This window comes from Lepidochelys olivacea (genome assembly GCF_965140295.1).
Source record: "Lepidochelys olivacea isolate rLepOli2 genome assembly, chromosome: 2".
NCBI lineage: Eukaryota > Metazoa > Chordata > Testudines > Cheloniidae > Lepidochelys > Lepidochelys olivacea.
In genome coordinates this window covers 10241194-11394626 of record NC_140412.1, presented here as the reverse complement: position 1 = coordinate 11394626, position 1153433 = coordinate 10241194, and the positions used below count along the sequence as shown (strand labels likewise).

At 41.6% G+C, this 1153433-nt stretch overlaps 5 protein-coding genes across 6 annotated transcripts in view; 2 read left to right on the top strand and 3 right to left on the bottom strand.

The window, feature by feature from the left end:
• Window positions 1–20330: 20330 nt before the first annotated feature.
• KCNK9 (potassium two pore domain channel subfamily K member 9) lies at window positions 20331–139245 on the bottom strand (the record flags this gene model as incomplete). The annotated part of the gene is made up of 2 exons (XM_084620133.1): window positions 20331–21172; window positions 138669–139245. The coding sequence occupies 2 exons, from the start codon at window positions 139243–139245 to the stop codon at window positions 20331–20333; spliced, it is 1419 nt and encodes a 472-aa protein (XP_084476259.1).
• A 79707-nt stretch (window positions 139246–218952) lies between these two features.
• Window positions 218953–1051543, bottom strand: TRAPPC9 (trafficking protein particle complex subunit 9). 2 transcript variants are annotated; one of them, XM_084622016.1, is made up of 23 exons: window positions 1051458–1051543; window positions 1044944–1045544; window positions 1020395–1020540; window positions 1018057–1018185; window positions 1015036–1015062; window positions 1005695–1005816; window positions 1003758–1003883; window positions 1001548–1001764; window positions 992850–992993; window positions 966302–966428; window positions 959370–959515; window positions 935887–935972; window positions 903191–903317; window positions 901356–901488; window positions 894284–894447; window positions 872910–873062; window positions 851095–851219; window positions 723546–723688; window positions 700784–700894; window positions 593127–593280; window positions 572695–572785; window positions 234317–234540; window positions 218953–220321 (listed from the first exon to the last, which is right to left on the bottom strand). In XM_084622016.1, the coding sequence occupies exons 2-23, from the start codon at window positions 1045525–1045527 to the stop codon at window positions 220142–220144; spliced, it is 3459 nt and encodes a 1152-aa protein (XP_084478142.1). In that variant the 5' UTR covers window positions 1045528–1045544; window positions 1051458–1051543; the 3' UTR covers window positions 218953–220141. The 2 variants fall into 2 exon arrangements, with proteins under 2 accessions (XP_084478142.1, XP_084478141.1); XM_084622015.1 differs by having other exon boundaries at window positions 1051358–1051513.
• Window positions 222894–233601, top strand: LOC311515641 (uncharacterized protein; the record flags this gene model as incomplete). The annotated part of the gene is made up of 3 exons (XM_084618877.1): window positions 222894–224655; window positions 225811–227043; window positions 233595–233601. Exons 1-3 carry the CDS (start codon window positions 222905–222907, stop codon window positions 233599–233601), a joined length of 2991 nt encoding a protein of 996 aa, XP_084475003.1. The 5' UTR covers window positions 222894–222904.
• A 43476-nt stretch (window positions 1051544–1095019) lies between the features above and the next one.
• Window positions 1095020–1099637, top strand: CHRAC1 (chromatin accessibility complex subunit 1). Its single transcript, XM_084619119.1, has 3 exons — window positions 1095020–1095214; window positions 1097239–1097365; window positions 1098593–1099637. The coding sequence occupies exons 1-3, from the start codon at window positions 1095062–1095064 to the stop codon at window positions 1098730–1098732; spliced, it is 420 nt and encodes a 139-aa protein (XP_084475245.1). The 5' UTR covers window positions 1095020–1095061; the 3' UTR covers window positions 1098733–1099637.
• A 26091-nt stretch (window positions 1099638–1125728) lies between these two features.
• Window positions 1125729–1153433, bottom strand: part of AGO2 (argonaute RISC catalytic component 2) — a 100463-nt gene continuing 72758 nt past the window's right edge. The window contains exons 7-19 of the mRNA XM_084618917.1: window positions 1152042–1152129; window positions 1149008–1149155; window positions 1148704–1148823; window positions 1148147–1148269; window positions 1146020–1146153; window positions 1142750–1142934; window positions 1141470–1141629; window positions 1137622–1137712; window positions 1136288–1136482; window positions 1135308–1135442; window positions 1128962–1129063; window positions 1126720–1126919; window positions 1125729–1126136 (exon numbers count right to left, since the gene is read on the bottom strand). Of these exons, the coding sequence (XP_084475043.1) occupies window positions 1126028–1126136; window positions 1126720–1126919; window positions 1128962–1129063; window positions 1135308–1135442; window positions 1136288–1136482; window positions 1137622–1137712; window positions 1141470–1141629; window positions 1142750–1142934; window positions 1146020–1146153; window positions 1148147–1148269; window positions 1148704–1148823; window positions 1149008–1149155; window positions 1152042–1152129 (1790 nt within the window). The 3' untranslated portion in view covers window positions 1125729–1126027. The remainder of the gene's footprint in view (window positions 1126137–1126719; window positions 1126920–1128961; window positions 1129064–1135307; window positions 1135443–1136287; window positions 1136483–1137621; window positions 1137713–1141469; window positions 1141630–1142749; window positions 1142935–1146019; window positions 1146154–1148146; window positions 1148270–1148703; window positions 1148824–1149007; window positions 1149156–1152041; window positions 1152130–1153433) is intronic.

Here is a 1153433-nt window from a genome sequence, read left to right as displayed (position 1 = left end):
CAACCCCTGAATTTACAGATTCATTAAAAATTCTTGCTAATAGGCTTGCAATTTTGTGTGCCAGTTCCTTTAATATTCTTGGATGAAGATTATCCAGGCCCCCTGATTTAGTCCCATTATGCTGTTCGAGTTTCACTTCTACATCGGATATGGTAATATCTACCTCCATATCCTCATTCCCATTTGCCATGCTACCATTATCCCTAAGCTCCTCATTAAAGACTGAGGCAAAGTATTTGTTTAGGTTTTGGGCCATGCCTAGATTATCCTTAACCTCCACTCCATCCTCAGTGTTTAGCGGTCCCACTTCTTTTTTCTTCTTATTTATATGGCTATAGAACCTTTTACTATTGGTTTTAATTCCCTTTGCAAGGTCCAACTCTACTTGACTTTTCGCCTTTCTCACTTTATCCCTACATGTTCTGACCTCAAGGGATGATTGGCTTGCACCAAGTGGTAGATATAGATAGATTTTAAACACAGGGTGAGTATCCCCAGCCAAGGGCTTTATCCCCTCCTCCCTCACATAGTGCTCCGTATAAATGCTACCAGGACCAGCACTATACTATACGAGCTCAGAGGAGGGAATGCCTCCTCCATTTGCTTGGGTGAGACTGTTGGGGCTCATGAACCCTGCTGGCCTGGTGTTTCCAGAGGCTGAAGTCCTCCATTGCTCTACAGATTGGGCTGAGCAGAGGCAAACACAGTGCAGCTTCTTGCTGGTTTGCCACAGCCCTGCCCTGGGGGACCACTGACCAGGATGAGAGGATAGTTTTCTCCCAACAGCCTGTTCAGTCCTTGATCTCTTTTGTGAGACTGTCAACAAGGACACCACATGTAAAGGTATTTTTTTATGGGGACACCTGTCCACTAATTCCATTCATATAGGGATGGAACAGCTGTGAAATGGTAATCACTTTGTCACAGCTACCCATCTGACCTGGACTGAAACAGTCAAGTTAGGGTCAAAATCTGCTCTCAGTTACACAGGTGCAACCACCATTGGCTTCCGTGGGAGCTTACACCCATGTAACTGAAAGTAGGGTTTCCTCTACAAGTCAACCTGCCTGTCAGTCCTGGCCACCCGCCAGTCCTGCAAAGCCTGCCATTTGCTGAATGCCCCGTCTCCCTCCCTGCAGTAGCCTGGGTCTGCTCTGCAATTTTTCATGCAAGAATTGACCGACTGAATCCTGGGAAGTCATGTGGCCTGGTAGGTGGTATTAGCCCTGCAAATAGTCCACAGAAAGAGTCCATACAAGCCTGAGAACACACACGGGACTGTAAATGCAGTGCGATTTGCTCTCTCCCCCAGGAGAGTGTGCTAATCATTGGCTATAGCAGCTGTATGTGATTAATTTAAGTAATTTAGCACTCTGCGATTCACACTGAGACGGAGATCGATGATTTGGATGTTTCCTGCGTTATTACTATCATTACAATTACCTCCCACAGACACTTGTGCTCATGTTAACGAACCAGAGGCCATTAGCTTCCCCGTCCACCACCTCTACATACTGTGAAGCTGTGAAAGGGTTCCTCCTCTGTGACCAGATCTCATTGGCTGTAACACACGGGCAGGTGAGTTTACAGTACACGAGAAAGAACCTGTTCCGTGTGCCTCCAGGGAAGCTTATTAACCTTACAAGTAAACGATGCCATGGGCTTGATTCTGATCCCACCCTGGTGTCAATCAGGCTGATTCCAGTGAGGTCAGTGGAGTTTCATGGGAATAAAACCAGTGCAAGTGAGAGGAGAATCCAGCCCTGGACGCAAAAAGAATGGTGTAATTTACATGGCAGGTATGAGCAACTTCTAAGCAAGGGGGGAAAAGAGCAAGGGTGTATAATTTATGCTGATTTTTCATTCTGTGGGTGCGTCCCGCAGGGGGAAAATTCAACCACAAAATCAGTGTGAGTTGTGCCAAGGCTGGATTTGCCCCTCAGTTTCTGTCCTAGCAGAAAACAAGCAGATCACTGGCATTCAAACAAGAGTGGGAACCCACAGAGGAAAAAAAAAGGCAATTTATCCCAATCTCTGTCAGCCAAGAGGCTGCAAGAATAGGACATGCTAATGCTCTATACATGGATCACAATCAGTTGGCTCCTGCTGAGAGAACACTGCATTTTTTTCCCTTCAGCAACCAAAATGGTCTTGTAATAAAATGCTGGAGCCAAGTCCAGCCCAGGTATGAGCAGCTGCTAATCTTTTGCCTTTGACACAGCTACACCCTCTTACAAGATGGCCGATCGTGATTCCATGTCCAGCCTTCTGAATGACCCACCTGAAACATGCCTTCCAGAGCCTTTCTTGCCTGCCTTTTGCACAATTTACAGTGTCATGCAGTTTTGAAGGCATGTGACTGTAACCCCGTGTTTGCCTGTTAAACATTTATACAAACATAGGAACTGACTTCACAGATCTGACCAGGGGACCAGCATCATAGTTCCAACATCAGTCACTCACAGATGCTTCAGAGGAAAATGCAAGAAATCCTAAACTGCAGTGTGTCCCAAACGGTGGGTTGGTTCTAGATGGGTCATCACAACCAGGGTTGGATTAACCCATCACTGACCACGGCCTAGGCAAGCACACAGCTCTCCCAGACCAGTGCAGAGGGAAGGCATTTGGGGAAGGGAGGGTGGGGGATGGGTTGGAGATCAAGCACTCACCCCACAGCAGTGGCTCCTGTCCCATGGGCTGGCTCCCCACTCCAAGCATTGTGAACTGGCATATGGGGTTACGGCACCCCTCAGGTCTGGCCCAGCTACTTTTCCATCATGATTGGAGAGAGGGTGCGATCACCAACACCGTCAGGTCTGGCCTAGCTGAAAGTTTGTACTAGGTCACAATGTCACTGACTCAAATTTGGTACAGCTGCCCCTCCATCATGACCAGGTGTGGGAGTGAGGGCCCTCTGCCAAACTGGAGTGGCGCCACAATACTGTGCGCCAGGTCACTATGCCCAGAGTGGATAGCCAGGCCCACCCCCACAGGACAGGGGCAGCCACTGCAGAATGATGACAGAACAAGGAGCAATGGTCTCATGTTGCAGTGGGGGGAGGTCTAGGTTGGATATTAGGAAAAACTATTTCACTAGGAGGGTAGTGAAGCACTCGAATGGGTTACCTAGGGAGGTGGTGGAATCTCCTTCCTTAGAGATTTTTAAGGCCCAGCTTGACAAAGCCCTGGCTGGGATGATTTAGTTGGGGTTGGACTTGATGACCTCCTGAGGTCTCTTTCAACCCTAATCTTCTATGACTATGATGTGTGTGAGGTGGGCTCACTCTCCAAACACCCCCACTCCCAGTCTTTCCACAGCAGACTGGGATTAGGGTTGCGGTATCAGGGCAGAGGGTGCAGATATTGTTGGTCACAAAAAAGACAAAATGCTGTTGGTGGGTCACCTGCATAAAAAGTTTGGAAACCCTTGTTCCAATGGATTATCTTGAGTAAAGGGGACATTTCTTCCTATCCCCAGGCACTTAGTATTTGGATTATGCCCTGAATCATGACTTTTATATCCCTTATGTATTTTTTATCCTTTTTAATGTAACTGTGGTGGTTTTCTTAATCCATAAAAGTGTCTAATCCCTCATTGACTTCTGTTAAACTCTTGGCCTCAGTGCCATTTTGTTCCAGCAAGTTCCACTGGTTATTGTGGGTAATGGGTTTTTTTTAAAATGTTTCCATGTATCAGTTTTAAATGTACAGTCTTTCAGTTAAATTGAATGTCACCCCATTCTTGTATATTGAAAAAAGGTAAATGGGAGCACCTCATTTCCCTTCTCTGGCCCATTCATTATTCTGCACATGTCTAGCATATCCCTGCTTATTTGTCTCCGCTGAATGAAAGCCTTTCCCAAGGGAGTGACCAGAACTGAACACTCTATTCCAGGTGAGGTGCATATGGCATGATCGTATTCTGGGTTCTATTTTTCATACCTGGTAATGTTTGTTTGGATTGTGACTGCCACTGCACCCTGAGCAGATGTCTTCATTGTGGTGCAGAATGGTTGTATTCCTCCACTGAGTCTTTCAAAGATAGGGCCAGCAGATTTGTCCATGGAGATGCCAGGAAAGGTCAAGTTTTAATGACCTTTAATAATCTCAGGGCCAGATTTTTAAAAGGTATTTGGGTGCCTATAACAGGGTTGGCACCCACATCTCACAAGTGCCCCCTTCTGATTGGGCATGTCTGTGTTCTTTAGGTCTAGAGACCCCTCTCATGGGTTTTCAGTGACTCAGCCCGCCAGCCAAGTCACTCTGTCTGCACATTAGCCAGCATAAATCCTTTCTGGGATATAAAGTCCATAGGGGCTTATCTCAGTACCCCTCTGCTGGTGTCTCTCTCTAGATCTCCTTGGGCTTTACTCCTGAAGTAGTCCAGCCCTGGTATGGGGCTGTATCCCCAGATTCAGTCCCTGCAAGCAGATTTAGCTGTCCACAGTCCTTCCTGCTCCATACAGCAACTAACTACTGCTCTGTTCTGCAACTCCTTTTATATAGCCCTCCTGGGCCCTGATTGGCTGCTTCCCCTGCAGCCACTCTATGCTGCTTGGAGGACCTCTCCACTGCTCCTTTCCTGGGATGGGTGTGGCAGAACCCTGAGGCCTCCAGTAGGGGGCCTTTGGACCTAGTCCACCCTATCACAGTGCCTAAAGAGGCAGAGAGGTGTTGCTGGCCTGGCTGTCTCACTCCCATTGATTTCAATGGGAATTAGGCACCTAAGCAGTTTTGAAAATCCCACTAAGGCCAGATCCTCACAGGTATTTAGGTGCCTAACTCCCTTGATTTTCAAGAGTGCCTTATTCCCATGGGAGCCAGGCACCTAGATGCTTTTGAAAATCACAGTAAGAACTTAGCTGCATCTTCAGGCACCTAAAGATCTGTAAAAACCTGGCCCTCTAGCCAGTACTCTTTATTCCTGAATTTGAATAATTACACTAAAAAGTGTTTGCCTGCACATGGCAGTGAATAAGGTTCAACAACCATTTCCTCTGCTGATTTTGGATTCTCTATTCAACCTGGATAAACAGAGGTGCTAAAATATGCCCCCAAACCTACCAGTGACAATCACCCCAAAGAGAACAAAATTCTTGGCCCTAGTTGTGAATGACGACACTGTGATATGGCACAAAAATCACATCTTAAAACAAGATTGTGTGGGTGGTGTTTATTGCCACTGTTAAAGAGGTCCTCCTCCTTTCTGTGCCACAAAGATGCCAGTCTCGCCTCCCAAAGATGAGGCCCATTCCATCACCACCATTGTTTAGCAATAGGCCAAGGACAGAATGGCGGATATATATTGAATAGCTGGTAGCCCACTGGATGGAGACTGCCAGATCCATGTGTTTGTTTGTAAGTGAGTTTAATCGATTCATCACCTTTAAGGCCAAAAGGAACCATTATGATCCTCTAGTCTGACCTTCTGCCACAGAACCTCGCACAATAATTTCTGCATCAAGCCCACAGCTTCGGTTTGACCTTATGCATGCCTTTTACAAAGATAGCTAGGCTTGATTCAGAGAAGGCAGTGATGGCAAATCCGCTATAGCCCCAGGTAAGTTGTTCTACTGATAATCACCCTCATTATGGAGCTATTTCTTTATCTGACCAAGTAGAGATTTGTATGACTGGAGCCAAAGGTAATGTCTTTGTTCCTGGTTGCTGTACCGCTGTGGCTGGCTGATTTAGTTGGGGTTGGTCCTGCTTTGAGCAGGGGGTTGGACTAGATGACCTCCTGAGGTCTCTTCCAACCCTCATCTTCTATGATTCTAGGGTTGTGGTGTCTATGAGAAAGAAGGCTGTGTTCATTTCTATGATTTATTTTTCCTACTGTTAGTGTAACAATTCTGGAAATGAAACTCTCCAGTCGCCACAGAACTGCTGCAGCCCAAGAAGTGACAGTGCTCGGATCCCACCATGATGGATGTGGCAGAAGAGGAGGGCAGGAGAGACTCTGACCAGTTGGCATACCCCAAGCCTCACCTGGAAGGGACCACCGCTAAAGGGTGGTTTATTCAAAATGCCCATTCAGTCCTCTCCTCACTGCTGAGTCTGCCAACAAGGGTGCCTGGTGTGGACACTTCCCACTAGGAATTGCACTGAGACCCCAAAACCCACTTCACGCAGACCACTGCACAGTCAATAATTTGGAGGGTGAAATCCTGGCTTCAGTGACGTCAGTGGAAGTTTTGCCACTGATTTGCATGGGGCCAAAATTTCACACTTGATCTATATGCTGGCAGCCTAGAGGTGAAAGGCTCAGTTGCCCATAACTAATTCCAGTCTGGCTAGACTTTTACACTTCTCCCATTAACTTTCCTTTCAATCTGGCTATATCTGATTCACCTGGTCACAGCACGAGCAAACATTTGATAAAGGTTCATATTTCACTCTGCACATACTTTTGTCCAAAAAAAGCCTTTATTACTATGCAAAATATCTTCTGTATAGGACATCTCTGTTGATTTTCCCCTTAAATTCACTGACTAAATCTCATTTTGTACATTGTGATTCGTGTGTGTGTGTATATGTCTGTGTGTGTGTGTACATACACACACACACACATATATCTATCAATCCATAGATATATCAAAACATTCATTATATAAATCTGAACATATATAAATAATATATATATATTGATACGTAGTACTAGATATATATGTATATATACACATATATACATACACTGAACATCTACTGGTTGCTGATGGACTTTTCTTTAACAAAATAGGACTCATCAGCGGACTTTACGTCTGCAGTGCAATTTTACAGGAAGTTAACATTTCCACATTCAATATAAAAGAAACAATATACATTTGAAAACGTGCCATAGGATTTTTAATGAAAAAATTAGAAAAGTGCATTTAATTTACAATACTACAGTAAATGAGTCTTTTTTTTTTTGTAAAGACATTGTAAAATATATACAGGGTTGCTTAGTGCATTCATTACAAAAGAAAGATGCAATCCCTTGCATAAATTACATAATGTACATGGGTTCGCTGTCTACTTGGACTTGTAAACATTTGTGTGATACAGTTTTCATTCTTGACATAAGCTGCAATAAATCTCAGTTTAATTTGACTGTTGTTTCACTCTGCTAACTCCAGTACGGCATTCTAAGGCCATGAGTGAAGGCATCCTCTCTGGTCAGGGAGGAGGACAGAGAAAGAAAAAAAAACCCACAAAAGATTAAAATGCTTTAATTTGGTTCTCTGTAATCAGGCTGTCGCTGGCTTAACTCATTACTTGATGCTTGTGACCTCTATCTCCATCGCTAGGGCCAGCTCAACAACCATTGTGAAATTAAAAATCTGAGATTAGGTCTGATCATTGACTCAGACAAGACAGCTTCCTGGAGGTAAATGTTCAGTACAAGACACAGCCAGCTGAGAAGAGTGCTCCTGTTTCTTAGTTTCCACCCTTTACTCTTGATTCTCTGTGCACTGCACATGAAGTTTACCAACCAGTGGAGAAACTTAGCTTAAATGCTATCTCAAACTGTCAAGAGCCTTTAGAATGCCGCCCAAATACCATCACTAAGTCCTCCTATGCACCTCCCAAAAAAGTACTAAAATGTACCCAAAAAGTGTCTAGAGATCCAAAAGAGACACAGCGGCAACACACACACAAACACACAAGCGCTCCTGTTTGAGCACAAAAGCTCAGTTTCCCAAGTAGAGTCCACAATTCAATTTCTTCATGTATGTGTGTTTGGAAGAAATCCAAAAATTTCTCCTTGGGTCACAAATTGAACACTTTTATCCCTGTTTCTCATAGATAAACAGTTTGTTGAAGTAAGAAATTGCACCTTAAAGAGACAGTATCCACATTCTTTTGGCCTGCTGGAAACAATCTGACAATTTGATTTCTCATTATCTCCCATTTTGGCTCCAAATTATTAGTTTCTTTGCACTCATATCACTAAGATCAAAAATTTTCATCAAATATTCCTTGATAACAATAACCAGACAAAAGAATCTTAAAAAGCATCTGGAAGAGGCAAGAAGAAAAAGATAATACAAGAATAAACTTGTATTGTTCATTTCCACAGTTAACCCCGCACTCGCAAAGAGAAGCATCTGGATTATTGGTTAAATAGCAAATTATGAACATTCTAAAAAGCAAAAACAAATCGTGTTTGTTTTCTGAAGAACCAGCAAGCCTCTAATTATTTGAGTTTGTTGGGTATTTGGTAAAGAGGAGTGTGGTGCTAGAGAGGATACGTTCTATATCATGATTATCTTTCTCTTATACGGTCCAATCCAGCAGTCCTCATGCACCTAAAAACCCCATTAACGTCAATGGGACTAACCAAGTTTAAGGTCTGCAGGGTGGAGCCTGTGCACAGGCAGTGGATTTCCAGTAAAGCCATCTACAGGAGCAGGGGCTCTCAAACTGTTTCATAGCATTGATCACCTCTGAATAACAGTCTGTCTCTTGGCTCACCTCTCCCATTCATGATTGTGTAGACCATCTCCACTCCCACTGACAACCAACTAACGTCAACCTGGCAACCACAGCAATTGTTTATATGGAACAGTAACATTCAGTCAGTAATGTATCTGTAAGTCGATTTACCAGCAGGAAAGGAGGAGACCCGTGTGATCAGACAGCTCTGCTTGGAACATCACCAAGTTCTCAGTGGACCAGTGGTGGCCCAAAGGTGGGAACCACTTCACTAGAATAGTCATTCCTAATAGGAGTACGAGAAGAGTGTGCAGTAAAAAATAATGGGACCTTTGACTATGTCTTGACAAGAGAATCTTGCAGAGGTACGATTTATTAATTCCTGTGCATAGTCAGCCAATTGCAAGACAACATGATAGGTTCCCAAGGGCTAAAGAGCCAGTTTGGGCCAGATTCTGATCCCTTTATTTGCAACGAGTAGCACCGTACTGTGGGACCCCACATTAGGGTCACTTACATGCTAAGAATATGAGAATCTAGCATTAATCCATCTGCATTTTGATGTATGGTCCTTGGGAACCTGTGATGTGGCAACAATTCTGCTACATTCTGTATAGGTTCTCATGCCACCCTCATCACTTTCGTATCTGAGTGCTTCACTTAGGAAATCTATTAGACAGTTCAAAAGAAATGTACACACAGGCAAAACCAGAGAGCTGGAATGAAGGCCCTGTCCTTGACCAGTACACATGCTGGTTTGAATTCTACTTTTTAGAACTCTGTTTGGTTACTTTTTTTTTTCCCAGTCCCTTAAACATGACACAGTGCCCGAAGATGTCACATTAGCTCCCAGTGATTTTCTTGATGTGATTGTTGAAATCACAACTAAAATTGGAAGAATCATGTAAAAAAACCAAATCGTGGGTACCAGTTTGACTCCTCTTCTGGTAAGACTTTGTTCCCTGGTTATTTGCAAATCATTCTTCAACCAGTGTGTATGAGAAGGCTTAGCACTTATAGTCTTCAAAGCACGGAACAAACATTAACTAATGAGTCCTCACCAAAACACTGTGCACTGGTGGTGCACATATCTTATAAAGAGTGAAACACATGCAGGCCCTGATCCCAAAAAAAAGGACTTCCTTGGGGAAGACTCCCCCTGGCCATTAGGCAGTTGCACAGTGTGAAGAGAGGGCACTAGAAGTCTTCCCTAGCCACCATGGTCCATGTAAAGGCCAAGCAGAATTCCACTCCCTGATGCTCTGCACTCTTCACACCAAGGCAGGAAGGGACTATGGGGGGAGAAGGGTGCCCTGGCCACACTGACTTGCAGAGTGGGGAGGAGTATTCCTCATGCATGCCTGGGAGTCCAGGAAATGCCTTCCTGTGCTCACACTGAGGTGCAGCTTCACACCCGCCTTACACCGGGCTGTGCCTTATAGGCACGATCTATCCCAAAGGGGGGTAGGCCCACGAAGAGGTTTATTGACAAAGCCAAGGTCACACGGTAAGTCAGTGGCAGAGCCAGGATTAGTCCTCACACATTGCCCCTTGCTCTGTCCCCTAGCCCACGCTGTCCTTCTAGTACTACACTGTGGTTTCTCTTTCCTGTTCATGATACAGGACAGGGGCCAAACCCTGCTCACTTTACTCCCATGAGCAGTGGGATTGAAGTCGATGGGATGATTCCTGTAAATAGGGCAGCCTGGGTTCAACCCCCATCTCCAACCATGTCCTCCTTATTCTCAAGCAGGCCCTGGAAGAATATTTAGCCTAGTTGGGACATCAGTCTCTGGAAGGCACAACACACTCACCCATTTTATTACAGCTACCCTAATTAAATGCCAGTATCAGATTAATTAGCCTCTCAACGATAATGAGTACAATAGAGCTGCATGCAGAAGTGGTCAGGATGGCCAGCAATATTGAGTTTCATTCATGTCATTTCTCTAAAGGTCAATTTTGATTATTGTTGTACAGTTGAAAAATCCAAATGTACGAAAAATGAAGATCATTGTGTACCGAATTCAGGGCAGCTCCCCTCCCCCAAACTCAGGATGAGGAGCCCTTTAATGGATAAGTAGTCCTACTCCCTCCAGTGGCATAACACATGAGGTCACATCCAGCAGCATCTGTCCCTTTTTGAGGAATACGGATATTCTAGTCTTGGGGTAGATTGTGGCTTTGCCACAAAACCTGTGAATGAAGCACTGTGTAGCCGCACCATCCCAAGGGCTGGGCAGGGAGTGTCTCTTCTGAGACACAATTTCCACCCTGCTTGTTCCCAGGGTTGCCTGCACTGCAGATGCCAACACTCCCCATGCCAACTCCTGCATTTCGGGGGGAGGAGTAGAGCCAAGGTTCTATCCGCTTCCTACCCACCTGTTTGCTGCTTTCACTCCCCTCCCTCCACAAGCTCCTCTACCAAAGGAACAGACTAAAATATCTTGTCCTCTGGGCCTACAAATCGCATCTAATCAAAGTGTAAGTAGGCGGCACACGGACAGGTTTGTGCAAATTGCATTTCCTGTTTGATTCCCTTGTTTTGGTTTTTAATCAATCTATATATTTCTTTTGCCAGTAACAATTAGAGTGGAACATTTCCTTCCCCAGTGTGCTTTTCTGTAATATAATACTCTTCATTAATACGTAATGGGGGAAAGTACAGCATGCAATGATCCTGGTTGTTAATATGCTTCTGTTAAATGGCAAGCTAATGAATTAGTGCAGAGGTAGACAGGGATGTTGTGCACAGAGAAAGCCAAAGAGGGACACTGTCTGTAAAATGGGCCCTTTGTTGTTCCTCCCCACCCCAGCCCCAGATACAATGGTCTGGGTGGAGGAATTGACTGCAAGCTTTGCCACATGCCGGATAAACAATTTATCAAAGCCAGACCAGCAGCATCAGAACTGGCGCATGAAAAAGATGCATTAAGGAGCACGGTTTCAATTATTATGCTTGCTTAGATCCACTTGTGAATTAGCAAGCGATGATAAATTCTATCGCGCTGCTGTTTGTTCTGCATTTCTCAAAGTGAGCCCAGACAACACAGCTTGGAACTGCGAATATTAATTACCAACACAATGATACCATTCATTTTTTTTTAATCTGCTGTGGGTGTTGATGCGTGGCGGTGCTCCATACATGGCCAGGATGCAAGGTGGAAGAAGGCTGACAAGAAAATTAAGTAAAAATGAAACACACTGGGATTTTTGTTAATTACAATATTCATCTGTCACATTTGCAGAAGGAGAGATGACTGGAGACTGCAGGCTTCAGGGATAATATTGCCATCCTAAAATTAGCCAGACAGATTTGTTGCCAGGATTCCAGGATTATAAAGCAAAAACACTGCAGCACACATTGTACAATTGGGCGGTTTAGTTTTCTTTAGGACTTTCTACAGTGCTGTTGCCACCATTATAATGGTCAGGAAGGACTGTGTAATGTGAAGCATTAGTTGTATATATTATTATGCGATGGTGTATAGAGATTGAGCCACATTCTGAGCTTGCTAACACTGGTGTTAATCAGGATTAACGGAATTGTATTCAAATCATCTGGGTTACTCTAGTGTAAAACAATTGTGAGATTAAAATTAGGGATATTGGGTCAGATTCCTCTCTTTTTTACACCAGTATAACTCCATTTACTTAAGTGAAATTACTCCTGCTTTCCCAAATGTCTACTTAGCAGCATCAGCACCAAATATAGCATGTCCAAATCCAAACCTTATACATTTTCAGGGCCTGATTCTGGCCTCTCTAACTCCTTTGCCACTTAGGAGTAATTTAGCTGAAACGAGTGGAGTTACCTGTATAAGTGTAATCAGAATCAGGTATTCAATTTGCTGAATTCAAATTTCACGCCGCAACTTCTCCAAAGAAGTGCAGACTTGTACACATGAGTAACTCAGAAGTCTATATAATTATACAGCTTTCATTAGCTTTCTCAGCAATTTTGGAGAAACAAATGTGTATTTACATCTTTGGAAAGGAACAACAGAGCAATGTTTCCAGGGCAATTAGGGCCTTCAGGGATAAACCATGCTGAGGAAAAACTCCCACTGACCTCAGTGGGATGTCACAGTGCTTCAGGCCCCAGTTCAGCAAAGCACTCAAGCCCCATTGAATTCATGTACTTAGGTTCTTTACTGAGCTACAGCCTCAGTTAGGGATATAGGATCAGAACAACAGTTTACAGTAGTATAATATACTGCAAAGAACAATGCTGGTAAAGGGATGGAATAGATGATTCAGTATCTGTTCAATCCCTACTTTCTATAGATAAGATTCTTCTATATGCAGGAAAAAACGCAATAGGGGACAGGAAGCTCAGCAAATTCCCCCCTCAGGAGCTACCACTGAAATGGCTCATTGTAGGGTAGGGTCTGCATCCCACAAAGTAGACAAAGAGTTTGGCCATCAAAACCCAAGCATCTCAATAGATCTGAAATGGTCCAGGCCATCCCATGCGGAGATCCTTATCTTCCATGACGCTCCTTGTCTACCATCTTGGACCCTCTACAGCAGTGCAGTTCCTAAAGGAGACCCTGAGCCTCCAGGCTGGCCTCTGTCCCAGAATTCAATCCCCAATTTGGGGTGAGGAGGCTGTCATTGTGGAGAGGAAGATAATGTTAACCAGGTTACATCTGGTTCTAACAGAAACAGACCAACTCTGGGCTTTATTCCTTCCTGGTCAAGTTAAAAAGATTATACCAGGGATGGGGGTTAGCTCTGGAAGGTGCTGCATAGAGGACATCTCACAGAACTGGGCCTTATGTGGGGCAAAACACAAAACTGCTGTCCTCAGAACCATTGCATTAGGATTCCACATGGAAATTATATTTGTGCTCAAGTCGCATGCTTGAGATCTTTGTTTATTTTTGCCTCGTTGGTACTTATTCAGATGCAAATTCCCCTGCCATCCTGGTTACAGTCCAGCAAGGAGTAAGATCAGTTTGTGGGGGCTCTAATTCAGCCTCTAACTTCTGATTAAATAGGAACAGAGTCCCAGCGTGCATGCCAACTGTAATCAATCTCTCTGTGTCCAGTGTCATGCTATCTGTTTTGCCCTCCATGTATCTTGATGTTGGTTAATGCTTTCCATACAGTTTATCTAGCTGCGTTTTCTAAAATGAAGTTGGATATTAAAGTTGGATGGCAGGCACGTAATAACGGGAAATCTTTCTTTTCTGATTCTGGAAATATTATGCACCTTCAGTTGCAAAATTAGTAACACTGTGGTTCTGATTGTAATTTGGGTAATATTCCAGTTAATAATAGCCTCTCATTAAAATATGCATTAAAAAGGCCATAACATTAGTAATGGAGACATTCCAGCACATCTCTCTGTTCCAGCTTCCCCAGTAAAGGCGTTAAATGTATGTTTTAATTAGACCCCGATATTAACAGGAATATTACAGAAAGTAAAATCAGGCCATAAACCTCTATTATTGGCTATTCCATCATCATTCCTCTCTCCAGCTTCCACATACCAAATCATTTCCCTTCTCCAGCTCTAGTTCCACTGATTACACTTTCTAGCTTTTAGCATCTAACGATGCCTTTTTTATACTGCCAGGAACAAAACCTTTCAAATCTTTCAGAGAAAAGATAAATTACCGGGCTGAGACTTAATTCTTAGGATTGTTGGTTACTATCTCAGTGTTCTTTCAATCAAAGTACTAGGATAACTAACAAGATGACCTACAATATAGTAAATTAACTTGGTCACTTTCCTTTTATTTGAATGTATTCAGTTCTAAATGACCTGTTACAGAGGAGTCCATGCAGAACAAAGTCCTTCACTTAGGTTTAATATTCATCTTTTCCATTTGTTAATAACCTAAAGGCAATTTCAGAATCTGGATGTAACATCCAAAGCTGCCTTCCATAGGTGTCTCCTTAAAAACTCTCTACTGGGGGCATCTCTGCAAACCTCACAAACAAGGTTCTAGTGAAGCACCCCGGTTAGATCAGCCAGTGCAATTCTTACATAGAAATAAAGACTAAGCGGAGGGTTACGCCTTCACTGTTCTATTAAGTTTCCTCTCTCATTTCCATATCATAGCATACTCAGTCAAAGCTATTTCAGGCCTGCACTGATCAAACTGATTATATAACAACTCTATTATCCTCTCATATTACATATTATCATCAAAGAGAAAAAAATCAAAGTCAACTGTGGGGAGCTAAAATTGTGTTGTTTTGATAAAGAGCACATTGGTGTGACATAAATAGACTAATCTGATTTATTATTATTTCTAATGCTTAATAATGTGGAGGAGTGGGGGACAAGAGGCACCTGAAAATGAGAATACATTGCAAAATGATCCTGCAAGTCTCTATGTATTGTAAAGACACTGTTTAGTTACTTTGAGCATTATGAATTCTTGTTATAATTAACTCCACTACTGCACGCCTGTACCCAATCAGAGCTTTCCATACAGCGATTTCAAGGGTGGGAGGATAAAACTATTGGTTTTGTTTCTTTCAAAGTAAAACAAAAATCTAGGAAGCAAAAAAGAAAAAAGAAAAAGAAGATTTAACTCAAGAAATGTAGCTCAAACAAAAGATTCTGTACAATGAAAAATAGAGCGACACAGAAACAAGCAAGAGTTTATATAGAATCCAGAGAGCCACAGATGGAAAAGACACGTCAGAACTGTCCATCCCCCTTTACAGGGTGACTGTTATGATTAATTCCCCACTGAAGTCAATGGGAATTCTCCTGGTGGTCAGGTAAGCAGGATTTGGCTTTTTTGTGTATGATTGTGTTCCATATAATGTTTCCTCTAGTGCTTTGTTCATTCCAGTTCTAAATTCCACACACAAAGCTGAACAAATATGGCAAAAAAGCATTACAAAGGGTATTTTAATTAGATTTCATTGTTATGGTTTTATTGTTATTATTGTTTGTCTGCAGATGTTCGTACAAGTGAGTTTTTCTATGTGAGAATGGTCACAAAGCAAATGGTCCAAGATGTTTTATGCTGGAAGTGTTTGGGCAGCCATCACTTTGATTCTTCCCCATCCACTTTACAAAATGTTCAGTCAACCAATCAAGGAGCAGAAACAACACCATGTCATTTGGGCAATCAACCATGTACCATAGAATCATAGAAATCTAGGGCTGGAAGGGACTTAAATAAAACATCCAGTCCAGCCTCCTCTGCTGAGACAAGACCAAGTAAACCTAGACCATCCCTGAGAGGTGTTTGTCCAACTGTTCATAAAAACCTCCAATAATTGGGATTCCACAACCTTCTTTGCAAGCCTATTCCCTTATAGTTAGAAAAGTTTTCCTCATATCTAACCTAAATCTCCCTTGCTGCAGATTAAGCCCATTACAAACCATTGATAACTACTCTTTGAGTATGGTCCTTCAACCATTTGCAAACCTACCATACAGTAATTTTATCTGGACCACATTTCCCTAGTTTGCTTATGAGAATGTCATGTGGACTGAATCAAATGCCTTACTAAAATCAAGATATATCACTTCTACTGCTTTCCCCCATCCACCAGACCAGTAACCCTATCACAGAAGAAAATTGGTGGTTTGGCCTGATTTGTTCTTGACAAATCCAGGCTGGCCATTCCTTATAATCTTATTATCCTCTAGAGGCTTATAAACTGATTGTTTAATAATTTGTTCCAGTACCTTTCCAGGTATTGAAGTTAGGCTGACTGGTCTATAATTCTCCAGGTCCTCCTTGTTTACCTTTTTAAAGACAGCTACTATGTTTGCCCTTCTCCAATCCTCTGGGACCTCACTCTCCTCCATGCGTTCTCAGAGATAATTGCTATGGTTCCGAGATTGCTTCAGCTAGTTCCTTAAGTACCCTAAAATGAGTTCCATCAGGCCCTGCTGGATTGAATACATCCAACTTATTTAAATATTCTGTAACCTGTTGTTCCCTATTTTGGCTTGCATTCCTTTCTCCTTGTTGTCAATATTCATTGTGCTGAGTATGTGGCCATCATTAACCTTTTTAGCAAAGACTGAAGCAGAATAGGCATTAAACACCTCAGCCTTCTTCAGGTCATCAATTATTACCTCTCCATCTCCATAAATAACTAATCATGAAGAATTAAAAATAGATGTGCAACAGTGTGTGACTATAACCCATGGGCTGAAATATGTTCACAAAAAGACCCAGAGTTTGAGCTGCAATTCAAGAGCATTTGCCACAGTTCAAGGAAGCATAGTGCCAAGGTGGCTTTAAACTACCTTCATACGTCCCTTTAGTCTACACCAATATACACTGGCCTGGTCTCTAGGCAGACTTAGCGGTGTGTGGACTGCCCTAAGTGGTGCCAGCTACCAGCAGCAACCAGGAAATCACCTAGACATTTTTATGCCCCAGCCATATCTCCCTTTCCCCCACAGGAAGAGGCATAGGAGCAGCTATATCCCCAAGGCTTCACATTTACTGCTTGATTCTGGCATTGCCCCCTTCCATTGTCCCCTGCTTTCTCTACCCAAAGCATTTTTTGTCACCCAATATCAGAGAGTGTATCGCAAAATACACGCCTACATTTTCATCTAGTTCAAGAAGGGGATGAACATACAGACAAGAGAATTCAGCTACCTATACTATAAGAGCTCATACAAAAGGGGTCTTAGAAAGATTTTATATAAGGGACTGGTTTCAAAATGCAAACAAGGAGACATGAAGATCGTATTTAAGATAAGAATACCAGAAAGAGTTTGGACAGATTTACTGATCTTTCAGGCAGAAAAACATATCCTAAGGCACATAGACACCTTCTGTCTAAATGGCGTCCCACAAGACACACACTCTCTCTTTACATTCAGAGATCTAAGGTTAAAAAGAAAAGGAGTACTCGTGGCACCTTAGAGACTAACCAATTTATTTGAGCATAAGCTTTCGTGAGCTACAGCTCACTTCATCGGGTGCATACTGTGGAAAGTTTAGAAGATCTTTAAAGGTTAAAAAGGAGTGTTATAATTATCTAGTCTGTCCTCTTTCATAACACAGGCCATAGGAATTTGACCCAGTAATTCCTGAACCAAAACCATAACTTCTGGTTGAGCTGTAGCATATCTTTTAAAAAGACAGACAGTCTTGATATAAAGACTTCAAATGATGAAGAATGCACCACTTCTCTAGATAAGCTATTCCAATGGTTAATTCCCCTCACTGTTAAAAATGTGTACTTTATTTCTCATCTGAATTTGTCTAGCTTCAGATGGGAGAATCTATAACGTCTTGGTTAGAACACATTACAACATTGAACATCTATAATTCAAAACCTTGAAGAATTTTTGACAATTTAGTTCCCTTTGGTGAGAAAAGAGATTTTTTTTCCCTTAATAAAAAAAATCCAACATTTGTATAACTTTTTCAAGTTTTTGAAAAAAGTTCTCCAAGCCAAATTCTCCCCTCAAAGGCAAGCAGAATTTGAATGTTCAAAGCTTTGTGAAACCAAACTTTTTGTTGATTTTCTTGGATTCCTACTATATTTGCCAGATATGCACATTGTATACATACAGCTTATTCCTTAGTAGCAAAAGAGGACCACAATCATTTTCACTTTTGGGAGGCTCTTAGAATAGCATCACAAACAAAAACATATGTAACAGTGAGTCTCAGAAGACCAATAGATCACACGTCTTGAAACAGCTGTCTAATTGGTTATCATAGAGGTGGATCACAGAATGTTAAGACTGCTTTCCAAATATCTACCTGTTTCAAAGCTTCTATCATCATCATCATAAGTCTTAGAGTCTATTGGGTGCTTAAAGCATGTCACTAATAGGCGTGTTAATTATGTACCCACAGTACCCATTAACACTAGATAAAAACGCATTTCCCATAAATTAGGCTAAAATGTTCATTTCAGTTCATGGTCACTCAGAACTCTAGTTTAGTGTTTCACACATATTATTGGACGTTTTAATGTGCAATACCAGCATGATTTAGCAGAAATTCCCAGAAGAGGAAGTCATAGAAAGCTTTCAAAGTTGTGGATATTTGTGTGTTATAACACACTGAAATTACAGACTTTGACTTTGCTGAATGATAAAAGCTAGAAGCAGAGAGTTGAAAGTAGAGGTCATTACTAACTTCTGCCCATTAATGCCCCTGACAAATAAACCGTAGGAAGGCAGTCAGCATCCCATATGTGCACCCAGCTGTTGAGGTCAGATCTGAAATGGAGGTTTGCATGAATTTGAGAAAACGTATTATCCAGGTACACTTAGAACTATATATGGGGGATTATTGCTTGTATACAGAAAGTATATACGAGTGTAATCAGCAAGAGAGATGATTTGTGCCAGATAGATAATGCTTTTTTGTACATTAACCCTGAAGGCATTTTAAAAGGTAGGGTTATTAATTCAGATGCACCACTGTACCCTGATATGGGCCCCGATCCTGCCTCCATTGAACATGAAGACAAAACTCCCAGTGGACCATATCCTGCTTGCATTCATTATTACAAACTTCCACTAGCATCAGTGGGAGTTGGACCAGGACCTAGAATATGGTTCTGTAAAGTCAGTTTGGTTCAGATCATTAGCTGGATGGCAAATGATCCCAAAGGAACAATTTCACTTAGTGATATCATCAGCCTTCACTCCATCTGGCTAATGCAATCTGTTCCCAGTTTAACCCTTCAAAACACCGGAGTGCAATTGTTCTTGCCACACGCAGGCACATACTTATGCCTTTCAGACTAGCCAAAAAGCAAGACCATATCTACTACCGCAAGTTCCCAGTAGGCCAAAAACCATCAAGATACTGTTCCTTGAATTCTTCCTGAGACCAACAAAGGCTTTCCACTATTTACAAATCAAAAGCATTTAGAGACAATCATCATTATTTTTTTATTTATTTAAAACAAGGAATGCCTTGTCACTATTATATAGGAAAAAAATATACATCCGCCTATTTATACCCATCCTCATCCAAGCATTTCAAAAAATATAATTCCTATTCATGCAGGTAGTTGCTGCACAAAAAAATAAAATAAAATAATCGCCTTCATAATAATAATAAATTTTATAAATTAGAGCAAAGTAACAAAAAGAAACTCTATAGTTCCAACAATTTCCCCAATTTCTCTTAAAAAATTCTACTTGCACAACAAATTGTTGGAACAGTAGCAAATGGTGAAAGTAAATTTAGTTAAATCAATGATATTATTTGCTTTTGATTATTAATTCCATTGCTAGTTTTTCTTGTGTTTTTTTTATAATGCATACCAGTTTTACAAAGTGCATGCTTTATTTTTATTTTATTTTATTTTTAATTTTGAACTGGCAAGCTAAAATGATCCATCTTTTCCTGTCTCTTTTTTTTATGTTAATACAATCTAAAATCTAGCATTCAAAAATTTATCATGATACACCTGGTATATTGACTGCTTATGACACATGCTTGAGTTGGCAAAAACAAATCAAATTGGCTCCCCCGTCCCCTATTCTTTTGAAAGCAGTCTAAAAGTTAAAAGCAGGCTGGAACACAATTGCTTCAAGGGGAAAAAAATTAATACCTGATGCATTTTTGTCACATGGCACTAGTTGTGGAATTGCACACACACGCACTCAACACACACGCGCACACGCACACAGCGACCTGCTTGAGAGGAAAATAGTTTATTAGGTCAGGAGTGCCAATGGCACATGAAGGCTCCCAGCTTGTGTGCAACTTTGGATTTGGTACCCATTTCATGTCACCTCGAATCCTCTGAAATCCACCGAGGGGGTAATGTAAGGCATACTTTTCTGGAACAGTAATAATCCATGCTTCATGCTCAAGAGCTGAGTCTCAGAGGAGGACTGGCTTTTTCTATTTCCTTTGGCCTCGCTCCGTCTCACTCAAGAAACAAAAAAGGTAATTGGGGGAAACAAGTAAAGCAAAAGAAGACAAAACACTTTAAATGGACTTTCGCCTTTTCATCAGCCTGTGGTTATCTGTAAAGCTGTGCAACCCAGGTGAGATGGAGCTAACAGGAGATGGGAAAAGGCTGTTTTTCAATGTGCTTGGTGAGATCTCTTCTATCTTGTAAGAGATGGAGTGAAAGTACTGAGGATTCAGCTTGGAGCTGAACGAATTTTGGTGCGACACCATCCGGCTGGTGTACTCATGGGACCTGTAACACATGCAGGAACAAACCGACTGAAGGTCTGTTACTTCGGCTTTGTACCGTGGCCGAACATGCTGGCTGTCCTCTTGGATGTGGATAATCATGCTGTTGCGGTTCCCTGCCAGGGATGCCCGCTCCTCGGCATCCCGTCTCTCGTCCTCACTGTTCATGGTTAAGAACCTGAGAACAACCAGATTTAGAAATGCCCCAATGACTGTCAACCCCACTAGAATGTACATAAAGCTAAAAGCCACATAGAGTGGCTTCTTTTGGAGGGCCCCTTTGGTCTGCAGGGCCACATAGTCGCCAAACCCTATCGTAGTCAATGTTATAAAGCAGTAATAGTAAGCATGGAAAAAGCTCCACTCCTCATACTGGGAAAAAGCTGCTGCTCCAATGCAGAGGGTTCCCATGCAGGAGAAGAAACCCACAGTGACCATGTTTTCCATGGAGACATCAGTGCTCCTCATGCCGCAGCACTTTTTGATCCGTTTCAGGAGGTACTTGACAAAGGTGTTCATGCGCTCACCCAGGCTCTGGAACATGACCAGTGTCAGTGGGATCCCCAGGACAGCATAGAACATACAAAAGGCTTTCCCGGCATCTGTCCCTGGGGCAGCATGTCCATAACCTAGAGAAGGAAAGGAAAAGACAGGAGAGTCAGCAAGGAGGGGTAATTCCTTAAATTTCCTCATCATACCAGCAGAGCAAATCACCAACAAAAATAACTCAAGCACCCTGTCAACCCTCAAGTCTTCCCCAGGCAGAATACTCTCCTCAATGGAGAAGTCAAAGCCAGCTCTTTCAAAGTCTTTGGAAGGCACAAGTGGCTCCTACTTTAATAAGGACTTCTCTGCTGCCGCAGCAGAGGAAAAGCTCAGCTTGGGAGTTCCTGAGAACACTGCCATGATGAACTGCCCCTATTGTAACAGGGGGCTCCCAAAGCCAGCTAAAACCCAAGATGTGCATGTGCCTGAGGAAAAGTCGGGATGAGGGAGTGGAGAATCTATTTCGTTGTGTTCCAATTTAAATAAAAGCCTTGTCCTTGTAAGCGAGCAAGAAGGGTGGCAACACTGTTTAATGGCAAACAAAAGTATATACAGAGTTCATTTGCTGGAGAAGTTTCACTTCCTTCCTGAAGGGTTTACTATGGTGTATAGCATAACATTCAACCTCCATAACTGGAAATGGATGTCTTCACTGGGGCACTTAAAAAAACCAAAACACACCTGATACCTGGCATTGGAATGTGGTCCATTGCAAAGGCAGGGGATTTTGATGACCTCAGAGGTACGTATTCTCTGGCAGGAGTGATTCAGCAGTATCCAGAGAACCTTCAGAGGTAGAGAAACATTCCCAAACCTCTCTCCAGTTTGGTGGTGGAATTTTAACAAGCTTCTCCTAGGGACCCTGTGACAGACACTCATTGCTGGAAGATTGTAGGGTTTTGATGAGATGGTTAAGGCTTACACTATTTTTAATTACAGAGGAATGCACAATTGACTCAGCTACTTCTACAATTACTAGAAATGGTTGGAACTATTAACTATATCAGGTGACTCAGGTAGTCCAGGACCGGGTATGTGGTATGTTTCATGTTATATTAGTAGGGATATAAGAACTGGTTTGCATTGAGTGAGAACCTACCCAAACCTTCACCCAAACCAATGTGACCTAACTTTTTCACCCCACATTGTTGCACAAATCTGTACTACCTGCTAGGAGTGGGAGTGTGAAAATACCTAGATCCCTGCGCGGATACAAAATTTGTATCGGCACCCGATCTGCAATCTGCAAACAAAGTGCGTGGATATCCATGGATATAAAGCAGATATCCGCAGATTTGCAGGGCTCTAAAAATACCTCAAGAGAGAAAGCTCTTGCAGGAATTCTTGTCCAGTTTTGCAGTCCTAAGAGGTTTCACAGAATCTAAGTGTCCTATTCCCCACTCCATTATGTTGAGGAATATGACTCTTGTAGAATTAATGGAGATACACAGGTGTAAAGCTGGAGTGGAGAATCAGGTCTATAGATGGTCATGACCTAGTGAGCCATCTAATGCATCTCTTTGCCAGTGCAAGACACACACAGGAGGGTGGGATGAAGGTCTCAACTTTTAGATACTTATCCACACTGAATTTAATCTCAGTGTGGAATTCACTCCCAGGCAGAGAGATTGCACAAGGTCTTACTCACCACCTATTTTCCACTTAAGTCCTCCAAATAGGATTTAAAGTGGAATGTAGATGGTTTCTTGGCCCTCCACATAGGAGTGAATTTCTTTTGACATTTCCCCAGTCAATATTGCAGCCCTACTCTATTTTCAGCCAGCCTCTTGGCCCAAAAATTACCCATTTGCAATGTGCACAGTATGAATTGCAACTAGCAGTCAGTTAGCTACACTGCTGCAGGTAACGGTAGTAAATTGTCCTGCACTTGGCTACCGATACAATGATCTATTAATGCACTTTCAGCAGAACTCAGTACTGAATGCCATGCAAAGTAGAAAGAAACACTGGTCTAGAAAAAGAAACAAAAAACAGAAACTACATCCTCAAAGAGCCAGTAACAACCTTTCTTAACTCAACTGCTACTTGCTGGCAGCTGGATGGTGATATAAAAACAAGTCTGCAAAAAAAAAATAATAGAAACAAGTTATTTTTAAGATTACAAAAAGAACAAATTGATTCACCTGTTGTACCAGACCTTGTTTTCAGCTCTTTACAATGAGCAGCTTCCAAATTTCCTGGGGGAATAAATGCCTCCCATAGATGGATGCTGGATTTGTTCCACCTGACTATCCCTCAATAAAGGCTATAATTGCCTCTCATTACTAAGATCAGCTTTTGAACTACAGGGGTGTTAATTAAAGCAAGGACATCTTCCCATTTTATAGCTTTAGTTACAGCTGATAAAGAGGAGGAAAGCTTCAGAAAATGTGATTTTCCAGATGGTGACAGAGATGGCAGTTGGTAGAAACAGCTTTCACTTTGGGCTCTAAAGAAAATGGTTAGGGATGAAAAAATTTTTCCTTTGAAATTGTCCAATCCCACTCCTTAAGGATCCTGAGATCCTTTGGAAAGATTATAATAAATTAATATTATGCACTTACAGAGCATCTTCCATCCGAGTTTCTCAAAGTACTTTACAGACCCTGTAATTAATTCTGTCTTACAATACTCCTGTGAGATAGATAAGCATTAGTAGCCCCATTTTACAGGTAGGAAAAGTGAAGCACAGATCGATGGTGACGTCACACAAGGTTACACAGCTAGAAAAAGAATGCTTACTATATAACTTTAGCCTTTAGACCATACTCACTGCGTCAATGTAGGTTTATACAATCTGATATATCACAGTGTGAACACGAACACATAGGACAGACAAGGCCTTTTTTATTGAGATGGAATCAGACCTTTAAAACAGGTACATGAGTTCTAGGCAAAGCACATTTCTTTAGTGCAGACAAGGCCTTAGAGCATGCGTAGCTCTGTGGCACTGGCCTTAGAGATTAACAGTGAAATGCTCTGAACTTTATGAAGCAAAGGCAAAACTCTCGTGTGCTTCAGCGGTGCAGAATCAAGCCATAAACACTGTAAATCAGCTAAGTTCTTTACACTTTAATAATGTAGGTCTAAAATTTAAAATGGGACACTGTCCCTTTTAATTTCAAACTCCCTCAGAGGCCCAATGTCAGAAGCGAGAGGGATCAAAGTTTGCCAGAAGAAAGTAGAGGATAAACAGTTTTAGTTTTTCTTACCTGTAAATAGTGTTTCTCCAGTGGATAAGGTCAGGCTCCAACTAGATGGGTTTTACTTACAACAAGCCTCGGTGGACACAAGCAACCACTTCAGTAGCAGAAGCTGACTGCCTAAACAGGGTGTCTAGAGACTCTTGTTAACTTTCCCAGCACAAATGCCACTGCACTTTATTCAAATATGAAGAGAAGTACTTACAAGTTGGGAGATGAGAGACACTGGGCTGAAATGAGCCTGGTTACAGAAATAAAGGCATCTGAATACACATGGTATGGGGTTTTCAGCTTAGCTCATTTTCACCACCCTGAGAAGGGGGTGAAGGTTATGCAGAGGACACTAGGACCATGATATTGAGAAGACATCGATTTAAGAAGCTAAGGGAATGAAGAAAACCAGGGAAATTGGGCATCCACAAGAAAGGAAAAGAGGTCCATAAAGGTGACACACCATGTCTACACCAGGGAGTGGAGCACTGCAGAGAAGACAGCTCCTTCTGCCAGATATGAGTTTCTGCTTATTCTGAATGTGAGCAAGTTTGATGTGTCTGGGAGATGAGCAGTGGATAGAGCAAAGAGGTTTTGCTCTGCTCATCTGAGCAATAGGATCAAACAGTAGAGAAGCCCAACCTATGGAGCCTTAACTTGGAGCAGGGCCATATCTATCTAGGTATCTGGAAGGCTCCCATCACAGCAGTATCTGGAATGGCAGAATGCAAGGGTCTGGTTAACAGCAGGCAGACATCTCTGAGTTGGTAGACTGGGAGAGTGATCCCTAACGTTTAAGGAGACATTACCAGATGCAACAGGGGGTGTACAAATGACTTGTATTTCACCTTGAATGGTGGGAACAAAGTGGCTTCTGTACCCATTCTTTCCCTGTTACGCCCAGATGTTTGCTTAGGCTTCACTGATGGAATTCTTCAGTTAGTCCTGGTTTGAAGAAGGACAGTCAGGCATGAGGAACGTATCATTTCTCAAAGTGTAATCCCTGTTTTGGGCCGATCTATGTCAATTGCAATTTCCTTCCCAGCTATGGCTGAGGTGATATGAAGGGTGTCCAGTTCCTCAAAACAGTCATGCAAAATGGTTGAGAGGCAGAGACTCAGGTCACCACAGCCTCATCCCAAATTGGTTACTGAGTTGCTTTCTTCTTTGCTGGCTCTGGGGGATACTTCTGGTACTCAACTGCACTCGTGCCTAAGGACAATTCTGGAAAATCAGCAAGATCTGAACACTCTTGTTTGTTCCGGTCATAGCAGAGTATAACTTGGGAGGCTTGAGACAACCTGCTTTGTTCCATTAAGTTGGCTGTTCCATTGCTTGCTTGTGCCCTTATAAGTGTAAGGAAAAAGGAAACCCACTTAGTTGGAGGCTGGCACTGTCCAGTCAGGGAGAAATACTTGGTTAGCTTCCTTTCAAGCTTCTAAAAGAGTTGTACAGACACGTACTGGCATCTTAAAGTCCCACTCATCCAACAAGGTGAATTCCATTGAATCACATTGAGTTCCTGTGAGGAGAAAGACACTCTCAGGACAGCTGGGAGTATTAAACCACCAGCACTAAGCAAACAAGGAAATGTAACTGATTATGCATCTTATCACCTGGAATAAGCAAGACAGTGATAATTGGTATAATAAATTAAAAGGGAAACAAATCCTAAACATTCCCAGTGCAGCATGTCTACACTGTGGCCACCTCATTTAGACCATTAGCAGTCCAGGGCAGAGTCTGCGTCTGTACTCTGTGTCCTGTGCTCTCAGTTCTTTGGCCAGGCGTGGCTGCATCCTAGGCCCTCCTATCAGACCAAGCACATGGTCAGTGCTTAACAAATCATCATATTAAAACTGAAATGTACAAACAACAAGCTCTTTGGTATTTGTAATCAGTGTCAAACCCACGGTGAAGCTGCAGAGCTGCTAGGTTCATTCACATTTACAGCAGTTTTCAGACCATCTTGAGTCCCGAAGTAGCACAGTTCTCGGTGTTAGTCAGGGGGCAGAACTGTTTCCTGTGGGGAGTAGGTTTTGTTTCCTCTTTCCTTCTCATATCATTCACTGCGGACACATGGCATCTCTCACCGGGCCATCTCTTCTTTGACAACAGCACATGCAAAAAATGAACTGTGCCAGCCCCGTGCCTCAACCTTTTCTTACTCATTCTGGCTGCAGCTCCGCAAGGCAGAAAATGAAAGGGGAACGATGGCATCTGCAACTCAGACAGGGAGGTATAATTCAGATAAAAAAGCCAAGCTGATGTCACAGGTTCACTTCAGAGGCGTATCTACGCCAGAGAAAGTGCCACAGAGAATTACTGGCACTTTTCTGACTTCAGCGCCTCCGCTTCAAATGGGAGGGAGAGGAAGCCGCATCCTTTGCATTATAAAGATGAAAACGGGCCTACGTCAGGGTTTGGCAATGGGGCTCTGGAGTTGGCTCCACTACTAGGCTTGCGGTGACCAAAAGCCATTCCCATCTGCTCAGTGGCAGGTGTGAAGGGAGCTGGTGGGCTTTGCTCGCTTCCCCATAAATAGCAGAAAGGAAAGCCCTATCGCAACTGGCAGTCACAGCAGACAGGCCGAATACTGAATGGGCCATGGCAGTTGAAGTCTCTTCTTTTCTTCAGAGATGACCCCCTTAGATGTGTGCACAGCTACCGTCCGTGGAACTCATTTGTTCTGGATAGACTTCAGTCCTTGGGGCTGCCAATGATTTAAAAAATGATAAGTAACAGGCCCCGCCCAAAACCAGCACTGCAAACTGTTACGGCCCAAAAGGGCTTCCCAGCAGCAGTGGAGAGAGGTGAATTGCAGACCCACAACTTCACTTTCCCACAAGCTGATCCTAATTATTAAACAAGGTTAATCCCGTGATAACAAATCAAAGGGGTTCACCCAGTGGTGAGCTGGAGCCGGTTCCCACCGGTTCGCTAGAACCGGTTGTTAAATTTAGAAGACCTTTTAGAACCAGTTGTTCCACAAGGGACAACCGGTTCTAAAAGGGCTTCTAAATTTAACCGGCCAAAAGTGGCACCTTAGGCACCCACTCCACAGGTGCTCCAGGGCTGGAGCACCCAAGGGGAAAATTTGATGGGTGCAGACCCCCACCGGCAGCTCCCCACCCCACCCCCGGCCCCAGCTCACCTCCGCTCCGCCTCCTGCCCTGAACACGCCGCCCCGCTCTGCTTCTCCGCCCCCGGCCCCAGCTTCCCATGAATGAGCTGTTCGCATGGGAAGCTGGGGCAGGCTGAGAAGCAGACGGCGGCTTCCCGCTCAGGCCCAGGGAGGCGGAGGTGAGCTCGGGCAGGGGGGGGGGTGCAAGGAGGGCCGCCCGCGCCACAGCAGGTAACCCGGCGGGAGTGGGGGGCTCACAGGGGAACCGCTCCCCACCCCAGCTCACCTCCGCCACCCTCGGCCTGAGTGGGAAGCCGCCGCCTGCTTCTCTGCCCTCCCCGGCTTCCCACCGAACAGCTGATTTGCGGGGGGGGGAGGGGGGGAAGCAGAGCGGGGCGGCGTGTTCAGGGGAGGAGGCGGAGGCGGAGCGGAGGTGAGCTAGGGCCAGGCACTGGGCGGGGAGCTGCCAGTGGGGGCTCTGCACCCACCAAATATTCCCCGTAGGTGCTCCAGCCCCGAAGCACCCACGGAGTCAGCGCCTAAGGCGTCACTTTTGATGTGATCAGTGGGGGGAGCGGCCGCTCCCCCTGCTCCCTCCCAGCTATGCTGCCCTGCCCCTAGGAGCCAGAGGGACCTGCCGGATGCGTCCTGGGAGCTGCCCCAGGTAAGCACCACCAGACTCCCCACCTTGCCCCCCGGCAGATCCCTCTGGCTCCTAGGGGCAGGTGGCCCACTACGGTAGCCCACGAGACCCTGCTGCCCGGCTCTGGGGACAGTCAGGGGACAGGGGAGAGGGGTGGATGGGGCAGGGATCGTGTGGGGGGGGCATCAAGGAACGCAGGGGGTTGGATGGGGCAGGAGTCCCAGGGGGTAGGGGTGGGCAATGACCCCCCTGGTGGGGTGAGGAGGGAACCAGTTGTTAAGATTTTGGCAGCTCATCACTGGGTTCACCATTCTTTTTCCCAGGCAGCCTTTCAGTGGAGAAATCCACTTATTCGGCAGTGTTATCATCCACTGCCGTAACGCCTCAGGTTGTGCTTTCGTTAGTGCGCTTTTTAAAAGAATGGGGCACGATCGTTATTGGGTGGGAGACATCCAAGGAAAGTCTGTTCGCTGGAGGAAGCAGAGTTGTGTGAGGACAAGTTTCCCTAGATGCCAACATAAGCCAGTGACCCAACATGGTGCCGGGTGGCGCTGTGCTCCTGGAGCGTTCACCTTTCCCATCTTCTGACCACCTGTGGTTATTAAACATCCCAGGCAAAATTTTCTGCAAGACTGGAGTGCTAATCCCAATTCCTGGCTGCCTTCCTGTTTGATTATAGTCTGCTGAATTAAATTTCCCCTCCGAGTTTCTGATGGTGTTATTAGTCTTCCTGTCTGTTGCATAGCATAGCTGCTGCGTTCCACCCCAGATGTGGCTATGTATCAGTGATGACTGGAGTGATATCCAAGCCAACTAAACTATTAAGCGACCCAGAGAAAGAAAAGTAAACAAATCAGATTCCTGTCAGAAAAGCAGCAGCTCTCCATCCAATCTGTGCTCTGAGCCTGGTTCGCCTGGATGAAAGATGCCTTGTTAATATAGCCATCCTCCCTGGCATTCAAGCACACAGTCTGGAAGTTATTTTTGACTCCTCCCTCTCCCTTGTCCCATATATCCAAGCCATCTTTTTGTTCTGTATTTGTACAGCACCTAGCACAACGGAGCCCTGGACTATGACTAAGGCTCCTAGGCACCGCAGGAATACAAATAAATACAAAATAACAATATCCAAATCCTGCTGCTTTTTCTTCCTGAACATCTCCAGGATCCACCCTTTTCATTCCCTTCCTACAGCCAGGTTCAAGCCCTCAGTATATCTTGCCTCAACTACTGCTACGTCCTCCCCTCTGATCTCCCAAACGCATGCATTGTCCATGTATAAAATGCAGCGGCTAAAGTCATATCATACCACAACACGATGGCTCTCTCTCTGTACAGGGTGACATGGTGACACGTAGCGATGTCACACACTGCTGTGAAGATGTCATTGTCACAGATAGGAACCCTGCAGATTTTGGGGAAAGTCCACTGCAACCTTCATCTCAGGGGGGTGAGTGTCAAAATCTTAGAGGTATCCCCAATGAAGATACCATGTATGAGGGTGGCTCAGTTTATAACCACTCCTTATCTTTCCTCTGCTACTATACACCCCACCTTCCCCAATAACCATCCTTCCTCCCAGGATGCTTCCTACAATCCACTCTGATTCATAATATAAGTCCAGATACACTGTTTGGAAATTACACCGAACAGTTCATGTTACATCAGGGTCCACAGGGCTCGGCAGGTGACTTGTGTGGCTTTGTTCTCACTGGGAATCTTTCTTGTTGAACTTGAATCAAGTTTTTTAAGTTGCTCACATAAAACAAGTTTAAATGAGCCTCAGCAGAGACTTGGCTGGGTCTGTGGATCCCTCCAAGATATAGGCAGGGACATAACAGGCAGGAGGAATGGGCTACTTCTCCTCTGATCGGCTAAGTTATATGTCAGGTGCCAGCCTGAGCCATTATTCGTGAAGGTGGGAGGCCAAGCCAGATTTCTGTACATCGTGAGTCATGAGACAGATAACTGCCTCAGCCTGCAAAATTACCCAGGAGCAGGAATGTCTGAAAGCAAATCGGAGAGACTGAATCAAACGCCTGCCAGCAAACAGAACAAATGACAGCAAAGCAGCAGGGATGAAACATTCCCTCAAAAGATAGATCATGGATGCTGTGTCAGCACATCCCTGTCCTCTTCAAGTCACGGGCTGGTTTCTTCAAAATCTTGTTTCCCCAAGCACTTTTAGATCATGTTATGGCCTAAATTAATTGTTCAGAGTCTTCTCTACCTAGATCTTCCCTGGCTTATGAAACTTGTGCCTTCTGTTTTAGCAAGGCCTGTTTACTTATTGTAATTGTTTCCTTTCACATATCTCTGTGTAGCAACAAGATGCCCTACGCACCAACATTTCCAATCCATGTAACGTACGTGTGCCACGCACGATAAATGGTGGCATGAACATCACTGCCACAACTGTTACCCACACATATTAATAGACTTCTTGTTAGGTGAGAGAAACCAGCAGCAAAGAACACGCACTTAAACAGACACTTGAGAAAATAAACAATGCTTCTGTTGTTCAGTAAAGCTAGCCAAACACAGGCTCTTCTGGACAGCTGTGGGGAATAACAGCGGCAGGCCATCAACCAAGAAAGCCTGTTGCACAGTGCTGAGCAGAACTCCATGAATCAACAGCCCCTCCTCGTCTCAACTGTTGTGCCTGCCTTTGGTGGGAAGATAGATTTCTTAGACAATCTTTGGGTATTGCCCCACCAAGGGCCACATTCAGGGCCAGATTTAGGGGCAGGCAACCCAGGTGACCACCTGTGGTGCCAGGCTTGGAGGCCACCAAGCTCAAAGTGCTGTTTTTGTTGTTAGCATGGATAAATACAGATTTACAGATCCTAGCATGCAAATGTATTGAGTTATATGACAGGAGTAAATCATGCATGTAAATTGTGCATCAAAGTCATGAAATGGACTACAAATGCAACAGAAATAAGGTATTCAAACGTTTAACAAATGGAGAGGGGGCGCCAAAGACGCTCCTTGCCTGGGGCACCATCATTTGGTCTTGGGCCAGGCTGGCCACACTGATGATTTACCAGTGGCTTGAGGGCAACACTTAATGTGTGTAAATTGAAGCTAAGTGAAGCCAAACTCTTTTTTAACACAGGGCTACAGGTCCACTGCTATCAAGATGGAGTATTGTATGCAAAATTCAGAGGTCCTGGTATATTTCCTGAGATGGGACTGCCTTTGAGTAGACTCCCCAGTACTTTTCTAGGTGGTCAATGCAAGCAGCACACTCAGCCCCCACCTACAGGCCACCCCTACTTCACCCAGGGGCCTTTGAGAATAGTGTTTTAGAGGTAGCATTTACCCTACTCTCTGCCATGCATTCAGGGTGTGCATAGATAGATGCAGGTCAGACAATGTGGCCTTGTAGGTAAATAACCAAAATATTTTGAGGAAAGATGGAGCCAGTGAGATGAATTAGTTAAAAACAAAACATTAGAAATGGACAGAAAATAGTGAGCAACTTCCAAAAAAGGTTTAAAAATAAAAATATCTTGCTTTTCAATTAAAAAAAAAACCTGAAAAATGCAATTTTTGAAAACCAACACATGTATATGGGGGTGGGGGAATTTCATCATATATACCTGGAACATTGTGAAAATTTTTGTTTTCAAAAAAGGCTGTTTAAATTTTTTTTCCAATGATAATTTTTGACTGGTACAGCAAATTATTGATACCTATTTTGTAATAGTAAGTAGGCTGGCCCCTGTAGGCTGTAACCCATAATCTCTATTGCCTCAATTCTGCTGTATCTCATTATCTTGTATATTTTCTTTTCTACTGACAAGGTAAGAAATAACTGGGACTGCCAACAGTTCTCTTTACCCTTTAATAAAAAACCTAATAAGTAAAATGTCCAATGTATCTGTTCTTTCACACACTGTTCTTAGAGTCCTAGAAATCACGGACATGTTAGGTAACGTAGTCCAGCTCCCAGACAAAGCAGAAGGACTCCCTTATGTACCTCCACTAGTGTTTTGTCCAATGTCTTGTCTAATCTGAAATGTTTCAAGTGACAAGGTTAGTTCAGAGGAAGCCTATGGAAACTAAGGGCACAGAGCCTGCCTCTCTCTCTTTCTTCCCCTGCTATTTCACCTCCATTCCTCCCGTTGTGTGTGCTGTCTCATCTAACTCCTCTCACATATGAGAGCAGACATAACTGGAAGCAGCTTCTTTGTTTTACCTCACAGGAGACGTGGCAGCTGCATCTCCCCAATGGCATGATGCTGCGTATAGAACTCAGACTGTCGAGAGTTCAGTGCCGCAGCCAGGACTGGCTGGGATGTTTCATGACTAACCATACTCTTTTGGAGGCTGAATGCCTACTCCAAAGCCAATTCTGTTTCGTCCCTCATTTTCCCTCTCTATGGCTAACATCCAATCTGTGCTGGAACCCCACAGGGCTGGCTCCAAGGGGTGCTGGTGCAACATCCTAAGCAAAGTTTAGGAAATATTAATGCCGCTTTCCCAGGGATGGATGGATGGATGGATGGAACTACACCTGCAGGAGTAAGTGCTCTGATAGCTCTGCTCCACAGAGGTGCCAGGGTGGGACACACATCTCAGCTGACAGAAGCAGTGTATTCTGTCAAGTCACAATAATAATGAACACATCACTTCAAAGCATGGAATGAACATTAACTAATCCTCATAACCTCCTTTTTTATTTGTTGCTGCTGCACCCTGGGCCTGATTCTCCTCTGCCTTGTGTCGTCACTTCTGCAGAGCAACTCTTTGGTGGCTTCAGACCATTCCCAGAGGACAAGTGTCCGTATGACAGAACGGCCATCACAACTAATATCTTGCTGACCTTCTCTGCAGACATGCCCTGAATGTAAAGGGTGTTGCAACTGAGCTGTGGCCTCCACACTAGCCTCCCCAGCGCAGAACTGAGCACAAGCATGAGGCACCATGAGGGCCTGTGCTGACCCTGCTCTTGGGAGAGAGGATACCAGTCTTCCCCAGACTGTCCACCAGGAAACTTTCCCCTGACTTCAATTCACTTCAGAAAAAGAAATAAACAATAGCAACAGCCCCTCCATCCACTCTAGGGATCCCACCACCCTGGCACCACAGTACCGACCACTGTGTGGTCTGCAGCTTCCAAGCACTAAGGGGCTGGGAAGAGGGAGGGAGTCCTTTATCCAACCGTGAAAGGGCACTGGCATTTCAGGGATGGGGCAGAGATTTGGGCCAATTTGATGCTTCTAACCAGACCACCCTTCCTGACTCTTTCCTAAACCGACCATGATTTTGCTTTGGATTTCCTGCTGGTCGGTTGTTGACAGTTTGCCTGGACTACAGCTGAGCCTGGGCAACTTACTAAAGAAACAAACAATGCAGCAAATCAGCAGCCAGATGCCTTCCCAGGATAAGCTCATTTTGGACTCAGTATACACCAGGGGGAACTTGGAAGAGCCGCCCAGCTGGCATGCTGGATTCTTATAAAGAATAACAATCCTCCAGTCACCGGGATGGGGAGTCACTGGATTCAATGGCAAAGGGAAGAAAGCAGCTGCCTCTGAGTCTCTGGGTTCAGAAGACTTGCGTGCATCACAGTATGGACTATTTAATCATTTACAATGGTAGGGCCAGATTCTCCACTGCCTTGAACCTTGTGCCATCATTTACCAATGTGGGTGCAAAATACCAGGATTCAGATTTGGCAGCATTTGACATGAGACAGGTTATCTCAAGTGCTTATATACAAATGCACAAAGCCTTGGAAACAAGCAGGGAGAACTGGAGGTCCTGGTGATGTCAAGGAACTATGACGTGATCGGAATAACAGAGACTTGGTGGGATAACTCACATGACTGGAGTACTGTCATGGATGGTTATAAACTGTTCAGGAAGGACAGGCAGGACAGAAAAGGTGGGGGAGTAGCACTGTATGTAAGGGAGCAGTATGACTCCTCAGAGCTCCGGTACGAAACTGCAGAAAAACCTGAGTGTCTCTGGATTAAGTTTAGAAGTGTGTGCAACAAGAGTGATGTAGTGGTGGGAGTCTGCTATAGACCACCGGACCAGGGGGATGAGGTGGATGAGGCTTTCTTCCGGCAGCTCACGGAAGCTACTAGATCGCATGCCCTGATTCTCATGGGTGACTTTAATTTTCCTGATATCTGCTGGGAGAGCAATATAGCGGTGCATAGACAATCCAGGAAGTTTTTGGAAAGCGTAGGGGACAATTTCCTGGCGCAAGTGCTAGAGGAGCCAACTAGGGGGGGCGCTTTTCTTGACCTGCTGCTCACAAATCGGGTAGAATTAGTGGGGGAAGCAAAAGTGGATGGGAATCTGGGAGGCAGTGACCATGAGTTGGTTGAGTTCAGGATCCTGACGCAGGGAAGAAAGGTAAGCAGCAGGATACGGACCCTGGACTTCAGGAAAGCGGACTTCGACTCCCTCAGGGAACGGAGGGCCAGGATCCCCTGGGGGACTAACTTGAAGGGGAAAGGAGTCCAGGAGAGCTGACTGTATTTCAAGGAATCCCTGTTGAGGTTACAGGGACAAACCATCCCGATGAGTCGAAAGAATAGTAAATATGGCAGGCGACCAGCTTGGCTTAATGGTGAAATCCTAGCGGATCTTAAACATAAAAAAGAAGCTTACAAGAAGTGGAAGGTTGGACATATGACCAGGGAAGAGTATAAAAATATTGCTCGGGCATGTAGGAATGTTATCAGGAGGGCCAAATCGCACCTGGAGCTGCAGCTAGCCAGAGATGTCAAGAGTAACAAGAAGGGTTTCTTCAGGTATGTTGGCAACAAGAAGAAAGCCAAGGAATGTGTGGGCCCCTTACTGAATGAGGGAGGCAACCTAGTGACAGAGGATGTGGAAAAAGCTAATGTACTCAATGCTTTTTTTGCCTCTGTTTTCACTAACAAGGTCAGCTCCCAGACTGCTGCGCTGGGCATCACAAAATGCAGAAGAGATGGCCAGCCCTCTGTGGAGATAGAGGTGGTTAGGGACCATTTAGAAAAGCTGGACGTGCACAAGTCCATGGGGCCGGACGAGTTGCATCCGAGAGTGCGGAAGGAATTGGCGGCTGTGATTGCAGAGCCACTGGCCATTATCTTTGAAAACTCGTGGCGAACCGGGGAAGTCCCGGATGACTGGAAAAAGGCTAATGTAGTGCCAATCTTTAAAAAAGGGAAGAAGGAAGATCCTGGGAACTACAGGCCAGTCAGCCTCACCTCAGTCCCTGGAAAAATCATGGAGCAGGTCCTCAAAGAATCAATCCTGAAGCACTTGCATGAGAGGAAAGTGATCAGGAACAGCCAGCATGGATTCACCAAGGGTAGGTCATGCCTGACTAATCTAATCGCCTTTTATGATGAGATTACTGGTTCTGTGGATGAAGGGAAAGCAGTGGATGTATTGTTTCTTGACTTTAGCAAAGCTTTTGACACGGTCTCCCATAGTATTCTTGTCACCAAGTTAAGGAAGTATGGGCTGGATGAATGCACTATAAGGTGGGTAGAAAGCTGGCTAGATTGTCGGGCTCAACGGGTAGTGATCAATGGCTCCATGTCTAGTTGGCAGCCGGTATCAAGTGGAGTGCCCCAAGGGTCGGTCCTGGGGCCGGTTTTATTCAATATCTTCATAAATGATCTGGAGGATGGTGTGGATTGCACTCTCAGCAAATTTGCGGATGATACTAAACTGGGAGGAGTGGTAGATACGCTGGAGGGGAGGGATAGGATACAGAAGGACCTAGACCAATTGGAAGATTGGGCCAAAAGGAATCTGATGAGGTTCAATAAGGATAAGTGCAGGGTCCTGCACTTAGGATGGAAGAACCCAATGCACAGCTACAGACTAGGGACCGAATGGCTAGGCAGCAGTTCTGCGGAAAAGGACCTAGGGGTGACAGTGGACGAGAAGCTGGATATGAGTCAGCAGTGTGCCCTTGTTGCCAAGAAGGCCAATGGCATTTTGGGATGTATAAGTAGGGGCATAGCCAGCAGATCGAGGGACGTGATCGTTCCCCTCTATTCGACATTGGTGAGGCCTCATCTGGAGTACTGTGTCCAGTTTTGGGCCCCACACTTCAAGAAGGATGTGGATAAATTGGAGAGAGTCCAGCGAAGGGCAACAAAAATGATTAGGGGACTGGAACACATGACTTATGAGGAGAGGCTGAGGGAGCTGGGATTGTTTAGCCTGCAGAAGAGAAGAATGAGGGGGGATTTGATAGCTGCTTTCAACTACCTGAAAGGGGGTTCCAAAGAGGATGGCTCTAGACTGTTCTCAATGGTAGCAGATGACAGAACGAGGAGTAATGGTCTCAAGTTGCAGTGGGGGAGGTTTAGATTGGATATTAGGAAAAACTTTTTCACTAAGAGGGTGGTGAAACACTGGAATGCGTTACCTAGGGAGGTGGTAGAATCTCCTTCCTTAGAGGTTTTTAAGGTCAGGCTTGACAAATCCCTGGCTGGGATGATTTAACTGGGAATTGGTCCTGCTTTGAGCAGGGGGTTGGACTAGATGACCTTCTGGGGTCCCTTCCAACCCTGATATTCTATGATTCTATCCCCTTTGCACTGATGTAAAAGACTGTCCAAAATGCAGTGGATAATCAGGCCTGTAGCAGTTTTTCCCCACTCAGCTCACATTCCCTCCATCTGACTCTAATTGTTGTTAATTAGCTCAAAGCACTTTTAGGAAGCCGAATTCATACTTAGCCCCTATATCCCTTCTCTCCACTTGCTCCAACTCTTCCTTCTCTGAAGATGTCACAGGTTCGACCCATGGGTCACATCACAGACACTCCCAAGACAAATCATGCCTAGAACAAGATCTCAAACTGAAGTGAATCATAGAGACAAGTAAGAAAAGATCTATTACATCATGTTGTCCATTCCCAGGGGCAAGTGCAGGCTGTTCCGTACAGTATATTCTCCAGGGCTTTTCCAGTCTTGTTTAAATGTTTGAAATAACAGGGCTTCTGCCATTTACCTTAGGAGATTAGTCCACTGTCCAGTGGATCCTACAATTAGGAAGTCTTTCTGCTATGTAGCCTATGTTTTCTTCTGTTCTTTTCCCCGTAATTATTACGTCTATACCCCCATACCCCAGACACAATTTCTCTCCTTCCTTGCTGTTTAACTCCCTTGAAATACTTGTAGATAGTTATTGTCTCTCACCATAGTCAATAAGCTTTATATATTGAGGAATTCACGGCACAATCCTGTACTGAAATCAACAGGCGTTTTACAGCTTTAGATTACCTATGCATATTTAGTTTTTAAATCTTTCCCCACATGCAAATCCTTTCCTTGGTCATTCTTATTACTCTTTTCTTAATTCCCTATAATCCTTCAGAATCTTTCCGAGCAATGTACACAGTCTGTCACATGATGACTTTGCCTATGTAGCTCCAAAGAGCCACGTCTTTTTAACTATCCCATTGCATTACAAACTCATATTGAAATTGCCATTCATTATCACCGCTAGGTCTTATTTGTCATCACTGCTTTCCAAGAATCTTCCTCTCCCCGCACATCTGTGATGCAGACTAGGATTTGTTTTCCCTTAGTCAGATATATATAGGACAATAATAAAGCATGATTGCAGAAGAGAATGTCCAGCTTGCCTGTTTCACCTCAGATCTCTGTTCCATTGAACACATATCACTGAGATATGTTTATAATGAAAACAAGTTTAAGTTTATTTAACAAAGAGTAGAAATTCAAGTGATAGCAAGTAGAAGTATTGGAAACAGATGGTTACACATAAAATAATATCATAACACACAGTCTAGAGCCTAGACTTACTTAACTAGATACTTTCCTTTCTTATACAGCAATGCTCACCCAAAGTCCTTCCCGTGTTTTACAGCCAGGCGTTGCTCTGCTTTTCCATTCATGAGACAAGTCACCCTGTCAGCTTGCCGCCTCATAAATCTGATCCCCTCCTGCTGTTTATTTCTTCCTGTAAATTTCCTCTTTTAAAGCTTTCGCAATCACTCAATGAGCATTTGGCTCAGTACGCAAACAAGCATCCACCAGGCTGGATTTACACCTTCGCGCCCCTCAGCACAGCATCTTCAGTGCCCCTCCACTACCACCTACAGCTGATCTTCATGTTGCACACAGTTTTAGAGAGGTAAGGTGCCCCTAGAATGCCGGTGCCCCGGGCACAAGGCTACCGTGCCGAATTGGAAATCCAGTGCTGAGCATACACTGTGAGCCATCTGATGCCCAGCACACACATGACCAGACAGAGGGATAAGCATGTGTTACCTCATGTTTGAAATCATAGAATCATAGAATATCAGGGTTGGAAGGGACCTCAGGAGGTCATCTAGTCCAACCCCCTCCTCAAAGCAGGACCAATCCCCAACTAAATGAACCTGTATGAGACATGTCACCTCCTGGTTACATGTCTTAACATCAGAACTTTCAGTATAGACACGTAACTCCTTAAATATTATCTGTACACACATTTCACAACCGTTATGATGTCCGTGAGCTACTGGCTCTCATTAGAGACCTCATATGCCACCCTTTAGGGAATTATTATGCATATATTCAACTCAGAGGATCCCTGTAAATCTCTGTGCAACCCCCGTGCCCTCTGTCAGTTGGCACCATCAGTTGGCACCAAGAGGCCCCTGGATCACAGAGTTCAACTTGCTCAGAGTTCAGTTGTGATGTGCTGGGAACCCTTCACAAGGGCAGGGGCCTGAGCATCTCATGTCTTGCATGAGTCAGCAGGCCCATTTGATTGGTATGTCTCAGTAAGAGGGTAAGTACTTTTGTGAAGGAATACAGGGGCTTGTGGGCTAATGATCCCTGCAAAGTTACAAATGAATTGGGCTTCTTCCTATCCTGAGCTGGTCTGAGAAATGTGGAGTGGAAGCTGTCTGGAAAGCTTTCACCAAAAGGGTCACAGGTGTTGAACCTTAAAGACTCTAATTAAATATGTGTTGACAAAAGCAAATCAAGAAACAGAATGTTTTAAATGTCAAATAAAAATCACTTCTGTCTCCATTAAACATTTCATCAATACCTGTGATGACATTAGCCTACTGGTTCTCCTGTAGACCACAGAGTCTTACAAAACGAAGGTTGAGGAGAGATATGATTGCTCTCTATACACCAGAGAGATAAATACCAGGGAGGGAGAGGAGTTATTTAAGTTATGGGCCAATGCTAACACAAGAACAAATGAATATAACCTGGCCACCAAGAAGTTTAGCTTGAAGTGAGATGAAAGTTTCTAACCATCAGAGGAGTGAAGTTCTGGAACATTCTTCCAAGGGGAGAAGTGGGGGGGGGAAATAATCTAACTTGTTCCAAGACTGAGCTTGATAATTTAATGGAAGGTATGGTATGATGAGACTGCCTACAATGACATATGGTCCATCCGTGACTGCCATTAGCAAATATCTCCAATAGACAGAGATAGGACACCAGATGGCGGGGAGGGGCTCTGAGTTACTACAGAGAATTCTTTTTCAGTGTCTGGCTGGTGGGTTTTGCCTACGTGCGCAAGGCTGACTGATCACCAAATTTGGGGTCAGTCAGGAATTTTCCCCTGGGTCAGACTGGCAGAGACCCTGAAGGTTTTCACCCTCTTCTGCAGTGAGGGGCACAGGTCACTTGCTGGTATGAACTAGAGTAAATGGTGGATTCTCCGTAACTTGAAGTCTTTAACTCAAAATTTGAGGACTTCAGTAATTCAGCCAGAGGTTACGGACCTACTACAGGAGTAGTGGTTGAGGTTCTGTGGTCTGCAATGTGTGCAGGAGGTCAGACTAGATGATCATGATGGTCCCTTCTGGCCTTAAAGTCTATGAGTCTTGACAGTCTTCCATGGGAAGCAGTGTGGCATCACCAGCTGCCTTATATAGCCTAGTAAAACTGAGTACATCCAGTTAACCCCCTTTGAGAGAAGCAGGCTGGTAATCTACAGTAGCATGAGAGGCTGTCACAGGCAGTCAGAGGTCGCCTATGATCTCTTTAAGGTAGTGATATTTTATCTCTATTAGGCTCCTTCTTTTCTATGAAACTAAGATTTATAAAAGCATAAAAATTGCCTTCTTAGGTAGTTTCCAGTGCATTTACAGGCTTAATTTGTTTTATTTTCTGCTGTATCTGCACACCCGGTGTAAAAAAAAAAAATCAAGCTTTGGAAACTCTGAGAACAAGCCTATCCATGCGTGGATTTTGAGTGTGGTGTCGCCTCAGCTTTCAGAGAGATGCTATGGCTTTCCACATTCAAGACGAAGGCTAAAGGAAAGGCTCTGTGACTTCCCTTCACTGGGCTTGGGCTGGTCTACACTAGAAAAGCCATATTGGCATAACTATTGGGGCGTGATATTTACCGATATAGTTATTATATTGGTAGAAGTCTTGTGTGGACACCGTTATACTGGTATATCTTATATCACATCCCAAATGGAAATAAGCAATACCAATATAAACACTTTTATACCAGTATAGCTGTATCCACATTAGTGGGTTTTGCCACTTTTACTACAGCAATATAGTTAAAGCAGCAAAACGTCCTAGAGTAGACAAGAACTAAATTAAAGGAATGGAAATAGTGAGTTCACTTCTAAGCACGCTGGTGAGGAGGAACATAAAGCAAAAGGGCTAGAATGTCTTCGTAAAATGGGGATAATAGATTCATCTGTTATTAGAACTGAAAAAGGTTCAGAAAAGGGTAACAAAAATTATTAGGAGTGTGGAACAGCTTCCTTATGAGGAGAGATTAATAAGATTCAGACTTTTCAGCTTGGAAAAGAACTGACTAAGAGGGGGGATATGATAGAGGTCTATAAAATCATGACTGGCGTGGAGAAAGTGAATAAGGAAGTGTTATTTATTCCTTCTCATAACACAAGAACTAGGGGTCACCAAATGAAATTAATAGACAGCAGGTTTAAAACAAACAAAAGAAAGTATTTCTTCACACAACACACAATCAAACTGTGGAACACTTTGCCAGAGGATGTTGTGAAGGCCAAGACTGTAACAGGGTTCAAAAAAGAAGTAGATAAATTCATGGAGGATAGGTCCATCAATGGCTGTTAGCCTGGATGGGCAAGGACAGTGGCCCTAGCTTCTGTTTTCCAGAAGCTGGGTCTGGGCAACAGGGGATGGATCAATTGATGATTACTTGTTCTGTTCATTCCCTCTGGGGCACCTGGCATTGGCCACTGTCAGAAGACAGGATACTGGCCTAGTCAGACCTTTGGTCTGACCCAGTATGGCCATTCTTATGTTCTCAGCCAGTTCCAATATTTACAAGGAGTTGAATTTCCCAGTTTGGAGGAAGCCGCTTTTTTAACTTTTTACTTCTGTGTCGCCACCCTGTCATGATCAAGAGCTAGCCAGTGGTCAAACAGCTCTAGGCTTTGAAAGGCTTCCTGCAGCTACTGGAATGGTACTAAACACCACTGTCCCGGGTTCTAGTTTCTCCAGATCACTGACTGCTTCCCTTATGTCAACAGTCAGAGAATTTACTTTACATTCCTCTGAAGGAAAATCTCCCAAAGTTGTCTCACTCTTGCTGGCAAATCTAGATTGGACTGCTGGGCAACTGAGTACTTGCCCAGTGAGACCAAGTCACTGTTTCCCCAGAAGCTGTACCTGGCCTCAAGCATCAGCAGTGCTCTGACATGCAAAGCCTAGCTCATGGTCACCCTGCATAACGACCCAATGGTGATTCAATCAGATTTACATAAGGAGCTGGGTCAAAAAAAGTATATTTCATGAAAGACCATGAATGAAATAAACAATAAGGTCAAATTTATAGAAGTTGATTTTTTAGGGAGCGATTTTATACAGTCAATTGTGTGTCCCAGGGCACACTAATTTCATAGTGTTGTGTTCAAAAACCTTCTTTCCATTTTTTGGGTTTTTTTCAAAGAAAATTTTCAAATTTTTAAAGCTGCTTTTTAAAAAAGCAAAAACAAAAAATGTGGCTTTTAATTTAAGGTTTTTGTTGGTTCCTCCCTCCCATTTCTCTCCCAAAAAACAGAAAATGCAAAGAAAAAAAATTGGAAAACCACAATAAAAGTGTTCCCAATTTTTTAAAAAAAGTTGCAATGTTTTATTTCAAAAATTTTCATATAAAAATATTTTGACCACAATGAACATTTTTCACGAAAATGTTAATTTTGATCAAAAAGGCATTTTTGTTTTGAAAAAAAGTTAATGGGGAAAGGTTGACCTGTTCTATTTATATATAACTGGATCCAAGGAGGCAGTGGTAAGGTTTGGATTAGGCTTACCCGATCAGGGTTCCAGCACATTAATCAGAGTTTACCTACATGGAAATATCTAACAGAGTAGCAGCCATGTTAGTCTATATCCGCAAAAAGGAGTACTTGTGGCACCTTAGAGACTAACAAATTTATTTGAGCATAAGCTTTCATGAGCTACAGCTCATTTCATCGGATGCATGCAGTGGAAAATACAGTGGGGAGATTTATATAAACAGAGAATATGAAACAATGGGTGTTACCATACACACTGTAACAAGAATGATCAGGTGAGGTGAGCTATTACCAGCAGGGTGGGGGGAACCTTTTGTTCTGATAATCAAGGTGGGCCAGTTGCAGCAGTTAACAGGAACGTCCAAGGAGCAGTGGGGGATGGAGGAAATAAACATGGGGAAATAGTTTTACTTTGTGTAATGACACATCCACTCCCAGTTTTTATTCAAGCCTAATTTAATGGTGTCCAGTTTGCAAATTAATTCCAATTCAGCAGTCTCTCCTTGGAGTCTGTTTTTGAAGTTTTTTTGTTGAAGAATTGCCACTTTTAGGTCTGTAATCGAGTGACCACAGAGATTGAAGTGTTCTCCGACTGGTTTTTGAATCTTATAATTCTTGATGTCTGATTTGTGTCCATTTATTCTTTTACGTAGAGACTGTCCAGTTTGGCCAATATACATGGCAGAGGGGCATTGCTGGCACAATGCCCCTTTCTTCTTTAGGGTTTACAAAACATCAAGCCTTTTCCATGCCAGCCTGCGATACACACAACCTACTGTAAGCTCGCAGGAGGCAACAGAGTGAGACACACCATTTAATCTACCTGACTAGGCATAAGCAGAATAATCCATCACTTTTGTTTTCCATTCCCAGGGAATAGGAATAGACAAACTGGCTGGGATAAAATAAGAAACCACCTTCCAAAGTTTAGCTCAAAACTCTAACCTATTCCTTTCTCTTTAGGTTTTAAAACTATTCTCTTAATCTGTTTAACCTCATATTTTTCATTTTCTTTCACTTCAGAGTTCCTGGGTTCCAGGTAGAACAAAAAATCAAACGGACAAAATATTTCCTTCTGGTATCCATCACTGTCATATCTGAGCTGCTCAAAAGCATTGATTATCACAATTGTTTATTATTTGTATTGCTTTAGTACCTGGCAGCCCCAGTCATTGCGCTCGGAGCTGTACAAATGCAAAAAAAAGTATGGCCCCGATTCTTCATAAAATGCCTGTGAAGCTGGGCATTTTCATCCTCCCTTTACAGCGAGAGAATGCCAAAGCTGGAGAGTGGGACAGGAGGATGTGTCTGGGAATGATGGGATGAAACAATTAAAGTAAACATTTAGACTGACTTTCAGGAAAGACTGTCTGATAGGGAATATTCCAAGTAATAATTTCAAGGACAATGGAGGAAGCCCATCATTCGGGACATTTAAATTTAACTTGGGTGAAACACTAGATGATGCACTGTAGGGACCACATCTGCATTTACAGGGAGATTGGGTGACAATAGGTCTTTTCCACCTTTGATTTCTATAAGACACATTCTCCTCTAAGTTTCACCCTCTGTAAACCCAGAGTGATCCCACTAAATTCAGTGAAATTACTTAGGTTTTGCTCATGATTGACATTCCAAACCTATGATGTCGTCCCCTGAGCTCTTCCCACAGCACAGTACCAAATGATCTCATCGCTGGCAGGCAGAAGGACTGTAAAATATGAATATGTGGCTTCTAGTTGACACGAGCTGAGCCTGAATCCAACCAGCTTGGCCAGAGTGAGGCTCCCTTTCAGCTCGACTAGCAGAACAGACACCTACGCAGGTTAAGTTTGAGTTGTGGGAGTGTGCAGGGCACCCAACCTATGAAGCTGGTGTTTCTATGGAAGGAGCAACACTCCGTCTGTTTGCTCTGCAGTCTGCCCATCAGGTGCCAAAATGTTTATCTTTTCTTTTTTAATGCTGCAAGTGTACATCCTGCTCAACCCCACTCCCCAAACACTGCCCCCAAGATATACCACGCACTCCTTAGGCCAGGGGTTCTCAACCTTTCCAGACTACTGTACCCCTTTCAGGAGTCTGAAGCCCGAGTCCCGCCACCCACAGGTGAGGCCCAAACCCTGCTGCCCAGGGATGAAGCATGTAAATTAGCTTTCTGTGTCCCCCTGTTGCATGGGGCCCCAGGCAATTGTCCTGCTTGTCACCCTCAATGCCAGCCCTGCACTTGTGACCCCCTAAACCCATCCTGTGACTCCCACGGGACTCACGATCCCCAGGTTGAAAAACACTGACCTAGATGCGCTCATGTACCCCCTGGAAGACCTCTGCATACCCCAGGGGTACACATACCCCTGGTTGAGAACCACTGCCTTAGGCCAAACCTTCATTGCAACAGGAGGTGCTCAGCAACTCTCAAAATTTGGCCCTGAGAAAAGCCTCTTAATGGGGTTAGTGGCGAGAAAGGTTCCTTGACACAATGTTCCCTAACTGTGTCCATAGCAGGTTTTTTTTTCAAGGCTTTGAAGTAAAAGCTCCATTTCTAGGCTCGATGCAATTTGCACTGCTCCCTATTTATTTTGGCTCTCCATTTCCTTTGAGGAGTCCAGGCCTGCTGGATGGAGCTGCTGGCATTGCACTTGAACGCTTGCGCAGAAAAGGCGGCTATTTCCAAGCACTGCACGGTGACTTCCTGTCTGAGCAGCAGCAGAGTAATAAGGTGGGAGACGTTTCCTTTACCTTTGAAAGGTGCCAGTATTATTCAATTTGGAAGACTCTGCCTCGGAGGCAGAACCCCGACAAGCAGCAGAACATCTAGTGCTAGTGGTTAATCAAGTAGGTGGGCCGCAGGTAGCCTAGCAGACAGAGAAGCTGCAAATACCCCTCATCAAAGGGAAAAATCCTCTGTGGAGGCACTGCTCTCAAACACAGATCTCCTCTGTCCTGCATCCCTGCTCCTCGCCTCGATTCCTTTCTTGCTCTCTTTCTCTTGTCCCATTCCCTCTCTTAGTCCCTTCTCTTTCATTCCCATTCCCTATTCTCTTCACGCACACTCTCTCTCTCATTCCTCCCTGCTGCCTGTTCCTGTCTCTCGCTCATTCTCCTGTTCTCTTTTCTCCATCCCTCTTTTTTTTCCCCCTCACACCGGGGTCTCACTCTTTCATTCCCCTCTGTTGGCTACTGACAGCATTTACGTCGCCAGGCAGCACACAGCAGTTTGGGGAACTTTATAGCCAATAACCACTTCATACAACAGTTGCTCTATGATCATAACACTTGTCTATAAAACATCTTCCTCATCTTCGCAGAGGGGATTAATTCTGGCATGATAGATGATAAAATTAGCCATCCCTGGCAGAGGGAGACAGACCGGCAGCGTTTACAGATACACAATTAAACGACATTTGTGCAAGCAAACTACAGCAAAGCTAAGAGGAGATGAGCATCATGAAGCTGTTAGAATGGGCTGCGAGGCAACTGTGTCTTGGTTAGTTCAGGCACTTGAGTGTGTTATTTCAGAGGCAATACAGAAAACTTCCAGGCACAGTTGCCCCCTCCCTGCCTCGTTAGCCACCGAGAAGCACATGTAATCACAGAAGATGGAATGCAATTTGAAGTCACTACCAGGTCTGCAGCTTTGAGGGTTACTCAGGGAGTGGCCTGTCCTGTGAGCCAAAACGTTAACCCTGGCAGGGATTCTGGAACATGCACACAGAGTACAGATTTTCTTAATTACAGTCATGCTCACCAGCGTCGCAAAAGGACCTATTTCTGAATCCCTGAGCCGGATCCTTGGCTGGTATAAGTCATCAGACCTCCACTGAAAGTCAGAGGAACTACTTTGATTTGCACGGGCTGGAGATCTGGCCTCACAGCCTGTATTTTGGAAAAGCCCATGCATGAGAGCTCGCGTGCCTGGGTTAGTGTGATTGCGAAGGCGTTTGGTTTTAAAGAGGCCTTGTCCAGGAAGCTTTTCGCCCTTGTGACAGGCGCCTGTACACAAACACAGACAGACGGCAGCTACCAAGTTTCATTTTCATTCCTTAGCAGCCTTTGATGAGAGCTGTGCAAGACTCAGCCCTTTTGCCCCACGAGGTTCGTGTGTACAGTGTCTGCAGCCTCAATCCAGGGCGGTTCACGCTAACCTTCTGAGGCATGGTTTAGGTGTGAAGTTCGAACAAAGTGAAGCTCAGTCAGAAAGCTGAGTTTGACATAGTTTCACATCACAAACCATCCAAAACCATTCATTCCGCATGATCTCAACACAAAGTTATGACTCGAGGGTGGGTCAATGGATGTTGAGCCTTGGTTTACTTAAAAATGGGCCCTGGTTTGCAAATGTGACACACTGGCACAGCGTGTCAAGTCCCCCTATAGTGGCTAGTCCACCTAAGAACACAAGAATGGCCATACTGGGACACACCAATGGTCCATCAAGCCTGTATCCTGTCTCTGACAGTGGCCAGTGCCAGATGCTTCAGAGGGAATAAATAGAACAGGCAATTACTGAGTGATCCATCCCCTGTCATCCAGTCCCAGTTTCTTGCTGTTGCAGATTTAGGGACACCCAGACATGGGGTTGTGCCCCTGACCATTTTGACTAAGGGTCATTGATGGACCTATGCTCCATGAACTTATCTAATTCTTTTTTAACCCAGTTATACTTTTGGCCTACACTACATCCCATGACAACCAGTTCCACAGATGGATTGCATTCAGTACATCCTTATGTTTGTTTTAAACCTGCTGCCTATTAATTTCACCAGGTGACTCTGGGTTCTGTGAAGGGATAAATAGCACTTCCCTGTTCACTTTCTTCACACCATTCATAATTTTATAGACCATACCTTAGCTGTCTCTTTTCTAAACTGAACAGTCACAATCTTCTTAATCACTCCTCTGACGGAAGCCATTCCATATCCCTAATCGTTTTCATTGCCCTTCTCTGCACATTTCCAACTTTAATATATCTTTTTTGAGATGAGGCAACAAGAACTGCATGCAGTATTCATGGTGTGGGCATACTATGGATTTTATATAGCAGCATTATGAATTTTTCTGTCTGATTTTGTATCTCTTTACTAAAGGTTCCTAACATTTTGTTAGCTTTTTTGTCTGCCACCACACACTGAGTGGATGTTTTCAGAGAACCATCCATGATGACTCCAAGATCTCTTTCTTGAGTGGTAAAAGCTAATTTAGACCATTATTTTGTATTTATAGTTGGGATAATTCTTTCCAATGTGCATTACTTTCTACTTATCAACACTGAATTTCATGTGTCATTTTGTTGCCCAGTCACCCACTTTTGTGAGACCCCTTTGTAACTCTTCACAGTCAGCTTTGGACTTAACTAACTTCAATAATTTTGTATCATCTGCAAATTTTGCCAATTCACTGTTCACCCCTTTTTCTAAACCATTTATGAATATGTTAAACAGCACAGATCCTGATACAGATCATTGGGGGACCCTGCTATTTACCTCTCTCCATTATGAAAACAGACCTTTTAATCCTACCCTTTGTTTTCTATCTTTTAACCAGTTACTTATCCATGAGAGGATCTTCCCCCTTACCCTATTACTGCTTATTTTGGTCAATAGCCTTTGGTGAGGGAACTTGTCAAAGGCTTTCTGAAAGTGCAAGTACACTATAGCCACTGGATCACCCTTGTCCATGTGCTTGTTGTCACCCTCGGAGCATTTTAATAGATTGGTGAGGCATGATTTCCCTTTACAAAAACCATGTTGACTCTTCCTCAACATACTGTGTTTGTCTATGTGTCTGATAATTCTGTTCTTAGCTTCAACCAAGTTTCCTACTACTGAAGTTAGGCTTACCAGCCTGTAATTGTCAGGATTGTCTCTGCAGCCTTTTTAAAAAATACTCGTTACATTAGTTACCCTGCAGTCATCTGCTACAGAGGCTGATTTAAGCACTAGGTTACATACCACAGTTTGAAGTTCTGTAATTTTATATTTGAGTTCCCTCAGAACTCTTGGGTGAATACCATCTGGTCCAGGTGAATTATTACTGTTTAATTTATCAATGTGTTCCAAACCCTCCTCTACGGACACCTCAATCTGGGACAGTTCCTCAGAATTGTCACCTAAAAGAATGGCTCAGGCGTGGGGATTTCCCACATATGCTCTACAGTGAAGACTGATACAGAGAATTCATTTAGCTTCTCTGCAACAGGCTGATCTTCCTTAAATGCACAATTAGCATAATGGTCATCCAGTGGCCCCACTGACCGTGTAACATCCTTCCTCCTTCTGATGTACTTTGAAAACAGTTGCTGCTAGTTTTTGCATCCTTACTTAGTTGCTCTTCATGTTCTTTCCTGGCCTGCCTTATTATACTTTTACACTTGACTTGACAGAGTTTATGCTCCTTTCTATTTCCCGTAGAAGAATTTTTCTTCTCATTTTTAAAGGATGCCTTTTTGTCTCTAACTGCCTCTTTAACTCTACTGTTTAACCACGGTAGCAGTTTTTTTGTCCTTTTACTGGTTTTTAATTTAGGGTATACATCTAGTTTGAGCTCCTATTATGGTGTTTTCTAAATAGTCTCCATGCAGTTTGCAGGCATTTCACCCTTGTGACTGTTCCTTTTAATTTCCGTTTAACTAGCTTCCTCACTTTTGTGTAGTTTCTCCGTTTGAAGTTAAATGCTCCTGTGGTGGGTTTTTGTTTGTTTGTTTTTTGTTTTTCTTGGTATTTCCCCCCCTACAAGGATGTTTACATTTAATTACAGTTTGGTCGCTATTATTGAGCGGTCCAGCTATATTCACCTCTTGGACCAGATCCTGTGTTCCCCTTCAGACTAACTCAAGAATTGCTTCTCCTCTTGTGGGTTCCAGGACTTGCTGCTCCAAGAAGCAGTCATTTAATGTTTGTAGAAATTTAATCTCTGCATCCATTCATGAGGTAACATATACCCGGTTAATATAGTTGAAATCCCCCATTATTACTCCATTTTCTGCCTTTGTAGCCTCTCTAATCTCCCTTTCACAATCATTGTCACCATCCTGGTTAGGTGGTCAGTAGTATGTTCCTCCTGCTAGACTCTTATTGTTCAAGCCTGGAATTTCTACCCATAAAGATTCTATGGTTTGATCCATTTAAGATTTTTCTTTATTTGACTCTATGTTTTCTTTCACATACAGTGCCACTTCCCCACCAGCACAACCTACTCTGTCATTCCTATATATTTTGTACCCTGATATTACCATGTCCTATTGACTATCCTCATTCCATGAGGACTATTATACCAATGCCCTCATTTAATGCCAAGCACTCTAGTTCACTCATCTTTGTATTTAGACTTCTACCATGTCTATATAAGCCCTTATATATTTTGTCAATATTCAGGTGCTTGCCTTCATGTGTTACATTGAAATGGGACTCTTTTACATTGACTGTTCCTCACTAGCTCCGACCTGGACCTTACCAACTTCTTTCCAATCCCCTCTACTTGGATATAGAGTTCCCCCTTTAATAAATTCATTCCTAAGGAATTTGTGTGCTCCTCCACACCTGCCAGCTTTCTCCCAGTCCATAGTTTTAAAAGTTCCTCTACAATCTTTTAACCCTACATGCCAGCAGTCTGGTTCCGTTCTGGCTTAGGTGGAACTCAGCCTTCCTGTAGAGGCTCCTTCTTTTCCAAAAAGTTCTCCAGTTCCAACTAAACCTAAAACCCTCCTCCATACACCATGAGCTCATCCACACATTGAGACCCTGAAGTTCTGCCTGTTTTCCTAACCTGCTCTGGAACTAGAAGCATTTCAGAGAATGCTATCATACAAGATAGGAGCCTACAACCATACTAGTTAATGAATAATCAGTGATGATGTTACTCCTTTAACTCAAGAGGTAGAGACCTATGCTTTTAGGGTCTGAGCCAAAGCCCACTGAAGTCTGTAGTCTTATGGCAAGGGGCTATGGACCATAATGCTGAAGCTCCTAGGTTTAAATTCCATTTTTTGGGGAACCTGGTCCAAGTGTCACAATTGCAATGAAACTAGAAACCAAGCAAGTTTCATGTGGGTGTCTTGCTTCACGTAGCTCTGCTTCGACACCAACCACAGGATTAGAGCTGAGTAAAATGAGCTGGCAGCTTTAACATACTACTTTTTACAAACAGATGTTGGCCCTCGATTCATCTCCACCAAGAGAAATAATAATCCAACTCCTTAAATGAACAGAGCTGCAGGATTTTGCCTGAGTGAATGTGGCATGGAGATACAACCATAAAAAGACATTTCATTTGTCCTATTAGTGGTTTACCATCGTGGAAGGTGTTCAGACAGTTAGAAGGATTCTGGATCCTTGAATTATTGATAGGGTGAGCTGGATTCGCTTCTGAAATGCTTTTAGCTTAATTGGCCAACAAGTCATTGCTTCATTTTTATTTTTATTTTTTTAATTTTGGTGAGTTGCCAGTTTCTGGGCTTTTTATTTTGTTGTTGTTGCCAAATTGACTCTGAGCTCAAAGAGAAAGTGCTGAGGTAATGGCCAGGCAGCATTCCTACCAGGCTGCAAAGGAGCCACTCACAAAAAAGAGGGCTGACTTGTCCTGGAGATTAAATGTAATTTCGGGGTGGGAGGGAAAAGTAAGTAGCTGCATCTCTACTGAAAGGGAAATGTGAGGGAGCTCAGAAATACCATGGCACCCTCATCCCTGCCCTCCCAGGCTGTCACCCTGCCTATTCCGTTCACCTCCTGCGCCATCGCCTACCCTACCCTACTGCTGACATCCCCACGCCCATCCTCTTCTTACCTCATATTGCTTATGGCCATCCACCCAGTACTCTCCCATTCTTCTTCCCCACTCACATGGAGGAGTCACATGACTAGATGAAACCAGTGGGCCATCTAAGCCAGCCTCCTGCCTCCAGCCGTGGCCAGCACTCGCTACATTCACACCCCTGCTGTAGACAGTACAAAATACTCCACACGGCATCATCCCTACTCGGTTTCTTTGATACTGTCCTTCCCAGCCCCTCTAACCCATCTCCCTACCTGTGGCAGAAATGGTGCTGCTCTCAAGTAATTTATGAATACTGTGTGTTGACCTGATTATTGATATGCTTCCTGGGTGAATGTACTGGTTTAGTTTCATGAGGGGCTGTAAGGAAAAGAAGCAGAAAGGGAAGATAAGTGGATCAAGATAAGCCACTTTTCAGCAAACACTAGGAGGTTGTTGAGAGATAATGCCTGAAATATTAGGGCCCAGGGCCAGGAAACAGAAGACCAAAAGGCCAGGAGCAGAAATTATGGGGATCCAGACAGGACCCCCCGCCCCCAAGTACCTGATGGAGCTAGGCCTGCCAGGCCACTATCACAGGATGGCCTTAGGTGAGCTAGACGTATACATAAATGCTTCCTTGTTTTTAAACCCTTTCCTTCTAAATCCCTCTAAAAGATTTTAGAAAAGGACCTAGGGGTTACAATGGACGAGAAGCTGGATATGAGTCAACAGTGCGCCCTTGTTGCCAAGAAGGCCAATGGCATTTTGGGATGTATAAGTAGGGGAATTGCCAGCAGATCGAGGGACGTGATCGTTCCCCTCTATTCAACACTGGTAAGGCCTCATCTGGAGTACTGTGTCCAGTTTTGGGCCCCACACTACAAGAAGGATGTGGAAAAATTCGTAAGAGTCCAGCGGAGGGCAACAAAAATGATTAGGGGACTGGAACACATGACTTATGAGGAGAGGCTGAGGGAACTGGGGATGTTTAGTCTATGGAAGAGAAGAATGAGGGGGGATTTGATAGCTGCTTTCAACTACCTGAAAGGGGGTTCCAAAGAGGATGGCTCTAGACTGTTCTCAGTGGTAGCAGATGACAGAACAAGGAGTAATGGTCTCAAGTTGCAGTGGGGGAGGTTTAGGTTGGATATTAGGAAAAACTTTTTCACTAGGAGGGTGGTGAAACACTGGAATGCGTTACCTAGGGAGGTGATGGAATCTCCTTCTTTAGAAGTTTTTTAAGGTCAGGCTTGACAAAGCCCTGGCTGGGATGATTTAATTGGAGATTGGTCCTGCTTTGAGCAGGGGGTTGGACTAGATGACCTCCTGAGGTCCCTTCCAACCCTGATATTCTATGAAAACAAAGAGTACTTTGATTTATAAGAAAGGCTGTATTCCCCACAGGTCACAGACTCCTGAAGGGAAGAACCACAGGTGCTAAATCCAGTCAGACTCTGGGTATGCATGGTTGAGCTGCAGAGATGTAGCTCAGGGCCTGAGGGGAGCATTGCAGAATTCCACCTCCGGAGAGGTAAAGGCCTGACACCTGAGGGGGTGAACTCAGAAACTAAAAGGGGGAAAGAGATGCAACTAGCCCTGCAACTGTGATAGTCCCTACGGTGCCATCCCTACTCAGCTTCCCAGTCCAAGCCCTTCTCCTTACTAGTTAACTTCCACAAACCCCATCCTCCTTCTCCCCTCACCCCCGGATGTTCCCCTCCTTGTGTCGCCTTGCTCTCCCCTGGACACTCTCCCTATCTCTACTCACTTCCCTCCCTTCACCATTCCTCCTCTATCACATCCCCACTCGTTGCCATCCTTGTCTCTTCTCCTCTCCCAGGTGGACAACACTGTGCATATAGCGTGGTGTAAAAACCAGCAGCTTTTGGCAAGACAAGCAAATGGCCTGTTAAATCCAGGGAACAGAGATAACAAATAACAGCATTTGCATGGGCTTAAAGTAATCCAGTGTGCACACAAGGTCTGAGCTTCACTGCCCTTGATTGTTTAACTCCAACAGCCATTCTGGGACTTTAGCTAAGATAGATTCACTGTGTGTAAGACTGCTCCATATTTTATATACTAAGTGCATCTTAACTGGCTTTAAAATATGATCCCCACTTTTGCTTTGCAGTGTGACCTTAAAGGAGGAAAAGGAGCACACTGGACAGCATAGCCTCATACAAATAGGTTCACAAGTTTATGGGAGAGATTCAGCTTCCTGTGAGAGGCAAGGAAACAAGAGAGCCAACACCGGGGAGAGACAAGAGGAGGACAGACATAAAGGAGAAGAGAGAAATAGAGTAGAGAAAGGGGTAATGAGAAAAGCAAAAGAGAAGGGAGTGAGAAAAAGATGAGGATGTACAGAGCCAAGCAGAGGAAAAGATGAGAAGGGACAAGGAGACAAAAGAAAGAGGAGAGAGAGAAGAGAAAGTGACAAGGAGAGGAAAAGAGATGAGCGAGAGGAGAGAAAGGCAAGAGACTTGACAAGGAGAGAGGGGAGAGAGCAGGGAATTGTTTCAGTAAGAAGTGGAGTTGTGGCTAATGTCTGGGGAAATTAAGATGAGGAGCAAGTGTGTCTCTGATGTGCTTGCTGCAGCATTTCCTACTTGGGACTTTGGGAGCCCAGGCTGGCTCCCTTGCTGCGGCATGGCATGGTCAGATTCTGAATGAGCAGAACTGGGAACCAGGAGACACCTGGGAGAACTGTCCATTTCCCCAGCGAAAGGGCCCTTTTCTAGCAGGGATCCAATTGTGATCACTCTCTCCCAGGATAGAGCAGCACTATTCATGTGCACTCTCTCTCTCTCTCTCACACACACACACACACTGTTACAGACTGTTCAAGTAAATAAACAAATGTAACAGCATGGTCATTATGAGAATAATCTCTATTTCTGCTGACTCATAAGGAAACCCGGAGCACAGACAGCATAAGCTGCCTTTTAGCAGTTCTGTGCCAAAAGAGAGTGCTTGTGTGGGGATGAGGAGCCACTTTGTTTACACCAGAAAAGCTCTTGGAGAGTGATTTCATTCACAATAAATCTCCTGTAATAATGGAGCAAAGGACTGAAATCAAGAAGTTTGGATCTCTTCTCACAGCTAACTCCACTGACTGCAGTGATCGTATTCCTGATTTACATTGTGTAAGTGAGAGCAGAATCAGCCCCAAGATTCCTGGGTTCATTCCCAGCACTGCCACCAATTCCCTGTGTGACCTGCAGCAAATCACTTAGCTTATCCATGCCTCAGTTTCCCTCTCTATAAAATGGGGATAATACTTCCCTGGTTCAGAGGGGAATTGGGAACATTTGAAAAGAACTTTGGCTGACAGATGCTATGTAAGGACAAAACAGAATTCTGAGCACATGCACATTCTTGCTCTGATTTACCTAAAGTTCTCATACTATGAGCTCTCCTACAGGCCCTTCATTTCCATAGAATACTGGAAATCCCATCCACTTCCCTACAGCTGTTTCCTCCTTCTTCATCCCAAGCCCCTGCCCTCTTGTTTCTCTATGTTCCTTTCCTTTCTGATGTTGTGATAAAGACAAGCTGAGGAATTCCATTTCCCATTGGGCTCTCAAGGGCCAAACTCATGCCCCCCTCTTCTGGAAGACAGTTCCTTTAGGCTAGCCACTGAGGTCCCTTACTCTCCTTCTCCCATGAGATTGAACCTAGAGGTGGACAGCTTCAGAACTCCAGTGAGATGCAGATGTTAAGGGGGATGATGGTCTCAGAGAGAACAAAGAGGATGTGACTAGGGCAGTAGTCTGGGAGTCCAGCAACTTTGTTTCAAGATCCACCGCTGACTTTCTGAGTCAGCTTGGGCATAACCCTTCGTCTGTCTGTACCTCAGTTGCCCCATCTGTAAAATTGGGATAATTGCCCTGCCCTGCCTTGCCTCATAGGGAAATTGTGAGGATAAATACATGAAAGATTGTGAGGAGCTCGAGGTCAGATAAGTAGACAGGCATTTTCTAAGTTACATTGGGACTCGAGCTGGTTGACTCTCTGTGTGTGCATGTGTGCATATCTGTCTGTCTGTCTCACTGTCCAAGGACTTTTTCTACCAAAACAAATTTTCCAGTTTCTCACTGAAGAAATAGAAAGCAAATAAAAATTTGCAGTCTTTTGATAAAAATGTAGATTTATTGGTTTTCAAAAAAGCAAACATTTTTAATGAAAACCAACTTTTTTTTCTTCTAGAAAAGAGTTTTCAAAACCTGACCATTTCTGAGTTTTGGTTTTCCAGAAAAAAAAAATGAAAGTTTTGTGAAAAATCCCCACAAAAAAATAAGGGCCATTTTTCAACCAGCTCTAACTGAGACCCTGCCATAGAGGGCCATAGACATGGGAACTACAATCTTGATCTACGGGAAGCCAGTGTAGAATTTCATATACACAGGCAAAACCAAACCACATTCTAAAGTGGTTTTATAATACGATCCCCGACATGGTAGGTGCTTCAGTACAGATGGTGAGCGATTTGAAAATTCACAGTCCGATGCAGAAGCAAAATACCCAGGCAAGTGCAGCACGTTACACAGACAATGTGAATGCGGCAGAGCAAAGGGAAAGGGCAGCATTTCTAAGCAGTACCACTGCCAGGCATTTTTCAAATACATTTCTTTATATTACTAAAGCAATTATGATTATGACCCAGGGCATTTCCTGGGTAATAAAGATCAGCTGAAAGTACCATACACGCAGCCCATTAACCCCCCGACTGTCATTAGCTGCTGTCTCCAGTGCCACCACTGTGCATGGCTTCTACAACTTCCAGAGTTGGGGTCTCCAGGCAGGGTCATAACACAAATAGCAGATAATAGTGATAATACTGATGGCTCTCCTGGTGCAAAGACAAACACCGTGGCAGGCGCCAGAAAGCTGTAGTGCAGATCTGAACTGAAGAGTAGAGCACAGTCATAAGGAGGCAAAACTCAAGTGAGTGAGAGCTTCAGGACTGGTTCATATTTTAAACTCTGCTCTGTTTTCTTTAACCTGCCCTGTCCTTCCTTCAGGCCTTGGATCGCGTTCTCCTTTCCTTCAAGTGAAACAGTTAAAAGTGTTTGTGTGAAGAAACACACTTCAGCCAAGGCAGGGGAAGATACCACAGCACAGATCCCACTGGGGCATTATGGAGGGAAGATGCCAGAACTCACCTCCTGTTGGAGAGGGCATACATATTTCCAAATCCCCTGCCCAATCTACACTGCACTTGCAGGAGTTACAGCATAGAATCATAGAATCGTAAAATATCAGGGTTGGAAGGGACCTCAGGAGGTCATCTAGTCCAACCCCCTGCTCAAAGCAGGACCAATCTCCAACTAAATCATGCCAGCCAGGGCTTTGTCAAGCCTGACTTTAAAAACCTCAAAGGAAGAAGATTCCACCACCTCCCTAGGTAATGCATTCCAGTGGTTTACCACCCTCCGAATGAAAAAGTTTTTCCTAATATCCAACCTAAACCTCCTCCACTGCAACTTGAGACCATTACTCCTTGTTCTGTCATCTGCTACCACTGAGAACAGTCTAGAGCCATCCTCTTTGGAACCCCCTTTCAGGTAGTTGAAAGCAGCTATCAAATCCTCCCTCATTCTTCTCTTCCACAGACTAAATAATCCCAGTTCCCGCAGCCTCTCCTCATAAATCATGTGCTTCCGCTCCCTAATCATTTTTGTTGCCCTCCGCTGGACTCTTACCAATTTTTCCACATCCTTCTTGTAGTGTGGGGCCCAAAACTGGACACAGTACTCCTGATGAGGCCTCATCAATACTGAATAGAGGGGAATGATCACATCCCTCGATCTGCTGGCAATGCTCCTACTTATACAGCCCAAAATGCCGTTAGCCTTCTTGGCAACAAAGGCACACTGCTGACTCATATCCAGCTTCTCATCCCTAGGTCCTTTTCTGCAGAACTACTGCCTAGCCGCTCGGTCTCTAGTCTGTAGCAGTGCATGCGATTCTTCCGTCCTAAGTACAGGGCTCTGCACTTGTCCTTGTTGAACCTCATCATAGAAAGGGCTGCAGACTTAAACACCGCCACAGAGGGATATTCCCACTCCCTCCCTCCCACCTGGGATTACATTCATGCCTGGAATTACATCAGGAGTGAACTTGACCCTTGGTATTGATTGAGTGGCAGCACCTAGCTGTGTTCTGAGCAGCAGGAGTACGAGGCCAGAGACGAGCAGGATGAGAGATGGGCTGGGCTCAGCACCCAAACCAACTGATTCCCCTTCTCCCTGGGAAAGGATTCTCCTGTTGGCCAAATCCTTCCCCTTCCAAAATCTCAGACATCGCCCCCCTGAGACACTGGGAGAATGGAGGCCTAGCACGTTTATGCTCTCAGCATAAAGACAAGCACAGGAAATAGGGAGAACTTTGGGGTGCATTCTGTGCCGGGCTCTTTCACTTCCATAGTTCACTGTTGTTTCATTTTCTGAAAGGGAAAGTTTGGTTTGATAAAACCCTAAGTGCTGAGATGAGGCCTCTTACTGACAGACTGCATTGTACACTCACCCTCAAACTAGGAGAGTGGAGATTTTAGCCCAGTGAATCCATTACTTGCATCACTAAATGAGGCTTTGCTGATATCCTGTGTCCCCTCTGAAAGGCAGTTTAGTACGAACTGGGGTGTTGAGGTACATTCATTTCCCTTTCCGATTCTCTTTTGTTCTATGACCAAGCTCAGAGCAGCTTTTTAAACATACATCAGCTTGTTTCAGCCAGTTAAGTGCCTTCCCCCCAGCTCCTCCCTCATAAAAGGTGCCTCCCATTGACTCCAGAGCATCTGCTTTTTGCTGCACAAAAACACTTTGCTGCAAGGGCATCTTTCATGACCGCTCTTCCACCAACTCAAACACCCTTGCGCTTGCTGGGCCACAGCAGCCAGCATCCCCGATAAAAGCTGCATTCAGCCCCCTCTTTCAACACAGACCCGGTGTATTGGCCCTTAAGTAGCCCTTTGCAGTTCTGCTTCTCAGTCAGCCCTGGGTAATGATTTCCTAGGGACCATAATACTTAGCAGCACAATAATTGAATGATATTATCAACAGCAGTAGCATCTGTGTTGTCTGTTTAATTAACTGGGGAGCAAACGAGGCCCTAAGAGTCATTATTCTGAACCTTTATTGTTTTTCTAATGATCTCTGGCTTCTCTTATTTGATTATTGGCTAAGGATCCCACTTTACAAAAACAGCAAAAAGCACTTTTAATAACAAAAGAAAATCTATGAGCTCCTGAGCTATATACATTACTTCTCTTGCTTTGCAGATGACAGTCTAATTGCAGGCGTCTATCTCCCCACCACACACTCCAGCCACTTTCACCAACTTATGAGCAACGAAATAAAACTGGACCACAGTAGTCGGCACTTTATGGGAATGAAAGAGCAAGCTTCAAACAACTGCTTTAGCCATGCAAAGCTGATGGCTGTTAAGGGGCCCCAAACCTCCCTGGCATTAACTTACAGCAGGGGCTTGAAAGGATGGAATCTTTTCCTCAAGTCAGAGTACGCTGGAGGTATTACAGTTACATCCACTTCAATGGCTGCTGTACCCTTCCTGTATACAGATCCACTGTTGTGTCTCTCGCCATTCCTGGCCTGCCTCCAAAATCCCTTTTTCAGTTTTCACGGATGGAGCCCTGCAGAAAGTCAGAATCTCTGCAGGGACACTCCACAACCTGCCTTCATGAAGCAAAACTGCACCAGTTCCGCCAATGTACAGGCTCAGATCTCCCAGAGGGGAGGAATCTAATCCATGCAAAGATTATTTTAAAATATAGGTCCCTAGGTTGCCGCCCTGTTACATGCCAATTGATAACAGCAGGTATGAAGCTGCATATATGCACACACAAAAGGAGTGAAGCACATATGCACACACCTCATCGCTGTGCACATGTCACTTGGGCACCCACTGCTGAAAATGACCCCCTAAAAGCAAAACAAGATCCCCACAAACCCAGTAGGATTAGCAATAGGACTTGATGACAGGGAGACAAACAGGGTGATCAAAGAGGTCCCTTCCATCTCTACTCTGTCATTCCCCACTGGTGTTCACTTTACATTAACAAGCTTACTTTGCAGATTTTTGCATTCTAAACAGCTGCCGGGATTTTCTACAACCCAAGCAGGTCTCTGGCACACCATGGGAGGGAAGCAAACTCCAGAGTCAAAGGTCAAAGTCCTCTGTTGCTACATTCCTGGACCTGCCTGAAGAATGTGAAGAGGAGCCCAAGGTGCCTTTGCAGCTTCTCCCCCCGAGCGCCCCAATTCTGGACACAGCCAGAGTTGAAGCAAAGGGCTGGCCCGTTTATGCTCTGGTGCAATGGCCCTCTGTGGGCCTTTGCAGCAGGCAGCCCAGAATAGCTGGTGTACAGCAATGTGCCCCCTGTGCCTCCTCACTTTCCTGACCACACCCCTGTAAATGGAAATGGGCTCACTAAAATTACACAGCAATGACCTCCTCTGGTCATTACATTTAGCAGGTACAAAATAAACTCCCTTGAAACCTCCCATTTCCTTAATAGGCAGAAAGAACTATGTTGGTCATTTGCATTACAAGGTACTTTCTGTGCATGCCACTATTTTAACAGTGTTGTGGTAACCGTGTTGGTCCCCAGATAGGAGAGAGAGAAGGTAGGTGAGGTAATAGCTTTTACTAGACCAGCTTCTGTTGGTGGCAGGGTCACGGTTTCGAGCTTCACAGAAAGAAAAGGAGGACTTGTGGCACCTTAGAGACTAACAAATTTATTTGAGCATGAGCTTTCATGAGCTACAGCTCACTTCATCGGATGCCCCTTAGAGGCTAAGAAATTTATTTGAGCATAAGCTTTTGTGAGCTACAGCTCACTTCATCGGATGCCACTGAAGGCATCCGGTGAAGTGAGCTATAGCTCACGAAAGCTTATGCTCAAATAAATTTGTTAGTCTCTAAGGTGCCACAAGTCCTCCTTTTCTTTTTGCGGATACAGACTAACATGGCCGCTACTCTGAAACCTGTCATTATGCGAGCTTCACAGACTGAACCCCTTATACTTAACAATCTGTCCTACCTTGTGTTTAGCTTGGACCATCTGGTTACCTTCTCCAGACCTGAAGAAGAACTGTGTGAAGCTCTAAAGCTTGTCCCTTCCACCTACAGAAGTTGGTCCAATAAAAGATATTACCTCTCCCACCTTGTCTCTCTCACATTTGTAACACAAAATTAAATGGTCACCTATTATCTGTGAATAAAGGGCACTTAAGCAGCATTTACAGAACACGACAAATGCTGTTTTAGCCAACACCAGGGACCATCAGGTGGGAAAGTATGAACCGCTACATCTTGAGCCAGAGCGCTGTTTTACATTTTAACTACTGGATTTTGTTTGGGTAACTCACTGGTCAGCATCCACCTCTGTGCCCAGTCCACAGAGGGGGTGAGTCTGCTACAGCCCCCAGCTAGGGAGCCTGGCTGTTTAGCTCACGTTCACAGCTCTGGAGGTCCCTGTTTAAATCCGTGCTATGTCAGGCAAGATGGCAGCCACCAATGCTGCGGGAAGCAGCAGCCAGCACATCCCTCAGCCCGCACCTCTTCCCGCAGCCCCCATTGGCCTGGGACAGTGAACCGCGGCCAGTGGAAGCTGCGATCGGCCGAACCTGCGGACGCGGCAGGTAAACAAACCAAAGGTTGCCAATCTCTGCACTAGCACTTCAGACAACACCATCTTCCCACTCACCGTCACATCTTCCTCGTCAGTGTCCATGACCAGCAGACACGGACTGAAAGGAAGGGAGCAGTGGCTGCTTCTGAAGATCTGTGTGCTTTGGTAATGCACCCTGTCATGCATATGTGGCACCCATTCTATTTTTAGCAGTATGCCACAGGAGAAAATGGCTCAGGGGACCAGTTATCCCCGGGGGAGCCTTCCACTTCATGACTGCCAGCTCAACGCCAGCTCCCATGAGCAATCCACAAGTCGTTGCTGGCTGCTCTGTGATATGAACTGGTGGTCTCATGTCCTGTTTTCTTGCCAGCATCACAAAAACCAGTTCATGAAGTAACATCCTCAGAGATCAAGGTACATATGAGCACAGACCGTCTGCAACAGGGTTAAGGAAAATTGCCCAGTAGGTTACTTGTCCTTCACTCTGGAGAGATGTTAATCCAACTTCATAAGCACAGAATTCATTAACTGAACCCAACATCCCCCGATAATGAGAGGACACACTGCTGTTGTCTTCCTGTAAGATTTTAGAGTCTTCTTTAAGTGCACAGTGGAGGAATCAATGCCCTATTGTGTAAGGAAGGTGATAGCTCTTTGTGGATGGAAAGATTGGGCCAACAGAGAAAACTAGTAGACGCCTTGGTACTACTATGCACTAGAACAATAACAACAGTTTCACAAAAACAATCTCGACACACCCATTTGTGGGAATGCATGTTTATGAACCCCCCACTTCGCTTGTCAGTGGGCTAGGAACCCCACGTCTTCAACACTGAAGTCATAGCCTCTGCCACTTAAGATAAAGGACTGAGCCTCATTAGGTGAAGTACTAGCGCAGTCATTATCCACCTTCATGGACCAGCCAATAGAGAGAGACAGAAACCCACGCTCTCCTGGTGTGGGTTTACACATGTGCTCCCCAATCAGCTCTATAGTGCTGAGTAAACCAAATTCTCCTCCCAAATACACTGGGTAAATCTGGGGTGAATTTCTTTACACTGATGTAAGAAAGAGCAAAATTAAACCTTGTACCTTTAAACAGCCTGGTGAAATGATTGTGGCTTCAGTGGGGTGAAAACAGCTAGAAGTACAGGAAATCTACTATTTTTTTTAAAAAAGGAATGAAAAGAAGGCAACTCATTAATGCAATTAGACATCTTCTCCATCAGGAGGGAATGGCAGAACTGCTACAAGATTTGTAGCCTTCAAAAGGGTTACAACTCAGTGGACATTTGCTCTGAGCTCCAGACCAGTTTTCTACTAGGCCAGCTTCTTAACTGTGACAGATGTTACTCTTAGTTACTCGTTTGCCAGAAGAATTCTGCTACATTTCTAGCCATATAAGGAAGCTATTCATAATCCCCGCTTTGCTTTTATATTTTCCCCTCCCCCACCCTTCTCCTGCAGCTGGCTGCCTTCTGTTCATCACTGGATGGATGAAAAATAAAAGAATAACTAAATACTTGTGTATGCCCCATAAACTCAGAACATAGCAACCCTCTGCATCAAACAAGGGTGAGTCCGACAGAGAAATCAAGGAAGCTGGTGTCCTGGATTCAGGACAAGATTCCAGCATTCTGGCTCACAGTTTGGGTTAAAAGAGGCATCCATGGGTTCAGATGCCTTTGCAAACTGTCTGTACTTCAAGCCTGAAAAGCTGAGCTGGAACTCACACAGGAATTGTCTCTCTTATGAGATTCCCTGCAATTCCACTCCTAGTCTCAGAAGGATAAGCCACCAGAGATGCCTTTCCCACAGGATATTGGTACTTTAGGTTCCAGCTCTGGACAGAAACCAGAAACAGCGGAAAAGTTACCTGAACATAGGGGATGCAGTTTGGGCCGGTGGAGAGGACATGGGACAGGGAGCAACGAGATTGCCCCTAGTTCTGCTGCTAACTCGCTGTGACCGTGGACAATAGCACCCATCTGTGACCCTCAGAGCATCCCAGTGCCGGAGGGCAAGGAGCTCCCTGGTATGTAGCAGAGTCTCAGCTGGCCTGACCAGCTCAGTGAACCCCACACATTGTTGTCGTGCTATTTATTTAAAAGGAGTCTGATCGTATATCATGGGAAAACTAAGGGACAGATTGCATTAGAATTGCTTAGAGTTTCATGCGAGCACCACTAGCGTCATTAATAAGTAGAAGAAATAGTTGTGGGGCCACCAAATCATAGCTTCAGATGAGCTGGAGATGAGCTGTTAGAACAGTAGTCCCTTCTCTAGGGCGCAGTGCGCGACTGTCTCCTATTATGTATTTATCAATGTTTTTGTGCAGTCTAGTTTTAGAAGTGCAAAGTCAAGCAATGGGCACTATTTCCCTTGGGATATTACTCTACAGGCTAATACAGCTGAGTACAAGGCCATATTTCTTTATATTCAACTTACGTTTTCACTTTCATAACCTCACCCCAGAACTCCTAAATGTTACCTCCTTTTATTAAACTAAATCGTTCCTCTCCCTGGTTGGTTTGTAAACTTTCATTATATGTAGACAGTTAGCAGGTCTCCCTTTAGTCATCACTCTGGCAACCTCCCTAGATTTAACCCTTGCAGTCTTTCTCAGAAAACACGGTCCCCTTCCTCCCAATAATTTCTGTTACTCTTCTCTGAACTTCTTCCAGTGCATCAATCACTCTCTGGTAACAATATGTCCGGAACTGAAAGCATGCTTCCCCCAGAGCTGTGAAGAGAGCAACTTCCTTGTCCCAGAAGGATGCAACAACCCTCCTTATTTCTTCCTCTTTCTTTCCCTGATTAAGCTGCTGCTGCCAGAGTGCTCAACTTCCGGGTGACTGCTTCATCCTCCCGGGCCAGAGCTTTCAGAAGTGTTGTTTTTTTTACTTCCTGGCAGTAAGCCAGCCACTTATTCTCTAGCACCCCCAGGCACCAGTGCTCCAGTCTAGAGGTCACACTAAGAGTCCAGATAGATTCACATACAAGATGCTAATATAGTGGAATAGTCATCCGTTTTACAGCTTTTCAGTTTCTTAGGCATTCTCAAGCTCTAAAGATTGGAGGATGTGCATACGATGGGAAAGGAAGAAGAGAGGCACAAGGACCCAGTGCTGTCTACAAATGTACTCCAATTTCCTACATGCATTCTAAAGAAACACCCAAGAGGTAATAAGACAGACTGCAACAGTCCAGGCCCTAAAGGGGTGGAGTCCATTGCCATTCTGAAGGAACAGGCAATATGGAGAACTGGAAATTTTGACTCTTGGGCTTTACTCCTCATTCTCCTACTGAGTTGCTGTGTGAGATATGGCGAGTCACTTAACCACTTTGTGCCTCAGCTTCCCTATCTGTGAAATGGATTTAACAACGCCTTCCTGCCTCACAGTGATGCTGTGACATTTAACCATGGTCGCAAGGAGTGAGGAGGAAAGCTCTCCCTCTGACTAGGTTTTGAGGCCATGCTCATTGCTGTAGTCATTAAAGGGGGGCATATTTATTATTATGAAAGAGCACCCCCCAAAACATCATCATGCAATGTAAATTCCTATAATCTCTAAGTGTCCAGGAGCATGCAAAAGACATCTACCAGACCGGCAGTTGCATTTAAGGTAATTGATTTCCAGAGACCCTTCTCCTTGCCAGAGTAAGTATCAATTCCTCTGCATTTTGTAGTTGATTCAGCAATGCTTCTCCTGGGCATCAGGGATGCGTACAGAGGAGGGGAGGTTGGAGAAGGAACAACTGCCCTGATGATTTGGAAAGGGGTGCTGGTTTGTGCTGATATGGCATGGGCTGTAGTGCTGAGTTGAGAGTTCACACAAACTTAACGGGAATGTAGTCTGTATGCCACCAGCTGTCACTTCCCATTCTCAGAGCTCTGGCTGACTGACAAATTAGAGACAGTGTTTCTCTCTCTTTCTTTTGTTCCAAAGTGAGAGTTTTGATGACATTGCCACAGCTCTGTTTAGCTCCAAGCCATGCAATGCCCTGACAGTCAATGGGCACTGAGCCCTGCCCCTGCTCCCCACGCACTCTCCCTCTCGCTGGGTCTGTGCGGGTCTGACATTTCCTTTCTCATTGGAGAAGAAGGCACCAGACCTAAGTAGAATCAAACCCTTTCTTCCCATGCTGCTGAAGAGAGAGATGCCTCATCTCTGTGCCATGTGCTGGCACATGCAGCTGGACTGAGGAACACTCAGATGACATGAGGTTGTTTTGACTGTTGCTTTTTTTGGCCTGCCATGCTTTCAGTAATTGGGCTGGGGAGGGGACGTGGTACCAGCTGGCAGGGAAAGAGGAGCTTCCCTCTAGCACAGCCTTGATTTCCATCTGCTTCATCATTACTCTGTTCCCTTTCTCCTCCCATCCTCCCCAACTCCTTCTCTCCCGCACGTTCCCTTTCTTCCTGGTATGTCACACTTCTGTAACACTTTGCACACCTCACAAGGATTAATGAATTCAGCCTCATGCCCTTCCTGTGTGATAGCTGTCAGCATCCCCAATGTACAGCCAAAAGACAGAGAGGGTCAGTGCTTTGCCCATGGTAATGTCTGCCCACCCTCCAGCCTTGAAAATGCTATCCTTTACCAACTGGACTGGGTACCGAGGGCACACCTGTGTTTCCCTGTGCAGAGAATACCATCTCTGAGACAGTGGCAAGGTAACTGTTGGTAAATGGTGATTCTCTAATGTGGGTCTCTGTACCAACTGTCCCACTACAGAATTGGTACAGAATTGTCCCAGATGCCAGGGACATCACAAAATGGACCCTGTTCTCTCAGGCCACCCGAGCTATGTGCCACGCTAAAAAACAGCTGCCTCTCCCACTTTCCATGGTTGGCCAGAGACCTCTGGGAGGGAAGGAGAGAGAACTACAGGGGAAGGGGGGGGGGCTGGGATACCTGCCATCCTCCAGTCTGTCCCACCCTGCCCCCACTCTAGGAGCACTCCAAGGCTGAGATAGGGAGTATGGCTGGCAGATGGCTACCTTTCAGTTACTAAACCCCATCACCACTCACAGCCTTCTCCATACAACAGCAGCTCAAAAGTCCTATGGAGCCACCAAATCTTCCCCTCCCTGCAGAACATCAGCCTGATAACAAGTGGCAGGGGTTGCATTAGCACCCATTGGGCAGAAGCACCAGAGAAGCAAGAATACCTGAGGGGTGGAGGCAGCAGTACTTGGGGACAGGAGGAAAGTAAGCTGATTTCTCCGTCCCAAATGCTGGAGGGCCTGAGTCTTTAGCAGAGCCATGAGCAGAACCCACCTCTGAGTCCTACACCAGCACATTACCCTTAAGGCCTTTCTTCCCCTCAGCTACAGCTACCTCATTGTCTCCTAAATTTGTCAGCCCTGTTTTCTTCCATACGATTGTCACTTGCATAAAGCAATGTAGCCCTGTATGGTTTACCTGCATTTATATTGCCTGATTTTTCAGAAGTTGTCTACTCATTTGCTTTGCTCGAAAAGCCGCTCTGGGTAAGGACTGTTAATCTTGTTCAGATTTATCGAATCACTTCATGATGCAGAGTGCTCGTGGGTTGGTCAGCTCAGGGTCTCCAGTGGGAACAGACTCAGATACTTAATCTTTGCTTATAGAACAGACTTGTTTATAAGTGGTATTAATGAGTCTTGTTGTCCTGTGCTAGCTGCAAGCCTCTTTAGGGAAAAGCAAATGTCTTGCCACTGAAAAAGCAACCAAACCAAGCACAGGGTCCCAGGTGAAGTCTAATTACTAAGGCCTGGGCAATAATCATGTGGCTGGTTTGGGGTTTAATTGCATCATACCATTAAAAAGTACAATCAAAATCACTTGGACTTGTCCTATTCACCCACACCCAGGTACGTGACACTAACCTATATAGTTTGGAGTACAGCAAAGATGACTAAAGGCTCAATGAAACTCACAGTGCAGTACACAGCACTTGTCATCTTTAATAAGAAGCTGTTGTCAGTGGAGACCCAAGGCCCCAGACTACATGATGTTGTTGTTATAATTTGTGTTACAACAGTGCCTACAGGCCTGATCTGCAAGGTGATAATATATTGATTGCTGGGATCAAGCTGAAGCATGATATGCTGGGATTTGTAGTTCTGGATAAAGATCAGGGCAGCCACACTCTGATTTAGTTTGTGTAAATCAAGTGTGATCCTTGGGTAACTGGCAAGTTGCAAGGCAATTGGGCAATGACTAGATAGCCTCATGGTATCCAAAGCAGTAAAGAGCTACTATGATAGACCAAATCAATCACCAGAGTCATGTATTCTGTGTGAAGATCCCACAAAGCACTCAGGGTGATTGCTGTTACAGGAGGAGGTGGAGGAATAATGGCATTGGTTGCACGCCAAATGAGGCTCTGAATGGGCCATGCTGGCACTTTACTCGCCCACGTTCTTGGACTTCTAACTGACATTGTGGCTCGATCTGAACTCAATACTCAAGCAGAGGCAGAGTTCAAATAATGGCTATGGGTGGATTTGCAATACATTACAGAGAAACATGAGCCAGCCCCTCAGCTGGTGTAATCTGGCATAATTCAGTTGAAATCAATGGAGCTATACCAATTTGCACCAACTGACAATTTGGCCGTAGAATGTAATACACTGCATCAGGCCTTTGGTCTATCAGATTGGGAATCCTGATTCTGATCTGATCACATTGTGATCTAATGTTTCAGAGAAAGGCATGCCTTACACAAACATGCCCCCCTTCCTCCCCCCTCCCCCTCACAACTACAGTGCAACCAGCCACATGCAGTATACCCAGCAAGGATTCCTTCCTTCCTGACCCTTGCAGAACTCATGCTCTGCCCTGAACCAGAGCACGAGAAACAACATTGCTGCTCGTGAAATGTCAGCTCCAATTTTCAAAATCCAGCCTGGACAACTGAACAACGAGCTGCTGTTTGTAAACATCGAGAGATGTGACTGGAGTCTGCAGCACACATTTTAGCACCCTCTGTGATGGGAGAATAATATTTGATTTCCCTAGACCCCAATGAACTGGAGTAGTTCTCTTGTCATATAATTTGCAATAAATAACCCATAAATCCTTTTTGTCGGTGGGCAGGCTGCATGCATGACTATCCAGTTTAACGTATGCACTTTACTGTGCTTCGCTATGCCCACTGCATCGTTTGACATTAGCCCACATTAAACGGCATTTTCCACAGGCCAATCTGCTGGGCCTGCATTCGCCATCATTACCAATAGCTACTCACTATATCTACAGCTTGAGCTATATCAGCCAACTGAAACAGCCTAACCTGGATATTCTCATTCAAGCTATTTCTATATACCAATGTCGTTATTATATTAACCCTTTCACTGCGAATCTGCCAAGTTAACTGTTGTGCTGGTTAGAATCTGTAGCCACTGCATCTAGGCTAAGACGACATACCTCGTAGAATCATAGAAAGGTAGGGCCGGAAGGGTCCTCAAGAGGTCCCCTAGTCCAGCCCCATCCCTTCCACACATACACACACTGAGGCATAACCAACCAGACCTAGACCATTCCTTACAAGTGTGTGTCTAACCTGTTCTTATCAACCTCTTATGATGGTGTCACAGTACAGAGCTACTGCATCTGTATTTATAAGGGCATCCACTCTGGGCTTTCAGCTCCCCAGCTGTTCCCTCGCTGGGGTGGAGGCACGCATCTCTCTCCACTCTGACCAGGGTCTTCCCAGGCTGGACAGTTCCCTTGCTTTCACTCTCATTTCCAGCACAGACAGGTTGCTCCTGTCCATTTGCTGGAACATGAAGAAGGCCCTGAGGCAGGGTAAACCCCAGGGTTTTATCCAAAAGACTTTTCTTTGTCTCTTAGTCTCAGAGAATCCAGTTTTAACTAATATATGCTTTTCTCCCCAGAAGGGTGGCTTCAGAGGGCTGATAATAGAGGGAATACATTAGCATCTGCCCTCCGTTCCACAGAAGATATGTACAATGCCACTACAAAACAGATATGATTGCATTTTTAATACGTGTCCCAAAGTTGTCAACCCTACTTCAATGAGGTTTAACTTAACTCAGTAAAGTGTATCTTAATTCCATAAGGTTAGTTCAGTGTATTACAGGATATGAGAGAGACAAGGTGAGTGAGGTATCTCTTTTATTGGACTAACTTCTGTTGGTGACAGAGACAAGCTTTTGAGCTTACACTGCGCTCTTCTTCATGTCTGGGAAAGGTCCTCAGAATGTCACAGCTAAATACAAGTTGGAACAGATTGTTTAGCATAAGAGTTAACACATAGTTCAAGAGACCATTCAAGGTGAACTATCCAGTTAACACTTCTCCAGGCATAGGGGGAGAGGGGGGAAAAAAGCTGGGTGGGGGAGAGGTTATTGGTTACAGACTGTTGTAATAAGCCATAAATCCGGAGTCTCTATTCCATGATTTTTATTATCTAGCAAAGTTATCAATTTACGCTCCCATGCTCATCTTTTGAAGGTGTTGTGCAGGTTTCCTTTGAGGATGAGGACTGAGAGGTCAGATGTGGAGTGATCACTTTGTGAAAAGTGTTCACCCACAGGTGATATGGTGTTTCTGTCTTTCATCATTTTTCTGTGTGAGTTCATTTGGGAGTGTAGTGATTGTCATGTTTACCCACATCATTGTTATTGGGGTATTTAGTACACTGAACAAGGTACCCCATATTTTGTGATTGGCATGTGTAAGACCCAGGGATCTTGAAAGATATGTTGTGGGGATTGTTGATCATCCTAGCAGTGGAGATATATCTGTAGGTTTTGCACCTGTTGCTCTGGCAGGGTCTGGTGGTGCTTTGAATTGGTGTGGCCTGGTCTGTGGATAGCTTGCTTCTGATGATGATCTCAGAGAGGCTGGGGGATTCTTTGAAGGCCAGAAGAGAGGGTTCAGGAAGTAACTCTTTTAGGATGTGGTCTCCATTGAGTATGGGGTATAACTATTTAATGATACCCTGCATGGGTTCCACTGTAGGGTGGTAGGTGACAACTAGGGGTGTGCGGTCAGATTGGGGTTTATTTTCATTTTGAAGAAGTTCTCTTGGGGTATATGAGTGGCCTGTTCCATGATCCAATCTACTACTCTGGTGTAGTGTCCTTGTTTGCTGAAGGCAGTTTTAAATGTGTTAAGGTGTATATCCCGGACTTTCTCCTCAGAGCATATTCTGTGGTATCTGAGTGCCTGGCAGATTTCTTGGTATGTCGGGGGTGGTTACTGAATCTGTGTAGGTAGGTGTTGAGATCAATGGGTTTCTTGTATGTAGCTGTCCGTAGAGTTCCATCGATAATGCTGATCATAGTGTCCAGAAAGTTAATACTGGTGTGGGAGTGTTCTAAAGAGAGTTTAATGGATGGGTGGAGGTTGTGCTGGAAATCTTGGAGGGAGTTTAGGTCATCTGTCCAGAGGATGAAAATGTCATCGATGTATCTCACATGTATCTCAGGTTTCATGGTGCATTTTTTCAGAAATTCTTCCTCAAGGTGTCCTATGGAGAGGCTGGCATATTGAGGATCCTATGGCTGGAAAGGCATTAACTGGCCACTTCACCTTGAATGATCCCTTGAAATATGTGCTCATTATTTATGTGAAACAACTTGTTGTACCTCGTATTTAGCTGTGACACTCTGGTTATGTCTCCGTTGCAATTAAACACCCCTGGCTGGCCCATGTCAGATGACTTGGGCTAACTGAACTGGGGCTATGGGGCTGTTTAACTGAGATGCAGGCATTTGGACTTGGGCTGAAGCCCAGGTTCTGGGACCCTTTGTCCTCGCAGGGTGCCAGAGCCTGGGCTCTAGCTTGAGCCCAAATATCTACACTGCAATTAAACAACGCTGTAGCCTGAGTACCACAAAGCTGGGTCAGCTGACACAGGCCCAGCTGTGGGTGTTTAATTGCAGTGTAGACATACCCTCTGAGTACATTTCCCAGGCGTGACAAAGAGCTCTGTGTAAGCTCAAAAGCTTGTCTCTCTCATCAACAGAAGTTGGTCCAATAAAAAACATTACCTCATCCACTTTTTTGCTTTAATATCCTGGGACCAACACAGCTACAACACTGCATATTACAAGACATCATCGGTCTGTCTCAAATGGGGATTCCACACCTTCCAGAAGCCTACTCCAAGGTTTAGCTATCCTTATAGTTAGGAAGCTTTTCCCAATATCTAACTTAAATCTCCTTTGCTGCACATTAAGCTGATTACTTCCTTTCCTAAGTCCAGCGGACATGGATTTTAATCTTGGCTTATACTTTCACTGGGAAGTCGGTAATACGACATCCAGTGACCAACCCTCTGTGGAACCGCATCAAGACCCTTACACTCAACTTCAATGCAGAAGCTCAATGGAGAGCCATGTGGAGCATTTTGACCGCTCAAAACAAACAGCTCATCATTGATCCTACCAAGGAACCATCAGGTTTTGATTTGGGTCAGAAAGACTGGTGCAGATTGAATCGCATCAGGACATCTCATGGGAGATGTGGACAAACTCTCTTTAAATGGTAAAGGAGGCAAACTCCTGTATGTGACTGTGGTCACCAGGCACAAGTGATGCAGTGCATCATATCTGAGTGTCCCCTTCATTCTTTCACTGGGAGCCTGAAGGACATTCACCAGCTCACTGCTGTGGCAAGGTGCAGGCTATCAAATCTAGATATAAATTTGTAATCATTGCTACCTACCCAAGCCATATGAAAGAAGACGTGGACATGAAGAACAACTGAACACCAGCCTGATAACAGTCTTCAAATATGTTAAAGGCTGTTAAAGAATTCAGTATTTTTATTAATGATTTGGGTAATGGAGTGGAAAGTATGCTTATAAAGTTTGTGAAAGACACCAAGATTGCAAGCACTTTGGACCTTGATAAATTGGAGAATTGGTCTGAAATCAACATGATGAAATTCCACAAATTTTATAAGCATACTCTCCATGCCATTACCCAAGTCTTTAAAGAAAATATTGAATTGTACCAAACCCAGTGCAGACTCCTGTGTAATCCCATACTTCCTCCTACTTTGACAGCAAACCATTGATAACTACTCTTAGAGTACAGTTTTTCAATCAGTTGTGAACCCACCAGCCCTACCCCTTCCATCTGAGGCCCCACTCCTTCCGCGGGCCGGGAAGTGATATAAGTGATAGCAAACAAATCAAAGCAGATTACCTAGCAAATAAACAAAAAAACACAAACTAAGCTTAATATACTAAATAGATTGGATATGAATTAGCAGATTCACACCTTGAGAAATGATACAAGCAGGCTACAGATTTCTAAGGGGCAATCTGCATTTGCTTTACACCTTGGAATCCTCAGGTCCTTCATACACAGGCTAGAAATTCCTTTAGCTTAGGTCCAGCACTTCCCCCAGTTCAATCTTTGTTCCTCAGATGTTTCCAGGAGTCCTCTTGTGTGGGGAGTGAAGAACCTCAGATTATGTCACTTCCTGCCTTATACACCTTTTGCATATGGCCGGAACCCTTTGTTCCAAAGCTTGGTTCCCAGACCAGTTTGTGGAAAAATACTGACATCCCAAGATGGAGTCCAATATCATATGTCCTTGTCACATGTCCTTGTAGAGTCATAGAAGCCGTCACTCACAGGCTGTCTGTAGCATTCTCAGGAAGGCTCACCAGGTGAGAGATAAGCTTCTCCTAAGGCCTGTTGTTCTTTCTAATGGCCTATTACCCTGAATGGGCCCTTTACAACCAACTATTTAGACTGAAAGCATCTTGTCTAGCGGGCATTACACAGGTGTAACTAAATTTGAAGTACAGCTACATAGTCAGTATTTATTACTTCAGATACAAAAATGATACATGCATACAAATAGGATAATCATATTCAGCAAATCATAACCTTTTCAATGACAGCTCACATGACCCATCTTGCATAAAATTCATCATAATTATGCTATAATCATATCATAATAATATCACTATGAAGAATATGGAGTGCAGTGTCACATAAGGTATCAATGGAAAAGTTACAGTCTATCAAATATGATTATCCTGTTTGTATGCATGTATCATTTTTGTATCTAAAGTTATGAATATTAATGATGTACCAGTATTTCAAATGTGTTTACATCCAGTCTAGCCAGCACATGATGAATGGACTATTCAAGATGATGGCCCATTAAAGAACACTTAGCTGTCACAATGGATATAGAAGAAGCTTCTCCCCAGCCAGTGAGTCTTCTTGTGAACATTTTAGCCATAATATGGGTAATGGCTACTCCTATGAGTCATCAAAGCATGCAAGGGCATGTGACTAGCTCATGTGGCCCTGGACTCCATCTTGTGCCTGTAATTTTCCACACACTACGACTGCGACCAATCCCTCTACATGGAAGAAGGTATAAAAAACCCTGGAAGCATCTCCATTTTGCCTCTTTCTTGCTCTGATTTCTGGACTATGGACTTGTATTAAAAGGGGCATTCCAATCAATGGACTGAGGAACTTCCAATCTTTCCCAGCCAATAAAAGCTGCGGAGTTGGCACTCAGAGACTTTACAAGCCATCAGTCTGTAACATCACTGCTACAACCCTGGTCCAAGAACTTTGCAATGACTGTATGTATATGATTTCTTTGACCATTCTCTCCTCTTTCTTTTCTCTTATAAATAAACCTTTAGATATTAGATACTAAAGGATTGGCAACAGCATAATTATTGGGTAAGATATGAGTTATATATTGACCTGGCTATGTGGCTTATATCTTGGGATTAGAAGGACCCTTTGTTTGATGAAATTGTTTTTAAATAACTACTCATCATAAAGTCTTGAGTCTGGATGGTGAAATGAGTGCTGGAATGCCTAAGGACACTGCAGTTTGGACTTCTTGTTAACTGGTGTGGTGAGACAGAAGTTTACTTTTGTTACTGCCTTGGTCTATTTTATGAGAGAATAACCAGCAGTCTGGGGTGTTTGCTCTATTTTTCATCAGTTTGTCCTGAATCTGGTATTCTCATCTGTGACCCATTGATGCACGGGGACACAACATTATAGTAATTTCATCTAGATCAGCATTTCTAAAACTGGGGTAGTGGACCCTGGGGGTCCCCGAGGATACTCCAGGGGGTCCACAGGCCCCACTGATCAACTCCTCCCCCTCCCTCTATCTCCTGGAGGCTACTGAAGCCAAACCGGGAGATTTGAGGCACTAAAAGTCCGGTGGCACAGCAGGGCTAAGGCAGGCTCCCTAACTGCCCTGGCTTTGCGCTGCTCCCAGAAGCGACAGGCACATCTCTGCAGCTCCTGGGGGGACCAGACGGTCTCCACACACTGCCCCTGCCTGAGCACTGAATCCGCAGCTCCCATTGGCTGGGAATTGCAGCCAATGGGAAATGTGGAAGCAGGGGCAGTGCACAGAGACCCCCTGGCCTCCCTGCCTAGGAGCAGCTGCCAGAGAGATGTGCCAGTCACTTTCGAAAACTGCCCGAGGTAAGCGCTGCCTGGCCAGAGCTTGCACCCTTCACCCTCTCCTGCACCTCAACCTTCTGCATTAGCCCAGATCCCACACCCCCTCCTGCACCCAAACTCACTCCCAGAGCCCACACCCCCTCCTGCACCCAAACTCACTCCCAGAGCCCGCACCCCACACTCCCTTCCACATCCAAACTCCCTCCCAGAGCCTGCACCCCTTCCTGCACCCCAACCGCCTGCCCCAGCCTGGTGAAAGTGAGTGAGGGTGGAGGAAAGCGATTGATGGGGGGGGGTGTTAGGATATAGATATTCAGGCCTGTCTGTAAAGGCCTATACTCTAAGAATTTAGGTGTATTCTTATCACTTGGCTAGTTATAGAGGTATAAAAGAAAGAATCAAAATCACAGTCTGCCGGTGTAAGAGCCTTCTCTTACTGTGACAGTCTGCCATGTACATTGGTCAAACAGGACAGTCTCTACGTAAAAGAATAAATGGACACAAATCAGATGTCAAGAATTATAACATTCAAAAACCAGTCGGAGAACACTTCAATCTCTTTGGTCATTCGATTACAGACCTAAAAGTGGCAATTCTTCAACAAAATAACTTCAAAAACAGACTCCAAGGAGAGACTGCTGAATTGGAATTAATTTGCAAACTGGATACAATTAACTTAGGCTTGAATAGAGACTGGGAGTGGATGGGTCATTACAAAAAGTAAAACTATTTCCCAATGTTTATTCCCCCTCCTACACCCCCCACGTTCCTCAGATGTTCTTGTCAACTGCTGGAAATGGCACACCTTGATTATCACTCCAAAAGGTTCTCCCCCCGCTCTCCTGCTGGTAATAGCTCACCTTAAGTGATCACTCTCTTGTTACAGTGTGTATGGTAACACTCATTGTTCTCTATGTATATAAATCTTCCCACTGTATTTTCCACTGAATGCATCTGATGAAGTGAGCTGTAGCTCACGAAAGCTTATGCTCAAATAAATTGGTTAGTCTCTAAGGTGCCACAAGTCCTCCTTTTCTTTTTGCGAATACAGACTAGCACGGCTGTTACTCTGAAACCTGTGACAGTCTGAGGCCCTATTCTTAGGCTAAGGTCTTTGGCTAAGCAGCAGAGGCAGCCATAAGCTGGGAAGCGACCGGTCACATCCTCACATTCCAAACTAGTCACATTGAAAGAAGGTGCTACTGGGCTGTTAGGAATACAATCCTGTCCTGATAATGCCTATTGCCTCCAGAGAAAGGGAAGTGCCTACGAGATGTAAAAGGAAACTTAGTTTGATAGCATCCTGTCTGGCAAGAACTCACTTATCAATAGCTGGGATGTGAAATCCTCATTTCTGTGTTTGTTCTAGGACTGTAGTCCCCATTTCCCTATTGTTTGTCTGTATAATCTCTGTCTGGTTCTGTGATTGTTCCTGTCTGCTGTATAATTAATTTTGCTGGGTGTAAACTAATTAAGGTGGTGGGATATAATTGGTTCCATAATCATGTTACAATATGTTAGGATTGGTTAGTTAAATTTCAGTAAAATGATTGGGTAAGGTATAGCTAAGCAGAACTCAGGTTTTACTATATAGTCTGCAGTCAATCAGGAAGTGTGTGTGGGGGGGGGAGATGGGAACAGGGAATGGGGGTGGGGAATTGGAATCATGTTTAGTTCAGGGCAGGAATGGGAACAGGGACACAGGTAAAGCTCTGTGGTGTCAGAGCTGGGAAGGGGGACACTAAGGAAGGAAACTGGAATCATGCTTGCTGGAAGTTCACCCCAATAAACATTGAATAAACCTTTGGGCTTGGGGGATTGTTGCTCTCTGTTCATGCGAGAAGGACCAGGGAAGTAAGTGGGTGAAGGAATAAGCCCCCTAACAGGGTGGAGTGAGCGGGGGGTGGGAAGAGGTGGGGTGGGACCTTCAGGGAAGGGTGGAGTGGGGACAGAACCTGGGCTGAGTGGGGGGGTTGGGGGTCCCCAAAAAATTAAAATGGGGGTCCTCAGGTTGCTAAATTTAGAGTATTGCTGATCTAGACCACATTTCCCTAGTTTGCTTATGAGAATGTCATGTTAGACTGTGTCAAAAGCCTTACTCAAATCAAGAAATACTACGTACACAGCTGTTCCCTTATCCACTAGGCCAGGAACTAAAGCCCAAAATGTATATCTGGGGATACGGATTTCCGTGGATATAAACCAGATATCCGCAGAGCTGCAGGGCTCTACCGGGAACCGCATCAGCAAAGGCAGCAACATGTCGGGCTGCTGCTCACAGGAGCCAACGCCCCACAAGGGCAGTTCCTTAGGCGTGCCTCTACTGCCCACAGCACTGCCCATTGGGGCGGGCACCAGTCTCACTGGCAGCTGTCCCTGGTTGCACTCGTGTGTGCAAGTGGCTCACACACTCCCAGATGGGAGACCCGGATTGCTGCATGGAAGGGTCTATTACTTATCAACCCATTATCCTCTAGTTAATTACTAATTGTTTGATCATTTGTTTCAGTATCTTTCGAAGAATTGTTTCAATATGTTTCCATGAATTGAAGTTAGGCAGACTGGTCTACAATTCCCCAGATTCTCTTTGCTCCTTTAAGTTAGGTACTTCTCCAATCCCCAGGGACTTCACCTGCCCTCCAGGAGTGCTTGAAGATAATCGCTAAAGGTTCAGAGATTGCTTCAGTTAGTTCCTTAAGTACCCTAGGGTGAGTTTCATCCAGCCTTGCCAACTTGAAAACATCTAACTTACTTAAATATTTTCTAACCTGTTCTTTCCCTAGTCTGGTTTGCATTCCTTCTCCCTGTCTGTTAATGTTAACCATGTTAAGCATCTAGTCATAATTAACCTTTTTAGTGAAGACTGAAGCAAAATTGTCATTAAACACCTCAGCCTGCTTGGTGTCATCCATTATTAAAAAGAAAAGGAGTATTTGTGGCACCTTAGAGACTAACCAATTTATTTGAGCATAAGCTTTCGTGAGCTACAGCTCACTTCATCGGATGCATACTGTATGCATCCGATGAAGTGAGCTGTAGCTCACGAAAGCTTATGCTCAAATAAATTGGTTAGTCTCTAAGGTGCCACAAGTACTCCTTTTCTTTTTGCGAATACAGACTAACATGGCTGTTACTCTGAAACCATCCATTATTAGTTCTTCTTCCCCACTGAGTCGAGGACCTACACTTTCCTTCATCTTTCTCTTGCTTTTAATATATTCATAGAATCTCTTCTTATTGTCTTTTATATCTGTTGCTAGGTGTAACTCATTTTGTGCCTTAGCCTTTCTCATTTAGTCCCGACATCCTTGTGCTATACTTTTGTACTCATTTTTAGCAATTTGTCCATATTTCCACTTTCTGTAGGATTTCACTTTGATTTTTCAGGTCATTCAAGAACTGCTGATGCCACTATATTGATTCTTGCTAGTCTTCCTATCTTTCCTTCTCACCAGGATACTTTGCTGTTGTGCCCCCTTAATGCTGCCTCTTTGAGAAGCTGTCAGCTCTCCTGAACTCCTTTTCCCTTAGATTTTCTTCCCATGGCAGTTCTCTGAGTTTGTTAAAGTCTGTTTTGTTTTGGTTTTTGTCTTGTTTATTGGTTTGTTTGTTTGAAGTCCATTGTCCTCATTCTGCTAGTCTTACTCCTTCCTTTTCTTAGAATCATGAGCATAAGTCAAATCTCACATTTCAGGGCATGAAGTGATCACCAGCAGGATAAACTTCCTCCTCACAAGTACACTGTACAATGGCTAGGAAGTGGGGAAGGCTCATATCCCTCTGAAGCAGGGATACCAAAGATGACACTGGCCACATGCCACCAAATTTTCATTTAGATGTACATACATTATTGTAGCAAAAATAACTGCAAGACAACATTCTTTGCACACATGAAAGAGGAACAGAAATGGGGTGTTGGCTGAGCTTACCACCAATCAAAACTACCAGCTGATCAGGTTTCTCATGCTGCACTTGAGGAACAGAACAGTTGTGAACCACATTTAAAGTCTCTGGACCATAATGAATCCTCAGGATAAACCTTGGGCAATCCTGCTATGAAGCATCACATCCTGGCCACTGCTGGGGGCAGAGAACAGGGCTCGATGGAGCAGTCTGACCCTGCAGGGAGACTCCTGTATTCCTGCTACAGTCTTTCTCTGTGGGTGCTCTTGTTCCATCGCACACATAATGACCCTGAGTCTATCAGGCCTGGAGAGAGTGCTTTACAGAAAGAGTAGCAAGGCAAGGGCAGGGCTGGGACCTCATTCTTAGAATGGACATAGACAGTAAATAGCTCCATGGTGGATAAGTACATTAATGAAGCATGGCCATGAGTCCTTCCATGACTGCAGGGGACTGGACTAGATGACCTCTCAAGGTCCCTTCCAGTCCTACGATTCTATGGCTTACCATGTATGAAAAATGTTTCACTGAGACAAATACACTGCCTCGGAACTCCCACCGAGTGCTGCGGAGCCAGTGGCCATGGCATCTGTTCACATCAACATGTTTTCCACTTTTACCTTGAGTAACCCCCCCAAATCCTAGCTGAGTCTTTCAGGGGCATTGGGTGGAGAGGCGGACATGAGAGCCAACGTTAGTACGTGGAGCTTTCAATAATTAACCAGAGACTTTCATTTTGTCTAAAGTCTTAATCTGATGACAAAAATCCTCATAATATTCTGCACCCTTCAGCCTCAATACACAATCATCTTACTTACCAAAAAAAAAAAAAAAAGTTGTAGTAAGCAGGCACCAGACGGGAAATTTGAGATGGGAAAGGATATTATAGTATTACACTAGAGAATGCCATAAATAAATCTTACACAGAGATGGGTAGGCAGATTAGTGTAGTGTTCTACACACATCATGCCGCTCTACAAGACAATGACTCATCAAATTCTCCATTTCTAGCAGTCAGTCAAACTTGGTATTTGTTACAGCATGGAAGGAAAGGCAGAGGAAACAACCTGAAGCAAGGTTGGCTGACGTAGGTTTTGTCCACTGGACAGAGCAGAGATCTAGGAGTTAGGACACATGGATTGCATTCCTGACTCTGCCATTCACTTGCTGAGTAATCCAGGGCAAATCATTTATGCCAAAATTTTCAAGCTCAGGTGCCAAACAGTCAGCTTCTAACTCCATACTTAAGCATCTAAATTTGATTCTCAACTTCAGTGGGATCTTTGGACACTCAGGAACTCTGAAATTCAGGCCACTTATTCAGATGCCTGTAAGCCAGTCGGCTAAGAACTCTCTCCAGGCACAGGATATATGTCCCCATGTCTTCGGGACTTCAGTTTTATTTCTTCAAAATAGCATAAGTTGAACATATCAGTCATGACCCCAGACTTCTGCAAGAGCCAATCTACAAATCCTACAGGATCTATCTGGGAGCCAAGGTGAGCCTCTCTGATCCCTACTCCTTTCTAGCCTGCTCCCTATGGGATTCCACTCTGCAGGCCATCTGCCTGAGTCATATATATAAACCAGGTTCTCTCTCCTGGCCCAAGGAATCCCACAGGAGTCTATCTACTCCCCACAGTTCTCTAGCTCAGCTACTTGCTGGTTTTTATGACATGCTATCACCCAATTCTGGCCTCATTGCATCAGGTGGGAGGCAGCTGATTAGTAAGGTTAGTAAATCTCCAGGAATTAAAGATTAATCTTTAGTTAAAGGTTATGTCATGTGATGAACCCTCCAGGAATTACATCCAACCAAAACTGGCAACCCTATTGATATATCACCAGTGGGGGCAAAGCACAATACCCTTAAAGGTCCACTCTACCATGTGACACAGCCTAAACATGGTGCCTACCTTTAGGCCCTTATGTATGAATATTTAACTTTTAGCGTCTTGATCTCTCAGTTTATTCATCTCAAAATTAATATCATAATAATTATTATTAATAGCTACTTTACAGAGGGACTAGTTGTGAAGTTTTTGTTAAGGGCTTTCAGATCCTTTCAGGGAAAGTGCTGTCGAAGTATTAAGACTTTGCAATCACTCGTATTTATAGTTAGGTAAATATATAATAACAATAATAATAATAATAATAATTACTGTTATTCAAAAGTAATAACCTTTACTTATCCCATCTTCACTTCTCAATCCAGGACACCTCAAATTGAAACCCACCATAAAACTCTTTCTCTACATTACGTGTTTTCTATATTGCCCATCACCATAGTAACTGAGCATTGCTCAGGTACATCAGATATGTACAGCAATGTCCCTAGTGGATTTCATGGCAGCTTCTTTTCTTCTCCCTTTCATAATTATAGGAAGCTCTGTGTGACAGATGATAGAGAGAGAGACAGAATAAACTATTAAGCCATCTTCATAGAATCACAGAGTTTAAGCCCAGAAGGGACCACCAGACCATCTAGTCCAACCTGCTGTATATTGCAGGCCCCCAACACCACCCATCTCCTGCACACTAAACCCAGCAATCAAAATTAGACCAAAGTATTACAGCCCACAGGAGACTAAACTATTATGTGCCACATGCAGAGAATAGGAGGGACCAATTCCCTCAATGGCAGGGAATTGATTAAGATATACGCAGATAATCTCAGCAAGTGACCCCCATCCCATGCTGCAGTGGAAGGTGGAAACCCCTCAAGGTCACTGCCATTCTGACCTGAGGGAAATTCCTTCCCGACCCCACCAATGGTGATCAGTTAGACCCTAACCATGCAAGCAAGAACCAGCCAGATAAGCATGTGTGAGCGAGAATGCTGGGTGTCACCTCAAAGTGCTGGCCCTCTCTATTCAGCAGTGTCCCATCTCTCACCATGGCCATTTCTGATGCGTCGGAGGAAGGAGACCAACCCCCATGCCACAAAACAGAATACAGTGGTGTTGGGGGAGGAATCCCCTCCTGACCCCTGCAGGGGACCAGCTGAGGCCCTGAAGCATGAGCTTTTAGGAACATAAGGCATAAACTGGAAGGAACCCCCCCCTCCCCAGGGCTGTATTCTCTCTCCCACTCTCACAAGCAACCCCTTCATACAATCACACTCATACATTTGTCCTGTCTATCCCCAGTGAGATGCCAGGATAGGGTCGTTCCCTGAAATGTATTCCCCAATGGTTTGTTCAGTCCAGTTTGAACTAACTAAAGATATGAGGCTTCTACCACTCTGCATTAGGAAGTGAATTTTTTCCATCTATTTGGTTTGCATTCTCCTTTCACTGATTTATTCTCCACTTCATCTCCTTGAAAAACCTGAACTAATTTCTCTCCTCCATGAGTTCTGTGTGTAGAACTCCCCTGGAGTGTCAGGGGGCAGCCATGTGCAGGATGCTTACAGAATCAGGCCTTTAAAGTTTACACTCTTTGGACATTTGTACACAGTTATCCTGTCATTTTTCCTTTGCAAAATCATTTGAAACAAGGCCGACGTCTCAGTCCTTTCTCTCCACGAGGCTTTAGTAACAAAGCTCATCTTTCCATAAAACAGGGCAAATGAGCATTCTGAGAGTAGAAAGCTTGTTTCCATTTTCACTGAAGTCAGTGCATTGGCTCTGGCCCTCGTTTCACCCCAAAATGCACATTTCCATCAGCCCCATGACCTGCAACAATTCACCTTCCAGAACTGACAGCAAAATCACATCATCCTCCTCTGTCTTTTTTTCAAGCTGGGAAATAAACTAAATAAACTAAACAGTAATAATTCACCAGAACCAGATGGTATTCACCCAAGAGTTCTGAAGGAACTCAAATGTGAAATTGCAGGACTACTAACTGCAGTCTGTAACCTATCATTTAAATCAGCTTCTGTACCAAATGACTGGAGGATAGCTAATGTGATGCCAATCTTTAAAAAGGGCTCCAGCGGTGACCTCAGCAATTACAGGCCAGTAAGCCTGACATGTTGAAATTATAGTAAAGAACAAAATTGTCAGACACGTAGATGAACATAATTTGTTGGGGAATAGTCAACATGTTTTTTGTAAAGAGAAATCATGCCTCACCAATCTACTTTGTTTACTAGAATTCTTTGAGGGGGTCAAAAGCATGTGGACAAGGGGGATCCAGTGGATATAGTGTATTTAGATTTTCAGAAAGGAGAGAGTGCCAGATTTCCACTGTGATACAGAACACTTCCTTCTAGCTCTGGAAGTTACTGAAAAACTTGATTTCAAAACAGTTGCTATTTTTTATATATAAAAGCTATTTTAGGTGATTTTTAGTGGTTTTATGGCTCCCTCTGAATCCTGTATAGTTAGGCACATGGTAATTAAGACACAGGTCTAAGACCTGAATGAAGGCCCTGTGATTTCAACACCAAGCAAGGCAAAAAGAGCGGTGAGGGAATTGAGAAGGACAGTCTCAGCAGTGTCAGCTCCTTAGCAGTGTCCTTTCATTGACTCACTTGCTCTCCGCACAGAACAGAGCAGTACCAGGGAAAACAAAGAGCATTTGTGGCACTTAAAGACAAAGGACTGCAAACTCAGCTGGGTCATCTGTACTTCATAACTAAAGGAAAGAGGATGACAAGAGTAACGGTAACCACAGATTAAAGTTTACATTACCTGCATAGATCCCTTCTTTAATTTGACCTGTGCTATAGATATTTTTAGCTAGCAGCTACTCTCCTATGTCTTATTATCCAAAACCCACCAATCAAGTCCTCTATGGCATGTACATAAAAAACACAGGTCAATATAAAAACTGACAATGAGCATCAGGAAGGACAATATGCATATCACAGAATCACAGAATCGTAGGACTGGAAGGGACCTTGAGAGGTCATCTAGTCCAGTTCCCTGAGCTCATGGAAAGACTAAGCATTATCTAGACCAGTGGTTCCCAAACTTGTTCTGCCACTTGTGAAGGGAAAGCCCCTGGAGGGCCGGGCCAGTTTGTTTACCTGCCATATCTGCAGGTTCGGCCAATCGCAGCTCCCAGTGGCCGCAGTTCGCTGCTCCAGGCCAATGGGAGCTGCTGGGAGCGGCATGGGCCGAGGGATGTACTGGCTGCCGCTTCCAGCAGCTCCCATTGGCCCAGAGCAGCGAACCGCAGCCACTGGGAGCCACGATCGGCCAAACCTGTGGACGCAGCAGGTAAACAAACCGGCCCAGCACGCCAGAGGCTTTCCCTGCACAAGCGGCAGAACAAGTTTGGGAACCACTGACCTAGACCATCCCTGACAGGTGTTTGTCTAACCTGCTCTTAAAAATCTCCAATGATGGAGATTCCACAACCTCCCTAGGCAATTTATTCCAGTGCTTAACCACCCTGACAATTAGGAAATTTTTCCTAATGGCCAACCTAAACCATCCTTGCTGCAATGTAAGCCCATTGCTTCTTGTTCTATTCTCAGAGGTTAACGAGAACAATGTTTCTCCCACCTCATTGTAACAACTTTTTGTGTACTTGAAAATTGTTATTATGTCCCCCCTCAGACGTCTCTTCTCCAGACTAAACAAACCCATTTTTTTCAATCTTCCCTCATTTTTGTTTTTAATCATTCCTGTTGCTCTGCTCTAGACTTTCTCCAATTTGTCCACATCTTTCCTGAGATGTGGAATCCAGAACTGGACACAATACTCCAGTTGAGGCCATATCAGTGCTGAGTAGAGCGGAAGAATTACTTCCTGTGTCTTGCTTACAACACTCCAGCTAATACATCCCAGAATGATGTTTGCTTTTTTTGCAACAGTGTTACAATGTTCACTCATATTTAGCTTGCAATCCACTATGACCCCCAGATCCCTGTCTTCAGTACTCCTTCCTAGGCAGTCATTTCCCATGTTATATGTGTGCAATTGATTGTTCCTTCCTAAGTGGAGTACTTTGCATTTGTCCTTATTGAATTTCATCTTATTTACTTCAGACCATTTCTCCAGTTTGTCCAGATCATTTTGAATGTGAATCCTATCCTCCAAAGCACTTGCAACCCCTCCCAACATGGTATCATATGCAGGCTTTATAAGTGTATTCTGTGCCATTATCAAGATATTGAACAGACCCAGACTCAGAACTGATCCTTGCAGAATCCCATTTGATATGCTCTTCCAACTTGACTGTGAACCACTGATAACTAGTTTCTGGGAATGGTTTTCCAATCAGTTATGCACCCATCTTATAGTAGCTCCATCTGGGTCGTATTGCCCTAGTTTGTTTATGAGAAGGTCATGCAAGACAGTATCAAAAGCCTTACTAAAGTCAAGATGTACCACATCTACCACTTCTTCCCCACCCCCACCCCCACCCCGGATCCACAAGGCTTGCTACCCTGTCAAAGAAAGCTATTAGGTTGGTTTGACATGATTTGTTCTTGACATATCCATGTTGACTGTTACTTATCACCTTATTATTGTCTAGATGTTTGCAGATTGATTACTTAACTATTTGCTCCATTATCTTTCCAGTTACTGAAGTTAATCTGACTGATCTGTAATTCCCCAGGTTGTCCTTATTTCCTTTTTAAAGATGGGCACTATATTTGCCCTTTTCCAGTCCTCTGGAATCTCTCCCATTTTCCATGACTTTTCAATGATAATCACTAATGGCTCAGATATCTCCTCAATCAGCTCCTTGAATATTCTAAGAAGTGTTTCATCAGGCCCTGGTGTCTTGAAGACATCTAACTTGTCTAAATAATTTTAACTTGTTCTTTCCCGACCATGTACTTCTGTACCAGATATGGACTGGTCACAGAGCTTCCTTCTGAGTGAGATTTGTTCACTAAAAGATCCTAGCTGATATATTACAATATATAGGAATGTATCATCCATGAAAATGAAGGCATGATTCTCTGTCTTTATCTTCATGGTAAGCCCTGATACGTTGTTATATGTGAACAGTGCCCATATGAAAGAACTATCCATATAGCGAGAGCCGGAGTTCAGAATCAAGGTCAGCTGCTTGTGCAGTACTTCCCTCTCAGTCTTCACAAGGAAAGACCAGAAATGTCAAGATAAATTTTGTGCCCCTTTCTGACATCCGTATGCAGATTTTGGTTTCTTAACAAAATGAAACCTCTAAACATTTTGAGGTTCTCCCTCCACTAATTCCATTATATGCTCTTTAGGTTGAGATTGATTATTCAGCTGCAAGAGGACAATATTGCCCTTAAATAGGCACTTTTGTTTCCATAGGGTGAAGTGCAACCCAATTGTTTTAAATACACACACACACACCCCCTCACCAAGCATGGTATGGAGAAGTAAAACCAAGAGTGGATTGGTCAGGAAGAACTAAGGGAAATAAATCTGTTCTTTGATGCAGAAATTTACTTTTGAAATGAAAAGAGGAAACTATGACATTACAGTAACACCAAGGGAGGTTGTTAAGGGAGGTAGTCTGGTGTAGTGGATTGAGCATGAGTGTAAAAGCTTAAATTGCCTGAGTTCTAATCCTGACTCTGTGACTCGGACACTGTATGCCTCAGTTTACCCATCTAAAATATGGGAATAACAACAATGCTTACTAACCTGCCTCTGGGCTTCGTTGTGAGGCTTAGTACAGTACTTTGAAGCTATTAAATATTAAAACAAACAAAGGAGAAGGAAATACAGTCTTCCGTGCAGCTGACGGAGCATCTTTTACAGCCAGTAAAATCAATTTGATAATTAAAAAAATTTCAAAGGCAGGAAATGAAGTGTTTTGACTGCTCGCCTGATTCCCCTCCCAGCAGAGTAAATCAGGAGCATCCCCAATGATGGCAGTGAAGTTACACTGGTGTGAGAGGAGAATCATATCTATCCTACTGCTCTCCTGCTTAGCTATCTGTGCAATTGATCACTGCCAAGAGATCAGTGCAATACCCAGGACCAACAGCAGACATTAATGATGAAACGGCATTTAGTGCTAACTAGCTGGACTCGATTAGCATCCTTGAATAATAAAGTCTTCTCTCTATTGACAGAACATGCCCAGGCAGCAACAGTTCAAGTTTCCTACACAGCATTCCACCCACATGCCTCTACTCTGACCTGGGGGACCCACTTACAGGTGGGAGCAGAAAGGTCCCATGTTCATTCAACTTCTGGCCTGTCTGCAGAGATTCTTAGTACTATAATTCACGTACCTAAGGTGCCAATCCCCATAATATTAAGACTGCCGAGGGATTTATTATGTTGTGGATCTTTGTCCACTAGGAACAGCATTAAGATGTCGATCTCTTTCACGGAGCCCATTTGACCTGTGCCCCATTAAAATCAGCGGCCAGAGTTGAGGAGCTATTTATCAGACCCTTTCCCTGCGGCTTTTCAGAAGTTAATATGCGGCTCCTTGTCTTGGCACCGACACCCGGGATGGAGCTACAGGTGCCAACTTTCCAATGTGCCGGGGGGCGCTCACTGTTCAACCCCCGGCTCTGCCACAGGCCCTGCCCCCACTCCACCCCTTCCCACCCCCTTCCCTGAGCCTGCCGTGCCCTCGCTCCTTCCCCCTCCCCCCAGAGCCTCCCGCACGCCATGAAACAGCTGATTAGGAGGTTCAGGGAGGGAGGGGGAGGCGCTGATCAGTGGGGCTGCTGGTGGGTGGGAGGCACTGGGAGTGGGGAGGGGAGCAGCTGATGTGGGGCTGCTGACATATTATTGCGGCTCTTTGGCAATGTACATTGGTAAATTCTGGCTCCTTCTCAGGCTCAGGTTGGCCACCCCTGTGCTAAACCCTTCTTGAGTCTCACTCCTGCCTTGATCCCTCCAAGAAAACAAACTATGATTAATGTTAGAATGAAGGGCAGCTGGAGCAGGCAGCTGAAAGGCAATAAGGGAAGATCAATATTTATCTGACACATCAGATTACAAACAGAGAGCAAAGGCAACACACGCACAAAATAGGTTCTTGATTGTTTCCTTCTCTCCAACCTTGTGTTTGTTGCTTTGTCTTCTTAGATTATAAACTGTTCGGAGCAGGAACGGTGGGCCAAAATTTTGTTGGCATCGCTCCATTGACTTAATGGACTGCTGCCAGCAGAGCGTTTGGCCATGTGTTTTCTTCTATGTTTATGCACAGTGCCTATCCCAAGGAGGCCTCATCCCTGATTAATAACAACAACTTATGTTAAACATAGTTTTGTGTTAATTGCTTTAGCTTTCTCATTTGCTCCACACGTACAATAAACCCTCTGTCATTGAAAGCTGTCCTTCAGAGCCATTCCATGGTCAGTGCCAACATGAGACACTGCCCAAGGTGCTTCTAAAGGCTTGTCTACACTTACCAGGGGATCAATGGTGTGGCGATCGATGCAGCGATGGTCGATTTAGTGGGTCTAATGAAGACCCACTAAATCAACCGCAAATCACTCTCCCATCAACTCCCGTACTCCACCAGAACGAGAAGAGTAAGGGGAGTGCAGACCCTCTGGGAAATAGGTCTAAGCTACACCCATTTGAATTATGCTACTAACATAACTCAAATTGCGTAGCATAGATTGACTTTCCCACATAGTGTAGACAAGGCCTAAGCTGCTCTATGGTGGGTGTAAGTTCACTGGTCTCCAGTAAGTCTCAATACAGCCTCAGCACACCCTCGAAGGCACAGCAGCACAGACTGAAAGGTGCAGTTTAAAAAAAAATCTCTCAGTGACCTATTATCCATGGATTGCCAAAGAGACCATCAAAACCCAGCATGTCAGTGTCTGCCTAAGGAAGCATCTGAGCTATGGATCCACAGCCATGCAGTACATCTGAGAACAATGGGATTAATGCTGAAAAGCAGTAAATATCTCAGATCCAACACCTCCTTTTGTAAGTTACATATTTTTCAGCTGAAATAAGAACTACTACGTTAGGGACTGATCCCTTTTAAAATCTCATTTTAGGGGAACTGGATAGTCCAACCGATTGCTAATGGGTAGGACTGGGAACATTATTTATAGAATATAACGTAATTGATTAATGTTGTGCATGAATTGTCTGCGATCAGGCATTGATTTTTATTATCCATTTTTGCAGAGTCCCAAAGTAAGCTCGGTGCTTCAGAGATCAAACAGAAAGACATGGCCTGTGCCCAGAAAGCACGTGCAAGCTAACATTAACAAACAGTAGGGAGGGGAAGGAGTGAGGAATGACAGAAGGAAGGCCGGTCATGTGATCAAGGCACTGGACTGGGACTCTGGATATCTGGGCTCAATTCCTGTCACTGACTCTGTGCAACTTTTGGCAGGTCACTTTACTCTTTCTGTGCATTACAGCAGGGCTATAATACTTCCCTACCTCGCTGGGGTGTTGGTAAGATAAATCCATGCACATCCAGAGAGCATTGTTCAAGTGGCAATGATGATGCCTGCAGCTGCATTGCTCCCTTCAGCCTTGGAGTACTGCAGAAGCCTCAGTGCTTTCTAATGAAGATTTCGCTAGAACAGAATGTGCTAATAATTTTACCTCACCTTCTCAATGTGCGAGATTCATGCTTAGGGTCAGACTATAGCTTGCTCTCTGCAGGTGTACAAGAGGGGAGGGGGCATAAGGACCCTTCCGCCTCTCTCCCCCCCACACCTTTGTGCTCCTGAACAGTGGCCAGCCACAGCTGGTGTTCCAAACTCACAGTGGTAGCACTGACTTCCTTAAAGGCATGAGAAGGGGCAGGGGGAGAGCAACTTCCCTCTTGATATTGGCCGGTGGAGCAAAGTTATCATAGGGAGAAGGTGCACTGCTCAAATCAAAGGTGGTGCTCTCCCCCCACAAACCTGCATTCCCTTATAGTTGCCTCCAGGAATGCTGGTTGAGCATCTAATTGCCTTCTGTGATGAGATAACTGGCTCTGTGGATGAGGGGAAAGCAGTGGATGTGTTATTCCTTGACTTTAGCAAGTCTCCCACAGTATTCTTGCCAGCAAGTTAAAGAAGTATGGGCTGGATGAATGGACTATAAGGTGGACAGAAAGCTGGCTAGATCGTCGGGCTCAACAGGTAGTGATCAATGGCTCCATGTCTAGCTGGCAGCCGGTATCAAGCAGAGTGCCCCAAGGGTTGGTCCTGGAGCCGGTTTTGTTCAATGTCTTCATTAATGATCTGGAGGATGGCGTGGACTGCACCCTTAGCAAGTTTGTAAATGACACTAAACTGGGAGGAGAAGTAGATACGCTGGAGGGTAGGGATAGGATACAGAGGGACCTAGACAAATTAGAGGATTGGGCCAAAAGAAATCTGATGAGGTTCAACAAGGACAAGTGAGGAGTCCTGAATTTCGGCCGGAAGAATCCCATGCACTGCTACAGATTAGGGACCGAATGGCGAGGCAGCAGTTCTGCAGAAAAGGACCTAGGGGTTACAGTGGACGAGAAGCTGGCTATGAGTCAACAGTGTGCCCTTGTTGCCAAGAAGGCCAATGGCATTTTGGGATGTAGGGGCATTGCCAGCAGATCGAGGGACGTGATCGTTCCCCTCTGTTCAACATTGGTGAGGCCTCATCGGGAGTACTGTGTCCAGTTTTGAGTCCCACACTACAAGAAGGATGTGGAAACACTGGAAAGCATCCAGCGGAGGACAACAAAAATGATTAGGGGACTGGAACACATGACTTACGAGAAGAGACTGAAGGAACTGGGATTGTTTAGTCTGTGGAAGAGAAGAATGAAGGGGGATTTGATAGCTATTTTCAACTACCTTGAAAGGGGGTTCCAAAGAGGATGGATTTAGACTGTTCTCAGTGGTACCAGATGACAGAACAAGGAGTAATGGTCTCAAGTTGCAGTGGGGGAGGTTTAGGTTGGATATTAGGAAAAGCTTTTTCACCAGAAGGGTGGTGAAGCACTGGAATGCGTTACCTAGGGAGGTGGTGGAATCTCCTTCCTTAGATATTTTTAAGGTCAGGCTTGATAAAGCCCTGGCTGGGATGATTTAGTTGGGGACTGGTCCTGCTTTGAGCAGGGGGTTGGACTAGATGACCTTCTGAGGTCCCTTCCAACCCTGATATTCTATGATTCTATGACAGAATTCCTCCAAGGGTTCATGCTGCAGGTAGCTCTTCCACCAGCCCACAACCTGCCTCCCATGTCATAAAGCCTTGATCTGGCCCTGAATTAGTGTCACCACAAGTGCGAGAGTTTCAGTTCATGGGGGTTTTTGCAAACTTCTTTGGGTTAACTTGGTTTTGTGCCTCTTGGCCAAAATTCATCCCTGCTGTTAGTGCTCTGACATTGATGGAGTTGCTCCCAGGAGGAATAGTGCTCCATGAGTTTTGCTTTGAGTTTCGGGTGCAAAGGAACTCAAAAATTCAGACTGAAACGGTGCTGCTGGGCCTCACCTGGATTCATGTCAAACCATGTGAGGCGGAGACTTTTGTACACCCCACCCTGACCCACCTGGCCATTCGAAATTGGTCCTTGAGTCTCCCAAAATGGGCCCAGGTTTGCAAACTTTAGTGAACTTTTAGGTGTGTCAAGCTGTCTAGAGTGGTTCCCGAGTGTGAGTATGAACCTCAGGGCAGACTGTGAAGAACCAGGGCACAAACCCCAAACTGGTTGTGAGTTCTATACTTAGATTTCACCAACTAAGTATCAAGTGTGAACTCCTCAAGCACTATAACAGCCTTAACATAGAGTCGCAGACAGTCTCCTTTGGTACTCTGACCTATCTTGCCACCCAGGCAATGCTGCCCTTGCGATAGATGGTCCCTTACACCGAAAATCATAACAATATTCAGGTTACTCCCAGTCCCAAAGAGTCAATCGTTTGCACTCGAGGTCAATTGCACCTTAGATCCTCCAAGAAAATATTGTAGCCAATCCTACAATAAATTAACTAAAGATTTATTAACGAAGAAAAGGAAATGAGAGTTATTTACAGTGTGAAAGCAGGTGAACATACACACACAAATGAGTTACAGTCCCAGGTTCCTAAAACTGATAGAAGCTATATGCAAGCTCTATGTATCCTTTAGTGCTAACCCAGGCCAAGCAGGTGGGGATCTCTTGCTTATGCTTAGAAATCTTTGCTCCCCAAAGTCCAAGCAGCATAAAGAGGTACAGTTCCTTCTTGTCAAGGATTTTTATTCCCTTCTCCCACAGTTCAACCTGATGGGACGAGCGTTTGTGCACGTCCCCTCTTCATGGGTGTGGGGGGAGCAATCAACAAAGTTTTTGTCCTCTGATGTTCCACAATGGTTTGTCTGGTATCTATGGGCCTTCTTTTGTTGGAAAGGAGATGACACCTCTTGTGGTAAACTAGTATTTCACACTTGGGAATACTTCTCTCCTGACTGAGGGGGTTTACAGTTTCAGAGCAAACACTTACTTACATACTACCTTATAACATGGGGTACAGAAGTTAAGTGAGATTAATCATGCAGCATCCTACCAGCATTTCATAAAGTCTAAACACATTTTTTAATAAATCTAATGCCTATTTTAATAATACTTTCACACAGGTCAGTCAGGCTGGTTTCCAGTGATGCATTCATCAGTGTCCAGTTGGGGCCTTGGCATGAACTGACACCTGATCTGCCAGTGACACAAGGTGAACCTAAGCTAGGTCTTAAGTTTTTCATGAACCCTGAAACCTGGAGGTACACATGGATTTGGGGGTGGTAACCAACTTTTTGCATGGTTCTAGTCGCTACAGCACACAGGGCAAGCACAATATACAGCCTATTCTTATCGTCATGGATGGGGTACTGTGATCTGTGCGTGCCTTTAGATGCATGGGTGGAACTAACTAACTTTGTCCCTAGATACACAATGTGTGTGTGCATCAGCCACCTCCGGCACCCAAACTCATCTCTGGATTTGCAAACAATTCTCATTGGGTCCAAGCATATGTCTGTGATGAGGAGTGACAGACATTGGGTGGGAGGGAGAGCAGATACTATCCTCCCACCAGGGCATCAGCACAGGAGTTACAATAGCCTGAGGTGAGATCTGAAAGAGCTTGAGGGGTGGGCTGTGGAATCCTTGCAGGCACAGAGTCACATTGTCGGAGAACCAGGAAGAGCAGCTCAGAGCATACACCCAGTGCAGAAAGACAGGATCTCTGTGCAGATGGCCCTGTACCTCCAGCGGACTGTGGGAAAATCTGCTGGGGTTAAGGCCTCTAGCTTCATCTGCAGAGGAGGCAAACCCTGCCACTCCTTGGAAAAGCTGGAAGGAAATTCTATGAGTTCCTCCTCTTGTGAGGGGTCCAGAAGCACATAAGACCAATTAGAATATTATTGCATCTTCTCCCTAGCTAGCCATTAGTGTGGCAACACTGAGGAGCTACTGAGCTGGATTCAGAACCTAGCTCTGCCATTGACTCACTATGTGCCCTGGACTAGTCACTTAACCAGTTGGTGCCGTAGGATTCCCAGTGGTCAAATAGAGACAAGGACATTTACCCTCCTTGGTAAAGTGCTTTGAGTTCTAAAAGAGGAAAGTTTTATTCAGCATTATTACCATGGAGAGACAGTCCTTGCTGCCCACAACTCCTGACTGATTCATGCCATGAACATTAATTTTTGTAAAGGGACTGCTCAATGCAACTACAGCTGTCCTCACCAAACTGCAGGCTGGGAACTTGCTGCTTTATTCAAATGGCATCACAATACAACTGGGGATGCAGGAACTCCCACTGACTAGATCAAGATGTAAGGGAGGGGTGAAGCAAGGCTCCAACCCATAATAACCCAGTTCATCCAGTGATGACGCTTTACTACATTATGAGCCCTTGTAATTTTTACCTTGATACATATGACAGGAGAGGCTAACCCAATTAATGTTTACATCTTTTTAAAAAAGTCTTCTTAAACTATTTGCCCCAGTAACACTCTGCATCACTAAGGTCTGGTCTACACTGTGAATAACGTACCTGAAGTCAGCATACTTAGATCTACTCACCATGGTGTCTTTACTGCGGTGAGTCGAAAGCTGACGCTCCCCTGTCGACTCCACCTGCGCCTCTCGCTCCGGTCGCGTACCGGAGTCAAAGGGAGAGTGCTTGGTGGTTGATTTATCGCGTCTAGACTAGACGCGATAAATCAATCCTCGCTGGATTGATCGCTGCCCGTCGATCCAGCCAGTAATGTAGACAAGCCCTAAGTTCTACAGACTCACTATGTGTGGCATGAGAAATGTTTCCTGTTACCCATTTTAAATGTATTGCCTTTGACATTCATTGAATTTCTCTTCATTCTCTATTTTATGGAACAGGGTAAAAAAAAGAAATCAGAGAGGCAGATTAGCCTAATCTTTCCCATTCATTATATTAAATTCATCTCTCCTATCACCACTTATTCTTCTCCTTTCCAAACCAATTAACCCTAGTCATTTTCATCTCTCCCTACATTAGAGAACCACATGCTGCTAAATCACTTGCATTGCCTTTCTTTGGATCTTGTGTTACCGTATCTCCTTTCTAACAAAAGGGAGAGCAAAACTGAACGCTGTATGTGGGTGAGAATGCGCCATCAATTCTAACATTTTCCATAGCCTCCTCCACCCCTTTCTTAATTCAGCTAATGTCTCATTCACTTCTTCAACCCTCCCACTGCGCATTGAGTAGATATCTTCATTGAGCTGTTGACAATGATGCCTACAGGTCTTTTTATTCCCCCTCTCCCCGAGAAGTTAGAATTAATTCAAAGCCGATCAGTGTGTACAAGGCATTTAAGTTGTTCCTTTCAGCTCATATTATCTTAGATTTGGCCATGTTGAAATTCATCTGCCATCATGTTGGCAATTTCTGAGGTTAATTAGGTACTTATGGCATTCCTCGTATTTCCACACTAGTCTTTACTAACTTGACCTCGGGGGTACATTCCTATTAATGTCCTTTCCATCCTGCAAACTGAACGCTTAGCCCTATTCTTTGTTTCCTACCTCTTAACCACTTTTTAATTGATAGCTGTGCGTTCCCTCACACCCTATGGTTACCGTATTTCACTAATACCTGCTTGTGAGGGACTTAGTCAAAAGTCTAAATATATTGTATTTACCAGTTCGCCTTTATCTGCTGTGTTGTTAATGCCTTGAAAGGCATCTGTAATGGGCTGACTACCCCACACTCACCCAGCAGGGTTTAATGCAGGTCAGATGGACCAAATAACCCAATAGGCAGCTGATTAAGGAGACTCAGCTGGGCAGGAACAGGCAGGGCCTATAAAGCCCAGGAACTGAAAGCAGAAGAGGCTGCTAGGTAAATGCAGATGCTCCTGGGAAAATGCAGATGCTCCCAGGAGAAAGGGAGGAGTGAGTGGGGACTGCAGGCTGTGGTCACTCCCTAGGAAGAGGTTTTGGGAACTTGTAGGCCCAGGAAGACAAGGGGAACCAGTAGTAGGAAGCAACCCAGGGATAGAACAATGAGGCCAGAGAGGGAAGGTCCAGACTGCTGAGCTGACGGTCCCTGTGATGGAACCCAGAGAACAGTGTGGGTCCCGGTTCCCCTACCAGCCACTGGGCAAGTGGCAGCAAGGCCTTGAGCGAGAGGACTGCCTAGGACTATTGAGGAGTTAAATCTCCCCTGGAAAGAGGGAACTCTGGCAGTGACATGGCCAGAGGGCCAAGCCACAAAGAGGATGCTGTGGTTCCTGAGGCTGCAGGAGGACACAGTGATGGTATGTAAACCGCAGATGGGGCGGGGCGGATGTTGGCCTTCAGCTAATCCCCAGAGTACCAGGAGGAGGCACCAGTCCAGGGGTGAGTGGTGTATCCCGTGACAGCATCTACTGGGTTATTAATGTTGAAGAGGCACAATTTATTCTGATTAACTGAGATCAGGGGCCCACTGTGCAAAACGCTATACATACAATAAGAGAAAATCCAAAGATTTTACAGTTGAACTAGATGAGAAAAACAAGGGGTGGGAGCCAGGAAGTAGCATTATTTAAATTTTAGAGATGGGGAAACTCAGGCATAAAGAGATTTACCCTTAAAAAGTCGTGATGGTTTGTCACTTGAAATTTATACTTAGCAAGGTGCTTTATTACTGTGTCTACCATTCCTTTCTCAACTGGTTCTTCCTGCAACTGAAATAAGACTGAAAGGCCTGTAATTCCCAGGATTACCCTTAGCTCCTATGAAATAGATAGATATGTTGGCCATAATCCAATCCTACCTGGTCAAATTACTCATCATAAGTAGTATTTGTTATGCATTCAGCCCCCTTTTGGTTAGCAAATTGCCTGGAAACCAATCCTGATTTTCTTTAAAGGTATGCAGAGTTTGTAAACATTCACCCAACAGTGTGGCCAAACAATTAATCAGACAGTGAGGGCCAGACGCACAAGGGTCCTTAGGCACTGCTCTGCTCAGCATTGCAAGGCCTAATCCCACCTTGTGGAATCCTCTGCTCCAGGTTAGGCACCCCAGACAAGGCCTGGGGAGAGTTAGGGGCCTAAGGAAAGGATGGATCCTCAGAAATCAGCAAACTGAGCAGGAAGCCAGCTACTCAACCCAAGAGTGAAACGGGGAAGAAAAGGGAGGGCTTAGGCCCAGATCCTCAAAGGTATTTATGCACCTAATGCCCACTGATCTGGACCTTCGGCACCTGACTGACAGGCCCATGATAGGCACCTCCTTCTGCTTGGGATACTCAGCTGTTTGGCCCTAACAAGACAAAACTGAGGCCTTTTGATGTTTTATGCAAAAAAACCAGAGAGAGAACACAATAAGATGACTGAGGGGGGAACCTGATAACAGTCTTCAGTATGTTAAGGACTGTTATAAAGAGGACAATGATCAATTGTTCTCCATGTCCACAGAAGGTAGGACAAGAAGTAATGGGCTTAATCTGCAGCAAGGGAGATTTAGGTTAGATATTAGGAAAATCTTTCTAACTATAAGGGTAGTTAAGCTCTGGAATAGGCTTCCAAGGAAGGTCAGGAAGCCCCATTTTTGGAAGCTTTTAAAAATAAGTTGGACAAACACCTGTCGGGGGTGGTCTAGGTCAGCGTTTCTCAACATTTTTGATACTAGGGACTGGTTTGCTGCCTTCCTAAACTGTGCCAGTGAGATCTTAGGAACCAGCACCAGTCCACGAATCGGTCATTGGGAAACACGGGGCTAGGTTTGCTTGGTCCTGCCACAGCACGGAGGGGCTGGACTTGATGCCTTCTCAAGGTCCTTTCCAGCCCTACATTTCTATGACTAGCCTGGTGATGAAGGTATTCATCTAAGATGTGAAGAAACAACTTTAAATCTCTGCTTTGCCTGATACGGACCTGGGTCTCCCAGTGACCTAGCCACTGGGCTATAGAGTCAGCCTCTTTCTCTCTGACCCCATTAATTTATACAAAGTGGAACAGCTTCAACAAAACTGCTCCACTGCAGAACCACCAGGGCACTGACAAGTACGAAACTTCAGATCCAGCCCTTGCTCCAAATTAGGCAGAGGAGGGATTTGAACCTGGATCTCCCGCATCCCAGATGCAGGCTCTACCCATCAGAGAAACATAACTACCACCCTCTGTCTTTTGTACAGCTGCTGCCCCTCCGCTAGTGTTGCCTGGCATCCAGCCCTCCTGCTACAGGGTCTTACAAATATCAGATTTTAGGTGTGCTTAGAGCACAAACGTCGCATTGGACCCTGCTGGCAAGATCAGTGGGGTAATGCCTAACTTGAGAATCCCACCTCAGGGCTTCAGCTTAAGCTAGGGCTCAGAGCAGCTTGTTAGCTCTGTGGGGAGTGCCCAAATTTAGGCAGTTTTGCAAATGCCAACCGCCGGAAACTTACTAACATACAGGGTTCGTGGGTAGATAAGCAGTGGTTTTGAGAGTGTCAGTGGAACCTAAATGGTGGATTTAGGCACCTAAAGAGACAAATAGGTGCCTGTGTATCTTTGTGGGCCTGTTCTCAAGTTACTAGCAAACAATTTTCTTTGACTCTTTATTATTCATATTCTCTGATTGGTCCTGTAAGTCGCACAGTGTTTTGTATCTGCTCCCTGATTGGTTTAAGAATTTTAAACAGGAAAGTAACAAATAAAACAAAGCTCTTTTAGTATGAATTTTCAGATGAACAGGATTGAACTTTTAGGATTGGAAGATGTTTTCACAAATAGCTGGTGGTTGTCCAAATACTCCCGAGAAGCGAATGATACGGCCCTGCAAAGCTAACTGAATTGAACTCGGCAACTGAGTTGCAAAAATATCTTTTAGCCAGATGATTTTCTATTTATTCAGCTGTAACTCCAGGGAGGTGGCTGCTTTTAATGGTAAATTACACAGGTTTTCAACCACAGTATAATACTTTGTTCCTTCACGCCTTCAGAACTCCCTAGGGGAATTTCACCCTGTCTTGATTTAACCCCAATTCTGCAAGCTGAGCCATACAAACAGAGCCATGTGCTCAAACAGAAGGCAATTGAATTCTGTGGGGATTTGCGTGGTTCTGTCATGAGCGTTCCTGGCACAATCAGGGCCTTAATTTCTTAACTTGTTCCTTTACCTTATTGTCTTATGCTTCTGTCTGACAGTGCCTCACCTTGCTCTGTGTAACAACTAAGCTTCCAGGGTGGCTGTGCGGGACACAAGCATTTTGCAGCATGGAAGAGGAGAACACCCCTGAAGTGGTACCCTGCACCCTCAACCCTCGGAAACTGGTTCTTTTTAAATGCCCCTTGCTTTGGCCAGATATATTCCCCAGGGGGAATAATTATCTTCAGAAGTATCCTGGTTCATGGACACAGGTCGTTCCTTTCAGGGATAGTACAGCAGCACCCACAGAGGTGGATTAAACTCCATCAGAGGAAGGGAAATCCCCATGTACACACACACCCTAAATCCTCCCAATTCAGTCTGAACACTGCTTTGAAATGAAGATTGATGCAAAGAAGTCATTTAACTCCTCCGCAGTCTCTTTATCCTCCGTGATTGCCTCCTTTTCACCTTCAAGGTCTAGAGTCATCTCCACTAGCTTGTAACTAGGAAAAAGAGACTGAATCAATTGTTTATTAACTCAGGCAGGAAATGACTCTGAAATGATACAGCAGCTGGAAGCCCACAAAGGTTTATCAGAGGCCTGAGCAACTCAGCATGAATGAGGGCCCCAGCTTCAACCTGAGAAGAGAATGCTGCCAGCATTGCTACATCACAACATCTGGGATTTAGGTGGGAGTCCTGGGAATGCTGCCTTTTATATTCATTTTTATACAGAAAGTCACTAATAATGGAAAGTATGTTTCTGCTACCAATTTATGGTCAACGTAAATTGCGTGGCTAGTATACCGAAGAGGAAAAAAAAAGTTGGGGGCATCTAAACAGAGGTATGGTCCTGACTCATACAGTCTAGCTGTGTATGGCAAAGCATAAAAGCTTTAAGCGGGGGGTAAGGGAGGGAGGAAAATAAGAGAGCGAGTGAGTGAAACAGCGGAAAAGACCACTGTTTGCACTTGTCTGTCTGCTGCTCCCTGCACCACTAAATCAATGTGCCTTTCAAGCCTTGATTTATCAAGACTTCTGTGTACAAACCAAAGTTTTCCTTTGACTTCCAGAAGTATAATCTTGGAGATCCCAAGCCACCCAGTTGTGTGAAATTACTGCCGTGTGTCTTTTGCAGTCGTTTACCCCTCAGCAAAGTGAGCGTTCAGTGCTGCCGAATGAGCATTCTCCACGCACACCCGTGATAGCGCTTTACACAGGGGTAAATGAGTAACAAGCTGCAAGGCAGCAGAGAATAGATCCCACGGGCTGCAGAAATGGTGTTGCTGATTAAGTAGATGGCACCCTCCCTTTGAATCACTACTGAGGCAATGCACCAGCATCATGTTGAGATGTATAGTGTGCTGCTGGGAAAGCCATCTTTTGGAAGAGACAAACATCCCATGGCAGTTTTCACAAGTTAGTCTGTTAGCCATGGTGTTCTGACTGTGAGAGCAGTTACAACTACCTGCCTATGTTCTTCTGCAGTGTCAATTGGTTGTGGTATTTTTCAGTCTCAGACTGACGCGGAGTCTTGATCTGTTAAACAACTAGTGCGTCACATTCCAGAGATGGCTTCATTTTAAAAGTGGCTGAAATTATTCTTGTTTATATAGTGGGACATACTAATAATAGCCTCTGATATAGGGAACATCTATATTTAGTCAATTGGTTCTATGAAAAAGGTATTCACTATGCACCAACTTCTGACGGCCTTCCTCAGATTTTAATCATTATTTAATCGTCCTTAGTCAGGCAAACTTACTGTATGTGCACATGAATGCATCTCTCTCCCTCTCTCTGTTTTTGTGCTTTGGTATAACCAAGTCTAAATAAGGTTTGTTTTAAAGTAAGAGCTGAACTACTAATCAAAGATGACATCCTTTCTCCACTGGGGTTCGGACACCTGCAAGATGATCCTGAAATCACACTCAACACTTGCTTTACATTGGAGGATCTCCAAGCGCTTTAGAAACATTGAGCAATCAAGATTTCCAACATGCCAGTGAGGCTGCCAAGGATTAAAGATGGAGACCGATTAGGTTCTTGTCTGAAGTTACACAGTAAGTCAGGGGCAGAATGAGGAGTAAAACCTAGAAGTCTTCATTCCTAGCCTCATGCTTCAATCCTCAAACCATATTGCCTCTCCCACATCCTTTGGGAAGGTGACTGTTTGTGGGATTAAGCTAGCATGTCTCCCTGATCAGTTCTGTGTGTTACTCCGTGTCTGGAACATTTACCAGGTTTCCAAATTATATTCTCTGCAACAACTTGTGAAAACTTTGGGCATCCATTTATTTAACATAGTTCTTTGGGTTTTGAGGTTTTTCCCTTCCTCCAGGTAAAGATGAGAAGCATATTCAGCATTTGTATAGTTAAAAAAAAGAGTGTCTTGTTAGTCCAAATCCCGTAGTATTAGATCAGATCCTGAGGGATGCTGAGCAAACTGCTATGCACTGTGAAGTCAACTAATTGTGCTGGAATTGCAAGTGCTCAGGACCTGTCAGGATTTGGTGTATGATTGGGTCCAATCCTGTTCTCACGGAGGACAACTTCCACTGACTTCAGTAGGCCCAGGAATAGGCCCATAGCTATCACACACCCCTTCCAACTCTTCAAGGTGCCTTATTATTCCACCTTGAGTGAGAATAGATATAAACCAGCAGTTCAGGGAATAGTGCCGTAGCAGATGCGAACTGACCATCAGTTTCTAATCTTATTCTTCTGCAAAGGCTCAGCATCTACAGCCTGGCAATGACATAATGGGCACAGGGTAATGAGGGTCAACACTTTGCAGTCTGGCAGAGGCTTGAGATGTTAGCCTGTGAATTTTTCATTGCCAGGCTGCACCTTCATCAGCCATGCTCCAGTGCTTTGGCTTGCATTAACCTCTTAATCCAGAAGGGAGTGGTCTCTTTATTGTTCCCCCCCCCCCCTTCCATCAGACCCATAATTTACTTTTATTTTCCTCTGTCGGACCATGTCATGAGTTCATACCTCAGCACTAAGACACTAGCAGGCTTTAATCCCTTTATCAGTTCCTGCTCAGTGACCTGCCTGGTCACCTACCACATAGCCCAACATTTCAATGGGACATGAGGTGAGCCATGTGAATGCTGCTGTTCTGGATGCAACTTTGAGTGAAGGGGTTTAACCCGTAGAAAATTGATTGCAGCCTGTTGACATGCCTCCCCAATCTTCCCTCCGGCATGAGGACATTGCTGCTGTTATACATACATGTGTCACTTCCAGGCTACGCTACTCAATGCGCTCTACACCTTAAACCCATTTGGTAACCAAAGCTGGTGCAGAACGTAGCAACCTGTTTATGAAGCAATGTATCTCAGCAGCAGCGCACAACACCAGAGTCCTGTGATCAACACTAGCTGGTGGAGATAAGTCATTAATTTTAAACTATGCAGCCTTGGACCTGCCTACCAAAAAGACTGTAAGTCTCCCTGTGCTGTAGTGCCCCGGCTGCGTTTAGAAGTCATATTCAAGCTTTATCCTCTTCACTACAGGAGGGAAAAAAAGCAGGCAGCTGGGCATTGTCACTGACCGATTGATTTTCAGGGCATGCTATAAAGATCATCTGTTTCCCAGGGTTTATGGGGAACCCTGAGGGTGTAGGTGTCATAGGGAGTGTGGGGGCAGGAGCAGATTTTGCTGTTGGATTTACTGGCTAATTAAAATTTTGTTTTTTGGGGTCTGGGATTTGCCGCAGGATGGTGACTTGCATAGACGCTTCTCTTAATAATCATTCAGGAACCTCACGCAATGGAGAACTTTGTTTTTATTGTCTGGCATTTAGTTCAAATCTAGTCACTCAAGCGCTTTCTGTCTTACAGGATGTGTATTACCGGGTGGACGATTTAAAAACAGAATTGAACAGACATCAAAATACTATTATGTTGTTGTTTGAGCTCTCTAGGCTGGGGGGGGGGGGCGAAATCACAGGTGTTCTTGATGGTTCCAATCAAGATTTCCACCCTTTGTCCCTGGTGACCTTTCTTCCACCCAAGGAGAGCAAGATATAGTTCCTAGGTGGAACCTGACCATGCCATTTCAGGACCCACGTGTGAGGCTGAACATGTTGGGTCTGATTCTGCCTTCACACAGGAGTAATGCCATTAAGTCAGAGAGTCACAATGGTGGAAAATGAGTGTGAGATTGCAGTGAGCCAGTGCCTACACTGTGCTCCCAGACCCAGCCTGGCCTGGGGTCAAACAGAGTCCTCCCATTTGGTAGCTATTCCTGTTACCTCAGCTGCTTGGGGGTGCTGGGTTTTGGGGGGTATTTTTCGTGAAGGCCTGTTAGCTGAGGGAATGGAGCATGCTGATGGAGTGATAAAAATGCCAAGAGGGCCCTCTAAAAAGAGTCTACCTATAACAAGGAAGGGAAATGGTGTGAAACACACACACAGAGGCAACCGAAATGCACAGCGATGGGCAGATTGAACAGTTGCAGATGGTTTCTAATTTCAAAGTTTATGAGACTTACTCTACAGTGCAGCAGTATTTAATAGGTCTTTTGAGGATGCTGATAATGCCAGAGGAATGAACCAGCCTTTAAAATGTTTATTCTCATCCACACGGAGCTTTTCTTCTGGAAATCACCCTCCAGTAGGCAACAGCCAATCTGGTCCTCGCAGGAGAAAAGGTGCTCTGAGTTGTTACCTAACAGGGAGCAGTATGAAAGAGGGTAACAGGAATCTACTTCTCTTAACAAAGAGAAGATTAGGGGGTGAAATGTTAATGGTGAGAGTAACTAGGCACTGGAACAATTTATCAAGGGTCATGGTAGATTCTCCATCACTGACACTTATTAAATCTAGATGGGATGTTCTCCGAAAAGATCTGCTCTAGGAGGTATTGTGGGGAAGTTCTAAGGCCTGTGTTATACAGGACTTCAGTCTCAGTGATCATACTGTACCATTCTGGCTTTGGAATCTATGAAGCCCAGGTAAGAGTCTCCTGAGTAGCCTTGGCTCCTTTTTCTACCTCTTCTGAAATCCTTTGTTCCTTTTTCTAATAAGCTGCCCAGAAAAAGAGCCTGCCCTGAGCCATGCTACAAGCAAATACCTTCCTGGAAGATTTCTGCTTCCTTAGATGAAACTCAGTTTTGCTCTTTTATGACTCAGGGCCTAATCCTGCAGTTCTCATGCTGAGAAAACTCCCATGGCCATCTGTATGAATAAGGACTGCAGAATCAGCCCCTTAACCTGGAATCCTCCTAGCTCATGTAGTAACAAGTTGCTTCTTGCTGGTGTAATGTAATCAGCACTCCATTTCCCTCCAGTGGCCAGGATCTGGGCAGATCCTTACTGGTGACAGTAGGCCACACCAGAGGTGAATCAGGCTGGAGCTAGAGAGCCAGGAAGAACTACAGACTCTGTCTGGGTTCAACATCCTGAACAAAGAATCCTCTTTGGAGTCATCACAACCAAGCTCTGTCCTTCCTCTGCCACAAGAGTCACTGCAAGTACCTATCTGCTTATATGACTGCTATCACCACAACAGCTGAGCAAGTATCTATGCTGTGTGCGCAGAAGTGGGTCCAGTAAAAGATATTACCTCACCCATCTCGTCCCATTGATTTCAGTAGTAGTTGTACCCACTTACTCCAGAGCTGGATTTGGCTCTCAGGGACAGTAACATTTTGATGAGAACTCTGCCATCTCTGTCCCAGATGCATTTAATTTTCTCATGCCAGAGAAGGGGGAAAGAATTGTGTATAAGAAAACTCCAGACACAGGAAAAACACGAGGCTAGACTCTCCACTGCCCTGTGCCTTGTATTCACCAACCCTCCTACAAAGTGGGTGTAAAATGCCACCAAAGCAGAAATCTCCACTCGTTTACCACCTGGCCTCATCACTTACACCCCCTTTGAACAAGTGTAAATGGAAGGTGATGTCAACTCAGGATGGAGATTTTGTGGATTTCAATAGCATGCCCCACAAAGGACAAGCAGCTACTCCCACTCACCACAGTGACGAATACCCCTTTGACTTATTAAATTCCATAAAGTGATTTGATTTTTTTGCTTACCTACTACATGATGCGCCCCCCACCTTTTTGATAGGAACCCCAAAGCTACCTACCCTCATTTTTCTCCACAGAATATTTCCTACATTTCTCCTTACATACATTACCTTATAATTTACGTCTCATTCTGCACAGCCCAGTAACCTCACACAGATCAAGACTGTGGGTCTCAACTCAGTTGCATCTGAATGAAAATATTTATTTTCAGATGTGTTGGAAAGAAAAAGGAATCTCTGAAAAAACAAATGAAGAAAAATGCATTAAGATACAAGCAGGGCAGGAGTGCCTTAATGAACTGCTCTATCACCAGGAGATCGCTTTGAGTTCTTCTCAAAAAACATGCAAAGTGATTTCGGGATTGTGCACAGAGCTTCCTCACAGCCATCTGGCTGCAGCAACTAATACAAAAAGCAGCAAGAGGCAAATCTCCCAAGGTTCAAAGGTTTAGTTCACATAAATACCCAGCACTTTCAATCCCTATCTGAACCATCTGACACTCGGGGTTTGTAAAACTGGGCTGGAAGTTTCACAAGAACAGATATTCTCAAGAGACTTACAATATTTCTTCCCTTATTAAAAACAAATATACTGTTCTACACAGTGGTCCAAATTCAGGTGGATTCTCCTCTTCACAAACCCACAGGGCCTATCTGAGCAAGTTACTGCAGAGTTTGCATATTCCCCCTCTTGGGGCAATAGGAAGCAAACGAGAACTGGGCAGCGAGGTCTCTGTGCAGATGTTCCTTGCCCTTGGAGGATCTCAAAAATTCCACATACATCTCATGAGCACCACAGGTTTCAAAAACCCCTGTCCTCTTCCACAGGATCCCAGCAGGGGCAGCTACTCTGTTACCTCATACCCTAAAGCCTATGATCCCATAGGGGTCTCCAAGGCAGCAGCAGGAATTCACGGAACAGCCCAGCAATGACAGCACAGGGCTGAGGGACGTTATTGTGGGGCCCAATTCTGAGAGGTGCTGGCTACACAGAGCTCCTGCTGACGTGGTTCTAGTGCTTAGCACCCCTCATGATTACCCCCTTAGGGATTTTCAGACCAACCCCCCCAGTGATGGAAGAATTAGCAGGATGTAAAAGAATCGGGCCCTTGCTGTTTAGGAGGAGGCTGAGATGTAGGCATGAGAATCAAGGCATTCTAGGCTTTCAGGATTTATTATTTGGGAGCAGGAGTCATGGTGCCCTATGACAAATCTCCCCATCCCTGTCCCAGTTTGTTACACAAGAGCATCCTTACTCTTAATACCAATGTGTGTTATTAATACACAAGATAACCCTGTCTCACTAGGGTATACAGAGAAACTATTTTCTCAGTCCCATCTCCCACCTGTTCCAGCTGCTATTTGTCTTCTTGCATGTTTACTAAAAGCCAGGTTTCTCGAAGATTATTGACTCAGAACCAGCAAATCACAATCTCTAGCTAGTGAGTAATGTCAGATAAAGGCTGCAGTAAACCCCTCATGGCCCCAACGGGTTTTTTTCCATATACGGAATCCCCCAGAGGGAATCTGACCCTGCATTGCAGCCACTTTGCTCAGTCATGCCCTTGCAAAGAGGCCAGAAGTCCCTTCTCCAGCACAGGGGACAGTCCAGTGTGGTCCAGTGCTCGCTTTCAGGTTGCAGTAATCTGTGCCAGGGTGAGGGATGTGCAAAGTGTATTCCCTCGGTCCCTGGGCTATGCGCTGCACCAAAGCAGGGATGAACTCAGCCTCCAGTCTGCCTTAGGGAGACTCACTGAAACTTGGACAGAAGCAAGGAAACTGCAGCATTTGCCTGCTGGAGTAGCTATAACTCAGAGTATGAAAGCTCTTCTCTGTCAATTCTTGAGTTAAACATGGGTCCTAATCCACATTTTCACAGAGTGCATAGGCATGTGGACCTGGCCCATCTCTTGTACTGCTATTCAGAAGGCAGAAATGGAGGAAGTCGCATTACTTAGGTCATCTAACACTGGCTTGAAAAAGCACCAGGGAATGCATTGGTCAGAACAGGCCGCAGAGATGGCGCAGATGACTGAAAGGGCCAGCCTCTCTGCGGATTGACACCTCACGCATGGTAATTGCAGATTTTGACCCAATTTTTTACTGGCCCTGATGCTGCAGTTCTTACTCAGGCAAACCATCCATTGTTTTGAATGGGCATATTGTCTAAGAGCTGCAGGATCTAGCCCGCTCCCTCAATCTAACTGCTATGAATCTATGAAAATACCATCTCTTTCCCTGTGATACATCATGGGGGGAATGGGGGAAGAGGGTCACATTGTTTCATACCTTGGGACACTTTGTGGAACACTTATGTTTGTTTGACTTTAGACCCTAGGACCGGTGACTTCTATGGAGCTGGGCTCACTTCTACCCTAAAATCTAAAGAGGGAAACAAGTCCTATCCTCATTTAAACCTCCGCAAACCTACCTGCTTTCATCAGGTTTGCACAGGCGCAAATGAGTGCAGAATTCAGCCTAGTCCCTTCGATAACAGGAGTGAAACATTGCCACGATGACACCTTCCTAATGCTCCAACCAGCAATGAGCCACTGCCAGAGAAAACGAGCATGATAAAAATGGTAAAGCCACTTGTAGTGTAAACCCTATTAACATGTCATTGAAATGGTCGGCAGCTACTGAGCAAGAGAGGAGTTCTCACATAGTAATTGGGCTCGGCTGTAACTTAAAGCATTACACCCGTGTCGTTTTGCTGATAGAGGCTTTGCTGATGCATATTCGATAGCTTTATTGTGTAATATGTAACAATTTGCTGGGATAATAATTCAGTAGCTGATAAACCCAGCTAAGCGAGACCCTGGAATGAACAGTTTAGAACATCAGCTCATTTGCCACTTGCCTAATTCATCCAGCAAAAAAAAGAATTATAATGGAGGGTCTCATTTTATCCCTTGTGTTAATAATTAGCCCTTGCATAGGGCTTTTCACTTCCACCACACTGTAGAAAAAAATAATAACTAATTAAGCCCCACAAACACTCCTGGTAGGTAGGTAAGGGGGCATTTTTACAGACAGGGAAACGGAGTCAGAGAGTCGAAGTTACACAGCAAGTCAAAGCAGAGACAGGATGAAATTAAATGGCAGGGCCTCCACCCTGAATCAATCTGCTACACCATGCTGCCGCTCTTGTTATAATCACTCGAGCTTAAAATTTAGCTTCTGGTAGCACTTTGTATTTTCACTTTATTACAACTGGCTTTTTTTCTCACCTTCAGTGGGATAGAATGTGTGTGCATTCTCAAGTGCTTTCTTCTGTCTCTCTCATTTGGCAACATGTCTAGAGAGAAGGAGAAAACAAGGACAGCACCACAACGGCCACTCCAGTGTCACCTAAAGAGCCGGGTATATCAAGAAGAGGAGCTTTTTTCTCCCAGTGACCACCTCAGAACTCAAGTGCTTTCATCTGATACATCAGCCTTTATCCCCAATGATCTAATGCTACAGGATCACCAGCGGCTTCCCAAGAGTTTAATTTATCAGCAATTCAGCCAAATGGTCAGGTCCATTCAAAATAAGATTTTTACAAACAATGGGCTTGGTTCCCCACTTGTTTTGCACATTGTGGAATCTTTTACACCTGAGTGTAGTGGGCAAGGTTCTAGGATACACCAGAGGTATGCTCAGCTCAGCCTCCTTGGAGGAGCAGAAAACACCTTTATGATCCCCCCCCCCCCAATACTGGCCCTCCTGATGCTGGTTCTATCCTCCAGTGCAACTTAAAGCTGCCTCAGGGCTGCTCTAAATTATGCCCAGCAGCCCACAACCACAAGGGTTTGTCCCAACTGCCAAAGCTCATTGCAGCATAGGGACACTGGCCCTGTCTCCTTTCCCTGACTCCACTGTGCTTTCCTCCAGTCGCATGCATGCTAGAGCAACACAAAGCAGTTAGCCTACAGGACAGAATCTGGGCCAGTGAGTGCAAAGTGGATGTAAAATGCTACCATTCTGACGGGGCTTCATTTTACTCTCACTTTGCATAGGTGTAAATAAATACACAAGGGTCAAGTCAATGGAGAATTATGCCCAGGATTTCTCACCTGGAATGCATGGGTTGGGGCAGGAAGGAGTAAAAATTGGAGCAATTCTTTAACAAAAAGGAGAAGAAAATCTAATTGAGCTGCAAACAGAAGAGATTCAAATTAGTCAAAGGATAACTCCCAGATCCATCAAAAAGTTGAAGTTATATTCACTATTCCAAGCTGAAGAGTGGTTGGCCTTCGGCATTTCCAAAGTCTATCGAACAAAACTCATAAAAGCAGCTGTATCTCTTTACTTTTCAATTCTGTATCTAGGGATGATTTGGATCCCCCAGGCTCCCAACAAAATTCCAAGGTCAGCAATTCCATCGGGTTCTAACCTCTGACGTGAACTCATACTGTATAATTTTGAGTATAATTAGTAACTATTTCTGTGACAGTAGCAGCTAGAGGCCTGTTGAAGAAGCAGGGCTCCATTGTGCTAGGTTCTGCATAAATGTTACCAAAAAGGCAGTCCCCTGCCTTAGAGAATTCCCAATCCAGGGTTATGACAAGATACAACAGGTGGATGGCACAGACAAATGGAGAGTATGAGGTAACAGTAAAATCAGCACAATTCTGTATTATAAGGAGTACTCTCAACTTAGATACTTATATGGCCACCATTACCCTAGCATCTGAGTGCCTCATAATCTTTTTAATGTATTTTATCCTCACAACACCACTGCAAGGCAAGGAAGGGCTAATATTGCTATTTTACAGACTGGGAATTCAGGCACAGAGAAGCTAAGTGACTTGGCCAAGGTCACAAAGGCAGTCTGTGATGTATCAGGAACTTGAACCCAAGTCTCCAAAGTCCTCAGCTAGTGCTCATCCTTTCCCATAATGAGACCATCCTTCCTCCCGCTCCGCACATGTTAGATTATAGCATATAATCATCACAGCAGAGGTGAGTCTGAAAAAATGATGTCGAAGGAATCTATGCTGGACATATGGATTTTAACTGAGAGTTTTTCTCACATATAATGGGCAACATAGGAAAAAGCACAAAGATGGTGGCTGTGCGACAAGTGAATGGAGGGGTAGTAAAGACTGGCATCATTGACAAAGTGAGTCTTCTTTAGATCGGGACAGATTGATGCCCATGGCTTGGTGAGTGGAATATAACTGTTGTTATAAAACAAATAAGATAAACAAATCCATCTTTTCCCCCGCACATGTCTAGTCCTACCCAAGCTAGAAGGAAAATGAATTCTTATGCTTATCTTGACTAGGATTTTCTATGTCAGTTCATTTCCCTGCTGAATATCATCTTGTTAAAGACATTAAAATGTTCTCTTTTATGTTTATGACAAAGAGGTGGCATTTTTGAATAGTCAAATCAAGGGGAAAGAGAGGAGAAATGAGCCTGCTGATGAAAAGTTGAATGATTTAGATAAAAAGATCAGTTATCTGAGTCTATTCCATCAGACTTTGAGTTATATTGTTTTTCTTAAGTTGTTTTTTTTTAATTGAGGCCTAATTATCTGGAAAGTAACATAATTCATTTACTTACCATAACATCAATAAGGGGCTAATTCTGAAGGCTTTTTTGTTGAATAATTTGGCCAGACTGAATGCATATTTGATTGCTATTAAGAAAAGAACAGTTTGGACTAAGTTTTCTACTGAATTTTTATATTAAAACTTTTTAACTGAAAAATAATAAGTTTGTACATCAATAGTAGCCTTTTCTGATGAATAATATGGCAAGTATAAGAGCAGTTTTGGCTTAGCTCCTTATTTTATTAAATTCTGCTATCCAGAGGGTAATATGTTTGTATTTACTCATTGTGATATTAATCATTTTTAACTATATAGGTGTTTAACTGGATACTGGTTAAATTGATAAATAACGCAAACTGGGCTAAGTTTTTTATTATGTGTTACCATCTCATAAACTGAAATGAAATGAACTAGTATAATTAGCCTGATTATCCAATAGATCCTTGTTACCCAAGGCATTTTGTGGACGTGGACACAAATGTCTATTTATTTCTTGTACGTCTGCTTTAATAATTCAAGGAACATGCTCATCATTTTTTTTAAACAATTCATCTAAAATATTGAAATTATTAATATAATTTTGAAAAAAAATACATTAACTCAGATTCCCTCTCCACGGAATCTCGTGGTTACAAAGAGGAAGGAAGGTCTTCAGTAAAACATCCCAGACTGGCTAGATTTGGGGTTAACTAGGCTCCAGTTCCATAAAGCACTCAAGCATGTGCTTAATTTTGAGCATGTGCAGAACTCAACCTGACTTCAATGGGACTTAGGTATATGCGTAAGTGTTTTGCTGAACAGCAGCCTATATGACCCTGGGGCTTGAATCCACAGGGAACTCCCATTGATGTCAAATGTAGCTAATGCTATAAATTTAACATTCAAACCAGGAACAGAAAAAGAAGCCATTTTCTAAATAAAGGCTGTTATTTATCAACACAGAGATGTTTTAAAACTGTATATTGTCCAGTTCAATAATACTGTCTTATCTTTATTTGTTGTCATTTTTTATTATTATTGCTTGTATTACAATAGTGCCTAGAGGTCTGTTCTGCTAAGCATAGTACAATCTAAGGGCTTGTCTAGACTTCCGGACAAATTGGCACTGCTGTGATCGATGCAGCAGTGTCAATTTAGCAGGTCTGGTGAAGACAACTAAGTCGATGGCAGAGTGCTCTCCAGTTGATGCTTGTACTCCACCTCCCCAGGAGCCTGAGGGTAAGTCTGCAGGAGAGCATCTCTGGTCAACATAGAGTGTATAAACACCTAAATTATGTTGACTTCAGTTACGTAACTTAGGTCGACTTACAGCTTTAGTGTAGACTAGCCTACAGAGTAAGAGACTGCTGCTGCTCTACAGAACTTACAATCTATATAGACAAGACGGACAAAGGGTGTGGAAAGAAATATTATCATCCCCATTTCACAGATGAGAAACTGAGGCACAAAGAGAGTAAGTGATTTGCCCAAAGCCACACACAAAATGTGCAGCAGAGCCAGAAATTTTACCCAGATCTCCTGAGTCCCAGCCTTAACCACAAAGCTATCAATCACCTACAGCTTTTAAATCTGCATTATTGCAGGTAGGGAACCTGAGAGTCTGCAGAGTAAACTGATTGATGAAGAAAATACCTGAGAATAATGTCCAGTAAGTATATAACCCATTGTAATAACTGAGTGCCTGTGCCAAAAAGAAATCCAATAGAAAAATAAATCAGTCTGCGCAAATCTCAGCTGAGTACACAACAAATCTAAAGAGAAAAAAGAGCGTGTCTAGGCTTAATGTCATATTAAACATCTACAGACTGAGAATGGCAATCTAAAAAGCCACCCTCCCCAAATCTGAACTCACAACCAATAAATAACAAGCATCCCATAATTCCACAAATGCATCTCACTGTCCAGTTTACTGCTTATTTGGAGCTGGTCCGAAACCTCACGGACAATACCAAGATCCATGTCTCTCCTTTTCCATCTCAGAAAGCAGTCCAATGGGGCACCAAGACATCATTTTAACAATAACCTATTGACTTCACCACAGGTCCAGGTGTCACATACAAGCAAAATGCAAATTCCCCCACAAACTGTAATTTCTTGTACCAGCTCCATGTAATTGTCCCTACAAATAATCAACAATAAACACATCAAATGAAAACCTTGCCCTTCACAGCACTGTCAGCAGAGGATCTCAAAGCACTTTGCAAACATTAATGCACAACACCTCACAACACAGTGAGTCTGAGAGTATCATCTCTATTGCACAGCTAATGCTATGACGTGTTATCAGCATGGTATGAAGCATGACCTCCGTAAGTTTCCCAGAGTTTCCAACCACTCCTTGAATCAGCATCCCTGACAAACACACAAAGGCAAAACTTGAGTAGCCACTGCAACTTTTACAGCCTCCCCCAGCACTGTCCTATGTTGGCACGGCTTCTCTGAACCCCAAAGCACTGACTTTGCTGCCATGTTGGGAAGTGAATCATGGCATAATGTCCCAAGTGCCCATGTGGTTGGGGCAAACAAATGCATCAAGAACAACTCCCAAGAAGCAGTGGGGGTCAAGATGACATAGCTGGAAACAGAGCCATATGGTAGAGTGAAACCAAATGAAAGACTAACTGGATGGAAAATCCCTAAAGCAAGCATGGCCAAATGGGGCAACAACATCCTTCCAATAGGAGTAGTGGGGGCAAAGAACCTAACTAGTTTTAAGATGGAGTTTGATAAGTTTATGAAGAAGTATTATATATTAGGGGGTTGCTTGAGATAACAGGCAGCTGGACTCAGTGACCCAAGAGGTCTCTTCTAGGCCTATGTCCTATGTTCCTAAGTGTATCAAGGACAAGTCCGAAGGCACACTATTTTAGGAGAAGCCGCTTTCCTTACAGGAGCTATGAACCAATGCTATCTAAGGCTGGACCACAGCATACCTAGAGGGACAAGCTAGACATGATATGCTCGGGCATTCCAAACATTATGTAGCTGTTTTAACCTGAAATAGTCTCTAGAAAGCGAATGCCAAAAATCAATATGTTAAAGAAATTGGTTGGGGTTTTTGTTAGCATGGAGTTCATAAATAGTGATTAATGATTTATCCACTCCTAATAATGCTCATGTTAGTCTAGCAGATGGTGGAGGGGATGTGCACAATTCTAGAAATAAAATGCATCCACCAGGCAGAAAAGAAAAGCGTTTCTGCAGAGGAGCAGAGATGCTTTACTATCTAAATCTTTCTTAGGAAAAAGAACACTTTGAAACATTGCTCCAGCTTGTTTGATTCCCTGCAGCAGCCCGCATCCAATGTTCTCCATTAAAAGCTAAAGTACACATTAGAACCATGATAAGAGACTCTCTTTGTTTTTCCATTTTCTGACCAGGTGTACGTGTACGTCAGCTCAGTTCTGCCAGCTCTCCTTGAAGCCTCTAGGGGGAGCTCTGAAATCACAGTTCTTCCCCCAAGTGGCCTTTACGTTTTGTGCTTTATTTTGAAATGAGGATACTGTTAAATTATAAAAAGAAACTTCTCCCCCCTTTATTGTTATTTTTAAAACTAAGCATCATCTCCCCTTGGCAAATTCAGAGGGAGCAATGTCAGCCCTAAAATAATATTTTATGGCCCACTTTGGTGGATAGTTCAAGTGAATAAGCACAGAAAGACAAGGGGGCTAACCAAAAAAACAGTGGGGTGGAAATTAAAAAGGTGCTAAAATGTTACTCTCAATGACAATGTTTCTGTGGGGCAGGAAACAATTTATGTTTGTAGCGTGCTTAGCAAAATGGGGCCCTGATTAAGCCATCTAAGTCCTACAATAATAAATAAATAAAATAAAATATTTTCTGCCTATTCCCAGGCATCGATTTTCCACATATGCCTTTGTATCTGTAGGAACTTTAGCTTCATGAATTCTGAATGCTCTATTACTATCAACAGTATATTCTGCTCTGACCATCTAACTGCCCTTCCCAACAACCTTCATCCTTACTATATTTATTAGTAAAATTACATCTTTAGTGAAACATTTCTTAGAGGACCCTTTGGAATGCAAACTACATCAGGATGTGAGTGTACAGGACAAAGAGGAAGAGGTATCACTCTACCTTAAGTATATGTACTATAAAAAAATTTAACTTCAATAATTTCCAGTGAATCTGAAGATTCCCCAGTGGCTGTCCTCATTCTTGAGGAGAGTGAATGGTGCATTACATCGATGATATGCCAACATTTCTAATTCAATATTACGATGTTAGAATTCTCCTGCAAAAAAGGACCAGGAGTTGTCATGTTGCTTCAGAGGAGGATCTTTCACTGGTTGTTTGTGTAACCCACTGGTCAGTATATGTTACACATTCCTCTTATGCCCACAGGGGATGTGAGTCTGTGGTGGAACCTGCTACAGATAGTCCCCACTGTCTTTACCTTAAGAGCTAGGGGACTTTTGCTTTTAGCTCTGGGAGATCCCTCATTGAATTCTTGCTGTTAGTCAAGATGGTGCTATGGGCATTGTAATCTCATGACACGCTTCCTCTGTACACAGGAAATATGTAACCCACTGGTCAATCTGTGTTCTGCCTTCCTCTCTGTGCCTTCTCCACAGATACTGTGTCTGTTACAGAAACTGTCCCTTTAGCTCGAACTGCAGACTTATGCTTTGAGCTCTAGACATCCCAGGTATCAGCCAAGATAGTGGCTGTCACATTTGTACACCTTTTGTATTTACAGTCTCCTTAAAGAGGGTAGAATTAAAAAATAAAATCACTGGAGCTATGCAAGTAACTGATTTTTCACTTCATTGGCTAAACCAAAAAATTAGGGAAGAAATTTGTTCTGGGTCAACCCACAAAGGTTTGTAAGTTTTGTTTATTGAGGAAGGGGTGGGGGAGGGGTTTCTTTTATCAAAATGAAAAAGTTTTAAAAAAATGATTTTGAGTTGAACAAAATATTTTCCTTGACCAACAATGAACCATTTCATTTTATGTTTGAGTTTATTTAATCTTTTTGTTAAAATAAAATAGAAGTAAATCTCAAAACACGACATCATTTGGAATTGAAAAATTGAAACATTTCATATTAAAAATGTTGCAACCAACTAGTTTGAATTTTTTTGGAATTATTTTTCCAACCAAAATAATTTTGCAAATTTGACATAAATTCACAAAATGTTTTGCCCAGCTCTAAAAATAACTGATGAAGTATATATAATTCAAATGAATATTCTGATGGAACGATAACAGGGAGAATGCTGTTTTCTGACTGGCTTTTGGGAATTCCCAATCCCAGAGAGATATTGACAAATTATAGAAGATAAAGAAATCTAAAGACAGGGATAAGAAAGTATTATGCAACTGGACGATACTAACTAATGAAGAGAATTTAAAATACAAATAGATACAGTTTGGCTAAACCGAAATTACAGTGAAGACTTGCTGACAGTCCATAAATATCTGAGGGATGAAAACATTTTATTTCAAGTAGTAAACGGGAATAAAGCTAGGAGGAATGGAAAAAAATTATGAAACAGAAAATGTAGGTTGAAAATTAGGAACTGGATCCATTAGGCTGTGGAATGGTTTGCCGGGAAAGTTATCTCTTATGGAAAAATCCTGTATTATTTAATTAAGATGGAACCTATGGGAACCTAAAGAAATTCTAATAGTAGTCTATAGAAATTATTCTAAAACCTATAGAATTTAATGTGCAGTCTAGTTTTCAACGCTGTGTGGAATAATCTTGCAGACTTTAATAGGGAATGATATACTTTAGATAGAATTTTTGAACCAACCTTTATAATTCCATAGTTCTTTATTATATAGGGAGGTTAAAAAGATCTTATGGGAAGGGTATTGTTCCTTCTAAAGTCTATAGGACTATTCCAGAAGGGGTGGCCGCCTTTAGGACATTTACAGTTCAGAGCTCGTCCAGCCCATAGGCAACCCTTGGGAAAATGTTTTATTTTACACCAGCGGCTGCACCAATGCCCAGAAAATCCCAGAATCCCACAGATGCAAAAGGTGGCTTCCCTGGCTCCCCTCCCCTGGGCTTTACCTTCTGTGCTACAAATCTTGGAAGCACAGCACAGAATCTCAACCTATATATCCTATAAGTCTTTTAATGTACAAACCCATGTTCCACCTGGTCATTCTACTGGATCTTGATTGCTAGGAATAGTGAGGGGGAAACATGTAATCAAAGTTGTTCTCTCCACTTCCTTACCCCACAAGAGGCAACAGACACACTCTGCTTGACCCCCATGTAGAAACAAGCAGTGAAATTCACGAGTATGTGAACCAGAAATAAAACATGAAACTGTCTGGTTAGAATCAGATGAGACTATGGTAAAAAATGCCCCCTTATTTCTCAGTATAGCAGCTCCTGGGATGTTTCCAAGTCAGATCTGCTATTTATTTCAGAGGAAGAAATTTTTTTACTACGATTAGCATGATAGGGTCTCTACTGCGAAGAATGAGCTGGATTCTATTCCACCTCACATACCACCAATAAAGCTGTTTCCTGCGAGCTCACTGCGGAATATTACCTGTGATGAGGGCAGAGATGGAGAGAACACAGCTTGATCTTCAGACTGAGTTTATTAGGTTGGCAGTTGGCAAAAAATTATTGACTTGTAAACTGAGCAAATTTGTTATAAAAGTCACAGAGGGGGCATAAGCATGGAATCCCATTCTGCCTTTTATACAGGCACTTCACTGAGTGTAAGCATGCTTTGGAAATAGGTATTTTCCATTCCCTTCCTTGTCGCTAAAGTTAAATTCCAATCATAAATAAGAAGCTACTTATGTGTCCATCGGTCAGTCAGATAAGGACTAGATTTTACCAAGTGCCCTCCTCTTTACCTCACCGGCGGCCTTATTGAAGTCCTTGGGCTTGAAAGCTAACTAGGAGGAAATGACTCCGTATCACAACTCATCAGAGAGAAAAAACTGTTAGGCTCCGTCCGTTGGCTGAGTCAGACTGTTGTCGCTTACTGTTTTATAATTCATGTCAGGGATAGAAAGAAAAAAAAAAAAGCACCTTGGTTACATTATCCCTTCTCACAGAACGTTGGAAAATGCATCATACTTCTTAGAACCGGCCACATCATAATGCTGGGCTCTGAAGACATACATAATAAAGTTTCTGAGTCCTCAGTCAGTGACATGTTCTGTGGGGGAACTTGCCTGCCCATCGGGCACCACGTGGCTGCTGCCATTTCAGATTCCCAGAATCCCTGTGGCTGCATTCAACGCTTTTAAAGCATCATGTGGCTCTCAAAGGCTTCTTTCATGGCTGTGAGGGTGGCCAAGGAACGTTACCTCCTAAAGCACCATAGGGCTATGAGTAACACAGAATGGTAAACATATTTGAGAAATGTGACGACTACCCTGCGGGGACTATGCTGCAATAATGGCACTTCTGTGGTGCTGGCAGCCATCACTTTTCAGCCTACCACTCACAACTAATGCAAACCTGAGTGGCTTGAACAGGAATCACCCTCCTGCAGCTTGATACAAAACTGATTTGACCCTTACATTCATTTTTCATCTTCACACACCTCTCCCATTTAGCAGAGAGGGCAAAATACCTACTGTTCCTATGAGATTTTGGCTGTGTTTGGAGTGATGTATGCAAGAGTCCTGAAGCGAGTTAGAAACATAACTGATTGTATTAAGACCTCACTCAAATGAGTGTGCTGGAGAGAAGGGATTCTGGTTCCTATGTGTCCCATAGAAAATTCACCTGCCAACCTCTCCAGCAGGATTCCTAGAATGTGTCCTCAATTCCCACTGAAACCAGATGATTAGGCCATAACCTTTCAAAGGTGTTACAAACATCACAAACCGAGGCCCAGTTTTGCTGACCTTTGAATAGCTCGGATAAGCATCTGAACTCTTGGATCCCGACCTGAGCTTTTGAACGTTACCCATCGCTACTCACAACATATTCAATATGGGCTGTTCTTCGAAATAACACACTTTGCTATACGTCACCCACCCTCCTCCCAAATACCTTACCCACCTATCAGATGGTACTTAGAGTGGCAAGGTCTATAAAAGTGTATGGGTCAGCGCTCAGGTGAAAGAAGAGAATAACCAAGGGAAATGGGTAGAGATGGAGTCAACCCAGCAACGTGGTGCAAAGGGAAAGAGTCTAATGATTGAATGACATACAGTACTTTGCATAGAGTAAGAAAAATTACATGCAGCCACTACTTTCCTGAATGGGGAAGTTGCAGGGGATGTGGGCTATACCCACTTCTCCTCAATTAGTGGTATTGTTGACTCAGCTGATCCACGCTATGCATGGATTCAATGACTATGTACCCAGTATGCTTAGAGTAGATAAGTACTGCCAAGATCTAGCACTTGGCGGTATGTGGGTGTATGGAGACCACCCCCCACCCAGCATGGATTCTTTGCTCTCTGGCCCTCTGCATAGTGGCAATGCAGTTTTCCTCTTGTGTCTGAGGCCTTCTGTGCCCGTACAGTAGATCACAGTATTTCTCCCCGTTTACAATAGGAAGAGGTTCTACTCGGCTCAGAAACCCTTTTTCGCTGGTTTGTCTGCTCTGGATTCATTTTCTTATCCTCTTTGTTCATACGATTTTATTTGGAAGATAGGCTGTTTGAGTCTAAACCATCAGGCCAGTACAGTTGTAATTATTAATTATTGGTTACTTATGATTTAAGTTTTGCCAATTAACTCACACCGTGTCATAGACATTTTGTGATGGGTGTTGTACACATTGTAACAAATCTGTGGCCACACCCGAGGGCATGCTTGTCCCTGTATTGCTCTTGGAACTTCATAGCAACAGTGGGGATGGAACCCAGATCCCCCTGCTACAAATGCACTACAAAAGAGACTCATCATTAGCATTACAGGTCTATGACACACAGCTGAGCAGTTCCAATTACATCCATATAGAGCAGTTGCATGTATACTGCCTAGCTAGTCCATTACCATACAAAGTGTGCCGTATGATGCGGGATAATACAATACAGCAGCAATTCAAAGAGTTCTACATTACGTTAATAGGCTTTTCTAACGGTTGGGGTTATTCTGAATGTTCCACCCTGCCCCATTTTCATCTGCAAATTAAACCCTCCTAGGAGAGAATAATCATATTTTTTTTTAAAAGACTGGATTGCTCTTGCACCTTGATGACAATAGAAAAATGAATTAGTTAATTTGATTAAATGGGCATTTAGGTTCCCACTTACTATTATCATTGTTATACAGTACCATCTACAGGCCCTAACCACGTACCTAGAGGCTATGCACTGTACATATGTCTGAGATAATCCCTGTCCTGAAGACTTTACCATCTGTAGAGACAGACAACGAGTAGAAGAAGGGAAATGCTATTATGCCCATTTGACAGATGAGGAACTGAGACAAAGTGAGATTATGTAATTTACGCGGTGTCGGGAAAGCTGCAGCAGAACTGAGAATTGAACTCACAACTCCTGAGTCCTGGCCCAGGGGGACTCACAAGGCCATGTGTTTTCTTTTGTTCCCTGGTGAAAGACAGGCAATCAGTTGGCAAAAGGATGGCTCTTGAACATGGCAACGTCTGAATTCCTCCCAGCATCCTTGGGAAGGAGTCCCAGGGCCTTGGGCTCCACCTTCATCTCCCTCAAATCTGAATCTAGGGTCTGGGAGTGATATTTGACAATATCAGCATATTTTATGGTTAAATCCCATGGGCATGAACGGACGGTGGCTCTGATCCTGCTTACAGGGAGATGTGGTGGCAGCGTCCACACCTGGGAGGAGAAGTAACATACACACACATAGTATATCCTGCTCTTGACACCCTGTAACTCATCCATCCCCCAAAGGGCCGATCCCTTTCCTGTCATTTGCATTTGCATTCTACCTAGCCACTTGCAATAAAACGGAAGCCGAAAGGCTGCATTAAGCCAGCCAGCAGCCTGTTGCAAAACAATGCAGAAGTTAACACAGCCTGAGATGCCAGTCACCCCTGCTATCTCCAAACAAAGGCAACAAAAAAGGTACTTGATTACTGAGTGATTTTCCTTCAGCTTTTGAATTTGCCCTAGCATCATTGGGAGCCATTGACTTTTCATGGACTTACATAGTCTGTTCTCTCTTATCAGCACCAGACCGCATGGTTCCTTGCTTGTCAGCCTGGTATTTTTGCTTTTCAACAATGTTGCTGGTAAAGCAATTAACATTTCATTTGAGTTCTTAAGTCAAGCAGGGGTAAAAGCGTTCAGAAAGAAGAGAGCTGCTTTCAGCAGGAAGGGCCATTGGAGGCACACCCTCCGACTGTTACACAGCCAAATACATCAATGGTTAGCAAAATCGACTAGGTTCACACCCAATAACTTTTGTGATAACATTTGAAAGTGAATGTAGGGCATGTAAATGGTACCAGATTGTTGGTGTTGGCAGCTGGCGTCCTCAGAACAGCTAGACCATGGGATGTAGGGGACTGTCAACCTGGGAGTCCCAACTCCCAGAGAACTTATGATCACCCTCTGCTTTTGTATATAGCTAGACAGGGTCAGGGTCATGCGTGGAGGTGCCCTGGCATTTTTCCTCAGTTGTAACTCGGGATCACAGTATAGCAAAGGTTGAGAATCCCATCCCAACCTACCCTATCCCAACCAACGGGTCTTACTTAACCCCGACCTGCATGCACCAATGTGAAGGATGAGAAAGTAACCCATTTTCCATCCTCCTTCAAACCACAGCCCCTTTACTGAAGTTGCCAAGACAGCGGGCACCATTTGAGGATGAGATGCACAGATTTGTGCCAGCCAGAACAGGGTTTTTTTGTTAATACGATGGATTTTAATATGGAGACCAGGTCACTAGGAACTGGAGTGACAGCCTCCAACTCATTCCACAGAGATTCCCAAACAATCACACACATTCACTTTTTTAGAAGCACAGATGCCTATATATACACTTAATAGCCACTTTAGTCATGGCTTGAACATGTTGAGGGGGACGGGGGAGACTAAATATTCCAATATATAATTTTCTCCTTTCGGTTTATTAGATTATACCCTCGTTTAAGAACTAACTGTTCTTTTACTGTGTGTCCTTTTGGCAACCATCTCGACCTTGTGACATGTGGGTGTGCATACTCCCCCAAATTCTCTTGCATTTGCACTGCAAGTTCAAATGAAACATCTCAGAAATTGTACTCTTGCAGACCAGGTGCAGGAGTATTTAGAGCAATTAATCACTAAAATGAAGAAAATCCAGTGACTGGCAGTGTGGAGGAAGGGAAATTGTTAACTCAGAGCACTACCGAAACGCGCTCCACATACACAATCCCTGAAGCAAGCAGCAAGGCTGCCTTAGCATTGACTCAGGAATGTCAGCAACTGAGCCCCGTACTGTTTGGGGCCGGGCTATTACTAACCTGGAAATTCTTATTCAGTGCAATCCTGTCATGAGGAGGGATTTGGGTGGCTCCTTTCAATGGGGGATGGGGGGGGGAAGGGATTCTCTTAATTTCACTCTGTGGTTGTTTTTATTACTCTAGCTTAGAGTGCTTTTTAACGTAGAGATCTCAAAGCCCACGGCAGAGGATTTAAGTATCAGTATCCCCACTTTACGAACAAAGACTCTGAAGCACTAATACATTTAGGCCATATGGTTTTAAAAGTGGCTTCTGCATTTGGGTGCTTCCATTTTTGGGTGCCCAACTTCAAACACCCAAATTGCTGAGTGCCCACAACTCTAGCTCAGGTCAACAAGCAGCATTTGGCCTTGTCTAGGAAAATTAGGACCCATAATTCACCCCCTGTATTCACCCCCAGCTCCTCCAAGGACTGCAGGAGAGGATGCTCGTGAGATATAACTCCGATGCTTTTATGACCACATCATCTAACCCTGTTCTGAGAGAGGATTGTCTTCCTGACATTTCCTGCTGTTGGGATCACCAATATAGCTCCATCACTAGTAATGATGGTAGAAGCAATGTTGTCGATCAGCCCCCAGAGTTTTAACCCCCAAGTCACCTAAAGCTCCAATAATCTGTGAACACCCGTGCAGCTGCCCACCGACGGACCCCGGTCATCAGTGGGCAAGATCAAGCCTGGGGCCTCTGGAGCTTAGTGCATGAGCCTCTACCACATGAGCTAAAAGCCTCTTCACTAAGGCTGCAGAGAAGACTCATTAACTCTCTCTAAGTGGTCTCGGTGCCACTAGATGGGACAGAACACCACACCCAGGAGGTGTGTGGGTTACAGCAGCAACTGGGGACGTTTAATAGGAAAATCAAGTCTAGTGTAGAATACTTGGGCATAAATGCCTGAGCCCTGTCCACACTGCATCTTCCCCTGTTGCCTCCGCTCCTGGAGGATGATGGGTTTTAATCTTCCTAGTGCAGAGAGAGTCTTTGGCTCACCTATGTCTCTGCCCCTTACACTTACAACATACCCTCCCCCAGCACAAGTCTGTTCACCAGTCCACATTCAGCACCTCCTAAAAACTCACCTCCACCATCTTGCCAACGAGACGCGAGGTAGAGGGAACAAACAGGTCAATAAATGACCATCAGCATGTGCATTTGCCTTACAGAATAACTACACCCCCCTCTCTTAGTCATGTGTGTCCTTTCCATTCCCTTCCCCACGCCCCCCCCCCCAACTTGTCTGTTTATGACCCTCACCTGTTGGGTCATGTTGTATTTAGTCTGTTATCTCTTTGCAGGGAACTGTGCACTGGTCCTGTAAGTCTACAGGTGCACACATCTCTGGGTGTTTGAAAAATAATTGTGGCCCTCTAAGACTCTCTGAATGAGCACTGCATCCAGATCCCTAAAGCAGAGAACTTGGCACATCAGAAACATGCAAAGAAGACAAATCTCCATTGTGCAAGGACTAGTCCTACAGGCTTTTTAATACAGGTCAGTCAAGTTATAATTGGTTCTAACTGACACTCCCAGAAGTGGTGATATTCTACACCTGCAGGCAATGGCATTCAGGTGTGAAATTCTCACTTACCATCAAACATCAAAGAAAATCAAAAAAATTACTTCCATTCTGATCATTCCAGCCACACGAATGGGTACAAGCAAAGGCAGACATATGATAAGGTGTCCAGATGTCCCAATTTTACAGGGACAGTCCCAGTATTCAGGGCTTTGTCTTATATAGGCACCTAGTACCCTCCCGCACTCCCTGTCCCAATTTTACACACTTGCTATCTGGTCACCCTAACATATGAACACCAGTAGGAAATATTTTTCCAAAAGTAAAAACAGAGCAGTGAAAATCCATCTTCCTTACCTGTCACCCTAACAATATCATCTTTTTCTCCCCATTTAAAATCCCTCACCTGGCTCCCTCATTTCCCCCATGTCATATCCAAGCTCCTTGTCATCACCTTCAACATCTTATGTGGTTCTGCCTCTGTCTTGTCTCTCATCATGTAACCCATTTCCCCACCTGCTTTGTCAATGATGTGCCAGCTGTGAATGCCTGTTTGTCTGGTTCTCCCACAAATGTCTCCACACGTTCTTTCCCACAGCTCCTTATGCACCAGAGACCTTTGTGACTTAATCTATATGGCTACACTCCCGTCTCCCGGCTAAAAAATCTGCTGCTATTATTCCACTGATGTCAGTGAAACTGGCCGGCAACAGAGTCTGCCCTCTTCTTCAAATCCCTCCTCAACACCCACCCCTACTGCGACACGCACAAGATATCTGCCTGCCAGCCAATGATGGTGAGGATCAGTAGCAGTGAGGGAGAGCTGATTTCATATATTTACATATTTAAGGAAAAAAACCACCTTTCAAATGATTTGGAACAAAGTAGCCTATGTAATGACATGAACTTATTATCGTTCCCCTTGTGCTCACTTCCCTTTCCCATCCTTTTTAACACACACTCTTGTCTCATTTCAAAAAAGGTCTAAGTCCTTCAAGGCAGCATCTTAGGATAACACTTTCCAAAGTTCCTACATGATTTAGGAGTCTAAGTCCAGTTTTCAAATGTGACTTTTGCACTTAGGAGCTTAAGCCTTATTGAAAGTCAGTGGAATGGGAGTTAGGTGCCTAAATATCTGAGGATCTGGGGCCAAAGTCGCTTGTTTTTCAAATGGGATTTGGGTTCCTAAGTCAAGCTTTTGAAAATGCTACCCTGAGTCTTGCTTTATGTAGAGACTTGCCCCTAGCATAATGGGGCCTGATTCAGATGGGGCTCTTTGGGCAATACCACATATAATAATGACAACAGATCCACGTAACCAACTAATCACTACAAGTGACAGCTGGAAAATCCCACTACGTTTAGAGTTTACTGGAGTCCATAACACTTTCAAAAGAAAAACAAGGAAACAAAGCTCTTTATCAATCTCAAAATCCAGAAATTGCTTCTCAGTACAACTAACAGATGCAGGACTGCATTGGCATGTTTACTACTTCACGCTGTTACTTGCTCAAAGCACTTCGCTATATTTACTTTTGGTTTTATTTCATCTTTCTGTCATGAAACTTTTCTGTAACCAAAATACACAGGGCCAGATTTTCTGGTCCTGCCAAGAAACACCTAACACCAGTCCAGGGTGGTGGCAAAGATGTCTTTAAGCAGACTTTTCATTCCCCGGTCCTAAGGCCATTGCTCCAGCCTTGAATGACTTTTATATTAGTTTAAGGGAAACAACAACATAAGGAAGAATGGAAGATAAGTCTCCTCTGTTACAGGAGTGATTTACAACAGAGAGATATCTGTCTGTCTGTAATTAGATATGGATATAATGCTAGCGGGTGGTACTCAAGAACACCCAGCTTTGTTCATAGGTTTTGAAGGACCGATAAAACTCGTTGTTGTGCAAGGCAAATGGCTTCTTGTGTGGAGCTCTTAACATCCTCAAAACAGAGCACACAATGTCCCTCTCCTCTAGGAACATGCCGCAACAGCTCTGCCTCAGATAACGGCCGCTGGCCTTGCACAGACAGCTGTCAGACATCAACGGTGCAATACGTAGAAAACAAAATCGTAAGTTACACAGCTACATCTGCTACACTGCTCCCTCAGCACCCTGACGCTCTGTCTAGAAACTTATCTTTCTCCCATTACCGCAGTATCTAAGCATCTCAGAATACATCTCTGAAGTGTCAGCCACACGGAGGCAACCGAGAGAGAAATTAAGTGATTTGCCCAAGGTCACACAGGAAGCCTGTGGCTGAGCCAAGGACTGAACCCCAAGTTCCTGCGTCTCAGACCTGTGCCCCAGCTACTACTAGACCATTCTTCCTGCTCAGCCCAATGTCCCTCTTACTCCATGAGCTTTGCCACCAAATGAAGTTAGTGGGAGTTTGCCTAACCAAGGATCTCAGGATATGGCCCTCAGCTTGTTGGGATCCAGGTTAGGCAACTGGCTGTGTCCATCACAGCAGCCTTTGAGTGTGCTTGGCAGCTGGAGGAGGCAATTCTATGTGGAGATGGGGGAAATCTGTTTGCAGTTGGGGAGAGACTCTGGAGGGAACCCACACTTGGGGTACTGTTCAGACGAAGGTCTGCCCTTCAGACTCTTTCCTGTAAGTCAACAGATGGAATCAAAGTGAGGTGATATTAAAAACGGACACTCCATTAGGAGCAGAGGAAAGATCAAAGAGCCTCAAGACCAATGAAGTCTCTCCCTCCCAGTGTTTCCTTGTGCACAATCATGGAAGTTACCCACAAAGAGCTGCCCCTCTGACACACTGGGCTATATACTGTTCTCCCACTCGGGTAAATCTGGAGTCACTCCCCTGAGGTCAATTGATTTACACTCACGTAAGTGAGATGGGAAGCAGAAGCACCATGCATGCAGAGCCTTCCCTTTTAGCATCTCTTTCTGAACACAGGCTCTATGGAGGTGGAGTCTAGTTGCCGAGGTTTTTATTCATGCCTCAGGCACTCTGACCAGCAGAACTTATATCAAGGACTGCAGCAGCTGGGCGGTGAAGGGCAGGCAAGAGGAGACAAAAGCCCTCTCTCTCCCCTTGAAGATTAAAGGCTGTGGGCCTACCAAAGATCCTACCGCAACTTGTAAGAAAAATGGAGCAAGTCATATTAAAAAGCTCATATATAAAAGAATATGTATGTTGTTTTAATAACACTAAGAAATGCTCCTCTGGCCTCCCCTATCATGCCTTGGAACATACACCCACAGAAAACTAAAAGGACTGAAAACCACCACAGCCCACTACTTTCAGTCTCAGGAAACCAACTGAGTGCATGATTCTAATTGTTGATGCACCTGATCCTAACAGAGAATTCATGCTCAGTCCGCCAGAGTGGAAAGACACCCACCTCTTCAAAGTCCCTGTCAATATGTGGTGCAGGAAAATCCACTGATAACGTCCCATATTAGTGATCAACGCAACACTGTACATGTAAACAAGACTCACCATTCCAAGGAGACCATGGATGGGCCCACAAGTTTGATCCATATTACTTACATACCCTATACGGTTCAGCGCCAATGGACTGCTATTTTCTTTTAACTCTAACATAACTTCCATGGAGAAGTTTTGTAGCAGACTCTCTGTGTTAATTAGCACAGTGTTAATCAGCATTGAAGGGCCAACAGGACTCTCTTGCTCCCTGGACTGACAAGGGTGTTGATGCCCCATGGAAAGGGGAGGAAAGGGAAGGGAGTGCCTTGCTTCCATCCACAGCAAATCCCTCTGGTTGATAGAAGGTTGGCTTGGACAAATTTTTCAGGAAGTCTTCCATGGCTAGAGTAGCAATGGCTGAGATGAAAGGCATGGAGTGTGAGAGAGGAGAGGAGTGAAATATATATGGGAGGGGAAATGGGGTTTCCTCAGGGTTCCACAAGGATTGAAGAGAAGCCCTCCAAGCAGAACAACAGCTCAGAAACACAAAACTTTTATAATACAAAGAACTGCCTAACCTCCCATTTGCTGCAGGAGACAGTGCCGGCTCTGTAAAATTCAGGGGGGTTGTCTTTAAAATTTAGGGTCAGTAGGCCAGATTCTGAACTCATTTACCGCAGTGTAAATCCAGAGTTCCTCCACCAGAGATTAGTGGAGTTGGGCTGGATTTACAATAAGGTAATCAAGATCAGAATCTGGCCTAGTATATCAGACATAAGAACATATTGGCATTTCAACATCACCAATGGTTATTTTGTATTCTGGAAAGAAAGTCCCCGCTTGCAGCTTTCTGAACACACCTGTGTTCTTAAAGATGCGGGTGCCTTGCCTCATCCCTGACCATCCCATATTGATGTCTCCAAAATGCCCCAGCACTCAGCAACTCCCACGATGACATCAAAGGCCAAATTTTCAAAAGAGCACAGACCCCAGCATGCATCCAATGTGCTGAGCAATTTTGCACCGGTATTGTATTAGCACCAAAAGAAGCCACTGCACATGTATCCAAAGATGAAATACATATTTAGCATATAGTGCCCTGAGTCCCATTTCCTTAACTGATCAGTAGCAATTCCAAACAAGCACATGACTTGTTAGCACAATGGTACCCCTCCATCTACATAACAAACTCACTCAGGGGGAGAAAAAAATCTACATAACCACATTTTTGAGACATACTTTAAAAACACCCTGATTCCTTCCTGGGCAAGGGCTCTTAGAGGAACTGGTTACTTCTGAATAGTAATTCAGTATCCTTCTGGACAGCAGCAGTGTTTTACCAGACCAAGGGCTGAATTCTGGCTGTTGCACATTGCAGGAGGGAAATGGAGAAATGAAGCACCTAAGCGGCAGGTACTGAAGTCCTGCACACGTAGGACTAAAGCAGGCAGTATGCTTCCAGGCGCACTACCACTGCAGGATTAGGAGGGCCAACAGCTACATTCCGTGAAAGTCAGCACTCCTCAAAAAGCCAGCCTCCAGCTTCTAGTGGATGAGAAGCAGGGTGGCATAACCTACTAGGCCATCTCTACTTTGGGGGGAGAGGAGTGCAGTCTGGCTGAGTTATCCCCAGGCTTTCTGCTAATGGACCACAAGCCCTGGCCTTTATCGCCCTCTGTGCTGGCGAGGATTCGTAAATTCCAAGGCCCCAAGGAACCATTGTGATCCTCTAATCTGACCTCCTGGATAACACAGGCCATAGAACTTCCCCAGAAGAATTCCTAGAGCAGATCTTTTAGACAAACATCCAATCTGGATTTAAATCTGTCAGTGATGGAGAATCCACCATGACCCTTGGCAAATTGTTCCAATGGTTACTGATGCTCATCATTAAAAATGTACACCTTATTTACTCAGGGGAGGAAGGGCTCCATCCCTGCCCCTCTCTTTTACCCAGACACACGGGGACACCCAAACTCTAGCCCGCAGATGGCAACTGTGCCGACCAGTACCTGCTACTTCCCAGTCAACTGTGACTGCTCTAATACATGAGGTTGACTGAACACATGCTCACAGGTGGTAAACACCCCAACTCTATTGTAGGCGAGCAAATGCATAACTGGAAGAGAGTGGTGTTCTAGAAAGACCTACCATAGAAACTCATTGTTAAGATAAGGTGGGTGAGCCTAAGAACTCATCATAAAAGGCGGAAATACTAGTACACTTACTCATGGTTAGAAGCAAATACTTCATCAAAACACCAGCGTCTTCCTAAGTAGAATAGGAGCTGTTCAAAGCCAATTTGGAGCACTGTGAGCCTCCACTGAGAGTGAGTGAAGTTGTTTTATGGGTTATAAATGGGCTCTGATGTATTTGCAAGGAGGATATTACAACAGTAGGGTCAAATTAACCTCTGGAGGAGTTAGACCAGGGATCAATATGGCCCACAGAGGGTTAGCTACTAGAAAGTAGAGGAACTGTGCATCTTAAATGAAAAGCCACATTGGGGCGGGTGTTTGAAGAAAACAAGAAAGTAGCCATTCGGCATCATCTCTAGCTATTGCTTCTCAAGCATTAAAATATCCCCCGATTTGTGCAGTGCATTCAGGAGCTGGCTCGTAATATAGCTAATTTGCCTCTGTTGGCCTATGTAAGTAGGTATCAGCTAATGCTGTTTCCTCTGACTGGCATAGTGTGGTCATTAAAGCAAATGCATTTGTAGTGAAGCCCTAGTTTTTCTGGAAAGTACCCTTTAAATAATAGCCCTTTTATTACCAGTCATGGTCTGTCTTAAGAGCAATTCATGTACTTAAGCCCTTTGCTTTCAAAGGCCAGATGCTCACATGTGTGCAGATCAGAGGCACTACATGGAAATTCAGAAACTGATATTGGACAGATATTCCCTGATAAAGTTACCATCTCCCTCCTTTTTGTGATATCTCTTACCACAGAAAGCAACATGGGAAGGGAGGCTGTGTGTGTATGTTTGTATGTATGTGTGCACATGTGTACAACTCAGATTCCCTAAGACATCAGTGAACACATCTTCAGAAGTATTTTGGTCAAATTCTACCCTCAAATGCCTGTAAGCAGTTCCTGGACATTAATTCAAAGCCAAAATGTGTCCCTTGCACAAGGCAGAAGGAAGGAGAACTTATTGTTTCAACTATTTGTTGCCTGAAATGAGTTTTATCTCATTTTAACAATAATTGTTCAAAGGTGCAGAAGCTAAAAACCTCCCAGAGAAAATCCGCCTTTGGTACCATCTGTAACAAGGTGCACAGTGGTTCATGTATTTTCAAGAAGAGCGTTGGATGTGAGAGATGGGCAACCCCTTTCAAATACAGTAAGAATCTCTCCTCTGCAAAACCTTGGCCCTAACTCAAACCAAAACCAAACTGAGCTTCTTTTGGGTTCAGACATAGTTGATTAACATTTATGTCCCTTATTTTTAGAGCCCAAATACCACTGAAAGGACATTCCTACACAAGCAGAAGCAGGAAGTACCAGAAATCTCACAAGGAAGCATATTCACAAGATGTTTGGACAGTTCAGAGCAACATCAGAGAAATATTGAGACTTCAAGGTTCTTCCCTAATGCAAACTTCCAAAGCTGAGAAGGTCAACTACCACTACTTCATGGAAGGTCTTATAATATTTCAGATACAGTAGCTTTATATTCGTGGCCTGTTGTATTCCACAACACTAGAGTTAAATTCTGCTACAATGTCCCTAGTTTCTGCAACAGACTTCATTTAAATTCCAAACTGGAGCTTTCATGAATTGTTGCAATTATTATTACTACATGCACCACTGTCTTGCTCTAGATGAAATCAGGCCTGCTCCCCTGTGTACCACAGACCCCATACGGTTAACAGCTAATGGGGATTCTCCTTTAGCTCAGGTGGTAAAGGGTGTGCTGTTGAAGCAGATGAGACAAAATCTATCCCTGCTGCCCTGGCAAATTTCCATCATAACATACAGCAAAGTGACAACTGCAAAGTTCCTCTGTGGCCATAGATTTGTTAAAATATTGCCTTTGTATCACAACTTCCATGGCAACAGACTGTGATGACTTAAACGTTGGACTAGGACATTGCTGCTAGATGCAGCTAAAAGACAAGGTAGGTTGTGGGGGATAAAGCATGCCGCCACCTGGACCTCAAATGTCTTCGTAGTAGAATAATGGAGACATACAGAAAACTGCTGGCACCACCAATTGCCTCGAGAATAGAATTTTTGTCTCCAATTTCCCTTCAATATGAGCTTTAAGAATTTCCACAGGTTGAGGGACCAGCACCATTTGCCGTGATCTGACCTCTTGTACTATACAATTAGCTGCTGGGGTTTAATTCGTCACTCTGTGTATTATCATTCTCAGGAAAAACACGCCTTTCCAAAGAGGCTGCCACATTTAGCAAAAAGAGCTATCATTTTCAATGATGGCAGAGCCTAAGAGACCATCTGCTGCCTGTCATATCCCTATAACCCCACTGTGAGCGTTCTCCTCTGCAAGATGCTCTTCTCGGTTGTGCTGCTTCAGGATGACCCAGGAATCAAGTCACAGGACAATATAAAATTATTTCCCTCTTAATCACCCTAACAAGTAACAAATACGTACATGCCCCTTCACGGGGAGTTGTCATCCATTGTAATGCCCTCATCATCTCAATAACACAAGCATTTAAAAAAAATCGAGAGAGAGCCTATCACCCCTGAACCAACTGAGTGTTGCATAAGCCTGCTGTGGCAATCTGCCCGACATTAAAAAAATGTTTATGTAATTCTGCAAAAAAAAAAAAATGCCAAGCAACTTGGAGGGGTGTTTTCTTTCCGGAAGCAGAAAGTGCAGATCAAGCTTTTAAAAAAAAAATCCACTCTCTCAGCTGATCAGATGAGGATGTTAACAGTCAGGCAATGGGGAAAGAACGCATCATATTTTTTTAAAGCAACTGCAAAAATAAGCATCAAAGCTCTTCTTGCAGGTGTCTCTCTGTCGAAAGTTGACTATGTAGCTTAATCCCCCACTCCTTGGAAAAAGGTTCACGCTAATCCTAGCTGTAAACTCCAAAGACAACATAAGCTCAACCTCAGCAAACCACATATGTTTCTTTGTTGTTTTTTTGGGGGGGTGGGGTGGGGGAAGTGCATCTGAAAACGGCACTTGTACAGCAAGAAGTCATAACAACAGGTCAATAAATTGCTTGTGTTCCCTTCTTTTAATGTCTGTTATTTGCTTTACACTACAGAGAATTCTCTAGGAGTTTGACTGCTACTGAATGTGACTCCTTGGATCATGGAATGCATGTTGAATAAGGACCTGATCCAAAGCCCACAGAACTAAATAGGAGTCTTTCACTGGCTTCAGGGGGCTTTAAGTGAGGCCCTAAATTTCCAGACTCCTAGGATCCAGGTAATATAAGCATAGGGTGCCACCGATGATCTACTACATACAATGAACATCTGCTGTTCAACCTGTTAGATCAAGTCAGAAGCAGAGAAGACTATAACTGATTAGCTCTGCATCACCAGCAGATGTCTTTGATGGCTAACTTGCATTAGGGGGAAGATGGAGAATTCATCCAGCCACAACCATAACAAAGGTGGGGATTTTCAATAAAAGTCACCTAGCTCTTTAAGCTTTCTTTTGAAGATCCCTCCCCAAAATAATAATAAAACAGAATAGTACATGCCCAGCTCTATATAATATGGCTGTATTTCCACGCACAGATTCTGCTGCTATCCAGAACCATGAGACCCAAGTTAGAGAAGCTTGTTTATAATACCACGAACCCACAACGAATGTATGCCTTTGGTATATCCACATTCAGGGGAGGTACTATTTACCTGCATATAAACTAGGAAAGCCTGTGTGGTGTTGTGGTACCATGAAAAACAACTAAATATCAAGGCCCTAAAATTGAGACATCCCTCAAAATGCAACCCAGGAAAATTTCTAATGAAGGGTTTGGGGGGTTTTTTTGAATGATTCACAAACAAAACTGGACTTTGAATGAAAAAGGCCTTTGAAAACATATATTTAACTGTGACAAAAAATGTTGACATTAAAGATTCATCATGTTTTCCAAGCCCCCACCCCACAATAGATTAAGAGATAAAATAGGATAACACATACTGACTATGCTATTGAGATATAAAAATGAAGAACTGTTAAATGGTAAGATTAAGGGCTTTGTTAGCTAGATATTAATAAACTGTAATTATGTATAAGGAACGAGTATAGATAAGGTAACACTTCGGCCAAAGTGTTGCCTGGCATGAGTGATTTGTTTAAAATGACGTTATTGTTGGCGAGATAAGTAATATGTCATGCCAGAAGATGTAAGTAAGACCTACACAAACATGTAATGATAAATATAAAACACACTTTGTCTGGAAAGGCTCAGGAACAGAGTGACTTAGAACGACGTGACCCAAAAAGTGAAAAACCAGCAGGAAAAATGCAGAAGTTGGGTCAATGAAGGCTGCACATACATCATGTACGGGATACTTAAAAAAACCCAGGGGTGATGTGCTAAAAGTTGATTGGATAAAGATTAAGTAATCTGTAATGTAGAAATGTATAAAACACCTAAGTGAACAAGGCCCAGATTGGAAAAAACACGGATGCAGAAAGTGAAGGAATGGGACTGAAGGACCAGACCAAGGGATCAGAGAAGGCAATGGCCACCATGGAATGTAAAAGAACTTCCCATGCCGAGAATGTGGTAACTTGGGCCCATTTACCTATTCCATCTTGTCTGTTATTTGCTGGCATCAATAAATTTGTCTGACAATAATTCTGTCTGAAATTGTACAAATAAAGGCAAAAATTGATTAAGCCTAAATCAGGTGGATTTAGGAGACAGTTTCACACTTTCACCTCCAGCCGTGGTTTGGAGGCATAAGAACAGGTTTGGGAGCCAGCTCATCTCCAGTTCCCCTCCTGGCTCTGCTACTGAAGCAGTGTGTGACTTTAAGAAAGTCACTTAAGCTTCCTATCTCTCAATTGAGGAGATTTTTTACAGGATTTACCAGTCCCACAGAAGTGCTGTGAGGGTTAATTACTGAAAGTTTGTATAGCACTTTGAACATGCAAGGTAATATATGATGTTTGTTATTCATGTTACAATAAAGCATTGACCACATCCATCAATGTTTACCAAACAATGGACCCCACCATAAGGGAGTGAGCTCCTCCTCTAGGGAGCCAGCGTCCTCAACTCCTACTGCCTTTGACAGGAGTTAAAGACACTTAGTTCCTTGCATGAAGCAAGGATCAGATGAAATAAAAACAATGGGCTTGGTCAAGGGCTGTCTTTCCATTGGATAACTTTCCTTTGGCTCAAGTCCTGTATGCACAGGAGCCTGATTCTGATCCCACTGAAATCAATTAAGTTTTGCTTTTAATTTCAATGGGATCAAGAACAGGTCCATGGTTAAATCAACCATGAGCTGTCTCTTGAGCTTCTTTTTCTCCTCCCGTATTTTTCTTCCTCCCCGCTTCTTTTATCTTACCCATCAATGCCTCTGCTCCTTCTCTTCTCCCCCTTCTTTTTCCTTCCTTTACACCAGCTTGATAGTTTGTTCATTTGTTTAATTGATTTCCATCACAAAAGGTGCACACTCTGATTTATACTGTGATTTTGTTTTGGCATTGCTTAGTTATTGCAGAAAGTGAAGTACGGGCGTACAAACACAGACACTTATAAGCCATTCCTAGGAAAGGTGCACAAGGAATTCATACACTTGATGTGGGAATAGAAAAATAACCGAGGAGTATATTCAATGACTATACAAGAGAGAAAAACAGAAAGTGTCACTTAAAAGATTGTGGGCTTTCTTTCTACATGGGAAAAAAAATGTACTGAACAGGAACGGCCCCAGCCATTTTGCCAGACAGGGCGGAAAACATTTTCACCCCTCCCCATCCCCAGTGACCAAGCCAAAAAAAAGAAGAAGCCCCAACCACAGCCAACATATCAGTGGATTAAAAGAAAGAGGAAAAAAAACTTGCAGAGGTATAAAGCCCCTTGGAAGATGGCACCCAGGGTGGCTGCCCTGCTTGCCTGCCCCTAGAACTGACCCTGAGCCCAAGGAGCATCAGAGTTTGCAAAAAATAGAAAAACGAAGAAAGAAGTGAAGAAAAATTAAAAGGAACAGAAAGGCAAGGAGAAGCAAGAGAAAGGACACCAAATGCTAAATAATAATAATTATATCAGTCACCCATTTTTCAGATTTGTATCAAAGAGGTCTGGGGACAACTATCACCAAAGAGTGGCTAAGGGACTTTTGGGTGTTTCAGAAACCCAACTGCAGCCTATTATTGTATATATAACTTGGGTATGTTATCCTGGGCAAACGTGGTTTAAGATCAATCTAAATTACATTTCAGCCTTCTTCGGAAACCGTTTTAAAATGGGTCCTGCTAACGTGACTGTAGCAGGAGTGTGGACAGGATATAACTATGAAAAAAACATTTTTCCTTTAAGAGACTGAAGAATTGTCTCTAAAAACATGTTAACCAAGTTGTGAACCAGCCACATTAGCAGAGAACTATTTTTAAATGGTTTCATGCAGTTGGAAATATAGTATAGATAGGCCTTTTAAGATTCACTGAACCTATTCTACAGTTGTACAGATACCTGGAGTACTACACTGTGGCTGACTTAGCATGTTTGTGTACAATGTGATCATATCCACAGAGTTCTGAAAGGTGGCTGACCTCCTCTTTATTATGAAGGTGCAATCGACAGAGACTACAAGTCTCAGCATCTAATACTTTGGGCCAGATCTTTCTGGCATGAATTAGCAGAGTTTCATTGACTTCATTGGAACTATGCCCATTTGTACCACAAGTACATGTGGCCCTCCTTCTTGATCTGAGTGTATTAAAGAGGAGAGTGGCTCCAATCTGCTCTGTTTTATTTAAATTTGATATGGCCTTCATGCTGATGGCAAGTTGCTGATGCAGCCGTTGGCTGACCAAAGCATGGATTTCTTTGTTCTCTCACTTCCAAGACCTTTCCATACAAGGATCGCAATGCACTTGACAAAAATTAAGCAAACAAATCTTACCCATCCTTCTGCGATAGGTATTATGCCCATTTTACATATGTGTAAATTGAGGCATAGAGAGGGTAAATAACTTAAATGCTGTCCTGAACGGAAATGCATTTAAGCATGTGTTTAGCTACTTTCTTAAATCTGGGGCCAAACTCTCTGTGAAGCAGCTATCTGTTGTTTGCAAAGAATCCCTATCAGTGGGAACATCATATACTGGGTATTGCAGATACTGTACAGCATTCTCCAAAAACACCACATCTCTGTGGATCAGAGTGTTTCAATCTCTTCTCACAGTAGGCTATGGACTGAGTTCAAAGAGTCAGAAAGTCAGAAAGCTAGAAAACCAGCTCTTTTGAGACTCCCACTGCACTTCACATGCCATGTCTGCATTCAGCTCTCATTACTTTATGCAATCACTTCTTTTTTCCAAAAAAAAAAAGAACATCCTCAATCTGTTCATAGCTTTAGTTCATTTTAGGGCAACAAACAGCTTTCAGTTCTTTACAATCCACACAAGCCTTCAGAAATATTCAGTGTTTACTAGAACTCTGTAGTGTTAAATCAAGTATGACTATCACCCTTAAAAGCCTAAATGATGGAGTCGTAGCTATACTAATAACATATTTTGACAGTGTCACCACCTGCCTAAGTAAAACAGTTTACTCACCACTGTAAACCTGGAAGATGGAGTCACAAGTTACCAGAATTTCTTTTCAAAAGTTGGCATTGTTATTCGTAATACCCAGACTCTTGATTTACTCAATGGTATAAACTACAGTGTACCATTTCAGAGATAAACAGCTGGAAGGAATACCAGATTCATTCACTCACTCTCTCTCTCATATCCTCTTGGCCTGATAGCTGGAAGTGGATGGGAGCTGATATTAACGCATACTGAAGTGAGAAGAATCCTGAATAAAATCAGTAAGTGTTAAGAGCCATGAGTGTCTGATTACTTCCTTTGACCACGTGAAAACTTTCTCATAATTCTAACATGATGAAAACATCAATAAAAAGGATGTTTCTATTCTGCCACTGGATTTTAAGAATAGGGTTACAGAAAATTGTGATGTTTGCTCTTGCTAATTCCTTGCTAGAGATATTAGAAAACAGAAGTAAAATAATCTTCCCAAATTCAGTTTACAATATCTCCTGGGTACAGAATAAAAATCCTCTTTCCATTTACTTGATCCTCTCAGATTCCTTTATTTAGAAATGGGATTGAGAAGCTACGCAGACCATAACTACGACTGCAAGCCAATAAAAATAAAATGATCTAGAGAATACAAAATGAAAAAGTTGGCTAAATCTTACTACTGCACCTGACTTGGAAGGTTTTTAATTATTTATACTTCAGTTAAAATAGATCTTTAATGATCTATACTTAAGATGAAATCATGAGCTGGGTTTCTTTTTATTGTGGAGTCAAAATTTGGCAAAATGTGGATACTGCAGGACATTTGCTGCAGGGAGCTGTCCAATTCAGCACCATATTTGTACAGTAGACATTCAAAATGAAGCTCAAAAATACAAGTCAATCCTGCTTTCATTTGGGTCCTTTTTCTACATAAATTGTCTCTACCAGGCTGAGATAGTAATTGTGATCATCAAAGCTAATTTTACAGGGGCATTTAATGACTGGGCCTTCTTCGTTAACACTGTATGTGTTTCTTGAATTCTACCTGGAAGGTTTTGAAGGAAGAATGAGATGTGCATGCAAGCAACGTGTGCAAGTTTAGAATGAAAACAGGAATAGCAACAGAAGATTAACCTGAACAGTTAATATTCCTGCACAATCTAAGAAACAATACAATAGAGGGAAAATGCTTTGGTATTTCCTTTCCAGGCCCAAGAACTTCTTAAGTAGATAAAAATTTAAAATGAGAAGCTTTTTACTGGAAAATTAATCTTTTTGGATGAACCAGTAATTTATCCACACTATTTCATCCACTCTAATTTTTTACAGACAATTGTTATAAAAGATAACATCACTGGGCAGCTTATGTTTTGAATGGATTATGTGAAAGACAGTAGAAGAAAAGTGCCTTTAGTAAGACAGATATAGTAACTAATTTATTAATAAACTTTTGGAATAGTGATTACTTATCCTGCCAGAGAATACACTTATAAATACTTGTTAAGGTATCTCTACATTGTGTCTTTCCACTGCATTGTTTCTTCCAGCACTTAACTACTGCTATAGATATTGTAATGTTAAAAGAATGCTGACCTCCCAAAGTGCCTCAGCCCACTGACAAGAATGGGTACATGTCCAAGGCTATTGATTTTCTTAAATGTATCTAAACTCTTCATTTTAGAAAACACCTAAGCATCCTGTAACTGACATTGTTGACTTAATAAACTTCAGCCTTCATTTTAGCAAAAGAAATTGGACTCTTCTGTATTTTTCATTAAGTCATTTCTATTGTACCTGAAAGGAAAACATCCATCCAACTTTCCTCAACTTTGGAAACAAAAGCAAATTTGGGTTTGTTTCCAGGCAAAAAAAAAAAAACAAAAAAAACCCACACATTTACAACCCTTCATACCCATCACCAGCATAGCTTAGTGACAGTGAAAATATTTAACTGTTGTTTACAGCAGGCACACAATATACAGTAAGTCATATAATAATCCATGTGGACAAGATACTTCAATGTTTTAATAAGGCACAAATAAAAACTAAAAGATGCAAAATTGGGGAGAAGAAATCCCACTGAACAAAACAGGAATCTAGTTCTAGCTTTATAGAGTGTACACAATAATGGTCTGTTGTATGGCCTCATATGAAATATTTATGTTTTCTATTCATAAAAAGATGTCTGGCAATGGAAAAAAAAAACTAATCAAAAAATCTCATCACCTCCATAAAGAGAACTAGGCTTCACACTGTCAGATGATCTTTCAAAGAAAATGATTCACTGCCCCAGGTAAGAAAGTCAAAATACAGATGTAAGTAAACACTTTTTCCTGACAGCTCAAAGGAGAGTGGATTGGATATTCTGCTGAAAACTGACAGTATCTTCAGGTGGTAATGTGCAAATTTGTTGTAACAAGCCCTAAACAGTCAAAAGATAGTGTCTGCCTTTATTAACAACAGTAAGCTGGTCTTTCATGTCCTGTTCAATATAATGCACTATCAACCATTCACTGAGCTGAAGTGACCTTCTCGGATCTCCACAGATGTTAAAGAGGAACATGTCCTGTGAGGACATATTAGCTGCCTCATTAAATGCAGCCTATTTAGTATAAAACCAGTAACGATGTAAACACCATCCAGACCAAAGCAACGGTTTTAGACATTGTTTTGTCTGTAGATTGCCCTCTACCTACTTGTTTTTATTTCAGGAAACAAAACTTTGTTTGGAACATGCAGTTTTACTGGAGTGAAATACAGAACTGCAAAATAGCCCTTAGCTTCGTCAACATATTGTCACTTGACAGCCTCTGGAAACGTCACGTTGAAGTGGAGTAATGAATAAGGGCGAGGGATCGCCTTTATGTTTGTTTAATTGTTTACCCCCCCCCCCCAAATGCAGGCTCGGGTGTGACACACTACTGTGGCCTGTCCAAGCACCAGTCACTGCAATTGCAAAATAAAATTTCAGGAAAATAAGGGTCGTGAACAAGACAGGCACGGATAGAAACTACAACTGTATTCAGCGTCTCCTAGCACAGCACCCACCCCTACCAACGCAGTTTGCAAATAGAGAGAGAGAACTTTTCCCATGACTAAATGAAGACTTATGATTAGCTGATGCAGGCTTCACTGCCATCATCCTCAAAGAGCGATTTGCGTGAGTGTCCCCCCTAAGTCTCTGAAGCTTGCAAGTGAAGGAGTGCCCAGGGTACAGTTAAGTCGCCAAGCCAGGAGTTGCAGAGCAGAATGGGTTGCACATCCCAGCCACCTGCCTTGAAGTTCCCGAGCAGAGTTTTAGCATTTATTATCCTTCTCCTCCCCTTCCCGAGAGAGAGCATGACTCTAGCTTGGCAGTCAACGCCAGCCCCCTTTCTACCCCCTCACCCAACTTCAGACACACTTTCCAGGTGCAACAGGACAAAGCCTGCGTCTTGGGGTGACGGGTGGGGGACACCTCAAAGCCCCTGGAAACAACACTAGCTACCCACCACAGGGATAGGGAGGGGAAGGGGTCCTGAGCGACTTGTGTCCTGTTTAACCCTTTGCACCCAGCAGCCCCAGCCCTGGGAGCCCCTGGCATCACTCGGCCAGGCCAGGGAGCGTGCGGGACCGGGCAGTCCGGGCACTCACCGATAGTCGTGATGACCGTGATGGCAAAGTAGAAGGAGCCCGCGAATTTCCACTGGACCCCGGCCCGGTGGGGCTCGGACTGCATGATGACCAGCTCCAGCTGCCGGTAGTCCTCGCTGGTGATGTTGTACTTCCCTTTGAGCCGGATCTCCTCGGCTTTGAGCTTCTCCTCCTCCCGCAACTCGTTGTCGGACTCCAGGGCATCAAAGACGGCGGCCCCGACCAGGAGGTAGGTGAACGTGCAGATGATCAGGGACAGGGTCCGCACGTTCTGCCTCTTCATGGCCGCCAGCAAGGGGCGAGTGAGGGGACCATGTCCCCCCCTGGCCGTCCGGGGATCCGACAGGGTGCAGCAGCCGCAGCCGGCGGGGGGGAGCTGCAGGCAGCAGGGGGGCAGCCGCAGGGGGCGGCGGCGGCTCCCAAGGCTCCGGGGCGGCAGCTCCCCGCCTCCCTGCTCGGGCTCCTGGGAGGAAGACAGGCACAGGAGGCTGCTGGAGCGCCTGGACCAGGTGCCCGGCAGCCGGGAAACTCTGCGCAGGACCTGCCCAAACCAAGCCGTCCCAGTGCGCAGGGCCATCCACAGCACCCCCTTAGCGCCTGCAAACCAGCGCCTCCCTCCCCGCTGCCTCCAGGAGTGGGCTGGGGGGGGGGGGAGACGAGCCCCACCGTCCTGGGGAAGGAGGAGGGGAGGACCAGTCCTGGAGTGCTGGCGAGGAGAGGCTGAGCAGCGCGGGAGGCGGGGGTGCCAGGCGGGGAAGGGCCGGGGGAGCCACCCAGCAGCAAGGCAGACGCGGTGCGAGGGGAGGCTGGGTTTCTTCTTCTACTACTACAAGTTTCTGTACTCAGGCTGGCGAGGGGGAGGGGAGAAGGGAGGGGGAGGGAGGGGGTTAGGGAGCAGCATCCCCCGCGGAGCTGCCGCCCGGGAGGAAGGGGAATCGCTTCTGGAGGAAAGGCTGGAGGGTCCGCAGCGCCGATCACGCCAGCTGTGCCCGGGAGGTGGGGCAGAGGCTTGCCCGGGACCGTCCCACTCCAGCGGCTGCGTGCGGGGAGGAGGCGTGAGAGGAGCCCTCAAGGGCAGGCTGGCGCAAGGCACCCCGGCGCCAGGGCTGGAGAGGCCAGCCCCAGGCGGCGGGTGCCGGTCCTCTGCCCAGACCGGATCGGAGCGATACTCCAGCCCCAGAGCACGCCCCGGGCACTCACAGGGCTCCGCTGGGTTTCATCGCGGGGACCAACTTCTCTTAAAAAATGAATTGTGCCTAGCTAAAGGACTCAAACCGGGCGCTTTGCGGCCTCGGCCCTCAGCCGCTCCCCGCGGAAAGAGCCAGGCTGAAGTCAGGTGGCTGGAGACAGCCGATGCTCGCGAAGAAGATCTGGAAGTCCAGCCCGACTATGAAGGAGACCGTGTCAGACGTTAGCCTGTGAGTTTTCGGCAGCATACCCAGAAAGCTGGCTTTCCTTGCTGGGGGGTGGGGGGGAGGAACAAACTCGGGGGTGCAGCTTCCTTCCTGGGTTCAAACCATCAGAGTAACGCACCGGCGGGCAGGAGGGTCCCCTGGGCCACGGAGCGGGGCACAAAAAGCCGAGGCGTTGCCCAGGGTGGACGAAATCAGCAGCCCACCTGGCCGGGGTGGCGGCGGGGACAGGCTCGGAGCAGACACAAGCCCATCAACCCGTCTGGCCCATGGAGGTGAAGCATCGGATCCCAGGGACGCTCATTCCATCCTTTCTGCTGAGGGCAGGAGAAGACACCGAACCCGTCACCCGAAAACACCAGCGGAGCGAGGGGTGTCGCCCCCTCCCAGCCAGACCCCAAAACGGCCACTCGCTCCCGCTCCTGCCCCGCTGGGTTTCTTGGACCGATGCCCTTTTAAAAAGAGCAATTCTCCGCCTCCTCCCAAGCACTTGACAGCATCTCAGGGAAAATCAAGCCACTGCTCCGAAGCATGTCTCTCGCTCCAGGCAGGCAGGGGGAACAGGTCCCAGGCTCACCAACCTGCGGTGGCTTTTGTGAGCTGCTGGGGTGGGTTTTCCCCCTATTAACCCGCTCCTTCCCGAGGCACTTTTTATGCTCCCCCTCCCCCGCCGCTCTGCGCCCACCCTGCCTGCAAGAGGCTGGAGCGATGTGTTGCTCCCCTTGGCTCTCTCCTGCCTTGCACCACCGCATGCGACTCGCTCCCGCTGGCTCTGTCCCCTCCCCGCCCCGGGTCCCCTCCCCCGCTGTGGCCACTCCCAGCCTCCTCCTACTATGCTCAGCCTAGCGGGGTTTTGCTGGGAGCCACGCACCACGTGGGGCAGGTTTTCCAGGCGCGCTCCCTTCCTTCTTTCACCCTGGCCATCTTCCCGGGGGGGGGGGGGGCAGAAGCAGCAGAAAGGGAGGAGTGGGGGGAGACCCAGCTCTTGCTTCCCTTCCAGACTGCGCTGGATGGAGACGACGCTTTAGATCTTTGCCATGCGCTGGGGCCAGGAGTGAAACCAGTTTCAAACGCGCGCCGCAAAGTTCTCTGCTCCGCGCAGCTGTTGCTAAGCGGCGTTGAGACCACATTCCCCCCCCCCCCCTCCAGCCCTGCTTTTCTGGGCTAGCTCTCGCCGGACGGGCTCGGCGTCTCTCCCCCCGCCCCGCTCCGCTCCGCTCCTTTGCTCAGGTGTGTCACCCTCAATTCCTCACCCCAGGGGCCCCCGTGGACGGCGGGGCTGATCGCTCTACCTAGGGAGGCGGGACCGGTCACCTGCAGCAGGTAAACCGGGCACTGAACAAAGCAGAAGTTACCCGCTAGGTGTGTCCCCCCCGCCCCCCCGCGTGGTGGTAATTGCGGGGGGGGCAGCCGGCGGAATCACAGGGCACACCCCAAATCAGACCTCGCGGGGCGCTTGGGCCATATCACGGGCGGCGCGCTGGGTGAAATAAGCCCCTTCGGTAAATACAGGGGCTCAGAGGAGCCGGCTGTTGGTGGTGGTTAAATAAAGCAAACCCGGTTATAGACCCCGGGGCCGCGCTGCGATTAGCGCAATTATGAATCATGACCGGGCGTGGCTGCCCACGGCCCTTTGCCAGGCGCTGGGAGGAGCCGGGATCTTGCGGGGTGGCTCAGCACTTGCCCTCATGTGGAGCTGATTGGACCCAGCCTCTCTCTCCCACTGGCACTTCCCTTTCCAAGGGGCACCCAGCAGGGAGGCAGATGCCACTTGGCTGCTGCCCTCTGCCCAACGGGGAGGGCACATGTCACCCTAGAATCAGAGTATCAGGGTTGGAAGGGACCTCAGGAGGTCATCTAGTCCAACCCCCCACTAAATCATCCCATCTACTCGAAGGCCATTTTTTGCAGCGCAGATGGGTTCTGGGGCCATCACTCAGTCCAGCTGCTAGCCAGAGAGGCAGGGTGGGCTTGTGAAGAAAGCCCTGGGCTGGGGTGCAGGCAGTGCTTGGCCTTGCTGCAGACTCCCTGTATGCCCCCTGGGGAACCCAAACTCTTCCTGCCTTGGAGCCCCATATCACACTACTTCACAGCACCCGCTCAGCCCAGGGCGGTTGGGATTTTCAAAGGCAGGCAAGGGAATGAGTTGATCACAGGGAGTGGAGTGCCTAATTTATTTAGGGAAACTCTTCAGGACAGGGACTCTCTCACACTGTGTTTGCATGGCCCCTCGTACAATGGAGTTTTGATCCAGACCGGGTCCTCTAGGTGCTACCCTAATCCAAATAAATAACCACCACCCTATTTATTCAAGGCTGACAAGGTCCCATACACAAAGACAGAGTTGGTCAGGGGATAAAGAGAAGAAGCTCTACCACTGCAGTGTGCTATATGGTTTTAATGTTGATTTTCATTTACTTAAAGGCATGGTGATGATGCTCATCGCAGATATTCACGAATGAGGCTTCACAGTGTTCCAGGTTTCTGGATACAGGCAAGTCAGTATGAGATTTCCAAAAGCTTGGGGCATTCTGAAAATCCTGCTATTCTTACATGGCTGAGGCAGGTTTATTTTAGTATGTCTGATTTAGGGCCAGAGCCTGAGGTGTTCACTCAAGTCAAACTCCCCTTGATTTCAATGGAGACTCTGGAATTTGGGCCTTAGGATGTAAGGCTGGGATTTTCAGAAGAGTGTAAGGGAGTTAGGTGCCCAATTCTCATTGAAATCCAATGGGAGCTGGACACCAAACTCCTGCAGGATCCTTTCAGAGTCCCAGCCTATGTTCCCAAAACCTTGTCTTCCTCAGTGCTTCCACAGTAACTAGGACATTGTGTGGCTCAATGGATGATGACCAAGATTTTCAAAAGTGACTAGTGATTTTGGATGCTCACATCTGAGACAATGTGTTAAGCACCCATCCTCTGAAAATCAGGCCCTTGTAAGGTGTCTCAAGCTGGGATCTCAAAAAGTGAGACACCAAAAATCACAGATTTCAGTGGTAGCCATGTTAGTCTGTATCAGCAGCAAAAATGAGGACTCCTTGTGGCACCTTACAGACGAGCACATTTATTTGGGCACAAGCTTTCATGGGCTAGAACCCATTTCATCGGTGGGTTTGTTAGTCTGTAAGGTGCCACAAGGACTCCTCGTTGCTGGGTTATTTTTTTTTAAAAAATCACAGTCACTTTTGAAAACCTTGGCCAATTAGTCTCGTAACTGAATATGCTGTGGGATTAATTGATGGGCAGAGTAATATTTCATTAAGGTAAAATCTTTGTCACGGCAGCTTACACACTTCCACATCCATAACGACATATATGTCGGGAAGGGCTCGCAGATGTGAGCTATAGTGTCTAACAACAGAGACTGAAGAAAGAGTTGGTTTTTTTTAAACTGAGCAGTCTGATTAAGGTTGCCCATTTCTGATTCTCCAGGGGAAGGGGGGTGAGATCTATAAATAGCTTGCAACACAGAGAATCCTACAGCAAAGTTGCTGGGAAGATCAATAGCATGAATCAAGGAGGGCTCTAAATTACATCTTAGGGGAGGGAGGTGCTGAACTGAATTGAAAAATGAGTTGCAAATGCTGTATGTGTTGTGTGTATCTAATTAACAGAGGGTGACTAGGATCAATAACAAGGAAGGAGCTGGGCTAAAAATAGAGCTCAGGCAGGGATTGCAACCTGCGGGCAGCAGCTTGGATGAAAATGTCCCCCTGAGTAATTAACCTTTAGCTGGAAAGTGATGTTTAGTACTGGGCTGAAACGTGTCCTGTGAACAGCCTGGAACTGATTGGGGGTGGGGAGAGAGCTCTGTGGTACAGTACAGTGTGTACAATTAGGCAGGCTAATGCCTGCTTTTTGCCTAGGAGACACCGGGCTAAGGAACTGGTGTATTGTTTTCTGGAAAAATATCTAAGTGCATTCAAAGCTGCTCACATTGCAGTGGGGCTGTGGCAGCAGGAACAATTTCTCTATCCATCTCCCTAGGTACTTATATGGCTCCATCGCCATGATGTTAGAGGGCCACACACAGCTCTAATCGAGCTTGCTCGCAGCCCAGAGCAGCAAAGCTGGGGCAGCAAAAGCGTGAGCACAGGCTGGACAAAGCTGCCCGGAAGCTTGGGAATTACTCACGGACCCAGCCTGCGCTGAAGGGTCATGGCTCTGGGACCCCAGGCGATCTCAGTCAGGACATGTCCTCAGAGATACAGTTCCTTCCCTGGGGTGTTCCTGAGGCGGTGTAGCTACAGGCTGCCCCTCGCCCAGGGCTAATGTCTTAATGACAATCTAGATGGGGAATGTGGCAGGGGGAGGGGAAGAAGAGGAAAAACAGGAAAGGGATTGTCTGTTTCTCTGTGTTCGTACACCGGCTAGCACAATAGGGCTCTGATTCTTATGGGGCCCTTTATGCACTATATGACACATCCAATTTAAATAATAAGCCAGGACTGTTTACCATAGATCTTTTGTCCTTCAGAAGCCAGGATACTGAGACAGAGGGAGAGACATTTCAGCAAAACATGGGTGATAGAAAATTACTCTAGGCATTATTTTGAGTGGTGACAGTCACTTATTTTCACGGAAGGTGATCAGACGGAAGGAGTGGTTATTGCCACCTAGTTTACGTGAGGCGAGTTTCTGATCAAGGTTTACAAATTCAGAACGATTCCCGTGCTTGATAAGCAAGAATTGCTATGCTTGAGAAAAGCACCCAGCTGACAGTGACTGAGGACGGCTCTGCAGAGTTCCCTAATAAAAGTTCTTTCCTGTAATTTTCAAAATGGTTCCGGGAACGAGCAGACTGTGAATGAAGACTGTGCTTCACCATGGCGCTGGAGCGCTGAGAAGAGCTTTGCGATTTTAAATGAATTAGATTCAGTTTAAAATGTAAGGCCTGATCCAAAACTAATTCAATGGGAAGCTTTCCACTGACTCAGTTGGCTTTGGATAAGCCCTTGACTGTGAAATTGTTTTCACATAAAACTATCAGGGCCTGATTTTTACTGATTATTATTATTTATGTGTATTACTGGAATGTCTAGGAGCCCTACTCAAGCACCAGGACCCCATTGTGCTACTCACTGGCCAGACATAGGTCAGTTCCTGTTTCAGAAAGCTTTACAATTTAACTATGGGACCAGAGACCACAATTCTACCACTGGGATCACAATCTCTGTTCTTGGCATCTGTTTTCATCACACTTGTGCTTTTATGAACTAGTGAAAAGTTTATTGATTACATACTTATTGTGTCACCGGCCAGGGGAATCCTACTCCTGTTTAATATATGAACATTTCTGTGTTCGTACTGCAGTAGTTCAGGGTAATGATGGAGGAGAGGACCCTAACGACAGTAATGCCTAGCTCATCTAGTGGATCTCAAGTACTTTGCAGAGGAGGTTAGTATCATCATCCCTATATCACCCATGGAAAAACTGAGGTATAGAGGGATTAAATGACTCACCTATGGTCACCCAGAAGACCAGTGGCAGAGCAAGGAATAGGATCCAGGTCTCCTGAGTCCCAGTCTAGTGCTCCATTTACTAGACCACACTGACCTTGCCAAGGAAGTTTTCTTTCCTCTTTTTTCCTTTGGACGTTCCACTGGACTAGAGGGGAGCTTCACTTAAGTTAGGTGTGCAGGGCCAGGTCACCCATTCTTCAGTGTTTTTCCTTATCAAAGTCACACCTGTACAGCTGAAGGCAGAATTGAGACTTCTGCTCTAATACTTACCCCTATTGCTAGATACTAACGTGGCAGTCACCCTACAAAAGACTTAAGACAAGGGAAAACTTGCATGCCTAGTTTCATTGACTTCCATGGGACGGCTCATCTGAGAAAGATTTACTCATGGGAGTAAGGGGTGCAGGATCAGCCCCCATTTCTAATTTTTGCCATTCAGCTTTCTTTTTACTGGGAACATACTAAAGTGAAATCAACTTAGGTAGCAGGAATTCGAGCATCTGGTGCAACCTAAATAGTCTCCTCTGTTCTATTTTTATATTCGTGTGTAATTTTTATTCTGCAGAGCTTGTATGTGGCAGGAAGGGGGAGTTCAGCAGTCAAGCCAAAGGTCTCTTCAAGAGCCACCATGGGGGACATTGAAAACAATATTGGAGAAAACTGATGTGCTTTGCCTTTTCTACATCACTCAGCAGAGCAGAAGGGGCCATCTTTTGTCTCCAGAAAATAAATAGTTGGAGGCACCCTGGATTTATAGACCACCCTTTTACATTAAAAAGTGTTGGGCCACTTCCTAAGCCCTTCAGATATTTTTCTCCCCTCTTAGGAAAATGTTTCTCAGAGTGCATCCAGTTCCCATTCCCCGCCTGAGGTATTTACATGGTCCCGATCACTGTAGTAGGAGAGCATCTCGCAATCTTTACAGCACTTGTCCTCACAACACCCTGGTACTATAAACCTCATTGTACAGAGAAGGAAAAGTACTTACCCAAGGCACACAAGACGTCTGTGGGGGAGCAGGGAATGAAACCTGGGTAAACTAGGACCCCAGCCACTGCTGGGCCATCCTTGCTCTCTTCCGAGGAGGATGTATTTAATGCATTCCGCTCAATCTGGATGTGTATAGCCAAGACTCCGTTTTTATCATTACTAGTCATTTGTAAAGTGGTGGCGCCCACAGGCCCTGTTGTTTTAGTTGCTGCACAAACTTATAGAAAAACAAGGCTTCTACCCTAAAGAGCTTACCATCTAGGACCCTGGTGCACGTATACTAAATACACATATGCATGTAACCACTTATAAAGAGGGATAGTGAACTGGATAGAAAGAGGAGGTGGACAAGACTTGAAGACGATCCTGAGTTTGAGCAAGGGAAGGATGGAAGAAGTGCCAATGATTATTCAGAGGACAGAGGAGGAAATACCATGACTTGAGTTTAGGAGAGAATAAAATTATTGTATTTTTAGTCATTCATTTTTAAACCTTTTAAAAAAAACCACAGCACTGTTGTAATTAATATGGTCACTTAATCAGGATGGACCCTCCCCTAATAATAACACCACCAAGCCAACCCTGCTGGATTAGCTTGCTATCAACTGCATGGGCAAGCAGCATAGCACCTCATCTTTATTCAAACGCTATAAATATCAGAGCTCTCTCACCTCACAAGGGTGTCGGGAGGATTAATTAGTTAATGTTTACAAAGCACTTAGAAAATGTAAAAAGCACTAAGTGCTAAGTATTATTGTTATTATTATTGTGTTATAATGGAAGTAAGAACATAGCAGAGTCCTACATCTAAACAAATTCAATTACGTTTTGCTGTGCAGATGTCTCCTAGAGCCACATTCTAAAATAAATCTCAGCCTGGATATTCACAAAAGGCTATGCTGTTTCCTTGAACGGAAGATTATTGTTTTACTTTCTAAGAGCAAACGGGCCATGTATCCTAATGAAAGTTTGGCTGAGAAACCAAGAGGGACAAACCAAGGCCAAAGTCAAGCACTGGATGGAACATTCCTCACACTGCTGACACCAGAACAAATGGAAAATCAAATAGGCTTCTACGTGGCTTAATAACCAGACAATTCTCAGAATCCCTTTGGATCAGAATAGTCAATCTGCAAATGCTTAAGACAGCTTGTAAATACACAAGCAGCTAAAAGGGGCTTGGTGCCGAGTAAACATGAGGTGCACGTTCTCTCATTCCTGGAGACAAAAATAAGGCTTTTAACTAGGTTACTTTTGGAGGGGAGTGTAGGTGGCTGTGGTATTGAGAATTTCTGTGTTTTTAGTGTGCTCGCTGCTCAGCTGGAGAAAAGGGGCCTGATTCTCATTTCAGTTATACCAGTGCAAATCAGGACTAACTCCATTGAATTCAATGGAGTTACACTGGTGTAAAAGTGATGGAAGAAGAAAACCAGAGCAAGGAGTTTGCACAAAAGAGATAAATTAGAACGATTTTTATTTACAAAGCACCTTTCATGCCAGGATCTGGGAGCTCTTTTAAACCATTAATTAAGCCTCAATGTCCCCATGAGGTACGGATTACTATGCCCATTTTGCAGATGGGTATACTGACAAACAGAGCAGAGTTATGTGACTTGCCAAAAGTCAGCAAATGAGTTAGTGCCAGATTCATGAACCCTGTTCCCTGTGTTCTAACCAATATCGAGCAGTGCCTCTCCCTGGCTATTGTTTAGTGCAAGCCCATACGACCAAATGTCTCAGACGTTAAACAGCATTTGAGATGTTCTGGGCTCCACCTCCCTATTAAGCTTCAAGAACAGCAGCTTAATGTGATCATGATAGGACGGCCTCTTTAGAGAAATGGTACGACATGTGCCTGCACTAGGGTATGTCTACACTGCAATTAGAAACCTGCGACTGGCCCATGTCAGATAACTCAGGCACATGGGGCTTGGGATAAGGGACTGTTTAATTGCAATGTAGACATTTAGGCTCAGTTAGAGACCGGACTCCAGACCCTGCAGGGGGGAGGGATAGCTCAGTGGTTTGAGCATTGGCCTGCTAAACCCAGGGTTGTGAGTTCAATCCTTGAGGGGGCCATTTAGGGATCTGGGGCAAAAATTGGGGATTGGTCCTGCTTTGAGCAGGGGGTTGGACTAGATTACTTCCTGAGGTCCCTTCCAACCCTGATATTCCATGATTCTATGGTCCCAGAGCTTTGGCCACAGCCCGAGCTCCAATGTCTATATCATAATTAAACAGCCCCTTAGCCCAAGCCCTGCAAGCCTGAGTCAGCTGGTATGGGCCAGTTGTGGGGTTTTAACTGCAGTGTAGACATACCCATCAGGCTCTATTCAGCACATCTCAGCTAGGCAAATCCCCAGAACAGCCAATGGAAGTTTGGCTGAATAGAGTGCCAAATAGGATCCTTAGAGTTGAATTCTGCTCTGGATTCAGCAGTGGCCAGTTCAGTGAAGTTAGCTAGTCTAAATTGTGCCTTAGGCCCAGCCGTGAATGAGGGGTGGTACTATGTTCCCAGGGCATGTCTCAGCGGGCACTGGGTCCCAGAGACACACTTTTGAAGCACAATTCCTCCTAGGGCTTCCATCTTGCATAGGGTGGGGAAAATCCCTTTACAGAGTGAAGCCTAATTCCCCTGCACCTGGATGTCAAACTGGTGGAGTGGGAGGAAATGGAGCCATGGCTTCACCTACTCCCCACTTCTCCTTTCCCACCTGCTCTACAAGTGGAGCTTCTCGTGTCGTTCCTGCGTGCTCAGAAACATGGTGGCATTAGCATCTGCACAAAGGAAGATCCTTATTCCCTTCATTCTTCCACACTGCCACTTTAAAGCAAGGGACACTTAGCCCTGAAAGCAAAACCTGTCCCTCAGTAGCGATTTTGCAGAAAAACCTCACTGACTAGCTGGAGATAGCTGGAGCTGGCCATAGTTCTGAAATCTGTACACTTCTGCTAACTCTTGTGGAGTGCATTAGCTACTAAGCCACAAGGGTTATAGAGCAAACATCTAAGGGGAAGATGTAAAAGTAATTTATTGGTCTGCTGAGTCAGGCTGTGGTGGTCCCACCTCTTTCCCGCCCCCTTCAGAAGATCATGTCTTGGCAAGAATAATAATTTTAGGCCAGATTGAAAAGCTCTGTTAAAGAAATAGGCAGAAAGTTGAGCTCGATGTAAGAAACTGCTTGATAGGTTCATAAGACAAGTTACTCTCCGTCTGAACTGTATGAAAAAGAAAAGAATATGATTGAGTGTTTTCCATATAAATGTCATGAAATAAACAGTGCTCCATTTTCTGCTGCACATTCCCTTCCAGAAGGAATGTCAGGTTTACAAGATAAAACAGTGGCTGAAATCCATTTGGAATCTCTGCATCTCCTCTGTTCTAAACATATGGTACAAATACCTTTGCGCTGACTATTTTGTACATTGAAATCTTGACTTCTTCCAACTTATAAGTGGGCTATTAATAAGTAATATAGAAGGATGAAATACTAACAGTTGAGGCTTACCATCTCTTACCACATCCCCCCTGCTTACCCCCACCACTCCACCAGTTATTCCAGCCTCAATGCTCCACTCTTTTTGTTCTCTCCTCCTGCTTCCATGTTTTCTTTCATGCCTCACCTTATTCATGGAATACCCTCCTCATGTGGGTTTGCCAAGCCACTCCCCAAGCCTCATTCAAGTTCCCACTAAAACTCACTTCTTTCACGATATCCACTAAAACTCAGGCTAATATAAGTGACTGTATAAGGCACTGCACAGGGTGTCAGGCCTGGTTTCTGTCCCTGGGTCTGCCACTAGGTGGCTGTGTGACCTTGGGGAAGTCGTTTCCCCTCTCTGTGCCTCCGTTTCTCCATCAGTCAAATGAGGGACTTGTAGCCTGATCCACCATGCAGTGCTGGCTGCTTGGAAAATTGCTCTTCTTGTGGGCCTAGCAAATCATAAGTCTGGCCTTGGTCTAAATAACTGGCTTCATTGGGAGTTTGCGTAAGGACTAAGAATGAATTAAGCAAGAGCCTCAGGATTCAGCCCAATGATTTTATTATCCCGGTGTCTCTACACTGTTCCTAGCATGACTTCGGTAGTTTCTGAGTGAGACATGACCTCCAAGCCAGACTCATAACCCAGCCTATGGGGAAGAGAAATGGGAAGGTGAATTTAATTCTGCAAAAGATCACTACTATGTGCTAAGGTTGTCATGACGTTTCAAAGGAAGGGGAAGGGAATGAGGAGAGAGCGAGAAAGAAAAAGAGCCTCAAAACACTTTTATTTTTCAAAAACCTTTCAATGGCTTGACAGAGAAAATGACAGCTGATCCTAAAACAGCAATTTCCAATTTTCAGTTCTTTATTTTGAGAGGACTCTCCCCATGGAATTGTAACTGGGATATTTATTTCACTGTCCCTTGCTTTCTCACAGGGAGCAAAAAAACAAACTTGAAAACAGGATCAAAAACATGGCTCTCCTCACCGTAAAATGCAACAAAGTTCATCCCTCTATGAGGCTGGTACTATCTATATGGCCACCATACTACAGTAACTGAGTGCCTCACAATCATTGGTGGATTTCTCCTCCCAATACCCCTGTCAGGTAGGGAAGTGCTATTATCCCCACTTACTGTCTGTGCCTCAGTTCCTCATCTGTAAGTGACTTGCCCAAGGTCACATGGGAAGTCTGTAGCAGAGCAGGGAACTGAACCCAGGTCTCCTGTGCCCCCATGTGCGATAACCACTGGGTAATCCTTCCTCTCTGCAGTTCCTATGTAGGCAAAACTCTTATAATGGTCCATGAGAGTGTTCCATGGGAAGGACTGCACAACTGAGCCTTCAAAGGAAAATTGCATTGTGCAGTAATATAATCAAAGCCATACTGGGCCAGATCTTCAACTGATGTAAACTGGGGTAAATGCATTGACTTCAAAGGAACAAGGTGATTTACACTAACTTAAGATCTGGCCTATTCTGTTCACTGTATCTAAATACGTGAGAATAAAACACAGAATCTATTTAATACAAAATCAAAGCAATCACCTAGACTATCAGATTATTTAAATTAGATCTCAGGGAACTGGTTACTGCTTGATTAGTAAGAAAGAAGGAACTTTTAATGTAAGGGAATGATTTTGTTTTTAAGTAACCATTATTAAATTAACGATTAACAAAATTGGAGCTTACCTAATGAAGAAACTTTCCCCAACCCTGGTTTCCCACAATAGCCGAATCCTCTCAGTCCTACACACCAGCAGCAATCTGGAGTTCCCGGTGAGCAGCATTTGTGGAACAGCGACTTCCGCTGAAGGAGACTCTTCATATCACTCAAAGTCTTGGATGTCGGGCAATATTAACAGAGGACCCATACTGTCCATACAACCCAAGGCTTGCAGTGGGGCTGAAAATATTTGCCCGCAGCAGAGATGACACTGTTTCATAGATTTCATAAATTCCAAGGCCAGGAAGGACCACTGTGACTGCTTAGTCTGACCTCCTGTATAACACAGGCCACAGAACTTCCCCCAAGATAATTCCTAGAGCACGTCTTTTAGAAAAACATCCCTTCTTGATTTTAAAATGGTCAGTGATGAAGAATGCATCACAACCCTTGGTAAATTATTCAAATGCTTAATTTCTCTCATTGTTAAAAATTTCTGCCTTATTTCCAGTCTGAATTTGTCTAGCTGCAACTTCCAGCCATTGGATCATGTTACACCTTTCTCTGCTAGATCGAAGAGCCCATTATTAAATATTTGTTCGCCATATAGATATGTATAGCCTGTAATCAAGATGCTCTTTAATCTTCTCTTTGTTAAGACAAATAGATTGAGTTTATCATTATAAGGCATGTTTTCTAATCCTTTAATCATTCTTGTGGATCTTCTTTGAACCCTCTCAATTTATCAACACCCTTCTTGAATTGAGGGCATCAGAACTGGACACAGTATTCCAGCAGCAATCGCTCTACTGCCAAATACAGAGGTAAAATAACCTTTCTACTCCAAATCAAGATTCCCTTGTTTATGCATCCCTGGATAGCATTAGGCTCTTTTGGCCACAGCATCACACTGGGAGCTCATGTTCAGCTGATTAGCCACCACGAAACCCGAATTTTTTTCAGAGTCACTGTTTCCCAGGATAGAGTTCCTCATGCTGTATGTATGGCCTACATTCTTGGTTCCATTTAGCCATATTGAAATGCATATTGTTTGCTTGTGCCCAGTTTACCAAGCGATCTAGATAGTTCTGAATCAGTGAATTGTCCCCTTCATTATTCACCACGCCCCCAATTGTTGTACCATCTGCAAACTTTATCAGTGATGATTTTATGCTTTCTTCCAGGTCATTGATTAAAAAATGTTAAATAGCGTGGGGCCAAGAACTGACCCCCACAGGTCTCTACTGGAAACACACCCACTCAATGATGATTCCCCATTTACAATTGTATTTTGAGACCTATCACTTACCCAGTTTTTATGAAGGCCTTTGCAGCCCAGTGTGTGGCAGAGGGAGAACCCACACATTTCTCAAATATCTTGGTAAGGAAGACAGTTGTTGGGGATATGGTAGGGTAGGGGACTGCATGATGCACTGGCCCTAATGTCCGACATGCTTGGCACAGAGGATCTGTGTACACTTTACCAACCTACAGACTGCCACCTGTATAGCAGCTGCTGCTCCAGGCCCCAGTCTAGCTTTGTAAGTGGATTTAATTCCCAGCCCTCTGTGCACTTTAGCTGCATGGAGTGCAGCAACTACTCCGGCTTTACATGGGAGGAGGGCTGACTTTTACCCCTGCTGAGATGACAAATCATTTATAAAACTGGTTTTGAAAATTCCAGTTTTACACACTGTACATAGGGCCCCAATGGAACCCTACAAATGACAATACACAAGAAACCTGCCAATCACCACATTTACTTCCACAGATCCAGCAGCCATGCCAGATACACCAAAAAAAAAATCAATCCATTATCTACAGTCAGGCACTCAGATACCACAGAATTTGCTCTGATGAGAAAGTCCAGGATACACACCTAAACACACTTAAAACCACTTTCACTAAATAACAAATCCAGAAACTCAGGAAGTCTTATAGTAGTACCATATCCATCCAAGTACTTTACAAACATGAATTAATTACTAACATCCCTCTGAGGCAAGTGAACATTGTTATACCCAGTTTTCAGATGTGAACACTGAGATACCGGGTGGCATTGATCCCAATGGCAAAACTCCCATTGATTTAAATGAGGCCAAGATTTCACTCACAGAAATTAGGTAACTCACTATAGTTCATACAACAATACTGCAAACAACTATGGAAGATATGAAATGTTGCTGTTTAACGTCACAACATAAAGAAAGACAACAGACAGTGACATCTACTTCCTGAGCAAATGCAAGAAACAAATCATCATCCCCAGAAGACTTACCATCTATAACCTTCTGGCCATTATATATAACTACAAATATGCTGACGATCTCTTTAGAAGACCTCTGAAAAACTGAGAAACCATCTCCTGAACCTTACGTTCTCCAGAAGAGACCACCTCAAACAAGAAATCACCACATGCTCTCACACGCTGCAAGAGAAAAAAAAAAAAAACAGGCAGCTTACCGAGAGATCATGAAGGAAACCCAAAACAACTATTTAAAAAACCCTGATGATAGCCATCCAGCAACAAAAAATGGAACCAGCTACAACAACTTCACAACCAACAGGGAACATCACCTCTGGGAGAAACCAAGACACCATAGCCCACCACATGGATGCTATACAACACCCAGGGTCACCAACCTATCAAGATTACCCCTAACCAGAACTGAAGTATCAGTAATCTCGAAGGGATTGCATTTCTGCTCCACCACAAAACCTGATACCATACCAACAAATGGAGAACTAGAAGAATACTTATGCTGACTCCACCTCAAGGAATTCTTCACAACAAAGATGACAGACACTATATCCCCACCAACAGTCATAAGGGGTACACTGCAATTAAACACACGTAGCTGGCCTGTGCCAGCTGACTCAGGCTTGTGGGGCGCAGGCTAAGGGGTTATTTATTGCAGTATAGATGTTCAGGCTCTGGCTGCAGCCCATGCTCTGGGACCCTCCCACCTCACAGGGTCCTAGAGCTCTGACTCCGGACCAAGCCCAAACAGCTACATCACAATTAAACAGCCCCTTAGCCTGAGCCCCGCAAGCCTGAGTCAGCTGGCATGGGCCAGACATGGGTTTTTAAGTGCAATATAGACATACCCAAGAAAAAGGAGTCATCTGACTGTACACCCCTCAGCAAATGAAACCACGCACTGGATCATTACATTGATTGCTTCGGGGGGTGGGGAGGTGGAAATCAATGGTGAAATCAACAAACATTACAGCCACCACAATCTCTCTACCACCTAGAGTATAGTTATACAGTCCTTGAAATCAAGCCACCAAATAATGATTAAACCTGCAGGGGAAAAAACGTGTGTATGGGGTGGGGGGGATAATAATAGTCCTTAATCATGATGACTGTGTCAACAAGGCCAACAGACAAATCTCTGACACCAATTACTATAAAGAACTCAAAGAAAACCCCACACCATAATTCACACAGGAATTTAAAGATATCCTCAAATCTTTCTCCAAACAACTCCAAGAAAATCTCTACAACCTCATCCCTTATGTAGCTACATGTTTCCCAAGATACACAAACAAGGGAACCCAGGCAAACCCATCATATCCAGCCACAGCACTCTGACTGAAGGAAGATCAGCTCTCATAGAAACCATCCTTAAACTACTCACCACACACAGGGCCAGCTTTTTCTAAGACACTACCAACTTTCTCCAGAAAGTCCACAACATTAACAACCTCCCCCAGAACACCATCCTTGCCATCATGGATATCACTTCCCTATACACCAACATCTCTCACCTTGATGGCATCACTGTCTGCCTCAAATACATACAAGACAATGCACAACGCTTGGAAATTCACCCAAAACCATCACCAAACTCAACCAGTTCATTCTCACCCACAATACCTTCACATTTAACAACACTTTGAGCAAACCATAGGAACACGCATGGACACTAGGATGGCTTCCCAGCATGCCAGTCTCTTCACAGGCCACATCAAGGAAGAATTTCTGGAAAAATGCAGCATGAAACTAATGATATAACTGAGATACATCAACTAACTTTTCATTCTCTAGACAGAAGACCTAAATTACCTCACAGATTTCCACCACAGGATTCAACAATCACCACCCATCATCATACTCTCTCTGGAACACTCCCACACAAGCATCAACTTCCTGCACCCACAATTAGCTTAAACAATGGAACCCTACAAATGACAATACACAAGAAACCTGCCAATCATCACATTTACTTCCACAGATCCAGCAGCCACACCAGATACACCAAAAAAAAATCAATCCATTATCTACAGTCAGGCACTCAGATACCACAGAATTTGCTCTGACGAGAAAGTCCAGGATACACAGCTAAACACACTTAAAACCACTTTCACTATATAAGGACACTCCACCAGAGAAGTAGATTGCATCATGGGATATTTAGGTGGCCCTTTCCAAAAGAGCTGCTTCAATACAGGAAAACAAAAACTGTCAACCGCACAACCCTAGTTGTCACCTACCACCCCACACTGGTTGTTCTCAGTCAGGGCATTTTCTGGACCTCACCTCCAATTAAGTCTATCAACCCTTCAATTTTAGGGCCTGCAGTCTGCTTCAGTTGCCTGGCTGTTTTCTTGGAGATAGCGTGGTGCAGGGCTATTACTCCTGTGCTAATCCAGGACTTTCAGCCTCCCTTTCCTTCTCTTTACTCCCTCATTTATAGCAGGCTTTGTTTCCTCTGTTGAGTGCAGCTGTGGGTGCCTGCCTCCATGATTGGCAGCTCTGGCAGCTGCATGGGGGTGGGGGGGTGATCAAGCTGCTTGCTTGTAAACAGGAGAGGATCTCCTCCTGCCTCTGTCTACGCTCGGTATGGGGTTTGTAGACCCCATCACACCAAGGCTGAATTTGTCCCAGTGATTGTGGTATGCCAGTGATTGTGGTATGCCAGCTGATGCTCAGTATGGAGCAGACTCTGACAGTTCTGTAAACAAGAGTACTAGAACAGTTCCATTGGGTGTGTTGTGATTTGCTTCTCACAAGACAGTATGCACTACAATTTCAACTGGATACAATATTCTTCACTTCCTGTCCTAAACTGTTGTGCAGAATGTCTGTGTGATATTAAATGTGGCTGTATTTGTGACAGACGAAGCGAGTCCTACATGTGTATAGCCACAGACTGTTTATCTCTGTGTGTATTTGCGGGAGGAGGCAAGGTTAGAGAGAGATGAGCTTTGCTATATTTACGGATGAGAAGCATTATATAATTGTAGAATATCATTTTTGTTAAATGCTTCTCCTATTTATTTCTTTTAATTTATATTTTTGTTTTTCTTTGGCTCACCATAATGACATCTGTGCTTCTTGACTAATGGATTCTATCATCATAAGCAAGAATTATATCCTAATTAGTTATTCTATAAATAAATGCCTCACTTTTTCTGCAGAAGATTATACAATCAATTTTTCCTTCCAGTATTTTGCATTTCCCCACATCTATAGGACATTGTGTTCTAATACTCCCAAGGTAAATTCTCAGAATCAGAATCCCAGATGTTTTCAAGTTTTTACATTCTGAGTAGAGCTGCAAAAATACTGCAAAAACAATTTCTGTGAATATTTGTCTGCACTTCTAAAAGAATTCACTTCAGCGGTGCTGGGGTCCCTTTTGCATTCACTTCTCACTCACATACTAGCAAAACATGTTTATTGACAGGAATATTGGCCAAAGTGCAATACCCGCCATTGTAGCTGACACCTGGGATTGAGGTGGGGATTGCTAAATCTGAAAGCATGAAACTCTACAGCTTGAGTTGGAGCCAGGCTCTTTACTAGGTGCATATACTCTGCAGATCAGGTGTAGGTAGTACACAGTAACCAAGGGTTGTAAAAGCACCAACATTTAACTGGATATTACACAAAGCAGATTTCGAATTTGTATTCTTTCAGCAGAAACTTCATTCTGAGAGTTCTTGTAAACAAACATGGACTAGAAAAGAGCTACGTAACTTAAGTGTCCAGTTAAACCACGCAAATGCATGAAAGGAACTTTTCACAAATGAGCACCAGATAGATAAAGAAGAATTAGCTGAAAACATTGTTCAGCTCCTAACTTCAAAAGACAAATTTGAGAAAAATCACTATCTGTTCACGGACAATTTGAACAGAAAAAGAGGTGTCACTCTTCAGATAAATTATTCATTATGAATTATTCACCCAGCTCTGACTGACTGCTCCAGTCCATCACTGTTACCTTACCTGATCTCTTCATCCTGCTAGGAGGAAAGAAGTCCAGCATATTAACAAGGCTTGCTAATCACCTGTCAGGATTCCCTCCCCACTCTGAGCTCTAGGGTACAGATGTGGGGACCCTCATGAAAGACCCCCTTAGCTTATTTCTACCAGCTTAGGTTAAAAACTTCCCCAAGGCACAAATCCTTCCTTGTCCTTGGATGGGTACTGCTGCCACCACCAAGTGAGTTAGACAAAGATTCAGGAAAAGGAGCACTTGGAGTTCCTGTTCCCTAAAGTATCCCCCTAAGCTCCTTCACCCCCTTTCCTGGGGAGGCTTGAGAATAATATACCAACCAAATAGGTAAACCAGATTCTTAAAAAACAGAACTTTATTATAAAGAAAAAAAACAGAACTTTATTATAAAGAAAAAAAAGTAAAAGAAGCACATCTGTAAAATCAGGATGGAAGGTAACTTCACAGGGTAATCAGATTCAAAACACCTAGGATTCCCCTCTAGGCAAAACTTTAAAGTTACAAAAAAACCCAGGGATAAACCTCCCACTTAGCACAAGGAGAATTCACAAGCTAAAACAAAAGATAATCTAACACATTCCTTGCTATTACTTACTATTTCTGTAATATTAGATATATCCTTTCAGTAGGAGCTGGATTACTTGCTTGGTCTCTTCTTTTGTCTCTCGAGAGAGCAACAAAAGCCCAAAACAAAAACCTTCCCCCACAGATTTGAAAGTATCTTATCCCCTTATTGGTCCTTTTGGTCAGGTGCCAACCAGGTTATCTAAGCTTCTTAACCCTTTACAGGTAAAGGAGGGATTTTATGCTACTCTTAGCTGTATGTTTATGACATCACCTAATGAACTCTATGATCAAACCGCAAAAGGCAACCTTCAGAAACATGCACTTTGACTTAATTATCATGTAATCTTAGGGCATGTTTACAAAACAGAGCCACACTGATTTAATTTAAGGTGTGATTTTTTTTACACCAATTTACTGAAACTGGGTGCAGAAGGCTATGTAGACACTTCTATTTGGGATTAAAAAACATGTTTATTTCTGTTTATCCTAAATCAGTTAGGAAGAGGCTTACATTAACTGAACTAAACCACTCTTAAACCCAAATAAGAGGGTTTAACTAAGCCAGTGCAAGTTGTGTGTAGACAGGGCCTCTTTTTTCACATGCAGTATCAGAGTTCTAACTCGCTGTGTGAAGGCCATGGCAACATGAAGACCTTCATGTCATAAAAACCTCCATCCGCACCCTCCCCAACACACTGCTATATTAATCTTGCTTTAAAAAATCTGAAATTGTAGGTTGGGAAATATAGGGGACCACTACTTTGATCTCAGCAAGGTCCAATGAGAAACTGTAGTTCCATAATAGTTCCCCAGTAAGGACCCAATGCAACCAAAACTTAAAGTTGTGCCTTCGATTCCAGTTACCCAAGTGCTTCAAAATAGGCACATGCTTAAGGGCACTGTTGAGCAAATGGATTTACTCACAGGTGCCTACCATCTACAAATTAGACCTCTGAAAGGTGTCTCAAAAACTGAGGCATTCAAAGTCATTAGACATTTTGGAAAATCTTGGATCATGTTTTCACAATGCCACATAGTTTTCTGATGGGTGGTATTTGCTTTGGAAGTTTTGGGGTTAACCGTAGTCAGAATTAGAATATTAAATGCCTTTAGAAACATGCAGTGTTGTGGAACAATAAACCACGCTGACCTCATCCTATTGAACCGCATCCCCATCCAGCATGGCATCATCAGTCTCCTCTCTGAATCGCTTCATTGGCTTCCTCATCCCGTCCACATTCAAAGTTCTCTTTCTCAGACGGAGACCTGTACAACTCCTCGTCTATTCTCATGCTCCTTCCTACTATATTACTGTTATTGGTATTACAGTAACAACTCACAGCCCCAGTCAAGACCAGAGTCCCATTGTGCTAGGCAGGGCCACAAAGTGATTTTGTGGGGCCTGGGAGAAAATCAGAAATGGAGTCTTCCTATCCTTCCAAAAAGTTACCGCTGAGGCAAGGAGAGCTGTGGGGAGGGTTGGAGAGGAAACCTGCCTGGCACAGCGGTGGCTCCTGTCCCACAGAGCTGGGCCTGGCTCCCCACTCCAGGCATTGTGACCTGGCCATAGTGTCACAGCGTTGCTCAGGTTTGGCCCTGCCACATCTCCAACATGACAGAGGGGCAGCTGGGCCAAACCTGAATGGCATGGCAAGCTGGTGCACTAGGTCAACAATGTCACTCCCTCAAATGTGACCTGGCCTCCCCTCCATCATGACTGAGGGGTGATCAGACCAAACCTGAGCAGTGCTGCAACTCAGATTACAGTGACTCACTCAGTTTTGGCCCGCTCACCCTCCCCTCCATCATGACAGAAGGTCACCGGTCAAACCTGAGTGGTGCTGTGACCCTGTACACCAGGCTGAAATGCTACTAGGTGTGGGGGCCTTCTCAAATGGGGGCCCCATGGCAAACTACCCCCCTATCACCAATAGCCCAGGTGCTAATTACTGTACATAGTACACACTACAGGACACCTAGTAAGAGACGGTCCCTGCATCCCCACCAAAAATCTTGATTATTAACGCCTTAAAGGCAAAAAGTGGGAGAAAGGAGAATCATTATCCCCATTTTTCACATGGGGAATGGACATACAAAGAGACTAAATGATTTGCCCAAGGTCATGCAGGAGGTCTGTGGCAGAGCTGAGAACTGAACGCCTGAGTCTCAATCCAGAGCCATAACCACAAGAGAGCTCTATCCCCCTTTTCCCTGGCTTCTTTTGCTTCACTGAGCCCTTTTATAAATTCATAGATTCCAACGCCAGAAGAGACCATTGGGAACACCCAGTCTGACATTCTGTGGAGCATAAAACTTCCCCAAAATAATTTCTAGACTTTTAGGAAAACATCCAGCCTTGATTTAAAAATTGCCAGTAATGGAAAACTCTTGGTAAATTGTGTTTTACAAGCATTCCAACACTCCCACATCAGTAATGTTTCACTAAAATAACTCACCCTCACTTAAGGTATACTCGTGATACAGAGGAAGGAATAAGCCACACTTACTAAATCTACATGTGCTGCTGTTAATATCACGGATATAAAAGGACCTGGAGCCATTAGAAAGAAGCTCATTTTACCCCCTACAGTGGATGGGCTAATTACACTCACAGTTAAATTTACTCCTTATTTTCAGCCTGAATCTGTCTATTTCAATTTCAGCCATTGGATTGTGTTCTACTGTAGAGCCCATTATCAAACAGTTGTTCCCCATGTAGGTATTTTTGAATCCTCTCCCACCATTATTTTTAGGAATTTTTCCATGCTGTTCTTTATGCTTGGAAATCCCACCTAATACAAAAGGCCATTTCCTCAACTCCTTCTTGCCAATCATACCAAGCAAAACATGCATGTCAGTGGCCGATGAGCGTGCTCTGCACATCCCAGGAGGCACTCAGCACCTTTCAGCACCAGGTCCAATGACAAAACTATGCTCTGGGTCATCCACTGAAATTTGTGTCTAAGTTTCTGCATCTTGGCAGAAGATTAGACTAGGTGACCCTTGCTGTCTCTACGGCTCCAAGACACATTCTGAGTGCTTTAATAAATAATAATTGAACCAGCATCACATGATGTATCAGACGGTATATGTGATGTTTCTGCCACAAACACCTCATCACTGAAACATTTAAACAATTATCTGCCAATCAGAATGGGAGATAAACACATACACTCTTTTTTGGATGCCACTTCTGGTTTCCATAGTAACCATTTTAAACCTCATCATCTCTCAATTAAAACCTCTTATAATTTCTCTATCCTTATGGGATTATTTCTGGTTCCCATGGTAATCACTGAAACCTCATGATCTCTCAGCCAGAGCCCCTCAATCAGGGGTTCCAGCCAGTAGCGATGTCCTGCTGCTGGAACAGTCAAAAGCCCAATTCTGCTCCCGTTGAAGTCAATAACAAAACTCCCATGTAATTCATGATGCAGTGCCACATAAGAGAATGCCTCACACATCTTTGTCTTCCTCAATTGTCCTCTGCTCCTGATTCCATCTATCTGAGACTCATTCCAACACTGCATACCATTCAGAACTCTCGGGCATCTTTTTCTTTTTAAATCAACCTGCCACAGAAATTATTCCTCCCTCACCCTACAAATGTGGACATTCCCCCTCAAAATTATATTGGTCCAAGCCCTGAATTGGCAGGATATAGTCTTGGATGTGAAAACACCACCCATAAATTATGGATTTTATGAATAATGTTATGTATTGGTGATTATACAGGCTTAGCTTCTGTTTGCTACACAAGAAGTCCATTTCCATGAGTCGCCTTCTTGTTAAAATGTGTTGCGTTTCCAATTAATGGCTAGTTCACATAGAGAATTATAGTTTACTAATGTTACCAGCCAATGGGGCTATGCCATGAGTTCAAACAGAGGAGGTCTGCACTGCAGTGGTGAAGATCTTTGGCTTTAAAGCTTGCTAATGAGCCATGCAGAGAGGGTGCTACATATGCTTCACATAAAGATCAGTTTTCAGGTTGAGAAATTAGATTCCAAACCACTGGCCTACCAGAAAGCTTCTTCTTTCTGAGGTTGGCTAAAATAAGAGATTCCTCCTCTCAAAAGAGAGGTCAGGTTATTATTTTATTAAACATTACTCATAGACTCAAACCTTTTTTACTTTGGTCTTTGACTTAAGTCGGGACAGGCTGAAGAGTTTCCCATCTGATCTTGTGTGGAGATACACTCCATCTTTCATGTCCTTAAACACAAGAGTTCAAGAGTACCGGGAAGAAGATTCCAAAGAGTGTAGGGGCAAGAACGCATCCTTGCTTCACTCCGCTTTTCATCTCAGAGCTGTCCAAAGTGGATAGTTGCTTTCATGTTGTTGTGGAATGAACGTATAAGACTTACCAGGGTTGTTGGGCATCCTATATTTTGTAGTATTAAAAATAGACCTTCTCTGCTGACTGTGTCAAATGCTTTGGTTAGGTCCACAAAGGTGATGTACAGTGGTCGGTTTTGCTCTTCACACTTTTCTTGGAGTTGTTGCAGAGAAAATATCATGTCTATAGTTGATCTTCCAGCCCTGAATCCGCACTGTGATTCAGGGTACACATGATTAGCCAGCTGTTTTAGGCACACTAAGATGACTTTTGCGAAAGCTTTTCCTGCTACACTTAGTAGCGAGATACCCCTGTAGTTGTTGCAGTTGCCCTTTTTGCCTTTATTTTTATACAAAGTGATGATGTTTGCATCACGCATCTCTTGTGGTACCTCACCCTCTTTCCAGCATTTGAGTAACAGCTGCTGAAGATATGGTAATAGGCTGTCTTTCCCGCCCTTGAGGATTTCCACTGGGATGCCATCTTTTCCAGGAGTCCTGCCACTTGATAGCAAATCAATGGTCTTGCTTAGCTCTTCTACAGTGGGCTCCACATCTTGCTCTGGCATGACCTGTGGAGTTGGTATTTGGTCCAGTGATTCAATGGTGATGTTTCTTTCTTGTGCATATAGCTCTGAATAGTGTTCAGCCCAAAGAAACAACTGCTTGTTTTTATCTGAAATGATTCCACTGCTGTGCAATTTGAGAGGGGCAACCTTGTTGACAGTGGGACCTAGAGCTTCCTTCAGGCCGTCATACATGACTTTGAGGTTTTCTGTGTCTGAGGCTGTCTGTATCTCTTCACAAAGCTTGCTCCAGTAATGATTTGCACAGCGTCTGCTTGCTTGCTGCACCTCAGTTAGTGCTAATCAGGGAACTTCTATTTGCTGATGATGCTGCCCTCGTAGCTCACAGTGAAGATCTACTACAAGAACTCATGGACTGCCTTTCAAGTGCCTGTCCAGCATTTGCTCACACCATCAGCATCAAGAAAACTGTTCTATTGGGACAGGTGGTTCCACAAGATCCTTCAATTACCTTAAATGCAAACCAGTAGAAGTAGTCCAAAAGTTCAGCTATTTAGGTTCTACAGTGACCACCAACCTCTCACTGGATGAAGAACTAAATGTTCACTTTGGAAAGGCTGCCACCACCTTTAGCAGACTCACTAAAAGAGCATGGAACAACTCAAAGCTTACCATCAAGGCCAAATGCTAGTGTACCAAGCTTGCGTCCTCAGCACTCTCATGTACGGTGGGGAAACATGGGCAACTTATGCTTATCAGGAGAAAAGGTTAAACAGTTTCCACTTACACTGTTTACGCTGCATACTCAACACCAAATGGCAAGATAAAGTCACCAATGCAGAGGTTCTTCAAAGGGCAAATTTACCAAGTGTAACAGCCCTGCTCAAGCAAAGACGACTGTGCTGGCTGGGCCCTCTGAGTAGGTTGGAAGACAACACATACCCAAGGACATGCTATGCAGGGAGCTATCAGAGGGAACAAGAACAGGATGTCCCAAGCTTCACTATAAAGACACATGCTAGCTTCGCTATAAAGACACATGATATGAAGGAATTTGGAATTGCTCCTGACCAATGGGAAGTCTTGGCAAGTGATTGTAACAAGTGGCACCATCATCTCCATCAGGGTATCAAAGTCCATGACAGGAGCTGGCTCCTACAGCTTGAAGAGAAAAGAGCCTGTAGGAAGCAAACAGCTCCCAGTCAAGATACATACATTTGCAACAACTGCCAAAGATCTTACAAATCTTGGATTGGAGTATTCAGTCACATGAGACATTGCAAACCAGCTACATCATAGGCTGCAATTCCCACCGTCTCTCACAGATGAAATGATGCCAACATAGACTCAAAGACTTTAAGGTCAGAAGGGACCATCATGATCATCTAGTCTGACCAGCTGTTATGAACCCCTAACCTCTACAATACAGCTGGTGGGTTTAAGGAACTGTTTAATATTACTACTACTAAGCAGAGTATCATTTTATTGTGTAGCTTTATAGAAGTTTGAAACGATAAAGAGCTAAAGTTATTTTAAAAATTCCAAACAGAGCCCGGTGGTGTAACAATGTCAGAACTTGAAGTGAAGTTCTGTTGCTAAGGCCACGTCTACACTACCACGTACATTGACAAAACTTATGTCGCTCAGGGGTGTTAAAAATACACCCCCGAGCAACATATATTTCACCAACATATGTTGTAGTGAGAACATGCTCTGTCTGCATCTCCCGCCAACATAGCTACCCCCACTCATTGGGGGTGGTTTAATTATGTCGACGGGAAAACACTCTTACAGCGATTCAGCTGCGTCCATACAGCTGTGCCACTGTAAGCTCTCTAGGGTAGACTTAGCTAAAGTATTTATAACCACAAGGTATCAAGAAAGTCTCTGAGTTTTTTAAATACCAAACGGGTTAGGAAGTAATTGAATATTTGATAATCATTAACTGAATACTAGGATCTATGGTATATCAAAAGAACTGAATATTTGGGATGTACATTATATCAAAGACTGAGGGAAACATTTAATTTATATTTTGAAACCCCACGGTGAAATAAAAATCTTCAAGGGAAATCCAATCAAAGTATCAAAAGGAAAAGAACAACCACAGAGGCTTGTTAGCAGCTTGATTAGACAAGAGATCCCAGCTTAAAAGTGAAATAAGGGCAATCAACAATACTAAACAGGTGCTCATGCACCAAAGAGGAAAAAATTTAAGTGTGCCAGCTGAGTGCAGCAAACACCACAAAATTACACACTTTACAAAAACGGTACACCTCCTGAAGAGCCCGAACATTAGAATGTCTGCAAATGAAGCAGTAAGCCATCTATCTCGGGAACCTATATAGCTACAGTTGCCACCCTTCTGAGTTTTACCTGGACAGTCCAGTTTTTGGCTTCTGTGTCCGGGTGTCATTTAGGGTTGCCAGGTGCTCAGTTTTTGATCAGAAGGTCCAGTCGAAACGGGAACTTGGCAGTGTCTGGTCAGATGTACTGACCAGACACCAAAAGTCCGGTTATCGCAGGGTGCGGGGAGGCGCCAGGTCACTAACCAGTGCCAGCCACTGCTCAGCCGGGGCTGCCTCCTACCCGTAGACATGCTCCTTGTCAGGCTGCAGCAGCTCCCATCCCAGCCCCAGAGCATAGGAAGGTGGGGTGGGAGGAGGGAGATGGAGATGTTCCAGCAAGCAACAGGGCATGTGTGGGGTGCGGAGTGAGAGATGGGGGTGGGGCTTTGAGGGAAGAGGCAGGAAAGGGGTGGGGCCTCAAGGGTCCAGTTACCAGCAATTAGAAACGTGACAACCCTATATATGGCTCCCATCTGAACACCTCAAAGTTTTACTATATTTATAATCACAACACCCCTGTGATGTAGAGAAGGGGTATTATCCCCATTTTACAGATGGGTAACAAAGACACAAGTGACTTTCACCAGGTTAAAAAAGTCTTTAGCAGAAGAGAGACTTGAACCCTTCTCTTTCAAGTCCCTAGTTACTGCCCTGACCACTACACCACTCTTGTGCTCACCTCAGCCTACTGCCATATAACCCTTCGTCCCTCAGCCTCACCCCACTTTAACTTTACCCCCTGAAAAATACTTCTCAACCTGATGGGAAAAGAGGGGGGAAGAAAAAGACAATTTTTCAGATCACATCTCAAACTCCAGTTGAATGTTTGTTTCTTAAATTGCCTGTGCTTAGCAATGTTTGCATTTTAAATGGTCCCCAGCTAGACTTTGAAATAAGAACTGATTGAGGTGAATGAGGTGGTAGAATTTACACCTCATTGACATAAATGGGCTATTAGGGAATAGAATTTACCCTTTTCCTTGATGCTGTTTAGCCAGAGGTAAACTTCAGGAAGGCTGAGTTAACAGGACAATCACACATTGACTTAATTACTTTGGGAGTTTTGCTCTGAGCCCACTTTTGGGAACTTTCTACAAGGGCAATTCCTACTCAATTTGCTCTCCATGTGTAGAAACACTGAAGTCAATGGGACTCATGCAGCACTGTAAACCTTATATACACTGGGAGTTTAGTCACCATAGCTGCACTGATGCAAATACCCAGTGTAGACACAGTTTACACCAGTATTGTGTGGTTTGGATCAATGCAGCTTACTCCAGTTTGAAAAGTGAGCTGCACTGGCACAAATCACATTTACATTAGGGGTTTGTTCCAGTTTAGCTGCACCTGTGGTTAAAATACCCGTGTATTTGTAGACAAGGCCTGAGTTTTAATTCCAGTTTCCAGGACTCTTTTTCTTATCAAAAGTGGGACAGATTCTGATCTTTGTTACCCAGGTCACTTGACTGACATCTGTGTCAGTGAGGTCAGAATCTAGCTCAACTTTTCCTGCTTTTCGTAGTGCTTAGCAAAAATGTTCACAGTTTAGCTAGATCTGCCTTATAAACCACCTTGACAATTCTCATAATTCAACATAATAGGGCTCTTTACAGAAAGAATTCAGTTACAAGTGATGCAAGGGGATGGATTTGATAACCTAAGAGGGCCTAATATCTATGAAAAATTCAAATTCTTGACCCCTTTTTTATTCGTCTGCAATTCCGTTCATTCAGGAGGAGTTATACCCTGAGCTTCTAGGAGATTTCTCTCCGGTAACTCCCCAGATCTCTTTGCTAGTCAGTATGCTGCAGCATTTTCCTAGTTAGCATATTCCTTCTTTATATTCTTTGCTTCAAAACTCATTATTCTACATTTATCTGCACTGAACTGATTTTGTCATCTTTTTTGCCCAATTACTTAAACTATCTAAGACCTTTTGTGTCTAACTGCATTGTTCTTCATTATTTACCTTTCCTCCCAATATACTGTCACCTGGAACTCTTGATTTCAATACCATCCAAGTCATGTCTATAAATAACAAAACACTTAAATATACCAAGGCATTATACTTGTCTTGAAATGCCTCGCCAGTTTAGACATGAAAAATAAACACCATTTCTGTATGTTTTACACACCTTCATATGATGCCTTAATTTCTCTTTCAGGTACCGTCATCGCTGGCACATATTGAAGTTGCCGGTGCAAATGTGAATTTATGAGCTGACTGTCTTAGCTGCACGGATGAAGGGAATGTTTATCCTTCTAACTGGACCCACTAGGAACAGGTTGAAAACTAACCTTACGCTTATGTTGATGTGAGTGACTCTTCTTGTGAGCTAGGTCCTCCTTTTCCATTCTGTGGCTGCTTTCTGTTCCACAATATACAGACCCAAAGCCCTGCTGATCAGTTCAGTAATCTATTCCACAAGTCCGTTTTTATTTACAGAAAAACCCTTCTGCCATGTGTGGTCGGCAGCAACAAGGCCTGGGTTCAAATGTCTACAGGTTCCTCTTAAAATTAACAAACACCATCAGTTTGAGACTCTACTCAGGAACTTGGGAAAAACCTGACCAGGCAATACTTTACCACTCGCAAGCACAGAGCCTGTGTATAACACAAGGAAAACTCTAGTAGGTGATAAAGGAACACGGCATTGTCTTAGGGCAAACACAGCAACAATAAATCCACAGTATAGCCATCGGAATAATAAGTAAAACGGTTACCCGCACAGTAAACGTCAGCAGTAGTCCTTTACTTCAGCCCCCCATGTGAATATATGATCAGCAAACATCCCTTTGAGATATCACGTCCCCCCACCCCACTCCACTCACAGTTTGGTGTCAGTGAGTAGCATAGTCCCAGAGACTGGAGTGCTCTCGTGCAGGTCTGTCTCCAGCCACGAGGGGAAATGCTGAGGCTCCACCATCCGCCCAAGGAACTTCAGCCATATTGGTGGTGTGTAGGGGAGCCCTCACCAGCATTCACTCAGCTCCGTTGCTGCTATCTGCAGCTTCAACAAAGAATCAGCTCCCTGCAAAGCTGCCTCTGCCCCTCATCTCTGTGCTGCGTCTTCACAAAGCCTCCAGTGGAAGGGGAATCAGTGGCATTTAGGACCCTTGAGCTGGCAAGAAGTGCATCCTTGATAGCTGCAAAGTAGACCCCCCCCCCCTCACGTCAGCCTCACTACACCACCAATTCTGAGTTTCTGTACAGTTCTGATGACTCCCCAAAGAGTCACTTGGAGGAATTCTGGGTAGAAAGCTTATGCAAATGAACTCTTTCTGTAGCAGCACTCTCCCCTGCTGACCGATAGATGGTAACAGAGAGCTCCTTCCCCTATGGAGGATCTGTGTATTCTTTCCCCTGTTCATCAACACATGGTAGTGAGCTCCCTACCCTCTAGAGCAGAGTTTCCTAACCCCTGCAGGTCCCGACCTAAAAAAGGGTCACCAGAATGTGTCAAAGAGTTGTGGGGCTGGCTGGGCTTGGCTCCCTGCCCTGGACATTGCAACCTTGTGCACAAGGTCACAGTGTCACTCAGGTACGACCCAACTGCACCTCTCTCGTGACAACGGTGGGCCAGCCAGGCCAAATTTGAGTAAGGGCTATTGTGACTCCATGTGCCAGCTTGCAATGCCATTCTCCCAAATTTGGCAGGGCCAGATCCCCATCAGGGGAGCCAGGCCAAACCTGAGTGGTGCTGCAACCCCGGAGGTCGCAATGCCTGGAGCAGGGATCCATGCCCAGACAGCCCTGTGGAAGAGGAGCTGGGAGAGAGCATTCGAGGTCTGCTTGCATTGGATGCAGCAGGTCAGTCTGGGGTATAGTAGGGCAGGCAGGGATTCTGGGGTCCTGGATGCTCCCCTGAATCTGCCCCTTCTTCTCACAGGTGTGGGGAAAAGCAGCCTCCTGGTTTGGTTTGCAGGTAACATGTTCTCCAGTAGGTAGCAGCCACGCAATATACTCCCTATCCTGCAGACAGATGACATCTCGTCTTCCATACCCCCCGTCTTGCTGTCCACTCTCCCCAAAATAGCCCCCCCGCCAATGTATACCTCCCCAACTGCCAGGAAACTCCCCTTCTGTCAGACCACCCATCCTGGCACCCAACCCCCGCCTCCCCCCCAGATCTTCCCTCACTGCATCCTTAGCCTATTTTGTCCCTCAACTCCTTCCCTCAGCCTCCCCACTTTACCCCCAGGACCTCAAATACCTGCCACCTCTTTACCCTCTGCCACCATGGGCTGTGTGAGGAGGATGTGTATTTTTGGGGAGCTATCTGCTTGCTGCCCCTTCCAGAAACCCTTCTGCCCCATATTCTTCCCCAGTCCCTCACTATACCCCCACATGCCTTTGCCCCCCTAACTCCCTCCTCACTAAACCCCAGGCATCCTGATCTCCTTACTTTGCCTCCAAATCCCACCATCAATACCTCCTACCCTCTGCCCCCCATGAACCTTGTCTGGGAACTGTATGTTATTTGTGGGGTGCCCTGGCTCACCACCTCTCCCCCCAGTTGTTGGGACAGGGGGTTTTTCCAGCTGTTCACATCTGTCTGGAGCATCTGAAATCCTAGCACCTACTCTCCCCTGATAGAGCATGATGGGGCAGAGGGATATTGGCTCTAGGGGCATCTCTCAAAGTTTAGAAATGGGTCCTGAGCCCAAAGAGGTTGGAAACCAATGTTCTAGAGCCACAGGCTTTACACCTAGATTCCAGAAAAGGAAAGAATATACCTTAGTTAATCTGTAATTTTTCTTCTTCAAAACATTTTAAAGGCGATTTCGGAAGGGAACCAGACTTACAGTTGTAGAGGTTAGAAATGGAAAAGGCCTATTAGGCCACCTAAACCCAATCTCCTGCAACTCAGGATTGATCAGTATAGTATATTTTCTAGTGCCTTTTCTGGTGTAGTTTTCAGTGTCGGGGCTTTCACCTCTTCCCCTGCAATCTTCCGAGTGTTGTACAGAAAGAGATCATCACCTCTCTCCATCTGTCATAATGGCCTAGGAGATCATACGATAGACATCTTCCCAGATAGACCATTTTTCCGCAGCAGAGATCCTGTACTGCACAGGATGTTACTCAACCGTACCCCCTTTACCATCACATGGTTTTGTCTCTATCTTCAGATATGTTCAGATGGAAATTACAGATGGAAAAGAATCACCAAGACACATACATGCTGAAACAATGTCACCACAGGATCTTACCACTGTAGCCCTTGCCCTTCCTTAGACACAAAAAATCCTGCATCTTGGCAGGGAGTTAAACTAGATGACCCTTGCGGTCCCTTGTAACACTATGGTTCTTTGATTCCCTCTATTTACTACTCTCACTTACTGGATCACATTCAAATTGGGTTCCAAGGCCTTCCAGGGTAGGGCCTAGATATCATATCTATTTATTCTCTCTCTCTCTCTCTCTCTCTCTCTAACCTAATTGTGTGCTGTTTAAATAGCAAGTAAATAATCATCATGAATACCTGTGAAGGCTGAGGGCAAACAACACCTTCAGTAGAGAACAGTAGATGCTGGAGACACGTTCTTCACTTGGGGTGATCAATAAGTTGGAATCTTTCACTATTTGCTGCAATCCACTTCAGTCTCGACTCCTCCTTGTGCTTCTGAGTCTCTGGTGCTGCTGGGGAAGTGCACCTAGAATGTGGAGGGATCCACAAGGAAGCATGGACCCTGCCCATTCCTTGTGGGACATCATGCTCAGCATAAATTCCACCAAGCCATGTTAATAAGCGATAAGGAGAAGCAGCATTATAATGACTACATTACTGTAAGCTATTGGTGAAATCTGTTTAGTCTTCTTGAAATGTGATGTCTGGTACTAGCAAGTAGCAGAAGTATTGAGCCACACACTTTGGAGGAAGCCTATTAGTGGGCTTAAGTTCCTTCTTCCATATTTTGTCAGGGCCAGGTTGTGTATAGGATCACAAGGGCGGGAAGTACAAGGAGCCTCACGGCACCTTGTATTTCCATTCAACAGACAGGCACGAGTGCAGAACCTTCTTCCCAACACTCCCCCTGGGTGCTAGCCAGCCCAAAAGGGATGGGGAATACTGGAAAGAAAGTGAGAACAAGGCCCTCTCTTCCCTCCCTCTTACCCTACACACACCAACCACAAAGCTGGAAGAGCCTGCAGGGGGAGAGTACTATAGCCTATTAAAGGTTGTAGCAGCAAGCATGCTCTCCATGAACACCAGGGATTGTCACATAGGTGTTGCAATGATTTCAACTCAGCAGCTCTACAGCCCAGAAATTTCTGGATGAGCAGGTCTCAGCAGCAGCCCCCAGGACACTTCTTGGCAGTCTGAGCTGATGACCTTGGAAAGCTGTTCCCACCTGCCACCGCCAGAGATTGCCGTTTCCAGTCTCACTCTAGGCTGTAGTCGTGGGCATATGCAGACAGACACTATGGTCATAGCAACACTAGAATCTGGGACCTTCAGCACTACAAATGCAGGCAAGAGGAGACTGAGGGAATGACAAGCAGCACCCTGGGGAGAGTAAAGGGCACATGACAGGAGACTAGGGCTGTTGCTGACCAAGTCTCTTGCTCCCACACACCCCAAGGATTTTTCAGACTCCTGTACTCATCTGCAGGAAACTCCCTGCCTGATTGGCCGCCTTTCACCATTCCCCTAACTCCTGAGAAGGGTGACCAATCAGAGCTGCTCCATGCACTGCGGGAGCAGGCAGAGTTTCCAATCCCACCTCTACGGTGATGGGCCGGGAGTGCTTCTCTGTGCCACTGCCCATATCTTCCATTGCTGTAAAGACAACAGGGGCAGCTCTGGCTCCCTGCTGGGAGGAGGGGAGAACATCCTCCCTGTGCTGCCCCCTCCCCTTAGGCTTATAAATTTGAGAGGGTAGTGTTAGAGAGCTTATTCCTTCACTCTCCCACTTCCCTGGTCCTTCTCGCATGAACAGAGAGCAACAATACCCGAAGTCCGAAGGTGCAAACAATTCGATGTTTATTGGGGTGAACTTCCAGCAAGCTTAAATACAAGTTCCTTTTTTCTTATTTTCGAATCCCAACTTACTTCCTGTTTGCCCCTAATTTATATAGTAATATTCTTAGCTATACCTTAACCAATCATTCTACTGAAATTTAACTAACCAATCCTAACATATTGTAACATGATTAGCTAACCAATTATATCCCACCACCTTAATTAGTTTACACCCAGCAAAATTAATTATACAGCAGACAGGAACAATCACAGAACCAGACAGAGACCATGCCAATAAAAAATAGCAAAGTGGGAACTATAATGACAAAACAATACAGAAGTGAGGATTTCACATCCCAGCTATTGATAAGTGAGTTCTTGCCAGACAGGATGCTATCAAACTAAGTTTCCTTTTACATTTTCTAGGCACTTCCCTTTCTCTGGAGGTGATAGGAATACAATCCTGTCCTGATAGTGCCTGACAGCCCAATAGCACCTTATTTCAATGTGACTAGTTTGGAATGTGAGGATGTGACTGGTCGCTTCCTAGCTTATGGCTGCCTCTGCTGCTTAGCCAAAGGCCTGAGCCTAAGAACAGGGCCCCAGACTGTCACAGTAAGAGAAGGCCCTTACACCAGCAGACAGTGATTTTGATTCTTTCTTTTATACCTCTAGAACTAGCCAAGTGATAAGAATACCCCTAAATTCTTAAAGTACAGGCCTTTGCAGACAGGCCTGAATATCTATATCCTAACAGGTAGAATGAAAATGGTGCATGTTGGAGGGAAGAGGGTGGTAACCTCCCTGCGCCCGTAGAGTCCTGGAGCTCCCTGCCCGACCACTCCCCACTAGGCATTCACTGCTCAGGGTCTAGCACACGATGAGTCCCAGAACTGCCTGTAATCACAGCACTCTGCCCAGGATAACCCAAACTCCCCCCACCTCCGTCACCCATTCCTCCCAAATGCCACGGCATCGTCCCCTCCTGAGCAAGATGAAAAGGTGCAGCAGCTGGTTCATCCCGCTACCCTCTGCTCACCGCCACTGCTCAGGGTGTCTAACCGGAGATTGGGGGGGAGGGATTGGAAGAGGGGGAAGTTTAGTTTCTTAAAAACGAAAATTGGCAGGTAAGCGCACATGTACACACACACAGAGAGCTGCTTCCCTTAGCCGTAATTCCTGACTTGGAATGCTCCTGGGACAATGCATCAACAGGCCACCTTTGACCATGGGCTGTGTCCTGGGAACATGGTCTAGCTTTTCAGCAGCAATACAAGTGACCTGATTTTCAGAGGTGCTGAGCATCAACAGCTCCCATGGATCTCCAATTTCAAAAGTTGGCCCTAAATTATAAGACCACGACCACCAAGTCCATGCCAAAGGCCCATCATCAATTTTAAAAAACAAGGCAGCTCTTTCCTTTGTTCATTTTTCTTTCCTGTCAAGTCACAGCTACTGTAATGGTAATTTTTTCTTAAACACCCACAAACACAAAATCAATAAAGGAGACTATTGAAAATGCACCTTTTCCCTTTCACTGTATACAAGACTCCTGCAGAAATCAACAGTGTGGTTCTTAATAAACAAGTTACTTTGCTAACTGGGCATAGTCAAATAGAAAAAGAGGAGGCACTGACGGGCTGCAAGTTGCAGCACCAGCATCCAGTCTGTTTCAAGCCTTGATTTTTTGAGTTCTGAACTTTTCGTGTTTGTTTGTTTGTTTGTTCTTTCACGGCCAGTGAAACAAGTTAATGGGGCTAGAAAATGAAAAGCCATTTTTCTATTCTGTGTTTTAATAATTTAAGGGCCCCTCTAACGACCAAAACAAATATATTTATCATCACACACAAAGCCTCTAGGCATGGACTCTAAAAAGGCACATTAGTGGCAGTGCAGCTGGGGCCCTGTTGCTTTGCAGCTTAATTTAACTCGTGCTTTTCTTTCATTTAACACCTGTAGGTCTAACGTTGCTGAATCTTTGCAGAAAAATGAAATAAAACATATATTGAGGCAAGTCATCCCCGGGTGAAATTCTATGGCCTGTAGAAAGAACAGGAGGACTTGTGGCACCTTAGAGACTAACCAATTTATTTGAGCATGAGCTTTCGTGAGCTACAGCTCACTTCATGGCCTGTGTTATGCAGAAGCTCAGACTAGATGCTCATAATGGATCTTTATGCAATAACAAAACCCTCTCTTCAACCAGAATCCTATTGACAGCTGGACTGGGCTGTTTCATCCACTAAAAGATAGATCCAAGACACCGTGTGCTACTAAAGGCATACCCTAATATGTTGTCAGTATAAGAAATTACATGTAGCAGGAGGCAGCCCTGCAGACTACGGAACTGGCATAGTTATAGCAGAACAGAGTGCAGAGATACCTCATCGTATAAGAATTCTCTCAGGCTTTATTCCTTCAAAAGAAGCCTTTTGCAGTGGAATTTTGTAACAAGAATGGGTTTGGGCAGCTCTTCCTTTGGATCATTATGTCTAAAGGAGCAATACATGGAGAGGCACCAAATCGTGAAGCAAGCATCAGATGTCATAAAATGGAATCAAACTAGCATTTTTATACAGAAGCACTTTACATGTTAGCAGGAAACCTTCAGTGGTTTTCAAACTTTATAGGCTGCGTGTCCCTTTCCAAATAATGTAGCGTACTGTGTAGCCACATCTGAGACAGGGTCTTGCTATATCTATGATTAGATTGCCAAGTCTTACTAAGTATAATGCGTTGTCTGCCATTACAGGATTTTTCTCACATACCCCCTAACAAGAGCTCACATACTCCCCACGGGTACGCATACCCCAGTTTGAAAACCACTGCTAGAAGGTAGGTTAGTAAGCATTATTAATCCCATTTCAAAGATAGGGAAAATGAGGCAGGGAATTTCAGAGATTTGCCCACCGTCACACAGTGAAGCAGTGTTCAAGTCAGGATTAGAACGCACCAGTTCCTCGCTCCCAGAGCCATGCTTAGACAATTGACTCAAACCACTCTCTTTGGCAGGAAGCAAAACTTCCATCTCACAAGGACAAAATGAGTTTCTCTGGCTATTTTAATGCCTCACTGGGCTAATCAGGATATAATTGGCTTTAGCTGCAAACCGTAAGCTATGATGTAATTTACTGTACCTGCAGACAAGTTGTACTCAGAAAGGAGTGAGCACTCTAGCTGCTTTCAAATACATCAAAAAGATCTCATCCAGATCCATAGAATTGGTCCCCACTGAGCAGCATAAGGAAGAGGACAAATACATCAACATCGGTGGGAACTAGCTTTGCAAATTATGTGTTCATCTGCAAAGCAAAATGATCACAACAAACAGTGATAAGTCCTAGATCCTCCATGTCTAATATATGTTGTTAGCAAACTCAGGACAATGTAGGTCTAGATACATGAAATGACTTGGGAGCCTGATTATGCTGTTCATTACCCCAGTTTCACACTGGTGTAACTTCATTGGCATCATCCCTTATTTATGCAGGGGTGAAAGCAGAATCAAGCCCTAGGTCCATCAATGGCTATTAGCCACGATGGGCAGGGATGGTGTCCCTAGCCTCTGTTTGCCAGAAGCTGGGCAACAAGGGATGGATCACTTGATGATTACCTGTTCTGTTTGTTGTCAGAAGCTACCGGTGTGGTGCTCTGCTCATGTTCGGTGATGATAATAGTCAGCTGCGTGCGTGTTCCCCCTGTGTACTGTCCCAGCTCTGTGCAGATAGCTAACACAGCAGACCCCGAGAGAACCCCCAATGACCACAGACTCTAGTAAGGTACGAAGGCACGTCAGCCAGGTTTATTGCTCAAACAAAGCACAGTGATAGTTCCCCATAGGCTCTACAGGGCATACTACAAATTTGTGCTCCCTGGCAATGGACTCAGCTCAGTCAGTGACGGGACTTCCCACTGCCCCCTAGGCTGGACAAAGACACCACCCCAGGGATGCGTTCTTATACACAGGTACAAACAAGTTATACAACGCTCTTGACGTATTGAGGTGCAACCCCTTTACGTAACTATGCACCACCCTTCTACGTAGTGAGGTGCCACGTCTCACCTTGTACATGTTCGCTCGAACAAAACAACTCTATCCATCATACTAGCCTTTTGCCCTGTCCTTGTTATCTATGTGGACGGTATAGGAATGTTCTTGTACCATTTGTATACAGTTCTGGTATCCAATACACTTTAGATATATGTTTATGCAACATCAGCCTTCTCCTTGCCAGCTTCTGTGAGCAGGGCCTGCCTCTGGCTCACAGCTTAACTTTGCTTTATGTTAGCAAAGTCTTGACCATTACTTTAGCTCAGGCCTTAGGTCTCATACCGGGCCTCTGATACCAAGGGTTTATGTTTCAGGGCCTCATCTTACTACAGTCCCCCACTTTTTGTCTTTTTACGGGGAGGATGTTTACCCATCGTCCCGGAAAAGCATAATGCATGGACGAAAGATAACTCCAGTGGGCTAAACACTGTGATGTGGTTACCTTATTTTTCCATCCATACACTCATGCCCCATCCGTCCCTTAGTCTGCACATTCCCTCGTACAACTGGTAGACAGATTTTATCCAACTATTATTTTGTAGTCCCTTATGGTGGGACTGGGAATGTTAGGCCCAGGACCATGACTGAGGAATGTAGTATTATGATTGAGCCTCAGAGGCACTCCCAAATAATTAATATATATGAATAATATGGATATGGCATATATATTTGTAGCATATATGGGCATATATGTATAGTATGTATGTGTACATTTAACAGCACTTTATATCCAAGCATAACAATTCTTTTCCAATCTGGTGTTGTAGTTTGGCCCTTGTGGTACTGCATATAGCAACCCACTTTTATTAGGGCAATTACAGTTACCATCTGTATCATTATTAGCAGTAGGCTGAGTGTTTTGAAATACTGGGCTAGGGATTGTGATCACGTGTCCCACGATGCTATGTATATGAGAAGTAAAACAGAAATTTGGAGTCGTGATACTACCACTGAGGCCATTATATGTAAATATATTGTAATTAGTTAATACACAATACTGTCCATCCATGTTACAGATTACCCTTACTGCTGGTTGTCACGCTCTGGTAAGCTTTGCTGGGCAGGAAACAGAATTGGCTAGTTTCTCTGATCCATTGGTTGAACTGCACTGTGATACACCAGTAGTTGATGTAGATCCGGTTGTTGCTGATGGCTGCTGTCTTCCAGATAACCACCTGAATGGGCAGTAACCAATTTATCAAATAGTGCGGTGTCAGGATGCAGTACTGGTACCCAGACACTGAGCAAGACTGTTTTGAATAACAGGTGACTTAGTTAGGAGGCAGCGTCAGCAACCCAAATTATGACTGGTACTAACAGGGAATTTGTTTACCCAATTTGTAGTTACTGTATAACTTAATTTCTTTACCAATTTGTTTTAACTGCCTTCATGTTGTTTGCTGCCGTTCATTTGTTACTGTTTACCTGTGTGTTGGTTAAACAGTTGAGCACGGTTGGGCACATTGTAAATGTTGTACAGCAATAATACAATACAGCAATAATAAAACAGTACAGTGATAATACAGCGACAATACGGTTGTTTTTACACAGTAACCAAGTTGAAATCAAATGACAGTTTATCCTGGTCCAGCTGATGGTTTTTAGCTGATTGTTAACTTAATTGTCCATATATGGTAGAGGGAGGTGTATTTGACCAGTCTCTTATTTATAAAGCACTTCATTTTTCTTTTCTTGATGCTTGGGGATTTCTTCACTGTATACTGATATTTTCTGGTGTCTTCAGGCTGTGATATTTTCTCGTGTCTTTGGTCTGTGGGATGCAACTTAAAACAACTTTTGTTAGTTCACATAGTAAAGTTTTTTGTTTGTTTTCCTTTTTGGTTTTTGTTTTCTGTAACCCAAATTTAATACAAAGTTTAACTTTGTTTGTTTACAATGTTATAGGGACCGAGACTTTGATAACACAAGCTATCCTTCTGCAATTGTTGTGTCGAGATTCATTTTCATTTGAGTTGCCTTACTAATATTTTATACTAAATGTAATGCTTAACTGCTAAAATAAATGCTTTTTTCCCCCTGAACCTTCTGTGTTAGCAAAAGAGTCAATAACATAATTTTTACCAAGCTTTTCAGAGTTAATTTGCTTGTGATACCAATTTCATTCTTGTTAACTGTTTAGAAGCACAAACTTTAACAACCACGGCTTCCCATTAACATAACATATCAAAAGAAGAGTGTATAAAATTAAACCAACTATAAAATTAAACCAAAATAAATTTAAATACAGGTCCACACAAATACTTTGAGGACATGATGCTTTGTTGTGTTTGGAAGCCAAAGGTGGAAACCTGTTGACATTGTTTGGTTAGCTTTATGCATAAATTGTTATTTTAAAATATTTCTGCTATCACATTCCTCTAATTATATTTAAAAGTGCAAACAAGTTTATAGAAACCCAAACAAGTAATTGACATTTTGTTAATATTATCTTTACCTTAATGTTGAGGTTTCCCCTTACATTTTTTCTTTGAATAGCAAATAAAAAACTTAAAAAACAAAACAAAACTGCGTTTAATAGAAGAGAATTATTTTTGTTTGCAATTGCATTATTTGTTGAGGCAGAAATGTATGTATATATATTTATAACTGAGACCTTGTTGAACTTTGAAAAAAAAATGTATTAATAATATTCATAGAATCATAGAATATCAGGGTTGGGAGGGACTTCAGGAGGTCATCTAGTCCAACCCCCTGCTCAAAGCAGGACAGATCCCCAATTATAATATTAAATAGTGTGGTACCATTTATATGTATATTTTTAAAAGGGTATAAAATTGATTTTTGTTGCAACAAAATTAAAATAATAAAAAATAGTCACATGACACACACAACACAGGACAACACACATGACATACAGGACAAACTTACAATTAAAAACAAATGGCGGCAGAATTCTATACATAACTATACAAAATAAGGAAACAAAAATAAAAAGGATTAAATATTTGAATAAACAAGTTATTACCTTATTTTAAAACTTTTAACAAAAATTGATTTTTTTTTAATATTTGCCAAATGTATTGTATTAATTTGGTAACAAGGAATTTTGCATTACTTTATATTTAACATTATTTTAAAACTCTGCGATATGGAAATAGGAAAGGCCCATGCTTCAAATATTAGTGAGTGCTTAGGATTAGAAGCAGCATGTACATTTCTGTTGCTTGGCAACCATATCTTCAAGAAAGTTAGGAATAATTCCACCTGTTGCCTTCCTGAAGGCTTAAAATAATTAATTTACTGGATTGATTTAAAGTTTTTACCTTGTTTTCTTTTTATTTCTTGTTTTGGTCTGTTTTCACTTGCTTTATCTTTTGGAGGTTTTTGTAAAAACTATAACTTTTAACACAGAGAGAGAGAGCCAAAGTGAGGAGAGGCAGGGAAAAGGGGGTCACCCTAGGGAGCAACCTAGGAAGGTAGGGAGACCTGAGCCAAGAAAGATTAACTCCGTCAAGGTATTTGAAAGTACAGGAAGCAGCAGCAAATTCAGCAAACTAAGAAGGCATAGAAAGGAAAAACTTAACTGGTAGGTAAAAATATTTGAGAAAGAAGGTTGTCTTTTCAGATAGGAGCGCGGAGTGTGGTTCCATGGGTTAAAGCAATTCGGAACCTGCACAGGTGGGAAGTGCGCCCTTGGTTTTTCTCCTGGCTCTGAGATGAGAGCGGGGGTCATTATCTCCTCTTGTAAAACCTGAATTTGTTCCCCCAGTGTCTGTTGCTTTTGTGTGCATGCCAAATGGATGGCAGGAGTGCCCTTTTTTGCTGCAGTTAACTGTTTTTAGGCAACTCCATGTGTTAATGCATCAGTTCTAGGTGTTAACCTGCTCAATTTTAGTTTTTGACTTTGAAATTCCTTTTTATTCACTCCCCTGTGATCGAGTTGCAGCTCCTGTCTCCTAATGTGCTCTGTGAACTGTTCCATTTTTCCCTTCATTTGATTTACCAATTCAGTGAAAGTATTGTGTGCTACTTTTCCCATCTGTGCACTTACTTGTCCCGTTCTGACAGGCACCAGTCTAGGTCCCGGTTTAGGTTTTACCAGAACCTGGCTTTTATCAGAAGCTAGTGGTTGCACTGTAGTGGACCCCGTTTCATCTTTCAATTTTACTAGGGCCACCTTTTTCCACTTCTCGTCCCCATTTTTCAGGCACAGGGGAGCTACGTGAAGCCTGCTGTTCACCGGGGGGAGGGATAGCTCAGTGGTTTGAGCATTGGCCTGCTAAACCCAGGGTTGTGAGTTCAATCCTTGAGGGGGCCATTTAGGGATCTGGGGCAAAAATTGGGGATTGGTCCTGCTTTGAGCAGGGGGTTGGACTAGATGACCTCCTGAGGTCCCTTCCAACTCTGATATTCTATGATTCTATTTATAACAGAGGATGGCACATCTCTTTTTTGTGGGTTCCTTGCAGCTGTTTCCAGTGTTTTATTCTGTTCCTGTGCTGGTTGTCTCTGGGCAGCTTGCCACCTTGCAAGGGGGGTGGGAGCATTCCAGGGCTGTGTAGCTTCTTTTGATTCTTTTAACTCATTCTTTGTTACTGTTACTTGCCCCACCAATTTTGTGGCATGCTGTTTAAGCCATCTTACTGCCATAGACTTAATTGTAAAATCCTAGCTTTTTTACTTTTATTATTATTCTTAAGAGCCTCGGTTTCTACCATATGCCAGTCCACGTTTCCCCACTTTCTTTTCTGAATCCATATGGACCCCCCTTACTGGCAATCCAGTGGGTCCAGGAGTTATCAAACTCAGTGGGAATATGAAGGGAGGAGATAAGGGGGTTCCCTAGCTCAGGGTTTTCTGCCATGTTAGATCGCAATTCCTACAGCGGACAGCTCGCTTACTCACCAGATCAGCGGTCGGGGTCGCCAATGTTGTCAGAAGCTACCGGTGTGGTGCTCTGCTCATGTTCAGTGACGATAACAGTCGGCTGCCTGCGTGTTCCCTCTGTGTGCTGTCCCAGCTCTGCGCAGATAGCTAACACAGCAGACCCTGAGAGAACCCCCAATGACCACAGACTCTAGCAAGGTACGAAGGCACGTCAGCCAGGTTTATTGCTCAAACAAAGCACAGTGATAGTTCCCCATAGACTCTACAGGGCACACTACGAATTTGTGCTCCCTGGCAATGGACTCAGCTCAGTCAGTGGCGGGACTTTCCACTGCCACTGACTGGGACTAGGCCGGACAAAGACACCACTCCAGGGATGCGTTTTTATACACAGATACAAACAAGTTACACAGCGCTCTTGACGTATTGAGGTGCAACCCCTTTACGTAACTATGCACCACCCTTCTACGTAGTGAGGTGCCATGTCTCACCTTGTACATGTTGGTTCGAACAAAACAACTCTATCCATCATTCTAGCCTTTTGCCCCTGTCCTTGTTATCTATGTGGACGGTATAGGAATGTTCTTGTACCATTTGTATACAGTTCTGGTATTCAATACACTTTAGATATATGTTTATGCAACATCAGCCTTCTCCTTGCCAGCTTCTGTGAGCAGGGCCTGCCTCTGGCTCACAGCTTAACTTTGCTTTACATTAGCAAAGTCTTGACCATTACTTTAGCTCAGGCCTTAGGTCTCATACCGGGCCTCTGATACCAAGGGTTTATGTCTCAGGGCCTCATCTTACTACACTGTGCATTCCCTCTGGGGCACCTGGCATTGGCCACTGTTGGCAGACAGGATACTGGGCTGGATGGACCTTTGGTCTGACCCAGTATGGCCATTCTTATGTTCTTATGACATTTTTTGTTTTTATACTTGGCCTCTTCTTGAGAATGAGCCAGTGTATGGGGGATTTAGGTGGTACAGTGAGGCTATACAACAACCTTTTCAAGTCCGTATACCTATATTCGAATCCAGCTTAGATCACGGCAGAGGCTTTGGGGTCTTTACACTAATCTTTACAGTGGCTGTGGAGTGGAGTGCCAGTTCACAACTGAACATAATTATCAATCTCTTCTCAAAGAAAGACCCCGGGTAGGAATGCCAGAGATGCTGAAGGTCAGGAGGAGTAAGGTACATTGGCAGCACATTACACATCCAGCTTGCATTATTCTGGGTTCTGGCCAATGTTATCAGTCTCTCGCCAAAAAGGAATTGCTATTGTGGAATTGATTTTCTGCCATAGGAGTGGGAGGCTGGCTTCTAGTTAAATGCAACACGAGCAAGTGCTTTAGCTTGTTACTGTAAAAAGTGTTGCCTTTTACGCTCTAATGCCCATGAGATGTTCTAGCCCATTTGCAAGGCCGGCATACATGTAGTAATTAGAAGGAACCTGTCGGAATGACCAGAAAGAAAACAGCAGATTTTATAAAGTATTAAAAATTAAATCCCAGCTACCAAGGCATCCCAGTGCAGCTACAAAAAAAAAATTGTGAGAAAGCCAATAACTTCTGTTGCAATCCTAGAACTTAACTGCAGGTTTTACACGGGAGAATATATCATCAGAAATCAACAAGGCCATATCATGCCAATGATTTTTAAGCATGATTTTTTAGAAAAAAAGATGGTGTGAAATGGCCCTACGTTACTATCTTGTCAGTGGAAATAATGTGGAGAGCTCAAAAGCAAGTGCCTTTTTGAAACTCTAATGAACAGAGGTGGGTAAATAGCAAATGAGCAAAGCACCCAGCAGTTGCTAAGTCTAGCTGGATCACTTTGCCTTTGAGAAGATGATCTCTCACAAGATTTCCAGTACTGTCTCTGGGATAGATGGAAATATGCCAGCATTGGGGGGTTTTATTGGCATTTCCTTTCCTGGCTTTGGCCAGAACACAGAAGTGAAGAGATGAAGGGGAAAATGAAGGACAATGAGGGGTGGGGAAAGTATCCAAACATTCCTAACCCACAAGAGAGCATCTCTTCGGGTTCTGTTTGAGCAGAGGGGTGAAGGATCAGAATCAGAGATGGACAGAGATGACATTCTCCATGTTTGAAAATGCATCTGAACGAATTAGTTTCTGCCCCCGAGTAGCGTAATCCTTTTAAAAAGATTGTTTATTGTAAAATTTGAAGGGTTTTTTGGTGTTTGTGGAAGATGCTGGGTAGATGATCTTGAAACCAAACCACAGAACTGGAAGAAGCGGAAGCAGCACACACTGCACCAAACTCCCTCTGCCCTTGTTTACAGGATTTCTCTTCGGCCTGGAGGAAGGGAGCTTCATCTCCAGGGCCCATTCAGTCCTCGGCTTCTCTACTGAGCTGCTGTCTGGATACAGGGCCAGCTCCAGCTTTTTTGCCACCCCAAGCGGCGAAGAAAAAGAAAAAAGAAAAACCAGATTGAACTGCTGCCGAATTGCCGCCGAAGAGGAAGACAGGGAATGAGGACTTGCCGCCGAAGACCTGGACGTGCCTCCCCAATAACGCAGGGAGTGCTGCCCCTTTCTATTGGCCGCCCCAGGCACCGGCTTCCTTCGCTGGTGCCTGGAGCCGGCCCTGTCAGGATAGCACCAATTGTGGTGTATATTATTTATTTTGGTAACACGGATACTTTCTTCCAGAGGCTGAAGCCACCACCAAGTTAAATACGGGCCAATTAACAGGTTGCTGCTGATCATCATTTTCAGTCACTGTTGACCTGCAGCAGATTTGAACTGGTACCGTAGCCCCCAAACTGAGACTGCCTGCATGGGACAGGTCGCAGTATCTAGGGCCCTGATGGTGGAAGGAAACCTTGCTGCTCAATGCCTGAGCCGTCCTGGCCTTCACCCCACATGTAGTCATCGCTTTCTAAAGCAGTCAGGCAGCTGGTACATATCTGAACTGTTCACAAAGAAAATACAAGTAGACCATGGGCATATGAACACCTGATACAGCATCTCTTCTGGGTGGCTTTGTCCAGGAAGCATAAATTAAGTTTCCCTTAGTTGTTTTTATTGTCTTTCATCTGATCGTCCTGGCGGCTCAAGACAAGTTGTTTGCACATGTTCCGAGTTGCTTATCTCTTTGGAATGAATTTCAGTTCAGGTTCTCATCTCCTGCTTCCAGCTCTGTTCTCCTATTGCTATGCCTCTGGTACTCTCCCCACCTAGACTGGGAATGAGACTTCTGAACAAGGGACTGTAACCGAGGACATGTCTGAAAGAAAGATCTTATTAAGCATTTAGGTCTAGAGTGTGCCCCACCTTGCATGAAAAGGCACACCAAACAATGTGCCCCCTCGCCTTCCACCACTGGGTGGGAGCTGGACGAGAAATGGAGGGCCTCTCTCATGCTAAAACTTTGAGCCTCCTCCAAGGAAATGGGGTGAGGTGGGGACCATGACCCTGCTCCCCACGCATGGGCAAGCTCCATTGGCTTGGCAACAGAGGGGAGCCCACGCTGCACCCTTTCAAAGGGTAGCACAGCTGCCATTTCAGACTCAGCCTGTGCAGCTCCTTTGCACCTCCAGCCCCAAGAACATGCACCGTGGTTTAACCGCCATAATCTGACCCTCCGGTTGTATTAGGAATGTGTTCTGGGGACTAAAATGTCCTGGAAATCAAGTCCACACAGTGCACCCTTGCAAATGGTGGAGCCGCTGCCACACCTCCCTTGTGTTCCAGAACATATCGTGCTTACTTGGAGCACAATATCTGCCAGAGCTACCTCTGGAAGACCCCCAATTTGGGGATGTGCCTTAAAGTCACAATAGGGCCTGCTCTATGTTTGAAATGTGTTTTGTGACCCCATGAAGGGCTACAGTGTGTATGTAACCCACTGCTACACATGTGACATGTTCCCCTTTGTGCCCAATCCACAGAGGATAGAAGACTATTATAATCCCACATACAATAGCCGGATCTTTAGCTCAAGCTGTTGACTCCTGCTTTTAGCTCTGTAGGTCCCCAAGTATGTCAACCAAGATGGCCACCATCACATATAGATGCAAAATATTATTCCATTAATCTGGATACGCCATCGTGGAGGGAGGTGGGTGGGTGGGTGGATGGATGTGCCTGGGATTTATGGAAATCAGTATTAGTTTTTCCAGTTGGTAAGTTTTGTAGCCCACTGTGGCCACCATGAATTCCAGTTCATTGACAACCTGCACATATCAACAACAACGCTCACAGCTGCCATTAGCATCAGCACTCAGTTACTGTCCTGACTGGTAGATGAGAGTGAACACATCACACAACACGGGATCCCACAGAAAACTCACTAGTGGCCAGTCTGCAGTGGTTGCAATGCCGTGGAGTAAGGCCCCAGTTCAGCAGTTCATCCATGCGCAGCAAAGTGTTTAAGCACTTGCTTCATTTAACCGCATGCCTAAAAGTGATCATGTGCATAATTCTTTACTAAATAGGGATGGGCTTCAGCATGTGATTAAATGCTGTGCTGAACTGGGGACTGCCTGTAAATCATGCTACTGTGGGAATGAACCCGCACCCTGAATCACTCTCCCAAATACACTTTCCATGCCATCCCTGAATAATTTCTATTTGCTCCTGTGTGGAGCAGAGATCGTCAAGAGCCTTGGTGTAGGATGGATAAGGACATCCCAGAGCAGCTAGTTACTTTGTAAAAGTATTATAATGTAAGGCATTTCCTAGATATCTGTATAATGAGCAATACACTAATCTTATTAAAATGGACTTAAAGAACATGACCAGCTGTCTTCGGTGTCAAGCATGACAGCCCTTAGATGTGCTTAGTCACATTTTGACTCTGATATTATTTTGAAAGCCCATATTTAAGTCACACAGAGATGTGGCTTTTCATCAGATCCTGCATTGAGTAGAAGCACATTTAACCCTGAAAGTCCCAGACAAGCAAAGAGGCAGATGCTGCCTCTCCTTCCATTTTTGCAAGAGACACAGACTGACGTGGTTTTCTCTATGTTTAATTGTCTTCATAATTTCTATCATTAGGGTCAAATTTTCAGTGGACTTCACCTTGGTGTGCTATCAGGAGAATTGTCCTTGGAAGGACATTTCATCTGTTGCCCACTATATACTGGGTTTGTGAGGAGAGAAAGAAGAGAAAGAAACCAGGAGAATGGAGTTGGGGTGAGGGGGAGAAATGGAAGAGAGGTAAGGCAGGGTAGAGATTCCTGGTTCTGCTACCAACCCATTGGGTGACCTTGAGAAAGTCATTTCATCTCTCTGTGATTCTCTTTCTTCTCCCTCACTTTGTTTGTCTATTTAGATTGTGAGCTCTTCAGGGCAGGGACAGTCTCTCTATGTGTATGTACAGGCCCTACCACAACAGGGCTCTGATCTTGGGCAGGGTCTCTAGGTGCTATTGCAATATAAATAATAATAATCATAGAATCATAGAACTGGCGGGGACATGTAGAAGTCATGTAGTCCAGTTCCCTGCACTCATGGCAGGACTAAGTATTATCTAGGCCATCCCTGACAGGTGTTTATCTAACCTGCTTTTAAAAATCTACAACGATGGAGACTCCACAACCTCCCTAGGCAATTTATTCCAGTGCTTAACCAGCGTGACAATCAGAAAGTTTTTCCTAATGTCCAACTTAAACTGCCCTTGCTTCAATTTAAGCCCATTGCTTATGTACACCCTTGAGTTTTTAGTTCCTCTAACTACCATGATTGCAACGTTTAGCATGGACAGGGCACAAACATTTGTTGCTAGTCGTTTTTACCCGTAGCATTCAGTCTCATTAGACACAACTAGAAGCAGACATGTATTGTTCTGGAACAGTTCTGCAGCATCTTCTCCAGAATTTGCAATCATGTGAGCTGATTAAAACACCACTGGGAACAAAGTCAAGCATAGATGTACTCACCACGAGAAGTGGGAGGGATCTGGAAGAGTGGCACAGAGAAGATGGGGTGAGTGACAAGAGAGAGGGGACTGGAGAGAAAATGAAGTGGGAGAAAAAATGGAGAGAGGCCGATTACTAAGGGCTTCCAAGAGAGGCAGAAAAAGAGAGGTGGGAACTGGAAGGAAGTGATTGGAGGTGGAAATAGGAATAAAAATATGGACAGCAAGATGGCAAAAATACGTAGAAAGGAGATAGAAAATGAAAGAAGAAAGAGAGAGAGAGAGAGAGAATGGACAAAAGAGGAAGTTAATGGTAGCTGAGCACCTAACTCCCATTAGTGCCTTTGAAAATATTTACGAAATTAAGGCCTAATCCAAAGCCCAATGAAGTCAATGGGAATCTTTCTATTGACTTCAATAGACTTTTAGTCAGGTCTATGGGGGGAAATATGAGGACAGTTATGAACAACAAACACATTCTAGAACTTCATTGCCTCTAAGCAGAAAAAAAATGCACCAAAATCCATTAATGATTCATTATGGATTATTAACTTAACTCTGCTTTCAAGAATGACATAAAAACATGGCAGCACCTAATGGTTTGGAGTATTTGGAAGGGGGATAAATCAAGGAGATCAGCTAGCACCATTAAAAGTTTGTCTTTCATCAAAACAATCTGTACAGCTGTAGGTCCAGTTTAAATCAGAATAGTATCTGCATAACACCGCCGAAAAAATAGATTTCAGATTAGTATAGCCTCTGCTGCAGGCTTCAGAGTTTATTGCTTGCAGCATGAAATCTAATGAGGCAATGAAAATCTCAGACCTTTTATAAGCAGCCAGACTCACAGCCCTAGAGATCAAAGTCCACTATCAATTCACAGAGCCGGTATAACAAGGAAGTACATAAACATCTCCACTCAGTTCTGCCCATGTTCTTCAACCTTGTTCTAATGGGGCCACCTATAGGCTAACAGGGTAATTGTATCCAGGTCCAATCACATTTTACATTTTGAATTCATGCCCTAGAAGTGAAAGGCCATTTTCACTTTCCTGAGCCATCCAGTTTCTTTGTGTGGAGGAATCATGATGAGACATTAAAGGGAAGGAATAACACACAAAGGATAAACTTCTGGGACATTGCCTTTGGGTCATTTTCTCTCCTGGGATTGACCTGGAGACCACTGAAATCAATGGGAGTCTTTCTATTCATTACAGTAGGCTTTGGATCAGGCCCCAAGTGCCCAAACTAGACCTCTGGGTGCCTAGCGACACCTCTGGGGGTAGGGACAACCGGCTTCAGATTTCTCACACAGCCAAATACCAGGCTGTCATTCAGAAACATTGGCATATCCTTCTTGCAGCAAGGAGACAGTGTAATGTTCTCCCTGAAGGTGACAGACAGTAATTTTCCCATTGAATAAATGAACAAAAGCCTTGATTTCTTAATTTAATTCTGTGTTTAGTAACAAGTTGGGCTACCAAAGTGAAGTCTCACAGAACACAAATATTAAACATTTAACTCTGCAACACTTCAACTTCCTAGAAAGGTTTGGTGACACTATCGTATTGTCTGACCCAACCTGCCCTGCACAGTTGAACGATCATAGTTCTTTCTTTGTGAGCACAGCACAGGCCTGCCAGTGAGCAGTTTAAATGCATTCTCGGTGGTTTCTCATCCTGCATTTCCAGGAAACACATCTCATGTTCACAAGGTCTTGTCCTCAGGTGATTTTACAACAGCATCAAAATATATAAGGGTGAAGAAAAAAGGTTTCTTCCACCTTTGCACAAGAAGGTCCTCTGAAGATTGTGGCCCAGATTCTATGTTGTGGCCACTTTGCTCTGCAATTCTGCTGTAAAATGACATTAAAGCTGGGGTAGCAGGTCACTGGAGGATCAGTGTAAGAAGATCACCCAGTGGCATGAAGCCAGCATAATGGGTCCTACAAGGCTCCCCAGCTTATCAGCAGTTGCTGTATCAGTCACTTGGGACCTTTTGCAGCTAGAGTAAGTTAGAGATTACACTAGGCTGCTCTAAATTATATTCAGGAACCAACCATCCACAAAGCAGCCCCAGGATTGAGGGAGCACAAAGGGGAGCTTTCTGACGCCCTTGATCCCTCATGTGATCTGTGCACATGCCTCGGATGCGGTTGGGAATCTAACCAGATATTCTTCTAGCCTGTGTAAATCTTTGCTGTTTTTAACTTTGTGTATGTGATGGTGTTTCACAGAAAAATCTCTGATAAACCTTTTATCACACAGCACAAGATGAGTCAGAATATGGCCCTAAAACACCATTTTTGCCATCTCAGATGTCTGGTTGTTTGAAGTTGTTGAGCATTATGTAGGAGTAATGAGGTAGGAGCTGCCCCTGCTGACACCCACCCTATTATCTCATGCAATACTGTAAGTAAGACTCTGAGCTGCCTTGTAACCTTGCAGAGGCCTCTGTTAATAGTGATTCTTTATTTGAAAGGATTTGTTGAGAATTACATCTGCCTTCTCTCTTCAGCTCCATTCTGCAGCCACTTAAGATTGTGGAGGAAATAGTTTTGAAAAGAGTCTTCTGACTTTGAAAAAAAAAACCAAGAAAAGTAAAAGGAAAGATCAAGACTATCAGAGCGGCTCATCTCCCTGTGAAGAAGAATAAAATGATACTCTCTGGTTTCTTAGCCCTCACACAATTAACATAGTCTGAAATCTGTTGATATTTAGATGGCTGTACCATTAGGTCATTACGTGATTCTCAATTATGGCTCTGGATTTATTTCACTGATCCCAGCAGACTTCTAAATCCCTGACAGTAGCTGATATACACATGTCTCTTCAACACTGTGCTGCATGGTGATCTCAAAGAACTGAGCCACTGAAATATGTCTGTCATGTTTCCATCGAGTGGGAGTCCGTTCAGTATCTGCACATTGTCAGCCGTGCAACCCAACCATCCCATGCTGAGGTATATGATGATCTAAAAATCCCTTGATCAAGTATGAAACTCGGTAGTTGGTTGGAATCTCCTACTGTAGCAGATTATATGATAGATTATTTCCTGCTGCAAGTCATTGTTACTGTGGAGCTCTATGGTTTATTATTGTTCTGTTGTTTAGCTCTTTTTCAATGTAATGTTACTTACTCTAGGATCTGGAATATTGAAATGTATAGTAAAAACAAAATTTATCCCTGATTGAACCTCAGATAAAATAGTTTGGGGGTCCAAATCCTCAGCTGGCATGAATCTGTGAAGTACTATTAACTGTAGTGGAACTGTACCAATTTACACTAGCTGAAGATATTGTCTTGGATATTTGACTGAAACTTCTCAAAACATTTCTAATGTGGACATGGGGCTGATAATTTCCTGAGAGGAGGCTCTCATTATATTTCCAGTACATCATGCTTCTGGTTAGGCCAGAAGTAATCCTAATTATTGTTTATTATTTTAATGATATCCAAAAATGCACCAGGCCCCTCACAATGCAAATACAAAGACATGATCTTGGCCCCAAAGACCTTGCAAACTAATTTCAGACAATTCAAGAGGGCAAAAAGACTGCTGGGAGGGGCAGAAGAGGGCAACATCAATATGATTACCTGGCTATTTGGTGGAGATAAACACATTAAAGAACATAAACAAATAGAACATAGCTAATTTTTGTAGGCACCAGAACAAGAGAGTCTTCAGAAGGACCTTAATTACAGAAAGGATAGTGGTCTGAAGATGAGCTCATGAAAAGCTTTGCAGACATAGAGGACAGTATAAAGAAAGCACAGAGATAACTGTAGACAAATGAGATGCCAGGTCTGGAATTAATGGAGTGGAGGGGCAAGAGATAAGGACAAGGGTTGCCAAGCTAGGGAAGGTTCGTGAATTTGATAGAGGAAGGGGTAACCAATGGTGATGTGATGCACAAGGAAGGTGTCCTGTGCTTTATGTGGATGGGAGGAGATAATGTCATGGAAGCCAGAGAGGGGGAGGTTACAATATTCAAGACAAGAGATAATGTTGGCCTGAATGAAAAGTTAGTAGTGTGAGCAGAGACAAAAGCTCTGTCCTTAGAAATATTCTATATGAAGACGGAACAAAAATTGGGCTGGCCTAGTTGTAAGGATGAGGGAGTGGGAGGAGTTGAAGGAGCTGCCCAGGTTTTGGGCCTGAGTGAGGTAGAGGATGGTGATGTATTCAACCCTGACAGGGAGTGGAGGGGCAAATGGGGTAGCAGACAGAGATAAGGAATTCTGTTCCTGACATGTTAATTTGAAGTTGATGTCTGCATCTACGATTTGATGTCAGGGAAATGGGTCTAGGATTGCATCAATGAACTGAGAGGGACAGGTCAAGAGTGGAGGGTTGGATTTGTGAACTGCCAAGATAGAGACCATAGCTGACTCCACGTTAGCAGATGAGGTCACTGAGTGGGCATAGAGTGAGAAAAGGATGCAGCCAGCCCTATGGGGCACCCATGAAAAATGGGAGAGGAGAGGAGGACAGTCTATCAAAGGAGATGCCAAAGGAATAGCCAGAGAAGTTGGGAGAAAACTAGGAGAAGGCAGTGCTGTGAAAACCAAGTGGGCGAACCAGGTGACCCTTGGATGATAAGTAGGGTGTGGAACGTGTGCAAGAGAGAGGCTGCCTTGTGAGAGAAAGAGGCTGTTCAGAGAGCACCCAGTGGGGATACCTAGGTTTATATGAGAGAAAATGGATGGAATTGGGGGTTCCAAAGGGAACAGGAGGGGAAAGGGCTTGTAAAGGAATGTGACCAGAGGTCTGAAGAGAGCCAGCTGAGCAAGGAGATGGTGAGATATTTGCTCAGTGATAAATTCGATGACAAATGACTAGGGAGTGAAAGAGGAAATACCACTAGGAGAGCATTTCTCAGAGCGTTTTGACATTCCTGCTCCTCGACACAAATGAAGAGCCAAGACTGTCCTGAAAATGCAAAATAATGGAGTGTCAAAAGTTAACTGCAAAACAAACTTTATTAGAATTGTGGATGCCTGGTCACAGTTGAGGGTTAATTTTCATGCTTCCTTAATCTTCTGGGTCAGCCCAAGAGTTGGAGCACTAAGCATTTGCAAGAACTGATAAACCACCCACTGCCTTTCTCTGGCCACCAGGCTCAGTGCAGAGTAGGAGAATGGAGCTCAGTTTATCTAATCTGAGACCAGGCAAAGCACATGAAAGCAACATACACCCTTTTCTGTTAGTGGGATACCTTAATGCTAGCAGCCTACTAGCTTCAATGCACTTTGACAGTGCCACTGATTTTAAAGAAAATCAGCTAAGAGAGAGAACAGCTGCTAATTGCTTTGCCCAGTCTTTTATTTCTTTCCTCCTCGTGAGTTGTTACCTCTGAAAGGGACCTGCACCGTATGGATGAAGCAGCCCTTTGACTTCCAGGTGTCACTTCCTGGGTTCCAGTTCTTTCCTGACAGTTAATCTCAAACCGTTAGTAACCAAGCAGAAATCCAATAGACACTTATTACCACCTGAATCTCATTTGCCCTCTCTGAGGTATTTAGGACAAGATTCCATTCTCACAAGAACGATCTCGCATTCACACACAAAAATTACCTCCGTTTCGGTTTCATGTAATTGTCAGCTTAACGCCAGCAGATTTTCAGAAATACATCCTGTGCCATTTCAACAGTTGATTCAAAACCATCTCCTGACTGGTCCAAGACCCAGTTTCTAGACACACACATGTAACACCTTCTCGAGATGGCAACTATTCTGTTATCCTCTAATCTCAGCCCTTCAAGCAAATGGAAGTTATTCTGAGGAGAAGTTTCTTGCTTTATCGACTCTCCCAGGTCTTGGCTTGCGAAAAAGCCTAACTAGTTTTCTCTGATGACTTTCCCTGCTGTCAGTGACCGGGGTGTGGGTGGCCATGCCTATAGCAGTAGTGGTAGTCAGGAATCAGAGCCCAGAGGCCAGGTGCCAGAGCTAAGGATCAGAGGCTCTGATTCCGGACACCAGATCAACAAAACATGTTAGCATGGGAAAGCAGTGGATAAAGCACTGGATCCAAGGTCAGGAGTTCTGAGCTACATTACTGGTTGTGCCATGGATTCCCAGTGTGAACATAAGCATGTCACATAACTTGTCTGGGCTTCAGTCTCCCCACCTAGAGACTAAGGATAATCACGCTGACGTACCTTGCGGCATACTGATGAAGAGAGCTGTGTAAGTGGTAAGTATTATTGTTATTATTTTGCTAAGTCGTAGTATTAGTGCTGTCAACGAGCTCTTGTTCTTCTAATGCTATGGGATTCAAAGACCAGAAGTGGCTGGTAATTATTCAAAGTGGGTAGCTGAGGTGAAACCCCCCACCACCACCTTTCCCTTTAAATTTTGGGCATCACACCAAATTACCTGCTATTCTTCTTCAAGAGATTTCACCTGTGCATTTCACTCTTGGTGTCAGTGCGCAGCTATGGGATACCTTTTCCCTCAGCAGTACCCCTTGGATGGCTCAAACTCACCCTGCTGCCACACATCACAGCGCACATGTAAAAAGGGCAGAACCACACACCCTCCCAGCTCCCCCTCAGTTCCTTCTTACCACCTGCGATGATCGTTGGCCTCTGCTCAATACCAGAACTGTTCTCTCTCTCTCAGCCTTTGTAAATATAGGTTGTGAATAGACTGTGTATATATAAATATAGGTTGTGAATATATATACACACACAACCTATATTTACAAAGGCTGAGAGAGAGAGAACAGTTCTGGTGTTGAGCAGAGGCCAACGATCATCGCAGGTGGTAAGAAGGAACTGAGGGGGAGCTGGGACTAGTCTTCAGTATAATTAGAATCGTTAGTTTTTGTTGTGTTAAACTAAACTTCAGTGAGAGGCGCGCCTCCAGCCTTAGCAGATTCCTGGCACTGTTCTCCCTCACCCGTACTGAGGAGGAAATACAGAGCTTTTAAAATTTGGTAAGAGGGGTGAGGAGGAGTGGAGTAGAGAGCATCGGAAACTTAGGCACAAATTTGGAGGAGGAGTGTGTGATGGGTTGCTTCCCCCCTTTCTGGGGTGCCACCTGATGTACTGGGGTCCCACTGAGCCCACCTGTTCCACCAGCGTGGGCTCCCCCTCTCTGTGTCCTGCTGTGCCAGGCCCTCAAGCTTCCTCTAATACACACACAGGTAGGGCCACACCCAGCTGCAAAAGGACACGGACACTGAGATCAGCTCCATGTGGGAAGACAGCTTGGGGATTGCCCAGCACGCAAGTGCACACCCCCTCCGGAGTTTAAACCCAAAATTGTCTGGTCTTGTGCTGCACAGAAATCTATACAGCTCATGAAATCCATCCCCTCCTTCAATGTGGAGGAAGATATGCGCAGCTTTTTGCCCCACCAGGTATAAATTACACAAACCGGTTTGAGAATAAACAAAAAATAAGTTTATTAACTACAAAGGTAGATTGTAAATGATTATAAGGGATAGCAAACAGATTAAAGCAGATTACTGAGCAAATAAAACAAACACGCCAGTGATTCAACCTCCAGTACCAAATTTTCCTGCTTCCTCAACAGCCGGCGCTCAGTACCATCTATGATGGCGTCGCTCCACCCATTGCCAGGCTCTTGGCACTGGTTCCCAGCACTGACAGATCAGCCCCTCCATGGTCAGAGGACAGCAAATCTTCATTGCTGGAGTCACAGGTAGGATCTTACATCTAACAACACTGAAGCAGGGCCTACCAGTCTGCTCAAAGAGCATCTTCCCCAACCTACCCCCATGACCCTTCAATGGGACCTGCCCTGGGAATGTGGGAATGCCCTGCCCCATACCAGTGGGTGTTTTGGAACCCTTGGGGTTTTCCCCAGCTTTCAGATCTTCCCCACACCGTGCGTACTTAGTATCCTCATCTAGAGGGCAGAGTCTATGCACAGAGCAACTCCGTCCCCAGAGTCCAGTACCAGGCCTGGTACCGAGCATCAGAACAGCAGCAAAAGCTGGTAGAAGAGATTCTACCTGCTCCAGTCTTGGATTCCTCTTCGTCCTCTCCAGATGACGCTGTTTCATCCAGGACAAATTCACCCACTCCTGATGATTTTAAAGTTTATCAGGAGTTGTTAAAGAGAGTAACTGCAGACTTAGGTGTACAGGTGGAGGAGGTCAGGTAGTCCTCACATTGCCTAGTGGACCTTTTTTCATCAGTGTGTCTCTCCAGCATACCTCTGCCAATTAATGAGGCAGTACTAGATCCGATAAAGGCTTTATGGCAGACTCCATCTTCTTTTCCTCCCACCTGTAAAAGGGCAGAAAGAAAGCACTATGTACTCTCTGAAGGTTTTGAGTACATGTACATATATGAGTTTATATTCACTCACCTCCAAGCTCATTAGTCATCATAGTGGCTAATGAGAGTGACAGGGCACCAGGCTTCCATCCCAAAATCAAAAGACTATAAGAGGCTAGACTTATTTGGCAGAAAGATTTATTCAACAGGGATCTGCAGCTGCATATCACTAATGGGATGATACAATTTCAATTTGTGGGACCCTATGGAAAAGTTCAGAGAGCTGTTTTCGGGGAATGCTAGGCAGGAGTTCTCTTCCCTGGTCAATGAGAGCAGATTAGTCATGAGAACTTTACGGCAAGCGGGGCTGGACACACCTGACTCAGCAGCTAGAATCATGTGCCTCCTCAGTGGCCATGTGTAGATCATCCTGGTTGCAGACTTCTGGTCTTCCCCAGTAAGTCCGGAGTACTATCCAGGACTTGCCATTCAATGGTCCTTCTCTAGTTTTGAACCAAATGGACAGCAAGCTCAATGGACTCAACCTATGGATTTCAAGGTGGCTCTAGAGACCTTTATACCCACGTGCCATGCTTAGGAAGCACTATCGGCCACAGGAGACACACTGATATTCCACATCTCCTTCTCAGCAGGACCTGCCAAAAACAGGTCTATGGGTTAGGCATAGGTCTCCCCATCCCGCTGCTTTGGCTCTAGCTCCAGGCCCTTCAAGGCACCTGGGAAATGCAAAGAAGGCAATTTGATGCCATACCAGTCTTCATCTCTCCAGACCTGAACTCCCTCACTAGTAAACTATCTATTCCACTCCCACAGTGCTTGGTCCTGAATTACTTCAGACCAGTGGGTCTTGAGCACTGTGGAAGTGGGATATGCTCTCCAGTTTGCTTCTACCCCTCCCGGTCCCTCTTCAGAGACCACTCTCACAAGAAACTCTTTATTCATGAAGTACAATCGCTCCTTCTCTTGGGAGCCATAGAGGAGGTTCCATGTGGTCTCAGAGAGAAGGGGTTTTATTCCCAGTGTTTCCTAATTCCAAATGCAAATGGGGATGTTCAGACCAATTTTAGACCAGTGTCATCTCAGCAAATTCTTAAAAAAGATAAAGTTTTCCATGGTCACCCTAGCTTCTATTATCCCTTCCCTGGATGCTGGGGACTAGTATGTTTCCCTTGACTTAAAAGTTGTCTATTTCCAAGTGGCAATCAATCAGTCTCACAGGAAGTACCTCTGATTTCTGGTAAATCAAAATCTTGACCAGTTCACTCTACTACCTTTTGACTTGTCAGCAGCTCCCAGGATCTTTACAAAGATCATGGCAGTAGTAGCTGCATTCCTCGGGAGTACAGATTTGCCACTACCTTGGTGACTGGCTTGTCAACAGCCAATCCAAACTGTAAGTGCAGAACAGTGTTGCCCTGATCCAGCCAATGTTAAATGCTCTGGGACTGTTAATCAAATCTCTCTTCTCCAGGTTCCAGGCAATCTGACCAATTGTTACAAGTTTGAAGGCTCACCTGCTCACAGCAGCACAAAACTGTTTGAGGCTTCTGGGTCACATGGCCTCTTTCACTTACATGGTTCAATATGCCAGACTGCACCTCAGAACTCTGCAGAGCTAGCTGGCATCAGTCTACTCACCAAGCACCATCAGTTAGACTTGGTGGTAAGACTGCTCTCCTACGTCCTCACTTCCCTAGATTGGTGGACAAACCCATCCAGTGTATGTGCAGATGTCCCATTTGCTTGCCTGTAGTTGACACTCATGCTAGCGACAGATGCTTCTGCTCTGGGATAGGGAGCCCATCTGGGTTCTCCAGAGGGTCTATGATCCTTAACTTTACACATCAATGTCAGAGAACTGAAAGCTGTCAGACTGACATGCCAAGTATTTCTATTGTGGATCAGGGGAAGCAGCCTGTTAGTCCTCACAGACAAGACAGTGGGGGAAAGCCCACTCTTCTTCACTCTGTCAAGAAGTGACTCTACTCTGGGAGCTCTGTATGGCCAACTGGATAGATCTAGAAGCATCTTACTGGCCAGGCATACAGAATGATCTAGCAGATCACCTGAGAAGATTGTTTACAAGTCACCACAAGTGGTCTCTTCACCCAAACAGATCTTCCAGCAGTGGGGATTTCCCCAGTGGACTTGTTTGTGACAAAGACCAACAGAAAGAGTCAGCAGCTCTGCTCCCTGTGGGATCACAGCCCAGGTCCCATAACAGAGGCCTTTTTACTGATGTGGTCAGACAGGCTTCTCCATGCTTTCCCACCAATCCTGCTCATTTACAGGATATCTCTAAAGATAAGACAGGACCAGGCCAGCCCATCAGCACTGGTTCCCCACTCTCCTGGCACTGTCAGTGAAACCTCCAATTTCACTTCCACCTGACTCAGACCTAATCTCCAGGATCAGTCACCTACTCCATCCGAGCCTACAATCCCTTCACTTAACTGCATAGATGCTCCATGGCTAGACATTCGAGAGCAGGCTTGCTTGAAAGACATTCAAGAGGTCCTGCTAAATAGTAGAAAGTCTTCTACAAGAGCTACTTACCTCTCTAAATGGAAGCATTTTTTTCCATCTGGTCTTGTCAGTTTGGAGTATCACTAACCAGTTCTTCAGTTCAACATGTTCTGGACTACCTGTTATACTTGAAACACCAAGGTATGGTGGTTAGTTCCATCAAGGTACATCTGGCAACTATTTCAGCATTCCACCTGAAAGCAGACAATCGCTCTGTTTTCTCAAGTGACAGGTCCATAAGGTTTTTAAGAGACTTAGTCAGGTGTAAGACCGAGTTCTACCACGGGATCTAAACTTCATTTTGTCAAGACTTATGGGTTCTCCATTTGGGAAGTTGGTTACCTGCCGTCTGCTGCATCCATCAATGAAGATGGAATTTTTGGTAGCCATTACCTTGGTCAGAAATGTAGGGTTGATATGGGCATTAATGTAGGGGCCTCTGTGTATGATCTTTCTGAAGGACAAGGCTTACCTGCATCTTCATCCAAAGTTCATCCCAAAGGCGGTTTCTTCTTTCCACGTCAACCAGCCAATTTATTTGCCCATTTTATATTCAAAGCCACATATGGGGAGGGAGGAACAGCGTTTCCATACCGTGGATGTCAGGAGTGCCATACCGTTTTACTAGGATAGAACCAGACACTTTCATCCTCCCAGCTGTTCATACCAGTGGTGGATAGAATATGTCAATCAGTCTCCGTCCAGAAAATGTCTTCCTGGATCACATCCTGCACATGCATGTGCTACGATTTGGCTAATGTCACTCCGCCTGACAGAGTCACAGCTCATTTGATGAGGTCACAGTTGGCCTCGGCAGCCTTTCTGGCTCAAGTTCCAATTGCAGACATTTGTAGTGAAGTAACCTGATCCTCGGTCCACACATTTGCCCTCCATTACGCTGTGGCGGAAGACTCCAGGGACAGTGGTAGATTTAGAAGAGTTGTTCTCCAATCTGCATCGAAATAGACGCCAATCCCATCTCCTGTTCTTATGGCTTTAGAGTCACCAAGAGTGGAGTGCACATGTGCAATCACTTGAAGAAGAGAAAACGGTTACTAACCTGTTCCATAACTGTTGTTGTTCTTCAAGATGTGTTGCATATGCCAATTCCACAACCCACCCGCCTACCCAGCAAGACATTCCGGCAAGAAGAACTGGGGTGGGGGGTCATCTCTTCCCTTTATACCTGCACAAAGTAGCATATGGCAGGAGGGGGCATTCGAGCCACCCAACAGGTACAGCTGAGGAGAAAAGTTTCCAACAGCCATGTGCTGGGCACGCTGACACACCAAAGTGGAAGGGACGTGAAACACATCTCGACAAACAACAGTTACAGAACAGGCTAGTAACTGCTGTTTTCTCCCTGCTCTATCTTTCAAATTTTTTGCAAACCTGAAGTGCGGCGTCATTTCTTTTAGCTATACGAAGATCTGCAGACTAAATCAGTATTCCCTTATATATCTCAGTCAGCTTAACCCACTCCTTTTACGATAGATGTGACTGCACAGCAGCCCTGAGCACTGAAAAATGGCATTTTAATCAGGAGCTATTGTTTGGTAATACCAGAGCACCAAGAACATCCTTACCTAGAGGCTACATTTGCCTTTCAGCTCCTCTGCGGCAGGTTTTCTTTTGAATCTGCTTCTATTCAAGTCCTTGCAGGTTCACAATCAAATCACCAAAGATGTGTTAAACAACATAATCAGTTCATGAACACAATTTAAGGGATAAACAGCTCACACTCAACATTAGTCACCCAACATGGCCCTGCTTGGGCACAGAGGCCCAAGGACTCTTTTTGATCTAAACTAGAAGGTGCTATATTTCCTCCTGAAAACAATAGCCTTCAACAGGATCAAATAGGACTTTTTCTAACATCTAATGTGTTAACCTCACAAAAGAATTGACAGAGCTGCTAATAACAGCATTTAAAAATTATTACTCTTACCAAAGGCCTAAAGGATTTTATAGCGCTAAGGCAATTCCCCCAGACTCTAATGATAAAAATGCACTCTTCAAATCATGTTATAGGTATATCATTGCCATTACTTCGCTTATTGGTTTCTTTAACTGTAAAATATATCAAGGAGGAGAGACTGTTTTTTGCAGTCATATTTCCTGAAAAACATCTCATTAACCATGCCCCATTGTGGGCTGTTAAATCGATGGATTTAAAAATAGGTGCAGGGGAGCGGGCAGTGGCTTTTTGCAGACTATTTGCTGATCAATATGTTCTGAAATTGCCCAATATTTATTTCCACGTTGAGCTGCAAATCCCAGCCCCCCCACTCCTCTTTTGTATTTCCTTGTATTCCATTCGCCATCATTTACTATTCTCCAATACATTTTTGAGAACTGCGCCTGGCAGATTGCGACTGCTGTACAAATGTTCTCACATGAGCCCAAACTCCGATTTGTCGCAGCACATGGGGCAGAAAAATAATCTTTAAAAATAGGTCCTCGTTTCTTTTCTTAGATTGCAAAACTCCGAGCTGCCATGCACTCCCCCGTTCGTCTGAAAGTGATTAGCTGGCAAGAATAGAACTTTGGTTTCCAAGGTGCAGTGAGAGAATGCAGAGGCAGCAGAGGATATAGGCTAACTAGACAGTTATCTTGGGTGCCACAGCTCAGGGGGTGTAGCCAGGACAGCATTAGGACTAGCGTCAGGCACACACAACACGTAGCACTTTTATGTAGTGCTTTATGCTTCCAGACTGATGTACAAACATTAATCACCCTAGCAAGGCAGGTATGTATGTCCTGTATTATCCTCAGTTTACCAGTGGAGAAACTCAGGCGTGACAAGGCTCAGAAATTATTTATCAAATGATCAACCACAATGATGAAAACACCTTGCTCTGATGAAATGCTCATATGTGTCAAAGTCAGATTCAAGACTCACTGAATTTGTCTGACCACTCTGTTTATTAGCAAAGCGCTTTGCCAATGCACCCAGATATATGTGAGCCTCCTGCAAAAGCTCGAGCTAACTTATTTATTCAGATAAGCCAAAGCCAATTTAACATAGGAGACAAAAGGAAGCAGAAACTGACAAATATACATACATATCTTATTTGCATACTAACGTTTACCAATCTCCTAGCTCAGTAGGAGCTCTAAGTTAATTAGTTTGAGGACCTGTTGTCTCACACTCCTTAATATTTCTCTTCCTGACAACTATATTTCAAAAAACCTTTCAAGCAGCATTTCTTTAATGAATGATAATTTCAATATAATTCATTCTACTTTCACATATGCATAGCTCAGGGTTACTCAGATGCTGTATGACACGTTGGCCTGTACTCCGAAGACTGTCCCGGCTTCCAAGGCATTTCTGCAGATTTGCCAGCTCTACCAGTTTTCAGACCCTCCTACAGTGCTCCTAGAGTATCCCTGTCTGATTGGCTGCACTCCCCTGAATTCTAGGGAAGGGCAGCCAATCAGAGCAGCTGCATTTACTGAGAGAGAGCCCGCAGTAGCTGAACTTTCCTCTTCCCTCACTGAGAACACAGGGCTAGAGCAATCCTGAAGTCCCCTAGCCCTGAGTTCTCACAGCTGGCTGGGGAACTGGCGCTCCCTGCCTGTCCTGCAACTCCCATAGCTAACCGTGTCCCCAGGCCCAGGAGGGGGATGGTGAAGTGGCTTATGCTGAAATGCAGGGTTCTAAGGTTGAGTTGTACATGAGCTCATAGCTAGAACCAGCACATGCTGTAAACAGAAACCAATAGAGCCCTTTGCATTCCCACTTTGCAGATGAGGAAACTGAGGCCCAGAGAGATCAAACGATTCACCGAAGGCCACACAGGCAAAACTAGGATTAGAAGTCAAGAGATAGTGGCTTCTGTTATTCCATGTTTCTATTACAGTGGCATCCACAGGCTTCCTTCAGGTTCAGGGCCCCATTAGAGCAGGCGCCGTACAAACACAAGAGACACAGACCAAGTCCAGAGCTCATGGCCACCTGGCCTCTGCTCTGCAGGTGCCCCCACTTCTGCTCAGTCATGTTTTCCTCAGTTTGACTCCAGGGTCTTTTGCACAATGGTGCTTCCTTTGCAGCACTGTTTTAGTTCACCCCTTACTTAGTGGAAATTAGGCCAACTTTTTTAGAGGATCAAATGACAGAAGTAGGAGATTGGGAGAGTTGTTAGACTGGTAAGACAGAAGGGGGGAGAAATATGGGCACTGGGAAGGAGATAGCCCTAAATACTATTTTCCCCATGGGGGTCAATGCACCTAAGGGCAACCTCCATCTGCTCCAGTTGCAAGTGTGATTTTTTTGCTTTGTTTTGTTTAATATCATGTGGACCCAGAAGACGCCCTGAGCTTCTGATCTCTCTTTTTCTGCTAAGTCCTTTCTCCAGAGGTGTCTTTAGCATGGAGTAATTGCTTTGTCTACCAGGCTATTTACTACTGATGCTTTTACACTTCTAGGGATATGCCCTGTAAATCAGTGCACTGTAGAGACTAATCATTGGTTCATTTCTTTTCAATGAATGATGTTTATTGCATTTCCAGGAACCATAGCTCTCTACTCTTCCTCATTAGGAGGGGCACCTCGCGTCATAGATTTTCCATCCCACAGAGACCCACTGAGATTTCACCTTGATTTTCATCAGTTATTTACATCATGGAGGCAGACCCCGTGGCACTGAGATTACCGGAATGTGTGACAGCTGTATAGGAGAGAAAGGTGAACCCATCTGTGACGGGGTGCTCCACTCACCGGTCAGATAGCACCTCCTCCTGGTCATTCTGGGGAATAGCTCACAAGGTCAATGCCCCTTCCTGCAGTTGCACGCCATCTTCTGCCTCTCTGTCTGGGTCTGCAGCCCCATTCTCGCTCCACTCCGGCCAGGTCACCAAATGCTTTCCCCTTCCGGGGCTGGAAAATCTCTTTCCCAGAAACAGGCTCAGGCAGTCTTCCTAGTCACTGCCTCGCTGGTGCCATTTCCCCAGTGGCTGGTTGGGGAACCCAGGCCTGCCCTCTACTCCAGTTTCCAGCCAGCAGTCAAGGTTTGTTCCATCCCCGACCCTGCTGCATTTTCCTGAGCGCTTTCCTAACAACCCAGCTCTCCCTTCTTTCTCTGGATCTGCCAGCTTCACCACTCCCTCTTCCCAGGGAGCAACTGCAGGCTGCATGGCTCTGTAGCCTTCAAACACACTTCCCTCCTCCCAGGAAACGACTGCAGCCTTTCCCAACATCCCTCCTTTCTGCTGCAAATGTCCTGTCTTTATAAATCCAGCCCCACTTGTTCCTTCCCAGCTGGGCTCCCTCCCTCAGTACAGGGATTATTTAGTCACCTGATTCTCTCTGTGGCCCGTTGAGTTAATTAGCCCCCTTCTTAGACTTCATTAAACCTTTCCGGGCAAGTGTGGGGTAAACAACCCATCACACCATCCAAAAGAAAATCATGATACTTACCACTTCCAGAGCTCTTGTCCTTCCACCTGCAGCTCTCAAAGCGCCATTCAATTGCCTTTTTATATGAGGAAACCTTAGATGCCCAGAGCTAAAAGCCTCTGCCTTTTCTAGAATGAACCAGCTAGAAAACTCTAGAACATTCAATTATTTTTCTTCCCATTCCAGAGCCCTTTACATCTGCTCTGATCATATTCTTCCCAAATCAGACAAAAGGGATGGAGGGCGTGCAGAAAAGAAGAGAGAAAGTGAGGTTCAGATCTACCCTTAGCCAAGTGTATTACATTAATGGCCACATCCTGCACTAAGTCTCTTGTCAGCTGTCTTGTTTTGGGTTATGACTTTACTCTTTTTCATAAGAGTAACAAGGAAGTCCAGTAACTTACAGCTGAAGTGACATTATGTACGTGTGTTGCTTTTCCACACACAAAGTGCAAACAGGTTTCTTCAGTCCAGATGGCCTTTGGATTCACAGCCTAACAAAATAAGAAAGAACAAAACAAAAGTTTCCACAAGACAGCACACATTGCACTCCCCCCCATCTAACTGTCTATGCTGTAAAATGGCTGCCTATGACTGTAGAGAGAAGATTCCTTGTGGATTTAAAGGTACAGTAAATGTAAAACAAATGCGTAACAGGGCCATAGCTAGATTTACCACAGTAACCCTTAGTCTTCACTCCACCCACCCACGCCATTTTCTGGTTCTTTCTGGTTCTCTTAACTTGTTGTGTTAGGCCTTATTTAATTTATAAGCTCTTTGGGGTAGGCAACCTGCCTTCCTACATTTCTACAAAGCACCTATGGCGGGGTAGGGGGTGTATATAAATATTACTTTTTGCACTTTCCCTTCCCCCCAGAGCCCAGATATGGAGCCACAGTTCAGAGCGGAGGCCTGGATTTGGGCCCTGATTCTAAGCATTGTCCAGTCTTCCTGTTGCTTCCCCCAACCTCTCAGCATCACCATAACTGTGTATTAGTTGGCTTGCTCTCATCCACAAGGCAGGCTCACTCTGATGCTCAGTGAGGTGCTCAGCAGCACTGTATCTCATCTGACCAACCCAAATTCAGAGCAGAGCGTCATCAGGCTACTGTTAACACTGCAGCCTGTGTCTCCATATACAAAGCAAACAGAATGGGAGGCCAAAAGTATCCCTTTTTGACAGTTGCATTAATTTAGGTGGACTATATGGACTAACATAACCCAGTCGCTGTCCAACATTAAACAGTGTTAAACAACATCTGGGGCTTGGTACACAGTGACCTCCGCCTGCTTAGCAGCATGGCAAACACACCGTTAAAAAATCCTTTTAAAGATACAGAAAAGAAGGAAACAGTGAAATCATTTGCAAAGTCAAGTATTAAATAAGGCTTTTGTTTTTCACAACAGCTCTTGTTCTCTTGAGCTGCAGCTAGTTTTTAGAAGGAAAACCCCCCTCTTGTTTGACAGTCTCTTAGATGGGATTAAAGATGGTCATAATCATCCTTTGCGGAAAACAAGAAGAAGTTACTTGAGCTGGGCTGGAGATGCCATTGCTGCTGTTGTTGTCAAAGGCCAGTCTTAAAGGGAAAGTGACAGTCTCTTAGATGGTCTCAGTGCTGGTAGTAACGGTCATCCCAGGTGGTGGTTGGGATTCAGATGGAGCTGGTAGGGGTGTCCATGCCATCTGGGTCCCTCTCGCTGGCCTGGTCTGGTCAGGGCACCCCTCAGAATCAGGATGATGAAGGTCTGGGGTCCCAACAAAGGGTGGGGATGGCAGCCAGGCTTGCGCCGGTAGCCTCTGTCTGTTCTTTCGTTTCCCCACAAAGTCTCTCTTTAAGGCCCCCCAAAAGAGAGCTGATGTGTGGCATAGCCCATCGCCACACTATTGTGTCCACCAATCATCCCTAATATCCGACATACCAATTTTGGCTCATTAACTTCCGGCTCCACAGCTCCTGTTTTTAACCAGCATAATTTCAACATAGTCCTTGAATCATATCAACTTGGCCTTTCTGTCGAGCCTAATTTGGTTCTTTTGTCTCCCTTTTGTACCTTTTCCCATCGACACTTGCTATTATGGCCTTTTCGTGAACATTTACATACTATTTACAGGTGGGCTCAAGATTTCAGTAAATTTGTAGAGCCAATTGTCACAACAGGACTCCACGCAAAAGGCCCCTTAGCAATGATGCGAGCTAGTTTTATGCTTCCCCCTTGATGCTCTGAAGCTGTCTGGTTTGTTGCGTGCAGTTAGCGTTCCCTCGATCTGGCACATACACAACAGCAACAGGGTGATTTACAGACGTTATTCGGAGGGGCGATAACATAGTGCTGCTGCTAACACCATTTGTTTTTGAAGCTCCTGTTGTTCCTAATGAACATATAGTTACTACAGAGCCCCCGCTGAATACTGCTCAGCATTTTACAAAGAGAACTGTGCCTGTCTGAAGCGCCGACAGGGAAGTGTGTACCATCTACTTGATGGATTATTTCCCTTTAATAAACCTTTCCTAAATGGAACTTCTTTTCCCCCCCTCCTGGCCCTAGTTCTTCAAATAAAGGCTTTTCTGATTAGATATATAGGGAACAATCCATCATTGCATTGTAGTGTCTCACACCCTTCTTGGTATGTGTCCTTTGAAGTGCCTAAATATGTATGAAGAATTTCATAAAGCCCAATTGTTCACACAGCACCTAGGTGCAGAACTTTGCAGGCTATTTATAAATGCAACAAACTCTTTGTTGTATAGTTAAATCTTCTCTTCTTTACTATCTGGTTTAATTTATTTCCAGTGCAAACGGATCACAGCCCCAGCTGCTTTTTGTGTTGTTCCCCCCGCCTCCGTAACCAGTAGCCACTCTTGTTTCATAAGCGCACAGCTTCGAGCTGAAAGCTCTGCTTTCTATGACATGTTTATTGATTTGCACAGCTAATATATTGGGCTGGTTGAATAGTTTATTAATTTTAGGTGAGTTACATAGGTGTCAGATATAATTTAGGTTTTGTCAATGCTTGTGCATTCAGCCTTTTTTATGCGTGCATATGGTTTATTGCTTTGTCTGTGAATGATATTAGGAAAAGCCTATAATATATTAGTTATATGTCAAAGAATACAGAGGCACTTGTCCAGCACATTGATTTTTGTCTGCATTAAAAGTTAGAGGCTCCGACCAAGATTTGGCCCACATAGTGCAAGGTGTTATACAAAGACATAGTGAATGAGAGGCCCAATGTAAGAGCTTCCAACCTAAATAGACATGACAGGCAAAGAGCATCAATGACATTAGGCTTAGAATCCAGGTCTCGTGACCAACCCCCCCGCCCCCGAGCAAGTGCGCTAACCACTAGAGAAGACAACCTCTCACTGTATACCTTACACTGCGGCGTTATACCGTGTGCAGAACGGCCAGCTGAGCTCACTGAATGCGGCTGTGAGGGAATATCCCTGAAGTAGGGAGGTCTGTACTATGTGCTGCCCTCTGTTGGATGGAATGTTGCCCTCAAGCGGCTGTATCTACCAGAATACCTGTTCTAAGGAGTCAGAGGGTAGGTGATACATAAGAGACTCACATACCAAGTGGGCCACAGATCGCACCTACTTATGAAGAAAGATTTGAATTCTGTCAACCAGGCTGCTAGTGCTAGTCACTAAACTCTGGTGGCCTTTGCTTCAACACAATTATGTCTCTTCCCTTCCTGCTCCCGGATGGTAGGAGCGAGGGTTATCTCGGTTTTCTGCAACATGGGAATCCTATCGCAAGCAATGACACTGCACGTCGTTGGGATGTTTTTCAAGCAGGATTGATGTGAACGCTGAGCTTTTAAATTAACACACATTAATGAAAATGGATCTGTGATAACTATTCTAGGAGCCCTTGCACATTGAACAGCCTCATTAAGCTGATCTCTTTTTGTCTCCAAATCCATTCAAATTGTGTGTTCTCATTGTTATTGTACCCCTGAGCAGCATCTGCAGGTATGTGTGTACTGCCCCTGGTATTTCGGAAAGGCTAATGGTGTTATTGTATCACACTAGCGTCTTTTTAGAGCAAGACAAGTGAGGGCTTATAAGAACATTTTCCCAAGGATAAAGTGTTTTCACGTCTCCAGAACCCCTGGGTATTTTTAATGCAAATGCAGGGTTTACCTAAAATGAGAGAAGCGCTTTCTTTTGTTAAAAAGAACAACAATACAGTTTGCAGCAGCGAATGTGCTGCCTTGCACACATTCGGGATGATATCAAACAAGATAAAAATGGAATCGTGTGTGGAGCCGCCAAGAATGCTGCAGTGGCTTCGATCTCTAGCATATATTATGGTGAGCTTACTCGCAATGTGGAGACCATTCAAGACATAGCTGATGCATCGTCAGACTCAGGCAGCCCATGAAATATGTATTTTCATAAAGCAACCCCTTCAGTTTGATTGAATCAACCATTCATTCTTTAGCACGTCTGCTGAACTTCTTGTATATGGGGGGTTTTTTTTGGTCTGTGTATCCTGTATATTAGTTCATTATTCAGTACTCTGGAAGCAACCTAAGTTAGGGGGCCAGATCCTTGGCACCTGGCCCAGATGCTTTGTGCTGCTAAGGCAAAATAGCGGCAAATGATCCTTCTGACAGAAGGGAATCCTAGAGAAAGTTTAACTGACTTTACACCATCTACTCGCACGCCTCCCCCCTCCCCCCAACTTCTATGCAGAGGGCATTTTTGGGACAGGGCACATCATACCTCACCTGCTTCTTAGCTGCCACAACAGTCCTTATAGAACCACAGCACCCAACATAATTTAGAGCAGCCTAAAGGCTGTTCTAAGTTTTTTGGGGGAGTGAGGGGTAGGGGCAGGTAAAGGCTGTCTTTGTCCTGGGCTGGCTCAAGATCAGGGGAGGAGAAAAGTGGTTTTAGAGCCATTTTCCTTCCTCCTGTCTTCAGCTGTGCCAAGCTTAGCTCAAGTGAAGATTGGGTCTGGAATGTTAAATTGGCACTTTGTTATAGGGGTGATATGCCCACTTGAGGCTCAAGTGTAGAATTGGGGGGCCCTAAGTTAGGGACTCAGGAGATTTCTTAGTGCCTTGACTGATTTCCATGATCAATTCCCCATTGCTGTGGCATCAGACCTCTGTAGCTGTAGTATTCCCTGCTGGCTATGGGAATGATTCCTGGCACACACACTGTAAGTCATTCATAGATTCTAAGGCCAGAGGGCCCATCACGATCAACTAGTCTGACCTCCTGTATGTCTCAGGCCATAGAACAGCCCCCAAATAATTCTCAAAGCAGATCTTGATTAAAAATTTGTCTGTGATGGAGAAAAATATCCAATCTTGATTAAAAATTGTCCGTGATGGAGAATCTACAACAAACCTTGGTAAATTGTTCAAATGGTTAATTACGCTCATGGTTAAAAATGTATGCCTTGTTTCCAGCCTGAATTTGCCTAGTTGCAACTTCCAGCCATTGGCTTGGATTGTACCTCTCTCTGCTAGACTGAAGAGCCCATCATCAAACATTTGTTCCTCTTGTAGGTACTTATAGACTGTGATTAAGGCATCCCTTGACCTTCTCTTTGTTAAGCTAAATAGATTGAGCTTTTTGAGTCTGTCACTATAAGACAGGTTTTCTAAACCTTTACTCAGTCTCGTGGCTTGTCTCTGAACCCGCTTCAATTTATCAACATCCTTCTTGACTTGTGGGCACCAGAACTGGACAGTGTTCCAGCAGTAGTCATAGAAGTGCCAAATACAGAGATGAAATAACCTCTCTACTTTTACTCAAGAGTCTCTTGTTTATGCATCCCATGACCACGTGAGCTCTTTTGGGCAGAGTGTCATAATGGGACTGCTGAGCAAAGAGACCTTAGGATGAGAACTGCTAGGATCCACCCCTATTCCCCCAGGAAAAGGAGCCACTGAGATCCTCCTTCCCAAGAGCTGCAAGACAGGAGAGAAAAGAGAAATACTGGTAAGAGCGTCACAGAAAAACCACAAAACGATTCCGAGGCACTGACCCGAGTTGGCGAGGGAACAGTTTGTGCTGTGATGTTGCAACGTGTGACAGTGTGGCTGGCATGATACATGTAAACGCCAGTAAAATGCCAGTTTACCATACTAATTTTGTGGTGCTCAAGCAAACTTTTTTGGCAACAATGAAATGTCTCTCCAGCTTTTCAAGGAGGCAAGGCTTTGCTCTGTAGTATTGAAAGTGCGGTCAATGTGGCGCCCAGAGACATGGCGTTTAGCAACTCCTAATTTCTGCCTGCATAAGGCAGCAGCATTTTGTAGTTAATAATTTACATGCAGCACTGGAATGTCTTAAGATGATCTTGTCACTGAACAACAGCGGTTCTGCACAGGTAATAAAGTTGTAGGTTTTCCTGCTCAATACATACGCCAAAGCCACCAAAATCCAGCACACGGTCTCTTTATTGTTGTCAGAAACTGGTGGGAGTATTGGAAAATCAGGGAATGAAAGGAGAGAAGGTGACCACTGAATTTGTGAACTCATTCAAAATGGCTGCGACAGCTCTATAGGTCTTGTTGAGATCACAGGTGGCCTGCATTCATCTCTGCTGAATGTATGAAATGCTGAAGGTAGGGGAGCGAGTCGGCCCAAAGCTACTTTGAGTGAGTGTGCCAATGCACTAGGAAGCAGTGCTCGTGCCCTGGGATTTAGTCCCCATCTCCGGTACTTTCCCCTTACCCCTATGAACTCTGAGGCAGAGGATTAGAGGGGAGAGGACAAAATACCACAGACTAACTGTAAAAAAATAACCCACATAAAGTAAAGAAGCTTACACCGAAAAAGAGATTACAAAAAATCTGATGTAGGATAAAATTTTATGCCATTAAACTAAAATCAGAAGAAGGGAAAGGAGGTTTGTGCTGTAAATTCTCCACGGAGAGTACAGATCTAACAAACAGCCACAGCGCGGGACCAGGCTAATCTCGTTTTTCAGTTTGAACACTGACATCTGTTTGGTCTGCACCTGACAGCTCTGCAAACTGCTGCACTTCTTGTTGCCATCAAAGCAGCCAGCTGATGTCAATAGTTCAATAAGCAGAGGCAAGTTAAAAAACAATAATGGTGATGGGTGACATATTTCCATTAATGTACTAGATATGCACACAGATACATCACTAGATACCAGCTGCCAAAACAATGCAGCGTTATCTACAGCGCAGGGAAAGGCACTAGAAACAAGCGAGAAAGTGAGAGGAAATAGAACAGTGGGCAATGCAATAACATATTTATTTTTTCAATGCTGGGTCAGCTCGCAGCTCATTCGCACAAAGCACTGATAGACCAAACACACCTCTTTTGCCCAGACTTTCCACATCCGTAGTTTAGCTGCTACCAGGAGGGTTGCATTTCCCCATAATGTGGCCTCTGTATAATCACTGCATTAAGTCCGGTTCCAGCAAGGTCATTCCACACCTGGCTACTCATATTAGGTAAGCGTTAGTAACAATCGCCAGGCAGCTTCAAAGTCAGCCCCCCCCACATCTTTTGGTAAACAAACATTTAAACTTAACAGAGACCATTTAAACAGTATTTGAAAAAAGTTTAAACCAAAACAAGCTGGTGGTAAATCTACCACTATGTCCCCTTACGCGCACATGGACACACAAACCCTCTCTTTTCCCTGTGCTTGTCTATTACAGATGATTTCTCTGTCTCTATATGTCCAAAACCTCCCTTGTGGCTATAAAATGTGGCACGTGTGATTTTTTTCTTCAGACCTACAGTGTCACTCAGCCCTTTTCCAAACACTTGTTAGCAAAATAAAGTCTGGGATTCGGAACAGCATTCTAGTCCTTTGATTAATGGTTGCCTGGTCTCCTCATTTTCTGGTAAAATAGGAACTCTATAGCCTGTATCCAAAGTGGTACAGATATTAAGAACCAGTCCTGACAGTGCACACAGTTCTTGGTTCTATGTTGATCAGCCATTGCATACAGAAAGCTGTCTTTGACTCTTTTATTTATAACCTCCCCGCTGTCCCAAGATTTGATTGGCTCAGTTCTCAGGCAGTGGATGTCTGGGTTGGAGGCAAGTTCTGTCCTTCACTGAAGCTCTAGTAATTACCACACCCTTTTTCTGGATAAGTCTGGAGCCTTTTAACTGAGTTGGCCTGCTCTGCTCTCTGCACATTTGCAGAGCCACAGATGCTTTCAGCAAAAATCCTTGCCACCTCCCCACTGCTTCGCTCGCCATCTTTGGAATTAAATCAAATACTTGTTATCCCTTTTGACCCGGGCAATTACCCAATACTTGGAGTCTAGTGGATTGTTTCCATTAGGATGAGAAATTGCTGACTGAACTAGATGTTTCTTTGACACAATCTTATTTACAAAAGAATATACACAAAATCCTGTTTCCCTGAACATAGCAGGAATCAAACAACAGGACAAGCTTCTTTGCTCACAGTTCCAAGCCTCTTTCCAGATAGCACTCTGTGCAAAAGCGCGCACTCTCTCTCAGCTTTTCTCATTTTCATAGAATCACAGGACTGGAAGGGACCTTGAGAGCTCATCTAGGCCTGTCCCTTGCGCTCTTGGCAGGACTAAGTATTATCTAGACCATCCCTGACAGGTGTTTGTCTAACCTGCTCTTAAAAATCTCCAATGATGGGGATTCCACAACATCCCTAGGCAATTTATTCCAGTGCTTAACCACTCTGATAGTTAATAAGTTTTTCCTAATGTCCAACCAAAACCTCCCTTGCTGCAATTTAAGCTCATTGCTTCTTGTCCTACCCTCAGAGGTTAAGGAGAACAATTTTTCTCCCTCCCCCTTGTAACAACCTTTTATGTACTTGAAAACTGTTGTGTCCCCTCTCAGTCTTCTCGTCTCCAGACTAGACCAATCCATTTTTTTCAATATTCCCTTGTAGGTCATGTTGTCTAGACCTTTAATCATTTTTGTTGCTCTTCTTTGGACTTTCTCCAATTTGTCCACATCTTTCCTGAAATGTGATGCCCAGAACTGGACACAATACTCCAATTGAGGCATAATCAGCATGGAGTAGAGTGGAAGAATTACTTCTCGTGCCTTGCTTACAACACTCCTGCTAATACATTCCAGAATGTTTGCTTTTTTTGCAACAGGGTTACACTGTTCACTCATATTTAGATTGTGATCTACTATGACCTCCAGATCCCTTTCACAGTACTCCTTCCTAGGCAGTCATTTCCCATTTTGTATGCATGCAACTGATTGTTCCTTCCTGAGTGGAGTACTGTACTTTGCATTTGTCCTTGATGAATTTCATCCTATTTACTTCAGATGCTTTCTCCAGTTGTCCAGATCATTTTGAATTTGAATCCTATCCTCCAAAGTGCTTGTGTCATAAATATAAAGGGAAGGGTAAACACCTTTAAATTCCTCCTGGCCAAAGGAAAAACCCTTTCACCTGTAAAGGGTTAAGAAGCTAAGACAACCTTGCTGGCACCTGACCAAAATGACCAATGAGACAAGATACTTTCAAAGCTGGGGGGGGGGGAACAAAGGATTCTCTCTGTCTGTGTGTTGCTTTTGCCGGGACCAGAGCAGGAATGCAGGTCAGAACTCCTGTAAAGAATTAATAAGCAATCTAGTTAGATATGCGTTAGATTCTGTTTGGTTTAAATGGCTGATAAGTTGTACTGGAAAGAATGTATATTCCCGTTTTTGTGTCTTTTTGTAACGTAAGGTTTTGCCTAGAGGGCTTCTCTATGTTTTGAATCTGATTACCTTGTAAGGTATTTACCATCCTGATTTTACAGAGGTGATTCTTTTACTTTTTCTTCAATTAAAATTCTTCTTTTAAGAACCTGATTGCTTTTTCATTGTTCTTAAGATCCAAGGGTTTGGGACTGTGTTCACCTATGCAAATTGGTGAGGATTTTTATCAAGCCTTCCCCAGGAAAGGGGGTGTAGGACTTGGGGGGATATTGGGGGGAAAGACGTTTCCAAGCAGGCTCTTTCCCTGTTATATATTTGTTAGACACTTGGTGGTGGCAGCAATAAAGTCCAAGGGAAAAAGATAAAATAGTTTGTACCTTGGGGAAGTTTTAACCTAAGCTGGTAAAAATAAGCTTAGGGGGTTTTTCATGCAGGTCCCCACATCTGTACCCTAGAGTTCAGAGTGGGGAAGGGACCTTGACAGCTTGCAACCCCTCCCAGCTTGGTATCATCGGCAAACTTTAGAAGTGTACTCTCTATGCTATTATCTAAATCATTGATGAAGATATCGAACAGAACCAGACCCAGAACTGATCCCTGCAGGACTCCACTCAATATGTCCTTCCAACTTGACTGTGAACCATTGATAACTGTTTTCTGGGAATGATTTTCTGACCCGTTACGCACTCACCTTATAGTAGCTCCAGCTAGGTTGCCTTTGTTTATGAGAAGGGCAAGCGAGACAGCATCAAACAATCATGCTATAAGTGTGTCACTGGGGCTTCTTTGTGTGTTTCTGCTGCTTCTCTCTCTCACACACAGAGCTCTGTCAAACACTACCCAATGCCTGCATTTACCCCCCAATGAAACAGAGCACACCTTGCTGACCAGGCTCGCGTGTGACCTGTGTTTTAGGTGGTGGCGCCTATTTATTCCATAAATGAGCTAAATTCCTTTTTACCGGTATCCAGTTACATCCAGCGGCTTCAGTGAGGTTTCACTCAACCCCCAGCATAACATGCGGCCTTATGTGGTGTGTGGATTACATTATTATTCTGGTCTGGTATCTTTGTACGTGCGGTTTGTGCAGGAGTAAGTGCCAACACAAAGACTCTGTGTATTTCTCTCCAAAAGTCCTGAAAAGCTAGAATTCTGGCGAGCGCTTCAGCAAGGAGTTAAGCTGAGGTGTAGAAAAGGGGATGGTAATCATAGCTATACAGCATTTACTGCCATCACTTGTTACAATAATGCATCTGGGCTCTCTTTGGTATGCTCCATTGCCTGCCTTGAATGGATGTGTGTGCATTATGATGGGCAGAGGTGTGACTGCTATGTCCTTCACACTGACGCTGGCAGGAGTCAGCAGCTCCCCACACCCTCTACCTGATCACCCACGCCCCAAGAAACCCAGGATCTAGTAGGATGGGGATCATCACCACTGGAAGTCAGTGCTCATGGAGGCTGGAGGTTATTATTTTCATTCATTGACTCAATAATTTGTGTAAGTTTAATTTTGCTGTTGTTCTGTTCTTGGCTTTTAGCAGCACTAGACTTTTCTCATGTTTCCCTCTAGCATCCAGAATCAAGAGCCATGTAAGGCAGGGTTTGTTGAGCTGGTATCCGTCTGGACCCCTCCATACAGCCCATTCACTTTCCTTCATCTGCTCCTTCCCCTCCTACTGCAGTGGGACATAGCAATCCCTGGGGGAGCAATGAGTGGATGCTGAAACGTCACAGTGAGCTAGGAGGGTTTGTTTGGGAGGACGGGGCACAATTCCTGTGTAACCTTTAACTAAAGTGTCTTTCAGCATTTCTTTTTTCACATCTCTAGCATCTGGGAGATGGTGCTGTGGTAGTCCCCAGTACAGTAAGTCTATCGGGACAGAGGGGTATGATGCATCTGCTATTTAACAAGGGATTTTTGTCTTTCTGTGGTTTTTCAGGAGAAACAAACATTTTATAAAGTCCCACGTTTCACACTTTTAAGGTCACACTTTATATTTAGTGTCCATTCATAAATGCTTAATAGCTGTTTAAATCAAGTGTTTTATATTGTTATTGACCTGTTGGTCTCTAGAGTTGTTACTTGCAATCAGTAACACTCTATTAATGTGTTTATAACCATCTGTAGCACACATTACTTATATTTATAACATGCTTATAACAGCTATCATTTATTAATGCTTTGTCTTGTTTCCAGGTATAAATACTTTATAAAGTGTAAACCATTTTAATACAATTTTATATTTTTGTTTTGTGTCTTTCACTTCAGCCCTGGGGATTGGGGTGTTGCAGGGAATGGGACCATGGAGAGCCGACAAAAGATGAATACCAACCCAGCTGCTCTTAGGCTTCCCCAGGAAGCAGGATGACTGCAAGAAGAGGAATCCCAGGTAGGCAAGGTAGGGGCAGCATCCCTCCTAGCATGGAGCTAATGTCATTGTGGTCATAGCCTTTTGGTATAAGTTGATTTCCCAGCCAAATTTATTAATGTGCTTTACACCCATAAACCTTCAGGACTATGGTTGATATGTGTACATGAAGGGGGTACAAGACACCTTCACCTGAAGAATGAAAAAATTAACCCTCAGAATATAAAAAATGGCAAGGCCATCACTTTGATAAGTCTCATGTTACTGGCACCATCGCAAACAGTGTCAGGTTCTGCCTCGGATAATCAGGTCTAGTGGTTGAAGTGTGTGTTACAGCTAGTTATAGAGTTGGGCCTGAGCCAAGAGTGGCTCTGGAATCGAGGTCTGGGGACAGACTGGCGTCAAAATGGACCTCAGAATCCATAGCCAAACCAGAATCAGAACTGTAGCCAGAGTCCAAAGCAGGGTGGTCAAAGTCCACAGACAAGCCAAGTTGATACTGAAGCTGGAGTCCAGATACAGGCCAAAGGTTGAATCTGGATAGTCAGCCTGAGAGTTGGGGGTGAGGGGGAGGGAAGATCAGGAGGCAAAGGCAAGGCTAGAGCGGGTCAGTGACGAGGCTGGAGCGAGGCTAGAGCAAGACAAGGATGATACTGGGGCAGGGTTTAGGCAAGGAGCAGAAGCCAGAGCAGGAGCAGGCTGGGAGTCGCTGGATTCTGGTGCACCACGAGGTTTCCTGGTGGGGTGGTGCTGTTGCTCAGACTGATCTGCAGCTCTGCTGGGGTTGTGGACACACGCGTGCCCAGGCTCTGCTCAGGGGTAGGTTGTTGCTGAATGCCTGAGGGCTGACACACGGCAGGCTCTATTGACTCACCGCAGCACCTGTTAAGACTCTGGGGGTGGGCGGGCGCAAGCCACTGGACTCAGGCGTCAAAAGACTGACTCACCACAGCAGCAGAGTGAGCAGCCCTGTTTTGGCTGCAAGTTTGCCTCTCACGTGGAGCCAATGGTATCAGGGGAAGTGGCTGGCCCATGAGCTCAGTAATGGGACATGTGCCCTTTTATCCCCAAGATCACTGTTTCAAATACAGCCCACACATTTAGGTGCTGGTTCAACAAGGCGCCTAACTTTAAATAACCGAGTGTTCCCACTGAAGGCCATGGGACTACTCACATGGTTAGAGTTAGGCACGTCCTTAAGTACCTTGCTGAACCAGGGCCATGGTGACAAAGTTATTGACATCCGACAGCTGCCTGGCAGCCTATCTGAAATGAGCTGATGGTTTCAGTATATTGTCTAATGAAGAGCTATCCGTCCCCACCACAAAAATCACCATCAGGCTGGCCCTACTATTTAACAGCCAACTCAGCAGTCTCGGTTGACAGGCTGAGGATGGAATAGGTATGGAGACGGAAGGAACCTCTCACCTCTAAAGGTCTTCCCTCCAATTTAGGGTTAAAGTGCATTGGCAAGGCATTGTTAGGAAGCTTGGACTGCTACCGTTCATGCGGTACCTGCTTTATGGAAAGACAAACAGGAACAGCACTGTGAATCTGGCACCTTTGATTAGCACTAAATTTACCTCAGAAGACAAAGATAAATCACTAAGTGTGGTCATATCAGATTTACAGTTGTGTAACAAAGCACTGTTTGGCTCATTACGTTTGAATTAATAGCTGGATGTTTCAAGGAGAAGTAAAATCAGCTTGCATTTCCAGCAAAGGACAGCAGATCAGATAAGCACAGTCCTTTACTCGAACCACTGGATGTACCAATTCTGACGGGTGTAATTTTCTATTTTAAACTCAAAAAATGAGCTCCGGCATTCTTGTTCTGAATACATTCCCACAAAACAACACCACCACTTAACTTTCGTCACAGGTAAGCCTCAGCATTAAGAATCTACACTACAGTGTGACATTTCAGCTCTCTTACCCTGACAGGTAAATGTGTAAGAAAGTTGGGAAAGATATTAGAAGTGCCAAAGTTAACAAGTGGCAGGATATTATCATATATATATATATATATATAAAAGCTTATGTTAGTGAGCACATACTGCAGAATTAAAATGCCATTTTGGAAGCCAAGGTTGAGAAACATGCAGCTTTCTTTTATTACAATGACAGCTGTTAGAGCTTGAGTCAAAGCCCATTGAATTCGACAGGAGTGTTTCCAATTACTTCAATGGTCTTTGGCTTAGCCCCTTAATGGTAAAAGGGTGCCGTTTCCCTGGTCATTATAACAGAGGATTGCACAGCAGAACAGGTTTCACAGTACAACATCCTCTACTCAAAGAGAAAATCTTCCATTAATGGTCTCAGAGCTCGGCAATCCATCAATATTTTTGTCTCATAAATGTGGTCCTCATAAAGCCTTAGCTTTATTCCTAGCAGCAACTGTAGCACAAAGAATATCTTTTGGGGATTACTGAATTAATCTCAATTTAGAGTGTGGTGGTACAGTAATATTATTGTATCACATTATGCAGCATGGCGCATGCAAGAAAAGCAAAGCCTTTCTGGAGAAACTGAATTCCCGCTCTCCTCAGTTCTTCCCTTAACGCCCATATAGGCATGCGATAGTATGCGGTAAATTTGGCCCCACTGCACAGCTCTGTTCGATGGAGCTCTGCCAATGTAAAGAGGGTGCCAAGCTTGATTCACTCAGAGGCTCTTCCCTGTCAGGCTTTCCTGCCCTAAGAAGAGCAGGACAAAGCTGTGGAACTATTTCTGCTGTCACAGGGCACTGCACCCCTTTGCAGCTGACAGAAGAATTTGTAGTTCCAAATAAGCCTTTTAGACAGTCATTTGAACTTCAGAGATCTTTCCCTCTCAAATTCTAAAGCTCTAGATAGATGTTTCCTCCAACTCAAAAGCGAACGTTGACTGTGTTGTGACCAACAAATTTTAGAGCAAAAGGCATCACTGCTTCTTGAATGTACTGGAAATATAGATACTATAGCCTGAAGCAAAAGTTCCCTCATGCTTAGACACTACTGTTCAAGTGGGAATATTTTCGCATTATTGCCATTCAAAAACTGCAGTATTCATCATTCAATTGAGCCTGGCAGGATTGTGTTTCCACTGAAGACAATGAGAATTTTGCCAGTAGGAGTGGGCTGTATAGCTATCATAGCTGAATAAAATACGCATTTGGTTATTTGCATGTTTAGACATAAACATGACTCACACGGCAAAGAAAAATTCACATACAGATCAGACACCTTCAGTGCTTCATCTAGGGTAAGCCTCGGTCTCTTTATTCAAAGCTTCTATGTAAAAGACAACACAATAAAGCAAATTTACAGTACATTTGGCAGCGATAGCCACAGTGAAGTAACTTACAGCAGTTATTCCATAACATTTTATTTTATTCATTTGACAAAGAAAAGAAGAAACTATCATAGTCTAGTCTGGCCTGTCTAATCCTGATTAGTAGACATTTGGAAACAATTTCTTGTGAAAAGCTTTAAAGACTATCAGCAGATTCAACTTGGTGGCATTTTAAGGGATCTGCAAATGCTTGAAATGGCTCCCAACTGCCATGAAATAGGCCTGTGGCACTCTGACCTCATAGGTTAACCCACAGGCAGGCAAATATTTGGCTTCTCTCCTTTCTGGCAGGAACAGAAACATTTCTATCTGTCTTGCCTTCCTTCTTGTCTCGTTTATGGATGCACAAAGGGAAGTAACTGCACTGTGACCAAGGAGGGGCGGAGAGCTCCTATGGGGGCCATACCTGTTCTAACAACAAGAACTGGAGATACCGGTACTGCTATTTCCTGCAATAAGTAACCAATTAAAAGGAACTACTGCTACGGCGTTCCTTAGAATCTGGTGGAAAAGACAAAGACAGCTGCTCTGCTATTACATGGCTGACATTTATTCGGAGTTAGAAAGACACCAATATACCTGGCAAACAAAGGGTTTAGGAACAAGCACAGGAAGAAACTGACTGAGAAAACAGGTCCCAAACGGTGTGTTCAGTATCGTGGTGGTGGGAATTTAGTGGAGAAACACAATTCTTGTTGAAGTGCTGAAGATATATCCTTAGGTATCGTTCAGGTTGGAGCTAAGGCCTTCAAGCTCATGGCTAAATTCAGCTTTCACATACACCCCTGCAAATCCACTGATATCAATGGGGAGGCATGGCTATCAGGAAGAGCTGAATTTTTCCTTTAGTGGCTACCAAGGCTTTTTTTTGGGGGGGAGGGTGTGGGGGGGAAATCCAGTACATTATATTCCATTACTCCTTTCCACATAAGCAAAGGCAGCTGCTCAAATGACTTCAGCCAATTCTAAAAGTGTTCAGCTGTGCCTCTAAAGAAAGCCTGTGGTCTGGTGTTGGAAAGAAACAAAGTGGGGTCAAGCAGAGGACATGTCAAGTGTTTCTGTGCACTGTGGCTAATCCAATATCATATGGTAGATTTACAGTTTAGTTTGGATCACAGGCTCCATAGCACGAATGTGAACACTGGGCAGGCAGAACCAAGAAAGAGGAAGCTCCCTGCTGGAGTTGTCTTCGTGAAACTTGATGTTCAGGTAAAAATCGCCTGTATAGAGAAAGAGCAGGGCTCCAAAGCACACAGAATTTTTGGTTGGTTTCACCTGAAAAAGAAAGGGTGGAAGTTAGCTGAATAAAACAAATGTGGTAAATAATAATAAATTATAGTAATACTTTGCCATTCTATAACTTTACCATCTAAGGACCCCAACGTGCTCTAGAAATATTTGTGAACTAAACCTCACAAACCCCCTTCACCTCCACCCTAAGGAAGTAAATGTGCTATCCCCTTTTTACTGATGGTGACACTGATGTAATGAGAATGAAGTTAAATGAGTTTTCCCCAAGCCCTGCAGCATGTCTCTGGCAGAGGTCTGACTAGAACACAGATCGCTTGAATCTACCAGAACGTAGCTGTCTTTGGCAGGAGCCATCAGAGGCTTCCTGAACACCCAGGAACATCTAACTCTTGACCCTTATTTAGCAACTTATGTATTAAAAGACAGGTTCTTAGAATTTCACACCTATTAAACACCTCGCTAAACACCATTTAACCACTTGACAATAGCTAAATTCATCCCCATGAAGTAGCATTTATGGTAATATTGTCCAAATAAGCAGCACACTTCACCATCATTGGGCTAAACGAGTTTAGTGGGACACATCCCAGTAAGACAGCCATCCTAAATTAGCACAACCCAATTAAGTATAGTATATTGAAGTATTATTTCACCATTTATATAGAGCCTTTCATCACACAGCAATTCAAATTATATATACACACACATACACAAAAACAGTAACTCAACAAAGCACTTAAATATGCGCTTAACTAATTATGTGACTAATCCCATCCCTCCTCGGCAAAGCATTTAAGCCCAGGCTTAAATTTAAGCTCATGAATAGTGACAGTGACTGCAAGCGGGGCCCCTTACATACCTAAAATTAACTACGTGCTTTGCTGAACTGGGCTGGTATTAGTCAAATGCTTTGCTCAATTGGAGCCATAAACACTGAACAGATGTCACTGAAACTTCTCCACAAATTTCACCTCTGTCATAAATATAAAGGGAAGGGTAAACCCCTTTGAAATCCCTCCTGGCCAGGGGAAAGCTCCTCTCACCTGTAAAGGGTTAAGAAGCTAAAGGTAACCTCGCTGGCACCTGACCAAAATGACCAATGAGGAGACAAGATACTTTCAAAAGCTGGGAGGAGGGAGAGAAACAAAGGGTCTGGGTCTGTCTGTAGTCGTCTTGGCCGGGGACAGAACAGGAATGGAGTCTTAGAACTTTTAGTAAGTAATCTAGCTAGGTATGTGTTAGATTATGATTTCTTTAAATGGCTGAGAAAAGAATTGTGCTGAATAGAATAACTATTTCTGTCTGTGTATCTTTTTTGTAACTTAAGGTTTTGCCTAGAGGGGTTCTCTATGTTTTTGAATCTAATTACCCTGTAAGATATATACCATCCTGATTTTACAGGGGGGATTTCTTTATTTCTATTTACTTCTATTTTTTATTAAAAGTCTTCTTGTAAAACACTGAATGCTTTTTCATTGTTCTCAGATCCAAGGGTTTGGGTTTGTGGTCACCTATGCAAATTGGTGAGGCTTTTTATCCAACATTTCCCAGGAAAGGGGGGGTGCAAGTGTTGGGAGGATTGTTCATTGTTCTTAAGATCCAAGGGTCTGGGTCTGTAGTCACCTAGACAAATTGGTGAGGCTTTTTACCAAACCTTGTCCAGGAAGTGGGGTGCAAGGTTTTGGGAAGTATTTTGGGGGGAAGGACGCGTCCAAACAGCTCTTCCCCAGTAACCAGTATCAGTTTGGTGGTGGTAGCGGCCATTCCAAGGATAACGGGGGTAATATTTGTTACCTTGGGGAAGTTTTGACCTAAGCTGGTAAAGATAAGCTTAGGAGGTTTTTCATGCAGGTCCCCACATCTGTACCCTAGAGTTCAGAGTGGGGGAGGAACCTTGACATGGTGGCACAGTGGTGGGATTAACCTGAAATCATTTTGAGATCCAGTTGAGATTTTTTGAACTAGAAATACAGATTTTAAAAAGGAATTTTTAGGAAGTCCAGAAGGCAGCTTTGAAACTGAAAGCAGCTTGGTTTCTCTCTGCTTTGTGGCCAAGCAGAGACAAAAGGGGATTATCTTGTGAATTGCAGGTTTTCTTTGCCTAGAGGCAGGGTACTTAACTCCTGCAGGGAAATTCACAGTCTTCCAACCCAGAGGTTTTTTTTTCTTTTCTTCCTAAAAGTAAATAGGGGGTGTGTGCTCTACCCATTTGCCTGGAGACAAAAGTGGCAGGGTTTTTTTAGGATTTTGATTTTTTTTTTGTTTTACAAGGAGCACAGGGTTGAAAAGAAATTTTTTTTTTCTTTGGGCTGGGTAAGCAGTTTTCCAAGTAGTTGGAGGTTTTTTGCTTTAATTTGGGCCCAGAGCAGAGACAAGGGAATTGTCTTTTTCTGTAGGCTGACAATCACTATCAGAGAATAGGTATTCTATTCCAGCACAGCAAAATTTTACAGCCAAGTTTTGTTTGTTTATTTCTGAACCTCGGGTGTAAAGTTAGTTAAAAACAGAGAGGTTAGAATGGGCAAATCCTCAGCTCGACTACAGCTGGAATTAGCCAAATTTCAGGCTGAGGAAAAACAAAGGGAACATGAAAGACAGATAGAACTCATGCGGCTGAAGGAGGAGGAGAAGGAAAAAGAGAGGAAGCATGTGGAGGAGATGGAGAGGATAAAGGCCCAGCAGAATATACCAACAAACCCTAGCAATCCTTCTCCAGGTACCACTTCCCATCCCAGAAAGTTCCCCACCTACAAGGCAGGTGATGATACTGAGGCCTTCTTAGAAAACTTCGAAAGGGCCTGCCTTGGGTACAACATCTCTACTGACCAATACATGGTAGAGCTGAGGCCGCAGCTCAGTGGACCCTTAGCTGAGGTGGCAGCTGAAATGCCTAAAGAACACATGAACAAGTATGAACTGTTTAAATCCAAGGCGAGAGTCAGAATGGGGATAACACCCGAGCAGTCTCGTCGGAGGTTCAGAGCCCTAAGGTGGAAACCAGACATGTCATTTACCCGACATGCCTACCACATTGTAAAACATTGGGATGCCTGGATATCAGGAGCAAGTGTTGAATCTCCAGTAAATTTGCCCTTCCTAATGCAAATGGAACAATTCTTAGAGGGTGTTCCTGAGGAAATAGAAAGATACATCCTAGATGGGAAACCCAAAACTGTAATTGAGGCAGGAGAGATTGGAGCCAGATGGGTGGAGGTGGCAGAGAAGAAGAAAACTGGTCGCAGTTGGAGCGGAGACCAGAAGGGACCACCCCAGACCACACCCTATTACCGGGGGCCGCCCAAAGCCCCACCTACCTCCCAAAGAACCCTCCAGACCCCTTATCGTCCCACCACCCCATTCTCCAGCAACCCTCCTCGCCCCAGTGACCCGTCAGCTGGACGATGTTTTAAGTGTAACAAGCTGGGGCATGTAAAGGCCAACTGCCCCAAGAACCCCAACAGATTACAGTTCATTGCACCGGAATCACACCAGAGGTCCACAGGCCCAGATACCTCCCAGATACCCTTGGAGCGGAGGGAAACTGTGAGTGTGGGTGGGAAGAAGGTCACCGCGTGGAGGGACACCGGAGCACAAGTGTCAGCTATCCATGCTTCCTTAGTGGACCCCAATTTAATCAACCCAGAGATCCAAGTGACGATTCAACCCTTCAAGTCCAACTCTTTCAATTTGCCTACAGCCAAGTTGCCTGTCCAGTACAAGGGCTGGTCAGGAATGTGGACTTTTGCAGTCTATGATGATTATCCCATCCCCATGCTGTTGGGGGAAGACTTGGCCAATCATGTGAAGCAGGCCAAGAGGGTGGGAATGGTCACCCGCAACCAGGCTAAACAAGCCGTGAGGCCTAGCTCTGTTCCGGAAACTTCTATCAGGACCCAGTCAGAGGTGATGGACCTGGACCCCAGGCCAATGTCTGCAACAGCAGTAGTGGATCCAGTCCCAGAGACCCAGACGGAACCAGTCCCAGAACCGGAACCAGCCGAACAACCAACACCAGACCCCGTGTCAGCACTGAATCCAGTACTTGCAACCTCAACACCAGAGGGCCCCACCGAACCTGAACTGGCAGCAGCCGATAACCCTACACAAGAGGCTCAGCCGGAGCCTGAATCCCAACATAGTGCACCAGCGGAGAGCGGTTCACAGTCAACAGAAACAGCTCCATCCCCTATATCGCTTCCAGAGGGACCAAGCCTAGGTCCACAATCCCATGAGGAACTGATGTCTCCAGCATCAAGGGAACAGTTCCAGACCGAACAGGAAACAGATGAAAGCCTCCAGAGAGCTTGGACGGCGGCACGGAGCAACCCACCGCCTCTCAGCTCTTCTAATCGATCCAGGTTTGTTGTAGAAAGAGGACTTTTATACAAGGAAACTCTTTCTGGGGGACACCAGGAAGACTGGCATCCTCAGAGACAGTTGGTAGTTCCAACTAAATACCGGGCCAAGCTCTTGAGCTTAGCCCATGATCACCCTAGTGGCCATGCTGGGGTGAACAGGACCAAAGACCGTTTGGGGGGGTCATTCCACTGGGAGGGAATGGGCAAGGATGTTTCTACCTATGTCCAGTCTTGTGAGGTGTGCCAAAGAGTGGGAAAACCCCAAGACCAGGTCAAAGCTCCTCTCCAGCCACTCCCCATCATTGAAGTTCCATTTCAGCGAGTAGCTGTGGATATTCTGGGTCCTTTTCCGAAAAAGACACCCAGAGGAAAGCAGTACATACTGACTTTCATGGATTTTGCCACCCGATGGCCGGAAGCAGTAGCTCTAAGCAACACCAGGGCTAAAAGTGTGTGCCAGGCACTAGCAGACATTTTTGCCAGGGTAGGTTGGCCCTCCGACATCCTCACAGATGCAGGGACTAATTTCCTGGCAGGAACTATGAAAAACCTTTGGGAAGCTCATGGGGTAAATCACTTGGTTGCCACTCCTTACCATCATCAAACAAATGGCATGGTGGAGAAGTTTAATGGAACTTTGGGGGCCATGATACGTAAATTCGTAAATGAGCACTCCAATGATTGGGACCTAGTATTGCAGCAGTTGCTCTTTGCCTACAGAGCTGTACCACATCCCAGTTTAGGGTTTTCCCCATTTGAACTTGTATATGGCCGTGAGGTTAAGGGGCCATTGCAGTTGGTGAAGCAGCAATGGGAGGGATTTACACCTTCTCCAGGAACTAACATTCTGGACTTTGTAACCAACCTACAAACCACCCTCCGAACCTCTTTAGCCCTTGCTAGAGAAAACTTACAGGATGCTCAAAAAGAGCAAAAAGCCTGGTATGATAAACATGCCAGAGAGCGTTCCTTCAAAGTAGGAGACCAGGTCATGGTCTTAAAGGCGCTCCAGGCCCATAAAATGGAAGCATCGTGGGAAGGGCCATTCGTGGTCCAGGAGCGCCTGGGAGCTGTTAATTATCTCATAGCATTCCCCACCTCCAACCGAAAGCCTAAGGTGTATCATATTAATTCTCTAAAGCCCTTTTATTCCAGAGAATTAAAGGTTTGTCAGTTTACAGCCCAGGGAGGAGACGACGCTGAGTGGCCTGAAGGTGTCTACTACGAAGGGAAATGTGCTGGTGGTGTGGAAGAGGTGAACCTCTCCATGACCCTTGGGCGTATGCAGCGACAGCAGATCCAGGAGCTGTGCACTAGCTACGCGCCAACGTTCTCAGCCACCCCAGGACTGACTGAACGGGCATACCACTCCATTGACACAGGTAATGCTCACCCAATTAGGGTCCAACCTTACCGGGTGTCTCCTCAAGCTAAAACTGCTATAGAACGGGAGATCCAGGATATGTTACAGATGGGTGTAATCCGCCCCTCTGAAAGTGCATGGGCATCTCCAGTGGTTCTAGTTCCCAAACCAGATGGGGAAATACGTTTTTGCGTGGACTACCGTAAGCTAAATGCTGTAACTCGCCCAGACAACTATCCCATGCCACGCACAGATGAACTATTAGAGAAACTGGGAAGGGCCCAGTTCATCTCTACCTTGGACTTAACCAAGGGGTACTGGCAGGTACCGCTAGATGAATCTGCCAAGGAAAGGTCAGCCTTCATCACACATCTCGGGCTGTATGAATTTAATGTACTCCCTTTCGGGCTGCGAAATGCACCCGCCACTTTCCAAAGACTTGTAGATGGTCTCCTAGCGGGATTAGGAGAATATGCAGTCTCCTACCTTGACGATGTGGCCATATTTTCGGATTCCTGGGCAGACCACCTGGAACATCTACAAAAAGTCCTTGAGCGCATAAGGGAGGCAGGACTAACTGTTAAGGCTAAGAAGTGTCAAATAGGCCTAAACAGAGTGACTTACCTTGGACACCAGGTGGGTCAAGGAACTATCAGCCCCCTACAGGCCAAAGTGGATGCTATCCAAAAGTGGCCTGTCCCAAAGTCAAAGAAACAGGTTCAATCCTTCTTAGGCTTGGCCGGTTATTACAGACGATTTGTACCGCACTACAGCCAAATCGCTGCCCCACTGACAGACCTAACCAAAAAGAAACAGCCAAATGCTGTTCAGTGGACCGGAAAGTGTCAGAAGGCCTTTAACAAGCTTAAAGCGACACTCATGTCTGACCCTGTACTAAGGGCCCCAGACTTTGACAAACCGTTCCTAGTAACCACAGATGCGTCCGAGCGTGGTGTGGGAGCAGTTTTAATGCAGAAAGGACCTGATCAAGAATTCCACCCTGTAGTGTTTCTCAGCAAAAAACTGTCTGAGAGGGAAAGCAACTGGTCAGTCACTGAAAAAGAATGTTATGCCATTGTCTACGCTCTGGAAAAGCTACGCCCATATGTTTGGGGACGGCGTTTCCACCTGCAAACCGACCATGCTGCACTAAAGTGGCTTCACACTGTCAAAGAAACTAACAAAAAACTTCTTCGGTGGAGTTTAGCTCTCCAAGATTTTGATTTCGACATCCAACACATCTCAGGAGCTTCTAACAAAGTGGCTGATGCACTCTCCCGTGAAAGTTTCCCAGAATCAACTGGTTAAAATCGTCCTTGAGATGTGGAAAATATTGTTAGTCTTTATGTACTTGGTAGTATATTTAGAGATGCATGTGTCTTATTAACTCTGTTTTCCTAGAGCTCCAGGAAGAAATCCCAGCCAGTGTTTCACCCTAGCTGAGATTTGGGGGGCGTGTCATAAATATAAAGGGAAGGGTAAACCCCTTTGAAATCCCTCCTGGCCAGGGGAAAGCTCCTCTCACCTGTAAAGGGTTAAGAAGCTAAAGGTAACCTCGCTGGCACCTGACCAAAATGACCAATGAGGAGACAAGATACTTTCAAAAGCTGGGAGGAGGGAGAGAAACAAAGGGTCTGGGTCTGTCTGTAGTCGTCTTGGCCGGGGACAGAACAGGAATGGAGTCTTAGAACTTTTAGTAAGTAATCTAGCTAGGTATGTGTTAGATTATGATTTCTTTAAATGGCTGAGAAAAGAATTGTGCTGAATAGAATAACTATTTCTGTCTGTGTATCTTTTTTGTAACTTAAGGTTTTGCCTAGAGGGGTTCTCTATGTTTTTGAATCTAATTACCCTGTAAGATATATACCATCCTGATTTTACAGGGGGGATTTCTTTATTTCTATTTACTTCTATTTTTTATTAAAAGTCTTCTTGTAAAACACTGAATGCTTTTTCATTGTTCTCAGATCCAAGGGTTTGGGTTTGTGGTCACCTATGCAAATTGGTGAGGCTTTTTATCCAACATTTCCCAGGAAAGGGGGGGTGCAAGTGTTGGGAGGATTGTTCATTGTTCTTAAGATCCAAGGGTCTGGGTCTGTAGTCACCTAGACAAATTGGTGAGGCTTTTTACCAAACCTTGTCCAGGAAGTGGGGTGCAAGGTTTTGGGAAGTATTTTGGGGGGAAGGACGCGTCCAAACAGCTCTTCCCCAGTAACCAGTATCAGTTTGGTGGTGGTAGCGGCCATTCCAAGGATAACGGGGGTAATATTTGTTACCTTGGGGAAGTTTTGACCTAAGCTGGTAAAGATAAGCTTAGGAGGTTTTTCATGCAGGTCCCCACATCTGTACCCTCGAGTTCAGAGTGGGGGAGGAACCTTGACAACCTCTGTTTCAAAAAGTCAAAGGAAACTGAATGGTGAGGTCCAGAAAGAAAGGTTACTTATAGAATCATAGAATATCAGGGTTGGAAGGGACCCCAGAAGGTCATCTAGTCCAACCCCCTGCTCAGAGCAGGACCAATTCCCAGTTAAATCATCCCAGCCAGGGCTTTGTCAAGCCTGACCTTAAAAACCTCTAAGGAAGGAGATTCTACCACCTCCCTAGGTAACGCATTCCAGTGTTTCACCACCCTCTTAGTGAAAAAGTTTTTCCTAATATCCAATCGAAACCTCCCCCACTGCAACTTGAGACCATTACTCCTCGTTCTGTCATCTGCTACCATTGAGAACAGTCTAGAGACATCCTCTTTGGAACCCCCTTTCAGGTAGTTGAAAGCAGCTATCAAATCCCCCGATATTCTTCTCTTCTGCAGGCTAAACAATCCCAGCTCCCTCAGCCTCTCCTCATAACTCATGTGTTCCAGTCCCCTAATCATTTTTGTTGCCCTTCGCTGGACTCTCTCCAATTTATCCACATCCTTCTTGAAGTGTGGGGCCCAAAACTGGACACAGTACTCCAGATGAGGCCTCACCAATGTCGAATAGAGGGGAACGATCACGTCCCTCGATCTGCTCGCTATGCCCCTACTTATACATCCCAAAATGCCATTGGCCTTCTTGGCAACAAGGGCACACTGCTGACTCATATCCAGCTTCTCGTCCACTGTCACCCCTAGGTCCTTTTCCGCAGAACTGCTGCCTAGCCATTCGGTCCCTAGTCTGTAGCTGTGCATTGGGTTCTTCCGTCCTAAGTGCAGGACCCTGCACTTATCCTTATTGAACCTCATCAGATTTCTTTTGGCCCAATCCTCCAATTTGTCTAGGTCTTTCTGTATCCTATCCCTCCCCTCCAGCGTATCTACCACTCCTCCCAGTTTAGTATCATCCGCAAATTTGCTGAGAGTGCAATCCACACCATCCTCCAGATCATTTATGATCATTTATTCATTTACTTGCCAATGAATGTTGTTCTGCAGCAAGCAGAGTGCTGCCAAGACATGCTGAAGTCAATTCGGGGTGGAAGATTATCAGCATCTTGCAGGATCAGACTTATGCAAAGCCATTCGGTAGGAGTCATGTGACAGGGCATATGATTTAGGGAGGGATCTGCAGAGGCAGTGTTAAGGAAAGGATGCAACACCAAGCATGGTGATCCTTATCACTCCCAATACAATACCCAGGAAACAGGGACCTGAACAAATGCTCAAGTAAAAAAAAATATTTTTCATTGTTGTTTATTACTTTTCTTTTAAAGTGAACTTAGTGTTTGTCATAAATATCAAGAGAAGGGTAAACACTTTTCTGTATACAGTGCTATAAAATCCCTCCTGGCCAGAGGCAAAATCCTTTCACCTGCAAAGGGTTAAGAAGCTAAGGTAACCCTGCTAGCAACTGACCCAAAATGGCCAATGAGAGGACAAGATTCTTTCAAATCTGGAGTGGGGGGGGGGCGGGGGGGACAAAGGGTTTGGACTGTCTGTGTGATGCTTTTGCCAGGAACAGATCAGGAATGCAGCCTTACAACTCCTGTAAAGTTAGTAAGTAATCTAGCTAGAAAATGCATTAGATTTTCTTTTGTTTAATGGCTTGTAAAATAAGCTGTGCTGGAGGGAGTGTATATTCCTGTTTTTGTGTCTTTTTGTAACTTAAGGTTTTGCCTAGAGGGATTCTCTATGTTTTGAATCTGATTACCCTGTAAAGTGTTTACCATCCTGATTTTACAGAGGTGATTCTTTTACCTTTTCTTTAAATAAAATTCTTCTTCTAAGAACCTGATTGATTTTTCATTGTTCATAAGATCCAAGGGTTTGGGTCTGTGTTTACCTGTACCAATTGGTGAGGATTATTATCAAGCCTTCCCCAGGAAAGAGGGTGTAGGGCTTGGGGGGATATTTTGCGGGAAGATGTCTCCAAGTGGTCTCTTTCCCTGTTCTTTGTTTAAAACGCTTGGTGGTGGCAGCATACTGTTAAAGGCCAAGGCAAAGTTTGTACCTTGGGGAAGTTTTTAACCTAAGCTGGTAAGAATAAGCTTAGGGGGTCGTGCATGCAGGTCCCCACATCTGTACTCTAGAGTTCAGAGTGGGGAAGGAACTTTGACAGTGTTTGTGAAAGGTGCAATATAGACAGCACGTGAGAACACAACACTCTGTTTAACCACACATTTGAGCTAACACAGGCAAGCTACAGTGCCAACTTGCGCTTGCTGCCTGCTGTCATCTAGGGGTCAGAGTGTAAATACAGTCTCCAGTCCTATTCAGTCCATGGCACCTTGCTATTAAGGGCAACATTTATACTGGTGGGTTTTGTGAAGTAGATATTTGATAGCTATGAACTTATTAATAGTATTTATTTGTACTACTGTCATATTGAGAGGCCCCAGTCGGGAACTCAGCCTCCATTGTGGTATGCACTGTGCAGATAGATGAAAGATGGGTTCTGCCCCAAAGAGTATACATTTAAAGTAAAACTGCACTGATGCTCCTCACTTGTTTCACACGGGACTCCAAGGAGCTGTCAAAGAGTTGTTGATCGTTATTCCTTGGCTGATTCAAAATAACTATCAACCACAATGAAATGTTTTTTCCCCATTACCAATCCCCTAGCCCAGGGGTAGTCAATTAATTTTTTGTCAAGGTCCAAATTCTTGGTCAAGGTATAGTCACGGTCCAGGCTCCAGAGAAAATAATAATAATGATAATAAGAAGTAAATAAAAAGATTCTGGAGTCCAGTCAAAAGTGTCTGGTGGTCTGGATTTGCCCTCAGTCTGCTTATTGACTACCTCCGCCCTAACCCATCTACTAAAAACACATTCAAACACACACACACTGAAAACAATACTGGTAATCACAGAGAACACAAGGAAACATGGATTGCTGATAGTTACAGAAATTTCCAGGGCAGTTAGATTTTTTTTTGCTTTTAATTTGGCAAGTATCAGCTTGGTCTGAGCAACTAATCAGATAAAACATTGGTAAGAGCTGGAGGAGTATTACTAAAGTGGTTAGGTTTAAGGTGGCCAAGATACATCCAAAAGAAATCTCAATCAATGCAAAAGTATTTTAATCAATTAGGCTGTTATCTCACATCTCAAATTCCTACATCTGGTAATATGTATCAGAATCTTGTTGATTACTAATAAACTCATCTTTCTTTTGTGGTTTAAAGGGACAGTGTCAAGTAGTTTTAACCCAGACTAAAAGTTAAGTGTCAAAAAGAAACATTTTGCATAACTTAAAATCCATAGCAATATTTTAATGATTAAAAAACCCAATAAAAAGTTTGTTTTTTAATACAGATAAATCTCTGCATTGTTTGAAACTGAAGGACCCAAACACAACTTCATTATAGAGAATGAAAAAGTGAACATGGACTTTCAACTCCAAGGGAAACTGACCATTCTCCATTCTTTATGGAGTGAAATGAAAAATCACAAGTTTTGTCTTTTAAAGTAATAATTCAGACACTTTTTGTGTGCTGCATAACAAAGAGTATGCAATGAAATGTGTGCATTTGTCTGTGTGTCTGTCTAACCCCACTCTGCTCCAGATATGTCCAGAAACAAATTCAAGTGTAGTCTGAAAACTAAAAAGATTTTCCAGGAGTGAACTTTTAGGAGTCTGGCTTGGTAAGAAGTTAAGGTAGAGGATAGCAGTTTGGTCCAGAAAGGTAAACTCAGTTCAGCATTGATGACCAACCCATTTCTGTGTCAATGTAATAATGGGCAACACTCTGCAGGTAAAAACTGGCTGCTTTACACCAGTTGAGAATCTAGTCTGATGTATCCAGTCAGTTTATAAAAAGATAATACAGATTCACTGAACTCTTTCAATCTCTGACCTAAGGTCTTATTGAGGTTTGGCTTGGACCTTGATCATAATTCTGGGTAGCACTCATTCCTTCCACAGTATCAATACCCAAAATACAAAAATGAGGTACCAGTTTCTGAAATTTACTTTTTGCCATTGATTAATGAGTCAATATGGGAGGATGACAGAAACTCTGATAACATCAGATATACTGTCTGAGGAAATTTCCTTCTGTGATCAGTATTCGGAGCCCTGAGGGAGTATGACAATATGTTATCTTTGGGATTTACTGTAGGAAAAGCCCTGATACCACATACCACACAATAGAATACTTTTTGTCTCAGAAAGTTCACATTTTTCCCCTTGGCCTTTTTTGAGTTAGAATTTGGACAAATTAACAAAAAAACAACCCCCCATTACCTTAATAAGGGATTGTACAATAGTGTTTACAATACAACAGCAGAGGGAATGCTGAAATTGCACCCCAGGTATTCACAGGGGAGATAACCCCTTGGCTTCTCTCCTCATGGGAGACCCAATCACAAGGCAGAATATATTACACAGACTTCTGCCTTCTCCCTTGCTAACCTCATGTGCAAGACTCTTCCACAACTGGGTACCTAAGTACTGGAATTCTGATTCAAAACCAACATTGTCAGAATGATAGCCCCAGGTCAAGAAATCCCTCTCTTGATGATTTCTGTTGGCACATTTAAACTGAAATTATTCAGCAAACAATACCGTTAGCATCCATTAAAATTCAGGCTGATGATAAATTCTGTACACACTAGCTTTAAAAAAACCTATTTTCTGCATATGTTGTATAGTTGAAAACATATGCACATTGAGTCTCCAGTGGTTAACCTTTAATTTCGCTCCAGCTCAGATTCACTTAAATATTCAGTTTTGACAGTCATATTTTACTGGATAACTTAAGACCTGACCTAAGTAAAGACCTGACCATATACTCACTCTCTCTTCATGTTTATTTAATATGCTACCAGAATCAGAACATTCCTGAAAACATCTTTCAGTATTTGTCCTCTGTTTTTCACTCCTCTTTGATTTTTTGTATCTTTAAATAATCTTCAGTGTTTTGCCTCAGGAACAAAAATCTCTCTGACTTGAAATCTCTAGAAGTGAACTTGAGAGAAAGCTCACCTCTTCTTTGTAGGGACACTCAACATTTTTGCATGGTTTTAACACTGATTTTTTTAAAAACTGAAAAATCAAAATGATGAGATCAGCCTTTATAAATGTGTTAAGTGACAACTGAATGCACATGCTCATCTTATTGGACTTTAATGTTTATCTCATTTTCTCTATTTCAGGCTGTAGCGTTTCCTCATAGCCTGACTAAAAGTTGTTTGCAGTTTCTTTGTTCAGCCTGGAGGATATTGCCATTACCTTGCAGAAAAAGTTCTTTAAACTCTAAACGCTGGTGGGGTTGAATGGCTCAGGGGACTGGCAATATTGTATCAAACCTTTTATCAACGGCACTAACTCAGATTTTGCCAGCTTGGTAGTGACCAAAAGCTATGAACACTCGAGTGGCCTGTGTCAAAGGAATTAGTGATCCCCTAGACCATTACATGGAAATGATTTTCTACGTCACAGAACCCAACACCCTCTATTGGCACCAGCTGGGACACCATCAGTACTTTTGGAAAATCAGGCCTCTTTAAAGTGTGCACCCAAATACTGAAGTTCCCAAAATCACAAGCTACTTATGAAACTCACAGCCCTTGTTGGCAATATCAGTGAAAGATCAAGGATTCAATAGGCATGAAGCTGAATTCCCCTTTGGGGTGGACCCCTTTAGGTCATGGTTAAGAAACTCTGTTAGGCCAGTATGGAGAAGTTTGCATGGCTGCCGCCTATTCTTTACCTTTTGAATGAATAAATAAAAGAGTTCAGTCTCCAGGGCTGTCAATCCCTCACCTCCAGTAGAATTCACTAATATAAAGCTGCATACGTTGGCATCCTGTTTTGGAGTATCAATTTTAATGCATGTGTCATGCAGATGAGTGGACTATGAAAAAGAAGGACTCACTGAATCAATATAAAAGGTGTTGGATCCAACAAAGGTGATGGCATCATGGAGCTCGTAGTTGTGTACTCCATTTTGGTAATCCTGGTATGGGATCACCGTTAGAGCAAACGGGCCCACACTGTGTTTGCTCCAGTTGGTCAGCTTCACCTCCAATGCGATGGGGTCCCCAACTTTGCAGTCTACTACAATATCACAGTCACAGACCTTTCCATCCACCAAGACATCTGCAATACAAGAAATGAATTTCACATTATTTAGGACTTTTGCTGTAGGAACAGCACTAAAATTGGTCTCCATGAGAATCCTGAAAGATGCACAGCAACAATACACAGCAGTTTAGGCTATGGAGTAAAGACATACACTGTGTAGCTATCTCAGAAGGCATTCTAGCAGGTATAATGTAATTATGAAAATTAAAATTTAGTGAGGATCCTAGGGTTTACATCTTGTCTCTTGCAAAAAATGCCATGGAGTCTTTAATGACAATGAAGGAGACATCCAGTAAGAAACCCATGAATTACTTTCATTGACCAGTTGAACATTGTGACCTATTACCTGTCAGCGGCTAATTGTCCACCTCTATAAGAGGTAAAAACATTTGTTACCTTTTTTCCATACACAAAGAACAACAGACACTTTCCGGGTGAATAGCTGCCAACCCCATTCTACTGGCTGGTGTGCTAAAGCTACAGACTTATACTCAACCTGCCTCCTCTGGGGATGTTAGCACAATCAGTGGTGCTATTTGGAGCCATCCCTGAGTTTGGAGAGACTAGCCCTATGCAGAGGTGGAGGAGGCGGCAGCTCCTTGCACCCTCATGCAGTGCAAACCATAATCTGGCCCTATGTGAGCTGAATTCCACCTGCTCTTTATGCATAAGTATTGAGCAAAAAGAACCAGGTAGTCAGCTAGGGGAGTGGGCAGGGGTGCTATACACAGTTCTTAAATACAAACTGTAACTGGTGATAGATCCTGTTCTGGATGCCCACATGTCCATGTGTCATAGCCAGAAATAAATCTCCCTGTTAATAAGGTGACCTTTTAAAGCAGGGCAGTCTCTGTTGGGGTTTGTTATGTGATACATCTCTATCACATACAGTACACTAATATCCAGCAATAAGAAAAAATGGGATTTCAAAATGTTACAGGGGTAATAAAGCTTGTCTACTTATTGCACTTTATTTCATTCTGAGATTCTTATTTTTTACTTTACAGTTTTCATTTATTTCTTTTTTCTCACAGAGACAGCAGTAAATATAATGCCTCTAAACTGATTCTGCTGGGCCAAACTGCAATCAAAGTAAGTGTGCCCAGTAACACTGCCTATTTGGTTGTACAGCAGTGAATGATTCATTGCCTATACAATATGAAATTGCTACTATAATTCCCCACTCTGAAAGGGTTTCCAGTTGTGCATTATCAGTGTACTTCACAGAGTAAATTTATCTCTGATGCACTGTAGATACTATAGTATTTCTATTTCACAACAGGCTCTTGTTCAGAGACAGGGAAAAGCTTTGAGCACATGTGAGAGAGACCATTCGGAGTGGATACATACATTCAGGATATCTCACATTCATGGGGTTGTTCAGTTCCATTACTCCAACCTCCTCCCATATTACTGCCATTGTGGGATTTGCATAGTTACTTTTCTCCAAAGAAGGTTTGAGTTGTATTAATCAGAACGTGCCCTATTTTCTTACAGATATTATTTCCTATTCTCCAGGAACGTTCAGACATGCTCGGCTCGGAGAGAGAATATTTCTCACAGGAGCGAGTTTTTGATTTTTTGCATTGTTGGCTCAGAACCAGAATATGATCTAGGCTTCTGTAATGCCCATTGAGCCTGGCAAACTGAACAAACATTGATGCACCAACGAAGAAAACAGCTAGCAAGAACGAAGACACAAGTTCAGAAATTAACATTTTTTGACAGATCCATTCAGCAAACGACAGGCTGATCAGTCAAAGGCGGTGATCTCTAAACTTCCCTTCAACCACAGCTGCCACGTCACAGCACAAGAAGCAGGTACACAACACAAGAGGTACAACAGAGCAGACATGATGCGGACACCAGGATCCCAAACTGCTGGTGTTATATATGTCATTTTTTAGAAACATTCCAGTGGTACAGTTGAAAATGAGGCCTATTTAAGCAAAACATTTCCATTTCAAATAGGATGTACAGTTTATGGGATTAGAAGGAACACGCTTCACAATCAACCTGAGCATTTTGGGGAGGGCTTGAGAAACTATTTTTGTACCAGCGCACCCAAAAGTAATGGGTTTTGCACAGCACGACGATCGCACCACTTTCTGCAGTCGTGGTTCTCAAACTTACTTGATCACGCCCCCCCCCCGGTGTTCTGTCTGTAGCTCTGCCTTCAGAGCTTGGCACCCGGCCAGCAGCCACCACGCTCCCCCGGCCCGGCTCTGAAGGCGGTGCCATTCCATGCCGCGTTTACTTCTCTGCTGCAGTTGGCAGTGGTGCTGTCTTCAGAGCCGGGTGTCTGGCCTGCAGCTGCTGCTCTCCGGACGCCCAGCTCTGAAGGCACGCAGTAAGTTTTTTCCCCTCTAAAGCTTCTCGCACACCCACAGAATATATTCCACACACACGCCCACCAGTTTGAGACCCCCAGTTCTATAGGACTGTCTCAGGACTTCAGGGTAGGCTAGCAAGACGGTCGTTAGGGATATATTCCAAGCTTAACTGACTGATTTCTCACACAAAAATGTGTGTGTGTATATACACACTTAAGGTTCTCCAGCCACCTGCTGCAGAAGTGGAGACCAACTGCTCTATTTCTTTTCATGGCTCTCTCTTGGAGGAAGTGCTTTCATTCTTAAAAAACTACCCTTTACTTTGGTTGCTTCATACCATGGGGCCTTGCCGCCGTGAGCTTTACTGGCCCCAAAGACTGCCTCTGACTCACATGAACCTTCAGAAATATTCAACGAGCTATGTGCATAAGTCTTTATTTTAAAGCTACTCATCTATTTGCCATTAGGTTTTCAACTCCATGCTCTACTTCAGGAATTATGGATGAAACTTTTGCTTGCTGTCCCCATCGTGTAATAACAGTTCAGACTATTGCTCCACAACATCTTTAAATTAAAATATTAAATCCACAAGAAGGTGAGGAAATTATACCCATCTCCAACAAATCAGTTTTCTTTGGTATTCTTGTAAATCAGTTCACTAAACATTGATTTAGAAAGAGACACAAAGAAGAGAGGAGTGTTGTGTGTCTGCCTGTCGGTAGATGGACTAATTATTTCCTGTCCTCATAGCAGTAGGCTGTACATTTGTAGTTATAAAGCCAACTATCTCAATAACATGCCAAATGACAAAACACGTGCATCTGTGCTGTAGAATACTACAGTAAGCAGTGTTTAGAAACAGTTATGTTTCATCAGAGAAAGCCTCTTGATCTGACATGCAGTTTCACCCCCTTCCTGACTCAGAAAGCACCTACTATACCATATGGATCCGCTTACATATTTTAATCCATGGACAGAGGAAAAGCCATGTGTATAGGGTCCATTTTCTGTGGATTCAGCTTACTAACACAGATGGCATATAAAAGCTGTGATTGCTCACACCACTGCTTTGCAAGTGAATCATTACTGGCTTCAATATATGCTTGCTCTGAGTCATATGAAACAGCAGACAGTGGCAGTATCTAAATCGTGTTTGTCATAAATATAAAGGGAAGGGTAAACACCTTTAAAATTCCTCTTGGCCAGAGGAAAAACCCTTTACCCTGTAAAGGGTTAAGAAGCTAGGATAACCTTGCTGGCACCTGACCAAAATGACCAATGAGGAGACAAGATACTTTCAAAAGCTGGAGGGGGGAGAAACAAAGTCTCTGTCTGTGTGTGTGGTGCATTTGCCGGGAACAGAAAGGAATGGAGTCTTAGAACTTAGTAAGTAATCTAGCTAGATGTGCATTAGATTCTGTTTGTTTAAATGGCTGAGAAAATAAGCTGTGCTGAATGGAATGGATATTCCTGTTTTTGTGTCTTTTTGTAAGTTAAGGTTTTGCCTAGAGGGATTCTCTATGTTTTGAATCTAATTACCCTGTAAAGTATTTACCATCCTGATTTTACAAAGGTGATTCTTTTACTTTTTCTTTGGCCGCTTGTGCATCCATCTCCATCTGTCTGCGTTCTACCCGTCTTTCATGTTCCTTTTGTCTTTCCTCAGCCTCAAATCTGGCTAATTCCAGCTTCTGTAGAACAGTGCAGTCTGTCATCCTAACCTCTCTGTTTTTAACTAACTTTACACCCGAGAGTTAGAAAGAAAACAAAAAAAAAACTTGGCTTGTAAAATTTTGCTGTGCTGTCCAGATACCTATGTTCTCTGACAGTGATTGTCAGCCTACAGAAAAATCCTTAAAAAAAACCCGAACACCTTTGTCTCCAGGTAAATAGGCAGAAAACCCCTTTAGTTGCTATTAGGAAAAAAAAAACTTCTTCAGGTCTGTGAAGACTTATGAATTTCCCTGCAGGAGGTTAACGACCCTGCCTTTAGGTATAGAAAACTCTAGCTCACAAAAGACTATTCCCTTTCGTCTCTGCTCTGGCCCCAAAGCAGAGAAAAAAACAAACTCTAACTGCTTTCAGCTGAAAACCTGCTTTTCAGCAGCCCAAAGGAAAAAAACCCTTCCTTTTTAAGATCTGTGCTTCTTGTTCAAAAAATCAAAATCCTTAAAAACCCCCCCCCAAAACTAACACCTTTGTCTCCAGGCAAATAGACAGAACCCCCCCCCAGTTGCTCTTTGGTAAAAAACAACTTCAGGTCTCTTGAAGACTTCTGAATTTCCCTGCAGGAGGTTAACTACCCTGCCTTTAGGTAGAGAAAACTCCAGCTCACAAAAGACAATCCCCTTTTGTCTCTGCTCTGGCCCCCAAGCAGAGAAAAAAACCCTCTGCTTTCAGCTTAAAACCTGCTTTACAGCAGCTCAAAGGAAAAAAAAATTGCTTTTAAAATCTGTGCTTCTGGTTCAAAAAATCTCAAATTAATCTCAAAATGATTTCAAGTTAATCCCACCGCTCTGCCACCATGTCAAGGTTCCTTCCCCACTCTGAACTCTAGGGTACAGATGTGGGGACCGGCATGAAAACCTCCTAAGCTTATTTTTACCAGCTTAGGTTAAAACTTCCCCAAGGTACAAACTATTTTACTTTTGTCCCTGGACCTTATTGCTGCCACCACCAAGTGTCTAACAGATATATAACCGGGAAAGAGCCCGCTTGGAAACATCTTTCCCCCCAAATCCTCCCCAAACCCTACACCCCCTTTCCTGGGGAAGGTTTGATAAAAATCCTCACCAATTTGCATATGTGTACACAGACCCAAACCCTTGGATCTTAAGAACAATGAAAAAGCAATCAGCTTCTTAAAAGAAGAATTTTAATTGAAGAAAAAGTAAAAGAATCACCTCTGTAAAATCAGGATGGTAAATACCTTACAGGGTAATTAGATTCAAAACATTGGGAATCCCTCTAGGCAAAACCTTAAGTTACAAAAAGACACAAAACCAGGAATATCCATTCCATTTAGCACAGCTTATTTTCTTAGCCATTTAAACAAATGGCAACTAACACATATCTACCTAGATTACTTACTAAGTTCTAAGACTCCATTCCTTTCTGTTCCCAGCAAAAGCATCACACAAACAGAGAGAACCTTTGTTTCTCCCCCCCTCCAGCTTTGAAAGTATCTTGTGTCCTCATTGGTCATTTTGGTCAGGTGCCAGCGAGGTTATCCTAGCTTCTTAACCCTTTACAGGTGAAAGGGTTTTTCCTCTGGCCAAGAGGGATTTTATAGGTGTTTACCCTTCCCTTTATATTTATGACAGTGCTAGAATTCAGATAAAAGATAATCATTGTTTCAGACAATTAGAAGTCGAGTCTAATGCAAGCATTGATACAAAATATAATAGGTGCAGGGGAAAGTCAAGCTGTCAGGGAAGAAACATGAAGGTTCGGATGTCTGCTACCGGAGGAGAGTTTCATGCTTTATTCCTAGATATTAAAATAAAGCAATGGAATAAGTCCTTGTTCTTTTCTCTCTTTACTTTTCATGTACCCCTTATATTTCATTTACTTGCCTGGTGCAGAAAATACCTTCATGTGCTTTACTGCAATGCATTGCAATGCTAGAAATTAAAGAAGGGAAAGCCCTAGAGGGCATCTTGTCTGTCCTGCATCACCAAACTGATGCTGGATTGCTCTATATAAGTGCAATATATTTATTATTATTACATACGCTACTGAGACAGGAACCATTGGCTAGTGGTTAGAACCCAGGATGGAAGGTACTGAATTAGCATAATATAAGAAATTAGGTGAATAGATAGAATCAGGAGCCCTGGCCCTCCTACTGATTCCCTGATTTAGGCAAGGAATTTAACCTCTGTGTGAGTTCATCCTTTTGTTACCTACCTTACACACTAGGTTAATATATACCACAGGGAAACTGAGAGATTTAATTAGGAATAATAGTAAAAAATATTTCAGAATTCATATAACATCTTTCTTCCATTGTTTTAATGTGCTTTACAGAGGCAAACAAATGTTTCTAAAGTGCTTTAAGATTCTAAGATGAAAGATACTGTATCAGTGAAAAATGTTATTTAGCGTCTGCAAGGTGAGACTGTCATAATCACATGGTGAAAACTTGCACTTGTAAATAAATTCCAATTACTATTTACTTCTGTCTCAAAATCAGTATCTAAATATATTAATATAAAATAAGTAGAATACTTTACATACTTTTGCTATTTTCCCAGTTCCAATATAGTTTCTGTAGGAACTTTAGCAACTCAGAGCTATAATTCCAAACTTGTGTGCTGAAAGTTCTACGTACATATACTGTCATGGTTAATTGGATTTGTGCACAGAACTCCCTATGCACCAATGTGAAAGTTTAGCTTGGAAACAGCATACCAATGGGACCCTGAATGTTTATCCTCAATGAAAATACATAGTCTGGCAATGTTTACACTCATCTTCCAAAGTTTATATTGATTTTGAGATACATACTGTACTGTGTGGGTGATTTGTACTATTCCTCACATTGAGGGAAAGAGAGTTTTCAATCAGATATTTGCCATTAAAGACCAGGGGCCATATCATCCATTGGTGTAGCTGCACTGACTTCAATTCTCTCTCTCTCTCTCTCGAACAGTTTACACTGGCTGAGAATCTGGTCTGGGACTTTTAATAAATCTTAGACAGAGCTTAATTTATTCAAATGAGAAAGTTAACAAAATTTAAAGCAGCAGATGGCTAGAGGAGTAAATAAACTCACTCACTTGACAGATACAAACTGATCTTCAAGCCCACAAACACAGACCGTAACCAGCTGCAGTGTGATAGTTGCAGGGGGTTCTTAAGATAGGCTTTTTCAAAATGTTGTTATAACTGTACAAGGGAGGTTAGTTTTGCTAATCTGCATATTTGAGAGAGCAACACTAAGGCTTTGTCTGCACTAGGGTTTAACAGACAAAAAGGCCCGTGTGGATGCTCTTCTGCCGACATATCTACCGCAGCTCATAGGGGGTGGTTTAATTATGCTGGTGGGAGACTGGCTACATAGAAGACCTTACAGTGGTGCAGCTGTGTGGTGTAAGGTCCGTAGTGTAGACATAGCCAGTTTGATGAGGAACAGCGATAACACTGAAATCTCTAGATAAGATGCATCAGATACTTGGTTGGAGAAAAGCTAAAGAAAGAGAGCCGAAGCAGGAATTACTGCAGTGACATAGTGTTACAGAATGATTCAGTTATTTTGTGTACACACAGTATAAAGTGATGATTAAAAGCCTTAGCCACGCCAGTTTGGCTTTCAGTTTTGCTAGCAGAGCAATCTAAGGGCCAGAAATGCTGTTTGGAACTGCTTCAACTTTCTCTTTTCCTGAGTGGTAACATTCGTTCAGGTTTTTACAGGGAACGCTCAGGAGCACAGAGAGCAAAAATCAGCAAACGTTACCATTTGCAAATACATTGAACAACCCAGTTTGACCTGGTTATATATATTTTTTTAAAAAAAACAAACGGCAAAATCTCAGGATGGAGAGAAATCATCCCACCACAAACAAACCCGCCGTTTGATTCAAGCTGATTCTCTTGTCTGGCAGTTTTTGATTTAGCAAGTACCTTGTCCCTTATTTTATGCATCAAGTCAGAAACAGTTTCTGGCAGCCTTGTATTTCATTTTGAGTAAGCAGTTTTGATAGAGGAGTGTTCAGGTTCTGCGCAGTATTCTTCCAACATACCAAGCTCTTTTGAACTCCGTTAAAAAATACGTTATTCAACAACCAAACCCAAGTACTGTTTCTGTCTCCCTAGTCCTCCTTTATTCTTTCTTGTGCAGAGCATTTCCCCTTCATTTTCCAAAAGGATGGTGCAGATTATTTACACATTGGGAAATAGGGTTGGTTATGTTTGTTTGTCCATTATGAGGCCTACAGTATTTTCACAGCTGGATAAATCCAAACAAAAGATATTCATAAAAACGTATTGCTTCTATGTTCCTGGTTGTGCTCATCAAGCACTGGCCAAATGGTTATTTAATAACATGAAAGCATCACATGTATTTACATAAATTCTACTGTATGTCTTTGAGATCAGTTTCTCATACCAAGCCCAACCATTTTAACTTGGAGCAACATCGTTTGGTTATTCACTGTAATGCAGAAAAAATACTGAGATAAATTCATCCATAACATTACTCCATTGGAGCCAATAACTATACCGTGTATAAACACGCATAGCTATTTACATAGTAATACTTTAAAACTGTGCTAGGATTTTATCCTTAGAGTCGACCATTCTAAGCCTTATGCTGTAAGGTGCTGAATGTTCTCAGCTCCCACTGAAGTCAGAGCAACTACAAAGGTGCTCAGTACGTCTTTAGATCAGATCTTTTGAGATGGGATGATTCTAAAGCATAGACAAAACCAATCTAACTTTCTGGAAATACCAACAACTGAGCCAGAGTCCTTCAAGTAATGTAACAGTCACACTTCTGCAAACATACAATGTGGAGAACAGGGGATTAGATATAGTAAATAAATGATAAAATGCTAAGATGAACTACTGAAACAGCCAACCCAATTTCATAACCCTTCCTACCTGCCTGATTTCTGGCAATCTTTCTCATACACAAAACATTTTAAAATTGAATTAGTCATTTTATTTCTTCCACAAGCAATTAAAAAGAAATACACCATTAAAACCATTGTTGCAGCAAAGCAGTGAGTAATCTTTGATACTTGTCAGTATTTTTCTATTTAATCAGTCATCCACAGTGGCTGGTATTCTAAAGATCGATCTTGACTGGTCTGATTACAGTTATCCCAGATGCATTCTCAGTTTGTATCTGTTATTTGCTCTATGCTGACAATGGATGAAGGCAGCCTTTATGTCCCCTGTGGACTCTGTTTCAAAAGGATTGCTTTATTTTTCAAACTCGTTCACTTGGACGGGGTAAGCTTTCTTCCCCCTCATCACTATAATGCTAATGTTCAATTTAATTCCCAAGTTTACCCATAACAGATACGTGATCAGCGTTCAGTTTCAGTGCTGTTCGATCTCTGACTATTATAAACATTTGGATGTAGTAAAAACTTCTTCAAGTAAAGCTAAACACCAGGGTCATGCTCTCTGGAAAGAAATGCACTAACAAAACCTGTGTTCTGGGTGCTAGTTGGCTCCAACTTTTAACTGGAAATTTAGATAAATCTGACTACGTATGAACCACAGATTTCTTTTAAGAAACTAGTTTATTCCTTCTGTTTAACCTTTAGGTATTGGGTGGTAGGGTTTGGTGGTGGTGGTGTTTATGCATTCTGTAATGTACCTTTCTCATCTAGATGAAATTTCTGGCAAGCTGATCACACTCCCTTCTTCTCTGGCAGCCAAGATGACTTGTCATTTGATGGTTTGCCAGAAATTTCATCTAGATGAGCAAGGTATTTGCTATCGAAGTGAAAATCGGTTGAGTTTTACTGCTTGTGTCAGGTCGTAATCTAAAGGCTCAAAAGCAGATCCCTTTAATTTTAAAGCACTTTTTTTTTCTAATTGAGTCTAAACTTCTTTTGACTAGTTTCTGTGGCACAGTCCCAGTTTGTTGAAATAATCCTGATATCTGAATGTAGGCCAATCACTTGTATCTGCTCATCGCAAGCAGGTTTACAGTCAAGATCTTTTGATCAACTGCTACACAGGTCAAGCTAACAGATAATATGCCCATGTTTTGAAAATTTCTTGTCTTATGATTCACATATGCTTTAAGGCCTTTGAAAACATTATTACTGTAGCTTGCTTATGGCAGAGCTACTTCTTTTCATTGATTCCTTGCACTGTTTTGCAAAAAAATAACCCAACAGGTGCTAAGTACTAGACAAAGTAAACTCACACTGTGATGCATTGGATTGTGCTGTATATTATTATTCTGTAGAGCACTAGCATAAAATATTTCTTTTGTACAAGAAATATTCTAGGAATAAGCCCATAATGCGGTAGAATATGGCTTAAAATATTACTTAAACTGTAGATTATTCAAAAGAAAACACTATGATTTCTCTCCAAAGGCTATGTAATCATATACAGTAAAAGCTTCATTATCTGGCATGTTGGAGGAAGGGGGGGGGGCAATTAGTCAGAAATTCCTGTCAACTAAGAGTTATACCTACCAATGGATTACCAATATTCAAAGAATTAGAATACAATAAAATGAATAAACATTTCTATTCTCGCTCTTTTCAAGACATGAACAAATATCTATTTTCTGTTTTAATGTCAACGCAACTCTATTACGCTGCTCTCCTTTGCTTTTTGCTGGTATTTTGGATGCCATAATGGTAAGGTAGTGTTAATATTTTACGATAAACACGGGAAAATACACCGAGTAATAAACGGACCAATCACAATGGTGGATACAAACAGAAAGAACAGCATTCGGCTCATCACGGCGAACTTGAAGTTCTCCTTCCAACTGCTCTCGGAAATTCCAGGATCCTGAATAGGCATGTAAATATCAGTTTAAAAAGTTAACCACTTAAATGATAGATGGAACATTTTATGTCTAAGCCTCTCTGTGAAATGCAAGGAAACTTCATTAAGAATGCCTAGATATTTGGTTAAAATACACACAGTAAATACCATAAATGGCCTCTCTCTTCTTGAGTAGTTCTGGGTTATAGACCTTAGTCATGTGTAATCTGGTAACCACATGCCCCACCTTACCTTTTTTAAAGTGCTGAGATAGGACAATTTGTCCCTGAATAAAACCCTTTATTATCTCCAATTAATTCCAGCTCATTGAGTTTCAATCATGGCTGGGCTAAACTAGCCCCATGAGGGCCAGTTTAACCAGTTAACCAATGTCGCTCTGGCAGCAGGCTGGCATGGGGCGGCAGCATTGCTGTCCTGCTGGCCCAGCATGGCTGGGGCCAGGACTGCAGGGCTGCTCAGGTGCGGCAGGGGCCAGGGTCCCACTGGCTCGCCCACCGCGGCTGGGGCTGGTGTCCTGCTGGCACGGCACGACCAGCGCTGGTTAACCATGTAACCTTTTACATCCCTACTCCCAAATAGCTTCGGCATCTATTCCAATTAGCTACGGCATTGGTCCTGGTTATTAGATCGAACATTTGCACTGGGAGCTATCAAAAATGCCAGTTTCTAGAGCATTCCAGTTGGTAAAGTGCTGGATAACACAGCTTTTACTGTACACGGCTTTCGCCCTCTTTGTGTATCTCCACAATGATGGTGGCGAGGTGCGATGCTGACTGGCCCTAGAGCGGAGAACCATAACATTCTCCTGTGATAAGTGTGGGTGGCATGCCTTTTGTAACCAAATGCAGAACAAAACGGTCTGCAGTCATACCACGTTATGCTGAAAGCCTGTCTGATCTCTAAGAAGAATTGGTCAGGGTAGTATTTTGATTGGAGACCTCCAAGAAACCCTTAGGTGCTTCAGGAAACAGTGATAGTGATGCATTTCCTCTGAGTCAGTACTCAACACCAGCAACATAGCGGATACTATACAGCAGGAGGGGCTGTCTTACAGATGAGACATACAGCTGAGCTTTTTGTATGTGCAAAAAGAAAGGACGTTACTCCCAGTGTTCAGGTCTAAATTCTACCTCTGGTCATTACATTGTAAACATTACATTACCTACCTAAACTCTCCCTAGATATAGTCATTTCAAGTGGATACAGTAATCTTCATTACCAGATTTCAACTGCAGTGTACTATTGCTATGTGCTCTTTACATAGATGTTGCATTGTATGCCACAAGTCACTATTTTTCATTTAATTTGTTATTTTGGGATCCTTTGCGATGGAAAGTCCCTGTGTAATCTGGAATTGTCCAAAGTGGGAAGGACTTCAAGAATACATGTAGATGGACGGAAGAACAGAGATATCTGTGCATAGACATACAGAAACACATGGTAAGAATGTTTTAAGAAAGCATTATAGTGATAGTGAATATGTTAACAAAGGGTCAGTAGATGTTCCTGAAGATACATTTTGTGTGTGTGTGTTACAGGGCAGCCAGGAAATATTAGATCAGACGTCAAGGTTGCAAGAAAATTTTACCCTAACACAGAAGCCTTTTTCCAGAGCCCTGTTAAAGGTAATACATAATTCCCTATTAACAGGCAGGTAGATGATTTGCTGCCTCTCAACGACTGTGTAAATATGAGCACTAAGACACCAAGCCTCATGGGGCTAGTTTAGCCCAGCCATGATTGAAACTCAACGAGCTGGAATTAACTGGAGATATTAAAGGGTTTTATTCAGGGACAAATTGTCCTATCTCAGCACTTTAAAAAAGGTAAGGTGGGGCATGTGGTTACCAGATTACACATGGCAAAGATCTATAACCCAGAACTACTCAAGAAGAGAGAGGCCATTTATGGTATTTACTGTGTGTATTTTAAACAAATGTCTAGGCATTCTTAATGCAGTTTCCTTGCATTTCACAGACAGACCTAGACATAAAATGTGCCATCTCCTAATTCTAAATTGTTTGAGGTCTCACTTAGTGGGTTCAGTTAAATTATTTCATGTTTTTGTTACTGCTGTTGCACCAAAACATCACCTAGTAAATCCAGGCAGACATGTCTGGAAAGTTATCAGACCATAATTTCTGAGGCATTACTATTTCTTGGATCTGACCAAACTGTATCATCCTTTGCTTTTAAAACCTGACCTTCCTTCAAACCCATTTCAAATCCACTTACCAACAGCACTATGATTTCTTGCAGGACTACACCATAGCCACACAGCTAAAAGAATCCTCATCTCTACTAGAATGGCTGGCGTACTTCTTCTGAAGAGTAAACCAGCCAGTCAACCTGCATTATTTAACCAAATACTATAGCCAAGCAGTGACTGCTGAGAACAGCTTTAACCTTATGTTACAGAACAGTACAACTGAATAAAAAGTAAAAACTTGTTAGAACAGAAAATTCTAAATCCAATCAAATAAAGCAAGAAACTGCCCAGCCACCTGATTGAGTTTGGTCGCATTAGACACCTGCACGTCTACCAATGTGATATATGCCATCATGTGCCAGCAATGCCCCTCTGCCACGTACACTGGCCAAACTGGACAGTCCCTAAGTAAAAGAATAAATGGACACAAATCAGACATCAGGAATGCTAACATACAAAAGCCAGAGGGAGAACACTTCAATCTTCCTGGACATTCTATAACAGATTTGAAAGTAGCTATACTTGAACAAAAAAACTTCAGAAACAGACTTCAAAGAGAAACAGCAGAACTAAAATTCATTTGCAAATTTAACACCATTAATTTGGGCTTGAATAGGCACTGGGACTGGCTGGCTCATACAAAAGCAGCTTTATCTCTCCTGGAATTGACACCTCCTCACCTATTGTTGGGAGTGGACTACATCCACGCTGATTGAATTGGCCCTGTCAACACTGGTTCTCCACTTGTGAGGTAACTCCCTTCCTTTCATGTGTCATTATATAATGCCTGTACCTGTAATTTTCACTCCATGCATCTGAAGAAGTGGTGTTTTACCCAAGAAAGCTTATGCTCAAATAAATCTGTTGGTCTTTAAGGTGCCACCAGACTCCTTGTTGTTTTTGTGGATACAGACTAACACCGCTTCCCTCTGATAAATGAAGCATAGAATGCCTGAAAAAGATTGGGGTCTCCATTTGTGAAATGAATCCATGTCCTCATGGCTGTAAGAGCCAGTGAAGAACAACTGAACCCACTGGTAACAGAAAATCTCTATGACAAATCTATCTTGCTATTCTGGACCTTTCTCCTTCTGCCAAAATTAACATTTTGGCCTTTCTATCATCATCTTGCTGATGTCAAGCCATCAACTGGAACTTGACATTCCCAAAACTGAGCTACTGAACTTTTCCCTGGAGCTCTTTCCTCTCCCCCACTTTCTCTACCGTGGGGACAGCATCGCCATCCTCCGTGTCTCTCAAGACTGTAATCTTGGCTTCCTCTTCCCTTGTCCCCCTCTTACGACTCACATTTCCAGGCTGTATCTAAACCTTGAGTTTCTCAATCTCAGATCACACATTAGCAATACTTTATATAGAGACACAAATGTTTAAAATACCCAGTGAGAGTGAGATGTGAACCTGACTCCTGAAGGAGATCTATGCTTATTATATTGTAGGGCAATGTGTTCCACTCCCAAATTGGCTGCAAACCGCCCCCCGCATTCATTCTTAATTGTAAACTTTTCAAATCTCCATGTTGGTTCATAATGGGTCATTTCAATCTGCTAGCTTTTGTTACCAGCAGCTCCTTACAGTATCAAGCCCAATGCAGAACTAAAGGTAAAAGCTGGGGATTTATAAGACACACACCAAGGAGGAGGAAAGGTTAAAAAGAAATCTAGTCTTAACAAAAAATAAATTGCAATACACACAGTGCTATTAAAAGAAAGAGAACTCTTTGATAAGAGAGTTAAAGCCTTTCTTCGCAGCACTCAAGGGCTCAGATCTGAGCTTGGTGAATATTAGAAAGAATGAAAAGTTTGGGTTTAAATAAGTTGACAAATTAAATACATCAGGATAAAAAAATTCAGCCTAGCTATGGAGAGTAGAGAATTAAATCCTCTCTGAACTCAGAGGCTGCTGTACATGCCTTCAGCTTCACCCACCTAGTGTTGCAAATCATTCCAGCATACTTCTCTATTTTTAATTGGCCAGCTGGGTGGCAAAATCATTTCCAGCTAAAATTTAAAACTCGGTTTCTTCCAGAGAAACCAGTGGAACAAAATGGGGAAAGAACAAGTATCAAATTCTGTCCTTTTATCATTGGCTTTTAAATGGCAGATACAATTATGTGCAAATCAGTGTGGTATGGTGGTTCATTAGGTCTCTTTTCTAAGAATTATTTGTGCAGAACTTGGTGGGCGGACAGGACAAGGATATCAGCTTATCTGCAGAAACACAATATTGTGTCTGTTGTACCTGCTAGAGACACACAGATGCATAATCAAAGAACACAGAGACTATTAACCCTTGCCAATCCACAGCAGATGAAATAGACAAAATGCAACAGTTAGCAACAAAAAGATTAGAAATGTTGTCTTAGGTCTGATATAAAAAGTGGTCTTTCAGAAGTTTAAATTGTTCACTTCTGTCAAATATATGTGGAAATGAAGCTCGTAAGAAATGGAGAACAGAGTTTCTAAAATGCAGAAAGTTACAGAAAACTGAGATTAAAATGCTTCAGAAATCAAACTCTGGAAAGATTTAATGATCAACTCATAACATCTTTCTGGACTAGCGTGTCACTTTGTCAAATAACCTACACTTTGTTACTGATTAAACAGGGCATACACACTTATTTTTACTTCATCTGAAAAACATGCACTCTCTCCACACCTAATTCTCCAAATTCTCAGCGGGTGTAAACTGGTGCAGCTCTGTAAAAGTCAATTGAACATCAGTGATTTGTACCATCTGAGGATCTGCAATGAGGCACTTAACAGGCTTCAGAACTGTGGCTGGAGGACAGCCCAAGAGGAATGAGTTTTAATAAGGAACATAAATTCTTACTCGAGCAGTGTCCCTATGGGTGCTCCTCTGCAGGTGTCCGTGCACCGCTTGAGCCCTTGATCAGAGATTTCCAGCTAGCAGTGTCCGTCTGGCTCACGCATGAGCCCTATGCCTCCTTGTAGCAGACACTGAGGTTATGTAGGGATGCACGGGCAAACCACCACCTTAGCCGGAGATAGAACCCTAGTGAGTCTGTCTAGAGTGTCCTCAGCCTTCTGTTTTCATTGCAGTTAGGTAGTTTATAGTTGTAGGTTATTGTTTAGTATAGTTAGTTTTAGGTGAGAGGATTGTTTTTCCCTCTTTTCACTCTGAGAGGCTTGTCTTCTCCTGGCGGGGCATGCTTGGCTCACCAAGTTTCAAACACTACCTTTCTTCCACCAGAATTAGTACACTTCTGTGTAGTCTTAGCAGAGAGACCAAGAATCGAATGCTATGGAGACTAAGGGCATGTTTACATTGCCTCACAGTTCAGATTACAGGGGTGTGAAGTGCAGCACGTACCTCAGTGCGGAGCTGTAACTCCACTGTACGGATGCAGCAGGCATGACCTTAAAGGTCTGTCGTTTGCATTGATGTAGTCCTCTTCAAACAGAGCCACATTTGTGCAAACTAGGGACTTTTAAGTTCATGCCTGCTGGATCTGCATGGAGCAGTTTATACCACCGTAGCCCAAACGGTGGGGAAGTGTAGACATACCCTTAGTCACCCCCTCAGCCCCAGAAATGGTTCTTCCTCAGCAGGCACGCTGGTAGGCAGTGTTGAAAATGGCACAGCTGCCATTCAAGTGGGACCTGCCCTTAGGATGAGAGAGGATTTTTGTCTCCAGGACTGCAAATCTGGGATCACATGTAAACTAAAAAGAGAGTTCAACCTGCAGTTTCACATCGTAAAAAGTCATTTTTGTTGGCGGTCTGGTCCTTCCTAAAGTGAAAAATGTTTTCAGTTTAATGGTGTTTTGTTCTGCTACCTAATGGCCTCTAATACAAGTTCAGGTTATGTTCTTACATAACTACTGTTGAAATTAGACAGTGAAGGCAAGTCTGTGACCTGGTTAGAAAGCATATAAAATGAACAGTAACATATTGGAAAAAGTTCCCAAGAGCATTTCTGATTTCACAGAGTGCAGGGCGCCTTGGCAGTTAACCATTCTATTGTATGGTTTGTCTTTTCCAAGATTAATTTGTGGAAAAGCCTGCCCTTCGCCCACTTGTGATACAAACAAGAGACTGAATTAAAAGAACTAAGCATGCAGTCAATTGTGGGATGATAGAGACTCCGTGAGAATGCTACTGGTAATCTATATTCACACTTTACTGTGCTGACTGACCCAGAATGAAATGAGGCCAATGTCTTTTCTAAAGCTCTATATAGCAAAATAAGTTTTCTCTAATCCATTTCCATCACTGGCTTTGTCATGGTTAGTGGCAAAGGAAAGTACCTGAATTGCAAACATAATTTTCAAGATCACAGAAGAGCATAATAATGTGACAAACAGCTCAGAAGTGGTAGGTTTTCAGAATGTAACAAATCATAATAAAAGTGAAATATTTTTCAAGCCTACATAAAGTTGCTAAACAGACATTGCAGTCTACATAGCAAAACAGGGCCTCTGTCTCAGCTCACGGAAACAATAAATGCAGACGGTATGGGAGTTTTAGCTAACAACCCCAAAGTTTTGGAACTGATTTCAAATGTCTAGATGGCAGCAAGAAAAAAACAATTCCTAAGTCATATCATAGACAAGAACCTCGCTCTATTGGATAGGGAGAGAATAAAGCCACCTAAAACACTCAGGCCTTGCATAGGATCTACACCGAGGTCCACATGCTATAACCCTAATGCCCCTCAAAAACGGTCTTTGTGCTGGCATCAAAACAGTCTACGCAGATGGTTATACCGGAGAAGGGTTGTTGATATGGGTTTATGCAGAACCAGTGGAGCTAGTATTCAGGGTTGCAACTGCTATTCCAGCGAACCATGAGAATAGGCATAAGCCTCCATGCTAAATAAAGATGGAAAAAGACATTTATTGCCACTTCTAGTATATATGTGTATGTCTAGCACCAGTAAAGATCCAAGAAAACTGCAAATATAGGATCTATATTTAAGAAAGGGGAACAAAGTGACCTTTAAGAAAGGTCCTTTAGTTTGACCTCAATTGTATGCTTAGAACACATTTTGAAAGAGAGAGTAATTAAGGATATAGAGGTAAATGGTAATGGGGATAAAATACAACATAGTGTTACAAAGGGTAGATCGTGCCTGAGCTGTCTGATCACTTTCTTTGAGAAGATAACTGATTTTTCTAGACAAAGCAAATGCAGTAGCTCTAATCTATCTGGATTTCAGTAAAGGATTTGATACAGTTTCACTTATTGGATAAGATGGGGATTAATATGAGAATCAAAAGATGGGTAAGAAACTGGTTAAAGGGAGACTTCAATGGTTCATGCTGAAAGGTGAACTGGCTGGCTGGCTGGAGGAAGGTTTACTAGTGGAGTTCCTCAGGGATCAGTCTTGGGACCATTCTTATTTAACATTTTCATTAATGGTTTTGGCACAAAAAGTAGGAGTGTGCTAATAAATTTGCAGATGACACAAAGTTGGGAGTTAATGTTAATATGGAGGAGGACAGGAATATCAGGATGATTTAGTTGGGGATTGGTCCTGCTTTGAGAAGAGGCCGGACTAGATGACCTCCTGAGGCGCCTTCCAAACTTGATATTCTTATGATCATATAAGAAGATTTGGATGACCTTGAAAACTGGAGTAATAGAAATGCGATTAAATTTGATAGTGCAAAGTACAAGGACATGCACAACAAAATTTTTTGCTCTAAACTGGGGACTTACCAGAGGAGGAAGCAACAGGAGGAGGAGAAAGACCTGGGTGTATTGATCAAGTACAAAATGACTATGAGTTGCCAATGTGATGCAGCTGTGTAAAGGGCTAATGCAATCCTAGGCAATCAGATGAACTATTTTTAGTAGAGGTAGTGAAGTGTTAGTACCATTATACAAAGGCATGGGTGACACCGCATCTGGACTACTGTTTTCAATTCTCGTTCCCCATGTTTAGGAAAGATTAAGTCAAACTGAAACAGGAGCAGAGAGGGGCTAGTAGGATGATCAGAGGAATGGAGAACCTATCTTACCAGAGGAGACTTAAGGAGCTTGGCTTATTTAGCCTAACAAAACGAAGGCTGAGGAGAGATATGATTGCTCTCTATAAATACATTCAAGGGATAAACATCAGGGAGAGGGAAGAGTTATTTAAGTTAAGGGCCAGTGTTGGCACAAAAACAAATAGATATAAACTGGCCATCAATAATTTTAGGCTTGAAATGAGACAAAGGTTACTAACCATCAGAGGAGTGAAGTTCTGGAACAGCTTTCCCAGGGGAGGAGTGGGGGCAAAAATCCTAACGTGTTTCAAGACTGAGACTGATAAATTTATGACATGGATGGTATGATGAGGTTGCCTACAATAGCAAATGGCCAATCTGTGACTGCTATTAGCAAATATCTCCAATGGCCAGAGATGAGAAACTAGATGCGGAAGGCTGAGTTATTACAGAGAATTCTTTCACAGGTGCCTGGCTGGTGGGTTTTGCCAAAATGATCAGGGTCTAACTGATCACTATATTTGCAGTCAGGAAGGAATTTTCCCCCATGTCAGATTAGCAAACACCCTGTTATTGTTTTGTTTTTTGCCTTCCTCTGCAGTGTGGGGCACAGGTCAATTGCTGGTTTGAATTAGAGTAAATGGTGGGTTCCATGTAACTTGAGGTCTTTAAATCAAGATTTGAGAACTTCCGTAACTCAGCCAGAGGTTATGGGCCTACTACAGGAGTGGGTAGGTAAGGTTCTGTGGTCTGCAATGTGCAGGAGGTCAGACTAGATGATAACTATGATCCCTTCTGGCCTTAAAGTCTATGAGATCTGTCACTATGCACCACCTGGATGTTAAGGGCAGGTGCCTCTGGTGAGGAGAGAGGAATGACTAGAACCAATTTCAGATGGCTACATCCACTCCTGGTAAGTCTTACAGGTGAGTCAGCACCACTTTATGATTAGCAGTGTCAAAGATCATTGGCAGAATGTGACATATAAGCATAGATGTTTTCCCCCCATCCATGGCCATAACCAGGTGAAGTACTAGTGGCACGTCTATGCCATAATTTACACCAAAACCTCATTGGGAAGGGTCTAGTATATACATCACAACCTTCTCAATAACCTGGCTCGAGAAGTGAATGATGGACACAGGAAGGTAAGTTGTCACAATCACTGACACTGAGTGATGCTTCTTTAAGAATCAGCTGAAATATCATGAGCAACAAGGTGGCCAGCAGATTGCCTTCTGGGCAAGGAATTGATGCCCCTTGATGAAGAGTGGGATAAGGGGCTCTCCCACTTGTTTTCACCAGGCAAGAGGCACACTGTTAATTCTGCATTTAATGGGCCAGATTTCCCTTAGTGCTTTCAAACCTCTATTTGCGCGTAACTGGGTCACCCTTTATCACAGATGGCAGCGATAAGCCAGCTATTAGCCTGTTCACTATTCAGCACACTTCTGCTAGTCAAGATTTTGCCAACTGTGTAGTGAAGAAGATTCTTTGTCATTCTCTTCACAAAAGGTGACACTGTCAACTGGGTTCAGAATTAGTTTTATGTCACTAACTTTCCATTCCTCTATCTGCCTGCTTCATTTCACATACCTCATCTGGGGATAAAAGCAGAGGTTAAGGCACAAGACAGGGAGTCAGGAGACCTAGTTCTGTTCTTAGCTATAATTCTTCTGTGATCTTAGGCAAATCAATTTTCTCTGTCTCGGTTTATCCCTCTGTAAAAAGAGTACATTAATACCCTGTCTCATGGTGTGTGTGCACAGCATGTGAAAGAGAAAGATTAACTTTTTCTTGTGGTGAGAAATTAGGATAGAAAAATGCTATGTAAGTGCAAGTTATTAAATATAACACTTTGTTTCTAGAATTCTAGACTCTCATTCAGTAACTTGGTCATAAATTTAGTTTGTGAAACAGGGGCTGACATTATGACCAGATTTCATGAAAGTCAAGCTCCAAGATGGTTCATGGAACATTCTGAATCGTAAAAAAAATGAAAATCACAGGTGAAAGTGTTTTGTTCATCTTCATCACGAACCTGATTTTGAAAGTGCTTTACAAGAAATAGCAGATATAGCCAAACCATACAATGGGGTCTGAAAATCTGGGAAAGTTCATGCTCCAAATCAAGTTCCCCAAAATGCAAATTCAAATTTTTTGAAAAATGATAGAAATGAATATTTAGAGACGTAAAAGCACTTCTCATCCTTTTCTGCTCTCTCTTCTTCCCTTCTCGATCTCAGCTTTCACTGCATTACCACTTCTTTACTCTCTCTTCTGCATATATTATACTTATTCATTTGCTACTGGTAGCAGCCACAGTGTGCTAGGTACTGTACAAACAGAAAAGAAACTACAATTCCTTGCCCAAAATGATCACACTCTTTCATATAATTTTATAAATTACTGTACATTCCTCCCACCCTGCACCAGAGTGCTTCTTATACTCCATTTGTGATTCACCCCAACGAGAGGGCAGCTTTAATTCCAAACAGGTGCTGCATAGGGGCCCTGCTGGCCAGTGCGGGGATAGGCAGAATAGTTGCCCCTTCCATTCCTGTCCAGCGACATGCACTTTTTTAGCAGTGTTAGCTTTGTACTGCCTGCCTCCTGGCAGCAGGGAGGTTACAGTTCCCATTCTTGGTTGACCAAGACCTCAGATGAATCTCACCCTCAGTGTTCATCAAATGGAAAAGATGAAACCTTGTGCTGAAGTAAATGCTATTTTCACGTTTCCTGGTGGAGCCTACAAGCAACAAAATAATAAAAACAAAAACTGAAAACCTATACTAAAAGCAGTGGAGTGTATCCTTTGACCAGAAGGGTCAGTTCCAGATAACAGCCTTGCCAACCTGTAGCCATAACCCCCCCGCCCCCACCTTTGCCAATTGTCATTCCTAGTTAGACTCTAATTTTAAATTCTGCTGCATGGTTGCTTGGTGGAAAACTGTTTTGTAAGAGCAAAGGTCCACTTCCTCTGACACTTATTGTTGAGCCCTGATTTATAAGAATATCATCTCTTCCTCTGGTGGCCTGGAGGCTTCCCTCTAAAACGTACAGTAAAAACCAATATAACTGTTAATTACTGGAAGTCAGGCAAGTTTGGCCTATTGCTACTTAATTTAAGGATTTGTCCAGGAAAAGAAGTCACTATCGGCTACAGTATATTGCCTCAGACACCTAGTACAGACAATATTGTGGAAAGTGAGCTTCCTGAAAAGGGAATGTTAGTAGTGGAACTGAGTATTCTCCCATAACAAAGAGCGACTGACGGTATAGCCCAGTTGGAGATGTGTCTTAAGATGACATGCTTTCGCCCTCCCTCCCCACAGAGTTTCAAAACTATTCTCTCCTAGACTGCCCTCCTTAACATCAATGCATTAAAAAATACATGTCCCACTAACAGAAAAATGTGATTTAAAAATTCAGTTGTTCACATAAGTTAGAACAAATCCTAACAGGTTATCCAGTGCACTTTTCCCCCACCCTGTACTATGCCAACAGACCCATATTAATTAACTGGAAGCTCTAGTTATCTGTCCCCAGAGTAAAACTGCAGGAAACCTGGCCAGGAATTCATGGAGGGAAATTTTGATAAGGGATCCTTACATCAGTCCTGCTTACAGTCCGCCAAAGCATATGGATGGAACATCTTTCAGATGAAATGTACAACACATCTGGCATTGTAACCGACAGGGATTTACCATCAAAAGGCAAGCCTGATGCATGTGAGGTGGGGAGCTGTGTGAGTTTTTTTGTGTTCACTGGCCATTTGAAATGTCTGTATTTTTATTTCGTATTAGCTCCCTGATATAACTCATGATAGTTATTACTCCTGACTGCAACCAGCATGTAGAAAATTCGATCCCAGGCCAGTAACAGCTTTTCTATACATAAAAATATTATTGCTTAATATATTTTGGATTATTTCTAATTGACACAGAGACACAAACGTTACAGATGGGAAAAAGCCGATAGTAGTTTACCTAGCCCTTCCCCTTGCCAGTGCAAGAATCTTCCATACAGCAAATTTTCTAGAGCATTGAGCACCCATGCAATCACAATAAATCCAACAATAAAACAAAATATTTGAATGCCAGTATGACATTCACTTTGGAAAACACATCTGAGATCACTGCAAGACTCAGTTCCATGCTTTGCACTGAAATATTTAAACAAATCCTTACTCTGAGCAAACTGCATTTGCCTGGTAATGTTACTACACTTGGCAACATCATACATTCCATAACACTGAAAGTTCTATCAACAGAATCATAAATACTTAAATACAAGAGTATGTGCTTTTGGGGGGGTGGGGATAGTAATCTTCTGACATCACTTATTAACAGAGCCCTTTACTACTGATCTCTGGGCCAGGCTTTAGAATACGCACAGCCCTCAAACCAAATAAAATGTTGTTTCCTTCTCCTCCTCCACAAATCCTGGGGAAAAAAGGAAGAACATGGTACAGACTTTATTTACAGCTCTGGACAACCACCTGCCATTTCTGACTCTGACTGCTGAACAGTTTCTGCTGGGCAATGACATAGATGGCCTTTCTACTGAGATTTCCAAGGGAGAGCAACACTGCTGTTAATTAATAAAATAGCTAAAGTTTGGCTGCAGGCTGCTTGCAATAATGAGCAGAGTTGGGATTATAATGATGGTTGCTTTTCAAGTCACTAAGCCACCTAGGAGAAAGAGAATTGTTGCAAACAAGGTAATAGTGGAGAAGAGAACTGAGTCCTAATAGCTCTGAAAGAGCTCTCTCTCACAGACTGCAAAATACAAATTTCAGAATTCCTCTTCTCTCCAAAGGCTAAACATTTGTTTATTTGTCTGACTGGATTGTCCGACTCCATTATCCACAGGACAATGCTATCACAGTTCCATTTAGTTGGCAGCACTTAAATTAATGCTGCAAAAAGGTTTCCTATTTAAAGCAGATACTACATACAGTATTTAACATATGGACACCAGTGGCCAGTGAAGTCAGTAGCCAGTGAACACGTGCTGAGGAAAAGACCAATAGAGCTTAGCTGAATTCTCAAAAAGTTTGGTTTTGTAAGATAATTTGCACCTTGCTTCCCTCCGATCCGTTCAAAATGCTTCTGCTAAAATCATTTCCTAGCCCATCCTTCCAACCATGTCATTGTTGCTTTGAATCCTTCCACTGGCTTCTGTTCTCCACTGCGTCAACTACAAACATCTGATCTTTACCTTTAAGGCCATTCAAAACTCTGCCTGTCCAATCTTGTCTGCCCTTGTGTCTTATCTTGTCAAACCCTGTCCTTCCAGCAATACCAGCCTCTATCACCATTTTATCTGCTTCTTCCATAAAAATCTCTACACTTTCTTCCATTCTTTCCAAACAAGTGCATAAAGAAACTTATTTGCCTTCATATACCTCCTCCTCACCCATGCCTGCCTTGATGCCTATGGGAAGCCACTAAAAGATAATGGCTAGGAAGATGACCATTAGATATTTCTGCTCTTTATTTTATTTGGCCAATATATAGACACATGTCCCTGCTGGTTTTCCCTCCCCAATTTGTACCCATTGTTTGTTATACCCAGTTGGTTGCATCTTGTCTTAACTAGACTGTACGTTCTTTGGGGCATGGACCATCTTTTAGTTTGTGTTTGTACAGTGTCTAGCACCATGAGCTCCAAATCCTGACTGGTGTCTCTGGGTGCCACCGTAAAGCATATTAAACGTAATAACTATACTAATAAAGGTTGCTAATGAGCACTAAGTTACATATTAAGGACCTGTCTCTCAAGTTAAGTATCAAAGTTCCATTGCATCACATTTTTAATTATAACGTATTGACATCTTAGCCATTATATAACAAAGCTAAAGGTAGAACTTAGAATGAATGCAGAATCTTTTATCTTTTCCTTCTGAAAAATAGTATTACTGTAAATAAGAAAGTTTTTAGTTTTCACCAGTTACTTGAGTGCCAGCCAGAGAGTGGCTGTGGTCCTCCTTTCCATCACGTGGAGACAGGAGAAATTCAGAGTCTTGATTCTTAAGTGTTCATAGAATATCACAGTTGGAAGGGACCTCAGAGGTCATCTAGTCCAATCCCTTGCTCAAAGCATGACCAATCCACAACTAAATCATCCCAGCCAGGGCTTTGTCAAGCCTGATCTTAAAAACGTCTAAGGAAGGAGATTCTCATTCCAGTGCTTCACCAGTCTCCTGGTGAAAAAGTTTTTCCTAATATCCAACCTAAACCTCCCACACTGCAACTTGAGACCATTACTCCTTGTTCTGTCATCTGGTACCACTGATATCCATCCTCTTTGGAACCCCCTTTCAGGTAGTTGAAAGCAGCCATCAAATCCCCCCTCATTCTTCTCTTCTGCAGACGAAATAATCCCAGTTCCCTCAGCCTCTCCCCATAAATCATGTGCTCCAGCGCCCTAATCATTTTTGTTGCCCTCCGCTGGACTCTTTCCCATTTTTCCACATCCTTCTTGTAGTGTGGGGCCCAAAACTGGACATGGTACTCCAGATGAGGCCTCACCAATGCCGAATAGAGGGGAATGATCACGTGCCTCGATCTGCTGCAACGCTCCTATTTATACAGCCCAGAATGCCATTAGCCTTCTTGTTAGATAATCCTAACTTTTACTGTAATTTCTTTTCTACTCTGTACGTTTTTTTCAGTTCCACTGATGGATCTGGGCAGAGAGAGGAGAAGAGATGGATAACACCTAGATAGATCAGACAGTTACAAACTAGAACTGCTATATGGAGCTACAAATGCAAGATTGCTTCATATATAGTAATATTTCTAATGTCTTCTCCGGTCCTATTTTAAATGTCTCAAATGATGAGTCTTTCACACTTCCTTTAGGAAATGATTCCACAGTCTAAGATATCTTATTGTCAAAGGTTTCTTGATACTCAGTTTAAATGTTCTTTTCTACATTATTTCCCACCACTCTTAGTTATAGCCCATAGTTCTATACTCAAAATAATCCCTCTCCTTGCTTGGTGTTTACATCCCTTTAATATATGTAGCTTCACTTCCCTCTGGCATAAGGAGACATTAGAAAAATACACTTAGTTAAAATTAAAATTGTCACACAAACCAACAAAAGCCAGATCATTCTGAGATAAATAGGATTATAGCAGATAGAAATGAAAAAAGACATATTAGATCACTGAGTCCGTCCCCCAGTACAGAATGTTTCACAATAAACTGATGCTACACATGATCGAAGCCAAAAAGCCAAGAATAAGCTTATACGCCTTCCTTAATTTTGCATTTCCTGGCTTTTGTACTATTTGTATTCTACACAAGACTAACATATTTGTGTCTATCTCTGTGTGAATTTTTATTACTCATCACCCTAAATCATTTTCCCTTCTCTCCCTCAAACAGGTCATGTATTATGGTAACATATCTCCAGTTTGAGGATGCTGAACAGGGCTTCTCTCAAGTACCTGTCATGGTAGTTCCTAATTTTGGCCAGAATCATGTAAGGTTCCACATTCTGAGCGGAAAGGGTAATGTGGCTTTGTTTGTCTGCAGTCAGGTACAATTGTACTTCTGCTGCAATCCAACCTCATTTGAGCTGCACTTTCCCCAAGAACACATGGGATTTGGGAGCTGGAAGAATATTTAATATTTTTGTTTACCAGGAGTGTAACTGCCAGACACAGAACTAATGAATCTCAATTTCTAACAACAGCCAGGTCTAGGACAGGAGTTATTCTTACAACAAACACCATTCCAGAGGAGCAGGAGACAGATGGCCCAAATGCAACTGCAATAAGGCCTTCAAAATCTTTGACTTGTAAACTCTCAGTTATTTTATGGGATTTTATAGTCTGATACGTATATTTCAAAATTCTGAAAGAGATGGCAACATTGTTTTTTATCTTAGCCGAGAGGGCTGCAACTGGGCACTCAAAGCTCCTACTTCCAGAATATTTTTAAGTATGGAGTATGTGAATGATTCAGTATAGAACCATTAGAGGAAGGATGTATTAGTAGTTAAGGCAGATGACTGGGAGATCTGGGTGCTTCTCATGACCATACAACACACTTACCATGTGACCTTGGACAAACTGCTTACTCCCTCCATGTCTCAGTCTTCTCTTCTTTAAATTGGGACTAACCACCTCACTCACATGTGATGCTTAAATTAATTGATGGCTGTACACACTTTGAGACACTTGGATGAAAAGTGCTATGGAAGTATCTACCCAACTATGTATTTCTAAAACAGTGTTATCAGTGTGCACAAAGAAAAAAAGCACTCTTTTTACTGAAAGCATTGTACTATTCATTTCTTCAGTGAATCTGACATTTCTTACCAAGACTTTGTCCCCTTTGACTTTGCTGGAGAAAATTTTGCCACATTCTGCAGTAGCCATTTTTGCTGGAATGGCTTGTGTAAAGATGAGTCTTGTGGTGCAAGGGGTTAGTACTACAGACCTTTGGAAACCTTTTATTATCTAGAAAATCAGAGCAATTATTTCTGTTTTCTGAATCTTCCCACTTCCAAAGCAGTTCATTTGGCTCTAACTTAATAAATCTGTTTAACTGAGTTCAAAGGGAAGATAAGTGAAAACTGAACGAGAACATAGAATTGTTTTATGCATAAAGATTCTTCTGTGGTATTGTATGCTTACCTTTTTCTTCAGGCACTAGTCTTTTTTTTCCTTGTAATGCAAATTTTTAAATAAAATGTTGAAAAAAATGTCAATCCATAAGGATGGCCATACTGGGTCAGATCAATTGTCCATCTAGCCCAGCGTTATTAATCTCCCAGTCTTATTAATCTCTCCTGGTACAGAAGCTGTTCCATAGCCCTCATCATTTTTGTTGCCTCCCTCTGTACCTTTTTCCAATTCCAATATATCTTTTTTTGGGTGTGGTGACCGGGTCTCACACAGTATTCAAGGTGTGGTCATACCATGGATTTACATAGCGGCAACATGATATTTTCTGTCTTGTTATCTATCCCTTTCCTAATGATTCCCAACATTCTGTTAGCTTTTTCACTGCTGTTGCACATTAACAGCCTTAACAGCTTTTGGTGAGAGACCTTGTTAAAGGCTTTCTGAAAGTACACTATATTGACTGGATCACCCTTGCTCCCATACTTATTGACTCCCTCAAAGAATTCTAATTGATTGGTGAGGGCATGATTTCCCTTTACAAAAGCTGTGTTGACTCTTCCCCAACATATCCACATTTTCCTTCTCTGTGACTTCTGGGTAAACAAAAAGCAGGGATCTGTAAATTGTAATGATTCTTAAATATTCAGCATGAGTACCAAGAAACTGCTTCAAAAATACGAGACATTTATATATCAGATAGCTGAGTACAGGAGTGAGCTCCCCTAGGTTTGAGTAGACTGAAATAAAAAATCGTAATTCAGGGAGAAATGTCCTTGCAATAAAATTTCCTTAATTCTGGATTCAGTACAAATAAAAGAAAAGGAGTACTTGTGGCACCTTAGAGACTAACCAATTTATTTGAGCATGAGCTTTCGTGAGCTGTAGCTCACGAAAGCTCATGCTCAAATAAATTGGTTAGTCTCTAAGGTGCCACAAGTACTCCTTTTCTTTTTGTGAATACAGACTAACACGGCTGTTACTCTGAAACCTACAAATAAAAGGTTAATCTAGGAGAGAGTAGGCCTTTCTTGACTTTGTAGCAACCTCTCTTGCAAGACAGAAAGTAAGAGAAATTGGGTGGCATCATGGTTGACGGGTGAAAGATAAATATAAAGTTTCTAGCCTTTCTAATTTACTTTGTTTAATTTAAATACTAACTTTCTCATATCAGCGTTATGATACTCTCTGATGCTGTTAAGTGATTTAGGATGCTTTAAAGGTCTACCAAAATGCACTTGGAAAATTATTTAATTATCTGTGGAAGAAAGACGTGGTTCAAATTTTCATGTTGGCTTGCTCTTACAAGATTGGATGTAATATATGTTCATAGTTAAGGTTTGGAGCTTATCCTCCTCTTTTCCCATGAGTGATGGCTAGGAAACTTAACTTTCCTCCCAACCACCCAAAACGTAGAAAATACAACTACTGTACCTGGGGAGCATTTCCAACTCTGAGTGAAAATACATATATCTTGAAGAAACCATCCTTCTGTTATGTCTTAAATTTTTCCACCCCTTGATTAAATTTAAACAAAAGTATACTGGAAGAGGCCAGGCACTAGAATATTATTTTTCTGTTCTTTTAAAGAAGATTGCATTGGCTACTATATTAATTATGACAATCCTTAGTTGAGGAATGCAAGGGAAAAAGATCTGACATAGGGATGGCAAAAAGGTTTTTCAGATCTTATTGTTTAGGAAGTCTCTTTTATTTACAGCAATAGAGAGAACATCTGAAAAAAGGATATAAGTGCTTCAGGTTCATTTGTCCTCAAGGGTATTGCTAGAAATACATGCCAAAATTCCAAATTATTTTTACTGCCTCTTTTTCTAGGGCACTGGTTCTAACATCCACCAGTTTTTGTAAGATGAATGTACTAATTCTGATGTCATGAGTCCTGATGAGGGGGTCAACAATTTTTAACCAGCTCTTGGATGAATCTGAGGTAAATTGGTATAGGTTTAATAGATTTGTGGGAATTACTTCTATTATCAAGCTGCACAATATCCTGGCACTTGGGGACATCCTAAAAGGGCAACATAAGTTATTACCATTCACTGTAGAAGCACTTCCTGGAGAGGTACTCTTAGCCCTTTGTACATACAGTTGAAATGTGTACAACGGACTAGGCACTAGGAGAGACTTTGTCTTGACCACAAGGTGCTTAAGAGAGTCTCCATGTATCCAGGTGATAATACAGAATCTCAGAAGAATCTCACTGGGGAGAACTCTGAGGACTGGCAACACATCTATGGAGGACGAATAATCAAGTTGAAAGTCTCCTTTAAAATTATATTTTTTAGGATGCTGAAAATCTTTATCTGGTCTTCTGCTGGGTGATGTTGAGCTAGGTTCTGAATTGTTTAATATTCTTATATAACTCATGTCCTGAGACAGAATAAAAGTTCCCTGTTAGTATACAAAAAAAATCCATCCTACATATCATGGGGAATGATTTCTGTCTGTGATAAGTGATATGTTGCATGACATACAAACAGACAAACAATTAACCTTTTCATCATCTTAGCTGACTACCTCATTAAAAAATAATAATTCATGTTGTACTTATCTGTGGATTAGGAGTCACACAATCATGTTTAGACCACACAAGCAGGCACTTCCACTGAACAGCTCATCAACTCAGAGATTTAAAGACTTCTACAATCTGGGTATTTAAAGTCCATTCCAGAGTTACATGACCAGTCTTCGCTGTATATTATCTCAGCAGAAAAGTTTTATCTGGTATAATTACTATTATTTAAAAATACACAATACTGCACAACTAATTCTTCTTTCTTTTCCTGTCTGATCCCTTTTCCAGCTAGTAGTTATTACCTACCAATGATCAGCTATAAATGCCACAGTTCATTTTGTAGTTCCATTATAAACTATAATTCATAGCTGTGATTTTTTTCAGACCTTTCTTCTAGGAAAGAAACTATTGGTTAGCTCTGGAGCAATATCACTTTGGGTTATAAACTCATCAGAAATCACAAATCAAACAGTGTTGGGCCTGGTCAGTATTTGAATGGGAGGCCTCTCAGAAAAACCCAGATGCTGCAAGGAGTAGCACTGGTGATTCTGTAGATGTCACTTTCCCTTTTGAGGAAGTACTTAACGAATGCCCAAATATGGTATGGGGGTGTGTGAATGGAGGGGTCACAGACTGTTGGAGGTGACAATTTTAGATGAGATGTAAAAGTGCTGACCACTTCCAGTCATGAAAGAGCCCATTGAACTTTTCATAAGGTTGTAGCTCTCTAGCCAAATTACAGTATGATGGGCTGCATGGGACTATCTACCTAAACTTTCAATTGGATAAGGTATACTTCACTTCCTGTCACGATCTGCTGTGTAGCATAGTGTGTAACACTATTAAATATCTGCCTTATTCCTCCCAGAGGCAGCTACATTTCAGTGGTGCTTAAAATGCACAGCAGCACTCAGAGGGCAGGCTGTATCACAAACCCACTGGCTATAGCTCCCAGCCCAGGCCAGAGAAAGCATCCCCACTCATAAAGCGGTTGAGGAAAATTGAGACAGAAGGGGGGATCTCTTAACATACCAGGCAAGAAGGAGGGAGTACTCTCCCTTTACTTTTAGCAGTACCAGGCATGGAAGAGAGGAGACTCTCTCCCTATTTTTAGCAGAAGAGGAGGAGCTGCACTCCAGCAGCATCCCCCTTCTCTTATTTACTGCATTTGTAACCCCCAGGATGGTGACAAACTGCCTTTTTAATGACAGGTTTCAGAGTAGCAGCCATGTTAGTCTGCATCCGCAAAAAGAAAAGGAGTACTTGTGGCACCTTAGAGACCAACAAATTTATTTGAGCATAAGCTTTCGTGAGCTACAGCTCACCTCATCGGATGCATGCAGTGGAAAATACAGTAGGGGGATTTTATATACACAGAGAACATGAAACAATGGGTGTTACCATACACACTGTAACAAGAGTGATCAGGTAAGGTTAGTCTCTAAGGTGCCACAAGTACTCCTTTTCTTTTTGCGAATACAGACTAACACGGCTGTTACTCTGAAACAGGTAAGGTGAGCTATTACTAGCAGGAGAGAGAAAAAACAAAAGAAAACAAAAAAACCCCACCCTTTAGTAGTGATAATCAAGGTGGGCCATTTCCAGCAGTTTACAAGAACGTATGAGGAACATTAGGGGGGAAAAATAAACATGGGGAAATAGTTTTACTTTGTGTAATGACCCATCCACTCCCACTTTATTCAAGCCTAATTTAATGGTGTCCAGTTTGCAAATTAATTCCAATTTATTAACTGAATAAAACTGAAGGAAAAATGTACGTACAGCAGAAGTACAATGGCTGGTATACGGTTTATAAATATAGCTCCCCAAAATGAAAATTCGATGTCCTATTTATCCCTTATCTTCCACTCCCCCACAAACACCAACACATACGCTTCTCAAGGCCCCATTCAGAGATTTTTGACAAGTATATTGGAACCAAAATTGTTCTGGATTTGAGAAACAGTTGTATAATCCTTGAGTCATTTTGCCAACCACTGATTAAAGCTTTCAAATATGTACAGATTTATACCCCGAGGTTTTGCTGTTGCTTAGCCAAATTATACAGATATTTAGGTCTTTCAGCTCAGATACCTAGTATAGGATGTAGCATAAGAATCTGACTAGAATAGAACAGAATAGAATTTTAAGCTTTCCTCATTTTCCTCAACTTTAAAAGAAAACTCACTTTAATTGCTCTAGGGACTCTGCCATTTCTCATTAAACACCACAACTTCTCCACTTCTTGCACTGTGTTTAAAGAACTGATGTGCAAAACTTTAGTTGCACAAACTACAAGCTGCACAACTCAATTACTGAGATCTGAAGGAGATGAGCATCTGTGGACAGCCTCTCTGAAACGTCACGGTAAACACTGCTTGATCTAATTAGGAATCAGTCAACATCTCTATGGCAATTACTGCAGAAAGTAATTATGACATGACCCGTCTTCCTTCAGATGAAGGAGCAACAGAAAAGGATAGGAACCAGAACTCAGCCAGGAGCTAATAAAACAGCCTTTGACACAGGCAAGGGAAGTGTCTGATTACAGGGAAAAAAGGTACAATTGTGGAAGAAGAGGAAGTAGCAGCCGACTGCACTGCAAGCTATTAATATTTAAAGAATCAGTTGAGCCAACCTGGAATAAATGAGTACTAGATTCATCATAATAAAGCACAAGTTATGCTTACAAGCAAATGTCTATTATAATCTACTATAGGCAAAGACCCTAGCTGCAGTGCTATGCTTTGTGGCTGACCTACTGTCACGTATCTGGAATCAAGTGACACTACATGATAATTCATTAGCAAGCCTACATTTATTATTGTTATGAATTAATTTTTTCAACATAATTTAAAGCACTGACAATATTTTCAATTTCCCAAAGGAGTTTGGTCCTGTGGGTAGAGCGGAGAGAACAGGGAATCACTACTCACTGATTCTATTTGCAGACTGACCAATGACTTGTTGTGTGGCTTTAGTAAAACCATGTAACCTTTTTGCCTCAGTTTACTAAGCTGTATAATTATTAATGCTCAATTCTGTATTGACCTAAATATAGAAAACACTTTATAAAACAATGAATATGATCAGTACAGTATTTGTTTATGTAACAAGGATGGTACGAGTCTTTAATTAATCTTTGTAAAATGCTTTAAGATCCTTAAATAGATTGTACTACAGAAGTATAAATTACTTTTAATTACATTGATTTTGCAAAGATGTGTGAATATGTGATTATCATTATTTTTCCCACACAGATTTATATGTAGCAAGACTTGGGCAGAACAAAATTAAGTCTCTTTTTTTCTGCAGTGCAAATTAATTATTTGAATTGCATACCAACATAAGGAATATTGTAATTCATTTTTAAAACAGATAGTAAATTACATAGAAAAATTAAGTATTCTAAAAATTAGTTTTAAAAAAGAGTCCTACAAAAAGTGGAAACTAGGTCAAATTAAAAGGATGAATATAAACAAACAACACAAGTATGTAGGGACAAAATTAGAAAGGCCAAGGCACAAAACGAGATCAAACTAGCTAGGGTCATAAAGGGTAACAAGCGCACATTCTACAAATACATTAGAAGCAAGAGGAAGACCAAGGCCTGTTACTCAATGAGGTGGGGAAAATAATAACAAAAAATGTTGAAATGGCAGAGGTGCTTAATGACTTATTTGTTCTGGTTTTCACCAAGAAGGCTGGTGGTGATTGGTTGTCTAACATAGTGAATAACAGTGAAAATGACGTAGGATCAGAATAAGTTAAAATAGGAAAAGCATAAGTTAAAAATTACTTAGACAAGTTAGATGTCTTCAGGTCACCAGGACCTGATGAAATGCATCCTAGAATACTCAAGGTGCTGACTGAGGAGATATCTGAGCCATTACTGATTATCTTTGAAATGTCATGGAAGATGGGAGAGATTCCAGAAGAGTGGAAAAGGGCAAATATAGTGCCAATCTACAAAAAGGGAAATAAGGACAACCCAGGGAATTACAGACCAGTCAGCTTAACTTCAGTACCTGGCAAGATAATGGAGCAAATAATTAAGCAATCAATTTGCAAATATCTAGAAGACAATAAGGTGATAAGTAACAGTGAACATGGATTTGTCAAGAACAAATCGTGTCAAACCAAACTGATAGCTTTCTTTGACAGCGTGACAAGCCTTGTGGATGGGGGGGAAGAGGTAGATGTGGTATATCTTGACTGTAGTAAAGCTTTTGATACTGTCTCGCATGACCTTCTCATAAACAAACTAGGGAACTGCAACCTAGATGGAGCTACTATAAGGTGGGTGCAAAACTGGTTGGAAAACCGTTCCCTGAGAATAGTTATCAGTGGTTCACAGTCATGCTGGAAGGGCATAACGAGTGGGGTCCCACAAAGTTCAGTTCTGGATCCGGTTCTTTTCAATATCTTCATCAATGATTTAGATAATGGCATAGAGAATACACTTATAAAGTTTGCAGATGATACCATACTGGGAGAGGTTGCAAGTGTTTTGGAGGATAGGTTTAAAATTTAAAATGATCTGGACAAAATGGAGAAATGGTCTGTAGTAAAAGGTTGAATTTCAATAAGGACAAATGCAAAGTACTTCACTTAGGAAGGAATAATCAGTTGCACATATACAAAATGGGAAATGACTGCTTAGGAAGGAGTACAGTAGAAAGGGATGGGGGGGGTCACAGTGTATTATAAGTGAAATAGGAGTTAACAGTGTAACACTATTGCAAAAAAAGCAAAACATCATTCTGGGATGTATTAGCAGGAGTGTTGTAAGCAATACATGAGAAGTAATTCTTTCACTCTGCTCCATGCTGATTAGGCCTCAACTGGAGTATTGTGTCCAGTTCTGGGCGCCACGTTGCAGGAAAGATGTGGGCAAATTGGAGAAAGCCCAGAGAAGAGCAACAAAAATGATTAAAGGGCTAGAAAACATGACCTATGAGGGAAGATTGAAAAAAAATAGTTTGTTTAGTCTGGAGAAGAGAAGACTGAGGGGAGACATAACAACAATTGTCAAATACATGAAAGGCTGTTACAAGGAGGAGGGAGAAAAACCGTCATTCTTTACCTGTTAGGCTAGGACAAGAAGTAATGGGCTTAAATAGTAGCAACAGCAGTTTAGTTTGGAAAAACTTCCTAACTGTCAGGGTGGTTAAGCACTGAAATAAATTGCTCAGGGAGGTGGTGGAATCTCCATCATTGGAGATCTTTAAGAGCAAGTTAGACAAACAAAAGTCAGGGATGGTCTAGATAATATTTAGTCCTGCCATGAGTGCAGGGGACTGGAGTAGATGACCGCTCGAGGTCCCTTCCAGTCCTATGATTTAAATCAGCTTCTGTACCAAATGACTGGAGGATAGCTAATGTGATGCCAATTTTTAAAAAGGGCTCCAGAGGTGATCCCAGCACTTATAGGTTGGTAAGCCTGACTTCAGTACCGGAAAAACTTGATGAAACTACAGTAAAGAACAAAATTGTCAGACACATAGATGAACACAATTTGTTGGGGGAAGAACTAGCATGGTTTTTGTAAAGGGAAATCATGTTTCACCTCACCAATCTACTAGAATTCTTTGAGGGGACCAACAAGCATGTGGACAACGGGGATCCAGTGGATATAGTGTACTTAGATTTTCAGAAAGCCTTTGACAAGGTCCCTCACCAAAGGCTCTTAAGCAAAGTAAGCTGTCCTGAGATAAGATTCTCATGGATCTGTAACTGGTTAAAAGATAGGAAACAAAGGGTAGGAATAAATGATCAGCTTTCAGAACGGAGAGAGGTAAATAGTGGTGTCTCCCAGGGGTCTGTACTGGGCCCAGTTCTATTCAACATATTCATAAATGATCTGGAAAAAGGGATAAACAGTGAGGTGGCAAAATCTGTGGATGATACAAAACTACTCGAGATAGTTAAATCCCAGGAAGACTGCAAAGAGCTACAAAAGGATCTCTCAAAACTGGGTGACTGGGCAACAAAATGCCAGATGAAATTTAATGTTGATAAATGCAAAGTAATGCACATAGGAAAACATAATCCCAACTATACATATAAAATGGAGGATTGGGCCAAGACAAATTGGAGGATTGGGCCAAAAGAAATCTGATGAGGTTCAATAAGGATAAGTGTAGGGTCCTGCACTTAGGACGGAAGAACCCAATGCACCGCTACAGACTAGGGGCCGAATGGCTAGGCAGCAGTTCTGCGGAAAAGGACCTAGGGGTGACAGTGGACGAGAAGCTGGATATGAGTCAGCAGTGTGCCCTTGTTGCCAAGAAGGCCAATGGCATTTTGGGCTGTATAAGTAGGGGCATAGCGAGCAGATCGAGGGACGTAATTGTTCCCCTCTATTCGACATTGGTGAGGCCTCATCTGGAGTACTGTGTCCAGTTTTGGGCCCCACACTACAAGAAGGATGTGGATAAATTGGAGAGAGTCCAGCGAAGGGCAACAAAAATGATTAGGGGTCTGGAACACATGACTTATGAGGAGAGGCTGAGAGAACTGGGATTGTTTAGTCTGCAGAAGAGAAGAATGAGGGGGGATTTGATAGCTGCTTTCAACTACCTGAGAGGTGGTTCCAGAGAGGATGGTTCTAGACTATTCTCAGTGGTAGAAGAGGACAGGACAAGGAGTAATGGTCTCAAGTTGCAGTGGGGGAGGTTTAGGTTGGATATTAGGAAAACTTTTTCACCAGGAGGGTGGTGAAACACTGGAATGCGTTACCTAGGGAGGTGGTGGAATCTCCTTCCTTAGAAGTTTTTAAGGTCAGGCTTGACAGAGCCCTGGCTGGGATGATTTAATTGGGGATTGGTCCTGCTTTGAGCAGGGGGTTGGACTAGATGACCTCCTGAGGTCCCTTCCAACCCTGATATTCTATGATTCTATGATAAGGTATTTGTCCACTATTTGGCACATTTTTGAGGAGATGTATGGGTTAGTGTAACTAATGCACTTCATAGCAAATTTACCCGCAGGTAGGTAGGTAGCTTTTGTAACTCAACTAAATAAAAGTAATAGAAACTGACAAAACAGAGTTTTGTAAATAACTAAAAACTGGGGACTCTTGAGAGGAACTGTAATGAAAGAAGATTTCAAATACATTTGGACGACCCAATGGATTAATATCAGCATGTGGAGCCTTTCACCTTTACATCATCTGTTAGCATCCAGCTCAGACATGTGTGACTGAAAATAATTATCATCTGGCTACTAGCTGGTGATTTCCGTTCAGATCTTAGTGGACAGGTATCCATGTCACAACTGTTGTTTCCGTATTAGCCATCTCAGCAGACAGGCCAAGGAGTGAATGCACATGGAGTCTAAACCATTAAGAGTTTAAATGAGCTTCAAATTGAAATTGATGTCCATTCTGCTAGAGGTCTCACCTGATAGTACTTTACACTTTAACAAACAAGGTGCATCACTTGTCAGGATACAAACAATAAGTTACTCATAGATTAGAACTCCTGAAACATTCCATCACTGAGAAATGTGTACAATTGTTGTTGCATTGGAAGTTGTTTCAGTTTTTCTAGATAGGCCCATCAAAATGGAGGAATAGTATGCAGTATGTTCCAAGACATAGATTCCAAAACAAATGACTGCCGTTTCACAGTGGAAGTTAGTTCTTTGACTAGATTGCGTTTCTATTATACTTCTGCCCTGATACTGTGTCTATATTATACCTTAAGTAAAGATACAATGTTCAGGATAAAAGCGATTATTTCAAATCACATCTGCAAAGAAATGAGATTTGACAATCTCCAAAGTATCTTAATCTCTCCAAAAATGAAACTTTCAGCTTTAATGTAAAGTTGCTAATAACTGAAACTATCTGGTAGATCATTATCAGTGGTGGAATATGGAACAGCTTGGAAGCGATCTAAAAAAAGGCCAGAAGATATTGTAATCTGGTCACACTCTAATCAGCTGTTATTTGTCAGATATGTCATAAATCTGTCTCCATCCAGAATAGAAGCTGGTCAGAGGAATCTCTCTCGTCATGTTGATTCACAGCCTTAAGATATTAGATATGGTAGTTGTAAAGTGTTTGGACATACATGTGTCTATCATTAAGTATTCAAGTGTCATATATTTTTATCATTCTTTTTCTGCTGCCGTTGGGTTTGATGGACCCCACAAACTCACTGCTAGAGATCTCCTAAATCACATTATTTAGTCACAACTCTGTGGGCAAAAATTTAAACTGTGCTGTCAGGTTGAAATCCCGGAATTGGAACCAGTATTTGCCTGAAAAATATATCTATCCGTGTATCTTGTATGTGAAACTAATATACTCCTATAAGTAATGACTAGATACCACTATGATGGTATACATTAGAAACCTCATAGTTGAATATGTAGATTCCTACTGAGTTTTGGTTATTAAACCACATTCACCAGGTCAAAATAGGTCAAATAGAGAGGCATGCATTAGTGCCCTGCTCATAAATCTGAGAATCAAGAACTCCTGAGTCCTAGTACTTGCTCTGTTGCTGACTGCTTCTATGGCCTTTGGCAGAGTCACTTAAAGCCTCTCTTCCTCGGTGTTCCCATATATGAAACAGGGATAAATACCTACCACACAGAGTTATTGTTCAATTAATTAAAGTGAAGTGATGTGAAGATGTGTCTACACTCTCACACACCTCTACTGTCTAGTGTTTTTGTAAGTTCTCTGAGTCTGTTTTATTTTGAGTTATGACAAACACCATATTTACTGTACATTAACCGCACTATGTACAGTAAATCACAAACAATAAAACTATGTTAAAAGATCATTAAGGTGGTAAAGACAAGCACTCAAGAGGTAGGGAATGCCAGAAATAAGGCTAAGGAGGCCAGCAGCTGTTCCCCGTTTGCCACTGAGGCCTGGGCTTACTCAGCCAGCTCCAATTCCCCTTTCTTGATTGGAGCTGGCATGACAGAGGCCTGGCTCAGAGTTCCTTAGCCAGCACCCTGTCACACTCCCATATGGAGTCTTCCTTTTTATGTCCTGGCTGCCCGCACTGCCAGCAAATGAGCACACAGGCTCTACTGGGAGCTCCTCAGGGTTCCTCCTTCTTCCTCTCTGGGCCTTTGCCCTCCGCTGGACTCTTTCCAATTTTTCCACATCCTTCTTGTAGTGTGGGGCCCAAAACTGGACACAGTACTCCAGATGAGGCCTCACCAGTGTTGAATAGAGGGGAACGATCACGTCCCTCCATCTGCTGGCAATGCCCCTACTTATACATCCCAAAATGCCATTGCTCTTCTTGGCAACAAGGGCACACTGTTGACTCATATCCAGCTTCTCGTCCACTGTAACCCCTAGGTCCTTTTCTGCAGAACTGCTGCCGAGCCATTCGGTCCCTAGTCTGTAGCGGTGCACTGGATTCTTCCGTCCTAAGTGCAGGACTCTGCACTTGTCCTTGTTGAACCTCATCAGATTTCTTTTGGCCCAATCCTCCAATTTGTCTAGGTCCCTCTGTATCCTATCTCTACCCTCCAACGTATCTACCTCTCCTCCCATATAATTGTCAGGTTATACTGAGAATTATTCCTCAGTCTTGTACCTAATGCTTCTTGAATACATGTACAATAAGAGCAATTTTTGCACACCTACATACAGAACATCTTTGTATACAGCTGTATCCGAATGTAAATAGTAATTCAGAAAATAAAATGGATTTTCATGCTAAACTAGTTGTCTCTGCAGCAGGGCTACCCTCAATAAATGTTTTAAAAGACACAACCCACAGATAACAGCTGTGATGGCAATCTCATTACAGTATTTTCAGAGGGACTGAGTCTGTGCTATCCAGTGCAGTTATAGATATAAACAGCTCAAAGCTAAATTGTCTCTGAAGAAATTAAATTACACCTGCCTTCAATGTAATACAAATATACCTTGGAGAATTAAAAAGGGGGGAAAGGACTTTTTTCTGTTTTTTATTTTTATTTATTTGCAAACATAGTGTATCTCTACTAGAGCCACTATCCTTGAAGCTAATTGTAAGGCTCCTTGCAATGTCCAAAAGCCTCACAAAACTGATAGCAATACTATGTGTCTAGATACACCTCACTTTCTTTGGAGTCTGATCAGGTGAGCTGTAATAGTTCTATCTTCCAGATTAACATTTTTTTTAATTTAAAAATTATAAGAAGAGTGGAAGGGAAGAGAACAAAAGATCTTCCTTGTCCATTTGCACAATCTGCAAAGCAGAGCATTGCAATTTAGACTGGGCAAAGTGTACTAGAAAGGCAGACAGCAATATCACAAGTCATCATCAATCAGTTAATGAATGTTTGAGATATATGGCTGAATTCTCTCCTTGGATGCAGGTATCTGTCTCCCATAAACTATGATGTGAACCCTACATGTGTCACTAAGACTAATAATAATAATAATACCTAGCTCTTATACAGCTCTTTTCATTGGTAGATCTCAATGGATGGACAAAAGGAGTTAGGCATCAAAGTCCCTGGTTTAGGCAAATTCCTATTTTGGGACCACTGCAATGCACAAAACTTCTACTGAACCTTGTAGGTGACTAAACTCACTTGGTGCCTAAGTTTTTGCAGTAAGAAGTTCCTTTGATGTTTATGTTTCTGCCTCTGAGCACATGGCCTGTGGCCTCAGTCTAAGGATCTGGCTGCTTCTCTCCTGCCTAAGCGCTAGAATGAGCCACAAACTAGGGGAAAATAGGTGTTCAACTACCGAAGTCATGTGAGGGGCTCAACCTAGCAGGTGCCCTCTGACCACGCCTGATGGACTGGGGCCCTCAGGAACTTCCCACAAAACAGCAGGAGGAAGAGGGAAAAGGAGGAGGACCTGCCTCATAACTTTCAGCCCAGTGGTTAGGATACTTAACTGGGATGTTGGAGAGACTGAGGAGGACAAAGGAAGTGGTGAGAGTGAAGAATTTAATACCTGGTAAGGGATAGGATCTAGCAGGCAGGGGCTGGGGTTTGAGGTAGAAAGCAAGCGATATACCTCAGAGTTAGTAACAGAGGTGAGGAGACTATGTTGGATGAGGAGGGGAGGAAAGAAAGGAGATCATGTCAATCTTTTTTTTAAGGTCAGCAAGATATTACCCAGAGAATGAGCAAAGGGTAAGAGTGGGGAGGGTTTTAGGAGGGAGCCAAAGGTTATAAATAAGCAGCTGGGATTGTGGGAGTGGGTACTGATGGGGGAGGAGGGACGAGAAGTAATGCTGTTTGGCAAAGGATGCTGTAGCTACATGGTAAATTCACTAAGTTTTAATTACACTAAGCAGAATTATATAATATAAACATCCAGTTGACCCTGAAATTGATCCTGAGGTTCCAACCAATACGGACCGCGGTACTCAAGCATTGCTTCCTTGGCATAGGGGCAAAGAATAGCTAATGTGCGTGCTCTGTGATCTACATCAGTTATGGATAAACCGATCAAAAATTCATTTCAAGATTTTGCTGACAGTCTATAAAAGCATTAATAATAATTCAGCTCTGAGGCATATTAGTAATCACCTATCCTACTATCCTGCTCCTTGCCAATGGTTTGGCCGAGTTTTCCAACACCCTAAAATACCATCTGGATGGAGTCATTCAGAGGCAGGAGTTTCTTGATCCAGAGACCTCATCTATCAAACTCTCTCCCTGAGGCTTTCTTCTCATGTTAGTACAAGTTATCTTTGACCATTTGGCTTATCCTTTATAACCATATCAGCTTTTCAAAAAACATTTTCTTCTGCCATTTGTTTGAAAGTTTGATGTCTCTAGGCACTGTGCCTAGCTTGCTTTAATTTTTGTTTAATCATATACAACCTAGCAGCTACTGGAGTCAGGGCATTTAACAAATAAAAAGTATTTAATACAGACTGGTAATAGAAAGGCATGAATAAGTCATGCATTTTGTATTCCCTTCCTGCTGAAGTCAAGCAATGAGTTGTTCAGAATTCCACAAATATTACTGTAATAAAAGGGCCTATGATTCTCTGGCGATCATGATTCTGTGAATTGCTGCTTTCCTTCTGTCATACTTAGCTGAGATTCAGAAAGCTGCCATACAATTTCCACAGTTTTATTTCCTTTCCTAACTGATGTTCCCTGCTCCATATTGCAAGGGCACAGCAACACTTCATCTCTACCAATTGTATTGATAGCCTAAGGCCTAATTCTCTTTTGGAAGGCATCCAGTTCTTTAAGAAAACAGATTGTAATGTACCACTAATTGCAGCTAAAAAGAATAGATGGCTTGAGTGTCTGTTATTTATCCACCAGGCATTCTTAAGTATAAATTTAGTATACCTACAGTTTCAACAAAGCTTCAGCAAAGCGTAAACTTGCATATATTATTTGTTCCCTGTAATTTGGGGGTCAAGGTTGTGGTTTCTTTTATTGCCAATAATTAATCAATTCAAGGTGGATGTTTTCCTTTAACAGTTTACAAAGATTTAGACTGCTCTAAATGAATGCATTCCATTTCTACCGACTCCTCCATATGTGCTCAACACACGATTAGAAATCTAGTACATCAGTCCCCACTTCTCCATGTTGGTTTGTTAATGTGAGGGAAGAGAAGAGATAAAACTCAGCACTTCTGAACAGTATGGTGCAAACAGGCAATGCAGTTCTGACATAAGCCAGGCACCAAGCCAAGCTGCATTCATGTGTGAAGCCATAAACCTGCCATTAACCTTCCTGTATGGACAGATTACTACATTATTGTCCACCATGCTTTTTCTACTGAAAGATTTGGTACTGGTATGGTGCCAGACTAGATGGACCACTGGCCTCTTAGCTAATATTGCAATTCCCATGTTTCAGGTCTGGCTCTGATGCTATGTTTATGCCCATAACCCAAATGAAACCCAGCTGAGGATACTGACCAGCAGCAGAGCAGATGGAAAATCATGCTATGACATGGTACTTCTTATGACGTATTAATGGAGATAAGAAAGCTGAGTTAAAGTGTCAAGTTCTCCTAGAAATCAAAGCACAGAAATCTGCTCAGTGGAACAAGCATTCTGCACCTTAAATACTGACACAGTGTTCACTGATTTCAGTGGGAAGGATTCACCTACAATATTGTGAAGCTATTTGGGAGTGTGGCTGAAAGCCCTTGTTATTTACAATATGAGGTGATATATTACAGATTGAGAAGTGCTTTTCCACACTTCAAAACAAAAAGAAAGTATACAAAGGGCTGGCTCCAGGCACCAGCTAAGGAAGCACGTGCCTGGGGTGGCCCCTGTGAAGGGCGGTATTTCAGCCATTCTTGGGGCGGCGTTTCGGCGTTTCTCCAGCCGCCTTTTTTTTTCTTTTTTTTTTGCTTTGGCACTCTGGGTGGCTTTTTGAATTGATTGATAGAAAGAGGATCATTCCAGCTTGCTTTGAAGGGTTTAGCAATCCAGCTTACATTGTCATTAACCCAAGGAGCAGAGATGCTGCAGTACCAGGTGCAAAATTATACCTCTCAAATAAAAAGCTCCTACTTTGTGTTCTATATTCTTTTACATCAATCAACATGTTGGGGTCTGATTCTGTCTATCTTAGAATTTCATATTGCTGCCAATCACTATAGTATCTGAGCACCTTCCACATAAAATCAATAGCATAAACGAAGTCCCTAGTGGACAGCACAGAGTTTCTGACACTGCTCCCTGTTTGGGAAAATATTTTTGGTTTAGATTTATTTATTCCCCTTTTTTTGTTGTTGTGCAGAAAGGCTGTCAGCGTTAATGTCATTCTTATGGTAAAAAGGCTTTTTCGAAGAGGAAGGTTTTGCAGTGTTCCTAAAGACCATTAGACTCTGGCTTCACCTGATTTCCTTTGTTTGTTTGTTCCATTGCCAGATCCCCTCAACCATGAACACTTTATTCCCAGCTCTCATGTGCCTTGTTCAGAGTTTTGCAAACTGCATTGTCCTGGAAGAGCACAAAATCTCCTCTCATTTACAGTGGGGTAAATTCATTCCTTTCAGATCAATGGAATTACACTACTGTACAACAGAATCAGGCAGGCTTTTTGTCTGTAGCTGAAAAATGGGTGGTATCAGAGAGCAAAAGTACTAGGCATGGCCCCACAACCAATCCTACATGCATTGAAACACTTGGTGAAGATGAGACGTGGTGTTCTCCATGTCTCCCTGTTCCCATCCTCCCACCCAGCTCAGTAAACCACTCAAATCCCTTCCTCCTGTAAAAGGGGATTCTTTTTTCTGCTTAAATGAATGCAATAGATGTTTTTAATTTCCAGGCAGAATGGTGAGGTCAGGTCTGGTCTGTCGGCAGGTGACCACAGTAGTCCCAGTACCGTGTTAATGCACTCACGGAAGCAGGAACCTAGCTGGCCACAGACTTACCATAGGCTTTATCTAAAACCCATTGAAGATATTGGAAAGACTCCCATTGACTTCAATGGGCTTTGGATCAGGCATCAGACACAACGCTGGCCCTGTCAGAGACCAGAAAAAAACAGGACTGTACAGAGGTGGCTCCTTCCACAGAGTCACTCTTGACTTGAAGCATCCATTTTTCTTCCATCATTTGCCTCTCTCTCATCTTTCTCCTTTCCAAGAGTTTTTCTCTTTTCCTCATCAAAGGTAGCAAGCATTATTGTATACAACTCCAAGCACAGCAGATCAGATCATGCAAAAAATCTAACAGCAAAAAAGAATATAATGCCTTCATATCTGGACTACTAAAGTCTGTTTATTATTATTAGTGTATTTGTATTAGAAATACAAATAATAAATATAAGAACAACCATACCTAATGGTTCATCTAGACCAGTATCCTGTCTTTTGACACTGGCCAATGCCAGGTGCTTCAGAGGGAATGAACAGAACAGGGCAATTATTGAGTGATCCATCCCTTGTTGTCCACTCTCAACTTCTGGCAGTCAGAGGCTAGGTACACCCAGAGCACGGGGTTGTGTGCATAGTACATTTTGGCTAATAACCATTGACGCATCTGTTGGTGACACTGGTGACATCTGTTGGTGACACTACTCTACGTAACTCGGGAGGGTGGAAAACCACGAGTGTCGATGAAGCCCTCTTGCTCTAGGCCCAGGCAAACTGAAGCCCCTCCATTCCTTGAACTTTCTGTAACCCTGCAAACCTATGAGGAAGCTAGCACACAAACAGACAGGTTTGCACACGGCTCGCTAGCCAAAACCAGCTTCGGCCGGGGAAATGTATAGATAAGGAAGAAATGTTTAGCAAAAACTAGTAACAAGTGTAACCAAATAAGACAAGGCTCGAGCAATGCTAATGAGGAAAAACATAACTGACGGCTTTAGCTGATTGGCTACGCTATTGTATGGGGCAACAAGTAATTGGTTGTATACGCTTGTGTAGTGAAGTAGGAAAAAGGTATAAATTGTATAATGTAATCTGCATTCGGGGCTGCAGGATTTGAGACAGTTCAGTCTCCCTGCGCCATATCTGAAGCTTCAAATAAAACTCTCTGCTTCTCCACCCCATTGTGGTCATTGGGACGACGCATACCGGGCAATGAACCCAACTGTTGCTTGCCTCAGGCACTCTGTGCCGGCAACACATCTATCCTCCATGAACTTATCTAATTCTTATTTGAACCCAGTCATATTTTGGCCTTCAAAATATTCCCTGGCAACACATTTCACAAGGTGACTGGGTACTGTGTGAAGAGGTACTTCCTTACATTTGTTTTAAATCTACTACCAATACATTTCACAAGGGGAAACCAGGTTCTTGTCTTATGTGAAGGGATAAATAACAGTTTCCTATTCACTTTCTCCACACCAGTCATGATTTTATAGACCACTATCATATCCTCCTTAGTTGTCTCTTTCTAAAATGAACAGTTCCAGTCTTTTTAATCTCTCCTCACATGGAAACAGTTCCATACCCCTTATCATTTTTGTTGTCCTCCTCTGTACCTTCAATTCTAACCATTTTTTTAATATGGGGTGACCACAACTGCACACAGCATTCAAGGTGTGAGTGGTACCATGGATTTATAAAGAGGCATTATGATATTTTCTGCCTTATTAACTATCCCTTTCCTAATGGTTCCTAACATTGTTAGCTTTTTTGCCTGCTGCTGCACATTGAATGGATGTTTTCAGAGAACTATCCACAATGACTCCAAGATCTCTTTCTTGTGTGATAACAGCTAATTTAGACCCCCATCTTTTTGTATGTGTAGTTGGGATTATATTTTCCACTATTTATTACTTTGTATTTCTCAACACTGAACTTCATCTGTCATTTTGCTGCCCAGTCATCCACTTTTGTGAGATCCCTTTGTAACTCTTCACAGCCAGCTTTGGACTTAAGTATCTCAAGTAATTTTATATAGTCTATAAACTTCACCAGCTCACTGATTACCCCCTTTTCCAGATCATTTATGAATATGTGGACAGTACTGGTCCCAATACAGAGCTGTGGGGGACTCCACTATTTACCTCTCCCCTTTATGAAAACTGACCATTTATTCCTACCTTCTGATTCCTATTTGTTAAGCAGTTACAGATCCCTGAGACGACTTTCACTCTTATCTCATGACTTCTTACTTTGCTTAAGAGCCTTTTGTGTGGGATCTTGTCAAAGGCTTTCCAACAGTCCAAGTCCACTGTATCAACTAGATCACCCTTGCCCCTGTGCTGACTGACTCCCTCAAAGAATTCTAATAGATTGGGGAGACACGATTTCCTTTTACAAAAGTTGTTCTGACTCTTCCCCAACATACTGTGTTCATCTATGTGTTTGGTAATTCTGTTCTTTATTATAGTTTCAACCAATCTATGTTGTTCTGAAGTTAGGCTTACTAGCCTGTAATTGCCAGGATTATCCCTGGAGCCTTCCTTAAAAAAGAGCATCATATTAGCTATCCTCCAGTCATCTGGTACTGAGGCTGATTTAAACAATAGGTTATACACCACCGTGAGTAGTTCTGCAATTTCATATCTGAGTTCCTTTAGAACTCAAGTGAGTACCATCTAATCCTGGTAACTTATTATTGTTTAATTCATCTATTTGTTCCAAAACAAAATCATGACTGGTATGGAGAAAGTAAATAAGGAAGTGTTATTTACTGCTTCTCATAGCACAAGAACTAGGGGTCACCAAATGAAATTAATAGGCAATAGGTTTAAAAGAAACAAAAGGAAGTATTTCTTTACACAACACGCAGTCAACCTGTGGAACTCTTTGCCAGAGGATGTTGTGAAGGCCAAGACTATAACAGGGTTCAAAAAAGAACTAGATAAGTTCATGAAGGATAGGTCCATCGATGGCTATTAGCCAGGATCGGAAAGCGATGATGGCCCTAGCCTCTGTTTGCCAGAAGCTTGGAATGGGCGACAGGGGATGGATCACTCAATGATTTCCTATTCTGTTCATTCTCTCTGAAGCACCTGGCATTGGCCACTGTTGGAAGACAGGATCCTGGGCTAGATGAACCTTTGGTCTGACCAAGTTTGGCCATTCTTATGTTCTTAACCTCCTCTATTGCCACCTCAATCTGGGACCGTTCCTTAGATTTGTCACCTAAAAAAAAATTGCCCAGGTGTGGGAATCTGCCTCATCATCCTCTACAGTGATGACTGATACAAATAATTAATTTGGCTTCTCCACAATGGCTTTGTCTTCCTGGAGTGCTCCTTTAGCACCCTGATTGTCCAGTGGCCCCAGTCACTGCTTGACAGGCTTCCTGCTTCTGATGTACTTAAAAAATTGTTGCTGTTAGTGTTTGTTTCTTTTTCTAATTGCTCTTCATATTCTTTTTTGACCTGCCTAATTATACTTTTACACTTGCACAGTTTATGCTCCTTTCTAGGATTTGGCTTCTGTGCTCATTATTCAAACATGGCATTTCCATCCATAGAGATTCTATAATAAAGTTTGTGTCAAGGTTCCTTCCCCACTCTGAACTCTAGGGTACAGATGTGGGGACCTGCATGAAAACCCCCTAAGCGTATTTTTACCAGCTTAGGTTAAAACTTCCCCAAAGTACAAACTATTTTACCTTTTTCCCTTGGACTTTATTGCTGCCACCACCAAGCGTTGAACAAATATATAACAGGGAAAGAGCACGCTTGGAAACGTCTTTTCCCCACAAAAATCCTCCAAAACCCTACACCCCCTTTCCTGGGGAAGGCTTCATAAAAATCCTCACCAATTTGCATAGGTGAACACAGACCCAAACCCTTGGATTTTAAGAACAATGAAAAAGCAATCAGGTTCTTAAAAGAAGAATTGTAATTGAAGAAAAAGTAAAAAGAATCACCTCTGTAAGATCAGGATGGTAAATATCTTACAGGGTAATCAGATTCAAAACATAGGGAATCCCTCTAGGCAAAACCTTAAGTTACAAAAAGACACAAAAACAAGAATATCCATTCCATTCAGCACAGCTTATTTTATCAGCCATTTAAACAAAACAGAATCTAACGCATATCTAGCTAGATTACTTACTAAGTTCTAAGACTCCATTCCTTTTCTGTTCCCGGCAAAAGCATCACACAGACAGAGACAACCTTTGTTTCTCCCCCACTCCAGCTTTGAAAGTATCTTGTCTCTTCATTGGTCATTTTGGTCAGGTGCCAGGGAGGTTATCTTAGTTTCTTCACTCTTTACAGGTGAAAGGGTTTTTCTTCTGGCCAGGAGGGATTTAAAGGTGTTTACCCTTCCCTTTATATTTATGACAGTTTGTTTCAAAATTTAAGATTTTTACTATATTTGACTCTATGCTTTCTTTGAAATAATAATTTAAATTTAAAAGGAAAACACATCCTTTTTTCCTTGTATTCAGATAGTATTTTCTCCCTCCCTCTATTCTTATTTATCTCCGATATTATATTATTTAATCTTGGAAATAATTTTTGAATGCAGCTTGTATGGAAGATGCTTTACAAAATTATTGGATTGTATTTTCTTTGAAGCAATTCAGAAAATATTGATTAGCAGAACAGACAAGCCTCACAGTGCAAAAGATTGTGTAAGCCAACTGCCTTTCAGTATGATGGGCACATTCTCTTATTCAAACCACATTCTCCATTTGCCTAAGTCCTATTTTTAGCACATCTCTAACCTGTCTTTTAGATGAGTTTACTATTAATTCATTTGTCTATTTCCCACTTACTAGTCTTCAGGGTAGCCAAAGCAGATGTAATTGTGGGGCCTGATATGTGAATTTGGTGTACAATCCCAAGACTTGCAAGAATTTTAGGGTCTATTTCTGAAAACCTTTACACTCAGGAATAATCTTTACTCACACAAGTGGTCCCATACCACTTAAATAAAAATAAAATAAAATAAAATAAATAAATAAATAAATAAAATAAATAAATAAATAAAAACTACTCACATGAGTGTTTGCAGGATCAGACCTCATAAATGTAATTTCTTCACTTATTCAAACACAGCTACACAAACAGGCAGTCAGATTAAATATGGCTTCCATTCTATATATATCCAATCCTGTACCATTTAAATCAATGAGAATTTTGTTATAGATTTCAATGAGGGCAGAATCAGGGTCATGGTGGTTCTACATACTGTGACAAAGTTCGTGTTCTACCTTGGTGGGTCTTGCGCTTATTGGTGGATTTGCTCCCCTTGGAGCTTCACGGCAGCCCTCAGCTTGTGAATTTTTCTGAATTCACAGTCCAGGTTGACTCCTCCTATGTCTGACCAGGAGTTGGGAGGAACGCGGTCCCACCGTTTACTCCGGGTTCCAGCCCAGGGCCCTGTGGAATGCAGCTGTCTAGAGTGTCTCCTGGAACAGCTGTGCGACAGCTACAACTCCCTGGGCTACTTCCCCCTGGCCTTCTCCCAACACCTTCCTCCTGATGTCTGATAATGCTTGTACACTTCAGTCCTCTAACAGTCCGCGTTCTCACTCTCAGCTCCTAGTGCCTCTTGCTCCCAGCTCCTCACATGCACACCACAAACTGAAGTGAACTCCTTTTTAAAACCCAGGTGCCCTGATTAGCCTGCCTTAATTGATTCTAGCAGCTTCTTGATTGGCTGCAGGTGTTCTAATCAGCCTGTCTTAATTGTCTCCAGAAGGTTCCTGAGAAAAGGGACCTACTTAACCTGGGGCTAATATATCTGCTTTCTATTACTCTCCTATAGCTCCTATATATTCTGGTCTGACCGTGTCACAATACCCACACTCCTGGAGTCATGTGCAAAGATTGAGGCACCCAGTACCATACCAGGATAATTTTGAAAAAAAAAAAAAGAGATGAATTTTAACATAAAAATTCTTGCACCGGAGAGCGGAAGACAGAAACAAATGTCAAAAAGAAAAGGAGTACTTGTGGCACCTTAGAGACTAACCAATTTATTTAATAAATAAATAAAATAAATTGGTTAGTCTCTAAGGTGCCACAAGGACTCCTTTTCTTTTTGCAAATACAGACTAACACAGCTGTTACTCTGAAACAAATGTCAGACTCTAGTGATGTCACTTCTTGTGCTACTGGAAGGTGCTCAGATTCTACAGTAATGGATGAAGTATAAGAACCTAAGTAAAACAGAAGAGAAGAGAATTGATCCTAATAGTTGTAGGTCCACATGGGAATTTGATGAGCGTGTAGACATGCTCATGGTAAGGTGTTAATGCTTTTATTAATAACAATAATTTGCAGACATATAGCACCTTTTATCCATAGATGATTATGATGATTTATTTGTATTAATGCAGTACCTAGTAGCCCTAGCCCCATTGTGCTAAGGGGCCTACAAACACAAAACAAAAAGACAGTCCCTGGCCCAAGAGTTTACAATCTAAACATAAGACAACAGATGGATCCAGATGGGGAAATGAGGCAGTATTGGTCAGCATGATAGTTCGTGACCTCAGCACACCGGAAACCTAACCAAGGATCTCAGAATGCTTTACAAACATTAATTAAGCCTTAGAACACCTCTACGAGGCAGATAAATATTTATACCCATTTTTTACAGATGGAACAACTGTCACACAGAGTGACTCACAAAAGATCACAAACTGAGTCAGCAGCACAGTGGGAAATAGAACCCAGGAATCCTGATTCCCAGTCTGCTGTGATAATCATTAGACAATGCTCCCAATCCTCCTCATGGTCATTCAGTCCTTAGGAGCAGAGTAAGGTCCCTTATCTAAAGCATAAAATCAGAGTAGATTTTTGACTCTCTCTCTTTCCCTCTCACGTTTAGCACTACAGTACCCAGAACGATGCATCTAATTTTGTCAGGCACAAAATCTCTCTTGAAAATGCTGCAGTGTTTATGGTACAACACATAAAATTGACTTTGTAAAATACGCTTTAGAAACAGAACAGGAGATTGAAAATATGCTGCACAGGAAGGCTTCCGTAGGCTGTGAGAAAAAGAAAAGAATGTTGCTAACCTTGTTCTATTTTTCCCCATAGCCTAAGGGAGGCCCTACAGCAGAGCTATTATTTTAATCTTATATTCTCTTTCCAGCATGTATTTTATTTACTTCCTTCCGCTAATAATACCCCTGCCTCTGATTAACTTCTGAATTCAAACACTTTAGAAGAAGATATTCCAGGATAAGACTTTTCTGTGTTGGATGTGCAAAGGTTTAGAAACTGCCTGAGTATTCTCTGTGGTAGCTAAGAGTTAGCAGTGAGTTTTCTCAAAGGGAATATTGCAGCAGTGACAGTGTCAGGTTGCAATCCAGTTTGTTTAGCAAGCATGAACCTCTCTGGCTTACCGGTACTACTACAAAATGGAAATATTTAAAAAAAATGTAATTAAAGGGAGATTATGAAGATAATACATTGTATGGAAATGGCTAGTGTGGATATATATAGGACCTGTGGCATCACTCAAGCAGGGTCTTACTGATAAATGCCTTCTCTACTTTATTCATAACAGACCCAGCATATATGAGAGAAATCTGAAATATCCTTTCTTCTACCACCTTGCCTCTCCAAGTATTTCTCAGTAGGAGTCAAGTGGGTTTGTCAAAAGAGGCATTGTCTAACATCACAAAGATTTGGAGAATCTTTGGAGAATCATCTTAATAGGTATCTTCAAACCTGCTACTTAAGTGCAATTGTCTCCCCAGTTCACCCATTCCATATGGAGTCATCTTCCAGGCAAATCACCCAAAACAATATGTACAGACCTTTTGAGAGAGACACCACACTTACAGGATTCCACCAGTGTGACGTCTGAGTCTTCGCAGTTTAATGGGTACCAAGATTGATGGGAAGAACAGAAAGAGGTGGGCACTGCAAATGGGGAATGTCCCATCCCCACACACTTCAACCACTTTTCTTATCAAATCCATTCACTTCTTTCCCATTATAACTGCTTCATGAAACAAATACCATTAAAAATAACTTATAGTTAGATAGTCAGTGTATGATGAGACCCCTATAAGTACCTAAGATAGACAGTTATTCAGTAACTCCTACAAGCACAGCAGTAAAGTAATTCATTGGGATGTCTTTTTTTAGCTCTCTTGCAAGTTATAGTTATCACTATTTTGAAAGCACATTTTTAATGCCAAATCCATTTTTAGCTAATGCAGGTGTGAAAAACAGTTGAGAAATATGTAGGTGTTCACAAGTGTAAGTGGGGTTTCTATAATCCACTGGATTGCACATAGATAGTGGAGATAAATATCAACATATGGAAATACTATTGTAACTGGTTTATCTGACATCTAATTTATGGCTTACTGGCACAAACAACAACAACATGGTGTTATTTTCCCTAAGTAGTAAACAGTATAAAAAATACATAAGGATGATCAGCTGCTATAAACCTCCTGTAAGGCAAAGCGGCTAGTGGAATCAGTTGGTTTAATAACAACACAATGTTGTATTTACACAAAAGAAAAAATAATCCTTGTTTTCCTAACCTCTCAGTCAGCTGTTTCCTCAGCTATCACTCCATTATAAATTCATATATACCTTTGTCAACACCAGAAGCAGAAGTAAGAGAGAAATAAATCATGCTAAAAAAATTAATCTCAAAGCCTACAGAAGTTTTTTTTCCCAGCTTCCAGTAGTGCCGGTTTGTTGACATGTTGACAAGCTGCTTCTCACACTTGTGCTTTGGCATGTTGGAAGGATGCCTGGCCAAGGACGGTGCCGCCCCTCAGTTCTTTGGTGGATCTCTTGTCAATTTAATTTAAAATAACTATTTTAGAAATGGTCTTGAACCAAAACCTCAGATAATAATATGCCCAAATCTGCAGGAAGTTTTTAACGGTTCTGAGGATATGCAGCTTAGGGCTATCTCTACTTTATTGGCATGATGTTGTGCAGATATGGTTTCCAAAAGCTAATGCCCCAATGGTGAAATCCTGGCCCCACTGAAGGCAATGGGAGTTTTGCACTGACTTTAATGGGGACAGGGTGTCACCCCAAGTATCTATCTATGGCTTTTTCATTTGTGGACCCCTGAAAAATTTCAAATGGAGATGCAGAAACCTTTGGAAATCTTAGACATAGACTCCTGGGAGCCCATAGACCACAGGCTGAAAACTACTGTTCTATGGTAATGACAACATTTCACGGATCCCTTAGACAGAGTCTGCAGACCCCAGATTGAAAACCACTGATCTATGGGAACAGTTTCACTGGATTAATGGGGTAGGATGGATTTTATACCCAGGGCCTTATTTTGATCTCACACCACTATTACATGGGTATAACTTCATTGACTCTATGGCATTGGTGATGTAACAGAACAGAACCAGGCCATGAAGTTCCATCTTGTATTCATCCATGTTTGCCTGAGTAACTCTGAGAATAGACTGCTCTCTCAGCAAGGGATCGACTGATAGGATGACACTGAGTGGAGGCGGAAAGAGAGATGGTAAAAACATGTTGACAAGTCGGTACCACAGTCAACATCATACGAAAAATTAGAGTTTGAAAAGATTTTGAACAATGCAAAGCAGTAAGCTTTTCAAATTTAGTCTACTTATCATGCACTTTTATGAAGTATACAACAACTTCAAATGTATTTCCAACTATTTCATACAGTATTTCCCCAAGGGATTTAAGGAAAAAAGGTTAATTAAACAAAAAAAAACCTACTGCAAAAATAAAATGAAGGTTTTTGACAGTAAGTGATTTCTTCTTTAGACCTGGAAACTGAATGTACGTGGGTCTGTCATGTAGAGTGCACAGCAATGACTAGGTACACCAAGATAGTCCCAACTGTTAGGATAAAGATATTCAGGCCTGTCTGCAAAGGCCTGTACTTTAAGAATTTAGGTGTATTCTTATCACTTGGCTAGTTCTAGAGGTATAAAAGAAGAATCAAAATCACTGTCTGCTGGTGTAAGGGCCTTCTCTTACTGTGACAGTCTGAAGCCCTGTTCTTACGCTAAGGCCTTTGGCTAAGCAGCAGAGGCAGCCATAAGCTGGGAAGCGAACGGTCACATCCTCACATTCCAAACTAATCACACTGAAATAAGGTGCTATTCAGCTGTTAGGAATACAATCCTGTCCTGATAATTCCTATCACCTCCAGAGAAAGGGAAGTGCTTAGAAAATGTAAAAGGAAACTTAGTTTGATAGCATCCTGTCTGGCAAGAACTCACTTATCAATAGCTGGGATGTGAAATCCTCACTTCTGTATTGTCTTGTCATTATAGTTCCCACTTTGCTATTGTTTGTCTGTATAATCTCTGTCTGGTTCTGTGATTGTTCCTGTCTGCTGTATAATTAATTTTGCTGGGTGTAAACTAATTAAGGTGGTGGGATATAATGGTTACATAATCATGTTACAATATGTTAGGATTGGTTAGTTAAATTTCAGTAGAATGATTGGTTAAGGTATAGCTAAGCAGAACTCAAGTTTTACGATATAATCTGTTGTCAATGAGGAAGTGGGTGGGTGTGGGAGGGGGTGGGTGTGGGAGATGGGAACAGGGAATGGGGGTAAGAAAATTGGAATCATGTTTTGCTAAAGGGGGAAATGGGAACAGGGAATGGGAGTAAGGAAGTTGGAATCATGTTTGGCTAAGGGTAGGAATGGGAACAGGGACACAGGTGTAAGGCTCTGTGGTGTCAGAGCTGGGAAGGAGGATACTAAGGAAGGAAACTGGAATCATACTTGCTGGAAGTTCACCCCAATAAACATCAAATTGTTTGCATCTTTGGACTTCAGGTATTGTTGCTCTCTGTTCATGCGAGAAGGACCAGGGAAGTAAGTGGGTGAAGGAATAAGCCCCCTAACACCAACCCAGAGTATTTTTCACCTCAAATCTCAGTCCTGTTGTTAATGGACAAGTATCAATATTACAAATTCAGAAGCACAACTGGTACTTTTGAGGCCAAAGACTGAATGGGCAGTGTTCTCTGACCCCTAGAGGCATTCCTTCCAGTCAGTGTTGGAACATCTTTGGAAGGATGGTTTGGGAAAGCTTGCATCACTATTGCCCTGTAGTAGCAATTTTGTGGAGAGAGCAATTTAGTCTCCAGGGCTGTCAATCCGACACATTGCATCAGGACCAAATTCATGAGAGTTTTTTTTTTTTAAATTACCGATACTGCAAAGAGCACATTACCATAACCAAGCATATTGATGACAAATGACTGCACCACACCTTTAAGCGGGGCAGATTTTGTCCGGCTGGCCAAATGAAGGGAACAGTGCTTTACTGCAGAAGGGGTAGGGAAGAGAGGTCAGAAACTGCTGCAAAAGGGGAGGAGGGGTCAACGTGGTCACTGACTCTTCCCCTGGGAACCAGAAGGGCAGCAGGGTTTAACAGGAGCGGCCTCTGGCAGTATGGCCCCTTTTACACAGAACAGGCTAAGGCTATACTCACCCTCCCTTTAGATGGTGAAATGGCTGGCTTGGTCAAGACCTGCTGTGGGCCTTGCACTAGCCACTCCTTTTCAGGGGGGCTGGGAAGGAATTTGTCCCTCACCACCAGATTGGTCTAGGTGGAGTGGGTTTTTTTCCACCTTCTCCACAGGAGGCTCGGGGTGGGCTTTGTTGATGTTTGGCACGAAGGGGTTAGGCAAACTCACAACTCATTATGTAAGTGTGGCGCGGATATCCAGTGCAGGTACTCCAGAGGGAAGGTATACAGTGACTGGATAAATGGCTTGGAAAAGGACTTAAAAAGGAAGTGTTGGTTAAATGAACTGAATGGGGAAGGGTGCTGTGCTCCTGTGAATGGTACGGCAGCGATCCACCCACCCTCCTCTTTCTTATAGCCCACCTTAACCCTCTTACAAGAGAGGGTGGATGGTAAGGTTCCAGCAATGGGTAGGCTGAAGGATGTGGATGGAAAAAAGAAGGGGAGCTGGCAGAATCCCTCGGGAAATTATTGAATGAACATGAGGTTACCTGCACTGTACACTTTTATCTGCCGGGTAAGCATTTAATAAAAAAAGTCGCAGCCTGATTAAAACCAAATGAAGTGTCTGCTGTCCTCCTTTCAATATAGCTGGACAACGCATGAATTTATCATTGAGAGAGATTTGTGTATAAAAATACAAATCTCCTTTAGGAACTTGTTTTGGCTTGTCAAATAAGGTTTTTGCAATATTTTGCCATATATATAGTACCACTGTTACTAATTTCTATTGCCTGTTATAGAATTTTACAGCTGTTTAATCTGGTCTGTACATTAGAAGACAGAGAAAACCTGTACATAAAATTCAAATATACACTGACAAGCGCGTGATATATTTAGAGAGAGAACCATTTAACAGAGATGCTACGCTTGTGAGGCTATTTAATATAATCCCTTAACCTCCGGATTGCATGTGTCATAAAACTGCAGCCGAGTTTCCTTTTATGAAGTTTAAAATTAATGTGTTGCACAACCCAGTCCAAATCTTGGCTAATTTACACATACATGCCAATGTTGTGTCATTAAGAGGAAACAGGAGTATTAATGCTTTTTCAGACTGTATCTTGATGAATTTAGTGAAAAGATGAAGGATAATTATACACATTCTATTTACATTTAGTCTGAATAAGTCTCAGATTAAAAAGCAGGCTTGATGATTTTTCCACATGTATGAATTATTTTCATTTCTTTTATATTATTTCAGAAAATCATTGCTGGATAATGTTTAATTTGGTGGTTATCAGTCTCCAATAAATTAAGCATTTAGAGGTTAAATTCATTAAATGGATCACAAAAATTCAATGGACTTTACTGCAAATATAAAATATAAGAGACAAACTAGAAGGAAATAAAACTGAGCATGAGACACAACGTTCAGATCTGATTTGAATCCAACTTCTCTCAGAAGTCAGGGAGTTTAAGAACGGCCTTACTGGGTCAGATCAAAGGTCCATCTAGCCCAGTATCCTGTCTTCTGACAGAGGCCAATGCCGGGTGTCCCAGAGGGAATGAAAACAGGTAAACATCAAGTGATCCATCCCGTCGCCCATTCCCAGCTTCTGGCAAACAGAGGCTAGGGACACCATCCGTGTCCATCCTGGCTAATAGTCATTGATGGACCTATCCTCAATGAACTTATCTAGTTCTTTTTTGAACCCTGTTATAGTCTTGGCCTTCACAACCTCCTCTGGCAAGGCGTTCCACAGGTTGACTGTCTATTAATTTCATTTGGTGACCCCCATATTTCTTGTGTTATGAGAAGGAGCAAATAATACTTCCTTAATTACTTTCTCCACACCAGTTATGATTTTATAGGCCTCAATCATATCCTCCCTTAGTTAACTCTTTTCCAAGCTGAAAAGTCCCAGTCTTGTTAATCTCTCCTCATATGGTAGCCGTTCCATACCCCTAATAATTTTTGTTCCCCTTTTCTGAACCTTTTCCAATTCCAATATATCTTTTTGAGATGGGGCAACCACATCTGCACGTAGTATTCAAGATATGGGTGTACCATGGAATTATATAGAGGCAATATGATATTTTCTGTCTTATTATCTATCCCTTTCTTAATTATTCCAAACATTCTGTTCGCTTTTTTGACTGCCGCTGCACATTGAGTGGGTGTTTTCAGAGAACTATCCACAATGACTTCAAGATCTCTTTCTTGAGTGGTAACAGCTAATTTAGGCCTCATCATTTTATATGTATAGTTGGGATTATGGTTTCCAATGTGCATTACTTTGCATTTATCAACACTGAATTTTATCTGCCAAGTTGTTGCCCAGTCACCCAATTTTGAGAGATCCTTTTGTAGCTCTTCACAGTCTGCCTGGAACTTAACTATCTTGAGTAGTTTTGTATCATCCGCAAATTTTCCATCTCACTGTTTACCCTTTTTCCCAGATCATTTATGTACCAAGCCATGAGGGACACCCCTATTTAACTCTGTCCATTCTGAAAACTTGCCGTTTATTCCTACCATTTGTTTCCTATCTTTTAACCAGTTACCAATCCATAAAAGGACCTTTCCTGCAAGCCTCCCATAATAAATAAATAAATAAATTTCACAATTAAAGAACATTTTCCATTTCCAAAGCACTTTGTTGACACAAATTAATTAAAAATGCTATAACACCTCTGTGAGATAGGAAAACATTATTATACCCATTTTCACACATGGAGAAACTAAGGCAGAAAATGAATTTCCAAGGGCCAAAGATAGGAGTCATTGCCAGAGCTGGAAATAGTACTCAGCATCTCTTGATTTTCTGTCCTGTGTTTAGACCAATACAGTTGATTACACCTCTCTTTTTATATTTTGCAGATAAGCATACAAACATTTATAGATTGCCTCCTTTCCACATTGCCTCAATACTATTTAAAATCATTCAGAAGTTATTTCCCCCACAAAATTTGCTCAAAGATCAGATAGTTGGTTGAGGTAGGAATGGGCTGCAAAGTGGACTGAACAGAAAATAGGCTCTTTATTGATATTCACAGTGCTTCCCGCTTCCAGCTGGGACAGAAATACAAAGACAACAGCCTATTCTATGGTATTTCATCACCTGCATTTCTATTTCTGGCCAAAATCTGTCAGTGAGCAAATGCCTAAAAATGAAGATCATCAAGGAGAAAAAGTTATCCAGAGTTTTTCAAATGTCGACAAAGGTTTGGGTAGAGATTTTGATGAAGGTTGAAGCTGTCCTTTCACGCAGACCAATTCACTTATCCCTCATTTTAAATTATATGGTTCTTAATTTAGCATTGAGAGAAGCCTGCTTTACATTTTTCTTTACTTCAAGCCAAGCAAGACTATTAAAATTTGGAATTATGCTCAAGTTTGCCTTGTGATTGCCCCATATGAGAATGAATTTACTCCTCTGCTTAATAAGAGTGTAACAGAGAAAGAAACAAAATTACGGGAAAAAAGATTGTTTCACAAAAAAGTTATATTGTGACACCCATAACAAATCCTTCAATATCAAACCCTTTCAATAAAAGAAACCCACACAGCAGGTTTTAGGGAACTATGTCCTATCCTCAGGATCACTGATATAGCCAATGGCAATATTTTTGATGACGGAATGCTTCTAAATTTGTTCGTAATTAGTTTATTGTATTACCATATAATATCCTTAATGGAATTTTAGATGGGTAGAAATTCTCTGATATCAGTCAGAATTAGTTATCTCCAGCATGGAGAAGATTTTCTTCTCCTATTCATGAAAATAAATTAATCCCCTTTAATAAACACATTGTTAATGTTCTAACTCACCTTAGGACTCAAGGGTGGTGCTGTTACTTCAGATGTAACAAACATTCTAAGCAGAATGGCATTAGATACATTAATAGAATTCAAACCACACCATGCATTTATTACCTCCAGATAGTCTGTTTCACGTAGATGGCATTTAAATTCAAGTTCCCTGACAGACATAAATTTCCCTTGATCATATAAATTTTTAATGCACTTCCATTATTAAACCAAATTTTATTCCAGAGAGGTTTGTTTTTAAAATTAATGAAAGGATTTTGTCATACTTCAGATGAAGCAAATATAGAATTCCAGGAACCTAATATAGAAGCCAAGTTTCTAAAAATGACCTGAGGCCTGTGTAGAGTATGATTTGCTTTAAGTTAAGTGTGTAGGTCACATCTCATAATCTCTCTCAGTTGATAAGGATTAGCCAGGAGTTGCTCTAAAGGCAACCCAAAAAGGAGAGCAAATAGCTTGGTTCAGAACAGAGCTCAGAAATCTGCACTGATATGCTAAGTGATAGCAGCAACTACAGGGAATGTGGAAATATTTCTACACTTTTAAGAACTAGGCTAGAGATTTGCCTTTTTATTATTTCACAACCAAATACTAAAAATAAGTTGTTTGAAGGGAATACTTGGGGCCCAATTCTCCCTCCACACAGAAATGTATCCTCCAAAAAAGGGAAAACATCTGTTGAGGTCTTTCCACAAATTAATTCCTGGTAGCAACAGGAATATTTTGCATAAAGGAGTGCAATTGGGGGCCACATCTGGGGCTGTAGACATAAAAAAATATGGACTGTGTCCTAGAGCTCTCCTCTATACTGGAGAGGGCTCACAAAACAACTGCAGAAGGGCTGTCCTCAAGTTTGAAAGACCCAGAATTGAAGCAGAAAACCCTTTATGTATGGGTTTACTGGCAGGAACCAATACACAGTGCATTGTACTGAAATAAGTAACAAAGCTGTCCCAGAGATGAGGTTAGCCTGTACTGCTCTTCCTGCTTGTCATTAATAAAGTTAATTCAAGCCTGTCCGTGCTTCATACAATCATAGAATATCAGGGTTGGAAGGGACCTCAGGAGGTCATCTAGTCCAACCTCCTGCTCAAAAGCAGGTCAAAGGTCAAAGCAGGACCAATCCCCAGTTTTTGCCCCAGATCCCTAAATGGCCCCCTCAAGGATTGAACTCACAACCCTGAGTTTAGCAGGCCAATGCTCAAACTACTGAGTTATCCCTCCCCCTCGTCTGTGTGCCTCATTGCAGCTTCTCCTGAGTGTCTGAAAATGCCACCACATTCCACTGCAGTCATTTGCCCATTGGTATATGGTAGAATACTGGAGATAAATTACTAATTAAACACAGAATGAGCTATATTTAATGATATCCCAGCTCTCCCTCAGAGGGGAAGAAATTTTGTACAAGAGTCCATCTTTGTCATTAATTGTTTATACCAGGGAAATGCTGCCCCTTAAATCAAACTTGCTAACTGCAAGGTCTGAAGCAATCACTTCTTGGCCACATATGTATTAAGATCAATTGACAGCCTCCAGCACAATCTGGAGTATACTGCTTCATTTTCAGAAATGCAGGAAGATGTTACATGCTGTAATACGCAGGGTTCATTTCTAAAATTTACCTTAGTGGAACCATCCCCAACCTATGATAAAAAATAAGGTACACATTTCTAACATGATGTCAGATGATCCTGCTCACATATATTACTATAAAACAAAACTACAAAATATATGTTTGATATCAACACTGTACCTCTCTTTCAGCTAGCCAAAGAGAACTAATGCTGTCTTATAAAGGCTACTTTTCTTAAAATAGGCACCTAGGATCAACTACAGAGAAGTCAATGACAGGGAAACTATGATGTCCTGAGATCTCATATCAGATATGGCCATGAGTATGTCATCACAAAGGTCACACCACGTAAATCAATTCTACTTCATACCTACATTATATGATGTGGAAAATTTGACAGTAACACAGATGTCAAACTTCCTATGAAAACAAAATGAAGAAAAGCTTCTAAACATGACTACCAATATATGTTATTTTAAATGCCCACGGCTACATTCTGAATCTTTTTTGTTTAGTTTTGTTTGAGTTTCAACAAATACTTTGTTCTGTGAAAGGAGGATTGTTTTGTGATAAAGACACAGAATTTGGAGTCCAGACCCCCATTTCTGCCATATAGACCTTGGGCAAATCATTTAGTTCCTTTATTCATAATGGGACTAGACATGGATTAATGTGCTGCTCAGCATGAGTAAGAATACCAGAATCTGCTGTTTAATCTTTCTGCGAATCAGTTCCTTCATCTGTAAAACAGCTATTTGTGCTACTCCATGTTTTGCAGTTTCATTCATTAATATTGTGAAGATGGGGTATAAATGCAAATTATTTTATTATTAGTTTGTTCCTCCTATGTTTTAAAATTAACGCACAGATAAAATAAACAATGGGCTGAGTATGGCGGTGCGAACTGCAGAGGGACACTATTAAGGAAGACTGTGGTCTGAGTGCACTGGCTAGCTTTCAGTTAGGAAGGATATTTTTCATTTCTTTCAAGTGGGCAGGAAATTGATAGCTCATATTTCATGTTGCAGTTATACGTACTGCACCACTGGCCACTACAGCAACAGCTCAGAATCCTCATTCCTATTTGTACTGTAAGTGGCAATAATTGCAGAAGTCCTCTGAACATGGCAGTGGATAGCTTTGATTGGGAAATACAGTTGTGAACACTGTACAAATAAAATAATAACCAAAGATAACACTTCATAGACATTACACCTTTTGCATACAAATATATGCAAAATGTGTCTACTAAATTTTTGGAGAAAATATTTTACTTCTCTTATCTTAACAAAAGGAATCCCCACCAGATCAGGTACTACTAACCATCAAAACAACTATAATATGGGACTTATTATAGGACTTGAATCTCTTGGAGTGATTACCACTGTGACAATTTAGATCTTTAAAAATCACATGAAAAGAATACTTTTTACTAGCAGAGCCTTTTGACATCCACCAGAAACACTACAGAATTCTGTTTTGTTTTGCAATACCATACATAGGGTCAGGATCTACATTCACAGACAAATGAGATGAGGAAAGGCAATTATCTTCTTGAAAAAATATTAGCATACAGACTATTTGGACAGTGTCTCCCCTGCCCTCTATAGAAAAAAGCTTTGGTCCACATTTAGGCAAGTCTGGCATCTTTGTAACACTGTTGCAAAAACACCTGGAGTGCCTTTGACAGGAAGGGCCTAATTCTGCCCTCACTTATACTCTGTGCACACCCAGTAAACTAAAGCGGATTGCAAGGGATGTGAAGGCAGAATGACCACACCGCACCTTAAGCAAGGGAGATGTTGCGTGGCTTGCCAGGGGACGGGGATACCTCTTTAAGGGCAGAGAGGCACAGATGTGCTGCAGACACAGAGTGGGCCAGCATGGGGATACTGACTCGTACCCCAGGGTGACTGGAACAGAGGGGAGATTACAGACGTACAAACTGAGTGGGGAGAAGCCCTCTTTCACCTGGACCAAGCAGAGCAGCACCCACCCTCTCACCCTTGAAAGTGATGAAATACCAGGTCAGTATCTGCGATGGGCATGGTGCTAGCCGCTCCTTTCTCTTAAGGCTGAGAAGGAATTTCTACCTCACCAACAGACTGGCCAAAGCAGAGTGGAGGGGCGAGTTCACCTTCTCCACAGCAGGTTCGAGATTGAAGTGTTCTTTTACATAGAGACTGTCCAGTTTGACCAGTGTACATGGCAGAGGAGCCCTGGACAGTCTCTACGTAAAAGAATAAATGGACACAAATCAGACGTCAAGAATTATAACATTCAAAAACCAGTTGGAGAACACTTCAATCTCTTTGGTCACACAATTACACACCTAAAAGTTGCAATTCTTCAACAAAAAAACTTCAAAAACAGACTCCAACGAGAGACTGCTGAATTGAAATTAATTTGCAAACTGGATACAATTAATTTAGGCTTGAATAGAGACTGGGAATGGATGGGTCATTACACAAAGTAAAACTATTTCCCCATGTTTATTCCCCACCCCCCCCCCGCCCACTGTTCCTCAGACGTTCTTGTCAACTGCTAGAAATGGCCCACCTTGATTATCACTACAAACAGTTCTCCCCCCACCCCCGCTCTCCTGCTGGTAATAGCTCACCTTAAGTGATCACTCTGGTTACAGTGTGTATGGTAACACCCATTGTTTCATGTTCTCTATGTATATAAATCTCCCCACTGTATTTTCCACTGAATGCACCCGATGAAGTGAGCTGTAGCTCACGAAAGCGTATGCTCAGATAAATTTGTTAGTCTCTAAGGTGCCACAAGTACTCCTTTTCTTTTTACAGTATATGGTATATACTTAATGATTTCCACTTTCTGTTCAAGAATGTGTTTCATCATACACTACAGGTGTTTAAAGAAAAGTTTATTGAGCTTTTTTGACAGCAATGATGCCTCCTTGGAGATAATTGAGGACTGAAGTCCTAGGACCTATACAAAATAAAAAACACCTCCATTCCTCTATTATCTATCCCTCACACATAACATGAGGCACGTACAGTGTTTGTACAGGAAAAATATAGGATGGCTTTTACTATATGGTTCATTTATAACTTTATATTTCCAGACGAATCCCCCCATCCTGCATGACCAGGGATGTTTTTTAGGTGGACAGAATACAAAATCTCTATTTCCATTTGCCCTAGCTAAAACAATTGCAAGCACAGAATTGGCCACAGGAACCTTGTGTGGCTTGAATGCATCTGAAGGGGGTCAAAAATTTGTTCCATGAAATTCTACACAGAGAAGTAAACAAAGACATTTTTGACCAATGAATGGGGGTGGGGGAGGGAACACAGAGAGAGAATCACAAGATAGGTAGGCTCTCATATTTCCTGTCTCCTAAAATATACAAATAAGAAGCCATTCAGTAAAACTAAAAGTCAAATTATTGATAGAGATGAAAGAAAGCACTTTTCTATTCCAACTACAATTAAGCTGGGGAACTCACTGCCATATCACTGAAAAAAGTAGGTTTTGCTCATTTCAAGTAGCATTTGATTTTTATATGAGTAAAAGTCAGGTTCACATAGGTTAAAAATGACTGCATAACCTTGTGATCCAGAGTGGGGGTCTCCAAACTATGGCCCGCGGGCTGGATCCAGCCCGGGGCTTCCATTTGTCCGGCCCTCCAACCAAGAGGGGAGAAGCGAACAGCTGAGTAGGCACGCGGAGCAGACAGTGCGAGGGGCCACCGGCAGCAGCTCACGCGGGGCAGCAGCACAGCTGAGCTGTGCAGAGGGGTGAGTGCCTCTGGGAGCCACTGTCCCCCCCAAAAGGGGAGCCAACTTTGGGGAGAGTCGTTGCTGCAGCCAAGCAGGTACAGGGAGAAGCAAACAGGCAGGCTGCAGCTGAGTAGGCACACCGAGCAGGCAGGGAGACGGGCTGCTGGCAGCAGCTCACGCGGATGGGAGGGGTGGGGGGTAGCTCAGCTGAGCTGTGCAGAGGGATGAGTGCCTCTGGGAGCCAGTGTCCCCCCAAAAGGGGAGCCAACTGAGGGGAGAGTTGCTGCTGCAGCCGAGCAGGCACGGACCCCTGCCTTAAAGCAAAAATACAAGCCAGATGCTTAATTACATCTCCAATAAATGGAGTGAAGAAGATAGAAATTAACAATTTCATAATGGTTAAATTTTAACTACAGCACTAACAGAACCAAACAGTTCCAACCAACAATGGGAACCTGGAGCTTCTCTTACCAAAGTACAGCCAAACTTTCAATCCTTTGTCATTTTCTTCAGCAGAGCAGGCACAGGGAGAAGGGAGCAGGCTTGGGGCAGAGCAGACCCAAAAAGGGGAGCCAACTTACAGTACCTGCACCGATTAACGTTTATACCTGATTTAGAATTTAATGGAACACTGACACAGTAGAGTAGTGTTGTTTTTTTTAATGATTTTGCATATATTTAATTTCTTTCACAGTCGCTTCGGCCCGCGAAGCCCCTTCAGAAATCTAATATGGCCCTAGTCTCAAAGTTTGGAGATCCCTGATCCAGAGGGTAAACGGATCACCATCTCTGGCATGGAAGATGGCCACATATTTTATCATAACTGCATACTATTCTGCTACTGGCATGATGTGGTTGATTATTGCACAACTGCATTTGCCCACTTCTCTGTAAAGCAACCACTATTAGCCACTGTTAGAACAGGATATCAAACTAGGAGCCTGATCCTGCAAAGCCTTACTGATGTACACATTGCGCCCATTGACTTAAATGGGTGAATCATGGGTATGGATTAATCGTGAGAGTAGACGTTTGCAGGTTCAGGGGATGAGTGACTAGACTGACCATTGGTCTGTTCTGGAACTACAAATCCTATGTTTGTACGATCAGCCAGGTTTTACGAATGCATTTTATAATGCAGAGAGCAAAGAAGCTTGAAATGCCAAGTTTCATTAACATTCTCTAGCGGCTGCAGTAAAAGGAATTAGCATGAGAAGCAGAGCACAAAGCTATCCAAGGCACACTGTACAAGTGAACAGAAATTGAAGAAAAATTAGCTCCTTGTGAAATATTGCAATGATTTCTTTAAGCAATAAAGATATGGTTTGTTAAATAATAGAGTAGACAAAGTCAAATAAAATAAAAACTGTCAAAATCCCCCACTCTTTTTTAAGGTGTTGCATAATATTCCAATTTTGCTTTCATTATCGAGACATAACAGTTGATCAGATCTAATTGCCATCTTGTCTGGAAAAAAACTTAGCAGCATTTAAATACATCAGAAAATGACAGAAAACCGGAGGAGCAACACATAATAAAATTACTGTATTCTGAAAGCAACCTGCACACAAAATTTATAAAGTCACTTTACAGTACTGCTCAGATACAGTGAGAAAGGACCAAGAATGGAAAGACTGTTTGCATCTACGGCCAGATACAAACAACTTGCCCAAGACACGTCCTTGACCCCATGCCCCTCTTCCCTGCACATGGAACCAACTGATGTTAGATAACAGTGCAAAACCTGTTTTATTGTCCAACCAGGATTCAGGTTTAGTCCACCTAGGATTCAGTTATAATAGCAAAACTGGGACCTTGCCCTAAATTAACTCAGGAATGGTGGTGTCACAGTTTCAGGGTAACTGCACCTGTATTCTCCATCTATGGTCCACCAAGGGCACCCACTTTAGATTTCTGTCAACTTGTTGAAGCAGAGTGGTAACACAGTGACTTATGGTTCAGGGTGCCCTGAGACAGCATCACACATGCATGCGAAAAAGCTCATTAGAGGTCACTCCCAACTCTGACCTAGGGCTCCAGTGGGTTTTAGTCCTTCAAGACCCACAATTGGTTTTTCCCCATAGTTATATCCATCTTATATCCAGAACCAGAATCAGAGAATATGAGGAGTTCCTAAACAGTCAGGTTCAGGAAACACCAGTAGCTTCAAGGAAGAATGGAGCTGGCCACCAAGAAAATGGAGAGAAAGGAAGTCAGAGAGGAGGCCTGGCAGTTTGTAACCACCAAATGCAGGAGGTCCTGGTGGCATTCGGGTAGTCTGTGGCCACCAGAGAGAAGAGAGCCAGGAAGAGTTCCACACAGTTACAAGTTTCAAATCAATACCAGGTCCGCAACATGGAAACTTTGGAAGATACCTCTCAAGATCCTGTAAGCCAAAGGGAATGGAGAGATGTATGGGATATATGTGTGAATGGCAGCTTGGCCCAACCTGTAAGAAAATGAAGCACGCCCACAAAGAATGTTCTAATGGTCCAAAGAAGACAGACAATCCTTGTTGTAAATTCAGTACTCAGAAGAATTGAGAGAAAATTCTGCAAGGGACAGCAGCTTACAGGAGAGTGTGCTGCCTTCCCAGAGCCAAGACATGATATGTCACTCTGAGATTGGATAGGCATTTCAAGTTGATGGGAAAGGATCCACTGGTGATAGTTCATATTGGCACTAATGAACCCTGCACTGCTGGATATCTCACAGATAGTGGATGACTTCAAGGAACTGGGAAGCATGCTGAAGAAGAACAATATCCAAGGAATCTTGTATGATATCCTTCCTGTCCAAAGAGTGAAGGAAAACAGAAGGCAGAATATTCTGGAAGTGAACTGCTGGTTACGTAACTGATTTGGTTTTGTGGAACATTGGTCCACCTTCTGTGCAGAGAGGGGCTGTATAGTTTGGATGGCCTGCACCTCAGAAGCAGGGGAACTGAAGGACATGAACAGAAGAAATTCTTGAATTGCCTATACACCAATGTTATGAGCCTGGGTAATAAACAAGAGGAATTGGAATGGGTACAAATTCGATCTAGTTGGTATTAATGAAACCTGGTGGGATGATTCATAACCATCAGACTATTAAAATCAATGATTATAACCCATTTAGGAAGGATGAGGTGGGCAAAAGGGGAGGGGGAATGGTACTCTGTTAAAAATGGCATTACCTGTTTCTGAGTCACTGATAAGTAGGAAAAAAATTATCTTAAATGCTCATGGATCAATGTCCTAATAGATAAAGCACAAGATGGGGTACTAGTTGGTGTTTGCTACACACCATCAAACCACACTATGGAATGGGATGACTGCCTCCTTATGCACTTATCTATAATATGCAGGAGAAAAATGGCATGATCATGGGGGACTTCACAATTTGAGTGACATATGCTGGAGATCTCATGCCAGTACTAAAAGATTCTTGAAATTTCTGAACATTATAGAATACAATTTCCTAATTCAAAAAGTATTCATTACATCTTTCCTACAAGATAAAAAGGAATTGATCACTGAAGCAAAAATTAATGGTAGCTCAGGTGCAAGTGATTACAACTTGATCACACTTATAATGTGTAAGCAGAATAAAATCCAGATCAGCAATATAGATAGTTGGCTTCAATAGAACCAATTTCACAAAGCTTAAAACAATTATGAACCAAATCAGGTGTGAGGAAGAATTTAATCAGAAAAATGTGAATGATAATTGGTAATCATTTAAGAACTCCTTACTAGATACCCAAGAAACCACAATCCCATAATTGAGGAAGAAGGCTATGCTGACTAAAAAACAACCTGATTTATAGGGGAAGTTAAGGCAGATATAAAAAATAATATATAGCAAATGCTAGAAAGGAGAATTTGATGGTACTGAATACAAATTGGAAGTTAGGAAATGTAGAAAATTGATAAGGGAAGAAAAGGGACACAGAGAGAACTCCATACCCAGCAGTTAAGGACAGTAAACAGGACTCTTTTAAAAATATATTAAAAACACAAAAAACTCTGACCAGTAGTACTGGTCCATTACTAGATGGAAATGGTAGACTTATCAACAATAATGCAGAAAAGGCAGAAGTACTCAATACATATTTCTGTTCTATATTTGGGGAAAAAAACAGATGATAGTCTCATCATATGGTGACTATAACACTCTTTCTATTTCACTAGAATCTCTGGAAGATGTTAAACAGAAGCTACTAAAGCTAGATATTTTTAAATCTGTGGGTCCAATTAACCTGTATCCAAGAGTTTTAAAAGATCTGGTTGAGGAGCTTGCTGGACCATCAGTGTTGCTTTTCAATAAGTCTCAGAGCACTGGGGAAATTCCAAAAGACTGGAAGAAAGCAAATGTTGTGCCAAGTTTTAAAATGAGTAAATGGGATGACCTGGGTAATTATAGGCCTGTCAGCTTGACATCAATTCTAGGCAAGATAATGAAACAGCTGATACAGGACTTGATTAATAAAGAATGAAAAGAGAATAATGTAATTACTGCACATCAATATAAGTTTATGGAAAATACATCCTATCAAACTAACCTGATAATAGTCTTGATGTAATATACTTAGACTTCTGTAAGGTGTTTGACTTGGTACCATACAACATTTTGATTAAAAAACTAGAACAATATAAAATTAACACTGCACACATTAAATGAATTAAAAACAGGCAAACTGATAGGTCTCAAAATGTAACTAACAGGGGAATTGTCAGTAAGCAGGTGTGTTTTCAATGTGGTCCTGCAGGGATCAGTTCTTGGCCCTATGCCATTTATCATTTTTATCAATGATTTGGGAAAAAAAAAACAAAATAATCACTGATAAGATGTACAGATGACATAGAAACTGGGGGAGTGGTAAACAATGAAGATGACAAGTCACTAGTACAGAGCGATTTAAATTCCTTGCAATCTGGGTACAAGCAAACAATATGAGTTTTAATACCGCTAAATATAAATGTATCCACCTATGAATAATGAATGTGGGCCATACTTAAAGAATGAGACACTCTATTCTGGGAAGCAGTGACTCTGAAAAAGATTTGGGGAGGATGATGGATAATCAGCTGAACAGGTGCTCCCAATATGAAGCTGTGGCCAAAAAAGCTAATGTGATCCTGGTATGCATAAACAGAATCTCAAATGGGAGAGGCTATTTTACCTCTGTATTTGGCACTGATGCAACCGCTACTGGAATATTGTATCCAGCTCTGGTGCCCAAAATTCAAGAAGGATGTTGATAAATTGGAGAAAGTTAAGAGAAGAGCAAGGAGAATGACTGAAGGATTAGAAAACATATCTTATCATGGTAGACTAAAAGAGCTCAATCTATTAATCTTAACAAAAAGAACATTAACGGGTGACTTGATTACAGTCTATAGGTATCTATATGGGGAACAAATATTTAATAATTGGCTTTTAAGTCTAGAAGAGAAAGGCATAACATGATCCAATGGCTGAAAATTGAAATGAGACAAAATCAGATGGGAAATAAGGAATAAATTTTTGACACAATAGTTAACCATGGGAACAATTTACCAAAGGTGATGCTGGATTCTCCATTAATAGGGCCCTACCAAATTCACGGTCCATTTTGGTCAATTTCACAGTCATAGGATTTTTAAAAAAGTAAATTTCATGATTTCAGATACTTAAATCTGAAATTTCACGGTGTTGTAACTGTAGGGGGTCCTGACCTACAAGGGGGTTATGGGGAGTCACAAGATTATTGTAGGGGGGTTGCGGTACTGCTACCAATACATCTGGGCTGCACTGCCTTCATAATTGGGCAGCTGGAAAGTGGCGGCTGCCGGCCAGGAGCCCAGCTCTAAAGGCAGTGCTGCCGCCCGCAGCAGCGCAGAAGTAAGGATGGCCTGGTATGGTATTGCCATCCTTACTTCTGTGCTGTTGCTTGCAGAGCTGGGCCCTCGGCCAGCTTCCGCCACTCTCCAGCCGCCCAGCTGAGAAGGCAGCAGCGCAGAAGTAAGGGTGGCAATGCCACAATCCCCCTACAATAACTTTGCAATCCCCCACAACCCCCTTTTGGATTGGGACCCCCAGTTTGAGAAATGCTGGTCTCCCCCATGGAACCTATATAGTATAGGGTAAAAGTACACCAATGTCTTGTACTTTACATGTCATGTCAAGTACTTTACATGTCATGGTCCATGACACATTTTTCACAGCCGTGAATTTGGTAGGTCCTATCCACTACTGACCATTTTAAAATTAAGATTGGATGTTTTTCTAAAAGATACGCTCTAGTAATTATTTTGGGGGAAGTTCTATGGCTATACATGAGGTCAGACTAAATGATCACAGTAGCCTTTTGTGGCGTTGGAATCTATGACTCTGTAAACCAGGGCATAGCTTCAAAACACTGGCCCAATCCTGGCCCGCCTTAATACATAAAAATTAATATAATAAGGTCTTCCTAGGATATTGCAGGAAATTGCCATATCTGTCACAGGTGATTACTTTGCTAATTAATTAATTAATGCATTAGTTAGCATCACCCAAAGGAAAGACCCAAACAACCTGTCCTATTGCGAGAAAGCAGATGAAGCCAGTGGAATGAGATGCAAGCATCTTGAATCAGACTTATACCTCAGACAATCTATTCCTGACTCATCTCCCCACAGCCTAAGGCCCAACCCAGCAACCAAGCCCTCCACGGAGTCTCCACATCCACAGAACAGGGCGGTGTTATTTCCCCCCCTCTTGCTTACTCTGAAGTGTTCATTAAAGCAATGCAGCTTCAGCATCTGAATAAGGACTTCCAAAGCAAACTACGAGGGCTATATAAGCAATATAGCCTCCCACCCTAATTGCCACATAAAATCCACTCTCTAACTCCCAAACTTCTTCAGTCTCTGCAGGTAAAAAACACCAACCCTTGACGCTTTTGAGTCTTTCATTCCCATGGGAATGGCTACAACAATTCTCACCTGGGCCCTCTGCCACTCAGAGCAGAAGAATACCTCATAAAACAATGGACATTGATCAAGTAAAGAATAGGACAATCATCACCTAAGTGTACTTATACTGGGACTACAAATATCAGTTAAAACTTTTAACTTCCCATTTGGCAAATAGTTATGATCACCCTAATGGGGCAGGGCAGCAACTTTCTCAAAGCCCAGTATCACTGAGTTTTTAAAGAGCTACTGCTCTTTTCTCTGCTGGTTGTTGTCCTGATGGACAGGGGGAGTTGGGGCCTGGATAACAAAGAAAGTTTAGGAGCAACTTGGTCACGAGTGATATGTACCTACACAGGGAGAAGACAATAGATACTAGAGGGCTCTTTATTCTAGAAGAGAAAGAGATAATGACATGCAGTGGCTGGAAGCTGAGGCCTGAGGCTAACAAAATTAAAACTAACAATAAGGTGCAATCTTTTAATAGTGATGACAATTAACATTCGGAACAGATTACTGAGGGATGTGATAAATTCTACATCACTCGTAGTCCTTAAATAAAGGTTGAATGTATTTCTAAAAGATACAATCACAATAAATTTTGAATGGAGGTATGGACTTCTTTGGAAATCTTAGACAGTCTGCAGTCCACAGGCTGAAAACCACTGGACTAGTTTATCACAATCATCCCTTCAGGTCTTAAAATGTATATATCTGTGAATTGCAGAAGGATGGGTGGGAAGCCTTAAACGACTCAGTTATTTTAGTTCATGTCCTGGTGCAAGAGTTGGGCTGTGGCTCATGCAAAGAGACTCTAAATGCTTTACATTCTCTTTACAAGTAGAGATTTTGAACTGTTTTGCATTTCCTCTCTTCCATTCTGAAGGTAGTGCATGAGAAATCCAATAGGAGCATCAAACCCATGTAACCACCTGTAATCTGTGAATTCCAAATCTAAAATACATAAATAAATCATGTTACTTTCTAAACTAATAGGTTCACACACTAAGGCAGATATTTGCTTAAATAATTAAACACCTTAGCCAAATCAGGGCAAAACCTCTTGTAGGAAAAAATAAAATAAAAGCTCATTAATGTCACCTGCTGAATTCTTTTAATCTTTTCCTTGAGCTCTCCTGCATAATTTTAGGATAACAAAAATTACATTACAAAGTACATCTTGGGTTTTGTTAGTGAAATATGAGCTCCGGATTTTTTTTAGAGTTGGTTTCTAACAAGGAACGCAGCCTTTACAGCCAGCCTCTGATCCAGAGAGAACAGAAAGAACTTTACTTGCATTGATAATCTACAAGTCAATTGTTGGAAGTAGATTTCAGGGAGGGGTAGAGGACACATTACTTACTGAGAACTACTCTGCAGGATTACAGGCAAGGTTATAGTAAAGTCCTATAAAATAGGACAGATAATGTATCCATTCACTAACTGCCAATATTCTTATTCTCCTGCCATGTTACCTCATTTTAATCAGCTCTTTTATAATATGCTATTCATGTGCAAATAAGGATAAAAACTCCCCCACAAAGGTTAGACTACATACAGTACACAACTTTATTCTGCATAATTTCTTTCATACAAATTGTATCTTAAAATAATGTGCAGGGTTTAGAAAGAAAGAAAGAAAGAAAGAAAGAAAGAAAGAAAGAAAGAAAGAAAGAAAGAAAGAAAGAAAGAAAGAAAGAAAGAAAGAAAGAAAGAAAGAAAGAAAGGCATGGATAAGGGACAAAAGGGACAGCAGCTGTCTCATCTGTCTTGAAGATTAACTGAATTATATTAAAACTAGCTGTATATATTTCTGTAGTCATCATATGTAAAACATTCCCTTCAGCTGCATTATTTTGCACTTCATTTTACATTCAAAATGAAGGGCCAAATTTTTCCCTTGGATGCTGGTGCCCAGTGACTGGTAAGCTCAATGCCAGCTGCACATGCACATTTAGCCTTAAAAATCATTCATCTAGTTAAATTCAACGCAGGGCCTGAATTGTGCAACAATGGCACACTGATTTTTGTCTGTGCTGACTTTTTTTCAGGCAGGATCGTATCGCTGGCTTCCACCTCCCCCGATTTTTTTTAATCTTTTTTTTAAATGAAGAAAACCCTCAGACTCCCTCTAGCAATAAGCCTCAATCTACAGTAAAACCAACCAGCAAACCCCAGTTGCCTAGAGAGGTGGCCTTTAGCTAAAGAGGAAATAGAAACAATAAAACCTTTGGGAATATTTTAAAGATGATGCTTAATGTGGAGAGGGAAGAGAGCTGCATATTGAAAGTGGCCATTAGCATAGGCCTCATGGTCTCCAAGAGGGGTTAGCTGAGGACACTGTGTAAATGACATTATGGGGTTTCATATTTATTTTCCCAATGAGTCTCATGCCCAATTTGCTCAGTTTACAAACAAAACAAGATTTTTCTTACTGCCAAACCTGAAACGTCTGCCTGGTGCCAGAAAATCACTCTGTGACCTTTTCACCATTTGTGATAGAGCCTCGCCAACCGACACCCACAATAAAGAGCCCAGAATCAAAACTTAGATGGCAATTTTGTTGATACATGAAACACAATAGGAACACAGCTTGATCTTTTGCAGCTACATTGGTTCTGTAGTGCTGACAGTAATGAAAATTTGTATCTGTCAATTTATTAAACTGATCTAACTGTGAATAATCACAGGGAGCAGAGAGCTGCAGTAACAGACAATTTCTAAAGAGTATAATTTCTGACCATATCACATATAGAAACAGCCCTCTTTTGTTACCCAAAAATACTAACCTCTCTGTGTGCTGAGATTCACTTTATCTCAATCTCCTGTAATGCTGAGTGCCCTCAGCTCCCAAGGGAGTAGAGAGCAGAAGGTGCTCAGCACTTTGCAGGATCAAGTCATTTGTTAGCAGGTGTAAATCTCTAATCGTCATATATTGCAAGGGAAGAAAACAGCTGGGTTTCACCATGATTTCCAATATTACATTTAATCTACATTATTTGCAACACTACTTTTTAATGTTAAAAGAAAAGGAGTACTTGTGGCACCTTAGAGACTAACCAATTTATCTGAGCAAAAGCTTTCGTGAGCTACACCGCAATTGCATCCGATGAAGTGAGCTGTAGCTCACGAAAGCTTATGCTCAAATAAATTGGTTAGTCTCTAAGGTGCCACAAGTACTCCTTTTCTTTTTGCGAATACAGACTAACACAGCTGTTACTCTGAAACTTTTTAATGTTAGTAGCTTTTCTTTTTATCCTACAATATTTAACTGAAATATACGAGAAATGGCCAATCATATCAGAGTGCAATTCACTATCAATTTAAATATCAAAAATACAGATAAGATCCTTTTGTGAACTGTATATGCAATATTTTATAGCACAGTTTCATAAAATGCTAGAAAAAATAAAGTTCAGACACAAAACCTTAAACGAGGTTGACAATGGTTTCCTAGTACTTGAACTTCCCCTTTTGAAGGTAAAATATCGGGTGTATTGGTTATTACTCTTCTAATAGTTCATGCATGAAAAGAAATCATATGATCATATCCAAAGCAGAATGCTACAGAGTTTGGGCATTTCACAAGTGTCTTACGTATCCAGATTTATAATTGTGGTCTTGGCTTTGGTTGGGCTGTTATAGGATGAGGTAGGCCACTTGGTTAAGATTTGAACAGGGATGCAAGGGCACAAGTTGGACTTGAAGCTAGCTGGTCACATCATCAGGCTCTATGAAAAAGAAGGAAACAATATTGCTCATTGGAGACCAGATATCACCTCTCTCTTGTTGGTGTTTGTTCTGTTGTTTGAGAGGCAGTCTCAGTTCAGGTGGAGCAAGGGGACCAGAATCTGCTGAGAAATAAACAGTAGGGAATTACCCAGGTGAGGGAGAAGTCCTCATGGCATAACACTAGCTTAGGTGCCACTCCCAGCCACTCCCTCCCCCCTGTATAGAGAATTATTAGGGGAATGAGCAAATGTGGCAGACTTCTGCGATGACAGTCTGTCCTTCTGTGACACAGGGCTTCCCAGATACCCTATATGCCAGTGGAATAAGTGAGAACAGCCCCTGACCACACTAAATCTTGCTTGAACAACCCTCAGGATGAGGGAACCATAAAGGGCTCCGGGATATCCCATCCTGTGCTGAGCAGATCTCAGCTTGCAGGGCCTTTGGGAAGAGAATGTTCTACTGATGGACAAAATCCCCTCAGGAATAGTGTCTGAAATAGAATCCCATCTGTCACACTGAACGTTTCCCAACTGGAATCAGACAGTGAGGAAGCCAAGGCTCCTTCCTAGGAGTTTGAATGATGCTGTGACAATTTTGCATAATTATTGCTACACTGCAATTGTTAATGGATGACTGCTATGGAATTACTAATTGATTCACTCAGATCACAAAAGACTTTAAAGGAATCCCTGTATCACTTAATTTTAAAGAAATTTGTACGGTTTCAGGAAAGCCATGAAAACTTTTGTGAAGGGGCAAAAGATAATCTGAGAGCTGGATTGTGCACTGAAGTCCCAGCCCCGAGCAGCTGCAGAAAGGAAAGGCCCTTCTGAGGTTCAGTTACTCTGATCTGCAAAATGGACCAATGAGTACGCTGCATTAGCCCATTAACAGATACAGCATACTGCCCCCACCTTGTAACCAGGTAACTCTACTGGCATGGATGAGAGGTAAGAGGTAGAGCCATGACTTTGCTTACTCCCCACCTCTTGCAGGGAGAATATTGGACAATCAGCAACCCCTGCCCTCCCAAGATCTTTGACCCCAGATCTTGTTGGTCCTGTGCGGCCCTTCAGAGGGTGGGGGGTGGGCCTTACTCTCCTGAATGGTTGCAGACATAACCTACTCCATTATGAAACAAAAACATATAAAACATTACAAAGAGCTTCACAGATTATTGAAGCATCATTGTGACCAAATGAAGGAAACACCCGGCAAACACAGTTGTTTGGGATGCATTTCCAAAGGAAATTATGCATTCAACAAGTAATATTCAAGCTTGATCACTGATTATGGCAAATGGCATTCATGATGAAAAGAACAATGTTTTGTAGCAAAGACAACCCACAGAAAGGCTGTTCTGGAGGAGTATACTGAGGCATAAGGAGGTGAAGTACAGTGTCACAGAATACACATCAAAAGAAGATTTCTGCATAGCTTCCTGGGCCTGAGTTCAGTGTGGCATTCAAATAGTGACACAGAAAGAAATGAAATTGACCTATGTGAAAAGATTAAGAGCCAAATATGTTGACTATGCAACAATCATGGGAGGAGCGTGATACCATTTGCAACTGTTTGAAGGGTACAAGTATCAGTGATGGAGAGAAGCTGGGAATAATATTAGGGATAATTGTATGATATTAAGAAAGAGAAAATGTAGGTCATTAGGAAAATCTTCTTGATGCTGTATTAGCCTGTGGAATACTCGAACATGGGAAGAAATATAAATCTCATTGTTTGGAACTTTTAAAACTTAAGACTCTATGCCTCAGCTCCTCATCTGTACAATAGGCATAAAAATACTTCCCTACCTCACAGATGATTAATTTATTAATGTCTGCAAGGTGTTCGGATACTGTAATGATGAGTGCCATAGAAAAGCCTACAAGCAATACTACACACTTACTCTGGTTTAATTCAGAATAAGATAATTTCTATACCTGGGGGGTGGGGGAGGGGGCGAAGTAAAGGAAGTGGTTTAACATCTGCTCTAAAACTGGAGTTTCAAATTTGAATATGTAAAACCTTTGAATCTGTACAGAAAACAGTTCTCTGAAAGGCACTCTCATATTTTGTGTCAGGGATCTGTTCTGGGCTATGTCTTTGGAAAACTGAAATAAGAAAATATACAGGGGTGTATTTTCAACACAGTGCACAGAAAATTATAGGTTTATTGCTCTTCATAATAGTAATTGTGGATCTACTCTACTAACTGTCACCCCAGCTGCATATCCTGTTATACAGTATAAGCTCATCCTACAGCATTAGTGTTTTAATACCCAATTACATCGGAGAGGCATTCCTAGTTTTCAAATACCTGCCCCCTGCCAGCCAATCCTGTTCTTTCATTTTCCAGAAAAAGGTGACAGATTCTAAGAGTTATAAGTGGGAGAAGGTTTTTATTAGAAAGAAGAAATAAATCATTCCTGATCCCAAATGTAGCACAAATGAAAAAGTGTATCGTCATTTTATTTATGGTACTACAGATTGCAATTTCAGCACAAGGTAAAGTTGTGCAAACAATGCCTCTGCTAAAAGAAAAGGAGGACTTGTGGCACCTTAGAGACTAACAAATTTATTTGAGCATAAGCTTTCGTGAGCTACAGCTCGCTCAAATAAATTGGTTAGTCTCTAAGGTGCCACAAGTACTCCTTTTCTTTTTGTGGATACAGACTAACACGGCTGCTACTCTGAAAAATGCCTCTGCTAGTATCTCAGGCTTTAAAAGAACATCACTTATTACATTGTACTTTTAACTTTCAGAAATCCAGTCTTTACAGGACAAATATTGCTGAGTTGACAGTTCTTTGACTATCAAAGGGAAAAGGTCTACTTTGACATCAGAACTAGAGCACAAAGAGAAAAGACGTACTGTGAAAGTATATACAAGCATCTAGGATCAGAGGAAAACATTAAACTTTCTGTGAGTGTCTAAAATATTAAATCCTGTCTCTCCATAACTAAACAGATTAGTGTCATAATGACCTCTACAGAGATTTTAAAAAATTTAAGTTCGGTAAGTCAGAACACTGTCTTTCTTAAATGAGATCAAGCGATACAACATATGAATTCCTTTAAAATCCACGCTGGTTACACCAAAAACAATATGGAAATTGTCATTGCTAAATTACTAGAAAATATGGATCTATGACTGCCTAGACTGTTCAGGAAAGGGCAGTTATTTATATATTTCTGTCCAAACTTCTCCAAATCTTTTTGAATGCTTCAGGAAGTTACTTCAGGTGGGCAAAATAAAATGAGAGCTGACCTTCTCACCACGTAGTTATTGAGATACCATGAAAAGAACAACCCTCATGTTATTTTGGCCCCATAAATAGTTCTTGGAAGCTACACTGATCCATGCAAAAATATAAACACAAATATTTTAAATAAAACTACTAAACCCTGTATACAATCCCAGCATCCAGGCAATTTGAGACCCAACATTTCCAATAATCCTTTATATGATGACAAAAAATAAGAGATATTGTGGGGAAAATGGAGCAGCAGCCATATCCACATTTAAGTTTCTATAGTGCCCAACAGATACAGATCAGGGCCTGTGGGTGGTAAGAATATTGTGTTTATTTGGGTATACTCAAATACTGAAATAGTCTGGTTCCAAACCACAGCCCTATTGGACTTAGGTACACCACAGATTTTTCTCAGATAACCAGAGCTATTTCTTCTACTTTTTGAAATATTGTTCAAGTAAAGCTTGGACAGTCTGCATTACTTCAGCAATGCAAATTAACTTGTAATACCATGTTTTAGAAACAGGACTTAAAAATATAAACAATTTCAAATACTGACAAATATAAATTCAGAAGGAAAAATTAAAACACATCTTTTTTTAACCTTGTATTATTATTCATCATAGAAGCAGAAAATTAATAGTAGGTGATTGAATTAACAGCTGCATTTCTTCACAATATTCCCCCTTACCTCCCTGCTTTCATTTTCTGATAGGATATCCTGACTTCTACACCAGGATCAAAGAAAATCTCTCAATTTGATTACAGATGGGACAAAGCAAAATTGTAGACCTAAACAGGCTCAGATCTGGATCCAAACGTTGCAGCTGAAGCCCATATCCATTCTTGACCAACTACAAAGTGTCATATGTAGAGCTGGCCTTCCCTGTAGGGATCCCTATTAAAGGCTACCTAAACAGAGGCAGACTGCAAATATATGTAAAACCCCACTTTTCAATCGCATGCCCAGAATGGTTATTTCTATTAACTAGTACAAATTAGCAGAAAAATTGAAGTATACAAATGAAATAAAAAGACGAGAAAAGATTCTGGTTTTATATTGTGCGTACTCAAAGTATCACACGCTGCTTTACTGATTGTGATTGGTAAATCAGAGAAAGATGCAGTGGCTACATAGACAAACCTGCTACACCATTTAATTGGGGTTTTTTTAATTAGACACTGAATTAGCCAAGTCACTGGAGTTTATCCCCTGCACTTTTTAAAAGATGCTATGGGAACTTAAACTACCGCTCAGTACAAGGAACACTTTATCGTCTCATCTGCAGGATGACACCTCAATAATGCATCTTCTTGGTAGGGCTATGCAATATCAACATGAGCGATGAACTCAGGAAGAAAGAGAACAAGGAAGAGAACAATAGTGTATCCAATGATTTTTAAAACTTTGAGACTAAAGAAAGACAGAGCCATCCCGTCCTACACAACTGACACTAAAAAACAACAACATTTCCCTTATGTTGTCCTGGATAGTTAAATAAATTAAAAAACAGGTACAGAGGAAAACTCAGCAATACTTTGAGCATTCTTGCTCATCTGTTCTTTCTTCAATATATTAATAGCCAAGAAATGTGATGGTTTTCTTCTAAACTGAGTGATTACAAACCCGTAAGGAATGACTGTTAGTTAATAAAGGGACAGGATTTGCAGAAGTAAGCCTGTCATTATTAATCTTAGAAATGCCAACTGGCTTCAGTTACACATGTAGGTTCCTTTTGACAGACCTCTATTTCAGAGTTAGGAGGATGCATCCACTTACTAACATGATCAGACAGGACAGTTTACATCAAAGCTATAAAAAGTAATGACATTTTAAAAAACAGAAGCCTATTAATTTTTCCAAGATCTAAAATAGGTCTCATAGACTTCTTGGTCAGAAGAGAGCATGATGATTGTCTAGTCTGACCACCTGCACATTGCAGGTCACAGAACCTCACCCACCCATTCCTGTAACAGTTCCCTAACTTCTGGCTGAGTTGTCAAAGCCCTCAAATAATGGTTTAAAGCATTGGTGGGCAACCTGAGGCCGGCCCGTCAGGGTAATCCGCTGGTGGGCCACGAGATAGTTTGTTTACACTGATCATCTGCAGGCACGGCTGCCCACAGTTCGCCGTTCCCAGACAATGGGAGCTGCGGGAAGCGGCGTGGGCCACAGGGATGTGCTGGCCACCACTTCCTGCAGCTCCCATTGACCAGGAACGGCAAACCGCAGCCATTGGGAGCTGCGGGCAGCCATGCCCGTGGATGGTCAATGTAAACAAACTGTTTCACGGCCCTCCAGCGGATCACCTTGACGAGCTGCATGCGGCACAGGTTGCCCACCACTGGTTTAATGACTAAGTTACAGAGAATTCACCATTTACACTAGTTTAAACCTGCAAGTGACCAGTGCCCCATACTGCACAGGAAGGCGAAACCCACCCCCCACTCAGAGTCTCCGCCAATCTTCCCAACCCCCAATATGGTGATCAGTTAGACCCTGAGCATTTGGGCAAGACCCACCAGCCAGACACCTCAGAAATAATTCTCTATAGTAACTCAGAGCCTTCCCCATCTAATGTTCCATCACTGGCCATTGCAGTCACAGATCGGCTACATACCATTGTAGGCAGTCTCATCATAACATCCCGTCCATAAACTTATCAAGCTGTCTTGAAGCCAGTTAGGTTTTTTACCCCCATTGCTCCCCTTGAAATGCTGTTCTAGAATTTAACTCCTCTGATGGTTAGAAATCTTCACTTAATTTCAACCCTAAACTTATTGATGGCCAGTTTCTAGTCATTTGTTCTTGTATGCACATTGGCAAGTAACTTAAATCTTAACTCCTCTCCCTCTCTGGTATTTATCCCTCTGATGTGCTTATAGAGAGCCCTCATAACTCCCCCCAGCCTTCTTTTGGTTAGACTAAACAAGCCAAACTCTTTGAGTTTCCTCTCCTAAGGCAGGTTTTCCAATCCTCAGATCATCCTAGCAGCCCTTCTCTGCACCTGTTCCGGTTTAAATTCAGCTTTCTTAAACATGGGAGACCAGAATTGCCCACAATATTCCAGATGAGATCTCACCAGTGCCTTGAATAATGGTACTAACACTCCCAATCTGTACTAGAAATACCTCGCCTGATGCATGCTAGGACTGTGTTAGTCTTTTTCAAGACTGTATCACATTGGTGGCTCATAGTCATCATGTGATCAACCCAGTTCTTTCTTCTCCTCTGTCACTTCCAACTGATACATCCCCAGTTTATAGCAAAAATTCTTGATGTTAGTTCCTAAATGCATGATTTTGCACATTAAATTTCATCCCATTTCTATTTATTCCAGTTTACGAGATCATTCAGATCTTCTTGTATGATATTCCAGTCTGACTCCATACTGGCAGCAGCTCCCAACTTTGTGTCACCCACAAATTTTATTAGTGCACAGTCAACTTTTTGTGCAAAAGTCAGTAATAAAAATATTAAATCTGATTGGTCCCAAGAGAAATCCCTGAGGAACTACACTAGTAACCCTCCTCCAGCCTGACAGTTCACCTTTCACTATGACCTGTTGTAGTCTACCCTTTAACCAGTTCATATCCACTTTTCAACTCTCATATTAATCTCCATCTTCTCCAATTTAACTAACAACTTCCCATGTGGAACTGTATCAAATGCCTTACTGAAATCCAGGTAGAATAGATGTACTGCATTTCCTTTGCCTAAAAAATCAGTTATCTTCCCTAAGAAGGAGATCAGGTTGATCTGGCAAAACTACCTTTTGTAAAAGCATGTTGTACTTTATCCCAATTATCATTAACCTCTATGTCCTTAACTATTTTCTCTTTCAAAATTTGTTCCAAGACCTTGCATACAATTGAAGTCAAACTAATAGGCCTGTAGTTTCCCAGATCATTTCCCCCCTTTATTAAAAATAGGAACTATCTTAGCAATTCTCCAGTCATAGGGTATGACCCCGAGTTTACAGATTCATTAAAAATCTTTGCTATTGGGCTTGCAAATTCTTGTGCCTTTGAAGCATTTCCCAAAATCAGATTCAGTAGGCATAATTTTAATCTGAAGTGCTCCTGGCCCCTACAATGTACCCATAATATTAAGAAGTGAATCCTGAAAATAAGAGTAATAGTTAGCATTGCATGGAAAAACTTGACAAGACTCTGTGTAAAAATAAAAATAATAAAAAAAATAATTTTATAACTGAGATGAAATTTTAGGAAGCAAAATTTCTTCTCTGGATTTCCTGTAGAATTAATTCTCCAAAGGCAATCTGCTTGCCCTTTGAGTGGCCTTTCAGCTGTTACATTTTGCTGGCTGCCCTTGAGGAGGGTTTTTTTAATATCTTGTGAAATGGAGGGAATGGAAACTCTCAATGAGCAAAACACTCCAAAACGGAGGCACTTCTGCTTCAGTAAATACTTCGAGGATATATAAACTTCAGAAAAGGATCTCTTATTTTCATTTCCAAAGGCCAAGCATATTTATAGAGCACTTTCCAACAATGCTTCAGGAAATCAGTTCTTACACAGTAAAAGAAAATCTAACTAGGGAGAACACTGAGTATTGTACATCTTTGTCAAGGGGGAAAACACTATTATATTAAATATTAGTTTAAAAGAACTAATGACCAATACTTCAAAGTCTTTAAAAGGAAATTTTACATTTAATTAGGATTTCAGAATCTAATATGAGAGACTCCATCATCAGATACTAAAACTGGATTATCAGTGTGGATGTTTTCAAAGTATGAAAAACATGCCGATCTTAGACACCTGCAATATGGTAAAATTGGTAAAATCATTTTTTCAGTGGATACACTATTGTTCTCTTTCTCACTCTTCCTACAGCGAGGACCATCACTTAGTTTCCCACTTAACAGTCACATTTTCAATTTCTCACCTTTAGAGCAATGCCACCAACTTGAAAATCACATTTGTCTGAGAATTTTGTACCGACTATTGTTACAAGTGACACCAAAAATTACTGTCTCTGAAAGAGGAAAAAGCTCTCTATACTTTTCACATTTGACATCAATGCATATAGTTAGTTGTGCAGTCAGCCATTTTCCGAAAAGACTTATAAACATCAACCGCGGAACAGAAAAACCTTTAAGTTTTTAAAGGGAATTTTAAAAGAAAAATGTCGGGCTTGGGCTCTAACATTTAAATGGTGTTCTTATCAAAAACGACTTGAGAACAAGTAGTCAAAAAATCAAGTTGACTTTTGTGCGTTTAATAGAGACTTTTAATACCCTAGAGGCCTCATACTCATTTCTGATCTGCTGGGTCCTAGCAGAGTGCCATACATAGTTGCTTCTGCTCATATATTGTAGAAATGGAAGCTATCAAGTTAAAAGTGGTTTTGTTTTTTTTAAAAGTGAATTAAAAAAATAATTTCCCCACAAACCATCCAAGGGTTGGGATGGGTTTTACCACATTTGCACTAGTGAAATGGATACTTCGGAACAGGAAGCTTTGAAGTAAATTTTTCTCATGGGGAATGAGCCCTACGCCCAGCAATACTCAACAGGCAAGAGCCTTTTGTGTAGAGGCCCCTATGCCTTCCTACCTCTGTTTTCCTGCCACGGTGGTTTCTCTGCACTGGCATGAATGGCACTCTAAAGGCATTAAACCTTAAAAAGATTATTTTAAGCCTGGTGATACAGTTTCTGACAGGCACTATGCAACCATATTCCTCTTCAAACAGCCTAGAAAGGGCTCAGCTGATGTACCAGTTTTATTAAAAATTAATCTCTTTCTCTTGGTCATGCTCTGAGACATTCAGTGAACAATTTGCTATGAATAGTCTTGGATTCTCAAGGAAATTTTTACTGAAAAGCATCCTGTTTCTTAAAGTGCACTATATGAGTACACCTGTCAAACAAAGCTTTAGACTCTGTTTCATGTTTCCATTTATTTGGACACTGGCACTTCTAGCCTTAGCGCCGAAGCATCTTGTTGGGATTGTGAAAAGTACCAATAGTTAAAGGATGGGTTCCCTTAAAAAAGACAAGAGACTGGTAGAGCTACTGTAGCTCGCCAGAGGAGCTGGTCAAATAATGAAAAAAAAAATCAATTATTTGCCACTAATTTATCTAATGAAGTGGGTTCTAGCCCACGAAAGCTTATGCCCAAATAAATGCGTTAGTCTCTAAGGTGCCACAAGGACTCCTCATTGTTTTTACAGAAAAAAAACAGCCAACTAAATAGTTGAATTAATATTATTAGCCATATATTGATTTGGGTGAGTAATGACAGATGTATTTGAGAATAATTTATTGAAAAAGCCCCTAAAATTAATCAGATAAGTTATTTGCAACAAATAATTTGTACAACCTGATAACTAGAGATATGAAAAGAATTGTCAACAAAATCACATGAAACTTGCCTTTTCTAAGGGTTCATTACAAAGTTGTAGCTCGGGTCAAATTGTTGAAAGGTTCTCAGACTGTCTGAATTAATGTTGAATCATTCTGAAGCACACTAAGCTGGCTTTTTGTTATTTTAAAACTCTGTGACATCACCACTGTTGCATGGTTTGAATGTGAAATCAAGAGAAACTCAGCTGTTTTGTCTGAGCTTCAAGTAGAGATTTTGGGTTAAGCACAACTCAAACGCAAATTGAAAGCAAATCTCAGGGAAGCACAAACACACATTAACTAAAGCCAAGCTGCTTTAATGCTTGTCTGCACAAAACCTGTGAAGTAAAACCAGTCAGTATCTTTTACCCACAAGTAAGAAGTGGTCTTCCAGATTTTTCAGATTGCACATGGCCTTTCCTTTACTCCAAAAGGGCTTTTGATGTAAAGTGATTTAAAGTGCTATACAGAGCCTTGTACAAGTATCTCTGCACAGAGTAAGTTTCATTTGATAGGCTTGGAAATATTAGATTTTTACTGGTAAATGTCAATAAACATCCATTTCCTCGTATAAACTAACATAAAAATATTTCCATCGACAGTAATCAAAATGTACAGATAGGCACAGTAAGAAAAATTCTGCTTGAAAACTTATTAGAGTTTGATCTCACTACTGAAAATGGACCACAAACCGTCAAAGAAGTGGTGCACTGCATAGCTGCTGCTAGAGTTTGATTTAAGGCTATTTACTTTGTATATTTTGATATACGATGTTGACAATTCGTGACTTGCAGTGCAGTTGTAGCCGTGTCAGTCCCAGGATATTAGAAGGTGGGAGAGGTACTATCTTTTAGTGGACCAACTTCTGCTCATGGGAGAGACAAGCTTTTGTGCCACAGAAGAGCTCTGTGTGGCTCAAAGGCTTGTCACACTCACCAACAGTCATTGGTTCAATAAAAGATATTACCTTACCCCCATGTCTTTACAGTTACAAAGCTTTAACTTTTTTAATCTCAAGATCGACTGTCATTAAATAATTGTCGGCTCCCCCATTGTCTGAACCCCTCCCCACAATTTCCTGCAAGCGCAAACATTTAAAATAGAAAAAAAATGCTTAAAAATAAATATTGATATTATCTGTCAAAATTATATAAAAAGATGCTGTGATTGTAGCACGTGTAGGTATACTCATATGAGCTTTAATCTAGCTAGCACAAGTAACAACAGTAGGGCAGACATGGTGGCACGGGCTTCAGTACAGGCTTGCTGCCTGAGTACAAACCCGCCAGGGACCCTGGGTCGTACCCAGGAGGATAGTGTGGGCTAAAGTCTGTGCCACCATGTCTACACTGCTGTTACTCCTGCTAGCTATATTAAAGATAAGATGGGTAGGCATAGCCATCTGCAATCACTCCTTCACCTGCACTGTAGGCATAACCACAGAGACTACAGCATAATGTTTTACCACAAGTGCTTAATTACCTCTGCTTCACGGTTTAAAAACTATGCTGGCTTCCACATCAGAAAAGTTTGTGTTTCCTGGAACACTGGTGGGACTATTTGAGCTTCAAGATAGCTTTTTTTTGTGAACGTCTGAGTCTCTTCATGAAATATATGCCTCTCGGTAAAGAGTAGATTTGCAGGACTTGTTTGCACACCTCTCCGCTTTAATTAGTACTCAGAAATAGTCAAAAGAGTGGCAGAAATGGCACTCCAATAGTTCCTTTTGTCGTGTCATCTTTCAATCTGTTTATTCTTTAGGACCACTTCTGCAAGTATGTCCTAGTAACACATAAATGGAAAAATGCCCCTCCTGATCTATGGAACTTTTTCATGACCAAAAATCATTGTGCTGTCAATAGGTTGTTTTGTGACTATCCTATCACACACTGATAAAAATGAGATCACAACTGAAAAGGTGCTAAATGCTGCTTTTTCACTGGAATTATTTCCTTATTCTGAAGCTGTCAGAGAAACTATACCCTTTTTTATAGGATAGATGTTATCTAAAATCTCTAAGCTATAGCTGTCAGTACCTCTCTGATTATGTAAGTGACTGTCAACATTATAGACTCAGGTTACGATTCTAGGGTATTAAAAGTGTGACTTGACATGTAAGGAAATTTATGTTTTCTTAACAAAAAATAACATGCCAACATTGTTCTAAACCTGAAGCTCAAGAAACATACTGTATTTAAGCCATTAATGTGCTGCTCAAACACCAGCAAGGTTCCTGGCAGTTTTGAAGCCATGAAGTATGAGGAGATATTTACCCTGCATTCATAGAATCATAGAATATCAGGGTTGGAAGGCACCCCAGAAGGTCATCTAGTCCAACCCCCTGCTCGAAGCAGGACCAATTCCCAGTTAAATCATCCCAGCCAGGGCTTTGTCAAGCCTGACCTTAAAAACCTCTAAGGAAGGAGATTCTACCACCTCCCTAGGTAACGCATTCCAGTGTTTCACCACCCTCTTAGTGAAAAAGTTTTTCCTAATATCCAATCTAAACCTCCCCCACTGCAACTTGAGACCATTACTCCTCGTTCTGTCATCTGCTACCATTGAGAACAGTCTAGAGCCATCCTCTTTGGAACCCCCTTTCAGGTAGTTGAAAGTAGCTATCAAATCCCCCCTCATTCTTAGGTAAGCAATGACGTGAAAGAAACTAAACAGACTTTGGAAGGACCTCGCTTAACATTCAAATGGGCATTTAGGCAAATTCTTTTTCTGAGCTTCCGCAAAACCTACGGGTTAAATTCTGCTACGTGAGTGCTACTCCATGCAATGTCAATGAGAGTGGGGAAAAAATGTAAACGAGAGCAGACTTTGACCCCAAGCTTTAAATATACAGTACCCTGTTTAGTTTCACCTGACACAATGAAATTGATAAGATTTTACAAAGTAAGGGAATTCTGAATAATCCTACCATACCTGTTCTGTGCATAATAGAGTTTTTCAGGTTCCAGAGCTACCAACCTTGCACTTTTACATTCACTTTAAAAATGTTAACACAATAACAAACAAACAAACAAACAAACATTGTTTCTGTCAGGGAATAATGATAAAACTATTCCTTTAAAAGCCAACAGTATTTCCAATTCAGAAGTTCAAAGAACTATGTTTATATTGAAGTAATTTGCCATTTGTTAAGCACATTTTAAAGATGGCTAAAAGGAGGTAGAGAGAGTTAAGTTACTTGCCCAAGGTCACACAGGCAGTAAATGGCAGAACCAAGAACGAAACTCAGGAGTCCTGACTTGTAATCCACCATTTCACACGGTATCCGTACGCTTATCTCACTACTGAAAATGGACCACAAACAGTCAAAGAAGGGGTGCACTGCATAGCTGCTGCTAGAGTACAAACAGAAATGAGTCAAAAGGCATTAGGCACTGCCTCTGAGAAGATTAATATGGTACACTGTGTTTAGACCGGACAATTCAACAGCTCATTTTTTAAAGTTCTATTTAGAGAGTTTATTTTGTCTTCATTTTAAGGCAGAGAAAAACATAGTAAAATGCAATTTAGAGAATGGGGAGCGCCCACAGGAATTCATATAAACAAGCCTCAGTTAATGAAACTTACTGCTGGTGTTAGGGAGGAAGAAGGGAAGTAGAAAGCCAGAAGAGTGATTTATGAGATTAGGTATCCAAAACACACAGTAGATTCCTACTGAAAACAAAACTTTCCCCACACAGGATAATCTTTCAATAATGTATGACAATATTAATAAAAAATCAATTCTGCACTTGAGCTACAGAATTTGTTTTCAATCTCAAGTGATTTTTGTCTAGTTACAGCTAGTTTCTGGTCACTGCAAGATTGTTATAAAATAAATAACTCCTCTATATTTTTTCTTAATAATCAGAATGTCCAATTTAGCCTAGCTTTCCTTCCCATCAAACATATGTGCCTTCTACACAAATACTCCTCAGCAATTTATGAGGCTTGCCCTAGAGGAGAAATCTGAAGCTTAAAAAAAGTTGTCACCAAACACATTAATGACCTACTCTTTCCTAAAAGAGATCATTCCTCAACCACAAATAGGAAACCTGCCAGTTAACTGGAACCGATTTGGGCAACCATAAATAAAGAAGAATTCTATTGTTCCTGACCTTCAGCCTCAATTTTATTGCATTAATTGAAAGAAAACAAACTGGAGATGAATTAACAAGATGTGCATAAGCATCTCTAGTGACCTTCCACTGTAATTCTCATCCTCCGTTACAGCACACTACAATCCAGTATTTGAAAAGTGAAAAGGAAGAAAAAGAAACTACCATGCATCGTACCTCCTGTGAATCCCTACATGCATAGATCCCTACATTGTAAGGAAGATGCCTTAAAGTCTCTACTGATGTGCTGTGTTTCAGGCAGACTGCTTTCTTCCTGGATAGGCAACTAGGTCATAACATTTTGTCCCTCTAATCTTAACAAGTTTTGCTATCTCAATATCCCATTACATTGCTCACAGACAGGTAAGAGATTCTTCTAACACTGCATAATACCACCATCTGCCATCTAATGGACAGTTATATTCTTTATCTAAAATTAATTTGTATTTCAGCTACAATTTACAACTTTCCCTGAATTAAAGTAACACAATCCTGCAAACTTTTACTCATGGGAATAATCCCTATTCATGGGAGTAGTCCCACAGAAGTCATTTGGCACCCAAATATCAATGCTAGGCAGCTGATAAACAGTAGTAAGAGTGCATTACATTATCATAGCTGTCTCACTGTAACCTTATCACCACCACCTTCTGTATGTTGTATCCAGGTGTTATCTTTCATCTTATGTAAGATTTTGAGCTCTGTGGGACAGGGACATCTTTTTTGTTACGTGTGGGTACAGAGCCTACTACAATGTGGCCACAAATTGTACTCACTGCCACAATATAATAATAATGCTAGACAAACATGATCATTAGAATGGGACAACCTGAGTAAGCTTTACTCGCATTTCGCATTGCAGGACAGCTCATAATTATCCCTAATATAGTGCTTTCATCAACAAATTATGTTCTATGTGCAGAACACTGCTGATTGCTACCTGTTTTTTACAGCTTTCTCACTCCATAATAGGGCTGCTCGCTCTGTGAATGTTCTTGCACTCTTTATTACAGTAAAAACAATGTCCTTCCAAACAGAAGAATATCAGAAAGGAGCAATAATTAATAACATTACTGATGCTGGGAATGTTGCTTGGAAGTTAAACTACTCTCTCACTAGAGGTGATACCTTCGGTCGGGAAGAAAGCACATTGGCAGAGCTTGCATCTCCCCTGCCCATACTGTCCATGGATAGAAGAGTTCACTTTATTTATTCTATGGATAGAAGACTTAACTTTCTTGGCCTGTGAGTACAATACCTTTCCTCTGTACTAAAATGCAGTTAAAACATATATTAAAAATAGAATAGTTACCACGTTAATCATATCAAACACCATTATTTTCAATTCTAAAAGTGGCTTAGATAATGAAATGGATAGTGAAGACAGGCCAGTGGTGGATTAGCCACTGGACCAATGGGGCCCATGCCTAGGGGCCCCAGCCAATTGGGGACCTCCAGAAAAATGGGCACTCCCACACCCCGACCCACTCCGCCTGCCCGGCACTCCTGCCAGGGAGCAGGGAAAGCCCCCATGCCCTGACCCTGTTCCCTGGCAGGAGCGCCAGGCGGGGGGGGGGGAATGGGGGGACTGCAGGCCGAAGGTATGGGGAGGGGCCCCCACTTGCTCTGGCCTAGGGCCCAATAAAACGGTAATCTGCCTCTGAGACAGGCCCATCTCTTCCAGCATAAGAAAACAGCAGTGTGCCTGAGGAATGACAGGCTCCTAGAAGGGCAGACTGGAGTCAGTTCAATGAGAGTGGGGCTAGCCCTATTGCAAATGGGTGCATCCGTACTTGAGAGGGAGCATGAGAAGGGAGTGGAGCAGAAAAGCAGTCACTGCAAGGAAAGACCTCAATGGCAGCTGAGTGGGAGCAAGTGAGGATCAGGGGGAATGATATCTTTTTGCGGAGGAGATTATTTTACAGAGCGCTGGCTTCATCAGATATGGGCGATCAGAAGTGTTTTGGGGAATCTGAGGAGTCTTTCTAGTTTATTTCTGGGAGAGGCGCTCCATCTATGACAGGGCAGACGGAATAGTAAAGCCGAGTTGGATTAGCCACATGATATGAAACATGTATATGTTCCTTTTAGACTTTTTCTGTCTTATGCAAAGCTGCAAAGGTGAAATGAGTGACCTTTTACAATGCTGACAAGTTCGTATCTCATCCACGGCTTCTTTTTCTAGCTTTTACTGACTGGGTAATCTGGCTGTTTTCTAAAAATATATTAGCAGCTACTATGTCTTGAAGAGGATCTTTAGCAAAATGAAGAGTTGAAGACAAAGCATTGTGGTAGTAAATGCGGACAGGTCAGAAAAAGATCACTTTCTCTGCTCGCCATCTGTCAGATGGTTATAATGCTGAATATTTAAACGTGGTGATGATAATGACTTTCGCTGTATGTGAAGGGAAGAATTACTATACATTTGTAAAACTAAAGTACAAGTCTGACGACTGGTGACAGGAGTGCAAGAAAAAATGCTACCCTGATCCCAAGCAGTGGCTGATTTGAATGAAGGAGAATTGGCCTTTCATGGCTGATGGGAGCAGAGGCAGCAGTTAGTCCGATGACTTTCCTTTGAAGAATGTGCACATTTCAATGCTCATTCGCTCTGATATGGTGCCTGAGGCTGCCCTTTCAGCGTAAGTGCCCTCTGAAGATGTTTTTCCCCTTAAGTGTATTTTTTTTAATTAAGAATCAGCACAAAATAGATGTTGCTTGAGGGGAAACTGTGTCAACTCACATGGCTTCTTCTCTGTAACTTAATTCATACATTTTAAGGCCAGAAGGGACCATTATGATCATCTAATCTGACCTCAAACCTCTCCGTGATTTAGGCCTTGTCTACACGAAGAAATTGACTATATACAGATATACTGTAATAGTTCCCCATGTGGACACTATTCCAGAATAAGAGACATTTAATTCCAGAATAATTACTCAGCCCACAAAGCACAGTAATTATTGTAATAAAGTGATTTTTATTCTTGAACAGTGTCTACACAGAGTGTCAATTTCTCTGTGCAGATACTGCCTTAGTTTCCCATCTGGAAAACAGAACACCGAGCTACCTCACAGGTTAATAATTAAGCCTGTAAAGTGCTTTGAGGTCCTTGGATGCGAGGTTCTATGTAAGTATTATTACTGTTAATATGTAAGTATTAATACTGTTTTAAAACTGACAGCGTTGAAATGCCAGTTCAATTTTCCTACTCAACACAGATCTGAAAGTCAAGTTGTGATCTTTACATTTTAATATTATCCCCACTAATATCCAACAGATTTCTGTCTCTCCCAAGTATCAGCTGCAGATATCTGAAACCTCTGACTGCTCTGTACTCCCAGGCGACTGGATGCCGCTCAGTTTCTAGGAGGGTTCTATCATATCTTTGGGGCTTCTTTGAATAATTGTTTCAGGGCCCTGCTCTTCACCAGGGTTCCCTGGGTGCTTCTCCTCTGTCTCAATAGCTGTTTTTCCCCCATAGGTAGGGCAAGACTCCACACTGAGGTATCTTCCATTCTTCAGATGGAGTTTCCAACTATAGGAAACCCTGTGCTTTTTATCTCATAGCTTCAACAGAGCAACAAATTAGCTGAAAAGAGCTCTTAGTCATCTGAGACTTAAGAACATGGCACTTTCCATTTTGCATGAAGTTGAGACCAGCTCAGGTCTCCAGAACCTTTAGGACTAGATCTCCTTCTAAAATTCAAAAAGCAACCCAAAATGTAAATTCCAACGGCTGTTTACTACCGTATATGGAATAAGATGGTGATTCCACCTAGTTGCTAGTACAGAGATGTCCATGTAAATATATATTTATCAATACAACTATTTTGTAGGACCTCCCAAAAGAGACAAAAGGACATAATCCTTGCTCCAATGAGGAGCTAACATAAAATATGATCTAATGATGGGTAACGGGACAGTAGGCTGGGAAAGGAGGTTGGGTTATAACAGTTATCTAATGTAGTAATTCAGCCAGGGCTAGTGCACAGAAGGGTGGAGTTAGTGTTTTTTTCTTGTTTTTTTGTGATGGAATAAAAGCAATACATGCCTAAACTGGCTAATTTATTGTAGGTCATTTTCATACCCTGCAGTCTACCAACTATGGGCTGGGAGATTGTTCAGTGATTACTTCATTCCTTCATGTTGACACCTGCAGTGAGAGAGACCCACTGCTGGTCACCAGTGTAATGTCCAAGGACACCATCTCTCCATGGTAACCACTCCCGGCTTCCTGGGGCTAGACAGGTAGGATACTTTCAGAGGATGGAAGTTGATCACACAGAAGAATAAATGTGCAGAGTGGTCTGAAGTAGAGGCTTACACATGCAGCCAGTTTGAAAATCAATATCCTTAGTCTCAGAAGGGAGCATCTTCTCAGCACTGATTTATACTGATTCTTACTGTGGGAACAGGAGGAGCTGGACTGGCAACGCTGCCTGAGACACATACAGAGCCCAAGGTGTTGGGCAGAGTCTTTGAAGTGTCACGAACCCTGGAGGGGAAGCAGGACCGCTGAGAAGAACAAGACAAACAGAGAGCTTATTTGGGACATCTTAGAGGATGTGCTGCATGCCCTGTGAGGGAGGTGGAGTGGGAGCACAGCTCTTTATGTTGGTTTCTAGGTAAAGAAATGGGCAGAGGCGGAAGGACTTGTCACATAAATCCAAAACCTCTTAGTCTGCGGTTGCTGCCGTGGGCCTTGCTGCTAGAAGCCCGATGGCCTGCTCTGGAAGGGAAGGGAGACTTAGAGTCTGGGCCTGTTCCAGTTATTCTCAAGAGGGAGTGAGCAGGACATCTCTACTGTGGCACCACAAAGCCACACCTGTGGCATGTGCTGCCCAACCAGCTTCTTGACCGCTCTGTGAGAAGCTGAAGATGTCTGCCTGGGGCTGAGGTAGGTGACAAACTGGAGAAAGTCACAGCAGAGGGAAATCAATTGGTTCAGACTGTCAAATTAGTAGGAACAGAATGCTGCATTTTAAAGCTGTTATTTTCCCCCTCAGCCGGACACCCTCACCTCACCACACACATACATCTGAACATCTTTTCCTTTGAAAGAAAAAACTCTATCCCCTCTAAAGCCCGTATAAGAACTGGCAGAGTAGGCCATGACAAAACTGGAGGTGCAGACTCCTGAGGTTATGAATGATTAGGTTTCCTCCTGTTTCTTTTCCTTCCCAGCACTTAGAAATGCTACCAATTAGGAGCTAAATTTATAATGGATGCAGTTTTTGTTAAAAAAAAAAAATTACCCAGCATTTCTCACTTGTAATGTGATTATTCTTTCTCTTGTACCCTAGAGGGTTTTACAAAATTAAACACTACAGTCAGCTCCAAGCCTCTAGTAGCTATTTAGGAAATACTGATGCCTATTCTAAACAGAATTGCATGAATTACTTTATATACAATTCATTTAATAAGTCAAAGCTAATGGTGGTAGCCCCTCATACTTCCAAATAAATAATAAATAACTGAATTTAGGAACATGATTTAACCAAATTATCAGCTGCCTGTGTTACTCTAAGAGATTTTAATAATATTTTGGTATCATTTAAAAAGAGGGGAGGCCCTTGGCATTATCCTGTGAAGAATGAACAGTTTCTCTGAGTGTGTGTGGGGGAGGTAGAGGGTTGGATAGTGCCTGTTTTAAAAGCCTACACAGCTGGCCCAGATTAACACAGATTCAAACAGAGCACTTGTACAAAAACCAACACCCTCCTCCCTCTTTAAACAAGGAGAAGGGGACTGGGAGGGGGAGTCACGATATGTCTGAGCCTGTATTTTCAGATAATAAATATTATATTTAACTGCACTGGTTGACAACGAGAAACTTTAAAACAGTTTTTTAGTATGATCTTCCTCAGAAGACACTACTACATTTACACTATGAATAGTTAACAATGAGTGTGATCCTCAGAGCACCTGTTTTTACCTTGTTGTGTTACTTATAAGTCTTTTATGCACACGCAAACAGAATTAGATATCTGTATTTTTCTCTCTTTCTTTTCATTTAATATTTAGGAGAAACTATATTTACCTCTAGAAATGCCTATAAATATAATTTGATATAGTAAGAGTGTCTATGTTACAACAACACTGGATGCACTTTGATAGAACACTATTTTTATTTAATATATAACTAGATCACTTGATTATATCAACAAACACAATAAAACGATAATACAAAACAGGTGGAAATCCTTATTTATACTGGACAGGGCCCTACAAAAATATGGATTCAAATTAAGTAATTTTATTATAATAAATAATACTTGCTAATGATATAGTGCTTTTTATTCAAAGATCTCAAATCATTCTACAATGGTATGTAGGAAAGTATCATTCTATTCATTTAAAGCTGGGAAACTAAGGTACTGAGAAACTAAATCACCTTCCCAAGGTCATGGAGCAAATCATTGCAAGAATGGGGAAGGCAAATCTCCTGCCACCCAGTCCCATGAACTACCCACTGGAACATATTACCTTCCTTTTTAATTACAGGAGACCAAAGATTTGTTGAAACTGACAAAGGAACTGTGGGTGGCACAGAGTATGCTTATGGTTAGACTTTAGGGGAAATTACTCACATAGGCATCTTCTCTGTGATGTAATTAATAAACATTAGGCCCATTAGGATCATCTAGTCTGACCTCCAATCTCTCTCTCTTTTAGTTTCCCACCTATAAAACTGATGAAAACGTAATATTGACCTACCTCACAGGTTACTTAAGGTTGAAAAATGCTTTGAGATCCTTGCATACAAGCTTCTATATCAGTATTAGTAGTAGTAGTCATTACCATTATGAAACTGACTGTGTGGAAATGACAGGCTGTGTTACTCACCGCATACTGGAAAGTCAAGCTATGATTTTAACACTAATATCCAGCAAACCTCTGGGCTTCGAATGTACAACCCTCTAGCCTGCTGCACACTAACTGGCCATGTGGACCCAGATATTGTGTACTAGAAGTTCCATAGTGCACTTTGATCTACTGCTATTTCGAACACCCGGTTGTTGCTGCAGTCTCAGGAGCTGCTTCTCTTTTCCACACTAGGCTGGGGAAGACGCCCCATTCAAGTCTCTTGCACCCATCATATGGGGTTCCCATCTATTGGAACACTTATATGATTTTTATGTCACTGCTTCAACAACAGGCTAATGTATGAGGTGGATTCTATACTGTGCTTCTCTCAATGCCCTTGCTCTGGTGCCTGCATAAACTTATTTGAGCCAATAGTCTCTACTATTACCATACTTGTACACTTTCTACTGTCCCTTACCTTCTCTCCCAGAAAGGTGCATTCAGATTAGACTGAGAATTTTTACAAAGCCAAGGCTAAGCAGTAACAACTTTATTCCCTGCAGGTTTCAATTTAATCAGGCTTTTCTGTTGTAATAGAATATAGATGTGAATTACCCTGAATTTTCACTGTAAGAATATCTTTAGGGCAGTAGAGTACATTGTGGGTGGGTTTCTTTTTTAAACTATCATTAGCATCATTTAAAAAATACCATTTTGTGAAATATTCTTGGTTTAAAAGGACAGACTAACTCATTTGAGAGGGTGCCTTTGTGCGAGTGTTTGATGCAGTCAAGAAGAGACAAGATTTGCTTTCCGTTTTATTCAACAAGGAGTATAATTATGATATTCACTATAGAATTCAATATCTGCATAAAATCATGCTACTGACTAACTATTCTAACCATTAAAATGTAGCTTGGTAATTTATATGGCTAAGCAACTATTTTACATATAGGAAGAAAAAATAGTAATGACAAAAATGGTGCATCAATTAGTTGCAGTTATAAAAGGATCCTGATCAGCTTCTCTAAAAGAAAAATATTAATATGTAGGGTAAGGCCTATTAAGTATAACAAATTTAAACACTACTTTGAAAGATCCATAAGCAGCTCATTACACACATTAATACTATTTGGCTAATCCTGTTTAAGTGCCTTAAGGTTACAATATATAACTAATTAAGTGACAATGTATGTTACTGCTTAGTAACACCTTACTGAGAATGTGAAGCTGCCTGGAAAAAAAATATTCAGCCTTAAAAAGAAAGTCCCAGGAAAAAAACCAAAACATTATGCAGAAATATTATTTGAGAATAGGTTTGCTGCCTCTCATTTCAGAGAGATGATGGACTTAAACACAATGCAGGGAGCATGAAAGGCTTTGGGAAGCATATAATTCAGACTTCTCTACAGTACTACATTAGATTATGCCACCAGCTATCTCTCCATATTGCCACCAGCAAGGATCATTCAGTTAGAGCTTGTTGGAGAAATTCAGAAGAGACAGTTTTTCACTGAAATTTACCAATTCATTGAAATTTAAACATTCCACAGAGAGGGTTTGACTCTAACAAAGCTCCTCTGGAACCAAATGTTATTTATCCCTTCACCTAACACAAGAAGCAGGGGTCACCCAATGAAATTAATGGGCAGCAGGTTTAAAACAAACATAAGGAAGTTCTTCTTCACACAATGCAGTCAACCTGTGGAACTCATTGTGAAGGCCAAAAGTATAACTGGGTTCAAAAAGCATTAAATACAGTCATGGAGGATAGGTCCATCAGTGGCTATTAGTCAAGATGGTCAGGGATGCAACCCCATGATCTGGGTGTCCCTAAACCTCTGACTACCAGAAACTGGGATTGGATGACAGGGGATGGATCACTTGATAAATGCCCTATTCTGTTCATTTTCTCTGAAGCATCTGGCTTTGGCCACTGACAGAAGACAGGATACTGGGCTAGATGGACCAGTGGTCCGACCCAGTATGGCCAGTCTTACATTCTTACGATAGAATTCAAAATTATAGAATCATAGGGCTGAAAGAAACCTCGAAAAGTCATCAAATCCAGTGCCATGTGCTGTGGCAAGACCAAGTAAACCTAGACAGGTGTTTGCCCAACTTGATTTTAAAAGCTTGCAATGATGGGGACTCCACGACCTCCCTTGGAAGCCTACTGTGTAGCTTAACTACCCTTATAATTAGAAAGTTTTTCTTAGTATCTAACCTAAATCTCGCTTGTGGCAGTTTAAGACCATTACTTCTTGTCCTGCCGCTGGTGGACATGGAGAACAATTGATCAGTGTCCTCTTTATAACAATCCTTAACATATTGGAAGAGTTATCAGGCCACCCCTCCGTCTTCTTTTCTCAAGACTAAACATTCCCATGTTTTTCAAACCTTTCCTCACACCTCCGGTTTTCTGAACCTCACCATTTTTTGCTCTCCTCTTGACTCTCAAATTTGTCCACATCCTTCCTAAATGGTGGTGCCCAGAATTGGACACAGTACTACAGCTGGTATTGACAAATTGGAAAATTGGTCTGAATTCAAAGATAAAATTCAGTAAAGACTAGTGCAAAGTACTTACTTAGAAAGGAAAAATCAAATGCACAAAATGGGGAATAACTGGCTAGGTGGTAGTACTGCTGAAAAGATTCTGGGGCATTATAGCGGATCACAAATTGAATAGGAGTCAGCAATGTGATGCAGTTGTGATAAAGGCTATTAGCGCTCTGGCATGTATTAACTGGATAGAAGAGACAGGAGGTAATTGTCCCGCTGTATTCGGAACTAGTGAGGCCTCAGCTGGAGTTCTGTGGCCAATTCTGCGTACCACACTTTAGGAAAGATATGGAAAAACAGAAGAGAGTCCAGAGAGCAGCAACAAAAATGATCAAAAGGTCAGAAAACCTGACCTATGAAAAAAAGGTTAAAAAACTTGGCATGTTTAGTCTTTCGAAAAGAAGACTGGTGGCGAGGAGATGGGGGGAAAGGACCTGATAATAGTCTTCAAATATGTTGAGAGCTGTTATACAGAGGACTATGATCAATTGTTTTCCATGTCCACCAAAGATAGGGAAAGTAGTAATTGGTTTAATCTGCAGCAGGGGAGATTTAGGTTTGATATTTGAAAAAAACTTTCTAACTACAAGAATAATTAAGCTCTGGAAAAGGCTTCCAATCCCCATCATTGCAGGTTTTTAAAAACAGGTTGGACAAACATCTGTGAGGGATGACCTACGTTAACTTGGTCCTGCCACACACAGGGGCTTGACTTGATGACTTCTTGAGGTCGCTACTAGCCCTATATTTCTATAATTCTACAACTGGAATGATGAAGGTTGGTAATGACCACAAGGGAAAGAAGGTCCAGGGTGCTAGACAGGGACTTAAGTTCAATTCCTGCTTTGGCAGACTTCCTGTGTGACCTTGGGTAAATCACTTAGGGCCAGATTTTTAAAAGTTATTTATCCGCCTGAATATGCAGATAGGCACCTAATAGGATTTTCAAAAGCACTTAGATGCCTAATTCCCAAATCATTGAAATCAATGTGAATACAGGCAGTCCTCGACTTTATGACATTCGACTTATGACAAATGGCACTTATGACATTTCGGAATTGACACCCTGATTCAACTTATGACAATTGCTTTTGACTTTATGATGCTTGGTCCCGCAATGGATTACGGTTCTGAGTTCCGACGTTTCGACTTGTGATGCAGTTTTCAGGAACCAACTGTGCCGTAGTCCGAGGACTGCCTGTAAGGCACCTAGACACTGGAAATTCCAATTAAATACCTATCTGCATCTTTAGGCACCTAGATACCTTCACCAATCTTGCTCTTAGTTCCTCTGTGCCTCAGTTATCCACCTATAAAACAGGGATACATAGTACTTCCCTACCTCACATGGGTGTTGTGAAGATAAATACATTCATGACTATGGGGTGCTGAGATACTATGGTAATGAGGCCCATATAGGTATCTGTGATAGACTGATAGATACAGAAGGCAAGGACAAACATTTTAACTATAAAATAATAATAGGAGGAACAGATTTTTGAAATGTCATGGATATAGAATCAATTAAAAAAAGGGTGCTTTTGGAGCAGTGCTGAGATTAGTGACACTGGTCCAAGTACCGAAAATTAAACTGGGTCAAAGTAGCCCTTTGAAAAGAGAAACAGAGATGCTTACAGAACAGAAGAGACCATTTCCCAGCTAAACTATATTGCTTTATAAAGAGGCACCAAAAACATATTTTCCTCATATCCAGTGTATAATAAGGGGGTAGATCCGATCAGATGTTAGCAGGAAATAAGCACTTTTTCATCTTTTCAGACAACAGGGCTTTTATAAAACTGATTCATTCATGTATTTACTCATTTGGCAGACTAGTTTCCCCAAAAGGCTATTTCAATTCAGCAGTGTTTGCACATCAGAGACAAAAGCTGACAAACTGGGGACAATGGCTGTTCAGTAATATAATAAAGTGTGAGAATGGAAAAGCAAACAGCTCATCTAGATTTATCCAAAATAAACAGACAAAGAATATAAAATACTCAGCAGTGAAGAAGAAGCAGGCAGTAGAGAAAAACAAATGGGAGTTAAAGAAAGCAAGGGAGGGCAGGCTGAGATGAGTGCACAGTTAGAGCTGATGGCTGGTGCAAGGAGATGTTTGTGAATACAATGATGGCAGTTTCCTACCTACTGACTAAGTAGCACTGCTCAGGTGCCTGGCATCAGTGCAGATACTTGTAAATGCCTGGAATAAATTTATGCTTTGACTTTACAATGAATATGAAATGGGTTCCCCTTCTGAAACTCTCTCAGAAGAAACAGGGTTTGTGTGTCTTACTGTGTTTGAGAATTCCCAATGTTGAGATTGAAATTCAGATATTAATTCTTTTCAGTGTTATCTATGAACTCAAACAACAGACACACTGTGATTTCCCTTAAGTCTTGCCAGATACTACTCCTGAGTGCATTCTGAGCCAAAAATAAAAAAAGAAATTCTGCACACAATATTTTAAAATTCTGCAAAATTCTGCAAATTTTATTTGTCATATAAATGTGGAAACTCCAGCATGGCATTGGGGAACACAGCCCACTGGCTGCACAGAAGTGGGAGATCACTCTGCACCCAACCCTGACATAGTGCAAGGACCGGGCTTGCCCCAGAAACACTCCAGGACCCTGCCCCACTGTGCCAAGTGTACCAGGTGTGGGCAGGGAGGCTCAGCCCAGCAGGATCCAAGTGTGGAGGGGCTTAATGTGTGGGGGGTTCCAGGTGTCGGTTGAGAGAATTCTGTGTGGGGCAATTTGGGTGTGGGCAGCTCAGTGGGGGACCCAGGTGCGGAAGGGATTGGATGCACAGGGGCTTGTTGGGGGGTTCTGGGTGCAATGGTAATGGGACTCTGCAGGGGGATCCAGGTGACAGTGGTTGGAGTGCAAAAGAAAGAAAAAAAATTAAAGTTGCACTGAAAAAATATTGCTCAAAGAGCCATAGATGGAAATTTTTGTGACTACTGATATATTGGAGCCTCGCTGCTGGTCTTGTGAATGGTCCATTATCTTTGCGAGTGTCCTTTTGCTGTTGAGTCTTTTCAGCTTAGATCAGTATTTTTCTAGGATCAACACAGCTAAAAGAATTCCCATTAATTTTGTATTTTCCATTTGGTTCAAGAGGTTATGCAAATAAAGTGTTTTTATGGCTTTTTGTCCCCCTAAAAACCATTCAGTGACTTTAAGATCCACTACATGCTGTTTCTAGCCCCATCCAAAGAATGTAGGGCATAATTACAGGATAAGAACACAAGAATGGCTATACTAGGTCAGATCAAAGGTCCATCTATCCCAGTGTCCTGTCTTCCGACAGTGGTCAATGCCAGGAGCTTCAGAGGGAATGAACAGAGCAGATAATCATCAAGTGATCCATCCCCTATTGCCCATTCATATCTTCAGGATGGGGGACTTGGGAAGCAGTGACTCTGAAAAAGATTTGGGCATGGGAGTGGATAATGAACTGAACTTGAGCTCCCACAGTGATGCTCAAAAGGGCTAATATGATCCTGAAACGCATACACAGGTGCATCTCTAATAGGAGGAGAGAGGTTATTTTACCTCTGTACTTGGCACTGGTGTGAACACTAGTGGAATACTGTGTCTAGTTCTGGTGTCCACAATTCAAGAAGGATGTTGCTAAATTGGAGAGGGGTCAGAGAAGAGCCACAAGAATGATTAAAGGATTAGAAAATAAGGCCTATCATGATAGGCTCAAAGAGCTCAATCTATTTAGCTTAATAAAGAGAAGTCTAGGTGACTAGAGGGTGACTTGATTAGAGGTTTTAAGTATCTGCATGGGGAACAAATATTTAATAATGTGCTCTTCAATCTAGCCATGAAAGGTACAACATGATCCAATGGCTGGAAGATGAAGTTAGACAAATTCAGGCTAGAAATAAGTCTACAATTTTGAAAGTGAAACTAATTAACCACTGGAACAATCTAACAAAGGTTGTAGATTCTCCACCACAGGCAATTTTTAGATCAAGATTGGATGTTTTTCTAAAAGATCTGCTCTAGGAATTCTTTTGGGAAAATTCTATGCCCTGTGTTATACTGGAGGTCAGACTAGATGATTACAATGGTCCCTTCTAGCCTTGGAATCTATTAACCAGGCATTTGGAGAGTTAGAGTGCCAGATTCTCCTCCCACGATGCTGTAAATCTTCCATAACTCCACTACAGTCAATGGAGTTATGACAGTTATGATCTGTCAGATCCAGAGTTTCAGAGTAGCAGCCGTGTTAGTCTGTATTCGCAAAAAGAAAAGGAGTACTTGTGGCACCTTAGAGACTAACCAATTTATTTGAGCATAAGCTTTCGTGAGCTACAGCTCACTTCATCGGATGCATACTGTAGAAACTGCAGAAGACATTATATACACAGAGACCATGAAACAATATCTCCTCCCACCCCACTCTCCTGCTGGTAATAGCTTATCTAAAGTGACCACTCTCCTTACAATAAGAAAAGGAGTACTTGTGGCACCTTAGAGACTAACCAATTTATTTGAGCATGAGCTTTCATAATAAATTGGTTAGTCTCTAAGGTGCCACAAGTACTCCTTTTCTTTTTGCGAATACAGACTAACACGGCTGTTACTCTGAAACCTCTCCTTACAATGTGTATGATAATCAAGTTGGGCCATTTCCAGCACAAATCCAGGGTTTAACAAGAATGTCGGGGGGGGGGTAGGAAAAAACAAGGGGAAATAGGCTACCTGGCATAATGACTAAGCCACTCCCAGTCTCTATTCAAGCCTAAGTTAATTGTATCCAATTTGCAAATGAATTCCAATTCAGCAGTTTCTCACTGGAGTCTGGATTTGAAGTTTTTTTGTTGTAAAATAGCAACTTTCATGTCTGTAATTGTGTGACCAGAGAGACTGAAGTGTTCTCCGACTGGTTTATGAATGTTATAATTCTTGACATCTGATTTGTGTCCATTTACTCTTTTACGAAGAGACTGTCCAGTTTGACCAATGTACATGGCAGAGGGGCATTGCTGGCACATGATGGCATATATCACATTGGGGATGTGCAGGTGAACGAGCCTCTGATAGTGTGGCTGATGTTATTAGGCCCTGTGATGGTGTCCCCTGAGAAGATATGTGGGCACAGTTGGCAACGGGCTTTGTTACAAGGATAGGTTCCTGGGTTAGTGGTTCTGTTGTGTGGTATGTGGTTGTTGGTGAGAATTTGCTTCAGGTTGGGGGGCTGTCTGTAGGCAAGGACTGGCCTGTCTCCCAAGATTTGTGAGAGTGTTGGGTCATCCTTCAGGATAGGTTGTAGATTCTTAATAATGCGTTGGAGGGGTTTTAGTTGGGGGCCGAAAATGACGGCTAGTGGCGTTCTGTTATTTTCTTTGTTAGGCCTGTCCTGTAGTAGGTGACTTCTGGGAACTCTTCTGGCTCTATCAATCTGTTTCTTCACTTCCTCAGGTGGGTATTGTAGTTGTAAGAATGCTTGATAGAGTGTTTGTTAAAAACCAGAGTGTTTGTTAAAAACATGGAATTTAGAAAGATGTGATGTTGCAGTAAAAGTACACCAGACGTTCTGCCAGAGAGTACGACAACAATATAGTTAATGAAATTAGAGTTCATTAAGTGTGAATTGTTACTGGTGTCTACGATCTTATCATAGATACATATTACTTTAAAAATATAAATATCATTGGAGTAAGTTATGATATCATGTATTATATCATCTAAATTAGGCTTAGATTGCTTTATGCGGTCGAGTTGTAGCCATGTCAATCCCAGGATATTAGAGAGAAAAGGGGGTGAGGTAATATCTTCAATTGGACCAACTTTTGTTGGTGAGAGAGACAAGCTTTTGAGCCACACTTCAGGTCCTGAAGAGAGCTCTGTGTGGCTCAATTGCTTGTCTCTCTCACCAACAAAAGTTGGTCCAATAAAAGATATTATTTCACCTACCTTTTCTCGCCTAGATTGTTGTCATTTTTCCCGTCAACATCTCCCCTGCTTTCACGGAACAAGAACTTAATATTTTGAGAATTAAATTTTGCCTTTCAACCTTAACAGGAAATTTAATTTTCAATCCTTACCTTCAGAAAAGGCACTGAAAAGTCCAAGGAGAAATCTGGGAAGTAAGAGTATTTGCCCCTGGTTGACTTCTAAATGTTTTGGTTCAAATGAGCAAACTGAATAAGATGAAGAAGCCATCTTATCTGACCATCTGTGAAAAAGGCCTAGAATAACTCCTACTAATGCAACACAAGCAGGAGAATGCATTCAGTAGGAAAAGATATAAATCACTGAAACGGGGACAGGAAAAGTCAGGAAAACATATTCACTTAGAAAAGAGCAAACAGACAAAGTGGAACTGGAAGAGGCAGTGAGAAGGGTCAATAATGCCTTGACATTGGTACCAACAATGCCCTGACATTGGTATCAATTAAGAGAGAGGAGAAAATATGTTACAACAGACAGCTGGAAATAGTAACAATTAGGCATTCACTTAGGAAGTCTTACTGAAAAGTTAAGATACTGTGAGCTCAGAAACAAAGTACATCTGTGATTAAAGAGAACACCGGAAATCTTGTTAAGCAGGGAGCCTTAAGAACCTTAAGAGGCTTTTCTATAGCTTTACACCTGGAGACTGGAAATCATTGTGGTGTTATAATAGCTTACAGAAAGGTATTCCGTATCCTAATCTCACCCGTGAATACATTATCAGAGACAAAGAAGATTTATAAATGCTCCCAGCTAAAGGCCAAAATTCTAGAAGAAAGGTGGCTAGGGTGCCAGCCTGTGACTTGGGAAACCTGGGTTCAATTCCTTGCTCTGCCATAGCCTTCCTGTGTGTCCTGGGGTAAGTGACTTGTCTCTCAGTGTCACTGGGAGGAGTGGTAGATACGCTGGAGGGGAGGGATAGGATACAGAGGGACCTAGACAAATTAGAGGATTGGGCCAAAAGAAATCTGATGAGGTTCAACAAGGACAAGTGCAGAGTTCTGCACTTAGGACGGAAGAATCCCATGCACCGCTACAGACTAGGGACTGAATGGCTAGGCAGCAGTTCTGCAGAAAAGGACCTAGGGGTTACAGTGGACGAGAAGCTGGATATGAGTCAACAGTGTACCCTTGTTGCCAAGAAGGCCAATGGCATTTTGGGATGTATAAGTAGGGGCACTGCCAGCAGATCGAGGGACATGATTGTTCCCCTCTATTCAACATTGGTGAGGCCTCATCTGGAGTACTGTGTCCAGTTTTGGGCGCCACACTACAAGAAGGATGTGGAAAAACTGGAAAACGTCCAGCAAAGGGAGACAAAAATGATTAGGGGACTGGAACACATTGTTCCCCAACACATTGTTGGGGATTGGTCCTGCTCTGGGCAAGGGGTTGGACTAGATGACCTCCAGAGGTCCCTTCCAACTCTGATATTCTATGAACACATGACTGACGATGAGAGGATGAGGGAACTGGGATTGTTTAGTCTGCAGAAGAGAAGAATGAGGGGGGATTTGATAGCTGCTTTCAACTACCTGAAAGGGGGTTCCAAAAATGATGGATCTAGACTGTTCTCAGTGGTAGCAGATGACAGAACGAGGAGTAATTGTCTCAAGTTGTAGTGGGGGAGGTTTAGGTTAGATATTAGGAAAAACTTTTTCACTCGGAGGGTGGTGAAACACTGAAATGCGTTACCTAGGGAGGTGGTGGAATCTCCTTCCCATGAAGTTTTTAAGATCAGGCTTGACAAAGCCCTGGCTGAGATGATTTAGTTGGGGATGGATCCTGCTTTGAGCAGGGGGTTGGACTAGATGACCTCCTGAGGTCCCTTCCAACCCTGATATTCTATGATTCTATTATGGAAAAGTGTATGCTCAATATAAAGGAGTAAGTTACAGGATAGTTTCCCTAGCAACATAGTGGGAAGCCCATCACTTGGCATTCTGAAAAGTAGATTGAACAACCCAACACAGCCCAAAGATCCAAGCAAAAACAAGTCACACAGTGCAGTGTAACACACAGCATCTTTTCTTGCACTCTTGTGAAGGGGAGCATGTCCCTTGGAAGACTGTCTCCTTTCTGCTGTTTTCAGCCCCTTTGTACTGTCATCTGTCCTCCTCTACCTTGTAGCACATTAGAGACATCCATCTGGTTTTGTTCTCAGCCTTCTTTTATCTCTTTGGGCTGATGCTGCCTGCGATCTCACCCCAGTCTCACCTTCTCTAACATACCCAGCGCTTGATTGTAGCCTTGAGACACTGGGCTGCAGTTGGGTCAATACAAAACTGCACTATACCTTTGAGAACTCAGTTCCTCCTCCATAAAATGGGGATAACAGTACTGTGACACCTCACTCAGGTACCCGGAACCATGAGCTCCTGTATTATCCGCCACAGCAAGTGAGAGCTTTGCTGCTGCTGTGCTCTGTCAGCAGCCGGACGCACCAACTTGTCTGCCCTGCCATCATTCAGGACTCTGTCAGTCCAGACCTTGCCTTGCAGGTAACAATCAATGAACCCCAACTCCTGAGTTCCCGAGACACATTTCCCTGTAGTGTCCAGTCCCGCTCACTGGACACACTGAAGTTATTAAGTTCACAGCCTCCAAAGAGGTAGAACACATGCCAGCCTGGCTAGCTGAGGGCTCACTTTCCAGTTTAATACACAGCACTGAGATGGTTTTGTAATAAAACAAGACTAAGTTTATCAACAAAAGGAAAAATATAAGTGATACTAAGCAAGAATAAAAGAAACAGGTATGATTATGAACCAAACCAAACCATGCTTTCTAGTGACCAACATGTAATTTCAACAAGTTACAATCTTTGTCTAAGCAAGTTTCACATTTACATTAAGTCTCCAGCAACTCTTGGCTTTCAGGCCAAGAGGATTCAGCTTTCATAAACTCAAAGGATGCTGTATCCTCTTGTCCCCGAAGTGAAGGACAATTCAAATGTTTCTTTGTTGCTCTTGTATGGCCCAAAGTCTCATTTCCCTGTTTCAAGAACCAGGAAGGTTTCCTGGGATGCAGATTCTGTTCCCTGGTGTGATCGTTAAACTGTCTTCTCCATCACTTGTTAATTTGATGGCTTGTTTACCTTATATGTAAATGTACTTCCATTGTCCTCTGCCCATGACTAAGTCAGTCAGACAATTAAATACACATTCCTTTGCCAAGGACAGGTTGGGGCTTATGCACTGTCTCCTAAACACAGTTTAAGAACATATTTCCAGCACACTCCTGTAAAACTTAGTGCACAACCCATACATACATCGCACAATGATTTTCGGGACCAGAGTGCAACCAGTTTACTTGATACCGTACATGACACCTTTGAGATATATATTATGACAACAGTATGTTCAGGCAATGTGTGTGTCAGGCCTGGTGTGAGTTTCAGAATGGTGGGGCCCTCTGCCAGTTGGCATCAATGGGCTCCCAGGGTCACAAGTATTTCCCTACCTTACAGTGGTGTTGTGAGGCAATTATTTTGAGATGCCAAGATACTATGGTGGTTGGGTTCATATAAGTGTGTAAGACAGCTAGATTCAACAAACATTCCTATTCAGGACAGCAAAAACACATGCTTGATTTCAAGCACTTAGTTAAGTCCCACTGAAATCCAGGGGTCTTAAGCACATACTTAAATTCAACACGTTTCAAGTGCTGGCCTGAACAGAGATAGACTCAGGCATGCACTCAAAGGCTTTCCTGAATTGGGACTAAAGTTTGTTCATTATGATCCCTGAAGGTATACAATGACTGAAGCAGCAAGTACTTGAGATGTAAGCTGAGACACCAGCTGCACCGAAGAACCAGTCTTAGGAAGCAGAAGCCTAATTTCCACAGTACATGAGTATGATCTAGACAACACAACAGAAATGCGACCAGACTTGAACACTTGAGATTTCAGCCATATGTCTATTATTACAATTCATAGTGTCTTCTACACTGTCATGAACTAACTATGACGAGAGGCCTTTAACTCAACCTAAGATTTGGAACACGGACACCTGACACTTAATGCAAACCATAAGCAAACGTAACCTGACAATATTTAGTATTACTGTGCCTTAGCTGAGAGAACAAAAGATAGGACACTCAGATTAAGTTTTCTAAAATGCCAAGACATCAAAACCAGTAATCTGCTTGAACCACTTTCTGAAAGATAGCAGCAGTGTCCGTATCAGTCATTTGGGGCTGTTTCTTAAATTTGTTTTTGTATACATACATGTACTCTGAAATGATATATTCCCTGAAGAAGGTATGAGAAATGCTTTGCCTAATTTTCTAATAGTCTACCTGTCTGAACATTCAGCTAGCCATAGTCAGAGACAAATATCTAATTGATTTAAAGCATTTATTGCACTAATTTATACATCTACATATATTAAATTTCAAGATGTTCATATTTAACTACCTCTGTTATTTTACAACTGTCGTTTTACATTATTTCAGATACTAATTTACTCTTATGATCCAGTTAGCACTGCTACTTTTTAAAACCCTTAACAGTTGCATACGTAGGCTGTAGCTACATTGGAGACCTCTTTCTTGATCCTCTTCCTGACAGACATCTGGACTTAAACAGTACCAATCTTTGTGTGGCAAAGAAATCTAAACTGAGCTCCTAGGCTGCATGCATCTGCGGGAACGGTTCACAGCCATTTTGGTACTTTATAGGTCAAGAAGAATGCCATAAACTCTATCTGGAATCCAACAGGCAGACAGGGCAGATCATAGACAGCTGGTATGTGTTCACCGCAAGATATATCACTTTACAAGTGGGCTGCAACAGACAAACAGTTTCAGTTTCTGGATGGATCTAGGGTGTGGTCTCATGAGGACTGCATGGCAGTAGCCTAATCTCAAGGTGATAAAGGAACAGAACCTACTAGTGCATCCAAACACAGTCGCTTCAACCTCTATCAGGTGTGGATAAAAATCATCTCTGTCACAGCTGCTGCATTATCATCAAACAGCAGCTGGGAATCTAAGAACCAAACTGCAAAGCAGAGTAACAAATGTTAGCCACACACCAGCAATTAAAGGGGAAGATAAAATCCTTGCCACATCTTCCGATTGCTTTCCTTAACCTTCAGCACTGGTTCAAATTTCAGCCAGATTGAGCCTCAGCCAGAAGGTCTTCCCCCAGGTACCAGATACTAGATAAGGATTTTGATTCATTGACTGGAGCACAATGAGATGGGGAAGGAGAGAATAAAGAACCCAAACTTCTACATTGTTGTAAGATAGTATGTCCTCGCTGTAGAGGCCATGCATTGTCTTTGTATAGTGCCAAGCACACTAATAGCACTCAATAAACAGACCCCTGTATTGTCATAATACAGTGCCACAATTCTGGTATCTAAAACCACAACATTTTTTTACTTATATAAAGAAAGGAAGAGAGATAGAGAGAATGCAAGGCTGGAGCTCCCTTTTGTTAATCTTCCACAGTTACTAGAAAACACACAGCCCAGGTAGAGAGGTACTAACCATGCCCAAGTAAAGTCCACTTTATCCTGTCCAGCAAATTCTGTTAACATTTTTCTTCTTTCCTTGGCTCAGGATCCTCTTATTTTATGCCAATCAGCCGTTGGTGATATTGCACTCAATGTAATTCAGACCCTGTTGAACATTTCTTGTCAGCTCTGGTGAGTTACTGGCATGTAAGAAAAGTTCACTGCAGCGACTGACATCACCATTATTATTCTGTCTTGTAGGAAAGATAATGGTACATTCTTGGTGGACCGCTCTGTCTGTGAATATTCATTTGTATGTGTGATATCTGGCCATTTCCTCTGGACACAGCCCCCTCTTGTATGTTATGCTTTTCATTTAATATAATGGGCATGCTTCTTACTAACAAGGAGCTTGCAGCATTTGATTTGAATATTCAGGGTCCTCATGAAAGAGATTTTGTGATGGACAAGCTTCAGTTCCTAATTTATAGTAGTTATTTGTCAAGGTGTTCCATTTACACTAGAGGTGACGATGCTATTTACAATTTAAGTGCTAATATACTAAACTAGAAACTGTAGATACAATTTTCATGCTCCTACTCTAAGAACATGAAAACAGAAACCAAAAATCAACAAAGCAAAATAACCTTCTAGTAAACAATTAAAAGAAAAATCTTTCAATCAAGTAGCAGTTTTCTTACATTTTTCTAAAAGCTATCAAACACTTTGACTAAACCAAAGCCCAGCCCATTATGGGGGAGAGATACCCTCCAAATCTACAAAGCAGCAAAGAAAAGTATTCAGAAGATTAGTGGGAAGGAAATATGTGAAAGGAGGGATCATAAGAGGAAACCCTACAATTACAATGCAACGAACAAAATAAAAGCTATGGAACATATCAAAACTTGGGTTGAACAATTCCAAAAGCAGTTTGATGAGTAAGAATCTCAGTCTAAAAACTACATCTTGCCATATCTGGAAGGAAATCAATTTCTCTGACTTGAGCCAGGCAGTTCAGGCTCATGGAGGAGACAGCGGGAGTATGGATGGAGTAAGAAACAGAAATATCCACTCTTCTTCCCAGGAGAAAGAGGAGTGAAGATGTCCCTTCTCACTTTGCCAGACACAGAGGGGGCAAAATCATTCCTTCAAATACTACAGGAATGAGCAGGCTTGCTGCCCAACTTTAAAATCTATAGAAGGGGATGTGGATTTACCAGATGCTCCCTAAGAACAATGGACGGATACAAACTCTCCCTCTGCACCTCCCCCCCTCCCTCCCCGATGCCCCACAGAAGAAAAGAGGAGGAAGGGAGGAGGCAGTCCTGCATAGAGAAAATAACGGGTCACAGGGCCTGATGAAAAGATGGGGTATTGAGGACAGAAGGTTCAGGGCCTGCCTTTTAGGGACCTCTACTGGCTAAAATAGACATCTGGGATGAAATTCCTGCCCCATTTAAATTGACGGCAAAATTCCCATTGACTTTTAGTGAGGCCAGGATTTCACCTCTGAACTCTGGAACCTTTGGAGGTTTCCTCATTGCTAGTTTTTGGAATATATTCTTGCAATGCTGTTTGTAAGCTTTCAGAGGTTTGGTGCATCTGTTTCTGCAGCGTTACTAGTTTTGGGCATGCATTTAAATTTTTTGTAATGTTTCTATTGTGTTTTTAAAAATATTTATGTCCCTTCAGGCCTATGTACAATGCAATAAATATTTGGGGGTGGAGGAGGGAGGAGGAAGATTATATTTTAATTTAAGATCCCCAAAAGAGTGAGGAAAATCTTGTAAAAAATATTCCATATTCCCATAAGCTATAGGCACAACCAAACCTGCCAGGGCTTGCACATCTGTATTATGGATTATTTCTTCCTATCGTGGCATTTCTAAGACACCGCTCACTATGGTATCTAAATGCCAAGACAAATATCGACAAATATCAACAAATCACGTTTTCTGTTTACGAGCAGATGTTCCCCACACACAACAAGAAACAATTTAGAATCACACAGAAATACTGACTGATTGCCTAATCTCAATGTTTTGCCTCTGACCTGCAGCATGAAAAGGTCATATTGAAAAATGCTTGCTAATGTAACTTTATGATGGCTGGCAAACAATGCTTCCTTCTTCTAATGCCTGTAGTTCTGGACTCTGCAATTTGCAATAACATGTAACCTTAAACTAATTAGCAATGTAATGAAACATTTTATCCTGGAATCCACTTTAAGGATGAAAAATCTTATTTCCAAGTTAAAGAAAAATACCTATGTATGCTGATAATGAATTCAATTCTAACACACAGTTCATACAATAGTATTTATACTAAGCACTGGGGATTAAGTGTCTTTAATACTGTCTGTGCTAAGCTACAGGCATTGTAGTTTTTAAACTACTTTAAATCAGTGTATTCAGAGGTAGAAATCTGGGTCAATAAAGCAAGATTGGCCCTTTTCACTTAATCATATTTTACAATTAGAGAGCTAGTAGTTAACTCTTTCAGGGAGAGTCCTGTAGCCCAGTTAAAGTGATTATCAAGCCATCATTTTCTTTTCCATGAAAATCAAGTTATTTACACATAGCAGACAAAATGGCTAAGCACTTCATTGATTTCCACTGAAAACAAATTCCTCCAGCCATTAAGGTCAGCAGGGATTTTTGCACAGATGAAGACTGCAGGACTAGGTCCATATTATGTTTTTTCTAAATTTTCTTCTTTTTTTTTTCTTTTTGTTTTTCAAGTGGAGGCAGAAGGGTAGTGAGTTGTTCTAGTGTAGTTAGCATTGGAAGTGACTAAAAAAAATTAGTGCCCTAAAAGTACTTTCACAGCCAAGAATAAATTGGCCAACTTTCCCCATTGCATGAAAAACAAAATTCTTCTGCCTGCAACATTCAAGTCTCAAGAAATCCTTGTACCTTAGTAGTCATGTGAGTATACAGCACTGTGTCCTTTCCAGAAGGGAATGAGGTACTGGCAGATAGGGTCTAACAACTCTACCTTGCTCCACAAGTCCTGGGCTGAATTCTGCTGCGCAGCCAGCCATAAGGGGAATAGAAAGAATGGAGGATCGGAGTCCAAAAGATCAAAGCCTATATCCAAGCTAAACTTTTCTATACAGACCTGGACATCTAAGTAAATAGAAACTGATCAAGACACCTTATCTGTCAAATCAATGGCTATACAAATCTAAGACCCCAGAAAGCATTTTGATTTCCCTCTGACATCACCTACAATTGATGTGTTTCATCATGCTTGAGGACCCAGGGAATAAAGAATGGCTGTTTCAGTTTAAATAAAATGCAACATTACACTGCCTTAGTATACTTAATAACCAAGGAACAAGTTCCCAGACGGCGTCTTCTGGCTAATGATGTGACTAGTAGACTGGATGTATCCAAAAAGCATGGTACAGTTCATATCTGAAGAAACTTCACTAGCCCCACATAAAATATTTACTTACATATTTGGGGAAGTTATTGAATTATGCTAAAATGTAAAATTGAAAAAAAAAGATATATATGAGACTGACAGAGCAAGACAGATTATTGTATTTTCTCTTGTTGTTCATTTCTTTTAAAATAAACTTATTTCCTTTAAAGATAGAGTTCACAGAAGAATCATTTCCAGCAAATTACAGGTTTAATCCTGCACTAATTAAATCATTGGGAGGTTTGTCATTGACCTCAATGGGAGCAGGTTACTAAGGAGTTAATGCTGGAGTCACAAGGATCCCCCTTCATGTCAGAGTCTCTAAACGTTCACCATGTGGTCTCATGCATTTTTACTTATCGCTCAGAAAGCCTTCATCATGGACTGTTTTGTGTACTTCTGCTATTTAAATGAATCTCTATCAAAGCTCTGACAGTTTTTAGATAGGAACCAGTGCTTTTTAATGCCTTAGGTTCTTCTTACACTTGTACTGATTTAAATCTTTTGTAAAATACCCTTTAATTAAGCCAGGATATTATTCACTGAAGAACTAAAATGCATCATTAATCATGATAAACCAAAAGAAACTGAGAAATAAAATATGTGCTTCCATTAGAAACAGTAAGTGAAATCAAATGATCTCCAAGATCATGGACCAAATCATGAAATTCCAAGCTTTTACATGCTCCTTATTTAGGCAAATTCCTATTGACATGAATGAGTAAAGTGAAACCTGAGTGTGTGCTTTAGGATTGAACCCCATGTGTCCTGGGGATGATGAAATTTCTGTCCTTTGGGAAATGGTGATTGGGAAGGCTATTCTGTTTTGGAAAAGCAAAAGAACTTAAGAGGCACCACTGTGTTAATTTTTTCAGACATGTTCACAATACAAGTTGATGGGAAGTAATTAACTACACAGGAACTAGCAGTTTGTTGCGGTGTTTTAAAATTGTCATTTGACAACAGTAGCAAAATCAGGTTATTTTTTTTAAAAAAGGGTACTTCACAGGAAAAGGATTTGATAATATGAATGACATTAAACAAGTAGCAATTCTCCCCCAACACGGAATCTATCATTGCCTACATTTTTAAGAATGCAGACCTCTCCATGTCTTCGGGTTCTCTGTGTGGAAATAGCAGTCTAGACAAATAGTTAGTTTTAATGCTTTGGTTTGTTTTCAATTCCTGGAAACTCCACAAGGTGCTATTATAATTGCAGTTCTCACTGCCTTCTGATGTGATAGGCTGGGAGTAGAACATCTGCAAAGGCCCATGTAACAATTTCCCGTAAAAAAAAAACAAAACACAGAAGGATCTGCTCAGTGTAATTGAGTCTTTTTAATCAGCTCAGCTTGGCTTTGGTTACATAAAAACAGAAATGTCACAAGACATTGCTGCCAGCCCATGGCACGGATTGACCATTTTCAAGATTAAATTGCAATTTTTAAAAAGGCTTTGCCTTTTGCTCTACTAATTGGAATAAGGGTCCTCTAGTCTCAACCGCAAATTACAACTACTAATATTGTTATTATACCCTGCCACTACTGAAAAGATTTCAAAGTATTTTACATAGGTGAGTTTTTTCCATTTTGCTGATGGGGGTAACAGAGGCAGAAAAGTGAAGTGAGTTGCCCACAGTCGCACAGTAAGATAATGGCATTAGGGAACAGAACCCATGAGTACTGATTCCCAGCACTCTACTCTAACCATTAGACAAAATGCTATATGATAAGTATCGTAAGCTGTACTAACATGATTTTACATTCTCAATCAAAACTCATAAACCTACGGGCCAAATGTAGCAGGCAAATATGGCTCACAGCTCCAGCTCCTGAATTTGAGGAAGTTTTTCCCTGTTACAGAAGTAATATTCTTCACCGAAATAATTCTCTAAAACTCGAGAGTGTCCAAAAATGCCATTCCAGCTATGCCATCACATTTCCATGGCATCTCTCCAGAGGCAACAGTCAGAATCCACACCACCTGTTTGCAGCATTATGAGCACCTTCTCTAGAGCAATTCGTTGATAAAATGTGGCACAGCATAGCCTCTTCAGTGCCATAAATGAAATTCCTGCAGTTGGCAGCAGTTACTAAGACAGCACCTGATGCTCCCAAAGGCAAACCCTTGCCACCCCAATTGTTAAATTCTGCAAACACCACTGAAGAAATCTTGGGCAATGTAGGCAACTTCTGTAGAAGATTTCAGTTTGTTTTATAAAAGGTTAAGGACAAACACTGAGATTTGCACTTAAATGTTTCCTTTTATCCACTGATCTCGGTGTTTTGCAAAGATGGGTAAATGTTACTACCCACATTTTGTACAGATGAGAAATTCAGATACTTGAGTGATTAAGGGACTTGCCCAAGGTGAAAAAGCAATTTAATGGCAAAATCTGAATAGACTCTCAGCCTTGTTTTCCCACTTGTGAGATCACAGCTGCAACGGGGAGTTTTTCCCCTTCTCACCCAGATTCCCAAGCAAGGAGGAATGGCAAATATCTTTGATTTTCTGTAACTACTGTCCAGTTCATTTTGTTTCTAATCACTGCCCATTCTGTATTTTCATTCTTTTAATTTAAGTGCTGACAACGAGGTAACAAGACAATACACTAAAGGATGAAATCCTGGCTCTAGTTAAGTTGATGGAAGTTTTGCTACTGACTTCAATGAGATCAGGATATTACCAGAGTCAGTACTTCCAAAACGTGATGAAAAATATATTATCTTACGGGGTGGCCAAACTGTGGCTCTTTTACAGTTAAAGAGCCCCTCACCTCCCACCCCCATTCTCCATGTACCAGATTGGAGGGGGAGCTCGGAGCTTCTTCCCTGTGGCAGGGTGGTGGGGTAGAGGCTTCTACCCAGCAGGGAAGGCGGTCTTGGGGCTTCAGCCCTGTGCGAGGTGCCTGCCAAGGCTTGGGGCTTCAGCAGGAGCAGGACTGAAGCCCCAAGCCCTGGCAGGTGCGCCCGGCTCTCGAACTTCTGAAGATTATCATATGCGGCTCAGAGGATCAGTAAATTTGGCCACTCCATTATGTTATATAAAACATTAGTCCTTCATTTCATTACATCCCACCACACTTTCACCTCCTAAAACTAGATGATGCAATGCAACATATCAAATGTAATGCAAACAAATGAAAAAAAACCCGCTTGTTTTTGAGATCCAATTTTGGCAGACGTAAGCAACTCAAGAAGGAGTGCTTGTCTTCAAAAAAGGGAAGAATAATAGATTATCCAGCTCCAAAAATAGCTGAAATTACATCCGATGAAGTGAGCTGTAACTCACGAAAGTTTATGCTCAAATAAATTGATTAGCCTCTGAGGTGCCACTAGTACTCCTTTTCTTTTTGCGAATACAGACTAACACGGCTGCTACTCTGAAATTTGTCAATAGTTTTCAGTGGTTCATTTTCTAACTGTGCATGCCTGACACCCTTTTCCTTTATCCAATGTTTTCAGAATTCATTAGCTCAGCGGTATCTGTGTTTTACAGTAATAATTAGCATCTTGGGGAGTCAGCCATGAATAACAAAAAAACATAACTGAAGTAGAGCTAATCAAGAGTAAATTTAAAAATAAGGAGGAGCTTGTATAATCACAGTAGATTTTTTTTTAAACAACAGCAGAGTTAAGTCAAGCAATCGCCTTTGGCATAGCTTATTCTGTGGAAGTTCTATGTTTCTTGTAACAAGAGATCAGAAGGTTAAACATACCTCTGTTTCCTTAAGGACGTAAGAAATTAATGGAAGCTAAGTAAAATAAAATGAAATAAAATGAAATAAGATAATAATGACAGTGTAGCCTGGCTAATAATGCTTCTGACATTATAATCATCTCACTACTTAGACTCCAAGAAATTATCTGAAAAGCTTTCATTTTAACACCCTGAAGAAGCCCATTTTAACTCATCATCACAAATGCTAAACTAGGGCAGACTGAACAATAGCTTAAGCAAAATGCTTTCTTGGAATGGGATCCAAAAAACATGGCTTTTCCTGTTCCTTGGATGTAGAATCATAGAATATTGGGATTGGAACTGACCTCAGGAGGTCATCTAGTGCAACCCCCTGCTCCACGCAGAACCAACACCGACTAAATCATCCCAGCCAGGGCTTTGTCAAGCCGAGCCTTAAAAACCTCTAAGGATGGAGATTCTGCCACCTCCCCAGGTAATGCATTCCAGTGCTTCACCACCCTCCTAGTGAAATAGTGTTTCTTAATATCCAACCTAGACCTCCCCCACTGCAACTTGAAACCATTGCTTCTTGTTCTGTCATCTGCCACCACTGAGAACAGCCTAGCTCCATCCTCTTTGGAACCCCCTTTCAGGTAGTTGAAGGCTGCTATCAAATCCCCCCTCATTCTTCTCTTCTGCAGACTAAATAACCCCAGTTCTCTCAGCCTCTCCTTGTAAGTCATGTGCTCCAGCCCCCTAATCATTTTTGTTGCCCTCCGCTGGACTCTCTCCAATTTGTTCACATCCCTTCTGTAGTGGGGGAACCAAAACTGGATGCAATACTCCAGGTGTGGCCTCACCAGAGGGGAATAATCACTTCCCTCAGTCTGCTGGCATTGCTCCTACTAATACAGCCCAATATGCAATTGGCCTTCTTGGCAACAAGGACACACTGCTGACTCATATCCAGTTTCTCGTCCACTGTAATCCCCAGGTCCTTTTCTGTGGGGATATATGAAGGAGGTCCTACCAATAGCACATCACAGAATTAGATTATCTAATCAACAGTGAGATCAAAACCAGCCTGTCTATTATTTATCATCCGCAATATGGAACCAGACTATATGTGACAGCACAACAGAATACTACAGGTCTCCTCATCTACTTACCGAGGCTTGCACATAATAAAATGGAACAGTAGGATATCTTGATCCATCATAATGCTTTTTGTATATTGCCTCAGCATCCACACCAGAGTAACACCTCATTCGCATGTTCTGAAAAAAGGAACCAGGCTACATCTGTCAAATCAAGGCCTGTTTGTTTGTTTTAATGTACTTTTTTAGGAGAGGTCACTTACTTTTCCTCACAGTTAAAATCATTATAACAGGTACTACGACAGGATTTAGCGGATGAATGGACCAGTCATACACCTAGGCTGCCTGTGCTACATTAAAAGAGTCATGATATACATGAATCGCAACTGCATGCTGATGCTCAGATACCACAGTGACAAGCACAAGGGAAGAGATTTCCGAAAGCACAAATGGCAGGTAGGTGCTTAACTCCCATCTCGATATAAATATGTAGAGAAACAACAGGATGAGCGGTAATGGTGTCATATTGTAGACACACAATGAGTATTATGGGAGGCACAAGGTCAGAAGCACTTGTGTTTATATGGCATTCTATTTTCAACTCAGTCTACACTGTATTTATGCTACATTTAAACCGATTATTCTATTTTAACCATTCACATTAGTACAGATATAATCACAATCTAAAGTTCACAGTCTCTGACAATTAATAAGACTGCCATGCTCTTTAGGGACAATGTAGTTCACAAAGTCCAGAACGAAGCACATCAGAGCAGGAGATAATATGTTTTTGGTCAAGGAGGTTCAGCTGTAGAATGAGCTCTCCGAGGAGACCAGATTAATCTAGAGTCTGACCACCTTAAGGGCATAGTGTAACATTTTTATTTTTATATAAAAACAAAGAATAAAAAATGCAACGAGATAAATGATTTATAGCTTGTATATGTTTCTGAATATTGTACACTTCATAGGATCTCCAAAAGTCATGCAATTATGCAATTTTACAACACAAAGCTGCAAAGGCAGATGGTACAAAACCAAACAATACAACACAGAATCATAGAATATTAGAGTTGGAAGAGACCTCAGGAGGTCATCTAGTCCAACCCCTGCTCAAAGCAGGACATAGACATAACACAAGATGGGCGGGAGGGGGAGTTTACAGCTGTAAAATAGGAGAAAACATACATAAATGGGAAAAGATGGGGAGGGGTCTAGGGAGGAGAAGGAAAAGGAAGAGCGGTTAGAAAGCTTTCCCTTACCTAGAATGTTATTTAAAATATACTTTTATGTGATTATATATATTTAACCCAAGTACCTATACAGGGAGCAGGAAGTGCAGAAAACTCCATTAACTGCATTAGGAGCCTTACTGTTTAAGTCTAATTTACCTGTGAAGCACAGAGATATTTTGGTGATTACCAGTACAGAAACCCCTATAAATGACAGATGAGATTGAATCATCTAAGTCTCCCCAAAGGGCACAGAATATATTCTAGGGCCCTGACCTGGCAAACACAGATCTTCTACACAAGTAATCCCACTGACTTTAACGGGAATATTCACATGCATAAAGTTACTCACATCCTGAAGCGTTTGCAAGCTCAGGCTAATACCGATGAGATAAAAGTTGCTTTACAGCTATCTTTAAAAATTGTTTCCTGATTTCTTAAGATCCCCCGCTAAAAGACATGATACCACATGAGTACAAATCATTATTACTATTACATTTGTGACATAAGCTGTTGCACTTCAGGCTGTTCTAGAATCACTGGATTTAGAGATGGCAAAGTCCTATTAAATTATCTACTTCATCCCCTGAAAGCACACAGAACAATTCCATAACAACAACAGTAGTAATAGAAACAGTTTAAAAAAGGCAGCACTTCTATAGCATTTTATATGTTCAAGTACTCACAGTACTCCTGGAGGGTAGGTTATAACCATTATCCCCATGTGACAGATGGCCAAATGAGATTTGTTTCTTTAATAAAGGTTAAAGGAGTTGCCCAAGGCCACACAACAATTCGGTCTCAGAGACAAAAGCATCTTATTCGCCTCAATCTTTTAGGTCACAGCAGGCATTATCAGATATTAAACTGAAACTAATATATTTGATCTAACCAAAGAGATTATTCTATTTTTGTCTGTACTGATGCAGCTTGATACATTGGAAACTTTTCTGCTTTGTAAAATACCAAAATTAGATTAAAAACAAACACAATTATCTATAAAATGAGTCCTGAGCACCACAGTATAGAAATCACCAGTTTACCTCTAAATAGTGTGTTACTGTTCAGTCACACATGTTGCTTCCTTAGTTTTAACGGTAGGGCCACTTATTCAGTCACTAGCTAGATAAGAAATAGGTCCTTGTGCAAATGGAGAGACCTCATGCCTTCATGAATGTAAACAATACTGAATCACCTTAGAATACAATCAATGATAAGAATCCTAAAGCTAAGCCTTGCAAACTGAGGAAATGGTTTAAGTACTTTCATAGCTTCTGATAAGGAGGTCTTTCTGCCACTTAGCAAGCTAACATATAGCAACGGATCAATATACAGTAATAAGAGTTTCTGTAGTTGACAAAGGAGATTTAAAAAAATTATTCAGTGTGTTTCTTTGTTTCAATTTAACCAATTTAAAATTCTCTAAATTTTTCCAGTCTGCTGCATCTCATCCATCTCTGCATCTCCATACAATAATTCAGTTAATATGCTCTACTTTATCCAAATATTTGCCATGTTGTATTGATTGCCTACCTTGTGCCCGATCTGTTTCTTAACAAGGGTGTTTAAAGGATATATGTAAGCAAAAACAAATTTAAATAGAGCAATAAATCCAGGCCATTCATGAATCAGTGCTTCAATTTCTCAGGAATTTATAGTGACTAGGTCTTGAAAATACAATCCTGGCAGCACCTTGTCATATAAAATCTCAGCCTGGGTGCAAATTGACTGGTTTTAGGGAATACAAATTTACAACAACAAAATAATGTCAGGGACTTGGCCTTTATCCGATTCTTTCCCCCACTTCTCAGAGGCATTTGTCTTATCTCTGGAACTACCGTCCAAAATCTTTTCACAGCATTCAGGCCCCCAGTTAATATTTAAAATCTCTGCTAAAAATCTCAAAAATACTTATATTGTATATCAGGTTGAAAATCTACTTGACGAAGATCTAGAAGACTGTGGAATATGCTACCAAGAGAAATGGTAGAAGCCCCATCTTTGGGGTATTTCAACACTTGCAAATATATTGTATGGAACAACCTTGTGTAAACTCACTGGTCATTGTATGCTATGTGTCCCTTTACTATGCTTGATCCACAGAGGATGTGAGTCTGTTATAGCCCCCAGTTCCATAACTTAAGCTCCAGAGACTCGTGCTCTCAATTCCGGAGTCTCTGGTTCAAATCTGGATGTCTTGGCTGAGATGGTGGCCATCACAACTGCACTGACAGGGAGATGGATTATGAGACCTTGCAGGTTTTTTTCCATCACTAAGATATGAAAACATATGTCTTGTCTCTACGTCTTAATTTCTCTGTCCTTCTCCTGTTATATTTATTTTAACCCTAATAAGATTATTTAATTCCAGAAATTGTTTTGGAGAAACAGTTTGTATGAATGAAGTCCATTAATGTTAACATAACTACCAGCAGAATACGGACCCTGGACTTCAGAAAAGCAGACTTTGACTCCCTCAGGGAACTGATGGGCAGGATCCCCTGGGAGAATAACTTGAGGGGGAAAGGAGTCCAGGAGAGCTGGCTGTATTTTAAAGAATCCTTATTGAGGTTACAGGGACAAACCATCCCAATGTGTAGAAAGAATAGTAAATATGGCAGGCGACCAGCTTGGCTTAACAGTGAAATACTTGCCGATCTTAAGCTCAAAAAAGAAGCTGACAAGAAGTGGAAGACTGGACAAATGACCAGGGAAGAGTATAAAAATATTGCTCGAGCATGCAGGAGTGAAATCAGGAAGGCCAAATCACACCTGGAGTTGCAGCTAGCAAGAGATGTTAAGAGTAACAAGAAGGGTTTCTTCCGGCATGCTAGCAACAAGAAGAAAGTCAAGGAAAGTGTGGGCCCCTTACTGAATGAGGGAGGCAAGCTGGTGACAGAGGATGTGGAAAAAGCTAATGTACTAATTGCTTTTTTTTGCCTCTGTCTTCACGAACAAGGTCAGCTTCCAGACTGCTGCACTGGGCAGCACAGCATGGGGAGGAGGTGACCAGCCCTCTGTGGAGAAAGAAGTGGTTCGGGACTATTTAGAAAAGCTGGACGAGCACAAGTCCATGGGGCCGGATGCGCTGCATCCGAGAGTGCTAAAGGAGTTGGCGGATATGACTGCAGAGCCATTGGCCATTATCTTTGAAAACTTATGGCGATCGGGGAAGTCCCGGATGACTAGAAAAAGGTTAATGTAGTGCCCATCTTTAAAAAAGGATCCTTGGAACTACAGGCCAGTCAGCCTCACCTCAGTCCCTGGAAAAATCATGGAGCAGGTCCTCAAGGAATCAATTCTGAAGCACTTAGAGGAGAGGAAAGTGATCAGGAACAGTCAGCATGGATTCACCAAGGGCAAGTCATGCCTGACTAATCTAATTGCCTTCTATGACGAGATAACTGGCTCTGTGCATGAGGGGAAAGCAGTGGACATGTTGTTCCTTGACTTTAGCAAAGCTTTTGACACAGTCTCCCACAGTATTCTTGTCAGCAAGTTAAAGAAGTATGGGCTGGATGAATGGACTATAAGGTGGATAGAAAGTTGGCTAGATTGTAGGGCTCAACGGGTAGTGATCAATGGCTCCATGTCTAGTTGGCAGCCGGTATCAAGTGGAGTGCCCCAAAGGTCGGTCCTGGGGCCGGTTTTGTTCAAGATCTTCATAAATGATTTGCAAAAAGAAAAGGAGTACTTGTGGCACCTTAGAGACTAACCAATTTATTTGAGCATGAGCTTTCGTGAGCCACAGCTCACTTCATCAGATGCATACCGTGGAAACTGCAGTAGACATTATATACACACAGAGACCATGAAACAATACCCCCTCCCACCCCACTGTCCTGCTGGTAATAGCTGCTGGTAAAAGCTATTGGGAGGGGGTATTGTTTCATGGTCTCTGTGTGTATATAATGTCTACTGCAGTTTCCACGGTATGCATCCGATGAAGTGAGCTGTAGCTCACGAAAGCTCATGCTCAAATAAATTGGTTAGTCTCTAAGGTGCCACAAGTACTCCTTTTCTTTTTGCAAAGACCGACTAACACGGCTGTTACTCTGAAACCTGTCCTAAATGATCTGGAGGATGATGTGGATTGCACCCTCAGCAAGTTTGCAGATGACACTAAACTGGGAGGAGTGGTAGATATGCTGGAGGGTAGGGATAGGATACAGAGGGCCCTAGACAAATGAGAGGATTGGGCCAAAAGAAATCTGATGAGGTTCAACAAGGACAAGTGCAGAGACCTGCACTTAGGACAGAAGAATCTCATGCACCGCTACAGACTAGGGACCGAATGGCTCGGCAGCAGTTCTGCAGAAAAGGACCCAGGGGTTACAGTGGACGAGAAGCTGGATATGAGTCAACAGTGTGCCCGTGTTGCCAAGAAGGCCAATGGCATTTTGGGATGTATACATAGGGGCATTGCCAGCAGATCGAGGGACGTGATCGTTCCCCTCTATTCGACATTGGTGAGGCCTCATCTGGAGTACTGTGTCCAGTTTTGGGCCCCACACTACAACAAGGATGTGGAAAAATTGGAAAGAGTCCAGCGGAGGGCAACAAAAATGATTAGGGGACTGGAACACATGACTTATGAGGAGAGACTGAGGGAACTGGGATTGTTTAGTCTGCAGAAGAGAAGAATGAGGGGAGATCTGATAGCTGCTTTCAACTACCTGAAAGGGGGTTCCAAAGAGGATGGAGCTAGCCTGTTCTCAGTGGTAGCAGATGACAGAACGAGGAGTAATGGTCTCAAGTTGCAGTGGGGGAGGTTTAGGTTGGATATTAGGAAAAACTTTTTCACTAGGAGGGTGGTGAAACACTGGAATGTGTTACCTAGGGAGGTGGTGGAATCTTCTTCCTTAGATATTTTTAAAGTCAGGCTTGACAAAGCCCTGGCTCGGATGATTTAGTTGGGGATTGGTCCTGCTTTGAGCAGGGGGTTGGACTAGATGACTTTCAGAGGTCCCTTCCAACCCTGCTATTCTGTGATTCTACCTTCAAGAGTAATGCAGGAAACTGTCAGCATACAAATGTTTACAAAACCTAGTAATTTAATTAATGAGATACAAAAGATCACCAATAATAGGTTTTAGCTTGCATTTCATTAGTGATTTCTTTTGGACCACCAGTAACGCCTAGAGAAGGAACTGATGCATGTCCACTTGTTTGATGGTATCTCTAACTAGCAAAAACACAGCACAGAGCAGTTCACAACTCCTGGGTCCCCAGAGACACTAAAAACAACTTCTCGATGCATTACTCATGCTATATGTACAACAGCAGCCCAAAATACACTGTCACAAGCATACTGGATTCATGCCAAACTAAACACAGACAGGAAAGGGGCTTCTAAAGCACTTATTTGAAAGAAGAACCATATTACAGCACTATCCAACATTCTACACTACTAAGGAACATTCTGCATAATGCAAGAGATGAACACACTTTTTAGTTAATAGGATAAGAAGGTATTCTGACCCCCATTTTGGACTACGTAGGGATGAGTATGCAATCTTTGGGTCTGAACCTTGAGAGGTGCTGATCACTCAACTCCCACTGAATTTCATCCCCAGTGGGAATAGGAGGCACTCTCATAAAGAGAACTTCTCCCCAGATAGCTAAATGTCATCATGAATCCTCAGAATCCTTCGATTACTAGTCAACTCTCCTGGTGTTTCTTTGGGAGCATGCCCTGTATGAGAACGCCTTGTGACATTTTCATCCCTACCAGGGATTTTTCCTCAGGAGGGGGCAATCTGGGCTACCATTATTTTATATCCATTGGGATGAGGAGGGGAAAGAGAGAGGCAGGACTCCTGCTACATGCTTATTTCAAATTAATTATCTAGTACAAGGTCCTCTCCCTGTCAGACATAATGCCAACTTCAGTATGTGACAATTTTCACCTGAGAGAGAAAGAGGCATGGCAACCTGAGATTGGATTTGTCTTTCCACATGGTATAGATTGAGCATATGCATCTGATTAGATAGAACATAAGGAGGACAAGCACAGATTAAATGTGTCATTATTTCACTGGTCTCTGTTGACTAAACATGCCTTCCACACCCTGGATAAGATTTTGTATTGTACCTCTCAGAGTCCTCCCAAGTCTGGACTGTTCTGCAGCTGCTGGGGTTACACAGACAGCTCTGGGGACCTGTGTAAAATACAGCAATCTACCCCCATCTGTCCATGGGACACAGTGCTGCCCACATGATCAGCAGTGCTGGTGTCACACAGCCCTGTCCCTGACATGCCCCTCTTACCACCCCCCAGCACCACCCCTACTACAGGACTTGCAAGGGGATGACGAGAGGACAGCTTTACGGCTGTATTACTCAGTTCCTGCACTAAGGAACTTTCTCCAGGCAGATATGAGGCTTTCAGGGACCCTTTATGCTGCTCCACCTCTTTTACATGGTATAAAGTGGCTGGATTGGGGTATTCTCTTTTTATGAACACCTGCTTCCAATTTAAATCACCCATTTGCAATGGTTTTTGTTCTAACTGGACTGCAGGGAAATTTTTCTTTTTACAAATCTTAACCAGACCCCTTAGCCTTCCATTTTAAATATATGTATGAATGAACCACTTATTTTTCATAGTTCGGCTGGACATTTGGAGTGGGACGGGTGACGTTTTTTGTTTTTATGTACTTATTGGAGTATAAACATATTGAATATAGCAGCAATGAAATTATGTTTCTGCTATTTCTAATATGTTGATTAGCTCCATGTTATTTTAGCAGCAGTTTAATTAATTTAGTACAAGAACTCTGAAGGCACTGATTTGCCCCTAATTGTTAAACTTCATTCAGGAGCTCCAAATATCCTTTGTATACATGATGCACACCATGTAGTACAAAGATTGCAATCAATATGCTCTTCTTGGCACTGTCCTATTAGCAGTAGAGAGAATTTTTGCAAACATGCTGAGGGTAGAGTAGATGCTGCTTTCGAGAATCACAGACTTCACTTTGGTCCACTTGGTAGGTTTAATTAACATAAGGTCCCTCAGGCTGTGTGTTTGTGCCTTTTCAGACCAGTAGTTTTTATTTGTTAGACTATACTGGAGTCTGATCTAAATAAAGTTGAAAACTCTCACTTACGGCCATTCTTGTAACACTGCCAATTCTCTTTTTAAGCTGAGCAGTTTTCCTCTGCTTCCAAGTGTAAAGCAAACCTGTATTTACCATTACTGTGCCAATGAATTTGAACAAGGTTGCATTTCTTTTATGAGATCTAAATGCAAAGGATCCAAAATGCTGAGATGCAATAAATTCAGGTAATGTGTATTTGGCAAACAATTTCCTTCCCTACCATACCAAATAAACAAAAGATGCCCCTCCTTGACAACTGCATGTGTTAGAGATGATGTAGAACAAATAAAACAGTAAGTCATTCACTTATATTTTTGCAAGGTACAGTACATTGGCATATCAGGAGTTTCTCTGCAATGGCAACAGCATGGGATATCAGCCAGACAAATAAGTTTTTACCTTTTTTTGTGGAGAAATATCACCCTGTAGAACAATTCAAATCAAGAAGAATTTTGTCACCTCTAAGCATTTTGTCAATTTCAAGGATCCCCGTCGATGGAAACCGAATAGCTCTCTAGCGGTTAACTGCTATAATTGGAAGCTGCTGTACTAACTTGAGCTGAGCACCTTTTCCATTTCTGCTTCCCCTCATATCATTGCATCCATTGTTATGACATTTAATTAAATATAGTCTTGAACCAAGTCACTATTTCTTTTCTGTGGTCCCCTGGAGGTTGTACTCTACACAGGTGACATAGGCTGAATAGTCTCAGCTCAGTTGTTCACATCACAAAGCCGATCATGTACAACTATGCAGAGTATTCAACGTGATTAGAAAGGCCTTATTCAAACAAGGCATAGGGATGAACAAGAAAGCAGCATAAATTGCAAGTCTTGGCCATGGGGAAAAAGTTCTCTCCTGACAGTATCCTTTCATGCATTGGGAAGAGATTGTGTGGAAATGTCATTGTACAGATTAAATCCCCAAGCTATGCGAGTATTCATGCCAGAGTAACATGATTTTTTATACTGTAAGATCCACTGTATTTTATGGCCCTGAAACTCTGGCTCTTAAGCACTTCAGGGCCAGTTACCACAACAAGTCCAAGACTACAGAGACATGCCAGAAGAGTCTGAAGTATTTCTGTTTGTGACAGGGATATCATGCAGCTGTCCACATATTAACCTCTCACAGAATCTGCTGTGGGCTACCAAATTCACAGTGCCATCATCCGATATTCAATAGTCACTAAGCAATATATTTACTGCTTTTAAGTGCACTTGAATATAGAGCGTACAGAGGTCAGTGGCAATGGACATTAGGACACAATACACACTTCCAGAGAAGGGGGTGGGGGGGAAATCAGAGTTTTCTCTACCTGCCTGAATGGCAAGACCAATATTAGATACTTAGGTCTAGTCTATACTAAAAAGGTCCACCAGTGTAGCTATACCAGCAAACCCCTCCCCAGTGTAGACACAATGCACTTTTTTTTTCAAAAACCAAAGCTCTTTGCCAGTATAATTGAGTCTACACTAGAATTTTTGCTGATATAAAAATGTCATAAAAAGCAACACCCTAACCAATATTATTATAGTGAGAAAAAAAAAGTTTCTAGTGTAGACCTGGCCTGAGTTAGATGAACACTGAAGAGGAAATTTAAGATCAAACTATCAGCTGGATCTGTTTAGTGAGGTGTTAGCAGTGATTTTTATGGATTCTGTTAAACTGAACAGTAGATTAGAAACAAGTAAAAAGGGTTTGCCTGGAAGTAACTAGGCAGAAATATTTGAATATGGTATAATTACATTTTTATACTATTTACCTTGCTCCCTGCATATTCTCTCGCTCTCTCTCACTCACACACACTCTCTCACGAGGCTATAAATATGGAAAGTTTTCCATCATTCTTCTGTTGCCTACATGCAGTAGAAAAACTACTCTGTGCACACAATAGCGTTCCAAATAGTGTTTATTCCCAGAGCTCACACATCAAGGGCCAAATTCAACTTCGGTGTAATTCCACTGACTTCAGTGGTGTTGCACCTGCTTAATTTGGCCCAGTCATTCAGTCTAAAAAAGATGTGAGCTGGACAGCTTACACCCATTTCTTGAATGGTAACAAACCTTAGAATCTGCACAAAGCCATGGTTGCTGGACTAAAGAAAGTACTTTTCCTAAATATCTGAGCATGGTACCATTATGACACATTTCAAGATCTGTGTTCCATTTGATATTTGAGAGCATTGCATAACTACCACTGTAGCAAATGGATCTAATTCTCAAAAGGTCTCTGGACATCCTTAATTTTAAACATAAAGAACCCCCAACAACCTGGACTCAGGCTCTCTACACAAGAGAGGTTTATTTAATAAAAAAAATCTTGGTGATTATTTAATAAATTTTCACCACAAATGCAGTTTCTCATGGGTCTCATAACCAAGCAAAAACTACACGACTGTGGAATTTATTAGGCAAATAGGTTCTTCTGAAGTGTAAAACAGAGTCTTACCCTGCATTTACTTTTGCAGACATTCTGCTTAAGTGAAGTACTGAAAATGATTCATTCCCTTATATATCCACCAGGCAGATTTCCAAATGAACTCTTGTTGTCTTCTAGTACTCACCACCCACATTAATGTGCATAATCTTCTCTTATAGGTCCCCACCATCCCCACTCCATGTACTCATCAATGCCCTACAAAGCAATACATTGAGCAGAATAGTGTGGTAACGTCTTAAGCTCTTCTGACAAAAGACATAATTGGCAAACTATAAAACATAATCACAAAGAGGATCAGGCTCAACTCAATTTTGTGGAAACTTCCTTTACAAAAAAGAGCCAGATTTCTTAGCTTTCATTCATACCCATAGGACATCAGCTGGCTGCAAACCAATGAATGCCACTATGATACCTATTTTCAAGTGAATTTCATATGAATATTGCATCCTAACTACTTGGGGCCATTAAAGAGTCCATCACACTTTATGCCACAGTAGGGGAGTTTACACCACTATCTGGGTCAAATTTTTATTCATACATCAGAGTTTAAGGCCAGATGGGACTAAAGTATAACTTGTATTTGGCTAAAGCATTAAAAATATATATATGCATTTTCTGAGACAGAGAAGGGGGAGCAAGGCAGACCAGTTGAAAGTGTGAGTGAAGATAAAGGGAAAAAACCAGGAGTAATGTCATGGTAGTGGTCTACTGTGGACTACCAAATCAGGAGGAGAAGGTAGATGAGCCATTTCTAGAACAAGTAACAGAAATATCCAAAATACAAGACCCGGTAATATAAAATACAAGACCTGGGGGACTTGAACTATGCAGATCTATTAGAAAATTATATGGCAAAACACAAAATGTCCAATAATTTTTAGAAAGTACTGGAAACTACTTTTTGTTTCAGAAGGTGGAGGAAGTAAGCAGGGGGACAGCCATGTTAGGATTAACAGTAAGGAACTGGTTGTGAATCTGAATGTTGAAAGGGAATCTGGATGAAAGGGATCATGAAATAACAGATTTCATGATTCCGATGAAAGAAAGGAGTAAGAGTAGCAGAATAAAGACAATGGACTTCAAAAAAAGCAGACTTTAACAAACTCAGAGAACTGGTAGGTAAGGTCCCACAGGAAGAAAATCTAAGGGAAAAAGGAGTTCAGGATAGCTGGCGGTTTCTCAAGGAGACAATATTAAAGGCATACCAGCAAAATACCTTGATATGAAGGAAAGATAGGTAGAACAATAAGAGGCCAATATGGCTCTACCTGAACATCAAAAAGGAATCCTACACAAAGTGAAAACGGACAAATTGATATGGATTAATACAAAAAAGTAGCACGAACTTGTAGGGACAAAATCAGAAAGGCTAAGGCAGAAAATCAGTTATAGCAAGTAAGGGACATAAAAAGCAATTAAGAAGAGTTTCTATAAATACAATAGGAGCAAGAGAAAGATGAAGAAAAGTGTAGGTTCTCTACTTAGCAGGAAAGGAGATCTAATAACACATGACATCAAGAAAAGACATTAATGACAATTTTACTTCAGTCTTGACTAACAAGGTAACTTGTAACTGAATACCTATTGCAATTAACGTTAACAACAAGGGGGGAAGAAATGCATATCAAAATAGGGAAAGAACAAGCTAAAAATATTTAGATACGTTAGATAAAGTCTCTGCTTTTCAGGATAAAGTCTCCCATTCTGTACATTTGACCTGCATTCCTTGTTCCTAGCAGTATAACTTTTTCATTTAGCTGCATTAAAATGCTTTTTATTTCAATAAGAGAAGCTTATCAAATGATCCAGATTTCTCTATACAACAGCATCGGACCTAGCAGTGATGCCTGCAAAACTCTACTAGAAACACCCCTATCTGATGATGATTCCTCATTGACAACTACTTTCTGAGATCTGTCAGTTAGCCAGTTTTTAGTTCATTTAAGATGTGCTTTATTGGTTATGTGTAGTGTTAGCTTTGTAATAAGATTGTCACACAGAGCTAAACCAAATACCTCACAAAAGTCCAATATACCTACACAAAAAGAAAAGGAGTACTTGTGGCACCTTCGAGACTAACAAATTTATTTGAGCATAGGCTTTCGTGAGCTACAGCTTACTTCATCGGATGCATGCAGTGGAAAATACAGTGGGGAGATTTATATACACAGAGAACATGAAACAATGGGTATTACCATACACACTGTAACAAGAGTGATCAGGTAAGGTGAGCTATTACCAGCAGGAGAGCGGGGGAAAAAAACCTTTTGTAGTGATAATCAAGGTGAGCCATTTCCCGCAGTTGACAAGAATGTGTGAGGAACAGTGGCAGAGGGGCATTGCTGGCACATGATGGCATATATCACATTGGTAGATGCGCAGATCAACGAGCCGCTGACTGTGTGGCTGATGTGATTAGACCCTATGATGGTGTCCCCTGAATAGATATTTTTGTTGTGTGCCAGCAATGCCCCTCCTTCATGTACGTTGGCCAAACTGGACAATCTCTACATACAAGAATAAATGGACACAAATCAGACGTCAAGAATTATAACATTCAAAAACCAGTCAGAGAACACTTCAATCTCTTTGGTCATTCAATTACAGACGTAAAAGCGGCAATTCTTCAACAAAAAAACTTCAAAAACAGACTCCAATGAGAGACTGCTGAATTGGAATTAATTTGCAAACTGGATACAATTAACTTAGGCTTGAATAAAGACTGGGAGTGGATGTGTCATTACACAAAGTAAAACTATTTCCCCATGTTTATTTCCCCCCCAACCGCCACTGTTCCCCACAGGTTCTTGTCAACTGTGGGAAATGGCCCACCTTGATTATCACTACAAAAGGATTCCCCCCCCCCCCCGGTCTCCTGCTAGTAATAGCTCACCGTACCTGATCACTCTTGTTACAGTGTGTATGGTAACACCCATTGTTTCACGTTCTCTGTGTGTATAAATCTCTGCATTGTATTTTCCACTGCATGCATCCGATGAAGTGAGCTGTGGCTCACGAAAGCTTATGCTCAAATAAATTTGTTAGTCTCTAAGGTGCCACAAGTCCTCCTTTTCTTTTTGTGGATACAGACTAACATGGCTGCTACTCTGAAATATATCTCTGCAGTTATCTTTATCCAGCAAAGTTGTATCTCATCAAAAAATGAAATCAGGTTTGTTTCATAAAACCTACTTTCCATAAAACAATGTCGTGACCAGCATTAATGGGATTCCTATCCTTTTATTCTTTATTAATTGAGTCCTGTTACAGCTTTTCCATTACTTTGCCGGGGACTGATGTCAGGCTAACAAGCTTAGAGTTACCCGGGTTATCCCACTGGCCTTTCTGAAGATTGGCACAACACCATTAGCACTCTTCTGGAATTCTCTCGGTATTCCAAGATTTATTAAAATTGATCATCATCAGGCCAGAGATCTCCTCAGCTGGCTCTGTTAGGACTCTTCTCGGGTGTAATTATCTAACACTTGCTGATTTAAAAACATTCATCTCTAGCAGATGTTGTTTAACATCCTCCTTGGTTACTGACTGACTTGAAGGTTCTTCTCTTCCTCATGTGATACAGATCAAAAATATGTATTGAATTCTTATGCCTTGTTTGCATCATTATCATCAATATTGATTGCTATATATTTCCCCTTTTTCCTATTTGTTATATATAGCTTCTTTATTTCTAATTGCTGCCTTCTCTTCCCCACTAAACCTAGATGTGATTTTAGCCAAAGTTGTCTTCTTTCTTGATTGTGGAATCATGGCTTTTCGGACATCTAAAACTCTTCTTAAAGAACTTCCCATTTTTATTCATATTTTTTGTCTATATTTTTCCCCGCAATCAATTTTGCTTATAATTTTCCTTAACATTGAGATATTAGCCATTTTGAAGCATCAGGGGAGTGTGTGTATTTTACTGGTTGGGATGGCTCTCTGTTTCCCCATATTGAATGTAATCATGTCCTAGGCAACCACCAACTTCCTGTCCAGTGATTAGTTCATATTTATCCATTACAGAGTCATAGAATTTAAGGCCAGAAGAGACCACCAAAATCATAATGAGGTTCAAAACAGAGTCTTCTAAATTGAAGTCTCCCATAACAACACAATTTTTCTTTATACATTACAGACAGGCTCTCAAGGAGTAACCCATCCTTTTCTTTAGTTTGATTCAATGTTCCATAACAGATCTCCACTAGTACCCCCTACTGTTAGTTTACACATTGATACACATGGTCTATTCAAACTGTAGCCATATGAGCCCCAGGAATAAAAACTAACAACCAACAGACTGAACACACCACTCACCAAGTCCCTTTATCTCTAAGCACAGTTACACCCTTCAAAACTCCCATTTGCTGCCTACTGTTCAGATAACCATATTCTGCCTCCATAAATTCTCTGTGCAGTTTCAACTGGATATTCTCCTCATTTTCATACTCTATTCAAGACTGTTCTGTGTCATTTCTTTTTAACATCTTACATGCTTCACACCAAAAGTGGTGGGTGTAAAGATTTCTACAATATATAAGTAGTTTAAAGAAATAATTTGTAAAGCACTTTGAATTCCATCTGGATGAAAGCTGATACATATATATACACACACACACACACACACATACACACCTAAGACATTGTCATTCAAGATTATAAATTCCATTAGAAAGCTATCTTCAGAATGTGTTCAGTTTTAACGTTAAGCATTCAAAAGTCAGGAATTGACAATGTTAAGTTTGCAGTCACAATCTTCACTCTGCTCCCTTGTGTATATGGATTACGATTTCTCAAATACAATACATCACACATTTTTCTGCTGCGTTAGGTACATGTATGCAGGATCTAGTAATGGTTTCCATTCTTGTATACTTTCATTGATTCCATTATCATAGTGACCCTGTCTGTCTTAAATGACTAAGGATAAAGTTTTCAAAAGTGCCTACATGACTAAGGAGCCTGCGATACATTTTCAAAAGTTACTTAGGGTCTGATTTTCAAAGGCATTTAGATGCCTAGTTGGTTTTTCAAAAGTGCCTAAGCCAGTTAAGTACCTAACCTGCTTAGACGCTTTCAAAAATTGAATGAATACTTTACATCTTTAGGTACCTAAAAACCTTTGAAAATCATGCCCCTTAACAGCCTATATCTCTTTGAAAGTTACTAGGGCATAGGATCCTAAGGATATACCTATACATCAACCACTAGAGTGGCACAGCTGCACTGCTGTAGCACAGAAGACACTATCCTTCCCGTTTGTGTAGGTACTCCACCTCCCTGAGAGGCAGTAGCCAGGCTGACAGGAGAATTCTCCTATTGACCTAGTGCGGCTACACTGGGGATTAGGTCAGTTTAATTGCATCGCTCGGGAGTGTTGATTTTTCACACCCCTGAGCGACATAGTTATACTGACCTGATTTCTTAGTGTAGACCCCAGGTTTGAAAATGAGATTTAGGCTTCTAAGTTACTTAAATACTTTTGAAAAACTTACCGTAAGGCTGCTATCCTGCAGATGGAACCCCACTGAAGGCAACTGAGGTATGTCCATATGAGTGCAGTTTAGGTCCACGGCTTTAAATTTTTTGTATTATGGGCCAAATACTTGGCTGGTGTAAACTGTCAGAACTCCATTGATTTCTATTGATTTTGGCCCAATAACTTTACTTATCTTTATCGTAATTTAATAATTTTGCAAGCACATGAGAAATGTACTTTTTTTTCAGCCATTACCATACTTCGCTTTAGGTGCACTCCAGGGGATGAAACATGAAAATAAAAAGGTAACATAGCACCATACATATATTCACTATAGCCTTCTTTAGGTGCAAGCCAAGGGATGAGGCAGATCACTACAGAACTAGTTCAGCTGTAAATTTAGGAGGGATACCTATCTCAACAAATGTTCACCAACACTGTGTTGCAACAATTTGTTTTTATGATGTGGAAAACATCTTTTCCCCCAACTCTTCTCATACTTCAAAAGCAGCTGAACAATTTTTAGTCAAACTTCTTAAAAAATTTAACCATCAGGCAGAAAACAGGACTGAAACATTTCAAACTCACAGGGAAGTCTCAGAAAGTCATAAAGTTTTCAGTCAAGTACTTAGAATAGAAATACTTATTATACACCCTTAACTACAGAGATTGTTCCCACTCCTGTTATAAATGCACAGGTCATGAAACACCAACTCCGCTGGGCTGGCCACTGTGTATATAAGCCTGACACTTGCCTCCCAAAGCAAGTACTCTTCTCTCAGGGCTTGGCTACACTTGCAAGTTACAGTGTAATAAAGTTGCCCCGTGCACACTAGCTCACTAGCTGTCCACACTGGCAAGGCACGTAGAGCGCTCTGACTCTGCGGCTACAGCGCTGCTCGTACTCCACCTCAGCGAGTGGAATAACGTTTGCTGCGCCCCCCGCTGGAGCGTTGTGGCGCCAGTGTGAACAAGGTATTGCTTTACTGCGCTCTGATTAGCCTCCGGAAATGTCCCATAATCCCCTTCAGTCAAGTGGCCACTCTTGTCATTGTTTGGAATCGGCTGTAGGAATGCGGGAAATGCCCTTTGAAAGCTCCGTTTCTGACAGTCGGCTGCTTATCTGCTCCAAGACAAAGCAACCATTAGTGTGGAATGCTGTGTGTGAGAGAGAGAGGTAGGGGGGATGGGGAGGTCTGCTGCTGTCTGTACTTACAAGACGGCATGCTGACATGATCTCAGCCCCCCAAAAACCCACTCTCTCTCCCCCCACATACACACAACACACTCCCTGTCACATTCCACCCCACCCCATTTGAAAAGCACGTTGCAGCCACTTGCATGCTGGGATAGCTGCTCATAATGCACCGCTCCCAATGCCGCTGCAAGTGCTGCAAATGTGGCCAAGCCAGTGCGCTTGAAGCTGTCAGTGTGGACAGATTGCAGTGCTTTCCCTCCTGCACTCTTTGAAGGCTGGTTTAACTCAAAGCGCTCTACATCTGCAAGTGTAGCCATGCCCTCAGTTAAGTCAGGGAAGAAGGGCTGATGGAGGGCAGTGGAAGCACTTCAAAGACATACTGAAAGTACACCTTAAAAAGGGAGGCATCAACCCAATAAGCTGGGAGGACTCGGCGTGGAACAGAACACGGTGTTGCCACACCATACACCAAGCCACAGCTCGCTTAGAGGAGAACAGAAATGCTCACAAGACAGAGAAGCAACGACAGAGGAAAGGGCACAACACTCCAGCCAGCAACTATGTCTCCTCCAAGATTATACTTGTCACTTCTATGGCAAAATCTGAAGGGCACGAATTGGGATCCTCAACCATCTAAAAAACCATCAATGAACCCCTTTGGCAGACATCATCCTTGCATCAAGGGACAGCCAAACATAAATTTTAACATAGTTCTGTAATTTACAATAATGGCCTCATTTTCATGAGAGCTTTGGGGAGGTCATATATACTGAAGATAAGTGAAGGGTTTAGGGGCTGACCAACAGGCACTGTTAATGAAAAATCTTCCAGTCTGAAGTGCATGGAGCACATGCACACCTTGAGTGGACTATAGCTAGGAACCATCACTCGAAGAAGAAAAAAAGAGATTACATCAGATACAGAAGGCAACATAATTGGATATAAGTAATAAGAGAAAGTGAAAATTCAATTTATTCAAATGACTCTTGCTCAGCCTACAAACCAGGGTCATTTCTTAAGATACGCAGAATCTCCTTTGTTAGGGCCCTGTCCATACTAGAATTCAAATGGTAAGGTGATAGTTTTTTTAAACATGATTCTTGCCTACAAAATGCTAATGCTGTTTCTCTAGCCGACACAGATGAATTGTGGTATAAAGTACTCAGTAAAACAGTGCTCTGTAGTGCTATGTTAGCTTCTTGGTTTCATGCTTCATCCCCGGGAGTGCATCTAAAGAGAGCTATGCTGATGGCTGAAAAAATGGTTTATAGCGTGCCTTTGTAACATATTTTATGGCACAATTCATCTCTAGACACGGAACCGGCAAAGCACTTTAGTACTTGGCTTGGAAGAACCATGAGTACACAATTCTTTGTCTAATGTCGTTTTAATTCTCTCATGAAAGGACTAAAAAGAAACCTTCCCTGTAACTTATGGAACATATCAAGTCAAATTTAGCCCAAAGTTTAGCTTTTTTACAAATAAGTTTATACTAAATTTAAGAGCCATGTAAATGTGTCCATTAAAAAAAACACCAAATAGGAACAGTTATTAAGCAAAGATCCTCCAATAGAAAATGTGCAGATTTGAGAGGAACATTTTCTATTTTTGAAGTAAAATATTTATCATTTTCCACTTCAGCCTTCCAAAACTATTTTCTAGTCAAATATCTCTCAAACGATTTAAAAGGTGGGTATGTATTTTCCTCCTTCACAATCCCTATTTTTATCCTTTAAATGTTGCCAAGGTTGTGGGAATTATTAGGATATGCAACTTGGAGTAAAAGAGATGCAAAAGAGGAAAAGTTTAGAATGCTGTTTCTGGTGCCAGGAAATGTTTCCCACTGATGATATATTTTAGCCTGTGGAATCAAATTACAGAAGTGATAAAATTTTGATTGCTAAGGACTTTCAAATATACTGGAAATAAACACTAGAAAAAGTAATATTGAGTATGTGTACACACTGCATTGTAAACCCAGATCTGTGGGACCTGAACTTGTAGACTTGATGCTTCCAAGCCCATGCTTGAGCATCCACATTGTATTGTAAACCTGGGTTTAAAATTTGAGGACCCAGGTCTCACAGTTGTGCTAATGCATACATACTGCACTTTGCAGACAGTAATAGGGCGATCTGACCCTTAATAGCATGGCGGTGGGGCTAACATGGAACCCAGAGAGGAGCCCAGCAGACAGGTGCTGGGAATCAGCTGACACAGCTCATCAGCAGCTCATGACTGGCCCACACTCTCAGCTCAAATATAAAGGAGAGCGTAGCCATGAAGAAGGGGGAAGCCAAGAGAGACGATCCTCTGTTAAACAGAGCAGGAGGCTGCAGGCAGTCAAGCAGGCCCTGTAGAGAGCCCCAGGGTCAGAAAGGGCCCTACCCGGTAGCTACTGGAGGCCAGAGGCCCCAGTCCAAAACCCTAACCAGACTGTTATTGGTGTTGCTTTTTATATACTTTTCTTGCTTTGTTTGGGAAGACAAAAAACTAATCCCTGAAGAAAGGGACAGAAATCTAATCTGGGTATGGCTATCCATCTATCCTTAACAAGTGACTAGGACCACCAGCCTACACTGACCTTCTGAATTGGGTCTGTCACTTAAGCTGCGTCCACACTGCAAAATGACAGGGTTTGGGCCTGAGTCATAATCGGACTCAGACTTGGACTCGCATCTCCCATAGGTGGGTCCTAGAACCCAGGTCCTAAGTGCTTGCTGATCCATGTCAGAAAGATGTGTGCATGCATGGTAGGTGGTTTTGGCCTCAAACCTGAGTCTGAGCATGGGTTTACAATGCAGCGTAGATATACCCACAGAGAACAATCCTACACTGAGAGGGAGATATACTGGATGACTGAGTAGCTATTTCTATTTCTATCTTATAAAGATTCTATGCAGCAGCCCAAACAAAAGAACCTAAAACTAATTTCAAATAAATTGAATAAAAACAGTGTGTTTCCGTTGTCCAAAACTGAGAGAAATGCAAAAACTAAACAGAGCATAAATAGTGAAAATTATCTTTAAAAAATCATTTCATGTTTTCAGCTTCAACGTTTAGACTGCATTCAGCATGGATTCACCAAGGGCAAGTCATGCCTGACTAATCTAGTTGCCTTCTATGATGAGATAACTGGCTTTCTGGATGAGGGGAAAGCAGTGGACATGTTATTCCTTGACTTTAGCAAAGCTTTTGATACAATCTCCCACAGTATTCTTGCCAGCAAGTTAAAGAAGTATGGGCTGGATGAATGGACTCCAAGGTGGATAGAAAGCTGGCTAGATTGTTGGGCTCAACGGGTAGTGATCAATGGCTCCATGTCTAGTTGGCAGCCGGTATCAAGCGGAGTGCCCCAAGGGTCGGTCTTGTTCAATATCTTCATTAACAATCTGGTGGACGGCATGGACTACACCCTCAGCAAGTTTGCAGATGACACTAAACTGGGAGGAGTGGTAGATATGCTGGAGGGTAGGGATAGGATACAGAGGAGCCTAGACAAATTAGAGGATTGGACCAAAAGAAATCTGATGAGGTTCAACAAGGACAAGTGCAGAGACCTGCACTTAGGACAGAAGAATCCCATGCACCGCTACAGACTAGGGACCGAATGGCTAGGTAGCAGTTCTGCAGAAAAGGACCTAGGGGTTACAGTGGACGAGAAGCTGGATATGAGTCAACAGTGTGCCCTTGCTGCCAAGGCGGCCAATGGCATGTTGGGATGTATAAGTAGGTGCGTTGCCAGCAGATCAAGGGACGTGATCATTCCTCTCTATTCGACATTGGTGAGGCCTCATCTGGAGTACTGTGTCCAGTTTTGGGCTCCACACTACAACAAGGATGTGGAAAAATTGGAAAACGTCCAGCGGAGGGCAACAAAAATTATTAGGGGACAGGAACACATGACTTATGAGGAGAGGCTGAGGGAACTGGGATTGTTTAGTGTGCGGAAAAGAAGAATGAGGGAGGATTTCATAGCTGCTTTCAGCTATCTGAAAGGGGGTTCCAAAGAGGATGGATCTAGCCTGTTCTCAGTGGTAGCGGATGACAGAACAAGGAGTAATGGTCTCAAGTTGCAGTGGGGGAGGTTTAGGTTGGATATTAGGAAAAACTTTTTCACCAGGAGGGTGGTGAAGCAGTGGAATCGGTAACCTAGGGAGGAGGTGGAATCTCCTTCCTTAGAAGTCTTTAAGGTCAGGCTTGACAAAGCCCTGGCTGGGATGATTTAGTTGGCGTTGGTCCTGCTTTGAGCAGGGGGTTGGACTAGATGACCTCCTGAGGTCCCTTCTAACCCTGATATTCTATGATTCTCCTCTGGGTAAGGACTTTATTGTACAGTCTCAATCATGTATAATTATTAACAACTAATGGTAATTTTAATAATCTAACATGTTAACATTTTTGTTTAAATTTGTGCGTCTATTTTAAATATATAGTGTCTCTAAGAAATGGGATGGCATGTGGGGGCTAGCAACTTATTTCATATTTTAGCATGTTAGCCTCATGACAACAAGAGATGTGTTCAACTATGATACTGGTTCACATGGATAACCCAGTCTGACTACTACCTAATGCATCTCCCCAAAGAGTATGAAACAAACTTGTGTGATTCTGTGGATGCATGCAGCGTGCACACAATTATTCTCAGGGAAGGTGCACATATTTCTATCCACATCCTTAACTGCTGCTGACAGAGGACAGAGCTTTATTCATGAACAAGCTTAATGACTGAAACATTAACACATAGACCACACAGCATATGCTGCAGTATTTCTCCAGTACATTTAGAAAGATAACTAAAATAGGAGGCTTCGACTAAAGCTATAGTTACTGCCAAACAAACACTGCATGCATAGTATACATTTCTGCCTGCTAAATGCATAAAGGTGCAAAAAGAAATGTTTTATCTTTTAACTTTTGCCCTTGCCAGTGACAAGATTGTATAACCACGATGGTCTAAAAGGCAAGGCAAAATACTCAAATAAAAAAGCCCTTTATATCACACCTTTCCTCCTCAAGGGTTCCAAGCTAGGCATATAGGAATTGCTTGATGCATCAGTGAAATGTAGCTGCCTCTGTTATGTTGGCATTGTGGTCTCTAGCTGTCCCCAAAGGTTTAAGCAGCAGAAAACTAAGCAAATCTCGAAAGCTTGTAAGTGGCACTGAGCCGACAGTGTAAAGTGGAGGGTTCGTGACCCAGAGAAGGAACCACAAGAAGAGAAGGGGAAGCATAGGAGTAGTCCTTGTACCCAACTTCCTTCTTTTTCCTTTGTTCTCTTCTCCACTGGCTTTTGCCTTCCCTTTCCCCCTTTAAGTTCACTTGGGACTTTGAAGGTCTCAGACATTTGAAAGTTACACCAGTCTGTTAATTCATGGGAGAAATTAAAACTTTGCTACTTCTGATAAAATTGTACAGCTGTCCCTACCAATCTTCCTGTCCCTCCTTCTAGACGTTTTTCTCCTACTCACAGGTTTTTCCTTTGTCTACTTCCTAAGGAGTGTGGGCTGTAGGGCTAAAAATTGTAGTGTAGACCTCTACACTGCGCTTTTATAGCCCCACAGCCCAAGCCAGCTGACTTGGGCCAGCTGCACCCGTGGCATGGGTCTTTTATCACAGTCTAGTCGTACCGTACATTATCTTGGGGCCCAGAGAAGATGAAGCTCATTGAACCAGCATGGTTTCTAGGTACCAGTAGTTTTCAAGATGTCTGTTTTTTCTAGTGAACAGTAGAACCTCAGAGTTACAAACACAAGGGTTACAAACTGACCAGTCAACCACACACCTCATTTGGAACTGGAAGTACACAGTCAGGCAGGAACAGAGACAAAAAAAAGAAAAAAAGCCAACCAACCAACCAAATAACATAAGAACTGGGTCAGACCAAAGGTCCATCTAGCCCAGTATCCTGTCTTCTGACAGTGGCCAGTGCAGTGGCTGGTGCCCCAGGCCCTTTAAATTGCCTCCAGAGCCCCGCTGCTGGAGCCCTGGGGTAGGGGCTGCAGGGCTCCGGCAGCTATTTAAAGGGCTCGGGGCTCCCCTGCTTCTACTATAGCGGTCCTTTAAACAGCTGCCGGAGCCCTGCTGCCTCTACTCCAGGGCTCCGGGGGCTATTTAAAGGGCTGGGGCAGTAGAAGCAGGGGAGCCCCGGGCCCTCTAAACAGCCCCCAGAGTCCTGGGAGGGGGGGCCTCCAAGGGCTATTTAAAGGGCCAGGGCTCCAGCTGCCTCTGCAGCCCCTGTCTTTTAAATAGCTGCTGGAGCCCTGCCACTTCCACAGGGCTCTGGCAGCTATTTAAAGGGCCGGGGCGGTAGAAGAGGGGAGCCCCGGGTTGGGCTGGGGCTGGCTCTAACCCCCTCAACCCCGCCCCCTCCGCCCTAGGCCCTGCCCCTTCCGGGGGCTAGAGCTGGCCCCAGCATACTGGTAAGTCACTCGACTTACTTTCACCCCTGAGTACAGTACTGTGTTAAACGAACTACTAAGAAAATAAAGGAAAAGCAGCATTTTTCTTCTGCATGGTTTGTTTCAAAGCTGTATTAAGTCAATGTTCAGTTGTAAACTTTTGAAAGAACCACCTTAATGTTTTGTTCAAAGTTACGAACATTTCAGAGTTACAAACAACCTCCATTCCCAAAGTGTTTGTAAGTCTGAAGTTCTAATGCATTGTAATCTACAAATTCCAAATAAAATCTTTAAACACAAAAGGCATGTAAGGATTTGAAATTGATTTGACTGTCTGCCATCTAATATTTTAGATGCAATGAAACTGAAAGGCAGCAAATTTAAATTGATCAAAGAGAACACTTTATTTCTTTTTTTTAACATAATACCCAAGTAGTCAGTGGAACAAACTGCCACAGGGAAATATTGAAGTCAAGAGTTAAGTAAAATTCAGAGAAGGACTGAACATTTCTAAAAAACATTAGACCATCTAGAGTTATATTAGGAAGGATAAAACAGTTTTGGAAGGGATATACATTTTTGTTCTTCAGGGCATAAATCAGCCTCTGAGGGGGTCTGAAAGAAACTGCAGATATTTCTGTACCTCTGACAGGGTGTCAACCATACAACTAAGGGTAGCCTAGAATTTCTCCTTACCTGTAAGGAGTTAAGAAGCTCAAATAACCTGGTTGGCACCTGACCAAAAGGACCAATGGGGAAAGAAGATACTTTCAAATTGGGGAGGGGAGGGAGGTTTTGTGTGTGTGTTCTCTTGGGAAGCAGAGAAGCATCAGGTCAGAAAACTCCTTCTCCTATAAACCAATCCTGAACCAGTCTCTAATATTACAAAAATAGTAAGTAAAGCCAGGCAAGGCATGTTAGATTATCTTTTGTTTTTGCTTGTGAATTTTCCCTTTGCTAGAGGGAGGTTTATTCCTGTTTTCTGTAACTTTGAACTAAGCCTAGAGGGAGTTCCTCTGTGTTTGTGAATCTTCTGTTACCCTGTAAAGTTATCTTCCATCCTGATTTTACAGAGGTGATTCTTTTAGCTTTTCTTTAAATAAAATTCTTCTTTTAAGACCCTGATTGATTTTCAGTGTCCTAAGACCCGGGTGGGTGGGGGGGTGTTGATCTGTGCTCACTATGTAACCGATTGGTTAGGATATTATTCTCAAGCCTCCCCAGGAAAAGGGATGTAAGGGCTTGGAGGGATATTTTTGGGGGAGATAGGGCTCCAAGTGGCCCTCCCTGAATGTTTGTTTAAATCACTTGGTGGTGGCGGCATACCATCCAAGGACAAAAGGGATTTGTGCCTTGGGAAATTTTTAACCTAAGCTGGTAGAAATAAGCTTAGGGGGTTGTTCATGCGGGTCCCCACATCTGTACCCCAGAATTCAGAGTGGGGAGGGAACCCTGACACAGTGGTATTTACATCTTATCCTGAAACATGTGGTACTGACCACTGCTGGAGGCAGGACTAAATGGATCATAGGGCTGACCCAATATAGCAATGCTTATGTTCCTATCTTAATAGCCCCACCAAAACTAATGTCACCAGCCACCTAAAACCAAAGGAGAGTCCACCAGCAAAGAGCAAGACAGGCTTGTCTGAGTTAGAAGAGAAAGTAGAGCTGCAGTTTGTGCAAGTTTATTGCCTAAATTTTACTTCTGAGTTTTGGGCTAACAGACAATATAAAAATGGGATTTTTTTACTTATGGAGGGGATACTGTACTTTGCATAACACTACAATAAACTAATAGACTCAAAAAATCAGGAAACAAAAATTAAAAGTAAGCCTCTCAATCTTAAAAATGGGATGGCTACAAAAACAGTTTTGTGGATACCTTCTATTGTTGTCATGGATAATAGAGGTATCTATTTTCTCTAGCTGTGAAGTGCCTTCTGTATTGCAGAATGCAAATACAACAGCCATCATAAGGAACTTCTGAAAATTAGTGGCTTTTAAAATTAGCAGTCCACTTACAAATTAACATTTCATACAAGTGTATGTGAATATGTGAGCAATTTCAGTCATACTTCACTTCTAAAATACTAGTTTTCTGTCCCAGACCTTTCACATTTTATGCAGAAATTTTTTTGCTCAAGTTACAAAAAATAGGGGATATAGTAGATCTAATAGTCTGCACCTGAACTTTAGGGAAGCACTTACTACAGTGTCTCATTAGATTTGAAATAAAAAATTAATTGAAACTGGTTTTATATAAACTCTGATACAGATTGAAAATTGGTGGAAGGACCACAAACAAATGGAGTGTATCCTGCTCAAATAAAGCACAAGTATGAATGCTGGGAAGCAGATGATAACATTCGCTACTTTGAAACCAAGTCCATCATTCCAGAATGACAGTAATCAATTGTCATTCGACGTTTTAAGAAGCTGCGTAGGAGTTTGCCTGCACTTTACATTGAATAAAAACAACCAGGAGTCCGGTGGCACCTTAAAGACGAACAGATTTATTTGGACATCTGAAGAAGTGGTTTTTTACCCACGAAAGCTTATGCCCAAATAAATCTGTTCGTCTTTAAGGTGCCACCGGACTCCTCGTTGCTGTTGTGGATACAGACTAACATGGCTACCCCTCTGATACTTTACACTGAATAGCTGGTGCAATTTTAGACTACAATCCAGTATAATCCACTTGACTGGCATCTTGATAAATGGCTTACTCTCTTAACTGAAATTCCCAGTAACAAATACAGTGCATTTCTATGATACTAAACAATGGTGCATTAAATCCATTAAAATTCCTGCAAGCTTATTTACAGCAACTTACTCGTATGACTTTGTTGTTCCTTGGTAAAGCCCATCCTAGGAAAACTATGTACTCACACATGAGGTACTCTTGATCATGGCACTACTTTGGGGCCAGAGTGCTGAGTTATATTTTTCTTTTTCATAAATGAAGATGATGAAAGGGCAGAAACCAATAAGAGCCTCGTAGTGGTGGTGGAAACTAAAGAAACCAGCATCTTCCTGGGCAACTCCTGCTGCATCTCTAAAAACACATAACACTGGCATTGTTTCCTGACATAAATTCCCCACTATGTAGACCTTTGTTCACCTCAGATTGTTTTCTTACCCTATCCATGGCTGGTAAGTGAATCACTCTTTAATATAGGTTTATGGAATGTGTAAGATGTTTCGTAAAATGCTTCTTTTTAACGCTATTCTAGTGAATATGTCTTCAGTCACAAAAAACTTCTAAAATCATGATAACTGGCCAGATTACTAAATTGACATACATCTGCTCTCAATGAGTTTTGTGCTAAGAGGCCACTAAAATTCCAGTGCAACTTTCTGAAACCACGGTTCAGGAAAATAGCATCCCTGAGGTATGCCTCTGAGGACCAACCAGTTAGTATCTTGTTACCAGATTAAAGAGAAATGGATGTACCCCTCCATTCAACATGATCCCCGTTGACCAGGAGCAAAAAACCCAGATGGCAAGATTAAACTGTAACGATGACTGACTAGTCATAGAACAGAGTTATTTAAATTAGCTTTTGATCTTATTAAGAATACATTAGCAAGATTGCGAATAAAAGAATGACAAATAAATTCCTATTGGCGCTCTGAAATCATAAAATATGTAAATAGCTCATTTCTCCTAAATCCTAAGCCAATTAACAGTCATAAAACCCCAGGATCCTGCAAGTTAAAAGCAGTTCTCTTCAGGCAATGGACTTTATCATTCTGATCATTTAATTCATCTGACAAAGTTAGAAGCAAAACGAGTTCTGCTCTATTAAGATTTGTTTAATTTTGTTTGCTCTTAACTACTAATATGGGCATTTCTATTCAGGTCCACCGTCTTTCCTGGAGAGAAACCAGTAAAAATGGGAACATCTTTCCCAGAGAGAAGTTAGGCAGAAACATTAGACCTGCAGGGCCTTTGTAACTGAGCAGCAATATAGATCCGCATTAACAACCAATCAATACTTTATTTAACAAGGTTAGTCCGCAGAGAATAGCATCTCTTTTACAAGAGAGACCTGGTTATCGAGTTCTACAGTCTACTTTAAATCTTTGACCTAATTCTATCAAAGTTTATCTTTTAATTCAAAACTAAATTTTCAGTTGTGAAGTGACACGAACAAAAGTAGATCTGGACAACTGAAAAAAACCTTGATGATTATGGTATTACATGTCTGCTCTGAAGATTCCTACATTATAAGCAGTTACCATGGAGCTCAACTGTTTAATCTTTTCCTGTCACATGTGTGGCAGTAGATAGCCTTTGTCAGGTTAAACCAGTAATACTCAGACTGAGGCTCCAAAGCTTCAAGTGGCTCTTTAATGTATCTCCTGTGGCTCTTTGTAGCACATGCTATTAAAACACTGTGATTTAATTATTAAGCCACTAAGTTATTAGCAATCAGGATGTTTTTACTATGTTATGAACCAACTGTAATTGATAAAATAATAATAGTTGGTCAGTCATTTTGATGTGAGAATAATATATATATATATATATATATATGCACATACACATAAATAAACTAAATATTTCCCTGTCATGCTGATTTAGTATGAATATACAGTACTACAGTAAATGAAATAATGAATTCACACCACTGTGGCTCTTTTGAGTAATGCTGATTGCGAATTTGGCTCCTGAACCACTGAGGTCTGAGTATCACTAGGCTAAACATTAGCTTAGACACTGAACAAGTATATCCTTCCTAGTTATCTCCAAGATGAGATAACTTTGATGCCAAGATGTTTTTGAAAACTAGCTGCTCTATTTCACAGGACAATTTACAAATACCTTAAAGAATAAATTATTCAATGCCATGCACAAGAAATAAAGAGCATGGCCCTCATTTCTGCTGCTTGTGACTATTTCCCTATGCATAGAGCTGAAATGTCTGCTAAATTAGAGAGGATTTTCTTGTGATTAAAAATTATACATACCTTTAAGTAGACTAATATTTATGTTAAACTAAGATACTTTCTGTAAGTACAGTGAGAAATGTAATTCTACCCTTTGGAGAAAACTGCAATTAGAAAATGAATTAAAACAAAATTATTTTTTCCCTAGCTCACTTAAACAGTAATTATGAAATCCATAAGGGAGAAGTTTAAATAAAAAATAAGTTACAAATGCAAGCTAACAAAGGAAATGAAAATTATGAAAGTTGGGGTAATGTATATCTTGTTTAACAACAAAAATTCTTTACTTGAGGTCAATGCCTATTATTTTGGGCTCATCTACTCTAGACATATTTTGCTCGTACAGCTATACCAGCAAAGTCCTCTAGCATAGATGGAGGTGTACAGACAGAAGGAGTTTTTTTCTGTCTATATAGCAACACCACCTCTCTCAACGACATTAGCTATGTCATCAGAAGCACTTTTCTGTTGGCATAGCTATGTCTGCACTGGGGGTTTTGCTGATATCGCTATGTCAGCTAGGGGATGTGGGTTTTTTTACATCCCTGACTGACATTGCTATGCCAACAAAACTTTGCAGCATAGATCTGGCCTTGCACTGCAGTAATTTGGACTTATCCATCTAGCACAGAGCAGAAAAACATTCTTATAAGCTTGGAAATTTTTGTATTAGGTACCCTGCCATTTCAAAAAAGGCATTCCTATAATTGAACTTATATATTCAAAACTCTCAGATCTTTTAAAGTATTGAATAACTACATGGCAAATTTTTGCATTATTTTGCAACTAAAAGAAGAAAGGGCCTTGGAAAAGCCACTGGTGATCATGCTATTTTTCCTCTTTTGCCAAAGCAGCAATGAAAAAACCCAATCATGTACAATTTGTTATTTTTGTTTTCTTCTTTGTCTTGTATTCAGTGGCAAAGGTAGCAGTATATTGCTAGATATTCTTAGTAAGCTTCCATCCCCCAATTCCTTGAACGTCTCTAATAGACTACATCAGACACCCACTTAGAAGATAAAAGTTGTATAGTCAGTGAAAATATTTGCTCATCTGTAATATTTGAAAGGATGAGATAAAAGGAACTTGGATTATCACTAATCATAGCAATATGCTAACCCTAGACAGGACAGGGTTTCTTTGGGTTTTTGTTTTGTTTTTTGCTTTAAGAGCAAGGTTTAGTACGCTCTTTGTGGAACTTTGCCAAATGTACCTGGTCGAGTGCAATAAATATGGGGTTGGGAGTTAGGTAGTTCTGAGTCCAAGCTCTGCCATTGACTCACCGTGTGCTTTTAGACAAGACAGTTAGTCTAACTTTCCAATGTATGGAATGGAGATAGCAGTAATCAAATTGCAATCAAAAGGGTGTTCTGGGGGGTTAGTTTATGTCAGGAAGTGCACTGAACAGGCAAAGTGCTACATAAGTGGCAATAACTATTATTTATTATTATTAAAGTCTAAAATGAATACAAGGAGTTCCCCGTTATCTACATATTTGTTTCATCCACCTGCTATGTCTTGTCAGTAATGCAGATTGTGTGTTCTGTAGCCTATAGGGCAGGGGTAAGCAACCTGCGGCACGCGAGCTGATTTTCAATGGCACTCACGCCGCCAGGGTCTTGGCCACCAGTCTGGGGGGCTCTGCATTTTAATTTCATTTTAAATGAAGCTTCTTAAACATTTTCAAAACCTTATTTCCTTTACATACAAAAATAGTTTAGTTATATATTATAGACTTATAGAGAGAGACCTTCTAAAAAAAATTAAAATGTATTACTGGTATGCAAAACCTTAAATTAGAGTGAGTAAATGAAGACTCGGCACACCACTTCTGAAAGGTTGCTGACCCCTGCTATAGGGCTAGCTTGCTTGCTTGCCTATACATATATTTTCATATGGATTTCTTATTTTCTTATGGGTTTGATTATTTGTTTTATTATAATAGATTTATATTAAAGTATTTTGGCAGTAATATAAGGGACCTACAGGCCACATTTTGTATGTTGAGCTAAGGCAAAGTTAGCATTCATATGTCTGGGACCTTTCACCCAGGGAGCAAAGTTAGCATACATATGTTCAGGACCTTTCACGTACATAGGTTGTGATGAGCTAAAGCATAAGGTCCATATATGGCTGCAACCTTTAACCTAGATAGATAAAGGATGCATTGAAGCAGGTTGGCATAGGGGGCTTCCTAAGTTCATACCCTTTGTAAACTTAACAGGTAAACCACAAGGAAAGAACCAAAATAACGGGGTAAGACAGAAATAACAAACGTGAGAATGAGCTAATGTCATTCAGTTGTATGTATATGTCATCAATATGTACAAACATACCAGCCTATGGAGTAAGTGTACCCTGACATTTTGTAGATGAGGAAACTAAGTTTGCGCATAGAAGGAGGGATCAAGTACTCAAGCTATATAAGAGAGGTGACCCACCTTGCCAAGGAAGCTTCTAAGCTTCAGGGTTTCTAAGCTTTGAGCTTCAAGTTTCAAGGCTTCTTTGCTTATTAGTCTATTAGTCTGTTAGTTTTTAATGGTAAGTTTTAAGTCAGTTAGTTAAGCAAAACTCTAAGCTCTTTAGCTTCTCCTAAGCTCTACACCTCCCTCTCAAGAATTGAGGAACCTGGACCTGAACCCTCTTGGCATGCCAGAGGTGAGGCTGGTCCTTTGTCTCTTACCACCAGGTTATCAAGGAAGGGTGTGAGAATATTAATCAAAAGCTTTATAGTATATAATATCATATGAATTTTTAGAATAATAGTATTGCATTTGTAACTCTGATTATTTTACTATTTGAGTACTATTCCATTTATCTCAATAAACGTCTTTAAGGCTATATTTGTCTCAGTGTGAACGTCCTTGTCATACCCCCGAGGGTCCTTGGAAATGCTGTGTAGCCTGATTCTGGGACAAGAACCTTATCATCTTCTGATCAGATTAATTGGCGAGCCTATAACCCATATCCAAATTAATAATATTAACCTCCTAAAATCAAGCAACAGTTCTTTGGAGCAGGGGCTACCTTTTCATTACTTGTTTGTATAGTGTGAGGAGGCCAAAGGCTCCAAATAATTTGCATGGAATTGTCCATACTGCATGGAATCATCCATACTGCACCTGCTCTCATCTTAACTATGGAGGTCCAGTCTACAGAGACTTGATGCAAGTGGCTGTCACATGCTCCTTTTATAAAATGCTGATCTATGCCACATAATTATGCAGAGAGGCAGCTGCCAATGAAGTGAAATGGGTGGCAGAGAGGGGGAAATAGTAAGAGTTTTCTAGTCAATACTAATAAAGGAGAAGGTACCATAGGCTGAGTCCTTGTAGACAAGGAAAACTGGCTACATTTAATTATTTTTCAGGAAAGGAACAACTGATGCAGTAGTTATGGCCAGCTCAGAGAACGATCACCACATTTGAGCTTTTATATTATGCCTTAGGCAGCCAACATGAGTACATGACATAAAAACTTGAGAACATGGATAAGCCAGCAGGCTGAGTGAACAAAAATCTGATTACATTAGATTGTATTCTCCTTCATTGTCAAGTACCCTAATTTAACAGGTTAAAGTCCAGAAATAGAAAACAATGATTTTCAAGAGATCATGTAGTTTTAACAAGTGGATTAATAGACACTACCTCATTTTCTGCTTACATATAAGATGGAGAGGTAACTGGGTACAATCTATTTCAAGTGGTTCTTGTGATTCAAATTATCATTTTAAGTAGCTATGCTAGGTATCTAAATTGCTCCTTCTCTCTAAGGCATTCCTATATAATCCTCCTTTCTTTTTTGTAGCTGCAATATTTAAAATGATCCTTGAGATGCTGTATTGTGTACAATATGAGAAAGTCACCAGTTCTTTCATATATATTGATTATCCAGTCCTTTTCTAATACTTTCCAGTACCATATAAAGAGCTCATGGAGTTAGGGACAGGGTGGGTAGACACAGAGAACTTTTAATCAATCAAACATTCCCCAGTCAGCAGGACCCAGAGGCTTAGCAATATATTCACCAAAAACTTCCAAAGGTATAAACGGCGTTGAAACATGTTCACCGCTTCTTTTTTGCTTGGGAGGCATTGGTCATTTCAAGGATTATCAGCAGAAGTCAAAACACAAATTCCTGGAGGCAGAATGGACACAGAACAATGCAACCTAATTGCAAAACTTCATTATGAATTGATCATTTCACTTAGATGCTTCCAGTGACCTCCTTCACCCTATTTATTGTCACATGAGCCAATTCAGTTGTTATACTCTAGATAATTCACATGCTGTTCTGCAAATATTAGTAGGCTTGATTTTCAGGTCTTTGTGGAACTGCAGTCCTTTATTTCTTTTTTGGAAGTCTCCTGAAATATATTTCTTCAGATGCGGATCATAATTTGTAAGTAGAGAATAAATTACTCTGGAGACTGCTTAGATATATACTATTATATGACACAGAATCATAGAATATCAGGGTTGGAAGGGACCTCAGGAGGTCATCTAGTCCAACCCCCTGCTCAAAGCAGGATCAATCCCCAACTAAATCAACATGGTTAGAGATAATATGTAAATTCATACATTTTTAAAAAGCTACAAACTCCTTTACAAAATTTCAAAATAATTCATTGCAGCTACCCACAATACTAATGATTTATGCATTCATATACTAAATATACCTTTTCCAAAATATAATGCTGCTGAATAGCCAAATTTATGTTTTTCCTCTTATATCCTCCTTGAAAATCCTTGTTAAAACCCTTCTTTGCCTTGAAGCTTACAAAAAACTTGACAATGGTCTTGCTGTTGCTGTGTTAAGACGACAGCCTGTCATGTTTCCTCGTACTCCCCCATCTGTCTGTATCCATCTGTTGTCTCTTGTCTTTTACTTAAATTATAAGCTCTTTGGGGCAGTCGTCTTTTTGCTCTGAACTTGTTCAGTGCCTACCATAGTGGGGCCCTGGACTATGAGTATGGCTCCTAGGCACTACAAATCATAAATAATAATAAGGAACTAAAGAAACCCATTTACCTATTAATTCTCCCCTTAACAACACTGACACCAGAGTCAAATAAATATATTTGTATTAGAGTTTTGTTTAGAATTGTTTTTTTAAAAAACCTCAACCTTTTGCAAAGATTTATTACGTTAATTTACAATAGATGTTGGAAAGGAATAAATGAACACTGTGTTATTTATTACCACATACCTTCAGTATCAACTTTAGATGACTAATCAGTTGGGGAGGAGGTAGATAAATGAAAATCCATACACTTTTGGGAAGTTTATGCTTGAATAAGATATAAAACATTGTAAAACTGCTAAATGTATTCATTAACCAACTTCAAAAGTTGTGGAAAAGGGACCACAAATAAAATCAGAGCTGTACATATTGACTTTATTTTGTCATTTGCTTTGTAAACTCTTTGGGGCAACAATTAAGATGTCTTGTACAGTGCTAAGCACATTATGGGTTCATAACAATGATGCATCTCTGAGCAGAATTTGGCCCCATAGTTGTATCTCTGCTGTTGGATTTTTTATCACTTAAGAGAGGAAAAACGCTATATGCAATTGTTTTAATGTTCCACTAACACCAGATGCAAGTAAGCTGGATAACTAGGTACAGGTATTGGCAAACACATCTGAAAGATTATTTAACACACTTTCTAAAGTGGGCAAGTATTATTCCTGTTTTGCAGCTGAGGAAACGAAAGCACAGGACTGCAGTAATTTAAAGGCCACAAAGGAAGTAAGTGGCCGACTCTCAATCTCATGCTCTACCTACTGACTAACTCTGATCCTCTGTAGAGAATCTGAAAAACAAAGGTTTTGTTTTACAAGAAAATTGTTATTTTTCCATAACTTAAAATATCATAAATTAAGATCACTTCCTTTTATATGCCCAATCCAACATTTTCTTTCCTCCCTTAGAGAGAAATCCTAATTATATTATATTTCCAGATACTAAACATGGGAATACATTTTCTTGCTGTATTTCTTTATTAGCTTCCTTGAAGCTGAGCTTAGGATGTACAGCTGGATAGTAAAAAAACAAAAACAAAAAGACATAACTAGGATAATTCTTTCCTGGAAAATGAATTAAAAATGTTAAAGAGGAACCATGCAGACACCTTATTGATTTTCATGACAATTATATCATCCCAAAGGTGTTTATCTGAGGAAAGTTTCCCCTATAACAAATAATGGTTTGAAAATCTATAGCATCTTTAATCAGAGGTTCTCAATTCATTTTACATTCATTAATTAAATAGGCTGCAAGAAGCACTGTGTACTTGAGGCAATTATTATATACCCCTATTTTGCAAATGGGAAAACTGGAGAGAGACACTTTAATGATCAAAGGGAAGATTTTCAAAGGGTTTTAAATGGGGCTTTCGTGTGTGTGTCTAACTTTGCATACAAATATTTGCATGCACATTATCTGCATGCATTGGGTCTATTACTCATGAGCAGGTGACAGAATATACAGACACAAATGGGGTTTATGTGCACAAGTGAGACATTCTTATCAATTATACATGCAGGAGATAGGGTTCGAAAAACATGTGCACCAAGGCTGACATATACAAAATGAGATCTTTTATTGATAAATAGGCCCATGTGAATTGCCCAAGGCTACTCAGAGCCAATGGCAAGTTAGGGAATTGAACCTAAGGAGTTCTGATTCCCAGTTTCCTAGCAACTTACCGGTAAAGCCTACTGCCTCACAAAAGCTCTGTTTTCCAAACTTGCACATTCTATGAAAGCTGCAGTAATGGCTGAAACCTGAAATTAGCGTCACTTACGTAATGGGTTGCATTTTGAAATTAAGGAAAATGCTTTTGGCTAGAGTGGTTCATGCTCTTCTTGGGTAATGTTTCATGATCATCACAGTTTCAAACACTGCATACATGTAATTCTGTAAGTATACCTCTTATTAGACAGCAATCATCATACCTACCTATCATTGACAGTATATAGGGTTAGAATGAGGCAGACAGCACCAGCATTTTCAAAAGGCCTACTTTCTTTCAAACAATTCAAGGAAATATTCTCTCTACATGTCCTCTTAATGCAGTGTAAAAATAACTGTACCATCAGAAGGTCCTATAAAAGTTCCATGTATAAAATAAGGAAGCTGTAACTCTGGATGTAAATAGCTGTTATTTCAGTTTAAGAGCTGGAACTTCATCACAAGCCAGAAATAAAAGAAAAGAAACAGACAAGGCAGATCCCTTTGCCTCCAAGCCAGTATTTCAGGGGTCTCAACCTGAATAAGCAGAAAAGCTTCTGCTGAACATATAAGTATTATAAATGTATTATAGAGAAGTCATGGAGGCACAATGGGTTACATATAATGTAATAGCTCTTTCAATTCAGGAAGCTAAGATTCAGGATACAAGTAAAATTAATTTGATGGCCTCAGTTCAGAACTAATGGACACTAATTAACATTCCAAAACCATTTTAGAAATAGTACTTCAGTAATTTCTTAAACACCACCCAGGACTAAATATCAGTGTGAAGCCCGAGGTGCATGATTATATCTTTTCACATGAGTAAATGCAGTCAAATGTTAATAATTTTGAGGAACAGAATTCCTCCAGGAGTAGAATTTGGACAAGTCACTTTACCTCTTTGTGCTTCTGATTTCTTATCTGAAAAATGGGGATAGTGACATCCAACTTCATAAAGCGTTTTGATGGATGAGCAATGCTATGTAAATGCTAAATATTATGCTATTATTATAAAGTTGGATAACTATAAAAAACCCTTTGCAAGCAGATTCCAAACCAGAACCAGACCTGAACATGTTGGCAGAACAGTACAAAATAAGAGAACCCCTATTTTATGAACTAAGTGAGAACTGAGGGATTTATAAAATGGAAAAGTTAATACAATTGAACATCTCAAAATTACAGAAGGTGCAGTACATAAGTTGCAATAAATGGCACTGCATTGCTTTCTTCTTGTCCTTCAAACCACTGCAAGGTAGTTTCCAGTGTACTGAAGGACTGGAATGTGAAAGGATGCAAACTTGTTCTTCATTGACATCATTTTCACTACGTGATTTTTTTTTCCATGAGGAAAAAATGGTTCATATAACTGGTCACCGGTAAGGTTGGTGTTCGTAAATTTGAGGTTTTACTGTACCTCAATATCCATTGTTGCAAGAATCAACAGTAGAGAAGAGCACCAACGCAAATCCAATGGCTACTGTGGTACTGCTCTGTGTACATGTCCGTGTTCTTCGTATCTTGAGATGAGTGCCATTCCTGGCAAGATCTGAGTGCCTTTTGTGTGCATCTGCCACTCATGATCCTAAGAACACAATGGAGTTAGTGTGTTCCCATCATGCAAAAACTATGATTGAACATTTTAGGTATTTTATTTCCTAGGTTCTATCCACTCTAGAGTTCAGTGCAATATGATATTTTTCCAAGATGTGGCTTCCAATTGCAAAAAAAAGCACATAGTATGAAAGCCAATATAATAAAAATATCCCATTTTCCTTTCCCTCACCCAATATTAGAAGATGTTTAGAACTGATGTCCTCTGAACTACCGTGACACAGTTATGTTATGTGACCATACAGATAGTGCACCAAAGATGATAAAATATCAGAGGCTGTACAGGTAAATATCCTGATTCACCCACTAACTCAACTTATTTAATTATAGTAAGGGAGTGTTGCTAGTGGACTGAGCTCTGGACTCATCTTAGGAGACATGGATTCTACTGCTGGCTCTGCTACTACTTCACCGATATAGTCCTCAGCTTCCCTATCTATAAAATGGGGTTAATGTTTCTTGCCTCCTTTAAGAGGTGTTTTGAGATCTACAGGCAAAAAGCACTATATAAGAACTACGTGGTTTTATTATTACTCTGAGGATGCTCTGTACATTCCTCATCAAAGGAAAATATTAAATCAAGATGATCATTTCTTCTCTTTTAGAATAAGGAAATAGAGGTCAGAATATAGGAGAGAGGGACTCTTTTTAGTGAAATGAAAAAGAAGCTTCTTAAAATTAGAAAAAACAAATCTAAACAAACCCTATGCTAGTAATTCCCCTACTGACAGCATGAAGCCAGACCATACTGATCAGAACTCTAGTTCACAGAAAGTTTTAAAAGACATCATAGGAGGTTCTATTTGTGTGACTTTGATACCAACTAATTAGCTATTCAGAGATTAGACTGAAAGTGAAACCCAGTTAGAGCTGGAGTGCATTTACTAGACAGAGTGCAATCCAGTCCTATATCTTAAGGTAGCCATTTTGTGTGTATGCGTCCCAATTTGTGTTTTCAAAGTGGACGGAGTCGCCAAAATACCACATGCTGCCTCATCAACTACTAACTAACATTTCTATGTCCTTTGAAATTATTTTATTTCAAGGTCCCTCTTCTAGACCAGGGTACAATAGGCCCCAAAGAAAGAGGGAGATGTAAAAGAATTTTTGCCTTTGTAAATTCAACGGTATGAAACTTAAAAGTTTTGTGCATGCATTTTCCCACCAAACAGCAGCATTCATGCTTTTTATAGAACTGCCTAATGTAGCTCTCTCACTTCAGTGATACCCACTCAGTGCAGTATCAAAGACACTCATAACTCTCTTGATTACTGTTTTGGTTCCATTGTGTTGAACTGCATTATTCAGGGAAATTGACTGCAAAAACAAGATGATGACAAGCTACTCCTCTGTATACCAGCAAATGCATTGTCACAAACACTTCTATTGTATAGTGCAGGGGCATGCATGTGAAGGCAGCATGAGATTTTATGTTCATTATGGTGCAGATACCTCAACTGTTTGAAAGACACAAGAAGTCTGTTTGAGAAAGCTAATAAATTGCTCTCCTTATAGGTCCTCATTAGGTTTATTGATGTTACTGTACAGATTGCAGTAATAAATTAAATCATCATTCTGACAACAAAATAAGCTCGCTGAAGAACACTATGTGTGGAAAGAAAAGTAATATAGCAGATCGTTTTAGTCCAATGATAATTACAGACCAAATTAATCCTGTAAATTAAGAAACTGTATTTAAGAAAAAAAACCCTTGAACACAATGTTACCTTAGTTCAAAGTCACCTACAGGCTTTAAGTATAAAGTTAAAGCAAGTCTTTCAGATGTCACAAACACTTAAAGAAGAATCACTCAGTGGTTTGAGCATTGGCCTGCTAAACCCAAGGTTGTGAATTCAATCCTTGAGGGGGCCATTTAGGGATCTGGGGCAAAAATTGGGGATTGGTCCTGCTTTGAGCAGGGGGTTGGACTTGATGACCTCCTGAGGTCCCTTCCAACCCTGATATTCTATGATTCTATGACCCTGACTCCTGAAAAATCTCACACAAATGCTGAGTTTGAACTGCCATTTTTTACTTCAACTGTACTGTATTTTCCAGATTCTTAGGCAATGCTCAGAACTACTGACTTTCTTTTCTAAGTTTCTTATTTCAGGGAAACTGAGTAGGGATAGGCTTGAGTCTAAAGATGAAATAGTAACCATATTTGTCTCTCTATATTATGTATTTACATAATATAAATTATAATCCTGCTACCTAACACTATCATTAAAGACCGGTCAAAATGTCCATTTTCAACCATTTTTCATTTCAGAGGTTTATAAAACTCTTGCAAAAATTGTTCCAGCCTAAAACTTTGCATATAAAGATTTTAGATTTGTTCAGCCGTTTTGGTTTTTGCTAAATTAAAGGAAAGAATAGTGCATGGGTTTCACAGTTTCAAGCCCTATTTTGTTGAACATTCTCTAAACTGTCTGTGTCTTTCAAAATAAAATTTTCTCAGGCATAAGTGCATTATAGCCCCTAAGGATACGTCTACACTGCAATCTAAGGTGTGACTGCTGCTTGGGTAGACATACCCGTGCTAGCTTTCCCCTCTCATTGCTAAAATTAGCAGTGTAGATGCTGCGGCAAGGGGTTTGGGACAGACATTAGAAGCATGTCAGGGACCTTAAGTACATACTCGCATTTCTAGACGGTGCTGCAGCCCATGCTGCCATACCTACCCTGGTATTTTTAGCAGTTCTAGCATGGGTCTGTCTACCTGAGATGTGATCACACCTCGGCTTGAGTATATACATATCCTAAAAAAACTTCTGGCATTAAACAAACATAAGTACAAGAACATCTTTGAATTAGATAGGCAGCAGCTGCACATGTGCGCCAGTGGCCTTGTGTAAGAAATTCTATGGTGATTTTAGAAACAATTACTATGTCATACTGTCATACTGGATGAGATCCAAGGTCTACCTAGTCCAGTGTACTGTCTCTGATGGTGGAAGGTGCAAGACCTTCCTTTTCTGTAAAAATACCATGGGATCCTTCTGTCTGTTCCATGGGTCCTGATAATTAAGGAAACCTGACACAGCAGAGGGACAGAAAAATAGTACTATAACTTTCCAAAGCTCTCCAATAACTGTCTATAAGATATGAGGTGATGAGCTATCTGCCAAATCCTTCCCCACTCCAATGATCATGTCCTTTCATTCTGAACAACACTGACTCAACATCCTGACAAGCGTCTAAACCATCCCTCAGCACCATTGCTTGTCCCCTTTCTTCCTTCCCCCTCCCAACCAAAGGAAAGAAGCTAGTGAGCTCCCTTCTAGGGGAGGAGGGTCCTTCTCTCCACAGCCAAGGCACAAATCGGGATCCTCACTTATCCACATACATCAAATTTACAAGCCCGACAAGAAGGGAGCCCCTCCCTCTGGGTGAGCCAGTAGGAAGTGCTTGGAAGTAGTTAGAGGAGGCTACAGGGAGTCAGGATTCCTCCATCTGCTGGAAATTACCTTGTACATCTCTTATGGGTTCCAGTGTGAAGTAATTACTTAATTCTTCCTCAGGCAAAACTCCTATTTAGTTTTGCCTGAGAAAGAGCCTGAGTAAAGACATCAGAATAGGGCCCAAACGTGAACCTCTGCAAGCTTTAAATCACCTTACACAATGAACTTAAGTCAGTCTTTTCCCAGAAGGAGTTTGCACTTATTTTTGAAGCCAAGCACTGCGAAAAAAATAAATAATACTAATCCCTTTCAGAAACGACAGAGTGCCTTTTAAAAATGTGAACAAAATAAGATCAATGCTCTGAGAAATGACACTTCTTTTTCACATATGGCTCTATATTTGTAAACAAGAACCAGTGATAACTTTTACAGATGATTAAAATCAAGCGGAAACAAAACAATAACTATGCTCCTGAAGTAGAAAAGCCTACAAAAGAAAAATATTTTGAACACACACACATTAATGACACAAATATGTATTTACTCCGTTTGTTTTTCCAAGTGTGAGTGAGGATAATCAGTATCTTTTGCTCCCTGCAGCACCCAGCCTCATAATCTCAGTTTCCTGGCCAGGATCAAAGCATCTAAATCCAGATCATAAAATGGTCTATTGGAGTCAATTGAGCTAATCTGGTTTATGCCATTTGAGAGTATGGACCTAGATGTTTTGGTGTTTGAGGCAGGTTTAAGGCTATTTGGGTGGTGTACATCAGGTCTGACGACAGTAAGTGATGAAGGATGATTGTAAGGTAATGGAAATTGACTGGATCCGTTAACTGTTTCTTTCCAGACATAACTGTATGTTAGGTTGTGTCTTCAGAATGTGTGTGTGTGTGTGTGTGTGTGTGGTAGAATTTTTGTAAAGAAAGTGTAATTTGTTTTTGGAGTGTAAACTGGACTCACTTTCAACCTTAACTATTTATTAGCTAAGACTTTTATTTAGGACTTTTATTAAAAATCTCATCAGAACCTTAACTATGGAATTATTAGAGAGCCTCCATAATTACTGTACAAGTGCACCATAAGTGCCTTTCACCATATAAGGGCGTGCAGATCTACTGACCACAAAGGTTATGTACCTGAATTTGGAGTACTTCAGTGACATAAAGAGAGAAATTATACCACTATAAATAAACAAATCCTATATTTCAAATTATAAATGCCACTGATGCAACAGTGTTTTACAGATAACCCATACAATAACAACTGACAGAGCCAGAGCTGATGTGAAATTTGATTCCAAAGAACTGCATTGGGTCTGATTCAAAATCCATCTTTTAGAGTCTTTGAATAAAAGATCTTGACAGTTTACACTGTTAAATAATTAGATGTCATATAACTGTCCTATTTTAGTAAACATTCATTTAATTATCACCTGTGCTGAGGTAATCCAATAAAATACACTCTGTTCAATATGTTCTAACAGAAGCACAAACCCAAGAATACAGAGAGTTTTTTTTTTTAAAAAATGCCAATATATCTAGTAATGTGCCTGACCCTGGGACACCATTGGTTCCTGCTACTCTGCTAATCACTCCTCCTGTACTTCAGGTTAACTTGAATGTACTCTACATGGGAATGCTTCATAAAAGGATAACAGCAACCAGAATTAATTAGGGTTTAAAGAACTGTAAGAACTGCTAAACAAAGCAAGATAAATAAAAAATGGATTAAATCCCAGCCCTTTAATATGAACCTCTACAAAGAGGTTTCAGAGTAGCAGCCGTGTTAGTCTGTATTCGCAAAAAGAAAAGGAGGACTTGTGGCACCTTAGAGACTAACCAATTTATTAGAGCATGAGCTTTCGTGAGCTACAGCTCACTTCCTCGGATGCATATCGAGGTTATTTTCCCCTTGCTGCAGTTACCCACCATTTGCCATGCTCTGGTCACTGTGGTTATGCTGGAACTCCAAGTTCCAACATGCACTCATAGTAAACCAAGCTCCTCTAGTTCCAGCAATGGCATTTTAAGGTGATAGTATAGTTGTCACCTTAAAAAAGTCAATATTTAATAAGATTAGGTATTTGAGTTAGTAACACAGTGGTATGTGGCAAATTTAGGATAGGAAATAATTAAAGCAGGGGTGGCCAACCTGTGGCTCCGGAGGCACATGCGGCTCTTCAGAAGATAATATGTGGCTCCTTGTCTTGGCACTGACTCCAGGGCAGGAGCTACAGGCATCAACTTTCCAGTGTGCTGCCACAGGCCTTGCCCCCACTCCACCCCTTCCCGCCCCCTCCCCTTAGCCTGCAGTGCCCCGCTCCTCCCCCCTCCCACCCCAGAGCCTCCTGCACGCCACGAAACAGCTGATCAGGAGGTGCGGGGAGGGAGGGGGAGGTGCTGATTGGCGGGGCTGCTGGTGGGTGGGGTGAGGGAGCTGATGGGGGGGCTGCTGACGTATTACTGTGGCTCTTTGGCAATGTACATTGTTAAATTCTGGCTTCTTCTCAGGCTCAGGTTGGCCACCCCTGAATTAGAGAATAACATAGCTAAGTACTTCAGGTAATATTATGTACTAAATGTCTTTTTGGTCATAGGTGAGGAGAGGTGAAGTTGCCCCTAAGAGACCGCTTTTATTTCATCACTGATATTGTCACTAACTTTAAGGTATTTTCAAAGTGGGAAAAGAGTGTAGGACCATGGAATAATCTTTTTCACCCTAGTGATGGAGGCTATAAAGCAGGGAGCGGCAACCTTAGGCACGCGGCCCACCAGGGTAAGCCCCCTGGCAGGCCGGGCCAGTTTGTTTACCAGCCACGTCTGCAGGTTCGGCTGATTGTGGCTCCCACTGGCTGCGGTTCGCTGCTCCAGGCCAATGGGGGCTGCAGGAAGCAGCATGAGCCGAGGAATGTGCTGGCTGCTGCTTCCCACAGCCCCCATTGGCCTGGAGCAGTGAACCGCAGCCAGTGGGAGCCACGATGGGCCGAACCTGAGGACGTGGCAGGTAAACAAATCGGCCCGGCCTGCCAGGGGGCTGGCCCTCGCGGGCCATTTGCCAAAGGTTGCCGATCCCTGCTATAAAGTTTTACATTGTTTTATTTTTGAATGCAGGTTTTTTTTGTACATAATTCTACATTTGAAAGTTCAACTTCCATGGTAAAGAGATTGCACTACAGTACTCGTACGAGGTGAATTGAAAAATAATTTTTGTTTGTTTTTTACAGTGCAAATATTTGTAATAAAATTAATTCTAAAGTGAGCACTGTACACTTTGTATTTTGTGTTGTAACTGAAATTAATATATTTGAAAATGTAGTAAACATCCAAAAATATTTAAAATAAATGGTATTCTATTGTTGTTTAACAGTGCGATTAATCGTGATTACTTTTTTTAATCACTTGACAGCCCTATCTGAAATATTAGCTCTTGACTTCCTAGGTTTTGCTGGAAGGCAATAGAATTGGGATGTGATAGTGACATCTCAACACATACTTAGATATTATGATGAACGGGGCACATAAGAACCTACACAGGTTGAATAGCAAAGGTTAAAATCTGAGGTGCAGTTTCTTCAGCACTGAATTGAGTGAGAGTTATGTTTTAGACAGTCTTAAATTGTCTCTAGGCTGGGAAAGCTGCAGGTTTCAGCCTATTATGATATCGATATTCCACATCATTTCTCCCATTATCCAATATATTTTATGTATATGTCCATCTCTCCATATTTATTATAGAGAGACTAACAAAATTTAGAGGCCTTCCTTTTACATCACAAAGGAGTATTTAATAATGCATTACATTAAGTATATCACTTGCCCTTGATTTCTGTTTCTTTGGTATGGTTAATAATTTAGAAGTAATGTCATGTCAAATATAAAATATTCTACTAAAAACCACAATCTGACTGCTGCAGCCTAACCATCTAAAATATAATGTAGCAAAGAAACTCAAGCATTATTCTATGCTGGTTATTTAAAACCAGCACTCTACTTAATTTTACAAGACAGGATATGGGAACAACCACTATTATTATAAAAAAGAGAGATGTTTTGTATATAGGTGTGACACATCAGGAATTTGAGGCAGAAAGCTGAAATTTGGTAGGGGCATAGGCCTTATGACACAGATCTGATTTTTAGTGGTTTGGTCAAAAAGTGGCTGTAATTTGTGAAAGTTAAAGGGGATTTTAAAAGGACTTTGTGCATTTACACTAGATTTTGAAAAATCTCAATGGTTTATCAAGGTTCTACTGGTTCTGACCAGGCATGAATACCTTAGGAAAATTTAAAGGTCATCCTGCCTCCTTCTCTTAGCTCATTTCAGATATGCACAGAAGTAAACAGGGCCCTGAATTAAAGTGCACACAAAATGAACAAAAAAATTTAGGGTGGAATTCTCAAAGGGTGACTAAAGGAACCCAATTCTCATTGAAACTGGGAACTAACTTCCTTCGGCACCTTTGAAAAATCCAACCTTAGGCATTAAGCTTGTCCTGTAATAATAGCAAACTTTAGCATAGCAGCTTAAATTCTAAGCCATGCAATGATGTGTTGCTGTGATAATCTTGTATTTAGCTGTGATACTCTTAGTCCCTTTCCCAGACCTAAGAAGAGCTCTGTGTAGCTAGAAAGATTGTCTCTGTCACCAACAGAAGTTGGTCCAATAAAAGATATTACCTCACCCACCTTGTCTCGCTAATATGATTCTTACTCAGTTTGACTGTTTAATGGAAATTATTTAAATCAATTAACACTAGTTGTCAATGTCACAAGTAACTGTTCATAACTCTGCGTGCCAACAGGAATACCCTGAAAATAATCAACAACCCAACTGATGATAGCATACATTTTGTTTTGTAGGGTTAGTATGTGATTGTATTGGAGTATGCAAAATAAATATTTGGAGGTATTAGGAAAGAAAAGGACCCGTTCGTATTGTGTCAAAATTTGAGATGGCTCTAACCCCCCAAATCCACGATCTGAAGCCAGAATTGGATCAAAGTTCTCATCTTAAATTTATCTCACTCCTCGTTTTGGAAAAGTCTATCCATTTAGATGCTTTTATAACACCACATCACAATTGGCCGGTTTGGATTTTGAATCCTTAAGTTCAGGAGTGTGTGGATCCATTGTTCTGGTTAGATCCATTACAGAATTGTGAAATTCAGAGTAGCGTTTTGGCTCAGACCCATCACTAATCATTGTTCTGCTCTGATTAGACAGGGCTCATTCATAAGCTGGATTCAACACATACCATTTTTTTTCTCCTGGAGAAAAACTATTCTAAACCAGAGTTAGGCATATATCATACCCTGAATTCCTGAACATAAAACCAAAACATAACTGAAATTACAGGGATCTGTTAAAAAGTGAATGGCAAATTGCCCTAATTGTTTCCACTTAAGAAATTAGCTTTGAAGAAGCTTTTTATTATATATCAAAGATGAATGAAGTTCAATTAAGGAGGACAACTCTTTACACCAATTGGAAAAACTAACTGTGTAGTATCCCCTTCTTCAGACTCTTTTCAGTCTTTTTATAGCTTGTGCTCAAACTACAGTAATTTATAATCTCTAACACTTACACCTCTATACAGACAATATATGAAGGATTATTTGATGATTTCCTGGTGTAGAAATATTCTGTTTCCCTTAGATGATAATTGCGTGATTGGAAGTTAAAAGGGCTTGTACTTTATATCAGAATTAATTGTTAAAATATCAAAAACATATATTTGTAAAATAGGTTTAGAACTGCAGACATAAATAGGACTTTCCAACTGTCACTCTAATAACTAATTGCCAGTAAAAATAAATGATTAACTAGGTAATAATTAGTTAATAGGTTAATTGAGTGCTATGTCCCGATTCTCTCCACGAAAATCTACAGTCTTGGAATTGCATGCTGTTCTGTGTACACAGTGTTGTTAACAGGAGTTAGATTAGCTTAGATCCATGTGCCACGACAGAAATATTCCATATGGTGTTGATACTGTACTTATAAAAAGTTTTTAATGAATTTTGACATCATGTCATCACCTGAGGAGCACAACGATAGCATGGAAATGTACTGCCTGTCATATTTTGTTGCTTAATTAACGTGTAAGCAACTAAAGACAAGATAACACCTGATTTAAAACTCTGACATGTTCAAGGGTGCACATTTTCTAAATTATTCTCCAACCCTAGTTTTTACTAGCCAGACAGGAATGAAAACCAGATATTAGATTTTAGGGATCTCTCTATTCCTGAAGTTATTCCTCTCCGTCAAAGTCAGAAATCTGTGCCACTGCAATTGTTTGCTGTGAAAAGTATTAGATGCCACAAACAGAACTTTATGACTACAAATAAGAAATAGACATTGGGAATAGAGAAGATCTTAAAAGCTTTTCTTGAGATAATAGATTTTAAATGTTAAATATCAATGCATTTATATCTATGTCTAAAGATGGGCCTACTAGGTCCTCACCAGGATGCACAGGAAGGAATGAGGAAAAACAGTGCTATTTTAGGTTGCTGGAAGAATCTCTTATAGTAAACAGCTTCTCAGTAACTGATAAAAATTCCAAGGTGTGCCAGATCCTTTCAATGACATAAAGACAGCAATTCTATGCACAGTAAAACAGAGACCCATGCAAACTCTGGAAAAAAATAATATAAATTAGAGATGGAAAAAACTTAATAAAGCATCCACTACATCTCCCTGTTCGGTTAATGCAAGAGTCCTCCCTATAGTGAAAGCCACTAGAATTTCACATAAGGCATACTGAATTCTGTGGAAGGGAACTGAAATTCTGCTGTCCTTTTCCATAGTTACCAAAACCCAAAAACAGAGAGAACTTAAAAATTAACAAGGGCTATTTAAAACATAAAATTCCTCCCCGGGCTCACGTATGTCTTCTCTCTCGTTTTTAGCCCACAAGAAATGCTTTCACCAACAGGCCCCTGCCACTCAGATATGAACTTGCCACTTTCTGGGTGCCTGAATAGAGAATCTTTTTTAGCTGCTACCTGTGTCTATAATGTTGCATGACCAGATTTGTTGTGTGCCATTTTACATGACTTAACACATGATCAAATGAGTCACAGCAGCCATTTTGAATAAGAGGAAAGATTAAAAAAAAACCCAAAAACTATCCTTAGAAGTGAACTAAAACAATAGAGGTGTTTTTTTTAAATGTTCTATTTTCTGATAGGGAGCAGACTCTGTAGTTGCAGAAACATGGAACACAACAAGCTCAATCCACAGTACATTTTCCACTGCTTTTCCAAGTAGCTTTCTATGTCTGCAATGATGGAACTTCTATCTCTTCTCTTCGGAGAAAATGCAGTCTACAATGTCTCACCCAAATACGTTTCTGATATCCAGCATGGATCTTCCTTTTTCCTTCTTTCTTTATTTTAATTTAGTTAAATGCCCTTGTATCACATAAAAACCGTTGAGTGTCTTCACTATATTGAGAAAGGCAGAATTGTAACAATAAAAAGCAGTCACCGCAAAGGGTCTGAAGGCAAAGGTTTTTTTTAATGAAATATGATATTCAATTTTTAGAAATACAGTTGACTCTTGCAAAGTTCTGGAATAAGACTTATTGTGCTGTCAGCAGTGACGTACATTATGATGCCTTACCTGTAAGATGTCCCTTTCCTTCTCTCACAGCACCATCAAATTTCTAGGTTACAATTTAAAATAGAGCATTTTAGGGAAAGTCACTCCGGTTTAAGTCTGGAGTAACATAAAAGCCTTGAATGAAGCTTCAACTAACATCAACAACTTAGCAGCCCTTTTTCACTTTCTTTCACATCTTCTGCAAACAAATCAATGTTATAATGTTCTCTCGGCAAGCTACAGTGAGAAAAAGATTGCCAGACTTCCTGGATTGGGTCCATTCAATAAACTTGTAGGTATCCTTCAAACCCAACATGCCACAGTGTTCAGCATGAAAGTAACTCCAGTAAAATAGTATGTGTTCCATTCTTCCTTCTCACCAAATCTGAATTTCATCTTTGATGTGAAGACACTACAACCAACAGTAGTGCTCTAATACAATTGCAAGTATCTCACCATCTGCCCATACAAACAGTATGTAGTTTCTCTTGGTGTTCTGGGATTCCAAAAACAGGTTCCACTGTAAAACTTTAACTCAGTCTATTGGCATCCACTGAATGTGTTTAACTGAAAATCAGTTAATGTTCTCTAAATTATATAGCGAATTTCCTCTATGTGGTAGACACATCAAAAGATCCACTGGCTGATTAATCAGTCCTGGGTGTCATAGCCATTTCAGACAGACAGAGAAATAGCATCACTCGCGCTTTCTCCTTCCTGTCTTTTGTATGGTCCCATGGAGTAGAGCGAAAGGTGGGATGGCATGTAGCAGAAACATTGCCCCTCTTTGCGAGAGAGCATATATCACCTCAAGTCCCAGGTTCTGACGTATGGAGAAGGCCTCTGGGCCCTTTACTGCTGTTTCCAGATGCAAAGAGGTCAATTATCAGCCCATCAACTTGACTTAACATGAGGTGAAGTGGGAGTACTAATCTTTATGTCCCCTTTGGGAGTTTCTTCCTATGACTCATAAATTCATAGCTTTAAGCTATGAATAGCTAATTCATAGCCGTAAGGAATCATCAGATCATCTAGTCTGACCTCAAGTATGACATAGGCCATAGAAATTTATCCAGTCCCTCTGCAGAAAGTTCATTAATTTGTGTTTGATTATGATCCTGCTTCAGAGGGATGAGAAAAATTAGGCTAAGAGATTGTTCCAAAAATATTTTAAATGACTCTCTGCCCTCAAAGAGGCTGGGCTAATCGTCTTCCCTCTCCAACAGAGCCCCATCTGGGTCTCTCAGGGAAAGTTCTGGAAGGGACTTCTCAGAAGCTCTACCCTTTTCTACTGTATTGGATCCTCACGGGCCAGGTGGTTCTGTGTTTCTCATGGAAAATCAGTAGGGATCACTGAGGAGGCCTGTTATAGAGGATACAGCAGCGGTAGGGTGATGGGCACTCTCAGGCACTGGCAACGTCTATCATGTGTCCAGTGCCCTCCATCCACACTGGGGGAGTGGAAGGGGGATGGAGAGAGGCAGCTGAGTGGCACTCCTGGTATGTGTTCAAGGGACTTAAGTATAATCTTCCATTTGGTGAACTGCCCACCTGGCATCATGCCCTTCAGGTAGATGGAGGGCTGGAGTGGAGGGAGAGTTGCTTGCTTCTGAAGCTGGGTAGTTCAGTCCTGCCTGCCTCTTTTCTTGCCTAAGAGAGATGGGCTGAGGTGAGACACAATAAGGAGCTGAAATAGGAGCTAGAAACCTTTCCCTTTGCTTTTCATGGTATAGCTCTCTCCCTGAAGCCTCAGCAGAGACACCACTTGCAGCAAGCACCTCAGAGGGGAGGCAGTGCTGAGAACAATCTTCCCAGAAAGCAAACGCAGCCCTAGGACACAGCTGGGATTTAGACTGGACACATTATAGCCAACTTGTTAGTCAGAAATTTTATATAAAGTTTGGAATTTCCCTCTGAAAAGCTCAGCAGCCAGGAGGGCTGGGACAGCCACTGGCCATTGGGGAGGTAGATAAAACTGAACAGAACTTCAGGGTAGAGGTCTGTTCTGAATTTTTTCTTGGCTCTGCCACTACTCAACATACGACCTTGGGCACGTCACCTAAACTGTCTGTGTCAATGTATTCCAGCTGTAAAATAGATAAAAGACTAATCACCGAACTCACAGGAGCACTATGAAGTTCAATTAACCACCTCCCCCACAAAAAAACAAACAAACCAAATTGTGATTCTGCACGTGGTCAGTCTAGGCAACCATTCACACATACAGTTTTTAACCTCTCCTTCCAATTGTTCTATAACCAGTTGTTCAGTTGCTGCTTAAATTTAATGGTAAGATCTACAGATGAGGGGAGTTTCACTATTGGTTTGCACAGCATCTCAGAGAAAAGGCCTGTTTGGGGGTTGTGAGCATTAGTGTAATACATAATTAACATTATAATTAACTTATTTATATTTGTAAAGCACCTACATATTCTCAGATACAAGGTAATGAAAAATTATGCAATAATAATAAAAGACAGGGATTCTATACAGCAAACTGTAACATGTTTCCACCTCTGTAGGAAAAGTAGAACTGAATAAAAACGAGTTTAGATCCAAATTTGCTTGTTCACATAACTTCTGGCCTATTAGTGATCAAGCCGACAAAAGTACGATCAACAGTAGTCAGCAACATAATCTTTTAAAATGAGTGTCATATGGCAAAATGAAGTGAAAAGAAAAACAGAAGGAAGGGTGAGAGACAGTTTAAGTAGTCTATTGTATAAACTGGCTCTTCCACAGTCAGTTCCATCATTTAACATTACTAATTTCACTTACGTATGTTCACAGCAGTCTAAGCAAGAATAGCACAGTTAAATTTTAAAAATTTGCATAGGTCTTCATTCTCAGAGGCAACTGAGCAGTATGTACAGTAATACCAGGGCCGATTATTTTACAAGACGCACTGTAATACATTCAATTATTAAACACCACCATATGTCATTTTCCTCCAGCTCAAAAAACAACAGAGTTGTCTTATTGCAAAAGCAAAGTCAGGTGGAGGAGAGAATATTAGATGCAACTAAAAGATTCTCTTTGCTGCAAGATGACTTCTTTTTTGGTTAACCTTTTCATTAAAAGTTTTAGGAAGGTTTCCCCTCCTCTTCAATTGTTCTTTCAGCATCTCTTTTGGTTCTCTTCCTCCTCCTCCTTTCTGCAAGTCCCATATGGCTGTGTCCTTAGTCCTCTCTCCTCTAGCCCTTATCCTCGGGTGACCTCATTCATTCACACACATATGACTGTCATTACTACACTGAGTCACAAATCTACCTCTGGATGCCTGATCTGTCTCCATCAATCCACTCCTGCACATCTAATTCTCTAGCCATTGCCTGGTAGGCACACTGCCAGATCAAGCTAATCATGGACCAAATTGAGCTGCATATTCATATTTTCCCTTCTGCATCCTCATTTCTCCTTTTCTGTGGACAAGACTATTGTGCTTTTGCAAATCTGACTATGCACTTAAATACCTTTAAAAATCAAGCCCTATGTCTTACCGCTTCCTTCTTCCACAACATATTCAAAAAGAAGAAACTTCCCTTTCTGTCCAAATAGCTAAAACATCCATCCATGCCCAGGTCATCTACTGATTTGATTATTGAAGCAACCTCCTGTCTGGTATCTGATTCCCACCTTGCTGCTCTCCAGTTCATCCAATCTGCACCTGCTAAAATTATCTTCTTTGCCCATTGTTTTCTGGACATATCACTCCCCTTGTGGAATCCCTCCACTAGTCTCCTTTGCCCAACATTTAAACTTCTTACGCTCAAATTCAGGGCCCTGCACAGCTCCACCTTGGCCTACACATCATGTATCTTGCTTCTTATGATGGCCTCATTCTCCCTCTTCAAACAACTTCGCTGCCTTTAGTTCGTTCACCCATTCCTGTTTTTCTACTTTCTTGTATAATGTCCCTTATGACAGGAATGATTTCTCAGTGCTAGTGCACCATGACCTTTCCCCAGTCAAATTATTTCTAATAAGGCATTTCTTCCACAATGCTGACAAATATTAATTTATATCAGTGAGATGTGTTATATAAGAAAAGAAGTGTGAGACACTATAGAAAAAACAAGTTAAAATTACTTAGACAAGTTACAAGTCTTCAAGTTGCCAGGGCCTGATGAAATACACCCCAGAATACTCAAGAAGCCAACTAAGGAGATATCTGAGCCTTTAGCGGTTATCTTCAAAAAGTCATGGAAGACGGGAGACATTCCAGAGGACTGGAAAAGGGCAAATATAGTGACAATCTATAAAAAGGTGAATAAAGACAACCCAGGGAATTACAGACCAGTCAGTTTAACTCCAGTACCCAGAAAGATAATGAAGCAAATAATTAAGCAATCAGTTTGCAAACACCTAGAAGATAAGGTGATAAGTAACACTCAACATAGATTTGCCAAAAATAAATCATGTCAAACCAACCTAATAGCTTTCTTTTACAGGGTAACAAGCATTGTGGATAGGAGAGAAGTGGTAGATGTGGTATATCTTGACATTAGTAGGGGCTTTTAATATTGTCTCATGTGAATGTTGGAAGCATGCCTATATTAATAATTCAAAGGTCAACTGCTACTGTTCCAGGTTTAAATTTGTCAATGGTACATCCATTTTACCCACCCTAATCTTTTTGGCTTCCAAAAAAAAAACCAAACAACGGGGGGGGGGTATTCGAGAAAATTGCAGGTTAGGACCATCCATATTAATTCATCACAAGAGAATCATTATAAACTAACCAATCCCATTAGTTAACCACAAAAAAAAGACCAGCATATAAATAAAATTCATTTAAATAACTAGGCAGAAGGACAGTTGGAGAAAATTGAGATTTATTTAATTACAAAATAGACATGTATTAAGTTTGCATATGGAAGTTCAGTTAATTAGCGAGGTCAGATCTTCGCAAAGTGGCTGGCTAGTGCTACAGAAGCAGCATGTTCAGCAGCTGTGGGCAAAGGGTGACTCCTATCGTTCTTGGGAAACCCCATGAATATCTGTCTGTCTCTCCTCCACGTTTCATATTAACCAGCTTCCTTGACAGCTGTCAGGGCAGGGATCAATGTACTTGTATTTGTTTCTAGCACAACAGAGCACCCAAATATGTCTGAGGTTCCTTGGTGCTATATAAGTATTAATAATGTCTGCAGGTGAGTAAGACAACCCATACAAATGAGTGTTTATAATGCCAACAAGGAATTTGACACTTATTTTAATCATGTCACCTGCTTCAGCTCCTTATGCCTAGAATTCTGTACTTTAGAAAAATGGTATGCTGCTGCTGCTGCTGCCTTTTTTTTCCTCTAGAAGTAGTTACATTTGTAAATTGCTGGGGGTGGAGGTGGTCTTCTTTAAGATTCCTCTGTCCTTCCCCACCTTTTCTCCCCTTGAAACTAGAGGTCCCAAATCATAGTGACCCTTCTTCTGGCCACGGAAGGCTGTATGTAGCTCCAGTGGCTCCATCTAAATCGTGTAAATACTTTTCTGAATGCAGTGCAGAGCAGGTGATCCTGGAACAATGGGACAAGCCCCCTACCCACAGTTGCTGAAGATGCTGCTTCCATAGCACTGCTAACCAGCCATACTGGGGAGATCTAAAGCAGAAGTTAGACCCTTTACAAGTAGACAAACTGGAGCTTTACCAAGGCACAAGGGCTAACACCCCTATTTGTGAATGGAATCTTTGATGACAAAAAGTGATCAGGACTTGGGTTTTGCATTTCATCTGAAAGAGGGCAACACTTAGACCCCTAGTTTCATGCTGTGGCACTGATTCAGTCTGACTTGGAATAAAGTCAGTCGACTTGCAAGTTAATCGTAGTCCTAACCCAAATCATGACTTCTTCTAATCACTCCCTCTGGCACCACTACCCATGCTAGACATCACTGGGAATGATCTGTCAAGCCAGCTGGAACCACCTGTATCATATCTCATGAATATGAAAAACATGGAGGGTTTTCTTTTGCTTCTACTAATTTGCATTTTTGGAAGTTTACCATATGACAGAAGACAATGGCAAGTAGTAACAAAATCTCATACTTGCTGCTTAATATTACAGGACATATTTTACGTGAGTCACAAATACATTTGGACATGACAAGAAACACGACTGCATAACAGATATGTTACACCAGGCAAGTTTTTCCAGCCTATCTGAAATTGACTCCAAGCCTTGGTGCTGTGTGTTGAAAAGCAATCTATTTCACCCTATATCTGTACCTCTGCTGCAACAGTTAAGATGTGAAAGTTTATTGCACTGCCTATGGCAAAACAAGGCTTTCTGATAATGCTTTCAAACAGTAATCTTGTTCTCATAAAAAAAAAGAAGCACATCCCTCGGACAGAAGTATTTTGATAGGCACCATTTACCCAGTGCAAATATGCATAATTTTAAGGGTTACCTCTTGGCATAAAATGAGTCAGCTAATAGTGACAATTTTTTCTGTAAGAACTTAATTATGCTCTATGGCCTGGATACTAGATGTCACAGTCAGTCTGCTTATCCAGGTCCTATGGAAGTCTAAATGCTGCTAAAGGCTCTAGATTTAGCTAGCATATCCAGGAGACCTATACATAAATCTAGTTTATTAAGCCAATGGATCTAGACTGTTCTCAGTGGTAGCTGATGACAGAACAAGGAGTAATGGTCTCAAGTTGCAGTGGGGGAGGTTTAGGTTGGATATTAGGAAAAAAAATTTCACCAGGAGGGTGGTGAAGCACTGGAATGCATTACTTAGGGAGGTGGTGGAGTCTCCTTCCTTAGATATTTTTAAGGTCAGGCTTGACAAAGCCCTGGCTGGGATGGTTTAGTTGGGGATTGGTCCTGCTTTGAGCAGGGGGTTGGACTAGATGACCTCCTGAGGTCCCTTCCAACCCTGATATTCTATGATTCTATGAACGAAAAGTGGTTTAAAATTTTCACTTCTTCACCATTATTCCCCCTTCCAAGTCATGGGAAAGCCACACAAAGCTTGACATTTGGATTATTCTCAAAGCTGCTCTATGAATGGCCAACAGGGACGCTCCATGACAAACTCCTTCTACAGCCCGATGAACCCAGGATTTATCAACCTATGCAATAAGAAAGTCTACTGCAGACCTCCAGCCTATCCTCCCCCTGCACAACAGTCACATCTAGTGTGATCACTTTGCAATTGTGTTAGCTTTTCTGTGAGGGATACGTCAGGAGCTAGGTGAATTTATAATCAGAAGTTTTCTGGTAACTCTTATGTTAACTGGAGCAGAGAGCAAGGCAGTTATATTTTAAAGGCTGGGGAAAAATCCTTCCCAGCTCAAAGCAATGGAAATAGGATGAATTTGATAAAAAGTCTGATCCATTTTCCAAGGCACTAACATCTGCACAAACCCAAATATTTTAACTGAATTTGAATCTAACTTATGAGCATTAAATAGTACTAAATATATGCAAAAGTTATCCAAATAATAATCATGTTTTAAATATCTGGGCTGCAACATACATTAGCAGCTGTACAAATATAAAGAGCAACAACAAAATAGGGTTTAGGGCACAGAAATGAGGAGTATTTATATCCAGTTGAAAATGCGCAGGGAACTGCAGTACAAGGAATGAGAAGTGGAACCTGGCCAAGACAACATCCTCCACTCATCTGAAAAGTTCCAGAAGATCCTTCATACCACAATGTCTGTTTCATGTCTCATCTAAAAAACAGCACAACTTCTAAATACACCTTAACTAGACCATTAAATACACCATTCTAGATCATTCTAAATACACCTTAAATACACCATTCTGGATCATTACTGAATCATCAGCACCATTTCCTGTTGGACCTCTTTGTTCCTTGGTATTCTCCCATCCACTTACTTATCTGGCCTGCCAGTGCCTAACAGGATGACAATCCAAGAAGGTTGGCCACGATGCATTTCTAATGACTGAGTCATTGTTTATATTAGGGATATTTACACTGATGTGGGTGTACCAGAGTAAATTCCTAATGTAGTCTCATGCACTGGTGCATGTTGTAGGCCTGGATTGACCTGAGTAATTAAACACGGGGGAGGTCTCATTTTTTTGGAAGGCAGGAGTAGGAAGGTAACTAGATCAGCAGGCTGAAAATGGAATGTTTTAACTTACTGACCCATTTACTTATCTTAGCACAAAGACACAATGTCTGAGCTAGCTAAGATAAAGGGGGAACACCCACGGAACCATTTCCTAAGAATAAGATAAGATAACAATGGACAAGAGAAATCGGAAGCATAAAGGTGAGGTAAAGAGTAAAGTTGAACATAGACAGTGATGGAAAGAGCAAGCTGTACATGGATTGGTTCCTGCAAATAACCAAGTCAATCCTAAAACATATGATGCAATGTGATGTGTAAATGTAAAAAAGAAAGGGGGTTTCTGTATAATGCCCAATAGCCATGCCTTTCACGTCAGTCTGATCAACTCAGCGTACCTTTGCTGTATGCCAAATAAAGGAACCTGAGTGATGAGACTGGAGCCAAACTGAGTTCTTCAGGGACCGAGTGGAAGAGGTCTTGGGGGAAACCCAACATGACGCCATGACTGGGATTCGATTTGTCTGGAGCAGGTAAAAGACAATTTATTACTCATGTAGCTTTACTGTCAAGGACTGCAACCCAGTGGTTTAGCATTAGCAATGGAAAGGTTAAATATAAGGAAGTTACTACCATGCTGGAGACATGGGTTAAATCTGTGAGCTCCCCAGAGAAGTATTAGGGGAGGACTGGGACTGCGTGAAAAAAGGAACTCCAGAGAGTGGTATTAGATTTTAAAAAAAGAAAAGAAGAATGCTTGGCAAAGTACAGAAGAGGTATATTAAATGTCACTGAAATGTTAAAAAAAAAAAAAAAAAAAGACCCATTGGCAGCCACAAAAAGAATAGTATCTAGGGTTTTTTCCCCTCCCCCCTAAGACAAGGAAAGCCCAAATCAAGGTAGAAGTTTCACAAAGATTATTTCGGGTGACTAAAACTTTACAAACAAAATGTGCCACCTTGAGGAATGAATGCAAAAAGCAGAGAGAGCAAATCTAAATTGTAGAAAGAAAAAAAAAACTAAATAGAAAAAAAATCCTGAAAGGTCAGGGAGAAAACCATATGTTACCTATTTGCATAAAACCAAAGTAAAAAGCAGCTATCCTTCAAGGACTGTATTTAGTGAGTACAGCTTTGCAGGCAAAGTGTACTAAGTTAAGAAATAAGTGTAAAAAAACTCATAAAAGACATGCTTAAAGCCACCAAGGAAAAGTCAGCTGAGAAATGAGTTATTCTAAGAAATAAGATAGAAGAGTTATGGTCCCAGAATATAGCAGCTAATAAAGTCTTAGGAAGTGTCTTAAACAATGAAACACTGAAATAAGTTATATTTTTAAAGTGTGTGCAGTTAAAAGGAGCCTTTGCACAAATTAAGACTGCAGAGCTCAGAGGGGACTACATCGTCAGCAGTAGTGCAAGTAATAAAGTGTTAAATCTGAAAGTGTTAAAAGAAAAACAGAATGTTTGGTTTAATAATAAAACCCAGTTATAGTAATGTGCAGTCGTGCCTGGTTAAATCCTTAGTAATCCAAGAAATTATGCAAAGAGGAAGTCAGGTGGCTGACAATTACTACCACTATGCTTTTTTATTTTTCTCCTGAGAAGCCTTTACGGCCATTCTGAAGGAAATGGGCAATAAATGTCTCTAAATAATCAACTATGCTGGCTACTGCAAGTACAAAGACAATCTGATTTAAATTGTTTGACTATGGACAATTTACTTTAAATCATTAAAGAAAATAGAGATTTCTATAAGGCTTTACTGGTTCCAAATGTTTTAGTAGAGATGTAACCTGGGCACAAAAAAACAAGCAAACCCATAATAAATTGTAGTGCTAAACTGAAGGAAAAAATAAATGAAACAGCAGCTAAAACGCTGCATCAGAATGACTGCACTGCACATTTAAGTGGGAGGGTATTTGGCTGGCTGGCCGAATGAAGGGAACTGTGCTTTATGGCTGGAGTAAAAGGGGGGTGAAAACTGCTGCAAAATGGTCAGCGTGGTCGCTGACTCATCCCGCAGAAATGCAGAGTTTAAAAGGGGCAGCTCTTTGCCTGAAGCCTCCCTTTTACATGGAGCAGGCTGAGGCAGGACCCACCCTCTTTCCCCTTTCGGTGGTAAAATACCAGGCTTGGTCTAGACCTGCTGTGGGCATTACGCTAGTCACCCTCTTTTTTTAGGGGGACTGGGAAGGAATTTTTCCCCTCACCACCATATTGGCCTAGGTGCAGTTGAGGCTTTTTCGCCTTCCCCACAGAGGGTTCAGGAAGGGCTCTGTTCATGCATGGCATGACGGGCGGTAGGCTGTTTGTCGCAACTCATTATTTAAGTGTAGGGCGGATGTCCAGTGCAGGTACTCCATAGGGAAGGTATACAGTGACTGGATAAATGGCTTGGAAAAGGATTTAAAAAGAGAGGTCATTAAAGGAATGAACAGGGGGTGGTTGGGGACTCCCATGATTGGTACGGCAGGGAGCCAACCCCCTCATTATTATAGCCCACCTTACCCCCCCCCCCAATAAGGGGGGTGGGGGATGGTAAGGTCCCAGCAATGGATTTGCTGGAGAGACCTGGGTGGAAAAAGAGGGGAAGCTAGTGGAAGCCCCCTGGGTAATTACGTAATAAGCATGGGTTTACCTGCACTGTACACTTTTATCTGTCGGATAGTCCCAGATATCGAATAATAAAGTTGCGGCCTAATTAAACCAATGTCAAATGTTTCCTGTCCTTTTTTCGATATAGCCAGACAAAAAATTAAGTGTAACATTAAGCTTACTACAGTCTCAGATAACTTTTTTGGCCTGGGCTCTAATAATTGCTGTATTTTAGCAATTATTTTTTTACTGATGTTTTCGTGTCCTTATTTTTCTTCTGTATCTTAGTTATCTCATCTATAAAAAATGTATTTAAAAATTAAATATAAAAATAATATGCAGTTTAAAAATGTACAGAGTTTCAATGTATCATCTACTCCTAATTTACAGTTTACAAAAAGAAAACTTCAAGAGTATAAAACCATTTTAGGAAAGGAAAAAAATTTCAAAAGCTCAACTAGTAAAGCTAAGCCAAGCAAGTTTAAAATATTTATTTGGTCTCTTGAAATAAACTGCTTACAACACAGAAAAAGGACTGCAGTTTTTTTAAAAACACACATATATATATATAAAAATTGATGTGTAAAATAAATTGGCTGTTAAAAAAAAACCACTAAATCCATCCAGATCTTTCATTAAAGATTGTAAGGCTAACACACACTCTTTGGGCAGCAGCCAACATCTCCTGACAGTCTTAACTTTGTTAGTTAACCCTTCGACCGTCTTAATGCTGTTACAAAGTTTAATTAAAAAAAAATTAGGTTATAAATATTAACCATAAATTAGTAAATAAAAATAGACACTAAAAGGGTGGCCAGAACCAAAATAATAGAAAAAGACCCTAAATCCCCTTTTCACTAATAAAGCAACAGCTAAAACAGGTGCAAAATATTAATAATAATAATAATAATAATTCAATGAATATGAATTATGTAATGGTATAATAAATAAAAAGTAATAGTTAAATAATAAAAGTGTGCGTTCCTATAAAACATGCAGTATAAACAGTAAAAAAGAATAAAACAGTGTAAACAAAACATGCTACTTAATTCAAATCCTGTAAGGGCTCCAGAAAAGATCCACAAGAAGTTGTGTTTTCCTTTTCAAATGGCAGTGTGCTTTAAAAGCAAAAACCAACCCAGCATCAGTTTAGCCTCACTATATACTAGTGCAGGGCATCTAACATCAAGGGGCTGCAGTGGTGAAACTATATCTGTGTAGTTATACAAGCTGGGAGTTCTAATATATTCAGGACCTAAGTTGAAGCACAGGTAAGGCAGGAAATATTAAGAACAGGTGACTCTTCCAAAAGTTGGGACTTCAGGAAACATTCAGAATAAGATATCTTGTCTCCTGCTTATAAAGCAAAGACCTGAAATCTACTCATTAGAATAATATTCAACAAACCTTGCTTGTATATAAATAACATTTCACATTTTCCCCTGATATAAAAGTAACAAAAGCACAAAAATCTACAATGTTGAAATGAAGCTGTGTAGCTGGCTTAAGCTGTTGCCAGCATTAGCATTAGTTTAGCTCGGAGCTAAACATTTTTTATTTTTAAACTTATCAGTGCTGACTGCTACAGGGGCACTGTACAAATAATCACATAAATCAGGAGCAATGACAAACTTCAACAGCAAAAGCTGCTAAATTGACCTATAAATATAAGACACTGCAGTGCATATGCTGGTGTTGCCTCTTTTTTCAGAACTTGGGGGGAAATTAGAATACGAGTCTCATTTACTTTCTTAAATTTCTTTACGTGAGAATGACATCAATATTCTGAACTTAAGCCAGGGAAACCAATCACACGTAAACACTGTGCATCTAAATTGTACTTGGAAAATGCACTGCAATCTGAAATAAGGATGTAGGATTTTATATTGCCCCGTTAATCTTCTCTGATACTTCTGAAGCAACAGTTTTCTTATTTGACAACTGCACTTACTATTATCCTAATATCATTTTTACCCCCAAACCAGCAGCTCCACACAGTCAATTTCCTTTGAACCTCATTTCTTTTTCACTTGGGGGAGTAGGGTGGGAATGGGCAGAATTTAATATGAATGATCCCTGTTCTTCTAAGGAAGAATCTGTCACTCTTCTGATACACAATACTAGGTCCATTCTTTCTGATAATTTAGTTTCTTTTGTTCCTACAAGTTAGTGAAGAAAAGAGTTACTCATCTTCATATATCATCTTGATTTTTAATTAAACCAATTTACTGAATATATCAAATGTTTGTTATTTTCAAAGCAGGACCAATATTACGCTGTTATTAGTAAAGATTATTTATGTTATTCTGTATTATATTTTACAGCCTAGGTACCTACAACACTATCCTTATGCTAAAAGAAAAGGAGGACTTGTGGCACCTTAGAGACTAACCAATTTATTAGAGCATAAGCTTTCGTGAGCTACAGCTCACTTCCTCAGATGCATATCGTGGAAACTGCAGCAGGCTTTATATATACACAGAGAATATGAAACAATACCTCCTCCCACCCCACTGTCCTGCTGGTAATAGCTTATCTAAAGTGATCATCAGGTGGGCCATTTCCAGCACAAATCCAGGTTTTCTCACCCTCCACCCCCCCACACAAATTCACTCTCCTGCTGGTGATAGCCCATCCAAAGTGACAACTCTTTACACAATGTGCATGACAATCAAGTTGGGCTATTTCCTGCACAAATCCAGGTTTTCTCACATCCCCCCCACCCCCATGCACACACAAACTCACTCTCCTGCTGGTAATAGCTCATCCAAACTGACCACTCTTCAAGTTTAAATCCAAGTTAAACCAGAACATCTGGGGGGGGGGTAGGGAAAAACAAGAGGAAACAGGCTACTTTGCATAATGACTTAGCCACTCCCAGTCTCTATTTAAGCCTAAATTAATAGTATCCAATTTGCAAATGAATTCCAATTCAGCAGTTTCTCTGAAGGGGGGAGGTAAGGGGCGGGGGTGAGAGAGCCTGGATTTGTGCTGGACATGGCCCACCTTGATTACCATGCACATTGTAGGGAGAGTGGTCATTTTGGATGAGCTATTACCAGCAGGAGAGTGAGTTTGTATGTATATGAGGGTGCAGGGGGGGGGGGGGGTTGAGAAAACCTGGGTTTGTGCAGGAAATAGCCCACCTTGATTGTCATGCACATTGTGAAGAGAGTGGTCACTTTGGATGGGCTATTACCAGCAGGAGAGTGAGTTTGTGTGTAGGGGGGTGGAGGGTGAGAAAACCTGGATTTGTGCTGGAAATGGCCCAACTTGATGATCACTTTAAATAAGCTATTACCAGCAGGACAGTGGGGTGGGAGGAGGTATTGTTTCATGATCTCTGTGTGTATATAATATCTGCTGCAGTTTCCACGGTATGCATCCGATGAAGTGAGCTGTAGCTCACGAAAGCTCATGCTCAAATAAATTGGTTAGTCTCTAAGGTGCCACAAGTACTCCTTTTCTTTTTGCGAATACAGACTAACACGGCTGTTACTCTGAAACCTGTCAGCATGTGTTTTGGTGACTGTGGGGTTAAGGAAGAAAGAAAATGGGGGTCTATTTTTAACTAGAAGAAGAAAGGAAAATCGTGAGAAAGCCTCACCCAGAACTGTGACAATTTGGAAGACATTCTGTTTTTCCTATGAGGGCAGTTATAATCTGAGAGTACAAGGAGCAGGAACTCCACAGCACATTGGAAGATGATCAGCAAGCATTACACTAGCAGTGCTAGGCTAGGTAGTGTTGCTTGAACCAGCCCTGGTACATCATCTTCAGCATCCAAAAACTTCCTAAACACTTAGCAGACTTATAACAATAGGTCCCTGCCTCAAGGAGCTTACAAACTAAATTGACAAAATACATTCAAAGGGTAAGGAAAGGGATTCAACTTAAAAACATGGAAATTGAAAGGCTAGTACACATGTTGTTGGTACAGCTTTGTTCCCACACAGCTAATGAAAACATACATTTCCTTATTGTATATCTACAAAACATGCAAGGTAGGTGTTGTGGGAGTACGGCAAGGCAAGATGTAGCCTCTCAAGAAATCAGAGAAATGCTTAAAAATATTTTCTTCAGATTTATGCTTTACATAATTTTGCCGTGATCATCATTAAAAGAGAAGCAGTTTTCACATACAATAGCAAAAAATAAAATAAAATAATAAAGGTGAAACCTACTTTTAAATATTTTTTTGCCTTTTCAGACCCAGTGTGCCTTTTGTGGACAGTCCTATAACAGAGTCCTACCTAACAAAAATCCCTAATGTCAATGGGGCTTCACATCGGGGCAGGAATCCATCTGTAGAGTTTTTATTGCAGAATTGGGGCCTATATTTCAATAAAATACACTATTTAGCAAAAGGATGTGCATTCGCATGAAAATGTCAATAAAATATTAGGCTTACTCACTGAAACACAAGAGGTAGCTTAGCAATATTGTAGTACTCTGTTGCATATGGTAGATTCTGAAAAGTAGTAGACACACACAGCTGTAGTCTACTAACCTTAATATTTATGTTCTTGTTCCATTATTGATTTATCCTGCATTCTAACAATATTAAAATAGCCTCTGAACATTAACCAGCTTGTAAGATGGTAAACAAAGGGAAGCAAGTATAATGACTATGAATCAATAAAGAAGCAGTTTTGCAATCTAGTAAGTGCCAAAGTAAGGCATATGAATGCCAGAGTCACATATATAGGGGGGCAGCAGTAAAACAGATGAAACTCCATATGCAAAAAAATTCTAGTTAGCCCCCTGTCCTCCACTGATTAACAAGTACTAATGCTTAGGAAGCCATATGGAAGCATTTTAACTTGCACATTTTAGGATTTTGTGAACCATATGATTCACAGAATTGTGATCATTTACGCAACTAACCTTTGGAAAGTCAGTCTTAGACAGTAGAATTTATAAAAAAATATTGAAAGCACTGCACTATTTCCACTGAAAAATACAGTGAATAAAAAGAGGGCAAAATAAAAGGGTACATGGTGAATTTTCAGCACAAAAACAGAAATACCATTTCTGGTCACAGAAACAAGAGCTATGCATTGTACTGCACTGATTGAAAAAGGACCCTTTTGCATGTATATTCTACCTTTGTTTTTCCACACCATGTGTCGTTCTAGGGAATATATCTGTCAATTCAGAGGTTCTATAAAATGAAATTAATCATGGAAAGAATAATTAAATGCAATACTTTATAGTCTTTCATAAGTATGCTATCCCCAAATGGCATATACAAAACAAAGTTAAAGAAAGTTAAAGAGAGAAATTATTGCAAAGGGAGAATTGAAAGTTATACTATGTATAAGAGAAAGGAATGTTTTCAGCTACGTTGGAGGGTTTATGAAGCAAAGTGTTAAAGACTCTTGCATCAAGTGTGGTGAGATTTTGTGAAGGGATGCAAAGGATGGCACTGCTAGATGAACAAGGGAGTCAGGGGAGAGACATGGGACCTGATTCTCCACTGCCATGCACCTTGTATATTCATTTATCCCTATGCAAAGTGAGAGTACAATATTACCATATCAGAATGATAGTATATTTTACACATATCTGCACCAACAGAGCTGTAAATGGCCACACAAGGTGAAAGGCAGGGGAGAATCAGACTCAGCATCTTTGAGACAGGCTGGTGCAAATCTATGAAAAAGATCTTATTGTAATAACATTTAGCAAAATAATCTTCTTGTTTGATCATTGCTATGAAATGTCACCCTTATTTCTTGTCAAAATGTTACTCTGTGCTTTGTGTCAATAATTTCCAGTAATTTTTAAAGAATTTTTAACCACAGAAACACACAGTATAAGTAATCCTTAGTAGGAAACTGAAAACAATGTAAGAGTAGTAAAGTATAAATCCTGTATTTCTAACACAGGAAGGCTTTTAATAAGCTAAGGATAATATTTTCAAACTTGGGTATCTAAAGTTAGGCACCTAAATCCATATTTAGGCACCTAACTTCTGTAAGTGCCTTAAATTTCAGAGGTGCTGAGCACCTGAAGCTCCTATTAACTTCAAGGTCACTTCATGTACCTAAATATGAAATTAGATGCCTAACTGTAGACACATACATATTTTAGAAGAGTGTAGTTTTGTTAACATGTAATGATAAAATGTACATACAAGAAACCTACCGGAAGGTAGGCAAGTGATGATCAACAGGAAAATGTAGAGATTTTAAATTACCAGTATGTCAGATTTTGTTGTATCTATTTTAGTATAAAAACAGGAGAGACTGGGTGGGCCCTGGGGATTAGTATTCTGCCACAGAGACTCTCTGCTTAGTTTTCTGGTTCAAATGCAGCACAAGTCACTAGTTAGTCATTGAAAGTGATAGCCATTCAGTCATCTGTGTGAAAAGAATTTGTAGTTGGTTCAATTCCAAGTGGATGGGTGAGCACATCAGAGAAAAGAGCAGCATAGTCTGCATTAACTGGCAAGTTAGAAATCTCAGCAAAGCAGCAAGAAATTGAAGGACCATGCTGCCTTTTCACTCCTTTAAAGATTCATAGATGCACAGATTTTTGAGGCCAGAGTGGGACAATTATGAACAGCTCAATCTGTTTAATTTATCAAAAAGAAGATTTGGAGGTGTCTTGATTGAAGTGTGTAAGTACCTCCATAGGGAGAAAATACTAGGTCTGAAAGGCATAAGAAAGTTATGGAAGTTAAAGCTAAACAAATTCAGATCAGAAAAAATCACCCTGACTGTTAAAAATTTGTAATTTAACCATGGAAACAAACTACCAAGGGGAAACATTCCTGAAGTCTTTAAATCAAAACTGGATGTCTTTCTGGAAGATATGTTTTAGTCAAACAAGTTATTGGGCTCACTATATAAGTAATTGCACTGTGATATGCAGGTCAGACCAGATGATCTAATGGTCCCTTCTAGCCTTAAAATCAATGAATCTATAAATGATCTAGTTGGACCTCATGCATAATACAGCCCAGAGAATTTCACCCAGTAATTCCTGCATTAAGCTCATAACTTTTGGTTGAGGTACAACATATTTTAAGAAGACAGTCTTGATTTAAAATTTCAATGTCTGCAGAATCAACCATATTCCTAGATAAGCTAGTCTTCCCATGTGAAGGGTGGAGTAGTGTGGACCAGCAATGTGGACAGAAGACTTAAGTTTCATGGTTGTCAATTGGCATTATATAAATATATACATACATCACTTCTCTTTTTGGAGAATAACTAGCTACAACAAATTGGATTGTTTTATCCCTATAGTCACATATAGGACTAAATATGTAGCAAACATTTTTATCCTGAAAACAACTGAAGTTAGTTTCCTTTTAGAAGGATATTGCACTTGAGTGAGGCTACAATGATGATTCACTTTACAGCAACAGATGGATGATTTTGAATACCTCAAGTGTGTTGATAGCAGCCACTATCACAAGATTCAAAGGGCCTTGTCCATATGGTCTTGTGGTTCATCTGATGATCTTAGGGTTGCCAACTTTCTAATCGCAAAAACCTGAGTACCTCTGCCCCTTCTCTGAGACCCCGCTTCTGCTAGCTCCATTCCCTCTGTCACTCGCTCTCCCCCACCCTTACTCACTTTCAGTGGGCTGGGGAAGGGGGTTGGGGTGCAGGAGGGGGTGAGGGCTCCAGCTGGGGTATGGGCTTGGGATGAGGGGTTTGGAGTGTGGTAGAAGGATCTGGGCTGGGGATATGGGCTCTGGGTGGGGCCTGAAATGAGTGGTTCAGAGTGCGGGAGAGGGCTCCAGGGGATGAAGGATTTGGGGTGCAGGAGGGGGCTCCGGCCTGGGGCAGGGGGTTGGGGTGTTGGGGGTGTGTGTGTGCAGTCCGGGCTCTAGGAGGGAGTTTGGGTGCTGGAGGGGACTCCAGGCTGGGGTAGGGGGTTGAGGTGTGTATAACTCTTGGGGGAATTCTGCACCACTGTGCATGCGCAGAATTTATGTCCCTGAAAATTTCTTCCGTTCCCCGCAGAAAAATGATTTTCTGATGGGGAAACAAAGGGAAACCACAAGAGCGGTCTTGCAACCCTCCCCAGCAGTATCTTTCGGGTGCCCAGGGCAGCTGGCAGAGAGGTAGATCACTGTGTGGCAGAGGGCAGGACTGGGGAAGACCTGGCTGGTGGCTCCTAACCTGTGCCAGGCTCAGCTGCTAGTCCCAGCTGGAATGGGGAGGACGGGACTTCCTCTTCCCCTGCACAACATCCAGGGCTGTGTCAGACCCACCCCCAGATTTCTCCCCTGGCTGTAAGAAGCTGTGCAAACTCCCTCCCCACCCCCCACCCCGACCGCTTCCTGCACCCATCACTCCTCAGCTGCAGAGGGAGGGATCACTGTTCAGGGAGCTGCTTACACATCTGCCCAACCCCCATGCATCCAAGTCACTCAGACTCTCCCGCTGAGCCTCACACCCCCCTGCACCCAGAACCCCCCCCCCCCCCCGATGAGCCCTACTCCCCTTGCACCTGGACCACTCCAATGAGCCATCCACATCTGGATCCCCAACCTACCGAGCCCCAACCAGCTGCTCCTGGATCCCCACCCCAGTGAGCCCCACTCCCACAGCATCTGGACCCTCCCCACGCTGAGCCCCACCTTCACCTGGACCCCCTGCAGAGTCCCATTACTGTTGCACCCAGAACCCCCCAACTAGCCCCTGTGCAGCCAGATCCCCCCCACACTCAGATCCCCCACAAAGCCACCTGCACCCAGATAGCCCCACACAGAGCCCTCTCAACCCACACCTGGAGTCCCCCACACTAAGCCCCTCCACATGTGGATCCTACTTTGCTGAGCCTGCCTGCCCACACCTGGTACACCTTGCATGGAGGGGCAGGGTCCTGGGGTGTTTCCAGGAGGTGCTGAGTCCATGTCCTGGGGGGAGTGGGGTGAAGCTACACAGTGATCTCCCACCTCTGTGCAGCCAGTGGCCTGTGCTCCTCTATGCCACGTTGGAGCCGCCACATTGATTTAACAAATAAAATGTGCTGAATTTTGCAGAATTTTAAAATACTGTGTGTAGAATTTTTAAATTTTTGGTGCAGAATATGTGTAGCGTGTGGGAATTTGAGGTGCAGGGAGTAGTGTGTGGGGGTTTGAGGTGCGGGGTCCCGGTGGCGCTTACCATGGCTCCAAAGAAGCTGTCGCCAGGTCCTTGAAGCCCCTAGACACATGGGCAGCCAGGGAGGCTCCATGTGCTGCTCTTGAACCCTCAAGTGCTGCCCCCACTGCTCCCATTGGTTGCAGTTCCCGGGTGCAGTGGGGGGTGGTCTGGATGCAGGGGAGGGGGTCTGGAGGCAGAGAGTCTGGGTGCAGGGGCCTCCAGATGCAGCAGTTGAGGTTCAGTGGGGTGGGGTTTGGGTATGGAGGATGAGCGGCGTTCTGGGTGTACAGGGTGAGGCTTGGAGGAGATATCTGGGAATGGGAGGGTCCGAATACTTGGGGGTTGGATGGATGGGGGAGCAGCTCCCTGTACAGTGACCCCTCCCCATGCAGCTGAGGAGTGATGGGGGCAGGAAGCAGGGGAGGATGCTGAGCATCCTGCAACGGGGGGAGGTTCCTGGGGATGGTCTGACAGCCCCAGCCACTCCTTGCAGGGGAAGAGGAAGTCCTGTCCTCTCCTGCCTCCAGCCCAGCTGATCCTGGCTCTGGGTAGGAGCCACTCGCTGGGATGTCCCCAGCTCTGCAGTGATTTACCTCTCCGCTGGCTGTTCTGGGTGCCTGAAATGATGTACCTGCACAGGTAGGGAGTGGTGTGAGACTGTTCTTTCAGCTTCCCTTTGCTTCCCTGTCAGGAAGTCATTTTTCTTTTGGGGAAGCAAAGAAATCTGCAGGGGACATGAATTTTGCACACACACAGTGGTGCGAAATTCCCCCAGGAGTAAAATTAACAAACTGTGCCTCGTTTGCAATTAAACTTGCTACAAAATTTCCAGCTGGAACAGATACAAATGATGAGAAATGTGTGTACAGTATTATTACTATCATTAAAGGTGACAAGCAAAGATAAAATAATATAGTCAAGCAATTTTACCAGTGTGAGCTGAATACCCCAAAAGTCTGATTTAAAAGAAGTAATATCACATTTTTACCTACAGATTTAAGGCATTTTGCAGGTCTTTTGACATCCATCCTTGTCACTGTTAGCTGATAAGTGTTAAATGTGATGTCCCAAGACTCACTAGGTTGACAGGACACAACTTTCACAGAACTTCACTAGAGCATGGAGCCAATCTAGACTAACCTGAGTCGATTTTACTCTTTTTGTACTATTTATGAACATTTCTCTTTTATCCTTATTTTATACATCTTGGATTCTAATATAATAAAGGGAAATCAGAAGGGAAAAACAGCAGTCTGAAGATGAGTCAGCACTGATTTCCCATGAAAGGTGCTTAGATACTGTTGAGGGCTATATCAACGTGTAGGTAGGTAGAGAACTGTTCAGGTTATGTATACAGAAATAAAATAAAAAATAATGGCAAAGATTAAGTAGGTAGATTTGATAGATGGACAAGATATTGTTATTGGAATAAAAAAAGGTAACTAGTGAGAAAAGAAAACAGAGTTAATGCTAGAGATGAGCCAGAAGTTGAACTATTTAGCCAAACCCTCCTGATCTTCAGTGGTTCAGGTAACGTGGATCAGAATTCAAAGGACCTTTAGTTCTCACTTGACAATCTCCTCATTCCTGGTAATGGTCCATATCACCTTCCAATAGCATTATTCTGTTGTACTAATTTTTCCATAATTTTTTTAATTACCCACCATGAAAAAACCCCAAAACTATAATTATTTTATTTGGGCCTCATATGTAAAGTGCAGAGGCAAAGCGGTCTGGTCATGAGGAGCCCATATACGAATAAAATATGTTGTTGCTAAGGCCACAACATTTATTTCTGTTCAGAGAACAGCACTATCAGTGTTACTCCTGTGCTGACTATGATTTATCAAATATACTGTAGTACTTGTAGGGCCTGTAGTCTATGGCGAGTGCTAAATAAATGGGGAAAAGATTCTTTCCGTCCTGACTGCCAAGTTCTGAACGTCTGTTTTTGTTCCTTGGAGACAAGCAGTAGTAGTTCTGTTTTTGCTAAAGAAGATCAGAATGTGTGAAAAATAAGACACGACTGGATGGCATCCATGCAGCTCATACTGCAATGTAGTCTGATTTTCTTTCTGTGCTAAACAGAGAGGCCCTTTTGGAGATCTTTAGAATACGTAATCAATGACACCATCATGCAAAGAGCAAAGCTCCCTGATCTAGTGACACAAGATGAAAAAATAATTAGGAATATTGCAGGCCAGGCAAACACGTAGCAAGTGCCTGCTGGCTCTCTCTCTCTCTCTCCATGAAGCTTTCTCCTCCTGTTCCAGATGGATTAATTTTTAAAGACAACTTGTCTTTCTTTTCTAGTGGGGAAAGAGTGGGGACAGATTTCCAAAAATAGGCCAGCCTGTCATTATGGCTGACTGTCACACAGTGCAGAGATAGGAGCTGATCTCATAGGGAGGAGGCGAAGGACGGAGGGGGGCAGGGGAGTAAGGAGGTACGGAAGGAGAGTAATTCAACAGTGAAGCCAGGAAGAAAATGAAGAGATACACTGCAGTCAATCCCAGACTAAGACACAAGCCAAAAATCAATCATTCCTAATAAAAATAAATAATATGCTGCCCACATTATCTGTTTTCTATCCATTAGCACAACTGCTGTATTCTATTGCATTGATGCTCAAATATACCCTGCTGCCTGAAGTCTCCCTTGAACAAATGTGTATTTAAACAAACTGACCCAGAAAATTAAACTAAAATGCTCTTTAAATTCATTTTTCAAATGCTACCTTAAAAGTTTCCTTGTGCAGGTGTCCTCTGCAGTAAACAAATATGCTTAAGTGACAGGATAATTCATAAATAAATAAATAAAGGTGTTATGGTTTTCAATGAGAACTCATACAATTCAGATTATACCAACTGATCACTGAAATGCTACTTTAAAAACGTCCTCTTAAATCCAAGCCATATTTGGCCAAGTTATGGGGAAGTTTGGAAAAGAAAATACAATTGCATCACTGTCAAACAGATAAAAATATAACTTGGATCTTAGTCCATGCAACTATTTGAAACTATTTGAAAACAGAAATCTTATTAAGAAAGTCTTCATCTCACATGCTGGCTATTTTTCCCCCTGTATGGAGGAAATGTATTTTGTCTATATAATGTTTCCCCAATAATGGACTAATTTTTTTTCATTGCCTGGCTGAACTGCATGCTGCTGTGGAACATTGAAGACTCACTTCGTTAAGATGGAACACCAGGTGTTGTCTGATGCATCTGTGTAAAATGCTAATACCACCACCTTATCAGGACAAAAAATGATGATGTAAAACTGAGTCTCATCACTAATTCATGGATTTAATTTCTCTCTTTAGGCACAAAATGCAGCATATTTGCCAGCAGATAACAAATTTGTTTTGTTGTACAGAGCCATGAAATGTTGGTTTAATAAGGCTGAACTTCTGAAGCCAATGGAATTTATCATTATGATTACTATTAATTTTTTGTATTGTGGTAGCACCTAGAGGCCCCAGTTTATGAGGAGGGTCCCATGGTTCTAGGTACTGCATACCCAAAATGCAAAGATGTTCACTAACCCAAAGAGCTTACAATTTCTTTCTCCCCTTTCATTGTATTTAAAATATTTCTGCACATTATTCATGTAAAATAGTTAAATAATACACATTTATTAAAACTGAAGTTAATTATATATTGTACTTATATAAAATACCTTTTTTCCCTTGATCTGACAGTGATGTACAAAAAATATTTACGAAACTTCAGAGCAAATCAACAAGCCTAGACCCAAGGATCTTGAATGAATGAGCTGAGGAGCTCTCTGAACCACTAATGTTAATTTTGGCCAAATCTGGGGAAACTCCAAAGGAAAGGAGGACTGCCAATGTATTTCCAATATTTAGAAAGAGATCATCTTTGGGATGACTCAGGTAACTACAGACTGATGGAGCACTTAATTCGGGATTCTGCCAACAAAAAATTAGAGACTAAAAATATAATTATTGACAGTCAGCATGGTTTCATGGAAGGTAGGTTTTGTCAAACAAACCTGTTGCTTTTCCTGACAGAATTACAGGTCTGGTTGATAAAGGCAACTGTATTGCTATAGTATACTTGGAAGGTTGACTTAGTACACATACCTTTTTTTATTAAAACAACTGCATTGTATGGAATTATCAGGGCACACATAAGAGTAATTAAAAACTGGCTCACTGATAGATCTCAAAATATAGATCTCCCTCAGAGATCAGTTCTTGGTCCAACTCTATTTTTTTTTTAAATCAAATACCTAGATCAGTGTTTCTCAACCTTTTTGATTCCAGGGACCAGCTTGCTGCCTTCTCAGGGACTGGGACTGGTCCACAGACCAGTTGTTTCGAAACACTTATCTAGATGATGACATAAAATCTTTGCTGGTAAATTTTACAGATAACACAAAGATTGGCTAGGTAGTAAAGACTGAGGAGGACCAGTTACTGTTAGAGAGAGATCTGAATCACTTTGTTAAATGGTCACAATCTAATAAAATGTGTTTTCATATAACCAAATGCAGGTTATTCGCAAGAACATAAGAACAACCATACTGGGTCAGACCGAAGGTCCATCGAGCCCAGTATCCTGTCTTCCAACAGTGGCCAATGCCAGGTGCCCCAGAGGGAATGAACAGAACAGGTAATCATCAAGTAATCCATCCCCTATCACCCATTCCCAGCTTCTGGCAAACAGAGGCTAGGGACACCATCCCTGGCTAGTGGCCATTGATGGACCTATCCTCCATGAATTTATGTAGTTCTTTTTTGAACTCTCTTATCGTCTTGGCCTTCACAACATCCTCTGGCAAGGAGTTCCACAGGTTGACTGTGCATTGTGTGAAAAAAATACTTCCTTTTTTTGTTTTTAACCTGCTGCCTATTAAAGGATGGGAGACTCCCTTAGAAAGCAGTGACTTGGAGACAGATTTAGGAGTCTTCAGAGATAATTGCATCAATATTAGCTCTCAATGCAGTGCTATGAAAAAAAGCTAATATGATTCTTAGATGTACACAAAGAGGAATGTCATGTAAAAGCAGAGAAGTGATATTACCTCTGATTACAGAACAAGGAGCATTGGTCTCAAGTTTCAGTGGGGGAGGTCTAGGCTGGCTATTAGGAAAAACTATTTCACTAGGAGGGTGGTGAAGCACTGGAATGGGTTACCTAGGGAGGTGGTAGAATCTCCATCCTTGGAGGTTTTTAAGGCCCAGCTTGACACAGCCCTGGCTGGGATGATTTTGTTGGGGGCTGGGATGATTTAACTTTGAGCAGGGGGTTGGACTAGATGACCTCCTGAGGTCTCTTCCAACCCTAATCTTCTATGACTCTATGTACAACATTGGTTTAACTCCAATATTAGAATACTATGTCCAGTTCTGGTGTTTGTCCACACTTCATGAAAGATGTGGGTGGGGGGCTGGCCTAGGTGGTAGCGCTGATCCTTTCTGGTCTTGGTGTATGTGAATCTGTTGGTCCCCCCGTCCATGTGCCCGTGACACTGCACCCCATATTCTTCGTAGAAATATTGTTCTAATATGATTATAGCATAACTATGATATGTTTTATGCAAGATAAGGCATGTGAGATATCATTGGAAAGGTTTATGATTTACTGAATATGTTTATCCTATTTGTATGTATGAAAGCACCAGTAACATAACTCAGGGAGTGCCATTTTCCAGCCCACTGCTTTAACCACTAAACTATACTTCCTCTTGATTTCAGGTTGTGTTAAGGCAATTAAAAAAAACAGATGGAACTTAAATGGGAGATCATTTTGCACATATTTTCATGGTCAAAATAACCTGTAAACAAAAAATGATTTCTAATTGAAAGGAAGGTCTTATGGTTAAGGCACTGCACTGGACAGAAGTTTGAGGTTCAATTTCCATCTCGGTCACAAATTTCCTGTGAGAATTTAGGCAAGTTGCTTATGCCTAATCCTGTAAAGCACTGTGCAAAAATGAAGCAGAGTGCATGTGTACAGAGAATCACAGTATTGGGGACATAATTTCTCTGTGCCTTAGGCCCTCATCTCCAAATGGGGATGATAATACTTCTTTTTTCCAACATTTTGTTTGCCTTGTCTATTTAGTGTGTAAACTCTTCAGGGCAAAGACTGTCCCTTACTATGTGTCTATACAGCGCCCCTTATATGAGGAGGCCATGACCTGAATATGGGCTGTTAGGCATGGACATTCTAATCATAATAATAAATGTTAGCCTAATGCTAGTGGCCTATAGCTCTGCATTCCCCGTTATGCTACTTAAATAAAGGTGGTTTTAAAAAAAATCAGGTTATAAACAGCAATACAGCTTCTGACAAATGTTGGAGACACAATGTAATTAAATCTCTCATCTTTTACCCAGTCATGCCCCACTGAACTCCAAACATATGTCCACACAGCACCTAAGAATCCTTGGCTAGCCTGGGTCAGCTGACTTGGGCTTGTGGTGCTCAGGTAGCAGGGCTGTACAACTGTGGTTTAGATGTTCGGGCTGGAGCCTGAGTTCTGGGACCCCAAGAGAGGAGAAGGGTCCCTGAGCCCAGGCTCCAGCCTGAGTTCAAATATTTACAGCCTTGCGGCCCAAGCCCTGTGAACACAAGTCAGCTGACCCAGGCCAGCCTCGAGTGTTTAACTGCTGTGTAGACATCCCCAAAGGACAGTTTCCAACTAGTGCAGGTTCTACAGCCATAAGTCAGTTTAGGTATATTTCAAACATCAAGCTCTAGCCTGGAGCCTTTTATTGTTAAATGGAAAGTGCTTGTCAGGGCTTTGCAGTGCCTTTTTTACATATCGCATGGATATTGAGCTTACAGAAGGAAAGGTTTCACCAATGATAGAATGACAACTTCTTGTAAACTGACAAGCCAAACTCAAATAGAGAAAATTTACCTACAAAACAAAACGTCTGAGAGATGTGCAAAGCAAACAAATCTACTGGAATAAATGATGATCTTCAGTTGAGAGTAGAAGACTATTAGAATCAAAAGACCTCTTACTTTTTTGTTTATAGAGGAGCCGAGCTCTTCAGGAAAACCTGATTCAATGTTAAATACCACAGCAATTAATGCACTATTAAAACTTAGATAGGAGATAGAGGCTGACAGAGCCTGAGACAGCCAATAAAGTGCCAGTCATGGGGATGGCTTTATGATAATGACACCTATCTTGTAGAACCAGACTGAGAACAATCAACACATTTTGCATAAGCCACCGAACAGCCCTCAGATGGCAATGAATTCTGACACCACTAGCAATCTGAAAAGACCTGGAGCCAAATTATAGCTGCATTTCTACATAAACTTCTCTGGTCTGAATGGGTCTCAAATTAAATCCAGGTTTTAATGAAGCTTCTAATACTACCATATGAGAAGACCTGTGAGGGTACCCTAAGAGGAAAAAGTATTAGGAATGAATCCTTTTACTACAAGTTTGTAGAAAATAGATCAACTAAGCGAGGGTGTTTGCTTGGAACGCAGTAAACCATACATTTAAAAGAAACACTACTGCACAACGTTGGGCATTCTGAAATCATTAAAGGCAATTTTTTTTTACTTAAAGAATTCTTCTTAAGTATGTTTCTTTGAGGCAGATGACAAGAAATAAATACTGAACATTCAACAACATGACTCCTTCTGAGCTTATCCTCTGGAACAATATGGCACCCTCACAAGGTAGTGCATGCCATCGTTTTGGCTTGGGGCAGACCCTCCAACCGTGCCTTAACTATAGTCTCATTTCTCAAGGAAGAACCAGAGTCAACACGTGCATTCATGCAGTAATTTATCTGGGGTTGGCTTTTTATTACTGCTATAATAATGCATGTAGTACGAGGAGGTTTGAGCGAGAAAGATTTTTGGCTATTGAAATAAATAATGCTCCACGATTTCAGAAACCAGAAGGTTATTTCAGGAGAAAATTGCCATGAAACACAGTCATTTAAATAATGACTAGCTATGCTTCCTTGCTTGATTTCTTTCCTCCTAAAATAATTTTTACTTGCTTTTAGGCAGTTGGCAACAAATAGATTTTTGCATTTGTGTCTCAAGCAAAAAGATAAATCCAGAAATTTGCTCCAAAAACTGTGGAAAAAAAGCGGTAACCTCTGATATGTGCAGCAGTTACATCAAGGACACCAAACTTAGTCCAGCCAGGGCTGCACTGGAAACTTGTCAGGAACTCAAGGGCTACCTAGAATCTACTTGAAATGGAGCATCTTGAAACTGCTCTTCTCTCTAGTTTGAAGGTGCAGCTCAGAGAGACAATAGGTCCCAGTGTGCAACATTCATGTGAGTGTTCAGATCAAGACGTAGCACTTTTGCTACCTCTAGTCTCCACAGGCTGCAGTTTTCTATTAGACATGACGGTAATCATAAATTATATTTTAATATGTGCTGCATAATCTGTGTCATAGGTGCTGAGCTGCAATGCGGCCAGCACCGATCAGAGTGATTTGGTCGGCGACCATTTTGTTGGTCTGTTCTCTATGAGGCGAAGAGGATGGCTGGCTTTTTGAGGATTTTTTTGGTCTTCGGGGACCTTGGCAGTGAAGAGACCAGTGACCTATGCAGGGAAGAGGGTTCCTGCCCTGGGATGGAGGCTGGTCTTAATGACTTCACCACCAAGATGAGTTTCAGTCCCAGCCTCTATCTCTGGGTGCCCTAGCTTTCAGTTTGTTACAATGGGCACATTTCTGAGGAATGTGAGCTTCCCCTAGGCAATGAAGACATTGAGTGTGTCCATCTGTCACAGGCATCGCCGCTCTGCACGTTGTGCATCTTTTAAATCCTGGTGAACCAGGCATTTTTCTAATACTAATTGTACTAAGGGATAAAGAAATAGCTTTTTTCTGGTAGGGTATGTAACTCTAATAACAAACTTACCATATATAATCTAAACTTATCCAGTAGAAATGAAGGTTTCCAACGGGACTGCTGAGCTCCGCCTCAGGCCACACATGGTTGAGAAGGAACTGACGAGTCTGGATTGTGCATGTGCTAGATGAAGCGCCAAGGGCGCACAAGGCGGGCACTGCTGCAAAACTCTTTGAGCAAAGGCGCAGGAACACACCATCACCCGGAATGGAGCACCCCCATCTCTCAAAGAAGAATCATACATTGCATTTTAATATGTGCTGCATAATCTGTGACCAACAGACCATAATCTGAGGGTCCCCAAGACATTGGCTATTGCTAGAACTTACTAGAGAAACTATGTGCAAGCTGTTCAAGCCAAAAAGATCCATTCATCCCATCTTCCCCATGTAGACCCAACAGTCCCATCTAACAATTTACAACCATTTAATTACAAAAAATAAAACTAGCTCATTAGCTACCATGCTTATAAATGTAGTGAATCAAAACCATGGTTCAGTATCTACATTCAACTTGAGAGGTAAATGAGATAAAGTAGAACTTCAGAGTTACGAACATCTTGCAAATGGAGGTTATTCATAACTCTGAAATGTTCGTAATTCTGAACAAAATGTTATGGTTATCCTTTCAAAAGTTTACAACTGAACATTGACTTAATACAGCTTTGAAACTTTACTACGCTGAAGAAAAATGCTGCTTTCCCTTTATTTGTTAGTAGTTTATGTTTAATACAGTACTGTACTGTATTTGCCCTTTTGGGGGTGGGAGGAGGTGTCTCTGTTGCTGCCTGATTGTGTACTTCCAGTTCCAAAAGAGATGTGTGGTTGACTGGTTGGTTCCTAACTCTGATGTTCATAACTCTGAGGTTCTACTATAGTTAAAACTGGCAGCATACCAGATTTCAGTTATATCATGGCAGGGGAGGGGCAAATTTCCACTGTGACAACAAAGCTCACAGGCATGGGACAGTAGTAGAGGATGAGTTTTTAGAGTAAAAGTTTAGCTATGAGCTGCCTATGAAGCTTACTGGCCAACCATATGTACAGATAATTTACTGAGTGTGCTACCTCATGGACAGAAGACAAGCCTGATTTAGAAACTATCTCATTCTATTGTTTTTTGCACCACGGACATTTGTCAGAGAAGGAATGAGCTTAAAGGTCATAGCTACAATATGCTCTGTTTCATTTCTAAATGAAGAGGTGAACTGGACAATCATCCTTAATCATGAGGGCTATCCATCTTTGATTCCAGATCTTATCAACCTAAATAACTTTGAAGACAGAAGATACTGTAAATCTGGTCTGATAGCATTGCAGCAATATGGAGATTTGTCCTGAGGGATATTCTTGGATTTCCATAACCTAAGTAAGATCAGGGAGGATGTGTTAAATGTGTGCAGTTGTTCCAGTCACATCACTCCATAACACCCAATGTTAGTTGCTACTCTAAATCACATGTAGCATATGCTACCTCCTGAAAGAATGACTTGCAAAAACAGTGATAACAGGAACTGTCACAGAAGTGATAAGAAAACAGAATGGAAAAGGGGGGGGGGGGGTGCATCACTGACTCTCTAGATCTGTTAAGACGTTTCTACAGCTTAAGTTTTTATATCAAATATTATAAAATACAAGTGGTTTTAGAGAGACACGTCACTTTATCTCTGTCTCACTTTTCGCAGTTGTAAAACAGAGATAAAAATATTTAGCTTGCTTAACTGTTTCGTTCTTTTTTCCTGTTTTGAGTGTCCAACAATTCAAAAGGACTCTGACCTATGCCCAAAGTACATTCAGGAGTCGTGAGGAAATTGAGGCAGGGAATGGTGTACAGGTGTTTAATTGTTTTTTCTAGATCTGTATATTTCTTGTGCTAGCTGAAGTAGAGCTTTTCAAAGCCTGAGTTTGTTTGTTACTGCTATCACATGCCCCTAAAGAGGTGAAAGCTAAAGTATCCATGTGGTGAAATTCAAGGAAAGGGTGTGCTTAAGCTTCCAGAGAGTTCAAGGCAGGTGGTGGCCAGCATTGGTCCTGGGGGCCTGAAGCACTGGGCTGTGAGGTCGTGTCATAAATATAAAGGGAAGGGAAAACACCTTTAAATCCCTCCTGGCCAGAGGAAAAACCCTTTCACCTGTAAAGGGTTAAGAAGCTAAGACAACCTTGCTGGCACCTGACCAAAATGACCAATGAGGAGACAAGATACTTTCAAAGCTAGGGTGTGGGGGGAGAAACAAAGGTTCTCTCTGTCTGTGTGATGCTTTTGCCGGGACCAGAGCAGGAATGCAGGTCAGAACTCCTGTAAAAAATCAGTAAGCAATCTAGTTAGATATGCATTAGATTCTGTTTTGTTTAAGGAGTACTTGTGGCACCTTAGAGACTAACCAATTTATTTGAGTCTCTAAGGTGCCACAAGTACTCCTCTTCTTTTTGCGAATACAGACTAACACAGCTGTTACTCTGAAACCTGTTTTGTTTAAATGGCTGAGAGAATAAGCTGTGCTGAATGGAATGTATATTCCTGTTTTTGTATCTTTTTGTAACTTAAGGTTTTGCCTAGAGGGATTCTCTACGTTTTGAATATGATTACCCTGTAAGGTATTTACCATCCTGATTTTACAGAGGTGATTCTTTTACTTTTTCTTTAATTAAAATTCTTCTTTTAAGAACCTGATTGCTTTTCATTGTTCTTAAGATCCAAGGGTTTGGGTCTGTGTTCACCTATGCAGATTGGTGAGGATTTTTATCAAGTCTTCCCCAGGAAAGGGGGTGTAGTGCTTGGGGCAATCTTTTTGGGGCGAGATGATTCCAAGTGGGCACTTCGCCTGTTCTTTGTGTAACACTTTGGTGGTGGCAGTGTTTAATCTAAGCTGGTAAGAATAAGCTTTGGGGGGTCTTTCATGCAGGTCCCCACATCTGTACCCTAGAGTTCAGAGTGGTGAAGGAACCTTGACAGGTCTCATTTCCATGAAGGGAAGGAAGTGTGCCAGAGACTAAGGAAAGAGACAGACCTTGAGTCTATTCAAAATTCAGCAAGCTTAACACACACAGGCCCGGCACATGAGGTCTAAACACAGCAGCCTGGTGAATATCCAGCAGGGTAAGCTCTACAAAGGCCCCTACTGGTAATAGCTCATCTTAACTGATCACTCTCATTATAGTGTGTATGATAACACCCATTCTTTCATGTTCTCTGTGTGTGTGTATATATATATATATCTATATATCTATATCTATCTATATATATATATATATCTTCCTACTGTATTTTCCACTACATGCATCCGTTGAAGTGGGTTTTAGCCCATGAAAGCTTATGCGCAAATAAATGTGTTAGTCTCTAAGGTGCCACAAGTAATCCTGTTCTTTTTGCGGATACAGACTAACACGGCTGCTACTCTGTAATCTACAAAGGCTGTGACAGATACATTGTCAGACATTCAAAATAACAAAAGAAATTAACAGGTAAATAAAATAAAAAAAGTTTTTCTTTTCCTACTTTTGTTTGTGTGACATTGTGTGGGATACACACAACAGGTAAAAGTACCAAGGCTTTTTCAAAAAACGTTAACAAGACCTATGCAGAAAAGGAACCAAGAATACTATAGAATGAAGTAGGAGGCATGATTCCTGCCGATGCAGTACTTATCTAGATATTTATACCACATATCAGCGTGATGCAGTAATCAGAATTCAAAAGTTTCTTCCACTGTCAGAGATTTTTCTGATCCCAAAGGTTTTCCCCCATTTTATATACCAGAAATATTTCTCAAACTGGCAAAATCTTTCAAGATGAAAGAAACGAATTAAGTGCACCTCTGTGCATGGCTCCGGAAAGAAAGATATACAACAGGGTAGCAGACTCTAAGATTCTGTATAGAGATGCAGAGGTCTTTTGCAAAAAGAAAAGGACTACTCGTGGCACCTTACAGACTAACAAATTTATTTGAGCATAAGCTTTCGTGAGCTACAGCTCACTTCATAGGATGCATTTAGAGGTCTATTGCTGTGTCACCCTAAACCTGCATTACAGAAGCCAGAGTAATTACTGCTAGGTCATGCTAGCAGGTGTATCTATCTATCCATCCAGTATATAAAAGGGTTGGAAGTGCCTGTCGGTGAAGGAACCCTGGTGTTACTGTTTTTGAGTTACCAATGAAAGGAAACTCAGGGTCTGTGTACTCTGCTGAAGGTGGAGTAAGGACTCAGCCTGCACATAGGACCATCGTTGGACTGCTGGACATAAAAAAGAAAACACAAAACAAAACCACACACCATACCTCTTAGTAGGATATTTGGAGATTAACTAGAGTTTGTAAGGTGCTTTGAAAATAAAATGGATGTAATCTGTTTAAAATACCTTAAAAATTAACACAATACCACTGACAACTGAGTATGTTCTTTAGTAAACCACTCAGAAAAACAGCAACTTGTTTTTTTGTGAGTGAAGAAGAACGTAGATAACATAAGGAACAATACCAAAGCAAATATTCCAACTAATTACTTGATGTATCAAGTTCATAGCTTAAAAATAACAAATTTAGTAACCAGAAAATATTAATTCCACAGCTAACTGCTATAGGATGCTATATCACTCGTCCAACAATGCAATAGCTTGAGGTTTTTTGGTTTGGTTTGGTTTAGTTTTTGGCAGCACACATGATCAGCCTGTGGGTTTAATTCTGTCACTTACCAAAAATCTTTCAAGAGGAACTTCCTGACTGAATAAGATGTCTCCCCTTCCTAGTAAAAGCTGTAAATTTACACACTAAAAGAACAAACAACCCTCTTCCAAATATCAGATAAAAGGAATGAATCACTGCTCAATGATGTTATACAGTTCCCTAGTTGCAATGGCATAGCATCCAAATATGGAATCAGATTATTCTACATACAAATCTTTTACACAGACTAGATACATAGAGCTGCCCCTGAGCAGTACAGTGTTCTCTTCCAGCTGTCTGAAAAACAAGGAACATTGGAAGCAAAAACTATCTATATCTTCTTACCTGCTGTAATATGTTTGTACACAGCATGCAGAATTCTCCAGTGCCCAGGTGTGTGTTTAGAATCAACCACCTTGGAGTCAAGTGATGGAAGTAGAACTAAGGTAGCAACTTTTGAAAAACTGCTTTATTTCACCATAAAATAAAAAGTAATTATAGTAGGTTATAAATCCAAAAATATAACAGCTATATTTGTGCTTTGTGTTTCCAATACCAGTACTAACAAGGGGCAAGGAAAAGAAACAACAAATCTATAGACCTGCAAGCTGATTCTATTGTTCTTTATATTTGTATCTATAAAGACGTGCTAATTTAAAAAGGCCTCTAGGTGCATTTACTTAAATTAAATCACCAAACACTAGCACATCCAAAACACTTCCCACGAAGCAATATATAGCAGCCATAATCCCACCACAAAGACAATATTTCCAAAGAATAGTACATGTTCCAAAAACAAGGCTACTACTAAACCCATGAAAATCAGAGCCAATTTATTAGAGTGATTGTCAACATGGATATCTAGAGTCGCCCAAGGACAAGAAGTCTATGAGCTTCAACATCTAGATAGACACAACTCAATATGTCTATATTCTTGTATGTCTCACAGCATCATACATGAACAGTTAGAGCTTTCTGTGCTTATGTGAGGTTGGGTTGTTATTGTATCACTAATTTAGATGGTTATAGATGCAATAATAGTGCTGATTCCTGGAATTGGCTTTTCAAGCAGAATGGTTTCCAAGGCTTGGCAGTGAGTTGGAAAAATGACAGGAGTCTGGTAAAATGTCAAAAACCTCCCAAGAGTTCAAAACGTGGTACTGATACCTAACTCAGATGCAAAAAAGTATTATCCTGTATGATGTAATAAAACTGATGCAATAAACTGGTGCTAAAAAGAATTTTCCAAAATCTTAACTTCTTTTCTGCTCACTCTGCATTTCTAATTTTAAATTCATTGTTTTAAAATGAAAATGAAGTAAACAGCAGGCCTGTGAAAATGAAGTAAACAGCAGGCCTGTGAGACTGAATTTGGATCACAAAGGTAGTTCTTATCTAATGAAGAATAACCTGAAGAGTTGTGTATGAAATAAGACAGAATCCATTTGAGAGCTTCTGATCACATCTAATCCCTTTGATTGTTCTCAAGGCCTACTGGGTAAGTGCACAAGGATATGCTTCTAGCCTGTAAAAACATCAGAAACAGTGATGGTCCCTGCATTTCCAAAGTGGCATAACTACTACAAAGTGACAAGCCTAGTTATGGGATTTCTGTATTCAGCTGCCCATTTTAAGAAGATAATCTCTAATGCTTTGTAGTGCATAAAGCATCAAAGGGCTACTGAGACTGATTAGTTGCTGAAACAAATCTGAGATGTTCAATCAACCTCAAACTAAATATGGTTTATTGTGAAACTACAACCAAGCAAGAGACATTATACACCATATCAAAATGTTACAGGAAAAAAATCTCTTCCCTCAGAAGTCTGAAAACACTGATCTCTCTCTTTTATAGGCTCTCCAACAATATCACGTATGGTAGGATGCATAAATTAGTGGAAGTGTGGCTTTAAGAAGGAAGCGCACAAGGGTGGGTATTTATTAAATATTCAAAAAGGAGTGAGGTATGGTCTGAAACATGGGACACAGTGAGCCAGTAACTCCTTAGGTTCAATCCCAGTTCTCACTCGCTGTGCAACTCTAAATAAGTAACAATCTCTCTTTGCCTCCCTTTCCCCAACTTTAAAATAAGAAGGGTGGGGTAATGAGGCTTTCATAGTTAATATTTGCAAAGTACTTTGAAAAGGAAAACTCCTATGTAGATGCTAAGTGATTGGGCATATATTCATGTGTATAAGCATGTCTGAGGAGCTTGAGCTCAATCTTAATCCTGCAAGGTCCAGAGAATTCTGGCCCCAATCCAACAAAGTACTTAAAGACATAAATAGGCCCATTGGCTTCAGTGGGACTACTCACATGTGTATAGTTAAAGCCGGACTTAATTGCTTTGCTGGGTTGGGGCCAGAATATTCAGGACCTTACAGGATCAAGGCTTTTATTGTGGGGCATAATTTTAGATTTTTCTATTTTGTTCATAGGATCAAAGAATGCACACCATGATTTTTCTTTTGGGGTACGTCTACTCTCCCACTAAGAGGTATGAGTACAGCATGAGTAGGCATACTTGAGCTAGCTTTGACCAAACTTGCTAAAAATATCAGTGAAACCGCAGTAGTCCAGGGGGCGGCAGGGGCTAGCCACCCAAGTACAAACCTGCCCAGGAACCTGGGTATCTACTTGGCTGACTAGCCTGTGCTGCCATGGCTTCGCTGCTATTTCTAGTGAACTAGCTCAATCAAAGTTAGCATGGCTATGTCTACACGTGTTGCCATTATACCTCCCAGTTGCAATGTAGAAATACCCTTACACTATAGCCCTGTTTATTTCTAAGGTCAAATAATGGAATATAATGTAGCAAGCAGTCAGTCTCATGCACAACACAAAATGAAAACCCAACTGGACCCACTTTAAAAGACTGCATGAAGAACCACAAGATCAAAATCAAAATGACGACCAGCTGACATTCAGCTGTGATAGCAACTCAATGCATCTACAGAATATCAGCAAACAATTAACATTGTGGCAACATCCCCCCATTCGCACACACCTACCCAAAACCTTAAAGGAATGGAAATAAGTTGTTAAAGGGAAAGACTTCAGCATTCCTTTCCACTTTCATATTGCCTGCAATGATGTCAACAACACATTCCAGCACTTCCTAGCTTTCACTTCCATCTGCAGCACATCCCCAAAATAGAACATACCTTAACTCCACCAAACTTGCACCTAATGCAAAACCTTAACAGTGACCTCACATTCTTTTATACCAATAGAGCAGCAGAGATGGTCATACATTCCACACAACTCGGAAGTCATTTTTCCTTAGTACTGCAGAGATCACTGTTTAGTCACTCTGAAGTGACAACTGGATAAGAAGGGTGTTTGCCATGGTAGAGATCTGGGTTCTGGGCAGGCAGTGATTTTACATAAACTCTCTCTGCTAACTTATTTTAAAAAGGAGTGGGGAGATAGGTTGGAGAGTGTCCAGCCAATATCCTCTAATTGTCTTCTAGGTCAGTGTTCATTGAGGTAGTCAGAACAAGGGCAGTCAAATTAAAAGGAAACGTAAACAGCATTTTGAAGAGGTGAGATTTGAATGGCTTGGTGGTCTCCTCCTTCCTAGCTCATGGATCTTTGCCATAGACTCCTGTGTTTGTGATGAAGGACTCTCCCTCTCTCTCTCTGGGCTTTTGCCCCTGCAAGTGATTGGTGGTGTTTGTGCCACACCAGATTTTTCATCAAATTACAATTCCATGGGTTTAGTTTGGTGCACACATTTTTCAAATACTCTGTAGATAAACACTATCAAAGGGTAACTGATATTCTAGGAATTGGTTCAGAAGGAACAATAATGTGGACTAAGGACAGGTCTGAGAATGTTTCAGATTTGTTGCAAAAAAGGGTACAAAGAAAATGACACACTCCAGTGAGAAACTGCCCACAGGGGGGATTTTAAGACGCATGATTCTATCTGGATAAATTCATTTTTCATCAAATCACCATGAGAAATTCAAATGGTGCTCTCAGTTTATATTCTGTGGTTTCATTTTTGCCATTTCAATAAGGTGTTTACAAAATAAAGGTTTAAAATGCCTGTTAAAGCTGAATTCTGTAACACAACCTAAACTATGGTGCAGCTACTGCCGCACTGTAATGTTACTAATTTGCAGGCAAAATATTAAAATTAAATTAAAAAATTAAGATGACGTCAAGTCTGAAAGCACATTTCAGTAACTTAAGGGTGAAACACCATTAAAAGCCCTGTAACAACAATCAGGGGCGCTGGAACCATTTTTAGTTGGGATGCTGAGAGCCACTCAGTTAAACTGTAAATCCTGTATATGATGTAAACCACTTCAAGCCAGGGGCTGCAGCAGTACCCCCCGCATCCCTAGTTCCAGCACCTATGATAATAATAAAAAATTAGAAAGTAAGGACATTCAGAGTAAAATTTAACATAAAAGAAAACTAAACTTTTTAAAGTATGGAAATGAAGCAATTCCACTACTAAGGCCATGAACCCCAACCTAGATGATGGTTAGGAAAAAAGTAGTGGAACACACTTCTCTCCAAACCCACATCTCCCATTTTAAATTTAGGCTGGAGAAAGCTTGAAATCACTGCCTACCCAGAACCCTCAAAAATATTAAACTCAGCCCAATAACTTCAACAGGAATTGGGTTTTCTCAAAACATCTCAGAATCTGGTCCATATAGTTCCTTTTCCATCTTAAAGGCACTTTACAAACAGCGTACATTGTATTATCCTGGTGGTCATGAAACTGACTAACCTTCAGAGATTAATCGAGATGTTTGCTTTTTATATCAACCTTTTCTTTACAGTTTACTTTTGTAATGCTGTTCAGGTCCTGAGGTTCAACTCCTCTAAAATCGCTAAAAATACAGTTGATCTCAATATGCAAAATTAAGACCATTTTATTTGTGCCTTTATCACTTCAAAACTTGATAACTGGAATGCTCCATTAGCTGGGTTGCCCTGTTACGCTTTTGCCTTGGCTTTAGCATCTTCAGAATATTGCTGCATAGGGACAAAAGAATGTTTGCAAATATTACACCTTTACCATTCTCTGCTCATTGGTTGCAGGTTCTCCAGAGGTTAAATTTGAAATTGTAATCCTTATCTTTTGTGGATCAAGTCAGTTCAGGAGGCTTACGCACTCTCCTTGTATTGCAAAGTTCTCTCATAAAGTGCTGTACCCTGCTCATGGTCCAGCAAAACTAGCTGCACGGACAACTAAAATAATTACACAATATACAGAATTCCTTGGGAAGGGACATTTCAGTTTGTTAGCGACTGCAGTAAGAACAGTTCCCTCAGTACAGGAGAAGGGAAGTGGCTGGTTGTCAAGAAAACTGCATATATAACCTATGAGGAGGCCAGCAAGGTGTGGTCATCCACATGGGTGGGCATATGCAAGAGAAACAGACAGCAGCATTCTCTAGAAAGAGAGGCTGAGCAGAAATGCTTTGCTGTCATAAATATAAAGGGAAGGGTAACCACCTTTCTGTATACAGTGCTATAAAATCCTTCCTGGCCAGAGGCAAAATCCTTTCACCTGTAAAGGGTTAAGAAGCTAAGGTAACCTCGCTGGCACCTGACCCAAAATGACCAATGACGGGACAAGATACTTTCAAATCTGGAGGGGGGGAAAAAGGCTTTTGTCTGTCTGTGTGATACCTTTGCCGGGAACAGATCAAGGATGCAAGCCCTCCAACTCCTGTAAATTTAGTAAGTAATCTAGCTAGAAAATGCGTTAGGTTTTATTTGTTTTGGCTTCTAAATTCGCTGTGCTGGAGGAAATGTGTATTCCTGGTTTTTTGTGTCTTTTTGTAACTTAAGGTTTTGCTTAGAGGGATTCTCTATGTTTTGAATCTGACTGCCTGTAAGATAATCTTCCATTCTGATCTTACAGAGTTGTTCTCTTATCTTTTTTTTTTTGTTGTTGTTGTTCTAATAAAGTTCTGATTTTTAAGAATCTGATTGGATTTTTTGGGTCTTAAAAATCCAAGGCTGGTTTGTGCTCATCTTGTTTATTCTCAAACCTCCCCAGGAAAGGGGGTGTAAGGGCTTGGGGGGGATATTTTGGGGAAATAGGAACTCGAAGTGGTCCTTTTCCTGTTCTTTGTCTAAATCATTTGGTGGTGGCAGCATACTGTTCAAAGACAAGGCAAAGTTTGTGCCTTGGGAAAGTTTTTAACCTAAGCTAGTAAAAAGAAGCTTAGGGGGTCTTTCATGCGGGTCCCCACATCTGTACCCCAGAGTTCAGAGTGGGGAAGGAACCCTGACAGTTGCTACAAAGGGGCTTTTAGAGCAGTCTGTGAAACTTAACTTTCAAATTTTACTTCCTCTTGATCAAACTAGAGATTTTTGATCTAACATGATACAGCTAAGAGGGATGATTTTTCAGATAGACGGTTCTTGTGCCAGTGAAGGCATACATAAATGTGTTTAATAATTAGTCAAAGAAAGTTTACCTGACACAGAACATGCCTTCCAGTGAACCTAGGAACAGGATACTAAGATGAAAACACTAAAAAATATGATGCATAGGATTAGTGGGTGACTGCCATAACCCAGGTCACTAATTGGTGATGAGGAAGACTTTCTTAAAAGGTAGCTAGCACTTACACATTGCGTGAAAACATTTAGTGAGAAAGACTTGGGATAATGGATTGAAAGCAAAATCAAATGAACTGAATAACCTAAGGTGAGCTGTTTGGACACTTGCACTTTCTTTGTGGTAACATGCTATCTTTTTAGAGTCTACATTTGTTCAGAAATACAAAAGACATTATGGGCTAGATTTTCAAATTAGGCACATGTAGACACCTACATACATATACAATAAATAAATATATGGACACAGATATCACTTCCCCCAACCTTAGGCAAAAGACAATAACTATCAACAGAGCATACCCATACCCTGCAATGTTTAAGGTCAGGAAGCAAAGAGTCAACTGAAACTAAGGAGAACATTCAAATGGACAGAAAGTAGTTGCCCAGATTGAAACTGGACAGGGCACAATATTGACAAATTGGAGGATTGGGCCAAAAGAAATCTGATGAGGTTCAATAAGGATAAGTGCAGGGTCCTGCACTTAGGACGGAAGAACCCAATGCACAGCTACAGACTAGGGACCGAATGGCTAGGCAGCAGTTCTGCGGAAAAGGACCTAGGGGTGACAGTGGACGAGAAGCTGGATATGAGTCAGCAGTGTGCCCTTGTTGCCAAGAAGGCCAATGGCATTTTGGGATGTATAAGTAGGGGCATAGCGAGCAGATCGAGGGACGTGATCATCCCCCTCTATTCGACATTGGTGAGGCCTCATCTGGAGTACTGTGTCCAGTTTTGGGCCCCACACTACAAGAAGGATGTGGATAAATTGGAAAGAGTCCAGCGAAGGGCAACAAAAATGATTAGGGGTCTGGAACACATGACTTATGAGGAGAGGCTGAGGGAACTGGGATTGTTTAGTCTGCAGAAGAGAAGAATGAGGGGGGATTTGATAGCTGCTTTCAACTACCTGAGAGGTGGTTCCAGAGAGGATGGTTCTAGACTATTCTCAGTGGTAGAAGAGGACAGGACAAGGAGTAATGGTCTCAAGTTGCAGTGGGGGAGGTTTAGGTTGGATATTAGGAAAAACTTTTTCACTAAGAGGGTGGTGAAACACTGGAATGCATTGCCTAGGGAGGTGGTGGAATCTCCTTCCTTAGAAGTTTTTAAGGTCAGGCTTGACAAAGCCCTGGCTGGGATGATTTAATTGGGGATTGGTCCTGCTTTTGAGCAGGGGGTTGGACTAGATGACCTCCTGAGATCCCTTCCAACCCTGATATTCTATGATTCTATGATTGAGCTGCTCTCAAAAAAGAAGTCATTTTTTTCCAACAACAAGTAGTCAGATAACACATTCCACTAGCACCGTGCTGGGGCATTGGTTCATCCTTTATAGAGGCAAAAGTGCCATCTACCAAATCACCAACACATATGCTTGCAGCACATAAGTGTTCTTTTGAGGTCTCCATCAAGTACTGAAAGGAAGGAAGGAATGAAGGGAAAATAACAGCTATCTTAGCAAATTTACAGGTAAACCATTAGACCAGTTCCTGAATTCTAACACGAATGTGGCATTCATCACGCGGGCCTGAGCATCTAGGTTTCATATAACAACTCTCCAGCTCAGTTATATATCACATCCTAATTTATCATGTGCACAAACATCTTTAGAATGTAAGCTCTCTGGTCGGGACTTTTACAGGTTTTGCATTTTTCCCCCCCACTAAGCTGCATTCCCTTGTAGTTCCACATAGATGATGGTTCTCATTCTAGTGCATGATAGGTACTTTGCCCCCCACCCCCACTGTTCCAGTTCATGGAACACTATGTTATGCTTTTGTATACAAGGAATTCTCAGGCTGTGTCCAAGTTTAAATCCCATTTAAAGACCTAAATTTTTAGCACAGCTTTATAATTAGCAGTGTTCAGAACTGCTAATATTCCAGACGTATTTAGCTACTGTTTCTGTTTCCCTATCTCCTCATAGAAGTCAGTACTCTCTAACCTGATATCCTACTGTTACAATTTACTATGCTTCGGTTTCCTACAAAATAAAACCAATCTTGCCATTCCAAATAATGATCAAATTCTTTACCAGATACTAGGGTGATCTGATTAATAATAGCAGTTAAAAGGTAAATTTCTTTTTCTATTTTTTGCTAAAAAAACCTATGACTAGGGGACACTCGCATAGCACTGCCTCTTCAACCATCTCTGTTCTGAGCAATCACTCAGATTTTGTTTACTTACTTGTGTAACCTATATAAGCTGGAAAAGCAATGTGTCTACTGAATGAAAATGAAGGATTCATTCCATTAAGTCCCTAAAAAGTAGGACAGTTGAGCACATGAGAACTCTGAAGCATTAACTTATTTACTGGGACAGACGGAGGTGGGGGAGAATTTGAATCTTGTTAAGATTACTTTTCCTGAGCCAAAATCCAAAGCACCAGCTGAACAAAGTCTCAGGAATATTGCAAAGTCCCACTCTGGCCACGATATCACTCTCATTCTATTTATAAACATTTCTCATTTGACTAGAGCCTTTGATGCAGAAGGGAAAAAAAAGAGGTAGTGATATGGCAAGCCCAAAGTGCATCTATTCCAGGCTGAATAATACATGAACATGAATGAAGATGATGAGGCCTGAAAGTTTTCAGATTAAAATAATGTGTCTTTATGAAGAAAGGATCTTTCCTGCTCCCGGTGACTGTCACTTCTCAGAAATGGACCTTTCTGTCTTCAGGATACCAACTTAAGAAGAGATTGGGGCTATCACTTTCAATGAGGAGAGAACTGTGTTACACACTTTGGGGGCTTAATATTCTATGAAATATGTTCGTGCTTATCTGGAAACAGTTTGAAGTGTGAAACTGTGGACTCTCTGTCCAACTGCTGGAATTAGCAGATATGGAAAATAAAATTATTATTTAATATTTGGTTATGGTGGCACCCACGAGGTAGAGAAACTCCACGGACATCACAATCTAAAACACAGACAAATAGGGAGAGATTTGGGAAAGGGGAACAACCATATATTAGTCAACTCAGTCTTTAAGAGGGACTTACATGGGGATAGGATGAGCCAAAGGAAGATGTAACCGTGCCCAAGAGGCTACAACAGGCTAGTTGTGCAAGACACTGATGACGTTAGCAGAGCAGTCAGAGTACAAGTGATGCAAAGCTTGACAAAGGAGGATAAAGAAGGTAGGGCAGAGCTAAGTAGAACTCTGAAGAAAGACAAAAATAACTGTAAAATATGATGTGACAATGAATTGGGGCCCAAAGGAGATACTGGAAAGGGAGTGATGCATTCAAGTCAGTGGATGAGGAAGATCAATTTAGTGGCTGTATTTTGTACGTTACTGGAAAAGGAAGTTACTTACCAGTTCAGTAACTGGAGTTCTTTGAGATGTGTTATCTCCATGTATTCCACATCTGGTGCACACATGCTCCAAGCACTGGAGATTGGACTGCATTAGCCAGCAGTGTCCATTGGTTGGACCTGCTCCTTGCATAGCCTCAAGCCATTCCCCTTTAGGGAATAAAAAAAGGGGGTACAGTGACCAACTGACCCTCAGTTCCTTCAACGCTACACAGTCCAATGTATTAGAGACTCAGCAGTAGTGGGGAAAGGAGGGTGGGTCATGGAACACAGCCAACACCTCTTGAAGAACTCCAGTTACTAAACAGATAAGTAACTTCCTGTCTACTTTGACTGTGTGTGTGTGGGGGCGGGGGGGGAGGGGCTCCATGTCTGCTGACTCCCAAGTAGTATACCGTAAAGACAGAGGAGTACCTCAAGTCTAGAAAGATCTAGTGCATTATAGAGCAGTCAGACTAACTTTGATATCTGGAAAGATATTGGTGCAAATTATTAATCAATCAATTTGCAAGCACCTGGAGGATAATAGGGTTAGGTAGATTTGTCAAGAACAAACCATGCCAAACCAACTTAATTTCCTGCATTAATAGGGTTACTGACCAAGTGGATGGGGGGGGAAGGGGGAGGCAAGAAGTAGATGCCATATACCTTGATTTTAGTAAAGCTTTTGTCACAGTTCCACATGACATTCTCATGAGCAAACTCAAGAAATATGGCTAGATGAAATTACTATAAGGTGAGTGCACAACTGCTTGAAAAGAGTAGTTATCAATCATTTGCTGTCAAATTGGGAGGGCATGTGTAGTGGGGCCCCCCACAGGGGTCAATATTTTAATTAATGATTTGAATAATGGAGTGGACAGTATGCTAATAAAATGTGCAGATGACACCAAGTGAGTAGGGGTTGCAAGCACTTTGGAGGACAGGTTTAAATTCAAAATAACCATGACAAATTGGAGAACTGGTCTAAATTCAGCAAGATGGAAATCATTAAAGACAAGTGCAAAGTACTTTACTTAGGAAGGAAAAATCAAATGCACAACTACAAAATGCAGAATAACTGGCTGGGTGGTCGCAGTGCTGAAAAGGAACTGGGGGTTATAGTAGACCACAAATCCAAATATGAGTCAACAATGTGATGCAACTGCAAAAAAGGCTAATATGATTCTGGGGTGTATTAACAGAAGAGTTGTATGTAAGACAATTGTCCCGCTCTACTTGGCACTAGGGAAGCCTCAGTTGGATTACTAGTCCCATTCTGGGTACCACAATATAGGAAAGATGTGGACAAATTGGAAAGAATCCAGAGGAGAACAAAAAAAATGATGAAAAGTTTCAAAACCCGGACCTATGAGAAAAGGTTAAAAAAACTGGACATGTTTAGTCTTGAGAAAAGACGACTGTGGGGGGAAACTTGATAACAGTCTTCCAATATGTTAAGGGCTGCTATAAAAAGAACTGTGATCAAATGTTCTCCACGTCCACTGAAGGTAGGACAAGAAATAATGGGCTTAATCTGCAGCAAGGGTGATTTAGGATATATATTAGGAAAATCCTTCTAGCTGTAATGGTAGTTAAGCTTTGGAATAGGCTTCTCCAAGGGAGGTCAGGGAATCCCCATCATTGGAAGCTTTTAAAAACAAGTTGGACAAATACCTGTCAGGGATGGTCTAGGTTTACTTGGTCCTGCCACAGCGCAGGGGGCTGCACGGATGACTTCTTGAGGTCCCTTCCCACCCTATATTTCTATGATTCTATGATAAGTCAAATTAAATAGGGATTTTAATACAGACCTGCTGAATTCAGCATCTGCCCATGACACTTCCACCATAACGTTTTGTGAAGGTGTACGTTATTCCCAGTAACAGCCCTATAAATAGCAACTATAGGAACACCCCTAAACAAGACTGTGGAGGCTGCCTGTGCCCTAGTTGAACGCACCCTAATGTTCCCACAGAACTGTAAATTGGCCATTTCATAACATAATTGAGTTGAAATTCCCTGACCCTTCAATCTTTCAGCAAGAGAAACAAACAGCCATGGGAATGACTAAATGATTTTGTCCTATCCAAATAAAAGGCTAAGACATATAGGATATCTAACGTGTGCAGTACAGCTTCACCCTTGGTTGAGCATGGTTTCCGGAAAAACAGAATGCACAGACTGATGTACAGTACCTTATGAAGGAATTTAAGGTGTGGTCTGGGAATAACCTTGTCTTTATGGAAAAATCATATATGGCAGCCCTTGCTGAATTTTAAAGTGCTGACCTGCAATGTCAGAGAGAAAGGAGCTGCATGGAAGCCATATAACCCCGAGCATCAGAACTCTTACATGAAGCTGGGTTTTATGATGAGACCATTGTCCTTGAAATATGAGATCTCCAAAATAAGCTCCCCATCCCAACACTGGGGCATCTCTGACAATCTACTTCAGAGGAAGTAATGGGGAGAAAAGAACATCCTTGTAAGCTTGCTAATGATCCTTCCACCAACTGTGGGAATCCAAGACTAACTAAGGTATCTGCAGTATCATGTCCATACTGTGAACATGGGGCTGGTAAAGGTTTTTTAGCCATCCCTGAAGGCAACATAGATGCATCCTTGCAAATGGAGTTAGAGTGCATGAGGCCATATGGCTAAAGAGGCAAATGTTCTGATGGTTGCCGGAGGATTGATCTGTAGCTGACTGATCAATTCCGACATGAGGCAGAAACGCCTTCAACACTTCAACACTGTGGAATCTATGAGGGCTCCAGTATATTCTATTCTGTGAGTTGGAGTTAAGTGAGACTTGTCCTTGTTTATTCAGAGTCCCAGGCTTGTGAAGAAGTGTATGATGTACTGAACACTGATACTTGTTGGGTGAGGGGGTGGAACCCTGCACCAACCAGTAACTAAGATGTTCCTTCAACTTAAATACACTGCAGTTACCACCAGGCACATTGTAACATCCATGGGGCCTTCCACAAGCTGACAGGCAGCACCCTGTCTCGATAATGCATGTTGCATGTTATAAAACACAGGTAATTGCCAATGTGCTAGATGCATGTTAATATGTGTTTTGTAGACCAAGAGCTGCAAACCAACTGAGAGGGGAATATGGAAGAGAGAGTTATCATCTAAAACTTAACCGATGTACAGAACAATTTAGATGTCTCATGTCTAATATTGGACACCAGCTTCCTAATTTATTGGGAATAGAACCCCTTCCCCCCAGTATTGAAAAGGGACCTTTTCTAGAGTACCTATAGCCAGAAGTGATTTAATTTCTAAGTAGATTCTTGTGGGTGGGGTCCCTGGGGATGGAAGGGGAAGGCCAGTGTGGGGATGTAGGGACATCCCTGAACTGGAAAGAATAACAGTTTTGAATTCTTTCCAGCACCCCTCAGTCGACGGCAATATCCTTCTAGTTTTCTGGAAATAATGCAAATGATCCCTAAAACTTGGTTAGGGAAATGGTAAAGATACTCTAAGATTGGTTGGTAGTTCTCAAAGTAAGTATCAAACTGATAATTACTCGGACAAGGGGAATGGTTTTGTATTAGCTATCACAGAAGTAGGAGTTGGTTTTCCAGAAACTTCTCAGCCTTATTCTAACTGGAATAATCAAAACGAAAAAGAAGAGCTTGGTAATTTGCTACATGAAATTGTAAGTCTGCGGGCAAATAATTTTTCCTGCACCGAAGATACAACCTCTTTGGTTCTTTGTCCTTATGGGTACTTACAAAGGGTTGTTGCTTGGCTTTTCTTGAGAAGAGTAATGACCAGAGACACTGGAACAGGATGGGAGCAGAAACATTCAAACCCAACAGAGGAATCTGATACCTTTTTAGAAGTTGTAGTGATGCTGGTGTCGACCACAGTAACTGCACCAGTTCAAAAATGCCCTCATTTATAGGCACAGTGAGTCTCTCAGGTAGGAATGTTTGTAAAATGTCCAACAATTTACTTCCTGTATCTTGGGCAGTCTGAATCGAGATTTCAAGTATCTCTGAAATTTGCTGGAATAACGCATGGTACACTTTGTAATCATCAGGAGGGGAAGTCGGAGGTGGTATAGCAGCTTCATTTGACAATGAAAGGAATATACGTGTTGGGATGATATCAACAGCCTGATGCTGTGGAACATTCTCAGTGAGAGACGGGGGCAGGGAGCAAGCAGGGGCCCTGACCTGCTGGTACAGGTGCTGATGCTGAAGTACAGACAGGTCTGAAGGTGAAGGTGATTGTCTCTGGAACAAAATGCTGAAGGGTGGAGTGTGGATAGGGCCATGGGACCAATAAAGCCAAGAGCTTTGACCATATGGATAAAAAAAATGTAGCCGGAGGATTGGATACCTGGTAGGGGAAACTGGCTTAACCAGCTTTCGTTTGCCTTTAACCCTAGTCTGCCGCCCTAACATATATGGATCACAGAATGGTAGCTTCGGGGAATTATGAAGGTGAGGTATCCGCACTATCAGAAGATGAAGACAGCACTGCTTCATCACTCTGTGAAGTGGCTGATCCCACAGGAGTCCTAAGCAATATCCCAATGGTCCTGAAGTGGACAGCAACAAAGACTCAGGGAGGGCAGTCACAGTCAGAGCCAGGGCCAGGATGCTGTGTACATCAGCACTCCTTGTTGCTATGCTGAAGAGAAACCTGGTTCGGAGACCTGAGACCTAAATATAGCTGGCACCAAAGGCAACAGCTTCTGAAACACTGACACCGAAGCTGCCGATGTAGGAGGAGGCTGAATCTGCAAGCTCATCTCCTGAATGCACAGTCCTGAGTGAGCTGGCCCCAGAACTGAAGGAGGCAGAACCAAGGAGACCACTGCCGCCACTGAGACAAGTTCTCTGCACAGTGCTGAAGAATTGTAGACCAATGGCCGGAAAAACTTAGGTACTTTCTCTTTGTGAGAGCTGGAGGGATCTAAGGTAATTTTAGGAGCAGATCTCTGAAGAGCAAGAAAGGGAATACCTCTCCTTTCTTTTGAGAACTGTTTTAGTACAGGACCAATCCCTATGTTCCTTCTGAGAACTGTTTACTGCCATCTGCCTGAGAAGAGAGAGACTGAGGTAACAGGGATTCCTGAGGCCACAGTAATGGCACTTTTCATTGACAGTTGTCCCAGACTGGGAGGATCCTGCCTCCCTTCAGGGTCTAAAGCAACAGAAAAGGTTTTAGTCTTTCTCTGGATCTAGCAGCCGTTTTGGTAAGGGTCTTATACTCATACATTTTTCCCTAATATGTCCTTCATCCAGGCAGTAAAGACAATTAGAGTGAGTGTCATTAACGGTCCTAGCACCCTCACGTGACAAACAAATCTAAAACCTGGAGACTTCTGAATGGCCATGAGGAAGTTTCCCTATTAGGAAAAAACACAAAACAAAACGAAAAATCCACTATTAAGCTAAAAGTCTATCAAATCAACACACTATATCCTACCTACCATTAACTCAACTATTTACAGATAAACTAATATGTGAGTGGACAAGATAGGACCCTGCCAACTGACTCTGTCTCACAGCCAAGAACGGTGAAAGGAACTGAGGGTCAGGTGGTCACCCCGCCCCTTTTTATACCCTCAAGGGAGGAGGGGCTTGAGGCTATGAAGGTAGCAGGTGCAACCAATGGACACTACTAGCTAAAGCATTCTGATTTCCAGCATATGGAACATATAGACCCCTGATGTGGAAGGAATAAGCAATCGAAGAAGACAGGAAAATGTGTGTCTGGGAGACCAGGGAGGAGGACATTACAGCAGTCAAAGTTACCTATAATGAGGCACTCGAACCACCTTAATCTCAATATTTTTGGAGTCCTGCCTCGGCTGCATATTGTGCTGTGACAATGACAGGGCTGCACCTTGAACAGAATGTTAAGTTCTGCTCATTTGAGCAAGCCGAGAAAGAACAAGTGTGACAGCGAGTGCTTCTGAGATCAGGCAGGATCTTTGACAATCTACAGGGTAACTAAAACTTTCAAGATGTACAATGAAAACAAGTGAAGAATTGTCTGGCCATGCTGAAAAAAGGACAGGAGACATCTGACATGGGTTTAATCAGGCCGCAAATTTATTAGAATATATCTGGGACTACCTGGCAGATAAAAGTGTACAGTGCAGGTAACCCCATGTTTATTCCATAATTACCCAGGGGGCTTTTACCAACTCCCCCTCTTTTTCAATCCATGTCCCTTCAGCAAAACCACTGCCAGGACCTTACTAACCACATCCCTCGTAGGAGGGGTAAGGTGGGCTATAAGAATGGGGAGTTGGCTCCCTGCCATACCAATCATAGGAGTTCCCAACCACCCCCCTTTGTTCATTTAACGAACACCTCTTTTTAAGTCCTTTCCAAGACATTTATCCAGTCACTGTATACCTTTCCTATGGAGTACCTGCACTGGACATCCGCCCTACACTTAAATAATGAGTTGTGACATATAGCTTAACACCCTTCATGCCATGCATGAATAGAGCCCTTCCTGAACCCACTTCGGGGAAGGTGAAAAAAACCTCAACTGTACCTAAACCAATCTGGTGGTAAGGGAAAAATTCCTTCCCAGCTCCTCTAAAAAAGGGGTGGCTAGCATAATGACCACAGCAGGTCTTGACCATACCTGGTATTTTACCACCTAAAGGGGAGGGAGGGTAGGTGCTGCCTCAGCCTGCTCCATGTAAAAGGAAGGCTTCTGGCAAAAAGCTGCCCCTTTTAAACCCTGCATTCCCAGGGGATGAGTCAGCGACCACGCTGACCCCCCTTTTGCAGCAATTTTCATCTCCCACCCTCCCAGCCATAAAGCACTGTTCCCCTCATTTGGCCAGCCAACCAAATACCTGCCTGCTTAAAAGTGTGGTGCAGTCATTCTCAATGCAAGTAACAAAAATGATAACTATACAATAATACTAAGCAGAGGTCAAAGGCAGAATAGGTATGCAGAACAAGCTATTCGCTCACTCCTAGAACTGTTCCTCCTTAAATTGGATTTGAGGTACAGTGGGAGGCCAGTGTTGGAGAAGTTTCTACCGCCATAGCCTATGGTAAACTGTGTTATCGATAGGTTTCAGAGTAACAGCCGTGTTAGTCTGTATTCGCAAAAAGAAAAGGAGGACTTGTGGCACCTTAGAGACTAACCAATTTTTTTTGTGTGTTATCGATAGAGGACTTCAGTCTTCAGAGATGTTGGACGTGCATCTTTCATCCTCACTAAATATGCAATCATGTAAAATTCTTAAATAAAAAGACATAAAAATATATTTGCTCTCTTTCCTGTATGAGACTCACACAGGTCCAAAAGGGATATTGCAGGTAAAAGTGAATATAAACTTGATGGCATTATCACATTAAACTAACTGACTTCAACTGATTACCTATGGCAACTAATGGATTTATTCACTTCTGCTTTAGGTTCAAGATGAGACTTATTAATCTCATCTAGAAAAGAAATCAAAATGAGAGATGTCCTATAAAACTGGATTAAAGCATTAGGCCTGTAATATCTGGTGCCCCTACATGAGTTACAATACTGTGTGGCTTCTACATGGGGAAATACAGAAAATGTCAGTGTGCTTTGCAGTAAGAGAGAGTGTGAATTTCTTGCAGGAAGTCAAAGTGTCATATATCACCCCAGGGAAAATGCTCTAGAGTTATAATATCAGAACCTATAAATAGATACCAATTTAAACGCAACTTCAAGAGATTAAACATGATTTTTTCCCCCTGCAATCATATTATCAAGACAATTTCCCTCTTACTTCAGTTGATGTATTTTTTTGTCCTTTCTTCCTAGCAGAAATACTTGTGCTTTTAGGATTTTCCCCAACTGTATTAGTTTATGAAGCTCATTTCATACTGTAACAGACACCTCAGTTACCCTAAATATTAAAATTAAAAAAGAATTGTTAATTTTGGAAACACTTTGTTAAATAATCACTAAGTTGTCAGCTCATGGAAATGTTTTCCCTCCAACAAGAGCATATTATTTTCCAAGTTCCAATTCAAGAGACTGGTGTGTGGTTGAAATCCCAGGTGCTACTGCAATCCAGGTGAGACTGGATTCCTCATCAGGAGCTCAGCCATGTCCTGAAGGTGAAATACTTTTGACCTGAGATAGATTAATCTCTAAGCACATGACAGAACTATGGGTACACAGTAAGTACAATTTAGATGTGCTCTCCTTCAGTCTAATAATTTTTACTTCCTTCACAGAACTCCTTTCATATGAAAATATCTCAGTGCATTTCTCAAATTGTGTATGGACACTGTCACTGAAAAGCAGCCAGACATCACTGGGTAGAAGTTTAGTGCAGAGAGGAAAAATTTTCTCAAGGGCACCAAGACCAAACCCAGCTCTTATAAAAGCATCACTGGCCACTGAAATCACACAGATTTTCTGTTTTTAAGAGCTCACTATAAAGAGCATGGATGAAGGAGAGAGAAAGAATGAACTTCATTGGAATTACATTTCTCTTCTTCAGAAGGCTAAAGGCCTGAGTCAATCCTGCTAAGATTCAAACCTGAGGCTTCAGGGACTGGGCTTAGATTTAAAACCCAATTCCAAAGACACCAAATTATAGTTACAGCTGCAAAACCCATGGGACTTAGGTTTTGATTTCAAAAGACAAAATGTGTAAATATCCATTGAGTGTTCAAATTTCATCTTTTACACATGCAAATGGTAAGTTCCATGTGACTGGTCACTGTCATGTGAAAATACCTAATTTGCATGTGCAATTGTAGTAGCTGTATGCACGAGTTAAGCGCTCACAATTCTGCATAAACATGCGTCTTGATGACCTTTCAAAAATCATACTGCTGATGGAAATTTCTAATACTTGCATTCAACAAAAGAAAACACTTGTTGTTGCTCAATATATTTGTGGAATCTTCTGTATATTTTTCCTCTTAACTCATAATACAAACAACATTTCTGGATATTTTTGAAGAGATCTGGCTGCAGAAATTTGATATAAATGTTTAGGGGTCAGTTCTCTCCTCTGATATGCATTACACCTCTTTATGTAAAATAGCTTCCTCTAAAACTCGATGAAGATGTCCGGGGGCCTCTCCACCTCACTCCAGCAGGGTTGAAAGCAAACATACTTTTTCATGCATTTTTGTTCACATTTAATGCTCAGGACATATTTTATGAAAACCCATCTGGTACTAATCAGAATAGTTTAACCGAATTATTTCTATGTTGACTACCAAACAAAAAAGTCTCACTCCCTGATACATTTGAACATAATTGGATTGTTGCCTTCCCATTTGGGGGAGGGAAAATCATTTAACACACTTTGTAGGCAAAAGAAATTTGAATTTCTCCCTGCATGTGGAATAAAAATGTATAATCTGCGATAATATCATTCCTCACTCTGCTTCTAGAAATGGTGAAAATGTGTGTCTTAATACAACTGCGCTGAACACCAATACTGTGACAAGAGTAGGGGAATAAGAGAGAAACAGATCAAGTTCAGGGATTTCTATTATCTAAGCAAGAAGCAGCCAGAACATTTTCAGATGTCTAGGTGAAGTCCAAGTGGAGATGTGAACATTGATTACATTTACTCAATACGTTTGCTTCATTGCTCAGCCGACTTCTCCCCCTTCACACACAAACACTTGCCCCAGCCTTTCTACACATAATGTTATATCATCAGTGCTTGGCTACACAACAGCAGCTACTCAAGTTGTCGCCTCTAAGTACCAACAGCTGCTCACATTCACCCTCTTCAAATTCATGCCTTTTGGTGAAAATAATTGAACAGTGGGTTCTCCATCCCCACTAATTCTCATACTGCATGCTCCTCTGATAGTAACTACTACTACAGCGCACTACAGCTGGGAAAATAACTGCTACCTTGGTATGCTGGCAGTTCCAAATAATAGTAATATCAATAACTGGTTCAGCTCAAATTGAATCCAAAATTGTGAAAAATTGTGAATTGTGAAAAATTTCAGCAAATCAAAAAATCTATTTTGGGTTGAGCAGTGGAGGAGGCAGCCTAGTTTATAATCTTTAGCCCAGTGGTTAGGGCACTTATGGGAGACCCAGGTTAAATTCCCCCCTCTGCCTGATGTAGAGAAAGGATTTGAACTGGGTTGACTACACTGCAGAAGATCACCCTAGGCACACAGGTGTTTCTCAATCTCTCCTGTTTCAGATTTTCATAAATATTTAACTAATCATTGGAGCAGGGACTTGAACATGGGTCTTGCACACCTGAGGTGAGCACCCTAACAATCAGACTATAGAGTCATTTTCAGCCTCTTCCCTGGCCCAATGATAATTCATTGTCTTTCATAGTGGCACTTCACTGACTTTCACAGTGACAGTGAATAATCATTCAATTAGCTACTAGGCGATAGGCTTGATGCTGCCACCACCACCACCTCCTCCTCCTCCTCTTCCCTCCTGCTCTTCCTCTTCAGCAGCTAAGCGTACAAAAAAAATTGTCCAAAACTATTTTGCAAATTCTAGAATTTTGTCAAATTCGTGAATAGTTTCAGGTCAACCCAAACATCATTTTTCAGAGAATGAACCTATTTGTCCAAAAAATTTCACCCACCTCTAATACTCGCTTATTTACTGAGTTCTAGAGCCCTCCCCATGTTAGCTATGACTCCAGCAGCTTGTAGCACCTCTGCTGGGACAGAATCTTCACAAACCATCTCCTGTTTCCCTCCCTAGCTTGCGGCGCTCTCTTCTAAATTAACTAACCTTACCAAGTGCACCTACACCCCTCTCCTGAAACATTACCTAGAATTCTCTATCCAGCCTCTGCCATTGTGAATGAAATAGGGTTTGGAAGAAATTGCTCTTTTTGACCCAGAAGACAGTCATTTTTCCCCTTCTTAAACCATTTTTTCTTTTGTTTTCACCACTCTGTTGTCCTTTCATCTCCTTCTCAGCTGACAGTGTTTTAGTGCCACTCTTCCAACTGAATGCTGCTGACATAATGCTGTACTCTTTTTTAGGGCACTGGGCACTCTCTCCAGCTCCAGTCACCAACTGGAATATTTTAGCAGGTCTGAAAATATTACTCTGTGAAGTGTGCAGTACAGGGGTGTTTAAAATTGATTTAAAAACTGCTGGCTCACAAAGTGAAAGAGATTGAAGAACTAGCGTGCTCAAGTGGATCAAGTCTCTTGTATTTCCTGTCTCCACCTGCTGGCTGGAAATTGCATTACCTATAGTGTACCCTGGTGTCTAGGACTGGAGAAATAACATTCAAACTGGATTTAAAAACATATCCATAGAATGAGTAAATCTGTTTCACTTCTAGGTGTTGTTTCTCTGAAATCTGCGCTATGGAAGCCAAAGGATCCATAAAACAATTTTAATTTTGGGGTTAGAAGCGCAGAGGATGCACAGCGGAAAAAAAAATCTGCATTTCCAATTTCTCACATCAACAATGTGATTGGAAAGTAAAAGTAGTAGAATGCGCCAAATGAGCCTAATGAAGTCCAAAACATGCTTTCTGAATGACCTTGCACCCCTTTTAAAGACTAAAATTGTCATCTCCCAGTGGTGCTGAGTTGCAAGTAAGGTGGCTAATGAAAGAAAAAAAGCAACTTCATAATTATATTTACTGAAAAAATAAATAAATGTAACCACTGTGACAAAGCTCTGTCCTTGCCTTCGTGGGCCCCGCATTTCCTGGCGGATTTCGCTAGCCTCACTGTGACTCTGAACGTAACCCTTTTCTCTCTAGAGACAAGGGTCACAGTCTACTGAGCCATTTTCATCATAAGCCAGCAAGGGAGGTGAGGAGAAGTTATCCTTCCTTGCACAGTCTCTGTTGTCTCCCAGTCTCAGTGATTAATCAGGGGGCAAAGGTGGGGGGAGGGAGCCGAGGCCCACCCTCTACTCCGGGCTCCAGCCCAGGGACCCTAATAGTATCAGCTATGGTAGCTGACCTTTTAGAAACATGACATGTACAGTTCCCTGGGCTACTTCCCCCACAGCAGCCCTCACTTCTTCAAGCTCCACTTTACCCTTACCTCAGGGTCTCCTTCCTTGTGCCTGATATGGTGTGTACTACACAGCTTCTCCAACAGCGCAACTTCCTCCCACAGCTCCTGACATGCACACCCACCTGACTAACTGGGAGGCTTTTAACTAGTTTCAGCCAGCCCCTGATTGGCTTCAGGTGTCCCAATCAACCTAGCCTTCTCCCTGCCTTCTGGAAAGTTCTTCATTGGCCCCAGGTGTCTTAATTGACCTGGAGCAGCTGCCATTTCACTTATCCTGGTACGAAGGATTTGTTTAGCCTGAAGCTAATATATCTATCTCCCACTACTTTTCTATAGCCATCTGGCCTTGCCCCATCACACCACATACAAAGACTGTAACAGAGAAATGCACCAAAATTTATCAAACATTACTTTATGTGGCAGCTTACAATTTTCTGCAGCCAACTTAAGGAAGTTACCAAGCATCTCTTCAAGAGCATATGTCTTTATGTGACAAGTATCGCATTTTACAGTGAATGTACTCTGCAAATTTTTGAACAGTTTCAGTAGTTACTTGTAACTGACAATGGTGTGTATTCTGGTTCATGTAACATTAATACTTTGCAGTTATATAGCGCTTTTCATCCAAAGATCTCAAAGGACCAAGAGAGATACTATTGTGTGTGTTTTGTGGTTGGGTAAACTGAGATTCTGAAAGGTTAAGGGTGACATTCTGCTACCCTTACTCACAGTGAGCAGTACCCTTCGCTACAATAACCCCAGTGAAGGTTAGTCTAAATGATTTGCTCAAGGTCATACTTCAAATCAGTGACAAACCAAACAATAGAACCCAAGAGATCCAATTTCTGGTCCCCCCTCTAATTAATCAAACAATTCAAAATAGATCTGTGATTTTCTGCTGCTGAGAGAAAATTATTTTCTGTGTATAAAGAAAAATAATTGATTAGACTAAGGTCCATATCGTCTAGCGATATGGGATGGAACATCTTTTTATTGCAGTTGACACTGCAAGTTAGATCCCAAAGACATTTACGGTGAAATTCACACTCCTGCTGCTGATGATAAAACATAAGGTCTTTCACAAGACCTTGAAAACTGCCAGAAACACACAATTTTGAGGGAGGAGCTCAGTGTTTTTTAAAGCGTGATGTTGAACAGCTTAAGACACGCAGCATATGTCCACCCAAATGCCATCTGCAAAGCCCAAGGACATATATTATACCATGTACATATTTCTATTTCTGTCACATCATTGGGGGGAGAGGAAAAAAATCAGACCATGCTAAATGATGGAGCCCCAGAATGTGCCAGAGGCATGACCATGAAACGATTAAAATATTAAGAATGTAAATAAAAAGAGTTACAAGGACAAGACACAATACAACATGTATATCAGTAGATGAGAATTCTTACACAATCAGGAGTAAAGAATGAATTAAGTACTCTAAAGTATGATCAATAGGCCTCTCTCTTTCTAAGTAAGTTTGCTCCACTGCTTTCCTCATAACTTGGTATCACCTGATCTTTCAAGTTTTATATGCATGAGGATCTCCTGGCCAAATTCTGGCTTGGTGGAGCCAAGTCTTCAAGATTCCACCTGGGCAGAACAGAATGCAAGTTATCATTTCTGACTGGCACAATTTCCTATGCCTAGAGTAACATGACATGAAAACGGCATGCTCCATTACGCCAGCCAAGAAATTAATGTACATCACTATCATATAGCAGCTTATGTCCTCTCTCTGTGAAGACAGGAATTCAGTTACAGACTGTCCAGCTCGCTTTTGAGACTTAAAGAGCAACTGTTAGCAAAAAGTAAATACATCTAAACATGGAATAATTTGGCTAAACACCTTCATTTTTGTTATTCAGTGTCCCACTGCCCAACACACTTGTTTGTCTCATCTACTTGTAATGACATATATTTCAGACTGTAAAGCTCTTTGGGGCAGGGACTGTCATTTACTATGAGTGTACAGCACCTAGCACAATGGGGCTCTGACTAGTCTCTGTGCACTATTGTAATATTAATGTTAAATAACAGCAAAAAATAACAGCACATCCAATGAGGAATTCAGCATTAAAGTTTCCATGCTGCCACTCAATTTTGCATTTGCTGAATACTGTGTGTATTGATGTCACACTTAGAGCTCAATTATGCCTCATCTTGAATGGATGAACTGGGGCATGGGGATAGGGCACTGCGAGAAGGCATAACCTTCCTCCTATCACTAGGGAGTGCAAAAATTTTTTACCAATGAGACAGATAGTTCTCCTGTCCAGTGTTTGTTTATTTAACACTGGGGTTGTGAAACTGATCTGATGTGAGGCTGAAAGTACAATACTGAAGTACTGCTATTAAATGTATTCTTTGAATAAAATCTGCAAATATTACACTATTCAGTAAAGAGTGAGTCAGACAGAGTTAGAATTTCACTGGTATTCTTCATTATATAATAAAGCTGAATTACTGACACAGTTAAACTCCACTTAAGTAGGATACAATCAGGACGGCTGGTTTATTGAGCTGCATCTTCCAAAGAATAATTTAGCATAATTTTGGTGAACAGTAACTACTGTTTAAAATGAACACAATTATCAATTTTTTTTCCAAAGAGAACTGCATTTGCCTAGTGCCAAGTAACCAAGTTGTGTTTCACCAGGTATTAAATAAGTGTGATGATTGTCAAAGAAAAATTAGAACCAAAAATAAGGATAAATGCAATTAATGACAATTTAATACATTTTACTTAGTAGAGTTTTATTTAGCTTCAAGTCATTTCAGACTACTGAACAATGGACTCTTCTGTTGTTGAGACAGCTGCTTAGACACTTTAGTCCTGAAACTAAGTATGGCACCTTTTCTCTAGTGAAGTGCTACAACTAAAATGAAAAAATATCACTTTTATGATGTATGTAAGGGGCTAATCAGGTTTTTCACAGGATTGTCCCAATTAAGAGGTTTCTATTGTATAAGTAAAATAATCCCAGTATTGATTGTATGGATTAAGGTTACCATTAGCTAGAAATACCATACATCCAATGCTTCTTTATCTGTTAGCCTTTGTACATAAAATTTTGGACACAGATATGGAGTTTTCAGAACTTTATTGTAGGAATCAAAGGATAAAAGTTTCTCCATTTCAGTGTAACAGTCATTTCTGTCCCTGACATGAGTTTCACTTTCCTTGTGTGTTTTCATAATGCATATGATGCAGTCTTTGTGTTCTTTTAAAGATAATTAAATCTTTAATTTGACTGACAGAGAAGTCCGTTTCACAGAATTGCTAACACGTTCAGTTTTAACATTTTCCGACTTAGCGAGGGGCACATTATGTATGGAAGATCATTTGTGGAGATTTGCATCCCTGGTGCAGAGACAATTTTATTTATTTGGCAAATTTGCACTCATCAATGAAATGCTGACCCATACAAGAAAGCATTTTGGAGAATGTATTCTCTGACAATGTATCATCTTCTTACCAGGTTTGGTGGGTGGGTTTTTCTTTATTAATTATTATTATTATTATTATTAAGTGGCACAGGTTACTTTATATAAGTGCTCTTGGTATCTGATGGAGTACTTCCAGTTTTTTGTTAGCAAGGTGTTACTCAACCTATTCAAAGTACAGTGCTGTCCCATCTCATTTCAGATGGTGATTGGGATTTTGAATAGCCTTCTGTGAAAACAGTGATACTTTTACATGAAAGATCATCCTACTAGCTTTAAATGTTGGTAGTTTCTCCTTGTGAGTGTCAAATATAAGTTTGATTTGACAAAGATTTGGTAACGTGTCTAACTTTTTTAACAGCACATTTTGTTAGTAGTTTATTCTTGTTTAAACTTATGTTACCCAAAAACCCATTCTTTACCAGCTGATCAATGCTGTCTAATTAGCTTTCATGAGATGCTTCTTAAGTGCTTTGATTCCAGATGCATCAATTGTAAGGGAAATTGTCACTGATATTTGGGTTTTCTGCCTCCATCCTATTTTATTCCTGACTGCAGCACTTGAATTAGCAATAGTAAATTTCTTTTCAGCTGTGCTTCTTGTACACTGCCAAATGGTCTGCAGTGCCACTGAGGTACCCAAAGTTCATGAACCTGTTTATTTTCTGCCTGTCTGTTTGGAACACTGTTCAGAACACTATTCATACAGCCCAGGAGACTTTGACTTATGCTCCTGTTGCTAGTGAGAGCAGTAAAGCCAAACCCACAAAGGCAAGCTCAGAAGAAAGACCACGTAGTATTGAGACTGCATGAAGATTGACCGTTCTGTTACTCACAGAAAAGGTCGTTCCAAGTCAGAACAGAGAAGACTGGCATGCTGGTATGTGAATGCTTTCACTGCTACTTCTCATATTGTACTGTGCTATGGATGAAAGCCCTCAGTCTCAATTCAGCACCTGGCACCAGCCTGACAATCACCTTAAAAATTAACAGGAAAGGGAAAAGAAAGGAAGCAAAGACTTCAGAGGTGCACTAGAAGTATTCCTAAGTGAGCAGGAACCACAGAACAAACAAGCGATGACCTCAGGGTACAGATTAGATCTGTAAGTGAAGAGAAATGAGGATTCTGTTTGCAGAGAGGAAGGACTCTGTCCCAGAAGCAGTGAAAATGGAAGGAAAAAGGTGAGCAGGTAACAGCAGCTGGGATGTTTGCTAGTTTTCCAAGTATTGCCTCCATCTCAGAAACTGCCGTTTTCATCTAACATTGCCCTTCTGAGGAGGATAAGGAATTGGAGGGAAAAAAATCCTTGCCATCTATTTACAAATGTTTTCTTTAGGACAATGGCAACATATTAATTGGCAAAAAAAAGAAAAATAAAACCTGCCATAGCTTAGATAAACTGTGCCTTCCAGGATATTTCTTAAACAACTTTCCCAGCTTGACTCTGATCCCTGACCTTCTCAGCCCATGGTACAAAAAACTACTTCAGGTGCTCAAATGCTCAACCACAGCAGAAAAGGCATCTTTCGGAATCTGAATACCTGCTAACACAGGGCACAAGCGTTGTCTTTGGAAAATTGCAAACTAGAAGTAACGAATCCAGCGCACAATAATCATCTTCTGGGGCACACATGCCCCCTCGTCTAGAGTCAGAAATAGTCTGTGGGGCTTGCACACCAGACTTGGCTGACCCAGAGAACAAGAATAGTTTCTGTGGACTCATAGATAGAACTTCCTGGTCTAGAATACAGGAGTATTTTAATAAGGAAAGAAGGGATGAATGCCAGAGCTTGATGGGCCCTGCTACAGGAGTTGTTCCCTCTAGCTTGAATGCCTGTATACACAGTCTGAAAAGCTCTCTTAAATGTAGTTTGGACTAATCTGGATGTGGACCTCTCTCTCTTTTAACTTGTTTTGTTACAGTTTGTGACAGAGTGCTGAGGACTAGCACTTGAGTCAGCACTCTGGTCACTATGGGTATGTCTACACAGCACCTAGACACCCTCAGCTGGCCCATGCCAGCTGACTCAGGCTCATGGGGCTTGGGCTGTGGGACTGTTTCATTACTGTGTAGGCTTCCGGGGCTTGAGCTGGAGCCCAAGCTCTGGGACCCTCCCCCACCTTTCAGCCTGAACATGGAAGTCTACACAGCAAAGAAACAGCCCCACAGCCAGAGTTGGTGAGCCTGAGTCGGTTGGCATGGGCCAGCTGAGGGTGTCTAGGTGCTGTGTACACATACCCTATTAGTACTCAATTTGGTTCCCTTGGAGAAGGCCTAAATGGACAGAGGACTGATTGGGGAGAGTGAGTCAATGAACCAATTAGCACTCTAAAAGGAAAGCTGTTTAAAAAGGGCACAGAAAGGCTTGCTCAGAGGGGAAGAGAAGGAAAGAAACAGAAGGTTAGCAGAACCAGACAAAGGGAGTTCTCTGAGTAGATATACCTTATCACTCCCCACTCTTTTGGAGAAGGGGTTAGAAAGTTGAGATATAGCGTAAAGATGTGGAGGCACTGATAAGCATTGATGGAGGGACTAAAGCACTGTAAATAAATTACACGGTGGTGTTTACAAGCAAGGAAGTCTCAGAGTGTTCTGTGTTCGTGGAATAGGCAGGGGTTTGGCATACTGCCCCATCACACTGTTACTCTAAAATACACCCTCTTAGAGTTATTTGAAATATTGTAGAGAACACTGGACACTACCACAGTGAGGATATTATGGTCTTGAAGATAAAACCACATAAAATAAAAAGCCTACATATTAGTTACAATATGTGTGTTAATAATGTGTACACATTATCAAGGTGATATAAGGTACTCTAGATTTCCCTGTAAAGTGTTAAATATTTTAAATCATGCCCAGCGTTCCTGCCTCAAGTACTGCAAAGTGAATTCTTCTAGGGGATTTCCTATGAGGTGGATTCTCCTGCTTGGCAATTTTTCCTCAAATCATTTATTTTTTTGAGGGCCTGCAGGACCTCACGGCAGAATCTTCCAAGCTTATAATGAGGTTCTTTCTAAAGCACTCTTTGGGGACGGGGGAACACACAGATGGGAGTAGCAATTTACAGAACAGGTGATACCCATACTTTGGGAGTAATGTTAGACACTGCAGCTTTTGTCTGGAAGAAAGAAAATGACGTGGCTAAGGCTCTCATCCCTCTTATATAACCTCTGGCCCTGAATGTGTGGTGTGGTGAAACAGCAGTCATGTGAACCACAATGGGCGATCCAGAAGGTTCCCGATCACTCTGGTCCAGGTGCGAATATGCACAGGCTTCCCAGAAAAGAACCAATGTTATAACTGGTAGTATAAAAACATATCCTAAATTTGGGAATATCTAATGTGAAATCTATGTTTGACAGCTGGAAATTTGAGCTAATTAATTTTCTTAAGCTTTTTAAGTTAGCTTACTACTTATGAGGGCAACACAACCAATTTTATCCAACATGATTCACTTATTCAGACTACCCTGAGGAAGACACTCATTCCAAAGAACCAGTATTTTCTATCGTCCAACTACATACATGGGTGACAATTATATTAACAGCCCTAAACTGGGACACGCACTCCATGGGCTTTGGATCAACCCCTTAGTCTATAGTAAATCTGAAGTCAAAGGGAGTCTTGCCACTGAATGCAGTGATCAGGCCCTTAATGTTCAATCTTCCACCACATGTGAAAGTGTAACACAGAACCTAGTATACAGTGGGTTAACAATGTCATGCCTATTTACCCTTCCTTTCTATTTTTGATATATTATCTATACCCTCATGGAGCACTCATCTCTTGAGTGCCTCCTAGTGCCTGGGTGCTCTACTGCATGGTTTTTCTCACCCCTGGCACTCCCTGCAGGCTGCTGGCTGACCTTGGAGGGTTATCAGTGGCTTGGCCCTCTGCTCACATCACAAAGTCCAAATGAACCCTTGGAGGGGTATTAAAGAGTTCAATAACTAAACAGTCTATTTGTCCTCATTAGGGTCTTCACATCTGGGCCCCTTAAATTTGGGTTCCCAAATAAGGCCTGTTCCTTTCTTGGGCTTTATGCCAATATACTTGTGTCCAGTAGGGGAACTCAGGCCCACCTACTACTCCAGGTTCCAAACAAGCACCCAATACACAACAGCCACGTACTACTTATTTCAAACTTTCGCTGCCAGTTCCTAGGTCCTATTCCTACCAGGCCTTTTTTATGTCTAGTCCCCTACCTCAGGGCCAACGTCCCCAGGTCCTTCTGCCTCTGCAATCTCAGTGTAAGTTCAGCCTGCCATAAACTCTGGCTACTTGTTCTGTTCCTTTGACCAGAGAGGAACACACTTTTTTTTTACTCCTCTGGTCCCAGCCAGGAACTGACCTGTTAAGTAAGGCCCTGCAGCACCTTTTACTTCAGCCCATTATTCTCTGATTGGCTGCTTCTGTGAGGCCTCTCTAGGCAGACCAGGAGGACCCATCTTCACTGCTCCTTTTCTGTCATTTCACTATTTAATGGGGTGGGACACATCAGGGCTGCAGGGCCTCCTGTAGGGAGCCACAAAGGCCAGTACACCTCATCACACTTTCACAGATCGTAAGCTGTAATTACCACTACGTAGCAGTGGCAATTACATTGTAATATATATTTGAAATACATAGATAAATTAAACTAAAGAATGGGTAGAAGAGTTTATCCCTGATTTTTTTTAAGTGGGCAAAAATCAAAGGAGTACACAAAAAACACTCCTCTATTTCTGAAAATATCTGGTAGAGTCAACACAGTGTTTTCTTTTGTATTGACTATTGTAAGTAAATAGCTAGAAACAAGCAAAGGAAAAGAAATAATTCAGCCTATGAGCCTGGTTTCTAACACCAAAGTATATGTTTTTTCCACACAGTCCTTTTCATTCCTGCGGCACTCCTTTTTATGATTATGAACTTCTTTTTAACAATACAGTAGTTATTTCTGTATAGTCAAAAAAGGTGCAAACAGAGCAAAAAACAGAAAAATGACTGCAAAGCTTTGGCAGTTTCACATCAAAGTTTCAGGAGCAGTAACATTTTCATAAAATGCAACACAAAAATCCTCTAACACAGGAGTGTAACAATCAATTTCTTTGCTAAGAATATTCCTCAGTTGCTTCCAAGAAAAAAGTGGAAGGTGGGTAATTCAACAACACTATGAAAAGATGGGAATTGTAAGTAAAGAATCCCTACAGCAAATAGCAACAAGACCACCTAATGAAAATATTAGGTAACCCATTTTTAAAAACAAATTTGTAACTCAACCTCATCTTTGCAAGTTGCAAAGTTGCAGGTGGCAAGTGGTTTGAAGGATAGGATTAAAATTCAAAATGATCTGGACAAACTGGAGAAATGGTCTGCAGTAAATAGGTCAAATTTCAATAAGGACAAATGCAAAGTACTCCACTTGGGAAGGAACAATTAGTCGCACACATACTAAATGGGAAATGACCGCTTAGGATGGAATATAGCAGAAAGGGATTTGGGGGTCACAAGTGTATTATAAGCTAAATAAAAAGGAGTCAACAGTGTAACACTGTTGCAAAAAAAGCAAACATCATTCTGGGATGTATTAGCACCAGTGTTGTAAGCAAGACATGAGAAGTAATTCTTCCGCTCTACTCCACGCTGATTAGGCCTCAGCTGGAGTATTGTGTCCAGTTCTGGGTGCCACGTTTCAGGAAAGATGTGGACAAACTCGAGAAAGTCCAGAGAAGAGCAACAAAAACGATTATAGGTCCAGAAAACATGACCTATGAGGGAAGATTGAAAAAAATTGGTTTGTTTAGCCTGGAGAAGAGAAGACTAAGGGAAGACATAATAATTTTCAAGTACATAAAAGGTTGTTACAAGGAGGAGGGAGAAAACTGTTGTTCTTAACTTGTGAGGACTGGACAAGAAGCAAAGGGCTTAAATTGCAGCAGCAGCGGTTTAGTTTGGAAAAACTTCCTAACTGTCAGGGTGGTTAAGCAGGTTCTATTTTGCTGTATAATGTATTATCCTGGCATGGTTTAAGTCTACTATTTTCCATAATGACAGCAATTAAAATAAGGAATTGTCTAATAAATTGAAATGTCGCATCTATATCAAGGGAAACATTCAAGTTCCCTGAATGCTTTATGGAAGCCCCACCGTTATAGCTTTGAAATAATTTTTCTCCAATAGCAGCTTTTATTTATTTAAAACCCATTAGTTCTTTCAGCTCCTAATTTCCAGAGTTGCCCCTTCAAATTTTTAATCTTATCTTCCTAATGTGAAACGGCTGTAGAGCAGTACTTTTAAACACAATAATGCAACTACTTACGAAAGCTATATAAATCATATGAAAGACTATCCTATTAATTCCCCTTCTCATTACCAATTTTTCTTTTTTTATTTACAATGCTTGAGGACTTTAAAATTCAGTTGCTCCTGGGGGAGGAATAATTTCAATTTCACTGATGCCTCCCTTCTGGCACTTGACATTTTCAGAAGCCTGTCGGACAATAGCATTCAAGTCAGCCCAAGCGTGAAAATTATGCTAAGTCTACAACAGATCAATTCCAGTTTGTAGCTCTCAGTTAATGACTTTGTGATGGAGGCCCTTCAGACATATATAAGCAATGAGTCCAGCTTCAAAATCTCAGCCTACCAGTGCTAAGAGGATCCCAGCTGGAGAAGGAGACAAACTGATTAGAGAACACCAGAGGGTAGAGAGACAATTAATTGCCTTGTTCTACCTGTAAAAACACCAACCACTATTTCTTTTTAAGATAGAGAAGAAATTACTACTCTGTTGAACTACAAAAAGCTGAATAATTAACTGTAGCGATGCTTCTATTTAAAACAGGTATTCAACAGAAGACAAAGTGTTTACAGCAAAGGCTTTTGTGCCATATACTTCCCTTGCTTATTAGAACCATCCAACTGAATCATTAATATATATAGTTAATTTAGAGCATCCTAATCTTTATTTAATTTATTTTATAGGATTTTCATTTTTAAGAATGAAGCATCAAAGGAGTTAAAGTATTAAAAAGAAGCTATGTGCCAGATGCTAGACCACTGTTTGAATGTTTCAGAGTAACAGCCGTGTTAGTCTGTATTCGCAAAAAGAAAAGGAGTACTTGTGGCACCTTAGAGACTAACCAATTTATTTGAGCATAAGCTTTCGTGAGCTACAGCTCACTTCATCGGATGCATACTGTGGAAAGTGTAGAAGATCTTCTTATACACACAAAGCATGAAAAAATACCTCCCCCCAACCCACTCTCCTGCTGGTAATGGCTTATCTAAAGTGACCACTCTCCTTACAATGTGTATGATAATCAAGTTGGGCCATTTCCAGCACAAATCCAGGGTTTAACAAGAACGTCTGGGGGGGTAGGAAAAAACAAGGGGAAAAAGGTTACTTTGCATAATGACTTAGCCACTCCCAGTCTCTATTCAAGCCTAAGTTAATTGTATCCAATTTGCAAATGAATTCCAATTCAACAGTTTCTCGCTGGAGTCTGGATTTGAAGTTTTTCTGTTGTAATATCGCAACTTTCATGTCTGTAATCGCGTGATTAGAGAGATTGAAATGTTCTCCGACTGGTTTATAAATGTTATAATTCTTGACATCTGATTTGTGTCCATTTATTCTTTTACGTAGAGACTATCCAGTTTGACCAATGTACATGGCAGAGGGGCATTGCTGACACATGACGGCATATATCACATTGGTGGATGTGCAGGTGAACGAGCCTCTGATAGTGTGGCTGATGTTATTAGGCCCTGTGATGGTGTCCCCTGAATAGATATGTGGGCACAGTTGGCAACGGGCTTTGTTACAAGGATAGGTTCCTGGGTTAGTGGTTCTGTTGTGTGGTATGTGGTTGCTGGTGAGTATTTGCTTCAGGTTGGGGGGCTGTCTGTAGGCAAGGACTGGCCTGTCTCCCAAGATTTGTGAGAGTGTTGAGTCATCCTTCAGGATCAGTTGTAGATCCTTAATAATGCGTTGGAGGGGTTTTAGTTGGGGGCTGAAGGTGACGGCTAGTGGCGTTCTGTTATTTTCTTTGTTAGGCCTGTCCTGTAGTAGGTGACGTCTGGGAACTCTTCTGGCTCTATCAATCTGTTTCTTCACTTCCGCAGGTGGGTATTGTAATTGTAAGAATGCTTGATAGAGATCTTGTAGGTGTTTGTCTCTGTCTGAGGGGCTGGAGCAAATGCGGTTGTATCGCAGAGCTTGGCTGTAGACGATGGATCGTGTGGTGTGATCAGGGTGAAAGCTGGAGGCATGTAGGTAGGAATAGCGGTCAGTTGGTTTCCGGTATAGGGTGGTGTTTATGTGACCATCGTTTATTAGCACTGTAGTGTCCAGGAAGTGGATCTCTTGTGTGGACTGGACCAGGCTGAGGTTGATGGTGGGATGGAAATTGTAGAAATCATGGTGGAATTCCTCAAGGGCTTCTTTTCCATGGGTCCAGATGATGAAGATGTCATCAATATAGCGCAAGTAGAGTAGGGGCGTTAGGGGACACCTCTGAACAACATACTAATCCAGAGATACCTCCCTACCAACACTACAAAAAGAAGGATTCTAGGTGGACTCCTCCGGAAGGTCGAAACAGCAGACTGGACTTCTACATAGAGTGCTTTCGCCGATGTGCACGAGCAGAAATTGTGGAAAAGCAGCATCATTTGCCCCATAACCTCAGCCGTGCGGAACACAATGCCATCCACAGCCTCAGAAACAACTCTGACATCATAATCAAAAAGGCTGACAAAGGAGGTGCTGTTGTCATCATGAATAGGTCGGAATATGAACAAGAGGCTGCTCGGCAGCTCTCCAACACCACTTTCTACAAGCCATTACCCTCTGATCCCACTGAGAGTTACCAAAAGAAACTACAGCATTTGCTCAAGAAACTCCCTGAAAAAGCACAAGATCAAATCCGCACAGACACACCACTAGAACCCCGAGCAGGGATATTCTATCTGCTACCCAAGATCCATAAACCTGGAAATCCTGGGCGCCCCATCATCTCAGGCATTGGCACCCTGACAGCAGGATTGTCTGGCTATGTAGACTCCCTCCTCAGGCCCTACGCTACCAGCACTCCTAGCTACTTTTGAGACACCACTGACTTCCTGAGGAAACTACAATCCATCGGTGATCTTCCTGATAACACCATCCTGGCCACTATGGATGTAGAAGCCCTCTACACCAACATTCCACACAAAGATGGACTACAAGCCGTCAAGAACGATAATGTCACGGCTAACCTGGTGGCTGAACTTTGTGACTTTGTCCTTACCCATAACTATTTTACATTTGGGGACAATGTATACCTTCAGATCAGTGGCACTGCTATGGGTACCCGCTTGGCCCCACAGTATGCCAACATTTTTATGGCTGACTTAGAACAATGCTTCCTCAGCTCTCGTGCCCTAACGCCCCTATTCTACTTGTGCTATATTGATGACATCTTCATCATCTGGACCCATGGAAAAGAAGCCCTTGAGGAATTCCACCATGATTTCAACAATTTCCATCCCACCATCAACCTCAGCCTGGTCCAGTCCACACAAGAGATCCACTTCCTGGACACTACAGTGCTAATAAACAATGGTCACATAAACACCACCCTATACCGGAAACCAACTGACCGCTATTCCTACCTACATGCCTCCAGCTTTCACCCTGACCACACCACACGATCCATCGTCTACAGCCAAGCTCTGCGATACAACCGCATTTGCTCCAGCCCCTCAGACAGAGACAAACACCTACAAGATCTCTATCAAGCATTCTTACAATTACAATACCCACCTGCGGAAGTGAAGAAACAGATTGATAGAGCCAGAAGAGTTCCCAGACGTCACCTACTACAGGACAGGCCTAACAAAGAAAATAACAGAACGCCACTAGCCGTCACCTTCAGCCCCCAACTAAAACCCCTCCAACGCATTATTAAGGATCTACAACTGATCCTGAAGGATGACTCAACACTCTCACAAATCTTGGGAGACAGGCCAGTCCTTGCCTACAGACAGCCCCCCAACCTGAAGCAAATACTCACCAGCAACCACATACCACACAACAGAACCACTAACCCAGGAACCTATCCTTGCAACAAAGCCCGTTGCCAACTGTGCCCACATATCTATTCAGGGGACACCATCACAGGGCCTAATAACATCAGCCACACTATCAGAGGCTCGTTCACCTGCACATCCACCAATGTGATATATGCCGTCATGTGTCAGCAATGCCCCTCTGCCATGTACATTGGTCAAACTGGATAGTCTCTACGTAAAAGAATAAATGGACACAAATCAGATGTCAAGAATTATAACATTTATAAACCAGTCGGAGAACATTTCCATCTCTCTGGTCATGCGATTACAGACATGAAAGTTGAGATATTACAACAAAAAACTTCAAATCCAGACTCCAGCGAGAGACTGCTGAATTGGAATTCATTTGCAAATTGGATACAATTAACTTAGGCTTGAATAGAGACTGGGAGTGGCTAAGTCATTATGCAAGGTAACCTATTTCCCCTTGTTTTTTCCTACCCCCCAGACGTTCTTGTTAAACCCTGGATTTGTGCTGGAAATGGCCCAACTTGATTATCATACACATTGTAAGGAGAGTGGTCACTTTAGATAAGCTATTACCAGCAGGAGAGTGGGTTGGGGGGAGGTATTTTTTCATGCTTTGTGTGTATAAAAAGATCTTCTACACTTTCCACAGTATGCATCCGATGAAGTGAGCTGTAGCTCACGAAAGCTTATGCTCAAATAAATTGGTTAGTCTCTAAGGTGCCACAAGTACTCCTTTTCTTTTTGTCTGAATGTTATACTCAATCTCCTGCTCCCAGTCTAGGAGGACTGCACTGAACTAGGGTTTTTAAAGGTGAATTAAAAAGACTTGTGCCTTGATAGAGGAACATAAGAACGGCCATTGTGGGTCATACCACAGGTCCATCCAGCCCAGTATTCTGTCTGCTGACAGTGGCCAATACCAGGTGCCCCAGAGGGAGTGAACCTAACAGGTAATGATAAAGTGATCTCTCTCCTGCCATCCAACTCCACCCTCTGACAAACCGAGGCTACGGACACCATTCCTTACCCAGCCTGGCTAATAGCCATTAATGGACTTAACCTCCATGAATTTATCCAGTTCTCTTTTAAACCCTGTTATAGTCCTAGCCTTCACAATCTCCTCAGGCAAGGAGTTCCACAGGTTGACCGTGCGCTGAGTGAAGAAGACCTTCCTTTTATTTGTTTTAAACCTGCTACCCATTAGTTTCATTTGGTGGCCCCTAGTTCTTATATTATGGGAACAAGTAAATAACTTTTCCTTATTCACTTTCTCCACACCACTCATGATTTTATATACATCTATCATATCCCCCCTTAGTCTCCTCTTTTCCAAGCTGAAAAGTCCTAGTCTCTTTAATTTCTCCTCATCTGGGACCCGTTCCAAACCCCTAATCATTTTAGTTGCCCTTCTCTGAACCTTTTCTAATGCCAGTAGATCTTTTTTGAGATGAGGAGACCACATCTGTACACAGTATTCAAGATGTGGGCGTACCATGGATTTACGTAAGGGCAATAAGATATTCTCTGTCTTATTCTCTATCCCCTTTTTAATGATTCCGAACATGATGTTCGCTTTTTTGACTGCCACTGCACACTGCATGGACATTTTCAGAGAACTATCACAATGACTCCAAGATCTCTTTCCTGATTTGTCGTAGCTAAGTTAGCCCCCATCATAGGAAGAAATAATGGTCAAGATTCTCCCCCATGCTACAGCCTCATGGTACCGAAGTAATTGTGCAAACACGCCAGAAAGGTAACCTCAGCAAGCAACTGAGAATTTCTCCAGAACAGTGTAATCCTTACTCTGGAAGTGCAAAGGGCCCATAAATATACTCTAACCTGTCAGTTTCCCCTGAATACAGTCAGCTACTTTGCTGGACATCCTCATCTCCCCACCTCTGAGCAGAAGATGGAAGCACAAGAATTTAGTGCATACTTCCATATGTACAGGAGATCCTTTTCTAGAAAACTGTTCAGATGAGGAAACTGTCAGCTTCCCCCGTCTGTCACAGGTAGGGAAGTTGCTTCACCGGAATGCATGCCATCACATGGCACCTTCCCTCCTCTAAAGCATCCTACAATGTGCGTACCCTCCTTACACCAGCACCCGTTCATTGTGTATCCTATTCCCAGTCTCTGACGCAGCCCATGGGTTTCCTTAATTTCAGACATCATTAGCTTCAGGATGTATTTGGGACAGCCTACACATTCTTTTATTTGATGGAACCAAAAGAGTTTCCTGCCCCTCCCCACTCCAAATATCTCAGGCTGCAGAGATGTGAATACCCTGGGGTTCTGCTCATTAAAATTTTAACACGTCCCACATTCTGGTATGTGGAGAGAATTAACTGGCTCAGTGGAGCATAAAGAAATGAAACTGTGTATGTACACTAGACTCAAGCTCTAGTTTTACTATAACTTTAAATTTGGTAAATTATGAGACTCTGAGGGCTTTAACCAATTTGATTCTCTTTTATAAAACAAGGTTAGGTATTCATTATTATAATACATGTAGTAGTTTAACAGTATTAAGATAGACTGTCAAGTTAATTTCTGTTTTCAAAGAGACTTCTAAGTACACAGTAAGCAGATCTAAAAAGAACTGTAATTGGCAACTGGCAATCATCATCCTGGTAACACTGTAAGCTTTCATAATTCCACTGGTGTTTAAATTCATGAGCCAAAACACATTGTAAAGTTTTCTTTCATTGCTGTCAAGCACAACCTTATAGATTCTCTTACATAGCCTTTCATGCCTTAGCTGGATCATTTGAGTGTTTGAGGGGGAGTGTTTGCTACATTGAACAGCAGGCTGGGATGCACCCATTATTTTATGGAGACACAACATGTACAGTAACAAGTTTAATACCCTTAGTCAGAGAACAGACTGGGTCTTTTTAACCAAACTGACAAAACATTCGTTATTAGCATTTTCATCCTGGCAACGCCAGTGTCAGCTCCAATTTGGCAAGAAGGTTCCACCTTTCTGCCAGAATAATTGTTATTGCTTTCCCATACTGTCCTACTGGCTACAATTAGTTTAGGGGGTTGAGTAGGAAATGCATGGGAGAGCTCAAATGCTTCAGTTAGACTAATCTGGCATCACGAAAGTTCAAGAAGCTGTGGATCCAACACAGAATCAATGAATGAGACAATACATAGCTCCCTAAATCACTAGATTCCCTCTTGTGTGTGGGTGTAAACTCTATGGCACTGCTCACCTCATGCAATCAACTTCATTAAATAACTCAAGCTATCCTCCTTCACCCCCAAAGCAACCTCCAACAGCCTAAAGAAGATATTGATTTTTCTTGACTATGTTTGGATTCAGGTCAAAGATGCAATGCAATAAAATAGCCTGAGATAAGTATTCCCTGCCTAGCATGTAATCAGATTGGTGAAAACCACAGTCCTAGGTCCTGTTGTTGGATCTGTCGTTAACTTGCTTTGTGGCCTTATACAATTCACTTAACCTTTCAGGGCCTTATTTTTCTTATGCATTTTAAAACAAGAAAATACAACACATCTTATTGTTGAATGATTTTGGTTAATCTCTTTTATAGTCAAACTCAGGAGTAACTACCCCATTAAAACAAGGCCCAATTCATTTTGACTGGCCTTTGAAGAGAATTAGGGGAGCCTGAAGTACTAGACAGTGTCTTGGAGTGTTCCTATTTTCATATGGAGCTGCGGCTTGGCTGAAGGCGTAATCTGATTGAAATTTGTATTTGTAATTTTTAAATGGTCAGCAAGCTCAGATCCTAAGTACGGACACTTTATTATCTAAGTCAAAAGAAAAATAAATAATTAAATTAATCTACTCTTCCATTTAATTCAAACATAATTAGTAAAATAAAATTTCCTTCTGTTAGGGCCTATAAAGTGGTGGGACACCCTGGATGACCTTTGTGGCAAGGTGTGGCTCTGCAGATGAGACCCCACCTTTGTTTCCCCCCTTCCTCCACCTCAGCATCAATAAATCCTCTTGTACCGATGAAGGTAACGAGAAACCAAAACAAATTAATCAAAATAAGTATGCCTCCTTTTAATGAAGTCCAGGGAAAGAGCACTTGGAATAACAGTTTAAAGTTGCTTGCCTCAGAACCCTTTGGTTCAGAGCTCCCAAAGTTAAAGTCTGGCGAAGCTAACCTTCCAGAGCTCGAGAGAGATCAATCCCTCTTGAAGACTGTCCAGCTTCTAGTCTTCTCCTCCCCACTTGCTCAGCTTCCTCTTCCAGTTCAAACAGGCTAATAGGGCAGAACGAGGAGTCTCCTTAATTGCACCCAGGCTGTTCTGTTTGAGGGTTCCAGACTGGTCCTTAAAGAGGTAGTACACTCCTTCACAGGCTCCCCGGAATGATATCATTTTAGTACAAAATATAACACTTTTCTCATGTGCTAGTGCTTTTGAGGTGTTAAAAAACACCAATATGTCACTGGAGTAAACAGACCCCATGCTGAACTGTGTAACACTACTTTGAGAAGTGAATTGTACAATTTTAAATCTCTGCAAAATTGCTTTGCACATTCTGCCATGGAAATTGTGCTCACTGAGTCATTTTTCTCTCTATCTGAAACTCAAAGTAACCACAATTACTATTTTGCAAAAGACATAATCTAACCCCAGAAAGGTGAACTGTAATGTCTTGCGCAAAAAGATATTGTATATAGAGCGAAGAGAACTCTTTTTTATCTATTAGTGTTCTATTTAATCCTGATTTACAGATGATCAAAGGCCCCTCCTCTCTCAACAATTTCATGATTTGTTCAAGAATATAATTCATTATGTATTAACATGTTGGTTCCACTTTTTCTTATTGTGTCTTTAAAAACATTTCCTAGACAATTATTACTACTATCTTTTGTACATATCAGGTCCCCCTTAACCAAAGGATCCCAAAGCACTTTACAAGCATTCATGAAGTAAACCTCATAACACTTCTGAGAGGTAGGTAGTAGCCCACTTTTGTACATCAGGTACTAAAAGAAGGATTAGTTAAGTGGTTTGGTACAAGATCATAAAGCAAGTCCAGGCTACAACTTGGAACAGAGCTTAAGAGTCAGCAGTCTTCTGCTCTACTTATTAATTTAAATTGGCTCTTCAATAGTTAAAATGTAGCAGAAATCTCCAGCCAACAAGCACAGTTAGGGATAAGCATCTGTTCCATAGTCAATACAAATAATCTTAGAAATATGGTGCAAAACTGTATTTTCTAAGTGTTTTCTGTTTGTTTGATCTTTGATAGATAATTGCTATCATTATCAGTAAATGCAACACTAGTATATTTATCCCCTTAGCTCAAGTATATAGCTGGTATCTATATGCTAAGCAACACAACATACCAATAACTTCTAGGAGAATTCTTTATATACACAATGATGGAAATATAAATTATATACACAAATAACAAAAAGCAAATCCTAAGGGACCTACATTTCGGATCCTGAATAGTACTAATGTTAAAAGGGTGCACTGTTTCCACAGAAGCAAAGAGAAGAATATTTATTGGTATGTCCTCCAAGTTGCTTCTTGGCCTTTTGTTGCTCTGTAAGTAGACACAGCAAGTACTGGGGGAATTCTGAGAATATTCTAGCGTTTGGAAAAGAAAAAAGCATGTCATATTCCTTCCACTCATCTACTCTCTGCCAAAGGAAGGAGTTTTGCACGAACAACATAAGAAGAAGTTACTCACCTTGTGCAGTAGCGATGGTTCTTCAAGATGTGTGTGTTCTTCCTATGGGTGCTCCACTGTAGGTGTTCCTGTGTCCATGTGCTGCTGATTGGAGAACTTTGGTAGCAATGTCTGTTGTGCCCACACATGCATTATCTCTCTTAATGCTGTACCATGAGGTTAGCCAGCACATGTGGACTAACCGTCCTCAGTTCCTTCTCTACTGCAGTCTCATAGCAAGAACTCCAAAGTAGAGGGGAGGAGGGTGGGTAGTGGAGCACCCATAGGGACACACATCTCAGAGAACCATTGTTACTGCATAAGGGGGGTAATTTCTTCCTCAAAAAGTGTCCCTATGGGTGCTCCACTGTAGGTGACTCCCGAGCAGTACCCCCTTGTAGAGCTGGGACTTTGGATTTGGCTTAGCACAGGTTAAAGTACTGTGGAGCCAAAGCCAGAGACAGCGTCCCCAATGATTGAATAATGTTCTGTGAAGGTGTGGACTGATGCCCACGTCGCCACTCTGCAGATATCTGAGAGGAGGACATTCTTAAAGAAGGTGACAGATGAAGAGATTGACCGAGTAGAATGTGTACAGATTGATGCAGAGAGTTCATGTTAAGAATTTCATAACACTGTCTGATGCATTTTGAGACCCACTTGGAGAGTCTTTGGGCTGATATTACTGAGTCCATAGACCTTTCTGCCATAGAGAGGAAGGGAGCTCTTGAAGGCCTTTCGAGGTAGAATGCAAGGGCTCTCCTAACGTCTAGGTTATGCAGAATGGCCTCCCTACTGTCTCGGTGAGGAGTGGGATAGAAGATGGGAAGGTGAATAGACTGATTCACGTAAAATGAGGAGATCAGTTTAAGGATGAATCTTGGATGTGGCATAAGTGTAACCTTAATAGGGAAGAACACTGTGCATAGGGAATGCGCCATCAGAGCTGCTATTTCCCCTATTCTTTTAGCCAAGGTAACTGCAATCAGAAACACTGTTTTCATCTATAGGTATGCTATCGAACAGGTGGCCATAGGTTCGAAGGGGGGCCTACTCAGCCCTTTCAGCACTAAGCTTTGGTCCCACAAGGCAGTAGGAAGTCAAGCTTGAGGGAAGAGATTTGTTATTCCCTTAAGGAACCTTTTAGTGGTCGGGTGCAATAGCGCTGAGGACCTGTCTATGGGTTGGTGAAATGCTGTAATAGCTTCTAGGTGGACCCTTAGAGCTCAGGGCTAACCTTATTTTTTAAGGGTCAGAATATGTGGCAAAGTTGCCGACACTGGAGAGCTTTGAAGGGACGTGCACCAAATCTGAAATATGGACCATTTCTGCAGGTAAGTGTGCCATGTGGAAGACTTTTTACTGTGCAGAAGAACCTCTTGTACTTCTTTTGAGTGTGAGCTCTCTAGGTGCTGGAACCACATAGGAGCCATGCATTGAGGAGGAGGACCCCCAAGTTGGATGTATGGTACACCACTTGTCCTGAGTGAGAAGGTTTGGAGTGGCCAGAAGGGAGATGGATCGGTGGGCACATCACGAGCTGCGTCAAGTAAGGGTACCAGGTCTGTGTCGGCCATGTGGGAGCAATCAGAATTATGTGAGCTCTGTCCCTCTTTATCTTTAGCAAGATCTTCAGCAGAAGGGGAAATGAAGGGAAGGCATAAAGAAGGCCCATGTCCCATGGGAGGAGGAGAGAACTGTCCAGAGAGTGCTGTCTGATCCTCGCCCTGGAACAGTATCGTGGACAGTTCTTGTTCCTGTAAGCGGTGAACAGGTCTGTGGATGGTGTTCCCCACTGTATGAACAAGTCATGAAGTACTAACAGATGCATCTCCCACTTGTGGTCATGTGGGAATGTGAGACTGATCTTGTCCGCTACTGCATTTTGTGTGTCCAGGAGGTAAGTTGCAGACAAGGTGATGTTGTCAGAGATGCACCAATTCCATAATTACATTGCCTCTGTGCATAGAGAGGGCAATCTGGTTCCTCCCTGATGGCTGATATAATACATGCAGGCTATATTGTCCATGAGGATCATTATCTGTGATCCTGTTATTGGTGGGAGGAAATGGGCACAGGCATTCCTGACTGCTCTCATCTCGAGGAGATTGATATGTAGGATATCTCCGCAGCTGACCATTTGCCTTGTTTTTTGAGACCGTTTAAATGCATGCCCTATCCTATGAGGTTTGCATCAGTGGTAAGGAGCAATGACGGCGGTGCCTGAAAAAAGGGGATCCCTTTGCAGGCATTGGCTGGGTTTTTCCACCAGTCCAGTGAGTTCTTGATCCTGGTGGGCACGGACAGGGGTTTGTCCAAATTGCTCCTCTTCAGTCTGTAAACCAAGCTGAACCACAGCTGTAGGCACTGCATATGAAGTCTGGCGTGCGGAATCACCACCATGCTGGTTGCCATATGCCCCAGTTGCTGTTATGTTTCCCATTTCCGAAAGTACAACCCAGAATAGTGGTACTACTGATTAAGTGTCTAATGCTGATAAGATTTCAAGAATGGCTTTCTGGGGGTGATGGCACTCCCTACAGTGGAGAATTATACTAAACTCTCCTCTGCAGCTATCTTCCTCTTACCATATAGTTTTGGAGGGTAGTGGGTTTAGTTGGGGATACCTGTGTATCATACTTACCTGGAGCATCATATAAATCAGCATAGCAATTTTTTCTCTATTTTCTGTATGGAAGCTGACCTGAACTCAGGAATGGGAGGCAGTAGTTCATAAATTATATATAATCTAGGTGTCCACACTAATTCATTCTTTGGCCTAGGGCAAATGTGCCTCAGTTTATCCATCTGTAAAATGTGGAAATACCTACTGACCTCACAGAGATATTGTGAGTTTCAATTAGTCAAAGTCTGTAAATCGCTTGGAAATGCTATACAAGAGCTATATAGTATTTAAAAGGTAGGATTTTAAACTTTACATTTCATTTTTGCTAAATCAGATGCATGAGATATATCAGCCAAGTTGCAAGGGTTGTTAAATTATTCCCTTAACATTTTATTCTTTTGTAAAAGCTGTCTGAATAATCATAGCTGCCCGAGAGGAAGGAGAGTTTGGGTAATTTCCAACAGAAAAACATCAGAGTTTCCTCATGTCAGCAGCAAATTCAGGCTCTTGTAGGGCAGAATGTTTAACAGGGGATCACCACTGAATTATTCCCTACTTAATCAATGGGAATGTAGTACTGCTTCAGTACAGTGAATGAGAGAACACAAACAGGAGAAGCTCTCCTTTGTCCAAAGCGGTGGAAGGGGAGAGGGGAAAAGAGGGAGTGTCTGTGGGTCGAATGTGTTAGAGAGAAAGATCTCTCTCCAGTGTCAAATCAGAGAGAAGATATTTCAGTGCTGATAAAACCCAGCTGAAATACTTAAGATCTCATTGTAAGCTTAGTACTTTTTGGTTTCCCATCCAACAGGTACTTGAAATCTACAAGCTGTGCCAACTCTCAGCATGCAAAGAGGATAACATTTAAAATCTAGCACTAATGGAAAGATATTTTTGTCAGACACTGCACCAAAAAGTAAGGTAGCTATCAGAGCTGAGTACAATAACTGGTTGCTAACAAAAAAGGTAATATATTACTATGTTGCTATCCAGGCAAGAGGATGGCTCTGAATTCTCTTCTGGTTCTTAGATCATGCCCATCACTGTGATGTCTGAGCATCTGAAGCGATGGATCCGTAAGCACTTCAGGGAAGAGACCCTGTTTTCATACTGTTTGCAAAGCACCTATATAAATTAACAGTAATAATGCCATTATAAAAATGTCTCTCCAGAAAAAGCAAGAGATCTGGAGTACAAACAAGATAGCTTATTGCTTTGGAAAAGCAGATATTAATTTACTAAACATGCAAGTTCCAAAGAGTCTGGAGGTTCTTTCTCTCTCTCTCTGTCTCTTTATTCTCCTTTTACATTTTCTCTGTGGCTATAAGCTTTGTATAACCGGAAAAGCTGGCTCTGTTCTGGAGCAAAGCTTCAAATCAGTAAGAGGAGAAATGGAGAGCAAGATGGATTTAATTTACTGTATAAAGGAAGAATCCCCAGATTGAGCTCTTTTTAAAACAATTAGTTATTCTTTAGAATTAAAGATGTGAATAAACACTTATAAAATCTTAGGCATTAACCTCACATTAATTTAAGGAGTAAAACAGAAACTTAACTGAGAATTTACCCTTTAAATTTCCACGGCAACAGTAAATCAGTTCTGTTCTCTGGTTTTGTAAAAGAACATAATTAATCACATGCAGCAGCTTCACATACCATTATATATACAATACTTTCACATACATATTTATTTTAAGTTCAATTCCTTCCCTGAAGTTAACAGTTGTAATCGTTACAACAGGCTGTTCAAGTCCCATTAAGAATCAGCAATAGGCTACACCAGTTGTAATAACCGTTATCAAAGGTATCCTCTTTGTCAGTTTCTGCAGGGATCGTTGGTTACCAATTTCTGGAAAGTAAACCCCAAGTTAATCAGACACATTCTGTGCTCTCCTTCTCAACCCTTTGCAACATTCTTTTCTCATTGTTAAAACCTCCAAAATATATTACTAATTAGCTCACTGTAATTAAATTATATCTATTCTGTGTATAACTGCTGAATATATAAATTCAAAAAATTATGACCATTACATGATCCACATTTAAGTGACCTTTCTAATCCGTGATTGTCACACTCAGAAATTGCATGCAAACCCCCAGAGGATTGTTTTTTTCATTTCCAGTAAGCCCTAATCATAGAATCATAGAATATCAGGGTTGGAAGGGACCTCAGGAGGTCATCTAGTCCAACCCCCTGCTCAAAGCAGGACCAATCCCCAACTAAACTAAGCTATCATTTGAAAGAGCTTTTACAGCCTAAAGCCTTTTGAAAAGCATCAAAATCCTAGAGGCTGCAGAGTTCCAAAAATATCAAACTTAAAAATTAATTGGCTTCAACTTATTTCCTCTTTTTTGCTTATCCTTAGGTAATCTGAAATAATCCTCCAGTTAACTCCAAATGCAGTCACTAAACAGGGGGTTAAAACAAAAACTTTCTATTGTACATTCCCCACCCCACTCTTTGCCAGAAACTGAAGCTCTTGGCCTACCTCAGGTTATATTTAAAATGTTCAAATCTATATGGTATAGTTACAACTTCTTCTTACATAGTAAATTAACTTTGCAAAATAAGGAAAAGACCCATTCTTATTCTGCATCATTGCAAGGTGATAAAAATAAGTCACTAGGAAATAGTAAAGTAGTCAAGGGATTGCCACTACACATTGCCAAAGCAGATATTACTAAAATGTGATACCAACTTAAATGGAAAAGGAAGCTACTGGATGCTGCTGTAACTAAGGTCAAATAGTTTATAAATCAGATGTTGACTGGACAGCTCAGAGTCTGAATAGCAAATTGCCTTGGAAGAAGTCAAAATGGAAGGGTTTCCTTGGGAGGATTAAGGTAATAAACAACCACCCAAAAATTCCTAGCAAAATGTGTCAGATTAAAGGGACACCTGTATTGTAATGACAAGCATCAATTTTGAGTTATTTCCTATAACTTTACAAGGTACCATAATAAATCACAGAAAAATTCAACTGCATGGGATAGAGTTGTTGTGCCATACGTCATGATATGTGAGATCTAGGAAGCTAACTTGGGAACTAAGTAAATAGGAAGTCAATTGATACAAAGCCTTTTTTTTTTTTTAAAGTAACTGAGAAAAAACTCTCCACCATCACCTTCAATATTAAAGACAGTAAACCTCAATTATTATAATAATCTTGAGCCATAGAATTAGAGAAGTCAAACAGAAAAGACCATCCCTTGGACACCAGTAGAGGATTGGTTCCTACACTCCAATAAACTGATAATATCACACTGTACAGTTTAGTTTAAATCAGACATATTCTTATTATCTGTATTGCAGTACATCTAGGAGGCTTAGTCATGGACCAAAGCCCCACTCTGCTAAGCACTGTTCTGTATGCAAAAACATAACAGAAAGACCTGCCCCAAAAAACTTACAATCCAGTATAAGACAAGAAAAAACAAATGGGTAAGGACCGACAAGGGAAGGATGAGCAAATTATTAGACAATACCAGTTAACATGATAGACAGTAGTCTCAGCAAAACAGCAGCCTAAGTGTTGCCAAGTTTTTCTTAGACATCACGGACAAGAGAGGGATATGAATGAGGATCGTGAGATGACTTTGCAGAAGTTTACAGAGAGCTCCCCAAAGTGTATAGGAGAGCATGGGAGAAAGAAAGCACAATGGTGCTTGTTTGAAATTTTTTAAAGTGGACAATGAAGGCTCTCACCATTGGCAGAGCAGAAAAGGGAGCTGACATCATGATAATGTAAGCAAGTTGACAAATAGTTGGGGATAGGCCATTAAAGGCTTGAAAGCGAAGACAAGTAATTTCTATTTGATGTCATGGAAAAAGGGGGGACCCACTGGAGGGAACGTAGAAAAAGAAGTGACATGGTCAAAGCAATGACTTTGGAAAATAATATTTGCAACAGTGTTTAAATGGATAAGAGTAGGGCCAGGATGTTGCCATAGTTGAGGTGCAAGTTGATGAAGGCCTGGGCCAAGATGAGTAAGGCCTCAAGTTTTAGCTGTGTGGGTGGATAGCAAACGCTAGATTTTAGAGCTATTATGCAGGAAGAACCAGCAAAATTTAGGTACAGGCTGCATGTGAAGAGCGGTAGAGAGGGCTGAGTCGAAGATGATGCCCATGGAATGTGTAAGGGTGGTGCTGTCCAGTGTGACCGTGAAAAGAAGGAGAGGTCCCATTAAAGCCACTATATTTGTAACCTGAAAATCATTTCATTGTCAAACAGTGCAGGATGTGAGAACGTTCAGTAGACTGCTAGAGTCTCTGCTTTTGTAACAGTACTAATCCTACAACATTGTGAGTGTAGTTGGTAATTACCTTATTCAAAACAGTACAAGTTACAGTAAGTACTTGTTATATACATGATGCAAAAATTCATTCTTGCAGGCTGTTACAAAATCCGTCACCGAACCGGAACACCAGCCAGTTGTCAGAGAATACAGCTAAGATGAGGGCATTGCCGAGTCTCAGATGACGCATTACACGTCATTCAGCCTTTGCTGGAGTTGAGTTCTTGCCAAGGGATGGATCATTTTGTGAAACAGAAAGTAGTAAGTTGTTAAATGGAAACTCAGAAAGAAGAAATGAGATGACATAACACTGGTTGTAACACTGTAACACTGGTTGGTTCCAAATTACAGCACAGTATGTTCTTACATGCTGGCTGCTCGGATGATGCAACCTTTGCAGTTATTGCAACATTCTCAAACCAAACATCTGGAGCTTAAAGATAAGCCTGAGGATGTTTCTTCCTGAGAAAACCTGAAGCCTTGAAAAATCAAAATTTGATTCCCTAAACTGGCAATGTCACAAGGAACACCTTTTGGGCACATTATTTAACATTTCATAGATTACGAGGTGTCATAAATATAAAGGGAAGGGTAAACACCTTTGAAATCCCTCCTGGCCAGGGGAAAGCTCCTCTCACCTGTAAAGGGTTAAGAAGCTGAAGGTAACCTCGCTGGCACCTGACCAAAATGACCAATGAGGAGACAAGATACTTTCAAAAGCTGGGAGGAGGGAGAGAAACAAAGGGTCTGGGGCTGTCTGTATGCTGGTTTCTGCCAGGGATAGACCAGGAATGGAGCCTTAGAACTTTTAGTAAGTAATCTAGCTAGGTATGTGTTAGATTATGATTTCTTTAAATGGCTGAGAAAAGAATTGTGCTGAATAGAATAACTATTTCTGTCTGTGTATCTTTTTTGTAACTTAAGGTTTTGCCTAGAGGGGTTCTCTATGTTTTTGAATCTAATTACCCTGTAAGATATCTACCATCCTGATTTTACAGGGGGGATTTCTTTATTTCTATTTACTTCTATTGTTTATTAAAAGTCTTCTTGTAAAAAACTGAATGCTTTTTCATTGTTCTCAGATCCAAGGGTTTGGGTCTGTGGTCACCTATGCAAATTGGTGAGGCTTTTTATCCAACATTTCCCAGGAAAGGGGGGGTGCAAGTGTTGGGAGGATTGTTCATTGTTCTTAAGATCCAAGGGTCTGGGTCTGTAGTCACCTAGGCAAATTGGTGAGGCTTTTTACCAAACCTTGTCCAGGAAGTGGGGTGCAGGGTTTTGGGAAGTATTTTGGGGGGAAAGACGCGTCCAAACAGCTCTTCCCCAGTAACCAGTATTAGTTTGGTGGTGGTAGCGGCCAGTCCAAGGACAACGGGGGGAATATTTTGTACCTTGGGGAAGTTTTGACCTAAGCTGGTAAAGATAAGCTTAGGAGGTTTTTTTCATGCAGGTCCCCACATCTGTACCCTAGAGTTCAGAGTGGGGGAGGAACCTTGACACGAGTCCAGAAGGGATCATTGCGATCAGATAGTCTGACCACCTGTATAGCACAGGCCATAGAACTTCCCTGAAATAAAATAAAATAAATTCCCTTAGAAAAACAACCACTCTTAGAACATAAGAATGGCCCTACTGGGTCAGACCAAAGGTCCACGTAGCCCAGTATCCTGTCTTCCAACAGTATCCAGTGCCAGGTGCCCCAGAGGGAATGAACAGAACAGGTAAACATCAAGTGATCCATCCCCCATTGCTCATTCCCAGCTTCTGACAAACAGAGGCTGGGGCACCATTCCTGCCTATCCTGGTTAGATTTAAAAGTTGTCAGTGATGGAGAATTCACCATGAATCACCATGAATGATTTAATTGGGGATTGGTCCTGCTTTGAGCAGGGGGTTGGACTAGATGACCTCCTGAGGTCCCTTCCAACCCTGATATTCTATGATTCTATGAATCTTGGTAAATAACTCTCACTGTTAAAAACTTATGCCTTATTTCCAGTCTGAATTTATCTAGCTTCAACTTCCAGACACTGGAGCACATTATACCTTTCTCTGCTAGATTGAAGAGCCCATTATTAAATATTTGTTGCCCATGTAGATACTTAAAGACTGTAATCAAGTCACCCTTTAGCAGTCTCTCTGGTAAACTAAATAGACTGAGCTCCTTGAGTCTAACACTATAAGGCATGTTTTCTAATCCTTCAGTTATTCTCACTGCTCCTCACTGAAACCTCTCCCATTTATCAACGTCCTTCTTGAATTGTGTACACCAGAACTAGACACAGTATTCCAGCAGTAGTTGCACCATCACCAAATCTCTTCTCCTCAAGATTCCTCTGTTCATGCTTCCCATGATCACATTAGTTTTGTGGGCCATAGCCTCAGGTTAGGAGCTCATGTTTAGCTGATTATTCACAGTGATTCCCAAATCTTTGAGAGTCACTGCTTTCCAGGATCGAGTCCCTCCTTCTGTAAATATGGCCTACGTTCCTTGCTCCTAGATTTATACATTTATATTTAGCCATATTACAATGCATATTGTTTGCTTGTGCCCAGTTTACAAAGTTATCCAGACTGCTTTGTAACAGTGACATTTCTTCTTCTTTATTTACCACTCCCTCAATTTTTGTGTCATTTGCAAACTTTATCTGTGGTGATTTTCTGTCTTCTTTCAATAAATATGATAAAAATGGTAAATTGTGTAGAGCAAAGAACTGATCCCTGTGGGACCCCACTGAAAACACACCTGATCAAACATGATTTCCTGCTCACAATTACAGTTTGAGACCTACCAGTTAGCCAGTTTTCAATCCACTTAATATGTGCCATGTTAATTTTATATCATTCTAGATTTTAATCAAAATGTCATGTGGTACCAAGTCAAATGCCTTACAGAAGTCTAAGTATATTGTGTCAACACTATTGCCTTTATCAACCCAACTTGTAATCTCATTAAAAAATACCAAGTTAGTTTGACAGAATCTATTTTTCATAAACCTATGTTGATTTACATTAATTATATTGCCCTCCTTTAATTCGTATTAATCGAGTCCCATATCAGCCAGTCAATTATTTTGCCTGGGATTGATGTCAGGCTGACAGGATCAATCCCTGGATCAATCCCATTTCCTCTTTTTAAAAATTGAACCATCAGCTTCCTTCTAGCCTCTGGAACTTCCCCAATGCTCCAAAACTTATTGAAAATCAACATTAGCAGTCCAGTGAGCTCTCAGCCAGCTCTGTTAAATCTCTGGGATGCAAGTTATCTGAAACTGCTCATCTAAAAATGTTTAACTTTAGTAGCTTCTCTAGAACATCGTCCAGAGATATTAGAGGAATGGAAAGAGTGTCACCACCACCATGTGAGGAAACCGAATCATCTGTTTTTTTCTCCAAATGCAGAAGAAAAATATTTATTGAACACTTCTGCCTTTTCTACATTATCATTGATGATCCTACCACTTCCATCTAGTAACGGACCAATACAATAGGATTTTTTCCCTAATATAGTTAAAAAGCTCCTTATTGTCCTCAATTCCACTGGCCACAGATTTTGTCTTGTGGCCCTCTGCTTCCCTTATCAATTTTCTACAGTTCCTATCTTTTGATTTATATTCATCACTATCAACTTCCCCTTTCTTCCATTTGTTATTTTTTAAAAATTGTATAGCTGCTTTCACTTCTTCTGTAAATCAGTACAGACTTTTTTTAAAACAGTACAACCTTCTTCCTTGATAGTGGCTACTTTGGCACTGAATAACGTGTTCTTAAATGATTTCCATTTATTATTCACATTCTTCTGATTAAATTCTTCATCCAAGCTGATTTTGTTCACAATTGTTTTCACCTTTTGAAACTGGCCCTAGTAAAGCACCAATTATATACATATTACTGGTCTGGACTTTATTCTACTTGCACATTATAAATGTGATCGAGTCCTGATCAATTGTACCTAAGCTACCATTATTTTTTAGTTCTGTGATTAGTTCCTCTTTATCTGTCAGGGCAACATCTAATACAGAATTCACCCATGTTGGATGCAACACTTTTTGAGTTAGGAAATTGTCACCTGTACTGTTTAGAAATTCAAAGGATGTTGTAGTAGTACTGGTAGCATGAGACTACCAGCATATGTCACTCAAACTGAAGAACCCCATAATCACGTAGTTTTCCCCCCCTACACATTATAGATAGTTGCGTAAGGAGACAGTCAGTTTCTTCTCTACATTGATTTGATGGTCTGTAGCAGACACCAACTAATACTCCAGCTTGTGCTTTTATCTGTTAGCACATTGATCCATAAGCATTCAAGATCATTTTTTTCCAAATGGTCAGTGACCCAAAAAGAGGTAATTCCATTTTTGACATAGAGTGCCACCCCTCCTCCCGTTTGGCCCATTCGATCCTTCTACCAATTGCATAGCAGTGTAAGCCACATAGCATTGTACAAAACTATATTTCCTTCTCTGTGCAATAGACGGTATCAAAATTGGCCTGCAGGTAGGCCTTCGTCAAACAACACACAGTATCAATGATGTGGCTGATGATGTCTGAGAGCAACTAATTCCAAAACTCCATACTTGACTGCTCATGTTTGGGGTTAGAAGTCACAAAATATGTCTTGTTCTAGAAGAGGCTGGCTAGGTCCAAACATTTGGGAAACACTCCTACATTGCTATGTAGTAACAAAATATTGTCCTTTGAAGACAATATAACTTTTGTTCAGATGAGGCCTTTCAAGTTTTATGTGTAAAAATGTTATCTTCTTATTCAACAGGAATTCTGAGTCATATCTTCTTATTTTGCTGCCTTTGTATGCCTATTAGCCCTAAATAGCTAAAACCGCTCTGGGAAACTATGCTGAACTTCTTCTGGCTCCTTTGTCATGCAAAGAACTGTTAAGTTATTGATTGCAGAACTTTAGTGGTAGGAGCCAGAAAGAACAAGACTTGACATCGAGATCTCCAGGGGAGCTTGAGAACTGACAATTAGCAAGAATTTCTTTTTAGTTATCAGCTGAGCCAATTTAATCTGGAAATCACCAAGATGCAAATATGAAAATCCATTATGCCATTCTTACACTGTCACATTTTTCATGGTACAACCACCACACACTCATAGTACTGTATTTGAACATTTAAGTAAAATCATGTTTAAAATATCTTCCACAATAAAATATTCATGGCAGAAATAATGGAAACCACTTGCTCACAGTGATGTATTAGAAAAGAAGGCTGACCTATTTGTTACTTGCCTCTAAATGTTCCATAATTTCCCAAGGAAAATATTTGCTTTCTCTTCCCTATATTTTTTTTTTTTGTGTCTTGAAATTTTAATTTGCCAAATATATTAAGATATGGTATTACACCTCATTGTGCAGCTTCAAGAGCATTATGTAGCTTTGCCCTCTAGGAATTTCACAAATAAATCACAGCTTACTCACCATCCCTTATAGTAATGCTCTCCTTTGGAGCAGAGATATGGTACATGCAGGTATTCAGTGATACCAAGAGCTGATTTTTTTTTCCAATTACACTGTTCTATTGAAAAATACTTGTGGAAAAGAACAATTACCTAAATGAGAAGAACTACTTTAAAGTATTTTCCCTATAGGATCATGAAAGTAAAATTAGCTGCACCTGATACTTTAACGAACAACAGTGGTGTACCCTAATATTATGATTAACCCAAATATTTGAAAAAATGTGATTCACCAGCAGTTGTAACACAAGATATTTCCCAGTTCTTTTTCCACATGTTTAAAAATATTGCAAAGATACATTAAAAGAGGTGTGTGTGTGTGTGTCAGAGAGAGATCTTTGCAGCATAATAAGGATCTAGAAGCTGTGGAAATGAGAAGCAAAAGAATACCAACTGAAGATATTGTGTTCATGGTATGTCTTCTTAAATTTTCAATACTTTATGTTGACTGGACCTTTGAGACATTCTTTTATATTCATAGACTCAGACATTAGGTCAGAATGGACCATTATGATCATCGAGTCTGACCTCCTGCACAATGCAGGCCACAGAATCTCACCCACCCACTCCTCCAATAAACCTCTCACCTATGTCTGAGCTATTGAAGTCCTCAAATCATGGTTTAAAGACTTCAAGGTGCAGAGAATCCTCCAGCAAGTGACCCGTGCCCCATGCTGCAGAGGAAGGTGAAAAACCCCCAGGGCCTCTGTCATAAATATAAAGGGAAGGGTAAACACCTTTAAAATCCCTCCTGGCTAGAGGAAAAACCCTTTCACCTGTAAAGAGTTAAGAAGCTAAAGGTAACCTCACTGGCACGTGACCAAAATGACCAATGAGGAGACAAGATACTTCAAAAGCTAGGGGGAGGAAGCAACAAAGCTCTCTCTCTCTCTCTCTGTGATGCTTTTGCTGGGGACAGAACAGGAATGGAGACTTAGAACTTAGTAAGTAATCTAGCTAGATATGCGTTAGATTCTGATTTCTTTAAATGGCTGAGAGAATAAGCTGTGCTGAATGGAATGGATATTCCCATTTTTGTGTCTTTTTGTAACTTAAGGTTTTGCCTGGAGGGATTCTCTATGTTTTGAATCTAATTACCCTGTAAGGTATTTACCATTCTGACTTTACACAGGTGATTCTTTTTACTCTTTCTTCTATTAAAATTCTTCTTTTAAGAAACTGAATGCTTTTTCATTGTTCTTAAGATCCAAGGGTTTGGGTCTGTGGTCACCTATGCAAATTGGTCAGGATTTTTATCAAACCTTCCAGAGGAAAGGGGTCTAAGATTTGGGAGGAAAAGATGTTTCCAAATGGACTCTTTCCTAATAATATAATACCGGTTAGACTTTTCGTGGTGGCAGCAAAAGTCCAAGGGCAAAAGGTAAGACAGTTTGTACCTTGGGGAAGTTTTAACCTAAGCTGGTAAAAGTAAGCTTAGGAGGTTTTCATGCAGGTCCCCACATCTGTACCCTAGAGTTCAGAGTGGGGAAGGAACCTTGACAGCCTCTTCCAATCTGCCCTGGAGGAAAATTCCTTCCCGACCCCAAATATGGTGATCAACTGAACCCTGAGCATGTGGGCAAGATTCACCAACCAGATACCCAGGAAAGAATTCTCTATAGAAACTCAGATCCCATCCCATCACCGGCCATTGGGCCTATTTATCATGAATATTTAAAGATCAATTCATTGCCAAAATCATATTATCCCATCATACCATCTCCTCCATAAACTTATCGAGTTTAATCTTGAAGCCAGATAGGTATTTTGCCCCCACTGCTTCCCTTGGAAGGCTGTTCCAGAACTTCACTCCTCTGATGGTTAGACACCTTCATTTAATTTCAAGTCTAAACTTCCTGCTGGCCAGTTTGTGTCCATTTGTTCTTGTGTCCATATTGGTACTGAGCTTAAATAATTCCTCTTCCTCCCTGGTATTTATCCCTCTGATATATTTATAGAGAGCAATCATATCTCCCCTCAGCCTTCTTTTGGTTGGGCTAAACAAGCCAAGCTCTTTGAGTCTCCTTTCATAAGACAGGTTTTCCATTCTCGGATCATCCTAGTAGCTCTTCTCCATACCTGTTCCAGTTTGAATTCATCCTTCTTAAACATGGGAGGCCGGAACTGCACACAGTATTCCAGATGAGGTATCACCAGTGCCTTGTATAATGGTACTAACACCTCCTTAGCTCTACTGGAAACTTTACTGAAATCTATGGATTTACACAGGCATATAATTGGTGTTAAACAGAAGTAAGCCAGGACAAGTGCTTGAGAGGCATGCTTTGACCTAGACCTCTCACCTTGTTTGATAACTACAGAAGATACTTGTAGTTTGATGTACATTTTTCTTGATAATAAAAATACAAAATTCTGCTCCACCTGTTAAAGTTTTTAAAAAGCTGCTTTTCAATTTAGAAGGCCACACTTCTGCTTGGAAGATCTCTTTCTGCAACAGCAAAATCTCTCAGGAGAACATTACTAAGGCCTAAATTCATCAAGATACTTAAGCAAGTGCTTAGTACTTAGTACTTTTACAGTCTAATACACATTTTTGTTCAGAAATGTATTTGTAATATATAATAATGCATACACTATTTTTCTCAAAATTTCTTCAGCTATGAGGACAGAACACAATGTAGAACATAATGCAGAGACTAGGTAGGCAGGAGGAGATATCTTTAGAAAGATAAGAAGCTGGAGTCAAAGGCAGTAATTAAATGAAAAGGGTTCTGCCTCCCCATGCTTCCTCCAAGAAAGAAACTGACCACCCAATAGACAGAGAAAAGAGCCACAAACAAAAATCAACTGACTGGTGATCAAAGAATACTTAGGACAATGAGTGTCAGCAGTGGAGGAAAGTTTACCTTTACTAACTTATTAAGTAGCAACAAGGGTAATTATTTAACAATAGGACACTCTGCCCTAATCTAAGTATAGTATGGAAGAATTCAGAATAGAACAAAACTCATAACACCAAGGATTAAGCTAGTATATGGCAGATATTAAGATAAATTAAGTGATACCATACATTTTTGCGTAAAGTGTAATTTATAGGACCAAAATCTCTCTGCTCTTAAAACAACAGGACATGATACTGGGTTTTTTTTAATTTTGGATTTGCTGAAAAGAATTCTCTTTTGCTGGCAATGAGTAAGAGACAACTTCTTTTCACAGAAAAATCCTTGATAATAAAGAATGAGGGCGAAATAGTCTAAAGAACCACAAAGTAGGCAAAAATGACTGTTTCTGAATCAAAGGCTCCCCATTATACTTCAGTAACTCTTTCCATTTCAGCAAAGATCTAGTACATTTATAGTGCTAGTTCCCCTGTGCCTCCTTCCTGGCCCTTCCAGGTAAACTCACACTTTTTCAAATCCCTTCTAAAACTCATTTTTTGTTAATTTTCCACTGTTGACTTCCACCTTGTTTCCCTCCTTCCTGATTCTGTCCCCCTCACTGTAATATAACTAAACAAAGTAACTATCAAGACAGCTAGAATGGTAAGTATGGATGGTATACAGGTAAGTGATGAGTAAGCAGTTGATTAATTAAAGCATAATTAATTTGGTGTCAAATCAGCAAGACAGCAAATTTAAACAGTCAATTAATTCAGATATTCAAAAGACAGTAAATAATTAATAAGGAATCAAAGAGTTTGTTAATTGTGTGACAGCAAATTAGTTATTAAGGGAATCAAATGAGCAGCAATTAACTAATTATGCAGAGAATCAAATGAGCCACAACATATTTATTGCAAATAATCCATACAAATGGGCAATTTAAAAGCATATGGGTAGCAAAAATGATGCAATGTATTAAAAGAAAAATGACTAGTAAGACAAATTACTGGCAATTGTAGTTAATAAAGCTATTAAGTAAATCAGTTGAATCAGGAATGAAGGAATCAGGTCAGAAATCAATTGGATGAGAAAACTATTACGTAATCAGGCAAACTAAAATAAAGTATTGGGCACCCAATGGGATTTACTGAGTTACCAGGTGCTGATCTAGTGAAGAAGCTGAGGTTAACACATGGGAGTAGCAGCATTAAAAGGGCCTTCAGAGGTGTGACTTTGTTATGGTCTTTCACTGTTGTAACCCTCATCTGTCCAGTCTCCTCTCCATCACTCTGCATTGATTGCCATACTCTCCTCCCTTGCTCTGTTATGCCTAATTTAGATCATGGCCCATTGCTTATATTTGTCTGAAAATTGTCATGAATATCTACTATGCTACATGAATAAATAAATATGAAATAAATTGCCCAAACATTATCTCCAGAGGTTAATGCTCATAAGTTACTGTCATTACATTTTTAAATAAACTAATGGAAACTAAGTAAGTAGGACTTCTGTTTACCATTAGTCAAAGGGGATGAGACGTATATTATGACATCAAGAAGAGTATAAATTGATTTTCACTGACACCATGTTGCAAACATTATTTTTGTGACAATTGGTGCTTTGCAGTCCAAATGACCTGAATATTATACTTAGAGTACTCCTTTTCTTTTTGTGAATACAAACTAACACGGCTGGTACACTGAAACCTATATTTAGAGTATGTATCTGTAAGAAATATTGTGCACTAAGTGCCTATTAAAATACTTAAATGCTCAAGGTGAATTTACTAAGCCACAGTGGCCTGTGTTCACTTTAGCTTTACTCACTTCCCATGTAGACTTGCCATTAGAAAGGCCAGTTTTCCATGTAGCATTCTTGACTTTCCACACTGTTAGGACCCTACTGAGCTCTTCAGCCCATATCTAGAGACTGCATATATCAACCCCCATCCTTCAAAGTGAAGGGGACTAGACGAAACTCCCTTCAAAGACTATTGCTGTTAGAAGAAAGAGAGTTTTTGTTGCAATTAACCCATCTTTTCTTCCCTCCAGGGGCTTCAAAGCACTCCCAGACCTAGGGTTTCCTACATGAGAGGAAAAAACTAAGACTAGAGCTTGTCAAAAGTGGCCTTTTTTTGGTGCAAACAAAAAATAAAAAGGGGTGGGGTTTTTTATTTCTTTTGCGGGGGCGGGCGCAAATTTTTTTTGGTGCAAAGACTGAAATTTTTCTCCATTGGAAAAAATTCACAATGTTACTGTGAGTGTTCTTTTCTCATCGTTTGAAAAGAGAAAGTTTAAAAATGAGAAAAAGTCATTTAAATGTCAACATGTAACTTTCTCTCACCTTTTAACTTTTTTCCCACTCTTCCCCCCATGTTTTTAAGTGAAAAAGGTTTAAAAAAAAAAAAAACCTGAGCAGTAGGCACTTTCCCATAATTCTGAGATAAAAAAATTCATGTTAGCTGAAAAACTTTTCTATGAAAAAATGTCAACTAGCTCTAGCTAAGGCCCTACATAAGCATGACCTGAGACCCACACAAAAATGACCAAGAAAATTAAGTGTTGTAACTGTTATGCAAGATTTGAGCTAAAGTTGTCCCTTATTAAAGAAACAGTGTAGACTCAGTGACAAAAATATAAATCTTCTGGAACTATAATAAACTTGTAAGGGCTGGGGAGGACGGAACCCACCACAAAACTATTCACGAGTTGTAAAAGTATACTGATCTATTGACAAGGAAGCATTGTTTTGATCTCAATATTAGCTTTTTATTATTTCACTGGAAAAAGTGGCTCACTGGGGGAGAAAGTCTCACTAGAAACTGATTGACACTTACTATATTTTAAGAAAGCATTCTGTTCTCACAGCAACGATTATAAACTTCTTGGAAACCATAGTTTATACCTCTACTATATTCCGAAAAACCTGCAGCTGCCATGGTATCTCACTTTCTTCAGCATAGCATTCTGCTCTGTGCTACGATGGGAGTAAATCCCCAGACAGGTTTCTAACTCAAAATAAAAATGCAAGTAAGTTTCTGGAACCAATTCAAGGGCCAGCAGGGCATCTTTATTAAGATAAAGGAAGGATCGTCCCTCTTCCGAAAACATTCCCTTCTCCCCACTGAAGGAGAAAAGAAACATACTTGCATTTGTCAAATTAAAACAAATCTGAACGGGCCCCTGGCAACCAGTTAGGGCCCAAATTATATAACGCTATAAATCAAGTGGAGAATGTCTAAATACCTATGGTTCCTATCACAGAAACTGAAGGTGGGAGAGACCAACCAAGTTCATCCAGTTGATTCCTCAGGGGTCAGAGTAGGATAAGATACTTATCTGATAAGTTATATTTACTGGGATGAAGAAAATCCAATACTTGTTCTTCTGAGAAAAATTATTGTACAAAAAAGTATTATTGATGAACATATAACAATATAATGTGAGTTCCCTCTGCTGCCATTCAGTGGCAGTTAACCAACTAATAAGAAGCCCCAATACATATTCTTGTGAACATCTCCTATCTAGGTAGTTCTATTTAGACACTGATACGTCCCCCTCCCCTGTATGATGCCAAGGCATAAGTAAGGAGGAAAATAAAGGCAGTAAATGGTGCCTCAGATAGCATTAGAAACATAGCAAAATAAAATGTTTGCCAAGTGGGAAAAGGAGCAAATCAATATCATTTATTTAATACGTTTCTAGATTGCCTAGCACTAGAGCATCTAGGGGCTTACAATAATAAAAACACAGCTTCAGTACAGTACCAGCAGTGAGCAGCAACAAAATCAATCAAAAGTTAAGTGAAATAAATGCATCTTACATTGTACCCTGAAACTCATGAAGCTCAAGCTCTAGCAGAGTGCCACAAGTTCCAAAGGCAAACTCTCCGCCAGTACAGAATAGTCCACAAAAACAGCAGCAAGATCACACCAGCAGATTTAGACTGCCACAGTGAGAATAAGCAAAGAAATTTTATTTTCAGGGTTTTAAGGAGGAAAATTACAAAGGCACTGAAAGCAAATAATACAAAAAAAAATTGAGAGGATTCAATTCAGAGCAATACTGCAAAGTGATGCTGTAGGCAAGGTGTCCCCTCTTGGAGAAATTAACTCCATTATAAGCATAAACCAACTCAGGGATGTAATCATAGTTTCCGTTCAGAGAGAGACTGCTAAATTGGGCATTTTGGTCTGAAACTTGGAGCTGTTACCCAATTCATGCCATTTTGAAAGAAGGCCCCAACAAGTAAGTTGGGTATTTAGGGCATCCTTGCAGTTTCACAGAAGTCTGCTTGTGACATTGGAAGCAAGCTGCCATCTTGAAATCAAGTTAAAACATGGACTTGGAGAACCTGCCTGGAAACCAGGTACTGTACAACTGAAGTTGCTTATCACTCTGGATAGCTATGCCAGTTTTTATCCGATACAATTACTTCAGAATTTCTCATCAGCTATCACAATAACACATCCACACATACATTCCTGGTTTACTTCAACACGTAACATCATTTTTTAGAATGAAAGAGGAGAAGAAAGACCTGGGTGTATTAGTCACAGGATGACTATGAACAACCTATGTAATGTTGACATAGGAAAAATTAGACTAGGGTAACCAATATTGTTTGGAAATTGTGACACATAAGACTTCAGTAGATCTTTCCTAGAAAACTGAGAAGAGAAGGAATGAAAGAAGCATATCCGCAATGCAGTGTTCCTTCCGTCAGTTAGACCTGCAAACTTTCTTAACAGCTCTCTAAACAGCAGCTGTGATTTCTTTTTCTAATTACAATTCCCTCTCCCAACCCCAAAGTAATTTTAACATGCTTCTTGTTAATTAACTACTTTAATTGGTAATGCTTCTTGGCGAATTTAGCAGCTTCTTGCAAGCACAGACACTAACAGCTATGTCTGGTAACAGTGCATATTTACCCTGATAAAATTCACAAGGAATTTCCTCTTTTACAGATTGCAAATTATTCCAAAACACAAAAATTCACTACTTTTTTTAATCCAAATCTCCAGCTGTGGAGTTTTAGGAACTCCCAAGGGCACAAAAGTCACAATCATGGAATTAAACAGGTACATAATGTACCACAGAGCTGTTAGGATCCCTTCATGCCTCACATAGAAATAAACCGTACACTCACAACTCTTTAGTAAAGACAAAATTCAGTAATAGGACTTAAGAATCTTACAGAATTTGTACTTGGCATTTTCAAAATTCATTACAGAGAATGCACAAGTGCAATCCAGTCTGGTTCAGCACATGCACTAAAATACCAAGTTTAAGTGTAGAATTATTGAGGCATAATTTTTATTGAGTTAGAGTCCAAGTGATTTGTGACAAAATGAAATTTGTAGCTATGTACAGCATGAGTTTAGGTCAAAATTTACAACTGTTCTTGTCCCAAAATGCTGACTCTTGTATTACAACATCCATAGTCAGCAATATGTTGCTAATATTTTGAAGAAGGAAGTCTCAAAAAATCCCATTTTCCTTTAGTTGTGATATATCATTTCCCTGGGCTGCAGGCACTTGCAGAGAGGAGGGGCTATCTAATCTACTGGTTGTCTTTTATACCAACAATATTCTTATGTAACCAAGAAGCCACAGACCGGCAAATAAACGTGCCACACATTACAAATATTTATAATTTGTTGCTATAAAATATTGGTGTGTATGTGTAACCCACACACCTCCTGCGTGTGGTGTTCCGGCCCATCTAGTGGCACCAAGACCACTTAATGAGTCTGCTTTACAGCCTTAGCTAACAGGCAGTTGGCTTTTAGCTCATGTGGTAGAGGCTCATGCACTAAGCTCCAGCAGTCCCTGGTTTGATCCTGCCTGCTGACGACTGGGGTCTATCAGCATTACATATGGACAGTACAGCACAGTGTTCAGCTTGTGTGATTTGAAATGTGGTGGGGTGAAGACCTAGTATTTTCCTCCTCTCACTTTTTTTTTTTTTTTTTTTAATACTTGATGCTTGGGGCAATTTGAGTCATTCTAAAGGTATAAGTTGCTTTTCAGAAGAATTTTTAGGATTCCCATGCGTCAAAGCCACCCACAGAGATGATGACTTTGCAGGATCCAGAGAGATGGTGGACTTCATCAGAAGCATGGAAACCACCCCAAACTACCTTGAAAGTTATGATGGAATTTTAACAAGTAGCTCGGGAGAACTCACTCCAGTTTGTCACTGCCACTATTGCCCATGCATGAGCTTATCGCATATGCTAATTGCAAAGAGTTACAATTATATAGCTGTGTAATAAAGCCAATACGAAGGAAACATTTAAAAATCATTCACAAAAAACCCACTTACAGATTTGTAATATTGCACACCACCCTGGAAAATCAGAGCTGGCAACTGAACTAACTGGTGACTTCCAGTAAATGATAGCATGAAATTGCTGGACAGTAACTGCTTGTGTGACCATGAAACAAAGTGTCAGCTACATCTTCAACCAGTCACATCTACCGCAACTGATCTGCTCGGCCTGTAGCATAACAAATAATTCACAAATTGGAATCTATAGAGCGATTAATGGATTTATAAACCATAAATATCTCAATCTTCAATTACAAAGTGACAATCATCACCTTGCCAGAAAGGTATCATTTATAATTTCACTATATGTATCTCTAAAACATTTATTTCTTCCTTTTAACATGTGTCTAATAAGCCAGATATATAGTGAGAATGTCACGTAATTTGCTCTCTTCCAACTCGGTGCTGAAGTTGGCCTTAACATTTGTGGGCTCCTCACTGAAGCCCTCTTGACAGAGCTCTGTCTCTTAAGAGGGTGCACTGATGTGACTTTCACCCCACACTCTAATATGGAGTCCCTTTTGAAAGCACCCCAAAACCAGGTGGTCAGGACTTTCAATACAGAATAACCTCGCTATCCTCATGCAGATAGTGGCGCTGGAAAAAAATCATGCTTTCCTTTGGTAGGTTTCAGAGTAGCAGCCGTGTTAGTCTGTATCCGTAAAAATAAAAGGAGTACTTGTGGCACCTTAGAAACTAAGGTGCCACAAGTACTCCTTTTCTTTTTCCTTTGGTAGTCACCAGACCAAGTGCTGACTCGATCTAACACTGATCAGATTATTAGATCTGACAAGATCATAACCTGAGGTGATATGACAAGTAGTGAGGTAGATTTGCACAATGAAATCAAGAATTACCATTAGAGAAACGTTACAATGAGAGTAGTGTCTATGCAAGTGCCTATAAACTCAGTTTATAGAAAAGTTAGCAATCGACCTTGATCAATAAAAAAAAAAGTAGATGACATTTGTCAATTCATAGAACCACATCATATTAGTGATTTCATCAGATTTATTCACATATCCTTGTATAACATCATGCAGGAGTCATTTATAGAGAGTTTCATTGAAATAAAAGTGTACTCCACACCTTTTGATGTTAGAGAAAAATCCCTTTGACTTCAGCTGCAATAGTGGCCTCTACACTCCACAATAGGCACTTGCACAGTGAAGAACAATCTATGTTTGAATCGGTGGAATCCGTTAATCTCAGAAACAAAAACAGACAGACACACACACCACATGGAAATTTGTCTATTAAATAATTACAAACAGTGAAGTTTTGTCCCAGAAAACATTTAATCAATAGGGCTTTTTAAAGCTATTTTCGAGGGGACATAAATTAAATCTCTAATGCTAATTAACAGAACTGCTGAAGGTTCCACTTAAACCCCCTGAGCCTCAAAACAGGACATTCAGAAGAAGGCTGAATCTCAGGCTAACACACTGGGCTAAACTTTACAGTTGCAGCACGATTCAGCTCTGTGTAGGTATATATATGTCCCTGAACATAGCTATATGCTTAGTTATAGTAGTACTGCGCATGATGTTAAATAGTTTGCAGCAGTACCCCAGAACACTACAGCATCTCACTGTTTCAGTTCCGTACTTTCTCACTTCTGTGTCTTTATTAGACCCTTACTCTTATTTCACATTTTTTAATTCCATTTTGAAAATATTGAAAAAGAAAAGAAATCTCTCAGATATGGTATGGTGAATTACTTAAATTATTTTTAATAAAGTACTGTGAAGATACAGTTCAAAGTTGTACTTGTTTGAGAGATATTAGCAAGTCTGCCAGCATTCCCAGTTTTAAGTATATGAATGAATCCCTCTCCAACTGGTAAAATCTTTCAAACTGGAAAAATTAAATAATGCAATGTAAATGTGATGCTGTAATTACATACCAAACTTATATTTAAATAGTTAATGCAATGGCCATTAATAGCCCATTGCTGGAATACTACTACACTGTTACTAACATTTACAATGGTGATACATTATACTATGAGCATATTGTGAAGCTCCTACAGTTTAACAACAAAACAAACTGCAGCAAGTGACATAAAATTTATTAACACTGATACATTTTCAATTTTGAAAGCGGCATCTTCAAATAGAAATATGTCAACCTTATTTCATACTGATGGTTGAAGAGGGACAATGTACCAAACTACCCAAAGGAAATTATACTTGTATGTCTAAATATGAGAGACATCAGATGATCAATAGGCACTAGTCTATTTGCCATGCTATTTACTTGTCAAAAGATTCAGCTTTGATAGTTTTAATATGCTAATGTTTGCAGTGACAAATCATTCAAAAATTCTGAATTTTTTAAAGTATGAATTTATTGGTCATAAAAGCAAACTGCCATTGACTGCTCTTGAGATTATTGTCTTCAATTAAGCCATAGAACAGTGGCAATGCAAGCTTCCCTCATGCTCCCTTGACAATTGTCCTTGATCCTGACGAGAAGGAACTACCTCTAAAAACAAAGAGAGGTCAGCTACACTTCCTTTCAAATCCTAGCCCTCTCTGCTGAGATTGGATATTGTGGTGGCGATTTTTGAGATGTGGAGTCAACAGTGAACAGAGTGAGACCTCCATATTCATGTCACAGATCATGAAAAGCTCTTAGATAGGAATGACTTTAGGGTAATATAGACAAGAGGTCAGGCAGATGCTGTGAGTACTGTTAACTTGTTAGTTGAACTCAGCATCTAAAGATTGGGCCAGATATCAAGAGGGTTTTGTGGGAAGGTTCAACACCTATAACACTGGTGAGAGTAGCGTATCAGGCAACTGTGATGAAATGTGGCAACTGGATTACAGAATGGCCACCTGTGGTCCCTCCCTCCTTTTATTTTTGTTTTTCCTAAAGGTGTCTGTGACTTTCACTTACTGAATTGTGATTAGGAAGTTCTTTCTAGTTCAAACACTCACTCCAGGTAAAATCAAGGTGCTCTGAAATCCTTTACTCCACCTCCACCTCCCCCCCCCGCCCATTCAAATTTACTAAGGTTCAAATCTTACAGACATGACTATATATTTTCCTTCTCTTGTGGAATTTCAAATTTTTTCCTCCCCAATTGTATATTTAAAAGCTAAAGCTATAGGTCATGACTCATCTTCCATTCTACTTTTCTGACGTTAACAAAATGAGTCTATGTTAAGGGGATCATTTTTCCATGCAATATTAAGGTGATGACACAACAGCAAAGACTGGATAAACAGTTTTCTCTTCCAATTTAATATCTACAGCATTTTACACCAAAGTAATTTTTACCAACCAATCTGATTGGTTTTTCATCGTTATAAAGAAGCACTGTTGATCAATCTCTGAATTTACCAACTCAAACCTACTAGAATCAACCTCAAATTACAGCAATCAAAATCATATACTTAAAATTACTGATGTATAAAACCTGAGATTTTGCATTAACATCACAGCAATTCTAGGAAATGTAGTTTCCAAGAAAATAACTAGACTATGAGACATTTAAGAACACTGACTACTTGAAACATCAGTTATAATTGGGTTGTCACTTTATCTCTCCAGTTTTCTCCTTTAACAACATTTTAATTACTGGATATTCAGCCCAAAGTTCTACAGTTTTGAAACATAACTGTTAGAATATCGGCATCTAGATCTTTAAAAAGTTCAGTAGTGGTTTGCCTGAAATACTATAAGCCATTCAAGCATTTATTAGATAATTGCCAATCTTACGAAGTCCCTTGAGGCTGGACTTCCCCTTCTGAGGTTTTGAGTTGATCTGCAAATTATCTCTTGTTTAGTTGTAAAACCTAACTCTCTGAAAAGATTACATCAGACTAATTTCTAATAGTTATGAAAAAGCCAGACAAAGAGTAGGGAAAGGTGTACAACACAAAGATAAAGTAATCAAGATGGTGATTGCTCCCCCCTTTTAATAACTGCCCCTCAAATTTGCCATTATTTAGTTGACTTGGGGCTTGTCTTCGCTGCAGGTTAAATCGGCACTGCTGCGATTGATGCAGTGGGCATCGATTTAGCGGGTCTGGAGAAGACACGCTTAGTTGATGGGAGAGCGCTCTCCCGTCAACTTCGATACGCCACCTCCCTGAAAGGGGGATGCTTTTTAAATCTGATTTATCCCAACACAACTCCAATAAGATTCCAAATTGGTGAGAGCAACAGAGGTCAAAAGTCCCAGTTCCATAGTAATATAATAAATGTCAAACAACATACAGTTGAAAAACATTCTATACTAATATGTTTGCTACGAATGCTGATGACAGGTCTTAAATTTATATATATATATATATATTTCACTGAATTTTGGGTATGAAAAAGACATGGCAAGATAGAATTTCAAACTGCACACCTTCCTCCTTATTACAACTGTATATTTTGTTATGAATGAAGCTGCCAACCTGAAGGATAGGCTACATGATTTTATATTGTTCATCCCAGAGTTTCAGAGAGTTTGCTTTAATAATAGCCCTTTTAAAAGCTTACACTATTTTAGATGCCATTCGACAATGCAATTTTGATAATTACATAATGAAATGACCACTGGGAAAGAAAGCAGGACAATCATTTAAGGACCACAGATAAGGGAAGGATAGTCTCTCCCTCTCTCTGTTAGTAAATTAAAATTAAACTGTAAAACTACCTATAATGACATAATCTTGTGGCCCGCAACAAGCATCTAAGTCTAAGTATACTTAACCCAGCATCAGTGAGGGAAGATAGACTAGATGATCTGTTGAGGTCTATTCTAGCCCAACATTTCCATGATTCTATAATCTTAGACTATGTAGTCCCTCCCTCTAACAAGTACTGTACAGAGATTTGCCATGTCACAATATATTTTTCTTGTGTAGATTAATACAAAGAAACACTTTTGAGTCAGATTATTCATGACATTTGTGCTGGTGTGTGGTAACGGGAGGACACAAGGAGGTTTCCCACAGCTGAGCGTGCCTTTTACATGCCTTATCACAGAGCCCCAGGTAATAGACTAAAAAGAGTGGGGAAGAGATGGCATCACGAACCCACTCCCACTGCACCAGCCCACGTGGTGGATGGGACTAGCTCTTTTATTTTGCCCTTTATTTTTCGAGAGAGAAAATGGGGGAAAAATATTATGGCTATTAATCAAAAGTGCATAGATACCTAATACACTGTCAAAGCAATTTGCTAGGAATTCTTCACAATTAATTCATTTGTAGAAGGCTTTTCTCAACTGTAAACCCTTGTTAAGGGTGACCCACTATAACAAAGCAGCCACATGTTTAAAATGGGAAAATTCCTAAAAATCTGACCCTACAACTAGATTTAATGAGTGCTTAAATGCAGCAGATCTCAAGAGCAGCAGATAAAGTTTACTGCTGTTTCTGACAACGCATTACTGTAAATGCAGTTGTAATACTGGCTTCTATTTTTGGAATACTATTAAGGAGAATGTGGAGATTCAGAGAGTTTCAGGCCAGAACTGATGGTTTAAACTTATTCAGATAATTTTGTTTGTTTCTCTTTTGATAAACAATTCAGAGAAACCTCTGAACGTTCATAAAACATTTTGGTGTTGCCACATCTGCATTTTTGCCTAAAATTTTCTGGTTAAAAAATTTCAATTTGGTCTATTCTTCCTTGTCTGATTGTCTTCACTACTAACTACACTTCAGTGCACAAATTATCAATGAGTGCTATATTTATTTGTTCGCATTTACAACTTCATTCTACCTCTTTTCTTTCTTTCTAAACTATATATCACGATTGCCTGTTCTATTTTATTTCCTTTTGGGTCATCATGGTTTATATTTTCATAAACCACAATTAACGTGGTGGGAGTACTTAACTATGTACATATATAGGAGTACTTAACTATATATAAATATAGGTGGCATGTGACTACTAAATTTTATTTCAAGGCCTATTTCTCTCTGACAAAAATTCCATACCACACCATATAGTTCTTCTTAATCTACTGGTGCTGTATTTAGACTCAAAGTGCAAAACAGGTTATTTTTTCTTTGACATTCATTGCAAAAATAGAAGTATTTGCATTATTATGATACCAGTATACCATCAGACAGAAGTCTGTTTCATTTTAATATTTAAGGTCTGACAAGACAAACAACCCTACATAAAATATTCAAAATATAAAATGCAGATTACTACTGAAGGGTCTTTGAACAATTATGCTTCATTCTAGGGAAGTTTGTGGAGGTTTTGATCAATTATTTAATGGGAACAGTCCCTTGCTTGTTTCACTGGCTGTAGTTCCTGAATCAACAGAAGAAAGGAAGTGTAAGGAAATGATACCAAACATAACTGAACAGTGCTCTCTATCACTGAGACCTTCTGAATAATACCAATTAGCCTCTTGCCTTACACAGACACTACCCTAGTTATAACATTTCTCTTTTTCTTTCTGATGCACTGTATCTATTCCTATGCAATTTGATCCAGTAGAAACAGTACATGTCATCAAAGTGCAATCTTTAAAAACAATAAAAAAGAATGAATCTCTCCCTACTCCACTCCACTGACATCTCTAAAAGCTTCTTCTCCAAATAGATTGTTTCTCTTTTCTGAAATCCAGCAGACAGTAAGTCAGTCAAACCACCGCCAGCTATAGTTTCATCACATCGCATACAGTGAGCAAGGGTAAGGCTGAGTCAACTCTTGGCTAGAAGACCTCTCAGAAAACCTAGGTGTTGAAGGAAGTGGTGTTTGATTAATTTAAATTTAGAATATACAAAAATACGTTTGACCTAGGTGTCAACATCATTTACTCTCTCAAAACCTTTAAATGCAAAACACAAATTTTCTAATCCTCAGACTCAAAATTTGCTTCTCTGGGCGACACCTGCCAAATCTTGTTTTATTATTCAAAGGCATTTTCTTTAAAAAGAAAGTCTAGTTTTCAAAACAATCAAAATGTTGGCACCTGAGTAGCCTCAGATTCTGTATTTGTACTTCACATGTAATTTGGAGGAAAAATCATTGCGGTTTGTTTGTTTTTGTTTTCCCCCCCCCCCATGCAGAAGGGATTTTTTTAAAAAAGGAAAATACGGTACTGTCAATGGAGCTTATAGAAATGTCAACATTATAAGAATAAAGAGTATATTTTTCATACATTAGGCTTAGTGTATCTATTCAGTTAACATATTAATAATTTAAAATGGCGATATAGCACAGAGATTACCAAAGATATTCCAGTCTCTAAATTTCAGAAACATCATTTACAGCCATGAAATAAAAGTTCTATGCTACCTGTTAATTTCTGATATCTAGGGTGAAATGCTGGCCCTCCTGAAGTGAATAGCAAAATTCCTAAGGACTTCAGTGGGGACAGGATTTCATCCCTGGTACCAGGAACATCACACTATCATATGATGGTAGAAGTTACATTAGATGCGGACAGTCAATTTAAAAAAGGCAGTTAAAAATTAAATGCCCAACATTCAAAAGGGAGTAAACTGGAATAGTTTTATTTTTTAAAATGGTGTGCATTTCATGCTTGTGAAGAACGGTAGAATAACAGGCCAACAGACCTTGGCTCTCTGCTTATATACCAAACACGTAAAGCACAAAGAGCAGCAGTGAAAACTTATGCATCACTCCAGAATTATGCCTCATCCTTTCTTTTGCAAGGGGTAAGAGAATACAGTTCATTCTCAATGCCCTTTCACTCATTTGCATCTGTTGAAGCTGACAACATGGATGTAAATTACCATCAAATGTGGTTGTATTTCATCTGTGGACCAGGTACTGTGACCACCAATTAATTTCATGTTGGCCACCAAACACCTATCAAATGATAACAGACTTCTAGCACTCCCACTCCAGGTACAAATGGGTAAACTAAATGTGAAAGGCTCCATATATTCTCATTGCCAGAACTCTGAAAGAGTCAGTCCTCCAAAGTTTGGAATTGTGATGGATAATGAATGGGTTAGTTACTAGGAAGCAACAAATATTAGATAAATATGACACACATACAAAATTTGCTAATTCTCTTTGGATGCTTCACTAGTATAATACTTTACTTGTACATCCCTAACTTAAAAGGTGAAGGAAGATAACACAAACCTAGAGTATTATTTTAACTTGCATGTCTGAATGAGGTTAGTTTGCTGGAAAAAATGAAAGCATGTTTCATCTACTGTAGATGTTGTCAAAAGTAATCTGCTTTTACATGTGGACTAATTAAATATTAAAAATAAGAAGTATTGACACTATGAGAGCTTTTTCTGGCTGAGTAGTTCTATAAGTAATGTAGGGACCTTGAGGTCTCCCTTTTACAAAATTAAAATATTGCACCCTTAAGGCTTCCACAGCACAGCTGCTAATTTTGAACAGCTCAGACTGAAAACTAGATCAGTAAATTTCAGCTGGGGATGAATAAATAAGGTAGGTGGCTCATTTTTAAAGAGAAGTCAAATGAAAATAGAAGGATCTTTTTATAGTAAAGAAAATCTTTGGGGAGATCTCAGCACCTCTTTCCCTGATTAAGAACACTATTTACTGTTTAATTAAGAGAACTGAAGGGTAAGCCTTTTAATTACTTTTTCAGCTTTATTTTCACTGAACACATGTCTGTCTGTGGAGTTGGAAACCACAAGCAATAATGATTTTAAGATTGGTAAGTAGATGGGTAGCTTCAGTAAAGAGATTTCATAGGCAGCAGATTTTCTTTGAAAGTTAGCTAGTTTAACTAGTAAAATGCGTAAAGATATGTTTGTATAAGATAATTTAGAGACGCTCCCTCATAAGGAACAGTATGATGAACACAGGAATTTGGGGATATGCCCTAGAGGCAGGTGTTGGGAACACTGCATGTGCAGCAGTCCACCAGACGCTCTCCAATTTGTTTTATTGAAGTTTTTCATTCACTGGTTTGTTAATGAACCCCAAGATCATTCCAGATTGTACTCCGGATAACCGCCATTACTTACGTTACAGTAGTGCCCAGACACCCTGTGCTAGGTATTATACAAACACTTTGGGCTCAAGGAGGAGCTGATTTCACACCTGTGGAGGAGACTGAGAAGTGTAACAGGAAACCACCAGACTCTGCATAGTAGGGAGAGCAGCTGCTGGCAAGCTATCTCCCTTCTTGTGCAGGTGGGAGGGAAGGTGGGACTGACTATACAGAGTTTTAGTTCTATGTCTCCCCCCAACCCGCTGGCCAGCACAGCTTAGCTTGCATGGAAGTAAGCTATGCTAAGAAGTAGAGTGACCAGTGTCCGATTTTGGACCGGAACACCTGGTTTAAAAGGGATCCTGGTGGCTCCAGCCAGCACTGCTGTTGACTGTCCGGTTTGTGGCTCCTGGGTCAGGAAGCAGCCGGCATGTCCAGCTCCTGGTCTTGGGAGCTGCTGGGGTTGGGGGGTCCACATGCTGCCCCACCCCCCACCCTCAGGCACAGCTCCCATTGGCCGGGGCAGGGTAGGGGAGGAACTAGCGCGACTCGTGAGTGCTCAGCAGGTGGCTGTTGAGGGGTCACGTGGCACCCACATCTCCCGCTGCTGCCCCGCCCTCTTCTCCTCACGCTCCTGAGCTCGAGCTGTGGTGCGTGCCCCGCTGCGAACCGCAGTCTGTCGCCCCATCGCCAGCACCCAGGAGTTGGAGGTATGTATCCCCATCTCTGAGTGCTAGGAATGTGGCTGCACCACCACCCCACTCATTGAATCCCGCCCCGTCCCAACCCCCCGATCACTGCATCACTCCCCGTCCCAACCCCCACCCTCCCATCCCCCAATCACAGCATCCCTCCCCCCATCCCATCCCGTCCTACAAAAGATCACACCAAAGACAACATTATGCGCAGGGGCAGAGAGTATTACCTGAGTAAAAGAAGCAGAGTGGGCCATAGTTCCAAATAAGGGCAAATATATACAAAAAGTTACCTTCAGCAAGATGTGGTATTTATACTCTCCTGTACCCCTTCCACACACCCTTTCCTCCCACCTCAATCACAGATTTGATGCGATCTTTCCACGAAAAACTGGTTGGGGATATGCACCTAATGACCAGTAAGTCTTGTTAAATCAACAAGAATTTGATCCCATTAGTGACAAGAAATGGAACTCAATATGGTGCTTTGGGCATGTCCCTGACAATACCGCACTGAGTACACAGTATGAACGATTATGCAATGGCACTATTCAAGGGACCTAAACTTGTATTCTGCAGACACTACGAATCAAGTTGTTTAACCTTAGTAGTTATCAAATCTTACTGCATGAAGCAATTACATTCTAATAATAATACTGAAAATCATGCTACTTTACAGTTCTTATCTTGGGGCTCAATTGTCGCACAATTCTAGCAATGTACTTTAGAAGCTTGAACACAGCAGATCTGAAATTACTGTACATTTTCTGCTTCATTTGCTATTAAATTTGTCTTTACTTATTGTTTGCAGTATTTTTCTCTCTATTTTATGCAATCACTAGGCTCTGATGGTAACACAAATTTCTAAAAGACTCTTTACTGACTGGAAACCAACCAGCATTCTATTTTTTTAAAAAAAAGAAGTTTAAATAAAATAAAACTGCAGTCACTAATTCCAAGTCAGTGTTGTAAGAATGCAAAGGTCAATTATTTTGTCCTTGTAAATTAAAGGCTGAAAATGGCATGCCAAATAACTGACAGTCTTACAAGCAACAGGTTGTTTTAATTACACTTCACATCAATAACAGTTGTCAAAATGAAATGAAATGAATTCAAGTGCCATTTGCTTTCTACAATCCATTAGCAAACTTGTACATTTCTGTCTTTAACAGGCTAGGCAAGCCTTTATAGTCTCAAATTTAAAATTAAAACATCTAATTTAATTCACTTACCAGCAAGACTTGATATAGCTTGACAAATTTATATGCTTGTACATACAACCATGGTTTATATCAAGTATGTGGTAAGCATGGATGTTCACATAAAGTACACTACAGCAGCCTTGCAAAATTGTCATGAAAATGTACTAACCCAGACACAAAAATCTACATATTGGGCTTTTATGACAACAATGAAGATAAAACTAAAGATACATCAGTCATCCAACAAGAAAGACTTGATCCAAACAAGTACCAGAATAGAAATTTTCCAGACTGTGAACATATAATGGCACATTCACTTCTGATAGTTTTTTCAACTCTGAGTACATTTGAATCCACATTGCCATCACTTTGATAAATAGCATGTATGGCTTCATTGGTAGATATACCAAAGAACAAATTCCACCAAATGCATTTCAGGGACGCTACACAATGGATAAAAGGGACACCCAATGTAGACTGCAGCCCACTCTCACAAATGTAGGTGTTAAATGGTGTTTGCTTTCACAAACTTTGAACACTGTCCTTACTCTTGATCGATTTATGGATGATTATCCCTGCGTTCACTTATGTTGGGATCCACAAAGGGACTTAGGCTTTACCATCCTCAGCATTGCAAAGTCTAATTTATAGGCACCTGGAAAATCACTGAAACAACACTGCAAGCCACAAAGCCAAAGTAGACACCAACAGTATGTCCAAAAAAAAGGAGAACTTGTGGCACCTTAGAGACTAACAAATTTATTTGAGCATCAGCTTTCATGAGCTACAGCGCACACAAATTTGTTAATCTCTAAGTCCACTGAATGCATCCAATGAAGTGAGCTGTAGCTCATGAAAGCTTATGCTCAAATAAATTTGTTAGTCTCTAAGGTGCCACAAGTACTCCTTTTCTTTTTGTGGATACAGACTAACATGGCTGTTACTCTGAAATCCAACAGTATGTCTACACTGAAAAAAAACAAAACAAAACAAAAACACACAAATCCCACAACTGTGGCAGCAAGTCTCAGAGCCTGGGTCAATTGATTCAGGCTCACATATGGGCTTATATTGTGTAGACATTCCTGCTCAGGCTGGAGTCTGGGTTCTAAGATCCACCCCCGTTCCCCTATTTTCAGAGTCTGGGTTCCAGCCTGAGCGGGAACATCTACACTGTTATTTTTAGCCCCTCTTGTACCCAGAGTGTGTATCTACATTGCGATTAAAAACCTGTGGCTGGCTCATGCCAACTGACTCGGACTCAGGGTCTCGGGCTAACTTCTGGGAGTGGGCTTGAGCCCGGGCTCTAGAATTCTTCAAGGTGTGAGGGTCCCAGAACTCAGTCTGCAGATTGAGCCCGAACGTCTACACTGCAGTTAAACTGGCCCACAGCCCAAGCCTTGCAAGCCTGAGTCAGCTGGCACAGGCCAGCCATGCGTGTCCAATTTCAATGTAGACATACCCTGGGAATCCCTGCACAATGCAAGGTGAGAGATAGGTACCTGAGATACACCTTATTGGGACAGACTCATGGATCTGAATCTATTTAGCTTGACAAAGAGAAATTGAGGAATGACTTGATTACAAATATAAGTACCAACATGGGAAATAAATATTGAATAATGCGCTCTTCAATCCAGCAGAGAAAAGTATAACAAAAAGCAATGGCTGAAATCTGAAGCTAGAGAAATTTAGACTAGAAATAAGGCATAATTTTTTAACAGTGAGGGGAACTAACCACTGGAACAATTTACCAATGATCACGGTAGATTCTCCATCACTGACAATTTTTAAATGAAGAGTGAATTTTTTTTTTCTCTAAAAGATATACTCTCGGAATCATTTTGGGGAGGTTCTATGGCCTGTGTTATACTGGACATCACCCTAGATTATCACAATGGTCCATTTTGCCCTTGGAATCTATGAGTCTATAAGAATGGGATCCACAAAAGCCAGCAGACAGATATCTAAGCTACCCAGTGAGAGATATGAAAGAGAAAAGTGTGTCCTAAACCCCATCTCTCTCACAAATACTGGTGCCTAAGTCCTGGCTGAAGGAAGGCACCTATCTCTGCTTCCAATACACGACTATGAACTCCTCTCTTGGAGTCAGGCAGATTAGTTGCCTAAGTCATTTCTTGAGAGAATGAGTTAAATGCCTGCCTTGCTCCACAGCAAACAGAGGAGAAGGAGGTGCCAACCTTAAAACTTTTAGCCCTGTGGTTGGGTTTCCCACATCCCAAGAGAGTATTCTAACCACTGGGCTAAAAGTTATAAAGAGGGTCAGTAGTGCAAATTCCTCCTCCTCCAGACAGATTTTGAATGGGACCTGATCCAGCAGGCAGCCTCTGAGCATGCCTGCCAGATTGGGCACAACATGTAAGACTTGCGCTCCTTTGTCTATCTTCTCCTGGTTTGTGGATCGCACTGGGGCTTAAGCGCGAGATAGGCCTCCAGGTGCCTAAAGTGAGGCAACAGTGCAAATGTCCAGAGGCAGAAAGCTAGGCACCTAAGGAACTTTTACAACAGATATTTAAGCACTGAGCGTGGTTAGGCACCCACAGGGTTAGGTGGCAGCTGAGCGAGGGTTTGTGGATTGTAGCAGTGCCTCAAACCGGGACTTTAGCATGCAAGAGTTATATCTCTATGTGCCTCTGTGGATCTGGGAGTTAAGTCCTTTATGGTAGCTAAATAAAGCTACATCTACACTACAGAACATATGCTGGCACAGGTCCCTAGCGTAGATGCAGTCTACACCAATAGAAAATGTTTTTCTGTCAGCACAGGAATACCATCTCCCCGAATGATATCAGCTACATTTACAGAAGCATTCTTCAGTTGACATAGCTGCATATAGAAAGGGGGTTTTGTTGGCATAGCTTTATTATTAACAGGTGACAGTTTTTTCACACCCCTGACCAAGGCAGCTACTATGCTGATATAATTTTTAAGTGTAGACCAAGTCTTTCAAACGTGAGGTTTGCTCTTAAAAATGACCTTGTAAAACATGACACCATATTTATTGTCTCTCATCGACTACAAATTAAATCTCTAACTATGTCCTCAACTCAATCAGTCTTCCCACGCCTAGTGAATGAGAAACATGAGGCATGGTATACCTGGAAAAAGGAAATATAAAAGGAAATAAGTTTATGTTTCCTAGATGAAGAAGATAAAGTCCTTTTATTCTCAACAATAACTACCCATCAGGGTGGAATCTAGATGCTCCCCAAAGAGAAATTCCTTGAACTGGTTACATCTTATTCAGCTTTTCTGTCACCTGGAGAAGCAGAGCCATAAAGACCTTTTCACTGTAGGCATAGTCATGCTTTTAAAAAGAAAGTCTAAGCGCATGTCTACACTACAGCCCTAAGTTGACCTACATGTCCACACTACTCTCCTTCTGTGGCTTGTGCACATCCTCACCCGGAGCACTTCCACCGACTGAAGAGGGGAAGTGTGTGCAGGGGAGCTGAGAGCCAGGACTCTAAGCACCATGCGGCTGTCCCTCCTTGCCCCAGTGCTCTCTGCTCCCCACTCCCAGCTAGAAATGTGGGAGAGGGGACAGCTGTCCTGGCTTCTCGGCTCCCTGAGTGGGGAGCATCTGGGCAGCAGCCCAGCTGGGAGTGGAGAGCTGGGGGAAACCAGGCTCTAGCTGCTCAGCTCTCTTATCAATTTCAAGACAGACAAGACAGCCAACAGAAGATGTAAGTAATGAACTGTCTACACAGACACTGCGTTGCCCTAACTACACAGACATAAGCCCTACACCTCTTGTGGAGGTGGAGTTATATCGTCAGTGTAGCAGGGCACTTACATCAGCGGGTCAAGGTTGTAGTGTATACACGGATATAATTAGGTCAACGTAAGCTGCCCTTTGTCAACCTGTCTGCGTGGTGTTGACCAGTCCTATGAGAATGAGAAGCAGAGAAGTATAGGAAACAAGCAGCCATCTCCCATTTTGAAATATCTAGGATTTCCTGAACCCTTTAAAAATGAAACCCTGGTAAAAATAAAGTGAAGTTCTCCCATCCATTCTAAAAAAATTGTTAGATAACAGTATTAAAAAGAAACTAGGAACTGAATAGCGGAAACTTCAAAGGACTTCCTTCCTTCGTATTAAGTATTACTTTGTCTTTTTCATCTAAGCATCTTTTGGAGGTGCAATCATTTCTAACAACAGTGATGTCCAGGAGGAGAGTGAAATGAGACAAAAGGATCAACCTTTGGAGAATGATTCACACATTTCTTTCTTCACTAAGGTAGCAAAATGTTGATCAACTCAGTACTTCAAGTGCTGGGTGAATGAGAAAGTGTTTTGACTGCCTTTTCTCTCACACAAATTGTAATTTCTCTTGTGGATCTTTCTAAATCAACTGTTATAGATTAGTGGTTCTCAATCTGTGGTCCGCAGACCACTGGGGGTCCACGGACTATGTCTAAGGTGTCCACAAAAGACAGACTGAAAACTGAGTGAACAGAATTCAACTATATGTACAGACAGTATATGTCCAAAGGGGTCTGCACTTCTATTTGTTTTTTTTTATTGGCAAATGAAAAAGATTGAGAACCACTGATATAGACAGAGAATTTTTTTGATAGTGTTATGTAGAACAGTTAGGTCTTCTATTCTGAACCTTCCAGAAGAGTCAGGTTCCTCTGCCTCTGTCATAAATATAAAGGGAAGGGTAACCACCTTTCTGTATACGGTGTTATAAAATCCCTCCTGGCCAGAGGCAAAATCCTTTCACTTGTAAATGGTTAAGAAACTAAGGTAACCTCACTGGCACCTGACCCAAAATGACCAATGAGGAGACAAGATACTTTCAAATCTGGAGGGGAGACAAAGGGTTTTGTCTGTCTTTGTGATCTCTTTGCCTGGAACAGATCAAGGATGCAAGCCTTCCAACTCCTGTAATGTTAGTAAGTAATCTAGCTAGGAAATGCATTAGGTTTTCTTTGTGTTTTGGCTTGTGAAATTCACTGTGCTGGAGGGAATGTGTATTCCTGTTTTTGTGTCTTTTTGTAACTTAAGGTTTTGCCTAGAGGGATTTTCTATGTTTTGAATTGGATTACCCTGTAAAGTATTTACCATCCTGATTTTACAGAGGTGATTCTTTTACCTTTTCTTTAAATAAAATTCTTCTTTTAAGAACCTGATTGATTTTTCATTGTTCTTAAAATCCAAAGGTTTGGGTCTGTGTTCACCTGTACCAGTTGGTGTGGATATTATTATCAAGCCTTCCCCAGGAAAGGGGGTGTAGGGCTTGGGAGGATATTTTGGGGGAAGACGTCTCCAAGTGGTCTCTTTCCATGTTCTTTGTTTAAATCGCTTGATGGTGGCAGCGTATCAGGTTTTTAATCTAAGCTGGTTCCCAAGGCAAGAAAGAAATCTGTGCCTTGGGGAAGTTTTAACCTAAGCTGGTAAGAATAAGCTTAGGGGGTCTTTCATGCAGATCCCCACATCTGTACCCAAGAGTTCAGAGTGGGGAAGGAACCCTGATAGCCTCCAAGGCAGCTGTGGTGTTGGAAGCTTCACTTTCTCTAAATGAGAGTTCACAAGATAAGTATTATGATTTGTTCTCCTACTTCATGGCCAGAATTCAGATTTCATGGTTATTTCTTTCCATGCTGACCCTCTGAAGGTTCAGCCACATAGAATACTGGTCAGAAGGACTAAGCACTGCCTCCCATATTTGTTTTTTCTATAGATGCACCAGGGCATTAAATATGGACTCAGTAGAGGCCAAACCAGGAAGGACTTGACTGAATGGCTGTCTGTCTTTTGCATGTTGTGGAGATCTAGATGTCAGGCAGAAGGGAGGAGACAATGGTTAATTTCATTGTAATGAAGAGCAAACCCAATCCTATAAATTAAAGTCTCCCAATGAAAACCGCTCTCTTCTAATGTAAGTTTCAGAGTTCAACCAAAAAGGCCTTTTTCTTTTTTCTTCCTTTCATCCAGTTGCATAGCTAATATTAAACCAACTAGAGCTGGTCCAGGTACTGCTAGCTGGTCACTTCCCTGCTAGCTCTTGATACTGTAAGAAACTTGCCTAATAGGCAGTAGGCACAGCTAAAGCTAAATTTCTTTACATGATATTGTTTCTGATATCTGTAATTTCCAGATGATCAGAATACCACTCATCAGTCCAGACTGGTGTTTTGAGAGAGGGAGAGGGGGAGAGAGAGAGAGAGAGAGAGAGAGAGAAAAGGACTCACTAGAAATGTAGTATAAATTGTACTCAAGAAATGTACTACTTTCTGAGTGCGGCTGGTAACCTAGAAAATTTAAATACATTTTCATTTTTTGCTAAAAAAATAGTCCTGTCAAATTATCAACTTCCTTGCAACTTTGGAAAGTAGGACTGACTGGATTTTTCTACAAAAAAAAATTCAGTACTATATACTTGAACAGGAAAAAATAATCTCCTTCCTGTTGGAAAAGTTTTTGACAAATAAAACTAGTGAGAAGAGAGTTAGATGAAATCTCAGACACAATTAAATTGGTTGTATCTAGCTAAAAAACTATGATAAATGTTCACGGAATCCCTAGTAGCAATAGTCCCAATGCACAGGTATTTTGCATCAGGTCCACTCTTAGTTGGAATAGAACACACAAGGAGCTATTCACAGAGCTTTGTCACAGACAGAATACAGGCCCATATCAATATGACTTTTACTGGATATACACACACACACACACAATTCCAGGGGTTAGGAAGGCGACACTGACACAACATCAACATTATGATAAATACTGTTGTAATAACTGATGGGCAGGGTCCCCTGGGAGAACAACATGAGGGGGGAAAGGAGTCCAAGAGAACTGGCTGTATTTTAAAGAATCCTTACTGAGGTTACAGGGACAAACCATCCTGATGTGTAGAAAGAATAGTAAATATGGCAGGCAACCAGCTTGTCTTTTAACAGTGAAATCCTTGCTGATTTAAACACAAAAAAGAAGCTGACGAGAAGTGGAAGATTGGACAAATGACCAGGGAAGAGTATAAAAATATTGCTCAGGCATGCAGGAGTGAAATCAGGAAGGCCAATTGCAGCTAGCAAGAGATGTTAAGAATAAGAAGAAGGGTTTCTTCAGGTATATTAGCAACAAGAAGAAAGTCAAGGAAAGTGTGGGCCCCTTACTGAATGAGGGAGGCAACCTAGTGACAGAGGATGTGGAAAAAGCTAATGTACTCAATGCTTTTTTTGCCTCTGTCTTCACGAACAAGGTCCCGCTCCCAGACTACTGCACTGGGCAGCACAGCATGGAGAAGAGGTGAACAGCCCCCTGTAAAGAAAGAAGTGATTCGGGACTATTTAGAAAAGCTGGAAGAGCACAAGTCCATGGGGCCAGATGCGCTGCATCCGAGCGTGCTGAAGGAGTTGGCGGAAGTGATTGCAGAGCCATTGGCCATTATCTTTGAAAACTCATGGCGATCGGGGGAGGTCCTGGAGAACTGGAAAAAGGCTAATGTAGTGCCCATCTTTTAAAAAGGGAAGGAGGAGGATCCGGGGACTTACAGGCCAGTCAGCCTCACCTCAGTCCCTGGAAAAATCATGGAGCAGGTCCTCAAGGAATCAATTCTGAAGCACTTAGAGGAGAGGAAAGTGATCAGGAACAGTCAGCATGGATTCACCAAGGGCAAGTCATGCCTGAATAATCTAATTGCCTTCTATGACAAGATAACTGGCTCTGTGGATGAGGGGAAAGCAGTAGATGTGTTATTCCTTGACTTTAGAAAAGCTTTTGACACGGTCTCCCACAGTATTCTTGTCAGCAAGTTAAAGAAGTATGGGCTGGATGAATGGACGATAAGGTGGATAGAAAGCTGGCTAGATTGTCGGGCTCAACGGGTAGTGATCAATGGCTCCATGTCTAGTTGGCAGCCGGTATCAAGTGGAGTGCCCCTGGGGCCGGTTTTGTTCAATGTCTTCATAAATGATCTGTAGGATGGTGTGGATTGCACCCTCAGCAAGTTTGCAGGTGACACTGAACTGGGAGGAGTGGTAGATACGCTGGAGGGTAGGGATAGGATACAGAGGGCCCTAGACAAATGAGAGGATTGGGCCAAAAGAAATCTGATGAGGTTCAACAAGGACAAGTGCAGAGTCCTGCACTTAGGACGGAAGAATCCCATGCACCGCTACAGACTAGGAACCGAATGGCTAGGCAGCAGTTCTGCAGAAAAGGACCTGGGGTTACAGTGGACGAGAATCTGGATATGAGTCAACAGTGTGCCCTTTCACAATTACTATTTTTACATTCATGCCTTGTTTTGTTTTTAAGTTGACCTTGATTTTAGTTTGAAGCCAGGGGCACTCTCACCCATCCCCTACCATCCTATCTGTTTGCAAATCTCTGAAGTGAAGGAGCTGACATGTAGCTTCTGGAGGACTGAATTAATGTAGAAAAGACACTCCTGTTCTATGTCTCTAGATCTCTTAACCAGCATTGGAGCCTCATGGCAACATCATTCAACTTTTAATCCATCTATCTTTGCTCCTATCAGGATACTTATTTAGATTTTAGGCAAGTTGGTGGGATGAAACAATTCAGTAAAAACATTAATGGAATTAGGGTATAAATATAATTCAGTTCAAGTTAGCTTTATTAGCCCTGTACAAAAATCTGTCATTGACAATGAAATGTTGAAAGTTTGTTTTTTTAACTTTTAAGAACAAATGTTAGAGTGAAAACAGCAAATGACTACTCACTGTATGACTACATATTTAAGAAAAAATATTGGATGAGTCCTTTCTATACTTAGGAATGCTCATTGGGATGAGTATAGTTCATTAATAATTATTTTATTTTGAGCAATAACAAATACTTTGGATAGGAATTGGTTAATGTTTTTAATTATGTTCTTAGAACTCCCTCGTAAGATAAGTAGTACTCTACCCATTTAACAGACAGGGAATTCTATGCACAGAGTTTGACATGTCCAAAGCCATGGAGAGAGAGAATGCCAAAGCCAGGGTTAGAACCCAGTCTAGTACTCAGACCTTTCTTCTCTCTCTAGGGACGACTGCTTTGCTATCACTAGTATTGATACAAGTTCCAAGCAGTGTAATTTTAATTTTACAAAACAAAATGGCACAAGTATATTTTTATATACCATCCTAGGGGACATTTCAGAACTGAGTATAGAAAAAATGGTTATTAATCTGTTCCATAATGATTGCTGTACAAGATGTGTTGCACATGTCAATTCCACACTTGGTGTTGGTGTACCCAGTGCAGAAGTTGTCAGAAACTTTTTCCCTCAGCTGTACTCATTGGGCAGGTCCAGCTTCCCGTGCTGCCATTTGCTACTGCATGCAGATATAAAGGGCAGAGCCTCTGCAGCCCCCTCAGTTCCTTCTTGCTGTAACACTGATGAAGAGGGGTAGGACAGCAGGTTGTGGAATGAACATGTGCAAAATAGCTGGAACAACAGTAGTTATGGAACAGGTTTACACCTGTAGCCATTTTTTATTCTTCAAGTGATTACACATATGCATTCCACTCTTGGATACTCACAAGCTCTAAGACAGGAGGCAGGATTGGAATCTATTTCAATAAAGATTGGAGAACAATTCGTCCAACTCTAGCATCATCTCTGGAATCTTGAGCCACAGCATAGTGGGAAGCAAACATGAGGACCAGGTTGCTGATCTACAAATGCCTGCAATTGGAACTTGTGCCAGAAAGGCTGCTGAGGATGATTGCGACCTTGTCAAATGAGCTGTGACTCCTTCAGGCAGAGTGACATTAGCCATGTCATCGCACATACATATGCAAGATGAGATCCAGGAGGAAATTCTCTTGAGTGTAGACTGGTTGACCTCTTCCTCTGCCAAACACTGCTAAGAACAATTGGGAGGACTTCGGAAAGTGTCTAGTTCTGTCCAGATAAAATGCCAAGGCTCTTCTGCCATCCAAGATATGCAATCACTCTTCCTCCCTGGTCAGATGCGGCTTTGGTTAGAAAACAGACCAAAAAAAATTGCCTAAGTTAATGCGGAAAGAGGAATCCACCTTTGGGACAAAGTTTGGATGATGACGCAGGTAAACCTTGTGCTTAAAGAAGATCATATATGGAGGTCCTGACACTAATGCCTGCAGCTCCATTACACTTCTGGCTGAGATAATAGACACCAAAAATGCCATCTTTATTGACAGATGCAGCAGAAAGCAGATAGCCAATAATTCAAATGGGGGACCCAAAAGTCTTGACAGTACTAAGTTTAGATCTCATGGAGGAACAAGGTGTTGCACTTCAGGGTATAACTTGACTAAGCCCTTTAAAAACCTTATGACCATATCGTTGGAGAAAATAAAGTGATTTATCTACTTCAGGATGGAACACTGAAATACAAGCCAGATGTACATTGATGGAACTAAATCACCATACCTTGGTGTTTCAGGTATAAGAAGAAGTCCAGAATATGTTGAACTGAAGAACTGGCATACTGGCAAGACCAGGTGAAGAAATGCCTCCATTTAGCGAGGTAAGTAGCTCTTATAGAAGACATACCCCTCTTTAGCAGGACTTATTGAAAGTCTTTCAAGTAAGCTTGCTCACCAGTGTCTAGCTATGGAGGCTCCATGCAGTTAAGTGAAGAGATTTGTAGGCTTGGGTGGAGTAGGATCTTGGAGATTAGATCTGAGTCACAGACCCTGCATCTGTAGAAAACCATAGTGGGCTCCCCATGCCATAACAGAAGTATCTGTCACTAGTCGGCGAGTTGATTGTGGGAAGGCAAATGGAATGCCTACATATACACATGGATTTGTCCACCAATCTAGGGAGGTGAGGACACGGGAGGACATTCTTATTACCAAGGTGAACTGATGGTGGCTTGGTGAGTTGGCTAATGCCAGCACAGTTGTGAGGCGCAGTCTGGCATGCTGAACTACATAGATGCAAGCCTTACAGAGTTTTGTGCTGTTGTGAGCAGGAGCGCCTTCAAATCTATAACAAGTGCTTGAATTGACTAGAACCTGGAGTGCAGAAGAAAGGCCCTGGGGCTAGAGATTAGTGCAGTACAGCCCCTATAAACTCTAACTTCTGTCTCAGAACGTTGACTGGATCAGGGCAACATTATACTGCACTTGCAGTTTGGACTGGCCTTTGACAAGCCTTATCATCTAGGCAGGGGTAAATCTGCACTCCTGGTCTTCGGAGGAATACAACTACTACTGCTATGACCTTTGTAAAGACCCTGGGAGCTGTTTACTGGCTGAAAGGTAGAAAAGTAAACTGGTAATGATTTAGACTTACCAGAAATCGGAGGTACAGTAACTCCTTGCTTAACGTTGTAGTTATGTTTCTGAAAATTCTACTTTAAGTGAAATGATGTTAAGCGAATCCAATTTCCCCGTAAGAATTAATGTAAATAGGGGGAGGGGGTTAGTTTCCAGGAAAATTCTTTTCGCCAGACAAAAGACTATATATATCACATACACACACAGTATAAGTGTTAAACAAACAATTTAATACCATATACAGCAATGATGATTGTGAAGTTTGGTTGAGGTGGTGAAGTCAGAGGGTGGGATATTTCCCAGGGAATGCCTTACTGCTAAATTATGAACTAGCACTCAGCTGAGCCCTCAAGGGTTAAAAAATTGTTGTTAATGTAGCCTCACACCATCTACAAGACAGCACGAATGGAGGGAGAGGAGACAGCATGGCAGAGAGAGACAGACACACAGCCTGTGTGTGAGACAGAGACGTGCATTGCCCCTTTAAGTATGCTGACCCCACTCTAAGTTCACTGCCTTTTTAAGTCGATCGGCAAGTTGAGACAGCAGCTGCTGCCAGCATGCTCCCTCTGTCCTGAGCCATGTCGTGTCGTCCCCCCTGGAGATGGGGTATAGGAGTCGGGGGGAGGGGAACACCCTGACATTAGCCCCCTTCTTCCCCCCATCCCTGCAGAGCAAGCAGGAGGCTCCCGGGAGCAGCTCCAAGGCAGAGGGCAGGAGCAGCACATGGCAGTGGGGAGAGGGACAGCTGAACTGCCCGGCAACTGATAGCCTGCTGGGCGGCTGCCACACAGGGAACAGGCGAGCGAGGAGCTGATGGGGTGCTGCCGGTCCGCCCTGGTTCCAAGCCCCCACCAGCTAACTGCAACAGGCTGCTCTTCCAGCAAGCAGTGGACAAAGCAGGCAGATGCCAAACAGTGTTATAAGGGGGCATTGCGCAACTGTAAACGAGCATGTTCCCTAATTGATCAGCAACGTAACAACAAAACAATGTTAACTGGGACAACTAAGTGAGGAGTTACTGTACTTCTTGTGAGCTTGATTGATTGCTACAGGGAAGTAGGCATCTTTTAGTCAAGGATGGCATACCAGACCACAAGATCCAGGGAAGGATAATAGAAGCTATGGTGAGCTAAACTTTATCCTTTTAAAGAATCTGCTGAGATGACACAGGTCTAAAAATTAGTCTGAACTCCCATTCCCCACTTTACTTTTGGGATTAGGAAATACTGGCAATAAAACCCTTTCCCTCCAAGACCACATGGAGCTCTCCATGTATGTTTCACATGTGTTTCATGTGTGTTTTATCTTGCATGGAGCTCTCCATGTATCTTTCATGCAATAACAGTCCTGAAGCTAAGAGTGAAATCCTGGCCCCACTGAAGTCAATGGGAGTTTTGCCTCTGACTTCAGCGCAACCAGAATTTCACCCATAGTTATTTCTCTGGTACATACAAGAGTATTTAAAGGTAGGTCTGTCACTTGGCTAAAAACACAATAATGTACTTCTGTATTTTATAAGCCCAATCAAAATCAATACGGAAAAACAAAGTGAGCTTTTTCCGTACCTTTAATCTTGTAGTAGTGCAGCTCCGAAGCACAGTGTATTTAATGAGAACCCTTTCGATGCATTACATGCCCCATTTTCCAGTGGTAAAGAGTATTTTTCCTCCCTTCAAGTAAGAAGCTCTTACAACAATACAACAACCTCTTCAGTGCAGAAATTTAAAACTTGGCTTACAAATATATTGGAAATTTCTAGGCCTAAGGATTAAAAAGGGATTTTGGACTTCGGTCAGTAATTCAAAAGGTACAATAAAATCAAGCCAGATATAACTATATGCCATAGAAATACTCTTTTGTAAAGTTATGTTTACACAAATAGAACCTGCCAAAGAACTGAACACAATTATTTCAGTACTGTATGCACCAACAATTCATAAATACCTACAAAAAATGAACTTGTGATATGGTCACTTTTTTGACAATTATGATATTTTAAATCTGAGGCCAGTGAAAACAGGTAAGTCTTCTTTATTTAGTTGGGATTTTTTTTTTAATTCCCATATCATTTTTTTCACAGCCTGTCTGAGGAAGTCCAAAACTGTTTGTTGGCTTTGCACTAGTCACAATTAGTAATGTATAACATAAAACACAGGTTTATAGCGAAGCAAAGTTTACACTTACAGAGATCAATGATATCATTGATTGATATCAGGGCAACAAAAATGATTAGGGGTCTAGAACACATGACTTATGAGGAGAGGCTGAGGGAGCTGGGATTGTTTAGCCTGCAGAAGAGAAGAATGAGGGGGGATTTGATAGCTGCTTTCAACTACCTGAAAGGGGGTTCCAAAGAGGATGGCTCTAGACTGTTCTCAATGGTAGCAGATGACAGAACGAGGAGTAATGGTCTCAAGTTGCAGTGGGGGAGGTTTAGATTGGATATTAGGAAAAACTTTTTCACTAAGAGGGTGGTGAAACACTGGAATGCGTTACCTAGGGAGGTGGTAGAATCTCCTTCCTTAGAGGTTTTTAAGGTCAGGCTTGACAAAGCCCTGGCTGGGATGATTTAACTGGGAATTGGTCCTGCTTCGAGCAGGGGGTTGGACTAGATGACCTTCAGGGGTCCCTTCCAACCCTGATATTCTATGATTCTATGATCAATAAGAGGTGAGATAATGGGAGGAGGTTTATGTCCATTTACAATAAACAGTCTGCTGAATTAAACCAAGTAGCTGGCTCTCAACCCAAGCTTCTATTACTCAGCACACAATAAAAGTAATGTAGAGTTTTCACACCATAGCTATACTTCAAGGGCTGTTGCTCTTCACACTTGAACAGAAACTAACGAACACGATTGCCCTATTTGTCAATGTTGTCAAGTTATCATTCAAGTTACACATATGTCAACTATGTAACATATAATTTAAAAATGAGCATAGTAGTTTCCAGCACTATAACATTTCCTATTCATTTTCTCTATTTCTACATACTGGAAACTGACAATCCAAATGACAACCAATTACCAGACCTGAAAGTGCATCTGTCTTCATGGTTTTTTATTTATTATTTTGCACGATGTAACATGATTACTCCAAACAGCAAGGGGACAGGACTGCCTGAACACATGGCATAATGCAGCAAACTTCTCAAGAAATGCACTCTTTAATGGATCACCTCTCAAAATTAATAAATAAGGCACGTTCAAGTCTGAAAAATAATGACCCCAAAACCAAAATATGAGGCCCTATAAAGGCTTGTCTAAACTACAGGTTCTACAGCAGCACAGATACGGTGTTGCAGCTATGCCACTGCAGCTCCCGAGTGTAGATGCTTCCTGCTTTGATGGACGGGGTTTTCCATTACTCTAGGTAATCCACTTCCCCAAGTGGTGATAGTTTGATTGACAGAGGCATTGTGCTGTCGACCTAGCCACATCTACACCAAGAGGTTGGTTGGCATAGTATGGCTCTCAGGAGCATGAATTTTTCATATCCCAGAGTGATGCAGCTATATTGATCTAAATTTTATGTGGAGACCAGGTCTAAGAGATTTAAAGAAATAGCAGAAGATACAAAAACATTTGTGAAATGTTGATTTAAAAGCCCCTTTTATTACATGTCAGTAATTAGCTCTGATCTCAAATTCATGCCAGATGCCATAGTGCCATATTTGTTTCAATTTAGATCAGCAAAATTTTATTGTGATGGAAATAGATTAAATACTTTGTATAGTTATATACCATAAATCTAACACACTACAAAAAATAACTTTGAAAGAGCTTGGAAACATTTCATGACTTACAAATAATGGCAAAACTCCCATTAACTTCAGTAGGGTCAGGATTTCACCCAGGGTGTCTGACGTTCAGCATCATAATCTGATTGAACTTGAAATTACTTGAACTAAAAATAACCAAGAATTAATCTAATAAACAATTACAGTGTCACTCTAGTCCATTATCATGAATATAAATAATATGTAACAAAAAAACATGATAACACAATTTTATTGTTGAGCATTGAAAGGCACAAAAGTCAAAAGGTAATGTTTCTTCAGCCATCTCAATGTACGGGACATTCACAATACTTTTTATATTGTAAAATGCAAATATAGATGTATATGTGCATTTGAAAACATGGATTTATAAAATAAAGTACTGGATATCGTCTCACAATACGCTAATTTCAATCATGTATAAAGTCTTTTCAAAAACTTAATTAAATTAAGCCCTTATTAGGGGCCATACATAGGATAAACTTTAAATTTCATAATGTAAAACAAAGTGAGAAAAAAATCTTGTTTTAAAATAATTTTGTATTTTTGAGACTTCCATAATTCAAACACAATTCAACAAGTTTTTTTAAACCTTTCCTTTGATTCCTTCCTCACTTAAACTTCCCTAAATTAAGAATAACTCCACTGAAGGCGATTAATTTAACATCAGCACAAAAGAGTGTAAAAACGTAAATGAGAAGAGAATCCAGAATTATGTACTTTAAGAGACATTACTATAATCTGTAAATAATCTACTACAAATAGATAAGAATGCAAGCAGATGCTGCAGAATTAAGACCACTAGTTATCATTGCAGGCAATGAGAAAAGCAATGTAGAACTACCTATTTATTCTCTTTTCCAAATAGATAAATATATGAAACCAGGTCATTTGAATGTGCACACAACTGAACTGCTTTAAAATGTCTTTGGGCGTAAAAGAACTTACTGTTTTTCCATCATTTCTTTACTCTACTACTTGTTAATTCATTGTTATTCTGACATCTTTATAAACATAATTCATTTCAAGGTTCTCTGTGACAGTACCTGAATGATTCATCTCTTCTTTCTGTCCTGAGAAGAACCCACAATCTTACTATTTATTTTTACATTTTGGTGACTCTGGGTTTATCTAAGCATCGTATGTACATCCTTTAAAAGTTAATAGTGACAACTGGTTTCACTAGAGGAACAGGCTTCATTTTTGTTATGATTAGATTTTTCTCGACTGCTTATAAAAATAAAACCCTCTTAAAAGCACTATAAAAATATCTTTCCCTAAAAAGCAGGAATCACAGTTTTCCCACAACTCAACTGGTAATTTTTTAGGTTCTGAAAGGAACTTGGAGATATTTGCAAACAACTTTGATCCTACAGTCATATTTGGAATACTGGCTATTTGTCTAACTTTAGTATGTTCTGTCATTCGGTTTGACACTGCATGTGCCAACCACAAAATAAAATGAAAAGAAAAAAAAACACAAACCCCCACAACCAATGAACCCACCCAGAAAATCAAACACAAATAGAGTAAATAAATCTAATTTTATTACTATTTTCCATCCTGTTCATTAGAGACAGCTCCGTCCACATATGTGTATAATTTCTCGCTGGGATAAACTGGTCTTTATAGAAACAAACAAACAAAGTCTGCACAAGAAAACTGCACAACAAAATGTGAAGCAATTACTATTGGTGAAATAAAGTAAAGTAGGCTAGTTCTCAGTAACCAATAGTTGTAATCTGAGAAAAAGACTTCACACAATGGAATTCAGATTTACAGTCAGAGTAGTTTTCACACTGGATCCCCTTTGACAACAACCTCTTCCCTCAATCTCAAAACTTTAAGTGTTGTCCACCTTGGTGCACTCAAGCCAGAGTGATAATTTATTAATATAGCCATTTTTCTCTTTACAAAAAATTGGAAAAGAAAAGAAAAGAAAAGAAAAGAAAAAAGAAAAGAAAAGAAAAATGTGGCAATGGTCAGAGACTGCTGTCATAAGAATCTCAAAAGGTGGGGTGTTGATGTCCTATAAGTTTGCAAGCTTTCAGTCTATCCTGCAGCTCTTACGTACATGAGTCCCAAGGAAGCCTATGTCTTTAATAGGAATCATGGGATGTGCCTAAATATGGATTTAGAACCCAGATTTTAGGTGCCAAGGTACGAACATTTTGACTTTAGTTTTTTCCGGGCAATTGTACTGCATTCCCATTTTAGCCACTTAGGTGAGTAAAGAAACTAAAATCAATCCAGGCATTCTTTATTCCCTGTAGAGCTGAGATGGGCAAACTACGGCCCGCAGAACCCTCCTGCCTGGCCCCTGAGCTCCTGCCCCAGGAGGCTAGCCCCTAGCCCCGCCCCTGCTGTTTCCCCTCCCCTGTGGCCTTAGCTCACTGTGCTGCTGTCGCAATGCTCTGGGCAGCACAGCTGCAGCCTGACCCAGTGCTCTTTGCTGCACGGTGGCGTGGCTGGCTCCAGCCAGGCAACACGGCTGCCTGCCTGGTGCTCTCGGCGGCGTGGCTGTAGGGCTGCCAGCCACCGGTGCTCCTGGCAGTGCGTTAAGGGGGCAGGGGAGTTCGGTGGTAGTCAGGGGATGGGGGGGTGGATAGGGGGCGGGGCAGTCAGAGGGCGGGGAACAGGGTGGTTGAATGGGGGAAGGGGTCCCGGGGGGGCAGTCAGGAAGGAGAGGGGGGGTTGGATGGGGAAGCGGGGGGGGCAGTCGGGACAGGGAGAAGGGGTGGTTGGATGGGGCAGGAGCCCCAGGGGGACAGTCAGGAATGAGAGGAGGGGATGAATGGGGCAGCGGGAAGCAGTCAGGGGTGGGGTTCCAGAGGCGGTCAGGGGACAGGGAGCGGGGGTGGGGGTGGATGGGGCAGGAGTCCCGGGGGGGGGGGCAGTCAGGGGGTGAGAAGTGGGGGCTGGGCCATGCCACACCTCCATACCATTTCGGAAACCCGATGTGGCCCTCAGGCCAAAAAGTTTGCCCTCCCCTGCTGTAGAGTATACCAACTGTATTAATTCCTCCATCCTACACTACGATAGACAAGTTTCTATCTAAATCAAGTGTACATACCAATATGAGAAAAGAGTTTTCTAGTAACTCCTTATGTAATAGATTCATAGATTCCAAGGCCAGAAGGGACCATTGTGATCATCTAGTCTGACCTCCGGCAGAACACAGGCCAGAGAACTTCCCCAAAATAATTCCTGGAGAATATTTTTAAAAAAAAATCCAATCGACTTAAAAAGTCAGTGATGGAGAATTCACCATGATCACTGGTAAATTATTCCAATGGTTACTTACTCTAACCATTACAATTTATGCCTTATTTCCAGTCAGAATTTCAGGTTAAATATATACATTTCCACCTCTCAACATGCAAAAAAATCTACCTTTCAATATGTGGAACAGTGGACATTAATTATGTTGGCAGGTATTCTACAGAAAAATATATTGTCTTATCTTTTTGTATGTCAGAAAGGGATGTTGGTATATTCAGAGATACTAAAATAAAAAAGCAATATGGTATGTTACAGTCTTGATTTAATTTTAGTCTTCAAACTACTAGAATATGAATGTAGTGACTGACCGCTAAAAAGAAGAAAATTGCACATCATCATACTTCCAAAACATTAATCAGGATAACGGCACCCAAAGGCACATCTCTGAGAAAGAGGAATTAATTGCTCAGTGTATTTTTTCTAGTTTCCATAATAACCCACTACTCATTCAGGCTATGTGCTCCTCCACTCATCACCCAGGGTAGCAGAAAAAGAAAATTCACTGTCAAAAATTAATCTGAGTTAGGGAAAATGATGGTGATGTCATACAGATCAATTTTCCTGTGGCAACTATCAGCATCCTAAAGCATTTTCTCCAATAAAATGGGAGGAAGGATAGGCTTGTAATTAAAGCATAGAACTGGGAGGTAGAAGACAATATTCTATTGCTCTGCTATTGACTTTTGAGTGACTGTGGGCAAGCTGCTTCACAAAAGCTGGATGAATTAGTTTTAACAAAAAGAAAAGGAGTACTTGTGGCACCTTACCACACTTACCACCATCAGCTCCAAAGACAAGACAGGACTTTGGGGAACAGTGATCTTGACTAAGAGCCTTCTCAAGGAACCAAAGGGGAAAGCTGTTCATTTACCAAAGGTATCATAGGGAAGAACAACCTTTATCTGGATTGTAGTGATGACACAAAGGGATAAAGTATGAAAAAATTGAGTGTCTTTACAAATTTAATCTAGTCTGGGACCAGAAACACCAAAGTGCCATAATCCTAGTGGTATGGTTATGGAGTTTCATCACTACAGCGCAGAGTTACAGTTGTTTGGGTGCCTTAACTATGTTTCTTTCCTTAATATGTGGGGATTTATTTTAAGTATAACCTTAACTCTCAATTTCCTGGATTTGTAATGCTTGGTTTTGGGATAATTACAACATCTCTGCAAAATTTCTTATCCTTAAATTACTGATACATAGTCTTAACCTTAACTCCATCTTCACATAAATTCTTTGACTGAGAACGTATTATACGTACACTGTGCTATGTGATTATATTAGCAAAAGCAAGAACATGGAAGTGTACTTTTACTTGGAACAAGAGATAGTAAATTTTCTAATGGCTCTTAATTCCTTTGGGAGTTTGTTCCAAACTCTTGGACCAGTCCCAGAGAAAGTTCTGTGTCCTGTACAAGTGCGCTTTACCCTTGCAGAGGAGCCATTATGCCCACTGCTTCAGGCAATCTTTTAGGCACTCTGGGCCCAAACCATTAAGAACCTTGAAGCTTAGGACAGAGACTTTTAACTTGACTTGATATTCCATGGTAAATGAGGGCAGAAAACAGAGGACAGATCTGATGTTCTTGTGGTAGCTGAAGAAAGAAGCTGCCATTCTGTGCTAGCTGGAATTTCCCAAGGGCTGATGGCTTCACACGCAGGTAGCATTGCTGTAGTGCAGTTGTAAGTGTGTATAACTAAGGCCAGATCATCCATCTGCTAGGATATGATGCAATCTCTTGGCCAACCATAGCTGACAGAATGAGTTACTCAGAGATACTGCTATATTAGAGCTTAGTGCTAAGTCAAAAAGGAATTCAGGCAGACTCCTAAATTGCAGATTGAACTGAGTAGCTGTAGTTGTACAATTTCAGCCAAATGAGACTGCACTCTTCAAAGTGCTTTCCTTGCCCACCAGCATAACCTTCAGTTTGCTTGGGTTCAGTTTCAACCAGATGTTCTTCATCCATGAGGATATCTCATCTAAGCCCTGGACCAGTTTAATGAGAATGGTGGTGTCATACATTGTGAAAGATACATAGAGCTGTATGTCATCTGCATACTGTTGGCATTTGAATCCACAATGCCTTACCAGTTCTCTCAAATGTTGCATGCAACGCTGAACAAGACCTGAGAAAGAATTGATCTTTCTAATCCTCTTGACCTCTCTCATAAACAGGACTTCTTACTGAAATCATAATACACACAAAACCCTTTCTATCTTCAAAATGCCGCACAGACATTAATAAAAAGAAAAGGAGGACTTGTGGCACCTTAGAGACTAACCAATTTATTAGAGCATAAGCTTTCGTGAGCTACAGCTCACGAAAGCTTATGCTCTAATAAATTGGTTAGTCTCTAAGGTGCCACAAGTCCTCCTTTTCTTTTTGCGAATACAGACTAACACGGCTGTTACTCTGAAACAGACATTAATCTTCACCACACCTTGGTGAAATGTGGAAGTATCATTATTTCCACATCAAGCCCCAGTCCTACAAACAATTTTATTCATGTGCTCAACTTTACAAGCGTGTGTAATTCCAAGTCAATGGGACTACTCAGTTAAGCATATGATTAAATATCTGCAGGATCAGGGCCTTTGAGACACAAACAGATATAAAGAAATTTAGCAACTTGCTCAAAGGGAGTAGGTGGCAGAGCCAGAATTAGAACTAAGGAGAGTCTGGTTGTTAAGCTGGTATGCAGCGTAAAGCACAGAAACCTTGGTAATGCCCCAATCATGTAAAAAGTTATGCATGTGTAAGAATAAACTTACGCATGTGAATAGTAGTCCATGGACTTCGATGGGAATACTCCAATGCATGAAGATACTCACATGCTTAGGTGTTTGCAGGAACAGGGCCTAAATCATCACAATAATACAGTGCACGGACGATTTACTAGAAACCTTTCCGTCATGAAATATGCATCCCTGATCTATAATGCCTGCATTTTGCCTCCCACAAATGTCCACTGTATGTGCCTGATATACTAACAATGAGTAACCAACTGCAATTTAGTAAGTCATGAAGGTGGACTGCCACTTTCAGCTGGGAAGCAGGAGTCCATCTGTGTGAATCCTCTGTCAGGATGGGGCCTTAGGGTTTCCTATTGTTTGTGTAAGGTGTTTCACACAGCAATAGGGAAGAAAAACACATTTCTAAAAATAGGTGAGTATGACCGTAAAACCACAAAAATTAGCTGCGGATTTGGGCCACATATAGTACCTAATTTACCTTAACTCATTTTTTTTTTAAATAACTGATTAGATTTAAAGTTCAATGAGTGCCTTTAAAATTACTTTGCTAAACTTTCTTATTCTTCTATGGCCACCTCTATCTTGGAAAAATGAACAGTACTGAACTGTTCTAGTATAATAGCCTTCTCAATACAAGTTCATTCATTAAAAAATTGTGGGAAGTCTATATTAATCTGAATAATGAATACTATTCTAAAATCTGGCTCAATAATATTTAACTGGAATATCTAATTTCAAGTTGTGAAATACAAAACTAATTGGTTTCAGAGTAGCAGCTGTGTTAGTCTGTATCCGCAAAAAGAAAAGGAGGACTTGTGGAACCTTAGAGACTAACTAATTTATTTGAGCATCAGCTTTCGTGAGCTACAGCTCACTTCATCGAATGCATACTGTGGAAAGTACAGAAGATCTTTTTATACACATAAACCATGAAAAAATGGGTGTTTACCACTACAAAAGGTTTTCTCTCCCGCCACCCCACTCTCCTGCTGGTAATAGCTTATCTAAAGTGATCACTCTCCTTACAATGTGTATGATAATCAAGGTGGGCCATTTCCAGCAGTTGACAAGAACAGTGGTGCGGGGGGGAATAAACAAGGGGAAATAGTTTTACTTTGTGTAATAACCCATCCACTACCAGTCTTTAATCAAGCCTAAGTTAATTGTATCCAGTTTGCAAATTAATTCCAATTCAGCAGTCAACTCGTTGGAGTCTGTTTCTGAAGTTTTTTTGTTGAAGAATTGCCACTTTTAGGTCTGTAATTGAGTGACCAAAGAGACTGAAGTATTCTCCAACAGGTTTTTGAATGTTATAATTCTTGACGTGTGATTTGTGTCCACTTATTCTTTTACGCAGATGAACGAGCCTCTGATAGCGTGGCTGATGTGATTAGGCCCTATAATGGTGTCTCCTGAATACATATGTGGACACAGTTGGCAACAGGCTTTGTTGCAAGGATAGGTTCCTGGGTTAGTGGCTCTGTTGTGTGGTGTGTGGTTGCTGGTGAGTATTTACTTCAGGTTGGGGGGCTGTCTGTAAGCAAGAACTGGCCAGTCTCCCAAGATCTGTGAGAGTGATGGATCATCCTTCAGGATAGGTTGTGGATCCTTGATGATGCATTGGAGAGGTTTTAGTTGGGGGCTGAAGATGATGGCTAGTGGCGTTCTGTTATTTTCTTTGTTGGGCCTGTCCTGTAGTAGGTAACTTCTGGGTACTCTTCTGGCTCTGTCAATCTGTCTCTTCACTTCAGCAGGAGGGTATTGTAGTTGTAAGAACGCTTGATAGACATCTTGTAGGTGTTTGTCTACGTCTGAGGGGTTGGAGCAAATGCGGTTGTATCGTAGAGCTTGGCTGTAGACAATGGATCATGTGGCGTGGTCTGGATGAAAGCTGGAGGCATGTCGGTAGGTATCGCGGTCAGTAGGTTTCCGGTATAGGGTGGTGTTTATGTGACCACTGCTTATTTGCACCGTAGTGTCCAGGAAGTGGATCTCTTGTGTGGACTGATTAAAACTAATTAAAATCCTTGCATAGTCTAAGTGCTAACTTGTCAATATATCCTTATTAAGTCTATAATTCAAACTGCGATGTCTATAATTTTATAGGTTAAACAAATTCTTTAGGAAAATGGACAGTGCGGGGGAATGTAAGTATGTTTATTTTAAAGTAAATTTGGTAATGGCGAAGGGTTTGTGCAAACTTCTCTCCCAATTTTATATTTTTTTAAGCAGATTTTAACATCACCCTTATTTCTTCCGAGACTATGAAAAGGAAATTACAAAAAATAAAAGATTGTGAAATTATTAAGGAGACATTTCAGTGTGTGTGGGGGGGGATCTGAAAGTGATAAAATACATATTTGTTTTTTGTAAATAGAATTACATCTGTACCATTGCGTAAAGAGTACAAGTTTTCTCACTATTCCAAACAATACCCATAGGATGGAATCAGTACTATATCAATAAGTTAACTTTTTCTCTTTCAAATAAATTTATATGGAGTGCTGTTGCAGCCTTATTGGTCTCAGGATATTAGACAGACAAGGTGGATGAGGTAATATATTTTCTTGGACGAACTTCTGTTGGTGAGAGAGACAAGCTTTCGAGCTTACACAAAGCTCTTTTTCAGACCATCCAGACTGGATGTGCTGTGTAATGCAGTAGATAGATTTGTTTTGAACTGCTCATTTTGCAGACATAATAGTAAGTTAAAATGAAGTTGAAAGGTTCTAGCCTAGAAAAAATATGTAATTTTAACTGGTACACCACTGTTTTCCAACCCCTGTACAAGCACAAAATAAAACCTAACACGAGCCTTAAGGTTAAAGCTGACTCTCCAAAATTTAAAATAAAACTTAGCCTATGAATGAAAACTGGTAATTTTTAACTATTTCCTGGCAGCTGAAATAAAATCTCTGATTCTCCCTGAGAATAATTTTCCTGTGATCATGGATAAGGCTTAAAAGAGCCCTTTGCTTTCCTACACCTTGCGAGTTAAGAGACCAATATCCATTATGAGTTTCTGCAGTTTTTAAGTTTCCATTAAAATCCAAACAATCATGAGGTTTCTGGTCCTTAGGGTTGCAAAGAAAGCCTTGCAAACAAATAGCATCCCTCTTTCCTAACTCTGCATACAGCTAGTTCCAGTGCCTTTGCTGGTCATCATAACTTTGTGAAGCAGCAGCACACAGCAGGAGTGTATATAAAGTTCTTTAAGCCAGACTGTATTATATATTAATTATATATATTGACATAAACAGATGCTTTTTTATATGCACAGGAAAGCAGACATAAAATTGAAGATTCATCCTTAACTTTTGGAATTTCCCAACACTTTTGAGAGCTTGCTTTCCACATCTACTGGAATGCAAAGGATTTGTTGTTGTTTCGTTTAATTTTTTAGTGATGGTACTATCTTGGGGTTCTTGAGATTACATAAACCACCCTAGTTTTGATCCCATGCTTTACAAGATCAGATGTCCTCCTGATGGGATTATATATAATTATTACTGTACAACCATAATTTGTATCTGTTTTTATTCTCTATGTATGTACTATAGATATTATGCTTGGGAACACCTAATTCACCTTGCCTTCCCTTATTTTAAACACCACATAAGCCCCGCAACAAGACTTCCCTTTCTACCATTCAATTAATGGTGAGGAAAAAATCCTCTAGATTTAAGGTGCATCCACTGGCAGTTGTTTTTGTAGCCCTATTGGTCCCAGAATATTAGAGAGACAAGGTAGGAGGACAAGAGAGACCGTGACCTGAAGAAGAGCTCTGTGTAAGCTTGAATGAATGTGTCTCTCACCAACAGAAGTTGGTCCAATAGAAGATTCATTATCTCACCCACCTTGTCTCCCCACTTTCAATCAAGAGCAGAAAAGAAAATAAGCAAAATAGTAATGATTGTTCTATTTATGAGAATATAAAAATAAAACAATCAGATTTCCCTTCAACTTCAGTGGTTGTCAGCTACCTTGCAAAAAGTATCGCTGGGAACGGCAAACCGTGGACACTGGGAGCTGCGGGCGGCTGTGCAAATGTAAACAAACTGTCTGGTGGCCCACCAGCACTTTACCCTGATGCGCCACAGGTTGCCCACCGCTGAGCCAGATGGATGAACGTAAGTTTTCTTGAAGGCTTACTAAATGAAAATTGTGTGAGCAGTCAGCACGCTACACATCAGTCTACATTAGTGCTCCTAACATTGCTAATGCTGGTAAAACTAAACCACTGTTCACAATGGTGGCTTTTTTTATTCCTTACATACACTGAGCTCTTGAAAGAAGATGAAGATGCATTGATCAGTCTAGCTACTATCAGTTTTACTTCAGGCTTCAGTACATAAAGCCATCTCAGGAAAGTTCTGAAGTCTTACTGACTTCACAGACAAATATTCTATAGATAACCATAAAACAGACCCCACCTCACTATCCCAACTAAAACTAGCTGTGCATCTTCTCATTATCATGAGACTTCTGCCACCACCCCAGACAGAAGCTGAGCAGTTTTAGTGTTCTTTAATAGCAAGCTATTTGTTACCAAAGCTTTATTTTACTAAAATTACCTAATAAGTTTGCAGAAGACTCTTTTCTCTAGAGAAGAATGAGAGAAAAAAAGATTAAAATCTCTAAGACAGATATTTTTGGTAGGACATATTCCTTGGATAACCATGGGGAATACATGCATTAAAAACCACTAGAAGATTTTCTTATTAGATGAGAGATGACTTTAACAGTTCTAAAGGCAAAAAAAAAATTAAAATGCAGTAACAGTATATACAACATTCTACAGTAGTGACCATTAAGCAGTCCTAGATGTTTTTTCCCCCCATGGGGTCAGATTCTTTGCTGAACAGAAGACTGTAATGGAAGGCAATGCATCTTACTTAAATGTCCTTAAATGTATGACACTCAGTTTCCTAACATTTCACAACAGACACCAAGTAACACACTATAATAAAACTTGTGTTTGTTAGCAATAAAAATAGGAAGAAGCCAGTTTCATTAAGCTGATTTCATTATCAAAACAAAGATACGTATACAGGCAGGGGAGCAAAGAGTAGTACATATTTAGTTCAACAAGGACCACATCTGCAATGAGTGTGAGGGCCATGCCAACAGCAGCCATCTTCATCTAGAATAAAGATGTGGCCCATGAAATCAAAATGTCAGTGTGCACTCTTCCATCTTGATTCAGGTCACTCAGCTCAAGATGGAGCATTGCATGCTGGGAAAGAAATTCAAACTTTAGGAAACAGGCATCTCAGTATAACTCTGTGGGCCACAACTTGCTCTTTGATCACCCCCTTAAATTTGTTAGTTTCTAAGGTGCCACAAGGACTCCTCGTTGTTTTTGCTGATACAGACTAACACGGCTACCACTCTGAAACCCCTTAAATCAACAATTCTTGTTTACAATTCTCTAACTATAGTGCATGTCCCAAGATTTAAGGGAAATTAGGAAACAAAAATAATCCCTGTATCAACACTTCAAATAACTTTCAGAGAAATAAAAGGGCCACTAATAATGTGGAAAAATTTAAACAAATACCTGTGTGGATACTTTTTTTAAGTACCTCAACAATATGATTTGCAATTCCTTGCTGCTTGGTCTCCATTTCAAAAGATGACAATAGCATATACTTTAACTAGAATGACAAAAAGTGCTGAAACTGCAACAAGCTACCATAGGTCAACCAAGAATCATAGTCTAAGCATTCATTCTTTTTAAAGAGAGTATATGGAGTCAAAAGAAAATAACCATCTGATTACCTAATAAACAGGGTTTTTTATTTTAGTCTTTTTGTCTCCTTGAGAATTTAACTGAGACTAGCAGATACCGATTTTATATTCTAGCAGAGCTTGTTAACTTCCCTAATTTGTTTTTTTCTTCTTTTTTTAAGCACACCATTGACCCTTCACATCACCTGACATCCAAATAATCTCAGTGAATTATACCCTAGTGCACTTGGACTGTGTTTACTCCAGCATTTTCTTGAAATTTCACACCATTGCAATACTCCTGATGTAGCTCCATCCGTGACTGCAATGCAAGATTAGATGCAAATTTGACAATGTGGTGGTTAAATCACCAGCAAGGTTGTAGTAGTGGTGGAGTGCATCAGTGTGAAAACTGAAGTGTATTTAAGGTCTTTGAGAGGACGTGAGTTGAGCAGGAGACAAAACAGGAATGCCTGCAATTAAATCTAAACTCTGTCACTAACTCACTGTTTAACTGTAGGCAAGTCAAATAATAAATGATTATATATTTCATCATCTTGCACTTTATTCCTTCCTAAAGATCTCAGAGTGCTTTGGAAACTTTCATCAATGAAGCCTCATGACACTCTGTTGGACTAGTTAAGTATTAGCCCATTTTTCAGACAAGAAAAGTGAGGCACAGAGACAGAGCAACTTTTCCAAGCTATTGTAATAAATTTGTATCAGGGCTAGAAAAAGAATCCAGATCTTCTGAGACCTAACCTTTGAACTTTAGTCACAAGATTCTTCTTCTCTTCTACCTTCTCTTTGTCTCTGTTTCGCCGTCTTAAAAATGATGATGATGATAATATTTACCTAATGTGTTGATAAAGTGCTTAGAAAAAGAAAAGTCCTACTTTTAAGTGATGTCACAATTTCAACATATTAAAGGAAAATAAAATTTTTGGAACACATGACTAGTTTTTTATTTATTATTTATTTTTTTCTTTAAACCTGTCTCAATCCTTCTTCCAAAATATGCAGCACTAATGCTTGTTTGATTGTTCTATGGCACGTCAATATTTGAGAAAATGAGAAGCAGTAAATGTAATGAAAATTCAGCTGTCACCTGCCCTTCCAAACCATACTTTATAATCAAATAGTAGTTATACTGTCACTACCCACCAAAAAATTATCCTAATTTAGATGTCAAATTTGACCCCAGTTATGTATTCCCAACCCTGTGGAACATTACAGAAACAGCTGCCTTCATTTCAGCTGGAACACTAACAACATTAGTTTTATGATAAATCATCTGCTATAAATAATTAATGCTTCTTTCTCAATTAGATTTTTGATTATTAAGTCATTATTTGTTCATCCCCTTGGTAATGATTCTACTTCCTTTACATACATATACAAACGCAACTTTAGAGAAAAATAAAATCCTTGTTACCTTGTCCTGTGCACCTGCAGATTGTGAATGATTCACCATAAGAAGCTGAAAGGGTCAAGAATTTTGAATTTGAAAATATTAGACTAATAAGTGTTGGAAATCATTCAGAACTGCAAAACATTTATTTTGCTTAGCAATCAGAAACCAAAATTTTGCCAAGACCAAAATGCTAGTCTCACTTTTTCGATTTGAATTCCAAAATGGTTTACATTTTTGTCAAGCTGTTGGCCCAAAATACACCAACTATCAAACCCTGAAAATAAGGAGATAGTTGAGACCAATCCTAACAAAAATCTTTTAAGATCATTAACAGATAAGTATTCTTGCCAGCAAGTTAAAGAAGTATGGGCTGGATGAATGGACTATAAGGTGGACAGAAAGCTGGATAGATCATCGGGCTCAGTGGGTAGTGATCAATGGCTCCATGTCTAGCTGGCAGCCGGTATCAAGTGGAGTGCCCCAAGGGTTGGTCCAGGGCCGGTTTTGTTCAATATCTTCATTAATGATCTGCAGGACAGCGTGGATTTCACCCTCAGCAAGTTTGCAGATGACACTAAACTGGGCAGAGAGGTAGATACACTGAAGGGTAAGGATAGGATACAGAGGGACCTAGACAAATTAGAGGATTGGGCCAAAAGAAATCTGATGAGGTTCAACAAGGACAAGTGCAGAGTCCTGCACTTAGGACGGAAGAATCCCATGCACTGCTACAGACTAGGGACTGAATGGCTAGGCAGCAGTCCTGCAGAAAAGGACCTATGGGTTACAGTGGACAAGAAGCTGGATATAAGTCAACAGTATGCCCTTTTTGCCAAGAGGGCTAACGGCATTTTGGCCTGTATAAGTAGGATCATTGCCAGCAGATCGAGGGATGTGATCATTCCCCTCTATTTGGCATTGGTGAGGCCTCATCTGGAGTACTGTGTCCAGTTTTGGGCCCCACACTACAAGAAGGATGTGGAAAAATTGGAAAACGTCCAGTGGAGGGCAACAAAAATGGTTAGGGGGTTGGTGCACATGATTTATGAGGAGAGGCGGAGGGAACTGGGATTATTTAGTCTGCAGAAGAGAGGAATGAGGGGGGATTTGATAGCTGCTTTCAACTACATGAAAGGGGATTCCAAAGAGGATGTCTCTAGACTGTTCTCAGTGGTAGCTGATGACAGAACAAGGAGTAATGGTCTCAAGTTGCAGTGGGGGAGGTTTGGGTTGGATATTAGGAAAAACTTTTTCACTAGGAGGGTGGTGAAGCGCTGGAATGTGTTACCTAGGGAGGTGGTGGGAACCCCTTCCTTAGAGGTTTTTAAGGTCAGGCTTGACAAAGGCCTGGCTGGGACGATTTAGTTGGGGATTGGTCCTGCTTTGAGCAGGGGGTTGGACTAGATGACCTCCTGAGGGTCCTTCCAACCCTGATATTCTATGATCATTTGATTCATTAATTGATTTTACTGCATTTTGAGCTAATGTCCAACATGATTGGTTAGACCTCAGGATTGCGTTGGGATTCAGGACACTTGAATTAGTTATTGGCTCCGTCACTAAGTCACTCTGTGGTCTTGGGCAAGATAATTATCCTTCTGTTACTCAGTTTACCCATATGTTACATGAATATAATGCTTACTCACAGAGATGTTGCAAGTCTTAGTTCAATGATGCTGAAAAACACTGAGATTTTCAGATGAACAGAACCATAAATGCAAAGTAGAGTTCATAATTTGGGGGTAAGTGAATAATATAATGAAGGCAATTATGTTCTCATACTAGTGAGACAGGATATATGGCACACTTATGAACAGAACATTAACAAAATTGTACAATATCAATCCGTATCCAGTAGTCTTTAAAGGGCACTGACAGGTTCAAAGTAATAACACTGGATATAACGGAAAATAGCATAAGGTATTTCTGACATAAAAAAAAAAATCCCAAACGCCGAACTTATTACCCTTCCAAAATGAAGACCCAGGTGTTGATCAGAGAGAAAAACTATCACCACAGAGTCACAAATAATCATCCTCCATGCTTACCATACTATCCTTCTATCTGTCTTGAATCCTGCATTTGGGAGCCAGAAACGTCAGGCATTTCCACAATTCTTCAACTCCAAGAGCTGTAATCTTGTCAATTATAGTTATTTATCACCTCACAAGGACAGAACAAACAAGGAGAGTAAAGGGATGATGCAATGACACATCAGCACAAACTGAATGAAACAGATTCGCTGGGAAATAACCAGAGGAAATAGTGAAGGCAATCTCTGCCCTTTCAGTTAAGGAGAACTGCCCACTTTCTGTTAGCGACATTTGCAGAAAATGCTGCTGGTTGCTGGTTTCTTTTGGATGTCCAGATAGCAGCAGTAACAGAATGAAAGAGTTGTTTCCCAAACCATGCTTGGCTAGATGACCGAGACCATTTCTCTCTAACATACTATGACACAGTTATCTGTGACTTTATCACCTCCAGATTAGACTTCTGCAGTGTTCTCTAGTAGGGATGACCCTCAAACACCACTTGGAAACTTGAGTTAGTGGAGAACATGACTACCTACTTATATAGTAGCAGCCGTGTTAGTCTGTATCCGCAAAAAGAAAAGGAGTAATTGTGGCACCTTAGAGACTAAGAAATTTATTTCGCATAAGCTTTCGTGAGCTACAGCTCACTTCATTGGATGCATTCAGTGAAGTGAGCTGTAGCCCACGAAAGCTTATGCTCAAATAAATTTGTTAGTCTCTAAGGTGCCACAAGTACTCCTTTTCTTTTTACTTATATAGTGATGCTTCTAGCGTGAAGAATACTACACCTGTGCTCCAGAGACTACATTAATTTCTCTTTGTTTCTGGGTGAAATTCATGGTGATATTTTTAATCCATAATCCTTTTATGTCTTGGTTCCTTGCTCATTTTATGATGGTCTCTTTCCTTGAGTTTAATCAGCAGCTGAGATCAGCAGATGCTCTTAAGCTTACAGTTCCTAGACCTGTACGTCTTGGAGATGTGGACAGAGCTGTTCCCAGTCCTGGGCCCACAACCCTAGACATCACTCTCCTAGTACAGAAGCTACTTATATCACATTAACCATCAGATCACACTGCAAGCCCTGTTTATCAAGGCATTCTGAGAAGTAATTTGGGGTTTATTTGGAGGAGTTTTTATGTTTCTCTTAGGTAACACGGGGTAGCCGATGTCCATTTTTTACTCTTACTTATTGTAAATGTACCTTGAGACAGACTGATAGGAAAAATATGAAAAATGCATGCCTGTGCTTTCTTAATTATACATAAAGATGAATCTACTGCAGAAGTCTCTGAGGGCAGATATACAATAAATATATATCAGCAGGTAGGAATGAAAGACAATCCTCTACCCAGTCTTAAAGAGACTTCTATGAAGGCCAAGCTACCTGTTGGCAAGTAACTTGAGAAAAAAGATGGAGTTTACACTTAGCCCCAAAAAGTCTGGTGGAGAGAAAAAGTAAGATCCAGTGCCAAGAATCCCCTTCTAAGAATCCTTTGCCTCTAGTACCCAACATTCAAATATGAGCTGCTGTCATCATATACTGCAGTTAATCCCAACTGTTGATATGGTCTCCAAGAGTATACTCAGCACTGCCACTAGCCTGCTGAGTGATCTTGGGCAAGCCATTTTGCGTTCCTGTGCCTCAGCTCCCCATCTATAGAATGGGGATAATAAAATATCTCTTTCTTTGTAACGTGCTTTAAGATCTACTGACGAAAAGTGCTATATAAGAGACAGGTATTATTTCTTGTGAGAGGTTCACCCACATGGCCATCCAAGAGGCTTCACCCAGAAAGTACACCACTCAAAAAACTCCTAATTGTGGTGAATAAAAACAACAGACTCAGGCCCTGGGATTTAAGACTACTGCAGCCTTTTTTTTAGGAGGATGATGGTAAACAGCTATCAGGATGGGGTGTGTGTGTCCATCTTTGGATCAGTCAAAATGTGACAGTCTATTTAAAGAGGTGGTAAACTGGATCAATAAAAGGATGACTATGGTTTTAATATTTTAATCAATCTATCGAACACATTTTAAAAATTATTTCCATATCAGTGTTTTAAAATTAAAAGTTATTTTTACACACCATGTATATTTATCTAAGGAGTATAGCCAAAACTGCACTGTTTTCTAGCAGAAAGCCATATTTTCGTCAGGGGTGGCTATTGCTCAATATAAGGACGATGTCTGCCAGGGCAAAGACATATTTTAGAGCTGTGATATCATCAGATGTCACTACAGTAGATACAAAACTCCTTCACTGATAGCAAAACCATGAAATATAGTGGACTTCAAGTGTAAAATCGCATGGAAATATTTTATCAACTGACAAATGACATTTTGTGGTGTTCCTTTAACTGTCTCTCAGTTTTTTAACGGGAAAGGAGAGAGTGAATAAAAATTTAAGGTGCCTATCAACTAGAAGACCATACAAACACAGAGTATCAAGAAGTACCAATGACACTGTCCCATGACTTCATCATAAGTTAAACTGCTGGAAAGGTTTAGATGTTAGCCTTTTTTTAAAAAAAAAAATCCTCCCATTGTTATTGGAGGTTCAGCATTAGCATAGACAAGCCTCCAGTGTCCGCTAGTGGTTTTTTACTACTACGTCACACAGACCTCCTCTGAGCAGTGACGAGGCAATTAAAATGTTAGCAGCCACCTTGAGCCCTGTTTGTACTAGTGCTCCCACCACTGCATTTTTTTTTCCAGAAAAAAAGCTAATCAAGACACAGCCGATGACAATCGGTACAGCATTATAACCTTCAATTGGAGCTACTGTGTTGACTGACACTATACATATGATAGAGAGACTGATTAGCTAGATTAGAGAAATAGGATTCAAAAGATATTGTTCCATACCAACTGAAAAACCTGCAGTTTGTCCTGCAATTAAAATGGCTTAGACTGAGAATCTTCAGAAGCAGTCCTGGCATGGGTTGTAAAATTCTCCACAGATCTCTGCTAATGCAGCCCAATCCTGATCCAGAACAACCATTTTAATCCAGTTTTCAGTGTCTCTTTTGAATCGAAACTCCAATCATGCCAAGATTCAGCAGCCCTCTCCAAAATCCTCAGGCTTTGCTGTGCACAACTGCCTGATCAAATGGGCAGGAGCTAATTACATTTTGTGATAAAAAAGTTGACCCCGACCTGATTGTATGACCTAGGACTCTGTCTCATGGGTGATTTTATGTTTGCTAGAGGTAAAATGACATGTGTAAGCTTGGCAGGTATGTATTGCTTATTAGTTTGGAACATGCATCGGGGGCAAATAGGTGGACATAAGTAGATGGATTATTAAGCTTAGTATATAGCTAAGGGCCTATTGTTTTAATTTAAGGCCTTCAGAAAGCATTTATGCTAAAAGTCGGTATTTAGCTGAAATAGTGTAGGCCTAAAGAGATAATCCTAGGTCATAAATTCTGCATTCTCCTTTTGAGATGGCAAGTAAGTGACAACAAAGGGTACAGTATACCACAGAATTCTGGAAGATGAGAGTTTTGGGGGGCTTTGACAATCAAGCTTGTTATGTAGTGATCTAAGTAGTTAGATCACATTTAAGTACAGGAATCAGGTTGAGCGGTGCAGCCGAGCCCACGGTGTAGCCCAGCTCGCTCCCCCGAATAGCGGTGCAGGTCCTCATCAGCTCTGCGTGCCATCCACACCAGAGGCCCTGCAAGCAGCACAAGAAATTATGTCCCTCCCGGTGCCGTCCACTCCAGCCCCTGAGTCCTGGTCACGGGGTAAACCCACGTTTGGACCACCACGGTCTCCACCTCTTCGGCAACGCTCCCCATTATGGGGGACGTCCTGCCAACAGTCACCCTCTCCCAGCTGACATGCTTCTGACCGTGATAGGCAGAAGCTTCAAAGCCCCTTCTGGTCTCTGGACAAGGGCAGAGAGGCTCGAGGCGTGGCTCGCCGGTAACAGGGCACAGACCAGACTATTTCCGTACCAAACTTAAATATTCCCTCAGCATTTTTGATTGTAGAGCTGTTGTTTTTAAAAAAGGCAGTGCTTTTTTTAAAATAGGTTTAAAAGTATACAATTTTACATTTCTCATACTAAAACACATTTTTTTCTCAAGCTTAAAAAGTGTCATCTTTCAGAAAAAAATAAGCCTGAATAATTTCAGCTTTCAGAGTTATGGGCTACTGAAAACAGGAGGTTGGAATGTAAACTCTTATACAAACTTAACTGAAGTAGTCATTTAGGCTCCTGCTATAATACAAACAATACAATAATTTTAGTATTATCCATTGAAAAAGCGAACAAAAAATCAGCCTTTGCCTATGTCAAGGTTCCTCCCCCACTCTGAACTCTAGGGTACAGATGTGGGGACCTGCATGAAAACCTCCTAAGCTTACTTTCACCAGCTTAGGTTAAAACTTCCCCAAGGTACAAATTAATTTTATCTTTTGTCCTTGGAATAACCACTGCCACCACCAAACTAACTTGGTTTACTGGGAAACGTAATTTGGACACGTCTTTCCCCCCAAAATCCTCCCAACCCTTGCACCCCACTTCCTGGGAAAGGTTTGGTAAAAATCCTCACCAATTTGCATAGGTAACCACAGACCCAAACCCTTGGATCTGAGAACAATGAAAAAGCATTCAGTTTTCTTACAAGAAGACTTTTAATAGTAAATAGGAGTAAAGGAATCACCCCTGTAAAATCAGGATGGTAGGTACCTTACAGGGTAATTAGATTCAAAACATAGAGAATCCCTCTAGGCAAAACCTTAAGTTACAAAAAAGACACACAGACAGAAACAGTCATTCTATTCCGCACAATTCTTTTCTCAGCCATTTAAAGAAATCATAATCTAACACATACCTAGCTAGATTACTTACTAAAAGTTCTAAGACTCCATTCCTGTTCTGTCCCTGGCCAAGACGACTACAGACAGACACAGACCCTTTGTTTCTCTCCCAACTCCCAGCTTTTGAAAGTATCTTGTCTCCTCATTGGTCATTTTGGTCAGGTGCCAGCGAGGTTACCGTTAACTTCTTAACCCTTTACAGGTGAGAGGATTTTTCTTCTGGCCAGGAGGGATTTTAAAGGGGTTTACCCTTCCCTTTACATTTATGACAGCCTATGCCAGTTATATCCAACAGATGGTCACTGTAAATCCATGGATCATAAGAGATCCACAAAACCTCAATTTCAGTATAAATATACATTATATAATGTCCTGATGAACCTGATCAAGTTTCATTATGTTGCGAATGTCATAGATCTGACTACCTTATTTAAAGGATACCTTAATATTTCTATCTAATTCTGGTACCGAACTGAAATTTTGATTTGAAACGAAACTTGATGGTAAGTTCCACTCCCCACTAAGCAAGTAGAGGATGGGTGTATTATTGTTAGTCTGAATGATGAGATATGTACTTTATAGAAAAAAAACAGCTTTAAACAGTTATTTTTCTATGAAAGGTATGGGGCTTTCAGGAAAGAGAATGCACTGAGTTCAAAAATTAAAGTATGGGAAGAAATCCTGGTGTAACACAATTGTTATCTTTATGTAGTCAAATGTTTTAAAATAAAACTTACAAAAAAGTTGTAGTATTCTTTTAATGATGGCTGTTAACGTTAGGCCAGCATGTTCAGAATCAGATGCCTAAATAAATGGTCTTATTTTCATAGGTGCTGAGATACCCATAGCTTCAACTGAAAACACTGGAAGCTGTGGTTGGTGAATACCTTTGAAAATAAGGCTACTTATCTGGGCACCCAAGTTTGAAAATGTTGGCCCACATTTAAACATTATAAAACAATTAGTGTAGTCACATAATCACCTAGCAGATCAGGAAAAATCAAAATTTCTACATTAAACATGACATCTTTACCCTCTGTTGTTTACCTTGCTGCATGGTGTTCTGTATATGACCCAGAAATAAGAAATTCTGATTTGATTCTATTACTGGTGCTAGGATGACTAGCCTTATACCCTAAATCATTCACCAGCAAACTTTACATAAGGGTTGGGAAAAAATTACAACCTTTGCTTTGCAAATTTAGTTGGCTTCAGAGAGAAATGCTGCCCTAGGATGTGTGCATATGGTGGGCAGAAGTTAAAGATAGATACATTCAAACTGGAAATAAGACATCCATTTTTAACAGGAAGGGTAATTAATCATTGGAACAGTTTACAGAAGGGATGTGGTGGATTCTCCGTCACTTGCAATATTTAAATCAAGAATGGATCTCTTTCTAAAGGATATATTTGACTTCAGGCACAAGTTATTGGGCTGAATGAAAGAATCACTGGATAACATTCTCTGGCCCCCGTTATGCAGAAGGTTACAGTAGATGATCATAATGGTCTCCCTCGGCCTTGACTCTCTGAATGAAAGTCAGACGTGCATTTGAGGGCAGAATTTATAGCCAGGTTGTGTAACATTTTACAAAATCTGCAATCTATATCTTCAGAGAACAAATTACAGGCCAATGCTTTCTTCTTCACCAAAAAAACATTTATGAAAGTTCTTCTTTTGTGGAAGCTAAAATATGTTCCCCATCTGATGAGTGATGCACAGGACACAATCATAAGTGAGGTAAATTGCATTCCCATTCAAACTGTGTGTGCGGGGGAGAAGAGGGTGTCCTTCCCCCAAGTGAGTGATTGCAGAACTCTCTGTGGAATCGAGGCTGCGATAACTAATCAATGTTTGTTGGGAATGTAAACTGCACAGAGCCATGAAAACAGTGGAGATGTATTTTTGCATGAGATGTCGTGAACATAGATGAGGCCATCTGGTCTAGAAATTGTAGGCAATGCCCTACCAATGTTTGTGGCATGATCTAGTTTGCTTTCAACCAACCAAAGATGCATGCATACCTGAAGTGGAGCATCCACAGGGACTATCATTCAAAGAAGAACTACATGATGAGGAGCTAAGATATATCATTTCTGAACAAAAGGAAAAAGCTCTATGTACCTGCTTTTACCTTATCTTTGCAGAATTTAACAGAAGGTGGACAGGCTCCACCTAACGAAGAGATGGGTGAGCATCTTCGGAAGCAGGCTGGCTAACCTAATAAGGAGGGCTTTAAACTAAGTTCACCAGGGGAAGGAGACCAAAGCCCTTAGGTAAATGGGGACGTGGGATACCGGGAGGAAGCACGAGCAGGAGAATGGGAAAGGGGAGGGCTCCTGCCTCATACTAAGAAAGCAGGACAAACAGCACGTTATCTCAAGTGTCTATACACAAATGCAAGAAGCCTGGGAAACAAGCAGGGAGAACTGGAAGTGCTGACACAGTCAAGGAATTATGATGAGATTGGAATAACAGAGACTTGGTGGGATAACTCACATGACTGGAGCACTGTCATGGATGGATATAAACTGTTCAGGAAGGACAGGCAGGGCAGAAAAGGTGGGGGAGTTGCATTGTATGTAAGAGAGCAGTATGACTGCTCAGAGCTCAAGTATGAAACTGCAGAAAAACCTGAGTTTCTCTGGATTAAGTTTAGAAGTGTGAGCAACAAGGGTGATGTCGTGGTGGGAGTCTGATATAGATCACCGGATCAGCGGGATGAGATGGACGAGGCTTTCTTCTGGCAACTAACAGAAGTTACTAGATTGCAGGCCCTGGTTCTCATGGGAGACTTCAATCACCCTGATATCTACTGGAAGAGCAATACAGCGGTGCACAGACAATCCAGGAAGTTTTTGGAAAGTGTAGGGGACAATTTCCTGGTGCAAGTACTGGAGGAACCAACTAGGGGCAGAGCTCTTCTTGACGTGCTGCTCACAAACCAGGAAGAATTAGTAGGAGAAGCAAAAGTGGATGGGAACCTGGGAGGCAGTGACCATGAGATGGTCGAGTTCAGGATCCTGACACAGGGAAGAAAGGAGAGCTGCAGAATACGGACCCTGGACTTCAGAAAAGCAGACTTTGATAACCTCAGGAACCTGATGGGCAGGATCCCCTGGGAGAATAACATGAGGGGGAAAGAAGTCCAGGAGAGCTGGCTGTATTTTAAAGAATCCTTATTGAGGTTACAGGGACAAACCACCCTGATGTGTAGAAAGAATCATAAATATGGCAGGCGACCAGCTTGGTTTAACAGTGAAATCCTAGCGGATCTTAAACACAAAAAAGAAGCTTACAAGAAGTGGAAGATTGGACAAATGACCAGGGAAGAGTGTAAAAGTATTGCTAGTGAAATCAGGACGGTCAAATCACACCTGGAGGTGCAGTTAGCAAGAGATGTTAAGAGTAACAAGAAGGGTTTCTTCAGGTATGTTAACAACAAGAAGAAAGTCAAGGAAAGTGTGGGCCCCTTACTGAATGAGGGAGGCAACCTAGTGACAGAAGATGTGGAAAAAGCTAATGTACTCCATGCTTTTTTTGCCTCTGTCTCACGAACAAGGTCAGGTCCCAGACTGCTGCACTGGGCAGCACAGCAAGGGGAGGAGGTGACCAGCCCTCTGTGGAGGAAGAAGTGGTTTGGGACTATTTAGAAAAGCTGGATGTGCACAAGTCCATGGGGCCGGATGTGTTGCATCCGAGAGTGCTAAAGGAGTTGGCAGATGTGATTGCAGAGCCATTGGCCATTATCTTTGAAAACTCATGGCAACCGGGGGAGGTCCCGGACAACTGGAAAACGGCTACCGTAATGCCCATCTTTTAAACAGGGGAGGAGGAGGATCCTGGGAAGTACAGGCCAGTCAGCCTCACCTCAGTCCCTGGAAAAATCATGGAGCAGGTCCTCAAGGAATCAATTCTGAAGCACTTAGAGGAGAGGAAAGTGATCAGGAACAGTCAGCATGGATTCACCAAGGGCAAGTTATGCCTGACTAATCTAATTGCCTTCTATGACGAGATAACTGGCTCTGTGGATGAGGGGAAAGCAGTGGACGTGTTGTTCCTTGACTTTAGCAAAGATTTTGACGTGGTCTCCCACAGTGTTCTTGCCAGTAAGTTAGAGAAGTGTGGGCTGGATGAATGGACGATAAGGTGTATAGAAAGCTGGCTAGATTGTCAGGCTCAACAGGTAATAATCAATGGCTCCATGTCTAGCTGGCAGCCAGTATCAAGTGGAGTGCCCCAAGGGTTGGTCCAGGGCCAGTTTTGTTCAATATCTTCATTAATGTTCTGGAGGACGGTGTGGATTGCACCCTCAGCAAGTTTGCAGATGACACTAAACTGGGAGGAGAGGTAGATATGCTGGAGGGTAGGGATAGGATACAGAGGGACCTAGACAAATTAGAGGATTGGGCCAAAAGAAATCTGATGAGGTTCAACAAGGACAAGTGCAAAGCCCTGCACTTAGGACGGAAGAATCCCATGCACCGCTACAGACTAGGAACCAAATGGCTAGGCAGCAGTCCTGCAGAAAAGGACCTATGGGTTACAGTGGACGAGAAGCTGGATATGAGTCAACAGTGTGCTGTTGTTGCCAAGAAGGCCAATGGCATTTTGGGATGTATAAGTAGGGGCACTACCAGCAGATCGAGGGACGTGATCGTTCCCCTCTATTCGACATTGGTGAGGCCTCATCTGGAGTACTGTGTCCAGTTTTGGGCCCCACACTACAAGAAGGATGTAGAAAAATTGGAAAACATCCAGCGGAGGGCAACAAAAATTATTAGGGGACTGGAACACATGACTTATGAGGAGAGGCTGGGGGAACTGGTATTGTTTAGTCTGCAGAAGAGAAGAATGAGGGGGGATTTGATAGCTGCTTTCAACTATCTGAAAGGGGATTCCAAAAAGGATGGATCTAGACTGTTCTCAGTGGTAGTGGATGACAGAAGAAGGAGTAATGGTCTCAAGTTGCAGTGGGGGAGGTTAAGGTTGGATATTAGGAAAAAACTTTTTCACTAGGAGGGTGGTGAAACACTGGAATGCGTTACCTGGAATCTCCTTCCTTAGAGGTTTTTAAGGTCAGGCTTGACAAAGGCCTGGCTGGGATGATTTAGTTGGGGATTGGTCCTGCTTTGAGCAAGGGGTTGGACTAGATGACCTCCTGAGGTCCCTTCCAACCCTGATATTCTATGATTCTATGATCACAGACACTAGGAGCCTGTATCTCACTAAAGCTTCAAATTTATATCAATGCTTCAGTCACCTTGAGAGTTAAACTACGAATCTTGGAAGCAGAGCTGTCTTTTACTTCTCACCACCAATTACACAGTCTGTAAAAGAAAATTTCAGAGGAGCATTTCTTACAACTATTCTTAAAATTCACCCAATATGGCAAAGTACAACAGTACAGTAACAGCTACCTGCATGGAAACTAATTACAAAAAAGAGTTGTCACAATGGTTGCAAGTTAAACAAAGATACCATCATTACGGTAATTAAACCTGTTTCAAACCCAAATAAGGATTAAATGCTTTCTGTTTTGCTAATTTTAAACTAACAGAGACAGTAAAATTGCACAGAAATTCACATAACCAGCATCAAAACAAATGGTGCCATTAATACAAGAAAAGAAGGGGGAGGGTGTATTTGGAATATCTGAATACTTGAGCAGTTAGGTGACCAGAAGTACTTGCATTCAAACACAGAATATTAACAACTGATTTTAAGCATTATTTTACTAGCTTGGGGCCTAGTACAAATCCTTCCCCTCAAAGAGGGACCCTCTCCACGAACGCCCTGATTCCAATTCCAACCCCCAAAAGCTACAGTAAAAGAACTTCTTGTTTTACACATGCCTAGTCACAGTCACTGTGTGGCAGTGTATGACCTTGGTTAAGCTTTTACCTTCTGCACCTATGTTGACTAAGAATCCGGGGGGGAAAAAATGTTTCTTTTGCAAGAAACCTAAGGATGTCCCAATTTTTCCCATATCCGTAAGGAACGTTTTAAAATCTACAAAGCTTTTCTTTCTTTAAAATATATTAATGGTGAGAACATGATAAAATGATCTGAGCACACGTGAAGGAGGAATTCCTCAGTTCTATACAAGCACTATTATTAATGTCATTACTACTTTGTCTTTTTGGGAGGGGCTGTGTAACCCTATGTGCAGATGACTACTTCAGAAACAGCTTGAATAAATACTCCAGTATTTGGTGAGGAAGAGGGAGAAAGATGGGACCCAGATAGGACAATCCTTCCCTGCAAGTGCCTCTCAGATCCATGACTGTGTAAGAGCTGGATAAAAAAACAAATTCTTGGAAGGAGCCTGACACAGAGGCCAAAAATATTCCAAAGGCAGCAGGAGCCAGCACAGAAGCACCTTTGGGAAGTGCATTAGTGCGAACTGGCGAACACTGGTGATGTCATAAGACTGCTTTCCACAATTCTTGCTCTGAAAATTCTCTCCCATGTCCTGATTGGCTGTTTACTCCAACCCCACCTGCACAGTCTCCATCTCAGGCTCCCTCCACCTGTCGTCTGTTCCCCACCTTCCTTCTTTTCTTTCCTTTTCTCCCTTCTCCTTCAAAGTCCCCTCTCCCTGGCTTTGTCTTTTCGTGTAGCTAATCACAATTTAACTATACCCAACCCAAAGAATTAAAAAAGAAAATAATTGTGACACCAAAATGTTGTTTTGCAGCCCAACACTCTGTTCACTCTGTTTCTTTGTTATATTCCTTTCCCCTACCCTTTGTCTTGTCTATTTAGATTGTAAGCTCTTTATGGTAGGGACTGTCCATTACTCTATATTTGTGCAATGTTTAGGACAATGGGGCCCCACTCACGGCTGTTACCTGACACTACTGTAATAAACATAACAACACAATAATAACAACAGAACAACAACCACCACCATTACTATATGGACTTCCATAAATTAACTATTGACGGGGTGGAGGAAGATGGGATTAAATGTTGTCTCGAGCATAGAAAAAGACTTAGGCTATTATAAAAGAATATAACAATTTGCTGACACAAAGTATCCTATTTTACGTTATGTGATAATGGCATCCATATAACAGAGCAAAGAATAATATATAGCAGTGTGGGTATGAGAGAGAATTTTTAAAAGGCAACTATAATTAAATTCACATCACTATGAATTGAAAAAGCAGTGTACCTATAGATCTAGAGCTTACCATGCATGATTTGTCTAACAATGTAAAGTGCTTTGTACTAAAAGTGCTACATCACTGCTTTCTGGTCTTAATAACAGAGTGTGCTGGCAACCTTTATGTCCCTTAAAATTGCATAAAATCCCAGGCTGATGTTACCTGATTTTCGTGTTATTTTTACAGGCCATCTTTCTTAAAAGCTTTTTTCTACTCCCAGTCTTTTTTATGGATTCCCACCCCTTTTCAGTGGGGCGATTATTAATACATTTCCCCCAGATCTTACATAAAAACAAAACCAGAAGAAACTATAAAGCCTCCAAGCTACACAGTTAGGTAATATATGCAACCACGTATTCCTAGTATTATCACCCTTGTCTTCCTCTTCCCTCCCTTCTTCCACTTCATGTTCGCAACACTCTCCTGTTATGAGAAGTTCTATGGCCTGTGTCATGCAGGAAGTCACACTAGGTGATCACAGTGGTCCCTTCTGGCCTTACAAACTATGAATGTCCTGTCTCTGTTTGGCCTGCTTGTAATTTGGGGGTGGCATTGTCTTACTTTGTGTCTGTAGTATGCCCAGCCCATGGGCCTCTGATCCTGATTGGTGACTATGAGCTATTCTGCATTGTAAATTGTACATAATAATAAACCACAATTCTTATTGAACTATACATTGATGTTATTTCTTCCATACTGTTGCAATGCATTGTTAAGAAAATGAATAGCTTAGATGTCAATCAAAAGAATATATACCTAAAACTCTTTACTACTTCAGCTGACTGCTATTTCTTGGAGAATAGAATAAAATAAAAATTAAAGTTCCTAGAGCAGAATCTTGATTACTCAGACTGAATGAAGTCTTTGGGAAAAGAAAATCACACACTCAAGCTGAAGTAGAACATTTAACACAATTGGCTACACCATCTTTTCCTGATCATTTGTTTCATGCTTGGAATCCTTTTGATGCTTTACCTTCAGTGTCACAATAAAGAAATGTTCTTACTACTGAAGAGCTAATGAAAGTAAACAACAGATGTGTGAGAGCACTGATGTAGCAGAACATATCCCCATCAGAATTCTTGACCTTTGAGCCTCCCTTCTGAATGCTGCAGCTAAAAATACCTCTTTCCCACTGACAAACACTAGAGCTAAATGCTGCAGAATGGCAATGAGGAGCTTTATGCTCTAATGGTTTTACTATAAATAGAATCTGTTCCATGCTAAAAGCTCTTCATTAAAAGGATTAGTGAGTACAACATAAAGCAGTTGCAAATGACACAAAACCTGCATCTGTGTAGCTCATAATTTGATTTTAGATGTACCAGATTTAATTTTTCTATCAAAACTGTATGATTTAGTGTATAAACAAAACAAAAAAGGGAAGAGTCTCTCCTCTCTTCACAGTGTTTTTAAAAACCTTCTATTTGATATTACAACTGATACCAGCGAAGATTCCCTAGAAAACGGAATCAATCTCAAATTGTAATGTCTGAATCCTCCATCATCAAGATTCCCCATTTAGGTGTGTCCAGGAGGCACACCTAAATGATGTTGCGTGACGATGGGTTACCAAACCTTTCCCAGGAAGTGGGGTGCAAGGGTTGGGAGGATTTTGGGGGGAAAGACGTGTCCAAACTACGTTTCCCAGTAAACCCAGTTAGAGTTTGGTGGTGGCAGTGGTTATTCCAAGGACAAAGGATAAAATTAATTTGTACCTTGGGGAAGTTTTGACCTAAGCTGGTAAAAGTAAGCTTAGGAGGTTTTCATGCAGGTCCCCACATCTGTACCCTAGAGTTCAGAGTGGGGGAGGAACCTTGACAGGTGCCCTAAAAAGACTTCTATAGGGGCTAATATCACATCTCAATATGATCTGTGGAGCCACTGTCTCAGTCTCAAGTGTGCCAGAAAAGTACAAGTCCTCAGATTTCACAAGTGGACTGCTGGTACTGGGTGTCTTGTGACACCTCGGCTGGTCAGCGGTAGCAACGAATGGGGCATCAAAGGTGTGGGCACCTATCTAGTGATCACCATTTCCAAGGAATCATCAACACCGGGTCAAAATACACAGCCAGGCTGTTGAGGATAGTATTGCCAGCCATGAGGGATGAAGAGCGTGAGGGGCTTCTGCCTCTTGGCACAGTTGATGATGCTGATTTTGGTTGGGCAGTGAAACGGGACAGTACTGTCAATGTAGGGGTCAATCTCTCCTTCTTTTCCTTGATGGCGCTGGAGCCAGTCACACCCGTCAGTGATTTTGGAGCACTGTTAGCTCTCAGTACTGACAACTCAGACCTGTGTTCCCTATGAGCTCCAACAGAATCTCTCACCAGACACGGAGGGTGTAGGGAAAGATGACCTCTTCTTGGATGAGGACTTGGGAGGGGATTTTTCTCACTTTTTGTGAAAGTACTTGTGCTCGTCCTGTCTGCTCCTCCTGCTAGGGTCCTTAACTCTGCCCTCTAATGATCTGGAGCCCAGGAGTACCATGCTTGGAGGGACAGTTCTTGGTACCTCCAGCCAATGTACAGGGGTCAGATCGCAGTCTCATTGAGCATTTGATCAAGAGTTTTCTGAGCTAGAACTCTCAAGATATCTGGGTTTAAATGCGAAAGGAACAACAGACATTACAACTGGAGGGGATGTAGGATAGCCCCCCCAAAGAAATACAAACAAACACAATGGAAATCACTAACCAATAAGACCTGAGGGCAGGCCACACAGGACTTGAAGCTGGGATTCTTAGGTATAATAAATATCCCACGTGGTGGGGTATCAGGTGGGGGAGTCAAGTCCCTTACTAACACTGTCTATCTAAATAATCACTCAAATTAGCTAACAATCTAGAAAAATATAAAAACTCTTTATAGAAGAAAATTTAATTCAAAGCAGGAATGCTAACAAAGCTGAGGACACTGGTGGGGTTCTATCTCAAGCCAAGGGTGGTAGAAAGGCGCTGAAGAGGCAGTCAGTTCACACCTTGGTTTAGAGCACAAGGAGGTAGAGGTCACAGCCGTGGACTAATGGACACTGCCAATGAAAACTTTTCCAGTCTCCGGTGCATGTGCACCTCCAGTGCAATACAGCTGGGGACCATCACTCGAAGAACTTCTACCTCTTTTGTACTGCTGTACAGTACAAGAAGTCTATAGAGACCTTTCTTGTATACAGTCCCTTTTCTAGATTTTATACTACCTCTTCTGCAAGAACACTAACCCAATTAAACTGTGTTTTAAACTATATGGACTTTGCTACTCAGACAACTGATTTCAGAGTTTCTTCTCATAGGTAGGCTAATTAGTCAAATACTCAAACCTCACACCTGCAGTGCTGAAACCAGGCAACTCTTACCACTGATTTCCAAACATACCCCAAAGAGCCAGGTATTGAAATTAGTGTGCTCCATATACGTGAAGTCACCAGGCTAGCTTGAAAATTTGGAGAGAGAGAAAATAACTTGAGAGTTCTGGAATATGTGCAGCTTAGAAACATTTATCTCCCAATGAATGGAAGTGGGATTCCAATTAGAAGAACAAACTACAGTATGACAAAATCCGAAGGCCAAATTAGTAAACACTTGTGTCAACACTAGTGATAACCCAAGGATTTTCCACTCAAGTTTATGGTTTTATGGTAAGCATGAGTGAGGGTAGTCAAGTGTGTGTGTTGTGCTGGTAGACCCTCGATGAAGTGTTCATGTAGAGAATGAGAGGTGTATGGTGTGGTGTGGGGTTGTGCGTGCTTGATATTACTGTGTTGTTGTGTGGATTGCTGCGCTGGTTTGTGCCTCAAGGGTTATGCTGGGGGATTCTGTGTTGATTTGTGCAAATGGTGAATTGAGGGGTTTGTGCTATGGTGAGAAGCTATTGTTTGTGGTTATTATGTATGCCTTTTGTGTTGTGTGAATGGTTTTGAAGAATTGTGGTAACTGGGCCAAGTAAACCACCATCTGTGCAATTTCTTTCATGCAACCAATGAAACTGTCACATGCAAATTAGCTGTATAATAAGTTTGATGACTGGTTGAGTTAACTCTCATATCACCATAGTTTAGGATTCTTGATCCGTGAGAGTGTTCTTGCCCCTGAAGAGCTTGCAATCTTGGTTATTGACAAAACTCAGATGGATGGAACAAACGGAGTGAGGGAAGTTGAATACTGACTGAACTAAGCCAAAGCCCATGCTGCTTTGCAGCCAGGCCAAAGAGTAAATGGAAAAACACTGTTTGCAAAGTTTTAGTTACATAAATTTCTAGATGCTGCAGCAGTTACCAGATAAAGAAAAAACTTTATTTAGGCTTGTGAAGCTGACTCTTGTGAACAGATATATTGGGAAATCAGCTCTCACAAAAAGAACTGTTAACCAGGAATGTAAATTGTTTTATTGCTAACAGATGCATTCAGCTCTCAGAAGCAAAATTTATTGATCACAGCATGGGAGTTGTTTGTTGTCATAGCTGTAATTGAAATTGAAAGTGTTATGTAACCAAAACAAGAAAGTAGCTAGTAGTAGATAAATAAAGTACATTATTATTATTATGCTGAATTAATCTTTAACTAGTAAAGTGGATTAAGCCTAGCTATTTGACTTCTCGTTACTGAATTAAATCAATCTCGTAACACAGGATAACAATAATAAAAGCACATTTCCACATAGATTAGCTATGGGCAAAATTTAGTTTACCACCTTATCAAAAGAATGTTCTCTCAGAAGACTGGTGTCTTGTGCAACCCAGTCTCCACAGTGGGTTAGTAAATAAATGGGACTGAAGGCAGAGGCATTTGCTGGGGACAGCACAGATATTCCTACTTAAACAAGGAGCTCAGCTTACTGCTGTCAAGAAGAGTTCTGACATCCTACTCTCATAGGATCATAGAACCACAAAACTGGAAGGGACGTCGAGAGGTCATCTGGTCCAGTACCCTGCACTCGAGGCAGGATTAAGTATGACCTAGACCAGAGGTGCGCAAACTATGGCCCACGGGCCACATCCAGCCCGCAAGACCATCCTGCCCTGCCCTTGAGTTCCCAGCCAGGGAGGCTAGCCCCCCGCCCCTCCCTTGTTGTCCCCGCTCTCCCGCAGGGTTGGTCAGGGGACAAGGAGCAGGAGGGTTTGGATAGGTCAGGGGTACTGAGGGGGGCAGTGAGGGGGCGGGAAGTGGGAGGGAGCGGATGGAGGCGGGGGCCAGGCTGTTTGGAGAGGCACAGCCTTCCCTACCCGGCCCTCCATACAGTTTGGCACCACGATGTGGCCCTCGGGCCAAAAAGTTTGCCAACCCCGGATCTAGACAGGTCCTTGACAGGTGTTTGTCCAACCTGTTCTTAAAAATCCCCAATGATGGAGATTTCACCACCTCCCGAGAAAATTTATTCCAGTGCTTAACCACTCTGACAGTTAGGAATTTTTTCCCTCTGTCCAACCTTAACCGCCCTGGCTGCAATTTAAGCCCATTGCTTCCTGTCCTATCCTCAAACGTTAAGAACAACAATTTTTCTCCCTCCTCCTTGTAACAACCTTTTATGTACTTGAAAACTGTTATGTCCCCTCTCAGTCTTCTCTTCTCCCAACTAAACAAAGCCAATATTTTCAATCTTCCCTCACAGGTCAAGTTTTCTAGACCTTTACTCCTTTTTGTTGCTCTTCTCTGGACTTTCTCCAATTTGTCACCATCTGTCCTGAAATGTGGCACCCAGAACTGGACACAATACGCCAGTTGAGGCCTAATCAGCATGGAGTAGAGCAAGAGAATTACTTCTCGTGTCTTGCTTACAACACTCCTGTTAATACATCCCAGAATGATGTTTGCTTTTTTTGCAACAGCGTTACACTGACAACTCATATTTAGCTTGTGATCCACTATGACCCCAGATCCCTTTCCGTAGTACTCCTTCCTAGGCAGTCATTTCCCATTTTGTATGTGAGCAACGGATTGTTCCTTCCTAAGTGGAGTTCTTTGCATTTGTCCTTATTGAATTTCATCCTATTTACTTCAGACCATTTCTCTAGTTTGTCCAGATCATTTTGAATTTTAATCCTATCCTTCAAAGCATTTGCAACCCCTCCCAGCTTGGTATCATCCGCAGACTTTGTAAGTGTACTCTCTATGCCATTTATCTAAATTGTTGATTAAGATATTGAATAGAACCAGGCCCAGAACCGATCCCTGTGGGACCCCACCCATTATGCCCTTCCAGCATGACTGTGAACCATTGATAACTACTCTCTGGGAATGATTGTCCAACCAGTTATGCACCTACCTTATAGTAGCTGCATCTAGGTTGTATTTCCCTAGTTTATTTATGAGAAAGTCATGTGACACAGTATCAAAAGCCTTACTAAAGTCAACTGCAGAACTGAAGGAAGCAGCTGACAAGCATGACATGAAGGCCTTCTACAAAGGCCTTCTACAAAGGCACAAAATCCAGTGGTACAGATGGTAACTTGCTGATCACAGACAAAGGTGACATTCTCTCTTGCTGGGCAGTGCACTTTGATAGTGTCCTGAACTGTCAATCCACTATGTCTGATGAGGCCATCAACTCCCTCCGGCAGTGTCCTGTGCTGGAAGAGCTGTCCATGAACCCTTCTCTAGACAACGGTACTAAGGCCATTAAGCAGCTGTCCATGGGCAAATCTCCAGATCCTGATGGCTTTCTACCTGAAGTGTACAAATGTGGAGGTGCCCACCTAGTCAGGAGACTCAAGAACATTTTCAAGACTATATGGAAACATGGTACTGTGTCCCAGGAGCATAAGGATGTTTCATAGTCCATCTATACAAAATGAAGGGAAGCATATCTATCTGTTACAACCATCATGGAATCTCACTGCCATCTATAGTGGGAAAGATCCTTGCATGGGTCATTCTCAACAGGCTCGTGTATTACCTAGTTGACTCAGTTTATCAAGAGTCACAGTGTTGCTTTCTTGCTGGCCATGATACCACAGACATGATCTTTGCAGCCCAACAAATAAAAGAGAAATCTTGTGAACAGAACAGAACAAGTGGGCATAACTGGACACTGCAAGACAGAGGTTCCTAGGGTTGTGTCTGCGACCAGAGATATTGGCTAGTGTCATTCAGTTGCACAATCCAAGCAGCTTACATGCTAGCGTGAACCCCCAGGAGTGGGGGTTCTCACAGCAAAGCAGGGTAAGGATAAGGGTAGAGTCTAAGATTGGAGTGACCTAGCAGCTCACCGGTCCAGATAACACCAAAGGGGAACGTCACAATATGAATGACAAAACATAGGTATGTGTGCACCATTTATTACATTCCATTATCAGGAATAAGTATATAATTGGCAAGGATTTGAGATGGCAGAGGAAGATCTAATACTGTCACAGGAGTTAATGCCACACAGGTGACACTTAAGAGCAGCCCTAGAAATTAGACACTAATTCACATAGCTGTAGGAAGGAAAACACTCATATGTCATGAAAAAAGTACAAATATCCCTACACAAACATCTTTTCTAAAAAATTACTGAGCATGGCTTTTTATTGCCAAGCTTTCACAAGAAGCTAATACTTATCCATTTTTTTTGTATCTGCAGACACTTTTCTCCCTCTTGGGATGTAAGATTACCCATGATCATCCAGACTGCCCACTGATGGAGCAGCTGTGGCAGTAATGCCGTCAGTGATTAAAAACTAAGATTTTGTAAATATTACCACAGAGTTAAAGATTATTTACAATGTACCTTTACTCTCAAGTTTTAACAGTGAGATTAGTATGTACATTAATAGCTGAAAATGTATCTACCATGATAAACACTGTATATTTAGAATGAGCAGCTGGAAAAATTTACTTCTATTAGGCAAGAGACAGTACAAAATTCCAGATCTCATTACTTTAATGTTCACTGTTCTCTGTAATTGTAAGAAAAATCTAAGTTGTCTCTCTTTTAATGTTTTATTAAGTTCCTATTTTTTCCTCATTACAGGCGTGACAACTTTCAAATTCAATGTTGCCTATACTGCTGCAACACGTGTGCTTCTCTCCCCTCTCTTCATTTCAATGGCCTATAAACATCAACAATTATGTATCACAAATCTTCAAAAAATGTTGTTACAAGCCGCTGTATGTATCACCTGTCATGAGCTACATACCAAGATCTGTACTTTACCCCTGGAAACATAATAGATCTCTGCAGCGAAAAACCCCATCCACGCTAAGCATAAATCAAAACAGTTTCCAAATGTAGTTTAAACACAGTTAAGCCCATCCATACTACCCCAAAACCCCATCTAAGCAGAACTGTCCAAGAGAATACCCACTGGGAGGATTCCAACACTATTCTTTAATGAGCGTGTGACAGATGTGGAGCTGCTCTGTAATAGTTTATGAATACTGTATGCTGACCTGGTTATTCAGATGTTTACTGTATGAATACATTGCTTAGTTTAATAGCAGGCTATTAAAGGGAAAAACAGTCAGGAAGGGGAAAGAATGGTCCAAGATAAGCCAGCCCTCACCTCGGGAAACATTTGAAAGTTGTTACAAGACAATGCCTGGACTGGAGAAGGCATGGGAACCAGAGGTCAAAAGCACTCTAACAGTTTTTAAAAAGGACTCTCTCTGAAGAGAAGGGGTAGTTGTTTAAGTTTGTTTGTGGAAAACAGACTGACACAGGCACTCAGCAGGATGTCTGAAGATGCTATGTCTGCCTAGGCTACCATCACAGAATGGTAGGGCTTTAGATAAGGTAGACATGTGTGTAGATTGTTGTTTTAAAATCCTTTTTCTCCAAGTGCTTTGTTTCTACTGTTAAAATTAAACAGTATTTTGCTTTGAAAGCTGTCCAGTCACTGTAACACCACTGGTCAGGGTCCCCGAAAAGGAAGAACCGCAAATGCCAAACCCAGTCAGACTTACTGAGTAAGCACACTTTATACACAAGGTGCTGTAGCCAATGACCTAGTCTAAGAGAGGGAGAATTGCAGAATTCCACCCCAGACGAGATAAAAACATAAGTCTTGACACCTCAGGGGGTGAACTCAGAGAGACCTGGAAGAGGACAAAGGTGCAGCTAGCCCTGCAACTGTGACATGATGGCAAACAGGTTTTAAATATTTGTAACAGGCACATTAAGCACATTTAAAAATCACAAAATTTTCGTATTACAGACAGAAGTAAGACTGAGTTCATATCTAGACTCAGGAATGTCAGTCAGCTGCCTGAAGTAGTTGGTACACAACAGCCCTTACCTGCAGCTTCTGAATATGCATACAAGATGCTGTGCAAAACAACATTTTACTGTATTGTTTCTTCATGGAACTAATTTTTGCTCAATCATTCCAAATTATGGAGTTTTCAAAAGCAAATAATGATGCAGAGAGTTCATCTGAGTAACTAAGAAAGCAATCATCATAATGTTTTACAGAAGTGTAAAATAAAATTTAAAAAAGTGCACCACCCTAATTTGGAAAGCTTTCTTGCTTTCACTGTATAATTGCAATCATTTTCAATAACTGTCTTCCTTTATTACGTCTCGTAAGTCTGGACTTGATCCTGATACTGTAATACTTACCTTCATGTGAACTTTACAAAAAGAGTCTAACACATCGTCTACTGATAACACTTCTGCTTTACAAAGCCACATTATAAAATACATTTGCTCTGTGTGACAGGGTATGCCAATCCTGCCCTGGGCCAATGGTGCCTGGCCAATCACTGTGGGCCCAGGAGACCACGCTGCATCGTTCATGCTGCAGGTGGAAGGAACAAATAAAAGGAAGCAGCCCCGTTCAATCAGGGCTGGCTGGCAAGAAGGATGGATGTGTGCTACAAGCTCCTGCCACTCTCCAAGTGATGGGAACCATGGACCTGGACTATGCTGTGGACAACGAGCCGATCCCAGAGACTGACTGGGATGCTAAAACACTGCCAGCCGAGAAGATGCCCAAGATGAGTCTTGCGGTAGGAAGTGATCCAGGGAATGTATCAGAAGCTAATGCTTGAACCATTGAAACTGAGAATTTCATGGCTTCATAGGAGCCCTGGGTCAGAACCCGGTGGAGTAGGGTGGGCCCAGGTTCCCATGCCCCACCCCACCCCTGCACTTTTGCCACTAGGTGTGATTATTGGGGCTACAGCCATAGGCAGATTGTTTGCCCTGCCCTGCCCAGGGGCAGTAGACTGCTTGTTTGCTCCGCCCTGCTTTAAGAGTCAGAGCCCCCTAACTGTGATTGCCTACCCGAGCCAGGTGGCTCAGGGGCCACAAACTGTTTGCTTTGCTTTTCCCCTGCCCAGGGGCTACAGACTGACTGCTTGCTTTGCCCTGCCCAGAGGGTCAGTGCCCCCTAACTGCTATTGTTTACCCTAGCCAGTCGGCTTAGGAGAGTAGAGACTGAACATTGGCTCTGTCTGCCCCAGAGGCTGCTGGCTGTTTGTTGACTTTACATTATAGAGGGTCAAAGCCCATTTGTGATTGTTTGTCCCTGCCAGGAGGCTCAGGAGGCATAGAAGAAATGTTTACCGTGCCCTGCCAGGAGCCCTGATTCCCCTTAATCGAAATTGCCTGATTCAACAGAGAGCCCCACCAGTGGTGTGACAGGACGTACAAACTCCCCACTGGGCCAATGGGGTGACCGACACACACTTGTGTCACTCTGCTACTCTTATTATCTGCGGATGCTACAAAAATCTTCTTCCTCTTCCTGCAACATCACAGGGTGTTTCTCTAGGTACACGTATATGTTATGGCCAACCTGACAATTTGATATATAAGAGAGCTGCTAAAAAGAATTCAGAGTTTACAACCCAGCAATAAATATTTGATGTGGGTGAAAACACAAAATTTCAGCTCAAGCTTATTTGTTTGGTTGGTTCCCTTGTAAAATAAAACCAAAAGTTTAAACTGTTTTAATGTTCCTATACCCCACAAACAGTTACATTTTTCCTTTTAAAATATATTTATTTTAAATAAAAATATATTTATTTTATTGATAGTTCAATAAAAAGAAAAACAAGACAGTCTGAATAGGAGGCAATAATAAAACAAAACTTACAGAAAATATTTTGCTACATTCCAGTTTTATCAAAGGATTTAAAAAGGCAGAGATAAAGAAACAGGGAAAGGAACCAACAACTAGAAGAAAAGACAGAAAACACTGAACAGAAAAATACATAATTAGCTGTCAGTGTTCCTATATAATGGTTAGCAAATACTTGTATACGTATATTTGATGTTATGAATGTGTACATTGAATTACTCATACAAAGGCTGCTTCTGTTATGTTTCAGTTTCTTATTTTTGATAGTTTTTCAGGCTTCCAATGTTGGGGTACCATTAATTTAGTTATCACAAGACAGATCCAGATGGATTTCTTGTTTTTAAACCAGTTGCATGTTTCTGTTATTTTTCTCAAGGCAGCAGAATTCTATGGAAAGCAGATGCCTAAAGTTTAAAATTGAACCAACTCACCCTAAGAATCTTTGTCAAGAACTGTCTGATTTCCAAAGAATTTGTGGTGATCATGGACCATGCCCAATTTGAAAGGCACAATTCCCATCAAATTAACAGGTGATATGACTTCTGTGTCCTAGCTAAATTTTGGCTCAGTGTCACTATCTTCCCTGTCACAATAACCAACCCAAGAAACTCCAAGATGCTTTGTCCTCAGTTTGAAAAAACTTAATTATATCCTACAAATATTACTCAAAAGTTTATCATTTTCAGAGATTACTACCCAAATTAAGGAACTAGAAAATTAGCCTGAGCCATTATTTACTCTTCTGTCATTAGCTGCCGGAAAAGCATTTGACAGAGTAAAGTGGATTATTTGTGATACCTATTAAAAAAGTTTGACCTGTGTAAAAGAAAGGAAACAATCTCAATATAAACTGATAAAAGTCTAAAACTTTCAAACTGCATTTGGGTATGGGTCTGGGTTGCCCAATCTCCCCAAGTAGGAACATTATAATTATTGCCAGTTCAAATTGTAAAGTGGAACACAGCCAAAAAACTAAACAGAAAGGTGTGAAAGTAGTTCCTTCCACCAAATAACTAAAAAAACCTGGCCACTGCAGCCTTATTCCCCCCTCCACCCCCGTTTCCATATATTTGTAATTTTGGAAGGATATACATGCAAAGGACAACTCAGCCTGAACAAGGAATCATCATTTGTAGTACTGCAGCAACAACATAATGAAAAGCCTAGTGAAGTTAAGGGAAAGATTTGCCTTGACTTCAATGGATGTAAGATCATGCCCAAGAGCACAAGTCAGTACAAAAAAAAAAACCAAAACCACCCCTAGAGAAAAACAACACTTCGAAATGGGGGTGTGAGAGGAAAAGCTCATCAATTTCAGTCCAGAACAGAGGATCTCACTTTGGTTCACTGCCTAAAATTGGCTCAAAATATCATGTTGGTATAGGCTATTCAAAGCATTCCTGCAGTACAGTTATGAATATTGTTCACTTCTGAGTTTTTGCATAGCTATTAGTATGTTCCATCTAATTGCTAAGTAATTAAAATCTCCTGTAATCAAAGTTTCTGACTGGACTCTCATATCTATAAATACATTTTCTGATCTACTTTTCCAAGCTGCCCATGAGCTAAGTATCTTCCAGGAATCATATACCCAGTTTTATTGTTCTTAATTTCTATCCACACAGCCTCCGCTGTGTCAGCCAAAATATTCATATCACTTTTCTCTACATACTCAGTATTATCCATCACAAACTGCGCCACAAAAACCAACTTTTATTTTTCTCATCCTCTCGATAAACTTTCTATAGTGGCTGCACCTTGACATGGTGGGAAGGCTTGCATGTTCCAATGATGCTGAGAACTATACCAGCAGGAGTTTTAATGCCTGATAGAGCCACCCAAGTTGAAGAGATCCAAGTGAAAAGCAACCCACGGGCCCTCCAGATTGGGGGTTGAAAGATAAGTCAACAGCCTATCCTTATAAAAATTTTAAGTTATAGAAACACAAGGCGGCAGCTATTCCAGCAAACCACATGACAAACAGGAAGAGCAGAGCCTTGTGAATGAGCTAAGCGACACCTGAAAGCATAGGGAGGATTCCAATTCAGATCCTCTCAATAAAGTATGTGTTGATATAATATTTTAAACTCCAATCCATTTTCCTGGTTATTCCTATCATCACATTTGTTCTATAAAACTAGTATATCCAGTTCAGAACTCTATTGTATGAACCCTTAACAATTCATAAAAAATGTTTAGCATTTCTACTTTAGTCATTTAATTGTTCACCTTTCTTTCCTCCCTACAATGCCGCTCATTTCTCTCATATGAATTACCTTGTTCTACGCAATATTTTATTAAATAAGTAAACTGACATTAGTAAATTCTAAGCCTAAGATTTTGCATGACATTTATTTTAAAAAGTTGATTTATTTAATTGAGTTAATATGGAACAAATATTAGCTGAAATTCAAATTCATCATTTGCTCTTCATCATAAAAACATTAGGAAGTAAAACTTCAATAAGAATTAGAACAATCAGCTGATCCAAAGTATGTCCTACAGAGGCATTTGTTGACACCTGAGAAACATTTTTAAAATGTGCCAAATGTCTTAGTTTTGTCAAGTTAGTTCCTTTCTCGGTGCACTATCCTAGTCTCTTGATACTTCTCAGGAGCTAAAACACCCTGCTTCTTGCTTGTTTGCTGTTGCCAGACTATCCCATCACCTCTCAGGCTGTTAGGATACTTAAAAGCTTTTTCCACTTTTCTTGCATCTCATGTAGATTGTTAAAAGGAGGAGGTGGGGGGGGGGCAGGGTAGCAAGCTCAGGATATGCCACAGAATTCATACAAAATCAAGGTTGTTTCCCAACTGCAGCCTCTTAATCTTTCCATCAGACATTGATCTTTTTCTGTGTAGATGAGTTGTTCTTGAATTTCTCTCAATGATATTCTAGATTTCCTTTTCTACTGACCATATCACCAATGCTGTTTTAATTCTAAAATAGAAGTAATCAAAAAAAAATTCTTGGACTTATGAAGGAGCAAAATCCAACATTCATAGCATGTGTACTAGGGTACTAGGAATTGACACTGCTGTACTCCATCAGAATTAATCAAATGTATTGCTGAAAGACTTAATTACGATTAGCTACAAAATAAAATGAACGGTTTCATTCATTGTTTTTAAGCTCCATGAGAGGAAAGACCTTTGGTCACGGCCCCTGCAATAGCAGTTGTCTCATTTAAAATGCAACAACATATTGCTAAATATTGTCCAAGGTATTTTGAGGATACAACCCAGAGGATAGCTGCCCTAAAATGGCTGATGTGCTTATTAAGCTGTTTGAGAAGCTGTTAAATCCACCTCTTATATTTATGCCATTTACCCATTATGAGCAATTTAAATTTAGCCTTCAATTTTCAGTCTCCTCTCAATATAATAAACCTGCATGAGGCAAGTGGACAGCTGGTTTATTTTGATTTCTCTGTAAAAATTTTAGTATTCTGTACTTATAAACTGGCAATCAAGAATACAGCTATTTAGCACTACTTTTCTTAATTGTGAGCTGGAGACTCTTCAATGCTGTATCTTCTATATAAGCAATTCTATTTTTTTTCTTAACTCTCACTGTGGCAAATGCAATGTACTGTACCGTACAATGCTTTGAGATATCAGTGTTTAATTTAAACTGTCTTGAAGTACATGTACAGTGTGCGGGGAGAGAGTTCATACTACTCTGGCATCATTTTCAGGCATCCCATGGAAAATATACAAGCTAATTAAAGATTTACTGAGGAACTCACCTAAAATAGATATGGCATTTTGTTAGAGTTGAGGAAAGTCTAACACTAGAATTTCCACATTTATATTTAGGATTTCTGATTTTTGGTTTTAACCAATAAACTTCCCTCTCTCCCATCGCCCCCCTCCCTGATATTATAACAACAACAACAAGTTGAAATCTATGTTTATCCAATAAACACCAGAAAAACTCTGGAAGCTGCTACTAGTATCTAGGGCTTGTCTACATAGAGCAGCAGTGTGCACTTTGGGTGTGTGATTTCTAAAGTGCACGAGCATGTTGCACATTAATTGGTCTTTGTTTACTCTTCTGGTGCCCACTAAAAGTTCCCTAATGCTCTTTCATATAGTACTGTTTGAAACATTATAAAGGGATTACTCATTACAGAACATATTACTGTATCGAGCAATGTATGTAATATACACTACTCATTACAGTATATACAAAGAGAAAGCTGCAACCGCCACCCACCCAATACCCAGGATTTCTGGAAATTACATCAACCTCAAAATTTGCTAAAATTAATTCCAAAAATCACATTAAATGAACCCTCAAAACAGAAACTTAGTTATATTTCAAGCCCAGAGAGAAAGCTTTTGTAATCACACAATGTCCAATCCTGCAAGGTGAGGAGCACCTTCAACTCCTATCCACTTTCACTGAAGTTGATGTACTCAGAACTTCAGAGAGTGACACCCATATATAAAAACAATTCCCCTTAATGAAAAGCTAGCTGTGGACTGTACCCAGGTGAAGCAGGATTAACGTGCAATTCTTACACAAGTCCAGCATGCTTGGCCTTTCGAGTTTATTTTGCTTTATACTGTGTATAATTATTATTCAATTTGAGTTGTTCACTCAGTGTCTCAAGGGCTTTGAAGGAAGCCAAAGGTTTGCTTTATAAGTGGAGCTGTCGATTAATCGCAATTAACTCACGCGATTAACTCAAAAAAATTAATCATGATTAATCACAGTTTTAATTGCAGTGCTAAATACCAATTGAAATTTATTAAATATTTTGGATTTTTTTTACATTTTCAATATATTGATTTCAATTACAACCCAGAATACAAACTATACAGGGCTCACTTTATATTATTATTTTTTTATTCCAAATATTTGCACTGTAAAAGTGATAAACAAAAGAAATAGTGTTTTTCTAATCACCTCATGCAAGTACTGTAGTGCAATCTCTTTATCATGAAAGCGAAACTTACAAATTTAGATTTTGGTTACATAACTGCACTCAAAAACAAAACAATGTATAACTTTAGAGCCTACAAGTCCACTCAGTCCTACTTCTTGTTCAGCCAATTGCTAAGACAAACATGATCACGATTAATTGCGATTAATTTTTTTAATCGCTTGACAGTCCTATTTATCAGAAATCTTTTTTAGAACTTTTATAGCTTGTTACAACTCCAAAACACTATGTAAGTTTAATTAATTCATTCTCACCAGGCTTCTGAAGTTTATCATCATCATCTCCATTTTACATGTGTGGAACCCGAGGTACATATAAATATGGTATCTCAACCAGAGGGCTGCAATCCCAGGAATGGGATCGGTTGTGAACACCCTTTTTCCTTTATGGGAGAAAAGCCCCAAAACTTATAAAGGGGATTTCAAAACTTCTTCTCTTGTATCACAGGGTCCTGGTATAAAAATGATTGAGAATCAATGGCTTAAACAATTCACCCAAAAGGAGTCAGAGGTAGAGCTGATATCAGAACACAGGAGTTCCTTGCTCCCAGTTTAAAATAGTGAGAACACAAGTCCTAGCTCTGTACCTTGCTTTTATGATAAAAAATATGATTTGGAACACTGATCTACATAAAAAGATTATTTTAACTTATGGTGTATGTATTAAAATATTGTAACAGTATCATGCATTAATTGTTAAGCATCAACAGTTAGCTCATTACATTTGTAACTATGATAATTTCACTATAAAACACAGAACAGTACTAACAGACTGATAAAGGTTTCGTCTCCAGAGAATTTTGTTCTCTGTATAATTTAACAGCGTGAAATATACAGAGACATCAGAAAAGAAAAATGTTGCAATTCAAGCAATTACAATTGGTCTCTCAGAAATCCAACCATAAAACTTCCATTAATATTCTCCTTAGCATAATCTCTTTTTGCTTATTAGGCATTTGTAAGATTATGTTTCTTTGATTTGATAATGGTAACATATATGCACTTAAAAAAAGACTATTCCCACATTTGGTTTGATGCCCAGTAGTACAAAGAAAATATGCCATAAATTTTAGTAAGTGTTGAACTTGCTAGTGTTAAGCAAGATTACCTTTTTCAATTACATGTGATTTACTACACTTAATAATAGACAACTCCATTCTAAAAAGATGGTCTAAATCTTAAAATCGATTTTTAACAACACATTAAAAACTCTCACATTAACCTTTGATACATCTTCCTTCTTTATAAGCTTTCCAATTTTAAATATTTTTACATTGATCAGCTTCTCTCTTTCCATTTTCCATTTCTTCCCAAATCACTTAATGATATTAGGATTTCATGCCACATCTATTTCAAAGGAGTCTACTGAATGGGGTCTTTTCTCCCCTGTCCCTACTGCCATTGAAAACAGACCTGACTCCTAACCCAGATAAACATTTTAGTACCATTAACAATGAATTATATGATTCTTTATATTTTATTTAATCTAACAGGCTATTGATTGTATTCTGCCAAATTACCTTACCAAAGCAAGACAGAGTTTTGAAATGTACAAGACAAACTATTAAAATATGTTTATCAGATTTTTTTAAATGTATAACATACATTACTATATGCCAAATAGTCATTTAAAAGGAATATTGAGGTTAGAAAAACAGCTTTTATAAAGCTATAAAGATCACCTGCATTGTTAAGTACTCACGGAAATTTTAATGAAAACAGATGAATTACAAGTTTCAGAGTAGCAGCCGTGTCAGTCTGTAGTCACAAAAAGAAAATGAGTACTTGTGGCACCTTAGAGACTAATAAATTTATTTGAGCATAAGCTTTCATGAGCTACAGCTGACATGAATTACAGTAAATCTTCACTATAGCAGTCAGCTTTTCCTAAAGATAGCACAGAGCCTGAGTGTCAGTAAAATATAACTTACTGCCATACAGCATTAGCTATAAATCATTGTCACAAAAGCTTCAGTCAATACACACAAGCATTGTACAAATAAGTGATGTATCATACTATACAAGTAGTCTCAGCATAAAATGTAAGCAATTTGTACATAACAGCATCAAAATAACAAAACTCAAAGCAAAACCAGTTCCTGATTATTTAAAGTTCAATGTTTAAGAGAAAAAACTTCTCAAACTGCTGACACTAATCTATGGCCTCATGAAAAAAATGTTACCCCAAAAGAAATGCTGTCAAACAAACACACAAGCAAAATAATGCTAACAGCTGCTCAATTGGGTCTACGTTTTGCATTCCTAATTTCCAGAAGACTGTATGTAGTTCATTTGAAACCAAAATTCTAATAATGTCCGGCAGTGATCTGAAGTACACAGCTTTTAAAAGTCTGACTGATGCCCTTTTCATACAGACTTAAATCTGTTATATTGGCTTATGTTAAATGTGTCTTTTATCAGAAATGCCCATTAAAAATGTTAAACCTGCTTTTAAATATTACTTCAGCCTTAGAAAATTGTATCACTGGCTGCTTTCACTTCATAAATTACGCCATACTATACAGTTGACACACATAAGAAGACATTTAAAAACAAACACTATTACTCTGTCTTCTAAAAAAAAAATTCACAATTCACATTAGTTGCGTCAGGAATTGGGATTGATTAAATTCTGATCATCAATGTTCAATACCTGGCTACCCATTTGTCCCATATTGTAGCCTATGGGACTAACCTGCTTGTTTGCGCATATATATATCTTTTCTTATAATGTAAGTATTTGATGTATTGTAATAGGTTTATAGATTTATATTAAAAATAAGTTTGGCTATAATGCAAGAGACCTACAGGCCATATCCTGTATGTTAAGCTAAGTCAAAGTTAGCATATCTATATTAAGACCTTTTACCCAGAAAGCAAAATTGACCTATATCTTGTTACCTAAATAGATAAGTACCCACACCTATGTCTATGACCTTTTATCTAGACCAACAGACAATGGAGACTGGCATAGGGGTTTTTTCAATGTTGTACCCACAGACTTAACAGGTACAACATAAGGAAACTTATGTGCGTATATACCTGTCATCAATATGCACAAACATACTAGCCTATGGGGTAAGCATACCCTAACATTTTGTGGGTGAGGAATGAAATTTGGGCATAGGAGTCACGATTTCCGGCACTTTGCCCTATAAATGAGGTGACCCACCTCGCTAGAGTGCTCCATTTTCTCACTTATTCTATCTTACTTCATTTCACTCACTCTTTCTATTTTATTTTACTTTATTCTATCTATCTACTATGACTACTACTATTAGTAAGCTATACTTGTTCTTCTTAAATTTTAAGTTTCAAGGGAACGAGGCTAAGCTTGGTTTCCCTACGTTTTTATTCTTAGTTTGTTTATTAGGTTTTTATTTTAAGTTTAAGTTAGTCAAGTAAACCCTAAGTTAGTTCTGATAGCTTTTAGCATTCACTTTTTCGAAGCACTGCATCTGTCACTCAAGAACTGAGAAACCTGAACTGGAAGGCTGGTCCCGTGTCTCTTACCACCAGGTTATCAAGAAGTGTGCGAGTATATTAACCAAAGCTTTGTTGCATATAATACTAACTTATCATATGCATCTTTTGAAAAGCAGTAATACAATTGTAACTTTGTAACTCTGAGTATTTTACCATTTACTTACTATTATTGATTTTAATAAAAAGTCTATAAGGCTATATCTGTCTCAGTGTAAGCTTCCTGTCATACCCCCGATGGTCCTTTGTAAATTTTGCGGAGCCTGATCTTCTGATCAAACAGACTGGAGAGCCAAAAACCCATACTAATTAATATTAAATTTAAAATTAAATTTTAAAAAGGCATTACATTGATAAATTATATTATTAGTGCACCCTAAATCAGGCTACAATATGAAAAGGAATTGAACAGTGTAAACCTTTTGTGTTCATTTTAAATAAATTAAATCTACATGTGCGGATATTATAGAATCAAAGCTTAGAGTGAAATTAGGGCTGCTGTATAGATAGTAATTATTACATGTGTATGAGGTGATTATACTTACAATTAAGAAGCCAAAGTCCTGTCTCACACCCAAGTTACTTCTTGGGATGACACTTTTCATGATTATTCTCAGCTAGAAGTTAATTTGTTTAGGAAGTTTGAAGAAAATCTATCCTGCCATTTAAGAGTTACCAGAGCATGTACAAATGGTGTTTTTCACAACTTCAACAGATTTTTGCACTGATGATAAAACCGTTTGAATTTCAAGCTTCATGTTTAACATGAAGGTATTCCTGGGGCACCCATGTTATCAGCAAGGCAATACAGAGCACTATGCATGTATTATGTGCTTTTCCCTATCAATTTAAACTATGAATGGCACAAGGATATCATATTTTATATATACATACATACGTACATACACACACACACTTCTTCCCCAGATCCTCCAATAACACTGTGTCTCTGGGCTTGTCTTCACTATCAGGGTAATATGACCTAAGTTACGCTACTCCACCTACGCGAATAACGTAGCTGGAGTCGACATAGCTTAGGTCGACTTACCCCACTGTCTTCACAGCGCTGTGTCGACACTCTCCGGTTGACTTCCCTTACTCTGCTTGGAAAGCTTGAGTACTTGGGTCCAGCAGAGAGCGCTCTGCTGTCAATTTAGTGGATCTTCACTAGACCTGCTAAATCGATCCCTGCTGCATCGATTGCAGCAGCATTGATCTCCCAGTAGTGGAGACCAGCCCTCATCCATAACTTGTGCAGATCACTTCCAATTGTGTCAGAAGTGGCACGCATTGCGGTGGGGCTCTTCCTAAGGGTCCCCAGTGACTTCCACGTCAATTATTTCACTCTGGAATACTTGGCCCCCAAACATGTGGAACCTCAACTCAATGCATGATTTAATGATTGTATATTTCAATAGAAATTTTAAAAAAAGCAAGTGGAATCTTTCTTCTTCTTTGTTTTTGGTAAAAAGGGGAAATAAATACCATACATTTTTAATGTAACATTCTGGTAGGAATTTTACACAAACACAAAGCCAGGGAAATAATTCACAGTTCCCACATTAACATAACTTTTTGACACCGTACATAAAAATTGAGTCATTACAGTTAACAATATATGCAGAAAAGGAAAATATTAGACATGAACAAGAACTCAAGGTATGGTTTAAGGAAAGACCATATATTCTGCTAGCATAACTTGGCTCCATAACTTTTCATTTTCTTACCTTTGATCTTACTGTCTCAGCAATGTAATAACATTCACGCCATTTTTCCACAATATTGTATATTCCTTTGGAGCCATAGGACCCTTAGAATCCTTTGTTTTAATAAGGAAGAATATCACGCCATAGGCCAGGAGATATTTCAACCCACTTGACTATAAGGCAGGAAATATCACAAACCTTAGAAACAGAGATGACAGTTCAAATCCTTGACACAAGACAAAGTCTGTCATCCTTCCATTAGGTTCCATATAAGAAGTCAAAGATTATTGTGCAGAAAAGAATTGTATTGTGAATCAGAACAAGTCATGTATCTCCACCAAACATCTGATCCTGACCTACAGAGTTGCCATGTTAAATAGGGATGCAAAAGACTACTTAGTTCTTATGAATCAAAACTCTTGCTATATTAAAGGGAGTAATGGAATTTGCAAGTTGAAGAAAAACCCAAATTGGGAAAGCAAGAAAGAATATGAGAAGAGCCAAAAGATTTCATTTTAAATAAGATGGATCATACAGAAACACAGGGGGAGATTTTCACATATTCCTATGGGAGTTAGAAGCACAAACCCCAATGAAAATCAGTGGGACAAATGCTTCTAAATCCCTTCTAAAGTGCTGTAAAAATCAACCACCACAGGCTCTTAAATGAACACTGCTGACACTCTTATACAGGAGTCACATTTACATAACTGTTACATGTGAAATTGACTCTGCTCACACAGGTAAGGCATAATTATGAGAAAATGTTCTTCCTTGCTAGCCAAACAATCACCCTTCCAGTAAAAGTTAATGTAATATAAATCTCTAGAATACAGTAATAAATATACTTGAAAAGAAGTTTATCACAGATCAGTCATAAACACAGAACTTATTTTACACCACATACTGTAATATGTAAGGAAAAAGTAAAGAACAGTTGCATCCTGTACAAAACATTAGGACATTTGTTTGCAAGAACAAATTCCTGATTAGCTCTATCACAAAACTATTATCACCATATTTAACATTAATACATTTTAAAGACAATAGATATATAAATTATAAGATTTTCTCCAGCTGAGCAAAGCATTCATGGAAAAAAAACTCTTTCCTACTAACCTCTTCTGCATCATAGATTTTCAATCAATAAATGAAAATGTAAACAATGTTGTACATGGTACATCTTATCAAAACATTACTTGATGATTTTATGTAATAAATCTCTGTAAGATACATATTACAGAAGATTAGAAATCAATACTCATCCTAAATGATCGTGAATGCTTTTTGACATTACTCACCCCACTGGAGAGGAGCCAACTGTAGATGCTCTAGGACCAGTTGATTAAGAACTCCTTCTACACTTGCTTCTCCTTCACGCTTCAAAGAAGGGTAAATGAGAGTTAAGGAAAACTTTGATCCAGAGAGAAAGGGAGCCTGTAGCACAAACATTTATGATTACTGAAAACCAAAACTGTACCTTAAGGATTTATTAAAGATTCAAAACTTCATATCTACTTATTAATCTGTGAAGTTGGATAATGGACAATTAATTATAGTAGTTTATATCTTCAGAGTGGAAACATTAAGTGCCAGATTCTGACCTTACCATGGTGAAGCATGTGTGAAAGTGAAAGTCAGACCTAAGTGGCAAGGACAAAATATAATCTGGAACTTTAATCATCACATGCAAGGCCCACACCTCTGACAGTCTACGTACCTGATGGCAAGGTCTGGCCTCACACCAAAGCAATCTGATCACACCCTCTTTGCACTGTGGAATCGCTCTGGACATATCACCCATCTACTCCTTACAGTGCTGGTTCCCGTACAAGTGCAAGGTGGGGGAGGAGCAGTAACTTCCTATGCCTTCTCTTCATTCCCCCAGTACACTCAGGAAAGACAAAATATGAAGGAGTACAGATCTAACATGTATAAAATATGGGATAAGCAGAAAAATAAAACCTCTGTTGTAAATAGAAATAAACTATAATGTAACAGTTTTGAAAAAAAAGGGAGAAAATGGGAGTTCCTCCTATCAAACAATTCTACTTACCGTTGCCTTTGAAATAAAAGGGAAATGTAGGATTATTTTCCTTGAATACAAAATGTAAACCACAAATCACTATTAAATAAAATCAATGAATTTACTTACAAGCACTGGGTTCATGCTTGTTTAGGTGTGCCACATTATATATCTTCCTTTAATTATATGCATTATTACAAAAGGGGCTCATTTAAGAGAGCTCATAATCCAGGAAATCAAAGTTGCATAGCAAGTTCCTTGTATTGGGAAACCAGGCTGTAGGGGCTTGAAAAATACATATTTCATAAGTGCTAATATAACAGTCAATTCAAGTAAAAAATACCTTGCATTCACACCATTTCATTTTCACTGTATATAGGTTGACGCAACTACAGTGTCACAAATTAGTTTACAAAAACAAAAGTAATGGCTGCCTTTGAATTCAAAGCACTCTAGAGAAGCAAGGGTGCAGATATAAATCCTCTTGCATTTTGCAGCGTATTAAATAGTGTTCAAGTAAAGATGTATCAAATAAATTGCATGTCCAAAAACAGCTTCTGCAAGGGCACAGAAAAAAAGATTACTTGTCTTACCCTACGATAATTGTGGTTCTACAAGATGTAGTCAGTGTGAATCTCATTGTAGCCGTGCACGTGTCTCATAGGCAGAAGCTCAAAATCTTTGGAATAGCGGTATCCACTGGGGGCAGCACATACTCCAATGTGAGGGCATAAAAAGGGCAGAGTGACATTGTCCCTTCCTCAGTTTCCTTGCACCCTGTCGTAGCTGAGGTCTACAAAAACAGGGACAGAGGGCAGATTGTCAGATTCACACAGACATCATCATCTTAAACATCACAGTTACTGTAGGGTAAGTAACCATACTTTCTTCAAGTATCAGTGAAGAGCCCACTGTAGGTTACTGGTAAGCAACATCCTCTTCAGGAATCTTAGCTGCATTGGAATCTACAGATTGGAATACCATTCTCCCAAATTTGGCATTTAATCTAGTAGCAAAGTCCAGTAGATAATGCTTGATAAATGTGAGTGGGTTGCTCCATGTAGTAGCCTTGCTGAATCAGGCTGAGGATTCCTTTTCGGCTCTGGTGGAGTGAGTTTAATAGTCAGTGAGAGAGTACATCCATGGTAGCACCGTGAGATACAATGTGTTAATCATATTGAAAGTCTTTGTTATGAAATGGCCTGACCCTTGGAGTGGCCAGTTATAGCTAGAAATAGACATGGGGACAATCTGTAAGATCGGTCCTGTCAACGTAATATTGAAGAGCTCTGGATACATCTAGGGTGTGGAGCTGCTTCTCCCATTGTGTGGAATGTGGCTTTGGGAGGACAACAGTTAAGTTGATTGATTGAACTGGAACTCAGAAACCACCTTGAGGATGAATTTTTAATAAGATTTTAGTACCCCCTTGTCTTTTTTTAAATGAGGTATACAGAGGTTCCACTAGAAGCGTTTGATGCTCACTCAGGCTTCTGGCTGAGCTTATGGTCACAACAAAGACCATTTTGAGAGTAAGATGGTACTCCTTGAGAGGGGCTCGAAGGGGTGCTCCATAAGCTTTAGAAGGATAACGCTGAGGTCTCATGTTGGAGTAGATGAGAGAAGACTGAGAACGACTTAGCAGTAGATGAAATGCTGATATTGCTGTCAGAAGGACCCTGATTAAACTAAGTGAAAGTCTGGAGTGTTTCAATTGCAGCAAATAATCTAGAATCCTCAATACCTGGGCCTGTACTGTGTCTAGATCATATTGGTCTCCCCATATCAAGAAACTTTTCCATTTTGAGGAATAATGGACAGTTTGTGGACAGTTTTCTACTCCGCACGGATTTTCTGAACATGCCAGGAGCAGTTCCTTTTCATGGCTCAACCAGCCAACACCCAAGGCAATCAGGTCCAGAGACTTTGGGCCTGGATGGAGTACTTAACCCTGATCCTGCAACAACAGGTTTCGGTTGTGCCAGAGAGTGTGAGAGGTGGTCACATGGACATTTATAAACAGGTCTGTCAGCCAGAACTGCCTCAGCCAAAAGAGCTATGAGGATAAGGAGGAGGATAGCCTGGTCTTGTCTGCTTTTATAATTACCCTCAGAATTAGTGGAACGGATGGCAAGGCATAAAGGAGGCCCTGATTCCACTGCAGACTGAAAAAATCCAGCAAGGATCCCAGGCTAATGCCTCCTCTGTGCCTTGTTGCCCTTTGTGGCAAACAAGTCTATCACCAGTTTCCCCCATTGGTGTAATATTGACTTGGTGATGGATTACTGCAATGACCACTTGTGGTTAGTAACAGACTATCTGCTTAGGTAGTCTGCCAAGTCATTGCTGATTCCTGATAGGTTTATGGCTATCAGGGTTATACCACGTATGTAGGATATATTCTCTAGCTTGATGACCTGTCTGCAGAGAGGGATAGAGCAGGCACCCCCTTGCTAGTTTATATAGTGCACTACTGGATGGCATAGAATACAGAGGAACACCTTCCACATCAATCTGATGTGGCCAGGCTTAAGACATTTATATGTAGTTTCAGAACCTCTGGAATCCATGGTCTTGTACCTGTAGGTGGTGCAAGTGTGCCCACCCAGATGAATCTGTGACTAATGCCTTGGATGCTGACAGGGTCTAGAATGGTAGCCCTTTTTGGGCATGGCCAGGACTCTGCCCTCAGGTCAGCCCCACAAGAATGTGAGAGGGATAAGACTGCCTTGGTCATCTGGCGGTTCATCTGGAAATAGACTGACCTGAGACATCCTAAGATGAAGTCCATAAAGCGGCATCAAAGAAGTACATGGACACATGTGGCCTAACACAATGTGAGACAAGTCCTTACCATCGTAGTCCAGTATGAGGTTAACGTGTCCTGTAACAAGTGATGTGAGAGGAATCTGTCCTATGGCCCTGACACTCATGAAATTTATCTTGGCCCATATGGACTCTATCATCTGTGATGGAATGAGTGACAATTTCTCATAGTTCACCAGGAAAACCAGATGGGCAAACAGAGAGAGTACACTGATGAGGCTTGTCAAGAGTTTCCTGATATGATCTGCCTCTTATCACCCAGTTATCCAGATACAGATAGTTGTGAACACCCATTTTCCTTAGGCTTGCCACCACTATGGCAAGGCATTTTGTAAAGGTTCTTGATGCAGTTGAATGGCTTGACTATAAATCCCAGGTACTTCCTGTGGGAGGGGTGAATGGCAATGCAGAAGTATGCATCCTGTAAGTTCAGAGACAAAAAACAGTCCTTAGCCTGAAGTGATAAATGATGAAGGCAAATATTATCATACTGAACCTGAGATCATTCATTATCCTAAGATCTAGATTAGGAGGAAACTCTTCCCCCCCCCCAAACACACACTTTATTCTTTGGGTGAAGAAATACAGGGAATAGAAGACTCTTCTCCTTTACTCCTGCAGACTCTCTTCCACAGCTCCTAGACTCACAGAGGTGACTTCTTTTTGTCATAGGATCTCATGAGAAGGATCTCAGAACAGGGACAGGAAAGGGGGATCGGTAGGGAACAGGAAAGGAATTGGATAGAGTAGACATGGGTGACAATACTTAGCACACCATTTATTGGCTATAATCGTCAACCATTCTCAATGGAACGGAGGGTGATTTCTGAAGATCAGTTCCAGGGTGGTGTTGGTGTTGTTCTTGACATCCCCTTCTTCCTCCATCAAACCTGATGCCTCCCTGATGTTTTATAGAGAAGGAGGATGATGAGTGCCTCCAAGAGCACAAGGGTCACTGTCTGAGAGGGCATTCCAGTTGGCAACTATGGGAATCAGAGAGTGTTCTCCCTCATTCAGGGAGCTGGCACTGGTAAGTTAAAATGTTAATACCAAGAACCTCAGTGTCTCCCTCAAATTCTACAGGAAATGAAGCACTTCATCCTTCCAGCTACTGAAGAAGTCCATGCCCTTGAAGGGTAGATTCTCTGTTGTTGCCTAGACTTCTTTCAGAATCCCAAATGCCTGTAAGCAGGAGGCTTGGTGCCTTGTAACAGCTGTGGCCATGGATTAAGCAGCCACTTCAGACTCATCCACTGCAATTTATAGCACTGTTTTGGCTACCAACTGCCCTTCTTTGATTGTGTCTCTTAGCTCCTCCCTGCATTCCCGCAGAAGCTTTGATAGGAAGGTCACTCTTTCTCAAACTCAGAGACAGTACATAGCAAACAGGTTTGCGATGTGGAATTGGTGTGCATCTGACAAGCCAAGCATGTTGGCCAGAGGTCTAGTTTCTTGGGATGCTTCTCTTTTGGAATCCCCTTGGTGGGCCTGGCCTTTTCTTGGACTGCGGAAACTACAAACAGCCCCAGGGTTGGGTGCATGTAAAAATGTTCAAACTCCTTATGTAGGAGGACTTGGTAGCACTTTTCTACTAGCTTTGAACTCAGGAGAAGCAAGGCCTGCGTGTGTCACCCATGCTGAGTGGAGCTGAGGATATCTACCAGCTTGGGCGTGTTATCTTGAATCATCCTTGTCTTGATGTCCAAGGCTTCAGCTATCCTTGAGCCAATACTTGGAAGCCCTGAAGGTCATCAACAGCCAGGATTCACATAAAGAATAATGCAAATAAATATTGCTACCGCTACCAGCTAGTCACAAGTTGTCTTCCTTTAATGTGCCATCCTACGCTAAAAAAACATCTGTGTAACAGAGGCATTGTGAGCTGCCATGCTTATTGTCTCAAAGATTTTCACATGAAATGTGTGCAATTAATAAGTAACAAATGCTTATAATAATTGCCAGAGCTACAGTCAAGCTGGAATATGACGGTCAAGATACATATGAAGGAAAAAGAAAACAAGTACTTGTTGCACCTTAGAGACTAACCAATTTATTAGAGCATAAGCTTTCATGAGCTACAGCTCACTTCATCGGATGCATACTGTGGAAAGTACAGAAGATCTTTTTATACACATAAACCATGAAAAAATGGGTGTTTACCACTACAAAAGGTTTTCTCTCCCACCACCCCACTCTCCTGCTGGTAATAGCTTATCTAAAGAGATCACTCTCCTTACAATGTGTATGATAATCAAGGTGGGCCATTTCCAGCACAAATCCAGGGTTTAACAAGAACGCCTGGGGGTGGGGGAAACAAGGGGAGATAGGTTACCTTGCATAATGACTTAGCCACTCCCAGTCTCCATTCAAGCCTAAGTTAATTGTATCCAATTTGCAAATGAATTCCAATTCAACAGTCTCTCTCTAGAGTCTGGTTTTGAAGTTTTTCTGTTGTAATATCGCAACTTTCATGTCTGTAATCGCGTGACCAGAGAGATTGAAGTGTTCTCCGACTGGTTTATGAATGTTATAATTCTTGACATCTGATTTGTGTCCATTTATTCTTTTACATAGAGACTGTCCAGTTTGTCCAATGTAAATGGCAGAGGGGCACTGCTGGCACATGATGGCATATATCACATTGGTGGATGTGCAGGTGAACGAGCCTCTGATAGCGTGGCTGATGTTATTAGGCCCTGTGATGGTGTCCCCTGAATAGATATGTGGGCACAGTTGGCAACGGGCTTTGTTGCAAGGATAGGTTCCTGGGTTTAGTGGTTCTGTTGTGTGGTATGTGGTTGCTGGTGAGTATTTGCTTCAGGTTGGGGGGCTGTCTGTAGGCAAGGACTGGCCTGTCTCCCAAGATTTGTGAGAGTGTTGGGTCATCCTTCAGGATAGGTTGTAGATCCTTAATAATGCGTTGGAGGGGTTTTAGTTGGGGGCTGAAGGTGACGGCTAGTGGCGTTCTGTTATTTTCTTTGTTAGGCCTGTCCTGTAGTAGGTGACTTCTGGGAACTCTTCTGGCTCTATCAATCTGTTTCTTCACTTCCACAGGTGGGTATTGTAGTTGTAAGAATGCTTCGTAGAGATCTTGTAGGTGTTTGTCTCTGTCTGAGGGGTTGGAGCAAATGCGGTTGTATCGTAGAGCTTGGCTGTAGACAATAGATCGCGTGGTGTGGTCAGGGTGAAAGCTGGAGGCATGTAGGTAGGAATAGCGGTCAGTAGGTTTCCGGTATAGGGTGGTGTTTATGTGACCATCGTTTATTAGCACTGTAGTGTCCAGGAAGTGGATCTCTTGTGTGGACTGGATCAGGCTGAGGTTGATGGTGGGATGGAAATTGTTGAAATCATGGTGGAATTCCTCAAGGGCTTCTTTTCCATGGGTCCAGATGATGAAGATGTCATCAATATAGCGCAAGTAGAGTAGGGGCGTTAGGGCACGAGAGCTGAGGAAGCGTTGTTCTAAGTTAGCCATAAAAATGTTGGCATGCTGTGGGGCCATGTAGGTACCCATAGCAGTGCTGCTGATTTGAAGGTATACATTGTCCCCAAATGTAAAATAGTTATGGGTAAGGACAAAGTCACAAAGTTCAGCCACCAGGTTAGCCGTGACATTATCGGGGATAGTGTTCTTGACGGCTTGTAGTCCATCTTTGTGTGGAATGTGGGTGTAGAAGGCTTCTACATCCATAATGGCCAGGATGGTGTTATCAGGAAGATCACCGATGGACTGTAGTTTCCTCAGGAAGTCAGTGGTGTCTCAAAGGTAGCTGGGAGTGCTGGTAGCGTAGGGCCTGAGAAGGGAGTCTACATAGCCAGACAATCCTGCTGTCAGAGTGCCAATGCCTGAGATGATGGGGCGCCCAGGATTTCCAGGTTTATGGATCTTGGGTAGGAGACAGAATATCCCTGCTCGGGGTTCTAGTGGTGTGTCTGTGAGGATTTGATCTTGTGCTTTTTCAGAGAGTTTCTTGAGCAAATGGTGTGGTTTCTTTTGGTAACTCTCAGTGGGATCAGAGGGTAATGGCTTGTAGAAAGTGGTGTTGGAGAGCGGCCGAGCAGCCTCTTGTTCATATTCCGACCTATTCATGATGACAACAGCACCTCTTTTGTCAGCCTTTTTGATTATGATGTCAGAGTTGTTTCTGAGGTTGTGGATAGCATTGTGTTCTACACGGCTGAGGTTGTGGGGCAAGTGATGCTGCTTTTCCACAATTTCAGCCCGTGCACGTCAGCAGAAGCACTCTATGTAGAAGTCCAGTCTGCTGTCTCGACCTTCAGGAGGACTCCACCTAGAATCCTTCTTTTTGTAGTGTTGTAGGGAGTAGCTAAGTCATTATGTAAGGTAACCTATTTCCCCTTGTTTTTTCTTCCCCCCAGACGTTCTTGTTAAACCCTGGATTTGTGCTGGAAATGGCCCACCTTGATTATCCTACACATTGTAAGGAGAGTGATCACTTTAGATAAGCTATTACCAACAGGAGAGTGGGTTTGTGGGGGGAGAGGGGGGTGGGGAGAAAACCTGGATTTGTGCTGGAAATGTCCCAACTTGATTATCATACACATTGTAAGGAGAGTGATCACTTTAGATAAGCTATTACCAGCAGGAGAGTGGGGTGGCGGGAGAGAAAACCTTTCGTAGTGGTAAACACCCATTTTTTCATGGTTTATGTGTATAAAAAGATCTTCTGTACTTTCCACAGTATACATCCGATGAAGTGAGGTAGCTCACAAAAGCTTATGCTCAAATAAATTGGTTAGTCTCTAAGGTGCCACAAGTTCTCCTTTTCTTTTTGCAAATACAGACTAACACGGCTGTTACTCTGAAACCTGTCAACATGAAGGAAAGAATCTAGTATCACCAACTATTAAGTTTCTAACCGTCAAATTATGTCCTCAGTTACATCTGTGCAACTTTGTTGTCCTTCCTCCATAACAGCTGTGCACCCCTCAGTAAACTTTTCTATTGATGATATACAAGAAGGAATAGGATCCCAATCACTGTCTTATCTCTCTGCTGGTTCTATAGAAGTCCCAGCAGCAACCAGCAGAAAAACTCAGTCAATACAGCTAGCTGATACAACTCCTAAATACACCCAGGGAGTGGATTTGTAGACTAAGATGACACCATCTTAGTGTCGGTCCCAGGATATTAGAGAGACAAGGTGGGTGAGGTAATATCTTTTATTGGACCAGCTTCTGTTGATGAGAGAGACAAGCTTCCGAGCTTACACAGAGTTCTCCTTCAGATCTGAGAAATGTACTCTGACCTCCTCCACAAACTGACCTCCCCCACAAACTCCAAACACCAGCAACATCCCTCCCACATCACTGCAGAGTTTGTGAAGAAGGTAGGTTGTGTCCTGAAGGAAGCTGGCTCTTTGTGTGCTGTGACACTCTGGGAGTATGTTTTCCAGACCTGAAGAAGAGCTTTATGTAAGCTTGAAAGATTGTCTCGCTCATCAATAGAAGTTGGTCCAATAAAAGGTATTACCTCACCCACCTTGTCTCACCATTTTCAAATATATATTTTTCCGTTTAAAATTATACATTCATTAAATACATTAAATAAAAGTCATAGTTTAATTAGAGGGCTATCACAAATATTAGAAAAGACAAGGGGTGGTGGGTGTTAGCCTGGAGGATAGAACCATGAGATTGTGTTTCAGTTACTATCACATATTTGCATTGCAATAACACCCAGGCCCCAGACCCACTGTGTTAGGCACTAGACAAGCATATAACAAAGACTCTGCCCCAAAGAGCTTGCAAACAAAATAAGTAAAATTTTCACGTTTAGTTTCATGGTGTGAGGACCGATGATCTATTTTAGCACAGTTACTGTAGGAATAAGAAGTATAATTTATGATTTCCTTACATTATCAATTCTTTGGGAGTAGGGTGTCTCATCCTATGTGTCTGCACACCACCTTACAAAATGAAACTTTATGACTGCCTGATGCCTCTGGATGCTACCGCAATGGAAAGAACAACATATTTGATCATTTAAAACAAACAATGCTAACTTTAGAAAAAATCAAGATACATGAAATTTACATGAAAGATGCATTCAGATTCTATGGCTTTTCTCACCCATTAAAAGGGAAAATGAATTTCCTTTTGTTCTATACTGAAAGGGTTATCCCCAGGATCTTTAATGCGATTTACAGATTTTATGTTGCAGATTGTGCATTTTAAATGACTATTTAGTTGCTTTTAAAATAAGATAGAATGAGCCGGAAATTTATTTTAAAAAAAAGTGGAGGTTACTTACTGTAACTGGATGTTCTTCGAGATGTATGGTCTCTATTTGAATTCCACACATGGGAACGCATGCACACTATTGTGCCAAAGTCCAGAAGCTCTTCCAAGCAATGTCTGTTGTCCCACATATGTACAGTGCATCTCCTTTTGCTCCTGACAGAGGGTATAATAGGCACTACAGGTCAATGCCTTTCTAGTTGCTCTTCTTACTGTAAAACCAACTGGGTCCGAAGCAGAGGGATGGAAGGCAGGTAGTGAAATACAGACAGGGACGAAATGTATCAAAGAACCTTCAGTTATAGTAAGTAACCTCCATTACTTCTGGTGGTGGTCCCTATACGTATCCCACACATGGGTGATTGGCAAACAGCGTTCAGACTGGAGGAGGTGCGAGGAAGCTGGTAGCAAACATATTTGCAATACTGCCAACCCCATTGGTGCATCTGTGGGCCGGGACATAAACTAGGCAATAGTGCATCAAAAATGTGTGGATTGAATTCCAAGTGGCTGCTCTGCAGATGTCCTGTTGTGGAACTTCTGATAGGGACGTGATAGGGAGCCCAGAGGGAGGAATGTTTGCTAACTTGTAGTGCTCTAAGATGCAGCCTGAGACCAATTTGGAAATGCCCTCGGAGGATATGGCTTGTCCACGCAACCTCTCTACTATGGTGTTAGAATGTCTCAATTTTTTAAAGGGTTTGCTCTTTGCAGGTAGAACATAGGACGCTGAGGGAGTGAAGTCTCTTGGGGTGTAGTTGAAGAGAAACCTTTTCTTTGTGAAACAATGTATAAGGTGGGTCCTCCATGATGGTGCCAAGCACACTGACCCTCCTAGCTGAGGTGATAGCAACTCAGAACGCTACTTTCATGGATACATGGGCCATGGTACAAGTCACCATGTGTTTGAAAGGTGGACTAGTGAGCTTGGACAGGACAATGTTAATGTCTCATTGAGAGGTAGGTTTAAGCACTGATGGGAATTTCCTGATCAGATCTTTAATAAATCATACTGTAGCTGAGTGAGTAAAGACAGAGCATCCTTCCAGTGGAGAGGGGAAGGCACTAATCACTGTTCTGAAGACACCATATAACTAAAGCACAACCTACTGAATATATTTTGTTTGAAATGTGATGCTAAAAAGGAATTTGGTACAGATTTATCAAATTGTTTTCCGTTTTAAATCCCTTAATTGTTTTCTATCTGCTGTGCAGTGTTTCACCTCAGGCATGGTGAAGATGTTTTTTATGTCACACTTGTCAGTTTCTGTATGAATAAATACAGGTGGATGAATGCATCCCAGTCCTACTTCAGCATAAATAAATTAGCAAATTTTCATAAATAGAAATTATACTAATGAAAAACTGTTTTAAATGATTAATGAACACTGTTTACCATAAATCTGTTTTCTCATTTGCATTTTGAACTTTTGGAATGCTGATTATGGTGTTGTTTTGATCTTGCTAAAGGCACTTGTTTAGGTTCTGAAAAACAAGATAAACTCAATTTGCTGATCTCAATCAGCCAGATGGACCAATGAAAACTCACTTGTTTTTTGAGAAAAAATGAGGAAGTAAAGGAGATTTATTACAAAGTACAACATGAGTATAAATAAATATTTATTTAGCATTCTAAAAATCACAAAGCTACCCCAAGAGATGAACGATCTGCATGCAAATGTAAACTATTTCTAAAACTGATCAAAATACACATCAAGGTGGAATGAATCATAGAAATTAGATGGAAGAGATATATTAGGCTGTCTAAACCATAGCCCTATCAATGCTAGATTATAATTTAAAGCATTTTCTATTTGCCTAGTTTTTGCCTAGTCTTGTTTTAAATGTCCCATATAAGTGAAAGGATATGTAATTGACATACTTATCAGTAAAACTTTTAACAACCTTAACCCCAAAAATAAATGACTTTAAAATGTCATCATCGGGGTGTCACATGGTACCCACACGGAAGATGGCTGCCTAGTCCCGCATCTCCTCACTCCCCACTTATTAATTCATCTCTAATAAATACTGTCCTAACAAATCTGAAATTAAGTTTCTGTCAAACATTTGAATTAGTCCCCTGGATGAACTTCAAACTGTTGAATATGAATTCCAATGAAACAATGAGAGGCAACAAAAGACCTAAGCCTGAATCACCTAAGCAACTGAAGGGGAAGACCACAAGGGCACAGCAGAACATAGCCCAGCCACTGAAAGAATTCCTCACAGACTGGATTCAATCTCCAAACATATTTGTGGCCTCTCTAAGGTTGTATGTGATGTAAAATCCCAAATGTCTCACTTGGAAAATGAGCTACAAAGGACTGCCAATAAAACCAGTGAAATTAAAGAAGAAACTGCCTCCTGAAAGCTTATGCTACACAAACTGGAAGAAAAACAGGACAGCTTAGAAAACAGATCTCAAAGAAATAATCTTCACCTCTTGGCCACTGCTAAGGGTCTAGACCAGATGCGAGCAAACTGCGACCCACGGGACCTTCCTGCCCAGTCCCTAAGCTCCCAACTGGGGAGGTTACCCCGGTCCCTCCCCCGCAGCCACGCCGCCGTGCGGGCAGTGCTCCAGGCGGCAGGGCTGCGCGCTCCGGCCGAGCGGCATGGCGGCCAGACATGTTGCTTTGAGTGGCATGGTAAGGGAGCAGGGAGGCAGGTTGGATAAGGGGCAGGGGGTCGCAGGGAGCAGTCAGAGGACAGGGAGCAGGGGGTGGTTGGATGTGGTGGAGGTTATGGGGGGGGCGGTGAGGAGATGGGGGAATTGGATAGGTGTGGGAGTCCCGGGGGGCAGTCAGGGGACAGGGAGCGGTTGGATAGGTGTTGGAGTCCCAAGGGGCCAGTCAGGGATTGAGGGGGTGGATAGGGGTCGGGGCAGTCAGGGGACAGGGAGCAAGGGGGGGGTCGGATAGGGGGTGGGGTCCTGGAGGAGTGGTTAAGGTCAGGGGGTCTCGGGAGGGGGCTGTCAGGGGACGGTGGGGGGGTGGATGGGCTGGAGGTTCTGAGGGGGGCAGTCAGGGTGCAGGGGCAGACTGTTTGGGGAGGCACAGTCTTCCCTAGCCCACCCTCCGTACAGTTTTGCAACCCCGACGTGGCCCTCGGGCCAAAAAGTTTGCCCTCCCTGGTCTAGACTGAGGAGAAAGATATTATAAAAGTGAAAGCAGTTATAAAAAAATGTATGTAACATATGTAACAAATGGAAAAAAGGGCAAGTTGATTAGTAATGAATACAAAACAGAAGCTAGGAACTGTAGAAAATTGATAACTGAAGCAAAAATGCACCAGGAGAAAAATATGTCCAGCAGTGATAAGAACAATAACAAGGAGTGTTTCAAGTATTTAGGTGCAAAAGGATTCCTAACAGTAGTATTGCTCCATTATTAGATGGAAATGGTAGAACTGTCCATGATAATGCAGAAAAGGCAGAAGTGTTCAATAAATATTTCTGTTCTGTATTTGGGAAAAAGCCAGATGATGTAGTCAGATCATATGATAATGATGATAACGCACTTTCCATTCAAACAGTAACTCAGGAGGATGTTAAACAGCAGTGACTAAAGCTAAACATTTATTAAACAGGAACTCTGCATCCAAGTTTTTTAAAAGAGCTAGCCAAGTAGATTGCTGGACCATTAATGCTGATGTTCAGTAACTCTCGGAACACTAGAGAAGTTCCAGAAGACTGGACGAAAGCTATTGTGCCAATGTATTTAAAAGGTAAACAGGATGACCTGAGTAACTATAGGCCTGTCTTCCTAACACTGAGCCTGGGCATAATAATTTAACAGCTTATTCAGGACTTGATTAATAAAGCATTAAAAGAGGGTAATATGATTAATGTCAATGGCTTGTCAAATTAACTTGATACATATATTTTAAATGATATTACAAGTTTGGCTAAAAACGTAATAGTGTTGATGTACTATTTTTAAACTTCTGTCGGGCATTTGACCACTCCCCCAGGACCCCTCCCCCCTTGCTCCCTGTCTCCTGACTGCCCCGACCCCTTTCCACCCCCCGTCAGTTGTAATGATGACTTGTCCAAATTTAATTTCAGGCCTAGATGGGAGGAAAAGTCTGATGACTAGGATGATGTGTTGGACCTGGTTGCTTGATGGTGCATAAACTAGACTATTGTCCAGATAAGGAAAAATCTGAAAGTCCAAGCAACCGAGGTGGGCTGCTACTACAGCTATGCATGTGGTGCAGACCACTGGGACTGATAAACTGAACGGAAGTACCATGTAGTGGTACTGGATGGTGCGCACCATAAACTGAAGATAAATCATGTGGCAAAGATTCATTGCCAAGTGTAAGCATGAGTCTCATAAATCGAGGTCAGCATACCAATCTCTAGGGAAGGGATAAAAGAAGAGAGGATAACCATTCTGAACTTGATTTTCTTGATAAAGTAGTTCAGCTTTTATAGAGCTAGAATGGGGCAGAGGCCACCAAATTTTTTTGGGACCAGTAAGTACTGGGAATAGAAGCCTTTTCCTCTATGCTGGTAAGGATTTTCTTCTGTAGCTCTTCATTCTAGAAGACAGCATAATTCTCATGAGAAGGGTCCCTGAAAAGGGATGGGGAACGGGAAGGAGATGCCTTGGATAACATATCCCTCTTTTACTGTACTAAGTACCCACTTGGCCTATGTGATGTTTCCAAAGCATAATAAAGGGAAAGACATGATCCAAAGGGAGGAGATATAATCAGAGTGCTGTCATCAACTGAGAAGTAAAAATAAATGCTTTGAGGCTGCAGTTGTGTTCGAGGTCAGAACAGCCTGTCACAGCCAAAGATGGCTGGTGACATGGAGAAGTGTTAACCTTCTCTTAGAAGCATACTGAGGCCTCTGATAGAAAGAGGGTATGGAATAAGCTTATGGGCTAAACAGTTTTCATAGCTGGAGTGTAAACTCCTAGTGAGTGAAGTGTTGCATTAGAGTTTTTCAGTGCACACACAGCATCGACTGTTTTGGCAGAAAACAACTTAGACTTCTCAAAAGATAAATCTTCTATTGTACGCTGCAACTTCTTTGGAATGCCAGAAACTTGCAACCAGGACTAATGTTTCACAAAGACTGCAGTGGTAAGGCAGTGTCAGCAGCATCTATGGCTGCCTGAAGACATGTACAAGCTGCAGATTGACCCTCAGAAACCAAAGATAGAAACTGGCCCCTATACTGCTCTGGCAACTTGTCAGCAAACTTGGAAATGATAGAGAAATAATAAAATTATTTTTAGATAAAACTGATAACTGGCAACCCTTATTTCAAATGTGGAAGTGCAAAAATTCTTACAAATCATATAAATCTAATCTATTACATTCCTTACCCTTTGGAGTGGCTTTAGATTGGGATTGACGACACCGTTTATTAGTGGTTGTGATCAGCAAAGAATAAGCAACTGGGAGGTTAAAGAAATCACCAACGTCTTGATATCATGAGTCCACGTTCTTATCCTTACAAGGTATATAAGACAGGGTCTGCCAGAGAACCTTTGCAACAATTTCCATCCCACCATCAACCTCAGCCTGGACCAGTCAACACAAGACATCCACTTCCTGGACACTAAGTGCTAAGAAGTGATGGTCACATAAACACCACCCTATACCGGAAACCTACTGACCGCGATACCTACTGACATGCTTCCAGCTTTCACCCTGACCACACCACACGAGCCATTGTCTACAGCCAAGCTCTACGATACAACTGCATTTGCTCCAACCCCTCAGACAAACACCTATAAGATCTCTATCAAGCATTCTTACAACTACAATACCCACCTGCTGAAGAGAAGAAACAGACTGACAGAGTCAGAAGAGTACCCAGAAGTTAGTTACTACAGGACAGGCCCAACAAAGAAAATAACAGAACGCCACTAGCCATCACCTTCAGCCCCCAACTAAAACCTCTCCAACGCATCATCAAGGATCTAAAACCTATCCTGAAGGATGACCCATCACTCTCACAGATCTTGGGAGATAGGCCAATCCTTGCTTACAGACAGCCCTCCAACTTGGAGCAAATACTCACCAGCAACCACACACCACACAACAGAACCACTAACCCAGGAACCTATCCTTGCAACAAAGCCCGTTGCCAACTGTGTCCACATATCTATTCAGGAGACACCATTATAGGGCCTAATCACAACAGCCACACTATCAGAGGCTCATTCATCTGCACATCTACCAATGTGATATTTGCCATCATGTGCCAGCAATGCCCCTCTGCCATGTACATTGGCCAAACTGGACAGTCTCTATGTAAAAGAATAAATGGACACAAATCAGATGTCAAGAATTATAACATTCAAAAACCAGTCGGAGAACACTTCAATCTCTTTGGTCACTCGATTACAGACCTAAAAGTGGCAATTCTTCAACAAAAAAACTTCAAAAGCAGACTCCAACGAGAGACTGCTGAATTGGAATTAATTTGCAAACTGGATACAATTAACTTAGGCTTGAATAAAGACTGTGAATGGTTGGGTAATTACACAAAGTAAAACTATTTCCCCATGTTTATTGCACCCCTTCCTCCCCCCGCTTTTCCTCAGATGTTCTTGTCAACTACTGGAAATGGCCCACCTTGATTATCACTACAAAAGGTTTTTTCCCACCCCCCCGCTCTCCTGCTGGTAATAGCTCACCTTACCTGATCACTCGTTACAGTCTGTATGGTAACACCCATTGTTTCATGTTCTCTGTGTATATAAATCTCCCCACTGTATTTTCCACTGAATGCATTCGATGAAGTGAGCTGTAACTCACGAAAGCTTATGCTCAAATAAATTTGTTAGTCTCTAAGGTGCCACAAGTCCTCCTTTTCTTTTTGTGGATACAGACTAACATGGCTGCTACTCTGAAACCTTTGCTAGGTCTAGTAAGTCTTCACTCACAGGAAGGGCAACGCTTCCTGGAGTATGAGTGTGTAAAATATCCAGAAGGATGTGTGGACTCTATACAATCTTCGCCTGGACCCCTAAAGAGGTAGCCACCCTCCCCATGAGATCCTGGAAAACTTTGAAGTCTTCTCTGGGAGAGGTGTTGACTCCAGAATAACCACTTCATATGTTGAAGAAATGTGGAGAGGAATGTCTAATGACTCCTCCAATAATTCTCTGTCCTCCATTGGGTCCAGCACAGCAAATTGAGGAATAGTAGCAGGATGCTGAGAAGATAACTCCTGCAATAAAGAAGAAGGAGACTTCCTCCTAGAAAGTGAAAGAAACACAGTTCTAGACTCTCTGTGGTCTGCCCAAGACCAATAAGGCTATGGAGGGTATGGCATAGATGGAGTCCTCCATGGGGCACCCTAAGTTGGAGTCTCCCTGTAGGGAACCCAATCCTGATCTTTACATCAAGTATTGGAAGACCTGGAAGGAGAAACAGGCTCTTCCCTTTCAGAGTCTGAAGAAGAAACAAACTTCTTCAGAATAGGGAGGAGCAGTTCTCAGTGGGGTCCTAGGTGGTCTTCGCATTGGAGATCAACAAAGCTCAAGAACAGGCAATGGCTAGGGTAGTCAGAAAGGTGATGAAGTCAGTGACAACAGTGAAGACATAACCAGAGTGTGTGTTGTCAGTGCCCGTGTGTCACTGGTGCTAGTGTAACAGAGTGGGTCGACAGTGCTGGGTGTGTCAATGGAGTAAACAATGCACAGGGCTGCATCAAAGGAGAGTCAGGTGGGGAAAGACAAAAAAGATCTTTTGCCAACAAGAAGGCATGCAGAGTAGAAGCGTATTAGTGCTGAAGCACACGGAATCAGCTGAGGAGAGGAAGGAGGAGCTGGCAGAGGTGACAACACCAATCTTCATGGCCCCAACAGTGCCATCTCAGACAGGGCCACTGAGTATTTAGATTTGTGAGACTTCAAACCTATACCAAAGATTTAGAGGAAGATTTTCTTGAAGGAGACTGAGCCGTAGAGGAACATTTGGAATGCTTTGAATTTGACTGAGAAGATGAAGTGTGATGTCTGTGACCCAACTTGTGCTTTGAGTAAAAATCTGCTGGAGGGGTGCTCCATGTGAATTCAGAGTCCCGTCTATCACTATCAGTGCCTGATTCAGATGCAGGTCACATCACCTCTTTTAGAGGTGAATATTCAGACAACTGTGTCTTTGTTTTTTTTAGTTCTGGTGGGGAAGTGTAGCGGGGTGGTCACTCGCTCGTGCCCTGAAGGGCTTGAAACCAGCCCTGGAGGGGGCTGAGGCTGTGAGACGGCTGCTGCTGGGGAAAGCAGCAAGCCTTGGCTGATTGGGGAAACAGCCACAGCTGCGGCCATGCCCCATTCAGACCGCAGCTGGGCCTATAAAAAGCCAGTGAAGCCAGGAGCTGAGAGGACTCTCCCTCTAGCTCTTGAGGGAGAAGGGCTTGGCTGCCTGGGAGCCGAGAAAGGTATCTAGAGTGGAGCAGGGCTGAGGAAAGGCTAGAGGAGCTGGGGAGCTCCAGCCTGGAGAACCCCCAGGCTGCAGGTCTTGATAAAGGCCAGGACAGGTACTGGGGTTGCAGAGGCTGCAGCCCAGGATAGGCAAAGGCAGCAGGTCGAAACCCCCCTTTTGCCAATGATGAATGGCTTATATACTGCAGTCTGCCCCAGTGAGCGGGGGCTATATGGTGACCTGCAGTAGCCATATACGAGGCGAGGTGGGGATAGGGGGTTGGGGGTTCCCCTGGGAGGGGACACCCAGAGACTGTGGGGGTACTTCCAGGGGGCAGCACCCAAGGGAAAGGCGCACGGAGGTGCCAGCAACAGGCGCTCTGGAGGCTGGTGAGATAATTGCCTGGACGACCAGCAGGAGGCGACGTAGAGGTGAGTCTCACATCACTACAGGAGGGAAGTGCAAATGGGACATTAGTCCCTCACTTGTCCCTCACCTAGACAGGTCAAACAACTGCCGATCAGAAAAGTATTTGATATATTTTCAATTAAACAAAGAATGCAGTATGCAATATGTACTTTAATACTGCTGCTCAATAACAATCAAAAAGATGAGGGCACTAGGATTATTACAGCATGTCACCCAATTCCAGTGCAAGACTCTCATCCATGTTATCAGGAAGTGTTTAAATATTTTAATAGCTGCCAGAAGGTTGAATCTATTAGCAATATGATATGGGAGATTTGGTTGAACAGAAATTTTTCATAGCAAGGATTGTTTTTGAAATGTTGTCGAATGAGCAAGACATGGAACTTCACATAAAGACTCTTGGTATCTATTTCTAGCTATGCCTCTGACTTCTTATGGCAAGTCATTTTCAATTTACTGTGGTTCAGCTTACTCATCATTAGAAATATATAATATTGCGAACCCATGTCACAGCAGTTCTGTGCATTTTCAACAATTAGTGATGACAAAGCATCTGAAATCTCTGGATGGAAGGCACTATATATGTGTAATGTATTATTATTATTGTATTATTATTATAATCATCTGTATCTCACGAAAGCTTATGCTCAAATAAATTTGTTAGTCTCTAAGGTGCCACAAGTACTCCTTTTCTTTTTGCATATTATTAGGGAACCTTAAAGGGCCAAAGCCCCAGAACAAAATAAGTCTATAATGAAACAGACCACTCCAAGAAGGGTTGGGGAGGGAGAGATGTGCAATAAAGTCAAGTGCAAAATACTTCATTTAGGAAGGAAAAATCAAATGCACAACTGCAAAATGGGGAAAACTGGTTCGGCGGTAGTATTGCTGAAAAGGATCTGTAGGTTATAGTGGAAGTGTCCAGTTCTAGGGCCACGCTTTTGGAAAGATGTGGAAAAATTTTAGAGACTCCAGAGGAGAGCCACAAAAATGATAAAAGGTTTAGAAAACCTGACTAATGAGGAAAGGTTAGAAAAACTGGGCAAATTTAACCTTGAGAAAAGACGACTGAGGGGGAGTACCTGAAATCAGCCTTCAAATATGTTAAGGGTTGTTATAAAGAGAACAGTGAATAATTGTTCGCCATGTCTACTGAAGGTAGGACAAAAAAGTAATGGGCCTAATCTGCAGTAGGAAGATTTAGGTTAGATTTTAGGAAAAAAACTGTAATTAAGTTCTGGAAAAAGGCTTCCAGGGAGCACTCCCTATCATTAGAGGATTTTAAAAGCAGGTTGGATGAACAGCTATCAGGGATGGTCTAGATTTACTTGGTCCTGCCTGAGTGCCTGGGCCTGGATTTGATGAATTCTCAAGGTCCTTTCCAGTCCTACATTTCTATTATTCTAAGCATAACTTTAAAAAATATTCTCAGCATTTTTAAGGTTAAATCATGATTTCATTACCACTTTGCAGACTTTGCTTTTGGAGAGAACTAATCTAATTTTATATAACACCAACCTTCACTGCTCTTCTGCTTTCCCCAAAAGTTGGGAAAATAGACAGGATTTGCAGCATGCCCATATGACTCAGATTAAGACAACCATTATATTAAGACCTGAACATCGTGAAAAATCTAAATAAAATGTAGTGTAATTAATTTTAAGAAGTCTATAATTATGTTAAGTTCTATTTTTTTTAGCTTTCAGTAACCTCATTAAATGGTGATATAAATTATAAAATAAAATGGGTCATAAGGCTGATATAGATATAAATCAAGCATGTATTAAAGGATATAATTTTCCAGCAAACATCTAACTTGCTGTTGATCTCCAGCCCTTTTGCCTGCTGTCTCTCTTCTTCCAGTTGCTTTGGGTTTGCAAACTGTATCCTTTCACCAGGGGAATCTGGCAAACTCTCAAAATTAAACTTGTCAACCTGGATAGCCATACTGAGATGAAAAAAAAAGGAAGAAAAGAAAAGAATGGTCAATACAGCAATTTTGTGGGAATGTCTCCCGCAGATCATTTCACAGACCTTTACCAAACCAAACAAAAAGGTATTATATATTGCTTCAGTCAGAGTAATCTGGATCACAATGATGCATTAATATTATGATTTATGGTACAGAATATTGAAAGCAAGTTATGATCAAAGATCCATATTGGTAACTTAAGAAAATACTGGGTATTCCTTCATCCCTGAAACCTGATCACTTCACTGGGGCTCCTCAAAAGCTCAACAAACCTGCCACCAGAAAACCTACCAGCAGGACTTACTTTTCCAAAGTGATGAAGATACATAGGATGCAATAACAATATTTGGACAAACAGTTACATCCCTAAAACTTAGTTCAGCAGAGATAATATTTTCTTCATTTCAGTTTTTTAACTTATTTCAGTTCAGTTCAATGACTTAATTCAAAGTTAAGAAACCAAGTTTGAGTTGAAAACCCAGGAAATCTTGTTTTCCTCTTTCAGTCTCTGAATCAAAAATGAGAGAGGATGAGATCTACTAATTCTAAAATCTTGAAATACATGGCAACCACACAAACAGTTCAATCCACTAACTATAGATAATAGTTGCTTGTTTAATAAATCAGTTAGCTTTAAATGAAACATATGTTGTGATAAATGTTTTCTTCTAGGTATTCAACATATTAAGGTTGTATTATTTAATTTAAAAAATTAAAATACTGTTTTGTGTTTTTTCACTGAATTTCCATCCAAATAGAGCTTGACACAAATCACCAGTAAAAAAAAAAATTTTAGTAAATAAGAAATATGTTATTCATTTTCTAACATACTAAAAATGTAAAAATTAAGACCATGAATAAATGAAAGTTAAGCCATATAACTGCTTAAATAAAAATGTATAGACATAGTGTATCCTCCCGGTTAGCAAAAGGAAGCACCAAATTTAATGTAAAGGCTATATTTAGTAGCAAATCAACATGCTTTAATGGTTTTCAACCATGAGACTCAATCTTTCTTAGGAGAATAACTAAAATGTGCACATGCAAAAAAAAAAGTTTAAAAAAATTATTTAAATCAAGGTTTCTTGTAGCTTATTTAAATCATAATTAAAATTGGTGATTTACAACACTTTGATTTAAACAAATCCAACCTGCTTAAAATATGAGTACGCTAGTAAGAAAACATTATAAATTACATTTTAGCAACTCAACCACATGTAGCATCAAAGTAAATGTAAAAGAAAACCAAAACAAGAAAAAAAAATTGTAGGAATGTAAACATTTGTCCCTGAAATTAATTTTGACACGTTTACAAATTGTGCAAAGGAAATTTCTAACTTTTGTTTCCTTCAAAAATTTTACTTATGAAACTCATAACTTAAAAAAGTGGTGGGGAACCTATGGCCACTGCTTCATTTCATCTAGCCTGTGGCAATTCTCTGCACCACGGGCCAGAAGCCCCAAGCCTCGGTGCCCCCCTGCAGGGCTGGAGCCATGAGCACTGCCTCACCCCACTGCAGGGGGAAGCTATGGTTGCCAGGCCATTAAAAGTTCAGTAGGCTCCATGCAGCTCCCAGAAGCAACCAGCATGTCCCTGCAGCCCCTAAGAGCAGGGGCAATCAGGGAAGCTCCATGCGCTGCCCCTGCCCCCAGCGCCTGCTCTGCAGCTCCCATTGGCCGTGGTTCCCGGCCAATGGGAGCTACGGGGGTGTCACCTGCAGGCATGGGCAGTACACACTGCGCAGAGCCCCCTGACCCCTCCACCTAAGGGGCCGGACATGGCGGCCGCTTCTGGGAACAGTGCGGAGCCCTGACAGGCAAGGAGCTTGCCTTAGCCCTGCTGTGCCACTGACCAGGAACCACATCAGGTAAGTGCCGCCTGGCCAGAGCCCACACCCCAAACCCCCTGCCCTAGGGACAGAACCCCCTCCTATACCCTAACTTCCTCCCAGACCCCACATCCCCACCTGCACCCCCAAACATCTGCCCCAGGTCAGAACCCCCTCCCGCATCCCAAACCCAAGCCTCCTCCCAGAGCCTGCACCCCAACCCTCTACCTCAGCCCTGATCCCCGTCCTGTACGCTAAATCCCTCCCAGAACCCAAACCACCCCCCACATCTCAACCCCCACCCCAGCCCCGAGCTTGCTCCTGCACTCCAAACCTCTTGGGCCCAGCTCAGAGCCCCCTCATGCATCCCAAACCCCTGGCACCAGCCCAAAACCATAGCCGGCATCCACAGCCCAACCGCCTGCCCCAGCCCAGAGCCCCCTCCTGCACCTTGAACCCCTCATTTCTGGCCCCACTCTGGATCCTAGGGGAAGCCCCGAGCTTCCACCCTTCCTCCCCCCCCTCCCCCCAGGGCTGTGTGTGGCCCACAACTGATTTTTTATGTGGGTCTGTGGTCCCTGATAGAAAAAGGTTCCCCACCCCTGATGAAACTGCCACTGAACACTGACATGCCTCTGCACATAGATGAACAAATGAGGACCCCAGCACCCCAACAAGTCACTTTATAACATGAATAAGAGACTCCAGGGTGCAGACATGCTGTTTAATATAACTATGCCAAAAGTAACCTCACACACACACACACTCACAAATTTCCTAACATAAACCTACACATTTTGTAAATGCAAAACCTACACATTTACTCATACACATGAGATAACTGCAAAAGTACCCAATTTCCATGCAGCCATGCAGATTTTGTACATTAATACATTTGTAAGCAAAACTTATTAAGTCCATAGCTTCAGCATCTCTCAACGCATCTCAGGCACTACAAGTAACATTTGTAACATCTTATGGTAATAGTAAAACAAACAAATAATTAGTAAAATAATTACTTTAACAAACACATGGTGAGCCATGAAAACAAAATATTATAGTATAGTGTGTGCTAAACAATCAGATATTAAACTATAAACAAAAATTAGATAAAAAACAAGGATTTACACCTTTCTAAATGTCGTGTGAAATGGGTTTTCCTGGATCCAATAAAACGGGTTTTCTGTCAAAGCATCATGAATAAGAAGCACTTTCTGAAATGGACTGCTATGGAAAATTAATTAATAAAGAATTAAAAGACACTACTTTGGACAACAACAACAAGTCATGAAACTGGTTTTCAAAGCTTCTCTGATGCGCAGCGCTTCCTGCTGTGTTCTTCTAACCGCCCTGGTGTCTCGCTGCGCGTATTCAGCGGCCAGGCGATTTGCCTCAACCTCCCACCCCACCATAAACGTCTCTCCCTTACTCTCACAGAGATTGTGGAGCACACAGCAAGCACCAATAACAATGGGAACAGAGACAAACACCTACAAGATCTCTGTCAAGCTTTCTTACAACTACAATACCCACCTGCAGAAGTAAAGAAACAGATTGATAGAGCCAGAAGAGTTCCCAGAAGTTACCTACTACAGGACAGGCCTAACAAAGAAAATAACAGAACGCCACTAGCCGTCACCTTCAGCCCCCAACTAAAACCCCTCCAACGCATTATTAAGGATCTACAACCTATCCTAAAGGATGACCCAACACTCTCACAAATCTTGGGAGACAGGCCAGTCCTTGCCTACAGACAGCCCCGCAACCTGAAGCAAATACTCACCAACAACCACATACCACACAACAGAACCACTAACCCAGGAACTTATCCTTGCAACAAAGCCCGTTGCCAACTGTGCCCACATATCTATTCAGGGGACACCATCACAGGGCCTAATAACATCAGCCACACTATCAGAGGCTCGTTCACCTGCACATCCACCAATGTGATATATGCCATCATGTGCCAGCAATGCCCCTCTGCCATGTACATTGGTCAAACTGGACAGTCTCTACGTAAAAGAATAAATGGACACAAATCAGATGTCAAGAATTATAACATTCATAAACCAGTCGGAGAACACTTCAATCTCTCTGGTCACGCGATCACAGACATGAAGGTCGCTATCTTAAAACAAAAAAACTTCAAATCCAGACTCCAGCGAGAAACTGCTGAATTGGAATTCATTTGCAAATTGGATACTATTAATTTAGGCTTAAATAGAGACTTGGAGTGGCTAAGTCATTATGCAAGGTAGCCTGTTTCCTCTTGTTTTTTCCTACCCCCCCCCCCAGATGTTCTGGTTTAACTTGGATTTTAACTTGAAGAGTGGTCAGTTTGGATGAGCTATTACCAGCAGGAGAGTGAGTTTGTGTGTGTATGGGGGGTGGGGGGATGTGAGAACCTGGATTTATGCAGGAAATAGCCCAGCTTGATTGTCATGCACATTGTGTAAAGAGTTGTCACTTTGGATGGGCTATCACCAGCAGGAGAGTGAATTTGTGTGGGGGGGTGGAGGGTGAGAAAACCTGGATTTGTGCTGGAAATCACTTTAGATAAGCTATTACCAGCAGGACAGTGGGGTGGGAATAGGTATTGTTTCATATTCTCTGTGTATATATAAAGCCTGCTGCAGTTTCCACGATATGCATCTGAGGAAGTGAGCTGTAGCTCACGAAAGCTTATGCTCTAATAAATTGGTTAGTCTCTAAGGTGCCACAAGTCCTCCTTTTCTTTTAATGGGAATATTGGTTTCACTGAGGTCTGAGCAAGTCAGTAAACTGCGTCAGCGACCCTTTAAACATCCAAATGCACACTCTACCACCATTCTGCACTTACTCAGTCTATAGTTGAACAGCTCCTTACTACTGTCCAGGGTGCCTGTGCATGGCTTCATGAGCCAGGGCATTAAGGGGTAGGCTGGGACCCAAGGATAACTATAGGCATTTCAACATCCCCAATAGTTATTTTCTGGTCTGGGAAGTAAATCCCTTCCTGCAGCCATTTAAACAACCCAGAGTTCCTGAAGACACGAGCATCATGAAACTTTCCCAGCCATCCCGAGAGGAGGGATAGCTCATTGGTTCAAGCATTGGCCTGCTAAACCCAGGGTTGTGAGTTCAATCCTTGAGGGGGACATTTAGGGATCTGGGGCAAAAATTGGGGATTGGTCCTGCTTTGAGCAGGGGGTTGGACTAGATGACCTCCTGAGGTCCCTTCCAAACCTGATATTCTATGACTCTATGACTTCTATCCCACGTTGATGTTGGTGAAACGTCCCTTGTGATCCACCCGTGCTTGCAGCACCATTGAAAAGTACCCCTTGTGGTTTATGTACTTGCTTCCCTGGTGGTCCGGTCCCAAGATAGGGATATGTGTTCCGTCTATAACTCCATCACAGTTAGGGAATCCCATTGCAGCAAAGCCATCCACTATGAACTGCACATTTCCCAGAATCACTACCTTTGGTAGCAGCAGCTCAGTGATTGTGTTGGCTACTTGCATCACAGCAACCCTCACAGTAGATTTATCCACTCCAAATTGATTACCGACTGACCGGTAGCTGTCTGGCGTTGCAAGCTTCCACAGGGCTATTGCCATTCACTTGTGAACTGTGAGGGCTGCTCTCATCTGGTATTCTTGCGCTTCAGGGCAGGGGAAAGCAAGTCACAAGTTCCATGAAAGTGCCCTTACGCATGCGAAAGTTTCGCAGCCACTGGGAATCATCCCAAACCTGCAACACTATGCGGTCCCACCACTCTGTGCTTGTTTCCCGGGCCCAGAATCGGCGTTCCACAGCATGAGCCTGCCCCAGTAATACCATGATCTCCAAATTGCGGGGAAACACGGTTTTAGAGAAATCTGTGTTCATGTCTTCATCACCACGCTGCCGTTGCCTCCTCGCCTGGTTTTTCAGGTACTGGTTCTGCATAAACTGCACGATAATGCGCAAGGTATTTACAATGGTCATAACTGCTGCGGTGAGCTGAACAGGCTCCATGCTTGCCGTGGTATGGCGTCTGCTCGGGCAATCCAGGGAAAAGGGCGCAAAATGATTGTTTGCTGTTGCTTTCACGGAGGGAGGGAGGGTTGACTGACGACATTTACCCATAACCACCCACGACAAATTTTTGGCCCCATCAAGCATTGGGAGCTCAGTCCAGAATTCCAATGGGCAGCAGGGACTGCAAGAACTATGGGATAGCTACCCACAGCGCACCGCTCGGAATGTCGACGCTTGCCACGGTACTGTGGACACACACCGCTGAATTAATGTGCTTAGTGTGGACGCATGCACTCAACTTTATACAATCTGTTCTCAAAAATCGACTTCTGTAAAATCGGAGTACTTTCATAGTGTAGACATGGCCTAAGACACATTCTATTATATCTAGGTTTTTCTCTAATTCTAGATTTGGAATCCTTACTTAATTTATCATTTCTATCTGCAGTGAGAGTCACTGCACTACTGTCCCTCTTTGTTTTCAAAATCTGTTAGCATTTTGTAAGGCGTACTAGTACCTAAGTACAAACAAGAAGAGGAAACAAATGGCTGTAGAGCAGTTATTCATTTTTTGTCAAAAGCTATTGCATGAAAGGCCCAGATTGCAAGGTTATGCTTAGGCTTGGCAGAATTCTATTTTTTTAATTGACTGATAATATTGATCTTAATTTTTAATATTTTTTTCTATTAGTATCCATATACATATTCTCAGCTGTGGAAATTATGGGGTGGGTCAGTCAATTATCTAATGACAGTAGACACACTGATTCAAAAAAATAAAGTTTTATAACAGTTAAAACAAATATTAACATTATATATCAAAATATACAAAGTAAATATCCTTAAATCAAACTCTTAAGTTCACAAGCAGCATTTTGTTTACTTTGCCAATCTTTAAATTTCAACTTTCATCAATGGAAATATGTTTTCATTGGTTTGTGTGTGTATGGCAATATTGATGTTTACCAACATTTAACAACAAAAATGTAATCCTTCCAAGCCTAGTTATGCTATACAGGAAATCATGGCCTTAACAGTAACCACAGTTCAGGGGAAATCTGAAATGTGAAGCCAACAAGACCCCCAAATCCCAGGACTTAAAAAAATGTACACCTGCTTTGAAAAAAGGAACTAGAATTTCATTTTAACCTACTTTACCTTGAATGAGCAATTCAATTTTCTGAGAGGAGAAGGTTTTAATAACTCATGAGATATTTGCATAGAGATACTGCATTATGTAAAACAATATCCACTGCCAACACTGCACATGGGAAACAGATTTTTTTTCCCCTTTTTAGTTCTCTAAGGATAACCTTGCTGGTGAGGGAGAGAAGAATGAATTGACAACAGTTTTCATGAATAATGAAACATTCATGTTTTGAAGCTACTGGTTTTAGTCATGAAATAAGTCCACATTATTTTGACAGCTGCTCAGATGATAAAGTAGTATTACAGGGATGTAAATTAGTCAAATATAAATTAAATGAATGACTAGGAAATGAAAATCAGCTCATGTGCAACACGGATATATCTGCATGGTGCTGTGCCATGGCACTTGTCAGTGTTACTTAAGGAAAATATAACAAACCTTCCAAAACTGTAGAGAGTAGTTAGTTAAACGTCAGTAAACCAACTTGCACAAAAGTGATAAGACATTTCACTTTCCGATATATGCATTGCCACTTTATTGATATATTACTGTCTGCCACAAGAACCAAATGCACAGTACAGGCAGATTTTTACTGAAAAAATAAATATTTGAAGTAAAATGAAAATATTAGTATTGTAAGACCCAGTGTGCACTATACATTCCTATGGTATCTGTCATTTTCCATAAAAATAGTGAAAATAGAGTCAATAGAAAGTAGAAACTACCTTTCTAACTGGCACAGAAATTTTGCAATGGTTGAAAACAAAGGCAATAAAAAAAAATGCCTGACAGAAAGTGCCTTACAGAAAAGCTGACATCCTTCTAATTAATTTTACATTTTATATAAAACTCTTTATATAAGAAAAAGACTCCCAGAAATTGGCCCCCACCTTACATTTAATCATTGATATTTAGTAAGACTACTATTCTAAATTTATGTACATCATGTTGATTTCTATTTTTTAATTATTAAAAAATCCATAGTTCATATTTTATAGGAGAGCTCAACGGTAAAACTAAATGACTGAGCCAGCCCACAGGAATGATCTCCCTCCTAGCCCACAATTGATTTCATGAAGAAAAAAGGACTGCGTTAACATCTGAACTATGCAGAGGGAAAGATAATTTTTCCATTCATCTTTGAAAGGTCAATTAAATTCACAAAACTGCACTTATAGCTTAAGTATTTATTTAAAATAATTGAAATGGAAGATAAGTTAACCCATAATGCTGAAGTCTCAAATTCACTGGCATCTACATATCTGATCCAAATCATTTCAAATAATAAAAATTCAAGCTAAGAAAGAATAGTTCCACCGTATATAATGTAATATCTAAAAATGCTGCCACATTAAGAGAGTGTTAGCTATTGAAATGCTCAACTTGACGCAGATTACATTATGGATACTGTGATTGTTGTGTCTAAAGGTTCCTCAACCCAGACACAGGAGCCCTAAATAGCAAATGAAGAGGGATAACAAATTAGCTCCAACCTCTACCTTTTTTCACTTGACCATTTAAATGTCTTATCCCTTCATAACAAAAGCCACACTGGAAAAGTGTTAGCTATTTACGGAAATATGGATTTTGCTATTTAATTTACGTATTAGGACACCAGACTCTACAGACAAACATTCTCCAGTGTGGCGAATGAGCAGCTAATAATCGAAGCTCATTCACTTAATTAGGAAATTTGGAAAAGCGTTAGCATTATATTAAGTGAAGATGCATACATATATAAATGAATATCTGATCTCTATTCAACAATGTCAAAGCCATATTTGGATTACTGACAGATCAGGATTTATTTTTCTAAAACCTAGACAATTATCTTACCCATTCGTTATATGTAGCACCTCATAACTCTCTTATTGGAATGCTAGCCATTTCATGACCATTTTCAGAAACTGCACATGTAATTTCCGATTTTTTAATTTATCTTTTTATGCTTCCAAATTGTTCTCTGTCACAACGCAGGGTATATGTACAAAACAAAGAAGTTACTTATCATACAGCAGTTGATGGTCTTTGAGATACGTTGTCTATATGTATTGTACTCCTGGCATGAATGTGCCCCCAGTGCCAGAGATCGGAATGTTTTGATCAGCAATGCCCACTGGTTCACACTTGTATCCTACCTGTCCTTGTGCCCCTTCCTCCTGAGGGCATAAAAGGGTGGAGTGGGGCAAATGAATATCAGCTCCTTCATTAAATAAACATCCAATGAGTATAGCCCTCAATATGGTATGATAGAAGGCAAACTGTGGAATGCATATAAACAACACATCTCGAAGAACACCAGTTATTGCAAGGTAAGTAACCTCTTTTTCTTCAAGTAATTATCTATGTGTATTACACTCCTGATGTGTCCCAAGCAGAGACCTCAATGGAGGTGGGATATTGGAGTCCCAAGAGAATAATGATTAAATAACTACTTTGCCAAGCTAACATCTGCTTTGGCAGCCTCCCCTATGGCATAATGCTCTGTAAGCATACGAATTGAGTGCCAATCAGCTTCTATATGTATTTCAAGAATTAGAACATTCCTAAAAGAAGTTGTCCAAGCAGCATGAGCTCTAGTAGAGTCAGCCTTGATCTGAACAGGAAGATCTTGTTTAGCAACCAGATAATATCTGATACAATCAGAGATCGATTTAGCTATTCTTAAGGAAGAAATAGTCTTCCCTTTTACCCTCTCAGTATTTTAGACTATGAGTAGTCTAGATGAGATTCTAAATAGTTTAGCTCTATGTTAATTAATGGATAAGGATCGTAATACATGTAAAGAGTGTAATTTCTTTTACATGCTATGAGCATGAGATTTTTAAATGAAAATAGCTAAATTAACAGTCTGATTATTACGAAAAACTGATACAACTTTTGGCATAAACTAGGTTGAGTCCTTAGAGATTTTCTCTCTATGAAAATCAGCATCTGGTGGGCCTGCTATCAAGGGTTGATGCTCTCCCATTCTCTGCACTGATGCAATGGCAACTAGAAATGAGGTTCTCATGGAAGGATGTTGACGTGAACATGTTGCTAATCGTTCACAGGATGGAAGCATGTGACTCACTGCTACTATATACAAATACCACGAGGGATGAGGTTCTCTAAGGCTATATCTACACTATGCAGGAGTGTGATTTCCCTGCTCACGATACATACTTGTACTAGCCCTCATCAAGCTAGCATTAGTATAAATAGCAGTGTAGCCATAGCAGCATGGGTAGCAGCATTGGAAGCATGCGTTATAAATGCCGGGTACGTACCCAGGGGTTTCAGGCAGGTTTGTACTCAGCATAGGTAATCCATGACTCCACTACTGCTATCCATGCTTCCATTGCTAGACTGTTATTTATATTTGTGCTATCCTGAGTGAGTGCAAACGTGCTCATGAGCGGGGGAATCACACCCCTAGCTCACAGCACAGACATAGTTTAATTGGAGGGGACACCTGTGTTAAATCCATTGAACACCTAGCCACCATGGGGTGTGAAAATTCAGTATAATTCTCAATATGTGGATGGAAAGCAGATGTAGCAGTCAGGTGAACCATCTCAGTTAGTTCTGTGAAAGCTGTTGACTTCAGGGAGAGTAGGTAATCTGAAATAAAATGACGTCTGCTCAAAATGGTGAAATATGGTGATCTTCAGCCCAGAGGAAAAATCTCTTCTATTTAGCATTATAACCAAATCTCGCTGAATCTTTTCTGAGGTCAAAATATTTTGGACGACCCTAGAGCAAGTCCTTTCCATTTCCATATGGTCACTGTAAAATGCAAGGATGATAGATAGCCTGGAGGAAGGATCCTAACTTCATCTTGAGAAATCATATTCAGAATTAGAGATAGAAATATTGGGGGTCAAATTGATAGTCTTAAGAGGTCTGGAAACCAAAATTGCCAGGGCCAAACTGAAGCAATTATCTTTGCAGCCCTGTTTCATCTTTCTTAAAATTCTTGGTATTAAGGGAATTGGTGGGTATGTATACTTCAGTCCTGTAGACCATGGAAATGAGAATAAAAATCCTTTCCCGTATATTGTAGAGGAATCTAATCTATGACTCCAAGAAGCAAGAGTGATTGAATTTTTATTGTAGCATTCTCTCATGAGAGAGGTCCACAGGGATAAGGAACAGTGATAATCTAGAACTGAACAAAATACCCAGTTCAGATAAGACTGGGGACCAACCTGTCTACTAAAAGTTTGTTCCCCCCCCCCACCAAAGCTAGTCGCTTTCCAAAAGGAGTAAGCAAAGTGAAAAGATCCATAAAGACTGGTTCTCAGAAGCTCTCAACAGCACCATCAAAATTTGTTTTTTGTTGGTCAGAAACAATCATGAAGAAGTGGATGCAGAAGAAGCAGATGGACGTCTCTTATGAAAATGTTACTTCTTTCCTAGATGTTCTGTAGGCCTTTGGTATGAGTATGCAAAAGGCTTAGAAGGTTGCCTTGCTTGAGGTTGTTAGTATTGTCTTCTCTTTAGCTGCAGGGAACAGACTACCAATGATCTTAAAGTTTAACAAAAATCTTTTGAGATGTGCAAGGTGTCATCTGTTTTTTTGAACAAAAAAGTTTGATTCTTTCGGAGAGTAAGTCCTCTACAGCATTTTGTACCTCTCATGAAATACCAGATGATTGAAGCCAACATCTCATTGTTATGACAGTCACCACTGAACATGCCACGGTGTCTGTCCTAAATATAAAGGGAAGGCTAACCACCTTTAAATCCCTCCTGGCCAGAGGAAAAAACCTTTTCACCTGTAAAGGGTTACGAAGCTAGGATAACCTCACTGACACCTGACCAAAATGACCAATGAGGAGACAAAATACTTTCAAAAGCTGGGAGGAGGGAGAGAAACAAGGGGTCTGTGTCTGTCTGTATGCTGCTTTTGCCGGGGACAGAACAGAAATGGAGTCTTAGAACTTAGTAAGTAATCTAGCTAGATATGCGTTAGATTACCATTTCTTTAAATGGCTGAGAAATTAAGTTGTGCTGAATAGAATGAATGTTCCTATCTGTGTGTCTTTTTTGTAACTTAAGGTTTTGCCTAGAGGGATTCTCTATGTTTTGAATCTAATTACCCTGTAAGGTATTTACCATCCTGATTTTACAGAGGTGATTCTTTTTACTTTTTCTTTAATTAAAATTCTTCTTTTAAGAATTGGATTTTACAGAGGTGATTCTTTTTACTGTTTCTTCTATTAAAATGTTTCTTTTCAAGAACTGAATGCTTTTTTCATTGTTCTAAGATTCAATGGTTTGGGTCTGTGGACACTTATGCAAATTGGTGAGGATTTTTATCAAACCTTCCCCAGGAAGTAGGGTGCAAGGGTTGGGAGGATTTGGGGGGGAAAGACGTTTCCAAACACCTTTTTCTCAATAAACCCAGACAAACGTTTGTTGGTGGCAGTGGAAGTCCAAAGGCAAAGGGTAAAATAGTTTGTACCTTGGGGAAGTATTAACCTAAGCTGGTAAAAGTAAGCTTAGGAGGTTTTCATGCAGGTCCCCACATCTGTACCCTAGAGTTCAGAGTGGGGAAGGAACTCTGACAGTGTCCAATACATATATAGTGGCTTAAAGACCTCTTCTCAGGATTAGTTGTCCTTCATTGATTAACAACTGCAGCTCCTCTCTCAACACTTGTGGGATCCTATCAAAAAAATCTGGCAACCCTTTGCCAACATTGGTAGTTATATTTTTGAAAACAAAGCTTGATCATTCAAAATTCTCATTTGTAAACTTGCAGAACAATATATTTTCTTCCAGTAAGTCTAATCTCTTTGGTCCTTTTGTTTCAGAGTATACTTATAACTGTGTTGTTTAATACATTCTTCGACACAACACCACAATGACAAGAGAAAAAGGTGTTGGCTATACACAAAAATACTCAAATCCCAAGGCCTGGACTTGTTATATTTTGTCTACTTTTATGTCACAGGGATTGCGATAGAAGTTCCCACTGCAGTTAAGGCAACTCTAGAAGGCCTTCGTTAACTGGCATTGCCACTCTGTCTGGCAATGAGGTGTGTAGAATTTCCAGTAATTTTTGTAAGATTTTTTGCTCACCACCTCTACTGGAATTTTCAGCATTTCAACCAGTCTTTTTAGAAGCTCTTAAAATGTTTTATAATCATCAGGAGGTACTGCTGCTGCTGGAGTTACAGCTTTGATAATGTTGATGTAGAAAGATCAGTGTGATGAGTTTGCTCATTCTCAGATGAGTGGAGTTGCTGCTGTGCTGGAAAGGTATGAGGTTGCTGCTCTCTCTATATCCTGGTAGACTTTAGACTGCATAGCTGACTCCAGTCTTCTCAGATATTAAGAAGCCCAATATGACCATGATTGCTCTCCATATGAAAAATGTGCTCTAGGCCAAGGTGGTGGACACCAGGATGCATGAGTCCCTCTGTGTTCTCTATGGCTACTAAAATAAGGCGGGGTCCTAGTATATGGACCTGTAGAAAAATATGCTGGAAAGTAAGATGGAGAACCCCACTACTATCCACTAAAGAGGATGAGAAAGAATATTCTTCTCAGACAGAGACAACTCGTTTTAAAGGTGTTCCAGGTAGGAGAGTGTCCCTGAGTAAGGAACTGCTCAGTAGTGATAATGGAATTCTCTGTGTCTGTTCAAGTCATAGGGAATGAGGAAAGTCAAAGATTATTAAGTCTTTCAGTGTTGTAGAAGTTGGTGCTGGCCGAGTCAATATTGAAGGCATCCAGACCAGTGTCACATTGTACAGTACCAAGGCTATCAATAATGATAAAGTCTTTTTAATGGGGTCAGAGATCTTACATTTGTACCTTGCATACCTTTTTCATCCAGTCTCTGAAGAGATTTAATTCTCTTTTTGGGGGGTGCCTAAGGAGGTGACCTCCTTTTATGCTCTTCAGGGGAATGATGATGGGACTTATCCCCACCCAATGATTTCATCACCTGAGCCTTTACCACACAGGGATGGGACCAACCTTATAGGCACCAGAACTAGAGAAGGACTTTTCTGAGACAGCTTAATCTGCAGAACACCAGTATTTGAGGCTGGTCTCATTGATCTGTCTAATATGGCAAAACCCAACCACACATGGACTAATTGCAAATCGAGCAGCACCTACATTGATTTCTAGCTAGATCCTTAAGGCAGCCTGTGGGATATTTAATTTATGTCCATCAGTGGTGATTATATCATACCACTGAAGGTTTTGGTGATCATGTGATCACTGGCCATCTAGCAACATAACTTGGTAAACACGCTTTGTATTTCATTGGTATTCCATCCTAATAATATGCCCTTAGCAAGAAAGCCAGCAAAAGCAAACCATTGCTGATTGAGGCTGTGCTGGATTAGTCTACAAATATCCTCATTTCTGATCTTGTCCTATATTAAAGGTTAAGGCTGCTCTAAAGAATGGACGCTACTAATGGTTTGACCTGTCAGCCTCAAGTCAGTAAGAAAGACTTGAGAGGCAGTTGACCACTCTATGCCCTTTTATGCCCTGTGGAGGGGTGGTGGAAAGGCAGCAAGAAAGCACAGGGTTGGGACAAACGGGCACTGCTGATCAAAATACTCCAATCTTGGGGTGCATGCACATCAGGAGTGGAATATATATAAACAATCACTCAAAAAAGAATAAGCCATTTATAAATACAAATTAATTTACTTGTTTACAGATGAAGGAGAAAAAATATCCTCTAACGTGAGCAATCCTCCTCTTATTCCATCATCAATGCCAGCACGCTCCTAATCCATCTTCATTTCCCACCCAGGCAAACAGATAGAACTTGATCTGTGCTACAAACCAAGAGTCAGGCTCACTTCCATCAGTTATGTACCACATTCCAGAGTAGAGTGAAACTTCACAGATTCATTTAATCAGAAGTACAGTTGGAAATATGGGCTTTTATTCACAACTTGCTCATATATTAACATTCATTGTATTTCTATAGCACATTTTTACCTTAGTCATTTGAGAGAAACAGTGATCTAGCAAACTGAGTATAGGGATAAGAGTCAGGCACTCATGAGTTCTGATCCTGATTCTGCCACTGACTCAGCAGGTGGCCATCAGCTATTCATTTAGGCCAAAACTTATAAGTGCCTACTAAAATCAGGTGCCTTTGTTTTTGAATGCCTTAACTTGAAACACTCGAGGTTTAATATTCACAGGTGTCAAGCACTTACATCTCTCATTTCCTTCCATGGGAGTATTGTTTTCAACACCCCTGTAAATCAGCACTCTTGCAAGTCAGTTACTACGTGTCTTAAATTGGCAGCTAGTATTAGTAAATTCTTTGAGAGTACACCCTTTAATCCGCGTCTTCTGTCTTATCACTGTAAAACAGGGAAATAGTAAAGTTAACTATCTCACATGGATGTTGTGAGGATTAATGAAACAGTGCGGCGTAGCGGTAAAGTGCTAAAGAAATGTGATCCAGCTCAGTCATGTCCCCATATTCTTCATGTAATATATTCCTCACATATGAAAGGGGGGAAAGGAATCCGCTGTCTCCACAGCACTGTCCCCACTTTCTCCAGTCTCATCAGAAGGAGTTTTACATATCCAAGAACCTGAGAAACTGCAAGGAGATGAGAGTGGGTGGGCAGGTAGGTGGAGACTGTATTAACTTTTCATGTCTCTCTACCGTAGAAATCCTTGGGGGAGGGCGCAGTGGGAGAAAGGAGGGCCTTTGATGCCAGCTGCAGTAGCTCTATCGGTGCAACTCTACCAGAACTACGCTGTGAAAGAGTAGGGGGAGGAGACCCCAAGGTGCAGGACTTGTACAGACGGGTAGGGCCTCAGCACAGATCTCCCTAGCCTCCTAGTGGTCTCCTGTGACCTACTGGTTTGATCTACAGGACCCGATTTTGCAATTACTTACTCCCACACACAGGATTTACTACTGTGAGTAGAGTCCCAAGGAAACTAAGTCTGACTACCAAAGCTTGGGCCTCAATAAATAATATGTAAAAAATTATGAGTATACCGGTTCCATTGCAAATTAGTAATCTGCCATGAATTATTGAAATATAAGTCACCACAGTCTACTACTAAGAAATAGTCACACATTTTTATATTGACATACACATACAGAGGTTCGCATTCTCATGCAAACTTTTGCATGAGACACAAAATCTTGTTTTCCCCAAAACAGTGTACACAGACAGCATTATTTATGACTGGACTCACAATATCACCAATTCAAAAATGCGTTTTTAAAAACCGATATAATTAAGATACACTTCAGCAGAGCAAAATCTACAGTAAACCATTGGAGCAACTTGAAAGTCCACATTGTCTTAAATTTCCCTAATAATCTGTAATAACTTAAATTTCTGCTGATGAACATTTATTTTATAGCCTCTAAGTATGTTCTCTATAGAAGATAGTGTTTAATAAAATAAGGTGCTACTTTATTTTTAATATCACTCAGCCTATGGCAGCCCTTATTCCTGATTCAGCAGTATGCAGAGTTAAGATTACATTCATTTTGTCGTTGATTAATTATATATTGATTTACTTTTAAATATTTTCCCCAGTATACTGCTGTGTTATACTAGTTCCTTAATTTGTCTTTTTACTATACTTCTGACATCTACACAGATATGGAAGCTGGGCACAACCCCAGACTTCCCAAGAATTTGTGCCAAATATCTATTTCTTTTGAAGCCAACAGAAAACTGCTTTAATTTCCCACTTAACATTTAGCATGTCTAAATATTTTGCCAGTTGTCATCCTTTTAAGCGATCCAGTATCCATTCCCACATATTGGCTCTCTCAAGGAAAAGAGCAATGGAAACTGAAGACCCATCAGCCTCAGACTTTATTATGCCTGTAAATTAGAAATTCAACCATTCTTATGAAAAATAATATTGAATTTTAAGGCTTATATTCAATAATTTACTTCAGTGAACTAACATAGTGAAAGCAACAGACTATAGTAGGTGTTTGGCATTGTTCTCCCTTGTTTTTATTTATCTGTCTACCTACCTTTCTGAGCATTTATACCAGGATCATCACAGCAGCATCTAAAACAAATTTCAAATCAATTTTGCTGTAGTCCTGTTTAAAACAAAAAATAAAAATGTGATTGTTTTTTATTTGCTCTCCCATAGTTCAAAAATGGCTGAAGGACTTCAGCTCAAACTCACCAAAAAATTCACTGTTACCAAAAAAAAACAACCTGGATCATTTCAACCCAAAAAGTGGTTGTTAAAAAGATACCAGTGAGTGAAAATGGGATTTCTGCTCCCACTGTTGAAACAATTTCCCTTCTTATTTTTGTTAGCCTTAACTCAGATATAAATGCTTCCTCAGTGAAGACTATTATCTTTGCTAAATTTGAGGCGAAGAAATTAAAAATAATAACGTTGTAAGCAGTTCAACAATTACTCCTTGGGATGAGCAGTACGTACCAGCTTTCTGGCACAGCTCAATGAAGCACTGCTCTCATGCCTCTCAACCTGCCAAGCCTCAGAAGTCGGAAACATAAGAACAGCCATACAGGGTCAGATCAAAGATCCATCTGGCCCAGTATCTTGTCTTCTGACAGTGGCCAACGCCAGGTGCCCCAGAGGGAAAGAACAGAACAGGTAATCAAGTGATCCATTCCCTGTAGCTCATTCCCAGCTTCTGGCAAACAGGCTAGGGACACCATTCCTGCCCATCCTAGCTAATAGTCATTGATGGACCTATCTTCCAGGAACTCATCTAGTTCTTTTTTGAACCCTGTTATAGTCTTGGCCTTCACAACATCCTCTGACAAGGAGTTCCACAGGTTGGACTGTGCATTGTGTGAAAAAATATTTCCTTTTGTTTGTTTTAAACCTTCTGCCTATTAATTTCATTTGGTGACCCCCATATGTCTTGTGTTATGAGAAGGAGTGAATAACACTTCCTTATTTACTTTCTCCATACCAGTCATGATTTTATAGACCTCAATTGAATCCCCTCTTAGTCGTCTTTTTTCCAAGATGAAAAGTCCTAGTCTTATTAATCTCTCCTGGGATGCTCCATACCCCTAATCATTTTTGTTGCCCTTTTCTGAAACTTTTCCAATTCCAATATATCTTTTTTGAGATGGGTCGACCGTATATGCATGCAGTATTGAAGATGTGGGCATACCATGCATTTATATAGAGGCAATATGAAATTTTCTGTCTTATTATCTATCCCTTTCTTAATGATTCCCAACATTCTGTTCACTTTTTTGACTGTCCCTGCACATTGAGTGAATGTTTTCAGAGAACTTAATTTACCAAACAATGAACTTCTCAGAGGTGGTTAAGTCTCAAGGGTGTAAATTCTGTTAAAGTTCTCCACAGAAAGGCGTATGAAAGACACTGCAATGGACATAGCCAGTTTATCAGTTATGTTTGGTCATTTATGTTGTTAAGTTTAATTTTTTTTTCCTTTCTTAGTAATAAAATAGTCATGGTTAATAAATGTGATATTTTGTTTGGCTTTGATCATTATATCCCCTAAGGTATATATGAGAACCCCTGTGACTAAAATAGTGATAGTCACACCCCTGAATTCACAGTAAGAGAAACAACTAGTAAGAGCTGACCTAGCATTTCTTGTTTCTCTAAACTAAATATTTTTAGTAATTTTGAAAACAAAATTAATTGGTGTCCAACAGTTTAAAATTACCCCTGTCAACTCCACAATAGCTAATTTGTTTCTGTTATTTTCCAGTGTGTAAATCCCCAGACCACACCTCAAACAATTTCTACAGGATTCAACCTAAGCATATGAATTACTTCCTTGAATTACTTCCATATTCCTTCCAATTCCCATACGTCATCCGTGTGCTGTGAAGATCTTCCCTTTTTTTCCAGCAGGGAGCTTTGGTGAACAAGGATGCAATGTCACAGTAAATTGTGAAATGCTTACACTCAGACTCAAAAGCTCAACAGTTATTGTGATCCAAAAAAGAAAAGCATTCTCCCTCACAGCACAGGACAAGACACCAGAAATATGGTTTAACTAGGCCACAGTTCATCCCTCCTTTGTAATCCATTCCACCTGATGGAGAGCTACCATCAGTCTTCCCCATTAACCTGGTCCAGTACAATTACTGAGACACCAACAACCTCTCCTTGTCCAAAAGTTAATGGGGTGGGGAAGGAGGATTGTCTCCTCACTGCACCAGGCATTAGGAACCCCAACCCCAGGAGATGTTTCTTTTGGAAATTCTTATCCTTATCCACTTCCAATTCCTCTTTATCACGGAACCAGACCCCTACAGAGCCCCCTGTACTGGGTACTTGCCAAGTTGCAACAAAATGAATTTTACAACTCACCCTCCCAACTGGATCCCTGGGCTGCTGGAAGTCGAGATAACCTTCACTGCCCAGGCCAAAGTGGCATTTAGGGAAAGACTCCTTTCCAGCCCCAAAATGATGAATAGTATGATGACTAGAGGAAGGCCCAAAACAAGGACCCTATTCTAATCCCAAGGTGGGAGTGGAGTGAGCTTTCCTTCCCAAGGCAGAATGACACCTCAGGACTGGGGGGGAAAGGCTTATACTCTTGTACCCTTTTGTCCAGCAAATCAGAATAAACCACATAGGCCCTCCCCCTCTAAGACACAAGGAGTCTAGTTGCCTAAAAGGGGGGCAGGTATATTCTTCAAAGGGTTTTCTCTCTCCTGTTGGTCCAGACAAAGATACATCCACCTACCCATCTCTGAGGCTAATGGGGGTAGGAGGAGGGAATTTCTACTGGCAGAAACTTCTCTTGGAAAAATGGGCAAATTCAGGAGCTGTGCAGCAGATGCAACATGTTACAGAACTGCAGTTACAGGCTTCAGTATTTAAATTGAAAAATGTGCATTTGAAACTTAATTTTGGGAGACTTTCAATCTCTTTCCCCAGGAAATACATCTCATTGTGTATGCAGTGAAAGCTGTGACAGGGTCGGGCCAGATGGCTACAGGAGAGTAATAGAAGGCAGATATATATTAGCCCCAGGTTAAGTAGGTCCCTTTTCCCTGGGTAAGGTAACAGGGAAGGTTCCAGAACAATCAGGAACCTTCTGGAGACAATTAAGACAGACAGGCTGATTAGAACACCTGCAGCCAATCAAGAAGCTGCTAGAATCAATTAAGGCAGGCTAATCAGGGCACCTGGGTTTAAAAAGGAGCTCACTTCAGTTTGTGGTGTGCATGTAAGGAGCTGGGAGCAAGAGGCGCTAGGAGCTGAGAGTGAGAACACATACTGTTGGAGGACTGAGGAGTACAAGCATTATCAGACACCAGGAGGAAAGTCCTATGGTGAGGATAAAGAAGGTGTTGGGAGGAGGCCATGGGGAAGTAGCCCAGGGAGTTGTAGCTGTCGCACAGCTGTTCCAGGAGGCACTCTAGACAGCTGCATTCCACAGGGCCCTGGGCTGGAACCCGGAGTAGAGGGCGGGCCCGGGTTCCCCCCAAACCTCCCAACTCCTGGTCAGACACAGGAGGAGTTGACCTGGACAGTGGGTTCATGAAAACAGCCAAACTGAGGGCTGCGGTGAAGCTCCAAGGCGAGCAAATCCTCCAATAAGCGCAAGACCCACCAAGGTAGAGGAGGAACTTTGTCACAAAGCACATATGAATGGTCTATGTTTGATGCCACGTTGCAAGTAATGAGAAAATATTCTTGGGGCTCTAAGGGCTTGATGTGTTTACAAATATGATTTATATCAATATTTAGGAACACTATATTCATGAGTCCATACCCACTCAAAATTAATAATTACACCAATATTTTTTCCTTGTCCTACTAGAGCTATTTTACCATATGTACCCTGTTTTTGCTTGTAGGAGTAGTATTGAAAATGAAGTGAATTATCTTTGTGAGTGCCAAACTCAGTTCTTTTGTGGAGGAACCATAAGGCTTTAATCTGTGTCTCATTTAATCTCAGGCAAAATGAGACTATACAATCTTTTTAAGAGAAAGGGCTGCAGTGGGAGCAGAACTCCAGAGACTGAATCTGTGCTGTGACTCTGTCTTTCTCTGTGCCATTAAACAATTCACAATCTCTCTGCTTCTATTTGTAAAATGGGGCTAACACTGCCTACCTTAAAGCCCTATAAGGCACCCATATACAAAGTGAGGGACACCAAATCATTCCAACAACATACTTATGTCTCTCACAAGAGCATTGTGAAGTTTGCTCAGTCAATATCTGTTAAGAGCTTGGAAAATAGAGAAGTGTGATGTAAGTGCTACATATTGGTATCAAACATCCACAGGACCAAAGATGTACCTGATTTGTTGGATGTTTGTTTTACATCTACAATGCAAAGAATGTCACACACACACACACACACAAAGATAAATAAAATGTGTAAGGACACGGAGGTAACAACTCTACAAAAAGTTCATATAGTCTGGCCCAAATCATCTAACTTATTAGGTAATATTGTCGGTCTATTGATATATAGTTGGATTTATGTATTAGATACTAAACAAACAGGAATACTGCAACACAAACATTTTAGTATTACTTACTTAATTTCTTGAGTATGACAAAATATAAGCAGTATTAAAACCAAAGCATTCTTTCCTTGCACTCCAGAGACTGGTGCCTACAACTGAAAAAGTATCTCAGCCATGAAATGATATTATATGTCAAATACAAAATGTTCCAAAAGCATAATAAATAATAAGATCATGTCTCATCCAGTTTCTTTGACTTTGTTTTATCTGATACTTACCACTTCTTAATTTTGGTGTTTCCTACTCCTGCTCTGATTTATTACCATTTCAAACCTTAAAATACAAAATTCTCACTCTAAGTAATGTAACAAAATCAAAAATGTCCAAAACCAAAAACATATATGGCCTGCTTTCTTTCTCAAAGACTTATCAACAAATAATTTCCCTTTCCACTGCTTACAGTTCTCTCACCATTTCCCAGTCTTTCACCACATGGTCTTTTGTCATTTGTTTTCTTTTCAGTCTAATTTATATTCTTATCTTTCCAGAGTAATGCATAAAGAGAGAGAAAGCACCAAGCAGTAAATCAAGGAGAAAGTAGTGGAGAGGCTTTTATTCCCATTTAACATGAGTTAGTTTACCTAGGGGATACACAAATTGGAAATTGCTAAATCATCATCTACTAGGCAGAAACAATGTAGGCGAGCCCAATTAAAGAAAGTTGTGTTATGCATGTAATTAAATGAAATTTTTTGAGGAGACAGAATTAGAGTCATTGTGAAAAAGGCCAAAATGAATTTTCAAAGGCATGACAGGTTATATATGTTCCAAAATCAAGGGACTGGCGGTTTCAGTGCAACCAAAAAGTATATTTTCTCTCACTGCAAACCAAAAGGATGAATTGAATATACATTACCAGATGTCATGACACTGGCTTTTAAACAGCACCTCTCAGTTTATGAAAGGAAAATTATTAAAATGCAAAGCCATTAAGGAGTAGCTATGTTCGTATGAAACCATGACAGGTATAGCCAGACCTCTATAAAAAAGGTATGCATGTCAGTGTCCTCAATGGCAGACACTTTGGTGAAGTGTTTGCAGGATCAGGCCTATACATTCAGACCTAACAGCAGAAATAGGGGTGTGTTTACATCAATAAATAAATCATTTCCCAATTCCCACCACCACCCAAACACAATTGGGAATAGTCATAATTAGCTTGTTGGAGCTTGACACACTTTTAATTTCTGTAGTCCGTCAAGCTTAATTTAACAATAACCACCTTGCTAACCACTCATCTCTTCCCATTTGCAACACCTGGACCTTCCTCCTTAAGTACATCAGACAATCTCATTCTCTTCCTTCACATCATGGGATAGAAAGGAAGGTTTCTTTTTTTCTTTTTTAAATGTACCAATAACTGTTTAAAGGATAGGAAACAAGGGGTAATAATAAGTGGCCACAATATTCACAATGGAGAAAGGTAAATAGAGGGGTCCCCCAAGGACCTATACTGGGACCTGTGCTGTTCAACATCTCAGATCTAGAAAATGGGCTGAATAGTGAGGTGGCAAAATTTGCACATGGTACAAAATTACTCAAGATACTTAAATCCACAGCTGACTGTGAAGAGGTACAAAAGGATCTCACAAAACTGGGTGACTAGGTGTCATAAATATAAAGGGAAGGGTAAACACCTTTAAAATCCCTCCTGGCCAGAGGAAAAACCCTTTCACCTGTAAAGGGTTAAGAAGCTAGGATAACCTCGCTGGCACCTGACCAAAATGACCAATGAGGAGACAAGATACTTTCAAAAGCTGGGAGGAGGGAGAAACAAAGCCTCTGTCTCTGTCATGTTTTTGCCAGGGACAGAACAGGAATGGAGTCTTAGAACTTAGTAAGAAATCTAGCTTGATATGCATTAGATTCTGATTTCTTTAAATGGCTGAGAAAATAAGCTGTGCTGAATGGAATGGATATTCCTGTTTTTGTGTCTTTTTGTAACTTAAGGTTTTGCCTGGGGGGATTCTCTGTTTTGAATCTAACTACCCTGTAAGGTATTTACCATCCTGATTTTACAGAGATGATTCTTTTTACTTTTTCTTTAATTAAAATTCTTCTTTTAAGAACCTGATTGCTTTTTCATTGTTCTTAAGATCCAAGGGTTTGGGTCTGTGGTCACCTATGCAAATTGATGAGGATTTTTATCAAACCTTCCCCAGAAAAGGGGGTGAAAGATTTGGGAGGATTTTGGGGGGAAAGACGTTTCCAAACGGACTCGTTCCCAGTAACCGGTGTTAGATGTTTGGTGGTGGCAGCGAAAGTCCAAGGGCAAAAGGTAAGATAGTTTGTACCTTGGGGAAGTTTTAACCTAAGCTGGTAAAGGTAAGCTTAGGAGGTTTTCATGCAGGTCCCCACATCTGTACCCTAGAGTTCAGAGTGGGAAAGGAACCTTGACACTAGGCGACAAAACTGCAGATGAAATTCAACATTAATAAGTGCAAAGTAATGCACATTGGAAAACATAATCCCAAATATGCATACAAGATGATAGGATGTAAATTAGCTGTTACCACTGAAAAAAGATTTTTGAATAATTGTGGATAGTTCCCTGAAAACATCCACTATGAAGAAGCAGAGGAAAAAAAGCTAACAACATTAAGAACTATTTGGAAAGGGATCGATAAAAAAGAAAATATCATAATGCCACTATATAAATCCACGGTATGCCCACACCATGAATACCGCATGCAGTTCTGGTCACCTCATCTCAAAAAAGATATATCAGAATTGGAAAAGGTGCAGAGAAGGGTAACAAAAATTATTAGATATAGGGAACAGTTTCCATATGAGGAGAGATTAAAAAGACTGGTTTCAGAGTAACAGCCGTGTTAGTCTGTCTTTGCAAAAAGAAAAGGAGTACTTGTGGCACCTTAGAGACTAACCAATTTATTTGAGCATGAGCTTTCGTGAGCTACAGCTCACTTCATCGGATGCACACCGTGGAAACTGCAGTAGACATTATATACACACAGAGACCATGAAACAATACCCCCTCCCACCCCACTGTCCTGCTGGTAATAGCTCATCTAAAGTGATCATCAAGTTGGGCCATTTCCAGCACAAATCCAGGTTTTCTCACCCTCCGCCCCCCTCTTCCCCACAAACTCACTCTCCTGCTGGTAATAGCCCATCCAAAGTGACCACTCTCTTCACAATGGGTATGATAATCAAGGTGGGTCATTTCCAGCACAAATCCAGGTTCTCTCACTCCCTCACCCCCCTCCAAAAACCACACACACAAACTCACTCTCCTGCCAGCAGGACAGTGGGGTGGGAGGGGGTATTGTTTCATGGTCTCTGTGTGTATATAATGTCTACTGCAGTTTCCACCGTATGCATCCGATGAAGTGAGCTGTAGCTCATGAAAGCTCATGCTCAAATAAATTGGTTAGTCTCTAAGGTGCCACAAGTACTCCTATTAAAAAGACTGCGACTGTTCATCTTAGAAAAGAGACAACTAAGGAGGATATGATAGAGGTCTACAAAATCATGACTGGTGTGGAGAAAGTGAACAAGAAAGTGGTATTTACCCCTTCCCGTAACACAAGAACCAAAGGTCACCTGATGAAATTAATAGGCAGCAGGTTTAAAACAAACATAAGAAAATACTTCTTCACACAGCATACAGTCAACCTGTGGAATTCATTGCCAAGGAATACTGTGAAGGCCAAAACTATAATGGGGTTCTAAAAGAATTAGATAAGTTCATGGAAGACAGGTCCATCAATGACTATTAGCCAAGATGTTCAGGGATGCAAACCTATGCTCTGGGTGGCCCTAGCCTCTGATTGCCAGGAGCTGGGCGTGGATGACAGGATGGATCACTCGATGATTGCCTGTTCTGTTCATTCCCTCTGAAGCACCTTGCATTAGCCATTATCGGAAGACAAGATATTGGGCTAGAAAGACCATTGGTCTGACCCACTATCGACATTCTTATATTCGAAGTATCTCCCAACAACTTACTCCATTTTCCATATTGAACCACTCAAATATTCTTCCATTGATGTTGCATCCCTTTATTTCACATCCTTTGTTTCTGTTTCATCTGTTTAAACTGCATAGACTGTGTAGTCTTTGGTAGGTTTTACCCATCACATTTGATTTTAACATATGCCTTCCATTATGTGATGACCAACAGTTAGTTATTCTCAATCTTGTTCATACTGGCAATTCCAAACTTTGGCATATGCTTCCCAAGTACCGAGAAATATTATGTTGAAAAAACACAATTTAAATCATTATTACTTCATTGACACTAGTCAGAAATACCTTACACATTTTATGCACATTTTATTGTGTATATAAACACATTGACCAAACAACAATGAGAAAGGCCCAAGGAAAACAGTTTGATGCATTCTTAATTAACTGAACAGCATGGAAATGCAGAACAGACGGAATAGGTCATGTGATCTAAGTTGTCTCTGAAAAGTCAGAAATGATTGCTTAGAAATATCACAAAAAGAAACACTGACTTCTAAGTTTTGCAACAAAGTATAGTAGCTTAATCATTTTTAAATTATTCACATATGCCAGTTCTTGACTACCAGATGGACCGGGAAAAGAATTAGTGTTATGTAGTTGAAGGCAGTACTGAAAATTGAAAGAGGTGATTTAAAAGACAAAAACCAGAGCTTGTTTTGATGAATATGTATTCAGGACAAGTACTGCAGACACAACCAACTGTCTAATGTCACTATGTCTTTGAAAATACAGGAGTCAGATCTGCCTGGACTTTCAGATAACATCAGATGAAAGACAAACAGCTCTTCCTCAAAATTAAAGATAATTGGCCTCTTTTCAGAAAAAAAATGCTCTTTAACAACATAAAAATACCACAAACAAGAACTATAGGGAGGTACTGATATTGTTAACATCCTTTGTAAACGCATATCCTTTAACAACAGATACCTAGTCTGGCACAACTATTCACCAGCGGACTGAATTAAAGTGAGCTACTGGTGAAGAACTTGGAGTGTGCCAGATGCCTAGTACAGCAAGTATGCTTGACATGAGTACTATACTGCTGCTGTGCAGCTGGAGGGACACGGGGGGTGATTTAAGCACTTACAAGATCACATCTCAACAAAAGTCAGTGGAACTTAGGCTCCAAACTGACGAAGTCACTTTTGTAAGTGGAACTTAGGTACTTTTAATAATTTTCACATTTGTTAACATCTGTTTGCATTCCCATGAAAACAGGGGAATAATCTCTCTCCCCCTCTCACTGGTCCTTATTATAAACAGCGATGATAACAACACTGCTTATTAACCTGACACTTCCTATTATATGACCCATTTTCAATTGCTTATAATTTTGTCAAACTGTGCTGAAATTTAACATGTGGGGGATATCTTCTTCAGGCTGAATTTACTTTTATTTCAGCAAAAATAGTTCACCTGTTTCCAAGAACAAGGGTAGGAAAGAATATGTTGTTTTGCCCCTGTTAAATTCTGGCGGCCTTTTCTTTTAGAAGCTTTAGTGTCTCAATGCTTTGGAGCAAGGACCTGAAAATTAGCAGCGGGTAGCCTTTGCATCAGGAATGTAACTTTTGCTGTCACTGTGAAAATCCACCCACTTTTGGAAAGAATAAGCCTTTGAAAAATTCCAGTTCACACATGTTCAGTAGAGACTTGCCTGACTTCAGCTAAAATTTCTGAAGATTCCACCCATGCTGAGCATGCTCTAGCCCTGAGCTAAGCAGGACTTACCCTCTTCCACTCTGGGCTACTGTACACCATTCCAGAGCCAGGCACAGGAACTAAGAGCAAGGGGATTGGCTTTCCTGTGCTTTCGATACTCCTCAGCTGGACCCAGGAGGCATGGAGAAAAGAAAGCTGCCTGATTCGAATACAGAGGCTACAAGAGCAGGAACTATGGGGAGGTGGGAGCAGTTAGGGACAAGAAGCCTGGAGGAGAGAACTGGGACTGGAAACCCATGGGAGGGAGAAGGAAATGGAGACAGAGTTGTGCGGGGAGGGGAAGACTGGAAAAGGCTAGACAAGGAGATTGGGACTGGGAAACAGTGAGGTGCAGAAATGTTGTGGGGGAAGGGAGACAGATCTCACAAGGAGCCAAGGTGTGAGGGGACAACTGAGACTGTCTGGGTAAAGAGATCAGGTCAGAGAGGCCAGAGACAGCGTGAGAGGAGAGAGTGATATTAGATGAAAAGGCAACCTTAATTCTAGCATTTCCCAGTTTTTGAGCGTTTCACTTTGCAACCGAAATACTGTTATTTTAACATAGTTTTTGTTTGTAATATGTGATACAGAATTTTAGTGTTTGTAGTTCTAGAAGAGATTAAACTAATTTTTAAAGACACATTAGGGCTTTTATAACCTGATTCAGGGGAGGAAGGAGAAAGGGGAATGTGACAATACAGTGATTCTAAGGGATGGGCCCATGTAATGGGATTTATTTGCTTTCTCTCATTCAAAACAATGAGAACTGCTTAAATCTCTGAAGGAAATACATTTATATTAGTGCTACATACCAAACAAGCAAACAACCAACACAATATAGTGAGCTATTTATGTATATTTTCGCAGCAAAGAAAAAAGTCAAGACAGTAATAATTATGAAACACCATCAGAATATCAGGTGATGCTTCATTTCTTTCATCCCCACCCCACCCACAGTGAGAAATATCTAATTATTATTCAATTCCTTTTCTGAGAGTGACAAATCTGATAACTTCATGACTTTATATTGTCATCAGACGATTTAAAAATTTGTATTACTCTGCTGTGTGACCAATTTATGAGATGCAACTTTGTATTTACCAGCCAAAAAGTGCAAAAGATTTCACCTCTTGTACTATGGACATAAATTTCCTGTATATTTAGCTAAAAAGACCAACACCGACCCCACTTTTGTTCTACTGGCAATGATTTTTTTAAAAAATAAATACTGTATATCAGAATTAGAGCTAAACCTTTCCCTAATTTTACAATGTCTCCACCAGTCCTCATTACTTGTAGCAATAGCCTGTTTTATGTGAAATCCTCCGACTCAAAATGCAATTGTACATTGAAAAGTTACCTTTTGGTTCTGTTTATTGTGTCAGTGATTCCAAATCAGATTTGCTCAGTTTATTAAGTGAAATACTTTATTTTTTCTAATCTTCAAACCAGCAAACTCAGCCTTGGATCTGAAAGTCAATCTTTCTGACTCATTCATCATCATCAGAAATAATGAGCATTTTGCAGGCCAAATCCAGCCCTGTTACACCTGTGCAACTTCACTGTGTAAGCAAAGGCAGAATTTACCATGTAAATGGAATTTCGTTAACATTTTTATTGATGGTGCATGAGCTGGACTGGAATTCAACCGTGTGTCTTTATTTTTCTCTTTATGCTTTATTGTCTTTGCATGTGATGTGGTGGACTAGGCCAAAGGCGCCCTTCGGGAGGCCTCAGGTTACTGCCACACCCATCCCAGGAAAGGAGCAGTGGAGAGGTCCTCTAAGCAGGCTAGAATTGCTGCACAGGAAGCAGCCGATCGGGGCCAGAAGGGCCATATAAAAGGAGCTGCAGAACAGAGCAGCAATTAGTCACTGCTTGGTGCTGGAGAAGAAATGAGTGCAGGTCTGGCTGCCTCATAGAGCAGCAGGGCCACGGACAGCTCAGTGTGGGCAGGGACCGGGGTGCATTAGGGGAGCTCCTGGCTGGCTGCAGGGACTGAGCCTGGGAAGAGCTGCAGGAAGATAGTGTCTCCAGGGAGGAAGCCCTGGGGATACAGCTCCATAGCAGGGCAGGACTACTTAAAGACCAAGACCCAGGGAAGGCTAGAGAGACACCACCAGAGAAGGTTTGACCTTCTGGGGTCCCTTCCAACCCTGATATTCTATGATTCTATGATTCTATGTACTGAGATAGGCCCTGATGGACTGTACACCCCAGAAAGGGTCTATTCTGGTTAACATGCAGACTGTGTGAGACTCGGCCAGAAGGCTAGTCACTGAAAAAGCCACCTGAAAACCACCAAAAGGGATCACCAGTAGTGAAATAACATAGACCCGCTCACAAGAGGTGGGTGCTGAACCCGTTCGACTGCAATATTAATAGGAGTGAAAAAGGAGAAAAACTTACTTATTTTAATAGTAAAATAAGTGTCTTAGACACTAAGTACACAGAGTGAACAGATCTGCCCCTTATGAGGTACCATTTTTTACAGTGTCATTTTTCACAGTAGAAATACACTTCAATATCTTAACATGAGATAGAATAAGATTCTCTGGCATAGAATAAGCAAGTAATGATTTCCATCTTACATGAAAAATTCCAAGACAAAAGCATGATTCCATGAGAAGAGGAAAACAAAAAACAAAACTCATAACGTGTCTTTAAAAATTAGTTTAATCTAATCTGGAACTACAAACCCAAAAATTCTTTACTAATAATTATATGGTGATTTTATGGTATCACTACAAGACAGAGTTAAATTTGTTTGGATGTCTTAAATATGCATTTCCCTTCTTTAACATGTTTGGATTTTTTTTTTTTAAGTGTAACCTTAACTATGAAGTTCTTGAGTTTGTAATGCTTGCTTTTGGAATCATTACAACATCCCTGGAATGTTGGGGAGGGAGGTTGTCTTGGTTTTTTACTGAGTTTAAATAACTGAATACTGAATACTTTCAAAATTAAGTCCATTGTAACATGGTTTTGTGTCTTGGAATGTCCCTTGTTTTTAAAATTATTAAAAATTTCCTACATGAATCCTAAACAAGACATCCAAAGAGAATACTACTGTGCCATATTTCTAATTATTTGAATATATTTAATATCAATCTTCATTCATTTGACTTTTACTTTTACTAACAGATTCACTGATGAAACTAAGCCAGAGCACACTGGTCAGCGAAGCTGGATTTGCACCTTCATCTCTTTTTAATCCGATCTTTAATTGCAAAAGAGAAGTCAGCCTTAACTAGAAAGCCATGCCCAGTGCCTTTAACATATATGCCACTTGGCTTCTCAAACTTCAAAGGGCCAAAAATCACCATGCACTTTATATGTCCACAAAAGGCCTACAGATGATTTTTGAAATTGTAGACCAGATGCCCATGGAACAGAAGAAAGAGACTCCAAACAAGGAAGAACTCTGCAGCTCTCTACAGAGGAGGTGGACTAGGCCAAAGTAAAAGTATTGTCAGTAGTTCATAGCTGACTCCTACAAGTTTGCTAGTCATTAATTTATGCTAAGTTGTGTTCAAGCTGAAATATCTGAATAGCTTGAAATGTAGTTCAGATCCTGAACATATAGTCTTGGTCTGTATTTATTACCTGAAATTAAACTTTGTTTACTAAAGATACATTTTGTATTTAGACAAAAAGACTCCAAATATTTTAAGCCTTATAGATGTCCATTTGTATTTATCTGATAAGGTCTCTTTTCAGTGCTGTACATATGGATACCACATTAAGAAAGATATGAGATTTCTCTGAATGTGTCAGAATTATGGTATTTGCTCAATGCTGTACTTTTTCATACTAAGCTGATAATTACAGCACAAAGACTGTACACTACTTCATCTGGAATGTCTTTTGGGTTGCGAATTTATGGCATATCTATCACAGACTCAATCAACACAAAACTGGATCTAAGTGTTTTTATGAAGAAAACTATGACAAACCTAAAGTAAACAATGACAAACTAAAGTAAACTATGACAAACCTAAAGTAAACAACTCCTTGCAAAATGTTTGCGTTTCTTTCCTTAATGAAAGTAACTTTTTAGGGTCCAATCTTATTCCCACTGAAGTCAGTAGGAGTTTTACAATTGATTTCAATGGTAACAGAATTAGGCACTTAATCACTGTGTTTGAGATCCTTGGCCAGGTGCCAAGAACACAATCTTTATTTAGACATTATTTCATATTATTCTCCCCTCTTCCCCCCATCTTCTGAGATATAGAAATAAGAATATTGGTAGTTTTGAACACTTGTTGTTCAGCACAGTGGTTTACATGAGTTTTCTATGCCTGATTTGTTTCATGATTTGAACAGTGATGGTTGGCAGCGTGTGATAAAATGAAGTATTTCAAAATGGTTCACTAAGTTACTAAAAAGGCATTTTTCAAGCAGAACAAAATATCTGAATTCTAGAAAATGACAGATCTACTTTCCTATTTCTATCAGGTATCCAAAAGACGTTATGATTAAGGAAAATACATTCTTCTTTCCACTCTGTACAATGCAGAAAGGAAAGAATCCGACAATGCCGATATTACATTTATACACAACATTTCATCCCAAAGGATCTTAAAATTCTTCACAAAATATTTTATGAAATACAATCACCCATTGGGGTGGAGGTACATATCCAGTTAGGCAGAACACTGCACAACTGTGTGGTGAAGAGGAAATTTGAGCAAGAATTAGGTGCAGACCTCTGCTCTTACAAAAATTACATGGAATCTTTAATTTCACACAGAACTTCGGGTTGTAAGGTCTCTCCACACACATAACTGCACGGTGATCAATTTATCTATCATGGAAAATATGAAGAGCTAAGTCAAATATGCTAGGATTTGAACCTATGGTTGAGGGAGCTTAGAGCCCCTCCGGCTGTACTTTTGTACTTTCTGTGCTTTTATAGAAATTAAGGTTTGCCCTACAAAGAGGTACAGAATGTATTTGATTACTGATGAAAGGCACTAAATGCTGAAACAAAGCCATAAGAAATACTGCAACCTATCAAAGGTGATAAGTGCTTCTGATTAATCCTTACTGCATTCCCCATACTCAGCATTTCACTAAATAGCAATGCTCACTTTTAAAAATAGACCTGCCATTTTAACATCCTGGGATTCTTACATGTTTTATCTAAAGTTACGGTATGTACTGCATATAGCGCTTAATCAGTAATCATCTCTATTTTCAAGTTCTGAAGTTACTGATGAACCTTGTCAAGTTTAGGTGCAACCAGTGAAACCATATTAAGAGCATGAAAACTAGTTATCATTTTAAGGACAGATACTTTCCTGCTAAACTAAATGGATGATTTAAGTTATTGGGAGCAATTATTCTGGCATATGAAATGCTTTAAGAACCTTCTATTAAATTAAATTTTACAAAATTCAGCCATAATCTATACTCCACATAAGCCTGTCAATGAGACAATACAAGATGTAAAAGGCAGAATCTGGCCCAAAGTTTCTATGCTTATGTATACTAGACTCGTCTGACATAAGTTTAAAAGGTATAGATATCCTTTTCAGGGGCATAAAACAGATTATAAATTCAGAATGTCTGTGTACACAAAAAAAAATAGTCCCTTTTCTGTATATCAACAAACAGAAGACTTCTGGTGTCTGAGCCATACATTTAATTCTGTACTATTAAACTTTGCCATCCCTCAAACTTCTATATGCATTAGAAAATAATTTCCAAGTCAAATTATTGTTACTAAAGATCAGCAGTACTACACAGTGGTGAGGATGCAAATACAAATGTAACAGTGCAAAGATTAAATATATTTTGCAGAGAAATGTTTAGCATAATTTACTGGTATGTAGCAGATACCTGTGCTTTCTAGTATAGGGGGCAAAAAACAAGGAACCTGGATTAGTGTACCATCTACCCGAACTCAAAAACACGACTTTCAAGAGATTTATGCTTCCATTTACTTTCTTTATTGGTAGAGAGCTCATCAAGCATCACTGGAGAGGTGAATAGGAATCCAAACAAAAAAAAAGATAAAAGTGGTAATACTGTTCCTGAGAAGAAAGCAAAATGTTCAGCAACCCGTAGACAGTAGTCATTAATGCTGGTACAACTAGAGCTCAAACAACAGTGAAGATTTTTCTGCACTCTGATGAAGACAAATGTCTTTCAGGATTTCTAACAAAAACATTGGAAAGAGCACAATGTTGTTACCTTGGAAAGAAGATGCTATTCTAAATTGAAATATAAGTAATATAATATAAATACTGATATTATTCGGTGGAGTTTAGCTCTCCAAGATTTTGATTTCGACATACAACACATCTCAGGAGCTTCTAACAAAGTGACTAATGCACTCTCCCATGAAAGTTTCCCAGAATCAACTGGTTAAAATCGTCCTTGAGATGTGGAAAATATTGTTAGTCTTTATACAGTTAGTAGTATATTTAGAGGTGCATGTGTCTTATTAACTCTGTTTTCTCCTAGAGCTCCAGGAAGAAATCATAGCCAGTGTTTCACCCTATCTGTGATTTGGGGGGCATGTCATAAATATAAAGGGAAGGGTAACCACCTTTCTGTCCACAGTGCTATAAAATCCCTCCTGGCCAAAACACTTTCACCTGTAAAGGGTTAAGAAGCTAAGATAACCTCGCTGGCACCTGACCCAAAGTGACCAATGAGGGGACAAGATACTTTCAAATCGGGGAGGAGGGGGGGACACAAAGAGTTTGTCTGTGTGATGCTTTTGCCAGGAACAGATCAGGAATGCAGCCTTACAACTCCTGTTAAGTTAGTGAGTAATCTAGCTAGAAATGAGCTAGATTTCCTTTTGTTTAATGGCTGGTAATATAAGCTGTGCTGGAGGGAATGTATATTCCTGTTTTTGTGTCTTTTTATAACTTAAGGTTTTGCCTCGAGGGATTCTCTATGTTTTGAATCGGATTACCCTGTAAAGTATTTACCATCCTGATTTTACAGAGGTGATTCTTTTACCTCTTCTTTAATTAAAATTCTTCTTTTAAGAACCTGATTCATTTTTCATTGTTCTTAAGATCCAAGGGTTTGGGTCTGTGTTCACCTGTACAAATTGGTGAGGATTCTTATCAAGCCTTCCCCAGGAAAGGGGGTGTAGGACTTGGGGGGATATTTTGGGGGAAGATGTCTCCAAGTGGGCTCTTTCCCTGTTCTTTGTTTAAAACGCTTGGTGGTGGCAGCATATGGTCCAAGGACAAGGCAAAGTTTGTACCTTTGGGAGGTTTTTAACCTAAGCTGGTAAAAATAAGCTTAGGGGGTTTTCATGCAGGTCCCCACATCTGTACCCTACAGTTCAGAGTGGGAAAGGAACTTTGACGATTGGGAATTAGGAATGTAAAAGGTTAAACAGTTCACCGGTAAGCATTAGGTAAGCAACAGGAAAAGCGCAAGCAGCAGCAGTTCACACAAGTGGAAGCTGAGGAGACTAAGATTTTCTCATCCTTGAAAATTCTTAACTCAGATTCATAAATAATTCTTAGCGAAGTGGGATCATAAAATACTCATCGGGATGACAGTTATTACCTGACAATCACTGAATGCTCAGTACTAATCAAGGACAACAAACTCATTGCTGAGGACCACAGTGCAGGTATACAAAACAATGGAACCATCAGAAGAAAGGGAGGCAGACACAAGCAAAATGCACTAGATTATCAACAGCTGAAGACATCTATTTTTGTACCAGAATTTACCTGAATGGTCATTTTGTCAATTTATTCTAATATATTACATTTAAAACTCTATTAATAACCAAAAGAAAAATAAAGCAAACCCAAGAATAATTAAATTTTCAGCTATGGGTTTGATATGCCAAGAACAAAATGTTCAAAACAACGACTATATAAACACAAACAGATTTTATCATCTGCAGTTGAAGAGAGCTTTTTTATCAAGTCATTTTCATCAACTTGCATTTTATCCTTTCTCCTTTGCAAAATCAAAGTACTTGAACAATCACTTGTATAAATCAGTATCATTATTGTGTGTTTTAAAATGTATTAACACAATGAAAGGGGAAGTACCAGCAACCTGTAACAAGTCTGCTGTTCCCTATTTCTACTTTCACAGTGGAAAGTCAAACAAATTATCTATCCATTAATTTTCAAAATTTTATTATAGAAAAATCTTCAACACTTAATCATTCCAATACTTAAATACAAAATTACCTAAACTTTGTTGATTTTGTTTTCCTTCCTGGGGTTTTATTTATTTATTTAGGCAGGTAAAGAATTTTGACAGCATAATTTTATGTAGTGCTATTACAAAAAACAGCACTTGAAACAGTAATAAAACTCTCCCATGCAAATGTAATTAATTGAACCAATTTAAAGCAATGTCTCAGGAAAAACGTGTCAAACATTCAGCCCATAGGTTGAATCCACCACATTAGATGTATTTATGTGTCCCGTGTGACATACACAGATTCTGCAGAAAGAACTGTTACTTTTCAGTAACTATAGTGTGACAGATATGGCAATTTCATGCAATATCTTTGGGAGACCTTACTGTATTAAGTTTATGTATCATTGTGGATCAAGGATGATATCCAATTCCATGGGGGAGGGTGATTAAGAATAGTGTGCATTGTAGCCCAGGTGGCTAGTTTGCTTTATTATATTCACTGCTACTGTAGCCTAGTGGGCTAGCTTGCCTTCATTATATTTACTGCTTTGCATTATATTCTGCTTTGCATATATTCAGAAGTAATGCAAGAAACCTACAGGCCTATACCCTGAAAGACATTAGCTTCAGCTAGTTAACACAAGGTTTTCAGACCTATGATCTTTGAACAGATAAATGGCCCAATGGAAAAACCCCAAGTATTTGGGGAGATGAAAAGAGAGTTTAAGGGGAAGTTCTGATCACAGGTAAATAATTCAACCACAGAAGAATCCTGGCAACGAGCTGACGTACATAAAAGGTACATGAGATACATTTAAGACTAGCCTGCTTGCTTGCCGAAATTATATATATATATTTTCTTATAAGTTTCTTATTTTCTTATAGGTTTGATTATTTGTTTTATTATAATAGGTTTATATTAGGGTATATTTTGGCTGTAACACAAGGGACCTGCAGGCCACGTTCTGTATGGTGAGCTAAGGCAAAGTTAGCATACATATATGTCTGGGACCTTTCACCTAGATAAATGGAGCTAAAGCCTAAGGTCCATATGACTGCAAACTTTAACATAGAGGATGCGTTAAAGCAGGTTGGCATAGGGGCTTTCCTAATTTCATACCTTTTTAAACTTAACAGGCACACCACAACTTAGAACTTGGAAAGAATACAAATAACCAGTTAGGACAGAAATAACAAGTGTGATATCTAAGCACAAAAGGCCCCGGGTAAGGAATTGATGTATATAAGAAGTTGAGATCATTGATATACTAACCTATAGGAAAAAGACACTCCAACATTAGTGAGGTGAGGAAATACAAATAAGGAGAAGGGGAAAATTCCCTACTGAATATGCATTGAACATAACAGCACCAGCGTAACATATTATAAAAGTGGCATCCCAACCTAGGGGCAGGGGAAAGAGAGTTGTAGTCCTTGGGAGGTGCCAGAATGATGGCCACTGGTAATGGGGAAGGTGATGAGGAAGATGATGGATAACATTTCAGGTTGTTCTACAAGGGATGGTGAGAGTATATGGGTGTGTAGATGTACATTCTGTCATATCTCTATCTATCTTACTAACTTGGCGTGTTTGTGACTGTGCTAAATGTATTAATAAACTATATTTGTAAATATGAAAGAGTTTCTATATTGTGAGTGTTGCAACTGTGCAAATCAGGGTTCCCAACTATATAATAATTTAAGTAATACTGGGTCTGATCGGGAGTTCAGCCTAACCCTAAGCCTACCCATGTACAGAATGAAATGTAAGACCCATCTTTTCCATAAACCCTTCCCCTAGCAAATACATATTTACAAAGAAATCTTTTTAAAAAAATAAAATAGTTCAAACTACAGAGAGGGAAAGAGAGAATGCCTCCTTCTAGACCTGTGATTTTTACATAAGTGTGTTACAAAAATCAGACATTAATATAATAGCTGATTTAAAAATTCTTTATATAGATTTTTCAAAGACAGAGTTACAATGGCGAGGAAATCAGTATCACCTAATAAAAGTTAGATTTTACTTTAAAAGGTAAACTTTTAAGGGGAGATTTTAACAGCCCAGAAAAGTGCCTAGGCCACTGCCAGTAACTGGAATATCGATTATTATGCTTATTGTCAAAAGCAGCTGTCAGGCCTTTGTAGCAGCCTTAGCATAACTAGGCAGACCAGGATGGGAGGGGGAGTAACCACAAGAATTGAGTATGACCCTGCACCATCCTGTTGGGCTTTCTTTTAAACTGCTGAAGTATGCAGTTTTGAAAGACAGGAAGTCTATCTATATTTGATTTCTGGTGTGTTTGTTTGCTGGGCCCATGAGACTGCAGATTCTGCAAAAACACATCTGTATAAATGAAAGCTTGAAACTTCTTGCTTAACAAACTGTTTGCTCAGTGGTTATTGGTGATTGACAAGCTATGTGACATTTACAAGCATAAAAAGGGGAAAAGATCTAAGCTGGGTGGATTCTTCGTGGATACATCTCAAGATTCCCAGTAGCAGATAGAAGGCCGGCCACTGGAAATGTGTTGTTGACCTGCTCGAGACCACTCTGGACCTTTGTGGTAACTATTGATTTGGGGTTCTCTACACCCTATTGCATTTCTACATGCTTAAGACTAAATAAAGTAGAAGCTTTAAGTGAAAGCACTGTTGTGTTGTACTGCTTGTGCCAACCATCTATCAGACAGACACGCTGTGTCCCCATTGATTTATTTCCTGACACTGCCTTGCACAGAGTAAAGTTACCAAAAGCTTTGGGTGCAGAAGACCCTGGGTAACAAACTGAACATTTTTTTTACCCATTGCAGCCCGGGTTCATATAGGACATTTGTCTCAGATTCTCCCTGCCAATGTTTGTGGTTTTACAATCACATTTTCCTAATTTAAAAATCTCTCCCTCTCCCTTGTTGATCTGAAAGAACAACACAAGAAACAAGGGGAAATGAGTGACTATTCAAGAGTAACCGGGAAAAAGATAACCATGTAATGCTGGCAAATGCACAAAGTAACCAAACCAAAAATACTAAAATATATTTTTCCTCTAATCTAGTTTTATTCATTTTAGGTTATACCTGAAACAAAGAAAATAAATTCAGGCAGAATTGTGATTTTTCAGTTGATGTTACCCTTTTAACTCCAGTCTTATTTTGTAAATGCAGGAAATATTTTAAAAGATCTTGTTTCAAAAAATAATCACAAATTTCAGGTCTACACAATACATTAAATATTTTAAACAGTTTAAAGTTTTAAAGAATTGCTTCTATTCACAGTTTTCTAAAACACCCTACTAAACTTCTTGTTCCAAATAAAGTCATCCTCCTCTAACTAATCTATCTCAACTCAAAATTTTGTTTCCCACAATTAATAGATGACATTTTTCTCCCTATGCCCCCTTGTCTCCATTGCTAACACCTTCTTTCCCCCAGTTATGAAAGCTTGAAAAGCTGACCACTCCCATTACTCCTTTACATCCAAAAAGTATCAAAGCCCTATTGCTTCTTACACAAGATCTCCAAAATTCAATACTTCCTGTTTATTCAGATGGCTAAACCACTTGTTCACACCCATGCTATCTTGTGTTACCATTAACTCCCTCTCACCAACTTACGAGCAGATGTAAGGGACTTCGCAAAGTGTTGGAGTAAACTATATGGGGGCCTGAAGAAGGACTTTTAGAGGGAAGAGGCACAAAAGAATATCTCAAGTGAGCATAAAGATTCAAGTTATGTTAGGGAAGACAGAAACATTTATACCGAGACCTAATACAGATGCTTTTATCTTTTCATGTCATCCCATTCATGGTTATAAACTCCTTACAGGCATAACTGTTTTATCCAGGTAAGAAGCTAGAGAAGAAAGAAAGAAAAAGAAGAAATTACAAAAACAATGAACACACACACCTTTCCAAAGTACACATTGCCATTCTGAAAAATTGAGGAAACAATTAAAATCTATGAATGATGTTAATAAGCAGAGGCCACATAACCCAAATGTAAAATATAATAGCTCAGATAACTTGAATATTTCTGTCAAGTCATATTCTATGCACTTTACTTCTGACTAGCTGTTACAGTTTCATTTCAGTCGCATGCAAGGAGAGGACAGAAACCTGTAACCCAAATCTCCATAATAATAAGGTGCATTCTGAGTCATCATGAATTCCTTAACAATTCTCTTTTGATCTTCACTAACCAATATGACACTGATTCCTCATCCCACAAGACTAAGTTTTTATCCTGCTGACTAACATGCAAATTTGTTGAAAGCATAATAAAAACCATCACGTTCTTCTCACTCAATGCTTTAAGTGGGAGCAAATCTCCCCCTTTGCCCTAAGAGATGTGACTCAAAACGGGGGATGGTGGTGAAATCAAAATATTTTAACTTTCAAAAAAACTCTCCTCTCTCAGAGCATGCAAATCCAACCTTTATTTGTTAGACAAGAAAGATGGTTTATATTATTTATGTGCAGACTTTTACTGGTAATGTATTAAACCTAAAAAATGGCACAGCCTTTACACTGAGCAATTTACAATCTAAGTAGGCAAACAACAGAAATCAGAGACAATGGGAGACTGGGCAGCAGGATGGACTATTCTTTAGTTTTCACAATGGATGGGAGAAAAAAAATTACTGTCAAGAGCAAGGGGTTGGAGAAGTTATGAGCATGGTTCTCTCCCTGGGACTTCCCAATAATTGTTTCTACTGGTATACTAACACAACATTCAGTATGAAGCAATTTTGCTTTGACATGCATATTCAACCAACTCAGTGGAGGAACCTTAACTAGGAGAAATCCCCAAGCTAATGACAAGCACCATCTTCCCTTGACTTTCTCGGAGCTCCTGCTTATTTACCAAATGGTTATAATCTCAAACTACTTTTGATCCTCCTCTCATCGCTTACTCCCTTCTCTGTCACCTATTTTCCTCCTTTAATGCTTCCAACTGTCCTAGCAACACCACCTCTCCTTCAATGGCCTTCCTTGCCCTCTCGCTCAATTCTTTCCCTTACTTTTCTCCATAAATTCTCAATTTCATCAGGTTACTCTGTTTATATGAAAGTATACTATTTTCTCCCCATTATAAAAAAAGAACACTACTAATTTTCATTCCCCTTTTCTCTCTTCACCTCTAAATTATTTAAATGTGTCATATACCATTGCTGATCCAAGCTACACCTCCATTCCTCACGTTCACCAGACTGGTTTCCTCCCCCTCTACTACACTGTCTCACCAAGGTCTCCAACAACCCCTTCCTGAACAAATCTCAAGGTCTCTACTCCATCTACATCCTCGCAGCCTTGTGACTATTTTTGACATTGATGATCAATATTTTTTGCTACTTATTATTTGTATTACAGTAGTGCCAAGGGACCCCAATTGAGATCAGGTCACCCTTACACTAGGTGCTGTTCCTGACCTGAAGAGCTTACAACTAAATAGACAAGACATACAAAGAGTGGAAGGGAAATAGAGGTACACAGAAGGAAATTGACTTATGCAAGATCTCAGAGCAGTTCAGTGGGAGAACCAGAAATAGAACAAATGTCACCTAATTAGAGTCCACTGTCCTAGCCACTGGATGCTGTCTCATTCCTTCTCCTTGAAATCTTGTCTTTCATGACACCGCAGTCTGCAGGTTCTTATCCTACAACTCTGGTCATTCCTTCAGCATTACATTCATTGGGTCCTCCCTACTTTCTCCCACTTGCCATTGCAGTTCCATAAGACCCTTTCCTGGGACCACTCTCTCACCCTCTCTAGGTGATCTCATCTGCTCCCAAGGTTTCAGCTATTTCTCTATTCCTGAGCTGTTTCCAATATCTCAGTTTGCCATTCTCATATCTCCTCCTGGATGTCTTGTTGCTATCTTAAACTTAACTGGGTCAAAACTGAGCTCTTTGTCTTCCCTCCTAATATCTTCCCACTCCCTCTTTTCTCTGCCACTGTTCATAACACAACCTTTGTTCATATTGCTCATAATCTGTCTGTAATCTTTAACTGGATCATCCTTCTATACCCAGACATTCAGGTTGTGTTCTAATACCCATATAATTTTCCTCAGGGACATTCAAATTGGTGTTCATCTTCCTAAGCTCTCATTTTAACCAGGTCACATCACCACCACATAAAATACAAGGTTCTTGTCAGTACTTTTAAGGCCCTTTCCAACGTAGCCAACTCAGTCTATATAATCTTGTATCACACCTCAACGCTAGCACCCCACCTCTGTCAACAGTGCCAGCTTCTATTCCCATTGTCTGTTTCTTCATAAAACAACTTAGTTTTCCAAGTTGCCCCTTATTCATAGAATATCCTTCTCAAACTAGTCTGTAAACCCACAAACCTTTCCTCCTTGAGATTCATAAGATTCACTCCTATTATAGTGCCTGTGTTAATCTAATAATAGTTAGATGGCCAGCAGGAACCGATATTTATTTATACCTGATATTCTCAAAATTATCTAACAATGCATATAGATGGTTTAAGTAAATATGTCTTTATAACTCTTTCCCTCATTCAGCCTCAGTTATTCCTTCTGATTGTTTTCTACATCCACTTTTTGCATTTTTTTAAATTTGATATTAAGATTATTTGGGCTAGGAACCACTCATTTAATTTGTGTTTGCAAAAGGCATAGCAAAATTAAGAGGTACTGATCCTGACTGGGATTTTTAAGTACTACTGTAACAATACAGTAACAACAACAACATGGCAGTCTTATTTGCCTTGCTAATTTCTATAGCACCCATTGCCACGGTAATTAGAAGGAAAACTCAGAAAATGATAATGAACAAAACAAGATAAAATAAATATAATCAAATACTAAATAAAGTAAATGCCTCTTGCATCACATTTGGAAGATTAGACTCAGGCTCTGACAAACAAAGCTCAATGATAGGGGCCTTCAGTTGTGGAAGCTATGAGGTGAGACTGGGGTATCTCAAATCCCAGATTCAAGACTATTTAAGGGTTTAAAGATCATTACCAACACCATGAATTGTACCCAAAGCAAGCAAAATGTAAGAGTAAATGTCTAACATGACCACCTTGTCCTCATCAAGGCAGAAGTATTCATCACTAAGAAGAGCAGTGATAACTAGTGTGTGTTAAGCTACCTGAAGGTAACAAAGGCATGTGTAACTTGTGATCTCTCATTAGAGAATCCCTTGCCATTTGTAATTCTCTGGTCCTTACACGTGAAGTATGTAAGTGCTTTCCCATCAAACCTTCATTCTGACATTAAATAAAGGAGAAAGCATGCTTCTTACAGCCAAACAATCCGGGTTTGTGAAAGGGTTTTTATCAGCCCTTGGCATGAGAAAGTACACACTAGGTTCTTTGTTTTTCCTTTTTAGCATTTTAATGATGTTCACATTGTAAATCAAAGTTTCTACTATCAACCTCGACCTCAAGGAAGCCAAAAAAGATTAGATTCACACAGAAAAAAAACTAATACCTCTTACATTCCAGATGTGTACACTACATGGGCTGGAGGACCCCCAGGTGTGCCAGTTTGGTGAATTTAAGATTAAGGAGCAGCATAGACTGCTTTATAGTATCTTTCTGCCCCTCAGAACCTGGTAGCTGCCATGGAGTCAAACCAACCTGACACAAGTTAGTGCAGCGTCAGTTGCTCTAACTTTCACCAGAGGATAATGGCCCTCAGTAAGCCGCTCTACTAGCCAAAATTATATTGCACTCCAGCCCCACCTCCAACATTTCCCCCTTGCCACTATGGCAGCTCTACGCTAGCTCAGAATTCCAGTAAGCTGGGGGAAGAAGTTACTCACCGTGTGCGGTAACTATGGTTCTTTGAGATGTGTCCCCCTATGGGTCCTCTACTGTAGATGTGTCAGCGCCCCTGCGCTGTTGATCAGAGAACTTTGGTAGCAGTCCGTCCCACCTGCACATGCACTGCTTCTCACCCGTCACGAGGCTAGCGAGCTTGCACGAGCATTCCCTCCTCAGTTCCTGCTCTATTACGGAGTAAGCTACTAGAACTCTGAAGCAGAGAGGAGTAGGGTGGGTCATGGAGCACTCAGAGACACACATCTCGAAGAACCATTGTTACTGCACAAGGTGAGCAACTCCTACTTCTTCAACTAGTGTCCCTATTGGTGCTCCATTGTAGGTGATTACCAAGCAGTACCCACCACTGGGGCCTGGAACTTCGGAGTCAAGTCCAATATGCCTGATAGTATTGTGGCACTGAATTTGGTATTTGCCGCCAAATCCCCCAGGATGGCATAACGCTCTGAAAAGATATGCACAGATGTCCAGGTAACTGCTTTGCACATTTCTTATATAGGGATACCCTTGGAGAAGGCGACAGGTGAGGAGACCAACCTCGTAGAATGTGTGCATACTAAAGATGGGGGTGCTGTATTACGCAATTGGTAACAGAATTTAATACACACGGAGACCCATCTGGAGAGTCTCTGAGCTGAGATCACTGTACCTTTCGACTTATCTGCAGTGGGGGGGAAAATCTTGGAGATTTCCTTAAAGACCTTGTCCTGTCCAAATAGGAGGCCAAGGCTCTTCTCACGTCGAGCGTATGGAAGATGATTTCTCTGTTATCCCCATGCAGTTTGGGATAAAAGGCTGGAAGCTGGTTCATGTGAAATGCAGAAGTCACCTTGGGAGTAAACTTTGGATGTGGTTTAAGTGTGACGTTGTCAGGGAAGAACACATGAAAGGGGGGTGAGCCTCATAGCTGCTATCTCCCCAATCCTTCTGGCAGAAGTGATGACAATGAGGAATGTCATCTTCATGGAAAGGTGAGGTAGTAAACAAGTGGCATGGGTTCAAACGGTGGTCTAGTTAGTCCTTTTAACACTATGTTGAGATCCCTTTAGGGGTGGGAAGCCTGGGTTGTGGGAAGTGGTTTGTTATGACCTTGAAAAAACACTTTGTAGTCAGTTGGGAGAAGATTGAGTATCTTTCTACTTGCTGGTGGAAGGTTGCAACTGCTACCAGATGAACCTTCAGTGAACTAATAAAGTCCTGATTTCTTTAATCAACAGGTGGTCTAGGACAACTGGTTGGGTAGCTGAAGTAGGGGTGACACCAGTGGGTTGGCACCAGATCTGGAACCTCATTCATTTATGAAGGTAGGTACCACGAGTAGTTCCTTTCTACTCTGTAAGAGCACCTCCTGTACCTCCTCAGAGCAAGATGTCTCTGTGCTGGAACAATGAAGAAGCCATGCTTTGAGTGGCAAAATCCACAAATTGGGATGGAGAGTGTATCTCTCATTCTGCAACAGGAGGTAAGGAGTGATCGGGAGAGTCATTGGTGGACACAACGCCAGCTGTGACAGGAAAGGGTATCACGTGTGCCTGGGCCAGGGGGGAGCAATCAGTATGATGTTTGGTTTCTCTCTTATTTTCAACAGGACCTTCGGGAATAGAGGGAATAGGAGAAAGGCATAAAGAAGGCCCCTCTTCCAAGGAAGGAGGACAGCATCTCCCGTGGAGTGTTGTCCGATCCCCATCCTGGAGCAGTAGTGTGGGCGTTTCTATTCTGGTAGGTAGCAAACAGGTCTATTACTGGTGTCCCCCATTGTTGGAATATATTGTGTTGTATCACCAAGTATCCACATTCGTGGTCGTGTGGAAATTTGTGGCAGAGACTGTCGGCCATCATGTTCTGTATTCCCAGTAGGTAGGCCACTGATATCAGAAAATTGTGGGAGATGCACCAGTTCCATAGGTTTTAGTGCCTCGACACACAGGGAATGAGACTTGGCACCTCCCTTACAGTTTATGTAATACATGCAGACCATCTTGGCTGTCAAGACCACAGTTGCCAACTTTCACACGGTAAATAAGCACCCTGACTTTCACAATAAGCCAAAAATCAAGCTCATCCCATTTCTAAACAAGGCTAAAACAAGCCAATCCCTAAGAACCTCAACACTCTATGTGACTAGATCCCCCCGGCATGCAGTCTGAGACTGTGTTGGGCCCGCTGTGCACCCCTGACTCTCTCCCCTCCTTGCACTTGCTCGCCCCTTGCCCCTGCTTGACTGGAGCTGATCAAAAAAAAGAAGCAACAAGATACAAGCCAAAACCTAGCCAACAAACATCTCAAGCCAATAAAGCCAAAAACAAGCCCAATTTCTGCATTTTTTTTTTTTTGCGGGTTTGGCATGTCTCAATGACCCTTGTGTTCATGTCCTTGATCCATGGGAGGAAGTGAGCAAATGCGTTTCTGACTGCTCTGAGTTCCAGCAGATTGATGTGGAGGCATGTCTCTTCCTGGAGACCACTTGCCCCATATTGTGAGACAATTGATGCATCAGTGGTCAGGAGCAGAGATGGAGAAGACAGAGCAAATGTGATTCTCATACACACATTTACCGGGTCCTTCCATCAGTCCAAGAATTCTTTGACCCTGGTGGGCATATAAATTATAAGTTTGTTCATGTTGTCTCTGTTAGGCCTGTACATTGAACTGAACCATGCCTGGAGGCTTCTCATGCATAATCTAGCATGAGCAATAACCGATGTGCCCACGGCCATGTTCCCCAGAAGCTGGAGGCAGTGTCTGCCTGAAATTTGTGGGCTGGAATGTACGATCAATGAGGAGAGACTGAGAAATCTGATGTGGGAAGAGCGCCTTCACCTGAATGGAGTTGAGGTCATCTCCTATGAATAATAGCCTCTGGATCAGTGTTAAGGTTGATTTCTGTTCTTTGATCTGTAGGCCCAGATTCAGAAACAGGTTCCTTGTGGACTGAGTGATTCAGGCCTCTGCGAAGGACTGTGTCCTGAGAAGGCAATCATCCAGGTAAGGATAAATCATGATGTCTTGAGAGTGTAAGTGGGTTGCTACTACTGAGAGGAGCTTGGAGAATACCCTAGGGGCCAGTGAGAGGCTGAAAGACAGTACTCTGTACTGGTAGTGATCCTAGTCCAGCGGGAATCTGAGGTAACGCCTGTGACTCAGTATGATGGAAATATGGAAGTATGTGTCTTGAAGGTCAAGGGCCAAGAACCAAGCTCCTTCCTCTAATGCCGGATGATCATTCATAGGGTGACCATCTTGAATTTCTGAGCTTTGACATATCTGTTGAGCTCTCTGAGATCCAGTATGGGTCTCCAACCTCCCAGTAGCAAGAGTAGAAGCCTTTGCCTCTGAGATGTACAAGCACCGGTTCTATAGCTCGTATGCTGACAAGATGGTTCACCTCTTGAAGTAGTAGACTCTCATCAGAAGGGTCACTGAAAAGGAATGGGGAAGGGTGTTTGGGAAGAGGGAGAGAGGAAAAATGAATGGCATATCCATTCTGGATGATCTCCGGCAACCACTTGACAGAGGTTATCTGTTGCCAGGTGTTGTGGAATGGGGAAAGGCAGTCTCCGAAAGAATGGGCAAAATTTTCTACCATAAGGTGGCAAGGAGAGTGTTCTACAGGTGCCTCGACCAGCCCATCAAAACTGCCGCTTCAAGGTGGAAGGCTGGGATAAATCGGTTGGGATCACAACTGCTTCCACCTGAAGAACCTCAGTTTCTTCCTCTACTCCTTGTAAACCCTTTGAGACGCATACTGAGACAGGTATTGTGATGACTGGGGCTGAAATGGTACCTGAGGGTTGTATTTTCTCTTGTAGGCCAGTGTGTATATCCCTAAGGACCAGAGAATCGCCTGTGAATTCTTCAACGTGTGAAGAGATGCGTTGGTCTTTTCTGCAAATAACTTCATCACCTAAAAAAGGGAGTTCTTCCCACCGTTGTTTGGACTTCTTTAGGGAAGCCAGACAAATGCAGCCACAACACGCAACTCATAACATGACCGTGGAAATTGAGCATGCCGCCATGTCGGCCACGTCTAATGTGGATAGGAGGGACATTTTAGCCACTAGCTGGCCCTCGTTGATTATGGCCTTAAATTGGTCTTCATGAGAGTCTGGAAGCTGTTCAATGAAGTAACCCAGTTTTATATAATTCTGGTAGTCATATTTTGCCAGCAAGGCCTAGTAATTTGCTACCCATAATTGGAGGTTTCAGAGTAACAGCCGTGTTAGTCTGTATTCGCAAAAAGAAAAGGAGTACTTGTGGCACCTTAGAGACTAACCAATTTATTAGAGCATAAGCTTTCGTGAGCTACAGCTCACTTCATCAGATGCATATCGTGGAAACTGCAGCAGACTTTATATATACACAGAGAATATGAAACAATACCTCCTCCCACCCCACTGTCCTGCTGGTAATAGCTTATCTGAAGTGATCATCAGGTGGGCCATTTCCAGCACAAATCCAGGTTTTCTCACCCTCCACCCCCCCACACAAACTCACTCTCCTGCTGGTGATAGCCCATCCAAAGTGACAACTCTTTACACAATGTGCATGACAATCAAGTTGGGCTATTTCCTGCACAAATCCAGGTTTTCTCACATCCCCCCCACCCCCATACACACACAAACTCACTCTCCTGCTGGTAATAGCTCATCCAAACTGACCACTCTTCAAGTTTAAATCCAAGTTAAACCAGAACATCTGGGGGGTAGGAAAAAACAAGAGGAAACAGGCTACCTTGCATAATGACTTAGCCACTCCCAGTCTCTATTTAAGCCTAAATTAATAGTATCCAATTTGCAAATGAATTCCAATTCAGCAGTTTCTCGCTGGAGTCTGGATTTGAAGTTTTTTTGTTTTAAGATAGCGACCTTCATGTCTGTGATTGCGTGACCAGAGAGATTGAAGTGTTCTCCGACTGGTTTATGAATGTTATAATTCTTGACATCTGATTTGTGTCCATTTCTTCTTTTACGTAGAGACTGTCTAGTTTGACCAATGTACATGGCAGAGGGGCATTGCTGGCACATGATGGCATATATCACATTGGTGGATGTGCAGGTATACGAGCCTCTGATAGTGTGGCTGATGTTATTAGGCCCTGTGATGGTGTCCCCTGAATAGATATGTGGGCACAATTGGCAACGGGCTTTGTTGCAAGGATAAGTTCCTGGGTTAGTGGTTCTGTTGTGTGGTATGTGGTTGTTGGTGAGTATTTGCTTCAGGTTGCGGGGCTGTCTGTAGGCAAGGACTGGCCTGTCTCCCAAGATTTGTGAGAGTGTTGGGTCATCCTTTAGGATAGGTTGTAGATCCTTAATAATGTGTTGGAGGGGTTTTAGTTGGGGGCTGAAGGTGACGGCTAGTGGCGTTCTGTTATTTTCTTTGTTAGGCCTGTCCTGTAGTAGGTAACTTCTGGGAACTCTTCTGGCTCTATCAATCTGTTTCTTTACTTCTGCAGGTGGGTATTGTAGTTGTAAGAAAGCTTGACAGAGATCTTGTAGGTGTTTGTCTCTGTCTGAGGGGTTGGAGCAAATGCGGTTGTATCGCAGAGCTTGGCTGTAGACGATGGATCGTGTGGTGTGGTCAGGGTGAAAGCTGGAGGCATGCAGGTAGGAATAGCGGTCAGTAGGTTTCTGGTATAGGGTGGTGTTTATGTGACCATTGTTTATTAGCACTGTAGTGTCCAGGAAGTGGATCTCTTGTGTGGACTGGACCAGGCTGAGGTTGGTGGTGGGATGGAAATTGTTGAAATCATGGTGGAATTCCTCAAGGGCTTCTTTTCCATGGGTCCAGATGATGAAGATGTCATCAATATAGCGCAAGTAGAGTAGGGGCTTTAGGGGACGAGAGCTGAGGAAGCGTTGTTCTAAATCAGCCATAAAAATGTTGGCATACTGTGGGGCCATGCGGGTACCCATAGCAGTGCCGCTGATCTGAAGGTATACATTGTCCCCAAATGTGAAATAGTTATGGGTAAGGACAAAGTCACAAAGTTCAACCACCAGGTTAGCCGTGACATTATCGGGGATAGTGTTCTTGACGGCCTGTAGTCCATCTTTGTGTGGAATGTTGGTGTAGAGGGCTTCTACATCCATAGTGGCCAGGATGGTGTTATCAGGAAGATCACCGATGGATTGAAGTTTCCTCAGGAAGTCAGTGGTGTCTCGAAGGTAGCTGGGAGTGCTGGTAGCGTAGGGCCTGAGGAGGGAGTCTACATAGCCAGACAATCCTGCTGTCAGGGTGCCAATGCCTGAGATGATGGGGCGCCCAGGATTTCCAGGTTTATGGATCTTGGGTAGTAGATACAATATCCCAGGTCGGGGTTCCAGGGGTGTGTCTGTGCGGATTTGATCTTGTGCTTTTTCAGGAAGTTTCTTGAGCAAATGCTGTAGTCGCTTTTGGTAACTCTCAGTGGGATCAGAGGGTAATGGCTTGTAGAAAGTGGTGTTGGAGAGCTGCCGAGCAGCCTCTTGTTCATATTCCGACCTATTCATGATGACAACAGCACCTCCTTTGTCAGCCTTTTTGATTATGATGTCAGAGTTGTTTCTGAGGCTGTGGATGGCATTGTGTTCTGCATGGCTGAGGTTATGGGGCAAGTGATGCTGCTTTTCCACAATTTCAGCCCGTGCACGTCGGCGGAAGCACTCTATGTAGAAGTCCAGTCTGCTGTTTCGACCTTCAGGAGGAGTCCACCTAGAATCCCTCTTTCTGTAGTGTTGGTAGGGAGACCTCTGTGGATTAGTATGCTGTTCAGAGGTATTTTGGAAATATTCCTTGAGTCGGAGACGTCGAAAATAGGATTCTAGGTCACCACAGAACTGTATCATGTTCGTGGGGGTGGAGGGGCAGAAGGAGAGGCCCCGAGATAGAACAGCTGCTTCTGCTGGGCTGAGAGTATAGTTGGATAGGTTAACAATATTGCTAGGTGGGTTGAGGGAACCATTGCTGTGGCCCCTTGTAGCATGTAGTAGTTTAGAAAGTTTAGTGTCCTTTTTCTTTTGTAGAGAAGCAAAGTGTGCGTTGCAAATGGCTTGTCTAGTTTTAGTAAAATCCAGCCACGAGGAAGCTTGTGTGGAAGGCTGGTTTTTTATGAGAGTATCAATTTTTGAGAGCTCATTCTTAATCTTTCCCTGTCTGCTGTAGAGGATGTTGATCAGGTGATTCCGCAGTTTCTTTGAGAGCTTGTGGCACAAGCTTTGTGACTTTTTGACTTTGTCCTTAAAGAAACAGATTGATAGAGCCAGAAGAGTTCCCAGAAGTTACCTACTACAGGACAGGCCTAACAAAGAAAATAACAGAACGCCACTAGCCGTCACCTTCAGCCCCCAACTAAAACCCCTCCAACACATTATTAAGGATCTACAACCTATCCTAAAGGATGACCCAACACTCTCACAAATCTTGGGAGACAGGCCAGTCCTTGCCTACAGACAGCCCCGCAACCTGAAGCAAATACTCACCAACAACCACATACCACACAACAGAACCACTAACCCAGGAACTTATCCTTGCAACAAAGCCCGTTGCCAATTGTGCCCACATATCTATTCAGGGGACACCATCACAGGGCCTAATAACATCAGCCACACTATCAGAGGCTCGTTCACCTGCACATCCACCAATGTGATATATGCCATCATGTGCCAGCAATGCCTCTCTGCCATGTACATTGGTCAAACTGGACAGTCTCTACGTAAAAGAAGAAATGGACACAAATCAGATGTCAAGAATTATAACATTCATAAACCAGTCGGAGAACACTTCAATCTCTCTGGTCACGCAATCACAGACATGAAGGTCGCTATCTTAAAACAAAAAAACTTCAAATCCAGACTCCAGCGAGAAACTGCTGAATTGGAATTCATTTGCAAATTGGATACTATTAATTTAGGCTTAAATAGAGACTGGGAGTGGCTAAGTCATTATGCAAGGTAGCCTGTTTCCTCTTGTTTTTTCCTACCCCCCCCCCCCAGATGTTCTGGTTTAACTTGGATTTAAACTTGAAGAGTGGTCAGTTTGGATGAGCTATTACCAGCAGGAGAGTGAGTTTGTGTGTGTATGGGGGTGGGGGGGATGTGAGAAAACCTGGATTTGTGCAGGAAATAGCCCAACTTGATTGTCATGCACATTGTGTAAAGAGTTGTCACTTTGGATGGGCTATCACCAGCAGGAGAGTGAGTTTGTGTGGGGGGGTGGAGGGTGAGAAAACCTGGATTTGTGCTGGAAATGGCCCACCTGATGATCACTTCAGATAAGCTATTACCAGCAGGACAGTGGGGTGGGAGGAGGTATTGTTTCATATTCTCTGTGTATATATAAAGTCTGCTGCAGTTTCCACGATATACATCTGATGAAGTGAGCTGTAGCTCACGAAAGCTTATGCTCTAATAAATTGGTTAGTCTCTAAGGTGCCACAAGTACTCCTTTTCTTTTTCCATAATTGGAGGGTGGCTAATGAAAACGCCTTCCTGCCAAACAAATCTAGATGGTTCCCACCATGGTCATTCTGCGTGGATTTAAACTGGTGCTGAAAACCCCTAGAATTCCACAATGGTGGAATTGGGAGATGGAAGGGAAAATGGCAATTCCATGCCCTTCATCAGCACATAATGCTTTTTGTCCGCCCGCTTGCATGTTGGCGGGATGGAAAAGGGGGTCTGCCATATAACTTTGGTGGGGTCTAGGAGTGCCTTATTAACCAGGATGGCATCTATAGCATAGGTGGAAGAATGTAAAATGTCCATCAATTTGTGGTGAAGCTCAGCCACTTATTGCAACTGTATTTGCAGGGCTTCTGCCACCCTCTGAGCTAGGTCCTGAAATGATTTAAAGTAAACAGCCATGGATAGCGGAGGGGGCATCACCACCTCATCTGGTGAGGACAACGAGAAATGAACTTGAGGAGTGTCTTCCTCCTCTGCCTCAACTTCCTCCCCCAGTTGCTCAGGGAGTTCTGAAGCTTTTGAAGCCACAGCTGGAGGAAGGTGTCTCCTTGTCTGTTGGTATCTCACATTAGCGACTTTTGAGGCTTGTTGCCTCTGGGCCTGCCAAGGGTCCCAGTAAGGCCATTGAGGGTAGGGGCTAGCGGTTAGTACCACGGCTGGCCAAACCATGGAAGTTGAGGGTCGGATAGACGGTGTGCGTGGTGCCCATGGTAAAATTGGGTCCCATACAGCGGGTAAGAAGAGTGGTGGGAACCCAAGTCCTCTCGCTCACTTTCTGACTCAGATGATGAGAAAGGCAGTGAATGGCAGGGAGATGTAATCAAGTCCAGTGCATTGAGACAACTCAGTACTGGGGCCCAGGTACTGAATAGGGGCGAGTCCGGTGTGTCAAGACACAGAGAGATCTGTCGCGCACTGAAAATCCAGTGGTGCAGATGGCGTTGGTACTGGGGCAGTTGTCGGTGCTGAAAGGCTTGTACCGATGGAATCAAAGATGCGGACTTGGTTGTATGGTCCATTGGTGCCACATGCACTGGGGTCAGTGCCGGTGCTGATGTCTGTGCCGAAGTAGCCTTCCCTGGAATGGATCTTCCATGGGGGGAGGGATAGCTCAGTGGTTTGAGCATTGGCCTGCTAAACCCAGGGTTGTGAGTTCAATCCTTGAGGGGGCCATTTGGGGCAAAAATTGGGGATTGGTCCTGCTTTGAGCAGGGGGTTGGACTAGATGACCTCTGGAGGTCCCTTCCAACCCTGATATTCTATGATTCTATGTCTTTCATGCCCCCACGGTACCAGTACTTCTTTGCCTGTGCCCATCAGGTCTTTGGGCAGAGTGACTTGCTCTGTTGGCTCAATAAATGCACGTGTCCTCGGTACCAGCTTTAGGTGGCATCGGTGCAGTTGGTACCGATGGAGCCAGAGATAATTTCCAGCTCAATCAGGACTCGCTACAGGGTCTCACAGAGCTTTTCTTACTGGTCTTGAATGAGTGGCTCATCTTCTTAAGATCACCTGCCTTCGAAGTAGAAGATCACAGAGAGAGTTCGAGCCAGGACTCCAGGGGCTGAAGGGCCGACTCCATGAGCAAGAATTTGAGCCTTAACTCTGTCCTTTCTGGACCTGGGTTTTAGCTGCTGGCACCAACCACACTTCTGTGGATTGTGCTTCTCTCCCAGGCAGCAAACGCACTGCAAATGTCTGTCTGTCATTGGGATAGATTCCTTGCATCTAATGCACTTTTTAAAGCCTGGAGAGCCAGGCATACCCTTGTCCAGTGGGATCCAGTGGCAAACCTTTTCTCCTTTTTTCTTTTTCTGGCACGGCCAACAAAAAACAAAGTAACAAAAGAAAAAAGACTTCAAAGGAAGCTAAAATTAACAAAACTAAAGGGAGTTCATGATCCATGAACGGACAGCTCTTAGCTCCATCTCTAGCCCAGTTGGTTGAGAAGGAACTGAGGAGGGAATGCCCGCCCACGCTGGCTAGCCTCATGGCAAGCAAAGAGAAGCACATGTGCGAGTGAGATGGACACAGGCACATCTACAGTGGAGCATTCATAGGGGCATTATTCAAAGAACAATATTCAGTTTATGCCTTATGGCAGTTTTGGGTCCTCTTCATGTTACAAACGTGATTTAAGATTCTAGTCTCATGTGTCAGAGGAATCTTGACTGTGTTTGTTATGTCCCTCGTTTTCTGTGGAAACCCTAATGTTCTTTTAATGTTGTTTCTGAAATAATACAAGAAATAGGTGAAATAATATTAAGATTTTCTCTTATTTTATACAGTTGTTTTTTCTTTAGTAGTGGGAGCTGTATGTTTTCCACATTGACGGTAATTTTGGTTTTAATAGATTGATATCTGGTGTGACAGGAAAACTAGCAAACTGTATTCTTAAGAATAAGCCAAGCAGAAAAAAACATCAAAAAGATGACAAAGAAATATATGTAAAAAAGTACAATTCTACATTTTTTTCAAATTTAAAAACAGAACAAGTAATAGTACTATCATAATATGCACTGTTCTGTAAGAATAACATTTTGGATGTTTAGTTGAATATTTAGACTTCCTTATCATATTAGTGAAAAAACTATTATATCCTCTATTTGAATATGAATAGTTCCATTTTCAACAACCAAACCAGAGATGGGGGGAAAAAGGTGAATTTCAAACAATGAGCTCTCCTACATACTGATAGTTTGTTGTTTCTAGAGGATTCAGCAAAGCTGTACTCTTAATTATTGTATTGTGACAGTTCTTGAAGTAAGTAAGAAATTGAAATGGATATAATTTGGTATTTATAACCTCAAAAGTGTAGTAGTTTGCTTTTACACTACTCTACTACACATCTTGTTAGTAGACCCGGAACTAAAACAGATACAACCAGCAGCCTAGATGCAATCTGCAAGACTAATCTGTAGGCTTTCCACATACCCATCCATGCAAGAGTGCACGAATAGGTCTTGAGAGAATCTACTGAGAATCTACTTCAATGCCAAATATGCCATCAATAGTTATCTGGGGTGAGCTAACTGCAACAGCTGGTCAGAAAATGGATTTTTTTTGGGTGGGGGGGAGAAAATTTTGACTTTTCAACCTTTTTTTAAAAAAAACAAAACACGTTTGGTTACAAAAATATTTTGATTTTCATATTTTCCAATGAAAAATCAGAAATTTTAAATGAAAAAATAAACTGTGTGAAAATCTTTGTTTAATTGAAAACCCACTTTTTCATTCCTGATTAGGAAGAGGTTTAAACATAGGACTAGAAAGGACCTCCTGGGTCACCAAGTTCAGTCCCCTACTATTACAGGCACCCTTGCCATATAATCTTGTTTATAACAATACCAAGCTCCGTATTAAAAATCGTTAGGTTGTTTGCCCCCACTACACGTACTCAAAAGCTGTACCAGAACCTGTTCTGATGATCAGAAATCTTCTAATATCCTGTCTAAATTTATTCATGACAGTTTATACCTATTCATTCTTGTGCCAATATTTTCCCAGGGAAGGAGAAGAGCCTTTTAAGCTAAAGATTTATCAGGTTATTTATACCCAAAAGCCATATTCTCTCTCAACCTTCATTTTGCGAGGCTAAACAAGCCAGCCTCTTTTAGTCACCTCTTGTAGGATAGGTTCTCCATTCTCCTGATCATTCTAGTAGCCGATCTCTGCACCTGTTCCTGTTTGAATTAATCTTTCTTGAACATGGATGACCAAAACAGTACACGCTATTATAGATATGATCTTATCAGTGAAGCCTTTCACAGTGGTATTAACACTTTTCTTTCTGTACTGGAAATAGTTCGTTTGATACATCCTCGGATTGTATTTGCCTTTTATCCCTTCCCCAATGTATCTACCCTCCACAGAAGTGGGGCAATTACCCCAAAACAAATGTATCTTTTCCTTTCTCTGACTGCTATGTCCAACAGGTTTTTCAAACATTATTTCACATAAAATAAAAGGTAGCATCTTGTTTTATATTGGAGTAAAGTGCAGAATCGGGTAAAAATGAAACTACAGAATCACACATTATCTGTCTCACACACACACACACATATATACACACACACACACACCCTTCTGTCAGTTTGTGATAGTGATTAATTAGAAGAGCAAGTTTACGCTCATAATGAACACATTCCAGAAATACTATTTCCTCCCACACACTCCCAAATGTATACATTCAAACATCTCACTTACAAGAAATATTTTTAAAGAACACATATACATACCAAGACAGTATCTCAAGACAGCTATGGCACAAAAGAACTACTACAATTTATGAATTTTGAACTACTTCCACAGCTCTTGGCTTCATCTCCTCTGTCAAGGAAATGATTTGACTATCTATAAGATAATCATTTCAGGAAATCAAAATACTAAGGATTTCATAGGATCAAATATTCCTTTTTTCAATTTTTCCAGCTCTGCTTTACCAAAAAAATCTAATAAAATACACTGATATAGACCCTCAAGAGAGATTGAAATGTTTTTATTCTCTCCATAACTCCTCAGTGGTATACTTTCCAATTTTTGCAGAATAATTTAGTCTAGTTTACTTTAAATGTAGTAAAAATGTATGCATTACTGGCAAAGAGATCTGCAAGTCCATATTTCCCCACAAGAGATACATGATAGTCTACTGCTTAGATAAGTGGTCCCCAAACTTTTTAGGGTCACCCCCCCTTATCTCTGATCCACACCCTCTTCCCCATCCAGAGCTGGGGCCGGGAGTAGGGCTGTGGCTCTGGGGGGAGGGAGATGCGGACGGGGCAAGGGGGCCAAGGCTGAGGCCACAGCTGGGGGCAGGGCCGGAAATGGAGTAGAGCCCTGGCCAGGGGCCAAGGCTGGCAGCTGGGGTCCCGGGCGTGGGGCCAGCAGCTGGGGCTAGGAGCAGAGCTTGATGGTGCTTCCTCCCTGACTCCCCATGGGGGTTGGCCCAAGCCCCAGCTGCACAACCCCCCGAATGGCTCTCCATGCCCCCCTAGGGGCACACTCTGGGGACTTCTGGCTTAGATGTTACATCTCCTATGTGTGCAAGGAAAATCATTAACAGTGTACAGATTAGACATAATACCACATTGACTATGTCACATTAACACTCCAACTTTCATAAAGAATTATAAGAAAAAAGGTGCTTTCAAAACACTTATGTTGGTCATAGTCAACATATTTCATAGTTCAGGACGGTGATCAACAAGTTGATAAAGGAAATTACTATTGTGACCTTCCTCAAGAATTATTTTTACTAGACTTCTTTCCTCAGATGCCTTTAATGAGTAGGTATCAGAATTTATCTATCAGCTGTCAAGAATACCTCAGTTACAACGTGAAGGTGGAACACATCAAAAAACAAACCAGACAGTGTGGTCCAGTGGATAGGGCACTGGACTGGGAATCAAAAGACCAGATTTCTATGCCCAGTTCTGCTTCTGATGTGGTGTGTGACCACCAGCAAATGACTGCATTTCTGCATCTCAATTTCCTCAGGTCCTGAAAGACCATAGGAATTGATGCAGATATTAGCTAGACTATTCTGGGCTATGTCCAGTAACCTTCTATTAATCAGAAAAGTAATTTTACATTTTCCTTAGCCTCCACAACAACAAAGATGCTAAGACATAAAAGAGGCAATATCTCTAGACTATAATGGTCTCAAACTCCAGTGATTCTGTAATGGGTCCTGACGGCTCTAGAAGATTGTGGTGATATAAATGAGGTGGAGGTGTTGTCACCAAAAGAAACTGACCTTTAGGAAAAGACTAGTCCCAGTCACCTATTAACTCCTATTCCTCAGGGCCAAAAAAAGCCATCAGGAATGCTGGCTAAAGGTGGTGTAAAGGGAAAACAAACAGTGTTGAAGGAGAGGGCATGGAGACTTAATCTCCTAGCAATTTAAAAGAGCAGAGGTACCCAAGTCTCCAGCTAACCTTGAAAAGAAACTGAGAAGACTCCAACTGCATGGTAATTTTCTAATCTTGGTTCCAAACATTCAGTGCTGTGACAGGGCACTCATATGGGTTCAGTGAGCACTACTTTATTGAGAATGCCAAAGCTCACTAGCACTGGGGATGGACCTCCCACAAGTGGGAACAGGCAAAGGCAATATGTGAATAAGAAGTAAATATTAAAATGTAATATACACCATATAAGTAACAGTTTCATTCTAATACAAAGACAAGAATACCCCCAAGTCCAGCCCCTGCTCCAGCCTCAACCTCATTCCCACCCAAATATTGAGAGCTATCCGTACTTCACAATTATCAGGTCTTCTGATTAACCCTCAGATCCAGCTTTTGCTAAATTAAAGGTTTCAAATAAAATTTCCCCCAGTATTACAGCATACCAATTCCAAGTGAGTCACAATGTGAGGAAAGTGATGCTAATTTTCTAATGTTACAATGATTAAATATTTGAAAATGCATTTTAAAAATTGATACAAACATTGATCAGTCATATAGTGTCTATTTATCTCTTTGAAACATCTGAAATATAGTCAACAGCTTCCAAATCAGGAAGAGTGATCTCTTAAAGAAGATCTATCAGTATTTAAATGTTTTTAAACAAAAAAGTGTTAATTTTAATACCAACGCTATCTTACATTATTAAAAGAGATTTTAGCATCAAATTTATGTTAATCATTTATACTGTTTACTTTTGCATTTTATTCATTTTTATTATTTATTTTACAATAGCACTCAGAGACCCCAATCACAATCAAGGCTCTATTACATCTTTATTGTGCAAAGACATGGTCCTGTCTCAAAGATCTTTAAGATACAATTTAATATTTGAAAAATAGTAGTCCCCATATTTGTTTGAGAGATACACAGAGTTTTCCTATTCAATTTTCATGCAGTAACAGATTTCTGCAATATTTGGATTGTAAACATTGCACATATATTTTTAAAACTCAAGACAAAACTGATTTAATTGGAATGGGGAAAAACAAACCTAAAACCATAAAATACTTCTATTCCTAGTACCGCAGCAATCTCTTGCTGGATGTCTTATGTGAACTGTATTAGGTATAAAATGTCAGAGAAATATTCTGCTCTTTGACAATTCAGTAAGTGAAACAAAGATGCCTCCTAGAGTGAGAAGCAAATTAATATTCCATTAACCTTTGCTTTCGGTGATCAGACATCACCCAGAAAGGTGGTTGCCTTTTGAAAATTACAACTGTATTAACAGCAGCTAGAATTAATGTCTTATTAATGGATTTCCCAACCACTAACAGAGGATCAAAATAACTTTCTGAACTGAGCAAATAACTATGATATTCCAATATATCCCAAATGCTGATTAGGAAAGTGACATAACACAGAAAGGATGATGAAATTAAACAGGTTCCAACTTCAGACATACAATTGTGGTTGTATATTACCAATAACAGTGACACATACACCGCTGATATCACAGAATCATAGAATATCAGGGCTGGAAGGGACCTCAGGAGGTCACCTAGTCCAACCCCCTGCTCAAAGCAGGATCAATCCCCAACTAAATCATCCCAGCCAGGGTTTTGTCAAGCCTGACCTTAAAAACCTCTAAGGAAGGGGATTCCACCACCTCCCTAGGTAACGCATTCCAGTGTTTCACCACCCTCCTAGTGAAAAAGTTTTTCCTAATATCCAACCTAAAAGATACATCTGCACACAATGCACCAGTGAGAAAAGCGTAGAGTCCATAAAGGAGTCAAGGTACAAAGGGGCTAACTAAGACACTGATCCTGGAGTCAAATCCTGGGAGGTGCTGAGGATGATCAAACCTGTCCCATTAGCCACTAAGCACCTTCCAGGATGGGCCACTGGAGAACTGGAGAGAAATGCTGGGATTCAAGAGATGGGAATTGAAGGCTCTCAATGCCTTGAATGAGACACTTCTCACAGGAGTTGGCCCTTAAAGAGAAACAGCTTACTGATGTTAGGCACAGGACTTCATACTATGGTAAGGGGACTGTGTCACTTAAAAAAAATAAAGTAATTAAGTATTGTGACAAAGCTCTGTCCTTGCCTCCGTGGGTCCCGCGTTTCCTGGAGGATTTCGCTAGCCTCAGAGGCTCACTGTGACCCTGCATGTAAACCCTTCTCTCTCTAGAGACAAGGGTCACAGTCTACTGAGCCATTTTCATCATAAGCCAGCAAGGGAGGTGAGGAGAAGTTATCCTTCCTTGCACAGTCTCTGTTGTCTCCCAGTCTCAGTAATTAATCAGGAGGCAAAGGTGGGGGGGGAGCCCAGGCCCACCCTCTACTCCGGGCTCCAGCCCAGGGACCCTAATAGTATCAGCTAAGGTAGCTGACCTTTTAGAAACATGACATGTACAATTCCCCGGGCTACTTCCCCCACAGCAGCCCTTACTTCCTCAAGCTCCACTTCACCCTTACCTCAGGGCCTCCTTCCTTGTGCCCGATACGGTGTGTACTACACAGCTTCTCCAACAGCGCAACTTCCTCCCACAGCTCCTGACATGCACACCCACCTGACTAACTGGGAGGCTTTTAACTAGTTTCAGCCAGCCCTGATTGGCTTCAGGTGTCCCAATCAACCTAGCCTTCTCCCTGCCTTCTGGAAAGTTCTTAATTGGCCCCAGGTGTCTTAATTGACCTGGAGCAGCTGCCATTGCACTTATCCTGGTACCAGTGAATTTTTTAGCCTGGAGCTAATATATCTATCTCCCACTACTTTTCTATAGCCATCTGGCCTTGCCCCGTCACAGTACTTTCTCACATGCTATGCTTATCACAGTTTCAGCCTGGTTACGATTTTATTATTAGCTTTCATTTTACTTTGGCATTATTCTCTGCACAAATGCTTTATTTTCTTTAAGATCATTGGAATTATTGACTTTGGAATCACTGTTGTGCATCTTCAGAGATAAAGAGCCCGACTCTTTGACCACAAGGGAAGTGGAAACAAGAGCGAGATCAGTCTATGAACATAGTGAAAGTCCTTTCCCATGATGTTGTTACACAGGCACTGGTTATAGTCAAGTAAATAGAGCAGGGGTGGCCAACCTGAGCCTGAGAAGGAGCCAGAATTTATCAATGCACATTGCCAAAGAGCCTTAGTAATACGTCAGCAGCCCCCCACCAGCTCCCTCTCGCCGCTCCCAGCGCCTCCTGCCCACTGGCAGCCCCGCCGATCAGCGCCTCCCCCTCCTTCCCCCTCAGCTGTTTTGTGGCATGCAGGAGGCTCGGGGGGGAGGGGGAGGAGCGAGGACACTGCAGGGGAAGGGGTGGAAAGGGGTAGAGTGGGGGCAGGGCCTGTGGCAGAGCCAGGGGTTGAGCAGTGAGCACCCCCCCCCCGGCACACTGGAAAGTTGACGCCTGTAGTTCCAGCCCCGGAGTCGGTGCCTGGACAAGGCGCCGCATATTAACGTCTGAAGAGCCGCACGTGGCTCCAGAACCACAGGTTGGCCACCCCTGAAATAGAGGATTTACTTAAAAGACCAGGAGACTGTTAGACCTGACTATAACTAACTACAATTAAAGATCCTGACTATGCAGGCTTACACACATGCTTATATTTAAGCTCTGTATCCCCATTTAATTCAATGGACCATTCACAGTGCATAAAGTTAAACAGGATCTTTGCAGGATTGAGGCCAAATTTTGTAAAACGATCATTTTAACTAGAGCTACATTTTGAGGCTCAGATACCAACAATGTTTCACTGAATTGTGAAACCGAAGAATCCAATGCCTGCTTTGTGATTCAGCAAAATTCACATAAACCAAGCATGAACACAATCATATAGACACAGGCCAACATATTCAAACCTAGCTAAAGTTAAATCCTAACTCTATAGTTAGACTCCTAAAGATAAGTGCCCTTATTTTCAAAGATGCTGAACATCTGGAGCTCCTATTAATGTCACACTACATTTAATTAAGAGCCTTAACTTTAACTCCTAAGAAGAGCAAACTTTTTTTGCTGAATTTTGAACCAAAGGAAAACTAGAATGTTATGTATGAGGTTTGCAGCCTACATAGGAGAGACTGAAAAGGAACACAGTGTGGGAGAAAAATTCCACTGGAATAATTCAGTATACATATCATACCGTACTACTATTTAATACATACATTACTCAATGAATAGTGTACTTTTCTTATGTTTTAAGTGTGGGCACATACAGCTGTATCATAGTAAAAAGGAATATCAAAACAACCCATTAAAAAATAAACCAGACAAAGCAATGGCACAGGGAACAATCCTGCACTGGCTCACAGGCAATTGACAAAATGAACTAAACAGGTCTTTTCTATTTCTTAATTTCTATTATCCAATCCATTACACAATCTGAACAGATGTACTCTTATCAGGGTTTCACAATACCTAAGCTATGGAGCACAACATGCTGATAATGTTGTACAAATGGTAGACTACAGTGAAGGAGAGTACAAACAGCCAGTATATGTCTAGTGAAATGGAGTGGAAAAGAAGTTCAAACCAAACACTAGCTGAGCCAACAATTAGCTGCAGTGGGGAGGGGAAAGAAAGAAGGTAGTAGCTAGAGCTGCTAACAAGTAAAGCACGGACTGAATTCACAACAGTCCAATATTAAGAGTAATTTTGTACCTTGGATGGAAAGGTAGCATACTAATTACCATTTGAAAATTAAACTGAATTGCTTCTCATCAATGGAATTGATGAGGCAAATATTTAGCATGTTGTAGCAAGGCAAAGTGATAAAAGATGCAGATAAAATAACTGAGTTCATTACCACTGGGAAGAAAGTTAATGTACTGAATATTAAATATATGCATTATACATTTAGAAAGTTTAGCATTACCAGTGTTTTTAATCATGTTTTTATACTTAATGATAGTTTCTTTAAAAGATATTCGCAATTTAGTCTATAGAGAGGTAACCACAATCCAGCAAGTACATGCTCTATCCTTCTAAAAAGATGAAGTGTCTTTAGAATTCTCTCTGTCTTTAAGGCAACTCGTTTTGTCTGGTTGAAGATATATGGCATAAAAATATAAAATAGCATATATATGGATATGACTAAACAAAATATTTAACTAAATATTCCATATTACTCTTGCAATAAATTGCTAGAATGTAATAGGACTCCCTTCTCATTTTATGGGCACTTCACACATGCTTGGGCAAATCCTAAGGACCCTCTTTTCATCAAGGATCACAAGAACCAGTGATCCCAATTCCTTCCACTAGCTCCCTCTCTTCCACCAAATCACATTCAAGTTTCTTGTCTTAACATTCAAAGCCCTTCAGGTGAGAGAACCAACAGTCATGGAACAGTTCTCTAATCAGTAAGGGCTAGAAATCTTGACTACAAAAATGGGAAGAAAATTTAATGATGAGGGTGAAGAAAGCCGTTTGATTTTTATGTAGTTTCTATACAAGTCCTCAGGCTCAATACAGGTAGATGCAAGAGCTAGTGTCTGGATTGGTTCAGATGCTACTAACCAGAAGTACATCTTGCGTAATGTGTACAGCCCCGGACACAAAATTTCTTAAAGCAACCTGAAACAATACTGTATTTTTTATTACATGGGGGGGAAGTTGCAAAGTTTTTTGGAGATGTTTCGGAGAGTTAGGCTTACAGCAAACGTACAAAATAATATGTATCTGCTTCTGATTAACCTCTAGCCATGCAGTGCCATCCTATATTTGTGTTAAAGTAGTGGGAATCAAACTCAGTTCCATCACTGGTCAAATTTAAATTTGACACTTGACTTGACAGCTAGAATAAGTGAGACCAGTGATGATTAGTGAGGCCTCACTGGCTGATTAATTCCTGACAGATTTATTCAGAGACACAGTAAAACTCACCTGGAATTTTCTGTTCTCAAGGTTTCCTTTGAAAGCTAAAAGAGAATTTGAGTGGCAAGCAATGCTACTATCGTTAATGAGTCTTTTTGCCCCGCAATCTGACCAAAGTCTTTCCATTTCTCCACAAACTGCATACTCTTGCAATTGTACACCAAATTTACTGATATTCTGAGCCTACTATGCAAAATTACAAACTTTTTAAATAATAATTGTTAAGCTGATAAGCATATAGAAATGGAAGTCACCTTTTACAATGGGAGACAAAGAAACATGTCCAAAATATACCTAAACTCTAACATAGAAATATGCTGGACAGCATAAGAGCAAGCTTAATATCTCCGATTCTTATGAACAGCTAGTGGTTTCAAGTAAAGATGGGTTTTCCCAATTCAGAAACCTTTTTATACTTCCAGGGATAATCAGGAGGACACATGTAGGTCAGATATTTAAGACGACTTCTGAACATAACATTCTATTTAAAATGAGAAGTACTTCACATCTCAAAGTGAACTCTGAGTTATTTGCATGACAGACTGCTCACTAGCTTTACGCATACTGAATCTTTCATCACTATTATGTTGATCTAACACTTTTTTTAAAGGATATGGTCACATATTTAAAGAAAATTCCCTTAGCTATTTCTTAAAAGCAACAGATAAATTAAAACAAATAATTTTTTCAATGTACTTTTTACTATTATTCTGTTTCCTCATGCATTTCATTCAGTTTGCAAAAAAACCATTGTATCCGCCATTTCACTTTGTTTATAGGAAGTATGTAATGAGTTTCATTCTCTGATTCTCCTGTACCAGAACCAACACTGAAACATTGTTTTTAAACTCCAATCTCCAATGACCGATTCCACAACCTCCCTAAGCAATTTATTCCAGTACTTAACCACCCTGACAGGAAGATTTTCCTAATGTCCCATCTACACTGCCCTTGCTGCAATTTAAGACCATTGCTTCTTGTCCTTATTTTCTATTATTCAAAAGCTGCGACGTTATTTGATTTAAATATGACCATACAGATCATTGTTGTAAGCACTATTACATATTTGCAACAAATCTTGTACAAAGGTTGTCAAGCGAGGTGTCTATGACAAGGTTATGATTGGCGGGTTATGATTATGCTAACTGTATGCATGTATCATTTTTGTATTTGAAGTTATGAGTATTGGCTCTATATCTGTATTTTAAATGTTTGCTCCCGGGGTAACGCCCACAAGGTAGTTAACCTGCACATCTTGGAAGGACTATTCAAATTAAGTGGCTCATCAGGAAACATTTAACTAACAATGGACCATGAGACACGCCCAGATACAATGAATGGACTGTCCTGCAAACCTGCTGTCTGGGGTATAGGAAATGATTTCCTGCAATGACTAGGCAAAATACATGGAAATGTAACTTTTCCATGTGACTCCAAACCCAATCTTGTTACTGTACTTTTCCAATATATGAACAATGGGATTTCCTCCACATGGCAGAAGATATAGAAGGCCCTGGAAACTCCTCCATTTTGCCTCTTTTCTATCCAAACCCCTGGACTATGGATTATACTAATGGGAGCATTCTAGCCAATGGACTGAGGTCCTTCCAATGATTTGGAAGCAACCAGAGACTTGAATTAAACCAGCCGTTTAATTCCATCACTGCAACGAGCCTTAACCAAGAATTTGCATTTATTGTATGTATTTCATTCCTTTAACCAATTTTAACGCTCACCTTTCTTTCTTTCTTTTTATGAATAAATCTTCCGATTTTAGATACTAAAAGATCGGCATCAGCGTGCTTTTTGAGTAAGATCTGAGTTATTTATTGACCTGCGTGTGTGGCTGCTCCTCTGGGATCACAAGAACCTCGTATTTGATGAGACTAGTTATAAAGAACCACTCATCTTTAAATCCAGTGCTTGGCGGGGGGGGTAATACAAAGACTGGAATACTGAAGGAAACTGCTTTTATGACTTCTTGTTAGCCAGTGTGGTGAAACAGAAATTTATTTTGTTGCTGGCTTGGTATACCCTATGGAGAATTAGGCACCAGCCTTGGGGTGTATCTGCCTTATTTTGCAGCAGTTTGTCATGAATTTGACATTCTCAGTTGTGACCCCCAGAAGGCATGGTCACAGAAGCACTTTCTGAACATCTTTAGAACAAGGTCTCTCAAAGGCATTAACCATGCAGCACTCATGCGATCAGGCCTAGGATTGCAGACTGGGATGTTGTCAAGGTTCCTTCCCCACTCTGAACTCTAGGGTACAGATGTGGGGACCTGCATGAAAACCTCCTAAACTTACTTTTACCAGCTTAGGTTAAAACTTCCCCAAGATACAAACTATTTTACCTTTTGTCCTTGGACTTTTGCTGCCACCACCAAACGTCTAACATCGGTTACTGGGAACGAGTCCGTTTGGAAATGTCTTTCCTCCCAAAGTCCTCCCAAATCTTACACCCCCTTTCCTGGGGAAGGTTTGATAAAAATCCTCACCAATTTGCATAGGTGACCACAGACCCAAACCCTTGGATCTTAAGAACAATGAAAAAGCATTCAGTTTCTTAAAAGAAGAATTTTAATAGAAGAAAAAATAAAAAGAATCACCACTGTAATATCAAGATGGTAAATACCTTACAGGGTAATTAGATTCAAAACATAGACAATCCCTCTAGGCAAAACCTTAAGTTACAAAAAGACACAAAAACAGGAATATCCATTCCATTCAGCATAGCTTATTTTCTCAGCCATTTAAACAAACAGAATCTAACGCATCTCTAGCTAGATTACTTACTAAGTTCTAAGACTCCATTCCTGTTCTGTCCCCGGTAAAAGCAACACACAGACAGAGAGAGAGAGGCTTTGTTTCTCCCTCTCCCCAGCTTTTGAAAGTATCTTGTCTCCTCATTGGTCATTTTGGGCAGGTGCCAGCGAGGTTACCTTTAGCTTCTTAACCCTTGACAGGTGAAAGGGTTTTTCCTCTAGCCAGGAGGGATTTTTAAAGGTGTTTACCCTTCCCTTTATATTTATGACAGATATGGTCCTGAGAAAACGCGTCTGGATCCAGTGGGAGAGACAGTCGAGGCTTGACTGATAAGGTTAGTAGCAGCGAGTACAACATCAGTGCTAGAAGGATGATATGAGCATGGTCTGTTTAACTTTGAACAGGAATCTGGGCAGCAGAGGAATCAGAAGGAAGGCAAAGAAGAAAGGTCCTTCAGGGTAGCAGAAAAGCATATGTAAATAAGCCTGGACTGGGACCTCTCTGGGAACAAAACCAATGGCATTTTCGGCTGGACTTTATTGCAAACAGATCCACATAGATCACACAGAGCTGAAAGATCAATCTGGCAATGACTGGGCATGAAGATCACTCATGGTCTTCAGAGAAGTTCCTGCTCAGTTGATCTGCCAGTGTGTTGTGCTTCCCTGGAAGGTAAGCAGCCGGGAGATTAACTGAATTGTTACACAATAGTCTCAGAGGCAAATTGCCCCATAGGATAGCTGGGTCGATCGCACTCCTCCATGTCTGTTTTCATAAAATACAGTTGCAACAGTTGTCTGTTAGAATTAACAAGTTCCTTCCTACTTCATTTGGGAGGAAAGCTGAATAGGCTAGTCATACCTCCTCTTGCTTTCAGGATAAGTAATTAGTGGGAACAGAAGCCTTCCCCCGGAGTCCTAGCAGGACATCCTCAATGGCCCCTGCCAGAAGAAGCAACTGCACCTTGAACTGAAGGATGATCTCATGAGAGTAGTCCCCAAGGGAGGACAAGAAAGGGGAGTGGGAAGTAGAAGAAGAAATGAACTGGAGGGCACATCCCAGTTCCACTGTGCTTAAGACCCACCAATCTGATGCAACTCGGGCCCAAGCACTTAGGAAGTGGAATAAGATTTGTAAACAAAAGGTGGGAAAGAGATGGAACTACAGGAACTGATCCATTACCCTCGATCACTGTATCAGAATGTGTGTTTGGACAAGACGTCTCGATTGGATGAGCCCACTAATATTGAAGAAGAGGGTGGCAGATGATGTGTCCTATCATCACTGCCCTTTCTCTTCATCAGATCTTGAGACTGGGGAGCAAAACTCTGATGTCTGTATGGCAGAGGAGGACCGAATTGTTTCCTCTGCTGCTGGAGTATAGATTCCAAGAGATTTTAATGTCACCATAGAATCTTTTAGGCTATGGACCCCAGTTGTTTGTTATATCTGAAAACAAAGAGGGACCTTCAATAGGGAGGTTGTCCTGTATGGTCTGCTGGACTTCTGTGGAAACCCCAGGTGACTGCAACCATGAACAGCTTCTCATAGAAATGTCTGACGCCATGGTTCAAGCCGTCATGTCTGAGCCATCTGAATTGTCCTGGAGAGCAGTTCTGGCAACTAGCTTGCCCTCATTCACAGTTACCGCAAATTCCTGCCCACAGTCTTCTGGTAACTTGTCTTTAAATTAGGGGTGTCAATTAATCACAGTTAACTCACGGGATTAACTCAAAAAAATCAACTACGATTAAAAAAGTTAATTGCAATTAATCATTGTCATAAATATAAAGGGAAGGGTAAACCCCTTTAAAATCCCTCCTGGCCAGAGGAAAAAATCCTCTCACCTGTAAAGGGTTAAGAAGCTAAAGGTAACCTCGCTGGCACCTGACCAAAATGACCAATGAGGAGACAAGATACTTTCAAAAGCTGGGAGGAGGGAGAGAAACAAAGGATCTCTGACTGTCTATATGCTGCTTTTGCCAGGGATAGAACAGGAATGGAGTCTTAGAACTTTAGTAAGTAATCTAGCTAGGTATGTGTTAGATTATGATTTCTTTAAATGGCTGAGAAAAGAATTGTGCTGAATAGAATGACTATTCCTGTCTGTGTGTCTTTTTTGTAATTTAAGGTTTTGCCTAGAGGGATTCTCTATGTTTTGAATCTAATTACCCTGTAAGGTATCTACCATCCTGATTTTACAGAGGTGATTCCGTTATTTCTATTTACTTCTACTTCTATTAAAAGTCTTCTTGTAAGAAAACTGAATGCTTTTTCCTTGTACTCAGATCCAAGGGTTTGGATCTGTGGTCACCTATGCAAATTGGTGAGGATTTTTACCAAACCTTTCCCAGGACGTGGGGTGCAAGGGTTGGGAGGATTTTGGGGGGAAAGACGTGTCCAAACTATATAGAATACCAATTGAAATTTATTAAATATTTTTAGATGTTTTTCTACATTTTTAAATATATTGATTTCAATTACAACACAGAATATGAAGTGTACAGTGCTCACTTTACATTATTTTTATTACAAATATTTGCACTGTGAAAATGATAAAAAGTAATATTTCAAGTCACTTCATACAGATACTGTAGTGCAATCTCTATCACGAAAGTGAAACTTACAAATGTAGATTTTTTTTGTTACATAACTGCACTCAAAACCAAAACAATGTAAAACTGTGCAGCCTACAAGTCCACTCAGTCCTACTTCTTGTTCAGCCAATCACTAAGACAAAAAAGTTTGTTTACATTTACAGGACCTAATGCTGCCCACTTCTTAATTACAATGCTACCTGAAAGTGAGAACAGGCATTCGCATGCCACTGTTGTAGCTGGTGTCGCAAGATATTTACGTGCCAGATGTGCTAAAGATTCATATGCCTCTTCATGCTTCGGCCGTCATTCCAGAGAACATGCTTCCATGCTGATGATGCTCATTAAAAAATGCCTTAATTAAATTTGTGACTGAACTCCTTGGAGGAGAATTGCATGTCTCCTGCTGAGTTTTACCCACATTCTGTCATATATTTCATGTTATAGCAGTCTCAGGTGATGACCCAGCACATGTTGTTTGTTTTAAGAATACTTTCACTGCAAATTTGACAAAATGCAAAGAAGGTACCAATGTGAGATTTCTAAAGATAGGTATAACACTCAACCCAAGATTTAAGAATCTGAAGTGCCTTCCAAAATCTAAGAGGAACGAGGTGTGGAGCATGCTTTCAGAAATCTTAAAAGAGCAACATTCTGATGCAGAAACTACAGTACCCAAACCACCAAAAAAGAAAATCAACCTTCTGCTGGTGGCATCTGACTCAGATGATGAAAGTGAACATGTGTCCGTCTAAACAGATTTGAATCGTATCAAGCAGAACCTGTCATCAGCATGGATGCATGTCCTCTGGAATGAAGTATCAAGGGACATATGAATCTTTAGAGCTTCTGGAATGTAAATATCTTGCAATACCGGCTACAACAGTGCCATACAAATGCCTGTTCTCACTTTCAGGTGACATTGTAAACAAGAAACAGGTAGCATTATATTCTGCAAATATAAAACATGTTTGTCTGCACGATTGGCTGAACAAGAAGTAGGACTGATAGGATTTGTAGGCTCTAAAGTTTTACATGGTTTTGTTTTGTTTTAGAATGCAAGTATTTTGTATATAATTCTACATTTGTAAGTTCAACTTTCGTGATAAAGAGATTGCACTACAGTACTTGTATTAGGATATTTGTAATGAAAATAAATATAAAGTGAGCACTGTACACCTTGTATTCTGTGTTGTAATTGAAATCAATATATTTGAAAATGGAGAAAACATCCAAAAGTATTTAAATAAATGATGTTCTTTTATTGTTTTAACAGTGCGATTAATCACTATTAATTTTTTTAATCGCACGATTAGTTGTGATTTTTTTTTTGAGCCTCACCACTCTTTCTTTGAGTGGAGCTTAAATCCCTTACAACTGTGACATTTGTCACTTGCGGGGGGATTCTCCCCAACATTTCAAGCAGGCCAGGTGTGGGGTCACTGACTGGCACAGGCTTAACGCAAGTCCAGCAGGACTGAAGACCTGGTGGGCATGGCATCGTTCCAGTACCAATGCCGGTAATGAAAGATGAAAAACTGGTCCAAAAAGACCTAAGACTAAAATCTATCATTAAAACAAACTAAAACAAACTTAAACTTCACTCACTAATTCCTAACCATAACAGTGCATATATACAGATATATAAAGAAGCAAGGGAAGCACTTATGACAAGTCTGAGATTGCTCTGACAACCGTCACATGCAGTAAGCAGGAACTGAGGGAGGTCAGAAGTGGCTTCACACTCTTAACTCTTATACCAACGCACAGTGGCATGTGGTGACAGACGGCGCTTGTGCTGCCCCGATAGAGAACTTTTTCTCTGTGGTATCCAACAACTGTGCATGAGGCGCACACACATACTTACCGTGGGATAGACATGTGCAAGCACTTGAAGAATTGCAGACTATATACCAGTTCCACTGTCCTCAGAGCCCAACGGTCTGATGTAATGTGGGTACAAGCATGAAGGAAGTGGGACAACATGCTGCCAAAGGGAGATCTCTAGGAATGGTTTGCTGCGCTGCACCAAGGAATCAAAAAGACTGCTTGGAAGCTGAAAATAATCTTGAGGTAGAAGAAGTGAAGCAGGTGGGGATTTTGGTCTCTTCTTTTGATACCTGTGACACTTTTTTGAGCTGATGGGTTATCCCACTGGGTAGTACAGATACTTCTCCTGGACCTGAGGCTGAAACTGTTCCTTTTAATAGCAGAGATATAAAATACCCAACAATTTCAGGGTTACCTGGAATATTTCAGCGTGCAGAGCTTCATCTGTTTTGCCTAAAAATAATTTTGGGACTTAAAAGGGCAAGTCTCTGTTGTGTGCTGGTATGCATGATGCTTCCAGTCATGAAGCACAAGGCATAATGGTTTTTGCCATCCTGTAGGGAGGAGCAAGCAACCAACTGATTCTCATTTATAAAGGCTTTAAATTTCTTTCACATCATCTGATAATTTGTACTGAAATTTAGACACTACATCCCAGTTTGAATAGTCATAGCTGGCAAGCAGCGCCTGGTGAGTCACAATTCTAAATTAGAGAGACAAGGCGGGTGAGGTAATCTCTTTTATTGGATCAACTTCTGTTGGTGAGAGAGATAAGGTTTCAAGCTTACACAGAGCTTCTCTGTCTCACCAACTGAAGTTCATCCAATATAAGATATTACTTCACCAACCTGGTTTCTGGGAGTAACTCAACTACAATATTGCATATAACAATTCTAAATTGTAAACTGGAAGAAGAATAAACCTTTCTCCCAAATAAATAAAGTTTATTAGTTTTTCATCCTTTGGGAGCTGAATTAACCCAACCTTGCCTTGATTTTTCGTCCCTCTTCAGAAACACTTGCCCTGTTGTCACTGATGACTGGAGATGACAACTCTAAGACGGCAGCCTCATCAGGAGACAATGAGGAGATGTTATGCAGAAGTATTAAAGTTTCTGTTTGGTCAGGTGGAATAGTCATCTCCTTGATGCTGAATAATGAGGAGAAATGGCCCTCAAATCTGGGGGAACTCCCCATGAGTTCCAGAAGGGCCTCTGCTGCATCTCGATAGGACTGGGGCTACTTAGGAAACTAATAAGGGATGACTATTATAACAGATTTTCCTGTTTGGGGATCAACACGAAGAATGATTGTGGGCTAAGAAGGACTCACTGAGAGATACTATCTTGAAGAATTGTTAGTCTCCCAGCTGTAAATAATCATTCCTTCACATATAAATCACAAACTGAGAATGTATAGAAACAACATCACAAAATGCGTTTCTGGGAGAATGATCTTGGCAACGAGGTTTCCTTTGTCTGAAACCCTATATAATGCTACTAATATGAGAACTAAGTTGGGGGATGAAAACTGCATATCCCTTCCAGATGCAAGAGAGTCACATACCCAGTTCTTAATCTGACAAAGAATGGTAATGTATCTATTACTTTTTGTATTCAACATAGTGCTATACTAATCTCTGATTGATAACCCGAGATTAAATAATTCCAGTTAAGCCTATTTCGACAAACTTGAGTCATTAACTAAGATATGCAACAACTGCATAAATTGATTTAGAGTAAAATAAATGCTGAGCACTATCTATGCCCTTCCTATTAATTGAATATTTAAGTCACTTCCCTCTGTTCCCCCTATTGGTATAGTTTGTATTGCTCTTATTTTGGCTCTCTTGTTTATGAGGTTACCTTCCTTAAGATTAAGTCTCATTTTACCAAACTTCTAGGTATATTTAATGTTGGATAGCATAACTACACTTAGAATCATAGAGGATTAGGGTTGGAAGAGACCTCAGGAGGTCATCTCGTCCAACCCCCAGCTCAAAGCAGGACCAACTAAATCATCCCAGCCAGGGCTTTGTCAAGCCAGGCCTTAAAAACCTCTAAGGATGGAGGTTCCACCACCTCCCTAGGTAACCCATTCCGTGCTTCACCATCCTCCTAGTGAAATAGTGTTTTCCAATATCCAACCTAGACCTCCCCTACTGCAACTTGAAACCATTGCTTCTTGTTCTGTCATCTGCCACCATTGAGAACAGCTGAGCTCCATCCTCCTTGGAACCCCCCTTCATGTAGTTGAAGGCTGCTATCAAATCCCCCCTCACTTTTCTCTTCTGCAGACTAAACAAGCTCAGTTCCCTCAGCCTCTCCTCAGAAGTCATGTGTCCCAGCACTCTGATCATTTTCGTTGCCCTCCGCTGGACTCTCTCCAATTTGTCTACATCCTTTCTGTAGTGGGGGGGTCCAAAACTGGACGCAATACTCCAGATGTGGCCTCACCAGTGCTGAATAGAAGGGAATAATCACTTCCCTCGATCTTCTGGCAATGCTCCTACTAATGCAGCCCAGTATGCCATTAGCCTTCTTGGCAACAAGGGCACACTGCTGACTCATATCCAGCTTCTCGTTCACTGTAATCCCCAGGTCAATTTCTGCAGAACTGCTGCTTAGCCAGTCGGTCCCCAGCCTATAGCAGTGCATGGGATTCTTCCTTCCTAAGTGCAGGACTCTGCACTTGTCCTTGTTGAACCTCATCAGATTTCTTTTGGCCCAATCCTCCAATTTATCTAGGTCACTCTGGACCCCATCCCTACCCTCCAGCATATCTACCTCTCTCCCCAGCTTAGTGTCATCTGCGAACTTGCTGAGGGTTCAGTCCATCCCATCATCCAGATCATTAATAAAGATGTTAAACAAAACTGGCCCCAGGACCGACCCCTGGGGCACTCCGCTTGATACTGGCTGCCAACTAGACATGGAGCCATTGATCACTACCCATTGAGCCCGACAATCTAGCCAGCTTCCTATCCACCTTATAGTCCGTTCATCCAAGCCACACTTTTTTAACTTGCTGGCAAGAATATTGTGGGAGACCATATCAAAAGCTTTGCTAAAGTCAAGATATATCACTTCACCATAAAGTCCTTCCACTGTGAAAAGGATGATAAACTTAGCCCCTCTCTATTTTTAACTTCACTTAAAGCTTTACTTTCATGCTGCCCCCTACCCATGTAATGAGCTTCCTGAGCTGGTATATAAAGCTACCATCTTCCCACTTATCTAGGGGCCGATCCTGAAAGGTGAATGCCCTCAGCACTCATTAACACCAATGGGATTTGAGGGCACGCAACACCCTTAGAATTGTTCAACAATGGTCCCTCCATTCCCTACCGAAAATTCATTTTTCCCATTACACCTAGAAGGAACTAGCTGATGAAGTCATCAAGATATTTATTTTTAAAAGAATGTTTTGCTCTAACATGCTGTGCACTAGCCTTCACTGAGTAACCACAATCCTAGTGATGCTGTTTTGTTCCTCACACTTCTCATTATGGCACGTCTTTCAGCTCCTCAGGACAGGGACAATGTCTTTTTAGTATATAAAAAAATTCTTAAGTATTACAAAAAGGATAGCATGGGAATTTTAGCTCATACAATTTACAACTTATATTATTCCAGCCAACCACAGAACAAAATGAACAAAATCCCAATTAGTAGCAGTTGCCACAATAACCTTTGTCAGAATAAATTTTAGGTGTAAGGCTCAGAGATAGTTACTATGGCAACAGCAGACACTTGCAAGGTACTATTAATGAGAAATGCAATATCTGTCACAGAAGAAGCCAGATGCTGTGGTAACCTGACGGTCTATTTAAAGAAACAGTGTTTTCTTCCCCTGCCCTTCTATTTCAAGTAGCAGCTGGAAAATAAGCTGCTATATGAGTATCTTTAAAATGCATGTTGTTTTTATTCTGTGTTAGCTCACCACCTTCTTTCCTCAGAACTTTGTAGTTCCATTGCTAAAAGCTTAAACTAAGCTTTAAAGTGTATACAGATCAGACCTACCACACAACACCACATTTTCCATACTTTCTGCAAAATAGGATTTAGCTCAAAACACGAGAACAGAGAAGCAGGTAAGAGAGGCAGTGTTTTAGGAATGTATGCAGACATGTATAGTACCAGAACAAAAAGGTAAAAGTCAATAAGGATTTTCATTTTGAGCAATGTTATTATGAAACTAAGATGATTATTTTTATAAGTTTTCAGTAATGAACTCCCTTCTCTTATACACAAGTGTTTCAGCATAAACACAGAACATAAATTACTAATATGTAATATTTTTACCACCAACTTGTAATATTTTTCCAAATATACATAAGCCAACCTTCATTGTGAATCAAAAATTTTAAAAATTTGATACACCTCTCATTTTTCTTTTTCATTCTTGCAGTTACAAAAGACAAATCTGAACCATCACTGCCACCAAGAGCACTTTTCTCTAATAACAAAATTGCATGAATTCAGTATTGCACCTGTGGAATGAGAGAACCTACGTCAGGACTCTAAATAATTCACTGTGTGATGTTTCACAGCTCCACTGAAAAATGAGAAGATGTGTATTACTGTACCTTCTCCTCAGTGTGCTGCCCCTAAATGCAAAGCATAAGCAATTGACTGTTAAGTATACCTTAGTATTCTCAAACTGCGCCCAATGGAGAGCTGCCTTGGCAACTTGCTAAGAGCCCATGGATGTGCCTGGTTTGCACAAACTGTAGTACATTGTTCCTGCCCTCATCATTGCCACAAAGACACAGTCCACAAAAACTCTCTCTTTCACAGCATATACGGCTTCATCTTGATCCAAGTTGCCTTTTGCGCAGGTCAAGATAAAGAGTTGCACACAGTGAGTACTAATCTTCCTTAAAAAAAGAGAAGAGGTTGGTGGCTATAGGCCAGACTGCAGAACTTGTTTGCAAACTGTCACATGCACATATGGCCTTGTATACATTATTATATGTAATATCAGTAGATTCCATTTGATCACCCTAGTCAACCCGAACAGAGCAGTTTTGCTTGTGTTTAAAAATCAGTTATGACAGGGGTTGTCAACCTTTTTCTTTCTGAGGCCCCTCTCAACATGCTATAAAAACTCCAGGGCCCGGGGGGAGGGGAGAAGGGGGAGGACTTGGGGCTCCGGGCCGGGGCCGGGCCCTTGGGCATAGGCATAGTTTGACTTCTATTTTAGGGGGCAGGGGCTGGCGGTACTTGGGCCAGCTCTGCACAACAGGATCCAGGAGGGGAGCGCCACCTCCACGCCCTAACTCACCTCAGCAGGCCACCCAGCCTGTCTGGGTTATGTGTGGTGGGGGTTCAGCTCACAAAGTTTGAAAAGTGCTCAGGGTATAGGGAGAGGGTAGCTAGGGGCTGTGTGCAGGCAGGGGGGTAGCTCAGGGTGCAGGGAGTGGGTAGGTAGTGGCTGTGTGAGGGCAGGGGGGTAGCTCAGGGTGCAGGGACGGGATAGCTAGGGGCTGTGTGCCAGGAGGGTTCTCCTGTGATTACTGCTCCTCAAGGGCTCTGCCGGCCACAGAGCAGGGTCCCCCTGCCTGGGCGGCTCTGACCAGCTGCCTGAGCTGAGCAGCAGCCGCAATTCTGGGCGCCAGCAGCACACAGGGGAATGCCGTGGTTGCCTCCACTGCCCCACTCTGGCTTCACACCTCCGACCTGGCCAGGGGGTGAAGCCTTGGGGGCAGGGAGAGAAGAAAAAGGGGTGTGTGGAGCTGCCCCGGCACTGCACCGCTCTGGCACCTGGGGGGCAGGCACACTGGGGCTCAGGGTTTCAGCCCTGCGACAAGGGACACAAGGGCTCAGGATTTTAGCAGTGGGGGGTGAGGGGGCACTGGGGTTTGGGGTTTCAGCCCCACGGCTGGGGGTGCTGGGGCTCCGGCTCTCTGGGTTTTGGTCGCAGACCCCGAGTTGAGAACCGCTGAGTTATGAAATACAGTCATCTTTCTTTTCCTAAAATCAAAGTCAATTTAACAGAGAACATAGTTCACAGTCAAAACAATTGGCAGCTTATGATACAAAGGGGATGCAACAGTGTTGTGCATATGGTTCCTTGTAACTGGGTGGCTATGCTCTTCCACACATTGTTGGCACGTGTGACTCACCCCTATTACCAGATGCTAGAATTCGAATGGGACATAGGATAAGAATATAATTTCTTACATAATTACTTGATTTGTAAATTCAGCATGATTAATTCCTTGGCACTGGAATCACATACATGGTGCTTTATCAAACTGAGTTTGTGCAGACTTTGCAAAGTACCATCCATAGGCCAAATTTAGCCCATGGAATTCTACAATGTGGCCTGTAGCTGTCCCCATTTTCACTGTGGAAATATAACCTGCAGTAAGTAGGGGTCCCAGTAGGCAATGTCCTGGCTTCATCAAAGCTCAGGACCAAGATGGTATATCATTTGCTGAGACTGTATAATTCTTGTGGACTGTTTCAAACTTCTTCATTTCTAGAAAATTAGATGCAGCCTTCTGCTGGGGATAGTATGGATACACATGTATTAGTATTTTACACTGAGAAGAATAGACATATTAACACCAAGGGGATGATTCTATTACAGTAAATACCAACTGAATCAATAGTGTTCTGACACTTATTCTGCAGTGTTGACATATATTTCAATGTGTAGCTAAATGAAAAACAAACAAAAAACACAGTGTTATGCAGGAAAAAGAATAAGTCATTCAGGAAGAAAACAGATGACCTGGCAAACTGTACCTGCTGCAATAATTTAAGAATTACAGGTTTCCCTCAAGGGAGCAATGACCCAATAGGTTTTTTCCAAAATGAGATTTCTTTCACACAGCTGTCAGTTCAGAGTCTGTGCAAAATCCGTTTCAATGTCAGAGAGCTCACACAACCTTAGGTGCAAATCAGACAGAGTGGTGTGTCTGCAAGTAGTTATTTTACAATTACTGAAATTCTGGAATCAGAAGGTGACTGTGGAGTTGTTTCATACTCCACTTGTGTAAGTCAGGCCAGGTCTACACTACTGCTGCCGGTCAATATAAGCTACACCGTTCGAGTTACATGAGTAGCATAACGCAAGTCAGCGTAGCTTAGATCTACTTACCACAGGGTCCACACTATGCTATGACGACGGGAGACACTCTTCTGCTGACATTGCTTCCGCCTCTCATTGAGGTGGAGTACAGAAATCGATGAGAGTGCGCTCTCCCATCGATTGAGTGCGTCTTTACTAGACCAGATAAATCGATGCCCCTGCATTGATTGCAGCAGCGTTGATTCAGCTCTGTAGTGAAGACAAGCCCTCAGAAACAGAACTAAACAAAGATTTTGGTCCTGAATAATAATAAAAAATACTCTCATAATTGAAAGAAGCTTTAAATTCTAATATTTGTGCTGTCTATTTATTTTCCTTGTTTCCCACTTCTTTACAATTATTATCGGTCTGGTGGCACTGTCTAATCTCTCCAAATCATGTATCAAGGCCCTACTGTGCAAAGTGTTGTACAACATATAAAAAAAAAAAAATACAGGCCTGCACCTGAAGAGTTTTTCATCTTAGTAAATTCCAATTCAAAGTTCTTGCACTTAATGAAAGTATCTTAAATAGTGGAACATGAATAAGACATCAACTACTGCTTAACAAAAATAGGTACTATTTAAAAATGGTAATGGGGCATTAATGTGTAACACAAAAGTACTCTGGATTTTAGAAAATAATTTAAACAAGATCCTTACCTGGCAAATCAAGGTAGGAGAATTAGAGAGAACAATTTCAGCAATTAGACAAAGACCTATTTGTCTAACAGTTCTATTCATATAAACTCAAAAATAAAGCATGCTAGAATGCTTCATATTCAAAGACAGAGAATTTAAAGCACACAAGAAAATTATATTCTTTATGCTAAAAGTAAGTGAGCTAAAGAAAGAGTACGAGCCCATAGTTTCAGTTTTAACTTTTAATTGTGTTGCTTTTCCCTATCACTTAATGCCAGCTTAAATAGCTTTTTAGCTTGATTGTATATTTGATAAAGTTTCTGTGATGGGGCGTCCACCCCACACTGGCAGGTTAGGGATTAACAGAGCCCTAGAGAGGCTGCACAAAAAGCAGCCAATAGGAGAGGAGCTGTGAGGAGTGGTCAATCAGGGCCCAGCAGGCCCATATAAAAAGAGCCTCAGGGCAGAGCAAGCTGGAGCTCAAGGAGGTAGGACTGTCTCTCTAGCAGGCTGAGACACCTAGAGGCACCTTGGACAGAGCTACTTCTGGCAGGAACCAGGGGAGCAAGAGGTGCTTCTGGCTGGCTACTGAAACTGGGTAGTTGCAGGCCGTGAAGAAGGTGCTAGGGCCATGGGGAAGTGGCCCTTTGAGACACAGCAGCAGGGAGAGGAATCTGAAGTGCAGAAGGAGGCTGCAATATATAGGGTCACTGGGCCGGAACACGGAGTAGCAGGCAGGCCTGGGTCCCCCCAATACATCAATGGAGAAGTTTCAGGACTATTGACTGCAATCACCTCTGTGGAAGTGGCTGGACTAGGAGCTAAACTACCCTGGAAGGGAGGAACACAGACAGTGACACGGATGACAAGCCACAAAGAGGACACTGCAGTTCCTAACTCTGCAAGAGGGACTGCAGAGAAGGAGTGACAGGGTGCAGACTGCAGATGGGGGCATTGGTCTCAAGATAATTCTCAGAGTTACCAGGAGGGGGCTCCAGACCAGCGGTGAGTGATGCATTCTGTGACAATTACATATAATAATAATAATAATAATAAAAAAGAATCTAATTATATGGGAAAGTTGAGAAAATAGAAGACAACTGCTTACAGAGATCAGAATCAGTGAAAATGAGTCCAACAGAAAATTACTTTGGAGCCAGTAGCACCTTTCCTGTCCATCTGCACATAAAACAATGTACAGAGCCTTATGAATATTGTTAGCAATGGACATAGGCATGTTGAAATGAAGTCATGTAAATCCTATCAAGGCTTATGTACAGAAGTAGATTTTCAAATGCTAACTTGCTCAACCTTTTATAAAAAAGTTACGTACATATTATACAGCATATTATATAGTAGTATATTAGTCCGACTAATTTAATCTGAAATTAGCATATTTCTGTTATTTATAACTTTTATTGTAGCAATAGCATGAATGTTTCCATTTTATTATAGTTTTACGGTCATGTGAGTGTTTCCATTCTGAACACCTGTTTTCAGGTAATCGTAGTTTTCTGAAAAATTCACCTTTGGGGCTAACATTTTCTTTAAACAAAGATTATGACTTTTTTTAAAGCACAAGCCGTTTGACTGTTTTCAAGTAAGAAAAGAATTTTAAAAAATGCAATTTCACAAATACTTCAAAAAAGGAAAGCCATAAGAATATTTTTTTTAAAAAGCCTTGTAGTTGAAACAGTGGAGAGAGAACATTGATATTTGCCATAAAAATAGACATTACGAAGAAAAATCTTTGAATGTTCCAGTGAAAAATTATTTGGATTTAAAGTCAAGGCAAAACTCTCATTTACTTCAATTGACCCAAGATTTCACTCTTTTCTCTCACATTGCCTTGCCATTTATTACTTTTTGTTTGCGTTATGGAAAATCTCAAAAGCATATCAGGGGGTTTTTTTGTTTAGAAGGAAAAACATACAGAAAATGGATATCTGCTTAATAAAGATACATTTAGAAAGAGTCCCCATTTCAAACATTTACAGTCTAAGATGACAAAAAAATGGAATATATCTTGTTAGTTCTAATTTGTTTATGGAACCTGAGCTAGAGAAATCAGCTCCAGGGGTGAGAGAGTTTGCCACGTTTTCTTCACTTCATTTTTGTTTTTGAAATTCTCTTTCCCTGAGTCTCTCCTCTTTTCTTTTAATTAAAACTTACTTAAAAGCACTAACAATAATGCCCTTTGCATTTTTCCATATATCCTCTCAATCTGTTATGGCTCTTTTTTTCATCATCATCAATTCCAGACTTTGTAATACCAAAAGAGCAAATGGTTCTGCAGGATCCAGTGAAGAGAATTTGAGTAAATCTAATGTCTTGAATGCCACAAAGAAGAATCAGAAATTACAACAGAGATTCCATCAGGAAGGGAATGAGATTACTTAACTTGTCTCTTTTCTGTGCAGTCTTAAGAAAGTGAGCTCCAAGGAGCAATGAACCTGTAAGTACCCTAAAATGAAACACATCAAGCGCCCTGAGACAATATACCACAGGTACAACACACATCTGTGCTGGTGATGTCCAGATTCATACTTTCAATCAGTATTTTAACTACAGGTGATAATTGCTAAATTGTAATTATAACCACTTAGAAAGAGTACATAAATATACCTTTATTAAACAGATATCCCTTTTCTGTATGTTTTTCCTTATAAACAAAAAAAAAGTTTAAGTGTCAGATTCTGTCTCCCATCTTATACCAGCAGCAACATATTTTACAAGCCATTATATTTTGACTTGCAGTCCAGGGCTAGATCAACTGGATATACATTGTTAGGTTCTTAATTAATTGTAACCACTCAGGAAAATAACCTGGGTGTAATTATGGAACATTCAAAGAAAACATCTGTTCGATGTGAAGTGACAGTCAAGAAGGCAAACAAAAATGTTAGAATGCATAAAAAATGGAAAAAAATAATGAAAATATTATGTCATTATAAAGTCAATATTATTGTCTCATATATGGTGCATTCTATCTCAAAAGAGATATAGGAGAAAAACAAGGGGTCCTGAGAGATCCCAGCTGATAGAGACAAGAGAAAACTCTTCCTCTGCAGAAAGATACACACATATTGGGACGGTTTGGTGTAGCGAGCAGAAAAATAAGACATGATGTAAGTATAAAGAATAATGTATGGTACAGAGATAGTTCATCAGGCACCTCATATACCTTCTCTCATAATACAATACTCAGAGCACAATAGAATTAACATGTATCACATTTAAAGAAATTAAAAAGAAACACTTTTTATACAGCACATTATTAATCTGCAGAATTCATTACCACAAGTCACCTTCTTTTGTGACAGGTTTCAGAGTAACAGCCGTGTTAGTCTGTATTCGCAAAAAGAAAAGGAGGACTTGTGGCACCTTAGAGACTAACCAATTTATTAGAGCATAAGCTTTCGTGAGCTACAGCTCACTTCCTCAGATGCATATCGTGGAAACTGCAGCAGGCTTTATATATACACAGAGAATATGAAACAATACCTATTCCCACCCCACTGTCCTGCTGGTAATAGCTTATCTAAAGTGATTTCCAGCACAAATCCAGGTTTTCTCACCCTCCACCCCCCCCACACAAATTCACTCTCCTGCTGGTGATAGCCCATCCAAAGTGACAACTCTTTACACAATGTGCATGACAATCAAGCTGGGCTATTTCCTGCACAAATCCAGGTTCTCACATCCCCCCCACCCCCATACACACACAAACTCACTCTCCTGCTGGTAATAGCTCATCCAAACTGACCACTCTTCAAGTTAAAATCCAAGTTAAACCAGAACATCTGGGGGGGGGGTAGGAAAAAACAAGAGGAAACAGGCTACCTTGCATAATGACTTAGCCACTCCAAGTCTCTATTTAAGCCTAAATTAATAGTATCCAATTTGCAAATGAATTCCAATTCAGCAGTTTCTCGCTGGAGTCTGGATTTGAAGTTTTTTTGTTTTAAGATAGCGACCTTCATGTCTGTGATCGCGTGACCAAAGAGATTTCTGGTGACCAAAGAGATGTCCATAAAGGATTGATTAGGAATTCATGAGGGAAGCTTTAATGAGGCTAACTGGGTAATCTTAGAGCTCAGTTACTACAGAGTTCAGGGCCTTCTTCAACTTATGGCATGTTGTGAGAAAGGGACTGATTTTAAAGATACAGTAATAAATGGTCTGGAGACCTTAAAGACACAGGGCACCAGGCTAAAATCAGAATATTATGGTTCAAGAAATGAGAGGTTGATTCCTTCCTGCATGCTACATCCTCTTGCTTTCTCTCAGTGCTTGAGGAAATACTGCTTCTCCTGCTCAATGGACAAGATGGGAGCTCACATGGGGACTAGCATCCCATGATGCTGCAGTTACACAGAGACTTAAAGTAACAATAATCCTGAGGACCAAAGGACCGAACTATTCCAATGTACTTCATTTGTAGCCGTGTTCATAGCTCCATAAAAAGCTGAAGTCAGTCTAGACTCCATTTTTATTGCACTTACCCGTGAAAAAAGGTGAAAACTGTATTAGTTGTTCTGTGATTTCAATTATCGATGCTGCTATATCACAGGATCCATAAAACCAACAAACATGAACAACCTTTATGTGCTTGCTGAAATCACTTCACCTGATATTAGGAGGGCAGTCATAAGCAAACTGGAATGATTATGACATGTCAAAGATACCAGATATTCACCAGGTAGCTACACCACAGCAGTTAGCAGCCTAAAATCGCAGAAATGCTTCTTAGCTGCAATGGAACCACTAAAAAAAATCACCGACAGCCATACAACTAGAAATGTAGTACCCACAGTTTGAAATATTCAACAAGGACATGAAAATACACATCAACATTGCCCCAAGGCCTTCCCACAGGTGCAGAAAAGAATTGATGGACCTTGAGATCTTTAAGTTGCCTCTGAACAGGATTTGGCTGGTCAAAAGTCTGCAGAAATGCAGAAATGGGGCTATTCCAACAACCCAGGCACCTCACTTTGGTGAAACACAAATCATTGAGTATCTGTCAATCTGCAGCACCAGGAAGGCACTGTGGAAGATCTCACCAGGGCTACAGACTGGGCTATATCATGTACCCAGCACTGGAAAAACCTCTCATTGTGGTGGAGGGATGTGAGAAGAAGTAGTTATTGATCAAACTTGACAACAGTGCCCCAAAGGCTATTCACTTATGCAGGGGTTACCACACCATTCAAGCAGTGGGTTGTGTGTGAGGGCTATTGACAGAGCAGATGCAGAGAGGAAGGGCTAGCAACTCCCTTCCCCAGGAAAGGGGGTGTAGGATTTGGGGAGAAAGACATTTCCAAGTGGGCTCTTTCCCTGTTATATATTTGTTAGACACTTGGTGGTGGCAACAATAAAGTCCAAGGGCAAAAGGTAAAATAGCTTGTACCTTGGGGAAGTTTTAACCTAAGCTGGTAAAAATAAGCTTAGGGGGTTTTTCATGCAGGTCCCCACATCTGTACGCTAGGGTTCAGAGTGGGGAAGGAACCTTCAGACATTCTTGTCAACTGCTGGAAATGGCCCACCTTGATTATCACTACAAAAGGTTTTCCTCCTCCGCTCTCCTACTGGTAATAGCTCACCTTAAGTGATCACTCTGGTTACAGTGTGTATGCTAACACCCATTGTTTCATGTTCTCTATGTATATAAATCTCCCCACTGTATTTTCCACTGAATGCATCCGATGAAGTGAGCTGTAGCTCACGAAAGCTGATGCTCAAATAAATTGGTTAGTCTCTAAGGTGCCACAAGTACTCCTTTTCTTTTTGCGAATACAGACTAACACGGCTGTTACTCTGAAACCTGTTATTATGCAAGCCACTGAATTTAGCCGTATGGAGTGGAAATTATCAATTTCATGAAAAAACTCATACAGATACAGACTGACATCATCTTCCTTTCCAAATGCAAACAGATGGACATCGTACCAAAAGGACTGAAGGTAAAAAATCCATTACAATCTACATACCACACTGACTATGCTGACAGCTTGTGCCACACGCTCTCAAAGAAACTGCGGAACCACCTGATCAACATCCTCTACAGCAAACAGGGAAAGATTAAGAATGAGCTCTCAAAACTGGATACTCTCTCTCATAAACATAAAGGGAAGGGTAATCACCTTTAAAATCCCTCCTGGCCAGAGGAAAAATCCTCTCACCTGTAAAGGGTTAAGAAGCTAAAGGTAATCTCGCCGGCACCTGACCAAAATGACCAATGAGGAGACAAGATACTTTCAAAAGCTGGGAGGAGGGAGAAAAACAAAGGGTCTGGGTCTGTCTGTGTGATGCTTTGGCCGGGGACAGAACAGGAATGGAGTCTTAGAACTTAGTAAGTAATCTAGCTAGAGATGCGTTAGATTATGATTTCTTTAAATGGCTGAGAAAACAGCTGTGCTGAATAGAATGAATATTCCTGTCTGTGTGTCTTTTTTGTATCTTAAGGTTTTGCCTAGAGGGATTCCCTATGTTTTGAATCTGATTACCCTGTAAGGTATTTACCATCCTGATTTTGCAGAAGTGATTCTTTTTTACTTCCATTAAAAGTCTTCTTGTAAGGAAACTGAATGCTTTTTCATTGTTCTAAGATCCAAGGGTTTGGGTCTGTAGTCACCTATGCAAATTGGTGAGGATTTTTACCAAACCTTCCCCAGGAAGTGGGGTGCAAGGGTTGGGAGGATTTTGGGGGGAAAGACGTTTCCAAACTCTGTTTTCTCAGGAACCCAGATAAAGTTTAGTGGTGGCAGTGGAAGTCCAAGGGCAAAGGGTAAAATAGTTTGTACCTTAGGGACGTTTTAACCTAAGCTACTAAAAGTAAGTTTAGGAGGTTTTCATGCAGGTCCCCACATCTGTACCCTAGAGTTCAAAGTGGGGAAGGAACCTTGACACTCTCATAAAAAAACAACCTTCCACACAAACTTCCTCATGGCTTGACTTTACAAAAACTAGACAAGCCATTTACAACACACACTTTGCTTCTCTACAAAAGAAAAAAGACACTGAACTATCTAAACTACTACATGTCACAAGGGGCCACAACAGTGGTTCCCTTAACCCACCCAGCAATATTGTTGATCTATCCAACTATACTCTTAGCCCAGCAGAAGAATCTGTCCTATCTTGGGGCGTCTCCTTCTGCCCCTCCACCCCCACGAACATGATACAGTTCTGTGGTGACCTAGAATCCTATTTTCGACGCCTCCGACTCAAGGAATATTTCCAACACACTTCTGAACATACTAACCCACAGAGACCTTCCTACCAAGACTACAAAAAGAAGGATTCTGGGTGGACTCCTCCTGAAGGTTGAAACAACAGACTAGACTTCTACATAGAGTGCTTCTGCCGACGTGCACGGGCTGAAATTGTGGAAAAGCAGGATCACTTGCCCCATAACCTCAGCCGTGCAGAACACAATGCCATCCACAGCCACAGAAACAACAGCAAATCCCCCCTCATTCTTCTCTTCTGCAGACTAAACAATCCCAGTTCCCTCAGCCTCTCCTCATAAGTCATGTGTTCCAGTCCCCTAATCATTTTTGTTGCCCTTCGCTGGACTCTCTCCAATTTATCCACATCCTTCTTGTAGTGTGGGGCCCAAAACTGGACACAGTACTCCAGATGAGGGCTCACCAATGTCAAATAGAGGGGAACGATCACGTCCCTCGATCTGCTCGCTATGCCCCTACTTATACAGCCCAAAATGCCGTTGGCCTTCTTGGCAACAAGGGCACACTGCTGACTCATATCCAGCTTCTCGTCCACTGTCACCCCTAGGTCCTTTTCCGCAGAACTGCTGCCTAGCCATTCGGTCCCTAGTCTGTAGCTGTGCATTGGATTCTTCCGTCCTAAGTGCAGGACCCTGCACTTATCCTTCTTGAACCTCATCAGATTTCTTTTGGCCCAATCCTCCAATTTGTCTAGGTCCCTCTGTATCCTATCCCTGCCCTCCAGCGTATCTACCACTCCTCCCAGTTTAGTATCATCCGCAAATTTGCTGAGAGTGCAATCCATACCATCCTCCAGATCATTTATGAAGATATTGAACAAAACCGGCCCCAGGACCGACCCCTGGGGCACTCCACTTGACACCGGCTGCCAACTAAACATGGAGCCATTGATCACTACCCGTTGAACCCGACAATCTAGCCAAGTTTCTACCCACCTTATAGTGCATTCATCCAGCCCATACTTCTTTAACTTGCTGACAAGAATACTGTGGGAGACCGTGTCAAAAGCTTTGCTAAAGTCAAGAAACAATACATCCACTGCTTTCCCTTCATCCACAGAACCAGTAATCTCATCATAGAAGGCGATTAGATTAGTCAGGCATGACCTTCCCTTGGTGAATCCATGCTGACTGTTCCTGATCACTTTCCTCTCATGTAAGTTCTTCAGGATTGATTCTTTGAGGACCTGCTCCATGATTTTTCCAGGGACTGAGGTGAGGCTGACTGGCCTGTAGTTCCCAGGATCCTCCTCCTTCCCTTTTTTAAAGATTGGCACTACATTAGCCTTTTTCCAGTCATCCGGGACTTCCCCGGTTCGCCACGAGTTTTCAAAGATAATGGCCAATGGCTCTGCAATCACAGCCGCCAATTCCTTTAGCACTCTCGGATGCAACTCGTCCGGCCCCATGGACTTGTGCACGTCCAGCTTTTCTAAATAGTCCCTAACCACCTCTTTCTCCACAGAGGGCTGGCCATCTATTCCCAATGTTGTGATGCCCAGCACAGCAGTCCAAGCAGACCTTGTTCGTGAAGACAGAGGCAAAAAAAGTATTAAGTACATTAGCTTTTTCCCATCCTCTGTCACTAGGTTGCCTCCCTCATTCATTAAGGGGCCCACACTTTCCTTGGCTTTCTTCTTGTTGCCAACATACCTGAAGAAACCCTTCTTGTTACTCTTAACATCTCTCGCTAGCTGCAGCTCCAGGTGTGATTTGGCCCTCCTGATTTCATTCCTACATGCCCGAGCAATATGTTTATACTCTTCCCTGGTCATATGTCCAACCTTCCACTTCATGGAAGCTTCTTTTTTATGTTTAAGATCCGCTAGGATTTCACCGTTAAGCCAAGCTGGTCGCCTGCCATATTTACTATTCTTTCGACTCATCGGGATGGTTTGTCCCTGTAACCTCAACAGGGATTCCTTGAAATACAGCCAGCTCTCCTGGACTCCTTTCCCCTTCATGTTAGTCCCCCAGGGGATCCTACCCATCCATTCCCTGAGGGAGTTGAAGTCTGCTTTCCTGAAGTCCAGGGTCCGTATCCTGCTGCTTACCTTTCTTCCCTGTGTCAGGATCCTGAACTCAACCAACTCATGGTCACTGCCTCCCAGATTCCCATCCACTTTTGCTTCCCCTACTAATTCTTCCCAGTTTGTGAGCAAATCAGGAACAAAGAGATTCTAATAAAGGTACTGGGCTATTACTGGATGGAAATAGTAGAATAGTCAATAATAATGAAGAACAGGCAGACAGATTCAGTAAATATCTCTGTTCTATATTTGGGGAAAACCGTTATGTAGTCATATCACATGATGATGATGATGATGATGAGACTTTTCCAAGCCAACAGTACCTTAGGTAGATGTTAATGAGTAGCTACTGAAGCTAGACATTTTTAAATCAGCCATTCCAGATAACTTGCATCTGAGAGTTTTAAATGAGCTGACCAAAGAACTCACTGGATCCTTACTGCTGATTTTCAATAAATCCTGGAACATTGGGGAAGTTCCAGAGGACTGGAAGAAAGCTAATCTTGTGCCAATATTTAAAAAGGGTAAACATGATGACCTTGTTAATTATAGGCTTGTCAGCCTGACATCAATCATGGGCAAAGTAATAGAAGAGCTGATGCAGGAGTCAATTAATAAAGAATTAATAGAGGATAATAGAATTAATGCCAATCAGTTCTTCGCCCTACACTATTTAACATTTTTATTAATGACCAGAAAAAAAACAAAATCATTACTGATAAAATTTACAATGACACAAAGATTGGGGAGTAGTAAATAATTAAGAGGACAGGTCAATGATACAGAGCAGTCTTGGTTGCTTGGTAAATTGCGCTTAAGAAAACAATATGCATTTTAATAAGGCCAAATGTAAACCTATACATCTAGGAACAAAGAATTATAGACCATATTTACAAGACATTACTTAAAAGTCTCTCAGGATGCAGTGACTGTGAAAAAGATTCGAGGCTCATAGGGGACAATCAACTGAACATAAGCTCCCAAAGTGACGCTGTGACCAAAAGCTATATTCCCGTTTATGCATCCAAGATTGGATGCATAAACAGGGGAATATAGAGTAGAAGTAGGGAGGGTATATTACCTCTGAATTTGGTACTGGTGCAATTGCTACTGGAATACTGTGTCCAGTTCTGGTGTCCACTATTCAGAAAGATGTTAATAAACTGGATAGGGTTCACAGAAGAGCCACAAGATTGATTGAAGGATTAGAAAACATGCCATATAGTGACAGACTCAAAGAGCTCAATCTATTTAGCATAAGAGAAAGTTAAAAAATAATTTAATCACAGTGTATAAGCACTTACATGGGGAACAAATATTTGATAATGGGATCTTCAGTCTATCAGACAAAGGTATAACAAGATTCAATGGCTGGAAGTTAAAGCCAGACAAATTCAGACAGGAAATAAGGCATAAGTTTTTAATAATGAGGCTAATCAACCATTGACCCAACTTACCGAGTGTTGTTGTGGATTCTCCATCACTGGCAATTTTTACATCAAGAACAGATATTTTCTAAAAGACATGTTCTAATTCAAACAGAAATTAGTTCAGGAAAGTCCTATGCCCTGTGTTACACAGGTTGGATTAGATCAGTCACTCAAACTTTTGTATTGGTGACCCCTTTCACACAGCAAGCCTCTGAGAACCATTGGATTAGATGATCACAGTGGTGTCTTCTGAGCTTAGAATCTGTGTGGGAAGGATAAGGAGAACAGAGGAATTGTCATAACATCTAGTGCAGCATCTTACTCCTGACCGTGGCCAGCAACAGGTGCTTCTGAAGAAGGCAAAAGAAACCCTGCAGTAGACATCTATGGGAAAAATTGTCCCGAGTGAAAGTATTTTCCCAATTACCCCATTAATTAGCGCAGTATTTCTCAACGACCAGTCTGTGGACTGGTGTCAGTCCCTGAGATCTCCCCAACACAGTTTAGGAAGGAAGCAAGCTGGTCCCTAGTATCAAAAAAGTTGAGAAATACTGAATTAGAGGATTGTTTATGCACTGAAGCATGAAGTTTTATATGCCTTCCAAAATATTTATACTTATTTTTTCTTTTTTTAAAAAAATTCTTGCAATTGTAACTTTGGATGTTCTTGCTAGCCATATACATTTAAGCAGTTTGCCTCAATAATCCTCGAAAGATCCTCTCCCATACACACACTTGTTATTTAAGAGTCATTTAACTTTCGGTGTACCCAAATAATCATCTCCGCAACTCCTTCCAAAAATCTTAGGCCGTCTATGTGTACAGTGGGAGGGACAAGATATAGTTACCATTCTGGGCACAGGGAGGGCAAAACTGTTTCACATGCCTACTTAAAATTGCTAAGGCTAGCTCTGCAACTTCAAGTCACTGTGCTGCCTTCTTTCCTGAATGAAGCTAGAAGCAGATTGGAACAGACACTGCAGTACATATGATCAGTGCCCCTGAAAAGAAATGATATCAGAGCTCTAATCAAAGATGTGGCAAAGTAATACTACAAGTGCTCCGACCAAAGATGGAGAACTTACTTTTGTTTTGTGCCCTTTATGGTGAAGGGGAACTTTAGACTTTTATACCTTTAACTAAAAATGAAAAATCAAACGTCTCTGTAAGATACATATGAAAATTGTATGTGAATGGCCATCTGTTTCTTTGCTCTGACTACAGTGTGGTGTTATTGTTCAGAATAAAAAATGAAAATGAATTTCTAAGCTTGTTTTGAAAGATTTTTTTAAAAGTTGCTGGATCCTAGGTGTTTTAAGCCTCCGGATTCTAAACAGAGTCCCATCAATGCCTCATAAGAACATAAAAATGACCATACTGGGTCAAATCAATGGTCCATTTAGTCCAGTGTCCTGTCCTCTGACAGAGTCCAGTGCCAGATGCTTCAGAGGGAATGAACAGAACAGGGCACTTTATTGAGTGATCATCCCCTTTGAAAAAAGAAAAGGAGTACTTGTGGCACCTTAGAGACTAACCAATTTATTTGAGCATGAGCTTTCGTGAGCTACAGCTCACTTCATCGGATGCTCCCCTTTGAGTTATCCATCCCCTGTTCTCTAGTCCTAGCTTCTAGCAGTCAGAGGTTTAGGGACACCCCGAGCATGGTGCTGCATCCTTGACCATATTGGCTAATAGCCAGTGATGGACCAATCTTCCATGAACTTATCTAATTCTTGTTTGAACCCAGTTATACTTTCAGCCTTCACAATGCCCCCTGACAATGAGCTCCACACGTTCACTGTGCACTGTGTGAAGACAACCTTCCTTATGATTGCTTAAAACCTACTGCCTACTAATTTCATTGGATGAACCCTGGTTCACATGTTATGTGAATGGGTAAACAGTTTCTTGTTCATTTTCTCCACACCATTCAGGATTTTATAGTCCTGTATCATATACTCCCTTAGTAATCTCTTTTCCAAGACCGCTCCCGTACTTTTAATCTCTTCTCACATGGAATCTGTTCCACAGTCCTTATCATTTTTCTTGCCATTCTTTGTACTTTTTCCAATTCTAATATATCTTTTTTGAAATGGGGGAACCAGAACTGCATGGATTATTCAAGGTATGGGCATACCATGGATTTATATTTTCATTATTATTATATATCCCTCTCCCAATGGTTCCTAAAATTGTTAGCTTTTTTGACTTCCACTGCACACTCAGCAGATTTTTTTCAGAGAACTATCCAAGATGACCTCAAGATCTCTTTTTGAATGGTAACATGTATAGGCCTTTCTGGAGCTCCTAGGCATAACTAACAGTATGCACCAAAGGCTGTGAACCAGAGTAGGCCTAGTGTTGGCAGAATAGCAACACATTAGGTATTAGCTAACACTAAGTAACCACATTCCTGACCGGATAGGATGGTACAGGAACAACCAGAGTTCTCAAGTAGCTGCATAAACACATTCCTAGGACATGGAACAGGGACACAGACCCCTTGTAAAATAAGGAAGGAATGACATGATAAGGGATGAGGATGTTTTCTTTGAACTAGCAGGTACAGTATAATGAAGAAAAGCGTATGGAATGTAATACATAATTTGCTTATATCAATATATAAAAGCAGAAGTCATAGGAGGGACATCTTGTGCTAGCTTAGGGGACAGCATCCTGATGTGCTGATTGCACGGGCATACACATGTTAGTGTACCTGTACCTCCTATGGGGCACTAGGACCAGGCTTTATTGAGAATAAACCTGGCCCAGCCCCTTTGCAACTGAACGGAGACTGTGGTCTTCCTTTATGGACATAATGGAGATCTCCTGAATTGCAAGCTGCACTCACTGCAAGGGGAACTAACACTGGAGCTCAAGGAACAGCAGCACGAGCAGCATTAACTTATCAGCCTGAACAACACTCTGCAGTACAAACAACAGCAGCTAATTTAGACCTCATCCTTTTGTATGTACAGTTGGGATTATGTATTCCAATGCACTTATCGACATTGAATTTCATCTGCCATTTTCTTGCCCAGTCATCCGGTTTTGTGAGACCCCTTTGTAACTCTTTGCAGTCTGCTTTGCACCTATCTTTAGTAATGTTGTACAATCTGTAAACAACTTTGCCACCTCACTGGTCTCCCGTTTTTCCAGATCATATATGAATATGTTGAACACCCTCCTGGCTTGGGATCCCTAAGCACACTCTTGTGGTGCAATTCCTCTCTCTATCACCCTTTTCTGAGAGTTTAGACTATGCAGCCCAATGCCTCACACCTTGGAACCAGTATTGACTCCTCAGACTCTCCCCAGAGCTTAACTGCACCCACTCTCCCAGAACTCCACCCAAAGGTGTGAGCCTTCTGGTTTACGTCTTTGAGGGGCATATGATAAGGTGTAGCACAAAACACATACAGACACTTTGCACAGGGTTCTGCAATGTTATTGCTCTCTTTCTTTAATGGAACAAGAAATACAAAGATCTATACAAAAACGAACATCTATGCATTCCTGTGCCTCCGTTTCCTCTGCTCTGCAGAGCATTCTTTGGGCTGGGATCAGGGTCTCCTGGAATTGTCCTGTGTTCATCTATTGTAATGTATTGCTTGTGTGCTGAACCATGGAACCTTTTCTCCCACTTCAGCTTCTCTGACCTTGGCTGACTTACCCCCTTCCCCATCCAAACTTCCTGTCTCTCTCTCTCGCTCTCAGAATCCGATCCTGACAAACCACCTGTTTTTTGTGTTTTTTAAAAAGGCTACCGTTGACACTTTGGTATCTTTATGGTGTGTCTGGAGAGTGTAAATACAGGAAATATGCCTATGTTACATTATAGTGCCAACTAAGTAACATCTTGGCAGTCAAGCCTCAGTTACAGTATGGACTAGCACTTGGGATGAGGTGGAGGGAAATGAGATATACTTTACCACTGGATTTCACAAATATTAGCTGAAAGCAGAAGAATTGTGAGATTCAGAGATCATGGGTTCCATTCGAGGCTCTGGAGGGAAGTGTTTCTAGTGGTCACTTTTGCTTATTCCCCCATAGTCTGACCATTCTGCCCCATCCCTTCCAAGCTGTTCATCTCTTACCCATCCCTGGCTCCTCAGCCTAATCCTATTTTCTCTAACTACGTAGTCCCAGTCCCCACATCTCAGGTTTCACATCCTAGCCCCAGTCCCCTTGCCCAGCTGCCCTGTGTCTCCCAATCCGATTCCCCAGTCAGAGTCCCAGTCATTCCTCTGTTCCACATCTCCTCCAACTCCCAGTCTCATTGCCCACCCAATCCCAACTGCCCCTCTCAGCTCCTGATCTGATTCATCTCTCACCTCCCTCACAGTATTATGTAGTTCTCCCCTGCACACTGGCTGCTAGTTTCAGACTCACTCCCCAGGTTCCTCATATCAGTCACCACTCCTGACCTAGCATCCTGTCCTAATCTCTCTACATATTGAGTCCTTGCACCAGCTACGTGTCAGACCTGCCTCTGCACTCACTCCACCTCCCATCCCCTCCCTATCTTCTCTTCCTTCACCCATTTTCCTCAGTGGCTCTCAGTCTCCCCCTACACCTGCCTCGCAGTCCCTGTCTCCTCCCAGTCTCTTAGCCCAACAAGTTGCACTTTGCCCTCTACCCGCTTACTTTTAGTCCCAATCCTAGCCCAACAACTCCCAGTCCCCTATCCCAGTCTCACCAAACTCCTTGCTCCAACCTATTTCTTTCTCACAGTCATGTTCTGGTCCTCTGTGCATTCAAGTCACATGGCTTCCTCCTTCACGGTGCCTGGGCCAACAGGGGGGGTGTCATGCAGAGCACAGGAAAGACAGGCTTCCTGATCATACTGGCTCTCAGCAGCTAGGAGCTGCACCTTGGGCAGCAGCATGCTCACCTGGTCAGTGGGGAGATGGTGCATGAGCAGTTAAATCACACACAGGAGCTGTGAGGCGAAGGAGCATGGTCTGCATGGATGGAATCTTCAAGGGTTTTAGCCGTTCATCTGTAAGAAGTCTCTACTGAGCATGTGCAATCTGCGATATTTCAACTATTATAATCAAGCCAAATTTTGGCAGATATTGATGGACACAGCAAAAGCCACCTGTCACAGAGGCACCCCCTTCCTAAATTTCAAACCCTTTCTCCAAAGCATAGGGATGCTAGAAAAGAAAAGGTGGCCAGAAATTTTTTAAATGGGAAAACAATGCCTTTTCCCATGACAACATTCTCTGAAACAGCTGAACCATTGTGGCTGAAATTTTCCAGAAGAATTCACCCTAAAATAGACACCGAGCATAGAAAATTTCAGCCCAAATGGTTAAATTTGGCAAAATTAAAAGCAACTGAAAAAATATCTTATCATGGCAATTGTTGGGCATTAATTACAGGTGTTGCTACCCGCCCCACCTATAAGAATGTTTAGCACATTCTTGCTGACTTTTTGTAAATGCACAAGAAAACTGCTTCCCTCTAGAAGCATCACATTTAGACAAGTGTTTCTAATGCTATGTACTGTAACCAAACTCCACCCTTTTCTCATTGTGTCTTTTCTTCTCTCTTTATAAACCAGGTAAGTCCTTATATATCTGTCATACAGTAACACTGACCCTTTATGAGGGAAGAGGCCAGTGCACTTGTGATTCATTAGCTCATTCCAACTGAACTTAAAAGAGGACACTTGGGTCACACTGGGGAGCAAACTGGGACCGTCGGAGAACTGGCAAGTCACTGTGAGAGAGTCAGGAAGTGGCAGCTGAGAGCTGCCAGAGACCCAGAGGAGAGAGAAGCAGCAGGAAGAGCTGGCAGGAGTTGCTTGGAGAGAGCTAAGTTTGGAAGGCAAGTAGTAACTGTGAGCTGCCCAGTGACGAGCTTAGAGGAAAACTGTTGATGAAAACAGATCAAAGTTGGGGATCCCGACAAGTGGAAGACTCAGACAGTGGCCCCTAGGAAAAGTGGAAGATCTAGGTTGGTATGGGGAAGCCAAGCCCAGGAGCAAGATGATAGTTGTGATAGGGTGCATCCCCTGAGCAGGGACAGAAGTGACAGGCTGGGAGACCTGCAGGATGGAACCCTGCAAGAGGGGAAGCCCTCAGGGCAAAGACATGAATGAAGGGCAGCAGGAAGACCAGCCACCCTCAGGCAGTGACATCTAGAGAGTGGGGTCCTGAAACAGGAGCCAAAGCCACTGAGAACACAGTCCTGCTATTGAGTTTCAGCTGGCTGACTTGCTGATATCATCCCTGGAAAGGGATTTGGGAGACACCTGCTGTATGTTTATTGTGTAAACTGGAAAATGGTTTTCTAAAAGGTTGGAAGGGGGGAGAGGAATATTGCACTGGCGTGCGTGAATAAATTATGCCCAGAGCTGGGCTCTACATTAGACAATGGGAGACTATGTTCCTTTCATGGGCAGGAGGAGAAGGGAAATTGAGGCAGGCATTCTGTCTTGCTGCAGCCTGCTGCTGGAGGGCATTCCAGATGGGGCCACCTTATAAAATTTTATAAATTTTATTCTAACTTCATCTCAGCTTTCACTCAAGGACCCTTGTATTCTGAAAGTAAGAGTAGTTCTTTGTATGATGACAACTTCTTTAGGAGAGAAACAGACAATTCATATAAAGCTGAAACCTCTAACAGATTAAGTAGATTCAGATTTTCACATCCTTTACACTTGGCAAGACATTCTTTCATAGGAAGATGTCACTTGGTCAGCAACAGTGTTTGGATCTCCTTATTGCCAGTCATTTAATCGACCAAACCATTCTTAGCCTCTGCACCTTTTATGACACCTGCAGCTCTTGACTGTAGAATCTTTGTTTATCTCATATGCATGAAAGACTTTCCTAACTCAGTTATGGTGCACCACAAAGACAGATGACAGAGTTAAAGTTGAGCTACTGAGATCATCACCATGATAAATATCTTTCCACTGATTATGTTGTTTGAGATTCTTCAGTGCCAGACATGCTGTGCACAGAATTTAAATTCAAAGGCAATGCATGATATGCTGTACAAAACTAGATATCTTGAGGCATGTAATGAGATAACATCTATTACCATAAATTACAAAGTGATTTACACGTAAACGAGGGTTGTCATGAAATTTAATTTTAATGGCTTGATAATCAAGTAAGAAACACAATAATTACCATAACTAAGTTTTTCAATAAATTAAAATCACTGCTGCTGGCAATACATTATTTTTGTTAACATACATAATACAGCTCCTTTCAAGAGCTCTGTCTGATACATTCTGCTGTTTTAATTTTGTAGTAACCACCAAAAGACTATGACAAATAAGTTGTTACTACTGATTACATTCATCACATTTCAACACTCTTACAAAAGAGTCCTTCAATAGTCTCCTGTAGAGTTGAGCAGCAGCATCTCCTACATTAAAGAAAACTAATGTAACAGCTAAACAGCATTAGGGGAGGCAGAAAGACTACAAAATGATACTACTAAGGTTATAGCCAAGTGTGGAATTTTCCTGCAGATACAGTGTCACACACTTTAAATGGTAAAGTTAGAATCTAATGTACAAGTGATTTTCTCGAAAAACTTTGCAAATGGGAGACTCCGGTCACATAGAAAAGTGATTTAAGACAAATTTGCCCAAAACCATATATATAAAATAAAGCCCATATCTCTCGCTATCATGAGAGGTGTATTCAACTGAGTAGGTTCGCAAAATAGACACACATCATTCTAATACAACGAACATATTTTAATTAACTGAGGCTACTATACACATCACTCAATCTACCCAGAAGTTCACCAGCATCAATTACAACCCCTCACACAAGCTACCAGTGACGTAAACAATAACTTTCAATGTATATATTAGAGCCGGAAGAAACTCAGCTATTAAAGTTTGATGAGTTGAAAAATATATTTTGTGTTCTTTTGCAGCACTTGAGAGTATCTTTCCAATGAATCCAAAACATAATCAACTGAAATTGTAAGCCAAGACACACTCCTCTCCCAAGGATCCCACTACTTTCATCCACTGGATGGTTTGGTGGCCAGCAATCCTGGCCCCTACCCTCCAACTAATATTTTATAAAGGGGACAGAGAGCACCAAACTCTCCAGTAAAACAGTATATTCCAAGTGTACCTGGCCTCCAAATGAAGAAAGTGGCCATCATAATAGCAGGATCCATAGGAACATTTTGAATTCCACAGCTACTGAAAAGGGAAGTATGAAGTGCACTCCCAAGAAGATATCTTGGGGATTTGGGCAAAGGATAAAAAGCATATCCCTGCCAGCTCCGCTGCCACAAAGATGAACAATAAGAACATAAGAATGGCCACAGTGGATCAGACCAACGGACTACCTAGCCCAGAGTCCTGTCTTTTGAGAATGGCCAATGCCAGAAGCTTCAGATGAACAGGGTGGTTTATCGAGTGACCCACCCTGTCATCCAATCCAAGCTTCGAGTAGTCAGAGGTTTAGGGAAACCCAGATCATGGAGTTGTGCCCCTGACCATCTTGGCTACTAGCCACTGATGGACCTATCCTCCATAAACTTATCTAATTCTTTTTTGAACCCAGTTACACTTTTGGCCTTCACAACATCCCCTGGCAACAAGTTCCACAGGATCACCATGTATTGTGTGAAGAAGTACTTCCTAATGTTTGTTTTAAACCTGCTGCCTATTAATTTCATTGCGTGAACCCTGGTTCATGTGTTATGTGAAGGGGTAAACAACACTTCCTTCACACTGTTCATGATTTTATAAACTTCTATCGTATCCCCCTTATTATCACTTTTCCAAGATGAACAGTCCTTGTCTTTTTAATCTCTCCTCACAGGGAAGCTTTCCATACCCCTAATCACTTTTGTTGCTCTTCTCTGTACCTCTTCCAATTTTTTTTTAATACATACATACACACACACAAACACACACACCCCTACCATTTTTTGAGATGAGACGACCAGAACTGTATGCAGTATACAAAGTGTGGGCATGCCATGGATTTATAAACTGGCATTATGATATTTTCTGTTTTATCGATCCCTTTCCTAATGTTTCCTAACACGGTTAGCTTTTTTAACTGCTGCTGCACACTGAGCTTATGTTTCCAGAGAACTATCTACGATGACACCAAGATCTCTTTCTTGAACTGTAACAGCTAATTTAGATCGCATTATTTTGTATGTATAGTTGGAATTATGTTTTCCAATGTGCAATACTTTGCACTTAACATTGAATTTAATCTGCCATTCTCTTGCTCAGTCACCCAGTATTGTGAGATCCCCTTGGTAACTCTTCGCACACTGCTTTGGACTTAACTAGCTTGAGAAATTTTGCATGGTCTGCAAACTTTGACACCTCACTGTTTACCCCCCTTTCCAGATCATTTATGAATACGTTGAAGAGCACTGGTCCCAGTACCGATCCTTAGGGGACCCTGACATTTACTTCTCTCCACTGTGAAAACTGACCATTTATTCCAACCCCCTGTTTCCTATTTTTTAACCAGTTTTAACTGATCCATGGGAGGACCTTTCCTCTTATCCCATAACTGCTTACTTTGCTTACGAGCCTTTGCTGCAGGACCTTGTCAAAGGCTTTCTGAAAGTTCAAGTACATTATATCCACTAGATCACCCTTGTCCACATGCTTGTTGTCACTGTCAAAGAATTCTAATAGATTTTTAAGGTATAATTTCCCTTTATAAAAGCTCTGTTGGCTCTTCCCCAACATATTTCATTCATCTATGAGACTGATAATTGTGTTCTTTAGTATAGTTTCAACCAATTTGCCTAGTAATTAAGTTAGGCTCACTGGCCTATAATTGCCAGGATCGCCTCTGGAATCTCTTTTAAAAATCGGTGTTACATTATCTACCAACCAGTCATGTAGTACAGATGCTGCTTTAAGTGTTATATACCATAGTTAGTAGTTCTGCAATTTCATATTTGAGTTCCTTCAGAACTCTTTGGTGAATACCATCTGGTCCTGATTACTTATCACTGTTTAATTTGTCACTTTGTTCCAAAACCTCCTCTAGTGAGACCTCAATCTGGGACCATTCCTCAGATTTTGTCATCTAAAAAGAAGGGCTCAGGTGTGGGAATCTCTCTCACATCCCCTGCAACGAAGGCCAATGGAAAGAATTCATTTAGATTTTCTGCAATGGCCTCATCTCCTTTGAGTGCTCCTTTAGCATCTTGATCATCCAGTGGCTGCACTGTTGTTTGGCAGGTTTTCTGCTTCTCATGTACTTACACAAAAATGAACAGCAATTATTTTTTCTTTTACTAGTTGCTCTTCTAATTCTTTTTGGCCTACCTAATTCACTCGTGGAGGAATTCTGTGCCACTGTGTGTGCAGAATTTCCTTTCCCTCACAGAAATGGGCTGCAGTGCTGCTAGCAGCCACTAAGGACCATTGGACCCGGCAGAGCCCAACTTCCACATAGAAGACACTGCTTGGGGGAGGGGGAGGAAGATAGAGGGTTCCTGACAGCTGCAGTTTCTCAGCATGCCCTGAAGGAAAGAGAGGGTGGTGCACAGGAAACACTGTGCTAGTCTGGGACCAAGCATCAGGCTGTTTCTCCCTCTGGATCCCTGGGCTCTGCAGGAGGAGTGGGCGGGTGCCTGGGCAAGAAGGGCCCCACGATTGGGGTCTCGGGGGGAGGAGTTGTGGGTGTCTGGCCCTCCAGCTGGGCTTGGGGGGGGGAAGGGGGGCAGAGAAACAGGAACTGGGTTGTCATAGGGGTTTCTTTAACTCTACTCCCAGAGGAATTTTTGTATGTGTTTCTGTATAGTTACAGACATATTTGCTGACAGGTATTTTGAAATAAATTATCAAAATGATTGAAACTGGCGTGATTATGTAGTGTTATTGTGACAAATAAATTCTGCACACAATATTTTAAAATTCTGCAAATTTTAATTTTTTGGCGCAGAATACTCCCAGGAGTACGAATTATACTTTTACACTTGATTTGCCAGAATTTATGTTTCTTTCTGTGTTCCTCAGATAGAAGAAGCATGCTAACTGGTCACCCCTGAACTGCTGGTCATTTCTCCAAGACAAAGGGGATAAGGAATAGAAATTTATAAGACAAGTATATTCCTCATATTTCCTTATTCTACATATAAGAAAAAAGGAACATGCTCTCACAGATGCTATTGTTATGTAACTCTTAAATATTTATTTAATGGTAACCACTGAACATTCCATATACAAATATATGTTTTTTCAAACTACAGTGGCTGTCCTGTAACCTTCATTAGTTACTCAGAGAATGATTAGCCATAGTAGAGTAGTACTGTAGCACTAAGGAGCCCCCGGGGTTGCATTATTTTGCAGAATAAGACAATTGTTGCAGTCAGCGTTTTAATTTATTACAGCGGTGGCTGGGAAGGGAGAGAACTGCACACTTTTCTTAAAACACCAGATAAATAAAGCTTTGCTATGTTGAGTGGAATGATACAGGAGTGCTTATGCTTTCCACAGCCTATTTCAAGCAGTAGTAGTGCATTGTAACATGGTCCACCATGGCCAGTTAGCGTGGCAGGCTAGTACAATGTAGATTTTATACCCTGGTTGGCCAAGCAATAAGTCTCTATGTAGACAAGCCCTGAAGAAGGGGCTGGAGAGTGAGGGGAATGCATAGGGATAAAACAGAAGAGAAATGAGGGAAATATTAATGATGGGTGACAAAGGAAATAATGGAGATACTGGCGATGGAGAAAGAACAAGGAATTAAAAATTGACTAGAGGTGAATATGTCAAACACCTAATCAGATATTAATAAAGGGTAGTCCATAAGACAGAAAAAAAGGGACAAGTGAGAATCCAGTGCCAAGGCTCTGTTGGGAAGCCCAGTGCACCCTGTCCCTGGACAGCCAGGAAGATTGAAAAAGGCTAATTTCTGCATTTTTCATACTGTCCTCTGGGTAGTAAAATCAGTCTTCTCACTGAAGCGGTTTGGTAATCTTCTCAGGGCCTTCTTAAACGCAATTTAAGTTTGCCTATATGTTCAATTATACTATCTATAGAACTATGGAAACAAAGTAGGAGCTATGCAGTAATGCTTACAATTAAAAGTACTTATCCTGTGAAACAGAAGATAAATTAATACAAAATACGCATAGTAATGTGCAATTTATAACCCAGATTACAACATTCAAATAAAAAGAAAAGGAGTACCTGTGGCACCTTAGAGACTAACCAATTTATTTGAGCATAAGCTTTGTAGCTCACAAAAGCTTTTGCTCAAATAAATTGGTTAGTCTCTAAGGTGCCACAAGTACTCTTTTTCTTTTTGCGAATACAGACTAACACGGCTGCTACTCTGAAACATTCAAATATTTTACGATGAGACTAAAATCACATTATTGTGATAGGAGCATATAATATGAAAATTTAAACATGGAACAAGCTGTGAAGTTTTTCCTTGATAAATGACCCTACTGGAGGACTAAAGTACTTGGAAATGTTTACATCTGTTATGACATTGGCATTTCAGACTATTTAAATTAAAATTATTAAACTTAAATAAAAAAATAAAAGGAGCCATTTATTCAAATTTATCGACCCAATAAAGGGTCACTGTGCTATAGACCTATTTTTAAAAGGTGTTTATAGTATTATAGTATTCACAGTCAAGAAGGAAGGGCATACCAAGGGGGGGGCACAAGGATCAGTTCTGGGTCCAGTTCTCTTCAATATCTTCATCAATGATTTAGATAATAGCATAGAGCATACACTTGTAAAGTTTGTGGACGATACCAAGTTGGCAGAGGTTGCAAGTGCTTTGGAGGGTATAATTAAAATTAAAAATTATCTGAACCATTCAGAAATGGTCTGAAGTAAATAGGATGAAATTCAATAAGGACAAATGCAAAGTACTCCACTTAGGAAGGAACAATCAGTTGCACATATACAAAATGGGAAATGACTGCCTAAGAAGGAGTACTGCGCAAAGGGATCTGGAGGTCATAGTGGATCACAAGCCAAATAGGAGTCAACAAAGTAACACTGTTGCAACAAAAAAACAAAAGGGGGGGGCAGGGCAGAGGAAGACATCATTTTGGGATGTATTAGCAGGAGTGTTGTAAGCAAGACACAAGAAGTAATTCTTCCACTCTACTCCATGCTGATTAGACCTCAGCTGGAGTACTGTGACCAGTTCTGGGCACCATATTTCAGGAAAGATGTGGACAAATTGGCAAAAGTACAGAGAAGAGCAACAAAAAGGAGTAAAGGTCTAGAAAACATGACCTATCAGGGAAAATTGAAAAAATTGAGTTTGTTTAGCCTGGAGAAGAGAAGACAGAGGTATAACAGTTTTCAAGTACATAACAGATTGTTAGAAGGAGGAGGGGGAAAAATGTTGTTCTTAACCTCTGAGGACAGGACAAGAAGCACTGAGCTTAAATTGCAGAAAGGGCGGTTTAGGAAAAACTCCTTAACTGTCAGGGTGGTTAAGCACTGTAATAAATTGCGTAGGGAGATTGTAGAATCTCCATCTCTGGAGATTTCTAAGAACAGGTTAGACAAACACCTGTCAGGGATGGTCTGGATAATACTTAGTCCTGCCATGAGTGCAGGGGATTGGACTAGATGACCTCTCAAAGTTCCTTCCAGTTCTATGATTCTATTACTACAATTTATTATTTTATGCCACCCAAATCTGTGCTGGCTCCTCACAAAAGATGTAGAAAGATTTAGTCCTTACTCCAAAGAGCTTACAGGATTTTTTAAAATACGACTGAGGTTCAGAAACAATATGGAAGGGATGTGAAAACGAAGGACAAGGGACACAGCAGCACAATCACACATTTACTATGGTTAGGCATGGCATATCTTGGTGAGTGTTTAAGTTTTTTCTTTTTATCTTTTTAATTAAACATAAGGAAGACAAGACTGCATATTATGGTCTTATTTAATGCAGGGATCATGGAAGAGGTGAATTCTATAACGAACAAATGGCAAAAGTGCAGCTTCAATTTGAGACAATGGATTTCCTGAATGCTGTGGCTCTGGAGTCACTCAGGCTGACAACACCCAATAATTTCAACACTGACGTAAGAAGATGAATCTTCATATTCAGTTCAGGATTTTGTGGCCAACATGAGGGTTACAGGGCTGTCCCAGGTAGCTGCAGATTCAGCTTTGGATCTAGTGTTTGCGTTAGAATTAAAGGGCTGGATAATGTACTCCTCTCATGGAAAATCATAGGCTCCAATAGTTTGAAAATGTATTACTATTCTCCTAGAGGAGTGAGGAACTTATTCTGATAATCTGCCACTATCAATGGTATTGGAGTGTTTCCCCTTTGATAGTTTCATCCTCACAAGTAATCTTGGTTTTAAAATGATTTGTGAGGTGCGGGACAGCTAAAGAGCTAATGGCAGAAATCCTGGGCCAAAGATGATTTATTGGGACAAACGTTTCCTAAGGTCTTGAGGTATAGTTGTGTGAGAGGCAAAGCATCTGCAACCTCTTGAGAAGAGCCACCATTCCATATGGTAGAGAAACTGTTTAATGAAATTTGCCTTCTCACAGGGGCTGATTTTGACTACCCCTCGCTGAGAGCAAATTTGTGGTTATTTTGCAGAGAAAATTACTTGAATTAAGACTAAGTTGCCCACATCAATGACAGTAAAACAGGATATTGAGAAGTTGAACGCCAAAAGTTATCTGGATTTAGAACTGTGGTGTTCACTGAGGTTCTGGATGTGATCAGAAAATTCTATTCCACACCCTGTTTGGACATTAGGTCTTCTTGGCTGATGAAAGCTTAAAGGGAAGTACTGGGTCCTTTGGAGGCAGACTGTCAATCCCACCTTTAAGTAGGGCAGAATACTGAGAACTCTTAAGGAAGTGCATATCTTAACTTAAAAAAAATCACTTGATGTTGACACTTGTCAGTTATCAACCTGATTCTCATCTTCAATTTTTGTTTCAGAGTATGGAGAAGATGGCGAAGAACCACCTTTCAGAAAGAGCCAGATTCCGCTACCATCAACCGAGGAAACCTTTTTCTGCCTAAATTCCCGAAATACTCGGTGTAGACTGTGACAGGGTCAGGCCAGATGGCTACAGGAGAGTAACAGAAGGCAGATATATTAGCCCCAGGTTAAGTAGGTCCCTTTTTCCTGGGTAAGGTAACAGGGAAGATTCCAGAACCATCAGGAACTTTCTAGAAACAATTAAAGCAGACAGGCTGATTAGAACACCTGAGGCCAATCAAGAAGCTGCCAGAATCAATTAAGACAGGCAGGCTAATCAGGGCACCTGGGTTTTAAAAGGAGCTCACTTCAGTTTGTGGTGTGTGTGCGAGGAGCTGGGAGCAAAAAGCTGAGAGTGAGAAGGCATACTACTGGAAGACTGAGAAGTACAAGCATTACCAGACATAAGGAGGGAGGTCCTGTGGTGAGAATAAAGAAGGTGTTGGGAGGAGACCATGGGAAAGCAGCCCAGGGAGTTGTAGCTGTCACGCAGCTGTTACAGGAGCCACTGTAGACAGCTGCAATCCACAGGGACCTGGGCTGGAACGCGGAGTAGAGGGCGGGCCCAGTTCCCCCCATCCTTCACCCCCCCAACTCCCTACTTGATACCGGAGGAGTTGACCTGGACGGTTGGTTCCATCAGAGGAGAAGATCTCTGGCCTGTTCCCCCAATCCACTAGGTGGATCAGCAGAGACTATGGGGATTGTTCTTCCTTTTCCCCATGCTGGACAGTGATGAGGCTAACTGAACAGCAAATTTGAGCCACGAAAATGGCCAAATGAGGGCTGCCAGGAACCTCTGAGGCGAGCAAAACTGCCAATAAGCACAGGACCCACCAAGGCAGAGGAGGAACTTTGTCACAAGACTCATTTCTCCAACTCACACTGTCATAAATATAAAGGGAAGGGTAAACCCCTGTAAAATCCCTCCTGGCCAGAGGAAAAATCCTCTCACCTGTAAAGGGTTAAGAAGCTAAAGGTAACCTCGCTGGCACCTGACCAAAATGACCAATGAGGAGACAAGATACTTTCAAAAGCTGGGAGGAGGGAGAAAAACAAAGGGTCTGGGTCTGTCTGTGTGATGCTTTGGCCGGGGACAGAACAGGAATGGAGTCTTAGAACTTAGTAAGTAATCTAGCTAGAGATGCGTTAGATTATGATTTCTTTAAATGGCTGAGAAAACAGCTGTGCTGAATAGAATGAATATTCCTGTCTGTGTATCTTTTTTGTAACTTAAGGTTTTGCCTAGAGGGATTCCCTATGTTTTGAATCTGATTACCCTGTAAGGTATTTACCATCCTGATTTTACAGAAGTGATTCTTTTTTACTTCCATTAAAAGTCTTCTTGTAAGGAAACTGAATGCTTTTTCATTGTTCTAAGATCCAAGGGTTTGGGTCTGTGGTCACCTATGCAAATTGGTGAGGATTTTTACCAAACCTTCCCCAGGAAGTGGGGTGCAAGGGTTGGGAGGATTTTGGGGGGAAAGACGTTTCCAAACTCTAATTTTTTCAGGAACCTAGATAAAGTTTGGTGGTGGCAGTGGAAGTCCAAGGGCAAAGGGTAAAATAGTTTGTACCTTAGGGACGTTTTAACCTAAGCTGGTAAAAGTCAGCTTAGGAGGTTTTCATGCAGGTCGCCACATCTGTACCCTAGAGTTCAGAGTGGGGAAGGAACCTTGACACACACCAACTCACCTCTCTCCACAACCTGGGAGGAGGAAGGGGGGGAACAAATATGTAATTGATGGCTATTTTGGTAGAGGGACAGTTTGGAAGGCTGGATATTTTACTCAGACAATATAATGTTTAGTTGTATGAGAGGCATAAACTTTTGAGGAAGCCTCTTGTTAATATTTCGGCATCACAAAATTGATTTTCCCCAAATGATAAAATAAATTCACTTCTTATAAGCATCACAGAAGAAGTGGGGTCTTAGGAAGGATTTGATTGATAGGGTAATGGTCTCAACACCATTTATTAATTGTTTAGGACTGCGTCCATTATGTGCCATGCACTTTCCAGATTTTAAAGAAGGATGGTACCTGCCCTTGGGAACAAATAGTCTAACAACTGTTAAGTGGACAGGTTAGGAAAGCAGATGGGAATACCTCTAAGACCTCCTGCCTAGATAAGTGCCCAAAGAGATTGTCAAGGTTCCTCCCTCACTCTAAACTCTAGGGTACAGATGTGAGGACCTGCATGAAAACCTCCTAAGCTTACTTTTACCAGCTTAGGTTAACACTTCCCCAAGGTACAAATTAATTTTATCCTTTGTCCTTGGAATAACCACTGCCACCACCAAACTCTAACTGGGTTTACTGGGAAACGTAGTTTGGACACGTCTTTCCCCCCAAAATCCTCCCAACCCTTACACCCCACTTCCTGGGAAAGGTTTGGTAAAAATCCTCACCAATTTGCATAGGTGACCACAGATCCAAACCCTTGGATCTGAGAACAATGAAAAAGCATTGAGTTTCCTTACAAGAAGACTTTTAATAGAAATAGAAGTAAATAGAAGTAAAGGAATCACCTCTGTAAAATCAGGATGGTAGATACCTTACAGGGTAATTAGATTCAAAATATAGAGAATCCCTCTAGGCAAAACCTTACAAAAAGGACACACAGACAGAAATAGTCATTCTATTCAGCACAATTCTTTTCTCAGCCATTTAAAGAAATCATAATCTAACGCATCTCTAGCTAGATTACTTACTAAAAGTTCTAAGACTCCATTCCTGGTCTATCCCCGGCAAAAGCAGCATATAGACAGACACAGACCCTTTGTTTTTCTCCCTCCTCCCAGCTTTTGAAAGTATCTTGTCTCCTCATTGGTCATTTTGGTCAGGTGCCAGCGAGGTTACCTTTAGCTTCTTAACCCTTTACAGTTGAGAGGATTTTTCCTCTGGCCAGGAGGGATTTTACAGGGGTTTACCCTTCCCTTTATATTTATGACAGAGATGAATGAAGGGAACAGACTGCAGAGCTACCCTACTGTAATTGCTCTTGTTTTCTCTTTCTCTCTTTCCATTTTCTTTTGTCCATTTCTCCTTTTCCCAGAATGGTTGTTATGGTAGAAGTAAACTGAATCAAGAAAGGTCTATTCTGTGCAAAGATTATATATCCGTGAATTCAATCTATTTCAATAAATAAAAACGGAGGTTTCAACATCAAAATACGCTGTGTTTAAAGTGCATCAAGAGCCATTATATTATGAAAGTTTTAGGAAAACATAGCCAGTCAATCCAACAGTCCACGTCATTTGTACAATGCTGAACCCACTCTTTCGCTCCACAAGTAACAATCACCTTGTACTCTGCAATTAATTTTACTGCATGAAAACTGCAGACAAAATAAATTACACCGAGAAATTCTTAGCACTCAAAGATGTATCTTCAGAGAAACAAAAATAGATTACAGTCTCTGAACTGTACAATGATCTTAAAAAAATGAATAGTTCACAAAAGTTGAGAGAATAAAGCTATAGCAGTATCTCTTTAATGCCAAAAGCACTTACCGTTGACATTCCCCCGCATGCAGAACTAGGTCTTCGTTGTTTTTAGCACTAACGGTCAGCTCATGTTCAGTTGAATTGAAGACATCAAGGAGTAGATGGCATTGTCGGGTGCTGTTTGGAAAGGTAAAATAAATTAATACTGTAGCTTTAGTAACACATAATGAAGTATTTGAATTACATATATGATTGAATCTTTAAAGTTATATTTACCCTCATCTATTCCAATTTTAGTATCTTAATTTTTCCTCTAAAACTAACTATGACTAAACCTTGTTGAAATTTAAAAAGAGTATGCATAGTTGAACAAGAGCAGAATTTAATGATACTTATGATCTGCAAATGTCTGTCACCAATCTAGTGGAATCACTCCTAAATATCCTCAAAAGTACCAAGTACAATCCAGCACCACCTTTATTAGCAGACTGCCTCCATTAAACAATGGATTTTTTTGTCAATTCTTTGAATGCTCATTTAAGACAGTTTTAATATACACGAGTTTGTTGACAAAGTCCTTTTAAGACCCAAACTACTAAGATTAGTGCTGTTTCAGAGAAAATGAAGACAGACAGCAGAATCAGCTGGAAACAAGGAGGAAAGCCAACAGCATGTTATAAACCCACCCAATTTTTTACAAACCACTAGCACGCACTTCATGAACAACTGATTCAGAGACCAAACTGGGAACCATTTATCTAGAACATCTTTTGCAGCATTGTTCATTATTGTAGGTTTACTAGAATTTTGTTCAGTTGAGTTCTTAGAAGTCTTAAGAAATGGAGCTTCCAAATTTCACTTTTGATCTTCACTGAAAAATCAGTCCCTGCAGGCTGTAAACTATTTTTGTTGCTCTTCTCTCTGAACCCCCTCCAAATTGTCTCTGTGTCTAATAATTAGGGCTCCAGAAGTGCACTGTTTGTCGAAGCTTTAGTTATTTTTATTTTTAAATGAAGTATTTACATGAACATAATATGAATAATGTTCATAGTAGAAACATTAGGCTTCAATTTCAATCTGTAAATGAAAACCTCAACTGTTCGAGAAAGTAGAAGGGAAGTAATGAAAACACTAGGTCTACACTACAACCTTATATAGGTATAACTACATCGCTCAGGGGTGTGGAATGTCCACATCCCTGAGCGATGTAGTTATATCGACATAACCTCCAGTGTAGACAGTGTTATGTTGGCAGGAGAGCTTCTCCCGTCACCATAGCTACCACCTCTTGCAGAGGTAAATTAAACTACACTGACAGAAGCAGCTCTCCCCACGCTGGCATAGTGGTGTCTTCACTAAAGTGCTACAGTGGCACTGGTGCAGCTTTTTAAATGTAGACCAGCCCTGAGATTCTTGTTATGTCTGCTATGACTAATGAGAGAAAAAATTGTTATATAACTGTTCAGAACCCTAAGGACGGAGGGGAATGGATGGAGCTTTGACATTACCAAGGGTCAATCTGGACTGATGGACAGCTGTGGTTCCCTCAATTCCCCAACTTGGGGTGCCTTTTACACTGTTTTGCTGTGAGACCAACCACTCCTGGTCTACTCTCACACAGCCTCCAGCATGTAAATCACTCCCAGCTATATTGTATGAGTGCTATTGAATTACACTGCAGGGTAACATCAGCAAACTCCCAGTCCCAGACATTCTCCCAGAAATGTGAGTCTTGTACTACCCAGAACCCTCCTGCACAATAAAGCTCATCATTTCATTTCATAAAGTCCATCATTTCATTAATGGAAAATGATATGCATAAATCTTGTTCTCCCAAATGGAATTTCCCAAACACTTCAATCCAAACAAACTGGTTTAGATAAAACAACAAAACAAATTAATTAACTACAAAAAGATTTTAAATGACAACAAGTAATGAGACATAAGCCAGAATTGGTTACAAGGAAATAAAAGGTAAAACACAACTAACACCTCACTTAACAAGCTATGTAAATACAAAGCAAAAGGTCTCTCTCACCACATTTTCCAACAGTCTTACTACCTGAACCTCTTTCATTCAGGATCTCCCTCCCTTTCCCAGTCCAATGCTGCTTCTTTGTTCTTCAGGGGTTGATGCTGCCATGGGTAGAGAGCAACGGTGAGATGATTTGGGACATATGTCCTTTCCCCTTATAGCCCTTCCTCTTGCGCAAGAATCATCTCCAGCTGATGTTCAGGAGACAGAAAAACTGCATGGCCAGGACCATCAAGCTAATTCTTTGTCAAAATGTAGATCTTTTGCCCACATCCTTTCTACTGCAAAGAGTGGCCACTTAATCAGGTGATGGTGAATTTGATCTTGTTGACACCTGGCTGAGGCATTGGCTAGCCTTTTGTCTCTGCGGAACTTATCACTGCCCTCCAGAACATGTCCTGGTAATATTGTACAGTGGAATCTTATCTCTTTACATACAATGTTGCCACACATATTTTACCAGGACAACAATGATCAGCAATTCATGAGTTTTTAATTGATACTGTATATACTATATACAAAATTTAGCATAATCTCTTAAAAGGGGTGAACATAGGTGTACAGACTGTCACATGAGTCACTGGTGATTGAAGGGAGTGGCTAGTAAGTAAAATTGACTGTCACTGGTCCTTGAAAAGATAAGAGTGGGTGGAGTTCTGAATGGTGAAGTGGGACTGGGATTGGTTGATAGAAATTTCTGGAAGACGGGTGGGACATCTAACGTGGTTCTATATAAAGAGGGCCCTCCCAAATTCACGACCATGAAAAACGCATCACAGACGGTGAAATCTGGTCTTCCGCTGTGAAATCTGGTCTTGTGTGCTTTTACCCTATACTATACAGATTTCACAGGGGAGACCAGCCTCTCTCAATTTGGGGGTCCTGACCCAAAAGGGAGCTGCAGGGGAGCCACAAAGTTATTTTAGGAGGGTCGCAGCATTGCTACCCTTACCATACCAGGCCACCCTTACTTCTGCACTGCTGCCTTCAGAGCTGGATGGCCAGAGAGCGGTGGCTGCTGATTGAGGGCCCTGCTTTGCAGGCAGCAGCGAAGAAGTAAGGGTGGCAATACCCTACCACGCTGTCCTTACTTCTCCGCTGCTGCTGGCAGCAGCTCTGCCTTCAGAGCTGGGCTCCCGGCCAGCCACCACTGCTCTCCAGCTGCCCAGCTCTGAAGGCAGCAGCGCTGCCAGCAGCAGCGCAGAAGTAAGGGTGGCAGTACCACAACTCCTCCTAAAATAACCTCGTGAGCACTCCACAACTCCTTTTCGGGTCAGGATCTCTACAATTACAACACCGTGAAATTTCAGAATTAAATAGCTGAAATCATGAAATTTACTATTTTTAAAATTCTGTGACCGTGAAATTGACCAAAATGCCCTGTGAATTTGGTAGGGCCCTATAGATATATATTGTGGCAGAGCTCTGACCTTGTCCCCCGCTTCCAGGCAATTTATGCTAGCTTCAGAGGCTCATTGCAACCCTCCATGTAGCCCTTCTCTCTCTAGGGCCAGGGATACAGTCTACTGAGCCCTTTTCATCATAAGCCAGCAATGGAGGTTGGGGAAAGAACTCCCACAGTCTCTGTTGCTCCGACAGCCTCATGCCAAAACAGTTTAGCCTCCTCTCCTGACAGGGGCATGTTTTCCCCTCCCAGGAGGGAGGTGTTTCTGTAGTGGTGAGTTGGGGGGAACCCGGGCCTGCCCTCTATTCTGGATTCCTGCACAGGGACCCTAATGGTAGCAGCTGTTGGCAGCCAGAGTTGCTACATTTCCCTGGGCCACTTCCCCACAGCTCTCCTGCTTCTCCCTTACCTTAGGGCTCCCTTACCAATGACTTGAGGGTGTCCTCATTAACCAGCCCTTCAACCACACTTCCTCTCCTCTGGCTCCTCTCTGCCTGACTGGAGTGAGCCCTTTTGTATTATCAGAGGGGCCTTAATTAGAGTCAGGGGGTCACATTAGCTTAATGGCCTCACCTGACTCTTTCCAGGTTAATTGGAGTCAGGTGTTCTCATTAGCCTGGAGCAGCCTCTGCTCTGGTCAGTCAGGGAACAGAAAACTGTTAATCCAGTGGACAGTATATCTGCCTTCTGCTATTCTGCTGTACCCAACTGGCCTGGGTCTATCAGGGAACGGATGGGTAGGATCCCCTGGGGGACTAACATGAAGGGGAAAGGAGTCCAGGAGAGCTGGCTGTATTTCAAGGAATCCCTGTTGAGGTTACAGGGACAAACCATCCCGATGTGTCGAAAGAATAGTAAATATGGCAGGCGACCAGCTCGGCTTAACGGTGAAATCCTAGCGGATCTTAAACATAAAAAAGAAGCTTACAAGAAATGGAAGGTTGGACATATGACCAGGGAAAAGTATAAAAATATTGCTCGGGCATGTAGCAATGAAATCAGGAGGGCCAAATCGCACCTGGAGCTCCAGCTAGCGAAAGATGTTAAGAGTAACAAGAAGGGTTTCTTGAGGTATGTTGGCAACAAGAAGAAAGCCAAGGAAAGTGTGGGCCCCTTAATGAATGAGGGAGGCAACCTAGTGACAGAGGATGTGGAAAAAGCTAATGTACTCCATGCTTTTTTTGCCTCTGTCTTCACGAACAAGGTCCGCTCCGCTGGGCATCACAACATGGGGAGTAGATGGCCAGCCCTCTGTGGAGAAAGAGGTGGTTAGGGACTATTTAGAGAAGCTGGACGTGCACAAGTCCATGGGGCGGGACGCGTTGCATCCAAGAGTGCTAAAGGAATTGGCAGCTGTGATTGCAGAGCCATTGGCCATTATCTTTGAAAACTCGTGGCGAACGGGGGAAGTCCCAGATGACTGGAAAAAGGCTAATGTAGTGCCAATCTTTAAAAAAGGGAAGGAGGATGATCCTGGGAACTACAGGCCAGTCAGCCTCACCTCAGTCCCCGGAAAAATCATGGAGCAGGTCCTCAAAGAATCAATCCTGAAGCACTTGCATGAGAGGAAAGTGATCAGGAACAGTCAGCATGGATTCACCAAGGGAAGGTCATGCCTGACTAATCTAATCGCCTTCTATGATGAGATTACTGGTTCTGTGGATGAAGGGAAAGCAGTGGATGTATTGTTTCTTGACTTTAGCAAAGCTTTTAACACGGTCTCCCACAGTATTCTTGTCAGCAAGTTAAAGAAGTATGGGCTGGATGAATGCACTATAAGGTGGGTAGAAACTTGGCTAGATTGTCGGGTTCAACGGGTAGTGATCAATGGCTCCATATCTAGTTGGCAGCCGGTGTCAAGTGGAGTGCCCCAGGGGTCGGTCCTGGGGCCGGTTTTGTTCAATATCTTCATAAATGATCTGGAGGATGGTGTTGATTGCACTCTCAGCAAATTTGCGGATGATACTAAACTGGGAGGAGTGGTAGATACGCTGGAGGGCAGGGATAGGATACAGAGGGACCTAGACAAATTGGAGGATTGGGCCAAAAGAAATCTGATAAGGTTCAATAAGGATAAGTGCAGGGTCCTGCACTTAGGACGGAAGAACCCAATGCACCGCTACAGACTAGGGACCGAATGGCTAGGCAGCAGTTCTGCGGAAAAGGACCTAGGGGTGACAGTGGACGAGAAGCTGGATATGAGTCAGCAGTGTGCCCTTGTTGCCAAGAAGGCCAATGGCATTTTGGGATGTATACGTAGGGGCATAGCGAGCAGATCGGGGGACGTGATCGTCCCCCTCTATTCGACATTGGTGAGGCCTCATCTGGAGTACTGTGTCCAGTTTTGGGCCCCACACTACAAGAAGGTTGTGGATAAATTGGAGAGAGTCCAGTGAAGGGCAACAAAAATTATTAGGGGTCTGGAACACATGACTTATGAGGAGAGGCTGAGGGAACTGGGATTGTTTAGTCTGCAGAAGAGAAGAATGAGGGGGGATTTGATAGCTGCTTTCAACTACCTGAGAGTGGTTCCAGAGAGGATGGTTCTAGACTATTCTCAGTGGTAGAAGAGGACAGGACAAGGAGTAATGGTCTCAAGTTGCAGTGGGGGAGGTTTAGATTGGATATTAGGAAAAACTTTTTCACTAGGAGGGTGGTGAAACACTGGAATGCGTTACCTAGGGAGGTGGTAGAATCTCCTTCCTTAGAATTTTTTAAGGTCAGGCTTGACAAAGCCCTGGCTGGGATGATTTAATTGGGGATTGGTCCTGCTTTGAGCAGGGGGTTGGACTAGATGACCTCCTGAGGTCCCTTCCAACCCTGATATTCTATGATTCAATATATATAACTAGTTAGCTCATCATATTTTTCAGTCTTCACAGTGTTGAATTCTCTAGGTGGTTATTTCTCATTCTAACTGTAGAAAATGTGAAAGCTGCTAATGAATTCCATTGTCCGTTTCAGTGAAAACCTAGTTTGAAATAATTAAAGAACTGGAGCCACTCAAGGACAAAATCAAAAATTACTCAAAAACTACTGAACTTTTCCATTGTTTAGCCAAAAACACTGTAAAGAAGAGGCTGAAATGATGCTGATGGAAAATAAACATCAGTTTATTCCCTCTCTTTTATTTTTTAAAACTTATAATTCAGATTTTTCACCCCAAATCTTTATTTGCAAATGAGGCTGTGTCACGGTTTGTTGCAGTGAAATACTGGGCAATTGTGTAAATACAATGGAGCACAAAACAATTAGAATTTTGAATTGTCACGTTTTACAAAGACCAGAAGTCCCATCCAGCAAACTTACTATCAATCAAGGTTGTTTAACATATTCAGATTGATTCAGCAACATTTTAATAGGATGCAAAAGTATAAATTTGGTGAAACTTTATAGTTAGCCAAGATAAGATACTACACAGTGGAAGGCCTGACTAGTTAGTAGACTGGAGTTTCAATTATTATCCCTTAATGTTTCACTTCCAGAATTGTAGACTTTTCATTTTGAACAGTACATCTATCTCCAGGCCACATTGCAAGAACAGCTGGAATGGCACCTTGTCCTAACCTTCCAAGCAGGGAACGAAAGGAGGGCACCAGCTGAGCAGTGGCCGCAAAAGGCTCCTTTTGGTAAGTATTAACCTTTTATGATTTTGTAAATTATACAACATAAAAGAGACTTTGGTTATCTATAAATTTAATCCCCTGTACCTAGGAAGCTGAAAAGTTCTGTCCTTAAACTGAATTTAGTGTCTGATCAGTGCTCAGGAATGGAGGTAACTACGGGCTCAACTACACTAACGCTCTAAGGCAACTTCATTTATGTAAATTTTGTAACTGAACTCTATGTAACTTAGGTTGACTCACAGCGGTGTCCACTTCTGCCTCTTGGGCAGATGGAGTACAGACGTCGACAGGAAAGCACACTCCCATCAACTTATCTTCACCAGACTGGCTAAATCAACACAGCTGCATCAATGACAGCAGTGTTGATTTAGCCAGTAGTGTACACATGGCCTAAATATTGGGCTGTACCTTTATTCTCAGAGTCTCTCAGTCTGTGAAAGTCCAGATCATCAGGCAGATATTCCTCAAAACTAATGAAGGGACCCTACAGAAATATGTTATAACAAACAACAGTGGGTAATTAACAATAGATGCCTATGATCCACTTATGTTCTGCAATTGATACACAGTAGTTATTGCACATATTTTCTGAAATGAATGAAATAATGACCCACTGAAAGTTGTTTTAGCTCATTAAAAACTGCCTGTTGCCACAGCTGTCAGTAATAATGACTGCATTAAAAATTACTTTATAGTTTATCACAGGGGTTCTCAAACTCAGGGTAGGGACCCCTAAGGGGGTCGCAAGATTACCACCTGGGGGGTCACGAGCTGTCAGCCTCTACCCCAAACCCCGTTTCATCTTCAGCATTTATAATGGTGTTAAATATATTTAAAAGTGTTTTTAATTTATAAAGGGGGTCGCACTCAGAGGCTTGCTATCTGAAAGGGGTCATCAGTACAAAAGTTTGAGGACCACTGGTTTATAAAGTAAACTGAGATACCACAAAAGAAATTCCTTAAGTAATGAGGTAAACTGAGATATCAAAAACAGTATACATTGTGGGAAAGTAATTTTTCCCTCCAAAAGGGAAATATTAGGGGGTCTCACACCCTATAGAAGGAAAGAGGTTTTGGGAGTCAGAGTGAGAATGAACACTGCTAGCATTCCACCAGTTACAGATGAAGGAAATGGGGTCAGCTTTTTACTCTTCACAAAAAGTTGTGAGGTATACTTTATGTATTCTGTATAGTGCTGTATAAACCTTTGACTGATAATCTTTGATTACATAATTCCATTTGAGCTTGTTACTTTGACTTCTCACATTGTTATTATTGTTACTAAATTCAAACACACAACACCACCAGATACGAAGGGGTATGGAGGGGTTCAGTCAAGTCAATCACTTGTTCTCCCAGTGGCCAGTGCAGATAAAGGCTAAAAGGGCCAGCTCCCAGAGGTAAATGAGATTAACTGTGATACGTGGACAAATTATTAAACAAACAATTTGTATGCACCTAGAGGATAACAGTGTGATAAGCAATAAGCAACACAGATTTGTCAAGAACAAATCATGCCAAACCAACCTATTTTCCTTCTTTGAGTGGAAACTGGCTACTCTGCTAGGAGCAGAGATGATGAAGCCCATGTGACTCGCTGCCCTGAACACAGCATGGTCACATGGAAAAGCTGAGCCAATGAAATGAGATACAAGGAGGAAAGAAGCCACAGATGCCATTAACAATCCTTTCGGACATCTGCTGTGACATAAGTTACAGCTACAATATCTTTATTGACAGGACAGCGTACAAGCACATCAGAGCAATCATCCCATCAAGGATGCAACATAGGGATGCAGTTAGAACAGCATGTGGTCCAGCAGGGCTGGGCGCACTGGGAGACACCACTGTCCTGTTGTGCCATTCAATGGGAGCACCTGTCATGGGGTCTAGTCCTCCCCGCCAGCACAAGAGGTCCACTGGCAACCACCTCACCTGCCAGTCACATTGCCCTTTTTAGTGTATCAGATAGTATAGTGATAGAGCCACGACAGTATATAGCAAGACAGGAAGGCAAAAGTTAAGAGCTCCTGCTGAGTGCTCTGTTTCCCAAGGCCTTTGGGCTCCAGACGTGTTGCCTATGTGTTCCTGTGTTGGGCGCTCTTCCTGTAAGTCAATCAATTCTATAATAGGGTCTGTTTCCCTGTTTCAGTTAGTTGGTCCAGTTACTCTCACACTAATGTACTCGTCTCTTGCTTTTTTATGGGCTGATGCCATTCATTAAGCCCTGTGTCACTTTTTCAGTCACGCTCACCAGTTTTATTTTAGCTACTACAATCTGTACCCTTGATGAGCAGAACTGTGAGATAACATGAAAGGTGCTTCATGAAACAAAATTAGTACTTTTGACCTTCACACTCTTATAACTACACTGATCAAAACCCTTTTACTTTGTTACTCATTCTTGCAAAACATAGGATTTTCAGTTCTTTGTGTTGTCCTAATAAACTACGGGGAGGCATAATTTTTTTCTTAACTTATGGAGGCTCACTATGACAAAGTTTGAAAAACCCTGGGTTAGACAAACACCTTTCAGGGACAATCCAGATATATTTAGTCCTGCCTCCAGGCAGAAGGGGCTGGATTAGATGACCTCCTGAGGAAGCTTCCAGCACTACATTTCTAAGATTAATATGGAATCAAGTTTGTGAAAGAAGAATAGTAGATGTAAATTGGTGAATTTTAATTAGCTTTTTCAGTGTAATGTACAGGATGTGTTAGCACATACATATGAAAGAGAGTAAGAGTAGATAGCCATCTAAAATGTGAGCTTACTATTTGCACCCTCAAATTAAATCTGGTGGAAACGTTATCACCATTTTACACAGTGTTGTTGTAGTCCTGTCAGACCCAAGATACTAGAGAGACAAGGTGGGTGAGGTAATATCTTTTATTAGACCAACTGTTGATGAGAGAGAATTTGGTCCAATAAAAGATCTCTCACTTACCTTGCATCACTATCTTAAGTATTCCTAAGGCAGCAATCACCTTGGTATCTAAGACATCATAGAGGAAAGATCATTTCCCAAATTTAAGTCTATTTGAAACATAACTGAGGAAAAAGTCTGTATGGTATTTTTCCAATTGATCACTTGGGTAGCATTGTTCTCTCATAAGAACATAAGAATGGCTATATTGGGTCAGACCAAAGGTCCATCTAGCCCAGTACCCTGTCTTCTGACAGAGGCCAATGCCAGGTGCCCCAGAGGGAATGAACAAAACAGGTAATCATCAAGTGACCCATACCCTGTTGCCCATTCCCAGCTTCTGGCAAACAGAGACTAGGGACACCATCCCTGCCCATCCTGACTAATAGCCATTGATGAACTTATCCTCCACGAACTTATCTAGTTCTTTTTTGAACCCTGTTATAGTCTTGGCCTTCACAGTATCTGCTGGCAAGGAGTTCCAGAGGTTGACTGTGCATTGTGTGAAAAAAATACTTCCTTTTGTTTATTTTAAACCCGCTGTCTATTCATTTCATTTGGTGACCTCTAGTTCTTGTGTTATGAGAAGGAGTAAATAACACTTCCTTATTTAGCAATGTGCATTATTTTCCATTTATCAACATTAAATTCATCTGCCATTTTATCGACCAGTCACCCAGTTTTGAGAGATCCTCTTGTAGCTCTTCACAATCTGCCTGGGACATAACTATCTTGAGCAATTTTGTGTCAACAAATCTCTCATCAACAACTAAAGGTAACTGATAAGTAAGTGGGGAACATCATCTCTTAGTAAATAAAAAAATACTGTGTTTCAATGTATAGGTCACATTAGTAGCTTTAATAAGAAGATGCATTTCCCAACTGCATTCAAATTCCCCAGGAACACTTTGATGGCATATTTTTGGAACCCAGAAAAACTAGACCAATATTTTATATTGTGAATTGCCAACTGAAAATCTGAAGCTATAAAAGCATAGCCTATCTCATAAAAACTAAAAAGCAGTTTAAAATCTCACATAATACCTAAGCAACAAAATCTGATACAAGTTCAATGCAAATTAATTAAAAAAGTTAAATAAGGAGAGAAAGCATAAGTGCAAACTTTGACTTCTAATTCACAGCATCTAACTATTTGGAGTCAGCAGAGACAAGATCAATAAATCAAGGAACAAAGGACGTTTTACTTAATGAGAAACATTTATTCACACGTGTTCTGAAAAAGATAAATTTCTACTATTTTGCACTTTAAAATGTAATATAGTATGATAAATGACTTGGCTTGGTGCTGGGAAATCAGTATTATGAAGCACAAAAGCTAAACAACAACTTTGTTGATCACCAAAACCATTAGCACAGAATAAATACAGACAGAGATGATGAGCACATGAAAATAATAAAGTGCATTTATGAACATGCAGTCAACACATGTATGTAAAAATAAAGGGACAATAAGAACCTTTCGGCAGGGGCTGCAGAAAAAAAGCTGCCTACAAAAAGAGATTTAAATATGTATATTATTTTTAGCCCTTTTTCAGCAAAGCACTTATGCATCAGCTTAGTTACTTCAGCATGTGCTGAAGTCCATCCCTATTCAGCAATCACTTGATTACACACTTAGCTTCCATTAACTTTACATACTGATGCGTATGTTGAATACGGATGGACTAAAGCCAGTGAATATAGTTAAGCATATATTGAAGTCCTTTGCTGAACTGCAACTATCCAGGACTTGCTACTATGCAGAGAAAGTATGCATAAGTACATAATTGGACTCCATAGAAGCATTAAATTCAAATCAAGTTAGCACTATTAAAAAAAAAGTGTTTGTTTTATTTTTTAGGGTAAAATATTTGCCATGTGCAGTAAGAAGACACTGGCAACAGAACGACACTTAAGGAATAAGAAAGTCTTATTTTAGGTTAAGGAAAATGGTCATTACCTAACACAAAAAATAATGAATGTGTGAGTTTCTCAATATTACATTGTTAAACACAGTAATCACCTCGAGATCAGAATAGAACTAACTTTAGATCCTAATGAGTGTTGGGAAAGTGGCATGGTACCTAGGATTTAGAGCAGGTGACTTGTAGTTGGCTGGGTTCCTAGCTTTGCCTCAGACTCACTTCATGACAATGGGTAGGTCATTTCAAAGAACTTTAATTTACTCATCTACAAACGTCGGGCAGGGTAGGCATAAATAACATGTGGAAAACGCTTTCTGAGATTCTTGAATGAAAGAACAAGCGGAAACAACCCCCCCTCCCCCTCCCAAAAGAATAAAATACGTATAAAAGAAGAAATGAAATATGTTTCCATATTAAAAATACATAATCCAGTCATAGTGTTATTTATTTTTAAGGAGTGGTGAGGGGAGGTTGTTTATAAAACTTAAAAGCCTTATGGTTACATAGGATAGACAGGTTTCAGAGTAACAGCCGTGTTAGTCTATATTCGCAAAAAGAAAAGGAGTACTTGTGTCACCTTAGAGACTAACCAATTTATTTGAGCATAAGCTTTCGTGAGCTACAGCTCACTTCATCGGATGTATGAATCCGATGAAGTGAGCTGTAGCTCACGAAAGCTTATGCTCAAATAAATTGGTTAGTCTCTAAGGTGACACAAGTACTCCTTTTCTTATAGGAGAGACAACAACAGATCTTTTTACCATACAATGAGCCAGACTAAATAAGTTGTGGATGCCCTTGGAGAGATTTGTAGAATTTTTCTTGGTTCTGTGGAATTTTTGTAAAACAATGTAGACGTTTAGTTAAACATTTACAGAGTCCCTGAAGTAAACACCCCCACAATTGGATTAGAAGCATTTACACAATCCCCAAACTATATATCCACACAATTTGATATTTACCATATTTTTCAGTTAGCACCAGGTATGAACTTACTTAGTGCAACTGAAAAAAAGAGAATAAAATTATCCCCATTGTGTTACACATCATTTTTAAACAACACAGTATTCAGTAAATCAGCCTAGCAATAAAATTGCATGATTTGACTATGCAAATGTATAAAAGATGTATGTACAAAATTAAACCTTAATCACAAAAAGTTAAATCTGTGGTTTATTTCACTCCTGAACATGTTTGCATTTCATAGTATGAGAGGGATGTATTCTAGAAAATAAATACAAGTAAGAAAATTCTAAAAGTAAATTATAAACTTTAAACCTGCAATCTTTATTGAAGTTTACAAAGTATTAATGAAGTTACCACATTGGTCAAGTAAGTTAATATTATCAAATGCATAGAGGTATGTTGTATGACTGATAAAGATAAAGATTAGATTTTAAATCATAGGAGATTACAACTACAGGAAATTATCTTTTAGGTTGTATTAACTGTTAATTTTAAACAACTGTTCTAGAACTAGGTAACTGTGAAGAAAAGATATCTTTAAAGTAGGGTCGTTGTTTAATCGCAGTTAACTCATGCGATTAATTTAAAAAAATAATCATGATTAAAAAATTAATTGCAGTTTTATTCGCACTGTTAAGCGATAGCATACCAATTGAAATGTATTAAATGGTTTTGGATGTTTTTCTACATTTTCAAATATATTGATTTCATTTACAACACAGAATACAAAGTGCACAGTGATCACTTTACAGTGCAAATATTTGTAATAAAAATAATATAAACAAAAGAAATAGTATTTTTCAATTCACCTAATACAAGTAGCATAGTGCAATTGCTTTATCGTGAAAGTGAAACTTACAAACAGATTTTTTTCTGTTACATAACTTCACTCAAAAACAAAAAAAATGTAAAACTTTAGAGCCTACAAATCCAGTCAGTCCTACTTCTTGTTCAGCCAATTGCTAAGACAAACAAGTTTGTTTACATTTACGGGAGATAATCCTGCCCACTTCTTATTTACAATGTCACCTGAAAGTAAGAACATGTGTTCACATGGCACTTTTGTAGCTGATATTGCAAGGCATTTATGTGCCAGATATGCTAAACATTCGTATGCCCCTTCGTGCTTCAGCCACCATTCCAGAGGACATGCTTCCATGATGATGATGCTCATTAAAAAAAATAATGTGTTAATTAAATTTTTGACTGAACTCCTTGGGGGAGAATTTTATGTCTCCTGCTGTGTTTTACCCGCGTTCTGCCATATATTTCATATTAAAACAGTCTCGGAGGATGACCCAGCACATGTTGTTCATTTTAAGAACACTTTCACTGCAAATTTGACAAAATGTAAAGAAGATACCAATGTGAAATTTCTAAAGATAGCTATAGCATTTGACCCAAGGTTTAAGAATCTGAAGTGCCTTCCAAAATCTGAGAGGGATGAGGTGTGGAGCATGCTTCCAGAAGTCTTAAGAGCACAACACTCTGATGCGGAAACTACAGAATCCGAACCACCAAAAAAGAAAATCAACCTTCTGCTGAAAGAAAAGGAGTACTTGTGGCACCTTAGAGACTAACCAATTTATCTGAGCATAAGCTTTCGTGAGCTACAGCTCACTTCATCGGATGCATACTGTGGAAAGTGTAGAAGATCTTTTTATACACACAAAGCATGACAAAATACCTGGTCCAGTCCACAGAAGAGATCCACTTCCTGGACACTACAGTGCTAATAAACAATGGTCACATGAACACCACCCTATACCGGATACCTACTGACCGCTATTCCTACCTACATGCCTCCAGTTTTCACCCTGACCACACCACACGATCCATTGTCTACAGCCAAGCTCTGCGATACAACCACATTTGCTCCAACCCCTCAGACAGAGACAAACACCTACAAGATCTCTATCAAGCATTCTTACAACTACAATACCCACCTGCGGAAGTGAAGAAACAGATTGATAGAGCCAGAAGAGTTCCCAGAAGTCACCTACTACACGACAGGCATAATAAAGAAAATAACAGAACGCCACTAGCCGTCACCTTCAGCCCCCAACTAAAACCCCTCCAACGCATTATTAAGGATCTACAACCTATCCTGAAGGGTGACCCAACACTCTCACAAATCTTGGGAGACAGGCCAGTCCTTGCCTACAGACAGCCCCCCAACCTGAAGCAAATACTCACCAGCAACCACACACCACACAACAGAACCACTAACCCAGGAACCTATCCTTGCAACAAAGCCCGTTGCCAACTCTGTCCACATATCTATTCAGGGGACACCATCACAGAGCCTAATAACATCAGCCACACTATCAGAGGCTCGTTCACCTGCACATCCACCAATGTGATATATGCCATCATGTGCCAGCAATGTCCCTCTGCCATGTACATTCGTCAAACTGGACAGTCTCTACGTAAAAGAATAAATGGACACAAATCAGATGTCAAGAATTATAACATTCATAAACCAGTTGGAGAACACTTCAATCTCTCTGGTCACGCGATTACAGACATGAAAGTTGAGATATTACAACAAAAAAAAACTTTAAAACCAGACGCCAGAGAGAGACTGTTGAATTGGAATTCATTTGCAAATTGGATACAATTAACTTAGGCTTGAATAGAGACTGGGAGTGGCTAAGTCATTATGCAAGGTAACCTATTTTCCCTTGTTATTTCCTACCCCCCCACCCCCAGATGTTCTTGTTAAACCCTGGATTTGTGCTGGAAATGGCCCACCTTGATTATCATACACATTGTAAGGAGAGTGATCACTTTAGATAAGCTATTACAAACAGGAGAGTGGGTGGGGGGGGGAACCTGGATTTGTGCTGGAAATGGCCCAATTTGATTATCATACACATTGTAAGGAGTGCGATCACTTTAGATAAGCTATTACGAGCAGGAGAGTGGGGTGGGGAGAGGTATTTTTTCATGCTTTGTGTGTATAAAAAGATCTTCTGCACTTTCCACAGTATGCATCCGATAAAGTGAGCTGTAGCTCTCGAAAGCTTATGCTCAAATAAATTGGTTAGTCTCTAAGATGCCACAAGTACTCCTTTTCTTTTTGCGAATACAGACTAACACGGCTGTTACTCTGAAACCTTCTGCTGGTGGAATCTGACTCAGATGATGAAAGTGAACATGCATCAGTCCACACTGCTCTGGATCGTTATCAACCAGAACCTGTCATCAGCATGGACACATGTCCTTTGGAATGATGGTTGAAGCATGACGTCACATACGACACTTTAGAACATCTGGCACATAAATATCTTGCGATGTGGGCTAAAATATTGCCATGAAAATGCCTATTCTCACTTTCAGGTGACACTGTAAACAAGAAGAAGGCAGCATTATATTCTGCAAATGTAAACAAACTTGTTTGAGCGATTGGCTGAACAAGTAGTAGGACTGAGTGGACTTGTAGCCTCTGAAGGTTTACAGTATTTTATTTTTGAATGAAGTTATTTTTTGTATGTAATTCTATATTTGTAAGTTCAACTTTCATGATAAAGAGATAGCATTATTACTAGGGCTGTCAAGCGATTTAAAAAATTAATCACGATTAATCGCGCTGTTAAACAATAAGAGAATACCATTTATTTAAGTATCTTTGGATGTTTTCTACATTTTCAAATATATTGATTTCAATTACAACACGGAATACAAAGTGTACAGTGCTCACTTTACTTTTATTACAAATATTTGCACTGTAAAAATGATAAACAAAAGAAATAGTATTTTTCAAGTCACCTCATATAAGTACTTTAGTTCAATCTCTTTATCATGAAAGTGCAACTTACAAATGTAGAATTATGTACAAAAAAATCCTGCATTCAAAAATAAAACAATGTCAAATGTTAGAGCCTACAAGTCCACTCAGTTCTACTTCTTGTTCAGCCAATCGCTCAGAGGACGTACATCCATGCTGATGACAGGTTCTGACCGATAACAATCCAAAGCAGTGCGGAACAATGCATGTTCATTTTCATCATCTGAGTCAGATGCCACCAGCAAAAGGTTGATTTTTCTTTTTTGGTGGTTTGGGTTCTATAGTTTCTGCATCAGAATGTTGCTCTTTTAAGACTTCTGAAAGCATGCTCCACTTCTCATCCCCTCTCAGATTTTGAAAGGTACTTCAGATTCTTAAACCTTGGGTCAAACGCTGTAGCTATCTTTAGAAATTTCACATTGGTGTCTTCTTTGCATTTTGTCAAATTTGCAGTGAAAGTGTTCTTAAAACGAACAACATGTGCTGGGTCATCCTCCTAGACTGCTTTAACATGAAATATACGGCAGAATGTGGGTAAAACACAGCAGGGGACATACAATTCTCCTCCAAGGAGTTCAGTCACAAATTTAATTAAGGCATTTTTTAATGAGCATAATCAGCATGGAAGCATGTCCTCTGGAACGATGGCAGAAGCATGAAGAGGCGTATGAATCTTTAGTGCATCTGGCACATAAATATCTTGCGACGCCAGCTACAGCAGTGCCATGAGAACGCCTGTTTTCATTTTCAGGTGACATTGTAAATAAGAAGTGGGCAGCATTATCACCCGTAAACATAAACATCTTTTTTTCTCTTAGCAATTGGCTGAACAAGAAATAGGACTGAGTGGACTTGTAAGTTGCACTTTCATGATAAAGAGATTACACTACAGTACTTGTATGAGGTGACTTGAAAAATATGATTTATTTTATTTTTACAGTGCAAATATTTGTATTAAAAATAATATAAACTGAGTACTGTACACTTTGTATTCTGTATTGTAAGTGAAAACAATATATTTGAAAATGTAGAAAAACATCCAAAAATATGTATTACATTTCATTAATAGTGCAATTAATCACAATTTTTTGAGTTAATCACATGAGTTAACTGCAATTGACAGCCCTAATTACCACTTGAATGAGGTGAATTATAAGGAAGCTCATAGTAGGAAGGTGATATGGAAGGGGGGGGTTCAGCTGTTGTGACCTGCACTGGATGTGCCATGTTTGTCTTTCTTCCACAGGACAGAAGCGACTTTGACTATTCAAAGTGCAAGCTGGTCTCCATATTGGAAGAGAAGATTGAAGGTCTGAAGCAACAGATAACGACCCTGCGTTGCATACGGGAAACGGAGGATTTTCTGGACAAAAGTCAGGATATGCTTCTACGGGCACAAAGCTCTACAGATTTAGAGCAGGTTGCACAGTGGAGCCAAGAGGCCAGTGAAGAAGCTTGGCAACATGTGACCTCCAGAGGAAGAAGGGGGAATGTCCGGGTTCCAGCAACGCGGACACAGGTAACTAACCGCTTTCATGTTCTCTCCACAGGTACCATTGCGGAAAGTGGACCAGATGATATGTCTGGGGGGAGAAAGCAGAAGGAGACTCTGCTGGTTGGAAGGCATGAGATGCACTGTCTTGAGATGGGGGGTTCCACGACCACCACTCCCAAGAGAAGGAGGCTGGTGGGGGTGGTCGGGGACTCTCTACTCCGGGGGACTGAGTCATCTATCTGCAGCCCTGACCGGGAAAACCGAGAAGTCTGCTGCTTGCCGGGGGCTAAGATTCGCGATGTGACAGAGAGACTGCCGAGACTCATCAAGCCTCGGATCGCTACCCCTTCCTCCTTCTCCACGTGGGCACCAATGATACTGCCAAGAATGACCTTGAGCGGATCACTGCGGACTACGTGGCTCTGGGAAGAAGGATAAAGGAGTTGGAGGCGCAAGTGGTGTTCTCGTCCATCCTCCCCGTGGAAGGAAAAGGCCTGGGTAGGGACCGTTGAATCATGGAAGTCAACGAATGGCTACGCAGGTGGTGTCGGAGAGAAGGCTTTGGATTCTTTGACCATGGGATGGGAATCTGGGAGGCAGTGACCATGAGTTGGTTGAGTTCAGGATCCTGAAACAGGGAAGAAAGGTAAGCAGCAGGATCCGGACCCTGGACTTCAGAAAAGCAGACTTCGACTCCCTCAGGGAACGGATGGGTAGGATCCCCTGGGAGTCTAACATGAAGGGGAAAGGAGTCCAGGAGAGCTGGCTGTATTTCAAGGAATCCCTGTTGAGGTTACAGGGACAAACCATCCCGATGTGTCGAAAGAATAGTAAATATGGCAGGCGACCAGCTCGGCTTAACGGTGAAATCCTAGCGGATCTTAAACATAAAAAAGAAGCTTACAAGAAATGGAAGGTTGGACATATGACCAGGGAAAAGTATAAAAATATTGCTCGGGCATGTAGCAATGAAATCAGGAGGGCCAAATCGCACCTGGAGCTCCAGCTAGCGAAAGATGTTAAGAGTAACAAGAAGGGTTTCTTGAGGTATGTTGGCAACAAGAAGAAAGCCAAGGAAAGTGTGGGCCCCTTAATGAATGAGGGAGGCAACCTAGTGACAGAGGATGTGGAAAAAGCTAATGTACTCCATGCTTTTTTTGCCTCTGTCTTCACGAACAAGGTCCGCTCCCAGACTGCTGCGCTGGGCATCACAACATGGGGAGTAGATGGCCAGCCCTCTGTGGAGAAAGAGGTGGTTAGGGACTATTTAGAGAAGCTGGACGTGCACAAGTCCATGGGGCGGGACGCGTTGCATCCAAGAGTGCTAAAGGAATTGGCAGCTGTGATTGCAGAGCCATTGGCCATTATCTTTGAAAACTCGTGGCGAACGGGGGAAGTCCCAGATGACTGGAAAAAGGCTAATGTAGTGCCAATCTTTAAAAAAGGGAAGAAGGAGGATCCTGGGAACTACAGGCCAGTCAGCCTCACCTCAGTCCCTGGAAAAATCATGGAGCAGGTCCTCAAAGAATCAATCCTGAAGCACTTGCATGAGAGGAAAGTGATCAGGAACAGTCAGCATGGATTCACCAAGGGAAGGTCATGCCTGACTAATCTAATCGCCTTCTATGATGAGATTACTGGTTCTGTGGATGAAGGGAAAGCAGTGGATGTATTGTTTCTTGACTTTAGAAAAGCTTTTAACACGGTCTCCCACAGTATTCTTGTCAGCAAGTTAAAGAAGTACGGGCTGGATGAATGCACTATAAGGTGGGTAGAAAGTTGGCTAGATTGTCGGGCTCAATGGGTAGTGATCAATGGCTCCATGTCTAGTTAGCAGCCGGTGTCAAGTGGAGTGCCCCAGGGCTCGGTCCTGGGGCCGGTTTTGTTCAATATCTTCATAAATGATCTGGAGGATGGTGTGGATTGCACTCTCAGCAAATTTGCGGATGATACTAAACTGGGAGGAGTGGTAGATATGCTGGAGAGTAGGGATAGGATACAGAGGGACCTAGACAAATTGGAGGATTGGGCCAAAAAAATCTGATAAGTTTCAATAAGGATAAGTGCAGGGTCCTGCACTTAGGACGGAAGAACCCAATGCACCGCTACAGACTAGGGACCGAATGGCTAGGCAGCAGTTCTGCGGAAAAGGACCTAGGGGTGACAGTGGACGAGAAGCTGGATATGAGTCAGCAGTGTGCCCTTGTTGCCAAGAAGGCCAATGGCATTTTGGGATGTATAAGTAGGGGCATAGCGAGCAGATCGGGGGACGTGATCGTCCCCCTCTATTCGACATTGGTGAGGCCTCATCTGGAGTACTGTGTCCAGTTTTGGGCCCCACACTACAAGAAGGATCTGGATAAATTGGAAAGAGTCCAGCGAAGAGCAACAAAAATGATTAGGGGTCTGGAACACATGACTTATGAGGAGAGGCTGAGAGAACTGGGATTGTTTAGTCTGCAGAAGAGAAGAATGAGGGGGGATTTGATAGATGCTTTCAACTACCTGAGAGGTGGTTCCAGAGAGGATGGTTCTAGACTATTCTCAGTGGTAGAAGAGGACAGGACAAGGAGTAATGGTCTCAAGTTGCAGTGGGGGAGGTTTAGGTTGGATATTAGGAAAAACTTTTTCACTAGGAGGGTGGTGAATCACTGGAATGCGTTGCCTAGGGAGGTGGTGGAATCTCCTTCCTTAGAAGTTTTTGAGGTCAGGCTTGACAAAGCCCTGGCTGTGATGATTTAATTGAGGACTGGTCCTGCTTTTGAGCAGGGGGTTGGACTAGATGACCTCCTGAGGTCCCTTCCAACCCTGATATTCTATGATTCTATGAATTGAAAAATACTATTTCTTTTGCTTTTTACAGCACAAATAGTTGTAATCAAAAATAAATCAAGTGAGCAGTATACACTTCATATTCTGTGTGAAAATTACCACTCCATGCATCTGAAGAAGTGGGGCTTTTACCCACGAAAGCTTATGCTCAAATAAATCTGTTAGTCTTTAAGGAGCCACCGGATTCCTTGTTGTTTTTGTGGATACAGACTAACACGGCTACCCCCTGATTCTTGACACCAAGTACTGATCTGGTCTCTGAGATTGTGTGTAGCTAGGGCCTGACTTCTACTGGTACCTTCTAGCTGGTCTCCTGGACAATCAGAGAATCCAGTATCGAGAGGCAGAGTAGGTCCCGTGCTTCTGCATAGGTCTCTGGCACCAGTGATATCAAGAGATTTTCCTGGTACTGTTCTTGATGCACCAAAGGAGCCGACACTGCAGTATCGATACCACAGGCACTGGTGCCGGAGCAGATGACCCCTTGATGAAAATAGGTCACTGCTGGGGAATCTCTCTTTCCAGAGGACACTCTACCTTGTCCACCAGATTGCTTACTGTTGTTTACTGTTTTGGGTCTGATCTTTTGTGCTTCTTTCTCATCACCAGAGAAGGGGATTGGTGATGAGTTTCAGAAGCAATGGCTGGAGGCCTGCTCCTCACCAATATTGAAATACTTAGTGCCAGCCCTGAGCGAGAAGGGTCAGAAGATGGACAAAAGGCAGCGTGCATGAGGATGTGACGCAGTTTCACCTCTCTGTCCTTGTTTGTCGAGGGTTTAAAGTTCTTGCAAATCTGGCAGTGGTCTAGAATGTGACCCTCACCAATGCATTTAAGGAAGGTGGAATACAAGTCACTCATCAGCACAGATTTCTTGCAAGCCAGCACAAGGCATAAAACCCAGAGACAGAAGCATACTCTGGCCCTGTGAATAAGAGGAAACCCCGGCTCCAAGAAAAACAACCAAGAAGAGCTACACTAATCTTAACACTAGCAAAGGCCACTAACTTACCTATTTACAGAAAGGAAGATAATTTCCCTGTAAAAAGAAACTTGCAGAAGCAAGGCAATCTACTCTATCGATTGTGGGTGGTAAGAAGGAACTGAGCGTGGTCTCAGGCTGCGCTGCCTTTTATACCATCATGTAGCAATCACCAGCAGAAGAACTTTAACATACAGAATTAATTTTCATAAAATAGCTGTTGGCTCAAAAAAATACCTCAAATAAAAAGAAGATAATGAAACTGACTATATAGAATTGAGGTTTTACTCTTTATCAACTAATTATAATAGCAGCAAATACAATTACTGGAAGTACTTTCCATTCAGTATTGTTGATTAACTTTAGGCACCCGAAGTTTGAAAATGTTGACCTCTGACTATATTCCATATACTATGCTTGGGATGAAAGTCACTATAAATACAAAACTTTACATTTATCACCAATAAGAAACAGGTAAAAATCCACTTAGGAGAGAATGACCCAAACTTACTGTTTTCATTGGTATCCAGTAGCATGCAGAATACAGTCTAGAACAGCAAACAACACTAAAACCTTCACAATTTCAGTGAAGAGACACGGAAGAAGGTGCCCATTATAAAAGGAAATGTTTTATTTTCAAGCTATAGCAAGGTGAATATATAAGAACTATAGACATTCACATGGACTGTTTTACCACAAAGTGAGAGGTAGGTTACAGCTGGTATCTTATAAAATATCCAGCAGTTCCACACATCTCTCCATACATCTTATTAATTACATTCAGCAGCTTTTGTCTGTGTGCTGCTGTGGATATCTTGGGTTGCAAGGATGACTGGAAGCCTTACCTTGTTGCAGGAAGGGTACTGATGTGTGTAAAGAAGACAGATGGCTCCACTTCCACATGAAGGCCCAGAGATAGGTTCCTGTAATAGCCATCAGCATGTCCTGGTCCCCCAGAGTATTTGAAATTCAAAATGGCCTCCAGTGTCTGGAAAAATAATGGTAAATAAGTCATTAACTATGGCTCATTTCTGTGCATCATAATTGCTCAATCAAATTAGGTCATGGAAAATGTGCAGTAGTGATGAAATTTCTAAATAGAAAATTTAAAATCAAATAAAAATTGATTTATAACGTGTCACAAAAATTCTGGTAGCTTTTGAAACAAAGTTGTCATTCATACATTACACACAAAAATCTCTTTCTTTCTTAAAGTCCATTTTACAGTAGCATCTTACTGATTAACAGATATTACAATGGTGGGTGTATCTATGGTAGTGGTTTCCAATCACCAATATATTGCTTTTATTGGTGCTAATTCAGAATTTCATGAGTGCTACTCTAGACTCCGCACTTTTTCCTTAATGAGCTGCCTCCCATCACACCATTTCCATTTCACTGTGTGACCTCCTACTCACAATGGAGCGTTGGTGGATCCAAATCCAAGTTGCACTGGCTGTTGCAACAGAAGTCAGAGTGGAAAACCAGCTGTCGCCCAAAAAGGTTTAGAAGCACTGGCATGTGGTATAACTTCAACCACCAACGCAAAAAAGAAAAAGAAAGCAATATCACACCAACTAGATGCCATCACTTTTCAGAGGGTTCCACTTCAAGCTTCACAAAGCATTTTACAAAATCTGCAAATATTTGGTGCTACTGCTTACTCAGAAACCACTTCAGAACAGAGACCAGACGTAACTTGAAATTTCCTAGTTATGAAGGAACTTCATGTTGTGAAGCGCTCTAACACTGTTCTATTTCAGGTCATATTGAGGGAATGGACTAAAAATGTTTTTTTAATGTTAATAAAAAAATTCACTGAGGATTTATGTTAGTTAGCAATTCACTGTTCTGCAATAAGTGTGTATCTAAGTACCATATTATCCCATTCACAATGCATCCAGAACAGTGCAGCTTAACTTTGCTTCCTAATATAGCCCTAAAGCAGCACTTACAATATCAACAGAAGTAGCCACTGGGCACTCTGTGCAGTTACTTCTACTGCTTTTACAATAATTTCTCACTGGACGTTAATGAAGCTAAGCTTATGTCACTTCCGGAGTTGATCAATAGAAAATACAAAAATAAAAAAAAATGCAGACCCACTGAAAAAAAAAATTTCATTCTGCTTTTCCAGATGGCTTAATTAACAAACAACAGAGCTGGAATCATCAAGTCCAGAGAGCTGACACTGCTTAAGACTAAGTCGTAACTTGAGACAGAACCTCAACATTTAATTAGGAATTCTACAATGAAAAGCATGGAACTCTATGCTTTATTTTATTGCTATAATATTAATGACAGGTTTCAGAGTGGAAGCCGTGTTAGTCTGTATCAGCAAAAAGAACAGGAGTACTTGTGGCACCTTAGAGACTAACAAATTTATTTGAGCACAAGCTTTCGTGGGCTAAAGCCCACTTCATGAGATGCATGTAGTGGAAATTAGAGTAGGAAGATAGATACACACACACACACACACAGAACATGAAAAAAATGTGGGTTACCAAACAAGCTCTAAAGAGACTAATCGATTAAGGTGGGCTATTATCAGCAGGAGAAAAAAAACTTTTGTAGCGATAATCGGGATGGCACATTTACAACAGTTGACAAGGTGTGAGTAACAGTAGGGGGAAAATTAGCATGGGGAAATAGTTTTTAGTTTGTGTAATGACTCATCCACTCCCAGTCTTTATTCAAGCCTAAGTTAATGGTGTCCAGTTTGCAAATTAATTCCAGTTCTGCAGTTTCTCATTGGAGTCTGTTTTTGAAGATTTTTTGTTGAAGAATTACCACTTTCACGTCTGTAATTGAGTGTCCAGGGAGGTTGAGGTGTTCTCTGACTGGTTTTTGAACGTTACAGTTCTTCATGTCTGATCTGTGTCCATTTATTCTTTTGCATAGAGACTGTTCGGTTTGGCCAATGTACATGGCAGAGGGGCATTGCTGGCACATGATGGCATATATCGTATTGGTAGATGTGTAGGTGAACAAGCTTCTGATAGTGTGGTTGATGTGATTAGGTCCTATGATGGTGTCCCTTGAACAGATATGTGGACAGAGTTGGAAACAGGCTTTGTTGCAAGGATAGGTTCCCAGGTTAGTGTTTTTGGTCTGTGGTTGCCAGTGAGTATTTGCTTCAGGTTGGGGAACTGTCTGTAAGCAAGGACTGGCCTGTCTCCCAAGATCTGTGAGAGTGAGGGATCGTCCTTCAGGATAGGTTGTAGATCCTTGATGATGCGTTGGAGAGGTTTTAGTTGGGAGCTGAAGGTGACAGCTAATGGTGTTCTGTTACTTTCTTTGTTGGGCCTGTCCTGTAGTAGGTGACTTCTGGGAACTCTTCTGGCTCTGTCATTCTATTTCTTCACTTCCGCAGGTGGGTACTGTAGTTGTAAGGACGCTTGATAGAGATCTTGTAGGTGTTTGTCTCTGTCTGAAGGGTTGGAGCAAATGTTGTTGTATCTTAGAGCTTGGCTGTAGATAATGGATCGTGTGATGTGGTCTGGATGAAATCTGGAGGCATGTAGGTAGGCATAGGAGTCAGTAAGTTTCCAGGATAGGGTGGTGTTTATGTAACCATCGCTTATTAGCATTGTAGTGTCCAAGAAGTGGATCTCTTGTGTGGACTGGTCCAGGCTGAGGTTGATGGTGGGATGGAAATTGTTGAAATCATGGGTGAATTCCTCAAGGGCTTCTTTTCTATGGATCCAGATGATGAAGATGTCATCAATGTAGCACAATTAGAATAGGGGCATTAGGGGACGAGAGCTGAGGAAGCGTTGTTCTAAGTCAGCCATAAAAATGTTGGCATACTGTGGGGCCATGCGGGTACCCATAGCAGTGCCGCGGATTTCAAGGTATACTTTGTCCCCAAATGTGAAATAGTTGTGAGTGAGGACAAAGTCACAAAGTTCAGCTACCAGGTTTGCCGTAACATTATCGGGGATAATGTTCCTGACAGCTTGTAGTCTATCTTTGTGTGGAATGTTGGTGTAGAGGGCTTCTGCATCCATAGTGGCCAGAATGGTGTTTTCTGGAAGATCACCAATGGATTGTAGTTTCCTTAGGAAGTCAGTGGTGTCTTGAAGATAGCTAGGAGTGCTAGTCACACAGGCCTGAGGAGAGAGTCTACAGAGCCAGTCAATCCTGCTGTCAGGGTGTCAATGCCTGAGATGATGGGGCGTCCAGGATTTCCAGGTTTATGGATCTTGGGTAGCTGATAGAATACCCCTGGTCGGGGTTCTAGGGGTGTGTCTGTACAGATTTGTTCTTGTGCTTTTTCAGGGAGTTTCTTGAGCAGATGGTATTGTTTCTTTTGGTAACTCTCAGTGGGATCAGAGGGTAATGGCCTGTAGAATGTGGTGTTAGAGGTCTGCCTAGCAGTCTCTCGTTCGTATTCCGACCTATTCATGACAATGACAGCACCTCCTTTGTCAGCCTTTTTTATCATAGAATCATAGAATATCAGGGTTGGAAGGGACCCCAGAAGGTCATCTAGTCCAACCCCCTGCTCAAAGCAGGACCAATTCCCAGTTAAATCATCCCAGCCAGGGCTTTGTCAAGCCTGACCTTAAAAACCTCTAAGGAAGGAGATTCTACCACCTCCCTAGGTAACGCATTCCAGTGTTTCACCACCCTCCTAGTGAAAAAGTTTTTCCTAATATCCAATCTAAACCTCCCCCACTGCAACTTGAGACCATTACTCCTCGTTCTGTCATCTGATACCCTTGAGAACAGTCTAGAGCCATTCTCTTTGGAACCCCCTTTCAGGTAGTTGAAAGCCGCTATCAAATCCCCCCTCATTCTTCTCTTCTGCAAGCTAAACAATCCCAGCTCCCTCAGCCTCTCCTCATATGTCATGTGTTCTAGACCCCTAATCATTTTTGTTGCCCTTCGCTGGACTCTCTCCAATTTATCCAGATCCTTCTTGTAGTGTGGGGCCCAAAACTGGACACACTACTCCAGTTGAGGCCTCACCAATGTCAAATAGAGGGGAACGATCACGTCCCTCGATCTGCTCGCTATGCCCCTACTTATACATCCCAAAATGCCATTGGCCTTCTTGGCAACAAGGGCACACTGCTGACTCATATCCAGCTTCTCGTCCACTGTCACCCCTAGGTCCTTTTCCGCAGAACTGCTGCCTAGCCATTCGGTCCCTAGTCTGTAGCGGTGCATTGGATTCTTCCTTCCTAAGTGCAGGACCCTGCACTTATCCTTATTGAACCTCATCAGATTTCTTTTGGCCCAATCCTCCAATTTGTCTAGGTCCTTCTGTATCCTATCCCTCCCCTCCAGCGTATCTACCACTCCTCCCAGTTTAGTATCATCCGCAAATTTGCTGAGAGTGCATTCCACACCATCCTCCAGATCATTTATGAAGATATTGAACAAAACCGGCCCCAGGACCGACCCTTGGGGCACTCCACTTCATACCGGCTGCCAACTAGACATGGAGCCATTGATCACTACCCGTTGAGCCTGACAATCTAGCCAGCTTTCTACCCACCTTATAGTGCATTCATCCAGCCCATACTTCCTTAACTTGCTGACAAGAATACTGTGGGAGACCGTGTCAAAAGCTTTGCTAAAGTCAAGAAACAATACATCCACTGCTTTCCCTTCATCCACAGAACCAGTAATCTCATCATAAAAGGCGATTAGATTAGTCAGGCATGACCTTCCCTTGGTGAATCCATGCTGGCTGTTCCTGATCACTTTCCTCTCATGCAAGTGCATCAGGATTGATTCTTTGAGGACCTGCTCCATGATTTTTCCGGGGACTGAGGTGAGGCTGACTGGCCTGTAGTTCCCAGGATCCTCCTTCTTCCCTTTTTTAAAGATTGGCACTACATTAGCCTTTTTCCAGTCATCCGGGACTTCCCCGGTTCGCCACGAGTTTTCAAAGATAATGGCCAATGGCTCTGCAATCACAGCCGCCAATTCCTTCAGCACTCTCGGATGCAACTCGTCCGGCCCCATGGACTTGTGCACGTCTAGATTTTCTAAATAGTCCCTAACCACCTCTATCTCCACAGAGGGCTGGCCATCTCTTCCCCATTTTGTGATGCCCAGCGCAGCAGTCTGGGAGCGGACCTTGTTAGTGAAAACAGAGGCAAAAAAGCATTGAGTACATTAGCTTTTTCCACATCCTCTGTCACTAGGTTGCCTCCCTCATTCAGTAAGGGGCCCACACTTTCCTTGGCTTTCTTCTTGTTGCCAACATACCTGAAGAAACCCTTCTTGTTACTCTTGACATCTCTTGCTAGCTGCAGCTTCAGGTGCGATTTGGCCCTCCTGATATCATTCCTTCATGCCCGAGCAATATTTTTATACTCTTCCCTGGTCATATGTCCAACCTTCCACTTCTTGTAAGCTTCTTTTTTATGTTTAAGATCCACTAGGATTTCACCATTAAGCCAAGCTGGTCGCCTGCCATATTTACTATTCTTTCGACTCATTGGGATGGTTTGTCCCTGTAACCTCAACAGGGATTCCTTGAAATACAGCCAGCTCTCCTGGACTCCTTTCCCCTTCATGTTAGTCCCCCAGGGGATCCTACCCATCCGTTCCCTGAGGGAGTCGAAGTCTGCTTTTTTGAAGTCCAGGGTCCGGATCCTGCTGCTTACCTTTCTTCCCTGCGTCAGGATCCTGAACTCAACCAACTCATGGTCACTGCCTCCCAGATTCCCATCCACTTTTGCTTCCCCTACTAATTCTACCCGGTTTGTGAGCAGCAGGTCAAGAAAAGCGCCCCCCCCCCAGTTGGCTCCTCTAGCACTTGCACCAGGAAATTGTCCCCTACGCTTTCCAAAAACTTCCTGGATTGTCTATGCACCGCTGTATTGCTCTCCCAGCAGATATCAGGAAAATTAAAGTCACCCATGAGAATCAGGGCATGCGATCTAGTAGCTTCCGTGAGCTGCCGGAAGAAAGCCTCATCTACCTCATCCCCCTGGTCCGGTTGTCTATAGCAGACTCCCACCACTACATCACTCTTGTTGCTCTCACTTCTAAACTTAATCCAGACACACTCAGGTTTTTCTACAGTTTCGTACTGGAGCTCTGAGCAGTCATACTGCTCCCTTACATACAGTGCTACTCCCCGACCTTTTCTGCCCTGCCTGTCCTTCCTGAACAGTTTATAACCATCCATGACAGTACTCCAGTCATGTGAGTTATCCCACCAAGTCTCTGTTATTCCAATCACGTCATAGTTCCTTGACATCACCAGGACCTCCAGTTCTTTCTGCTTGTTTCCAAGGCTTTGTGCATTCGTATATAAGCACTTGAGATAACCTGTTGATCGCCCCTCATTCCCAGTATGAGGCAGAAGCCCTCCCCTCATAGACATTCCTGCCTGTGCTTCCTCCCAGTATCCCGCTTTCCCACTTACCTCAGGGCTTTGGTCTCCTTCCCCCGGTGAACCTAGTTTAAAGCCCTCCTCACTAGGTTAGCCAGCCTGCTGGCAAAGATGCTCTTCCCTCTCTTCGTAAGATGGAGCCCGTCTCTGCCCAGCACTCCTCCTTCATGGAACACCATCCCATGGTCAAAGAATCCAAAGCCTTCTCTCCGACACCACCTGCGTAGCCTTTCGTTGACTTCCACGATTCGACGGTCCCTACCCAGGCCTTTTCCTTCCATGGGGAGGATGGACGAGAACACCACTTGCGCCTCCAACTCCTTTATCCTTCTTCCCAGAGCCACGTAGTCCGCAGTGATCCGCTCAAGGTCATTCTTGGCAGTATCATTGGTGCCCACGTGGAGAAGCAGGAAGGGGTAGCGATCCGAGGGCTTGATGAGTCTCGGCAGTCTCTCTGTCACATCGCAAATCTTAGCCCCTGGCAAGCAGCAGACTTCTCGGTTTATGATCTCAGAGATGTTCCTGAGGCTGTGGATGGCATTGTGTTCTGCACAGCTGAGGTTATGGGGCAAGTGATGTTGCTTTTCCACAATTTCCACAATATCACTTGCCCCATAACCTCAGCTGTGCAGAACACAATGCCATCCATAGCCTCAGGAACAACTCTGACATCATAATCAAATTACTCTCAAATTAGAAAATTCCAGCATGAACATTGCCCATGCACCCCTAACTCAGCCCCTTGTGCAAATGCATGATGATACAGACTTTAATTACATGCAGAAGTAACTGTGAAACGTTTGGTGTAACTTGCTCAGTTTCACATAAGAACTCTAGTTCAGAGGCAAAGATAGAATCCAAGTCTCCAGGTGAGTGACAGTCAACTTCCTTAGCCATAAGACCAGCCTTTCTCTTCCCGCAGTTGACTACCTAATTCACTACAAAACTTCCAACTTCTGCAACAAATGAGGTAACAGACTCCTTCCCTATACATCCCTATCGATCCATTCTGTGCATGGAATAAACAAGGCATCCTGTGTAAAAAATAATATGCAATCACGTAACTGAACCCTTTTCTTCACTGTATATTTAATTGCTACTGTTATCTGTGAAGCTCTATGTTTCACCACTCAGTGCCATGTTGACCAACTTACTGGAAATAATTAAACTAAACTGTATTCAAACAAAACATTTTTTTTTTTATCTTGCAACTTTTAAATTACTTCTTTTTTAATTCTGTAATGGAAAACTGAGTAGGGACTCAGATTTATAATTTCCTACTTTTTGAAAAAGGTAAATATTCAGAAAGCCATAGATTTGTAAGTATATAAAAATATACAATACAAGGAGCTTTAATTTTATATCTTATTTTCATGTAACCATTTTTGAGAAAAGTAACAATTACCCTTTGAAAAGAAACAGTGTAACTTACACAGCACAAACCCCAAGGAGCACAGCAGGAGCTCCTTAAAACTCATTACATTTCTTCCTGTGACCCTTCATTATAACTTTATGATAGTCTGAGGTAAACCAGTTTTCAAAGGCAGCCGTTGCCATGACTACCAGGTAAGCAATCAGTGCTCTCCCAAGTATGCAAACAAAATGGAGGGCATGAGAGACGAGTGGATGATTATTTTTGATGTCACAATGTTACTGCTCAGGGAAGAGCAGGAGCCTTTAAATGTACAGTGCTGTGTGAAAAGAAATCAGGCTTTTCCAGTGTTCCAGTTTTCCCAAATTTCCTTTAAACCCAACAACATAGAAACACTCAAACTCATATGAATTTATTCCACATGCACATTAATTAGTGGCTGAAATTTGGTACAAGTTCCCTATAGTATGTTTCAGATTTAAAATGTGAGACACGGACCCTGTAAAACAGAAAATTCCGATGCAAAGTTAAGTATGGTCTTACTACTGCAAGAGCATAATAAGCACTGTCAGCTATTTACAAAAGTTAGCCCTGCAGAAACAACAACTAAATGAGACTGAGATGCAGATTCTATTAATCTTGAGCATCAAAAGAATCACTTCCCAAGTGTCTATAAATTAAATCATTCCAAGCCTACAGTAAGCAATGAGGTTGCACAGGTGTCACTTGAGACGATAATTTTGCCTGCAAAATCTTTACTACTGATGATGATACACAAGTGGGAAAGAAATGAACTTGAGTTGTAGAGCCCATTATTAAAGATGTATTCCTCATGTAGGTACTTAAATACTGTAATCAAGTCACCCCCTAACCTTCTCTTTGTTAAGCTAAATAGACTGAGCCCCTTGAGTCTATCACTCTAAGGCATGTTTTCCAATGCTTTAATAATTCTTAAAAAGAAAAGGAGTACTTGTGGCACCTTAGAGACTAACCAGTTTCCACGGTATGCATCCGATGAAGTGAGCTGTAGCTCACGAAAGCTCATGCTCAAATAAATTGGTTAGTCTCTAAGGTGCCACAAGTACTCCTTTTCTTGTTGCGAATACAGACTAACACGGCTGTTACTCTGAAACCTGTTAATAATTCTTCTGGCTCTTCCATGAACCATCTCTAATTTATCAAAATCCTTCTTGAATTGTCAACACCAGAACTGGACAGAGTAATCCAACAGCATCACAGTAGTGACAAATACAGAAGTAAAATAACCTCTTTACTCCTTCTTGAGACACCCTGTTTATTCATCCGATTAGCCTTTTGGCCACAGAGTTACATGGGTGAGCACATGTTCAGCTGAAGTCTTTAACAAAGTCACTGCTTCCAATGATACAGTCCCCCATCCTGTAAGTTTGGCCTATATTCTTTATTCTTACACGGATACATTTACATTTAGCCATATTAAAACACATATTGTTTACTTGCACACAGTTTACCAAGCAATCCAGATCACTCTATCATTGACCTGACCTATCCTCTTCCTTATTTATCACTCCCCCAATTTGTCGGTCATCTGTAAACTTTATCAGATGTTTTCCTCCTAGTCATTAATAAAAATGTTAAATAGCATATGGCCAAGAACTGATCCCTGCAGAACTTCACTGGAAACACACCCACTGTTCAATGATGGTTCCTCACTTATAATTACATTTGGAGACCCATCAGTTAGTCAGCCTTTAATCCATTTAATGCATGCTATGTTAATTTTATTAGAGAGACAGGAGGATGAGGTAATATTTTTTATTGGACCAACTTCTGTTGGTGAGAGAGAACACCAACGGAAGCTGATCAATAAAAGATATTACCTCACCAATCTTGTGTCTCTAATATACTGGGACAGATATGACTACACCACCACATTAATTTTATATCATTCAATATTTTTAATCAAAATGTTGTGTAATATGTAATACTAAGTCAAACACCTAACAGAAGTCTAATTATATTACATCAACATTATTGCCTTTATCATTCAAACTGGTAATCTCATCAAAAAAGATATCAGTAGTTTGACAGACTTTCCATAAACCCACGCTGACTGGCATTAATTATATTACCTTCCTTTAATTCCATATTACTCAAGACCCATATGAGCCACTCCATTATCTTGCATGGGACTGATCTTGCTATACCAGTTTAATAGTGTAGGGGCTTCTTTTTTCAATGGGACATGTACACCAGCTACCACCAGATTATGTGTAAATCAATTTAGAATCTTTTAATTTAGTTTTCTGTGAATTCACAGAAAGGAGCGATCAAGAAGAAATACCTTATAACTTATGTATAGCTTCTATTTGGTTTTTCTTGCAGATCAAAAAAGCTACTTACCCAGATTCTGCACCTTAGGTCACAATTTTAATTATTTTATTTAATTATTTGAAATGTATTGATTAAAATAAATTCAGATACCTGAAGCTCTTCAAATTAACAACAGTAAGAGGTATTTGTATAGTTTTTTTAATCCATGAAGAACTTTGCAAACATTAACTAAGCTTCATAATACCCATCTGAGTGGTGAGATAAGTTATAGTATCCCCCGTGTACAGATGGTGAAGTTACTCAGGATTTACATTGATGCACCTGACATCAGAATTTGAAATAGGGCACATATGCAATTTTCTCACGTCACAGAGGAAGTTAGTGTCAGAACCAGGTTTTGAACTTACTCCTGTGAGCTTTATAAAATGCAACATGCACACTCAGATTTAAGTGAGAAATTACCTGGGAGTGGGAACTATTCTGTACTTTTTCACCAAAGGGAAAGAGGAGAGAAATGCTTTAGGATGACATTTAAAAATCTCATACATTTGTATCACTGTCCTGTGGCAACCATGTTAAAAACACAAGTGCCTCACATGTACTACAGGGAAGATTAGGTAACACAAGAAGTTAACTCACCTTGTGCAGTGACAATGGTTCTTCAAAATGTGTTTTTCTATGGGTGCTCCACTGTGGGTGTGTCTGCGTCTCTGTACTGCTAATCGGAGAACTTTGGGAGCAGTCCGTCCAGCCCCCACATGTACTTCCCCTCACCTGCCACGAGGCTAGCCAGCGCATGCAGGTAATCACTCCTTAGTTCCTTCTCTACTGCAGTCAACTATTAGAACTCCGAAGTGGGGAAGGGAGGGAAGAGGGGGGTTGTGGGGCACCCATAGGAATACACATCTTGAAGAACCATCGTTACTGCACAAGGTAACTTCTTTTTTTTCTTGGAGTAGTGTCCCTATGGGTGCTCCATTGTAGGTGACTCCCAAGAAGTGCCCACCACTGGAGTCTGGGAATTTGATAGTACTGTGACACTGAATTTGGCATTTGCAGCCAAATCCCCCAGGATGGCATAGTGTTCTGAAAAGGTGTGTACAGATGCCCAGGTAGATGCTCTAAAGATTTCTAAGATACAGATACTCTTGAAGAAGGTGACAGATGAGGAGACTGGCCTCGTAGAATGCGTGTGTACTGAAGATGGGGGTGTTATGTTATGCGATTGGTAACTGAGATTAATACAGCCTGAGACACACTTAGAGAGTCTCTGAGCTGAACTCGCTGCACCTTTTGACCAATCCGCAATGGCGAGAAAGAGACTCAGGGATTTTCTGAAGGCTCTTGTCCTGTCCAAATAGAAAGCCAAGGCTCTCATCATGTTGAGTGTATGGATGATGACTTCCCTATTATCCTGATGAGATTTGAGATAAAAGGCTGGAAGCTGAATAAGCTGATTTATGTAGAATGCGGAAGTCACCTTGCAAGTGAACTTTGGATGTGGTTTAAGTGTGACTTTGTCAAGAAAGAACATAGTGAAAGGGGGATGCACCATCAAAGCTGGTATTTCCCCAATCCTTCTTGCAGAGGTGATGGCAATGAGGAACGCTATCTTCATGGAAAGGTGAGTTAATGAACAAGTGGCCCTGGGTTCAAATGGTGGCCTAGTCAGACCTTTTAATACTACGTTGAGATCCCATTGAAGAGTGGGAGGTCTGGGTTGTATGAAGAGTTTTCACTATGCCTTTGAGAAAGCTCTTTGTAGTTGGATGAGAGAAGATTGAATATCCTTCTACCTGCTGATGGAAGGTTCCAATTGCTGCTAGATGAACCTTCAGCAAACTGATAGAGAGTCACGACTTTTTGAGAGTCAATAGGTAGTCAAGAATGACACGTGAGGTGGATGTATTAGGGATCCCACCAAATCTGGAATCTCTTCCATGTCTCTAGATAGGTATGGCAAGTAGCTCCTTTCCTACTGTGCAACAACACCTCCTGGACCTCCTCAGAGTAAGATGTCTCTTTGTGCTGGAACTATGAAGGAGCCAGGCTCTGAGCTGCAGAATCCATCGGTTGGGATTGAGAGCGTGTCTCTCGTTCTGTGATAGAAAGTAAGGAGTGATTGGAATAGTCATTGGTGGTCATAGTGCAAGCTGTGATAGGTAAGGTACCATGTTTGTCTGGGCCAGGTGGGAGCAATCAGTACGACGTTTGCTCTTTCAACTTCCAGCAGGACCTTTGGTAATAGAGGCAATAGGGGAAAGGCTTAAAGAAGGCCCTTGTCCCATGGAAGGAGGAAAGCCTCTCCCATGGAGTGTCATCCGATCCCTGCTCTGGAGCAGTACTGAGGACTTTTCTTGTTAGTAATTAGCAAATAGGTCTATTATCAGTGTCCCCCCATTGTTGGAATATGTTGTGGAGTATTACCAAATCTATCTCCCATGTGCTCGCGTGGGAATTTGCAGCTGAGACCGTTCGCCATCATGTTGTGTATTACTTATAAGAAGGCCGCTGATATTAAAGGTATTCTTGGAGATACAACAGTTCCATAGTTTTAGTGCTTCTACTTACAGGAATGAGACCTGGTGCCTCCCTGATGGTTTATGTAATAAATCCAGGCAATATTGTCTATCCATGACCCTTATGTGTGTATCTTTGATCAGCGTTTCTGACTGCTCTGAGTTTGAGCAGGTTGGCTCTGCTGAAGACTATTTGCCTTGTATTATGCCACCATTGAGATGTGTACCCCATCCTACGAGGGATGCATCAGTAGTCAGAAGCAGAGACGAGAAAAACTGAACAAACCAAATTCCCGTACAGATATTTATTGAATCCTTCCACCAGTCCCAGGATTGCTTGACCCTGGTGCACATTGATAGTAGTTTGCTTATATTGTCTCTGTTCGACCTCTAAACCAAACCACACCATGCTTGGAGGCATCTCATCAGCAGACTGGCTTGAGCAACCACCGATGTGCCCATGGCCATATTCCCTAGGAGCTGGAGATAATGTCTGGCTGAAATTTGGGGCTGGATTGTACTGTCTCTATCAACAAGAAGAGACTGAGAAATTTGTGATGTGGGAGGAGCCCCTTTGCCTGAATGGACTCAGCTTCTAGGAATTCTAGCCTCTGTACCAGTGTTAATGTCAATTTTTGTTTGTTGATCTATAGGCCCAGATTCTGAAACAGGTCCAGTGTAGTTTGAGTGGCTCACTGGGCCTCTGCGAAGGCCCGCGCTCTAAGAAGGCAGTCGTCCAGATAAGGATAAATCATAATGCCTTGAGACTGTAAGTGGGCCACCACTACTGTGAGGACCTTGGAGAATACTCTGGGAGCCAATGAGAGGCCAAAATGGAGTACTCTCTATTGGTCTTGACCTAGCATGAACCCAAGATAACGTCTGTGGCTCAGTATGATCACGATGTGAAAATATGCATCTTGGAGGTCGAGGGCCGAGAATCAGTCTCCTTTGTTCAACTCTGGATTGATCGTTGATAATGTGATCATCTTGAACTTCTGAGCTTTGATAAACTTGTTTAGTGCTCCAGTATGGATCTCCAACCCCCTTTTTTCTTTGGTTACAGGAAGTAACAAGAGTAGAAGCCTTTGGTGATGAGATGTGTGGGCACTGGCTCTATGGATCCTACGCTGAAATCGTGGTTTATCTCCTGACGTAGCAAACTCTTATGAGAAGGGTCCCTGAAGAGGGACAGGGAAGAGTGTTTGGGAGGGAAGAGGGGGGAGAAACGGATGGAGTAGTCATCTCAGATGATCTTGAACACTCATATGTCGGAGGTTATCCATTCCCAGGTGCTGAAGAACAGGGAGAGATCATTTCTGAAGAGATGGGTGGGGTTTTCCGGCGTGAAATAAAGAGAGTGTTCTACAGGCACCTCAACCAACCTGTCAAAACTGTCTTTCAGGTAGAGGGGTGAGAGGAAGTTTGCTGAGATCCTGATGTCTTATCTGTGGAACCTGGGCTTCTTCCTCTGGGGTTTATATGATCTCTCTACATATTGAGATGGATATTGTGAGCGAGGCTTGAATGGTGACTGAGGGCTGTGAATTTTTTTGTACCGAAATGTATAGATCCTGTGGGACAGAAGAATAGCCCTTGAATCTTTTAAATGTGTGGAGTGATGTGTCAGTCTTTTCAGCAAATAATTTCGTCCACTCAAAGGGAAGGTTCTCTACCATCGTTTAGACCTCCTTGGGGAAGCCAGACAGATAAAGCCACGAGGCCTGTCTCATCACAATGGCAGTCAAAATAAAACATGCCAACATGTCAGCTGCATCAAGTGCAGACTGGAGACACATTTTTGCCATCATCTGGCTCTTGTTAACCAAGGCTTTACATTGTTCCTTGTGAGAATCGGGAAGCTGTTCAATAAAAGAACTAAACTTCACATAGTTCTAATAGTCATATCTGTCACCACTCTGAATTGGAAGGTGGTCAAGAAATAGGCCTTCCTGCCAAACAGGTCCAGGCACTTCCAGTCCCGGTCATAAGGCGTGGACTTAAAGTGGTGTTGGTGGCCTTCATAGTAAACTGCATCCACAATGATTGAATTGGCAGGTGGGTATCAGAACAGGAATTCCATATCCTTTGCTGGCACATAATATTTCTTGTCTCCCATTACAAGTTGGAGGAACAGACGCAAGGGTATGCCATATCAACCTTGGTGGGGTCCAGCAGAGCCTCATTAATAGGGAGGGCCACTCTGGAGGAGGTGGAGGAATGTAGAATGTCCACCAGCTTGTAGCGCGACTCACAAACCTCTTGTTACGGTATTTGGAGTGGCTCTGCCACCCTCTGTGCCAAGTCCTGGAATAGTTTAAAGTAATCCACCATGGTGAAAATGATGAGAAGTGGACTGGAGGAGTGACTTCCTCCTCACCTTCGGCCTCTGGTTCTTCCCTTGCCTGCTTGGGAACTTGAGAAGTTGAGGCAGCAGCCGAAGGAGGGTACTTCCTTGGCTGCTGGTAGGCCACACCAGAGGTGATGGAGACCTATTGCCTTTGGGCCTGCCAGGGTCCCTGTACTGCTACTGTGATGGAAAGGTGGTTGGTTCCACGATTGCCTGAACTGAGGAGGCTGTTAATCAGAGGGGTCGCATGCCCGTGTCCATACTGAAACTGGGCTCCACGTGGCAGGTGCAATGAGAGTTGAGAAGAGATGTCCTCTTGCTCAGTTTCTGAAAAGAGCAGTATGTGGTACAAAGGCTCTGGGGGAACTCGGTACCAGGGTCCCGGTACTGAACAGAGGAAAGTCCGGTGCATCAGTCATCGAAAGTTCCGTTGCACACCAGAAATCTGGCAGTGCGGAGGGCGTTGATACCGGTGGAGACTATTGATGATACTGACCAAACCAGTGATAGTTTCCAGCTCAACTGGGGCTCACTATGGGGACTTTTCTTAGAGGCCTTACATGAGTGGCTCGCAGGCATTTCTCTGAGCGCACCTCACTTTGAAGTGGAGAATTGCGGTGAGAGCTCCCGCCAGGACTTCAGTGGCTGAAGGGCTGATTCCATGACTAGGAGTTTGAGGCTCAGTTCTCTGTCCTTCCTGGATCTGGGCTTCAGTTGTTGACACAAGCCACACTTCTGTGAAATGTGTTTCTCTGCCAAGCAGCGAATGCATTGGAAGTGTCCATCAGTAACTGGGATACATTCCTTGCAACTGAGGCACTTTTTGAAGCCACAGGGGTCGATGGAAGACAAAATCCATTTCTTTTCTTCTTTTTCTATATTTTTTAGGCAATAGACAAAATAAAATGTAAACAAAGTAAAGAAAGGAAAAAGACTTCAAGAGAAGCTAAAATTAGCAATTCTAAGAGTTAACCATCTATGGAGTTACAGCTCTAACTTCGTCTCAAGCCAAAGTGGTTGAGAAGGAACTGAGGAGGGTTGCCTGCGCACCCTGGCTACCCTCATGGCAGACAGGGAGCAGCACATTAGCAGGCCGAACAGACTGCTACCAAAGTTCTCCAATCAGCAGCGCAGGGATGCAGACACACCTATGGTGAAGCACCCATAGGGACCCTATTCAAAGAAGAATATAAGTGATTCATTAAAGAGAGGACAACACAAAGAATGGGGATCCTCCTTGGAGGCCATAGAATAAAATTTTCTATACAATCCTATATTTCTACACTTCTAGCATATCTACTCATTTGCATTCTGTCATGTCCCCAAAAAGACACATTTACTGGAAGACCTGCAGGTCAGAAGGTATTTATTAAATCAAATTTCTTTCCTTTGACAGTTGTACAAAGCCCTTAATATCAAGCATTGGATTTTAGATGATTTCCAGATTAATCCCAAATTAAACAATGAGCATGTAAAACCAGAGACGGTAGAAGTGGTAGATAGCTCAACGAAGACAAAAAAAACCTCAGCTTATCTAAAATATAGGAGATCCATACTCAGAACATGAAAATTTCTATTTCAGGTCTTAAATAATACTAGCAGCTGTTCATTTTCCATGGAATCAAATAGAACCAGTTAGAAATCTGCAATAAGATAAATGTCTGGTTCACCTATATTTTACACCAAGGAACCACACAGCTGTGTGGGTGAATTTACTCTGAAAATATCAGTAAATCTGTGAAATTCAATCACTATTGAGTGCTCCCTCCAAGGCCTTTCCTCCTAACTAACCAATCCAAAAAATAAATAAAGCAAAACAATGCCCTAGTGTGAAATTGCCATCTGACGACTTGCACAAGTGGTAGGACGGCCATTTGCAAAAATTAATGGACACTCTATATATCAAGACTTCATTACACTGGGCAGAAATGTTTTAGTGATAAACCACAGAACACCAAAGAAAATCGTATTTATCACAGTAATTCTCTTGAAACATTTTGTTCACCAAGACAGCTTCCATAGACAGTGGAACTTTATTCTTTAACACAATTATTTTCTCTCTGCCTGTTTTTGGAAATCCTTGTCATTACGTATCTCAGGTTATAATATGTTGCAGAGAAATCAAAGTATAATTATCAAAAGAACAAACTGCCACTCAAGCCATAGAATTTATCAAATTACTTTTAATATTTGGCAATGAAGACTTCTAGTTAACAATAACAGGTGGAATTATCAAAAGTGCTTACCCTGACTTAGCCGTATTTCTAACACTCCTTAAAACAGTTATGTTAGACAAGCAAAACAGATGGCTAGAATGTTCAAGAGCATGTCTTTTCATATTTGTTTTACTAGCATTTCAATCAATCACTTTGAATCAGGTGACTTGTAATACAGTAACAAAGGGTCTGCCTTGTTTTATATACTATATTCAGGAGTAAATAGGAAATGTACACCCCAGCTAAAGGTGAGTTTCCACATTAGTTTACAGGGTATTATTGTTTATATAGATCCTATTGTCTGCTAGGGTCATTGCAGAGGGACTAGATCAGGACCCTAACTTAACCATTGACAATGCAAGAGAACATATAAAAGAGTGTTGAAAAGAGAGAGATGAAAGGCAGTGTCATTGTGTTGGGAAGCTAAGCATGTGTCTTGTGGTTCAACAATTTTTGTATGCTAGTTAATTAGTGGGGGCTCTATTTTGTTTAAAGTAGAACTAAGTCCAATACAGTTTTTAAATGCTTAAAAAACAATTTCAGGCAAACTAGCAAAAAGCCTACAATAATTCTCTGAAAGGACCGGTCTACCTGAAAATGTTTAATTTTAAGGCTCACCTCTGCATACGTATAAAGTTTGAGCAAGTATTTTTAGACGTGTTGTAAGAAAAATTTAAGGTAACACAGTCTCAGGCTGCGACCAAACTTCAAACATTTCTGTAAGCAAAGAACATATGGAACTGGGGTTTATAAAAAAATATCACTTGCTACTAAACACCTCCTAATAATATAATTAGAGTCAGTTATAAGAAAAATCAAAACTGAAAAGTCTGAAGCTTTTCTTTAGTAATTCAGAACATTTTTAATTGCTCAGCACCATCAAATGTGTTCTGTACAAAACCATGTCACATTGAGTGTGATATTTAGATCTATTAGTAATCAGCTGAACTCTATTTAGAATGATACACTGGTAAGGCAAATAATTAATAAAATTTCCACTTACTCCCACTTAGTAATGAAAAATGCTGTATACCTGCATTAAGTAGCACTTTAACTGTTGCTTATGGAAAATGGCAAAGAGAAACATATTAAACAACAGGTTTAGATCAACAGGTTCTGGTCTTAATTAAATTTATTTTTCCATCCTTATAAAATCTGCAATGTGTAATTAAAGCTCTACTAAATAAAAGACACTAATGCACTGTCAAATATGAGGCTGGCTTGAAGCAATTAAAGGAAATAACCTATTAAAACAAACGAAGGTTTCCATTAAGAGACCCAACATTTCCAATCGAAAAGCTAATCAATATTGAATGACCATATATTTTATACTTATACAGAACCTTCCCATCTGAGGTTACTTTACATTTAATAAGCCATTACTTTATAAAGAATAAACAAACCTTTAACATCCTTCTGAAATACATAAGTGCTTTTAAATCCATTTTACCGATAGATAGACTAAGGCAGATATTAGTGCAGAGACTCTTCCAAGAACACACCACAAGTTAATAGCAGACTCAGGAAGAGAATTCAGCAATCCCTATTTCCAGGAACCTGCTATTACCATTAGTAACATTTGATCTGTCCCTACATACAACCTGCAACAAGGAGACCCTCCTGAGAAAGAAGTGCCAGACACCTCCATTGTGTTATTCTCCCCTTGCCAGGACCCTACAGAGCTCTCCATAGAGTTGAGATATCTGTGAGAAGAAAGGGCAAAGAATGATTTTGGGTGAGGACTAGGAAATGCACATCATCCACTTCTGTGCCAAGCAGATTTTCCCCAGCCTGGGACTGTAACAGCTCTTCCACTGAGAACGTTACACAAGGGGGATACATCTTTAAGGGATGTTCCTGGGCAGCTGCAGCCCCGTGAGTCCCTCGTAACATGGCTCCATTCGTACGTGCTGCCGGGCAGTGGGGAGGAAAGAAACCTGCCTGGATTTTGGCTTGCAAAGGGATTGGCATCCTGTGGATCCTCTAGGTTTGGAAGTTGGGCAGATGGATTAATTTTGTAGCAGAACTAACCCAAACTAGAGTGTAATGCTCAGGAAAGAACAGCAGAAAGAGTGATCCAACCAACTATTATCTAATGAATAATACTAATACTCTGTGTGCGCATGTTACATTTACTTCGCTAGGTTATACTCGTGAAGTAAGAAAGTATTGGTATTTTAATTATTTATATGTAAAGTCTCTACAATCAACAGTAATCAAAAGGAGAAATGGAACCCAGTACCACCCGGCAACTTTGGCAGTCTATGAGCAAAATCTTGAAATTGCCGGATATGCGCGCTCTCTCTCAGGATGTACGCATTGCCAAAAATAACATCTACTATAAAACAAGATACCAGAGTGGGACTAAATAAGAAAGAATCTTGGAGCTCAAACGCATGTTATAAGTGTATGGGGTAATCTACTAGTGCTATTATTGACACAGGAAGAGGAAGAGAAAAAAGTACACAAGCAGGAACATAAGAGCACGTAAAGATACTATGAAGTACCACCACCAAGCCAGAACTAAACAAACCTCTACTTCACTCTAGTAGTGGTTGTAAATTTATTAACTTACTATTACTTATAATATTAAACCTCATACTTGATGACAATTTATTCAGTTTCACAGTGACATTCACTTACAAAAAGAAAAGGAGTACTTGTGGCACCTTAGAGACTAACCAATTTATTTGAGCATGAGCTTTCGTGAGCTGTAGCTCACAAAAGCTCATGCTCAAATAAATTGGTTAGTCTCTGAGGTGCCGAAAGCTCATGCTCAAATAAATTGGTTAGTCTCTAAGGTGCCACAAGTACTCCTTTTCTTTTTGCGAATACAGACTAACACGGCTGTTACTCTGAAACCATTCACTTACAAGAATCCCCAAGCCAGCATAGCAAACAGATAGGCTAAAACTTAAATGGCCTTCACACCTTATGCCCACACACACCTCCACACAAACACTCCATAACTTTGGGGAAATTTGGATCTAAACTTTAAAGCTGCCTCCTTCCCTATATCGGGCCAAATCAAAACGCTAACTCCAAATATTTACAACATTTGGGGAAAATTTGAATCTGGATTCAAACCTTCAGGCCAGGGTTAATCTCTGACAACTAGAATGAAATAATCAGGACAAACTGGAGGTAATGTCATAAAATAAAAAGGCAATGGCAGGAGGAAGACCATAAACTGAGTCCTCAACCCCCAGAGTTCAGTAAAGGAGGAGGAGCCAGGCCCAACACACAAGAGTCAGCAGTGGGACTCCAACCCTGGACTGCAGTGGGGAGTGTCAGCCCAACTTGTGAGGACAGAAGGACCTGCTCTTTCAGCACCAAAGGATGAAAAGAATACTGCCAGCCCATTTCCTGGCACAGAAGAGGAGGTATTCTGAGACCCGCCACATACAGAATTCTTGAAGGGGATGCACATCAGCACTGGTCAGTTGCAAAAGAAAATACAGTGGGAAAATGACACAGGGACAAAATACCTGTGCAAATATCACTTTACCAATGTAAAAACAGAATGCTGTGCTCCATACAATTACATTAATGCTCAAGATATTTTAGACTGTTTTACAGTAATGGTTACCTGCACCAAGCTAAAATTGCATTGACATGTATAGGATCTAGCTATGCAATGTCCACTACCCTTAATATGGCCATGTAGAAAAAAATAAATTCACTCGGTACTGAAAATATACTCAAGCATAATATATACCACATCTGTAGAAATGAGATTCATTTTATAATAGGCAGAAGCTCCCCTCAGTGTGTGCTCAGAACTTCCACAAGTTAATGAAAACCCAGACAAGATTTTGCTCTTTGATTTGTATAACTAGAGCTTTAATCTTAGCAAATCATATTTATTAGCCAGATTTTTTTCCATAATCAGACTAGACAATCCAGTCTAGTCTGCATAGACAATCCAGGAAGTTTTTGGAAAGCGTAGGGGACAATTTCCTGGCGCAAGTGCTAGAGGAGCCAACTAGGGGGGGCGCTTTTCTTGACCTGCTGCTCACAAACCGGGTAGAATTAGTGGGGGAAGCAAAAGTGGATGGGAATCTGGGAGGCAGTGACCATGAGTTGGTTGAGGTCAGGATCCTGACGTAGGGAAAAAAGGTAAGCAGCAGGATCCGGACCCTGGACTTCAGAAAAGCAGACTTCGACTCCCTCAGGGAACGGATGGCCAGGATCCCCTGGGGGACTAAATTGAAGGGGAAAGGAGTCCAGGAGAGCTGGCTGTATTTCAAGGAATCCCTGTTGAGGTTACAGGGACAAACCATCCCGATGAGTCGAAAGAATAGTAAATATGGCAGGCGACCAGTTTGGCTTAATGGTGAAATCCTAGTGGATCTTAAACATAAAAAAGAAGCTTACAAGAAGTGGAAGGTTGGACATATGACCAGGGAAGAGTATAAAAATATTGCTTGGGCATGTAGGAATGACATCAAGAGGGCCAAATCGCACCTGGAGCTGCAGCTAGCAAGAGATGTCAAGAGTAACAAGAAGGGTTTCTTCAGGTATGCTGGCAACAAGAAGAAAGCCAAGGAAAGTGTGGGCCCCTTACTGAATGAGGGAGGCAACCTAGTGACAGAGGATGTGGAAAAAGCTAATGTACTCAATGCTTTTTTGCCTCTGTTTTCACTAATGAGGTCAGCTCCCAGACTGCTGCGCTGGGCATCACAAAATGGGGAAGAGATGGCCAGCCCTCTGTGGAGATAGAGGTGGTTAGGGACTATTTAGAAAAGCTGGACTTGCACAAGTCCATGGGGCCGGACGAGTTGCATCCGAGAGTGCTGAAGGAATTGGCGGCTGTGATTGCAGAGCCATTGGCCATTATCTTTGAAAACTCGTGGCGAACCGGGGAAGTCCCGGATGACTGGAAAAAGGCTAATGTAGTGCCAATCTTTAAAAAAGGGAAGAAGGAGGATCCTGGGAACTACAGGCCAGTCAGCCTCACCTCAGTCCCTGGAAAAATCATGGAGCAGGTCCTCAAAGAATCAATCCTGATGCACTTGCATGAGAGGAAAGTGATCAGGAACAGCCAGCATGGATTCACCAAGGGAAGGTCATGCTTGACTAATCTAATCGCCTTTTATGATGAGATTACTGGTTCTGTGGATGAAGGGAAAGCAGTGGATGTATTGTTTCTTGACTTTAGCAAAGCTTTTGACACGGTCTCCCACAGTATTCTTGTCAGCAAGTTAAGGAAGTATGGGCTGGATGAATGCACCATAAGGTGGGTAGAAAGCTGGCTAGATTGTCAGGCTCAACGGGTAGTGATCAATGGCTCCATGTCTAGTTGGCAGCCGGTATGAAGTGGAGTGCCCCAAGGGTCGGTCCTGGGGCCGGTTTTGTTCAATATCTTCATAGATGATCTGGAGGATGGTGTGGATTGCACTCTCAGCAAATTTGCGGATGATACTAAACTGGGAGGAGGGTAGATACGCTGGAGGGGAGGGATAGGATACAGAAGGACCTAGACAAATTGGAGGATTGGGCCAAAAGAAATCTGATGAGGTTCAATAAGGATAAGTGCAGGGTCCTGCACTTAGGAAGGAAGAACCCAATGCACAGCTACAGACTAGGGACCGAATGGCTAGGCAGCAGTTCTGCAGAAAAGGACCTAGGGGTGACAGTGGACGAGAAGCTGGATATGAGTCAGCAGTGTGCCCTTGTTGCCAAGAAGGCCAATGGCATTTTGGGATGTATAAGTAGGGGCATAGCGAGCAGATCGAGGGACGTGATCGTTCCCCTCTATTCAACATTGGTGAGGCCTTTTCTGGAGTACTGTGTCCAGTTTTGGGCCCCACACTTCAAGAAGGATGTGGATAAATTGGAGAGAGTCCAGCGAAGGGCAACAAAAATGATTAGGGGTCTGGAACACATGACTTATGAGGAGAGGCTCAGGGAACTGGGATTGTTTAGCCTGCAGAAGAGAAGAATGAGGGGGGATTTGATAGCGGCTTTCAACTACCTGAAAGGGGGTTCCAAAGAGGATGGCTCTAGACTGTTCTCAATGGTAGCAGATGACAGAACGAGGAGTAATGGTCTCAAGTTGCAGTGGGGGAGGTTTAGATTGGATATTAGGAAAAACTTTTTCACTAAGAGGGTGGTGAAACACTGGAATGCGTTACCTAGGGAGGTGGTAGAATCTCCTTCCTTAGAGGTTTTTAAGGTCAGGCTTGACAAAGCCCTGGCTGGGATGATTTAACTGGGAATTGGTCCTGCTTCGAGCAGGGGGTTGGACTAGATGACCTTCTGGGGTCCCTTCCAACCCTGATATTCTATGATTCTATGACTAGCAACTCATGCATTGTAAAGAAAACTCATACATGCTATTCAACTTCAATATTCAACTAAAAACAGGCAATAAGTGTGGTACCTCAAGAGTACCGTAACTGTTAAGTAAGTGACAACCTTTTACTAAATGTTGACTATGGCACTAATGGCAGCCATCATATTTGCTCTGCTGGAGAAGCATGGGAAGGAGCTCTGAAATATTTAAGTTTAAAAAAAAAGTATGAGCTTTTCTTTCAAAATACAAGTTCTTCAAATGATTATGGGAAAACAAGCTCACAAATGAGTATAATCTGTCTTGGGATCAGGGCTTGAAATTTAAAAATTATCTTCAAAATATGCCTACCTGTAACCAATTTTTATGCCCATCGTAAGCATCAATTTTACCCAAATCCACCATCACCACCACAACTTTTTGCACCTCCTCATTAACAGAGCTATGGGACACTTTCCAGAAAAAGATAATATATTTCACTAATGTCAAGCCTTTACCTTTCTGCTTTTCACTATCGTTTCTGTTCTCCCATCATTTCCACATTTCTTTTTTGATCCCTTTCTTTGATAGCTTTATACAGACTAGGATACCATTCCTGTTTAATGTTCTCTCGGCCTTCTCTTTCTCCCCCAAGTCTCTGATATCCCTGCCAGGTTCCTTTACTCTGCTTGGCGCTCTCTCAGCTCAGGAGATTAAGAGGTAGAAAAGATCTATTCATTTATATAGTCCCTCCCTCAAGGGACAAAACATAATGATTCTCCACAGTATTAATTGTTTGGTGTTCTCTTGTGTTTTTCCTCACCCCTCCATTTCTGTCAGAGGGTATGTCTACGCAGCAAAAAAATGCCCCGGTCATAGGACAGGAGGCTCCAGCAGGTGCTCCAGGTGCTGACCCCCAGCCGTGTGGCAGTGGGCACCAAACATGGAATCCTGCAGGTGCTGATCCAGGGCGCTGACCATCAGCCCCAACCACATGATGGTTGTTCCCCCCCACCCCCCATCGCCCTGGCACCTCATCCTCCACCCAGGTCTCAATTTGCCAGGACTTGCTGTTGAAAGTGATATTTTAAAAGATACAAATGTCACTTTCCACAGCATAGTTAGAACTCCAATGCTACCCTGCCTTCTCAGCTGGGTACCTGCCAGCAGCCACCTAGCTTGAGCCCCGACACCTCTTTCATTACAAATTAATCACTGCCTCCATCGCCTCTAGTTCCTGTTTCCTTCCAGGCTCCCCACCCACCACCCCATCACTCATGGGCCCTGCTGCCTCCCGCACATTGTCCCAAGCTCCCTTCTGCATCCTCACACCCCAGGCCTGCCTCACTCCTTGCCTCTTGTTACTGGTGCTCCCCCCACCATGGCACTAGGGTGGTTGTCTACATTACCCACCCATAAGGCCCTGTTCAGTCCTGGTTAAATCCACACCGCCCTGCTCCCCCAAATATATAAGTCAAAATACTCCTATGCACCAGACCAGAGTACCCCAACAATCTGTGAGATGTAAAGTTTTAAAGTTGCCTTGTAAACACCATAAATTATAATGCAGACTCATTCCCTTCTAAATATTGTTACAGTGCAGGCAGAGCTAAATTACGTAGATGTGGTTTCCTTTCAAATCATAAAACATATCCACACTGTGTTTTTACATCTCCCACTACTATAGCTCCATAAGCAGCTATTGGTTAACCTCATCGTTGGCAAGATCACTGTGTGGTGTTTGAGTAGGCTGAGATTGTTTGTGGCAGAAGGCAAAAGAATTAAAGACACAAATGGATATCAAAGTATTTCAAAAAAATCAGTGCCGGATGGTGCCCCTGAACGTGATACAGAGATGGTCCCAGAGGAGCAACCTCCCGCTACGAAAAGCGGAACATGGAAGGAAGAAAAACGAACATTTCAAGACCAGTGGGAAATGCAGTTTCTTGTGTTTGTGAAGCCATCTGATTCTGTTTCTCAGCAAGTTGCAGTGTATGCTCTTTGTAAGAGAAAAATTACATCAAATCAAAACGTACACAATGCAACATCACCATAGAACTAATGCAGGGGTACTTGAACAGAATTACCACAATGAGTTTCAGGGGTGCAAGCTGTTACATGATGCAAAAATCGAGTTTGAAAGACAACAGTGGCAGCTCAAAGATTTTTTGCATAAAGCGGATCAGATTCGAGTGGCTACTTTTAAAGTTCCACTACATTTGGGGCACGCAAGGAAACCATTCAGCGAATGAGAACTCCTGAAAAGAAATTGTTCTGGCTGTAGAACCAGAAAGTAAGCTTTTCGGAGAGATACCACTCAGCAATGATACATTACAGAGGACCACAAGAGATCTGGCAAATTTTCTACAATATGAAATAGCTGGAAAAGTCGCAGCAAGCCCTTTCTACAGTCTGTGCTTGGATGACAGCCTTCATGTCATGAGGAATATCAAAATAATCGTATATGCTTGCTTTTTGGACTGTGATCGCCATTGTTTTTCTGACTGTGTTTTATATCAGGTGAGCCTCATTTTATGTCTACACTGTGAAGCAGTCAACAAAACTTTTGTCTTTCACGGGTACTTAACCCCTCTCTTCCCCCGCTCCCCCCCGCGAAAGACAAAAGTTTTGCCAACTCAAGTGACAGTGTGAACGCGGCTTTGTCAGCAGGAGCACTCTCCTGCCGACAAAGCTAACGCCACTCGCAGGGCTGGGAGTATTTTGTGCAGACAAACTACCAACAAAGAGCGTTTACACACACTGACTTTTAGCAACAAGGCTGTGTCAACCTCAGAGATAGGCCTACTGGCAAACATATTTTTGAATGTGTTCAGGCGAGAATGCAGGAGTGCCGCGTTAGCTTTGACAATCTCTGAGGTTTGACAGCTGATGGGGCAGCAGCTATGCAAAGTGCACGAGTAGGGGTGCTGAACTACTTCCAAGAACAACGCACTCGAACTTTTATTGTTTCACTGTTTTAGCCACCAAGAAGTACTTGCCAGCAAACCTTCAATGAAAAGTATGAATGAGATTGAATCCTTAGTGAAAAAATTGCATCAGTAATGTCAACATCAGCAATGTCAAAGCGAGATTCGCAGCTGTGAAATGGGCTGTGAGACACGCAAGGTGCTGCTGAATTACAATCCAGTCCGCTGACTTAGTTTTAATGACAGTGTATAGAGGCTGTTTGAGCTCTGGAAAGGGCTTGTTGAGGTTCTGAATAAAGTTTCACCGGAACTGTCCCAAAAACTACAAGATCCAGAAATAAATGGTTGCCTGCTCTTTATGAAAGAGTTTTTACCAAAGCTTTCTTCCTTGAACCTGGAGCTTCAGAAACCTCAGCTAACAATATTTGATAGCATTGAAATAATTAATACATTTAGAATGACAATCACTGACATAGTCCAGCACCTACAAGAGGAAGAGTCAGTTTCTCAGCTGTCAAGATGAGAAAGTGCAGCAAAAAGTTGGCTCAGCTGTAACCAAATACTTGAGTATCCTCTCGGGGGAGCTTAAAAATCGTTTCAGTGAGGGACACTTTTTCCCTTAGCACACCTTTGTGATTGACCCATTCAACAATTCTGGTTCAGCTTTATTGGCTGCAAACAAACTAACTGCCTTGCAAGACAAATTAGCTACCTTTGATTCTTTGGATTTAAGGAATCTCGAGTTCCTCATGCTGAAAATGTGTAATGATTCAAGAATGAAAACATACTTCTGTCAGCCTGCTGTTACAACACAGGAGTTCTGGAGTAACACATACCTATTTGAGGACCCTTACAAGACCCTAGCTAAAGTTGCTTTTCTTTTCTTGTCCCTGTTTTCTATTACTGTGTGTGAGAGGGCATTTAGTGCACTTCATTTCCTGAAAAACAAGTACCGAAACCGCCTCACTGATGCCAACCTTGAAGCTTCTCTTCTAATTTCACAGGAGACCCGAGATCCTGCAGACTTTCCTTTCAAAGAGGTGCTGAGATTTTGCAAATAATCTGATCCACACAATGGATGTGGTAAAACCCAGAACTTTTATTATCACACTGTACTGCTAACATACAAAATAAGAGGATTATGTTTGTTGTTGTTGTTATTATTACTGGATTGGACGGCTTTTTTTGGCCTGTTTCTGAAATAAAAAAAATTGGAACAATTTGCAGATAGGATTTGCATTATTATTTGGACTTCTATTATGTCAAAGCATTTTTAAATTTATTTCAGAATTGTTGTACAGACAACCACTTTTACCAAAAAAGCAAAAGAAACCATCATAAAAAAGTCAAGAACATGCAAAGCACCTTACCTGTGCTTCTATTCTGTTAAGTCATAAGAACATAAAAATGGGCATACTGGGTCAGACCAAAGGTACATCTAGCCCAGTACCCTGTCTTCCAAGAGGGGCCAAGGCCAGGTGCCCCAGAGAGAATGAATAGAACAGGTAATCAAGTGATCTATCCCCTGTCACCCATTCCCAGCTTCTGGCAAAGAGAGGCTAGGGACACCATCCCTGCCCATACTGGCTAATAGCCATTGATGGACCTATCCGCCATGAATTTATCTTTTTCTTTTTTGAACCCTGTTACAGTCTTGGCCTTCACAACATCCTCTGGCAAGGCGTTCCACAGACTGACTGTGCATTGTGTGAAAAAATATTTTCTTTTTTGTTTTAAACCTGCTGCCTATTAATTTCATTTGGTGGTCTCTAGTTCTTGTGTTATGAGAAGGAGTAAATAACACTCCCTTATTTATTTTCTCCACACCAGTCATGATTTTATGGACCTCTATCATATCCCTCCCTTACTCGTCTCTTTTCCAAGCTGAGAAGTCCCAATCTTATTAATTTCTCCTCATATGGCAGCCGTTCCATACTCCTAATCATTTTTGTTGCCCTTTTCTGAACCTTTTCCAAGTCCAGTATATCTTTCTTGAGATGGGGCAACCACATCTGCACACAGGTCCAGTAAAGAATAGAGATAACTGTACATTATTTTTATTACTGGGTATGCAAAAAAAAACCCAAACCTTACATAAATAAATTATAATGATTTGGATGTATATATGTGCATATTACTTTATTAATTTTAGGAAAAATAAATAATTTTAGGAAAAAGTGTCAGTGCGGCCACCAGCAAGAATTGCAAGGACCCCTTGACTAGACAGAATCTCCTACTAAGAAGGGGCTCTGACCACCTGACTACAGGTTCCTCAAGCTCCCTTCCGATAAATCTATACTGAGAGATAGCCCATAGTGCTCACTTTTGAGCAAGTAAGAGAAAGTAACTGTGGGGCTTAAGTAGCAGGGGGTTCTCCTTTCTCTACACGCTACTTTGTCATCAAATTAGTCTATAAAATGGGAGTGATACCCTCCTTTGTAGAGTGCTTTGAGATTTACCAATGAAAACGGTATATAAAAAGCTAGATATTATTACAGTGATATACTGCAGGTTCCCTAATGCATACATTCTGTAAATAATATGCAGGTAATCCTTTTTTATAATTTCCATTTATACATTTTATAGTATATATGGAAAGAAAGAAAGAAAAAACAACTCACTGATGGGAAAATAATCATAGCTGCAATTAATCTCTACAGCACAATTAAGTCTGCATGTTAGTTACAGAATGCATATTTTAGGGAACCTGCAATAATAATAATTGCCCAGCTTGGTAATAATTTATTTGCCAATTTATCTAATTTGGAACCAACAAAACAACTTTAACATATGAAAAGCAGAAACCAAATCCCAACTGAATTTTCAGTTTTCACTGCTAAACATAGCTCTCACAGTTAGTCTATTTAAAACAACTTGACCTCTTATGAAACTTGGTGCCTCTGTGAATTAGGTGAAATTATAAGGCAATTACAATATGGATCCAAATAGTCTATGAAACAAAGTCAGAAATATGTCTGTACAATGTTCAAGTTCTATCCCAGACTTTCTCAAGTCTGTGCATTGTGTGCATTTTAAATTTCAGTAGAAACATGTGGAGTACAACACCAAACATTTATCTAGCTCATCCATCTATATTTATGTCTCACCAAGCCACTGAGCAATAAAATTGCAGCATCCCTTTGTAAAATAATACAATGGCAGTGACAAGTAGCTGAAGATAAATATAGCTTCTGCAGATACAGCTGGGGAATTGAATAATGCAGTGCTTTTTCCCCCCCCTAAATCAGTCCACTCAGCAAGGAATCCACCCCAAGTTTAGAAGGCATATTTTTAATCTGAACTGGCTAAAAATAACTTTGTTTATACAAGTGTGGAAATGCAAGCAGAATAATATTCAATTTAAAAGGGATAGCTGTCATGCTGTACTGCTCGCACATTAACTAATGGGGTGAACAAAGGGTCACTGTTATAGACAAATATACAGGTTGACAGATGCAAATAGAATACACGGCAGTTTCTTATGGGACAGAGTTCATTTCAATATAAGAGTTTACTTACTAATTAGCTATTGGAATTATATATTCCTAAATTATTGAACACAAGTTGGTGTCTCCAAAACATAAGGGTCAGGAGGAGAAAAAGAGGGTACTAACACTGTACCCATAGAATTACTTCTCCACCAGTTGAACTGTTCTTGAAAAAATAATAAAGTTACGGAAAAGAAAAGTAAAGTAATTTTTCTGGCAGTGTATTTGTAGTAGCCTGTTTAAATAATTGAAAACAAATTATATACAGTCTGTTGGCACGACAGTAATGCAGCACAATGCCAAGACGACAAACCCAGTTTCATAAGGGCCTCAAGGCTTATCCCTGTAACCATGGAAGCACTTGATATAGACCTCAGCCATCACAGAACCTCAGACTGGACTAAGATTCATAGGAGGCACTAAAAAGAGAAGTTACTTACCAGTAACTACTGTTCTGCAAGAGTGTCACCTCTATATATTCCTCCTTGTGGGACTGATACCTCCTGGCATTGAGCAGCAGAATCTTCAATCTTTCTCCACACACCCCTATCATGGAGGATTATTAAGGTATAAAAGTGAGACTGGTCCCATTTACCCCTCAGTCCTGTCCCTAATTCCAGAATCCTTGACCCAAGATCGTGAAAGTATGGAAGTTGGGACAGAAGTGTGAATATGCAAAGGTGACACTCTTGAACAACAAAAGTTAATGGTAAGTAACCTACCTCTCTTTCTTCTTCATGTGATCTCTACACAAGAAAAGGGCAATCTACCAATAACACTGGGTCTTGTTTGACACTGAACCAGAATTGGATACAGTGGCTGTTCCCCCTTGGTGACAAAGAGACTTAGTTAGGACTTATTCCCCTTGGATAAAACATAATGCTTGACGGAGACTTAAGACATACATTTGTGCTTGTCATAAATATAAAGGGAAGGGTAAACCCCTGTAAAATTCCTCCTGGCCAGAGGAAAAATCCTCTCACTTGTAAAGGGTTAAGAAGCTAAAGGTAACCTCGCTGGCACCTGACCAAAATGACCAATGAGGAGACCAGATATTTTCAAAAGCTGGGAGGAGGGAGAGAAACAAAGGGTCTGTGTGTCTGGTGTATGCTGCTTTTGCCGGGGATAGAACAGGAATGGATTCTTAGAACTTTTAGTAAGTAATCTAGCTAAGTATGTGTTATATTATGATTTCTTTAAATGGCTGAGAAAAGAATTGTGCTGAATAGAATGACTATTTCTGTCTGTGTGTCTTTTTTGTAACTTAAGGTTTTGCCTAGAGGGATTCTCTATGTTTTGAATCTAATTACCCTGTAAGGTATCTGCCATCCTGATTTTACAGGGGTGATTCCTTTGCTTCTATTTACTTCTATTTCTATTAAAAGTCGTCTTGTAAGAAAACTGAAGGCTTTTTCATTGTTCTCAGATCCAAGGGTTTGGGTCTGTGGTCACCTATGCAAATTGGTGAGGATTTTTACCAAACCTTTCCCAGGAAGTGGGGTGCAAGGGTTGGGAGGATTTTGGGGGGGAAAGACGTGTCCAAACTGCGTTTCCCAGTAAACCCAGTTAGAGTTTGGTGGTGGCAGTGGATATTCCAAGGACAAAGGATAAAATTAATTTGTACCTTGGGGAAGTTTTAATCTAAGCTGGTAAAAGTAAGCTTAGGAGGTTTTCATGCAGGTCCTCACATCTGTACCCTAGAGTTCAGAGTGGGGGAGGAACCTTGACAGTGTTATCGTACGAAAATTCTGTTCAAATAATCTGCCCAGACATAGGTTTTTTCCCTGTTACCCAGCAGGTGAGCATCTTTGGTCTCGATCAAAAGAGGAAAGACATAGAAGATAGACAAAGAGCTCTCAATTCCACAACACTGATGTGGAGCTTGCATCTCCCATAGAGTTCACAAACCTTGAAAAGACTGAAGAAAAAGGTAAGCATCCCAGTCCACCACCTAGAAATATTACTGTAGATGGCGAGGGAGATGAGCAAGGAATCCGTAGATGAGTATGCATCACCATCTCCTTTTACATCGAATGACCTGAGACATAAGTGGTTCAGTAGCGACAAAGGGGTTGCGACAAAGGGGTTGTATCTTGGTAATCAGTCATATGGTGGTCACATATGTAGCACAGATAAAGGTGTCACCCAGTACACTGTTAAGGACCCTGTCTGTGGATCAAAGCCTACATATATACATGAATGCCCTGACACCATATACAGATGAGGTCAGAATAGTAGGATTCTGAAGGATCCAGGAACCTCTGTTGCATGCTGAGAGTGCCGAGATTACTAGTACTAAATTAGGCTGAACTGGAGGGATGGGGAACCTTGGTGGCAAATTAGGCCTATATGGAGAGGTCCAGGGGCCTCAGTGCCACTTCAGAAGTGCTGGAACCACAGCACTGAATTACATTTGGATAAGCCTGGGGACCTTTGCACCACGTAGATGGTATCATGAGCTTAGCTCAGCCAGCTAAAACCAGGGACCTGGAATCCATATAAACCAAGCAGAGGGCTACTTAGGCTAGTGGATCATATGGTGAGGGTGATTTATCAAAAAAGATCACAGAAAACATACATCATCATGTTATTTGGGAAGCAATGTGTGATCTCATAATAAAAATTGTATTTTAACGTATATGTGCTAAAAGACATGACATGGGATAAATTAGTGCACAAAAGAACGGAAGCTGAGCTCAGTGAGATGAAGGTTTAGAAACCCTTTATTTAATTCACCTGGCACACTGAAAACGTACTGTCCTTTCTGAGTGAAGCTTTATGGAAAACCAAAGAATTGTGTTTTGTACTAATGTCTCAGACCTGCAAAATATTTCCTATAAGCAACATTTCCACATCAACCAAACTAAAGACAGGTTAATCATTAATATAGGACTGAAGTGAGGTGGCTAGGATTCATAGACCAGCCTTTTCTGCTTGCTGACTAGACAGAAGCACTTAGATATGGACTATTCTATTCTATTTTGTTTCTTATAACGGAGCTCCTTCCAACCTCTCTATAGAGAGAATTATCTTTGCTCTCATCCTCTGTCTAGGGGGAGAATTGTGTGTCCAGTGTAATGTTTTGTTTGTGTAAGTTTTTTTTTTAAAAAATCAAACAATGCTCTGTGTTTATATTAGGGAAGGCAAGCCAGAGAAATTTGATTTGGTTTTCTAAGTGTTGATGGTTTCAAGCCCAAGTAGATTGGACTGCTACTTCAGCTGGGAGGTAACAAAGGCATGTATAACTAAGGCCAGGATATTGTCCACCTCGGTGTGACAGTCTCTCCAAAACAACAAGGAGTCCTTGTGGCACCTTAGAGACTAACACATTTATTTGGGCATAAGCTTTCGTGGCCTAGAACCCACTTCATCGGATGCATGGAGTGGAAAATACAGGAGCAGGTATAAATACATGAAAGGATGGGGGTTGCCTTGCCAAGTGTGAGGTCAGGCAACCCCATCCTTTCAACCCCTTATACCTGCTCCTATATTTTCCACTCCATGCATCTGATGAAGTGGGTTCCAGCCCATGAAAGTTTATGCCCAAATAATTTGTTAGTCTCTAAGGTGCCACAAGGACTCCTCATTGTTTTTTCTGTTACAGACTAACACGGCTATCACTCTGAAACCAATCTCTCCTAAGTCAACCCTAAATGACAGAAAGCATTATTTGTGGCTTGCTTAACTTCAGCAAGGAATCCATAAGCACTCAAACTATGGAATGGCTTGCCCCTTCTACCCAAAGGATAATGCACCATGGCTGCAAACTCTTCTAAATGTTTTCTTCTGCCCACCAGCTTCACCTAAGTTTTGCTCAGGTTCAGCTTCAATTAGCTGTTTTTCATCCATGAGTTGATTTAATCCGAGTGCTGGGCCATCTTGTTGGAAGTGGTATGGTCATATGTGGTGAAAAACAGGTAGAGCAGTGTGTGTCATCTGTACCTGGCTTGCATTTGAGTCCATGTCATCTGGCCAGTTCACCTAGTGGCTGCATGTAGATGCTGAATAGGATGGGAAAGAACTGATCCTTGTAAGACTTCAAGTGAGGGGTAATGGCAAAGGCACAGTTTCCTATCACTACTCTTTGGGTGTATCCCTCCAGGAAGGGCTTAAAGCTATTTTAACACATTTCCCTTCCCTCAAACAAGACAGCAGTATCTCATGGCTTACAGTGACAAATGTTGCAGAAAGATCCAAGAGGATGAGAATGGATGTCAGCCCTCAGTGCTGTTTGTTGGCTTGTATAAGGAGAGCAGATCCAGGTTAGTAATGAAGGCTCCTGAGCATGCATGATCTTTTCACTGAAGTAGAATGCTTGTTGTTTGGTGATAGCTTCTTTTGAGAGCTTTGGGCACTGAGGATTGATCAAGCATTTTACCAACCTGGATAGCTCCTTGCAGTAGGATTTGGCAGTTTCCATGGAGGCTAATAAGAAGAATCTTTTGGTCCGTAATATAGCTGGAAAAAGTCTGTTTCAATCTTCATTTTTCTCCATTGATGCCTGAGTTTCCAATCCTCTCTATCTGACTCAGGGTGTCAGACTCTCTGGGCAATGAGGAGGAAGAGGCTGTTTGGGGAACAGTGTGTTGATGGTCAAGGTTAGCATACAATGACAATGATTCACCAGCTTCTTAAGGCATTGTCCTGTTGGTGGAATGCTGCTGTCTTTTTGCATGTTTGAATTTGGTGGAACCTAAGGCTACATCTACACTTGAAGTAAAGGGTGGGATTCCCAACTCCTGTAGCCATACTCATGCTAACTTTCATTGAGATAGCATGCTAAAAATAGTAGTATAGCCATTGTAGCAAAGGCTGCGGCAAGCAATGGCACTGGGTACCTGCCTCACACATATACCCACAGGGTCCAAGTCTGTTTGTACTCAGGGTGATTGCTCTATATCTGACCTGTAAGTCCTCATCCTCAAAGGAAACCTGAACACCACTTTCAAAAGACAAGCCTGGGACATTAAAGTCATAACATTGCTAGATACTAAAAATCATGGTCTTAATAAAGACACTGAGTTTGTGGCTTATTACCACAACCTGTAACCCAATAACACCACTTTTTATCCTATAACTACAGGGTTTTTAGCAGGCCACTTCACTTTGAATGGTCCATTAGAATATGTGCTAACTACTTATGCTAAAGGAAAAGGAGTACTTGTGGCACCTTAGAGACTAACCAATTTATTTGAGCATGAGCTTTCGTGAGCTACAGCTCACTTCATCGGATGCATACCGTGGAAACTGCAGCAGATATTATATACACACAGAAATCATGAAACAATACCTCCTCCCACCCCACTGTCCTGCTGGTAATAGCTTATCTAAAGTGATCATCAAGTTGGGCCATTTCCAGCACAAATCCAGGTTTTCTCACCCATCCACCCCCATACACACACAAACTCACTCTCCTACTGGCAATAGCTCATCCAAACTGACCACTCTCCAAGTTTAAATCCAAGTTTAACCAGAATGTCTGGGGCGGGGAGTAGGAAAAAACAAGGGGAAATAGGCTACCTTGCATAATGACTTAGCCACTCCCAGTCTCTATTTAAGCCTAAATTAATAGTGTCCAATTAGCAAATGAATTCCAATTCAGCAGTTTCTCGCTGGAGTCTGGTTTTGAAGTTTTTTTGTTTTAAGATAACGACCTTCATGTCTGTGATTGCGTGACCAGAGAGATTGAAGTGTTCTCCAACTGGTTTATGAATGTTATAATTCTTGACATCTGATTTGTGTCCATTTATTCTTTTACGTAGAGACTGTCCAGTTTGACCAATGTACATGGCAGAGGGGCATTGCTGGCACATGATGGCATATATCACATTGGTGGATGTGCAGGTGAACGAGCCTCTGATAGTGTGGCTGATGTTATTAGGCCCTGTGATGGTGTCCCCTGAATAGATATGTGGGCACAATTGGCAACGGGCTTTGTTGCAAGGATAAGTTCCTGGGTTAGTGGTTCTGTTGTGTGGTATGTGGTTGTTGGTGAGTATTTGCTTCAGGCTGCGGGGCTGTCTGTAGGCAAGGACTGGCCTGTCTCCCAAGATTTGTGAGAGTGTTGGGTCACCCTTCAGGATAGGTTGCAGATCCTTAATAATGCGTTGGAGGGGTTTTAGTTGGGGGCTGAAGGTGACGGCTAGTGGCGTTCTGTTATTTTCTTTCTTAGGCCTGTCCTGTAGTAGGTAACTTCTGGGAACTCTTCTGGCTCTATCAATCTGTTTCTTCACTTCCGCAGGTGGGTATTGTAGTTGTAAGAAAGCTTGACAGAGATCTTGTAGGTGTTTGTCTCTGTCTGAGGGGTTGGAGCAAATGCGGTTGTATCGCAGAGCTTGGCTGTAGACGATGGATCGTGTGGTCAGGGTGAAAGCTGGAGGCACGTAGGTAGGAATAGCGGTCAGTAGGTTTCCGGTATAGGTGGTGTTTATGTGACCATTGTTTATTAGCACTGTAGTGTCCAGGAAGTGGATCTCTTGAGATGATGGGGCGCCCAGGATTTCCAGGTTTATGGATCTTGGGTAATAGATACAATATCCCAGGTCGGGGTTCCAGGGGTGTGTCTGTGCGGATTTGATCTTGTGCTTTTTCAGGAAGTTTCTTGAGCAAATGCTGTAGTTACTTTTGGTAACTCTCAGTGGGATCAGAGGGTAATGGCTTGTAGAAGTGGTGTTGGAGAGCTGCCGAGCAGCCTCTTGTTCATATTCCGACCTATTCATGATGACAACAGCACCTCCTTTGTCAGCCTTTTTGATTATGATGTCAGAGTTGTTTCTGAGGCTGTGGATGGCATTGCGTTCCGCATGGCTGAGGATATGGGGCAAGTGATGCTGCTTTTCCACAATTTCAGCCCGTGCACGTCGGCGGAAGCACTCTATGTAGAAGTCCAGTCTGCTGTTTCGACCTTCAGGAGGAGTCCACCTAGAATCCTTCTTTTTGTAGTGTTGGTAGGGAGGCCTCTGTGGATTAGTATGTTGTTCAGAGTTATTTTGGAAATATTCCTTGAGTCGGAGACATCGAAAATAGGATTCTAGGTCACCACAGAACTGTATCATGTTCGTGGGGGTGGAGGGGCAGAAGGAGAGGCCCCGAGATAGGACAGCTGCTTCTGCTGGCCTGAGAGTATAGTTGGATAGGTTAACAATATTGCTAGGTGGGTTGAGGGAACCATTGCTGAACCCCGACCTGGGATATTCTATCTATTACCCAAGATCCATAAACCTGGAAATCCTGGGCGCCCCATCATCTCAGGCATTGGCACCCTGACAGCAGGATTGTCTGGCTATGTAGACTCCCTCCTCAGGCCCTACGCTACCAGCACTCCCAGCTACCTTCGAGACACCACTGACTTCCTGAGGAAACTTCAATCCATCGGTGATCTTCCTGATAACACCATCCTGGCCACTATGGATGTAGAAGCCCTCTACACCAACATTCCACACAAAGATGGACTACAAGCTGTCAAGAACACTATCCCCGATAATGTCACGGCTAACCTGGTGGCTGAACTTTGTGACTTTGTCCTTACCCATAACTATTTTACATTTGGGGACAATGTATACCTTCAGATCAGCGGCACTGCTATGGGTACCCGCATGGCCCCACAGTATGCCAACATTTTTATGGCTGATTTAGAACAACGCTTCCTCAGCTCTCGTCCCCTAAAGCCCCTACTCTACTTGCGCTATATTGATGACATCTTCATCATCTGGACCCATGGAAAAGAAGCCCTTGAGGAATTCCACCATGATTTCAACAACTTCCATCCCACCATCAACCTCAGCCTGGTCCAGTCCACACAAGAGATCCACTTCCTGGACACTACAGTGCTAATAAACAATGGTCACATAAACACCACCTATACCGGAAACCTACTGACTGCTATTCCTACCTACATGCCTCCAGCTTTCACCCTGACCACACCACACGATCCATCGTCTACAGCCAAGCTCTGCGATACAACCGCATTTGCTCCAACCCCTCAGACAGAGACAAACACCTACAAGATCTCTACGAAGCATTCTTACAACTACAATACCCACCTGCGGAAGTGAAGAAACAGATTGATAGAGCCAGAAGAGTTCCCAGAAGTCACCTACTACAGGACAGGCCTAAGAAAGAAAATAACAGAACACCACTAGCCATCACTTTCAGCCCCCAACTAAAACCCCTCCAACGCATTATTAAGGATCTACAACCTATCCTGAAGGATGACCCAGCACTCTCACAAATCTTGGGAGACAGGCCAGTCCTTGCCTACAGACAGCCCCGCAACCTGAAGCAAATACTCACCAACAACCACATACCACACAACAGAACCACTAACCCAGGAACTTATCCTTGCAACAAAGCCTGTTGCCAACTGTGCCCACATATCTATTCAGGGGACACCATCACAGGGCCTAATAACATCAGCCACACTATCAGAGGCTCGTTCACCTGCACATCCACCAATGTGATATATTGCATCATGTGCCAGCAATGCCCCTCTGCCATTTACATTGGTCAAACTGGACAGTCTCTACGTAAAATGTGGACAACAGTTTACAACAATCCAACCAAATCCTCTGATTATCCAAGGAAATTATTCTTGGGTTTCAGATGTAGAGTTTGTGCTTAATTTACAGTCTGATCTGCACTACTGCCTTTTGCTTCTATCCCCTTTTACATGGATTAATCAATTAGAAGTCCGTGCCGCTTCAGGTGTGAGAATTTGAAAGCCTTTGCCATCACAAGTACAAAGCAGCCTGCAAGTGAAGGATGAGTCATTTGTTTCAATGACCACCTTGTGCACCCCATAGTGCTTGTCCTGGGAAAAGTATGAAAAGGATAGAAAATAAAAATACTCTTTTTCTATTTGCTTTTTTCTATGCCTCTTCTGCCTCAATGAATTATATCATGCTCAATACACCTACGGTGATGAGGTAAGAGAAAGTGCTCAAATGAGGCTATATAAAAAATGAGGATGTCCAGACAGACATGATTTCATTCTGTGATTCTTATTTGAACTTATGGTATTCTTATAAGAGCAAGGGAGGGGAGAGAGAAAGGACAAAGGAGTGGAGGTCAGAAGTTTTAATAAAGACAAGATTGGTATCTCAACTTCTGTGGAATGCATAAATTTTATATTTTACATGAGCCAACTTAGTATTCCTTACCCACAGGACTGCCGTCAACCTGAATCTTGTAAAAGGTGACTCCTAATTTTGATAGGCCAGTCATTTGCCCTGTCATACAAGTTTGCAGGATACTACGGCTGTGTCTACACTACACACCTTTCAGCGACATAGCTGTGCTGCTACAGCCATGCCGCTAAAAGATGCACAGTGTAGCTGCTCTTTGTTGGTGGGAGAGAGCTCTCCTGCTGACAAAAAAACGTCCACCCCCAACGAGCGGCAGCAGCTTTGTTGGTAGAAGAATTCTCCCGCTGACAAAGCACTGTTCAGACCAACGCTTTTCGTCAGTAAAACTTTTGTCGTTTGAGGGCTGTTTTTTTCACACCCCTGAACGACAAAAGTTTTACGAACAAAAAACCAGTATAGACAAAGCCTAAAATACCAGGTTGAATTTGAATAGGAAAATAGCTTTATGTTGTCAGTGCGATACAGTGTTCTGAGTAAGATAATGGAAAAGTATGTTTGTCCTACCATGCAAATCTTAAAGTGATTGCTGTACAACTCTATACTCCCATTAATGCTCAGAATTCTGCAGGTGTCAGTTGCTTAGGGCTTTCCTCTTACCTTCTCCTACTTCATCTGTGAAAAACACTCTCCCTTTCCCACCTGGCTGCATGTTTTTGTTGTTTTAAGATTGATAGCAGAATCATTATTGAATGTGAGGCTGCCTCCTTGGAAATCATCAAGTTATGATTTCTGCTGGAAGTAGGATATCTGGCTAGTTGCAAAAGGAATGACCAATTATAGACTCTTATGAAAACCTCTCCTCCTGCTTTAACTTAATATTTAAAATGCACTTAGTTTTTGCTTCAGAATTTTCACCTTTTGGGGGATGCTCACAGAGATCATCTGTTAACCTCTTTCAGTACAGCACTATCTTGTGAGAGAAACTCAGTAAATATTGTGGTTTTATTACTACTATGTACTTGTACAGCAACCTTTCATTCAAGGACCTCAAAGCACTTTACAAGCATTCTTTAATTAAGCTTCATAGATAACTATCACCATATTTTACAGATGCGGAAACAGGCAAAAAGAGATTGAAGTGACAAACCCAAACCTAAAGCCTGGTCTACACTACAGAGTTAGGTCGATGCAGCTTACATCAACCTAATAGTGTCAGTGTCCCTTCCTCTGACGTATCTCGCCTGTTAAGTCGACTTAATTACTCCACCTCCACAAGACACATAGTGCTTAGGTCGACGTAGTTAGGTTGACACAGTGTCAATAACACTGCATTGCTTACATGGACTTATGTGGCCTCTAGGAGGTGTCCCACAATGTCCACCGAAACCACTCTGGTCACAGTTTTGAACTCCACTGCCTGCAGCCAAATACACAGGTAAACACTGCTCCCCTTTTTACAGCCCAGGGAAGTTGTGAACTTGCTTTTTCTGTTTGCTTTGGAGAGCTCACATAGCAGGTGCCCAGCTGAGCATGCCTGCCCCATGCAGCAAATGCGCTCCTCCCTGGAGGATAGGTGAGGTGGTGAATCTCCTGGGTCCGTGAGGAGAGGAGGTTGGGCAGTCACAGCACTGCTATAGCCACAGGAACTTTGACATCTGTGGCCAGATTGCTCAAGGCATGGAGGAGAAGGGCTTGTACAAATCAAAGAGCTGTGTCAGGTATACCAGAATGCAAGGGAGGCAGATAGTCGCTCTGGTGCAGAGCCACAGACATGCTGCTTCTATAAGGAGTAGCCTGAGGTCAGAGTGGTGGAATATGAGTGGGGGGAGCACTCAGGGTGGGGCTCAGGGTGCCTAGCATCAGGCTGTAGGAAAAGAGGGCATGGATTTAAGAAAGAATGAAAAGAAACAGAATTAAAGCCTTCCCGGGACAAGTAAAGACAGGTATCACTGGCATTCACTTTTTCGTATAGATGTAAACTGCGCAGGGTTAAATTACTATTGGACGGTGAGAAACTGGTACAATTTTGGTATGCCTACTGTAGATGATCATTAAAGAAAAAAGAAAAGGAGGACTTGTGGCACCTTAGAGACTAACCAATTTATTTGAGCATAAGCTTTCGTGAGCTACAGCTGTAGCTCACGAAAGCTTATGCTCAAATAAATTGGTTAGTCTCTAAGGTGCCACAAGTCCTCCTTTTCTTTTTGCGAATACAGACTAACACGGCTGCTACTCTGAAACTTGTCATTAAAGAAAAGATTTACTTCTCTTGAGGAAGACTTTTGTGTTAAAACAAAACCCAGTTTTCAAGACTTTTACTTTACTAAACACGGTACGTTAAAATAAATTTCAACGTTACATGGCTTTGTACAGCATTATTAAAAGTGAGTCAGTGTCATGTGCACAGATAAAGTATTTCCATTACATTGCATTGCACATATTCAGATTTGGAATAAACTTTTGTTATCTGGACAATATGACTTGGGTCTCTACCTCCACGATGATCACAGATGCACAATGGTATCCCTTTGGACTCTCACCTCTGTCAAAGGAAGGAAAGGGGGTGTCTCAAATGCCATCAGATTTCAGAAAACAACTGGACCAGTGCCTCCAATTTAAAGAATCTATCCTTCCACTGCTCCTGTAGTTATTTTTGCTGTGATATGCTCTTTTGAATGTTGCCTAAATTCCGTATTGGAGTAGTACTACTGAATGTATTTACAACAGAATTCTTACTGCTAGTAGCTGCAGAGAAATCACAAGCAAGGGGGATCAAATCCTTTCCTCGTTTCACAGGTGCATAAGTCCTCATATTAAGAGAAATCACTGTGGGGAGCCGGGGGAGAGAATCACAAGGGAGTTCTCTATGCAGGTCATACTGCAATGTGCTGCATGCGAGTTAAAACACTCTACAACAAATCATTAGATAAAAATTTAAATAATCTCTATCTGAAACATATTCATATGTTTGAGGTTTGTTTTAATTTGGCTGAATTCAATCATGCAAAGTTTAATTAGAAAAGATACAGTATTCTAGCACCTCCCTACACTCTCCCCTCCCCATCCCATATCTTATGGGGCCACAGCAGTACCCAAGACATTCACCCCACAGGAGATTCAACACAAAGATAGAGACACATACACCCAGCTGTGACAGCCTGGTTGCTGTTTGTGCTTGTGAATTCCCTTTTCCCTTCCATTAAAGATACTTTCCCTTATATGTATGATGTTTACCTCAGCATTGCATAGCTATGTCTGCATGGGTGTGGAATAAAAATCTACGTATGGAAACTGAATTTAATCTTTATTATTCTCCATCACATGTGGCTGCTGCTAACATTCACAGACAATAGCAATAGGTGCATGTACATTGTTATAGTCGGGCACACACAGCAATCATTACAAAGTTCATAGCACGGTGCAAGCAAACAATACCAGCACACTACAGCAATACACGTTACTGTGGCTCATTCTTAAAATGCTTCTTTAAGGCCTCCCTCAACCAAATAGCCCCCTGTTGAGCTCCCCTTATAACCAGACTTCAAAGAGAAATTGCTGAGCTCCAGTTCATTTGCAAATTTGACACCATCAGCTCAGGATTAAACAAAGACTGTGAATGGCTAGCCAACTACAAAAGCAGTTTCTCCTCCCTTGGTATTCACACCTCAACTGCTACAAGAGGGCCTCATCCTCCCTGATTGAACTGACCTCCTTATCCCTAGCCTGATTCTTGCTTGCATATTTATACCTGCCTCTGGAAATTTCAACTATACGCATCTGACAAGTGGGTATTCACCCATGAAAGCTTATGCTCCAATACATCTGTTAGTCTATAAGGTGCCACAGGCCTCTTTGCCACTTTTACAGATCCAGACTAACACGGCTACCCCTCTGATCCTTATAACCTTGCATTCATAATGCACAGCACGATACTGAAGAGTAGTGCTGTATCCATGCTTTCTGACAGATGGCTGGCTCGCAAGTTACTTGGGCAGTTGAAAGGCAGCTGGAAACATAGTAGGATTCCCATGGAATGATGGGATTGAGAAACCTGCATCATGTGATGCTGAACCTACCCCTTCCCCGCCATGAGGCATCGCAAACCCTTCCCAAAACATCCGGCAGTCAGTTGCACAGTGGAATAGCTACCTACTACGCGCTGCTCTCTGGGTCAATGCAAGAGCTGCTACTGTGGATGCGCTCCGTCAACACAAGGAGCATAGTATGGACATGCAACAGCAGTTTAATTACAGCAGTGGCTGTACATCAACATAACTGAAGTTGACTTAACCGTGTTGTGTAGACAAGCCCTGAATCAGAGCCAGAGGCTGGAAACAGACCCCAGTACTCAACATTCCCAGTCCCATTCTCTAACTTCTCTACAAGAAGAAACATCCTCTCGTTGTAAAAAAGAAACCACATCACTGTAAACAATTTGAAGTGTGGGAAAGATGATGGGAAATACAGGTGTATGGATGTCTCAGTGAAATTTTCAGTGATCATGCTAAAATTGTTTTTACCTGTGCAATTGTACTGGATGTAGTCTGAACTTTCACCTGGCAATCAAATGGATACTTCCATTATATCTATTTTATCATATAATCCAAAATGTAGAATCGGCACATGAAATTGCAAGCCCATTAGCAAGAATTTTTAATGAATCTGTAAACTCAGGGGTTGTACCGTATCATTGGAGAATTGCTAACATAGTTCCTATTTTTAAGAAAAGAAAAAAAGTGATCCGGGTAGCTATAGGCCTGTTAGTTTGACATCTGTAGTATGCAAGGTCTTAGAAAAAATTTTGAAGGAGAAGGTAGTTAAGAACATTGAGGTAAATGGGACAAAATACAACATGGTTTTACAAAAGGTAGATCGTGCCAAACCAACCTGATCTCCTTCTTTGAGAAAGTAACAGATTTTTTAGAGAAAGGAAACGCAGTGGATCTAATTTACCTAGATTTCAGTAAGGCGTTTGGTACAGTGCCACATGGGGAATTATTAGTTAAATTGGAAAAGATGGGGATCAATATGAAAATTGAAAGGCGGACAAGGAATTGGTTAAAGGGGAGACTACAGCGGGTCCTACCGAAAGGTGAACTGTCATGCTGGAGGGAGGTTACCAGTGAAGTTCCTCAGTGTCATAAATATAAAGGGAAGGGTAAACCCCTTTGAAATCCCTCCTGGCCAGGGGAAAGCTCCTCTCACCTGTAAAGGGTTAAGAAGCTAAAGGTAACCTCGCTGGCACCTGACCAAAATGACCAATGAGGAGACAAGATACTTTCAAAAGCTGGGAGGAGGGAGAGAAACAAAGGGTCTGTGTCTGTCTGTATGCTGCGCTTGCCAGGGACAGAACAGGAATGGAGTCTTAGAACTTTTAGTAAGTAATCTAGCTAAGTATGTGTTATATTATGATTTCTTTAAATGGCTGAGAAAAGAATTGTGCTGAATAGAATGACTATTTCTGTCTGTGTGTCTTTTTTGTAACTTAAGGTTTTGCCTAGAGGGGTTCTCTATGTTTTTGAATCTAATTACCCTGTAAGATATATACCATCCTGATTTTACAGGGGGGATTTCTTTATTTCTATTTACTTCTATTTTTTATTAAAAGTCTTCTTGTAAAACACTGAATGCTTTTTCATTGTTCTCAGATCCAAGGGTTTGGGTTTGTGGTCACCTATGCAAATTGGTGAGGCTTTTTATCCAACATTTCCCAGGAAAGGGGGGGTGCAAGTGTTGGGAGGATTGTTCATTGTTCTTAAGATCCAAGGGTCTGGGTCTGTAGTCACCTAGGCAAATTGGTGAGGCTTTTTACCAAACCTTGTCCAGGAAGTGGGGTGCAAGGTTTTGGGAAGTATTTTGGGGGGAAGGACGCGTCCAAACAGCTCTTCCCCAGTAACCAGTATTAGTTTGGTGGTGGTAGCGGCCTGTCCAAGGTGTAATATTTTGTACCTTGGGGAAGTTTTGACCTAAGCTGGTAAAGATAAGCTTAGGAGGTTTTTCATGCAGGTCCCCACATCTGTACCCTAGAGTTCAGAGTGGGGGAGGAACCTTGACACTCAGGGATCAGTTTTGGGACCAATCTTTTTATTACTGACCTCGGCACAAAAAGTGGGAGTGTGCTAATAAAGTTTGCGGATGATACAAAGCTGGGAGGTATTGCCAATTTAGAGAAGGACAGGGATATCATACAGGAGGATCTGGATAACCTTGTAAACTGGCGTAATAGTAATAGGCTGAAAGTTAATAGTTAGAAGTGTAAGGTTATGCATTTAGGGATTAATAACAAGAATTTTAGTTATAAGCTGGGGACGCATCAATTAGAAGTAATGGAGGAGGAGAAGGACCTTGGAGTATTGCTTGATCACAGGATGACTATGAGCTGCCAATGTGATATGGCTGTGAAAAAAGCTAATGCAGTCTTGGAATGCATCAGGAGAGGTATTTGCAGTAGGGATAAGGAGGTTTTAGTACCGTTATACAAGGCACTGGTGAGACCTCATCCGGAATACTGGGTGCAGTTCTGGTCTCGATGTTTAAGAAGGATGAATTCAAACTGGAACAGGTACAGAGAAGGGCTACTAGGATGATCCAAGGAATGGAAAACCTGTCTTATGAAAGGAGACTCAAGGAGCTTGGCTTGTTTAGCCTAACTAAAAGAAGGTTGAGGGGAGATATGATTGCTCTCTATAAATATATCAGAGGGATAAGTACCATGGAGGGAGAGGAATTATTTAAGCTCAGTACCAATGTGGACACAAGAACAAATGGCTATAAAGTGGTCATCGGGAAGTTTAGACTTGAAATTAGACGAAGGTTTCTAACCATCAGAGGAGTGAACTTTTGGAATAGCCTTCCAAGGGAAGTAGTGGGGGCAAAAGATCTATCTGGCTTTAAAATTAAACTCGATAAGTTTATAGAGGTGATGGTATGACGGGATAACATGGTTTTGATAATTAAATATTCATGGTAAATAGGCCCAATGGCCTTGGATGGGATATTAGATGGGGTGGGTTCTGAGTTACCCAGGCAAGAATTTTCTGTAGTATCTGGCTGGTGAACCTTGCCCATACCCTCAGGGTTTAGCTGATCGCCATATTTGGGGTCGGGAAGGAATTTTCCTCCAGGGCCGATTGGAAGAGGCCCTGGAGGTTTTTCGCCTTCCTCTGTAGCATGGGGCATGGGTCACTTGCTGGAGGATTCTCTGCTCCTTGAAGTCTTTAAACTACGATTTGAGGACTTCAATAGCTCAGACATAGGTGAGAGGTTTTTCGCAGGAGTGGGTGGGTGAAATTCTGTGGCCTGTGTTGTGCAGGAGGTCAGACTAGATGATCATAATGGTCCCTTCTGACCTTACTATCTATGAATCTATGTAAACAGCATGTCCAAACGATAGAGGTGCTTCAGATAAAAGATCACCTGCTTTCTACCTATCTGGAGCCAAAACAGACCAATCCAGTCATTTTCTAGTGTCAGCAAAGTCTAATTAGTTTACCACAAACAGCAGTCTTCAGGACACTTGTTCTATCCTCATTCATTATGAGGCATCATTTGGCATAACTATCCAACTTTGTCTGATAAATTAAGTCAGTTAATATTAACTGTCTGAATTACATATGAGCCTCACTGTATCAATGCAAGATTGATTAGTTAATTTTTGTTACTGTATTAGGTAATTCACATTTGTGTTTCCTGTCTCTCTCCAATTACACATTTGCTAAAAAATTCAAACCAGGAAGAAATTTCATGCACCTACCTATACACTACTGCTGCTAAAAGACTTGAAAGCATTCTGGGTATTGGCCTAACAATTACAATAAGAAGGATCTCATTTTCCTACAGAATCCTTATGTCTTTGAGAACATTTAAAGATTCCATGTTATTGGCTGATTTTCAATCTCTCTCTATCATAGCTCCATAGTAAGTAGATAACAGGAGAAGAGGCATTGCTCTGTTATTAATATTAGCTATTGTATTGGCATAGTGCCTAGCAACCCTAGTAATAGACAAGGATCCCACTATGCCAGATGCTGCACAAACAAAAAAGACAGTCCCTGCCTCAAAGAGCATACATTCCAACTGTCCCTCCCTCCATCCTCAGCACCCAGAAGATTCGGACAGATGACCACCAGTTTCCTCCCCAAAGGATGGTCCATAAGTACCTGTCGCTCTGGGAGGAGAAACGGAAGCGACACAGCACAAGCAGAAGTAGGAGGGCAAAGGGAGGACATCTTCAAATGAGGAGGGCAAATCAAAACAACATAGCATTATCTGAGTGGTCACTGTACTTAACTGAGAAACTGCCCTGTGGGGATGGCGAGTTGGAGAAAGGAGGTTAGGGGCTGAATAAGAATTGAAATGACCCCTAAAATAAAAATGCAGGGAACAAGCTATAAAATAAAACAAAAATTGATAATAAAATATAACAAGAGTGATAAAAACAAAAAATTCTACGGAATAAGGCAGGCAGCGACGCAATGCTCTGAGCGGTGGGGCGGCAAGTTCCTGGGGCAGCACAGCTGCAGAGCCCAGCCTGACCCGGTGCTCTGTGCTACGCGGCTGCCTGTCCTGATGCAGCTGCGCTGCCAGCCATTGGTGCTCCAGACAGTGCGGTAAGGGGGCAGAGAAGGGGGGGTTGGATAGCAGGCAGGGGAGTTCAGGGTGGTGGGCAGGGGGTGGGGGTGTGGATAGGGGTCGGGGCAGTCAGAGGGCAGAGAACAGGGGGGTTGAATGGGGGCAGGGGTTGGAGGCAGAGGCTGGATGGGGCAGCGGTTCCGGGAAGTCAAGGGCAGGGGTTCCGGGTGCGGTCAGGGAGAAGGGATGGTTGGAAGGGGTCCCAGGGGGGCAGACAGGAATATGAGGGGGGTTTCGATGGGGCGGCGGGGGGGCAGTCAGGGGTGGGGGTTCCAGGGGTGGTCAGGGGACAGGGAGCGGGGGGGGTGGATGGGGAAAGGGTCCCAGGGGGGCCATCAGGGAACAGGGGGCTTGGATGGGGCAGGAGTCCGGGGGGGAGGCCAGCAGGGTGCCAGAAGTGGGGGGGAGGCGAGCCACGCCCACCCCATCCCTAACCTGCCCTCCATATAATTTCCAAAACCCAATGCGGCCCTCAGGCCAAAAAGTTTGCCCCTCCCCCCCGTTTTAAACTGAGTCAGGGTTGATTTCAGAACACGTCTGTCACCCTGCGTACCATTTTATTCTGTTAAATTTTATTTCCATTTTACAGCAACATAGATTGTATATAAAGATGGATGGCATAATCAAACTCTCACTCACTCCATGCAGAGAGCGTAGAAAGGAGTAAAATCCTTCTGAACAGAACTTTGAACTTTGTGTATACACCAGCTCGTTCTGTAACAACATAGAATCATAGAATATCAGGGTTGGAAGTGACCTCAGGAGGTCATCTAGTCCAACCCCCTGCTCAAAGCAGGGCCAATCCCCAACTAAATCATTCCAGCCAGGGCTTTGTCAAGCCTGACCTTAAAAACTTCTAAGGAAGGAGATTCCACTACCTCCCTAGGTAACGCATTCCAGTGTTTCACCACCCTCTTAGTGAAAAAGTTTTTCCTAATATCCAACCTAAACCTCCCCCACTGCAACTTGAGACCATTACTCCTTGTTCTGTCATCTGCTACCACTGAGAACAGTCTAGATCCATCCTCTTTGGAACCCCCTTTCAGGTAGTTGAAAGCAGCCATCAAATCCCCCCTCATTCTTCTCTTCTGCAGACTAAACAATCCCAGTTCCCTCATCCTCTCCTCATAAGTCATGTGTTCCAATCCCCTAATCATTTTTGTTGCCCTCCGCTGGACGCTTTCCAATTTTTCCACATCCTTCTGGTAGTAAAGGAAAGCACAGTCTAGTAGTTACTAGCTCTAGGAGTCCAAGCTGTGTTATATTCCTGTTTCTCCCAGGGTTGTATGGGCTTTGGAAAGCGGAAGCCACAAGCTTCAGAAAAGTTAAGCAGCAATGGTACCAGCAGCCACAATATATTCTGAGCAATGTAACAACCCTTTCATATTATGCTGAAATGAACAGGGTAGATAATGGAATACATTTCACTGGACTAATTAATACATGTTATTAATAATAATTAATTAATAATTAATACACTATTAATAATAAATTAGTAATAATTAATCACAAACATTTAGGCACACAATGGACATTCCAAAGGCATTAAAAGCTGATTATACCCCACACAACAGCAAGGCCTATTATTAAGGTTGACTAACACTTTCCATTATAACCCCTTGTTTTCAGTTGCTTATAACGCTAGATAAACTAACCTTTTGGGTTAATACTTCTTTTGCTTGGTGTCTGCTTCAGATTGGATGTTTTTGAAATTTGGAGCAAAAAATATGCAGGTGTATTTCAGAATCAAATCAATGAAACTTAGGTAGATTTGGCCATGTAATGAAAAAGGTCTAAATTTTTTTAACAGGTTTGTTTACATATGGTAGTCAAGAATATCCAAAATTTAACTCTACAAAAACATTGTTAGGAGTCTCAGTTAGCAAAGTGAGAGTTCTGGACTTGGTATTTTATTCTACAAGTCTGCACACTGCTTCTATTTTGAAACCATTTTAAAAGAAAGTATTTATAACTGATATTTCACCAGAGGGTCTGAGACCTGGTTGTGAGTATACCTGCTGAAAGTCAGGGAGGAAATGAGACTAAGTGACTACTGGTTCGTTCCATTTAACTTCCCTGCATGTTCACCATCCGTAAATACCAACACACGGTACTAGTGATTTACAGCACATACTATACATATCAGGGTTGATAAAAACCAGTGACTAAAAAAAATTTATTTTTTTTCATAAAATACTTTTTAAGGAAAAAAACCTACCTAAAGATAGTTTTAATTAAGATACAGTATAGCTCAAAGATATCCCATCATAGAATAGGGATTTTAAATTCTAATTCTATAGTATGACAAAATACATTCATGTAATGTGTAAGAAAAGTTTTGTAAATCAGTTCCACTAGTTCATGGATTAGAGACCCAATTATATGAGGTTTCAGGGGCTTCTGTATAGATTATTTAGGAGAATCTTTCTATCTACCCAATGAGACTCAGTGCTCAGTCTAGAAGATACCATCAGAGATGCTTAGTTTTCCAGTTCTCAAACTGTGGATTTGTATCTCCAGAGATAACATGCTTGTTTACAGCAAAAATGTTTTTAAATAAATAATATTTCAAGGTGAGCAACAACATACCACAACCCTATTGTCCCTCTGCAAATTTGTGTACTCAGTCAATCCCTTACCTCTCTCTAAAAGTGCAAAGTTTCAAAAAGTTCAATGAATAGACGATTGTTGGGGGTGAAATAGTCTGGACAAGGAGGAGAAGTCTGGAGATAAATTTGAGAAGGGAGGGACAGGCAGTAGAAACAAAAGTGAAACTGTTTGAGCAGCATATTCCAGAAGTCTTGAGGTCGTTCTGAGTGTGGCCCTCATTGATTTGAGATCTACCATACCATTTACTCACCAGAAGAGAAAACCTATCATGGCAACAGGCTGTAAAAGAGACCCAGTTTTGGAATATTTTAATTAAGTTCCTCTACTTGTGGGTAAGACAGGCATGCGTGCAAAATGCAAACAGTGCAACAAAGAAATGCAAGGCCTGGTTGCCTGAATGAAACAACATCATGAGAAATGTTCCTTCTCAGGAGAAAGCTGCGTTGAAGATGATGAAGGAACATATCTGAACATGCAGGATCTTCAGGTTGGTAAACTTTTCTATTTCATACTTCTTTCTTAAGGACTGCCTGTCTTCCTTCTGGACTATTCTTGAATTCTCATGTTTGAGCAAAAAATATAGTTGTTACTCTATGGTACTATCATTTTAGATGCAGATGTGATAAAAAAAATAAATACCTGAAATAGGCAGATCTTCCTTTTACAATTTCACCTTTAAAGTAGTACTGAGTGTCTGTGAAGGCAATCAGTAATACTAAATGAGCAGTATGGTAATTAATAATTAAAATAACTGCACTGATTTATTTTGTTTAGGAGAATCCATCCTCAACATACAGGATTCTAAAGACTATCCACCTTCAAGATCACCATCATTTTCTGTAGTTTCAGAGTTATCTGCCAATGATAGTGTTTCAGTCACATCATGTATGTCACATAGTCACAATATATCACCTGTAGCAAAAAGAAAAAAAAATCTCCATCATCCAGAAACAATCATAGATAAGTTTGTGATAAGAACCAGCAGATTACAAAAAAGGTAACTGATGAAAAAATTGCCTGGTTTGTTTATGCAACAAATTCTCCTTTCCGTATGTTTGAGAACCCACATTTCATTAACATGGTTCAGTCATTAAGACCAGAATACAGTCCACCCAACAGAGCAGATGTCACAGCTAATAGCTGAATAAAATGTATGAAAGAGAAATTGAGCAGTGTACAAGAGGTCTACAGGGTAAAATTGTTAACCTGAGTCTTGATGGGTGAAGCAATGTCCACAATGATCTGGTTGTATGGGCTTGTGTGACAACAGAAGAAGGGAATGTTTTCCTTACAGAAACAATTGATACATCAGAAAATGTATACACAGCAGAATACTTACAAGAAGTAGAAGTAAAAGCTATAACAAACTGTGACAAAAATTCAAATGTCTAGTACGCAGCTTGGTCACAGACAATACTGCAAATGTATCCAAGATCAGAAGAAATTATTTAGAAGAGAATGAAGAGAAACCCAGGCTAATAACATGGTTGCAGTGCTCATTTGATGAACCTCCGAGCCAAAGACTTCAGTGTTCCAGAAATAATGGCTAATGTTGTTGAAATTGCAACATACTTCTGTAACAACCACTTTGCAGAAGCTGCTCTGAAAAAAAAAGTGCGAGGAACCAAGCTAACTCTCCCACAAAACATGCGACAGAACTCAGCAGTGGACTGTTTTGACCTCTATATCAAGAACGGGCCTAATCTGATGACACTCTGAACAAAAGCCCTGGCTGGGATGATTTAATTGGGGATTGGTCCTGCTTTTGAGCAGGGGGTTGGACTAGATGACTTCCTGAGGTCCCTTCCAACTCTGATATTCTATGATTCTATGAAAATTGTGAAAAAATAGATGGCACTGTCACAGCCAACATTCTCAACATTGGGCTTCAGAGAAATGTTGAACGCATGCTGAGTACCCTGAACCTATTCCTGAAGGCTTGAACAAAATGCAGGGAAATAGCTGTTTTATTGCTGATGCTGTTGAAATGTGGAAGGAACTGAGTGAGATCTTAAGAAGAGAAATATGTAATGACAGAGTTAAATTAGAAACATTAAAAAAATCAATGGGACAAGGACTATTTCCAGCTCACTTTCTTGCAAATATTCTCAGTACTCGGTACCAGGGTCAAACCTTAACTGCTAAAGAACAGGAGCTCACTATGACATGGACATCCAGCAATCATCCCTCCATAATGCCTACTATAATAAACTTCAGAGCTAAGGGTGAACCATTCAAGAACTACGTTTGCTGATGATATTTTTTAAAAAGTCACACCAGTGAACTAGTGGAAGTCAATTAAGCACTTGGATTCAGAGACTGTTGAAGTGATAATCTCACTTGTAACAGCAGTGTAGAAAGAATATTTTCTTCCTTTGGACTAATTCATTCCAAATTGAGAAATGGTTTGGGGCCTGAAAAAGCAGGAAAGTTTGTTTTTCTTTTCCAGATTATGAACAATCAGGAAAATGAAGGTGAAGACGACTGAGTTAGCTGCAGACGCCAATATTTTAAGTTTCTCATGTTGACCTGGCTGACATAGTCAATTTAATTTTGGGGTTTGTTTGTTTTTTTAAATATTTCTTGAACTATTTTAGTTAAAACAATTTTAACAAAAACAAACCTGATCTTAAAAAATTTGAATGTTTAACTAAATTCAAAAATTCATATGCTTGTTTTGTTAAAATATTTGCTGTTGAATAAAAAAAATCCAGAATACATAATAATGTTGCTTTAGTTATATAAAACAATTTAAATGTCTGTCTGGTGATGTTCTCCTCCTAATACAGCATGGCAAGAAAATCCTCCAAATATTAATGATTAACCTGTTGAATTGGAGATAGTTCACCTCCCAATGACTTCATAAATATCTAGTTCAATTACCTTTGGCAAATGAAATAACCAAACAATCATTCATTTTCTGATATAGCTGTAAAACTAATCTGAAAAGTTTTCAAATTAAATCACTTAAAAAATGTATAGTGTGTATCTTCTAAAAATGAAACCTACATCTATCTTAGAGTTGTGAAGAATATGTATTAAGGTTATTAACAACCAACAAGAATGCACTTTTATGTAGAAATCCATGTTTAAATAGAGTCTTTCTGACTAGTGATTTAAATCATGATTTAAATCAAATCCACCCTGATATATCTGCTTCTCTTATTATTCACTGGAAAGTGTTGATTACTGTCACCATATCTCATTACAGATAGCAGTTCTGATGCAAAACCAGCAAATAAAGCATGCGAGTCCAACTTCATGTGGTTGTTTTCACCTAAAAAAAGATACAAAACAAAACAAACAAAACAATAAATAAAAAGAAAAGGAGTACTTGTGGCACCTTAGAGACTAACCAATTTATTTGAGCATAAGCTTTCGTGCACCTACACTGATAATTTCTCATGCAGTTACTAAATACTGTGTGCTTAGTTGCCACAATACTAAATGTCAGAGGAATATAGCAAACAGAATCTTGGGTAAATAATCCAACAACTGATCCTTATTCACTGATAAGTAAAATATGCTCCTGAGTGGAGGACCAGCACAAAGTCTCCCCATTGCTTTAATCCTACTATCCATTCTTGCATCTGATGAAGTAGGCTGTAGCTCACAAAAGCTTATGCTCAAATAAATTGGTTAGTCTCTAAGGTGCCACAAGTCCTCCTCTTCTTTTTGCTAATACAGACTAACACGGCTGCTACTCTGAAACAGAACAATAAATGTTTTTGAAACGTATTACACTGCACTCACAGTTTTCATGTGGGTATTGAAATTAAAAAGAACACAAGTGATGAGTAAATAAATGATTATATATTCATATGTATTTAAAATGCCACCCCCTCATTGTTAACAAGTTTATGTTGTGGCTAGAATTTGCTCCATGCAGGAGTAAAAGGTATGAAATGATCCAACAGTTATAAGTTGAAGCTAGACAAATTCAGACTAGAAATAAGGTGCAGGTTGTTAACTAAGGGTAATTAACCATTTAAACAATTTACCAAGGATTGTGGTGGATTGTTCTAGGGCAGTGGTTCCCAAACTTGTTCCACCACTTGCGGTTCACTGCTCCAGGCCAATGGGAGCTGCTGGAAACGGTGCGGGCCAAGGGATGTACTGGCCGCCACTTCCAGCAGCTCCTGTTGGCCTGGAACAGTGAACTGCGGCCACTGTGAGCCGCAATCGGCCGAACCTGCAGACGCAACACGAAAACAAACTGGCCTGGCCCGCAAGGGGATTTCCCTGCACAAGCGGCGGAACAAATTTGGGAACCACTGCTCTAGGGCAACTTTTAAATCAAGACTGCATGTTTTTCTAAAAGATCTGTTCTCGGAATTCTTTTGGGCAAGTATTGTGACCTTGGTTACATAGGAGGTCAGACTAGCTGATCTCAATCTATGAATCTGTATGTTGATTTATTCCTTGGACTTTCAGTTGAGAATATGAACAAGCCCCCATTTCAGCAACTCTAATAATGTATTTACTGGTATGAATACCTGCTCACTAGTAACCTGAGTGACCAGTGAGTATTAATTCACAACTAACCTGGGTAAGATTTAGTCCAAAAGTGCAAGTCCTTTGCACAATCATTATGACTTACATACATTTGCAATGCAACCATCACTGTGGTACACCAGATGCACTTTACATGCTTTAAATTTGGTTAACATTTTCAAAGGCGGCATTCATGAACATTGCTGCTCCACTGCAGCTCACAGCTTTGAAAGAGAGAGAGAGAGAGAGACACACACACACTTGCAGAGAATGATCTGACAGGTCTAAGATCCCAGGACTTCATCGTTCAATAATTTGGGGACTTGGTAAGTAAATTTCCTGCTACCGAGAATGCTCTCTGTCTCCTCAAAGTCTTGGAATAATTAGCTCCACATTTACAGATGATTATAGGTCACGCAGTGAGTCATAGGTCCACCATTATGTTAAATTAGTTTAAGCGAGTAAAAGTGCATCTATAAAAGTGGATTACACTATTGCAACTAGCACAGTGCTCCACTCCTCTCCCCCCTCCCCACCCAAGCGGCGGGCAGGGCCTGGGGCGGGGAGGCCAAGCAGGGGCAGGCCTCGGAGCAACGCGTGGGTGGGAAGAGGCCGAGCAGGGGCAGGACCATGGTCTGAGCGCTGGGGGCCACAAAATATTAATCTGACCCAATGTGTGCTGAGCACCCCCCCGCCTTTTTATTTGGGTGGTGCTCGAGCCCTGGAACACACTCAGAGTCAGTGCCTTTGGCAATCAGATCAATTTTAGTTACACAAGTACATGCTTTAAGAATGGCCATACTGGGTCAGACCAAAGGTCCATCCAGCCCAGTATCTTGTCTACCAACAGTGGCCAATGCCAGGTGTCCCAGAGGGAGTGAACCTAACAGGTAATGATCTAGTGATCTCTCTCCTGCCATCCATCTCCACCCTCTGACAAACAGAGGCTAGGGACACCATTCCTTACCCAGCCTGGCTAATAGCCATTGATGGACTTAACCTCCATGAATTTATCCAGTTCTCTTTTAAATCCTGTTATAGTCCTAGCCTTCACAACCTCCTCAGGCAAGGAGTTCCACAGGTTGACTGTGCGCTGAGTGAAGAAGAACTTCCTTTTATTTGTTTTAAACCTGCTACCCATTAATTTCATTTGGTGGCCCCTAGTTCTTATATTATGGGAACAAGTAAATAACTTTTCCTTATTCGCTTTCTCCACACCACTCATGATGGTATATACCTCTTATCATATCCCCCCTTAGTCTCCTCTTTTCCAAGATGAAAAGTTCTAGTCTCTAATCTCTCCTCATCTGGGACCCGTTCCAAACCTCTAATCATTTTAGTTGCCCTTTTCTGAACCTTTTCTAATGCCAGTAGATCTTTTTTGAGATGAGAGGACCACATCTGATTCAAGATGTGGGCATCCCATGGATTTATATGAGGGCAATAAGATATTCTCCGTCTTATTCTCTATCCCTTTTTTAATGATTCCTAACATCCCATTTGCTTTTTTGACTGCCGCTGCACACTGCATGGATGTCTTCAGAGAACTATCCACGATGACTCCAAGATGTTTCTCCTGATTAGTTGTAGCTAAATTAGCCCATATCATATTGTATGTGTAGTTGGGGTTATTTTTTCCAATGTGAATTACTTTACATGTATCCACATTAAATTTCATTTGCCATTTTGTTGCCCAATCACTTAGTTTTGTGAGATCTTTTCGAAGTTCTTCACAGTCTGCTTTGGTCTTAACTATCTTGAGCAATTTAGTATCATCTGTAAACTTTGCCACCTCACTGTTTACCCCTTTCTCCAGATCATTTATGAATAAGTTGAATAGGATTGGTCTTAGGACTGATCCTTGGGGAACACCACTAGTTACCCCTCTCCATTCTGAAAATTTACCATTTATTCCTACCCTTTGTTCCTTGTCTTTTAACCAGTTCTCAGTCCATGAAAGGATCTTTCCTCTTATCCCATGACAATTTAATTTACCTAAGAGTCTTTGGTGAGCGACCTTGTCAAAGGCTTTCTGGAAATCTAAGTACACTATGTCCACTGGATCCCCCTTGTCCACATGTTTGTTGACCCCTCCCCCCCCCGCCCCCAGAGAACTCTAATAGATTAGTAAGACATGATCTCCCTTTATAGAAACCATGTTGACTTTTGCGCAAAAATTTACGTTCTTCTATGTTGTCTGACAATTTTATTATTTACTGTTGTTGCAACTAATTTGCCCATTATTGGCTTTAGACTTATCGGTCTGTAATTGCCAGGATCACCTCTAGAGCACTTCTTAAATATTGGCGTTACATTAGCTATCTTCCAGTCATTGGGTACAGTAGCTGATTTAAAGGACAGGTTACAAACCATACTTAATAGTTCCGCAATTTCACATTTGAGTTCTTTCAGAACTCTTGGGTGAGTGCCATCTGGTCCCGGTGACTTATTACTGTTAAGTTTCTCAATTAATTCCAATACCTCCTCTAGTGACACTTCAATCTGTGACAATTCCTTAGATTTTTCATCTACAAAAGACGGCTCAGCTTTGGGAATCTCCCTATCACCCTCAGCCGTGAAGACTGAAGCAAAGAATTCATTTAGTTTCTCTGTGAGACTTTATCGTCTTTAAGTGCTCCTTCTGTATCTCGATCCAGGGGCCTCACTGATTGTTTAGCAGGCTTCCTGCTTTTGATGTACTTAAACATTTTGTTACTACCTTTTGAGTTTTTGGCTAGCTATTCTTCAAACTCCTTTTTGGCTTTTCTTATTACATTTTTACATTTAATTTGGCAGTGTTTATGCGCCTTTCTATTTACCTCACTAGATACTTTCTACTATAAAGGAAGACTCCATGAGTAAAAGTCATTCTCTCCATAAGTCTTTCCATTTCACCCCCTAATCAGAGTAGCCACGATCACTTCCACTACAATTGAGACTGCATAAGACACGGTCATATGTGGCATAAATTAACATATCAATTCATTTTTAAAAATTTAAACAAAGAAGGACACAAAAAGAACAGTGTGCCTAAGATGATAAAAGAGGTATTATGTTGTCATAACCCAAGCTCTCATCCTGCAATTATGTGAGTTTAGGGTAGCCCCTTCAATCCACACTGACATAGGGGTCTGCACTAATTCATCTATTTACAGATGGAAGACTTGATATGTTGTCTCTCGATGTAAGAATAAATGAGTGTGTTAGTGACATCTTCCTTTTCTCGTAAAATATAGATCTGATCGAACATAACCATTTTGCACTGGGATTATTTAGAAGCATTTTTATCACCTCCTTCTTGCATAAATGTATTGTATTTTCTTCGTAGCTATGAAGTTTCTTTCAGGATTTTTTGTGTTTTAAATGTCAAAGTCTTCACAATGTGGAGGGGACTTTGCCATGAAGCTCAATCTGGCTCTGTACATTAAATACCAAATTTCTAAATGTTTTCCCCCTTTAAAAGATCCCAACCTCACCCCCTCACCCAAACTCTTATCAGTCAAAAACATTAATGAGATGTGTGAAAGCTGTAGAGTGCGCTACATTTACAGAAGCCCCAATTCCCACAGGAGAATCAAGAGTTTTCTTTTTAAACATATGCACATACGGAAAGATTTCACTGGACTATTTCATTCAGTATTAACACAGTTGGGTGTCAAATATTTTACTGTATAGAAAAATTATTTGTAACAAAAAGCTAACTTTAGCCTATTGCAAGTTAACAGCACCACATACAGGAAAACAGGAAGATCACAAAATAGAATGAAATCTGAATAGGATGTTGATTGATTTTCAATGTGCTATTTTTAAAAATTCAGTATTAAAGAAACTTACTCTCTTATAAAAATCAGTATTCATACCTGAAATATCCCAGTTTTACATTTCATCAAATTTCTTTACTTTAACAACAAAATGTTTGTTCAAGACCTATTGCTATATCAAGTAGAAGTTTATTCTGTATTATAAGAAACAAGCACTTCTTTTGGAAGGAGCACTCAGTGTGACAGACATTGTTTCGAAAAGTCAAGTAAATGTTTACACTATCAAACTCTTTTTTTGTTCAAAGTGAAATGTTGTTAAAACGTGTTCAGTGCTGCATGATAATGACTTGAATGAGGTTATGGTCCTGGGAAAAAAAGCCTTAATTCTGAGAAATATAAGCAAGTTGCTTTTCAGCCAAAGCTCACAATGGCAATACCAGCAAGCATTTTTAAAAATGTATTTTGGTTTTTTGTAATTTTGTAAACCAAAAAGTGTTGCTACGCCTGTTCAACTACTTTTGACTTACCTTACCCTTCCCTTTGCATCTTTTAATTTTTTTTATTTCCCCAAACTGCTCCTTATCATTTTTTTCTCACTGTAAGAAATGACTGCTAAGCTTTTTACATACATCCATAAGCACAGGCAACTTTAAATGGCTAATTTTTGAATCTTAAAAGTTCAGTATAATGTCCAAAACCCAACATGGAAAAATACACAAATATTGTAAGTGATGGAAATATGGGGTTGTTCAATAGGCATCTGCTCAGATTGTTTTGCTTTCTTAGCAGAATCCAGTGAAGGACCACCCATTCTGCGATATCACAATGAATGTTCTATCTGAATTTAGTGTCTTTCCACAACTTTTCCTACTTTCTGGGATATTCTGCAAATTCTAAGGTTTCATTTAATTAACCTTCTGTCATTTTCAGCTACCATGAATGTAAACAGACATACTGCTCCTCTGTTAAATCAAACTTTTAGAAAATTGTATTCAGTCAGTCAAACACCAGCACAGTGTATGAATTCCCAGCTTCCCTACTACATTCAAATCATTGATGCATGAATCTCAAGACCTGACTGTCATTATTTAAAAGCAGTTGTGGTCACAGGAAACTTCTCTCTCAATCTTCTTCTTTTAACTCAATTAAGAAATTAAAAAGTCCACAACACTATTCAATGTATCACGTGACTGTATAGATCTTTTTAAAGGAATTTAGAAGTTACTTTTCATACGGTATTTGAGAGTCAAGATTGTTGTACAAACTTATTTTTATTTATTGTTATGTATTTATTTATTGCTGTAGAATCTCAACATTACCTAATAGTATTTGTGTAGGTCATGAAAAAGATCTAAATCTTTTAGGATCTTCATTATTACTCATTTCATAAGTTAAAAATATTAAAGAAAAACAAGCACACAGTATTTCATAGCTATCTAATAAATATATAGATGCAAGTTGTTAGTGATGTATCTTCCAATATCTACTCCAGATTGGCTCCACACCCCTAACCTGTAGTAGGGTCCCCTATTTTCTGTCTTTTTCAGTTGATTTGTTTTCCTGTCCCAGCCCATGTGTCATCTTGGATAACTGCTGACAGTTTAAATGCAAATAGCCTGTCAGAAACAACATCAAATGCTTGTTCAATATGGGTGGTGAACCATGATAAATGCATCATCGTCTGCTTTGTCCTTACCCTTTCCAAATCAAGAAGTTAGATTGACTATTCCACCACTGAAGTCTTTTTGAGAATGGGCGCAATACACATCACATTTCTGACAGAAAATGATAAGGAGCAATTTGGGGAAATAAAAAAAATGAATGATGCAAAGGAGCTAACCCACATACATTTTAGAACTGTGAACATAAGTTCTGGGGAACGGGGGTAATGAAAATTATAGAAAAGAAGAACATGGAAAGAGTTTGGCTTGCAAACATGGAGGGAAATATTTGATTTGGTTCTGAAAATGTTCATAATTTGTCAGCAAAGTAGAAAAGTCTGAAAACTGTACGTTGTTTATCCCCTTAAGGTCCAGTGCTCGTGGTACTTCCCTGGGACATGGGAGACCCAAGTTTGAATCTGCATTCTGGAACAGGAACTTCAGATCAGGTCTCCTCCCTTGCAGGTGAGCATACTACCATGAAGCTACAAGCTGTTCTGGGGTAAATTGTTCTTAATCTCACCTGTTAAAGTGGTTCCACTTTTTATAAATACTTAAATAATCATTGGAGTGGGGACTTGAACTCAGGTCTCCCTTCTGCCAGATGAGTGTCCTAACCACCTTTTAAATATCAGACTAGGATTATGCTTATTATGAAAAGTAACCATAACTTAATATAGTATTCTAAATGGACTCCATCTTGTTTTTAGTGCAGAAAATATTTTTATTTTGTATATTATATTCTACTCTTGATGCATCTTAACATTTCGTGGAATTTTCATTTTATATCAATTACATACAGAGTTAGAAGTTTTCAAGGATTTTTCTAAAATCCTTTTCCATTGTTAATATGTGATATTACAATCCAATTTAATACACTATGTCTGACCTTACTGCATTTGGAACCTAATTTTCCTCACAGGACTTTGTTATGAAGTCATTAAATACATTTTATTTACTGATTTTAAACTTTAGAAATATAGAATCCATTCCAAAGCAACTCTATTCCTCTTTCAAATGGATAAAGTGAAGATTTAATTCCTATGCAAGTATTTGCCAATCTCTAATATTATGTACTAACAAGTTTTAAATAACTTCACATTAAATTGTTTGTAGTGGTACCTGCACCTACACTGATAATTTCTCATGCAGTTACTAAATACTGTGTGCTTAGTTGCCACAATACTAAATGTCAGGGGAATATAGCAAACAGAATCTGGGGTAAATAATCCAACAACTGATCCTAATTCACTGATAGGTAAAATATGCTCCTGAGTGGAGGACCAGCACAAAGTCTCCCTATTGCTTAAATCCTACTATCCATTCTTGCATCTGATGAAGTGGGCTGTAGCCCACAAAAGCTTATGCTCTCATAAATTTGTTAGTCTCCAAGGTGCCACAAGTACTCCTGTTCTTCTTAAATCCTACTGAAACCCTCAAAACAGGAAACGCTGGCAATCTAAAATGAAAATATGTATAATTGCTGTGGGATTAGAACAGCCTGGATAATGTCACAAACCAAATTTGCCACAAGCCAAATTTCTCTAAAATATATATGATTTTGGTTTTTTAGTTCTGTTTTTTAAAAAGAAAACAATTGATTCTGTCCCTGTCTTGGGCTGTCAAAGCCGACTCATGAAATTCTATTACACAGCAAACAAACAAATTATTAAATCCTTTCTGACAAGAAACTGAAAATACCATAATGATTCCTGAGTTGCAAAATGAATTCATTCACCGTATGTGATCACAAAAATAGTACGAAAAGAGAAGAAGAAAAATATCAGTACAATGAAAAAAATTCAAATATATTTCTTGGTCCTTTTTCTTGATATTTCTGACAAATTATATTAAAAGTCAGCAACAGGACAGTAAAACTGACTGCCCTGTACTAAGATGTTTATTACAATAAGCATTTTAAATGTTTTATTACTATGTCCATTTTAAACAAGTATGCTAATGTTCTGTTCAGTTTAGACAATTCACCACAGCACAGAGGACCCACAAAAAGACCCCATGTACCATTTAAACCCATCATACATACTTATTTACATTTTCCACAAATATTACATATTTTATGTAATATGACAACATGGTGTTCTATCACAAACAAGTAATATCCATAGGAAAGTAAATTAGCTGCATTTCAAACACTAACTTCACCCTAAAATTTGATTTCAGAATTCAATACTCAGACTTCCCAAAAAGATTCTAATTGCAGATTTGCAGAAAAAGTAAAGTAATGACCAAAATATAAGCCCTTTGAAGAAAGTAAAGTTTTACCTGTTTGTTTACATATATAACAGTATGAGAGGTATAATGAATAAAGAAACCACCCTCACCCTCAACTGGTGGAATAAAGATTAGATCAAAATGCCAAAAATCACCTTCACTGAACTGAGTCTCTATGGCATGCACTTCTGACAGATTTTCCTACCCTAAGGAGGTGAACAGATTTAGACATCAGTAAAACAAAACAATATGCAGAATATTGGATTAATCATTGACCTCTGCCAACTGAGTTATTTACAAAAAAAATCAACAACCACTCCCAAAAAGCAAAAGTGTGTTCTCATGCTTTTCTGAGAACAAATGGGTGGAAATATAAGTGGTAGAAATTAAACACGTGCACTATATTTATCTTGCCTTCAATAATAAATATACATAGCATAGCAAATAGAAATTATATATAATTTCTCCCCACAGGAAAGAAAGACAAACAGATATGACAAATGCTAGTCATGATGCTTAATGCACTTGTGGCAGCTGCTTGGATTCCACAGTATAAGAAATTTAACAAAACAGAACAATCAGAAAGGGTGCCTGGTGGCAAGAAAGATAATTGCACGGGAACCAAATACAGCAGAACCCTGTTTATCCAATTTAATTGGGACCGAGGCCAGATCGGACAATCAAAAATTCGGATAATCCGGAGAATGGGAAAGTGCAAGGGTGCAGCACCACCTAGCGGCCACAGAAGAGATCATCCACTTCTGGACCCAGGTGCCCTAGTGGTTTAGTTAATATGGAGCCGGAAAATGGAGAATTAGATAAATGGGGTTTTACTGTACCTGGTACCAAAGATTCTCTCACACTAACATCCATCAGAACTGAGTACTCTTGGCATTAAGGCCCTCTCTAGTTTTGATTGAAAGCAGGAGAATACTTAGAGCTATGGTGTTTCATACCTTTTCTTTCTCATCCTTTGAGATTCTGGAGCTGCCATTTTAGAGGAGCTGTCTCAATAGTGCAGTGGTTACAAAAAAAAAGTGGTTAAACTAACCTGAACTGAACTCCATATTCCCCAAATGAGAAGTGGGTATACTCTGTTTACCTGTGTTTACCCATGACTACACTCTCCCCTCTCCCCTACTCAATCACCCTCTCCCCATACAGAATTAGTGATACGATGATTCTTGACAAACCAACCATTGAGGGTAAAAAAAAAGCACTTCTGCACTGCTCTTGCATATTCAACACCCAAGGAAAATTTCCAAGTAGGCTTTATATAAACTATTTCTAGGTGGTTGGAGGGAATGGGGGGGGGGAAGAAAAGAGGGGCTTTGAGTATTACAAAGAACATTTTGAAGCACTCATTAAAGAAAAGAGAACATCACCTTTTTCCTTCTAAATTGTTTCTGCTATTAATGTATACTTCTTGCCTCTGTACCAGCTGCTTTACTAAAATTATGTTACTAAAAAAAAATTTATATTCATGTTCTCACTAGAATTATAGTACTATGGGTAGAAGCAAAAAAGGCAAATATACTGAATTTTAAAAGGTTTTAAATTTCAGACAATTCTGATTTACAGTATAGCCTAATATGACAAAAAAAACTAATTCACCGAGGCGAATTCTTTATTTTAAATGCAGAACCTGGATTTTTTTTTCCATTCTGCTGTTAGCTGTTGCTTCTCTTTTTTCTTTCTTGTTTTTCTTTCTATTTTTGAAGAGTCAGTCTATCTAAGAGCTGATTATGAAGATTCTAATTTAAGAAAGAAATAGTGGCATAGTCTATAATAATGGGAAAAAGGCAGACATGTTCAATAAATATTTCTGTCCCACATTTGGGAAAAAGCAGATAACGTAGTCATATGACTATGACGACAAAAATATTCTCCAGTAATGCTCCCATGCATTGACACTGTGACTTCCATTTGCCTTCACCACAATTAAATTCAACTATCAAAGAAGTCATGGAGTAATAATTTAGATGGAATATAGGGCCCCAAAGATGTTAACATAACCCAGTCACTGTCTGATATTAAACAATGTTAAACAAGGTTTGGCGCCTGGTATACAGAGACCTCCGCCTGCTTAGTCCCATGACAAACACAACATTAAAAATCCTTTCAACCTGTAATTAAAAATAAAGAAAAGGAAAAACAGTTAAAGTATTTGAAATGCAAAGTATTAAATAAAGCTTTCATTTTAACAACATCCCTTGTTCCCTTTCCCTTCCTTTTCAGAAGGAAAAACCCCCTTGTCTGACTCTCTCATATTGTATGGTAAAAAGTGTAATTTTGGGGGGAAAGAGAAGTTAGGAAGCTGTTGTTGCTAAAGTGTAATCCTGTTTCACCCCAGGTGGCGTTTAGGATTCAGCTGGAGCCCGTAGAGGTTATGATGTCATCTGGGTCCCTCTCTCTGGCCCAGTCTGGTCAGGACATCTCTCAGGATCAGAATGAGATTCAGGGTCCCAGCCATGATGATGCAGCTCACTCCAGTAGCCATTTTTTCTCCCCGAAGTCTCTGTTTAAGGACCCAGAAAGGGAGTGGTGTGTGGAATAGCCCATCCTCTCATTATTTTGTCTACCAGTTAGGCCTAAATTCCTACACACCAGTTATGGTTCACTGATTTCTGCTTCCCCAGTTTTCTGGTTTATCAGGCATGATCTTAACATACTCCCTGAGTTATATCAGGTGGTCTTTTTGTTGGAACTCATTCAATCTGTCTCCCTTTCGTAACTTCTCACATCAAAATTTGTCATAGGTTATTGTCAAGGCTCCTCCCCCACTCTGAACTCTAGGGTACAGATGTGGGGACCTGCATGAAAACTTCCTAAGCTTACTATTACCAGCTTAGGTTAAAACTTCCCCAAGGTACAAATTAATTTTATCCTTTGTCCCTGGCTCTCCACTGCCACCACCAAACTAACTGGGTTTACTGGGAAACATAGTTTGGACACGTCTTTCCCCCCAAAATCCTCCCAACCCTTGCACCCCACTTCCTGGGAAAGGCTTGGTAAAAATCCTCACCAATTTGCATAGGTGACCACAGACCCAAACCCTTGGATCTTAGAACAATGAAAAAACATTCAGTTTTCTTACAAGAAGACTTTTAATAGAAGTAAAGGAATTACCTCTGTAAAATCAGGATGGTGAATACCTTACAGGGTAATTAGATTCAAAACAGAGAATCCCTCTAGGCAAAACCTTAAGTTACAAAAAGGATACACAGACAGGAATAGTCATTCTATTCAACACAGTTCTTTTCTCAGCCATTTAAAGAAACCATAATCTAACACATACCTAGCTAGATTACTTACTAAAGTTCTAAGACTCCATTCCTGTTCTAGTCCCGGCAAAAGCAGCATACAGACAGACACAGACCCCTTGTTTCTCTCCCTCCTCCCAGCTTTTGAAAGTATCTTGTCTCCTCATTGGTCATTTTGGTTAGGTGCCAGCAAGGTTACCTTTAGCTTCTTAACCCTTTACAGGTGAGAGGATTTTTCCTCTGGCCAGGAGGGATTTTAAAGGGGTTTACCCTTCCCTTTATATTTATGACAGTTATTGTGACATTTTAAGAACCTCAACTGTAAAATATGAGCGTAACTCACAATTAAGGTAAATTTGTAGGCCCAGTTATCACAACAATCACTATAAACAAGTTCAATATAAGCCTTAACTTTATTTCCTCTATAGAAAAATCTATTTCAAAATAGTTTTTTGTCTTTATACTTTTTCAATACAGTATGCTATTCAGTCTGAATTAGATAAAGATCCTGGATATTAAAAATTAACCAAAACAAAGATACCGAATCAAAATTTTAATTACTGGGATAAACAAACATACCCTTTTCAGATAAACAAGTAGCAGAGTTAAGACTGTTTCTAGAATGAGCAATGTGATTTTTTTTATTTGTACTCTTAGTTAAGATTTGTAAATCTAGCTGAGTATTTATCTACCTTCCCCTACCTGTTCATTTTTATCCTTTTAATTTTTTTTATTTTTTTTGGAGGGAGAGTCTTTTTCTTATAAAAGTTCCTTGACATATGATGTCAAACTTTTAATACTAAACTAACCTTAACTTAAATATAAAATGTTTTCTGTTAGAGGGGAAAATAGAGGGAATGACTATTTTTTTCCTTTTTTATAAACAATTCAGTTAGTCGGCTGTGCAAGTTGTAACAGAGAATTGGACTGTCAAGTGAAATTTTAATTTCACTAAGTGTTGATTTAAAAAGATTAAAGATTAGAGTAGTACACTGAGTAAGTGTTCTCAAGACATTGCTTACATATATTAATATATTTTAAAATTTGATTAACATTAAGATTCTAGCAGACAAGTTGGACCCAAGAAATTCAAATTGATTAAAAGATTGAAACTTCAACATCACTTTGCCCATTAAATTATATGTTTGAATTTCCTCGCCTTTGCATTGTAAAGCATTACTATTGTTTAAACATCGATTTTTAATTTGATGTTCCTCTGAAAACAAAGCTTTTGTGCAATGTTATAAAACATCCATTGTATTCTTTTTTCCCCAAAAAAAACTAGAGTAATTATCCACTCAGCAGGGGTTTTGGTTTTTTTTTTGTTTGTTTGTTTTTAACAAAAACAAACATCATGTATCCAGAAGAACCCAATGTCTAAATCTATTCATTCTAGGAATATTTAACATTTTTAATGTATTTAATAACTTAATGTAAGGCTATTTACAGGAGTTGGGTAATACATTTAAAATGTACTTTAACAACAAGCATCCTTCTGAAACAATTTATTGCACATTTACATGCATTTGATTTACTTTAAAAAATTATATTTGTCACCTTACTTCAGACACTCTTGTCTCAATATACTAACAATGATTAAATAGCACTATTTCAACCCATTTCGACTTCAGACATCTTCAAAGAATATTCACACACAGGATTTCTGTAATCTGGAGGGCAATGAGAAAGTGCCGGCCAACATGGAACATACCAGATTATTTCCATTTATTTCAGTGGGCATCCATTCCACTTGCAGTGAAACTTCACATAGAGCAGCAGAGGGACTTTTATAAACAGGTACAAGGAACCAGCTATACACTGCCTAATAATGACAATGAATACTGTGTTTGATGTTGCATGCCACACAGAAAAATTATACCAGGGAATCCAGTCCTGAGACTTAACTCTAAACCACATACTGCACTGCTTTAAACAGGTAATGGAAAATATATTGGAATTCCACTACTGATGTTCATACAGTGCTAACACATTAATAATAAAGGCATTCTTCAACACAGTAGCAGTACAGAATCAAGGTGATCCTTTGAACGAAAACTCTTTAAAAATACGTGAAATAATTAATAGTTAAAAGACTGGCTTGAACGAGCAAAATATATGTGATTAAAGATGACAGAAAAAACTGTGGTAAAAAAGTTAAGACATCTTAGAAGTCAGCTTCAAACAGTTCTGATCTGCAGCCCAGGCTTATAAGATCAAGTTACAAAATAAGTGAAAATGAATGAAGAATATATTTTAGAATGTATTTTTCTATACTAAGAACATAAAAGACGCCACACTGGGGCAATATCAATGGTCCACCTAGCCCAGTAGCCTGTCTTCTATCAGTGGCCAATGCTACATGCTTCAAAGGGAATGAACAGAACATGGCAATTCTCAAGTGATCCGTACTCTGATGACAACTCCCAGCCTCTGGCACACAGAGGCTTAGGACACCCAGAGAACGGGGTTGCATCCCTGACCATCTTCACTAATAGCCATTGATGGTCCTATCTTAATAAACTTATCTAATTCTATACTGAGCCCAGTGATACTTTTGGCTTTCACAACATCCCCTGGCAATGAGTTCTGCAGGTAGGCTATGCATTGTATGAAGTAGTACTTCCTTTTGTTTTTTTTAAACCTGCTGCCTATTCATTTCATTGGGTGACTCCTGGTTCTTGTGTTATGTGAAGGGGTAAATATCACTTCCTTATTCACTTTCTCCACACCATTCACGATGTCATACACTTCTATCATATCCCCATTATTTGTCACTTTTCCAAGCTGAACACTTCGCGTCTTTTTAATCTCCCCTCATATGGAAGCTGTTACATCCCCCTAATCATTTTTGTTGTCCTTCGCTGTACCTTTTCCAATTCGAATATATCTTTTTTGAGATGGGGAGACCAGAACTGCATGCAGCTTTCAAGGTGTGGGCATACCATGGAATTATATAGTGGTATTATGATGTTTTGTATTTCATTAGCTACCCCTTTCCTAATGGTTCCTAACATTGTTAGCTTTTTTGACTGCCACTACACATTGACATTCTTGAAAATGATATGGACGTATTGTATAACGTGGTTTAAAGAGCTATTTGCTCCACAAAAATTTCTATGTATTACTGCTAAAAGAAAACCCGCAGAAGAGGCAATTCTTCTATTTAAGAAAGTCTCTTTTTTAGGTCCAATGGGTGGAGAGTGGGAAGAGAGGCAATAAGACCCAATATTCACTATCTCTGGCAACACAACTATACCAAGACGTTATCCTACTTTCACATGCATAGCTACTTCCTGAATAATTTAATGAATTTTCCATCCCCACAGTACCAGATCATTGTGTAGTTAACAGTATCACTCTGATAAACACAAAAAACATGTATACCAGAAGTATCACTACACATCTTTCCTCTCTTCTGTTATCCAGTTAATTATGTGAGAAGACAAGGAAGACAAGGAAAGATGTGTGTGCACCCTAGTTCATGTGGCCCTGATACTAAACTGGGAGGAGTAGTAGATACGCTGGAGGGGAGGGATAGGCTACAGAAGGACCTAGACCAATTGGAAGATTGGGCCAAAAGGAATCTGATGAGGTTCAATAAGGATAAGTGCAGGGTCCTGCACTTAGGAAGGAAGAACCCAATGCACAGCTACAGACTAGGGACCGAATGGCTAGGCAGCAGTTCTGCAGAAAAGGACCTAGGGGTGACAGTGGACGAGAAGCTGGATATAAGTCAGCAGTGTGCCCTTGTTGCCAAGAAGGCCAATGGCATTTTGGGATGTATAAGTAGGGGCATAGCGAGCAGATCGAGGGACGTGATCGTCCCCCTCTATTCGACATTGGTGAGGCCTCATCTGGAGTACTGTGTCCAGTTTTGGGCCCCACACTTCAAGAAGGATGTGGATAAATTGGAGAGAGTCCAGCGAAGGGCAACAAAAATGATTAGGGGACTGGAACACATGAGTTATGAGGAGAGGCTGAGGGAGCTGGGATTGTTTAGCCTGCAGAAGAGAAGAATGAGGGGGGATTTGATAGCTGCTTTCAACTACCTGAAAGGGGGTTCCAAAGAGGATGGCTCTAGACTGTTCTCAATGGTAGCAGATGACAAAACGAGGAATAATGGTCTCAAGTTGCAGTGGGGGAGGTTTAGATTGGATATTAGGAAAAACTTTTTCACTAAGAGGGTGGTGAAACACTGGAATGCGTTACCTAGGGAGGTGGTAGAATCTCCTTCCTTAGAGGTTTTTAAGGTCAGGCTTGACAAAGCCCTGGCTGGGATGATTTAACTGGGAATTGGTCCTGCTTTGAGCAGGGGGTTGGACTAGATGACCTTCTGGGGTCCCTTCCAACCCTGATATTCTATGATTCTATGATCTTTATTTAAACTTTTAACTAAAGATTATTTTGGTATAGTACAGTACAAGAAGGAAAAAATAGCTGTATTTTGACCAGGTTTATTGTATATTTAAACCTGACGCAAAGAAAACCTTAATTTACCTTCCTGGGCCTTTAAACGTAAGGACTGGTTATTAATAGTTGAACATAAGTGAGTTAGTGGATAGTATTTGTGAATTTCCTCTCAGGGATGTCTTCACTGCAGAGTTAACCGCCTGAATCTTTTTTTGTTAAGTGAGCAGGATGGAAGGAATTATTTATAATTCAGCAATGTCTTTCCTCCCTTCTACAAAATGTGCCAAAAACACAACCATCACAGTGTATGAGGCTTTCCTCTAATACATTTAGAATAATCTAATATGCAGTTGTGTAAACACGATTGAGGTATTACAAATTAGTGCCCAATTTTCATCCCCAATCTATGTACTAGGAAAGAACAGAACTTTTCTAACCCATTGATTTACAGCAAAAAATTTTGGAAACATACTAAAGTTTCATAAATAATGCTACAAGATAGGCATATACTTTACTTTGTTCAGAATAGATACGTTTATAGAAAAAACAGCTCATACCTTCAAAAATATGTATAACTTTGATAGTGATTATGAAAGAATGTTGACATTTGCAGTAAATCACCAAGTACACATGATCAAAAGTGAGTTTAATATGATATTTGCTGAGGCAAATTGACTAACCACCACCAAGAGTATGACTTAGTTAGAGTTCACAAACTATTCAGTCTTCTCTTTTCAGGAATAAAATTACTTATTTTACAGAGCTGTCTCTCCATCAATAAACCAATTTCCCTCCCTTCCCTCCATCCCCAAAACAACAGCGAAACTAGTGTTCTATTTGGATTCATCTGGAATTTGAGATAGTGAAAGATCAAAAATTATACTTTTATTCATATATATCTGTATCAGTGGTCCCCAACCTTTCTGTGGTGGGCACCGAACACCTCGCCGCCGAAACGCTGCCGATGAGTAATCTGTACTTTTTAAAAAATATATTGCTTATGACGGGGTCAAATTAGGGACAATTGATTATAATCTGTGCCTATTCCCAGAAATTCAGAAATAAACATCTATGAATTCTGGGTCAGTAAGATTGGTATCACTATAAAATCATCTCCTATCATTCCTAACGTACTTTATGTAGGGGAAGGGGGAATAAAGGTTGGATATTGAATAGCATCGTTTACAACTAAACTAAAAACGTAAATACTATTTTAATGAGCACTGGGTATTTTCTTGCTAGATGAAACAAATTCAAATTACAGAAGAGGAATCATAGAATCGTAGGACTGGAAAGGACCTTCATATATTAAGTCTAGTTCCTTGCACTCATGGCAGGACTAAGCATTATTGAGACCATCCGTGACAGGTGTTTGTCTAACCTGCTCTTAAAAATCTCCAGTAAGGAGATTCTACAACTTGCCTAGGCAATTTGTTCCAGTGCTTAACTACCCTAATAGTTAGGAATCTTTTCTTAATGTCCAACCTAAACCTCCCTTGCTGCAATTTAAGTCCCTTGTTTCTTCTCCTATCCTCAGAAGTTAAGGAGAACAATTTTTCTCCCTCCTCCTTGTAACAATCTTTTATGTACTTGAAAACTTATGTCCCACCTCAGTCTTCTCTTCTCCAGACTAAATAAACCCAATCTTTAAAAGCTAATTTTCTCTCGGTAAGAACCTTTTCGAAGAGTTTTTCTTTTAACGGAACAAAAAAACCAGAATAGTCATTACAAGATTCTCTTGTTAAAAAATAATCTGAACTGATACATCTATAATAGTACGCTCACTTCCCAATCCTTTGAGTCCATGTCTACACTTCAAGCTGGAGGAATGATTCCCATCTTGAGACACTATGACGCTAATTTTCATCAAGCTAGCATGTTAAAAATAGAATGTGGCCACAGAAGCGCAAGCAGCAGGAGGGGCTAGCTTCCTTGAGATTGTGTCTGTTCAGAAACCTATATTCTCTTAACAGGCATATACATGCAGTGGCTAGCCTCTCCAGCCACTCATACAGAAACAACTTCACTCTATTTTGAGTGCACTAGCTTAATGAGAGATAGGATGGGTATGTCTCCTGAAACTGATAATTATATCCCTAGCTCCAAGTGTAGACGTATCCTTATTATTAGCTAGCAATTTTATGATATTTTCAGACTTTTTGACATTCTGGGTGTCAGTTGCACCAAGAACAGGAATGTGTCTGTCAGATGTAGAGCAATTAACCTTTGTAGGGAGGTAAGAGGGCACTCAGACACAATTATGATGAAAATCATCTTGCAATAATGCTGACTCAGGAACAGTAATCCACAGCCTGAACATTTGAAATCACAAGAATTTGTATTTCATTTCATTTGCAGTGAGGAGTGCAGATTTTGAGCGAGAGGGGGAATCAACCTTGACCTTACAAAAGGCAAAGGCTGCAAACTTCAATATAGGTAAGCTAACAAGTCTCAATGACAAAACTCTCAACAATGACTAGAGGCAGCTGGTATCCTGAATCAATATTTCATATTTTATTCTGGTCCAGGGTATCGTCCACTCCTCCACCATTTGTCTGGTTTTTTCCATCTGCTGTGTCTCTTTGTATATTTAGACTCTGAAGCTCTTTAGGTCAGGGACTATTTATTGTACACTTACATCACCTAGCACAGTGGGACACTGATTGCAGCATGCAGATGCTACCGCAATACAAATAAAGAATAATATAGAACACATGCAGAGGCAGAACTGTAACCTTTGTCTTCTTGCTCCAACGCAACAGGCCTTACCACTTAAGCTAAAGGAAGATCACTGTTGAAAGGAACTTCTCTTCCTGTTAAACTGCAGCATGCTCAGATAGTAATGTAATGCCCAATCCTACTACCACTGAAATCAATAGCAAAATACTCAAATTGTGAGATGAGTGGGAGCATGACTGGGCCAAAAATCATCCACAATAAAAACTATTAATATCTTCACTAAACAGCAATCTGTTCCAGTAGAGCCAGTGTCCACATTTACAAGGCGATTTAACTAAATGGACAATCTGAAGCTACGTCGAGAAGTTTTTGACCTTGAGCAAGATAAACATAAGTCAAAATTTAAAAAAACGAAGTCATTGTAAATTACCTGTAACTCAAAACAATTTCAAAACAATGAAAAAAAAGATTTTCATAAAACTTTGCAAAAACAGTCTCCTGGCCTTCAGAGTAAATCTGGCAAAAATTCTATACAAGTAATTTTTTCAAATCAGATATTAGGAATGGCAATATACAAAAACCTGTTGGAGAACACTTCAATCTCCTTGGACACACAATAGCAGATTTAAAAGTAGCCATCCTTCAGCAAAAAAACTTCAGGACCAGACTTCAAAGAGAAACTGTGGAGCTTCAGTTCATTTGCAAATTTGACACCATCAGCTCAGGATTAAACAAAGACTGTGAATGGCTCGCCAACTATAAAAGCAGTTTCTCCTCCCTTGGTGTTCACACCTCAACTGCTAGAAGAGGGCCTCATCCTCACTGATTGAACTAACCTCCTTATCCCTAGCCTGATTCTTGCTTGCATATTTATATCTGCCTCTGGAAATTTCCACTACATGCATCCGATGAAGTGGGTATTCACCCACGAAAGCTTATGCTCCAATACGTCTGTCAGTCTTTCAGGTGCCACAGGACTCTTTGCTGCTTTTTCAATTCAGATTATCAAGGGAGCTGAAATGTGACTTTATAATGGAAGCTGGTTTCATCCTTAATTACTGAGAGATCATTAATGAACACTAAAATACGTAAGTATACATTTAAAGCTAACATTGACATCTACATACATATTTATTTAAATTATTAATATTCAGATTTTTAGATTTGTCACTGTTGTAACAAAATTTGAAACATTGATTCCCATAAGATTTTAAGAACACAATAGATTATTTGAGCTTGATGTGTAAAAAAGGAAGAATTGGGACACTTTTTTTTTTAAACAATAATACAGTTTCAAAATGGTTTGTTTGAGTAAAAAAGTAAGTTAGAAGTCTGGGAAAGTCGAGTGTATTTAATTTAAGAGGAACTGTATTTAAAATAGTGGAATGGTAAAGCTCACATATTTTAGGCCTTTGGGAAAACCACTAGCTGAGGATCTCATCACATTAGCTACTACAATAAAAAAGAATTATGGACTATATTTCACTATGATGTTTGTTGTTTTAGCACAGTTCTTCAATAATGATTGTGAGTGATAACCGAAGACACTGAAAGCCTAAATGTGCCAGTACTAATATCTTTATCAATTGTTGAATGTATGAGAACTCAAAGCCAAAAGGAAGACATGTAGGATTTCTGAGGTTAGGGTTGCCAACTTTCTGATTGGGGGCAGAGGGTTGGGGTGCAGGAGGGGATGAGGGCTCCAGCTGAGGATGTGGACTCTGGGGTGGGGCCAGAAAAGAGGGGTTTGGATGTGGCAAGGGGCTTAGATTTGGGGCAGGGGTGCGGGCTCCAGGTGGTGCTTACTGCAGGTGGCTCCTGGAAGCAGCTGGTATGTCCCTGAGGCCCCTAGGCACAGGGGCGACCAGGGGGCTTCACGTACTGCCCTCACCTGCAAGCGTCACCCCCACAGCTCCCATTTGCCGCTGTTCCTGGCCAACGGGAGTTGCAAAGCCAGCACTAGGGGCAGGGGCAGCGCGCAGAGCCTCTCTTGCCGCTCCTGCACCTAGGGGCCACAGAGACATGCAGGCCACTTCTGGGAGCTGTGTGGAGCCAGGGCAGGGAGGGAGCCTGCCTTAGTCCTGCTGAGCTACTGACAGGACTTTTAATGGCCTGGTCAGCAGTGCTGACCGGAGCCACCAGGGTCCCTTTTCAATTGGGCGTTCCGGTCAAAAACCAGATGCCTGGCAACCCTACCTGAGGTAGTATATAATATGAACATCAATTAATTTTCCCTTCACAGCATGAAAACAGTAAAAGAAACAAGCTGTGAACTGTAATTACAGAATCGGATTATCTTTTTACAACTGTAGATAAAAGGGTTTCAGTACAAACCCTCCATTTTGAAACAATTATAATTTTCGCAAAATTATTCCCTTCACCCAGAAAAAAAATCCTACCTGGGACTTAGTCTAAAAAAAAAATTGTTTTGGTCAAGTTTGAAACATTATTGTTTGAATGAATGAAAATAGGATTTTTTTCCATCCTGTGCTACAGCATTCATAGAAAGGAGTAGAATAAAGGCTGTTATGAGAATTTCCTGGTTGTGTTTTAAAATCTCATCCTGCATGTTGCATTCCACTAGGTTTTTTTTTTTACACTGAAGCACTCCGCCCTCTTCTCTTGACTATCTTGTGAACCACAAACTAATTAAAATATATTTAATCCATTTATCACTCACTGACCACTATGACATTTAAAATAAAAACCTTCTCTCCCTCATCAAGCTCAATCACTGCACTACTATCATCACAATTCCTAACAGACAGTATGCAAACCAACATTTTGAATGAAATGACAGGCCAATAAGTAATCTCCACTAGCTCACTCTGGTCCTGTTTCAGTCTATTAATGTGCAAGAAAAAAGTTCTGTTGTGACCCAGAATCCTACTTTCGACGTCTCTGACTCAAAGAATATTTCCAACACACCTCTGAACATCATACTAATCCATAGAATCCTTCCTAGCAACACTACAAAAAGAAGGATTCTGCGTGGACTCCTCCTGAAGGTCAAAATAACAGACTGGACTTCTACACAGATTGTTTCCATCAACGTGCACGGGCTGAAATTGTGGAACAGCAGCATTACTTGCCCCATAACCTCAGCCGTGCTGAACACAACACCATCAACAGCCTCAGGAACAACTCTGACATCATAATCAAAAAGGCTGACAAAGGAGGTGCTGTCATCATCATGAATAGGTCGGAATATGAACACAAGACTGCTAGGCAGCTCTCCAACACCACATTCTACAGGCCATTAACCTCTAATCCCACAGAGGATTACCACAAGAAACTACACCATCTGCTCAAGAAACTCCCTGAAAAAGCACAGGAACAGATCTGTGCAGACACATACCTAGAACCCTGACCAGGGGTATTCTATTTGCTACCCAAGATCCATAAACCTGGAAATCCTGGGCGCCCCATCATCTCATGCATTGGCACCTTAACAGCAGGATTGTCTGGCTATGTGGACTCTCTCCTCAGGCCCTATGCTACCAGCACTCCCAGCTATCTTCGAGACATCACTGACTTCCTGAGGAAACTACAATCCATTGGTGGTCTTCCAGAAAACACCATCCTGGCCACTATGGATATAGAAGCCTTCTACACCAACATTCCACACAAAAATGGACTACAAGATAACAGGAACACTATCCCCGATAATGTCACGGCAAACCTGGTGGCTGAACTTTGTCCTCACCCACAACTATTTCACATTTGGGGACAATGTATACCTTCAAGTCAGCGGCACTGCGATGGTCACATAAACACCACCCTACACCGGAAGTCTACTGACAGCTATACGTACCTATATGCCTCCAGCTTCCATCCAGGACACACCACACGATCCATTGTCTACAGCCAAGCTCTAAGATACAACCGCATTTGCTCCAACCCCTCAGACAGAGACTAACACCTACAAGATCTCTATCAAACATTCTTAAAACTACAATACCCACCTGCGGAAGTGAAGAAACAGACTGACAGAGCCAGAAGAGTACCCAGAAGTCACCTACTACAGGACAGGCCCAACAAAGAAAATAACAGAACGCCACTAGCCGTCACCTTCAGCCCCCAACTAAAACCTCTCCAGTGCATCAAAGATTTACAACCTATCATGAAAATTGATCCCTTACTCTCACAGATCTTGGGAGACAGACCAGTCCTCGCTTACAGACAGCCCCCCAACCTGAAGCAAATACTCACCAGCAACCACACACTAAAAACACTAACCCAGGAACCTATCCTTGCAACAAAGCCCGATGCCAACTCTGAAACATTCAAGTGATACCATCATAGGACCTAATCACATTAGCCACACCATCAGGGGCTCGTTCACCTGCACATCTACCGATGTGATATATGCCATTATGTGCCAGCAATGCCCCTCTGCCATGTACATTGGCCAAACCGGACAGTCTCTATGCAAAAGAATAAATGGACACAAATCTGACATCAGGAATCATAACATTCAAAAACCGGTAGGAGAACGCTTCAACCTCTCTGGCCACTCAGTAAAAGATTTAAGGGTGGCAATTTTGCAACAGAAAAGCTTCATAAACAGACTCCAACAAGAAACTGCTGAGTTTGAATTAATATGCAAACTAGATACCATTAACTTGGGTTTGAATAGAGACTGGGAGTGGCTGGGTCATTACACACATTGAATCTATTTCCCCATTTTAAGTATCCTCATACCTTCTTGTCAACTGTCTAAATGGGCCATCTTGATTATCACTACAAAAGTTTTTTTCTCCTGCTGATGATACTTCATCTTAATTAGCCTCTTACAGTTTGTATGGCAACTTCCACCTTCTCTGTTTGTATAAATCTTTTTACTACATGTTCCATTCTATGCATCCGATGAAGTGAGCTGTAACCCACGAAAGCTCATGCTCTAATAAATGTGCTCGTCTCTAAGGTGCCACAAGTACTCCTTTCTTTTTGTGGAAACAGACTAACACGGCTGCTACTATAAAACCAAATATCTGACTCATCTTGTCCCTTAGGATGCGTAACACCAACTTGCACCCACACATTGAGAAAGAATAAGTAATCTTAGATGAATATGTCACTAAATCCCTATGGCAAATTACAACACAGGACATGCATTAACCAGTAGGCAATATCCCTGAGCAGTGGATTTAAAAAAAAACAAAAACAAAAACAAGGAATATTTTTTATTTAATTTCTTTTCATTACTGCAAGAAACTACATTTTATCCAATATAGGTTCTGATGTATTTTCAGATTATCTTCAAAATCATCTTGCATCATTCCTAGTAGACTTCATTATTTTATACCTTTAAACAACTCGCAGCAAAAAAAAGTCTCAACTATTCAGAATTGAGTCCTTTGTTAGTGACTAAGGCTCTGCATAATTTATTTTATGTATTGTGTACCCTTTGTTTTTCATAACAACCAAACTTAATTTTGGGTTTGGTGATGCTCTTAAAATATTTTTCAGAAGCTTTGGATTTTGCAAAATTATTTCAGATGCCCATGTTTTGTTTTTCCAAGAGAGGTTAAAAATTGCTTTTTAAATAGGATGATAATATTAAAAAATGAACACCATCCAAAAGCAAAGCTGGTGAAAGTGGATACTGACTGGTCTTCAGATCCAGTTCCACATCCACAAATCACAAAAGCTACTTAGAATCATAGATTATTAGGGCTGGACGAGACCTCAGGAGGTCATCTAGTCCAATCCCCTGCTCAAAGCCGGACCAACACCAACTAAATCATCCCAGCCAAGGTTTTGTCAAGCCGGGCCTTAAAAACCTCTAAGAATGGAGATTCCATCACCTCCCTAGGCCCATTCTAGCGCTTCAATACTCTCCTAGTGAAATACTGTTTCCTAATATCCAACCTAGATCTCCCCCACTGCAACTTGAGACCATTGCTCCTTGTTGTGTCATATGCCACCACTGAGAACAGTCTAGCTCCATCCTCTCTGGAACCCCCCTTCAGGTAGCTGAAGAATGCTATCAAATCCCCCCTCATTCTTCTCTTCTGCAAAATAAATAAACCCATTTCCCTCAGCCTCTCCTCACAAGTCATGTGCCCGACCACCTAATCATTTTTGTTGCCCTCCGCTGGACTCTTTCCAATTTGTCCACATCCTTTCTATAGTGGGGGGACCCAAAACCAGATGCAATACTCCAGATATGGCCTCACCAGCGCCAAATAGAGGGGAACAATCAATTCCCTCGATCTCCTGGCAATGCCCCTACTTATACAGCCCAAAATGCCATTAGCCTTCTTGGCAACAAGGGCACACTGTTGACTCATATCCAGCTTCTCATCCACTGTAATCCCCAGGTCCTTTTCTGCAGAACTGCCACTTAGCCAGTCAGTCCCCAGCCTGTAGCGGTGCATGGGATTCTTCCATCCTAAGTGCAGGACTCTGCACTTGTCCTTGTTGAACTTCATTTTGGCCCAATTCTCCAATTTGTTTAGGTCACTCTGGACCCTATCCCTATCCTCCAGCGTATCTACCTCTCCTCCCAGTTTAGTGTGATCTGCAAACTTGCTGAGGGTGCAATTCATCCCATCATCCAGATCATTAATAAAGATGTTGAACAAAACCAGCCCCAGGACCGACATCAGGGGCACTCCCCTTGATACCTGCTGCCAACTAGACATCGAGCTGTTGATCACTTCCCTGATGATCTAGCCAGCTTCCTATCCACCTTATAGTCTATTCATTGAATCCATACTTCTTTAACTTGCCGGCAAGAATACTGTGGGAGACTATATCAAAAGCTTTGCTAAAGTCAAGGTATATCACGTCCACCACCTTCCCCATATCCACAGAGCCAGTTATCTCATCATAGAAAGCAATCACGTTGGTCACACATGACTTGCCCTTGGTGAATCCATGCTGACTATTCCTGATCACTTTCCTCTCCTCCAAGTGATTCAGAATGGATTCCTTAAGGACCTGCTCCATAATTTTTCTGAGGATTGAGGTGAGGCTGTCCAATCTGTAATTCCCCAGATTCTTCTTCTTCTTCTTCCCTTGTTTAAAGATGGGCACTACATTTGCCTTTTTCTAATAGTCAAGGACCTCCCCCGATCACCATGAGATTCAAAGTTGTTCTTTGAGATATGTTCCTCATATCCATTCCATTTTGTGTGCGTATGCACGCCCATGTGCACAGTTGTCGGCAATTTCTGCCTTAGTGGTATCCATAGGGCCAGCTGTGGCACTCTCATGCAGCAGTATATCAGGCACAACCGGGCCTGAGCGCTCTCAGTTCCTTCTTGCCGGCAACTCCGACAGGCCTCAACCACAGTGCTACATTTGGCCAAAAAGGGTGCTCAGGATGGCCCAAAGCCTTTACATTCCCTCAAGATAAATCTACGTATAGGGGGAAATTATAGCCTCACAACATATCCTGAAATTTGAAATAATCAGACTGACATGCCAAGTGAAAAGTCAATTCTTGTTCTTCAATGCACAAGTCTAGGGACTGTCAGCTTGAGAATCCCAGATGATCTCAATCACGTGGATGGACCACCAAAGGAATGGTGGTCACTAAAATACACAGGACCGAAAACACTGTAGTCCTTATGACTCTAAATAATTTATGGAAACAAGTGCTCTCGGACACCACTAACTGGACATCCTAAAAAAGCAGAGTATCCAACACAAACCCCAGATTGTTTTACCTTAATAACAAGAGGTAGTCAGACACCCTAAAAGAAACAGATAAATCCTCAATCTTTTCTTGTGGTTTTCCTCAACTAGAATCATCTGCTCCATCCCTGGTGAGCTTCAACCAATTACCTCTCAGCCAGACACTAAGCAGACTACCCACTATACCATCTGGGTTCCATGAAAAAGATGTAAAACCAAATATCAGCAATATATTGATAGAACTGTAACCCAATCTGTCAATCTTCTCTTGCAGACTCCTATAAAAGCAAGATTGGCAGGAGCGACTCCTGAAAAATTCCAAAGAACCACCCATGGTGGAGAAGAACTGCCCCAAACCACACTCTGCCTTCTGAGAGAGAAAAGAATGCAGTAACTCAAACATAAGTCCATCTACCACTAAGAGGATGTGAAAATGTGTTAATAATTTATGGCCAATGACACTGAAGGCACTCTTCTCACTTGACATTTGTCCATTATCAACATAAGATCGACCAATAAAACTAGGATAGGTTCTGTATTATGTCCTTGCCAAAAAGTAAATTGAAAGGGATAGAGGCTGAGAATTCCACAACAACTACTAAGGCTGCTTCTCCCTTATCTCTTCTTTCTTCCCCATAAGTTAGGAGTAGGAAGATAATTGGCAGAAGCTTTTGTGAGCATGAACCTAACCATCACTTCTTTGAGAGATGATACTGGCAATTTGCCCTAACAAAAGGAACAAACGAATCTCCAACAATAATGGAGGCCCACTGTCCTTTGGAAGTGCAACAAATTGCACCATGATAAGAACAAAGGTATGACCTCACCTCATCCTGGAAATAGTAAAAGACTGAGGGTTTGTCTACATGAGACATTACTGCATAGCAAGTTATGGCGTAAATCTACAGTGCACTAACTTGCCGTGCAGTAATGTCCCTGTGGACACTGCTACAGAACACTAAAAGTCCTGAAGCATGTTTTGATTTACTACAGTGTATGAGTAGTAGTGGTCATAGAGCATTTTGGGACTTTAAATGTGCTGTAGCGAAGTCCACGTGGGACATGACCAAGATGCCAGACGGTGCATTATATATTCACACCCTAGCTTGCCATGCAGTAATGTCCCTCGTAAACAAGCACAGAGCATGATAAAGGTGCAGCCTTCACACACCCCTTCCATATCCAAGATAAAAACCAATGGGTACATTACCATGGCTGGCCAAGCAGCCATGAAACCCTAAGCTAACCTGCCAGTATCATTGTTCAGTGGAAGAGACCTGGCGACAATACACACCAGTGACGTCAACGCTAGTTAGGACAGGAATTCATAATTCACCCAGGTGAAGTGACGTAGCTTTTACATCAATGCTATTCCCATTTTAACTCTATACTCACAAACACGTTCAAATTAATCCAGTTTTGGAAAAGGAGTTGATCTATATTTAAAGTCAGATGCAACCAAAATAAACCCATCTATTGTAGGCTCATTCTGAACTGAGTAATAGTTATTCTCAGTAAGCATATGCACACTGTGGCAATTCAATAATTGTTAAAAATATGTACATAAAATAAGGAAGATGAAGATATAAGGCCCTAATCCTTTGAACTTGTTACACCTAGGGCCCCGACAGACATTTCTGGCCAAAAAGTATCTGAACCTGAGTGACTGGGTGCACGAGCATTAACAGTGGAATATATGGAAAAACCCTTGAAGAAGTGGGTGTTTTAAGTCAGTTTATTATTATAACACTAGTCTAATTTTGGGAATGGCTACTCCACCTCCTGTCAATACAAATGGTAGGATAGAAGCTCATCAAGCTTTCTCTCTCTTCTTACTGATCTTGGCTTTCTGGAGCAATATGGCATTCTGAACTAGTCCAGTGGACAGGACATTAGTGCATATTCATTTATAATCTCAAGTAACTGCTGAAGCATATCCAGATTCCCAGTTTGTCTATGTAATTGCTCTAGCAGTTTAATTTTAGTTTCTGTGGGTAGCACAGTTATCTTTAAGTACTCTCTTTTGCTGAGATTACAGATATAGAATATAATTTAGCTTCTAGAATACGATTTAGTGGAATCTAATGATTAGGGTTTGAAGAGACTAAGCCAAAATTATTCTTCAAAAAATTATCTACCCCCTAAGAAACATTTTAATGCAATGTCCTGGAAGAGTTTTGATTATTTTTGAAGATGGAGGACCTATAGAAAAAAAACTGATAAATCTATATTTTTAATTGGAAATACATCTTATTTTATCAGACTTTTAAATTTTTTTCTCTGCCTGTTTCTCCAAAATGATCTCCTGAATGTCATTACCCCCAACAGCAAAAGTCCAAAATCAAACTCTTCCTTCTGAACTCTCGCTCCCCACTTACCATTTCATTTATCATTGTCTCCAACACCATCATATTTCCAGTTCCCCAAGTTTACAGCCTTATCTTTGATGCAACTTTCCCTCCTACTCACTGGATGGTTCAAGCCTTCACATCAATTCTTGCCACTTCCTTCTGTACAATCTCAGCAGAATTCAACCTCTCTTCCCAATTCTCTACAAGATTGCAATCTAGTTATCTCCCACTCTCCAGCCTCCCTTCTACACCACTCGGTCTCTCTCCTTCTCTGTATAAAAGTCTATTTTTTTCATTTTGAAAGTATTTCACAACTCAACACCTGTCTATAGTCCCACCATCTTACCTTAAATCTCCTATTGTCTCCAATGAATTGAAGGCTGTGTTTTGACAGCATCCTTCCTGACTTCATACCCTTTCTCTTTCTACCCCAAGAACATAATTTAAGATAACGTGTCATCTACCTGCATCTCATCTCTGAAAAAGCTCCTCAAACAAAAACCACCAGTTCTGTGATACATTCCAGCTACAATGACCTAGTATGTCAATTTGGTATTGTATCCACCTATACCTGTTTGAGAGGCATTTGATACCGTGCCACATGGGGAATCATTAGTTAAATTGGAAAAGATGGGGATCAACATGAAAATTGAAAGGTGGATAAGGAAATGGTTTACAGGGAGACTACAGCGGGTCATACTGAAAGGTGAACTGTCAGGCTGGAGGGAGGTTACCAGTGGAGTTCCTCAGGGATCAGTTTTGGGACCAATCTTATTTAATCTTTTTATTACTGACCTCGGCACAAAAAGTGGGTGTGCACTAATAAAGTTTGCGGATGATAGAAAGCTGGGAGGTATTGCCAATTTAGAGAGAGACCAGGATATCATACAGGAGGATGAAACCCTTGTAAACTGGAGTAATAGTAATATGATGAAATTTAAGAGTGAGAAGTGTAAGGTCATGCCTTTGGGAATTAATAAGAATTTTAGTTATAAGCTGGGGATGCATCAATTAGAAGTAACGGAAGAGAAGGACCTTGGAGTATTGGTTGATCATAGGATGACTATGAGCCGCCAATGTGATATGGCCGTGAAAAAAGCTAATGCAGTCTTGGGATGCATCAGGTGAGGTATTTCCAGTAGAGAAAAGGAAGTTTTAGCACCGTTATACAAGGCACTGGTGAGACCTCATCTGGAATACTGGGTGCAGTTCTGGTCTCCCACGTTTAAGAAGCATAAATTCAAACTGGAACAGATACAGAGAAGGGCTACTAGGATGATCCGAGGAATGGAAAACCTGTCTTATGAAAGGAGACTCAAAGAGCTTGGCTTGTTTAGCCTAACCAAAAGAAGGTTGAGGGGAGATATGGTTGCTCTCTATAAATATATCAGAGGGATAAATACCATGGAGGGAGAGGAATTATTTAAGCTCAGTATCAATGTGGACACAAGAACAAATGGATATAAACTGGTCATTGGGAAGTTTAGACTTGAAATTAGATGAAGGTTTCTAACCATCAGAGGAGTGAACTTTTGGAATAGCCTTCCAAGGGAAGCAGTGGGGGCAAAAGACCTATCTGGCTTTAAGATTAAACTCAGTAAGTTTATGGAGGAGATGGTATGATGGGATAACATGATTTTGGCAATTAACTGATCTTTAAATATTCATGGTAAATAGGCCCAATGCCTTGTGATGGGATGTTAGATGGGGTGGGATCTGAGTTACTACAGAGAATTCTTTCCTGGGTATCTGGCTGGTGAATCTTGGCCACATGCTCAGGGTTCAGTTGATCACCATATTTGGGGTCGGGAAGGAATTTTCCTCCAGGGCAGATTGGAAGAGGCCCTGGGGGTTTTTCGCCTTCCTCTGTAGCATGGGGCATGGGTCACTTGCTGGAGGATTCTCTGCTCCTTGAAGTCTTTAAACCACGATTTGAGGACTTCAGTAGCTCAGACATAGGTGAGAGTTTATTGCAGGAGTGGGTGGGTGAGATTTTGTGGCCTGCATTGTACTTAACTGCTTCTCTTCCCATGGCGGTGAAATTCCACTCTATTTATATTACTAACATGATGTCTCTGTTGCTGCTTCTTCCCCCCAACTAATGACAAGTCCAGAAATGGGATACTCCTTCCCCTATGCATTATATGATCTATCTAATCTAGATTTTTACATCATGCTCATTTCCCTAGCATTTGAGCATCTTACAAATGCTAAAACATATACACAAATTCTGAAGAATATACATTCTGGATATCATGGGCCAAATTTTGAGTCCAGCTTTAATTGGGGCTCTACTTTTCTACTTGCAGTTTTGAGAGAACTCATGTGGACTCACAATTTTTGTTGCTTGGACAACTGCTTCATAACCGGGCACAACCCGTCACTTAGCTTTCCAAGTGATATTCAGTACTGGGGCAAATAATTTTGGGATCAGTGTGGAACTCTGGACGTAAAAATGGAGGCCAGCCTCTGAAAAGCTAAATCTACAATTGTTCACACTCAATCCCCATTTTTTGGTAGAATACAGATCTATGATCCACCCAAAGCAGAATGCTATTGCTAACCAGTGAGACAGCACAATATCCTATTTTATGCATTCATCCACGCTATGGACTGCTTATGAGTAGATGATTAAAAAAATAATGAAAATCTTAAAATTTGAGATGTTATCACTTTATTCTCACTAACTACACAGAATAAATGAAAACTGGTTTTTTCAGCTAACAAAATTATAATGAAAACACTCTGAGGTGCTGGATTACTTGGGAACTTTTCCTTGTGTTCTCACTTGTTATGGGTTCTCCCATGTGCTTCAGAATCATGCAGCTTAACAAATCAATATCAAATATTAAAGGCAGTCTTTTGCAGAAGGCTCAAATATCCATCTTCTCACATTTTATTATCAAAATATTTTTATTACAACAACATTCACTTTATTTCTCAGAAAGCCATGATCCATAGTTGATATATAATCTGCAGAGGAACACTGACACATTCAATGGCAAATAAGATGTATTGGACAATATACTGATCTTTCTATGATCAGAGTAGCTATGTGGAAAAGCCAAAACAGATTTTTTATTTTGTCTACTGAATTTAAAGGCAAGGTACAATTGGAATTAGCAGTTGAATTAGAATTCATCACCCAGAGAAGATATTTTTTCCAAATCTATACCAGGAAGAAAGTAAAACTAGTACAACCCGACAGCACGCCAAGGGTTTATTGTTCTCAGGGACTATGATTCATTTCTAGATGCTGCAGGAAAGTTGTCTGAAAGTTCTTGAGCATTGATCAGTAAGGTAAGGGTTTATTATGGTCTTAGATTGCTTCTTACAGGGGAAAAAAGGCTCATGCAACAGCTCTATATGATCATATTGTACAGTATATGACATTCACATCTTACTGCCCATTCCTCAAATATTAGGATCCAGCTATTCACATTGCTGATGGGTTTAAATTACAAAGCCTTCTCTGTCTCCAAGCTCCTAAATCTAGCATAATTTAAACTAGCCCAGCATTTCTGGCTATGTTGATATATGAATTTGTTCAGTACAATAAGATTATGAACTCTTTGGGGAGGATATAGTGCCTTTATTCTCTCTGTAACACTTCTTGCACTCCTATAGTACTATGTACAAACATATAATAGTAGTAATAATTACAGTCTTCTAGCCTGTACACAAGTGAATACATATGGGCCATTTGTTATGAAGCAGTTAAAAAAAGGCACTTAACTTATACAGTTTTAAATTAAATTCAAGAAATAAATGCAGGAAAAAATTACATTTTATAATCGTTTCTCTCACACTCACAGACTCCAAGCTTCACCTGTGCCAATAGGGCACAGAAATGAAAAAAGGGTATTTGCTTAACCAACAAAAATGTACCAGCCAATTCTAATATAAATGTAATCTTCTGTATTTACTATTTCTGTTAGTATCATGCCTTGCTTTGTGTGTCCACCACGATCTTTCTCACAGTGTAAAAATGAGATTAGTGTATTAAAATTTTACCAAGTGTATACAGATGTATAGCTTCTACTTGAGCAACCAGGGTAACGGTAACCATGGTACTGCTTCCAAGAATAGAATTATCATCTGTAACAGCATCCATGCTGTGGCAGTTGACAGAATGGTTATAAATATACCTATTAGCAGTCTGAATTGAATCTTTAAACAGCACTGTAGGGACAGCAGTTGGCTAAAAATAGCTTGACAATACTGCATCCGAACACTTGTCCTCAGAAACACTCTGTCACATATACAGAGTGAATTCCAATTTTTTCTTCCATGTAGCTGAAAATGAACACCTGTGAAACACACGAGACCAACAACGTGACATTTTCTGACCTCCTTTCTCCTCTGTAACACTACAAATAATACCACAACCATAAAAACTTGAAAAGGCTGCTATGAAACATAGTGCAATCCCTAGAATTTAAACCATATGAAGCAAGGGCAGAATCAAAAACCATTTTACAAGAGAGAAATATTTACATGACGAACATGCACATTGCACTGTCTAAATTAGTCATGCTTAGTTTCATTTTTATATAAGTTTTTGTAAGCAAACACATAATTGAAAGAAAATGAAAGTTGTATTGTTATGTCCTGTACCAGGATCTGCATAAGCTAAGTTTTAATATTAACATCGGAAAATTGTACCTGATAACAGTTTTCTGTATCTAGAAGTCAAAAATATACATTACACACACCCTACATGGTGTTTTCTTAGTCACATGTCAGAATGCTTTCAACCAACACGCAGAATTCTCTCACTTTTTAGATCTGAAGCCCAACCCTTATCCGTTGCTGATCAGAGCAAAGTAACAATACTGCCACACCCCAACAATTGATTATTAAGCAAAAGTTTTGTATTTTGTATCAGCGAAGTATACACACAACAATCAGTATTTCTTTGTCCTATATGCCACTTAAAATAGAAAACCAGGAAATTTATTGGTGAGGCTCCATCTGTTTCATTTCCAGAGTCTAAGAGCACCATTGCAGTGTTCTATCAGATCAGATGGAAAATGAAGTTCCTCAACCGAATTTCCTTCCCCAGTACATTTAAGAAAGATTTCCTAGCTATGATGAAAATGACACTTTGGGAAAGGATTATGATAAAGTTCTAATTTGTTTTCTGAAAAAATATTTAACAACTTACAGTTGAAACAGCCATTATCTCCCTCATTTCATTTACTGCCAGAAATATCTTAAGACAGAGAAATCTCTGGTGGTGAAATCTCAGTGGTGAATAATAAATAATAATATAGTAAGAGCCAAATCAAGATTCAGGTGAGAGAATTCAGGTTCAATTTTGGGATGAATTTTGACAGCTCCTTTCAGCAAATGTATGGACCAATGTCCACTCTGCACCAATGATTTTTCCCTCATAAGGCAAATAGAGCTGCTACTTCTACTCATAGTTAGTGCACGGTCAACCATTTAAAATGTTAATCCTTCCAAAATGATTACATTTTTTCTAAATTTGTCACACAAGGTAGATGAAAATATTTTATTGGACTAACTTTTGTTGGCAGAGTGTACAAGCTTTTGAGCTTCATGGAGGCTCTTCTTCAGGTCTGGGGAGGGTAACCAGCATGTGTGAACCTCTTACGTTTAATCTGTCCCTTTACTAAATACAAGTCGGGACAGATTGTTATGCATAACAGGTTCATACAAGCTATAGAAGACCACTTAAAATGAAATGAGCAATTATGGGTTAGCAGTCAATATAGTCGATTACAAATTGTTGTAATGAGCCATAAAACCTGTTAAGTGCATGATTTTTAGCATCTAGCATAATTATGAATTTAAGTTCCCAGGCTCACCTTTTGAAGGTATTGTTCAGGTTTCCTTTTGAGGATGAGGACTGAGAGGACAGATAGGAGTGATCACTTTGTGAAAAGTGTTCGCCCTCTTTTATTGCTATTTGCTCAAATTCACAGCCTTTCCAAACAAACTTTCTGACCAAAATGGGACATTATAATTAGTGATATCTTACCTGCCAGTATTTTTTAAACATGTTTTTAATGAAAAATACTGAGATAAAACAAATGCTAGCTGGAACTCCTATCTGAATGACAACACATCCAACTTTTGTTTCCTTGAAATGTCTGCTACAATACTGTTTTTAATTCAAGGTTGAGGTACGGTTTGACATAACAAAAAGGTCCAAAGGAGGATTTCCCACTCTCCAAACGATATATGAAAAGAACTCAACTTTATTCCCACTCCCCTAGATTGATCTTCTCTGCAGACCCAAATGTCTTATAAATGGATAAATCCTGGGATACAACTAGTCTTTTGTCAATGCTAAATTTGACTCTGGCCAGAGGAATAGCGACAATGATCATGCTCAAATTACTAGTTGCATGTACCCTCTTGGAAGCAAAAGCAGACGACCACATAAGAACTGTTTGTTTTTACCATATTCTTATGGTTCAGATAATTTTAAAAATTGAACTTTAATAAATATCAGACTGACTGTTCCTATTTCTATAATGCTATTTCTATGTGAATGTGTGTATTTGCTTGTATGCATGGGTACCTTGTAAGCAGTTGCTCTAGAACCTAAGAAATGATACAGTCACAGTTCTGCACAGAAATTTTTTTTAATGCAATAGCTCCTAACAGGACTGACAATACAGCATTTATTCCAATATTTAACTGTCTATACTAATGGTTAAAAAGGGACTTCTAAGTCTGTCATAGTGCCATTTGATGACTACCCATAATCATACGGATTCCAGCTGGATTATGTAATTCGGTTTTCTGGGCATGACCAATATCTTTGCGTAATTCAGTGTCCCATATGAGATCCCCAGCATAATTTCAGGGCACATGATTATTGCTAAATAAAATGGAACATTGAGAGACTTCCATTTCAGCTGTTCCTCCTCTAGCCACAGGCCGGAAGTGCAGAGAAAACTTAATATACTGTAGCACTGAACTTAACTGTTGAGTGCTATGAATTTTGCTGCAATATAAACCTCAGTAGGGTTTTGGAGCAAAATATAAGTTTCAGGCATAATGTGATTGCAAGTCTCATCGTTTCTGTGATATTTTCTTGTTTTCTTTTACTATTGCACTCTGTTCTCACTCAATATTTTCAAGAATATTCTTCCCTTTTAGTAATTATTACAGATTCCAAATAAAGTACCTCTTAACGATGGAATGAGTTTGTTGTTGAAATTACATCATGGCCTAGAGAAGGAAGTAATTGGAATAATATTTCTTTTGTTCTATTTGTTCTTTCCTTGGGCTAAGGTTTTAAAGTCTGTTGTGCAAAGACAGCAACGATGTTACACTTTACTTTTTGAATTGTGCTGCAGCTATCATCATTATTTCATTAAAAACCCTGGAAATGTTACTAAACTGAAGGGTAATCCCATTTACGAAAACTACTGATCACAGAAATAATTTTTGTTCATACATTAAAAGAATTAATGTAGCCTCCTACTGAGTCTCCTCAGTATTACTTGACTTAGCAGTATTAAGTATTGTTTATGATCATCATTATTTCTTTTTTAATCATCTCTATTAAGGTTCTGAATAAGGTATCGCTAGAAGGTTTTGAGCAAAATTCAGACAGGATTTACTGCAGACAACCTGAGATAGAAAGATCTTCACACTACAGTGTTTCTTCCCTTCCTTCTCACCCAACATTTTTTGTCTTCCGTTTAAAGTGAAAGGATGTGCCAATGGTTATTCCATTTTAGTCTTAGTAAGTTCTTATAACTCACTCATCACTGCAGTATCTGTCTTCCAGAAGCGACTTAAGCAACATGACTAACATCTGTCACATATTGTTTGGGGTCTCCTCCTCTCCCAAGGTAGAAAAGTGTGTGCAATGGAATGCTTGGTATTGGTAGGTTTGTTTTGCTTTTAAAATATATATATTGCTTTATGTTTATGTTAGAAAAGGCACCTCAAAGAAACATATCTTGCACTTGGAGTGAAAGATGGTAAGGTTTGTAACACTAAGGCTTAGTTCCAGCGGGAATTCATTCCACTCTCAGACTGTACCACAAAAAAGCCCTGTCTCCTGCACAAATTTTACTCTTATTGTAGAAAGTTCCATTGTGCCAGAGGAGTGGAGGTATCAATCACATTCTCCATCCGAGCTCTTCAGGTGATATTATAGATATCCTGGGTCCAGGTCATTGAGTATCTTGAACATAAGGACCAAGACTTAGAAATTGATTTAGTATTCTAAGGGAAGCCAGTATAAAGAGTGGAGGGCAGGTATGATGTGCTCATGGTAGCCGACATTTCTGAGGAGACACACTGTTGCATTCTGTTGCACTAGCCTAAAAATTGCAAGACCCATGTTTAATTCGCTGGTCTGCCACAGACTTCCTGCATGATGACAATGAGCAAGTCATTTTGTGTCTCTGTTCCCCGCCTGTAAAATAGTGGAAATAGTACTTCCTGATCTCATGGGGATGTTGTGAGCATAAATACATGCTAGGCCATATATGCTTGTAACATCATTGGCACTACCATAATCCCAAGTGTGTGTGTATATATATATATATTTCTGATTAGTAAATACATTCATAAGGAATAACTTGCAACCACTGAATACTGCTTTTTATTTTAATACAGATTTTTACAAGCATTTATGAAGGTACCTGCCATCTCCTTTAAAAAAAAAAAAAGACCTGCTCTCATAAATAGAGCATATATTTTCCATTGTTTCAGATTGTACAGACACTAAACAAAACATTTTTGCCTGGTCTTTCCAAGTTTTTCTGTGAACAAGTAACTTTGCCTTAGTTTATTTTCTTGACAAAACCATCAACACATCAACAGCAAAGCCTTATGATGTGACTTTTCCAAAGCAGAGGGAAACTGGGGCAGTGAGACACCTCCAGACAGCACAAAATCTTTTGACAGCAGCAACTAGATCTCAACTCTATTTGTGGTGTGCTAAACAAAGCAGCATCTTTTTAGTGCACCTAATTCTCAGTGTGGAATATACATACCTTTTCTCCTCATATAAAAAACAAAACTAAAGATGCAGTCCCTTTTCATGATCTATAACACTAAAATGAATGTTATGAAATGTCTCAGTCTTGCCCATAAAAGTGAATTCTTGATACTGTTCAACTATTCATAGAAAGAATATACTGCTTACAGCAAGGGTGACTAAAGACAGAAATAAATCTCTAAAATGCCCAATTTTTAGGTTAGTTTCTTTAAAAGAACTGTTTCTCTGTGCACTGAAATATATTTAGCTAAACAATGCACTGAGTGCGGGCAGCATTCTGTGATGAAAAAGAAGTGTAATTCCCTAATCCTATTAACTTCCTTTACATATCACTCATCTTTTCTGTTTACCGAGAAGTAGAATTAGGTTGTAAATTATCCCACTTTCAGTCAAAGACTCTACAATAGTCCATACTTCTATAACATCTTTAGTAATGATCATCCTGCCACATTATTAATTATAATTATGCATTTGGAGATCCTTAGAAGGAAGACACTGTAATAAATGCATGGAGAAGATTACTTTTGGGATTCATCAGGTGGCTCCTCAGTAACTTCTCACTAACCAACACTTCTACCTTCTTCAAACTGGCAAAAAACAATATTCTGTTTTAAGACTATGGAATGGAGAGCTTTCCACACCCAGGGTGTGGACAAGCACAATCCAATTCCTAGGAGGGTAAATCTATTAGGCATTTTATAACTATGGAAGTTCTAAATTGCCAGTTTTATCTACCTTTACTGTCAATCATTTGCCCCCAACAAAGTAGTGCTCAAAAGCCCTTCCAATCAGTATGAGCAGGGAGCAAACAGAGCACCAATGAGAATAGCTCTGGAAAGCAAAATTTGATTCAAAGACCCTAATAATCACTAAAGTCATGATCAGTTAAAATAAATTCTATCATCATTGTATTGAAACAAGAACCATGAAACAAATTATGGTTTGAATTTAAAGAATGTTGCATGTTTTAACTCAACTAAAAAAAAATAAAATATAATCTCGATGACTTGATCGAGCAATGAATGAAGATTCCAGAAACACCTGACAGGTCTCTGATGGGTTTGAAGATACCACCCAAAGAATTATCTTCCTCCATACATTTAACTCTGTGTTTAAAAACGGTTTAGACCAGGGATCTCAAACTCAAGTCACCACGAGGGCCACATGAGGACTAGTACATTGGCCCGAGGGCCACATCACTGACACACACACCCCCGCGCTGCCCCTGGCCCCACCCCCACTCCACCCCTTCCATGACGCCCTGCCCCTTCCCACCCCTTCCCCGCCTCTTCTCCCTGCTCCTCCCCGTTCCCTCCTGGACAAACACTAAGAGCCGCAAAACAGCTGTTTGGCAGCAGGAAGCGCCTGGAGATAGGCAGAGGAGGGGGGACACAGTGCGCTGGGGGGAGGGAGGGGAGCTTGGTGGCCACAGGAAATAACTTGGGGGCAGTCGGAGGGGTGGGGGGCCATGGGGAGCTTGGTGGGCCGCAGCAAACAACTCTGTGAGCCGCATGTGGCCCGTGTGTTTGAGACCCCTGGTCCAGACCAGTGTTTCTCAAACTGGGGTCTGCGGACCCCTGGGGCTCCCCAAGGGTACTCCAGGGGGTCCACAGGCCTCAGTGATCAACTCCTCCCCCTCCCTCTATCTCCCAGAGGCTACTTAAGCCAAACCAGGAGATTTTGGGTACTAAAAGTCAAGCAGCGCAGTGGGGCTAAGGAGGAAGAGGGGGGCAAGGGGTCTCCCACAAATAGGTGTTAGACACCATTGCCCATGATTATCCTATTCATTTCCACACCTTACACCTCTTTTCACACGCCCCTTCAGGGACCCTCCTTACAAGAGCCTGTTACAAAAAGTGGACTTTTTGCTTCATCTAGGAGCCATAGAAGAGGGAGTACAAGGGAAGGGGAGTGTGCTCTCGATGTTTTCTTATCCCATAGAAGAAAGGAGGGAGAGGTCTTCATCCTATCCTAGATCTGAGGAGTCTGGACACAGACGTTTCCTCAGATTCAGGATGGTAATGCTGCTTCCATATTTCTATCTCTGCAGTCTCAGGACTGGTTCATTTGTTCTTGAATTTCAATATGCATTCTTCCACATCACAAACCACCCAGCCCACAGGAAGTACTATCGTATTAATTTACATGGTTCCCTTTTTCTTTATGTGGAGAGAGTCTTCAGAAGGAAAAAAATGTTTGATAATCTCTTAGATGTTAAAAGCTATCCTTTCTGAGGAAAAGAAAAGAAATTAGTTGAGATGGGCTGGAGCTGTTAGTCTGATCCCATTTCCTAAAAAAGACAACAAAATATATATGTGCACAAGAGAAGAAAGAAGAAAATAGCAAATATAGAAAATACAGCTTCTGTCTCTGGTGTTGACTCTCTATTGTATCCTCACTGCTGGAAAAACACAGGCGCAGCACATGGTCTTATCAGCCGCTGCAAGACCTGGCAAACTTGTACCAATGTTATGATGTTTAGGGTATTGGTTTTAGCTGCCTTCTTCTGGGCACAACTATGATGTAAAGTAATAGTCTTGGACAACTAAGCTGGACTCTTATCAGATGGAAGGCAAAGTAGAGAGAGAGAAGAAATAAGATAGGGAAGCAAAAAGACACAGGGAGCAGGAGATACAAAGTCTTAGCTTCTAGGTAGTGGTTGGGATTTAGCTAGAGCCTGGTGGAGGTTGCAGTGTTATCTGAGTCATTCTCTAGACCAGTTTGGTAAGGCCAATAAAGGTCTGGGGTCTCAGGAGATGATGGGGGTGGCAGCCGTGATGGTGAACCTCACTTCTATAGCCAATTTTTCTTAAGTCTTTTTCTTTAAGGACCCCAAAAGGGAGTGTTGGCTAGAGTAGACCATCCTCTCCTTTTATCCACCAAGAGTCCTAATTTCTGACACACTAGTTTTGGTTCACTGATTTGCAGTTTCACACAGTTCTTGTTTGCCAAGCACAATCTTAACACAGGCCTTGAATTATATCAGTAGGCCTTTTTGTTTGGAATAATTTTAGTCTTTGTCATACTTTGTCGTACTTTTTCTGTTATCATTGATTGTTACTGATTATTGTGACATTTTATGAACTTTTGCTCACTTTTTACAATTGAGCTTGCAATTAGGATAAATTAGTAGGCCCAATGATCACATCAGTACTTGAGGTTTGCACTGGGGCCAAATCGCTATCGCTAGAAGGCACCAAGAATTTTTACAAAATGTCTAGTAGTGGTTGCAGTACATCTGAGAAAATCCATTTCTGCTTTTACCTGGACAACTGTCTGACCAAGACAGATCCCAGCCGATGGTGACAGGCCTGAATTGTGCTTGTTCCCTGTTTGCCCGGCTGGACCTATTAGTGAACTATGAAAAATGGCTATTACCTAATCCCAGATAAGGTTCATAGCATCACCTCTGGGTCAGAGAGGTACCTGCCTGATGAGGAGTTCTTGTTACAATCACTGTTACTCGAGACAAGATAAAACCCAATTACAACAGTAGACTAACCTTGGTGTGTTTGTCAAGCAGCATCATGTAAGGCAGGGGTGGCCAACTTGAGCCTGAGAAGGAGCCAGAATTTACCAGTGTACATTTCCGAAGAGCCACAGTAATAAAGGCAGCAGCTCCCCGACCCTGCTCCCAGCGCCTCTCACCCAGCGGCAGCCCCATCAAGCTGAACCTCCCTCTCCCTCCCCGCACCTCCCGATCAGCTGTTTTGTGGCATGCAGGTGGTTCTGGGGAAAGAGGGGAGGAATGAGGGCATAGCAGGGTCAGGGGAGGGGGCAGGAAGGAATGGAGTGGGGGCAGGGCCTGTGGCAGAGCCAGGGGTTGAGCAATGAGCACCCCCCGGCACACTGGAAAGTTGGTGCCTGTAGCTCCAGCCCCGGAGTCGGTGCCTATACAAGGAGCTGAATATTAACTTCTGAAGAGCTGCACATGGCTCCGGAGCCACAGGTTGGCCACCCCGATGTAAGGCATTACTTCCTCTGAGGTCCCCAACAGCTCTGGTTCAGGTCCCTGAGTGAATCCAGGACCCATCCAATCCCTAGTGAAACATTAGGTGAACAGGAAGGTCTTTGCCACACCATGTCACATCTTCACAGAAAAGCTCATGGAGTGGGTTCTGTTCTTAACTCCTTCCCTCCCTGACAAAGACTTTAATCACCAATGTGTCAAGGATACGCTGGGAAGATCACCTACAAAAGCAAGGGTTCCGGGAGTCACAGGACTTCAGAGAAGCATGCTGGAACTCAGAGACATCAGGGTAGCCTGGATAGGAGTTCTTACTTGTCATCTGAAATTCCACATTGCAGATCCTTATGGACAACATCCTTGTGATGCATTACATTAATGAATAAGGAGGTTCCTGCTCATTGCCCCTCTTCCTGAAGGCCATTAGACTAGACATACTGCCACCATAACCATGATGGCTCTTCAATGCCTGGGAGTTAGCAATATTTGGACAAACTTCCTGAGCAGACATTTCTGATATTTCTTTACTGGAGGGAAAGAGGATGTCCCTGTGATGGATCGGCTTGCCACTAAGGACAATAACAAAATTTCTGTTCCAGAGAAGGCCTGAGCCTGGGCTATTTCCTTGGTGCCTTCCTTTTGCAATGGAATCCAGGCTTCTATTAGGCCATTCCACTTATTCTTCTGATCCTCAAAAGTGATTTTGAAAATCAAAAAGGACAAAGCCATGATCATTTTCATAGCTCTATACTGGCTGAGGCAGTTTTGACTGGCAGGCCTGCTACACATGTCCATTTTCCCACTGGTCCAGCTCACAGACTTCCCAGACCAGATCTCACAGATGTATGGATAGATAGTCCATCCAGACTGGAAGTCCCTGCACTTGACAGCCTGGATGTTGGCTGGTTAAGTACATATACTCTTTCGACAAATCCAGGCGAACCTGATGCAGAGCAGGAAGACGTGTACTAGGTTCTCTGTGTCAGCGACCCAAAAAGGCCTGGACCTTATGTGGGTTTCAGTTCTGCTGATCCTTGATTACTTGCTGCAGTTGGGACATTTCAGCCTTTCATTCCGTCCATTAATGTCCACCTCACAAAAAAACTAATCTTATCAACTGTACAGTCATACTCCATCTCCTTTTCCCACCAACAGTATCTCTCTATTTACCACAGTATTATATGAACCTATCTTGCTTCTTTTCAAATACAGAGAAGTATTTAGTTAGAATTTCTGTCTTTTGTGCATCATGATGAACAGTTTTACTATCCTTATATAGTGTCGGACCTATACCTTTATTAGGATTTCATTTATTCCTGGTACTTTTAAAGAATTTTTCTTACTGTGCTTAATCCTACTGTCCAGAGATTTTTGCTGATACTTTTCACTTCCTTTTCCTAACTGCTGATTTGTACTCATTGCTATCAATTTATCCATTTTTCCATTTATTCTGTATAGTTTATTTTTAATCCTCTCTTAACCAGCTTTCAGAGTAACAGCCATGTTAGTCTGTATTTGCAAAAAGAAAAGGAGTACTTGTGGCACCTTAGAGACTAACAAATTTATTTGAGCATAAGCTTTCGTGAGCTACAGCTCACATCATTGATTAAGTGAGCTGTAGCTCACGAAAGCTTATGCTCAAATAAATTGGTTAGTCTCTAAGGTGTCACAAGTACTCCTTTTCTCTTAACCAGCATGGTTTTTTAACTCACAGAAACCATTTTTTCTGACTGTCCTCTCCTGAAACTGCTATACCATGTCTTGTGTGTACTGGTTACATTCATATAGCTTCCTCATATTTAGCACTTTATATCAACAGAATGCTATCTGTGCCAATGTTACTAAGAGAGACAAAAACAGTGAGATTTTAAAACACCAAAAAGATTTAACAATTTGTTCAAATTTGTTATCTGAAATGAGATTCAAGTTTTGATGTTGCACTTATCTGCTGTACACTACTATGTGAAGCAACTTGTGTATGGTAGTGCTTACTGTGGAGCCATTTTCTTGCATAATGGGCTGTACATTTACTGAAATGAACAGAGCACAAGGGGGAGGAAGAGATATAAAATGGAAAACATTGTAGAGGGAGCTGAAAGTGTTTTTTTTTTCACTGTTCTTTTGTATGCTGAGAAAATAATGAAGATTATGATATGAGGAAAACTGCAAATTTTGTTTGATAAATTGATAGTGAAACTGATTTCAAACTAAAGGAGTACTTGTGGCACCTTAGAGACTAACCAATTTATTTGAGCACAAGCTTTCGTGAGCTACAGCTCACTTCATCGGATGCAGTGAGCTTTAGCTCATAAAAGCTTATGCTCAAATAAATGGGTTAGTCTCTAAGGTGCCACAAGTCCTCCTTTTCTTTTTGCGAATACACACTAACACGGCTGTTACTCTGAAACCTGATTTCAAACTAATTTTCTGATGGTGTAAATTATAATTAAATGATTTTTCTGACATTGATTTTCAATTTGACAAAGAATCTTGTGATTTAGTGGCAGAAGAGAGTAGAAAAATACTGCACAACAAGTTAATCTTTTCCACTCAGACAGGTTACATATGTCTAGAATCTTTTCATATTCCTTGGAGTTAGAGATCTGCAGCTTGATAATTAATTTAACATGAATATTAGTATGTTAGCTATTCTGAATATGCTTTAACTATCCATAGTTGTTAAATCATAGATAACACATTCTCTGCAACTGTATTTTTGAAATTAAAGTACATATAGTGTGCAGTTAGTTTTCAAGCTGGGACTCTTAAAGGATACTTACTGATTTAGCTGAAACAGGGTTGAGCAAGAGGAAAAGATTATTGATATGAAAAACTATTAAAATGCATTTCGTTGTATAAAGTCAATCTTCAGGGCTAGCAGACCATTCAGGTACTTGCTTTTCATACCAGTAGCTAGTTTTTATATCTTTCCATTTATTAAATTTATCTATGAAGTCCTAGGCAACTGTAGCAAAATGAAAAGTAAACCGAATACATGTCCTTGAAATAAAGACTTTACCTCCCAGAGCCTAATACACAACGTACCAATAATACAAATATCCCCATTAGAAGTAATAATGCTCCACAACTAGTCATCCAAAACGCCTCAAGTGACTGCAGCATGTATAGTTATTTTGACACAACTGTTTTCGTTTGCGGTGTCATGTCTATAAGAATGTAGGCTCCATGTTGGGGCAGGTTATGTTTTTTTGATATGTTTTGTAAGGTGACAAGTCATGTTTGGGCATTGTGTAAGTAATTTTTATTTTATTGGTATTATAGTAGTGCCTAGAGTTTACAACCAAGTTCAGGTCCTCATTTTGCTCGGTACTATACATTCACACAGTATCGTACAATCTGAACTAGTGATACTCAGACTGAGGCTCATGAACTGTAAGTGGCTCTTTAATGTGTCTCCTGCAGCTCTTTGCAGCACGTTAAAACACTGTGATCCAAGTTATTAACCAATCAGAATGCTTTTACTATGTTGTTAACCAATTATAGTTGATAAAACAATACTTTTGCTGTGAGAATAATGTATACAAAATGGTAAATGAAACAATGAATTCACAGTACTGTGGCTCTTTTGGGTAATGCTAATCCCTCATTTGGCTCCTGAACCACTGAGGTTTCTTTCTGTATCACTAGAAAGGCAGTAGTATTGCCCCCATTCTAATAGAATAGCAGAATTGAAAGCTACCAGAATAACACGAGAAGAAGTTAACACTGCAGCGGATACTGGCAAAAATGGAAGGCTCTATGTTTTCCATAGAATGGAGATACATAAGAGAGAGAAATTGCTCCCATTCCATAGCTAGAGAACTTGGGGGACAGAATGTATGAGTTAATTTCCCAAGATCACCCAGGAAATCTGTGGTAGATATGGGAATGGAAACTAGACCTCTTGAGTTCCATTCCAGTGACTTAGCCACAAGATTCCCCTTGATCTTAGTATTAAGCAATAAGGGCACAATTTCTTAATCGTATCCTGTCCTGAAACCAGATGTACTGGAGTCAGAAAAATGTAAGGACTCCAAATATTGGTACAGTTCAGTTGAGTTAGAACAGTGGTTCTCAACATATTTACCCTAGTGTCTTCTTTAACTTATACTTGATATGTATATGTAGTGATCAATGGCTCCATGTCTAGTTGGCAGCTGGTATCAAGTGGAGTGCCCCAAGGGTTGGTCCTGGGGCCGGTTTTGTTCAATATCTTCATAAATGATCTGGAGGATGGTGTGGATTGCACTCTCAGCAAATTTGCGGATGATACTAAACTGGGAGGAGTGGTAGATACGCTGGAGGGGAGGGATAGGATACAGAAGGACCTAGACAAATTGGAGGATTGGGCCAAAAGAAATCTGATGAGGTTCAAGAAGGATAAGTGCAGGGTCCTGCACTTAGGACGGAAGAACCCAATGCACAGCTACAGACTAGGGACCGAATGGCTAGGCAGCAGTTCTGCGGAAAAGGACTTAGGGGTGACAGTGGACGAGAAGCTGGATATGAGTCAGCAGTGTGCCCTTGTTGCCAAGAAGGCCAATGGCATTTTGGGATGTATAAGTAGGGGCATAGCGAGCAGATCGAGGGACGTGATCGTTCCCCTCTATTCGACATTGGTGAGGCCTCATCTGGAGTACTGTATCCAGTTTTTGGGCCCCTCACTTCAAGAAGCATGTGGATAAATTGGAGAGAGTCCAGTGAAGGGCAACAAAAATGATTAGGGGACTGGAACACATGAGTTATGAGGAGAGGCTGAGGGAGCTGGGATTGTTTAGCCTGCAGAAGAGAAGAATGAGGGGGGATTTGATAGCTGCTTTCAACTACCTGAAAGGGGGTTCCAAAGAGGATGGCTCTAGACTGTTCTCAATGGTAGCAGATGACAGAACGAGGAGTAATGGTCTCAAGTTGCAGTGGGGGAGGTTTAGATTGGATATTAGGAAAAACTTTTTCACTAAGAGGGTGGTGAAACACTGGAATGCGTTACCTAGGGAGGTGGTAGAATCTCCTTCCTTAGAAGTTTTTAAGGTCAGGCTTGACAAAGCCCTGGCTGGGATGATTTAACTGGGAATTGGTCCTGCTTTGAGCAGGGGGTTGGACTAGATGACCTTCTGGGGTCCCTTCCAACCCTGATATTCTATGATTCTTTAACTTGCTGGCAAGAATACTGTGGGAGACCGTGTCAAAAGCTTTCCTAAAGTCAAGGAACAACACGTCCACTGCTTTCCCCTCATGCACAGAGCCAGTTATCTCGTCATAGAAGGCAATTAGATTAGTCAGGCATAACTTGCCCTTGGTGAATCCATGCTGACTGTTCCTGATCACTTTCCTCTCCTTTAAGTGCTTCAGAATTGATTCCTTGAGGACCTGCTGCTCCATGATATTTCCAGGGACTGAGGTGAGGCTGACTGGCCTGTAGTGGTGTTGGAGGTTAATTGCTGCAGGAGAGTAAGATCCCCTCTTCCTGGACATGTGACAGGAAGATCTGCTCTCAGACACATGACAAGAGTCACCAGTAAGGCTAGTATGGCCAGGACAGCAATATCATTAAAAACAGATTAGGTGCCTAACTCAAGGAGACTGGCCATGGCTGAGAATCCGCAGCAGAGATAGGCTCCTCCCTATGGCCCGGACTTAGACACCTAAAGTCTCCTGGAAGGGCAGAGTTTAGACCACACCCCTCTTCTCAGAACTTCTTACTGATTAGCTTAGGTGGCTCCCTGCACAACATGGCGATTGTTATTGTCCCCATTCTTTGGAACCCAACTCCCTCCATGCTTTGTATAGCAAACCTAGGCACCTGATCCACCTAACTGTGGATTCCACTGGGTGGCAAGGCTTCTCTGTGGAGCTATCTCAAAGTCCTGTTTTCCTGAACACAGTAAGAAGCAAACAGCAGAAGGCAGTTTACTTGCCCACAATTTCCTAGCCTGCTTCTCCAGCAAGTATTGTGCCCCAAGGAGCTCTGTCTCTGCTCCCTCTCAGGGCCATACTCACAACCATTTCTCTTGTTGTCTACTGGCTCCCTGGTTGCTTTCTAGCTCTCAGAGACACACAGCTGCAACCACTCAATACCTCAGCCTCTGCATATGCAATCGGCTTAGGTTCTGCTCAGGACATACCACAGTGGCTAATGCCTTGGGCAGTGGCATCTATTGTTATAGCTATCACTACACAAATGGGCATTTAATTGCTCCTCCAGTTAGCCTGAATGAAGGGTGCTTAATGTACCTATCAACTTTAACCAGATGTGTGATTGATAGCTGCCATTAAAACCTTCCAGAACAACACAGGTAGCTTGGGGGGGTGAGGGGAGGAAGAGATTTCATTGTATTAAAGCAGTGGTTCCCGAACTTGTTCCACCGCTTGTGCAGGGAAAGCCCCTGGCGGGCTGGCCGGTTTGTTTACCGGCCGCGTCTGCAGGTTCAGCCGATCATGGCTCCCACTGGTTGCAGTTCGCTGCTCCAGGCCAATGGGAGCTGCTGGAAGCAGCGGCCAGTACGTCCCTTGGCCCACGCCACTTCCAGCAGCTTCCATTGGCCTGGAGCAGCGAACCGCAGCCAGTGGAAGCCGTGATCGGCCAAACCTGTGGACGCGGCCGGTAAACAAACCGGCCGGCTCGCCAGGGGCTTTCCCCACACAAGCAGCAGAACAAGTTTGGGAACCACTGCATTAAAGAGAATATAAAGATATTCATTTATTAGGTTCCTATATGAATAACTGTTTGGGTCTCTCGTTCTGCTTAATCTCCAGCCAGCACTCTATTGCCTATGAAACAAGACCAGAGCAAAAGGAATGATGGTGAAGTGTTACACGGGAAAAGCCATGTCAGACCTGTAGTATATTTCCTCTTGCCAGTGCATGGAAAGTTTGTCTGGGATTTGTTGCTTAAACTTTAGGTTCAAGTGAACATCCTGCAGCAGGTTAACCACCATGCTTTTGTTGCAGACACCCATCTTTTAAAGAAACTATGTACTGTGGCTGCTTTTGTGAGAACACCAGGAAAAACCTCTGGTATTTACTTAGGTTTCACAGAATCCCTTGAGGAAAGCATTGCTGGACATTGGAACTTTGCTTTTCAAATGACTAACCTTGAACATAAAAGTCTTTTGGTTGGACTCTGTTTATAATCAGCTCTCATGCTAAAAACATCAGCAATACACAAAAGGTTACATCACCATGTACTTGACTTCACATTGCACTCCACCCAACAAATTAGAAGCTCTTATTCTGTTACTTGAAAATCACACATGCATACCTTTCACTTTTGCAAAATGATGTGCATTTTTAAATTACTGTGTGCCTGCTCAGAGTAACCCTATGGCTACAGGGCTGTAATCAGAGATATACTTGTGAGTACTTATGGAGTTAGTAGGGAATGAAGAGATTAAATCCAACACAGCATGCTAGGTGATTTTGTGTGTCTTACAATGTACTGGAAAATTAGGATCTTTGACAGCACTACAATTTACAGTTTATTTTCTCATAGTATGTAAACAATACCAAAACCATAAAAATCAAAGTGAACGTACAATTCTTAGGTATAATTTCTAAATGACGCCTCAGAGGTGTATGTTCAAATCCCAACATGTGCCAATAGAATATCTATACAAAGTCTTGTATACAGTTTACTAAGTTCACCCTTAAGATAGGTATCCAAATTTGACAGCGCTTTCTCCTTCCTGAAGGCAATAAAGATGCAGGTACTCTTATCCAGCTGTGGGACCAGCAAAATCAGGCTGCTCCACTTGCTCTGGGACTCCTCTTTTCCCCCTAACTGCAGCATACTCACCAATTCCCTGTTCACCTTATCCATCCACATAGGGATTTGGAAATGGCCCTTCTGAATAGAGTTCTTGAGCTTAAGGTGGATACCTTGCTCCACTGAGTAAGTCATCCTGGGATGTTACTGACAATATCTTAAGTCCTTGATCAGTTCCAAGGCTTGCTCTTTTTGTGCACTGGAGAGGTTCTCTCTCAGAGGCACCTCCGAGTCCATCTCTTGTGCCTCCAAGTGGACAAACAATGCCTCCCTATCTTTCTGTGGTTTCAGGAGGTTCACAGGTTATATCTGCAACTTTGCCACTTCTTTGGTAAGCAGATGTCATAATTCACAATTCCTACACAAAGCAAGACTTCAAAGGAACATTGTCACTTCACTAACAGGTTTCAGAGTAACAGCCGTGTTAGTCTGTATTCGCAAAAAGAAAAGGAGTACTTGTGGCACCTTAGAGACTAACCAATTTATTTGAGCATAAGCTTTCATGAGCTACACCTCACTTCATCGGATGCATACTGTGGAAAGTGTAGAAGATCTTTTTATAAACACAAAGCATGACAAAATACCTTCCCCCACCCCACTCTCCTGTCCCTACTCTACTTGCGCTATATTGATGACATCTTCATCATCTGGACCCCTGGAAAAGAAGCCCTTGAGGAATTCCACCATGATTTCAACAATTTCCATCCCACCATCAACCTCAGCCTAATCCAGTCCACACAAGAGATCCACTTCCTGGACACTACAATGCTAATAAACGATGGTCACATAAACACCACCCTATAACGGAAACCTACTGACTGCTATTCCTACCTACATGCCTCCAGCTTTCACCCTGACCACACCACACGATCCATCGTCTACAGCCAAGCTCTGCGATACAACCGCATTTGCTCCAACCCCTCAGACAGAGACAAACACCTACAAGATCTCTATCAAGCATTCTTACAACTACAATACCCACCTGCGGAAGTGAAGAAACAGATTGATAGAGCCAGAAGAGTTCCCAGAAGTCACCTACTACAGGACAGGCCTAACAAAGAAAATAACAGAACGCCACTAGCCATCACCTTCAGCCCCCAACTAAAACCCCTCCAACGCATTAAGGATCTACAACCTATCCTGAACGATGACCCAACACTCTCACAAATCTTGGGAGACAGGCCAGTCCTTGCCTACAGACAGCCCCCCAACCTGAAGCAAATACTCACCAGCAACCACATACCACACAACAGAACCACTAACCCAGGAACCTATCCTTGCAACAAAGCCCGTTGCCAACTGTGCCCACATATCTATTCAGAGGACACCATCACAGGGCCTAATAACATCAGCCATGCTATCAGAGGCTCGTTCACCTGCACATCCACCAATGTGATATATGCAGTCATGTGCCAGCAATGCCCCTCTGCCATTTACATTGGGAAAACTGGACAGTCTCTACGTAAAAGAATAAATGGACACAAATCAGATGTCAAGAATTATAACATTCATAAACCAGTCGGAGAACACTTCAATCTCTCTGGTCATGCGATTACAGACATGAAAGTTGCGATATTACAACAAAAAAACTTCAAATCCAGACTCCAGCAAGAGACTGCTGAATTGGAATTCATTTGCAAATTGGATACAATTAACTTAGGCTTGAATAGAGACTGGGAGTGACTAAGTCATTATGCAAGGTAACCTATTTCCCCTTATTTTTTCCTAACCCCCTCCCCCCCCAGACGTTCTTGTTAAACCCTGGATTTGTGCTAGAAATGGCCCAACTTGATTATCATACACATTGTAAGGAGAGTGGTCACTTTAGATAAGCTATTACCAGCAGGAAAGTGGGGTAGGGGGAGGTATTTTTTCATGCCTTGTGTGTATAAAAAGATCTTCTACACTTTCCACAGTATGCATCCGATGATGTGAGCTGTAGCTCACGAAAGCTTATGCTCAAATAAATTGGTTAGTCCCTAAGGTGCCACAAGTACTCCTTTTCTTTTTACTTCACTAACAGTTTACTCTCAGCTGAGGGCAGCAGCTTAAGAATCCTATCCCACAGACTGATAAAGTCTTAAGTTTCACATTTTTGTTATAGGATTGTTTTGGGGAATGTTGGGCAGCCTGCGCAAGTTCTCTATCTCTGCTTGATCTCTTGGTAGACTCCTGGCCAAAAGAACCCAGCCAGAACCCTCCCCTGGGTCTTCTCTATCACTAAATGGTTTGACCATGGCACATAATGGACTAGATTCAATACCTTTCTCCTACACGGTTTGTGAACAAGTAGAAAGATTTAGCATGATCCTGAGTAAACTGAGTAAACCGGGTAGAATTAGTGGGGGAAGCAAAAGTGGATGGGAATCTGGGAGGCAGTGACCATGAGTTGGTTGAGTTCAGGATCCTGACGCAGGGAAGAAAGGTAAGCAGCAGGATCCGGACCCTGGACTTCAGAAAAGCAGACTTCGACTCCCTCAGGGAACGGATGGCCAGGATCCCCTGGGGGACTAACTTGAAGAGGAAAGGAGTCCAGGAGAGCTGGCTGTATTTCAAGGAATCCCTGTTGAAGTTACAGGGACAAACCATCCCGATGAGTCGAAAGAATAGTAAATATGGGAGGCGACCAGCTTGGCTTAATGGTGAAATCCTAGCGGATCTTAAACATAAAAAAGAAGCTTCCAAGAAGTGGAAGGTTGGACATATGACCAGGGAAGAGTATAAAAATATTGCTCGGGCATGTAGGAATGAAATCAGGAGGGCCAAATCGCACCTGGAGCTGCAGCTAGCCAGAGATGTCAAGAGTAACAAGAAGGGTTTCTTCAGGTATGTTGGCAACAAGAAGAAAGCCAAGGAAAGTGTGGGCCCCTTACTGAATGAGGGAGGCAACCTAGTGACAGAGGATGTGGAAAAAGCTAATGTACTCAATGCTTTTTTTGCCTCTGTTTTCACTAACAAGGTCAGCTCCCAGACTGCTGCGCTGGGCATCACAAAATGGGGAAGAGATGGCCAGCCCTCTGTGGAGATAGAGGTAGTTAGGGACTATTTAGAAAAGTTGGACGTGCACAAGTCCATGGGGCCGGACGAGTTGCATCCGAGAGTGCTGAAGGAATTGGCGGCTGTGATTGCAGAGCCATTGGCCATTATCTTTGAAAACTCGTGGCGAACCGGGGAAGTCCCGGATGACTGGAAAAAGGCTAATGTAGTGCCAATCTTTAAAAAAGGGAAGAAGGAGGATCCTGGGAAATACAGGCCAGTCAGCCTCACCTCAGACCCTGGAAAAATCATGGAGCAGGTCCTCAAAGAATCAATCCTGATGCACTTGCATGAGAGGAAAGTGATCAGGAACAGCCAGCATGGATTCACCAAGGGAAGGTCATGCCTGACTAATCTAATCGCCTTTTATGATGAGATTACTGGTTCTGTGGATGAAGGGAAAGCAGTGGATGTATTGTTTCTGGACTTTAGCAAAGCTTTTGACACGGTCTCCCACAGTATTCTTGTCAGCAAGTTAAGGAAGTATGGGCTGGATGAATGCACTATAAGGTGGGTAGAAAGATGGCTAGATTGTCGGGCTCAACGGGTAGTGATCAATGGCTCCATGTCTAGTTGGCAGCCGGTATCAAGTGGAGTGCCCCAAGGGTCGGTCCTGGGGCCGGTTTTGTTCAATATCTTCATAAATGATCTGGAGGATGGTGTGGATTGCACTCTCAGCAAATTTGCGGATGATACTAAACTGGGAGGAGTGGTAGATACGCTGGAGGGGAGGGATAGGATACAGAAGGACCTAGACAAATTGGAGGATTGGGCCAAAAGAAATCTGATGAGGTTCAAGAAGGATAAGTGCAGGGTCCTGCACTTAGGACGGAAGAACCCAATGCACAGCTACAGACTAGGGACCGAATGGCTAGGCAGCAGTTCTGCGGAAAAGGACTTAGGGGTGACAGTGGACGAGAAGCTGGATATGAGTCAGCAGTGTGCCCTTGTTGCCAAGAAGGCCAATGGCATTTTGGGATGTATAAGTAGGGGCATAGCGAGCAGATCGAGGGACGTGATCGTTCCCCTCTATTCGACATTGGTGAGGCCTCATCTGGAGTACTGTGTCCAGTTTTGGGCCCCACACTACAAGAAGGATGTGGATAAATTGGAGAGAGTCCAGCGAAGGGCAACAAAAATGATTAGGGGTCTGGAACACATGACTTATGAGGAGAGGCTGAGGGAACTGGGATTGTTTAGCTTGCAGAAGAGAAGAATGAGGGGGGATCTGATAGCTGCTTTCAACTACCTGAAAGGGGGTTCCAAAGAGGATGGCTCTAGACTGTTCTCAATGGTAGCAGATGACAGAACGAGGAGTAATGGTCTCAAGTTGCAGTGGGGGAGGTTTAGATTGGATATTAGGAAAAACTTTTTCACTAAGAGGGTGGTGAAACACTGGAATGCGTTACCTTGGGAGGTGGTAGAATCTCCTTCCTTAGAGGTTTTTAAGGTCAGGCTTGACAAAGCCCTGGCTGGGATGATTTAACTGGGAATTGGTCCTGCTTTGAGCAGGGGGTTGGACTAGATGACCTTCTGGGGTCCCTTCCAACCCTGATATTCTATGATTCTATGTCCCTCCTCAAGTTCAAAGGGAGGGTACTGAGACTCCTGTGTAGGTCAACCAGAATCCCATTCACCCTAGCCAATTGTCTGTACAGCTGACTGAACATTGCAACATCCCTGTGGGCTTTGACTAAAATCAGGATTACCACCAAGGCCTTCCTGCCCACAGAATAAATAAATTAGGGGACTTCCCTACAGTAGCATGGAGCCGCATTTCCATAGCTAGGAACCCCTCACTGCAGGTCCCTTGACTATAGCTCCACACATGATATTGAGGTCCATCTCTGACCTCAGTCTCTCTGGGGACCATAAGCAGGCCTTGCAGCCCAGTAGAACCTTTCCCTGGGCTACCCTCTCATAGTCCCAGACACAGCGGGTCTGTTTCAAAGGTCTCTCAATAGTCCACTTCTGCCTCCAGGAAGTTCTCTGACTGGTTTACCTAGTGGTGGGCAGACTAACCCCTTGGGCCTGGGCTGGTAGGGTATCACAAAATGGCTCCAATCCCACCACCTCCAGCTTTAACCAGGGAAAGCAGAAATCCTGTAGCTACTGAACCATCGCTCAAGGACAAGAGACTACAGCAAATTGTTGCCATCTAAATCAGTAGTAATATCCTTCCTTACCGAACCAGTCCCAGATGGCTTCTTTCTGAACCCCACAGTCCTTTGTCAAGGTCCCATTCATAGCACAATATACAGCTGGGCCTCTCGTATACAGTAGACCTTAATGGCCCACACCTCTCAGGGACATTGGGGAACAGCTGCCACCCATTCAAATGTCTCCATAAAGCCTCCAGCCGTATCTTAGAAAAAAAATCCTACAGGGATAACCAGGGTGTTGCACAAACCTGGGAGTCTCAACCATTAAAGCTAGTACTTGCAGTAGAAAATGCTACTGCTACCCCAGCTATTGCAGTACAACATTTGGATCCATTTTTATTTTCAAGCTGTAGCACCTGCCCATGTTCTCCACCATCTACAAACTGATGGGCTATTTCATCAGCCCAGGAAAGAACAAGTGCCACACCTACTCTATTCTATATAGGTTTTTATACCGCACACATCACTGGAGTATCGAACAGCCTTTCAGTGGTACATTAAGAAATGTGACAACACATGTCATTTGTGTGTTCTCTCATCCTCTCCTCAGGGGCAAAAGTGTGTTCAGTTGGAGTGTCTTCTTTTTGTAGGGCCTTTTTATTGGGGGGGAGGGTTGTTTTGCGGGGGCTTTTTTTTGCCTGCTTCAGGCCCTTGCCTCAGAGCACAATTGCTCAAGCACAAAAACTCATCAAGTGAGTTCCTTACTTCCTTCAATCCCTTGCCGAGTCCTGTGACAGGCAGGTAGGCAGCCCTTGACCCTTCCCTGGAAGTTTCATCCTGTCACACACTTATAGTCCCATCTCTCAAAAACAGTTTGTCCCAACCCTACCAAACTTCGGCAAAAAAAAAAAAAATCTACTCTGCTGGCATCACACCACATATGCAAACCCCGCTCTGCCCTCTCACCCGCCCCGAGAGGGGAGGGATAGTAAATCTGACTTAAAATGGGAAGGTGAATTAAGATAAACCCTAAAGGGTAGATATATTCAACCAGATGGATTGTTCTCTTCGTAAAAATGTTTATGCCTATTTAAAATGAAACAAACAACTATGGTTGTTAACCCAAAACTTCACCTTCCCCTGGGAGATGCTTACTGAAAAACGGTTAGAGTTTTTCAGTCCCTCATTTGTTTTCCACTCTTATCACTACCATTGGTCTCATTTAGGGTTGCCAACTTTAATTGCACAAAACCAAATACCCTTGTCCCATCTCCTACCCAGAGGCCCCACCCCCTGCCTCACCCCTTCTCCAAGGCTCCACCCACACTCACTCCATCCCCCCTCCCTCTGTCGCTCGCGCTCCTCCACTCTCTCTCACTCGCTCATTTTCACCAGGCTCAGGCAGGGGGTTGGGGCTTGGGCATCAGCTAGGGATACAGTCTCTGGGCTAGGGGGTGCAGGAGGGGGCTCTGGGCTGGGGCCGACGGGTTCAGCATGTGGGAAGGGGCTTCAGGCTGAGGCAGAGGGGTGGGGTGTAGGAGAGGGTATGGGCTCTAGGCTGGGGGTGCAGACTCCAGTGTGAAGTCAGAAATTAGGGGCTTCAGGGTACGGGAGGGAGATCCAGGCTGGGGCAGGGGGTTGGGGTATAGGGGTGAGGGTTCTGGGGTGCAGGAGGGGGCTCCAGGCAGGAGACGAGGGATTTGGAGTGTGGGAAAGAGTTCCAAGCTGGGGCAGAGGGTTGGAGCGCAGGAGGGTTTTCGGGGTGCACGGTCCAAGAGGGAGTTTGGGTGTAGGAGGGGGTTCAGGGCTGGGGCAGGGGTTAGCTTGCAGGAGGGGCTTTGGAGTACAGGCAACACTTACGGGGAGCTCCCTGAGGTAAGTGGCGACATGTCCCTCTTCTCACAGGCAGAGGCGCACCCAGGTGGCTCTGCGCACTGCCTCTGCCCACAGGCACCACCCCTGCAGCTCCCATTGGCCGCAATTCCCAGCCAATGGAAGATGTGGAGCTGGCGTTCAGGGCGGGGGCAGTAGACGGAGCCCCCAAGGCCGTCCCTCCACCTAGGAGCTGAGGGACTTGTCACCACTTCTGAGGAGCCACATGGATCGAGGTAGGAGCCTTCCAGCCCCACACCAACCAGACTTTTAATGGTCCAGTCAGCAGGAATGACCAATGCCACCAGGGTCTCTTTTTGACCAGGCATTCTGGTCATAAACCGGACACCTGGCAATCCTAGTCTCCTAATGTGATCTCAGACAAGTGAAAACCTTTGTGCCTCAGTCTCTCCATCTGAAAAATTCTTATTGTCTTTTCAAAAGTGCTAAAGCTCATCAGCTGGAAACTACTACATACAGTGCAAAATTATTATAATACTTAAGTCTCCTTTCTGGTAAACATTTTTCCGTTGTGAACATCTTTGCTGGGAATTATTATGGTTATAGGATTCTATCCAGGGTACTAATGCTGTCTATGCAATCTAGAAAGACATTTCAGACATAAAAAACTGACATGAATAGCTGTTTTAAAGGGGAAACATAATTTTGAGGTTAGTAAAAGTTAACTATTTTTACATCATATGTATTTTGTCTCTCTTTCTGTATGTCCTTTCAGAAGCCTGAAAGCAGAAGACCTAGTTTTGTATTTCTTGGAAATTTGAGCTGTTTAGCCAAATTCAGTCTCCTGTTGGAGATTCAACTTTCACTATTCACAATTACAGATACTTGACTTAAAGATTCAGTTTATGTTGATGGCCAAGTTACAGCACATCTCAAATGTCTAACCAAGAGAGACTATTTTTACAACCTTACATCAACAGCAGTGGGGAAAAATCTTAAAGAAAACCAAAGTTATCCCATCAATATATCAAATCAGAATTTTAATTCATCTTGTTTTACTAAAAATGGCAAAGGAAAGTATGACATTTAAAACCTGTTTTGTCTCATAAACAGCAAATGTGGAGCCTGCTGTGATGATTACCCAATGATGTTCCTAGATGAAATAAACTAGGTAAAATGAGATTCCAGTGTGACCTTTCAGAAACTGTTTAGCATCCATTACAGATGTCACATTCTATGTTTCAGATTTCTTCAGCTGAGAACCACAGCACTTGACCTACTCTTCTGAAGTCCCCACAGTGATAAATTACTAAACTTCATTTGTCTTTCATACTCTTGGGTAAGGAAGTCAGAATGCCACTTTCAGCTAAATAAACAGAAGACAGGAGATCTGAAAGATCCTACTTATCTTTTAAGATGCACTTTTACTACCCTGACAAATTGCCCAGCAGGCACAGCTCACCTTTATGCATAACTGTGACCTGTCTCTGTAACTGAGAAATTAAGAATATTCTGCCAAGAAAACGATTGGAAAAGTAATGATACAAGCTATTGGTGAACTGTTTATTCACAAATATAGAACTGCATAATAAGGGATATGCATAGTAAAGAAAAAAGATAAAGAATGAGCAAGTTCACATAACTCAAAGCTGTCATCCTGAGAAAGCGCTGCATCTTACATATGGCTTTTCTGGAGGCAAAATCTGAAAATATGCTTGCTTGTCTATTTGCATATATTAAGTCTTATCAACTGATTACACTGAGAGAATCTACGGAATCCTAAGACAGTGACCAAATGAACTCTTTTTGTGAGACTATACATTATTTTCTGTTCTCAGTGTCTCAGCAGCAAAATTAACACAGATTGAAATATATTTCAAAAGCACTTTCTAAATAGCTATTTTTTGTTTTGGACAGCTATGTGTTTTGACTAGCAAGGGCCAAATTACAGCTGACCATGCCAGGATGCACTACAAAAGATGCACTCCTACCAGCTCATACATTCAAGCAGGTGGAAACCATCATTTGGCTGCAGACACTAGCCAAGATGATGGGTAACTAGCTGGTATGCCAGAAGTAGTATGCCTGAGTAGGTGAGGAGATCTCACCTCCAGCCCAGCTAAAAACACTGCAAGGGAAGCTTAACTATACATTTTTAAAGGTATCGCAAGAGCTACTTCCCAGGTTTTTTTTCTGCTGAAGTACCAGTGGAAGCATTACCTCTTTCAAAGAGGTAATGCTTCCAGGCATCGTCATTCAGGGATCACACCCCGACCACCTCCCTAGCAGACCACTTTTTCCTAGGAGGGCTCATATTGCCCTAAGCAGTCCTTTGTTAATTTGCTTATTTCTACCCAATGTGAATCATTTTTTAATTCAGACCGTCTTTATTTACTGCTTTTACGGAGGATCTGCTTTGCTTCAATATCTTGTTTACCAAATGTGCCACTAGTACAAGGAGAAGCTTTGCTAAGGCATTCTTAGCAAAAAAAAGCTTTTCCCAAAATTGTCAGTTAGCAGCTGTCTCGAATTGTAACATAGGAACTGTTTGAGAAGAGAATGAGGCGCAAGAAAGGAACGGAGGAGAGAAGTTCAAACACAGCAAAACATCAAAAATGTCTAAAGAACTACTTCAGTATAGAGCTATGCTACCACAGATTCAATAGGATTAAAAATTGAAAGCCTGAAATTGATCAATACTGAAGATGCAGTTATGAACCTCGAGGGCTTAAATGGAGCAACTGCAGACTATTAATTTAATAACTGGCATAGGCTGGCTTAAAATGTAAGATCATCTTTGTATCATATTAGGCACCAAAAGGATCTTGAAACTGAAGAGAAAAAACCTGTAGCATTAGAAAAAAAATTAAATTACTGAAATTTCATCTCAGTCCTGCTTCAGAATTTTACTTTTCAGGTTGCTGAGATGAACAGATTAGTGCTGTAAAATGCCATATTTTTAAAATTATTTTTCTTTACTTTTCCAGCTTTTCTACAACTATCTGACATGAGATACGCATTAAGGGCCCAATTATTTCATTCTTACAGTAAGTAGCTGTAGTAGGAAGAGGTCCTGAAACCTAAGCCCTTGTTTCAGAGGTCTGGTATGGGGCCTGAGGCCTGGGCTAAAGTAGTGGTCAAAACTTTGCTAATACACCTCTCCGCTTCTGCCACCAGTGAGTGCTGGGAGGTTGGGAAAGAAATAATTGGGCCCTTAATGTGTATCTCATATTAGATAGTTGTAGAAAGTTGTTCAGTAATCATATAATCTTCTCAAGATCTGGTAAAGTCCATGTGAATGTGTGTCCAAGAAGTCTGAGGCCATGACCAACAGTATAGATGAACTGGGCAGATTCTTGCTGAATTTGCTGACGCGTAGTACAGCACTCCACCATCCTCTCTATGTCTGTCAATCCCTGGCCACCATTCCTTAAATGCACACTCACTTTCTTTAGTCCAGTTCTATTTTTTCTTTGCTTGTAAGAGTTCATGTAAAGCTGACAATAACCTTAGTAGTCAAGCAGTCCTAAGAATGTGACAAGTTCTCTGGTGCTGGTGCTTCAAAAACTGCCTTCTCTTTCTCTGGTGATTTCCATATGCCCCAGGCATGAATTACACATCCAAGGTATTCAACTGAAGTTTTGAAAAATTCATCTCTCTTGATGTATCCTCAAATCAATGGTCTTCCTAACGTTGCAAGACAGCATCCGTATTTCAAAGATGATCCTCTTAATCCTTTCTTGTGACAAGGATGTTCTCCAAATAGCAATGAACTCTGTTCAGTCCCTTCAGGATCTCACCCATGGCTTTCTGGAACAGGGCAAGTGCCAATGTGATACCAAAAGGCAATCTTTTATAATAAAATAAACGTGTGTGTTGATTGAGACACACTTGTAAGATGCCCGATGAATCTCCATTTCTAGGTATGCATTGACCAAATCCAATGTAGTGAAAAACTGTCCTCCATTAAATATAGCAAACAAATCTTCAATATGAGGTAGTGGATACTCATCTGCATATAAAACTGAATTAAGGGTCTACAAATTCAGACAGCCATCCCTCTTGATCATTGGTACAATGGGTGTACCCCATTCACCGTGTAAAACCGTGGATAAGATTCCAATATTCACAATATACAGTCCAAATCAGCCACCATCAGAAGCTTCAGAATATAAGGCACAATTTTGTGCTTCCAATATTTTCATTGGCTATCAGACTCAAAAGTGATCTTAAACTGACACATTGCTCATCCGTCCAAGTTCTTTTTCAAAAACTTTGTGGTGTCTGTCCAGTATTTCTTAAAGATTTCGAGCTGTTTCCATGATCTCCTTGATATCAGTCCAATTCAGAGTTTCTCAAGCCCAGTTCTGCCAAATAATTGTGGATACATTCCTTCAATCATATACAAGGGTAAAACAACTGATCGTCCATCTACTTTTACCTGGAGTATACCTTTTGGAACTAACTTTTCTGCCGTATACATCATCTCGAAGAAACTTCCATGCTTTTGAAGAACTTTGACAAAGTCTGGTGACAGGTAGATGCAGAAATCAATGAAATGGCAGCTCCAGTAACAAGCTCCATTCTTGTAGGAACTCCTTCAATCAAGGGTGTAACCCAGATGCGAACTCTAGCCTCCAACAACATATACAGTGTTAGATCTTGGTCAGTATCACTAGAGATCTTGTCTTCATTATAAATTCCCAACTTCCATCCTGTCTTAGTTTCAGTCTTCATAGGTGTCTTCTTTGATCAATAGCTATTCTATTCAAGTTGCAGTGGGGGAGGTTTAGATTGGATATTAGGAAAAACTTTTTCACTAAGAGGGTGGTGAAACACTGGAATGCGTTACCTAGGGAGGTGGTAGAATCTCCTTCCTTAGAGGTTTTTAAGGTCAGGCTTGACAAAGCCCTGGCTGGGATGATTTAACTGGGAATTGGTCCTGCTTTGAGCAGGGGGTTGGACTAGATGACCTTCTGGGGTCCCTTCCAACCCTGATATTCTATGATTCTATTCTGTGTTGCTGATTGCTGAACTGTTTGATAGGTCACAGTAATGTGTCCTTTTTTCTGGCACATTTTGCAAATGACTTGGCATTCCCAGCACCCTGTCTCTGCAAGTGTAGTTTGTGCAAAATGGCCTCACAGAAATTTCTTACATTCCCATAGTCCTCTGTCTCACTGATTCAGGAGGTGCATTTCTCAGCTCACACTAAATTCCAGAAAATCTTTCACTGCAGTTTCCATGGCAATAGCTACTTCAACAGCCTTCTTGAATGTAAATGCTGATACAGTAAGTAATGTCTTCTGGATCTGGTCATTGCACAATCCAGAGACACACTGGTCGTACAGGGCATCACTTAATATTTGTCCAAACTGGCAATAATCTGACAACTTCCTCAGAGCAGGAATGAACTCTTCTACCAACTCTCCACTTCCCTGATGGAACCAATACTGTTCTGCTATCATTGATGGGGTAAGAGAAGAATATCCTTGTGTTGCTGCAGTAACTGCAGCATACGTGGCAGTTTCAGGCACAGGTGGAGATAATAGGTGTCACAGCAGTCCATGTGCCTTTTGACACATCACTGTCAGTAAGGTTGAAACTCTCCATCCGCCTGGAATATTGTTGCAAGCTACAAATTGCTCAAAACATTCATGGTACACCACACATGATTCATGATTTTTGTCCAACTCACCAACATGGCAACTTTTGGGGCAATTTCACTTCTCTCCCATTGAACGTCAAACCCTCACAGACATCTCTTCTCTGCCACGAGAAATTTTTATTTCCCTGTCTTGCAGCTTGTGTCTGCAATGTATTTATTTATACTTACTGTGCACTATCTGTGCTTAATCTCCCTCTGGTGACTGTATGCTTATGCTGCAGACTCACTCCTTTGGCTTTATCTGGGAACGCTCAGTGCTAGCTAAAACTGTTTCTCTCTCTACCCGCTTGCATGCGGTCAGTCAAGATGGTTGCTTGCTTTCCCCTCACTGCTCTGTTTGAATACCTCTGGCAGTAACGACAGAACCCTTCTTCTTTGTTCTATCTTTATTTGCCTACCTTCCCTCTCTTGCTAGCTGACACATGCAAGCAAAAACAGCAGTCTTTCACCTTGTGCCAATAGGTGAACTTTTCCCCTCCTTTTATTATTTGCTTAATTTTTCTTCCTGTTGACGAAATGGGAGCACTAGACATTGGTGGGACAGAAGATTTGCATCACCAATATGTTATATTTGGACCCAGCAGAGGAGAGGATAGAGACTGAGGGAGCGGATAGAAACACAGCTGTCTGCTGTAGTGGTAGCTTTATTGTTCTGGCAGCAAAACTGAAACTAACACAAAAATGAGGCTATGCCAGAGTGAGCACAGAATGTCTAACCATTTAAAGGGACAATACATCACACTAACCTTCAATTATTGCTACATAAAGAGTCAACTTTCTCACTTATGTCTGGCATAAACAGTCAATATCAAGGACTCAAGAAAAATATCAACTACTGTAGTACCTTAACACATGAGCCCTACCAAAGGAAGGGAAAAGGTGTTTCACAAAATGGATTATTAAAAGAAACTGAGAATTAATCAGATATAGAAACATTTATGGAGAGATAACAATGACACTTTCCTAACATTCTAAAAGCCAAGGTGTGACCGGGGACCCAGAGGAGCCAGCCAAGCTCACTCAGTTAAGGTGAACTGCAAAGAATGGAGCAGACAATCCCCAAAGCTGGTGGATATTCCAATACTTAGATTTACCAAGCCAGCACAAAACAGCTTCTTTATTACCTCGTTGGTTGCCCAGAAGCCAACACAGTTCCCTTAAAGTAACCCAGCCTCAGGCCTCCACCCAGATGCCCAAGTCAAGAATGATGAAGATTACTGAAAACCTTATTTCATCATATAAAAAAGTTCTACCAATCCCAAACGATCGGACACATTACCTCCCAGGTTAATGACTATTCCAGATTTTACCCAAATACACGCTTACAGCCAGTTCTTAACGAAACTAAAATTTATTAAAAAAGTAAAAGTATGGTTAAAAGATCAATATACATAAAGACATGAGTCAATCTTGAGATTCAGATTCATAGCAGAGATGGTGAGCTTTGTAGTTCCAAGGAATTATGGAACTAATTAAAAATAGTCCAAAGGTTATAGTCCAATGTTTATATTTCAGGGCGGTCCAGTCAAAACTGGGATCTCAGTCCTTGTGGCTTAGGCTTCCCCTGCATGAAACCTCAAGCAGACCTGAAATAAAAAGAATTGGAACCCAAGGGTCTTGTACCCAATTTTCTAGCATCCACATGACTATACAGTCCTGGGTAAACAATAGGCTTTTGATGTAACCTTCTGTTTTCTAAGCACCACCAGTAATTAGTTACACAAATTAACATAGGGCAATTTATCCATTAAGCAGTCTATCACAAACTTTAAGGAGACATATAGACAATGACTTTATTTCACCCAAGATTCATCTAAATGTTAATATTCCCTTTTGATCTCTGAATTAGAAGTTATAGTGACAGACTGGAACAGTCTGTTTACATTGCTAGCATCTAAGATACACACAATTAGTATCACTTCTAACAATATAGGTTTGCATTACGAAGTTCTAACCTATCTACCTTGAATGGCCCTAATTACCATTCACATACGTTTCTAACATGACTTTAAAGGTTGGCTTCGGGTCATTCAGCCTGCAGGACGCTTAACGCTTTCTGGTCATGCATCACACAAGGATTCTGTTTCAAATCCCGTGTGTTATGTCTTTTGCTCTTTACACAATATACATGAGAGAACCACATTCACACTGGGGCCCAAGTAATTGTGTTTACTAAATCAATATAACATTGCAAGAGCCAGCTACATATATGCAAGGCCCATTTATACCCTGCAACTCTGACAGGGTTTTTGTGGGTTCTAAAACAGAAGACAGTGAGGGCCACTAGAGCAGTGGTTCTCAACCAGGGGTATGTGTATCGTCAGGGTACACAGAGGTCTTCCAAAGGATACATCAACTCATGTAGTTATTCATGTAGTTTTATAACAGGCTACATAAAAAGCACTAGCAAAGTCAATACAAACATTTCCACAGTGACTTGTCTATACTGCCCTATATACTATACACTGAAATGTAAGAACAATATATTCCAGTTGATTTTTATAATTATATAGTAAAAAATGAGAAAATAAGCATTTTTTCAGTTATAGTGTGCTGTGACCCTTTTTTTATTTATAGCTGATTTTGTAAGTAAATAGTTTTTAAGTGACATGAAACTTGGGGGTACACAAGACAAATAAGATTCCTGAAAGGGGTACAGTAGTCTGGAAAGGTTGAAAGCCACTGAACTAGAGAGCTCACAACCTATTTAAAGGGATACTAATAAATTTCTATATATTACAATGAGTAGTACACCCATGTAACAAACTAGACTACACTAGATACTCTGGACCATGGAATAGGAAATTCAATACACACCTCCCCCAGTTAAAACAGAATAGGTTTCAACACACAAACTGGCCTTTTGAGGCACACTGCCATGTCTTGTTCCAGCTTCCCTCTGTGGATATTGCATTATACCCCAGGTAGAGATTTTCAATAGTTTATGATGACTAAAACTTGAGTTGTTACAATTACTGAATAGCAAGTAACAGAAATAGTAATTTTCTTTTCAGCTTCAAATTTTATAATGATGTCATTTTCTTTTCTTTTCAGCTTCAAATTTTATAATGATGTCATTAAGCATTTTTGTAGAATACTAAATTTATGATATTATTAAAAACCCAGTCACTTCAAGAAGTCAGTGACTGGTTTATTAGAACATTGAAATTTGTAGAGAAACATTATTGTAGACTGCAGGGAACTGCATGTAAAATATTGGTAATATTTACTGTTCCAGTACTTTCTCTTTCATTTATAATTTTTAGGATTGAAGCAGTTTGTGTTTTTAAGCACCCATATTCGGAAATGTCCAAATTAGTACATTTCAAAGGTGGTAATGGAAGTACGCAGTTTTTGAAATACTGCTGTAGATTAATTTTCATTTGCAGAAACTCAACTTATTTTGAAGGCTCGTTTATCTACGTTATACAGGGCTAACAAATAACTACATTTCTATGAATTATCATTTCTGACAAGCATAAATATTTCCAAACCATAATTAGAGTTGCATACTACATTTTCATGGAGTACTCAAAAGATATTTATTATTTTGACAGGTTGTTCCTAATTGTTTGCAAACTTAGAAAGTCCCACTTCTTTCTTGTATTAGCGATTATCAAACCATTATTATTAGCATGAATACTGCATGGTTAACCCTAATATATACATCAAATTGGTCTAAATAGCACTCTGGCCTTCCCACACAGTGTGGGCTATGGGGCAATACCTGGAGGGCAGTTCACTCCTCCTTGGTTGTCCTGAAGCAACAAGTAAGCCAGTAGGGCAGATCCTCTAATAGGAAGATTTCTCCTTGGGTAGATTCAGTCCCTACAATAGGCTCTTAGATTTAATAGATTCATACAGTTTAAGGCCAGAAGGGACCATTAGATTACCTAATCTGACTTCCTGTACATCAATAACTTGCATTTGACTAAAGTGTGATTTGTGTTTAAATAAAGCATATTAAAGACATCAAGTCTTGATCTGAAGACAATGAGAGATGGAAAATTTACCACTTCCCTTGGTAGTTTGTTCAAGGATTCATTGCCCTCACTATTAAAAATGTGTGCATAATTTCTAATCAGATTTTCTCTGACTTCAGTTTCCACATATTGGTTCTTGTTATGCCTTTCTCCAATAGATTAAAGAACCCTTTAGCACCCTGTATTTGTTCTGCATGGAAATACTCATACATTGTAATCAAGTCCCCTATTAGTCTTCTTTTTTTTTTTTTTTAAATAAACTAAACTGACTGAGCTCTTTATGTCTCTCAATATCAGGCATTTTCTCTAACCTGTCAATCATTTTAGAGCCACTCTCCAATTTTTAACTTCTTTTTAAAATGAGGACTACAGAACTGGACATCGTAGTCCAGTATTGGTCTCACCAATGCCGTACACAGAGGTAAAAATCTACACACTCTTACTCACTACTTTACTATTTGTATATCCAAGGATCACATTGGCCCTTTTTGCCACAGCTTTACACAGGAAGCTCATTTTCAGATACTCGTCCACTATAATCCTTAAATCCTTTTCAGAGCCACTGCTTTCTACGATACTGTCTCCCATTTTGTAAGTATAGCCTGCATTCCTTTTTGTTAGATGTCTAAGGAAGGTAGGTTACTTACCTCATAGAAACAAACTCTTAGAGACATGTGGTCCCTTTGGGTGTTAACTGTGGATGTGCACAAACTCCGGGTGCCCAGGATGAGAAATTCTTCAGTAGGAGAGTCCTTTGGTCTATGCCTCCTCATACTGCAAACCCAGGGCATAAAATAGCAACAAAGACCACCCATCCCTTCAGTTCCTAAATTACCACGAATCAGAAGGATCCAAAGAGGAGGAGAAGGAAGGTTGGTAGTGAATACCCATAGGGACCTCACATAAAATGAAGAACTCCATTTATTATAAAGGTAAGTAATCTTCCTTTCTTCTCTGAGCGCGGGTCCCCATGCGTACTAACCATTGGTAATTTCCAAGCAACCCTTATTTCGGAGGATGATCCGAGGAAGTAACTCGGACAACAATCTGCTGTACTGCTGAACCAAAGGATGTTTGACAGTGATGCAAATGAGGCAGCCTGGGCCCTAGTTAAGTAAGCTTTAATATCATATAGAGGAGGAGTTTGAGAGCTAGTAGCAGAAGAGGATGCAGCTAAAGATCCATCTTGAGAATCTCTGAGATGGTTTCACCTGTCATTCTTCTGGCAAATTAAAGAGTTTAGGAGATTTACTTAATAGCTTTGGTCCAATCAAAGTAAAAAGTTAGGACCCTTTGAACATCTAGATAATATAATCTCTTGTCATCCCTAGCATTGTGGGGCTTCAGATAAAACAAGGGCAGATGAATCGTTTGATTCAGAGGGAAGTCTGATTGGATCTTAGAAACCAAGAGGATGTACTCGGAGGAACACCTTATCTCAGTGAAAGATGGTATACAGTGTATCTCCCACAATGGCACCAACCTCACTTGCCCTCCTAGTTGACGTAATCGCTATAAAAAAGAGCCACCTTCATTGATAAAACACCAGGAGTACTTGTGCCACTTCAGAGACTAACGAATTTATTTGAGCCTAAGCTTTCATGGGCTACAGCCCACTTCATCAGATGCATAGAATGGAACATACAAGAAGAAGATTATATATATATACACACACACACACAACATGAAAAGGTAGAAGTAGCCATACCAACTGTAAGAGACTAATTAATTAAGATGAGCTATTATCAGCAGGAGAAAAAAAAACTTTTGTAGTGATAATCAAGATGGCCCATTTAGAAAGTGAGGATACTTAACATGGGGAAATAGATTCAATGTGTGTAATGACCCAGCCACTCCCAGTCTCTATTCAAACCCAAGTTAATGGTATCTAGTACTGGAAGGCACATGAAGCCAAGGGCTCAAAGAGCAGCTACCAAAGTGCTGCTAGTATTAAATTCAGAACCCAGGGAGGCATAGAGGTCAAGATACCAGAGGGACAGTTTTAATAATGGCTTTAAAGAGTTGGACTCTCATGAGGTGAGTGAAAACTGAGTAGCTTTCTATAGGAGAAAGACTGAAAGTTTGAGTGTCTTTAGGGACAGGATGTAGTTACAGATACAGCGAAGTTCTGGCTCTTCCAGAAAAAGGTGATCTTTCTGGCAAAACTTTTCCACACAATAGCGTAATACTTACATGTAGAAGGTTTCCACTATTAATCAAGATGGATTTCACTTCTTGTGAGCAAGTCTGAGCAGTGTAATACTTGCATGTAGAAGGTTTCAACTATTAATCATGATGGACTGCACTTCTTGTAAGCAAGTTCGCTCTAAGTATGTTGCCCAACTAAAACCCAGGCTGTGACCCAGAGGGGAGTTGTGTTGGGATGGCAGGTTTTGCCCCAATTCTGAGAGAACAGTGTGGGGAAAAATTATAAATGTACCTGCAAGTGGTCATTTGCAGGGTCATGGTGAACCCAAAATGATGGTCTGTTGCCCTGCATTTTCCAGAAAACTTAAGATATGAGGGGAATAGGAGGGAAGACAAACATTAACAGTTCTGACCCTGAGAGTAAGGCGGCTACTCCACTCCAGAGTCCAGAACACGACCATTGTGAGAGCAATCAGTTCAGCATTTCTTTCTTGGATAGCACAGAGGTCCCAGGGCAGGTAGCCCTATTGATGGACGATTTGTTGGATACTGAAGAGTGCAGCTCCCACTCCGGGTCCTCACTGAAATGTTTGCTGCGCCTCTCTGCCAGGGAATTCTGCCTTGTCTTCTTCATAATAGTAAGTACCTGGAGTAAAAACTCCGTCCTCTGTATTCAAGAGGTACAGACTCTGTAACTCCAAATTGGATCAAGGGATCCACTTCCTGTTGAAGAATCCTCCTGTGAAAGGGGTCCCTGAAAAGGGATGGCAAAGGGGATTTGGAAGGTGGGGTGGACTGGAACTCAGTGGTATATCTAGTGGAAGTAACATCCAAAATCCATTTGGCTATGGTTAAGGTCTGCCACTGTGGAAAATAATAGGCTAGGCAACTGCCAAACTGGGGTACTAAAACAACTAATGGACAGCTCTTGAGCTACTCATCAAAATTTCTTTTTAAAAGGCAAATTACTCTGGAAGTAAGATGCTAATAGAGCCAAGCGCCTGCCTTGTTGCAGTCTTGGTAGCTCATAGCTGCAGTCTCAAGAATTTTCTCCAGGAAGGTGGGATATATATATAAACCCAACAGGCAGAGGATGGTATGAGAATCTTTCAGTGAGTGGAGTGTCTTGTTCATCATCTTGCTATGGAGCGGTTCTTGTTAACCTGTAATCCCTGACTTCATCTGAGGGTGCAAAACTAAATTACATAGCACGTGGTAAGGCATATTAAAATATCATCTAAAATAGAAGCTATTAAAGCTGTAATGCAAGAGATGTAAAACTACTAAGGAAGGCTTTGCAGTAAATTGAGGCCTAATGAGCCTATTAATAGTTTTAATAGTCTAATTAGCAATGGAGTTAGCATAACTACATAACCTAAGGCTATAAGATTTAGAAATAGTTTGGAATATGTAGCTTGTGATAAACGAGTATACCGCACAAACCTGAATACAAGATTTATAGTGGATCTGGGAGTTTGTGTAACCACATTTAAGTATCTAAACGATTGGGAAACATAGGATATAAATAGCTTATACTAGCAAATGGAACCTTAATTACATCCCTCAGAATAACAAACATGGGCAGAAAGAAAAGGAGTACTTGTGACACACCTTAGAGACTACCAAATTTATTTGAGCATAGGCTTTCGTGAGCTACAGCTCACTTCATTGGATGCATTCAGTGGAAAACATGGGCAGGGCACTAAGACCTAAATCAAATATGATCCTGGATGCAAGGAAAAAGGTTATAAAAGATGGTCAGAACAAGGTCTAGTTAAGACACAAGGGATAACGGAATGGTGAAAGTCTGAGTACAATCAAGCTTTGTGGTAATCTCCACTTACTTTTTCTTCTATCTTTGCTGTTATATGCTTCTACAAGACCGTACGTAAGTAAGTATGTCAGCATTTGGGGATTGCTTTATCTTGTACCAGCCAAAGGCTCTAAGTATGCACAATCATTTTAATTAGGGCTGTCAATTAACTGTACTTAACTCAAATGATTAACACAAAACAAATTAACTAGATTTTGAAAAGTCACCATTAATCAGTTTTAATCACACTGTTAAACAATAACAGACTACCAATTTAAATTATTATAAATATTTTGGATGTTCTAGTACATTTTAAAATATATTGATTTCCATTACAACACAGAATACAAAGTATACAGTGATCACTTTATATTATTTTTATTACAAATATTTCCACTGTAAAAAAGATTAATCAAGAAATACTGTTTCTTTTGTTTACCTCATACAAATTCTGTAGTGTAATCTGTATTGTGAAAGTGCAACTTACAAATGTAGATTTTTACATAACTACTCAAATTGTACATGCTAAAAACTGGAGTGTGTTGAGGACTAAATCTACCCTACAAAAAATCTCTAAAATGCATGTTAAGTCCTAAATCTCAATATATGATGCCAATTTGTTGCCACTGAAATAGTCCATGGGAACATGTCATTTTCAACAAATCTTTTGAAGGAAGCCTGCCTGGTTTTCAGCCATGTTGCCTGCCCACATACCAGTCTTCCCAGGCTGCTAGGAAGCCTGTAGTCCAATGTGCCACAGCCTCCAGCAATACTCAGATCCTCAGCTGCTTACCTGATGGGCTTCTGCGGAGCCAGGACTTCCCTACTGGCCAATTCACTGGGCTACCTGGCTCTGAAGGAAAGTAGGCAGCTGGGAAGCTAGCAGAAATGTTAAGAAATTTCCATTTCAATACTTCCAAAATGGAATTTTTCGAACATTTCCTGTCTGTGGGAAATTTTGCTTCTCATAGGATGGACTTTCTGGGTTCCCATACAGCTCTATGTTAATTACACAATTGCTGAACATCTGACTGGATTAACTCCCAAATGTTTGCGCTATCATGTTGGTAATTTGCAGGGATGAGCATTTGGAAAATCACTTACTGCTCAAAATCAGACTTGCAATCTCATAAAATAAATTGAAAGACGGCAGGAATATTTTATAATCCCTCACACTGTCACTAACAATACTTAACTACACTAACTACCATTTCTCTGTTAACATGCAGAAATAAATCAAAGTGCATTAGTGATATTAATGGTCCGAAAGAATCATCTTTTCAAACATCTTCATCTGATTATTGATTGAACAGACTTGTAAATAGCTCTGCCATACGAAGACAGTAAATTCAGATACAGAGTAAGGTTTTGAGAGAGAACTGTGGAGTCCGAGATTTTTTTATAAAATTATAGGCATGCTGAGCAAAATATTTTCAAGTATATAAAATAATTAACTGTGCTAATTTCTGATGTTATGGTCTAGTGCAGGATGTAGATCCCAGGTAGAAGACGCATCAGATACTGAACTAACATTACATTCAATCTTCACCAAAAGACTAAGAAAGAAAGACCATTTAACAATTAACTTTAATATAATTTTTAACTTTTCAAAAGCAAATTTAAACTTAAAAAATAATGCTAATTCATTCAAACTGAGTAAATCTACAATGCTAAAAGCAATACCTAAGTGAGAATCATGACGATAAGAAATCTATCAGGTTTCACATTTTAATTTAGTTTTGTCCGTGTAATTTTACAACAGGGAAAATACATAGGACGACACATACTGAGCCAGAAAAACGGAAAATAACTTTAGAGTGATGGTCCAGACCAGGGGTGGGCAAACTTTTTGGTCCGAGGGCTACATCTTGGTATGGAAATTGTATGGTGGGCCATGAGTGCTCACAAAATTGGGGGTTGGGGTGCAGGAGGGAGTGAGGGCTCCGGCTGGGGGTACAGGCTCTGGGGTGGGGCCAGAAATTAGGAGTTCAGGGTACAGGAGGGGACTCCAGGCTAGGGCAGGGGGTTGGGGTGCGGGAGGGGGCAAGGGTGCAGGCTCTGGGCGGCGCTTACCTCAAGCAGCTCCCGGAAGCAGAGGCATGTCCCCACTCCAGCTTCTATGTGGAGGCACAGCCAGGTGGTTCTGCGCACTGCCCCATCTGCAGGCACCGCCCCTGCAGCTCACATTGGCCCTGTTTTCTGGCCAATGGGAGCTGCGGGGGCGGTGTTGGGGGGCAGTGTTTGTGGTGGGGGCAGCGTGCAGAGCCCCCTGGCTGTCCCTATGCATTGGAGCCGGAGGGGGAACATGTCACTGCTCCCAGGACCCGTGTGGAGCAAGCCCCCGACCCCACTCTCTGGCAGGAGCTCGAGGGCCGGATTAAAACGTCTGAAGGGCTGGATGCAGCCCCTAGGCCATAGTCTGCCCACCACTTGTCCAGAGTGACATCCTAAATTTACTTTGAAATGCAGAAGAACGAATATAAAGAATAAAGGATTTGATATAGAAATTGTCCTACTTTTGATGTCTCAATGACAATTTTTTAAAATTGGAAGCAATATCTTCTGCAAAACCTGATGAGTAAGAATACTGTTCAACTATTATTTCACTGCCTGAAGGCATCAGTCCAGTGGTTTAAGGCTTTGACAAAGCGTATAGACTATCTTTACCTATTACAGTTGCTTATTCCAGGGCAGAACCCCTTAAAGTAAGCACAAACAGTGTCATTTCTACCCACTTAAACATTGACTCATATCACTAAGTTTTCCTAATTTTAATACTGACATTCACTAAGCTGTCTCCTGATTATTCCATCTTATTCCATCTTCTTATTATTTACATATCACCAATAGCAGGCTTCACACCTTCACAGGTGTCTGTAAAACAAGACCCTGTTTCTGAAGCAATTGCACTCTCCTGACTCAAGTACATTTTATCAAAATGAACCAATTAATACAAGCTCTTTACATCCTCTCCACATCACAGGTCTCAACTAAAAAAGGCTAATGCGGGGGGGGGGGGAAATGAACAACCTCCAGGGACGATTTGAAGGGCCCAGGGCTCCAGCCGCCGCTACTGCCCAGGGCCCTTTAAACCGCTGCCACAGCCCCCGGCTGCCACTGATACCTTGGGGAGGGGGAAGGAGGCACTTGCCAGTACAGGGCGGGCCGGGGCTGGCTCTGACCCCCCAGCCCCACCCCCTTTTTCCCGAGGGCCCGCCCCTTCCAGGGGCCAGAGCCGGCCCCAGCCCAGCCCTGTACCGGTAAGTCCCTAGACTTACTTTCACCCCTGTCTAAGAGTATCATTCCAATAATACATCTTAACAACTATGTAAAGAAAATATTTGCCTGTAAAAACTCCTCTTCCATATCTTTACTACAAAACACAGTAGAATGCAGTGAACTGAAGGCTGAACTCTTCACCTACTTCAATACCACTACCTTACCTTTACATGACTGAAGTCACCAACTTTGCTGCTTTCCGTCGGGTTGATAGGTTTGCTCTCTACTCGTGGTTTGACAATCTGTCGAAAAGGACTGGAAAGCGGAAGTCCACTAATACTTATTCCATCTAGAAAAATAAAAGGATCAGAATTTCTTATTTTGTTCTGTTTTCAAGTTCTAAGTAATATTCCAGACTGCCTTGAACTAAAATACTCCCAATACATTATCAAATGAAAAGGAAAAAAAAATCAGGTAACAAAACATAACCTACCTCTCTATTGCAGAAAGAGTTAAAGAAAAGATGCAGTCATGATTTTGGTCCTGATCCAATGCTGACTAAAGGCAACAGACAGCCTGCCATTGACTTCAGTGGGCTTTGGATGAAATTCTCTATTTAGCTAAATTGTTACATTAGAATTCAGTGAAATCCACAAGAAAGGAGGATAACATGAAAAGGCACAAAAGAAGGTATAAAAAGTGTCCCCCAAATTTAAGGTTACATTAGTGCTTATTAAATTAAATGAGAGATGCAAAAGATGGGATTTCTTCCCTTGCGATTATAACGAAAAAAGGCAATCAACTGGTTAACTCCTGTAGCATAACTTCTAATATTATGCCTGAGGAATCCCTTTTCATGTCTATTTTAACAGGGAGCATGAAATAATGGCTTGATGTTTTCTACAGATTACTGACAATAGGATGCATGAAAAAAATGGGAATTGCAACATATGATCATTTATAAAGTAATGCAAATGCAAAATGGAAACTTAAGTTGTGTATTGTAGTACTCATATCAAAACTGAATGAGAAGTACACATTTTCAGTCACATTCTCAACTTTATATTTTACTAGTAGCCAGTGTATACTAGTGTATATGTATGTACAGTAATCAAAAGAAACGTCAACAGAAATTTTGCTACTAATAAACTCATGTACCTTATTTGTAACTGTCACACTTTCTCCATTTAAACCTCAAGTTAGCTAGGTGAAAGTGAAAATGAAAATGCTATATATAAATAAATATGGCCTATTTTCTGAGGCTCTGTACAAAGAAGGAAGTACAAAGCTCCATCCACTGGTTCTTGTTATGACTCTCTGCTAGATTAAAGAGCCCTTTAGCACCCTCCATTTTCCCCCTGTGGAACTACTTACACATCATAATCAAGTCCCCTCTCAATTTTCTTTATCAAACTACAGACACTGAGTTCTTAAAGTCTCTCAATATAAAGGCATTTTCTCCAACCTGTGAATCATATTCGGGCACTCTCTCCAATTTTTCAACTTCCTTTTTAAAATGAGGACACCAGAACTGGACACAGTATTCCAGTGCTGGTCTTGCCAATGCCGTATACAGAGGAAAAATCCCTCATTACTGCTACTCACTACTCCCCTGTTTATACCGTCACGGATTGTGTTAGCTTTTTTTTGCGACAGCTTCACACTGCAAGCTCATGTTATTTTGCTTGTCCACTATGACCCTTAAATCCTTTTGAGAGTCACTGCTTTCCAGAATACATTCTTCCATTCTATAAGCATGATCTATTCCTTGATTTTAGATGCACAACTATGCATTTGGCTGTATTAAAACATTTTATTTGACTGGACCCAGCTTACCAAGTGATCTAGATCATTAAGTATGATTGCCCTGTTCTCATGATTATTTACCACTTTGCCCATCGTATCATCCACGAACGTTATCAGCAGTGATTTTATATTTATCTCCAGATCACTAATGAAAACATTCAAATAGCCCTGGACATAGTATTGATCCCTACAAAACCCCACTAAAAACACCTCTATTCAATGATGACTCCCGATTGACAATTATTCTTGAGATCTGTCAGCTAGCCAGTTCTTAAACCATTTAACATACAATTTAATAATATTATGTAATGCTACTTTTTAATTATCTGTTCAGGTACCTTTATCAACCAAAATTGTAATTCCATCAAAAAAATTGAAATCGGGTTTGTCTGACCAGATTTATTTCTTGAAAAGATCTATTTTGCACGCATGCAAATGGAAGCTCAATTCTCTGATCTGTGCATGTCCACACTGGACCTCATGGTGAGAGATTTAGGTACTATGGCAGCTACAATGAGCAATAATTTAATAGTTTTAGGAGGTACAGTTAAAAACTATTTCAAAAAATTAATTCCAGTATATATTTAGTAAATATTGAGTTGTCTAACAAGTAAACATTGCAGTCTTCCTCTGCGGAAAAAATCATACAATCCATAACAGCATTACATAAAGATCTTCTCTAGCAGGAGATTAATCACCAACACACACAAAAAAGGAATTACAACAGCAATTTGGACTGATGTTTTAATAAAAAAATCTTGTAATAAATTACACTTATTAATGGATTATTGCAACATAAACAATCTATAATCTCTCCTTATTGTGTTCTCCCTATTACAAACAACGCAAACAGAAGCGGTTTCAGCAGTAAATGAAAAAATAGTCAAAGACACCGCTAAGGACTTGACTTTTCTTTCCTTAAAAGATAGAAACCCTTGGATCATTAATATTAATATTAACTTAGAAGGAAAAAACGCATTTATTGTAGCTACTGAACCAATGAAAGCCAAATGACTTTTCCAACTCTCTATAATGCATTACTTTTCCTACTCCAGTGTCTCACATACTCTTTAAAAATGTTAACTACTTGTCACTATTAGTTTTAAAAGCTACACTAAAATTATAGTAGCATCTGGAAGTGTAGCTCTACCTAGTTCATGTTAAACCAGTAGTTAAGCTAATAATAATGCTCTGAATGTATACAGTGCCTATCATCCAAAGATATCAAAGTTCTATAGAAACATTGAGTCTATCTCCACCCTCTCATTACAGAAGAGAAGGAGTTGTGAATGCTTACTCCAGGGCTTCAATTAATCCTAATCTCCTAACAAGCACTACTGTTTCACCAAAATTAACAAGGTAAAAATGCTGCTTGTACAGACAAGTATAATATTGCCATATAGTTCAAATCAATAGTCCATCTAAATCCATTACGCTGTTTCTGTTGGATGCCAATATCAAAAGTTTTGTATGCTGCATTCTCATCTCAGATTAGATTTTTCTGGGAAGTTTTGTGTAAAAAAAAAAAAAAAAGAGGAATTTTAAAGTTAGTGTTTTGAAAGATTACCTAAAGTTCCCTTGTTAAATAGAATCATAACCGCTTGACCTTGTGCTCTGTTGATATAGCCAACTATCTGGTAGGTCCTGTGGCAAGTTACAAAACATGTAATAGAAACCATCAAATTTGACATGATAAATAATACTACCAAGCTCTTACATAGCGCCTTCCGTCAGTAGATCTCAAAGAGCTTCACACTACACTTACCTACATTAGCCTCGTTTTACAGATGGTTACATTGATACACCGGAAGGAGAAATTACCTGCCCAGATTCATCACCCAGCAGGCCAGTGGTGGAGCCAGGAACAGAACCCTGGGTTCCTGAATCCCAGTCCAGTGCTCTACTCACGAAGCCATGCAGCCTCCCCACAATATAAAAGAGAAGGGATTAAACTGTCTAATTAAAACAGTTTTATAACCCACATACCTGCTGATGGAAGGACTGGGGTGGGGGAGAGAAAGTTATTGTCAAGCCCTGCCCAGAAGCACCACAGAGTCAGAAAGAACTGATACAAGGACTATAAACACTGCTTAAAAGAGCATTTCATTACAGGAATGGCTGACGCACAGTTTACCTAATGCGATGCTTACTGGGCCTTCTGGACAACACTATAGAAAGTCCCAGTTCTCACACCTTGTACATTAGAATGGAGTGTCGAAATACTATGCACAGAGGTGTGCACACATTAAAGAGACAAACTGCAATATTTGGTTTTTGCTTCCTTCTTTCTTCTTCTGGGCCATGTCTTAAAACAGCTTTTTATGAGTGTCATAAATATAAAGGGAAGGGTAAACCCCTTTGAAATCCCTCCTGGCCAGAGAAAAAAATCCTCTCACCTGTAAAGGGTTAAGAAGCTAAAGGTAACCTCGCTGGCACCTGACCAAAATGACCAATGAGGAGACAAGATACTTTCAAAAGCTGGGAGGAGGGAGAGAAACAAAGGGTCTGTGTGTCTGTCTATATGCTGGTTTTCTGCCGGGGATAGACCAGGAATGGAGTCTTAGAACTTTTAGTAAGTAATCTAGCTAGGTATGTGTTAGATTATGATTTCTTTAAATGGCTGAGAAAAGAATTGTGCTGAATAGAATAACTATTTCTGTCTGTGTATCTTTTTTGTAACTTAAGGTTTTGCCTAGAGGGGTTCTCTATGTTCTTGAATCTAATTACCCTGTAAGATATCTACCATCCTGATTTTACAGGGGGGATTTCTTTATTTCTATTTACTTCTATTTTTATTAAAAGTCTTCTTGTAAGAAAACTGAATGCTTTTTCATTGTTCTCAGATCCAAGGGTTTGGGTCTGTGGTCACCTATGCAAATTGGTGAGGCTTTTTATCCAACATTCCCCAGGAAAGGGGGGGTGCAAGTGTTGGGAGGATTGTTCATTGTTCTTAAGATCCAAGGGTCTGGGTCTGTAGTCACCTAGGCAAATTGGTGAGGCTTTTTACCAAAACTTGTCCAGGAAGTGGGGTGCAAGGTTTTGGGAAGTATTTTGGGGGGAAAGACGCGTCCAAACAGCTCTTCCCCAGTAACCAGTATTAGTTTGGTGGTGGTAGCGGCCAATCCAAGGACGACGGGTGCAATATTTTGTACCTTGGGGAAGTTTTGACCTAAGCTGGTAAAGATAAGCTTAGGAGGTTTTTCATGCAGGTCCCCTCATCTGTACCCTAGAGTTCAGAGTGGGGGAGGAACCTTGACCATGAGTATCTACAAAACACCATTTACAAGTATTTTCAAATGTTTATAAAATGACCTGCTATAAACTCCAAGTGTGGAGGGAGGTTATTTGTTGAGGGACAGGTGAAAGAACTGGAGTTCAGGAGTCACATACTGATGGTGTAAGTGGACTTGAAGGGATGGAGAGGTGCCATCTGGTGCTGGACTGAGAAAGAGCCGAGCAGCTAAGTTCCAGATCTACTACAGGTTTCAGAGTAGCAGCCATGTTAGTCTGTATTTGCAAAAAGAAAAGGAGTACTTGTGGCACCTTAGAGACTAACAGATTTATTTGAGCATAAGCTCTGATGAAGTCAGCTGTAGCTCACAAAAGCTTATGCTCAAATAAATCTGTTAGTCTCTAAGGTGCCACAAGTACTCCTTTTCTTTTTAAGATCATCTACACTCATCCTTTGAATGGCGTGCCGCAGAGTTGCCCAAGTTCTGTGTCTTTATCGAGAGTCTTGCGATCTCTAGTGTGTTTCTCAAAGTCACAGTTCCAGAAGACAGGTCATTTTGTGAGAAACTCAGCTTTATCATCTTTTTAAAAGTAAGTTCTAGCCATTATGATTGTAGAGAAAAACTTGAAAGCATACTCCAAGTGCACTCTAAAGGCTAGAAACCAATTTGGATTTCAGTCTCATGATTTTGGGGAGCCTAAACCATGCTTTTTATATGCATGGGGTAGGCTCAGCAGTTCCTTCCTTTCCTCCTTCCCTCCCATTCCCCAAGAAATTTTTCCTCCAAGAAACAGCAGAACAGTACTAACCAAGAATTAGGAGTAGGAGTTCTTCAGGTAACATTTATTTCAACAAAACCTTAATTACTTGTATTGAGCTGAGGTTTTTTGGTAATATAAATGGTAAAATTAAAAATAGTGTATTTAGCACTAAGGAAGTGTATTCAAATAAGAAATTAAGCCTTTATCAATCATCATTTCTGCTTAAATGAATTCATACCAGAACTCACTCCTGCTTCCTTTAACTAAATTATGATCATAATATTATCATGCTTCTGTTTTTCTCATGCATAGAGTGCCATACTTTAAAAAGCCATAGTGCACACAATGCAGATCTATAATGATATCATGGGAAGAGAGGTAGTCACTTTATGCATGTTATCTTCATTTATTAAGATATAAGAGCTCCCTGCTTAATATGAACAAATCTAACTCAAAACATTATCAATTTCCTCCTAAACCAGTTTCATAAAAAAAATTTAACAGAATAAATGAGGCAGTTGAAAAAAAATCAATAATTTAAAATACACATTAGTGTATGAACAATTACTCTATTTTATTACGCTTTCCCTTTAATAAGGGAATGTTTGTTAAAAGTGTCTACTGGATATTTCTAAAAGTTCTGGTAAACAAAATCACTCCTGTATATTTCATTGCACAGCAAATATAGTTTTAAAATCACCTCAAAAAATGCTCTGATGTAAATAATGGGAACTGTAGAATGTATTTCAGTATCTCACTTCCTGAGAAATCTCAATGAACTATTACTGAAATATTGAAAGTGCCACAACATTTAAATCTGTGGTTCAACTCTTCTGAATGAATATGATCATGTGAGACAAAATAAAAAAAGACTACAACTGCACTTCACTAAAAGGAAAATTGCCAGCTATATTTAGCTGGTGGAGGGGGGGTAGGAGGAGGAGGGCGAGGCTCGTTTTTAAATTTGATACTATAAGAATATAGTAAAGAAAACCAAATATATTACCAAAAAAACAAAAGAAAACTCCTAAAGAACTCCAAGCTAGGAAAAATTAAATTAACAAAATCATACAAAACACAGGACTTGGTGGTGATAGAGGTCTTCAGCTACAGCGACATCTGTTGGAAAGGTTTCAGAGTAACAGCCGTGTTAGTCTGTATTCGCAAAAAGAAAAGGAGTACTTGTGGCACCTTAGAGACTAACCAATTTATTTGAGCATGAGCTTTCGTGAGCTACAGCTCACTTCTTCGGATGCATACCGTGGAAACTGCAGAAGACATTATATACACAGAGATCATGAAACAATACCTCCTCCCACCCCACTGTCCTGCTGGTAATAGTTTATCTAAAGTGATCATCAAGTTGGGCCATTTCCAGCACAAATCCAGGTTCTCACCCCCTCCGCCCTCCCCTCCCCCCCCCACACACAAACTCACTCTCCTGCTGGTAACAGCCCATCCAAAGTGACCACTCTCTTCACAATGTGTATGATAATCAAGGTGGGCCATTTCCTGCACAAATCCAGATTCTCTCACCCCCTCACCCTCCTCCAAAAACCAACCTTCCACACAAACTTCCTCGTGGCTGGATTTTACTAAAACTAGACAAGCCATTTACAACGCACACTTTGCTTCTCTACAAAAGAAAAAGGACACTAAACTTTCTAAACTACTACATGCTACAAGGGGCCACAGCAATGGTTCCCTCAACCCACCCATCAATATTGTTAACCTATCCAACTATACCCTCAGCCCAGCAGAAGCAGCTGTCCTATCTCGGGGCCTCTCCTTCTGCCCCTCCACCCCCACGAACATGATACAGTTCTGTGGTGACCTAGAATCCTATTTTCGACGTCTCCGACTCAAGGAATATTTCCAAAATACCTCTGAACAACATACTAATCCACAGAGGCCCCCCCTACCAACACTACAAAAAGAAGGATTCTAGGTGGACTCCTCCTGAAGGTTGAAACAGCAGACTGGACTTCTACATAGAGTGCTTCCGCCGACGTGCACAGGCTGAAATTGTGGAAAAGCAGCATCACTTGCCCCATAACCTCAGCCGTGCGGAACACAATGCCATCCACAGCCTCAGAAACAACTCTGACATCATAATCAAAAAGGCTGACAAAGGAGGTGCTGTCGTTATCATGAATAGGTCGGAATATGAACAAGAGGCTGCTCAGCAGCTCTCCAGCACCACTTTCTACAAGCCATTACCCTCTGATCCCACTGAGAGTTACGAAAAGCAACTACAGCATTTGCTCAAGAAACTTCCTGAAAAAGCACAAGATCAAATCCGCACAGACACACCCCTGGAACCCCGACCTGGGATATTCTAACTACTACCCAAGATCCATAAACCTGGAAATCCTGGGCGCCCCATCATCTCAGGAATTGGCACCCTGACAGCAGGATTGTCTGGCTATGTAGACTCCCTCCTTAGGCCTTACGCTACCAGCACTCCCAGCTACCTTCGAGACACCACTGACTTCCTGAGGAAATTTCAATCCATCGGTGGTCTTCCTGATAACACCATCCTGGCCACTATGGATGTAGAAGCCCTCTACACCAACATTCCACACAAAGATGGACTGCAAGCCGTCAAGAACACTATCCCCGATAATGTCACGGCTAACCTGGTGGCTGAACTTTGTGACTTTGTCCTTACGCATAACTATTTCACATTTGGGGACAATGTATACCTTCAGATCAGCGGCACTGCTATGGGTACCCACATGGCCCCACAGTATGCCAACATTTTTATGGCTGATTTAGAACACCGCTTCCTCATCCCATAACGCCCCTACTCTACTTGCACTATATTGATGACATCATCATCATCTGGACCCATGGAAAAGAAGGCCTTGAGGAATTCCACCATGATTTCAACAATTTCCATCCCACCATCAACCTCAGCCTGGTCCAATCCACACAAGAGATCTACTTCCTGGACACTACAGTGCTAATAAACAATGGTCACATAAACACCACCTATACCGGAAACCTACTGACCGCTATTCCTACCTACATGCCTCCAGCTTTCACCCTGACCACACCACACGATCCATCGTCTACAGCCAAGCTCTGCGATACAACCGCATTTGCTCCAACCCCTCAGACAGAGACAAACACCTACAAGATCTCTGTCAAGCTTTCTTACAACTACAATACCCACCTGCGGAAGTGAAGAAACAGATTGATAGAGCGAGAAGAGTTCCCAGAAGTCACCTACTACAGGACAGGCCTAACAAAGAAAATAACAGAACACCACTAGCCGTCACCTTCAGCCCCCAACTAAAACCCCTCCAACGCATTATTAAGGATCTACAACCTATCCTGAAGGATGACCCAACACTCTCACAAATCTTGGGAGACAGGCCAGTCCTTCCCTACAGACAGCCCCCCCCCAACCTGAAGCAAATACTCACCAGCAACCACATACCACACAACAGAACCACTAACCCAGGAACCTATCCTTGCAACTAAGCCCGTTGCCAACTCTGTCCACATATCTATTCAGGGGACACCATCACAGAGCCTAGTAACATCAGCCAGACTATCAGAGGCTCGTTCACCTGCACATCCACCAACGTGATATATGCCATCATGTGCCAGCAATGCCCCTCTGCCATTTACATTGGTCAAACTGGACAGTCTCTATGTAAAAGAATAAATGGACACAAATCAGATGTCAAGAATTATAACATTCATAAACCAGTCGGAGAACACTTCAATCTCTCTGGTCACGCAATCACAGACATGAAGGTCGCTATCTTACAACAAAAAAACTTCAAATCCAGACTCCAGCGAGAAACTGCTGAATTGAAACCCCCTCCAGACGTTCTGGTTAAACTTGGATTTAAACTTGGAGAGTGGTCAGTTTGGATGAGCTATTGCCAGCAGGAGAGTGAGTGTGTGTGTGTGTTTCCGGGGGGGGGGGGGGAGAGAAAGCCCGCATTTGTGCTGGAAATGGCCCACCTTGATTACCATGCACATTGTAGGGAGAGTGGTCACTTTGGATAAGCTATTACCAGCAGGAGAGTGAGTTTGTGTGTGTGGTTTTTGGAGGAGGGTGAGGGGGTGAGAGAACCTGGATTTGTGCAGGAAATGGCCCACCTTGATTATCATACACATTGTGAAGAGAGTGGTCACTTTGGATGTGCTATTACCAGCAGGAGAGTGAGTTTGGGTGGGGGGGGTGAGAAAACCTGGATTTGTGCTGGAAATGGCCCAACTTGATGATCACTTTAGATAAACTATTACCAGCAGGACAGTGGGGTGGGAGGAGGCATTGTTTCATGGTCTCTGTGTGTATATAATGTCTTCTGCAGTTTCCACGATATGCATCCGATGAAGTGAGCTGTAGCTCACGAAAGCTCATGCTGAAATAAATTCGTTAGTCTCTAAGGTGCCACAAGTACTCCTTATCTGTTGGAAATACACAGCAGGGCTCAGATTATCCTACAAGTTCTTGGAATTCATTTGAGACAACTTTTTATGAGAGATGATAAAGTGGCTAGGGGAGAGGCTATTCTAGATTTGATTCAGACAAACAAAATGGAACTGGCTGAGAATTCCAGGTGAAAGGCAGCTTGGGTGAAAGTAAACATGAAATAATATGAGTTATTAATTCTAAGGATTAGTAGGAGGGAAAACAGCAGAATAAAGACAATGGACTTCAAGATGAAAACTTTAGCAAACTCTGAGAATTGGTAGGTAAGATCTCATGGAAGCAAGTCTAAGGGAAAAAGAGCTCAGGAGATCTGGCAGTCTTTAAAATAGACATTATTAAAGGCATAAGAACAAAGCAGTCCAACGTACAGGAAATATACAATAGTAAGAGGCCACCCTCGCTTAACCAGGAAATCTTCAATGACCTGAAATTCCAAAGAGACACATGCAAAAAAAATGGTAACTAGGTCAAATTACAAAAGTTGAAGAAAAAAATATGTAGGGGCATAATTAGAAAAGCCAAGGTAAAAAATTAGATTTGACTAGATAGGACATAAAGGATAACAAGAAAACATTGTACAAATACATTAGAAGCAAGAGGAAGATCAAGGACAGGGAATGCCCATTACTCAATAAGGAGAGAAATATAATTAACACACAGCAATGGCCGGAATGCTAAATGCCTTTTTGTTTCAGCTTTCACCAAAAAAGTTATCAGTAACCAGATGACTAACAGTGACCAATGTAAATGAAGTACAATCTGAGGCTAAAATAGGTTAAAAAAAGTTAAGAATTCCTTAGACAAGTTAGATGTCCTCAGCAGGGCTTGATGAAATATATCGAAAATACTTTAGGAACTGGCTGAAGAGATCTCTGAGCCATTAATTATTGTCTTTGATAACTTGTGGAGCAGGGAGAGATCCCAGAGGACTGGACAAAGACAAATATAGTACCTACCTATAAAAAGGGAAATAAGGATACAGGGAATTATAGACCTGTCAGCTTAACATCATTACCCAGAAAGATAATGGAACAAATAATCAAACAACCAATTTGTAAGCATCTGGAAGAAAACAAGGGGATAACAGTCAACGTGGATTATTTTTAAACATGATTTGTTGTTGTCAAATTTAGTATTCTTCGATGGGGTAACAAGCCTTGTGGATGGGGAGAAGCAGTAGATGGGATATATGTCAAATTCAGTAAGGCTTTCAATACTGTCTCATGTGGCCTTCTCAAAACAACTGGAGAAATACAGCCTAGACAAAACTACCAACAGTGGGTGCACAATCGGTTGGAAAAAATGTACTCAGAGTAATCATCAGCGGCTCAAAATCAAGCCTGAAAGGCATACCAAGTGATCTTCTGCAGGTATCTGTCCTGGTTCCAATTCTATTCAATATCTTCATAAATTATTTGTATAATATCAAATAGAGCATACATATAAAGTTTGACGACAATACCAAGCGAGGAGAGGTTGCAATCACTTTGGAATTTGAATAGGATGAAATTCAATAAGGACAAATGCAAAGTACTACCTTTGGAAAGAAATAATCAATTCCACAAATACAAAATGGGAAATAACTGCCTGGGATGGAGTACTGCAAAAAGGATCTGGGGTTATAATGGATCACAAACTAAATACGGGTCAACAATGTAATACTGTTGCAAAAACAGCAAACACTTTTGGGATGTACTAGCAGAAGTTTTTTAAGCAAGACATAAGCAGTTATTCTTTTACTCTACTCAGCACTGATAAAGCCTCAAATGGAGAATTGTGTCCAGTTCTGGACACCAGACTTCAAGAAAGATGTGGACAAACTGGCATCAGTCCAAAGGACAGCAACAAAAATGATTAACGCTCTAGAAAACATGACCTATGAGCAAAGATTGGAAAAATTGGGTTTGCTTAGTCTTCAGAAGAGAAGACTGAGGGGGTACATAACAGTATTCAAGTACCAAAAAGGTCATTATAATGAGGAGAGAGATAAATGTTGTTCTTACCCACTGAGGACAGGACAGGAAGTAATGGGTTTTAATTCTAGCAAAGGAGATTTAGGTTGGACATCAGCAAAACAACTTCTTAACTGTAAGAGTAGTTAAGAACTGGAACAAATTGCCACGGGAGGTTGTGGAATCACAGTCAATGGAGTTTTTAAGAACAAGTTAGACAGACACCTGTCAGGGATGGTCGAGATCAGGGGTTTCAAACACGCAGCCCACGGGGTTATTTTCTGTGGCCCACCAGCTCCCGGAAGCACCCCCGAACCCCCACCTCCAGCATTTACCTAGAGGGGCTCCGGCCCGATGCATACCGGGGGCAGAGCAGGCTCCCTGGCTGCCTGCCTTCCCCCGCGCCACTCCGGGAAGCAGCCAGAACCTGCAGGGGCCCAGGGGTCTGTGTGTTGCCCTGACTGCTCCTCCAGGTACCTCCTCCGAAGCTCCCATTGGCCATGGTTCCCCGTTCCCAGCCAATGGGAGCTGCAGGGGAAGTACCTAGAGGAGCAGCCAGGGCAACACACATACCCGTGCCCCCCCATCCCCCAGGACCTGGCCGCTTCTCAGAGTGGCGCTGGGGCAGAGCGGGCGGGCAGGCAGGCAGGCAGCCAGCCTGCCCTGCCCCCAGTGCACACCGGGCTGGACCCGCCCCTGAACTCCTCCTGCACCCCAACCCCCTGCCCTGAGCCCCCTGCTGCACTCCACACGCCTCCTGCACTCCAACCCCCTGCCACACCTCCTGCACCCCAACTCCCTGCCCTGAGCCACCTGCCGCACCCCGAGCCCCTGCCCTGAGCCCCCTGACACACCCCACATCCCTCCTGCACCCCCTGGGAGCAGGAAGGGAGCGGAGTTGGAATGGGAATTTCAGGAAGGAGTTGGAATGTGGTGCAGGGAAGCGGTTGAAAGAGGTGGGGCAGAGGCGTGGCCTCTCCAAAGGGGTGGAGTGGGGGCGGGGCGGGGTAGGGGAGTGGTCAGTGATGCAGCCCTCGGGCTAATGTACTAGTCCTCATGTGGCCCTCATGGTCATTGTAGTTTGAGGCCCCTGGTCTAGATAATACTTACTCCTGTCTCCATACAGAGGACTGAACGAGGTGACCTATCAAGGTCCCTTCCAGTCCTACATTTCAATGATTTTATGACGCAAGGGTAAATTCTGAGCATGACAAGAAGAGTTTGGGCCATGCTCCTCATGTCAGTAGCCACAGGGGCTCCACATTAAATCCCACATATGTTGAAGATGTATCCCTAAAGGCTACATGATACAAATTTGAAAATAGATATCAGTTCCACCCTCTGGTTTTCAAACAAAGATCATCATATGGAGGTCACGCAGAAACGTTTGCCAAAATAAAACACTTTACTCCAAGCAGAAGAGGAGTTTGTAACTAGGCTTGGAAGAATTAGATTTTCATCAGTAAATGACTGTAAAGGTCAATTTCACTGTACACACACAGAACAAGAAAAATATGTCCATCTATAATAAATGAAATTTATAGATATGCAAAGAAAGAAAAATACTGCTTTAGAACTTAGAGCTTGATTCAAGGATATTTACTTTGTATATTCTGACAGGCAATATAGACACTTTGTGTTTTAACGGTTATAAAGATAAACAAATTTGAGTGTAAGCTTTGTAAGCTACAGCTCACTTCATTGGAGGCATGCAGTGGAAAATACAGTGGGGAGACTTATATACACAGAGAACATGCAACAATGGGTGTTACCATACACACTGTAACAAGAGTGATCAGGTAAGGTGAGCTATTACCAGCAGGAGACCGGGGGGCGGAAAAAATCTTTTGTAGTGATAATCAAGGTGGGCCATTTCCAGCAGTTGACAAAAACGTCTGAGGAAGAGTGGGGAAGTGGGGGGGAATAAACATGGGGAAATAGGCTTACTTTGTGTAACGACACATCCACTCCCAGTCTTTATTCAAACCAAAGTTAACTGTATCCAGTTTGAAAATTAATCCCAATTCAGCAGTACCTCGTTGGAGTCTGGTTTTTAAGTCTTTTTGTTCTAATATTGCAACCTTTAGGTCTGAAATCGAGTGACCAGAGAGATTAAAGTGTTCTCCGACTGGTTTTTGAATCTTATAATTCTTGACATCTGATTTGTGTCCATTTATTCTTTTACATAGAGACTGTCCAGTTTGGCCAGTGTACGTGGCAGAGGGGCATTGCTGGCACATGATGGCATATATCACATTGGTAGATGTGCAGGTGAACAAGCCTCTGATAGTATGGTTAATGTGATTAGGCCCTATAATGGTGTCCCCTGAATAGATATATGAACACAGTTGGCAACAAGCTTTGTTGCAAGGATAGGTTCCTGGGTTAGTAGGTCTGTAGTGTGGTGTGTGGTTGCTGGTGAGTATTTGCTTCAGGTTGGGGGGGCTGTCTGGAAGCAAGGACTAGCCTGTCTCCCAAGATCTCTGAGAGTGAGGGTGGCCCCACAGTAAGCCAACATTTTTATGGCTGACTTAGAAAAACGCTTCCTCAGCTCTTGTCCCCTAATGCCCCTACTATACTTGTGCTACATTTATGACATCTTCATCATCTGGACCCATGGAAAAGAAGCCCTTGAGGAATTCCACCATGATTTCAACAATTTCTATCCCACCATCAACCTCAGCCTGAACCAGACCACACAAGAGATCCACTTCCTGGACACTACAGTGCTAATAAGCAATGGTCACACAACCACCACCCTATACCGGAAACCTACTGACCGCTATTCCTACCTACATGCCTCCAGCTTTCATCCAGACCACACCATACGATCCATTGCCGACAGCCAAGCTCTACGCATTTCCTCCAACCCCTCAGACAGAGACAAACACCTACAAGATCTCTATCAAGCATTCTTACAACTACAACACCCACTTGCGGAAGTGAAGAAACAGACTGACAGAGCCAGAAGAGTACCCAGAAGTTACCTACTACAGGACAGGCCCAACAAAGATAATAACAGAACGCCACTAGCCATCACCTTCAGCCCCCAACAAAAACCTCTCCAACGCATCATCAAGGATCTGCAACCTATCCTGAAGGACGACCTCTCACTCTCACAGATCTTGGGAGACAGGCCAGTCCTTGCTTACAGACAGCCCCCCCAACCTGAAGCAAATACTCACCAGCAACCACACACCACACTACAGACCTACTAACCCAGGAACCTATCCTTGCAACAAAGCTTGTTGCCAACTGTGTCCATATATCTATTCCGGGGACACCATCATAGGGCCTAATCACATCAGCCACACTATCAGAGGCTCGTTCACCTGCACGTCTACCAATGTGATATATGCCATCATGTGCCAGCAATGCCCCTCTGCCATGTACACTGGCCAAACTGGACAGTCTCTACGTAAAAGAATAAATGGACACAAATCAGACATCAAGAATTATAACATTCAAAAACCAGTCGGAGAACACTTCAATCTCTGTGGTCATAGCATATCAGAGTTGGAAGGGACCTCAGGAGGCCATCTAGTCCATCCCCCTGCTCAAAGCAGGACCAATCCCCAACTAAATCATCCCAGCCAGGGCTTTGTTGAGCCTGATCTTAAAAACTTCTGAGGAAGGAGATTCCAACGCCTCCCTAGGTGATGCATTCCAGTGTTTCACCACCCTCCTAGCGAAAAAGTTTTGCCTAATATCCAACCTAAACTTCCCCCACTGCAACTTGAGACCATTATTCCTCCTCCTGTCATCTGCTACCACTGAGAACAGTCTAGATCCATCCCTTTGGAACCCCCCTTCAGGTAGTTGAAAGAAGCTATCAAATCCCCCCTCATTCGTCTCTTCCACAGACTAAACAATCCCAGTTCCCTCAGCCTCTCTTCATAAGTCATGTGTTCCAGTCCCCTAATCATTTTTGTTGTCCTCCGCTGGATGCTTTCCAATGTTTCCTCATCCTTCTTGTAGTGTGGGGCCCAAAACTGGACACAGTACTCCAGATGAGGCCTCACCAATGTTGAATAGAGGGGAACGATCACGTCCCTCAATCTGCTGGCAATACCCTTACTTATATAGCCCAAAATGCCATTGGCCTTCTTCGCAACAAGGGCACACTGTTGACTCATATCCAGCTTCTCGTCCACTGTCACCCCTAGGTCCTTTTCCGCAGAACTGCTGCCTAGCCATTCGGTCCCTAATCTGTAGCGGTGCATGGGATTCTTCCATACTAAATTCAGGACTCTGCACTTGTCCTTCTTGAACCTCATCAGATTTCTTTTGGCCCAATCCTCTCATTTGTCTAGGGCCCTCTGTATCCTATCCCTACCCTCCAGCGTATCTACTTCTTCTCCCAGTTGAGTGTCATCTGCAAACTTGCTAAGGGTGCAATCCACACCATCCTCCAGATCATTTATGAAGATATTGAACAAAACCGGCCCCAGGACCGACCCTTGGGGCACTCCACTTGATACCGGCTGCCAACTAGACACGGAGCCATTGATCACTACCCGTTGAGCTCGACGATCTAGCCAGCTTTCTATCCACCTTACCGTCCATTCATCCAGCCCATACTTCTTTAACTTGCTGGCACGAATGCTGTGGGAGACAGTGTCAAAAGCTTTGCTAAACTCAAGGAACAACATGTCCACTGCTTTCCCCTCATCCACAGAGCCAGTTATCTCATCATAGAAGGCAATTAGATTAGTCAGGCATGACTTGCCCTTGGTGAATCCATGCTGACTGTTCCTGATCACTTTCCTCTCCTCTAAGTGCTTCAGAATTGATTCTTTGAGGACCTGATCCATGATTTTTCCAGGGACTGAGGTGAGGCTGACCAGCCTGTAGTTCCCAGGATGCTCCTTCTTCCCTTTTTAAAAGATGGGCACTACATTAGCCTTTTTCCAGTTGTCCAGGACCTCCCCCGATCGCCTTGAATTTTCAAAGATAATGGCCAATGGCTCTGCAATCACATCCACCAACTTCTTTAGCACTCTCGGATGCAGCGCATCCAGCCCCATGGACTTGTGCTCGTCCAGCTTTTCTAAATAGTCCCGAACCACTTCTTTCTCCACAGAGGGCTGCTCACCTCCTCCCCATGCTGTGCTGCCCAGTGCAGCAGTCTGGGAGCTGACGTTGTTCGTGAAGACAGAGGCAAAAAAAGCATTGAGTATATTAGCTTTTTCCACATCTTCTGTCACTAGCTTGCCTCCCTCATTCAGTAAGGGGCCCACCTTTCCTTGACTTTCTTCTTGTTGCTAGCATGCCGGAAGAAACCCTTCTTGTTACTCTTAACATCTCTTGCTAGCTGCAACTCCAGGTGTGATTTGACCTTCCTGATTTCACTCCTGCATGCCTGAGCAATATTTTTATACTCTTCCCTGGTCATTTGTCCAGTCTTCCACTTCTTGTAAGCTTCTTTTTTGTGTTTAAGATCATCAAGGATTTCACGGTTAAGCCAAGCTGGTCACCTGCCATATTTACTATTCTTTCTACACAGCGGAATGGTTTGTCCCTGTAAACTCAATAAGGATTCTTTAAAACACAGCCAACTCTCCTGGACTCCTTTCCGCCTCATGTTATTCTCCCAGGGGATCCTGCCCATCAGTTCCCTGAGGGAGTCAAAATCTGCTTTTCTGAAGTCCAGGGTCCGTATTCTGCTGCTCTCCTTTCTTCCCTGTGTCAGGATCCTGAACTCGACCATCTCATGGTCACTGCCTCCCAGGTTCCCATCCACTTTTGCTTCCCCTACTAATTCTTCCCGGTTTGTGAGCAGCAGGTCAAGAAGAGCTCTGCCACTAGTTGGTTCCTCCAGTACTTGCACCAGGAAATTGTCCCCTACACTTTCCAAAAACTTCCTGGATTGTCTGTGCACCGCTGTATTGCTCTCCCAGCAGGTATCAGGGTGACTGAAGTCTCCCATGAGAACCAGGGCCTGCAATCTAGTAACTTCTGTGAGTTGCCGAAAGAAAGCCTTGTCCATCTCATCCCGCTGATCCAGTGATCTATAGCAGACTCCCACCACGACATCACCCTTGTTGCTCACACTTCTAAACTTAATCCAGAGAAACTCAGGTTTTTCTGCAGTTTAATACTTGAGCTCTGAGCAGTCATACTGCTCTCTTACATACAATGCAACTCCCCCACCTTTTCTGCCCTGCCTGTCCTTCCTGAACAGTTTATATCCATCCATGACAGTGCTCCAGTCATGTGAGTTATCCCACCAAGTCTGTTATTCCAATCACATCATAATTCCTTGACTGTGCCAGGATTTCCAGTTCTCCCTGCTTGTTTCCCAGGCTTCTTGCATTTGTGTATAGGCACTTGAGATAACGTTCTGTTTGTCCTGCTTTCTTAGTATGAGGCAGGAGCCCTCCCCTTCTGCGTTCTCCTGCTCGTGCTTCCTCCCGGTATCCCACGTCCCCACTTACCTCAGGGCTTTGTTCTCCTTCCCCCGCTGAACCTAGTTTAAAGCCCTCCTCACTAGGTTAGCCAGCCTGCTTCCAAAGATGCTCTTCCCTCTCTTCATTAGGTGGAGCCCATCTCTGCCTAGCACTCCTCCTCGGAACACCATCCCATGGTCAAAAAATCCAAATCCATGGTCACTCGATTACAGATCTAAAAGTGGCAATTCTTCAACAAAAAACCTTCAAAAACAGACTCCAACAAGAGACCGGTAAACTGGAATTAATTTGCAAACTGGATACAATTAACTTAGGCTTGAATAGAGACTGGGAGCGGATGTGTTGTTACACAAAGTAAAACTATTTCCCCATGTTTATTCCCCCACTCCCCACCCCTTCCTCAGACGTTCTTGTCAACTGCTAGAAATGGCCCACCTTGATTATCACTACAAAAGGTTCCTTCCCCCCACCCCACCCTCCGCTCTCCTGCTGGTAACAGCTCATCTTACCTGATCACTCTTAAAAAGAAAAGGAGTACTTGTGGCACCTTAGAGACTAACCAATTTATTAGAGCATAAGCTTTCGTGAGCTACAGCTCACTTCATCAGATGCATATCGTGGAAACTGCAGCAGACTTTATATATACACAGAGAATATGAACCAATACCTCCTCCCACCCCACTGTCCTGCTGGTAATAGCTTATCTAAAGTGATCATCAGGTGGGCCATTTCCAGCACAAATCCAGGTTTTCTCACCCTCCACCCCACCACACAAATTCACTCTCCTGCTGGTGATAGCCCATCCAAAGTGACAACTCTTTACACAATGTGCATGACAATCAAGTTGGGCTATTTCCTGCACAAATCTAGGTTTTCTCACATTCCCCCCACCCCCATACACACACAAACTCACTCTCCTGCTGGTAATAGCTCATCCAAACTGACCACTCTTCAAGTTTAAATCCAAGTTAAACCAGAACATCTGGGGGGGGGGGTAGGAAAAAACAAGAGGAAACAGGCTACCTTGCATAATGACTTAGCCACTCCACGTCTCTATTTAAGCCTAAATTAATAGTATCCAATTTTTAAATGAATTCCAATTCAGCAGTTTCTCGCTGGAGTCTAGATTTGAAGTTTTTTTGTTTTAAGATAGCGACCTTCATGTCTGTGATTGCGTGACCAGAGAGATTGAAGTGTTCTCCGACTGGTTTATGAATGTTATAATTCTTGACATCTGATTTGTGTCCATTTATTCTTTTACGTAGAGACTGTCCAGTTTGACCAATGTACATGGCAGAGGGGCATTGCTGGCACATGATGGCATATATCACATTGGTGGATGTGCAGGTGAACGAGTCTCTGATAGTGTGGCTGATGTTATTAGGCCCTGTGATGGTGTCCCCTGAATAGATATGTGGGCACAATTGGCAACGGGCTTTGTTGCAAGGATAAGTTCCTGGGTTAGTGGTTCTGTTGTGTGGTATGTGGTTGTTGGTGAGTATTTGCTTCAGGTTGCGGGGCTGTCTGTAGGCAAGGACTGGCCTGTCTCCCAAGATTTATGAGAGTGTTGGGTCATCCTTTAGGATAGGTTGTAGATCCTTAATAATGCGTTGGAGGGGTTTTAGTTGGGGGCTGAAGGTGACGGCTAGTGGCGTTCTGTTATTTTCTTTGTTAGGCCTGTCCTGTAGTAGGTAACTTCTGGGAACTCTTCTGGCTCTATCAATCTGTTTCTTTACTTCTGCAGGTGGGTATTGTAGTTGTAAGAAAGCTTGACAGAGATCTTGTAGGTGTTTGTCTCTGTCTGAGGGGTTGGAGCAAATGCGGTTGTATCGCAGAGCTTGGCTGTAGACGATGGATCGTGTGGTGTGGTCAGGGTGAAAGCTGGAGGCATGCAGGTAGGAATAGCGGTCAGTAGGTTTCCGGTATAGGGTGGTGTTTATGTGACCATTGTTTATTAGCACTGTAGTGTCCAAGAAGTGGATCTCTTGTGTGGACTGGACCAGGCTGAGGTTGGTGGTGGGATGGAAATTGTTGAAATCATGGTGGAATTCCTCAAGGGCTTCTTTTCCATGGGTCCAGATGATGAAGATGTCATCAATATAGCGCAAGTAGAGTAGGGGCTTTAGGGGACGAGAGCTGAGGAAGCGTTGTTCTAAATCAGCCAGCAATGCCCCTCTGCCATGTACATTGGTCAAACTGGACAGTCTCTACGTAAAAGAATAAATGGACACAAATCAGATGTCAAGAATTATAACATTCATAAACCAGTCGGAGAACACTTCAATCTCTCTGGTCACGCAATCACAGACATGAAGGTCGCTATCTTAAAACAAAAAAACTTCAAATCCAGACTCCAGCGAGAAACTGCTGAATTGGAATTCATTTGCAAATTGGATACTATTAATTTAGGCTTAAATAGAGACTTGGAGTGGCTAAGTCATTATGCTAGGTAGCCTGTTTCCTCTTGTTTTTTCCTACCCCCCCCCCCCCAGATGTTCTGGTTTAACTTGGATTTAAACTTGAAGAGTGGTCAGTTTGGATGAGCTATTACCAGCAGGAGAGTGAGTTTGTGTGTGTATGGGGGTGGGGGGAATGTGAGAAAACCTGGATTTGTGCAGGAAATAGCCCAACTTGATTGTCATGCACATTGTGTAAAGAGTTGTCACTTTGGATGGGCTATCACCAGCAGGAGAGTGAATTTGTGTGGGGGGGTGGAGGGTGAGAAAACCTGGATTTGTGCTGGAAATGGCCCACCTGATGATCACTTTAGATAAGCTATTACCAGCAGGACAGTGGGGTGGGAGGAGGTATTGGTTCATATTCTCTGTGTATATATAAAGTCTGCTGCAGTTTCCACGATATGCATCTGATGAAGTGAGCTGTAGCTCACGAAAGCTTATGCTCTAATAAATTGGTTAGTCTCTAAGGTGCCACAAGTACTCCTTTTCTTTTTGCGAATACAGACTAACACGGCTGTTACTCTGAAACCTGATCACTCTTGTTACAGTGTGTATGGTAACACCCATTGTTTCATGTTCTCTGTGTATATAAATCTCCCCACTGTATTTTCCACTGCATGCATCCAATTAAGTGAGCTGTAGCTCATGAAAGCTTATGCTCAAATAAATTTGTTAGTCTCTAAGGTGCCAGAAGTACTCCTTTTCTTTTTGCGGATACAGATTAACACTGCTGCTACTCTGAAACCAGTTATAAAGTTGTAACTTCTTGAATCTCAAGGTCTGCTATCATTAAATAAGTATTGTCTGACCCCGATAGTGTCTAATCCCTCCTATAATTTTCCACAACTATGAGAATTTAAAATAGATAAAAATTTAAAATAATGCTTAAAAATAAACTGATATTAGCAATCAAATGGAAAACAAAATATAAATCACATTATGCCAAGCCTATTTGTAACTTACCATCACTGAGGTCTTGCAGAAGGTTTTCTTGACAGGAGAAGTCTAGCTTCACTTTAATGTTTACATTAAAGGTTGCAATCTTCCCAGGTTTTAGGGGAAACTGGGAGAGTGTGTCTTCTAGTTTCCAACTCAGGAACTCACCATACAGCTTTTCTATATTAAAAATGTATATATTATATATAAGCATATGCACAGTAAGCAGTAAGTTTTAAATTTAAAACCAACTAGTACCATATATGCTATATACCATGTGTAGTTTATTTCTTTTCATTTTCTGTTTAAATGTGTGAAAATATTTGGTATTAAAGCATGAAAAAATAAATTAATGCTGACAGGACTGAGCAGGGCTGATGACACCCTGTGAAAGAAAAACATGTTTACCCAGGAAAGCAAAATATAAACTTTATTGAAAAGAACAGCAATAAAAATAATTGGATGATTGACATCAAATTACAAGCAGCATAAAATATTTGTTTTTCCCTCTCTGAAGTGCAGCCTAAAAGTGAACTAAAGTAATCTCCATACAGTACTGAATCACAGTCGCCCCAACAAGGAAATAGGACACACTCAGCACCTCATCTTATCATGAACATATGACAAAACCAATCCCAAAGCTAAATCAGTCACTATTTCAAAGTGTCTGCAGTTTGGGGGTGGGGGCTTTTTATTTGGGTTTTGGTTGGGTTGTTTGTTTGTTTTAACTGGAGGTTCTGCTTCATATTAGAAATCAAAATACAGAGAAAGATGTTCATGCCACTTGCTGCAGCTGACCAATATTTAAAGCAGGGGTTCTTAACCTTTTTCCTTCTGTGTTCCCTTCCCTGCACAACCTATTATAAAAATTTCACAGCTCACCCATGCCACAACAACTGTTTTTCAGTAGATTAAAAGACAGGGCTAGTGAGTAGTAAGCAGAGTGATTCCCCAGGCCCCACACTGCTGGGGGCTACGCAAAGCTAAAGTGCTCAGGGCTGGCTTCAGCCATGCGTACCAGGGCTCAGAATTCAGGTTTCTGCCCTGGGCCCCAGTGAGTCTAATGCTGGCCCTGCTCTATGGTTTATTCTCGTAGACCACTGACACCTGCTCACTGCTTCCCTTCCCCCCTCCCCCGGGGGGGTCCCGGAACCCTGATTAACAATCACCAATTTAGAGTACTTCAGGACTAGAATATTAGGGACACAAGTCAGGATTAATTTACACTGGAAGATATTTGTGGGGGGTTGTGCATAGCACTGGCAAACACCATGCACAGCTCTGAGCACTATTAGTTCCTCTCTTTCATAAGCATTAAACTGACATAGAAAATGATAGGAAAAAAAATGAATATATTTCATTATGTTTACTATAAATGTGGTATTGAGATAATTTATATGAATTTATTTTACGATCTCACTAGCAATTAATTATGTTCAAGTTTGGATAATTAGCAATAAACAATACCAAGTAAATGGATTTTTAAAATAAACAAACTACAATTCAGTTGGCCAACTACACAACAGAGGAACTAAATATGACATATTATGCCAATTATGTGCTATGCCAAGTGAGCTCTGAAGTTCGCCAAAATACTACAGTGATGATTTTTATTTCAGTTCATCCCTATTGGTATCCTTGACATGACAGGATGTGCTATTAAAATCCATATGGAAACATCAAAAACAAAGGGTACCGACGTAGCTGAACAGCTGTAGTGCAGATGCTTTATACTATACATTCTGGAGAGCTCTCCAGTTGGCATAATTACTCCACCTCCTGAAGCAGCAGTAGCTAAGTCAGCAGGAGAGCTTCTTCCACACCAGTGCTTAGGTCGGTGTCACTTACATCACTCAGGGGGATGGCATCCTTGAGCGACTTAAGTTATACCGAAGTAAGCACTAGTGTGTATAAGTCCTGAGACAACGAAATTGATCTGGATGAATGGGTCTCCATATGGGAAAGACAATGTACATCTTCAATTTATGTAACTCAAAGAAAAATTTTATAAATTACTGTATAGATAGCATTTGACTCCAGTTAAGATCCCCACAGTTTTGCTCCTGGGGAGGCACCTTGTTTGAGGAATTGTGGGGAAAGAAGAACATACTCAGACATATGGTGGTTGTGTCCCGGAATTAGACAGTTTGGGGAGGAGATAATTAAACAGATTCATCTTATAAAAAAAATACCAGCTTCCCAGAGATCCCCCAATCTGTTTACTTAATGCTCCAGGAAAGGATGTTCATTTTAAACAGAAAGACAATTTATTTATTTTGTAGTGGAAACATGTGACTTCTCTTATGAAATTGTGGGCTAGTAAAATATGGACTGTCTTTGCAATGGAAAAGATGTCATACCAAGTACATACACAACAGAAGCTCCAAAGAGAGGATAAGTATTTATAGTACACTAAAAAGGGTGGCCAAATTTCTAAAGGAGGAGAGCTTCTTATCCAGCAAGCCAGGTTCTTTGAATATTAACCTGATCCTGCATAAATAGTAAGTAATGTATGATATAATATGTTAACGTTTTACTGTAACTTTGCGTTAATAAAAAGCGTCAATACTACACCAAAGGACATTAAGTACCCATTATCAAAACAATTAGTGACTTTATATAACTAGCTAAAAATAATAAAAAAATTTATACATTAATAATTGCTGGAAGAAAATGTTAAGTATTAAAAATGTTACAGTAATATGCAGACTGACGTCTAGTGAACAACTTTCTTCTGATGTACTATTCAGAAACTGAACTGCGACGCAGATCTCAGCTCAACTCCTAATTCTGCCACTGACTCCTCGTGTGACCTTGGACAAACTATTTAGGGCTTATCGATACTGAAACCATGTGCAGCAACCAGGGTGTGAATCCATAGCAGTAGACAATGTATAGACACTAGTCTGCCAGGCAGTAAACCTCCATGTGGACCTGGCTACCATGCACTAAAAGTTTATGGTGCATTTTTGACACTGCCATTTCAAATAACAAGCAGTACGTTAAACTGCACTATTGTTTGGTAGCAGGGTCCATATGGAAACTTATTGCACAGCAGACTAGTGTTCTATACCCTGGCTTCTTGTGCACTAATGTAGACATACCGTTAATCTTTCAATGCCTCAGTTCCCCATCTATATATTCATTAATGTTTACAAGATGCTCACAGAAACTACAGTGATGAGCACCACAAAAAAGCATATAACTACATAAAACAAACAGTGATAGTTGACTGGGAGCATCTTCATAAGGAAAAGGTTACTTATTCATAATAGCACATACCGTAGCTACTGTACACTGTAAATCAGTAGTCACCAACCGGTTGATTGCAGTGACTAGTCGATCCTAGAGGATATCCCAGTCGATTGCAATCTCTGGAAGTGTAGCGTGGCTGCCGCTAAGGCAGGCTCCCCGCCTACCCTGGCCCCACGCTGGTCCCGGAAGCAGCCAGCGAGGCCCCGCAGCCAGACAGGGGTCTCCCGCCGTACACTGCTCCTGCCTGCAAACCCCACAGCTCCCACTGGCCGGGAGAGCTGTGGGGGCGATGCTTACAGAGGGGGGCAGCGCTCAGGCTGCAGGTGCGCATTGGCCCCTTCCGGGAGCAGTGTGAGGCCAGGGTAGACAGGAAGCCTGCCTTAGCCTCACCACACCTGCCTCCCACCGGGAGCCGCCAGAGGTAAGTGCTGCCCAGCAGGAGGCCACACCCCAATCCTCAGCCCCCTCCTGGAACCAGCACCCCATACCCCCTTCTGCACCCCAAACCTCCTCTTGAACCTGAAACCCCACCCTGAGCTCCCTCCCAGAGCCAACACCCTGTATCCCCTCCTGCACCCCAAGCCCCAGACCCTTCCCAGAGCTACCACCCCATACCCCCTCCTGCACCCCAAACCCTGCCTCAGTCCTGACCCCCCTCCCAGAGCCAGCACCCTGTATCCCCTCCTGCACCTCAATACTCTGCCCCAGCCCAGAGCCCCCTCCTTCACCCAAACTCCCTCCTTGAGCTTGCACCTCTCATGCACCCCAACCCCCTGCCCCAGACTCAGCCCAGAGCCTCCTCCCACACTGCGAACACCTTGGCCCCAGCCCAGAGCCTGAACCCCAACCCTCTACCCAGAGAAAGTAAGTAAGGGTGGGGGACAGCGAGCAATGGAGTGAGCAGGGTGGGGCCTCGGGGAAGGGGCACAGGGTAGATCCTGGGTTGCCCTTAGATTCAAAAAGTGATCTTGGGCATAAAAAAAAAGTTGGAGATCACTGCTGTAAATGATTCCTCACAAGGGGTCAGTTCATCAAACATTTAACACTACTTTGCACAGTACAGGGACCAGAGAAAATAACGGATCTTTGCTTTACAGCACACCAGCCCACTATATTTAACAGACAAGGACAGTCTGGTGACCTTCAGAGTACTGGGTAAAGCCCAGCTTCTCTCAAGTTTCTGTACGAGTATGAGGGAAGGAGCTTTAATAGATAAATTTTAGATTTAAGAATCTCCCTTTCAAAGTAATTAATTTTGTATTGTTCTTAAAAATTTGGACATTCACCCAGATACAACTCTGATCAATAAACTGAAAAATAAAAAATTCCTCCCCAATTCATTTCTGCCTGATAAGCTACAACTCATTCCTCTTGGGCACCTCTCTTTTGTAGATAAGTACTCTTTTGCAGATAGCAAATATGTCCAACCTCCTGTCTTACCACTTCCCACATCAGCACAGTACCATGGATTGGAAGGAGGAAAGGAGTGAGGTATTACCAGGGAAAATTCCCTCCTAGTAATTTTGTTTGATCAAAGGTATCTCCTACTCCTTTTATGAATTCATTTGTGATGATATCACAATCCTGGTTTTCTACTGTTCTTTAGGGACAACAGCCAAAGTTTCAGACTCATATGAAGGAGGTGTAACAAGGGTGATGGACAGTTTCTGCCTCCTCTTTCCGATACGTGGAGACAACAGCAAGATAAAAGGATTTTTTCTGTAAAATGAGTGAAGAGGAATAACGTGACAAATATGATCTCTGAACACTCAGCTGGATTAACAAGAAATTGCTTCTAAGATAGCTTCTCATTAAGATGTAGAGCATTATCTGCAAATGGACAAGATGAGCTCCCGCAGGACTTGAAGATATCTGGATGCTCCATGATGTCCATTGCCACAAGGACGCCACTTCTTGTAGGAGGCAGTGATAGGAAGGATCCCCAGTAAGCGTCTGAGGGGTGCCCCATGTGGGGAAGAAAACAAGGAATTCAATAGAGTATCTGTGGTGCACCCAACCATCCATGGCAATTGCGGGCGAAGAGGGCAGGACGGCCCCCAAAGACAACTGGGGGGACCAGAGTGGTGACAGGGAGGGTTCATAGCACTCTACTTGTGAGTCAAAAGTGAGCCTTGGGCTGTTGGTGGATCAAGATGCAGGAGATGGTCATGGCAGGGGACGCAGCCTGGGGGCACTGTGGACAATGTTGCTTCCGCAGGAATTCTTGTTGCCAGTGATAGTAGGGTGGATATTATGCATACTGCCAGGGATAGAAGGGATGTCGCTGCTGTTTGTGATGGGATATGGATCCCAAGGGACCAGAGTTTCTCCCTTGAGTAGTTCAGGGAGTGAAGGGACTCATCTGCCTTGGTGGAGATGTGCTTCTCCTTATCAAAAGGGAGGTCCTGTTTTGTGGTTTTGACCTCCTGTGGGAAGCTGCTGGATTGTAGCCAAAGTTGCTGCGCATGACCACACATGTGGCGAGGCAATGGGAGTATGTATCCGCAGTATCCATGACTGCGTGGACCCTCATCCTGGCCACCAGGCAACCCTCCTCCAGGAGGGTGCAGAAGCACTGTCTCTTGTCCAACGAAGATTAACTAAGTACACTATACTAACAACTATTTACAGCTAAAAAAACAAAGAAGAACTATATACAAATGGATGAAAATGGTCTTGCAGTCAAGCTATTATCATGAAGGAACAGGGATTCAGACTCTGGCCAGGAGGCGGTAAGAGGGAACTGAAGAGGCGTCGATCCACACAACCTAATATAACCTCGCCTGAGACACAAGGCAAAACATGCGACACACGCGGGTCAACAGACTGCTACAAAAAAATCTTCCAGCTCCGGCACATTGCATGCAGGTGCACCAGAGTTTACAATACATAAAGGGACCACCACTAGAAGAAGAAAGGCTACTTACCTAGCAATTCTAGCTCTGAGAAGACTGTCAGTACAAATCCACACTCCTGTCCTTACTCATTTATTCAGTCTTATCTCAGATTTTGTTTGTGTGTGTGTCTAGACCACATAGTGGGACAGGACTAACATTACCATAAAACTTCAACAACAGTAAAATGAAACCACCATTAATATTAAGCACTTATCTACCAAGAAAAAAATTGACCAAAAAGAAAAAGATAGAGGGTTCCAAGTTCTCTTTCCACAGTAGTCACAAGAAACAGAAGTGGGGTTAAGGCAATGGCTCCTCATGAACTTGAGGAAACAAGTGTGCAGTTACAACAGCCAGAGGGTTCCAATCTCTGTTCTGAAAGAGTGGAACAGCTACACAGACAATATTCTGTTTAATATTTGTTCTCAGCTGAAAATTAATTTGCATCTTCTTGTATTTCACTGTCAATTTATTAATGCTGACATCTCATAGCTACTGTAGAATATAATTGACAGGAATTATTGTGTGTGTGTTTTAGAAGCAGATGGTTTGTTTGAAGAAATCTAATTCCAATGTGAAATGTATTACATCTAGGGATGAGAATATAATAAGAATGACTTTTTTAATTTTTCACACCTAAATGGGTTTTGCTTGATAATGGCTACAGTGTAGGACTGCTTTTCATATTAGTCAAGCAAGGTGGATGAGGTAATATTGGACCAACTTCTGTTGGCGAGAGAGACAAGCTTTCAAGCTTACACAGAGCTCATCTTCAGGTCTGGGAAATGTACTCAAGACTGTCACAGCTTAACACAAGGTGGAACAGATTGTTAAGCATAAGTAGTTAACACATATGTCCAGGGACTATGCAAGGTGAAGTGGCCCATTAACACCTCTCCAGTCATAGGGGGAAAGGGGCAGGGGGGGGGGAGGAAGATGGGGTGAGGGTGTTAAGTGAGTTATAGATTTTTGTAATAACCCATAAATCCAGTATCTCTATTCAGTCCATGTATATTAGTATCTAGAAAAGTTATTAAATTAAGCTCTCAGGCTTGTTTTTTGAAGGTGTTGTGCAGGTTTTCTTTGAGGATGAGGACTGAGAGGTCAGATCCATATGGATTCCAGTATGGAGTGGTAGGTGACCACTAGCAGTGTGTTTATTAAAGTGTTTTATTTCTGTATTGAAGCAGTTTCTCTCAGAATATTTAGGTGGCCTGTTACATGATGTGACCTACTTCACTGGTAGAGTGTCATTGTTTGGTGAAGGCTATTTTAAGTGTTTTAAGGTGTATATCCTGGACTTTCTCCTCGGCACTTATTCTGTGGTAGAGTGCCTGGCTGTAGATAACAGATTTCTTTGTGTGTTTGGGGTGATTACTGGATCTGTGAAAGTAGGTGTGATGATCCATGGGTTCAGCCACCTGAGGACAGCCATCCAACAAAAACAAACCACAAAAAAAGCAGAACCAACTACAACTCCATAACCCTCACAAAGCCAGCCTGGGAGAACGAACCCACATGAGGTATCATCAAAAAATTACAACCCATACTTAATGGGGACCACATGCTGAAAGACATCTTTCCTGAACCACCTCTTCTGGCCCCAACCACTCCAAGCCAGAAGCTCCCCATAGACCAGGACACACCAACTCCAAGTGACACCAGACCCTGCCAGAACAACAGATGCAAAACCTGTAAACATATCTCCACTACTACAATGATCAATACCCCACTGCCCGCCCCACAACAACCTTTCAAGATCTATGGGTCCTATACATGCATATCACAACATGTGGTTGTGACACTATCTCGGGGGAACACCCAGCACCCCCATGTTCATCCTTATAATATGATTGCGTGGTATCCAATGCAAAGTTTGCCATGTCGGGTGTCTTCGGAAGGCTCATGATGCACTGAGCATTGTTATAATATTATTATAGATTGTAATTTCACGTATATAGCTATGAGGTTGAAAATGTGTCCTCATGGCTTCAAACAAGCCCAGGCAAAACTCTCCAGAAACAGAGGGGCAGGTCACACTTCATCAGGGCACGTATAGGATATACCCAGCCCAGCTTCACAGAAACAAAGGACACTGGCCTAGGCAGCAACAAAAGATCTGTTGGACTCTTGAGTGAGTCACCCCTCTTCCCTTTGTCAGTCAGGGACTACGATGAAGTAATGCTCACCTGACCCTTAAGTGGTGGGTGGGAGCAAAGCCAGGACGGAAGAAGAATATGATAAAAGGGAGAGACGTTTGCCACGCTCTTCCTCTCTCTTCCACCTCCATCTACAGACATCACCACCAAGCGACTGAAGCACTGATCAAAGGGGAGAGCCTGGCTGAAGGGCAACTAGCCAGCCTGTGGTAAGAAGCATCTACGTTTGTAAGGACACTGAAAGTGTTAAGATCAGCTTAGAATGCATTTTGTTTTTATTTCATTTGACCAAAGCTGACTTGTTGTGCTTTGACTTATTATCACTTAAAATCTATCTTTGCAGAGAGCCCCCACCTTGGGATAACAAGCCTGATTCCTAGGGTTGTGTCTCGGATGCTGGCTAGTATCATTCTGTTGCATAGTCCAAGCAGCGGTAGCTGGGAGCAGCTTACATACCAGAGGCTGTGCATGAACATCCCGGGAGTCGGGGTTCTCACAGCAGAGCAGGGTGAGGCTGGCTCCCAGAGTCGAGGATTGGAGTACTCGGTCACCGGTCCAGATAACACCAGGGGAACGTCCCATTGCTGTACCTCATCAAGTGCACTAAATGCCCCAACAACAACTTTGTTGGTGAAACCAATCATTATGCTCTCAAGTGAACTCACACAGAAAAATGTAAGAGACAAAAACACCATTTTCACCTGTGCGTGAACACTTTTATATGTGACCTCTCCACTTTTAAAGGAAACTGCAAAACAAGAGAGAGTGGATTTATGGGTTATTACAACAATATATAACCCACTTAACACCCCCCCCGCAGCCTTTTTTTTCCACCTCCCCCTGTGACTGGAGAGGTATTAACAGGCTACTTCACCTGGATTGGTCCCTTGAAACACATGGTAACTACTTATGCTAAACAGTATGTTCCACCTTGTAATTAGCTGACATTCTGAGCACTTTTCCCAGACCTAAAGAAGAGCTCTGTGTAAGTCCAATAAAAGATATTATCTCACCCACCTTGTGTCTCTAACATCCTGGGACCAACATGGCTACAACACCACTACTTTTCAGGTATCCCCAATAATGTCACAGCAGACCTAGTTACTGAACTTTGTGACTTTGTCCTCACCCACAACTATTTCATATTTGGGGACGATTTATACCTTCAAGCCAGCGGCACTGCTATACCGCATGGCCCCACAGTATGCCAACATTTTTATGGCTTACTTAGAACAACGCTTCCTCAGCTCTCGTCCCATAGTGCCCCTACTCTATTTGCGCTACATTGATGACATCTTCATCATCTGGACCCATGGGAAGAAAATCTGAGGAATTCCGCCAGGATTTCAACAATTTCCACCCCATCATCAACCTCAGCCTGGACCAGTCCACACAAGAGAGCCACTTCCTGGACATTACAGTGCAAATAAGCAATGGTCACATAAACACCACCCTATACCAGAAACCTACTAACCGCTAAACTTACCTACATGCCTCCAGCTTTCATTCAGACCACATCACATGATCTATGGGCTACAGCCAAGCCTTAAGATACAACTGCATTTGCTCCAATCCCTCAGACAGAGGCACACATCTACAGGATCTCTATCAAGCGTTCTTACAACTACAATACCCACCTGCTGAGTGAAGAAAGAGTGACAGAGCCAGAAGGGTACCCAGAAGTCACCTATTACAGGACAGGTCCAAAAAAAAGGAAGTAACAGAACACCATTAGCGGTCACCTACAGCCTCCAACTAAAATCTCTCCAGCGCATCATCAAGGATCTACAACCTATCCTGAAGGATGATCCCTCACTTTCAGACCTTGGGAGACAAGCCAGTCCTCGCTTACAGACAGCCCCCCCAACCTGAAGCAGATACTCACCAGCAACTCTACACCACACAACAGGAACACTTACCCAGGAACCAATCCCTGCAACAAACCCCATTGCCAACTCTGTCCGCATATCTATTCAAGGGACACCATCATAGGACCTAACCACATCACCCACACCATCAGGGGCTCGTTCCCCTGCACATCTACCAATGTGATATTTGCCATCATGTGCCAGCAATGCTCCTCTGCCATGTACGCTGGCCAAACTGGACAGTCTCTGTGCACAAGAATAAATGGACACAAATCAGACATCAAGAATGGCACCTTTCAAAAACCAGTAGGAGAGCACTTCAATCTCCCTGGATACTCAATAACAGACTTAAGAGTGGCCATTCTTCAACAAAAAAACTTCAAAAACAGACTTCAACGAGCAATTGCAGAACTGGAATTAATTTGCAAACTTGACACCATCAAATTAGGCCTGAATAAAGACTGGGAGTGGCTGGGTCACAACAAAGTAATTTTCCCTCTGTTGATACTCAGTCCTGCTTGTCAACTGTTGGGAATGGGCCACATCCACCCTGATTGAATTGGCCTTTTTAGCTCTCACCCCCTCACTTGGTAAGGCAACTCCCAACTTTTCATGTGCTGTATATTTATACCTGCCTACTGTATTTTCCACTCCATGCATCTGATGAAGTGGGTTATAGCCCACAAAAGTTTATGACCAAATAAATTTGTTAGTCTCTAAGATGCCACACGGATTCCTCGTTGTTTTTGCGGATACAGACTAAGACAGCTACCTGTCTGATACTTTTCATATGTTAGTCCTCCATCTACGAGAGTTAAACAAACAAAATAATATTTGTTTTATATATGGGACTATTAAGACTTGCAAGGGAAATTGACTGCAATTAATTTAATGTCCCACAGAGATTCAAAACGAGATATTTTATAGCCTTTCTTAACCTAATGTCAGTAACAGCAACAGACTTAGAGGTAAAAATAACACTCTCACACAATATTCTTTTTCCTCCATAAAAGATGGAAGAAAGTATATACAGAAAAATTATTGTTCTACATGTTACGGAAAAGTAGTTTCTGGCTTTTGCACCTAAGATATCAATTCAATAAAATGAGGGAATTTGCAAAATTAAGCCCATCGTTTCTTTAAATCTTGACTTCAAAGAAAAAGTGACAACCTAAGGCATTAGGATGTATGCCCAACTCATGAAATCCAATTTGCCAGACTGCAGACAAAATACCAACTTTTAAACATGTTAATTTATTGAATCAAACCAAAAATAATTTAAAAACATGCTGGAAACAATATTTACTCACAAGAAAATTTCCCTGAACAAGTTTACTGAAGATCCATTGTAACCAAGAGTAAGCTTTTGAGGTGGAATAGTCCATACCACTACACAAGAACTCAGAGCTTTTTGTGACGATGTCTCTCAGATGCCTAAGGCATACAAGAGTATAAACCATCCAATGAAGTTTGGTAGGGCTAATGAGCGATAACAGGCACCATAGCAAAAGATCCAGATTAAGTGGGAGTCACTAGTGAAACAAGCTCAATATGTCATAAGAACTGTCATACTGCATCACACCTGTGGTTGACCTATTCTGATGTCATATCTTTGATAGTTGCCAGAACTACATACTTCAAAGAACAGTACAGAAGTCTCCACAGTAATCTGCCCCAATGAAGGTGTCATTCCTGATCCCTAATAGTTAGAGATTGATTTGGTTTCACATCTCTTCCATTTCTCTTAGCATTAACTGTTAATAGGAATATATGAATTGTCATACAGCAGAGGTCCTGAACAACTAAGATTGCCTGATGTAATGTGGCTTCTATATCACCTGCTTCCTTTTTTTGCCTGTCTTTCCCAAGAAATCTCTAAATTAAGGGGTGAAATGGGGCAGTGTACACATTTTGATTATCTCAGTCCCACAAGAAAGCAAATATGTATATAGCTGTTGAATTGAAGGCCCATTTACGATAAGTAAGCTTCACTCTCTGGGGCACAGTGATATAGCTAATACTTAGAGAACTTGGAAGGCAACAAAATGCTGAAAAGATTTATGCAACTTAGCTGCCATCTGTTCAGCCAACCTACAAATCCATTAGCCTTTCTTTACAGGTAAGAAATGATTTAAAGAGAATTTGATACATCACTGAAACATATACTGAAGTTTTCTGCCCTGAGCAACAAGCTCTGGCTGGCCTATCGGTTGATGTATGCAGTTGTCACATCAGATCACGACATGCGAGCCCTTGGAGCAGGATTCTCAGAGATGTGCAGGACCAAAATAACAGTTTCAGCATATTAATAATGAGGAGACAAGAGCCTAGAATTTTAAGCATAACAAATGATTTCAGGTTCCTGACTTCAGACACTTTCACGGGTTCTGATATTTCAGAAAGTGCTGAGCACCCAGCCTCCAAAAAAACCAGGCACAGTTACAGAGTCTCAAGTTGGTCATCCAAAATCACCATCACTTTTGAAAATGTTCTGGCAGGTGTCTTGATACAAAATGGTCTCCACAGGGAAGAAGCCCCACTAGAATACCACCATTGCAGAAACTAGCCATGACAAATTTCTTTGCCTCCTCACTCTCTGGTAGGTGGAGCAGTATAGCAGTGGGCAAGACCTGAATTTCATATGTGGAACTGGAAAGGAGTGGTATTTGGGAAAATGTCTGCTAAGTGAGCTATAGTTTATAAAAACAGAATAAATTCCCATTGCAAAAAGATCTCTCCTGAAGAACTTGATTCTCTCTCTAACTGTATTGATAATTACATTTTTGAAGTTCAAGACATTAAAATGGTTTAGCGGGCAATGTATAAAATGTCAATCCACAGACAGTTTCTAAGCTTATGTTTAAATTTAAAATCCTCAATTTCAAATGAACAATACTTAACCCTGCAAATCTGGGTTTACAAGGAAAAACTGGCAGGTGCAACCTTCCACAATTCAGTAATTACAGTTTATATTGCCAGGTTTCAGAGTAACAGCCGTGTTAGTCTGTATTCGCAAAAAGAAAAGGAGTACTTGTGCATTTCATAGAATCATAGAATATCAGGGTTGGAAGGGACCTCAGAAGGTCATCTAGTCCAACCCCCTGCTCAAAGCAGGACCAATCCCCAACTAAATCATCCCAGCCAAGGCTTTGTCAAGCCTGACCTTAAAAATATCTAAGGAAGGAGATTCCACCACCTCCCTAGGTAACGCATTCCAGTGTTTCACCACCCTCCTAGTGAAAAAGTTTTGCCTAATATCCAACCTAAACTTCCCCCACTGCAACTTGAGACCATTACTCCTTGTTCTGTCATCAGCTACCATTGAGAACAGTCTAGATCCATCCTCTTTGGAATCCCCCTTCAGGTAGCTGAAAGCAGCTATCAAATCCCCCCTCATTCGTCTCTTCTGCAGACTAAACAATCCCAGTTCCCTCAGCCTCTCTTCATAAGTCATGTGTTCCAGTCCCCTAATTATTTTTGTTGCCTTCCGCTGGACTCTTTCCAATTTTTCCACATCCTTCTTGTAGTGTGGGGCCCAAAACTGGACACAGTACTCCAGAAAAGGCCTCACCAATATCAAATAGAGGGGAACGATCATGTCCCTCAATCTGCTGGCAATGCCCCTACTTATACAGCCCAAAATGCCATTGGCCTTCTTCGCAACAAGGGCACACTGTTGACTCATATCCAGCTTCTCGTCCACTGTAAACCCTAGGTCCTTTTCTGCAGAACTGCTGCGGAGCCATTTGGTCCCTAGTCTGTAGCGGTGCATGGGATTCTTCCATCCTAAATTCAGGACTCTGCACTTGTCCTTCTTGAACCTCATCAGATTTCTTTTGGCCCAATCCTCATTTGTCTAGGGCCCTCTGTATCCTATCCCTACCCTCCAGCGTATCTACCACTCCTCCCAGTTTAGTGTCATCTGCAAACTTGCTAAGGGTGCAATCCACACCATCCTCCAGATCATTTATGAAGATATTGAACAAAACCGGCCCCAGGACCGACCCTTGGGGCACTCCACTTGATACCGGCTGCCAACTAGACATAGAGACATTGATCACTACCAGTTGAGCCCGACAATCTAGCCAACTTTCCCTCCCTTATCTTAAGTTTATTTGAAAAGCTGTTAAGAATCAGAATTATACTCATCTATGAACAAGAATTTAAATTTACAAGTAACGTTTAAAATTAAAAACTAGCATTAGTAAGAACCAGTCTGAAAAATGCTACATACCTTACAAGGTCAGAGAATCAATAGCTTCATGCAAGATCTTTGGTTAAAAATAGCTTCCATCTGAAAATCTAGGAAGGGGGATGGGCTTCAGAGCCCAAGCTCAAGTCTGAGATACAACTTCATAGAACAGCCTATACAGCTATTTTTACAACGTTAATGGGAGCCCCGCTACCTCCAAGTTGGTCAACCCAGCTGTGCAGCTTCACTAAATAATGCTGTGTAGAAATACCCTTAAAGACTGAAGAGCGTATGTAGTAAAACTCTCGCCACTACCATTGCATCCCATATAACAACTTCCTAGCTAGATTCAATTTTCTGATATTGTGCAAATAAATTAAGTCAAACAATGTTGCACTAACAAAAATGCAAAAATTAATTTAACATTTGTGCTCCAAATCTATTCTCTCTGAAGATCTGTGCTAAGACCTGTATATTGGTAAACTGTGCTACAAACCATTTCAAAGCTGACATTAAGGGAGCATGTACATGTCCGTTCCAGTACTCCAGAACCAAGGGCATAAGAAGTCTCCAATCCCTAACTGTCCCTCCATTACTCTGTCTCCTGGTGCATCCCTCCTTAAGTCTCTAAAGTTGAAGTGAAGACTGGTATTTATCTATAGAGCCAACATATTTAGTAAGCAGGACTTATTTTGGTAAGTAACCTTTCTCTCCTTTATGACATTGTGTCTACAAATCGCCACTGAGAGAGACTAGCTAGCAGTTACAATGTTCGGGGGAGGGCTAATCAGGGCTGTTAATTGAAAAGGGACTGAAGGATCCAGTCTGATCTGGACTCACACTGAGAAAATAATGTTTTGAAAAGGTATGACAAAGGATGTAACTGCTGCTCTCCACAGCTGGCACACTGAACAGGTTGATGCTCCAAACACTGCTTACCAACCCACCCGATAGAAAGTCGAAGTCCTTCTGGTATGGGAACTTCAGAAAGTACATGGCCTGCATATATACAAAACCTGATCTATTTCAATAAGTCTCTGGACTGAAGGGTACTCAATTACCTTAAGTTAATTTTTCCCTTCTCAAAATCAAAAGGAGGTAGTAAATAAGAGAAAGAGGAGATCATGCCTTTTTTCTTCCAGCGGGTCGGGAGAGGAGGAGAGAATATTCTGTAAAATGTGCTCATCTACCTGTTTGAAATCTATCCCATTAATCCATAATAAACCTGGATATAAGATTTATGATAATGATCCAAATCTCATTGCTTCTAAAAATATCTTAAGGCAGAGGAGGCTTTTAATATCTCATCTAGTAAGCATTCTGGCTGGTCTTCTTACAAGCAATTTTTCCTTTCTTTAAAAAAAAGATATTAATACCATTGATTACACTACAAGAGGACTGGGGTTTTCTGGGGGAAATCTCCAATAAACTCCTCTTAACTGTTGGTCCAGCTCTTAGCACACAGGTGGGCAAACTACGGCCCATGGCACTGTCCTGCCCAACACCTGAGCTCCCGGCCAGGGAGAATAGTCCCCAGCCCCTCCCCTGCTGTCCCTCCTCCCCCGCAGCCTCAGCTCGCCACGCGGGTAGTGCAGCTTGCGCCCGCCCACCTCCCAGACTTCCCAATAAGCCTGTCTTGCCCGCTCTGAGTGGCCTGGTAAGGGGGCAGGGGGAGGGGGAGGGATTGGATAAGGGACAGAAAGTCCTGGGGGTCAGTCAGGGGACAGGGTGGTTGGATGGGGCAGAGATTTGGGGGGGGGGGGGAGTGCTCAGGAGACAGGGAGCAGGGGGGGTTGGCTAGGGGGTGGGGTCCGGGGGGGGGGGGTTGGGGCAGGGGAAATAGCCAGGCTGTTTGCAGAGGCACAGCCTTCCCCACCCAGCCCTCCATATCGTTTCACAAACCTGATGTGGCCCTCGGGCCAAAAAGTTTGGCTACCCATCTTAGCACATGCAGTTTCCCAAAATCATGCCGTATGGGAGGCAAGAGCACAGTGGAACAGTCTTGTTTTGATTATCAAAACAGACTAAATGAGCATTGTTTCTTGGAGTTATGAACACAATTAACCTGGGTGAAATAAACCACCTTTTTTCTCTGTCATATTAGAATATACAACTTAAGAAAAGAAATTAGTATATAGGTTCTTATATACTTATATTGTTGTTCTTCAAGATGTGTTGCTCATGTCCATGCAATGCTTGGTGTGTGCATGCTGTCTGCACAGTTGCTGCAGATTTTTCCCTCAGAGGTATCCATAAGGCTGGCTCTAGCGCCCCCTGAGGCCATGGACATATGTGCTGGTATAAGGGGTGTTGCCAGCCCCGCACCCTCTCAGCTACTTCTTGCTGTTATCTCCAATGGAGGGGTAGGGCAGTGGGTCATGGAATGGACAAGACCACCACATCTTGAAGAACAATTACAAAAGGTTAGTAACAATTTTTGCTTCTTCAAGTGCTTGCTCATGTCCATTCCATGCTAGGTGACTCACAAGCAGTACCCTTGGAGGTGGGCTTGGAGTTTATGGATGTGCTGACTGCAATACCACTCTTCCAAAGCTGGCATCGCCATGGACCATTTGGGTGACAGCACAGTGGGACAGTAAGGTATGAACCGACGACCATGTTGCAGATGTCCTTGATTGGTACTTGTGTGAGGAATGCTGCTGATGAGCTCTGAGCTCTTGTGGAAAGAGTGGTTACAATGGTTGGAGGCAAAACCTTCACCTACTCATAGCAAGGCAGGATACAGGCAGTTATTCAGGACAAGATTCTTTGGGATGACAGTGGAAGGCCTCTCATTCTTTCCAATATTGCTACGAAGAGTTGTATAGACTTGCGGAAAGGCTTAGTCCTCTCAATATAGAAGTCTAGGGCTCGCCAAACATGTAATATATGGAGCAGACTCTCCTTGGCAGTCTTGTGAGGTTTCAGAAAAGAGCGGAAGAAAAATGTCCTGGTTCTTGTGGAATTGTGACACCACCTTTGGAAGGAAGGCCAGATGCAGCTGGACCTTGTCCTTGAAAAATACGATATAAGGGGGTTCTGACATCAGGGTTTGGATCTCAGAGACCCTTCTGGGCGAGGTGACCACCACTAGAAAGTCGAACTTCCAAGTCAGAAGCAGTATGGAACAAGATGCTAACGGCTCGATGGGAGGTTCTGTGAGCATTGACAGGACCAGGTTTAAGTTCCATGGGGGAATCGGGTCATGAACCTGAGGGTAGAGTCTTTCCAGGATCTTGAAAAATATGATTGTCATCTCATGGGAGAATACTGATTTGCCCTCCACTGGACAGCCAAGATAGCTGTCAAGTGAACCTTAAAAGAGGTGGAGCAGATCATCCAGTACAGACTACAGAGAAGACTAGGATGGAGAAAGATTCCTCTCGGAGGCCTAACTAGTGAAGCGTTTGCACTTCGCTAAATAGTTAGTCCTGGTGGAATGCTTTCTGCTACCTAGCAAGACTTGCCAAGCCTGTTCTGAGCAGGCCTGCTCTTCAGGGTTCAGCCACACAGCAACCATGCCGTCAGGTGCAGGGAGGTTCAGTTCAGGTGAAGCAACCGACTGCGGTCTTGTGAAATCAAGTCCAGACGTGGTGGGAGCGCTAGAGGAGCTGCCACTGAGAGCTTCTCCCATCAACACAGCTACTGCCTCACAGGGAAGTGGATTAATTAAGCCGATAGGAGAGCTCTTGCCCACTGGGTTAGAGCCTTCTTTAAAACACTACAGCAGCGCTTATGCAGCGTTTTCAGTGTAGATGTGCCCACAGAAGTGCTGACAGGACATGCCGGTGAATAAACAACACACACGGGATGGACTTAAGTAGCAGGGGACAATACATACCCTCCTCCCACTCTCACTTATCAGGTATTTAACTGGGCCCAGTGCAGGATTACAGGGCTCTCCCCATATACTCAGTAACCCAGGGTGGACGTGCCTAGGCCCAGCCCTAAGACTCAGCTCACTTTTCAATACCTTCTGCTTCCTCTGGCACAGGCCAGGGGAAGAGGTAAAAGCTCCAAGGTGCTAGGCTGTATACAAAAACAAAAAGATAGACTGTAAAGTCTTTGGGGTAGGGACTAAGCATAAAATGAGAACAAGGGGAGACAGACAGATGGGACTACAAGGGAACAGGACAATAATATTGGTCAGAATGATGGGCATTGGTCCAAGCATACCAGCAGCATAGCCATTCTCAAGCCTTAAAGTGACATTTGATATTATATATGGATTTTCCTCTATTAAAAGATTTTTTAAAAAAGGTTAATCTCAGGTGCTGAACATCAGGGAGGACCTAACCAGAAAACAAAGGTGTGTTGCTGTGATGCACCCAAAGCTGTGGACTCACTGGAGGATGTTACTGCAATTTAAAAATCGCCTGTTACAACAAGACAGAAATCAGAGAAGTGCAGGGCTGGAAGGGATCTCAAGAGGTCATCTAGTCCAAGTCCCCACATTCAGGCAGGATCAGTTATACCTAGACCATCTGTAACAGGTCTTTAATCTGTTCTGAAAAACATCCATTGAAGAAGATTCATCAACCACCCTTCGTAACGTATTCCAATACTTAACTATCCTGAGGCAATGTCTGCACTACAAAATTATATCAACCTAATTATTAAATCGCTTCCATGGCGCAAGCTTGGCTCCTTATGTTGGTGGTGCACATCCACACTGGAAGCGCTTGTATCAATTGTATTGTCAGAGCTGAGGCATTGTGGGATGGCTCCTGAAAGACGGTAACAGTCGACGTAAGCAACGCAGTGTCTACACTGACACTGCATCTACCTAATTACATTGACTGTATCTCTATGCCACTGGGGGAGGTGGTCTTACTAAATCAGCATAGAGAGGCACTTACACCATTGGGAGCCAAATTTAAGTGACAATACTTCCGCAGCTAGTTCAATGCTACGCATCTTACAGCAACCTAACACTGTAGTGTAGACCAGGCCTTTGAAACACATTGGCTATAGGTCGGAATATTTGCTCACTACAATTAAAGTTCAGGAAAGAAGCACTACAGGGGTAATTCAAGGTGGCAAAAAAAATCATTTCCTGGATGAATGCATCACATAAAGACATTACTGGGAATCACTGTCAAAATGCTCCTTCAAAGCCTTGTATCTGGCTGCCCAAAATCAGCGGCCAGCTGATCAGCCTCAGCGGTCCACCCCTGGGAAAACTTTTCCCCCTTCAGTTCGGAAATAGTATGTAGAGTAAAGCAGGCTGCGATGACCATTGGAATATTTTCCTCACTGAGGTCTAACCAGCCACATTGACCAAAGGCACATTCAACGGTCATTTGACACTTGCTGAGTCTGCTGTTGAAGTGCACCTTGCTGCTGTCTAGGTCCCAGTATAAAGCTTCATGAGCCACGGGAGCAAGGGGTAGGTGGGTTCTCCCAGGATCACTATGGGAATTTTCACATCATCCATTGGAATCTTCTGGTCTGGAAAGAAAGTCCTAGCGTGCAGCTTTCTATACAGTCCAGTCTTCCGAAAGATGCCTGCATCATGCACCTTCCCTGAACACCCAGCATTGATGTCAGTGAAACAGCCCCAGTAGATACTTGGAATACTACACACTGGAAATGAGTATCAGAAGCTCTTTCTTATGGTTTAAATGCTTATGCTTAGTACGCTATAAATATTCCACTGTAGGAATGGCAAGCCTGGATATGTAAGAAAATAAAATTGACATCTGATGATTTTTCTTGCCTTAGTATCCAGGCGCATGTTTCCAACCCACCCTGTTTATGGAAACCCAAATTTTTAATTCAAAAGACATTAATCTGTTACGTTACACAAATTTTTAAGACACAGGTATAGTATTAGAACTACTATCATGTGCCTATCACAACTCTTGCAGTATCAAGATTGTAAGCTCTTTGGGTAGAGTTAATATTTTTATTATGTGTGTGTACACTGCATAACAATGTGGATGTCAATCCCAGATGGGGCCTGTAAATATTTTTACAGTACCAATTATAGTAATGACAAGATACTTTTCAGCTTTTTAATTCAATCTATGCAATCTCCCTGGGGACTCTCCGTACAGGCAGAGAGCCCCTCACAGATGATCGGCAGGTCCTGTTTTCTGAAGCTGCAGAGAAGAGGCAATCCCAATGTAGAAATGGCAATCTTGGATACTCAGTAAAGAAAAATCATCAAATTTTATTTTCTCACTATGCAATTAAGAATGAACAAAAATATAGTTGTGTATGTAATTTCCATTGCAAGAAAATACTAACTTGCTTTCATCTGATTCTACATTTATTCTGTTAATATAATCTTCATAATGATGCCTTCACAGGCGGGTTAGAGTACAGAATCTTAGAAAAAAATACATGGAGACAGGAAAATTTATGCATGTATCCTATTCTTTCTTCATTTTCAACTATCCTTTTAATTCACAAAATAGTTTATTTTGTTCAATCTCATATTCTATCAATTGTTCTTTTCCACATTTTTTCCTGCTGCAGAAACTATGACTAGGATGGCAGCTGGGCATTTTTTCCCCCCATTAAGTCTTTCAAGTAAGGAAACTTTAGGGTTAAAACAAGATTATTCTTTAATAAACCACCTTGCTTATGCATATTCCATTTCTCTACAAAATACCATCTCATTTATCTGATTTCTTCATAGTCAATGTAGTATCTATGGCTAGACAATCATTGGCTCCTATTATATATTATAATAAGAAATGATGGTTTTAGAGATGAGATTTCTGCTTCTGTCTACTTTAAAGTTAAGATTCACTGATTCAGAATAAAAGCTGTCAAAATGGCATTAACTTCAAATCTACTTTCACATGGTTTTTGAAAATCAAGAACATATTGATGTTTACTGGATCTGATGTCCAAAGAGGACATTGATGTCCAACTAAAAGATCCCGCTGAATCTTTATTAGGGGAGAGGGTTACTTGAATTCTGAAACATCACTCCACTAAGACAGAGTCTGTCACAACCACTTTGTACAAGCTTCTCTTGAAGCAAGGGATTTTTCTAATCAGACACCAGCATACATACCTTTTGAGCTGACTGTTTTTGCTGTGACCTCTAGTTTCTCCAGAGGTTCTGTTCCAATATTTTCTAATTTAATGACAAGTTGCTGGGTCTCTCCATTGTAAAGCTGGACAGATACGCTGGTGGAAATTTCATCCCCTGAGGAAGGCTGCAATGTGTGAGCAGACCTATAAATAAAGATAGATATGCAAATTAAATACTGTGTTAAACATTAATCACATCTTAAGAACCTAACCACAATACAAAACGTAACAGAAATCAGAGAATCCGGTCAACCTGTCCTTGGTGGTTTACAAAATACTGAACCTTTAAAAAAAAATTGCAGCTAGCTTCATCTTATACTCCTTCTCCAGCTCTTCAATTCCAGCTTAATTTTTAGTAGCTACTCTATTCAGGAACTATTAGGAGCAAGAACTAATAAGCTCATAATCAGAGTTTTGAAAGGGTATAAAAGCATTCACTTCTAGCTGCGGGAGTTCGCTAAACAAATTGCTGCTTATATAACAAAACTGAACTGTGCAAGGGTGGGGGAAAGCAAGATGAAACCTAAAAAACTGAATTTTAAAGGTTGGATGTGACCTAATTTTTCAAATGAGGTTTATCTAGTACTTTGGTTACTGAATGTCAACTAAGAGTGGCGTGGAACACACAAAGTTTTAAAAAAATATTTCAACTGAGAAAGGGACTCGGGATAGACACCAGGGTGAATGCTCCCTAGAACAGTGTTTTTCAAAGTACGGGTCACGACCCAATACTGGGTCACAGAATGTCAGGCACTGGGTGACCTTGCTGATTCAAAGTGTAACAATTGTTGCCGTGCAGCAGCTCTAAAGGGCCACGCAGCAGGGACCTGGAGAGGAGAGAGGTAGAGGGTGGGCAGGAACTGGGGAGGGGAGCAAGTTGGGGCTTGGAGGGCTGCTGCAGGCCTCTCCCCCAGGTCCAGAGCTCACTGCTGCCAGCCAGGAGAGAATCATAGAATATCAGGGTTGGAAGGGACCCCAGAAGGTCATCTAGTCCAACCCCCTGCTTGAAGCAGGACCAATTCCCAGTTAAATCATCCCAGCCAGGGCTTTGTCAAGCCTGACCTTAAAAACCTCTAAGGAAGGAGATTCTACCACCTCCCTAGGTAACGCATTCCAGTGTTTCACCACCCTCTTAGTGAAAAAGTTTTTCCTAATATCCAATCTAAACCTCCCCCACTGCAACTTGAGACCATTACTCCTCGTTCTGTCATCTGCTACCATTGAGAACAGTCTAGAGCCATCCTCTTTGGAACCCCCTTTCAGGTAGTTGAAAGCAGCTATCAAATCCCCCCTCATTCTTCTCTTCTGCAGGCTAAACAATCCCAGTTCCCTCAGCCTCTCCTCATAAGTCATGTGTTCTAGACCCCTAATCATTTTTGTTGCCCTTCGCTGGACTCTCTCCAATTTATCCACATCCTCCTTGTAGCGTGGGGCCCAAAACTGGACACAGTACTCCAGATGAGGCCTCACCAATGTCGAATAGAGGGGAATGATCACGTCCCTCAATCTGCTCGCTATGCCCCTACTTATACACCCCAAAATGCCATTGGCCTTCTTGGCAACAAGGGCACACTGCTGACTCATATCCAGCTTCTCGTCCACTGTCACCCCTAGGTCCTTTTCCGCAGAGCTGCTGCCTAGCTATTCGGTCCCTAGTCTGTAGCGGTGCATAGGATTCTTCCTTCCTAAGTGCAGGACCCTGCACTTATCCTTCTTGAACCTCATCAAATTTCTTTTGGCCCAATCCTCCAATTTGTCTAGGTCCTTCTGTATCCTATCCCTCCCCTCCAGCGTATCTACCACTCCTCCCAGTTTAGGATCATCCGCAAATTTGCTGAGAGTGCAATCCACACCATCCTCCAGATCATTTATGAAGATATTGAACAAAACCGGCCCCAGGACCGACCCTTGGGGCACTCCACTTGATAACGGCTGCCAACTAGACATGAAGCCATTGATCACTACCCGTTGAGCCCGACAATCTAGCCAGCTTTCTACCCACTTTATAGTGCATTCATCCAGCCCATACTTCCTTAACTTGCTGACAAGAATACTGTGGGAGACAGTGTCAAAAGCTTTGCTAAAGTCAAGAAACAATACATCCACTGCTTTCCCTTCATCCACAGAACCAGTAATCTCATCATAAAAGGCGATTAGATTAGTCAGGCATGACCTTCCCTTGGTGAATCCATGCTGGCTGTTCCTGATCACTTTCCTCTCATGCAAGTGCATCAAGATTGATTCTTTGAGGACCTGCTCCATGATTTTTCCAGGGACTGAGGTGAGGCTGACTGGCCTGTAGTTCCCAGGATCCTCCTTCTTCCCTTTTTTAAAGATTGGCACTACATTAGCCTTTTTCCAGTCATCCGGGACTTCCCCAGTTCGCCACGAGTTTTCAAAGATAATGGCCAATGGCTCTGCAATCACAGCCGCCAATTCCTTCAGCACTCTCGGATGCAACTCGTCCGGCCCCATGGACTTGTGCACGTCCAGATTTTCTAAATAGTCCCTAACCACCTCTATCTCCACAGAGGGCTGGCCATCCACTCCCCATTTTGTGATGCCCAGCGCAGCAGTCTAGGAGCTGACCTTGTTAGTGAAGACAGAGGCAAAAAAAGCATTGAGTACATTAGCTTTTTCCACATCCTCTGTCACTAGGTTGCCTCCCTCATTCAGTAAGGGGCCCACACTTTCCTTGGCTTTCTTCTTGTTGCCAACATACCTGAAGAAACCCTTCTGGTTACTCTTGACATCTCTGGCTAGCTGCAGCTCCAGGTGCGATTTGGCCCTCCTGATATCATTCCTACATGCCCGAGCAATATTTTTATACTCTTCCCTGGTCATATGTCCAACCTTCCACTTCTTGTAAGCTTCTTTTTTATGTTTAAGATCCGCTAGGATTTCACCATTAAGCCAAGCTGGTCGCCTGCCATATTTACTATTCTTTCTACACAGCGGGATGGTTTGTCCCTGTAACCTCAACAGGGATTCCTTGAAATACAGCCAGCTCTCCTGGACTCCTTTCCCCTTCAATTTAGTCCCCCAGGGGATCCTGGCCACCCTTTCCCTGAGGGAGTCGAAGTCTGCTTTTCTGAAGTCCAGGGTCCGGATCCTGCTGCTTACCTTTCTTCCCTGCGTCAGGATCCTGAACTCAACCAACTCATGGTCACTGCCTCCCAGATTCCCATCCACTTTTGCTTCCCCCACTAATTCTACCCGGTTTGTGAGCAGCAGGTCAAGAAAAGCGCCCCCCCTAGTTGGCTCCTCTAGCACTTGCACCAGGAAATTGTCCCCTACGCTTTCCAAAAACTTCCTGGATTGTCTATGCACCGCTGTATTGCTCTCCCAGCAGATATCAGGAAAATTAAAGTCACCCATGAGAATCAGGGCATGCGATCTAGTAGCTTCCGTGAGCTGCCGGAAGAAAGCCTCATCTACCTCATCCCCCTGGTCCGGTGGTCTATAGCAGACTCCTACCACTACATCACTCTTGTTACACACACTTCTAAACTTAATCCAGAGACACTCAGGTTTTTCTACAGTTTCGTACCGGAGCTCTGAGCAGTCATACTGCTCCCTTACATACAGTGCTACTCCCCCACCTTTTCTGCCTTTGAGATGGACCCTTCCCCCAGAACACTGCGCAGAGGGAGAGAGAGGCCCTTCCCATGGAGCCCCCTCCTGCACCCTGAACCCTCTCATCTCCAGCTCCACTCTAAAGCCCTCACCCTCAGACAGAGCCCTCACTCCTGCACCCCATCCTCTGCCCTACCCTGGGCCACCTCCCACACTCATTACCATAGGTTTACTAAAGCTAGTATCAGTTATGTAAAGTGGGTTAAACTGGAATGTATTGCAATATTTCAAATTTATGAAAACTCTAGTCAAAAGATATAATTATGTTGGGTAACAGGCCCACCTCTGAAAGATAACATTGATGACCTCTGGGTGAAGGGACCACTCTTGGTGAGATAAAGACCTTCTGAGGTGATCTGCCAACATGTTCCAGGCTCCTGGGAGGTGAGACGCCTCGAGATGAGATGAGTGTCTTGCACAGAAGCCCCATAGATCAACCACCTCCTGATACAGGGCGGAGGATCAGGGCCCTCCTTGCTTGTTGATATAAAACAGGGCCACTGTATTATCTGTCACAACTTGAACTACCTTGCCTGAAACTTTGGGAAGGAACACTTGACAAGCCAGGCACACTGCCCTGAGCTCCCTAACGTTTACGTACAGGAAGAGCTTTTCTCGAGACCAGAGGCCCTGAATCCTAAGGTTGTTGAGGTGGGCTCCCCACCCTATGTCGGATGTATCCAAGACTAAAGACACTGACTGCTATGGGGACACGAAGGACATTTCCCCCCCCCCCCATCATTACTGACACCAGGCCAGAAAAACGAAGACAAGGGGAGGGATGGTAAGTACTGAGTCCAAGTGATGTCTGCTCGGGGACTAAACTGACTCTAGGCACACGAGAAGGGGCCTAAGGTTCAGTCTTAGGGCTTGTCTACATTACCCGCTGGATCGACGGGCAGGAATCGATCCAGCAGGGGCTCGATTTATCTCGTCTAGTCTAGATGTGATAAATCTAACGCCAAGCGCCCTCTCATCGACTCCGGTACTCCACCAGGGCAAGAGGCACAGGCAGAGTCGACGGGAGAGCGTCACCTGTCGACTTACCACAGCGAAGACACCGGGGTAAGTAGATCTAAGTACGTAGACTTCAACTACGTTATACATGAAGAAGAGGAGAGCAGTAGTGACTGACTGTACAGTCACCAGGAGTTCACTCAGAAAGAAGCTGTTTGCTTAAGTGACTATTACTAACAAGTTAAATGACTGAAGATTTCTGAAATAATGGTTTAAGTGTGTTTTATATGGTAAATGGAAAATAAAGTGGATGATTTATTCACCAAGGTTTTAATATACTCTAGGAAAAATATCTCTCTCTGAAAATGAATTTTCAGAGATAAGATTTCTCCAAATGATTCTCCAAGAATTTCTGCAACAGCAAATGCATCATATCAGTCAATTATTGAAATTAACAGATGTTGTATGGTATTGAGGTAGTGCAACGATCAAGGAGGATAGGGTAAATACTTTCAAATTAAACTAGGAAGAGGTCATTGGAGAACTTGGTAAATGCAACTTCAGAGGAGTGTAGAGGAACACAAGACAGATTGGAGTGGATCCTGGAGGGATTCTGATGAGAGGAGTTCAAACAGTGAATGTAAATTGACTATTAAAGGAGCTTTAGAATTGATGGGAGAAGGACTACAGGATAAGAGAGAGAGACGGGGTTACGGTTTTTTGAGGAAACTGAAAATTCTTCATATTGATGGAAAGGAGACAGAGGAGAACAAGGGTGTGAGGGCAAAAGGAATTGAGATTAATAGTTGGTAAATCTGTGAGTTCTGTAATTTAAAATTCACATATACTTTTAACACCCTTGTTTGTTAAATCATTATGTAAAGGCTGTCTTCACAGAAAATCATGTATTCACAGTAGGTTTTTAAGGTATTTCAGAATACATATCTATATTTGACACTCAAGTACCCTATGTATGTTTCAGAGACAAGACAGGTGAGGTAATATCTTTTATAGGACTGTCCTCTTTTGGTAAAAGAGACAAACAAGGAGCTCTTCTTCAGATATGGGAAAGGTACTCACAGTATCACAGCTAAATACAAGGTTGAACAGATTGTTCAGCATACGTAGTTAACACATATTCTAAGAGACCACTCAAGGTGATGTGGCCCGTTAACAGCCCTGCAGTCACAAAAAAAAAAAGGGGGTGAGTGTGTAGGGGAAATTAGTGGGTTAGATTATAGTAACAGGCCATATATCCAGCATCTTTTTAAGACAATTTTTAGTGTATAGCATTAAATTGTTTAATGATCCAGGGTATCATTAAATAATTGCAACCCATACTTGATGGGGACCACTTCCCAAAAGCAATCTTTCCTGAACCCCGTCTTCTGGGGTTCAAACAACTCCCAACCTCTCCAAGCTCATCATCAGAAACTAATTCCCCACAGACCAGGACAGACCAACTCAAAGTGGCACCAGACCCTGCCTGAACAGATACAAAACCTGAAGACTGATCTCCTCCACTGCTACGATGATCAATACCACCACCTACAACAAACCTTTCAAGATCCTACACATGCCTATCACTTGTGGTGTACCTCATCCACTGCACTAAATGACACAACTATGTGGGTGAAACCAGACAATCACTACACTCTCAGATAAACTCATACAAAAAATGATTAAACACAAAATCACCTATGGACAAACAATTTTCACAAAATCAAAGGAAACCTTCATAACACCTTAAAAATGAGCCTGGGAGATTAAATTCATAATTTTGCTGGACACACACACAAAATAAAACCATTTACAATAAAATCCATTAACTAGAAGCAACCTTTAACATAACATTTTAATGAGGGCTCACAGCGAGCCCAACATACAGCTTGGTCAAAAACAATATATACAACTTAATACTGAAGACTTTGCTTGAGTAGACAGTCAGAATGAAATGACACTCCTACTCTGAAGTTAATGAAACAGAAAGGAATTATAGGAACACCCTGGCCCAAACTCGAAATGTTGTATACAGTTACCTATTTAACAACAGTGCCTAATGAAAACTTAGTAGATACTTGTTAAAGACTCAACATTCGATTCAAGTATGAGATCAGTAAATACTCTCCGAGACCACATTAAGTCAACCAATAAAATCAAGGAAAACCAGACTTGACATTCCTAATATTTCTAGGGTTTTAAAAAAAGTGAAAAATGTTCAGACAATTTTTTCAGTTTTATACTACACAAAGAGCAAATAAGGGCAAAAACCCAATTTCAAGCCACTCTGATTTTAATGTACATGTCTTACTTCACTAAATTAGACTGTACTGTATAAATACAGTGATTAAATACCCATGTTATAATAAGCAATTTGTATAGCCAGAAACAGCATTATAACCAATGCAACATTTTCTAGTTTATCAAAAATGAAATCTGTACCTCATTCAATTTCTTACCTTGGTAGAGAGGTACTGATCTGCAGCCTTGGCAAAGCTGGAATGACTTCTACTGCACAGCCATTCGTCTTTAATCCTGGCAGATTATCCAGAAGACAATCACTGAAGACTCCAAAGACTGAAGTATGATAACCTATTTCAAGGTAGAAAAGAGCCAATTTGTCCTGAAACTATTTGCTTCATGAAGGAATTAATTACAAAAGTTTAGTGATGACAGTGGATTGATTTAAATCAAAGTGCTGTAAATGACCAATTTTATTGAGGATTGAAATCAGTAAGCAGGAAACCTTGATTTAAAATCACTAATTTCAATCTTGTTTTGTATTTGTGCTTTAATTATTTTCCTAAATTGCCTAGGGAGGTTGCGGAATCTCTATCATTAGAGATTTTTAAGAGCAGATTAGACACACACCTGTCAGAAATGGTTTAGATAATACTTAGTCCTGCCATTAGTGCGAGGGACTACACTAGATGACCTCTCGAGGTCCCTTCCAGTCCTATGATTTATACAGATTCCTTTTTTACTTTTTTTTTTTTTAAATGTTAGAAAATGGTGACTGATTCATTCCTTATTTACTAAATGATTATTTTTTTAGATCTGACTCATGTCAAGCTCTATTTGGATGAAAATTAGAATTGTATTAAAAATTCACAAAAACAGCATTTGATTTTTTTTTTTAAAAAGTCTACCTGAAAATGTGCTAGGTATATAAGTGTATATCAAAACATGTTTCGCATTTAAAACTAACTGATTTTTTCCAAGTTAGTAAATTGAACAGATACTTTCTGGTCACACCATGTGCTTCAAGATTTTAGAACTAGTAGATCTCATCTTCTCACATCTAGGTTTTATTTAGTCATTGAACTGAACTAATTGAACAAACTGAAAAGAAGAACAGTCTCTCTGCGTCTGCAGAAGAGGCTACTGCCTTCAAAAGTACTTCAACAAACTCTGGTTCCAGGTCCTTAGCCAGTGACCTTTATCAATTCAGTGGTTTGACTTTATTTTAAATTTCAGCAGCAAACATATACAGCATATTTTTATTTACTTTAAATGATTTTAATAGATAATAGGATTAAGCCTTCAATTAGGTTTTCATAATTTCAAATTTAATGTTAAGTAGGTTTACTTTTAAAACTTAAAAAATGTTTTAATTTAAATTTTTATTGATTTAATCATCGATTTTTGTACACCATGTTAGTGACCAGATTCTGAAAGGAAATTAACTTGGCCAAATCACAACCTCTCCTATGAAAATATCTTACACAGGTGGTAAGACACAAACTTTGTAAAGCATTTTCAAATCCTCCTAAGAAAGGCTCTATATAAGTATAACGTATCACATTGTATAGATAAATGTTATGCATTTACGCCTGTACTTTTGTCTTTTGTGGAAGTAACAGTCCACGATTTTCATGCATTTTTAAAAAATATAGTCATAAACTGATATTCTGGGACCTTATATTCTAGCAATGCTAGGAGTACAGGTGTAGACAGACCAGCATTTTAACACCATTGTTTGCTAATACAGTAGACTATTCAGATATTTAGCTTTCCCTTCCCCTCAGATTTAGCATTTTAATATAGTAACAGCAATGAACACACACATCTAAACAAAAAAGTGATGTATTTCTTAGAATCATGTGTTATTTTCTCATTCTATGTAGAACTACCTTCTTGATAAAGGATTATTTTGTAAGTTCTTTTTAAATACTGACTTTGTGGAAATATAAAATAAATATTAATTTAACTACTACATCAAAAAAAAACCACAATGCCTTAAGATACTTGTGCCTATTTTCCTGATGAGAACTGTAAAAGATATAATCCTTACCATTGATAGTGATCTGCCCAGTAGTCTGAGGAACACCAACAAGCGTCACTGGGTAGAGGCCAGATTCAGCCGGTAGAGAAAGAGCTGCAGGGAGAGATTCAAATTCTACTCCAGTTGTCAGGAGACCCTTGGAAAAAAGTCACAAATTTCTTCAGCATATATTAAAAAGTACTACATTATTTTAATCTTTAAAAATTACTATAAACAATTTCTGGGATTGCTGAAGACATTTTAAAATTGCAAATAATTGTAATACTTTTTAGTAATCAGTGAACTGAATATTTCATCTCGAATCACTTCAAGATATGCACGTTTTTATTTTTAGTACTGTTACAGATACCCATATACTTTCTGATTTGGTATACTTTATGGATTAAAGGTAAAATAAATGCCAGGGTATAATGAATAAAATGGCTCTATAATGTAGTTTGCAATGTTTTACACTTATACTGAATTGTAACTGTGACATTACTATTAAATCTATACTTCAATATGAACAGAAAAATCAAGCTGTCAACACCAGCCAATGTCTATCCTCAATTAAATTACTGGGCAGAGAGAAAAACATATACGCAGGGAGTTAAAAAGAACACAGACATTCACTGTATGCTACACAAACCTTCAGTTTCCTGAAGCACAGATGGGGCACAATGTGTAATAGCTCCAAAAAAAGGAAGAAAATTTAAAGTGTGAAGTGATATAGTTTTCAATAATGTGGCATTACTTTCCCTATCGAATTATTTTTTTAAAAAAAAAAATCTCAGTTTACGGATCTATTGTTTTTATGTAAATATTTCAACATATTAAAAGTGATAGCTCCACATTTGTGTGGAATACAGGCACACTGATAAATGACTAAACTATTTTATTTATTTAGATTTAAAATAATGATGATGCCTATTCAAGGCACTAGGCATCCTAACATCATTAATTATACAATAAATAAACTTAAATTAAACCTCAGTAGCATTGAAATCAGTTCCACAGAGACAGTAGAGAGGTAAGAGGCTGAATTTAAATAAAAAGTTAAGACAACAGGAATTAATGTAAATACCAATCTTGTCAAACTTTCAATAAATTCACAGCAACCACCACTGCTCTTTTTCTATAAACTTTGTGTTTTGAAAATTCCTTGTTCCACTATTCTCAAAGTCTGAACAGCTTGAACGTGAAGTCTGGGGCATAGCTGCGTTACCTGGACAACAACAGAATACTTGCATTTGCTTTACCTCGGATCTCACAAATTCATTGCATTGACTCTAATTAAAGTCTTTTTTGAATAAATTATCTTCAACACTCAATGTCAGATACAAAAAAAAAATTAAGAAATACAAGCACTTCCAAAACTCTCCTCCAGTTCCTAAAACACTGAGCACATCAGAATTAGAAAACAGCACCAAACAGTGCCACGTGGGTTATGCCACCTGCTAATGGTGACCAAAGGCAGGTATGGCAAATTTTCCTGTCCACCTGATTCCCATTCTTCGGAGCTATGGTCCCCTGAAGAGCCACTCACAGAAAACCTTGGTTACAACGTCAAGTAAGAAATAAACACAGGAAAACTTAAAACTAGTCATAACTCATGGAAATACTTTTATCCATCCGCTAAGGTTTCTGAATAGGCAGCTCTTTACCATATAATCTGGTTTATTTCTCAATCCTCCAGTATTTTTAGGTCCTCTACTTCAATCTTCTGCTGAGGGTCTGAGGTCATCAGGATTAAAATATTTTAAATTTATCAATTTAGGAATCACCCCTTTGTAGCCTATGTGCAGAGGAAATGTCACGTACTGTTATCAGAGGTATTCTTACTCCTGTTAAAGTTATCATCCTCTGAAGAAAAACCTCTCTACCGTTGCATTGAATCCTAGCTGGGGACTTCACTTGAAGTTAGTGGCTCAGAAGCAGTGTTGAGCTCTGCCAACAAAACTTCCTGTGAACTTGAGCAAGTCATTTAGCTTTTCTGTGCCCCTCTTTCCCACCTGTAAAATGGGGATAATAGTATTTGGTTTAGCAAGAATTCCAAGAATAAATACATTAAAGATTATGAGGCACTCAGATACTACAGTGAGGGGGGTCATATAAGTACCTAAGATAGACGATACTGCATGAGAGTTACAGCTTACCCCTTTTTCTTCTCATTTCATATGCAGGTTTCGACTCAGATATAATACACAAAAATTAAAGTTACAAGTAAGAAGAATGTCTTGTCATGCCTCACTAGCTCCTGAAGGTGTCACATTTTAATTGCCCAGGTCAGAGTACCCACATTTACATTTCTCACTTTCCAATATAATTTCTAGCTGCAAACCTAAGAGTTACTATTCTATTGGGTATATTTATGTAGGGAAGTACTTCAAAGTAATTTTTTATCTCTTTATCTCACTGTAGGCTCTTGCTCACGTCATTCTCAGCTACTATGTGTAAGTAACAGAGTATTAGAAGCCTTTAAAAAAGGACAAACAAAATATATAATCCCTGTCCTAAGCAGCTAATACAAATCTAATTTTAGATGTAATGCAACATGGAAGCACAAGGGTTCCAGTAACAAGATCACTGTTGATGCGCTCATTATTGAGGACTGCATTAAAGAAAACTCTTAAAAAAAAATCAGTCCTTGTATAAAATCAACTCGTTCCTAGGAAACGGAAAATATGGGGTTTTAGAAGGGACTGGAATGAGGAGAGGGCTGTTTTAAAGCTGACTTTTTCTCCTTTCTGCTCTCCTTCAGGGGGGCAAAAGAAGTCTTGGAGAAATAGAAACATACAAATACCTCTCCTAGAGTTACTTCTATTGCATACTTATATTGCAATTATGTCGATTACAAGCACAGAAGCTGTTCCGTTTAGTTATCTAACTCTTTCCATTAATTTATAACTTTCTACTAAGCTTTTTGGTGATTTTATTTTTAAAGTGAGATACCTGACCCTTGGAATTTGGAGGTGGTCCAATTTGTTGCTGGAGGCTCCAGGGCTAAGCTCTGTCCTCCAGCTCAGGCCACCAAAAGAGTTCTTCCACAGCTGGAGAAACACTCCAGCAACCAATTATTATGCATTAAGAATACTCGATATGATGTATTAAATTAACATAAAACAACATATATCAAAGTCCCCTTTAGAGCAGGGGTGGGCAAACTTTTTGGCCCAAGGACCACATCAGGGTTGCAAAACTGTATAGAGGACCGGGTAGGGAAGAATGCGCCTCCACAAACAGCCAGGGCCCCGTCCCCTCCGACTTCCCACCCCCTGACTGCCCCCCTCAGAACCTCCGACCCATCCAACCCCCCCTGCTCCCGGGACCCCCTGCCCCTAACTGCCCCCCCCATGATCCCACTCCCTATCCAATCCCCCCTGCTCCCCGCCCCATCCAAACCCTCCCCCCAATCCTTGTCACCTGACCACCCCCTCCCTGAATCCACGTCCTTAACTGCCCTGCCAGGACCCCACCTCCTATCCAACCCTCCCCCCCGCCGCTCTGTCCCCCTCCTTGCTGGGACCCCCCCCCCGACGCCCCAGGATCTCACCCCTTAACCAACCACCCCTGCTCCCCGTCTTCTGACCGCCCCCACCCCCCGAACCTCTGCCCCATCCAACTGCCCCCTGTCCCCTGACTGCCCCCCAGGACCTCCTGCCCCTTATCCAACCCCCCCCTTACCAGGCCACTCAGATGGGCAGGACAGGCTTATTGGAAAGCCTGGGAGGTGGGCGGGCACAAGCCGCGCTACCTGCGTGGTGAGCTAAAACTGCGAGGGAGGAGGGACAGCAGAGGAGGGACTGAGGGCTATCCTCCCCGGCCGGGAGCTCAGAGGCTAGGCAGGATGGTCCCGCAGGCCAGATGTGGCCCACGGGCCATAGTTTGCCCACCTCTGCTTTAGAGAAAAAATTCAATTTATATTATGGCCATTTAACAGACTACCGGGTTGGGTTGAATTCTGAGAGACGCTGCTAACAGAAGGAATATTATCAGGTAAGAAGTTTCGCATTCTGTTGCACAGCTTCTCTTCTCATTCATTACTAATCTGAATGAGCAGTGAATCGCACCAATATGTGTGGGAGAGGGAGAGGGAGGGATAAGCAGAGTTTATTATCGTAGAAACATAGGCAGGAATGGAAGTGTCCCCCATATAAAGCAAGAGCTTTATAAACTAAGCAGTAACAGGGAACCTACCACCCAGTAACATCTTTCTACCAAAGGATGCCATTGCAGAGGAATGGAAACTTTGGAAATCTTCCAGTGATAAGGCTCATGCCCTTCCCCCCCAATGCCCCTAGGGACTTTTGTGAATCGTTTCCCAGATATTACTAACATTCCAACTAATGCAGGATTTTCACTTCTTGCCTACAACGACTTTGAGGGCTTAAGGTCTTGGCATTTTTGAAAAAATGATGAACAAGACATACCAAATGTATGTACTCCATTTGCTTGGAATCTTTCTTTGGAGCTCTAGAAATGCCCATTTATGCCACAAAAAGCTTCGAACAAAACCATGGTAGAACTATTTCTTACAAATTGTAGAAAGAGGAACTTAACTTGAACAAAAGGGTTAGTGGATGTAAGAATCATCTTTTCCTCATGACAAAAGCAGTGTGGTTCTTGAATGGGTACGGGAACTAATTCCAAAACTTGCGATTAGAAAGCCAGTCACAGATTTCTCTAATTTGTCATTGAGATTAAATTTGGCACTTGAGTATGCAAGGATCTATAGTGAAAACTGGGTTGGTGTTTAGCATGTTGTTTGTACTTACCTGCCCACAAATAGGCATTCGGATGTGATCTGAGAATGACATCTAATTTCACATTGCATCAAAAGCACGATTCTATGTCCTTCGAAGGAATTTCAGCAGGTGTATTTTGAGAAACCCACTCAGGCGATGAAGCTGATGCATGGCACTAGCAATCCAGACATTGGGAATAAGTGACTACTGATGATCCCTCAAGAAATGACTGATGCAATAAAGTTTTGGATCTTTGCAAATATTAACTATAGCCATATCTGTTTTGACCTCTGGGTGAGCAATTCTCTGCATTGGGATCAAAAGCTTTTCATTTTGAAGAACTGGTAGCTACGAATCCTTTCCAGCAGCTGTCTAGTTATGAGCGGGTCTGTTTCTCTGGACAGGGTACTGATTAGCCTGTTATCTATGGATGAGCACGGGTGCATAACATGGGACCTGTGCCTTTCTGTGACTATTACCAGCCACTTAAGACATTGGTTACAAAGGGCTGATCAGAAGGAAAAGTCTTGTACAGGAATTGTGTGCTCTCATATGCAACTGCTCTTTTTGTCTGTGTCATGGTCAGGATTTTGTTAAGAGTAAAATTTATTAGGGCTGTCGATTAATCGCATTTAACTCATGTAATTAACTCAAAAAATTAATCACAATTAATTGCAGTTTTAGTCGCACTGTTAAACAAGAGACTATCAATTGAAATATTTTGGATGTTTCTACATTTTCATATATATCATATTCTGTGCTGTAATTGAAATCAAAGTGTATATTTTGATTACAGATTACAAAGATTTGTAAAAATGATAAACAGAAGAAATAATAGTTTTCAATTCACTTCATACAAGTACTGTAATGCAATCTTTTTGTCCTGAAAGTGCAAATTACAAATGTCTTCTTATTTACAATGTCACCAACAGGCATTTGCACGGCACTTTTGTAGCCAGCATTGCAAGGTATTTACATGCCAGATACGCCAAACATGCGCATGCCCCTTCATGCTTCGGCCACCATTCCAGAGGACATGCTTCCATGCTGATGACGCTCGTTAAAAAAATTGTGTGTGAATTAAATTTATGATTGAACTCTTTGGGGGAGAACTGTATGTCCCCTGCTCTGTTTTACCCACATTCTGCCATATATTTCATGTTTTAGCAGTCTCAGATGATGACCCAGAGCATGTTGTTCGTTTTAAGAACACTTTCACAGCAGATTTCACAAAATGCAAAGAAGATACCAATGTAAGATTTCTAAAGATAACTACAGCACTCAACCCAAGATTTAAGAATCTGAAGTGCCTTCCAAAAACTGAGAGGGAGGAGGTAGGGAGCATGCTTTCAGAAGTCTTAAAGGATCAATACTCTGATGCAGAAACTACAGAACCCGAACCACCAAAAAAGAAAATCAGCCTTTTGCTGATGGTATGACTCAGATAATGAAAATGAACATGCATCGGTCTGCACTGCATTGGATGGTTTTCGAGCATCATCAACATGGACGCATGCCCCCTGGAATGGTGGTTGAAGCATGCACATCTGGCATGTAAATATCTTGCGACGCTGGCTACAACAGTGCCATAAGAACACCTGTTCTCACTTTCAGATAACGTAAACAAGAAGCAGGCAGCATTTTCTCCTGCAAATGTAAACAAACTTGTTTGAGCAATTGGCTGAACAAGAAGTAGGACTGAGTGGACTTGCAAGCTCGAAAATGTTACATTGTTTTATTTTTGAATGCAGTATTTTTGTACATAAATCTATATTCGTAACAGATTGCATTACAGTACTTGTATTAGGTGAATTGAAAAATACTATTTCTTTTGTCTTTTTACCATGCAAACACCTGTAATCAAAAATAAATATGAAGTGAGCACTGTACACTTTGTATTCTGTGTTGTGAATGAAATCAATATTGGGGAATTAGCTCAAATGGTAGAGCGCTCACTTAGTATGCGAGAGGTAGCAGGATTGATGTCTACATTCTCCAAGCCCCTTCCCTTTGGGGTAGGGATAGCTCAGTGGTTTGAGCATTGGCCTGCTAAACCCAGAGTTGTGAGTTCAATCCTTGAGGGGACCATTTAGGGATCTGGGGAAAAAATTTGGGATTAGTCCTGCTTTAAGCAGGGGGTTGGACTAGATGACCTCCTGAGGTCCCTTCCAACCCTGATATTCTATGATTCTATGAGTATATTTGAAAACATAGAAAATATCCAAAAATATTTCAATAAATGGTATTCTATTATTGTTTGATCACGCAATTAACTTTTTTAATCACTTGAAAGCCCTAAAATTTAACTACCTTTCCTTGGAAATTTCTGCTCCAGTTTTTATCCTCTGCCTGGGTAATAATCTCTTCTAGGATATCCTTGGTATCTGTGGCAAACAAATTGCTATGCTGGCTTTGATAAAGAGGATTGAGGCCTCTCTGCTACTAATATCTCTAATTTTTCCACAATATCACCTCAGCTGTAAGTTTGGATGCATGAGCTCTCTTTATGATGAACAATGGCTGTTTACGAGTGTAACATGGGTTACTTGTAGCCACTAAGCTAGAAACCATTCCTCATCACCAGTCATATCAAGACAGAACCTGAGATGTCTCACTCCAAACAAGGATCATACTCCTAGATGACAAATCACTCATTCGCCACGAAGTAGGCCTTCCTTACTAACTATAAAAGAACCTCTGGTCTGAATGGCTATAGCTGAAGCTTTGAAACTGTAGTGCTGTGTGCCAGCCTTCTTATGGTTTATGGGGTCTTTGTAAAGAAGCCCATTTATGAATGTACGATATTCCTCTCTTTGGTGGAGCTACTGCTTGCAGCAACCTTGAGTTCAAAATTTAAGAAATCTTTGTTTTTACATAAACCTTTCAGTTTAACATTGGGTTTAAACAGATAGCCCCATTTGGATTTTGATATGCCCTCAAAAGGAGGCATCAACAGGAAACCAAGAACCTAATAATGCTTCGATAGGAAGATATATTATTATTAATAAGTTCCTTGCAAGTCACTGACATCCTCTCCTGGAAAAGTCCTGCAGGGTTTGTTCGTTTGTTTTTCTCCTTTTTTCAGTGGCTATGATGGGGTATGCACGTGTAGTACTTCTTCCTCTAGCTGTGGTATGGGGGGGAGATAGTACACTGTTCATTCTGGCATGGAGACCACGCATCAGAGATGGGGTACAGGTACACACACACTGATTGTGGAAGCCTGAAAGACTGCCTGCTTGCTCCCCCAGGCTGGCTAGCACCCAAGTACTATAGGAGCAAGCTAGTACCACTCAGGGCTTTACTCAGTAAATCAGAATCTGCAATCCCATGATGGTGCTGCTCACGTGCTTCTGTTCTGGTCACAGATGGCCTGTTGTGTTCTTAAGGCTTTAAAGTGGAGCCAGCCTGTGAAGCATGGGAGAGATGGAGAGAGAAAACCCATTTCCCACCTTTCAGAGTGTTCCCTTTCTCTGGCAGAGCTGGGGAAAAATTGATGATCAGAAGGCCCAATTCCCATACTGCTGTTCCCTCATATCTGAGCCCCTTTCCCTGGAAGGTCCTTGAGCTGAAACCCAGAACAGCTGCAGTTAATAGGAATTCCACCTGAGACAGATCTGCACAGGAGGGACATGTTTCTCTGCATGCCCAGATATGCTGCAGGGAGGGGGAGAAGCAGCACGGGTGATACTGAGCACTGCAATTGCCTCTGTGTAGGAGGCAAACCATAGCAAATATTCCCTCGGGGGGGAGGGAGAAGGCAAAGGAGAAGGGGTTTAATCCCTGATTTGCAAACCACTTGCTCATTACAAATACTTAATCACTACCTTGTGAAGGGGACAGCTGGTCTTGCCTTTTGGGGCCCTGGAGTCTCTGGGGTTTGCAGGATATACCTGTGAGTATCATGAGAATCCCCTGATTCACAGTGGGAAGAAGGGGAGCTATACAGGAGCTGTGCGTCTTTGCCCCTGGAGATGAGGACACACTTCAGTATCTGAGGGGAACTTCAGATTATTTCAGGGGATTCTTCTCCTCCAGCACAGGTCTGTTGCAGTACTTACCTCAGAGCTAGGCCAGATAGCTTCCTCCTCATCCTTAAACTCTTTCCCCCAAAATTCAGAAGCTCCTGACAAGGCTTTTCTGCATTAGAGTCATAAATACTTGAGGCCAGGTGAAGAGTCAAACTCTGAGACCCATAACCTGGCAGTGTTATGGCTGGCTGGGAAAAGGAAGCCTGTAAATGTAATGCCTCCAGTAGGAAATACCCCTTGGATTTAGCCTGGTGTTTGTGTGACAGCTCTGCCATGACTTAAAGGGGGTAGACTACTCCACCAGGGAGGTGTTCCAGCAGCTGATCCAGACAGTTGAAACCACCATGCTGCTATTCATTCAACCCACAGAAAGAGAAAGAAGACGACTAAGTTGCAACTGCATGGAAATAAAGGAGTTAAAAAAACTGGTTAAGAAAAACTGTACCACCAACTTGTTCCACGGTCAAACAGAGAAAATTTCACAATGGTCTGAGCTGAAAGGCAGAGCTTAAACCTGGAGCCTTCAGCAAGAATTCTGGCCCACTTCTGAATTCCATAAGTGGGGAGCATTAACCATTCTTAATGAATGAGGAGAAAAGCTATTCAGTGCAACAGAGTAAGACTCTTTACTTTAGAAAGGAGATGAATAAGAGGGGATTTTATAAAAGTAGATAAAATAATCAACAATCTAGACAAGATAGACGGGGAACTTCTGTTCTCCTTGTCTCCTAATGTAAGAATCAGGGTACATTCAATGAAGTTAGAAGGTAGGAAATTCAAAATTGACCGAAGGAAACATTTTTCACACATATAATTAAAGTGTGGTACTCACTGGCACAAAAGGTCATTAAGACCAAGAACTTAAGAAGATTCAAAAAGGGATTGGACATGGATTCCAAGAACATCTGGAAGTTGCTATTATTAATTATAATAAACTTTGTGGACGGAATATTAAATCTTGTGCTTCAGGGCTTAAACCAAAGTAACCAGTAGAGATCAGGATGACTCCTAACGTAGGGAGGAGATTAATCTACATCTGCTAATTGCAAGGTTCTTACACTTTCCTCTGAAGCATATGACACAGGCCATTGTCAGGTCTAATCCAGAGCGGACATTCCTATGTTCCTATCCTTTCACTGTATATCGGGCATTCCATAAGCCACTTTTTGGTGCAAAATGTAACCACATTAACTTCAGCTCAGCAATATCCATCTCCATATCATGAGACATTTGCCCATATTCTCTTTCCAGTTGTTATTCCTTCACCTCTCACCTCACTAAGTGCTCTGCAAGAATATTTAATTTACTTCTATCTTATTTTAAGCTCTAGTTTTTATTTTATTTTATGAGGATTCAACGCCAACTCTAATGTACCCTGATAATTCATAGATTATAAATGTTTAGGGGCAGTGACCTTACCTTCTGTTTGTCAATTAGTGTAATTTACTACTTTGAGGTGGCATGCATGCATACCTACAACATGAGATAAATGATGAGTCATACGAGACACACAAATGTTAAAAAAATTGCATATCTGTTACCTCATTAAGAAAACAGAAAGGGAAAGGGAGTTCAGCATTAGACACCACTCCTGCAAGTCTTCAACAAACACTACTCATACTGAGGTCAGGATTTGCTGAATCTGGTCCATAGTATCAGCTATTTATTTATCTGTATGTGAAGCTACTGATGCAGATTACATATAGATTTACATAAATATCTCGTAGGGAGATTTATATGTTTATTACTTAATTAAATAGGTTTTAATTGGTATAATATGCAAACTAGTATAAAATATAATATATGATCCTGTACCATACTGTGAGGCAATCAAAGAGATCCTCTGCCAATACTGATCATGAAATTTTGAATAAGTGAACTGTTCTGAATAGCAAGCAATTGGACTACCTTCAACCACACTCTGTGAAGCTTCCTAGGGGTACCCAGAGTTATGAGGCACCTTGCCACCAGCTGCACTTAGCATGAAGAAGCCTTGTTTGTGACTAATGTGTGTCAGCTTCCCAGCTCCACCGGCCACAGACAACACAAGCACTCCCCTCTAAGCCTCACAGGCACCACTGTGACACTACAATTTAGAAATGCACACTCCAACCCTCGAGCCCTCCGAGCAATTCCCTAAAGTGTCCATGGGCAGCGAGTCCTATGGGCCTGTGGTGCCTGGGCACCAGGAATATTCCTGGCCCGGGGCCCAGCTTCAGCAATGTTTGGGGACGGGTCTCTCCTTCGGCCCCACCTTCCGCACATCCCCCGGGCCATTTAAAACAGCCCAGTGCCCCCACTCACCACCAGCAGTGCAGCGGAGCTGAGCTGCTTCCTCCCTGCTCGCTCCACATGGCTGCCGGCCCCTCCCTGCAGCCCCTGGGTGGGGTGAATCTGTGTCCTGCCTCATATGCTCCTGCAGCCAATGGGAAGCTGCGGGGGCAGTGCCTGGGGGTAGCAGCACATGGAGACTCCAGGACTAACCTGCTTAGGAGCCCCAGGTAAGCGCTGCACCCCCCCATAGCATCCCAGAGCGTGCACCGCCCCCCCCCTTCGGCCCCCAAACTCCCTCCCAGAGCCTGAAGCCTCTCCCTCTGCGCCCAAACTCCTTTCCAGAGCCTGCAGCCCCTCCTTCCGCCCAGCCTCCCATCCCCAAACTCCCTCCCGGAGCCTGCACCCCCACCCCCAGCCTAAACCCAAACTCAATCCCAGCGCCTGCACCCCTCATCCCCCCTGCACCCCCAGCTCCTGTCCCATCCCAGAACCTGCACACAGCACCCAAACTCCATCCCAGAACCTGCACCCTCACCCTCTTCCCACACATCCCGGCCTGCACCCAAACTCCCTCCCAGAGCCTGCACCCCTCACCCCCTCCTATACCCCTACCCCTTGCCCAAGCCCAGAGCCTACACCCAAACTCCATTCCAGAGCCTGCACCCCTTCCCTCCGCACTCCCTCCTGCCCCCAAACTCCCTCCCAGAGCCTGCACCCTCAGCCCCAGCCCAAAGCCAGCACCCAAACTCTGCCCCAGAACCTGCACCCCTCACCCCCTCCTGCACACCCACCCCCTGCCCTAGCCTGGAGCCTGCACCCCAGCCCTCCGCACTCCCTCCCAGAGCCTGCACCCCCACCCCTTGCCCAAACCCAGAGCCTATACCCAAACTCCCTCTCAGAGCCTGCACCCCAGACCCCCTCCCACACCCAAACTCCCTCCCAGAGCCCAACCTCTCATCTGTCCTGCACCCCAATCCCCTGACCAGGGCCTGCACCCCAGACCTCCTTCCCCCCATCCAAACTCCCTCCTGGAGCCTTAGACAGGTGGGGGGGCAGAGTTTGGGGGGGGGTCCTGAGCACCACCAAAATTTCAACAAACCTGCCACCCCTGGAAGTGTCCAACCCCTGATCCACTCGACATTCACAATATTCACCAATCCATTGCTTCCAAAGAAGCAGTACATCCAGTTTACCAGTTTCACCTTGGGTCATTGCCCCACTTAACTCACAACATTTAGATTCATTTATAGCGAAATCAAATAGAAGTCTATTTAACAAAGCATAGAAATACAAGTAGTAGCATGTAAAAATATTGGAAACAAATGGTTACATATAAAAGAATCATAAGCATTCTACAGTCCAGGCTTAATTAACAAGGTACTTTCATATCTAGGATATTGGGCTCCCAAAATCCTTGCAGTGCTTTACAGTCAGGCTGGCTGTGACCCTTTTTTCCATGAGACCTGCACACTGCCATTTTGCCTCCCATAGGTAAAGGATTCAGTGTCTATCTCCACTCCAAGATATCTCAAAGCAATCCTGTGTCTTTATTCATAAACAGGACACTCCCCTGTTTATTTCATCCTGCAGATTCACTATCTCTCAATTCGCAGCTGGCTTAATATGCGAATAGGCATGCAGCATGAGGCATGCAATACACAAATGGGCACACAGGGAGAGAGGTGACAGTTATCGTCTGCCTATAAAAAACATTTTTGGAGGTATATCACCTCCTGTGACCTGCCTTAACTCCAACACATATTAAGAGCATAATTTTTCATATAGATATGTAACTCCTTAAGTATTATCCATACATATATTTTATGTATATCCATACATAAATGTATATGTATATATACATAAATGTATGTATATCCATACATAAAATGTATCCATACATATGTATCCATACATATATTTTATGACAACACAGAGCACTGGTTTTGGGCAGAGACTTCATGTCACCCTTTGGTGAACTATTATGCAGATACCAAATTGAGGGGATCCCTGTACAACGTTATGCACCCCCTATGCTTTCTGCCAGCTGGCATCAAGGGGTCCTTGGGTCTCACTCCCAGACTGAAGTTTTACACCTTGCAAGAAATTATCTCGTTTTACAGAAAACAAATACTGAGACTATATCTCTGCCGCACTGAAGCTGAAAGGAAGGCGTTCCTTAGTTAACTAGAGGATGTCCATGTTATCAATTGTAATATACAATTGTTCAGGACTTCCTGCCAAATAAAGCCCTGGAGAATGCCTGATATCACAGTAGATAAAATACTGTCATTACTAACTTGGGGCCTGGTCTACACTACAAAGTTAGGATGACTTTATGTGTGCATGTGTTCACACTCAAGTTTGTCTCCAGCTGACACAAGCATCCCATTATAGTGACACAGTAAAACCACCTCCCTGAACAGTGCAGAGTCATAGTCAACCTACTGAGGTCAACACAGTTCAAGTGTAGACACCGCGTAACCTATGCAGATCCTAACAGTCCTCTAGCAGCTGTACCACAATGCCCCATTCCCAGAGACAGTGGCCGCTCTGGTCAGAATTTTATACTACTACCTCACATGTTTTTGAAATTCCCTTTCTTAATTGCACACCTTGGAATGTACACCGAGCGGCATACTCTAGTTGCGTGCAACTGTCCAACCGACCATACTGGCTCCATCTACTAGGTGCGCTCCTACCTGCAGTAGACAAGTAGTACTGGATCTCCTAGCCCTGTGCAAAGATGACGTTGTGCAAGCATTGCCACAGACCAGTCGCAGATACGTGGACAACGACAAGAATATTGCACGGGGGATGCAGGGTAACGGGTATGACAGGGATCAGCAGAAGTGCTCTGTGAAAGCAAAATTCACCAGGGAACCACAAGGCCCACCACAGATCTGGTGCTGCCCTGCAGACCTAGCACTTTTACAACGAACTACATGCAATACTTGGCAGAGACCAAGACAGAGACCCCCCCACTGTGAAAGTGAGAAGGAAGAGCAAGACGACAGGGCAGGGGACTCCAGACATACCGCAAGCCAGTACACATTTGAGACTCCGCCACAGTCTAGTCAGTCCCACCAGATGAATGCAGATGAGCCTGATGAAGGGAAAGTGAACTCAGGCAAATGTGTGCATGCATTTTTCCTTACAATGTTTAAATTTAAAGATTATACCCAGTCCATTCCCAAGTTAACAAGACAAAAGTATCAATTTATCATTGTTTACTCATATGAGAAAAGGTACAGATACCATGAACAGAAGTAGAGTTGGCATCTGATTTTCATTCTCCTGTTGAGTTAGGTGGGGATGGAGGGGCTATGTGGAGCATTGTGTTTACATACATAAGCTGCTCCGACCAGCCCACATTGACATTGGTGAAGTGTCCCCGGTTAGCCCCAATGCTTGCATAACTATAGAGAAATAGCCTTTTCTGTTGATGTACTCTGTGGCAAGGTGGGCTGGTGCCAAAACAGGAATGTGTGTGCCTCTGTTGCTCCACTGCAGTTCAGGAACCCCATTGCTGTAAAACCATCCACTACATCCTGCACATTACCGAGAGTCAAAGTCCCATGCACCAGGAGACTATTAATGGCCCTACACGCTTGCATAACAAACGTTCCCACTTTACTTTTTCCAACTCCAAAATGATTTCCTATTGACCACTAGCAATCCAGAACTGATGTGTGGCACACTGAGACACCTACCCGTGGTGCACCGCACTTTGCAGCAACACAAGCATTCCTGGTGAGTGAACACAGCAACAGCAAAAGCAGCCAAGCACACATGCCTCTGAGCAATATTCGAATTTGGGCAGCTGTACATCAAATTAACTTCTGTTGATCACAGTTTGTAGCCTAAACATAGCCTCAGACGGGGCAAGCTTAAGATAACAATCCTAAATGTGCAACAGTCCTGCCAAAGTTAAAACTACATCAGTTGTACTTGTAGAGAACTGTGCACTCGTTTGCTGTCAAATACATTTCACATTTCAATTAAAAGTATTAAATACAGTATACAACTGATTATCTGAACAGCATAGGGGACACAGATTTTATTTGCATAACTGGGAGTTTAGATAATGGAGAGGGCAGGAGCCATTCATCAGCGGGGTGACCTCCCCTGTTGCCAGGGCTCCTCCTCCAAGTCTTGGTCTGGGTCTCTGCTCTGCCCCACTCACTTGCTCCCACGACCAGAGCTGCAGGGGTTCTCTACACTGGTGCAGGGCTGCTGAAACCTAATCCCTATCAGCACAGCTCCACTGCCCTGGCCCTGTTCATTCATTCCCATGATGGCAGGACTGCAGAGGACTCCCTGCGCAGCCAAAAGAGCCATTCAGCAGCAGGGGGCCTCTGGCACAGCTGGGGGGGTTTGTCATCCTCTCCCGCCTCACCGTCCTGGCCAGGGTCTCTCCCTTTTTCATCTGAATCTCTGCATTATCCAAATCCCTTTGTCTTCCAGCATGAAATACATGCCCTCCGCAGCTAATGCAGACATTCAAAAAATAGTGTTTCAGATTAACAAACAGTACAGTATACTACCATTTATTTGTTATGAATCTCAACTGAGAGCCACTCTTTCCTATATTAGTAACTGGGTTTTTGTTTTGTTTTACAGTTATAGGAATATATAACTATAAAACAAAATACCCAGTTACACACACAAAATATGAAAACTGGAAAACAATGTTTAGAGATATATTCTAAAAGCTGAATACCTACAAAACAAATAAATCAAATCCATATAAGCATAAATGTAATAGACTACTTAAAACATTCCAGAGTAGCACCTGTGTTAGTCTGTATTCGCAAAAAGTAAAGGAGTACTTGTGGCACCTTAGAGACTAACCCATTTATTTGAGCATAAGCTTTCGTGAGTTACAGCTCACTTCATCGGATGCATACTGTGGAAAATACAGAAGACGTTCTTATACATACAAACCATGAAAAAATGGGTGTTTACCACTACAAAAGGTTTTCTCTCCCCCCACCTTTTGTAAAGAAAACCTTTTGTAGTGGTAAACACCCATTTTTTCATGGTTTGTATGTATAAGAACATCTTCATCGGATGCATACTGTGGAAAATACAGAAGTGAGCTGTAGCTCACGAAAGCTTATGCTCAAATAAATTGGTTAGTCCCTAAGGTGCCACAAGTACTCCTTTTCTTTTTACTTAAAACATTAAAACCTTTGTGGGAGAGATAGGACCAAAAAAAAAATAAATCCTATAATTAAGTTCAATTAAAATTTCACCTTAGAGTGAATCAGTATGCAACAAGTTTTCATGGAAATTCTGATGAATATTAAACTGTAGTGGCATAGGTTAATTATGCCTAGTTAGAATACACTGTTTATAATAGTCACAACATGCTTGCAATGATTATCTATTGTAGTAAATTTCCAAATATAAATCACTTATGCATGAAGACAAGCCTCAAAAGCAAAGGACCACATAAAAAATAAAATACAATTTGCATAGTGACAAATAATGGAAAAGTCTGTCACGACCTAAAGTGTAATTTAAATGTAGAATGGCAAATATCATAGTCAAATTGTTTAAATAGCGTAGTCTGGTGAAATAAAACAAACTAATAATTTTTAGTCAATGCAACTTCTGTTATTATGGAATCTGCTAATGCTGTAGCAAGTTAAAGATCTCTCACCATTTATTACTTCTATGTTTTGCTTTTAAAGGATGTTGTAATTCTTCTGCAAAAAAATCACTCTAGCTGAAATGTAACATGCACTACCCCAGTCTAGTGACATTCCCTAACTTTGAAAAATTTTAAAAATTATTCAGACTTATGTGAAAACCTGAATGAACTTCCACTGAGTGATACTAAGCCTGTGGGTCTTCAATACCTGGTGAATTTTCTCAGTTAAGAAAAGATTAACTTTTCACAGCACTTGCGGTTCTCACTCTCCACTTTCACAGACACTTTCAGAGCTCCTTTGGGTGCTGGGTGGTTCAGTTCCTCCAGGGAATATCTACACTGCATCTGAGAGCAAGTAACCCAGTCCTGGTCCACAGGCTTGTGGTGGTGGGGCTCACAGTAATCCACTAAAAATAGCTGTGTAGACGTGCAGCTCAGGTTCTCAAGCTAGGCAGGGGTTGTGCTCGAACATGAGCTCCAGCCTGAGCCACAATATCTGAACAGCTGTTTTTAGCACGCTACAACAAGCCCCACTACCATAAATCTATGAACCCAGGCTCATTCCCAGATACTATACAGACTTAGTCCGAGAAGCCAACTCCAGCATAGCAGAATGTGTCTCAGCTGCTAAATGAATCTCTGTGGCTCCATGTCTTGTGATGTAGCAGCACTCAACCACAGCAGCTCTGTTTCGCACTTCAGCATCTGGTGCTTTGCAATTCCCCAGGTATTCCATGGAAACTCTTCTCTGATTATCTTATTGATTGCTATCTGGTCAATAAAGCTCTGACAGATCTCCATGTGTTCTCCAGGGTTTGGATGGTGGAAAGCTCTCCATACAGCTCTAGTTCTGCCATTAAATTTAGGAGCTTTATTTTTCAGACCTTACTTTCCACAGCCCAATTATTCTATCTGCCCAAAATCTCCTCAGGCACAACATAAAACTTGGCTCAACCTAATTTGGACCACAGCCATCTGTTCTTCAACTGCTATACATTTTGTAATAAAGTCAATTTATCTTCTCCATCCCCCAATTTTATCCAGTTTAGCAGATGTCTTGGTTGTCATCTTGTGCAAATTAGTCCCAGTGATCTGACATCAGGTCAAGATTCTCCAATATTCCTCCTGCAAAGCTTCCAAAGCTAGGAAAAGCAGTTCCTTCCTATCAGTCTTCTAACATCCTTCCACAGCAGCTCCAAGTGCAGCCATTGAAAAAACCTTATTACATCTACTCATCTACATTTTTGCCATAGACATGTTCTGGAAGGGTCGTGCTTGAAGGGGCAATCCACTCCTCTTTACTACTTAGCTGAATATTGTCAGCAAATCATTCAGATTAAGTAAATTTACTCACAATATTGGTTCCAAAAGCCTCAATCCTTAAATTTGGGACTCTATAATCCTTTCAAAAATGTTTGTTTTAAGATTTGTTTTCCACTGAGTTTTGAAACATTTTATTTTCTCCCCATGTCCACTGGTGAGTGATATTTTCATTAATACCCTTGCTTATATAATTTCATAGTATGATTCAATTATAATACACATGGTTGGAAGTTCTTGGGGAGGGGAATTCACAGGAAATGGTCCTCTCTGGGTAAGTACTGCAGTACATAAAATTCATACAAATATATCATTTCGTTCCAAAGAGAATAAAGCAGTCTTATTATTTCCTTAAACAACTCTAAATGCTTTAGGGAAATTAAAACTCAAATTTCATTTAGAACAACCTTTTTGCTACTTTAACTCACTTTACAGATAGTAAAAACAGCGAGGAGTCCTTGTGGCACCTTAGAGACTAACACATTTATTTAGGTATAAGTTTTCATGGGGTATAACCCACTTCATAACCCAGATGCATAGAGTGGATAGTGTGTATAGAACAACGCTAGTCCCCTTCAGAAACCATCTGCTTCTACTACATGACCCTGCAGGGAAACCATAATTATGAATGTGTGACATCACAATTTCCATGAGAAAAAAACTGGTCTTATAAAAGACAGAATAATTTCATTACAGTCTCAGCTAGAAAGAAAAGCTGGATTATGAGAAATAATTTTAACCAAAAACTCTACAAAATCAGCAAAGGAAACACGAACAGTCTTTTACATAAGCATTTCTTTTCTTTCAAGTTTTCCCTGATGTAGAAGTCCTGTTTTAAGTATATCTGATAAATGAAAAACTGTTATTTACTGTAACTATGCCTCTTCGAGAGGTGATGCAGACATGTATGTCACTTAGGCACACACCAGAGCCAGAGAATTTTGCCTACCAGTACCCACAGAAGGGCAGTGCTCATGCCTCGTGGCCATAGCCCCTCCCCGGGCTATATGCGGCAGCATCACCCTGGCCTCCCTCAGTTACTTCGCACTGAAAACCCAGAGATTACACTCCAATGCAGAGGGGATGGAGGATGGATCGTGGAATATATTCACACATCAAAGAACCACAGTTACAGCAAATAACTTCCTTCTTTGAGGGGATGTAGCAGTCTGTTCCACTTAGGTGATTCACAAGCAGTGCCCACCACATGAGGCGGGGCTCGGAGTCTACTAGACAAGGACTGCAGGACCGCCCCTAACAAAACTTGCATCCGCCCCGAATGATGTGATAACGGAATAATGGTTTATAAATGTATATATAAATGACCACATCGCCCAGTTTCAAACTAAGGGTGGGGAGGAAGGAACAGAGGGCTGGAGGGCTAAGAAGGTGCTGGAGTTAAGCAAGTTTGCAGATGACACTAAGCTGGAGGGAGAGGTAGATACAATGGAGGGTAGGGCTAGGGTCCAGGTCCAGGGTGACCTAGACGAATTGGAGGATTGGGCCAAAAGAAATCTGATGAGGTTCAACAAGGACAAGTGCAGAGTCCTGCACTTAGGAAGGAAGAATCCCATGCACCGCAACAGGCTGGGGACTGACTGGCTAAGCGTCAGTTCTGCAGAAAAGGACCTGGGGATTACAATGGATGAGCAACTGGATATAAGTCAGCAGTGTGCCCTGGTTGCCAAGACGACCAATGGCATATTGGGCTGTATTAGTAGGAGCATTGCCAGCAGATCAAGCGAAGTGATTATTCCCCTCTATTCAGCACCGGTGAGGCCACACCTGGAGTATTGTGTCCAGTTTTGGTCCCCTCACTACAGAAGGGATGTGGACAAATTGAAGAGAGTCCAGCGGAGGGCAATGAAAATGATTAGGGGGCTGGGGCACATGACTTATGAGGAGAGGCTGAGGGAACTGGGGTTATTTAGTCTGCAGAAGAGAAGAGTGAGAGGACAGCAGCCTTCGATGCCTGAAAGGTTCCAAAGAGGAGGGAGCTAGGTTGTTCTCAGTGATGGCAGACAACAGAAAAAGAAGCAATGGTCTCAAGTTTCAGTGGGGGAGGTCTAGGCTGGATATTAAGAAACATTATTTCACTAGGAGGATGGTGAAGCACTGGAATGGGTTAACTAGGGAGGTGGTGGAATCTCCATCCTTAGAAGTTTTTAAGGCCCAGCTTGACAAAGCCCTGGCTGGGATGATTTAGTTAGTGTTGGTCCTGCATTGAGCAGGGGATTGGACTAGATGACCTCCTGAGGTCTCTTCCAACCCTAATATTCTATGATTCAAATAATAATGTGTATGCATGCACACATACGAAGCATATATATAATGGTGGATCCTCAAAAAAGACAAAATACAGTTGGTTTGTTGCATTAGTAAAATTAGTTTTGGAACCACTAGTTGAGAGCATAGCAGAAGCCGTAACTTGTATCATTTACTTAATCTTTTCTGGCCAATGGTCAGCATGGGCTGTAATGAGCTGTGTTCGGATAGCAGCTATCCATCAGAAAACAGGTTAATTGTGACACTGAGCCACCATGAGGGAGCAAGTAAGGGGGGAATTCCAGAAGATTCTCCTAAAAACAAAAGGCTAATTTATTTTCAGTCTCTTTGAGGCATCTATATCATGATCATCCTTACAGTCTTTAAATGCTAACTATAAGAACAAATTGTGGTGCATAACTCTGCATGCGTGCATCTCATTTTATATTCCCGACACTTTCACAGCCCCTACGTTTACAAAGCCTTTGAATCCTGCTCCCAGTTTAACCACCTTTGTAAAACACTAAAAAGAAGAGCCAAGTTTAAAATTAAAGTTATTATGACCCCTAAAATATAACCACTAGAGCTCTCGATAAATAACAGTTAACTCACGCGATTAACTCAAAAAAATTGATTGCAATTAATCCCACTGTTAAACAGAATACCAATTGAAATTTATTAAATATTTTTGGATGTTTTTCTACATTTTCAAATATATCGATTTCAGTTACAACACAGAATACATAGTGTAAAGTGCTCACTTTATATTATTTTTATTAAAAATATTTGTACTGTAAAAACGATAAAGAAATAGTATTTTTCAATTAACCTCATACAAACAAGTACTGTAGTCCAACCTCTATCATGAAAGTGCAATTTACAAATGTAGGGGTTTTTTGTTATATAACTGCACTCAAAAACAAAACAATGTAAAACTTTAGAGCTACAACTCCACTCAATCCTACTTCTTGTTCAGCCAATCACTAAGAGAAACAAGTTTGTTTACATTTACAGGAGATAATGTTGCCCACTTCTTAATTACAATGTCACCTGAAAGTGAGAACAGGTGTTCACATGGCACTGCTGTAGCTGACGTTGCAAGGTATTTACGTGCCAGATGCACTAAAGATTCATATGCCTCTTCATGCTTTGGCCATCATTCCAGAGGACGTATTTCCATGATGATGACGCTCGTTAAAAAAATAATGCATGAATTAAATTTGTGACTGAACTCCTTGGGGGAGAATTGTACGTCTCCTGCTCTGTTTTACCCACATTCTGCCATATATTTCATGTTATAGCAGTCTTGGGTGATGACCCAGCACATGCTGTTCGTTTTTAAAACCCTTTCACTGCAAATTTGACAAAATGCAAAGACGACACCAATGTGAAATTTCTAAAGATAGATACAGCACTCGACTGAAGATTTAAGAATCTGAAGTGCATTCCAAAATCTGAGAAGGATGAGGTGTGGAGCATGCTTTCAGAAGTCTTAAAAGAGCGACACTCAGATGCGGGAACTACAGAACCCGAACCACCAAAGAAGAAAAATCAACCTTCTGCTGGTGGCATCTGACTCTGACGATGAAAATGAACATGCGTCGATCCACACTGCTTTGGATCGTTATCGAGCAGAACCCATCAGCAGCATGGACGCATGTCCTCTGGAATGGTGGTTGAAGCATTAAGGGAAATATGAATGTTTAGCACATCTGGCATGTAAATATCTTGCGACGCCGGCTACAACAGTGCCATGCCAACGCCTATTCTCACTTTCAGGTGACATTGTAAACAAGAAGCAGGCAGCATTATCTTCTACAAATGTAAACAAACTTTTCTGTCTGAGTGACGGCTGAACAAGTAGGAGGACAGAGTGGACTTGTAGGCTCTAAAGTTTTACATTGTTTTGTTTTTGAATGCAGGCACTTTTTGGACATAATTCTACATTTGTAAGTTCAACTTTCATGGTAAAGAGATTGCACTACAGTACGGAATTAGGTGAATTGGAAAATAGTATTTTTTTTACAGTGCAAATACTTGTAATCAAAAATATAAAGTGAGCACTGTACACTCTGTATTCTGTGTTGTAAACGAAATCAATATATTTGAAAACGTAGAAAACATCCAAAAATATTTAAATAAATGGTATTCTATTATAAACAGCATGATTAATTTTTTTATCACGTGATTAATGACATGATTAATTTTTTTAATCGCTTGACAGCCCTAATAACCACCTTGTTGGAGACCCCAGGGCATGGCCACTAGTTAAGTCGAGGAGATGGGAGGCCATAAGAGTCGAGGAGGTCTTCCTGCTGAAGGCCTAAGGGCTTCTTCTTAACCCCCCTTAATAGAATTCAGGCCTGGCTGGTTTGAGTAAGCTCTTTTGCTCTTAAAACAATGTTGCAGCCGCAGATAGTGCCTTATAGTGTAAGGTTTGCTGACTCCAAGTTAAAGATAATAGGAGAGAAACAACTACAAGGCCAGACAGAATGTGCTGGTTATTTAAGTTGCTAGGAATGCTTGTTAGAGGTTACAGGAAATTAACATTGTTGTAACCCATATAAGGAAGGCAGAGTATTTGTGCAAAGTTTTAATTGGCTGATGTGTAGTGCAGTAGCATTAAGGAATATAAAAGTGTGTGTAATGACCTGCTCTGGTGTGCAGGATTTGAGATTCTATTCCTCACTGTACCTTGTTTGCAGCTGCAAATAAACTTTTCTGCTTCTCCACCCCATTGTGATTATTGAGTGAAGCACACCGGGTAACGAACCCCTGCTGTTGTTTTGCCTTTCGGCACTGGGTGCCAGCAACAACCTAAATAAAATGTGACAGGTGAAAAATTGCTAAAATTAAATGGGAATACTAAATTATTTGCCGTAAGAGGAACAACAGACTGTTTAACTCTAGAGCAGTACAGGAAAGAGCTTAGTTTTAGGGGGTTTTTTTGTTTTTAAAGAAAGCTTATCTCAAAATGACCTGAAGAACTCTGTGTAAGTTCTTTGTCTCTTTCACCAACAGAAGTCGGTCCAATAAAAGATATTACCTCACCCACGTTGTCTCTATCTCAATTTGTCACATGGTATCCAAAATTACACTGTGTTGATAAAAATCAAACTAGCAATCGTTGCAACATATTTCTGTTATAATGCAGTGGTTGTGCAGCCTCATTCTAAGACTCTTAATTCTTAAATATTATCTGAATCTAATAACCTTTCCACAGAATTACCATTAGTTACGAATGGAGAAGCAAAATAAGCATTAGGAAGAGACTGTCACAGTGTAAGAGATAAGCAGCTTCAAGTGTATCATCATACATCAGGCACTGCCACCATTACGTGTCATTATCTGGTGCAACTTTGGAGTGTTTAAGTACAAAGACCATAGGAAAAGGGTAAAAGATTTCTCAGTCAAAGAAAACAACTAAAATAAACCTTACTGTGCATAAGAGTTCCAACACTAAGGCTGAAGCCAAGATGCTTAACGTTAAATCTAAATCAACACAGATAAGCATCACAATACGACATATCTAGCATGTATAAATGACAAGTTTGATATTTTGCTACTTGCCATTAGTAGAACTCAACAATATTTGTCCAACATTGCCCTCTAGTGCTTAGAAATCTTTAGATTAACATTGACAAATAAATAAAGAAGCCTGAATCAGGGTCAGTATCATTTACTTGAAAACACTGTAAATGTTTTACAAGTAAATGATACTGTGGGGGGAAGGGAAGCGGTAGTTGGGAGATGTTTTTCCCCTTGGAAAATCTTGTGCTGTGCTTTTTACAGCAGTAATAATACTGAACCAGTTCTCATTCTTATGTCTAAGTACTCAGAAAACTTTACGCCCTTCCATAAATAACTCATGTATTCCAGGCCTGCTCTAGATAAGGTATTACCACTATATTAAGTACCGTTTGATTGTAATACTGATAGCAAATAACGTATGCGTCCACTTTTTTCCACAGCCTACCTCTCCCCAAAAAAAAGGTTTTGGCAAGAAACAGAACAGGTTGGGATGTGATTTTTGTTTGTTTTTATACGAGAAGCATTATGTAGATCAGGGATGGGCAAACTATGGCCCGGGGGCCGCACAGAATCATAGAATAACTGAGTTGAAAGGGGCCTCTGGAGGCCATCTAGTCCAAGCCCCTGCCCAGAGCAGGACCAATCCCAACCAAATCATCCCAGCCAGGGCTTTGTCAAGCCTGACCTTAAAAACTTCTAAGGAAGGGGATTCCACCACCTCCCTAGGTAATGCATTCCAGTGTTTCACCACCCTCCCAGTGAAAAAGTTTTTCCTAATATCCAACCTAAACCTCCCCCACTGCAACTTGAGACCATTATTCCTTGTCCTGTCATCTGCTATCACCGAGAATAGTCTAGATCCATCCTCTTTGGATCCACCTTTCAGGTAGTTAAAAGCGGCTATCAAATCCCCCCTCATTCATCTCTTCCACAGACTAAATAATCCCAATTCCCTCAGCCTCTCCTCATAACTCATGTGTTCCAGTCCCCTCATCATTTTTGTTGCCCTCCGCTGGACTCTTTCCAATTTTTCCACATCCTTCTTGTAGTGTGGGGCCCAAAACTGGACATAGTACTCCAGATGAGGCCTCACCAATGTCGAATAGAGGGAAATGATCACATCCCTCAATCTGCTGGCAATTCCCTTACTTATATAGCCCAAAATGCCATTGGCCTTCTTGGCAACAAGGGCACACTGTTGACTCATAGCCAGCTTCTCGTCCACTGTCACCCCTAGGTCCTTCTCTGCAGAACTGCTGCCTAGCCATTCGGTCCCTAGTCTGTAGCAGTGCATTGGATTCTTCCATCCTAAGTGCAGGACTCTGCACTTGTCCTTCTTGAATCTCATCAGATTTCTTTTGGCCCAATCCTCCAATTTGTCTAGGTCCCTCTGTATCCTATCCCTACCCTCCAGCATATCTACCACTCCTCCCAGTTTAGTGTCATCCGCAAATTTGCTGAGGGTGCAATCCACACCATCCTCCAGATCATTTATGAAGATATTGAACAAAACCGGCACCAGGACCGACCCTTGGGGCACTCTGCTAGATACCGGCTGCCAACTAGATATGGAGCCATCTGGCATCCGGCCCTCCGAACGTTTTAATCCGGTCCTCAAGCTCCAGCAGGGAAGTGGAGTCCGGGACTTGTCCTGCTCCAGTGCTCCAGCCGGGGAGTGGAGTCAGGGGCTTGCCCCACTCCATGCAGCTCCCGGAAGCAGCAGCAGCATTTCCCTCATCCAGCCCCTACACACAGGGGCAGCCAGTGGGCTCCGCATGCTGCCCCCTTCCCAAGCGCTGCCCCCACAGCTCCCATTGGCCGGGAACCAGAGCCAATGGGAGCTACAGGGGCGGAGCCTGCGGACAGGGCAGTGTGCAGAGCCCACTGGCTGCCCCTACATGTAGGAGCCAGAGAGGGGACATGCTACTGCTTCTGGGAGCTGCGTGACGTAAGCGCCGCCAAAGCCTGCAGCCCTGCTCCCCTCCCATGCCCCAACCCCCTGCTCCCTCCCACCCTCCAAACTCCCCAGTCCCAGACCGGAGCACCCTCCTGCACCCCCACCCCCACCCCTCCAGCCAGAGGCCTCATCCCACCCCCTGCCCCAGCCTGGAGCCCCAGCCCGCACCCTGAACTCCTCACTTCTGGCCACACTCCAGAGCCCACACCCCCAGCCGGAGCCCACACCTCAACCCCCAATGTTGTGAGCATTCATGGCCCTCTATACAATTTCCATACCCAGATGTGGCCCTCGGGCCAAAAAGTTTGCCTACCCTGATGTAGATGTGTTATTTTTTTAAAAAAGTAATACAGGGCAAACTAGATTGTCTTGTTTGCAAATACCCTGTATGTCTCCTCATTCTACATCCTCTTCCTTTAGAGGGACACTGGAAACGATGTTTTTAGTTGATAAAAAATTGTTTGCTGATTCAACACACTTTCAGTAATATACCCTGAATTTTTCCTGAGCACTCTTCTTTATTTAAAAAAAAAGAAACCACACTAAGGGTTTTTGATCCCCTGCTGAGTTTATAAAGGCTATTTTGAGCAGTCAAAATTTTGAAAGCACCAAACATAGTAAGACCTACACCTATCTTTTCCCTTTGTTCTTTTTGTACATATTTGCCTACTACACCTCATCAATGTAGCTGTTACTGTTAAAAACCCTCTCACAGAGGCTGGGGGAAAAAAATGCATAGATGTGTACTCCCCCAAGAGCAGTGTGTGAAATAGATGCAACCGATCATCATCAAACTGTGAAACTGACCACAACGTGCTGTTAACACAAAGTCGACAAAAAGAAAAGCCACAATAACTGTAGAGGTTATTTTTAACAATAGTACATAAAAAGCTTTTGGATGGAAATGTGATTTCCAAATTTACAGTAGATTCATAACCATTAAATTCTTGTCCATTAAATAAACAAACCACATTCTATACCAGTTACAAGAGAGTGAAATATGAGGACTGATTCTAAAATGTATGCTGCTGAATGGTCTGAATTAGCCATTTTTAAAGTTACTTAAATTATATTAATATATATTTCTCAAACTATTTTCTAGCCATACATGTGCTGTTTTCCAACATTCAATCATTAAAAATAGTTTATATCAAACGTTTCTTTGTATTTGTTAGTCTTCTTAGAACTAAGCACTTTCCAGGACAAGTTCTGTATGTCTGACTGATCAGCTCAAGTAAACAAGAGTATTTTCAATCCATTAATCTTGTAACTATCACCATGAAGAGAAGAAAATTACATTTATCCAGTAAGATTCCAGAATTTTCCGAGCCTCTCATATAAACATGCATTTGTCTTCAATGTGAAAACTAATAAATATCAAAAAGAAAAGGCATACTTGTGGCACCTTAGAGACTAACCAATTTATTTGAGCATAAGCTTTCGTGAGCTACAGCTCACTTCATCCGATGCATACTGTGGAAACTGCAGAAGACATTATATACACAGAGACCATGAAACAATACCTCCTTCCACCCCCCTCTCCTGCTGGTAATAGCTTATCCAAAGTGACCACTCTCCTTACAGTGTGTATGAAAATCAAGGTGGGCCATTTCCAGCACAAATCCAGGTTCTCTCACCCTCCGCCCCCCACACACAAACTCACTCTCCTGCTGGTAATAGCCCACCCAAAGTGACCACTCTCCCTACAATGTGCATGATAATCAAGGTGGGCCATTTCCAGCACAAATCCAAGTTTAAAAAACTTCAAATCCAGACTCCAGTGAGAAACTGCTGAATTGGAATTCATTTGCAAATTGGATACTATTAATTTAGGCTTAAATAGAGACTGGGAGTGGCTAAGTCATTATGCAAGGTAGCCTATTTCCCCTTGTTTTTTCCAACCCCCCCCCCCCCCCCAACGTTCTGGTTAAACTTGGATTTGTGCTGGAAATGGCCCACCTTGATTATCATGCACATTGTAGGGAGAGTGGTCACTTTGGATGAACTATTACCAGCAGGAGAGTGAGTTTGTGTGTGTGGTTTTTGGAAAAGGGGTGGGGGGGTGAGAAAACCTGGATTTGTGCTGGAAATGGCCCACCTTGATTATCATGCACATTGTAAAGAGAGTGGTCACTTTGGATGGGCTATTACCAGCAGGAGAGTGAGTTTGGGGGGGGGGGTGAGAAAACCTGGATTTGTGCTGGAAATGGCCCAACTTGATTATCATACACATTGTAATAAGAGTGATCAATTTATTTGAGCATAAGCTTTCGTGAGCTACAGCTCACTTCATCGGATGCATACTGTGGAAACTGCAGAAGACATTTATATGCACAGAGACCATGAAACAATACCTCCTCCCACCCCACTCTCCTGCTGGTAATAGCTTATCTAAAGTGATCACTCTTATTACAATGTGTATGATAATCAAGTTGGGCCATTTCCAGCACAAATCCAGATTTTCTCACCCCTCCCCTCCCCAAACTCACTCTCCTGCTGGTAATAGCCCATCCAAAGTGACCATTCTCTTTACAATGTGCATGATAATCAAGGTGGGCCATTTCCAGCACAAATCCAGGTTTTCTCACCCCCCCCCCCCTTTTCCAAAAACCACACACACAAACTCACTCTCCTGCTGGTAATAGTTCATCCAAAGTGACCACTCTCCCTACAATGTGCATGATAATCAAGGTGGGCCATTTCCAGCACAAATCCAAGTTTAACCAGAACGTTGGGGGGGGGGGGGGTGTTGGAAAAAACAAGGGGAAATAGGCTACCTTGCATAATGACTTAGCCACTCCCAGTCTCTATTTAAGCCTAAATTAATAGTATCCAATTTGCAAATGAATTCCAATTCAGCAGTTTCTCGCTGGAGTCTGGATTTGAAGTTTTTTAAACTTGGATTTGTGCTGGAAATGGCCCACCTTGATTATCATGCACATTGTAGGGAGAGTGGTCACTTTGGGTGGGCTATTACCAGCAGGAGAGTGAGTTTGTGTGTGGGGGGCGGAGGGTGAGAGAACCTGGATTTGTGCTGGAAATGGCCCACCTTGATTTTCATACACATTGTAAGGAGAGTGGTCACTTTGGATAAGCTATTACCAGCAGGAGAGTGGGGTGGAAGGAGGTATTGTTTCATGGTCTCTGTGTATATAATGTCTTCTGCAGTTTCCACAGTATGCATCCGATGAAGTGAGCTGTAGCTCACGAAAGCTTATGCTCAAATAAATTGGTTAGTCTCTAAGGTGCCACAAGTACTCCTTTTCTTTTTGCGAATACAGACTAACACGGCTGTTACTCTGAAACCAATAAATATCAAAGAAAACAATAAAGATGCTACACTCTTCGGAAACTTAGCTCCCCGAGTGTTTCTCCAAACTATTCTAATATTAGGCCTCAACAGAGTTCAACAACAGAAACATCTTTTAAAACACCAGATTTTGCAGAACGCTGTGCCAAATAAGATTTACAAAGGCCTGTGGTAGCATTTTGCAACCTTGAGGCAGAGGAGGGTTTGGCAACTGCAGCAGGGGTAGGAACTAGGGTGCTTATCATCGCTGGGCAAGTTTTGACAGAATTTGAGTTTCTTGAGACTAAGCAAAGTATACACCTAGAATTTCAATTGTGCATCCAGGACACTGACATTCATTCCTAAATTGGCCCCAGTACCCAGGTTAATGAAACAATTTTTACTCTTCAACATAATCTGAGTGGATATCATGAAGGCTGGTTTGCTTTTTTTAGTTTGTTCCTGTTTCAGTTTGTGTATGTATGTCCGTTCTATCTTTTGTAAGAACTTGTCTTGCTATGGCTGGCCCTAGGTACCCGATAAGTGTTCTGACATCACCTTCTCTGATCAAGCCTATGATTTCCCCTGCCTTCTGGCTCACAATACAAACTTGTTTTACCTAATCCACCTCTGCATTCTAGTGACAAGTATTGCAATTCACCTTCCTATTGACAAAACCTCTCACTAAATTAGAATTTGCACGATGTGGAGACAAGGAAAAGACCAGAACTTAGAGGTGATACAGAACAAGATTTAGACATGACCTGGAAGTGTGGGGAAAGAGGAGAGGGGCCCAGATTGTGTGGCTGAGTGACAGAAGATAGCATTGCTGCCAGCAGGAACAGAAAAGGTGGGAAGCAAAGAGGTCTTGGGAGTTCTAAGCAGTTCAAATTTCATAGATTTCTTAAGCCAGAAGAACCATTATGACCACCTGGTCTGACCTCCTGAATAACACAAGCCATAGAACCTTACCAGTTAATTTCTGTTTCAAGCCCATATAGCTTCCGTTTGAGCTATAGCATCTCTTTTACAAATATATGCAAACTTAAGTGACTGAGAATCCACTATATTCCTAGGTATGTAGTCCTAATGTTTAATTACCCTCCCTGTTAAAAACCCATGCCTTATTTCTAGTCTGAATTTATCTAGCTTCTAGGCTTTCAGACATATTAAGAGCAAAAACATCCTCGAGGATATGTTAGAGAAACAGACAAAGATGCAAGATTGGATGGATGGAATCAGATCAGGAGTGGAGGTACATTTATGTATTATCAGATTAAAGGTGGCAGGGATAAGGGAAAGGGTGTAGGAGCAAGAAGAGCAGGCAAAAGACAAAGCCCGGTAGGATCCCAAGTTCTAGGCTGTTGGGAAATGAGGAACAGAAGGATTCAAAAGAATATGTGAAGACGGCACAGGAGAGAGTGTGGGAAAGGAGAAGAGAAATCATGCACACTGATGGATTGAAGAATAATGGAAGGGAAACAGGTGGGCAGTACTGAAGGAGATAAAGTGATTGTCACAAAAAGGGAAAGGCAAATGAAAAGTCATAGAACAAGTAGCATTTAGTGAAAACAAGGTTGAATGAGTGGCCCTTTTGATAAGTCGATGTGTTGATTGAGAGTTTAAGGTCAAAGAAGGAGGGAGGCTAAGCAACAGACAACACATCAATACTGCAGTTGGCCAGGATGAAGGTGAGAGAATGTGACTGTTATGAGAGGGAGAATAAGGTGTCAAATCAGACTAAAATGGATGGGAAGGAGTCAGGTGAACTGTAGATGACCACCAAAAAAATCAATATACATTATTAAGCCGAAAAGCATAAAATTTATATTAAACCATAAACTTTTAGTTGATCAAATGGCAAGACCAAGAAATTTATATTTGATTCTTGTCATAATATGCAAACTTTTTGATCACAAAAATGCACGTACAATACCAGAGCACATTTGAGCAACTGAATCAAAAATTTATTTTGTACGGATAAGACCACAGAAATTCACAACAGCATCCCTCAATGAAGCACTATATATATTTTTAGAACACTGACTAGGGAATTAAAAATAACAGAAGTCATGAACTTATATGATTTGAATGTCTGCTTTCCTCAGGGATGACAATAAAAATGAAACCCAAAAGGACTTCAACAAATAATGAATTTTTATGATGTATAGCCAAAGATTTTAGTTTATTGCTCGTTTACTTTGTGATTACGATTAACTAACATATGTCATGTCATATATAATCGTATGTTAAACAGACTTAAGTTGTAGGATTATAGAAGTATAAAATTGATCAGTAGGTAATATCAGTTTGTCAAGTGGAGTCCTTGAGATCTCAGATGAATTTTTTAAATACAGTAACTCCCCACTTAACATCGTCCCAGTTAACATGGTCTCGTTAATAGGTCGCTGATCTATTAGAGAACATACTCCTTTGAAGTCCTGCAATGTTCCCTTATAACGCTGTTTGGCTCCCCCTGCCCAGTGCTCCTGCCCGAGAGTGCCGGGCAAGCGGGCAGAACGGGGCAAGCTCCTGCACCCCGACCCCGCTCCACCACTGCCTCAACCAAGCTTCATAATCATCAGTGGTGAGTACAGTATTCGTTTGTTTAAAACTTAAAACGTATACTATATATGTATATAACTTCTTTTGTCTGGAGAAAAAAAATCTCCCTGGAACCTAAACCCCACTATTTACATTAATTCTTATAGGGAAACTGGATTGGAGTAACACTGCATTTTTCAAGAACATAACTAGGACGTTAAGTGAGGAGTTACTGTAGTCCCTCTTCCTCTTCACCATCTATGGCTTCTTCCCATATGTTCCTCCCACTCTCAATCTTTGTGCTTTAGATGTGTGTGGCGGGGGTTAATCTTTTATCAAGCTAGGGAGGATGTCAAAAGTTGAGGCAACCTGATGGATGGGGAATTCTTAGGCCAGTCTGAAACCAGGACAGAGATGAAAAGACGTTCAGTACACAGCAGCATAGCAACCTGAAGATGTACCCTGATAATTCTGACACAATCATTCCCTGGGCTAAGAAGATGCTTAGCCTATGGGTTCAGGGTCTGGTTATTCAGTCAAGGATATGGTTATTGCCCAGCAAACAAGAATAACTATAAGATATTTAAATAACCATGCAGCCATTATATGCCAGTCCTCAGTGTTCAGGGATCTGTACATCAGTAATTGTAAAGCATCCATGCACTCTGAATGGCAAAGAATTTCATTTCACTGTCGCAATAATTCATAGATTCCAAGGCCATTGTGATCATGTAGTCCAACCTGCTGCACGGCACAAGCCAAAGAACTTCCCCAAAATAATACCTAGAGCACATCTTTAAAAAAACAAAATCTTGATTTAAAAATTGTCAGTGAATGAGAATCCACTATGACTCTTAGTAAATTGTTCCAATGGTTAATTACTCACTGTTAAAAATGTATGCCTTATTTCTAGTATCAGTTGTCTAGTACAGAAGGTGAGAAGGGCTAAATGACGCAATGATGTTATATGACTGAGAATTTATCTTTATTGGTTGAATACAGTTTTAACAGTTTGCTTTACATAAAAACAATACTGGAAAATTGAACGGTGCAGAATTGAAAAAATATTGTGTCACAAAATAATGATAAAAGAACAATTTGGAAAAATACATACCATGTTTTCTACTCTGAGTTCAAAAGGCATAGGATTGTATACCATCAGCTGAACTTCACATACATCTCCTTGGACCCACTGGAAGTCTGTAAAAAATAATTACACATTTAAAACCAGAAGTGTACCATAACAGCACTCCTAACTGCTGCTGACATATTGCTACAGAGATGCTAGTACTCAGAGCTATCCCTACGGTCAAATGCAAATTCCCAGATAACCTCCACAACCCAGTTTCCTGCTGAAGTGAGCACCTTTCCATACTGTACCCCTTTCAGGAGTCTGATGTGTCTTACGTACCCCCACGTTTCACCTCACTTAAGAACTACTTGCTTACAATATTAGACAAAAATACAGAAGCGTCACAGCACACTGTTACAGAAAAATTGCTTATTTTCCCATTTTTACTATATAATTCTAAAATAAATCAACTGGAATATAAATATTGTACTTACATTTCAACTTATAGTATATAGAGCAGTATAAACATGTCATCATCTATATGAAATTTTAGTTTGCACTGACTTTGCTAGTGCTTTTTATGTAGCGTGTTGTAAAACTAGGCAAATATCTAGATGTACCCCCTGGAAGACCTCTACGTACCCCCAGAGGTACATATACTCCTGGTTGAAAACCATTGTGTTAGGGGACTGGAAGTGCAAAGGCTAGAGGTGGATTGGTTACCTTAATAAGCTGGGAGACGGTACAAATAAAATAAATGGCAGTTCTTGTCCCAAAAAGCTTAATCCTATGAGGTACCAAGTACTCTGGTAACAATCCAAAAACGCACTTAAACACATGCTTAGCTTTAAACACTTGAGAGGTCCCATTGACTTCTGTGGTGGCTACTTACATGCTGAGGTGCTTTTCTGGATCTGGGCCAGAGTGCTCAGCACCTCATGGAATCAAGTACCAGAATGCAACAGTATGGTAAGGAGTGAACCCAACACAGGGAAAGAATGAGGAAAGAGTGGCAGTAATAGGAACACAAGTTTTCATGTATATGAGCTGAGTATGATTTGGCAGCTTCATTTATTTAAAAAGATAAGAGGAACAGTGACACTGATAAATCAATCACTAACAGGAGACCTGATTAACCATTAGTTGAGAACCTCATGCACTCCCTTTTAATTCTCTTCAGGGAAGAGTAGGTAACTTGGGAGCTTTATTGAGGGTGGCAAGAAAGTCTCAGAACTAAGTATGTACCATACCAAGTGCAGAGACATAAGTGGAGACATACCAACATTACAAACTAAATTCAATTTTAGAAGTATAAACAAGCATGAGGATTAAGGGGAAAGATCAAGGAATACCATTACTAGTAATTGGGAGATGCTTAATCACAGAGGTCTCACTATAGTAGTAGTTGGAATGCAGAGATTCTGGTTGCAGCTTTTAAAGTATTTCAGTGCTCTGGCTTTCTCCATATTTTAACATACCTTGTTAGCACGCCCTTGTCAAGATAATATTAGTAAGTGGACTGCATAAATCAAGACTTGTTGTTTAATATGAAACTAATTCACATGCTGAAATTGGCTGTACTAAAATTACACATTCACAACCATTTACTACTATCTGATTACATTTTCTTAGCAATATTACAGAAGGCTTAAGGGATAGGTTTTTAATGAAAATGTTTAACTCCAATTAATGCTAGCAGGAATTAAGGACATGCACTGTGAGACAAATATAACCTCTTAAAAAGCATGAAACCTGCAAATGAAAACTATCAGACAAATTGCTGATTAAATGAAGAATATTATTTATACACCGTAACTTGTGATTTTTTGTTAGTGCCCAAAATGAAGTAGACACTTTCCAATTACATCAAGAGGCCATTACTCATACACAGAGCGTAGACTAAAGATGAATTCCTTACAGACAAACAGTAATTTTTACATTATTTATAAATCAAATGAATAAATACACTACAACCCTCACAGAATCTGGAAGGGTGAGTTACCAGCACAACAACATGCCGAGATGTCAATATTTGATCATTCCAAGTCTCTCTCAAAGCAAAGACACTCAAATGATGGATTTCAATTCTGTAAGTAACTACTGAAAACAAAAAGAACGAGGAGTACTTGTGGCACCTTAGAGACTAACAAACAACTTACTGAAAACAAGAAACCTACTGTAAGCTATACTATGCAGATCAGTTATCTATTTGGTCTTATTATTAGCAAAAAGTATATGAGGAAACAGCTGTGGACTTGGGATCCGGAAAGGAAAAGATAATAACAATTGTACAAATTTATTAACTCAAAGAAATTTCAATTTTTCTGTTTAGTACCACTATTTATTATTTGTATTGTGGCAGGACCCAGAGATCCCAACTAGATCATAACCTTACTGAGCTTGATGCTGTACAAACATCAGTAGAGGTAGTCCATGCCCCAAATTGCTTACAGTCTAATTTAAGACAAGGCTAAACAAGTAACAGAAAATCAGAGGAAATGGGGGAGAGAGGATAACTAACATTAACAAAGAAGTGAGGTGATAGAATCTAGCATTTTCAAATTTTTTCATAGTGTAGACATTACAATAGAGAAATTCTTTCATAGACCATATCTTCATTCATTCACAATTGCACAGACCATTTCTACTCAGGATATTAGAAAAGGATTTCATATATTTTAATTGTATAAATGAAATTTAGCAACTAGGAAGGAGGAAAGTCAACATCGTACGACTAGTCAACTTGCCATAAAGTACTTGTGAAGTGCTCCACATCCCTTAATTTGAAAACATTAGGTCAATCATATGTATAGTTTAACGGTTCTAAACCAACTCTGAAAGTTTTTAAAATACCTTAAACTCCTGTGCTGCCTTAACATTCACCTCCTTTCCAACCTTCATCCTTCCCTGAAAAAACAAATCCGTGGCTCACTTCCAATTATTTTTATATTTATCTCTCCCTTCTATATACAACATATATCCAAACACTTCCCTGTGCAGCATTATTAGGTTTTCTTTTTTACGATAGAAAAATATAAACTGTCCTTATTGCTCTCTCAAACAAGAGAGTCCTTCCCTGCTGCTCAGTGCAGGGGTGGGTCCTTGCAAGTGTGAGCTGCAACAGGACAGAAACATCAATGAACACTTATGGTGTACGTGCTCTAAGGTCACTAGTCTCTAAGGTGCCACAAGTACTCCTTTTCTTTTCTTTTGCGAATACAGACTAACATGGCTGCTACTCTGAAACTAGTTCAGGACTGTAATGGTACTGCCAGGGCTTGCCCATACCTAACCCTCTATTCATTTTCCCATTTTCTCACTCATCCCCCACGGAAGAGTCAATTGCCAAGCTCCACAACAGTGCACCGAGGTCCAAAATTGCAGACATCCTTAGGATTCCTGAGATGGTAAAGGGAAACCCGCTGGTGCTGCTAGAAGCAGATGGGGTGGTGGAGCCACGTGACACCCCAAATTCCTGGCTCCATAGAAGATTAGGAACAGAGGGGTCTTGGCTACCTCCGTTTCCTACCTCTTAGTGATCCTGGAAGGCCCAGCTGACAAAATCATCCTTCCTGGAGCCTTTTTAAAGGGCCACTCCACATGACAAAACTTTCAGGAGATATTTAGCCCATATTGCACTGTTGGAAGGAGAAGGGGTAGTGGTCCCCAAACTTTCTTGTGGGAATAGCATATTGTTATTCCCAAAAGACTGTGGTGGGCGCCTGACACGTCACCGCCGAAAAGCGGCAGCGGGAAGAAGCGTCGCTGCTTAAACGGCAACGCTTCTCAGGGGCATTTCGGCGGTGCGGTGTCCTGCGGGCACACAAAAATGCCCCAGCAGGCACTACGTTGGGGACCCCTGCGGTAGCTGAAGCCACATATTCTCAAAAATACTAGCTTTGCAGGGAGAAGTTGTGGGATTCATCTAGCCCCTGCCACTTACTAACAGCCATTATGAATGGTATACTAGTCAAATAAAACTATGAAACGTCATTAGGTGGTTCCTACTGGGGATATATTGTACACTCTTACTTCTGTAGATGCTAAGTCAGTATTTTTATAACACTGATCACTTTAACTGGGTCACAAATATCTTTGGTTTTATTTCTCATAACCATGATACTAAAGCTATTTAATAGGACTATCATAATCCAATGTAATATTTAAAATATAATCAATTCCAAAAAAGCTTATCAGCTTATGAGAGCTAAAGAGCTGTAAGCAGTTTCTTAATACTCTTCTCAAGGGCTCCATTTCCCTTTGGGTTTTCACTAATATTTGACTTCCTTCGCTGTAATGATGATTTATTCAATTATACACTAGGACCCATCTGCAAAGTAATACAAGATAATGAACCAGGATTATTTGTAACAACTTCAATAAGCTACCAGTTGTTTAGAATATCACAAGAACTATCCAGAGAGAATAAATTGTTGAATATTTTTGTGACCTATAGTTAGGTAAATTAAATATATTTCTTCAAAGTACTGGCTTTTGTCATTGCTTGAAAGAAGTACCTTGAATATCTTGAGTTTCTTACAAGATACTTAAGACATGATAAGAAGCAGTGGTGGAGCCCACAAGGCACAACAGAGGGTGGTCATCCTCCCAGCACTCTTTAAATGTATGTATGGTGCCTTTTCAAGCATATTTCTCAATTGAAAAATGACCATCAATGACCCATCCCCTCCCCAAGTTAGTTAGAAAACCTGACTTTACTAATGGCTTTGTTCCTCATATGCTTTGAATTAAAAAGAATTAAGACCAATAATGTAGAAGCAATTTGAAAAGCGGGTATACTTTACAATGCATATACTGAAGGTGTTTTGAGCTTTCAAAGGTCACAACCAGCCTCAATATCCCCTTAGACTGGATCACCCATATGACATCTAGCAAGTGAAGTCTCTGCTCCTGACTATTAGCATGTGGCTTTGGGGAAAAACACAAGAGGAAAATGTCCTGGTTATTGTGAAACGGCACCACCACCTTAGGAAGGAAGGCCGGGTGAGGATGTAGCTGGACTTTGTCCTTGAAGAAAACCATGTATGATGGTTCCAAAGTAAGGGCCCTGATTTCCGAGACCCTCCTGGCTGAGGTGATGGCCACCAGGAAGCCACATTCCAGGACAAGTAGAGTAAGGAGCATGTTGCCAAAGGCTCAAAGGGGGCCCCCACGCGTCTCAATAGTGCCAAGTTAAGGTCCCAAGACTGGATACGCTGCTTCACCTGTGGGTATAGCCTATCCAGTCCCTTAAGAAAATGGCTACAGAGCTCATTAGCGAAGATTGACCTGCCATTCACCCTCAGGTGAAAGCCCGAGATAGTCACCAGGTGCACTCTAATTGAAGATACTGACAGCCCTTGCTGCTTTAGGTGTGTAGCAAGTAGTCCAGAATACATGGAACTGTTGCCTGCCTGAGAGGGCAAGATCCCTTTTCTGGCCTCGCCAGATTGAGAATCTCTTCCATTTTGCCAGATACACAGCCCTGCAGGACAGTTTTCTGCTCTGTAACAGGACCTGCTGAACCAAGTCCGAGCATGCCAGCTCCAAGGGGTTCAGCCATGGAGCTTCCAGGCTGTGAGATGGAGGGACTCGATGTTTGGATGCTGCAGATGCCTGTGATCCTGAGAGATTAGATCTGGAAACAGAGACAGGGTGATTGGTGTTTCTAAGGAGAGATTCAGGAGGGTGATAAAACAATGCTCGTGCGGCCAGGCCAGCACTATCATGATCAAGCACGCCTCATCTCTTTTGACCTTCAGTAGAGCCCTGTGTATGAGTGGAATACATGGAAATGCGTAGAAAAGATGGTCCTTCCAGGGGATAAGGAACACATTAGAGATCGAGCCCAGACTGAGATTCTGAAAGGAGCAGAACTGTGGGCACTACCTCTTGTATTTTGTTCAAACAGGAGTACCTTGGGAGTCCAGCACCTCTGAAAAACATCCATCACAACGTCCAGGTGAATGGACCATGTGTGGTTGGTGAAGAATCTGCTGAGATGATCCGCTAGCGCATTCTGAGCCCCTGAAAGGAAGGGCTCCTCAAGACGAATCAAGCAGAATTCCCAGAGGTGGAGGGCTTCCTGGTATAGGTGAGGTGAGCATGCTCCACCCTGTCTGTTTATATAGAACATCGCCATCATGTTGTCTGTAAGCAGTGACACGCACTTGCCTTCTTGTCAGGCATTGCAGCCTGACCTCGCGAGATGTACTACTCCAAGTTCTCTCACAATTGATGAAGTGAGAGCTCCTCCTGAGACCAGAGGACCCCCTGAGAACTCCTAGATGAGCTCCACAGCCCAGTTGGGAGGTGTCAGTGACCAGAGACATCCATGGTTGGGGTTTGGTGAATGGAACACCTGCACAGAGTGACCCCAGGTCCAACTGGAGGGAGGCCAAGTGTGACCACCACAGCCAAGCCGTCTTGCACACGATGGTATGCTGATGCTAGCCAGACTTGGAGAGCTCTGAGTCGCAACCTCATGTACTTTACCACATAAATGCAGGAAGCCATCTGCCCCAGATGCTTCAGAGAGATGCTTACCATGGTGCTAAGTTCCTTTTTGAGGTTCTGTATGATTGCTCCCAGCGATTGGAATCTGGCTTCCGGAAGGAAGGCTTTGGTTTGGATGGAGTCAAGGACCATTCCTATGAATTCTGTTCTTTGGGCGAGGTTTGACTTCTGAGTGTTCAACAACAGGCCTAGCCTCTGAAAGGTTGATAGTGTTGTTGAACGTGTGCCTCCACCTCAGACCTGGACTGGCCTCTGACCAGCCAGGCATCAAGGTAGGGATGGATACACCTGCACCCTTTGCTTTCTCAGGAATGCCGCGACCACTGTCATGCACTTCATAAAGACCTGAGGGGCTGCTGATAGACCAAAGGGCAGCACTGTGAACTGAGACTGTATCTGTCCCACCATGAACCGGAGGAATCTCCTGTGGTCTTGAAGAATCGAGACGTGAAAGTACTCTTCTTTCAAGTCAAGAGCAGCATACCAGTCACCTAGATCCAAGTGACCGTGCGGGACTTCAGCTTCCTTATGAATTTGTTGAAGTTTTGCAGGTCTAGGATGAATCTGAGACCTCCCCTGGCCTTGAGAATTAGGAAATACCTGGAGTAAAACTCCTTGCCCCTTTGCTCCTGTCAAGGTTCCTCCCCCACTCTGAACTCTAGGGTACAGATGTGGGGACCTGCATGAAAACCTCCTAAGCTTACTTTTACCAGCTTAGGTTAAAACTTCCCCAAGGTACAAATTAATTTTATCCTTTGTCCTTGGAATAACCACTGCCACCACCAAACTCTAACTGGGTTTACTGGGAAACGTAGTTTGGACACGTCTTTCCCCCCAAAATCCTCCCAACCCTTGCACCCAACTTCCTGGGACAGGTTTGGTAAAAATCCTCACCAATTTGCATAGGTGACCGCAGACCCAAACCCTTGGATCTGAGAACAATGAAAAAGCATTCAGTTTTCTTACAAGAAGACTTTTAATAGAAATAGAAGTAAATAGAAGTAAAGGAATCACCCCTGTAAAATCAGGATGGTAGATACCTTACAGGGTAATTAGATTCAAAACATAGAGAATCCCTCTAGGCAAAACCTTAAGTTACAAAAAAGACACAGACAGAAATAGTCATTCTATTCAGCTCAATTCTTTTCTCAGCCATTTAAAGAAATCATAATCTAACACGTACCTAGCTAGATTACTTACTAAAAGTGCTAAGACTCCATTCCTGTTCTATCCACAGCAAAGCAGCATACCAACAGACACAGACCCTTTGTTTCTCTCCCTCCTCCCAGCTTTTGAAAGTATCTTGTCTCCTCATTGGTCATTTTGGTCAGGTGCCAGCGAGGTTACCTTTAGCTTCTTAACCCTTTATAGGTGAGAGGAGTTTTCCTCTGGCCAGGAGGGATTTTAAAGGGGTTTACCCTTCCCTTTATATTTATGACAGCCCCTTAACTCCAGACAAACCTCCTCTACCACTCCCAGCTGCAGAAAAATTTGCACTTCTTGAATTAGAAGTTGCTCGTGGGAAGGGTCCCTGAAGAGGGACGGGGAGGGAGGGTGGAAAGGAGAGTAGGAACTGAATTCAAGTGTATCCCAGTCTTATCGTGCGAAATACCCAGCAGTCTGAAGTAATATGGACTCTCGTCTGAAAAAAAGTGAGATAGTCAGTCCACAAAGATAGGGGAGGAAAGATCCTGACGGTACGCCATCTTCATGGATGCCTTCAAAAAGCCTGCTTGGCACCTGACCTTTGCGTGGACAACCCTGATGTGTGGGCCAACAAGGGCTGGGGGCCACCTCTCATAGCCCCTACCCTGCTTTCTATCATAGTCCTGCCTTGGCTGTGACTGGTAGAAGCGAGGCAATGGCTGCAGGTTGAAGTGTTTTCTCAATGGGATGGGGGTATGCAGACCCGAGTGTTCAACAACAGGCCTAGGCTCTGAAAGGTTGATAGTGTTAGTTGAATGTGTGCCTCCACCTCAGATCTAGATTGGCCTCTGAGACTTTAGCGTGGCCTTGGAGTCCTTCGAACTATGCAACTTTGCATCCAATTGCTTGGAAAACAAGGACGTGCCCTCAAACGGTAGGTCCTGGATCATTTGCTGCACTCACAAGGCAGGCTCGAAGCCTAGCCAAGAGGACCTTCTCATCCCCACAGCCAAAACTATGGTCTGTGCGGCTGACCGTGTGGCCACATCCAGAGCTGCTTGCAGGGACACATTTGCTACCACCCTGCCTCCCTCAACCAAAACGGAGAACTCGGCCTTGGAGTCCTGGGGCAGCAACTCCTTAAACTTCATCAATACACCCTGGGAGTTAAAGCTGTATCTGCTGAAGAGCACCTGCTGGTTAGCAATACGAAGCTGGAGGCTTAGGACTAGGTCCCTATTGCCCCTGCCTCTCACGCTCGATCTCTGCGGAGACCAACAGCGACCCAGGGAAGGAAGGGTATAAAGGCACTCAAGCCTCCTTGGGGGAACAAAATATTTGCATTCCACCCTCTTTGCCATAGGCTGCAGGGAGGCCGGGGTCTGCCACAGTGCACTGACATTCTATGATGGCACTGTTCAGGGGCAGGGCTACCCGGGAGGGGCCCCAACAGTGCCAAAATGTCCACCAGGGCATGGGATATTTCAAAAACTTCCTCTGCCTGGATTCCCAGGTTCTGTGTCACCCGCCTCAATAGGTCCTGGTGTGCCCAGTGATCATCCTGTATGGGTGCAATCAAGGTACCTGCCACCTCCAGTGAGGAGGAAGAGGATCCCAGAACCGGTACCAGGCCTTGCTCCTGTTGGTCACCTCCCAAAAGGTCCCAAGGTGCTGGCTCTTGTGCCACGCTACCGGGCTCAGTACCTTGGTTCTTTCCCTGTACTACCAGGGATGGGGACAGCAGCAGGGCCATAATCTCAGATGCCATGGAGTATGGCCTGTGTGATTGGGGACCTTGGTCCTGATGAAAAACCCATGGAGTCCAGATGGGCCATTGCACAGACATTTGCCGCTCCTACTGGAGGTATAGGATTCCGGCTCTGATTACAAAAAACTGAGGATTCACTCCCCAGGGACCATGGGGGGCGGTGCCAGGACAGAGATGACTAGGGCTGCTGCATCATGATCAGCTTTTCTTTAGATGGAACCTGGTGCCCGTAGCCACCCTCGTCTGCAGTGCCAGTTCACGTCTGGTCAGTGATGGCAGAACAAGGAGGAACAGCAGGTCCCATGCTGCCTGAACTGCCTGCCTGTCCCTCACAGAAGCCAGCGCAGAGGCCGAAGTGCTTGGTGCCGAGTAGAGATGACCCAGCTCCAAAGGGCCACCTCCATTAGGAGAAACTTAAATCTCTGGTCCATTTCTTTTTGGGTCTAGGGCTTGAAGCCTTTACAAATACTGCAACCATCACCCAGGTGAGATTCACCCAAATACCTGAGGAAAGCTGCGTAGGGATCACTGATGGGCATAGGCTTACGGCAAGCCTCGCACAGTTTAAACCCCAGAGACAGAGGCATGGCCCAGCACAGGGGCGGGAAGAACGCCGTTAAGCGGGGTCCTGCTCTCTACTACTAGTTATCCACTTACTGTAACTCTAACAAAAGCTTTCAACTATTTACAGGTGAATACAAAAAAGTCCACTGGGGAGAGTTGCTTGGAACTAGCTGAAGCAATATTGGAACTATTAGCAATTAGCGATGGTCACTCGTGGAAAGAAGGAACTGAGGAGGCGACGGGTCGGCAGGCTCCGATATACAGCACCTTGAGGGCAACTCCAGGGGGCACTGAATCTGACCCAATGGATACCACTGAGGGGAAGACCTTCTAGCAACTGAGCACACGTCGCGCACACACACACACCTGCATGGGAATGGACATGAGCAAGCACTCGAAAAAGTACTGGTAGGTAAAGTACCATGAGAAGAAAATCGAAGGGAAAAGGGGAGTTCAGGAGAATTGACAGTTTTTCAAAGAGACAATATTAAGAGTACTACACCAAACTATCCCGATGGGAAGGAAAGATAAGAATAGTGAAAGGCCAACATGGCTCCATCAGGAGCTCTTTAATAAATTAAAAATAAAAAAGGAATCCTTCAAAAAGTGGAAACATGGAAAAAATGCTACAGAAGAGTACAAAAAATAGCACAAGCATGTAGGGACAAAATCAGAAAGGCTAGGGGACAAAATGAGTTACACCTAGCAAGGGACATAAAAGGGAATAAGAACAGGTTCTTTAAATACATGAGGAGCAAGAGAAAGATGAAAAAGTATAGGTCGTCTAATTAGTGGGGAAGGAGAGCTGATAACTAATGAGATCAAGAAAGTGGAGGTGTTTAATGCCTATTTTGCTACACTCTTCACAAAAAGGTTAGTGGTGACTATTCCTGGGGGAATTCTGCACCAAAAAATTAAAAATGCTGCACACAATATTTGAAAATTCTGCAAAGTGCTGCATATTTTATTTGTCAAAACAACAGTATAATCATGCCAGTTAAAATTATTTTGGTAATTTATTTCAAAATATTTGTCAGCAAGTATGTCTAACAATACAGACCAAAAAAAAACAAAGAACAAAAAAAAAAGATTCTTGTAATTATTTTTTAACAAATAGATTCCTTACTAGGCACATTAATACAGAACTTTGTGTAATTCATTTAAATTACAATAGAGAACTGTATTTCCTGTACCTGTCAGAAGCAGTGCAAAGGCTTGGGGGAGTCAGGGGTAATGGAGGAGCTGAGGGAGACGGAAGGAGGAGTCTAGGAGTGAACCTGGAGAGCGTTGGGTGTGGGTGGAAGATTTTTCTTTGGGGCGGGGATGGGATTATTAGGGTGTTGAGAAGCCTCCCCCATGCAGACCCTGGCTGACCCCAAGCCTCTCCCACTCAGTCAGGCACGTCTGCCCCGTCCCTGGACCCCTCATCCCCATGGGTCTCTACAGGACCTCCTCCCCTTCCCCAGGCTCAGTGCTGTCACCCCATTAGGTCCTGAGCCCATGCTCCAGTCTGTCCCCGCCACTAGCCATTCTGAACCCCAGGCTGTGACCCCAGTAGCCCTGTGTGCCCCACTCTGTCCTAACCTGGCTCTGTGGGCAGGGTGCTATGATGAACTCTACTCCTGGGGGAAGAATTCTGCAGCACTTGACACAGAATTTTGTATTTTCCCACATAAAAATACATTTTGCCTAAAAAGTGCTACAGTTCTGCCTTTTGCCCACCAAAAACCGCTGTGGCTCTAGAACACCCAACATGAACACAGCTGGATGTTCTGGCACCACAGCAGCCTCTGGTGGGCAAAAGGCAGAACTGCAGCACTTTTTAGGCAAAATGTTTTTTTTTATGAGGGAAAATACAGAATTATGTGAGACAGATGAATTCTGCACGTCCACAGATGTGCAGAATTTCCCTCAGGAGTAATGTGACCAGATACACAACACAATATTAACAAAGAGGAAGGAATGCAAGCCAAAATAGGGAAAGTACAGGTTAAAGAATATTTAGATAAGTTAGATGTATTCTAGTTAGCAGGGCCTGACAAAATTCATCCTACAGTACCTAAGGAACTAGCTGAAGCAATATTGGAACCATTAGCAATTATCTTTGAGAACTCATGAAAGACAGAAGAAATCCCAGAGGACTGTAGAAGGGCAAACACAGCACTTATCTTAAAAAAGAGAACAATGGTAAGTTGCGGAATTGTAGACCCAGTATGCCTAATTTCAACACCTGGAAAGATACTGGAACAAATAATTAAAGAGTCAATTTTTGGGCATCTAGAGAATAACAGTTAAGGAAAAGCCAGCATGGATTTGTCAAGAACACACCATGCCAAAGCAACCTAATCAACCTAAACCTGGGAAAGCAGTGGATGTATTGTTTCTTGACTTTAGCAAAGCTTTTGACACGGTCTCCCACAGTATTCTTGTCAGCAAGTTAAGGAAGTATGGGCTGGATGAATGCACTATAAAGTGGGTAGAAAGCTGGCTAGATTGTCGGGCTCAACGGGTAGTGATCAATGGCTCCATGTCTAGTTGGCAGCCGGTATCAAGTGGAGTGCCCCAAGGGTCGGTCCTGGGGCCGGTTTTGTTCAATATCTTCATAGATGATCTGGAGGATGGTGTGGATTGCACTCTCAGCAAATTTACGGATGATACTAAACTGGGAGGAGTGGTAGATACGCTGGAGGGGAGGGATACGATACAGAAGGACCTAGACAAATTGGAGGATTGGGCCAAAAGAAATCTGATGAGGTTCAAGAAGGATAAGTGCAGGGTCCTGCACTTAGGATGGAAGAACCCAATGCACAGCTACAGACTAGGGACCGAATGGCTAGGCAGCAGTTCTGAGGAAAAGGACCTAGGGGTGACAGTGGACGAGAAGCTGGATATGAGTCAGCAGTGTGCCCTTGTTGCCAAGAAGGCCAATGGCATTTTGGGATGTATAAGTAGGGGCATAGCGAGCAGATCGAGGGACGTGATCGTTCCCCTCTATTCGACATTGGTGAGGCCTCATCTGGAGTACTGTGTCCAGTTTTGGGCCCCACACTACAAGAAGGATGCAGATAAATTGGAGAGAGTCCAGCGAAGGGCAACAGAAATGATTAGGGGTCTGGAATACATGACTTATGAGGAGAGGCTGAGGGAGCTGGGGTTGTTTAGCCTGCAGAAGAGAAGAATGAGGGGGGATTTGATAGCTGCTTTCAACTACCTGAAAGGGGGTTCCAAAGAGGATGGCTCTAGACTGTTCTCAATGGTAGCAGATGACAGAACGAGAAGTAATGGTCTCAAGTTGCAGTGGGGGAGGTTTAGATTGGATATTAGGAAAAACTTTTTCACTAAGAGGGTGGTGAAACACTGGAATGCGTTACCTAGGGAGGTGGTAGAATCTCCTTCCTTAGAGGTTTTTAAGGTCAGGCTTGACAAAGCCCTGGCTGGGATGATTTAACTGGGAATTGGTCCTGCTTCGAGCAGGGGGTTGGACTAGATGACCTTCAGGGGTCCCTTCCAACCCTGATATTTTATGATTCTATGATTCTAATCCCTTTGCTGAACGGAATCACTGGTCTAGTAGATTGTGGGGAAAGCAGTAGACATGATATCTCTTGATTTAATAAGGCTTTTGACACAGTCCCACATGATATTCTCATAAGAAAACTAGGGAAATGTAGTCTAGATGAATTTACTGCAAAGAGGATGCACAATTGGTTGAAAGACCAACTGCAAGAGTAGTTATCAATGATTTGCTGTCTAACTGGGAGGGCATATCTAATGGGGTCCTCAAGGGGTCAGCCACTATTCAATATTTTCATTAATAACTTGGATAATGGCATGGACAGTATGCTTATAAAATCTGCAGATGCCACCAAGCTGGAAGGGATTGCAAGAACTTTGAAAGCCAGGTTTAGAATTCAAATGGACCTGAAATGGGAGAATTGGTCTGAATTCAAAAAGATGAAATTCAATAAAAGACAAGTGCAAACTACTTCACTTGGGAAGGAAAAATCAAATGCACAACTACAAAATGGGAAATAACTGGCTAGATGGTAATAGCACTGAAAAGGATCTGGAACTTATAGTGGATCACAAATTAAATAAGTGAACAATGTGAAGCAGTTGCAAAAAAGGCTAATATTCTGGGGTATACTAACAGGAGAGCCAAATGTAAAATATGAGAGTTAATCGTCCCACTCTACTAGTCACTGGTGCTGTCTCAACCAGAGGACTGTGTCCAATTCTGGGTGTCACACTTTAGAAAATGTGTGGACAAACTGGAGAAAGTCCAAAAGGAGAGCAACAAAAATTATACAAAATTTAGAAAACCTGACCTATGAGGAAAGGTTTAAGAACGGGACATGTTTAGTCCTGAGAAAAGACAACTAAGAGGGGACCTGATAACAGTCTCCAAATACATTAAGGGCGATTATAAACAGGATTGTGATCCATTTTTTCTCCATATCAACTGAAAGCTTAATGTGCAGCAAGGGAGATTTATGTTAGATATTAGGAAAATTTTTTTTAACTATAAGGAGTAGTTAAGCATTGGAATACGCCTCCAATGGGAGGTTGTGGAATCCCCATCATTGGATATTTTTTAAGAACAGGTTGGACTAATACTATCAGGGATTGTCTGGGTTACTTGATCCTGGCTCAGTGCACACGGCTGGACTAGAGGACTTCCTAAGGTCCCTTCCAGCTCTACATTTCTACGATTCTATGATTCTGTGTGAATTATGGCATGGAATGAAGAAAAATCTATTGTTCGAATGAACAACAGTTTTTAAATCATCATCTCCTCCTTTTTCCAACCCCAAGGTTGGGACAAGGTTATAAGTAGATTCCATCGACATCTGTTTTGAGTCACCATTTGACCCTGTTGGGCGTTTGTCTATACGATTTTATATATTGCACATCTCAATGAAGGGATGCTAGCTCTGCCTATAATTATATCTTCAAGGTACAGAATTTATTTTGGGATTGTTATTTATACTGTATTAGCACCTAGAGGTCCCATTCAGGCAACAAGACCCTATTGTTCCAGGCACTATAAGCACCTGCCTCAAAGAGTTTACAATCTTAGTATAAAACAAGATGCAAGTTAGATACAATACATCAGCCAAGGGAGGAGAAATAGATTTTAACAGTGGAACAATCCTGTTTAAAATGATAAACAGCACAAAGTGCCTAACCACTGTAAGTATTTGATTTTAAAATACCTAGTACACTTGATAACAAGTGTTTCTAAGGCCTGGTCTACACTGCCACTTAAGTCATTGTAGGTTATGTCACTCAGGGGTGAGAAAAAAAAAACACTCCCCTGAGGTAACTTACATCGACCTAACGCAACGTCTACACTGCACTATGTTGGCAGGATACGCTCTCCCGCCGACTAAGCTACCAGCTCTTGGGGAGGCAGAGTACTGAAGTCGACAGAAGAGTGCTCTCCCATCAGTTTATCTTGTCTTCAGCAGACCCACTAAATTGATGAAGCAATTGCAGCAGCACCAATTTAGCGGGCCTGTATAGACCAGCCCGAAGAGGTCTAATAGCTCATCATCTCTGAATCAACATACTTTGGATGCGATACAAATAATCATTTAGAACATGATGATGTGAACCACACCTTATTCCCTTTCAGGAATCAGAATCTCTTTCTTGAATTTAATTCAGGTATAGCAATGTGTAAATTTTAAAAAATGCAAACTGTTAATTCTTTCTTCTACAAACGGGAAGACTATTAAAAAACAACTGTACTTCTGTTTTTTAAGTTACTTCTTTTCAAACTAACAGTTGATAGGCCAATAAATAAGAGTTTACTGCCTGTGATGAAATTCTACTTCCATTCTGGAACACAGATTTTGACCAGAATTATAAATTATACTCTCTGCCTCGTAAGTACCTGCCTACACTGATACAGGACACTAGGTCAGTACTTTTCTAGCAGGAATTATGCTGAACCCCAGTTCATTCGAGAAGAGCTAACAAATGGTCAACAAAAATGCACTGTGGAGAGGGGTTAGGATCAGCTGCATCTGTAGCAATATTTCATCTTCCCAAGTACAATGGGCACTCGTAGCATATGATTTTCCAACTCAGATTTTCATTATTTCTAAACTAAATTGGGGTTTAAACCTTATTGGGGGTCAGCAGTACTTGCTTTACCCTGCAATCCTTCCATGACAAAAACTCCTGTTGACTTCACCATAGTGTTCCTGTACAGTGCACATGCAGAACTTGTTCCATTATTCTATGCCATGACTCAGAATAAGAATGAGTTATCCAAGAGCAAAAATTAAGCATCAGAAATATTTCAGTAATCCACAGTCTGATCATTAAAAAACTAGGGAGTGACTGTCAGAGGTTCTGAAAATGACTCTAATGGGGGCTACAACAAGTGCTGCAAGTACTCAGGATCTTTAACAATAAGGCCCATAACATTTAAGGGATTTTCAGAAGTGCCTAGGGAGAGTTAAAAGTAAATATCTCATTAAAAGTCTATGGGATTTGTGCTCCTAAATTAGACACTTTTGAAAATTTCTCCCAGAGCTGACAAATTGGAAAGTCTCTGCCAAATGAATAGTACGTACAAAAAAAAGTATGTGCATAAAAACAGATTATAATGCAAGTGCATTTTCATCTTCAGGCTATGTCAGAAGACTTGGCCTTGTTTTGTTGAAGACTTCTGCCTCCTACTCCTTGAACCATATGTTGACGTGCCTCCTCCCTACTTCCCTCATTCTCTCACCCATTTCTAAAATAGCTTACTATTTTCTACCACTCCCAGAGTTCACTTCATACCTTTATCACTCCAATATCAGAAGTGTCTTTGAACATTTACAGAAATGTCATGGTTTCTCTGCAACTGATCATCTGATTGCTACAGTACATAACATTTCTGTCATCACCCTTGCCTACGTCACTGCTGTTTATCAGATCTTAGTGTCCAAATATCACACAATCATTTTTATTACAACCTATCGAATATAATCATCATTACTGAAATTTACTTCTGATATCATCCACAACATGCTAGGTGCATTACAAACAGTGAAGAGTACCTTGTTTGGAGTGCCCCATTAAGCTAATTCAGGTCTGTTCCCTATAGTAAATTTTTCAATTAAAAGAAAGAGGCTTTTATCATTTTGCTTCAAGAGATGCATGTACAAACGTTATTCACATGTCTCTTGAAGGAGGCATATATGTAGCAGCAGCAGCACTTACATACCTCCTCTCAGACAGATCCCAGGCAAACTCCCTCTGTTAGCCTCTCTGCTGTTCAGCTCTCAGCTGGTTCGCACTAAACTGGGAGGAGTGGTCGATACGCAGATGACACTAAACTGGGAGAAGTGGTAGATATGCTGGAGGGGAGGGATAGGATATAGCGGGACCCAGACAAATTAGAGGATTGGGCCAAAATAAATATAATGAGGTTCAAGAAGGACAAGTGCAGAGTCCTGCACTTAGGACAGAAGAATCCCATGCTCCGCTACAGACTAGGGACCGAATGGCTAGGCAGCAGTTCTGCAGAAAAGGACCTAGGGGTTACAATGGACAAGAAGCTGGATATGAGTCAACAGTGTGCCTTTGTTGCCAAGGCCAATGGCATTTTGGGATGTATAAGTAGGGGCACTGCCAGCGGATTGAGGGACGTGATCGTTCCCCTCTATTCGACATTGATGAGGGCTCATCAAGAGTACTGTGTCCAGTTTTGGGCCCCACACTATAAGAAGGATGTGGAAAAAGAGTCCAGCGGAGGGCAACAAAAACGATGAGGGGACTGGAACACATGAGTTATGAGGAGAGGCTGAGGGAACTGGGATTGTTTAGTCTGCAGAAGAGAAGAATGAGGGGGGATTTGATAGCTGCTTTCAACTACCTGAAAGGCGGGTTCCAAAGAGGATGGATCTAGACTGTTCAGTGGCAGCAGATGACAGAGCGAGGAGTAATGGTCTCAAGTTGCAGTGCAGGAGGTTCAGACTGGATATTAGGAAAAACATTTTCACTAGGAGGGTGGTAAAGCACTGGAATGCATTACCTAGGGAGGTGGTGCAATCTCCTTCCCTTGAGGATTTTAAGGTCAGGCTTGACAAAGCCCTGGCTGGGATGATTTAGTTGGAGATTGGTCCTGCTTTGAGCCGGGGGTTGGACTAGATGACCTCCTTAGGTCCCTTCCAACCCTGATACTCTATGATATTCTATGAAGTTTATATTAATACCATCTAAATTCCTCCTTCTAGCGTAAATTCTGTATGCATTATTTTAGGTCTGACTCCAACTTCTTTTTATACAAAAAGATCTGATAAAATTTTCCACAACACATTTCTAAACTGAAAGCAAGTTTCTGTAAACTAGCCACCATTTGTTTAATCTTGTATCATTCTGTTGATTTTCTGTAGAAGTCACTCCAACATAAAACAAGAACATTTTAAAGGAATTTATATATATTTCTGTCAAATATGGTTGCCCAAGTTTCTAAATGACAGACTCGCTGCAGCCCATGCAAATTTGTTGTTACCTCTTTCTTACTTACCTAAGCAGTTACCCAAATTTGCAGTCCTGTGGATTGTTTTGGTTAAGAGCAGAAATTGAGTGTCAGATATTTCTCTTATGCAACCCTGTTTACTTACAAAGAATGAACATAACGTCCTATTTCCCTGAACATGGCAGCAATTTGACAGCAGGAGACAATATCTTTGATCATAGTATCAAGTCCCTTTTCTAGGCAGTTAACGAAAGGCACACTCGTTTCTCCAGGTCATACCACGAGTGCTTTTATGGCCTTAGGCTTGTCTACACTACAGAGCCTTTGCCAGTATAGCAGTGCCAGTAGAGACCCTAAGTGGAGATGCAGCACAATCCAACAGATAGTCTCCTGCCAGCTCAGCTATCCACTTCCAGGAACAACATTAGCTAAGCCAACAAGCACTCTTGTCAGCACAGCTGCATCTACACCAGGTTTTGCAGTCAGGTAGAGGGTGTTGTTTTTTTTTCCACATGCCAAACAGACACACCTATGCCAACAAAACTGTAGTGTAAACTAAACATTTGCCTTTTGCTTCCTGCCACTTCTCTCTCACCGTCTCTGGTCTTTTTCCTGCTTCTCTCTCTCACACCCCCTACCCATCAATGTACTAGCCTTTGTATTTGTTATATATTAATCCCCAGAGAAACACCTTGTGCCACATGGTTCAGCTTCTACTCTGGCCTTACCATGTGCTCGTGTTTTGGGTGCTGCTCCTACTGTTTCCGCTATCTCATTCCATTTATATTTAGACCCATCAAATTCAATGAGATTCAACTCAATCCATAACGCTATTTTAAATTTGGACTCTGCATTTTCTAATTTTAGAAGAAACTATTTTCCTTAGTAATACCATCTTAAAAGCAGAGGATCTGATTTAAAGGCAGCTAACTGTTAAAATAAATAAATAAATAAATAAAAATTAACAGTCAAACCTGTCACATGGATAACTTCCTTACCTTTGCTCTTAGAAATTTTACAAGCTCTCTCTCTCTCCTATTAGACGTACTGCCAGGCTTACAAAACAACAGTGCTGCCAAACATTATTTCCATTCACATTCATTTTTTCCTATTTCCTGAGCCCTGAGCCTCAGGTGGTTTTATAAGAGAAACTTAGTTTGCACGCAAATGCAGTCAAGGTACTGACAGAATCTGCTCTCTTATGAGTTAAAATGACCCCTCTGTACATGAAGTATAGCATCTTTTTCAGAATTATGAGATAAACATTTTAATTTGCTAAAATGTAATTGGAAATCTGACGTCACTGGGAAGAAGAGACAAACAAGGCAAAGTACAATCTGGTTTAAAAAACTACATCTTTAGTGACAATCTATACTATTAGTTGACAGTTCCCAAACTCTTGCAGAGGCTGTATCCTAAACCAAAAAAAACTAGCAAAAGAAATTAAGGTATATTAGTAACACTATTTAAAAGTGGTTTTATTCACAGCTTTTAGAATAGCAAGCATATCAAAGGAAGGAGACAAGTTTACATGTTGGGCTTTTTCACATTCCTCTTAATAAGACCTGCAAAGTATATGTTTGGTTTTGTTTTTAATTGGGCTTGTTCTCTCATTTGAATATAAAGGTGGTCTGAAAGTTTGTCGTCATAAATTATTTTATGTTTCTTTTTTACCTTAAAAAAAATTAGGAATATCCATTCTGATCCTCCGCAGAGGACTTCTTTTGGGTCATTAGAGGCTGTCTCCACACTACGATTGTGTTGCTAAAGTTAACGATTGCAGCTTCATAGGTAGTAGCAATGGTGGGAGCCCTAAAATCCAGCAGCCATTCAGCATGTGTACTCTGAACTCTCAGTCTTAACTGGTTCTTTACAATAGATATTCTTTGAAACATAGGAGTATGCAGTGTTGTAGCCATGTTGGTCCCAGGATATTAGAGACACAAGGCGGATGAGGTAATTTTTTTTGGACCAACTTCTGTTGGTGAGAGGGTCACGCTTTCAAGCTTACACAGCTTAAATGAAGAACCACTCTGTGTAAACTCAAAAACTTGTCTCTCTCACCAACAGAAGTTGATCCAATAAAAGGTATTACCTCACCCACCTTACGTTGCTAATATTTGGGACCAGAGCTTCAACAACACTATATACAACGATGGAAGATGTCGAATTTTGCCATCGGAAAAGGAAACTCCACAACATGAAAAAAAAGGAAGCAAAAACAACAGCTACACCTACTCCCTAAGCAAATGCAAGAAACAAACATCCTATGACAATCTGTACATCTGTGTTCACCCCTTTTAGAGGATTATGGTAAATCTTGTACAAAGTATGCCTTGTGCAATTTCATTTGAAAACTTGTGATTTTCTGATCATCATTCTCCTGGTAAAATATGTGTGACAACATTGTATGTAAAATTTTGGGACTCTACCATGAGATATTTCTGGAACATGTCCCAACATGTTCTGGAAATCAGTCGCAAACCAATTTCCCAGAGACAAAAGGCTAGCCAACGCCTCAGATCATAGAATCATAGAATATCAGGGTTGGAAGGGACCTCAGGAGGTCATCTAGTCCAACCCCCTGCTCAAAAGCAGGACCCATCCCCAATTAAATCATCCCAGCCAGGGCTCTGTCAAGCCTGACCTTAAAATCCTCAAGGGAAGGAGATTCCACCACCTCCCTAGGCAACTCATTCCAGTGTTTCACCACCCTCCTAGTGAAAAAGTCCAACCTAAACCTCCCCCACTGCAACTTGAGACCATTACTCCTTGTCCTGTCCTCTTCCACCACTGAGAATAGTCTAGAACCATCCTCTCTGGAACTACCTCTCAGGTAGTTGAAAGCAGCTATCAAATCCCCCCTCATTCTTCTCTTCCGCAGACTAAACAATCCCAGTTCCCTCAGCCTCTCCTCATAAGTCATGTGTTCTAGACCCCAATCATTTTTGTTGCCCTTCACTGGACTCTCTCCAATTTATCCACATCCTTCTTGTAGTGTGGGGCCCAAAACTGGACACAGTACTCCAGATGAGGCCTCACCAATGTCGAATAGAGGGGGACGATCGTGTCCCTCAATCTGCTCGCTATGCCCCTACTTATACATCCCAAAATGCCATTGGCCTTCTTGGCAACAAGGGCACACTGCTGACTCATATCCAGCTTCTCGTCCACTGTCACCCCTAGGTCCTTTTCCGCAGAACTGCTGCCTAGCCATTCGGTCCCTAGTCTGTAGCTGTGCATTGGGTTCTTCCATCCTAAGTGCAGGACCCTGCACTTATCCTTCTTGAACCTCATCAGATTTCTTTTGGCCCAATCCTCCAATTTGTCTAGGTCCCTCTGTATCCTATCCCTCCCCTCCAGCGTATCTACCACTCCTCCCAGTTTAGTATCATCCGCAAATTTGCTGAGAGTGCAATCCACACCATCCTCCAGATCATTTATGAAGATATTGAACAAAACCGGCCCCAGGAACAACCCCTGGGGCACTCCACTTGACACCGGCTGCCAACTAGACATGGAGCCATTGATCACTACCCGTTGAGCCCGACAATCTAGCCAACTTTCTACCCACCTTATAGTGCATTCATCCATCCCATACTTCTTTAACTTGCTGACAAGAATACTGTGGGAGACCGTGTCAAAAGCTTTGCTAAAGTCAAGATACAATACATCCACTGATTTCCCTTCATGACGAGATTAAATGGACCATCATCTGATTAAGTGGCCACTCTTCGGCAGGACAGCGTGTGGGCAAAAAAAGCCTATATTTTGACAAACAAGTAGCTTAAGATTCTTGTCCACACAGCCTGAACATCAGCTGGAGATGGTTCTTGTGCAAGAGAAATGGCTGTAAGAGCAGAGAGTAAATGCCTCAAATCATCTTTCCCTTTCTCTCTGCCATCATCATCAACACTCGAACAAGAAAGGAAGCAACATTGGACTGGGGGGAGATCCTGACTGAAGGATTCAGTCAGTAAGACTGTAGGATTCAGTCAGTAAGACTGTTGGAACTTGTGGTGAGAGACACCTTTACTTTGAATTCACTTAGCTTGTTAAGTTAGGTATTAGCTGTGTTTTATCTTTTATTTCTCTCCTTTTTTTTTTTTCTTATTTCCAATTCTGACTTATTCCTCATTACTTGTAATCACTCCAAATCTGTCTTTTTGTAGTTAGTAAATCTTATTGTTTTAGCAAAACCAATGTATTTGGACTGAAGCATTTGGGAAACTCCATTTGAGATAACAGGATTTGTGCATATCATTTTCTATTAATGAGATACATACTTGATATGAGTTTGCATTGTTTAGAAGGGTGCTGGGCAGTACAAGTCACACACATTTCTGGTAGAAAGTCTGGGATTTGGAATTTGCAGATGTTGCCCTGCAGTGTAATTCAAAGTGCCTGGCTATAGCACTCATACTATATAGCTGGGAGTGATTTACATGCAGGAGGCTGTGGGTGAGCAGACAAGGAGTGGTTGCTCTCATAGCAACACAGTGTAAAAGGCACCCCAGGTTGTAGAATTGAGGGGACAAACCTGTCCATCAGTCCAAATTGTATCCTGAGTAATGTCACACATCCCCAGAGGTCTCACCACCTATAACCCTCTGACCACTACATACAACTCCAAATATGTAGAAGAGACCTGACATTCTCTGTATAAACTCAAAAGCTTGTCTCTCTCACCAACAGAAGCTGGTCCAATAAAAGATATTACCTCACCCACCCGTCTCTCTAATATCCTGGGACTGACACAGCTACAACTACACTACATAAGAGTATTTGTGACATAATTCAAGATCTAAAAACAGCTTTTTTATCTAATTCATTTCCCCTAACAAGATTATTAGGTTGAGTGCTTATTGATTTGCATGAAAAATCACCTACGGATAAGAAAATAAGTTGAAATCAGTTAACATTTCTTCTCCACTGAAAACTTTATCCCAAAGTATTGTGCTTTTTTGAGTAATTCCTTAAATTCCTGATCTGTATATGGAGTCAAGGCATGAAGCAGCAGTTACAAGAAAGCTTGGACCATATTCTTACCTATTTTCTTACTTCGCTCTTCTCCACGATTGTGTGGAATAATTGGAGAGTATATGAAGGGACTTTTGGTTGATATGTTCTGACCCAACAAACTTTTCATTTTCTGTGGCCGAAGACTGATGGGGAGATTCAAGAGTTTCACAGATCTGTTAAATAAAAATGTAAACAGCATTTTTAAACTGGTTATTTTTACTTTAAGGAAATTGTTTGCAAATACTGATTACTCCTTACATTTTTATAATGAATATGGTGTCTATAATGGGGGGGAAAAAGAAATAAAGTAAACCAAGGGTCTGAAAGAAAACCAAATAGCATTTCAGAGGCAAAATTGCAAACAAGTACAAAATTAGAAAAGTATAATGAGGAAAAGGTACCAAAGAAAAGATGTAGAGGATCATCATTTCTTTAAGAAAGTGACCCAGACAAAGATTAGTAAGTCCAGTGATTTAAAATGCATGAAATTTAGATAGCTAAGCACTGATGATGGACTCTCTAAGCGCCACAAGCCAAGCCTCTGAAGGGGGAGTCTAAAGTTTTCAGCAATAAGCACTGAACAACGAGCAGCTTTGCTTGCAGTTAGCACACAGTTTTTGGGCCCAGCTAGAACTTGGATAGAACTGCTATTGTGACAACTAGGGACTACAAATTTACCCTGATTATGTGCTCAACAGTAAAAGGTGAGTGAAAGTTCATAAGATGTCACAATAACCTATAACAAATGTTGATGGGAAAAGATGATCAATACCCCCCCCCAAACACACCTTTCAAGGCCCACGCGTCATACACATGCCTATTACAACATGTGGTATACCTCATCCAGTGCACTAAATGCCCAAATAACTATGTGGGTGAAACAAGACTATCACTATACTCTCAGATTAAGTCTCACAGGAAAAAAGATCAAAAACAAACACACCATATCACCAATGGACCCAACAGTGTTCACTATCTGACCTCTCAGTCCTCATCCTCAAAGGAAACCTGCACAATAACTTTAAAAACAAGCTTGGGAGCTTAAATTCATAATTTTCCTAGACACTAAAAATTATGGAATTGAAGGAGACACTGGCTTTATGGTTTATTACAACAATCTGTAACCCACTAATGCCCTTTTTTATCCTATTGCTGGAGAGGTGTTAATGGGCCAGTTCACCTTGAATCGTCTCTCAGAATGTGTGTTAACTACTTACTCTAAACAATCTGTTGCATCTTGTATTTAGTTGTTACATTCTGGTATGTCTACTCATGCACCACCGTAGCGCTTCAGTGTAGACACTGAGATTCTCCCATTGGCGTAGGTAATCCACCTCCCTGAGAAGAGGTAGCTGGGTCAACAGAAGAATCCCTCTATCAACCTAGCATTGTCCACACCGGGGGTCAGGTCAGCATAGCTACATCTCTCAGGGGTGTGGATTTTTCACTCCCCAAGAGACACATGTAAATTCCCAGTGTTGACCAGCCCAGTGAATACCTTTTCCAGAACTGAAGAAAAGCTCTCTAACTTGAAAGCTTGTCTCTTTCACCAATAGAAGAGAGTCCAATAAAAAAAACATTACCTCACCCACCTAGTCTCTAAAAAGCAACACAGAAAGATTGAATTAGTTCAAACAAAAAGGCCTCCTGATATAACTTAAGGACTGCATTAAGATCATGCTTGGTAAACATGAAAAGCATGGAATCAAATCAGTCGATCAAAATTGTGGGTCAGGAACTAGGCCTATTGGCAGACAAAATAATGAGAGGACAGACTTTCTCCCAACACACTCTTTTGGAGTTCTTTAAAAGAAAATACTTTGAGGAAAAATTGGCAGAAGCAGCATGTCTGCCAACAACTACTGTAGCGAGCATTATCATCATGCCCACCATCTCTCACCATCCCCTGGAACCCCTGGGCCACCTTCATCCTACCAGGCCAGAGACATGGATTCAGACACCACCACCACCTCCACTGGTTCAGGCTAAATCTCAAACACCACCTGGCATGCAAAGCCACCTTCAGGACAAGTTGTGGCTTTGCTTTTTTCCCTTTTGGTGTAGATCCCTGGTGTCCCTGTCTCTCTTTCATTAGCAGCAGAGACTACCATGGAGCCCAGAGGAGGATGGTTATGAAAATGTTTGAATGCTTCCACCCTTTTTGCAGTGGGAAGCATGGAAATCAGGGCCTGCCATAAAGCCTTGACTGGCTCCAGAATAGCCTCATTAATAGGAAGAGCTACCCTAGAACAGAAGTTCCTCAACTGTGGGGTGCCCAGGGCCCCAGCTGCTGACTCCAGCCCCTGGCTGAAGCTCCGCTCCTGGCCCCACCCCCATCCCCAGCTGTGGCCCTAGCCTCAGTCCCCTTATCTCTGTCCTCATATCCCCTCCCCCTTCCAGAGCTGTGGTCCCGCTCCCAGCCCCAGCTCCAGGGGTGGGGGGGGATCTCTGCCCCAGATGTTAATGAACCTAGGCCTGCACACACCCAGCTCAGCAGTTATTAGACCAATTCTAGTAATGAATTCTTGATTGATATCCAAAATACTGAAGCAGCCTAATTGCACTGTAAGCTCCCTGGAAGAAAACACCACCCATAGCCAAGAATGATCATCTCCGATTGCCTAGAGAAAACCCTTGAGTCATCAGTTTACCCATAAACAAATCTAGTGTTCTCCCTTGAACCACTGTTGTTTCTCTACAAAAACCCCTACCTATGCCCAAGTGTTCTGATGCATGGACCCAAACTCTGCCTCAGTTCCACTGGGACTCCATCTCCTGACTGATCGTGCTGGGGGCTCTGCCCGTCTCCAGCACTCAAGACCCTGAGCTACCATCACCTCCTGGGAACCCCGACAGTTCAGGCCACAGGGAGTGGGTGAGATCCCTCCCCCCTCTCTGTTTTCCTTTCTACCTCAGGTATTAACCTTTAATAATGTAACTGTTATGTTTGTTTAGCCCTCCTTGTGTAGTTATTAGTATTATTCAATAAATAACTTTTATGGTTAAGCTGGTTGCTTCTCTCTCCCTCTCTGAACTTCACTCTTGTGTTTTTAGCTTCCCCATTTACTCTGCAGCAACGCTTCTTTTACCTAAGCTAAAGATCCCTGTAGCGCCCAAAAATACTGTGGGGTTTGCTCATTAAGTGGGTTACTACCAGTACAGTTGTAATATGAAAGTGGGAACAGGGACGTGCTGAACCCGTGGCATATAGGGGTGGCAGCTGAAAGTACTGCTTGGCCCAGCCTATTGAGCCCAGGGGCATATAAGGGTGGCAGCTTGAAAGTGCTGCTTGACCCAGCCCATTAAGTACAGGGACATATAAGGGGGTCAGCTTCAGAGTGTTGAGTCACCCGATCCACTCAGACTTGCTCTGTTAGTGTGCATGTGTGTGTTCATCTGATTCTGGGGCTGGAGGAACCCAGCCCTGGGGAATCTAGGTCCTGCAGTATAGTTCCATTGGGAGGGGACTTGCATAAGGGAGAAGCAGAGCTCCAGATGAAAACACATGTCACACAAGAAGTACATTGATAGAATTACAGAAACATGCCACCCTGAAGAGTAACCCTAATAAATGAGCATTCCCCAAAGTAACGGGCAAATTTGGTAACAGTTCTGCAGTACTGAAAGCTGCATCAGCACTTCAGGGATCAGTCTAAACAGACACATTCCTGCACTCTGAAGTCAGCAATCCTTCCTGGCTTAAGGACTGCGCCTGGGAATGCCTCTTCGAGTGCACCTCAATGTCCTGGCCTTCAATCAGTGCTTTCACCTCAGATTTCAAAGACCCCAGTATCAAATCGTTAGAAGACTTATGTTGTCTCTTCTTGAGTACCAGCAATGACAATTTGCTTCTTGACCCAGTCAGATTAGGGGAGCACTCCTAACAGATTCAGAACATGCTCGGTGCCAGCTAGGAGAAGGAAGGCGCCAAGGGCAGGCCAAGTGCAGACTCCATAAGCAGATACTTGAATTTGGCTGGCCTGTCCTTCTTTGATCAGGGCTTGAATACCCCAACAAATGAGACATTTGTCACTCACATGCGCCTCCCCCAGACACCTAAGTTGGCTGGGGTGTGGGTCACTGACTGGCAGAGACTTGTTACATGAGTGACAAGACTTGAAGCCAAGAGAATGGGGCATGGATCCAATACCTGTACTGGTACCCAAACGGGAACCGATGACCCCACTCTACAAAATATTAATCTGAACATACTCTTATATCTAAACTATGTACAAATACAGTAAACTAGACTAAAAACCAACACAACAGGTACTACATACACTAAAGAGGGTAAGACTTGCACAGAATAGCAGCTCCAACAACTGACAATGGAAGTAGGAAGGAGCTGAGAGGGGCCGGCGGTGGTTCCACCCTTTCTACCTCCATGTAGTAGCACAAGGCAGCAGAGAGTGCTCATTGTACCTTGAAAGTGTACTGTTGCGGGAGAAATTTCTGACTGTTGTACACAAGGCACACACTACCCCTACCGTAGAATGGACATGTGCAAACACTTGAAGAACCAGTCTGTAGGAGTAGTTACTGAGGGGAGAAAGACCTTGTCCTCTTTCCCTGCTTAGATCATTGTTTCCCATAATCCCTGGGTTTAAATGCTTTGACTCAATCCCCAGTATAGAAAGGAGAGGAACAGTGGACTCTTGGTACACCAAATAAGACTCATCAACTTTGACAATGTCTTTAAAGGATAAGATAAAAGCAAAGATCTGGGCCTTCCATTTAGGATTTGACATTTCGGAACTAAATTCACTGGTGCTTCTTTAAGAGGTCAAGTAACTAAAGCTTCCCCTATGTGGATAAGTTTCACATTCCCTCCTAGTCCAGGCAATAAATTTAACACAAAGCAAGCAACTCTGAAGCAAAAGCCTGTCACTACAGGCTCTTCAAGCACTGTACATGTTGGTCAATAAGCTACTGCAAGGCGCACTTCTTTAAAAATCTAAATGTTCGTCAAGATTGCTAATTTTGTTCTAAAGCTAACCAAATGCTAATCAATAGTAAAAAAATCTAAATGTTATCCTGAATTCCTTACTCCACAACTACAATTTGCGAAGAAACAGGATAACAACTAAGGACTGTGATTCCATGACCATTTTGACAGGCAAGAAGAGAAGAACTGGGGACAGCTAAATGCAAGTGTTAATTTACTGATGCTTGGAACATTCAGATCTCCAGTCCAAGTTTGGGTCCTTCATAATGGTTATAATTCAGTGTTTCCATTACTTGTGAGCCACAGTACGCCCTTCTGAGAATGGAGATCTGCAGAGGCAATTTAATGAGGAAAAAGGCTTGCTGTGTTTTTTCCTATACCAACAACCCTTGCTCAAAATAACTGTGTGTTTTACCTAAATGAATAAGTTCCCCTTGGGGCTCATTGATAAATAAGTTAATTTAGTTAATCACTTATTTCAAGTATTAGAAAGGGTTTTGCAAATATATTTCCTAGGTTAATTTACATTCTTAAAAGTGGTATACTTGAAGCTTAGTTAATTAAAGGATTATGATTTCATAAAAGTGATACGTTTTATAAACAGGGATTTCTGAAGCCATCTTAAGTAAGAAAGAAATGGTTACATTCTAGAACACCAGGCTATCAAGTTTATGCTGACAAACAATTTATTCAAAGTAAGTAATTATTTTTCACATTATGCTGGAAAACTAGATATTTACATTATGGTAGAGCTAGAAGGCTACAACCAGAATGGGGACCAACTGCACTAGATGCTTTACACACACAGTTGAACATGGTCCCTTGCCCTAGAAAACTTATTTGTTGAATCTTATCTTCAATTAGTAAGTAACAAATAGTAGGATCGAAAGATGATGGTAACAGTAGTGAAATGGTTATATCAGGGGTAGGCAACCTATGGCACGCGTGCCAAAGGCGGCGCGCGAGCTGATTTTCAATGGTACTCACGCTGCCCGGGGCCTGGCCACCAGTCCGGGGGGGCTCTGCATTTTAATTTAATTTTAAATGAAGCTTCTTAAACATTTTAAAAACCTTATTTACTTTACATACAACAATAGTTTAGTTATATATTAAAGACTTATAGAAAGAGACCTTCTAAAAACAGTAAAATGTATTACTGGTACGCGAAACCTTAAATTAGATTGAATAAATGAAGACTCAGCACACCACTTCAGTAAGGTTGCATAAACCAACTATCTAGATTATAAAGACTGTTTGTTTTTATTCTCTATCTCGTTAATTTTCACTCTACAAACATTACTACTCTCTTTTCTTAGTACCAAAAGTCCTGCATATTGAAATTCATAGTGACACTCCACGCTGAACTGGAGTCTACTTTGAGCATTGTTCACAGTGGTATCTACTGTATTTTTCTGGTGGGCATTTGCCTTCCCTGCTAAAGTTCTTTTTTGGAAAAAACAAAGATCTTCCTTTGCCTTCTTTTCCATTATTGCTCTCCGATGACATTTGCTCCCACTCCAGTACCTTCATATGTCAAATTAGATGGCAAATTACTTAATGAAAGGACTTTGGAGTTATGTACCACATATGTAAATAATGTGGGCTAAGACATCTCAGGAGGCTTAACGGAGTTAGGCAACCTACTGTAAGTCAATAGGAGTTAGGTGTCTAACTCCCTTAAACCTCTGAAAATCCCATCTTAAAATACGTAACTTTTCTTGGGTCAATGGTTATTTTTAACTTTGATTTTCAGAAGATTCTGATATAATTTAAAGACAAGGGAAAATTCTGCTCCACTCAAAGAGTCTCATTTGGCTCAACCATTCTAAAGGAACAGAGTTTTTGCTTCTGTAATTTTATCTCAGAAATCCAAATTTAACACGTTTCAATGTCATTCTGGACAACCAGTTATGCAGGTTGATAAGATCTGATGCCTATCTATTCTAATTTTCATACTACAAGTTTTAAATGTTAAATACAGACATTTGCAATGCAACATTTTATATAATCTTACCTTACAATAGGCAGCTTAGTGAATGGCACAGGGGGTAACCTCAAACCTTCTGGAAGTGTGATGAACTCCATCGTGCCAGGACATTTTGATGTGTAGTTTTCTAAGCTTTGTGTTACATCTTTCTTTTCTAAAAGAGAATAAGATCTCAACTGAGTTGCAACACCAAGGGAAAACAGGTTCAGTTAACAATGAAGTTGCCGTAACTTATATTTTACTTGCTTTGGTATTTATGTCAGACGCATGACCGTACTGTAATGCCATCATTTTTATTTAATTTCCTTTGCTCTTTTAAAGCCCATACATATACATTGGGCCCCACTGCATAGGCTAAAATGTGTCATGTTAACACACAACAGCAACTGCATTCTGACTAAGTCCTACTTAAACAAAAGTTTACAAAGTAAAAACCGTACCAGTAGTAATGCTTCGTAAAAATGATCAGTAGACTAATTAATTGCTTATTAGAGAAATTACAGACTTTTTGCTGCACATATTTAATAGTTTTTCAAACTTCAATTTACATGTAGTTTTCTCTGTAGGTTCTCCTTTTTCAAAACAGCCAGAACAATTATTACAACTTACCTACTGATTCTATATACACACAAAGGACTCAAGAACAGTTTATCTAATTTGTTCACATAATGATGCTCAGAGTCAACTATCACTATAGATAATCAGTCAATTACAATATCCACATAGAAAAAGAAAAAATAATTGATTTCAATGGTATTTTGTGTTAAAACTATAGAAAAAATTTATTTTAAAAATTACATATGGTCCTAATTTGAAAACAGACAATGAGGACAAGTTTTGCTTCTGTTGTTTAATTAAAAAGGCATGAAAGCAGGTAACTTGAATATCAAGTATCAAGTCAATTTTAATTGAAACAAACCTAAGTTATACAATTTGGATTACTTATTTTTATATAAAGCATATTATAACAATGATGGGTCACAAACACTTTGAAAGGTAGCTAACTATACCTGTTCAGTTATTTTGACACTTATGTAATTACAGCCATTTCAAAACAAATTTTTGAGTGTTTGCAAACAACCATTTGGCTCATGATTAATTACCTAAATGCAGGATTCTGTGTTTCTCCTGTAACAGCAGATGCCATCAACAACACTGAAACAGTACAGAAAGCTGTATTCCCTATGTAACAGCTCTTGCATTAAAAACATAGAAAGAGGCCTGAAATCAGGTATTTGTGAACATGGTAGGAAAGGGATATGATTTTCCACTATTTTATTGTATAATGTACTGGCGCTTTTTTTTATTATTATTTTTTTTATGAAACTCCACACGTGTTATATTAGTAATTTGGATCCTGCATTATCATTTTGTTTCTAAAACAGAAGAGGGAGAGACAGAGGTAAAAGGAAGGGAAAAGAAAAATGGTAGAAAAAATGCTGCCTTCTCATGAATCCATTCAGAGGTTGGAAGGCAAAAAAAGGAATACAAATTACCTAGATGCTGAACTATGAACACTGAAGATAATGTACCAATCACTTAACACATAAGAAAATGAACTTTTTTCCTAAATGTATCTGGGAATATGAATAGAAAGAGGAAAGGGCAGAGAAGGAAAGGGTGTCAGACTTTGCTTAGTTTTCAAACTCTGTATAAAGATAGTCAGACACATCACACAGAATTCTGAAAAAATATCTTCTATTTACTGCAGAAACAGTTTCTATACAGTAACACCTCACTTAACATTGTAGTTACGTTCCTGAAAAATGCGACTAAGTGAAACAATGTTAAGCAAATCCAATTTCCCCATAAGAATTAATGTAAATGGGGGGCTTAGGTTCCAGGGAAATTTTCTTCAACCAACACACACACACACACACTCACAGAGTGTATAAGTTATAAACAAACAGTTTAATACTGGTACGCAAGGATGATGGTGAAGCTTGGTTGAGGTGATGAAGTCAGAGGGTGGGATATTTCCCAGGGAATGCTTTACTTCTAAATTATGAACTAGCAATTGGCTGAGCTCTCAAGGGTTAACTCATTGTTAATGTAGCCTCACACTCTACAAGGAAGCACTAATGGAGGGAAGGGAGACAGCATGGCAAAGAGAGACACACACCGTGTGTGTGTGTGTGTGTGTGTGTGCGCGCGAGAGTGTGATGCATGTTACCCCTTTTAGTGCACTGACCCCACTCTTAAGTACACTGCCTTGTTAAGTAGATCAGCAAGCTGAGATCGCAGCTGCTGCCAGGAAGCTCCCACCATTCTGAGCCCTCTCATGTGTGTCCCCTGCTCTATGGAAGATGGGGTAAGCGGGGTGCAGGAGCAGGGGGACACCCTGACATTAGCCCACCTCTTCCTCCCCCTCCCCCCTGCACATCAAGCAGGAGGCTCGGGGAGCAGCTCCAAGGAAGAGGGCAGGAGCAGCACATGGCAGTGGGGGGAGGGACAGCTGAATTGCTGGCAATTGATAGCCTGCTGGGTGGCTGTTGCACAGGGAACTTGGGGGAGCGGGGAACTGATAGGGGGGCTGCAGGACCACCCTGGTTCCAAGCCCCCACCAGCTAGCTGCAACAGGCTGCTCTTCCTGCAACCAGTGGACAAAGCAGGAGGCTGCCAAATGACATAAGGGAACATTGCATAACTTTGAACGAGCACCCCTAATTGATCAGCAACGTAACAATGAAACAACGTTAACCGGGACGACTTTAAGTGAGGAGTTACTGTATTTACTTTCTATTATGTGTATAAAACAGGACCTTTTACACTTAACCATGTATTTGTCCCTCCTGATTCTTCTATAGCTAAATCATCCACTATTAAATTCCACAGAAATTTTTTGTGATGTCAAGCAAACAGGAACCCATCATCAGATATGGCGCAAACTACACATAATATTTTACATAAACATATTCATTTCCTTAACATATCCCAAGTAATTTATAAGAAAAGAATTACACAATATATTGAGATCAGTTCTACATAAAATGTTCTCCTAAGTTTCGCAAAGAAAATTAACTGCTCATTAAGTTTTAGTCCACAGCAAAACAAAATTGTTTTTCATTGTTTTGAAGCCTAGCACTTAAAAAAAAATTAGAATTAGTCCTATTTATACAACTTGAAATGAGTTTTGCATACATCTTCACCTTCCTATGCCTTTCCCCCAAATCCATTTAGAAAGTGAGGAGCTCTAATCAAACCCCAAATTACTGACTAGTCAAAATATTCTTTGAGCTGCAGTAACCCCTCGGAGATATAAATCAGGTAGGAAGACCCCACTGGGCTTGACACTATACAAGGACCATTCTGTCTTGAAAAGTTTATAACACTCCCCTATCCTGAAATCAGTACAACTAGTAGCTTACTCTTGTTGCGTGCAACTGCCCAAACAACCGCTTTGGCTCCATGCACTAGATGCACTCCTGTCCGGAATAGAGGAGCCTGAGACAGAGACCCTGCCATGAACAACAAGGAGGAGGAGAAGACACAGCAGAGGACTCCACCTCTGATGTGAATCAGGATCTGTTTGAGACTCCGCGGCAGTCTAGCCAGTCCCATCAAGCAAGCATGGATGAGCCTGACGAAGAGAAAGGGAACTCAGATAAGTGTGGGCAGTCAACCCCTTCACTTAATGGTGCATTTTCAATTTAGTATAATGGCCAGCACCGCTAGGGTCCCTTTTCGACCGGGCATTCCGGTCAAAAACTGGATGCCTAGCAACCCTAACATTTAGCTGGCCTCTTTGTTCTACAAAAGAACACAGTGACTATATAAAACCATCTGTAATGCTGAAGAATCATTCAGATCATTGATTATACTGGGAAACAACTGCTTTTGTGTTGCTTATGTAACCTCCTGGGTTCCTATCTCAGTCAGAGGTTCTGAGAAGTTTAAAAAAAAAAGGAATAAGTGGCAGCAGGAAGCCTTTTGACCTCCAAGGCATGATGGGATTGGATCAGAGACTGCAAAAGGAGAGCCAAAAAACAAGTCCCATGATGTCTGACTTACCCTTTCCCTTTGCGAAAAGGGCAATGGAACCCATGTGGGGAGAAAAGGAAGAAAAGAAGTGCCAATCAGGATACTCTGAGGCCTTGTCTACCCTGGCAAGTTTCTGCACAGTAAAGCAGCTTTCTGCGCTGTAATTCCCGAGGTATACACACTGCCAAGCCACTTAGTGTGCAGAAACCACGCAGTTGTAGCGTTGTAAAAACACCGCCATGAGAGCGTAGAGCTTTCTGTGCCGGGGCGACAGCGCTGCGGTGCAGTGCCAGTGTCGACACCAGGACGATTACAGCACCGTAACTGGCCTCCAGGTGGTGTCCCAAAATGCCTGTTCTCACCTCTCTGGTCATTGGTTTGAACTCTACTGCCCTGCCCTCAGGTGACCAATCATCCCCACCCTGTACATTCCTTTGCAAATTTGGAAGTCCCCTTCCTGTTTGCTCAGTGATGCGTGCAGTGGTCTCGGCGCATCTTTCCAGGTGGCCATGCCTGCTCCATTCACCAGGCGATCGCCCACTTGGAGCAATGCCAAGCTGCTGGACCTCATCAGCATTTGGGGAGAGGAGGCTGTGCAGTCCCAGCTGCGCTCCAGCCATAGGAATTATACCACCTAAGGACAGATTTCACAATGCATTATAGAAAGCGGCCATGACCAGGACACATTGCAGTGTAGGGTAAAAATGAAGGAGCTACGGAATGCCTACCACAAGGCACGGGAGGCAAACAGCCACTCTGGTGCTGTGCCCACAAAGAGCTGGACGCAATACTTGGTGGCGACCCCACCTCCACTGCAAAGACGCCCTCTGGATACTTCGTTGGCTCACGTGCCAGGAGTCAACTCCAAGTCAGGAGTAGGAAATCTCGGATGAAGAGGGGGAATGGGAACCAGAGACAGAGGATGACTTGGAGGCCAGAGATGCATGCAGTCAGGAGCTCTTTTCTATCCCAGAGGAACCTAGCCAGTCACAGCAGTCGGATCTTGGCAAAGCGCAAACAGGAGAAGAGGCCCCTGATAAGTAGATCTGATTTTGGGAATTGCTGAAGCAAGTTGCTGGGGGCAGGAGGGTTGCAGAAAGCAGGCTTCTCTCCCACGGCATGCTTAGTCTGAGCAGCGGAACAGGCTCTTGATAGACTCCCTCACTTCACAGGACTCTCCCTCACAGAGCTCCAGGAAACTCTCGTGGAGATACTGGGCAATCTGCTGCCATAGGTTCCTTGACAGAGCTGCTTTGTTTCTTGCCCCATTAACGGTAACTTTCCCACGCCACTTTGCCATCACAGGGGGCACCATTGCTGCACACAGGCGAGCCGCATGGGGCCAGGGCAGAAGCAGCAGTCTTGAAGATGACCCTCCCTTGACTTCCTGCTCACCCTCAGCAGCGAGATATCTTCCATAATGATCACATCCTGTGGAAAGTATGGGGACAGGAATGATTATCAAGCCGCTCCTACAGTGCTGGCTCTCCCAAAGAACCATGTGCCCAGTGTACAGCAGGGTCTGGGAAGACTGATTTACCCTGCCCCTACAGCTACTCACCATTTTGTGGATCTTGTGGCTCATGTGTGCTTGCCTGGGGTCAGCCAGTTAGTGACAGGTGTATGAATACTGGCTGTGTTTTAAAGCACTGAACCAGTGTTGTCTGTGTTGCAAACAAATACTGCTTCTGTACAATGTTGCATTTAAAACTTCACAGAGAGGACTTTGGGAGCCCAGCTTCCCTCTTTGTTATTGGTGGAGAAACTGCAGAATTAGAAAGCAGCCAAGAAGAACTAAGGAGGACTTTCTCCATGAGGCTATGATGCACTCTGCCACCAAGAAACAGGAACTGAAGGAGTGGCAGGACAGCGAGAAGAGGGACTGAAAGGAGAACACAACACACCAGAAAGAAGCCACAGAGCAGCTCTTGAATGTTATGGAGTGCCAAGTGGACATGCTCCAGGTGATACTAGCTCTTCAAACCAAGCAGCTCTGTGCCTGCCCTCCCCTGCAGCTGCTGTCGCAAAACTCTTTCCCATGCACCCCCACACACACACCGCCAACACATTTATCAACCTCCTGGCACCCCTCTCTACCCACAGCATTGCATTCCACTCCTCCCTCCTCACAGTCCAGCACTGTGGACTCCCACTACCCACTGCACTCAACACCCATCCCTATGCAGTTTGGCCCTGCTGAAGTACAGTACCCACTGCACTGTACTCCAAAGGTGAAGGTTGGGTATGATCCCTGGACATATACAAATCTGTAGCTGTCCCGGGACTCCTCCTCTGGAGACCTTCCTTTCCTCCATCCCCCACCCTGCTGATGAATGTTTTCATTTGACTCTCTCCTCCGACTGTTGTCTTTTACTAAAAGAATTGTGATGGTTTGAAAGCAATCTTTATTCTATTAAGTGAAAGCAAAAAGCACTGCAAAGCAATATCCAATAACGTTAAGCCCCCTTCTTGCATCATGTGCACCAATCACCTCCTAGCATTACAAGCACTGCAATCCCGAGCATAGCAACAAATATTAGTGGCTTTCAGCTTCAAATTGTTACCTCAAGGCATCCCTGATCCTTATGGCCCCGTGCTGTGCCCCTCTAATAGCCCTGGTCTCTGGCTGTTCAAACTCAGCCTCCAGGCGCTGAGCCTCTGTGGTCCAGTCCTAAGTGAAGCTTTCACCCTTCCCTTCACAAATATTATGGCACATACAGCACACGGCTATAAGCATAGGAATATTGTCATTGGCAAGGTCCAGCTTCCCATACAGGCATCGCCAGCAGGCCTTTAAATGGCCAAATGCTCACTCAACAGCCGTTCTGCACTTGCTCAGCCTTTTAGAATCATAGAATATCAGGGTTGGAAGGGACCTCAGGAGGTCATCTAGTCCAACCCCCTGCTCAAAGCAGGACCAATCCCCAATTTTTGCCCTGATCCCTAAATGGCCCCCTCAAGGATTGAACTCACAACCCTGGGTTTAGCAGGCCAATGCTCAAACCACTGAGCTATCCCTACCCCTGTTGAACTGCTTCTTGCTGCTGTCAAGTTGCCCCGTGTATGGCTTCATAAGCCACAGCATTAAGGGGTAGGCAGGGTCTCAGAGGATCACCATGGGCATTTTGACTTCCCCCACGGTGATCTTCTGGTCCAGGAAGAAAGTCCCTGCTTGCAGCTTCTTGAACAGCCCAGTGCTCTGAAAAATATGTGAGTCATGCACCTTTCCAGACTAGCCTGTGTTAATGTCTGAAATGCCTACAGTGATCCACAAGTGCCTGGAGAACCCACTGAGAAATACCCCTTGCAATTAATGTAATCGGTAGCTCGGTGGTCTGGTGCCAGAATTGGAATGTGCGTGCCATTTATCATCCCTCCACAGTTAAGGAAGCCATCCACAATGTCACACACATTGCCCAGAATCACGGTCTTTCGGAGCAGGATGCGATAAATGGTCCTGCACACTTCCATCAACGTGACTCCAACGGTCAACTTTCCCACTCCGAACTGGTTAGCGACTGATCAGTAGCAGTCTGGAGTAGCCAGCTTCCACAGTGCAATCACCACGTGCTTCTCCAGCAACAGGGCAGCTCTCATTCTCGTGTCCTTGCACCGCAGGGCTGGGGTGAGCTCATCACACAGTCCCATGAATGTGGTTTTCCTCATGTAAATGTTCTGCAGCCACTGCTCATCATCCCAGACATGCATCAAGATAGATTCATAGATATTAAAGGTCAGAAGGGACGATTATGATCATCTAGTCTGACCTCCTGCACAATGCAGGCCACAGAATCTCATCCACCCATTCCTGCGATAAACTTCTCACCTATGTCTGAGCTACTGAAGTCCTCAAATTGTGGTTTAAAGACTTCAAGGAGCAGAGAATCCTCCAGCAAGTGACCCGTGCCCCATGCTATCGAGGAAGATGAAAAACCTCCAGGGCCTCTTCCAATCTGCCCTAGAGGAAAATTCCTTCTCGACCCCAATATGGCGATCAGCTGAACCCTGAGCATATGGGCAACCTTCACCAGCCAGATCCTACCACTCAGTGCTCGTTTCCTGAGCCCAAAAGCGGTATTCCACTCTGGTCAGCATCTCCGTGAATGCCACAAACAATCTTGTGTCGTAGCTACTACGTGTGGTGAGGTCAACATCGCACTTCTCTTGCCTTTGTGGTTTAAGGAATAACTCCACTGCCACTCGTGACATGTTGGTCAGAGCAAGCAGTTCAGGATCCATTCCTGCTGCCCGAAAGAGGCAAGGCACGCAGTACACAAACCGTCGAAAGATGGCATCAAATGCGGATGGAAGCACAGGGATTTCTGGGATGCAAAACAATGCATCACGGGGCATTGGGACAGGACCCAGGATGTCCCGCAACCCCCACCCCCTACCTTCCCACAAGTCTTTGTGGCAAAAGAGAGTGGTGCTCTGTGGGATAGCTGCCCAGAGTGCACCACTCCAAACAGAGCTACAAGTGCCCCAAGTGTGAACACGCTATTGCACAGGCAGCTGTCAGTGTGAACACACAACAGCCATTTCCATTCTGCTGTAACTGCCGGTGCTGTAACTTTGCCAGTGTAGACGTGCCGTGAGAGTCAGCCCCACAGAAGTAGCAGCTGGACCTATCCCAGGTCTCCCTATAGAGACAGTGTCATGAGCTACCCTTTTTTGGGCACATACCTTACTCAAACACCAATGTCTCTGGGTCATTAGTAGAGCCTTTTTATCCCTCTCAGGACGTTTGCCTGTCAATATCAAGCTACCTGGGCTGCTTTTTTTTTTAAAAAAAAACAACTCTTTTTTGAGGGGCCTGGATTTGTCTTCAAGACCCATTGACTGACTACGCTTGCAATGTCTGGGTTTGACAAAACATTAATCTTTTAACCTGAAAAAAAACCATAAGATAATGTGTTCAATAACCTACTTCTTACTCCAATAGGGATGGCCAAATTTATAACAGACCAGCAGTGCTTCCCATTCTGATCACAATCTAGCTCTCCAACTACCTCTGTGATCCTGTTTCCTCTCCTCACAGGAGGCAACTGACAAATCTTCAATTTTAAACACCCCGAAGTTCTGAATGAGTAGTCTGGGTAGCACTTCTGCGCAGGAGTCTAAGCCTCTATGTCTCGGTGCACCCAGCAGAGTATCTTCTTTTTGATTTTCTTCCCACAAAATACGCTCTGAAGAAAATGCTGAGACTGGTGATATCACCAGGAGTGATGTCATCAGAGAAGGGTGGAGCCTCTGGGGTGATTGCTCAAGGTGACAATTGGAAAGCGGAGCTCGGGGAATTGTGAAAGGGCAGTCACAGGGAACAGGGAGTCGGAGGCTCAGACAGAAGGTCTGACTAGACTTGCCTGGAATCATAGAATCATAGAATATCAGGGTTGGAAGGGACCCCTGTCATAAATATAAAGGGAAGGGTAAACCCCTTTGAAATCCCTCCTGGCCAGGGGAAAGCTCCTCTCACCTGTAAAGGGTTAAGAAGCTAAAGGTAACCTCGCTGGCACCTGACCAAAATGACCAACGAGGAGACAAGATACTTTCAAAAGCTGGGAGGAGGGAGAGAAAAACAAAGGGTCTGTGTCTGTCTGTAGTCGTCTTGGCCAGGGACAGAACAGGAATGGAGTCTTAGAACTTTTAGTAAGTAATCTAGCTAGGTATGTGTTAGATGATTTCTTTAAATGGCTGAGAAAAGAACTGTGCGGAATAGAATAACTATTTCTGTCTGTGTATCTTTTTTGTAACTTAAGGTTTTGCCTAGAGGGGTTCTCTATGTTTTTGAATCTAATTACCCTGTAAGATATCTACCATCCTGATTTTACAGGGGGGATTTCTTTATTTCTATTTACTTCTATTTTTTATTAAGTCTTCTTGTAAAACACTGAATGCTTTTTCATTGTTCTCAGATCCAAGGGTTTGGGTCTGTGGTCACCTATGCAAATTGGTGAGGCTTTTTATCCAACATTTCCCAGGAAAGGGGGGGTGCAAGTGTTGGGAGGATTGTTCATTGTTCTTAAGATCCAAGGGTCTGGATCTGTAGTCACCTAAGCAAATTGGTGAGGCTTTTTACCAAACCTTGTCCAGGAAGTGGGGTGCAAGGTTTTGGGAAGTATTTTGGGGGGAAGGATGCGTCCAAACAGCTCTTCCCCAGTAACCAGTATTAGTTTGGTGGTGGTAGCGGCCAGTCCAAGGATAACGGGTGTAATATTTTGTACCTTGGGGAAGTTTTGACCTAAGCTGGTAAAGATAAGCTTAGGAGGTTTTTCATGCAGGTCCCCACATCTGTACCCTAGAGTTCAGAGTGGGGGAAGAACCTTGACAACCCCAGAAGGTCATCTAGTCCAACCCCCTGCTCAAAGCAGGACCAATTCCCAGTTAAATCATCCCAGCCAGGGCTTTGTCAAGCCTGACCTTAAAAACCTCTAAGGAAGGAGATTCTACCACCTCCCCAGGTAACGCATTCCAGTGTTTCACCACCCTCTTAGTGAAAAAGTTTTTCCTAATATCCAATCTAAACCTCCCCCACTGCAACTTGAGACCATTACTCCTCGTTCTGTCATCTGCTACCATTGAGAACAGCCTAGAGCCATCCTCTTTGGAACCCCCTTTCAGGTAGTTGAAAGCAGCTATCAAATCCCCCCTCATTCTTCTCTTCTGCAGGCTAAACAATCCCAGCTCCCTCAGCCTCTCCTCATAACTCATGTGTTCCAGTCCCCTAATCATTTTTGTTGCCCTTCGCTGGACTCTCTCCAATTTATCCACATCCTTCTTGAAGTGTGGGGCCCAAAACTGGACACAGTACTCCAGATGAGGCCTCACCAATGTCGAATAGAGGGGAATGATCACGTCCCTTGATCTGCTCGCTATGCCCCTACTTATACATCCCAAAATGCCATTGGCCTTCTTGGCAACAAGGGCACACTGCTGACTCATATCCAGCTTCTCGTCCACTGTCACCCTTAGGTCCTTTTCCGCAGAACTGCTGCCTAGCCATTCGGTCCCTAGTCTGTAGCTGTGCATTGGGTTCTTCCGTCCTAAGTGCAGGACCCTGCACTTATCCTTCTTGAACCTCATCAGATTTCTTTTGGCCCAATCCTCCAATTTGTCTAGGTCTTTCTGTATCCTATCCCTCCCCTCCAGCGTATCTACCACTCCTCCCAGTTTAGTATCATCCGCAAATTTGCTGGGAGTGCAATCCACACCATCCTCCAGATCATTTATGAAGATATTGAACAAAACTGGCCCCAGGACCGACCCTTTGGGTACTCCACTTGATACCGGCTGCCAACTAGATATGGAGCCATTGATCACTACCCGTTGAGCCCGACAATCTAGCCAGCTTTCTACCCACCTTGTAGTGCATTCATCCAGCCCATACTTCCTTAACTTGCTGACAAGAATACTGTGGGAGACCGTGTCAAAAGCTTTGCTAAAGTCAAGAAACAATACATCCACTGCTTTCCCTTCATCCACAGAACCAGTAATCTCATCATAAAAGGCGATTAGATTAGTCAGGCATGACCTTCCCTTGGTGAATCCATGCTGGCTGTTCCTGATCACTTTCCTCTCATGCAAGTGCTTCAGGATTGATTCTTTGAGGACCTGCTCCATGATTTTTCCAGGGACTGAAGTGAGGCTGACTGGCCTGTAGTTCCCAGGATCCTCCTCCTTCCCTTTTTTAAAGATTGGCACTACATTAGCCTTTTTCCAGTCATCCGGGACTTCCCCGGTTCGCCACGAGTTTTCAAAGATAATGGCCAATGGCTCTGCAATCACAGCTGCCAATTTCTTCAGCACTCTCGGATGCAACTCGTCCGGCCCCATGGACTTGTGCACGTCCAGCTTTTCTAAATAGTCCCTAACCACCTCTATCTCCACAGAGGGCTGGCCATCTCTTCCCCATTTTGTGATGCCCAGCACAGCAGTCTGGGAGCTGACCTTGTTAGTGAAAACAGAGGCAAAAAAAAGCATTGAGTACATTAGCTTTTTCCACATCCTCTGTCACTAGGTTGCCTCCCTCATTCAGTAAGGGGCCCACACATTCCTTGGCTTTCTTCTTGTTGCCAACATACCTGAAGAAACCCTTCTTGTTACTCTTGACATCTCTGGCTAGCTGCAGCTCCAGGTGCGATTTGGCCCTCCTGATAACATTCCTACATACCCGAGCAATATTTTTACTCTTATTCACTCTTATTTCTATTGGAATCTCCTAGTCTTTCTTAAATAAACTTTTTTTAATAAGTGCTGTTCATTGTACAAGAGTGGTGATAAGGTAAAAGTGGCAAACTGGAGTACACTGCTCCTTTGGAAGCAGAGGATCTGGGATATTTGTGAATAGCCAGTGTGGACATCACAAGAGAACCCTTAAAGGGGAATCTGGGACTGGGGTGCACCTGTTCTTAAACTGCAAGATAAGGACAAGGCTGGCATAGCCTGGAGGAGCATGTTTGAGTGGATGAAAGTCTGGTGGTGTTAGGGAGCTAACACCCAGCTGCCACAGGCAAGACACGCTCTTTTGTTGGAGGTGAGGGGGTAACTTAGTGACCCTCAGTTCTGGGTACCACAAGAACCGTGTCACATGCCTTACTTAGGTCTGGTCTACACTACATGGTGAGTTCGACACAAACAGTTTATATCAACCTAGCTGTGGACACTTCCCTTAAATTTGGCTCCTGCTGACATAAGTGCCTCTCGATGCTGAAACACCACCTCCCCACTGGTGTAGAGTTACGGTTGATAAAATTAGGTGAACACAATGTCAGTGTAGACACTGCGTTGCTTATGTTGACTGGTACTGGCCTTCAGGAGCTGTCCCACACTGCTCCACGTTCACAGTACAATCAATACAAGCACTTCTGACAAGGATGCGCACTGTTGACACAAGGAAACAAGTGCACGCGCGCACACAAGCGAGTTAATAACTGCAGTGGCTGTATGCTCAGCGAGGTAGGTTGAGATTTTGTAGAGTAGACCTGACCTTATTTTTTCCTTTAGTAATAAATATGCATAGTTGTATGAATCGTGTTTGTTTTTCATCATGGTGTCTCCTTAGGCATGGTAAGAACCTAATGTGACTTAAAATAGTGTCACATCCCTAGATTTGCTTGGGCAGACTATTAAGATTTGATCTATAAATGTTTGTTTTCCTAGATTATAGGTTTTTAGTAATTTTGGGGATAAAATTACTTGGCACTTTATACCTTAAAAACACCCTTTTGTTCCCCACAGGCTGGAGAAGGAAGAGTCATGGTTTGACCAACTCTCATATTCATTAAGTGTTGGGATTGACCTGTGGAAATGCCCACTCTTGAAAGAGGAGCCCCAGCTGCAGCAATTCTGCAGTGATGGGAAGGGAAAATAATCCTTTCAGGTTTTCCTTAGTTACACAGAGCGGGGAAAGAAAAGAAGCACGGTTCTGTATAAAAGCAGCATTAATTTTTTTAATTTTCACTTTAAAAAAAGTTGCTAGCTGTTCTTTAATCACTGCCCCATGATGAATAAAATGAAAGGGTGTTTAAATACAGCAGGCTAATGCTTGTGAACGGTGGTGTTAGTAAAATATTTACGGTTTCTATACAGGGTCTTGGTCTAATGTGGGTAGGGAGAATGATTGAGGGTTTCTTCTTCATACTCCCTCTTCTTCAAATACAAATTTTAAATTGTTCCGTCTTGGATTGTTTTGAATTTACTTAATGTTTTTGATTCCAAGGCTTCAGTCTTGATGTGGACACACTTTTTTTGCTTGTTTGGATTTATTTTAACAGATAATATTGAATTGGCTGGGCTGCATAATGAATTCATGTATAACTTAGTATTGTAATTCTGCACAGTAGAAATAACTTTGCGGCTCTGACATAAAGTTAAGGGGCTTATTTGTGGGGAAAAAATGAGCTAGTTGGGTTTCTCTGCTAATCTCTGTAGGGAGGATTGGGGGGAGGGATAGCTCAGTGTTTTGAGCATTGGCCTGCTAAACCCAGGGTTGTGAGTTCAATCCTTGGGGGGTGGGGGGGCATTTAGGGATCTTGGGCAAAAATTGGGGATTGGCCCTACTTTGAGCAGGGGGTTGGACTAGATAACCTCCTGAGGTCCTTTTGAATCCTGATATTCTATGATTTAAACCTAAAATACTATGGAGTGAGGATTAAGTGCATAAGTACTCCAGTGTGCTATTCTTAGGTTTATGGTGTTTTAAACTAAGTTGTTCAAGTAACTAATGTGTTAATGCTGTTTGGGGGAAAAAAGCTGTGAATGAAAACTTCAGGGACTTGGTAAAATTTCATTAAAATGCACTTTAAATATGGTAAAACTTGTTTTAAAAGAGCAGCACCATATTTTTGAAAAGTGAACAAGCCATGTTTGCTTTTGTAACAGAGTACATAGGCATTAGTTTTGTGAAAAATTTAATTCAAATTCTTTAAAATTGAAAAATTTACAATTTGGCTTGTAAATTAATATTTAAATTTTAAAAGTTGGAGTGCTTGTTAGAGAGCAATCCAAGTATAAAGAGTGTGTGTATTGTAAGTGGTATTTTTCATAATGAGGTAACGGGTGACCTTATTACTTACAAGTGGCAGAGTAAAGGGTACTCCCTATAGAGTACAAATAAAATTCAAATTCTCAACGAGTTGTCTCAGTTCAGGGCAACTGTACCTGTATTTCCCCGCTTCGTGGTCCAGAAAGGGTACCCACCTTAGGCGCTCTGTTCCTCAGCAGTCACCTCTTTTGCATAGAAAAGCACATCTCTCTCCTTCCTGATCAGAGCTTTTCTAGGCTGCCTGATTCCCTCCTTACATTGTGAGAACCCCAACAGTCTCACTGCAAAGACAGGCCTGCCATGCTTTCTCTCCAGAGGCTATAAACTGCATAATTGTGCACAGTTATAAGGTACCACCCAGCTTTTCCTAAACAAGCACATTTATTGTTTAGGTGAAAGCATTACAGATGTTGCCTTGTCATCTTCCATTTTTTTCTCCCATTACAACTCCCCTTACCACTACCTATGTGTAAATCTCATGTAAAAAGTATGTACTTACGTTAGATTGTTCTTTAGAACAAATACTGTCCAGATTCTGATATTTCTGTTAGAGCTACATTACAAATGCTACCTTCTATCTACTGTCCTTTGCTTGAACAGTGGAATCCCTAGCTTTTTTCATGTATTGATAATTTACTATATTGAAGATATCTTTTAAAGGAAGACAGAGTTGTCTTTCCGTATTGGTCAAATAATCCTAAAAGCATGGTTCTAGATTGAGAAATATATGTTATCTCTGTTTGCAGGATTATTGTTTTATAAATTATTTGTTCTCATACTTCCATGAGTAGGAAAAGAAAATAATAGTGTGTATATTTGAGCAATTGGGTGCTTGATGTAAGATATATTAAGCAGTAGTTTTTACCTTCACTCATAAAGCTTCATTTTAACAGTATTGTCAAAGAAATCTGTCCCCCACTCTTCTTCTTCTTTATTTTATTAGGAGAAAGGGTCTTTATTGTGGCAAACTTTAAGTATGACCTATTTCTGATTCCAAACAGTATTAAACTTACCACTTTTTATTCCTTATACTTAACAAACTTTATTTCAATTTTTTTTCTTTTTTTTTTCCTGAGGACAAACATTTTGGAATACGTTGGTTTAGGAGATGATAATTAACAGAGCAATTTAGGCCTTGTGTACACTGAGTTTTGCTGGTATAGCTATGCTGGCAAAATCCTCCAAGTGTAGACTCAGCTTTTTCTGGCAAAAATGTGCTTTTGCTGGTATAGGTTATACTGATTTGGTGGGCAAAATAGGATATACTAGCAAAAGTACTTTTATGCCAGTATAACGGGAGTTAGTACACGAGAACTTTTGCTGACATAAATATCTCAAAAATCACAACGCAAACCAACATTGCTGTGTTGGCAAAAACTTATAGTGTAGACTTGGCCTTAGTTATGTCAAACTCCAGAATAAAAAGCAATAAATGTTCTTTTTATTGAAAGCCATCATTAATAAAATTGAGTTTATATTTTGAATCTATTGAAAGCCTAATTACTTCATGCAGGATTATCTAACTATAAGTTTTTAAGACCAGGGCATCATAATATCTATCAAAGTATAATTTGAGCCTTTTGGAAGCAGTTATATTGAATATTTGGAAGCAGAAACTTGATATCCAAATACTTGCTGCTTCTACTAAATAGTACAAGAATGTGGTGAGTCTAGGTAATCCTGCCTTAGTGCAGGGGAATGGATTAGTTGTTCTCCATGTCCCTTCCAGCCCTGTATTTCTGTGATTCCAAGTCCTGCAGACAGAGCAGTGCACTGTGATAAAAGAAAAACCTGATTTTTAGTACTGTCATTGTTTTTTTCATGATTAAAATAAGTGTCCGGATATTAAATATTAGTGGGTTGGTAGTGACAACTGTGTTAAGGTTATCTAATGCTTCCCATTATAACACCTTATTTTTAATATTTTGCAATAGGTTATAATGAACCCAACTGGGTTAAGAGCTTAGTTGTGCCAGACACTGTACAACTATATAAGGTGACACAATATCTGCCCTGAAGAGCTTACAATCTTAAAAGACCATTAGAGAACTCTGTTTGCTAGGTTTCAGAGTAGCAGCCGTGTTAGTCTGTATTCGCAAAAAGAAAAGGAGGACTTGTGGCACCTTAGAGACTAACCAATTTATTAGAGCATAAGCTTTCGTGAGCTACAGCTCACTTCCTCAGATGCATATCGTGGAAACTGCAGCAGGCTTTATATATACACAGAGAATATGAAACAATACCTTGGAAATAGGTATTGTTTCATATTCTCTGTGTATATATAAAGCCTGCTGCAGTTTCCACGATATGCATCTGAGGAAGTGAGCTGTAGCTCACGAAAGCTTATGCTCTAATAAATTGGTTAGTCTCTAAGGTGCCACAAGTCCTCCTTTTCTGTTTGCTAGTAATTTCCCTTGAAATAACTTTCTAGAGGAGCAAAAGTACACTGTGAGCCACATAGGAGCTTGCTGGAAATTCAAGTGTGGTTGTAAACTCCTAAAATAATTCAGGGAATTTTAATGCTAAACTATTGTGATTCTATGGGTTATTGTTGTTCGTAACTAAGAGAGTGCTACAGCATAGGTGGTTTAATTGTGAGCTTTCTTTAGTTGTAGTATTACATGAAAGAAGATTCTGCTACTGAAAACATACTGCAGAAAATCTGGGCCTTTGTTTTAATATAGCTCAGTATTGGAAAATATTGTCTAGTTACAATGTGTAATTTGAGCTAATGACAGAAGGTTAAAGTTATATTAAGGCAGTCAGGAGAACACATTTAGCAGTGTGAATATATCTATTGCTTTGTTATCCACTGATTTTGTAGTTCTGGCAAAATTAATTTACAAACAGATGCTATATATACCATGCTCATCACTGTACTGTCTGAATGCCTTCCAGTAGTGCATTAAGCAACATGACTACACATGTTCTCTCATCCTCTCCCTAGATGGAGAAGCATGTGTAGTGGAGTGTCTTGTTTGGCAGTGTTATGTTTTTGGTTGTGCACCTTTTAAAAAAAACAGAGTGGTCATAGTGGGTCAGACCAATGGTCCATCTAGCCCAGTATCCTATTTTCTGACAGTGGCTGGTGCCAGATGCTTCAGAGGAAATTAACAGAATAGTGTACTGTCAAGGTTCCTTCCCCACTCTGAACTCTAGGGTACAGATGTGGGGACCTGCATGAAAAACCCCCTAAGCTTATTTTTACCAGCTTGGGTTAAAACTTCCCCAAGGTACAAACTATTTTACCTTTTGCCCTTGGACCTGAGTCAGCAGTGTGCCTTTGTTGCCAAGAAGGCCAATGGCATTTTGGGATGTATAAGCAGGGGCACAGCGAGCAGATCGAGGGACGTGATCGTTCCCCTCTATTCGACATTGGTGAGGCCTCATCTGGAGTACTGTGTCCAGTTTTGGGCCCCACACTTCAAGAAGGATGTGGATAAATTGGAGAGAGTCCAGCGAAGGGCAACAAAAATGATTAGGGGACTGGAACACATGAGTTATGAGGAGAGGCTGAGGGAGCTGGGATTGTTTAGCCTGCAGAAGAGAAGAATGAGGGGGGATTTGATAGCTGCTTTCAACTACCTGAAAGGGGGTTCCAAAGAGGATGGCTCTAGGCTGTTCTCAATGGTAGCAGATGACAGAACGAGAAGTAATGGTCTCAAGTTGCAGTGGGGGAGGTTTAGATTGGATATTAGGAAAAACTTTTTCACTAAGAGGGTGGTGAAACACTGGAATGCGTTACCTGGGGAGGTGGTAGAATCTCCTTCCTTAGAGGTTTTTAAGGTCAGGCTTGACAAAGCCCTGGCTGGGATGATTTAACTGGGAATTGGTCCTGCTTCGAGCAGGGGGTTGGACTAGATGACCTTCTGGGGTCCCTTCCAACCCTGATATTCTATGATTCTATGATGGAAACAAATAGTTACAACACAAAACAATTCCACATAAACTAGGCACTATACCAGGGGTAGTCAAACTTTTTAGCCTGAGGACCACATCAGGGTATAAAAATTGTATGGCGGGCCATGAATGCTCATGAAATTGGGGTTGGGGTGCGGGAGGGGGTTCTGGGCCTTGGCAGGGGTACAGGGAGGTGAGGGCTCCAACTGGGGGTGCAGGCTCTGGGGTGGGGCTGAAGATGAGGGGTTTGGGTGCAGAAGAGTGCTCCAGGCTGAGACCAAGAGATTCGGGGGCGGGGGGGGATGGCTCAGGGGTGCAGGCTCAGGGAGACGCTTACCTCAAGCAGCTCCCAGAAGCACCGGCATGTCCCCCCTCCTGCTCCTACGCATGGCCAATGGGAGCTGTGGGGCCAGCGTGTGGAGTGGAGACCCCTGCTGCCCCTGTTCATAGGAGCGGGGCGGGGGACATGCCGCTGCTTCTGGGAGCCGGGCAGAGTGGCCCATGACCCTGCTCCCTGGTTGGAGCGCCAAAGCAGAGCAAGCCCCATACCCCGCTGCCAAGCGGGAGCTCAAGGGCCGGATTAAAACGGCTGGTGGGCTGGATGTGGCCTACAAGCCGTAGTTTGTCCACCCCTACCCTACACTAATAGTTACTTTTCCTGTCAAATAAAGTAGGTTTTTCCCTCAAAGTTCAGTCTGTTGCAGAACTGTATGGCTTGACAGGAACCAGGATCTAAACTTTCATGAAACACCCCAACTCAATAAGATGTCTCCTCAGTGAATGGATGTAGAGTATCTTTCTCCACTCTAATATACTGAATCAGTCTTTTGTCTTTATTTGCAGACAGGGCGACCCCATGTGTGTCACAATCTTCCTTTTTACCTCAAAGGGATTTCAATTGGTTGAAGTTATCTTTGACAGTTTTCCATGGACTGTTCTGGGGTGGAGCTAAGGTAGACAATTTAACTTTGCATTAAATCACTCCCACTTCAATAGGCCATCACCAAGGCATATGATTCCTTGGTGACAAACTTTTAGTCCAAAACCATAAGGCATACTTTTCTATATAGTTACATTATTCCATAAATATTACCCATACACACATCTGACAATTATTATGAGTAGTGGTAAGTTACAAGTTTTCAGTAGACCTCACATGCTACCGTTCCTGGATAAACATCAAGAAAGTGGTGTATTAGATGTAGTGAGTTTGTCAGATCTAAGACAGGGGCTGCTTGTAGAGAACAATGATCCCATTACCTGTTGGCACCAATGGGCCTCAGAGTCATAGTATGGCTCCATAATTAAGGACTTGTCTACACATGGAGTTATTCAGCAACAGTTGTTCCTGATTATTTCTGTTTTGCTTAACCCATGAAAACATGTTAAACAAAACAGGAACAAGGCACTCTTATTCTGGAATGTGAGCGCGCTCACACATGGTTGCTATTCAGTAGCAGATGTTCCTGAATAATTCCTTGTTCACTGTACAGCTAAATAAGAAGTGACTATGTGCAACAGATTACCTTCCTTGCAAAATTGTTCTAAAAGTGCAATTATTAAAAATGTACTGTGCGGTCTTATTTTCAAAGTCTCCTAACTCTTCCAAATCGAAATCAATTTAAATCAGAACATCCAAAAGCATTTTTCAGTGAGCATTACCAACCTCCAAATTTCTATCCCCAGCTTTGTCTACTGTAAGAAAAAAAATATTTCAAGAATTCTAGCAAGCAGAAAGTTCTTATTCATATGCTCAAAAACAGCTATATCATTTTGGTTCAAACTTTCCAAAACAATTAACCTTTAGTCAGTCACCAGGCCCTGAAAATTTCACCCTAAGAAGTGAATTTTTTAGAAAGTTATGAGTGACAAAAAACACCAGGTAGAAGTTCTGAAAACAGCTTATAGCATAAAGGAAACAATAAGCAGCTCCTAAAGTAACAAATGCACTAATAAGTGGTATAATGCTGTACATTCAAATTATAAAAAGCTGAATATTAGTGCCTTAGTTTGGTACTCTGATATAATCAACTGCTCCAGCTTTGTTTCAAATAAATGAAAATCAAGAGCTTGCCATTTTGCAGTTTAGTTTCGTGCATCAACTATGCAAAGCAGCATCTTAATCCATCTTTACAGTAAAAGGTTTTCCTAGGAGAACACTATGCACTACACATTCATATTCCTGATTCTCTCATTCTTCTCAGACCTAGCCAGCTACTTCATTACTAAAATGCATATACCAACACCGCAGAAAACATTTTTCTGGTTCTTTGACAGAAAGAACTAAAAAAAAAAAGCTAAGTAATTTGCTATGCCAGAGGAACTTTTAATTTTGTTTAAATTAAACAGTTACTGCAGAACATATCACTTTGCACTAGTATTCATTAGCTATAACCAATCATGAATATATGCTAAATTTATGGTGAATAGCAGAGATGCTTTTTAAATTGATAGAACCACACATTAAATATTAAACAAGCCTGTAGGGATCCCACCACTGCAAATTAGGTTGGCAGACAATCATGTATTTGCTGTAGCAGGTCCCAGGATATGGAACTTGTTTCCCCTTGACATCTATCCCTAGAAAGGAATGCTGGTCTTGTAGCTAAAGCACAGAAATGTGACTGTGGTTATCTATGTTCAGTTCATAGCTCCGCCACAGACTTCCTGTTGGATATTGGACAGGTCACTTCATCTGTTGGTGCCTTTGTTCCCCATCTGTAAAACTGGAATGATAGTTTATGTGCTTTCTTTTGTTCTTAAAACAGAGATGTTGTAAGGATGAATTGATTCATGTCTGAGAGCCAAATTTTAAAGGTATTTAACCACCTACTTCCCATTGAAATCAACAGGAGTTATACGCCTAAATTCTATTAAAAATCTGGCACTAAAATAGTATCATGAAGCAATAAATAGATGAGACAATCCCTTTTGTTTTAAAAATATCAAAATGTTCCCAAAATATTTTTATTATGAACTTTTTTATGGATTTTAATGTTTCCCAACTCCCCTTTTTATGTTCATTTTTTCCTCTTTCTGTTTGGTACTTCAGATATAAAGTAATTTGCTATAAAGACAAAATGAACCAAAGAGAAATCACTGTTGGTAGACATGCTGGGAGTTAACTGCTCTGTTCAGTCCATATCCAATTACTTGTCAAAGGATGAAAGGTGACATGAAAAAAAAGATTTACAGATGTTATTTGTTTTTTTAATTGCATATGTAAGTGGACTAGGCTATATTTCTTTACTTTGTTTAAATAAATTTATCATTGAAACAGCATATCAAGCGTTACCTAAGAGTTCAAGAGAATTCATTTGTCCGTTGGGCACATAAATATTGTCTTTATTTGCTATCCTTTCTATATGACTTTTTCAAACCACTAAACAGAGTGACTCCATTTGGAGCAAAGCAGCTGCTCTCTTTGCTGGAGAGCTGCCAAAGAGTCGTTCTTAAAACAATTCTTGATGTCAAATTATTTCGTTCAATTCCCCTAGTTCTCCTACATCTCAAACAGAGAAGCAACAATTGCAATAAGAAAAAAACGATTTAATTTATGGGGAGCCAAGAACTTGTCTTTGAAAAAAAGTGTGTTATTTTTAAAAAACCATATACCTAGCAAAAGGAGAGTAACAGTAGTTGTCCCCTTTTGTTTTCCTATTGGGCCTTGTTTATATTTTCCTTTTTCCACTCCAAAAAATCCTACCAATGTTAAATCAGATTAATTCTACAACTGACATCAAATGTGCTGACAACACACTGGCAATCACTGGTGTTTTAACCACTGTTTAATGACAAAGGTACCAATCAGAGAGAAAGTGGGTGAGGTAGAATCTTTTACTGGACCAACTTTTGTTGATGAAAGAGACAAAACCTAAAAAGAGCAGCTCTAGGTAGCTTGAAAGTTTGTCTCTTTCATCAACAAAAGTTGATCCAATAAAAAAGATACTTCCTCACCCATCTTTCATCTCTAATATCCTGGGACCAACCCGGCAAACAAACTCCACTGAAATGTAATTTGAAATACCAAAAGAAAAAGGAAGGAAATTCAGAGAAGTGCATCCAACCTCCAATACTTCCAGCAAGTATCAGTTCTTAGTTAAACCTTGTTGAGTTGTGATCTATTATGTGCAGCTGCTTAAGGTTTGATGTGTCAAACTTAATGATGGCATCATTGCCCCATTGCCTTAGAAGGCTATTCAACAAACTATTAGATTCTGCTTGTCAACAGATGTTCCCAATATATTCAGTCTAGGAATATATGTTTTCTTAACTGCATCTATTACTCAGTTTCAGTCATGTCATCTAAAAGACATTCTCCCTCTATTAAGACTTGCATACAGCTATAAAAATCCTTAGTAATGGTTTGATCAACACACAAATTTACTTTTTAATCCTCCCTCATATATCAATCCCTTTATGTTTGTATGTATGCATAATTTGTACAGAGAAAGAAAACACTGCAGCATAAGGCAGTCGATCCTATTTGCAGATGGAAAATGTTTTAAGATATTTCATTGTAATGTTACACATTACAATGTTACACTATGAAGCGTAGACTACAAAACAGAAGCTAAGAAATGGTACATCAATTTGATTACATTAATTTCAGTTATCTTTTGCTTGTGCAAAATTTTATTCTTCTAATATGTTAAGAGTTAATGACAGTTTGCAATCAATTATTGTTCTTCACCTGTATTCCTTAATTTCTTTTTTAAAATATATTTTATTTTATTTTAGAGGAAAACAAAATAACTTGTTCTTGTTTTTCCCCCTCAAATGTGCTCACCGTAACTGAATATGGTGCGTCTTTGCCTGGCTGTCCCGAAATAAAGGGAATGGGGCTCCTTTAAGGGGCCCTACTGCATTTGAGATATGAGGAAGAGAAGAGAGGGAGGACAGACCAAGTGGGTGCACTGAGTCACCATGGACACCGGTGAGTGGAGGGGAATTATATTTATACACCAGCCAACCAGGAGGAACCTTCTCATCAATCACTAATCAGCAAAGTGATTCCTGTAGAGGCAGGGTGGCTGGCTAGGCTCTCTTCCCACTGCAGAGCAAGAAGGTGTGATTGTGGGGCAATCCAGTGTGGCAGCTAGTATGAGTGCTTCCAGCAAGTAAGCAGGACCGGAGGGCTACCTACAATTTCTCCACTAGAGAGTTGCGAGTGTAGCCCTTAGTTAGATACAGGCAGGTATCTCTATTCACTATTAATAAACTGGTAGGATTGCAGAAATGGGCTAGGAGGACCAGGGCATCCAGGAAGATTACTTTTCATGAACTACAAAGCATGGACACCTTCAATTTCACACCCCAGGCAGTGGCCTTGGTATTTTACACTTGGCAGTCAGCTGCCTCCCTAATCAAAACCAGACCATATATACACTGATAGAAAATTAAGACATGAAGGTTTTTCATTGGGTTGGACAATTCCTTAGTCAGTGCAACAGTATTGTCTTGAAGGGGAACATGAGATACCAGAGTCCAGCTGAACATTGTTAAGGGGTGCTTACTGGATCAGGAAAGGGATGGAACATAAACCCTATGAGAGGTCTTTCCCATCCTAGTGGAAGTGACTACTTGCAAGAATTTAAGTCAGGCACGAGAGAGGCAATTCAGGCAGAGGTCCTTGTTGATAACAGCCACTTCAAGTCACTCAGAATATGGGATCGGCAGAATTTGAGAATTAGTGCCAGTGCAGTGGCCATTCAGGTGCTTCTAGATCTCTGGAAGGTTGGTTCTTAATTTACAATTCTGTCTTAATGCAAAGCAACTAGCACTTTGAACATTCTATATATTGGGGATGTGGAAGAATTTAGTTCTCTGTTAGGGCTAATAAGGGTTCAGCAAGAAAGGATTTAGATAGGGCTTTGGAATTCAGGGATCTGCAAGAGAGATCTAACTTATCTGACACGGACTCTCAGAGTCTCAAAAATCACCTAAGGGACATCAAGGTGAGTCATAACACTACAAAAGCATGGGGGAGGCTGGGATTTGCCCAGTCAAAGTATGACAGACTTGCTTAGTGTAGGTGCCACTTTCTTCACAGGGAAGGGAGTTACCTCATGAAAGGAAACTTCAGTTCATGGCAATGTCCAAGAGCATGTATTGTTTGGATTCCCCTGGTGATATGGCATCCCATTAATTCAAGATTGCATTAGTTACATCCACAGAACAGCTCAGAATAGCAGCCTGACAGTTATTCTGATCAGTGGTGGCATCCAATTACATAAAAGGAAGCCCCTGTTGGGAAGGATAGTTTAGGGCTGGGATGATTTAGTTGGGGATTGGTCCTGCTTTGAGCAGGGGATTGGACTAGATGACCTCCTGAGGTCTCTTCCAACCCTGATATTCTATGAGGGGTATGTGCTAAACTCTTCATGTTTATCCCTTCCTTCAGGATCATGTGAACAGGTCACAGGAGTTGGTGACTGGCCATGCCAGCAAAATATTGTGCATCTGGCCAACAGGTAGGGTGGCCAGTTCCCCTTGGAAGCTCATTGCTGGATATCAGCAATGAGGCATCCCTGAGTCACTTTGAACAGAGGGGTGCTCTACAGGGAGCAAGTTAACAGGTCACAGTTAAGGCTAAGATTTTGTCATGGGTATTTTTAGTAAAAGTCATGGACATGTCACAGGCAATAAACAAAAATTCACGGAAGCAGTGACTTGTCTGACTTTTGCTGCTGCAGCTTCATGGTTTCCCCCACCACCTTGGTAGCTGGAAGCGCAGCAGGGCCCCCCTCCACCAACGGCAGCTGGGAACTGCAGGGTGACCATATTTCTCAAAGAGAAAATGGGACACCCCGAGCCACTCACCCGAGAGGTCCCCCTCCCCACGAGGCTGTCGCCCATCACTGGAACCCTGAGGAGGGCCCCCTCAGGAGACTGTCACCCGTACCTGGAACACTGCCAGGGCCCCGCTGGCTGCCAGCTCCAGAGTCCCGCAGTCCCTGGAGCTGAAGCAGAGAATGTCACGGAGGTCTCTGAAAGTCACGGATTCCATGACTTCCATGACCTCCGTGACATAAATGTAGCCTTAGTCATAGTCAACGTTTGAGCCTACTGGCATTGAACCAAAACATCCAAGCAACCAGTTTCCCAGAGATTCACAGCTGGGTTTCAGGGACTAGGTGAATCTGAGTTGGCGTGGCAAAAGGTGCATGTTCTGGGACCAGCTAATGCCCTTTTTATACTCTAGCAGCCAGAAAAAAAGCCATGAGGAAGTATTATAGTACACCTGGGTAAAAACTATTTAGATTTTGTTATTGGGTTTATTAAATCATCAGGGCACAGAGAGATTTAAATGAGATCTAGGACCTTTTCCTGGGAGTGACTGAAATGCTGCAGTAGAGGGAATGCTGGGTTGATGCCAGGCCTCCATGGGTTGACAAGGCCAGAAGATGTGTGAAACATCTGAAATTCAGAGGATTGGTGAATTTGGTGGATTACACAGCAAAATAAAAATAAAAGAATAAAATAAAATAAAACCTGGTACCAGAGTTATCCAGGGACAATGGGATACACCTCTTCAACCAGAGAGCAGATATTTTTAACTGACATTAGGAAGGGAACTATTAACTATCCAGGAACTCAAATGGGGGTTGAGGGGATGAAGCAAAACTAATTGCTGATGCCTCTCTGTGTCCAGTACAGTAATTGTTAAAGAAGGGAGACAGTTCTCTGATTAACAGGAGTTGGAAATGGATTTAGCTGAAGGCATTCCATAAGGAAGCTGGGAAAAGGGGATTGAATCTCCTGTCACCAGGTATAATGTGGTGATCACACCCATTTTTTAGCCCATTCCTGAACCCTAATACAAGGAGAGGGGAGCAGGGTCTCTATAATGGACTGGGACCAGGGTGGGAAGGGCTCTCAGCAGCCCTCCCAAATAGGTGAAAACAATTCAGGAAGAAATGGTGACCTGTATTGTTCAATTTATTGCTGAGTATTCCCAGATATGTTAAGCATATAAAGTTACAGCCTAATTAACACATCCATTGCATCTCACCTTTCTTCTGTGCTCCTGGGACAAAGTTTTCACTCAATCCCCTCTAGAACTTGTTTAATACATTTCAAAGCATTAATATCACATCACATCTTCACTATCATACAGAAAAATGTAATTTACATTTTAAAAAATCCTACCTTGATCAGAGAGAAAATCCAGCATGGTTTGGAGAAGGAAGGACAAGTGTCGGACAGAAAGAGCAGGGTTTCCCATTCTTCTTGAAGCATACACTAACTCATGAAGCAAACGCATTTGCACTGCAGCCCATCCTTTATGAGTTCCTATAAAATAAACAGGAAATCACTTGTTACATTTTTAATAAAACCTAAAAGTAGCTTTAAAATATTATTAAATTTGGTTCTTCTACGGACCCTAAATAAGCAATTTATTGGTGTTTATATAAAAGCTGAAGATTAAAAAACACCCCAGATTTTAACTTTAAAAAAGTGCTAGGTATAATGGAGGAGTGTGGTTTTGTTTTTTTCTTTGTACCAGAACAAACTTACATGTCAAATATTTAAAAAATTAAAATTTCATTTCATACCCTCTTCCAAATTGCAAAGATAAATGTACTGTGTAGTGGAAGAGGAAGTTACTTGTCTTGTAATAACTGGACTTTCTTCAAGATGTGTAGTCCCTATCTGTATCGCACTGTTGGTGTGCACATCCGCTCATGTGACTAGAGTTGGAGAATTCTTGCAAGTAGTTTCCGTCAGTCTGCACACGTACCCTTGCCCTCCCTTGTGTTTCCAACTGAGGGCATAAAGGGCAGACTAAATGCCTCTCCAGTTCCTTCTCTGCCACAAATCTAATAAAGATTCAAAGCAGAGGGGAAGGAGAATGCATAGTGGAATACAGATAGTGACCACATATCTCAAAGACTCTCCAGCTACCACAACGTAAGTAACTTCCTCTTCTTCTGCAAGTGCTGGTCCCTATGTGTATTCCACTATGGGTGAATGATGAGCAGTACTCAAGTAGAAGGAAGGTGCAAGGATGCAGACAGCAGAGCCATTTGGAGGATCACTGTCCCAAAGGATGTGTCAGCGGAGGAGTTCTGCACTAGAGCATACCATCTCGCAAACACGTGGCTGGAACTTCAGGTACTTGCCCTGCAAATGTCAAGTAAAGGCACTTCCAGAAGTGACGCCACTGAAGTTTCTTGTGCTCTTGTAAAATGAGACCTCATCCAATGAAGGAGAGGAAGATTCAACAACTTGTAGTGGAGCAGGATACAACCTGAGGTCCATTTAGAGATCCTCTTGGAAGATATAGCTTGACCTCGCACTCATTCTGCCATAGCAAAAAAATTTACTGATTTTCTCCTTTGCAGGTTGAAGGTAGGAATGTGACAACATTGAGAGAATGAAGTCTCCCCTCCTCCTAGATGTATGCAGTTTTGGAAAAAAACCACAAGTGGATTGGTTGGTTTAATGAAACTCCAAAACTACTTTTGGGGTGAAGTTCAGATGTAGTCATAACATATGTCCCTATGGAATATAGAGTATTCCAGATCTGTCATCATGGGTACCAGCTCACCTACTCTCCTGGCTGAGGTGATGGCCCGCAAGAAATGCAACTTTAAGTGAAAAATGAGACATGGAACATATAGCTATGGTTCAAAGGGAGGCTTAATGAGTGACGAAAGTACAAGTTTTACGTCCCAATGAGGAGCAGGTTTCCTTACTAGTGGGAAGATTCTGATAAGGTCCTTCAAATATCCATTAGTCAATGCATGAGTGAAAATTGAATAACCATCTGATGGTGGATATCACATGATTGCTGCCAGGTAGACTTATATAGAACTGAGGGAAAGCCCAGAAATTCTGAGAGAAAGAGGACTGTCCAAAATAAAGGGAATATCTGCTGACTCAGGAGATGTGCTGCTGCTGTGCACAAATGGAAAAATGCTTCCACTCGGCTGAATAGTATTATTTTTCTGCTATTAAAGATGGTTTATAAAGCTTCAGAGCAGGAATGTTCCAGTGTTGATACCCATCAAATACCAAAACATGAGATGAAGTGCTTCAGGGTTTGGATGGTTGATCCTGCCCTTCAAAAAATCAGGAAAGGACTGGATGCTTATTGGAGAACAAGCTGACATTTGTAAGAGATTCAGGAACCAAAACTGTCTGGGCCAACTGAGGGCAATAAGAATGACATGCCTTGTCCTAACAAATTTTCCAAAAGACCTGAAATAGAAGAAGGAAGGAAAGAAAGGCACAGCTCTGCTGCTCTCTCCAGGGGAGAAGGAGAATATCGCCCTGAGAGTATAGTCGTAGAGCTCTTGTGGAACAGTATATGTAGCATTTCTTGTTCATTTGGGAGGTAAATAGGCTCCAATTGGGGAATTCCCCATTGACCAAAGATGTTATTCATTACTGAATTGCACAATTTCCACTCATGATCAATGGTGAAATGCCTGCTGAGGGTGCTACCAACACTGCCTGAAAGTGACCTGCTGACCAGGTGGTTCGATTCTTGATGCACAAACTCCTAATGGCAATCGCTTCTACACACAGAGGATGGATCTCCGGCCTCCTTGTTTGATAGTTAATGTAAAAGAAGGCTGTCATATTGTTTGATATTACAAGGACATGGCTGGATTGAATAAATTGCAGAAAAACCAAGCAAGCTTCTGCCTGAAGTTCCAAAAAGTTTGTGAAACCTGGCCTCTAAGGGAGTCAAAGTGCCCTGAGCCACATGGCTGTCCATGTGTATTCCACAGCATAAAAGAGGAGTCTGTAATGATCATCTTGTCTGGCAAGGAGGGTGGGAAGGGGATACCCACGTATACCCGATGGGGATCTTTCCACCGCATTAGAGAAAACGTTACTCTGGAAGGTATTCATGCTGTGTTTGGTTGGTGAATACATTGGCATCATGCATAAAGGCAACGTAGGTGGAGTCTGGCACACAGGGTAACATAAGCACATGAAGCCATGTGCCTCAAGGAGGGAAAAAGACAAGTTCTGACTGGAGTTTGGGAGTTGTGCATAACCTGATCTATCAGGTAGCTCACAAATCAGAAGCCTGTTCCTTGGTAGGTAAGCTCTCTCTGTGACTGAATCTAGGGTGGTCATTAAGAAGTCTACAGTTTGCATCAGAGTGAGAATAAACTTTCCCAAGTTCCATATTGACATTTAGGGAAGAAAGTACTTGAAGCATTATTCAGGTCATCTCATAGGCTTCTTGACACATCCTGGCAATGAGAAGCCAAATCATTGAGATGAGGAAGATGGTGAAACCATTGCATCTGCAATGAGCTGCTATTATCACAAAGACCCTGGTAAAGACCTTGGGGGCAGTGACAAAGCTGAATGGGAGAACCCTGTATTGGAAATGGTCAGGAAACACTATGAATCTGAGAAAATGTCTGTGGGCGTGGTGAATATCCAAGTGAAAGTAAGTGTCCTTCATATCAACAGCTGTAAACCAAATGTCTTTTTCCAGGGATGGGATTATTGATACTAGAGTGACCATGCGAAATTTCAGTCTGCGAATGAAGCAGTTGAGATTGCAGAGATTGAGGATAGGTTTCCACCCTCCCTTCTTCTGCAGGACTAGGAAGCACATAGAGTAACAGCCTTTTCCTTGGTGTTGAAGAAATACCCACTGCTCTACTACTCCTTGCTGGAGGATCCCCTCAAGAGAATGATCCTTGAAGAGGGACAGGAATGAGGGTTTTGGAGGAGGGAAACTCAATCACTTAGCTGGATTGGACCATATCTAATACCCACTTGCCCATTATGTCGGCACTCCAGTTGTGGAAATAGTGTACTAAATGACCCCCCCAAAGGATACATGCAGATCAGGTAGTTGTTGTATCATTAAATAGTTGTAGCTCTCAAACGCCTGTCAAAAATATCTTCTTGATGTAGATGTGGGAGGTGCAGGGAAACGAGACTTCTGTACTCTTCTTATGAAGGCCACATACAGACCACTTTTAATAAACTGTTGAGTTCCCAGTCTATATTTGGAAGGCTGGCTGCAATACTTCCTTTTTGGGGAAGGAGCCAAGGTTGGCCCTGAAATCCTTCACAAATAAGTTAGGATTCATCTGTCTTTTTATGGACACAGTGGGCTTCATCAAAGGGCAAGCCCTCCAGGGTGTTCTGGACTTTCCTGGGTAATCCCAAAGCATGTGCTGTGAGTCATGGCTACATCACAATGGCCATTGACATCCACTTAGATGTGTCTATTGCTTCAATTGCCTGCTAAATGCCTGACATTTGTTCTACCTCTTTTCTTGTCCTCAGAGTAAATACAGAGCATATGAAGCACCTTGATGCTTTAAGGCAACTAACATCCTCATCAGAAACCAGTCAGACCTATACATCACTGAACAGAAGGATCTAGGCCCAAGGGATATGATAGAGGCCTAGAAAATCTTGATTGGTGTGGAGAAAGTGAATGAGGAAATGTTATTTACTCTTTCACATAACACAAGTACTAGGGGTCACCCAATGAAATTAATAGACAGCAGGTTTAAAAAAAAAAAAAAGGAAGTGCTTCACCCAATGCACAGTCAATCTGTGGACCTCTTTGCCAGTGGCTGTTGTGAAGGCCAAAACTATAAACAACGTTCAAAAAAAAAACTTGATAAGTTAATGGAGAATAGGTCCATCAACAGCCATTGGCCAGGATGGGCAGGGATGCAACACCATGCTCTGAGCATTCCTAACCTCTGCTTGCCAGAAGCTGGCAGTGGACAGAGGATGGATCACTTGATGATTGCCTGTTCTGTTCATTTCTCTCTGAATCAACTGGCATTGGCCACTGTCGGAAGACAGGATGTTGTGCTAAATGGACGAGGCTAATGTAAAACTTACACCTGTAAGAATAATAAGGTGATAAGTAACAATCAGCATAGATTTATCAACAACAAATTGTGTCAAAACCAAACTGATAACTTTCTTTGACAGGGTAACAAGCCTTGTGGATTGGGGGGAAAGCAACAGATGTGCTATATCTTGACTTTAGTAAAGCTTTTGATATGTCTCGCATGACCTTCTCATAAACAAACTAGGGAACTGCAACCTAGAAGGAACTACTATAAGGTGGTTGCAAAACTGGTTGAAAAACCCTTCCCAGAGAGTAGTTATCAATGGTTCACGGACAAGCTGGAAGGGCATAATGAGTGGGGTCCCGCAGAGATCAGTTCTGGGTCTAGTTCTGTTCAATATCTTCATCAATGGTTTAGATAATGCATAGAGAGTACACTTATAAAGTTTGCAGATAATACCAAGCTGGAAGGGGTTGCAATTACTTTGGAGGACAGGATGAAAATTCAAAAATTATCTGAACAAACTGAAGAAATGGTCTGAAGTAAATAGGATGAAATTCAATAAGGACAAATGCAAAGTACTTCACTTAGGAAGGAACAATCAGTTGCACACATACGAAATGGGAAATGATTGCCCAGGAAGGAGTACTGAGGAAAGGAATCTGGGGGTCATAGTGGACCACAAGCTAAATATGAGTTGACAGTATAACGCTGTTGCAAAAAAAGCGCGAACATCCTTCTGGGACGTATTAGCAGGAGTGTTCTAAGCAAGACATGAGAAGTAATTGCACTATAAGGTGGGTAGAAAGCTGGCTAAATTGTCGGGCTCAACGGGTAGTGATCAATGGCTCCATGTCTAGTTGGCAGCCGGTATCAAGTGGAGTGGCCCAGGGGTCGGTCCTGGGGCCGGTTTTATTCAATATCTTCATAAATGATCTGGAGGATGGTGTGGATTGCACTCTCAGCAAATTTGCGGATGATCCTAAACTGGGAGGAGTGGTAGATACGCTGGAGGGGAGGGATAGGATACAGAAGGACCTAGACAAATTGGAGGATTGGGCCAAAAGGAATCTGATGAGGTTCAATAAGGATAAGTGCAGGGTCCTGCACTTAGGACGGAAGAACCCAATGCACAGCTACAGACTAGGGACCGAATGGCTAGGCAGCAGTTCTGCGGAAAAGGACCTAGGGGTGACAGTGGACGAGAAGCTGGATATGAGTCAGCAGTGTGCCCTTGTTGCCAAGAAGGCCAATGGCATTTTGGGATGTATAAGTAGGGGCATAGCGAGCAGATCGAGGGACGTGATCGTTCCCCTCTATTCGACATTGGTGAGGCCTCATCTGGAGTACTGTGTCCAGTTTTGGGCCCCACACTTCAAGAAGGATGTGGATAAATTGGAGAGAGTCCAGCGAAGGGCAACAAAAATGATTAGGGGACTGGAACACATGAGTTATGAGGAGAGGCTGAGGGAGCTGGGATTGTTTAGCCTGCAGAAGAGAAGAATGAGGGGGGATTTGATAGCTGCTTTCAACTACCTGAAAGGGGGTTCCAAAGAGGATGGCTCTAGACTGTTCTCAATGGTAGCAGATGACAGAACGAGGAGTAATGGTCTCAAGTTGCAGTGGGGGAGGTTTAGATTGGATATTAGGAAAAACTTTTTCACTAAGAGGGTGGTGAAACACTGGAATGCGTTACCTAGGGAGGTGGTAGAATCTCCTTCCTTAGAGGTTTTTAAGGTCAGGCTTGACAAAGCCCTGGCTGGGATGATTTAACTGGGAATTGGTCCTGCTTTGAGCAGGGGGTTGGACTAGATGACATTCTGGGGTCCCTTCCAACCCTGATATTCTATGATTCTATGATTCTATGCTCTATTCCGTGCTGATTAGGCCTCGACTAGAGTATTGTGTTCAGTTTTGGGGACGACATTTCAGGAATGATGTGGACAAATTGGAGAGAGTCCAGAGAAGAGTGACAAAAATGCTTAAAGAGTCTAGAAAACATGACCTATAAAGGAAAATTGAAAAAATTGGGTTTGTTTAGTCGGGAAAAGAGAAGACAGAGTGGACTAACAGTTATCAAGTTTGTAAGAGGTGGTTACAAGAAGGAGGAAGAAAAATTGTTTTTCTTAACTTCTGAGGCTAGGACAAGAAGCAATGGGCTTAAATTGCAGCAAGGGCGGTTTAGGTTGGACACTAGGAAAAAATTCTTAATAGTCAGGGTTGTTAAACACTAGAATAAATTGCTTAGGGAGGTTGTGGAATCTCCCTCATTGGAGATTTTTAAGAGCAGGTTAGACAAACACCTGTCAGGAATGGTCTAGATAATACTTAATCCTGCCACGAGTGCAGGTGACAGGACCAGATGACCTCTCGAGATCCCTTCCAGTTCTATGATTCTTTATTTAAATGAATCAACATCACATGAAATATTCACAATTGTTCATTTCCAGGATAGAAACAACCGTAATTAAAAGCACTCATAAAATAAGAAGTACGTCCCTCGCTTTTTGTGTTACTGATCTAAATGTAGATCATACATTCAATGTATTTACTTTATTTTATTTCTGAAATGTCTAAAAAAACCATCTGAGATTTAATCTAAATCTGTTATGATGTAGTTTGAACGCATGGTCTCTTGTTCTGTCCTCTGTGGCAAGACAGAACAATTTTTCTCCATCTTTTTGATGGCAGCCTTTCAAGTATTTGAAGACTACTATCATGTCCCACTCAATCGCTTCTTTTCCAAACTAAACATACCCAGTTCTTCAGCCTTTGATCATCTTTGTCACTCTCCTCTGGAGCCTTTCTAGTTTCTCTACATCCTTTCTATATATCAGTGAACAAAATTAGACACAGGACCCTAGCTGAGGCCTAACCAGCACAGAATAGAGCAGTATTATCTTCTCCCATGTCTTGTGCGCTATGCCTCTGTTAATGCAACCCAAAACTGCATTTGCTTTTCTTGCAACAGTATCTCATTGTTGACTCATGTTGAGGCTGAGACCCACCACCGTTCACAGATCCTTCTCAGCAGTGCTATTTGCCAAACTAGTTTTCCCCAGTTCTGTACTTGTGCATTTTGTTTTTCTTCCCAAAGCGTAGCACCTGACATTTGTCTTTGTTGAATTTCATTTTCTTGTACGTAGCTAAGTGCTCTAATTTATCAAGATCACTTTGAATTTTAGCTTTATCCTACAGCGTTTGAAACCCTCCCTAGCTTTGTCTCATCTCCAAATTTGATCAGTATGCTCTCTATTTCTACATTCAGGTAATTAATAAAGGTGTTAAATAACAGAAACCAGAACAAACCCCTGTGGAACCCCACTGGAGACCTCCTTCCCATCTAATATCATTCCATTAATAGTTACTCTTTGTTTATGTATCCACTTATGGTAGTTCTACCGAGCCCACATTTCTCTAACTTACTTATGAGAATGTCATGTGGGACTGTCGAAAGTCTTGCTAAAATCCTGGTATATTATTATGTCCACTACATTCACCCATACACTAAACCAGTTACCTTGTTAAAGAAGGAAATCAAGCTGGTTTGGCATTTGTTCTCAGTAAATCCATGCTGATTGCTAGTGATCACTCCTTCATCCTCCAGGTATTTGCAAACTGAACATTTTATACATTGCTCTAGTAGCTTCCCAGGTATCAAAAACAGGCTGACTGGTCTATAGTTCCCTGGCTCCTCCTTTTTCCTCTTTTTAAAGATTACATTAGCCCTTCTCCAGTCTTCCAGGACCTCTCCTGTCATCCATGAGTTTGCAAATAATATTGCAAGTGACTCCAAGATTTCTTCAGTTAATTCCTCATTTCTAATACATTTTATTTAAGAGATTTAAGAATAGTTTGACAGGCTACTGTCATTCCTAGATATGATCAGAATTTCATATTTATTGAACAAACAGCAGCAGTCTTAGCAAAGATAAAGATGTTTCTTTCTAGAATTTCTGGCATCAGACTGAAGTGGGTGCAGGAGTTGTTTTCAATGCAACTTAGTTACAGTAATGCAAAAAACAGCAGTCTGAGCCACAGAAACTTACCTTTGCTGAAGTCCTTTGGATCCAGAGACAGACTGTAACCAGGAAGTGTCTCCAAAAGCAGTTTGTAGCAGGCCCGCCAACCCGGCTCTGATATGCTAGGTGCCACACATTGCATTGCTGCTACACGCTTGAAGAACGCAGACTTTCGGTGAAATCCAATGCGTTCATACAATTCAGAGAGAATGCTGTAACGCTGGATTTTTTCTTCTTCAGAAAGCTGAAATGTAAAAAAGGAGAAAAAAGAGCAAAGAACTTTTTATGTTGCTAAAATGTTAAAAACGTAACACAAAAATACCTAGAAAATATATCAAAGACAATGAAGGAGCCAGCATTGTAGACCCCAACGATCGTGCATATTATAAGCAAACAAGCAAATAATCTCTGGTCTTGGCCCCGTTAGCAGGTTTCTACATCTGCTCTAATGCCTGTTTTCTGAATTTTGTACTGAGACTTCACAGACTTGCATTTTCTAGTTTTTATATTAGCTGCACTTTATGTGACCTATAGTTTAGACCACTGGACTGGGACTCAGGAGACATGGGCTTTATTCCTGGCTCTGCAAGTCATTTGCCCCTCTATGCCTCAGTTTCCCCATCTGTAAAATGGAGATAATGATACTCATCTCCTTTGTAAAGCTTTGAGACCGATGGATGAAAATAATACCTAGCTCTGACATAGTACTTATATTAAAAGATGACATTTTAAGTTGCACTTCAGGAGTAATAGACTATAAGTGAAATTTTTATGTAGCGTTTTGTCATTTCAAAGGAACTCTAAGAAGTTAATGACAATGAAAAATACCCTGATCTGGTTGAAATAAAAGGGGAATTTTAGCTAGAGAGAATGTAGTTGCCCAAATTAGAATTTGGCTAGGAAGTCAAGATTGATGCTCCTAGCTTTGTGAAAAAATGCAAAAGATTTATATAACACAAAGCCAAAGAATTTCACCTAGTGATTTATGCCACAACTTCTCATTGAACTAGAGCATATTTTTTAGTAAGACATCCATCTTTATCTAAAAAGACTTCAAGTGATGGAGATAGAACTTACCATGGCAAGTGGTGCAAACTTCTGTTTAAACCTCACTGTTTAAAAAAATTGCCTTATTTTAGTCTACGTTTCTAGTTTCAACTTTCAGTCACTGGATCTTTTTATGCCTTCCTTGCTAGATTAAAGAGCTCTGCACTAATAGAAACCTTTAGTCCAGCATATACTTTTAGTTCTTTGTTATACATTTTCTAAACACAGAGGAAGACAGTCCTTTGTCTTCAGGGCACACAATCTGGAAATCATTCTCCAGAAGAACTTTTTCTATTCAGCCACTTGTTTAGTAGTTGACAGGACTCAGAATGTGGAGCATTCTGACGACAAATTGGCCTCTGCCCACTTGACAAGCAAAAATGACTCCGTGCTTTGACCTCTGAACATACTCCCTCCACTAGTACAGTAATAGAGATTCACCTAGTCAGCTGTCCTGCAGGGAAGGACTCTGCATCCCTTCTGCAAGCGACAGTTGAATGAAGTGATCATTGCCATTGTACCAACCTGTTAAGGATGTGTTTTCTACACATAACTACAGGCTGGAAGTGCCAAGCGTGAAATATTCCACAAGTTCCAGGATATATTCATAGAATAATTTCTCTTTCAAGGATCACATTGTCTGAGCGGACAATTTGTCCGATTGAGGATCACTGCAAGACCCTCACCATATGAAAGACTTATTCATGTAATGTGATATTTTCATGCTGGGCCTTACGTCTGGATTTCAGTGGTTTTATTTTTTTTTTAAAATAGTAAAATATACTGTATTGTACATATAATGTCCATACCTCATATAACAGACACAGCTGAGGAATAATAGGTATGATACAAATGATAATGTGGCCAATTTTCTCTAGCATAGCTTTCCAATAAGACCTTTGACACCTGGGCATTTCTAAGACACATTTATTCTTCACTTGAAGAGTATCACCAATAGTCTTCAATCTCATACACCAAGCATCCACATTTTAGATGGAGTTGTTAGTGTTTCTAACATGTTTTGAAATCATGGGATGTAAGCCACTAAAGAGGCGTAAAGCATTAGTTTTATGACAGAATAGCAAAACAAGGTTCCTAAATTCAAGGATTTTTCACCCCTTAATGATTTTTTCATTCTCAGTTTAATAAAATAAAAAAAACACACCACACACAACAGTTTATACACTCACCTGACGAAGGTTGATATAAACTGCATTCTGAAGAAACTCTGAAGCTTCCATGCTTCTTTTCTGTATTGCCAGGACTCTCACTGCCTTCACACAGGCTTCCAGCTCAATCACACCAGCATTTTTATACTTTAAAAGAGGAAACAAAAATAACTGAAGTGCAGAGGATATGCTCTGAGGACGCAGCCTAGACACAGAAATCTGGAAAGAGAGTCCAGTATGGCTGATGGATTTAAAATTTCCTTTTAGTCTCCATTTAATGATCAATCAAAAGAATATTTGCCTTTCCTATTTCTTCAGGTCTTCCCCGCCTCCTCCTTCACACGCTCCTGAGACTAATGTTCTAAATATTTGATTCCAGGAAAGGTACCATTACTTGCAACCCCTTCAATAAACTCAAGACACCTCTCAGAGATTGCACCAGTCAGCTTACACAGTAACATGTCTGTCATAAATATAAAAGGAAGGGTAAACACCTTTAAATCCCTCCTGGTCAGAGGAAAAACCCTTTCACCTGTAAAGGGTTAAGAAGCTAAGACAACCTCGCTGGCACCTGACCAAAATGACCAATGAGGAGACAAGATACTTTCAAAACGGGGGGGGGAAGAGGAGACAAAGGGTTCTCTCAGTGTCTGTGTTGTTTTTGCCGGGACCAGAGCAGGAATGTAGGTCAGAACTCCTGTAAAAAAAGTCAGTAAGCAATCTAGTTAGATATGCATTAGATTCTGTTTGGTTAAAAATGGCTGATAAAATAAGCTGTGCTGAATGGAATGTATATTCCTGTTTTTGTATCTTTTTGTAACTTAAGGTTTTGCCTAGAGGGATTCTCTGTGTTTTGAATCTGATTATCCTGTAAGGTATTTACCATCCTGATTTTACAGAGATAATTCTTTTACTTTTTCTTTAATTAAAATTCTTCTTCTAAGAACCTGATTGCTTTTTCATTGTTCTTAAGATCCAAAGATTTGGGTCTGTGTTCACCTATGCAAGAAAGAGGGTGTAGGGCTTGGGGGGATTTTGGGAGGAAAGACATTTCCAAGTGGGCTCTTTCCCTGCTATATTTGTTAGACGCTTGGTGGTGGCAGCAATAAGGTCCAGGGACAAAAGGTAAAATAGTTTGTACCTTGGGGAAGTTTTAACCTAAGCTGGTAAAAATAAGCTTAGGGGGTTTTTCATGCAGATCCCCACATCTGTACCCTAGAGTTCAGAGTGGGGAAGGAACCTTGACAAGGTCAATGATAGAACTATATGCATGAATATTCAAAAGTGTAACTGTGCCCACCAATTAACAGAAAATTTCCCCAAAATAACTAGCATTAATAAAAGCACTTTAATTAGTATTTATTTTTAGAGGGGTGTATGAACGTAATCTACAGACCTTACAGTCTAAAGGCACAAGTGGTACAGTACATAGTACAACTCAACAGAACACCATAGGGCTTGTCTACACTTATATTTTATAGCGCTCTAACTTGCTGGCTCAGAGGTGTGAAAGATCACCCCTTTGAGCGCAGCAAGTCTGAGGCTCCCAGCGCTCTGAGCTAATCCCCTCGTGGAGGCAGATTACCAGCTCTCTCCCAGCATTCGCGCGTGATCACACTTGCATTTCAAAGCACTCCCGCAGCAGCGCTTTGAAGTTTCTAGTGTAGCCATGCCCATAGTTTGAGGTTGGTCCCTTATAGTGTGAAGGCTTAACCAGAATTCTGAAATGGCCAGATCCTCTATCAGAAAGCAGTCTCTGTATTCCATCTGTGTGCTGTACTGTTGTAAGTTACTCATGTTTCTTACAACATTATTGTACCCTTACACAAATGAAAAGAATGTGCCAACATTTATATGTACTTTAAGGCAGGTGATCTTTAACACCAACTAAAAATGCATTGACAGTATACTGGAATTGATGCATGTATGGTAATTTTTCATAATGAACATAAGATTACCTTGCTGTAGTAAGAAATGGCCTCTTTATATTTATCTATGATGTCTTCAGGGCCAAGACAGTTCTTGGCACGTCCTATTTCAGCACTGGTATCTGCATTTATACCATTGGAAGTGAGGGCACCTACAGTAGAACAGAGTAAGGAATGACCAGGAAGCTTCTAGTTAAAACTAAACATATCTAATATGCTAAAATACAAAATAGGTTTCAGTGAAGTGTACATAATGAATAAATAAAGAAGCCATATCCTGGCTGAGTGACAAATGACTGGAGAATATTATGCCTTACTAAAATGAACTAAAAAATTAATTCACTCATAAAAAATGCAAACAGGAGATATAGCTATCTGGTTATGAAAGAACATTCAATATATGAATTTATGGTCTCCTATACCTATCTGGATGTTCAGACTTTGTTAAAAAAGGGGGGGGGGGGGTTACTTCAAGAATTAAATAACCATAGCCCATTCAAAATGATACAATTTAACTTTGAGAAGCTTTCCATTTGTATGGTTTATGTTTTATTTTAAATTTTATATTTTTAAAAGTTTAGTGCAAAACAATTTTACGTAACAAATTTCATAAAATCTACCAGATGGAATCACTATCAAAACACTTGGAAAGCCTTTAAAATGAACTTCTCTCTTTCATATACCCAACCTCAGAAAACCATAGGAAAACAAATAAGCCTTGCAGCACCTCCTAAAGGACATCAGATCTGAGCCTGTCAGACCAGGGATACAGGAAGCAAGCTCACATCCTGAGGGCTCCCTAACCAAGCACATATTGCAACCAGCCCCCTCCAACTCTCTGGCCTCCCTCCAAGCCTATTTAATCATTAACACCTGTTATTCCCCTTCGCTTCATCTCTTTCCCAAAAATTAAAATAAAGGGTTTGTGTCAAAGAAGGGGAAATTTAAGCAATGAGATATTGTGCCCATACCACCCTAATTACCCCCCTAATTCCTTTGCTTGTATGTTTATCCTTGTCCATTTGTGTTTTGTCTTTTTAAGCTGCAAGCTCTTCAAGGAAAGGGACCATATATCCCATGGGTTTAAGAGTCCAGCACAATAGGGCCCGAAACCTGACTGGGTTCTTTGGAGGCTCCCGCAATACAAATAATACTAACAAACAATAACCATTGCCCTTGCTAAGAATTCAAAGAAGCTCTTCCTATTTAGAGTAAACTATGGACCTTAATAATGAAACTATCATTATTATAACTGGAATATTGAGCAATTTTCAAAGTTTGTATTTTAGAAGTTATATCTTTAAATACAACAGAATTTTACTGTACAAATCCATTTAGCATGTATTTACAACATTTTGTTTTTTTCATGCAACATGATACTAGTATATATGATACTATATGTATTTATTAAATAGGAACATATAGCTCTGGAGAGTTTTATAAATGTTTTACAGCTCCAAGTCAATTAGAAACATCATTTTATACAGAAGTCAGTGATAAGAAGCGGTACAGATTTACTATTTTGAAAATCTAAAAGCTGAAACAACAATTTCTGTAAAGTCCTTTTTAACAGGATGTCTTCACAATTGTCAGTTTAGAAAACAGAATTATAACTTATTTATATAAATTTGCATGATATATCATACATACAACATAAACATTGAATAATCAATAGTGATCCAGGTGTAAGCGCTCTTAAAATTTAGCAGTGGACTAAATTTTGGTTCCAGTGATGTTTATTGGCATAATATAAAAACATTCGAGTATTTTTCAAGTCAAATATTCCAATTACTGTGTTTATGTAACAGCCTAAAACCAGAAGAAAATGTTAACAAGCTGGAATGGGGAACAGACCCTCACACAAAATCCAGTATACAGTCTCAATGTGAAACCATCCTGAACATCAAACAAATTGTGTTAAGTTTTTAATAAGTTGTTCAGAATTCTGAAGATCTAATATAACGATGGTATTTCATTTCCAGGTAAAATAATAATTTTATTGCTACACATTCTACACACCATGTATGTTTCATTTATGAATTACTGGCCTCCATGTAACAACTCCTTCACCATTAAGAGTCAATACTGGATCTATGTATGTTTCACTCTGGATATTATTGCATACTTGACCAAAGATGGAAATCAAAAGTTTGAGGTGACAGAAAAACCATCCATTACAAATAATGATAGGACTAATGATTACTTTGCATCCCCCATTAGTAACCAGTGGACAATCATAGATAAACATGTGAGAACTGATGAATTAGTTAAAATTGTACATCAAGTTTTCAGAGTATGATTCATTTGGATAAGATATTAATATTCACAGGCCTATACTCCAACTTATTCTACCAATAAAATATCAAAATATTGTGCAAAATTATACTGAAGGGATATTTCATGAGAGAACTATTTTGATATAGTTGATCAGTGTTCGAAAAATCCACTCATTAGTTGAGAGAAAGACTTTTTCCCTAGTGAACGGAGAAGACCTAAACTATCAATTTTAGCAGAATTATCTTACTGTTGCAAAGATTAAATTTCACTCACATTTGAAAGATAAGTGATACAGTTTCATCTTTCTGAATCTGTAGGCAGACAATTCCAATATTTCTCTGCTGCTAAAAGTTTTCCCACACAGCAGCAGAGTAAAATTAAGATGACTGGTCATTTTCACTAAAAACACTTCAGATACCGGTGGACAAAAAAAGCAAGGCAGCCTTGGACCATGTCGGTTTCATAACACTACTGAGGAAAGCTACCAGAAAATAGATACCAAAGTTATTCAAACAGCAGATCCTCCCCAGAATAGATGCTGGGAGAGAGATGAGAAGATAAACCTTTTTCTTCCCCTCCCCATTTTTGCAAATCTCAAGAAGATGGAGGAGTAGAGTGTATGTCAGTCTTGCTGGAGCCCTAGACATAACCAAGAGTATGAACCAGAGTAGGCCTAGGCAGTATAGTAACACACCAGGTATTGGCTAACTAAGTAAGCACGTTCCTTACCAGAGAGAATGGTACAGAAACACCTACAGTTCTCAAGCAACTGTGTAAACAAATTCCCAAGAGATTGTACAGGAAAACATTGACCCCTCATAAGATAAGAATGTGATGACAGGATAATGGATGAGGATGTTTTGTTCTAACTAGAAGGTACAAGGTATAAAGGCGGTACATGCCTGATTTTGTTAGTTAACACTTAACTTGTTTGTATCAATGTATAAAGGGGGCACCTTTGTATCAGCCGAGGGGACAGCATCCTGTTATGCCGACTGAGCCTTTACCCTGTCATAGGAAAACCTCTGTTAGTGTCCCTGTGACCAACTGGACAGGGCACTAGTACTGTGCTTTGCTGACAGTAAACTTGGCCAAGCATCTTTACCACCAAATGAGCCTGTAGACTTGCTTTACACTGGAGGCTTCAAGAACAACACTAACAATTCTGCAGCACCAGCAACACTCTGCAGCACTAACATGGAGAATAGTCTCAAGGTCCTGGAGTGTTAGAAGAGACTCCTTCCTCCCTTCCAAAAAAATAAAACCCAAGGGCACCATTAATAGAATTCCTAGCACCCTATCCCTTGCCAACAATGAGAGATGGGGCAATGGGCTTCTCACCAGGGACATCACTGGTGAAGGCCCACCATATCTACCTCTGACTAACTGGTTTAGTCCTCCAGTCAGTAGAGGTCTTAAATTTTTGAATCTTAGTATCAGACAGTGGTGATATCAGGTATCAGGAGGAGAAGGACCTTGGAGTATTGGCTGATCACAGGATGACTACAAGCCGCCAATGTGATGTGGCCGTGAAAAAAGCTAATGCAGTCTTGGGATGCATTAGGCAAGTTATTTCCAGTAGAGATAAGGAGCAGTAGCTGTCATATCTCAACTTAAGTAAGGCTTTTGATACACCAACTAGAGAAGTATAGCCTAGACGAACCTATTATAAGGTGGGTGCACAGTCGGCTGGAAAACCATATTGCGAGAGTAGTCATTAATGGCTCAAAAATCAAGCTGGAAGTGCATATCGAATGGGGTCCCACAAGGATCTGTCCTGGGTCTGTTTCTGTTCAATACCTTCATGAATGATTTGGATAAGGATATACAGAGTATACTTATAAAGTTTTCAGACAGTACCAAGCTGTGAGAGGTTGCAAGCGCTTTAGAGGATGAAATTCAAAAAGTACAAATGCAAAAGTATTACAACCTAGGAAGGAATAATCAACTGTCAATCAAACAAATACAAAATGAGAAATGACTGCCTAGGAAGGAGTACTGCAGAAAAGGATCTGAGGGTTATACTGGATCACAAACTAAATATGATTCAACAATACAGTACTGTTGCAAAAAAGCAAATATTCTGGGATGTATTAGCAGGAGTGTTGTAAGCAAGACACCAGAAGTAATTCTTCCACTCTACTCTGCACTGATAAGGTCTCAACTGGAGTACAGTTCTGGGCACCACACTTCAGGACAAATTGGAGAAAGTCTAGAGGAGACCAACAAAAATGATTAACGGTCTAGAAAACACGGTCTATGAGGAAAGATTGAAAAATTTGGGTTTGTTTAGTCGGGAAAAGAGAAGACAGAGGGGACATAACAGTTATCAAGTTTGTAAAAGGTTGTTACAAGAAGGAGAAAGAAAAATTGTTTTTCTTAACTTCTGAGGCTAGGACAAGAAGCAGTGGGCTTAAATTTCAGCAAGGGAGATTTAGGTTAGATAGTAGGAAAAACTTAACTGTCGGGTAGTTAACCAGAGGAACAAATTACCTGTAGAATCTCTGTCACTGGAGGTTTTTAAGAACTGGTTAGACAAACAGCTGTCAGGGATGGTCTAGAAGATAATACTTAGTCCTGCATCAATCCAGGAGACTGGACTAGATGACCTATTAAGGTTCCTATATTTCTATGATTCTATATACTTGGGGAAAATCAATATTGTAAAAATAGAGCTGTTAAAGCTAAAACAGCCTTTATCCAGACTTTTATGGTAGTAACTGAGAAAAAAAAGTGAGCAGTAGATTTCAAGTCACTGTCAGGCTAGCCTGAACTGACACGAAATTTAAAAGAAACCACATGGGGAGCACAAAAATAATACTTTTTTTAAAAGCTCTGCTCCGTCTTCAGCTTTTTGGTCAGATTCTTCTCTCCTTGTGTTATAACTGTGATTCTACAATTTGTATTCAATGGTTTAATTTGTGCTGTTAAGAATGAGCTGAGAATAATGTTCTGAATAAAAGACTGCTTTGATAAGAAAATAGGGAAATAAAGATTCCAAATTACCTGAAATAAAAAATAAAGCCCTTTTACTAGATGCAGCCGCAGATGGTTATGAATGAAGTTATGAAGATAATAAAGCCTTAAAGCCAATAGAGATATCAAAACAGAAGAGGATTAGTAATATAAAGAATGAACCAACACAAAATACTGCCAGAATACAGTAGTGTTTATAACAGAATGGCTGACAATCTCTAGGATCTCTGAAATTTCTTCAAGTTGATGAACTGAAGGAGATTCAGGAGCTCACTTTCAAAAAAAAACCTGAGACACAGAAGGCAATCTTGATGGGATTATATGTCCTAGTTCAAAATTAAGAAATAAATTCAGAACTGTAAGAAAAATTTCACATTTTCTTCCAGTAATCTAAAATTAGATACATTTTTAAAGGACTAGAGTTTTAAGTAATATTAAATTTTATCTTGCCTCTCTCTGTCTCTATTTTTATATATGTATATAAAGAAAGAATAATAAAATCTTGTTCTACAAGGGTAAACACTACATATAACTATTTAGATGCATTATAGAGAATTTTTGCGTTCCCCTAAATCATAAATAAAGCATTGATCACTAGAAGTGACAGGATACGAGACCCACAATTGGTCTGATCCATTGCAGCATCTCTTACGTTCCTGACAATGCACCCACTTTACCTAAGTCAAAGTCATTCATTTCAAGAATGAGATTCTACCTGCCTTTATTCGGTTTAAATACAGAAAAGGGCAACAAAAATAATTAGGCGTATGAAACAGCTTCCATATGAGGAGAGATTAATAAGACTTGGACTTTTCAGCTTGGAAAAGAGACTACTAAGGGGGGGATATGATAGAGGTCTATAAAATTATGACTGGTGTGGAGAAAGTAAATAAGGAAGTGTTATTTACTCCTTCTCGTAACACATGAACTAGGGGTCATCAAATGAAATTAACAGGAAGCAAGTTTAAAACAAAAGAAAAGGAAGTATTTCTTCACACAATGCACAGTCAACCTGTGGATCTCTTTGCCAGAAGATGTTGTGAAGCCCAAGTCTAACAGAGTTCAAAAAAGAACGAGATAATTCATGGAGGACAGGTCTATCAAAGGCTATTAGCCAGTATGGGCAGGGATGGTGTCCCTAGCCTCTTTTTGCCAGAAACTGGGAATGGGCAACAGGGGATGGATCACTCGATTACCTGTTCTGTTCATTCCCTCTGAAGCACCTGGCATTTGCCACTGTTGGAAGACAAGATACGGGGCTAGATGGACCTTTGTTCTGATCCAGTATAGCCATTCTTATGTTCTTCTCTCAAAAGAGATCACACACTACTTTCCTTCATTCCAGTCAAATTTACACTTTCACAAAACAGAGTAACAGAGGTGGAATTGAACATGTAGAATCCTCCATAAGAAGTTCTACAGCTTAAGTTACTGCAAACAACCCGGCTTCCACAAGCCATGAGGAAAAAAAGCAGTGGTGGCACTCTCCCCTTTTATGCCTCCAAGCTTAATCCATGGGCACAGGCTCCCCTCCAACTGCAGAATTGAAGGAGAAAATTGGGATCTTACATTCTTACATCAATTCCCTTTGTGAGAAAGCTTATTTAGTAATAAAAGCTACTGAAGAATCCCTAAACCAAAAAGTGAATACTGTTTAGACATCTACAGAGCAGCACTAACCTCATATGGGAACAAATAAGATACTGTTCATATGAAAACTACTGGACAATTTTTCATTTAATTCTAAGCAACTGAGCTATGAACAGCTGTCGAGAAAATAGAGAAGAGTGATCTTCACTTAAAAATAAAACTTTAAACAGTGACTGAAACTATTTGAAATGGTCGTTTCAATTTAAGGTGACCCATTTGGCAGTTTCACTGTATCATGTGTTTATTTTTAAAGAAAGTAACAGACAGTCTTTATAATCTGTACTAGTTTTAAAACAATGGAACATTCCAACTGTCATTTCTATATAAAACAGCCCTTTTTCAGCTTATTTTGGATATCTTCATTTTAAAACAATTGTTCCCAGAAAAAATTTATTTGCATATGAAAAACTGAAATACATTGGTAAGGTGTTTCATATTACATTAACTGGGGGCAAGGAAAATTATGAAATTATAATTAAATATATTTAAAAGAAGAAAGTGAACTTTTTGTTGCAAAGTGCTCAACCACTCCTGCTACAGAGCACCAGGGTAGAAGTATTTTTCATTAGTGCTTATGTAACAAGCCGCCTTTAGGTTGTGCTGCAAGTCTCATTTCTTCAGCTGGCCTATTCTGAACCATGTTTACCGCATACCCACTCTTGTACCTGTTCCTTTTTTCTTCTTCTATTCATATTGCTGTCATAAATATAAAGGAAAGGGTAAACCCCTTTGAAATCCCTCCTGGCCAGGGGAAAGCTCCTCTCACCTGTAAAGGGTTAAGAAGCTAAAGGTAACCTCACTGGCACCTGACCAAAATGACCAATGAGGAGACAAGATACTTTCAAAAGCTGGGAGGAGGGAGAGAAACAAAGGGTCTGTGGGTCTGTCTATATTCTGTCTTTGTCGGGGATAGACCAGGAATGGAGTCTTAGAACTTTTAGTAAGTAACCTAGCTAGGTATGTGTTAGATTATGATTTCTTTAAATGGCTGAGAAAAGAACTGTGCTGAATAGAATAACTATTTCTGTCTGTGTATCTTTTTTGTAACTTAAGGTTTTGCCTAGAAGGGTTCTCTATGTTTTTGAATCTAATTACCCTGTAAGATATCTACCATCCTGATTTTACAGGGGGGATTTCTTCATTTCTATTGACTTCTATTTTTATTAAAAGTCTTCTTGTAAGAAAACTGAATGCTTTTTCATTGTTCTCAGATCCAAGGGTTTGGGTCTGTGGTCACCTATGCAAATTGGTGAGGCTTTTTATCCAACATTTCCCAGGAAAGGGGGGGTGCAAGTGTTGGGAGGATTGTTCATTGTTCTTAAGATCCAAGGGTCTGGGTCTGTAGTCACCTAGGCAAATTGGTGAGGCTTTTTACCAAACCTTGTCCAGGAAGTGGGGTGCAGGGTTTTGGGAAGTATTTTGGGGGGAAAGACGTTTCCAAACAGCTCTTCCCCAGTAATCAGTATTAGTTTGGTAGTGGTAGCGGCCAATCCAAGGACAACGGGTGGAATATTTTGTACCTTGGGGAAGTTTTTGACCTAAGCTGGTAAAGATAAGCTTAGGAGGTTTTTCATGCAGGTCCCCACATCTGTACCCTAGAGTTCAGAGTGGGGGAGGAACCTTGACAATTGCTAAATGGGAATAGATCCCACTGAAATGGGTTGGGTGGCTTGCACCACAGCTATTGGGTTTGTCATAGTGCCAGATGCCTTGATAGTGTCCAGGTGAGTACTGTATTTATGTCTTGATGCATTCTATTTGGTTTTTATTGTCTGATACTCAGATGTCTCAAGTGACACCTTGTGAATAGACTAAATAAACGAATCCCAAATCACATAATTTTGGTTTAACAAACAAGCTACAATTTGTAAATCCTCTTTTGTCATCAACAGCCTTTTGGTGGTAAACCGAATGCTGCTTCAGAATTTGAGCAAAGTAATTACTGAAACAGAAAAAAACCCACAGGACTAAGAATGCTAGGAAGACACTGTCTTGAGAACAGAGTAAAGTCAACATTACTGCTCTAGAAAACGGCACTAAACCGCTACCTCACAGCATTACTAAAAATGTAACTGGGGGGGGTGGGGGAAATAATCAAGGAGTTCTTGTAAGTACATGGAAAGAGAAAGTTAGGCCAGATTTCTAGCCATTCTGATGTTATTTAGACAGTGTTCTCCAAAATCCATATGATCATGACAAAGTCACAGGTTCATATTTTTAAAAATGCCTATCAAGTTTTGGATAAGTGACTTGATATATCTTGGGCCTGATTTTCAGAAGTCCTGAGCATCCACAAAACTAAGAGTCAAATCAGGCCCACGCTTTATCAAACTGATACCAAAAACTGAGGCACAAAGTCAGAAACAATTTTGAAAATTTAGCTGTAACCATCCACACAGATGCAAAACAAGTAATAACAAACCAAAAAAAAAGCTTACTGTCAGAAAACAAGCAAAAAGACAAAGTACCTGGGTCAATGAGAACTTCTTGTGCCCCTAGGAGGAGAGAAAAAAAAATGATTTTTTTCAGCCTTAAAAATATAGCCAACATAAAGTACACTATTGCAATATATTTTACAACTATTATCAGTCATGAGCAGAATTACAGGAAAATTATTAAAATCCAGCAGACATTCCTGTTTAAAACTTGAATGAAGTCATAGCACATCAATTGTCGTTTCATTACAACATATTTACCATATCCTGTACCTATATTAAATGTTCTTTTTTAAAAAAAATTCAGAAAACAGTTATTAGTTTTAAGACCAAACCAAAAGCAATTAATATTTTTCTTGAATTTTTCTTGATATTTTAGAGTCATCTCCTAGTAGATCTTAATTTTTAGTCCCCCCACCTTTTTTTTTTTTTTTTGTTAGCAAGGTTCCATAAAACAGTCTCCCTGTAAGTGCTTGAATATAAATAATCCTGTTTTACTCTGCCAGCATGATATTTTCCTAATTGGGCTATTAAATTATCAGATGTAATGCTCTTCTAGGAGCACACTTAAATAATTGTAGAGTATTTAACACACAATTACTACCATTAGGACCCTTATACTTTTTTCATGTCTTCTTACTTTCTTTAAAAAGATCATCCCATTTTTCTGAGATTTTTTAATGGACTCTACCATCACAGAGCATGGCTCTTCAGAAACTGTGAATGCATGTTGGTGGTAGACTTCAGTCAAGGTTGGGTAGCAGAAAGAAACGCTCCCTACCTCTCAAGAACTCCATGAGATTCTAATATGAGATGTTGGGTAGGCCTTACACAAAACAACTCAAACCATTTATGTCAAATATATGGTAAAAGGAGATAGCATTTGAGAGAATAGACTATAATTTTTTTTTTAAATAAATACAGCATCCTGTTGCTCTCGACCTTGGAGAAGGTAATTGAAATGTCAAATGAGGGCTTAATAGCCCCAAATTATTGGTGTTCTTTATCCAATAGCTTGTACTTCCTTAAACTGATTCTCAGCCTCTAGACCAGACAGGTAAACTAGAGATTTAAAAGCTACGAGAAAACTGGAATTAATTTTCTATATCTAATTCTATAAGGCTATTTTACTAGTCACCTTTAAAAATGCAAGAAATCAAACAGAAATGCAACTGAAAAAGTAAGAAACTTCAGACAGAAAGGAGTTGCACAAACAGTATGTATTAAAGAGGAAACAACGGTCAGAAAACCTTACAGGAGATAGATACAAAAATGGGTACAAAGTTTGTGTTGTAATCAGACCTTTATATATATTTTTGGAGAGATGGTTTGGGATCAGGATGTAGTACCTGTTCCGACAAAGATTAGAATCCAACTATTTAGGCCCCAAAATGACAGCAATAATAACTGGAGCTAGTGAACGATATCTTGTGGACTGTAAAATAACCGCTCTAGATTAAGATGTGTGTTCCTGAAAGGTATGGAGTGAAGAGAACAGACTGAATTAAAATACTAGTTGTCTCTATGAATAAAAGTTTTTTACTTGATGCAGAGAGTAGCTTATTGAAAAGCTTTTAAACAAGAAATTTAAGAAGTTTTATATTTAACAGTGTATTAAATATACAACTTGCAGAAGTGACTGGAAGACACTGCAAATTATTAAATTACAAAACAACAAATGAAGTAGTAATACATCACAAAATGTATTTTGTTCAGTTATTCTGACAACTATCACTTAATTATGATAATATACTTTTGTAAAAATAAGTTTTAGTAACGAGACCTCACTGCAACATCTATTATTAAGTCTTTGTTGAGAAGCGAAGAGAGCCACAACTGTGTGCTTTGTGAGTGAGATATCATCTTGTCCAACTTGTAAGACTCATTTTAACAGGTTATGGGACCAGCTGGACAAAACTTTATTTACTTAAATGACAAATACCTGGTGTAATTTTTTGAAACATGCTCTTTTACTGTAAAGTTGAAATGTCAATACATATAATTTGTAATTCATTCTTTGAAACTGCAAAATAAAGGTTTGCTAGTTTTTGATATGTCGATTAAGTAAAGCTATTTTTACAAGATGGAATTAGTTCTGATCACAATTTAAAAACAAATTTATGATCAGCTATTAGACAGGATGGGCAGGAATGGTGTCCCTAGCCTCTGTTTGCCAGAAGCTCGGATTGGGTGACTGAGCAAGGATCACTTGATGATAAACCTGTCTGTTCATTCCCTTTGGGGCACCTGCCATTAGCCACTATCAGAGGACAGGATACTGAGCTTGATGGACCCAGTCTGACCCAGTATGGCCGTTCTTATGTAAACAAGGGAATGGGGATTTTGTTTTGTTTTATTTTTTTAACTCTAAATAGCAAGCAGGCACTCTCTCCAAGGAAGGTAACCCATTTCATAAAAAGCTATACAATTAAAATATTTACAACTAACATACAAAAGTCTTACAATGGCAAGTTGTCAGTTTCCTGACTGGTGTTTAATTTTACAACCAACATTTTAATAAAAGACCTACTAAATGGGCTTTGTTTAAAATTGATATTATAATTCATACAAGTAACATGCATTATTGGCAGAGTATATATGCAAGGTTTTAAACAAAGTGATAGGGTCTTCCAAACAAGTCTTTGAATAAAGAACACCAAAAGCCTTTGGATACTGAACATACCCTTCTTATCCTTATCAACACATATATCCCTCTCGCACCATTTATATAATTTCTGAAAATTGCCTGTGTTTTTCCATGCTGAATGATTTTTTCCAAATCTTAAGTAGAATCCTGGTCTTAACACACAACCAGAGAAATTTTGAACAAATTCTCTCTCTATCTCTGGGTAAGCTCATTTCTTAATATCATTACAAAACCATAGGATTTTTATAATAAAAAATAAATCTTCTAACAAAAAAAATGTAGTTCAGTTTAATACCATTTTTACTCTTGTGTGAAATTCTTATTACACATGGGGTAAAAGACTATAGATTACAGGTTGCCATTACTAAGCATCTGGGAAAAAAAGTCAGAACAGAAGCCCCGTTTACCTGGTCTGTGTCTGTTGCCTGCCTCAGCAGGAAGAGAAGTACCTTGTGCCCTACGAACCCCAGCTTTCCCTCCTGTGCCACCAGGGTAGTGATAGATAACTGATGCGGAGCATAAACCTTCAAGAGCAGCTGGAGATTAAAGATAAATAAATATTTAATTAACAGAATCAATTCATTACATGACATGAAGTATTATACTTTATAATCCTATAAACAGAGCCTCAAAAACCTCACTCTGCCAGGGGCACCCACAGAAATTTTTCCCATTGCAAATCCCTGCAAAACCATCCCCGCTGTGCCTACCGAGGTCACACCACACTCCGTCCCTCTGCCTTCAAGCGTGTCCAGCCCAAGTGCAATCTCATTCCCCATCCCTGAGAAGGAACATGGTCGGCTGGAAATGGATCAAAGCCAGGCAGGACCCCAGAGGGGAGCCCTGGTACAGAAGCCAGCCCCACAGCAGCGGCAAGGGGGATCAGTGCTATCAACCCCACTGCTTAGTGTGTTCAGCCAGGCTTGGCTCTCGAGCCCCTCATCACGATGGAGGGACCACAGTAGTGCTGAAAGTCAATGCACAGGGGCTACAACGCAACTCTCTCAATTTTGGCCCCATGGATCTCTCCATCATGATGCTTTCAGCAACCTCTAACATAAAGAAGGGGCCACACCTGTCTGGGCAGTGGGGTCGCCAGCCCTGCTCCTCCTTGCCATGGTCAATGATACGCACCAAGTGTAACAGGCGTATGGCTGCACATATACCACTGCACCCATTTTACTTCAGGAGTAAAAATGTTGCCTGGCTCCTTCCCGTGCCAGAACAGAACATTCTAAGTACCATTGTTCCTTTCTCAAAAGAGGAAGGAAAAAGACAGGAAGTAGAGTGGCTGAAGCTGACAGATCTTTTGCAAGAGGGGAGCCATGAAGTAAAATAACCCAAAGACGTGTCTGTGGGGGTATGTCTACACTTAGCTGGAGGTGCAAATTCCAGCTTAAGGATATATACCGCATGCTAGCTCCAATCAACCTAGTGCACTAAAAATAGATTGTAGGTATGGCAGTGTGAACAGATAGCCACCCTAAGTACATACTTAGAATCTTGGATAGCTAAATACTTGAAGTAGCTAGCCCCTTTTGCCACTTGTACTGTTGCAGCTATGCTATTTTTAGCTCAACCGCTTGATCAGATCTAGCGTGGATACGTCGCATTGCACCAGAATTTACACCTCCAGCTCAAAGTGTATACGTATCTTAGAGGAGCTGAAGGAGAAGCAAAGAGCAGAGCAGCAGGAGCTGCTAGTGATTTCTCTACATGGATGATGTAAAGGTCCAGAAAGCATGACCTAGGAGGGAAGATTGAAAAAAACTGGATTTGTTTAGTCTGGAGAAGAGAAGACTGAGGGGGTACATGATAAAAGTTTTCAAGTACATAAAAGGTTGTTACAAGGAGGAGGGTGAAAAATTGTTCTTGTTAACCTTTGAGGATAAGACAAGAAACAATGGGCTTAAATTGCAGCAATGGAGGTTGGACATTAGGAAAAAACTTCTTAACTGTCAGGGTAGTTAAACACGGGAACAAATTGCCTAGGGAGGTTATGGAATCTCCATCATTGGAGGTTTTTAAGAACAGGTTAGACAAACACCTGTCAGGAATGGTCTTGTTATTACATAGTCCTGCCTTGAGAGCAGGGGACTGGACTAGATGATGGATTGAGGTCCCTACACTTCTATGATTCTACAGAGGAATGAGAATCAGCAGCTAAGAGTCCAATGACCACTTGTGCACCTAGGAGAAAAGGCAACAGCACCACAACAAAAAAAAAAGGCCTTCAAAGAGGTGAAGCCTAGGGGCCAAAACTGATTTGCATGAGGTGAAAGTATGGTGAAGGTATGGTCAATGTAAGTTAAATATATGTGGATTTGGCAGCCACAGGGGCATACATTTTTTCATCCAATCTTTACTATGCCTCATATAGGTACGATTTGAAACATTTTTCCCCACACCTATTTACCTGAGGACTAAGATCACCTTTTTAAAAACAGCTATTAAACAAGTCATACATAATTTAGTTATGCTACAGAAGCACATATTTTATATTTCAAATATGCTAAATTCTCACTTTCTATAACAAACAGTATTTTCCTTGCATTCTTAGTCACATCCTAATTATTTTGGCTTGATTTTCAAGTCACATTTTATTGGATTTTTTTAAGTGTCTTTTAAGAGCATTTAATTGCTGCCTTTTTATATTGCAGCAGGAAGGCTACAAAAAGCTACCATCATTTGCTTCATACCAGAATCTTAAAGCATTTGAGTTTTATCAGCATCAATTAAGCCTACCTCCAAGCCACAAAAAGTCATTTACAGACCGCAGAAATTCCACAGCCATATGATAATGTACCAAGGAATCTTGTAACATCCCAGCTTGTAGACACAGATCACCAACATGTTTCCGCATCCGACCTTGACAACGTTTCTTATAATGTCTGCAATATAAAAGATAGTGTATAATTACTCACACAATACCTCCATCCCATGAGCTGAGAAGGCACTGAGTTACTTGTTTTTATTCTTCCATCTCTAATTACGTATCACTGAGACATTAAACATGGCTGTGATGTTATTGACATGAACTGTGATCGTGTAAATTACTGTTGCAACCAAGGTCCTATAGTAGCACCAAATCTTGTACAAAGGAGGTCAAGTAAGGTGTCTAAAGAAAGTAAGGTGACTATAGTAATTTGCTGGTTATGATTATGCTGTCTGTATGTTTATCATTTTTGTATTTGAAGTTATGAATATTGGCTATGTACTTGTATCTCAATGTGTTTGATTCTAAGCACCCTCAGTGACGCATTTGGTCAGCTTCTTGAGAATGGGCACTTACTGAGAATAATCCTATCAAGAAACACTTAACTGACAATGGACTTTGGGAGATGCCAATCCACATCTGCGCTTTCCTGTGAACGTTCAAACTAATATGTAAACAATGGCATCTGCCTGCAAAAAGCTGAATCATTCATGGACATGTGAATTGCCCAGGTGGCTACAAACTCCATCTAGGTGCTGTGACTTTGCAAAGAAGAACGAAGGGGTTTCTGCCCACAAGAGAATATAAAATGCCCTGGAAGCCTCTCCATTTTGTCTTCAGCTGGCTCAAGAGATGGCCTCTCCACCCCAAAGAGATGCGAAAGAAACTGGGACAAAGAATTATAACTAAGGGGGTGTGAGTGATTGCTGGACACAGCCATAAACCACAATGTTGGTCTGAAAAGGATTGGGCCCAGATTAGGAAGGAGTCTAGTCTGTGAAAGAAGCTTATTGGGACATCTTGAGGGTGAGATTTACCTGTATTCCGTTTCCTACTTTATTAGGCTTAGACTTGCATGTTTCTTTTTATTTTGCTTGATAAACTTACTTTGTTCTGTCCATTATTACTTGGAACCACTTAAATACTACTTTTTATACTTAATAAAATCACTTTTGCTTATTAATTAACCCAGAGTAAGTAATTAATACTTGGGGGAGCAAACAGCTGTGCATACCTCTCTATCAGTTTTATAGAAGGCAGACAATTTATGAGTTTATCCTGTATACGCTTTATACAGAGTAAAACAGAGTTATTTGGGGGTTTGGATCCCATTGGGAGCTGGGTATCTGGGTGCTAGAGACAGGAGCACTTGCCAAGCTGTTTTAAAGTTAAGTCTGCAGCTTTTGGGAGGGTGGTTCAGACCCTGGGTCTATGTTGGAGCAGACTGGCATATCTTGCTCAACAAGGCAGGAGTCTGGAGGCCCAAATTGGCAGAGAAAATGGGCTCAGAGGTAGTCTCAGCACAACAGGCGACAGTCCCAAGGGGGTCTCTGTGACCGAACCCGTCACAATGGCAATCCACCCTCTAACACTGAGCAAACAGCCCAACATCAACTATAACCAGTGTACTGGGCAACATGAAAAATAAAGACCAAACATCCTCAAGAAATATTGAGATATATAGACAACATATATTCTGAATATATAGCACTACTGTATATAGAAAGCCTTCCTTTCAGAGAGAATAATTTTACTTGTAAATTACGAAAGAGAAAAATGCTGATAGAAATAGACAGATCATTCTTTTCATGTTCTAGTAATTAAATATTTGCTCTGTAGAACTAATAGCCTGTTAAAATAGCACACAACTTATTTTTTTCTGTGAGGAGACGGATTATCTATGGATTTGTTGCAGATCTAAGCTTCTTCCCACTTTCACTCACACTTTCAGCCTCCAGGACCGATACTGCCACCATCATTTCAGCCAAGAGCTGAATGGGATTCTCTTCAAAGACCACCTATACCACTAACTAAAAGATCAGCTAGAAAAATAGCTTTCGAACAACACAAGGCATTCAGTCCCATCTCTCTCCCCAACCGCCACAAATAAGGAAGCTACAAGGAACAAGGCACCTTGCTGAAAATTTTAAACTAAATATATGCTTCAATACAGTCAGCTACAAGAAAAGTAACTAATCTGGATAATGGATTCTTGGTATTGATGCTAGCCTTCCTTAACCAGAACTTCTCAGAAAGAAGTTGGTGAATGGAACAGATGCAAAGTAACAAATATATACTTCCCCCATGAGACTCCTCATGCTTCAAGACAGGAGACAAATCATTCACTTTCCAAGAAGAGACTTCTCCTCTCAAGGTACGTCTACACTGCAATAAAAACCCGTGGCCGGCCTGTGCCAGCAGACTCTGACTCACGAGGCTTGGGCTGCGGGACTGTTTTACTGCAGTGTAGACTTGCAGGCTTAGGCTGGAACCCAGGCTCTAGGACCCTACGAGCTTCGAGGTTTCCCAGAGCTTGGGCTCCAGCCCAAGCCCTGAAGTCTACACTTCAAACAAACAGCCTTAGAGCCCAAGAACCGTGAGCCTGAGTTGATTGGCACTGACCAGCCACAGGTGTCTAGTTGCTGCGTAGACATACCCTCAGAGCCCCTCAGCAAATCTCCACACATTCTGCTCTGCCTTCAAGCACACACCTAGGTATTCTATAGACTGAAAATATTTGCACCACCAATAATTAAGCTTTTTTTCATTTGAAAGATTGAATAAAACTGTCACTCATCTACATTAAATTTGTAAGTACACACAAATCCTAGTGCTCTAACATTAGAGATTCTTCCAATATGAATATATTATTCAGACACAATTCTCAGTGTTTCTAGTATCTTCTCTCCAAGGTTAAATTTCTTCAAGTTATTTAAGTCTTTACTCTTCTTCCATGACCATGTCTTACTGAGCAGCAAGGTGGATTTGGTTTAAATCAAATAGATTTAAATCATAATTTAAAATCACTGGTCAGGAAGACTTGATTTAATCATGGATTTCTACATAAAAGTTGTCATAAATATAAAGGGAAGGGTAAACCCCTTTGAAATCCCTCCTGGCCAGGGGAAAGCTCCTCTCACCTGTAAAGGGTTAAGAAGCTAAAGGTAACCTCGCTGGCACCTGACCAAAATGACCAATGAGGAGACAAGATACTTTCAAAAGCGGGGAGGAGGGAGAGAAACAAAGGGTCTGGGTCTGTCTGTATGCTGCTCTTGCCAGGGACAGAACAGGAATGGAGTCTTAGAACTTTTAGTAAGTAATCTAGCTAGGTATGTGTTAGATTATGATTTCTTTAAATGGCTGAGAAAAGAATTGTGCTGAATAGAATAACTATTTCTGTCTGTGTATCTTTTTTGTAACTTAAGGTTTTGCCTAGAGGGGTTCTCTATGTTTTTTTAATCTAATTACCCTGTAAGATATCTACCATCCTGATTTTACAGGGGGGATTTCTTTATTTCTATTTACTTCTATTTTTTATTAAAAGTCTTCTTGTAAAAAACTGAATGCTTTTTCATTGTTCTCAGATCCAAGGGTTTGGGTCTGTGGTCACCTATGCAAATTGGTGAGGCTTTTTATCCAACATTTCCCAGGAAAGGGGGGGTGCAAGTGTTGGGAGGATTGTTCATTGTTCTTAAGATCCAAGGGTCTGGGTCTGTAGTCACCTAGGCAAATTGGTGAGGCTTTTTACCAAACCTTGTCCAGGAAGTGGGGTGCAGGGTTTTGGGAAGTATTTTGGGGGGAAAGACGTTTCCAAACAGCTCTTCCCCAGTAACCAGTATTAGTTTGGTGGTGGTAGCGGCCAGTCCAAGGACAACGGGGGGAATATTTTGTACCTTGGGGAAGTTTTGACCTAAGCTGGTAAAGATAAGCTTAGGAGGTTTTTTTCATGCAGGTCCCCACATCTGTACCCTACAGTTCAGAGTGGGGAAGGAACCTTGACATGGTGGCACAGTGGTGGGAATAACCTGAAATCATTTTGAGATCCAGTTGAGATTTTTTGAACTAGAAATACAGATTTTAAAAAGGAAATTTTTTTTTCTTTGGAACGGAAGTCCAGAAAGCAGTTGAAACTGAAAGCAGATTGTTTTTTCTCTGCTTTGTGGCCAAGCAGAGACAAAGGGAACATGAAAGACAGATAGAACTCATGCAGCTGAAGAAGGAACAAGAAAGGGAGGCAGAACAACACCAAGCGGCTGCTCACAGGAGAGCTATGGAAGCGAGGGACAAAGAACTGGAGGAGAAGGAAAAAGAGAGGAAGTATGTGGAGGAGATGGAGAAGATAAAGGCTCAGCAGAATATCCCAACAAACCCTAGTAATCCTTCTCCAAGTACCACTTCCCATCCCAGAAAGTTCCCCACCTACAAGGCAGGCGATGATACTGAGGCCTTCCTAGAAAACTTCAAAAGGGCCTGCCTTGGGTACAACATCTCTACTGACCAATACATGGTAGAGCTGAGGCCGCAGCTCAGTGGACCCTTAGCTGAGGTGGCAGCTGAAATGCCTGAAGAACACATGAACAAGTATGAACTGTTTAAATCCAAGGCAAGAGTCAGAATGGGGATAACACCCGAGCAGTCTCGTCGGAGGTTCAGAGCCCTAAGGTAGAAACCAGACATGTCATTTACCCAACATGCCTACCACATTGTGAAACATTGGGATGCCTGGATATCAGGAGCAAGTGTTGAATCTCCAGTAAATTTGCCCTTCCTAATGCAAATGGAACAATTCTTAGAGGGTGTTCCTGAGGAAATAGAAAGATACATCCTAGATGGGAAACCCAAAACTGTAATTGAGGCAGGAGAGATTGGAGCCAGATGGGTGGAGGTGGCAGAGAAGAAGAAAACTGGTCGCAGTTGGAGCGGAGACCAGAAGGGACCACCCCAGACCACACCCTATTCCCGGGGGCCGCCCAAAGCCCCACCTACCTCCCAAAGAACCCTCCAGACCCCTTATCGTCCCACCACCCCATTCTCCAGCAACCCTCCTCGCCCCAGTGACCCGTCAGCTGGACGATGTTTTAAGTGTAACGAGCTGGGGCATGTAAAGGCCAACTGCCCCAAGAACCCCAACAGATTACAGTTCATTGCACCGGAATCACACCAGAGGTCCACAGGCCCAGATACCTCCCAGATACCCTTGGAGCGGAGGGAAACTGTGAGTGTGGGCGGGAAGGTGGTCACCGCGTGGAGGGACACCGGAGCACAAGTGTCAGCTATCCATGCTTCCTTAGTGGACCCCAATTTAATCAACCCAGAGATCCAAGTGACGATTCAACCCTTCAAGTCCAACTCTTTCAATTTGCCTACAGCCAAGTTGCCTGTCCAGTACAAGGGCTGGTCAGGAATGTGGACTTTTGCAGTCTATGATGATTATCCCATCCCCATGCTGTTGGGGGAAGACTTAGCCAATCATGTGAAGCAGGCCAAGAGGGTGGGAATGGTCACCCGCAGCCAGGCTAAACAAGCCGTGAGGCCTAGCTCTGTTCCCGAAACTTCTATCAGGACCCAGTCAGAGGTGATGGACCTGGACCCCAGGCCAATGTCTGCAACAGCAGTAGTGGATCCAGTCCCAGACACCCAGACGGAACCAGTCCCAGAACCGGAACCAGCCGAACAACCAACACCAGACCCCGTGCCAGCACTGAATCCAGTACTTGCAACCTCAACACCAGAGGGCCCCACCGAACCTGAACTGGCAACAGCCGATAACTCTACACAAGAGGCTCAGCCGGAGCCTGAATCCCAACATAGTGCACCAGCGGAGAGCGGTTCACAGTCAACAGAAACAGCTCCATCCCTTATATCGCTTCCAGAGGGACCAAGCCTAGGTCCCCAATCCAATGAGGGACTGATGTCTCCAGCATCAAGGGAACAGTTCCAGACCGAACAGAAAGCAGATGAAAGCCTCCAGAGAGCGTGGACGGCGGCACGGAGCAACCCACCGCCTCTCAGCTCTTCTAATCGATCCAGGTTTGTTGTAGAAAGAGAACTTTTATACAAGGAAACTCTTTCTGGTGGACACCAGGAAGACTGGCATCCTCAGAGACAGTTGGTAGTTCCAACTAAATACCGGGCCAAGCTCTTGAGCTTAGCCCATGATCACCCTAGTGGCCATGCTGGGGTGAACAGGACCAAAGACCGTTTGGGGGGGTCATTCCACTGGGAGGGAATGGGCAAGGATGTTTCTACCTATGTCCAGTCTTGTGAGGTGTGCCAAAGAGTGGGAAAACCCCAAGACCAGGTCAAAACCCCTCTCCAGCCACTCCCCATCATTGAAGTTCCATTTCAGCGAGTAGCTGTGGATATTCTGGGTCCTTTTCCGAAAAAGACACCCAGAGGAAAGCAGTACATACTGACTTTCATGGATTTTGCCACCCGATGGCCGGAAGCAGTAGCTCTAAGCAACACCAGGGCTAAAAGTGTGCACCAGGCACTAGCAGACATTTTTGCCAGGGTAGGTTGGCCCTCCGACATCCTCACAGATGCAGGGACTAATTTCCTGGCAGGAACTATGAAAAACCTTTGGGAAGCTCATGGGGTAAATCACTTGGTTGCCACTCCTTACCACCATCAAACAAATGGCATGGTGGAGAAGTTTAATGGAACTTTGGGGGCCATGATACGTAAATTTGTAAATGAGCACTCCAATGATTGGGACCTAGTGTTACAGCAGTTGCTCTTTGCCTACAGAGCTGTACCACATCCCAGTTTAGGGTTTCCCCCATTTGAACTTGTATATGGCCATGAGGTTAAGGGGCCATTGCAGTTGGTAAAGCAGCAATGGGAGGGATTTACACCTTCTCCAGGAACTAATATTCTGGACTTTGTAACCAACCTACAAAACACCCTCCAAACCTCTTTAGCCCTTGCTAAAGAAAACTTACAGGATGCTCAAAAAGAGCAAAAAGCCTGGTATGATAAACATGCCAGAGAGCGTTCCTTCAAAGTAGGAGACCAGGTCATGGTCTTAAAGGCGCTCCAGGCCCATAAAATGGAAGCATCGTGGGAAGGGCCATTCATGGTCCAGGAGTGCCTGGGAGCTGTTAATTATCTCATAGCATTCCCCACCTCCAACCGGAAGCCTAAGGTGTACCATATTAATTCTCTAAAGCCCTTTTATTCCAGAGAATTAAAGGTTTGTCAGTTTAAGCCCAGGGAGGAGACGACGCTGAGTGGCCCCAAGGTAATGTGAAGGGAAATGTGGTGGTGGTGTGAAAGAGGTGAACCTCTCCATGACCCTTGGGCGTATGCAGCGACAGCAGATCCAGGAGCTGTGCACTAGCTACGCGCCAACGTTCTCAGCCACCCCAGGACTGACTGAACGGGCATACCACTCCATTGACACAGGTAATGCTCACCCAATTAGGGTTCAACCTTACCGGGTGTCTCCTCAAGCTAAAACTGCTATAGAACGGGAGATCCAGGATATGTTACAGATGGGTGTAATCCGCCCCTCTGAAAGTGCATGGGCATCTCCAGTGGTTCTAGTTCCCAAACCAGATGGGGAAATACGTTTTTGCGTGGACTACCGTAAGCTAAATGCTGTAACTCGCCCAGACAACTATCCAATGCCACGCACAGATGAACTATTAGAGAAACTGGGACGGGCCCAGTTCATCTCTACCTTGGACTTAACCAAGGGGTACTGGCAGGTACCGCTAGATGAATCTGCCAAGGAAAGGTCAGCCTTCATCACACATCTCGGGCTGTATGAATTTAATGTACTCCCTTTCGGGCTGCGAAATGCACCCGCCACTTTCCAAAGACTTGTAGATGGTCTCCTAGCGGGATTAGGAGAATATGCAGTCGCCTACCTTGACGACGTGGCCATATTTTCGGATTCCTGGGCAGACCACCTGGAACATCTATAAAAAGTCCTTGAGCGCATAAGGGAGGCAGGACTAACTGTTAAGGCTAAGAAGTCTCAAATAGGCCTAAACAGAGTGACTTACCTTGGACACCAGGTGGGTCAAGGAACTATCAGCCCCCTACAGGCCAAAGTGGATGCTATCCAAAAGTGGCCTGTCCCAAAGTCAAAGAAACAGGTTCAATCCTTCTTAGGCTTGGCCGGTTATTACAGACGATTTGTACCGCACTACAGCCAAATCGCTGCCCCACTGACAGACCTAACCAAAAAGAAACAGCCAAATGCTGTTCAGTGGACCGGAAAGTGTCAGAAGGCCTTTAACAAGCTTAAAGCGACACTCATGTCTGACCCTGTACTAAGGGCCCCAGACTTTGACAAACCGTTCCTAGTAACCACAGAGGCATCCGAGCGTGGTGTGGGAGCAGTTTTAATGCAGAAAGGACCTGATCAAGAATTCCACCCTGTAGTGTTTCTCAGCAAAAAACTGTCTGAGAGGGAAAGCAACTGGTCAGTCACTGAAAAAGAATGTTATGCCATTGTCTACGCTCTGGAAAAGCTACGCCCATATGTTTGGGGACGGCGTTTCCACCTGCAAACCGACCATGCTGCACTAAAGTGGCTTCACACCGTCAAAGAAACTAACAAAAAACTTCTTCAGGGGAGTTTAGCTCTCCAAGATTTTGATTTCGACATCCAACACATCTCAGGAGCTTCTAACAAAGTGGCTGATGCACTCTCCCGTGAAAGTTTCCCAGAATCAACTGGTTAAAATCGTCCTTGAGATGTGGACAATATTGTTAGTCTTTATGTACTTGGTAGTATATTTAGAGATGCATGTGTCTTATTAACTCTGTTTTTCCTAGAGCTCCAGGAAGAAATCCCAGCCAGTGTTTCACCCTAGCTGAGATTTGGGGGGCGTGTCATAAATATAAAGGGAAGGGTAAACCCCTTTGAAATCCCTCCTGGCCAGGGGAAAGCTCCTCTCACCTGTAAAGGGTTAAGAAGCTAAAGGTAACCTCGCTGGCACCTGACCAAAATGACCAATGAGGAGACAAGATACTTTCAAAAGCGGGGAGGAGGGAGAGAAACAAAGGGTCTGGGTCTGTCTGTATGCTGCTCTTGCCAGGGACAGAACAGGAATGGAGTCTTAGAACTTTTAGTAAGTAATCTAGCTAGGTATGTGTTAGATTATGATTTCTTTAAATGGCTGAGAAAAGAATTGTGCTGAATAGAATAACTATTTCTGTCTGTGTATCTTTTTTGTAACTTAAGGTTTTGCCTAGAGGGGTTCTCTATGTTTTTGAATCTAATTACCCTGTAAGATATCTACCATCCTGATTTTACAGGGGGGATTTCTTTATTTCTATTTACTTCTATTTTTTATTAAAAGTCTTCTTGTAAAAAACTGAATGCTTTTTCATTGTTCTCAGATCCAAGGGTTTGGGTCTGTGGTCACCTATGCAAATTGGTGAGGCTTTTTATCCAACATTTCCCAGGAAAGGGGGGGTGCAAGTGTTGGGAGGATTGTTCATTGTTCTTAAGATCCAAGGGTCTGGGTCTGTAGTCACCTCGGCAAATTGGTGAGGCTTTTTACCAAACCTTGTCCAGGAAGTGGGGTGCAGGGTTTTGGGAAGTATTTTTGGGGGGAAAGACGCGTCCAAACAGCTCTTCCCCAGTAACCAGTATTAGTTTGGTGGTGGTAACGGCCAGTCCAAGGACAACGGGGGGAATATTTTGTACCTTGGGGAAGTTTTGACCTAAGCTGGTAAAGATAAGCTTAGGAGGTTTTTTTCATGCAGGTCCCCACATCTGTACCCTAGAGTTCAGAGTGGGTTTCAAAGGGGTTTACCCTTCCCTTTATATTTATGACAAAAGTGCATTCTTGTTGGCTGTTATCTTAATATATCTTCACAACTCAGATAGGTGGAGGTTTCATTTTTAGAAGGTACACACTGTACATTTTTAAGTGACTTATTTTGAAAACTTTTCAGACGAGTTTTACAGCTATATCCCAATATCCAATTCAACAGGTTAATCATTAACATTTGGAGGATTTTCTTGCCATGCTGTATTAGGAGGAGATCACCACCAGACAGACATTTAAATTGTTTTATTTAACTAAAACAACGTTATATATTCTGGATTTTTTTCTTCAGCAGCAAACATATATTTTAACAAAACAAGCATATGAATTTTTGAATTTAGTTAAACGTTCAAGTTTTTTAAAATCAGGTTTTTGTTAAAACTGCTTTTAACTAAAATAGTTAACTTTTTTTTTAAAAAACACAAATTCAATCGACTATGTCAGCCAGGTCAACATGAGAAACTTAAAATATTGGCTTCTGTAGCTAAACTCAGTTGTCTTCACCTTCATTTTCCTGTTTGTTCATAATCAGGAAAAGAAAAACAAGCTTTCCTGCTTTTTCAGGTCCTAAGCGATTTCTCAGTTTGGAATGAATTAGTCCAAAGGAAGAAAATAACTTTCTACACTGGCAGAAGAAGCTACTGCTGTTAAAAGTGAGATCATCACTTCAACAGTCTCTGAATCCAAGTGCTTAAGTGACTTCCACCAGTTCATTCATGTGACTTTGTTCAGAACATCAGCAAACATATTTCTTGACTGGTTCTTATTCCCAAACTGGGATTCTTTTACGGCCTGCTGCCATGATAGGTTTTCCCTTCTAGTGAGAGAATTGTATGGTAGACCTCAAATCAGTGAAGGCTACACTCAGAAAGACTTCAAGACTTCTGGAATATGCTGCTCAAACAGTTTCACTTTTGTTTCTATTGCCTGTCCCTCCCTTCTCACATTTCCAGACTTCTTCTCTTTGTCCAGATCTATTTCGCCCTCAACAATCTTCTATTCACTGAACTTTTTAAAACTTTGCACTTTTAGAGAGGTAAGGGATTGACTTTGTGTACACAAATTTGCAGAGGGAAAACAGGGTTGAAGTCTTATTTCTCACCTCTACATATTTATTTAAAAACATTTTTGCTGTTAACAAGCATGTTATCTCTGGGGAGATAATCCACAGTCTGAGAATTGCAAAGCTAAGCATCTCTGATGGTATCTTCTAGACTGAGCACTGCGTTCCATTGGGTGGATAGAAAGATTATGTAGGTTAATCTATACAGAAGCCCCTGGAACCCCATAAAATTTGATCCCTAATCCATGAACTGTTGGGACTCATTTACAAAACTTTTCTTAAACATTACATAAATCTATTCTCATACTGTAGAATTAGAATTAATAATCCACAATGAAATATCTTTGAGCTATAATAGTTTTAATTAAGATACATCTTAAATAAGTTTTTCCTCAAAAAGCATTTTATTAAAAAAATTGATTTTTTTTAATTTAAAAAAATCATTGATTTTTATCTACCCTGCAGAGCAGCTTTTTTTTTGGATGCCTCCCACTTCTCCATGTTCAGTGCCAGCAGAGATTTATTTTACACTTTCTGATCTGTGAACAGCCTTTCTTGAAAGCTCATCAGCTGTTCCTGATACTTTCCATTTTTCAGACCCGTTAATCTTTGTCATATCCTTCATAGTGCTCCAATTTTCTTCCACACTGATGGATTTAATATATTTTCCCATTCTATATTGCCACCTCCTCCATTATCTTTCTTAATATGCATACATTTGTTTTCTTAAAATCCAAGGCTGTTATTCTTTATTATTTTTAATTCAAGCATCTTGTAACTACTATTCATATTCTCAGTCCCTTCCTATCAATGAGTAAGTAGTAAATCCAGGGTTGCTTATTCTCTAGTTAGATTCACTACTTTCTGGATCACTGAGAGGCAGCACGGATGAGTACAAAAATGGAACTCCTGAATAATAATCCCAGATCTGCCACTGACATGCTGTGAGAACTTGGGCAAGTTACTGAGGTAGAGAGGCTGAGTATTTTGAACTATTAAACAGGGATAACACCATTTACCTACCATATAGGCATGTTGAAATAATTATTGTTTATACAGCACTATGAAATCTTTGATGATCCATATAAATGTTTCCCAAAAGACATCTGATTTGTAGGTCTGGCCTTCTCTTCCCTGAAGACCACTCTTTTACTTAACAACTAAAAGAAATAACCATCAACCCCAAGTTCAGTTAACAGGTTTCAGAGTAACAACCGTGTTAGTCTGTATTTGCAAAAAGAAAAGGTGTACTTGTGGCATCTCCTTTCATATAAATAATCCAACCTTACCATCTAAAAATTAAACAGTAACAAAGTTTTCATTTCAGAATCCAATTTAAGTTAGAAGGAATCCTATAAATTTCAGCTAAGATTTACAGAGTATATATGGACTAACCCTAAAGCAGAGATTCTCAAACTGTGGTCCGCAGCTCCATTCAGGTGCTCTGGAGATAGTTCCCTCTAAGGTGCATGCTTGGACAGCCGCACATGAGAGAATGAAGGGCCACCCACCTAATTAGTGGAGCCACACAGGTGTGGCTTCACTAATTAGGTGCCTTGACTCTGGAGGAGACTCACATGTAAGGTGAGGTAGTGGCCTTGAGATAAGAGGCAACAGGAGGCAGTGGGGTGAGAAGAGGAGTTGGGGGGGGAAATTTGGGATGTGCAGGGCTGCGGCAGCCAGAGAAAAAGGCAACCTTCCCCAGCTCCAGGTCTGCAGCTGCGGGGGAGACCCCCTTCACTCCTCCCCAGCCCCAGCGAGAGGACACAATCAATCACATTAGAAAGGTAAGACTACGGATATTAAAAATATGAGTTGTGCACTTTTATTTGTAGAAAAATAAATTAAGGTTTTTTTATATAGCGCTTTTATGCAAAGTGCTATACAATAGTTACCTAACAGTACAAACAACATTTGGAAAGATCATTAAGTTGTCCACCAAGACCCTCAGCAATTTTCAAGTGGTCCGCAGGAAAAAAAAAAGTTTGAGAACCACTGCCCTAAAGAATTTGAAAGAGTGTAATAGGGACCTCAGGAAAATTTACAGAGCACTTCATATGAACTGGTACACCTCCTTACGAAAAAATGGGAAAACTCAAAGTAAAATTCTGTGGAAACATGATAATAGCAGAGATTGATGCCTCTAACAGCAGCAATTGCATTTGTTGTGACTAAATTCAATTCATGACAACATTTTAAAAAACAGAACTTAACATCTAAACCCATGAACTGACTTTTTTTTTTATTATTTTATCAAAGTAAAATGTATTCACATTACATTTTTCTAATGCTGACCTTTTCTGTAGGTAGAGGCCTCAAACCCTGCAACAGTAGCTGGGTGCAGCAGCTGAAACAGTGAAATGTAATCATTTTTTCTAGTGCAGTAGCGCCCAGAAACCCCTAATCAGGTACAGGGTGCCACTTCGCTAGGCACTACACAAACAGTCTTCTTGCCACAATGAGCATGCAATCTAAAGTGACAAATAAATGAGAAGGGGAGTGGGACAAGATATGCAAGCTAAGTGGCTAGGGCAATGATAAACAAATGGAAATAACTTTTTTTTTTTGCCCTAAGGAAAATTTGAGTGTTGGGGGAGAGGGGATCAAAATATGTATATTGCTATACTTTAAAAATATATATACATTGCTGTCATAAATATAAAGGGTAAACACCTTTAAAGTCCTCCTGGCCAGAAGAAAAACCCTTTCACCTGTAAAGGGTTAAGAAGCTAAGATAACCTCGCTAGCACCTAAGCTAAGATAACCTCGCTGGGGGGAGGGGGGGGCGGACACGGGACAAAGGGTCTGTGTGATGCTTTTGCCGGGACCAGAGCAGGAATGCAGGTCAGAACTCCTGTAAAAAGTCAGTAAGCCATCTAGTTAGATATGCGTTAGATTCTGTTTCGTTTAAATGGCTGATAAAATAAGTTGTGCTGAATGGAATGTATATTCCTGTTTTTGTATCTTTTTGTAACTTAAGGTTTTGCCTAGAGGGATTCTCCGTGTTTTGAATCTGATTACCCTGTAAGGTATTTACCATCCTGATTTTACAGAGGTGATTCTTTTACTTTTTCTTTAATTAAAATTCTTCTTTTTAGAACCCGATTGCTTTTCATTGTTCTTAAGATCCAAGGGTTTGGGTCTGTGTTCACCTATGCAAATTGGTGAGGAATTTTATCATCAAGCCTTCCCCAGGAAAGGGGGTGTAGTGCTTGGAGGGATATTTGGGGGGGAGGGGGGGAGGAGAGACATTTCCAAGTGAGCATTTCCCCTGTTCTTTGTGTAACACTTTGGTGGGGGCAGTGTTAAACCTAAGCTGGTAAGAATAAGCTTAGGGGGTCTTTCATGCAGGTCCCCATATCAGTACCCTAGAGTTCAGAGTGGGGAAGGAACCTTGACAATTGCACATAAAGGACAGCCCCTTAACCTAACCATCAGAATTTTGCCATTTTTAGCAAGTATCTGGGAAGAAATGGACTTTAAGGGGTAATATGGAAGAAAGTGGCAGAGATGTCTATGGGAGAACCAGACAGGTAACCAACCAAAGCTAATATTACTGTCGCAGAAGTAGCAGCAGAGGACATCACACAGTGAGATAAGAAAATATGCCTTCTGTTGCTACTGCCCATCCAGAAAGACTGGAAATGACCTCTCCCCACTATCCAATCTTCTTAAAAGCCCCTCATACACATCACATCGGATCCATGACTGGGGTGATGAGAGGGACAAGTAGTGGGACTGAATCCAAAGACCTTACCCATTTTGTCCCACAGCTGTCAAGGAAACTGCAGCACTTGCATTACCCTTTTTAAATTTCCATTAAATGTATACTTTATAAAGATGGCTGAAACAAAAGGAAACAGGAAGAAATTTTTGAGTGAAAGCTAAGGCTGCCTCTCACTATGAGGTGCAAGACTATGTCAAGTTTTAACCAGATTTCAGCACAGGTTCAGAATTTTTCAGATTCTGTGGAAATATGTCTCATTCTAATATTTAGTATTGTCTGCTGTGATATAAACAAATTATAATTGGGACTGAGAGCAGAGGAGAGGAGAGATTAGAAGAATTTTGCTAGTACCCATATTTTTGGAATAAAAACGTAAGACTATCTAATCATTGCTATTTTAGTTTTGTTTGTAATATCTCCAACCTATCTCTACCTCAGTAACACATTCCTTAGAATGAAGGACACTTGGCATTACTTTTTCTTTCAAATTATGATCTGTAGTTTCTCTTAATTAGAAAGTTTACTTTTTAATTCATTTTCATCCGAGTACTTCTCTCCCATATTAACCAATATATCAAGCTGTCATGACCAATAATTCGACAATAGTTGCTTTTCAAATGTTGGTGTTACAGCCAGGAATCCAAACTTTTGCTGAATTTGAAGGATAGACAAAATATCTTTTAACAGAGAACTATATTAAAGCTACGCTTCACAAAAGATGCAAATTCTCAGTTTAAAGCAAAGTGCTAGCAATCAATACTTTAGCAGGAATGGTTTAAAAATAAAGATGTATGAATTTTAAGACACAAAGTAGAAATAAAAAATGCAGCTAATTGCAATGCATAGTTTTATGAAAAAAGAAAATGTAAAGTAAGTTGCTTCTAGTTACTGCTGTCTGGACTATGCTAAGCAGACTCATTTTCACTTGTTTTATAAGTCTGATGCAAAAAAATAATAAAATTTTGCTCCATTGGACATTACCATTTGCTCATTTGTTCTTTGATTTCAAAGATTATACATGAAATTAAATAAAGAGCAAGTGATTCACTCAGTGTACGGCTATATTAGTTCTGCCTTTAAAATAATAAATGCTGCCAAAAAATGTATTTTAAATAAATGTACTAGACCCCAAAGATCAGAAGACAGTCACAATAACTAATATTTTCCAGATTGATATTTAGCTCCTAAATATCACTTCTCATGAATATATCTCAAAGTTCTTTACAAAAGAAGTATCATTACCCCCAATTTACAGAGTGAGAAATTGAAGCAGAGAGGTGACGTTAGTTGCCCAAAGTCACCCAGCCAGTCATTGACAGCAGCAGGAGTAGAACCAGGTCTGCAGAGTCCCAGTGCAGCGCCCTATCAACTGGTTCACACTCCCTCCCCAAGATATACTGCGTTAGGAAATTATTTACATTGGGGACATGTGGTTTTATATATTCAACACATAAATACATTCATTTCCTGCAGCAAAGCCCAGGTATCAATAAATGCTGCTCATATAAAATAACTGACATCTCCATTAAAAACACCCATTTTTAAATAACTTTATAATTCATTGTTGTTTATGAAGAACTAAGTTATCCAAGTGAACAATTTTTATAGTGGTTACAACAATGTGCAGTTTTTCCAACTTGTGCTTGAATACTACACAAATGTCTCTGCCAAGTGAAAAGGTAAACATTCATGTAAACAAAATCCACCCTCAACACACAGATAAAACTTAATTCACCAGATGCTTGAGGTTTTTGTTTGGTTTTATTTTTAAAGTCACCCAGCTACAAAAAGGGTCAGTAAAAACATTAATTCAGAACTAGACTGAAAAAATGCTAGTCTGTAATCAAATGTATAATATTATATTTATTGCTAAAAAATAAAAATCACTTTTTTGGTGATTTCCTCCAGTGTAAATAAATCATGAAATAAATTATTTGTCCCAGCTAGTGATGCTATGTGGCCTGAAATGAAGAAATTAGTGCAAAATCTTACAATATAATAAGGAGGTTATACCTTTTCTTTTTTTTCTTTCGGGGTGGGGGGGAAGAAGAGATGCATTGGTTGGTTAATCATGAGTCACCAGTGTTCTGGTTCCCTGTGGTCTAAGCCAATTCCCACATAGTGACAGGGGTCAGAAGTCATTTTCTACGTTCTCTCAGAGGGAGTGGCATGAGTAGAGAGCCACCGTACTTGCTTGCTCTTCCTTTTCCCCCATAATGCAATCCAAGATTTTTGATGGACAGTGACTGCTGAAAACACCAGATGAAAAAGCACCCCATCCACCAAAAATACTGGCCAGTGGTAGCAAGTCCACTAATCCTATCCCAAATCATAAAGGGTGTTGTCACTTACAGGACTACATGGTCTTGTGCGATACCCCACAGCTTCACATAACCATTCCAAACCTGAATCTTTGAAGGTTCCCCACGCACTAGAGTTACATGTGGTTGACTACTGCAAGGCTGGCTTACAATGTGCTTTCAAATATAGTTCCATCTTTATGCAGTAGCTCTTATGTTTTTAAGAAACAAAATCCTCTTAAGAAGTAAGAATCAGTATTGTTTTGGGAGCACTGTGGAGTGCCAGTGGAAAACAGAACGCTTGTCTGCTACACACTAAAACAGTTAACACTAACAGCCACTGTAGTGCCTTCATCAAACTTGCTTACCTTATTCTGGGTGTCCACATTTCTGGTTTAACGTCAAGCACCTCATCAACTTGCATGTGCAGGACACAATACATACTTCTGTGCCACTTCTGGTGATAAAACCAGAAGGCAGAGTCCTGGCCACTTCCGTCCCCACCTGATCCCATGTACATCTGGTGCATATATATTGCAGCCATGCATTTGACTTTATACGCATTGCTCTGTTCCTCCCCTATTTCACTATTTCTCCAGCTAAAATTGCCCAAGGTGACTGCCATAATTATGTGCAAAATTCAGAATGGGCAAAAGTGTTGAATCATTAAATTCCAAACTAGAAGTAAATTTCACCACAAACCATTTAGCAAAAGTTTGGAGGAGTTTCTGATTCTTCAGAACATCAGAAAACAAACCTGAAGATTCAAAAACCATGCAAAATGAATTGGCAAAGTTTTCATGCAAAATGCTGCCAAAAAAAAAATTCCCACCAAATTCAATCGATTCCCAATTCCGGTTAGCATGCATAACAACAAATATCACTGTTCATAACATTATTGAGCCTTTAAAAATCCAGCTACAGCATTTAATTTCCATCACTGACAGAACTTTTGAATTTTGAAAACAAACACAGGCAGTAGCTTCATGGCTTTGAAGTTTACAAAATAAAGCAGTTTCCAGAGGTCAGCAGCCATCTCAGCAAATTGTGTGTATTCTACAAAAAAAAATTCCAGCACTGCCATCAAATAGAATTGCCATATGCTAAAAGAAGTGAACTCATGATAATAACGGTCCAGCGGTAATTCTTAGTTGTACTGGAAAAACATACACAAGCAACACTCAACTATGTAATGAAGACAGAATGGAAAGGCAGCACATGAAAGCTAACTAATTTTAAATATAATCTATCACAGCCTACCTTTTCAGACCCAACAACAAACTCACAGGGCAGTATGAGAGGAAAAAAAGAAAAAGAAAGAAAGGAACAAAACAAAAATTAGAAATATACAAGAACAGAAAAAAATTAAATAGGCACATATACATGTACTCAGATTTCACACAGTTTGACAAAGAGCAGTGAACAAATCCCACCTACTATATGTTAACATTAGAAAAGCAATACATCTATATAGGATATTGGGTGATGAGAGAGCAAGACCCATGTTAAGTAGATGTCTTACTAGTTCAAAGTCAACAATGTAATAGTGCCCACACTGAGTTGATGTGAATAACAAACATTAAAATAATCTGGGCCCAACAGACTAGAAACACTAGCTTTTTTTTTTTTAATTGAAAACCAGGGAAACCTAGAAAAAGTTATCAAACAGCGGTGGCTGAAATGGTCAAGGAGGGAATGACTTCAACAGAAATGGTCTCATACAAGGACTTGAAAACAATCAGAGTACTACACACCGCTTCCTACTTCTCATCTGCTAAGCAAGCATTTTACCATTTAAGCTAATTCTCCAACACAAATACTGTAATTAGGCTTAGAAGGATTAGATTTTTATCAGTAAATGTCACTAAACATCGATTTTACCATACACATAAACCTATGAAAAAATATTTCCATCAATGATCATCTAAATTTATAAATAGGCAAACTAAGAAAAAGGCTGCTTGAGAAATATCAGAGTATGACTTAAGGATATTTACTTTGTATATTTTGACATGATGTTGACAATTTGTATTTTAACAACTATAAAGCTAATTTTCTGAATCTCAATGTCTGTCAAATAATTTGACTCCCCCACAATTTCCCAACTATGAAGATTTTAAATTGATAGTTTTTAGCCCTTTATTTTAGAACATATTTTATCCACTGAAATTATTTTAAAAAAAATTCAATTCTGCCAAGCCTACTTGTAATGTTCCCTTGATATCACCACTCTCAGTATAGAACCTGGGAAACAGTATCATCTACCAGGTACACAAGTAAGCTGCTAGAAGAAACAGATCTCAACTCTGCCTTCCTCTCAACAGCATCTAGTGTCTCTGGACTACAAAGCATGAAATGACTCTTGCCCTAGTTTGTAAGAGCTGCATTTAGGCAGCCAGTTCGGTTACAATAATCATCCACCTCAGCAGCGAATATTACTTCTTGATAATGAATGTGAGTGAAACATGACTGCACTGATCCTAGCCATCTATTCCTAGTCAGCAGGTTAATGTGGTCCAAGCTTATAACGCACAGTCTTTGACGGGAAGTGCGCTAGCCTGAAAGGATATTAATTGATTATCATACACATTTTAAAGAGAGTGGTCACTTTAGATGGGCTATTACCAGCAGGAGAGTGAGTTGGGGGGGGGGGGCGCGGAGGGTGAGAAAACCTGGATTTGTGCTGGAAATGGCCCAACTTGATGATCACTTTAGATAAGCTATTACCAGCAGGAGAGTGGGGTGGGAGGAAGTATTGTTTCATGGTCTCTGTATATATAATGTCTTCTGCAGTTTCCACAGTATGCATCCGATGAAGTGAGCTGTAGCTCACGAAAGCTCATGCTCAAATAAATTGGTTAGTCTCTAAGGTGCCACAAATACTCCTTTTCTAATTGAATTGAGGGGTTTAAAATATTCTCTCAGTTGAACGTACATAGGTATTATGGTATGACCAAAAATTACCCTGGCGTGTTTCATCTTGGTGATGTGTAACTCACTAATTTCAGTTGAGATATTTTCTACATGGACATACTAACCCGGCTCATTTGATATGGGGTATATCTCTAGCCTTCAGATGAGTTGGCGTCTGTGAGGGCTTATCAACTGTAATTGCAAATTTGAGAGTTGCAGGGAAAGATATACTTCCCACAGATTAAACAACAATCTGTAACCAAACGATCAGAGGTGCACTGAGGCATCAAATCCCTCTGTGCAATATTTGGTGATATTCTAATGCAGTCATTTGCATCAAGCCAGGGCAATATTCAGGCCCTAGCAGCAGTTAACAGTATATAAACTATATGAAGCTAGAACACCTCATTGTCTCCACAGAAAGAGATGAGAGTGGAGAAAAGGAGTTCTAACTTGGGGGAAGAGAAACCCCAACCACTGTAAAGAGGCCATCTTTGCCTCCCACCTTTCATCAGTTTGTAGTAGCTGGAAGTACTGAAGAGTGTCTCATGGTTTGTTCCACCATCCAAATAAAGTTAGTCTGGTCTTTCATCATTTAAACTCATAATCTCTACCATCACACGTGCATACCCTCAAAATTGAGAAAAGAAAAAAAAATCTTTCCCTATAGTTTAAAAAAAAAAAAGATAAAGTTGCAATGTACAGCTTTAAACAATGATTCCCATTTGGCTAGTGAATTATAGGCACTATACAACATAACATGCTACATTATAGACACGTTTTATTGTGAGCTAAATAGTGAGAAGAAACTGGACTAGCATTTCACCTTTGAAGATTTATGTTCAAATACTCTGACTCAAAAGTGTAAATTGATGTTATGGTTTCAGTCCAGTTCATACATAGGTGATAGTCTGGAGTTTCTGTACAGTAGCCTACAAGAGCTGCAATATTACAAGGTAGGTTCAAAGTGCTCTGGAAGATCTGTGCAAAGAAGCCCACAAAAGGTATACTTATTACATCATTTCTGGATCAAGCCAGGGCTGTCAGTCTTTCACTTTCACAAGCAGTGAAAGAATAAAAAGACACAAAATGCCTTTATCTTACTTAAATATAAACAAGAATTAATGAGGCTGGGCGTGGGAGGGTTCCAATGCGAAGGGGTATAACTGAACTTTTCTGGGACTATAACTTTCTCAGCTCTACTAAGAAACTGAAAAATTTTGCTAAGAAAGTGACCACAGGTTCCAGCTATTCAGTATATCTTATTTTGCTAAAATATTACCCAAAATGCTAATTTGAATGGAAGCTTTTAAACACCTTTCATGTGCAATTTAAATATAATCCAGATGTTTTACAACAGAATCAAAAACGCCAGCGCAAAATAACGCTGAACAAAAAAAATTTGGAAATTATGGTTTATCAAGTCTTTCTAGTATAATTTTTAAATTGAAGATTTACGATAGAAGTTGGAATACTTACTGTCTTCTTAACGACATGGTGATGCTAACTGCAGAAACACTGTAGTTAAAAAGGCACCCATTGCTTGAACCAATTTAAAAGCTACTCTCTACAGTAACTCCTCGCTTAACGTTGTAGTTACGTTCCTGAAAAATGCTACTTTAAGCAAAATAATGTTAAGCGAATCCAATTTCCCCAAAAGAATTAATGTAAATGGGGGGATTAGATTCCAGGGAAATCTTTTTCGCCACACAAAAGACATAATATACATATACAGTATAATTTTTAAATAATTGTAAACTATTTAATACTGTACTCACTAATGATGACTGAGAAGCTTGGTTGAGGCAGGGGCGTAGTGGGGTGGGAGAGCGGCAGCTTGCCCCGCTCTGCCCACCCAGTGTTCCTGCCGGACAGCGGGGTTGGTGGGGGGGGGGGGAGAATTGCCCCACCGCGCCCGGTGTTCCAACTGGGGAGCAGGAGTGGGGTCTTGCCCCATTCCATCCACCCGGGGCTCCTGCTGGGGAGCCGGGTCGGGGGCTTGCCCACTCCCCAGCTGGAATGCCCCCCACGCCCCGACCGAGCTCCCCGACTGGTACGCCCGGCAGAGCGAGCCAAACAACCTTATAATGGAAAACTGCGTGACTTTAAACGAGTATGTTCTCTAATAGATCAGAAACCTAATAAATGAAACAATGTTAGCCAGGACAACTTTTAAGTGCAGAGTTACTGTATTACATCAGGTTCAGCATGGCGATATGAGCACCTAAGATACCACTAAAACTGTAAGCCAATGTGTCCAAAGCATGTACTACACCAGAGCTGGGATGGAAGGTCCCATTGGCAACTTGCCAAGAACAACTATTTCGGTTTTAAGCATATGTAACAAATGAAAACTAAATGCAACAATGCATGTCTGCTTGGATCTACACTTTCCTATGATGAAAGGAACGTGCACTGATTGCTGTTTGAGTTCCCTACCGTTTTAGAATTTCATGGGTCACATTTGGCCCTGGGACTGCACTATAATCACCTCTAGTAAATAACCATTTTGGCATAACACCTTTAACTTTTGGAAACAAGTATTCTGTTACATTACACACAGTGTAAAGGGGCTCATTTAACGTCAAGTATCAGCGGGGTAGCCGTGTTAGTCTGTATCCACAAAAACACCAAGGAGTCCGATGGCACCTTAAAGACTAACAGATTTATTTGGGCATAAGCTTTTTTACCCACGAAAGCTTATGACCAAATAAATCTGCTAGTCTTCGAGGTACCACCAGACTCCTTGGTGTTTTCATCTCATGTCACTTTATTCTAAAGTGATTAACGCCACAAATACTGTTGAAAGTTTTTAGACAATACTCCTAAAGAAGTTTTATTTTATTCAAAAATAGGAATTCTATTGCCCTGACCTTGTCACTATGTTCAGCCTAGACCAGTGGTTCCCAAACTTTAACAACCTGTGAACCCCTCTCACTAAAATGTCAAGTCTCACGAACCCCCTCCTAAAAATGAATATTTCCAGGGATTTTCTCCTTTACCCGAGTATAAATTATAAAAGCAGTGAACTTAGAAATATAAAATTAGTTTTTATGACAGGCTTATTACACACTATTATTTATCATTACAGTATTGTTATTACATTATGAAAACAGCAACACTCTTCCAAGAGCTCACTTTCGTAGCTTGTGTTTCATCGAGGAGTATCAGATGTGAAACAGCATGAAGGTATTTAAGAAGCCAACGCAAAGAGTTTCTCCTACACAAGCATTCAGGTCTTGAGCAGTCCAGGCAAAGAACACACATTACAACAAAGCTTAAACTTGTTTTTAAAATTATTATGAAGAACAATACTAGCTGCTGATTTAAATTTTAAAAAAACAACAAAAAAAATCCACCTCCCTTTCCATTTCTTATAAGGAGTCTTGAAGGAGTCTTCTCAGTGTGATAGATATGCTTGCTTTGATCTGCTTAGCTCTTGGAAGTCCAGGGGCTCCGTGCTGCTGGCCGCATTCTGCACGGGGTCCCTGGGGCAGCTCTCCCGCCCGAGAACTCACTGTAACATTTTACAAACCCCAGTTTGGGAACCACTAGCTAGATCAACAGTCTACAGCTGAGTAATGCATCGCCTACATGGGTTTGTCTACTTTACAGAATTTTACTACCTGTACACAGTATGAAGAATTGAGTTACATGACAATATTGACCATGACAAATCACATTCAGTATGAGACAGTTAAACCCTTCTAGGACCAAACAGAAAGTTGAGGGAGATGCAGAGTAACTAAGCAGCAGAGACACACACCCCCTAGGTAGCAACCTGTAGCATGTACACCAGAGTAGATTTAGTGGTGGCCTACAAATTTAATCAGACCCCTAACTGCACAATGTTGATGTAACCGACAGAGTCCCTAAAACAGCTAAAGTACCCTGTTAAGAGTTTCAGCACTCTCCCCTTCCCCAGCAGCTGGAAGGAGTGGGGGTTAGCATCTCATTTGGGTTTTGCCCCTGAGCAGTGAAACACCCAAGCTCTTTCACACCTGTCTCTGGCTAGCTGGTTTATTTCTCTAGCTAACAGGTGTCTGGTAAAACTTTCAAACACTATGGCTGGAAGGCATGGATAGAGATGGCTGGGAAATATTGATGGGATGTTCGAAACGTAAAGTATAGAGAAAGGTTTCAGGGTTGGGGTGGAAGAAGAAAGGAATAGTGAGAAAATATGAGAATAGGGAAAAGAACACAAAGTAAGAAAGAGAAAGAAATGAGAGGAGGGAAAGAGAAGGAGGAAACAAATACTGAAGACAATTCACAAAGATAGACCATAGTTTTATTATAGGAATGCAAAAGAAGTGGAGGGAAGACAGTAAGGACAGGAAGACAAAAGCAAGGAATGTAGTAAATAGGGTTAGTAAGATAGTACACAGCAAAATATGTAAAATTAATTTTACTCCAGTTTATTGATCAATTTAATACATTAATTTATAATATTCATCCAGTTCTATAGCTAGTCAAATTCCATTCAGCAAAAATAACTAGAGGTAGAATCTGTCAAACCTATTCAATTACTTTTTTAATAACTATTTGATGAGCCCTACAAATTAAATTTAAAAATATGAATAGAAAGTTAATTAACAAGGTAAGAAAATTAAACATAGTCCACTAGTAAATAAAGTAAGTTCCCTTACATTACAGAAGATACAGCCTTGAGGAAGCGGTGTTACTGGTGCCACAGGCATTTCTTTATGCGGACGAATAGGCTTAGTCCTTGAGCTAGCATCAGGTAAATTTTTCAAGCCCTGTTAGGTTGTAAATAAGCTACTTACCTACTATCAGTATCCAGACCTACAAAGTCCTTTTTTTCAAAAGGGACACACAGAAGTGGGATCTTGTCACCAGATTTATCAGTGGCCCTGTCAAGACGTTTAGATTCCAGTACAATGAAGAGAGATTCAATAAAATCTTCTATTCTCTTCTCCACAGTTTCACACTCATCATAACTAGGGTAAAATGCCACATCTGTGCGGGGCTGCTCTGCAACTTCTCCTTGAAGCCCAAAGACAAACAATCGGGAATCATAGAGTGTAGAACCATATATTTCCTTCTGAAGGTGGAATTTTTCAAAAGTTTGGGGCCAATCCTTTGCAGAGGAACAGTCTGTTATGATTATGAGCCCCACAACCTTCCGATGTGTCTGAAAATCCCCCCATTCATTGTTTTCCGGAGGGTAGTGATGTCTATAGCGGATATATAGCACACGCTGGGAGTCACGAACATTAATCTGACTCACGGTTGAAATTCGTTTGTAGATCCTAAAAAAGTTTTCTTCAGGGACAATCCCAACTGGCTGGACCACAACCAGGAGAGTTTGATGGTCCTCAGCACACTGCATGTAGTCAGGAACGCTCATTATGCATCAATTATAGTCTAATAAAAAGAAAAAATATTAATTATTTTCAGAGGAGTGGATGGCACTTGGAAAAAAAAGTCAGGGTGCAGACACCTAACGAGTCTGCACCCTGCGGTCTCAACCCTAAAACCCTTTGTCACAGAAAGCAGAGCTAAAACCCCCATTCCGAAATAAAAATCCATAAATAAGACGAGGTTAAAGTACAACCTATCGTTGTTATCCTTGTCCTTCCTATACCTCACTTGCCTGGTTTGTTATCCCTTAATGGGTTATGTTTAATTTAGAGCCTAATCTTGCAAACACTTATGCACATGCTTAACATTAAGCATATGAGTAGTTCCATTGACTACACAGAGATTACTCACATAAAACAAGGCATTTGCATTAATGATTGCAGGCTCTGGGCCTAAATTAATAAGTGTTATTTATGGAAGTACTGCCACTGGCAACAATTACATGCATTATTCAAAACCGTTTTCCATTCCATAAGCTACCGTGCTAGTTGTTTGAGGGAGCAAAGACTGGAAAGAAGTTAGTAGAGGTCAGCTATGGACAATATTAAACAAATTTTTAACTCAACTTCAAGAATGACAAAAATACATACAGAAATATTTCTAAAAGCAGATTTTCCTAAAATGCTGTATCTGCTGCAAAAGAATGGTGCTACCTAAACATGTTTTGCATTCCCCCATCCTGCCATTAGTGTTTTATATTTCTAAGGAAATAAATGAAAGAACTGTAGAGAAAGGGACAAAGGTAAAGGAAAAAAGGGTAAAGGATCTGTCATGTATTACAAATGGCTCCAGGGGTTTGAAAAAGAATCATATCCAGTACTGTCAACCTTCTTTCCAAAGAAAAAATCTTACCGTTTATTATACAACAAGATATAATTAGAGTTTAGACATTTCAATGTAGGTAAAAGCAAGATAAATTAACCTAGGGCAATAAAAAAAAAGTTGGTATCCTGACTGAGCACCTCCTTTACAAGTTTCATTCCAACGTAATTTGAAATGGTAAAGATACTAATCCCTGCAAAATAGTTTAATAATGCAAACTCTAACCCTAATAATACTCGACATCTGACAATTTTATTTCTTTCTGTCCCTATTTTATGCCACACACATTTTCTGTTATCTGAGTGCTGGCTGACTCCAATACAAACTTTAATGCTGAACACTTCCAGATCACATATGTATGTTACAAACTCTCTCAAAGTCATTCCAGATACTGCTGTTTTATCTCCACATCACTACAAATTAAACCACCACTATAGGAGGGACCATACTCTGCTTTACTTTCCTCTTTCTACTAATTCTGCAGCAAACTTATGCTGTCTATTGCCAAAAATAAACTGAACACACAAAAGGGGTAATCTTTGACATGCTGGCGCAGCCATTGCACTGTTTTAAAAAACGTAATAAAAAACAAGACTTGGAGAGCTCACAAATAAAGCAAGGCAATGTAGAAATTAAGAGGCAAGATAGAAGGTGATGAAAACCAGAGAAGGAAGAAAATAACCATTCAAGAATTCATAAAGTTTAAATAAAAGACCTTCCTTTTTGGAGCTATGAGGGCTAAAATGCCCCTTAAATTTATTTACAAAGCAAACCCTACATAACATTGTTAATATCTAATTTGTGTAACTGTATCCTTAAGACATGTTGAAACACTGCAATAATTAAAGAGAAATACTGATTTTATATTCATATTACTTTCCCCCACCAGGATTAGAGCTCCCTTGGGCTAAGTACTATTGAAACACATACAAAGACACAGGCCTGGCCTAAAGAGCTTACAAGTGCCAAAGAAAAGCAAAAAGAGGCACCGATCATGTATGTATAGAACAATTAAAAAGTTGTGCACTACTGTAACAGTGTGCAGGAGAACCCAAGTACATGACAAAGACTATTCTAGAACTCAAACATTACGTTTTAGCTTTGATATTTTATTCAACTACTGAAAGCCCATGCTGTGACACAAGGGTAGCAATTAGGCCAAGTAATCCACCATATGTGCAGTCTCCCTCAGACAACCAATGAGGTCGTTGCATGAAAGTTTGCTGTACAGTAAGGGTGATGATTGATGGAGTTAGGTCTGATATCACAATTGTCTATGACACTTGGCCTGGAATATATGCATACCTCACTGCAGCTGTACAGTGCACAAGTTCTCAAAATGACTGAGAACTTAAAAATTGGACAATAAAAGCCCACGAATCCCAATGATGATTGAACCTGGTGATATTCTAAACCAAAAGAGCTCTCAACCATATTTGTAGCCATTTCCATCGCTTCACATGGACTCAGAGACACTCTGCCACTCTCACTTTGAAGCCTAATCCTGAAATTTATCATACAGATTACAAAATTTCCAGTCAACAGATCTTATAAACAATAACATTGTTTAGAGAGCTATGCCTTTAGAGACTACAGTTATGTTATCCTAAAAATTCATTCGGGTGAAAAAGTGGAAAATTACTGCCTTCTAACTTTAATCTAGTTACTTCTGCAACACTCTGGGTTTGTTTCTTTGTTTTGCAGGGGGGAAGGGAATTTAACTTGGTCACTACTAAACTCAATTCTTGATCCTGAAAGGTGCTCAGCATCTCCTGACAAATACTAAGCACCCACAAGAGGGGATGATGATCTGAAGCACCTCACAAGTTCATGCCCTAAAAACTTGGAAAGGGGGCAAGTGGAGGGGAGACTCATGCTCACAAATTATGTCAGAGAATGAAGTAGCGCCCACAGCAATTATTTTCAATCATTATATATGATATGACCTAGAGGTCTATAAAAATCATGAATGGTGTTGAAAAAGTGAATAGAGAAGTGTCATTTACCCTTTCCTATAATACAAAAAGCAGGGGTCACCCCCATTAAATTAATAGGCAGCAGATTTAATTCAAACAAAAGAAAGTACTTTTTCATACTATGCACAATTAACCGGTGGAACTCATTGCCATGGGGTGATGTGATGGCCAAAAGTTTAACTGGGTTCAGAAAAGAACTAGGTAAGTTCATGGAGGATAGGTCCATCAATGGCTATTAGCCAAGGTGGTCAGAAATACAACCAGATGCTCACAGCAACCCTAAACTTCTAACTGCCAGAAGCCAGCAGGGAAAGATAGGGATGGAGCTCTCCAAATTTGCCCTGTTCTGTACACTCTCCATGAAGTTCCAGTACTGTTGAAGACAACATACTGGGCTAGATGGCCCATTGGTCTGACCTAATATGGCTATTCTTTCTTATTCCAAATCCAGGTAGGACCTGGGGCTGCAACCACAACATACGCTCGAGAAAAAAAAAAATCTTTGTATTATTACCTAATAAAACACCCAAATGTTAAGTTTATGTACTCAAGCAAATTATTAGAGGGGAGGGAAAGCTCAGTGGTTTGAGTACTGGCCTGCTAAACCCAGGGTTGTGAGTTCAATCCTTGAGGGGGCCATTTAGGGATCTAAGGCAACTATGGGGGATTGGTCCTGCTTTGAGCAGGGGGTTAGACTAGATGACCTCCTGAGGTCCTTTCCAACCCTGTGATTCTATTTTGAGAAAGTTATACTGGCTCCCTGTTAAATATCATTATGAGGTCAGTTTATGTTAACTGTTACTGGACAGCACTAATACTGTCCCTTATCACAGTATACCCCATTCAGAGCAGAGTTTTAAGGGCTTGTCTGCACTTAAAACACTACACCTGTGCCACTGTAGCACTTCAGTGAGTCGACGGGGAGGGCTTCTACCATCCATGTAGATAATCCACCTTCCCGAGAGGCAGTAATTAGGTTGATGGGAAAATTTTCCCACGGACCTAGCACCGTCTGCAGTGGTGGTTAGGTTGATTTAACCTCATCGTTCAGGGGTGTGGCTTTTTCATACCCCTGAGAGACAGTTATATAAATCTAATTTCCTAGTGTAGACCATGCCAAAGACCCTGGTATAGTATTCCTTGCTTGACAACTAAGGGCTTGTCTACACTTACATTGTATAGTTCTCTAACTTGCTGGCTCAGGGGTGTGAAAAACCACCCCCGAGTGCAGAAAGCCTGAGCACTTTAAAGCACTAGCGTAGACAGGCTCTGAGCGCTGGGAGCCACACTCCCAGTGCTCGGAGCTAATCCCCTCATAGAGGTGGATTACCAGGAGCGTTGGGAGACCTCACACACAAACTCACTCTCCTGCTGGTAATAGCCCATCCAAAGTGACCACTCTCTTTACAATGTGTATGATAATCAAGGTGGGGGGTGAGAAAACCTGGATTTGTGCTGGAAATGGCCCACCTTGATTATCATACACATTGTAAAGAGAGTGGTCATTTTGGATGGGCTATTACCAGCAGGAGAGTGGGGTGGGAGTAGGTATTGTTTCATGGTCTCTGTGTATATAATGTCTTCTGCAGTTTCCACAGTATGCATCCGATGAAGTGAGCTCTGGCTCACGAAAGCTTATGCTCAAATAAATTGGTTAGTCTCTAAGGTGCCACAAGTACTCCTTTTCTTCTTGTGGAACCATTTATCACTGTGCAAAGTGGGTGTAAAACATTTCCAAATCAGAATGACAGAATTTTACACCTACTTTGCACAGTGATAAATGGTTCCACAAGGTGCAGAACAGCAGTGTTTTAGACGCAGGAGCCATTTGACCTTTATGATAGTTTATACATTTTGTTAGGTGGGCAAGACAGCTTATTACTTTTTCCTTTTTACATAAACACTTCAACTTCTCTCTCAGCTGAACTGTCTAACATTGACACCCCCCATTCTTGCTGAGCTTTAAATTCAAACCAAGCAGAAGTTGTCATCCACCTGTGAATTTTTAGAAGGGGGGCCAGGGCAAGCGAATAACCGATACCAACATGCAGCTCAAAAGTACAAGTGGTGTAGGGAAAGATGATTTGTTTATTTATTCTACAAACCAGTACTCAAACTAAGTTTGAAACAACTGCCAAGCTGGGCGGGGTTTCCTTGAGTTATTCAGGCAGGGAAATGTTTACATCTGTAGTTTAGTTTTCACCCTTTATGCTCTTTACTTGTCACATTTGCCTTCAGCTTGGGCAACAAAATAGACCAGCCAATTTCACTTTTTCACAGTGGCTCAGATTCAGGAGGGACTACAGCTGTCTGAAAAGGCTGTTCCCACTGTACAACGCTCTAACAGATAAACCCCAGGGGACCAGAACCACTGCTGTCCAGGGAAACTATGGTGGGAGGAGTGGGGGATGATGGAAGTCCAACAGGAAGCAACTGAGGGCAGGGCAAGAAGGAGCAATGGGAAGAGGGGTACAGTGCAGGAAATGGCAGGGCCCAGGCACCTGGAGAGGAGGGCACCAGGGAAAAGGCAGGCTGCTTAAGTTGGGAGAAGGAGGGCACCCAAGAAAGGGCAGGGGTTCTGGTTAGGAGCGACCCCAGGGAACAGGGCACCAAGGGTGGGGGGCACCAGGGAAAGGGCAGGGATCACAGCTGGCGGGGGACAGGGCGCTGAGAAAGGGAGAGCACCAGGAAAAGGGCAGAAGGGAGCATGGGACAGGGCACCAAGGAAGGGGGGGCAACAGGAAAAGGGCAAAGAACCCAGTTGGGGGGGGGGGGTCCAGGGGACCATGCACCAAGGAAAGGGGGCCCAAGGAAAAGGGCAGGGGCCCGGTTAAGGGCAATCCCGGGGGACAGGGCACCGAGGAGGGGGAGCCCAAGGAAAAGGGTGGAGGCCCCAGCTGGGGGGCATCTCGGGGGACAGGACTCCCTAGGTATGAACGGAGGGCAGCTGCCGCTTGGCGCCCCCAGCAGAAGCCCACCCGGGCGCACACCCCCTCGACCAGTCCCGTCCACACTCACAGCGCAGGCTCCGCCGCGGGACCGGGCGTCAATTCAAATCCCCCCGCCCGGGATGGGGAGGGAGGGGGCGGGTAACGCGACGCGGGCCGCGGACACTCACAGCCCCAGCAGGAACCGACTCCGCCTCCTCCTCCGGCCCGGCTCCCAGAAATGGGGGAGGAGCGGAACTGACGCCAACGGCAGCCCAGAGCCTCGCCCGGCCCAGGAGAGCGGCAAAACGGCGCATGCGCCTGCCGGCCCCGACTCTTTCGCGGTCTTCCCCCTGCCGTTGCTCCTGAGAACGAGGCTACCGGCAAGGCGGGGGGAGGGGAGGAGGTGTGAGAGCCCTCCCAGGGGCTGAGAGAGGTGGGCGGGGGGACGCCGAGGCTGCTGGGTTACCTGGTGGTTTGGCTGGAGCCAGCGGCTGAGGCGTGGCTGTCGTTTGTGTCCTGAGCCCCGGTAAACAGACCCGGACACCCCCCCCCCCCCCCGTGCCTGGTGTTGTACAGACACAAAGCAAAGTCCCTGCTTCAGAGAGCTTACAAGGGCGTTACCATGGGGAAACGAGTCTCCAGCCCCTGGTCTTCGGGGCAAGACCGTGCCCGTGCTCGCTGCTCTCAGCCGCCCCCCCGCCGCCATGGCCCCAGCCAGGGCACGGGGGAGGCTGAGAGCTCGCTTGGGGCCACTGGAAAAGCTCTGTGACTGCTCCTGGCCCCGGCCCGCGCCCTTACCCGTGTCTGTGTCCGGTCCCCTGCCCGTCCCCCCATCACACTGTGGTAGCGTCTAGTAAGTTATCACGATTTTTGGTGACTACTGTTCTGTCTAGTGAAGACGGAGCGATCAAAAAGGAGTTATGCCTGGAATTACCTCACAAAAATAGCAGAAGACACCATTAAATGTACAGCGTGTCATACAGAGCTGAGGTATGCAAACAGCACCAGAGCAATGCTGGACCATTTGATGACGAAACATCGCTCTGTTTCATGTGAAAAAGAAGGCAAAAATCAAACAATGCTAACCGCGTTTGTTTCTGGCAGGTCAAGAAAATGCAACGCACAACGTGAGGAAAAACTAACAGAGTTGTTGTGCGCCATGATCACTACAGATATGCTGCCTGTAAGTGTCGTTGAGGGTACACATTTTCATACATAGAGTCATAGAATATCAGGGTTGGAAGGGACCTCAGGAGGTTGTTGCCAGCACCCAGTGCCGAGAGGCTGAACAACAGCTTGAGTTGGTTCGTTACCCGGTGTGCTACACCCAATAATCACAACGGGGTGGAGAAGCAGAAAAGTTTATTTGCAGCTGCAAAAAGGTACAGGGAGAATAAAATCTCAAATCCTGCACAACAGAGCAGGAAGTTACACAGGCTTTTATACATCCTTTTTCCCAGCATACTTATCCAATAGCAAGCTGCTCCAAGTATCCATATAGCCAGCCAATCCAGTTCCCAGCTAGTTCCCTGATTCTCTGTATCATTTGTTAAACTATACATAAAGCTGCTTTATTCAGCATTGTTCTTCCATATCTCCCCTGTTTGGCCTTGCTTAGTTTCAGGCAGTCTGACTCTGCAACATACTGTTGCAGATTCTCAGCATAACTGCTGTGTGTGCCTCCAGGCGGGGGGGCCAAGGACACTTGGGCCTAGCACGCAGAGCTGCTGCAAGTGCCTCCAGGCAGGGGGGGGGGGGGGGGCCAAGGACACCGGGGCCTAGTGCGAGGGGGCTTCATCGACACTTGTGGTCTTCCATCCCCTCGAGTTACCTAGTGGCCATGGCCCAGTGTTCCCAACAACTCCCCCCTTTGAGAACACTCAACAGCCTTGGCTCTGAGTTTTCTCACTTGGGCTACTTATTTTTTACAATATGACTTTGCATAAGCACTTTGTGATAGCCTGAAGAGAAGGACTTATTAACTTTTGCAAAAGGGCCCTAACACATGATACTGCACAGCACAATACCAGTAATACAAGCAATACAGGAAAGAGAAATTTCAATAGCAGGCTAAATAAACCACCAAGCCAAGATGACAAACCCCAGCCTGAAAACAAGGTTTGCAACCAATCGTTCTCTGGGGCAGTATAGGCAACCTGTGCTCCGGCTCGGGCATGGGCCTTAGCCTGTACCTCCTTTTCATAGATCTCATAATGCTCCCGATATGCACAATTTGGAAATACCAATACAAAGAATAACAATGTTACCCAATTAATTATTACCAGAGTCTTCCCAACCCAGGGTCTCCAGTACCTGGGTGGGCCCATTTTAGCATTAAGGTGCCCGCTATTTGTGCCTTTTAAACAGTAGCTTTAGCCTGAGATCGTCACTAGATGAGGAGTCAGCAGGTTGGACGGTCCACTGTTCTGCTGACGAGGGAGCGGGTACTGCCTTTAGACGAAAGTGATGGATCCAGTTCTTGTGTCCCTCGATCTTTGCCGCTGTATGGGAGATCAGCAGGACGGTATAGGGTCCTTTCCACTTTTCCTGGAGAGGCTCGTCTTTCCAGGTGCGAACAAGCACAGAGTCACCGGGCTGTAAGGAGTGAACGGGAGAGTCCAAGGGGAGAGGCTGGGAATCCTTGGTATACCTGTGAAGAGACAAGAGAACAGCAGACAGGGAACACATATACTGTGACAAAAAAACATTACCCAACTCCCATTCCCCTGACAGAACCGGGGTGCCATTCATGGGCCATGCCCTTCCAAACATAATTTCAAAGGGACTGAGCCCTAATCTACCCTTTGGGAGAACGCGGATACGGAGTAGGACGAGGGGCAAAGCATCAGGCCATTGCAGTGAGGCTTTTTGGCACACTTTTGAGAGATGCCGTTTAAGGGTCTGATTGGTACGCTCCACTACACCACTGGCTTGCGGTCTCCAGGGTGTATGGAGTTTCCAGGGGATCTGTAAGGAATGTGAGATGCTTTGAATGATTTTTGACGTGAAATGTGTCCCGTTGTCAGATTCCATCCACAGGGGGAGTCCAAAGCGAGGAATGATCTCCTTAACAAACTTGAGGGCCACTGTCCTGGCAGTGTAGTTACGGCATGGGAAGGCTTCTGGCCATCCGCTGAACCGATCCACTATAACAAGGAGATATTTGAACCCTTGAGTCCGGGGAAACTCAGTAAAGTCTATTTGCCACACTTGTCCGGGGCCCGGAGTGGGTTCTAGGGCAGCTGGTGGCACAGGATGTCCCGGTCGGGGGTTATTCTTTTGGCAGACTAAGCAGTCCGCTTGTACCTGGGCAGCCAGGGGTCGGAGTCCGGAAGTGATAAAGTATTTTCCCCATTAGCTGGATAAGTGCTTCCCTGCCAGCATGAGTGGTTTGATGTAGTTTCTGCAGCACTGGCCGGATTGGGCCCTTTGGTAAGAGGACCTTCCCTTCTGGGGAATGGAGCCATCCCTCCTTTTCCCGAAGACTGAGTTTGTCAGTTAGCTGTCTCTCCTCCCCAGAGTACTGAGGGGTTGGAAGCTCCCCTACTGATGGGATAAGGGCATGTATATGGGCGTTCTCAGTCTGAGGGGATGGCAGGGTGGCAGCATGCTTAGCCTCTCTATCTGCCCGGGCGTTACCTCTGGCCACATCTTGATCCTCCCTTTGATGGGCTTTACAGTGTACCACCGCCACTTCCGAGGGGAGTTGTACAGCTTCTAGGAGCCGGAGGATTTGGGGCCCGTACTTGACTGGGGAGCCTTGGGCTGTCAGCATTCCCCTTTGCTTCCATAGGCCAGCATGAGCATGCAGCACACCAAAAGCATACAGTAAAAATGTTGACCCGCTTTCCTTTTGACAGTTCAAGTGCACGGGTCAGGGCTATTAGTTCGGCAAGCTGGGCAGAGGTCCCAGCAGGCAAACCTTCAGCTTCCACAGTGTCATGGAGGGTCACAACAGCATAACCCGCCCTCCTTTGCCCATCTATTACAGTACTGCTACCATCAGTGTACCACTCATAATCTGCATTTGGGAGAGGTACATCCTTTAAATCCGGACGGCTGGAGTACTGGACATCTATGATCTCTAAACAGTCACGTTTCTGTTCCTCTGTTTCTGGCAAGAGAGTGGCTGGGTTAAGGGAGGGGCAAGGCTGTAGGGTGACTTCAGAGTTCTTTAACAGCTTAGCCTGGTACTGAGCGAGCCTGGGTGAGCCAAAGTCCTCCCTTTGCATCCAATAAGGCTCGGACCATATGGGGAGTATAGATTTGCATAACCCCTCCCAATGTTAGCTTCTCGGCTTCCTCAAGCAATAGGGCAGTAGCTGCGACCGCCCGTAAACATGCCGGCCAACCCTTTGCAACCTGATCCAATTGCTTAGAAAAATAAGCCACAGGACGCTTCCATGCTCCTAACAGCTGTGTGAGCACTCCTAGGGCCATCCCCCTTCGTTCATGTACATACAACTGAAACGGCTTAGAGAGATCCGGCAGGTCCAGAGCTGGGGCTTCCATCAATTTTCTTTTCAGGATTTTAAATGCCCTGTCAGCCTCTGGGGTCCAATAGAAGGGGTCATGATCTGCTCCTTTTACACAGTCGTACAGGGGTTTAGCCCACAGTCCAAACTCTGGGATCCATATCCTGCAAAAGCCTGCCATACCCAGAAATGCCCTGAGCCGCTTACGGTTACTTGGGGTAGGAACTTGACAGATAGATTCCTTTCTTTTTGTTGACAGCTGACGCTCCCCTTGCCTTAGCTGTAACCTGATCCCTCTCCACCTCAGACAACAGGGTTCTCAGGAGGATATTACAGTCGTCTCAATCAGCTTGTGACTACTGAGGCATCCCTTAAAGACAGATATAAACCTGCTTGGGTTCGTTGAGAATTCCCCAGCCTGTGTTTTAAAAGCTGCTAAGTCTATTGGATTGAATGGCACATGGGTGTAAACTTGCATAGTGGTAGCCTGACGTCCATCTGCCCCTGGGCAAGCCACAACAGTCTCGGTAAGCAAAGGATAGAGTCCCACCGAGGGGGCAATCTCTGTAACCCAAGGCATCCTACCCTTATAAGGTGGGAGTGTGGGGGCCGAAGGGGACACCGGCTCTGCCATTACAGTGGGGGTGGGGGTCTGGGAACTAACATTAGCTGCTACCAAACCAGTTGGAGTCAGATTACAGCGCTGTAAAATATCTGGTCGAGTACATAAAGTCAGAAACAAATGCGCATACATATGTTCATTCCATTTCCTTGTTCTCTGACAGAACAGGAGTAACTGAAGGATCGTGTTGTAATTAATTGACCCTCCTGGTGGCCACCACTCCTGGTCCTCTAGTTGATATTGAGGCCAGTCAACTGTACAGAATCGTTTTAATTGGCTCTTAGTCATCGGATCCGCACCAAATACCTTCCAGTTTGCTAGAATGCACTCTAGGGGCGTACACCGTGCCCTAACCTCTGAGCTCTGTCCCATACCTACAGGGTAACTCTGGGCGTCCCCAGGTTCCAACAGAGCATATAATCCGGATTTTAAAAGGATCCTACCTTATCCAAGGGACCGGTTCTTCACCGTGGCCTGCAGCTGCTCCTCCCCCATGTCTAAGGGACCGGTTCTTCACCGCCGTCCACAACAGCTTCTCCACTATATGAGTGCGTTGCACCGTTGTGCCCTCTGGGGTCGATCAAATCGCGTCTCCTCCGAGGCCCCCGATGAACTCACCGGTGCGCGCTGGGTGTCGGTTCTCGCCGCAATCCTCGACCTCCAGGAGGGGTCCGGGCAAGGCTAAATTGCAGCCTCGTCGCCCACCCAGGGACGCCAAAAGCTGTTGCCGGCACCCAGTGCCGAGAGGCTGAACAACAGCTTGAGTTGGTTCGTTACCCGGTGTGCTACACCCAATAATCACAACGGGGTGGAGAAGCAGAAAAGTTTATTTGCAGCTGCAAAAAGGTACAGGGAGAATAAAATCTCAAATCCTGCACAACAGAGCAGGAAGTTACACAGGCTTTTATACATCCTTTTTCCCAGCATACTTATCCAATAGCAAGCTGCTCCAAGTATCCATATAGCCAGCCAATCCAGTTCCCAGCTAGTTCCCTGATTCTCTGTATCATTTGTTAAACTATACATAAAGCTGCTTTATTCAGCATTGTTCTTCCATATCTCCCCTGTTTGGCCTTGCTTAGTTTCAGGCAGTCTGACTCTGCAACATACTGTTGCAGATTCTCAGCATAACTGCTGTGTGTGCCTCCAGGCGGGGAGGCCAAGGACACTTGGGCCTAGCACGCAGAGCTGCTGCGAGTGCCTCCAGGCAGGAGGGGGGGGGCCAAGGACACCGGGGCCTAGTGCGAGGGGGCTTCATCGACACTTGTGGTCTTCCATCCCCTCGAGTTACCTAGTGGCCATGCCCCAGTGTTCCCAACAAGGTCATCTAGTCCAACCCCCTGCTCAAAGCAGGACTGATCCCCAATTAAATCATCCCAGCCAGAGCTTTGTCAAGCCTGACCTTAAAAAACTTCTAAAGAAGAAGATTCCACCACCTCTCTAGGTAACGCATTCCAGTGTTTCACCACCCTCCTCGTGAAAAAGTTTTTCATATGTAACCCTTCTGCCCGTCAGAGTTGGCAGCAACAAGGGCCGGGTTCAATATCTAGGGGATCCATTCCAATAACACAATGCAAACCGGCTCGAGCCCCCACCCAGTGACCTGGGACAAATATATACCACCCCCGCTGGGCGCCTCCAAGAGGCAATACTTCCCCTCTCGCAAGCACATAGTCTGAGTGTAGCAAAAGCCTTTTAATAACAGAGAGAAACAATGTGGCATTATGTTTGGGAAACACCACCAACAGGATTCATAACAAAACCCATGAGCAAAAAACACACCACAAGCAAATTGGGGCATGCCCTTTTCCCTTTGGTTCTTGAGTCCAGCAACCCCAAATCACCCAAAGTCCCAAAAGTCCAATGCCCCAAAGTCTCTGTCCCTGGTCAGGGCAGCCCCAGAGTTCGAAAGTTTATCTGCGGAGCTTTACCTCCCAACCTGGGTGGAAATGGGACAGGGGTAAGAGGCACCTTACATGATCTGAAGCTGACCGCCCCATAGCTGCGCTCCGCTCCGCCAGCCGCCCCACGAACTCCTTTGCTCAGCTGCGCTCCGCTCCGCCAGCCGCCCCACGAACTCCTTCGCTCAGCTGCGCTCCGCTCCGCCAGCCGCCCCACGAACTCCTTCGCTCAGCTCCACGGCCCACAAGCAGCTCCTGCCATCCACAAACTGCTCCACCAGCCAGCCCGCCAACTGCTCCACAATATATCTTCAGGCTCCCCCACTACTTAACACAACACTCAGTGATTTCAGCTCTTAGGTGAATTCAGCTTGTAGTAGGGGATCCCCAGTGCTGGTGCACTGTCAGCCCAAAATGAGCTCAGCAGCCTATAACTAGACTTCTAATGAAATCAAAATTAGCTCTGATATTCCACAGTGGAGAGAGGAGGAAGTGCAATTAGCATGTAAGGCCCTCACCAAGGGGCCCATGCCACCAAGTATTAGTACTTGTCCCCAGCCTCTCTCTATTCACACAGTTTTGGAACCCATGACCCTTGCCTAGCGAGTGCTACTTAGTTGATGGTGAATCCCTCCAGCATAACAAAAGGCCACGTACAGTTCCAAGCACAGTTCCCATAATCAGGGTAATAACAATTTATTCTTCCTTCCCCAATAACAGAGACACTGGGGATCCCACAGCAGCCAAAGTGACCATTTGGGCAGCTATGGTCTCATTCTAGGTGTGGTGGCTGTGCCTATGCAAATGAGATTGGCCCCTAAAGTTCTTTTCCACAACTTGCCACACCTCACCACCAGATGTCAGGGTGGAGCTCATCCTGACACTGCTTACACGTAATATCCAACCTAAATCTCCCCCACTGCAACTTGAGACCATTACTCCTTGTTCTGTCATCTGCTACCACTGAGAACAGTCTAGAGCCATCCTCTTTGGAACCCCCTTTCAGGTAGTTGAAAGCAGCTATCAAATCCCCCCTCATTCTTCTCTTCTGAAGACTAAACATCCCCAGTACCCTCAGCCTCTCCTCATAAGTCATGTGTTCCAGACCCCTAATCATTTTTGTTGCCATCCGCTGGACTCTTTCCAATTTTTCCACATTCTTCTTGTAGTGTGGGGCCCAAAACTGGACACAGTACTCCAGATGAGGCCTCACCAGTGTCAAATAGAGGGGAATGATCACGTCCCTCGATCTGCTGGCAATGCCCCTATTTATCCATCCCAAAATGCCATTGGCCTTCTTGGCAACAAGGCCACACTGTTGACTCATATCCAGCTTCTCGTCCACTGTAACCCCTAGGTCCTTTTCTTCAGAACTGCTGCCTAGCCATTCAGTCCCTAGTCTGTAGCGGTGCATTGGATTGTTCCGTCCTAAGTGCAGGACTCTGCACTTGTCCTTCTTGAACCTCATCAGATTTCTTTTGGCCCAATCCTCCAATTTGTCTAGGTCCCTCTGTATCCTATCCCTACCCTCCAGCGTATCTACCTCTCCTCCCAGTTTAGTGTCATCTGCAAACTTGCTGAGGGTGCAATCCACACCATCCTCCAGATCATTTATGAAGATATTGAACAAAACCGGCCCCAGGACCGACCCTTGGGGCACTTGATACCGGCTGCCAACTAGACATGGAGCCATTGATCACTACCCGTTGAGCCCGACAATCTAGCCAGCTTTCTATCCACCTTATAGTCCATTCGTCCAGCCCATACTTCTTAAACTTGCTGGCAAGAATACTGTGGGAGACAGTGTCAAAAGCTTTGCTAAAGTCAAGGAACAACACGTCCACTGCTTTCCCTTCATCCACAGAACCAGTTATCTCGTCATAGAAGGCAATTAGATTAGTCAGGCATGACTTGCCATTGGTGAATCCATGCTGACTGTTCCTGATCACTTTCCTCTCATGTAAGTGCTTCAGGATTGATTCCTTGACGACCTGCTCCATGATTTTTCCAGGGACTGAGGTGAGGCTGACTGGCCTGTAGTTCCCAGGATCCTCCTCCTTCCCTTTTTTAAAGATGGGCACTACATTAGCCTTTTTCCAGTTGTCCGGGACTTCCCCTGATCGCCATGAGTTTTCAAAGATAATGGCCAATAGCTCTGCAATCACATCTGCCAACTCCTTTAGCACTGTCGGATGCAACACATCCGGCCCATGGACTTGTGCACGTCCAGCTTTTCTAAATAGTCCCAAACCACTTCTTTCTCCACAGAGGGCTGGCCACCTCCTCCCAATGCTGTGCTGCCCAGTGCAGCAGTCTGGGAGCTGACCTTGTTCGTGAAGACAGAGGTAAAAAAAGCATTGAGTACGTTAGCTTTTTCCACATCCCCTGTCACTAGGTTGCCTCCCTCATTCAGTAAGGGGCCCACACTTTCCTTGACTTTCTTCTTGTTGCTAACATACCTCAAGAAACCCTTCTTGTTACTCTTAACATCTCTTGCTAGCTGCAACTCCAGGTGTGATTTGGCCTTCCTGATTTCACTCCTGCATGCCCGAACAATATTTTTATACTCTTCCCTGGTCATTTGTCCAGTCTTCCACTTCTTGTAAGCTTCTTTTTTGTATTTAAGATCAGCAAGGATTTCACTGTTAAGCCAAGCTGGTCGCCTGCCATATTTACTATTCTTTCTACACAGCGGGATGGTTTGTCCCTGTAACCTCAATAAGGATTCTTTAAAATACAGCCAGCTCTCCTGGACTCCTTTCCCACTCATGTTATTCTCCCAGGGGATCTTGCCCATCAGTTCCCTGAGGGAGTCAAAGTCTGCTTTTCTGAAGTCCAGGGTCCGTATTCTGCTGCTCTCCTTTCTTCCCTGTGTCAGGATCCTGAACTCGACCATCTCATGGTCACTGCCTCCCAGGTTCCCATCCACTTTTGCTTCCCCTACTAATTCTTCCCAGTTTGTGAGCAGCAGGTCAAGAAGAGCTCTGCCCCTAGTTGGTTCCTCCAGCACTTGCACCAGGAAATTGTCCCCTACATTTTTCAAAAACTTCCTGGATTGTCTGTGCACCGCTGTATTGCTCTCCCAGCAGATATCAGGGTGATTGAAGTCTCCCATGAGAACCAGGGCTTGCGATCTAGTAACTTCTGCGAGTTGCCGGAAGAAAGCTTCGTCCACCTCATCCCCCGGTCCGATGGTCTATAGCAGACTCCCACCACGACATCACCTTTGTTGCTCACACTTCTAAACTTAATCCAGAGACTCTCAGGTTTTTCTGCAGTTTCATACTTGAGCTCTGAGCAGTCATACTGCTCTCTTACATACAGTGCAACTCGCCCACCTTTTCTGCCCTGCCTGTCCTTCCTGAACAGCTTATATCCATCCATGACAGTACTCCAGTCATGTGAGTTATCCCACCAAGTCTCTGTTATTCCAATCACATCATAATTCCTTGACTTTGCCAGGACTTCCAGTTCTCCCTGCTTGTTTCCAGGCTTCGTGCATTTGTGTATAGGCACTTGAGATAACCCGCTGATCGCCCCTCTTTCTCAGTATGAGGCAGGAGCCCTCCCCTCTCACGCGCTCCTGCTCGTGCTTCCTCCCAATATCCCACTTCCCCACTTACCTCAGGGCTTTGGTCTCCTTTCCTCCGGTGAACCTAGTTTAAAGCCCTCCTCACTAGGTTAGCCAGCCTGCTTGCGAAGATGCTCTTCAACATGAGTTGAAGAGTTTTGTAGAACCTTAATACTGCGTGCCTGTGAGACAGAAAATAACCTCTCAACTAGAGAAGTGCTATGAAGACTGTGTGAAGTCTGTTTGGGAAAAATTGGAAAACACCGTTAAAGTAGCTTTCACCACTGAATGCTGGACAGCATTAACTACAGAAAGCTTCATGACTGTCACTTGCCATTATATTGAAAATTGGGAACTTCGATCCGCAGTTGTACAAACTGAAAGTATGGCAGAATGACATACCGTGGAAAACCTTGCTGAAAAATTAAGCTACAGTGGAAAGATGGGGTCTGGCAGACCGTATCTTGGTGTGCATACACGATAATGCAAGCAACATTGAGCTCGCCAACACATCAAGGTATGTTACCTGAAAATCTGTCAATTGTTTTGCCCATACTTTTCAGCTAGCCATAAATGATGGGTTTTCTTCAAATAGTGTGGATCGTGCTGTTGCAGCTGCAAGTAGGCTAGTTGCACACTTCCACTACAGCACCGTGGCTGCAAAAGCACTCAAAAGAAAACAAACACAGCTTTAGGTTAAGCAACACCGTGTGATCCAGTCATGTAAAACTCGCTGGAATTCAGTATATGACATGTTCAAAAAACTCAGTGAAGAAAGGTGGGCTATGACAGCAGTGCTTTCAGATAGCTCTGTAACAAAACAATCTCATGCCCGAACACTTCAGCTGCAATATGAGCATTGGCAATTAATAGAGAATATCTTACCACTACTTTCCACTTTAAAATGCATACAACTGCCATGTCTGCTGAACAGTCAGTGTCAATTTCAAATATTTATCCAATTTGCAACCATCTTCTCCAAACTCACCTCAAAAGCGAAGCTCCTGTCAAAAATGGAAAAGTTGCTGATTTCAAGCCTGCTGTTCATTGCTCTCTGGAGCATTGCATGAAACCCAACGATCCTGCCATAACTGCCAAACCTGCATTTATTGCCTCCTTGTTAGATCCATGCCATAAACACATGCGGTTTCTTTTGCCTGTTGTCCAGATCGCCGCTAAATCAAAGCTTCTGCAACTTGCGTCCATGTTAGAAATAGAAGAACCTCCACGTACTAGGGCTGAACCAAGCAATACTGAACCGGATGAGCAGATAGAGCCAGCGCCAAAAAAAATCCATTAAACTGAGAAGAGTGCGATACTGTAGTGATGCTTTTAGGTGAAGATTACACCAAAAAGGAGAATGAGGAGAATGCAGTAGAAAATGAACTGGAAAATTACTTCAGGGAGCCTCGTCCTTCATTGGAATGCAGTCCATTTGAGTGGTGGAAGGTCAATGCATAGCGTTTTCCAAGGCTTGGAAAACCGGCAGAGTTACCTTTGCATTCCAGAAACATCTGTGCCTGCAGAACGTGTGTTTTCCAATGCTGGGCTTAGTATTAATCAGCTGTGCAAAAGACTGATACCAGAGCATGAAAACATGTTAATTTTTCTTAACAAAAATCAGCAGTAGAGTTGAAATTCTAATTGGACTTTTTATGTTTTTGGACAGCTCAGGGATATTATGTAAAAAGTTAAACAAAAAAGTGGGTTTTATACATAAGACTGTCTATTTTTGTTGTTAATAAAGACACTTGACAAAGGTAATATATATCTGTGGTAGATTCATTGTGAACCAGTGGCACGGGAACATTTTCAATAGTGGAGGTGCTGAAAGCCAGCCCCTTTACCCCTGTCCATCCCCCTGGGCTCAGGCTGAGAGCAGGGCCGTGTGTCCGGGAGGGGGGGACATGGACAGGGGTAGGGGAAGAGAGGCTGGGGCCACAGCTGGGGAAGGGAGCACAGGGTTAGATGTATAATTGCAGTAATTCTTCCTCACATCCATAGTATTAACTCCTTGCTGTATTTGGGTCAGGAAAACAAGGCCATATCTGTAGGACCTTTGGAGTATTTTCACCTTCCAAAAGAAGATTAACCAGAGATCACAAGATCAGTTTCCTTCCATTACAAGATGAAGACTCTGGTCATTTGTGCTTCTTAGTTTCTCTAAAAACGCTGCAAGATAGGGTCCCATAAACTTCACCAATAAGTAATATATCTGAACTGACAATATATATGTAACCCTTCTGCCAGGTGGAGACAGCAGCAACAAGGGCCGGGTTCAGTATCTAGGGGTTCCTTTTCAACACTACAACACAAAACCAGCTCGAACCCCCAACCAGTGACCTGGGACAATTACACACCACCCCCTGGGTGCCTCTAAGAGGCAATACTTCCCCTCTTGCAAGCACAGAGTCTGAGCGGAGCAAAAATTTTTAATAAAGGGAGGGAATTAACTCAGCATTAATTTGGGAAAACACCACAACTAGGGTTCATAAACACAAACCATGAGCAAAAGACCCACCCCCAAGTAAGTTGGGCAGTGTCCTTTTCCCCTCAGGGTCTTAAGTCCAGCAGCCCAAAAGTCCATTTAACGTGCCCATCCCTTCTCTGTACCCCAGTCACAGTTGCTGTCCTTGGCCAATGCAGCCCCAGAGTTCAGAGGTTCAACGACAGAGTTCACCTCCCACCCTGCGTGGAAGGCGGGTAGGGGGTGTAAGGAGGTACCTTACATGCTACACTGCTCGGGGACTCGCTCATCACCCCAATGGCCAGTTGCCACGCCTCTGCGGGGCTAGGCTCTGGCCCTCTCCACCAGCTTCTCTGCTGGCCACTTTCTGCATCTCTCCACCAGCTGCCCTGATGGCCATGCCTCTCCACCAGCCTCCCTGCTGGCTGCTTGCCACGCCTCTCCACCAGACAACCTGCTGGCCACTTGCCACACCTGTCTGCCAGCTGCCCATCTGGCCACTCACCCCCACACACTTAACACAGCTCTCAGTGATTTCACCTGTTAGTGGGGGAGCCTCACTGCTGGCACATATTGGGCAGTCTCTTGCAATAGAGACACTGTTCTAAAGTAGGTCTAATATTTAGGTCTAGATGTCAGTGATTTTAGCTCTGGAGCATGTAACAAGACTCTCAATTGAGTCTAAATTAGCTTTTTTATTATATCATGGAGAGAGAAAGACTCAAATGGTGTTTAGGCCCTTAAACAAGGACCACATCATCCATTACAAGCACCTGTCCTCACCCTCTCAACACACTGGGCATTGGAACCCATATTCCCTGCCTAATGAGTGCTGTTTAGTTGAGGGTGAGTCCGTCCATTGAGGTATTCCAGGTACAGTTCTGCTGCCCTCGGTTCACACAACAAGTATAACAACCCTTTATTACTCCTGCCCCAATAACAAGGAGACTCGGGATCCAACACCAGCCACAAGTGATCATTTGGGTAAGCAATCCCATCATGCTGGGCACCTAGACAGGGTGGGTGTTTCCATGCAAATGAGATCAGCTTCTGAAGTATTTTTCCACAGCTCACCACTAAATGTCAGGGTAGAGCTCATCCAGACTCTTCTTACATATAATGGATCCAGTCGGGCTGGCAGCAGACCCCCAGGTGTGGAGCGGCAGGTGGGATTATGGACAAATTCAAAATGTTGTATGTATCCTTGAAAATTTAAAGTTGATTTGAGACAAAAGTACTTAATCTTCAGAAATGCTGAATTTACACAAATATTTAGGGATTTAGTCTTTAGGGATAATAAAAATTAATAAATTGATATATGTAATCAACACACAAACAGCAGGTTACCTCTGATTTGCTTTGTTTTAAACTATCCAACAAACCACATTGATACATGTACTCTGTGGGTAAATATTCAAGAATCTCTGCAAGTTGTATTATGTATTCAATAAGCTGAGTAATACAACAAAATATGTGAAAGAAAGTTACAAAAACATTGGCAGTGAAAAGTGATTACCAAAATCCATAATTTAAGCAGCTTCACCAACATAACCCGGGCTCGATTTCTAAAACATCAGGAAAACAGAAATATTAAAGTACACTCAGCAATCTTCTGTTAAATATCCTGTTCTCTATTTTATGATTAACATAATTTTTCATCTCCTATTTATCCAAGACATTTTTTGTTTTTTATTTTCCATAACTTAGGATAAAAAAATTTACCTAGCTCTTTAAAGTTATAGGAGGTAAATGCAGAGAACTATTCATTACAGGGCACTCTGCACCATTTAAGCCCTCAAAGTGGCTAGGAGCACAAAGGGGTTTCTGTACGCTCTGCATTCTGGAAAGGGACTTTGTGTCAGACCTTAACAGGCTGGTTATTAGAGAGACAAGGTGAGCCAACACAGCAACAACAACACTGCACTGAACAGGCTGGAGCAGATATGGTTGCTTGGCAGGAACCAAACAGAGGGCTAGCAAATCCACATTAATATTTGGTGTCCTAGAAACCTCATATAAGAGTAAGCAGTCTGAATGAGCTCTACACTGACATCTAGTGATGAGCTGTAGAAGAGGACTTCAGGAGCTGATTCATTTGCATGGGCACACCCACCCTGCCTATAGGCTCAGCATGATGGAATTGCTTGCCCAAATGATCACTTTTGGCTGGTGTTGGATCCCCAGTCTCCTTGTTATTGGCACAAGAGTAATAAAGCGTTCTTATCCTCGTGTGAATCAAGGGCAGCAGAACTGTACTTGGCAGAGCCCTATGGAGGAACTCGCTCTCAACTAAATAGCACTGTAACGATGCTGCCTCTGGTGGGACACAACTGAGAGTATCAATTCATGACAAATTGCTTAGAGTAGGGTAGTTGTAGCGTAAGGCTGGGGTTCCTCCATGTCTAAGGCACACCAAAACAGACAAGCAGAGAAGACTTTGGTTTTACCACACTGGCTAACTATAAGTCACATAAGCAATGCCCTTTAATACTCCAGTTTCTCAGTATCACCACCAGCACTACTCCTTATGGAGATGACTGGTTTTGAAAACTGATACCCCAGTAAAAGAAAAAAGGTTCTCCTGATCCTAAAGGACCAAGCTCCAAACCCAGATCAATATTTCAAGTCAGATCTTACCCACAAATCACGCTGTTGCCAATCCTTTAGAATCTAAAATCTAAAGGTTTATTCATAAAAAGAAATAAATATAGGTGAGAGCTAGAATTGGTTAAATGGAATCAATTACACACAGTAATGGCAAAGTTCTTGGTTCAGGCTTGTAGCAGTGATGGAATAAACTGCAGGCTCAAATCAAGTCTCTGGAGTACATCCACAGCTTGGCTGGGTCATTCAGTCCTTTTTTCAGAGCTTCAGTTTGTAGCAAAGTTCCTCCAGAGGTAAGAAGCAGGACTGAAGACAAAATGGAGGGGTTTCCAGGGCCTTTTATATCCTCTTGCCATGTGGCCTGTGCTTCCTTTGTTCCAAAAACAAGCTACCCGGCACATTGCATGGAAAAACCTTAGAATTCTGTCCATAGGCATGTCCCTGCATGCGTTGCTGAGTCACAAGGTGTATCTGCCTTCTCTCAATGGGTAGGTTGTATAGCCGATGGTCCTTAATGGGCCATCAAGCAGGCTAGGCAGTGCCGAAGCCAAATTGTATGGGGTGTCACCCAGAAGCACCTTTTTAAAAGGCATCTTTTAAAAAATGGAAGTCAAATCCTAGTGAAGTAAATAGAAAGGAGCATAAACACTGTCAAATTAAATGTAATAAGAAAAGCCAAAAAGGAGTTTGAAGAACAGCTAGCCAAAAACTCAAAAGGTAATAACAAATTTTTTTAAGTAATCAGAAACAGAAAGCCTGCTAAACAACCAGTGGGGCCCCTGGTCGATCGAGATACAAAAGGAGCACTTAAAGACGATAAAGTCATCATAGAGAAACTAAATGAATTATTTGCTTCGGTCTTCACGACTGAGGATGTTAGGGAGATTTCCAAACCTGAGCCGTCTTTTGTAGGTGACAAATCTGAGGAATTGTCACAAATTGAAGTATCACTAGAGGAGGTTTTGGAATTAATTTAGAAATTTAACAGTAACAAGTCACCGGGACCAGATGGCATTCACCCAAGAGTTCTGAAAGAACTCAAATGTGAAATTGCAGAACTATTAACTATGGTTTGTAACTTGTCCTTTAAATCACCTAGTGTACCCAACGACTGGAAGATAGCGAATGTAACACCAATATTTAAGAAGGGCTCTAGAGGTGATCCTGGCAATTACAGACCGGTAAGTCTAACGTGAGTACCGGGCAAATTAGTTGAAACAACAGTAAAGAATAAAATTGTCAGACACATAGAAGAACATAAATTGTTGTGCAAAAGTCAACATGGTTTCTGTAAAGCGAGATCATGCCTTATTAATCTATTAGAGTTCTTTGAGGAGGTCAACAAACTTGTGGACAAGGGGGATCCAGTGGACATAGTGTACTTAGATTTCCAGAAAGCCTTTGACAAGGTCCCTCACCAAAGGCCTCTTACGTAAATTAAGTTGTCATGGGCAGGGGTGGCAGGTTTGTAGAAATTTTGGTGGTGCCCAAACTCCACCCCTCCAAACTCCGCCCCCCCACCTACCCAAGGCTCTGGGAGGGAGTTTGGATGTGGGAGGAGGTCTGGGGTGCAGGCCCTAGGCTGGGGCAGGGGATTGGGGTGCAGGGTGCAGGCTCTGGGAGGCAGTTTGGGAATGGAAAGGGGTGCGGAGGGAGGGGGTTCAGGTTCTGGGAGGGAGTTTGAGGATGGGAGGGGGTGCAGAGGGAGGGGGTGCAGGGGTGAGGGCGGTGGGGTGTGGCTGCAGATGAGGGGTTTGGGGTATGGGAGGGACTGAGGGCAAGAATAGAGGTGTAGGGGGTGAGGGCTCTGTCTGAGGCTGGGAATAAGGGGTTTGGGGTGTGGGAGGGGCTCAGGGTGAGAATAGGAGTGTGGGGGGTGAGGGCTCTGTCTGGGGCTGGAGGGCTTCAGGAGTTAGAGAGGCTCAGGGCTGTAGCAGAGGGTTAGGGTGCGGGGGATGAGGGCTCTGGCTGGGGCTGGAGATGAGGGGTTTGTGGTGTTGGAGAGGCTCAGGGCTAGGGCAGAGGGTTGGGGTGCAGGAGGGGTTAGGGCTCTGGCTGGGGGTGTGGGCTGTGGGGTGGGGCAGGGCTGGGGATGAGTTTGGGGTGCAGGCAGGTTGCTCCGGGACAGAGGCCAGAGAGGAGGACTCCCCCCAGCCCTTTCCCTGCTGGCAGCAACTAGCTCTGGGGGAGGAGCCCCCCTTTCCACCCCCCTCCAGCAGCACACTCACCCCCACCACTGTCACTGCATGTGCTCCTAGGGCCCCTCTCAGGTCCAGGAATCTCCCTCATCTCCCGTGTGGTGGGTGCCGGGGGGTGCTGCGTGCACCTCCTCCCCTGCTATTGCCCCTGACTGTAGCCTCACAGAATGGGGCAGGAGCTGTGACTGTGGGTGGGGGGGCCCCCTGTGCTGGTGGAGGGTCCCGTCGGAAAAGGGAAGAGTCTGAGGTGGAAGGGCGGACTCAAAGTCAGTCTGCCCTGGCCATGGGGATGGGGGTCACTAGGACCCTGCGGCAGAAGTTGCTGCAAGGAGGCAGCATGGAGCTGCAGGGAAGATGCAGAGGCAGGGATGCTCTGCTCCAGGGCCTGGGGAGGCACGCGGCAGGGGCCAGGGGCAGCAAGATGGGGCCGGGGGACACTCAGGGGAGGCACGGGGGCAGGTGGGGCCAGGGGGGACACCTGGCCCCAAATATTGGTGGAGCTGGGCCCCTGGGCTCTGAATATTGCTGGTGCTAAGGCACCACGTGGAGATATAACTCCCCGCCCCTGGTGGTGGGATAAGAGGGAAGATCCTTTCATGGACTGAGAACTGGTTAAAAGACAAGGAACAAAGGGTAGGAATAAATGGTAAATTTTCAGAATGGAGAGGGATAACTAGTGGTGTTCCCCAAGGGTCAGTCCTAAGACCAATCCTATTCAACTTATTCATAAATGATCTGGAGAAAGGGGTAAACAGTGAGGTGGCAAAGTTTACAGATGATACTAAATTGCTCAAGATAGTTAAGACCAAAGCAGACTGTGAAGAACTTCGAAAAGATCTCACAAAACTAAGTGATTGGGCAACAAAATGGCAAATGAAATTTAATGTGGATACATGTAAAGTAATTCACATTGGAAAAAATAACCCCAACTACACATACAATATGATGGGGGCTAATTTAGCTACAACTAATCAGGAGAAACATCTTGGAGTCATCGTGGATAGTTCTCTGAAGACGTCCACGCAGTGTGCAGCGGCAGTCAAAAAAGCAAATGGGATGTTAGGAATCATTAAAAAAGAGAATAAGACGGAGAATATCTTATTGCCCTTATATAAATCCATGGGATGCCCATATCTTGAATACTGCATACAGATGTGGTCTTCTCATCTCAAAAAAGATCTACTGGCATTAGAAAAGGTTCAGAAAAGGGCAACTAAAATGATTAGAGGTTTGGAATGGGTCCCATATGAGGAGAGATTAAAGAGACTAGGACTTTTCATCTTGGAAAAGAGGAGACTAAGGGGGGATATGATGAGAGGTATATACCATCATGAGTGGTGTGGAGAAAGTGAATAAGGAAAAGTTATTTACTTGTTCCCATAATATAAGAACTAGGGGCCACCAAATGAAATTAATGGGTAGCAGGTTTAAAACAAATAAAAGGAAGTTCTTCTTCACTCAGCGCACAGTCAACCTGTGGAACTCCTTGCCTGAGGAGGTTGTGAAGGCTAGGACTATAACAGGGTTTAAAAGAGAACTGGATAAATTCATGGAGGTTAAGTCCATCAATGGCTATTAGCCAGGATGGGTAAGGAATGGTGTCCCTAGCCTCTGTTTGTCAGAGGGTGCAGATGAATGGCAGGAGAGAGATCACTAGATCATTACCTATTAGGTTCACTCCCTCTGGGGAACCTGGCATTGGCCACTGTTGGTAGACAAGATACTGGGCTGGATGGACCTTTGGTCTGACCCAGTATGGTCATTCTTATGGTCTTATGTTCTTAAGCATAGCACAAGTTTGAAATACAGACCGTATAGAGCCAATACTTATAACTTTAAACACAAAAATGATACATGCATACAGATAGCATAATCATAACCAGCAAATGATAACCTTTTCATGGACACCTTACGTGACCTCCTTTGTACAAGATTTGGTGCCACTATAGAACCTTGGTTGCAACAATGGGCTATACGGTCAAAGTTCATGTCAATAACGTCACAAGCACTTGCAAGGCAGGGAACATGGGTTCCAAAAACCCAGGACCTGGTGGTGTGCGTTCTGCTTGAGGGTATCAGACATCATTTGACCCTTCCTTTCACCACTGTGTAATAACAGCTAATTTAGATTCAATTGAGAGCCTTGTTACATGCTGCTGAAATCACTGATATCTAGGTTTAAGTATTAGACCTGCTTTGGGACAGCATCTCTGATGTAAGAGACTGCCCAGTGTGCACCCATAGCGAGGCTCTCCCACTAAAAGCTGAAATACACTGAGAACTGTGTTAAATGGTGGGCCCTGAAGACATCTTGGTGAGTGGCCAGGAGGGTGGCTGATGGAGAGGATCAGAGCAGAGCCCCACAAAGAGGGGCAGCAAATGACTGCCTGAGCAGTGGAGTGAGTAAGGTGCTTCCTTACCCAGGGTGGGAAGTGAACTCTACAGATGCATCTCTGAATTCTGGGTCTGTACTGTCCAAAGACAGCAACTGTGAGTGGGGCACAGAGAAGGGACATGCACATTAAAGGGTCTTTGGATTGCTGTACTTAAGAACCTGAGGGGAAAAGGACACTGCCCAACTTACTTGGGGGGTGGGTCTTTTGCTCATGGTTTATGTTTATAAACCCTGTTTGCAGTGTTTCCCCAAAATTAATGCCACAAGTTACTTCCCTCCTTTTATCAAAAAATTTTGACTCCTCTGAGACTCTGTGCTTGCGAGAAGGGAAGCATTGCCTCTTAGAGGCACCCAGGGAGTGGTGTGTAATTGTCCCAGGTCACTGGGTGTGGGCTCAAGTCAGTTTTGTGTTGTATTGTTGAAAAGGAACCCCTAGATACTGAACCTGGCCCTTGTTGTTGCCAACTCTGACTGGCAGAAGGGTTACATAAGCTACAATAGTCCATCTCATTGGCTGGAATTGCAGCCAATGAAAAGTTATGCTGCCACCACACAGCCCTTCCCAGTTTGAGGGGGGATCTACCACTCAATCCATTTCTTATACATTCAGAATGTGTGTGGGGGCAGGGGCTTTACCCATAGTTCATAAACTGCATTCACAGGTTAAAATATTACTGTGTTTTAGATCACAAAAGTAATCAAGTTCCACATGCTAAAATGAGATGTCTATAAACTACAATAAGTTTTGATAACCTAAAGAAAACCTTATACAACCATTCAGTTGCCTATTAAACAAATTTCACATAGGTTTTCATGTAAACACAGCTTATTTTCTACAGTTTACTACAACTCTTATGAATCATACTGCTGCTAATAGGACTGATCCTGCAGAACATTGTTAGACCATTGGTTTCAATGGGAACCAAGGACACTAACTATCTAGCAGGAGGTGCTAAGCACCTTGCAGGATCAGGGCCAAGGTTACCAAGAAGCTTGTTAATAAAGATGCTGAAGTATAAAGGTTCTGTATACAATCTGCTTTGCAGAACACACTTAGCACCAGCTTGGCACATGTACAAAACTTGGCAACATGCAGTTAAGCAAAACTGCCTCTATATTCTCAGTCTGGGAGAAATTCACTTGTGTGTCTGTATGTTTTTATAAGTACTCTATGTATTATATTGCGTCAGCTCCATTGCTCTGAGTTTTAAATGGTCTGGGAACATTTTATTAATTAAGCCAGTACTGACAACCTATATGAAAGGGCTGCAAAACTCCTCTGGACTGCACAACATGCAGAAAGCCTTATAAGCCAGTGACTGTCAAAGCCAATTTTAGAAGTACTTAATGAGGCTGTTAAGAATGCTGGAGACACAACTCAGTTTATGTGAATCCACACGGCTGTTGCATCATACTTTCTATTTAAACAAGAGATACCACACACTACAAACTGGAGACCAATGTTAAGTGCATTGTCATTTGTTAATCCTGAAGTTGGGCACTGGTTTCGAACAAGACTGGCAAATGCTTGCTATCTTTCTGAAAAAATTCAGCTGACTCTCTAGAAGCATGGGGTGCAACAGTGAAAGACTCAGCAGTTGCAAAAATGAAGAACTCCCTCACCATATTCAAAAAAATGTGCATACATGGCTGATGAATGCACCAATGCAAACAGGCATCAAGTATTAAGTCATTTCATATGTTATCTTGATGTCCATGGTAGGCCAGTAGATGCATTCTAGATGTTCAGGTTATAGAAGACACATCAGCTGCATCTGTGACATCTTAGAAGAGTTAAATGCTTGTAAATTGAACCCCAAATAGATGGCTGCTTGTATATTTGATGAAGCTACAAACTTCCCTGGAAGACATAATGGAGTACAAGCTTTGCTCAGAGAAAAGTGTAACCCTAATCTCTCCTATACACACTGCAGAGGCCATCTACTCCAGCTAGCGTTAGTGTAAGCTGCAGAACCTTCAAAAGACATTTAAAAGCCATAAATGTAATGGCTTTTTCATATTTTTTTTTCAGCAAAAGTCCAAAAGGACTGAACGTCTTGGAAACAAATAGAAGATATATTGGGATTGAAGTTCAAATTAGTCCAACCAGGGAAAACCTGCTGGCCTTCTCCATGAGCGATTCTTGGCTGTTGTCTTAAAATTACTGCAATCATTATTACTGGCTTTGGAAAGTATCCACTAAGATAGGAAAGATCTAAGTAGTGAGGCTGGTGGACTACTTTTATTACTGAGTTCAGAGAAGACTATCACCATTCTCCCTCTTGTAAGTCTACTGTTGAAATCACTTGGGTCATTAAACAATGTCATCCAGGCATCTGCTACAACAGTAGTAGATCTTTGTCCAGCAATAGAAGCTACCCTTGGATCAATCAGAGATATCCATTGAAAACGTACTGGAAGAAGCACAGACTTCAGTCCAGAAGCTGACTAATGAAGGTACTTATATTGACTCCTTAAGTGAAGAGGACAAGAAGTGTTTGTTAAGACCGCTGAAAAGTACACAGACTTGATTCTTACAAATCTACAATAGTGATTTCTGGATTCTACTCAACCTCTTCATAGCTTTTACAGATGCCTGTCTTATAAAACACGTACAGTTGAGGGGACTGAGGCACTACCAGCAATGGGGCTGCTATGTGATGAGGACAGAATAGAAAATTTTGAACACAGAGTGGAATATCATATGACAAACAAATTAAGATTTAACTTCAACTTCTTTATCATCACTAGTGGTTCGACCCAATCTTTGTGCTATGTTTCTTGGGATGAAAGAAGTAGGAATTCATATCTTGATACTCCCAATCACAACAGCTACAGTTGAGCATTCTTTTTCCTCATTGAATAGAATTTTGTGTTCTGAAAGAAGTCATCTTCTGCCTGATCATGAGTATATCATGAAGGACTGGAAGTAACGGAAACATAAGAAAGCACCAAAGAGGGCAAAATTACAACAAGAAATCAAGAAGGATGTAGATGTAGTGCTTCATAGTAGGCTTGAGTAGCCAATTTTAATGTTTGTGATGATTTTAAAACATGAGTTAAATCTAATAAAATGGTCGTGAAACATTTTTCAGTTTTTACTATGGTGCCATACAGCTCACCTTTGCCCTCACGGTCTCAACCCTCATTGGCCCTCACCTCCCCCCCGAATATTCCAACACCCCCCAAATTTCAGTTCCTAGGGAAAACACTGACTTCCTACTTTTAGCGTAGGGTGTACCTGGGTGCAGGGGTCATCCTCAGTCTCCCCAGGATATACCTCCAAGGGTAAGAGTAGCAGCTCCTCAGTGTCGGGAGTGGCAGGGCTCTCTAGAAGCTCGTACAGGCTCTCGGGGCAGCCACAGTTCTCCTCAGTGTCCTGCTCCAGCAGCAGGGAAGACGCGTCTGTCTCCCTCAGCAGCTCCTCCCAACAGAGGTCCTGGGTCAGCCTTTTATATTTCTTCTTCCTGTCCTGCCCCTCTGCTTCCGGCATATGGGGCATGGTCCTCTTGGCTCTGCCCACCAGGTGGCTTGTGGCATTCCCTCCGTGCCTGTGAGGGAGGCCACGCCTCCTGGATACATAGGATGCTCCTTAATAGCCTGTTTAATCTTGAGAGGCCTCCTTAATGGGCAATGGTGGGGGAACAATTCCTGTGCCTGGGTTCACAGGTTCAGAGCAAACGGTTTCAAAGTTTTCAAGCAAAGCTTATATAATTCCTTATAGCTAGGGCCCTACCAATTTCACAGCCGTGAAAAATGCGACCCGGACCGTGAAATAAGCCCTTCCCCGTGAAATCCAATGTCCCCTTGTTCCTAGGAGTGCCCCAGTCAAGGAGGCTCCTTGCTCCAGCTGGGCTGGGGTGGGACAGGACTTCTCCATCTCCTGCACAGCTGCTCGGGGGGGTGTGGGAGACTAGACCCACCTCTGGGTGCCTCCCCCTGCTGCAGGATGCCCAGAGGTTCCTGCAGCTGGAGAAGACTTATGGAGTTGTGTCTGATTTTTCCTGTGTCGCTGGGAGCACACCAACAGGGGGATCCTACCTGCTAATCCAGGCGGGCCTGGGGCAGGACAGGAATTGCTCTTTCGCTGCAGGGCTACTCTTGCTTGGATTTCTTTCCCGGCTGCAAATAGCAGTGCAACCCTTCTTCCCCACTCACTTCCTGTCCCCTTCCCTTTGCAGCTGCCTGGGGAGGGGACATTGTACAGGGAACTGCTCCTCACCCTCCCACATGCAATTATTAATTTATTTAAATTAAAAATGAAAAGAAAGGTGATGCACTTGACAAAAATTTTTGATTGACACTTTACGTGGCAAATCACACTCTGAGCACTTGGTAGATATGGACATTGGGGAGGTTTTGTTGTGCTGTGATCTCAATTGACTGCCTACCAGAAGACACATACAATTATTGTAAAATGAGTGTCCAAAGGAAATTAAAAACCTCAAAAATGGTTACAGCAGTGGATCATGTGAAAGAATTTGGAAGCCAAACTTTACATGCTGATGGTGACAAAGCATTTTGTACAAACTGCAATGTTTCATTGGCTCACACACGTCGGACAATGGTTCAGTGCCACTTAGACTTGGAAACCCATCAAAGCAGAAAGACGGCTGCAGATTGTGCACTGTTGGTAAATGAAAAGTTAAAAAAGCAAAAAACAATGTCTTCTCTTTTTAAGAAGACGACAGAGAGCTCTTGAGACCTGTCATTCAGCTAGAATGGAATTGTGGATGCATTTGCAAATGCTAATATGCCGTTGGAAAAACTTGATCACCCAAAGCTCGATGAGTTGTGCAATGGAATGTGCAAAATGTCAGTTGCTTACCAAGTCCGAATAAGCTACGACAAGACTACCTTCCAAAGGTTTTTGCTACACATTTTGAGGTGATGAAATCTCAAATTAACCAGGGTGGATAAAAATCAATTATTTTTTCAAAAAAAATTTTAAAAATTGATTTTTTTATTTAAATCGGATGTTTTTGATTACATGCTTTTTGAGCAAAAAACATATCTAAAGATAGTTTTAATTAAGATACATTATAGTGCAAAGATATCTCATCATGGAATACGGATTATAAATTCTAATTCTACAGTATGAGACAATATAGTCATGTAATGTTTAAGAAAAGTTTTGTAAATGAGTTCCATGGATTAGGGACCCAATCTTATGGGGTTCCAGGGGCTTCTGTATAGATTATTTAGGTTAATCTTTCTATCTACACAATGAGACTCAGTGCTCAGTCTAGAAGATACCATCAGAAATGCTTAGTTTTGCAGTTCTCAAACTGTGGATTTGTGTCTCCAGAGATGATATGCTTGTTAACAGCAAAAATGTTTTTAAATAAATAAATAATATAGAGAGGTGAGAAATAACAGCCTCAACCCTACTGTCCCTCTGCAATTTGTGTACACAGAGTGAACCCCTTACCTCTCTCTAAAAGTGAAAAGTTTCAAAAAGTTCAGAAGATTGTTGGTGGTGGAATAGATCTGGACGAGGAGGAGAAGTCTGGAGATAAATGTGAGAAGGAAGGGACAGGCAGTAGAAACAAAAGTGAAATGGTTTGAGCAGCATATTCCAGAAGTCTTGAGGTCTTTCTGAGTGTAGCCTTCATTGATTTGAGATCTACCATACCATTCTCTCACTAGAAGGGAAAATCTATCATGGCAGCAGGGTGTAAAAGAGACCCAGTTTGGGAATATTTTAATGAAGTTCCTCAACCTGTGGGTAAGACAGGCATGCATGCAAAATGCAAACAGTGCAACAAAGAAATGCAAGGCCTGGTTGCCTGAATGAAACAACATCATGAGAAGTGTTCTTCTCAGGAGGAAGCTGTGTTGAAAATGGTTAAAGGAACATGTCTGAACATGCAGGATCTTCAGGTTGGTAAACTTTTTTATTTCATACTTCTTTCTTAAGGACTGCCTGTCTTCCTTCTGGACTATTCTTGAATTCTCATGTTTGAGCAAAAAATATAGTTGTTACTCTATGGTACTATCATTTTAGATGCAGTTGTGATAAAAAATAAATAGCTGAAATAGGCAGATCTTCCTTTTACAATTTCACCTTTAAAGTAGTACTGAGTGTCTGTGAAGGCAATCAGTAATACTAAATGAGCTGTATGGTAATAATAATTAAATAACTGCATTGACTTATTTTGTTTAGGAGAATCCATCCTCAACATACAGGATTCCGAAGACTATCCACCTTCAAGATCACCATCATTTTCAATAGTTTCAGAATTATCTGCCAATGATAGTGTTTCAGTCACATCATGTATGTCACATAGTCACAATATATCACCTGTAGCAAAAAGAAAAAAAAATCTCTATCATCCAGAAACAACGACAGATAAATTTGTGATAAGAACCAGCAGATTACAAAAAAGGTAACTGATGAAAAAATTTCCCAGTTTGTTTATGCAACAAACTCTCCTTTCCGTAAGATTGAGAGCCTACACTTCATGAACATGGTTTAGTCATTAAGACCAGGATACAGTCCACCCAACAGAGCAGATGTCGCAGGCAAATTGCTGGATAAAGTGTATGAAAGAGAAATTGAGCATTGTGCAAAAGGGCTAGAGGGTGAAATTATTAACCTGAGTCTTGATGGGGGAGCAATGTCCACAATGGTCCTGTTGTATGTGCTTGTGTGACAATAGAAGAAGGGAATGTCTTCCTTTGATACATGAGGAAATGCACACACAGCAGAATACTTGCAAGAAGTAGCAGTGAAAGCTTTAACAAACTGTGAAAAAAAATTCTAATGTCTAGTGCACAGCTTGATCACAGACAATGCTGCAAATGTATCCATGAGATGAGAAGAAATTTAGAAGAGAGTGAAGAGAGTCCCAAGCTAACAACATACGATTGCAGTGCTCATTTGATGCACCTCCGAGCCAAAGACTTCAGTGTTCCAGAAATAAAGGCTAATGTTGTTGAAATTGCAACATACTTCCGTAACAACCACTTTGCAGAAGCTGCTCTGAAAAAAGTGGGAGGAACCAAGCTAACTCTCCCACAAAACATGCAATGGAACTCAGTAGTGGACTGTTTTGAGCACTATATCAAGAACTGGCCTAATCTGATGACAGTTTGTGAACAAAATCATGAAAAAATAGATGGCACTGTCACAGCCAAAGTTCTCAACATTGGGCTTAAGAGAAATGTTGAACACATGCTGAGTACCCTGAAGCCTACTTCTGTAGCCTTGAATAAAATGCAGGGAAATAGCTGTTTTATTGCTGATGCTGTTGAAATTTGGAAGGAACTGAGTGAGATCTTAAAAAGAGAAATATGCAATGACAGAGTTAAATTACAAGCATTAAAAAAACAAATGGGACAAGCACTATCTCCAGCTCATTTTCTAAATACTTGGTACCAGGGTCATAGAATATCAGGCTTGGAAGGGACCTCAGGAGATCATCTAGTCCAAGCCCCTGCTCAATACAGGACTAATCCCCAATTTTTGCCCCAGATGCCTAAATAGTCCCCTCAAAGATTGAGCTCACAACCATGGGTTTAGCAGGCCAATGCTCAAACCACTGAGCTATCCCTCCCTGAGGTCAAACCTTAACTGCTGAAGAGGAGGAGCTCGCTATGACATGGACATCCAGCAATCATCCTTCCATAATGCCTACTATAATAAACTTCAGAGCTAAGGGTGAACCATTCAAGAAATGTATGTTTGCTGAGGATGTTTTAAAGAAAGTCACACCAGTGAACTGGTGGAAGTCACTTAAGCATTTGGATTCAGAGACTGTTGAAGTGATAATCTCACTTTTAACAGCAGTAGCCTCTTCTGCTGCTGAAGAAAGAATATTTTCTTCCGTTGGACTAATTTATTCCAAATTGAGAAATCGTTTGGGACCTGAAAAAGCAGGAAAGTTTGTTTTTCTTTTCCAGATTATGAACAATCAGAAAAATGAAGGTGAAGACGACTGAGTTAGTTGCAGAAGCCAGTATTTTAAGTTTCTCATGTTGATTTGACATAGTAGATTTAATTTTGGGGTTTTTTTTTTAAATATTTAATTTAACTATTTTAGTTAAAAACAATTTTAACAAAAACAAACCTGGTTTTAAAAAATTTGAATGTTTCACTAAATTCAAAAATTCATATGTTTGTTTTGTTAAAATATTATATGTTTGCTGTTGAATAAAAAAATCCAGAATACATAATGTTTTTTTAGTTAAATAAAACAATTTAAATGTCTGTCTGGTGATGTTCTCCTCCTAATACAGCATGGCAAGAAAATCCTCCAAATATTAGTGATTAACCTGTTGAATTGGAGATAGTTCACCTCCCAATGACTTCATAAATATCTAGTTCAATTACCTTTGGCAAATGAAATAACCAAACAATTATTCACTTTCTGATAGAGCTGTAAAACTAATCTGAAAAGTTTTCAAAATAAATCGCTTAAAAATATATAGTGTGTACCTTCTAAAAATGAAACCTACATCTAACTCTGAGTTGTGAAGAATATATATTAAGGTTATAACAACCAACAAGAATGCACTTTTATGTAGAAATCCATGATTAAATCAAGTCTTCCCAATTAGTGATTTAAATCATGATTTAAATCAAATTGATTTAAATCAAATCCACCCTGAAATTAACTCATATGAGTCTTTTGCAATTAGTTTGGATGAATCCACAAATGAGCAAGACAACTAGGTACTGCATGTTCTGTTTGATTTTATTTCTGGCAAGGCCGAAGATGTACAGACAGGAAAGCTAACAACAATGCTCGCTGACTGCATTTATTTGGATGCTGTTAACTACAGTACAGTTTCTCATGGGATAATTAAAACTGTTTCAAAATACAGTGCGAACTTTGACAAAGTATCTGCTTTCTTTAGTGACAATGCAACTTACATGACGAAATCTTTCAAATTGGTTCTTTAAGGTCTAATGCCAAGTTGTCACGGTTCCTCCCCCACTCTGAACTCTAGGGTACAGATGTGGGGACCTGCATGAAAAACCTCCTAAGCTTATCTTTACCAGCTTAGGTCAAAACTTCCCCAAGGTACAAAATATTACACCTTGGACTGGCCGCTACCACCACCAAACTAATACTGGTTACTGGGGAAGAGCTGTTTGGACGCGTCCTTCCCCCCAAAATACTTCCCAAAACCTTGCACCCCACTTCCTGGACAAGGTTTGGTAAAAAGCCTCACCAATTTGCCTAGGTGACTACAGACCCAGACCCTTGGATCTTAAGAACACTGAACAATCCTCCCAACACTTGCACCCCCCCTTTCCTGGGAAATGTTGGATAAAAAGCCTTACCAATTTGCATAGGTGACCACAGACCCAAACCCTTGGATCTGAGAACAATGAAAAAGCATTCAGTGTTTTACAAGAAGACTTTTAATAAAAAATAGAAGTAAATAGAAATAAAGAAATCCCCCCTGTAAAATCAGGATGGTAGATATCTTACAGGGTAATTAGATTCAAAAACATAGAGAACCCCTCTAGGCAAAACCTTAAGTTACAAAAAAGATACACAGACAGAAGTAGTTATTCTATTCAGCACAATTCTTTTCTCAGCCATTTAAAGAAATCATAATCTAACACATACCTAGCTAGATTACTTACTAAAAGTTCTAAGACTCCATTCCTGGTCTATCCCCGGCCAAGACGACTACAGACAGACACAGACCCTTTGTTTCTCTCCCTCCTCCCAGCTTTTGAAAGTATCTTGTCTCCTCATTGGTCATTTTGGTCAGGTGTCAGCGAGGTTACCTTTAGCTTCTTAACCCTTTACAGGTGAGAGGAGCTTTCCCCTGGCCAGGAGGGATTTCAAAGGGGTTTACCCTTCCCTTTATATTTATGACACAAGTGCTGTCCATATTACATGTAATGCACATATAATTTCTCTTGTCAGTGAACTGTGGAGATGTGAGTTTGGTAAAGTTGATAAACTGGTCAGCTACATTAAAAAGATCTTTAAACACTGCCCTAGCCGCAAACTTCGAAACAGGCAGCACATTGCAAACACTACTAAAATGACTAAAATTGGGAAACAAAAAATTGCACTTTCCCCAGAGCATGGTTTGGGGCTCTACAATACCATGCAGCCCAGCTGAAGTACTACTCTGAGTTTGTCTCAGAAGAGCAGACACTGACACTGAAAATGCAGGTTTTAACAGAACTGTCAACTCTTCTAAACCATGCTCAGATGAATGAGGAAGTTCAGTTTGTTACCAAGAATGCCACAGGACTCAAGGACTTAATCACTTGGTTTGAATCTCAACATGTCACAATCCACCAAGCGTACAACAAAGTAATGGATGTACTGTTCTGGATGGAAGGACAGTCAAAAATCATTCTGACAATGCTGAGTTAAATGCCAATGCTCAGCAGGTGTTTTCTTGCGTGGCAAAGAAGCTCAGACAATACTACTGCTATGGGGAAGAGTCAAGCGATGTAGCAAAAACGGCTCAAACGTTTCAAAAACTTGCAGCAATGTTCCTAAAAGCAGTGCATGTTTTTGACCCTACACAAATGTCTGTTGATGGTGGATTTAACCTCGCTTAATGCAATTCCTGGCTTTGATAAGAATTGTAGGCTGAAGATACCTGCTTACCAAAATATTGCGAAAGAAGCAGATTGTAGTTTTCCTGTGCGACAGTTTTGGAACTCAGTGGAAGGCAGAATCCTGCATCTTGCAAGGCTAGCTCAGCGCTGTCTGACAATGCCAATGAACTCCATGGATGCAGAGAGAGCAGTGTCTAAACAGGGACAGGTGTTTTCAGCACAGAGACAGGGAATGAAGAAATATATGGTTGCTGGATGCTCCATGCTGACATTCCAATTGAGATCACTTACCCTACAAAACTCTCAGTTGCCGGTATCTCCAATCAGGGAGTTGAGCCCTGAGTGTTACTTGCTGCTGTAAAGTGTCAATCAATAAATCCTCTCAAGTTCACATGACATTTATTTATTTTATTGAAACAAGCTAATAATTGCATCTGGAAGGGGGGCACACCCTGTACAGTGACCCCTCCCCCTGCAGCTGCGGAGTGATGGGGGCAAGAAGTGAGTGGGGGGTAGGGGTGCGGAGCCTTGTGAAGCTGGCAGAGGTACCCAAGAGCAGCCGTGCAGAGGAAGAGCAAGTCTTGTCCCTCCCGAGCCGGTCAGGACTAGCAGCTAGAAGTGCCTGGCTGGGGCATTCCCAGCAGCACGGGGGAGATCAGACCCACCTCCACCTCCAGGAACCTCCTGCGGCTGCAGGAAGCCCTGCGGTTGCTGCCTTCAGAGTCTAGCTCTGAAGGCAGCACAGAAGTGAGGGTGGTAATCCCATGACCCCCCTACAACAGGTTTCAACTCCAGCCACCCCACAATCCCCTTTTGGTTTGGGACCCCCACAGTTATAACAGCGTGAAATTTCAGATTTAAACATCTGAAAATGTGAACTTTATGAATTTTCAAATCCTATGGCAGTGAAATTGACCATAATGGACCATGAATTTGGTAGGGCCCTATTTATAGCATAGAATACAGACATTACAAATAAGATTAATGCAGCAATGTACAAGCTGATAAAAACTAAATACACTCTGATAAGACTAATACCTATTTTTAACAAAACTAACTAACAGGTGAGCTGCCTTGGTTTCCAGCTTTGAGTTTGTCGGTTCTTAGCTAATGCCTACAAACTTGTGCAGAGCTGGCATTTGGTTATCAGCATCACAGTTTAAATCAAGGCTTCCTGCTTACTGATTTAAATCATGATTAAAATCTGTGATTTAAATTGCTTTAATTTACATCAATTCAGACTGTTTGAAAGTGTAGAGTTTTTCACCTTCTGCCAAAACCCTTGGCTTCCATCCAAAAACGCTTGAATTTTTAATTCCTGACCTCACCTGCTGTTCTAATGAGGTATCGCTTGTATTTTATAGACTTATTTAAAGCTTTTGGAGCTATACACACCCTTAACTTATTTGGTTTTATTAAGGTGACCACACTATTAAATCAGTCATTTTTTGTGTGTATTTGTTCAGTAACACCTAATTTTACCAGCCTGTCAAGTTCTGCTTCTGCTTTTAAATGTAATTGTGATATGCCCCAGGATGCAAGCTGGATTGCTGAACTGCCATGTCCCCTTAACTCTCCAGCCCAGGGTGCCTCTTATACTGCTTTGGTAGTGAACAACAGACCTCTGAAGGTGTTGATTACTCAGAGCCACCAGCATGTAAAGTCACTCCCACCTGAGTACATGAATGCTACACCCAGTCATCCATGAATAGGAACAGAGTGACACCCGCATACCACTCAGTCCCAGCCTTGCCACCCAGAAATGTGTGTCTTGTACCATTCAGTAGCCCACTGGACTAGAGAAGATCATAAATTAGTTTGTCACACCAACAAAGAGTAATGGATATTCATCAGCCCTGTTGACATGAGTACAGATTTCCCAAACACTTCAATCAAACACACTGGTTTAGATAAAACAGTAAAACAAGTTTATTAACTAGAAATAAATAGAGTTGAAGTGATTTATGTTGTAGGAGCAGCAGTGATCTGTATGCTCTGTATGACTATGCTATGTATAACCTGTATGCTCAAAAGGTCTGTTCCACTTCCCCCCCCACCCCGCCTTTTGTCTCCTCTCCCTCTCCTCTCCTCTTTGAATTCTGAAGTGGCTTTCCCCCTCCCCCCGCTCCTGGAATGCTTGTGGGATGAATGGGCTGGTTGAACAGCTGGAAGATCAGAAGAGCTCCCAAGCAGACAAGGTGTCTGGGACTCTAATTAGGCAGCACTCACACACCCAATGCATGGACATTGCATGGACACTGCCCGAGGTGGAGTGTGACCAACCAGATGTGGCCAAGTCATCTCTAGTCACAGGCCATGAGGAGCAGGTCCTTAAAAGGGGAAGGGGCCATGTGCTCGGAAATGCACTCACAAGTTTGTAACTCCCCTGAAAGCCCTTCGCCCAGACCGCCTGGCCAGTGGTTTGCCGCGTTGCACTCCATCGTGCCTCGGGAAGACTTACCTTAATCGAACCTTCCATCACTGTGCTGTGGGATGCTTACCTTGAAGGATCCTAATATCTCCAGTGCTGTGCCTGTCCTGGGAGCGTGAGTATGCGAGTGTGAGTGTGACCTCCCCCCACTTCTTTTGAGCTTAGCTATCAATATAATAAAAGTGCTGCTTTCTGCCAAACTCTGGTGCGTCATTAGTCCTCCCTAAGCTTACCAGCTGGCCCAATTTTGGATAACAATTTACAAGTGGTAAGACATAAAGATCAGAATTGGTTACAAAAGAAATAAAAGATAAACACACAATCTAATTCCTAAGCTTTACCAAGCTAAGTCAGATTTGAAGCACGCAGTTTTCTCACCCCACCATCTGCTAAAGGCAATTCAGAGTTCTTATTTCACAGGCTGGATTTCCTTTCACTCTGGGACCACTTCCCTTAGTTCAGTGCTTCAGGTATTCACTGATGTTATGAGCAGAGAGATGTAAGGTGAAGAGTGGTAATTTGTGTTGTGTATTCTCCCTTCTTATACTCCAAGCCCCTGTGCTGGAAAAGTCCTTGCTGGATCATAGTCTAAGTTCCCTCTAAGAGGCATGGTCGCACAGCAGGCTACCAAGAGCCATACAGGTGCGCAGCCCTAAAGGTAGATGGTGGTTGGGGAGCAAGTTGGGGCATGCAGGGCTGCGGTAGGGAAGGGCACCTCTCTCGCAGCCCCAGCCCCAGAGCTGCTGTGGTGAGGAGAGGCACCTTTCCCTGCCACAGCAGTTCCAGGCTGCAATGCGTTTACTTCAACTAGTTTCACAGGAGGTAAGTCAGGGTAAAACTTGGCTCTTAAGACTATCACACTCCTGGGAAAGGGTGCTGGGGTTACCTATGGTTATAAAATTAGAACCTATTTAAGATCACTAATTATAAAGGCAGACATCTCTGCTATTGACTAGAAAAGAACTGGGAGTGCAAAAGAGTGTACACAGTAAGGTTTATATGGTTTTGTACAGCTAGCTGCAGTTTAATTGTAACTACTATTGCCATTTTTTACCAGCACAGAGCGTAGGTGTAATTTAAATGACGGATGCAAAGTTTTCAACTATAACAAACAATATCATCAAATAGTATGAGCACAAAAATCTGTGTTACCTTAAAATTGGTTGGGAATGCACTCTGACTTAAAGATTTCTATTAAATAATTAAGCAAAATTCCGTATCCCAACACGGACCGAATGCATGCAAGCCTGGTATAAACACAAGCCAGTAAAAAACATGGGGTGGGGGAAGAAACTGAGAATTTCTGTACAATTTTATTCTTGTTTGTCAAAATTTCAAGGGAAAAAGGCTTTCCAGGTTTTGAAGCGTGAACATTTTTTACTATCTGTAGTAAAATCCTATTGCCATGTTTACGCTACCCTGAAAAGTAATTTAGCTCCCTCTGCTGGTTTTACGCCAGCAATGCTCTGTCCCTGAGCACATCCTGACATCAAAAATACCAATGCCCAATCAAGCAAGCTGTTAACAGAGAACTGTTGATAAAATGTAGCTTCATTAGGAAGAGCAGGTGATAGCACACAGCTGTGCTTTCAAATGGAATCATAAATGATTGAGGTTGGAAGAGACCTCAGGAGGTCATCTAGTCCAACCCCCTGCTCAAAGCAGGACCAATCCCCAATTAAATCATCCCAGCCAGGGCTTTGTCAAGCTGGGTCTTAAAAACCTCTAAGGATGGAGATTCCACCACCTTCCTAGGTAACCCATTCTAGTGCTTCACCACCCTCCTAGTGAAGTAGTGTTTCCTAATAGCCAACCTAGACCTCCCCCACTGAAACTTGAGACCATTGCTTCTTGTTCTGTCATCTGCCACCACTGAGAACAGCCGAGCTCCTTCCTCTTTCGAACCCCCCTTCAGGTAGTTGAAGGCTGCTATCAAATCCCCCTTACTCTTCTCTTCTGCAGACTAAATAACCCCAGTTCCCTCAGCCTCTCCTCATAAGTCATGTGCCCCAGCCCCCTGATCATTTTTGTTGCCCTCTGCTGGTAAGAAGAAAAATTTGGGAGGATTAGCTAGTTTAAAATAACAGCAAATATTATAAACTTCTATAAAGATATCTTTAAAGACATAAAAGGCAAACACCAGTGTTGTTGTGTGGGTTATTATTTTTTAAATAATCAGCTTCAGTGTGGAAGATACGACAAAGTTCTTTTAAAATTATAACTACTCCCATTTGTGTTAATAAAACTGCATTTGAGGAAGTAAGGACTAAAGTTTCTTGATGGGATTTCCAGAAGCACTTGTTGTTTGCTTACCCCTCCTTCACTGGAGTCAATGGGATAACTTCAGTGGGAGCAGAGTTAAGCCAATGCTGACTGCTTTTGAAAAATATCCCGCTCTACAAAAACAAGGTATGCCGACTCAGCATTTCACAAGCAAACCACTTGAATTCAAGTGGTAGGGCCTAAACCCCAACCCTCTGCCCCAGCCTGGAGCCCCTTCCCACACTCCGAACCCCCGGCCCCACCACACATCATCTCCATATTGGTGCACATAACAAAATTAATTCCACACATGGATTTAAAAAATTAGAGGGAACTTGGTCATGGGGTTAGGCAGGTCCATGGCATATGTGTTCTGCAGTCAGTCCTTCAAATGAATTGTAAATTCTTTTGTTTATACCTTCCCCCCTTCCATTGAACGTCCGATTAAAAGGTAATGGCTCCAACACCTTGCTGGTGAGCCAGTGTGCCTTTGTCTCTGAGAAATTGGCTAGGGGGTGTACCCAGAATTACAATACATTTCAGTAACAATCATACAGTAAAATCTTATAATTCCATGTACAATGTTGGTACACACATTATAACAGTACAACGATGTTCGGCAGATTATGAGTTTTCAAATGATACCTCAAGGCATACTTTACACAAAATACAACATAATTGAATAAAAGTGCTGAATATGGGATACAGGGTGTTATGGGGGTACAATGTGTCACAGTAATGTCTTACATTCTTTATGTATCCCAATCCATTAACTACTCATCAAATCCTATATGAATAGCTTTTCTCTCCTGTCCAATAGATAAGGAATACACCTTTTTGATTATCTGTATTTGTAGACTGCTATTCAACTCAAGCAGACGTAGGACTTCCTGTTCCACTACCCCAAACTCTACTGAAAAGTATCTGTCTTTATAAACAAGTGGAGCTGTGCCACTTGGGCTCCTTATAATTCACACTCTGAAACAAGAACCCTGTTTCTCATCATGAACTTGTGTAGTCCTCCAACTGAACATTCATGAATGGATTTTGCTTTTGTGAATCTTGTTTGTGTTTAGAGAATGCCATTACAAAATAGCTGTTTTATTACTTCCAAGACACTGTACCTCTTGTGCTGTTTTATTACTTTTATGACACCTTTGCATTCCCTTGCAAATAAATTTAGTCTCTGCCATTTGTTTATGCCTTGCCTGGATCTTTAATTAGATGCTCTTCAGTTCTTTCACTGCTTGTTAACAAGCAATTTAGGAAGCATAGTGTTCACTTGCCCTGGAAATATCCATGGTTTTTTATAGCGTCAAGTCACTTTCTGGTAAGAACCTTACTTGTTCTAATTATCAGTTACACCACAAATAATTCAACCTCTAATTAGTCCATCTATTAGCTGTTTAAATGCACAAGATTTAGCTTTAAGATATAGGTCTGTAACATAACAGTTGTTTCAACTGGCAGCTTGTTTAATGAGCAAAAAATGTATTCTTGAAATTTTTGAATGGCTTTGTCTAGCTGCAGTTTGCAGTCACCATCAGTCTCCTTCTGGAATACATTGTAGTGCAGGATTTCACCTAAGTTCTCTGCCATACAAATTGCTTCCAGAAAATACTGAAAATTCTGCAACTGTTTCCTCCAGTTCTCTGTCAAGTTACCTCCTACACTGGGGGATTTCAAAGATTAAATTTTCTTCTTATAACATACACCTCTACCCCGATACAACAGGGTCCTCGGGAGCCAAAAAATCTTACTGCGTTATAGGTGAAACCACATTATATCAAACTTGCTTTGGCCTTGAGCATTTCCGTTATTAATACAGTATTTGACACAAGAAGTTTTATTCTTGGTGTTGTTTTAGAAAGGGCGCATCTGAAGTTGTCCTTCCCATCAAGCCCAGGGTCGGGGCTCGCAGCTGCGCGCCAGGGTCGGGGCTTGCAGCCAAGCGTCCCTGTCGGGGTCGGGGCTCACAGCCTAGGGCAGGGGTCGAGGCTCACAGCCCAGCACTGGGGTCAGGGCTCGCAGCTGCACACCGGGGTCATGGCTCGCAGCCAGGCGTCCCTGTCGGGGTCGGGGCTCGCAGCTGCGCACCGGGGTCAGGGCTTGCAGCCATGCATCCCTGTCGGGGTTGGGGCTCACAGGCTGGGTTAGGGCGTTGGGGCTCACAGCCCGTCACTAGGGTCGGGGCTCACAGCCACGCACTGGGGTCAGGGCTTGCAGCCACACGTCCTTATCGGGGTTGGGGGTCACAGCCCAGGGTCAGGGCTCGCGGCCACGCGACAGGGTCAGGGTTCACGGCCCAACGCAGGGGTTGGGGCTCACAGCCCGGCACTGGGGTCGGGGCTCACAGCTGCGCACCGGGGTCAGGGCTTGCAGCCATGGGTCCTTGTCGGGGTCGGGGCTCACAGCCCGGGGTTGGGGCTTGCAGCTGTGCGCCGGGGTTGGGGCTCATAGCCTGGCGCAGGGGTTGGGGCTCACAGCCCAGCACTGGGGTCGGGACTCACAGCCGGGCACCGGGGTCAGGGCTTGCAGCCACGTGTCCCTGTTGGAGTCAGGGCTCACAGCCCAGGGTCAGGGCTCACAGCCTGGCACCGGGGTCAGGGCTTGCAGCTACGCGTCCCTGTCAGGGTCAGGGCTCACAGCCCGGGGTTGGGGCTCGCAGCCCGGCACAGAGGTCGGGGCTCACAGCCCGGCACCGGGGTCATGGCTTGCAGCCACGCGTCCCTGTCAGGTTTGGGGCTCACAGCCAGGCGCAGGGTTCAGGGCTAGCAGCTGTGCACTGGAGTCGGGGCTCACAGCCACGCACCGGGGTCGGGGCTTGCAACCACGCATCCCTGTCGGGGTCGGGGCTCACAGCCCGGCACAGGGATCGGGGTCGGGGCTCACAGCCCGGCACAGGGATCGGGGTCTGGACTCACAGCCGCACGCTGGGGTCGGGCCTCATAGTCTCACAGCTCCAAACAGGGTCGGGGCTCGCAGTCATGCGTCATGGTCGGGGCTCACAGCCCGGCGCAGGGGTCGGGGCTTGCAACTTGCAGCCGCGCACTGGGCTCGGGGCTCGCGACCCCTCACATAACCAGGTTGCGACCCCCATTTTAAGAACCAATGTTGTAGACGAGATAGAAAACCATTGTTGCTTTACCGCATTATATCCGAATTTCTGTTATATTGGGGTAGAGGTGTATAAGAAAGAAAGGGGGAAAAATCATAGGCAGGAGTTGTAGACCAAGCTGGATGAGCAAGCATCTCAGAGAGGTGATTAAGAAAAAGCAGAAAGCCTACAAGAAGTGGAAGATGGGAGGGATCAGCAAGGAAAGCTACCTTATTGAGGTCAGAACATGTAGGGATAAAGTGAGAAAGGCCAAAAGCCATGTCGAGTTGGACCTTGCAAAGGGAATTAAAACCAATAGTAAAAGGTTCTATAGCCATATAAATAAGAAGAAAACAAAGAAAGAAGAAGTGGGACCGCTAAATACTGAGGATGGAGTGGAGGTTAAGAATAATCTATGCATGACCCAATATCTAAATAAATACTTTGCCTCAGTCTTTAATGAGGCTAATGAGGAGCTTAGGGATAATGGTAGGATGACAAATGGGAATGAGGATATGGAGGTAGATATTACCAGGTTTCAGAGTAACAGCCATGTTAGTCTGTATTCGCAAAAAGAAAAGGAGTCCAAGTACTCTTTTTCTTTTTGTAGATATTACCATATCTGAGGTAGAAGACAAACTCGAACAGTTTAATGGGACTAAATTGGGGGGCCCAGATATTCTTCATCCAAGAATATTAAAGGAACTGGCACATGAAATTGCAAGCCCATTAGCAAGAATTTGTAATGAATCTGTAAACTCAGGGGTCGTACCGTATGGCTGGAGAATTGCTAACATAGTTCCTATTTTTAAGAAAGGAAAAAAAAGTGATCTGGGAAACTACAAGCCTGTTAGTGTGACATCTGTAGTATGCAAGGTCTTGGAAAAAATTTTGAAGGAGAAAGTAGTTAAGGACATTGAGGTCAATGGTAAATGGGACAAAATACAACATGATTTTACAAAGGGTAGATCATGCCAAACCAACCTGATCTCCTTCTTTGAGAAGGTAACAGATTTTTTAGACAGAGGAAACGCAGTTGATCTAATTTATGTCGATTTCAGTAAGGCATTTGATATGGTTCCACATGGAGAATTATTAGCTAAATTGGAAAAGATGGGGATCAACATGGAAATTGAAAGGTGGATAAGGAACTGGTTAAAGGGGAGACTACAACGGGTCACACTGAAAGGTGAACTGTCAGGCTGGAAGGAGGTTACTAGTGGAGTTTCTCAGGGATCAGTTTTGGGACCAATCTTATTTAATCTTTTTATTACTGACCTTGGCACAAAAAGTGGGAGTGTGCTAATAAAGTTTGCGGATGACACAAAGCTGGGAGGTATTGCCAATACAGAGAAGGACCGGGATATCATACAGGAAGATCTGGATGACCTTGTAAACTGGCGTAATAGTAATAGGATGAAATTTAATAGTGAAAAGTGCAAGGTCATGCATTTAGGGATTAATAACAAGAATTTTGGTTATAAGCTGGGGACACATCACTTGGAAGTAACAGGGGAGGAGAAAGACCTCGGAGTATTGGTTGATCACAGGATGACTGTGAGCCGCCAAATGTGATATGGCCGTGAAAAAAGCTAATGCGGTCTTGGGATGCATCAGGTGAGGTATTTCCAGTAGAGATAAGGAGGTGCTAGTACTGGTATACAAGGCACTGGTGAAACCTGATCTGGAATATTGTGTACAGTTCTGGTCTCCCATGTTTAAGAAGGATGAATTCAAACTGGAACAGGCACAGAGAAGGGCTACTAGGATGATCCGAGGAATGGAAAACCTGTCTTATGAAAGGAGACACAAAGAGCTTGGCTTGTATAACCTAACCAAAAGAAGGTTGAGGGGAGATATGATTGCTCTCTATAAATACATCAGAGAGATAAATACCATGGAGGGAGAGGAATTATTTAAGCTCAGTACCAATGTGGACACAAGAACAAATGGTTATAAATTGGCCACCAGGAAGTTTAGACTTGAAATTAGATGAAGGTTTCTAACCATCAGAGGAGTGAAGTTCTGGAACAGCCTTCCAAGGGGAGCAGTGTGGGGGCAAAGGACATATCTCACTTCAAGAATAAGCTTGATAAGTTTATGGAGCGGATGGTATGATGGGATAGCTTAATTTTGGCAATGAATTGATCTTTGACTATTAGCGGTACATATGCCCAATGGTCTGTGATGGGATGTTAGATGGGGTGGGATCTGAGTTACTATAGAGAATTCTTTCCTGGGTGTCTGGCTGGTGAGTCTTGCCCACATGCTCAGGGTTCAGCTGATCACCACGTTTGAGGTCGGGAAGGAATTTTCCTCCATGGCAGATTGGCAGAGGCCCTGGGGGTTTTTCACCTTCCTCTGCAGCATGGGGCACGGGTCACTTGCTGGAGGATTCTCTGCACCTTGAAGTCTTTCAACCACGATTTGAGGACTTCAACAACTCAGACATAGGTTATGGGTTTGTTACAGGAGTGGGTGGGTGGGATTCTGTGGCCTGCATTGTGCAGGAGGTCAGACTAGACGATCATAATGGTCCCTTCTGACCTTAAAGTCTATGATTCTATGATAAAGTGTGACACATGAATGCTGCTAAGAGACTAACCCTTATTTCCTGGCTTCAGTCACCGCTCACCAAACATGGGTGAGAGCTGCAAAAAAATTAATACCCCTGCCACATGCCAGGAGTATTAACCAAATCCAGCCTAGTACACCTTCCATTGACCAGGAGGGTTAATGACAGTTGAGTAGTTCTGATTTCACCCAGAAAAACCAGTGATTCACATACTAAGTACTACACTTGATCTTAGCTCCAGTTGATTGACAGTATAAATTATTTCACTGAGATAGTAATACTAACTACTACCACAAGAGGTCATTACAAGGTAAGATCAAAGAATAGTTAGACACAGGGTTAAATACTAACATATAGGACCATGATGAATGATGTTTTACAGCAAACATAATATTTTATACCAAGTAAAAAAACAAATCCCTGTCCTAAAAAGGTTACAATCTAAATGGAATTTGTAACCCATGAGCTTTAGTTTGCACATGGTTACTAATTGCATAGGAGACCTCCAAATATAATGCTACTGGAGATGATGCTAGTGAGGCAGGACTTAAGCAGTGCCCCCTCACAGCGTTAGGGTGTAGGGTAGTGCTGCAGATGCCTTCTTTCAGATTAGATAATTATTTGGGTTCAATTCCGCGACACTTTTGCAAGAGATTATCCCTAGTTTACCAGTAAACTTCTAACTGCATTTTCAATTGGATATGTCTGTCTTCCATTCCAGTCCTAGGTTCATCAACTGTGTCCCGCTGAACGGAGCTGTCCGCCACGGGAATTGGGACAAGCAATGCAGGAAGCGTGGCTATGCTAATGAGACACTACCCCATGTCCTTTGTAGCTACAAGCCCCATTCCAGAGCCTAGCAGCTGTGCCACAACACCATCCAAGACTGACTAGTCAGAGCCATACTGCCACCTGTGAGAAAGGTGACCATGAACTCTGCCATCCCCGGAACGGACAGCCAACTGTGACCGGACATCATCATCATCAGTGAGGACCAAAAGATCATCATGTTGGTTGTCACAGTGCCCTTTGAGAATAGGACCCCGGCTTTCCACAAAGCCCGAGGTTGAAAGGTGGAGAAATACACCCCTCAGGCCGACACCTTGAGAGCTAGGGGTTACCAGGTTCTAACTCACACTCTGATCGTCGGAGCCCTGGGAGCCTAGGACCCCGATAAGGAGCGAGTGTTGAGAATGCGGAATCGGTGAATGCTACGCTTGGCTGATGCAACACTTCATGGTGTCAGACGCCATCAGGTGGTTGAGGGACATCTATCTAGAACACATCACTGAACATCGGCAATACCAGGAGAGATGAGCTGGAGTGCCAATGAGAAACAAAATCGGAAAGTAACAGAAATACTTCTCTGGTGGATTATATTTTCTAAGGGACAACCTATCCTAAATGCTCAATTGCTGAGGGACAATCTACATTTATTCCTATATTTGCTCACTACAACCAACTGTCTGTATAACTTTTCCTGAGTGATGTACCTGAGTATTCAGAATCTCATATCTAAACTGTACCATTAAATGTATTCACCTAAATTTGGGTTATTGCAGATTATGTACTAAAAGTATCTTCTGACTTTTAAACCAGATTTTGTACTTTTGGATAGTCGAAGCACTTCACCCAGATGTACAGACACTCTTTCCTTAACCTATGTATTATATAATTTTAACATTATTATATACTGTTGAAAGATCCATGTTTCACCCTAGATATGAGCAGTGATAGGTTAGTTAAGGGCTCACCTTCAGTGTCTTACCTACATCACATGGGTGCTAAAGCCTGTTGTTTGTAGAATACTTTGAGAACTTCTGACTGAAGGCGCTATAGAAATGCAAAGTATCCATCATGACATGTAACTAATGTTACATTAGTTTAGCTAATGTGATTCTGAGCTGTAATGCAAGCCAGCCTATAACAATGGGCGCACTTACAGGTGCTCAAATACTATAGGGAAAATTGTGGCTCTCATTTAGCACACGCGGATTTGCATGGGACCAGGATTTCACCTGATTGTCTGGGTAGGTAGACAGATAAGACAAACATTATATGCACACAGGCAATATATAATAATGAAAGACGGGGAGCTCTTGAGTTTTCTTCCTCACAATCCGTCCTGTTGTACATTCACTCTGAAAGCACAAAGGTCCTGCTCTAATCTGCTCTGCAATTAGGACTACCCCTGAGCGCATCCGAGGAAGTGAGCTGTAGCTCACGAAAGCTTATGCCCCACTAGATTGGTGAGTCTCTCCGGCGCCACAAGTCCTCCTTTCCTTTTTGCGAACACAGACGAACCGGGCTGCGGCTCTGCCACCTGCCACTAGCGCGCACTCAAAGCACGCTGTGGGCTCGCTACGGGCGGGGCCTCCGCCAGGCGCCGGACGACAGAGGTGGGCAGATGCATGACGGGAGTCGTAGCCCGCCCTCTGTCACCCGGCCGCAAGGAGAGCAGGGTGGGCGAGGCGAGCTGAGGAGAGGTGCATCATGGGAGTTGTAGTCCTCCGCCTGCCCTCCTCCCAGCGTGCCCGAGCTGCCTTGCGGCAGAAAACTACCACTCCCAAAGGGCTCTGCTCCCCGGCCGGGCGCCTTTTAACGACGGGATTGATGCCAGGGCTTGGAGCGGCGGCTGGCGGCGTAGGAAAATGGCGGCGGCGGCGCGGCTGAGCGGTGGCGGCTGCGGCGGCGAGAACCGTCTGGTGTCGCTGCCCCTCTCCCGGATCCGGGTGATCATGAAGAGCTCGCCGGAGGTCTCCAGCATCAACCAGGACGCGCTGTTCCTCACCGCCAAGGCCACGGTACCCGGCCCGGGCCTCCCGCCGTCCCTGCCCCGGCGCCTGGTGCGGGGCGTGGGGGGGGGGGGAAGCAGCCCAGGGCCGAGCGGCTCCCCGCCCCGTGGGGCTGGGGCTGTGGCCGGGACGCCAGGGGCCTGAGCCGAGCCACGGGGCGGGGGGGGCTACCCTGCTTTAGACAAGGCTTTGGAAGCAGCTGCCCTCGCCCGCTTGCCAGCCCCTGGAGGGTGGGGGCAGGAGGAGGGCGTGAAGGAAGTAGTTCACACCGGTTCTCCAAAGAAAGGTGACTTGGTCTGACTCTTCAGGCTGTGGGTTTTTGTTGTTTTTTTTTTTTGGTATGTTGCAGCCTGTCACGTGGCAAAAATCCGCCTGTTAGGGGGGGGCCTCTGCCATCCTCTGGCCTGCTTCCATTAAACACGCAAAAAGAAAAGGAGGACTTGTGGCGCCTTAGAGACTAACCAATTTATTTGAGCATGAGCTTTCGTGAGCTACAGCTCACTTCATCGGATGCATGCTGTGGAAAGTGTAGAAGATCTTTTTATACACACAAAGCATGAAGAAATACCTCCCCCCGCCCCACTCTCCTGCTGGTAATAGCTTATCTAAAGTGACCACTCTCCTTACAATGTGTATGATAATCAAGGTGGGCCATTTCCAGCACAAATCCAGGGTTTAACAAGAACGTCTGGGGGGGCTGGAAAACAAGGGGAAATAGGCTACCTTGCATAATGACTTAGCCACTCCCAGTCTCTATTCAAGCCTAAGTTAGTTGTATCCAATTTGCAAATGAATTCCAATTCAGCAGTCTCTCGCTGGAGTCTGGATTTGAAGTTTTTTTGTTGTAATATCGCAACTTTCATGTCTGTGATTGCGTGACCAGAGAGATTGAAGTGTTCTCCGACTGGTTTATGAATGTTATAATTCTTGACATCTGATTTGTGTCCATTTATTCTTTTACGTAGAGACTGTCCAGTTCAACCAATGTAAATGGCAGAGGGGCATTGCTGGCACATGATGGCATATATCACATTGGTGGATGTGCAGGTGAACGAGCCTCTGATAGTGTGGCTGATGTTGTTAGGCCCTGTGATGGTGTCCCCTGAATAGATATGTGGGCACAGTTGGCAATGGACTTTGTTGCAAGGATAGGTTCCTGGGTTAGTGGTTCTGTTGTGTGGTATGTGGTTGCTGGTGAGTATTTGCTTCTGGTTGGGGGGGCTGTCTGTAGGCAAGGACTGGCCTGTCTCCAAGATTTGTGAGAGTGTTGGGTCATCTTTCAGGATAGGTTGTAGATCCTTCATAATGCGTTGGAGGGGTTTTAGTTGGGGGCTGAAGGTGACGGCTATTACCAGCAGGAGAGTGGGTTTGTGGGGGGGGGGGTGGAACCTGGATTTGTGCTGGAAATGGCCCAACTTGATTATCATACACATTGTAAGGAGAGTGGTCACTTTAGATAAGACATTACCAGCAGGAGAGTGGGGTGGGGGGAGGTATTTTTTTCATGCTTTGTGTGTATAAAAAGATCTTCTACACTTTCCACAGTATGCATCCAATGAAGTGAGCTGTAGCTCACGAAAGCTTATGCTCAAATAAATTGGTTAGTCTTTAAGGTGCCACAAGTACTCCTTTTCTTTTTGTGAATACAGACTAACATGGCTGCTACTCTGAAATTTATCATAAGTAGCAGAAAGCAGCAAGCTATTTTTGCAGTATTTAATCACATACCTGCAGAAATAATTTCTTGCTGTCTTCTGTTCCCATAAAGCCTGCTGCAGTGGTTAACTTGATAGTGGCACAAATTAAGGGTTAGTCTAAGACCCCAGTTTTGCAGTTGGCTACTCACAGAGGTACACATCTGCTCTCACAGAGCCATATCGAAATTGGTGGGACTCTGTGTAGGTGCAGGGCAGTGGCTGCATGCAGTTAATGGCAGGACTGGGCCCTAAACAAGGGCTTGAAGAAGCATTGCAATCAGCTGTGTACACAGGAATTAATTTGACAGATTTCTTTTTGTCGGTTGTTTTTTATAGGAGCTCTTTGTCCAGTATTTAGCCACTTACTCCTACAAACATGGCCGTGGAAAAGAGAAGAGAGCCCTAACCTACAGTGACTTATCCCATACAGCGGAGGAATCTGAAACGTTTCAGTTCCTTGCTGGTAGGTATAGCAGTTGTGGCAAATGGATATGGGCAACTGGAAAATAAGATGCAGCTCTTACTGTAGCAGTCACTATTATTATTAAATTCTCTTTTTGGCTGTTAACCTCTGTTGCATTTAATTTACTCATGGTCCAAATAATTGACAAGCATTCTGTGTGAATGAATGAGCTGCTTTTTTTTATTGATGCAAAGTACACAAAGTCATGGGACAAAATAATTGCACCTCCAATTATTGTAAGTCATACTTGACATTCCAATAACTTCAAGCTACTTCTTTCCAATGCCTTTTAATAGTATCCCTGGGTGGTGGATAGTGTCCCTAATTTAAAAATGGGAAAGCTCAGGTTCAGATTGATTAAAGTAACTTTAAAGTCAGTTTTTAAGATCTAGGAATAAAATCAGGGAGGTAAGTGACTCCCATCTTCTGCTTTAACCAATAGACAACACTCCCTTAAATCTTTATAGTGTTTGGGGAAGCAGAAGAAGGATTTTATGAAACATCATATGTGCCCAGAACTCTATATTGATTTTTAAATTTACAAATGTCCTTTCAGACATTGGTTTATGCCACAATCCCTGTTGTCTTAAATCCTGTACATTGATTGGGCATTTAGAATAATGCTTGCCCCTCTTCAAATAAATTCTTTGGTCTAAGGAGTGAGATCTCCTTGTTAATATGATTTAACTAGCGCATCAGCCCCACTTGTGGCACCTTTTAGCAATATTTCCTTACTGTTCTTGGACTCATCGTGATAGCATTACCCTGAACAGGCAGCCTACACTGAGTAGAGGGAAATAGCTTCTAAGGAGTATAAATAGAGTAGATATAATTAAGTAATACACTTAAGATGTACTTGATCAGTGTAAGTAAAAAGCAAAGCAGCATAAATGAGTAAGACTTAAGAAATGATTATATCGGCATAATCACTTAAATTCCCTCATGGATTACTAAGAAATGATTATATCGGCATAATCACTTAAATTCCCTCATGGATTACTAATACCCTTAATCTGACAATCTCTCTAATATCACAATGGCTACATTCCTATTCCACGGATACCAGTTAGATTAGAATAACCTGACTATTCCATAGCCTAAAAAATTGCAGCCCATAGACTGTGAGGCTGTTAGTTGCTATGATCTTGATGGTACAGTAATAAATTATTCTAAATCTCTTTTGTAACTGTCAAAAATGATTACAAAAGAAGGAATTGTGCCTTTCAGATATCTTACCAAAGAAGATCCTCGCTAGCAAATACCTGAAAATGCTTGAAAGAGAGAAGAGGGATGGAGAGGTGGAGGAGGATGATGATGACGATGACGACCAAGAGGAAGAGAGTGAGGAGGAAGATGCTGAATCTTAAGGGTGTCAAATAGCTAGTCTTTCCTGCAGTATAATGTATTGAATTGGCCCCCTGATTTTTTCCAAGCTAACCCACACTGAGTTTTTTGCGGGGAGGGGGAAAGGGGTTGTAACTTGGGAATACAGCAGCTGGATTCCCATCTGTCTGAGAATTGCTATCTTGTTTACTTTAAATTGAAACAACTGGATATTAGCCTGCTTGAAGGAAGGAATTCTGCCCTTGGAAATGGAAAGCCAGGGGAACTATACATGCAGATCTTGAGACAGAATTGGCTCAAAATATTTTAAAATAATATCTTCAGACAATCATTATCCAAATAGAAGCAGGCTTGTAGGCAACTTTCAGCATCAATTCCAAAGGCCCTGGCTCCATCTGGCTAGATGGGACTCCTCTTGTAGCTAATGCTTCTGCTTAACCAGTAGGGCTGTGGTGCATACTTTATATACAGTTCTTACTCTGTGGCAGCCAATGAACCAAGCACCTGAGACAGAATCTCCACCTGTTTTCTAGCATTCTGTTGGAGCGATACCCATGGACCAACCCCACAAAAACTATAATGTGGCTACTGTTGTAATACAGTCTAAATAACCAAGTCTGCAAGGAATCTGGATACAGGGATAGACCTTTTGCAATCCCTGGTGGTGCTCTGCAGCTGCATTGGTGTTAAGAAGTAGAAGCGTTAGCTCATGATGTAAATATGTATATCTAGATTTTTTTTTCACCCAGAGGATTCTACGTTTGTAGTTTGTCTATAGTACTCTACCTATCGACACTTGTTGTTTGAAGTTTATTAAATATAGATTGCTCTATGGCAAGAAAATGAACAGTTTTACCATTTGAGTGGTAGAGCTGGCATATTTTTACTACTATAAAAATGGAAAATGTCCTGTGTATTTTTTAAAAAACATTTTTTACAATAAACTTTTTAAAATGTGGAAATTAATGCAGACCCTTGACAGCATTCTTTTTATAAAGGCTTTTAACTTATGCTTTGTACAGGGTTACTGTATTGTTGGGTCAGATGTGCCCACTATATATTTATAAGTGTGGATCATCCTAGCTAGTAAATAGGGGATGAGCGGTGAAATGTGACAGATCCCTAATCCCAATTTGCCCTGGGGGCTGACTTTAGTATGTTCAGGGGAAATTGAGCCTGTGTTAGTCACGATGTCTCTGCATGAACATTAGCTGTAACATATATCTGAGAGACTGGAAGGCTACTTTACAACTGCTCTGAGAGCAGCGTGGGTGATGTCTCTTCAGTTTACACAAACTACTGCACAAGTAATAGATCAGATTGATTTAGATCTCTATTCAGGAAAAGAGATTAGGGTGTTAGGCCACTCATGACCCCCACATAGGCAACAAATGGAGAATCCTGATTGGTGACGGCTCCACCTGCAGAGATGAAAGGGTAACAGAGGAGAGAGAGAGATGGAGGAGACTGAGGGAGGGGGAGCCAGCACATGTTAGAGGCCTGCCTAGCATCAGTTCAGAGGAATGAAGGAAAATGTGCAAGCAGAGGGTTAGTTCCAACCTGTTTTTAAAAAAAACTCAAAAGAGCATGTAGAAGAATGGGTGGATGGATGCTGCTTAATTCAGCACCTTTTTGTTAACGGTCATCAGTTTTTTCAGTTCAGATATTTGGGTCCCCAACATTCTTGCCCCAGGTGCCCCTTTCTACTTTCCACAGTGATGCTTGAGTTTAATCTGTGATTTTCTCCTTTTACAGGAAATATAATTAAAATGTAGCAATACAACAGCCATGAAAACTTTCTTTACTCATCTCCAAAAAGTAATTAACACCAGGTCTTATGATAAAGTATGTTTTGTAACAGATCAGTAGTACAAATACAGTAAGGGCATATCTACACTTCATAGTTAAGTTGACAGCTGGATGCCTCAGTAATTAAGTTGGTGCAGAGTATCTACACCCCACTCATTGTGTTGGTGGAGTGCATCCTCACTAGAAGCACTTGCATGATGCATAGAGCAGTGCACTGTGGGTAGCTGTCCCACAATGGAATTAACCCCGAGGGGTTTTTGGGACAGGCTTGCGATGCCTTGTAGGACCAGAACCTTGGCGGGGGGAATGGGAAGATAGCTTTGATCTCCCATAATTCAGTTTCCTCCCTGCATCATTCCCCAGATATCAAAGGCAAAGCCTGGCTTAGCAGCATGTACACCATAGCCCAAGAAACATGGACCCCCCCTCAACTGCATGCTTGTTTTGAACATTACAAACCCCTCATGCCTTAGCCTGTAGTATTTCCAGACCCAAAACAGGGGCCACCGGTGGATCATTGCAATATCATTCAAGCAGACCTGCTGCAAGCCATAGAATGAAACAATTGCTGCTGGCAGTTGTGCAGCTGCTGAACATGGTGTAGCGCCATTTCTGGTCCTGGGAAACAGCACTGACTGCTGGGATTGCATTGTATGGGATGACAAGCAGTGGCTGCAGAACTTTTGCATGTGAAAGGCCACTTTCCAGAAACTTTGTGCAGAGCTTCCCCCAGCCCTGAAGTGCAGCAACACTAAAATGAGACCTGTTCTGACAGGGGAGAAGCAAGTGGCGATTGCTCTGTGGAAGCTTGCATTGCCAGACTGCTACTGGTCTGGGGAATCAATTTGGAGTTGATAAAGCCACCATGGCAGCAGTTGTGAGCCAAGTGTGCAGCGCCATTAATCAATTCCTGCTTAGAAGGGTAGTGACCTTGGGCAATGTGCAGGACATAGTAGATGGTTTTGCCACAATGGGTTTCCCTAACTGCAGTGGGACGATAGATGGCATGCATAATCCTATCTTGGCACCAGACCACCTTGCCAAAGAATACATAAATGTTGAGGGATACTTTTCAATGATGTTGCAAGCACTGGTGGATCACATGGGGTGTTTCACTGACATCAACGTGAGACAGTCAGGAAAGGTGCATGACACACGCATCTTTAGGAACACAGGTCTGTTCAGAAAGCTGCAAGCGGGGACTTTCTTTCCAGGTTGCAAAATAACCATTGATGATGTTGAAATGCAAATAGTGATTCTGTGAGACCCAGCCTACCCCTTGCTCCAATGCTCATGAATCCATACAACAGCCACCTGGACAGCAGTAAGGCTCGGTTCAACAATAGGCTGAGCAAGTGCAACATGGTGGTGGAATGTGCCTTAGGATGGTTGCTGGTGCAGTTTGCTTATTTGGTTAGACCTCAATGAAAGCAACATCCCCACTGTTATCGCTGTGTGCTCCATAATATCTGTGAGGCACAGGGAGAGAAGTTTCTGCAGTGTTGAGTTGCAGAGGTGAATAGGTTGGCAGTTAGTTTTGTGCAGCCAGATACCAGGGCAATAAGAAGAGCCCAGTGAGGAGCTCTGCATCTCTGGGAGTCTTTGAAAACCCGTTTCAGTAATGAGCCACACTAATATGCACTGCTGTCAAGGTTCCTTCCCCACTCTGAACTCTAGGGTACAGATGTGGGGACCTGCATGAAAACCTCCTAAGCTTACTTTTACCAGCTTAGGTTAAAACTTCCCCAGGGTACAAACTATTTTACCCTTTGGCCTTGGCCTTCCACTGCCACCACCAAACATTTATCTGGGTTTATTTTTATTAGAAAAGCGTCATTTGGAAACGTCTTTCCCCCCAAAATCCTCCCAACCCTTGCACCCCACTTCCTGGGGAAGGTTTGGTAAAAATCCTCACCAATTTGCATAGGTGACCACAGACCCAAACCCTTGGATCTTAAGAACAATGAAAAAGCATTCAGTTTTCTTACAAGAAGACTTTTAATAGAAGTAAAAAAGAATCACCTCTGTAAAATCAGGATGGTGAATACCTTACAGGGTAATTAGATTCAAAACATAGAGAATCCCTCTAGGCAAAACCTTAAGTTACAAAAAGACACACAGACAGGAATATTCATTCTATTCAGCACAGCTATTTTCTCAGCCATTTAAAGAAATCATAATCTAACTCATACCTAGCTAGATTATTTACTAAATTCTAAGACGCCATTCCTGTTCTGTCCCCGGCAAAAGCATCACACAGACAGACCCTTTGTTTTTCTCCCTCTTCCTCCCAGCTTTTGAAAGTAGCTTGTCGCCTCATTGGTCATTTTGGTCAGGTGCCAGCGAGGTTACCTTTAGCTTCTGAACCCTTTACAGGTGAGAGGGTTTTTCCTCTGGCCAGGAGGGATTTTAAAGGTGATTACCCTTCCCTTTATATTTATGACAACTGCTTATCTGCGTTGTGCCTCAGATACCATCCCTGCCGTTGCATCAGTTTCCCTGTGCTGCTGCTCCTTCGCCCCCAGCCCCCCAACCAGAGGTCCATGCTTGGAATAAATAAAGAGTATTTCATTCTTGAAACATTGACTTTTATTGCCCAAACATAAAGAAACTGAAAGAATAGGAAATAATTTAACTTTGGGCAAATGGTGTGATAAAATTGGGAGGGGAGAAACCAGGTCAGGCTGTTTGTGAAAGCGTGGAACGATTGTCCATCAAAAGATTTTTGAATGGCTGCCTTTTGTTCTTACTACCCTCCCTGGGTGTTGAGTGGCTGGGATAATGCACTCCCACCCGCTGCCTCCTGGAGCCTTTGGGGTAGGGGGATTGGGAACAGTTTGATGTTTGCAGGCCATTGTGCAGGGGCTGCAGAGGGCATCTAAGATCAAGCTGTTTTTCTTGAAGCGCAACCAGACACCTCAGGTCCTTCATAATCTGCAGCATCTCATCCTGCATGGCACATTCATGCTCCTCAGATGCTCTCCATGTCCAATTTTTCAACGTATGAACTCCAGGCTCTGAGCTCTGTATCTGCTGTCACAGAGGCATTCATTATCTCACTGAACATGTCATCGCATGTTCTGATTTTCTGCTTTCTAATCTGCAAAAGCTTCTCCACCGGTGTGGAGGGTGTGCTGGAGGCAAAGGCAATGTGCTGCAACTTGTGGGAAACCTGTGTCGGGAGCATAGGTGGTCAGGTGACCAATGCCCCCTCCTGCCTAGCAACATGGACATTGCTTTGAGACCAGGGACCATTAAGCCTCCCAAATTGTGGCTTTTGTCTGAAGTGGCTCACGGGGGTGAGGGGAAGGGTTGCAACCATGAGAGAACACAGGAAACCCACCACCCCCTTCTCGTAAAGCTGCTGGTAGCAGTCATCTTAGGCTTGCAGATGTTGAGGTCAATGTCCTCCTCACTGTTGCCTGAGGTGGCCCGGGACTCAGACTCCTGTGAGGGATCCCTGCTGTGTTTAGTGGTAGTGGTTGGGTTACCAGTTAGACTCGCATGCAGTTGGATTGTAGAAGCAGCATATCTGTGCTGCAGAACCAGAGCAAGTGTTCGCCTCCCTTGTCTTCTGGTATGCTTGCCGAAGTTTCATGTGGCACTGCTGTGTGTCCCTGGGGTAGCCCTTGTCCCCCATGCCCTAATGATCTTTTCGTAGATGTCTACGTTTCTTCGGCGCTTCACCACTTCCTGTGTATTCCAGCCTGGAGCCCGTTTGGGGCATTGAGGTGCCGTGATCAGCTGGTCTGGCAAACTTTCTATGCTGCTCAAGCAGGAAATGAAAAGTCAAAAGTTCCCAGGACTTTCAGAGGGAAGGGGCTGTTTCCTGTATATCTCGCTGCTGTGCGGCAGAGTTGAAAACCATCTCCAGCGCAGTCGCAGCGGAGCATTGTGGGACACCTCCTGGAGGCCAATTCAGTCTACTTACACAATGCTGCGTCTACACTGCCTCTCTGTCCACCCATCACCTTCAAATTAAGTGCAACGCCTCTCACAGAGGTGGAGTAATTAAGTCGATGTTACAGGCAAGTTTGGAAGGGACCCAGTAGTGTAGTCATAAGGCGGCTTCCATCAAACTAAGTTTGTATTGTAGACCACCCTAAATAATACAATGACATGTTTTTCTGGTAACTATTTCTGACTTTTATGCCTCATTACTTATACTCTTTGAAAATCTCTCTCTTTGCAGTTAATAAACTTGATTTACTGTTTTATCTAATCCAATATGTTTAAATTGAAGCGTCTTGAGAATAATCTGTCATATGATTCCTTTAATATACTTGTAATGTGCAGGAGAGGGCTAGGCAGTACCGGACATACATTTCTGGGGGAAGTTCCAGAACTAGGGGTGTGTTGGTGTTACCCTAAGATTTTAGATGCCATTTAAATTACCTACATATTTGTCTGACAAAGGGTAAACAAGGTTGTAGTCAGCCCTGAAGTGTTTTCCCAGGGTTCTTGTCTCTGAGCTGCAGAGGGCTCCCTAGAGCAAGCTAGTCTTGCTGACCCCTGAAAGGACACAGATACCACCCTACACTCAAGGATTGATGTTGGATCATATTAAAGAAGTTCTGTATTAAAATCACGAATGAGTTTGATTCCCCATAGTTTAAATTCCAGGGTATTACTAATTAAGAGGTCTCTTGGTTTTTGGTACTGTTTCTCGCCCTTTATGTGTTAAACTTGCAAGCTGCTAATTGCGTTAGTACATTCTAAGACAGAGTCTGTTCTCAAAGCAATTCTTTGTAATAACAACTACTCACACAGAGAGAGACTCAAAGCAATACTCTGTAACAACAGAAACAGCACCCAGAGACTCCCCGCCCTTTTGTTGTATTCATCTGGCTTTGTTAACAATTGTGATTAAAATAGAGATAGAGGATGTATATGCATGGATGCTTGGTGTGGATAATAACTGAATGATCAGGGAGGTGCCAGCCTAAGAATCCAGTGTCCATCGTCTGAAGAAGGCATCAAGTGGAAATAACCAGAGGACCCCCAGAGGGCAGACTGGAATCCACCCAACAGCCTCAAGGAACCAAAGAACAAGATAACATCTAGCAGCACGGAGCCATCAGGAATGTGCCATCTGCTGATTGATTCAGCAACAGCATGATGAAGCAATTCCCATAGACTGGCATAGGAAGAAATTCCTATAAAAATGGATTCTAGAAAGTGAGAACTTTGGGGTCTGATTCTGCAAACCAACTTCCAGGAGCATCAGATGAGCATCTGACAAGGCCCTGCTCCCTCCTCATGTCCAGGCCCCCTGGCCAGTGGCTTGGCATGAGCAACCCTAAGGCTGGTAACTATGATAACAACCTTGCAGAACCTGTGTGTGTGTATGAATGAATGTGTGAATAAATATGAGATTGAATGGAATGGTATAGCTATAACTAACTGCTTACTATGATTCTTTCTGTATTCACAATAAATGTGGTATTTTGCCTTTTTCCCTTTAATAAGATCCTGCTGGTTTTTGTTTTTATTGGTATAACATTGACACACACAAGCAGCATTTCTTCGAAAACAGAAATAATCATTTATTAAAGGAATTAAGTAGTTACAGAAACGCAAGAAGAAAAGAAGTCAAGTATGATAAGATATAATGGAGTTACAGTTTAAAATAAAACAGCACATCAAAAAAAGACACAGACTTTATAATGTACAACAATGTAATCATTCACAGAATACTAACAGTAACATTTAACATGTAACACTAACACTTATTGATCATTTAATACCTAACATTAACTGTTTACATTAATATTTGCAGCTGGCTTTCTTGACAGACACACCCATACATTCCTTAATAATAGGTGGAGAGTTCCACACTTTATTTTTCTTCAGTATTTCTTGAACCCTCAATGTCCTTCTGCTCGGTCTCACTGCTGTTCCTCTCAGCTGGTCACAATGCCAAAGCTGGTTCTGGCGGGCAGCTGAGGTCCTTGGTTGCTACAGCAACCGCCTCCAGAGCAACCTCAGGGTTCTCTTGCTGATGCACGTTGAGGCTTTTTGCAGGCAGTGTCTTTCTGGAACCCCGAAGTAACCCCCTGCCAAAGCCTCACAAGCCTCCACCCCAAACATAGCTAGTCTTGCTTGCTGAGTCTTGTTGCCTCTTGTAGACAGTGGCTCTTCAGAACCCGCAAAGCAACCTCCACCCAAAGCCTCACAAGACTCCACCCAAAGCTGCCTAGGAACCCTCTTCTTTCCAGGTGGGAGTCTTACAGCTTCTGTTCTTCTTGAAGATCTTGAACCACTAGGAGTTCAACCTGTTGGCTGTCACCTTTCTATACACTTTTCAGCCTACTCTACTCATCTCTGATTGGTCGCCTTTCAGTTGGGGGGGGTGTCATGTTCTCAGTCTCTGATTGGTTTCTCTTTCAATGGGCTGGCAGCTGATTGGCTAACTCTTGTGCACCTACATGTGACGGCCTCTCCTCCACCCCCCCCCCCTCCAATCTTGGGTTCTATGAGTTCCCAGAAAGGTCTAGGTGATCCTCCCCTATAGCCACCATTTGGGTCCACCATATTGGATTTTTAAAATTTAAACTATTATTAATTTTTACTTATTTAAGTCTCAATTTTAAAACTAATTACTATTTTATGCACACTAAAGTGTCCTGATACTATCACCACTTTTTATACATAATTAAAAAATATAATTTTACAAATTTGAAACCCCTTCTGAGGTTTTTCTGCAAACCTCTGTTCAGAACATTCAAGGCAAAAATCCCCCACTACATAGGGGTCACCCTGCAGAATAACCGAGGTTGGTGAGAGCCAGGGTGTAGCTGGCAGGTTACAATTACAGACAGACACTCAGGGTGTGGCTTGCATAGTGGAAGGCTGTTTGTGATTTTCCCCCCCCCCAGTCTGGATTGTGCCCCGGTATGTCACACTCACTCAAGATACATTTAGCTGCAATTGTGACTTTTCACAATACCGATAGATGGTAAATCTATAGTCTTACATGATATTGTTAAGTGATTGCTGAAAGATTTACTAAAGCGTTATCCCCCTGTGAGACAGCCTCTTCCCTCATAGAATTCAAACTTTGTATTATCACAACTTAGGTCTCCATTCTTCAACCCTTTATCATGTTGTTCCTTATTCCATCTGTTAATTAAAACTGTGTTTATTATAGCAATGTCAGCCAGGAGGATTAGTGAATTTCATGACTTAACGGCTGCCTATCCATTAAAATTTTTAATCAAGATAAAGTAGTTCTTTGGCCTCTCAAAATTTATACCAAAAGTAATATATGATTTCCATGTCACTCAATCCATTATGCCACCAGTGTTTTTTCTCAGACCACATGCAAATAAGGCAGAGTCAAAATTACAATATGCTTTTAGCATACAGACTATATCTTTCTATTTAAATAGAACCACACAAATGTTATCTTGATGGATCATACTATAGAAAGTTATAAAAATACCTTACACTCACTAGCGTGATGGCTGCTTCTACAGCATGTTTAAAGCATGTTCCCCTAATTGAAATGTGTAACACAGCCACATGGAGCTCAATATATATGTTTACTAAGCACTATGTATTAGCTATCACAGCTAAATTGGATGCCCAGTTTGGTAGAGTGGGTCCTGCAGTCCTTATTTAATTAGGACTCATTACCTGCCCTCTATTTTTTTCATATAGACGACTAAACTGTCCAAAGAGTGGAAATATGCAGCTGACGCTGGAAGAAGAAACAAAGGTTATCTGCTTGTAATCAAAGTAATTTGAGATGGACTCTGTATATTCACACTCCCTGCCTTCCTTCCCCTTTTCTGCAGAGCCCTAACTACTCTGTATGCATCCGATGAAGTGAGCTGTAGCTCACGAAAGCTCATGCTCAAATAAATTGGTTAGTCTCTAAGGTGCCACAAGTCCTCCTTTTCTTTTTGCAGCGACAGACTACCACGGCTGCTACTCTGAAACCTGACTACTCGTGGCTCTGCATTAGTGCAGCAGAAACCAGAGCAGCAACTGTTGCGATACTCCCATTTATAGACCCACCCTCGCACTCAAATGTTGAGAAGAGGGGTGGGAAAGGGCATGTGAATGCTTTTAATAGGCACTACTAGCAGAAGACTGCACCGTTCAGCAGCACAAGTCAGTGCATAGCCCCAGAGTGTGAACATGTAGACTCCATCCTGAAGCATCTCAGTTAAAAAAAAGTAACCTTCATTTTCATTCTTATGAAAAGATTTAAAGCACCAGCACTCAGTGCATGACCAGGTCAGCTTTACTCTTTGAATTAAATCACGCTTCAGATTCAGGGTCTATTATAGTGCTCAAACAATAAAACATGACAGTTACAATGAATTTTCTTAATCTGACCCCAGCATGATTTAGGAACATTCAACCATTAAATGAACCACACAGGCAGAATATTTCTTATAGGACTAATGTTAGTTTCATTCTCTAACCCTGATAATGAATAGTAGCCAATACACCCTAGGACTAAAACAACAAAAGAGAGAGAGTCTATTTTTTCTGCCCTCTGCCCCCCCCCAAACATCTGCATGAATATCTACAACCTGCTTGCCTCTGACACATTGGACTTGAGAATATGATTACGTGCCACAGATTTTGCTCTGTGAGCAAAATGTGCCTCAGGTGTGATAAAGCCAGGAAGCAGCCACTGTTAAACAATAAAAATAGCGGGGCTTTTCAGGTGCATATCCCTGCCAAAGCTCATGGTGCTCTTTGCAGCAATAGCTCCCTTTCAGAGACTTCTGACCGCCCCTAAGAGGCGACAAGCACCCAGTTATACAGGATGACACAACGGCAGCTTGGCTCCTGAGTGAACTATCTGTAGGCGGGAAGAAAGAGAGGAGAGACAGACATGCTGCATAGTCTTAGACTCAACAGGATTGGCATAGTGTGTTCCACTGAATCCATGGGCTCTTAAGCTTAAAGTGCACTCTCCTTTCAGGCCTCTCTGTCCACCCTACTAGGCTAACCTTGCAAATATTTCCTTCATTTTCTTTTCCTTTGCCTATCTATTTCTAGTTTTCTCATCCAGCTGTTTCCCCCCCATTTCTTTCCCTTCTTCACAGAATGTCACCCTGGCCTGCACTTCACTTTCCTTCAAAGGAGGTCTCTAGCCACTTCACCCTCCCTTTTCTTCACTTTTAAAAAAACTCTCTCTCCTTTCCTTTCTTTTCTCCTTGCTCTGTTTTGCTCCCTCCCTTCCTTGGATTACCCTCCTACCCACTTTCCTAAGTTTCCTTTCTATGCCTCTTTCCTGTTGTGACTGTACATGCCTAGAGCTGGGTACTTGGGGCCTGATTCTCTGCCACTGGAATCAAGTAACTAGGTGACCATTAATTGTGAATTAAATCCCAGTTCTGAGGTTTTACTAAAGTTCAGACAGGGTCCCCATCTGCCCAGTTAAAGAAAAAATGTCATGCGGAAGGAGAAGCAGGTGGAGAAGAGATCCTGCTCAGCCGGCTCAAGAGGGATAGGAGGCAAGCCAACAGTTAAGAGTGTTGAGGAGGGAACAAACAGTTAATGGTGGCACAATATTGTAGCACAGGCATGCGATTTTGGTATTCTTCTGGAGTGTGTTATCCTGAACAGCTGACTTCTCATACCGTACCTAGAGCTGACACTGGCTTTTAAGTTTTTTTTTCCAACAGGGCCACTGCCTCATTCAGTGCATAAGATGGTCAGTGCTCATTTAATAAGCAGCTAGTCAGTATTTGATTTTATATTTTTATTATGCTTTATTTACTGCACAACATTCAGACTCTGACCATTATTAATCTCATGGGCTTTTCTATGGCATTTATCACTATAATATACCCCTGTGAGATGCGGGCTTATTATCCTCATTTTACAGATTGGGAACTGAGGCACAGAGCGATGAAAGTAAAAAGCATACAGTTATTTTGAGTGACCAATTTTAGATGTCTAGGACTTGATTTTTCAGAGTACTTAGCAATATATAGTGCTTTACATGTCAAAGCACAGCTCCCATGGAATGTGTCTAACTATAAGTACCCAAAGCCAAGGAAAAAGAGCTAAAGGCATGACTGTGGTGGGAACAGGAGCCAGGAGGAGAAAAGGAAAACCTAGCAAATCAGCACTGGGCTCCTGCCCCTGAGAGTAGCAGTTTAAGGTGATTACCTCCATCTGGACATAGTCCTCAAAACTGCCTTTTCTTCCTCCCACTAGGAGGAGATATGGAGAGATTAGGGCTATGTACACAGTACAGTTTATGTCAGTATAAGTTATGTTGCTCAGGGATGTGAATAAGCCCCCCCAGGGAACATAAATTACACCGACCTAAGCGCCAGCGTGGACAGCGCTATGGCGGTGGGGGAGCTTCTCCTACCAACATAGCTACCGCTGCTTGCAGGAGCTGCTATAATGAAGTCAAGAGGAGAGCGCTCTCCTGTCAGCTTAGCGCGTTTGCACGAGCAGCGGTCCAGCTGAGCTGCTGTAAGCTCGGTAGTGTAGCCATGGCCGGTGCTGTTCAGAAATAGCCTACAGCTCAGATCTGCGCCTGCATCTGCCAGAAGTTGCCTGGAGAGGGCACCTGGTGATTATGGGTACAGGGTCCATGACAGAAGCCAGCATAGTTTTGTTAGTGACTGGTTCCCCTCCCCAGCTTCTTTTCTATGATGCTGTACATGAAGACAAGTCTACAATGCACTAAAGCTGACATCTCAGAGAGACAAGGTGGCCTAATGGTAAAGCACAGGAATGGGCTGTCAATTATTCTGGGTTCAATTCTGAACTCTGACAATGAGAATAATATAGTACCTGTCCCACAAGATAACATGGTTTAAGGTTTAATTAATTGGTATTTGTAAAGCACTTTGATTCCTTGATTGGATTTAATGACAAAGTATATTTTTGTAAGAAGGCAATCATAAGAACGGCCATACTGGGTCAGACCAAAGGTTCGGTTAGCCCAAAATCCTGTCGTCTGACAGTGGCCAATGCCAGGTGCTTCAGGGAGAATGAACCAAACAGGTAGTCACCCATTCCCAGCTTCTGGCAAACAGAGGAGAGGGACACCATCCTTACCCATCCTGGCTAATAGTCTTTGATGGACCTATCCTCCATGAATTTATCTAGTTCTTTTTTGAAACTTGTTATAGTCTTGGCCTTCATAACACCATCTGGCAAAGACTTCCACAGATTGACACTGCATTGTGTGAAGAAATACTTCCTTTTGTTTGTTTTAAACCTGCTGCCTATTAATTTCATTGGGTGAACCCCCTACTTCTTGTGTTATGAGGCGTAAATAACACTTCCATATTTACTTTCTCCACACCAGTCATGATTTTATAGACCTCAATCATATCCCTCCTTACTCGTCTCTTTTCCAAGCTGAAAAGTCCCACTATTATTCATCTCTCATAAACTGAAACTCAAAACCCGAACCTCCTATTATGCTAATAAAGTGCAACAAATGTGTTTGTATTAAAAAAGACTCTGAACAGACAATTGTAGAGATGAGGAATTTTATGGTTTTTTTTTTTTTTTTGCTGACATACTATGAGGCAAAACAAAATTGACACCATACAAAATAACTTTATAAAATATCATTCACATCATATTTTGTTAAGATTTACAGCATTTTGCGCTTGTTACAAGTCTTATGGAGGTGAAAAACACTATACTAAGTCTTTAGTATTAGTTTATATATACACAGTAAGAAAACAAAACAGAAAATAACGGTTAGTTTTTCATGAGTTTATTGCAAAAGTAGTGCAAACTATTTTACCTAGCAAGCTACAAAACAAACTTGAGAAAGGACCCACCTAAACTTAAAACATGACAATAAATGCTCAATTTCACAGCGTTAGAAGCTTCCTTCAACAGTTTCTTTTCTCAACAAAGATAATTCCCATCTGTGCACATTTTATATTTTAATTTACTTGGAAAAAGAACTAGAAAACTCATTAATCTGAATAATCAGACAGCCTACAATTTCAAGTCAGGATACATTTTGCTTTGAGTCACATGGGTGCAATTCCCTCTGAGATTTGCATTTGTGTGACAGAGTACAATTTGGCCCAGCCTTATTAATTAGGTAATACTGTTTATTCATTGGCCTGTATTTAAAGACCAAAAGGGCAGGGTTTTTTCCCCACTTAACAAGCTGCCCATCTTCTCATTCATGTTTGAGAAAAGAGTCAAGAAAGCAGCACGAGCAAAAAAAAAAAAAAACCAAAAAATAAAAACATTAAAAAAAAAGGATTAAGAACATATATTGTCTGTTTTAGAAATGTAGTATCTTTCCCCCGAAATCTACTATGTAAAGCCTACTTCCCCACACCCTCTATTGTTGAATGCAGGGGAAACCTTACATCAACTACTGCATTAGAAACAAGAAAGGATACTACATCCTACAAAATGAATACAGACCAACTTTCTAAACTCTATTGGGGTCCCAAAAAGCAAAACAGGTAGCTAGTAATAATATACAAAACAAATAATAAAAAGCAAACAAAATACTACATGAAAAAAGTTAAAGGAACAAAATGCAGCATATTCAGGCTTTTTTTTTTTCTTGAGGTACCTATATAAATCTTACCTTCTGCCCAAAGTACTACTGTTTTGTTAAAAAACTGAAGTCTTTATCATGAGCCAATTGCAGGGCATACATTATTACTGAGAAAGTGCAACAATGCTGATAATTTATATGCAGCATATTAAAGGATGATTACGCTTCATAAAATATAGCTTAAGTGTAGACCTGACGGAGCAATTTTATAAAAACATTTAACAGAGGCATTTTCCCATTGTTTGAGTCTCTCTGCAGCAAAAAGCCTTAGGAAACAGTTATGAAGTCCTGCCACTAAGGAATGTTGGTACTCTTACAACTTCCACATAGAACTTTTTTTTTTCCCCCCCAATATTAAAACTAAATACAATTTACAGTAAAGATTCCCACTCTGTATTGGTTACTGGTATTAAAGTTTAATTCTTCAAACTTCAAAAATGATCGTATCACAACTTAAAATTTCTCCAAAAAGGATTTTTCTTAAGTAAAAAAGGTTTACTAATAGAAAAAATGTGTACATAATTGTAAACTGTTAAGATACAAAACTGCGCGGAAAACTCACTTTGACATTTTATTCCCTTACCTATCATACACACACACACACACACCCTTTCATTTTCTATATATATATTCACACACAGATATACACACACAGAATCTTGTGCACAGTATGTACATACATATATAGATGGAGATGGATGCATAGAAGAGAGTTTGGGATGTATATATTTTGAAAAACATCAAGTTATTGGATTTTTATTTCTGTTCACATTACAAGAATTCTGCTGTGACACTGTACATTTTATGATTTGATACACTGAAAAATATATTTTCACTTTTTAAAACTCTTTTCCATGTTTTTTTTTAATTTGCTGTTAAAATTATTTAATTTGCTATTTTTAGTTAGGAGTCTGATGTTTGATTGTTATGCATTGGGACTCAACACAAAAAGGCACAAAGAATAAAATCCAAATATTTGTTGTTTCTAAACAATAAACCACAAAGATTTGGTTTGCAGAGTACTGCCTCTTAAGAGGTTTGTCATCACTTAATGTTTGGTCACTTTTTACCCAATCTCATCGACAATTTGAGTAAATAGCACCCAACTGTTTAAATGAGGTAGATCCAAATTGTAAAGAAAGCTGGGTCCCCAACACTTTTTTTTGCCTCTAATTAAAAATGTTGTAAGGATTAAATGTCAGTCATAAGAAGTAAAAATGATGGCATGCTCTGAAGAAACCACAGAACTTGAGAGCAGGTTTATAAACATAAATTTAAATATTGAATAATAATCCTTTTTCCGACATAAATAAATTTCAAATTGGGAAAAAAGATTATGGTCATATGAATCTTAGAAACAAAAAAGCCAAGATTTTAGGATACTTGCTTTCTGTATACTGCCATAGAAATGCACAATAACCCAGTTTCTGTAGCGCAACAGTGACAGCCAGTGCCTTGAAAGGTCAGTCACGGTATATATCAATCACTATAAGATTCCCTTTATTTCTTAGGTGAGAAACCTTTTTCTTCTTTACCATCTCCTTTACAGAACAACCTATCCTGTTAAATTAATGTTTTTGCATACTCGGACAATCAACGAATTTAACAACTTGTTAAGGCTTAAAGTGGCATCACCACATAGCATCATGCAAGCATTTAATTAAGTATTCAAGATACATACAGTGTATTTAAACTAAACAATATCTACATGAAGCCTCAATTTATATATAAATGTGTAGAATGAAGTTTACATCAGTGTTGTAAATGGAAATTATACAATGCATCTAATGTGTATAAATACGTTTTTACAAGAAGTGCCAATTTTAACAAAACAGCACCAGATGGTTTATATATATTGCAAGCACAAGACTTCTTCACACAGATGCAATACACAGGTATAAACTGGTTAATATACATTTAGTACCGCTTGAAACGAGGCCCTTAACTGCTCAACTTCTTAAAAAAATAGTAAACTTTAAATGGTCATAAAAACATTTTGATTCAAAATGTCAATTTTTTTTATAATCAAGAAATAAAAAGGGAGCATGTACAATCAAACTTTTGAGTTCTTTTTTGGTTCTTTTTCAGTTATTTTACAAAAATAAGAAAAAAACGGTTTAAAATTAAGGGTTAAAACCCTCAGTAGGTGTCAGTTAAATCTGAAGTGTACCAAAGGTAGGAAATATCTGGATTTAAACAATACATTCTCTTTTCCATACCACCTCCCTCATGATCAGTTAACCACTTTGTTGCACAGAAATTTGCAACTGGTCTCAGTTTGTGAACTTGACTTACCGTAAATTCTAAAGGCCAAATATTCTGCTTGTGTCAACTGATAAAACTCCACTGAAGTCAATACAGCTGTGTCTATTTGCCCCAGCAGAAAATTTGTTCCTAAATCTCTTATATGGAGGCAGCCCCTTCTTTTAACCAAAAACAAACCAACAAAAACCTCAAACAAAAAAGTATATTTGGATCAGAATAAGATAGCAATTTGTCCAATATGAATGGTAACATTTTTCAGAACAGAACACAGGAGAAAGTTGCCAGCTATAGTGCTTCATTATAACTAGTTTACATTTTAACAATAAAGGCCCTGATTTAGTAAAGGAAAAATATTTATTACAGATTCTTTTTAAAATGAGTTAAATATTTTCTTGCCTGTATAAGTGTACACTATCTTCCCTACAATTAGTTTAAAACATGGAATCAGTATCTAAAAAAGCAAAAATCAAACATACATAAACTATTTGAAGTTGCCCAATTTCTATCACACAAAAAGAAATGCAGAAGTTGGGCTAATTTAACTGAATCTGATTTTAATAGAGGCATTCCTGGGGTTAAACATTCCTGACAAGACAATGTATGTTAGTTGGATCTATCAAAAGACTTAAGTTCGTCAGGTGGTTTAGCGACATGTTATTTTACTTTATTGCAAATAAAAACAAAATAATAAAATATACCAAAAGGGCAAAAAAAAAAAAAATAGAGCCCAATCTTTCAATGTACATGAGTAGTCCTAAATAGTTTAATGATTGTTTGAATGTAAATATGGGGTCTCAAAAATAGGGCCAATGTTTGCTTAAAAAAAAAACCTAACAAAGTATTAAGGGCTTGACCCTGTGACAACTGAAGTAAATGTGAATATTGTCAACTTCAATGGGAGCTGGACACGTTAAGAATATCTTTATTGTGTGGTATATTCTCACACTAGGGGCTTCATCCTGCCATTTTTGCACACCCCAAAACTCCCACTAAGTAAATGGGAATTTTGGGTGCACAAGAAGTGTAGGAACAGACCCTTTGTAGTTAGACCTACTCACAAGTTATTAAGCTACTATAAGCCAGAATGAATGGAGAAGACATGGCAGCCTTAAAAAAATAATAAAATAAAATAAATAAAAAAAGTCCCAGACCAATGATATTCAGACATGACCAGCATTAATGTGCAATTTTACACACAGCTGCAAGATTTAGGGACAGTGTGGGTGCCAGGCCAAAGTACTGTATAATATTTCAACTTTTAAATTTGGGAGAGGAAAAGTTGGTAGGCACAGAACGAACCAAGTCCAAGTAAACATTACATACACTTTTTGAGTGGCAGCATAGCCTAATGGAACAGATATGGGCCTGGGAACCAGGATCTCCTAAGTTCCTAATCTTACTCTGTGCCTCAAATCCTTCCTCTGTGTACCGAGCTGGGCTTTTGGGACGTTTAAGTAGTTAAAGCTTCAAAGCTCTCAGAAAAAATAAAGTGTGAGGTAAGTATATATTTAAAAAACAAACAAACTTAACGTCCTGATCGTCATGTTGATCAAGTGTGCAACTTATACTGATGACTTGGCCCCAAGTGTTTCAGCAGGGTTTAAGGAAAAGAAACAAGTTGGAGCCTAGTACAACAGAGTGCATGCAAGGAATGGGGAAAACTGTGGTAAGGAAAATCAAATGTTTTTAAACAAACAGACTTTTTTTTAAAACGTAAGCGTACAAAGAATGCCACTTTGTTTTAATATGTCTAATTTAATTAGGCAAAACAAAAATTTAAAATACCTTTTTTAAAAAAAAATTAAATATAGCCATTCAATTTAAGGTCCATCAATACAATAAGCGGTCCAATTAAAGAGTAATCCCTCCTTTGAAGATATTAAGATGTATCCTGGGAACAGATATTAACAAAAGTCTGCATCTTGTGTCATGGATCCATTTTTTGGGGGAGGGGGGTGGTAGGATTCTTATATCCTTATAAATCTTCAAGTCCAGTTCTCCCCAAATCCCTATACTTAAGCCAGTGCCCATGCCAATGACCTTGCAATAGCAGCCATCCCAAGCCAATCAGAATAGTCTTTGGCAGTCTGGGAGGAAGCCAGATGGATAAAATTCCGACATTCTTGTGGAGTTGCCTGCCAAGCCTCCCCTTCTTGTGAAATTCATAGGGTCGATAACTCAGTAATCTGTGCCAGCAGGAGCAGTTTGAATGTTGATTTTTGCTTCCAGACTGATTTATTGCCCACCTACCCCAAGAGCTGTGTTGCTTTTGGGTTGGCACCTTGCAGCTGGTCAATAGAAGCCACAAAGAGAACCTAAAGGGAGCAACGTTCATTCTCATTTGAATAAAGGCAGGATAAGCAGTGCTCTGGAGAACAGTCTCCACAGCCAGTCTCTGCACCTATCGTCCTTGGCGAATGGGGCAGATAATGCAGTAGAGGTTGCATATGCTCTCTCATACAGATCAGTCTGTAAAAGGCTCCCTCTTTCCACAGATTCCCAGGAGGATCTGGGCGTGGGTTTGGGAACAACAGCCAATTATCCAAAAGGTAACACATAATGCTATTGTTGTGTTATGAAGATGGGCTCATGGTGTGTTATGCTTAATAAATCTACACCGTGGAACACTCAGGGGCACTTCTTCTAGAACCAGTATGGCATAGAGATGGCACAAAAATCCGTAACACCAGATGTAGTGAACTGTCTTCTAAAAAGTAGCTATTGTACATGGGGCCAAATCCTGTGCTCCACACTCACTGGGCATTTTGCCTGAGTAAGGGCAGAGTAAAAACTGAGCAGTCTCAAGGATTCTGCCCATGAATAGTTGCTACTTGGCAAGCCTTCTTTTTGGGATGTGAATCTATGAGCAGTCAGTCAGTCTATAATTTACTAGACTATTTTTAATTTGTAGACAAGTTTGTTAATTATAGGAACATCAATGAGTCTAGCTCTCCCATTCATACACATAATTTACACTAGTGTCCATGGGTGCCATGCCCAAGCATTTCAGTGAGAAGAAACAGCAAAAAAAATATAATTATTACTTCTCACTCACCAACTTCTGTGGCTTAAAGAACCAAATGATTTTTAAGCATTAAATTTAGAAAATTCCTATAATACCGAGCTAATGTACTGTGCATAAGTTGATAAAATTTCTGACAACAAAGTGGTTAAATACAAAATAAGGAAGCTTGTCTGGATTCATTGTAAACAAAATATGATGTATTAACAGAGTTTTCTACAGTTCAGTTTCAGATCATTCAAAGCACCTTTTGTGTATGTGCACTTATTTTAAGATCGGAGGTGTGGCCAAGGCCTTGCACGTTATTGAGAGAACATATTCACAATACAAACATATTCAAGACATTTTCTGTGTTTAAAATTTATATCCTTATCACTTGGAATATAGTATCTTCAAGGTTACAATCTCAAAATTACCTAAAAGGTATTTTAAAAAAATATTCTAATACATAATTTTTGTCTCAGCTTCAAAATATGTTTCAAGCACCTTCAAATGTCACCTTCAATTAAAACATGATATATTTTTCAGCAAATCATAGAGCTAACACATGAAAACAATTTTTGCTGGAAACAGCAGCGTGAAAACTACTACAAGAGCGGACTATTTTAAGGTGGTATCCCTATTCACAAAAGTAAACATGAATGAAAATGAACATGCCAGACTTGTGAAATCAGTTGCCTCCCTATTTCCAAAACTTTGACAGACAGCATTCCATTAACACCATCCCAACCTGCCCTACATAAAAATAATAAGTGGCAAGCAGATATCAAGAATCACAGTATGGCACATAAGTTCTCAAGCCAGAAGAAAACAATTCAGCTCATTTGGGAATATTCTGGCTGTTTACAACAAACGAAAGTTGCATTTCAAAAGCAAATATTAATCTGTGGAACAGTATAGGAGGTAGCTTTTAACTGCACCTGGTTGCGAACTAAAAAATAATAGGAAATCACCTTCTGTAGTGATTTGGCCAAGCCATTACATTTACTTTAACATTTCAGACAAAGAAACATGGGGGAAAAACAGCTGAAGAACTTTAAATGTTATATCATGGATTACACTTTACACCATTAAACACAAACTTTTGGATTAAAAATGACTCACTTTGAGACTTTCCAAGGTGCTATACACTACAGCCATTAAGCCTTAGAGCTGAGAGGAGAGATTTACCAACGTACTGTGTATAAAACAGTAGCAGTGCTGTAGTTTTGGTCTCTCCAGCCTCTAAGAAGCAAACAATCAATTAATGCAAATCACTAGACTGGTAGCTTTCTAATGTGGGTGACCAAGAAGGCAACTTGGTAGCCCTGTTTCCTAAGTCACAGCTCTAAAAAATACTATGGGGAACAATTCTGCATCAGCAGAGGAATAGCCTAGAAGCTACATTAGGCTTTTCCATCTCTAATTTCTATGATTCTATTAACACTGCCTCACAGACTAGTCCTTTAGAATCTGATGCCAGAATCAAGTGCTGGAAGGAGCTATGGTTATTAGCACAGATATTAGTGCTATTAATTATCTACCAGTGATATTAAAGAGAGGCATTTAAATGCTTTACAATCTGAATTTTGGTAACTTCAAAATGTTTTTACATTTTGTGCAGTGTGGTGCGGAAAACATGGGTTGAAGGGAGACGGTTAGGGAAGAATTGCTATGTAAATAAAGACGAAAAAACGTGACTCCATATTACAGAAACCAAATGAGAAACTGTACCCTTTATGAATGTATCTACCACATGCAAAATGAGAGTGTAATAAAATTAAAAAAAAATATACAGCTCATATCTTAATACTGTAAAGTGGGCAGTATCTCTAAAAATGCAAGTACAACAATGAATGGTATGTAGAACATTTCAATGTTTTGCTATTCATACTACTATTTACAGTATTTTCAACCAGCTACAGCAGATGCAAAAAAGTCTGTTACAGTAAAAGGGAAGTTTTCAAAAAATCAGTGCAATTATTTTCTGTTTAAATTGAAATTTTCCTTAGAAAAGATTGTAGGTATGCATTTAGAAGCAAGTTACTAAATAGAATATAAAAATCAAAAATATACTGTCCTGTGTTAGAAACTGAGAAAGTCACACTGGGTCCAACAACCACAGTGACGATTAAAGCAAAGGAGATGTTACTTTTGGAGAAATTTTCAAAATAGAAAAAACAATTAAGAAGACTATTTATAATCTGATTACAACTGGCTTTGAGTGTGAAAACCTGGAGAGAGAACTTATTTACATTCCTTTTCTCATGTGTAAGAAATCTCATACATTATAAAAAGTCTTATGGCTTATCTATGCCACCAGAAGTGTTCTCTGGATTACATCAAATGCATCAACATTTCCATCTACATCCCCCAGTAAAGGTCCCAATTCTGCATTTATAATTTGTGCAGAACTGATGGACTTTAGTGTGAGCTTTGCATGAGTAAAAGCTGCAGGACTGGCCTATTCTAGTCTTAAAACGTCAGCATTCTTAGTCAGAAAGAAGGTAATCCATTAAACACGCACTGTAACCTATAGCATCTAACTGAAATTTTCAAGACAAAAAGGCAGATTCTAATGAAGGGCCTTTTCCTGCTCGCACGCTCATTGCGGTCAATGAGATGTTTGCTAATGACTTACTAATGTGTGGTACACATTTAACTCGAGGAATTTACTGCTGCAATCCATAAGTGCAAAAGAAAATCTGAGTTATCCAGCAAAGTGCAATGCACTTGTGATTACAATTTGATCCTGAGTGCACATACAAACCAGACAAAATTTGGATAAAATTTTCAAAAAAACCGGAATGATGTCAGAGCTTAAGTTACATTTTCAAAAATGATGTAGGCACTTTGGAGCCTAACTGACTAGGTTCCTGATGTTTAAAGATATTTAGATGTTGTTGTGCTCAGCATCACAATGCCTAAATACCTTTAAAAATATGGGTTTCAGTGCCATTTTCAAAAGTGATTTAAATCTTTTTGAAAATTTCACCTTTAATCTTAATAATAAAAAAGTGATTTACTAAAATATATAATTTTTTATCAAGTCTTGTTTGATAATTGTTTGTTAAATTTACTCATTTAAATCTACACAAAGGCCACAACATTTACTGAAATAAGTTAATCTAACGTAAAAACTAAACATATGTTAGACAAATTTTGGGTTAAGTAATTGTGAAAGATATGTTTGAGAGTACAAGAAAGAGGGGAATGGGGTCAAGAACACCTACCACACACTTACACAATGGAAATTTCTTTCAGCATAATTACCTGTAAAATTTGCAAGCAGACTCTAGCAGATTATCACACAACACCTCCTTGTGACTTGGGCAATTGACAAAAGCCACCTGAAGGTTTTTCTCATGACAGTTCTAGAAATATGCAAGTCAATATGAAAAGATTTTGGAAAATAGATTACCAACTATTCCAATGACCTATGCAATAGTCAATAAAATATTTAATTACAGGCGTGAAAGTATTTTAGTCTGAATCAAGTCAAAATTATGCATACTAATGCGAACTGACAAATATGCACCTACACATGGGCTAGGGCAAAGCAGGAGGGGAAGGGAAGGTGCAAGGACTGCAAGGGCTACCTCAAACAGTTAACTCAAAGAGGGCAGAGGGGAGAACACAGAAGCATAACTCCATCCCTCACCAGCAACTGCTAGCAGAGCACAACCTCTTAAAGGGTGATTCAACAGTTTTTCCAGGTGCTCCAGAAGGCTTTGTGACTCTGAGCAATCCCATTGGGTCAGTGTAACCCTCCATCAGCCCAAACACCAGAAGTACCTAAAAAGGCACAACAGAGCCCAATAGTAGTTTTGTAGCTAACTTTTTTAAAAAATGGCTTCCATTGAATATTTTATCTTTGCTGGTTTTGTTTTGCACCTTTGAATAGCAGCATTTCTATTAGCCTCTGAAGTCTCTCTATATTTCAGTAGTGTTAATATTTAGTACAAATAAGGCAGGAAATTCAAAGATATAGCTGACACTTAACTCGTAATTGTTTAACCCTTCATCTTCCAGCACACACACACACCCCCACAATGTAAAGCCTCACATACCTATTTCTAACGTGTCCATCACTTATCAGCCTTTTTCATAAGGATCATTTTTATATAAATATAATGCTAATAAAGGATCTGAGATTGACAGTTGTAGAGCCTGGATCCCGTTTTTCCACAAAACGGTACACTGTGAACGCACAATTGTTCCACATTGTTCAATCCTGACCTGGTTTTGCTAACAAGAAGGCCAATTTGCACCAATCATGAGACCAAGATACTGCAATTGGTGCAAATGTAGCTCAGAGCAGAACCACTGTAACAGAAGAGGGTCTGCTTCATGGTTCTCTAGCAACTGGAGTTAGATATCTTTTTGCACAGGCCAACGAATTGCAGATAGTAAGTACTTTTGGTTAGTGCTGACCTGAGTTGAATTTGAACCAGTGACTTAATGGTTAAAACTATCAGCCTTACGTATGAATTCAATAGCATCTGTGGGCATGTGTCACAATCCTAAACTTCGTATACACGATATTTTGCAACCACTTTTCCTTAGTTCTTAGAGAGAATATTTTGTGGGTAAATTTATACACGTTTACCCGAGATATTGCTGTCCTTGCAGGCTGGAGTAAACTGAAAAGGATAAAGGTGTATTGTTTATTTGATTGGAGCTGTTTTGGTCTATGCATGTTGTTTATATTAATCTTTACAAAAAGCAGTTATTATGCAACAGAGTGCCTACTTTTCAAAGTGCATTGCCCATTAAAAAACTTTTCCTAAAAATATTTAAATCAATTAAATTATATGATGGACTAATTCACTGTATATTTCATTAGGAAAAAATCAAAGCCATTTTAAAAATTAGAGTACTCTAGCTAATATATATATCTACAAACTGTAAACTCCCCAGTCCCACCATACTGACAATCATTCCTCAGGGGTTTGCATCCTTCATTACATTTGAGGGAACTACACACAATTCCCATTCGTGCTAACAGGACATAGGGGCAACAGACACTTTGGTGGAGTGTCTGCAGAGCCCCCACAGCAATCCTCTGCACCCAGGCCTTTTGGATATCTTGGCTGCATGTTAGGGGTCTTTGGAGTGGGGGCTTCTGGATCTTTGCACAGAGCCAGTAGACCGGAACTCCCACACTGGAGAAGCACCTGGTATTCTAGCCCATAGACTAGAACAAAAGCCACAGGAAGAGGCACCATAGCCCTTTGATCGACCTTGAATTCAGGACGTGGGATTGAGGTGGATCCTTGCTGTCTCTGGTTGCCCATATAAAGTAATTTACTCCAGGTTTGTGCAGCAGAGAAAGAGGAGAAGAAGATGAATATCATCCTGAGCACCTAACCATAACAAATAGCAAGAACCACCAATGGGATTTTAAAAATGGCTGACTAATTATTTTAACTTCTTAAAGAATAACTCATACAATTGTCTGATAATGTGCCAAAATTAAAGCCAGCAATGAATTTCTACACTGCTCAAAATACTGCAGAGAAAAGTGCAACACACTCATCATAGAAAAGCTACTGCAAATCAGCTAAATTTGTTTTAGTGGTGGCTTTTATAACCTGCTTAGTAATTACAAAGGGCTGAATTCTATTTTCAGTTACCAGTGTAATCAGGAGTAACTGTATTTACACAACTATAACTGACAACAGATTCTGGCCCACTGATTTCAACAGCAAGACAGGAATAATAAACTAGCATGACGTACATATGACTGACTCATCCATTAACAGAATTTACTTTGTTGCTTCAGCCAAACAACACGAGCAACAGCATGCTGTGCGACAAGGTGCAGACCTGAACTTGTACACAAAATTATGCACCTAAACCTTTTAGGCAGCAAAGATGGGCATTTTCTGGCTTACTCAACAGCAAACAGTTCTAGTCTATACAAAATATGGCACTGACACTAATTCTGGATGAGGCTGTTTGCCCACCTTGATGGCTAGAGGTAAATATGCTTGTCGGGGGAAGGGAAAGAGAGAACGCGCGCTGAATGAAACAAAGGAAGAGAATGCAACTTTAAAAAAATCTCCATGCTTAATATGTACTTGATTTAGCATACGAGAACATTAAACAAAATCAAGTCAGCATAAACAACTTTTGTTTCCCCCCCCCCCAATCCTCTTCTAAAATTGTTTATGGTGTCACAATTAGTGCAATGGTTTATACATGTATTATGATGTATATGAACCCAGTGTGCAAACTAACAGAAGCATATATGTCTAATAATTATCAGTTTCAATTAATGCTTCTCCTAAGAGAATGGCAAAAATCTCACTCATACTATTGACCTTATGTATAACAAAGAGTTTCATTTTCTTCCACAAGTAAACTTCAAAAGTTTCCTAAGAGTTATTTTTACTGCATAGATTCTATTAAATTTGGCTAGCTAAACTATAAAGAGTGAACCATTCTCCTCAATTTGAACTGCTGCTTCACCAATAATCAACAAATAAATAAAGTAGAATTGTTTTGTGCTTGAATGGATGGAGAATGTTGGTCTCACGGTGTTTCTCTCTGAATGCACAGGTGAAACCTGCCATGTTGTATGCATGCTGAAAAAGTCTTTCCAGAAATTACAAGCTATACAATACATACTGTATGCATCTCTGACCTCTGTCATATCCAACTCAATTGCATATTCCTGCATTTGAATAATAATGTCTCCATGATACGGTTTTAATGTCTAAAATCCAAAGCTTTCTTGATATGTTAACAGAAATATGATGAGCACTCTTTAGTAAATAAAATAAATAATAGCAACTAGTCTATCACATTAATACTGTGAAACATATAAAATTTACAAAAATTCAAACATAACAGTGAAGGATTGTACTGTATTTATCACCACAGACCCGTATTCTTTTAGAAACTTTGGAAAGTAAGTGTCAGAGTCCTATAGGACAAATGCTATGATTAGCTGTCAGTATGATTTTAAAAAAAGTTTAAAAAAATTTAAATGGCACATTTTCTTTTTGCCAATCTCACTGGACTTAAAGGTTCAGATACAAGTTAATTTTTTTCTGAAATTATTTCATAAGTCTATGAAAAAAATCTTTAAATGCAGCACAATAAAAGACATTCAAGAACAAATTTCAGAAAATACATTTGCTCTTAGACATACAGAATGATCCTGTAAGACAGTGGAGGACCAGAATTATTATCTTTTTGCACTTTGAAAATAAAACTTTTGTAAATGCATACAGAATGATCAAGGCTTCATAAATACTGAAGTAGTGCTTTTCCTTTTCTTTCTTTGTTTTAAAAGCAAGCTCACAGCATCTGAGCCCATCAAATTTGACGTGAATAAGGTATTTCCAAATTATTAACACACAAATAAATTGAATAGCAAACTACATGAAAAAGTTTTGTTTTGTTTTTAGCCCTGAGATCACAGCTTTTGATTTAACTACAAAATATGGGTTTGTTTTCTGACAAGCAGCTTAGAGATTTTGGCAAACCACATTTCCAACAACTGTGGGGTTTTGTACGGGTCTGCAGTTCATAATCAAGTCTGAAATTCCGGACGGAAGGCTTTCTTGCAAATGGAAAAACTAATAAAATAAAGATGCATCACTCATTGCTGGCTGTCACTGTAGCGTGGGCAACTGTTGGTCTAAGTGCAGCTGGTCTCACGTGAATCCAACTCTACTAAATCGCTAAACATTAAAACATGTCAAGCAAAGTACATGGTACGTAACGTGTCCTGATGAACTTGAACTGCTTTAGCAAGTGCTTGATGATCTCTGCCATTACTTTGACCAGAAGTGTGGCTTCCTTCAGCACTAAGACATGGAAAAGAAAAGAGAAGTCCTATTTAATCTACCTCTCCTAAAATACATTTTATTTTCAAATAAAGCAACTCTTCTGAACATCGCCTCGTCCTCTAAGCACCACAGATGGATCATTTGAGGAGCAAAATTGACTAGGAACTTGAAAAGGGGAATACAGTTTTGCTTTCCCTGATGGAGGTAAGGTGCTGCTGTTCAGAGCCACTGAGTAAGAGGACCAATGTAAGGACCACTTTTGCAGCATTCCAGAGAGTTTAGGGTCAAAGAGAATCCACCACCAAAGGGGTACAAGATTGCTTCATTCCAGAAGTTAACAACCCTTAAAGCATATTTTAATTTTTGAAAGTACATACAGGTAACACTAAAAAAGGGGAAAAAAAGGAAAAAAGAAGCAGCATCTTCCTTCTATCTCACAGAGTTTTATTATAAACCTTATTCTTCTTCTTCAGATGCTGTTATTCAGCAGAAACCAAATTTACCCATGAACTGCTCAGAGAGAATGCCACAGAACCCAAATTTAAAAAGCCGCATACCTTCTTCCTGTTAAATTTTGTAGCACCTCATAACACTAACTCACCTATCATGTTCTTTATCCACCAGATGATACCTGGCTCTGAAGGCAACCAGGTGTGCATAGTATGCTGGTGCGGGGATTGAGACGGAACGAGTACAGCGTACATATGTATGACACAGCTGGTAGGTAAGAATTTGCAGTTCATCTGACGAGAAACGATTGTCATCCCAGAGGACATGGTAATGAGAAGGTCTGCTTGTTCCCTAAGGGCAGATCACAGAAGTCATTAAAAAGGCTTTTCAGAAGTTCTCAGTTTCCACATCTAGTAGAAAAAGAAAATGAAAACACTATATTTTAAGTATGTTACCTCTACTAAACCACATGCTATCAATCAAACTTGATTCTCTTACCCAACATCCCCCTGCTGGATGGACAGAGGACTATGCCCCACAGTCCAAGTTCTGGGGGGCAGGTTCAAAATATAAATTAAGGACACTTAGGGGACTAAGCTATCCCTCCTGACATGTTTCATTTAGGTGTTATTCCCTTTAATGGAACATAAATCTGATGTATTTGCGTATGCATGCCCACCTGATAATGATAACGGTAATATGAAGTGTGAACTTTGTTCTGTCACACGCTGAACACATGCATTTTTTGACAGGTGTAGAGAATGTGTGAAAGGTTGGCATGTGGCTGTTTGCATCTCCAACATTCACTGTGTGTTGCCACTCTCCTTTAAACGAAGGTTCTGGAGCACAGTAGTACCTATTTAATATCTTGCATTGGAAGAATCGCAAGGATAAAGAACTTGAAGGATCTTTCACATTAAGCCAGATATCCCTCCAGGTTTCTCTTGTGATAGGAAGGCTAAATTCTTTTCCCCATTTTCTTTGAGAATGACATTGAGAGGGTAATGCAAAGCATTAAGCCACCTATAAATAATTCCTACCAAGTGACTTTTGTTTCCATATTTCTTAATACGTTGTTCTAGAGGTGAGAGAGTTGAAAAAGACCAATTGTCGCCTATCCTGCATGAAACCTTGAGCATAGCTGCTGAAAGAAAGAACTGTGAGACAGTGGTAGCCGATATTTGTTACACACGTAATTAAAAGAAGCCAGTCTATTATTCTGTATTATATCATTAAATTTTTGTTAATCCTTTTTCTATGCAAATTGTCTTAAGCATGGAGTTAACCTGTGCCTCAGGATCAAGGCAATCTCACTGTGGCATGAGAAGACAATTAGTAAAATTGCATACTGTGATCATCTTAACGTGTTGGAGGATGCCCCATGCAGATGCAAAGACTGGATTTTTCTTAAGTGCATGGGTAGCTCTTAAGGTATTTAAAAGGAAAGAGGAAACCAAATGGCATAGCTAAGCTTTTTTCAATTTCAAACCAGGCCAGTGTATATACAGAACTACTGGACAGGAACCACCTTACAATAGGATGCATTTGGAATGCTAGATAATATAGATACAAATCTGGCAACCCCCTACCTCCCATTGCCCAGGATTTTTAAAGTATCTTGTGTGACAAGCAAGGCTGTTTTTGTCCCACATAAATTGCATGATAAGCCTATTTATTCAAGCAAGGAGCAACAGAGAGATCTTGAAAGGCAACAGGCTAATGATACAAGTCATTCTTCGGCAGATATTCATTCAGTCACCCACTACCTTGACTTGACTTAACTCCACCTCTGTGAGAGCTGTTGTACTTGGGCAACAGGGTTCCAGCTGTCAGTGCCCCACAATGCCTCACACAGTGGGGTCAGTGGAAGTGCTCCTGGTGAGGATGTGAACTACCGACAGAGTCTAGTGTGGAGATGAAACACCAAAGTGATGGCTGGACGTCGACTTAAGTAAACCTAATTTTGTAATGTAGACATGCCCCTAGTTTGTGTGTGCGCGCACGCGTGTGTGTAAGTAAGAGGATCTACAAAACTGTGGCTTTGATAAAAAAAAAATCACTGTCTGATACATCTTGCAAGTGAATTCAACGCAAGAGAAATTTTTTCCCTTAAAATGTTTATTTGTACAGGTGTAAAAGTGAGATGCTTTTCAGACAAATAAGAGAACAAGGTACCTGCCCCCCAAAATCTAAACAGATAACAAAACGTATGAAGCACAATAAGTGCATGACCTTTGAAATACAATATATGCCTTATTGGTCCCATTGAATTTAGGGGTGGGCGTGGTTTGTTTTTTGGAGCTAAGTTATTAAGATTCTTCAGAGAAATGGAAAGGCATAATAGATAGCACCGACAAGAGTGAAAGGACATGATTAACGCAATAAAAGCATACCTGAATACCAGCATGGCTACAAAGGTAAAAGTCAAACTCTGATGGATGGGTGATTTTTGTGTCCACTGTAGTACCTGCTGGAATGTTTCCACTTTTTCCAACCTATGTAAACAAAATAAATCATAAAATACCATAAGGTATATGACAGTTTACTTAATTTTTTTCCTTCCGTTGGACAATAAAAAGTATATTCAAGGAAACAAACACCAGAACTAGAATATATACAAGAATCCCAAAATATAAGTTTTTTTAAAAAAAAAAACCCAAAAACCCCAAACACTAGGGACTAGAAAAAGTGACAATTTATTCAACCAGGAATCCTGAAGTGGGGCTGCAGCAATTCAGATACACCAGTAAAAAACAGGAGTTACTCATTCCTTTCTTCGATCAGTCAAACTTCAATACTAATTGATAAAATTTAGAGAAAATTTCCTGCCACTGGCTGATCACCTCCCATTCTCATTTTAACATTCCAAGAGGGATTATTCCACTGTTGCCTCTCTTGATGGAGCCTGAAGAAGAGAGAAAAGGAGTACTTGTGGCACCTTAGAGACTAATAAATTTATTTGAGCATAAGCTTTTGTGAGCTAAGTGAGCTGTAGCTCACAAAAGCTTATGCTCAAATAAATCTGTTAGTCTCTAAGGTGCCACAAGTCCTCCTTTTCTTTTTGCAGATACAGACTAACACGGCTGCTACTCTGAAACTTGAAGGAGAGAGGAAGATTGGAGGCAGGCCCCTTCCCTAAACTCAAGGTGTAATATTCAGATTCGTATGCAAACAACCCTTAATTTTTTGTCAATTCCTTAACTGGGATTGTGTCATCTATAAAGAAGTACACATATATATTAGTTCTGGGAGTCATTAATCTGAACCCACTACAGACTTCAAAGCAACGTAGTTCCAATAATACATAAAAAGAGGCTGATATTAAGACATAGAGAGGACTGATTTGGAGGCCTGAGTATGGGTTTAGGAGCCAGGAAGTCCTAATTTCTAATACTGACTCCCTCTGTGACCTTGGGAAATTTTGTTCTAATTTCTTCACTCTGAAAAGGACAACACAAGTTCTTACACAGAAATGAACTTTTATACGTATCTAATAGGGGTGTAGACAGGGTTAGTTAAGATTTATAAAATATTTTGAAGAGAAGAGATATTAACATGAACGCTGTGACGCTTTGAGTACGTGTAAATGAAATTCCAGGTCTGTCATGTATAGACTTAAAAGAGGTGCCATTTCTCTGATGACAGTGGACTACAAAGGGAAATTTAGCTTATTACATGTAGACAACTACTTTGCTCTAGAAGCTCTATTTCGGCCTCCAAGCAATTTAAAGAAAAACAGTAAGAAGTGATAAAAATGGCCATATTTAGGTTTTAAGCTAACACAAAGCTTGAAGGTAAGCTGCAAAGGTATTTTGAGCGTAGGGACTTTGGCTACATCTATACTACCACTTATGTCGGTATAACTTATGTCGCTCATGGGTGTGAAAAAACACCCCCCCCAGCTACATAAATTACACCGATAGCGCTATTTTGGCAGCAAAGCTTCTCCCGTTGATGTAGCTACGGATGCTCGTTGGAGGTGGATTAGTTATGTCAATGGGAGAGGTATTTCCTGTTGGCATTGAGGGGCTACACTAGAGATTTTACAGTGGCGCAGCTGCATGGGTACAGCTGCACTGCTATAAGCTCTCTAGTACAGACATAACCTTTACAAAGATGTGTAGACACATGGTTAATGGACACTTACCGCTGCAGTTTAATTTTTTTTTCAAAAACCTCACACTTTTTTTTTTTTTTAAATAAAAACAGAAATGAAGGTTTCCTTCTGAAGAAAAAGCCTGAGTGAGAGCCACTACCATCCCTCTGTGCCAAAACATGCACGTGAACAACAGGGAGATCAGGAGAGGGAAAAGAACCATACCCAATGCCAGCACAACTAGAAACTAGGGCTATCGATTAATTGCAGTTAACTCAAAAATTTAACTGCGATTAAAAAAAATGAACTGTGATTAATTGCAGTGTTAAACAACAGAATACCAACTGAAATTTATTAACTACTTTTGGATGACAGGTTTCAGAGTAGCAGCCGTGCATTCATCTGATGAAGTGAGCTGTAGCTCACGAAAGCTTATGCTCAAATAAATTGGTTAGTCTCTAAGGTGCCACAAGTACTCCTTTTCTTTTTGGATGTTTTCCTACATTTTCAAATATATTGATTTCTATTACAACATAGAATACAAAGTGTACAGTGCTTACTTTATATTATTTTTGATTGCAAATATTTGCACTGTAAAAATGATAAAAAGAAATAATATTTTTCAATTCACTTCATAAAAGTACTGTGGTGCAATCTTTTTATTGTGAAAGTGTAACTTACAAATGTAGATTTTTTTTTGTTACATAACTGCACTCAAAAACTAAACAATGTAAAACTTTAGAGCTTACAAGTCCACTCAGTCCTACTTCTTCTTCAGCCAATTGCTAAGACAAACAAGTTTGCTTACATTTATGGGAGATACTGCTAACGGCTTCTTATTTACAATGTCACCTGAAAGTGAGAACAGGTGTTCGCATGGCACTTTTGTAGCTAGCATTGCACGGTATTTACGTGCCAGCTATGTAAAACATTCGTATGCCCCTTCATACTTCAGGACATGCTTCCATGCTGATGATGCTTGTTAAAAAAAATGTGTTAATTAAATTTGTGACTGAACTCCTTGGGGGAGAATTGTATGGCTCCTGTTCTGTTTTACCCACATTCTGCCATGTATTTCATGTTTTAACAATCTCTGATGACGACCCAGAACATGTTCGTTTTAAGAACATTTTCACAGCAGATTTGACAAAACTCAAATAAGGTACCAATGTCAGATTTCTAAGGATAGATACAGCACTCGATCCAAGGTTTAAGAATCTGAAGTGCCTTCCAAAATCTCAGAAGGATGAGATGTGGAGAATGCTTTCAGATGTCTTAGAAGAGCAACACCGATGCGGAAACTACAGAACCTGAACCACCAAAAAAGAAAATCAACCTTCTGCTGGTGGGATCTGACTCAGATGATGAAAATGAACATGCATCGGTCTGCTCTGCTTTTGATCATTATTGAGCAGAACCTGTCAGCAGCATGGACACATCTTCTGGAATGGTGGTTGAAACATGAAGAGAGATATGACTCTGACATGTGCATCTGGCATGTAAATATCTTGCGATGCTGGCTACAACAGTGCCATGCAAATGCCTGTTCTCACTTTCAGGTGAGATTGTAAACAAGCAGCGGGCAGCATTAGCTCCTGCAAATTGTAACCAAACTAGTTTGTCTGAGCGATTGGCTGAAGTAGGACTGAGTGGACTTGTAGGTTCTAAAGTTTTACATTGTTTTATTTTTGAATGCAGTTATTTTTTGTACATAATTCTACATTTGTAAGTTCAACTTTCATGATAAAGAGATTGCATTACAGTACTTGTATTAGGTTGTAATAAAAATTAATATAAAATGAGCACTGTACTTTGTATTCTGCGTTTTAATTGAAATCAGTATATTTGAAAATGTAGAAAACACCCAAAAATATTCAAATAAATGGTATTTATTATTTTTTAAATATGCAATTAATCTTTTTAATCATGCAATTAATTGCTTGACAGCCCTACTAGAAACAGATAGTAAAAGACCAACACAAGCAAAGAAACAAAATATACAACTCAGTACGTTCCCAGCAACTGCAGTGTGATGGATAGGGCATGGAATTGGAACATGGGAAACCTGGGTTCTACTCTCTGATCTGCCACTGACGTGCTGTGAGATTGTGGACAACTTACTTCTCTTGTAACTGTTTCTCCTCCCATCCTTTGTCTTCACTATTTCGACTGTAAGGTTTATGGGGAGGGACTGTCTCTTTCTAGGTGTTTATACAGTGACTTGTACAACAGGGCATCAGTCTTGTTAGAGCCTCTAGGTACTACTGTAATATAAATAATAATAGGCATTTTTCTTTCCAATATGCCTGGTTCAACAACTTATAAAATTTTCAATGGGATGCATGTCTATCCTGGTGCTGAATTTGCTGGTTTAGGGAGAAATGGTATATTCTATTGAGATGTTATGTGGGCCAATCCTGGGGTGACTGGATATTGGCATTCCACAGCACTTGTTATATTGCATGAGCCCCACAGGCTTCTGACAATCTGAGGGAAGCTCAACCATGTCGATAGCGGACAGTGGTAAGGCAACAGCTGGGAATGACAGTGACTGGGTTAGTTCCATGCTAAGATTTTGTTTACCTGAGCACACCCTCAACATGACTCTCATCTCCTCTCTTCACAGAATAAATGAGGAGACTCAGCAAGCTGCTGAGGGTAAAACCACTGTTTTTTCCTCTGGCACAACAGAGGCTCAGATTCCCAGCTTTAGGGTATTGGAAGGGGGGGGGGGGTGTCTCTGTACCCTTTTCCTGAGAGCCCAAGAGAAGAGGTTGTGATCAAAAGGTGGCTCTAGCTAGGATGGTTTTCTACTTTTCTACCTTCTTTTATCCTCTAGTACCACTCCAGGAGGCAGGGAAGGAAGTTAAGGAAACTGCACTGGACAGCAGAAGCTCAGATTGCAGTTTAGGTAGGTGTATATACTAGTGACATTACTTTACCTTGCAAATGAAGGCTCCCAAGGAATTGAGCATAAAAGGCATGTCAGAAGTGTAAGTTTCAAGGGGCAGTCAAACAATTTAAAAAAAAATATCAGGAGGACAACAACACAGATGTTGCATTTGAAGGCTGTAATGAGAACTGTTTTTCTTTAAGTGACAAAGCCAAATAAAGGAAACACTGACCTCAGTCCAATTCAAGGGACAGATAAAACTTTAGCACAACAGCCTACAGACTGACATAGAAAGCTTTTCCCACCTTTACATATTTTTATGCAATTAATTGCTTGACAGCCCTACTAGAAACAGATAGTAGAAGACCAACACAAACGAAGAAACAAAATATACAACTCAGTACGTTCCCAGCAACTGCAGTGTGATGGATAGGGCACGGAACTGGAACGTGGGAAACCTGGGTTCTATTACCTGATCTGCCATAGGGCCACTACCAATAGTGCTGTGCTACTGCCAAGCCCAGAAACGACAGCTTGGAACACAAAGTAGCTATTTCGTCTTCCCTCCATGCTGGTAAAACAGCCTCAAGAAAGAGTTGAAAAAGAAAAATTTTACTAAGGGACTGGCCTTTTCACTGTTAAAAATTCATTGTTTGAAGAATAAAAATCACCATCAGATCTCAATGGAGGAAAATGGAATAAGTAATGAGAAGTTCTTAAACACCAAAACCTATGTTTTAACACTTAAAACCTATGTTCCATGTTGGTGGCTCAGAACAGATTGTCTTTAAAAGGCTGCTGTTAGTACTTAAGAGCCCTTTTCAGTGCTCCTTATGCAGAAAGGATTCCCACCAATATCAAATGGGAGTTTTGCCTCAGAAAGGAGTGCTGAATTGAGCCCAGAATAGTAAATTAGGACCAGATCTTGAAAACCCTTTCTGATATGAACAATTCTGATTAATACTGGTAATCTCACTGCAATGAATTAGGACTATTTGTGTAATGGTTGCTCACTTGGGTAGGATTATGACCTTAATGCAGACCTCCCCCATTACAATGATCCCAAGTTTTACAAGAGGTAAGGTACATGTATAATCCAGGAATTTTGGAGGAGCTGCACAACTAGGAATAGTGAAATTAAAGAAAAAAACAAAACGGAGTTGAGTATTAGGGAATCTTGACAATGATCTACTAGGCTGTAGAAGTGTCTCCTAAGGAAAGATCATTGAGTGGGACATTTGAAACTGAGCTGGACAAAGCACCAGAAAAAAATGCATCGAAGGGAACAATTCTGCACTGATTGGGAAAGGAACTGACAGTTAACACAACTCTCTTCCATCTCTAATTCCATAATACTGAAATGTATTTATATATACACAGTTGGAATAATGATTTTTCAGTATGCCACAGAAAATGTCTTTGAAATGTATTTGACAGTCCTTTCAACTGTGTTCCAATCTAAGAAAAAACTCCTTGCATTCTAATTTGTGTGTGTCAGGAATACATTGAGATGGGAATATCCATTGATGTTGGGCAAAAATGAGTTTGCTGCTCTCCACACCCCTAATATGCATCCCAAAGCAGATCAACTGTTAGACAAATGCAAATTTCTTCAAACACAAATATAATTTACTCATTAATCCACAGATATTTTCAAAATTACCAATACTCAAATAGAAGGCAGTTTTGATACAGTTGTGTGGGGTATTCAGGCAATATGCCAAAACTTGAGTGAATATTTAGAACATACCCGTTCATTTTTGTCTGTACAGAAGAGCCTGGTGTGATGCCTTTTCTGCACAACAATAAATGTAATTCCAGGCTGGTAGTCCTTCTCTAGTTTAATGCATGCTTCTCTGATAGCCAGCAGTTCATGGTGGAGAACCTAAGTCAGAAAGAAACACAACCGACAGAAAAATGTGATAAATAGGGTGCATACAAAGTTAATAACATCCAGCAGATTATAAAAATAATTATACTGCTACTCATTAGCTATTTAGGGCTTGTGGAGAAAGACATGGAAGTTCATACAAAGTTGAGTATTAGAAAGAGGATTTGGCATATATACAAAGACTGGGGAAAGAATGGGGTAAAGTCTAAGAACTGATTCAAATGAAGACAACAAGCATGGAGCTTACCAAATTTTATGAACTTTTTAACGCAATAAAGTGTGAAATTATTTTAAAAATACTCAGTAAATATTTTTAAAAAATTAAAGCAGAAAAACTATGTATATATCTGAAAAAATATACTAAAATACTTCATTAAAACATGAGGCTTCTAAGAAAAATAAATACAAAAAGATGTTTGCCAATTTTGTGTGGGGCAAGTGGAAAGAGGTAATGTATCAAAGTAGGATTTAGAAAAATGGGAGAAAATCAGAAATCTTACATACTTTTTTTTATTTTTTAAAAATCATTGTTATTAGACTGTGCACTCAAACTTCAACGGTAAACCCTTGATTTGGTCCCAGATATCAAATACACACCCAATTTTCAAAACTGAATGACATTAAAACATTTTCTTTTGTTGTGAAAGAATGTGCAATCCTTTTGTAAAAGGGGAAGTAGTAAGATCCTGAAAGCTGTGATGATACTTTTTCTACACTGCTTGGCCACTGCCTGAGACCTTTACAGAGGGGAAACCAGGTTTACTTCTTTTCATAATTCTAATTTTGCATACTGCATGACTTTTGATTATACAACAACTCATAAGTGTGAAGAATCTAACCTGTTGAAATTGCCCCTCAGAAACACCATCTCTGTAGAAAATAATGCGAGTTGGTTTAAATCTGGTTGATTTGTAGAACTGAATAAGCAGCTCCCTGACCATGGCAGCCAAGTCTTGGATGATTTCTTGACGATGCTGCTGGACACGCACAGTGGCGCAGTATCGATTAGGGTGAGCATCCATGCTTCCTACAACCTGTTTAAAACAAACACACATACACACACACACGACCCATGCTTAATACCAAGCCAATACAAAGGATCGTCTTTAAGGTTATTTTTTAAAAGAACACATTTAAAAACAAAGACTAATGATTCATTACCTCACTAAAAATGCTATAATCTATACAGTTCATAAAGAAAAGAGAAAATGCAGTCAAAATTATCGTGTGCATGGGAAAAGTTTTCAGTATTGAGCTCTGGGCTACCTGTGACTATATATAATACTAAAACTGAAGAATTAATATTTTATTAGTGAAACAAATCTATGAACTTGTGTTCTGAAAAACTGAAGGAATTTTTAAAGCACAATCTTAACATAGACTTTAACTAGAAAAATATGTTTTCACAACTGGTTCAAAACATAGGGGTGCCCTGGATTCCCAACTGATCCTAGAGTCCCTGGTGGCCTTTGTGGCAAGGAATGCTGCCATCCCACCCCATCTGCACTTAGCTGACCAATAACAATCATTCCTCTTGGATACAGACTTCACTGTTATCCACGTCTTTGTCACTTATAAACTGGATTAATCCAGTATATTAACTCTCCATAAAACCACTTGCAAGGTTCCGATAGCACTTAATGCAGCAGCTTGTCCGAGTGCATCAGAATGATCGAGAGCTCACTACACCAACATTCTATAGACTTTATTCAGCATGGGACTACCAGTGCATTTCTGGGGATTACTGCATAGTTTGTGTTCATTATAAGAGAGTTCACCACAGCCTCGTAACGAACCACAAAAAGTACAAGGTCTCCAAAATACACTGTGTAGAGTGTCTCAGTACTATTATAATATACGTATTTCTAATATATGTATTATATTATGTAGATATGGGGGGTTGCTACCCATGTTTTATGACATTACAGTCAAAACTCCATTTTTGTGCAATGTTTGAGTTATTGTATAAATTAGTGTTCCCTCACAAATATCTGAGTAATTATTACCACAATAAACTCTCCAAAAGAAGTTTCATTAGACTATGTAGTAAAATACTATTTAATACCATAGTGTAGGATAAACAGTATCCTTCACAACCTCTGTAAAAAAAACAAAAACAAACAACTAAATTTAAACAGCAACCTCCGCTGAACGATTACCACTGTTTACTCACTGCAGCAATGGAAGGCTTTTTTCCGTCTCCAGCTGGTGGATGAGTTACATCTGCACCCAGGAATATGACAGGCTGCTGAAATACCGGAGGCCTAATGAAAACAAAGTGAAAGTGATAGCTAGCATTTATAGAATGCTTTTCCAATATTAACTAATTAATCCTCAATACACCTGTGACATAGACAAGTACTATCCTCTTTCACACCTAATTGTGAAGTATTTGTATTGCAGCAGCAGCAAAGGTCCTGATCAGAGTTCCATTGTCCTAGGTGAGGAACACACATGCTGACAGGTTTCAGAGTAACAGCCGTGTTAGTCTGTATTCGCAAAAAGAAAAGGAGGACTTGTGGCACCTTAGAGACTAACCAATTTATTTGAGTATAAGATTTTGTGAGCTACAGCTCACTTCACCGGATGCATACTGTGGAAAATACAGAAGATGTTTTTTTATATATAAGCTATTACCAGCAGGAGAGTGGGGTGGGGGGAGAGAAAACCTTTTGTAGTGATAAACACCCATTTTTTCATGGTTTGTGTGTATAAAAAACATCATCTGTATTTTCCACAGTATGCATCCGGTGAAGTGAGCTGTAGCTCACGAAAGCTTATGCTCAAATAAATTGGTTAGTCTCTAAGGTGCCACAAGTACTCCTTTTCTTTTTACACATACTGAGGAAGACACAAAGAGCTTGCAATCTACTTTAATGGGGAAACACAGAAAGTTGTAAATTGTATTTCTCACAATGTATAGCATCTGAAAAAAACGTGCCCAATTCCACAATGCATACCTTAAGTATACCAAAATATTTTTTTTAAAAAAATCTGAGTTTTCTGTCTGTTTTATAAAAAGACAACAAAGTCCCAGAGCTTTAGCTATTTCTCAGGGATGCTTCAAAGTAACTTTTATTGAAGTACCTCTCCATCAATTGTGTTGTGAGTTTTTGGCTAAATCTGGTCAGTCTGAAAGCTGACATTCTAAGAAGCGACAGAGGAAGTACACTGAAACACCAGGCTAGATGTTGTAAATTTCAACTCCCCTCTCCCAACAAGACACTTTATTTTAAAGGGAGTTTTTGTTTTTTTATCAGAAGGGTGGTGGGCGGAGGAGGGGGCGCAGAGGAGAGTCACTATGTAGACTCGGCAGCTAATTTTAAAAATTAAGTTTCTCAGTATTTCAAAGGCGAAGAGCACTTTGTGTCCATCTTTCAGAAGAAATGCTTGGACAATGTCATTTTAAAACTAATATTTCAGAATAATTTTTTCTTTTCCTGGCTGAAAGAGTAAATTACAATCAATTAAAACAATTCTATGATCAACAAAAAAAATCCACTTGTTTAGAATGTCAATATCCAACACCAGTCATGTTTTGGTGTGAATTTTCTGCAAACCCCGATGTAGGAGGTGGACTGAGATTACAGCCCATTCCCAACTCCGGGGCTGGAGTAGCAGCCAAGAAGAAATTGCAATGTGAATTCCTCTCCCACAAATATCCCACCTGTCATTGAGTAACGGGCGTACTCTGTTCTAGCTCTTCCCTTCCCTTCTAGATTGGTCCTGGTGTCAAGTCATAAAAAGAATTATAACAGTGGTACTGCAGTGGACAGAACTGCTTCGTCTTTGGGAGAGGAGAGTAAACATCCAATGACTAGAATCTTCAGGCTATGACATTGGTCATTGGTCTGCTGTGAAAAAACATGTCGGTCCCTCAAAAGGAAGATCTTAAATGCTGTGCTGGACCTCAAGGATGCCCTGATGACTGGAACCATGAACATCTATGTATTGCAATGGATAATGCTGTGGCTCTGGCAGCATCCAGTGCAGCCTGAACCAAGGCCCTGGCTACCAACCTTCGCGTATCCAATTCTGTGAGAAACTCTTGTCTCACCTCCTTTGGCAACTTGCCTGTAAATTGTAAAACACTGTCCCAGAGGGAGAAACGAATAGTTGCTAACTTTCCATAACTGTTGTTCTTCAAGATGTGTTGCACATGACCATTCTACTATACGTGTGTCTGTGCCTCAAGCACAGTCGCCGGGAATTTTTCCCCTCAGTGGTACCTGTCGGGGTGGCTCACGTGCTTATAACGCTGGTATAAAGCATCCAGCTGATCCCACTCCCTCTCAGTTCCTTCTTTCTGGCCAGCTCCGACAGAGAGAGGTAGGAGAAACAACAAGTACCACCAGCGGCACCTTAGAGGCTAACAAATTTATCTGGGCACAAGCTTGTGTGGACTAAAACCCACTTCATCAGATGCATGGAATGGAAAATACAGTAGGTATATATATGCATATATATGAAAGTACAGTAGGAAGATATTTTATATATATATGTATCTATCTTCTTACTGTATTTTAGCAGTGGCATTCTCTCTCTCTCGAGAGAGAGAGCGCGCGTGCCCCAGCACCATGAAATGGACACGTGCAACACATCTCAAAAGAACAACAGTTAAGGAAGGTCGGTAACCGTTTTCCCTTTGAGTGATTGTACATGTGCATTCCACCGTAGGTGACTCCCAAGCAGTTGCATAGGTGGTGGGATCGGAGATCATGGACACACTGACTGCAAAACAGCTTGACCAAATTTGGCATCATCCCTGGTCTGTTGCATTATGGCGTAAAGGGAAGCAAACATGTGCACCAATGACAGAGTTGCTGCTCTGAAAATGTCCTGAATAGGGATCTGCACTAGGAATGCCACTACTAAAGGTTGTGACCTTGTGGAATGTGCAGTCAGGTTAGCTCGTGGCGGAACACCCTCCTGACCATAACACATGAATACATGATGTGATCCAGGACAAAATTCTCTGAGTAGAGAAGGGGAGACCCTTCTGTGATGTTATCTGATTAAAATATAACCATGTAGATCATTGTTGCTACCACTGTTATATAATTGCAAAGAATCTTGTACAAAGTATGTCAAGTAAGGTGTCTATGGAAAGGTTATGATTTGCTGAATCTGATTATGCTATTTGCATGCACTTACCATTTTTGTATCTGAAGTTATGAATATTAACTATGTATCTGTATTTCAAAAGTTTGCTCCTGGGGCACTTAGCCAGCACATTGTGAAGGAACTATTCAAATTAAATGGCCCATCAAATAACACTTAACTCACAATGGAAGACTCCTATCTACACTTAATGGACTTCCCTGTGAACCTTCTAACTGGAGTATGGGTAATGGCTTCTGCTATGATTAAGTGAAATCATGCATGTAATCACATGTAGAGTCAGTGGGGGAGCAGGAAATAGAATCCAGATCCCTTGCCGCCTATGCCCTGAAAGAGATGTTCTAGTTCAAACAGAAATTAATTCAGGGAAGAGCTGTGGCCTATTTTATACAGGTCAGACTAGAGATAATTACAATGGATCCTTCTGGCTTTATAATCATGGTTGTTTACTCCATAGATTACAATCAGCCTGTCAATAAGGGAATATTAATTTTCAAGATGACGTCTATTTGTCATTAGATACAATAAGTAAACAGATTGGGTAAGAGTTATTTCAAGTAGAAACTCTGAAACAGTATTGCAAGCTCCAATTTTCAAATAAAGCAGCAATGTTTTTTCTTTATAAACTGACAGATTCCAATGGGAATGATTTTTTTAAAAAGTAAGTATTTCTTTGCAGTATCCAAATATTGCAGCAGAGTGCTAATTACATTAAAATCCAAAAGTGAAATGGACTAGAAACTGATTATAAAACCAGAGTGAAGCATCATAATTAACAAAAAGTAAATTCATTTTTAATAGTTTTAAGGTTATATTAGTAACAGGTTAAAAAAAGTAAACTATTTCATGGGTCCCTTAACATATGGAAATAAAATAAAAAAAACTTCAAAATCAACTTACCTCCCTTGAGGCAGCAAAATGTTATTTACTCCTCCTAATTTGACATTGATCTTTAAACAAAGATTGGACAGAGTTTGTGGTGTTGTTCTTTGCACATTTTTCATCTGAACACACTGCGTAGCCATCCCCAGCACAGTGTCACCAACACGCTTTACTTCCGCTGCCAAGACACAAAGAAAAATAAAAACTATTCAGATATTCTTAAATAAGAAATAAAAAAAATGGCATTCATTTAGCTATGATCACTTTCTCCCAGAATGTTATTGGTTCATTTGTTTAAACTTATTTTCTCCTCACTGCTACTGAATTTATACTACCATCCTTCTACTGAAAAGATACAAGTTTTATTGGAGTCTAAATGTACAATGATAATTGCAGATTTATCATTTCAATTGCTCCCTCCCCCCTTTTTTTTAAAATACCGTTACATACATTTTAAAACAGTTTACGGAGGCACTGGTTGCAACTCCCTGGCTAAGGCCAAGTTTTGAAATGGACTTAAGGGTATAAATTTCTATTTTGTTCCACATGTAGGTAACTCAATTTTCCAGTGAAATTTCAGAACATTAATTTATTAGACCTTTGAATTTTTTATGCAGCCTTTTTATTTCACTCTAATAATTTACTATGAAGTGTTTGAAATTAAGCTCTGGCTGAAATCTTTCAGAGCTTTTAATATTTTATTATCAACATACCTTTAAAACAATGTTGTACATCTATACAGAAACTGATACAGGTGAATCTTGAGCAAATAAAGTACAAAAGATTGTTTAAGAGAAATTTTTAGGATCATTTTTAGGTTTTTCCCAGAGGTTGGTGGCTGGAGTAGATGGAGTTTTTTGGGGGAGTTGATTGTCAGGTTTTCTTTGTTACTTGTGACTTTCCACTGATTGCAGGTGGACCCAGAGATTACGATGGTTGTACCTTTAATTAAATTTAAAAAAGTAGCGAAAACTTGGCCTTCAGAGGTGACCATGAGCTCAAGTTTCCAGCTTATATTATGTGCCTCATTGGTAGCCCAGGAGAAAAAGGATAGGAGGAGAAGAGGGAATTAAAAATAAATAAAAAGAGCTGGTTGAGAATTAAGAAGTGGACAGTTTCAAAGGTCTGGAGCACCCTTGAAGGAAGGAAAGAAAATGTAAGGCCCCTACTATTTTCTTTGTGGAATTTTATCTAATTACTTTGAAATACGTTTTTGGTGATGGTATTCTTCATACAACTTACATACTGGTGACTCAAACACCCTCCATCTCCCATATATGTGATCCATATGCACTGACCATAAACTGGAGTCTTCCCTGGCAGAATGACTACCACAAGCTGTAGCCCAGCATAGGTGTTCTTTAGATGTCTGAACATAGGTTCCACACTATCTGCACCCTGGGCGTATTTACAGAAACATGGCTGCCCCTGGATTGGCATTCCTGCATCTCTTGATATCTTCCTCAGTTGTTCTGTGAAGGACCTAAAGAATGCAGATACATTAGATTACTATGAAGAGAGAATGAAACATTCTGTTCTCAGTTATACTGGTACAATGCTGTTGACTTTGACGAGGTTGCATTGGCATAAGAACAGAATCGGACCCAGTATGTGTACATTTTTTCATATCAACCAAATATCATTTAGCTTTTAATGAAGGGACAAAGGGGAGAAGGAACAGGGAGAGAAACTCTGTCAATACTCCCTAATATCGGAAGCTTCAATATGCACCAGCACTCTCATTCACTACAACAATACAGTGGGTATCAAGGTACATGTATATAAAATCACACCATAATGGCAGATATTATTTCTTTTTAACTTCTTTGTGACAACAGTGTCTGGAGGGCATTTCCTATTGGACTGAGCTTAATTAATTAATTTTACACAGGTAAGCAAAGTCAATTTCAGCGTTGGTTTACTTATAGAACCCCTATTTTTAATCTTCTGACCTAAACCCAGAAGTCCTGGTGCAGTGGTCTAAGCACAGGTCTGAAAGCCTGGTTCTAATCCTAGTTCTGAAACTGGCTCCCCACTTTTGGCTTCTACCAAGTTACAACCTCTCTACTTCAATTTCCTTATCTATAAAGTGGAAATAAGATACCCTTTGACTCCACAGTGGTTTTATATGGACTTCAGTTATTATATGTAGTAGAATAGATAAACGCCAACTTATTTTTATTAATGCTATCATCCTCCAAAAACAAGTCTCCAGAACTAATGCTAAATTCCTAGGATCAAAGTTTCCCTTATCTTAAAGGAAAACTCTTCAAACAGATTTAGTTGAAATTAGTCAAGTTCAAGACCTTGAAGACTCCAGCCTAATGCTTGTTACACCCAAAAACTAGCTACACTTCTACCAGCCAGCCTCCCTCCTCAAAAGAAACAGTAGCACTGAGGGAACGCCATCCCTTCTCCCTGCACTCCCAACATCTGAATTCCAGAGAGAACCAACAGAGGATATCTGGGAGCGAAGAGCCCCTTCCTTCTGCCCCCCAGCCCTGTGCAGGGGTTTGGGGAGTCTTAAAAGAAAATTTCATGATCATCCCTGACAACAGCTGCTCGCCAGCTCAGAACAGGGCCCCAAACAAAAGGAGATGTCTTCCTGACTCAAAAGTCAAAAACAGCAGCAGCTCTGCGGCTGCGCTGCTGGTAACTAACTTCTTACAGGATCTGCCAAAGTGCATTCCAGCAAGCTCCTCCAACAGAGCAGCACATGAGAGGGCTACACCTGCCCACCAGCTAAGGAAGGTGTATTGTCAGTTTCAGAGGAAAGTTTTGCTACAAAGGAAGCAAAACTAAAAGAGAATTTTTTTTTTAAATAGTTTTTCTGGGCTAGTAATCTTAGGTAACAATTTTTCTTCCTAGTTGCTGTGCAAGACACATATATACAAAAAAGGAAACTGACTATATACATAGCACTCAAATGCACAAACTAACTAATGTTTTTCATTTGGTAACTTAAAATAGTAACATTAAAAAGTTGATGTTCACGTTTGTCATCTACTGTACAGCTTCCAGTGATGCAGAATGAATCAAGGCTGATCTCACAGAGAAGGATCTTAAGAGGGGGGCAGTTCACCGTATATTCCATTGTTTGGATGGCTTCTTCACATTCAGGTATGGATTGTCCTTCATTTTCCAAGTGTGTAGGAGATAACTGCAACACCCATATGAGCTTCTGGTACAGTTCACTGTGATCCATCTTACGTGGGATACTGAAACGAGGTGGTTGGTCTGCAGGATCCATGTTCAGGTTTTGATTCATGACCCTTATGTTTACTCACAGCCTTCGCCACTTGTCTTTTGATGACAGTCCCGAGGTTTTGAGAGCTTTGGCAGCTAACCAGAAGGGGTTCCTGGACTTAAGGCAGCATAGAATCATAGAACATCAGGGTTGGAAGGGACCTCAGGAGGTCATCTAGTCCAACCCCCTGCTCAAAGCAGGACCAATCCCCAACTAAATCATCTTGGGGTACACTGGAGATCTTTGTAGATGGGCAAGTCTGGATTCGTTATTGTGCAGTCATATTCACGTATTACTGCAGCTTCTCTTTGTGGGGATAGTGGTAAGATATGCATGAGGGCAGAGAGCCAGACAGCTGCTGTTGACTTCAGCACTCCTGTGACAATTCTCACAGTGTTCAACTGCACACTGACAAGTTTCATATGTACACTACCATACAGACAGGCAATATTCAGCAGCTGAGAAGACAAGGGAAAAAGTGGCTGTCTATAAGGTCCAAGCATTTGTGGATTATATTGTTCCTAGTCTTTATTTTGGCAGCATTCTCCGTCAGGTGTAGTTGCCTCACATACCACTGATCCAGCACCACTCGGAGATCTTTTAGGAAATCCTCGTGCCTAAGTTTGTTTTGCAGGAGGTGACATTCAAGCTCTTCTTTGCAGTTTACTGAAAAGTTTACTAACTGAAAAAATATTTCCCTTAATCTTTCAACTACAGTAATTTTGGGTATTGTAACAACAGTGGGTAGAAAGCTTTATGAATAAATTTGATTTGTAAGTTGACAATGTCCCTTTAAATAGGTCCAATGCAGATATAGATTTTTTCAGATTAAAACAATTTAGAGAGACATAATATAGAGACACATGTACATTCGACATTTCAGTGATGAAAAGTGTTCAGTAGTAGACATTTTTCTTTGCTTCGATTGCCTTCTTTCTTCCTTGCTCATCTCCATTTCTTGGAAACCCCTATCGATGGCAGGCACCTTGCCTTATCCAGTGCTGTGCACATTGCTTTTGATATTAAGGATTTTATGATACTAGCACACAGAAAAAAACAAACAAGAGAGACATACTGGCTTGTACACCATTCAAAACATAGAATTCTATGTTTGTGACAGGGAAAATACAATAAATAGTTTACAGCTTCTAAAGTCAAGTAGAGATATAACAAAGGGAAAAGATTTTTTTTTTTTTAAATACAGCATTTAGAATATTACTGCAAAAAAGCACAAGGTACAGTAGTGCTACACAATCCACTTCTTTCAAAACCAGTAAGGAACCAAAAATCTTTCTAAGAAAAAAGAAAAAAACACACTTACTTAAGATGAACTTCAGTGCACTGTCGCTGGGGAGCAAAGCAGGCAATTGCCCAGACCTTAATTTCAATTCCAGTGTGAAACTGTTTATTCCTCATATCCCAAACCCCTTGAACTGGTGTAGCAATTGCTTTATTCTAGAAAAAGAAGGAAGTGGTAAATGGGTAATACTTCCAAAAAAAATCCCCAAACCCCTGCTTTGCTATAAGTATTGGTCTATTCTATAGTCTCAAGTCTGTGCCTAAATATTAATCCAGTTATTACACAGATCACTATCCTTCCTATCATTACAGCAACATATGTTCAAGTACGTGAATCTGATAATTTGCGAAATTTAGGAAGAGATAATACAGTTTATTCAATTTTTGAATGCTTTTTAAAAAAAATACAAAACCCTATATTTGTTACAATAAAAATCAGCAGAATATATATGGGTAGTAAATGGGAAGAGTAATGAATGGCTGATAATTAATACATACATACAAGCTTGCAGTTCTATAGCTACTTTCCAGGAGTTCAATACAGTTTGCAGGAATTAATTTAGCCTCACAACAGTCCAGTAAGATAGGTAAGCATCATTACCTATATTTTATAGATCTGTAAACTAAGGCACATAAAGGACCAGGGATTCACACATGGTCACAGAGAAAAGATATGTGGAAGATCCGAGAACAGGATCCTGGTTTCTGAACTCACAGTCATATAGAACTAAGTCTTTTCCCCTATCTAGTAGACACTACTCTGAGGAATTCGCTACAAGATCACGAGTTATATAGGCAACAGAAGATGAAGACTGAAGTAAATCTCAGGATGGGAATTATCTTAATTGGTATGGATATCAAAGTGTGCAGCTTTTCCTCATATCTTTGACTGAAAATGCATTCTTCATGATGTTTTGTTTTAATTTTAAATTGTACTGCAAGGTTTCATGAAAATCCAGGATAAACTGAAAGATCAAGATATGTCCTTAAATTACGACCCTCACTGAAATTGTAGGGCAAACATTTCAACAACAAGGGTAGACACAGAGGCAGTAGCAGGAACAGTGTGAGCAAAGGAGCAACCTATACATCCACTCCAGACCACTCAAAGCCCCAAACTCTAGCTTTTACTCTGTTTTATTTAGGTTTTTATACTGCACCCACCAGCATGGTATTTGAGTATCTTCATTACCCTTTGTGACATTAGAGACCACCCTCTATAGCAGTCTTTCCCAAATTGTGGGTCCTGCCCACCAGTGGGTCGAAGGAAGGATCTAGCTTGGTCACCTGTCACTGCCTCCCATATCACCCCTTGCCTTACACATACCCTCAAAGAATTCCACCATCAGGGCTGTCCGGCATTTAGGGGATGGGGGAAGAGTTAGGCATAAGGGGAAGTTTGCCCCAGATGCCCAAACCAAGTGATGTTGCAACATGGTACACAGAGTTGCAGTGCCACTCACTCAAATTTTGTTGTGTGGAGGGATTGCTGGGCCAAATCCAAGTGGTGCTGCGATTCAATGTGCCAGGTTGCAATGCCTGAAATGGGGGGACAGGAGCTGCTGCTGTTGGGTGAACGTGGGGTGGGTTCCCTCTCCAACCCCTTTCTCCCCACCCCGGGCCCCTCCAGCTAGCTGCGGCTGAAGTAGTAGGGGGCAGGGCTGGAAGAACAAGATCAAGGGCCACAGATTACTGATTGGTACCTTTTTGGTGCTACTACAATATAATAAATTTCAGAGCTGTTGAACATTCACAACTCCAGATAGAGTTTTCCTCAAGTCAAACAGAGCTTTGGGTGTTTAGCACATCTGAAAATGGAGACCTTAGGTGTCCTAAGTTAGGTACCCAAGAACAGAAGAACCCAAAATTAGAGGCCACTTCTAAAAAAGTTGGGCCTTAGCTTTCTTGTCTCAGTTTCCACATCTGTACTATGGGGATAGTATTTCCACATCTACCTCACAGGAGTGTTATAAAGGATTAAATTAGTTCATGTACGTAAAGTGACTTGACAATGATAAAAGTTATCTAAGTATTATGGGGGTTCCCAATGGAGTTACACCCAGGACTGAACTGAAGCACTCATATTAAAGAAGTTGTCAACTACTACAAAGGAATCATCCCAGACACTGCAGCATCTCTGTTTACATACTCTGCCTCCATACAGGATTGAGGGAGGTTGTAGGACTCTCCCAGTCACATCAGTCATTTCATCTTTGACCATTATTCCAAATTCACGAACATAAGGATCAGTATTAAAACTTGCACTTCGCATCTAAAAAGAGAAAACAAATGAATATTTCTAGTGGCAAAACAAAGTCCTTTTTGCATAAGTGACCCAAATTTTCAAAAGTATTTTCTAATTTTAGTGCCCACCTTGGTCACCTGGGACCTGAATTTTGGTGATGCCAAGAATTCACAGCTCCCATTATAACTCCACTTGTAGGTATGGTGCTCAGTACTACTTAAAATTTGGTTCTGGGTGTCTGGAACAGGGCACCTAAAATTAGATGACTCTTGAAAATTGAGGAGGTTATAAATATTTTTAAGCATCTCATTAACTGATGACATGAGAAAGTGTTTTACAGTTTATTACAAACTGTGTTTATTACCTGTAATAAGCACTAGATAGTAGTTCATTAACTTCAAGAGAAAAGCTTTGTTCCATACTGTACCTCTGTTCCCTCCACAGACAAACACAGCACTCACCAATTTGCTAATCTCTTCTTGACGGTCAGGTGCTGATCTGGCAGTTGCCCGTATCATAGTGGAAGTTTGATTGTCAGTTAGCTTCTTTATACACCTTTGTCCTGCCACTATGTTGCACACCTAAGGTAACCCCATACAAATTGAGTTAAAAATTCAGAAAATATCTGTTATACTTTTCTATATTTATTCCTGCAACAATTCCCTAAGCAGTAAGATAGCTGTAAGAGAAAAGAAACATTTTTAGCTTGTGCTTTTTTTCCCTTTCTTCTTTCCAAGAATACAGTATTTTGATTAGTTTACTTGCCTCAAGAGGAAGGTATGTATGTTTCTGCTCCTGTCCAACTTGTAAACATGGAAGGTGAGGATAACGTAGAACCAACTTGTGTCTGTCCTTAAAATATTGAGCTACAGTGCATTCAACTGTTTGTCCACTCTCCTGCTGAAGTGGGAATCTATAGGAAACCAAATGTGAAAACCAACCATTTTACCAACAATACTTTCCCAAACTTTCTCATAATGTATTTTAGCACAATGAAAGACCCTATGACAGAGAGAGAGAGAGTGTGAGAGAAATACATTATTCTCTGTAATGGAGTGGAGCGAGCCTTCCTACATTTTCACTTTTCAGGAGAGAGAAGTCTACAGAGGGTTAAACACCTATCACAGGGGTTCTCAGACTTCATTGCACTGTGACCCTCTTCTGACAATAAAAGTTACTACACGACCCCAGGAGGGGGACTGAAGCCTGAGCCCGCCCGAGTCCCACTGCCCCGGGTGTAGAGGGACCAGGGCCAAAGCCTGAGCCCCACTGCCTCTGGTGGGAAAGGGGTCGAAGCCAAAGCCCAAGGAATTCAGCCCCAGCCAGGGGGCTTGTAACCTGAGCCGCACTGCCCAGGGCTGAATCCCTCTGGCTTTGGTCCCAGGTGGTGGAGCTCGTGCTTTGGCCCTGAGCTCCAGCAAGTCTAAGCCAACTCCGGCAACCCCATTAAGTTGGGGTCGTGACCCACTTCGGGATTCGAACCCACAGTTTGAGAACCGCTGATCTATAAAAAAAAAAAACAGTGCATCTTAGGGAATGGTCTACATCTACAATCTTCATCCCCCTTTTCTTGGAACCAAAACAGAGTGTATTGTTTTTGCTGCCTGAATCCCTTAAGATCTAGAGCAAATATCCAGAAAATGGGCATCCAAATGGCCTGACTGACAATCACTGTAATGGTATGTATCTCCATTCCCATGCCATGGGAAATAACAGATCTGCTATAAGATGTAGTACCGGAGGAGTTAACGGCAAGTCAGTCAGAATAAACAGCTCTTCATAAACCTATATACTGTTAAACAAAATGGTGGTGTAAGTCTCTCACATCTGTTAAACGTTTCACATGTAACCTGCCCAACACCAAGAGATTGAACTACATCTCCTAAAAACAGTTTAAGTGAGGGTCTGTCAGAAGTAAAATATTATAGGCATTTTAGCGTTGAGATATAAATGTACCAAATGCAACTTAATTCTACTTCACTAATTTAAGATATTAATATAAATTAGTGGAATCCTGACAAAGCTTTAAGGCCCATGTTGCTTTAAAATGAAAAAAGAAAGAAAAAAAAAAAGTGTATGTATGTATGTATGTATATATATAAAAAACTTATCACGTTTTATTACCACTGAAAAAATACAAAGAAGCCCAGCAACAGAACAGTTAACTACCAGTAGTTGCTAATATTGTTCAGGTGTCTTATAGTAAAAAAAATATGCTGATTGCAGCCTCATTCTTTGCATTTCTTTTAATACCACTCAGCTGCAATATATATGCATATTTTGAAGTTACTCACAAGACTTTTAAATAAAGAATTCCAAAAATAAAAGGAGAAAATTGATAAACATTAGTGCCACAAGAAGCACCAAAGTTTAGGAGAACAGCTGGCAAAAGTTTTGGCTGTTAGAGACAATGGAGTGTAATACTCATTTTTAAGTATGTAAATCAGCTGTAATTATACCAGTGTAAATGAAAAGAGAATCGGGTCTATATGTTGCAGAGGTAACATTCAGCCTACCTAAAAAAGGTATCACTTTCTTACTAGCCAATTATTAAAATGGCCAATGTCATCAATGGGCTTTCTATTCCTGCAGCAAGTGGGGAAATCCAAAGGGGGGAAAAGAAAAAATTCAGGTGTGAACAGCTGGTGGGGCCAGATTGAAGAGGGTAACTGAGCTGTCACAAAAGTCCATCTTATTAGTAAAAATATAATTAAAACATAGAAAAGGGAGAGATTAGTTTGTCTATTTTTAGTATAGTTTATTTTTAAGTGATACAGAGGGCCCTAGACAAATTAGAGGATTGGGCCAAAAGAAATCTGATGAGGTTCAACAAGGACAAATGCAGAGTCCTGCACTTAGGATGGAAGAATCCCATGCACCGCTACAGACGAGGGACCGAATGGCTCGGCAGCAGTTCTGCAGAAAAGGACCTAGGGGTTACAGTGGACGAGAAGCTGGATAGGAGTCAACAGTGTGCCCTTCCTGCCAAGAAGGCTAACAGCATTTTGGGATGTATAAGTAGGGGCATTGCCAGCAGATCGAGGGATGTGATCATTCCCCTCTATTCGACACTGGTGAGGCCTCATCTGGAGTACTGTGTCCAGTTTTGGGCCCCACACTACAAGAAGGATGTGGAAAAATTGGAAAGAGTCCGGCGGAGGGCAACAAAAATGATTAGGGGACCGGAACACATGACTTATGAGGAGAGGCTGAGAGAACTGGGATTGTTTAGTCTGCAGAAGAGAAGAATGAAGGGGGATTTGATAGCTGCTTTCAACCTGAAGGGGCATTCCAAAGAGGAGGGATCTAGACTGTTCTCAGTGGTAGCAGATGACAGAACAAGGAGTAATGGTCTCAAGTTGCAGTAGGGGAGGTTTAGGTTGGATATTAGGAAAAACTTTTTCACTGGGAGGGTGGTGAAACACTGGAATGTGTTACCTAGGGAGGTGGTGGAATCTCCTTTCATAGAGGTTTTTAAGGTCAGGCTTGACAAAGCCCTGGCTGGGATGATTTAGTTGGGGATTGGTCCTGCTTTGAGCAGGGGGTTGGACTAGATGACCTCCTGAGGTCCCTTCCAACCCTGATATTCTATGATTCTAAGTGCTTGAGACGTGACAACTGAAAGTATCATTATACTGTGACAGCTTCCTATGTTGGTATACGTCAGTAAGGCAGGTTGATAGCTTTCCATGACAAGAACTGGACCGGATATCCACACATTTGAAGATATTCACTGTACTACCATTTTAAAATACTATAGGAGCAAAAGGAAAAAAAACAACAAAAAACCATATTTTACGTTTGGTGACTTGCTGGTCGTCTGGTGACATTGCACACTCGGTATTTTCTCTTCATTTGCCCACAGTGTGTTATCTCCACCTTTAGACCTAACAATATGAAAACATGTATCACTACTTCATTTCTTCAAAACCATTTTCAATCATTTAAATCTTTGGTTACTTTTGTTCTCCTATTACAGTCTTGTTATAATTTGTAAGTAATTAGGAATTCTTTATTTTTTGGACTATTCAAGTACTATACTATGCATGCTCAATAAACACAAAAGTTAAAATCCTTCTCAAACCTTAAATAAAAAACCAAAAAAGGTGGGTAATGCAGCAAGTTGTCCTTTTAACTTTCCTTTCCTCTTTTTACAGGTTTCTCCCACTTACGGATACGTGCATTTGCTAGTAGAGATGGGGGGGAGGGGGGTGTCTTGGCTACAAAATGTACAAAACCAGTTGATATAAATGGCTTGACTGTTGCACTGCAATTCTAGAATTAGCATCCATTCATTTTCTCTAATTTCCCACACACGGAAATAAAATTACTATAAAGGAGCAAAATATATTTTCAGTTCAACTGTTAATGAAACACTGAAGACCAGACTGGCTAAGGAAACGAGCTGTAAAATGTCAGTTACCTCAAGGATTTTAATGTCTTGTCAGTGTTCATGGAGATGTTGGAAAAGTGTTAGCTCTTATAGAGAAATTATTTAATATGTGCCACATGTTCGGGCATACATACAATTTCACTCAAGTAATCAACATTTTTCCACATATAAATCAATATGTTAACCCACTCAACCAGTTACTAAACAAGATCAGTCAAACTTGCAGCAATAAAAAACTAACTACTAAATAACAAAAACAACGAGTAGTCCTTGTGGCACCTTAGAGACTAACAAATTTACTTGGGCACAAGAACCCACAAAAGCTTATGCCCAAATAAATTTGTTAGTCTCTAAGGTGCCACAAGGACTCCTTGTTATTTTTGCTGACACAGATTAACACGGCTACCACTCTAAAACCTGTTACTAAATAACACTGGTTAAAGATTCATAAAAGTTTTGCTTGGTAAGAATCCTGAAGGATATCCCAAACCACAAAAAACAGAACAAAACTTTGTTTGTCTAGAGTTAAAGAACAAGCATTACAAATCCAGGAAATTCAGAGGTAAGAAACTTAAAAGCCCAAACACTTGAATGTATGAAAATGCACAGTTAAGGACTGTAACTACCACCACGCAAGTGTCTAGGACACAGATGGAAGGCGGCTGAGGCAGACCACCTCATTATTCATAAAAGTTTTACGTCAACCATCACTACAAATACAAACAAATGCTTTACAGGAGGTCAAACTAGATGATCACAATGGTCCCTTCTAGCCTTAGAATCTACAAATATACCCTT

What these genes read in the sequence shown, in the direction of transcription:
- TRAPPC9 (XM_084622016.1), bottom strand. Translation starts at nt 1,045,527, where the DNA reads ATGAGCGTTCCTGACTACATGCAGTGTGCTGAGGACCATCAAACTCTC. An exon ending in CCATTTCTTACTACAGCAAG is followed by an intron (nt 1,003,884 to 1,005,694) that starts GTAATCTTATGT and finishes CCTCTTTTAAAG; the next exon opens with TATAAAAATGCTGGTGTGAT. An exon ending in ACTAAGCTGCCTATTGTAAG is followed by an intron (nt 959,516 to 966,301) that starts GTAAGATTATAT and finishes TTTATTTAACAG; the next exon opens with ATCTGTGAAACTCTTGAATC.
- CHRAC1 (XM_084619119.1), top strand. Translation starts at nt 1,095,062, where the DNA reads ATGGCGGCGGCGGCGCGGCTGAGCGGTGGCGGCTGCGGCGGCGAGAAC. An exon ending in TCCTCACCGCCAAGGCCACG is followed by an intron (nt 1,095,215 to 1,097,238) that starts GTACCCGGCCCG and finishes TGTTTTTTATAG; the next exon opens with GAGCTCTTTGTCCAGTATTT. An exon ending in AACGTTTCAGTTCCTTGCTG is followed by an intron (nt 1,097,366 to 1,098,592) that starts GTAGGTATAGCA and finishes TGTGCCTTTCAG; the next exon opens with ATATCTTACCAAAGAAGATC.